The sequence below is a fragment of the Maniola jurtina genome, chromosome 10, assembly GCF_905333055.1.
Source record: "Maniola jurtina chromosome 10, ilManJurt1.1, whole genome shotgun sequence".
NCBI classification, from domain to species: domain Eukaryota; kingdom Metazoa; phylum Arthropoda; class Insecta; order Lepidoptera; family Nymphalidae; genus Maniola; species Maniola jurtina.
Genome location: NC_060038.1, coordinates 4,378,874 through 5,532,306, shown reverse-complemented (window position 1 = coordinate 5,532,306; position 1,153,433 = coordinate 4,378,874). Strand labels below are relative to the sequence as shown.

At 35.7% G+C, this 1,153,433-nt stretch overlaps 23 protein-coding genes and 11 long non-coding RNA genes across 52 annotated transcripts; 22 read left to right on the top strand and 12 right to left on the bottom strand.

Annotated features, from left to right (window-relative positions):
• Positions 1 to 38,345: 38,345 nt before the first annotated feature.
• On the top strand, positions 38,346 to 41,980 carry LOC123868830 (sugar transporter ERD6-like 9). The gene is made up of 3 exons (XM_045911480.1): positions 38,346 to 38,511; positions 39,676 to 39,814; positions 40,547 to 41,980. Exons 1-3 carry the CDS (start codon positions 38,428 to 38,430, stop codon positions 41,827 to 41,829), a joined length of 1,506 nt encoding a protein of 501 aa, XP_045767436.1. The 5' UTR covers positions 38,346 to 38,427; the 3' UTR covers positions 41,830 to 41,980.
• A 5,996-nt stretch (positions 41,981 to 47,976) lies between these two features.
• LOC123869074 (facilitated trehalose transporter Tret1-2 homolog) lies at positions 47,977 to 50,460 on the top strand. The gene is made up of 3 exons (XM_045911811.1): positions 47,977 to 48,051; positions 48,977 to 49,115; positions 49,184 to 50,460. Exons 1-3 carry the CDS (start codon positions 47,977 to 47,979, stop codon positions 50,458 to 50,460), a joined length of 1,491 nt encoding a protein of 496 aa, XP_045767767.1.
• A 3,495-nt stretch (positions 50,461 to 53,955) lies between these two features.
• Positions 53,956 to 58,058, top strand: LOC123869073 (facilitated trehalose transporter Tret1-2 homolog). The gene is made up of 3 exons (XM_045911810.1): positions 53,956 to 54,083; positions 56,564 to 56,702; positions 56,782 to 58,058. The coding sequence occupies exons 1-3, from the start codon at positions 54,009 to 54,011 to the stop codon at positions 58,056 to 58,058; spliced, it is 1,491 nt and encodes a 496-aa protein (XP_045767766.1). The 5' UTR covers positions 53,956 to 54,008.
• Positions 58,059 to 60,616: 2,558 nt separating this feature from the next.
• LOC123868831 (facilitated trehalose transporter Tret1-like) lies at positions 60,617 to 63,952 on the top strand. The gene is made up of 3 exons (XM_045911481.1): positions 60,617 to 60,759; positions 62,321 to 62,459; positions 62,539 to 63,952. The coding sequence occupies exons 1-3, from the start codon at positions 60,685 to 60,687 to the stop codon at positions 63,819 to 63,821; spliced, it is 1,497 nt and encodes a 498-aa protein (XP_045767437.1). The 5' UTR covers positions 60,617 to 60,684; the 3' UTR covers positions 63,822 to 63,952.
• Positions 63,953 to 65,154: 1,202 nt separating this feature from the next.
• On the top strand, positions 65,155 to 84,717 carry LOC123868829 (sugar transporter ERD6-like 15). Of its 4 annotated transcripts, XM_045911478.1 has the most exons (4): positions 65,155 to 65,281; positions 66,271 to 66,409; positions 80,461 to 80,706; positions 82,627 to 82,805. In XM_045911478.1, exons 1-4 carry the CDS (start codon positions 65,168 to 65,170, stop codon positions 82,740 to 82,742), a joined length of 615 nt encoding a protein of 204 aa, XP_045767434.1. In that variant the 5' UTR covers positions 65,155 to 65,167; the 3' UTR covers positions 82,743 to 82,805. The 4 variants fall into 4 exon arrangements, with proteins under 4 accessions (XP_045767434.1, XP_045767431.1, XP_045767433.1 ...); XM_045911475.1 differs by lacking the exons at positions 80,461 to 80,706; positions 82,627 to 82,805 and adding an exon at positions 66,485 to 67,923; XM_045911477.1 differs by lacking the exons at positions 65,155 to 65,281; positions 66,271 to 66,409; positions 82,627 to 82,805 and adding exons at positions 78,330 to 78,592; positions 79,368 to 79,506 and having other exon boundaries at positions 80,461 to 81,941.
• Positions 84,718 to 139,373: 54,656 nt separating this feature from the next.
• Positions 139,374 to 156,227, top strand: LOC123868832. Its single transcript, XR_006796733.1, has 3 exons — positions 139,374 to 139,660; positions 152,420 to 152,422; positions 156,216 to 156,227. It is a non-coding gene; the product is annotated as an uncharacterized LOC123868832 (long non-coding RNA).
• Positions 156,228 to 158,811: 2,584 nt separating this feature from the next.
• On the bottom strand, positions 158,812 to 174,241 carry LOC123868833. Its single transcript, XR_006796734.1, has 3 exons — positions 174,007 to 174,241; positions 160,338 to 160,341; positions 158,812 to 158,823 (listed from the first exon to the last, which is right to left on the bottom strand). It is a non-coding gene; the product is annotated as an uncharacterized LOC123868833 (long non-coding RNA).
• Positions 174,242 to 187,340: 13,099 nt separating this feature from the next.
• LOC123869046 (U6 snRNA-associated Sm-like protein LSm8) lies at positions 187,341 to 207,201 on the top strand. 2 transcript variants are annotated; one of them, XM_045911781.1, is made up of 3 exons: positions 187,341 to 187,360; positions 205,871 to 205,877; positions 206,775 to 207,201. In XM_045911781.1, the coding sequence occupies exon 3, from the start codon at positions 206,859 to 206,861 to the stop codon at positions 207,147 to 207,149; it is 291 nt and encodes a 96-aa protein (XP_045767737.1). In that variant the 5' UTR covers positions 187,341 to 187,360; positions 205,871 to 205,877; positions 206,775 to 206,858; the 3' UTR covers positions 207,150 to 207,201. The 2 variants fall into 2 exon arrangements, with proteins under 2 accessions (XP_045767737.1, XP_045767736.1); XM_045911780.1 differs by lacking the exon at positions 205,871 to 205,877 and adding an exon at positions 198,939 to 198,945.
• On the top strand, positions 194,971 to 201,230 carry LOC123869044. Its single transcript, XM_045911777.1, has 6 exons — positions 194,971 to 195,265; positions 196,246 to 196,451; positions 197,011 to 197,146; positions 199,400 to 199,533; positions 200,316 to 200,475; positions 201,106 to 201,230. Exons 1-6 carry the CDS (start codon positions 195,214 to 195,216, stop codon positions 201,195 to 201,197), a joined length of 780 nt encoding a protein of 259 aa, XP_045767733.1. The 5' UTR covers positions 194,971 to 195,213; the 3' UTR covers positions 201,198 to 201,230.
• On the bottom strand, positions 202,397 to 204,860 carry LOC123869041 (vacuolar protein sorting-associated protein 4). Its single transcript, XM_045911773.1, has 2 exons — positions 204,695 to 204,860; positions 202,397 to 204,292 (listed from the first exon to the last, which is right to left on the bottom strand). The coding sequence occupies exon 2, from the start codon at positions 204,275 to 204,277 to the stop codon at positions 202,955 to 202,957; it is 1,323 nt and encodes a 440-aa protein (XP_045767729.1). The 5' UTR covers positions 204,278 to 204,292; positions 204,695 to 204,860; the 3' UTR covers positions 202,397 to 202,954.
• LOC123869045 (putative peptidyl-tRNA hydrolase PTRHD1) lies at positions 205,457 to 206,382 on the bottom strand. Its single transcript, XM_045911778.1, has 2 exons — positions 205,989 to 206,382; positions 205,457 to 205,733 (listed from the first exon to the last, which is right to left on the bottom strand). Exons 1-2 carry the CDS (start codon positions 206,172 to 206,174, stop codon positions 205,548 to 205,550), a joined length of 372 nt encoding a protein of 123 aa, XP_045767734.1. The 5' UTR covers positions 206,175 to 206,382; the 3' UTR covers positions 205,457 to 205,547.
• On the bottom strand, positions 205,457 to 212,555 carry LOC123869042 (solute carrier family 25 member 40-like). Of its 4 annotated transcripts, XR_006796809.1 has the most exons (11): positions 212,322 to 212,555; positions 212,077 to 212,234; positions 211,264 to 211,426; positions 210,207 to 210,329; positions 209,947 to 210,045; positions 209,388 to 209,494; positions 209,131 to 209,212; positions 208,839 to 209,046; positions 208,633 to 208,715; positions 207,790 to 207,849; positions 205,457 to 205,572 (listed from the first exon to the last, which is right to left on the bottom strand). XR_006796809.1 is itself a non-coding variant. In XM_045911775.1 (10 exons), coding segments are annotated over exons 1-10 (1,092 nt in total). In that variant the 5' UTR covers positions 212,413 to 212,555; the 3' UTR covers positions 205,457 to 205,571. The 4 variants fall into 4 exon arrangements, 3 of the variants coding, with proteins under 3 accessions (XP_045767731.1, XP_045767732.1, XP_045767730.1); XM_045911775.1 differs by lacking the exon at positions 208,633 to 208,715; XM_045911776.1 differs by lacking the exon at positions 205,457 to 205,572 and having other exon boundaries at positions 207,561 to 207,849.
• A 408-nt stretch (positions 212,556 to 212,963) lies between these two features.
• Positions 212,964 to 236,796, top strand: LOC123869040 (NADP-dependent malic enzyme-like). The gene is made up of 12 exons (XM_045911772.1): positions 212,964 to 213,189; positions 219,033 to 219,204; positions 220,531 to 220,689; positions 221,999 to 222,180; positions 222,548 to 222,728; positions 223,626 to 223,754; positions 227,598 to 227,780; positions 228,150 to 228,372; positions 229,537 to 229,679; positions 230,486 to 230,656; positions 232,423 to 232,546; positions 233,972 to 236,796. The coding sequence occupies exons 1-12, from the start codon at positions 213,161 to 213,163 to the stop codon at positions 234,130 to 234,132; spliced, it is 1,857 nt and encodes a 618-aa protein (XP_045767728.1). The 5' UTR covers positions 212,964 to 213,160; the 3' UTR covers positions 234,133 to 236,796.
• A 165-nt stretch (positions 236,797 to 236,961) lies between these two features.
• Positions 236,962 to 238,016, top strand: LOC123869047. The gene is made up of 2 exons (XR_006796810.1): positions 236,962 to 237,497; positions 237,534 to 238,016. It is a non-coding gene; the product is annotated as an uncharacterized LOC123869047 (long non-coding RNA).
• A 554-nt stretch (positions 238,017 to 238,570) lies between these two features.
• On the top strand, positions 238,571 to 248,258 carry LOC123869039 (NADP-dependent malic enzyme-like). 2 transcript variants are annotated; one of them, XM_045911771.1, is made up of 13 exons: positions 238,571 to 238,753; positions 238,953 to 239,062; positions 239,617 to 239,775; positions 239,969 to 240,150; positions 241,529 to 241,709; positions 242,232 to 242,360; positions 242,730 to 242,912; positions 243,552 to 243,774; positions 244,995 to 245,137; positions 246,122 to 246,292; positions 247,125 to 247,248; positions 247,350 to 247,509; positions 248,145 to 248,258. In XM_045911771.1, exons 2-13 carry the CDS (start codon positions 239,018 to 239,020, stop codon positions 248,170 to 248,172), a joined length of 1,728 nt encoding a protein of 575 aa, XP_045767727.1. In that variant the 5' UTR covers positions 238,571 to 238,753; positions 238,953 to 239,017; the 3' UTR covers positions 248,173 to 248,258. The 2 variants fall into 2 exon arrangements, with proteins under 2 accessions (XP_045767727.1, XP_045767726.1); XM_045911770.1 differs by having other exon boundaries at positions 238,572 to 238,753; positions 238,900 to 239,062.
• A 14,037-nt stretch (positions 248,259 to 262,295) lies between these two features.
• LOC123868683 lies at positions 262,296 to 269,316 on the top strand. The gene is made up of 3 exons (XR_006796706.1): positions 262,296 to 262,603; positions 266,878 to 266,885; positions 269,306 to 269,316. It is a non-coding gene; the product is annotated as an uncharacterized LOC123868683 (long non-coding RNA).
• Positions 269,317 to 300,538: 31,222 nt separating this feature from the next.
• Positions 300,539 to 322,859, bottom strand: LOC123869016. 2 transcript variants are annotated; one of them, XR_006796798.1, is made up of 4 exons: positions 322,432 to 322,859; positions 310,815 to 310,818; positions 305,132 to 305,141; positions 300,539 to 300,549 (listed from the first exon to the last, which is right to left on the bottom strand). It is a non-coding gene; the product is annotated as an uncharacterized LOC123869016 (long non-coding RNA). The 2 variants fall into 2 exon arrangements; XR_006796799.1 differs by lacking the exon at positions 310,815 to 310,818 and adding an exon at positions 305,783 to 305,786.
• Positions 322,860 to 336,140: 13,281 nt separating this feature from the next.
• LOC123869010 (suppressor of lurcher protein 1-like) lies at positions 336,141 to 633,650 on the top strand. Its single transcript, XM_045911732.1, has 15 exons — positions 336,141 to 336,401; positions 361,162 to 361,220; positions 398,461 to 398,533; positions 421,583 to 421,760; positions 469,385 to 469,611; positions 507,106 to 507,262; positions 508,452 to 508,511; positions 511,894 to 511,982; positions 516,410 to 516,532; positions 517,664 to 517,735; positions 629,918 to 630,104; positions 630,367 to 630,557; positions 631,824 to 632,031; positions 632,312 to 632,556; positions 633,366 to 633,650. Exons 2-15 carry the CDS (start codon positions 361,194 to 361,196, stop codon positions 633,428 to 633,430), a joined length of 1,902 nt encoding a protein of 633 aa, XP_045767688.1. The 5' UTR covers positions 336,141 to 336,401; positions 361,162 to 361,193; the 3' UTR covers positions 633,431 to 633,650.
• LOC123869014 lies at positions 374,199 to 394,819 on the top strand. Its single transcript, XR_006796795.1, has 3 exons — positions 374,199 to 374,230; positions 374,734 to 374,859; positions 394,787 to 394,819. It is a non-coding gene; the product is annotated as an uncharacterized LOC123869014 (long non-coding RNA).
• Positions 422,332 to 432,754, bottom strand: LOC123869011 (myosin regulatory light chain 2, smooth muscle minor isoform). Its single transcript, XM_045911733.1, has 6 exons — positions 432,603 to 432,754; positions 432,013 to 432,113; positions 431,396 to 431,534; positions 430,243 to 430,362; positions 427,615 to 427,751; positions 422,332 to 422,641 (listed from the first exon to the last, which is right to left on the bottom strand). Exons 1-6 carry the CDS (start codon positions 432,750 to 432,752, stop codon positions 422,467 to 422,469), a joined length of 822 nt encoding a protein of 273 aa, XP_045767689.1. The 5' UTR covers positions 432,753 to 432,754; the 3' UTR covers positions 422,332 to 422,466.
• On the bottom strand, positions 440,818 to 442,429 carry LOC123869015. Of its 2 annotated transcripts, none has more exons than XR_006796797.1 (2): positions 442,378 to 442,429; positions 440,818 to 441,342 (listed from the first exon to the last, which is right to left on the bottom strand). It is a non-coding gene; the product is annotated as an uncharacterized LOC123869015 (long non-coding RNA). The 2 variants fall into 2 exon arrangements; XR_006796796.1 differs by lacking the exon at positions 442,378 to 442,429 and adding an exon at positions 442,144 to 442,270.
• On the bottom strand, positions 486,256 to 487,961 carry LOC123869013. Its single transcript, XM_045911736.1, has 3 exons — positions 487,765 to 487,961; positions 486,895 to 487,089; positions 486,256 to 486,377 (listed from the first exon to the last, which is right to left on the bottom strand). The coding sequence occupies exons 1-3, from the start codon at positions 487,822 to 487,824 to the stop codon at positions 486,315 to 486,317; spliced, it is 318 nt and encodes a 105-aa protein (XP_045767692.1). The 5' UTR covers positions 487,825 to 487,961; the 3' UTR covers positions 486,256 to 486,314.
• LOC123869012 lies at positions 490,160 to 493,166 on the bottom strand. The gene is made up of 3 exons (XM_045911734.1): positions 493,021 to 493,166; positions 491,566 to 491,751; positions 490,160 to 491,031 (listed from the first exon to the last, which is right to left on the bottom strand). Exons 1-3 carry the CDS (start codon positions 493,063 to 493,065, stop codon positions 490,759 to 490,761), a joined length of 504 nt encoding a protein of 167 aa, XP_045767690.1. The 5' UTR covers positions 493,066 to 493,166; the 3' UTR covers positions 490,160 to 490,758.
• On the bottom strand, positions 620,648 to 627,206 carry LOC123869009 (DNA ligase 3). The gene is made up of 4 exons (XM_045911731.1): positions 625,247 to 627,206; positions 624,494 to 624,647; positions 623,141 to 623,404; positions 620,648 to 622,359 (listed from the first exon to the last, which is right to left on the bottom strand). Exons 1-4 carry the CDS (start codon positions 626,855 to 626,857, stop codon positions 621,521 to 621,523), a joined length of 2,868 nt encoding a protein of 955 aa, XP_045767687.1. The 5' UTR covers positions 626,858 to 627,206; the 3' UTR covers positions 620,648 to 621,520.
• Positions 633,651 to 637,712: 4,062 nt separating the features above from the next.
• Positions 637,713 to 812,714, top strand: LOC123869008 (cadherin-99C). 4 transcript variants are annotated; one of them, XM_045911728.1, is made up of 31 exons: positions 637,713 to 638,082; positions 708,613 to 708,655; positions 744,085 to 744,143; positions 780,750 to 780,835; positions 785,951 to 786,016; positions 786,543 to 786,721; positions 787,393 to 787,515; positions 788,140 to 788,379; positions 788,981 to 789,130; positions 794,087 to 794,305; positions 795,022 to 795,216; positions 795,696 to 795,833; positions 796,298 to 796,447; positions 796,932 to 797,046; positions 797,998 to 798,200; positions 798,730 to 798,870; positions 799,369 to 799,492; positions 799,820 to 799,980; positions 800,585 to 800,758; positions 801,388 to 801,597; positions 801,777 to 802,025; positions 802,557 to 802,652; positions 803,550 to 803,703; positions 804,499 to 804,791; positions 805,454 to 805,678; positions 806,787 to 807,055; positions 807,757 to 807,936; positions 808,453 to 808,588; positions 809,103 to 809,205; positions 809,286 to 809,619; positions 810,170 to 812,714. In XM_045911728.1, exons 4-31 carry the CDS (start codon positions 780,754 to 780,756, stop codon positions 810,261 to 810,263), a joined length of 4,803 nt encoding a protein of 1,600 aa, XP_045767684.1. In that variant the 5' UTR covers positions 637,713 to 638,082; positions 708,613 to 708,655; positions 744,085 to 744,143; positions 780,750 to 780,753; the 3' UTR covers positions 810,264 to 812,714. The 4 variants fall into 4 exon arrangements, with proteins under 4 accessions (XP_045767684.1, XP_045767686.1, XP_045767682.1 ...); XM_045911730.1 differs by lacking the exons at positions 637,713 to 638,082; positions 708,613 to 708,655 and adding an exon at positions 738,476 to 738,803 and having other exon boundaries at positions 808,453 to 808,579; XM_045911726.1 differs by lacking the exons at positions 637,713 to 638,082; positions 708,613 to 708,655 and adding an exon at positions 738,476 to 738,803.
• Positions 787,570 to 787,823, top strand: LOC123869017. Its single transcript, XR_006796800.1, has 2 exons — positions 787,570 to 787,603; positions 787,777 to 787,823. It is a non-coding gene; the product is annotated as an uncharacterized LOC123869017 (long non-coding RNA).
• An 11,436-nt stretch (positions 812,715 to 824,150) lies between the features above and the next one.
• On the top strand, positions 824,151 to 854,208 carry LOC123869072 (zonadhesin-like). Its single transcript, XM_045911809.1, has 28 exons — positions 824,151 to 824,275; positions 825,010 to 825,210; positions 826,178 to 826,318; positions 827,294 to 827,488; positions 827,960 to 828,088; positions 829,000 to 829,128; positions 830,055 to 830,301; positions 834,477 to 834,586; positions 837,198 to 837,395; positions 838,277 to 838,474; positions 838,993 to 839,121; positions 839,489 to 839,632; positions 841,362 to 841,547; positions 842,090 to 842,287; positions 842,827 to 843,018; positions 843,695 to 843,856; positions 844,452 to 844,580; positions 845,341 to 845,667; positions 846,791 to 846,985; positions 848,306 to 848,503; positions 849,020 to 849,211; positions 849,644 to 849,826; positions 850,286 to 850,462; positions 851,158 to 851,355; positions 851,709 to 851,906; positions 852,356 to 852,544; positions 853,278 to 853,475; positions 854,007 to 854,208. The coding sequence occupies exons 1-28, from the start codon at positions 824,206 to 824,208 to the stop codon at positions 854,018 to 854,020; spliced, it is 4,827 nt and encodes a 1,608-aa protein (XP_045767765.1). The 5' UTR covers positions 824,151 to 824,205; the 3' UTR covers positions 854,021 to 854,208.
• Positions 854,209 to 861,944: 7,736 nt separating this feature from the next.
• Positions 861,945 to 880,232, top strand: LOC123868881. The gene is made up of 3 exons (XR_006796751.1): positions 861,945 to 862,047; positions 879,718 to 879,724; positions 880,223 to 880,232. It is a non-coding gene; the product is annotated as an uncharacterized LOC123868881 (long non-coding RNA).
• LOC123868879 (chymotrypsin/elastase isoinhibitor 1-like) lies at positions 866,852 to 868,814 on the top strand. Its single transcript, XM_045911540.1, has 3 exons — positions 866,852 to 866,972; positions 867,757 to 867,939; positions 868,700 to 868,814. Exons 1-3 carry the CDS (start codon positions 866,861 to 866,863, stop codon positions 868,708 to 868,710), a joined length of 306 nt encoding a protein of 101 aa, XP_045767496.1. The 5' UTR covers positions 866,852 to 866,860; the 3' UTR covers positions 868,711 to 868,814.
• A 3,032-nt stretch (positions 880,233 to 883,264) lies between the features above and the next one.
• Positions 883,265 to 885,083, bottom strand: LOC123868880 (venom serine protease inhibitor-like). The gene is made up of 3 exons (XM_045911541.1): positions 884,957 to 885,083; positions 884,234 to 884,416; positions 883,265 to 883,396 (listed from the first exon to the last, which is right to left on the bottom strand). Exons 1-3 carry the CDS (start codon positions 885,042 to 885,044, stop codon positions 883,386 to 883,388), a joined length of 282 nt encoding a protein of 93 aa, XP_045767497.1. The 5' UTR covers positions 885,045 to 885,083; the 3' UTR covers positions 883,265 to 883,385.
• Positions 885,084 to 889,199: 4,116 nt separating this feature from the next.
• LOC123868845 lies at positions 889,200 to 896,504 on the top strand. The gene is made up of 3 exons (XR_006796739.1): positions 889,200 to 889,244; positions 893,674 to 893,680; positions 896,489 to 896,504. It is a non-coding gene; the product is annotated as an uncharacterized LOC123868845 (long non-coding RNA).
• An 18,366-nt stretch (positions 896,505 to 914,870) lies between these two features.
• On the top strand, positions 914,871 to 997,679 carry LOC123868798 (suppressor of lurcher protein 1-like). Of its 4 annotated transcripts, none has more exons than XM_045911405.1 (16): positions 914,871 to 915,058; positions 915,090 to 915,200; positions 938,048 to 938,084; positions 957,011 to 957,083; positions 961,611 to 961,788; positions 978,176 to 978,405; positions 978,724 to 978,880; positions 982,222 to 982,281; positions 983,151 to 983,239; positions 984,506 to 984,625; positions 985,484 to 985,555; positions 986,486 to 986,672; positions 993,810 to 994,000; positions 994,570 to 994,777; positions 996,075 to 996,301; positions 997,548 to 997,679. In XM_045911405.1, the coding sequence occupies exons 3-16, from the start codon at positions 938,055 to 938,057 to the stop codon at positions 997,616 to 997,618; spliced, it is 1,893 nt and encodes a 630-aa protein (XP_045767361.1). In that variant the 5' UTR covers positions 914,871 to 915,058; positions 915,090 to 915,200; positions 938,048 to 938,054; the 3' UTR covers positions 997,619 to 997,679. The 4 variants fall into 4 exon arrangements, with proteins under 4 accessions (XP_045767361.1, XP_045767360.1, XP_045767362.1 ...); XM_045911406.1 differs by lacking the exons at positions 914,871 to 915,058; positions 915,090 to 915,200 and adding exons at positions 925,243 to 925,429; positions 925,461 to 925,571; XM_045911404.1 differs by having other exon boundaries at positions 914,871 to 915,200.
• A 12,236-nt stretch (positions 997,680 to 1,009,915) lies between these two features.
• LOC123868799 lies at positions 1,009,916 to 1,015,954 on the bottom strand. Of its 3 annotated transcripts, none has more exons than XM_045911408.1 (9): positions 1,015,874 to 1,015,954; positions 1,014,360 to 1,014,391; positions 1,013,827 to 1,013,857; positions 1,013,335 to 1,013,354; positions 1,012,930 to 1,013,014; positions 1,012,412 to 1,012,498; positions 1,011,716 to 1,011,906; positions 1,010,904 to 1,011,158; positions 1,009,916 to 1,010,153 (listed from the first exon to the last, which is right to left on the bottom strand). In XM_045911408.1, exons 1-9 carry the CDS (start codon positions 1,015,944 to 1,015,946, stop codon positions 1,009,929 to 1,009,931), a joined length of 999 nt encoding a protein of 332 aa, XP_045767364.1. In that variant the 5' UTR covers positions 1,015,947 to 1,015,954; the 3' UTR covers positions 1,009,916 to 1,009,928. The 3 variants fall into 3 exon arrangements, with proteins under 3 accessions (XP_045767364.1, XP_045767365.1, XP_045767366.1); XM_045911409.1 differs by having other exon boundaries at positions 1,015,877 to 1,015,950; XM_045911410.1 differs by lacking the exon at positions 1,014,360 to 1,014,391 and having other exon boundaries at positions 1,015,874 to 1,015,951.
• Positions 1,015,955 to 1,081,253: 65,299 nt separating this feature from the next.
• Positions 1,081,254 to 1,100,106, top strand: LOC123868852. The gene is made up of 3 exons (XR_006796741.1): positions 1,081,254 to 1,081,266; positions 1,091,257 to 1,091,263; positions 1,099,984 to 1,100,106. It is a non-coding gene; the product is annotated as an uncharacterized LOC123868852 (long non-coding RNA).
• The last annotated feature ends 53,327 nt before the right edge of the window (positions 1,100,107 to 1,153,433 follow it).

Sequence of the window (1,153,433 nt, the reverse complement as noted above, 5' to 3'; positions counted from 1 at the left end):
AACGACACCCCATATCATGAGATAAATGAGAAATTAAATCGATCACTTTATGTGCACTAAAAATTTTTTTTTTCAAGATTTTATTTTACCACTTTGTCCACGTGACAAATGTTTACTACCGGAGCTCAAAATAATAAAGCTATATTTTAATTAAACCATTAATCAGTATTTAGTTCATAAAACTACGTTCGCAACTTAATGTGGTCCTAAATCTTTTCAGGACCGGTCTAGAAAAGGAAAGAGCTTGAAGCTTAAAGCTCTTAACGGCCACTTTATTCAGAGGCCATATTTTGTAACCCCATTGATAACGTAATCCAGTAGGATCAGGATAGTTTATAGTCAAAACAGTTAATGGTCTGTACCCCTAGTACGATTATGCATATCTCGTTGATGGTTTTGTGAGTTTAGGTACTTTAACTTCGAAATAAAGTTCAATTCTTTGTTTTACGTTAGCACGTATTCTGTCGTAACGATTATGGGTATCGAAACTTGTACTTGTACTTGGTGTGGTTGAACTTGGTGGTTGAGACGATGGCTGTAGATTTAGTTCACTCTGATAGATGTGCGAGGGATCTCTACATTGAATTTCGTTTCGAGGAACTTTAAAAACTCTCACTTGGGGTACTGTAAGATAAATTTGAGATTATTTTGTAATTAGCAGTTCTGCAAATACCCACTTAAAAAATGCAATTACTTCCAACTTATAAGCTATGGAAACAAATACAATATACATACTGCCGTCCTAAAGCTAAAGTGTCGTTAACTACCAAAACCAAGTTTCGAGATATGATCAAAAAAGCGCAAATTTATTAAGAAATGATGCCATTTGATAACTAATAAACGTATACAAAACTTGAAACTATAGAAATGTAGAGTAAACAGAGCACTTTCAAATAGCTGTATTTTTAAGTTTCTAGAGTAAATAATAATTATAGCAGGAGAGTTTTGGCTTTTTAGCCTAGCATTTTTTCTAACAACGGCTTATGTTTACATAACTTAAATGTCGTTAGATTACCCTTTAAGACGTTTACGGCTTGAATTGCATTTACTTTTTTTATCTTTTTACGAAACTTAAAAAAATTATATAATTTCTAAAGTAAAATGACTCTAAAAGACTTTAACGACATTATATGTTAGGTTATGATCCTAAAAACTATCAATAACAAAACACTTAAATGCTGCTCTTGTAATTTAAACACATTTTAGTCTAGAAGAATAGAAATGATTTGTTTACAGTAGCGTTTTTTGGGGAGACTTGCTAAACTAAAATGTGGCTTATTACAAAAGATCGCACCGTAGCGACGTTTTAGGTTAGCATTGTTTATAAATATTTGAGGTTTTCCAATGAAAGTAACGGTAACTACAACAATTGAAAGAGCGTCAGTCCGAAAGTGCCCATGCTCGTCTAGAATCTCCGTTATGTACCGATGAGCAGTGATCCCTGTTCACGAGCTCCTCCAGTCCGGGAAACACACACAAGTTCGTATTTCCGTCGATTGACATGCCACCCCAGAACATGCTCGATCCCCCGCCATACTCTTTCTTCTATGCAAGCCTGAGCAAATCGTTCGCCTTGTCTTCTGTACACTCTCTTTCGCCCGTCATAACAAAATAAAGATACTCTTGTCTCATCCGAGAAGAGTCCAGCCCTCCATTGGTCGAGGGTTCAGTTGACATGCTCACGGGCAAATTGCAACCTTTCCCTGCGATGCTGTGCAGTTAATTTCCGACCCCTAGCAGGTACACGGACCGCAATTTTCTTCTCTCGCAACCTTCTTCTAATCGTAGACGTGCTCACTGTAGCTCTGCGAACTTCTCGGAGCTGCGGTTGCAGCTTAACGACATTAAGGAATCGATTGCGCGAAGAAGATATCACAATAAAGCGGTTGTCTCTTTCGGATGGGATGTGCAGCATCGTTGACCTGATCCATGCCTCCGGATGTAGCCCCCAGTCTCTTGAAACCGTTGGAATACCCGCTGCACGGAAAAACGACTCAAATAAAGTTGCCGTGCCACATCACATTGTCGCATCCCTGATCGCAGTAGTACAACCACTTGAGCGGCTTCTTCAGCAGTAGTGTCCACCTTGAGGGTTAGTTTTCTTGCAGTTAGAGTTAACGTGTGTCCTCTTCAACGTTTGGATGGTGAATGACCTTATTTTTTACTTATACTGGCCATTTTATAGCCCATAAAGTTCAAACAAGTCGTGGTCCCTATAATGAGGATTTTTGCCACATTTTCTTTGACGTACCGTATTCAGAAGGTTTATATCGTTTATGAAATGTAACTATTGTTTGATAAAAGGTCGTTAAACGTTCTTTGCATTGATATCAATACTGTTTGGGTTAGATGTACGGGCTTGGTAATATTACAGGTTAAAGCCTCATTTTCAGATAGGTGCGATTTTTGTGACGCCGAGTGTAGTTTAGCATTATGAAATCGTAGTTTGTTTGCTTGCTGAAAAGCTACTTCATTTTATACACATAGAAAAAACAATTTTAAAACATGAAATGTTTTTGCAGTATTACAATAAATATTTGAAACAACAAAAAGACACGCCTCTTACGGCCGAGTCTTTTTGTTGTTCCTGCCACTAGTAGCTAGTTCATTATTGATTTATTTTAATATTAACCATTAATTAATATAAATATAAACAAAGATTGTCGCAAAACGGAACACTAAATGGCTGCAACTATAAATAATTTCAAATGCATGTTTCGCGCTTTTATAAAAACAAATATTTGCTTACTTCGATATTTTGTCCGCCATCGTGGCAAAATTGTCGGGAAAACACTGAGCCCGTGCGCCACATCTACTCCAGAAAGCTCTCGCAGGCGCACTCAGGCGCACTAATGACTAAATTAATTCACAATAAAGTTACAACCTGGCGAGATGCGGGAATAGTTAAAGACATTTAAGTTATGTATTGCGGGATAGAGTCATTTCAGTCTAGGAAACAATATTTTTTTGCAAAATATAACTAAACTGTAACGCGTTTATGTGTGATTAAAGACATTTTAGTCTAGCATTTTCGTTTAAAGACATTTTAGCTATGGAATTTAAGAAAAAACCTTGTAGCAATAAAAATTAACGCCGCTTAGAGACATTTTAGACTGGCAATGTCAGTTAAATACGTTTAAGTATTGTTATTATATAAACAGGTAGTTACTTAACGACGTTCTTCATATTGCTATATCAAAAACTACAGCAGCTAGGAAAATACCGGTTAGATTGGTCGATAGAAAAAAAAATTCTGAGTAAGATAGTGTTAAAAAGTCAAATTTGACCAATTGTGGGTTAACGACGTTTTAGCTTGAGGAGGGCAGCATATTCTAAAATCTCTAAATAAAAATTTTACTTGTGAATAAACTTTAGCAAACTCACTTTAAAGTGAATATTGCTCCAAATTATTTTTTTGTTAGTGGACAAGTAAAGAATTAATTAGAAAATGGTTTCGGAATATTTTATCTAGATGTTTTATTACAAGTAACACACTTTTCTTCATAAATACCTAACCGAAGGTTCTAAAACAGACTATTTTGAATAATCCATACTAAATTTACTAATGCCCTATTACGTATTCTGAGCAAATGCAAAATGTGTCTGTCTGTCTGTCTGCTACGTTTTCATAACCCATCTGTTTCATTAATTGTGAAAACAGGGTTAGCTTACATCCTAAGGAAGGACACAGGCTTTTGCCCTAGAAAATCAAAGAGTTCCCACGGGATTTTAAAAACCTAAATCAGTTGACATCATCTGTTTGGCCAACAGTCTAAAAAGACTTGTATCCTGGAGATAGACATAGGCTATTTTTATCCAGGTAAATCAAGGAGATCCTATAGGATTTTTAAAAAACCTAAATCCACGTGAACAAAGTTTGGTTACCATGCTTTATATTTTAAAAGTTCCATTAATAAAACAGTACTACTATGAGGTCTACATAAAGTATCAATTAATCCACAGTAAATTGAAATTAAACCTGAGTATTCAACACCGACGGAGTACTAAGACGTTTCATTACTTTACCTACTATTCCGAAATGCCTATTCGGTGAGGATTACGCCCGCCGCATCCATTAGTGCGACAATAGCTGCCGAAAATCTGCGCTCGTCATTCGTTTAACACCAGTTCTCTACACCATTTAGTAGCTACACAATTTACATGCGAACAAGTATACAATTATTATGGATACAGATACAGTGCACGACAGGTTGAGATTGCAAGTTGAGATCCGTATGTTATCTTTCGTCGAAATTGTTATTTTTTTAGGGTTCCATACCTCAAAAGAAAAAACAGAACCCTTATAGGATCACTTTATTGTCTGTCTGTCTGTTGGTCTGTCTGTCTGTCCGTCCGTCCGTCCGTCCGTCCGTAGATCCAGTGTCTACAAGGTAAAAGGTAGGTATAATAAATTATTGTTTCAGTATCATATTTTATCTCTTTGAAAACAGTTGGTAAGTACATATCTGATGAGATTCTTGACGGTTCTCCTCAGAAAATTTTATTTTCTGAACCGACGGTGGTAGTATATTGACATTTCATTATCACAGCCACAAATCGGCCTACATGAAATTTCATAAATGTTTTTGATTCTAATTCTTCCGCTTATCTCTTTTGAAGCAATGAAATGCAAACCTTGCTATTTGCAAGTTCTTCTTCAACGTAGTTTCTCTGAATCGCAAGATAAGGTAAAATATACTTTATTTTAACAAGAAATCATGTATTCCATTCCATTTTTACTTATTTCAAGCAATCAAAAATTCTCAAAAACATTGTATGACATCCAAATAACGGAAATCTACGAAGATATCACCCATTGCTCTATAAAAATCACTTAAACCTATTAAAGTTTCATCCTTTTGCCGTTTGCAGCAAATATTTCCCACAATAACGTCAAACTTCTTCGAACTAGATCCGCCTCTTCAAAATTAATGTTCCGAGCGAACAAGAGGATAACATTGCTTCCTGCGGAACCTGGCACAGATCCAGGCTTACGTCCCGGTCACAGCGTTGCTTGAAATTGTCTTATGACACTCGGAAAAATGTGTGTTTCGTGCCCTTTCATTCTTTAGTTTTCCTCGCATGTTCGTTTAAGTATGTTAAATTGTTTTCAAATTTCTTTACTCTGGAAACCAAGAAATAATTAATTAAGAATTAAATTAAAGAAACAAATTAAGAGTTTTTTAAATAAAGCGTCATTGACAGTGTTCCAGTGGGGTGTTATTTAAGTTTAAAGTTTATACCTGTGTCTCTATCCAATGACTTCTATACCTCGTAGGTATACCTATAATATATTGCATCGTAATGCTCATGTGCTGATTTGAATACTGTAAGGAGCTTCACAATTTGTCATAATCTTTTTATTATTTTGCAGTTGTATTTTCTGTATTGTATCTTACGTTAGAGGTTGAAATGATCGAATATGAAAAAAAAATACGCTAAACCTTAAATTATTAATTTCTCTATTGCTTGAAAATTGAAAAAACAAAATATTTTTCTGAATTATCAATTGGATCCTATAAAATCATGAACACCATAGGTTCAAACTTAAGTATACAATGTACCCACTTAAGATTACTTAAGTTGCTCTGAATTTAAGGAATTTTCTTATTACATAGGCAAGAAAAAAAGCGAATAGGTACTCTAGAATTCACCTATAGACCAAATCAGCACCGTTAATAATTCTTATTTACTACCCATTTCATCTGGACGTCGTACTCTCTCAACCACCCAAAACATATTCGAGTACTCATCTAAGATTCATATTATGATTATCTTATGTATTGATAAATTATTGTTATTCTGTTTGCGTGGTACAGCTACTCAATACATATTCATACACCCTATGGCTTATCCAGATATAAACGGACATGAGTTCCTCATCTGTTATCTGACGAAGTGATCGTCTTATGGACAACTCATGAAATATTCATGGGACACGCGATAGTTCGTATGATGTATTCGAATTATTCCGAACCAAAATACAAGATCATCAAGAGAAGTCTTGTTTATATAGACCGGGTTTATAGAAATCCCGTGGATGTCTTTGATTTTACAGGATAAAAATCATTCCATGGCCGGCCTCAAGATGAAAGCTCTGCCTTTCATCAAGATCGATGTAGTTGTGAAAAAATAACAATCAAAGGCTGCTGCTATTTTTGCATTTATAATATTTATATAATACAATGAATACAATACTTATGATAATTATACTTACTTATGATAATTATAATACTTTTTTTTTTTTTTTATACACAGGAAATGCCTAACGCATACCCTTCCGTCAGGGGAAACGGAGGGGTTATGTGGGGCTTGCACCCACTAAAACCTGTGTTTGTTTCTCAACGGACTGGCAGTTGCGCGGGTATCACTAATGTAGTATTCACCGCACTCCCGCCAGGACTTGACCCACCGCCAAGCGGATGGGTCCCATCGCTAGGCTGGCTGCTACCAGCTCCGTCTCAGAAGCGCACCCGGAACACGGCGCGCTACCTCCTGACCTGGTTATGTATTGGCTGACGAACGCCCCTTACGCCCGTCAACCGCAGGTCAGCAACTCATGGAGGCCGGAGGTCATCATTTGCCCTTCGGCGCCCGCTGCGTCTCCTGCGAGAGGGATCCACCATCGAAATTTCCCTCTCACGTTCCGCCGCCTCCTTTGCAGACATCACCTCCTCGCAAAAGGAGGCAGCGGCACTCCACGCTGTTTCGCTCCGAACCATCGCTTGCACGATGTTTGGGAGCGAGAGACCACCACCACCAACTGCCGCATCGAGTGTACGGCGCTGTTCTGCCCAAGCTTGGCACTCCTCCAGGGTGTGCTGCGCCGTGTCCTCAAGGCGGTCCTCACAGTGGTGGCAATCGGGCGATTGCTCCCGACCTATGCGATGCAGATACCTACCGAAACAACCATGTCCGGTAAGTATCTGCGTTATCTTATGATAATTATACTTACTTATGATAATTATAATACTTGATAATAATTTATTACTAGACTATGGATTATACCATACCAGTATTTTAAAAATTTCGTAGGAACTCTTTGATTTTTTGAGATAAAAAGTAGCCTATGTCCGTCTTCGAGATCTTATCTTTGTAGCTTTTATCAAAATTGGTTAAATAGATGGGCCGTGAAAAGGAAACAGGCAAAAAGAAAGAGAGACGGACACAGTTTCGCATATATATGAGTTTGTGGAAATATAAAATCCAGAGAACCAGTGAAATTTTATTCTACACGTACTTATCTACGTAAAAATGAATTTCATCATTGCGATAAGTAACTTCATAACGGTGAGTCGTTCATAATAAAAGCATACCTACCTGCAAATTCTGCACTGACATGGGTCAGAAATGGTTGGAACCTTGCCTTGGAGGTCGAATATCTCATATTCCCCGACCCTGTAAAGTCTAAGCCGCACTGAAGAATTGAATTATTTCTTTCGCAAGCATTCATAACTCATAGCTCCCACTTTTGTTGTAAATTGTAATAATGTTAGTTTTCCAGTCCAAAGATTTAAGGCTCGAGGCGCATTGCAGCAGAGCCGAAGCGCAGTGATGCGGTTCTCCTAAAATGTTTTTTAGGGTTCCGTACCTCAAAAGGAAAAATGAAACTCTTATAGGATCACTTTGTTGTCTGTCTGTCCGTCCGTCCGTCCGTCCGTCCATCCTACCAACGTACACCTCAAACCACTTTGGAACTTGAGATTTTGCATGTAGGTAGGTTTTCGCTATAACACAGATACCCTACTTAAAATGATTTTAGGAAACTTCCGATTTCCGAATCCAGGGTGGGTTAACTAATACCCATCTACCCACAGAGGATCAACAACCTCGTTTACAAAACTGGGAACTGGCGAAAGCATCAAACAAAGAATTGCCAATTTCAGTTACCGAGCGAAATTACTAAAACTAATTTAGGCTTATACTAAAACAAATACAGGGTTTTAAATAATAAATTGTACTCTACCATAAAGAAAATAAGGTTCAAATTGCATTGCGTTCAGACAAAACTAATTCAAGCAAACAAAAACCACATTAGGTCGTTTTGTCGCCCGACCATTATTTTAGTAGTGCGGCTAACCAAAGGATATCTAAACCATTAACTACGGAATAGGTGTCTTATAAATTTTGACTTCGCACGTATAAATCAGGCTTGTGAATTCACCGAGTTCGCCAAGTACACATTAGCGAACAAAGATAAAGTTAACAATATAAATAGCGTTGTTTGCATCACTGCTTAGGAGTAAAACCGAAATAAGTTCATCTTCTTCTTCACACGGTATTTGTTTGTGTATTTACTTTTTACTTTTTAACTTCATAATGGACTTTAACTCAGTTTTTACCATATCTTGTGATACCAGCGTGCTGGTATTTATTTAGCGTCCACAATTTAAATTTTTAAAAATCCCTTGAGAACTCTTCGATATTTTGTGATAAAAACAGCCTATAGTCACTCTCCAGATTTGCAGGAATCACGTCAATCCATTGATCTGTAGTGATGTTTTGAAGAACAAATCAGCAAACCAAAATACTATCGCAATTGTAACATGAACAGTGATTCGCAATAATTAGGTATAGTTTCGCTAAAAAAACCGGTCAAGTGCGAGTCGGACTCACGCACCGAGGGTTATCAGGTAATTTTTCCGATATTTTGCACGATAAATCAAAAACCAGTATGAATAAAAATAATTAAAAATCTGTTTTAGAATTTACAAGTAAAGCCCTTTCATATGATACCCCACTTGATATAGTTATCTTACTTTGAAAATTGGAACACATTTTAATTTTTTTTTATATGATGTAACCATAATAACAATTCACGGTTTTCAGATTTATTCCTTTACTTGTGCTATAAGACCTACCTACCTGCGCCAAATTTCATGATTCTAGGTCAACGGGAAGGGCCCTATACGTTTCTTGACAGACACGACGGACGGACGGACAGACAGACCGACAGACAGACAGACAACAAAATGATCCTATAAGGGTTCCGTTTTTCCTTTTGAGGTACGGAACCCTAAAAATCCTTGAGAACTCCTTTATATTTGTGATAAAAAGCAGCCTATATGTCACTCTCCAGATTTGCAAGAATCACGTCAATCCATTGATCTGTAGTGATGTTTTGAAGAACAAACAAAAAAATCAGCAAACCAAAATACTATCGCAAATGTAAAAAGTGATTCACAATAATTAAAGTTTCGCTAAAAACACTGTGCATGGGTACATGGTTTATACAACCATACAGTCAATATGAAGACACTTATACTATAAGGCATACAGGCGGTTTGTAAATTAGCTTACAAATCTATAAAATAGGTAAATCGAACATGCGAAACTAGGCTGCAACACTGAACAGTTAGTTAGTTTGATAAATAAATATAAGTATTGAGTAAAGAAACAACCTTATTTTTAATGCAATTTTATTTCTTTTTCGAGCTTTTTCCTTTTAAAAAAATCCGTTTCTATCTCTTTACGAAACGTTAGGTTTTTTCCGTGTCGCCTCTTAGCGACGTCCGGGCGGTCCGTACGCGACGTGAAGAGGACTCTGGAAGTCAAGCGGTCTGGCGAGACGCCAAACAAGGCTCATGGTTTTTAGGCCGTTCTGTCACAAACATGCCCCTTACGCTACATTAGTGTGGATTTATACCTATAATATAACTTACACTAAGGACGAACGAATAGTAGGTAATTGTGGTATGAGTTTGTATGAGGTTAATTGCTCCTGCTTTCTCCATATATTAAACATATTAAAATGTATTGACAATAATTTCCTGAGAGTAACAAGATTGCTCTGGCAGAGTAAACCAGAGCGAGGGAACTTTCAGTTTGATCTTGACTTGACGATATGTCAAATATTAGGCTATGGATGACGTGATATCAAAGAAATATAGACTATTCACTGGTTACCTAGCGTCAAATGTAGAAACATAATTTGACGCCTGCCAGTGACGTCAAAGCCTCGACGTTTTATATTACAAGTTCCCTCTGTGATAATAACTGCGCACTGGCAGTACCACTCCGTAGGCAGCAGTGAGTAATGACTATGACATAGGTGTAACCTGCAATACCGTGCCGTATCTCTCCGTATCTAAGACTCCAGATCAGAGTGCCTAGCACCATATTTGACAGGTACAATGTAACGATCACAATTACCTCTGATTGGCTGACACTCTCTCGCTATTTATTAAAATGCATTGCTGCAGCAAAAGTGCCATGAATTGAGCCAATCACAGCAATCGAGATTGTAATAATGACTGATACAGCTTTTTTGTGGCAATGGGCAGGTCATGTCTGTCGCAGAACCGACGGCCGATGGGGCAGACGTGTTCTGGAGTGGAGACCGCGTACCGGTAAGCGCAGTGTGGGACGACCTCCTGCCCGCTGGACCGATGACCTGAAGAAGGTGGCGGGGAGCGGGTGGATGAGAAAGGCGGAGGACCGTGTTTGGTGGCGCGCCCTTGGAAAGGCCTATGTCCAGCAGTGGACGCATACAGGCTGATGGAACAGCTTTTTTGTACCAACCAACAAATGTAAATGTAAGACACTCGCCAGACCGAAGGCAAGGCATTCCCTGCGCGTGTGTTGCCTAAGTAATATAATAGTCGAAATTGAAGAAAGCATACGTACGTAGAATCTGTGAATAATCTTAACTAATATATAAACACAAATTAATTTTTCTTTCTTATAATAAACTTTTTTAATATTCATTTAAGTATAACGCCCTCAATTAAGCACTTGAGCGTTCTTAAGCTTTTGATCTCTGTTTAATCTTATTTTCGCAAAGGTCTTGCCAGTCAGTAAACTCTCAAGAAGTTCGCCCTTCAGACCTCCTCCACTAGATAGTAGTTTCCAAGATTAAAACAGTACCCTACAGTACAGGTAGATATATAAAGTGCTAATAAGAGATTCAAAGTTAATAAGATCATCTTCACAAATTATTTCGAAGTTTGTTGTCCTCTCCCTTTAGTTTTGTTTAATTTAAAAATAATTTAACTCTAACAAATTAAACACATTGTAAAACTACAAGCTATGCTTCTAGTACGTCAAAATCGATGAATGTGACATTCATTATGTTTCTCATGGTTTCTCATGGGTTTCTCATAAAATTTACTTAGGTGTATCAGGATGTCTTACGGGAAAATAAAAATATATTTCCTTAAAATAATCACTCAAGTATCATTTAGGATTAAAAGTATGCACCGAATTTCGATATTCCCATTGAAAATTTATTGTTAGAATAATTTTATATTGTTGTTATAATAATATATTAGCAAATTACTGTAAAAATCAAAATTTTCCCTAATAAGATACAATATTTAAAAAAACACATCTACGTACCTACTTCTCTAAGCATCAGATTTCTCACTACAATATTTAAACGCCACTTAGAGTAACATATCTATGGAAACAACCAAAAACTTATAAAAGCACGTACCTGCATTAGTATCAAACAATTTAGAAACAATCTTCATCCGTTCCATGTAAATAGTACCAACAAAGATTTACGCCTCATTCTTAGCGTGAACCGTTCCTAGCGATGGCAAATAAAACTTTTAAAATATCAATAAAATACGAAATCCCGAAAACATAAATCCCGAAAAGGTTTTCCCTGTAAGTCATAAAACGTGACGTGATCCGATTTAAAACATAACGTGACGAAATTCGCGAAAATTCTTTTATAAGGTAATTCATAAGGGATTTAAAAATATGCCTACGAGAAACGGCCTATTATTATTATTGAAAATATGAAATTGAATTGATTTTGAGTCACGTCCAATTCTCACCTGGTCAGCGTGGTGGATTGAAGTCTAAACCCTTCTCATTTTAAGAGGAGACCTTTGCTTAGTAGTGGGCCGGTGATGGCTTAACCTGATCAACCCATTTCCGCCCCACTACTGAGTACGGGTCTCCTCTCACAATGAGAAGTGTTTAGACCATAGTCTGCCACGCTGGCCCAGTGCAGATTGACAGACTTCACTCGCCTTTGAGAACATGGAGAACTCTCAAGCATGTAGGTTTCCTCACGATGTTTTCCTTCACCGCTAAAGCAAGTGATATTTAATTGCTTAAAACGCACATAACTGAAAAGTTAGTGGTGCGTGCCCGGGATCGAACCCCCGGCCTCAGATTAGAAGGCGGACGTTCTAACCACTAGGTTATCACGTTGGCTTAAGCTGATGATAAATTGAACTACTACCTTACCTAATTTGTTTGTGCTAAACTTTTGCTGGGTGATGATAGCCTAGTGCTAATAGCAGGTGATTAAGGTCGGGGTTCGATACTGCGCACGCACATTTAATTTTTCGGAATTAATTTGTGCGTTGTAAGCAATTAAGTACTAAGCAATTAAGCAAGAAACATAATGAGGATATCTGTAGGTATGCCTGAGTGTTCTCCATAATCTTGTCAAAGGTATCTGAAGTCCACACTTAGTCAGAGTGGTAGGTTATGGCCAAATCCTTTTCAAACCAGAGGAGACTGGTGTTGACTTGATGATAACGAGGAAAACCTGTCGGCATGGTTTCTTTGAAAAGGAATTTATGCGATGGAAACAAGGGTAAAAAAATAGGCATATTCTAGGTGAACGCGTCCCATCTTAGGCCAAATCATCACTTTCCATCAGGTGTGATTGTGGTCAAGCGCTTGCCACAATAAATTAAAAAAAATAATTATGCCATAAATTAAAAAAAAACAACTAGAATGAATAAAGAACGTAAGTCAAAATATTAGAGGAAATTTTAAGCCAAGAAGCTTATAAACGCATGATTTCCAGTGAACAATGTTCTAGCTTTATTTTCAGAGTTGCACGCTTTCGTTTCCGCTCCCGCCGCACTAAGCTCTTTATGGGATTAACGCCAAGCGCCCCGCCTGCCGTGTTTCCGGACAGTTTACGGTTATGACGTTGCACTTACAAGAAGCACAATGTGGCCATTTTATGTCCATTACTACTTCGTGTAAGACTTAGGCGTGTCCGAATTTTGATTTCATACATAGCTTTGGCTTGCGCCGATTTCACATGGGTACGACTTCAGTTAGTTAAACTTGAATAATATTTTTAGTCATTATTAAGTAACTTTTCGGAGTTTTGTGCGTTTTAAACAATTAAGTATCACAGGGAAGCACCGTGAGAAAACCTAAGAGTTCGTCATAAGTTCTCAAAGGTGTCTGAAGTCTGTCAATCTGCACTTGGCCAGCGTGGCGGACTGCGGCCTAAACCTTTCTCATTATTAGGACAGATCTGTGCTCAGTAGTGCGCTGGTAATAAGTTGATCACATGATAATGGTGATGATTTATAATACGGGTAGCATATTCTACTCTTATTATAAGGATCGCAGATTTCTCTTCGAAAAACAAAACAAACATTCGTCGATTCTACCCGCTATCCTTTCCAATTAATCTCTAAGTGAAGTGGAATGGCTTCAGCAGCGGAAATCAGTTTGCAAAGCGAATCACGTGTCGAATTACCGACACTAATTGTGAGGTATTTGCGGGGAGAAAATTGGAGCCCACGTTTGATATAGCGGAATTGCTGGGGTACCCGCTTAACGACTTCTAACTCTCCTGCTTCATTGCGTCTTAAGAAATTAACACAGTAGTCAAGATATATTATGACTAGATCTCAATAATTTAAGTATTTTCTTTAAGATAACATGTCGAAGTACTAATACTAATTTTTAGGTTTATGTGGGAGGAAACTGGAACTCACTCCTTGTTATGCGGCTCCAACAATTAATGTATCCACCAAGCAAACATAATCATGCATCTATCTATCAATCACATATCGAGCTCCAATCCTAATGCTTTACTTGCCTTTTTACGGGAAAAATAATAAAGCATGTAGCTTCAACTTTTCTGTCTGATTTAATCATAGACATACAATTTTCGCTTCGCTCAAAGACTGACAAAGCTTTGGAGCGAGAGGTAGTCAGATTAGACCCACTGCCGCGAGCGAAAGCGAGATAGCGAAACAAGATGCCAATAAGTCATTGTTTACGTGAGAAACGGGCCGTAAGAGTTCAGCCTGTTCCAAGTCGAGGTGATTTTTTGCATTTACTAAATAATTTTACGATTAAAACGTAAAATCTATGTCTTGCCACCATGGTGTCTTGTTCAGTGAGCGAATGTGACGTTACAAGACGTTATGATCCGCGTAAATACACGTTTCACAGGTAATTACTGATTATTTATACTAATTGTTTATAATCATTATTTCATCATTTGTTGTTTGAAAATTAGGCAAAATAGCTATTGGAAGCTTAGATGATAGGTTTCCCTTAAGACTTATCATCAAATTACATTGCTAAATGAAGAATTTTTGGATATTTTGTGTAAAATTTAAAAACGTTTGTTTACGATAGGGATTGACAAAGTAATGACGTCACAAGTATCGATAGTCGATAATCGTGTCTACCGGCCGGTAGGTTTGATGTGATAGGTTTCATGTGATGTATGTAAAATACAATATAAAACACTAGGTACTTTCCAATAAAAGAAAAGAACGAAATAAATATTTTCACTAATTTTTATTTTATTTAGCGTGACTTAGATTTCATATACAGGGTTAAGGGTAACCCGTACATTACTGTATTTAAGTGCTTATCGGGGAGGTCATTAGCTATGAATTGAGCGCCATATATACTATTTATTTTTATTAACTCGTCACTTAGACATTATATCAGAGTGTTATTGTAATTAATCAAATTAAATTTACTTGCACCCTTTAAAAAAATAAAGGTGGAAAACCAACAAATTCCGGTAATTTATATGAAAATCCCAAAAATTGCTCTATTTCTCAAAAAAAGATTTTTTTAAAACGTCTTTTAATAGTTTTCTATCGAAATATCAATAAAAAATGTTATAAGGGGTTAAAATAACTATAAGTATCTCAGAATTCATTAATAAATTATTTATATAAAATATTAAAGTCATTTCATTAATAAATAATAATCTGTTACCTAGCTTTAGCTTTGTTACTATTTGTGTATTTGAAATATATTTGATTTTTTAAGATTATAAGATGCTTTTTACTTCACTTACTCATTAGTGTCCTATGATTTCGCCAGTAAGACTATCGATAATACAAATGCTAAAGTCAGGACAACTCACACATTTACGTATTTCACGCACACATTTACGTTTCATTTTTTGTAACACCGTTAATCTGTCACTGTTGGTCTTGTAAGTCTTTGGTTTTAATCAAATTAATAGGTATTCACTTTCTTTAACGGTGAAGCAAAACATCTTGGGAGATTAACCTGCCTGTGAGCTCTCCATAAAATGTTATTGGATTTCAACGACAATTTGAAATAGGCACATTACATTGCTGGCTACTGAATACCTGACTTTAGTATAATATAACACACCTATAATGTAAACGCATTTAGGTTCGCTTTACGCATTTTGTAAGTTACATTTTCGTACATTTCTTTTGACATTAGGTACTCGTGATTTCTTCAAAAGATTTCCTTATTATTACAGTATTTTTAAACCCCGACCCAAAAAGAAGGGTGTTATAAGTTTGACGTGTGTATCTGTGTATCTGTGTATATGTCTGTGGCATCGTAGTGCCTAAACGAATGAACCGATTTTAATTTAGTTTTTTTTTGTTTGGAAGGTGGCTTAATCGAGAGTGTTCTTAGCTATCATCCAAAAAAATCGGTTCAGCCGTTTGAAAGTTATCAGCTTTTTTCTAGTTACTGTATGTAACCTTCACTTGTCGGGGGTGTTATAAATTTTTAATTTACACTTGTAAACAATTATAGTTGGCTATTAAAAAGTGCGACACTTGCAAATTAAAGTATGCCAGTATTTACACATGCGTCCTTTATTCCTCTTAAAAATGCAGGAATACAGCCACTTATTTACTATTCAGTAACTCGCAGTGTGTGAAAGCAATTTATTCAGTTCCATCTATATCTGAATAAGATGAATTATGTCGATGTACTACGCAGATTAATGACTATCCACTTTCTGTGAGAGCTCAGATCTGAGAGGAAAAGCGAGAGACATTTTCTATCAATATTTTTCATCAATTTGTGTTATGCAGTGAGCAACTGAACTTTGTAGCGGTTAAGTGACTATTGAAATAAATATATTTAAATAGTTAGTTAACCTTTACAATCTAATAAAAAATACTTACTGTGACTTGGTATCCCGTGCATTAAGTAATTAGGATAAGATGGCTTGATCATGATGGTATTAATATAACGTTTTCAAAATAAAAATAAACCTTTGGGTTATTGTTCAACGCGACTTTATGATACTTTATAGTTATTTTTAACCCCCGACCCAAAAAGAGGGGTTTTATAAGTTTGACGTGTGTATCTGTGTATCTGTCTGTGGCATCGTAGCTCCTAAACTAATGAACAGATTTTAATTTAGTTCTTTTTTTTTGAAAGGTGGCTTGATCGAGAGTGTTCTTAGCTATAATTCAATAAAATCGGTTCAGCCGTTTGAAAGTTATCAGCTCTTTTCTAGTTATTGTAACCTTCACTTGTCGGGGGTGTTATAAATTTTTATTTTACACTTGTATGTACTTATCTGTACGACGTACATAATATGTTATGGTCTGAAATAAAATCTTATATATAATCATTATCAATAGACAGACGTATACCGCTAGACATAGGCCCCTGCTAGGAATTTCCACACACGACGGTTTCACGCCGCTTTCCGGTACGAGGTTACCTTTTTAGCATTTTGTGAGCCCAGTGGCCATCATGATCATTGTTTTATGAATGAATGAATGAATTGATGAAATAGTTACCTATGTCATAATAATCGATGTAAGTGAAATATTATTTCGTCCGAAAGCATGACCGAAATAAAGACTAAACGTAATTGAATTTACATAGCTCGCACTTCAATCTTCAACTAGGTACCTCCTATTTTAAATTAAAAGTATCAAGTAGGTACTTTGGAAAATTGCAGTGGCGTGGAAAACTAATGGAAAATTTAATTTCAGTCGGTAGGTAAGGTACTTTAATCGTCACTGCATTATTTGCTTTTGTATTGAAACCGAAATGTTGCTCGCTTTCGATTCTAAATTTCAAATGCACTAAAATTTATACTGAATATGTGGAATAGCGTTCAATGATTTAAATCCCGACCGATTTTGCTTTGATCGGTAATCCCTATTATATGAACCTGCTATATTTGTAAAGCTGGGTGAACCTGGCATGTATAATAATTAATCATACAGTATTTAAGCGGTAACTAAAGTACATCGGTTTATGTGGAGTAGGAATAAATAATTTATACCTGCTCGAGCTTCACATTATATGAAATAGAATTATTTTGAAACTTTGATCATAAATGATCAAACGTACCTACCTACTCATTACCTTGTTTGGGATTCAACCCCTTTCATAATAACTAGCCCGAAAACATTACACTTGTATTCAGCGTGATGTAGTGAAGGGTATCCTTCAGAATATTACAATTTCATTTGAAGCCACGAGCTTCCATGACGTAAGACCGGAGGCAGAGAGAAATAGAGTGCTCTTGCTATAACTAGAGAGCTCTTGGGTTGATTCAGAATCGACATCTATCAAATATAAGGTATTTGAGTACCAGGGCTGACGTGAATCAAGAATTCAAAAATATTATCAAAACTCTTTGCCATACTAGACTGCCACGACGACGGCCGATTTCACATACCTCTAAGATAATGAAACATTCTAGTCACCTATATTTAACGCCTGCCAGTGTAGGTGAAGCTTAAGGTTTTCTCACAAGTTTCATAACTGCCGTGAACTGTACCGGAGGCTCTAGCTGGTACTTTTCATATTAATGTAATATCTGCGTACGTCTGTCACTTAGTATGGACGGAAAGGACTGGAAAAAGTCGTGGGTAAACAAGGGTAAAAGCTAGTTATAAATATGTATTAAAAAAAATGAAATCTCTTCATCACCTTCCCAATTTATACGGTTATTTGTCGCAATATTTATTTAATTTTATTGAATTTCAGTGCTTAAAATGTATGGGTAAAGGGCAAGCCGGGGATATAGAATTATATTGTAGACAACGGGTACATAACACGATTAATTTGGTGTTTTTAACTGCCGATATTATCTGCACTATAAAATGTCTTTACACCACGAAATGATCTTAAAATCATTAAAATAAAAATATTGATTTTTTCTCATTTAATAAAATGCGTCGACCTGTTTAAACTTCAAACTACATTTAACAATTTTTTGAAACACATATTTGTCGGCGGTACCGACTTTTTAGCTGTCAATACTTTGCTCACTGAGCATTACGTCATCTCCCCACTGTCGTCGTTGGACTATAAAATCAGACACGCTGTGCGTAGCGAGGCATTATTCGTCCGGTTGTTGCCGAGGACACTTCTCAGTAGGAATAGTCTGTCGTACTGTAGGTTTTAGAGTAGTGGTTACCTAAAGTGGTTCTGTTGGTTAAACGAGTTGTTATTGTGGTGGTTAGGTTAGATGGTTGGTTTGGGACCGGTGTAAGGGGTGGAGGAGCCGGTCTAGGTAGGTTAGGTTAGGTTTACCTAGTTACGCTGGTAGTTGTGACATGCAGTAAACGGAAGTATTGTCCTTAACACGTCTGAAGATCGCCTAGTGATCGAAGCAGACCCTAAGGATCTTCGCCTGCCTTCATCAATTCTTAAACAATCCTCGGCTCGATCCGACATCAGAAGCGGGATGAACCGTGGAGCCTCTTCAGCTCCACCTAACCACATCGAAGAAAATAGCTGGCTTGTTGCAAGGTCGAGCCAAAACTCTTGGAGATACGTGAATCAATTACCAAAGCTTGGAATATCTGGAAACGAGTGGTTAATGGTGACAAAGACAAGGACATCTGATTCAAGTCCAGGAGGTGAAAGCTACAGGTAATCTGCACTTTTTCAAAATCTTAATATTGCCGCTTTGTGTGTGTGACGTAAGTTGAGGACAGGGGCCTCCTTACTTTTGTGTTTTGTGACGTAAGTTGAGGACAGGGGCCTCCTTACTTTTGTGTTTTGTGACGTAAGTTGAGGACAGGGGCCTCCTTACTTTCACTATTAGTCGTGTCCAACGAGGATGAGGGCTTCCGTGCGTAATCTGTTTCGTACAACGGTACTGTGTTCTTTTTTTTTTCTTTGGCAGGTCGAGGGCGACCTGTGGTCAGAATGGCCATGTCGGCGCTGATTTACGAAGGCGAGCACGAACGCGCACGAGCAATATCGGACAATCCATGAATCAGGGACGGTGGGGACGGACCGGTCACCAGCTAGCTCCCGAGGACGGTCGCGCGTCAGAATGGCCGTGACGCGACGATGTTAAAAGAGTTTTACTGTCATAGACACCGCACAGTTACAGTTAACCACATACCCTTAACAACAACCAAAAAAAAAAAAAAAAAAATTTTGTTTTTAAGTTCAGTTAGATGCCAAGAAATTAATTACTCAGTTAGACGCCACCGAGTTTCTTGCTGGTTCTTCTCGCTAGGTTGTGGCATTCCGAACCAGTGGTAAATTCGTTTTGAATAATGATTGATTAAGAGTTGCAATAACAATTGCGCTCTAATCATATGAACTGTAGTTTAGAATCGGTTCAACTAACTTTCGCGTCGCGACATGTCAGTAGATGAGTTCTTGTAATTAGGTTTTGGTTCTTCTCGCAGTGTTAGCCTATTTTTTAGACAGATGATCAGTTGAAAGTGATTTCTTAACCTAGGTTGGTTGTGTCAACTTCCTAAGTGTTGAGATGTGATGAATTAGCCAAGCCAAAGAGCCCTAGAAAAAGCCGTGATGGTCAGAATCATAACCAATAGCATTGTACGTTAATTATTGTAATGTTTCTGGTTTACGGAGGTTTACTGACTGAGGGGACGCTGATGTCCGGTCCACTAGTGTTGAGTGGTTGAGGGGACATTGATGTCCAGGTTTAGAATGAGAAAGATGTTCATTGACAGTTAACTGCTAGTCAGGATAGACGAGCGGTATAGTGACTTTGTGGTTATGGTTTTGTCCTCACATGCTTTGTGACATTTAGCGTACGAGGACGTACGCAGGTCAGAATGGCCGTGTCGGCGGTACCGACTTTTTAGCTGTCAATACTTTGCTCACTGAGCATTACGTCATCTCCCCACTGTCGTCGTTGGACTATAAAATCAGACACGCTGTGCGTAGCGAGGCATTATTCGTCCGGTTGTTGCCGAGGACACTTCTCAGTAGGAATAGTCTGTCGTACTGTAGGTTTTAGAGTAGTGGTTACCTAAAGTGGTTCTGTTGGTTAAACGAGTTGTTATTGTGGTGGTTAGGTTAGATGGTTGGTTTGGGACCGGTGTAAGGGGTGGAGGAGCCGGTCTAGGTAGGTTAGGTTAGGTTTACCTAGTTACGCTGGTAGTTGTGACATGCAGTAAACGGAAGTATTGTCCTTAACACGTCTGAAGATCGCCTAGTGATCGAAGCAGACCCTAAGGATCTTCGCCTGCCTTCATCAATTCTTAAACAATCCTCGGCTCGATCCGACATATTTGAAAAACGTTAATTACCTATTTTTATAGTGTTTCTAGTTTGGTAAAAATACAGGATCAGATTCAGTTTAAAATTGCTAATGAATAATGCAATAAGTCGGTGACTTATCACAGGATTTAAAATGAAACCAACTTATTCCAAGTGGCAGAGTAGTGGCCAAGAAAATTGGATCTATTTTCAGCGTAATTCAAGACACCTGTTCCAGTCAACCGCGTTATATCAACGTTATGTGACAGTTATTTCAGCCCGGTAAGATCCCGAATGGTCCTCAGGTGAATATACCTGTTCCTAAAATGTGATACTTTGAAAAATACACCCACTTTACTGTTTCTCTTCATTTCATCCTATTTGTGTTATTCGCATATTTGAATATCAATTGCATGTATTTTTAACCCCCGACTGAAAAAGAGGGGTGATATAAGTTTGACGTGTGTATCTGTGTATCTGTCTGTGGCATCGTAGCTCCTAAACTAATGAACCAATTTTATTTTATTTTTTTATTTGAAAGGTGGCTTGATCGAGACTATTCTTAGGTATAATACAAGAAAATCGGTTCAGCAGTTTGAAAGTTATCAGCTCTTTTCTAGTTACTGTAATTTTCACTATTGTCGGGGGTGTTATAAATTTTTAATTTACTCTTGTTATCTGAAAAACATTCGAACACACAATCAAGTCAAAATTGGCATATTGTGAAGAAATTCATTACCAACTGGGTGATCTCGACAAAATGACATGTCGCATCTCAAAAGAAATAATATATCACGTCATTTTACCATCGATTTTGGAAGCACCACCTTGATTTTCTATGCATTTTACCGTAATCACCCTACTGGTGATGAGTTTTTATAAGGTATCAGAAACCTAAGTTGTGAATAGCTGTATAAAGTTTAAAGTTATAATATTATGAAGCGAAAGATCAGGCACATGATCAAAGCTTAAAATGTTCTTCAAGCTATGGGAATGTAGCATCAACAATTTATTAACTCCGAGTAGCTTGAATGGAGAATATTTTTACAGAAAACCCCAATAATTGTTTTGGCTTGGCCTAATAGCAAGACTTGAATCCAAAAACTTATAAGCTGTAGGTACAGCTGAATACAGCCACTATGCTAAAGAGGCAGTTGAATCTGCAAAATGAAATGAAAAGTAGCAGAACAACATTATAAAACGCATTTTCTCATTCTATTAACACAAATGTATGAGATATAAAAGGATAAAAGATATAAAGGGCAAAGACCGCGACTGAGCCATTAGAAGATTAAACCAGGCACACCTGTGCAGACTGTAGTTAACTCACAGTTTTATTAGATTTGTTATATACAGTAGGTAAGTATATGATAGGATTCCTTTTAAAGGTGTTGAGAAACTAGATAGGAATTATTTCGAGTTTGTGAGAATGCGTCACAAGCAAGCCTTATATCGTAACGATAGAGCCCAAGTTACGGCGTACAATAGGCAGCTCAGCGCGGCTGTGGTAGCTTTAAGAAGTCTTCTTGTTCAAAGACAATAACTTTTTTTTTTTTTTAAAGAATATTAGCCATACTAATAATGACTAATACTCCCCTTTCCCCTCCAATTAAGCGTTAAGCTTGTGCCACGAGTGGGTACGACAATAGTGCTACGGATGGGGTTTGAACTGCCGACCTTTCGGAATTCAGTCCGCTCCTCAACCGTTGAGCTATCGAGGCTTCTCATCACTAGTCTTTAGAATAAGACAAATACACCCAACCTGAGAAATATACCGACCTTCAGTGGCGGCATGCCCCTGCTACGGCTCTCGCGTAACTCTATCTCTTATCAGAGAGTTTATATAATAGTAAAAGAAGACGTTGCAGCAATAGTCGCTTTTTAGGCAAAGGTTTTTACAGAGGGAGCCTTCTTAACTGGAAGGTACCTACCTACTACTAAATGTTCTGTGGTTAGGTACAATTAGGCCGGTAAGATTTGAGATCGCGTTGCCTCGAAAGAGGGAGCCACTTTTACGAAGATAGGTAGCTGCAAAAAGGCCAATATCTATGTAGCACCAAAACCTACGCCTACATAGTAAAGCCATTTCGATATTAAACTGCTGACGGCAAAGAATATTGCATGCATAAACTGTAATGTGATAATATCGGTGCCGCTGGAATATTACAATACCCGTTAACACGGAAATTTGCTGTGAAAGCTTCCTGCTCGTAAATATTTCTAGTATGGAACAGGCTTGTAAATACAAAGTAGGTAATATATAAATAATAATAACTGATCAAGTACGTGTGAAAACACACTTTAGGCTCTTTACGCGCCGCATCCGATCCTAATCCGAGAATTCTCAGAAAAATAAAGTAAATAGGAGGACATCTCTGCATATTTTTCAAAAATTTCTCCTAACGCTTTTTAAACCTAAAGCATCTCATCCAGATAATTAAGCATAAAGACTTAACAAGTACAAAACAAAAGTAAGCCTTCATAAGAGAATCTAATTAAAAACGCAGGCCCGACGTTTCTTTGCCTACACTCAGTCGGGAGCCATTTCCTCTCAAGATGTTACTTTGAACGATGAAGAAGCCTTAATAGAGTCATTATGCAGCTTTTACTTTGTGCTTTATACTTAAAGATTCCGTTGGAAAGAGTGATAGTGACGTAAATTGGTTACGAATGACGTGTCTATTTAGGCTACTAGCTGATGCCCGCGACTTCTTTTGCTTGGATGTAGGTTTTCTAAAAATCCCGTGGGTACTCTTAGATTTTCCGGGATAAAAAGTAGCCTATGTGCTAATCCAGGGTATAGTCTATCTCCATTCTAAATTTCAGCCCAATCCGTCCAGTAGTTTTTGCGTGAAGGAGTAACAAACATACACACACACATACAAAATTTCTCCTTTATAACATTAGTGTGATTACTGTTTCAGAATCAATAGTTCCATACTTAAATTATAAATGTGAAAATATGTTGGTCTGTAAGCTTTTCATATCCCATCCATTTAACCGATTTTGACGAAACACAGACACAGGGGTCGCTTGTATCTCAAAGACGGATATACTTAGGCTACTTTTTATTTTCTTTTCACGCGGATAAATTCGCACGCATCATCTTCAGACTATAAAAGGTATTTCCCTCTGAACCACTAGGGCGGGTTATTGTAAAGACTAATTAATATAATCAGTTTAAAACGTCGCTTTCGATCCTAGGATAATACGCGACAGGTCTAGATGGCAATCAGAGTGTGGACGCCCTAACCCCGTACATAGCGCCCCGTACATAGCCCCGTAGCGCCCTACATACCCGTACAGCTGGCGCGGTATCACAGGCGGTATAGCGCGGGTATGGGTCGCGTATAATTTAATTGTTGAGTTGCCAAAAATCGACGTTTTATCAAAGAAGCACAGTATGAAGCGATATGGAGTGAGTCATCTGGTGAAGCATGATACATGTAACAAAATAGTCTTGGGACATTCACTTATTAGATTTAGGCCTGAATAGTCAAAAGTACATTTCATAAAATAGTTTCACCTTTGACTGAAAATTAAAGCAATCCTATTCCAAGCTTAAAAAAAATTATAATTTTAGATCCCTAATTACTTTTTTCTTATGCTGGTTTTGCCGTATTTTCATAACTTTACTGAATAATAACAATTTTCCTAAATGAAGAGACTTGAAAAGCCTAATCTTTTATATTTATATTCTTAAGTTAATTGTTATGTTGTTTCTTTAAAGAAACAGAGAAATGTATAAGAGTTAATTAAAGAAAAAAAAGGAAATAACTAAGGGCTATAAAGACCTGAAAGGAAAGATAAGACTTTTTATGAATAATAATTTATCTCCAAGTATAAAGATTTCTTATAGAAGATTTTTACTACATCCTAACCCTCAAGCCTTAACATGCTAACATATGATTTTCTTTGAAACTGAATATTATATAATTTCATCATCCCTTTGTGATACTAAAATTTTATTTTTTCACAAAAGCTAAAGCTCATTGCACACTTATTCTGATCGCATTTTACAAGACACCCCGCAAGCAAAAAACTTTCTTGTACGAAAACTAAAAATATGGTCATCGTCATAGTTGACACCTCAATCGATGGATATCCATTGTTAGATATAAAATATTATAGATCTCTTGCAATTATCACCAAATTGTACAACTTGCGTCTACTGTCTTGCGCCGTCCAGTAACTTGCTTGAAATCGTCCGTCCATGAGTAGAGTGCCATCGCTACACTTTCCAGTACGAGTTCATAATTTAAGAACCTAACAATTCAATTATCAATTTATCCAACTACTTTACCAATACAATCAATCAACAATAAATAAATGTTAAATTGTTTAAAATGAAATTAAATACTGTTATGCGATCGTATTGAATATAGTAACATATTATTATCATACTATGTATGCAAATGACATCACCCGTATTCAGAAATCTTTTCGGTGGGTTGGTTCTGATCAACACTAAAATTCATTCAAATTTTTCTAGGGGTCCAAATTTTTCCTACTGTTTATAATTTTCACACTGTGTTATATGCTGCGTTCGGGGCATGCGGCATGTTTGGTCTGTGATCAGTTTTATAATGTAAGTACGTGCAAAGTTTTTCAAGTAATAGTGGATGTTCCAGTCGTTAAGACCACAAAGGCAATGGAAACCTTCGTCGAAATGAATTTCATTTCACTGAATTGACTGACTCTAATTAAAAAGGAAGTGAACTTTTTGTCTTAAAAACGGAATTACAAATTAGAAGTATTGTTATGAATATTAATGACATCTCGTCCATTTTAGGTGTACGATTATTATAGACTAACTGAAGTCCGCGACTTCGTTCGCGTGGATTTAGGTTTGTAAAATCGTGTAGGAACTCTTTGATTTTCCTGGATAAAAGTAGCCTATGTCACTTTCCAGGTTTTTAACTAATCCATGCAAAAAATCATGCCAATCCATCGAAGTGATTTTTTGCGAGAGTTTTATTGACTTGACATACTTTTCATTCCGGAAAATCAGTTCCCTCGGGATTTTTACAAAATTCATGCACGCGGGTGAAGCCTTAGTCATCAGCTAGTATTTCAATTGTGGAATGTGCAAGTTTTCGAAAAAAAAAACGGTTAAATTTTTCCTCTGCCTATAAGCGCGAACCTTAAGTACAAACTCTACAAATATTCAAATATTCATCAATGTAGAATGCATCTAATGCAACAACATTCCTTAATACTAGTTAACATCAAAAGCTACCAGCCAGTGCATGTCAGCTCAATAATAATAATTTCAAGTTATCACTTACATAGCCACAAGAGAAATATCCGATATAGGTATTAGAAACTATGGTTAGGTTGGAAATGTCAATAACCGCGAAGTGGTTCATTTGTACCTAGTTTGGTTAAACTGGGATCGAGTTTCCTTATCAACGTTTACCCGGTACTATATTAGTTAGTGCCCGGATACCTCCGGACCGGGGTGCGGTGTGGAATTGAGGAAATGCCATTTTGATTTACAGGTTATATTCGCGTTTTAGAGGAAAACACACCTATTTAATATTTAACGTTTGGAAATTGCGAAAGATTTTAATGTATTGGATATTATTGATGCATGACAGTGTTTGCGTTTCTCTCTACCTATTAAGTATACAATTTCATAAAGATACTTTTTGAAACACGAAAGTATTGTTACAATTATGTACCTACTGATAGATTAAAACCCAGTTAAATGCAACCCCATTCTCTATATTAAAATGTGAAAAAACAGTTGCTCTATCTCGAGATTGTTTTTAATTTTCTTATCTAATACAACGGCTGGAATTAATATCAATCTATTTATATCTCGGCAAGTTACTAAGCAACCGAGGTTATAATTTAATAGTATAGGTGTATATTATAATAGTATAGGTATATATAATTAATTTCGGCCGTAAAAGTTGAACGCAAAAACGTAACTTATTTCGTTTTCTCCCTATTATATTATTTACCAGCAACATTAAACTCTTCCGCGTTATATTCTGCAAAAACAGAGTCTAAAAATAGCAATAGTTTTTGCTAAGCAAATTACACGGGGAAAAAAGCATAATGGTCCCTCAGCTGCTATTTGTGTTTCTCAAAGTAGCATCTCGAGAGAAATGGCCCCCGTCTGTGTGTAAGCAAAGAAACAGTGGTCTTATGTTTCTAATTAGAGTCGTTTATGAATGCTCACTTTTGTATTACGTTCGTTTAGCTTAATTACGTAGACACTGACGTGGGAGGCGGAAAATGTAGGGAAACTTTCAGATATATTTTTATACTACATGAAGCCCGCGATTATGTCTGCCTGGATTTAGGTTACTTGAAAATCCCTTGGGGATGCTTTGATTTTCTGATATTAAAAGTCCGTCCATCTCCAGAATGCAAGGTATCTTCTATGGATAAATACATAGATGCTGCTGGTGACTTCACTTAATGGATTTAGGTTTGTAAGAATCCCGTAGGAATTCTTTGATTTTCCGGGATAATAAATAGCCTATATCTCTCTCTGTGATGGAACAAACGTGAAAGAAAATGACTATAATTTTGAGTATCTAGGTACCTACCTAGATACTTTATTATTTATCGCTGTGGGTATATCTTCAAAATTTGCCCTTCTGCCAAACCAGGGTCATACATCATTCTGTCGACGCAGATTGATGGCGTAACTTGCAAATTGCTCTCATTAGCAATTATAATTAATATCCTTCATTTTTAAAATAAATTTTCTAGAAGAATTTTGTTAATAAGTACGTACCTACTAATTATGAAACTAACAAACTCAACGTGCTGAAGTTTTTTATTTAAAATCTAAATCTTGACGATAAATATAAAATCACTACTACTTACCCATATTTTTATTAGTCTGTTTGTTTGTTGGTTTATTGGTATATTGTTTGTCTTTCAATCACGTCGCAAAGGAACAATAGACGTGATTTTTTGCATGGATATAGCTGTTAAAGACTTGGAGAGTACCAGCTTACTTTTATCCCGAAAAATCGGAGAGTTTCCATGGAATAACCTGGACAGTTTTCATGTCCTTTCTGGAGATGCAAGCAAGCAAGGAATGCTATCTCTTCAAAATTCGCGGATGGGCTGTGAAAAGCGTTACATTTATAATATTAGTATTTTATTTCTTATAATAATATAACATAAATTACTATTTTATTTCTTATAATAATATAACTTGTATTAACCATTTTATAAATCTAGTACCATGGGACCTATTCCACGTATTTATGCACCTTACTCACAACCTGCACGGGGAAGCTGGAAGAAATCTCTGTTTAGAGATAAGCATTTCCTTTGTACATAGCTTAATTTATCTTAACTTTGTAACTACAATTTTGGTACATGAAAATAAATATAAATATATATATATATAAATTCAAAATTTAAAAACCCCCGACACAAAACTCTCTAAAAAGTAAATGGCCGAACCGATTTTCTTGGATTATAGCTAAGAACACTCTCGATCAAGCCACCTTTCAAACAAAAACACTAAATTGAAATCGGTTCATTCTTTTACGAGCTACGATGCCACAGACAGATACACAGATACACACTTCAAACTTATAACACCCCTCTTTTTGGGTCGAAGGTTACAAATAGCGAGCAAACGAGCAGGCGGGTCAGCTGATGTATGGAAGTATGGATTTATAAGTGCACTTAAATACTATAGACATCTGCGCAATCAAACTTCTTACAGCCAGATAATAATATCACCATGCTATTGTTATAAGAGAGCGGACGAGAGAGCGGGGGGTTACAAAAAACAGTCGTTTAATTTTCATAACTTTCGCGGACAAAAGGACAGATACAATGTTATGATAAGTTTTAATGAGTTTACGGAGTTTCCCAGAATTCCTTTGTTCGTAATTTCATGAAAATTCCGGCCCTTTTTAAATTTGAATATATTGCAATGGTCTCACGATTACATTTTTTTGCTAATCTGGTGTTTTTCGAACTTATTTCATACACTTTATATTATCCATTCAATGTGTTCTAAATGGATCTTTTATCTGCTAAAAATAGCACATAGTCTGGGCTGGTAAGTTGCTTCAATCTTATTCAGAAAACGAGTTTATTATACAATTGTACTCTATCATTGAGGATGGATAGAGCACAAATAGAGATCCGATATTGTTAAGCAATCCAAGTCGAAATCAGGATGGGTTACTGATTTGGAGAACCGAAATTGGCCGAATTAGTCCGATTTTTTTGTACATTTTAATATGTAGGTACGTTTTTTGGCAGGACAGTGGTGTATTTTTTTAAAAATTACGTCTTGTTTAAATGTATAATTTCCCCACAAATAAAGTCGCTTTAATTTTCTCGTAAGCCTTATATTCAGTAAAGAGCGCATAAACTTACGAGGTGTAATCATGGTCTCATCAAAGGCTTCACATGTGCGCCACAGCCATCAACTCTCGTCAGTCGGCATTCACTCTGCGTCTGTAGACGCAATTACTAGACTGTGTAGTGTAGCCATGTATGTATGTACTAGTAACGCCTATCACAGACGACCGATTTTCACTAAAGTGCGCGTACGAGGTTTAATCATAGTCTCACCAAAGGCTACATGTGCGCCACAGCCATCAACTCTCGTCAGTCGGCATTCACTCTGCGTTGGTAGGCGCAATTACTAGACTGCGTAGCCATATACTCGTATGTATGTAAAACCTATCACAGACAACCGATAATATAGAAGACCGTCAAAAGTCATCGAAAAAACAAACCAATAGGTAGGCACAGATATTAGTTTCTAGAATATGTCTGCAAAATTTCATGGCCTTTGGTTGCTTAATATTCAAATGAAATTGGAACTACAATTGTATGGAGTAAGTAACGGAGAGAGCCCTGTTAAAAGTGCATCTTTTGTTCGGATACAATGTATACCATTATTGTATTCCAGAACACAAAGAACGCACTTTTAACGATGCATTTTGTAAATGTGTTTCCGGTGGTTAGACAAAATTCTGGCCACTTTTTCAGGCGCTTTTTATACAGACAAAAATGCATTTCAAATTTACCTCGCTTACAAAGTTAGCAGCAGACAAACCAAAAGAGATTTCAGCGAGAAACGTAAATGGAAAATTATTTACGTATTTTCTGCGTTTACAAGATGAAAAGAAACGCTGCGATTAGTTTCACGCTAATGAAATTTTGGTTAAAAGGTCGGGTTGTTTTAAACTTATATTTTATGCTTAAGTTCTAAATAGGTACATTTTATATTAAATGCTCTTTAATTTTAATTTTAGTTTAAATTACTTGATTGAGTTCAATTTTCATAAAGATCCATCAAAAATTGGAATGTAATTTGAGGCTTTATATTATGTCTTATTAGTTGTCGCCAATTATATACCTACTAATATAGATATTAGACATGCAACTGTAAGGTTATTTTTAAAAATTGATTTGAGTTGTCAAAAATAATATAAAATTATTAATTTATCTAATGCAGGTAGTTTGATAAAATCGATATTTGGCTCATTCGATGTCATACAATCTGTTGCTAGGAGGCCAACAAGATTGAACTTGCATAAATACGGGTGTTTCTAAGGTTTTAGTTTAGTCTCCTTCCGAGATTCGGAGCGATATCGCATATTTTCGGTATTTGGATTGTGAACTGAATAATTAGATGTTGTGATAGCAATCACGCTCTAATTAAATTATTTATTTTGGCATTAGTTTGTTTAGATTAAAACTCTCGGATAACCTTACACATTAAACTTGTGTTTTTTTTGTGTTGGTTTTGGAGAGGACATTCCAATAATTCGATAAAAATATTTAAATAATACCTGCTATTCTGAGTGACGCCAATACTACGTAGACAGAAGATATAAAAGTACACGAGAGCAGAAGAGATAGCACTCTGCAAAGTCTACACCGTCTCCTTTCCGGTATGTTTCAGTTCCTGTTTCAGTTCAGTTTCAAGTTATAAGTAATTCTTCAAAATCCATTATTCAGTTCAGTAATAAACATGCAGGTTGGTACATCACATAATAGTATCACAGTATAAAGAGAGACATAGTATCTTTTGATCTTCAACATAACCCTAAAACTAGGATTATTTTGAAGGGTATTTACCTTTCTCTCTCTCGCACCGCTTACCGCAAAATATCTAGACTGCTTCGTCATTCCTCTGTCTGTAATATCCTCAGTCTACCATCATTTATCACCATTCTGATTAAATTACCTCATTATCATCATCATCAGTATCAACCGATAGACATTAATATATCACCACTGGTGGATATACAGGAGGGTGTAACTAGAATGCTAGCAAAATTGAAGACAGGTGATAGAAGTGATGATTACTGATAAGATACCATAAAAAACTACGATTTTTTTTAATCCAGTATTTTTTAAAAGTTTACAACAAAACATTGCAAATAAAACATCTGACTGACGCTAGAGGTCAACGAACGTTCCGTCAATAGGTCACTCGAATTCAATGCCACGTCGTAGGTGGGGTATTGACCCGATTTTGTACGCTATACAATGCGGTTTTGAAAACTACTAAATCACTAAAACTACGAGATAAGGCAAATGGTTATTGGTGTTGGATTGTGTTAAAGTAGTATAATAATAACGATAAGTTTTTGCTAGGTCTCTTTTAGGGACTTCGATACACCACGATATTGTCTATATTATATATTAATTAATATTGCCTAGCATGTTAAAATTATGTATCCTTGTTCACTTAAAAACAGCTAGTCAACAATTTAATTAAAATAATGTGTCATTTCAGAGTTCGCAACGTGTGCATACGTAATTAAACAAGCAGGAGCTCGTTAGCTCACTGTAAAATTTCAAGCACTATTAAAAAGTTCATTAAAATTTTAAAATAATGCCCTAGCCACTGTAACAGTAAACAGTACTGTTGAAACTTCTCCAATTAAAATTCGTATTATGTACGACATGGCTCATGACACAATTTTTTGATCTTTGTTTATAGTAATTCAACATTATTTCGTGTACCTACGCCAGAATGAATAAAGTGGAAGTAAATGAAATGCAAAATGAGGCATATTGTAATCATATTAAGTACTAGAGTCTCTGCCAATGTCAATTACAGGGACGCAAGCTACCTCGGTACATACAAATCGGTTAAGCGGATGTGTCTATAGGAATCCCGTGGGACTGCTTTGATTTTCCGGGATAAAAAGTAGCCTTTGTCCATCCCCGGGATATAAGCTGACCCTGTACCAAATATCGTCAGAATCGGTTAAACTGTTGGGCCGTGAAAAGGTAGCAGACAGACAGACAGACACACTTTCGCATTTATAATATTAGTATGGAAGTATGGATTACCAACCATTCGAAAACGACTCAGTCGTAACGAAGGATGAGTAGGATCCTAGAACAGATAAGTAGGATGTTTTGCCACTGTCACAACTCACAGTGCCACTGTGGTCATTTTTCAATGGAACCCTTCCATTCATACTAAGATATAGCTACAAATACACTATTAACATTGGAATGTTGGTGACAGCAGTTTTCACTTCAAAAACAGCTGAGTCTTACAATTCAATGCCACCAATGAAGCTGCGTAATGAAGACATCTGCCCCTAATACAACTATATGTATAGTATATAAATAACAGTATCAAGGATCCAAATAAAAAAACTAACAAAAACACTATTCTAATTATTTTTACCCATCCCAAAATCAACTTCAATAATTCAACCCAAATTAAAATCGTAAAAATATAAATAAAGGAGTTATTAAGTACAACGGATCGGATACAATTCTAACCGGCAAAAGTTCTCCCGTTCCAATAATTGAACTCGGCACTTTTTGATTGAAATTCCCTGTTGAAACATCTATTGTTCAGCGAAAATAATGATTATTGTCGGGACTGAAATCCATTGGGGCTTGTTTGTTCCAAACGCTAATTGACTGTGCCAGCGGTTCTAACGTTTTAAGTCGATTAAATATCTACAATAGTATTAATATTTTATTGATTATACGTATACAGAAACGCAGATTCAACGTAAGGCGTATCATAAAACTATGTAGACTCAATTTTTATTTCACTTAACTTTAAAAAGGAATTGTGGTATTACTGATAGCTTTGTGTATTATTTATTAAGTAAAAACTTACAAACAACCTCTTGAATATGATACAGTTAATTGACCTCTACACACATATGGCCTCGTGCAAAAATATCAAGGTTTACCTACTCTAGAAATAAGAATTTAAATAAAAGACATTCCAACTTCATTAAAGACGAACAACAAACTGTAATAGAAGTAAATAACAATTAGTTCACAAAGTTGCTACAAAATAAACAACATTAGTACCCACTGTTAAAAGAAACGTAAGACTTTCTTTGCATTTTTAACGGAAAAAATGTGACACAGAAAAATATCAAGATATACGAGTACTAACGTTGTCTCAAGCTCAAAAGTGCAGATAATCTGGAGGTTATTAATTAATTCTGAGCAAATTCTACATTGTGTTTTGCTATGAAACGTAATGCCGGAGCTGTGTTAGCACAATGTAGTTCGTTAGTGGGTCGTGAAATAGTCCTGAATGACTTTAATGATGTATTGTCGGGTTCTACGTTCTGCGAAGGGGGTGCATCTAGTTGTAATTCTCTTAGCGTCGCCGCGACGTACTGAATTACAGCTCGTTCACACAGGCTGCGTAAGCGTAGACGTAGCGCGTACCATTGCCTTGTACTACTGTATGGAACTGTGTGAGACATGGCATACAGCTTGCGTGGCGTGAATGTTCGCGTAGACGTAATGCGTGCAGTTATGTCTACGGAATCACGCGTGTCACTACGCACGTGTATGTGCTTGGTGTGAATCGGCCTTTAAACCTTGTTGTTTAGGTTGCTCAGTAGATTCCTGGTAATTATCCTCACTAGATATTAAGGGTGTACATTGCTTGAAAAATGGAAAGCCGGGCTAATTTACTCGCCATTGTTGGTCGTGAAATAGTCTTGAATGACTTTAATGATGTATTGTTGTATTCTACGTTCTGTGAAGGGGTGCGTCTAGTTGTAGTTCTCTTAGCGTCGCCGCACTGCACTTAATTAAACCTTGTTGTTTAGGTTGCGCAGTAGATTTCTAGTAGTTATGCTCATTAGATTTTTAATTGATGGGTTATGTACCCATCACTGTAACAATATCACTGAAAACAACGGCTAAGTTCCCGCGGCTATTATGTCATACCAACACTGTAAGTGAAAACAACATTGATTAATTATTATTATTATTACACTTGATTTATTACACTCTAAAACTAAACATACTTACTCGTAATATTAAATTAGCATTTTGATGTTTTCATTTTGATAGGAAGGATTTGATTATTCACTAAATTAGCATATATATATAAGTTTAAACATTCTCGACGATGCAGTAATAAAACAGAAACCTTGCAGAATCTTGAGTCTTTTTTGACCTCTAGTCTTACATCTATGAATAGGTAATATTATAATATGAAATGATTCCGAAAGAGTTCTCAGATTCGTCATAGCATAAATTAAAACACTGAGCTAAGTATACCTACAACATTTGTTAAATCGAGGTTATTAATATTACAATTGACGAATTTGTTAATCAATCTGTTTTGCATTCAGCAACCCACAAGGTTATATTTTTTAGGTATGCACTGCAAATCTAAGTATGTATTGTGTACCATAAGTGGTACAACATAAAAATGGAAAAAAAAATCGATTTCATATAATATTGTTCATTGCGAAGGCGCTGAAACTAATTTTTCAAGAAGGTGCAGAAAACAGAAAACAGAACTTATTTCGCAGCAATAATATTTTAGTAGACTTAGTAAATACATAAGTAACTCAGCCTACATCGTAGTTCAATCAAGAGTTTGAAGAGGCGAATGGAAAATGTTACAAATAAAATACGGAACTAAATGGTCAGTACGGTAAAAGTCATAAACTCCAGAAGCGAGCGCAAGTTTCTCAAAATATTATTTCGGTCGCACGTATATATTCACTGGAGGACCATTCAGATCTCACTCGGTGGAAATAACTGTCGCATAACGTTGATATAAAGCGGTTGGCCGAAGCAGGTGGCTTGAATTACGCTGAACATACATCTAATTTTCCTAGTCCCAGTTTTGACACCTGGAGTGAAGAGCTTTAGAGTGCAGGCTGTTACGAAATCATAATAAACTACCCTTCGGGTACCCTTGTGGTACGAAATCCTAAAAGCAGTATGCTGGAGATGAACAAAAGCGAGAATTTTTTCCTCCCTCAGGCAAACAGAAACAACTAGCTTACAATAAATGTAATAAAAATATTATGTTGTATAAGGAATTGGATACAATTGATATCCTAAAGTAGTGCGCGGAATAATATCTATTTCATTTCACGTTTAATTTCCCGGGGGCAATGTTCTGCACGTGAAACGGCACGTAAAATATGATGTATGAATGTTGGTATAAATACGGAGAAAATCATATTGTGTATTGAAAACTGTATTAAGTACCTAAAGATATATGTTTTATTCGTAAATTTTGTTAGATTATGAATACAAGAACTAGTGTAAAATAATAATATTTTTGGAGTCGGTACTAATATGGAGTCCGAGTACCGACTCTTTAAAATATTATCATAGAACTACTCTTAACTCTAAATAATTAATTATGTATTACTAGCAATATCGATCACATCATATCCGACATAATATTCCTACTAAAAACTAAACATATTTTTTTTAATAAAATGAAACATGAAAATTAAATCTTAAAATTTTTAATTCACAAAAAAATGCTTTATTTTAGTTACAATTTGATAATTTTTTGCACACCTTTCAAATGACTTTTGTAAAATACCTGATATCGAACGTGGTTTTCCAACCAAAAATAAATTTGCGTACATTATGTTAATTGTAATTTTGCATTAAACCATTAAGCAACCAAGGTGCAGAACGTATATAGCTGATAAATTAAGTATAAAATACTATAGTATTACAACCTAAAGAAATATATTTTTACTAGCCGATGCCCGCGACTTCGCCCGCGTGGATTTAGGTTTTTCGAAACCACGTGGGATCTCTTCGATTTTCCGGTAGTCTATGTGCTAATCCAGGATATTATCTATCTCTATTCCAAATTTCAGCCAAATCCGTCCAGTAGTTTTTGCGTGAAGGAGTAACAAACATACACACACACATACACACTTTCGCCTATATAATATTAGTGTGATACACTTCGGTTGATGGAGACGAAAAAGAGTTTAGGCTAAGCGCGCACTGCGATGCGATATTTATTCATGTGAAAAAGTCGCAATGCAAAAATTATTTCTACGCGCACCAAGATTTATTATCGCACCACAAAACACAGGAGGCTGAAGTCAATAAAAATCGTACCGCGATAAAAGCAAGACAAACATATTTTAATACAGATCAAATGTAGTGAATCTTTAAAAATACGAATATATAAAAAAAAGAAGTTACACTAAAAACGACCGTTGCGCTTGCGATTTTGTACGTGCGGAACCCATCAGTATTATTCTATAACGATACAAAATATTAATACGAAATTGCATCGTAATTACGATTCTAAATCCATCCGTTCTATCATCCATGCGTTTTTTTCGTAGTGTGCGAATGCTAATTTATTCTGATGGTTAACATACTGTCGATTTTTTCCGCAACGATTTATTTTAGTAGTGCGCGCTTAGCCTTAGATAGAAAAATTTTGCGGGGTCACAGGCTGAGATCTATAGAGTGTAGTTTGATTTTACTTAGACTTAAGACACTGTTATACCGCTGGCATAAATCTTCTCATTTTAACTGAAACTTAAGGGTTTATACCGACCAGCTGAACCACCACATCAAATTTCAATTATTTTGTTTATGAGATTTGTTGGTATTGTGTGTTATTTGTGTGTGCCTACTGCCTATTGCTTGCTTTCCTTGCTTCTTTAGTAGTGAGAGGGCGGGTGCATATCGAACGCTACACGTCGTTCCTTGTAGCTATGTCATGGGTTTCCATAAAGAAATTCCTGCTTTTACCCAACTTATTGGATACTAGCTTATGCCCACGACATCGTCCGTACACTTTCAAACTCCTATTTTACCCCCTTAGGGGTTGAATTTTCAAAAATCCTTTCTTAGCGGATGTCTATGTCATAATAGCTATATGCGTGCCTTTCCCGATCCGCTCAGTAGCTTGAACTGTGCGTTGACAGATCAGGCAGTCAGTCAGCTTTTCATCCATACTAATATTATAAATGCGTGCGTAAAGTGTGTTGTCTGTCTGTCTGCCTGCTATCTTTTCACGGCCCAACAGTTTAACCGATTCTGATGTTTGGTACAGAGTTAGCTTATATCCTGGGGACGGATATAAGCTACTTTTTATCCCGGGAAATCAAAGTGTTCCCACGGGATTCCTAAAAACCCATCTTTGGTACCGAGGTAGCTTGTGTCTCTGCTGCACATAGGCATATTTTTATTCCGGAAAATCAAACAGTTGCCACGGGATCTTTAAAAACCTAAATCCACGCGGACGAAGTCGCGGGCATCCTCTAGTATTATATATTTGGATGTAGCTATCTAGTTCAACATTGCGTAGTAATTAACACACACAATACACCCGTTCCAGAACGGCCATTCCAGTTTTGCGAATTTCCATCTCAAACTACATCTAATTATACATCCGAAGAAAAAAACAAGATTGCTGCGGTCGGCGACATTCCTACCATTCTGAGAACATTCGTCGGAAATTCACACCGGTTTGGCCGGCACCACAGGCCGGCGCTATCATGTTTGAAAGTAACATCGCCACTACATAATCTCTACTAATATTGTACATGTGAAAGTGTGTCTGTCTGTCTCTTAGCTTTTCATAGCCCATCTGTTTAACCGTTTTTAGCGAAAGTAACTAGATACTCAGGGGAGGACATATCTAAGCTAATTTATATCCCGAAAAATCAAAGTTAGAAAAGAATGAAAGAGCATTTATTTTTTTAAAGCTGTGCCACAACATCACCAGCTATACTTAAGGGTTTGGTTATCCCGGGCCTCTAACAGCATTAAAGCCAAAAGGCTTCAAGCAGAAGAAGCGCCGGAATAAACTTAGCACCAACTTAGCATAATGTTGTATGCTAAGCTAAGTATACAGCGCTGCTTTGCTAAAGAGTCCCCACAGGATGCTTAAAATAAATCCATGTGGATGAATTCGCAGGCATTCTCTACTTGGTATAGAGACACCTAGTGGGCATCCTGGAAACGGACATTAAACTACATTTATCCTGGAAAATCAATGAGTTCCCACACGGTTATTATAAACCTTAATCCACGCGGACATAGTCACTAGTAGTATAATATACAAGTGTAAATTAAAAATTTATAACACCCCCATCATGTGAAGGTTACAGTAACTAGAAAAGAGCTGATAACTTTCAAACGGCTCAACCGATTTTCTTGGATCATAGCTAAGAACACTCTCGATCAAGCCACCTTTCAAACAGCAAAAAAACTAAATTATAATCGGTTCATTAGTTTAGGCGCTACGATGCCACAGACAGATACACAGATACACAGACAGATAGACGGATGAGTTTGCTCAACGGCAGCATCTTCTATCTACACTTTCTCTGTTTGTTTTTCGTTTTAAATTTTGCGAGACGTATTCTCATACCGAGAATCATTTTTATACTTATCATGGTGTGCTACCTATTAGAATTTAAATTAAATAATTATTATTTTAAGAGCCATGTTCAAAATTTCAAGTTTCTATCAACGGCAAATTATACCAATATTTGTACGGAACAGACAAACGAAAAGACAAGAATTTAAAATCATGAACATCGGTTATTTGAAATCTTACTAAGAAACTGGATATATTAATTTTCATCCGAAGCTGTGGGCATTAACTTGCTTCGTTAATGTTGTATCGGTGCGTTGTGATATTCGCACGATCATTATGCTGGCGATAGAACATTAGAGTTTTAGAATTTTAATTTTAAAAAATCTGTGAATAAAATGGAACAATCTAGTGAAGAAAATAAATACATCAGTGTGTGTAAGAGTACTGAGCAATCTTCATGGCTTCCTTTACTAAGACAGGTACCTATTTGTTTTTGTAGGTGAAACTGCATTATCCTACTAATATTATAAACGCGAAAGTTTGTATGTATGGATGGATATAGGTTTGTTACACTTTCACGCAAAAACTACTGGATGGATTTGGCTATTTGGAATGGAGATAGATTATACCCTGGATTAACACATACTTTTTATCCCGGAAAAAACTTTGTAAAGTTGTAAACTACAATCAGGAAGATATTAATCATTATTTATGAATTAATATGAAAGAAAGAAAGAAATGATGAATGAAATAATATGAGACACCTGCTTGCAGTTACATAAACGTTCAGTAATGCGTATATCAAGTTACCAATGAATAGTTCAATAATAACAATTACTTACTTATATTATTTGTCATTTTTGTAATTTGTGTTTTTTTAAAAGAATATTAGCTATATTAATTATGACTAATACTCCCCTTTCCCCTCCAACTAAGCGCAAAGCTTGTGTTGGGAGTAGGTACGAAAATAGTACAACGGGTGGGGTTTGAACCGGTGACCTTTCAGATTTCACTTCACTCCTTAACCGTTGAACTATTGATACTCTTATCACACTTCACACTAATATTATAAAGGAGAAAGTTTGTATGTGTGTGTGTGTGTGTGTGTGTGTGTGTGTGTGTATGTTTGTTATTCCTTCACGCAAAAACTACTGGACGGATTGGGCTGGAATTTAGAATGGAGATAGATTATACCCTGGATTAGCAAATAGGCTACTTTTTATCCCGAAAAATCAAAGAGTTCCCACGGGAATTTTAAAAAACCTACATCCACGCGAACGAAGTCGCGGGCATCAGCTAGTTATTACATATTAATAGAACAAGAGCCCGTGAGGACCAGACCTATATAGAATATATATAGAATCGAATAAGGTATATAATAATGATATTCATATAGGTATGTTATGTGTCTGGTGTAGTGGCGCGCTCTTGGGAAGGTCTATGGCCTGCAGTGGAGCAAACAGGCTGATTTATTGATTGATATAATATTGTCTCTGAGGCCTTCTCATTCTGAGAGGAGAGCCTTACTCAGTAATGGGCCGGCGCGGCGATAGGTTGATCTTCGTGATGATGATGATGATGATAATTAATATATCGGAAAAACAATTAAAATGATTTTGTATTGTTTCAATTTTTCTTTGCAGATGTTTGTATGCAGTGGGGTGACATCATACTTTTTCATCTATGGATTATTTTTTGGAGCCCCAACAGTGTATGTACCACAAATAAGAAAAGAGGCTAATTCAACTGAAGCCATTAGTATGGAAACGATGTCTTGGTTGTGTAAGTTACATTATATTACACTAGATGATTTCCCCACTTCATCCACGAGGATTTAGGTTCTTTTAATTCTTGTGGTAACTCTTCGATTTTCCCAACCGAGATAAAGTGTCCGTTCTATACCTATAAGTTTAAGGGGTTTTTTTTGCAAAAGAATATTAGCTACGCTAATCGTGACTAATACTCCCCTTTCCCCTCCAATTAAGCGCAAAGCTTCTGCCAGGAGTGGGTACGACAATAGTGCAACGGGTGGGGTTTGAACCGCTGACCTTTCGGAATTCAGTCCTCTCCTCAACCGTTGAGCTATCGAGGCTCTAAACCTTAAGGTTACGACCTATCTTCATAAAATGGACCCTGAAAATGACACAGACAAACACACTTTCGTATTTATAATAGAAATACAAATAGAAATATATTTAAATTCACTTTTACAAGCGTATTTGTGTGGTCAAAAGAATCTACCACTGGTTCGGAATGCTTTTCTTCTGAAAAAAACCTACAAGAAACACGGCGGTTGCTGTTTATTCGAATTACAATAATATTAAACCATATTCTATGAGTAATTATAATTTGTAGTCCTGCGCATTGCTGGAGAGAGAAAAATCCAGGCTTATTAGCATTTCGATATTAAGTACTTAGTAATAATTTTCAAATCGCATATTTAAATTAAATTATTTTTGGAGTAGGTATTCTAGTACATCCTGTTAAATTAACTTTATTTTCTTCTATTTTTAGTCTCAATCTCCAGCTACGGATCTCTACCCTGGGCGATTATATGTCCTATAATTGCAGAGCGATATGGGAGAAAAGTACCATACATAATTTTATGGGTAAATACGATGGCTAGTGTTTTGTTGTTTTACTTTAGTAAAACTGTAACTGAGCTCTTTATCAGTGGGTTTCTACAAGGAATGCTTCAAACGATTCAGATCGGAGTGTCTATTATGGTTCTTACTGAATATGTATCACCCAAGTATAGAGGAATATTTATAACTTTTAAGTCAGCAACATTCTACTGGGGCATCTGGATCTCTAATGCTATTGGTACCTTTTTCCATTGGAAAAATATTGGTATATTGATTTTTGTATGCTGCATTTATAATTTTAGTATATTATTTTGGCCCGAATCTCCTTATTGGTTGGCATCTAAGGGGCGTTTTGAAGAATGTGCAAAATGTCATCGCTGGTTAAAAGGAAAAGACAAGGATTCTGAAGAGGAACTTAAGAAACTTATACAATCGTCAAAAGAAAATTTAAAACGTAAACAAGAACTTCGACAAGAAAATCAGAGGAACAGCATAATTAAAATAATTTACATCATCAAAGCCAAAAGATTCTATAAACCACTGCTACTTTCAATACTCACAATATGCCTTTATCATTTTTCGGGAAAATTAGCCTGCACCGGATATGTGATTGATATTATTAAAACAATAACTGTAAGTGAATCAACAGCTTATGAAGGTATGCTTGTGTTAGATGGAATTACTGTGCTAGGGATGTATGCAGGAGTTTATCTAACAAAGTTTTTTAAACGACGACCACTGTTATTAATTTCAGCATGTATTGGAGTAGCGTTTTTGTTTGTTTTATCGTTGTATTTATATTTATTACATTTGAACGTCATATCTGAAAACAAGTACTTAACAATATTCTTTTTGATGGGCTTTTCAGTGGCAATTAGTTGTGGTCCTATGATATTGTCTATGTGTTTCTCTAGCGAATTAACTCCATTAAAGGGTAGGAGTATATTTATTAGTATTTTTACATTGTCAACTTGTACCATCATGGGTTCAATTTTGAAAATTTCTCCGTATATTTTTAAATACTTTGCCTCACATGGAGCATTTTTGTTCTACGCTATAATGTCGTCCATATTTATTTATATCCTTTATAACGTATTACCTGAAACGAAAGACAAAACAATCCAAGAGATTGAGAAATATTTTGCGGATGACGACAGTGTAGTAAAAGATGAAGAAGAACCGATGAATCCAGAAGAAACTTGTGGAAAATAATTAATTAATTAACACCATAATTAATTTGAGATTATTGTAGAGCACTATTATATTGCAAGTAATTAATGGGTTAGGTACCTACTCTGAGGATTTTTAAAATTGATAGATTAATAATATACAGCAGATGCCTTGAAAATATGCAAATTGTTTTTCAAAAATACTGTGTGATGACGATTTACTAAACATAAAATAAAACGTAAAATTATAAAATTTGTATGGAAAGAAAACGTTTCGTATTGTATCAGTGTTCACTAATATAATAATTATTATGGATCGTAAAAACTTAAGTAGTCTTTAGGCACTTACCTGTGAAACATTAACAGGGCTCTCTCCGTCACTTACTCCATACAATCGTAGTCCCAATTTCATTTGAATATTAAGGCATCCAAAGTCCATGAAATTTTGAAGACATATTCTAGAAACTAATATATCTGTGCCTGTGGTGTTTTAGATTTTTCTAAAAATATGTAGTTTTAAAATTACAGGGGCTTAAAGATTTGTATGTGAATTTTTAAGTACGCGTAACTTTGAAACCGAATGTTTTAACTGAAATCTGGAAAACCACAGGCATAGATATTAGTTCCCGGAACGTTTCTACAAAATTCCATTGAGTATGATTGGTCAGTATTCCAATGAGAGACGAACTACGTTGATATGGAGCGCATGACGGAGAAACCCGTCTTAAAAGTGGTTTTTAGTAGTCGCTCTACTGTAGCTATCGATAGTTTTTTTTAAGATAAGTAGAATAATATAATGCCAATGTCTTTAATTAAATTAAATATGAATTATACTTTTAACTCTTTTAAATTAATTTATTTGTATCTCTTCATTTTATTTTCTTTATAAGGTTTACCAACAGCTTGTTACATTTAGATACATTAATAATAATTCAATTCTACAATATTTAAATAAAATGTTAAGCTAATTATAGGTAAACACAGCATGTAATTAAATAGTGACAAAATTAAGTTAAGTTAGTATTAAGTTCCTTATTTAAGGGTGTTTTACTGATTTGTTTGGAGTAAATTTCTTCATTCAAGTCCTTTTAAGTGATGACATAATTTCAGGGGGCTAATTCGGTTATACAAAGTCTTTAATTTTCGGGGCAAGCTCGCTTACTGCGCGATGTCTGCTATTTTGTGTTGTTACTGTAAAGTGCATCTCCAGAGCACGATGCTAAGTCCATATTTGAATGCTCATACTTTGGTTGGGTGCGAGCGGAGTTGTGTTACAAGTTGGCTGTGGCCTGTGACACTGTAAGATGAAAAATCGAAATCTGTATATATCACGCATAAATTTGAGAAATTACCCGCTATTTTGGCGGTAAAAAGTACGGTTTACTCTTACTTTTTAACCCCCGACCCAAAAAGAGGGGTGTTATAAGTTTGACGTGTGTATCTGTGTATCTGTCTGTGGCATCGTGGCTCCTAAAGTAACGAACCGATTATAATTTCCGTTTTTTGTTTGAAAGGTGGCTTGGCTTGATCGAGAGTGTTCTTAGCTATAATCCAAGAAAACCGGTTCAGCCGTTTGAAAGTTAGCTCTTTTCTAGTTACTGTAACCTTCACTTGTCGGGGGTGTTATAAATTTTTAATTTACACTTGTGATTTTTTTTAAAGATTAAGGACTAAAATCGCATTTTTAACATAACAGTTGCAAAAATGGCGAGTATTTTATAAAAATGTATGCACTGTAAGTAATATCAATTCCTCTAATCTCAAACTGTAATATATCTTCTTTCTACTTTGCAATTAATTCGTCCTCAACTCAGCAAACGACGAAATTAAACAAAATATCCGTTGTCCTTGGACTTCCCAATGTTCTCATTACCATACAGACATATTAAAATAATATATAACACTTTTCTGTATTTTAATTAAAACATTTGCAAATCATTGATTTTAAAAATACCGGTCGAGTTCGAGTCGGACTCGCACATGAAGGGTTCCGTATATATTGTACAACATATACATACCTATTGGGCGGCAGTTTTAAGTAGGTAATAGTCCGTACAAAACGACTTCTCAGGCGCCACATTAACTCTATGGGTCAGCTGTCATGTCAAAAGTATGTTTCTCCTCTAAAATAAGTGAAATCGTACTTTTGACATGACATTTGACACATACAGTTAAATTCCGTACCTTAAAAGGAAAAACGGAACCCGTATAGGATCACTCTGTTGTCTGTTTGCCTGTTCGTTCGTCCGTCCGTTCATCTGTCTAAAACGTATAAGGTACTTCCAGTTGACCTAAAATCATAAATTTTTGCAGGTAGGTAGGTCTTTATAGCACAAGTAAAGGAAAAATCCGAAAACCGAGAATTTGTGGTAACAGCACAAAGAAACCCAATATTGTCTGCCCTTACATACAACATTGTTTTATATGTAACTGACAGATGTCAAAAACGCATACTTAAAACAGCCGCTCTGTAACATGTAGATTACAAGAGCACCGCAAGATAATGACGGACTGATATCCTAAAAGGGTTCCTTTTTCCTTTTGAGGTAGAGTACCCTAAAAACTAGTCAAGTCCTTGTCAGATAATTTTGGCATTGCGCAGTTGCAAGATGAGACTAAAGACAAAATAATATGTGTGAATAAGTAGTTTATATGCGGCTCGCCTCTACTCGCTATGTGGCACATAATGTGTATAGTGCCTTAGTAAACTAACATGGAACATTTATTTACAACTAGTTGTCCACCGGGCTTTGCTTGGGTCAAGGATATATAGGGTATATATTGAGTACACAGGATGTAAACAGTACCTAGCAAAAACTTAGCGTGATTTCAAGTGACCTATTTATGGAACGTTCGTTGACCTCTAGCGTCAGTCAGATGTTTTATACGCAATATATTGTGAAGTTTTAAAAAATACAGGAAAAATACAACATATATAGGATACCATAACAAAAATACAGGTTTTTGTTATGGTATCCTATCATTAATCGTCAGTAATATCACCTGTCTTCGTTTTGGCTAGCGTTCTGGTTACAGTCGTATAATAATGTTACGCTCAAAGACCGAAAACGCTCATTGTAAAACGTCCACGACACGAAATTCGTGTTATGGCTTTTTGGAAAACCTTCACGACGCATTTTTAGGTAACTAACTTATGTTAAACTAAATTATTAAAGCTAACTTTTCTCTTACATATCCTTAGGAAATATTTTTTCTATAATAATAATAAGAGCCGCGGTAGCCTAGATCCGCTTTCTATTCGGAAGATACGTAGTTGAAACCCCTCGGACATGTATGAAGCGATTTGCTTCCTCGTTTCTAATCCGAACCGCTAGGATATGGAACGCCCTTCCGGAATCAGTTTGCACTTCCACTTTTAATATGGGTAAGGGTACCTATCTTTAAGTTAATATTTCTGTTATGATTTGTTTTGTATAATAAAGACTGTTTAAATATTATGAAACTTAGAACTGTATAGTTAAATATATTTTAATATTAATAATTACAATCCTTATGACTTTTTGTTTTTGGAATAAATATAAACTTTTGAATTTCATTGAATGAAATATAGGTTATTATTTCATAAAACCTTTTTTTAATCAAAATTGAATACGAAGATTTTTCCTCCTGGCTGTCTCTTTTTACCCCTACTATAGGTTGAAAAGAGATAGACTACAAGGTCTCTAAAAATTGTAAAATGTCATATTATATCTATTATGATAATTCACGGCGAATATCCTGGCTCAAGAACCTTCGCCAGTGGTTCAATATGAGTACAAGGTCACGGTTAAGGGCAGCGATGAACAAAACCTAGTTAACTTTAATGATTGCCAATCTTCGATAGGAAGGAGATGGCACTAGAAGAAGAATAAAAAGCTGATAATGAACCCAAAAATTGAGTTAAACAAGGTCAGATAACTGTTGAGTTAATTGGTGTTGTTATAGGTACATTTCAATATAGTGGGCGGTTTTCACATTGTAATTCAAAATAGTCAAATTTTATAGCCTTTGAGTCCTGCCCTACCCTACTTACCTAAGATGAATTTAAACAGCACTAATACTTTACTACTACCTGCGAACTTCGGATGGATAGCGATAGAGTGTTTTTCTGTATTCCATTCGATCCAATAGCAAAAAAATTTTTGGACTCCACTTTTTGGATGTTACATCCGTCAGGTTGATTTTTTTCTTATAAAATGTAGCTCATGTCACCCGGATCATAGTAACGAATCGATTGACAGTTCATTCGTCAAAATTGGTTCAGTAGTTTAGGCGCTACTGTGGGACACACATAAATACAAACCTATCTACATACATGTACTGTCATAATCCTTCCTTTTGGCTTTACCATAGTTGGGGAATAATTTACGAACGATTGGCTTATTTGCCAACATCAAAGTCAAACTAATATTTATTACGGTAGATAAGTACGATAGCTATTCATTAACATGCCAGTATGTACCTACCTACTTGCGTCGCGAAATACGGACGATATATAAGTTTGTGTCTATACCTAAGTTGTATAAGTGAACCTTCTTAAAAATGGAACAATTACGCGAAAACCATGAATTTACTGGTACCAATGCCAAAATGTCTACATGGAAACCACTATTAAGACAGGTAAGGATATTGAATAACTTCTAAAAAGGTTTCTTTTAAAATGGGCAAACCCTATTAAAAAAACCGGCCAAGTGCGAGTCAGACTCGCGCACTGAGGGTTCCGTACTCGGGTATTTTTCCCAACATTTTGCACGATACAACAAAAACTATTATGCATAAAAATAAATGAAAATCTGTTTTAGAATGTAGGTACGGGTAAAGCCCTTTCATATGATACTCTTGGTATTGTTATCTTACTTTGAAAATTGAAACATATTTTTTTTTTTTTTTTTTAAATGATGTGACCACAAATTCGCGGTTTCCAGATATATTCCTGTATTCGTGTATTCGTGTGCTATAAGACTTACTTACCAGCCAAATGTCATGATTCTAGGTCAACGGGAAGTACCCTATAGGTTTCTTGACAGACACGACGGACAGACAGACAGACAACAAAGTGATCCTATAAGGGTTCCGTTTTTCCTTTTGAGGTACGGAACCCTAAAAATAGTAGATTGTACAACAAAGGCATCAAACAAGCCATTTTATCGATTAATGATGGCGGCCTCAAAATAGCCATATGTTTCACGGTCATTTTCAATAGTGTTCGAGTTATTCCCGAAAAAAGATCTGAGTTACATATAAGTCCCAACAAACAAGTTTTACTTAACTTACTTACAATAATTTTTTTTTGTATCTGTGTTAATCTCCAGCTACGGATCTCTTCCGTGGACTTTAATTTTTCCCATAATTGCAGAAAGATATGGCAGAAAAATACCATATATTATTTTGTGGATCAATGCATTAGTATGCTTTTTACTGTTTTATTTTAGTACAAGTGTTGCAGAACTTTTAATAAGTAGGTTTTTACAAGGAATGCTGAATGCAGTTCAATTGTCGGCTGGTATCATGGTACTTACCGAATACGTATCCCCCAAGTATAGAGGAGGCATATTTATCACTTTTAAAAGTGCAACCTTTTTTTGGGGTATATGGGTCTCAAATGCTATTGGAACATTTTACCATTGGAAAAACATTGGCATATTAATATTTATTTGCTGTATCTACAATGTGAGCTCATCATGCTGGCCCGAGTCACCTGTTTGGTTGGCCACTAAGGGACGTTTTGAAGAGTGTGCAAATGTCATCACTGGTTAAAAAGAAATGACACAGATTCTGAAGAAGATCAATATTTATTTATATTCTTTATAAGCTGTTACCCGAAACAAAGGATAAAACAATATTGGAAATAGAAAAATATTTTTCAAATAATGAGACAGGTAGAAGTAGAAGAAAAATTGATGAAAGCAAAAGAAACCTTTTCACGGGCTCTTAGTCCAATGTCTGTGATATTATAATGTCATTGGTGGACGTCTATTGGTTGACACCGACGGCGCCGTGTATGTTAAATGTATTAAATATTGATGGACTCAGTAATATTTCCATAATTCAAATAAATTCGGAGACATCAGATAGCTTTATACCATTAAATTCTTACGATAAGAAACGTGACATTATTATGCTGTCGCCATTTTCTTGCATTAAGACAGTAGATAAGCACGGGTTAAGACATATAATCAAACTTTTAAAAATGGAACAATCATACAATAAGGATAAAAATATTACCAGTTCCACAAAGACTTCATGGACACCGCTATTAAGACAGGTGACAATTTCGTTCAAGTTCCATTTTTCTCGTCTAACTATAATCAAATAATAATAATTCTCATTATGTATGATTAATTTTATCACCCATATAAGCTTTAATCAAAACTAACTAACTAGCTTTAATCATCTAACTATAATCAAATAATAATAATTCTCATTATGTATGATTAATTTTATCACCCATATAAGCTTTCTTATCGCAACTTTGTTTGTGTTGCTTTAAGTTTTCTAAAGATCCTTTTGCTTTTTTGAGGATATCAAACGTTAACACGGCTCTCTCCGTCACTCGTTTCATAATTGCTTTATATTCAAATGAAATTGGAACTACGATTGCGTAGTTCCAATTTCATTTGAATATTAAGCAACCAAAATCCATGAAATTTTGCAGACATATTCTAGAAACTAATATCTGTGTCTGTGGTGTTTTAGATTTTTCTAAAAATATGTAGTTTTAAAATTACAGGGGCTCAAAGATTTGTATGAAAATTTTTAAGACCGCGTAACTTTGAAACCGAATATTTTAACAGAAATCTGGAAAACCACAGACATTGATATTAGTTTCTGGAATATGTCTGCAAAATTTCATGGAATTTGGTTGCTTAATATTCAAATGAAATTGGAACTACGATTGTATGAAACGAGTGACGGAGAGAGCCGTCTTAAAAAGAGAAACTATAACATGCAGTTTCAAGTATCTATAGCCTGTTTTAACGGTACAGTGATATTATTGTTAGTCAGCCAGTTTCTTCTCTTAATAACTTACAATTTTCAAAAGTATATTCGTAAGTATACTTTTTTAATGTAAAGGTATGTCGCAAGCTGAAGAATATCTCAATCAGTATTTTAAAATGTTGGTGCTCATAGCCGTAAACAGAGCCAGTATTTTTATTTCCTATCATATTATTGTATTGTTGTCTTTGCAGATGTTTGTATGCAGTGGAGTAACATTAAACTTTTTTATTTATGGATTATTCTTTGGTGCCCCGACAGTTCTTATCCCGCAAATACGGAAAGAAGTAAATTCAACCGAAGTAATTAGCATGGAAACAGTGTCTTGGTTGTGTATGTTTATTTATTTCGACTATTTAAATTATACTTTCGACTTTTAAAAAAATGGAAGTTTTTTTCAGTGTCAATCTCCGGTTACGGGTCTCTTCCATGGTCTTCAATTTTTCCCATGATTGCAGAAAGATACGGAAGAAAGGTACCATACGTCATTTTATGGCTTAATACGTTAGTATGCGTTTCTTTGTTTTATTTCAGTATAAGTGTTACTGAACTTTTAATAAGTGGATTTTTACAAGGGATGTTGCCTGCAGTACAATCGACGGTCGCTATCATGGTTCTCACTGAATACACATCTCCCAAGTATAGAGGCATATTTATCACTTTTAAAGGTGCAACATTTTTTTGGGGTATATGGATTTCAAACGCTATTGGAACATTTTACCACTGGAAAAATATTGGCATATTGATATTTGTTTGTTGTATCTACAATGTGAGCTCATTATTCTGGCCCGAGTCGCCTGTTTGGTTGGCCACTAAGGGACGTTTTGAAGAGTGTGCAAAATGGCATCGCTGGTTAAAGGGAAATGATACAAATTCTGAAGAAGAACTTCAACAACTCATGTATTCACAAAAAGTGAATTTAAGGCGAAAACAAGAAGATCAATCAGACAGACAAAATAACTATTTTATTAAATTGTTTAACTCCATGAGAGCTAAAAGGTTTTACAAACCTTTAATATTTTGTCTACTAACAACATGCCTTTATCATTTTACTGGTAAGCTGGCTTGTACAGGCTATGTTATAGATATCATTAAAACCATTACTGTAAGTGAATCGACAGCATACGAAGGAATGCTTGTGTTAGATGGTGTTACAGTACTTGGAATGTATATTGGAGTTTTTCTTAATAAGTTGCTAAAACGACGAACATTGTTATTAGGCTCAGCATCTATAGGAGTAATGTTTTTGTTTATATTATCAACTTATTTATATTTGGTACATTTGAATGTCATATCAGAAAGCAAATACTTAACCTTATTCATTTTGACGGGCTTTTCAGTCGCCATAAGTTGCGGTCCCATGATAATGTGCATGTGCCTGGCGAGCGAACTAACCCCTTTGAAATGTAGAAGTTTATTTTTAGGCATTTACGCATTATTAAATAATGCCGTTATGGCTACAGTGTTAAAAATTTTTCCTTACATATTTAAATATTTAAACTCACACGGATCATTTTTATTCTACGCTATATCAACGTCAATATTTATCATTATTCTTTACAAGGTACTGCCTGAAACAAAAAATAAAACGATTCTAGAAATAGAAAAATGTTTTTCAGATAAGAGCAACGTTTTAAAAGAAGAGGAAGAATTAATGGAATCATATCTCCCCCAATAGCATATGTATAAGTAATTTCAAGTTACTATCCATGTGTTTATGTTATTTTATAACATAAACAATACAAATAACTAAATTTAAATTTATTGCAACAAAAATTATGTGAAAATTTTGTTAAAAGTTTGCTTATTTCCTTGTTCATAATTATTCTTCCTAATCTTTTTTAAAAATATCAGCATTTATTTGATTTTTATTCATATTGGATAGTAGATTATTAGTTTTAGGTTCTGATAATAGAATAACAATGAAGGGAAATGAAAAGATAAAATATTTTAGATTTTAACAACCATTTCCTATAAACCATTGACGTGCATTTACGCATTCGCAAAACATGGTACGTAATTGGCGAGCACAGGACATTCCGTTGACTTCGTTCTAATCTTGCAACCACGCAGTGGCCAGGTTATGCGCGTGAGTTCAATGACAAACAGAGATGGCGAGTATGTAAATGCAGGTTTAAGTATTCATACTTTAATCCACAAACAAGGAGTATGAAGTCAATCCTGTTAAGTTTCAGGAGCAATTTACGATATTACAAGTGTAAATTAAAAATTTATAACACCCCCGACGATCCAAAGTATTTGAGTTTTCCAAAACATCATCTTCAAATAAATAATTATGTATTTAGGCAACGTCCATCTTGACAGCTTGACATTTGTCAATTGACATAATATTATGAACCTAACGGTTATCTAACCTTCTTTTATACAAGAAAACTAGAAAAGAGCTGATAACTCTTAAACGGCTGAACCAATTTTTTTAGATTATAGCTAAGAACACTCTCGATCAAGCCACCTTTCAAACAAAAAAAACTAAATTAAAATCGGTTCATTCGTTTAGGCGCTACGATGCCACAGACAGATACACAGATACACAGATACACAGATACACAGATACACAGATACACAGATACACAGATACACAGACACACAGATACACAGATACACACCTCAAACTTATAACACCCCTCTTTTTGGGTCGGGGGTTAAAAAGAAGTCGCAGTGGGTAGGCCGGAGGTTTGAGTTCACACTCCTTTCATTGGTCTCTAAAAACGTGGAATCATCGTGATGGAAATGCAAGCATGTATGCACGGAGATTATGTCCTCAGCTGCAGCAAGACGAGCGTGACATGGATGCACTGATATTTTCTAAAATTATGGACGTAGAAACTACATAGTTGTTGGATATTGTTGGACTCGTGATCTCGTTAAATAAACGAATTAAACATAATTTGTCCTTTTCTTTTTGTTCTTCTTTTACCCAAAATATTCACTTTTCACTATTATGTGTGCAAAGAATTTTTAAGATCTAATACAAAATTCAACAAAAATTATATCCTAAATCTATGGTTTACCGTGATTCTTAGTTATTTTTTTTGTTTTTTAAAATCATTAGATACTTCAAGTGAAAATGTCAAAAAAAATAAACAATGTATAATTATTATGAACATAGTAAAATATTATTTCCGTTTATAATTTTATTTTATTATTATTTACTTATTCTATTATTATATACCTATTTAGGAAAGCCAAAAGTTGATGCATTAATTAATAACTACTACATTGCAATTTTATTTTAGGGTAACGTAATAAACGCTCAACCTAATAAATTAAAGGCTATCACGATATGTGCAAATTATATAACAATGTAGGTACTATACATTAAGCCATTATCAATATAGGTGTAACCTACTTTACATTCCAATTTAAAGTTCTTTCGTAACCAGCCCGAAATATAATTATTTAATCATTGTTAAATTATACATTTTTTTTTCATACAATTAAGAAGAAAAATTGCTAAAAATAACATTTCAAAACAAATCACTTTCATTAATTATTCTGATAGTATTTACACATTATTTAACTGAATACTAAAGACCCGCCCCGGCTTCGCACGGGTGCAATGGTGATACTAAATGTACTATAGAATGTCTTTATATACAACGTTCACAGTTTTTTTGTCAGTAGACACTACAAACATGTTTTCTTTACCTCCCGTCCACACTATGCTCTCGAGTTGCTTACGTAAATAATATGTCCTCGCGTCGCCCGGGATGTTGCCTTGTGCGTCAACACACTGCTCTACTCGCGCAATTAATCGCTACGCGCCGCACTACGTCGCTTGCCTTTGCAACACGATGAACGTCGAAACTGTGTCCATCCATACTAAGCGCTCGACTGTAACTACTTCACGCGCGAGTATGTGAACGGGCTCTCAGGTTCATATTGCCAGTCCTTTGACTCGCGCCCAAAAAAATGGTAAAATAGGGAGCGATGGGCATTGAACGATGAACATGCGAGTAACGCGGCCACACTACGTCTCTGCCTCCGTTCCTGCTCCTTCCCATGCCACACGGGCAGTGTGTGGACGGGGCATTAGAGGTTAGGCAAGCGCCGCTGGACTGGGTGGGGGCCCGTACCGCCGCAACCGCTATGTCCCTGTACTTTAAATCTGTAATATCTTCGAAAATATTCATAGCCATTTTAATCTACATTACATGTACAATGTATATAAGGTACGTAATTGGAACAGGATTAATACTGTATTGCTTAAATCGCTTTGTAAATAAGCCATTATTTCTCGTAAAAAGTAAAAGAAAAAAATGGTTATTGTGGGTTATCCCTAAGAGACAGACATAGTATACCATTACGGACTTTTTGCAGACCTTTTTAAGATGTACAGGTACTATAGTAGATTATTTTGATCTCTCTCGTAGGGTTCAGCCAGCGCTTGCAATTTAAACGCAAAAAATGTGTTTATTTACAACATCACATTAGAAACCTCTAAAGTTATCAGTGTTTCTCTACTACATTATGCATGTATTATACACACAAGTCTTCCATGAATCACTCTATCTATAGCAAAAAACCGCATCAAAATCCGTTGCGTAGTTTTAAATATCTAATATACATAGGGCCAGACAGAGGGAAGCGACTTTGTTTTATACTATGTAGTGGTGATGAGTGGTTCAGAATTCAAAACTATAGAACAATGAGTCAAAAAAATAAAAAAAAATTGAAACAAATGCAGAGAAAATAAATTTTAAAACAAAGATTTATTTATTATATAATGTATTATTTTAAAATAAAATAAATACGTATTACTGATGATTGATTTAATGACTGATCTATCAACGCACAGCCACTGGGCGGAACGGGCTAAACTTTATGCTTTTATGACGTAGCCATCCGCTAAGAAAGGATTTTTTTGAAAATTCAACCCAAAATGTGGTAAAATAGGAGTGTTGAAATTTGTGTAGTCCACAGTTCCCTTTAGTGTGGAGTCCACACTTAAGGGACTATAACCTGAACTACAAACCAGCGTAATCTGAAGTTATAGTGAAATCTAAATATTGACGGACTCATTACCTACTTAATATTTCCGATAATTCAAGCAAATCCACGAACTTCTATTAGTTACGTCATGCACAATTAAATTTTATCGATAAGGTACACATATTTTTTTTTTTTTTGCATATTGTCACATTTGGACGATAGTTAAGCTCGTGGTAACACGTTATTTTCATTTCAATCACTTTATAAATTATAATGCAACAATCAGACGAACAAGATTTTAGTAAAACCAATACCACTAAGACTTCATGGACACCGCTATTAAGACAGGTGACACTATTTTGTTCACTTTATATTTTTTCATCGTCTAATAAAATATTATTTAAATCTATATTTATATGTCTGTGGTAAAATTGTAACTGGATGGTTTCTGTACATTTATATCTATACTTATTAATGAACATAGGCTACTTTTTTAACCGACTTTCAAACATGGAGGAGTTTTGTTATTCTTCCTATGTACACCGATATCTCCGAGATTTCTGAATCGATTTGCGTTGTTTTTTTAAATTGATTGAGGAACTTTGCGACATTGTTCCATAAAAAAATTGGATTCCAACTCTTCAATTCTGATGCTGCAGGGGATCTGACCACCAAAGCTGATGGGATTTAGAAACTGGGAACAAAAGTTCCCACGGGATTTATAAAACCTAAATCCACGCGGGCGAAGTTGCGGGCATCAGCTAGTTAAACATATTTTAAAAATTTTAATCAGAGGTATTCGTAACATTTTTTTTTTTTTTTGCCCCATAATCAAAGCATACAAAAAATTATTTTTACAATCTTAATCTAGGTTTTACATAAAGAGGGGTACCAGCCACGTAGCCTCCTCGTGTGCCTGAGTGTTGCGGGTAACAGCAGATTTTGGGCCGGAGTACCCTGGTAACATGGTCAACGATTTTTTTTAATGTGATATTGTTAGCCATGGCTAATTGACCTGCCAGGGAGGGGGTATTGTCGGTGCGTCCCTCTGAGTGCCCGAGCAGAGGGTGCAGTAGACGCACCCATGGGGCATAGCCCTATGAGCGGAGGGTGTGGCTGTGTTGGGTGGTTAGTGATGAGGCTTCATCTACCATCCAATCACTGGCTGCCCCACCGGTCTCTCGCCTGTCCAGTTTAGTAACGGGCGAGGGAGATGTTGAGGATGGGGAACGCGGAAACGGAATTGCCCTCCCCACGAACCGTAGCTCTCGAGAGGACCTGTGGGTAATGGACATGCGGTGGACCGTCGTTAAAAGTGTGGTCCTCGGGTTGGTTAGCGTGCTATGGTTCCGGCATGCCTCTAACGGTGTTTGGGGGCGCGTAGTGTCCCAGTGAGGGGTCTTCTCAGGCGGACATCCGCTGGCGGAGTAACGAGGTGTTGTCGGTCACTTATGCTCCGTCATCGGCTGCGGTGGGATGGAACTGCATGAGATTTTTAGTCAGTAGGAGTCTGACCTAACCACTGTGGCCGGTGGTATCCATGATGAATTTTCCTCACGAGAAAAAGAAAAAAAAAAGGGTTTTACATAAAGCCGCACAAGAGATTACTTAAAATTTAAATGTAATAATAATTATTGTAGTTTGTACCCTAGGTACCAAAAAATGTTTTTATGAAATTTTTTAACATTTAGCATTTTTACTACCACTTCGTCATCATTCAGCCAGTTTCTCTTATAAATACCAGACTGCATTCTCCAAAAGTTTTTCGTAAATATTTTTTTAAACGTAAAGGTATGTTGTGTGTATGATGATAAATGCTTCATTCAATATGTTCTGAAATTCTGATATTCGTTATAAAAGTTACAACCAAACTCTTATCTGGTTTAAACTACGGTTATCTGCAAAAGCAGTCATACTCGTACTTTCAACTATCTCTATAGTCAAACTACTTTTGACTGTTTATAATCAAAAGTAGGTACTTCTAATTACTGTTTTCCTAGTACAATATATGTAGTTGACTGCAAGATAGTCATATCAGAAGTGTAGTGTAGGTAGTTTAATTTCAAATCACGTCTTTTTTTAGGGTTCCGTACCTCAAAAGTAAAAACGGAACCCTTATAGGATCACTTTATTGTCTGTCTGTCTGTCTGTCCGTCTGTCCATCTGTCCGTCTGTCCGTCTGTCAGTCTGTCCATCTGTCCGTCTGTCATGTCTGTCAAGAAAACCGATAGGGTACTTTCCGTTGACCTAGAATCATGAAATATGGCAGGTAGGTAGGCCTTATAACAGAAATAAAGGAAAAAATCCGAAGAGCGTTATATCGTGGGTACGTCAAAAAAATAATTAAATGTATTTCAATTTGCAAGGTAAGACAACTAATCAAAAATCTAATGAAAAAGCTTTACTTGTACATTCTAAAACAGGTTTTTATTTATTTTTATGCATAACAGTTTTTGATTTATGAAAATGTGGGGAAAATACCCGAGTATGGAACCCTCGGTGCACGAGTCTAACTCGCCGGTTTTTTTTTAATTCACAGACTAGTGCTTGGGTGCAATCCGACCCACTAGCAAGTGATGATGCAGACTAAGATGGATTGCGCCTGCCCAGAAGTTGCCTATTCACCCTTGACTTGAAGGAACCCATATTAAAAGTGGAAGAGAAAACTGATGCCGGAAGGGTGTTTCATATCCTAGCGGTTCGGATTAGAAACGAGGAAGCAAATCGCTTCGTACGTGTCCGAGGAACTTCTACTACATACGGATGCAGACCTTGACGATAACTTGCAGCATGATGTCTGTTTTGCTGTAGACGTTTGTTTCTTACAGGTGTTTGTATGCAGTGGAGTAACAATAAACTTTTTTATTTATGGATTATTCTTTGGTGCCCCGACAGTTTTTGTTCCGCAAATACGGAAAGAAGCAAATTCAACAGAATTCATTAGCATGGAAACAGCATCTTGGTTGTGTGAGTTTGTATTTAATTCCAACAATTTAAATTAAAGGTACACATGGAACTTTTTATGAAATAAAAATATTTATTTCAGTGTCAATCTCCAGCTACGGGTCTCTTCCCATGACTTTAATGTTTCCCTTTATTGCAGAAAGATATGGGAGAAAAGTACCATACGTTATTTTATGGCTTAATACGTTAGTATGCGTTTCTTTGTTTTATTTCAGTACAAGTGTTACTGAACTTTTAATAAGTGGGTTTTTACAAGGAATGTACCCTGCAGCACATTTGACGGTCGCTATCATGGTTCTCACTGAATATACGTCTCCCAAGTATAGAGGCATATTAATCACTTTTAAAGCTGCAACATTTTTTTGGGGTATATGGATTTCAAACGCTATTGGAACATTTTCTCATTGGAAAAATATTGGTATATTGATATTTGTTTGCTGTATCTGCAATGTGAGCTCATTATTCTGGCCCGAGTCACCTGTTTGGTTGGCCACTAAGGGACGTTTTGAAGAGTGTGCAAAATGGCATCGCTGGCTAAAGGGAAATGATACAAATTCTGAGGAAGAACTTCAAGAACTCATGTATTCACAAAAAGCGAATTTAAGACGAAAACAAGAAGATCAATCAGACAGACAAAATAACTATTTTATTAAATTGTGTAACTCCATAAGAGCTAAAAGTTTTTATAAACCGTTAATATTTTGTCTACTAACAATATGCCTTTATCATTTTACTGGAAAGTTGGCTTGTACAGGCTATGTTATAGATATTATTAAAACCATCACTGTAAATGAATGGACAGCATACGAAGGAATGCTTGTGTTAGATGGTGTTACAGTGCTTGGAATGTATATTGGTGTTTTCCTTAATAAGTTGCTAAAACGACGAACATTGTTATTAGGCTCAGCATTCATAGGAGTAATATTTTTGTTTCTATTGTCAACCTATTTATATTTGGTACATTTGAATGTCATTTCAGAAAACAAATACTTAACCTTATTCATTTTGACGGGCTTTTCAGTAGCCATAAGTTGCGGTCCCATGATAATGTGCATGTGCCTGGCGAGCGAACTAACCCCTTTGAAATGTAGAAGTTTATTTTTAGGCATTTACGCATTATTAAATAATGCCGTTATGGCTACAGTGTTAAAAATTTTTCCTTACACATTTAAGTATTTAAACTCACACGGATCATTTTTATTCTACGCTATATCGACGTCAATATTTATCTTTATTCTTTACAAGGTACTGCCTGAGACAAAAAACAAAACGATTTTAGAAATAGAAAAATGTTTTGCAGATAAGAGCAATGATTTAAATGAAGAGAAAAAATTAATGAAAAAATATCTCCACCACTAACATATAGGTAATTTTAAGTTATTATCACTATGTTTATGTTATTTAATAACAAATTACAATTTAAATTTATTACAACAAAATTTATGAAAATTTCGCTAAATCTTTGCTCATTTCCTTGTTCATAATTATCTTTATTAATCCTTTTTAACCTTTAACTATGGATACTTGTTTTTTGTAACACTAGTATGGGCATGGGGTCTCACGGACCCCTAAATTGTTTAGTGTAGTATTATATTAATACTTAAAAGTAATAATTAATAAGTATTCAAAGTGGACGTAAGAAGATTTTAATAATATATAAGAAACATTCATTACAAAATACAAATTTTTACAAAAAAAGTAATTTTCAATAATGCGAACTGGCGGACTTCCCACACCTTTGAGAACATTGCGGAGAACTTTCAGGCATGCAGGTTTCCTCACACTGTTATTCTTCACTGTTGAAGCAAGTTATATTTAATTGCTCAAAAAGCAGATAGCTCCGAAAAGATAGAGGTGCTTGCCCGGGGTCGAACCCTCGACCCTTGAATAGAATTCGAAAGAATATCACAATTGGGTATTTGTCTACTTTTGAATTTGATAAATATTATTACTTTATTATAAACTAGGATAAAAATAATGACGTACGCTGAAAAAAATATTCAAATCCAACAAAGATTTACAAAGTTACAGGCATTTTAATTTTGGAGTGGGAGGGTCTTCTATCCCTTTCTCGCAAAACGAAAATTTGTATGTAGCTACTATGGCATTAGCACGGAGTGACGTCAAAATGCTATTATCGCTATCTTTGTCTAATCTGAAATATTTAAATGCTTATAACTTTTTGTTATTTGCTCGATTTCATTAGTTTTTTCCATAGTTTTTTCAGTTTACGTCATTATTTTTATTCTTTATTCTTTATTCTTTATTTATTTGCATTCATGTTTTACATCATAATAGAAAATAATTATAATATTACAACATGAAGCCCCGTCAGGGCGCTGCAAAGTGATTACATATAAATAAAATGTCACGTATACGTGTACGTATTTATCCTACGGCCTTGTCCACAAATCCAAAGTTGCTCAGCGAGCTATGGAGAGGCCTATGTTAGGAGTTTCCTTGAGGGATAAGATCCGAAATGAGGAGATCCGCAGGAGAACCAAGGTCACTGACATAGCCCAAACTATTAGCAAGCTGAAGTGGCAGTGGGCAAGCCATGCTTGTCGTGGAGGCGATGGCCGTTGGAGCCGGAAGGTCCTTGAGTGGAGACCGCGTTTAAGCAAACGTAGTGTGGGACGCCCTCCAACACGATGGACCGATGATATTAAGCGGCTGGCGGGAAGTGGCTGGATGAGGAAGGCCGAGGACCGGGTGTGGTGGCGCTCTTTAGGGAAGGCCTATGTCCAGCAATGGACGTCCACAGTTTGATGAAGATGATGATGATTATTATTATAACACGTATCCTAATTTTAATATTGTAATTTAAATATTGTAAACCTATTTGGCCTTATTTTTATATAGTTTAAAATGTAAAATTATAATAATTGTACCGCTGTTGTTTACAAATAAAGGAATAAAATAAAATAAAATAATAAGTAGTTTAATTAATTTAGGAGAAAATCATACTGGATGGGTTTTGTTTTGGGCTTCTTGAAAGGAACGAGGTTACAAATAATGGATACCTACTCGTAATATCGACACCATGGCGTAAACATCCTCAGATTCAGCAAAATAATCTATCCAGGATATATACTTTAGATCATAAATAACTTTATCGTAATCAGTTCTGAAAAAATAGGAGTATTTCTGGATTCATGTCTATTATTCATTTTAAATTCCGCTTAACAGGGCTCTCTCCGTCACTCGTTTCCACTCGTTTCATACAATCGTAGTTCCAATTTAATTTGAATATTAAGCAACCAAAGTCCATGAAATTTTGCAGACATATTCTAGAAACTGATATCTGTGTCTGTGGTGTTTTAGATTTTTCTAAAAATATGTAGTTTTAAAATTACAGGGGCTCCAAGATTTGTATAAAAATTTATACGACCGCGTAACTTTGAAACCGAATATTTTAACAGAAATCTGGAAAACCACAGACATAGATATTAGTTGCTTATAGGTTGCTTAATATTCAAATGAAATTGGAACTACGATTGTATGAAACGAGTGGAAACGAGTGACGGAGAGAGCCCTCTTAAGTTATAAAAATTTCCAACGGTGGATAATAACTGTCCATTTTTTATTGGATTATAGCTTTCACTGACTGTGACATTTGGTAACACCCTCTTAAATAAAATCAATTTTATTATTATTATTGTTTATCAGATTATATTGTTTTAAGGCATTAATTGACATAAAATCGATAAGAGAGTACAGCACACAATTACTATAATTAGATGGAAGGGACTACTACCACAAACCAGCGTGATCTGTTGTTATGCCTAAATATTGACAGACTCAGTAGGTATTTCCGATAATTCAAGCAAATTCGCGAACTTCTGCTAGTTACCTTATGGACAATTAAATTTTATCTATAAGGTACACACGTTATTAGACATTACTATTTTGTTGCAATTTTATCACATTTGGACGACAGTTAAGCTCGTGCTAACATGTTATTTTTATAAGAACCATTTTAAAAATGGAACAATCATACGAAAAAGATTTTACTAAAACCAATACCACTAAGACTTCATGGACACCGCTATTAAGACAGGTGACAATAATTTTGTTCACGTTATATTTTCTTATCGTCTAATAAATTATTCAAATCTATATTTATAGTAAAATTGTAACTGGATGATTTTTGTACATTAAATACTTTTTGAAAATTTTGATCAGAGGAAGGTGCTCGTAAAATAGTTATTTTATTTTTATTTATCCGTAATCAAAGCGTACACAAAATTATTTTTACAATCTAGATTTAACATAACGCCACGCAAGAGATTTACTTAGAATTAAAATTTAAATAATATTTTAATAGAATAATTACACTAGTCTGTAAATGGGTGTTATATATATGTATACAATATATGTATATCCCATATATTATATATAACATAATATATTGCGTATATAATACATACACATTCCTTCCATTTTGCATTTCGGTAAAAAAATATCGGTACCTAAAGTTTTCAATGCAATTAATTACAAGTTTCATTATCACGACGAAGATGTACATAAGTTGTGTGTGTGTGTGTATCACATAAATTATTTTATCCATGAAATAAATAAAACCATCCAGGCGAAGCGGGGCGTGTCAACTAGAGTCTAATTAGATAATTATTGTACCCTAGGTACCTTTTTTACTACCACTTCTTCTTCAGTTTGCCAGTTTATCATTATAAATACAGATCTTTTAAACTGCATTTTCCAAATGTTTTTCGTAAACAAATTTTTAAATGTAAAGGTATGTTGTATGATGATAAATGCCTCATTAATTAATATGTTCTGATATTCTAATGTTTATTTTTAACCGACTTCAAAAAAAGGAGGTTATCTATTCGTCGGAATCTTTTTTTTTAATGTATGTTCCCCGATTACTCAAAGACCCCTGAACCGATATGGAATTATTTTTTTTGTTTGAAAGGGTATACTGTGCAGGTGGTCCCATATAAATTTGGTGAAGATCTGATGAATATCTTCGGAGATGGAGAACAGAACTCCTCAATGGATAAGAGCAAATTGCTCGCGATTAGTGTAATAGCTTAGTAATAATAAACAGTAGGGTTTTAACTGGGCATAGCATATTATAGTACAGTAGGGCCACTAAAAATTGTGAAATAAAAAAAATTCAAAAGAAAAATAAAACCGACTTCAAAAACCACAAGCACTAAAAAGTAATAAATAATTTTTGTTTAGTTACACGTGTAATGTACCTAGGTATGAAGTCGGGCGAGCTTCACATATGGATTACTAATTTTGTTTTATTAGGTATGCTCGCTCGACTTCATACCTAGGTACATTACACGTTAACTAAACAAAAATTATTTATTACTTTTTAGTGCTTGTGGGTTTTGAAGTCGGTTTTATTTTTCTTTTGAAATTTTTTTTTTGGAAGTTAGAACCAAATTCTTATCCAGTTAACGTTATCTGCAAAAGTAGTCATACTTTTAACTATCAGTAATCTCTATAATAGTCTAACTATTTTTGACAGTTTATAATGAAAAGTAGGTAAGTACTTCTTACTGTTCTAAAGTCGTATCATAAGAGTACTATAGGTAGTTTAATTTCAAATCACATGTCTGTTTGCTTAAGACGTTTGTTTCTTACAGGTGTTTGTATGTAGTGGAGTAACAATAAACTTTTTTATTTATGGATTATTCTTTGGTGCCTCGACAGTTTTTGTTCCGCAAATACGGAAAGAAGCAAATTCAACAGAATTCATTAGCATGGAAACAGCATCGTGGTTGTGTGAGTTTGTATTTAATTCCAACAAATTAAAGTAAAGGTACACATGGAACTCTTTATGAAATAAAAATATTTATTTCAGTGTCTATCTCCAGCTACGGGTCTCTTCCCACGACTTTAATGTTTCCCTTTATTGCAGAAAGATATGGGAGAAAAGTACCATACGCCATTTTATGGTTTAATACACTAGTATGCGTTTTGTTGTTTTATTTTAGTACAAGTGTTACTGAACTTTTAATAAGTGGGTTTTTACAAGGAATGTTCCCTGCAGCACATTTGACGATCGCTATCATGATACTTACTGAATACGTATCCCCTGAGTATAGAGGTATATTTCTCACTTTCAAAAGTGCAACATTTTATTGGGGTGTATGGATTTCAAACGCTATTGGAACATTTTACCACTGGAAAAATATTGGCATATTGATATTTATTTGCTGTATCTACAATGTGAGCTCATTATTCTGGCCCGAGTCGCCTGTTTGGTTGGCCACTAAGGGACGTTTTGAGGAATGTGCAAAATGTCATCGCTGGTTAAAAGGAGATGACACAAATTCTGAAGAAGAACTTAAACAACTCATATATTCGCAAAAAGAGAATTTAAGACGAAGACAAGAACTTCAATTAGATAAACAAAAGAACTGCTTTATTAAATTATGTAACTGCATAACAGCTAAAAGGTTTTATAAACCATTAATATTTTGTCTATTCACTACATGCCTTTATCATTTTTCAGGAAAGTTGGCTTGTACAGGATACATTATAGATATAATCAAAACAATTACTGTAAATGAATCTACAGCATACGAAGCAATGCTTGTGTTAGATGGTGTTACAGTGCTTGGAATGTATGCTGGAGTTTTTCTTAATAAGTTGCTAAAACGGCGTACATTGTTATTAGGCTCAGCATCCATAGGAGTGACGTTTCTGTTCATTTTATCAACCTATTTATATTTAGTACATTTGAATATCATATCAGAAAAGAAATATTTAACTTTATTCATTTTGGTGGGTTTTTCACTAGCCATCAGTTGCGGTCCTGTGTTGATGTGTAAATGTTTGGCTAGCGAATTGACACCTATAAAGTGTAGAAGTTTATTTTTAAGTATTTTTGCACTACTAAATAATACTATTATGGGTACCGTTTTAAAAATGTTTCCTTTTACTTTCAAATATTTCGACTCACACGGGGCATTTTTATTCTACGCCTTAGTGTCATCGATATTTATTTATATTCTTTACAAAGTATTACCCGAAACAAAAGATAAAACAATCTTAGAAGTAGAGAAATATTTTTCAGGTGATGACAATGTTCTAAAAGAAGAAGAAAAATTGATTAATGCAGAACAAGCTTGTTTAAAATAATTCTTTCCATTTATTTTTGATATAGCACAAGCAACAGGCAGTCATTTAAAAAAAAAGTAGAATAAGTATTAATATGCAAAAATCTTATTTCTGTGCCTAATAAAATTTAAAATATTACTTTTTTAACTTAATTTATTTGTACCTAATTCTTTCTCTTTAGTAGTAGCGTTTGGCAGTTACGTTGTGTATGAGTAAGTATAATATACTTTAGTTATATTTGTGAGTTATTATTGGCTTTGTCTTAAAAGTCCAATAATTAAATAGTCCTATTCACAACTTTATGATAAATTCACCATGGAGAATGTGATCAATAAAAAATTTAATCAATAGTTTAAGTGCGAAAGTATGTTTGTTTGTTAGTTTGTCCTACAATGGCGCTACAACCAAGCAAAATGAACCAATGTTTTTAGCATGGATATAGATAATGTCCTCCTAACCGAATTTTGGCCACGGCGGCCAATTTCAATAGAAATTAGCCCAGTGTGCGGGAGATATTATAATATTATAATACTTTAGGTATCTAGGTAGGTGCACGTAAACACAGGTGCACTCTCTGGTTCCTACATCCAACACAACCAGAAAAGTATCAGGCGCAGAACCGATGGCTTTACATGCTCTCCGAGGCACGGGAGTGAATCACCGCCAACTTCTAAACTCCTGGTTAGAAGGCAGGTACGTACTGAGGATTTCTTATTAGAAAAAGTCAATACTAAAAGCTTCTACTATAGACCTATAGTACTCGTTTCCACGGTATTTTTACAAACCTATACCTACATCTACGTGGACAAAGAAGCGGGTATCATATTCTATCCATACTAATATCCGATACTAATATTAAAAAAGCGAAAGTGTGTCTGTCTGTCTGTCTGCTACAGACAGACAGACACACTTTCATCAGTTCCCATGGGATCTTTAAAAACCTAAATCCACGCAGACGAAGTCGCGAGCATCCTCTAGTTAAAAATAAAGTTGAGATAAATCTACAGATACTAATATTATTATAAGGAAGTATGTTAGTTTGTGAGTTTGTAAATTAGTGATAATCTCCGGAACTAATAGTCTGATTATGAAAATTCGTTCACTGGTAGATAGAGGCATATCTATCTCATATTGTGTGTCTTGCGATTAAGTGATCGCGATTGACTTGCTTGCTTGATTGTTTCCTTAGATTAAAATTTTCAAAATATATTGTACAGAAATCGTCCAGTTACAGTTTTATTATAAGTAGGTATAGATAATTTAAACAAATTCGTGAACATCTGCTAATTTCCATCATTAAACTTTTACGATAAGGTAGACATTATTACGCTGTTACTTTTTATCACATTTGGATGATACATTAAGGTATGATAAATGAGCGTGTTGATACTTTATATTTTTATAAGAATCCCTTTAAAATGGAACTATCATACGAAAAATATTTAACTATTGGGACTACATGGACACCATTGTTAAGACAGGTAACAATTTTGTTCTCGTTTTATTTTTGGTATTGTCTAATAATAATTATTCAAATAATAATTATTATGAGTCCAATAAGTATTTATGTTTGATATTATTGCTAACTGCCTTATTCTTAGCGACTTTTTTTTAAATTCTGTTTGGAATTTCTCTAAATCCTTTTTAACTTTATTTTACTTTTAGACTTTTGACTAAAGAGATTGGTCAAAAGTGGTTTTAACTAGAAAAAATTAAATATTCTACGTCTTACCTCGGATATCGCTACTTTGGCGGCTGCGGCGATGAGTGACGGCAGCTTTGAGTCAGGGTTCACCAATTTTGTTCTTGAGCTCATATTATGTCCTAATCTCATAATATTTATGGACTTAGTTATGACTAAAGTCACCGACGAGTTTTGGCCGAAATTTCAGTCAAAACTGCTTCTGCCCAGTGTCGACAGTCGAAGTACTTTTGACTGTTTTTCGCAGTTGATCGGATGAGTTTTTTGATCGCAAAATAAGAGTCAGTATTTTCGTTTGAATACCTCCAGTGGTTGAGGCAGCCTAATATACCCCCCGATTAACCTGATGACCCCCCCAATAAAAGACGCCCTAAGCACGTCCTTAACAACCCCAACGATCAAAATATCATGATCAACAATGCACCCTATCTTGTACGGCAACACACAAATTCAACCCCCCTACCGCGTCTTCGCTGGCAAAGACGAAGTCATCAATTTCTAACGTCACCCCGAGATGTGGGCTCACGCCACGACCTTGTGGGCGCACTGACTAATCAAGTCCAACCAAAGTATCTATCCCAACGTCATCATAAGTCGTGATCCAAGCCTCATAGGAGGCACCCTTAGGAGGACGTTGCCCCCCGACCTCTCCGGTTATTTCTTCGAGCCCAAGGGCTCAGCCCCTTGCCACCACACCCGGTAACGCTGTTCCGAAAAAAACATTTCAAATCACATTATCTGCTATTAAGCTTTGTTTGTTCTTTACAGATGTTTGTATGCAGTGGAGTAACAATAAACTTTTTTATTTATGGATTATTCTTTGGTGCCCCGACAGTTTTTGTTCCGCAAATACGAAATGAAGCAAATTCAACAGAATTTATTAGCATGGAAACAGCATCTTGGTTGTGTGAGTTTATTATTTTATTCCAACGATTCAAATAATACGCCCTGAACTTTTCAGAAATAGAAATTTTTATTTCAGTGTCCATCTCCAGCTACGGGTCTCTTCCATGGACTTTAATTTTCCCCTTAATTGCAAAAAGATATGGGAGAAAAGTACCATACATTATTTTATGGCTTAATACATTGGTATGCGTTTTGTTGTTTTATGTTAGTACAAGTGTTACTGAACTCTTAATAAGTGGAATTTTACAAGGAATGCTGCCGGCAATACAATTTACGGTCGCTATCATGGTTCTCAACGAATACACGTCTCCCAAGTATAGAGGCATATTTATCACTTTTAAAGCTGCAACATTTTTTTGGGGTGTATGGATTTCAAACGCTATTGGAACATTTTACCATTGGAAAAATATCGGCATTTTGATATTTATTTGCTGTATTTACAATATGAGCTCATTATTCTGGCCTGACTCACCTGTTTGGCTGGCTACGAACGGACGTTTTGATGAGTGTGCAAAATGCCATCGCTGGTTAAAGGGAGGAGACACAGATTCTGAAGAAGAACTTAAACAACTTATATTTTTGGAAAAAGAGAATTTAAGACGAAAACAAGAACGTTCATTAGATAGACAAAATAACTGCTGTATTAAATTTTTTAACTCTGTAACAACTAAAAGGTTTTATAAACCGTTAATATTTTGTCTATATACATTATGCCTTTATAATTTTTCAGGAAAATTGGTTTGTACAGGCTACGTCATAGATATTATTAAAACAATCACTGTAAATGAATCAACAGCATACGAAGCAATGCTTGTGTTAGATGGTGTTACAGTGCTTGGGATGTATGCTGGAGTTTTTCTTAATAAGTTGCTAAAACGGCGTACATTGTTATTAGGCTCGGCATCTATAGGAGTAATGTTTTTGTTTATTTTGTCAACCTATTTATATTTAGTAAATTTGAGTGTCATATCGGAAAACAAATACTTAACTTTATTCATTTTGACGGGCTTTTCAATAGCAATAAGTTGCGGTCCTATGATAATGTGTACATGTTTTGCTACCGAAATGATCCCGATAAAATGTAGAAGTTTATTTCTAGCCATTTACGCATTATTAAGTTGTGCTATGAAGGGTACTGTGCTAAAAAATTTTCCTTATATTTTTAAATATCTTGATTTGCACGGAGTATTTTTATTCTATGGCTTTATTTCGTCAGTATTTATTTACATTCTTTACAAAGTGTTACCAGAAACAAAGGATAAAACAATCTTAGAAGTAGAGAGGTATTTTGCAGATGATAACAAAATTGTCAAAGAAGAAGAAGAGTTGATGAATCCAGAAGAATTTCGTAAAACACAATTCTCATAATTAATTGATACGAAAAAATATTTAGGCACGTTGGGCGATTTCAGAATGTGTAAAAACTGTAAGCTATAAGCGTTACCGACACCTCAAAGTTAATAATGCTTGAAGTGTCGAGAGATGTTAAAACTAAACTGATATTAATGGCATAGTAATGGTTTACAAATTATGTTTTTTTTTTTAATAAATAAATAAATTTTTTTAATAATATGTTGAAATAATGTACCTACATTTTGTTGAAATAATGTACCTACATTTTATTAAATAAATAAATTTATTATTAAAAAAAATGTTATTTTAATTTTTGATTTTGCAATTAATGAGCCACTGTCATTAATTCATAGTTTTAAGTTTTCACATCAGTTGACAGTCCCCGGTGACTACCAATTTGTTTAAGTTAGGCATTTTAACTTTTGCGATAATAGTTGTAGAAAATTTGAATAAAACCTTTTAGGTATAATATTTTTTATTTTCCTTTTTATTATTAAGGTGAAGCCCGCAATTTTGTCTGCGCGGATTTAGGTTTTATAAATATTGTGGAGATTTTTTGATTTTTTAGGTTAAAAAATGCCAGATTTAAGTATCTCTGGACCAAATTTTATCAAAATTGGCTAAGCAAATGGGCCCACAAAAGGTAACAGTCAGACAAATACATTTCGCATTTAATATCAGTATGTTTGTATCTCTTCACTTTGAGTGTCTTCAGCAAAAATCTCCTAAAGCACATGCCTTCCATTGTTTGCAATCCTGTGATCTACCCTTCTCCAGTATTTTATGGTAAGTAACCTTTAAATTATGGATTATAACAAAACATCAGTTAGATTCTTTGAACAGAGACCTGTGTTTCAGTATAAATACCTAACCATTCTCACGTACATTCTTACTAGCTTAACATTATTTCACTAATTTTTAAATTTTAGTATGAACTCTCAAAAATAGTTTTGGGGTCCATTTAAAATTTTTGTAGCCAATGTAAAGATAAAATGTGTTTCACCTCCATTTGCTTCTGTGAAGTGTGAACGCCCCTTCAAACTTTTTAAATATTATTTCTATCGATTTACATGTTATTTGTGATGTAATTACGTTAATTAGTTCAGAAGTTATAAGTTCCTGTCAGACGGACTGGCAGAAAGATAGACAGACAGACGAGGGCAAATTCAGATACAGATTTTATCATGTTACATATCAGTAGTTTGTCAAAAACATTTTGCCAAGATATAAGGTAGATTGCATAGATGGCGGATGGGATTTTAACATGCTGTTTTGCCTTAAATGGCACGTATCTTAATAATATTATCTGCTGGAGTCAATAATAATATTCCGATAATTCAAACCAGTTATACAGACGCCAGGTATCAAACTTTTACAAATAAACCTTATTATGCTGTCATCATTTAATTGCATTTGAACAGTTCATAAGCTCGTGTTTGGTGATAAACATAATTTTTATAAGACCTTTTTAAAAAATGGAAAAATCACACGAAAAAGATTTTACTATTACCAGCACCAGAAAGACTTCATGGACCCCGGTATTAAGACAGGTGAGGGATTTCGTTCACATACAATTCACTTACTATTACTTTACCGAATTCAAAAAAGGAGGGTCTGAATTCAACCCGTATATAATACTAGCTTATGATAGCGACTTCGTTCGCGTGGACTACACATATTTCAAACCCCTATTTTAAACCCTTAGGGGTTTAATTTTGAAAAATCCTTTCTTAGCTGATGATTACGTCATAATAGCTAGTGTAGTCCAGTGGCTTTAGCTGTGCGTTGATAGATCAGTCAGTCAGTCAGATAACTTTTCCTTTTATATACCTATTATGTAGGTATGTGATTTTCGTATATAATATTATTATAGGTATGTGTTCAAGATTTTCTCAAAAATCAATGAACTAATTTTGATGTTTTTAGGGTTCCGTACCCAAAGTGTGCAACGGGACCTTATTTCTAAGCCTCCATCCATCCGTTCGCGTCCATCTGTCCATTTGTCTGTCTGTCAGCAAGCTATAATAGGTAGAGAGTTGTCACAGAATGTGTACTTTTGCCGCTATAAATAACAATTAGCATATATATTTATTTAAATTCGTATTTTTATTTGATCTAGAGGTTAAATATTGTACCTTGCAGATGTTTCTATGCAGTGGAGTAACATCACACTTTTTTATTTATGGATTATTCTTTGGTGCCCCGACAGTTTTTGTTCCGCAAATACGAAAACAAGCGAATTCAACAGAAGCTATTAGCGTCGAAACAATGTCTTGGTTGTGTAAGTTTATAGAGTTCAAAAATATTAAATTTTTCATGCGGAACCTTTTATGGAATACATTATTTTATTTTAGTGTCAATATCGAGTTACGGGTCTCTTCCAATGGTGTTAATTTTTCCCATAATTGCAGAAAGATATGGAAGAAAAATACCATTTGTCATTTTATGGATTAATACATTGGTGTGCGTTTTATTGTTTTATTTTAGTACAACTGTTAATGAACTTTTAATAAGTGGGTTTTTACAAGGAATGTTCCCTGCAGTTCAATTAACGGTTGCTATCATGGTTTTCACTGAATATACATCTCCGAAGTATAGGGGAATGCTTATCACTTTCAAAGGTGCAACATTTTTTTGGGGTATATGGATTGCAAACGCTATCGGAACATTTTACCATTGGAAAAATATTGGCATATTGATATTTATTTGTTGTATCTACAATGTGAGCTCATTATTCTGGCCCGAGTCGCCTGTTTGGTTGGCCACTAAGGGACGTTTTGTAGAGTGTGCAAAATGTCATCACTGGTTAAAAGGAAATGACACGGAGTCTGAAGAAGAACTCAAACAACTTATACATTCGCAAAAAGAGAATTTAAAACGAAAAGGTGAACATCAGTTAGATGAACAAAAGAACTGCTGTATTAAATTATGGAACTCAATAACACTGAGAAGCTTTTATAAACCATTAATATTTTGTCTGCTGATAACATGCCTTTATCATTTTTCTGGAAAGTTCGCTTGTACAGGCTATGTTTTAGATATTATAAAAACAATCACTGAAAGTGAATCAACAGCATACGAAGGAATGCTTGTGTTAGATGGTGTTACAGTGCTTGGAATGTATGTTGGAGTTTTTCTTAACAAGTTTCTGAAACGACGTACATTGTTATTAGGTTCAGCGTCTATAGGAGTAATGTTTTTGTTTGTATTATCAATCTATTTATATTTAGTACATTTAAATGCCATATCAGAAAACAAATACGTAACGTTATTCATTTTGACGGGCTTTTCAGTCGCAATAAGTTGCGGTCCCATGTTAATGTGCATGTGTTTTGCTTGCGAAATGACTCCTATAAAATGTAGAAGTTTATTTTTAGGTGTTTATGCTTTATTAAATAATGCTGTTATGGCTACTGTTTTAAAAGTTTTTCCTTATATATTTAAATACTTCAACTCGCACGGATCATTTTTATTTTACGCTATATCATCATCAATATTTATTTATGTTCTTTACAATGTATTGCCTGAAACAAAAAATAAAACAATTGTAGAAATAGAGAAACACTTTTCAGAAAAGAATAAAATTTTAAAAGAAGAAGAAGAATTGATAAATTTAGAAGAAGTGTGTGATAAAAATATATTTCTTGCATCAGTACCACGAACTGATTAGTTAATTTTTAGGTTGTACAAGTTCGTATGTACGTAAATAACTTTTTAATTGATAAAAAAAATTGTTTCACGATATGTTTGTTTAATTGTTCTTTTTTTATACCACTATCACAGAGATAGTGGTAGTGTAGTGAGACGCACTTGTATACGAATTGCCATTAACTTTAGCGTCTGTAGGTATACCTGGACACATTTTTCATCCCATAAACACATTTCTGAATTTCTAGAAAAAGTGTCAAGTAAAAATTTGACAAACTTATTTCTTGTACTAGCTATGTTAACAATTATTATGTAACTGATATAAATAATAAGGCATCTAATATAGATTTATGTAATTAAATTCTGTGGATGATAAGATAAGAACTGATAATAAAGAATTTGAAGTTATAATATTATTAACAGAGCTCTCTCCGTCACTTACTCCATACAATCGTAGTTCCCATTTCATTTGAATATTAAGCAACCAAAGTCCATGAAATTTTGCAGACATAGTCTAGAAACTAATATCTGTGTCTGTGGTGTTTTAGATTTTTCTAAAAATATGTAGTTTTAAAATTACAGGGGCTCAAAGATTTGTATTTTTCTTTAAAAAAAGGCCCAACTTTGTGCTCGTTTTTCTAGACAACGAAGCAATTTAATGAAATTTGGAAAAACCACAGACCTAGAAAATTTAATGAATATTATGTAGTAAAAAAATTATCGTTATATATTTTATATTGTTATAATTATGTGGGAACTACGAAAACCAGAAATTACACCCAGAAATCTTGAAAATTTCGTGCTGTCTCGATTTGTGCAAGCGGGGTGGTGAAGTGCGGGGGACGACACGTGAAACTGACAGAAACGGACAGTCTAAACACACGGGCCACATTTAGACTGCACCCGACTCCAAACTTGTCAATAGGTCTAACTAAATACATTTCAACTTGCGTTAGACGTATGCGTTACCTACTCAGACGTTGCCTGTAGATAAAAATATGTCTCATGTTTGCTGGCAATAGCGTATGCATCAAACCCTGCAAGTTGCAACTCTCTTGCAACCTATTCCTCACGCAATACGCACAGCTTTAATATTATAATTTTTGACAATGTATACTATATGTAATGCCATATCACAGGTCACTCTCTGATTTATTGCTAACAATTTACTTCCAAATGCAAAGAAATCTAAGTGTGTTGAATTCACACTGCCCAATACCAGGACCTTAAATGACATAAATTCATTGATAAATAATCATATGTTGAAAATAAAGGAGAACCCCGTGTTTCTCGGTATAATGTTAGATGCAAAGCTTCTATGGAACACCCACATATCAACACTTGATGGTAAACTCAGCTCTGCTGCTTACACTGTTAGAAAAATTCGACAGGTACTGACGTGGAAACTGCAAAAATTGTATATTTTGCCTATTTTCACTGTATTATGTCTTACGGACTCTTGCTATGAGATAAAGCGGTAGATATTGAGAAAAAAATGTATTACAGAAAAGGACAGGACGTGCAATTTATAATTTAAAACCGCGCGCTGCCATACAATAAAAATATAAGGAAATAAGTACCTTATCTATTATCTTATAGTAGCTTCTAAATATATTTACAACTAGCTAATGCCCGCAGCTTCGCTCGCGTGGATTTAGGTTTTTAAAAATCCCGATCCTTTCATTTCCCAGAACAAAAGTTGCCTCTCCGTAATAGCCCGTCCCCGGGATGCAACTTGTTTCTGTATCACGTAAGAATATTTAAACGGATTATCCTTTTCAAATCCCGAGGGATCACCAGGATTTAGGAATGCAATTTCTTACAGCATCAGGGTTGAGGTCAACGACAAAGTGTTTACTTGGTATAGATACCTTCAATATCAATTAATAATCGACACTTTTTAAATCCCATTAGCTTTAGTAGTCAGGTCCCCTGCAACATCAGGATTGAGGAGTTGGAATCCAAATTTTTTATTGAACAATGTCGCAAACTTTCTTTATCGATTAAAAAAGCTACCCAAAATTACGCAGTTAGGTTACCTGCCAAATTTCATGGTTTTGAGTCAACGGGAAGTACCCTAGAGGTTTTCTTGACACACACGACAGACAGAGAGATAGACAACAAAGTGATCCTATAAGAGTTCCGTTTTTCATTTTGAGGTACGAAACCCTAGAAAACGTAGGAACGGCATTCCGAACCAGTGGTAAATTTTTCTGACCATCCAAAAACACTTTGAAGTTTACCTAAAAGTTTACAGGAATAAAAATTTATCATTGTATTCCATTCCATTTCATTCTATTCCATTCTGTTCAAAGATAAATAGATAATAAAAATATTTGTCACCGAAACAATAATTTACGATACATCGACCAATATCAATTTTACTGATGACAATCTGACTATTACCAAAGTGAACGACTACTATAATATCTATTATATACGACTAACATAATATGTATTATAAATTGTGTGCCGTTTGCATTCTCACTAGGTTCTCATTAAGTTTGTTTTATTTGGTTAAACTTTCTGGCATTTATATTGTTATGACGTTTAATTGGCAAACAGTCTGTTTATTGGCTGAAACTCAAAAATTCAGCCAATCACAACAAAGAAAATATTGTAATAATGATTGATGCAGCTTTCTGTAATTGAAAACAAAATATTTGACATTAACTTGAATGTGACAGTGTTTTCCGAATAGGGTTGCCAGAGGCCCCGTATTTTACTGGTTACCCCGTATGTCAGGATAGAGAAACCGGTAATTATGAAAATAAAATACGGGGCAAATAAAACTAAATATTTTTAGGGTTCCGTAACTCAAAAGCAAAAAGAACTCTTATAGGATCACTTCGTTGTCTATCAGTCTGTCTGTCTTTCCGTCTGTCCGTCTGTCCATCTGTCCTTCTATCCGTCTGTCATGTGTTCATGAACAAATATTAGTATTTTCAATTTTCAAAGTAAGATAACTACATATATCAAGTGGGTTATCATATGAAAGGGCTTTACCTGTTCATTCTAAAACAGATTTTTATTTATTTTTATGCATATTTTTTTTAATGCATAACAGTTTTTGATTTCTCGTGTAAAATGTCGAAAAAAATACCCGAATCGGAACCCTCGGTGCGTGAGTCTGACTCGCACTTGGCTGGCGAAACCGAACACTGACGTTATGTCCAGTAGAAAGAATATTTTCCTTTTGCGGCAATGCGTAGCCGAAACCCACTCGATATTGATCATGGTCGTAGCCAAGGCGGCGGGGCTTGGTTTGAGGATGTTAGCCTTTTTTTATACAAGTTAGCCCGTGACTTTAATCTTTTCTAGTGGTAAGTGATGATGCAGTCTAATTTCTTGGCCGTTAGGGCCATACTAACCATATAACTAGCCATGACCGAAGCCTCCCACCAGACCAGAAATTTAGAAATGGCGACTGCGCCTGGGAAGCCGTCAAAAACCTAAGCCTAAAATAATACTTACACTATTTCTTGCATTTGCTTACCAATTTTTTTTTGGAAATATATCAAACATTTCGCGCTCACTTCACTCGCGCTTTGAATTTGTATTACTTGGTGTAAGCCCCGCAATTTCGTTTGCATGAATTTAGAGTTTTAAAAATTCCGTGGGGGATTTTCCGGGCTAAAAAGTTTATGTCTGGGATGCAAGTTACCTCTGAATAGTAAGTACCAAAATTTTGGTAAAGAAGATGGGCCGTGAAAGGGTAACAAATAGATAGGCAAATAGATATACTGTCGTATTTGTAATATTAGTATGGATAGGGAGCTTTAAAAATAAAATCTTGCTATGGCTAAACTCGTTTCCCTTTCACTTTAATTCTTTCTGTAATTGAACCAAAAACACTTACGCTCACTGCGCTCGCGCTTTTTTATTGTTGTATTTTATCTCACTGTCAAATTGAAAGGCGAAATTCCACTAACCAGGTAATTAGCCCATAAAGTTGAGCGAATGTTATTTTCCTCATGACAGGATTCAGTTCCGGCCCTGATAAAACCTCTCCCGAAATCGATTCCTGGCTACGGCCATAGTATTGATACTGTGAAGGTGGAATTACAAGTTAAATGTAAATTTAAGTTAAAATGCAAAGATTGTATGCATGAAATGTATAACATTTTGCTTTACAAAACTAGAGTTTTTAAAAGCTATTTAAATAAATAAATCTTTTATTTAAAATCACATTGCAAACACAGTTCACCAATCAAGACACGGCAACATACAGAGAAAAAATACAAAACTTACAAATAAACTGAAATATCTAAATAGGCTTTCCATGCATTTCAGAGAGAACCACCGCCTATTTCTTCAAATACTTCAAATTTTTAAATTTCTTCAAATCTAAACCCCGTATTTTTGATGGTGGTAGCCTGTAAATCAAAAAGAGGCAGGTGGCAACCCTACTTGCCACATGACATTACAGAATGAAAAATTGTTTTCATTACTCGGTAAGCCTACTGCCATAGTTTCACAGAAAGTGTGACGGTAGTTGTGACCTCTGATTGGTCGACTCTCTTTCACTATTTGCTAAAATTGATGATTGCAACAACAATTTTTTCTTTTTTGTAATCAAAAACAGAACACGGACGTCATACAGGTTGACTAATTGCAATCATTTCTGACCGGCTAACATTGTTCCGCTAGTGGCTCAAACTCACTATCGCAGCAAGAACATGGTAAATTCAGCCAATCACAGCAATTAGAATTGGTTATCACAAATGCACCGATCTAGGAACCGAGAATACACGAACCAGGGCAGATAGAGATGAGAACAATAATATCATACGTAGGAAATCGACGGGGGATCGTTGACAATGATCCTCTTAACAGTAAGTAGGTCACGTCATGTTAATTATCAATATACATATAAAGTAAGTGTAGTTTTTCCGTGTATATCTCTATAACGCCACAATCTACCTATCCATGGAATTGCAGCCCTCCATTCCCCATCCATGAAAAAGGTTTGGGTTTGGAAATGCAGGGGTCCTGTTTGGGTCATCGCACCCTAGGTATAGATTTCTTATGAAAAGTCGATGAAGCAGTTGGAAATTCTTCAGCATTCTAAAATATTTCAGAAGATTCGAGTATAGTCCAAAGTAATCGTAAAAGCCTTAGGCCTCATTCGCACGAGAGTTTTTTTAACGTCAGTTAAAAAAGCGTTTCAAATAGAACAAATGCATTCCCAAGTATCTGTTCAGGTTTACACGTGATAGTAATTTAGAATTTTTATGATACCACAGTAAGTGCTGAAAAAAATTGAGAAAAAATTCTACAATGTTGTTACTCTATAGTTTATGAAGTTTTAATGAAAAAATGAATAATATAATATGAACGGCGTATACGTAACACTATTTATTAACACTATAATTTATAGTTACTAGCAATATTTCGACCCAGTTGCATGAGTCGTGATCACGAGCGACGGTTACATAAGGTATATTTAAGTATGTTGTTAAACCACGAAATAAGGTTTGATTTGTTATTTATATAATAATTCTGAAACAATATTTTATCGAGCTTTAGCACAAAATATATGTACTTAATTAGTAACTACCTAGTTTCGCGGATTGACGCGGATGAATTCGCAGGCAACAGCTATATATTAATATTATTATAAGTAAAAAAATTTTCAAAAGAGAAATAAAACCGACTTCAAAAACGACAAACACTAAAAAGTAAAAAATAACTTTTGTTTAGCTACACGTGTAATGCACCTAGGTATGAAGTCGAGCGAGCATATTAAAACAAAATTAGAAATCCAAGAGTGAAGCTCGCCCGACTTCATACCTAGGTGCATTACACGTGTAGCTAAACAAAAGTTATTTTTTACTTTTTAGTGTTTGTCGTTTTTGAAGTCGGTTTTATTTTTCTTTTGAAAATTTTTTATTTCACAATTTTTAGTGGCCCTACTGTACTATAATATGCTGTGCCCAGTTAAAACCCTACTGTTTTAACTGGGCAATACTGGGTATTACACTGATCGCGAGCAATTTGCTCCTATCCATTGAGGAGTTCTGTTCTCCATCTCCGAAGATATTCATCAGATCTTCACCAAATTTATATGGGACCACCTGCACAGTATACCCTTTCAAACAAAAAAAAAATTCCAAATCGGTCCAGGGGTCTTTGAGTAATCGGGGAACATACATAAAAAAAAAAAAAAAAGATCCCGACGAATTGAGAACCTCCTCCTTTTTTGGAAGTCGGTTAATGAGAAAACATATCTATATTATGTGTAACTGTTTTCTTTTTACTGCTGATGTTGACAAAATTTCATACCTACTGGGGTTTACTTGCAACTTAGACACGATATCGTATGATACGTTTTATTCAGAACCCATAGAGCTCCCAAAGAATTTTCAGAAAGCATAAATCGGCACGGACAAAGTCACGTGCATCAGCTATTAAAAATAATATTAACAGGTTTTTGAAACAAACGTCGCATTATTCAGTGTTATTGCCTCAATACCAGTGTCAATACCAGTTTCACGTTTTAAAATATCCTTTGCGTAACTTTATAGCTTAACAGGGCTTTCTCCGTCACTTACTCCATACAATCGTAGTTCCAATTTCATTTGAATATTAAGCAACCAAAGTCCATGAAATTTTGCAGACATATTTCAGAAAACAATATCTGTGCTTGTGGTGTTTTAGATTTTTTTTAAATATGTAGTTTTAAAATTACAGGGGCTCAAAGATTTGTATGTGAATTTTTAAGACCGCGTAACTTTGAAACCGAATATTTTAACAAAAATCTGGAAAACCACAGGCATAGATATTAGTTTCTAGAATATGTCTGCAAAATTTCATGGACTTTGGTTGCTCATTATTCAAATGAAATTGGAACTACGTTTGTATGGAGCGAGTGACGGAGAGACCCCTCTTAACCCTGTATGATATGAATATCATCTTGGTTTTGATAGTGGTTTTGTGTCCAAAGTTAGTGGCAAGTTCGCACACATACACGATGTTTACTCTCCATACGACGATTTTTTCGGCAACATAGCCACATGAAACATACTGTACTAAGCTTATGGTCGCTTCTTTGTAAAATTGATAAATTCGCGTAAATAAGTTCAATACGCAAAAGATGGAGCAATCTTACGAAGAAGACAAATTTATTGATACTAATGCTAATGGTGCAACAACATCATCATGGACGCCGCTTTTGAGACAGGTAAAAATTTCGTACGTACATTATTTATTTCGCCTATCTCGATTACTTTTCAAAGAGAACGTTCCCTTTTTAGTTTATGGATCAAACTGTAAAATATTTATTCATCATGATCTCGCATCCGCAACGCTGGCGAAGTGCGAATTGGCAAACTTCACACACCGATGAGAATATTATGAAGAATTTCTTCCTTACAATGTTTTCCTTCACTGTTAAAGCAAAAATTGCTTAAAAGGGACATAACTCCGAAAAGTTAAGTTGCGTGCCCGGTATCGGACCTCCGACCTCCCGAAGATAAAATAGATTTTAATAAACTGTAAAATAGTGTTAGGTAATTATATATTTAATAATATTTAACATTCGAGGTTAAAGGCGTGGCTGAGGATATAATTATTGAGCGCTAACTCGCCAACAAACTGTGTTGCAGTTTGGCGAGATATATTTTATAAGGATTTTTTTGTGTCTGCAAATTAATAAATAAAAAATAAAAAAAAATAAAAAAATAGGAGATCCGTCTCCAATCACCACAAGGCGATCACGGATCGAAATATTTACTACTAGATGCCCATCCCCGGAATGCAAGCTATCTTTCATTAAAATTGGCGAAATGGATGTACCTTGAGAAGCTAGCTGATAAAGAAACATACACATTTATAATATTAGTATGGATATGGGTCAGTAATTAGTATGAATTTACTCTATTACGTAAGTCCGGTGTTTTTTTTTTATGAAGAATAACTTACAAGCTTAGTAAATTTTTAAACGTTTGTTTTCGCAGATATTTGTATGCAGCGGGATAACATCATACTTCTTCATTTACGGACTATTTTTTGGTGCTCCGACAGTTTTCATTCCTCAAATACGAAAAGAAGCAAATTCGACTGAAGCTCTTAGCATGCAAACAGTATCTTGGTTGTGTAAGTTTAAATTTTTTTCAGATTTTTTTCTCCTTCATGAAGTACCTTCCTCTCAGTAATAATCTACCGATAGGTTTATAATGATAATGATGATAAAATTTTATTTTACCAAAGCAAAATTTATTATTAATAAACTTATTCTGAAATAAATGTTATTTTATTACTAATCTACTGAGCTGTCAGGCTTTCAGTTTTAGTAATTCGTAAGTTTATATGCATGTAGTGCATAAAAACAGTTTCAATGTAATACATCTATTTTTTGAGCAACTCTAAGAACTTTCGATGTGCCTACGAATTAATCGGAATACAAGTGTAAATTAAAAATTTTCAACACCCCCGACAAATCATTTTCAAATAAATAATTATGTATATCTAGGCAACGTCCATCTTGACAGCTTGACATTTGTCAATTGATACTTGAATATTATGAACCTAAGAGCCTAAGGGTTATCTAACCTTCTTTTCTACAAGAAAACTAGAAAATAGCTGATAACTTTTAAACGGCTGAACCATTTTTTTTCGGATTATTGCTAAGAACACTCTCGATCAAGCCACCTTTCAAACAAAAAAAAGTAAATTAAAATCGGTTCATTCGTTTAGGCGCTACGATGCCACAGACAGATACACAGATACACAGACACACAGATACACAGATACACACGCCAAACTTATAACACCCCTCTTTTTGGGTCGGGGGTTAAAAACACTATTACAAAACATAAAACATTCAAAGTTGAATTTTTTACTATTTGAAAATACGAAACGATCGAAAACTCAAGAAAGTATAATTTTATTACACGGTGCAATTTATTAATGAACATTATTAGTATTTTTGGAAGTTTATGAATTGAGCTAATGACCTGTTGAATGCTATATTAAGTAACCCTGTACAAAACAGGTACCTTATAAATGGACAACAAAAATAATTCATTATTTTTTCTACTTTCATTTCAGTTTCAATCTCCAGTTACGGATCTCTGCCATGGACGATAATTTTCCCAATAATAGCAAAAAGATATGGAAGAAAAGTACCATACATTATTTTATGGATAAATACATTGATATGCGTTTCATTGTTTTATTTTAGTACAAGTGTTACTGAACTTTTAATAAGTGGATTTTTACAAGGAATGTGCCCTGCAGTACAGATAGCGGTATCTACCATGGTGCTCACTGAATACACGTCACCTAAGTACAGAGGTATGTTTATATCTTTTCAAGGTGCAACAGTATTTTGGGGTATTTGGATTTCTAACGCTATTGGAACCTTTTACCATTGGAAAAACATCGGTATATTGATCTTTATATGCTGTCTCTACTCGATAAGTATATTATTTTGGCCTGAGTCACCAGTTTGGTTGGCCGCGAAGGGACGTTTTGCAGAATGTGCTAAATCTCATCGCTGGTTGAAAGGAGAAGGCAAAGATTCCGAAGAAGAACTTAAACAACTTATAATTGACCAAAAAAAGAATGCAAGACAAGAACGTCAATTAGACAAAGAAAAGAACTACACACTCAAATTATTTATTTCAATAAAAGGCAAAAGATTTTACAAACCGCTAACATTGTCGGTACTTGCATTGTGTCTTTACCACTTTTCAGGAAAGCTGGCTTGTACTGGATATGTGATTGATATAATTAAATCGATTTCTGTAAATGAATCAACAGCGTATGTAGGAATGCTTGTGTTAGATGGCGTTACAGTGCTAGGAATGTATATTGGCGTTTTTCTTACTAAGTTATTTAAACGGCGTACATTACTATTAAGTTCAGCGACTATAGGAGTGATGTTTCTCTTTATTTTATCGACATACCTGTATTTAGTACATTTGAATATCGTTTCAGAAAACAAATATTTAACTTTATTCCTTTTGGCTGGGTTTTCAGTGACAATAAGTTGCGGGCCTATGATAATGAGTATGTGTTTAGCTAGTGAAATGACACCATTAAAATCTAGAAGTTTATATTTATGTATTTTCGCATTGTTAAGTAGCGCTTTAATGGGTACCGTTTTAAAATTATTTCCTTACCTCTATAAATATTTAAACTCACATGGAACATTTTTATTCTTCGCCATAGTATCGTCAATATTTATTTATATTCTTTACAAATTATTGCCTGAAACAAAAGATAAAACAATGTTAGAGATAGAAAAATATTTTTTAGGTGACGATAATATTTTGACAACAAAGGTCGAATTAATGAATCTGAAAGAAACATGTACCAAGGATAATAAAGTATAATATTATTATATGAAAGTAATAATGGGTTATAATGATTGGTACATAATGTAAAATTAAACTTGCCTTTTGCCACTCATGAAATTCAAATTATACGAATTAAAAGATTGTCTTTCCTTGGTCATATAATATTATGATGTATTACGTTTTATTAATACATTGATAGTTTTGTATTTGCCAACCAAACATAATTTTTCCAGAAAAAAGAATTCCACTAAATCTAAAACTTCATTTTATTTTTTTGTGCAATATATAGAGAAACTTGAATAAACTTCAATTAGGTATTTCAGTTTTTTTTTTTGCGAACTTTATTTTAAAAAACAAGTCAAAAACTATATTTAAGCTCTAGTATAATTAAAAAAGCCCTTTCATTCGACTGACCTAGCATCCCCACTGCAAAATTTCAGCCTCATTTGCGATTGCAATAATAATACTTTTAAATCCTTTCATAATAATGTTAAGTCTATGAATAAGCAGTTCAAATCGATAGAAATAAAGACCTGTGACGGATGGACGAAGCCATAGGATTAACTTTTTATCATATTGCTATAGAACCCTAAAAAAATTTGCATATCTGCCTCCGTTTCTATTATTTTTGTTATCGACTCATTAAAGTTAATACATTCGAAAAGAACTAAGCTTGTGTTAAAACGCTTATTTTATAGGAGTAATTTTATTTTAATAGTATATCGAAACAAAAATGAAAGAATTTTGCGAAGAAAACCAAATGAAAAGTACTAATATAACAAAGTCTCCATGGATTTATTTGATTAGACAAGTGAGAATTTGACCATGCTATGTGTTTTGAATTAGCTCCAGTTGATTAATTATTATTATTATTAATTATTATTAATTATTATTAATTCATTGCTCTTCCCAGATGTTTATATGCAGTGGAGTAGCATCATACTTTTTCTTACAAGGTTTATTTTTCGGTGCCCCGACAGTTTATATACCACAAATAAGGAAAGAGGCAAATTCGACGGATATCATTAGCATGGAAATGGTCTCATGGTTATGTAAGTTCGTGCTAATATTTTTGCCAAGTAAAATTTATTTATTTTTAATTTCTCTAAATGGTGAGAAAAATTCATAACAATTTTATTTAATATATTAGTTTTTGTTTGGATGATGAAATAAGTTTTTTTTTTTTACCTGACTTCGGCAAAGCAAAAACGAAGGGTTATGATTTTAGCAGTCTTTATATGTATGTATGTATGTATGTATCCAGATTCTTTGTGTTCCACCGTAGCGCCTAAACTACTGGGCCAATTTTGATAAATGAGGTGTCAATTGATTTGTTCTGAAGGTACGGGTGTCATAGGCTATAATTTTTACGAAAAAAATGATCCAACGGATATTACATCAAAAAAAAGTGGGGGAATCCAATTTTTTTTTGCTATTGTATCAACTGTGATGTCAAATGAAAGAGGAAAAAAATCATAGGAGTTCATAAATGTACAACGACATTAAAATATACGAAGTGACAGCAAAACAATTTTACTCTAATATTTCACAATTTATTTAGACGACCTCAGTCGTGTTTTAGTTTTCAACTTTATCTTGTTAGCAAACAAACTGATACTTTTTTTCATTATTTTGTTACTGATTTTAGACTTATCTATTTTTTACAGACTCTATCTCTAGCTACGGTTCACTAATATGGTCAATTATGATTCCATTGATAGCTGAACGATTTGGGAGAAAAGTACCATTCATCATTGCATGGGTTAATACAATTGTTTGCGTTTTGTTGTTTTACTTCAGCACTAGCGTCACTGAGCTTTTAGTGAGTGCTCTTTTACAAGGTATCCTTCCTTCAGTACTAATAGCAATGTCAATCATGATTCTCACTGAATACACATCACCACGATATAGAGGAATGCTTATCACTTTTAAAGGCGCAACATTTTACTGGGGTATTTGGGTTTCTAATGCTATCGGAACATTTTTCCATTGGAAAAATATTGGTATATTAATTTTCATATGTTGCATCTACAATATTAGTATACTTTTTTGGCCTGAATCACCTTTTTGGCTAGCATCAAAAGGAAATTTTGATGAATGTGCCAAATGGCACCGTTGGTTGAAAGGAGAAGACAAAAATTCTGAAGAAGAACTTATGCAACTTATCATTTCGCAAAAGAAATTAATACAAAAGCAAGAAGGTCAAAAAAGTAAGCTCAAGAATCGCATTGTCAAACAATATAACATTATGAAAGCCAAACAATTCTACAAACCACTAATATTTGCATTACTTACGATATGCCTTTATCACTTTTCGGGAAAAATGGCTTGTGCAGGATATGTTCTAGATATCATTAAAACAATCACTGTAAGTGAATCAACAGCATATGAGACAATGCTTGTGTTAGACGGTGTTACTGTAGTTGGAATGTATGTTGGCGTTTGTTTAAATAAATTTCTTAAACGGCGTACATTGTTTTTAGGCTCTTCAACTGTAGGAGTTACATTTTTGTTCATTTTATCACTGTATTTATATTTAGTAAAACTGAATGTTGTAGCAGAAAACAAGTATTTAACTCTATTCCTACTAACGGGGTTTTCAGTATCAATAAGTTGCGGTCCTATGATAATGTCTATGTGTTTTTGCAGTGAACTAACGCCTTTAACAGGTAGAATTTTATTTTTATGCCTTTTTACATTATTTAGTAATTTACTCATGGGATCAACTTTAAAAAGTTTTCCTTATATTTTAAAATATTTTGGCTCGTACGGAACATTTTTACTGTACGCCTCAATGTCGTCAATATTTATTTGTATTCTTTACAAGGTTTTACCCGAAACAAAAGACCGAACTATACAAGATATTGAAAAGAGTTTTATAGATGATAACGTTTTGAAAAAGTATGATGTTCCATTGACGAATGTAGAAGCGGCGTGTGATAAAAACTTGCTTCCATTACGTAGTTAAATATTTCTTACTGTTTTTTATTAATTTAGAAGTTTTTCATAAATAAATTTATGGAGAAAATATTACTTTACCATTTTTTTTTTATAGAATATTTTAGATATAATATAGAATAATGCACTTTTTATATTTAATAAATGACTATCCGAATAGTTGTGTTAATGTACCTATCTGAATAGTTATCTTGTTACTTATGCGGACTTTTACGATTGTACCTACTGACAGCAAGTTTCTGAGGTTAAAATGACACACACACAGTTAAAAAGAGCTCTAGACAACAGTGAGGTGATGTGTCTATGTGGAATTGAAAGGATGACTGACGAACCAATAGTGCTGCGTCAACTTCAACCACCAACTCGCTTTGACGTAAGTATGTAAATGGTATAAAAACATTACTGCGAAACCCATTTTGTCATTATAATGTAAATAATGGGTACGTATATGAATTATTTTACATTATAATACCTAAAATATAAGTAAATAAAATATAATAAAAATATAATAAAATAAAGTATAAGTAAATAAAGCGATAAAAGTGAAAATTGTTTTTTTCATTTTTATCGCTGGAAACTTATTTACGTAATTGAATTAAAATGACTGCGTGCTTCTTACCTAAGAATATTTTTTCGTCTATACTAATATTATAAAGAGGAAACCTTTGTATTTTTGTATGTTTGTATTGAATAGGCTCAAAAACTACTGGACCGATTTCAAAATTTCTTTTACCATTACTTATAGGGATTTTTCTGAATCCGTATAGGCTATATTTTATCCCGGAAAATAGAAAAAATAAATGTCCACCCGTGCGAAGCCGGGGCGGGTTGCTAGTAATTCATAAAGGGAAAAGTGTTTCTCTTGGATTATAACTTCATGTAAATTTTTCTTGCAACTTTGTCCGCGTGGATTTAGTTCTTTAAGGATCCCTTGTTCTGTTGTATCTAATTTTATTATTATCAGACATTATTATTAAATACTAGAGAATGGCCACGACTTCATCCACGTGGATTTAGATTTTTACAGATCCCGTAGGAACTGTTTGATTTTCCAGGATAATAAGTTGCCTATTTCGATTACAGGGACGCAAGCTATTTCGGTACCAAATTTCGTCAGAATCGGTTACACTGTTGGGCCGTGAAAAGGTAGCAGACAGACAGACAGGCAGACAGACAGACATATAGACAGACAGACACACTTTCGCATTTATAATATTAGTATGGAAGTATGGATTAGAGAAGAACTGACCGTCATTGGGGTCCCAAGGTACTGAAGAGCGCAGCGTTGGCAGATTCCTCACCACATAGAGAGAGCATCAAACGAGTCGCAAGGAGACGCTTTATTCAGGTGGAGTAAGACCGTATCGTGTGAAAGTCCCTATTAGAGACCTATGTCCAACATGAACTTCTATCAGTTTATGACAATGACGACGACGTTCTATAAACTATTATTAAAACTATACCTTAGTCAATGTAGATAAATTGGATTATGTTGTTCATAAGGTACGATAGGACTGTCACATAAATGATATTGTCTAAAGCCCTGTTAAATTAAGATAATTAGGAAAACCGGTCAAGTGCGAGTCGGACTCACACACGCAGGGTTCCGTAAGTAGGTACCTCGTACAAGATACTCGTATACCTAACACTTTTATGTAGAACATTTCAAGTTAACGACAGACTGCGCCATCTATGTAGAATTTTTTAATGATAATGATGATCTTTATTTTGATTTAAAAAAAGTTACAGGGTTGTTCATAATGTGGTTTAGTGTTTTTTTTGTGTGTAACCAGAAATTCACGGTTTTCGGATTTTTACCTTTACTTGTGCTATAAGGCCTACTAGCTACCAAACCTACCTTTGGCTACCTGCCAAATTTCAAGATTCTAGGTCAACAGAAAAAAGCCTATAGGTTTTCTTGACAGACACGAAAGACGGACAGATGGACAGCCGGACAGACAGACAGACAGACAACAAAGTGATCCTATAAGGGTTCCTTTTTTTACATTTGAGGTACGGAACCCTAAAAAAAGAAAAGTTAAATTGAATAGTACGTGTTGCATGTTATACACATAGAGGTGTTTTGTACGTAGCCGGTTGTAAACATGGTGATGGATAGCGGCCGTGACAGGCTTACACGGAAAGATAAATCGTCGGCTTTGTAGCTCTTCATGTGAAACTTTTAATCCTCATGTGATGCCCCGAAAATCGGGTAAAGCTTGCGAGTATAAAAGTAACTGAAAATTGACTGTAAATTATATGTAGTATGTTGCTTACGGTAACATCCTGTGTTGCTTACGATAACATCTCGTGTTGCTCAGGATAATATTATCTCGTGTTGCTTAGGATAACATCCGGTGTTGCTTAGGATAACATCCCGTGTTGCTTAGGATAACATCCCGTGTTGCTTAGGATAACATCCCGTGTTGCTAAGGATAACATCCCGTGTTGCTTAGGATAACATCCCATGTTGCTAAGGATAACATCCCGTGTTGCTTAGGATAACATGTCGTGCTGCTTAGGATCACATCTCGTGTAGCTCAAGATAACATTTCGTGTTGCTTAGGATAACATTTTTTTTCTTCAGGGGAGGAAAAAATCCCTACGGATTTCTGCCTGCTGGCAGGGTGTGACTGAAATAATCTCCCCATGTCTGCCAAGGTGAGCACGGAACTGCGTGACATTACTTCGTGCTGACCTCCTAAATCATTATCTTCTTATTTTCTTCTTTTTCTTTCTCTTCCCTCCGTATCATGATAGCCCTCAGTATTTGGCTATATCGTTGCCAGGCGGCTTCGCTCAACAGCATGCGCGTTATAAGATTTCGGGCAGGTTGATCCTAGCGCTTCTGCCCGTAGGTCGGCACAACCAGGACATTCGAAGATTGCGTGTCTCGGGGAGTCTTCCTCTCCGCAAAGGTAGCAGTCTTAGCTCTTGCTTTCCCAATTGGGTAGAGGTAAGTGTTGAACACCCCGTTACCGCTGAGCACTTGTGTCAACCAGCGGTCTACTCGTACTACCCCATGCTTAGAATAGAATAGAATAGAATTTTTTTTCCGTGTGTTTAGGATAACATGTCCAGTTGCTAATGATAACATCTCGTGTTGCTAATTATAACATGTCGTGTTGCTAATGATAACATTTCATGTTGGTTACGTTAAGCTTTTATTGATTAAACACTTAATAATTACTTAATTACTAAATAAAGAGTACTGGTGAAAATGCCAGTTACTATGCAGTTAAGATGATAATTCCAACTTACAAAAAAATATCTTGTTTACTAATAAACCTAGAGGGACTTAAAATTTGGTTATTATCTTCGGCTTTTTTATTGACGACTGTTGCGATAAAAATCTTTTTTTTTTAATTGTCGATAGTCATAAAGTCTCACGCCAAGTCAAAAATATCATGGCTTGATATTTTTTTACAAATACAATTAAAATTATTTCCATAAATTGTATGAGATCCTCGAATAATAAAGAGCGATCGCTTGCCTATAATATCCGAAAGGAAGTAATTTAACGCTCAAGGTTCAGCAGACCGATCTTTTGTTCAGAAAACAGGATTTCCGGTCTTGAGATTACAGGAAAAGTGGCTGGGAAGCTTGATATGGCAAAATTGCTGAGGTTTTACTAATATAAGTAGGATAACAAGATAAATAGAGAGTAACATTCAATTCCGAGGTATTCACAGGCATTTTTGCGTCATCTCAGCCCAATTCAATTCGGTTCCCTTAAACCCAATATTTATAGGTAAGTGAAAAGTCCTTTAATAGATACCCTTTGCGAAGTTACCAGCTTTATTCACTTTTGGTAAACCGCAAAACCGTTTATTTAGGATACAGCTAACCCGAAATAAATGGGTTTGTTTTGTTTTGAGTCAATAACAATATTTTGCTTGTGTTATCCTAAGTAGGTACATATATTTATCATGCCCTTACTGATTTTTAAAAGAAGAAAATAGATTTTCAATATTTTCTCACTTTTGCTTTTGATTTGCTAGTAGGTACACAAACAAGATAACACAGCGACGTGAACAAAAAAAATTCAAGAACCGAAGAATTCTGCTTAGTTTTCAACCATTTACATATATTATAACGCTTCAAAAGATAGCCCAACTTTAATATACTTACTAGTAATAAAATGTATTACTTTACTATATTTTTAAATTGCTTCGATGGGTAATTTACTCATTTATTGCCTATCGGATTCAGTCTTAATTAAACGTAGGTACTCACTGTATATAAATCGACGAAAGTTCGTGTAACTCGGCAATTTAATATTTGTATTGGCATTGTTACCGTACATTTTAATTACATCCACCATGCTTGGACTACACTTCGCTCAGGCCTCAGTGATTGCTTACAGAGTCTGCCAAAATGTTAACAATTTCACGCTTTTGGCATGAATAACATGGCAGTTGTTAATGATGCACGAAAAAGACATTTTTTCCAAGCGTCAAAAAAGGAATTCAAACAACGTCTGGGTGTTCTGGATTTGTGCCAAAGTCCGCAGGATACTCCGTCGTGTTCAAGTCATAAATTAATAAGCGCTATTTATCAATGAATCTTATCTGTGCTAACTAAATTGCTTACTGTGGTGAATGGAGTGCTTCTAAAGTACTATACACCAAAGCTGATTGTGTCAAGTGAAACAATAGTTTGCCAATGTGTAGCCCGCAAAACAAGCAGTCCAATCTGAAAACAAGGTTGGTAGGAATAATAATACAAGTGTAAATTAAAAATTTACAACACGCCCGACAAGTGAAGGTTACAGTAACTCGAAGAGAGCTGATAACTTTCAAACGGCTGAACCGATTTTCTTTCTTTCAAACAAAAAAACTAAATTAAATCGGTTCATTCGTTTAGGAGCTACGATGCCACAGACAGATACACAGATACATAGATACACACGTCAAACTTATAACACCCCTTTTTTTTGGGTCGGGGGTTAAAAACAGCTCTCAGCCGTCTATTTTCGCAGCAGTCTATTTAATCATAAGTCTTACCTGCGCCAACCGCCATAACTTCGGATTGAACTACTTATTTTACGCGCACTGTACTGTGCAATAATTCTAATGTCATAACTAAAATACTGTGCCAAAGTCTAACCATTATATTTTTGCTTCAAGTATTACAAGCATGAGTAACACTGAGGTTGTACTAATTGTTGATAGTGCAGGAAATATATATTTTCCGAGTGCCATAAAGTGATTCGAGTATCTCCGTGACTGGCATGCTAGTTATCTGGATTCGTGCCAGACTATACAGGATGCTGTTTTATCCCTTGCTCGGAGCATAAATTTTAGAAGGCCGATCTAAGTCGGATGTTTGTCGTATTACAGAATGCCGCAAAATACTAGATACATGCAACATGGACTACTAGGAATTTATTGATCCCTTGATTTATTGAACCCTTATGGTGCGACTTTCTCCGTCCGTCTGTTTGTTTGTCTGTCACAGTCAATTATTTCAGTAACTATTAAAGCTGTCGACATGGGCAATAGTTGTATTTATATAGTAGTGACCGAACATCATAGAAATGAAAAGTCGAAATTTATTTTTAGTTCAATTAAAAATGGGGGAATATTGGGTGTTTGAAAAGTAAGAGAACTATATGGTCAATAGAAGTTTATGTCTATTTTACAGAAAAAATAAAACCAATGCTCTTACTAGCTCTACAAACAAAGTTAGTTTTGCGGTTAGTTAACAAGTGATTCTTACCATTTCACTTCTGTAGTAAGGAGCCCTCGGTGCACTTGGTCTGACTCGTACTTGGCGGTTTTAATTTTTCTTCCTTTCTTTAAAATCTAGAGATGCAAATACTCCACTCCAAGCAAACCAAACAAGCTGTACATTTTGCTACATAAAAATATTGCCTTAAAAATTTCACGCCAATTAAACTCATACTATCATGGAACAGCTTCAGGAAATTCTGTTTAATCTGTGTTGGCACGGATCCCGTGTATTAAATGAAATGCATCGGAGCTGTACCGTCGTGTTTGGCTGAACAAACGACATATTGCTACTTTCCTAAAATTAAATATTTATTTCATTTAAGATAGCCTAGGTATGCGATTTATGATAAGTACTTATGATTCGGAAAGTAGTTTCCACTGAGAAGACCCGGCAAGATATTGTTTATAATCTTGTCGATCGTGTTATTTATACTCTCCTTGATATTATAATAGTTTAAAAATAACTATCTAGTTGCATACCTTCCTAATTATGTTTTTAAGTGAACTGGAAGTGCGCTAATAACACTTCTGAATAATTGTGCAATAAAATTGTGCTTCAACTTAGACCGCGATTACATATTCTGTAAGTTTTACTCACGTAAGTAGCTTATGTGATTAACTTACAACAAAACTTACGTAAGCACTCGTAAGTAAGCGTAAGTAAGTCTTATCAGTAAGTACATACGTTTACATTAGTAACTTTGTTGTCAATTAATTACCGAAGCTATTTACATAAACATCATTTATTTATTATTTATTTATTTCTTACGTGAGTAAAGCTTACAGATATAATTGCGGCTTGTTTTAGCTGTTGGAGGCCCAAATAATAAAAGATATACAAAAGTTATAAAAATAATGTATATAAACCAGACAGGGTTGAAAAAGTTACTATTTAAAAAAACAAAACTTCCCGTTTAAAACAACTGAACGAACATGTTAACAAACACATACAGCAGGTAGTAGGTTTAATTGTTTTTAACGGTGGCTAAAACAATGGCCTAGATCTAGCCTTAAAGTGGTACAGGGTTGTATACCACTTTTAGCCGAGAGCCATTTTTTACCATATCTAAGTTGTACCTTGTAGTTGAAAATAATACTACATGTATTATTTAGGGCAAGTGGGAAAGTATGAACTTTATCGGTTTAAAAGTCTTGCCAGACATGAAACCTTATTAACTTGAGCTGAGTGAAACGTCAATACAATATCAGTGAACTTAACAAGAAACGGGCTATACAATATTAGCAAGTATTTTAAAAGTTGACCTCAATCGTTGGACTAAGTTTTGTTTGTAGAAGACGATAAAGCTTTTTGTAAAGTTAGAAACGAAATGCTTTGATAGAATACTGAAATTGTGTAGGTACGGTGAGAAATTAAATAGCGAACCTATCGTGGGCTTGAGGGCTTAGCGAAGTTATACCACGAAAATTGTTGTGATGTCGGAGAAGTTTTAGGTGTGGGTAATTTAATAACTTAATATATTATCTCGTCCAGAGAGTTGACATTTTACTAGAACCACAGTTTTTGAGCTCCATAAACCCTTATAGTTTCGTGTATAGCCTTCTGTCTGTCTGTCTGTCCGTCCGTTGGCAAAATGTTACACTCTGCGAGTGTCAAAATATGTGGCATAAACGGACGTGTCTTCATTGCATCGACAGAAGTTTGAATTTTTTCACAGCTGAGAATTTGACATTAACTTCAACTTGATAGTAACGCGTTCCTGAGAAAAGGAGTCTTGACAGACAGACAGACATAAAGTTATTCTATAAGGGTTCTACTGCTTTCATATATTATTTACTTACCTAGCTATAATTTGCAGTAGACTTTAGTTAGTGCTAAATTGTAAAATAAGTAAGAATAAATTAGCTATAAAATATTAAAAACGAATTTTCTGTCAAGGAAAAAGCCATTAAAGGGACATTAATCGAGTATCTACTGGTCTTCAAATAACGCGGACGTGTTTTTAACAGGTTTGAGTTATTTCGGGTCACGGTCTGCCATGATTTAATTCTAATTTAAATTTTTAGAACAATAACAAGTCGTACGAATACGCCCTGAGAGCACAGAGGGTTCCGTATCAATACTATAGATATTATGTTTTACAAAAATTGGAATCTCCGAGTGCAGAGTAACTTACCTACTTCTATTTAACTTACCATCATATTGTGTGGAATTAACCGTAAATATAACTTTGTCTCTTAAGTCAACCTGAAATTTTAAATTAAATATTCAGAATTTGTTCCTTCGTGCCAAAAACTTTCATTAGTCCAATACTCCTACATAGAGCCTCAATAGCTCAACCGGTAAAGGAGTGGATTGAAAACCGAAAGGTCGACGGTTCGAACCCTGCCCCTTGCACTATTGTCGTACCTACTCCTAGCACAAGCCTGACGCTTAGTTGGAGAGGAAAGGGGAATATTAGTCATTTAACATGGCTAATATTCTTTAAAAAAAAAAAAAACTTGAATTTTTGGTGGCGCTCTAGGGGGAAGGCCTATGTCCAACAATGGATGTCCACAGGCTGATGATGATGATGATGAACTGATATTTCTGTTTATAAAAAATAGCAAAATTGTGTCTTGATTCTTGATACACGGATAAATTTTGGACAGTAAAAAGATTGCACAGGGTTTTCATTTTTTTTTTTGTTATGGATACGAAACCCTAAAAAGTCGCCACACTCGTAAAACCCCAAGAAATTTCCGCAACACACTAAATCTTAGGAGTTTTCCCTATTTCGAGATTTAACACGACATTGTGCATCGTAAAAGTTTGAGAGCTCCATTCATCGTGTTCCAGAAGTCCAGTTTCCTCGTATTTTATTGAACTATTGTTTCAAAAGTGGTAAAAGCGATAAGTCCGGTAACTGCCCAACTTCGATTGCTGTTTTTCATGTCACTGCCTGCCTGGTTCGAATGTATTTTGTTTGGACTTTATACTACACTCGTGTTATTAGTGCAAAAATATGTGCCAATATTCTTAGGTTTGCTAGAAACTTCTAGAAATCCATTACCACAGATTTAGGAAAAAGACTCTTAGGATTTCTTTAGCCATTACACTATCTTTTCATGTATTTAACCGAGTTTATCCTGCAGCCTAAGCACAATCAAGGCGACAATGCTTTCTCGCGTCATTTTCATCGACAAAGCATCGCAAAAGCCGCGACAGAACGGCGTACGACCTTCCGTCCGTGTCTGTCTGTCTGTTACATTTTAGCAGGTACGAATATTACAGAAAGATGAACTTACATAGTCGAAACCTAAATCCACGCGGATGAAGTCGCAAGAACCAGCTAGTTACAAATAAATAACGCGACAACAGTACGCGACAGGTCTAGTTGGCAATCGGAGTATGAGGCGGAGGGACATCGGATTAGGGCGGGAGCTGTGCGGGTGTGGGGGGGCGTCCCAACGCCGATAATCATCCTGATCTGTCGCGCACTATAAGTAGGTAGTAGTGTCGACTATCGATAGTGTAAAACTATCGATACTATCGATAGTATCGATAGTTTTAAATTATCGATAGGCACCTTTAGTAGGTGTATTGTAAGCATCAGACAAACTCAAGTACGAGTATTAAACGCGAAATAATCACAGTTGGAAACTATTTAGATTACTTACACTAGGGAAAATTACAAGTAGCGCGATAATTTCAAGTAGGTAAAGATTCTTTGCTATCTGATTTGAGCCGCTCTTAGCAAGAAGCTTTGCGTAAAAGCTCTCCCGAGGGATATTGAAGTATTGACAAACCACTTGATGTCTCGAAGACAAGCTTCTGATTCCGCAAGACAGTAATTTTTGTAAAGGGTTTCCTGTTTACGTAGGTACTTAATCCTCAGAACGTAACAACTGTAAATTAAAAATTTATAACACCCCCAACAAGTGAAGGTTACAGTAACTAGAAAAGAGCTAATAACTTTCAAACGGCTTAACCGATTTTCTAGGATTATAGCTAAGAACACTCTCGATCAAGCTACCTTTCAAACCAAAAATAACGAAATTTAAATCATTAGTTTAGGAGCAACGATGCCACAGACAGATACACAGATACACACATCAAACTTATAACACCCGTCTTTTTGGGTCGGGGGTTAATAAACGGTACCGACTACCGACGCCTTAACGTGCTAAGCGAGGAAAAGAGAAAAGAAATGCCTAATTCGGACCTCCAAAATCGATTACTCATCCTATTACTGACTTAGGTCAACGATGCTTAACAATCGCAATCGATTGATATGCGTTGTCACTAGGCCCCATAATAATAATATCATCCCTCTAAAAAATTAAACTTAATCATAATTCAGTAATTCTGAAATAACAATTCTAATAATATTATTACGACTGTTACATAAATTGATACTACCGAAACCGTTACATCCGCAAATATTCCCACGAAACAGTCTCTACGGTTTTCAGTTGCCAGGAATTTCGGTAGTCGGTATTATATTCTCGTACGTCAGGAGCTCATAGTGCAATATTAAAGGAATCTACATGAAATTTCTGACAAGAGAGAGAGAAATGCATCGTGGTTGTTTAATGCAGTTATATTTTATACATACTGAGGAGTTTATTTGTAGCACCCTGCAAGCAAACGTAGTTTAGTTCTCATTAAAATAATATTAGGTATTTTTTTTACTTATTTATTTTTTAATTAGATACAAGTTAACCCTTGACTGCAATCTTATCTGGTGATAATGCAGTCTTAAAGGGAAACAGGCTAACCTGAAGGAGGTATGGCAGATATAAATCCATGCCCCTTTGATTTCTACACGGCATCATCGTACCGGAAAACTAATTCGCTTGGCGGCACGGCTTTGCCGGTAGGGTGGGAACTAGCCACCGCCGAAGCCTCCCACCAGACCCAGATAAAATTTAGAAATTATAAAGTGTCACATTGCCAGAAATCGAAACCGGGACCTCCCACTATTAAGATCACAGCGTTCACCACTGCGCCAGGTAGGTCGTTAAAAATTAATCAATTAAACTCAACGAAATTTTGCGTGTACCTGTACACGTTCTAGAAATCTGTATGTCTGTTTGTACTTTTCGAGATTTCTCTATAGGTTTCTTGACAGACACGAAAGACAGACTGACAGAAAGACAGACAGACATACAGACAGACAGACAGACAACAAAGTGATCCTATAAGGGTTCCGTTTTTCCTTTTGAGGTACGGAACCCTAAAAAATTAAAATGTGTTTCAATTCTCAAAGTAAGTTAACTATTATATAATATATACCAAGCGCTGTCACGCGTTCAATTTGTTAAAAGAAAGTGCCTTAACTTTAAATATTTTCTGATTATTTCGACTTTCGTCCAATAAATAAAACTTCCTATTTCAACAAGATTGTGATCATTTAAGCCTTCATTGTAAAACTAAAATGTCTATTACAGAAGTCAGACGATCTCCTAGGTAAAAAAAAAATTACATTTAAAATTGTAGGACGTAGAAAAAAATATTTCATTCTCATTTTCAATGTTTAAACCACAACAATAAAGGCTTTTAACATTTCCACAGAGCATTTTATAAACGCGACCTCCAGGCATTTAGAATACAATGAACGGAGCCTCGTGCAGTTTTTCTCACTTTTTCATATAAAGAAATAAGAAATAGTATAATCATGCTATTTTATTCTTTTAATATAGATTAGTAGTTAATTCTAAAATAATAAAAGCATTCCATCTTATGCAAATAATGTCCTGAAGATAATTCTATATTATATAACAAAATAATCGCCATCATCTTGATCAACCCATCAACGGGTGTGCTCTCAGAATGAGAAGGGTGGTTGGGCATAGTCCACCACGCTGGCCTAGTGCGAATTGGTAGACACCCACCTTGGAAAACATATCAGGCATATGGGTTTCCTCAGGATGTTTTCCTTCGCCGTCAACAGGGCTCTCTCCGTCACTTACTCCATACAATCGTAGTTCCCATTTCATTTGAATATTAAGCAACCAAAGTCCATGAAATTTTGCAGACATATTCTAGAAACTATTATCTGTGCCTGTGGTGTTTTAGATTTTTTTTAAATTATAGTTTTAAAATTAAAGGGGCTCAAAGATTTGTATGTGAATTTTTAAGACCGCGTAACTTTGAAACCGAATATTTTAACGGAAATCTGGAAAACCACAGGCATAGATATGAGTTTCTAGAATATTGCGTCTGCAATATTTCATGGACTTTGGTTGCTTAGTGTTCAAATGTACGTTTGTATGGAACGAGTGACGGAGAGACCTCTCTTACTTAAAAACGCACAAACGATTTACGACGGCCTATACTTTTTCCGGGATAAAATATAAAATCACTTCAACTCTTGCAATTTGATCCGATGCTCTTTGCATCAATCAAGTAAAGACAAATTATTCTAATTAATTACTCTATTTAATTCAGTGTTTCCTATTTAAGGGATTTCGTCCTTTTATAGGGTGAAACGACAGAGGACTAATATTAGGTAAGGTGTTTTATGTATAATTTGGGGTAAAATGGAACTTCAGGCGGTACACCTATTTTTCATAACCATCCAAAGTATTTCTTTAGATTTTTCGAGAGAGAGAGAAGAGAGATGAAGAAATTGTATTTTTATCATATATAATACCCAGTTAACTAGTTGTTAATTAATTATTATTTATTAATATTATGTTTTTATAAAAATCAAAGTCTAATCAACTGAGTAATCAAATACCTTCGTCACAAGAATCAAGATCAGTCAGTCAAGTTTTTATCTAAATCCTTCATCCTTCATGTCCAATATTATCATTATCTTCCTCAGATATGAAGAAGTATGATATTCCAAAAATGCCAAATTTCATCAAAATCGGTTGACAATATTTTGACGAAACAAGCTATATACAGATATCCAAGCTCCGAGTTTGGCCGCGTAGCAATATGTTTGTGCTGCCACCTATCGTCACATAAGTAAACTTATAAACTTCTGATAAAATAGTTTTAGCGTAGAGTTCTAGCAAATAATATATTATGATAATATGAAAGAAATTAATATAATAATAATAATATCTGTTATTTTTGTTTTGTGAACTTTTTTTAAAAATAGGGTAAAATGTGAAAATTAAATAAATGAGAGAAAAAAGTATTATTGTTTAATTATTTTAATATGTATTCTTTTGTATTTTGTAGTGAAAAAAGTAATAATTGGAAGTTACAAAATGCTTCATCCATATTCCATACTAATATTGTATTTGCGGAAATGTGTATGTCTGTCTGTTAGCTTTTCACGGTCTAACAGTTGGACTGATTTCGATGTGGATCAAGTAAAAGTTTAATAATTCATTTCATTAATTTTTTAGTATCATTGGCTTCCTATATCACTAAGAAGTATGATACTCCAGAAATTTCCAAGTTGATGGCAACCGCGTTTCTAAAATAACCAGTGAAACAAACTATATCATAAGGATGTCCAAACTCCGAGTTTGAGCTCGACGCAAAACGTGCTGCCATCTATCGTCACATAAGTAAACTGATAAATTTGATTATAGCGCCGAATTCTAGCAAATAGAACTAATAATAATAATCATTGGAAGATGCATAATACTTCATCCCTACTGATATAATAAACATGCTAAAGTGAGTATGTCTGTCTGTCTGCTAGATTTTCACAGCCCAACAGTTAAGAGTTAGCTCACATCCCGGGGACGGACATGGGCCACTTTTTACACCAGAAAATCAAAGAGTTCCCATGGGAGTTTTGAAAAACCTAAATCTACGTGGATGAAGTAACGGGCATCATCTAGTATTGTTATAACTATAAGTACACTAAATAAATAAAGTTTTAAATTATTATTCATATTTTTGTTTCCCACTACGCAACGGGAATTGCATGTTATCATGCATCCGGTATAAGAAGTTTGTGTCTGTTGTCAATTTCTTCAAAACCACTGAGCTGATCTTTTTAACCCCCGACCCAAAAAGAGGGGTGTTATAAGTTTGGCGTGTGTATCTGTGTATCTGTCTGTGGCATCGTAGCTCCTAAGCTAATGAACCGATTTTAATTTAGTTTTTTTTTTTTTGTTTGAAAGGTGGCTTGATCGAGAGTGTTCTTAGCTATAATCCAAAAAAATCGGTTCAGCCGTTTGAAAGTTATCAGCTCTTTTCTAGTTACTGTAACCTTCACTTGTCGGGGGTGTTATAAATTTTTATTTTACACTTGTTTGTAAGTATTGCAAATAGATAATAGTTTCTGTTTTCATTGTATATTAGATATTGCTCTACTGCTCTTGGAAAAGATCAATAAAAGGGCGTGAGGGAATCTATGTTTGAAAAGCAAACAACTTCCAAGTTAAACCAAACATTGAACCGTGTTTTGTTGAATATGCTTGAATTTATCGCTGCCTTCTATATTTGTTTTGTATTAAGTTGTTTGTATGTGTGTGTGTATGTTAGCGGATGTGTTTGCTTTATGGAGCGTGAACGGCGATATCTCCAAATGTACCAACATTACTCCCACACTTAGATATTATTATCTACCCAGTTAACTGAATAAAACCAGAAAATAAATTGTTTGCGTATCTATACCTACCTATATAGTTTTTAACACGTTTTTAATAAGTTGGTTTCTTGTCCGTCTGTTTGTCTCGTTACAATCAATTTTGACTTCCAAAAAGGATCTAGAGACTTTAAATTTTAAACATAGATTGCAACTGGATGACAATGCAATATTAACTTACTTTCTTGTCTACTGTTGTTAGTCTGTATGTTTGTCTGTCTGTTCATTGCATATTTTGCAACTGATCTTAAACTAACTTTGTGATAACCTAAAGACTTATTAAAGTGGTTTACCTACACTCGAAGGAAATTCCATTTTTTTTAAAACTAAACGGTCTAAACTAAACGGACTAAAAACACTCAAAGGCTTTGATAGAAAGAGGAATGCTGGTTCAATCCCTGCCGGTTCTACAATTTTCAATAGTAAGATGTATTATGTATTAAAAAATGATTAGGTACATGCTGGTGTTTATTCATCTTAAGTGGAAAGCACGGTAAGTCTTTTATGTAACTATTCATATTAAAAAAATCTATCGACTACAAAGCGGTTAAGAAATAACGTTACTCTTTAATGCTTTCCAATTAAGTACAAAGGCCAAAAACTCGAGAATCGCCACAAAAAAATAAAGGATAACTACGCCTTTGAACGTAACAGATTATTAAATGCAGGCTTTAACTAAGAAATGGTTTAGCGAGCACTAATAACGACCACTTTGCTAAAATGCACCATCCATCCTACAATATTATAAATGCTAAAGTGTGTCTTCTGTTTGTTTGCATGCTAGCTTTTCATGAGCCATCCGTATAACTGATTTGGACGATTTGGTACAGGGATAATAATTTGCATCCGGGAGATGATCATTTGGTATTTTTGTCCCAGAAAATTAAGAACATCAAAGAGTTCATACGTGATTCTTGAAAAACGAAAATCTACGTGGATAACGCCGCGGGCATCATGTAATTGGCACAGAGATAGTTTGCATTTTAGAAGCTTATGAAAAAGGTAATAATTTTTATTCCCGAAAATCAAAGAGTTCCCATGGGATTTTCAAGAACCTAAATACACGTGGACGAAGTCGCGGACGTCTTCTAGTTCACTATAAAATTAAAATGTTATGTCTAATACATTATTACCTATTAAAATAAAGATGTGCCTAGAGATGTCTTTTCTTCCTAAATTAAAAACCCCCTTGCCTTTTTACCCGACTGTAGCAAAGCCAAAAGGAAGAGTTAAGATAGCAGTCTATGTAAGTATGTATGTACCTATATATGTGTGTTTGATTGTATCCAGATTATGTATGTTCCACCGTAGCGCCTAAACTAGAGGGCCGATTTTGATGAATGAGGTGTCAATTGATTCGTCGTAAAGGTCTGGGTGACATAGGTTACATTTTATACGAATATAATAGAGCACAAAGTGTAAATTAAAAATTTATAAACCCCCGACAAGTGAAGGTTACAGTAACTAGAAAAGAGCTGATAACTTTCAAAACGGAACCAATTTTCTTTGATTATAGCTAAGACCACTCTCGATCAAGCCACCTTTCAAACAAAAAAGCTAAATTAAAACGCCACGACAGATACACACAGATACACACGTCAAACTTATAAGACGCCTCTTTTTGGGTCGGGGGTTAAAAAGGTAAGTAGTAGGTATAACTCAACGGGAAAATGCACGGAACGTTTGTATGTAAATTTTCTTTTACCAAAACATAGACGTACTCACATCTATCATTCCCATACCCTATATACATTTCCCACATCGAACCTCATTACAAATGTATAGAGTCACTAAACTTTATCCGCAGTACAAAAACAGAATTCAGATAACAGTGGTGTAGTTGCCAACTTTTACCTTTGACGAAAGCTATTCGCCAAAATTGGGAAACTAACGTTAGTTGTAGGTATTTCTGACTGAGAAAATGTTCCGACGCTGCGTAGGCTGCGTAGGTAGGTACATAATATTTTCATGTTGTGATAAAATAATAATATAGGAAAGAGTGTTTTCTCAATTTTGTATTGGGTATACATATACAACCAAAAATATCAAAATACTCAGAAAATACTAACAATGAAGTATGAAAAGATGAACATCTAAGTATTTAAAATAAAGTTAAAAACTTAAACCCGACTGCGATCGTCTTAATAAACGCTGAAATATTATAGTTAAATAGTTTTTAGTCGCTTGGTATATTTTAATGTTGTAGTACATTTATATTTACGAACTTTGCTTAGGCTATCTGGAGTTTTATAATATCTTTGGTTGGTAGGTACCTACTAACTAAGGTAAGTATGTACCTACCTACATACAAAATGTATAACGGGTAATCTAACAATTTTTATCTTCCTTCCTCATCTGCGAGTTAAACTTCCCTTACGAAATTTAATTTCCACTAAGTTGCATAAATCTGATAATAAAATCCTGTGAAAAGCTTATTCTTACGTACTTTGTAAACACAATTAAGAAGTTTTCAGCGCGTGGTACGGCTTATGCTTTTTAAAATATTATATCCTACTTTCAGTTACTCGTACCAAAGTAGTTCTTGTTACATTTTATTTTATGCTTTTCAAACACCCGTTTTTTTCAATCGCAAAATCGCCCAACGCCCTTAAAAAGTTTTCACTTGTATACTATATTTATTATCTAGATCACAACAACATAGTGAACTGTAAGCATATTAGAATAAACTAAGGACAGTTATTGGACTGTAAATTAGATCTAGAAATTATTCAGAAGTAGAATTTTAAGTTAGAATAATAATAGATATTACTTATCAGCCCATAGGCTAGATGGTAGTAGCAATAAAGCTGCCATTATACAGGGTGTTTGATAATTAGTATATAATGACAACACGTACCCATGCTACTTTGATCTGATAAAGACAATGCTGAAGTATAATGACGAAATAAAATTATAAAAATTTCCATACAAAATTTAAAAAAAAATTATGTCCAAGTTTTCATGACCCTAACGTGCCCTAACTCACTGAGATCGTTGGCCATCTTTAGATAGGCCGAAATAAAATTATAAAAATTTATATATACCTAGGCCATATATAAATTTTTATAATTTTATTTCGTCATTTTACTTCAGCATTTTATTTATCAGATCAAAGTAGCATGGGTACGTGTCGTCATTATACAGGGTGGTCAAAAAGTCGTGGATCAAACGCAATAGGGAGATAGAGGAGGTCATTTCCAGCAAAAAAAAAATCTACAGCATGGCCATATTTAAATTGCCCTAAAAGTTATGAATATTTTTGGGTTTTTTAATAAAATACCAAATTCTCCTACAATTAGAGTAATTTAAAAAAAATGTGATAAAAAACAATAAAACAAACGATGTTGTGTCGTTACTAGATAATGTATCAGCACTACAAACCTTCTATTGAGGCTCTGGCTACCAAATTACAAGAGCAATTAATTTTTTTCCAAAACTTTTAAAGCGTTACCAAAAATTAAATGTCACTTTAAAAGCGCACTGTGAAAAAAAAATGTACTACGGAAAAGTGACCCTATATCAGAAAAACTTGCTGATTTAATGCCAATTCAAATGAGGTATAACACATTACTCTTTGTTTCGTAATTCTGGTATTATAATCGTTTTTTTATATCAAGGTGCAAATTTCAGTAGATTAGTTTAATTCAAAAAAAATTTGAAGATTATCATGCTGCTAGTTAAACTGCTAGTTTTTTGTACGTTGGAATGCTAGAAACATCACTGTGCTTGTCACACTTAGTAAAAAGAACAGAAACTCTTCACTACCACCACGTGCCAGAACTACCCAGAACGCCGTCTTGCAAGTAGATCATCTTTTCTAGGAAACAAAAGGATAAAGAAACTATGCCTCTCTTTCATACTAATCATCCTTTCTATTTGCATTGTTGGAATAAGGAAGGATGTGAAAGAGAGGCATAGTTTTTTTATCCTTTTGTTTCCTAGAAAAGAGGGCGTTCTGGGTAGTTCTGGCACGTGGTGGTAGTGAAGAGTTTCTGTTCTTTTCACAAATTTTAAGTGTGACAAACACAGTGATGTTTCTAGCATTCCAACGTTGTAGTGATTCGAAAAAAATCGAATCACGGAATTGTATTAAACAATTACGAACGACATCTACCGGTCGCGTAATACATTACTAGGACAAAGAATTTCTGACATTGACAGACTTCAACGTCAACACTGATTAACATTCAGTGCCATCTGTCGGAGAATAGTTTACATAGACTAATCAAACAATGACAGTTTTTCTAGAACATTCTTTAAAATAAAACTACTCATACAAATTAGCGACCTCTAACGACAGATAGCTTTCCATTTAAAAATAACTGTCAAGACTATTTAATTAATCATATACGCTAGCGACATCTGTCGATCAATAGTCTTTCATTCTGGAAACTTCCCCGACAAACTAATAACATTTCCTGTAGCCAGAACACTCGAGAATACACCTTATTTCCGCTAAATTTAATATAAATAAGCAATCCTCCTAGTTCAGGGACATTCCTGATTTCTATTACCTGCAATCACGACGCAGGAGTGAAGTGAAAGTAATAAATAAGTGTAGTGAATTCTGTGTAACCCTGGATTAAGGTTGGTAACTGTGATGTTATTAAATTATAAGTTTAGGCTAATTGTTTTGTACTCGTTTAACCTAACCCTTGCGATAGGATATTTACTAACAGAATCTGTAAACTCGTTCCATCACTTTTATATTATACGACCTGCACTTGGCTCAGACGACCCAAGGCTCATCTAAAGTTATGGAACGAGAGTTTGAGCAAATCATTTAAGATTGCCTCTCTCGATTCCAGGGTTCCTTCTACCAGGAAGCTCTAACAGTTACACTGAAGCCCTGCTATTAACCTGACTGCTACCCCACCGGCGAAGTGTCTACCAACTTCGTACCGTCTACCCAAGCCACGCTGCACACTGCTGTCGAGTAGCCTACGCACAAGCACTGAGCCGCCGCACCGCAGCGCCGCCCGAGCATCGTCGATTGTCCGACGCGTCTGCGAGCCCTCTGCGAGCCCGTGTCTGCCCCCGGCGTCTGACCAAGGCCAGTTGTCTTCCTTCGGACAGTCAACGTATCTTCATGCGTATGCGATTCTCAATTAACTACCCTGTGATTGTAGCGCGTTACCTACGGCCGCTCCCGACTGAGTTATCTATTAAGTTTATTTAAGTTCCACAATAATGGAGCTATCTAACCTAATTGTATTAACTACCCTGCTCTCGTACCGCGTTACCTACTAGTTCATTTAGTTTCTACGATTAACTACCCTGTCATAGTGCTACGTTACCACGAGCTACCTACAAGTTCTTTTAGTTTCCCCAAATATGGAGCTATCTACTAGTTAATTTATTTTCCACATGGCGACCACGAAGCGCGACAGTGGCGCCCACTCTAATTTTTGTGTCTCTTATTGTGGAATAAAAAAGGTGCCTAATCACAGTTCACCCACAGGTTCGAGATCGCATAGCATTAACATACGCTGACCGTAACAAAGTGTATGGTTACGAGTATATTTTGAAATTTTTGTGTAAAATTTCAGGATACACTACATGTGTATATTTTGTACTAACTTCTATATTTTATATTTTGTGTAACACAGTTACCAACTTTTATAAGTGTTCCACTAATCACTCTTAACTTCCATTTTACTTTACACACATTCACAATGTCCTACCCAATAAAATACCTATCTCTTCAAAAGAACGAACTCAAATATGCAGTTATAGCAGACCTAGACGGTAATAATTTAGGCACCTGGCATGTCAAAGACATAAAACTAACCAATTACAACACTCAAACTTAAGATTATGCATCATTTTCTATATAACATTACAAACCACCTACTAGGCATAATTTTAAGAAATTAGACTACATCTATCCACTAAACTCACAAACTAATTAATCGATTCATTAGCTAATCACCCTAATCTCAAATACCTATGAACGTAAATAAAGCCGCGGAAAGTGCTATCAAACAAACATGATCATTCCATGCATCTAGATTCAAAAAAAGAAACAACAACCGATAAACAGTGTCCACGTAATGTACAGCAGTCAACTCAAGTTTAACATCACGCGATATGCATGAACTTTAAGGTTGGTTGTACACCGCGTCGCGCAATCTTACGTTCATCAAAACAAAGTAGTTAGAACCGGTACACTATACAGATACCTACACCAGTATCTAACATATACTCACCTATTACATTTAACTAGACATAACTACAAACTCAGTAAGTTATGTACATCTACCCTCAACCTAAACAACTAATGTACCAACCGCTACATAAAAATCACTACTTATTCCACAGACATACCTTGCGAAGTCCAAAAAGAATATTACTATAATGCTAGATACACACTAACGTGCTGATGACCTAAAGGTCAGTACAAAATTGGCCTTCACTGACCTAAAAGGTGAATGCTACGCCTACACTAAGGCACTACTAGTACACAACTAATTGTATTTTGCTTACCTAAAAGGTGAAATACGTCCATATCTTAATGACCTAAAAGTTAAGATATCCTTCTATAACAAGTTGTTAATCCACTATACTAAACAGTGAAAAGACAACTACACCGATTATTTTTGGACTTTGCAACAATCATAACACCTGCTAAACATGAGAGCGAGTCATGGCGAACAAACGCGATAACTCTGTACACTAGGACGCGATGAACCACTAGTATGGCCACCGCTTTATGAATGACTGAAGAATGTTCGGATAGTACGAAAGATGAAGCATGACAAGGTTAACTCGAACTTTAGCGATATTTAGAGGTAGTGTAGAAGGATTTTATTAGATAAAATCCTAACCTAAAAAGGGGAATATGTAGTGATTCGAAAAAAATCGAATCACGGAATTGTATTAAACAATTACGAACGACATCTACCGGTCGCGTAATACATTACTAGGACAAAGAATTTCTGACATTGACAGACTTCAACGTCAACACTGATTAACATTCAGTGCCATCTGTCGGAGAATAGTTTACATAGACTAATCAAACAATGACAGTTTTTCTAGAACATTCTTTAAAATAAAACTACTCATACAAATTAGCGACCTCTAACGACAGATAGCTTTCCATTTAAAAATAACTGTCAAGACTATTTAATTAATCATATACGCTAGCGACATCTGTCGATCAATAGTCTTTCATTCTGGAAACTTCCCCGACAAACTAATAACATTTCCTGTAGCCAGAACACTCGAGAATACACCTTATTTCCGCTAAATTTAATATAAATAAGCAATCCTCCTAGTTCAGGGACATTCCTGATTTCTATTACCTGCAATCACGACGCAGGAGTGAAGTGAAAGTAATAAATAAGTGTAGTGAATTCTGTGTAACCCTGGATTAAGGTTGGTAACTGTGATGTTATTAAATTATAAGTTTAGGCTAATTGTTTTGTACTCGTTTAACCTAACCCTTGCGATAGGATATTTACTAACAGAATCTGTAAACTCGTTCCATCACTTTTATATTATACGACCTGCACTTGGCTCAGACGACCCAAGGCTCATCTAAAGTTATGGAACGAGAGTTTGAGCAAATCATTTAAGATTGCCTCTCTCGATTCCAGGGTTCCTTCTACCAGGAAGCTCTAACAGTTACACTGAAGCCCTGCTATTAACCTGACTGCTACCCCACCGGCGAAGTGTCTACCAACTTCGTACCGTCTACCCAAGCCACGCTGCACACTGCTGTCGAGTAGCCTACGCACAAGCACTGAGCCGCCGCACCGCAGCGCCGCCCGAGCATCGTCGATTGTCCGACGCGTCTGCGAGCCCTCTGCGAGCCCGTGTCTGCCCCCGGCGTCTGACCAAGGCCAGTTGTCTTCCTTCGGACAGTCAACGTATCTTCATGCGTATGCGATTCTCAATTAACTACCCTGTGATTGTAGCGCGTTACCTACGGCCGCTCCCGACTGAGTTATCTATTAAGTTTATTTAGTTCCATAATAAGACACAACCTATTTGTAAGATTGTTTGACTATAATTATAAGTATCAATCCGTCTTCGCGTTTTACTAAATTCCTACCTGTCGCACGAAGCGCGACAACGTACAAAAAACTAGCAGTTTAACTAGCAGCATGATAATCTTCAAAATTATTTTGAATTAAACTAATCTACTGAAATTTGCACCTTGATATAAAAAAACGATTATAATACCAGAATTACGAAACAAAGAGTAATGTGTTATACCTTATTTGAATTGGCATTAAATCAGCAAGTTTTTCTGATATAGGGTCACTTTTCCGTAGTACATTTTTTTTTCACAGTGCGCTTTTAAAGTGACATTTAATTTTTGGTAACGCTTTAAAAGTTTTGGAAAAAAATTAATTTCTCTTGTAATTTGGTAGCCAGAGCCTCAATAGAAGGTTTGTAGTGCTGATACATTATCTAGTAACGACACAACATCGTTTTTTTTATTATTTTTTATCACATTCTTTTTAAATTAGTCTAATTGTAAGAGAATTTGGTATTTTATTAAAAAACCCAAAAACATTCATAACTCTTAGGGCAATTTAAATATGGCCATGCTGTAGAAATTTTTTTTGCTGGAAATGACCTCCTCTACCTCCCTATTGCGTTTGATCCACGACTTTTTGACCACCCTGTATACTCATTACCAAACACCCTGTGTATAATGGAGCTTTATGGAAAGGGAAAAAAAACTTGTATACTATTATGTATTTAATAACTATAACCCACTTTGATACTCACCTATTAAATGCAGTAATAAATGTCATACTACATGATACAGTATAGGAGGCAAGTAGGAATATATCGTACGCTAGGCGCCCGTTTACCGAATTAGCTCAGGTCCCAATTTTGCGCTTGTTATATTATAATCATAATATTGTGTCTAATATGAATATTGGATAAATGAAGCGGTGTTCTGGTTCCTTGAAAACATGATTATTAATTAATTATTATTAATTAGCGTCTGCGGTATTGTGTAGAAACCAATAAGGGGTATGTGTTTGATGAAATTGCTATAAACCTTCCAAGTTAGTTAGTCTAATCGAATAAATTTAAAAGTATAGTGTTTTATAAGTTGTGCGGATTAAATACTTTTCATAGGAGTGAGCGCGACAGCCTTAAAGGAGCAGCCCGGCTAGCATGGGCAGTAGGTAAAAATTATATCCCCGATTATATCCACTTTATCTACTGCCCATGCTAGCCGGGCAGGATCATCTTTAGACTCGAAGTTCTCCTACGCTGATGTCGGTCGCGTACATCAGTTGCGCGCATTTTGTATTTATATTGTAATGTAATGGAAAACTTATACTATTGCGTTTAACAATATGTCAGTGTAAAATGGCAGCTACAGTGTTACAAGTAGGTACAATCATAAACTCCTTTGATTGGCCAACACTCTTTTTGCTATTGGTCAAAATCCATTGTCGCACTCAGAATAATATACTTACCATACATACGCCAATCACAACAGTACCTAAAGCTTGATGCAGCTTTTTCGTAATCGATGTACCTATAATTTGATGATTTTATTTTATTTATTCCTCAATATTGGCACTTAGAACATTAAAGCGTTTTTGGAATTTTCTCGTTTCGTTTCCATTATGTCTTAGAAAATTTAATGGACTGTCATAATAATATTTTCTGTCCGTACGCACCACCCTGAAATGACTATCGTCGAATACCCCTAGTAGTTATAAATGCGAAAGTGTGTTTATCTGTTGCTTTCTTGGTTTGTCCTTCAATCATGTCGCAACGGAGCAACGGATCGGCGTGATTGTTTGCATAGGTTAGGTACCCATGCAAATATCACGTCGATCCGTTAATATCCAGTATAAGAGACATGGGCTACTTTTTATCCCGGAAAATAAAAAACCCTCGGGATTTTTAAACCCCTAAATCCACGCGGATAAAGTCGCGAACATCAGCTAGTATTCAATAAAAAAACCTCTTTTACTTTCGAATGTCCAAACGAATAAATTAAATCAACTTGTCCTGACAAAGGGAAGCTTTTTCCCATTAGGCTAAAGTAAACCGTAGTAATTGAGTTTGGATTGCTTTAAAGATTTATGCTCGTATCAGCGTAAACATTCGAGCTGGTCCGATATTTCATTTGAAATGATTATTACAGAGCACTTCACTACGGCAAAGCTAGGCGTAGGTACTTGTTCGTATTTTTCATGATTCGTGATCAAATTAACCTCGTTCATTTGAGTGGAGTTCAATATTTATTTTATTGGACGAATTAAATGTGATGACGTCAAGCTATTTCTCACGGCTTCATTTGCGTGCATTTAGGCCTTTATAAAAATGCCGTGTTTTTCTTTAATTTAATTGATTTTGGGTTTCTTTAACAGGGCTCTTCCCGTCACTTACTCCATACAATTGTAGTTCCCATTTCATTTGAATATTAAGCAACCAAAGTCCATGAAATTTTGCAGACATATTCTAAAAACTAATATCTATGCCTGTGGTGTTTTAGATTTTTTTTAAATATGTGGTTTTAAAATTACAGGGGCTCAAAGATTTGTATGTGAATATTTAAAACCGCATAATTTTGAAACCGAATATTTTAACGGAAATCTGGAAAACCACAAGCATAGATATTAGTTTCTAGAATATGTCTGCAAAATTTCATGGACTTTGGTTGCTTAATATTTAAATGAAATTGGAACTACGTTAGTATGGAGCGAATGACGGAGAGACCCCTCTTAAAGATTTATGCCCGTACACCAAGCTGGATATTTCGTTTGAAAGAACACTTCACTAGGACCAAGCTAGGCGTAGAGTAGATACTTGTTCGTATTTTTTCATAATATTCGATTTTGTGAAAAGGTAGCTAACAGACAGACGGGCAGACAGACAAACTTTCGCATTTGTAATATTAATAGTACCTATGGATAGAAGATACCTAGGTTTTTCAAGGGTTCTAGCTCGTCTATAAAAAAACTTGATAAATCAGCCTTCTACTTACACTTGGTTATGTGTGAGTAAACAGTAAAGGAAATGGTTTTCGAAATAATCGGAAAGCCATTAGGGGTAACTGAATAAGAAAATTCTGCTGACGCATTCTCTAGCGTGAATACCTACACTAGCATTCCAAGTCATTGACTTTACATTCTCACTGTTCGTTGCGAATGCTTTTTGATTTGATGGATTGAGTATTCCTTTGGTGAATATGTTGTACCGTGCGTCTATATAGCCTCATTCGTCTCCCTCAGATTTAGAAGGAGTTTATTTTAGTTTTCCGTCAAAGTATTTTATTTCTCTCTCGTCTGGCTTCACAAAGATTAGCCAATGTCAAGCTTGTAGTTATTTACAAGTTAGGGAAACTATATAAGTATGGACTTCGTCTGTGCCGGCACCCGCCGACACACGCGCGGCACCCCTTTAGAGCGCTTCCAGTCAGTTACACCACCAAAAACACCAGTAAAACACAAAACCCGGCCAATTTAACAAAAAAAAAACACTCCATAAAGGCACAGCACGCGCGCCAGCAAACGAAGTCCGTTAAAATATTTAGTTTTAAAGTTATATGGGCTCATGGGTTTACATAGAAGTCTTTGAACCCGTGTATCTTTCAGTCTGGAAAACCATGGTCATAGATCTTATTAGTTTCTTGAATGTTTACCTTTTATTGAGTTTCATTGGTTAATATTCAAATGAGAACAAAACTACATATTTTGTAAGGAGTACGCTAGGGAGCTCACTGAAGAAATTTGTTTTAAATTCTGTGGTAAAGAGTGCATCGACCGCTTAAAAAATAATTAAAGTGATTTTGTTTGCTTTTGAGTTCTAAACTTCTTGGTAAACTTCAGTGCAATTTTGAGCTGAAAGTTTATAGGTATAGGTACCTACCTATAACACATTCAGTAGTGTCATGTTACTACATTAGTAAACCCGCTGAAGCGAGAGAAAGTATAGTCAGTTAGTATCAAATAAATAACTCAAGAAAATCATGTTTTATGTTGGAAATAATAAGAAAACTCATATAACGTCATACAGTTATAAGTTACCTAGCGTCGTTCGTGCAATAATAACGCAGGAATGTGGAAGAAGTTTTCCTTGGAAGTTTATCTTTCAACATTTTCTCTCTGCTTCATGCGTGCACTATTGTTTCTGGTTGGACGGTTAAGTTTGAATAAGGCAAGTTTCACGTCGACTGGTGTGTGCACGGTCGCCTCTATTTGCGCACTGCATGCAAAGAAACTTCTTTATGTGCCCGCAGTGCTGACTCGGGAAATATAAGTGTATTACGAGTTCTCAATGGAGCTATTTCAAACTTAATATATTTTGTATTTTCTTATCTTTTTAGGGTTTCGTACCTCAAAAGAAACAAGTGTAAATTAAAAATTTATAACACCCCTGACAAGTGAAAGTTACAGTAACTAGAAAAGAGCTGATAACTTTCAAACGGCTGAACCGATTTTCTTGGATTATAGCTAAGAACACTCTCGATCAAGCCACCTTTCAAACAAAGAAAACTAAATTAAAATCGGTTTATAAGTTTAGGAGCTACGATGCCACAGACAGATACACAGATAAACAGATACACAGATACACACGTCAAACTTATAACACACCTTTTTTTTGGGTCGGGGGTTAAAAACGAAACCCTTATAGGATCACTTCGTTGTCTGTCTGTCTGTCTGCCTGCCTGTCTGTCTATCTGTCCGTCTGTCGTGTCTGTCAAAAAAACCTGTAAGTCACTTGTCCGGTATTTATCTTAAACTAAGCGACTTTATATTATTTAAATTATTTTTGTCTTTGGAGGGTTTATCATTGCACTGGCTAGTGACTACCTTATTATAAGCAATTCATGGATCTTCACTTATTAATGTATAAACGGATGCAGAGCTCTTGTCTATACCCTATCCACCGAATGGAGTTAGTACCTATAGTGCTCTCTCTATTTGTCTCTATCAATTTTATGGAATCACGTAACAGAGAGAGCGAGAGAGAACTATGACTTAATTCCGCGGATAGTGTATGTATACTTAGGCAAAAAAATTATACTTAGATTAAAAATCTTCACTCAACTTTATTACCCACATACATCTAGGAAATTTGGTCAGAGATTTTCAGAAATAAGGGAAAAGGATATTTTCCTCCTGCTACGAGCTACGAATTCTAGTATGTTAACAAAAAAGGATCAAAAAAGTGGTTATTACAATTAATTAATAAATACAACAAAAATAATATGAATTTTACAAAAAAAACTGAAGCTTAAATTTGAAATGTAGTTGGGGAAGGAAGGCATAGAATATTTTATGTAAAATGCTAGGGATTTGCATCAGTAAGACCTTAAGCGGATTACCGCAAAGTAGTTTGAACCGTCACAGCAGTATTACACTCTTCAAAGTTTTGCCTTGGGAGTTATTAAGTTAGAGGTTATTTATTTGCTAGCCTTCGCTGGTCTCTCCACCAGTTCGGAACTTAAGTAATATTGATTGTAATAAATCAGGCACCCTGTGATTGAATGCATTAACACAGTATTAACTTTCGGATTCCCACAGGAATAAGACGGCTGCGATAAACAGACAGACGGACAGCTACCAAAGTGACACCTATAACTGTACAGTTTTATACCCTTAAGTATCTAGAAATATTAAAAATTAGTACATAATATTAGCAAATGAAACTCCTTTTCGGATTCCCTAGATAATCGCGATTAATTCTCAAAAATTATGTGCTTTTCTGTAAACTTTTAAAATGTTTTATTCGAAAACAAAGCTATTAAGCCGGATGAAGCTTTCGACCCTAGAGATAGTGTTCAAGCTGAAAAATATTAAATATTATCCACCACACTTACGTTGGAATTAAAACGGGGAAAGGGGCGAAAAGAAAAACAATAAACGGTTAAAAATGAAAAATAAAACTTTTATTCAGCTCTATGAACAATAACATTTCAGGCGACAAAAGCCCTGGAGGCTACATGCCTAGAAAAACAATCTGGAAAAATATTTTTTTTTAATCTGCGCCAAAACGCTAGGCTGTCTGTAGAGACAGTCCAATGTTCCTCTTTAATATTATTTTTACATTTTTCGCAATTTTGTCACAGGTTAAACCGAAACCATTTTAAAACTGAGTGCAGTTTTTCATTTCATAACGTTTCACCTGTGGGTAAATAAATTGCGGTGACGATTTGGCACATTTTTAAAGACTAAAGTAGTTTTTTCAGCCTTTGCACTGGAACACTTGGTGATACGGCCTTACAGGTAGAGTAATATAAGCAACGATAGAAACCGTAGTAGAAATCACAGTAGAGCCACGGTAGACGTATCCAGAAGCCAGACCAGACTCGAGAAAAAATAAAAAAATGATACTATCCAATCCATCAGCTCGGATACGTCCGCTGCTGAACCACCATGTGGCTCAACATAAGCCTTTCAAGAGCGCGCCACCAAACACGCTCTTTCGCCTTCTTCATCCACCCACTGTCTACCACCGTCTTCGGATTAGAGGTTGTTCCTCACTGCGCTTACCGGTCTCCACTTCAGAACATGTCTGATACACCAAGTTAATTAGGAAAATTTTGATTCTTAATTGGTTTTCTTTTTCTGAAAATTACGCAACGAAAATTACGCAAATATAATAAAATATTAGCTCAATAAAATTGAAATGGAAATGGAGGTACCAACGCTACCAACAATGGAACAATTCCGCGACGCCGCTGCCACCGGACATGTCCATGAATACGTAATGACATCCGTTCACCACATGTGGGCTTTTATTACATTCTACTAGCATTGTTCACGGGGTTGTCTCGTTACGACTGTCGGAGGGATGGGCGGGGCAAAGGCTTATTATGGCCTATTCAGAGGTATAAATAACATCATTTGGCGCTTACGTCGTTTTAGAATTGGCAGATCTACCTCCCCATCCAAGAGGGTTAATTTTGGAACGATTATTTCCAAACTGGGTAGCGGCAGGGCATGCGGTTTTCATTCATTTAGCATTAGCATCGATTCAGATTTATATCTGCATCCTGATCTAGATAACTTTGTAGCTAATTATTTTCAGCACAATCTCTTAACTAAATTTTTTAAATGCGTGTCAAATGTAATAGCATCCTTTTATGTAGCGAGCATTATTGAAAGGGATAGCAATATATTTTCAGCCAAATCCGTTCAGTAGTGTTTGCGTGACAGAGTAACAAACACACTCACATATACACTTAAACTTTCGCCTTTATAATATTAGTGTGATTGGTTAGTAAGGTACTTTAAAAAAATACTGATACAAGAATTTATTGAAAAGTGACATACGAGCTTATGAAATTTGTATTTTTATTACCACGAGCATTTGGTTATCGGTATTTTGGATCGAGGTCAATGCAGACTAAAGCTCCATATATGCAAATTGCCTGCCATATTTAGAACATTGGAGTGTCTGTGCATCAAACCAATCAAAGCTTAATACGATCCCAACTGTTATTACTAGACGATAGTTTATGCATTAGTCTATTCTGTTAATCATGAGTGACGAATAATTGATTGACCAGAAAATTATTCTGATCTTGGTCATGCAAACATCAGTTATCGCATTAAACGTCGTAGGATATCTATCAGAAATAGCCACTGAAATTTGTATGATCTGAAGTCATCTTTTTTCTACTAAATCCTGAATTTCTTTTCTAGACCGCTATTATTGCGCTAGTGCGTCTCTTCGCCGGATTACTCCAGCTAGCCAAGCTCATTCCAGAATTCAAAAAAGCCACCAAGTCGGTGAGGACTTCAGGAAGTATTGCTAGGGACTCAATGTAGGCTTCTCGTTAGGCAGATACATTGCTGCATGTTTTCGGTGTATCATCACTTCCCATGCATGTTTTGCAGGGCTATCAGTGATACCTAGTATGGTATTTGTCTATCGAACAGTGTTCTGTTATCGTGCCTAAAACTAGATGCTGATTCGGGCTAGGTATACCCTCTTTCATTTGACTACAATCTGAATCATATTTGTCCATATAGTCATAGGCCATAGTGTCTGTGGATAAACTTATAAGCTAAAGGATGCCTTAATTACAGAAGTTTCGCTTCAAATTTTCAACAGGGGTAGACTGAAATCGCAAGACAACAATTACTGTGGTACTTACCTGCTCGAAAATTCACGTTTATATTGAAAGGCAAAAAGAAAATTTAGAATGAGTATACTTAAACAGGCCACGCATTTAATTAATACATTTTCCATTCGAGAGGTTCGGACTAATTTATTATACTTAGGTATCATTTTGATAATCATATTATTAGACTAGGATTACCTACAGCATCAATTGTAAGTCTCAATTACATATTTGAAAATATATAAATCTTAAGTAAAATAAAATAGCCAGCTGGAAAATATCAGTGAGTGAAATTAATTTCCGATATGTTTTTTCACCGAGTAGAAGCAGCCCGTAACTGCAAATAAACGTTGAAAAATTAAAAGAACTTTTAATTATTGGATTGAAATTTCAAACTGCACCCGTAATTAAAACAATCTGGTACTTGCTAACTCTCGCCTATAAAAACACCATTTACTACAGCAATTTTAATCGGGTAATTTCAAAAACGGGTAATTTTTTATAATGGCTGATACCATAATTTACTATCATAAAACAAACTTAACTAAGGTATGACGACACATACTTATCTATACTTACATACTTATATATCGGTGGCTATCACTCAGTGTTGAGCACTGAGTTAGCTTAAATAAAATTAAAACGATTTTTAAAAGCATTCTAAAACTAGCTGATACCCGCGACTTCGTTCGCGTGGATGTAGTTTTTTTTAAATTCCCGTGGGAACTCTTTGATTTTCCGGGATAAAAAGTAGCCTATGTGCTAATCCAGGGTATAATCTATCTCCATTCTAAATTTCAGCCCAATCCGTCCAGTAGTTTTTGCGTGAAGGAGTAACAAACATACACACACACACACACAAACTTTCTCCTTTATAATATTAGTGTGATAATCGTGAAAACTTTATTATTTTCTATATACGAGTAGGGTAAGAAGTGGTAAATACCGGTGTACAAATAGCACGTAGGTACATGTAACTCAGCTACGGTCGTGATTTAAATGCACGTCCGAACCTGCCATGCTAATTGAAACGTATGTGTTCCAGGGCTCACCGACCCTGTGTAATAAAACAGCAGTGTAAATACGAGGTCCGATTGCATACCCTATAGTAACGTATACCTACCTACTGCCACAATACAAGCCAGGATACTGTATCAGGGGAACAACAAAGTGTTCCCAGGGAGTTTTAAAAACCTGTAATTCATACTTGAATGATGATGATGGATGAAGTTGCTGACCAAAACCGTTTGAAAGGAAACAGTCATTTCAATATTACTAAATAGACTAGTAAATTAGTATAGATAGTCTAGTAATACATAGATAGATTAGTATAGACTAGTTAGTAGTAGCTCCCTCTAACCACAAAAGCTAGATAATGCACTATATTCCTTGTTAAGGAATGGTTACTGGTTAGGTACCTACCCATTAGAGTTTAACAATCTGTGTATGTGTATGTTTGTTGGTTAATCGATTTTGCACATAGCCAAACTACCCATCAAATTTTGATAAAAAGGTAAGTAGGTGATAGGTTTCAGCTAAGCAATATTGATATCAAATGATAAGTTCAATTACTTATACTGAAAATATTTACTTATATCTAATTTAACAATGATTTACCCGTACCTTTGTCTGCGCTAATTAGGTTTTTCTAAATGCCCTAAGAAAGTTTCGTTTTTCCTAGATAAAAAACAGTCTGCCTGTATTTAGGATGCATGCTATGAAAGACACTCTCCCATTTATAACATTTGCTTTAATAGATAAGTAGTTTGTCCGACTCCAAGAACAGACAGATTTTATGTTTTGAAATTAACTTGTTAGTGTTCAAATAGGCACTTACACTCGGAACCAAAATTTTTCATGCATAAGTATAATTTCCCCTGAGATATGATGCATTTTTGAGTACCTACGAATTTAGAATCATAATGGGGCAATAGCGGGCAAAGCAAAAGAATGGTCCAATATAACTTCAGCTTTTGGTATCGGAAAGCACGATTTGACGATTTGAAATCCGCCGCCCGACTGCTGTTCCCTCAAAACGTGACTTGTATTTCAATTGCATGTATGAGGGTACATACGACAGCTACAACGTTCATACATAGTATAGTTGTGGTACAAGAGCTAGTGACAGAAATTTTAAATGGATTCCATCGTGTGGATGTTGCGTTGTTAATTCATTTTTTGGGTTCTGTACCTGAAGGGTGCAAATGGGACCCTATTACTAAGCCCCCACTAACCGTCCGTCTATCCTTCTGTATTTCTGTGAGCAGACTGTATCTCGTGAACTCTCGTTCTGTGAACGTGAATATCTCGTGAATAGGTAGAGAGTTGAATTTTCACGGAATGTGCATTTCTATTGCTGCTATAACGACAAAATAATAAAAATTACAAAATAGCCGCCATAAAAAAAGTATTATTTCGTATAGATACGATGCATGAATCCTTCGTGTGCGAGTCCAACTTGTCCTTGACCGATTTTTTAGTCACTGCGCTGCGCGTCACATCGCGTAAAAATATTCTACAGACTTATAATACCACTATAACTTGACCCTCTAACGTTATGTCGGCATCATTACAAATCACACAATAATCCCTAAGTTCTGAGGACTAAAGCAATCAAAGTAATGGTTCTAAGATGACGGCAGGGGCCAAGTTATAGTGAACGGGCTGAATGCCGCGATGCGCAGTGACGCGCTGTGCAGTGTCGCTCTAATGCGACATGCACATCATACGAAATGATTGGAATGCTATAGTGCCGCCGCTGTAATGCAGTCCGGTCTTTAATCGTATGCCACCAGCTCTCTAACTACCATACAGAGATAGATAGAGATATATTGCGCTCATTGTCTGCTGTAAACGAGGATGATGGATAGCGCTCGTGAGGGGCATATACGAAAAGATAAATCGTCGGCTTTGTAACTCTTCATCTATCTCCCGGTTACCCAAAACCGAATATTTAACGAAAACGAGGATTAGGTACTTTAATAATTGCCATTTATTTCATAAAGGTATTAAGGTTACCTATAACTGTATATTACAAGTAGCCAGTAATATAAAAGCGAATAAAATAAAATAAAAACTATTAAATTGTCATGTAACAAACTTGGTAACAAATTAATGAGAAATGCTTTAGTCACTTAACTTTAGAAATAGTTTTGCTTTTTAGCAATCCGTACCCGAAGAACGGGACGCTATTACTAGTCCCGCCGAACACTCGTTGTCGTTTGTTTCTAGACTGAAGAATTCATTATAAACAAGTGTACTTAAATTAAAAATTTATAACACCCCCGACAAGTGAAGGTTACGGTAACTAGAAAAGAGCTGATAACATACAAACGGCTGAACCGATTTTCTTGGATTAATAGCTAAGAACACTCTCGATCACAATCTCTCTAACAAAAAAAAAACTAAATTAAAATCGGTTCATTAGTTTAGGAGCTACGATGCCACAGACAGATACACAGATACACACGTCAAACTTATAACACCCCTCTTTTTGGGTCGGGGGTTAAAAATTATTTTCTACACTAAATAGAAAATCTGCTTCGCAGCTAATCATAGTGGTAATATTAAATATAGTACGCTCTAACATAATATTAAGGTACGTTTAACTTTTACCCGGGTAGGGTTTTGTATGTTAGAGAATATACATATAAACATCACTACTAACCAGATTTATATGTTAAAACTTTGAACCTAACGGACACCCTTTCCGGAGTTAATAGCTTCAGTCACTTTATGGTTAACCAAACTACAGTTTATTAGGGTATCTAGCATACTATGTTAATTTCATTGATAAAATTAGTTTTAAACTAATTTTGAGTAGAGACGTTCCACACTAGTAGGACTAAAATTGCGTCCCCACAGTCCACCCCCCTTTTATTTGACACTAACTATTGCACGCGACTTTATCTGTGATAGGTACATAATAATTCATAGTCTAGATCACTTGAGGATAATGTAGCTATCTATAAGTGAAAGAATTTTTGAAGTCGGATGAGTAGTTTCGCACGCCTACTTACATCCAAACTTAAGAACTTTAAACCCTTACAATACTCTAAACTGTATATACAAACTTACTATTATTAATTTGGGTGCGATGATAATATCGTTCCCAATTTTAATATAGCGTAATTTTAATGTAAACTTCTTATATTGTTACCTACAATACGATAGTATAATTTCGTATCAAATAAATTAAAATTAACACAATTCGGGTACTTTATAGGGAAAAAGCAATAAATATGTAAATGAATAAATCAATTTGAAAGCCTCTTTCGAGGTATTTTCCGCGTTTATTGCGTAATAAATGTCTTTTCAAGCACTAAATCGTTACGTAATTTGAGTTGGAAGAAAAAATAGATTTTTTCTCTTACAAGTCGTAAACAATGAGATTACAGAAACTTCGTTTGTCGGTTAGTAAACCTCAGAACTGTGATTGAAACTTTCATCATCATCATGAACAACCCATCGCTGGCTCACTACAGAGCACGGGTCTCCTCTCAGAATGAGAAGGGTTTTGGCCATAGTAGGTATACGACGCTGGCCAAGGGCGGACTGGTACACTTCACACACCTTTAAGAACATTATGAAGAAGTTTCAGATACTCAGGTTTCCTCGTGATGTTTTCCTTTACCGTTACACCGTTGAATTTGGTTTACTCACCGGCCTACAGGTACATTTGTTTAACCAAATACGACCGTTTGATACGAAATTGGCCCAAACCTCTAGAATATCATAGTTACCTAATTCTCAATTCCAACAAAGTTTGAGCTTATAACTATTCGGGCATAATTCCGGATTACGACAAAGTTGGCCCGATTCGGGAAAGTTATGCAGCTGAATATTTGATATAGTACAATCTGTGGCCAATCGTGCCCCCGTAGGGCTGCTGTGGAGCACAGTTGGTGTTTAAGTTAGCATTTGTAATATGCAATCACCATAGTTTGACAACTCTGCTGGACCTTGATAATACAGAGTGACCAGAACGCTAGCAAGAACAAAGACAGGTGTTAAGATACCACAAGACAAAACGCGAAAAAATTCCTATAATTTTTAAAAATTCACAATACATATTGCAAATAAAACATCTGACTGACGCTAGAGGTCAACGAACGTTGCTAAAGTAGACCACTCGGAGTCAATGCCACGTCGTAGGTGGGGCATTGACTATTTTGCACGCTGTACACTGCGGGTTTGAAAAATATTAAATCACTAAAACTACAAAATAAAGCAATTTATTTATTAACGTTATTGGCATTGGATTGTGTTTTGGTAGTACGGTAATAACATTAATTTTTTACTAGCGTTCTGGTTACACCCTGCATAATGTGGTTTTATACAATTACTCTCCATTGGCAGGCAAGGGCAGATAACAATAAATAAATAACTGACAAGGATCAACAAGCTTAAAAGCAACCAAAGTCCATGAAATTTTGCAGACATATTCTAGAAATTGATATCTATGTCTGTGGTTTTCCAGATTTCTGTTAAAATAGTCGGTTTCAAAGTTACGCGGTCTTAAAAATTTACATACAAATCTTTGAGCCCCTGTAATTTTAAAACTACATATTTTTAGAAAAATCTAAAACACCACAGACACAGATATTAGTTTCTAGAATATGTCTGTAAAATTTCATGGACTTTGGTTGCTTAATATTCATATGATATTGGAACTACGATTGTATGAAACGAGTGACGGAGAGAGCCCTGTTAATTCGCTAGGTATCATCCGTCCAAACAAACAAAGTATGGTACACCATGTACCGCCCACGTACCGCAAGTAATCTCACTACTAAAGAAACAGGAAAAGCAAGCAATGCGCTCCACTAAAATGTGCTCCGCTCTAAAATACACTCAATCATATTCACTCCGACCGCGACACCGAAGCTTTGCAAAGTTGCAAATTGAGCGTTGTCGAATCACATACAAAGTTTTACTTTGTGGATTCTAGATCTCCTGAGTATGGTCCGGTGGCGGAGTGCGTTGAGTGTGTTTCATTGTGTGGTGGTGGTGAGTATTGCTTGCTTGGTTGCTTTAACTTTTCCTGTATGTTTACCTAACAATGGAAGGGAGGACTTCCTCTTGTATCAACCTCTCTGGCATAGTGACAAGCGTGGTGGTATATAAATTATAATATTATGTAAAGATGAACGCAGGAAGTGCATATTTGATTGGTTGTCTCGCAGTACCTATGCCATCAGCTTATAAAGTCTCTTAACTGTGTGAGTGCTAGCAATATATCAAGAAAACACGTTTCCTTAAGTTTCGAACATCTTCGTGACTAAAGATATTATTAGCTTTTTGGAATTCTGCCAGAATCTGACGGACGCAATGTCTCTTATTTGGAATATAAATTTTGCGAAGAGGTCTTGTACTTAGTTGGGCATAGGTACATTCTACAATAACTTGTAGAATGTATTTGGCGGAAATAAAACGATAATTAAATTTAAAACTGACTTTACAAGGATTTTGTCATATAATATGCAAGTTTTTCTGTGGATGTTTATCTTTCTATTAGAATTATTTACCTGGAAGAGATATAAATATATTAGGCACAGTATTTCCGTTGTTTTTTTTTTAATTCAACCAAAATACAAAGTACATACTAACAAGATTTTTTAACAATATCAAAATTGCCTTTTTATAAGGACTTATTCCTTACTAAAACAGCAAATATAGTAAAATGTTTAAATAAATTTCTGTAACATCCATTCACACAAAAAAATTCTGTAAAATATATTTCAATGTATTAACGTATTATACTTCCCTAAGGCTCAAACGGCGAACCCTTGTCACATTCTGTGAACTCAAAGATACCTACAACTCTCTAGAGAAAGTGCCCTCCTCTTTAGGACCAGCAATAACCGTTACAAATTTACTGCTTAACATGTGTCTTGCCCTATTTCGGAATGTTTAATAATAAAATATCTTAAGTCATATAGGTACGTATTATTATTTCGGCCAAACGAGGGTCCATACCGTAGGTACTACTTTGTATGTTTCGTGTACAAAGAAATAATATAACACATAATTTCAATATTTAGGTTTTTGACTGGTTTGGCCTTGACTGTGATTTGCCCTGATATTATTATGCCTTACTTTGATAATAACAAGTGTAAATTAAAATTTGTAACACTCCCGACAGGTAAAGGTTACAGTAACTAGAAAAGGGCTGATAACTTTCAAACGGCTGAACCGATTTTCTTGGATTATAGTTAAGAACACTTTCGATCAAGACGCCTTTCAAACAAAAAAAAAAACTAAATTAAGATCGGTTCTGCTGACTCACACCGACATTGTTCGGGTAGTACCTATTTCTGAAAATCCTTTATTATTACAGGTGGTTTTTATACCCAGAGATCTAAGCTGTAGCCTAATATGTCCATTCCCCAGTTTTACTTTATACAATATACATCATGATTAGTTAAAGATTTTAATAATAATTTAATTGTAAAGGGATTACTGAAATGCCTGAAATGAATAATGATTTTGTCATACTTTGTGCCACAACTTCATACATGTTGATTCAAATCAAATGGAAGTCATTTACTCAAAATAGGCGCCGCCGTTGTGCACTCATTGATTGACAATTGTTGAATTTGTAAGACAATAAATAATAATTGATGAAATCAAAAGTCCGTAGTTAAAAGCCGTTATACCCATTCGAAATTATCGAAATTAGCCCGGAATGGAAAGTCAAATTAAGTGGCTTTTTAATGTCAGTGGCATTTTTGCATAACATTCCTATTTAAGTACCGCTTTTTTGTACGACATTTTAAGTTTTTTTTGTACTGTCATTTATGTATTGTGACCACAGATCACACTCTTGTTTATAATATAAGAATGTGTGTCCGTTTGTTTCAACACGAATAAACCGATCACGATGAATTGGTAATTTTTACAGCAGGAACACAAGCTCTACGCGGAAGAAGCCGCAGGCAAATTTTATCTACCTAACATACCTATAGATTTATTTGTTCACCCTAACTGTCACGTTGTCATATATTTACTTTCACGGAGTTGTTTTATTTAGATTGTACACAGTGTTGAATACAAATTCGTTTCGGTTTACTATATTTGTGAAAATATTTGCCGTAGATAATAATTTAATCTAGAAGAACCTTGTGGGGCCTTTGTCTTGGTCTGCAAAATTTCATGGACTTTGGTTGCTTAATATTCAAATGAAATTGGAACTACGATTGTATGGAGTAAGTGACGGAGAGAGCCCTGTTAAACAACGTTTGTTATGTCGTGGTTAAAATACAATAAGAAGAATTACAATTAGGGAAACATCAAAAAGGTTAGTCGACATCACAGGAGACTGAACAGCTGGCAGCTAAGTACCTCGGACAAAGAATTAGTCTAGCCATTCAAATGGGGAACGCTGACAGTATCTTCGGAACCTTGCTTAAAGGGACTTCTTTTAATAATTTATTTTAGTTATTATATTATATTTTTTAAGGTTTTTAGTTTTAGGTTCATTCTTTTAGTAATTTAGATTTTAGATGTTCTGAAATAAGAAGAATTACGTTGCATGGAAACAGTCAGCTCTGCATTCAGTAACCCCCAAGTTAGTTGAATAGTTACTATTTATTATGTGTAGTATTTTAATGTGCTTGTGTATTGTATATCTACCCATTGTAACATTTTGTTTATTTTAAAAAGAGCGATTTCTGACCTTCTTGTCTGCTCTTCTCAGTAAAATCTGCTTTTTCAACCAGCGGTTTCATAACAAACATATCATAATTTATTAACTTAAAGTTTATTTGAATTAAAAAAAAATCTATTTCAATATTATATTTACTTGAAATGAATAGATTCATATATTTTGTTCTATGATAACAGTCTATTAAAACGCGGCTTAATCGATAGTGCGGTAACCGATGCATCTAAAATGTCCCTTTATAAAATACCAAAATAGAATATTGTCGACGAAAATATTTTGGCCACGTTCCCGGTATTGATTTTATTAGCCCATTAAGCAAAGGCTACCAGTTTTAAGATAGTTCGTTTTCTTTCAAAAATAAATAATACCAATTTGAAAGTCTTTGCAAAAGTGCATTGTTGAGTTAACATTTGAGGATTCTCCGGAGTCGGAGTGAAAAATGTGTAATGTATATTGCAGGATCTGTGTGCCTAATAATAGTGAGTATTGCTAGCTCTTCCTAGATGTGTGGTAGCCCTATCGTACCCATACCCTTGAGTGAGTATTACACCTACCCGGCTAGCATGGGCAGTGGATAAAAATTATATCCCCCGATTATATCCACCGATGTCATAGAAATCAGTGGATATAATCGGGGATATAATTTTTATCTACTGCCCATGTTAGCCGGGCTGGTTGTATGAACTAGCACTCAAAGAGCATTCCCGACTATGTGTGAATGCCACTGCAGGCATGCCAAAGAGACTTTTCCTAGCATGGACCATCGCCGAACTGACAAACTACTCTACCTAGATAGAGTTAAACTATGATGGGACGTATAACAGAGCACAGCCTATTAAACAAACACTTTTTTTATTTATTATTTGTTTTCAAAACAAATATACATTATAAAAAATTACAATGATGAAATGACCAGTCCGTCAGGTTTACCTGAGCACCGGCATTCCTTGTGTTCGCTTTTTTGTTTGTGTGTGTTTTGTTATAGGTTTCACCGACAGACTTCTGAACTGAAAGATGAACGTGTGGAAACCAATGGGCGTGGCAGATCAATGAGATCCATAGCCTCACTCCAGGAAGCCCTCAGCAACCTAGACGGTGAACTGCTTGGCTTCTGGAGTGAGCTTGGATAGTTGGAGTGACGTCTTCGACCGGTAGGAGCATGTACTGCACGCACAACAGAACAACAGATGGAAACCTGCCCACATAGATAAAAGAAGAAAGAGAGATGTGTCGTAGCGGGAGGATAGACAGTGCATAATGTTTAACCTATTCTAGTTATAATGGAAAAAAAAAATTCAAGTAAATTATTTTTTTTCAGGAAGAAATGTCCTTTCCAGTAGATCTATACACCTACAGTAATACGGTGAAGCGTGTGTGCGGGTGTAATCATGGTGCCATCAAAAGCTACACAGTACGCTCTCCACAGTCATCAACGCTCGTCAGCCGCATTCACGTACGCCTTGATGGTGGTCGCAATTATGAGACATACATAACTGAACTCCATTTCGCTTCTCTCCCGTCGAGCCACTTTAGTTTTGTACATTTTCGTCTATAGTATAGTAAAATCTTAATATATTAAACACAGAAAATGTTTCTACCTATGTTCGATATAGGTACCTAGTACCTACGTATTTCCTGGTTCCCTTTTTCAGATTTTCACCCTTCGCCACTGGTACGTACATGTATGATGTGCCCCAAACTGGTTTCATTAGAAAAGCAATAATGCGAAGTTTTTTTCCATAGCAGCACACACTGAGTATCCGTAAGTATGAATGAATTAATGAATCAATAAAAATTTATTTTATGTTATAATATCAAAATATTTTATCAGATTATGGGCCCTACAAACCATAGACCGTGGGCTAGCCCAAATCTAGTGAGGCGCAGCGCAGAGCACTATTCACTGCGAAATCATTACCGACTTTGCTTACGTTGAAATAATATCGAAAATCAATTGATAAACTTACTAGTTCGACTTCCCCCTTGGCGAGGAGCTTTCAGCAGCCCTGAAATATGTTAACTTTACCACTTGGCTAAATACATTTGTGAAAACTAGCTATCATAGTCTTATAAGATTAAAGTATCAAAAGGATGGCTGTATTTTTGTTTTTTATTTATTAATTTGCAGACACAGAAAATCCTTATAAAATATGTCTCGCCAAACTGCATATCAGTATATCAGTATGAAATATGGTATCTAAAGTGGTCGTTATGAGATTCAAGCCCCGAGCTGGTTCCTTTTCCACACCGGCCCTAAAAAGGTCCTAAAGAGATTTGAGATCGCATTAGGGACGCAGCCTATTGTGTGAACTGAATACTGATTTATATAAGGCTTAATGTATTTAGTTGAAAAATGCCTACCCATTAAATATTATATAGGTACTCGTATAATGAAAGTATTCATAAAAAAATATTAAAAGTGCAAACTAATATGTATAGACACATTCAACAATATTAAATAATTAAAAAAAAGAATTAATTGAAAGGTGATAGCGCAGACCAACCGTATAGAGTGACGCTGAGTGGATCGAGACGCAGCGAGTAGAGACAACGTGTCACAAAAATAACGCGAATAAACCAGTATTTATATAATTTTGCAATTTATTGCAAAAAAAAAACATCTGACTGACGCTAGAGTTCAACGAACTTTGCGTAATAGGTGCCGCAGGGTCAATGCCATGTCATAGGCGGGGCGTTGACCCCGAATTTTGCACGCTATACATTGCGGGTTCACGAAATACTAAAACTACAAGTATAAGGCAAATGATTTTTTGTATTGGATTGTGTTTAAGTAGTATAATTTATAGCGCTAAGTTTTTGCTAGCGTTCTGGTTATATGTAGGTAGATTTGGATTGATTTTCGAAGATATTCTTGTCTTGATTTTTGCTTGTGCTCGACTTCATACAGTACACGCGTTGTGCTCAAGCCCTTAGACTTAGTTCCGAAGTTTTGAAACCATTTCAACAAACATTTCTACGAAACTAATTTGAAAGGCAATTTCGAATCCAAAATTGCTGTCTCATTAATATTTTTTTACTACACGGACAGGCGTAATAAAGATAATAAATGGATCGAGTACCAGTCACAGACTGCTACGGTTATATTCCTGAACCATAGCTCCAATTTATTTTAACGAACAGTTTAAAATGGTTCTGATATTTGCTTATGTTTTCGTTTAAAGTTTGCATGGCTGGTGTAAAATCGCACTTCGATCTTCCGTAATCCTATTTTGCCGTGTATTTCCCTTTTTTAACCGACTTCCAAAAGGGAAGAGGTTCTCAATTCGGTGTGTGTTTTTTAATGTATTTACATACACAGATTTTTCTGAGTATGTAAATATTGGCTCAGAAGTTTCTGAGCCAATATTTAAAAAAAACCGGCCAAGTGCGAGTCAGACTCGACCCCATTTGGTATAGTTATTTTACTTTGGAAATTGAAACATATTTAAAAAAAATTAATGATGTTACTACAAATTCACGGTTTTCAGATTTTTTCCTTTACTTGTGCTATAAGACAATGCAATGGGAAGTACCCTATAGGTTTTCTTGACAGACACGACAGCCGGACAGACAGACAGACAGAGAGACAGCCAACAAAGTGATCCTATAAGGGATCCGTTTTCCCTTTTGAGGTACGGAACCCTAAAAATTAATCTATAGAAGAAGTTTTCGCATATTTATAACATGAGTGAAGGCAACATTATTCAGATTTAAGTACCTGGTAAAATAAATCTGAACGGACAATACTTACATTTGAGTTCAAGGATAGGTTCAAAAAATACAGAAAATTATAACTAATTACCTATATCTAACATAAAACAGTCCAACATTGTTCCGACGGATATAATACACAATGCATAGGATACGTACCGTAAACTATTTTCCCATTGTATTCCGTCTGCACTCGAATATGAAATACGAGCATAATAACGAATGTTCAACTCTCTGTCATGGATATGGGAAAAGTATCGAGAATGAGAGTAAATAACACAGCCTCTCACAAAGCAAAACATAGACTGGCTTGTTTGCCAGTAGTCTCTAATCAATACAACCTGGTGAAACGCTGCATCAAACATTGAAGCGGAAAAACTGTTCAATTTCATGTCAGATATTTTAAACAACCTTTGGATTACTTTTTATTCTCTTTTGTTACAAACTACTTACTAGACATTTTTTCTAGATGCTTAGTAAGATAGAATCTCGGATCCTAAGAATCACTTCAGGAATTGCTTTGGAACCTAGGTGGGCTGCTAAGCGCGTATGTCATAGCAATAGTTATGTACAACGGAGAGGAAGGCTTTTTTTATTGCAAGTTAGGCTTGCTCTTGAAGGCATTCTTATTAATGAAAAAATAGATGAAGCCCCGATAGCTCAACGGTTGAGGAGCGGACTGAATTCCGAAAGGTCGGCGGTTCAAATCCCACCCGTTGCACTATTGTCGTACCCACTCCTGGCACAAGCTTTACGCTTAATTGGAGGGGAAAGGGGAGTATTAGTCATAATTGGCATGGCTAATATTCTTCAAAAAAAACAAATTATAATAGGTGGACAATAATAGATACAGCTATATCTCATTTTGACTTGTATGTAAACTTAAGTAATCATTATTTCAACATTCGGCAGCATGAAGTTTGTAACCAAAATATACAAACAATAGGTAAATTTTTTTCACAAATACAATATCATTTATTATTGTACACCGGTGAGGTTATACACTGGTTCTAAAAAGATTTAATATTGTGTCTCCAATATTAGATATTTTAGAAGCAATCCCTTAGTATCACTTAGCTACAATTGAATTATTTCTAAAGCTTTATGCTTGGTTTCAGATGAAAGTTTGGGATTAGCAAAATCTGATCCATTTTCGTATATTTTTCAGTAAAATATTTATTGGCGTCACTCAGAAAAGCAGGTATTATTTAAATATTTTTATCGAATTATTGGAATGTCCTCTCAAACCAACACAAAAAACATCAGGTTCAATGTGTAGAGGTTATCCGAGAGTTTTAATCTAAAAAAAACTAATGCCAAAATAAATAATTTAATTAGAGCGTGATTGCTATCACAACATCTAATTATCCAGTTCACAATACAAAAACCGAAAATATGCGATATCGCCCCGAATCTCGGAAGGAGACTGAACTCAAACCTTCGAAACACCCGTATTTATGCAAGTTCAATCTTGTTGACCTCCTAGCAACAGATTGTATGACATCGAATGAGCCAAATATCGATTTTATCAAACTACCTGCATTAGGTAAATTAATAATTTTATATTATTTTTGACAACTCAAATCAATATTTTAAAAATAACCTTACAGTTCGGCCGTCCTGAATTTAACACGTCCTCGTGTTTCTAATCAATCTTGTCATGTCAGTCGCGGGCTTCCCTGCCCTAAGTCAAATCCAAATCATGGGCTATCCTGCCCTCCGTCAAATCATTAAAACCTATCCATGAACTGCCGAACTATCAGTTTTAATATCAAATCAATAATAAATCCAAACGACTAACCTCTCATTCGATGTACACGAAATCTGAATTACTTACTGCAAGTTACTTTCCACTTCACAAAAGACTAAATTCTTTTTAAAAAAAAACTAAAAATTTTAATCACCAAATCAAACTCAATAAAAATTTTAATCAAATGTGGGTTGTTTACAAAAAGATACCAAAGCGAAATTAAGACAACGTGAGACACGTCCCGCTTCTGAATTATTGGCGTCACTCAGAAAAGCAGGTATTATTTAAATATTTTTATCGAATTATTGGAATGTCCTCTCAAACCAACACAAAAAACATCAGGTTCAATGTGTAGAGGTTATCCGAGAGTTTTAATCTAAAAAAAACTAATGCCAAAATAAATAATTTAATTAGAGCGTGATTGCTATCACAACATCTAATTATCCAGTTCACAATACAAAAACCGAAAATATGCGATATCGCCCCGAATCTCGGAAGGAGACTGAACTCAAACCTTCGAAACACCCGTATTTATGCAAGTTCAATCTTGTTGACCTCCTAGCAACAGATTGTATGACATCGAATGAGCCAAATATCGATTTTATCAAACTACCTGCATTAGGTAAATTAATAATTTTATATTATTTTTGACAACTCAAATCAATATTTTAAAAATAACCTTACATATTTATAATGGTAGTTATATCAGAGAGAGTAAGGGTCCAAATGGGTCGTTTATTTATTCATAAGCTATATTTTTGTGGACCTTTGTTACCTTCGTCATGGGCAGTCAAATATTTTATTTCAAACTAGGAGATCCCCTGACATTTCTGAGTCTCAACTGGATATAATGAGTTCTAAGTTGTTATAAGTTGCATATCGGAGGATAAACCCCCAAAAGTATTCTAACTTACGATGCTTACCTTGCTGAGCCGAATTAATTCACGAGGTAAATATAGCTATAGTTAATTTATGGTATTTACAACCATTTTGACATGTAGTTTTGGAGAACGACTTGTAGAAGTGTTCATAGTAAATTTTATCGTAGACTCCAAGCAACGACTTCATGTTGGAGTTCACCAAGTGCCAACTCCTCAAACCTGATGATGCAGGGTACAGAACTCCAAAACTTTAGTGATTCAGGAACTGCGGATGGTGCAATATTACTTTAGGTACCAAGCATAGACTACATCATTGAACTTCGAACCTAACTCTTCAATCCTGATGCTGCAAAGTACTGATCTTCTTAACCGTGGGTTTGGAAGGTGGTTTTTTGAATATTTTCTTGTCCAAACCACTTTATAAGCAATTGTCTTTCTATGTTAGAACTATATAAGATAAAGTTAATAAACTTATGTTAGTTACTTAGAGTTAATTATGTTAGTCAAATAAAGAAAAATATTCCCTGAAACGGCAAAAAATAATCACTACACTAGCGGCACGCTATGATGGCCGGTTTGACACATTACAATAGTGATGTGGAATGTCAATTTATTCTCGAACAAAAAACAATTAAGTTTTGTTTTTGTACCTGATTAAATAGGTTTAATAAAACAAAAATGTATATGTTTATTTAATTTATTTGAACGAACTGAATATTTGAACGAAAATGAATATACATACTTTATATGCACACAAGAAACATATGAATACAAAAGATACCAAAAAAGGTGCCACAAAAGGCCATAATTAATCAGATTCGTCCATACTACTATTTTCACTGTCGTCACTGCTATCATCACATACATTAATAATTATATGTTCGTTTTCTATAATATTATCTATTTTCACATCTCTTTCATAATCTTCCCTTATTAATTTAACAGTTCTATTCACAACCTTTTCCCAGTCTCCTTTAGTCACATGTTCACAAGCTTCTTCTAATAATTTTAGCATTTTTTTTGTGGTAAATGGGGGTTCTGTATTGTGTCTTGCAGCATATCCCTTAATTTGAGCCCACACCAACTCAATCGCATTATACTCACAATGGTAAGGCGGTAACCGTATAACTCTGTGCCCATGTTCTAATGCTATTTCGTCAATGACGTATCGGATCTTGGTTGGTTTGTTTTCTTTTAAAAGACGTACTAATTCCGCTTTTAACATATTCATGTTTGCATCTACGCCATTTTTACGAAGCCATGCGACGATATCAGCTTTCTTTTGGGATTGGGCAGGTGGCTTGTCAATTTGCATCGAGTGGTATGGGGCGTTGTCCATAATTATAATAGATGGTTCAGGGAGGCTACACAACATTGAGGTAAACCATTCAGTAAACTTTTCTCCATTCATGTCTTCATGATAGTCTCCAGTGGTTTTTGACGCAAAAGCCATGAGAGAACCTTCGACAAACCCGTTGATGGTTCCGGCGTGACAAATTATAAGTCGCGATCCTTTTCCTACAGGAACTTTGGAAGTAGATGCTGCTGTGTCATCGTTCCAAGAACGGCCTACAGTATGGTTAGCATTAAGCCATGTTTCATCCAAGAACACAACATTTTGCCAATTTTTGATTTCTTTCACTTGCCGTAAAAAAGTATACCTTGCCATCGCTATATCAAATCTTTCCATCAATATTTTGCGTTTGTTACATTTTTTGTATCGAAATCCAATGGTCTTCAAAATCTTCGTTAAAGAACTTTCCCCACCGAAGAATAATCCAGCTTCCTTCAGTGAATGCACCAACTTTTTTCTTGTTGGATACTCCTTCTGTAAATAGTAGCCGTAAACATGTCTTCGGATAGCATCGGCATCAAAGCTATCGATGCCTACGACTGGTTTTGCTCGTTTTCTCTTTTTTGGTGTGTGAAGTTTATTTTCTTCTGTGCCAGTCTCGCCATATTTTTTTTTAGTTATCCGTCTAACAGTTCGTTGTCCAATATTAAGCGCATCAGCTACGCGTTCAACCACTGACGTTATAGGTAAAATTGGCCCTCCATTTTGAGCTTCACGATCGAAATAGTTACGAAGGCGTATTACGAACTCACGTGTCTGACTATTTAGAACAGTTCTCTGCGTACGTTCGGTCATATCGACGAAATCCACAACAAAGGGCTTGAACAGAGTCCAAATTAACGAGCAAGGGTCAACAGTAATGCAGTATCAATATTTGAAATCCAAAGCCAGGTCAAAACTATATCACAATCGCATTGCACTGACAGTTTATACTTTTCGAAGCAACGTCAATTCGAAACTGCTTTGTTTTGCATTGAGCATTGACGCGAGTTTGCCGGAGGTAGTAGTTGTGCTAGCCAGCGATCCTATGTGACGATCGTATTAGATTCCATTTTTAAAAATTTATTGATATTTTTTTGCGATTTCAGAGGTTTGTCCACATAGTGAAAATTGTTCATATTCACAAGTACATTCACCCCTTAAATGGTGCAAACTGATTTTTCTACACTTGTATACATTTAAGAAATCAATTTAATAAATAAATTTTGAGTCCTAAACCTAAAACTACATTCGATAAAATTTATGAATCTCTGCACATTACTATCGTCAATAAAGTAATACAATTATTTCCTTCAAAGTCGTTATCAATTAATACGGAACTTCATGAGCGGACAAACGTCAAACCGGCCATCATAGCGTGCCGCTAGTTTAGGTACTTTATTTGTAGCAAGTAGACTTTCTCTAATATACTAGAGTGGAGTGATCACAAATAGATTAAACTAAGACGCTTCAATACATTATTGCTCCACAAATATTTGATGAGGATTACTTGCGAAGTGAGCATCCATTAGTGTGACAATAATTAAATTAAATATTTAACACCTGAACATACCATAGAGGATTATTAACTTATTAAGTTAACTATGAGAAGTGAATAAGTATACAATTTTGAAGCCTCAATAGCTCAAAGGTTTGGACTGAAAAACGAAAAGTCATAACCCCGTAGACTCAAGCTTGACGCTTAGTCACTTAGCATGGCATTTATGATTTTTTTATATATTTTTTTACATACTTTATTTTATCTGTAGAGGTATGTCATTTCATAACGAGTATGATGAAAAACTTTAGTTTGATTAAAAGGTTTCTTTATAATTTTATAAAAGAACTAAGTATGCATTTTTTTAATGATAAAATAGCGAACAAACGAGCAGGCGGGTCACCTGATGTTAAGTGATTAACGCCACCCATGAACATTAGCAGCACCAGAGGTACCGCCGACCTATACTTATCATATAAATACGAAATGTGTCTGTCTTATATTACCTAGCTAACCTAAAATAAAAAGAAGTATGAACAATATAATATTTCTTAGAGAGAACGTCCACATAATATTTATGAAGTTTATGAAGATATATATTTTCGTGTATGATATTAATTCGGTTAGCTTCCACCGGGGAGATAAGTCACATGTTAAACGAACCGACAACACGCAGAATGTTGTTGTTATGATGTTTGAGAGAATGAGAGAACACACTCAATATTTATAGCCTCGTTAGGGTCCTATTTCATACACTACAGGCTCCATTGTTGCTAAAATATTTTGTGCCATAAATTTTAAGCAATATACCTAAACTAATATTTGGCTTTACTGGTGCAATCACTGAACTCTACTGATACAAATACGCTGGACCTGCGATTGCCGAATGCAGACCCGTTTTTGAAGAAACTTGATTTACGCCATTTTGGTGCTTATAGCAAGAGTGTGTACTCAGGGTGCCAGCCAGGTAACCTCCCAGTGTGCCTGGATGCTGCTGGTCCCTTTTGGATGCGTCCGAGGGGAAGAGCAGTGTTCGGGCCGGTGTGCCCCGGTAACATGGCTAATAATTTCTCTTCGGAGATATTGTTGGCTATGGCTAATGACCTGGCAGGGGGGGGAGGTTTCTCCGCGTGTCCCTCTGACTAGCAGAGGGCACAGTGGACGAAGCGGAGGATGGGACGCGGGCGACGTGCGCGTCCCAGGGTCGGGGGACGCACTTCGTTGATGCGTCCCGGAGATGCGGTGGTGGGGACCGAGCAGGTCCCCGGTGGAGGGTCTGCCTCGGACGTCGCTGGCTAGGTCGCGGTTGTTTGCTTCGGCCGTTCCCGTGACTCAGTCGCCAGGCGACGCGCAGTAGCGCCGCTGGGGTTTAGTGGGTATTCCGGTCGCCTCTCGGCCGGCGAGTCCCACATACCCTCCCTCAGCTGGCTGGCTGCCTCACGGCTGGCTGGCTAGCTTCCGGGGGGGGTGCGTAAATGCATTCCCCAGCGTCAACAAAAAAAAAAAAAAGAGTGTGTACTCGGAACTAAATGTTAGTAATGAAGTAGATATCAACATACAACGGTCAACACGCAGACCATATTTTGACACAAATTATAATTCCCGGTACGCTCGCTCGGTGGGGCACTTCAAATCGGCAAAAAATAACTGACATTTTGTACGGCACACTCTTCCAGCGTACTTACTTGTAAATGTCCATTTCAGTTGGTGCAATGCAAGCTGCAATGGTATGAATGTAATAAAGTTTCGACTTTCGTAGTAAGTACGGTAAAAGTTTGTTATTAAAATATTATGTGTTTTTTAAAGATAGAACTAAGCACCTGGCCTGCCCTGTATTACTCGTGTGGAATTTCTGAAAATCCTTTCTGTGAACTAGAGAGACTATGTTATGTCAAAAACCTGGCTGCATGAATATATCAGTCAGTCAGTTTCTCCTTTTATCAGTATAAATATCTGATTTCGCTGTCGCAAATCATTCTATCGCTAAAGCTGCATATTATAGGTATATCCACTTTATTTGCATGCCATATAAGTACCTACGTACTTACTACGTACTAAGTACAAAAGATTTTCAGAAGTAGAAATCTTTTGTAAAACTTAATAAGTAGATAATGATGCCTTATATACACCTACGCCTTTGTCATAGTATTATATTTTGGTAAAATAATCTCATAAATGAATTAAGCCCAAATTTAATTTTCCAAAAAAATATTACTTACTAGATATTTCGATTAAAAATCTCGCACATTAAAGGGCACAGTCATAATGAACTCCGATCCAGCCAATGTACCTACTTATGAAAAAATAAATAAAGCGCTTTGTATTTCCAGCCAATTAACCAACTCAATGATACATACAGAAATGCGGGCAAAGGCAGAGTTAATCAGAGGACGTTTTGTTTTTTTCTTTGGCTTTGATGTGTAATTTTCTGCCAATGAGCCTGGACCCGCATCTTGATTAACTCCGGTTCAATGGTCATTGGAAGTTTGGCCCCGATTTTACTGTCGTCTAAAAAAAAATAGGAAACATTTGCTGAAAAAATCATATTATTATAGGGTAAATAGTGGTTATATATTGCGATTAATATAATAATTTTACATATTTTTTCGTTGATTTTACATTACAAATCATCTTGTTCGTATCTTGCACAGAACTCCTAAGAATTGTCTTGGGTATGTCTTGATCTATATATTAAAGTTTAATGGTGTCTGGTAGTGGGTTGCCACGTAATATTAAGTATCTGAGAATTCATGACGTGAATTCTTATACTATTCCGAAGATAATAGTTAAAAAAAATACACTTTATACTTTAACGTAAGATTTTTTACACATTTGTTACCAGCTATCTCCCAAAGCCACCATGATCCAAACTTCATAGTCGCTAATCGTTCTTCCCTGTGTTGGGGAAATTAGGCAGAGAAACTTTCAACTTTTATAAAATAACGAAGGCCTGGCCCTTACGGGTTCTCTCTCTTTTACAAAATCGTTTCGGGTAATGTAAAAATGCTCTTACAATAGCTTCGCTCGCTGCTATTGGAAATTCGATAAGTAAGTATAAACTGCAGAGCGCCTCGTTTGTATCTAGTCGTTCGTTAGGCTGCCAGATCCGGTTTCCTTATCAACGGCCATCCGGTTGTGTTTCTTTGTTAGTGCCGGATACCTCTGAGCATCGCAGTTCAGTGGAATTGTGGCCGTGCACTGTCGATTTAATTTGAAATCTGACCTTTGACAATTTATTCACTTACTAGCTGATACTCGCGACTTCGTCCGGGTGGATTTACGTTTTTCGAAATCCCACGGGAACTCTTTGATTTTCATTAATGTGTTAATCTAGGGTATAATCTCCATTTCAAATTTCAGCCAAATCCGTCCAATAGTTTTTGCGTGATTGAGTAACAAACATCCACACTTTCACATTAATAATATTAGTAGGATAATGTAACTAGAACAGTTTATCTCTTGGCCTCGTATTTTTTATTGCTTAAGGTCGTGTAACCCTTTTCATAAAGCACATTGGAAAAGTTTCCTTAGGGATTAATTTGAGTAAGTATTTCAAAAAAACATTTTTGAAATAATATCTGGGATAATCTCAATCAGCAGGAAAATCCAGATTTTTTACATAATATCTGTTATATTGTTCTTTGATAAATCTACTAACTAGATATTGTTAAAAAAATATTAATTTTTCTACATACTAAGTATGAAAACTTAGTTAATGTATAAGGTAGGTATCTTGTTAGTTGTAGTTCCAAGTATTACTTTACCTAATATCGAAAACTTTTACAAGAGTTCCGCATCCAAGTCACTCAGCTTCGTTACATTACAAAGAAGTCTTGAGTAAGGAAAACCATCTCCAAAGTGGTATTAAACTATTGACAAACCACTCGACGTCGCTCGGCGAGGAAACGTTTGCTTACTTGGAAGATGTCAGATAAAATCTATATCTACTGAAGATACACACTTGAAATGGTTAATAAATAACATACAAAGCGGTTTTAAATAGTTTAATATATCTATTTCAATAAGATACTCTTTTTAAGGTAGAAGCGACGGGCCTGCCCGCGAAAACTGGACCCTTTCAAGTAAAGATTTTTATATAAACCTGTGAGGATGGTACTGCTATTGTCGCAATTAAAATAAGTACCAAAAACCAAATTAAATTTGAATTTCGCGGGCAGGTCCGTCTCATGCCTCCTAAGAACAGAAACAACAACAACAAAAAGAACTAAAAATATGATAAAATGCAGGGTAGGGTAGCAGCAGGGTAGGACCCAAGCCACCAGTGGTCAGGGCTCCAGAATGAGAAACCTCCTCACAATGCGTGCCATCTCAAAAACCTGCCTTCTGTAACTTACTATTGATCCAACAGATTTTGGTCGATTAAGGATTGTTATCAATAATATACAATACAAGTAAGGTGAAGTTTATAAGTATTTGTTATTAATGTATGAATGTTGTAGATAGTTTCAAGTATTCCTGATCTATCGCAAACTTACACAAGAGTTTCGTATATCCAAGTCCCTCGGCTTCGTTACATTACAAGGAGTCTTGAGTAAGTAAAAGCATCTCGAAAGTTGTATTGAACTATTGACAAACCACTCGACGTTGGCGAGGAAACGTTTGCTTACTTGGAAGATGACAGATAAAATGTGTATCAAAGATAGGTTCGTGAAATGTTTGATAAATAACATTCTCATGCTAGGTATCTACTTACATATTATCTCTCTATTTACAAGTGTAAATTAAAAAATTATAACACCCCCGACAAGTGAAGGTTACAGTAACTAGAAAAGAGCTGATAACTTTCAAACGGCTGAACCGATTTTCTTGGATTATAGCTAATCTTGATCAAGCAACCTTTCAAACAAGAAAAACTAAATTAAAATCGGTTCATTAGTTTAGGAGCTACAATGCCACAGACAGATACACAGATACACACGTCAAACTTATAACACCCCTCTTTTTGGGTCGGGGGTTGAAAAATTAAAAGCTCCAAACATTTATTCAACACAGAAACGATTGCATTTTATTTATTTACTTAGTAAAAATAAATAAGCACATATAAACCGCTGAAATCCTCTAACAGAATATTTTACAAGTTGTTAACAGATTTCAAGTAGGATTTAAATAAACATATTTTATAATCGCCTATCAATTTAAGCTTCCTGTAAATATTTGTATTACAATCAAAACAGAGTTTTCGGCCATCACATACGCGATACTTTTAAAATTGGCAATTGACGATTTGGTCGCTTTTCGGAGTTGCGATCACACTCCGTATATTCAGTCGTTCGTCAGCACGAACCCAGTGTATTCACAGTGTACAGTGTATCTGTAGAGTAAGTATCCAGTGATAAGATTTCTGAATGTTGAAGAATCTGAGTGTTCACACAGTTCACAGTAATAATAATGCTATCCCAAGAAACCCTCTACAACTATGCTATAAATGGAAGGAGTGTACGGCGCAGACAAATCAAAAGCTATGCAGCTATTGCATGGTTTACATGGCAAATATTAAATAGCAAATGTGACGAAAGGCAGTAATTTAATCTCGCGATTGGAGGATAGTCCACTTCAATACCGTATCGCAATTCTGGTATCATAGGGCTTCAAGATAATGCGGTTATATTGCAATACTGTCAATACCGTCAATATTTCCTCGATACGGGTAACAATATCGCGTACCTATTGCATTATAGTGATAGTGTGACAGACTTCAATGATTGCAAATTCGTCAAAATGAAATTTTTCTGTACTGATGACTGATTCTCCCACAAAACCGCTGATCGCAGTTGCTAAAAGTATCGTGTGTGCCTTAACTCTAAATGGTTGGATCCACAACCAAAAAAATTCAACATTCATAATTGCTACCGAACTCCACAAAACGAGAGCAAAAAAGCGGAACTAACATTGTAAAACAAGTGAAAAATTTTAATATTTTCACGAGGGACGCGCGAATTTTTTTGTCTTGGAAAAACATCGCTTGTTCCCGTTATTAAAATCTCTACAGTGTCGCGGTAGCTGCTCTGAAATGAATATTATATTGTTTTAAAGACGGATTAGCATATTATTCTTTGATGATCTAATTAGGTACTAAAACTTTAGTTTTACATAAAAGCTGCATATTTTTAGGGTGCTATTTTATAATAGCGGCTTTTTAGAGTTTCTATACAAAAACGAGTTTTTAATGTTTATAAGTGAGTGCCATTCCATTGAAACGCTTGGCTGCAGATGTAGATAAGATTATTTATTATTAATGTAGATTAGCTGTGGATAAGATTGGTTAAACTGCAAAAGTAATACAAAGATATACCTATGTAAGTATATAATATGTATGCACTATAGGAGTATACTACCACTCACGTCCAGTTGCATGACAGGCAGTCAAAGCATCATCGTTAAATTATTTTGACCATCAATAAAAGCAAAATAAATTGCACAATTCAGTGTTTATTAATTTTGAACCAAAATCTTACCTCTAACCTACGGAGGTTTGAATACTAACTTGTGCAACCTACTTTGTATTTATTTGTGGTCAAAGCCAGAGTGACAAAGCCTAATGGCAACTATAAAGGTGCATCCACACTTGGGCATGCGCACGAACCGTGCACACAACGCGCATCGAACACCTACGGATGTCACTGTCTCTGTGCGCACGTGCAAGTCGCGAATGCGTATATTATTATCATGTTTGTATTCACTTCCAAAAACTCTCGGACATGTCCACGCCGTGATTTGTACAACATCCACGCAAACCGCTCGCAAACCACACTTGGACACGTCCACATTATACGTATTCTTATGGTGCGTGTTGTGTGCACGGTTCGTGCGCGTGCGTAAGTGTGGATCAGTCTTGTAACTTTACCCGCCTGTCATGGAACTGAACCTAAGTGAAAAGCTCGGCCATTTAAAAATAGACTGCATCTAACAAGCGTCACTGAAGAGCACTAATAGACATTCCACTTGATTGAGTCAAGCTTTATTACCCAGAGGGTAGAAACTTTCCGATACCGTGATCTTCCTTTGAAAGCACTTGCATCCAATTACTTGACATCGCTTTTAGATAAACTTAAAACTGATAGCGTTAATGGATAAAACAAAAATTGTTATAAAACGTAAATGTGAATTTTAGAGCGAAAAGCAGAAACGAAATTTAAGTCCTGTTTAAGTACCTATATTACTAATATCCATAGTATGAAATTCTGCCGATAATAGTTCTCAGGTAATACTTACAAAATTAATAATTTTCAATCTATCCATAATCTGCAACCAAGTTACCTACTTAGCGACTTGTTAATAATATCAAAAAAAAAATTGGTTGTCTGTAAAGTCGGTTTACTGACGATAGGTAACGCATGAGTCATGTCGAGGTAACGCCGCATGAGTCATTTTTTTTCGTGCGTGCAGCCGGCTGTATCGAATTATAAGACGTTGTCACGTCAAAAAGATGTTACAATTTTTGACAAATACCAACGTTACTGTAACCTATCGACAGATTACAGATAGATTAATTATTATTATAAATAATACTAATCGTCAATTTCGAAGAACTAAAGGATCGTAGGCGATCCAATATTTGATATTTTAATTTTCGAATTATCCGAGAAGATTTTTTTCAGTGAAAAATACGTATATAACTTTCCTTAGTTTCCTAGTTTCGCGGTAACCAGATGAATCAGGTATTTATACAGCCACGTATAACTAATTTTGGAAGTGAAAACTTCTTAAGATGCGTTAGGTGATTTTGGTAATGTCGATAGTGCTCGGAGTACCGCAAGCTATGTTCAAATTAAACTAATGTTGATGGTTTTAATTTACGATATGTACCTACTATACATTTAATTTAAAAAATTAAAAAAAAACATTGGTGTTTCATAACTTTAAGGTTTCACTTCTGCCGGCAGTCTCCAATGATTCCCAATTTTTCTTCAAAGCCAAGCCTTTAAGTAATTCCTATCGCATATTACTGAATAGGATTCTATTTTGCGAGTCCATTTGCGAGCTCTGCTGGTCCGTAGGGATTTAAGCTAATGCGGCAGTGAGGATTGCTGAAACAAGAGACGAAATCACCCCTCCACCCGAGACTAAGGCTTTAATCCCAGCTGGAAAAACAAAGCGCTGTGATAGACTATTATGAGGCAAGAAATGATTTTTAGTGAAGCATTATTACAAGTTATTACAACAAGTTCGTTGTTGTAAGTTTTCGCTAGGTATGTTTTGAAGATTCTAAGGCTGAGATTTATAGAGCGCACTTTGACTTAGCTTAGACTTAAGACACTGTTAAAACGAGACAGCGTTATACCACTGGCATAAATCTGTCTCGTTTTAACTGAAACTTAAGTCTGAGCAAAGTCAAAGCACGCTCTATAGATTTCAGCATTAGTGTCTCTACCTGTGACCACCGGTTCATAATGCAGATGCTCTGTGAAGTACCGGCAAGAAACTCAACCGGTAACAAACTTTTGTATTTATCTTTTTTTTTTGAAAATTTAACGAGTAAGAAACACATTAACATATTTTCCATACTAATATTATAAATGCGAAAGTGTGTCTGTCTGTCTGTTAGTCTGTCTGTTTGTTTGTTTGTCCTAACTTTTCACGGCCGACAGTTTAACCGATTTGACGAAATTTGGTACAGGGTTAGCTTATATCCCGGGGACGGACATAGGCTACTTTTTATCCCGGAAAATCAAAGAGTTCCCACGGGATTTCTAAAGACTCATCTGCTTAACCGATTTGTAAGAAATTTGGTGCCGAGGTAGCTTGCGTCCCTGTAATTGATATAGGCATTTTATCCCAGAAAATCAAACAGTTCCCACGGGATCTTTAAGAACCTAAATACACGCGGACGAAGTCGCGGGCATCCTCAAGAAGTTTATAAAACCAGTGCGAAGCCAGGGCGGTTCAACTATGTAATAATATTACCAAAAACAAAATATTGACACACTGTTGATTCATTGCTTTCGTGATAAAATAAAAAACGCAATAATGAAATGAGAAATATCGAAATAAACACGGGAAAAGTTGAGCACACCCGGAAATTAAACCTACTCGAGCAATAATTCCTCTCCGTTGTTTATTTACGCTCGATGGAGAACAACGATGTCCGACTATAGTTGAACACTGGGCTTGTATTGGTATTACTATCACCTGGGGTGATTCGCTAACTCAGTGATAATCACTAAGTGAAAGCCATCAAACTCATTTGACATTAATTGGTTCTATATCGCTTCACTGAACTTGATATAAAAATATATTTTCGTAGGAAACCTTCAATGGATTTAAAATAAATGTCAAATATTGATGGCTTTCTTTGATCACCGAAGCAAATCAGTAGACTGGTAAAAAGCTAGGTCTCTACAAGAGTGCTCCATGAAATGGTAGCTCGTTTCTAGGGTTATCTTTTCTACTAGGGTTCATTTATCTTTGTAAAAAAAAGTAAAGATTTTAAACCAAACCATTACTTTGATATCAATCTTCCATTCTCTACCTATAACTTTTGACGGCACCACTTTCATCAAAGACTGAAGAAATTAAGATTAAGCACGATTTCATCAGAACAATTTACAAAGAGTGAATTTTATCTATCTTGCTCTGCCTGAAATCTTATTGATAAGCCATCATTCTTAAATTCCTCTTAAACTTTATTTAAAGACTGAGCGTTATTCATATAAAAATATTTACTTAGGTAATCGCTAATGGAATCTCAGAATAAATTACATTAGATACTTATATTTTATCTGTATTATTCACAAGAATATCTAAAAATAGCTGACTTCGTTTGCATGGATTTAGGTTTTTAAAAATTGCGTGGGAACTCTTGGATTTTCTAGGATAAAAATTATACGTCTATATCCAGGTTGCAAGCTATGATTACTTCCATACTCAATATTAATAATTGTATCTGTCTATTTGTATATTAGTCTGTCTGTTACCTTTTCACGACTCACCCGCTTAACCGATTTATAAAAATTTGGGCACAGAGCTTGGATACAAGAATTCTGAACTGAATTTTTTGATTGCTGTCCTTTAATACAATTTTTTACACCTTCATACAACAGAAATTTTGGTTTGAAATAGGTACTTTTAGCCCTTCCATACGTAAGTACCTACTAATGTAATTCAGTGAATCGAACATACAAAATTACTCGACGTAACTTGGGAATAAGTTACAAACTTTGTGCCAAACACAAATTCACACACCGTAAAGTTTATACCGTTATATCGTATACAATATTATAAGCGCGGGAGCGATTATAGATATTTTATCCAAATTACATCGGCGCTCGGCGCTCCGAAGATTCCCTAATAAAAAGAAACTTTCGACAGAATCCCGTTACCCTGGCAATAAAGCGGGGCAATTTTCGACCGCTTATATCTCTTGTTTGTTCCGAACGTGCTGAGATGTGTTTTGCGAGAAAAGTTATGTTGAATCTAATAAAGCAAACTCGATTTTTCCCACAAAACGTATTAAGTATACCTACTAGCAGATTTCCGTGCCTTCGTCAATAAAATAGGTACCTATTAATGTTTAACCACTCAGCACACTCTATTAACTTTTAGTTTTTTGAATCTAGATTTAAATGATCTTTAGAAATTTTATCCCCAAATACGGTGTGAAAGTTTATAAGAAAATCCGTCATTTTCAAGTTGTATATCCTTGAAAATTGGTATAGTGCGTTTCATCGAATAGTAGGTACCTATGGCGTTATGTTGGCTCCCTTGTCTGTCCAAGTCATTGGCACCATATTTACATAAGAAGACGCAGATTTTGTTTATTTTCATTTGATTTTCCTGAATGAATGAAATGAAAATAAACAAAATCTGCGTCTTCTCATGCCAATATGGTGCCAATGACCACCCAACAGACAGGGCAGCCAACATAACGCCATATTCAACTATTCGTTGTGCTTTTGGTTACAAATGAAGAAATACGTGTTTCAGAATATTTGGATTTTGGACACTCGTATCGTATATAATACAATATCGTATTCAATAACTCTATGTTCAGCCTAATAAATATTTATTTGAATTTGGTTTAGGCACTTGTTATATTGTTACCTCATCAACTGTGTTTGTGGTTTTGGTTGCAGCCGCTAGCTGTTGAAATGGGTTTCATTGAGCACTCCACAATTTCAATAAAACTGAAATAATTTGCACGGAATTGGCTAGTTTGGAATAATTGAGCTAATTTGAGGTTAAAGTGGAATTGCAGTGATGCCATGAAAATTTCACTAAGTACAACAATTTCAGCTGCAGGGTAGATCATTAAATTACGTAAAATATGAACCTTTATGAAATTCGAAGAAGAAGGAAGTTATGTGGCAAATAGTTAAAATAAGAAGGCAAAATGAAGTTAGATGAAGCTCGCGATTTCATCCAAGTGGATTTAAGATTTAAAAATTCTGAGGGAACTCTTTAATTTTCCGGTATAAATAGTATCTCATGTCCGTCCGTCTCCGGCATGCATACCACATGAGGTGTGCCTACTATGTCTGTATCAAATGTCAAAACCGTTTAAATATACATAAAAAGATAACATACAGACAGACAAACAAACAGACAGACACTTTTGCTTATACTCGTATTATGTACCAGTATTAGAAATTAGTACGGATTATTAAAATGACTAACTATCTAAAAAAACACTAATTATCTAATTCAGTAACTAAGACTTTCAATGTAGGTTAAACAAAAAAATATAACGTTTATTGGCCATTTTTTTTTAAAGTAGATTTAATAATTATTATTATTTTGTAGAGGTACTATTGGGTACAAATATTGTACGTACCTAAAAGCTAACTTTGTCATGAAAAACGTATGAAAATTGGCAGGAATTTTTCTTATTCAAAAAAGATATTTCTGAATGCAAGAAATCAGTGAATATACCACTCCTTTTAGTTTTATTTCTAGGCCGTACCTACGTTTCTTTTTTTGCAAACATCGAATAAATTTCCACGTGTAACACGTACTCAAACCAAACCTTTTTTGAATAAATATATACGCGCTTAGTAACACTGGTGTAAGGGCGAATAATACAGTCAACAATACATTCAATCTCAATAATCCTCCACTTTAGTATGTAGCTCACAATACCTGTTTGCGTATGGCAAACATATGGCCAATTTACATGCGCTGGGGCCGTGTTTGGATAAGGATATAGCAAATCCTATTGTGGCAGTGTTTGGTCGAGAACAATGAGCGGTTGGCCTGAATGATTCATCAAATGTTCGGCAAACAAGTCAAATTCAGTATTGCTGAGATAAAGGGGTTAATCGTTGTAACTATGAATAGCGCTCATTACGAAATGGAATGAAATTCCATGATGATTCGGAGATAAACTTTATGCGTTACGTTTTGTGGATTAAGCTGATAGCACATTACCAGTGACCTATAAGAAAAACAACAAGCAACGAGATGCATTTTCAGTACTAACCGCGACTGTAGTCGTCCCAGTATTTTTACCCGACTACAGCAAAGCCAAAAGGAAGGGTTATGATTCTTCTCGGTTTTCTTGGTTTATTGGTTAGTTGGTTTGTCCTTCAATCACGTCACAATGGAGTAACATCGACGTCATTTTTTACATGGGTATAGTTGAAGACCTGGAGAGTAACATAGGGTAATTTTTATAACGGAAAATCAAACAGCTCCCAAGTGATTTTTAAAAAACCTAAATCCACGCGAACGAAGTCGTGGGCATCAGGTAGTATAAAAAATATTGCAGAAAATGCGTAAGTCCGCGTCACTGGTGATTCCTTTTTAATTCAGTCAATAAAAACATTCAGTGAAGAATTCAGAAGGCGTTAATGATTATTCTAAACCATGAAAAAATTGTAAGTCTATGTTCTAAACATTTAATTTATCTACGAGTAAAAATTATCGCATTTCAGCTACATATTTTTTTTTTTTGGGTTTTTTCGTTTATTATTAGGAAATGTCGATTTTACGTACCTACAGTTTAGATTGAGACAATTCTGTTGCTGGAATAGAGAAATAAGAGAATTCGAGAAACTTTATTCGGGAAACATCAATAGTTTATGGCAAACTAGATAAAAATATAGGCGATACTTACTCATAAAAGAGGTTATTAATGTATCTTCAGCGATTGATTTCTGTGTGACTTAGCAATTGGTTCCGACTTCCGAGGTTCAAATGGAGATTCTTATCGATTTATTATACAAACGGCCGATATTTTATCATGAGTATTTTCGTTATCTTACCGGTAGAATCACTAGAGTATTTTGTTTTTTTTTTCAGACAGATAGACAGACAATTAAGTGATCCTATAAGGGGTCCTTTTTAACTCGCGACCCAAAAAGAGGGGTGTTATAAGTTTGACGTGTGTATCTGTGTATCTGTCTGTGGCATCGTAGCTCCTAAACTAATGAACCGATTTTAATTTAGTTTTTTTTGTTTGAAAGGTGGCTTGATCGAGAGTGTTCTTAGTTATAATTCAAGAAAATCAGTTCAGCCGTTTGAAAGTTATCAGCTCTTTTCTAGTTACTGTAACCTTCACTTGTCGCGGGTGTTATAAATTTTTAATTTACACTTGTTTCCTTTTTAGATAAGGAACCCTATAAAACAGTTTCCTAATAGGTATAGAGTTTTATGAATACAAGATTTCAACAACAACAAACATTTTAACTTTGAATATCAAACCAATAAAACCAGGTTTCCTAAGTAGATTCCTACTCCTAATCCTAAAGTAATCCGACTGAAAAGCAATTTCCTTATTTTGATAAACAATGTGAAAGCTGACATTATTTTATAGATAAAAATGCGTGACAAATAAAAGAAATATATTTTCATGAGAACAATGGCTGAGCTCTAGGGACACCTAACATTTCGAAGAGAGTTATAAAATGTAATTTGATGTATTTTTTGTTCGTTGGCCGTAACCCCGGGGGCTTTTGTCGCCTGAAATATCATTGTTTGTGTAAAATACACGCCGTTTTTCAAATGTACTTTTCATTTTCTTTCAGCTCCATAGTTTTGTGTTCCTCCATTGTTCCTATGAATAGCTTCTCTAGGCTCTAGGTTAAAATAAAGCAGTGCTTTCAAGCAGCATATATATATTTCAACAAATCAACATACGTAGTTAACAAGACGTTTAACATAAAATCTTCAAAGTTTTATTTAACAAGCATCGAAGTTCAAGAGTCTATTATAAAATCATGATGATTTTCTTTCTCCTCCACATTAAAACAGATTAACGGACTTTAAAAATTACACCAGAATATTCATTGAACTAACATAGTTCAAAGTGTATTTACGTTTGAATTGAATTCAAGTACGGTCAGTGAAATCTATTGTTATTAATGCATTGAAAATCTAATATAACCTCCAAAATGGCGAGTACTTACGAAATACACAGTTAAGTCTCTCATGATAAAGTAACAATGTTTGATGTAGATATCCGATATTGCAAATAACACCCGATATAGTAATATAGTAATTTACATTTATACTTAGAGGTTCGAAAATTGATACCAACTAGCCAAAACTTGAAACACTATAGTACCTATTGGCGATCATGATATCAATTGTAACTTGCTAACAAAGTACAGCCTTACTGGTAACTTTAATTTTTGGATTTGGAATGACTATTACCAAATGATTGAACATTTTTTTTTTATAAATAAGATGAGTACATAGATAAAGTCAACGCAAATACAAATGTGTTTAAAGGCCGCTTCACACCAAGCACGTACACGTGAAACGTGCGTAGTGACGCGCGTGAATCCGTAGACTTAACTGCACGCATTGTGTCTACGTAAACGTTCACGCCACGCAAGCTGTATGCCATGTCTCATACAGTTCCATACATTACAACGCAATGGTACGCACTACTTCTACGCTTACGCAGCCTGTGTGAACGAGCTGTAAAAGTTACGGAAAGTATCTTTTTTGTATACAGGGCTTGCAATTTTTTTTAGAAAATGATACTGGTTTTGGCTTCAATTATCCCTAGAAAGACGCTACTTAAATATTTAGCGAACGTTTTTGTAGACTAATGTAATTATGTCCCGAAGGTGACTTCTGTCCAGAATTAATGACGTGGAAGCGTCTAATGTTATCTAAGTTCAACGTTTTCCTTTTCGGAAGCTAATTCGCTGGAGGCAATTATTAGGGGAACAAGAACAAAGGTACAGTGTATGACACGAATAACAAGTTTGTGAAGAAGATGACTTCATTGAAGTGTGTTCTCTCAAAATAAACGAAAACAAAATACTTAACTTTCTGTTGCGCTGTTATTTTTCTCTCGTCTTTGATGTTTTGTTTGATACACTTTACTGAGTTCAATTTCTCGACATTTATTTAAGGAAAACTATCGGTTTTCAAGGTTTTTAAAAAAGTAGATAATAAGTGATCTATTCGGAGATCCTATAGCTGGGTCCATACCAAGCTTGGCAACTTAAGGAGTCAGCCGAACTTCGCGGCATGGATGCGCCTCGACCGAGGCAAAAGCGCGCCTCTCGTATAAATCAGCGCTATGCCAGACCAACCTCGTTGCTGATTCAATCAACGCTCCATACAGCGCAACTTCAGGAGTTATCCTTCACTAGATGATGCCCGCGACTTCGTCCGCGTGGATTTAGGTTTTTCGAAATTCCGTGGGAACTCTTTGATTTCCGGGATAAAAAGTAGCCTATGTCCTAATCCTGAATATTATCTATCTCCATTCCCAGCTAAATCCGTCCAGTAGTTTTTGCGTGAAAGAGAAAAAACATAAACACACACATACACACAAACTTTCGCCTTTATAATATTAGTGTGATAACCTTCCTAGCGACAGTATTGTCCATTCAAAGGATTCGGAAGCCAGTTATAATGTTGTCAACAGAATGCATTCGTGTTGTGTTATAGAAGTACAGATTTTATTTAGTCTGGAGTTTTGGACCCACCCAATAATGTTGATAGGTACGGCCTAATAAACCCCGCAGTAGTTAATTATCTTGATATCATTTATTACATAGTTTTTTATGTGAATTCCCTTTAGATAACTTACTTGCATGACCTGGAATATAAAAAGTGATTCAAGCGCTGAGCGTATCTCGCAAGATATTTTCTCGTTCAGCCAAGCGCACTAATAACATACTTTGTAAGTACATAACCTGCTACGAACATAAAAATTGCAGTGAATATTCGCGTAGCCTTTGAATTTTGTACCCAATTTTGTGTTGAGGATGTTACACTTTTTAGGAAGTAATTTTAGGTTAGTATTTAAGAGCCAACAAAAGTTTTAATAATACTTTCATCAGTCATTGACTTCTGAATCTGATTGAATAGAAAGAAGCAGGCGCTATTTTGCTAAAGTCCATGATGGCAAAGTCACTTTGCAATTTTGCACTGTGAAGTAATATCACCTGAGAATGCTCTGGTGTCGGAGTGAAACATACGTTGTGTTCTAGAATATTTGTGTGGTGTATGTGTTGGTGGTATGTAGGTATTGCTTGCTTTTACTGCTTCTTTAGTAGAGGGGGGACGAGCGGTGCATATCGCATGCTGCACGTTGTATCCTACACATTTATCTGTTTTGGCGGATTGTAGCTTGTAGTTCATTGTATCGAATTTAAATTACAAGAATATAATGGAGTTTAAAGGAATACTTTCCGTTTTCAGTAGAACGTGCTTTCCAAACCAATGGTATAAGTACTTAGTCTCAAGAGTCAAAACTAAACTGTAGACCATATCATAAGCGTCTGTAAAAAAGGACTTATGAATACAAAATTTGGTTTTGATTTGTATAACGAATCAGGTACCAGCCGCAAGAGAAAATTAAGTCCTGATTAAAAATAAATAAGCGGTAACCTAAAATTTTCCTTTACGTTAATATTTCAAACATCAATGTTTGTAGATTTTTTTCTAATTCTTTTATTGCTTGATTATGATAATCCTTGAGATATAATCGCATCTCTTGCGCCTGTCTCTAAATTCGTTACAACTGTTCTAACTAAAATGTACGCGGTCGCGTTTATATTTCCCAAAGGACACGCCCGTCGTAAAGAGAGACGCAGTCTCAGTTGAATTAGGGTTTCGAAATGAAGATTCATCTCAGATACAAATCCTATGTTTGTAGTGACACTTGACAACGAAGAAAGTGAAAAAATCCCAAAGTATACTGCGATGATGTCTCTCCCTTGTCTCTCCTTTATTTTTCTTCTCTAGAGTACATTTTATTTAGAAGTGACTAGGCGTGAAGTCATAATATTGTCTTCTTTACACATAGACCAGATATAGTGTTATTTATAAACACTAAAGAGCAGGCTACATGTGGCTCCAAGAAAATCCATTTACTCGCTTTAACAGCGTAAAGTTTCTATTAAAAGTCGATACCTACAACAATAAAGCATCGAACAGCATTTGAACCATCGACCTTTCAGGTTTCAGTCCGCTTTAAATAAACGTTGCGACAGATAATTCATTTTAAAAGTAAAACATGGACGGAAAATATCACAAGAATTTTACTAGGAAAATCTATTTCAGGGTTTCATAGGGTAATCATACGAACTGTTGTGTCTCTTCTTTCTTATCCAATAAAAGAGGAAACATCCCCAAAGAAAAAAGAATGAGTGTGCATGGTTTAATTTCTTTTGCCGTCTCACCGCTCAACATGGAGCTAATGGGCCGGCGAAGTGGACTGACGGCTTTAAACTCTTTTGAAGTAGACTTTTAGTATATTAACCGGCCGCAGACAATGAGGGCAGCGATCGGATTTTTATTTTTTATTTTAAACCTATAGGGTTCTTCAAACTCATCGATATAGAAATTTTATATCGATGGTTAAACTAGGTAGGTACGAGTATATAGAATCGTTATCGGTGTCAGATACAAAACTAGCATAGAAACTATAGACACAATTTTTTTTTAGTTACATTTTGTATCTATAATAGTATAAAACAAATTTTGCGTTCGTTTGCTTATTCGTTTATCTACCTTTAATGGAAATGTACGAATTATTTTTTTATATTATGAAGGGGTGTCTGTGAGTTAATGTCTAAAAGGTAATCTCCGGAAGGTATATTCTATCCCCGAGCAGCGGTACTTAATTGTCGTTTTAAGTTATTGTACCTTCATTTTTGTTGAAATAAATAAATTGAAATTGATATATCAATGAACAGCTCAGGCTAGAAGACTGAATGTGGGGTTTTCTTTTTAACGTAGACCTCGTTAGGGATACGAAAGGGGTGCGAATTTCGAAATCGATTAGGGGTGTGTTGCCATAAACATAATCCTTTTCCTGGTTAGCCCGCTACTTCGTCATTTATGAAGAAGAAAGTAAAGTTGCCAAACATACTTATGTATAATATGCCAAGTGTGTACTGGCAATAAAATTCGCAGAAACATGCACTTTGTTATGTTAACACTCGCAGTAAGTTAATTTTAGGTTAATTTTAGCATGAAAATTGCGATTGGCATGACAGTTACAACGAATTCTGTAAGTTTTATTGCTAGTCGATACAATATTAGGATTAATAATCGTCAGCATCATTAACCCATCACCGGCTCACTACTGTGCACGGATCTCCTCTCACAATGAAAAGGGTTTGACCATAATCTACTACGTTGACTAATAAGGTCACTATTTTCATTATCCTGATCAAATAAATATTGCAATTAGCTTGTTTTAAAGATTAGAACTCTCGATTAGCCTCTACGCGTTGAGATCTATATCCTCGCGCAAGTTTAATATAAAAAGACACTTTAATAATTTAATCTAAAAACAGCTAAATAATACCTCCCTTTTTCTGACTGTTTCTTTCGTACATATTATTTTATAGCTATAAAAATTAAAATACAGAACTCGTTTCAAACAAAAATTCAGCATCGAATTATTATTAAATGAAATGAAAAGGACGTGACTCCCAGTTTTCACATTCAGTTCAACAAAAGTTGGAAACATTTTACAACTTTTTCATATCCGAGGACTTTCAGAAGCGGTCATATAAAATTCGTTTTTTACGGTTTTCCTTCGCTAGATGAAAGCACAGTTTGAAACATCCGCCTATTGTATGCGGTTACAACTTCGGTTATGAATATTCATTTAATTTTTTTCATTGTAAGTGTGACGTGTAGCTGCAATTTCACCTGTAAGTTTAACTAACGTAAGTAGCTTACATGATTAATTTACGACTTTGCTAATGTAAACAATCTTATACCTAAGTGTTGTTAGTAAAGTTGTCAATTATTTACGTAAGCTACTTACTTACATATTAAGCTAATGACAGGTGTAATCGCAGTTTTTGATCATGATGGCATTAGTCGGAGATATAAAAACCTGCTCACAGAATACAATGTGATTATTTATTTTTGTCACTAAGTATAGGAAGATAATATCTCTAGGTCTGCTAATCCGCACTTGGCCAAAGTATGAGACCCATGCTCATTAGTGAGCCAGCGATAATAATGAAAGTAAGATAAGTAATTAGCTCTCTAAAACAAATTGTTTTCGTAAAATGACAGACTTGGGAAATATAAGAAACTCATCGCAAAGAAAATATTAGTTATTTTGTTAATACCAATGAAAAAGTGGTTCTCTTAATAAGTTCGATACCTTTAACAAACCGACGTGGGTTTTCTCAAGGGAAATTATAGAATGAACTAAAGGCGAAGAATGTAAAGCATTCCAAAAGAAAATTAATGTTGCTAAGATTTATGACAAGTATTTAGATCAACGACTAAGCCTAGCTATCCAGCGAGCCAATAGCATCAACAATGTAAATATTTTGATTTGTTTATTTTGTTATATTGCATTGGAGAACATAGGCCACTTTTTGTCCTGGAAATATTGCATTGCAGGACATAGGAACACAGACACGGGATTTAAAATTCCAAGCCGAAGAACTTGGGGTCATTATCTATTTAGTACAGAGCTAGCTTTCATCCCGAAGAATGGTATATGCTAGTTTTTATCCCGAAAAAGGCAGGATTTTTATAAAACCAAACTTACGCCGATGGAATCGCGGGCATCATCTAGTAATAGAATAACTTACAGAAAGAGTTTGGCCCTTAACCGGAATGTTGTAGCAAAGAATACAAATTGTTACAAGATTGCTGCGTGCCAGAGTTGATATTAAATTCTTTGTGTTGTTATATTTTTCCTTCCCTCACTTTAATGGATATTTTGCAATTTCTAGATTGTGAATACCATTCCGTAAACTGTGATTAAAGAAATATTACGAAGGTACTACCTAGATGATGCCTGCGTATTTACCCGCGTCTCCGCGTGGATATGGCTTTTTCTACTCACGAGGTAGGTACTCTGGTTTTCCGAGATAAAAACTAGGCTGCTTTAGGGTGGATTTAAGTTATAGTTCCTGTTTAAACTCTTTGATTTTCCAGGGCAAGAGGTACCGTGTACCCTTCGCCGCCGCGGACGACAATTTCCATCTGTGGCCAGGCCCTCTCTTGCCTGCCACTTTTCCTAGCACGATAAGTTGAAAGGAGTTCATACTTCCTGGTAATTATTACGCATCGTGACGTGTCCAAAATTTTCTAACTTTTTCTTCTCAATAAACATTAGTACCTCTGTAAGCTTTCTTATTCTCTTTTACACATAAATAAACACACAGTCTGATTAACACACACGCATCCGTAGTAGCGTAAAAATAACAGCTTGGAGCCTTATAAGCGGAATTTCATGGTTATTAAACGCTTAATATCTACTATTTCATTATGATTCTATTGTTTTAATATTGCCTAGCCATCAAACCTAAATTACGTTAGCTTCATCTATTATATTATCGATTCTGTACACGGCCGTAACCGCTAGAGACTGAACTAACGTGTATAGTGACATTTAATATTCATGGTGTTTATCCTTGCTCTCGGTGTATGCTACCTGCATAACTGCAATTACCAATGTGCAACCCTGGCAAAGGGACCCCAATTTTTTAAGCACGCTCATAGGTGTCAAAAGGTGCATAAACCCCGCGACAATATCTGTGTAGTCTATGTTGATTTGGGTCTAAATAAATTAGGTATAAAAGATAAAAAATTTAAATTACGTAATTTTTATTATCTATTTGTCACACACAAGCTCACGAATTTTGCCTATTTGGAGTATTATAATATCTTCGCCAGTTACCTACCTATAAAAGATGTATAAGTAGGTATTTAAGACTATGGGACTCACAGCTTCCCTAGTGAGGTCATCAAAAGCCTTCATAGAATCTTTTTGAAAAGAACTATCATTATACCTACCTATATTATAATACCTATAGATAATAGGCAAGTAGTATCGTTTCGTTTCTATGAGACAAACACGTGCACCTACTTTATCATCTAATTATAGCAACGATCCTTTATCCTCGGAAGCCGAGTCAAAGCAGCAGGTTTATTACTTTACGAAGAAAGATAGTCCCTCATATTATTATCTATCTAATATCTCTCATATGATGATCAAAGAGCTGCGATATTGTCAATGTTGGTTTTATTCAAGGTTTCATTACATTAAGTGGAACCTTGCGTAGGTAGGTTCCACTTAATCAGGTTACAGAGTTCACCCTATGTAACTCGACTTCTTTGTGGTTTACTCGAAACAATATTACTGTATTGTTATTTCAAAAGTAACAAATAAACACATATACTTACAAGATTCGATTCGATTATTTGGAAATTTGTAATTTCTAAATGTAGTGGGTGGCTACGGCCGTGGCTAGTAACCACTATACCGGTAAAGCCATGCCGCTAAGCGGTTTTGGTATTCTGGTACGATACACTATAGATACCGATAAGGTAAGGGGTATGAGTTAAATAAAACTGCCACACCCCTTTCAAGTTAACTCGCTTCCATCTTAGACTGCATCATTACTTAAGTACCACTAGGCGAGATTGCAGTCTAACTAATTGTAATGGAACAAAAAAGAATTCATTTAAGAGCTTAGAAATTGGGTCGCTAAGTTCGGTAAAATACTACTACTCTCTCTATTATCTCACACCCCTAGTCCGATGGAACGGCAATCTGACACGACCGGTGATAAATTAGGACCAAGGGCTTTACGTGTTCTCGAAAGTGTAACTGCAGCGCAACCGTGAATCAAAAGTCATATCTTTTTTGGGTTCAAGCCTCGACGAGACGATTGTATTATGTATATTGCGTTGCGTTATGTATAATTATCCTCTAACTAATCACTACCCATATTTTAAATGCGAAAGTGTGTTTGTTTGTTGGTTTGTCCTTCAATCACGTCGTAATGGCTCGACGTGATTTTTTTTAACCCCCGACTCGACCTAACCTTCTGTACCTAACCTAACTGTTATAAATTTTTAATTTACACTTGCGCTAGGTGTAGTTAAAGAACTTAAGAGTGACATACATAGGTACTTTTTACCCCGGAAAATGAGTCCCGACGGGATTAAAAACCTAAATCCACGAAGATGAAGTCGTGGGCGTCAGCTAGTAGGTAAACATTATAAAGTGGTTGTATAGTTACACAACCGAATGTTAAATTACTGATGTCAGGAAGAGAAAAATTGGTGTCTACTTACTGTTAAGTACAATGACTTTCTAAGGTCATTGGTTAAGTAGGTATAAGCACAGTGCTATCGTAAAACTATATTATTAGCACTCGTTAAACTGTGTTATTAGTAAGGCCGTTAGTGTTTGTCGTAGAACATGAATCACTCTATATGCGTTGGGTAATTCCGTTGCGCGGGCGGACAACAAAACGGTGCCTAGAGATAAAAGCCCCGTGAAAATAGGGGCTTACGTTCACTGCGCTGCATTTTCCGCCGTTTATGCCTAATCTTTTATGCACTTTACGCGAATACGGAAATAGGTAGGTATAGGTATCTAAAGTAGAAACGCCTAAAGGCAGAAGTCAGAACCGGGGTAGGTCAAATAGGCCCATATCTAGACTGAATATCTACTCAAATAAATTAAATTAGACTCTAATATTTTTTTTTATTTTCTCTTTATTGAATCTCATACAACATTGACATTATTTCTGAGCTACTTATTCTTAGTCAGTAGGTTTTATCTGTAGTATGAGTCAGTTGCATCTAACGTGATGGAAATGGTCATCGCTGATGTGACTCACGTGGTGTACATAACAAGTTTTGGTGAAGGAAATATTCTTGAGTAAATCTGCATAATCTCCAGAAAAATGCAAGAAGTACAGGGTTATATAATATACTAGCCGATGCCCGCGACTTCGTTCGCGTGGATGTAGTTTTTTAAAAGTCCCGTGGGAACTCTTTAATTTTCCGGGATAAAAAGTAACCTATGTGCTAATCCAGAGTATAATCTATCTCCATTCAAAATTTCAGCCCAATCCGTCCAGTAGTTTTAGCGTGAAGGAGTAACAAACATACACACACACACACACACACACACACACACACACATACAAACTTTCGCCTTTATAATATTATATATATATATATATATATATATATATATTCGTAGTAGTTTTCCAAACGAGAAAGCATTTTCATCACGATATTGGTGCATTTCGCAAAAAGATCGAGGTCCGGGATCAGCAATTTCTTACTTGATTTGGCCGCCTGATGGCTTTCCGAACAAAGGACTAAAAGAAAATCGAGACACAAAACCAAGTTCCGATAGCCTCTGTTTCCATTGAAGCCAAAAGATGCGACATAACGAATGACGTGACAATACGACAAGCTCCATATTGTCATTGAATAAAGTAAGATTTATAGGCCTACATATAAAAATTGAAGTCAACAGCATCTTACGCTGGTTTGAGGCCCTGTCTTCACCTTAGCGGAATGGAGATAATCGACCAATTAGGTTTTTAATAGATGATGTGATAATTTTTTCACCTCATCTATAAATAATATAAAAATTGGTCGCCTGAACACATCTCCGCTCCTGTCCAATTAGGTGTAGACTAGGCCATAATGAGATAGATGTTATAAATATTTAATAATGCAATGTTTCGTTTTATCTACTTCTGTATTTTTTATTTACTTTATAAGTAATGAAAAACATTAAAACTTGAAGTGACGTTACCGTTTTCATCCCTAACTAGGATTTCTTATTTCCTTTCTTTCTATCGTGTTTCTTGGAACTAGGAACACGTCCTCGTTCCAAGAAACACGATAAGATAGAAACGGTTTGTCAACTTTTCTAAACCGTCATTGGCTACAAGTATTGTCGAGATTAGAAAAAGATAACGTGACGTTACAGTCTCATGGAAATACGTTATAATACGAAGTGTACCTACGGTGGCGGCAATGGGCAGTCTGGCAGCACTTTTGCGCAGTCATATGGAAGTTTTAATTTAGAACCTTCTTCTAATAACGTGGTGTTCTTGATCGAAATAATTGATTTTCAAGTAAAAATCTCTTTTGAATTTTATTACTGTAAATTAATAACAGCTATTAGTATAAGTCTATGCGTATAGATCAGCTATGGTCTGTATGTATGAAATTGTTGGCTATGGCTAATGACCTGGCAGGGGGGGAGGTTTCTCCGCGTGTCCCTCTGACTAGCAGAGGGCACAGTGGACGAAGCGAAGGATGGGATGCGGGCGACGTGCGCGTCCCGGGGTCGGGGGACGCACTTCGTTGGTGCGTCCCGGAGGTGCGGTGGTGGGGACCGAGTAGGTTTCCGGTGGAGGGTCTGCCTCGGCAGACGTCGCTGGCTGGGTCGCGGTTGTTTGCTTCGGCGTTCCCGTGACCCAGTCGCCAGGCGACGCGCAGTAGCGCCGCTGGGGTTTAGTGGGTATTCCGGTCGCCTCTCGGCCGGCGAGTCCCACATACCCTCCCTCAGCTGGCTGGCTGCCTCACGGCTGGCTGGCTAGCTTCCGGGGGGGATGCGTAAATGCATTCCCCAGCGTCAACAAAAAAAAAAAAAAAAAAGCGTGGTAGACTATAGCCAAACCCTTCTCTTATTGAAAGGAGACCTGTAGGGTAGGAGACGTCTCTGTAGTAAGCCGGCAAGGGGGTTGATCATGTTGATCATGAGGATTAGTATAAGCTAAATATGTAACTATAAATAAGTTGTTTTGGAACAACCTACCTAACGTAATAATATTGTCAATATTACAAAACCGCGACGCGACAAATAAAGGATGATTTATGCTACCCGTGCCAGGCTCGAGCCGTGCCACGTCTGAGACACACTGATCGGAAAATGTATGAGATCGCCTCAGACCGTTGTCATATATGATCTATTTTCCGCTATAAACTTTTCTCAGACCAACTAAGTATTACTGCTCGTTTAATTCAACCATAATATTGAAGAATTCTTTGTTGCCTTTGTTGAAAAAAATATAATTCTGAAATTCTCTACCAATCGTTGAATACGATATTATAATTGGTCTGTTCAACGTTAAAATAAAAATGGTACTGCGTGATTCAGAGACACTAATTACTCACCAGACAAATTGAAACTACTTTTACTATTTTTCGCTAACAACCAGTAATAAAACTAGGATCTCTAATTAATCGTGTCCGCAGAGTTATAATTAAAGGAGCCGTGGCCGGAGACAACCGCATAATTATAATTGGTCGCTTTGCGCCACTCGAACTTTTGAAGGGAGACAATTCCTACCTTACAAGCAAGACCTTTCAGGCTCTGTTGATTACTTTAACAAACTAGTACGAAGTGTATTTATTGTATTATCTGATGATCTGTTTGAATCTGATTCAGTTCGGTTAAAACATGTCTTTTAACTAGCCTGTTGGTATAAATACAATAACATCGTATTATAGTATTGTCTAAGTAGATAACGCTTGTAATATTTACATACTTAGTCAATAAAACCAGCATCATCATCACCGGTGTTGCAGTGGATGAAGCGAGCAGTTAGCTTGAGTTTCATAAACTTATAAATTATTATTGAGACGGAAGGTCAGTAATTGTTTTTGTGCTCTACTCAATTAATCCTTCAACACAGATCATAATTATTGTCCTTCTAAGAGCGTACAATTCGATCCCTTAAGGCATGGTTTATACACAAGTCGCAAATGGCGTAATTTATGTGGATCAGTGTTTTATTTAGGTAAATGGAACGTAACACGGACGGAAACTATACCAAAAATATATACTTAATTTATGTCGCCGCCTAGTCTGTGCCATCAGTCATTTCTGTATAAAATACAACCTTATATTGCCAAACAGTTTTTTATTACGTAGGAAATTATTGAACGTATATTAATCGAAGTGAATCAAACAGAACCGACAGATCCCGCCGATTATTGCGAAAGTTCTGACAACTTCATAATAGAATATCCTGTGAGAACGAGCGGCGGTACATTCATCTTGAACGTTGGAGAATTGATGGAGGTGTCGGACTAGTTCAGACTGTATTGATGAGATAAGAACTAGCAGTACGGAGCTATTGAAAGTTTTACACCGAGCTGTGAAAAGCTTACCCATCACGACATAATGTGGTTTAAAAGCTTTTTTCATTTGATTGCTTTGTTCGTAGGTACGTATTTTGTATTTCGTCAAAATTGGTAAGTCGTATAAGTTCTCATAAGAAAATTTAGCGTATTTTTAACTAGAGGATAATGGATCACGTAAGTATAGAATAAAAGTCTAAGTTCTTGTTCCTTATGAACTTGAGTACGTGATCAATGAACCACCGTGAACCGAATAAAATGATTTAAAACTATAAGCTCATAAGTTTTGTTTTATTAATGTTAGGTTGGGTTAGTTTCGCACGGGCTAGTTTAAACATAAATAAGATCTTGATAATGGTGATAACCGAATTGATATCTATTTATAATTGAAAATGTTCAGGGTGAACCCTTACATCCTAACAGGTACCTATTCAGCCAAGAAACGAGCTATTTCTATGTCAGATTTTCATTAAAATTGGTTGAGTAGTTTAGGCGTAATAAGTAGCAAATAAATAAACAGCCACAATTTTTGATTCATCATGTTAACAAGGGTAAATAAGCCGTTGAATTTCCTAGAGATAATTCAGAAAGGCTTGCCTAATCCATTCTTGTCAAGTTATAAGCAAAATTTAGTTATTTCATAATTGAGGTATTCTCACAAATTTCATACATGACTGGACATTTATGTCACACTACGATGGTTATCTCTAGAAACAGCTTTGGGTAAAAGGGACGCACTTTGGGTAACCAATTTCCTACTTGATTACGTCACTTGATGGCTTTCGGCCCATAGATGCGTAAAAATCGAAATAAATCCAAAATTTGAAACAAGTAAGACTAATAATATTATAGCAGATAAGGCTGTTGGGAAAGAAGAGGGGGAGGGGGGTTTAGGTGTTCAAACGCCCAACAGTAGATAAATATACCTCATTCTTGAATTTCCCAAAATTTTGTGCAAGTATCAAAAATTTTGCTAAAAAAATGTTTCCTATAGTAAAACAAAAAAAAATCACACTTCTGTTTAATTAAAAGGCAAAGTTTTACCACAGTACAAAACTGTGGTTTTACTGACCAAGAACCTCCGTTGGTTATACCCCACTTATACCCAGATCCCGTGTCTGAAAAGTTAGACACATGAATGATCTTTTCTACTTTATAAAAATAAAACGGAAAAGACACAGGATGTCATGTTAGTTCTACAATAAAATCCTATCACATGTCTGAGATCGGCACATGACAAGTGTAAATTAAAAATTTATAACACCCCCGACAAGTGAAGGTTACAGTAACTAGAAAAAAGCTGATAACTTTCAAACGGCTGAACCGATTTTCTTGGATGATAACTAAGAACACTCTCGATCAAGCCACCTTTCAAACAAAAAAAACTAAATTAAAATTGGTTCATTCGTTTAGGCGCTACGATGCCACAGACAGATACACAGATAAACACGTCAAACTTATAACACCCCTCTTTTTGGGTCGGGTGTTAAAAATTTAAATAAATCTACTTACCCATATTAATAAGAAAAGAAAGCGAAATCGCTTACATAGACTTTTTGATTATCCGTTTTCGCGATGTAACTGAAGTTTCGATTAACGCAAAGCCATACGAAGGGTTGTTATTTCCAGCCACTTATCGAGATAAGAAGAGGCTTATCCCTTTATCTATGTCTATCTATGCGCGGTAGATATTACGAGGAATAATGCAGAGAGGGCTTTTGTGAGGGACCCGGACGGGACCTTCATTAGTCCGAAATTGTATTCATATCTTGATTTAAGGGTTATTGTTGTGCGTCCGTTGTTATGTTCATCAACGGTATTGTATGTTATGATGTTACATATTATATTACTGTTATTAGAGTTAGTCGTACATCCCTTTATTCATAAACCTCTATTTTGCTTGGTAAATATTACTTGGTATAAAGCCTTAATATAAGAAATTGTGATTGCTAGGTACTTCAAGGGATTTGTAATCAAGATATTTTTATCAGTCTTTTTGTTCGTCATCTAGCCCAACATTTTTTCAGTATAAAAAGAGCGTTTACTTATTAAAAAGCACCCCTAGCTATATTATCTTAAACTGTTATTCTAGATCAATACCTAAGCCATTTCAGAAAATTCTTGACTGTTGCCTGTGGGATCAATGCCTAAAAATTACATACCCCAAATGCTAAACTAAATGAATAGGTATTTCTATCTCTTCACTGCATAATACAAACTTACTAACTGATGCCCGCAATTTTGCCCGCACGGATTTAGGTTTTTAACAAGTGTAAATTAAAAATTTATAACACCCCCGACAAGTGAAGGTTACAGTAACTAGAAAAGAGCTGATAACTCTCAAACGGCTGAACCGATTTTCTTGGATTATAGCTAAGAACACTCTCGATCAAGCCACCTTTCAAACAAAAAAAACTAAATTAAAATCGGTTCATTAGTTTAGGAGCTACGATGCCACAGACAGATACACAGATACACAGATACACACGTCAAACTTATAACACCCCTCTTTTTGGGTCGGGGGTTAAAAATCAGTGGGAACTTTGGATTTTCCGAGATAGGTCTTTGCCTATCCTCACGCGAAACATTACCTCGATCCGTAGCTCCATTGCAATCTGATTGAAGGACAAACTAATAAACCAGCAAAGCAACAAACAAACACACTTTCCATTTATAAATGTGTAGTGATGGGCGTGATAGTCAGAGTTAGCACAGTAAAACGGAAACCTGTCATGACTGATAGTAAGTTCAAAACTGTTTAATGCATATTTTAGCAGTTTTGCTGTCCAATAACATTATATTTTAGCATCAATCGCTGTGAATTGATCCACTTTATGAATTTCCACAGATTTTCACGCACGTAATGAGCATTTAAATTGAAACCAAACGCTGAAAGTTTGCTAACTAGCAACCCGAGCCCATCGGCTCCTGATGCCAATTAATGTTGTTGACCTGCTGCACTTCGGCGCTCCTTGATTGAGCGAGAATTTGTGTTCCATACTTGCATGTGCAATTACAGAGTAGGGCAAGCTTACACAAGTATGTTCAAAGCAATTTGATACTTAATTTTACTTGGTTAAGGTCTAAATTTAACTTGGTTGTGATAGATACATAAGACATATTAATTAACTCGAAGTGGCTAATTGAATGATTTTACATTTTTTAGTTCATTTTAGCTTTGAGAAAAATTTGCAATAGCGCAGCGCGTATGTGAAGTGTGTACCTTCCTACCCAAACTAAAAAGTCTATAATAATATGTATAGATAATTCAATCCACGAAGACGCGCCCCACTCTTTTCCGCAATCGCTTACAGTGCAAGTGTGCAGTGTAAACTGCAAGAATGTGAGTTCTATTCCTACGCAGCGAGTAGCAATGTGGGCACACGCACACATAGTTAAATAGCAAAAAATTTCATAATTAACTGGAAGTATGCTCTACTTTATATTTTCACCTACTTTAAAAAAAAATATATAAGACGTGATGGTACTGCATTTATTGAACTAATTGTGTTATTGGCATAGACATATAATACTCGATATTGGTTACTAATAATATTTTAATAACAACAAATATTGTATACTAGATGATGCCCGCGACTTTGTCCGCGTGGATTTAAGTTTTTTGAAATCCCGTGGGAACTCTTTGATTTTCCGGGATAAAAAGTAGCCTATCTGCTAATCCTGGATATTGTCTATCTCTATTCTAAATTTTAGCCAAATAACACACACACACACACACATACAAACTCTCACCTTTATAATATTAGTGTGATGTGAAGTGTGATATTGATAATATGTATAAGTATAGGCGTCACTCAGAAAAATCAATACCTGTTTTTTTCTGAGTGACGCCTATAAGTATTTAATATAATGATTTAAATATTTTTAACGAATTATTGGAATATCCTCCCAAAACCTAGCGAAGAACACAGGAACAAAACACGAAGAGGTTATCCAAGAGTTTTATCATTTCATATCATAATTTTTTATCATTTCTATTTTTATTCAAAATTCAAAATATTTTTATTCAATTAGACTTTTATAAGTTCTTTTGAATCGTCAAAAGCATCTACCACTGGTTCGGAATGCCTTTCCTACCGAGAAGAACCAGCAAGAAACTCGGCGGTTGCTCTTTTATCACAATTCAAATCTGTTTTTTAAAAAAACCTAACATAAGAAAATCCTTCAATTACACTATATACTATTACATTAAAAAATAATAATATATACAAAAAATTAAAGTAGAGCAACTTTCCGATGGATCACGATACGCAGCAAAGCAACCCAAATTAACCGTGTACACTGAGCCGTGGTCGACTCAAGACTAATGCTCGGACTGAACTCCCCGCACCCCGCGGTTTCCCCTCGCGATAAATAGTGGGGCGCGTCTTCGTGGATTGAAATATCTATACCTACCTACTTTTTTTAAAGCGCTTTACTATCCAATGTAACAAACATCGACAGTCTGAAGACTGTCGGCCTAACTCGTTATTTAAACTCATCTCTATAATTAATAGGTACTTACTTAATTAGTTATTTTAGAAGAATAGGTACGGCTTTTTTGAACATCATTAATATTACAAGACAATTTTTATCTAACTAACGGCGAAAAACAAGATGGAAAATTAAAACTTACAATCCAGAACTAATACAGCACAAAGAGACCGCGCAACAAAAGAGAATTTACGATTGGAAGAGTCGAAATAAATTTGTAGGACAAAAGGAAAAATTATATTAATGCGTAACAGCCGTAGCTCCCATTGCGACCTTCATTGCCAAAAGAACGCTAAGAGCCTTTTGTGACTGGCTCTAATGTTTTTTTATTATTTCCCTTTGTCTCGACCCCTCAAGGAACCGTCAGTTGAAATAAAATATTCGAGAGGTAAAATAATAGCCAGCGTAATTTCAATCGAGCAAGAAAAATAAAATCTTTACACATAAAAAGAAAAGTCCTGACTGACTCATTAACACATCTCCATCCCCTGGAGTTTGGACGTATAAAATTGGAATTTTATAGACCGGTTCCCTTTATAATGTAGATGTGGTGTATGTAGGTATAATGAAATATATATTAATATGTGGGTACTCAATAAAGCAGTATTGAATCAGCCATGCGTGTTTCACAACATGGTGGCAGCGGTGGGATATATTTTTTATATTAATTGTCATTAATTAGGAATTAATAGATAAGTGTTAATATATTATAAGTAGATATCATATAAAAAAAAAGGGGAAAGGTGTGGTAGGAATAAGTAAAATAAATATGTATAAATCTTAGAATAAGGTAGAAGTTTATACCCATTGTGTTTGAAGTAATTTTAAAATCATATGTATTCTGTTTATCATGTACCTACCCTGTAATTAATAGACTTATTATATGCCAGTGGCACATTGTTATATAAGAAGGGAGATGTGGTGTATGTAGGTATAATGAAATATATATTAATATGTGGGTACTCAATAAAGCAGTATTGAATCAGCCATGCGTGTTTCACAACAGTAGACAAGAAACAAGCCCTGAATTTTCGAAATTTTCAATGGACAGGGTATAAAGAAAATTTCTAATTCCACTCTAGTGTTGTTATGGATATCCATATCCGTAACCGAAACTATCGGATATCCGAAATAAAAAAATATCCGTAACCGTAACTGAATCCGTAATAAAAGTTTTGGATAGTTTCGGATAGGGCGGAGTCTAACTAAATACTACACTCGTACGAATTAACTGTGCACTCCGCTGGAATGCGACACCTTCATCAGTTCACATTTTACAGTTCCTTAAAAATTTAATATCCGTAACCGAAACTATCGGATAATCCGAAATAATTTAATATCCATAACCGTAACCGAAACCGATATTATTTTTTACCAATATCCATATCCATATCCGGATCCGAAATTATATATCCATAACATCCCTATTCCACTCCACTTGAATAAGAGAGACAAGCAATTGCGAGAAACTGGTCACTAGTGGTAGTAAGTAGGCTTCCGTTTGCACAACCCACTTGAGGAAACTCCATGAGGCATACTTGAGTAACTGTGGATCAGGGGTAACTTTGGGGTGAATGAATTACTCTTTTTAACCCCCGACCCAAAAAGAGGGGTGTTATAAGTTTGACGTGTGTATCTGTGTGTCTGTGTATCTGTGTTTCTGTGTATCTGTCTGTGGCATCGTAGCGCCTAAACGAATGAACCGATTTTAATTTACTTTTTTTTTGTTTGAAAGGTGGCTTGATCGAAAGTGTTCTTAGCTATAATCCAAAAAATTGGTTCAGCCGTTTAAAAGTTATCAGCTATTTTCTAGTTTTCTTGTAGAAAAGAAGGTTAGATAACCCTTAGGTTCATAATATTCAAGTGTCAATTGACAAATGTCAAGCTGTCAAGATGGACGTTGCCTAGATATACATAATTATTTATTTGAAAATGATTTGTCGGGGGTGTTGAAAATTTTTAATTTACACTTGTATATATACTATGGTTATTATCATTGACTATGCCCTCTATACTAAATAGACTGAACTTCGTTACAGGAAAACTATCTCCCGAATGTTACATAAAACAAGATAAAACTCAAAATCTCAGGGGTTCCGTCTGCTAAGAACTGAAGTTTAAAGCTACGGACGAGGTGACGACCATGAAAAACACCTAAAATGCCCGAGCCATGTTGAAACCTCACCACTAGATGTCGTGTTGCAATTTTGAAACGAACCATGCCAACATGTACTCGCGAACAAGTTGATTCTACAAGGCTCGTTAGAGATACTGGAGACTGGTAGATGGCATGACCTTCCAGAAATATTTAAAACCAAGTAAAGGTCATGGAAATAAGACAGATAGATAATTATCGATGATTATTTACTTTCATAGTTGTTGGTATGTCATGGAACAGGTCCATGATGTATGTAAACCTAAAGGGAGATCCCTCGTCAATAAATCAAATCTTTGAAAAGAGCAACCGCCAAGTTTCTTACTGGTTCTTCTCAGTATAAATATTCCGAACCTATACTTAACACACACTCGTGTGTAAGTCTTCATAGTCCACAGATGCGTTTGACGATTCTAAACCAACTAGTAAAAGTTTATTATTTCTATTCTATACTAAAAACTAGAGCTTTTTTTAGATAATGGGTATTTTGAACAGATAGTAAGTAGCACTATGTAAACACAGCTTTGCGGTCTGATAACAGTGTCAGCCAACAACATACAACCACTCCGTTGTACACTAGATTATTACGTAATATAATACTAATCCACAAACACATTATATGCATTCGTATGCATATAATTTGTTTAATTTGTTTGTTTGGCGCGGCCTGCCATAAAAATAAATAAATTAATATTCAATGAATGAGTATATTAATTATGGTCTGCCTTGGCCTTTACAACTTTTACAAAATAAAATATATTGGTACATCTCTACGAAGTAGCAACGCGACGGTAAAAGAACGGAAACCTGCATGCCTAAGCGTGTTATAAGTTTGACGTGTGTATCTGTGTATCTGCGTATCTGTCTGTGGCATCGTAGCTCCTAAACTAATGAACCGATATTAATTTAGTTTGTTTTTGTTTGAAAGGTGGTTTGATCGAGAGTGTTCTTACTTATAATCCAAGAAAATCGGTTCAGCCGTTTGAAAGTTATCCGCTCTTTTCTGGTTACTGTAACCTTCACTTGTCGGGGGTGTTATAAATTTTTAATTCACACTTGTCCATAATGTTCCCAAAGGTGTGTGACGTCTGCCAGTCCATACCTACAGGGTCAGCATAGTAGCCTAAACCCTCCTCATTCTGAGAGAATATCCATCTTCAGTAGTGAATCGGATCTGTTCGAGAATTATCTAGAACAATCTAAAATTGCAAAGAAATTATTTCAAGTTTAATGGAACTTCGAAGCATTATGTTTGCATTGCCACAGCTGTCGCTATTCTTGGTGCTCGTACGTCTCTTTGATAAATCAAGCGCTTTGTGAGCCATTTTGAACTAATCTTCTTTATACATTTTACTTGGGAGTAGTTTTATTGTAAAGTTAACCTTGAAAAATCTATATTTATAAAAGAAAAACCTGACTGACTGATCTATAAACAAGCACAGTTCAAATTACTGGAGGGGTCTGAAAAGCATGCAGATAGCTAAGAAATCCGCTAAGAAAGGATTTTTTGAAAATTCAACCCCTAAGGGGGTAAAATAGATAGGGGTTTGCAATTTGTTTATTCCACGCGGTTGAAGTAGCGGGCATAAGCTAGTTATCTTTAAAATTGCTACCGAACCAAACAATCTCCGTGCGATCTAAACTGTGATCAAATTAAAACAAATAACTGATACTAAATTACAAATTCGACACTTTATTATAGGATAATACCTATTACCAACTGGATTGCCCGCGTGGATTTAGGTCATTTTTAAATCATGCGGGAACTCTTTGATTTTCCGGGAGGAAAAGTAGCCTATGTCCGTCCTCTCTAAGTTCCGTATCTTTTGTCAAATTCGGTTAATCAGATGGGCCGTAAAACTGAAACGGACAGACGTACCTACTTCTACACCTTTCTCATTTATAATATTAGTGAAGATTATTACGAAAACTAACCCAAGAAACTAACCTATAAATATTATTAGTTTTTAAAAAAATTAACCAAGCGCAAAATATGACTTTGTTTTGTACTAGGTACTTACATATTAAGAGATGAAGAGAAGGCGAACAATTCAAATGTTAGTCGTGCAACTTTAACTTAAAATTACTCTAACTTCTACTCACTTGAAGATTGGGTCTCTCTAAGTTAAATGACAACAAACAGGAGCTTCCCTCAACAAAAGCTAGGCTTGAGTGTTTGCGGAATAGGTTTGAAATTCAAATGCAACTTTGATTGAGTTGCAGATTGGTTTGTGACCGTGTGAATTTTATACGACTCAATTATAATCCCGTTCTACTAGATAACTAGACGGGCGAATATTGAAGCGATGGCGAAGTAAGAGTTATTTTCACGGAGATGACATGCTCAACCCATCCAAAATATGCTATAATAATATTATAAATGCGAAAATGTCTGTCTGTTTGTTAGCTTTTCGCGGCTCATCCGCTTAACCGATTTAGACGTCCGGTACAGAGATAGCTTGCATCCCAGGGATGGACATGGATTACTTTTTGTCCCGAAAAATTAAAGTCCAAGTGGAATTAGGTAGGTTTTTTAAAAATCTTGTGGGAACAAGATTTTTAAAAAACCTACCTAATTCCACTTGGACGAAGTCGTGGGCCTTATCTATTTGGTACAGAGATAACTTGCATCCCGGGGGTGGGCTTTGTCCTGGAAAATTAATAAGTTTCTACGGGATTCTTTCTATCCCGGAAAATTGAAAAGTGTCCTTAACATTTAAAATAAAAACTGAAATCCACGCGGACGAAATTGTGGACATAACTAGATCCAATAAACTATACCAAACTTTTTCATAGGATATAATATTTTGGGAATAATATTAAAAAACACACCAATAGTAGTTACCTAAGTGCCAAACACTCAATTTTCAGCTACCAGGTCCATATATTCAGGTCTTCGTGCAAACAAATTGCATAGACTACGAGTCGCTGGCGGCCACCGACGATTTTCGTCAATCGCCAGAGACAAAGCGGAGGGTGAATACTAAAGGCGCCGGTAACACTCGAGCAGGGTTTTCATCAGCCGAGACAGGGTGTGCCTCTTTCATACCCTGCTTTTGAGATCCCGCGGAAGATTAGGCACTAGTTCTTACGGTGTGACCTTAGTGATGTGCCGCTGTTTGATATAATTTCTCACGATGGTCGATTTTTATGCGAAATTTACTTTACTATACAATTTTAATCACACAGTGGTACATTCGCCCTTCTTCTTACGAATGTAATATGAAAAGGGCAGTCACATTTTGACAGTTTTTTGATTTAGATCTGCCAATCGCGAGCCTATTGTTTCTAGCTTTTACTGAAATGTAGTCTTTAAATGTAACATTCATGTTCCGTCCTTTTTAGCAATATTAAAAAGAAAAGACGCTGATACTCCAAATATTCGTTTTTTCTTAAATAAGTGCTTTAATATAGGTATTTAGTTTGCCAGTAGGTGTAATTTATAAAATATCATGATTTTAAATAAACCTAATTGGAGCACCTTGCATTATAGACCTTCCATTTCAACTTTCATTTTCAGTTGCTTGCGCTTGCTGGCACAACTAAACGGATTTTACCCGAGTTAAAAACATTAACAAAATACAGTTTTGGGATTTGTTAAGTATAATAAAATCTACATAATTGATAAGCTATACATTGTGTCGATAAATTATATCGATACAATGTATAGCTTATCGCGTGGCGCATCCCTAGCTCGTTATTGCACGTCATCAGTAGTGTAACTCGTGACGCCCCGCCACTCCAGTGCGATGATTCAGCATTATTCAGTACGAAAGCCTTTTGGATTCCACTCTTTTATACTTGGCTTCGTCAATTCTTCTCCTTAGTGCTTACGCAGGTTAAGATAATGTGAGGAAACTATACGAGTTCGTGTCCATTCACAGTACTTCAATTTCTCATTTTTATACCTACCTAGGTATGAATTGTTCCTATCCGTCCCCCTAATCTGTCCCCTCGGGGGGACGGATAGGAATAAAAAGTTCGATCTGTCCCCCTACACGCGACGAGTAATGAAATTACCTAAGTGTTATTAAAATGGACACAAGAATTATTATTTTACTTGTTTATCTAAAACTATGTCTTCTTATCGAAACATTTTCTCTTTCTATCATCATAATACCTATTACCTGCTCCTGCTTATGTAAACTAATGTTATAAAATAGGATAGTGTAGGTTACAGTATTCAGTAAACTTTGTTAAATTATGAAAGTTTCCTGCGGGCTTGTAGTTAAAGTTGTATTTGGACAGTTTCAAACATTTTAATACTTTAGTAACTACTCCTAAAAATAATAGGCCAATTTTATAACAAAATATTGTTTTTATGTTTATATAAAAAAAAATTGTGTTGGTGTAAGATCCAGGTTAAAACTTTGTGGGTACGTTTTTTACCGTATTACCGTAGCTACTTACCTTAGCTGCAAACTACATGTGAAAGAATAGTGGTACCTACTCAAAGTACCTATGTGCCACTACAGATACGGTAGGTACGATTATATCCGGCAAAAAAACGTGCGATGTTAAATGCCGTGTGAACGGGGTCTTAAATGACTCTATTCATTATACTACTAAATCCATATTATGTTCCTTATTATAAGAATTAAATAAATTTTCCGTAAGCGAAAGACCTAACTGTAGAACATCTGTAGAATATACATTTTCATACAATGAGATTTTACGCATGTGGAAATCCAGAAAAATTCTTTTTTAATGCGATAAGGAAAACTCTAGCATATTTTACGACACTTTTATCTGCGACTAGTCTCTTAGTTTTGTGTTCGCTATAACATATAGACCATAACTCGACTAACGTAAGTTACATGTAACCTTAGGGCACAAGTAAATCATTTCCAATAACGACTTTATAGTTATACGCGAAGGTGGTACTGAAAAATGTCTTATAGAACCTTGGAGAGGTGTTTCTTTATGAAAGGGGTAGTAAAAATGCGTTCAATATAAATATACTACGAAGGAGAATGAAAATGTAAAAAGGGCGTAAAATTCTTATGATTATTTCCCCTGTCAAAGGCTTACGTTTATTAAAAATACTCGAACTCGTATGTCTATCTACTTTTTTGTGAAAAAAAAAATAAAGTCGGATTTTTCGGTTTGATTCCTTTCCTGTGATCTTAATGTAACTTTCAAGTCACTAAAATAACAATTACCGTAAATATCGTTTTTCGAGCAAATATAATATATCAGGTACTGGGAAATGATTACCACTGGTTATGATCAAGGAGATAACCACTTACCTCACGTATAAAACTGAACTTTTGTAAATTTACCAAGCGACATTAAACAGAGCGAACAGAGATAAGTAATTCATAAAAACTAAAAACTGTTACGATACATCCGATTCTCCTCTATATTGGTAAAAATCTAGGCCATTGTTAATCGCCTAGAAAACGAGGAAGCAAAACAAAAACAGTTGAGGCTAAAAAATAACCCCTTTGATATAAAATTCAGATTGTTTCAGAGTTCGATTAGGGCAATTATTTTGTCAGAGTGAAAAGCGAATAAAAAATCGAGCAAATGATTGATGTGAACTAAGTGCTCTAATTACGGACAGACGTCGCGTGCGATAGAATAATTGTGCGTTACTTTTAATGGTGCTCGCCATTTTTCATTTGTTGTGGCTGTGATTGATGTTGCAACTTATTAAGATTTTTTTGTGACCGCTTTAGTATGAGCTTAGTTATATTGAGCGCTTTAAACGTAAGGGCTCCTATGCATGGCGACATTTTCAGTGGAGTCAACGCGCGTTTTACGGACAGGCGTCGCTAGTGCTGCAAACTTCATTGCGAGTGTATCCAATCCTGGACTGTTCCTAAACACAAAGCGTTTGTGCACTTATCACACTAATATTATAAAGGAGAAAGTTTGTATGTGTGTGTGTGTGTGTGTGTGTATGTTTGTTACTCCTTCACCCAAAAACTACTGGACGGATTGGACTGAAATTTAGAATGGAGATAGATTATACCCTGGATTAGCACATAGGCTACTTTTTATCCCGGAAAATCGAAGAGTTCCCACGGGAATTTTAAAAAACCTACATCCACGCGAACAAAGTCGCGGGTATCAGCTAGTTCGTAAATAAGTACATACACAAGCGTATGTAACTGTAAGCGTAGGTACAATTTTTTTTTTTTTCAGTTAAAAATAGTTTAGGCTGGATAAGCAACATAGCAACACGGAAATATATTTACTGTTTACTGTACTTATATATTTATTTTATGCATAAGATTTGTCGAAACCTACTCAACGATATATCCGTAAATAACAATAGCATAGATGGAGAGCACAGTTAACCTAACTGTCCGCAATTTGGACCCCCATGAAATAGGATAAATCAGTCCTGCACATTTCTAATTGTCTACATTGAAAAAGATACTCTATTCCAAGCGAAATACGTTTCACAACAGTAGAATAAGTGCATTAACTTTGTTTCTTTACGGATGTAACGATGCCAGCTACTTCGAACGAAATTCATACCAATATAAACTATATAGTTAAGAGTTAAAGTCTAAAATTGCTACACAGTAATTGTAACGCATTACGTACTTGTCTAAATGTCTATTGCGGGTACATGGTAGAGTTAATGGAGCAAGTGTTATTGAAGCCAGATATTACACCAAAATTCCGTACAGGTTACAAAAGCACAGTACAAACGCTGCGGTCATGATAATATGAGTTAATGCGCACAGTAAATACATTTATTCTGAACAATCCAGTTCGGGTCGACACGATAACCCTTTAAATCGGATTATGAGTCTTGATTAAAATTTATTAACATACAAAGTGCCCCAGATAAAATATTTAGATGATCTAATAAATAAGTAGACCTGATGAAATCAGATGATCATGCATACCAAAAAAAACATAGCGCAATGAGACACGACGTTTCATCAAAAATCGTGCACTGCCCTGGAACAAAATTACTGTCTGATTAATACCTACTTGAAACTTTAGGTATTTACCTAAATATCTCCGACCAAACGTCAAAATCGGTTAAATGGATGGGACGTGAAAAGCTGACACGCAGACAGTTACACTTTCGCATTTATAATATGTAAATGCGAACTGTTTAGATATTTATGGCATTTTTACAGAATAAAGTGTTAAGTTAGGTGTAAACAAAAGGTCTGTTCTTATAAATTTCTCTAGCTTAAAGGGTTCCTTTTGTTCTTTCTCCTACAGCTATGCCTAAGTGCTTTGTAACATTACACTTGACATTGTGGTCAAGTCGGTTCATTTTCTCTAGAAACCGTGTTTGCCCGTTGCCGTCACTACTCATATTTCTGTGTAAAATTCCTATATGCATAATATAAATATTTGTTATGTTACGTTTTTTGTTTAAGAAATGTAAAATTATATGCTTTGTAATTTTGCCAAAAAACAAATATAATTTAAGTGGGAAAGCCATCTGCTCGTTCGTTTGCTGCTCATTAAAAAAAGCCGGTTAGTAAAATTTCGAGTCGGACTCGAACACCACGGGCTCCGTACTTATCATACAAGAAATAACTGTTTTTAGTTTTTTTTAGGGTACCGTAACTCAAAAGGAAAAACGGAACCCTTATAGGATCACTTTATTGTCTGTCTGTCTGTCCGTCGTGTCTGTCAAGAAACCTATAGGGTACTTCCCGTTGACCTAGAATCTTGAAATTTGGTAGGTAGGTAAGTCTTATAGCATAAGTACAGGAATAAATCTGAAAAGCCAATTCGTGGCCACATCATTTAAAAAAAAATTAAAATATGTTTCAATTTTCAAAGTAAGATAACTATACCAAGTGGGGTATCATATTAAATGGCTTTACCTGTAAGTTCTAAAACAGATTTTTATTTATTTTTATGCATTACAGTTTTTGAATTATCTTGCAAAATGTTGGAAAAAATACCCGAGTACGGAACCCTCAGTGCGCGAGTCTGACTGGCACTTGGCCGGTTTTATGTTTTGTGATGTAACCACAAATTCACTGTTTTCAGATTTTTCCCTTTACTTGTGCTACCTGTCAAGAGAGGCAGATCCATGACCACCTTAAATTGCTCCAATCTATCTACCTCCCAAGTCGGCCTTGCAGTGTCGTGAGTAAAATGCGTTAGATGACTGACTGTCTGTCTGTTTGTCTCTGACGTGTTTGTCAATCCAAGGCGAAGTATGGCGATGGCATTTGAAACGCATAACACAATTGATGCAATAAATCAACGCCATTTCTTCATTATTTTAAATTTTTACGCTAACAAAGGACTATGGGCGGAATCGTCCCCACCTATCAACAAGAATGAAATGTAGCGCAATTGATAGATCTAGGCAAGATGATATTTTTTTACTATGGCGACGATGCCCAAATGCATGGGGTTCTCATGGTATCTTACGTTTAAAAAAATATTTCGTTGACGTATTATTGATGACTAATTCCAAAATACTCACTCATTTATTTATTTATTGCACAGCGGCAAGCAGAGCATGCACATAAAGATAACCAGGTACAAAATAACCCCCTCCCCCCGCTCACCAACCCACGCTCTTGCGCAGGTAGGTAGTCGCGCGAACCTTCGTCACAGTCAGTTCGCTGCAGTGTACGTTCACGTGTTATACATTAGGTATTGTCATCAGTGTTTGCTTTAAATAACTACAACCCCTGCTTGTTTACTGGACTGATTGATACCTTTTGTATTGACCCCGTCACTGCATTGTTGCACGATAAAGGACTTTGTGATAACTGGATTGGATACTGTGCATTATGGAAACAGGACAAGACGGCCGTGTATAATGTGTCCGCGATCTGTCTTGCGACAAAGGCGGCACATTCTACAAGAGGCGTCAGCTGAAACTGACCTGAATTAGTTAGCTACCTATATTTCACAAAATACGCCGATACAACTAACATCTTTTTTATATAATATTCTCATTTTTTATGACGTGTATTAACAGTAGTTAATACATAACGCGTCACATTTATTACACAAATACTTGTGCCCTACGAGATTTGACCCCGCGACCCTTGCTTCAGAAGGCAGATTCTAATACTCCCCGAGTTTTCTTCTTTTTCCCGTTTGTATTCAATAACACGATGGCAGTGTGCCATAGATGCTAGCAAAGAGCTAGCAATGTTACGCGACAAGGTCGCATCGGAAACGCAGACTATGACATCCTAGGTCCAGAAATTCAAAGAAATGCGGATGATATCAATGTACAAATTGGTGTTGATGATCAAGATCAGGTGATTTTTTTCTGTTATATGATTTTTGTACGATAAAATATAGAAAAAATAACAAAAATAAATCAATTTCAAACAAAAAGTTATATTTATTTATTTTAAGAACCCCATCGATTTTGAAGCTGAAACCAACTATTTACGTCTATTTGAATCCAAATGAACATATTAACATAAATCCGGTGACTGTTGGAGGGTGGGGACGGGGTCCATACAAAATTGCCCATGGTCCTTTGAAATTTTTCATTAACATTTTCTTCTTCGTCTTCAACAAAAAATGCATGAAAATGAAAAACGGAGCACGTCGGTTCTAATTAATCTCCTTTTCATATTGCACCACAAATTGTATACTGTGGCGTTTAATTTAAGAGGGCGCTGTCTGCGAAATAATATTAAAAGAGGTTGCTTTGTGAGGCGCTAACAAATTGGCGGAAACACTGTATTGCTGGCCTTCAGTTTGTGCGGTCGAAAAATATGGTTTTTTGAGCAGTTCTACCTCTTCCCCAAGATTCTAAATATCTTGCGCTTCTAATCAAGCTAGACAACAGCAAAACACCTTATCCTTGCGTCGCTACCTCAATACTGAGGACCGTGCCTCCTTTCTGATAACATCGGATAAAAGAACAGCTTTATATAAAACTTATCAAAATGGATATACAGGATGTTTGGTTTGGTGGTCCCTAACTCACTGAGATCGTTGGCCATCTTTAAATAGACCAAGACCAACGATCTCAGTGAGTTAGGGCACGTTAGGGCCATGAAAACTTGGACATAAAAAAAAATTAAAATTTTGTATGAAATTTTTTATAATTTTATTCGTCATTTTACTTCAGCATTGCATTTATCAGATCAAAGTAGCATGGGTACGTGTCGCCATTATATACTAATCACCAAACACCCTGTATAGTATATACCCCTATTGTCATGGGTAACTAATTAGTAGGTAGGCCATGACTGACATGTCTTATATAGAAAAAAAATCAAAATCAATCAATCTATTTTACAAAGTATGGAGAAATATCACAAGAAAACATACACGTCCTCATTGAAAACTTACATCTGTTTCTGAAATTTTAGTTAAACACACTGAAAAGCCAATAAATTATTATTAAAGCTCTTTATACTCCTATAAATCTGCAAATGTAGCTCATCAAGCAAAATACCACAACACCTGTTAGACGAAATACAGAACAGTATGTCTCGAGTGCAAGTGAAATATTTGAAAGGAGAACAAGTTGCCGTGGAGCTCTTTGTTCACAAATCGCAGCAACAACTACGCTTTGTGCTTCAAGATTGTATCCGATTATACATTTACCAGTCTTGGCATCTATGTAGCTCCCATTCCAAATACATACTAGTATTGAGCATTTGAAGTCAGTACAATAAGGGAGGTCGCCCACGGCGCGGCGACTTTTTGCAGCGATTCAGTAACAATACAGTCGCAAAAACGACAAAAAGACAGCGATCGCAATAGTCGCATAGATAGATATCTTCGCCCACGTAATATTGATTTTGCATCGCTAATGTCGCGGAGCAGCATCGATATAGACGCGATGCAACATCGACACAGTCGTGCGGTGTAGTGACTACCTCTAAACACGTGTGGACGCTACCACTACAGTTGCAAGATGGGCTCAGTCAAGACCACTGGCTTTACCATATAATAAAGAAAGGTTGCTAAATTAATACATTCGCGCATTTGCATCGATACAGAAGAGATGCTGAATTGTTTCTGCATTTATTCCACATTAAACATTTTTTCTACCTTCATAACTTTACCTAGATAAGAGAAAAAATGTGTTACTTAGCATATGCTTTATACTAAGAATTGAATTGAAGGTTTACCATGTTGCTTTCACAAAACCATAAATAAAAGCTAGACCTCAAACAACGACAGACTTTTCTTTACATTTTTCAGCGTTTGTGCTCCATTTTGGTCCAATACAGAAGCTTAAATAAATGAACGTGTATCTAGCGGAATTTTTGAAATAACCGTGCTTGAAATTTTCATTGTGAAACATTTTGAGTGACTATTTTGTCTCTTCTGTTCTGCATAGTAGAACATATTTATTTTCAACCATGTCTGAGCTATCGGCTAACGTTCTGTATATATTATAGTAATACAAAATAATCTATATTTTAACCTACATTCGAAGATTTTATAAAATAATGGTGAAAACATTACTACATATCTATGATGATTCATAGCATTCCGTTGAGGCGCGACTTAACCTGTGGCAAATAATATAATTAAGTTACATTATAATATGTTAAATATGTTTGCTAAAAATATAATGGATAATAAAGAATTTATAAAATAAAATAAAAATAAATGTGCAGTATCGCAAATCGCAATATATCCCAGTTTTCAAAATTGTATATCATTTAAAGCTTTAGATACATAACAGCACATAAATGAAAATTTTGATGATTTCCTTACTAACTAAATTAGTTAGAAATGGGTCTGTAAGGGTTAAATAAATTGACCTTATTAGTTCCTTGTGGACGAATTTCTCTTTGACGTGGCAATGCAAGATTCAAAGGGTTCGTAGCATGGAGATGGGTTGGTGCCTATTTTAATATAATTACTTGTAGCTTGCAGTACATTTATTTGGTTTTGGATACTATTACAGAATATTAAATATTATGAAAAATGAAGACCTCGGGTCGGGTTTTAGTTTTCAACTTTATCTTGTTTATAATACTGGTTACGAAATCGACATTAAACTGACTTGCAAACTGACTTCTTTCCCTCTAAGTACAGACCTTTTTTGTATAAGAGAAGTATGATATTTGGTGTGTAACAAGTAAAATCACATAAAGCGGATAAAGTTTCTGGTGTAAGGTTTGTTTATACGGCGTACTGTGAACAAATGGAGAGCACTTCACATTCGGGCTCGATTAGTCGATGGTCGACGGTCGATGGAGCGGTCTACGCAACGACCGTGTTACTCGTGTACTGTACACGGTATACGATATTAGATTACATTTTAACCTTTAGGTGCTATTGTTCTGCCGCTTTTAGTTAAAGTTTGGCTTCCAATTTCATTGATCCGAGTCTATGAAGTGGGAAAAATCGGTCAAGTGCGAGCCGGATTCGCACACGAAGGGTTCCGCAACATCTCACAAGAAACAAACCAGTCACACACACATACGCACTGCTGCTGATTCTAGGTCAACGGGAAGTAGGTACCCTAAGTCTCTTGACAGACTGCGAAGTGATCCTGTAAGGGTTATTTTTTTTCTTTTTAAGGTACGGACCCTAAAAATTAAGTTTTTAAAACTACATAGTATTTTCTAGGTACTTGGTAATTTTGTAGAGAACTTAAGCAACCATTATAATTACAACTTCTCTGAATACTTCATACTACTCCACAGAATAATTTTTAAAAATTAATTAAGTAGGTATAAGCATTTAATCTTCAGAAGACAGAAAATTAGTACACAATACTGAATGGCATTCCATCTTTTGTAATTTCTGCACGCTTGATGAGGATTTTAGATGTTTATCACATGTAACACAGTATTTCAGAGTAATATGGAATATTGTATCTATAGAGAAAACGCTAAGCATCCTTAATATTAAACTACCAATTCTCATAAATTTCCCGAACAGATATCCCGTTTATGGCGCAGTAGCCGATGAGAATCAATAAAATATCGTTTTACGTCTTAGTTTATGAGTCTATATATTATTATAAAAATAAGATACGTGGGAAAGTGCACTGGATAGCATTGTAGACGCGGGCACTGGCTTGTTTGTTTTACGTTTGCTGTGGTACGCTGCTCTCCTATAAATGGAAAATTCTCCTCATAGTCTTATTGTTATATCGTAATAATTGTTATGCTTTGCTCTTATAGACAGAGCAAAAGTTATTTTTTAAGGTTTCAATGACAATAATTCATACAGGTATCAGCGATATCAAAGACCTTCCTTTAGGGTACCTATTTTAACTGTCTCAATAAAAGGTGCCAAGGTGTTTGCGAGGCACATGTAAATTGTAAAGTATGGAACCAACTTCCACGTGCAGTGTCCCCTAAAGCTACTTTGGGATATTCAAACAAATACTTATCTATTCTAACACCGACAATGCATTGTCAGATCTATTGGTGCTGCAAATGATTGGTAACCACTCAATATCAGATTCCTAACACCTGCTCTTTTCTTACTATTTAAGTTTACCCAATTAAAAAAAAATTAATAAAGGCTATCACTTGTTTTAATCCATACTTTATTATAAATGCGAAAGTGTGTCTGTCTATTTGCTACCTTTTCACGGCCCAACAGTTTAACCGATTCTGACGTTTGGTACAGAGTTAGCTTATATCCCAGGGACGGATATAGGATACTTTTTATCCCGGAAAATCAAAAAGTTCCCGCGGGATTCCTGAAGACCTATCCGCTTAACCGATTTTTATGATATTTGGTACTTACCGCGGTAGTTTGCGTCCCTGTAATTGACATTGGCAACTTTTTATCCCGGAAAATCAAACAGTTCCCACGGGATCTTTAAAAACGCGGACAAAGTCGCGGGCATCCTCTAGTATAAAATATAAGCAACTTATCATCCTATGACGGCAAAAGATAAGTATAAAGTAAACTCATCTCTAATTGGGTTCTATACGCTTTGCATTGAAATGCTACTCGTACATCGCTTGCGGGCACAGCTTTGCCGGTAATGGCGTAGGAATGTATCAACGAAGCATATACAGACAGCTTATCGAAGGCTCTCCACTCTAATTGGACAGTAACACAATACACAAAACGATACAGAAACGTAATATCCTTTAATCTGAACATATGAAAGGAACAACGTGAATAATTTGAAAAAGTACCATTACTTTCGAATATCCAGAAATTCAATATATTATGCAAATATATATATACATGTTTATATATTGAATAAATGATTTGACTTTTTGACTTGACCTTTGATTAGGAGAAATAGGCGACAGATAAGAGGAGCATTAATAAATGAGAGGATATTAGATATAGGACTTAGTTGGTGGTAGAAGTACCGAAATATACAGGAATACTTATTTAAAAGTTAGATTAAAGTAAATAGGCACAGAAAAAGAAAAAATACCATGTATGGTAAAGTTTTCATAAATAAAGCCAATAGCGACGTAGTGTGGGCGTCATATCAAAAGTTTACGCAAATCCGCCGCGAGCTTTGCAATGACGCGTCGCGCTTTTGTCATTTCGCATGCTAATACAATTTGTATGGGGATATAAGCCCGTCTTTTTTGATGCGTATGTTTATACGCAAAATTTCGACATAAAAATGTTGGCAACTCAGTATTGTAAACATCTTCATTCATGGATGTCCAATCAACTCGCACGAAACGTTTTTGCTCTACGTTTTTTATACGAACCGTGAAGGTATAGAAAGCCCTTCTGGCATCGGCGTTTTTTGACACGTTTAAACTGAAGCTGACATAAGCCAGTTTATTCTATGAGTTGAAAAATTGATTCAGAGGGGAAAAAGCGATAAATCGTGCACCAGTTCCGCCATATAATAATAGGCAGGTAAACATACATCCAGAAGGCAAATCGAGGAAAGCCTTTGAATTATGCACTGCCACGTCAAAGGGAACCTCGCCTCTCACGCAACTAATAGAGCCAATCTATTTCCCTTTGCGACGCATATTTATTACTAACTAGCAGTTGACCGCGAGTTTGTATGCTTGAACCTGTATAATACCCAAGATTTGGAACTTATTTCAAAGCTATCCGATATAAGCTATACAATAGTACAATAAATATAAAAAAGCCGAAATGGATGTATCCAACATTCGTGATCAACACGTATGTATCTCTAGTCTCTACCTTCAAAATTCAAAGAAAACCAAGTCCACTTAGACAGCATTATCACTTATTATTTGGAGTGGTTGCTGTCAAACGTAAGCCTATACTAGGTACGAACTTGTAGTGAAAATAAACTTATAATGCAGTGAGTTTCCATTATAGGCTTTAGAATAATATTTTGAATCGAGTTCAATAGAACTCGAACTCCATTGCACCGACGGACGCGCGCGATGGCGGCATAACTCCGAGGCACAAAGGAGACAAAAAAGGCAAATAGCACCTCCAAATACAGTCTCATCCATCCCTTGCCGACCTGGTTCAACGTTGTTTAACAGGGATCTCTCCGTCACTTACTCCATACAATCGTAGTTCATTTCATTTGAATATTAACCAACCAAAGTCCATAAAATTTTGCAGACATATTCTAGAAACTAATATCTGTGCCTATGGTGTTTTAGATTTTTCTAAAAATAGTAGTTTCAAAATTACAGGAGCTCAAAGATTTGTATGAGAATTTTTAAGACCGCGTAACTTTGAAACCGAATATTTTAACAGAAATCTGGAAAACTACAGGCATATAATATATTACTTTCTAGAATATGTCTGCAAAATTTCATGGACTTTGGTTGCTTAATACTCAAATGAAATTGGAACTACGTTTGTATGGAGCGAGTGACGGAGAGACCCCTCTTAAGGCTGAATACAACTATAAAATTAACCTACAGTTTAAGTTTATCCCTCCTGCATCAATGATACAGTAATTATTATTATCAAATGCCGATACGTACAGATTCTAACGACCCCGCGAAATATTTCACCGTGATTCAAAAACCAGAACTGAGTAAGTAAACTCATGCACGTATGCCGAGATAGCGAACTCCTATAAGCACTCCTGAAACTTGGTCCTAACCATTGAGTTCTAGACCGTAGAAAATGCTGATCTCATTCATCAGACGTCAAAAAACGAGCGCACGGCGCACAACCACCCATCGTGAAATGTTCCAGTCAAACCAAATTAATAATTAATTTTTGCAGTTTTAGTATAAAAAATATTTTCGTAAGCCTCAGTATAGTAGGTATATAATATAGTAAAAGGTATTTTTTTATTCATCCAATTATGATAAAACTTTGTAAATTTGTTGTTGAAACTTGCGGAAAGATTTCTAACAAAGTAGTTACCTACCAGCAACGTACAATAGGTAGAGCGCAAGTAGCTTATACAAAGTGGTACTACTCGTATATAACAATAAATGCGAGCATTAGGTAGTACGAAATAAAAACAGGCCCACTACTACTACTAAATGACAAAAAGCAAGACCTTCTCAGACCAGGGCATGTTTGGAACTCTCGTAGCTTTCATGTTTATGTTATTAGTAAATCAACATTACATCAAATATTATCTTACAAATTCAACAATTGACAATTAAAATTGTGCAATGCTATTTATTTTGAATAGATGGCTTTGAATTCGTCGAAGCTTTCACTTCACTTTGACAAGCTTGGTCTTCTGGTTCATCAGTCATGTTGAAGCGTTTTTCGAGATCACAACCTCTATTTTATTAGATGGCACCTCTCTGTTACTATACTGATCTAACTTATTCAGTATTTTGGTGAGCTAGCGAGACACGTTCAACTTCATAATATCGCGGGGGACACGAAGACGGTTTACTTTTGATAAATTATGAATAACTGTTAGTGAAGTTATGGAACTACTGTCTTTTGTGCATTAGTTAGTAGTTTAGTGTATGATATGATCGTTAAATTTCCTACTACACAAGTCACTGAAGTAATATTATATTATATACTCACGATCTGATGCAGCAATCAAACGGGGGTCAAAGCCACAGCAAACAAGCGATACAAGATCTTGGATTTGAAAAATAAAAATCAACCCAACTGCAACTCAAACTATGCAGACCTACCGACGCTTGCGAACTACTTACAGCTGATGAATCGTGTTTGGGCTCATTGAATTGATCTCAATTAAAGTTTGACTTTTTAACTCCAGGAAACAGGTCACAGAAACTCAGCTTGCTCAAACTGCAGTTAATCTTAATTTCACCAAGTTCGTACTCATTGGATTGGACTTGTGCTCGTAAACATTATGATAAAAAAGGTCTTATGGTGGACAGGAAAGGTGGTCAGGTTTATCAAACGTGACACATATTATATGCGACATGTCTTTATTATTATATAAATTTTCTTTTTCATAGTAAATTATGTGTGTTACACTCAAAGAGCGAAAACGCTCATTGAGCGAAAAAACAGCTCACAACGCGTTGTGGCCATCGCAGAAAGGAGAATTTTACATCGGAGACTGAAAGAAAACGCTCACTACGCGTGGCAATCGCAGAAAGGCGCAGAAAGGCTGTTTTTTCGTTCAGTGAGCGTTTTCGATCTTTGAGTGTACCATATACATTATACATAGGTACATAATATAACAGAAAATTGGGGCTGCTTATCACATTATACTATATTGCCATAGCAAAAGCCGCAAGAAAACGTCGCATTGATTGTGCTTAGGGTGCAGTATTAAAACACAGGATGTATTTGTAAAAAGGTTTATTGAATTTCTCGATGGTGCAAATAAACTTTCGCGTGCAAAACATACATAATCCGTACAAATGGATCACTTTACATCCGGGATCGATTGAGCACGTTTACGTGACGGTTGCGTTATCCGGCTGTACGCATAAGCCCAGAAACTAGATTAGTTTTAATTGATTTCAGATGAATTTTTTTATTCAAACTCGTTTCGTTCTTTGATTATTACAAGTACATAGAAAATCTTATAGCCAAGGAAGAACGGATGAGACCAGTGATCTATCTGTTTGGGGTGCTAAGACCGTCTGTCTGTCAGCTAGCTGTATCTCATGATCCATAATAGGTAGAGAGTTGAAATTTTCACAAAATAAGTATGCTATTGTCGCTATTACAACAACTAATAAAAATTCCAAAATGGCATGAAAATTAAAAAATTAAAAAATGTTATTGCCTGTACGATGTTATTACCTGTTCATACCGCCGCGCTGGCTGAAACAAAAACTAATAACCCTCAAACGGCTGAAGAGTTTTGCTAAAAATATGAAGAACCATCTCGATTAATCAAACGTCACAGACACACAGACGGAAAACAAAACAGTGAAATTTTAAAATTGAATTTTTGTCATCACACTTCACACTAATATTATAAAGGAGAAAGTTTGTATGTGTGTGTGTGTGTGTGTGTGTGTGTGTGTGTGTGTGTGTGTGTGTATGTTTGTTACTCCTTAAGTAAAAACTACTGGACGGATTGGGCTGAAATTTAGAATGGAGATAGATTATACCCTGGATTAGCACATAGGCTACCTTTTATCCCGGAAAATCAAAGAGATCCCACGGGAATTTTAAAAACCTACATCCACGCGAACGAAGTCGCGGGTATCAGCCTAGTAGAAAATAATAATTTAAATATCTATATTTAATACAGTGGACACGTAGGTACTTATAATATGCGACAGGTTCAGATGGCAATTGGGGTATGAGGCGGGACGACGACCTACGAGGCTGTGCGGAGGTGTCCCCACCCCGGTTGCCATCTCAACATGTCGCGCAATATACCTGTTTTAAGCTAATGATAATAATTCAGTAGATATTCTCTAGCATCCAGTTTTAGATAACATTCCCCTAACAAGCGACAGAAGTTTAAGCATATCGATAACTTGAGAAAGGTATTTGTATTATGTAAACTAGTTGCTAAGTAATGCAATAGTGTTGTGTGTTATGCACGTGATGCCACGTTGAATGGGCTAAGTTTAATTGAAGTCCGCCGCTGATTCTACCTTTGCTGAAAGGGGTGCATTCATACTGCCACCTATTGAAAATAATGAACAAGGTAACCAGAACGCTAGCAAAAACGAAGACGCTGATGTACTGATGATTAGATAAGTACTAAGTAATAAACGCGATAAAAATGTTCAGATCGATCAGAGGTCGGGTGTTCGATTCCGTTCACGCATCTCTAACTTTTCGGAATTATGTACATTTTAAGTAATTAAATATCACTTGCTTTAACGGTGAAGGAACACATCGTGTGGAAACCTGCATGCCTGAGCGTTCTCCGTCATGTTTTCAAATGTGTCTGCCAATCCGCACGTTATCTGCGCGGTAGACTAAAGACAAAAACCCTTCTCACCCTGAGAGGAAACCCGTCACTAGGGACCCGTGCTCTGTAGTGAGCCAGCGATGGGTTAATCATGATGAGCAGGTCAATTCTGTGAAGCAGCATTTATGAAAAATGCGTAAATCAGCTTCTAGTTCAAGGCTGAATCTATATATACTAATAAATAAAATTGGAGTGTCTGTCTGTAATTTCGAAATAACTACCACATATTAAGGTCATGTGTTATTTGAACGATACCATAACTGAATCACACGTTTTTAAAATTTTTGTCTGTCTGTCTGTCTGTCTGTCTGTTTGAAAAGGCTAATCTTCGGAACGGCTGAACCGATTTTAACGGGATTTTCACAGACAAGTAGAGTATTGACCAGGGTGTAACATAGGCTACTTTTTTAACCGACTTTCAAGAAGGGAGTTGTGTTTTTCTACCTATGTACACCGAAATCTCCGAGATTTCTGAACCGATTTGCGTCATTTCTTTTTTAATTGATAGAGGAACTTTGCGACATTGTTTCATAAAAAATTTGGATTCCAACTCCTCAATCCTGATGCTGCAGGGGATCTGACCAATCCACGCGGGCGAAGCTGCGGGCATCAGCTAGTACATAATAATTATCTGTAGGAATCCTTTTGCACTGTGAATGCAGGCTTACCACTTTGCAACTAACAAGTACGGTGAACCAATCCAGTGGCCCTTGTTTACTCCCGCGACTAACCGACTTCAAGTACGACTTATTTAACTGCATTGCACCCAATAAGCAAGCTGTCCATAAACTACAACAATCGTAAATTGTTAGAACTTATTAGTGCAAATAAAAAATAGTAGGTTCGTCTATTTTCAGAATTTAAAAAAACCGGCCAAGTGCCAGTCAGACTCGCGCACCGAGGGTTCCGTACTCGGGTATTTTTTCGTAATTTTGCACGATAAACCAAAAACTATGATGTATAAAAAAAAACAAAAAAAAAACCATAAAAAACCGACGAAATAATCTCTTACAGCACAATATTTTAAACAATAACACAAAAACATTGGCTTCGAATTTATTTTAGTGGATTTGATTTCGGCCGAAAATGCCGGAATCACGGATTAACATATTGGGGAGTTTACATCCCAATCAACTGGGGGATGAAGCTAGGTAAAACAGATCAAACATTGGTATTGCGTTGTATGAAATACGGGCTTTGTTTTGTAGTCACGAATTGGTATATTTACGAGTATACGTACTAACTATGGTAAATATTTTTGCTTTTTATAAAAGCTATCTGTAAATCAACGATGAGTATCAGCGATTGGTAGTTGCCTGTTTCTTTAACCTACAAAATTTCCATCTTTATGTGAACCATGCCAACCGTACTATTAATTCCAAAATGAATTATTAGATACTTACATCAATCAATCAATCAATCCGTCTGTTTGCGCCACCACACACAAAACAAACACAGACAAAGTAACCGACATAGCAAATACGTACATAGGAATTAGCAAGCTGAAGTGGCAGTGGGCAGGCTATGTCTGTCGCAGAACCAATGGTTTGCTTGAGCAGACGTCTTCTGGAGTGTAGACTACGTACCAGCAGACGCAGTGTTCCAACCTTCTGAACTGACGACCTCAAGAAAATAGTTGAAACTGGATGGATTAGATACGTACCTAGTACCTATGTACATTAAATTACTCTTTTGTCTAATCTTCAAAAGTGGACTGAACCGCATAAAATCAGCACTCACTCGGTAGTACCTGTCCACGTGATTTTTTACAATGACATCCAAATGGCAGAACATCGTACGGAAAATGGTTAAATCCATGACAAGGATCAAACCTTGATAGAGAAGAAGATGATCCAGGGAGAAATCCTTTTTTAACCCCCGACCCAAAAAGAGGGGTGTTATAAGTTTCCCGTGTGTATCTGTCTATCTGAGTATCTGTCTGTGGCATCGTAGCACCTAAACTAATCAACCGATTTTAATATTATTTTTTTGTTTGAAAGGTGGCTTGATCGAGAGTATTCTTAGCTTTAATCCAAGAAAATCGGTTCAGCCGTTTGAAAGTTATCAGCTCTTTTCTAATTACTGTAACCTTCACTTGTTGTACATTTTTAATTTACACTTGTTACTACGTAAATTTTCGGGTAGAGACATATTCTGTTATTAACCTAAAATCATAGATTTATCATAGTAGGTCGACAACAGGTCACTAACAAAATGTTTTACTCAAGTGGCCTGGTTTGCACTCAATACAATTAGTTAAAACAGCACAGCATAGTTCTTATTAAATTAACTGCAGGAGAAGAGAAAGACTTTCCATCCTGTCTCGCCGATACAAAGGAGCTTATTGAAACAAGATAAACGTTTGTTATCGAATAATAAGTAAGGCAACGCGACGTGGACTTTCAAAGAAAATTATTAACATTTAGATTAGTTCTTTGCGCCTGCATAGCCTGCCACTATCAGCTCTCTGTTTATAAGTATTTTTAGCTGCTTTTTTATATTGATGAAAATAGTTCCGTTTGTACCTTTCGTTTCGTAAAAGTCTGCACTTCAACTTGTTTATCGTTCTATCATCTATATACCTACTTATAATAAAACTGTAACTGGATTTCTGTACATTAAATATATTTTGAAAACTTTATTTGAAGGTAGTTATTATCACTGTGGAGCCCAAAACAGATTTTTTATTTAGGCTGAATTCATGGTTTTTGTGAAGACCTGATGTTTAGTTTGCAAGCTGGAGGACGGAACTCATAAACGGGTAACAGCAAATTCTCTATTAATTAGACTTGCAACGAATATTCGGTTACTATTCGGTATTCGGCCTATTCGGCTGCTTTTATTATATTCGGCCGAATACCGAATATCTACATATTATTCGGCCGAATACCGAATACTTAAATAATATATTTTGTCATAGAGAAATAATTGGTAAAATGAAAAATCAAAATCGATTGATTTCGTATATATTCATATTTTCATTTCTGTTATAATCATTTAAGTAGTCATTGGTGCATAACACAGGTACATAATCATCTTCTGAATTGGAAAAATGGAGGATTCTATGTATTTGAATTATTGTGGTAATCAAAATTTAGAAGGGTAAGGTTCTCATTTCTTTTATAATCATTTATTAAGTAGTCATTGGTACATAAAACAGGTACATAATTTAATCCAATTTAATAAACAAATCCAGCCGAATACTTTTGCCTAATATTCGGCTATTCGGTCAGGGGCCTCGCCGAATATTCGGTATTCGGTATACTGCCGAATATACTATTCGTTGCAAGTCTACTATTAATTATTATTATCTAATCTAATATCATGGACCTTTGACTCCATATTATTATTACCTACTTAGCATTTGAATTTCGGTGATATTGCAGTAGGTAGGTACGCGTCTTTCATTGAAAATGTATTCTGTGATCCTCAAGTTTCACGTTATTTAAATTAGCGGTGTACCGCTCAATGCCTAAGATAAATTAGTTCTACGGCCTAGAATCCTGCTTCCTAATGTAAAATACATTATTAAAATATTTCATATATTTTCCCTAATAAATAAAATTTTACATGTATTTGCATTATGAGCTCCTACTAAATAATATTTCAGTTTGTCATTTTGTTTGTAACTCTAGAATTGAAGAAGGAAAAGTCTCACAAAATGATTTTTAATACAGTAACAACCATTTACAAGTCCTTTTTACTAAAATATGCTTCTTTGAACGAGACAAACTGAAAAAATATGCCTCAGTGAATTTTACTTCTGTACGCTACAATTTTATCTCTAGTTTCTACTAAAGACGAAAGACTAACAAAAGGTTTTTTATTACAGAAAATGCCTGAAAATCATTTGGACTTTACGAATAGTCAAAGTGTAACGGTAACCAACCGTGACGAAACTTTATTCACTTGTCATGCAGAGTTGAGTTTCTTACTGGCTCTTCTCAATTAGCTTAAGAAACACTAGTAATTTTTATCTACATGAAATAATTTTTTAATTTGGGGTTCGATTTTTTTACTGTATGCTTGAGGCAGCGTCTTCACTTGAGCTTCCATAGGACGTTGCTTCTATCTCCGGTTCCCTTTAGTGGATACAAAGGTTAATTGAGCTAAGCGATGCAATTCCAAGCGCATTAACCTATTCACGCAAATCTGGCTTGCGATGAATGTATAATGTAATCAGCACCATACAATATTATTTGATCTAGCTTTACATATCACGATAAAATTGTTTATATGCAGAACAGAACATATAATTAGGTATTTAAGGTTCTCGAGACAGCTAGGTAATATTTTACTTATTTACTACGACAAAGCATTTGTACCCGATGTTTCGCTATAGTATCACTCCTATTAAACTAATTTTGATAAATACCATTTTGGTGACGAGACGCCATCCTAACACCGTGGTACCTCAACGTAAGTGTGGATTGGTAGACTTCACACTTTGAGAACATTATGGAGAACTCTCAGATATGATGGTTTCCATTACCATCGAAGCAAGTGAAAAAAATCATTTATTGAAAAACCAAGAATAATCACTTGTTCATGAAAATACTGGCTAGATAATATTTTAATTAAGTAACATTAATTCGGTTGTATTAAAGCGAGGGATAAACATAATTAAAAATGCCAGTGGCAGCGCTTGCCATTTTCCCATAAGATTATAATTAAACATAAATAAAATTGAAGGGATTGGTTGTTTAGTCTCTCGCGTATACGTTTAGATCTTTAATTATTTATGTTCAAAGAAAACTTCGTAATATACTTAATAAAGATATTTTAATAAGTATCTTTACTAGATCATACCTGTGAATTCATTTGCGTGGATTTGGGTTTTTTAAATCTCGTTGGATCTCTTTAATTTTCCGAGATAAAAATGTCCGTCTCTTGGATGCAAACTAACTTTGCATTAAATGTCGTCAAAATCGTTCATAATATGGGCTGTGAAAGGTAGCATACAGGAACGGACGGACAGACAGACAGGCGGATTAAAATATGACTGACTTTCTTATAATATTAGTAGAGGTTTTGTTATAAAAATGATACTAAGTAATGATGTACTTACTACTTAGGTACATACCATAAAGGCCGATTCACACCAAGCACGTACACGTGACACGTGCGCAGTGACGCGCGTAGACCCCTAACACACCGGGTTACGCATACGTCCACGCTTTACGCAAGCGGTGTGCCATGTTTCATACAGTTCCATACATTAAGACGTAATGCTACGCGCTACGTCTACGCTTACGCAGCCTGTGTGAACGAGCTATTTATTTTTAACATTCTAATTTGAAACTTAACAAAATAAATGTAGATTTGCTCTCTAGTTTTATCCCGTATAAATAATATTACCTACCAATTTCTTGCAAAATGTTTTCTGTAAGTTCATTAAGAGGGCTCTCTCCGTCACTCGTTTCATACAATCGTAGTTCCAATTTCATTTGACTATTAAGCAACCATAGTCCACGAAATTTTGCAGACATATTCTAAAAATCTATGTCTGTGGTTTTCCAGATTTCTGTTAAAATATTCGGTTTCAAAGTTACGCGGTCTTAAAAATTTACATACAGATCTTTGAGCCCCTGTAATTTTAAAACTACATATTTTAAGAAAAATCTAAAACACCACAGACACAGATATTACTTTCTAGAATATGTCTGCAAAATTTCATGGACTTTGGTTGCTTAATATTCAAATGAAATTGGAACTACGATTGTATGAAACGAGTGGAAACGAGTGACGGAGAGAGCCCTGTTAAAAAAAAATTGTAAGTACCCATTAATAACCTGATCTGATGCGGGAATAAATTTTCAGTAGGCTGATTTAAGAAAATAAAGTTTCAATTGATTTTCTTGGGTGCCTTCAAGAAAAACTGATAATGAAGAAATGAAGCTAAATATTTTATTCCTCTTTATATCTCATGGGGTGTTCGCTACCCCTTTAAATTTAATATATTATGGTTGGAGTTACCTTGGGATAATAATGCGGTGGATTCCCAGATCCTTCCCATAATCCTTCCCTTACAACTTGAATAGGAAAATGACTTGAAATTTCGACTCTTGGATTTTACAGTAAGTACATTTATCAAAATATGTAAATGATAATAACCGGGACCTATCAAGTTGTAACCAATATTACATTACGATCTCTAGTAACATTGGAACTCTCTGGCATTATCAGGTATCATGATTTTCCCCTTCAATCAACTCGTAACTAATTTTGTTTTATATTAAGAAGGATCTCTGAATGATAAGATCTACAAAATTATGCAAAAAGATACCCGCAGAAGTCGTTATCACGGGTTCAAAGGAAATTCTCAGTGCCAATAAATTCAAAATGAAACTCTATGACTTTTCCCAATGGCAACGACGAGGAATATTATTTACGTCAGACAGACGCGGGCGATATTTTTTTATAAAGGTAAAACATAATATTATTGAACAAAATACGAGCTTCAGTTACGCAGGATATAAAAGAATATGTACCTAGTACACATGATACAATTGTTAAAATGTGCCGATTTTTTTTACAAGTTTTGCGTTTTCTCGTATAGTATTTTCTTTTTTATTGTTATCTATCTTTTATCAGCACTCCAAGCACAATCAATGCGACACATCTCTTGCTGATTTTGTGAAAAAGCGTTGCTTGGGTTATCGATGTCAAATGATGTAGATCGGTTGGAGAATCATGGCAACCATGTCTTGGCAAAGAAATATTTTTCAGGGTGTGTTAAATATACAATAATACTCCAGATGGGCAAAGCTCATACATTATATTTTGCAAGAAAGGTCGTATTGTAAACAGTGAGGCAAGTTCATACGTTTGTATGTGTGACACGCATGCACGTAGTGGCCCAAACTACCTACATTAATACTGGCGCGGTTTTTACGCACCCTTGGATAAAACAACACCTACGCGTAAGCTCCAAAACAAAGAGGCCACAGTCGTTAGTCATAGTAGTCGTTGTTGTATGGTAACTAACCACGGCCGAAGCCAGCTAGGGTTAAATAAGCGTTATTGGTACCCAGAAAACCAGTAAAACATAAAGTTCAACCGGCTTCTGGCTATTTTACAATAGCAGGTAGGTACCTACCGTTTTAATTGGTTCCGGTTTCGTTGCAATTTCCGTATTGCCATTACAACCCCAAATTGAACTGTGGCTATTATAATTGCCACCTATCGCTACTTTACATGTTATGAGAAAATTAAATATAGGTAGGTATATTGTTGTGGAATAGTACAAATAAACTTTTTGTTGGATAACGTTTTAGCCCTTGACAGCGATTGCATCTGATGCTAAGTGACGATGCAGTTTAACAGGGCTCTCTCCGTCACTCGTTTCCACTCGTTTCATACAATCGTAGTTCCAATTTCAGTTGAATATTAAGCAACCAAAGTCCATGAAATTTTGCAGACATATTCTAGAAACTAATATCTGTGTCTGTGGTGTTTTAGATTTTTCTAAAAATATGTAGTTTTAAAATTACAGGGGCTCAAAGATTTGTATGAAAATTTTTAAGACCGCGTAACTTTGAAACCGAATATTTTAACAGAAATCTGGAAAACCACAGACATAGATATTAGTTTCTAGAATATGTCTGCAAAATTTCATGGACTTTGGTTGCTTAATATTCAAATGAAATTGGAACTACGATTGTATGAAACGAGTGACGGAGAGAGCCCTCTTAGAACCGGCTTGAATTAAAAATTGAATTGTAAAGAGAAATATTTACAATCTACATACATGTTTTGCCAATGTTTTTAAATAGTTAGTCATAGGTATATTCTTAGGCACCTAATCCATGCTAACTGTTATAAATGCGAAAGTGTGCCTGTCTGTTTGCCTAGATCCTGCTACGTTTTTACAGCCTATCCGTGACCAAAATTCGGTACAGGTACATTGCATCCCGGGGTCGAACTTAGGCTACTTTTTATCCCTTGAAAATCAAAGGATTCGCACTGGATTTCCAAAACCTAAATCCAGGCGGATGACGTCGCACATATTAGAAACATAATAAATAATTATGTAGGTGCGTAATAAATTATGAAACCACACAGAGTTCATTATTCCATTCTACGCATTGAAAATATGGACGACTAGCAAAAATAATCTAGTAAAAAGTTTAAAGTAAAACATTTTCATTTTGTAAAATTTCATTACTCAAATTGATATCGTTAGTATCACTTCACTATGCATTTTAAAACGAAGTCCTTAGCTACGTTTGTCTATCTATCTATAAAAAAATTGATAAACTGATCTTACGAAATGGTTTATGTAGGTAGATAAAGTATTTACAAATAAAGAAATTTGTGGAAAGAAGAATTGGAAAAGTTTTCTGGAAAATATTAAAAATTTGGAAAAACTAAACCAAGAAAGATTTAGCTTTGACATTTTTATCTCTCATTATCAACTCAAGGCCATAACTCACGTTTAAAACGATGGATATGCGTATTCTTTTTTCGTAATAGTTTATGGTCAGGGAAAAATTATTATTGATACATATAAACAAAATCAGGAGATTAGGGAATATCACGCTAATTCTAGAGGGAATTAGGATTTTCAAAATTAGAAGAGAACCACAGCTCATTAAACAATTCAACTGAATATTTGATGCTTTGTGCTGACCACACTACCCAATCCCCGGTGACATGTTGCAAAAGGCCCATCTCAAATATACGGTCATGTAGCACGGAAACCACAAAGCTACGTTGGTAATAGATGTCCCTCTAGCTGGAACTAAGTCCTGAGGCCGCCCAAGAAAGCGCTGGCTGGACGTCGTGACTGCAGACCTGAGAGCCATAGACTTAGCAAATCGGATGCTCAAGTAGGCGGCAAAATGTAAGAAAGCCGAGTCCACCCAGGTGGGAAAATTTAACTGAGTTCGGGCCACTCGGACCTTATCGTTAGCGCGATACATTGTAGATATTGTTCGTTCGGTCAGATTTTAAGGTGTTATTTTTGTAAATGCTTATTGTGTTTAGCATGTGTTGGATCACCAAATATTTTTTTTATTCTATTCTATTCTAACTACCCATGTGATGCCAGGTAACATTGCTTGTTAAACCGTGTCGGACCAAGTGGAACCCGCACACCATTAGCGAATTACCTATTTATTAAATCCTGACTAATCCGTGCGGCCAAGCTTTGATACACCGACGTTACTAATGCGACCTCGAATGAATCTGCCTAATACCGCATATTTATTTTCATTCCATTTTATTCGAAGCGCAAAGGAAAAATAACACAGGTACGAGTGCTTCCGCAAAGATATTATGAATTACTCATTTACTCGTAGTTATGCTTTAATTAACATCAATTCTTTGCAGTAACTGAGATAGATACAGAATAACATCATACATATTTTAGTTCTACCGAGATTATTTCATGCCTAATGGCTATATTTTTCAGTAAAATTATGGTATAAGTAGTTAAACGCAATTTCACAGTAAAATCCAATACCTAATATCTTTGGTTCGACTCGAGAATCGAACCCATGGCCTCGTCATTCGCTGTTGAACACGCTAATTACTTGGCCAACGAGGCAGTTAGGAGTGAAGACTTTAATTTTACTAAGTAATTTTAATATATTGTCAGCGCGACTACACGGACCCAGGAAATTGCAGGAAAATATAATTGATTTCATTTTTGAACACCAAAAATATGTTTTAGTGATAAAAAAGTATTCATTTACATAAAACTTTAAAAAATATATAATATATTTTACAAATTAGGGCAGGTATAAAGGCGGCCTTATCACTTAGTTTATTTCTTCTAGGCAACCTACATTGTAATCCTAAATACAAACGTAAAATAATAATAATAAATAAATCATGCAAATACAAAAATCATGCAAACTGCGATCTTGAAAGCGTATATTTTCCACAAATTAGTAAAGACTTTTGCCTTTACATAACAAAAAAGGAATAATATGGCTAGTTAGAAACCTGAAAGATACCGTAGCACCCACAGCTATTCGTAGCTTATAGCAACTAGGTACAATAAGTAGCAACAGTTAGTTGCCTACGAAACGCGCTACGCTTCACTCGCCTGCCCGTACTTCACCGAAATGTATAAACAAAGTTACGATTTACCGCGGGGAAATAAACGCTAATAAATTTTAAAAAAATATATCGAAAAATATATACAGTGGTGACTTAAGCATCTAAATGTGACTTTTGAAGTTATACTTAGTTAAAAATAAAATAAATGAAATTAATTATGATTCTACGCTGTAATACGGCACATGGAGCGCAAGACAGTTAAAACAAAAAATGAAGAGATTTATTGTCGCTCTTTATTATATTTTTTTCGTGTTTCCCACAGGTAATTTATGTCTTGTGTTTTCTTTTGTGAACGTACTCGAAGCAATTATTTTTCGTATGTTTCTACATATTTTGTAAAAATCTCATAAGGACATAGGTAGGCAGTTTGTTGTTTTTCTTCAATGAAGGAAATTACGAATCCTGTTTTTTGTTTAATTTAATATTCATAGGAATTTTTTTACATTGTGACATTGTTTGGTACTTTTTATCGTCTTAATTCTTATGGGACTTTTTCCGACATGGACAGGCCAGCCCCATCATAACTTAAATTACATAATATAATGCAACAGATACAACTAGGGATAAAAAGACTGCCTAGTATGCATATGCGTAAAAGCACTATGGCATATTATGTTAATGTTAATTTTATATTTCTGATCAAGAATCGGGGTAAAACTTGTGACTGAAACATCTTTTCAGGACGGGACTTGAAAAATGGATCCTTTTCAATTTTTTCACCCAGGAATCGAGCCCCAGGCTTCTATGCTGATGAGAAAACTTACTACGCTTTTATAGTTCTATAAATTAAATACCCTTAGTCTTGGGAGGCTTTATTGAGGGTGAAGAGCTCAAAATTGAGTCTCATGTGTAACGTGTCAAAATGATATTATTACTCTTATTGCAATTATAAAGATTTCCTTTGCTTTATTTTTCTACAAATCAAATGTTTTTGTAGCAATGTTCCCGAGTACTTACTTGACAACCTTCCTAGCGCAATGGTTTTAGTCTAAGTAGGAAGTCCTGGGTTCAATTCCAAGTTGAATAAAATCTAATTCATTATAAATAATCTAGTTTAATTGAATTAAAATATTTTTATATGGTGGTTAAATGGTTATATAGTGGTGGACTATGACTTGAATCTATCGTATTCTGAAAGGAGACCTGGGCTATAACTTGAGATGCTGATGAGGTCTCTTTTGTGAGAATCCACTTTTCTAAACCACTAAGCTATCCAGCATTATAATCTTTATTTTATTTTAGTGTCAATTTGCCTTCGCGTAGTGGGGATATCAGTACCAAGCCTCAAACAAAGAGGCGAATCGGTGACCCTAACATGTGATTACGACCTAGAGGGAGGTAAACTGTACTCGGTGAAATGGTACCGGGATAATGAGGAGTTCTACCGGTACATGCCACGGCTGCGACCCCCACAGCACGCTCATAAACTTGACGGAGTGAAGGTCGATGTAAGTATGACACCTGCTTCTCGAAAATCTTATTTTTAGGGTTCCCTACCTCTCTTGAAAAACGGTGATAGCCTAATACTTAAGATTTGGTCTCCTAGTCGGGTGGTCCACGGGATTGATGTCCACGTGGCACGGGGTCCATGTGGCATGCACCACTAACTTTAAAGTATCACTTAGGTACTTTAACAGTGAAGGAAACCATCGTGAGGAAACCTGCATGCCTCAGTGTTCTTCATAATATTCTCAAGGTGAGCAAAGTCTGTCAATTTGCAATTGATCAGCGTGGTAGGCCCCTTTTCATTTTAAGAGCACTGAGTGCTTGGAAGTGAGCTAGCGATGGGCGTACTCGGAGCTAAATGTAAGTAATGAGACATAGTGTCAGCACGAAGACCATTTGATACAAAGTGTAAAATCAAGGTACGCACGGTGCAGAGGCACTTCGAATCGGCACGAAAAATAACTAGGTAGGTATAATTTTGTATCGCACGCCTCTTCCAGCTTACTTGTATATTATGTCAGTTTCATAGGGTAGGTAAATAACTATCAAAATATATTTCAGCTAGAAAAGTCGAGCGCTCGGCGAGTACATCTCCGAGATCTGACGCTGAAATCCAGAGGAATATACCGGTGCGAGGTGTCAGAAGAGGCGCCTTCCTTTCACTCCGCACAGGCCGAGACTTTCATGGAAATTTATTGTAAGCTACCTAACTTTGATTATTATTTTATTTCTAGTCCGCACCGCTAGGCTATGGAACGCCCTTCCGGCATCAGTTTTCCCTCCCACTTTTAAAATGGGTAGGTACTTTCAAGTCAAGAGTGAATAGGCAACTTCTAGGCAAGCGCGTTCCATCTTAAGCTGCATCATCATTTGCTAACAGGTCTGATTGCAGCCAAGCGCTAGTCTATATAATAAAATAAAAACTATGAAAACTATAGTCTTGTTAAGCATAATATATAAAAAAGTAAAAAAAATATATACTTCTAAGACGTCCACTGGTCTTAAGTAGGTAGATATCATAGGTACCTTGTAGGTACTTCCACACGCCATGGTTTTGCACCGCCTGAACCCAGCGGCTATCTGCGATTTGAATTACATCGCATGCAAAATCCGCTAGTTTTTTTTTAGAATTTTCGTTTTTGATGTCATTTTGTTCGGTTTTAAAAGGCGGGTGTGCCAAAAACACCCGTTCTTTAGTGTGCGTGCTAATTCAAGAGAATATAACCTTTTACTTATGTGATTTTGATCTAAAGGTAAAGCAATTTTTTCAAAAAGTTCAAGTTTAAAAGTCTCTTGAAAACTGGTATTTTCCCCATAGCGGAATTTTCATGCTCAGCGACGATTAATAAGATCGGTGTGGATTCGAGATCTTGTATTTTTGGTCGGTCCCTTCGTGTTGGGTTCGCACTTTGTAGTTTATTTAACCTGCGCGCAAAGGGTCTAAAAAATAAATTAATAAACTTAAATTACACGGCTAGCCTAATTAGGAGTAACACACTAAAGTAACGATCTAAACTTGTGCCACTTTAAAGTTTTGCTGCAGCCATTTACGTTACCAGGTAACTAAAAGGCACAGGGGTGTATCTATCTACCTGGTTAGATGGTAGTTTACAAAATTTGCTACAAAATAAAAACAAGTTTAAGCATTAAACACACAGAGGCCAGAGTGGGAGCGGTTCGGGAATATTAGAAATCTTAAAATCGTATTTTGAATTGGTTAGATATCTTTTTAGGGTTCCGTACCTCGAAAGGAAAAACGGAACTCTTATAGGATCACTTTGTTGTCTGTATGCCTGTCCGTCTGTCGTGTCTGTCAATAAAACCTATAGGGTAGGTACTTCCCGTTGAACTAGAATCATGAAATTTGGCAGGTAGGTAGGTCTTATTTATATACATACCTACCTGCTTTAAGCAATAAAATATCACTTGCTAGAACGGCGAAGGAAAATATCGTATGCAAGTCCTCCATAATGTTCTCATGTGTAAAGTCTGCCAAGTTGAAAGGAGACCGTACCTACTCAATAGTGGAGTGATGGGTTGATGATAATGATGACGACAAATTGGGAATCCTCATAGATAACCAGAGTAGAGATCTGGATAGCGTACTCACGACATAGTAGGTAGAACCGTGTAGCGCACTAGCGACACTTTTTTTTTTATTTATTCAAATTAATTTTACAGGGCTCTTACATTAGTTCTAACTCGCCAAACTGGTGGGCCAGTTCGTTGGCGACTGGTATCGGTTAAAACCCCTTATATCTTCCTGTTGGTCGTGTATCCAACTTTCAGTCTAAATTGGACGTAATTTAAGATGTAATACGTATTCGTAGTTAAGGGCTTACTTATCAACGAGAAAACAAATACAAATTCTTCGGTCCGTTTTCATCGCCGGCTTGCTTCCGGCCGCCCTCGGTCTCTGTGTGTTACATGCTTTAAAATTACCACTAGGGATTTCACCTCGCTACTCCGTAGTCTGAGCGTGGACAATTTTTACCAATTTTAAAGCAAATTTAAAACTTTTTCGCGAATATCAACACAGAAGCATTTCAAATAGGTGTGTATTTAAATTAGTTTTTTCTTTTTGGAAATTTTTAATATCTAAACAGCTAAATTTAATCATACATAGACAGTTGTTATGGGTTTATTAAAAGCCCATTCCATCCTGCCCGTGTTTAGCCCGCTTCATTTAGTATTTTTCAAACCCGCAATCTATAGCGTGCAAAATTCGAGTCAATGCCCCACCTGCGACGCGGCATTGACTTCGAGTGGCCTATTTACGCAACGTTCGTTGACCTGGTCTTATCAGTAATCATCAGTACTATCACCTGTCTTCGTTTTTGCTAGCGTACTGGTTATACCTACCCTGTATGATTGAGGTGCAGTGTGCGAGAAGCACATTGTAGGCACCTACCTACCACATTTTGTATGAAGTTTTTGCTTTTTTTTTCAGATTTTCCTCGAGAAAATCCACGTATAGTGGGACACGAGCGACCGTACGTCCTTCACGAGCCACTGGATGTCAACTGTTCTTCTGCTAAGGCGTTTCCACCTCCCGATCTCCAATGGCAGATAAACGGACAAAAGGTGATACAAATATAATATATTAATCGTTAGTACCTATAATACATAGGTTATATTTGTTTTATTAAATGGTTTACTTCTATTTAAAAAAATAAAATATAACCAGTGAAGTGCAATGCGAGATGCTAGCAAGCATAGTTCGTTCATTCCATAGTTTCAACTTTCGTGAAGTGTCATCATCATCGTCAACTTTGTCAACCAATAGAGGTTCTCAACTGGACATATAGATCTCTCCCACACGCCACGGTCTGGCGCCGCCTGAATTCAGCGGCTCCCTGCGACTCTCGTGAATTCGTCTTCTATCGATGCGCTTTCCAGTGCGAGGTGACGTGACGCGTAACATACTAGGTAGGTAAGCACCTATCTACTATGAAATCCTAACTAATTAATGCGTGCCCCGGATTGAACCCCGGACCTCTACACGCCACGTCCACGTCTCACAAGGTTATTGCCGCTTTTTGATGAATAAATATAAGTTAGCTCATACGAGTAAATTTGCAGGTATTTATCGTTTAAAATATAGAGCCTCGATAGCTCATCGGTTGAGGAGCGGACTGAATTCCGAAAGGTCGGCGGTTCACACGCGTTGCACTATTGTCGTACCCACTCCTGCCCGGCTAGCATGGGCAGTAGATAAAAATTATATCGCCGATTATATCCACTGATTTCTATGACATCAGTGGATATAATTTTTATCTACTACCCATGCTAGCCGGGCTGGCACAAGCTTTACATTAGTCATAATTAGAATGGCTAATATTCTTTAAAAAAAAATTACACCACAGGTTACTGAACCGTCGTGGTTGACAACCTTCGACGCGAAGCCTGCTGCGCAAGGGCTGATGGTCTCCACGCTGGGTCTGCGAGCGCCCGCCAAACCTCTCATGAAGATACGATGCGTTGCTACCATCGGGACACATAGACGTGAAAGAACTGTTTTAATAGGTAAGAGCTATCTCACCTTCATCAGTGGGTTCTCTAGTCACACTCAATGGTGTCACAGTGTGACTCGTTGGGAACTCATCGATTTTTTTCCCATCGAGTAACACTATCTAGTGTGGTGTCCCATAATGCATATCATCATGATCAACCCATCATCGGTCCACTACTGAGCACAGATCTCTCAGAATAAGGTTTTAGTTATGCCATACTCCGCCACGCTGGTCTAGTGCGAAGTGCCAGAATTTACACACCTTTGAGAACACTATGGAGAACTCTCAGATATGCAAATATCCTTACGATGTTTTTCTTCACCGTTAAAGCACACATTAATTTAATTAATGCGTTAATAATTGCTTATAACGCACATGCCTGATTCGAAAAAATTATAAGTGCGGGCTAAGTGTTTGGTATCGTTCGTGCCTTTTCGCACGTGTGCACGACCGAATTTCAAACAAAAAAGCATGCGAAGTGAGCGGCTTTATACCTATTTTATTTTGAAACTCTACTCTGCCAGTGTGTGTTGCGCTTTAGTTTCCAAGAAATATTTTTATAATCACAATTTTAATAGGCGCGTGTGGCTCACGGCTCTACCCATTGTCAGTAATAAAACAAAAATATTTTTTTTTGTTCCAGAGACAAGTTCTGCAAATCGAAGAAAAACGAGTTTTCATCTAACATTAGTACTACTTAGCTGTATTCTTAAGATTTGTGAAATAATATCGTGATATTCTCGACTGTAAATAAATTATTGTTTTCATTCTGCGTTTTATTAATATTATTATATATTACGAGCGATCTACTATAATTATTATTCTATTCGACTCTGCGTTCGAGATCTTAGAGCGCTAATACCAATTACAATTATTACTATTACAATCCGGGTATCTTTAAAACAAGAGTGAATAGGCACCTTCTAGGTAAACGCGTCCCATCTTAGACCACATTATCACTTTCCATCAGGTGTGATTGTGGTCAAGCGCTTGCCAAATAGTGAATAAAAAAAAACTCTACTCCTGAATTTGCTCGAACTTTCTTTAACGTAAAGTACGCTTTATACGAGTAAATCTTAGCCAGGATGAGAATAGCTAGGATGTGAGTCGATTCGATTGTTCGCAATTAGTGTAGGTACTAAACAAAATAAATTCTATTTGCTGTTAATAAGAATTTATTTTATTCACTTAAGTAACAATACAAAATGAAAAATACATTTTACGTATAGCTAATTTACAATAAAATATTTTCTTTTGAGACATTCAGAAAAGGTGACAAGTCGATCGTATACCATGGATGGAAACGCAAGAGCCGTAAAAAGCGCATTTTTATGTGAAAATACATTTTTTAAGATATCTACGAAAGATTCGTACTCAACGGCACATGATAGAAATGCTAATTACGTCCATAAGCATTGGCCGGCGCTAACGTAAACTCTACTAACGCATTTTTCGACGCTATCGATGCTACTGTCGTCTTGCGGATTTAGCAGCTCTTCCGCTTGCTACGTTCTCGTAAAATCAGAAAAAAAATCATATTCTTCACTAAAATATATAAATTACTCCATAGAGATATAATAGAGATTAGATTTGGATCAAAGTAAGTAGGTATGAGAATAATTTCATTCATAATAATATTTACATAACTAAAATGTATTTGATACCAAACAATGTTGAAATTAAAATTGAAATATCAAAGTTCTATGGTTATTATATAAGAAATAATAATTAATTATCACTACCCATATTATAAATGCGAAAGTGTATTTGTTTGCTGGTTTGTCCTTCAATCACGTCACATCGGAGCTACAAATTGGTGTGATTTTTTGCATGGGTATAGTTAAGAATCTGAAGAGCGACATAGTCTACTTTTATCCCGGAAAATCAAAGAGTTCCCACAGGTTTTTTAAAAATTTAAATCCACGCGGACAAAGTCATGGGCATCAGATAGATAAAAATAAAACTAATGATATTTTAAATAACACTAAAGGGCCGACGCATACAGACAGATTTGAGTGGAGTAGTCTTTTTAATAATTACCTAAACTACAATACAAAAACAAAACACAGAAGTGTACCGCTATTAAATACCGCAACTCTGCTCTGCCGGTGTGCGTTGAACCTACACGTCATACAAAATTATACTAAGACAATTAATGTTTTTGCATATGACTCCATATGATCAAAATACTATGGAGGATTTAACTTTAATTTTACATTTCAACAACACAAATAATATTTCAATTTTCAAGTTTACAAAAATTTCTGTATTCAACAAACATTTAATTTCTATTAATTTCCATAACTTAAAACTTAGCAGTAAGCAATTATAATCTAATATCAATGATGTGATTATTTGTATGACCATAATGAATGTGGAAAAGCAAGTAAAAAGAATAATTACACTTATAAAATAATTACAATAAGCTCTCGCAAAAATATAGGCACTGTGCTTCTATAACATTTCTGAAGAGATAAACATGACAATTAAAGTTAACCTTCTTGACCAAAATCTTCCATAAACTTCTTAAGTTTGATCATGTCATCATCATTTACAGTCGGTTTTGAGGTTGCTAGAGATCTAAGCATGTCCGACATTGTAACTGGAGGTTCACCAAGTTTGTCACTCGGTACGTCCATCCAAGTCATTTCCACTGCACCTGGTTCACCAGGTGAACATGGGGTCAGTAAATCATTGACAATTACATCTGGATCTGTAGGACTGGGGCCAGTAACTCTTTTGAAGTGTGTAGCAGACTGAACCTTTCTGACAGGTTGCATTAAAGCATCACGAACCACAATGCTTATGTCAGCTCCAGAATAACCTTCGGTTTTTGCTGCCAAAACTTTTATGTCCTCATCACTCAATTGGTGTCTTGTGTTACCAAGATGCAACTTAAACATGTCTAACCGAGCGTGCTCCTCAGGCAAAGCGATGTAGATACGCTTCTCAAATCTCCTTCGTATAGCAGCATCAAGAACCCATGGGATATTTGTAGCTCCTAGCACAAGGATGCCGTCCATATCATTTCCTACACCTTGCATCTGTACAAGGAACTCAGTTTTAATCCTCCTAGCAGATTCAGATTCATTGTCAGAACGTGATGAGCACAAGGAGTCTATTTCATCAATGAATATGATACTCGGTTTGTGTTGACGAGCAAGTTCGAACAAGTTTCTCACTAGCTTCTCAGACTCTCCCAGCCATTTAGACACAAGGTCAGAAGATGATACAGAAAAGAATGTAGAATTGTTGGCTTCAGTAGCTACAGCTTTAGCAAGGTATGATTTACCAGTACCAGGAGGGCCAAAAAGTAAAATACCCTTCCAAGGAATCCTCTTGCCTGTAAATAGGTGAGGGAATTTAATAGGTAAGATAACAGCTTCCTTCAAGGCTTCCTTGGCTCCTTCGAGTCCAGCTACATCGCTCCACTTTACGTGTGGTTTTTCTACCACTATGGCACCCTCTAACTTTCCCTGCAACTTTTTCTTTTCTGGATCATCTGAATCACTGTCACTGTCACTCTTCTTGTCATCGCTCTTTGAATTTGCCTCACCATCTTTTACTGGTTTTTTCTTCTTGTCCTTCTTGAGATATTCTTTCAGTTTCTCAGCCCTATCCAAGTACTGTAGGCACTTAGCTCTTATACTCTCTTTAGCCCTTTCTCCCTGGGCCTCGTATTTCACTGCATGCAAAAAATATTCTACACCATGCTCATAAAGTCGTAAGGCTTCTTCATAATTCTTGTTTTTATCTTCTTCAGTAGCTTTGGTAACAAGATCGATAGCTTTCTGTAGTGTATTAGATGAAGCCATCCTGGATTAAATCACCTGTAATAATGTAATAGCTCATATTACAAAATGTGCACACAATAGACAGAATTAATAAAAATACAAAATTTTAATTTGTCAAAGTCTTTAATGTAAATCAGCCTAAAAACAATATAGGGAAATAGCATAATTAGTCACTACGGTCACCACTGGTCTCGAAAGAAGTCATGTCAATGTATAATTACTATGAAGTTGTTTCATTTTTAAGTTTTAGGAGAATGCATCTACGGAAAAACTGAGAGTAATCAAAGCATCAGACGTTTTCTGCTGTTTAGGGTTTCGCATTTATGATTATTAATATGATTTAACATGCAAAACATAGGTATGACAAATCGCCTTCGGGTGAGCTCAAAGTGTTCGTCGTAATGTATTCACACGGTTTTTAGTATAATTTGAACTTACCATTCAGAACACAAATTAACTATAAACAGTCCAAATTCAAAGGAATTATATTAGTTTCAAGCTCAATTTATTGCAAATCGTTTTGGAAGCTGTATTTTAAGTTTTTCCAGTTTTTCGTTTTTCATTAGATATGACATCAGTGACATGACAGTAGGGCCAACGACCAGAAAAGAAAGAAGCATAGACAATATCAAAGAGTATGTACCTAATCAACGTTAGACAATATCGTGCTACCCAATGCTGCCACCGTAGACGGAATAATTTCTCTATCTATGGCTGCCACTTGCCATGATTGATTGATAGTGTGATCACAACCTATTAGATTTCTACCAATTTCTATTTCTAATACCTACCTACTTGCGGCTTCGCAACTCTACCGAAACTCATGAAATCAAGAATTTAGCACGATTCCATTGAATAAATGAACCTTTATCCCGATAAAAAGTACTGTGTTTATAATTTATTAGCTGTCCCGACTTCTGACTCCCGAGGCCGAAAGGGACTAAAACAAACAACTATTTTTAATATTATCCATCTAGTCTACACAGTAGGTAGTCTTTTTCACATCATTAAGTTACTAAGAAGTTATCTAGTACCTAACTATATAATCTACTAAACACTTTTTGAAAATCTTGGCAGATGAAAGAGACATTCTTCAACATACCAAACTTGAACTCGAACGTAGCCAATGCATAGTATTTCTGTAAGTAGGTGTAAGGAATTGCCTATAACCCTTCCAATTCCACCTTAGTAAAAATCAAGTTAGTCAAAGCCTTTTTAATGATATACTTAAGATAGATTAAAAAATAATAAGTAATAATATATTTAGACTAACATAATAGTTATGTAATTACTAAATTTTTAAAGTTTCTTTATACAATTTAAATTTTCCTACATATTTTTTCACTTCTTCTTTAGGGTAAGGTTTCAGAGCCAAGCATGTTGGTATATTCTCTGGCTGTTCTATCCATAATTTATGATCTATTGAATTTTCTTTTAATTTTTCTGCAACCTTCTTTAGCGACTCTTCATTCGGCACCTGTGATAAACAAAATATGAGTTTAGTTTATAGAAGACATTAATAATTTATAGAAGACAAATTATTTTATATTATTTGACATCCTGAGCGACTGAAATGAATGAATTTATTTAATTCATGTAGGAGTTAGGACAGCATTTACCAGTCTTATTAAGAATACCAGCTTTTCGGAAAGAAAATTCTACTGAGAAGATAATCATAATAATCATTAGTCTTGTCATATGATCCATCTTATTAGTTATTTTATTTACCTACCTCTAAAACAACTTTATGCATATTATCCAAATCATTTAAATAATTTATTGTGTTTTCATCTTCTCTGTACAGATGTAATACTGCTGTAGATGCATGACATGCTTGAGCCACCAAGGCACCTATTGACCAACCTAATTCTTTTAGTAAATCACTTCGCAGAAGAACATATTGAACTAAGGAGCTCATGTCATTGATAAAATAAAGCTTCCCTGTTTATTTATTAATTATTACAGCTAGTTAGCCTGTTAAGTATCAGTTCCTATTATTATTGATTTGGCACGTATTTCTTAGTCATAAAACATAGTTACTTAATTTAAATAATAATAATCAGAAATCAGAATTTTTATCAAAAATCAAAATGCCCACAGACTTCAAAAAAATTTCTTCTTTGTGGACCTCAGTGACTATTCCCTTGACGTTCAGAAATTAATTTATCATAGACACGGCATTAAGTTCGGCTTTACAGAATCCGGGTCCGGTTGCTAACCGGTTTGGTTCCCATGTTTCTACTTTATGTACCTATTCACTACAGAGGATTTTTTTTCTCTCTTCTGGCTTTACAAAGAGTTGCTTCTTTGAAAGTACACCTTTTACGTTATAAATTTCAAGATCACCCTAATGAGGTTAAATATTTTTTTAAGTAAGAGCGAATTCTTACAGAAACTAGGGCAAAATGAAAATCGTAAATGGAAACACTGATTTTGAATTGTCACTGTCAATTTAATAAATAAAAATAAATCTGCCGCAACTCATGTCGCCCCCACCGAAAATATTAACATAGCGCTGAATAGAATACGGTGTTCTACATAAAAGTAAATTAATTAAATCCTTGTCAATTTATAAGACTGACTAGTATTTTTTTAAAAAACAATGGCATCTGGACTGGAGAACTACATAAATCAAACAGTGTCAGTAATAACTTCAGATGGCAGAAATTTTATTGGCACCTTGAAGGGATTTGACCAAACAATAAACATTATTTTGGATGAATCTCATGAACGAGTATTTTCATCATCAACAGGAGTGGCGCAAGTAGTACTAGGCCTTCACATAATTAGAGGAGACAACATTGCAATAGTGGGACAAATTGATGAATCAATAGACAGCAGACTAGACCTGGGTAATATTAGAGCAGAACCATTAGGGCCGATTGTACATTAATCTAAATATACCTAAGACCAATTAAGTAATAAATGTAATATTTTTAATATACTAAAATGGTTTTATTTCATGCAGTCAGGTGGCGGTAACCTATTTAAATACTATGGTTTGCATTCAACTTTCGACTGCGATCGTGGGGGCAATCAATTACCACATTGGGATGTGTTCTATAACCACAGTTACTTCATTAGATTAGGTATCATATCGACTGATTGTACTAACAAGTAGTCCAAATTGAACACAAGATTGCAATGCACTGTGCATATAGTATAAAATAAAAATAGATCTCAGCCTATATTGTGTATTTTAAATCATAGACCTTTGATGATATGACCTTTGCAACTTCAGGTCAGACTACTTATTTTGCACCCTATAAACATGTAGAAAAATTAGGTCAATAAAACATTTTTATTAAATTATAATGCATATAATATTCAATTTTATTGTGTTTACATTATTTACAAAAACAGTATATACAAACAGCCATGGGGAAATCACTATTCCATTACTATACTATACTATTTGGAAATGTAATAATTTTCTTTCTCGTTACCATAATAATTATTATTTCTAAGATTCTTCCATAACAATATCAGTATTCTCATGGGTGTGTGTATGTGTGGGCATGTGGTGTGTGTGTTAGAAGGATCTGTACTCTGTATTACTTGATGCCTGACCCACAAGCAGTATGTCTTGGTGCCTGAAACAATTAGAAATTATATTAGGTTAAATACAGCAGAGCCATTTTAAAGTGTTTCTTTCTTCTTCTCTCTGGGCTGGTTTCCACACTTAAATTAAGTGTTTATGGTTTTACAAAATATATGCTTCTCAACAAAAAATCTAAACACTTTCAAGCTAAAAGCTGTTGTGGGGAAAGGGAGGGAAACTTCGTACTTGGCGGACTTTCCCGCCCTTTTCAACAACCAACCTGACATTTGCTAATCTGTGTAAAGCCTGACGAAAAAAAAGTGCTGTACTGAAAGTACTTCAATTTTTTTTTTTTGATGAGAAGTAATTAGCACCATCAACATCATCTGAATCCATCGTCCAACCCATCCCTTACCAGTGAATATGGGTTTCCTCTTAAAATGAGAAGAATTTAGGCTAAAGTCCATCAAGCTGGCCAAGTGTGATTGGTAGACTTCACACACCACTGAGAACGCATGCAGATTTCCTTGCAATGTTTTCCTTCATCGCTACGATAGAGATATTTTGTTATTGCTTAAAAACGCATATAACTCGAGAGAATTAGAGGTACCTAACGTAACCCCACAATAGGAGCTTGGTACTCTTAACCACTAGGCTGATTTTTAATATTATAGTATAGTAGTATAGCTAATATTTAAATAACACTTCTTGCAAAATTTACTACTAACTAAAAAACTACATAGACCAACAGATAATAATATTAATAATAACTTTGCTATGTTAAGTACTTAGTTACATTAACCTAGGATATTTTGAAATAAAAAACATAATGTACCTAAGAAGATCATGATAACATCTAAAAAGTTTGAAGTTTATACCAATTAATTGCTTTTGATTATTTCAATATCAATACCACATCTGAAATCAAAATGACAAGTACATAGTCCTTAAATTAAAAGAAAAAAAAGAACAGAAATAAATTGAAGCATTTCAACCGTTTTTATCAAGCAGCAAAAAAACTATGAATTTATGAAAAATTACCTTTGCATCTTTTCCTTATATTTCTGAGTGTTGTATGTCCGGAAGAATTGTTTACCATATTCAAATGTTGCAATCATAATGGCGCACGCTGGCGCTACTTTAAATATTCGTGGCAAGAAACCAGTGAACAATCCTCTTATTCCATGATTACTATAAATATTTCTAGCTATATCTTTCATATTCGATGCTCTTTGGTGACTTTTGCCATCTGAAAATACCAAATATGACCATTTTGTTTTGAAGATTTGAGTTTAAAAAGAATATAAGAATAATTAAAATTAATCCATCTTACCTGTATATATTTCCTTTTCTCCTAATTCTATCTGTTGATGAGTTTTCACAACGTCAAAAGGTAATGTTACAAATGCAGCAATCTAAAAAAAAGTAAGTATATTGTTTTAATTCTCAATTAATTAAATTTTATGATGAATACTGTAAATAATAATTATAGTGCATTGGAATTGCATAACAATAATATAAGAATTGCTTTGCATTCCAACAGCATTGCATTACATGCCAGTTGTTTCAGAATAGTTAAAAAAAACTTACACTGCCTGCTACTGAACCACAGAAAAAATTAAATATAAATGAATTCTTTTCAGAATCTGGTTTATCGAAAAATCTTTTTGTGGATTCAAATGTTGTCCAATATATTCCTGTAAAATAAAACAAGTGTTAATAACAACTTTCTAATACTGATGAATAGAAGTATTGAGAAAAATATAATATTATCCATACTAATATTATAAATGCGAAAGTCTGTCTGCCTGTCTGTCTGTCTGCTACCTTTTCACGGCCCAACAGTGTAACCGATTCTGACGAAATTTGGTACAGGATTAGCTTATATCCCGGGGACGAACATAGGCTACCTTTTATCCCGGAAAATCAAAAAGTTCCCGCGGGATTCCTAACGACCCATCCACTTAACCGATTTGTATGAAATTTGGTACAGAAGTAGCTTGCGTCCCTGTAATCAAAATAGGCAAAATCAAACAGTTCCCACGGGATCTATAAAAATCTAAATCCACGCAGACGAAGTCGCGGGCATCCTCTAGTGTTCAAATAAAAAATATATAGATAGGTGAGTATTCCAATAATATTATGTTACCTGAGAATGGTACATCTCTAAGCAATGTTGATCCTAATCCTCGGAATAATCCTCTGTATCCCTCATATTTTAAAACCTGACGTAATGCTAAGTTGATTTCTGACAAAAATAAGGTCAATATTATAGAAAATATCAAAAAACTAATACTACTTAATACTAACAAATTTACAAATGCTTTATTGGAAAAATATTTAAGTAAGTAGATTTTTGAGGCCTCTAGTTATTAAGAATAGGTTGGCATTTGAGAATAAAATTACTACCTGAATATGTCAGCTTCTTGGATTGCATTTTTGTTCTAATTAATTCTAACGGACTAACAATAGTGACAGCTATTGTTCTCGCGGTAGCACCAGCTGTTAAGGGTATCCACATTGGTTGTCCCACTGAAAGATAAAAAATATCTTAAGTAATAGGTATTGACATACCATTTATACAGGTGATAGGATCTAATAATATTATGCGTAGTTTAGACATGGCCCATTGCATGACGGATTTGGCTGGGAATGGAGATAGATTATACCCTGGATTAACACAAACATTTCCCACAATATTTTATGAACCTACTAGCTGATGCCCGCGACTTCGTTCGCGTGGAATTAGGTTTGTCGAAATCCTGTGGGAACTCTTTGATTTTCCAGGATAATCAGGCATCAGCTAGTAATTTTATGTGTACAACAATTTATAAGCTTAACATACATACACATAAGCATTAACATGTAAACAACCTTGTATACAAGGTCAGCTTACTAACAATAACATGATTGTAAGGTCCTAACGACACATACTATACTATACTGTGTTTACAATGTTATCTGTATAATCAATTACAAAATTACATATTATACCTATATAGTCTCAGTGACAAGTTAATATGTTACAATAATACAAAATGTCATAAAAAAGTCATACTAAGTCAGTTTTATACTAGCTTATGCCCATAACTTCATCCACATTGACTTCTTCAAACCTCTATTTTTGATCCTTAGGTTTTGAATTTTAAAAACTCTTTTCTTAGCAGATGGCTACATCATAATAGCTATCTGCATAATAAATATCAGCCCAATCCGTCCAGTAGTTTGAGCTGTGCATTGATAGATCAGTCAGTCAGTGTCACCTTTTCGTTTTAAATAATTTAGATTTTAGATTTTTCATAATTCTAATATTAATTCTTTCTAAAATGTAACTGATTCTTATAAGAATGTGTCATAAATTAATTTGAATTTTTACAATAACACTCCAAATGCTCATTTGTAAGAAAAAACTATACACAACACAACTATACTTTTCAACATAAATTAACATAGTTAGCATACTTACAGTTGCCAGTCATGGTATTATAAGTAGTTTTCATTCTATACCTAAGTTGTTCATATGATACAAAGTATATAACAGTGCATGGTAGAGCCAATACAAGGGTGGGACTTAAACCAGACCATAAAGCTGGAACTCCTTCTAGTTTTGCTATCTTGTAGAATGCATCCTGTAAAATACAAACAAACAAATCATTCCTCTTTATAATATTAGTATGGATATCTACTGTAATAAATGTTATTATAAAATAACTGTGGGTTTAACTTTGATTCAAACTTAGGTTAAGTCTGCACCAAACAAACAGTCTTCCCTGAACTTAACCGCAAGAAGTATTGCAATTGCAAGCATTTTTTAGGCGTCAGTGAGCCACAACGTGGGAAGAGGAGCACACTAACCCGCGCGCCGCGCCGCACCTTTTGTTCGCCATTTGAATTAGTGTGAGTGCTTCATCCCTAGTCCCTACACTGTACACTGGCACATGGAACAATACCTGTGCGAGCTTGCACTCATAGGTCAGATGTGACTATTTAACTGCTAGTTACTATATTATTATTCTTTTGATGATGATGCATATATTCTGATCACAATGATTGATACAGCTAACTTTTGCCCTCTCCTTTATTACTTTTTATTTAGAGAACCTATATATATATATGAATAATTTTCAATTTTCTCAATTTTCTTTCAATCAGACAGTTTTGGCTGTATCTTGATAATATGTCAGTCAATTTTATAATTAGTAACGATTAGTACAGAGCAGAGATGACAAGTATACTACCTATTGTAAGTGTACTATTGTATAAGTATGTATTGACTTACTATTGTTCCGTGAAAATGTACTCGTCGAGGAATCCATGCAGATTCACCACAAGGACACAGGTGTTCCATCAAGCCATTGCAATACAAATAACATTTATTTGACAATAAAGCCTTCTGTTGTGCTTGCAATCTAATTTTTACTACATCTAGTGGTGTCACTGCAAAAATAAAATACATTTTTTGTTATTACTACACAGTTAACTAAAATTAACGTAATGGAACTTGGGGAACACCGGAAGACTTACTGAACAAAGAGGTTATCAGAGCACCAGAACATGCCGATGCCATCTGCTGGAACGGTGTTATTCGAAACTGAGGATCGTCTTCTCGAATCATGGCATTTAAATTTAAATAAATAATGTTCTCCACGCGTTAAAACAACAATAAACCTGCGATCATAATAATTTCATAGTTTCTTAAGATAGGTCTACACTATGCTTGCACTCTACATTCTTCTGTTTCTGTCATTTTTTTGTCAGCCTGTCAAACCGTCAGTCATAGATTTTTTTTCTCTCTCGTCTGGCTCATGTCTGGCTTTACAAAGATTAGCCAATGTCAAGTTTGTAGTTATTTGTAACAAGTTAGGGAAAGTATACAAGTATGGACGCCGTCTGTGCCGACGCTCGCCGACAATCGACATACGCACGGCACCCCCTTAGAGTGCTTTCCAGTCAGTTTTAACAAAAAAAAAAAAAAAAACTCCAAAAAGGCAGAGCACGCCCGCCAGCTAACACCAACACAGACGAAGTCCCAGCCATAGATTATCTACTATATATGTCTGAATAGTCTGGAATAATCTGTGGAATAATCTACCTTGCTGTCAACTCATCGTCAATCATTGTCAAATACGTAGTATCCTCTATTAATCTGTGCCGAGTAATGTCAACACATGACTGCGAGTTCTGTCTGACAAGTGACAGCTAGATCCAGTCCCCACTCCCCAGTCAAATAAATTCGGGCCGGGGAATTCACGGAAAGTGCTTCTAAATACACATGGAGAACGTTAAAACGTTGTAAAATTAAGTTTTTGCCAGTGAATTGTGTACTTTTCGGCTCGTGATTCTGTAGATGAAAAATATTTGAAATGTTTTGCAGTATTCCCAGGTCATTGATGTAAGTAGCATTTCGTTTATTTTTGGAGTTTACATAACGTGTCACCTGTGTTTTATTCGATTTAAAAAGAAATTCTAGGCTGTCGCTTGGATAGATGTGTGATACGCCCTATTTTTGAGGCCGGTATTTAAATTGTAACAATTCTTTAATCGTTTGGCGGCTCTTGAACAACTTTAGTATGAAGTCCCGTTCAACCGTAGTTTCAAACAGTTTTCTCTTGTTTTATAAATAAAAATGCGTAAAATTTACGTCTTCCGTATGATATCGCAACTAATTCAAGGTTAAGGTTTCGAGGAACCGTAAACTCAGAAAACGCAAATCTGTCTAGTCTATTGATCTCGTGCGTAAAGAGATGATATCACGTTTCTAGGAAAATTGACGCATTTGTACACATTACTCAGTTTAATTTAACTTCATTCAATTCTCCACTTCATTTTGTGCCAAAAACATTGAAAAAGTAACTTAGTACATACCTAACTCATATAAACAAAATATTTTTAGTAGGTTAGCAGTTAAGTAAGTTTGTACTATAATGTTTATTGTGGTTTGTTATAAGTGTTTGAGTCCTGTATTTACTTTGAAATGACAATAAAAAAAAAATCTTATGTATTATCAAATAAACATTAAATCAGTTAATGATCACATTAGCTTCTGATTCAATGACCTACTTTTGAAATGACCCAATTTAGTTTATTTGGCAGAAAACTTGGAAGTAACTTCCAAGACTAGACTTTATTGTATTTATTTTATATTATAGGTTTCCTCTTTATAATATTAGTATAGATATAGTATTCTCTTATTTAATGGGTTCTTAGGTACCTAGTTACTTAAAACGAGAAAGTAACTTAATGTTGGATAATGAATGTGTATAATATGAGTATAATGATTGACCTGTTATTATTTTGTTCATTTGATTACTGGTAGTCTGGGAATAAGTAATATTATGGAAGAAGTTGCTAGGTAGTGATATGGCCATCAAATTGTACCTGCCTTTATTTTTATTTTGTTTTGTATGTATTTTACAGTAATAATTTTGCCCTGTACAAAAAAAGTATATTCATTCATTTATTATCAATAATTATAGAGGTACTAAATGTAGTACCTAATACCAATGTATATTTGAAAAAACACTAATTTGTGTTATTTCATTTATATACTATTTAAGTAAGTATTTACTTTATTTAAATATAGAATAAGTTCTTTACTTTTATGTAACAAAGTTAAGGTTTAGAATTCAAATAATTTATTGTTACTTACCTACATACTTTCTTAAATTAGGTACTTAATTTGTTTTGCATTCTTATAATTTACTTGGTGATCCATCCTCATGCAAAACGAATGGAATTTTTGAAAATTGATGAGGAGATAGAATTTCCAAAAATCTTCAAACACATAGTTCTTCATTTTTGTCCAAAAACCTGAAAAGCAATTTTCATAGATATACTTACCCACTTTACTTGAAAAATGTGAATACTAATAGATAAAATATTTAATGATTTGAAAATAGATTGCAATATTTTCCTATGAAGAAAACCTGCAAATTGATTACTTTCACATGTAGACCATGGTCACATCACAAGTTGATTGATGATTACAAGAACACAAGTTTATGAACAGAGATGTTCATGCCTACTCAGCCATTAGCAGTCAGCTGATTTTACCTATATACATATGAATGTTAAGATTATGTACATGCTTGCTTCTACTGATTTTTAACCCCCGACCCAACAAGAGGGGTGTAAGTTTGATGTGTGTATCTGTCTGTGGCATCGTAACTCCTAAAGTAATGAACTGATTTTACTTTAGTTTTTTTTTGTTTGAAAGGTGGCTTGATCGAGAGTGTTCTTAGCTATATTCCATGAAAATCGTTGGAGAGTTATCAGCTCTTTTCTAGTTATTACTGTAACCATCACTTGACGGGGGTGTTATAAATTTTAATTTACACTTGTATCAGTATTTCTTTGATTCAATTAGTATGGTTGAATCTGATACTTGCATTTTCCGTATGGGACAATGCGCCTGCTGCGTTTCCTGTAACTAAAATTTACCTGTAACTATTTCAGGGTTGACAAATGTTTCAAAAGTGTTTGAGCAAATATGTGAAACATGTTTTGAGCAAAAAAAAATTATAAGTGTTTATAGCATGTCTTTAATCCTGTTGTAAACAAAAACTTACTGTTTTTAGAGTTCCGTACCTCAAAAGCAAAAACGGAACCCTTATAGGATCACTTTGTTGTCTATCTGTCTGTGTGTAGGGTACTTCCCGTTGACCTAGAACCATGAAATTTGGCAGGTAGGTAGCTCTTATAGCACAAGTAAAGGAAAAATTCCGAAAACCGTGAATTTGTGGTTTTTTTAGACAGTTTGGAAACATTAATTTTTGTATAAAAATTTGAGACATCTATTAACATGATAAACATGTGTTACAATATACTTAACACGAATAACATGATAAACATGTGTTACAATATACTTAACACGAATACCTGTCTAACTCTGTAAGGGAAACATAAATTAGTGTAAGTAATTAAATACCCTGTCATACCTACTAAAGATTACGTGAAATTATCGCGTTAGCTTACGGTATTTTGGTAGTTTAAAATAATAATTATTGCAAATGCCATTCACAAACGGAATCTCATTCATCTAATTAGAGTAGGTGTGCTATATAATATATAAAGTTACTCAAGTTATTACAGTTTACTTGTGCTCTAGTTAACAGGAGAATCCCAATTTATTAAGCACCTATAAAATAAAAATATCCTCCATTGAATTAAATATCCCACTTCTGATTTTCGTACCTCGTCAATTTGAGATGAAGGTGATGGTATAGTTAGTTCATAATCGGTTATTCAATTGGTAAAGCTTTGTGTTTATACACCAACTATGAACATTTTTGTGTTACCTTAGTGTGTTATTTAACATTTAGTAAGTATGATGATTGTAACAAGTGTAAATTAAAAATTTATAACACCCCCGACAAGTGAAGGTTACAGTAATAACTAGAAAAGAGCTGATAACTTTCAAACAGCTGAACCGATTGTCTTGAATTATAGCTAAAAACACTCTCGATCAAGACACCTTTCAAACAAAAAAAGCTAAATTAAAATCGGTTCATTAGTTTAGGAGCTACGATGCCACAGACAGATACATAGACACACAGATACACACGTCAAACTTATAACACCCTTCTTTTTGGGTTGGGGGCTAAAAAAGAAAATATATGATAAATATTAGGTACCTAGTACCTACTTATTAAGTACATTAATTAAAATTTTACAAATTGTTTGATACATAAGCTAATGTAAATAACTACTAACCGTGCTCTAATTTAACATGAAAACGCCCTGTTACGGAAACTCCACTTAACGTATTAGTTATGACACTATAGCTTACGTAGTTACTCCAGTCAATATTGTTAAGTATGTTTGAATACTTTGCCATTGAATGGGCTGAGTATTGATTTCCATTGTCGGACATCGTATCGTTTGGCTATCGATTCCGTTACATATCAATTTTAAACACAAATGCCCTCACGACGACCCTCTGCATTGTATTCCTCATTGCTGAGAGTCGTGACCCCAATCCATTAATCATAATGGTAGGAGTTCTCTTGTGATGATAATGCGGTGAGTTCTCAGATCCTTCCGCTTACAACTTGACTAAGAGAACGAGATTTCGGCTTTTAGGTTCAGAAATGTCATAATCTCATCACAATACCAAGGAAATTAATCTTCTAAGATTTGCGCATATAGGATATTCTGCTATACAGCATGGTTGGGAAACTTAGGTACTAGTTCCAGCTTACAAAGTTCAACAAAGAGCCCATTACGCGCTGAATATTAATTCACTTTCTTTGGACACTATTAGTGGGAGATTGCAGGCAGTAGATTTCTTATGTCGCCAAAGGGGAGTGGTTAGACATCACAAGAGGAGAAGACGGAGCTTAGCTTCGCGAATCTCGAATTGAATAGAAGTGGCTTTAGTCAGAAAAGCTCTTCGGTGATGATTGCCAAATTTTGAAGGTGGCAATCAATGATGATAACGATATTATAAGAAAACAAATTCTTATATGAAGGTCTTAATATTGTCTCCTCATAATAATAATATTATCTCATCGGTCGGTATCTATACAAGTCGTTTGGGTATTTGCCAGTTTACTATGTAACACATTGGATGCAATTGGAGGACATTGATCTCTTAATGTAAAAGACATTGGATTATGGCGTGAGATAATGGACCCTATTGCAATTCACAAATCTTAAATTGAAAAAAAAAAAAGATTCCGACGAATTGAGAACCTCCTCCTTTTTTGGAAGTCGGTTAAAAATGGATAGACAAATGATAATCTGGATTTATTTATCACAGCAATTGTATTGTGAATATTACTTAAACAAAAAATTAAGTACATTTTGTTGTAACTATTGTATAATATGTAATGTTATGTATGTACATGCCTTGTGGTTAAACTTTGGCCTCCTATTCGGTTTCCGGGGTTTGATCCTGGGCCTACCTCTCGCTAATAATTCTGCCAAATGCCAATTCTGTTGGTCAAGTGTGGATGGCATGCGGATGACTCATGTTCTAACTAAACCCTTCCCTTTTTGGTTCAGTAGTGCGCCGGTAATGGATTGAGATGATGATGATGTACATAATATAGTACGCGACAGGCCGAGTTAGCAATCGGGGAATGAGGCGGGGGGACGTCCCGCACACCCGTAGTCACCCGCGCTATTCCATATCAGGGCGGGAGCTGTGCGGGTGTCCGTACCTCGTTTGCCATCTCGATCTGTCGCGTACTAGGTATACATAAATGTAGGTTACATTAACCTATATACTTAATAATCATACATTTGATAGTTACCCAGATAATCGATGGGTAAAATTGTGGTATTGTAGAAAACTTTAAAGTAAGTAGGTAATACAAGGTTTCAAGGTCAAATCCAACTAGCTTGTCGTGATTCCGGTTTAGACTGCTTTACCTCCATAGACTCCATAGACACAAAATCGATTTAGTATCTAAAAAGTCATCTTCTTCTATATTAAGAAGGTATAGTTGAAAGTTTGTTTGTGAGTTTGTATGTCTGGCGTAATCACCAGAACTTATTATCATATTCTGAAAATTCTTTCTGATAGAGAGCTACATTATTTCCGAGTGCATCCTATTATATTATTATTATGTACATTATACCAGCTATAAGGCTACAAACTAGGTAGGTATAGCATGCGTATAAAGTCGCGGACAAAAGCACCTACTTTAACATGTATGCTTGTCTCATACGGTAATAAATTATGGGATGAAAAGGTAGTCTTTGTAACTTTCTGGCTCTCATTTTAATAATTGAAATCTGAAGGAATAAATAGAATGGAAAGATGGAAAGGATGGAAAGGATGAAAAGAAGGATAGAAATAAGGATATGGTTGAATTTCTGGTAGTCAAAAATATGAGAACTAATACAGAACCTCGATATTAAGTTCTCTGTAAAATTGCAATGAGGAATATTCTGCGAAAATTCCAACTCTCTACCTTTTATGGTTCACGAGATACAGCCTGTTGACTGATAGAAAACTGGAACGGGACCCACCCTTCGAATACGGAACCCTAAAAACTAACTTAAAACCTACGAAGTATTGTTTAGAAACATTAGTTTTTGAAAATTCCCATATTTTTCGCGATAACCATGGCGATAACTCAAACTACTTTTTACAGTTAGCCGCCAGGATGGCTCTAATCTTTCAAATCACACTGTAGCAATTGACTGATGAAAAACTTGGCCAGGACTTATTTTATTTGCAAGTAAAAAAAAATTAATGAAGTTTTTTGACCATATTCCTTGTTACAGATGTTCGAACGCTATAGCACCGAATCGAGCGCTAGCGTATGCATTATCGAAATGTCCCGCGCTTCTAGAGGCTTCGTCGCAATGCCGGAACTACCATGAGGTGACCGGAAACATAATATGCCCCAACGTGGTGAGGGGTATCGACCATCTCAGGGACCCCCGACTTAACAAGGTAGGTTTAATAAAAAAATTACCGTAAGATACAGTTATTTATCTACATCAGTCGGAGAGTCGTTCTTGAACGTCTTATAATTGAAAGAAATGTTATCAAAAACTAGAAACATATTGACTCATGATATTCTGCTCTATAAGAACTAATGGTTAGTACATCTAGTAATCCTAAGGATTGCATTTTCTAGCTTAGCTCATAAAAACCTTTTCACCAGAGCTAGGATGAACGAAACTACACTGTCTTTTACAATATAATGAAAAATCTGACTCACTGACTGATTCATCAACGCCCTGTCTTAGTAGGTACTAGAGTGCTGTGTACAGCTACAGCTTAGTTTCTCTTTACGTTAGACAAGGTGATAAAGGGATTTCGAAATTTCCACGAGAGCAAAGCTGCTAGCAGTCGCTAGTACTTCATAAAGGATAATTTCCAAATGCCTTGGAGCAGGGCTCTTCCATGAAAACAATAGACATTGGAGATTATAGAAAAATCTCTCAAAATCAAAAAGCTCTATAAAATTATGCAATTTTCACACTATGAGTGTTAATTTTATGGTGTAATTATCAAGGGAATGCAGAGCTTGTTTTGAAATGGCTGCCAATAAAGTGTGAACGATTAACGCTCAACGGAGTCCTGAAATAGAACGTTGAATCTAAAAATTTACATGGCAACAAAATTTCAATTCGCGTCATACTACTTTTGTTGCGGTGGTATGACAATGAAATATATGAGCGTAACTATTCCAGAATATTTTCATCGTATTTTATTAAAAGCTTCACAAAAATTATAATGATTTAGCTGGTTTCACTTGGATAAAATTTATGAAAATACTTTCTTATTGAATCTTGATTAGTTATACAAAAAATCTACATGTAAATCTCAGTTTCTAGACCCAGCGTTTTTAGCTGTACAGTTAGTTTCTTCTCCTTTTCCAATACGACTCGCGTGTCATCTATTGTACGTTAATGGTAGGTAGGTACTGTGCCAAAAACCACCATGCAAGTGCCAAAAACAACTGTACAAAATTTCAACTTAATTAGATAGACAATGCGCGAACGTATATAGGTCATTACCTATACATTCGCGCATTATCCATCTATTTGGGTTGAATAAACAGATGAATATTAATTTATACTTCTTACCTACTAATATTATATAGAGGTTTCTTTGTAGACGTTAATCTCCGGAACTACTGATCCGATTCTCAAAATTCTTTCACTGATAGATAGCTACTATATGATAAAAGTCGCCCACAAATGCTAGTTTACTCTAAGAAGAAGACCATAAAAATTAAATAAATGACAGATTACCCCAAAAACGTTTTAGGGTCTGGCATTTACATTAGAAGAACGGCAAGCGCTTGGCATTCACGGCCTTTTGGCGGCCAAGTTCAAGTCACAAGAAGAGCAGCTGGATATCTGCAGGATATCAATAGATAGATACGAGGACAATCTCAACAAATACCTTTACCTCGTCGAGTTACAGGTGACTAACCAGCATAAAGGTACCATTTGATTTAATTAATTTACTAAGTTTTTCTTCGGTACCTACTCGTACTTCGTTGAGGCAGCCGAAGTCTGATGCATGCGGTACATTATCCTTTCTTTTTCAAGGGCGCTACACACTAAATCCACTGGTGCGGCGGTTTATTGAACCAAGCTTACTTAAGGGGCATGAGACGGGCCTGCCCGCGAAATTCAAATTTAATTTGGTTTTTCGCAATTTGTAAACTAATACGACAACGTAGGCTTATAGTATTTTGGTTGCGACAATGGCAGTATCATCCTCACAGGTTTATATAAAAATCTTTACTTGAAAGGGCCCAGTTTAAGAAATTAGTCGATACTAGAATTAATTTCTTAAACTGGACCCTTTAAAACCAAATTTTTGAATTTCGCGGGCAGGCCCGTCGATTCCACCTTAAAAAGGATTCTTATGTCAGCGTGTTTCATACGCGCGGTCTGTTCCCCTTATTAAAACCTTACATAAAGAAAAATTTTAAAAAAAACATAGTCAAATTGATACTCTCCTCCTTTTTTTGAAGTCGATTAAAAAGTAGTTAAAGTTATTAAGCCGCGTGCACATGCCACCGTCAGGCGGATTCGATGTGTAACGCTTTATGCTTGGGAAAAACTAATACGTCTTGACTCTTGTCCTCTAAACCACTAAGTATCTGCTCTATATGACAATCCGACCCTCCATCCGGTTGTATGCGACACGTGCAATGATATATCTATTTAGTCAATGAATTCAGGTGTTAGTTGCATGTTTTTGCGGGATATTTGCAGGAACACTGGGAGATCTTAATAATTTCTAAAATCAGTGCAAGAGTATTGTTAATAATACTTAATGGTATTAGTAACCACAGAACACTGCTCTTGATCAATACAAAAAATTAAGTGCTTGAATAATGTTTGAACTTTGCATGCTCTTGGAAATGAAAATTTCTTATAACTTTGAGGCTTTGTAGTGCTAGAAACATTTGTTTTAATTTTTATTCTTATTTAAGTTACTGATCGTTTTCTCTTATCAGTTATTTCCCGTTTCATTTTTTTTTATAATGACAATCACATGTGCGTAGATGTTTTTGTGTGTGTGTGAGTTTGATATTAAATAGTTTTGAGTGGCTTGATACTAAATAGTATGTCAACTCACACATATTCATAAATATATACACCGTGCATGAGTGAAAACAATATTAAAATTTACTTTTTCCATAAGCGCATTCAATTTTCTTTTCAATTGGTATTTACAGATACTCGATTTTATCTATAGCTGATTCCTTTATTTGCAGGACAGAAATGAGAAGTTATTCTTCCGTCTGTTGTCAGAAAATGTGGAGAAGTATTTGCCCATAGTTTACACACCCACCGTAGGCCTGGCCTGCCAAAGATTTGGTCTCATCTACAGACGGCCGAGAGGTCTCTTTATCACTATCAATGATAAAGGGCATATATTTAATATCCTCAAAAACTGGTAAGTTATAAAATTAGACAGTACTAACTGATGCTCACGACTTTTCACGTGTATTTCGGTTTTTAAAATCCCGAGGGAACTCTTTTATTTTCTGGGATAAAAAGTAGATATCCTATGTCACTCTCCAGATCCTTAATTATATCCATGCAAATAATTACGCCAATCCGTTGCTCCGTTGTGATGTGATTGAAGGACAAACCAACAAAAAACACAATTTCGCATTTATAATGTTAGTATAATACTTGGTCTGGGTGACTAGGGAGCGTCGGATATAGGTATATCTGTTAGAATGCTATCTTATAAACATTATTACTCCTTTTTGTATATAATTCTTATGCAGGCCTTTATAGTTACTTATGAATTTTAGGCCCGAACCAGACGTCCGTGCGATAGTCTTCACAGATGGGGAGCGTATCCTCGGCCTGGGTGACTTGGGAGCGTACGGTATGGGTATACCTGTGGGAAAGCTGTCTCTATACACTGCTCTGGCAGGAATAAAACCGCATCAGTGTTTGCCCATCACTTTGGATGTTGGGACTGAAAATCAGGTATTTGTCATCATTTTTATTAGATGTCTGAAGTTAAGGTATTAATTTTAATAGCGGATTAAAAAAATCAAAATGCAAGAACCTATCGCAGTAGTTTGACAGCTACAATGTGATGATCACAATCACCTCTGATTGGCCGACACTTTTTCACTATTGGGTTTCATATAAAGAATACCATAAATTCGGCCAATCACAAAAATTGCAATTGTAGCATTGATGATTGATGCAGCTTTTCCGTAATCGACCAGCCGTCAATAAAAGCAGTTCCTCAAATGCTGCAAGGATTTATGGTCGGTGGTAATATTTAGTAGGTATTACCGACAACATTGTTATTCATATCAAAACTATTTAGAGTTGAACAAACTCAGTAGGCAGTAGGTACCCGCTTGGGATTGAAATAATATGAGGCGTAAAGCAAATTGGCGTGAAAATGAATCTGGAGCGACCTTTTTATATGCTGACGTGTCGTTTACGATGCTTCGAAGAATTTGGCGAATGGAATATTTCGGTCAAATTTGTTATTCAGTTATTTTTATTTAACGACTGTTCCAGCGCCATTGACGGTCCCGCACGTTGCATTTCTAATTGCGTTGAAGTAATTTTTATTCTAAAAGATGTGTTTCAAATTTTAAGCAAAGGTATATTTTATGGGTCAAGGTCCAGAAAGGAAAGTTATAATGGCTTAGGGATCAATGGCTCAGTAATCAAAGATATCTTAACTCCTGACAGTAGAAGCTGCATGCCCGTTTAGCGTTGGGTTAAGTATGCTAGGTTTATAATTATGACTAAGCTAATTCTTAATCAACAATTTGAAAAGTCAGGTAGATATTTTATTTTCGTAAGCGGCCAAAACACAGTTCAAAGAATTTGTCATTTTCTTTAGTTGTGATTTCGCAGGATTTGCTGGAAGATCCACTTTATATTGGTCTGCGCCAAAAACGAGTGAGAGGGAAGGAGTATGACGAGTTTATCGACGAATTTATGGAAGCATGTGTTCAGAGATACGGACAAAATACACTTTTGCAGGTGAGTTTCTCGTAGTCATATTTTTGCATAGGAATCACGGAAATAGCGGGCATACTAATTAAAAATTGTTGAACCTGCAAAGAAAGAAATGCTCCTTTCTATATAACTATAGACTCGCGTAACAATGCTCTTTGCTAGTTAATTAATTATTATCATGAAACTAACATAAGAAAGATTGGATCAGAGGATCCAATCTCTCTTATGTTACTTAATTTCAGAGGCACCGACACTTTGCATATATTATGTTAATTTTGCTCAAAGAACCATATTACTCAGAATGTATAGACCGTTTTTACGATAAATGCCAATTAATTTTTTCTATTCATTTTTATATGAAATATAACTGCTTATAACAGTGTAGTGTTATTGAAAATTCGCTCGTTTGACTAGTTGAGCAAGATCGTATTTCTTAAGTGACCGTATTTTACTATCGTAACTATTAGCTAGGCTCGAGGTATGGGTGAATAACATATACCTAATTATTGTAGGAATTCTATTGTTCTCAACAGCACAGTTTTGAGTGTTAGTGCATTAAGTGATTAGAAATGTTACAGATGCAATCGATACGTTTGTAATAGTCATGATGCGCGTCGCTGCCAAATCTTTAGTTTTGTATGGAGATGATCGGTAGCACGAACGGTTAGCAACAATTTAATATCAGCAGTTGCACAGTATTAGAAGGTGTACCATTAGTATAAAACAAAGTCCCTTCCCGCCGTCTGTCCGTCTGTAAGGATAGATCTTTTAAACTATCTAAGCGACCAATTTTAAAGCGGGTTTCATCAATAGATAGAGTGATTCAAGAGGAAGGTTTATACGTATAGTTAAATATTATTTGTGTTAATTTGTTGAAATATGACAATAGTATAATAATTGTTGAAATACGACGATAGTAGTTGTTCAAGATGTCGGAACAAATCAAGCCGACTGAAAGCTTTCATCGAAAATGCTCTCTTTTCTTTGGAAATAATTGTCTCATGAAAAAACAGCTGTAAACATTATTTTATATAAATACCTCTTATTGTAATTAGTCTAATTATACCTAATAGTGATAGATATTATTAATCTGCCTTTTTTGGAAATCGGTTAAAAATACGTCAGGCGTGATTGTAGATTATAGATAGTCAATCAAATAAAAAATTATAATATAGTTGATACTTATCGTACATCAGTGTTAAACTCGCGTAACATTGTTATCCGATAAGATGCCATTAAATCGCAAGATACCTAAGTTTTTTTCCGTATTGGAACTACTTATGATATTATTTTAATATAAATATTGTTCAAAGAAGAGTCTCAATAGCTCAACGGTTGAGGAGCGTACTTAATTCCGAAAGGTCGGTGGTTCAAATCCCATCCGTTGCACTATTGTCATCAGTCGTACATACTCCTAGCGCAAGCTTTACGCTTAGTTTATTCTTTAAAAAAAACAAAAAAACTATTGATTTAGCTTTTAAGTTTGAGCGCAGAACATTTAATAGTATTTAAAATATTGTGTTGAAGTCTTATTACAGCAGGCTTCTGATCATCAAGTAAAAAATCCAATAAAATAATGTATCTGTCTGTGGCATCGTAGCTCCTAAACGAATGAACCGATTTTAGTTTTTTTTTTGTTTGAAAGGTGGCTTGATCGAGAGTGTTCTCTTTGTGTTCTGTGTTGTAGCTATAATCGAAGAAAATCGGTTCAGCCGTTTGAATGTTATCAGCTCTTTTCTAGTTTTCTTAAAGAGGTATTTCTGTTGGGGGTTTTTTAAATTTTGAGTTATTCTATTTATGTATTTCGGAATCTATTTTTATTTTCGTTTATTTTAAAGTAAAAATTTATAAATCGTTTATACATGTGTATAAAAAGGAAACTAAATAGGTGACATTGATATTTAAAAGATAAAAACTCAGTATCGCATGAAGTAGCGTATCATAGATATGATGTATGATTATGAGTTTATCATACAGTGCTATATTTATCGGTATAATATGTGCCATTTACTATCTTATTTATTGTCTTTGGCACACTCCAAATTATAAATACCTAATAGTAATAATCACTGTATTGGCATATTGAAATTGAAATGTTCTTCGTTACTAAGATCCATGACGCACGGTCGACTAGTCGCCCGGCGACTCAGTTGACGGCAACCATTACAATCTGTAATTTATATAGAAGTCGTAGGGTGTATGTGCATGCAGTCGCGGCGACTACGTGCGCATGCACATAACAACTTTCATATACATTTCACATTCTAATGGTCGCCGGCGACTAATCGATCGTTCGTAATGCGTCTAATGGTCGCGTACCAGTCGAGATTGCAATCGGGGTGGAGATCGGGGTGGGGTGCTAACCCCGTACGGGATAGTGCGGGTGACGTGCGGGGCGTCATACCCCCGCCTCATACCCCGCTACTTTAAGTAACCTGCATCTTACGCAAGCTATTTATTCTTATAGCTATAATACGAGTATATTCACTATCATAATTCGACGACTTTGCTTTGTATTACCCGTAACGGTATTACGTAGGTATATTTACATCTTGTTCATTCATTTATAGCGAACAAAGAATGATTTATTAGCGTCATCCATGTACCTATTATCTCTTGTCTAATAGATTCGTGACTTACTGCCTAAGTATCTGTTGCGGAAATACTGAAGAATGTAGAAATACCTACTAGCATACAATAGTCTCGTACTAATGTATAGTTAGTTACTCGTATAATCTTTTAGTTTCTGTGAACTTGAACATGGAAGAAAATAACATTGTAGGTGTACCGCTTGACTGAGACAGCTCGTGAAGCAAAGGGTGGGTTACTGTGATTTTAAAAACCTTGATTTTTACGTCACTTGTCACCTCCCGTAACCTAACTGACCGTCTCAGTAAAATTGTATACTAATAGTTCGTTGTCGCCAAACATTGACGTTTAAATTGAATGTTTGAACGTGATTTGCTTCCTCGTTTCTAATCCGAACCGCTAGAATATGGAACGCCCTTCCGGCGTCAGTTTCCCCTTTCACTTTTAATATGGGTATCTTCAAGTCAAGAGTAAATAGGCAACTTCTATTTCCTCTTGACTTGACTTTCGACTTGCTAGCAGGTCTGAATGCAGCCAAGTGCTAGTCTGTAAGTTAAAAAAAAAGTGAGCGATCGAAGAAAACAGGACAAAGTTGTCAAATTTATATCATAGTTTATTCTTTCACGCATCCATTTTAAAAACATATGTTTTTGTCCTGTCGTTGGGACAAACCACATCGCCTAATTTAAGTCCAATAATTAAGCCTTCTTACGTTAATGCGCAGTGACACGCACAAGTTGACCTGTTATAATGTTTGACTTTGAACTGGCGAGCAATAAAGATCGACCACCTCCAAAATTAGACAGGCTTCAGCTACAATATTAATATTAACTCAGATCAGTAGTTGTGTACAATGTATCGGAACGCCAAATCGCTTGGCGGCACAGCTTTGCCGGTAGGTTGGTAACTAGCTACGGCCCAAGCCTTTCATCAGACCAGACTAGAGACAATTAAGAAAATATAAAATCCCAAAATTTAGGATTTTACCTCCCACTTATAAAGACCACTGCGCTCACCACTGCGCCAGGAAGGTTGTCGAAAAAGAAGTTGTAGATCCTAAATTATTTATTTACTAGCTGATGCCAGCGACTTCGCGTGGAAAATCCCGTGGAAATTCATTGATTTTCCGGGATAAAAAGTAGCCTATGTGTTAATCCAGGGTATAATCTATCTCCATTCCAAATTTCAGCCAAATCCGTCCAGTAGTTTATGCGTGAAAGAGTAACAAACATACATACACGATATACACAAACTTTATAATATCACCCTTTTCCACAGTTCGAGGATTTCGCGCTATTGAACGCTGGTCGTCTGCTCGCGAAGTACCGCTTCAAGTATTGCACGTTCAACGACGACATCCAGGGCACGGCCAGTGTGGCCGTCGCGGGACTGATGGCCGCCGTCAGGGTCACGAAGAGGAAGCTCAGTGAAAACATCTATTTCTTCCTTGGTGCTGGATCGGTAAGAAATAATATGTTATTATGAATTCCGACTGTGACGTCACATGGATTCTAATTGTCATGTATTTCATTAAGAAAATGCAGTTGTTTACGAATCCGTGTGACGTTATGACAGCTCAGAACTTAAACAATTTTCACGGAGAAATTTGAAATACAAAATTTAAATGCACTTATCGATTGACTCAATTGAATAGTTTTTGGGAATTTTTTGGTGGTTTATTATTACCGGTCTACCCTAGGATTAAATTAAGACACCTTTAAAAAAGGGTAAGATACCCTATTACAAAGATAACTGCAAGCGAATAATAGAAAAAATGTATTTGCTTATACGTTAAAAGGTGGTAACATTCATTTTAAACTCATTCCACAGGCAGCTAACGGCATTGCCTCCTTAACAGTAGCTGCCATGGTCGCAGAAGGTCTAACAGAGAAGCAGGCACAGGATCGAGTGTACATGTTTGACGTTGATGGTCTCCTCTCCACTAGGAGAGAGGGAGGAGTCCCACCTCATGCAAAGGCCTTTGGAAAGGACATCGAACCGGAAAAGGACTTTGAAAAGTGCATTGCGAAGATTAGACCTAGTTGTCTTATTGGTAAGTACTTAGTTTAAAGGTACAATGCCTAAATCTCTGATCTCTGTAGATATACAACCTTTTTTGGCGTTGGAACTAGCTGATGGATGGAATTTAATGGAGGATGGAGCGACAGATTGAATCAAGAAAATTCATTCATCATTAATACAAGTCCTTTCTATCTCGAATATTTTTTGAAATATAAATAAACATCACTGAATCTATGCATTGATTCAGAAAGTCCTATCTATCTTTTCCTTCCTCATACGTAGGCGCTTAAGGAAAATTAGCTGGTTTTCTGAAAGCAACTGTTAGTAACTAAGAAGGCAATCGACGCTACGTGTAACATTAGATAGGAGTTCTTCCGCTTGATTGGCCTTGATTTTGAAGGTAAATCAAGCAAAGAAACCATTTCATTAATCAAGGTGTTCATGTTATATTCAGGATTCAGTGTCCCCAAAAACTTTTCTTTTATAGCATTTCATAATATTGCAAATGGTTCGTATCGTAACTAAAAAGATTCTCCAACTAAAAGACTAAAAAGACCTTCCGAAATTTCCGCTCTAGCTAAAAAATAGCACATTAATTGAGGAGCTGGCAAACAAGTGTTACACTTATGACCAAAATACTTGTTTTCTTTAATCCGGACGTTTTTGGCCATCGAATATAAATCTGAACTCATTTCCAAGCTAAAACTATGCTTTTGAGTCTAAAAGTCCCAAAGTCCGTGATTCCGATCACTAAATACAAACATGAACTTATTTTCAAACAACAAAAACTGTGCTTAAAGTAAAACTGGGCCCAACGTTGGGATTTTGATCAAGTCAGTACAGTTATAGTTAACAGCTTTCATTCAGTTTTTCGCCCCTTCTATGAAATTTTATTTTATCCAATGGGGATGATGTCAAAAATAAATTATTTCTTAGTAATTATTAAATAGAGTATCTTCCAAAATTCGTGAAAGCCGCATTCGATGCTAGTTTTAAGTTTGCTAACCATTTTTAATCATCGGTTATGACGTCACATCTGTGAATTATATACAAGCTCCCTTACTAAGCGAGCGTTTCGACGTTTGATAAAAAGTCGCTGATTTCACTAGTATTAGCATTATCAGCCCTATTATACTTTTTGTTCGGCAGCTCCTTCATAGCTATTTGGGTGGTCATATTTTGTTGTGCTATCCAGGTTGCTCGACCGTGGGCGGTGCGTTTACCCCCGCAGTGCTGCAGCAAATGGCAAAGAACATCGAAAGGCCCGTCATATTCGCGCTCTCCAACCCAACGAGCAAAGCTGAGTGTACTGCTCAGGCCGCGTATGATCATACCGAGGTAAGTTACATCTTTGGAACTCTGAATTATATATTTCACAATCAACTAATATCACTGTATAATCCGTTAATACTATTCTTCGGTAGATAAAATACAATCTACAAGCCGACTCAATCACTCGAATTGCCTCTAACAAGTGGTAGATAAGATTAACAATAATTGTCATGCGGATTAACCCAAACAAAAACTCGTTTGTAAGTAAATAAACGCAACTTTTTAAACGGTTCCAAATGGCTTGTCCTCGTCAATTATTTCGGTTCAGTATGTTAGTTGTATGTAACTCGAGGCCTAGGTTACCCGCCGGTATGACTCGCGCTAAGCATGTTGTATCCTTACCACAATTATAATAGTAACGTAGGATTGTTTTTAGGGTTCCGTACCTCAAAAGGAAAAACGGAACCCTTATAGGATCACTTTGTTGTCTGTCTGTCAAGAAACCTATAGGGTACTTCCCGTTGACCTAGAATCATGAAATTTGGCAGGCAGGTAGGTCTTATAGCACAAGTACAGGAATAAATCTGAAAACCGCGAATTCACATCATTTAAAAAAAAATTAAAATATGTTTCAATTTTTAATGTAAGATAACTATACCAAGTGGGGTATCATATGAAAGGGCATTACTTGTAATTTTTTTTAAATATTTTTATTTATTTTTAAGCATAATAGTTTTTGATTTATCGTGCAAAATGTCGGTAAAATACCTGAGTACGGAACCCTCGGTGCGCGAGTCTGACTCGCACTTGGCCGGTTTTTTTTATTTATATTACCTTGGATGTGTTAAAAGTCGTATAAAATTTGTTACCAGGGCCGCTGTATCTTCGCGTCAGGATCTCCCTTCCCGCCAGTGCAGTACGACGGCAAGGAGTACCATCCGGGGCAAGGAAACAACGCCTACATATTCCCTGGGATTGCTCTGGGAGTTATCGCGACTGCCACGCACCATATACCTGAAACTATGTTCCTGACTGCTGCCAGGGTATGTTTTACAATTATTTATTTCTGTAGCTTTCGTTTAAAAAAGCTTAGTCTTTTTCTGTCAAAAAATGAGTTTTTCTGTAAAAAAATCCTCAGTAGCAGCCTGGAGCTAGAGAGTTGGTTGATAGTGTAGAAAAAGAGTCACTGTGAAAAAGGATCCCAGGTGGGTTCGAAACTAGTCGGACTTGCGTCGACTAACCATATGAGTACAGCCCGGAGTATATTTTTAGTGTAGAGAAACTTTATTTAAATACTTATATGCAAAGATATTATAAAAACCCAGACAGACAAAGCTCCTACAACCGTATTTAAAAAAAATGAAGACAAATTCGTACGCTTGTGTGTGTAATACGCATACCCGTAGCGGCACAAACAGCATAGATACCGACGCAGTGTTAACGCAGTAAAGCGACACCTACGAGCAAAATTCAAATTATAAATTCTTTATGGGCTCAATTTGTTATTAACAACTTTGTGGGGGAAAAAGGGACCTAGATCTTATGTAGAATTACATTCGATCGGTTTGACTGTATTTGAAATATTATGTAGCCAGTAGTATAATAAATTGACCGCTTGATGATAAGATACGTTACATAATGTGTTGAGTCATACAATATATCAGTGTTTCCTCAATATAAGCACTATCTAAAAGTGTGCTTGAAAAAAATCCATATATAGCAAATTTCGAGTATAAAATAAGTATGATGACAAATGTACGCAGGCTGGTATTTTGGGAGAGTATGCAGATTGCAGACACATTTTTAAAATAGTGTGCTAAATATTGCATTCAAAAATAGTTTTTATTTTCAAACTACATAAAATCTATTTTGTAATGCAAGCGTTTGGACGGAAAATGATTGTTTGTCTGGTCTAATTTTTTAATTTCTTTGGCAATGACATAATGTATTGTTGCCAAAATCCGACTACTATGTTTTAGTAGGCGTGTTTGTATACAAAACATTCTCAATGAATGTATAGATGAAGGTAATCGCTCTGCCAACATTGTAATCGTCAATCACTTACGTAGCTTAGATGCATTTGCATACTCTATAAAATAATTTTGAACTAGCGGACTGTCAATAAAGAAATTGAAAACGTAAACCAGTTTGGCGGGTTGCGCCAAAAAAAAGGTAAAAGATTTTAAACACCTTGGTAATCAAGCCAAACAGTTTACTGAAGGAAATTTTCTGTCCTACAGAAATTGGCGCTCGTACGTTAAAGGAAATTTTCTAGTATGGACAAAAACTTTTTTAAAAAGGCTATTCCTGGGACTTGTACAAACTTTAAAAACTAAATTGACAGCACTAAATCTAGTGCTATCTTTTTCCATGGGGAGTGTTTTGAAGGGCATAGCAATAAATTAAGATTTGCGTAACATAGTATCTTTAAACTAAACGAAATTGACAGGTCTAAAAGATCTATATTTTTCCGCAGGGAGCAACATGAAAGGGATAGCAATAGACCGTCAGGACTTCGTCTGTGTTGGTGTTAGCTGGCGGGCGTGCTCTGCCTTTTTGGAGTGTTTTTTTTTTTGTTAAAACTGACTGGAAAACGCTCTAAGGGGGTGCCGTGCGTATGTCGGCGAGCGCCGGCACAGACGGGGTCCATATTTGTATAGTTTAACTAACTTGTTACAAATAACTACAAACTTGACATTGGCTAATCTTTGTAAAGCCAGACGAGAAAGAAAAAAAAAATAGACCGTCATGTTAGCTTTATCTAGAGACTGTACAAAAGAATTATCCAGATTGTAATGTTTTTTTTCAGACTCTCGCTAATTTCGTGAGCGAGGACGATCTGAGAACTGGCCGCATTTACCCTCCACTCGCCGACGTGAGGGAGGCGTCGCTAGCTATCGCCATCGAGGTCGCCAGGATGGCTTATGATGAAGGTATGTTCAGATTTCTCTCTTACTATACTTCTCAGATGTCTTGATAGTTCACTATACCGAGGGCAATCAAACTGAAAAGTTAGGTCTACAAAAATTCAATTAAAATACATACTTCTATTTACTTTGCTGTTTGAGCTCTTGAAAATACAATGATTTTATGACATGAAATAAATCGTCATTTGTTATGGAAGTACAATTTCTAAAATTGAGGTTTTCTTTGGTAAAGGCGTCAATAATAAGTTTTTGCAAAGTGATGAGTGGAAGGTCGGCTCTTCTCAGTAAAACTTGCTGGTCGATTCCGCAAAAGCTGCATCAATCATTGCTCAGTTGTTGTGATTGGCTGAATTTACGCGATATTGTTATTGCAACAATGCATTGTAGCCAATAGTGAGAAAGTGTCAGTCAATCAGAGGCGATTGCGTTCGTCACACCGTAGCTGTCAAACTACGTAGGCCCCTGATTTCCGAACAGGTGTTTGAATCTCGTCATAAGAACCATGAAATTAATACTTTTGAAACATGTAGATGCCGAAAGCTTCTTATTAAATGATTCTACTATAATTAGTTATTTACGTAATTTTAAATATATTTTTCTTGATAGGTTGGGGTTCAGTGTACCCGACTCCAAAGAATTTCGAAAAACACGTTAAAATGTGCCAATACAATTTTTGTTACGAATCTCATCTGCCAGACAGCTATACTTGGCCGGAATACCCTCCAGTTAATTACAAACAGCTAGAAGGAAGATCTTCGCCTGTTTTACTTTAACTTTTTGATGACCTACTGAAGAAAGAGGTTATAGTTTAATAGAAGAATTAATTAATTTTACGGTACTCGTACGTTTATGGTATACCTGAAGCCCGAATTTTGCTAGAAAATGACCGAAATATAGTGAAATATTTTAGTGAAGAATTAATTTACTCTAACGGTACTCGTAAGTTGATGGTATAAAGTCCGTATTTTGCTAGAAAGTAACCGAGAGATGGTATTTTGATCGAATATAAAGTAGGAACAAGTAGACCAAGTTATTAGATATGGACATGTACAATGAGTATAATATATTTAGTAGCATTGATAGTAGTTGGTTGGTTAGATAATGGTGTTACATAAGCATACAAATAGTTCACAAAACATAGCCAGTATGACTGCTCTTCGTAAAAAATTGCCATCGTAAATTAGTTATCATTGACATGGCTAAGCAATCCTTTAAATTTTATGGAGTAGAGCGATTTTTTTTTTGGGTTTAAAAATGTAATTTAATTTAGTCCTGAAATCCTTAGTCGTGAAAATAAAATTTTTGCTGAAATTGAATGAAATATTAAAATGAAAAATATGCAAATACTCTAAATTTAGTTCAGAGAAAGAAATGAGTATTGACGCTAATATTTAGATTATTCATTCATTTATTTTAATTGACAAATTTCAGGTCTTGCGTCAGTATATCCCGAGCCAAAGGACCTCCCTAAGCACATAATGAATCAAGTGTACAACTTCCACTACGAGAGTTCTATGCCCGTTGTATGGGATTGGAAGCCCGAGGAGAAATTCAACGTCCGGCCCATCCAGCCTGTTCCTAAGAACATTTAAAGTATTATTTATCTTTATTTATTTTAATAAAATTATGGCAACCGTTTGAAGTATTAACGTACAATGAATCGGCACTATTTCGATTCAAATATTTTTCATCAAATAAAATTTTTAAAAGGCACGACATGGATTTACTATAAATTAATCTATGGTTAAACCATAAACATAATTGCATGAATCGTTGATTTTAATTTATCATGACGATCATAGCCGTGATTTTTATTTTGTGTGTTATTATTATCATCAAGAAATATTTCTTACCGAGTGACTAATTAATGTTTTTCGTGGTTTTAATCTCTGATATTTTTATAGAACTTCCAGTGATATTAACACTTATTATCATTATTTATTATTGTCTTGTTAAAAACAATCAACAACTTAATAAAACGAACGTTTACTTTGTGACACTTTAGAAGTGACTAGGGAATATAAGTATTATTATTAATTATTATTTATTGTACGTTTATAATAAAATGGTTAGTAATATGTATGTACGTTGACATTGTTCATATGTATTCACTGGAGATAATATCAGATATCTTGCCGAACAATTACGGTTTTTATTTTTAAATGTAACATACAATATATTACCTCCATTTTAATTGTTTATTGGCAGTAATAATATTATATCGCAAGGATACTGAAAGTTCAAAACGTTTAAATACTTAATAATAACCAAATTTTTCACTATATTAAACGAGCATCGTTAATATGCACATAACATACATAAGTGTATAATGAATAAATAATTATTCAATTAAATGAGTAATATATTCATTGAAAAAGCATTGAAGTAAAATATACACGTTGTAACGAGATTAATTAAATAACTTTGATTACCTAGTAGATTTGTTTTTGTAAAAGTTATTCCTTCTATTTTTTACTTATTGATTGGCAATTTATAAATAAGTTTTTGAAAAAGCATCTAGAGCACTTTCAAGTATATTTTATTCAAATAATTAAGAGTAATCTCTAAGTATAATTTTGAATATAAAAAAATAATTATATGTAGGTATCTTTTATTTTAATACTTTCCTACAATGGGTATTATTTTAATGTTTTGATCTTGACTTCTTGCGATATAAAACCAGGTAACACTTAATAATTAGACGACAAAAGGTTACATATAAAATAACTGACCCAATGCTTTTGCGTTGTCACATTCATCAATTTCGGTCTCATATTAAGTATATAAAACGTCAGTAGAATTGACTATATACGAGTTAGTATTTATATAGTAGCTGTTAGTTATTATATTATGTAATATTTATTATATTATGTATGTCTCGGTAGATGTAGTAGTTAATTGTGTGAAATTGTAACCTTTTATAAACCTTGAGTCTAAATTCGTGTGGTGAAAATTAAAACAAAACTAGTTAGTTTTAGACATGTGTATTATGACGGATATAATTAATAAAAGTTGCACATTATGTTTAAAAAAGTATGTAAATATTGTACGAAGTTGCATATATGTAAAAGTTTTGCAAAAAAAAGTATTTGTTAACAGTGTTTTCTTAGTTAGGAAATTTCCTTATTAGCTAAATCAACAAGTATTATATAATTTCAATTTTATGTATTACAAGTAAATTTGTGTAATTTTAACGTCTAGTCACCGCAGCATTAAAATGTAACAGCCAATAATTATGATATTTTATACTTAATCTTTAAATAAATTCTTAAAAGACAAACGTAAAAAAATATTAATAAGGGAAAAGCTACCAATCGAAATCTTTTGTGCATCTAATTGGCTATAATCAACTATTGATTGTATTTATATAATTATTAAGTACATAATCGAAGTGTAATAATATTAAAAAGGCCACGGCGACACCAGTGACACTAAATTCTAGAACAATTGCGTAATTTTTCCAAAAAAAAAAAATTGTTCGACTTATCTACTAGTCGTTTTAGAGTAAAAAGGTCAGTAGGCCTATTATTTACTATTGTGGCCTGATGGTATCATTATAATAATATGTTACTTTTATGGACATTGTATTATTAATTATTATGAGTATAAAAGTAGTAGCCCTAATCGCTTACTTATGCTTCTAGATGCTCTTCGATTACGAAAATGAGCTATTAATAAAATAAAATACAAAATCGGAGATATTTCCAATCTCACAATAATTTAAACATTAATAAATGCTTCATAGAATCTAAAGAAATACTTTGATTCTGCATTAAGTATAGGTTTCGCTTCAGTATTTTTTAAGGTAGTGAGACATTATTTTCGCTGAGCGAAAAAAAAGTTGAGGTGTGTCTCTGATTATGTTATACCTGTGTGTATCTATTGATACGATGTGATTATGTTGCTGTGACGTATAGAGATTATGGTTTTGAACTAACTAAACTGCCCTTAGGGTAAGGCCGCGATTACACTTGTAAGTTTTACTCACGTAAGTAGCTTACGTAATTATTTGTCTAAAAAAATTCTAAGGCCAATGTACGTATGAGAGTATTTACATTAGTAAGTTATTCGTAAGTTACTTACGTGAGACAACTTAGAGGTGTATCGGCGGCCTTTGAGCGATATCACTCATTTATATGTGTGAGTCACAATTTGAGTGTGTTCATTAAATCGGTAATTATGTGTGCGTGAGTGTAAGCAATGCCTTTTGTTAATCATAATCACGCACACATTGTTATGTACGTACACATTAGTGTGAAAATTCTATACCCGTGTTGAATTAATTTGTTGGTCATGTTTGTTTCTTCTGTTACTACTAAAAGCCATTATACAAAATAAGAAGATATTTCTTCTGTTGTCGACTAATACATAATATACGAATTCAAAATTTTCTAATATCCCCAAAGGGGGCATATTTTTGCGACGATGCCCGCTATGGTCGCACCACCCATACGCCGGCCTTGCGTGTAGTGCCAACTTCACTGCAGTTGAATTATATACCTATAATATACGGCAAAGTACTTTTATCATCCACTAAGCAGTGTAACAGACAACTGGGTCATCTAAATCCATTGAACTGGCGTAAGGACCGGTGCATATCAGTTGAAGCGCAGCGCAGAGCAATTTTCACTGCCGAATCATTATTGACTCAAACGTTGAAACAATATCGAACATTAATTTATGCAACGATTAGTCACCGAGAGTAGGGTTGAAATCTATAGAGTGCACTTTGACTTTGCTAAGTTTCAGTTAAAACGAGATACATTTATGCCAGCGGTATAACGCTTTCTCCTTTTAATAGTGTCTTAAGTATGAGCAAAGTCAAAGTGCGCCCTATAGTTCTCAGCTTGAAAGTCACTGAGAGTAAAAGGGAAAATCCTTCTAATGCTTGGGTCATTCGATTTTCGACATTATTTCAACGTTAGCAAAGTCGATAATGGTTTGGCAGTGAAAAATGGTCTGCGCTGCCTATCCAGATTTGCGCCGCCCTAAGGTGTCACATAGCATTTAAAAAATGGATCAGTCGGTTATCAGTCTAGTCGAAGGCTAACAAACGTATCATCCACTCATCAAGATTATACCTAATTGTTCATTCAAACAGTTACCTGAATTTTACTGTTGTAGAGTTGTCGTACGTTCTATTTTTCGATTTAATTAAACCTAACGCGTTACAATATATTATTTTAAGCTATAATTTGTAACGCTGTAAGACGAGTGGTATGTTCATTAATTTTATTAATATTAACGTTAAAAGTGGCTGCCGTTCAATGATCGTTATTCCTGTATCTGTATGGGTATTTAGGGTAGATTGGTTATTTTTAAACGCAGTCTGTTAAGAAATTGGTCAGTTTTGTTCTATAGTATGAAATGTATTAATAGAATGCAAGAAATTGCGTTTGTTTCTTAGGATAAACATTGTTCAATTATAATAATTATAATGAATGTATGTTATTAATTAAACTTGTTCAAAGCGTAATGATCTTTGTTTTATTTGTATAAAATCAATTGTAACGACTTCACATAAGATGACATTGTTGTTGAATTCATATCCAGAACAATATTTTTTTAGATCAACAATTTCACACACTTTTGTTAAAAAGCAGTTAAGTTAAGGCCAACTCCAAAAAGTAGTTTTTGGAGTTATCACCACGTACTACGGTTATCGTCAATAACCGTGGTAATTTTGAAATCCGGTTATTTCAAAAAAGTATGGTTACCTAGGTGATAGGACCAAAGTTTTAGGCGATAACTCAAAAACTATTTTTTGGCCGCTTTTTAACAAAAGAACGATAGAATTAGCAGAAAAGAACGTAAAAAAGTAATAAATAATTACAAGGCCCCGTGTTGCAGTACAAACAGTACTATCGATGTTAGCCTAGCAAGAATTCGGGCCTTGTGAGGGCTTCGGCATAGAAGCGATTTTGAACTGCGCCACTTGTGATGACATATGAATTGAAGCAATACTAGATTTATCAGGGAAATAGAAAGTAAGTAGGTATTATATTAAAAGGGGTTTGCGTGGAATATTGAATTGACCTTCTTTAGTTAAAGTTATGGTTAAAGTGCTATTATGACGGGAATATGTCTTTGTGACAAAAATCACGCAGAGTATTTTGTCAAATTCTAAGGAAAGTAAACAAAATTCTACAAATGTAGTTCTTTAAATTATCGTCTTAAATAAGCAATGTTTTCTATATTTCAGAAAGAAATTCTGTAAGTATCTTTAAAACTTGTTTTATTTCGTATCGTTATTCAGTAGGCAGAAATTTAAATGCAACCAAGACGCAGCTTTTAAATGTGTGCATGTAAATCTTTGAAGTATGCTTTTTGCTTATCTAAACCCTCTTTTACGGTTGTAGAAATGCACTAGGGCAAAACCGCAAACTAGGTTTTGCCCTAAAAAAGTACTTAGTCCTTCTAGACATTCGATATGAACAATTGCGTAAAGCTACATCGCTCGATCTTGAAAGCCCGAACATGGTCAGAGGAATAGACTACATCCGAGACCCTCGTCTGAACAAGGTAAAACCCAATTGAATGTATTAATAGCGGAAGTTAATGATAAGTGTTTGGACGGCTTAATGCGAGACTGGAATAATCGCGGTTAGACCTCGGCTGCGCTTTTAAGACTGCGCTAAGATATGATTGGGAGAAGCGGCTGATAAGATCAGATGTAGAGTGAATGATGATGCACGGACTTGGCGTTTGCTGGCGCGCGTGGGATGCTTTTTTGGAGTGTTTTTTTGTTAAAAGTGGCCGGTTTTTGTGTTTTACTGGTGTTTTTGGTGGTGGAACTGACGGGGAAGCGCTCTAAAGGGGCGCCGCGCGTATGTCGGCGAGCGCCGGCACAGACGAAGTCCATACCTACTTATATAGTTTCCCTAACTTGTAAATAACTACAAACTTGATATTGGCTAATCTATGTAAAGCCAGACGAGAGTAAAAAAATGATGACGCACGGCTAGGTGTTTTACCGCGTAGCAGAGCAAAGAGACCAGCCTCTATAAAGTAGGGAGTTTTGTCTTAAATAGCCCTATTTGGTAGTTGTTTTTAAATTAAAATTAATTGATGTTTAGGGTTTAGCATTTACCATAGAGGAAAGACAAGCGCTCGGAATACAAGGTCTCATACCAGCCGATTATAAAACTCAAGAGGAACAGTTGGACATTTGTAGAGTATCCGTGGAGAGATACAAGGATCCTTTGAACAAATACATCTATTTGGTTGAATTACAGGTACTACCTATCTTAGCAATCAAAATACATATCTTCTCAATTATTTCTCAAATGATGCAATTTTGGTTTAAAGATTAGTGCAGATGATCATTTTATGTAAATTAAAATCTTTTTTTTTTTTATAAGACGCCTAGTTATGTCTTAAACTATTTTGTTGATATGTAGGTACCTATCAATAACATCTTTGTTTTAGGAAAGAAACGAAAGGCTGTTCTATCTTCTACTCTCAACGGATCTCGAGCGATACATGCCTATAGTTTATACTCCTACTGTGGGTCTGGCTTGTCAAAAGTTTGGTCTCACTTATAAAAGACCACGAGGTCTTTTTGTGACTATTCATGATAAAGGACATGTTTATGAAATTCTTCGGAACTGGTATGTGTACCTACATGTTTTTTTTAAATGAAAATAGCGAACATCAGTGGAGTCACGTCATGTGGTTAGCGATTTTGTAATTGAACATTTGCTGCAATACGAGAGGAACTGCCATTATGTCGCTGGGTTTTACGGAATTTGTTGGTTCGCCACTTAAATCCATCAGACCATCATGATGGGCAAAATTGAGGAAAAGAAAAACGTCGGTATAGGACTTCGTCTGTGATGGCGTTTGCTGGCGCGCGTGCTGTGCTTGTTTGGAGTGTTTTTTTTTTTGTTAAGAGTGGCTAGTTTTTGTGTTAGTTGGTGTTTTTTGGTGGTGGAACTGACTGGGAAGCGCTCTAAAAGGGCGCCGCGCGTGTGTCGGCGGGCGCCGGCGCAGACGGAGTCCATACTTGTATAAATTCAATAACTTGAAAATATCACAAACTTGACATTGGCTAATCAGAGTAAAGCCAGATTTAAAGAAAAGAAAAAAAAAACGTCGGTATAAGAAATTCGTGGCTTAGGAACATCCGAGAATGGATCGGGATAGCCAACGTAGCACAACTTTTCCGTTTGGCGGAAGACGGGAAATTACATTACGAGATGATGGTAAACCTCCAAAAATGGGGAGGCACGATAAAAAGAAAAAGCGACTGTAATAAACTCATAGTTTTGAAAGTACCCCAGATGCTGGTTCCATGGCTAATATCCAAATTATGGAACCGCAGCTTCTTTCGTCGTACTTTAGGTTTATTCTATTGATAAACAAATTCCTAAAAAGGTGCTGATAGACTTGAGCATTCACTTGTAACAGAACATCGAGCATTCGCCGTTTTTATTTTTGTCGATCTGAACAACGAGCCGAGCCAAGCATAGAGCCAATATTGCTACGAACATCTGAAGAATTCTAGCGAACGCTCTATTCGATGCTCGTCAATTCTTCATGAAGATGTCGGACTTGACGGTCGCGTGTGCTGCTATTAACTTTACACTGTCACACTGGAGAGCAACAGGGGTGCGGGGAGGGACGTCGCAGAGCGGCGGGGCGCGGAACGATGACAGAAGCTTGGCTCGGCAAAAAGCTCCAAGCAAATCTGCTCGCTAGAATGCTCGAATGCTCGCCAGAACGCTCGATAGAATGCTCGCTATAATGTTCTCGTATTTTTCTGTGATGTAACATTCGCACGAATGCTCATTACAAGTGAATGCTCAAGTCTATCAGCTATCAGCACCTAAAGACAGCAACTTAGGTATTGATGGTTTTTCTAGCGCTGCAAATATTCATGGGCGACCGTACCTATAGTTAGTGAACTGCTTGCTTGCTAATAATATAATACATCCTGGAATGTTACTCTAGAAATATGTCATATAATTCAGTAATTCTTTGTTATAGGCCAGTACAAGACGTAAGAGCTATAGTGTTCACAGATGGCGAGAGGATTCTTGGCTTAGGGGATTTAGGTGCTTTTGGAATGGGTATACCAGTGGGAAAACTTGCGTTGTATACCGCACTAGCACATATCCAACCACATCAATGCCTACCTATCACTTTGGATTGTGGAACTGATAACCAGGTTAAGTTTCAGACATTATCCTTCCCCCAAGGATGTGCAAGGGATTTTTAGAGTATTGGTAGCTAGAATTATTTGCGGCTTTCATAATTCAGCTCATCTTAAGTGGGTTATATGATACGCATCCTCGCACTTAACTGGTGAAAAAACAGCCCTAAACTTACCGCAGATACGTATCTATCATACGTGATGTACGCAACGCACAGATGTTTGCGTAGGTATGAATTTAAAAATTCAGCGTCTAAGGTGCGGGCAGTTATTTATACAACTACTGATTTCCACTTCGTCGCTTGATAATTGAGATTTTCTGGTTCTACTTCCTACTGTATTTCCTGATTTTGATTTGTGGCTACATGTCGGACAAACTGTTTTCGAACTGGGATAGTATTACCTATCTAAATCGGTCTAATATTCCCTACGCTTTTCTTTTTTGCGAACAACAACCACTCCATATTAATATGATTATCTGTAATAATTAATTTAATCCCAATTCTACTGTTTAAATTTTTTGATGATGCTTCACAGAGCCTTTTAGAAGATCCTCTGTATTTTGGGCTACGACAAAAAAGGGTCCGTGGTAAAGAATATGACGATTTCATCGATGAGTTTATGGCAGCTTGTATTAAATGTTTTGGACCCAATACATTGTTGCAGGTATTTTGGTACAATTCTGTTTCGTTGTTTTTCTATCGTAATCTGGATCTGTAGATGGAAAAACTGTAATGAATCATCAAAAAATACCCAACTAGCTAAGCGTCACATTTTGCTGAAAGTGGGTTGGTTATGCACCTGGAAGAGTGAACCGCAATAGGGTGAATCTGTCTGTGGCATCGTAACTCTTAAACTAATGAACCGATTTTAATTCAATTTTTTTTTTTGTTTGAAAGGTGGCTTGATAGAGAGTGTTCTTAGCTATAATCAAAGAAAATCGGTTCAGCCATTTGAAAGTTGTCAGCTCTTTTCTAGTTACTGTAACCTTCACTTGTCGGGGGTGTTATAATTTACACTTGTTACTACCTACAGTTTGAAGATTTTGCCTTGGTGAACGCTACTCGACTTCTCCATAAGTACGTCGATGAATATTGCACTTTCAACGACGATATCCAGGGCACAGCGAGTGTGACCGTGGCGGGACTTTTCGCCGCTACAAGAATCACCAAAAAGAAGATCCGGGAAAATGTTTTTATGATCCTGGGCGCTGGATCAGTAAGCGGCATGTTTTATTACTTTATGTAAATACCTACAGAGTATATTTCTAACAATATTTTGTTGGGTTCGAAAGAACCCGACTGTATTTATAGGTACCTACCTACTTAATGTGGCTCAATCGATTTTTAAGTCAATTTTTTAATCAGACATACCTACCTACCTAATTATAACGCTTGATTACTGTTTAATCTGATGAAAAAATTATACCACCATGCACTAGCTGTGACTCTTGCAACTTAATTTGCGTGGATTTAAGTATTTATAAACCCCGTGGGAGCTTTTTGGTTTCCTGGGATATAAATAAATTAGCCTATGCCACTCTCCATTATTTGACTGCATCCAAAAATCACATCAACCCGTTGCACCGTGATTTAAGGACAAACTACCCAACCCACTAACAGACACACTTTCACATTTATAATATGGATAGTGATTCACTACTAATTCGTGCCACTTACGAATATGTTCATGATGGTGTTATGTCAGAAACAACGCAAGTACCAAGACCTATAAAAAGATTCAGCTAATTCGGATAAACTCGATAATAACGCGAACAAACATAGATAGGTACTTCAATTTTTTAGGCCATAGCTACTACAACATGTTAATAAAATGTTAAAAGTTTTTCTTTACCAGGCGGCAACAGGCATTTCTCACTTGCTAGTAATGCATATGGTTGACCAAGGAATGAAGAAAGAAGATGCACTGAAGCTCATATACTTGTTCGACGTGGACGGTCTTCTGACACATAAACGCCAAGGAGGCGTACCGGCTCATGCTAAGGAATATGCACAAGACCTAGAACCTGAGAAAAACTTTGCAAAATGCGTGGCCACATACAAACCTACTTGTCTTATAGGTAACTGTTTATGAATTTTCCCCTAGTGGCACCCTAACGTCTATACAGTTTTTGACGCGACAACGTCTTATAATTCGATAGAGCCGGCTGCACGCACGAAAAAACATGACTCATGCGGCGTTACCTCGCTCTGAGGCGTTCCATGTAAGGCTTGAAGTGCAAGCGAGAGCGCGGAACGAGCGACAAAGAAGCACAATCGGCCTTTGTTATCACGTTCAACTATCGCCAGTAAACCGACTTTACAGACAACCTATTTTTTAAACTATGTGCCTACTTCAGCTTCTTAATTCGATGAGCTATGTCGGTTACTCTGGTTCTCCTTTCTCCTTATTTCCGATTGGATGACGTTGAGGTTTTAAGCTCGTTTACACAGGCTGCGTAAGCGTAGACGTAGCGCGTACAACTGCGTTGTAATGTATGGAACTGTGTGAAACATGGCACACCGCTTGTGTAAAGCGAGGACGTATGTGTAACCCAGTATGTTAGGGATTTACGCGCGTCACTACGCACGTGTCACGTACCTACGCAATTGGTGCGAATCGGCCTTTCAAGTTACTAGAATGGTGGTAGAATGGAATACGTCAAACGAGCCGCTGGGTGCCGCTGAATTCAGGCGGCGCAAGACCATTGCGTGTAGAAGTTCTTACAAGAAACCTATTTCCAGCGGTGGGCATCTATCGGTAAACGATGATGATGATAACTAAGTATCGACCACTTCGTTAAATAAATAAATACTAGTGGTAATTAGACCTTTGGAATAGTACTGTCTGAGTAGTGTTTTAATAATGCAGAGCCCAATCGGCTAGACGTATCGACCTAAAAAATGGAACTTTTAATTTATGTCGGAATGTCATCGGAAATATATATTGATTGGAAAAATCTCTCTGGTTCGTAGGATAGGTAAATATAGTAAAAAATCTAACTCAAAACAAATAATGACAAAATCATAATAGGTACCTAACGGCTACTAGCGTACCTATTTAAATATATCCTGTGGGATTTAAAACAAAACTAAGTACTTTTTGAAAAAAAAAATCTTTTTAGCCAATTTGGCGCGATAAAATAGTCACACAATTCTTCTTGAGCTCTGGTAGCTCACTAAAAAACCAAAACAAACCGCCAAAAAGTACTACAATGTTGAGTGCACAGGATTGCCCAAGATAGGACAAAGTTGCATTTGTAATAGAGCATTAATACTAAGCATAATTCTACTGTTCAAGGTTGTTCGACGGTGGGTGGCGCTTTCAACGAAACTATTCTGAAGCAAATGGCAAAGAATACAGAGAGACCGATTATATTCGCCCTTTCTAACCCGACCAGCAACGCAGAGTGTACGGCTCAGGCTGCGTATGACCATACGGGGGTAATTTGGCTACTCGGTGTACTTAGGCTAGTTAACCTGGCCTAAATACACCGATTTATTTGGCACATACTATAAATGGTTATATTTTTAACCCCCGATCCAAAAAAAGGGGTGTTATAAGTTTGACGTGTGTATCTGTGTATCTGTGTATCTGTCTGTGGCATCGTAGCGCCTAAACGAATGAACCGATTTTAATTTACTTTTTTTTGTTTGAAAGGTGGCTTGATCGAGAGTGTTCTTAGCTATAATCCAAAAAAATTGGTTCAGCCGTTTAAAAGTTATCAGCTATTTTCTAGTTTTCTGGTAGAAAAGAAGGTTAGATAACCCTTAGGTTCATAATATTTAAGTGTCAATTGACAAATGTCAAGCTGTCAAGATGAACGTTGCCTAGATATACATAAATATTTATTTGAAAATGATGTTTTGGAAAACTCAGATACTTTGGATCGTAGGCGCGGAATAGTCCAAGAAAATCGGTTCACCGTTTGAAAGTTATCAGCTCTTTTCTAGTTACTGTAACCTTCACTTGTCGGGGGTGTTGAAAATTTTTAATTTACACTTGTTTATATTTAAGACCACGAGAAGAATTTGGAATGCAACCACCATGAAGCCTATTCAGATTTCAGTGGTAGAAAATTTATCTTGTAGAAGAAAGAATTTCGGGATAAAAACTATTCGGAATGTTACCATACCAAGCTGCATTCAAATATATTTGCTGGTTTTAGCTTGCACAGCCAGATAGATTTTAAATATTTTCTCTAGAGCTTTTTTTTTTACTGCAGAAGCCAAAGGCTCTATATCGAAATAATGCTTAAATAATTTAAATAATATAAAGTATTGACTAAAACTTGATATTCAATGTAAGAACGTCGTCCAGAAGTGCACTTGTTGATAGTTCGCTGTGTCGGCACTAAGCGACAACTGCGCCCTAACTCAAGTGCCAAAAGAGCTTTGTCGCACTGTAGAAAGTTTATATTGTGACAGGGTAAATGTGTTTTCGCGTCTGGGTCCCCTTTCCCCCCAGTGAAGTACGATGGCAAGGAGTACCGCACCGGGCAGGGCAACAACGCCTACATCTTCCCCGGCGTGGCTCTCGGCGTGCTCGAGTCTCGGTCCATACGAATCCCGGACATGATGTTCCTCGTTGCTGCTAGAGTAAGCTACATTTAAAAAGCTATAATTTTTATTTTGCAGCGATATAAATTTCCCACTTGACGCGGCGCTCATAGTAAAAACATGTTCCAACCAACATCGGTGTCCGCACTCCTGTCAATCATAATCTCCTTGGACTCAGTCCGTCTTTAAAAATACGTAAAAATTAAACTTGCGCTATGACTCATTATTATTCACGTTATTATATTATTTGAGTAAGTACTTATAGGTAGCTTTTAAGGCCGATTCACACCAAGCACGTACACGTGACACGTTCGTAGTGACGTGCATAAACTCCTAACACACCGGGTTACACATACGTCCACATTTTACGCCAAGCGGTGTGCCATGTTTCATACAGTTCCATACATTACAACGCAATGGTACGCGCTACGTCTACGCTTACGCAACGCTTACGCAGCCTGTGTTATTACGAGTATATCGTATGTTCGTAGAACGGACTGCGTCTAAAGCGGATTACGATTGACAGGAGTGCGGACGCCGATGATCATTGGAACATGTTGTTATCCACTAGGTATAAGCGCCGCACCTAGTGAATCATTTATATCATTGTTATTTTGCTTTTCAAGGCGCCACGCCGCCGCTTTAGCCCTAATTCGCACGAGCGTTAAAAAAGCGTTGCGTTAAAACCCGGCGTTGCGCTGAAAATACAAAGTGCGCGTTACAAAAGTGTGAACAGATACTTGGGAATGCATTTATTCTATTTGAACGCTTTTTTAACGGACGTTAAAAAAGCTCTCGTGCGAATGAGGCCTTACACTTCACTCACAAGACCCAAATCCATACGAATATTAATTAGTTTGGATTATTTCAGACGCTGGCAAACTTTGTAAGCGAATCGGACTTGAACATAGGCCGAATATATCCTCCGCTTAATGACTCGACGAAAATCTCGCTCACTATTGCAGTGGATATCGCTAATTACGCTTATGACAACGGTAAACTTTTGTTTCATTTTTGTTTATTTTTCATTCGATATGTAGGTACTATATCTGTGTCCCCTGCATTTACTTGATCCCATGATTTGATTTATCGCCAGGAATTGCAACAACGTATCCCAAGCCGAAGGACATAAAATGTTACATCCAGTCCCGTTTATATAAACTGGAGTACCATTCGTACTTGCCAAAATTTTTCAAATATCCGAAACCACCCGATGTCAAAATAAAATCTGTGGATGAAGCATACAAAGCCATCATGTTAGTATTTTGCATTAAATTTTATTAGGGACATTGAGTGCGGTTTCAGGCCTTTTTTGCCCGGATACTTACGCGCGCTTTTTCCTCAAGCGCATCTCGTACTCGTACGAGCGTAGACGCGCTTATAAGACGGAGACGGAGAATTGTCAAGCATGCAGGTTTCGTCACGATGTTTTCCTTCACCGTTAAAGCAAATGACACTTAATTGTTCAAGACGCATACTCTGAAAAAGAGGTGCGTGTCCGGGATTGATCTCCAGATTCCCCGAATTCTTAAGAGGTCGCGTCTCAAACACTAGGATAATCACCGCTTATTACAGAATTGTAAAATTATATACCTAGATATGCGCAGTCATCTTCCCTATTGTCTTACAGTATCATTTTTACATGTCACCAACTGTGTGTCCAGCAAACAACTTGAGCATTTACTTGATTGGCTGGCGAATGGCGCGTGCACGTGAGTGGTTGATCAATCGGCGCGAGTGCACGCGATTGGTTGATACGTCGATTTTCGCTTTCTGGATTCGCCAACTTTCTCCCACTACGCTCTTCAGGTGCAAGTTGTTTGCCGGGCACTATACTAGAATTAAGAAAAGAAACGAAAAAAAGCCAGTGATTCACTGTTTTCTTTTTCAGGAAACCATCAAAAACCCCAAGCTCATAGCATACAACTTTAGTTACAAGTAGGTTGTGTCTTTGATTCAGTTTATATAATTTTTTGAAGTGATAATAATATTTTGATATTGTGAATACAGCCATTTTTAATTTTAATCGAGTTTCTTTTCAATTAAAAGTACCTAGTTCAAGAAAATAGAAAAATACTTTTGCAACTGATTATCATAGCAGTCGCGAAAGTATTTTTCTATTTTCTTGATCTACATTTTCCAGTTTAGAGTTATGCCATCATATACCTACATGGTTTACACGGAAGTGTCAAGTGCCCGCGCCTTGCCCGGAACGAAGCTAACAGGTTACCTATATTTTTTACACTAAGTAGTTACTCTAAATAGTATAGGTATATGCAAAAGCATACTTAAACTTTCCTGGCATCCGTAAAGGCAGGAATTCCCAAACCCAAACTAAATTAAAACAAAAATATCCGATCCGCGTGGAACGACTTCCCATCGTTTTCATCCCACGTGCGTTATTTTCTCGGTACCGCATATGCATGTGACGTCATTCGAACCAGGTCCACACTCCAGTTAACTTGACCGCATAACGCTATCTAGTATCACACATCTACAAACTGGAACATTGCCACGGAAAATGCTCGCAGTGTTGCAACACGCGTAATACAACCGTGACGACGCATGTAGACTCCAATTCGAAAATTGGCTTGCATGTCGACGCTATGGGATGGGAACACAGATTAAAAAAGTTTGGATGAAAAGCGTGCACAGTCGCTTGAATGAATTGTATGAGTGCGCTCTCGTATCTGTTGCACGTAGTTGATCCGTGAATTTTTAAAAGTTTTTATTTTAAACACTTTATTAACGTTTTAGATACCGATAGTAGGTTTTTAATAGTTTTAATTTAAATAGAACATGAATCTGGATTATCATTATCGTGTAAAAGCAATAAATAAAAGAATAAACTCACTATAAAATCCGGTTAGGAAAGGTTATGCATAGCCAGGCAGATAACCTGTAAGGAATTACTTATTCAGATTTTGCCAAATAAGAGCATATTCTATTTTTGTTTTCTATTACACAAGCAGGCTCCGGGATACAGGAGTGAAATTAAGATATACTGTGCTGAGCTTCAAAACTTCTGCTCTGCACGGCTTAAGGCGGCTCATGTCAAAACTTCTTAATCATGTTTATATCTAACACAATTTTCTTGCGCTAAATCGTTTGCTTTGTTGTTATTCATTCAAAGTGGCGCATTACTATGTTTTAATGCGAATATATCATTTAAGTATTATTTAAATACTTAATTATTTTTATTAGGTCAAATTGGCTTCCACGATTTTACTAACGGCAAGACAGCGTTATTGTTTCTTCATCTCTTTCTCTCTCCCTCTCTCTATCTCTCTCTCTCTCTCTCTCTCTCTCTCTCTATATATATATCTCTCTCTCTCTCTCTAATAGTCTCATAAGAGGTGCGAGAGCCGTAGAAGGGTCGCGCCGCCGTATAAGTATATTTCTCAGATCGCCACGTTAGCCCGGCCTGTGTAGTAAGTTTATTGTACTATAAAGTTAGTCAGTTTATTGTAGAATAAAATATAATAATGTAGGTACTACATTATTATATTTTATTCTGTGGTTCAGGCACAAAATAGATACTTAAGTACAATGTTTCTCAGATCTCATATATGTTAACGTACAATAGCTAATAGGTACCTACCTACGTATTTTTTTTCAAAAAACATAGATACGCTACCTGTGGTAGGTAGGTACACTTCTTATTAGATTTGCGAATAAATTAATTTTTTATACCTAATCATTATATTTTCATCCGAACAAAGTATTAAAACATACCCATTGTGAATTAAAAACAAATTCAATTTTCATAAAATGCTTAGCCAATTAGCATTTGAATATTATGCAAATGCCCGATGGGAATAAAATTGCAACGAAGGCGGTTTCCTAATTGTTGTCCCGAGTTCCCAACTCTAAATGAATTAATGGAACAACTTTCATTATGCGCAGTTGCAATTCGATTGTTAACTAACTTGCCAGTTTGCTTGCTGGCCATTACTAATTTTAGTTTCATTTTAATTACAGATTTGCATTAATCAAGAAGCCATCCCCTCTAAATTTCCCACAGCTTACAAACAGGAATCGGGATCAAAGATCACAGAGTTGCCATGTCAAAAATAGTGCTTGATTTAAGCCTTTCACTAGTTTGCAATATTTGAGAGTGTACCAAATACCCGGTCTGAAGGTGTCTTTACATCCGAAACCAAATGACGATTCAAATGCAGATACGGGTCAGGGATGAAACCACCGGTTTTGTACGAAGTCTTTTACGGAAATGACTCTTCACAGTTCTACCTGTCTCGGTAGGTAATCACCTAAGTAACTAATTAGCTCTTAGGTAATATTTTGATACTTACTGCACATTGAATCTTTTGAGAAAGACATAAATTAGTGGATGTTCTAAAACCACGAATGGTTTTTAAGAATATTTTCGAATTGTATTTTGAACATTTTTTGAAAACCTGTTTGTGATTTGTTGGTGACTCAAAATGGTTAGCGCCCAGTGAGATTTTTGTTTCTCACATTTGTATGGGCATGACCTAACAGAGAGAGAGCGCTCTACTAATTTTTTTTCGCGGATAGGGAATAGTGATGATCACATGAGTTAGCGAATCACCGGGCTCTAGACATTTCTTAAGGTAATAGTCCACCAGAAATTCAGCGCTGCAGTCGTATTTTTAAAACATTCTTCTACAACGGCACCACACGCCACCAGAAGTAATTTCACCCTCACCACCTGGGTGCCTTGTTCACATCGACCGTCCGTTGTGCCAGCTCCTTTTTTCTACGCACATGCAAACTGTGGAATCAACTCCCATCGGCGGTGTTCCCACTAGATTACAACATGGGATTATTCAAGGGTTGGGCACCAACAAATTCCTGAAAGACCGGCAACGTATCGGCGGTACCTCTGGTGCTGCAGATATTCATGGGAGGCGGTAATCACTTAACACCAGGTGACCCGTTTGCTCACTTTTGTAGATTTAAAAAAAAAACTAATTTTCTATTGTGTTCTGTACAAAATCAATAGAATAGAGTCATCGGTGTTCGGTCCTATACGGTTTGTATTGCTCGTGTTTGCTGGAACGTGCAATAAGTGTCACGGGCGGCGACACATGTGCCGGCGGTAGTTAATCTCCTTAATGAATTCCCATGGACAGTTCTGGGGCACACTGTATCTGTGATAGGTACTGATATCATATTCAATTACGAAGTTTAGACTTAGACTTTATTTGTTAGCGGGTACAAATTTATAAGTTTAACAGGATAGCTGAAGTAGCAGGTCTTTGCCGTAGGACTGTAGGATTTTAATCCCAACATATAACATACAATATAATGTAAGCACAGAATATTGATCATCAGTACTAGCCGCGCCATAAGGCGGAAACAAATTATTCTCGGACGCGGCTGACCGTCTTAACTTATAGGTATTTGGATAGTAAAATGTTTACTGAAATATAATATGCAAATTATCGAACGTAAGTAGCGGACGTAACCTTGAACGCTCGGACGGACGTCCGCTAGATATCTCGCAACCTGTGTCCAAAACGACAGTGCATATTTGACGGGGCTGTCAACCGCAGCTTACGGACACGTCCGATAATTTGTATCTACCCGCCTTTAGATAGAGAGTAGGAAAATGATGTACACCTTAGTAGATATTTCAAAAAATAACCCTAATTTACTATTTTTAATATTTACCTATTGTTATAATCTTATGTAAACTGTAAAATACCTACAAGTACTTACACACTGGGCTAAAATGAATTATTCGAATCCCCTGTGACGACAATTATGCGGTAACTAATCTAAAAGCCGCAATATTAATCGTCCACGGACAACCCAAAACCACTATTAACATGGAAATAATTCATTTTGTGAATTTAATTGCTTTGTTATTGCTTTGTAGCCACATATTTCATAGAGGCCCGGCAACCATGATTGCGACTAGATTAAATTTATTACCACGAAAGAAAAAAATGATGTCCTATTGTAATATACGAGCAGGGTTCATATACCCACTTCGTGCCTACTGGGTTTCGGTACGATGCCATGTAAAAAGAAAAACTGAATACTTACATGTAGGTATGAGGTTATTTAAACCGCTATTAGCCCTTTGTACCTATTAGCATATTCTTAGATAGGACTGTATCATCATTTCTTCACTTTACCTAATTATTCTTATCGATCATGTGAAATCACAATCAAGCTCATAACATAGGTACGTACTTGGCCTTACAAAAACTTGGACACTCTTCGTTTAATTCAATAAGTTGAACAAATATTAATATAAAGCTAGACGTTAACTTCATATCTACCATCACGCATGAATCGGCATTTACTCCTGAGAAAGGGAAAAATGAAGATTTATTTACAAGGTAAAGTTACAAAGCTTCGTAACTTTTGCCCTGCGCTGGCTCGGCTTACTCGTATGATGGCTCATGTCAGAACTTCTTAATCATGTTTATGATAGAATTTTCTTACAATCCTTTGTTTTGGTAATACATTTTCATATCATGGCTGCATTTGCTTTTGTGAAAATCGGTTCAAAAGCGGGTCGTATCGTAATAATTAATAGATATTAATTAAACTTTGCACTAGGTAGGTAGGTATGGGTAGGTGTAACCTGACTAAATAGGTTTATTTTAGAAAGTAGAATCTTCATAATATTTATATTTCTTGAATTAATTAATCATTATGTTTAAACGCCTGTAGGTAGGCCTAATTCCTTCAGACACGATAGATAAGTACTAAGTAGTACCTACCTAACTACTAATAGGTAAGTAGGGTGCCTGAATGATTTGAGTTTGAGATGAACGTGATTTGAATAACGTCCTTGATCGGTGAACGAGCCATAAGCTTACTGTAAAGATAACAACAGTTTTACTCGTGACTCATCGTTCCCTAATGAGCGATGAAGGTAGTAGGTACATACTACATTGGCGAAGCAAAAAAAATTGTGTGGCCTGCCGCGCAACATTTCAAATAATCCTGATCAGTCGCGATCTTCAAGCAGCCCACGACCACGGACAGCCACGCACCACGCACGTCGGAAGACGACGAGGACGCGTCCGCGCTACCACGGATGACACTCTTCCCATGGTGCGTCGGTGCGGGCCGGCCGGTTCGCGTCCATTCGCAGTATCTCGCACCGTGGGAAGCCAGTACTAAAAAGACGAAGCTTCCTATTCTTTTGTGTTCAGTCTATTTTTAGGACTCTAAACAATTTTTTTTCTCCAAAAAGCATAAATTTCGATAATGCCGGTGTAAAATGTCGTCAATGTCACATAGTGTAAAAGATCAAAGAGATTTTCGTTCAGCATTTTTCCATCGCATTTCCAATTTCCGGATATCTGGGATCTTGTATAAACACAAGTCCTGTGTTTTCTCATTCAGGAACCTCTGGTGATTTAGGTAGGTAGGTGCCTAATAGTACGCGACAGGTTAAGAGGGCTCTCTCCGTCACTCGTTTCATACAATCGTAATTCCAATTTCATTTGAATATTAAGCAACCAAAGCCCATGAAATTTTGCAGACATATTCTAGAAACTAATATCTATGTCTGTGGTTTTCCAGATTTCTGTTAAAATATTCAGTTTCAAAGTTACGCGGTCTTAAAAATTTTCATACAAATCTTTGAGCCCCTGTAATTTTAAAACTACATATTTTTAGAAAAATCTAAAACACCACAGATACAGATATTAGTTTCTAGAATATGTCTGCAAAATTTCATGGACTTTGGTTGCTTAATATTCAAATGAAATTGGAACTACGATTGTATGAAACGAGTGACGGAGAGACTGTTAAGATGGCAACCAGGGTGGGGACACCACGCACACCCGCACGCCATCCGCGCTCACCCGCAGTGCGGAGCGCGGGCGAGCCCGCCTTGTACCCCAATTGCCATCTCAACCTGTCGCATACTATAGCTACTTACTACTTACCAACAACAAAAAATCGAAGCGGTGATTTGCGTTTGTCTTGTCTTTTAAAAAGGGACCCCTAATAGGATCACTCGGGTGTATAATGTATATCTATCTGTCACAGGCAATTTGCATCAAATTGACTGGACCGATTAAATTGAAATTGGGTAAATACCTGCCTACAAATATTATTTGTGTGATTCAAATACTGACGTGTAACGATAGGTACCTACTAGAGTGCTTCAACATGGTGACTCTCTCAATATTGTGCATACAAATACAAATTTAACTAAATATTTATCCTACGGAACCCTCTTTACGGGAGTTCAACTCGCTTTTTGCCCGATTTTTATTTACATTACTTTTCAAGTGGAACTGTATAATTTTTCACCACAATATCACACACAGCTTGCTTGAGCTTCGACATATCTTCTGGTTACCACTAGGTAGTTACTAAAGAGTTTCAACAAGATCTTAAACTTTCCTCCTTTAACCGTCTCGGTCTTGGATATGTAATAGAGGTAATAGATGTCTTCATGTCTGAAAGCACTTCATCTTATAAAGCGATCCGAGTTTAAAGCGATCTAGAATGTATGTGATAGCTTAGAATTCATTCCAGTAATCTAGCAACAGTTAGATGGGTAGAAGAATGGTAGCGATGTATGGAGGCAAGTACCTACCTACTTTTCGTCCTATTGCCCATCAACATCAACACTTCTACAAACTACAAGCACCAACGTCTCTTTCTACACTCCAAGAACTCGGCGTTAAAGGTCTTTTCACATTAGTCTTTTCTTTAGATTCTTCGAACAGGTCTCCCGGAGTGAGACTGACTCCATTGAGCGTCTTGTAGTGCAAGACAAGGCGGAGGGCACCAGACGGCGAAGAAGGTCCATGCGATGGACCGTCCAAATTAAATCAAAACTACAACTTTACTGCCAGCTTACATCCATCTGTCTAGACTCTAGCAATAAAACTTGCAGAAGTAAGCTCTCATTGTCATGAAATTTCAGCAACTAAAATTCGTAGTATGTAATTGACTTGCTGCGATTATTTTGGTACTGTATAGTACAAGTCATTTGCACGGCTGACATCTGCAAGTTTTATTGCTAGGGGACAGTTGGCCTAACATACGTCTTCTCGTAATTTGAAAAGTAAAGAAGCTCATATCCAGGTAAGAGGATGATAAAACAGATAGCTAATCGCATTCAAATTCACAGGCTGGCTTTCATTCAAAGGCTTTTAATCAACGACCTTTCGTATAATTGGGAGTGTACCTATAAGTACCTACCTACCTAAGTACTCACTGAAGACACGCTCGTCTTTATATTCGAAATTGAATGAGCTGATTCAAAAGCTTCCTCTTTGAACGTACGGAAAAAATGTACGAATATGCTAGTTTGACGATCCTCAATGCCACAGCCTAAACACCAGACTAGACACTACAGATGGTCGACGACGGATACGTCTTGACAGAGACAGCAGCGAGATTGGTAACGGATTATTACTATATACTAGCTGATGCCCGCGACTTCGTCCGCGTAGATTTACGTTTTTCAAAATCCCGCGGGAACTCTTTGATTTTCCAGGATAAAAAGCCTATGTGTTAACCCAAGGTATAATCTATCTCTATTCCAAATTTCATCCAAATCCATTCAGCCGTTTTTGCGTGATTGAGTAACATCCAAACATCTACAAGATTTAATTAGGATTAGGATATACCGATTGGCAAAAGTTATCAGGACAAGCTTTTTTTGTAGTGGACAATTAGTGAATCGTCGTGCGGTGTGTGTAAAGTGACAGCTACACAAGACAGACATAAGTAGTCCAATCTGAAGTGGTGATTTGCGCAGGTCATTAACTAAGGATTAAATACATAAGTCCAGCTGAGATCTGATTGTGTACAATACTCTGAATTAGGTTCAGACTGAACTAGGTACGTTTTTTGCGCGCGCTACTTCAGATTCCTCGACATCATGGCTACACAAGCCTACAACCGCAAAGCTGGCGCGTCGGCAAACATTAAGGGATCGACTCACCACTGTATGTATTTATGCTGTGCTTAATGCCTTTGATCATATGCGATGGCTTATGTTAAAAGACGAGCCGAGCGTGGGAGTGAGATATCATCAATCATAGGACAATGCTAGAGAGAATAAGTGACAGGAAATGGGTGCCGATAAATCATGTATTTTCTGGATAGGTTTAAACGTGATTTTGGGACATATAGTACCAAGGAATTAGTAATTACTTACTTTATCTACGCCGCAGCAAATGCAAAAGTCAAAGTTCGTTGAGCCCCTTTATTAAAACCAGTAAAACAGGACCATTTTTTTATTTCGACCATAATAATATCATTTAGATAAGTAGGTACTTACACTAATTATATGTAGAACAATACACAGATTGTTAGTTACTTCCCGCAGTTTATATGCGCAATAGGTACAGTACCAACCCGTAACCCGTAACTCATCACTCCTCATAGATTGATTAGGTGGACGGTACCTACCTACTATCTACCCATGCAGCATCAGATTGGAACTTGGAGTTCACATACATTAAGTAGCTTCGAACATATTGCCATTGGAACGAAATTCTTGTGCGTACTTCCATAAGATTCGGTTCAATAGAAGTACCTAAGTAGACACATAATTGAAAATCCTTTGCAAGATTTGAGACAGAGTGACAATATTAAGCACAAAACGTAGCTGAAAGAAAGTGATTGGAATATTTATTAGTACCAAAAGCTTCTGAAACGGAAAAGAATGACGACCGTCGTGTCTGTCGCATTGATTTGTGCTGTGCTGTGGTTTTTAATTTTTATCATGTTGAATGTTTTCGTCATGTTGAAGTTGAAAGTTTTCGTCATGTTGAAGTGATGTTGGGCGAGCTTCACGAGTCGATTTCTAGTTTCTTTTTATGCTTCAATTTAATTTCTGGATCTCTTTGTCAAAAAAAATAATAATTTTCAAATCGGTATAAGTACATAAAAATGCGTATTATTCACTGAATTGAGAAGCTTCTCCTTTTTGGAAATCGGTTAAAAAATGCAGCATTTTCTTTTAAAAAGACGTGTTTGACCTGGTTTGCATAGCTGCATCCAATTTACAGAAATTAAAATAAACCGGTCCGAATATCACAGGGCGTTCGGAGCGTGCATAATATTTTGTGCCTTCACAAACAGGGTCCTGAATTCTAAAAGGGGCTTCCATGTCGCATATAAGCGTTATTAGCGCATTTGGCTCCTAACCAGGGAACAAACGACGCAACTGGGAAATTTGCTTACTGCTGAAATCTAAAGCGAAGTACAAGAATTTCTTTCTACAAAAATCTGAATGCCTAATTAAATTTATTTTATGGTCTTAACTTGTTCATCAAAGCAAAATTGTTTTTGCTTTATTCTTATACTCTTGTTTAAGGGCCCATAATCGTACCTACACCACCCTAAACTGTCAGACTTACTGCGCTAAGTTTGATCGCAATCAATTATTGGATAGTCTGAAACAATTTGACCCGAATTCTACAAAGGCGAAGTAGAGAACAAAAGCTAATTACAAAGTAAAGTTTGCTGTCTCTTATTACGGTTTTAATAAACAAGTGTAAACTAAAAATTTATAACACCCCCGACAAGTGAAGGTTACAGTAACTAAAAGACCTGATAACTTTCAAACGGCTGAACCGATTTTCTTGGACTATTCCGCGCCTACGATCCAAAGTATCTGAGTTTTCCAAAACATCATTTTCAAATAAATAATTATGTATTTAGGCAACGTCCATCTTGACAGCTTGACATTGGTCAATTGACATAATATTATGAACCTAACGGTTATCTAACCTTCTTTTCTACAAGAAAACTAGAAAAGAGCTGTTAACTCTTAAACGGCTGAACCAATTTTTTTGGATTATAGCTAAGAACACTCTCGATCAAGCCATCTTTCAAACAAAAAAAAGTAAATTAAAATCGGTTCATCCGTTTAGGCGCTACGATGCCACAGACAGATACACAGATACACAGATACACAGATACACAGACACACAGATACACAGATACACACGTCAAACTTATAACACCCCTCTTTTTGGGTCGGGGGTTAAAAAGATTGTCTAAGTCTTCTTAGACAATCTTAGTTCTTACAGTTTGTCCTTGTCTGATGTCTGTACTCATTTTAATGCTTTTCTGCTTCAAATGGAAGGTTTTTAATGTCACGCCCTTTGGGGATCATTCTCTCGACACGAGACCTTGTCACGTTACTTAATTCATCAAATAAATGAAAGCTGATTTTCATGTAAAAGCGTCGTAAGTAATCGAGTAATGTTTTTGGGGAGCAGTCATTCACATTACAATAAATAGTAGTCGTGACATTTTCAGCTTCAGTTTTAAACTGACTGACTTATTATCATCAGGCTACCGTGATAATAATTGGAACCAACGTGACTTACATTCGTCTTTTATCTCTCAAAATGTGTAAAGCACCTTTGGGATGTGATTTCCTGAAGCGATTGGTGCTAAAATAATAATGTACCTACCTAGATATTTATGTACCATTATGTATAGACTAGGTATGAATGTATCATAATATCGCTGTAGCCGGTAGCGTCAAGTTGAGAGCGAGGCTGAGATGAAAATAGAAAGACAAGGACGCGCGGGGTAAGAAAGAATTATTCTACGAGTGCAATGAGTAGGAATAAGTACTTATTTTGAATGCGTGGGCAAAAAACAAAAGCCTTTCCAATTCTAGAAAATACAAAAAATAAAAAAATCTTTTCAATTGAATGGATTCTATGTTCTATCGGAATTACTCCGACGTTCAAGGAAATTAATATTTCTTGTGAGTCCAATTTAAAAAATAATCTTGCAGTTTTTAATAATACAAGCTGTTTTTAATGTTTCCTTTTCTTCTTGAAATAAGCAATTATGCCTGTACTGGGAGGCATTGAAAAAAAAAATGGCAGACGCCTGGGTATTGTTTAACATTTTGTTCGGATAACAGGCAATATAATTAAGGATATTTAATTACGCTTTTTATGATAATATCGGAGGTTTCAGTAATAATATTAATAGGCTATATTCGCTTCAACCACACGCGATTTTCTCACTAACACAGAAAGGTAAGTTGAAAAATTATCAGGTCTTGTTGTCTATACAATAAAGTCTAGATTAGCATGAAAAGTAATAGTTTGTGGGTCACTATGTAGTGCGTGATTACTGCATAAAGTGGGCGCGGAAAGGTGAATTTTCACGTATCTTGGTATAATGAAAGCTTGCACGCAACTATTCATCGTTATTGGCTGGTGGTAGCCAGCTACGTTACCTACCTACCTACCTACCTACTTCATAAATGTTCCATAGTGATTCATTAATTGGGTATTATTCTTAATTATTATTTAGTTTTTTCCTGAATTTTTTTATTTGTTCTAAGCATAGAAATGTCCTATTTCATTTAAATAGGTAACGTTACGGTTACAAAATTATTCATTCCTACGAAATAACTCCTAAGTAATTAGGTACCTACCTACATGAAATATTATTAAGTAATAAGTGCAAAGGAACAAAATTATATAGGTACTTAATGGAAAGTATGTACCAACTTAGATTTTACATAGAATAGTTATAATCTAAGCTACTAACGTCTCGCTGAAATGCAAGAGGCGCACTATACGGGGCCCATAGGACCTTGTTACCGCAAACTGACGATGAAATCATGATACCTACTACGAGTGAAAAACCTAACTCTAGAAGTTCCAAAGCGCCGGGAAATTACGTCGCTTTTGCTTTTCTTAATCTCATCTTTTAAATCAGCTAAGCAAAACTAAAGTAGATATAATGTTATTGAAACAACTAATATTAGTATATTTAATGTAATAACAGCTGGTTCACATTAGGAAAGTTCTTATCCAGTGATCTAATCCGCTGATACGCTGTGCTATCTACCTATTGCTACTAGGATGATGTAAGCAGCATTATCTTTTTTCACTTTCGAGTAGTATACTGAGTCTAGTCAAGTAATAGTTCATAGTGTTTACAATTTCAATATATTGGTAGGCCCCCATAAATTTAGATGAAGCCATCCACTCTAGAAATCGCTGAAATAAACCTACCGGATCCATCAAATGGGGTAATGTGAAACGGCCTTGAGTGGTAATATCATACAGTGCAATTTTCACCTGTTTTGTGGTTTTTTTCCAGAATGATTACATGTTTCGGGGAGAAGACAGGTGCACGCTTTGTTTCCAAATCGGGGAAAATCACTACCTACTCAATTTCCCAAATATCCCGTACACGTTGTTCTGAATTCAGTGAGAGCGGATGATTATGCAATCAAAAGTGCATCCACGGTTGAATTCGGAGTGGTTTTAGTAACGTAAACTTCTGGGTTACTAGACCAGACATAAAATAAGATCAGAAAACTTTATGATCCTGATTTTTATAATCCTGTAAGTTTTAGTGCATTTTAGTTTAGGTCACCATATAACCGTTTTGATACCTCATAGCTCCCAGACTACTTATTAAATTTTTAAATTATTGTCTATTATAATGCAGTGTCTCGTTTTTGAAGCATAATTATTGGATCTAAAACATTCTTGGCTTTCCTCGTCCACACATTTTGAACATAACATTAATCAAAAGAAAATTAGCACCAAAATCGTAACATACCTACGAAAGTCAGCATTTCAACGATCACAGTAAGTACCTAGTTCAACATTTGCTAGCACTTTGTATTCAGACTTGAGAGTGATAGCGGAAGGATGGAGGGGGGAGGGGGGAGTTATGACAGGTGCGCGATGATGTATGACTATTACACGCTCTTTGTTGAAATTCACTATTCAATTTCCTCCACTGCCAAGGTTCAGTATCCTGCGGCTAGTGTGTACGTATGAATTTACAATTACCATATTATGGATCATACAAAATTTAGGAAAATTTTCAAAATGTACAGATGAAATAGAAATGAAGAGATCCGTAGGAGAACCAGAGTAATTGACATAGCTTAACGGGTTGAGAACACTCCCCACTAGATGAACAGACGACATCTAACGAGTCGCAGGGAGCTACTGGATTCAGGCGGCCCAAGATTTAAGAGACCTATGCCCAGGTGTGGACGTCAATTGGTTGACAATGACGATGATAGTAGATTATTCTGATTAGCTTTAACTATTATATAGCCCATATCTACAGCATTCTTCGGCGATGTAAAAATTCGGCCAAACTGTAGGTAAGTATCTGAGATTTTAATTAAAGTTAGCTGCGGTAATGCTTTGGTAATGCACATTGATTTGCGTGATGAACTTGCAAAGAAATATACAAAGAAACTATTGCAAGCAAAAATGTAGATCCCAAACCTATGGTGAGTTCAGTGAACATTCAGAAGCATTATTACCTATAACATCATTTGAATAAAAAAACTTTCTATTTTTATTTCTACTTCTATTACAGATCCAATAGAAAATTGAACCCAGAGCCCTCCTTGCATTACGCAAGCCAAAATGTCTTACGTTTTCATATTCGCAGCCCCCAAACTTCCAAAACGCACATACAGGATTATGGAGTACAAATGGATTTCCTGTCGTAAATCTGCGGCGCTTTTCATAGAGTATAAATCAAGTCACCAACGAGAGTATTAATAACCGTGGCCCGTGGGTGCTCTCGTCGTGTTGACTTGCCTCCTACCACGCAACAACAAACTTAGACACCTAGTACAAATTTAGACTTTATTTTACGTGCACAGGGTTCTAATTCAGTTAGAAGCAAGCTGATTTATCTAAAAGGTGCCTTAAAGGATTTTAGACCCTATCGTTAAAGGGATATGAGTCAATGTGTATGTGTTACAAATGTATCTAGATTTAAGTTCTCATGCAATTTTAAAGTGGGATAGGACTTTTTACAGCAAATATTATCCGATAAACAAGTAGAATGAAAGGTGAATTCACATGTGCGATAGGTAATAAAATATCCACGGTATACAATCCTCTATTACATTATTAGGACAAGTATTATGGTAGGTACACATTACGGTACACCTCTGTGGGTCACCCATTTATCATTTAGGTATGTAAACGTAAAATGTTAGCTGCTAAAATCTTAAACTTCAACTAGGTACCTACTACCTACCTACTTATTATGGAAAGTCTCTTCTTTACATTGTAGAACGCCGATCATCCGAATTAATTGGGACCGGGGTCGATTCGGATAATCGAAAATTCGGATAATCGGACATAGACTGGTAATAAAGAAAAACGAACCGTCACACATAGAATAAACTTTATTAAATTTAACAAACTCAATTCTACAATATGTAAGTAGTGCACTAGAGTTTCAACTTGTGACAACAAAACAAAACAAAACAAAAATTACATTACTTACTTACAGTGCTTGGTTTTAATTTTTTATATTACGCTTAGGACCGATTCGGATAATTGGCGATTCGGTTAATCGGCGTTCGGATAATCGGCGTTCTACTGTATAATAAAAGTCGGGATTGATTGTGATAAGATATGATCGCATGATTTGGATTTTAATGTGGTTTTCACTATTATTTAGATTCTAAATGATGATGAAAACGCCTTGCTTGTTAAATGTTTTAAATTGTAGAACATACGAGTAAGGCGCACTTTCACACGTGTTCTAAAGAATAAATCGAGCGAAGCTAGGTAATTCAGCTTGTGTTGGTGTTGATAAAGACTAATTGGATGTCAGACTTGTTTGTTGTCTACTAATAGATAATTATTGCCAAAATGCCGAAAATAAAATAAGTAGGTAAATAGATCATTAAGAGGGCTCTCTCCGTCACTCGTTTCATACAATCGTAGTTCCAATTTCATTTGAATATTAAGCAACCAAAGTTCTTGAAATTTTGCAGACATATTCTAGAAACTAATATCTAAGTCTGTGGTTTTCCAGATTTCTGTTAAAATATTCAATTTCAAAGTTACGCGGTCTTAAAAAATATGCATATCTTTGAGCCCCTGTAATTTTAAAACTACATATTTTTAGAAAAATCTAAAACACCACAGACACAGACATTAGTTTCTAGAATATGTCTGCAAAATTTCATGGACTTCGGTTGCTTAATATTCAAATGAAATTGGAACTACGATTGTATGAAGCGAGTGACGGAGAGAGCCCTGTTAAGAAGGTATGTTTTGCTCAAGGATCGTTCCTTCCGTCGATTAAGTACAGGAATAAATTCTACCTCAAGTTCACTTTGATCTCTCGCAAATTCGGATCGCTTTATAAGACGAAGTGCTCCTAGGAATGGAGAGCATCTATTAGGTACAGGCTGCCAGTATTTATTTGTAGGAAGAAAACTTTAAAAGTGCACTTCAAGAATTTAATTATTGCTTTTCGAAATTCGTGGTAGGTACCTACTTCTTACCAAGCAAATGAAGGTAGGTATTTTTAAGGATTAAGATTTCATTTTTTAATTTCGGGCCCCCTAAACTAATAAAATTTTAATTATATTTAACTTAGGTAGACTTAGCAATATAAAATAAAGTAAAATAAATAAATAGCCTATTGGCAAGGCGAGAACGGACCTATCTACGTAGGTTTTTTGGAGACTTTTTTTGGAGACCCCCACTCTTTTGGATGTAACATATGTCAGGTCGAATTTTTTTACGTAAAATGTAGCCTATGTCACCCGGACCATAATAACGAATCGATTAACACCTTATTCATCAAAATCGGCTAAATGCAAACCTACATACATAGACTGCTATAATCATAACCTTACTTTTGGCTTTGCCGTAGTCGGGTAAAAAAAAAAAGAACCGCACTAATCTACGATAGAGAAAAGTTCGTCGGAAAGGCCAATATTATAATAACTTTTATAAAATCCACCGCATGATTATGGCTCACATTTTTAATTAGTAAATGCGGCCGTCATCAGGGTATATTTTAATTAAGTAAAAACATGGTTTGTTTTAATTGTTGTCTGAATGAGGTCGAAAAGTTGGTAAAAAGGGACCCTTAGTCTCAAGTGAGGCCTGGCTGAGGGGCATCATTCGCAAATTACTTTTTAGGGTTCCGTACACGAAGGGTGCCAATGCGAACCTATCACTGAGCCTTCGCTGTCCGTTGTCTGTCCGTGTATCAGCGGACTTGTATCTTGTCAATCGTAATAGGTAGAGAGTTGAAATTTCCACAGAATGTGTATTTCCACAAATATTAAATATTTAAGAATGGCCGCCATAATATGAAAAAAAAAGTGTACGAAAAGTTATTTCTTGTATGATGGCACGGAACCCATCGTGTGCGAGTCTACTTGACCCGGGTTTATGCTAATAGAATTATTTTGAAGAAAGTGGATTTATATTTTGTGAACAACAATTATATGAGAAGTAATTTTTTTTTACTTTCGACGAAAATTTTAATAAAGCCTCAAAAGTAAATTCTAAATACGAGATAAACATCAAAATGAAATGTTTGGAATTTATTAATAGTATATACGGATCACACTACAGATTGTACACGGATGGGTCTAAGGATAAAACATGTCTAGGAGCTGCTTTTTATGATCCACAAATGATTGTTGCTACTAAATTTAAAATTAATGTTAACGTTTCCATCATGAATTGTGAACTTATAGCTATTGCAAAAGCACTTTCACACATAATGAAAATAGACAGAGAGAATTTCGTTATATTTACAGATTCGAAAAGCAGTATCCAACATTTGGCTCAGATACCCTCGAGTTGTCGAGGCATTCCGATAGCCATGATTATCATAGATGCTATTTGTAAATTACGTGAATCAAAGAAAAGTGTTATTCTACAATGGATTCCTTCACATATAGGCATAGCGGGAAACGAAGAGGCTGACGCTGCTGCCCGACAAGCGACGCGTGACGGTACACCGTACTCTTGTTTACCTTTGCCTTCTGACCTCCTTGGAAGCGTGAAGATGATGTGTACGCAAGCATGGCGTGAATATTTTGATGAACGTTCACTAACAAAAGGTATTTGGTATAAGACTCTGCAGAGTGAGCCTCTTCGGTACCCATGGTTTGACAAAGTTAAGAGGAAATATGTAGTTGCATTACTCAGACTGCGCTCTGGTCACATTCCGTCGAGCAAGTTCACATATTTAATGGGTAAAACTGACTCCCCAAACTGCACAGTTTGTGGAGTCATAGACGATGCTCAACACGTGCTGATGGAGTGTGAGCGGAACGCGGCTCTGCGTCGACGAGTGCTTCCTCGACACATGGATGTGGGGGTGTGCAACAGCTTCTTAGCTTGCCCCTTATCGGAGCAGGCTAAGAAGCTGTGTGCATTATTATTTGCAGCCCAGTAACTTTAGTACGTATAATACTTTCAAATATTGTTTTTTTTTAGTGATTAAGGTTTTATATAAAGGTTGATTTGCTCATGGGGGCGACATAATCACAAAGTGATTAAGCCCCATCACAAAATAAAGAATAAAAAAAAAAAAAAAAAAATCGTATTTAGAGTTTACTTTTTTATTTAATTTGATAAAAAATCAGCCCTTGACTTATACCTCCAATTTCCATTATCCCTCAGCGTTGTTCTTCTTAAAATAATAATATGATGTTAGGTAGATGATGTCCACGATTTTTTTTGAAAATCCTTTAGAAACTTTTCATTTTCAGGGGTAAAAGTATAACAAATACGGACACTTCAGGATGCAAGCCTCGGCTGTACAAAATAGACGATGCCCACGACTTTACTATTGGATTGAGATTTTTCAAAGTATCCAGTGGGAACTCTTTGCTTTTCCAAGATGAATAGCATTTGTTTCGACTCGAGATGCAGGCTGTCTCTGTACTAAATTTCATCAAAATCGATTAAACGGATGGGCCGTGAAAAGCTAGCAGATCAGACTGACACACTTTCGCATTTATAATATTAGTACGGTTTTATAATATTACAAGACTTAGCTACACTAAGTACTGAAGTAATAATAGACGGTAAAGTACGTAGGTAGGTACGTCAATTCCGCACGGAGAAATACAGAAGCTCCACAAGAGCATAATACCGGATTAAAGCTCAATAACAAGACCGGATATCCCCAGTATAAGCAAATATCAGGATTTGTTTAAATACCTACTCTCTGTTCTGTTTCAACAAATTGGTAGTGTGCTGGAAAAATGTCGGCCATTTGTTGTGTTAAACTAACCGAGAAGCCTCGTTCTCTGCTAGGAACAGAAGTGTCTGTATAATTTCTGTGCTACGTACTCTTAGATGCGATTACTTGTGATTTAGGTTTAAAGCCGCTTTTCCACCAGGGATGTGTGAATATGCGATGCTAGGCATGTGTTTCATAATACCCGTCGCCAATTAAACCGCCATTAGGTGGGTATATTGTTAATTGTCCAAAATTTTACACTTCTGGTGGTTTATCTTCACTTTAATTATTGTGTTAACTGTTAACACTGAACTCAATTAACTTTGCCAATTTATCAAAACAAATGACGAAATCGGTAAGTACAAGCTTCAAATAATAATTCGATTATGGTATCATAAAATGAAAATTAAAACACAAGGGATTATGTCACCACTCAAGAAATAGTGACATCAGTAGTTCCAGTCAAGCTGAAGTCACAAGTTGGACACTTCATTCATTCTGCATATACCTAGGTACTATTTAAAATGTAGTGACTATTTAAACTAATGACATTAATTTTATAATTTTAGTGGTTTCAGGCGATTACCCACGACTGCGTAGAATGTACAAGCTTTCCTTTCTACCTAAGTATCCTGGGGTAAAAAGTATGAATATTATAGTTTTTAATGTAACGTATTAAAAATGCAAACAATCACGAATGAACCAGTAAACCAATAAAGAACCAGTTCAGCGGTTAAGTCTTGTAAATGTAATATACAAACATATACATAGAAAAATATAAAATATATTCATTTAGACAGACAATCACAGTTACAATAAGAAATAAAATCATCTACACACTGCAAGGTCTAAGTCCTCTAATAGCGTCAGTGTTTTTAATGGTCGCAAATGATTTTACGACTAAAATATAGCGAAAGAGCCGTTGTTTCTTTGATAAGAACTATTATGCTCTCGCCAGTGTGGGCAGGGCTTTTAAAATAATGGAGGCAGTATTGTACTAACTAGGTTAGCAGCTTTTACTCGCTCTTTGTCGAGTGTTTATGACGTGACGTCATAACCCTGATGTCGAATAAATTAATGCTTAGTATACATATAATCGATACTAGAACCGCTGGGTTCAGTTTTTAACGAAATACAAAGATGTCTTGCATCCCAGGAAAGGACGTAGGGTACGTTTTGTCCCGGAAAAATCAAAGATTCCAACGCGATACATGCGCGATACTTTTTTTTTTTTTTCACTTTTTTTTAAACCAAATAATAGGTGTAATGTGATGTTGCACATTCTTGTTAAATAAAAACCTTAAATCTACGTGGATGAAGTGATAAGCATATTTGGCGCAGAGAAGCTGTATCCGGGAAACGGGCATAGGCTACTTTTCATCCCGGAAAATCTAAGAGTTCGCACAGGATTTTTGTATAACTAAATGCACCCAGACGATGTTACGGGCATTATCTTGAATCTAGTATTATGAATAAATATATTATTAATAAATAATAGAATTATTTCATAGTTATAACGCCATCCTCGGAAATGTACCTACTATATCTTTTAGTAGAATAGGTAGATTCTTTTACTTTAATTAGGTCAAACAGAATTTTGCCACGTCTAATGCATTATCTCTAGTGGCGCGGCTTAGCCCTGCAAAAAGCCTACTGCTGCCCCAGATTATTAAAATTCTCTTTTCCTATATATTCACATATATTATTTGGTTCATCTATCAATATTATCATTTCTACCCTATCGGAATATGAAGCGATGCTCTCGCTCGTCACGTCACTGAGCGGAGGTTATATTCAGATGTATTCGGCCGAGTGCCAAGTCCCCTTCGCTTACAAAGTTTGCCAGCGTCTGAAATGATCCGTGCTGTTATCTAGGTTGTAGTCAAAGTCTCAAGCTCTGTTACTCTAAGGTTTGCCTAGCCAACATGAAGGCAAAAGAAACTAGACTTGAACGTTTACAACATGACACAAAATGAACATGCCTTGGTCATACCTTAATATAAACTTAAAAGAATAATAATAAAAGATTGAAGATTTAAATTTTAGTTTAAAAAAAATCCATTTGAATCCAAAGTCTAATATTATAGACTAGCAGTGTCGAAAAAATTCAAGTGGTCAAAAAACATTTTACTTTGGACTGTGTTTGAGGCCTTTTAAGACTTTAAGATCAACTAGGCAAACCAAGAAGCGTCGGAGTAATGGTTTGTGACTATAACATCAGATATTCCATACAATTTAAATTCACAGTTGTCGTCGGGATTCCTCAGTAGAACAACTTTCAAGACAAACACTCGTAGATATATTTTGTAGAATAACGGCAAATTGAATTTATTTTGGAAAATGGGAAGGACATAAGGAAAGGATTTGTCGTATTCGATGACAAATGGTTATAGCTAATAGGGATTTCAATAAGGTCTAATAAATTCGACACGTTTACATTTTTTAACCCCCGACCCAAAAAGAGGGGTGTTATAAGTTTGACGTTTGTATCTGTGTATCTGTGTATCTGTCTGTGGCATCATAGCACCTAAACGAATGAACCGATTTTAATTTAGTTTTTTTTTGTTTGAAGGGTGGCTTGATCGAGAGTGTTCTTAGCTATCATCCAAGAAAATCGGTTCAGCTGTTTAAAAGTTATCAGCTTTTTTCTAGTTACTGTAACCTTCATTTGTCGGGGGTGTTATAAATTTTTAATTTACACTTGTTATCTGTTAGTATTAGGTATTCTTGTTATCTGGTAGTATATTTACTCTTAGTAGGTGTATTTTTACTCTTAAAAATAATATTTAAAAAACCAGTTTTTTAAAGGCAAGTTATGGGACCAACGAATTCTTTATTTCAAAAGTCCAAAGTTGGCGTGACGTAAACTTGAGGAAAACTTGGAGAAAACCAGCACAGTTTCGAGGTGTAGTACTTTTCGAGCGCTCATTATAAAACTTAGCATTTTTAACGAAACAAGCGTTGTTAAGAAAATTATTCCCAGTTTCCAACGAGGATTGTTCTGAAGAAAAATTTTAAATGTGCGAAAGAAATGCATTTTCTCAGTTCCCTGTGTGTTTGACAAAGTGCAAAACTTTGTGCGAACAGTTTTCACTGTATCGTATCGGTGGAATAAAATGTATAGTTATCTACTTATCTGCAATGTGATTTATTTATTGGTCTTGTTTTGTAGTTTCAAATCCGGTTTCGAAAAATTCTGTTAGGTATTCAGAGGGATTTTCTCTTTATGACTGATGTATACAGAATTATAAGCTTACACCTAGCCTAATGCAATCAGGAATGATGACTTGTGGGAAAACTATCGGTATGTACAAAATTAGCTCTGAGGCGATGGCTGTGGGTTTGGAAAGTTTTGCAAAGAGAGGAGGGAAATTTCGATCTTTGAAGGAGACCTGCTTGACCAAAAACACCTGAAGGAGGTAAACCATTGTGGGACCTATGGAACCATGTCAACATAGTAGTTAAAGGCAGGAGGAAATGGAAATTGCTGCTGCAGCCTTAATTTCCCGGAGAAACAACAGGCCGGAATCATCATCATCATCATCATTAAATGACTGAGAGATATAGAGAAAAAAATATACGCACTGAATTGAAAACCTCTTCTTATTTGGAAGTTGGTTAGCAAAATAGGTATACTATGTGGTTATACTGCTTGAGTTAAATACTGAGATCCTATTCATAGTCAACACAATAGGTATCTGTAGAGAACCCAAAAGAAGAAAGAAAAGTATCCAACTAGTGAGGTAAATATTCTGGTTCTCTTCGCCTTCTACTATCGGAAAGGCATCGTCAAGGTCTGGACCCGTGCGTAGGTATCTTCTAGGCATGCGTGGTCCAACTTAGACTGCATCATCGGTTGCCAGCAGGTCTGATTGGAGCCAAGCGCTAGTCTAGGTATATTCCGATTTGAGTCCGATTTTGGTGGCCCCTTATACAGTTAATGTAGAGTTACTATTTTCAACAGAAGCATCGATAAGTCTTGTCATGTTCCTAGAAAGATCATCCCTTGCTTATTTTTTTTTACCAAGAGGCCCTGTCACGTAGGCGCTGGCGTGCAGCCGCTCTAATTCGATAACTTATGTTCGTGAAATATAAAAGTGGCCACGCTATTTTTGTTTTCATTACACGGGTGAGCCACAGAAAGACGGGAGCGGAGGAAATTGAGATATATGAACTGACTTTATTCGGCCGTTTCGACGGCTGTCTTTGCGCTGCGGAAGCAAGCGAGTTGATTCAGATTCAATGCCTAATTGGTCTATTTTAGCCAATAACCTTAAGATTTTCTTGTGAAATGCCACACTTCACTTTTAAAAAATACTTACAGGAATTTAATTTTTTTTTCGTAGTTTTTTATGGTATCTTGCCAGTAATCATCAGTACACCCTGTATAATGAATCCTACGGTCTAATCTCGGCCAAAAGCAAACTTTTCAAAAAAAAAACATGATTAAGGCTCAGAGACAAAGTGGGGAGGGATGAAAATGAAGATATACGGCACCGAGCCCGGTAACATCTGCCTCACTCGACTTTAGACGGCTCATGTCAAAACTTCTTAATCATGTTGTTAATAGAATTTTCCTGTAACAAATCCCTTGTTTTCAAGTTCATTCTCGTAATTAAATTTGTATAAGCCGAGGCTAAATCTATGGTGTAAAGCCTAATAGTACCTAACTAAATTAAGAGAGTGGAGAACATTACATACCTACAAGATGATAACCGCGACTTCGTCAACGTGGATTTAGGTTTTTAAGGTTCCGTACTCGAAAGGCGTCAACTGGACTCTAATAATAAGTCTTCGCTGTCCATCCGTCCGTCCGTCTGTCTGTCAATAGGTTGTATTTCGTGAACCGTCGGTAACATTGAAAATTTCACAGAATGTGTATTTCTATTGCCCCTATCACAACAAATGAAAGCCATGAAAACTTGAAAAGATTAAAAAGTTTGTTTCTTGTACGATGGTACGGAACCGGAGTCCGAGTCAGCCTGGGCCAATTTTTATCAAAATGGATTCGGTGGTTTTAAAGGTTTAAAACAGACATGCGAACAGAAAATAATATTGAAAATTGGGTGTTTTATTCATTCGATAATGTCTACTGTAGATGTGGTAATAGCAAAACATAGGTATATTACATATTATACAAGATAAGTGTTTTCGTTTCGTATCCAAAACAAATCTATAGGTAGCTATTGTAATGTCACAAACAATAAGGTAAATCCAGCAAACAAACACGGTTTGTGGGTCAGAAATTGGATCGCGTTGGCAAACGGGCGGAGTCAACAGGACCGCCTGAGCATTCGGCACGTCTGGCCGCCGCTTGCCACGGATGCATACTTGACCGCCGTGCCAATTTGGGAACACTTACTTATTGAAGTTAAATAAAAAAAGTATTGACATCAGTTAATATAGTATTACATTTATAAGTAGTTGAAAGTACACAGATTAAATGTAACATAAAAAAATTTAGTTATCATCAGTATTCTTTTGGTAACGATCCATCAAATTTCGTTATCGAGAGACATGTGGAGGTTTGTATAGTTTTTTAGTTATTATATAATGTAGATAAAATACATCATCAATAATAATTATATTTTGTCAAATTCAATAAATTACTAAATATTTACAAGCATTTTTAGTTACTTATACTAAGTATATAAAATTTTATAGGACTCGAAATATTACTGTACCAATTTGGGTACAGTGGCCACAAGTATGGTACTAAAACACTAAATATATATCTATTTTTTCATACTATCAAGATGAACTGAAAAGGCATTATAGTGCCAAATACAACTTTTGAAGATAAGAGGAGGCTATAATTACGATCTTACAAGATAGTGATAACAGTTTGAAGTATGGTTTAGCTATAATTCCATGAAAGGTCAGTGGCGTTACTGATGAAGAAGAGGGTTTTGATGACGACGAGACTTCATCAAGCTTGCCAAATGACGTTCTAGGAAATACTAGCATGCACCCGCGGCTTAGCTCCCGTGGGAATTTGGCAACATATAGCTTTATTTTTCAACAACGTTATAAAGGGCACATCTATGCAAAATTTCAGCTTCCAAGCTTTGGGCCAAGTTCAAGGGTTTGGGCTGGGCGCTGATGTGTCAGTCGCTGAGTGAGTCAGCAATTTTCTTTTTTATTTAGATTTGTTCACAATCTTGGTAGGTACCTACTCTTTCAGATTCAGAAATCAGCAGTGATGATGATTCGTTGGCTGTCAAAAGAGTTCCAATTAGAACCAATACGCCACGAATTGAAAAGCTTAGTATTGAACCAAATCAATCTGTTTCGAATGTTCCGGATTAGCGAAAGTCTACCGCAAGTTATTTGAAAACTGACAGGCAATCTTACGAATGAATTCTGAACGGAAATCGTATGAAAGATTCCATATTTGTTTCAAAATAACAACAAGGACATGGGTGGAGTGGACGAAATGGTCCAATCAATATTGCTGTATAGAATTGACATTCATGCCAAAAATGGCAGTGGATCTCATTCACTTACATGATTTACATGGCAGTATGAAATGCCTGGGGATTGCCTGCAAAGAAAACCCTATAGATCGAATTTATTATCTCGACGAAGTATAGCCAGAATTTATCTCAAGGAATCGATCCAAAACCACTCTGCTCACCCATGTCACAACTAGACGGTACTGATCACGTTCCTGAAAAGCTTCCTGCGTATCTGTTGTGTCTTTTGCCGAAATAGACTCGGTTGGGATTGCAAAAATGCAAGAAAACAGTTTGAAATGATAAACCTTGTGTTTCAAATTTTGACTCATAAGTGGCCATTGTGCCAATTTGGGTACACCCCTGTAAAATCCTGAAAAATATTTTTTCAGACTTTTTTTCTTATTTTTTTGTATCTTTGTGTTGGCAATAATTGATAAATATAAAAAAATCTAAGGTTATCCTTCTAGTTTTTCTTTGGCCTCAAATGGGTTAATGAGCTCCCGATACCTATCCTACCCGATACAACCCTTGCGATAATCTGTATTATCTTTACAGATTATGTTCTCGATCCTTTAGCTGTTAGTATTTATTTATGTTCCTATCTGTAATCTGTGGATAAGGTAAGTACTGCCTGAAAAAAGGAGTGTAGGTAATGTTTCAGGGTATAATTATTACCTATGTGAGTTTGTGTATACCACCATAATCTTTTAATACCTGAACAGATTTAGATGGGTGTCTGGCGAAGTTGCCACGATGCTAAGTGTCTGGCAATGCATGACGTGATTTCTAATACTATTCCGAAAGAATATAGAAAAAATACTCTTGACGCAAGATTTTTTACACCTTTTTTGTCTGTTACTTCCCAAAGCAACCACAATCCAAACTACATAGTCGCTGACCGTTCTTTCCTGTGTTAAGGACAATATGCAGAGAAACCTTCACCTTTTATACAATAACGATGGTAGGGCTCTCGCGGGCTCTTAGTCCATAGACGAACATTACTGCGATCGGGTCAAGGTAAAAATATTTTTTAATAACTTCGAGAATTTGTTAACTACACGAAATCAATTAAATCGAGAGCAGGAAGCATAAGACACAAGAAAAAGTAAAGTTGCCTAACAAAATTTCAGTTTTCACTTCAAAGTTTGAAAATTTTCATATTTTAAAAGCACAGCAATCATGACCCTTGCCTCATTTTTCTTAGGTCAAGTTACACTAACATAATATGTCGAATAGGTTAATCGTCGCGTACATAGGAATACTAGCTCACTAGTAAGTAGGTACTTATTGTTATTACCTATATTTTAAATGCGAAAGTGTGTTTGTTCATTGGTTAATTGGTTGTTGGTTTGTTGATTTGTCATTCAATAACACCGCAACGGAGCGGATTTATCTGATTTTTTACATGGATAAAGATGACGCGGAGAATGACATAAGCTACTTTTTATTCCGGAAAATCCTTGAATTCCTACTTCAAAGAGAGGATTCTTGAAAATCTATATTCACGCGGGTAAAATTGCGGGCATCAGCTAGTACCGACACTATATTATATTTTGTTGTATTACGCTGATATAAGGTACTGACAGTAGGTACTTTCTAGTGTGCACGGCCCACATCAGCGTAAAGAAAAACAGCTTTTCGTGTTCACAATACACATTGCAGTGGCACGTTGCAGTGATTAAACTGTTTAATATTGTTTAAACAAACTGAAGCCACGCCGCGTGCATTACTACCCATGTAGAGGTAGACACAAGTTTAAATACGCGAGTGTTGATTGTTGGTTTAACTGTGTAGCATTTTAATGAGTGTAAACATTTACTAGTGCCGATTCAATTCCAGTACTTTGATTTTCACTTAAAATAATATGCAGCTGTAAAATATATAAAATAAGAATAACAAATACAAAATAAAACGAAGTACATTATTACAGGGTGTAATTTAGAACGCTAGCAAAAATAAAGACAGGTGATGATTACTGAAAGGATACTCCAAAAAAGGGAAATAGATTTACTAAAAACCTGTATTTTTAAAAGTTCGCAATGTGTTGCAAATAAAACCTGACTGACGCTAGAGGTCAAGGAACGTTGCGTAGATAGATACCGCAGGGTCAATGCCGTGTCATATGTGGGGCATAGCTTCTTGCATGCTTGTTTCGAGTTTGCATGCTTCGGGTCAAAGTTTTTCACAAAATACCAAAATTTCCACCAAAAGGCCAGAAATTCATTTGGGTTAGGAAATAAAGAGGACTTAGGTATAACTGAAGCAAGAACTGATCGAGCAAAGTTGGGGCAGTTCAGCTAGTACATACCGAAATAAATTTAAATTGCCATCCCTCGACGTTGTCTTCTTATCTTCTAAATTATTAAGAAAATTCATAAATTTTGGATGAAACAATGAAGATTTTCAATTTGTAATCTCTAAAAGAGAGCGGAAGACTCCTCAGGAATTGTAATAAAGGGGTTAGAAATTGCTTCCTATTTATTAAATTGTTATGACAAAGGGCACTCTTTGTTTTTGTTTATTAAATTCCTTTCATAAATTAATAAACAGGAACTGTGAAGAATTTCATTCTTATTTAATCCCGATTTTCGGCTTAAACTAAAATAAAAGAGATCGCACACAGCCGCTAAAGGCCGCTGTAAAATATGCATTTTTAGCACTGATAATATCTTTGATGAATAATTACGAGATGAGCTTACGGATGTTAAAAAGTGAAAAGTGTCTGCAAAGATATTCCCTCCACCAACGGGACTGTATTTATTTAGGCGATACTTTAACATTAATGTAAATAAGGTAAGTTTTACAACGCAATGCTCAAGCACTTTGGTACGTACCTTTTTTGGCTCTGCTGAAAACAAAATTCATTCAAGTGGCACTTTTTTGTCAGACTTTACATACGTGACAGCTTGCGTGACAGTATCTGGTCCATATCTGGTCACATACGTGATAGGAAAATGTTATGAGTGACGTCAACATCATTGGGTGTGCTTTGGGTGTGCTGTGAAAATGCGTAAATAGAGATCATGTCTACGTGTGCTCCAACCTCTACACCACCGACATCTATATTCCTTCAGTATGCTCAATGGAGCCCAATCTTGCTGTTGAAGTCACACGCATTTTCGTTATTGAAAAATGTGTCCCGCTCTTGCAGATCATTTCTTGCTATACGATAACCTTTAGATTTACTCCATGTAAAGCCAACATTTGTCGAGTCCCAAATGCTACAGAAAGTCGAATGTTGGACATGCGTTTATATGATTGCCATCCTATAGCAACCAGAGTAGATATACAGTCAGCATTACACATTGCTTTATAGATGAAAAAAAAACTGCGAGAAAGCTTTGTCGCACTGATTGTGATTGTAATTGGATTGCAGTAAGAAATTCTTTATTGGTTTGTGAGAAAATGCTAAACTAAAATAGAATCTTGCCCATTTAATTTATTTTAAATACTTACGATACCTAAAGCTGCCCACGCGTTGGCACGAGAAATACAATTCAATGAACTGTTATTGCTGTCCTGGCAAATTTTAAGCTCCCAGGGATTGTTTGTAATGCTTGCTTTATTATTCTGCTGAGTAAATGTTTCAAATGAACTGAATATTTCAGTAGTGATACTTTACGTACCTAAGTGTTTTTAGATCCGTTGATGTTTTAAATGCCACTGTTCACAGTGGCATTTTAAAAGTTCAAATCAGCTATAGATTTGTGGCAAACCTATGCGAATCTTTTATTAGATTTTTCACATTATTAAGACTTGAATTAGTGTTTCAGTAGGTGTAGTGACAGTCAGATTACCACCCAATGTCATATGTACATGTATAGATTGTGATGGTACGGTGTGATCGTCTATACTAGTGGTTAAGATTAGGCATTATGAAGAGATAAAATAAGAAATAAACTCAGCTGAATTATAGAAACACCTAGGTATTTAAGTCATGAGTTATTTACAAGTAATTAATTGGTACAGTACGTTGGGTGAACACGTAGACTTCTCGACCAGCTAACAGGTTTACACGGATTGAATTATAAAAAATTAATGTAAAATTTCAACTCCTCAAAATAGATATAATGAGTGGAGAGATTTGCTAATTTAGAACGTCCTGTTAGTGTGGAAAATCAGTTGATACGTGTATTTGCCTTATTTAGGCCATCGGTTTGAGACCAACCGGCATTCCTCAAGCACGGGGGGAGCCCTACACTGAAATCTCAGTCTTTTAGCATTGTTATCGGGGCACAGCACTTGGACTCTCCTATTTCGCTGCGAAGCGTTTTCAATTTGCCTAGGTACGGAAACCTAGGTTCCTTTCAATGAGCTCTGGGCTCGCCCCAAAACCATGGTATTTTTGTATATTTATATATTTGTTTGATTGATTGTCAATAAATTGGCCAATTTATTAGTTCGGAGAGTCCAGCTGTATAAAGACATGACGTGTTTGCTTTGTGCCGGAATCTCGCTGCTGGTACGTCACCAATCAACCATGTACCATATAATATCAAGCAAAGGAATTACAAAGTACAGCAAAACTAGTATTTTTATCTATTCAAAAACTCGGTGATTCACAAATTCAGCTGGCGTCGGTTTTAACAGATAATGTTACCTAAAATGCTGTTTGGGAAAGATCGGTACACAATAAAAAAAAAGGTACCTACCTGCCTCGCCATCTGCCCTCTGGAGGCAGCGTGTACTCCATTGTCTCGTTCAGGGTAAGTAGATGAAATTTAGCTATGACTCGAAAGTAAAAGGTCCCTTTGTCTTTAGCCTGAGATTCGAACCCAGCCAATATTATCTTTAGTAGTGGAGAGCATTCTTGGTAAATTAGGTACTAATCGTTTTGTGAAAATAAAAGTATAAGGAAAAACCATCGTGAGAATTTCACATCCTTAGAGTTCTCTCAAATGTTCTAGTTCATTCATAACCATATAAAAGATTGATCATGATGATGATAATGATGCTTCGTCCTAACTTTTGTGATCAACTTCCACTAAATGACGTTATTTTATTTACTCAATTTCAATACTAATTTCAATGTAAGATGGAAGAAATTTGTATTTCTTAGTTCCATAGTAAGTACTTTTATTTAGGTATGTATTAGAGAGAGAAAGTCAATATTGAAGGTTATCAAATTAAATATGCACACATGTGACTTAAGTTTGAGGTATATCAAAAAATCAAATGAACCATAACTAATAAATCTTTAACTTGAATCTCCTTCCAATATTCACTACTTCATATAGGTATAATTAAATATAGCAATAAAAGAGGAAAATAATATTCATATAATTTATTACTGGTGAATAGATTTTCTACTACTCACTCAGTTTAAAACCAAATAAAGAAGAGAAACTGAATTTATTATTTAGACTGGGAATTAAGTAACTTTATTACATTAATTAATTCCTGGCCGAATATTTGCTTCCTAAGCCATACTAATTATTGAAAGGGAAAAGCAAATATTCAAACAAAAAAACCCTTTCGGCTTTATATAATATTATGTACATCATTTTATCTAAAATACACACATGCCCACATAATCAATAGAGATATTATCTATAATTCTTACTTCTATAATAAAGTAAATTTTAAGGACACACATTATGCGTAAATTATAATATATTCATTATTTATTCTAGATATATTTGAATCCTAGTTCCACAAAGAGAAATGTCCCATTTCTATAATTTTGGATGCAAATCTAATAGTTATACACAATATTGTAACACCTCCTAATATCCAAATAATAATATCATCTCTAATTTAGTTTGTAAAATAATTCTTTACTCAAGATGTTTGGAACTGATTTTCAAATAATCTAGTTTAAAATTAAATGTAAATTAGTACATCGCCATATATCAGCTTCTGCTGGTCCGGATACACACTATTTTATTCTATTTATAATTTACTATTATTAAACTACACAATTTCAATATATTTCTACACTTAATATTCACTGTTAGGCTCTACTGCACGTTGAGCCAGACCTCAATCGAATGTTCCTCTCGGTCCCCCAGTGTAGACTTAAAACGTCCACACGGATATCTTTGTCCACGCCCATGATCTGAAATGCAAAAAAAAAACCAGCGAAATTTCGGTTTCTGATTGGTTCACTCTTGCGCACAGAATTTCTCTGGCTGATGGCTAATTGGCTGAAAATAAAATGTATTTCAAACTTCCCTTAATGGGCCGTACCTTTTACTTTCTCACGCCCTTGCCTTGCCTAGACCACTCTCATAACACGTGATTACAATTTTGTACACTTGTAGAGATTTCTAAGTTAAAATTTACGACTTTTATCTAATTTATGACCGACCCTAACGCAATTTAGCTTTAGAGCAATTTATTTTGCCCTTTTGTTTTTTATACTTCCTTTCCTACAATTACTCAGAATCTTAACTAATTTATTTCTTTTCGTGCGAGATTTTTGTTTTTAAGAGCAAGGCTTCAAATTTCCGACAGTCATAAAACCGTATGACGGATGGCAAGGCCATCTCACGCTCCCCCAAAATAGATTTTTAATACACGTAGCTCCTTTTGTCCCTGCAGCTGTGCTAGTCGTTTCAAAATCTATTTTTCCCCTTATCTGTATTAGAACGCTAGTATCAGACCTCCTACGCCTATCTATTATACCCTCGGGCATGACCATAGCTATTTAACTCAGGTATCTCTTTGTTTAGTGTACCCCAAACTACCTGTTTTTTCTATTTCTATCAATCCTCTAGTTTTACCTATCTTTCTAGTTATCTACATAGTACCTAAACAAATGAATGGCATTGTAGTTACCCTTAACTTTACCAGTATGAACGTCTATTAATGTATATACATTATTATATGGAACTGCCCCTATTATGTACGGTCCTTCATATAAGCGCATGAATTTTTTTGTCAACTTTTTATCCGCATCTGACTTCGTAAAAGTCTTAAGTTTCACTAAATCTCCGATTTCGAATTGTATTAACTTATGATTTTTGTTATAATGTAATTGCCTACTTTCGGCCGCCTTATCTATGTTTTGTCGTACCTGCTGTCGAATCTGTTCTAACGGTTCACCCTGTAAGTCTGCCCTCACCGATGAGTCAGTGTTGAAATCAGTCGATAGCAGAGTACGTTTTCCATATATAATCTCGTTTGGCGAATATCCCGTTGTAGTATGTATTACCTGATTGTAACAATCTTCTATATCCGATAATAGATCTACCCATGAACGATGCGATTTGTCGCAATACGTCCTGAATAATCTACCTAACTCTTTATTAACCCTCTCTGTTGAATTTGGCCGTGGATCTCTAACAGATGTGTGCGTTAATTCGATACCTAGTTGGTGAATACCTAACTCGAAAACCTTTGAAGTAAAATTCGCGCCTCTGTCTGAACATAATGTCTTAATTGTGACCTGCTTATGAAACTTTTTTACACAAGTTAAAGTAGCCTTCCCACTAGCCTGGCGTAGTGGGTATAGTCTGATTAACTTACTATAAGCATCTTGCATTACGAATATGTATTTAAAACCAAATCGTCCTGCCGGTAAAGGTCCAAAAATATCGCAAAAAACTCTCTCTCCTATTTCCTTCGCTATTACAGTTTTTATCGGCCCCGTGTGCGTTTCCAAAGCATGTTTTGACTTTTGACATGCCTCGCAAGCTCTTACAACACGACCTATTATACGAGACATATTTGGGAAATAATATTGACGTTTCATCAGAGCATAAACCTTGTATCGCCCGAAATGACCTACTTCTTCATGTATGCTAACTATCAAATCCCTTAGTATGTTCTCGGGAACATATAACCTTAAGATATCCCCTTTTATGTCTCTTCTATAAAGAATCCCTTCTTTAAGCACGTAGTACTTTGATTCAGAAGTGTCTGCTGTTTGCACGCGTCTAATTATCTCACTAGCAGTCTTGTCGCGACTTTGATAACTACCTATCTCTCTCCATCGCTCCCGCACTAATCGTCCTAATGATGTTTTAAATAGATTCATTTCAGGCCCCGTGACCTTGTTAGTTAATACATCGGTGGTCCCCTTTAAATGTCGAGACAATACGTCTGCTACAATGTTTAGTTTACCTTTCACATGTTCGACTGTGTAATTAAATCGCCCTATATAATGTACCCAACGTATCATCCTAGCGCTCAATAATTTGCACGTCTGTAAGAATATCAGGCTTTTATGATCAGTCCTAATGACTAAATTCGCTCCTCTCAAATATGTTTCAAACTTTGACAAACTGAAAATGATGGCCCATAGTTCTTGTTCAGTAACTGTCCATTTGCGTTCTGTTTCTGTCAATGCTTTACTACAGAACCCTAATATTTGTTCTTCACCAGCTTCATTCAATTGATAGACATAACCCGAAACCCCCAAATTACTGCTATCGGTTTGTAAATAATAAGTTCCCTTAGGATTTGGGTGTACAAGAAGTATCGTGTCTATAAACAATTTCTTGACCCTTTCAAAACAATCATTAATTTCCTCTGTCCATGACCATTTCGTATTTTGTTTTAATAGGTCGCACAGTGGTTTAACCTCTTCGCTATATTTTGAGATAAATCTTCTGAAATAATTTATTAATCCCAGAAATCCTCGTAACTGTTTTATAGTCCGAGGTATAGGGAAGTCTAATATGGCTTTAACCCGTTCAGGATCCATACGTACCCCGTTAGTATTTACTATGTGTCCTAACAACTTTACCTCTACACATAAGAACCGACACTTCTCTAATCTTCCAGTTAAACCTGCGGTTTCTAATTTATCTAACACTCGATCTAAATGTTCTAAGTGTAACTTCATGTCCCCCGTAGTGAATATGACTATGTCGTCTAAATAGTTTACGCAAAACTCTCGTACTCCTACTAGGATATAATCCATTGCTCTCGAGAACCCTGCTACAGAAGTCTTTAAACCTTGAGGTAAAACATTATAAGTATACGTCTTCCCCATGAACGAGAACCCAGTATACTTCCTAGAATCTTTATGCAAAGGTATTTGAAAATAGGCATTATTCAAATCAATTAAACTGATATAATTTACTCCATGAAAGGATTGTAAAATCTCAGATGTGAGTGGAGGCGCGCCCGCGTCACCTACCATTTTCTTATTCAACTCTCGTGCGTCCAATAAGAGTCTTATTGACCCATCTCGTTTCTTAGTGAAAGTGAGAGGACTACAGTAAGGGGTCGCTTCCTGTCTGATCACGCCTAGTTTTTCTAACTCTTCTAATTCGGTTTTTACCTGTTCTCTATACGCCAAAGGTACCGGATAACTGTGTTTTACAAAAGGTGTTTCGTCTAATAGCTCAATAACGTGTTCGTACTTGTTTGTCAAACCTAAACCTTCCGTAAATACCTTACAGTGTTTGTTTAACACAGGTAGTAATAATTCCTTTTGTTCATTACTTAAGTTCGCGTCATCTAATTTTAATCCCTTAAATTTCTCATTATCTAAATTCATGTCTGATACACTTTGTTCCACTGGCCTAGAGTTTTGATTTAATATTAAATTAATCGTGGCTGCGTTCGTCTCTCCCCCTAACCTTTCGATTTTGCAGTCCGAATTCAGCCTAACACAAGACCTAACGCCCATATGTTCAATAGTCAAAGTGTGTTCACCATTACAGTTCACTATTCCTTTTACCCGCTCTAACCAATCGTATCCTAGAATCAATGACCTAGGAAGACGTCGCATAACTAGTACAGGTGCTTCAACTAAAGTACTACCTAACTGAAACTCTATTAGCACTAACCGATTTGTGCTTTCACTTCGCGATCCAAACGCGCCTTGTATTTGAATTGCTGGAATAGCGATCTCTGGCAATGTCCCATGTTCTCTTAGAATAGAGTCGTACAATTCCCTAGTTATTCCACTAATCTGACTTCCCGTATCTATGAGTGCACTCATACTTCTTCCATACAATCTAACACATACTTCAGGTAACCTAGGTAAAGAATAATCAACACTCACATCGGTTTGTTCATCTAATTCATGATACATTGTGTACACATTCAAACCTCTCTTCATACAAGTTTCACAAGACACGCCTAACTCATTACACTCTGCCACATTTTCAAATTGGTTTTCCAATAAGATTCCTATACTCCTAATTTCAAATTGACTACTATACTCGTTATAATCAACGCCGTCTCTTAATAACCGTTTAAGTCCCTTATCTCCGGTCCCCAAACTCTGTCCTGGCTTCCATCCACTATTAATTAAGATCCTATAGACTACACCTATTTCTTCGTGATCTGAGGTCTTTCTGACGCCCGTGCCACACAAGACTAACTGATTTGACCTCGTTTGTGTTGGGCATTCTAGTTTTTTGATGATCCCTCCCCCACATTCTTAGACACAGTAAGATCCTCGCCCTCTTTCACGAACGTGATAGCCGGCCTAATTTGTTTAGATTCGGATACCGTAGGCCTGTTAAAGTTAACCCTAGAACCTAATCGACCACGATAGCCGCGTCCCCTCGTCGAATTTCCCCTAGCTCTCCAACTTCTTGTTGACATTGTTGCTACAATAGGTCGTCTCGATGATGACTCATTGTATCGTCTACCTCTGTAATTATTACTAACAGTACCTCTCGTAATTTGCCTAGGTTTTTCAACAATATTTTGCTCTATGTTTCGAAGAAATTTCGCTCCGTTCATGATGTTAACTTCTTCTGTTCTAGTAAACCATAATCGCTGTATATCTATAGCATAATGTCGCATAATAGAATTGACCAAATCTCTCTCACTAAACGCAATAGTTAATGACTGCATTGATTCTGCTTGCTCAGCAAAATGTTCGGACATCGACATTCCCGAATCGCTTGAATATACCGCATTAATCAATTTATATCTTATAGATTCCTGAATTTGTTCGGTCCAATAATTTCGTCTAAAATCAATCTCGAAGTCAGCGAACGTAGTCCAGCCCTTCGAATACAAGTCCATAACCTTCCGAGCATGCCCCGAGATGCAACCTAACGCTATATCTATTTCGCGATCTAATCCATTTACCGCCCTTATATATTTCTTTAATCGTTTTAGAAAAACGATGGGGTTAGTGAATGGTTTTCCGTCGAAATTTGGTTTAGTTACTGACGGCTGTACAACATATAAATTCCGGGTCTCAGATAATGTACTTGTGCTCGCGGTTTCAAGATTTGACCCCTGCCTATCAGATTTTTCATTTTCATTAATCCCGTTCGACTCGTGTGAAGAAACGCTCGCGATTTCATTTGAACCGGTATTTGAATTTAACTGATGTAATTTTGCTTCGAATTCGGTGATTTTTTTCAAAATCAACTCTAATGTAGCATTCCCTAAGGTCGTTGTTTGCTCGCTCGATTCTACGGTACTAACATCGCTTTGCCCCGCACCTACTTGCTTTGTTCTACGTCCCTTCCTACCTGAAGACATCTTTTTTTTTTTCAATTTGACCCTATTTCTTTTACCTACCCAAGTGCCAACTTAAATTTTATTTGAATAACTTTCATAAGTCGCGAAGCCGTATTTTTAATACTAATATATTACTGATACTAATTGCAATCACATGTTTGGGTCTGCTTCGATTATATGTATTCTCAGAGTTTGAAAAAAATTAAGTCTGAGAAATAAGCAAGGAATAATAGCTCGATCTCTGTAGTATCTTCTGAAAACCTGTAAATTTTACATTTATAAGACATACAGCTTATTTCTGCTCTCCTGCTCCCCCTATACATAAATAAATGTAAATGTACAACATATAAATATAAAACAACATGCAGTGTGTCCTTAAAACTTATAATTTATAAATAGCAATGTAAGTTTATAAATTTTTCTCTCTCAAATACCCAATCACAATTTCTACGTTGTGTTATTTTTATGTTAATGTAAATCTAGTCATATCGTTATTTCGAATACGTACATAGATCCCTGGTCACTCGGCATCAAATTTCTGTGATGGTACGGTGTGATCGTCTATACTAGTGGTTAAGATTAGGCATTATGAAGAGATAAAATAAGAAATAAACTCAGCTGAATTATAGAAACACCTAGGTATTTAAGTCATGAGTTATTTACAAGTAATTAATTGGTACAGTACGTTGGGTGAACACGTAGACTTCTCGACCAGCTAACAGGTTTACACGGATTGAATTATAAAAAATTAATGTAAAATTTCAACTCCTCAAAATAGATATAATGAGTGGAGAGATTTGCTAATTTAGAACGTCCTGTTAGTGTGGAAAATCAGTTGATACGTGTATTTGCCTTATTTAGGCCATCGGTTTGAGACCAACCGGCATTCCTCAAGCACGGGGGGAGCCCTACACTGAAATCTCAGTCTTTTAGCATTGTTATCGGGGCACAGCACTTGGACTCTCCTATTTCGCTGCGAAGCGTTTTCAATTTGCCTAGGTACGGAAACCTAGGTTCCTTTCAATGAGCTCTGGGCTCGCCCCAAAACCATGGTATTTTTGTATATTTATATATTTGTTTGATTGATTGTCAATAAATTGGCCAATTTATTAGTTCGGAGAGTCCAGCTGTATAAAGACATGACGTGTTTGCTTTGTGCCGGAATCTCGCTGCTGGTACGTCACCAATCAACCATGTACCATATAATATCAAGCAAAGGAATTACAAAGTACAGCAAAACTAGTATTTTTATCTATTCAAAAACTCGGTGATTCACAAATTCAGCTGGCGTCGGTTTTAACAGATAATGTTACCTAAAATGCTGTTTGGGAAAGATCGGTACACAATAAAAAAAAAGGTACCTACCTGCCTCGCCATCTGCCCTCTGGAGGCAGCGTGTACTCCATTGTCTCGTTCAGGGTAAGTAGATGAAATTTAGCTATGACTCGAAAGTAAAAGGTCCCTTTGTCTTTAGCCTGAGATTCGAACCCAGCCAATATTATCTTTAGTAGTGGAGAGCATTCTTGGTAAATTAGGTACTAATCGTTTTGTGAAAATAAAAGTATAAGGAAAAACCATCGTGAGAATTTCACATCCTTAGAGTTCTCTCAAATGTTCTAGTTCATTCATAACCATATAAAAGATTGATCATGATGATGATAATGATGCTTCGTCCTAACTTTTGTGATCAACTTCCACTAAATGACGTTATTTTATTTACTCAATTTCAATACTAATTTCAATGTAAGATGGAAGAAATTTGTATTTCTTAGTTCCATAGTAAGTACTTTTATTTAGGTATGTATTAGAGAGAGAAAGTCAATATTGAAGGTTATCAAATTAAATATGCACACATGTGACTTAAGTTTGAGGTATATCAAAAAATCAAATGAACCATAACTAATAAATCTTTAACTTGAATCTCCTTCCAATATTCACTACTTCATATAGGTATAATTAAATATAGCAATAAAAGAGGAAAATAATATTCATATAATTTATTACTGGTGAATAGATTTTCTACTACTCACTCAGTTTAAAACCAAATAAAGAAGAGAAACTGAATTTATTATTTAGACTGGGAATTAAGTAACTTTATTACATTAATTAATTCCTGGCCGAATATTTGCTTCCTAAGCCATACTAATTATTGAAAGGGAAAAGCAAATATTCAAACAAAAAAACCCTTTCGGCTTTATATAATATTATGTACATCATTTTATCTAAAATACACACATGCCCACATAATCAATAGAGATATTATCTATAATTCTTACTTCTATAATAAAGTAAATTTTAAGGACACACATTATGCGTAAATTATAATATATTCATTATTTATTCTAGATATATTTGAATCCTAGTTCCACAAAGAGAAATGTCCCATTTCTATAATTTTGGATGCAAATCTAATAGTTATACACAATATTGTAACACCTCCTAATATCCAAATAATAATATCATCTCTAATTTAGTTTGTAAAATAATTCTTTACTCAAGATGTTTGGAACTGATTTTCAAATAATCTAGTTTAAAATTAAATGTAAATTAGTACATCACCATATATCAGCTTCTGCTGGTCCGGATACACACTATTTTATTCTATTTATAATTTACTATTATTAAACTACACAATTTCAATATATTTCTACACTTAATATTCACTGTTAGGCTCTACTGCACGTTGAGCCAGACCTCAATCGAATGTTCCTCTCGGTCCCCCAGTGTAGACTTAAAACGTCCACACGGATATCTTTGTCCACGCCCATGATCTGAAATGCAAAAAAAAAACCAGCGAAATTTCGGTTTCTGATTGGTTCACTCTTGCGCACAGAATTTCTCTGGCTGATGGCTAATTGGCTGAAAATAAAATGTATTTCAAACTTCCCTTAATGGGCCGTACCTTTTACTTTCTCACGCCCTTGCCTTGCCTAGACCACTCTCATAACACGTGATTACAATTTTGTACACTTGTAGAGATTTCTAAGTTAAAATTTACGACTTTTATCTAATTTATGACCGACCCTAACGCAATTTAGCTTTAGAGCAATTTATTTTGCCCTTTTGTTTTTTATACTTCCTTTCCTACAATTACTCAGAATCTTAACTAATTTATTTCTTTTCGTGCGAGATTTTTGTTTTTAAGAGCAAGGCTTCAAATTTCCGACAGTCATAAAACCGTATGACGGATGGCAAGGCCATCTCACGATGCCTTTATCTACAGTAGGACGATTGTAAATCTACGGTACCTATCCACAAAATTTAACCAAGGTCGTCTGGTGACATTTATTTTACTACCGTACTTTCTACGCGATTTTTCCACGCATCTTTTACGAGTAAGTAGTCTGTAACATTTATGAGGTCAGTCATAATATACGGACACTCCGCACGCCTGTTGCCTTTCCCATTAATAAATTATTATTTATCCCTTGCAATAACCTCATGGGACCTCATGAGCCAATTAGTACCACTACAGATACCCCATATAAACCAGTGGACAAACATAATGCACCCAAGCGGTCCTAAGCCCAAACACATTGTCCTAGTTTAATTTTAATTTAGATTGTACCGATGGGGCTGACATATAGGACACCTATAAAAGCCCCTTAAAAATATTAGAATAAAAAAAAAAAACATTGTCCCAACAAGGGGCATTACCTAAGTGCGTTTCAGACACATGGTGGTTTTTTTTTATATTCTCGACTCAGCTTTACATATACCTACCTATGTAGGTATGTACCTATGTAATAAGCGAGAGTGGATCAAATCTAAAATATGAATGTTAGGTGAGGCAGGCGCAGACATAGGACACGACTGTTTTAATTTAGTCAGTTCATGGAATTGTTGATCATATAAAAGTAGCTGCTGGTTGACCGGAAAACTTACTCAAATTACTGACACTTTTAGTCAGCAGCCTATGCTGGTATTATATTATATTTATGTCACAGTAGGTATCTACCAATGCTTGGTGTGCGTTGCGCTCCGACACGATGCGTAGCGGAGACCAATGCTTAATCTGCATACTCATACATACCTATTCGTAATTACAATGAGTCAACTATAAAATTTTTGTTTGGATAAATTTTAATTTACTGCATGTAGGTATATTTTAACATTTAAGAACCTAATGCAAGAGAATTTAATAAAAAAAGGTTTACAAAAGTATCCTAATTTAGGAGTGAAGGATAAATAAAGTAAAAATTGAATATTTTCCTTTGGAACTAATAAAGATTTTTGTTTATTTATTTACTTTTACGGCAATTTGAATCTGTAGAAACAATTAATATTGTTTAAGATAAATAGCAATATTTATTGTATGATGTTTGCGTCAAGCGTGATGTTTTCCCTGCTTAAAATATAAGGTTTTTAGAGTCACGCGTCGTGGGGATTATCGTGTAAAAGCAGCACCTTGTAATGTTACTTAGCGCATTAAATATAATGTGTAGGTAGGCTTTACGTACGTATATATGCTGATGATTTGAGGAAAATTTGTTTTTTATTTTGGATGTAGAAAGTATTTCATTCCTTGTACATCATTGCTAGCTATACACATAGATAGAATAGCATATTATATTAGCTAGGATTCTGAATGCCCTTTGGAGATACCTTTACTGACAATTTAAAATCATGATATATTTTTAACAAAAGGAAGAATTTTTCAATATGTACGAATTGCAAAAATCTTGTTTTTGTTTTGCAAAATGATAAATATGACAAGGTTTTGAGCAGATATATTTTGATGTTCGTAAGCTTATTTTGTAGTTTTTGAGCAAAGCTAATAACACATTAGGTATATATTATTATGAAGAGCCAGAAGCTACGGGTATCTTTGAACTGGAAAAGCGTGTAAGAAAATTTGAATTTTGAAATCAGTGTGAATAAATTATTCTAAGTCGCCGGTTTTATTTTAGTTCCTGATAGATAAACAGCAATTATATAAAGTAGTAGGTATATCGCATTATTTTACCACAATGTATCTAGTGGTGCCGTAAGTTATGTGCCTATTTGCTCTTGTTAACTTAAATGTGATAAATTCATAAAATGATAAATTTATCAAACGTGCGTATAAAATATAATAAATTTTGCTAAGCTTAAACACCATTTAACTTGAAGCTAGTAAACAATCTCACAAGTTATAAACAAGGAAGTTGTTGAATGGCGTTAACGAACCCCGATCAGTTGTTTTGACGTGTTAACAAACGTGTTAACATTTAACTGAATTAACTCTTAGACATTATTACCTTTGGATACCTATCTACTTGAAAACTCTATCTTAAGTAAGTTTTCCCAGCTATTTCCTAGTAAGGTGTTGTGCTTATTGATTGAGCGTGCAATAAGAGACGTTAGAAAGTTATCAGCACTTTTCTAGTTACTGTAACCTTCACTTGTCGGGGTGTTATAAATTTTTAATTTACACTTGTTACTGGCACTTTTTGATCACATTAAAAAAACTTAAAGCATTGCAACTTTATTGCAACACTACCGGGCGTATGGTGTTGTTTATAAAAAGTTCCAAAAAGTAAAGCAGGTATAATAATGTGACAGTCCGATTTTCATGGCCCATTGCGAGAGTAATAAATGCCACTGAGCAGAGTTATCGCGAGCAAAACGTTTTGTATGTAAATTTGAATCAGCCTTTTTAGCGTTAAACTTTCTTCACAATTAAAATTAAAGTTTACGAGTACATACATACATTCGTAGTACAACAAAAAATCATTATAATATGTAGTTTCATCCAGCCGTCCGTTTGTCTGTCTGTCTGTTTGTCTGTCTGTCTATTTATCTGTGTGTCACATTTATTTTAAAAATAAATTAAAATATCAGTTAAGTTGAAATTAACAGTTATGTTACCGCCCCAAAAAGAAATTTTGAAAAACATTTAAATATATTGAAGAAAAAACACCCGGTTTACCCTTTCAAGTAAGGTATATCGTTCAATCTAGGTCTTGTAAAATCATTATGAGGTATTTTAGACAGTAGATCTGTGCGTAAATACTTGTTAGTATTTATGTGGTCTATGCGGCTAGGTTCGTTATAAGGATGCATTTCGCACACACACAAGAGTACGAAATTGTTTTCATTTTTGTAAAATAAGAATGTATGAGCTTTGCCTATCTGAAACTTTATAATAATATATTTGTTTTAACAGTATTTTGATTTTAGGCAACTAAACTAAAACAACAACCACAAAACCTCTCATCCAGAAATGGAATCAACCAAAAGCCATAAATCACCAATCAAACGTAACTAGAGGTAGTAAATCCTCCCGAGTCATACCCACATGAATAAACAACGCTTGCTCTGCGCTTAGTTCCGCTTAGGAATTTAATCATGTAAAAGCAGCGCTGATAGTGCTTTATCTGGTCATCGTCTAGACGTCATAATGCTGAAAAATAGGTCAAATGAAGCGACACAGCTTAGGAATTATACAGTAGCACAAAGGTTTTGAACCTGGGATACTGCTACCGCTATTCCGTTGCTGATTTAAAAAAAAAACTAAGCATGCACTTAGTCTTACTTTTGCCTTTACATTTTTCCATTTTTCGGTTAAGTTTAATAAGCCTTTATGGTGCTTGTGAATCATTTGCATTTGATTTTGTCAAAAACTCTGGTAGCTACTTAGATTGTAACTTTAAGTTTGGACGCAAAGTAATATCCTATCTACTCTAGAAGTTCCATTTCAGGTACTACGCACTCTATTTCTATATTAGTATCTATATTAGTTTTAATATTAGTATCTACATGCACTAGACGGGTCATTTTGAACAAAAAAAATTGCGAACATAATTCATTTTGCTCACAACTTGATGCCCAGTGACATAATTATTAATTTTGACAAAATTCGTTTACCAGATTTATCCTTTCTATGCCTTTGATTATAAAAAACTATCATATTCACAGAGTAAAATGTTTACTCACTTTTCCGCTAGACCCTTCTGTCTACTCGAGAGGTTGAACAAGGGTTAAATAACTAACTGTATGTTTGCTAATGTGTGTTAGCGCACCCAGTCAGGTATTTCATACGCTCCAGCGACTTTTGTGCTTTAATTTTTTATTATACATACGAGGGCGTGTTCATAGCTAAAATAGTTTGCGGCCGCCTGGTAACACAGTTTTGGTATTTGCAGCTGACCCGGTTTTTGTTGATGTTATACCGACGATATTAATTGCATCTCTAAAAGTTGTGACCCATACTAATGTGGAGCGTTGCCGTATTTGTAGGCAGGGATTTGGGAGAGCTTTTACTGTAGACAAAAGGCATAAAAGTTGTTAACTGCCCTACATAATATTGTTGTAAGAATTAAAAAAAAACCGACCAAGTGCGAGTCAGACTCGCGCACTAAGGGTACCGTTCATATCATACCCCACTTGGTATAGTTATCTTACTTTGAAAATTTAGACACTTTTTAATTTTGTTTAATGATGTTGAAAAAAAAAATGTTGACACTTTTTAATATTTTTTAATGATGTGACAAGGGTTTTCGGATTTAATGCCCTATCTACCTGCCAAATTTTATGGTTCTTGGTCAACGGGAAGTACCCTATAGGTTTTCTTGGCAGACACGACGGACGGACGGACGGACGGACAGACAGACAAACAGACAGACAACAAAGTGATCTTATAAGGGTTCCGTTTTTCCTTTTGAGGTACGAAACCCTAAAAACGGTAGAAATATCACGGTGAATGCCTTGTTGTGATCATCTCAACCCATCACTGGCCCACGACCTGGCCAGCGTGGCAGACTACGACCTAAAACCTTCTTATTCTGAGAGGAGATCCGTGCTGAGTAGTGTGCTGGTAAATGGTTGATCATTGAATGGTTGATGATTTTATTTCATTTAAAGGATAGCTCTTTCTATTAGGCTATGCAATACTGCTGCAGTCAAACTTTGCGCCAGTCCAGATCATTTCACAACCCCTTTATCAGGTCTCAGTATGCAATGCATTTCGATCTAAATCTGCGCAAGCTTTAATAGACCATCCAATCCAAGTCGTTACTGCTAACAGGGTGACTCGTTAGCAACTTGGGGACGATTAATGCAATCTAACTCGCTTTAATGACTGCGGAGACGGATCTCTGCAGATGTGCTTTGACCTTTCAGTTATTGATTATTTCTTAAACAGAAATAAAAAAGCTAACATTTTAGACACGTAAAAATTACCTACTACTCAAAAAGAGTAATAGGTATGGTACTTATTTAACCGTTGTTAATAATTATGCTCGATACGCAAGTTAGTTTCTCTCTCTGTATTGTTAAAGATTGTGATAATTTTCACTAAGGTCTTTTTGTAGATTACCGCAAATATAGATCTGTTTTGTACTTCACTTACTACACTTACACGAGGATCATTTATGTACTACCTTACGTGATCATAGACTTACAATCATAGTACTAAAACTACGGCTGGCCCGTCAAAAATGAATTCATTTAAATACATTTAAGATAGGTACCAATTAGGCACTTTTCGATTGTAAAAGTTATAGATCCACGTGTATGATACCTACTAAACATCAAATGGTAAGCCAAAATAATATGTTGAAGTCCATCAAAAATTTTGTTTGGAAGGATAAGTCTAGTGTGTCATACTATAATTATAGAGGGCATTAGTTGCAACTTGCAGCACAATTCTAAATTAGATGGTGTAGACTGGTCAAGTAACGACGAAGCGGTGTTCCAATGGACAAAATTCGCGCCCGGTTGTGTATTTTCTAGTTCTAGTAAGACCGCATGGTGTGGTCTTGTTGATTGGTCTCAGGCGGCTGTGATTGCAAGCCGAGCCTTATTGGCAAACATTTTGGAACAAAGCTTTGTTGACTGGATAAATTAGCATAAACAACTGGCTGTAAAGTGCAGGCTGACGTGAATACCTAAGGCGCAACTTGCTTGTGTTTGAATTTGTTGTGTTCAATACGAAATACTTTAGATAACTTTGTAAAGACGAACGAGATGGGACTTTTACTTGGGTGTCCTACTATGTTCTGCGTCCACAAGTTGCATATAAGTTCACCGTTTCTGAGACGGCTCTTGAGGTAGGGTGCGGGTTGTGGCGTTGAATTCCTTCATTTTGCCGAAACCCGCGGTTTCTGACAAATACAGTACTTAGTTACTTTTTTATCACGCACTTTCTATTTCCAGCGCAACGCCGGGTTTTAACGCAACGCTTTTTTAACGCTCGTGTGAATTAGGGCTTATTTGTCGTGAACGGTGACTATTTGTTTTAAAAAGATCTACCTGAATGATTCTTGGTCAACGGGAAGTACCCAAAGACCTTACACGAAGTACCCTCTAGGTTTCTTGACAGACACAACAGATAGACAGACAGACAACAAAGTGATCCTATAAGGGTTCCCTTTTCCTATTGAGGTACGGAACCCAAAAAATGGGTTGTATTTTAAAAACTTTCGGTCATTTGGGACGTGAGAAAACACTCCATTAAGCTTCAAGCTGCGGCATATATTTCACCCGCTCGCTCGCGTTAGTTCTCAACAAACTTCTAAAATGTTTGGCCGGACTTCGGTTGAACCTCAACGCAGCTGCCGACCGAAATTCTACTTTTATTTTGTTGTAAACAATATTTCGACAAAGTTTGCACTTTAAAGTGGAATCATTTTTGTTGCTGTAAAAACTTTAAATTAATATTTTGTTGTAGTTTTTGGTATCATCCATCAGCCACATGAGTCCACAGCTGAACGAGGATAAAGTTGAACGTCTCGTTCCACGCCGTGATCCGAGTGGCAACTTCAACTTGGTCCACGTACACATCTGCGAGCTAAACAACACAATATAAGCTTGTGTGGATGGTCAACTCGCAGGTGTGGATCCTCCTTAAGCCTTTTCAAGAGTACGCTATAACAATCCTACGCCTTCTATATCTATCTGATAACCGCCATCTTTTTGAGTTCGTTGGTCCATTAGGTTGGAGGTCGTTCCACATTACGGGTATACCACTAGGTCTGCCCAATTCCTCCTACATCAATGGGTCCACCCAAGTGGTCGTCGGTTTTGCAACAGTCATTACTCAGCTCTTCTATTTTAGCTATTCTTTAAACTACGGTCGTTTTAGTTCTTCTACATTTTTTTTCATTCAGTTGTTCATCCTTGAAAGAGACACCTAATATAGCTGACTCAGTAGCACGCTGCTAGACAGGTTTAGGTATTTTTTTTTAAATAAATTACAAATATTCATTTTATTTGATATCCAGTCCATGTACTCATAAAAAACTTTTGAATAAACTTATTACTAGAGATGAATTTATAGAATTCTTGATGTTAAAATAAAAATGAAACAAGAAAACAAAGAAATTTTTAATTAAGAATCATAAATAAGTAAGTCAACTAAATCCATGCTTTTCCGTTAATCTTCGAGGATAAAAGTTCTTAAGCCGAACGTGAAGAGTAACTAAAACGACTTAACTACGGTCTACGAAGTAACTTCATTACACCGCACAATAACGGGAACTAAGCCTTAACAGCTATTCTATAGTTTCTACTTTACCTTCTTGGTAGATATGAAACTCATTCCATCGCATTCCGACCAATCTAAAGGATTTTGCATCGCTAGTTATTTTTAGAAATCTACCTACTGCTTAATACTTGCACAAATTATCGAACGCGTCGCGTTTTGTGTTTCATATAGCGTTGTTCTTACAGTCCAAACATATTATTAGCACTAGGTAGGTTCTTTTAAAATTGTTTAATGCACAATGCACATGGTATTGTTAAATGCACACTATCCCAAGTGCTGAAACATTTTGTTTCGTACGTAGACCGTATACTAATGACCGCAGCTTCGCCTGGCGAAAATATTTTCGTCTTTATTTGCTATCCCGTGGGAATTTAAAAAATCCGGCTGTTACAATTTTTTTTACAGTACCTACTTAAAAAACTAGTTTCAAATTTACTGAAAATGTAGTCACAAAGTCCTTTGTTACAAGTCCTATTGTTGCCATAAACTAGACTGCGAAACTGATTTACGAACCAAGTTGGGTGTTCCTCGTTTCCCCAACTTGAAGGAGCGATATAACATTGTCTTTTAAACACACCGCGTTGGAATTTGGTTTGACAAAGTTGTCAAGACAATATGCACTCAACAAAATTCGCGAGAGATAAAAGTTTGGAAGTATGAACAAGTTGTTTACCTGCTTAGTTCTGTATAGTCCACAATTGAGAGCAGTTACTACTATGTAGTCTAGAATATTCTTTGGTAGAAATTTATCCTGGGTCTTGCATGTCATGATGTTTCGAGAAGTGGACCTACTAAAACGCTAAATACGTTTATAATAAAGAGATATAAACTTATGTCGTTTTAACTGTACCTACCTACATGTTTTAAGTCAGAGCAAAGTCAAAATTTCAGTACTCCCCAAATAAATCTCTATCCCTATTTTCGTATGTTTTAGGTAATTAGTTATTTACGCACTAGAGGTACTGTTCTTTCAAAAAACGGACTTTTGGGACAAAGTCCATCCCTGAAGCCGCGAATGAAAACTAGCTATTTACCTCTGAACACACATAAAACTTCGTGTTCATAACAAAAGCTATGCTGAAATAAAAGCACGTCAAGAAACTAGGTCAGAGTAGTTTATCAATGAAGTTGCTCGTGCATGCGGAATTCGTAACTCCGAACCGCTCAGGCTTACCACTTATTACAGGTGAGCACTCTCCGGAAACGGTTATAATTCCGTTTAGGAGTTGCTATTCTCTTGTGGACTATTATTTCTGACTGAAATATGGTCGATGAATCTTCTGTATGAGTGCCCGCAAGGAATCTATATAAGAGATCGGGAAATTCAGTTACCCGTTATATAGCCGCCTCCAGTCATCATATGGCTATGCATGATATCAAGTGCAAGCACACAGGCTAATCTATGACAATATTTTAAATCGTAAGTAATCCATACTTTTCTAATAATATTATAAATGCGTAAGTCTGAAGAAAGAAATGCCTGTCCGTGTGCTAGCTTTTCACGGCCCATCCGCTTAACCTTTTCTGACAAAATTTGGTACTGGGATAGCAAGCATCCCAGGGAAGTTGTCCCTTAAAATTAATGAGTTCTCACGACATTCTTAAAAACCTAAATCCGCGTGGACTAAGTCGTGGGCATAGGCTTCTTAAAAGAATAAATCCCGGAAAAACTTAGTAACCTAGCCGGTGGAGTATAAAAACACTAAGGAGTATCCTAAATTACTTCTAGAACAAGAATAGAAGCTACATTCATGAAGGGAAAATAAGAAATTAGGAAAACTACCACGAGATCACTAACTTGCAAGTAAATTACCAAAATAACAATTCAAAAGATGTAGAAAAGGATTCAATTTCCTAAACCTTAATATTTCTATTTTGTAAGGAAAGTCAACTAATAGAACCACTGAAGTCGTGGTAAAGTTGAGTAAATCAACGAAGTCGAAGGTTCAACGTCCAATTAAAGATACCATAAAGCCATTAACTCTCACCCCAGCTCTAAGTTCACTAAAGTCAATGTTGTTAATCGCCGCAAACGATTTTACTGCTTCATAGAGACCGCCTATTTCTTTGATAGGCACTATTATGCTCTCGCCTGTATGGGCTTTTAAAGTAATGGTGGCAGTATTGTGCTAACTAGGTTAGCAGCTTTTACTCGCTCTTTGTTGAGTGTTTAGTATACTTTGACGCTATGTTACTATGAGCTATACACATTACAACGGTTTAAGTATTTTGGTTCATTAAACTGCATTCAACGTGCTTTGCGAGGTTTATTTTCCACTTTAGTAATTTTATTGTACGCGGATAGATGTGTACGAGGTTAAAAGAGAGTGCTTAGATACCCACGCCATCGTCTAGCAAGCCATGCCTAGGTATTTAATTGATTTTGTTAATACGCACACTCATTAGCTCATATAAATACCGCTATACCTATTAAAAATACCTTAAGTTTTCCATAATATCTAACCATAGAAATAAATTTAAATGGTTTAACAATCACTAAAATTTTTTGAGCATCTGGCTATATACTTGAGATGATGAGGCTTGGTTGAGATGGCAACCGGGGTGGGGTCGCCCACCACACCCGCACATCCCCGTCCTCCCGCCTCATACCCCAATTGCCATCTATACCTGTCGTGTACCTATTATAGGTAGTTATACAACGTTATGTAAAAATAACTTGGAATGAAAATGCGTACTAATATTACAAATGCGATGTCTGTCTGTTACCTCTGATTTTTTACAGAGATAGCTTACTTCCCGGAAAAGCATATAACCTACTTTTTATAACTGAAAATGAAAGAAAAGCCGTGGGCATCCTCTACTAAAATATAAAATAATGGTTGTTATAAACTCCATTCCGAACAATAAACGAATCGGGTTAAAACATTGGTAGTTATAAAACCATACATAAACCGCGGCCGCTGATTTACGGCCAAATAAAACACAAGTGTAAATTAAAAATTTATAACACCCCCGACGATCCAAAGTATTTGAGTTTTCCAAAACATCATTTTCAAATAAATAATTATGTATTTAGGCAACGTCCATCTTGACAGCTTGACATTTGTCTATTGACATGATATTATGAACCTAACGGTTATCTAACCTTCTTTTCTACAAGAAAACTAGAAAAGAGCTGATAACTCTTAAACGGCTGAACCAATTTTTTTAGATTATAGCTAAGAACACTCTCGATCAAGCCACCTTTCAAACAAAAAAAACTAAATTAAAATCGGTTCATTCGTTTAGGCGCTACGATGCCACAGACAGATACACAGATACACAGATACACAGATACACAGATACACAGACACACAGATACACAGATACACAGATACACACGTCAAACTTATAACACCCCTCTTTTTGGGTCGGGGGTTAAAAATAAAATAACAATAGCCCAACAACGAGATAAAAATATTAATGCGGAAAATTTAATACACTAGATGAAGTTAATTTGAGTTATTGCGCTTTTAAATAGTTGTTGCTCTTAAGGTTCTCTTTATGTTGAGTGTAATAACTAATAAAGCAACTTGATGAACTTGATGAATTTTTTTAAAGCTTCATCAATCACAATAACTAGGTACTTATACAAGACTCTCTGGAATACAAAAAGTAATCAGATACAAAGTAGAATATTAAGGTGTCGGATTCGTAAAGTTAAAAGAAGAATAATGGGTAAATGATAAACCTTTACATAAATGGGCAATTATATCAACCCATGGGGTTATTCAATGGGCGCGGCGGACCAACCAATTCCTGAAAGACACGCATCGCATCGGCGGTTCCTTTAGTGCTGCAAATGTTCATAGACGCCGGTACTCACTTAACATCAAGTGACCCGTCTGCTCATTTGCTCGTTATTTTTATTCAAAAAAATGTGATTTGAAATTATGGAGAACTGTCAGGCATGCAGGTAACTTCACGATGTTTTCCTCCTCTGTTAAAGCAAGTGATAGACGTACATAACTCTGACAAGTTAGACATATCGAACCCCGTACCCTCGACTAGAAGGCCGGAGCTCTCACTGCTTGAACAATGTTCAATGAACATGCATACCTATCGTGATTAGAGCATTTGAGTAGAAAACTGTCTTGTCTGTAGTTTTTAATCTGTGTCACAAAACAAACCAATTTTCCAATCGAAGTTTGTCCGAATCGTACACGTTGTATTCTCTGAGTATACACGAGAGCGTCGCAAACATATTCTGTGGCAATGTTCCAGATTGTAGATATGTGATAGTAGGATACTGAACATCTGCCGCGTAACGTGATAACATTGGGATATTGCGCTAATACCGACCTTAGGTCACGCTTGTACTTGCTCAATGGACTACGAGTAAGTATAGCACAAACATTTCTACACAATATTGTGTATGGTACCTACTTTGAAAAAAAAATATATAATTAAGAGAAATCGTTACAATATGTTCAACATATTCAAGGATATCAGGGCGTTGTTTTTGCAAAGTTAGTTTTGGCGGCCTCCGTGGCGCAGTGGTAAGCGCTGTGGTCTTATTAGATGGAAGGTCCATGGATTCGATTCCCGGCAGGATTTTGAATTTTATAATTTCTAAATTGCTGGTCTGGTCTGGTGGGAGACTTCGGCCGTGGATAGTTATCACCGTGCTGGCAAAGTCGTACCTCCAAGCGATTTAGCGTTCCGGTACGATGCTGTGTAGAAACCAAAGCTGTATGAAAACTGCCTTCCAGGTTAGCCCGCTTCCATCTTAGACTGCATTATCACCCACCAGGTCAAATTGTATATTATACTATACGAATATTATTATACTATACGAATATTTCAACGTAACTAGTATAATGTAACCACGTAGCGCCGTAGAGGGAACTTTAGAGGCACTTGTATTCAGTGTGACGAAGACTGAAGGTAACAGATAAGAAAGACAGCTTTCAATTGAAGACATATAATATTTCTGTTAATATAACCTTAAAACCTGTTTTAATTAGTTCGGCGAAAACGCGAATATTTCAACTATAATGTAACCACGTAGCGGCGTAACATCATAGAGGCGAATTTACGGGCACTTTGTATTCAGTGTGACGGAGGCGTAGGACGAGACAGGTGCGCGGTGATGTACGACTATTACATGTTCTTTGTTCTCGGATCGTTTTGAAATTCTCAATTCAATTTTTATTCTGAAACCGAGGCCAGCTTTAACAAAGAGCAAATCTAGAAGTTTTGGTTGGGTATAATCCAAACTATATTGGAAATCTGTTCGGTGGTTTAGACTTGACTCACCTGTTTTAATTCACCTAAAATCCAAATTCCGAACAATCAGTTCTAAACTGTATGATACATAAACTGGGATAAAGTCTACCCTTATCATTTGTATGACATACTACGTCATACAAACATACGGTATACGACGTGCGATATAGCAAAGAGAAGCTTCTGAACATATACCTAAGCAATACAATCTAATTAAGCTCTTATATCAATTATAAATAAGGTCTATAATAATTTAATAGCAGTACACACTCGACGAGTTACGCAGGCTAAATGTTTCAAGTAGTTTGTCATGTTTGTTGGTGAAGGTTCTAAATAGACTACAATTGTAAGTCAATGCTCAGGGCTGGCGTATGTAGGTATGTGTTAACAGAATAGCCTAAAGGCCATAGCTCACTTACACGATACAGATCCCGCACGGTTAAAGAATAAACATTTAAATATGGGTTCAAACTCGTACTCTGTACATACATTTTACAGGGACAACATACAATTGCAAAGAACGCGCAGTGAGCGAGCTTGTCGCAATCTAGCCATTCGATGGATGACGTCTCGCTTACCACGCGCTTCAAGCGAGCGGCCCACGCGAATACGGCGAGTGGGTCACTCGAGCAAGTTGTAACCCCCCGTCCACACACTGCCCGTGTCACCCGTGTGGCATGGGAAGAAGCGAGGAACGGTGGCAGAGATGTAGCGTGGCCGCGTTACTCGCATGTTCCTCATTCATGCCCATCGCTCCCTATTTTGTAGGTAAGTATGCAATAGCGCGCACGCTGCCACTGTTTCGACGTCGACGTGTTGCAAAGGCAAGCGACCTAGTGCAGGGCGTCGCGATTAATTGTGCAAGTATGGCAGTGTGTGGACGCACAGTAATGTGCGCAGTATGGAGACGCCCGTACTGCTAGCTGTCATCGCGTGGACAGCGGGCTTTTTGCTAGCTGTCGGCGCGTGACCAACTAGCAGCCACTTCGAACTGAGGCGGCTATGCGTGTGTTGTGTGGCAACGGTGTCGTGTAAATAAGCTACGACCTTTATCCCTACGTACAAGAATACAAACAATAGGGGCACGATTACTGTAACGAATTAGTGCTTTGATGTATACAAAATCATCAAAGAGGTAATAATTCAAGTTAAACTATAAGGTTCCATCATGATAACCGGCCCACTACTTAAGTACAGGTCTTGGTCTAGTCCACCACGCTGACCGAGTGTGGATTGGCAGACTTCAACATTATGAAGAACTCTCAGTCATACAGGTTTCCTCGTGATGTTTTCCTTTTAAAAATGAGAAATTGAAATCGAACATTTCATTTTTAAAACTTAATTCGTTTATAAGAAAAGTTTAAAAAAATATATTGTGCCTCCTTTTATGAAATTTTCTTATCGTATTGTAATTTCGAAACAATTTTTAATATTTTAAAAAGTTTTTGGAGCACCAAAATAGTATTTAAAATACTAAACTAGTGAATATTTTATATAACTCTACTAACGATTTAATTAATTTTAATTCGATGTGCGCTTAAAACATGTCGTTTAATTTTGCCAATTTCATTATTGTTTGACAGCAATTAATTCAATTATTTCGACGGAATCAGTGTCATTACATTATTTAATTACCACTGTAGCATATTTAAAACGTTACAGTTTAAGCAGATATTTACCAAATGAAAAATAAATAATGATCAAAATAATTGGAATGCTCTACTCACAGAAATCCAAATAAGACTATATCTATGGCTCTACTATATTGATAGAAGCCTGTGACTTTATTCTGCATGGATATGGGTTATCTGCGTATTGTCCCATATACAGGGAGGAACGATCAGCGACTATGAATTTATTACCAGGTATACGTTACATATTTAAAGCAGAGTGGCTAATTAAATACCTCTTAAAGACATTGTGATGCTGACGAAAGGCAAGTGTAAATGAAAAATTTATAACATCCCCGACAAGTGAAAGTTACAGTAACTAGAAAAGAGCTGATAACTTTCAAACGGCTGAACCGATTTTCTTAGATTATAGCTAAGAACACTTTCAATCAAGTCACCTTTCAAACAAAAACAAACTAAATTAAAATTGGTTCATTAGTTTAGGAGCTACGATGCCACAGACAGATACACAGATACACACGTCAAACTTATAACACCCTTCTTTTTGGGTCGGGGGTTAAAAATTGCTAGTCATCAAATAAATAAAATATGACGAAGCTCCAGCGAAACACCTGTGCACCTAAGTCAACTTAAAATGCAAGTTTTCACGCTATGCAACAAAGTGATACAGTAGGTACACTAGCTGTCTGTCTACACATTTTAACTACGCCGCCGCCGCCCGCCCCTGCACCGAAATGCATTGTAGAGAATTTCAAAGAACAAAGAGAGAAGAATAATAGTTTCAAGCGGTCTCAAAGGATTTTCGGAATGAGTGTAAATACATTGCATTGTCTGTTCGTCTACACAAATTCACTCGCAACATTTAATTTCTTTTGTACACTTTATAATGAAATGTGAAGCACGTGTCTATATTTTAATAACTGTTTTTGGTGATACGGGTTTGCGGACTGTTTGGTAAGTAGATAAGGAATAAAGCTGGATTTTCCGATCTCCCACGGGATGGTGAATAAAGAGGATTTCGATTTTTGTCGAGTGAAGTCATGAGCGGTCCCTAGTCTAATAAATAAATAAATAATGCATCCACTTCTCCCCGGGTATGTTTTTAACAATCCCCAGTTCAGTTTATCAGTTCCCACGTGGTTCTAGGCCCATCCGTTTAACCGATTTGTATGAAAGGTACAGAGGTAGCTTGCATCCCGGAAATTTAGATAGGCAACTTTTTGTCCCGGAAAATCAAAGAGTTACCACAGGATTTTAAAAAAAAAACCTAAATCCACTCGTGCATCATCTAGTATAACATAAACGTTAGCTACTCTTAAATAACAAGAATTAATATCGTCCCAGATAATCTCACGTTTCGAAGCGGCAATGTGTTCGAGAAACGTCGGCAGAATTTATGTGCGCAGCACTGGATATCGACAGGGATGTAGCAAATCGTTCCGTGCAAATAGGTGGCGAGTCAACAGCGTTAGGGCGGATGCCGTGCGTGTCATATCGTGACACAGAATAACTACACAATCAGTTCAACCCTTGTTCAACCACGGCTTATTTTCTAGAATTGAAAACGTTTGCGTTAGCCGTTAGCATAGCAATTGTGTCACGCCCTAGTAAGTTCTATCATGTATTCTGTACTTATATCTAGTAATTTTGGAGTCTCTAGATACTACTCTAATATTATTATTCACTATAGGCACATGCTTGACCACAATCACACCTTAAGGAAAGTGATGATGTGGCCTCAGATATGACGTTTTTGTCTAGAAGATGCCTATAATTTTATTTTAAAGATACCCCGATTGAAATTAGTAGGTAACACAAATCACGGAAGAGAATAGTTATTCCAAATGTTAACAATCAGTATGAGGAGTGAAGATGGAATGTCAACGCCATAAGGATGAAAGCTCGCCCGATGTCTTGCGGTACGGTGGTAAAAAATTGACGGGGGTGGTAACAGCTTATTTTTTTATGAGCCACGCCAAAAAATGTTAATTCAATTATGCGACAAAACTTTTTGAACTCCTATATCTTATCGGATCTTGTCTGAAACTGTTCTACTAAACTCTATATTATATCTGGACCAGAATCACACGTTAGCACGGTAAGTATTTTAAACCCGAGAAAAGTGACACCTACTGAATAGAGTACAATCTACGTGCCTCGTTAGAAGTCGATTCAAATGAACTACTTAGTAAACTACCTACTGACTCTTCACTTGTTTCCTGGGACTGTTTCTGCGCTTAGACGTCGTCGGTCTGACTAGTGTCTTCATCGCAGTTGCCAGGTATATCATGTTCCCCAGACAGTTTATATAATTTATAGCTATAATACCTTTTAGCTATAATTTATAAACCTCATAATGGTAGAAAAATTGATTTTCTTTTTTTACCACAAATCGTTACAAAATATAAACTGTTAAGTACAAATAAATATTTCTAAGAAATGTACAGTAAACATAACAGTTACGTAGGAAAATAAGAAGAATAAAATATACACTTGTAAAAGTTTGCAAAACAAATCTTGAAGAATCAAATGTCACTAAAATATTATCTAGTGTTATAGGTACATCACTCGTTAATATTAATATTCACACCACTTCTCTGGTACTGACCCTTTCTGTATAAACCGTGGCCAAGAGTGTAAAGAATAGTGCAGACTTTAGATACCAACAAAACTTATGAACCTAAGCCGGAACCTCTTGAACACTAAGTCGATTTGTTCCAAAGCCCGCCAAAAGTAGCTTGAGTCTACTGGCTTTGTATTTCTGTGACGTTTCTATACAATACCTAAACAAACCGTACAATAGTAAACTAGAAAAATAATATTTCAGTTCTGTTTCTTTTATTCTGTTAAGAAATTGTTATAGTTAGCTGATGTAAAGTTTGTGCGTGCATTACATAAAAACCGCCCTACTTAGTAAAAAACAGACTTAAAACTCCTACCAAATGTGGGGGGTTCTTGGTGTTTTCCCGAAAATAAGTTCAGTAGGGCAGTAAAACTCATCACGCAACTTGATCCGAGTATCATACTTACAGGCTATTAACAAAATATTCTAAAAACCACAGCTGAAATGATCCGTATACGATTTCTTTATGACGTCGGCAAGTCAAATAAAAACAACCGGTTCACTAGTTCGCCCATACAAAATTTATGATACTTACCTTGCTCTTTTATTGTTAGAATCGCGGGGCTAATTTTCGCAGCGGGGAAACTTGTACCAACGAAAATTGCCCATAAAGTAAGAGAATTCTTTCCTCAGCTTGATTGGATTCTTGTTTGTTTGCAGCGACTGCTATCTTTGGGGTAGTAATTTGTGGAAAACAGGGAGCAATCAGCAATCAAATTATAGTTTTGCAGTAATCAACATTGTAGTTCTGACAAAATTACTCGTTTTGAAGATAGCATCTGGACTTGACTCCGTTGAGTTAATCTGACATGACGAAACGTCGTGGTATTGTGGGGTACCACCATCATCATTTCAACCCATCGCCAGCCCACTACTGAGCACGGGTCTCCTTTCATAATAATAAGGATTTATGTGATCTAATTTTATCGTTCTTCATCACACTGGCTAAGTGCGGATCGCTAGACTTCACTTTCTGGTCATAGAGGATACCATTTGATCATACTTGTACATCACATAGCGTCGATTCAAATGGAGTGTTACTAGGTACTAGCGATTGGGTCTAGGTCAAAATCGGTTTAGCGCATGGGCCGTGAAAAGGTACATACCATAAAGAGTGACATAATATAGACTGATAATATAAAAACACTTCCGTGGATTAAGTTTAATTAACTTTTATTTATCTAAAATAATTAAAATCTGTTATATTTCAATATTGTAACTCTGTTACACACGGTGTCTGTGCAAATTCTGACGTGATAGGATAAAAACCGTGTCCGATAGACCTTTTACCCGAAACTCGAAAGGGACTACGTAAACTTTGTATGATAATCATGTTTTCAAATTTAATTAATTTGGCTTTTTGGGCTTGTCGGCTCTGTGGCACAATCTTTTTCAGCTTTTTGAAACACTAGCTTTTACCTACAACTGTGTTTACTCGGTAATCATAGGGTTCTGATTTTAATCAAACTCCAATTTTAATACCAGCGTAGTATGTCATCATCATCATCGTCAACCGATAGACATCCACTGCTTTTGTAGGGACTTCCGCGCACCACGATCTTGCGCCGTCTGAATCCAACGGCTCTTTCCGAATCGTTTGATATTGTCTGTCCATCTAGTGGGCGTCTTCCAACGCTAATATACTTCCCAGTACCATGGTGCCTTTCAAATTCACAAAACATGTTAAACCGGCTTTTTTAACTGTCTAAATATGAGTTGCATAAGCTCAAAAAACTAAGAAATTCCTATTTTTTTGGAATCGTATATAACATCTCTATCGGTTTTACAAAAGTAACTAATATACCTACAGAAAAAATATTTTATGTTAATTCAATTTATTTTAGTAACATACAAACATAGTCTAGGTAAACTTTTAACTGTAGAGGTAGATAAAAGAGAGCGCTGCACAGTGCGTGAAGTGAAAATTGAATTAGGTCCTCACTAATTGGGTGGTAAAGTAAATATTTAAAGACGAGTGTAAAAAGGTAAAGGCTTAAAAGCCACTGGGGTTGCTCAGTGAAAAATTATTTTATAATATTTTTGAATTTCTGTACAAATTATTACTTGTTGTGTCGGAAGTATGGTGTAGGTAACTAGCTGAGCTACGATCATTTATTTTAATTTTTTATAAAAAAAAATATAGCTGAATACGGGACCTTGCTGATAAGGTGAGTATGAACATATTATTATCCCTTCCACAGAGAGGTCCTTATAGAAATAATTTAATATTTTCTAACTTGTAAAATAATTTAACACCTGTTATGCTTTAAGATTTATTACAAGTCAAGTTAACATGATTAACTTTTGTAATACTGTAGATTCCTCAAGGGGCAGGTTCGCTGAAACATTAATCAAGATTTAAACAAGCTAAACTTGAAAATACGTGGTTTCATAAAATGGTTTTAAACTTTTAAGTACACGTGAAATTTCAAGTTTTTGTTAAAAACTTTTTTGAAAATAAGAATGACTTAGTTGTAATGTGGTGATTTGCTCACGTAGAGAAACTCCAAGCATAGCTCTCTATCTGAGTTTTCTTATGAGGCCCATTAACTATGTCTCAGATCAGAATCAGATCAGAAATGAGGAGAGTAGGAGAACTAGAGTAACCGACATAGCTCAACGGGTTGCGAAGCTGAAGTGGCAACAGGCAGTCCCAAGGTGCTAGAATAGTGAACTCGCACCGCAAAGGGCAATGTTGGAAGACCCCTACTAGGTGGACAGACGACATCAAACGAGTCCTAGGGAGCCGCTGGAATCAGGCGGCGCAAAACTGGTGGTGAGTGGAAGTCCCTACAACAGACCTGCGTTTAAAAGTGGACCTCTATCTATCTATCTAGTGTGGATAATAATGATGATGATGATTTGATATTATGTGGCCCTGTGGCATGCTAAAATGTCGCTATAAGTTGCTTTGGCGTTAATGAGGCTTAAGGCTAACAATAAGTCGACTACATTCGATTATAATGAGCGATCAGCTTTCTTTCTTTATAGTGGTATTCCTTCATTGCTGAGGGTCGTGACTCTTTTCCACTTATCACATAATGGCAGGAGTTCTCTTGGGATAATAATACGGTAGGTACGGTGGGTAAGAGAACGAAATTTCGATTCTTAGGTTTTTATAGTTATTATCAGATATTAGTGATAATAACCGGGACCGACGGGCTCAACGTGTCCTCCGAGGCACGGAGAAAACGAAAAGGCCAAATACGGACCTTCAAAATCGGTCACCCATCCAGTTACCGACTTGGGTCAACGCGCGTTGCTTAACAATCGCAATCGATTGATATGGGTTGTCCCAACTAGGCCACATGTCTCCTCGTTCAGCCAGTGATCAGCCTTTTTTAAGTTCAAAATGAAGGTCTATCCGCCAAATAAGCTATAATCTTAAAATTAATAAATAGTAATCGTTAGATTCAATTATAAGGAAAACTACATTAAAACTTTGGCTTGGTGCAGTTTCACAACTCGTCTGGAGGATACAGCGACAACCGTCGCTTGCAATGTTCCTTTATTTTGCAGAGTTTTGGAGTCAGTCGTTCGCGTACTGTTCAGTTCTTGCTAAAATTTTGAAGTCCGTAATATGTGTTTTATTTTGTTTTATTTATTATATATTAACCCCCGACCCAAAAAGAGGGGTGTTTGACGTGTGTATCTGTGTATCTGTCTGTGGCTTCGTAGCTCCTAAACTAATGAACCAATTTTAATTTAGTTTTTTTTTGAAAGGTGGCTTGATCGAGATTGTTTTTAGCTATAATCCAAGAAAATCGGTTCTGCCTTAGGAAAATTATCAGCTCTTTTCTAGTTACTGTAACCTTCACTTGCCGGGGGGTGTTATAAATTTTTAATTTACACTTGTTTTTTTATTAATTTCATAGAATGTACCTAGATTTTGTTACATTTAATGAAATTAAATTAAAGGTAGGCACCTACTCAATGAGTTTTGTCCCAAGTGTAATCTGTAAACCTAAGACCCTGTGAGTCGAAATTTCGTTGAGTTGTATACGGAAGGATCTGGTAACTAACCGTATTATTATCCCAAGAAAAGCCCTACCATTATAATAGTAATTAATTGAAAGGAGTCACGACCCTCAAAGAAATAAGACTATAAAGAAGAATGAGTTCTGTATTCTATCTACATAGATTTATCTTTTACTTAGGTGCCTACATGTAATAAAATGAAAGGCAGTTGTTTTTTAATACGATTATTTAAAGTCGATTTAAAACAAAAACAGAACATTATTTATTTTACAAGAAAGGTAGGTAAGTTTAGGTAGCAAAGGTAATCCAGGGTTACCTACGTAACATCTAATGTCCCAAAGCTTTAATAAAACCAGTTCGACTTTTCACTAGAGTCGTAGTTTCCCTTATTGCAGGAAATAAACTTTATCCTGTGGGAACGTTGAATCGGGAAGCCTTTGGGTAATTTAAAAAGCTTCTTTTCCATTTACCTACATACCATTTTCATGAAAATGTTATTTTAGTTTCCTTCAAAGTATACGCGTATGAATTATTTAATAAATGGTGATTGTTTTATCCTAATGATTATTTAATTACTCTTTCTCATTGCGACGTATTTCTAATTCCTGAAGGTCGTGACTACTTTCAAGAAGTTTACTTTCACTAAGTAGTACCTAATGCAAAAATTAATCCTTTAGCTTAATTTATTAAACTAATTCATTCATTTTGCAGTAGTCTATGTAAACCAACTAAAAATTTCGATTTCAGTCCAAAAAGCTATTGTGGCTTTATATTTTTGCATAAAACATTTGTATAGTATCCATATTTATAAAAGCTTACACTGAGAGATACTTTGTGACATTTCTTCTGATTTTCTGTTTCAAAAAGTATCTGCTTTCAAAAGGGAGAAATATTTCTTTACGGATTATTTACGGAAATCGAGAAAGAAAATGTTCTCCCTTTTGAAAGAAAATTCTTCTGGAACGAGAAAATCAGAAGGCTCAGTGTATTTCGATAAATAATTTACTATATTTATTTATTTTCTATTTGCGTGAAACACACACGTATAATAATGTTCTAAGTAGTAGACTCAAATTACTATATAATAGCGTGCAACATTTCAATAACTTACAAAAACTTTTAATCTTTTCTGCGAAAAGTAAGGCGTAGGATTTCAAACAAAGATAGCAAGCACTATAACGTTCACTCTTTGTGTTCGCTTAAAAAGGTTGTTAAGGAACCCGGCGGAGTATCCTTTAAATAACGTCCAGTGTTGTGACACGTTTTATACGACGCGACGGCCGTCGTCGTGTCCAGGTTGAAATAAAACGCGACACGCTCTTGAGAAAAATGCTCGCACTAAATTGCGTTAAATAACCCTTGTGGTTTGTTGAAGCTGACTTCTTAGTACGCTTGTCCGTAAACTGTGCCATTTTCTGTATGAAGAAGAGAAATAAAATAACTACTAACTAGTACAATTAGAACGACATTATTGCAGCGAACTCCCGCGGCATTTAGTGGAGTAAACGAAGCATTTTCGTCGGAAGTCCTCAGAAACAGCTCCGATTTTGATGATTTTTTTTTAAAATTCTTGTTTTTTATACATTATTTAAAATCAGAAACGTTTTGAAGCGGGGAAATAATTTTTAGTATTTTTTTATCCATATGTGCGATATTTATCTACGAAGTCCAGAAAAACGCTACTTTCTCTTTGAGAAGTTGTAGAGGAGGTCAAATGCTACAAATGACCTCTAAACACTTATGGGCGAAAACCGCCCGTTTTTGAGTTATTGATCGTTTTCAGAAAAATACGTATTTGTTTCTTTTTAAAAAAAAGTAAGGCATATTGCCGACTTTTTATTTAATTTCTAAGTACTAGACATCTCAATTAATAATTGTGAATACTAAAATAAAAATAATCTATGTAGGTTCCCCGGTTAGGGATCCAAGACTGTACCAGTTTCATAATTTCTATTGGGTTACTTTGCAAAAAATACTATTTTTTTAAAAAGTTACAGAAATTTTTGGCCTGCAAATTATTTGCAAATCTTTTACACATTCTCAGCTATCTAATGATGTACAAAACTTTAAAATAAGTTGAAAATTAGCTAAAAAAATGATAAAATAATAGCACAAGGGAGAAATTTCTTAACGCTTAAATCTTAAATAAATCGTTCCTATCGATCAATTGAGCTATCCCGTGGCCAATTTTATGATCAGACTTGAGCAGATCACATATTCACAGTAAACTGTTACCTCTTTCTAAGTAGAAACTACCTCTAAACAAAGAAAAAACGATTTGTTTAAAATTTAAGCGTTAAAAAATTTCTTCCCTGTGCTATTGTTTTATCATTTTTTTAGCTAATATTCAACTTATTTTAATGTTTTTTACATCATTAGATAGCTGAGAATCTGTAGAAGCTTTGCAAATAATTTGCAAGCCAAAAATTTCTGTAACTTAAAAAAAAAATAGCTTTTTTGGCAAAGTAACCCAATAGAAGTTATGAAACTGGTACAGTCTTGGATCCCTAACCGGGGAACCTACAAAGATTATTTTTATTTTAGTATTCACAATTATTAATTGAGATGTCTAGTACTTAGAAATTAAATAAAAAGTCGGAAATATGCCTCACTTTTTTTTTAAAGAAACAAATACGTATTTTTCTGTAAATGATCAATAACTCAAAAACGGGCGATTTTTGCTCATAAGCGTTTAGAGGTCATTTGTAGCATTTGACCTCCTCTACAACTTCTCAAAGAGAAGGTAGCGTTTTTCTGGACTTCGTAGATAAATATCGCACATATGGATAAAAAAATACTAAAAATTATTTCCCCGCTTCAAAACGTTTCTGATTTTAAATAATGTATAAAAAACAAGAATTTAAAAAAAAATCATCAAAATCGGAGCTGTTTCTGAGGACTTCCTAAGATTGGCTATTTTACGGCTTTATTTACTCCACTAATTACTCTCATTAGAATTTCTTAGTTTTATTCCTTGTCAAACCTCTGACAAAGAATGACAAAGGGAACCTCTGTGCAAAATATCAGCTTTCTAGGTCCAAGGATTTGAGCTGGGCCGCGAGTGAGTCAAGACTTTTTATTTTATTTTATTTTATTAGATGTATTGACTTTGCAGTTTGGTTCGTCTGGTAGTGTAAATATTTATGGGCGGATATTTGCTTAACATCTGGTGACCCGGCTTACCTACTCCTATGATTGAAATTGATACTTTTCAAAAATCTCATTTATATAATAAACTTGCAACCAACCTGAATTTTTTGCTCGCAAGTTTATCCTCCGCTGAGGTACGTCATTTTAAAAGTTGATTGTTTTGTTACTTCTATCCTAAAAATTCCTATAGAGGCTATAAAATAACGTTAAAATAATGCGCCAATGAATATACAAAGAACGTTATAACTTGGTTAGCAAAAATATGTTTTTTTTTTAAATAAGTATATCAAACACATCAGCTGCAAAATATAAGAGCTATTTGATATGAGAAAGATAAATTAGGGTAACCCAAAGGGACACTCGCGGTCCCTGTTTGGCCATTTTCCATAACAGTGCCCCGAATCTTAATTAACAAAACCAAAGATAATGTTACACAAAAAATATTAAATTACTATGACGGTTTTGAAGTCTTTTTATTCGATATGTTTGATTGGAATCTCACCGTGCAATGATGCAACCTGACAGCCAGTTAACCTGAGAGGGTAGGTATACCAGATTTTCGCACATTTTTGACTGTCTTGAAATCAAAATAAAATTACTCGGTTTGTATTCAGAATTATACACTTCCTGCACCAAGTTCGCTTCAGTCTAACCAAAGCTTAAAGCTGTAAACTTGGAAAACGCATGTAAGTAGGTACACGCCTTTCTTTCGAAGACCATCACTACGTGGATTCACGTGAATCCGAGCGTGAACGAATTCAAATAAGTGCAATTTGAACACAATAATAGCCAATATTAAATGTGGAATAGACAAATATTGCGACAAAAATAGACACAAAATATGTTCTCAAACAAGCGTTGAACACGTGTTTATTGAGTGAACGTGAAACTTGATTTCGTAAGCAAAAACCATCACACATACTACATCATACTTAGTTACAATTTAGTAATCTGCAGGTCCTATAGTTAAACTAATTACTTTATTTTTTGTAGTGTACTGGAGCAGTGTGTTGCGGGGTTCGACCGTACATGAGGAAGATCTTCCGAGCGGGTGTCATGCTCGGTGCCCAGTTCGTCCAACGGTCATAATATAGTCTTCTGGGATTAAAACTTCATCAGCGTGATTCAGGACTTCATTATCTATTTACGTTTCATAATGTAGATATCTGCGGTGATATCTTGTGAGATTGTTGTGAGTTTTGCTTTCCGTCTGAGGTCGTATCGTCGATCACCACATCGGTGAGATGGAGTTTTTTTTTCGGATTTGTAATTTGCTCTGTCTATAATGCTCACAGACAGGGCAAGTTACAAATCTGTTAACATTAAAGACAGAGCAAATCCGGAAAATCTCCGGAGAGTGGAATATTTTACGATGAGGTTGAGCGTTATTAATACCTGCGATGTTATCCTTGGATTTATGTTAAGCGAATTCCGCGCTTGATTTATGAAGGAAAAGCCATTTGCTCGTGAATAGTTAAAATTTCAAATTTAATAGCGTCATTTAACTTAAAATACAAGTTTATCTTATATACAAGTGCAGTAAGATTAAGGTGGTACGAAACGTAATATAAATTATGTGACCTTTACGGAGCGACCAAGCTCTCTAAATAAAGATTAAAAAAAAGTTTGAAGATGACGTGTTAAAGAAAAAAATATTTATTTTTTAGTATATATTAGAATATAATAGATTTTTAGTCAAATTTTTTACAAGTGATTTCGTCGAAAGAATTTACCACTGGATCGAAATGCCATTCCTATCGAAAAGAACCAGTAAGAATCACGGCAGTTGCTCTTATCAGCTGCTTATTCAAAAAAACGTTGGAGATAATGAAGATTATGAAGGTTATAATAAGGTAAGGTCCAAAATACGGAGATTAAGAAGGTTTTGTGAGCCAATAACATTAGAAATGCTACTTCGCAGCTTTCGTTCTTAATTCAAAATAACGCGAAAATTGATTTTCGCTCACTCAGTTTTATACAACAAAGGTGAAATTTGGAATGAAATTTTGAGCTAAATGAAAATTCCATTAAGTACCGTATTTCACATCACTAAACTTCAAGGAATAAAGATCGCACGACATCAGTTTAATCCCGTTGCAACCACAGCTCCGAGTTGATTAAAAAACCACTTTTCACGTCCCTGAATGTGGTTACTGTATGCTGAGATCTGATAGCTGACTGTCTGTAATCTCTCTGATCTATTTCATAGTGAGTGAGTTCATTGAGAGATTCCTATCTGCTTAATTTAATTACGGTGGCAGAAGTTTATGAGAGACATTTTTATATTACGAAGTAAACTATGCCAGTATACCTAATTCATGCTAATATAATAAATGCCAAAGTTTGCCTGTTTGTCGGTTTGTTATCGGGAAAAAGATTTTTTTATATTAGGAGTAAACTATGCTAGTATACCTAAAACAGACTAATATAATAAATGCCAAAGTTTGCCTGTTTGTCGGTTTGTTATCGGGAAAAAGATTTTTTTATATTAGGAGTAAACTATGCTAGTATACCTAAAACAGACTAATATAATAAATGCCAAAGTTTGCCTGTTTGTCGGTTTGTTATCGGGAAAAAGATTTTTTTATATTAGGAGTAAACTATGCTAGTATACCTAAAACAGACTAATATAATAAATGCCAAAGTTTGCCTGTTTGTCGGTTTGCTATCGGGAAAAAGAAATAGACGACAAGGTCTAGAAAAGTGGTAAAATGACACAATATTATTATTTCTAAAATAATAATCCAACCATCCAACCAAAATCGGGTTAAACTAAGATAACTGTTTATTTAATTAGTATTGTATACTTTGATATACTAGGCTTAGTTTATAATTCAAAATAGTCAAATTGGACCTTTAAGCCCCGCTCTACCCTACCTATAGAATATATTCCCTACAAAAAATATATGAAAAATGCCGTGAACGTGTTACGTCCATGGCTAAATAATAATACAAAATCAAACAAGCAAATAGAAGCGATTTGAAATACACTCAACGTGATGCGCAATCAATATTGATGTTAGGCTGCCATTCCACAAAGGATTTTATTAGTATTAGGTATATGCACAAACAAGAATGTTTATAATTATTTCTATATTCTTTATAGTCGTATTCCTCTTTGCTGAGGGTCGTGACTCCTTTCCATTAATCACATAAGGCAGCAGTTCTTTTAGGATAAAACCCCTGCTAGACACCCTTAAACTTTAAAACTTTAACGGACATAGGCTACTTTTTATCCCGGAAATCAAAAAGTTCCCGCGGTATTCTTAAAGACCCATCCGCTTAACCGATTTGTATGATATTTGGTACCGAGGTAGCTTGCGTCCCTGTAATTGACATTGGCAACTTTTTATCCCGGAAAATCAAACAGTTCCCACAAGATCTTTAAAAACTTAAATCCACGCAGACGAAGTCGCGGGCATACTAGAGTATACTATATATCTCGCTTCGCATCCTCACACTCCTAAATAGTGGACAGGGAGCCTTTCTAGTGAAGAGCTTATAAAAACATGCGTGGTTGCGTGTCGATTGAACGGTCCACGGAATATCGTTGCAAACGGCACGAATGCTATGATAAACTGGATAAAACAAAATTACGTCTTCATACTCGGATTTTTATGGATTTGCAATGATAAAGGTCTCTACTTAGCAGAAAGTATACAAGCGTAAATACTAAGTATATTATCATAGAAATAGAAGTTTTTTTTTTAAATTCTGTCTGTAATCTCACCTGGTTGTAAGTGATGACGCAGTCTAAGACGGAAGTGGATTAACCTGAAAGGAGTATGGTAGTTTTTATTAAACCTATACCCCTTTGGTTTCTACACACACACAGCTTTGCCGGTAGGGTGGTAACTAGCCCCGGTCGAAGCCTCCCACCAGACCAGACCAGTGATTCAGAAATTATAAAATTCCGAACCCTGCTGGGAATCGAACCGCCCACTAATAAGACCAACCGCTAACCACTGCGCTAGGGAGGGTGTCAACACCAAGACCTTTTGTTACAGAGTATTAATTTTCATTTCCATATGCTTGATGGGCTTCGATTCGGCACAAACAGCTGTCATTTGGCTCACCTCTTCCAGCATACTTGCTTACTTGGTAGGTATATGTCCATTTCTAGCGGACAAAGGTGGTTTTAAAATACTACACAGATTAATTACACTACTTAGGTAAGTTGGGCATCCAAAAGCGGCTCTGACAGTATTAATTCATCTCACAATCGTCTGCCCAGACAGTCGTTACGTTAGGAAATAGGTCGAGCGATCGTTTCAGGTCAAGATTTTGTACACCGAAACGACCTTTGCTCTCTAAGTATTTGTGTTTCTCTGTGTTCGACACTTGTTTTAATATTTTTAGGTGGACTCAAAAATACCGAGACGAGAGAAGAATACCACAACGCACAGATAAAAATGATAAAATGATTTGCTTTATATGTATAGTGTATACATATACAAGATCTTTGTATAGTACTGCGCGGAATTTATTAATATCACGAATGCCAAAAAACTCGTTTGTTCTTAACTATAAATCAAGATTAAATGGCGATGATGTTTCAAATCTATGTAGATACACCTATACCTACTTAACTTTTATTTGAAAATATTGTTCATTTCGAAACAACGACAAGAAAAAGTACACTGTGCCATTTTGCACCTGGATTTTTACGGTAAATATCAAAGAACAAATATTCTTATCTCGTAACGTCCTTTGTGGCGCAGTCATTTTAGATAATCTTATATTTTCCTTTGAAATGGCCGCCACTTTTCTAGCGCCGCGTGAAATTATTTAATGAACTCCGCTTTATGGGACGCTGCAGGCTTTTGCGGTAAATTTTTAGCCTCTACAGAATAGCTGCAACGTTTTTTATTATGATCCTGAAAAAAGAAATACCATAATTACACTGCTACATTTTACAGGAAATATCATTTTATAGTTTGGTACTGCGAAACAAAGTTCTTCTGTGCATTGTATTTTTACAACAGGTGTAATTTAAATTCTCCATTGGATAGCATTCTACCATGTACAGGTGATATTAGAAGCGTCTGCTTATAATATTAATTAGCGTCAGTTATTCAACTCAGTTTTAGCAAGCGTCCAGTTTTTTAAGGTCTCAGTTATTTCTCAGTAAAATCTGTTTCATTATTTAATCATAAATACTTTCAATGCCCATTCTTTTCCTTTCATTGTGTTCCTAAGCTGCTCGCTCTGGAAAGTGCAAGAGTTATTATCTACCTAAGTTCATAAGCTTGTTATCAACTATATAATAGTTATGCCCGCGACTTCGGCCAAGTGGACTACACAAATTTCAAACCCTTCTTTAGCTGACGTCTACATATGCTATCTGCATGAAAAGGTAGCAGACAGAGACACTTTCGCATTTATAATATTAGTATGGATGAAGATATGCATGTCGGCTTTGCTACTCGGTAGGTATATGAGACGAACTGCTTACAAACTAACACAGTTTCGCAACTAATTATAAGACAATTTGCTGAGTAGCGGCGAGATTCCCCATTGTTTTTGCGTAGTTTTGCTGCACTTAATTGCTAGTTCTATAATAAAATTTGTTTTCCTTTCTAATTTGATGTTAAAATTATTTGAGCTCGTCTTTGTCTTCCAAAGACACGATATGGCGACGGGTTCATAGCCTCACCGCTTCGTCCCACTGGTAGGTCTACGGTATACAACTATGTACTCCTGGTTCCACTGGTGATCCAATGATATACCACGGATCACAATTAAAGTCCCATAGGTGGAACTACGGAGTACCATACCATAGACTCGTGGTCTAAGCTGTGTATTAATAGATCAGTCAGTTTAGGAGAAGCATTTTTACTGTAGGTATATAATATATATCTAATATAGATATATCTGAGAATTTCATTTGGTACTCCATAATCAAGCCACATAATACCTATAGAAGATTACGCTATGAGCAGTAACTATGAAGATATTGAACAATTAACTCGAGTTACATAATGGTCTGTCAATTAAGACCCCCACTCAGTTGAGCTTAGCATTTCACTATTATCCTAAGCCTAACACTAACATTATTGACTGCCCATAATATGATACTCTCCACCGAATATACTCGTAGTTAGGGTGCCTATCCACTGGGTAAATTGGAGACGTGCTTAATAAACCAATCAGATTAGGTACACAGAGATGACGTTATATGTATAATTAAATCGCTATCTACCAATAATTTTAATTGGTTTGTTAAACACATTTTCACTCCATTCCGCTTCATTGGACAGGGACCTTAAATATTCCTATTAGTATAAGTCAGTTAAAGGTATTTGTCTGTCACGATGCACCTACTTCGTTATTTCAGAGTTTGTTTTATTTGTCTCTTTGTAGAAAATTTTTCCCTGTCGAAACGGCTTCTGGTCGATATTGAAAAAGCTGCATCAATCTCAATTGTTGTGATTGGCTGAGTTTATGACATTCTTTCTGATTTAATGCATTTGAACCAATAGTGAGAGTGCATCGGCCAATCAGTGGTAATTGCGATCGTCACAGCGTAGCTGTCAAACTACTACCCACAGTAATATCCAGCTACTCTCTGCCTAAAAATAAAAAAAAACTGGCGCGTGACCCAAATATTCGTTGCATGAGCGCCAAATTGAGCGGACGCTAAAATGTTTGGGGGTAGAACTAAATACAATGTGAGCCCACTCTATTGAGTTTGAAAGAAAAATCTTTCCCCAGTTTTCACGCTTACTTGAAGAATTTGTGATGTTAAATGTACCCACAGGGTATGCTTAATTACTTTTCCATGTAACAAGAGGGCTCTACATTTTGGGAACAAAATCTTATCCTCAAAAAGTTAGTTTGTAAAGCATCTAATATTCAAATTACGATTATAAAATCACCGCTGGGGATTGTATTTTACTTCTATAATTGTGGTTGCCAATTGATTTGTGTTGTGTGATGGATAAACGATTCCTGCCAAAAATTATGTTTTCTATCGATTAAAGGATTACCACTGTATAGAGTTTTCTAGATCAATGGACGTTAACGACAAGAATACAACATGAGGAAACTTATATGTCTGAGAGTTATCCATAATATTTTCAAAGTCTGGCAATTTGCATTTGGCCAGCATGCTGGACTATGATCTTAGCCCTTCTAATTCTGGGGGGAGACCCTGCTCAATATTGGGCCGGTACACTACTAGGTAATAACATACTATCTTTTCTGTACTATGTATTTGATGTGGATACATAATAAAGTTAAAGTTCACGTCTCTTTGAGTTTCCACACTTCGTACAGGATTTCCTCGTCATATAATCTAACTCCGCATAAAAGAGCGTCAGTTTTTATATTCCTTTTTGTAGCGTGCTCTCTCAAAGAGGAGTTTTATCGAAAGACTCAAGGAAATATCTTTTAAATTACCTTTTCTGTTGTGGCACGTTTTATACGACAGGTGCCGTGTCCACTAAGCTACATGCTCTCGAGAAATTGCCACTACTAAATTACTTTGAAACCACATTAAAGGCCTTTGATAAGACTTAAAACAATATGCCTGCCCATGCCCTTTATTTTCTTTATGTATTACAGTGTATAACGTCACAATATAGGTACCTATAACCTTTCTTATTAGACCACTAATTGGCAGATTAGGTACCTACTTATAAAAGCTTCTTGAAAATAAAGATTTTTTAAAAAGATCACTTAGGCACTGATCTGATCTGACCAGGTCAAGTCATTCATGGCCTTCCACATCACTTTACATACAGCCACTAGGAGTAACCTATGAGTAACGCCAAGAACTTTAACATAGCAGGCCTACAGTGACCATTACGAAGACAATTACCTGTTATGGATACCACCTTCACTGATATCAAACTGAGAGATTATATAGTACTGTTCTATTCAAAAGTCATTATTTTATAGTTAAATAGGTTATTTTACTAAACTGAATTAATTGAAACTAATGATGGTAAGTTATTTTCATAAAAGTAAAAATTATAGGTAAGCATTAATCTCTCTAGGAGATTTCTGTCATTTTATGTACAACATATACATTACTTCTCTACATTAGAAATTGGAGTTATTCGTATACAAAATGTACAGGCTACAGGCGCCTCTAGTTACATTATTCAAAACTCTGTCAGCTGTTGTGCCACGTGCGAGTTGGCAGACGAAACTTTTCTTGTACGCCAGATATTCTGAGGTAAAAGTTTTCTAACAATTTTTGTGCAGTAATCAAAGTAAACTGCGCTTGTCTAGGCATTTTAGATAACTTTTACATGAAAGTTATCTAAATATTATGTCTTGTTACTTCTTATCGTCTAAGAATATTTTTGTAAGTATTTGAAAATCGTCGTAGGTTAGCTGTTAGAGGCATCGTTGGCAAAATTTATTGTTGATGTACATGCATAATATTGTATGGTTGATTGTACATACATAATATACTTAAAGAAAAAAAAAAATTTAAATTACCATCAGCCTAGCTACAGTTGATGCCACAACGCTTTCTGTTGGCTTTTCTGAACATTTGAGGTATATATCTGATTTTCATAAACCTTACGTGTTTGTATTTTGCTACTAACAATGTATCACAAACTTTTCGTCGAAGAAAACATCGAGCCGAACTCGGAATATCTCAAGAATGGGTATAATAATAATAATTAGGCCAATTTGCCTTTATCTCGGTGTCTCTATGCAACCCATATTATAAATGCGAAAGTGCCTTTATTTGTTGGTTTGTCCTTCAATCACGTCACAACGTAACATTGGATTGACGTGACTTTTTACATGGATATATTGACTATATTATGCTACTTTTTATACCGGAAAACCAAAAAGTTCCGACGGCATTTTTAAAAACCTAAAGCCACGCCGATAAAGTCTCAGTTATGAGTTAGTTTGACGGCCTGATGTTAGAGTAGGCCCTTTCTCAGCAATGGGAGACTATTGTACTGTTATACTTTCAGTTGCTTTTTCCAAACAGAAAATAATCTTGTTGACGTCCAATTAGAAAACTTTCTTGGAAAGATTTAATTTCAGTCGACTTAAAACTAAAGCTGATTAAAAAGATTAAAAGAGTCGCGACTACCGACAGTGTCTCTCCATTAATCCAGGGATTTATGCCGGGACAAAGTTAATTGGGGGATCTAAATGCGAAGGCTGTTTTCGTTTTACTTCCTAGAACATTCCGCCTTCCGTTCTAATTGTAATAGAGTTGTTACTGACTTCGTGAACACAACTTTCGGAAATGTGTTGCTTTTAGGCAATTTTCTAAGCAGTACTTTTTTTCCGCCAAGCATATTTTGTCCTACTGGTTTATTTTTAGCATAGATATTCTTTGTAAAAAATGGAATACGCGCCCTAGATACACTCGTAGTATTTTTTGAAAACTTTATTGCACACACAAAAATACATACAGGAAACATTAGAATAAACTATACAAGACTTTTTTTAATTGATTATAAGCAAGTTCTTGACCACAATCACACCTGATGGAAAGTGATGATGTGGCTTAAGGTGGGACGCATTTGCCTATTGATGAAGATGCCTACTGGTGGTGTCATCAGTACAATAGTCTAGCCGAGTCTAGCCAGTCTTAAATATTCAAATCCCTTTACCCGAATGAAGTCGGGGCGGTTCAGCTAGCTATAAAATAAAAAAGTTGGGCAAATTAATTTTGAACTGAAACATTTCTACCCATGTTACAAAATTTCAATACTGTCCACCGTATATTAATTTTGTGTTATCAGTTATTAATATTGTGTTTACCGAAAGCCTGGTCCGGTCCACACGCCGCGCTGGACTTAACGAAGATTTAGCGACTTAAAGCGGGCTTACATTCTATTATAACTAAGTTTGTTTTGTATACAATATCTGCATCGTGGTGATGTTTAGTTTGTAAATTAGGAATATTCTATACATGAGCGCTGCAGCCCAAGAAACATCATTGCGACAACGCTTTCTTGCAGGAATCAAAAGCTTAATTTGCAATAATCCGCTGGAACAGACAAATCTGTGTGGAGCAACATGCAGCTTGCGATATGCACTGTTCGCCTTCCCAATGCTACACATGCAGGAAAAGTCAGCCGTCAAGCAAGCAACACACACAAATCTCCCAAAAATAATATGTTTATAGTAAATTAAGCTTTTGGTCCCTTACACCTATATCATGGACTTTCGCAAAGTAACACTGCTTCGATATATTTTTCTGGCAACTTTTGCTAAGCTTGTCGTTGCGGGAAAGCGTTATCGTACTGAATGTGCTTGGACTGCTGATTGATAGAGTTGCTTAGGTTATGCAAATATTAGCCAAGCGGAGGACTTGGATACTCGTCGACAGTTAGTCGATTAGGTATGCAAAGTTTGAAATAGATACTATATATTTTATATTCTATTCATTCTATACATAATTTAAACGGACAGTCATCAACATAATCATCATGATCGACTCATCGCCCGCCCACTACTGAACACGGGTCTACTCTCAGATTTAGAAGGGTTTAGGCCATAGTCCACTACGATAGCCCATTGCGAATGCTCCTCATCAATTTATTAACATATTTTTAATACGCACAATATTTTTATGTAAAATTTTCATCTTAGGTTAAAATGTAATATTCCTAAAAGCACGGAAAAATTTCCTAAATACATTTGAGAAAGAGGCGAGAAAGAACGTTTTAAATTTTGGTTAAAAACGCTGAAAAAGTTCTACGAGTAAAAGAGTCAGTTAAATCAAGCTTAGATTGCACAGAAAAGTAGAGATCGTTTTACTCCGGTTAAGGCTAGACAGACACGATGCGCAACGGGCAGCGAAACGCGATGGCGGAAGCATGTAACTACGATTTAATTAATGTTTGTAGAAATTGAGTGTCGAAACACAATAATCTTTGAATAAAATGGACCTGAATAATGTACCCTTGATTTAAAGTGAAAAATTGTGTAAAAAAACAGTACCAGTGATTTTAACTTGGTGATATTTCAGTTCCTGAAGAATAATCTTATTAAGTTCTATTTTATTATGAAGCTAATTATGTGTTTGGACGCTGGATGTAGCACTTATAGATACACTGTAGAGTGTGACGGCGTGTCGGCGTGTGTGTTACATTTCCGGCACGCTTTTTATTCGATTGTTTTTTGTTGAGACAAATAAATCAATCGATTGTTTATCCAACAATTAATTTGTTTTATTTTTTGCGACAACCGCTCATCGCTAGTGTAATAGCAGGTTTCATACAGCTCCATTGTAAGAAATAATGCTTGTAATATTCGATCAGAGCTGTAACAATTTGTGATATGCCGTTATGTCGTTGAACAATAGGGTATTTTACTCTTTTTTGAAAAGTGTCTCAATTTAATCCTAAGGTGATAATTTACCACTAGAATCTTTTTTTAAATTTTATTCAATCGATAAGTACCAAAAAAAATCATTTAAATTTTGCATTTTAAATTTTCGCGCGCAAGTTGACGAAAACGGTAGCTATGCTACCTAGACGCCATGTTATGACGTCATCGGTATAGTAAACTAAACTCACAGAGTAGGCAGGAACTAGAGATCACAAAGTGGCACAGAGTAACTTTGTCTGTAAACTAGATAGTAAGCTCACAAAGTATCAGTACCTCCTACAGATGACAGATTGACACAGTAATTTTGTCTCTATACTAGATTGTAGTCTGTGATAATAATAATTCTAAAGTAAACAACAACAAGCTGACGCGGTGATAAATTATTAAATTATTACAATTTAAAATGACAAAATGAATGATGAATTAAATGAATGATATAAAATTATTTAAATTTATTAAATTATTATAATTTAAAATTTATTTAAATTTAAATTTTTAACTGTTTCTTGCTAATTTAAAATGAGTTATTATCCATATCATTGGTGTGTCGTTCCTGAATGTAAGAAAATTGTCTATGGTTCCCTTGTTCCCCATACATTAGGCTAAAAATATCGTTCCATAACACGCTTGTTGATGAAAAATAAATGACTAATGTAAAGAAAAAAACCATGTGCCTCACGCAAAGATGAAAAGTATTTTTAGATTTGGGAGCCCAAACTTTTTAATCCATGCATCAGTAATCCCAAATTCGTGCAGTTCGATTCTTAAACCTTTTGTACTGTGGTCATGCAATTAGAAAGGGAAGGATTTACTGACATGATGACGTAGTAATATGGCGGGTACATAGGCGGCTAGCGGTTCGCATAATTGTTGCACAGATAAAAAAAAGTGAAAATTTCGAATTAAAATATAAAATTTATTTTATAATTTTGTGAACTGATACTTACACTGCCCGTTTTCTTATTGCCTAAACTATCGTAAATAAATATTTTTAGATCATTTCTCACTAGGTGTAAAATACCCTATTGGTAACTTCTAAGGGGTATTTCTAAGGCAAATTCTCACAAATAGCGTGGAGCGGCACCAAGACGCGGATTATTATTTTTGAAGACAGGTTATTTACTTTGATAATTAAAATAAGCACGCTAATGCACATGCGTCATAACCAGCGGCACCTCGATGTCACCCATCGTCACTCGTGCCGATTGGTCTGCTCTTAACCCTCAAGTAGTCGTTGCTCGATGTATTCCTCCAAGCCTTTAATTCGATTGCATTCCCGGTAATACACAAACCCGCCGTAGCGTTGAGTTGATTAAAAAAGCACTTTTCTCGCCTCGAATGTTATATTGAGATGGGATAGTTGTATTTAATCTTCGATCTGATGCAAGGGCTCAATCTTTTTTAAACTGACGCGCCCCAGCTTCCCACGATTTAACTATAAGCTATACTTTGCTCATTCATGCTATGCTATTTTTAGAGTACATAGCATCTACCTACCTACACTACACTACATCTATTTTATCAAATTATCCATTTAATAATCTAATTGGTTTTAATTCTGGGGAGTTAAACTCAAATAAATAAAACTAAATTAAAAAAAAATACGCCTAGAAAAATGAAATTTGGGAAAAAACTAGGTAGGTATAATAAAATTATACATATTTTACTTATGTCTTTATCGCGTTCAGCCTGACTGTAATACTCATAAAGACAACTCGACACTTTCATCTATAAATAATCTGAATCAACTCAATTATTGAGCTTATATTTGAAGCGGCTATAATACCTAGCGGCTTTTAATATTAGCCCAGTAATTGATATTTCAATATCAGTTAGTGAAATGTGGAGGATTAATAGGTCTAAAATTGGACGGACACGTTAATCCAAATTGTAAGTGAAAGGGATAGAAACTCAAATATGTGAATTTTAATCGTGTCTACGAATGTAACATGGAATGTGTTAACTCTACTCTGCAGAAGTTACCCTGACATCTACTAATACACGCTGGAGCTGCTTCAAAAACAGGTCGGTAATAACCTGTTTTGAAGAAGCTTGATTTGCGTTATTTTGGTGGTGAGCTGCAGTGACCGTCACGTGAGCGTAATTGGAACTAAATGTTATTGTAGAGACATCTAATAAAATAATCTAAGGTCAACACGAAGACCATTTGATAGAAAGTGTCTTTTTTATTTCCTGGTAGGTATAATGCATAAGTTTTAAGAACGCACTCGAAATATTTACACTGTTTCACCTGTCATATCAAAAGTTAGGTTTACCTGCCCTAAGATTAAGGACTAAAATCGTACTTTTAACAAGACAGTTGACACATTAGCGAGGTGTTCTCGAAATATATATGCACTATACGCTTGGTGGGAGGTGGGGCTCTTTGACTCGGCATAAAAATCACTCTACACCTCTTCCAGCGTACTTGTATATGCTCATTTCAGCGAGAAGTTATAAAATAGTAATTTAATTAGATTAAACTATTTTATCGAAGAAATTCCAGCTTTGTACCGTAAACTGGAACGTGAAGAGAAGAGCGTCAAGCAAAGCTATTTTCTGTTTTCAAAATTACTAAGTTCTACTAATCAGAATTTCAAATATTTTTGACCTTACAAGTTTCTTTTGAATTTATGTTGTACTTAAATTTAACGTTATCAATTCCTAGTTTTAAATATTAAATGAATAGTTGTTGTTAGCTACTGTGCCCACGATGCCTGTTTTTCCACAAAACACTTTCATATTTTCTATGTGATAGGTTTAATAATACTTATAAGTTGTTTAACGTGTATTTTCGTTTTTAATGTTTCACATATGACAGGGTCTCGGGTTCAAAAAATAATCCCTGTGGTGTGTCACTAAAATATTTTGAAGTGAAAAATATTTTGTATACTTAACAAACATTAGACATGTCTGTCATGCAAATAAGTTGTGATGGGAATAATTTATTGACTGTAAAGCATCATTTTCTAGTATTTTTGCTACTTAAGAGGGGTCTCTCCGTCACTCGCTTCATACAAACGTAATTCCAATTTCATTTGAATATTAAGCAACCAATGTCCATGAAATTTTGCAGACATATTCTAAAAACTAATGAGGCTCTGTAGCAGTGTTAAATTTAATATTGCCTTGGTGGTACGCTACGTAAAATTATATAAATTGAGTAATATAAATCTAACTGGGCAGCGTTGGGGAACGAGATATCTTCTCGTCCAAAATTCCTCAGCGTGTGGAGATCAAAGTCTTTGAATAAACGAATGATGGAGAAAGCTATGCTTGGAGTTTCTTTACATGATCAAATCAGTAATAAGGAGAGATCTGTTAGAGAATCACAGTAACTGATATCAACGGGGTGCGAAGCTGAAGTGGTAATGGGCAGAGCAAATAGTTCGAAAATACGATATACGTTACTAGACTGGTGACCTCACGCGGCCGAAAGTGCAACGTTGGAAGGCCCTTCACTAAGTGGACAGACGATATCGAAGGAGTCCCAGGGAGCTGCTAGTGTCCAGCGGTTCAAGACCGAAGAAGTCCCTACAAGAGACATGGGTGGTTGATAATGATGATGATGGTGATAATTTGAATTGTCGTGACTGGTGTCTGCGCTTATCTCGCTAACACATTCATATTTTAGGTTTGATACACTCTCGCTTATTACGGCGGGAATATAAAAAGTCACCGTGAGCCACAAGCCGTATGATAATTTATTAATACCTAGGGAAAAATACGAAGTCATTTATTTGGTTCATATACGCGTACATAATATGACCCACTTCATTAATGTTTTCACTTAGGTACTGTGACGTCTAGTTGGGGTGAAATTATAACGACGTACTTACTGGTAGCCTACTGTAATAATCGTTAAACCTAACAGTTGAAATCCCGTACTCGTATGTGTAAAGATGTGGGATGTGTAAAGATGTAAAAGCTTGGAAATTGTGTAAAAGTGATGAAATGGAAATCACGTCATACATGATATAATGTGGCAGAAAGAAGAAAAGCTTTGAAAAATTCATTCATGTGCGCGTTGGATTTGGACACGAACAGTTTACCACCGCACAAGAAATGATACTTTTACTCAATTATTTTTTTGTTTTTCAGGGCGGCCAATTTGAAATTTTCATTATTTGTTGTTATAGCGGCAATAGAAATACACACTCTGTGAACATTTCAACTCTCTATACCTATTACAGTTCATGAGATACAGCCCACTGACAGACGGACAGCAGAGCCTTAGTAAAAGGGTCCCGTTGGCTCCCTGCATGCACTATATTCCATGGCGCTTCCAAAATCAATTCTATATTCTAAGCTTTATGGCATTACTAGCTGACGCCCGCAACTTGTCTGCGTGGATTTAGATTTTTCAAAATCCCGTAAGAACTCTTGGATTTCCCGGGATAAAAGTAATCAATGTGTTAATCTAGTATATATATTATATAATCTATCTACATTCCTAATTTCAGCTAAATCCCTTCAGTAGTTTTTGCGTGAAAGAGTAACAAACATAGGTACACACATACATACACACAAACTTTCGCCTAGTATTAATAATGTGATACAAATTCCGTGAAAATTTCAACTCTATACCTATAATTACGGTTTATAAGATACAGCTTGCTGACAGACAGCTGACGAACAGTGCAGGTTTAGTACGAGGGTCCCATTGGCACACTTCGGGTACGAAACACTTGAAAAAGTATAAATTCCGTGTTTATGCCTATTATTAACAGGGCTCTATCCGTCACTCGTTTCATACAATCGTAGTTCCAATTTCATTTGAATACTAAGCATCCAAAGTCCATGAAATTTTGCAGACATATTCTGGAAACTAATATCTGTGTCTGTGGTGTTTTAGATTTTTCTAAAAATATGTAGTTTTAAAATTACAGGGGCTTAAAGATTTGTATGAAAATTTTTAAGACCGCGTAACTTTGAAACCGAATATGTTAACAGAAATCTGGAAAACCGCAGACATAGATATTAGTTTCTAGAATATGTCTGCAAAATTTAATGGACTTTGGTTGCTTAATATTCAAATGAAATTGGAACTACGATTGTATGAAACGAGTGACGGAGAGAGCCCTCTTAAAAAGGAATGCTACTACCTACCTATTATAATTTTTCGGATCGTCTAATGGAATTTTCCTATGGAACTGTAAATATGGCTGAGCCAATATCCCAATACGACTTGTGCGCTTGGCTCACGTTTCAACAAGACGATAGCAATATAAGGAATTACACGCTTCACTTAGTCCACTACAAGACTTATCGAGTGCCCACTAACTCTGTAATTGAATTCATTGAAAAATATCCCTATCCTTTAACTTATGTATGTATTTAATTTGTAAAATACATAGTTGTAAAAAAAATTAAGTACTATCAATATTTTATTTTTTATCTCGCTAATTCTTATATAATTTATAATAATCTGGTCACATTGATTTGATCAATTAATATTTTTAAAAAGCCTTACAAATATCTCAATAACTCTTAATAACTTAATAAGTTACTAATTGGTTTTGCATTGTTCTTTTTGAATTCATTAATTTGTTGAAAAATTTCGTTTCTAGCTACGAAGTTTTTTACCAAATGTATGTGGGACCACTCTAAAATAAAAATGGCAGCTATCAAATCGGTTTATCCAACAAAGAAATGCGTTTTTTGCAGACATGAAAGTTTCCTCACGATGTTTCTTCACCGCTAAATCAAATGTTATTTAATTGCTTAAAACGCACATAATTCCGAAAATTTACAGGTGCGTGCTTGGGATTGAGACCCCGACCTCCTAATAGAAGCCCAACGTTTTAGCCACTAGGCTATTACGATGAGGTTAGTGGTCGCGTTTTACAGTTTCCAACTCGCGAAAATCTCGTGTTCAACAACAAGCATTAGCCTTGAACGGCTCTTGTCCCGATTTTTGGGATTTTATTCCGATCTCTTTGTTTCCAGTTTCGTATTAGTTTGCTCTGTTTTACTAGTTTGGTGTGCTTCAAACGCTTGTAAGAGTTTTTAGTTTTAGACTAGTTTAAATGAAATAAAATCAAAAAAAGCTTTACAAGGCTTTTTAACCCCCGACCCAAAAAGAGGGGTGTTATAAGTTTGACGTGTGTATCTGTGTATCTGTCTGTGGCATCGTAGCTCCTAAACTAATGAACCGATTTTAAAATACTTTGTTTTTGTTTGAAAGGGGGCTTGATCGAGAGTGTTCTTAGCTATAATCCAACAAAATCGGTTTAGCCGTTTGAAAGTTATCAGCTCTTTTCTAGTTACTGTAACCTTCACTTGTCGGGGGTGTTATAAATTTTTAATTTACACTTGTTTACTGGCAAGCATATTTATTGGAATTGGGCTATCATCATACACTTGTACACGTAGTATAAGCGTATTGTGAAAAATACTATTGTCTAAATTCCTTGCAACCAACAGCCAGTGCAGCAGCAAACACAATCAGCGCAAAATGGCTTCCTCGCAGCTTTTTAGTTGCGTTACTTGACGCATCGAGAAAACGTTGCCGTAACAGTTATGCTTGCAGTGCTGGACGCGCATGAATGTGGATATACAAGTAGTACCTAATTAAAAAATTAAAAACAATACTGCTCTGCCATACAGAAGTTTAAAAAAAATTATACCCCGTGTTACTCAGGATGATGTAAGGGTTTGAACGATACCGAGTACATCCAAATATGTTTAGGCATAAGAAGCTATGGTGGAACAAAGAAACTCACATACAAACATAGAACTCTTTTTGGGCACGCAGGTGCACATCGTAATATTTTGGGAAAACCCGTGGCTTTGCTACGAGTCTATCCCAATTTGCCTTGAGCCCAAGATAAAGTTGGAAAAACAAATACCTTCTTACCAAAGTTTATAATAGCATTCGCTAAGAAAGCGCTCCAGAGTCTAGAACAATTCAGATTTGGGTGGCGTAAGATTCTTATGTTTGAATTCGAATTTCAGTAGTAAGCAGATTTCCCAGTTGCATTGTTTGTCCCCTGGTTAGCAGCCAAATGCTCTCATAACATTTACGTGGCACTGCAGCTCCCTTTTACAATTCAGAACCCTTTTGGGTGTGGACTTTATATTTTATGTACACTCGACTTTCGCTCGTAATTTGTCTCCGTTTGTTTTGACAGCAGAAAATTTAAATTTTCGCGGACCTAGAGTACTATTTCATGAAAATGCAAATAGAAATAATTTCTACAAATACTTAGTCAAAATTCTTTGCAAGTTTACAAGAACGTATATTTTACTACAAGCGATTATGTGGATACTTGCGAAAAACAAAAATATTCAAACTGATCTTTTATTCGTTTATATTATTAGTTTTTGACTAGCTTTTGACCACGACTTTATCCACGATATATTTGCAGTCTAGATATTAGGTATCAGCTTACAGTGAGGTAGTAGCTATCAGTGAAATTATTTTTGAAATCGGATGAGTAGTTTCGTCCAAAATTTACAAACTATATTTCTTACAGTGTAAATTTTATCTGCTACATTTTTGATTGGTCGCACGCGCGTACAACCCTTTAATTTAAAAGCAGCTTTGAATTTTTAAACTGATATACAAAAATATAACAATATGGCGATCCATACTTTTAGTCTCTTAGGAGGTGCAGTTCGTTTTTCCCACATAATAGTGACCTCTCTAATTAATTCAAGCGAGTAAACTCTGTCTCTAATAATGGCTCCCTTGCGCGTCATGGCCTTCAGTGGAAACACCGTAACGACTTTGTTTGGGAAATACTGCACTTTGTTCAAAGTCACCATTCAATTGCCACCACCACCTCTCCACCCATCTTTGTACTTGAGATTAACACTGGAATTCATAGTCAAGATAAGGGTTTTTCAGACGGCATGTGCCATATACTTACAATCTTAATACAATGTAGTTCTTTCTATTTATCTTTTCAAAATATAATATTATGCTGCAATTATTATAACTTGTGTGTGAAACTGAATGCAAAGACGAGTTCTTCTATGAAAATTTATTAAACATGCGCGATATGGCCTCGATTTGATAAAAATAATACAATAAAAAGTAATCTGGGTGTAAACGGACCAAAACCTGCGAAAGCTTACAAAAAACAACGTTTAGTGTTTATTCTCGGAAATAATGTTAGCACTTTTGCACGCTAGTTGTCTCCAAGGGGCTATTCACGAGTCCCTCGACATAATTAAATTTCCGCACTCTAAAATATGGCCGCCAACGCCCGCTTACAAAATAAACGAAAGTGAATATTTTAAAAGGTGTTACTTCTTAATGACTTTAAACCTTTCTAACTTTTCAAGGAAGATTTTTGAAGGTAACACTTTTTAGGCGTGTTGGGCGATTTTGGGATGGGTTAGGGAAAACTTCAAGGTTACATCAGTGACGTTTTTATTTTATTAGCTTTGAATGGTCCAAATTTTTAATGAAAGTATCCTTTTTCGTTAATCTCTTATAGTACCTCCTAACAGCTCTTTTTTCATTTCCGCCGGAAATCGTCACTGATTGGCAATTTTTTGGTGAAGAATGATTAACAAGCTGAAGCGACAGTGGGTAGGTCATGTTTACTGCAGAATCGATGGTCGCTGGAAAAGACGTGGTTTGGACCGGATATTGTTACCAGTACCCAGAACAGCTTGGAGCAACCAGCCCGCTAAACTGGGGAGTTGAAACATTTATTCATCGTGACTTTATGTTCAATAGCAATAAAATATTATTCCATCTATAAAATATACAAGTGTAAATTAAAAATTTATAACACCCCCGACAAGTGGAGGTTAAAGTAACTAGAAAAGAGCTGATAACTTTCAAACAGCTGAAGCGATTTTCTCAGATTATAACTAAGAACACCAACTAAGCTAAGAACACTCTCGATCAAGCCACCTTTCAAACAAAAAAAAACTAAATTAAAATCGGTTCAATAGTTTAGGAGCTACGATGCCACAGACAGATACACAGATACACACGTCAAACTTATAACACCCCTCTTTTTGGGTCGGGGTTAAAAATTAAGACTCCCGGCTGCTAAACGGTTAGTCCAGCGTAAGCAATCTGAATTTAAATTAGTTTTTTTATAAAAAGGAACGTTAAAAAAGTTCAAATTAATATATTCCAGATGCTGAAAGCCAATAAGGCAATCTGTTTGTAACTGTTGTCCGGTTGCCAAGTTTCAATGCACAATTTGCGCTCTGCACGTTTACAAATCCACCCAAACTGTATTTGTGTATCCCGCGATACCTACTGACGTCGCAGATGAAATTGTTTACTAGCCCCGATCCAAAAAGAGGGGTGTTATAATTTTGACGTGTGTATTTGTGTATCTGTGTATCTGTCAGTGGTGTTGTAGCTCCTAAACGAATGAATCGATTTTAATTTAGTTTTTTTTGTTTGCCTGGATCGAGAGTGTTCTTAGCTATAATCGAAGAAAATCAGTTCAGCCGTTTGAAAGTTATCAGCTCTTTTCTAGTTTTCTTATAGAGGTTTTTGTGTAGGGGGTGTTTTAGATTTTGAGTTATGTAGCTTCCGAGTATAAGTATTAATAATTCAGTAGGTTCGGACATCAGATAAAAGAAATTTTAACCATGTCTTTCTTCTTTTTAACACACAATGCATGTAGAAGAGGGGTTTTATGAGTTTGAGTTTTTGTGTACGTAGCATCGTAGAACTTACAAATGGACTAATAATTTATATGCGTTTTTTTTTTTGTAATTTATAGGTGTTTTCAATTGTTTTAAAATAGCTTTGTTTGAAGAAAATTTATTAAATTTACACCAGTCATATCTTATAAGTTGTACAATGTAGAAAATAAGAATCTCTTCGTCTAGCATGGTCGTGATACTAAGGCACGGTAGTGACGGTACTAATTAATATACCTGCTTATTATTTTAAACCAAAAACAGACTGCAGGTTCTTACTTGGATTGTATATCAAAATTTTGTTATTAGTTCAGGATATTTCGAGATCAAGTTTAGAAAATAATATTTAATTTGTTGTTTTGACCATAAGGTTATCGATTAATATTAGAGGTCAATGAAAATAAGCTAGACCAAAGGCAACTTTTTTTTTCAATGTGAAGTGTGGAAAATGCCAAAATTCTGACCTTTAAAGTTTGGAAAGCCATCCAGTTACAGACTGATAGGTAGACTGATAATTTTTGTACTTCTGCTATACCACAAGAACTAATCTACGCCAAAACTTTGTATTTCGCTTTTTCATTCGTATACAAATAATCAAATGAACTTCATTAATCTTTTCCGAAGGGTTGCTATTGTAAGTAAACACTCATAACGTAAATAATTGAAGATCGTACCTACCACAGTTCATAAGCCCAGCTTAAATGGAAATTGACACGGGTTTCCACTTAAATGTAAGAGCTTCCTATTTAGTTGCACAACCCTTATTGAGTAAACTAAGACGATGTGTTAATTACACTAATTTCATCTTAATGCCACACTTCAAACTGTGTAACGACACGTGAACTAGATTATTATATTACATTGTCATTTTATTATCTCATAAAATTTTCAAAACTATGCTAGAACTTTACTTTTTTATTTTATTTGCTCCTAATATAGTATTTTTTCTAGATTCTGATTTTCGCTAGATTTTAATACAGTTTCTACTGTCATTTTGAAAAACTCTCGACGAAAGTACCTACATTAATATATAAAATATTCCACTCTTCCACTCTTCATTCCAGACTTTGGAGAAGGTTAGACCCTTCGTGCGAAGCGGAGGAGAGTAACTTGTATCTTACCTTTTGCCTACTATAGTTAGAGCTCTATACCTACATAAAAATTAGATTAATAATGATTCTATCAACATGTTTGAATTAAAATCATGCAAAACAGGCAACATTAGAGCCCGTTTTAAAAAACCATATTAATATGATAAACTGATTTTATAGTAATTATTGATATGATTTGTGCAGTGTATTGTATAATAATCATTTGTTTCTGTTAATATTAATAATGATTTGCAGCTGAGCCTAGTTATATAGTTATAGGTAAGTACAAACCTAATCTAATGTTCTTGTATTAATTAATGCGGTTTGCGAAACTAGGTGATCAAACCACTGCATTGACGCAAAATACGGACTGCCACACCAATTTCAAATGACTGACAATAAATTGAATTTGTCTATATACTTACTAATATTATAAATGCGAAAGTATGTCTGTCTGTTACCGTTTCACAGCCCGTCCATTCAACCAATTTTGAACTACAGCTACAGGGTTGCCTGCATCCCGGAAATGGATAGAGATTTCTTTTTATTCAGGATACTCAAAGAGTTCCTATGGGACCTAAATGCACGTAATGCATATAATATATATGCATTAGTCAATGCTATCTTATTTATTTGTCTCTCAGACTTCTCAGGGATTGATAATAATTAATAGAATTAATTAAATTATTAAAACTAAGTATAAATAAAATTATTGCAATTTGTCCGCCAATTTGACCACTTGAGAATATTATTGGTCAATAAATATTGATGATACAGTAAAAGTTCTCAAATAATAATATGAAAAAACGAACCAAAATAAACAAAAAAACACAGTTTATTCTTTATATTTAACGTAGATATAGAAAAAAATATTTAAAAAAAAGTAATGGCGCGTTTCCACTATGTCGTCACCATAATTTATCGTTGTGTCGTTGTTAGAAAAGAGTCGTGGGCGACAGTGAATCGTGCCGTCCTATATCTGAACACCTCCATTCAAATATACAAGCTATGACGCTGTAAACTGCACGATTATTTATCGTCATGACAGATTGGGAACGCACCCTAAACAGTAAACCATTGCATTGATTAAACTCCATCCACCACAGTTTAAAATACGGTTATTTTTTTTTATTTTTTTGTTCATATTAAAAGAGTTTTTGCCTAGTTGTTGTAGTATGCTGGTATTTTACACTGGACACGAATACTAGGGGCCTCGGAATGGTAATGGTGTATTAATTAGTAATCGGTCTCATATCTCGCGTGACACCTTTAACTAGACCAAGGCACATGATATTTACCAGCCTATACTTGTAGGTAAGTAGGGTAATAACGTCCATTATACTTGTAGTTCAATTGTAAGCAATAATATAAAAAAAATCTTGATAAATAGTCGTATTCCCGTAATAACTATTATATAGGGCTACAGTAGTCTTGTCGCATAGTATCCAATAGTACCCAATTTGAATGAATGACTTTGACTTTGACTTTCCACAAGCAATTGTTTAATGCGCAGCAAGCGAAAAAACATGTGTAGGGTTTTAACTAGCATTAGAGCATTTCAGCGCATTTTTCTTGCCATCAGACCCACGGCATTAATAAATTGTAGCTTCACAGAAGAAGAAGAATTCTTCATAGAAGCAGCACTTCTCTTCGCTAATTTGAGTGAATTGTTGCACTTGCGCTTGTTCTATTAAAAAGGGTCCCAGCGCAAAATTCATATCCTATCCTGCTATGGAATCCTTTGCTGCGAGAATTGAAGTGCAATATATTATCTTCGATTCTCTTTGTTTTTCTTGGAGCTATGTTCGTTTTAAGTAATTTAATATAACTTGTTTTAATGGTTTTGGAAAATATCGTGAAAAAACCTGCTAGCATGAGTGTTCTCCATGATATTCTTTTAAAGGTTTGTAGTATGCCAATCCAGTCTTTACCAGCGTGGTGGTGAATAGACCCTTCTAATTCTGAGAAGAGACCCAAGTTCAGTAGTGAACCGGCAATGGATTGATGATGATGATATTAATATGATTTTATGTCGAAGGCTAATTATTTTGCCATTGATCTGGCTCCATACATTGCAACGAAACAAATAGTCGAGTCGTGATCAATGATCGTGATGTATAAAGCCACGCTAAAGCGTGAGACCCAATGCCCGGGATTCATACATATGCCATTATGATAAGGATTCACGACCTTCTATCATTTTGTCACAGTCCAATGTACTCAACAATATTATACGGCCCCTTAAGTTATAAATACAAGTATAGCTCGAGTATGAAGGGCTAAAACAATATTTATTTTTACCGTTACTCACTCCCACGTAATGTTTTGTATGAACAATACGTTAGCTTTGAGGGTTGACAGAGGGTAATCCTAGCAACCTCTTGGTTGAAAGTACGGTAAAGATAAAGCACATGCAATAAAAACTTTTAGCATCGGAAATATTTTGTTACTAATCTGTAGGAAATTTTATCAAACAATAGGCAAGAATAAAACTTTCCAGCATCAGAAATATTAGCAACTTCTGCGTTGATAATAATGCGATAGATTCAAGATCTTTTCGCATTCAACTCGACAGTGAGAACGTGATTGTGACTCATAGGTTAGCGATCATAACGAGATGCTAGAAATGATATCTGGGACCGACGGCTTAAGATGCCATCCGGGGCACAGAGAAAACGAACCAGCCAAATTCTGACCCCCAAATTCAGTCACCCATCCAGTAATGAACTTCTATTAACGTCGCAACTGGGCCACACGTCCTTTTACAGGAACTAGAGCGACTAAATCGAAGTGAAAACGTGAAATAAGTAGACTGGCTTCCAAAACAAAGATCAAATGTGCACAGTCAAGAGTTCTAACTTCGATCGATCAAGAACAGCTATAAAATCATCGATGACTGATGCTTCAAGTATCGTGTGTGCTTAGGCCCTAAGAACTGACCGTAGCCTTCAGTGCCACGCGCTCTACGAAACCGGGCGATCGTCTACGCCGTAGCACTACGCCGCTACGGTTCGTTACGGCTTAACTTTGTTTCGTAGTACAAAAATACCAAATCGTGAGTCGTTCTTTCAATAAATAATTCAAAGCTTGTCCGAACTTTGTGGGGAAATTAAATAGTATCGATTGTGTACGTTCCAATTGTGTTTAGTGGTTAAGGAAAAAATTAAATGTTTGAATAGATTACTGTGTCTATTTGAGGCCATTTCATAAATAATTAATCTATGGTGAGTACTAGATATTTTTAAATTAAACAACGAATTAATATTATGAATCAGTTCAGTAACTTTTAAGTATTTTTGGGTTACATTTTATGTTATAGCAAGGGCTTTCGATTAAAAAAAATATATTAAAAAACAGAAGAAAAAAGTACGGAAAATACAATTAGTACTTACTTTTAATCTCCACTATTAGTAATATTACGTAGTTTATCCGTTTTTTTTAAATCTAAACGATCATCGACGAAAACCACTACACCGATTACCATGAAACATCAATCCAAGTTGTGCTTGACCCGATAAATTCAAGGGCTAAGCTGATTATACGAGTAAATATTCATTGTATTTATCTAGTGGGCGACTTCGGCCGTGGCCAGTTACCTTACCGGCCAAACGATTTAGCATCTGGTATGTTCTGCATATAATACCAGTTAGGGTATATTGTGATTCGTATTTAAAAAAACCGCCATACCTTTTTCAGGTTTCGGTGTTAGACAGCATCGTCCACTTATCACCAGCAAAGATTACAGTCAAAGGCTCTTTTGTTGAGAATTGTTATATTACTAAACGGCTTCAAGAATTTAAGCAATCACTTAAGATGACGCAACTTTGTTGTATTCTTATCCTGACCTTATAATTTACTTAAGTGCTTAATGCAGATTTTTATGCACTGCAATAAGTACTTTTTACTAATTCCACTAAAAGGCTCCAAGCACTTAAGGCATGGCATTTAAATTCTTAGTGATAACAGCTGTTATTCCTTAAAATAACTGTATTAATGCCTGCAAGTTTGTACACGGAGAATAAGGTTTTTAGAAAAAATCCCGTAGGAATTCTTTGATATTCCGGTATAAACATTGAATAATATAGGAGTGACGGAATAGTATCTGTGGATGGGTAGTAAATAGTAAAATCTGATACATACATTGCCTATGGTGCACGCCACGCTTTCGACTATAGCTGCTTCTGTATAAACAGTGCCTTAGGAGAGGTTTACTCGTAGTACGTTCCATACAAACTTAGTTTGCCTCTATTTTGAAGATAATTTCTAGGAATTCTATCTACTAATACTAATTTCTTATCTACGTCTGTGGTTTTTTTTAGATCACCGTTAAAACATTGAGTTTCAAAGTTACACGGTCTCAATAATTTACACAGACATCTTTAAATCCGTGGAACTTAAAAACTTTTTATTTTTACGGAAATCCGGCAAACCATAGCCATAGATATTAGTTTCTAGAAAGTGTTTAAAAAATTAGATCGAGTTTGATTGATAAGTAAATATATTTTTTTATTTATTCAGATACAAGTTAGCCCTTGACTGCAATCTCACCTGGTGGTAGGTGATGATGCAGTCTAAGATGGAAGCGGGCTAACCTGGAAGGGGTTGGCAGTTTTTATTAAACCCATATTCCTTTGGTTTTTACACGGCATCGTACCGGAACTAAATCACTTTTCACACGGCCGAAGTCTCCCACCAGACCATACCAGAAATTTAGAAATTATAAAACTCTAAAGCCCTGCCGGACCACTCACTAATAAGACAACAGTGCTTACCACTGCGCCAAAAAGGCCGTCAAATGAGAACCAAATTACGTTTGTATGGAGCGAGTGATAGAGAGACTGCTGCTAAGTTTCATATCTCATTTTAACAGTTCCAAGCTGCGGTAGAATTCACTACCCATATCGTTTACTGTAGCTGTACGCAGCACAGTAAATATTCAGCACGTATCGTGTTACTGAGTGATAAGATCTAAGCCAAGTAAGCTATTACGTGACTGCATTTTATATATAACCCTGAAACTTATATCGTGGTTATACTTGATATGCTTTGTGCACATGTTATGACCGTTATTCCTTTGGAAGAAAGTCTGTTTTTGAGTAACTCTACAATGTTTAAGTTTAAATGTGTTATTTTAATTTATCAGAGTTGTAATGTGTTCATAATTTATTTTGCACTTTCAGTCTGTTTCGTAGCAACATAACATAAAGCTCTAACTACAGTTATAACTTTATGATACCTATGTGGTTTAAACTATCACGTACCTACGTACTAGATCATGCCCGCGACACTATCCGTGTGGATTTTAACAATCGTGTTTAAACTCTTTGATTTTCCGGGTTAAAATGTAAAGTAAGCTATATGTATGTTAAGTCAGGGTATAAGCTATTTTCACCCTAAGTCGGTTCAATCATTGTGTCGTGAATTGTGGAGTAACAAACATCCCAACATCGTCACATTTATAAATTATACTTATTAGTGTGATATACCTAGTAAGATACACTTCGTATGGCACAGATTGTAACTAACGTAAGCCAATGGTGATGCGTTAGGCACCATAGTTTGAGGAACCGTTAGAAGTTTTGCAGCCAAGATGCTGTAATGGTGAAATGGGGAAGCGCATCATTGTTAGACTTCCACTAGATCAATATACCGAATCAAACTAATTCCAGGAAACCACTGGATATTGATCGACATAAGATTTATTTGAAAATCGCTACGAGAGACCTAACACCCAGAAGTGGAAGGCTATCGTTGACAAGAATGACCTAGAATCCAACAACATCATCAGTACACAGTATTTCTCAGACAGATCTTTCACCTTACAGCATATTCTAAATTTGAATAGCAAAATCGATTCTTCCATGTGATATTCGCGTGTCTGGAGAGGTTATTAATGCCCTTTTATAATACACTTCCGTTGCCGCCCTGTGTCAACGCTGTTCTCATTTACTTTCTTTTAGTTTGTTTTAAGTACTCGTTAACACATATTCTTGAACGATACGTACACGCATAGGTAACGAACGAACGAACATAGATGCATGTATTTGTTTTCTTTCTATCAGCAGCAGATGAGGTAAAATTGGGAGTATTACTGAACATTGTTGTCCGTTTATTTTGATTTGCTTGATTTTTAGTTTTATTTATTGTTTTTTAAGGATTCCGTACCTCCAAAAGAATAAGAAACCCTTATAAAATTATTATTATTATAGGATCACTTCATTGTCTGACGTGTCAGTCAAGGGGGAGGGAATCAAAACCTATAGGATACTTCCAGTTGACCTAGAATCTTGAAATTTGGCAGGTAGCATTGTCTTATGCGTATAATAAAATAAAATAAAATAACGGAAAAAGCCTGAAAACCGTTAATTTACGGTTACATAAAAAAAAGTGTTCTTTTTTGTATGATGGTGCGGAACCCTTCTTGTGCAGGTCTGACTCACACTTTACTAGAATTTTAAGTATGCCTATATACTTGCCTAGTATGTATAACGATCTAGATATCTAAAACACGCAAATCTGAATATCAATACCACTTCTCCAAAGTGGTCGCGAGGCAGGTGTGGTTATTAATGGCTACCCTTAACTTCCGCTGACCCTTCCTGTATGTCAAGATTATTACATTCTTACCAAGTTTCAGTTTTGCCTTACTTCCGAGGAACCAATTTATTTTAGCGTTTATTGTTTTACTCCAATAAAAAGTGAGTGTGAGCTGGTTTATACATACCTACCTATACCTACTAGATGACGCCCACGACTTCAAACCCATGGGAACTCTTTGATTTTCAGTGATAAAAAGAAGCCTAAGTCCTTTCCCGGGATTTGAGAAACGGGACGGCCTGTGAAAATCTAACAGATGGACAGACAATCACACTTTCGCATTTATAATACTAGTAAAGTAGTAAGGATACCTAAATTGAACCAATTTATTTTGCAGATCTAAGAGTTTTATATGAATGAGTAAAAGAAAAACATACAAAAGTAGATCTCGTTTATTCGTGGTTGAAAAATTATCACCAGTTTTCTAAATATAACTGCATTTAATTTACGGTTTTATACTAGTACCACAAAGTAAGGATGGTATGCTAGTACACTTACCTGTATTATTTTAGGTTATTATTATTAAGTCTAACTGAAATGTAACTTGGATACTATTAAATCAAGAATGAATATGCATCTTATAGGAAAGTTTGCCGAATAGGTTGCATCTTCACTTACCATCGGGTGCGATGAAGTCAAATGCTATCTTAAATATTATATTTTAAAAAGTATTTTTTTACATATTATAATAGTAAATTCCTATCTACACAAAGTTAAGCATTATTGTATTATTTTTTTAATGCTACGCTCTAGTATTTACAATCACACCTTACTCCCAGTCATGGGAAGGTTTATTAGAATTCCAACGTCTTCTTCACATTTGCTTACAAAAATAAAATACTTTTATTTGAATGTGTTGAAAAGAAAATACCCTGACATATATTATACTGGCTATAATGTACGCTCAGTTAATGTTTAAACCATAAATTAAATATTCATTCAATCGTACCGCGCGTTCCCACTAAAACACGAATAATTCAATTATTTGAAATGCCTTTGTTCTATATTTAATTAAATAGATAATTGGAGTATAAATTTGTCGACAAAATATCATTTATCATGAAATTACTCTGAAATAAATTTATTTACTGACCCGTTATTTGATACCAACTAATGGTTGCAATACCTATACAAAATAAAGTCTCTACTAATTAGATAGAAGTAGACTTTAAAGAAAAAAATAATCTTCAGGTGTATAAAGTTCGATACGATGAAAAACCCCTGGGCAGGATTAGATACTTTTTGATTTTATTAATTCACGCGTCATTTTCAATTTTGAATTATTTTTCATTTTAGCGGCGATAGAAATACATACTTTGTAAAAATTTCAACTCTCTAACTATTGCAGTTCGAGAGATACAGCGTGCTGACAGACAGACAGACGTATGGACGGACAGACGACGGACAGCGGAGGTTTAGTAATAGAGGGACTCTATTACTAAGCCCTTCCAATACCGAATCTTAAAAAACAATGCGAACATAAATACCTACGCAAAGTGCTTCAACAATGAGAAAGTAGAAATCATTGAAAAATCTGTTTCTACATGAAAACTTATCAGATAAACGCCGCTGACGTGAAGAGTCTCAATGCTCAATAAAAATCGGCCAAGTGCGAGTCAGATTCGCACACCGAGTTCCGTATTCGGGTATTTTTTCCGAAATTTTGTACGATAAATCAAAAACTATTATGCTTAAAAATAAATAAAAATCAGTTTTAGAATGTAGAAGTAAAGCCCTTTCATATGATACCCCACTTGGTATAGATATCTTACTTTGAAAATTAAAACACATTTTAATTTTTTTTTGTTATGTAACCACAATATCACAATTTTCAGATTTATTCCTTTACTTATGCTATAAGACCTACCTATATGCCAAATTTCATGATTCTAGGTCAACGGGAAGTACCCTATACTTCGGTTTTCTTGACAGACGCGACGAAGGGACAGACAGACAGACAGACAACAAAGTGATTCTATAAGGGTTCCGTTTTTCCTTTTGAGGTACGGAACCCTAAAAACTGTCTTTCAAAGCTCAGTTACCGGAAAAAATTTAGCGACGACCCTTCGACCGTACCTACACTTTTCAAGAACGCTACTTGAGATTCTGCTATACTATAGCGGTATATTTTATGTCTCTTAGCGGCTGTAGAGTATTAGTACAACGTTACAAAAAGCTTCATAAAATAACACAAACTTTAAGTTAAAGTTATTTCATCAACACTACATACACACTGCACAAGCGATTAAATATCACTTGTTTAACGGTGAAAGAAAACATCGAGAGGAAACCTACATAATATCTGAGAGTCCGTAATGTTCTCAAAAATGTGCGAAATCTGCCAATCCGCACTTGTCCAGCGTGGTGGAATAGCCTCCTTATTTTGAGAGGAGACCCGTGGGCCGGAGTTGGCGATAGAGTGATGATGATGATGATTGAATTTAATACCGTTAGCAGGTAAGAAACCTTTTCAAAGTATTGTCACATACAATTTTCACAGTGTTTCGCATAATGAAGCTCAAAAATGTAATAATTTGGTCCATTTTGTTTCATTTCTATCTTACTTGTTGTTTAACCAAATATTGCTAATTGGTCGTGAACTTTTACAGAAATTTATTTTAATTATTTAAAACATAAAATACCGTTTATACCCCGCGGTTTCAAAATTGTTTCAAATTTGATTAATTACATTACAAAGGACACGGTGAAATTTCTCATTCATTCCAGTAGAAATTTGATGAAAGACCACCGCAGTGCTACCGTTATGTGGCGAATTATTTCAAAACGATATTTCATTTAATTAACGTTTGAAAATTGTGTAATTAACAATCAGTTCCGACATCTCTGAAAGTCTAATGTTGGACTTCGTCTATGTTGGTGTTTCCTGGCGGGCGTGCTCTGCCTTTTTAGAGTGTTTTTTTTTTGACAAAACTGACTGGAAAGCACTCTAAGGGGGTGCCGTGCGGATGTCGGCCGGCCGTGCGTATGTAGCGCTGGCACAGACGGGGCCCGTACTTATATAGTTTAATTAACTTGTTACAAATAACTACAAACTTGACATTGGCTCAGCTTTGTAAAGCCAGATGAGAGAAAAAAAAGTCTAATGTTAAGGTAATTGCCCACCGCGACTTTTTGTAGCGACATAATAGCGACTACCGAAAGTATTCTGAACACGAGGCTTATATATTTACGCATTGTATAAACAAACGTTCTACAAAAGTCAGCCGGGCTTGTGTATTTAATCTAGGATCTACACTGCAGGTCCTACATAAACTGCCTTGTTGCAACTTCAGATTTTCCGTTTTTTTTTTAAACTTTTTCACCTCATTATTTTGCGATACCTTTGACAAACTCCGATCAAAGAATTGCTCAGGTTTTTACTTTATAATTGTTTTTTTAAATAAATAAAGAAAACAGAAGAAAAACAATCCTTTTTCCTTTTCTAGTCACCTTCACCGCTAAGGCCAGTAATATTTCATTGCTTAAAACGCGCATAACTCGTTAAAGGTGCGTACCCGGGATCGAACTCCTGACCTCACGAACAGCAGGCAGACATCTTTAACCACTAGGTCATCATGGTTTGACACGGAGCCTTGTAGATAGTTCCAGTTACAAGTGTAAATTAAAAATTTATAACACCCCCGACAAGTGAAGGTTACAGTAACTAGAAAAGAGCTGATAACTTTCAAATTTAATTTAGTTTAGGAGCTACGATGCCACAGGCATATACAGAGATACACAGGTACACAGATACACACGTCAAACTTATAACACCCCTTTTTTTGGGTCGGGGGTTAAAAATACTCCGAAGCCGTCGAACTAAACTAAAATTCTAGACAGTTAAATGTCCAATTTGAAAAGTGGATGTCAAGACCAAGTACAAATTGATTTATAGCATTGCATTGCGAGACCGTTGCAATCAAATTACGGTCTACGTGACTACCGGCGACGGTAAACTCAATTTTGTAATCAATACCTCTTGACTGGCTAAGCTATGAATGCTCTTTTTTAGGGTTCCGTAGCTCAAAAGAAAAAAAGGAACCCTTATAGGATAATTTTGTTGCCCATCTGTCTGTCTGTCGGTGGGCTATTTCTCATGAACTATAATAGGTAGAGAGTTGACATCACAGAGTGTGTATATCTATTGCCACTATGACAACAAATCCACCCTAATATTATAAATGCGAAAGGTTGCGTGTCTGTCTGCTAGCTTTTCACGACCTAACAGTTTAACCGATTTTGATATTTGGTTAAGAGTTAGAGCCTACATTCTGGTGATGGACGCTATTTTCAACTCGAAAAATCAGAGTTCTCACGGGATTCATAAAGGCCCATCCGTTTAACCAATTTGTATGAAAGGTATAAAGGTTGCATCCCAGAAATTGTAATATGCTACTTTTTTATCCCGGAAAATCAAAGAGTCTCCACGAGATTTTTAAACAACCAATTCACGTGGACGAAGTCGCGGGCATCATCTAGTAATACATTTTTAAAATGGTGCCGTGCAAATTAAAAAATGTAAGTGTTATATTGTCTTGCACGATTGTTACGGAACCCTTTGTGTGTGATTCCGACTCGAAACTGACCAGTTTTCATTATAACGATCTTCTCAATCAAGGACAACATGAATCACCTGAAGCACCAAATTTTTATTTTTTTATTTTCGTGATCTAAACTCATAATTCGTTTCAAAAGGTTCTTAGGAAGGAGTAGTAAGGGATTCGCCTTAGGTCTTAGCAGTCAAGGTCTGATAGGGTTTTATAAATTCTAAACATATATCGATTATCGACCACAAGTTTCATCTTCTTAAAACCATTTGCGGCCAATTTATTTTATAGGTAAAACTTACCAACTATTTTAATATAACTTCATTTTTAAGAGATCCTTATTTGAACTGCGGGAATACCGATGACCGCTCCACTTGAGATCCTCTGTCTACGAGTAGGTACCTATTTCTGGTAGTTTGAAGACTACTTCAGTGAATAGCCTAACTTTAAAAGGTAAGTTTAGAGAGATCAAACTATCTAGCCTTTTTCCACTTTATCGGTAGAGCAGTGGTGAATAGTTTTGATCTAACCTTGTCATTGGAATATTATGTGAGGTACCTGTAGTAAAATTTATATTAATTAAATAGATGACTTTAAAATTTTTAGCGTAATCAAGTCAGTGATTAAATCAAAAATTAGGAGATACATAGGATAACCAGAGTGATCAACAGGTTGCGAAGCTGAAGTGGCAATGGGCAGGGCACTTAGTTCTAAAAACCGGTAGAGGTAGTAGTGGGGTCCCAAGGTGCTAGAAAAGTAACCTCACATAGAAAAGTGCAGCGTCGGAAGATTAGGTGGACCGACGACAACAAACGAGCCGCTGGATTTGGGCGACGCAAGACTGTGGCGTGTGGAAGTTAATACAAGAGATCTAGGTTCAGCAGTGATCTATCGGGTGATAATCATGATGATGAATAATTGATGATTAAAATTAAAAAAAAAAATTGTCAAGAGTAAGTAGGTACTTACCTATCCGAACTCTTTGCCTTTTTAAATGTATATGTATACGTAGCAAATATTTAACTGCAGTATCATCATCATCATCAACAGCCCATTGAGCACGGATCGCCACTCAGATGATAAGGGTTGGTCATAGTCCATAACACTGGCTAAGTACAGATTGGCAGATGGATTGACTGCAGTAAATATTGATTAATTGTTTATTATCGACTAAGGGTGGAGCCTTTGTGAACTAAATGAACGAGTAAAAAAAAATAACAAAACAAAAGAGAAAATTTCCAGTCAGTGGGAAAGTTCAGTTGGAAATCTAACTAAAATAGCGAAAGGGAGCATTGTGCACGAGCGCAGCACGATAACCTATTACAAAACGTCCAATAGCATTGTATTGTAATCAAAGGAACGGCCCATTAAGATTCAATAGAATTCAAATGCAAATCGAGAGTTTCAATTAAAAAAGTACAACAGTAAATTATTTTCCCGCTTTCTCATTAGAAATGTTTGAAATAACGTTTGTTGCAATAGCAATGTAATGAGTAATGAGGAATATGACACAGTGGTAAATTTTGTTCGCCGTCAGAAAGTAAGGAAAAATATCACATAGGAGTTTGATTCCAGAGCAAATTGACAAAAATCCAACCTTGATGAAGGCAACGTAGACGACAACCCATCTTTAAAATGGACAAATAATAGTGATTTATTTTAAAGAACCTTACTATGGTATCTTAATTAGGTACTGAAAGTTTAACCCACTTCTGAAAATCAAGAATAAACAAGACTTAAAAGTAAAAAATTCGCTAAGCCAAAAATTGGAACACCGAATAGGTTATCATCATTTGAAGAAATGAAAGACAGTAAAACTTGGATGAATCAAGCAATAGAATCAAAAAACTAGCTCTCAGTTAAGGTAGAGATGGAAATTCCTTACTTTTGCGGCACTACTATCTAAAGAATGTGGTATTAATTAAATCTAAGGGTCTTTAACGCTTCTCTTAATAAATGTGAAGTTGCGGCTGAATTTTTAAAATCATTTGCATTTTCTTTGGCTTCAGCTTAATTAGTATGATTTGAGAATAAAGATTTCGTCTCTACGAACATTTTAATAAGAAAAACTTGGTTTAAAATCGCTCCTTCGTTTGATTAAGGTGCTGTATATTTAATTACTAAAAAACGAAGCAAGTTGTATTTTGATTTAAAAGTTTTACCTCACGTTCTCCTTTTAGATCTAGTTTGAAACACGTTTTAAAGATTGACTGATTACTAGCTATTATTTTAATATTTTCTAGGTCTTTGGAGGTGGAGAGGTGCCAAGTACACAATATGCTGTGCGTGCATTATTTCACACAATTAAAAGAAAAATGCTGTTCTTTCTTTTTAATTATTAATAATAATTGAAATATTAACGACTGCAATCAATAATACTAATCAATATATTCGCAATCTGCTTTTAGGTTAACCTCTTATCTATAATAACCTTTCGAAAGATTACATAGGATTGAGTATTTATTGAAACCGGAAAATCAGTTAAACGATCTTATATTATGGATTAAATTACTGTTATGATTTAGCTTTAATATCGATATAATCGATATGATAATGTACAAAAGTTATTGATAACTAATTTTGATGTTATTCTGTTACTACTCTATTACATTATCTCCCCACAAATGGGTTCGGAGGGTTAAATTATTCAACGAAATTACTTTGTTTTCCCGTTCAGTAGACGCGATAGTCGTTCCAAGGAAACTCAATTTGTTTTGTTTGTTTCATTTAACACCACGCGGCGGCGTTGCGTATTGACATCGTGAGTGATCGAATTTCTTGTACAAAATACTAGATTTTTGCCCGTAAATCCAACAGAGTAGAGAGGAGAGACTGGGAGGTTTATTGATAAAATGCGGTGGCTGCTGAGAAAAATACTGTAGTGATAGAGATTATTAAAAAAATCATTACAATCGGTTGAACAGAGAGGCCACGAGAAGCTAACAGATAGGCAAACAGTCAGATACACTTTCGCATTTATACTATTAGTATGGAGTATGGAGTATGGATTTTGACTCAGTTACATATCCATCCGCATCCGTGTTTATTATAATGTAGATGTCCTTACACTACAAAATAAATCAATCTAAAATTAAAAGAAGAAACTTCATACCACCTCCATAAGTAATTATAGGTACCTATTGATTTTAATTCACAAAATATTATGAAATTTAAATTTTTAATATTTACTACTACCAATAAAAACGCTCTTATTCAGTTTAATTTATTAATTTCTGGCGGTAGTCCCCACTGACCATTTACCAATTTTTGAAATGAAAACTTTTTTAGACACGTTGGGTGATTTTGAAAAGGGTCAAAATTTCCAGGTTGCGTCAGTGCATCCCATAAAATTATAAGTAGTGCTTGGTGTGCCAATAGATTAAAACTAAACTAATGTTGAAAGCTTTTTACAAGTTTTAGTATATTTGTTTAGAGTTGAAAATATTACAATGGTTTTAATATTTAATGATGTTAGGCTTAGAGTGAAAATCTCAATAATGTCATAACGATAAGATTCAGACTTATGGGCAATAATATACTTACACATAGGTAGGTTAAATTTGCATAATATCTATCTAGGGAAGGTATAATACACCGGATTAATCTATCCGAACAACACTTACATCCACATATGTTGTCAGTAATTCGATTTGCATATTGAGTACTGTTATGCTAATGAGAATTATAATATCGCATATAATTAATATTATAATAATCAGTGATGTTATTTCGTAGTTAAACATGCAAAATCGTAAAAAGTGCTTTATCCTTTTTACCAGATACCTACTTCAAATTATTATCAATAGTTTAACAATTAATTTGAATACCCAATCGTTCCCAAATATGAATTTTATCCAAATTGGTAAAACTATTCCCGAGAAATCGTAATTACATACGCCTATTGGAATATTGGATTTCTAGAGTTCCGTACCGATGGGTGCTTGCTCTACGGAACTCTAGAAATCTACATTCGCTGTTCTTTCGTCCATCCGTCCGCCTGTCTTTCAGCGGGCTGTATCTCGTAACCCAAAATAGGTAGAGTGTTGTAATTATCACAGAATTCTATTGCCGCTACAGCAACAAATAATAAAATAATTAAAATAGCTACCACGAATATTAAAAAAAAAATTAAAAGTGCTTATACGATAGTACGGAACCCTTCGTGTGTGAGTCCGACTCGCACTTGGCTATTTTTTTAAAATAGTTATTATGTATATTGCAGCAAATCAGAGCAACATAATATCTCGATTCTCGAGGTGTCTCGAGGAGATAAATTTTGCATTGCTGTAAAGATGAGAAAGCCGCGAAAAGCTTCGTCGCGATAATTATTGTGCTTACGCTATTGTTTATTTTTATTTTACAGTAATTACGCTTCCGCTTGATTGCAATCACACCAAGTGGCAGGTGATGTTTTAATACTTTCTCTTAACACTACTTTGCGCTTACTTTCACGCAAGTCTGTAGAACTCTAGCACTAGGCACTTGGCGCAGAGTTATCTTTGACTACTCAGTTTTACTCTGAGCCAATTTCCATGAATATCAGCTCAAACTTATATCTATTTTACAGTTTTATAAACAGCTATTCTCGATCCCGAAGAAGTTTCCAACCAATAAAATGTAAATATCTACAGAAGTGTTGCAGAAGCCTCGGGAAAAGTTCAATTCACAAACTTAGCACTCCGCAACAATTTTCAACTTTGAAAGAGCGTAAGAAACACTAATATTATTTGGGAAAGTTGGCACTTATGTGGTGGGACCAGAGAATGTTAATGTGTTGTATGAGAAATACATTTTATTTCGTGTAAAATAATTTTGTTTTGCGCGCCGCAACTGCATGAGTAATGGTGAGTGGGATTTCAATTACCTTTACAGACTTTACACTTAACTCGGAGTAAGTATTTACTCCCTAGATAACACGGGAATGGAATGAGCACGTTTCACAGATGCTTTTAACGAACGCGAGTGAGAATAGCGTGAGCATACGTTCTAAATATCTCAGTGTGTTGAGAAAATGCAATACGTCCGTGTAACGTGCTCTAAATAACAAAATTATACCCATCAGGAACGAGAGAAGAAAAGTAAATTTCGAGCTTCAACAGTCTATAAAAAGTAGAAAAGTTAACAACTTGGCCTTTGTTGAATGTACCTACTATAAGTAATTATGGCGTAAAGGAGTAAAAACATGCAACAATCTTTACTATTACTTTCTTCTACTATCTTTAGTAGATATATTAATAGGATATCTAGCCTGAATAGCTCAACGGTTAAAAGAGCGGACTGGAATTGAAAGGTCGGCGGTTCAAATCCCACCCGTTGCATTATTGTCGTAACTACTCCTACCACAAGCTTTACACTTACTTGGAGGGGAAAGGGGATTATCAATCATGACTAACATGGCTTATATTCTTTAAAAAAAGTAATTTAAAAAAAATCAGTAGGTATATTATTTTGCGAAGTTGTTTCGACGTGACGTCTATTTCAAACAACAATAGCGTAAAGAAAATAAAGGAAAACGTGAGTGTATCGAGGATTATTTTTTCGTTTGTCAATTTCTCGGTACGTGTCGAGACAAGGAATGAGAGAATTAATAAGAACTTACTGTCGATTCTGCAAAGACTCGGAGTGGTATTTTTGTGAATGAAAAGTGTTCTCATGTTATTTCTGAGGAAACTTATATTTGAGTGCTTTTAGGGAACTAGAATTTATACATCTAGCTCCCAAAAAGCAGTAAGTGAAAGTATCATCTGTGATTTACATTTAAATTAAACTTTGTTGTACCTCATTAAGTGCAGTATTTTCAAGTTTTTCTCAGTAATCGCATTCGCAAAGACCGTTAAATAACTTTTTTTCAACATTCCACAGTACTGACTCTAATCAGGCAAACGGCATTGCAATTCAAATGCAAATCGGGAGTTTAAATTGAAAAAAAAAATGTAAACTACGAAAATGTGAAAAATTTACAGTTTATGCTTATTCATTTATAGCAGCTGTTTGGAGCTTTAGGAATTCATTTTTATATTCGCAGTTGAGACTTGGACGTTTTCCATGTATTTCGTTTTGAATTTCAACAGCGTTTGTTATGATGATTTAAGTAACAGCCTTTTAATATCTCTTTTTCGCGTGTGGAATCCTACCATACCCGAAGAATGCCTTGGAACCTATTACCAAGCCTTCTCTGTCCGTCCGTCTGTCCAGCTGCCAGTACGCTGTAGCTCATGAACCGTAAAACGAAGAGATTTGAAATTTTCTTAAAAGTAGTATATTTATAACAATAAATAATAAAATTTTTAAAATAGCCACCATGCAAATTAACAAACTACAGGATATTATAACCCTTCGTGTGCGAGATCCACTTGGCCGGTTTTATAAAATTTTGCAGTCTAATTGTTTGTCGGTGTGTTTGCATGTGTTATTTACTATTTTATGTAGTTATTTAGAGTTAGATAATTTTTAGAAACTAGGGTACAAGTTGTAACTTATCAGTATAGTTTTTGCGAGATAATAATATAATTTTATCCTACCTACTTTATTACAGTCGTCAACCATAAAACATTGCGAGAAAAAATAAAATAATTATAATTTAAATACCGAACGCATTTAACGTTGCTTAATTGCATCCAAATTGTATTTAATCGTGTCAATTAAATGAATTATCGCTGTCATTAATACAAAGTCTGCGCAGTATGAGTGCATCTCTCATTTTTACGTTTTTAACTGTCATTTTTTGTATTCAACTGTAATTACGTTGAATTTGAAATTCAGTGTTTAATGAAGTGGTTGAATATAGAAGATTCTAATGGACAAGTGTAAATTAAAAATTTATAACACCCCCGACAAATGAAGGTTACTGTAACTAGAAAAGAGCTGATAACTTTCAAACGGCTAAACCGATTTTCTTGGATTATAGATAGTTAAGAACAATCTCGATCAAGCCACCTTTCAAACAAAAAAACTAAATTAAAATCGGTTCATTAGTTTAGGAGCTACGAAGCCACAGACAGATACACAAACACACAGATACACAGATACACACGTCAAACTTATAACACCCCTCTTTTTGGATCGGGGTTAATAAAACAAAGGTGAGTGTTAGTTAATATTGTAGGTAATAAATACGATGATAAGTGCCGGTATACTAAGGTCAGTTTTGATAGTGCAAGTAGATACTGTTCCTAACACACTTTCTAGACTGTCGTCATGGAAACCACTGAGCTACTTTTTTATGAAGAGCTCTTTAGTGCCTACGCACCTCGTTTAGAGCGTTATTAACCTGTTTTGCGTTTGTTGTTTACTTATTCACAAATGTTAACTTGACTCACAAAACTGGGTCATTATTCAAGCACTGAGCGTGCTATTTAGGAAATGTCTGTGTTAAGTCTCGTAAGGGCAGTCTCACGATCCTTCATGTCTTATCAGACCCAATTGCTAATTAAGCCTTTATACGCGAACACATACTTTCAATACTCGAACTTCAGCACTGGCATTTGTCTTATCGGACCAAATGCTTGGACCTTTGACGCAAACACTTTCAATACTCGAACTCCGTAAGGTCGCTTAGGTCTGATGAATTCATTAGCTCCAACGCTCTAAAAGTTCTTGGTTTATTATTGACCCAACATTACGAAGAGTCCTACCGCTAATACGATACACGTGCCACTTTAAAGAAATTATTTATTTAAAAAGCGTAATCTCTAGGAAGATCCGAAGGAAAAATAGGGTAGAGTTTTTTAGAACCCCGTTTGTTCAGTTACGTGAAAATATAATAGATAGACAGACACACTTTCGCATTAATTATAATAATATGGATTATGCGACATTTAGTTTGGCTACTCGTGAATTAATTTCACACCGCAATTTGTTTTGATTTGTCGATATTTTGACCACGAACGACCATGTTTAATTTGATGTTCTACAGTAATAGCGTCAAACGCGTTATATCTATTGGGATTTCGACACAATTTTTTACTAGTTGATGGCCTCTACTTCGTCCGCGTTGATTTAGGTTTTCAACAATCCCATGGGAACTGTTTGATTTTATACAACTAGCCTATGTCCTCTTAAGGTCTTTAACCATTTTTCAACCATGAAATCAAAAATCACGTCGATTCGTTGCTTCGTTGCGACGTGATTGAAAGACAAACCCACAAACAAACAAACTTTCACAACCATTACTCCATACTAATATTATAAATGTGAAAGTGTGTCTGTCTGTCTGTCTCTCTGTCTGCTGTCTGCTACCTTTTCACGGCCTAACAGTGTAACCGATTCTGGCGAAAGGTACAGGGTTAGCTTATATCCCGGCTGTTTTAACTGTACATAACCCAAGTGCAAGAACATAATATGCCAGATAATATACAAGTAGATGATAATACTAATTTCGTACACCTTCAAAACTTGGAAAGCGGCCATATTTAATATTCTCCGTATGTGAGGAGTTGGCAACAGCAAGATTGGCACGATTCTGTTCATTGGCAAATGAATAGAATCTTGCATGTTGAACTCAAGCACTCAAGTTGGAATCTTTACTTCCATGAATATGCTCATACTTAATCTTGATTAAATTCGTTTGTGTAGTAGAATAGAGCTTGATGAAAATCTATTAAATAGTGAATCCAATTATTGGATTTTATCTTGAGCTCAAGAAGGTGAGTGGGTCTTCTCAAATAGACTTCTTCTTACTGTATAGTGCAAGGATAAGCTCCGGTGTTGTTCTTTTAGCCTGTTTAAGTCATTGCTTTTAGGGTTCCGTACCCAAAGATTGCCGACGGGACCCTTTTACTAACTTCCGCTTTCCGTCTGTCCGTCCATCCACTGGTCCGCCTGTCTGTCTGTTGGCGGGCTGTTTCTCGTAAACTGTAATAGGTACAGAGTTGAAATTTTCATAGAATTTGTGTTTTTATTCCCGCTATAAGAACAAATAATAAAAATTTCAAAATGAACACCATGGAAATTAAAAAAAATTTAAAAAATTGGTTGTCTGTAAAGTCGGTTTGAACGTGACAACAAAGGCCGATTGTGCTTCTTTGTTGCTCGTTCCGCACTCTAGCTTGCACTTCAAGCCTTACATGGAACGCCTCAGAGCGAGGTAACGCCGCATGAGTCATGTTTTTTCGTGCGTGCAGCCGGCTCTATCGAATTATAAGACGTTGTCACGTCCAAAGTGTAATTTCTTATAAGTACGATAAGTACGGAACCCTTCGTGTGTGAGTTCGACTCGCACTTGACCTAGTTTTTCTTCTTTGATAAATAGTAGAGGTTTTCTTTTTCGTCAAGTTTTCCTAATTGGAGGGAATTGGATTGCAATTTAACGTATACTGCACTTTGTGTTATTAAGATTAATATCAAACGCCCGGGACATTACAACAATGTAAGAATTTATGGAGTTAAAGCACGCGAACAGTGTAAGTGCGTGTTAATTACCAAGTTAGTCACAAAGTAGCTAATTAGTTGCTGTTATCAAAATAGGTAAGGTTATGTTTTAAAAATTACAACATGAATATTGGTATGATTTTTAGCAATGCTTACATTTTTACCCATTGATATAATATTAATATTTAGGTATACTTAGTGCTCTTTGGAATAGACTACTGGTGGGTCTACGGTATACCACCATGTACCTTCTCATAGGCCAGGGTTCCATAGGCCATGACTTCCATAGGTCCAGGTTTTGCGCTGTCTGAATTCATTAATTTCATGCAACTCGTTTAATGTCTGCATGCCCACCTAGCGGGGGGGGTCGGTTAACGCTATGCTTTTCAATGCGAGGTTCTCATTCCGAAACCTTGGGACCCCAACATCTATCGGTTCTTTAAACTATGTGTCCCATTCATTGCCACTTCAGCATTGTCTTATGACATTTGAGTTATGTCGGTTACTCTGGTTCTTTTACAGTTCTTCTCATTTCAGTACAGAAACTACGGACATAGTAAAATTTGTATAAGTATAACAAAGTACATTTTCATAAGTTTTCCATTCAGTCCTGAAAATTCCTTTATACGCTGGGAAAAATTGATTCCATGCATCCCGCATCATTTTATACCGTTTGACAGCGGAGACGGGCGGAAGGTGTATGGAAAATTGGGTCAGACAACACATTGCATCTAGTCAGTCGAGTTTCAAATCGACTTACTCTGCTTTCAAAATATATTTTTAAGATCTTTCACACAGTGTATAAATTTTCTTTATCCGAGAAGGCATGTTTACAAAGTTTTAAGAATGGAAAAACCTATAGTAATTAAAGTAAACGGAAGCACTTTTACTTGTCTGCCGACTATTTTCATAAGATTTAATTCACATTTTGAAAGTTTAGTTTTTTAAAGACAATAATATTTAAACCAGCAGTAGATCTGGAGATCAATAAAAACTGGTGTAGGTATTGGATCAGTTTAAAACCAGACGAAATTCAAAAGCACCTGTTAGTATTTCAGTAAAAATATTTCAAACATATAAGTATTTAAATATCTCAAATAATATTAGGTATATTTTAAAATTAGGGCTGGAAAAAGGCCTTTCTTAAGTAAGTATATTCAAATCTGCAATTATTATCATTAGCATTTATTATGTTAACACTAGCGCAACAAAAAACATTATCCTCCCTCAAGCTTAACCTTAATTGGTCAAAAAGGTTATTTTAACAAACCTCCGCCTTCCGCTCTTAATTGCAGTAATTTGGAACACAAAGCTCTACGTTTTCCTTGCCTTTTAAAATATTTACCTTTGCATCCAATTAGTGCGAAGCTAATATAATTTTATTCGCTCTACTCGTGAAATTATAACGCCATCTCTTCTTTACTGTGGTTGGAGAATATTCTCATTATAATTTTAAAATAATGGTATTAAATTCTTTGCATAGTGATTATAGCACATGTAAGCATGCATATTGCATACGGGCACGTACAATTTGTTTTTTTTCTGTTTTTCTCTACATTATGGCCTAGAATTCTAAAAGATAACTTCAAAATACGAGATTTCTAATAATTTAAAAGTTGAAATTTCATTTTATTTGTTCTCATTAAGCTGTACTAGAACATATTTTTCTTAGCGCGTGGCGATGGCAAGAAACCTGATAGTATGATGTTAGTTCCTTGGAGGATGAGTAGGTCACTCGTTTGGGATGCAACGTGTCCACTGTCCAGGTGCTCAGCTAGACTATGGCGAATGCAGTGGCCACCAGCTCCGAACGGGCCTAATAACGCAAATATGAAAACCTCGATGAGATATTTGAACCTTTTGGGGTGTAGACCTTGGAGTAGTGGGGCACCAAGGCTCGAGATCTTTTTGAAAAAAAAAAACAAAAATGGTTATCGAGTGTACCGGGGACCCAAGAGCGGCCAGGTATCTTGGACAAATACTTAAGTAATTAGTTGGAACATTCAAAGGGGCAATGCTTCCAGCATCTTGGGTACAATATTTTGCTGCGATGGTTTTGACGAGGTTTTAGATTTAATTTATTCAAGTTTTTAATGAATAGTTTTGTTTTAATTTTGATTTAAGTTAATTCTATAGGTAAGTAAAACTAAGTAGTTAAGTAATAGTTTTATTTAAATTGTTTGAGTATTGTAAACAATGTAAATATTGTTATGTATTTTAATAAAAGCTCATTACAGGTACAAAAGTATCCTCGTAGTAAACTCCACTTAATTACATTCCTATCCATAAAAAGTTGTAACGATAAAATTGCTTCCCGTTGTTTCATTGAACTGAATTATTGCTTTCATTATTACAATCAAGTTGGGATATTAACCCTCGTGATTGCTACGGCAATTGTTTGTTAGTGTGACACAACATTAATGAGGTCGATAATTCATTGTCGCCTACTAAAGGTACAGCCACACCTGCGCGTCATGAATGCGAGATACGGAACGAGACGCGGGAGCGACCATGACGCGAATCTATACGTGCACAGTGCACTCCTAGTAGTCGCTTAGGTGTGCATGGCGCTATTAAAAATCGTGGAAGGCACCGCCGCGCGGCTGACGTTCCCGCTTCGTAGTCGCTTTGGTCGCGTAGGTTTGGAGATGCTTGACTGGGAAATCCAATCTGATTTAGTTAAATAAATAATAAAAAGTAAAAGCTTTTTTGGGTCTAATAAAAAGGACTGAAACTTACTTGTGAAAACTAAACATATAAGTTTAAACACGACCATCCTAAGTACATACCAAGTTTTTTAAAAATATTTTTTTTTTGTTTCATTTAATGTCAGCTCTCACTTATTGAATAAATTCCCGTTTCCTGAGAAAATGAAAATGAAGCTGTGATAACCAAGTGGTTAGGACGTCCGCCTCCTAATCGAAGGTCGGGGGTTCGACCCCGGGCTCGCACCTCTGACTTTTCGGAGTTATGTGCGTTTTAGATATTTAAATATCACTTGCTTTAACACATCGTGAGGAAACCTGCATGCCTAAAAGTTTTCCATAATGTTCTCGAAGGTGTGTGAAGTCTGCCAATCCGCACTTGGCCAGCGTGGTAGACTATGGCTTAAACCCCTTCTCATTCTAAGAGGAGACCCGTGCGTGAACCGGCCATGGGTTGATCATATTGAGAAAATATTTGACGAACACACAGTTGGGTGATGCGGATTTTCATTTAGGTCTAAGTCAGGTATATACTCCATAAATTTTCACTTTTCAGGGACCGTCATTCCAGAAATTCCGTATTAAATCTGCGACTCTTTAACGCTACAATAAAGGAGCTACGCCTGAAATGCTTTATTTAATTTTCTCCTCGCTTTACGTAAAGCTGGGTACTTGCTTGGAAATATAGTATATAACATATTATCTAAAAATCGTTCAAGTGCGACGCATACTTGCACCCAAAGGGTTCCGTACCATCGTGCAAGAAATAACATTTTTTTTTTAAATTTTCATTTTGACCATTTTGAAATCTTTATTATTTTTTGTTATGGTGGCAATAGAAATACACATTTTGTGGTGAATACCATAACGATTTGTCTGTTTTGGCGAATTAAGATTTAAGTTCCTTGTTTGCTAAAAAAAAAATGTTGCTCTGCAGAAAAATGTTGGACCGTATTTATACTGATCACAAAAACGTAAAGAAAATCCATTTAGGTCAGGCCTAAGTAGCGCAACTCGAAAACGGGTTGTTTTGTCCACAAATTTCTTTTCCTACCAATTTGCTGACCCTTTGATCTTTCGCTCACCTAAGCAGGTATCCAATTTTCGTGGAGGTAAGCTCGGTATTTAATCGGATAGAGATTTAGTAGGCCGTTAAACCACGTTCAAAGGTTTTTCCAACATCGTACCCCTACCATAAACTTGCCTGTCACTTCAATTAAGAACCTATTTGTACGAGCGATTGTTAAAAATATTCATATCTGATATAATGACCTCTTATGATGATATTATAATATTTTATGATATTATATTTTTACCTCTTATGTTGCAAAAATCAGGTGTTATGCACGAGTGTGTCCTTGACATGCTTTTTTGTTGGCATCAAACTTCGTTAAAATATTTTTCAATATGATTAATGTATCTACATGACAACAAAATCCCGGGGATCAATCAATCGGGGGTTCTATCCCGGCTTCGCACTCTTTTTGGAGTTATTTGCGTTTTTTAGCAATTAAATATCACTTGCTTTAAAGATTCACACATTTAAATTATGTTTATTACATATTTATAACAACATCATTCATATTTTGTCTGTTTTAGAAACTATATTGATACAAATATTGGATTAGATAATATTAAATTGACATCAACATAAGAGGTTTTCTTTTGTATGAAATAAACTACTTAAGTACATCTAAATTAAAACTTATTATCATTTAGATATTGCTCTGATTTCTAAGATTTGGTTTTGGGTCCACGTTCTACACTAAATACAAAAATTTCGGGTTAGTAACTCATTTCGTTTACGAGCTATAGACCTGTGACCCGAAGACAGACGAACAGACGGACAGCAGAATTACCTTTTTTACCCTTTGGGCACGGAACCCTAAAAACTGTTCCTGGTGAATGGTCGTATTTTTAGGAATTATTTATTTTATGAATTTTTTTGGCACTCTGAAGCAAATAAATCTTGTATTGTGTAGGTATATTAATGGTACTCATACCTAAACAATATGCATTGTTAGGATAAACTATTAAGATTCTTATAGTAAAAGCTAATGAATACAACCGAGTTCTTTTATTCGAGCTGCTCACGCGAACACGCTTCAAGTGCGTGTTTAATAAAGAATTGTATTAGTTACAGAGTTACCATCTTTAACGAACGATTAATATTTACCTAACTAATGTGCAATTGTTTAATCAGATTCATAATGTTCTTAACTACAACAAGACAATAATACATTAAAAACTAAAAAGTATTAAAATATAGGAGTATAAAATATTCTGTTTAAAGTTGACCCTCCAAATTGGCAAGGTTCTTGGAGAGTATTGTACCTTATCCACTTTTAACTCATCGCATAGCTTACACTCGGTGGTTAGACAACATCAAACAAGTTGCAAGGAGCCGCTGGATTCAGGCGGCGCAAGACCGCGTGGTGTGTGAAAGTCCTTACAAGGGTCCTATGTCCAGCAGGAGACGTCTATTGGTTGATAATAATGATAATGATGAGAGCTTGCATATGATGATTAATGTTGCAGTTAATGACTATACCTAACGACACATTTAATTATTTCCAAGTAGCAAATACTCGAAAAATTTGTGCTACTAATTTCTTAGTTGTGTTCGTATCACACATTTTTAATAAACCTTTAGAAAAGTTCACACGCACGCTCGTAGGTATGTATTTTCCTGTGCGTGGACGCACGCGTGTACGTACCTTAGCACGCACCCGAGCACTCACGCACTTTATGACTAACTATCACTGACCTCTCTACAGACTGGACTTGCGATTGCCGACCTGCTGCGGTGTGATTCGCAGTGAATGATAGTCACCGAACTCATTTAATATTGGTTTGTTTTATATATTACTAGAGGATGCCCGCGGCTTCGGCCGCGGGGTTTTGGGTTTTTAAAGATCCCGTGAGAACTGTTTGATTTTCTGGAATAAAAAGTTGCCTATGTTAATAACAGGGACGCAAGCTACCTCGGTACCAAATTTCATAAAAATCGCTTAAGCGGATGGATTTTTGGGAATCCCGTGGGAACTTTTTGAATTTCCGGGATAAAAAATAGCTTATGTCCGTCCCCGGGATATAAGCTAACCCTGTACCAAATTTCATCAGAATCGGTTAAACTGTAGAGCCGTGAAAAGGTAGCAGACAGACAGACAGACAGATAGACAGACAGACAGACAGATAGACAGACAGAAAAGTGTTAATTTTAATTCCCGGGGCGAAAAGTGTTAATTTTAATTCCCAGTAAGTACTTTCGGTTGAGGGTTTCGAATCGGCACAAAACATATTTCGATGATCAAGATGTTTTCATAGAACGTTATCCTGCATATTTAATTAAACAAGTCAAAGTCAGTCAGTTAGTTAATTTTATACACCAGAGATTTATTAACATCGAGTTGACAGAAACCGCACATCATAGAGAATGCATCGAGCGCTATTTTCTAGTGTTCGACTACCGTCGGCGAGCATTATGTGGAAAAATGGGTCATGCGACACGTTGTACCCAGTCAGGCAAATTTTAAACTCGACAGTTTGCTCTTTGTTCACACACTGGCTATTTGCAATAGCTGCTAGACTGTGTCAGCTTTTATTGAAATGTTAATTAATCACTATCTATATTAGTAAAGTACTGCTGTCAAAAAAACTACACATATTCTAATTGCAAAAGTGTGTTTGTTTGCTAATTTATTGGTTTGTTTTACTGCTGTTATCATCGCCAAAATGGCGAAAATCAAGTTGTTTCAAAAACAAGTCGGCAATCGCAGGTCTAGCGTGTCAATATTTTACTTTTCTTTGTTTTACAAATTAAAAGAAAGCAATGTCAGCAAGAAAAAACTTCTATCTATCGGCTATCATGTTTTCGGATCAAAATCGGATATGTACATATTTCTAAGGATCGTAAGACACTATGTAACCAAATGAGGTCAACAGACCTTACTAACAATGCGATAAGTTATTTCGTAAAAATACAAAATAAAGTTATACCTAACTATTGCGGTAGGTACTATAAACCAATACCACCGCTAGTTCAATATGAAAAATATACAAAAATGCATGAGCATTTAGAGATAAGCTTTTATTTAAATATAGGTTTAATCAACCTGAACAACAGTTGTATTAAAACAGTATGTATCCAGTAATTTGATTTGCATATTAAACACAGGCTATGGTAATCGAAATTACAGTCCACCATTACCAAGCTAATATAATCAGTTATGTCGTTTAAATTTTATCTACTATAATTATTTTCCATTTACTAAATGAAATTATCATCCGGCTCTAGAAGAATTTCGATTTTAGCAGTCTGTGCTTGTATATTTGTTCATCTTTTCACCGTAACTCCTAAATTTACTCATCATAAGTAATCACTAATATGAACGGGTGTCCTCTCAGAATGAGAGGCGTTTGTTCAAAGTCCACCACGCTGGCCAATTGTGGATTGACAACCTTCACACACTTTTGAAAACATTATAGAGAACTCTCAAGTATGCAGGTTTCCTCACGGTGTTTTCCCTCGATATTTCACATAACTCCGAAAAGTAAGAGGTGTGTGGCCGGGATAGAATCCCCGACCCCCCGACTAGGAGGCCGACGTCTTAATCACTGAACTATCACAGCTAATTCTTCTAAGATATTAATTAGTGAGATAATTTTGAGGAATATTGGATTTGAAGTTTTCTAAAATTCCTTAATTTATCGAAATTAAGAAGTAGGTACCTACCTATATGAAAATATGAATTTATTTTTTTCAGATAATTTGAGAGCATGGCGATTACAAGTCGCTATGGGACAAAGTGGTAGTGCAATGCAGGTTTGTATATTTTACCTATTTTAGTTGTTCATTACATTTTTATCAGTCCACTCTGTTCATGATTAGACAAGTGATGTGATGAATGGATGATGGAACAGAGAATTATCCAGATATTTGTCGTACAAAAACAGTAAACATCAGTCATCGCAATAGTCGGTAGAATAATCTTATTCATCAGTCACAACAATCTATGCGGCAACGGCACAGATCACTCTAATATTATAAAGGCGAAAGTGTGTGTGTGTGTGTGTGTGTGTGTGTGTGTGTATGTGTGTATGTTTGTCACTCCTTCACGCAAAAACCACTGGACGGATTTGGCTAAAATTCAGAAGGGAGATAGATAATATCCTGGATTAGCACATAGGCTACTTTTATCTCGGAAAATCAAAGAGTTCCCACGGGAATTTCGAAAAACCTAAATCCACGCGGACGAAGTCGCGGGTTGTCAGTTAGTCTCTATTAAATACAAGTAGGTACGCTGGACCTGTGCTCGCTAGTTTTATGAACCAACTTGATTTTTATAATTTCGTGAATCATCTGAGCATACTTAAAATTAAATGTCAGTGATGACTGATGATAAATTTTATCAACATAATGTTAATACAAAGACACAGTGTCAATTTTTACGGTAGCGGTACCCGTACGCATGGGTGGAGTGTTTCGTATCGCATAAAAAAATGCTGTTACTTTTTATAGCACGCCTTGTCTAGCGTACTATGCAAAAGTATTATTATCTGTGTTTCAAATCACCAAGATTCTTTGTATTTTTTAAATCAACATTCTCGACCAGCAGTAGATTTTTTTACGAATTGAAGTCTGTTATTTTAGGTTTTTTTGTTTCCGCTCCATTTGATATCGTAATAAAAAGAAAACGCTAAATAAACTCGCCACTGTGTAGATTGCTTCATGAAATAAAAGAAAAATACATAATTAAAACATAAAGCAAATCCCGACTTCCTCATTAAAGTTCCAATCCCGTCACGGTATTTAAGCTAACTACTAACTGGCATTTTTCCAGAATATACAAAAGGGAAATTTATTCTATTATTTCGTTTTTTTTTAAACTTTAATACAATAGGACTTACAATGCCACAGCTATATGGTAATCCGATTAAACGTACGCCAAGAATAAATGTATTACGGGGTTTCTTTGTGGAATAGAGTTTTCCATGATGTAAGGATGAGCACTCATTGCGGTTTCCCACCCGACCAAAAATACTACGTAATTTATTACCTATTACACCGTAAAAGTTCATTTACTTACTTAAGCATTTTACTTTCATTTTTTTATCCTTAACTTTAAGTTAGGCAATTAATTATTTTTAATATTAAGGTAATTGCTATTTGACAAATCGCAAAAATGCTGTACTTTGAAGTAAATTGTTTATTTTTCTAAAGCATTAACAGCTATTAAATACATGCAATTAAAAACTTCAGTTTGTGAAGATTATAAGGGCCTCTTTTAATTTAGTATACATTATCCCAATAAATAAAAAAAACCAAGTTGAAAACATTGCTGTTCGCAACTTGTTCTGTAAAAATTTTCTTTAACATCTTGATACTTTGAAGCCAACCTCCAGAAAATGATATGTTTAGGTTTAGCAATCAATTTGAACTGTTAGTTTTATACTAAATGTTTTTCATTTCTTAAATAATCTAAAACTAACCAAAAAACTTCCTGTGCTATTTATTTTCTTGCAGGCGCTCTATGGAATTCAGTGTCCACTGGACTGTCATGGCGGAAGGACTGTGCGCGTCATTTCGTCGCAAAATATTATTTAAAATGAATTTAAGCTTATTATTTTTGAATGAAAGTTGTGTTTATAATCGTTGAAAAATAAAATAGGGATTTTTTCATTTCTAAATGAAGCCTGCTTATATACTAAAATTTATTCTAAAGTTACGGTTTTACCAGGTAAATACTCGGAGGTTGTCATAGATTATGATGACAGATAGTAAGTGTTCTAAATAGGTATTATACCTATGTTTTTTAGGAGATAGCGCGCCTCGTTTCGGGCGCCGTGTTCCGAAATGGATTTCGTAGTAGTGCAAGTTTGGTGCAAGCCCGACATGACGGAGGTGTATGCGTCAGGCATTTCCTGTGTACAAAAAAAGACCTATATTTCGGATCCATTTTTCATCACTGACATCATGCACTATTCAAAGACGGGTCTTCAAGCATTGAGGAATTTTGGACGAGAGACATCTCGAAGGTTCCCGAAGGCTGCCTAACTGAGTTAGATTTGTCGGCTAGCTAGCTTTTTTTGAAATTGGACCTACTTAGCTGGATTGTGTGTTAGAGATTTCTTATGAGATATTATATGTACATAATATAACCATCATAAGAAAGCTCAGATTCATGCTGCGGGCAATGGGGAGAGCCTAAAGGTTGGAACGCCATTTCGGCGGCCGTGTTTCATAATAAAGAATACGATGCGGAGAGAGATGTCACTCTCAAGGTCTTTAAATGTATCCATGCAAAAAACCACGTCGACTGGTTGCTCCGTTGCAGCGTGATGGAATATTAAACCAACAAACACACTTTCGCATTTGAAATATGGCCAGTGATTATAAGAAACAGTTTAAATCTCTCTCTGCTCTCCGAGAGACGTTAGGCAAAGTGAACACGAATTATGACACTTCTGTGTTCTTATACAAGCTTAGGTCTCTCAATTTTGTCAATTAATGTCAAATTTCTTTCTCAGATCAAAACCTAGTAAGTGGTTTAAATTCAAGATAAGTTTAGGAACAAACCTTTGAGAACATGGAAAACTTGCAGGTATGCAGGTTTCCTCACGATGTTTTCCTTCGCCGTTAAAGCAAGTGATATTAAATTGCTTAAAACGCACATAACTGAAAAGTTAGTAGTGCGTGATTCCGGGATCGAACCCCCGACCTTCGATTAGGAGGCGGACGTTCTAACCACTAGGCTATGACAGTTTTTAAATTAAAGGGGTTTAAATATTTTAGTGTGAAGACTGGCCTACACATTTATTCATTACATGTGCATCATTTTCTTTTTTAGGGTTCCGTACCTCAAAATGAAAAACGGAGCTCTTAAAGGATCACTTTGTTGTCTGTCCATTTGTCCGTCTGTCCGTCAAGAAAACCTATACAGTACTTCCCGTTGATCTAGAATCACGAAATTTGTTCTCGGATTTATTCCTTTACTTGGGCTATGAGAGTTGAGACCTATCTACCTGCCCATAATTCTAGGTTAACGGGAAATACCCTATCGGTTTTCTTGACAGACACGACAGACGGACAGACGGACAGAAAGACAGACATCAAAGTGATCCTATAAGGGTCCCGTGTTTCCTTTTGAGATATGGAACCCTAAAAACATTATGTAAGTATGCAAAGTATTTCCCTTGCAAACCATATTTAACAGTTGACATGTAGATGTCATTGACTTTTCCTATCTTACTTTTAAGTTTTAATGCATTATTAAGTATTTACTGTTTTGACATGGTATTTAGATAATGGGTGATATTTATTTTATTTAATCTAATTCCTTTGAAAAACTTAGTAAGGCGCATTAATCTATAAAAAACCTAGCGAGTTCATAGACTTACTATGTTTTAAAATGGTCAAAGCGACTTACTAGCTTTTAATTTTACTTTAATGTGGGTGTCCTTACAATACAACGGGACATACTATGAAAGTTAGGCTTATGACATAAAACGATTTTCGGAAAAATGACATTTACTTTGTTTTGATATGGGGCGGTCGATATAATTAGGTACTAGGGTAAAGGCTCAAGTAAATTAACAGATTGGACGTTTTTACATGTATTAAGAGCTGGAATAAAAAACCGGCTGATATACCTTTTTTAAATATTTTCTTACAAATTCTTACACTTTTTTCAATTTCAATTTCAAAACCGTGTTCCGTTCAAACCGTTCAAAAGTGCGTGTGCGTGCGTCCATGTGTGTGTGTGTGAGTGTGTGTGAGTATATACTTGTCTGTATGTTTGTACGAGTGTTTGTGAGTGTGGTATTGCGTTGTATAACCACATGAGTAGCGAACAGAGTCAAAGCTTCATACAAGCGCGCTACGATAGGTACACTACTACAAGCTTGAGGCGCGTGTGTGCGTGAGCACAGGCGCTACGTCGCGTACGGAGAGAAATCGGTTTATACCGGCTCGGCCTGTGCTCAAGCTCAGGGGCTGCAGTACACGTCGCGCGTCGTGTTTTCATTTAATTTAATGTTAATGATAATAATTTAAATAGTGTTTAAAATCTATTTTCTTGAACTGTCATAGATTTTGTTCAAAATCAATATCTGAGGATCCCTAGGATCACAAAACAGGAAATTGTTACCAAAACTTAAAACAGTTGGCACCATTTTGTAATTCTTTGTTAATTGACCGATTTCGTTCAAAATCGATATTTAGAGCTCCCTGGGATCACAAAATAAGAAACTGTTACCAAAATTTAAAAAAGTCGACGCCATTTTGAAATTCTTTGTTAATTGACCGATTTCGTTCAAAATCGATATTTAGAGCTCCCTGGGATCACAAAAAAGGAAACTGTTCCCAAAATTTAAAAAAGTCGACGCCATTTTGAAATTCTTTGTTAATTGACCGATTTCGTTCAAAATCGATATTTAGAGCTCCCTGGGATCACAAAATAAGAAACTGTTACCAAAATTTAAAAAAGTCGACGCCATTTTGAAATTCTTTGTTAATTGACAGATTTCGTTCAAAATCGATATTTAGAGCTCCCTGGGATCACAAAATAAGAAACTGTTACCAAAATTTAAAAAAGTCGACGCCATTTTGAAATTCTTTGTTGATTGACCGATTTCGTTCAAAATCGATATTTAGAGCTCCCTGGGAACACAAAAAAGGAAACTGTTACCAAAATTTAAAAAAGTCGACGCCATTTTGAAATTCTTTGTTAATTGACCGATTTCGTTCAAAATCGATATTTAGAGCTCCCTGGGATCACAAAAAAGGAAACTGTTACCAAAATTTAAAAAAGTCGACGCCATTTTGAAATTCTTTGTTAATTGACCGATTTCGTTCAAAATCGATATTTAGAGCTCCCTGGGATCACAAAAAAGGAAACTGTTACCAAAATTTAAAAAAGTCGACGCCATTTTGAAATTCTTTGTTAATTGACCGATTTCGTTCAAAATCGATATTTAGAGCTCCCTGGGATCACAAAATAAGAAACTGTTACCAAAATTTAAAAAAGTCGACGCCATTTTGAAATTCTTTGTTAATTGACCGATTTCGTTCAAAATCGATATTTAGAGCTCCCTGGGATCACAAAATAAGAAACTGTTACCAAAATTTAAAAAAGTCGACGCCATTTTGAAATTCTTTGTTGATTGACCGATTTCGTTCAAAATCGATATTTAGAGCTCCCTGGGAACACAAAAAAGGAAACTGTTACCAAAATTTAAAAAAGTCGACGCCATTTTGAAATTCTTTGTTAATTGACCGATTTCGTTCAAAATCGATATTTAGAGCTCCCTGGGATCACAAAAAAGGAAACTGTTACCAAAATTTAAAAAAGTCGACGCCATTTTGAAATTCTTTGTTAATTGACCGATTTCGTTCAAAATCGATATTTAGAGCTCCCTGGGATCACAAAATAAGAAACTGTTACCAAAATTTAAAAAAGTCGACGCCATTTTGAAATTCTTTGTTAATTGACCGATTTCGTTCAAAATCGATATTTAGAGCTCCCTGGGATCACAAAATAAGAAACTGTTACCAAAATTTAAAAAGTCGACGCCATTTTGAAATTCTTTGTTGATTGACCGATTTCGTTCAAAATCGATATTTAGAGCTCCCTGGGATCACAAAAAAGGAAACTGTTACCAAAATTTAAAAAAGTCGACGCCATTTTGAAATTCTTTGTTAATTGACCGATTTCGTTCAAAATCGATATTTAGAGCTCCCTGGGATCACAAAATAAGAAACTGTTACCAAAATTTAAAAAAGTCGACGCCATTTTGAAATTCTTTGTTAATTGACCGATTTCGTTCAAAATCGATATTTAGAGTTCCCTGGGATCACAAAAAAGGAAACTGTTACCAGAATTTAAAAAAGTCGACGCCATTTTGAAATTCTTTATTAATTGACCGATTTCGTTCAAAATCGATATTTAGAGCTCCCGGGATCACAAAATAAGAAACTGTTACCAAAATTTAAAAAAGTCATCGCCATTTTGAAATTCTTTGTTAATTGACCGATTTCGTTCAAAATCGATATTTAGAGCTCCCTGGCATCACAAAAAAGGAAACTGTTACCAAAATTTAAAAAATATTTTTAACCGACTTCAAAAAAAGGAAGAGGTTCTGAATTCCTCGTTATCTTTTTTTTTTAATGTATGTTCCCCGATTACTCAAAGACGCCTGGACCGATTTGGATTTTTTTTCATTTGGATTTGGATCAGACAAGTAATTTCCATTTATCGAGGTGTTAACATCAAGAAGAACATCTGCAAGTTATTCCAATCATTTTTGTACCATTTGGTGGCGAGTACGTATTAAAGAATGTCGTGCAAGTGTGTCCAACTTTGTAAAACAAGCATACTCGGGCTACTTTGAGAACCCATTAGCAGCTAACAGCAAGGCCTGGACTCCAAATTTTTATATGTGGAAGCTGTATTTCCTCATTGCGTTTATGAGCAAATAAGAATAGACCCTACTTTTACTAAAAAAAAGTATTATAATTTGGCGCGACCCATCTAAACACCATGATGATTATTATTTCTGCATTGTGAATATAACCAGAAGAAACAGCAAAAAAATTGTTCCAAGCGACTCTATTGTAACTTGCATTCTACAATTAGAACGATTCTGACTTCTGGTGATAAATCTGTACCTCAGCCCCAACCCAGTACCTCCAATCTACTTCAAGAACTTTCAGAAGGTAGTGACGATGTAGTGACTTTTACATCTCAACTTAGACTATTCAATCAAAATGCTTTGGACCACTTAATGAGAGATCTTAGATTGTCTAAAAAGCATCAGAACATGTGGCTTCTCGGCTCAAAGGAACAAATCTGATAACATGTGTTACGGTATATTGTTCTCACTACTCTCAAAACATTCAGCAGCTGATGTTGCACTTCCAGCGACTTGGGTGCAACATGGGCATTAAGTTTCATTTTCTCTATTATACAGAAAGGGCTCTATTATACATTCTAAAACAGGTTTTATTTATTATTATTATGTAAAATAGTTTTTGATTTATCGCGCAAAATGTAGAAAAAATATACAATAAGTCAAAAACTGTGAAAATCTGACAATTTTTTTTGAATTCCAAGCCGAAAATATATTTAAGAATTTATTTATTAATAGGAATCAAGAGTTTATGCACTAGATAGAGTTCGTTCATTCACTGAAATTCCCAGTTCATTTACTGGCAATTTATCCTTTTGTTAAATAAAATAATTTATAATAATTAATACCACGCATTTTATTTGATTTTTTGATATTTAAATAATTTAAGAGTGTATACCTACTGTGTAGGTACAGACACACAAAATATAAAAATTATATATAGAACGATTCTCATATACCTTAATTTTAGGTCAATGTCAGGGTAGTCCTTATTCGTTCATGTACTGGATCTTTTACCCTCCTACGTCAAAATACTAAAAGTCCGCGTAAATTTCGCAGATTGAAATGTCTGCTTGATTAATTGTCAATAGAGGGTCATGACATGTCAAAATTGCTAGTTTGAAGGTGAAATCGTCTATGTCATTCGCATTGGCTTTCCTCTTAAAAGGCACCTTACTTCATTCAGAGCACGAAGATATGCAAACAATACCGTTCGAGTAGCTAAAACATATTGGTCTCAATGAGATATTATATCTTAATAATGCATATAGAATTTCTTATTTCGGGTCTTATAGGTATAACTTTTATATTATGTGGGTGGCTAATATGCAAGACTTAAGGAGTATTTTAAATTTAAGTACAAAACATTACTAAACCTAATATTTCGCTGCTCTGCAAAAACCATAATGTACGCCAGGCTCTATGCTGACACGTTGCATTTTTTAATATTATGAAGTTGCATATCACTGCACGTGGGCTTGCGAAAGGACTTTTTAATTTTTACGAAGCATTTACTTCATACAATTTAAATATTTGCTAACATTTTTAGAAAATTGTAATAAAATGGAACCCGATTTTACTTAATTTACGTACGATATGTACCTACGTTTTTTGAAGAAAATTTACAAAGTTAAAGAATTCAAGAGCTTACGGACATTAAAAAGTGTCTATTAAAATAATATTAACTCAACCATTATTAGGCGTATATTTATAATTTAGGGGATTTATTACACATTAACATTATCTAAATAAGGTATATTTTACAATTCATCGTATTTTTTATGAATGCAAAAATCATATATATAATAAATTAATATTTTATAATATACCATAATTAAGTATTTGTCAATGCCAACCCGTTGTTTCGTTGCGGCGTGACGGACAAAACCAACAAGCAAACAAACTTTTGCATAAGTCTAACATGGATAGTGATATATAGAGCTATCCAAAAGTCAACAGACAAGGTCAGAGGTCTGTATTCTAAAATAAACATTTATATTTCAAAACGCATCCATGCAAAAAAGCAATCATTGTTAACATACACTTGGCGCCAAAAAATAGTTGTTACAAAACCGACTGACAACCCACGCGCCCGGAGGGGCTTTTAAAAATAAATTAATCCCATTGCACTGTTTTTCCCGACATATCCACGAGTTACATTTTATGAACGGTCCGAAATGGAAATTGTTACATTATTTGTTAGTGGTGTTCAAATAAATAAAGAGGAAGTTTTAAACTTATATCTGTCTAATGTTTCAAGTAAACGTTCGATTCAATATACAAATAAGTCGAAATTCCAATAACTCTTACAACTCTGAAAACAATTTACAAAAGCTACCTTTAAAATGTATAAGTAATGACGTGTATATTATATTATTATAACTTTACACATATGAAAATATTTTCATTTTCATTTCATTTCGTTTACACAAACGGCAAGTATAATATTATATTGTGTAACAAACTCAGGTGTTTGGATTCGTTAGGTAGGTGGTACTCGTATGTATAGTCTCTCTCGTTAAGACTTTAAATTTTAATCAGAAAACTCCCTGATATTTGAATTTCAGGGTCCAGGGATTTGAGTGTCGTGTGTCCTTGCACACTACAAGATTACAAGCCGACAAACTTACTTTGGGAGTATGAAATTAATGAGAAAATTAAGTGTAAAAATAGCACGGGTAAACTCATAGCGCATAGAGACGTCAAAAGTTTTCAGAATGTCACTAATAATAATTTAATTACATAATATCTGACACCCTGCCCGAGCTATTCAGTACCATTGTAATGTTATGTAATAACAGTTAACCCTTTTTGGAAAATTATATCCCATTATTTATATGTAAGTGGGGTAGGGATTAAATGGATCAAATTAAGAAAAAGATTAATGCTAGGTCGTTGGTAAGGTATAGTGAGAAATATAAAGGCTTAAACAGATAAGTAGATAGAAGGCATGACCCTAAAAATGTTGAATTCCTAAAATTTTGGATGGCAGCGATGATAGATAAACATCTGATTGAAGGCGTTCATATTGCAGAACGCACTTTTTATCTATTTTGCTGTCGTCACTAAGCCACTGCCAAGTGCGACACACTCACTAACGTGCATTATTCAGTTACAATGTTGAATGGCCAACGTACAAGCAAGGTATAGTGCGACAGGTTGGGGCATGGCCATCTTGACCTGTCGCGTACTATATGTACTAAGAGATGGTAGCATACAAGCATTTAGTGTGACTTCTTGCCATCCAGTTGCAATCAAATCTTTGTCCTAGGTCTCTCGTGGTTTTTATCAACAAAGTGTCGCAAATGTCGCAAAAAAGCTTGGTTGCACTGATTGTGCTTAGGCTACCAGTGCGTCACGCTTTGTATCTGTCTATTAAGATTACAAACAAACAAACGTAGGTTGGCTCTCATTTGAATACAAACCAATCAAACTCAATGAATTTTGTAGATAAATATGAACTAATATCTAAGTCTGTGGTTTCAAGATTTTTAAAGTTTACACAACTTCAAGTATTTACATTTTACATACAAATCTTTAAACAACGTATCTTCAAAATTACGTCAAGTTTGATTGGTTAATCTTCAAATGAGGACCAAACTACGTTTGTATAGAGTGAGTGAAGGAAAAACTGCCGTTAAGGCAGACCTTCATAGGTCCCTCGCGTCAGCGTCAGCGCGTCCGTCGCTCGCGTCTTTTATTATGGCCGGGGCCGTGAGTCACGGAAGTCTAACTATGGCTGGAAATAGAATATCGTGGAGAGCTACAAACAAAAGCAGAGCACTCAAGTTTAACGATGATGATTTCAAATTTATCCTGAATGGGTTGTAAAGGTCTACGCTACTCGGGTCTAACTACTGAGATTTCGTAATTATGCTGTAATTATTTACATCTTTGCATTAAAGTGGGACAGAATCATTAATAGTTAAGTAGATTGCAGTAAATATTCTGTATAATTTCTCGCAGTAGAAATAATTCAAATATAACTGAAAATTCTTGTTAGCACTGCGAGTTCCAAAATTTTTAAGGAGGTAGAGGAGTAAGAAAGGGTCAAGTATTTCGGTCTTAACTTTGTAATGCGGAAGATGCTCCCGTCGCGTAGTTTGTTTCGTTTCAAATTTAAAAGCCTACAACGTTATCGCGTTGTAAACCGGAAATTTAACGACGACTCCTGAAGGTATTGCCGAAAATTCCAGCCATTAGGACGCTTTAGGGTTGTTGCACGGCGACACTTCCATTTCTGGGTGTTTCGTGTCTTTCCTTTTATCGTTAACCTTTTTTTATCTGAATTACAATTTAAAACTTGACTGAGTTGCTCCGGCTTTACTTGCTTGGTGTTCTCCTTTTTCTTGCGGCTCTTTATCTATTAATTAAAACATAATATATGCGGCGTAATATGGAGTGAATGAGTGATTTAAATATTAGAACATCACCAGTACTCAATGCCAGTAGGTATATTCCATACATCCATAGCTAAGTAATTTCATCATCATCCTGCGGTACTACAACACTTTATCAGTCTTGGCTACCTTCACAGTCTTCATCCATTATTTTGAAGTCACTTCTACACAGTCCACTAACTTTTTTGGCCTAATTTGTAATTTAGTTCTATATAAATGATATTGAGCAAATAAAGAATGGAATAAAAGTTGAAAATGTATTGCAACATTTTTCTAGACCTAAATTGATTGATTAAGTGCCGATTTTACTAACGTCGAGTGACGTTTAATTGAAGAATAAATTGGGCGTAATGGCAGTTTGTGAATTGAAAACCTGCCAAAATATCAAATTTACGCTCGGATAAGACATTTTATGTTCGTGAAACTAGCCCGAAGCAAGATATCTCTTATTCCGGCTGCGAAAACACACTCTTTTTTCAAATAATAATTTAGTTTTCTACCTGTAGGATAGCTTCAATGCCCAAATTAACTATGCAAATATGAAGCTTGGAATTCGTATTAGTTGCACATTTATTAAATGTTTCAGTTAGTTTGTTAGTTACAGTTCACCATGAGTTTCGCAATGGAACAAAAGGAAAGTTATTTGCATTTTTGTTACACTACGTAACTTTTCCATAACTGTGGCCCGCTATACGAATACTCTCACAAAAATCGCGGAATGGAATTAATCCATTTTTTTAAAGTTTGTTGGCGTACCATGTCGGCTGGTTTTGCACGGTTATTTTTTGCCACTAACTATTTTGTATGCACCTTGTTTGTTTTTAATTGATGAACTTTTTATGATTTGAAAAGAGCAACTGTAAAGTTTCTTGCTGATTTTTCTCAGTAGAATCTCCATTCAAAATCGATGATAGAGTCACAGACATAGCATAAGAGACACTAGTTGTTCTACCTATGTTCTCTTCACTTTATAATTTTGGTTCATAGAGTATATAATCTTTTCATAACTGAGGAATAGGAGGGAAGGTATCGTCAGGCAAAATTCTAGTCTGTATTTTCTAGGAAGTCAGAAAGATAATAATGGAAATGTGTTAGTTCTTAAATCAAAGCTAAGTAATTAAAACGTTAAGACTCTAGATAGACTTTCTAGACTAATTGGCAATTCTCCAGTACATGCACACATTCGTAAGAGAAATTCATTCTATTAGGTGGTTCTTATTTAAACTCAACAATGAGAACTATGCCAGAGCTATATGGTAATTCGATTTAACGCACGCCAAGAATAATTTTATCGTACTTCCTTTGTGAATTAGCTTTCTTTGATTCTCTTTTCTTCAATGTTAATATTATGTCATTCTGTATTTAAATTTTAGTTTTCTATAGAATTATTATTATTTTCCATTATAATTATTATTATAGAGATTTTAATACCGAAATATACCTATAGACATTTTAATTGAACTGCGCTAAATTCTGCACATTTATGTCAAAACCATGTTCTAAGGTCTTAATAGTGGCGCAGTAATGAGCGCTGTGGTCTTACAAGTGGAAGGTCCCGGGATTGATTCCAGGCAGGGGCGATTTGAGAGTTTATTATTTTTACTACTAAGCACTGGTCTCCTCGCAGAATGGGGTTTAAGCCATAGTCCGCTACGCTAGCCCAGTACGGACTGGCAGATTTTACACACCTTTGAAAACATTATGGAAAACTTTTCGACATGCAGGTTCCCTTCACAGACAAAGCAAGTGGTTTTAAATGCTTAAAGCGAACCCCCGACTTCTCGAATATGAGGCGGATGTCTTAACTACTAGGCTAGTCTTAGTCCAAGGACAATAAATATCTACAATTTGCAAACTTTGGTTTGTAGTCAAGAAATGATAGCCGTTACTTTGCTTCAAAGACACACAGGACAGGAGATGGCAATCGGGGTATGAGGGGGGGGACGGCCCGCACACAAGCATGACACCCGCGCTATCCCGCACCGTCCCCATCACGATTGCCATCTCGATCTGTCGTGTACTATAGGTATATGCCGATCGTAAAGACCTTTACGGTGGCCATAAAGGAACCGTTTATCTCATACCGTTCATATGAGAAACATTTGTTAGAACAATTTCCCAAGGCACACAAAGAGATATTATACATTTACACGGGGTGAATTTAATACGTGGCAGTTGGTGTTAGTTCAGAAGTTAGATACTACCACAGGTACTCAGGTCGTCTTGTTTCGAATTGCGATGTTTCCGTCTTCTTGGCTAGTTATTGAGAGCTAACTTGTTGTGAATACGTAAAAATACCTGTACCTACGTTTTCTTACTTGGTACACTTAATAGAAGTGAATCTTGGTTTTTGAAAAATTGTAGGTAATCATTCGACTTTGTACTTAGGTATTTGTAAAATATTTTGTTTGTATCACGCAAAAAATACTAGACCAGTTAAGACTTGAAGTTCCAAAGCATAATATACTGTTATTCTTTGCTGTTTCATTAAAATCAGCTTAGTAGAATCCGAGATACGAGTACATGTAGGTCGATTCTGGAAAACCTGCATCAGTCATTATTACAATAGCAACTGTTGTGATTGGCTGAATTTATGATATTCTTGGTGCAAAAATTCATTGTGGCCAATAATGAGCGAGTGTCAACCAATTAGAGGTGTTTGCAATCACCACACTACCACCACAATACCGAACAAGTAGTAAAAGAGTAAAAATTCTACCGAAAACTGTACCCGGGGCATGCTAACAATGTGCTCAAGTGCAATGTGAACCAAAATAACTTGACCTTGTCACCATCAACAGGTTTATGAACTCTATAAACTCTTAGGCTGCCTTTTCCCTTACATGAACAAGACTGCGTAGCAAAGGATGCCTGTGAAACCTATTTCAACTTAAGGTAGCTTTATTTTCATAACTAAGCATCAGGTCTGGTTCAATAGGCTAAGCTTTTATATTGAAATGATTCGCTTACTCATCCTCACACATCAGTGGAAGAGAAGTCTTAAACACGTATCAAAAAGCGATATACTTAAGATTTTCCTCCCATACTGGGCTTTTAGGGAACACTTTACGAAATGAGCCGTATATTCCTTCAAATCCTGTATAAGATCGTAGAATAGATGGACGTTAAGTAAAGTTGAATGGAGATGGAAACGATGGGCCCTCTTATTTCTAGACCAAGAACTGTTTCTCTAATTGCCGTATATCAAACTTAATAATTAATTTATTAATTAAACTTCCATCCCAACCGTCAATGTCGCTGTTGTTTCAACCGACGAGAGTCCACTGCTGGACACTCTTGGGTGCATTCCTTAAAACAGGGCCTCCTGCCAGTCCAAAAAAACTTACTTAAATTTTACTTACTTCAAGTACCTTTATTTATTGAATAATTAAATACATTATGTTCCTAAACTGTAGATTAATTTTACTGGTAAAATTAAGGCTATTTATGGATTTGATTTTGGTGTTTTATCTATGTCCGTCATAATAAAGAGTTTTTTTGTCCATTAAAGAGACTAAGATTAGATGAAGTTAAACAGCACTTTAACCCGAGTACTAACTACGCGCGAACATTCGATAGATAGCGATAAGTATAGTAAAATTGTTCCCCGGATCAAACTTAACCCGAACTTTATCCCGAATAGAAGGCTGATACTAACTCAAATCCTAGGCTACCTACTACGGTTTTTAGAATTTCTACGGTTTTTAATATCTTTTGGACATACTTTGTCTCACATAGAAGTCCATAAAATATTATTTACAATGTTATCTAAATCGTCAAGGTTGGTTTGTTATTCTATGAAAAGTTTATATTGATAGATCCTATCGAGAAAAAGCCATCAAAAATTCAATAGAATTACTCTTTCAATAGGGATTAATTATTATTTTTCAGCAATATAGGGTATTTATTTGGAGTATTAATTTTTCGACTGAAATCCGCTTACTAAAGCCGTGCGATGAAAGGATTACTGACAGGTCACATGACAATAATTTCAAAATGTTAATTAAAATACCATACTGATGATTTTCTCACTGCACTTGTAGATTGTGCAGCTCAAGCAAAGTCATCGTAATACCGCTTTCTCATAATAAAGCGTTGCAAAGCTACAAGAGAGAAGTGGCCGCTATGTATGAGTCCTGTGTCGATAACAACAATATTATAGAGCTAGATATACTTTTAACTGCCGACCCAAAAAGAGGGGTGATATAAGTTTGACGTGTGTATCTGTGTATCTGTCTGTGGCATAGTAGCTCCTAAACTAATGAACATTCACAACAAAAGAGCATTCCATATCCTAGCGGTTGGAATTAGAAGCGAGGAAGAAAATCACTTCATATAACGTGTCCGTGGAATTTCGAATACGTACGGGTACAGACAGACCTTAACGATACCTTACAGATAAGCAAGTGAAGGAGGAACCAGATCAAAAAGTTCTTGGGCACACTCTCCGGTTATAAATGAGGTTGTATGCGATGTAATAATTCATCCACTCAAAGGCTCTAATGCGGCAATGTCACGACATCAAAATAAATGAGATACCATCGGGTATGAGTTAATGAGCGAAATCGCGACTCTGCGAAGGGTGACTGCGTAAACAATTATCACGCAATGCCAGACAAAGAGGCTGTTGACATTGTTTACACTAAAGGGGAAAGATGAAGCTTTCACAAAACAACTCATAAATGCTGTCACTGATTTATTAAATCATAAAAGGACTTGTTCTGACTGACTGACTGATCAATCAACGCATAGCCTAAACCGCTACGGCAAGACTTATTTTTTTTACAGTTAAACCTATGTAACCACTTTTATGATGTAGGGTCTCACTTAAGAAATTTCACCCCTAAGGGAGTTAAATAAGGGGTAAAACTTTCTATGAAAATTCGTCATTTTTCAAGTAATAGCCGTGAACATGGGGTTTTGGTTAAAAATGAAGAAATAAGGTGTTTCCATGTTTCAAGATTAAAAAAAAAATTTACCCCAAGGGGAAGGAAATTTGTTTAGAAGTTTATCATTTTTCAAGTTATATTTTTGAAAAGAAGTATGTGTTTCAGGATTTTTTGGAAATTTGACCCCTCACTGATTTTCAAACATTGGTTATTTTTCTGTAGGTATTTTGAGACTACAAAGCGATATATTTGAAATAATGTGCTACAAATGAACGAATTATTATTGGCAAAAATGTAATACATATTATTTGTGACACTCAACACAAATACGCCTCTTACATTGTGATATTCGGGAAGAGTGAGATCCTTATCCATCAAATAAAATCCGTAATACAAAGGATAGTGATAATACGAGTACCAACGTCTCATAGACAAAGGCGAAAAGACGTCGATGAAACACAACAGCGTCTTAAATGCGCCGTTGTTCACATTAACAGAACAAAAGAAGCTTTTTACGTTGCTTTTTAACTTTGGTAACAATACCTTATGTTCGTTAATTTCTAATCTAGTGGGTATAACTAGGTACTTAATATTACGATGGGAAATTTGCTATAAGTAGCTTTTCCTTTATAAATAGTAGACTTGATGCATCTAGGTGAACCGACTCAGGTGAATGATTTCATACAGCACCTAGGTGCACTTGCCTTTGAAATTATTATGTGATTTTTTAACCCACGAAACAACAATAAGGTACCATATTGAAATACAGTACTGTTTTTATATTGTCTTTTTAACCCCCGACCCAAAAAGAGGGGTGTTATAAGTTTGACGTGTGTATCTGTGTATCTGTCTGTGGCATCGTAGCTCCTAAACTAATGAACTGATTTTAATTTAGTTTTTTTTGTTTGAAAGGTGGCTTAATCGAGAGTGTTCTTAGCTATAATCCAAGAAAATCGATTCAGCCGTTTGAAAGTTATCAGCTCTTTTCTAGTTACTGTAACTTTCACTTGTTGTGGGTGTTATAAATTTTTAATTTACACTTGTTAACTTTGGTAACAATACCTAATGTTCGTTAATTACTAATCTATAGTGGGTATAACTAGGTACTTCAAATTACGATGGGAAATTTGCTATAAGTAGCTTTTTCTTTACGGCTATATCAACCTACCCAATGTCTAAAGTACACGTTCCACGTGTTTGTATAGGTACGTCTTTAAAGATTGGAGAGCTATCCAGTGCGGTGAGTAGGGTTCATGCGTTAAACGTACAATACTGGACTTTGATATTGCACGAAAATAGTAGACTAGACTTGATTCATCTAGGTGAATCGACTCAGGTGAATGAAATCTACAGCACCTAGTGTAGCAGCCATGCAGCGTATGATGACTAATGAATAAAAGGCCACTACATATTATCATGTTGTATTAAATGAGTAATTATTATTTACAATATGTGCCATGGTTATAATTAAAACTGTGGTAGAAAAACGAGGGCCGGAGCTTGATGCTAGACCGAGGTGTTGCGGTCTTGATGATCTGAAGTGAATGTGATGAATGCGCTGCCCGGCGTTCGCCAAGGCCAGCAGGATATTCGAATTGTTCCGAATTCAAATTGTGTTCTCTAAGTGACAGCTGCAAAATGTAATGTTTTCTTCGCAGATGCCAGTCTTAAAAGAAGCTGCATGCCTCTACACTAGGTGCACTTGCCTTTGAAATTATTATGTGATTTTTTAACCCACGAAACCCACAATAAGGTACCATATGGAAATATAGTACTGTTTTTATATTGCCTTTTCTGAGACTAACACTGGAATTCATAGTCAAGATCGGAGTTTCTTTAGATGACATGACTGTGTCATATGCATTCATAACGATTGAATATGAGATAATATGTCATCTAAACGGTCCCCTAAAGTATCCCTTACCTTGACTATGAATTCCAGTGCAAAAGCCTTTGTGAACTTTGTCTTTGCCTATCAAGGAGACGTAGATTGTTAATTATACAATATGAAACTAACATTGCTGTGGCACCGCATTATTTGGAATCCTTCCTAATTAACAATACAAATTCATGTTATGTTCAAGGCACTCGAAGACGTCTTCGGTCTGACTGCGGTAGTTGTTTCAATAAGACATAGCTACTCAATTGATTAGTTGAGTTAGTTCAATTTCTAGTACTCCATTCAATCTATGTTTGGAAGTTGTTCATTGAAATTCATGTAACATTCTCTTAAGTATCCAAACTAGTAGTCAAATGTTTATATATTTGTTTGTATTAGGATATTTTACTGGGTCAGGTCTGGTAGTGAAAGGCTTTGGCCATGTGGCACTTGTTTTTAGATTTCCGTACCCCAAAAGGAAAAACGGATTATAGGATCACTTTGTTGTCTGTCTCTCTGTCCGTCCGTCCGTCGTGTCTGTCAAGAAAACCTATAAAGTACTTTCCGTTGACCTAGAATCATGAAATTTGGCAGGTAGGTAGGTCTTATAGCACAAGTAAAGGAATAAATCCGAAAACCGTGAATTTGTGGTTACATCATTAAAAAAAATGAAAATGTGTTTTAATTTTCAAAGTAAGATAACTATACCAAGTGGGGTACTATTTGAAAGGGCTTTACCTGTACAATGTACAATCTAAAACAGATTTTAATTTATTTTTATGCATAATAGTTTTTGATTTATCGTGCAAAATATCGGATAAATGCCCGAGTACGGAACCCTCGGTGCGTGAGTCTGACTCGCTCTTGGCCGGTTTTTTCCGAAATGAAAATTCTTTATGCGCATAGTCTAGGAAGACTTTACTCACGGCGGCATTATGAAAATTATCTTATGCGAAGGAAGTGACTGTAATGACATCGATGCTGTAATGTACCTATATCTAAGCAGGTGGCTTTGGCCGAGGTCTGTTTGCTTCAATATTTTTCCTTAAATTGAGTTTTAACATGATAAATATTATTGTCATCTTCCAATTATTTCAAAAAAATCGATACAGATACATTTAAAAGAATGACACCATTTTAAACTTTTAAGCAATAGCACCAAATTCTTTGTCACCATTAAAAGGAATCTTTGTCAAAATCTTAAAAAGTGGCCACAATTTTAAAATTCTTTGCTATTCTTTCTAAATCAAAATCAATATAGTTATAGTTCCATTCAAAAATACTCCCCAAAAAGAGTAGGTTCTCTTTTTGGAAGTCGGTTAAAAAAGGAAACTGTTAAAATTAAAAAAAAAAAAACCGCTAAATATTGAGCATGCTATGAATGTAAAACAAAAAAGTTTTACTACTTCCATAATACACAACCGATATTTTTTATTTTACTAGAATAACTCATATTCAAGTCCAACTAAGTGCAAAGCTAGTGCTAAGAGTTATTTGGTGGTATATGAAAAGTTGACCTCTCGTTTTCAGTCTGCAGCCTGAATTTTGCGCTATTGAGGATTAATCGTTATGGGCCATAAAAAATACTTGAATTCAAAGAAAAGCTCAACCTCGATGATTTATCCTGTTCTGATCTTGAGTGATCTATCTATAGTAGGTATGCTTACAGTAATGACAGTACCCTTAAGTAAGTTATCACGGGTAGCCCGCATTACCCAGTCACTAAATCTTCGTTAAGCGCCCAGCATATGGTTCCGACTAGAGAGGGATCATTTCACAAGTAGCATGTGAAAAATCACATGAAAATCCTTTTCACTACACTTACAACCACCGTTAGTAACACTTACAACCTAATTTTAAAGTAGCTTGTGAAAAATCACGAAGGAAAGTTTCGCATTACATTTAATCCTGCTTTATTGTTTCAATTTGGCGTAAGAACCGAGCTAAGACGTTAAAGAGCGCACAAGCTAGAACACTCACATAATATAGTTGCATGTTAGAAATGGAAAAACCTCTAGTCAAATTAATGTAGCAAACTCGTTTGCTACGTTTCACGGGAAGAGAATTTTTACACTTACCATCTGTGAAATAAATATCAGCGCTATTGATCTTGATCATAATTCCTGGTTAAATTTATGTAGTAAGTGCAGGTACAAGTGCAAAATTTGAAAAAAAATCACTTTCCGTGATTTGAAATCAGTCTGTGAAATAACTGTGAAGAAAAATAATTTCACCACATGAAAATGATTTAAAAGTAACAGTAATGCCCATCTCTAGTTTCGACCCCACGTCCTGTGGCCGCTCGCTAGATTCATAATACATGTGTGATGGGAACATATTGCATTAATAGCCGTAGATCTGTTACACGAAATGAAATTTTATCAGTTATTTGTTTTCGACGTAGATATGAGCGTTATGAAAATTTTCCTTGATTTATGTTGCAAATCATTTACGTTTGTAACGCAATTTTGTTGTTTTTAATATTTTTTGGGTTTTTTACAGTCATAAAATATGTGTTCAGACCCTCTTCAACCGTAAGTTTCAGGGTTTTTCGACTGGAATTTGATTGTTCTCAGAATAGTCACTTAGCGATGTGTCATTTTATGTATTTCTATACATTATATCTAAATAGTTAGTCAGAAATAGTTTATTTTGCCTCCATCAGATACATAAAATATTATTAAAAATCAAACGAACTTACCAAGTGAAGTTCGATTGTAATTATGCGAGCAGCTTCTTTCGACGCGATTTGGTTTACATATTGTAGAACGCGTCCCACGCATCAGCCTAGCACGGATTTTTAGATCTTTTTTGACTTTGAAATTGGCAACACTGCCTACCCGCATCCAATCCCCCACTAGCGCCCTCCCACCACAGCTCGGACCATTTCACGACCGGCTTGTCATTTTAGTTGATAGTTATAGATAGATACATTTTATATTTGTTTATATATGTATGTATATATATATAAATTAGGGTAGGGTGTACTTTTGTGTACTTTATGAAAATAATAAAATTAGGGAGGGTGTGTATAAATCGCGTCGAAAGAAGCTGCTCGCATAATTACAATCGAACTTCACTTGGTAAGTTCGTTTGATTTTTAATTATGCTTCGCAGCTTCTTTCTTTGCGATTTGGTTTACATATTGTAGATGTTCAGAGCTAACAAATATAAAATGAGTAACCTATTTGGAAAATAAATAGATTACGTAAGTATTTGTGAATATTACAAATAAAAATTTACATTAAAAACATAATAGATTATGGTATATTATAGCTTGTTGAATTAACTTTTTTAATTGAGTAGGTATATACTTATACAATACATTTGTGATCTTATACATATACCTACTATCTACATAATAAATCGGCATGTTAAATATAATAAATAATAATAAATTTAATAAATCAACAAAAGTTATCGTTAACTAAGTATCTTTATCTCTCTTTTATAAAATTTAGCGAAAGTAGCCGATAACTGGCTGTAATCAGCAGTCTTATCATTGTTGACACCTGCTCTTCTGGCTCCAGATGTGGATGCATGGCGTGTTATGTGAGCACTAAATTTTGTCATATCAATAACACTTTTATGAATTGTTATCCAATGACTCAATCATTGGGATGATAACTTTTTGGAAGGCCCTTTGTAACTAATATAAACAAATAATCATTATTAGTTTCACGAATAGAATTTGTTTTATTAATATACTACTTTAAACATGTATCTGAATATATACTACTTTAAACATGTATCTGAATATATATAAAATTTTCACTAAAGAAAGGTAATTTCAAAAAAGGGTTGAGAATTGAGATGAATTAGGTCAAGAGGTCGTTATCAAATCTGAAATTTTAATAGTAATCTACTTCAGCCTATTGACGTTGCTTATTTTTATCAGTGAAAAAGTAAGCACTCTATGAGTAAGCAGTCATTAAAGCCAACAAAGTAAAGGTCTTTTTTTGAAAGATTTCCCAAGTTGAAGTTCTCATGTGGCCATTGTTCAGATAAGTAACTAGGAACAGTGTCAGTATCCCATGTTATATTATACCTTGGTTGAGTTGGGCTTGACCTGCAACTCCCTTCATAAACTTCCTAATTTGATAGTCATCTAACATATTAGGAAAACCCAATAACAAGGCAGATAAGTACAAATTTACAGTTCCATTTTTTTTTTTTTTTTTGTACTCTTATCAAATATTTTTGTAAGAAAATCTAAAATCACAATAACATTTTTATGACTATAATGATAATCATTTTGTTTACGATATTCTATCTAGGACCTAATACGTGTATCGTATTGTCTGTACGTAATGGTCAGAATGTGAATTAATCACAAGATCAACAATTATTGCTGGTACCGACATTTTCAGATATTTTTGTCGCATAATTTCACGGTGACTAAGTGGATTGTTATGTGAAGATTATGAGGTTTTCTGAAAGGTTAAAAGATTAACGTTAGGATGAAAGTATACATAGGTACATGGTGAGCAGACCGATCTTGTAAACAAAGGAAACTAGGCTTGCGATGGCTAGTTATTATTTTTATCGGTTTTAAGTTATTATTTTTCTTATCATTTTTAAAATTAAAATCAATGGTGGAAACGCATAATAGTACAAATGTTTTTAGGACACCGTAGAGGAATCAACAGTACATGCATCAGGATTGATTTTCTATGTGAGTCTCACATTTTGCATTGCAACGACTAGCGAACAAATCTATTTCAAAACTGTCAAACACTTGAGTCAACGTTTTAAAAGCAGAGTCAGTTAATTCCTGGTTAATTCCCATTCGGTGTCCTGGAAAGATTTTCTCGACAAAATATTAGCTTAGGTATTATCTTTAATTAATAATAAAGATGTAAATACATAAGAATTACGGGTACTGCGCGCTTCCCCCGTACAATTTACGTAGAAAATAACTGCTGTACTATCAATCCTTAAAAGGATTGTCTACGTTACAAAGATCATTTGCAAATACCTTCAAAGCTAGGAAAACTGCCTTTAATTCTAACTCGTTTATATGTAAACAGGAGTCTTTCTTCTTACGACCGGACGCTACACTGTAGCTACACTATACATTATTATAATAAAAAGTACTCCAGTTAAGCATGCGTCCGAATGTTTAATTATCAATTAATTAAAGGTGAAAATGCACTGTTGATACTATTTAACTTTCTCAAATCCTCAAACTCAAATTTAACTATTTCAAATTGCTAAGGCGGTGAATGTTTTTGTTCGTAACTCGGGTTATTTAGTAAGCAATGATACTTGTGACGTTTGAACATTTTCGTATAATAACCCACGAATATTGGACTCCAGGATAAGCTGAAATTAACGGTTCAAACAATCTAGCAAAATCACGAAGTTTGCGTTTCGATTGTGTGAATATCTTTTCAAAAAATAATAATAATAATTAATTTTAATTTTCTTATCATCAAGAAGTTTTAAGTATCATGTCAGAATGCTCACGACATTTAAAACGTAAATATTTTCGCTGTGATATAGTTATATTAAAAAACATGCATCTTTTAGGCTGATTTAAGCCAAGTGACAATTTGTTGTAATTAATTTTGATGCAGTGCGATAATCCTCTATTTTAAAATTACTACTTTTAATAAACCTAAATAGGTTTATAAGGTTCAAATACTAAAATATACTATAATATTTCTTATCTAGAACTGAGAGTTGTGATTCGTCATCTACGAATCGCTCCTATTTCGAGTAATTTGTTAAATGGTTTTTGAAAACCTAAAGACTTGTGAGGTGATTTTGGGCAACAATCACTGGGATTGCTATTTTGGATAGGCGTGCTTATAAAAGGAATAATGTAGCCTTCGATCCATTATAAAACAATTAGATCACTTGTAATAAATACATGATCATTCATGTGAGAAAGGACGTAAACGTCATGCGTACGATACCTCGTGTAGCACTAGCGGCGGCTGTGAGCGCATGCGGCGCGGCGGCGACGCGACGGCGGCGGCGAGCGCTCGGGTGCCGCGGCGCGGAGGGGCCGGCTGCTCTGCTGCTGGTACTGGCGCGGAACTAGCCGACTCTTCCCTATATCTTGTTTGATTTTTCCGACACATTATCGCCGAATATATACTTGTTAGTATATGAGTTTTCAAGAGTGTCTATAGAAGACACCACGAATTTTTTCCTGCTTCGTTATGGTGCATATCACATAAGATTCGGCAGGCGTCGTTCGCTATTGCTCTTGGTTTAAACCTTCGTATATTATGATTTCTAGTGCTGGAGTTAAGGCAGTTAAGGTTACCGAGTTGTTTGTGCAATTACATAATTACATTTTACAAAGGGTTCCGTTAGGACTGCTTTTAGCCTCTCAGTTCAAAATTGGAGGTAAAATTTTGTCAATTTTCGAGTGATATAATTTCAGTAACCGGGTTTGACTTCTACTTCACGTGCAACCAGCACGTGAAGTAGAGAAGCATCGTCGCTATATTCATCATGAATATTTGAATGAATGAAAACAAAATTGAAATAGCCCTCAATTTAGCTATTCGCTATTTTATTTTTGTTTTGACGGTAAGAGCCCAAAATTTGGCAATTACGCATCAATGTGGTAAGCTTGATGGTTAAAAACCAGGTATTCATCATAAATATTTGAAAGAATGAATATTCAAATTTAAATCAAAGTCAAAACATTTTTATTCAATTAGACTTTTACAAGTTCTTTTGAATCGTCGAAAGTATCTACCACTGGTTAAAATAAAATTGAAATAGCCCACAATTTTTAGCTATTCGTAATTTATTTTTGTTTTGACGGTAAGAGCCCAGAATTTGGCAAATACGCATCGTGACGGTAAGAGCCCAGGAATTTGGCAAATACGCATCACTGTGGTAAGCTTGATGGATAAAATCCCTGTATTCATCATGAATATTTGAAAGAATGAAAATAGAATTGAAATAGCCCACAATTTAGCTATTCGCTATTTATTTTTGTTTTGATGGTAAGAGCCCAGAATTTGGCAAATACGCATCGTGACGGTAACAAGCCAGGAATTTGGCAAATACGCATCACTGTGGTAAACTTGATGGATAAGATCCCTGTATTCATCATGAATATTTGAAAGAATAAAATTGAAATAGCCCACAATTTAGCTATTCGCTATTTATTTTTGTTTTGACGGTAAGAGCCTAGAATTCGGCAATTACGCATCAATGTGATAATTATCCATCAAATAAACTGCAGCTATTTATCATGAATATTTGAAAGAATAAAAATTCTTTAAATTAAAACTCAAAATATTTCTAGTCAATTAGACTTTTAAAAGTTCTTTTAAATCGCCAAAAGCCTCTACCACTGGTTAAAATAAAATTGAAATAGCCCACAATTTAGCTATTCGCTATTTATTTTTGTTTTGACGGTAAGAGCCCAGAATTTGGCAATTACGCATCAATGTGGTAAGCTTGATGAATAAACTCCAGCTATTCATCATGAATATTTGAAAGAATGAAAATTCAAATTTAAATTAAAACTCAAATATTTCTATTCAATTAGACTTTAAAAAGATTCTTTTGAATCGTCAAAAGCATCTACCACTGGTTAAAATAAAATTGAAATAGCCCACAATATAGCTATTCGCTATTTATTTTTGTTTGACGGTAAGAGCCCAGAATTTGGCAAATACGCATCATTGTGGTAAGCTTGATGTATACAATCTAGGTATTTATTATGAATATTTGAAAGAACGAAGTCTTCTTTAAAGTTATATTTTTGTATTGGTTTAATTTTAATAAAATGGATTCTACTTACGATTTGTGTTCTCGTTTTCTCTGGCGTTTTTCATTTAGCCTCCTTATTTTTCTCCTAATTCTTTCCTCTGGGTCCTCATTTTTCCTCTTCTTCCCCATGTTCAGAACGATGATTTTAATAATATTTCGTGCGGGTTTCTGTGACGTGCGTAGGCTTCGGCACGGAAACACGTAATGACAAGCCGGTCGTGAAATGGTCCGAGCTGTGGTGGGAGGGCGCTAGTGGGGGATTGGATGCGGGTAGGCAGTGTTGCCAATTTCAAAGTCAAAAAAGATCTAAAAATCCGTGCTAGGCTGATGCGTGGGACGCGTTCTACAATATGTAAACCAAATCGCAAAGAAAGAAGCTGCGAAGCATAATTCTATTATATAACACCTATATTACTATTATTTAATTACTAGTTATTATTCTTTAATCTACTAGACGATGCCTGCAACTACATCCCTGTGGATTTATGGTTCTTAAAAATCGTGGGATTTCTTTGATTTTTTGGGGCAAAAAGTAGCCTTTAAAGTCTAAATTAACCACTCTCTAGAATCTGGATCTTTAACTATATTTATTCAAAAAGTCGTCGATTCGTTGCTCAGTTGTGGCGTGTTAGAAGAATAAACCGACAAACAAACACGCTTTCGTATTTTTAATGTTAGTAGAGGGATACATATCCAAAGTAGGTACGTCTTATAGTTGGATAGCGAATCTAAATAAAAACACCTTAATCTGCCATAAAAAGGGAAATTTTATTTCCTTGCGCTTGATCCAATGATGAATCGTTAAATCAAATCAAGATAGACTTTCCTTTTATTTGGAGATCCGAGTACCACAGCCAAACTCGTTTACGTGCCATCATTCGGCTATTTACGGAATGCCATATTGCCCTATTTTATTGCCGAACTTGGCTTACTGGCTGCGTCTAATGATTTGTGGCAGTTTACGATACAGAGTTTATGCTTCTACCTCGCTTTTGCTGAGATATATAGCTAAATAAGTATTTTTATATGTAATTTAAGCTTATCTTAAAAACAAAAAAGGTTAAACTAAAACTTACTTTAACAACAGTTACTTTATTGCAACACCACTAATGTTTTAAATGGGAAAGGGTTTTGTTTGTTCGTTTTTCGATTTGTCCTTTAACCACACCAGTCCAAAACGGTACAGCAGCTGATAGATTGATATTGACGAAAATTTTACATAGATATACTCGTAGTTAAAGATTGAAGACCTGAAAAATCAACCAGCTGCACTCAGGCTGCTTTCTATCCCGGAAAATCCAAGCGTTTCCACAGAATTTTAAAACCTTCCGAACAAGTTCGCAGGTGATGTTAAACCTGAATCCAAGCGAACGAAATCTTGGACATCATTTAGTACCATTATAAAGTGAGGCCACCTAGATACTTTAAATAAATATAGTAATATTGAACTTCATTCTTTGTTTAACGAAGTTAGTTATATAAATAACGCGTAGGTCCATGTTCTGACAATGTTAATATTTGCAATACAATAAGTCGTACAAATAAATCACTAGGGAATAAACAACACATAAAGAAAGACATAGAGTAAGGTATTGCATTGCACTAAGCAGGAAACGGAAACGTCTTATTTTATCCGTTTTTATTTGCCCGCGTGGGCCGTTATTTGCTCCACATAAGAAAACATGAAGAAAGTGCAATTGAAATTCAACGTAATCCCGGGATTTCTCTGTAATAGAACTGAATTAAATTTTAATCAAGTGGATGTAAATTAAAAATTTATAACACCCACGACAAGTGAAGGTTACAGTAACTAGAAAAGAGCTGACAACTTTCAAACGGCTGAACCGATTTTCTTGGATTATAGCTAAGAACACTCTCGATCAAGCCATCTTTCAAACAAAAAAAGCTAAATTAAAATCGGTTAATTAGTTTAGGAGCTACAATGCCACAGACAGATACACACGTCAAACTTATAACACCCCTCTTTTTGAGTCGGGGGTTAAAGATCACATTGATCGGTGGCTCCACTGGACGTGATTGAAGGACAAACCAACAAACAAACACACTTTCGCATTTATAATTAATATGAGTTATGATGTTTATCGGAACATTATTTACCCAAGACGATGAAAATATTATTTACACAAAATAATACTCCTTTGAATTACCAAGCTTGGGCGTAAGGTTAAATATAAACCTCAGTTCTTGGGTCACCGGGCCCGTAGATCGATTTCTGGGACACGGCATTAATTAAACAGGTAGTAAGTAACATTTTAATTACGTTACTGCTGTGTTAAATATTCGAAGGAAGTATTTCTCGTGTAATAATTTTCTCTACCTTAAAATATGTAGGTATAAGGATTTAATTTTTGTTTTTGAAAGACTATTTTATAAGCGATTTAATTTTTCTGGTGTAAAACTGGTAAATACACCCCGCATTTGCACTGAAGCGGAGCGGAGATGTGTCCTTTTAACCAATCAGATTATAGTTAGGGTGCGTTTTCACTGACGCGGAGTGAAGCGGGACCTAGTGTTCATAGACCAAACAGATTATTGTTTTATGATGTGATAATTTTATGACATCATCTCTCAATAATCTGATTGTTTGAAAATACACGTCTTCGCTCATTCGTTGGAAATGCATTCGTTATATAATTTGAATCGCGATAAATTAAAGCAAAAATCACTCTCTCAATAAAAACGCTTTTAGATACAAAAATACGATTACGTTTTTTACATTTGAAAAACAGATTGGAACGGTTTTACGGTTTTATATTTGAAAAAAAATAGATTGGATTCTTCACCGTTTCTTCAACTTTTAAAGGATTCCCATTGATACTCAGTTGTGCAAATAGACGGCATTTTCAGTGAGCTATCAATTTGCGGAAATAGTGCGCTTGTTTGAACAAATAAGCCTTGATGCTCGCCCATAACCGGATATCCGATCTCGTTACTGCAATTCAAGAAAATTCCGCTTCTTTGGACTCCACTTCGCTTCAGTAGAAACGCATCCTAACTCTATAATTTGAATCGGAATCAAGGCAAAAGCTTGTATTTAAAAAAATGCGATTACGTTCTTTAGACTAATATTTGAACAATTTAAAAGTTTCCAAAAAAAAAACCTCGACTGCGATTTGCACTGCATCTTTTTTAGCTCACACATAAAATTCGCATTTTAGACATTCTAAGGCGGTGACATTCGCGCCATCAAAACAAATCTAAGGACATTTATCAAAATCGATTGAGCCATTAAGTAGTTACGAGCGGACATCGGAACGGACATACATAGGTCAAACACATTACCCTTCTTTTTGGCTTCGCTGCAGTCGGATAAAAAGAGATTGAAATCTTTACCGTTTCGAGGCTTTTAAGAGTTCCCATTGATGCTCAGTTGAGCAAATAGACGGCATTTCCAGCGTGCTATCAATTTGCGGAAATAGTGCGGTTGTTTGAACAAACAAGCCTTGATGTCCGTCCATTGCTGGATATCCGATCTCGTTACTGCAATTCAAGAAAATTCCTCCTCTTTGGAGAGTACGCCTTTACGGAAACATTTTTCATTGTTTAGTTTTCTTTTTATCTTAGACTGGTTTACCCTTTACTTAACGGCAAGTTAGTTTACGTCAAACAAAGTGCAACCTAAATACCTTCAAAACAAGAGTGAATAGGCATCTTCTAGGCAAACGCGCCTAGAAGATGCCTAGTCCTCGTCATTGCTTTTTAAAGCATGATTGTCGTCAAGCGCAAGCCTAACAAGCAACTAAAATTTCAATGATGACGAGACTTGATGTTTTATTATGATATACGGGTTCTAGCCTACAGCAAAGTGGCGGTAGTCCAGTGGTTAAGACTTCAGCCTTATCCGAGATTCAACCTCTATCTTTTATTCTATCTCTATTTTTTGCAATTTAATATCACTTGCTTTAATGATGAAGGAAAACATCGTGGGGAGTTCTCCATAATGTTCTCAAAGGTGAGTGAGGTCCGCCACCACACACTTGGCCAGCGTGCTGGACAGCGGCCTAAATCTTTTTTCTTTCTGAGATAAGACCCGAACTCAATAGTGAGCTGGCGATATATATTTTGAGATGATGATTCTGTTTAATAATACTACAATAATATAATGTTAGTGTTTTAATTAAAACATTGAGGTCATAATATTATTTTGGGCTAACTAGGTTTATTATTGCGATATTTGCGTCGATAGTGATTTGTGTTTTGCCGTATAATAAAACAATCCTAAAATCATAACTAGACTAGCAGTGCGAAATAATTGAGGTGAATTTTTGGACCGCTGCGTTGTCGAGTGCGAGTAAAACAAGCGCTCACGGTTTGTTTACTAGAAAATAAAACTTCTATCCAAGCGATGTTGAATTTGCAACCCGGTCATAAATTTCTGTTGTTTGCCTGAAAGTGGAATCAGTGCGGGGAATTAAAAAATCGGTCAAGTGCGATTTGAACTCGCGTACGCCCTTTTTCACCATCGTACAAGAAATAACACTTTTTAATCTCTTATAATTTTTATAGTTTCTAACTCCAGCGGTTTAGGTTGTCTGTTGATAGATCAGTCAGTCAGTCAGGATTATTTTTGTGATTGACTACAGTTATAATTTTAGGATTTGCCGTAAAATAAAATTTTTGAACCTGAATGGGCGTACAGCTCAGCATACACAAATATGTGCATGGTTTGTTAGAAATTTAGAATGCTTACTCTCTTTTTTTTAAATTCATTATAATGAATTACTAAAATAGCGCTTGAATACAATCACACCTAATGGAAAGTGACGATGTGGCCTAAGATGGGACACGTTTGCATAGAAGATGCCTATTCACTCTTGTTTTAAAGATACCCGGATTGTAATTGGCGATAATCACCACAAAATCTCCTTATAAAGGCAGCTACTCGTAAACACCAAGAAATGCCTTAAGTATTGAGATAAACGAAGAGATTCTCGGAGAATCGTCGCAGATTTATCTCAAACGCAATAACAAGATCGGATGCCCCACAAAGACCGGACATCAAGGCTTGTTTATCCAAACCGCCGCACTATTGCCGTAAATTGATACCATCACAAAAAAACCGGGCAGTTGCGAGTTGAACTCACGTGGAGAGGGTTCCGTACTACGAATAACAATATTTCCGTACAACGAATATGTAAGGTTGTAAGCACAATACTGACATTGACTTTCGTCCGACAAGGACCCGTCAGCACCATCATAGCCTAAATTACAATCTAAAATTACATAATGGAATACAACTGAAGACAACACTCAACAGGTACAACTCAAGAGATATTATGAAAATTCATTTATTTATTTATTTACACATCCATATTTGGGTCACAGAATTTCAACTTCAAGTAGGTTCAGTAGATTCGGCGCAAATTGGTTTTCACAGATAGATAAACAGACAGAGAGAAACACGAGTAATCCTATACAAGTTTCATTTTTTCATTCGAGTGTTCGGAACCCTAAAAACACCGTTTATTTGCTCATCCACCATCCGAGCTTCAACGGAAACCTTTTGAAGACTTGAAAGGGAAAAGAAACTAATTTGGTTTTCATCATTTTTCATTGCACACTTTTGCGGTTTCGTATTTTATTGAGCTGGCTTTACTTGAGTTTCTTCTTCAATTTCAGTTTTGAATTAGCGGTTTTTATTTTATCTTAGTAAAATACTATAACAAATAATAATAGTGTTTTTGTTTGTTGGTTTATTTTTCAATCATGCTGCAACAGAGCAACGGATTGAAGTATTTTTAGGGTTCCTTTTGAAAGAAAAAACGGAACCCTTATTGGATCACTTTGTTGTCTGTCTGTCTGTCTGTTTATATGTCCGTCCATCCGTCCGAGGTGTTTCTTTATTTTCTATTCTCTTTTGATTCTGGTTAACCCTAAATATTAGGTATAATTTCATTTAAGTACGTTGATATATTCTTGTTGATGTAAAAATTTATCATTTTCTAAGAAAAAAGAAAAATGAAATTTCTAAGAAAAATTATTTAAGACGTTATTGTATCAACTTAAGCGCAACGATTTATTTAATAAAAATGTTTGCATTTTATAAGAAAGATTATTTAAGGTGATCGTATACAATCCTATGAGCCACAAGAGCTATCGAGAGGCACGAGCTATGCATTTTTAACCCCCGACCCAAAAAGAGGGGTGTTATAAGTTTGACGTGTGTATCTGTGTATCTGTGTGTCTGTGTATCTACACAGCCACACAGATACACAGATACACACGTCAAACTTACAGATACACATATGTGTATCTGTGAATCTGTGTATCTGTGTATCTGTCTGTGGCATCGTAGCGCCTAAACGAATGAACCGATTTTAATTTAGTTTTTTTTTGTTTGAAAGGTGGCTTGATCGAGAGTGTTCTTAGCTATAATCTAAAAAAATTGGTTCAGCCTTTTAAGAGTTATCAGCTGTTTTCTAGTTTTCTTGTAGAAAAGAAGGTTAGATAACCGCTAGGTTCATAATATTATGTCAATAGACAAATGTCAAGCTGTCAAGCTGTCAAGATGGACGTTGCCTAAATACATAATTATTTATTTGAAAATGATGTTTTGGAAAACTCAGATACTTTGGATCGTCGGAGGTGTGTTATAAATTTTTAATTTACACTTGTTTAGTATTGAAAATGCGTGTGTTGTCACGAATAATCGTCATGACTCGTGACGACACACGCATTTTGGCATGGAGGTTCGAACGAGCCGTAGAACCTAGTATTATCGCGTCAACCGTGCCATGTCCAAGACCCAAGAAAGTAGACCACTTACCTTTACGGAGCGCCCAATGGATGCTGTTGACTTGCATTTCCAGTACTGAAAAATTAACGTCTTGCAAATCTTGTGGGTCTTGCAGTATGCGATTTCCTTTAGCTACCATAAAAATTGAGAGGATAAAATACTGGTCAGGAACGGTGCGAACTAAAGACCGCATTAAGTATCTTGAAACGGGATACAATTTATCTCGCTCGTTTTCTTTCCTCTTAATCCTACTTCAAATAAATAAAATGTGCGGCCAAAGATGCAGGTAAAATTCAAGTATTTAAAAGTAGGTACGTACTTTTTATTCCGTTACTAAATTCTGATAATTTATTATTTTACTTCATTCATTCATAACTGTTAAGCATAGTGTCGTAGTATCAAGGAGAAACTTAAAAAAATATAAGTATGAGATCGTAATTTATAGATTTTTATTCAAATAAACTTTTACAAGTGCTTTTGAATCGTCAAATAATTTACCACTGGTTCGGAATGCCACGACGATTGAACTGTTTCTATACTTAGGTAAAATAAGTGACTGAGAAGTCTTTCTGAAATAGTGATTGGACTCTGGCGTTTGCTGTAGGTACGGATAAAAATAGTGCAACGCTGGCAAAACATAATATTATATGAATTCAAACTTGAGGCCCTCATTAATTTAAAAACGCTTTGTAGTACACAACAAAACTTTTAAGGGGAGTTTAAAAACGGGCTTCTTAGAAAATGAGTAGTTTTCAAAAAATAATTAAAAGGATGATCATGCATAAATAGTTCATTGTTTGCTCCAAAAAAAGTAATAAACAAATGGTAAACTTTCATATAGCCGAAAAACGAGGGTAACAATTTTTCAGCGTATTTCTTTGTACGTATTTAACCAGTGAGTTATTTGTATGAAGTCACGGTATTATGATTTTCACGATTTATTGTAAAAGTAGAGTATTTTTTAATCCAAGCACAAACCCATCATATCGATGAAAAAATTCATGAAAATGTTCAACCGTAATTTTTTTCTATTCGATGACGACTGACTGCATTCTCATCTCACTGGGAAGAGATACCTATAGATGTCTAAATAATCGCCCAATAGCTTGATCGTAGGACTTGTCAGTAGGGTGCCAACAAGTCGCGGCCGAAGCCTTTCATCACATCCGACCTGCTGGTCGATTTCGAAATATCTGTATCAATCATTGTTACAAACACAATGGGTCAGTCAGTCCGCCCAGAGGCACAGTAGAGGGAGAGTAAATAACATACCATCCTTACTCTGTGCCAGAGGCTTGGATGAATTAAGAGGTAATTGTGATTGTGACATTGTAGCTGTTAAACAAAGGCGATAAGGTTACTAATTTAACTTACAAAATGGTGTTTTAATTTAAAACTGTTACCTTTTATTTCATTTTGTAAATAAAAGAGTGACAAAATATTGTCTTATATAATCCACCGTTTAGTTAAGTTCTTTTAATGAACTAGCATGGAATCGAACCTTAGAACATTGAGGGGTTTCTTGTCTTTTTAGCGACATCGTGAACCTTGGTATCAAGAGTGGTGCAGATTTGATAAGAACAACGCTTCGGGCTACGTCCTCGAGGTCTCTTATCTCCCATTTTGCTAGTAATCACAAAATGTGTTATTTGAAATAATTACAAATCGTATTATTTTAGTGATTCCTGCCTCTAAAATAATAGGCTCATACGTCTCACCAAACGGTGATAGTATTCGAACGTCAAAATACTTCATCTTTAAAGTAAAATGGATTTCAACAACCTTGTTTTAAAGTTTAAGTTCGTCTACATATCTAAAGCAGCGTCGCATGCGGAAACGTCACGAAATTAAAATCGGGGGTATTAAATTGATGACCTTTTGCGTTCCACCAACATGTATGCGTCCACTGCTGGAGATAGACCTTTCCAAGAGCGCGCCACCAAACACAAGCCTTCGCCTTCTTCATCCACCCTATTTAAAATAACATCATTGTTGTTTTAAAGTAATCAAAATTAGTTTCATTTCTCGCTAACGTTACTTTATTGTGTTTCGAATTCATCTCGAAATCTATGAACGTTGGGGGAGATGTAAAATCTCATTCTACATACACAGTATCACAATGTGTTATGAATCCAGCGGTCGCTAGGGGTCAACACCAGATGTCGTCCCGCTTAAGGAAGATTTAGTGACTTAGTAATGTCGCATGACCACACCACTACATACATACCTAATGCTTTATAGCACGAGAATGGAATATAAGCATTTCAGGGCTGGTGCAGAGGAAAAATTTACCTATCTACTAAAATAGAACGGTTCAATACAAGAACCATAACTCATTCGTTCAAAAATCATTGAGTATCTATCGACAGTTTTCAACAAGAATAAAATGAGTTCTTTATGATACTATATTATCGACACTCGTCTTGATACGAGTTCGTAGTTTTGTAAGTCATGCTTATAAATATAATTATTAGATAATGGATACGACTTCGTCGGATTTAGGTTTTCGTCAAAAGTCCCATGGAAACTCTTCAGTTTTCCGGAATAAAAAGTAGTCTATGCCCATTCCCGAGATATTAACTATCTCTGTACTCGACAAAATCCTTTAAATGGATGGGCCAAGAAAGCTGCATGAGAAACAGACAAATAGATAATACACTTTCGCATTTAAAATATAAGTACATAAATGGATATGGATTTCCTAATATATTGCTCTCAAAAAGTAGGTACTTAGCTTTAATATTTGAAATAAAAAAACCATTGACTAGTTGAAAGACAGCGATGTCCTAAGCTAACATTATCTTTAAGCAATAGCTTTCTTTTAAAGGGGTATCAAAAGGGATAAAAAGTTAGGGAAAATACAAAAGCCCTTCCCATTGTTCTTTAAATGTGACGACGCATTAAGATGTGATACTCTTCGGCGTCTTTATGTCCCTTTTGTCTTGGAGACATTTTGTCATCGGCCTTTGTGTTGTAAGTAATGCGTCTGTAGGATACCGGATATTGGCAGTCAAGATATAGGGAACATAATACTTACACATGCCTGATACATTTTCTTTTCAATAATGAAGGACTACACTTTCCTACTCGTTTCCATCAGTTTCGTTTTCCTCATTGATAAGGGTCATGCCCCCTTCCATTACCGGTAGGTACCGACGGCTTTTTGAGGCCCGAAGGAAAAGTGTACGCAAAATTCGGATCTCCAAAGTTGCTGGCCCATCCGTTAACATTAACTTTTCTTAGCCAAGATGATCAATTTACATAATATCATTATCATCATCTCAACTCATCGCCAGCCCACTACTAAGTATGGAGCTCTACTATCTCCTCTCAAAATTAGATATGTTTAGATTATAGTCCACCACGCTGGCGAAATGTGAATTGGCAGACTTCACATACCTTTGATAACTATAATATGAAAAACTTATAGTCATGCAGGTTTCCTCGAGATATATGATACTTAATTGCTTGAATCGCACATAACCTCTTAAAGTTATTTGCTTGCGCCCAAGGTCGAACTCTGGACCCTCCGAATAGGACGCCAACAAAACCACTAGGCTACCATCGCTTCTTTCTCAATTTCCTTTTCACTCTAAACCTGCCTTTTCATGAGAACACTAATTATTAAAAGTAATAAGGAATAAGGCTTCTTTTTAATAAAATTAAAAATCTTTGCATAGTGACTACCTATATTGAGCTAATTTAACCTCCATTTAAAAGCGTAGAGCTTTTGAAGCTTCAAATAATTAATTAATTCTCCATTCATAAAAGCCAAGTTAGAATAATTGACCTTCAAAACATTGAATCGCAAACTCACTTATCCTCATAAAAGCCATAGAAAACTGTTTGAGCATGATTTTAGTTAGTTAACGTCTAAAATTTTCATTAATGTGCAAAACAGAACAAAACTTTCCCTAAACCAATTTTCCGGGCCAATCACTTGTTTAACAGAATTAATTAAATGCAATTGGGATCTGAATAAGTCAAAACAGTTTTCCGATTTAAGTTCGGAATCAAGTAGTTTCAGATTTAGTGCTCGACCCAGAAATGAGGCGAGCCGTCGTTTTCATCTTCATTAAACTTTGCTAACGTCCATCGATGGCGATAAGCGGCTCCGAGCAGTAATAGGTACCGAGACTTTCCGAGAGTGCTGCGTAAAAGTTGCTTCATAACTAAACTAAATATAAGTAACGGATAATAGCCACGACTTTGTCCGCGAGGATTTAGGTTTTTAGAAATGCCTGGCTCATTAATGCAAACTGTTTCCGTACCAAAAACATCGAACCTACGTCTTCATCCACTGAAATTCTTTGATTTTCCGGTAAACAAGTGTAAATTAAAAATTTATACCTAACACCCCGACAAGTGAAGGTTACAGTAACTAGAAAAGAGCTGATAACTTTCAAACGGCTGAACCGATTTTCTTGAATTATAGCTAAGAACACTCTCGATCAAGCCACCTTTCCAACAAAAAAAAAACTAAATTAAAATCGGTTCATTAGTTTAGGAGCTACGATGCCACAGACAGATACACAGATACACACGTCAAATTTATAACACCCCTCTTTTTGGGTCGGGGTTAAAAAGTAGGCTATGACCGTCCCTGCTTGATAACTGTACAGTACCTAACCATCAAAATTACCGTGAAAAGGTGCGGTAGTGCTGTAACCAGTCTCCAGATTGTTTCCCTAATAACAAAGTTTGTGTCTCGCCAGTGGCAGCGGTTTGGTTGTATTTTTTTTTTTAAAAGATTATTAGCCATGTTAAATGACTAATATGGGGAATATTAGTCATTTAACATGGCTAATAATCCCCTCTCCTCTCCAACTAAGCGTCAGGCTTGTGCTAGGAGTAGGTACGACAATAGTGCAACGGACGGGGTTTGAACAGTCGACCTTTCGGTTTTGAGTCCACTCCTTTACCGGTTGAGCTATTGAAGCTCTAAATATAGGCACATGATATAAGTATTTATTATTTTGTTACAGTTGTCTGCGACATTGCTGGTGTTGCTTCACTTATCAATGCACGTTGTGGATGAAGGACAGGCAGTAAACCCTAGTAAGTATTCTTACCCTTATTTACATGCTCACGCTACCGTCATGTCCGTAGCCAAGAGGAAAAAATCTCCCTGAAGTCCCAGATAAAGCCAGGCATTTTCTTTATTCTTGAAAAAGGTCCTTATTTGCTACTGATACTCTACATGCGTTGTAATTCAACTCGCGTACCACCTATCAATTCAAGCGGATGAACGACGTGCGAAAGCATGCGAATGTGAAGACGAACGGACAGCACAAACATTAATTTTAAAATTTTTTTTAATAAAAGAATATTAGCCATGTTAAATTTAAATGACTAATATTCCCCTTTCCTTTCCAACTAAGCGTCAGGCTTGTGCTAGGAGTAGGTACTACAACGGGCGGGGTTTGAACCGTCGACCTTTCGGTTTTCAGTCCACTCCTTTACCGGTTGAGCTATTGAGGCTTTTATGTATAATAGATGATAGACTATAGACATGGTACATTTTTCATACAAGACCAAGCAGGTACTACAAAAGTGAAAAAATTAAGCAGTTTCCTGAAAGCTTCCTGATAACTCTTTCGAAATTAAAAGAGTTATAAGCACATCAAAATAAGCTATTATGGAGTCGGTTATCACAACTGCGGTTTTCCATAGTTTTAAGTCTTTGGGGAGCTGCAATGAATTCTTTATAACGCTGCGCCAGCCGCATTTTAGATTTTTCGCCGTTTGCGTGCAATGGAAGTACCTGAAACATTTTAACGATCACCTCAGTGCACGAAGAACAAGGAAATGGCGTGGCTTATTATTTATTCCTAGGTATTAATTACATTACACGAAAAGTTACATTCAAAAAGAAACAAATTGAAATATATAGCTTTATATAAAACTGTTTAAGACACCACCTGATGTTATTTACCGCAACACAAGGTATCAAGAAACTTAAAATTCATATATGAATTTCTTATCCATATCAATATTATGAATTCCGAAAGTGTGTCTGTCTGCTAGCTTTTCACGGCCTATCTGTTTAACCTATTTTGATGAAATTTAGTACCAAGATAGCTTCCATCCCAGACACGGAAACAGGCAAATTTTTATCTTAATAAAACGTGGGATTAAAAAAAACTTAAATCTACATGGATGAAGTCGTGGGCATCATGTAATATTTAGTATAGATGTTAAAGTTTGGATGTTTCATGAAAGTTACTCCTTCACGAATCATGGCTCGAAAACGAGTGAACCAATTTAGACAAGGATGAAGTCACGAGAATCAACTAGTCTGAATTTAATTGAAGTTCGAAGTTTGTTAATGAATGATGAATTATTACTCCTAATCTAAACTCAGTGGTTCAGTGGTTTACGTCATAAATTTTCAGGCCGTGTAGACAACCGCGATAGGAGCAAATTAGCCAGTGACGAAAGTTTCAAACTAAGTAAATCAAAGCGGCGGTACCTTGCTCCGGAGTTTTTCCATTAAAAAGCTTCAACTTCAGCTCTTTAACACTTTATCACGTGTTCGGAAATGAAAGAAAATACTTTAGAAGATTTTCGCACTAAGTTTAGTGAGATAACTTTAGAATTTAATTATTATTTAGGTAACCAATTATATCGGAATACTTCTTTGATAAAATGTTTTGTATTATATTATAATTTATTGTATTAGAATAACTTTTCTTTTAGTATTGCTGGTCTATAACATAATTCTTTATTTTATTAATTTTATACAAGAAAACTTATTAGTCTTCCTGTTTAAATAAATAAAGAATTAGGCTTAGGTATTTCTAAATCCCGTGGGGACTCTTTGATTTCCAAGATTAAGTAACCTACGTCACTCTCCAGGTCCGCTGCTCTGTTGTGACTTGATTGAAGGACAAAAACGAACAAACCAACACACTTTCACATTTATTATATGGGTATTGATTACTATAATTACAGATATAATAAATATTATGTCTATGATTAATTTGCCTACGCTACGAACTTGGCCTGCTTACCTAAGTACTAAGTTTTCGCTAAAAACGATAGCAGGGTGTCAGACTTAAGATAAGCTGAGCTGAGTTTTTTTTCTTTAATCTTATGAATGAACTAACATGCCTGATATTAATAATTGTTAATCCGTTAGACTTGGTGCCCAGGGGTTTTACTTAGAGACAGTTCCGTTTATAAGCTCCCCATCCAACTTGGTGTAGACCTTACGTTACGATTAAAGTTTCGCAGTTTCCCCACTCAGTCTCCTACAACCGTCATTAAGGCTCAAACTCAACAATAACACCGCCTGTACAAGAACAACACCATCCTACAAATTAATTGCAAACGTGCTCAATTTAAGATTGTACCTACTCGTAGTACTTAACCGTGCAGTAAGGGACATCGCCTTAATTAAGTATAACCCTATCCCGAGATATATGAAACGTGGGCATTAATAAATTAATCCAATTAAAACGTATATGTAAAGTCCCTTTGATGTTTCAAATCATGTCGAAATGTTGGCTCGGTTATGGATTATCTCATATCTAATTCAATCTGCGAGAATTATTGTAAAATTAATGAAGTTAGGTCGGTCCGTGAATTTAGTATTCCTAACTTTAAGGTTTTATTGGGGTTGGACGAGATAAATAAATTGTAGCTAGTAATAAATTGGTTAAGGCTGTTAAATTAGGGGAGGTCAAAAAGGTGACATCTCGAGAGAGCCACGATCCTCAAAATTGAAGGATAGACGCGAGAAGAGACTATCTAGGTATGTACAGTACTAACGTTTTTGAATTGTTATAAAAATAAAATACATTTGTGTTCTTCAAATCTTTATTAGCGGCCGTACATACCCGTACCTGTTTTTCAAATTTCTCTTTGATATTTTTTCAATCTCAGTGACTATGCCATTGATATGATCAATGGGCCAGGGATATCCACATTCCATGCAACATCCGCGCACAGAACTCTACTATAATGTGTCATTTTAAAATTCCGCAAAAGACTTAATTCCGCTAAATTTGCCCCTTAGAAGTTTAGTTGAAATGTTATTTTTTAACAAACAAACAGACCGACAACAAGAAACCAAGTTGATAAAAACGTGTTAAAAAAGACGTTACGTTACGATGTCCTGAAGCCTTAAATTTGTTTTCTAAAATGATAATTATTTATTAGTGCGTAGAATAGAACAGAATAGAATAAAATATGTTTTTATTAAAATAAAATTTTAATGCTTTTGAATCGTCAAATGTATGTATGTATGAATGTATGTATATTTATTAACTGAAAAAAATGTACAGAGGGTTTTTCTTACATCCAGCGCCACAAAAACCACAGTTGGTTTAACTGGGCACTGAGTTAACTATAAAGATAAAGCTATACAATAATTTACCACTGGTTCGGAATGCCGTTCCTACCGAGAAGAACCAGCGTATGTACGTATATTGTATACCCAAATAAATATTCATTTGGACAAAGTTTCTTCATAATATAAAATACATGTAGGTACCTACTCACGACAAACTAGAAACTCGTAAGTTATTTTCCTGTAAAAAATATTGTGTAGGTATGACAAAATAGTAATGTTTCTCACATCTCCTTTCAAAGTTGCTGCAAAAGCTAAATTGCAAAGTTACGTAACTTTATGATGAAAATGCAAGAAGTCTTTTATGACGACGTGGCATTTCCTTAGATTATTTCAAATTCATGAAATAACCCCTTTTACAAGTTACAATATTTTTCATTTTTGTTCTGTACTTTTTTATTTGCTTTTCATTTCACTGTATTTAGCTTTTATTTTATTAGATTTTGATTGACTAAAAATGGTGACATTTTTGTTATCCTTATCCTATTATTATTATTATCTTACTAATATTATAAATGCGAAAGTGTGTCTGTCTGTCAGTCTGTCTGTCTGTCCGTCTGACTGTCTGTCTGTCTGTCTGCTACGTTTTCACGGCCCAACCACTGAACTGATTTAAATGAAATTTGGTGCAGACTTGGTATACATCCCGGGGAAGGATATAGGCTACTTTTTATCCCGGAAAATTCAAGAGTTCCTACGGGATTTAAAATAACTGAAATCTACGCGGGCGAAGCCGCGGACATCCTCTAGTTATTAATAAGCTACTTGAGTGTTCTACTTCAAAAGGTTTTTTTATAATGTAAATCATAAAGTGGAAAATGAGCCATAAGTATAAATCCACTGATGTATAAAAATGCTTTTTGTACTAACACATTTTATTAGCATATTATTCCAGCCACGTTTCGTATAACCCATATCACCTGCACATAAAAGTTAAGTAACAGCCTAAATATTGTAGGTATTGACTTTATAAGTGAAACGAATTTTTGAATACTTGATTTATCTTTTCCTTTATCTTTCTTAATATATTTACTTGCTGACTAGTCCACGCCTTACGTTGCGTTCAACAATACGTACCTATTAAGTAGGTAGGTACTAGCTCACGCCCGCGACTTCGTCCGCGTGGATTTAGGGTTTTAAAAATCCCGTAGAAATTCTTTGGGTTTCCGGGATAAAAATTAGCCTATGTCACTCTCTAGGTCTTTAACTATACCTATCCAAAAAAATCACGTCGATCTGTTTTGCTCCGTTGGGATATGATATTATAATCTATATACCTACCTACTTATAATATTAGTCTGCTTTGGTTCATCAATATTTCTCCTCATTTGTGATTTAATCACGTGAATACGAAGGATATAATAACCTCCAATAACACATTATTGAAAGATTATTGATTGTATATTTGTTGTTATCATCGATGTATATGCTTTCATAATGACCCGAATGAATAACAAAGAACAGCTCGTGGCTGATAAAAAAACCGGTCAAGTGGAATCGCAAACTAAGGATTTCATATCATTGCATTGCAAAGAATATAACGATTTGCACTTTTTTGTCAGCTGCAAATAAGTTCAAAATCGCAAAAACTTAAAAAAATTTTTTTTTGTGATGTGACTACTATTTCGCGGTGTTCAGATTTTCACTTTCTTGTACTTATACCTTGATTCCCTTTTGACAGACAGACAACGAAGTAATTCTATAAGGGTTCCATTATATTTAGGAGGTAGGGAACCCTAAAAATGGCGGAATATATTTTTACAGCCACATCCGTATCTGATTTATTCGATGAAATCCATTACACATTTACATCCGATATTTTTTCAGCTTAACGACATGTATTTGAAGCGGACACGCGGATATTATGAAAATTTTACGATTTTCCATTTTCAGATCGAACGAATTTCCACAAAAAATTACATATTTGGACGATTTCCATTGTGCTGTTAGTCGATTGGTCATTTTTCAAAAAATTTCAATTTAGATGGGATTTAAAAGCTGTTTTATCTTAAATTTACCTTTAATCTTCGTGTAAAGCTGTTTTTCACATCTCGAAGTCTAATTTGGTTATATCTTAAGCGAGATATGTTTAGTTAAAAATTATTATGCCTCTGGATTATCGGTTCAATACTTCTTAGGTTGAGTTGATTGCACGCACGAATAAATAAACAAACTTTTAGCAACAGGTATATAGACGAGTATTAAACTTTATACATGGAAAGAAGTTAGTATAGGGCTCTCTCTGTTATGTAGTCCCATGCAAATGACAAAAACTCAGAACTATTTTGAGTCACAAACCAATCTAAAACAAACCAGATCACTGTAGTGATAAGGTCGCCCTTTGTTTTTAAGTCTATCTTGTAAGTATTTTTTATTCTTTGTCATAGTATTTAGCAATAAAGATGTTTAAATAAATAAAAGAAATATTTACTAATAGTAAATATTTATATAGTAAAAGCAAATAGTAGTTAACCAAATTACTAATTTAAGAGGGCTCTCTCCGTCACTCGTTTCATACAATCGTAGTTTCAATTTCATTTGAATATTAAGCAACCAAAGTCCATGAAATTTTGCAGACACATTCTAGAACTAATATCTATGTCTGTGGTTTTCCAGATTTCTGTTAAAATATTTGATTTCAAAGTTACGCGGTCTTAAAAATTTTCATACAAATCTTTGAGCCCCTGTAATTTTAAAATTACATATTTTTAGAAAAATCTAAAACACCACAGACACAGATATTAGTTTCTAGAATATGTCTGCAAAATTTCATGGAATTTGGTTGCTTAATATTCAAATGAAATTGGAACTACGATTGTATGAAACGAGTGACGGAGAGAGCTCTGTTAAAATGAATATTTATGAGGGAATACAAAGCTAACTCTTAAAGATAGGCCTTCTATAAGAAATAATCATAAAATATAATAGGTTTTATCATTAATGGAAATGATTTTCATAAGTATACTTACCTTTCCTATAGGAGCAAGTTAAGCTAATATGGCAATTTGCATACAACGTGATGCTTAAAATTAACAATAGCACCTCTGCAACATGATACTCTAAATTAATTACAAACGTGGTGAATTTCAGGCTGTTTTATGACTACTTAAGCGTTAAGAGTCTTCGCCTTAATTAGTGTGATTTTAAACGATTTTCATACACCAGAACATTTTTTATAGCATTCACTATGTGTTTTCATCGTTAAAATTGTAATACTCTTTTTTAGAGTTCCATGCGCGAAGGGTGCCAATGGGATCCAACTAGACTCCGCTGGCCGTCCGTCTGTCTGTCAGTGTCAGTTGTACCTTGTGAACCGTAATAGGTAGAGAGTTGAAATTTTCACAAATGTGTATAACAACAAATAATAAAGATTTAAATGGCTTTTAAAATGTGTTATCACACTAATATTATAAAGGCCAAAGTTTGTATGTGTGTGTGTGTGTGTGTGTGTGTGTATGTTTGTTACTCCTTCACGCAAAAACTACTGGACAGATTTGGCTGAAATTTGGAATGGAGATAGATAATATCCTGGATTAGCACATAGGCTACTTTTTATCCCGGAAAATCAAATAGTTCCCACGAGATTTCAAAAACCTAAATCCACGCGGGCGAAGTCGCGGGCATCGGCTAGTTTCTTATACGGAACCCTTCGTGTGTGAGTCCGATTTGCACTTGATCGATTTTTTAAATAATATTCTTTAATATTTTTTTTATTTTTTCTCAAAAAGAATATTAGCCATGCTGGTAATCATGACTAACACTCCTCTTTCTCCTCCAAATAAGCGTAAAGCTTGTGCCAGGGGTGGGTACGCCAATAGTGCATCGGGTGGGGTTTGAACGGCCGACCTTTCGGAATTCGGTCCGCTCTTCAACCGTTGAACTATCGAGACCCATTCTTTGATCTGATATCTTTTAATATAATTATTTTACAATAGTATTATTCCACGTATACAAGACTCACTCAGGCATAATAATCGATTAGTTACAAAGTAAGGAAGTCAAATTGACGCCGACTTACCTTTGATATAAGTCATGCGTGTGCTATTGATTGGGATCAGTCAAGTGAATGTGAACGGCAGTAAACCCTTTCCTTTAACTGTTCAATTGCCAGTACACTGCATTTATCTGTACGTCACTTATCTTTTCTTCTGACATCATCAACATCATTATCATCGTAATCAATCCATCGCCGGCCCACTACTGAGCACCGACCTCCTCACAAAATGATAAGAGTTTGGACTATTTTCTGGCCACGCTGAGTCGGTAAATACCACTTGATGTAACGGCAAATGAAAACAGCGTGTGGACACCTGTGTGCATGTCTGAGAGCATGCATCTCTATAATATTCTCAAAATGTATGTGAAGTTTGCCAATAGGCACTGGGCCAGCATGGCAGACTATGGCCTAAACTCTTCTCATTCTGAGAGGAGGATTTATAGCGTAGCTACGCTGTCACGATCAGAGCGATCAAAGCAACAACCGTTTAATTAACCCTCGACCCAAAACGAGGGGTGTTATAAGTTTGACGTATGTATCTGTGTATCTGTCTGTGGCGCTGTAGCGCCTAAACTAATGAACCGATTTTAATTTAGTTTTTTTTTTGTTTGAAAGGTGGCTTGATCGAGAGAGTTCTTAGCTATAATCCAAAAAAATCAGTTGAGCCGTTTGAAAGTTATCAGCTATTTTCTAGTTACTGTAACCTTCACTTGTCGGAGGTGTTATAAATTTTTAATTTACACTTGTGTCATGGTAAAATTAAAATAAGAAATATATTATTATTTATCATAAAGCAAAGTTTCTGAATCACACACATTTCAACAATTTCATTATCATTCAAAAATACTTCTCACTCCAAAAACGAAATAACTCAGGATCACGAACATCAAGGCTGCGTTGTCCTTAAATCGCGTCTAAAGCCTTTGCCCCAAATTCCAGGAGAGATCAAAGCTGAGCCAGAGATCGTTCGTGAAATAGTTTCAATTAACCGCAATTTGTGCGTCACAGAAGCGTAAGATTAGAATCTTAACGCTTGGCCCGAGATTAGGTTGCTAGATACAACGAACTGGAACAAAACTGATAAGAACTTAAATCAGAAGTATGAAAATTTGAGTCAGATTTATATAAATTCGATTGTAATAAACATAATTATCAGATTCCTACATCAATGATGAACCCTTTAACCCTACAACCCTCGGAAAGAAGTTAAGTACCTACCTACCTACTAGCACTTTCTCTGTTACCGTGTAATCCCATACAAATGATACCTACTTAGCAAAAATCTCATTGGGCGCTAATCATTTTATCATTTTGAGACACCAACCACTCAGAAACAAAACTTTATTTTCTAGCTGAATCTCGAAAGTTTTTTGAAAAAAATTTAAACTAAATCGAAAGTTTTTCAAAACGTGTCTGTGATCGGTTGGTGATTGAGAATGCTTAGCACCCATTGAGATTTTTGCCTCTTTTACTTTATTTAGTATTACTTTATTTAGTATCGCAAAACATAAATGATTCTAGTGAAAGTCGAATTAAAAATTTGTGATTATGAAATCCACTTATCAAAGACCCCGCAGAAAAATAAACATTTTGGCAATAATTATTGTAGACATCATCACTATAATTATACTGTAATGCACCTTTAATTCCAAAAAAAAAAAAAACTTCAAGTTAAGGCACTGTAATAGGTTGTTAAGGGAAAAGCTATTTTATTAACCCCCGACCCAAAAAGAGGGGTGTTATAAGTTTGACGTGTGTATCTGTGTATCTGTGTGTCTGTGTATCTGTGTGTCTGTGTATCTGTGTATCTGTGTATCTGTGTATCTGTGTATCTGTGTATCTGTCTGTGGCATCGTAGCGCCTAAACGAATGAACCGATTTTAATTTAGTTTTTTTTGTTTGAAAGGTGGCTTGATCGAGAGTGTTCTTAGCTATAATTTTAAAAAATTGGTTCAGCCGTTTAAGAGTTATCAGCTCTTTTCTAGTTTTCTTGTAGAAAGGAGGTTAGATAACCGTTAGGTTCTTAATATTATGTCAATAGACAAATGTCAAGCTGTCAAGATGGACGTTGCCTAAATACATAATTATTTATTTGAAAATGATGTTTTGGAAAACTCAAATATAGATCGTCGGGGGTGTTATAAATTTTTAATTTACACTTGTTTACAAGTGTAAATTAAAAATTTATAACACTCCCGACAAGTGAAGGTTACAGTAACTAGAAAAGAGCTGATAACTTTCAAATGGCTTAACTGATTTTCTTGGATTATAGCTAAGAACACTCGATCAAGCCACCTTTCAAACAAAACAAACTAAATTAAAATCGGTTCATTAGTTTAGGAGCTACGATGCCACAGACATATACATAGATACACAGTCGGGGGTTAAAAAGAATTAAAATGTGAAAGACATAAAAGTGCAACTAAGTCACAGTCTCAACCGACCCATTTAATTCAATTGAAGTAGCTCTCTTTCTTTAGTGCTATTTTAATTTATACAATGAACTTTGTTGGCAGCTAGCGTATTAAGAGAACCCTTAAGATGCTGTTTGCTGCCAAACGACTACTTAAGAGATAAAAGAGAACCTCGGAAAAATTCAATGAGTGGAAAAATCATTTTTGATTAGCAGCCTCTTTTTAAATATTTGAAAGATGCTAGGAATTGGGAAGTAGTTCGAGGTACTATAGTACCTACTTCACAATTCTATGGCTGGGACTTACTTTATATTCTACTTAATAGGTAGAAACTTACACTGATGAAATGAAATGAAATGAAATAGTTTATTTGTTTCAATATGGGATTACAAGATGATTCCGCTAATATTTTGGTCAGTAACTATAAAATAGTTTTAGTGACATCTATTAGGATTAAGTTTTAAAATATTTGGAAAACTTTTTAAGTTCTTTAACTTCAAGTTATCAAACTTAATATTATATCCTATAATAAGCTGATTCTTAGCAATATTTCTTTAAAATTAAAGAGTACGAGCATAGTTCTTCATAATATCTACAACATTCCTAAAAATTATGAAAATTGATCTACATTTACCGGGAGAAAAGCGTTATCGCTTTTTGTATGAATATTTACAACTAGACGATCCTCTTAATAGACTATTGATCCGATAATAAGGTAAACATTTTCACAAGAATGTTATCAGTTTGCTCCTAAATATGCCTATTGGGAACCTTAACCACTGTTTAGAGGTGTATCTTACTAAAATATGACGTACATTTCAAAGTTTAACGCATAGTTAATTTCACAAGGTTTATTAAATTTAGTTGTTTAAAAAGTTACGTTCCCTGTTTATGAATTCCGGATGGTGCGGTTAGTTTTGGCGGATTTTGCCAAAGTTGTAACCTTTTAGTGTGATTAATTATTAACAAAGTGGACCCTATTTATCAATATAAGCATCGTACATTAGAGGTTAGTAGAAGAACATCCTCACTAACATATCGTTATGTAAGACAGACACTCTGAGTTGTACGAAAGAAACTTAATATTTAAGTGGGAGATTAGACTAACTTAACCTTAAGATTCTAGGTAAGATTAAGTACTGAGATAAGCTCTTTATGAAATGATGGTTTTCTCAGTTGAGAAATGAATGATGAGATATACTTAACGAGGATTTATGTCAGAAGCATATTTATTTATTTATTGATTTATTGATTTATTTAATAATAATATCTCAGCATGCTTACAGTGAAACCAAAACACATTCTGAGTCAGACGTTACTGTTACGGTATTGTATTAGTCTGTGTAATATCCTAACGTCATCTGTCACTTGTCACATACTTGTCACCTATCGCTGTCTTGATACAATGTCTGTCTGTGTCGTGTGAATGGAAATAAAATCAAATCCAAGAGCATCCATCTTTTATTTGTAACACACCAATGAAATATGGTGCCAGAAGAGGGATCACAATAAAGAAAAACAATGCAGGACGAAGATTTTGTGAACACAAAGCCTAGAAGACCACCAGGTCACAGCGAGTCGTCAACCAGCCACGCCATGACGCCATTGCCAGTAGGCATGACCCTGCCGCCGTTCATCGTTGAAGGTAACAACGTCCCATTGCTATGGAAAAAATGGCTCACACGACTGAAAGTCTATTTAAAGGCAAATAATTTAGATGAAGCCGAAGATGCACGTAAAACAGCCATTCTCTTGCAATTCATCGGATCAGATTGTCTGGAAATTTTTTACTCATTTGACCTAGATATCGAAAAAGTTAGTTTTGGCGATCTCTGTAACAAATTTACACAGTATTTCACTCCGAAAATAAACGTCACGATAGAAAGGCATAAATTATTTAGCAGGAAACAACTACCAAATGAATCTATAGACACCTATGTCACGGATCTAAAAAATTTAAGTCACACTTGTGAATTTGGTGACATACGTGAAAGCTTGCTCAGAGACATATTTAGCTGGAACTGCAACAACACTTACTATAAAGAAAGGATTCTAATTGAAAAACCGAACACCCTAGAGGAGGCAATAAACATAGCCAAGCGCTGTGAGTCTACTAAACAACAAGCAAAAGCATTGGAAGACGCATCATTACATTTCATAGGACGCGTGTCAAGATCACCAAGTCGCAGAGACTCTTCCCATAGAAACAGGTCCAGACACCAGTCACAGCAAACACGTCAACGCACACCATCAACGTCAAGTCAGAGGAATACATCATGTGGTCGGTGCGGTCAGGTACATAGATTCAAGTGCCCAGCTCAAGGTGTCAAGTGCAGAAAGTGTAATAAGTCCAATCATTTCGCTCAGTTTTGCCGTTCACATCAAGTAAAAGTAGTCAATTGTGAAAATCAGTCTGTAAATAATGAATCTTTGTTTTATGTTGGTTCTGTCTACTGTATACAGGATGATAAGTCTAAATTGTCAAAACCTTGGAATATTGATCTATGTATAAACCAAATACAGGTAAATTTTTTATTAGACACTGGAGCAGACACAAATATTCTATCCATTCACACATACAACTCATTAAATCTGCCACTTTCCAACATACACAAAAGTAAGAACACACTTTCTACATACAGTGGAGAAATTATCCCCCTGGTAGGTCAATGCAATTTGTCAGTGATTCATAAAAATAAGTCATATACAGTTAACTTTCATATTGTCGACATGAAAAGTCAAAATATTATAGGTAGGGATACCTGTAAAACTTTAAATTTAATAAGAAAAATTAATAGTGTTTCTTTCCAGAATTTAACATGTCAAGATATAGTTGATACAAATAAGGACTTGTTTGAAGGTTTAGGTTGTCTAACAGAATTTCAATGCGAACTAACCTTGAAGCCTAATGCAACTCCATCTATAGAGGCATGCAGAAGGGTTCCATTCCGTCTTCATCAACCACTAAAACAAGAGCTAGAATCTATGGAAAAAAGTGGAGTCATACAACGAGTTGAAGAGCCTACTGAATGGGTAAGCGCTCTAGTCTTAACCTCAAAAAAGAATGGTAAATTACGTCTGTGCATTGATCCTAGAAAGCTAAATCAGTCAATTTTAAGATCACATTTCCAATTTCCAACCTTAGATGAAATTAAATCTAGTCTTGCTGGAGCTCAGTATTTTTCAACATTAGATGCCAATAAAGGCTATTGGATGCTCAAGTTGTCAGAAGCTTCTTCTAAGCTCTGTACATTTATTACACCTTTTGGACGATATAGATTCACTAGGTTACCCTTTGGTATTAATGCAGCTCCAGAAATATTTCATAGAGAAATGATAAAAAGATTTGGTGATATTGAAGGTGTTAAAATTATGATGGATGATTTTCTTATTTATGGTAGAACTGTAGAAGAACATAATCAACGGTTACAAAAAGTCTTAGAAAGAGCACGTCAAATTAATGTAAAATTTAACAAAGAAAAGTCTGTGTTTTGTCAAAAAGAAGTCAAATATTTAGGCCATATATTTAGTAAAGAAGGTGTACAAGTTGATAAGTCTAGAGTAAAGGCTATTTGTAACATGCCAAGTCCTAAAAATATAGCAGATCTTCAAAGATTCCTAGGTATGGTCAATTATCTTAGTCCATTTATTAAAAATTTGTCACAGCAAATAAGTCATTTGCGAGCACTTTTATCAAAAAATACTGAATGGTATTGGTCAGAGCACCATGAGTCTCAATTTAATAATATTAAAAAAGTTATTTGTTCAACACCTGTCTTAACATACTATGACCCTAAAAAGGAAATAATTTTATCTGTAGACGCATCGAAGGATGCCATGGGTGCAGTGTTATCCCATGACAAGCAACCCATTGCATATGCATCTGCTTCTCTAAGTAAAATACAACAGTCCTACTCGCAGATCGAGAAAGAACTACTAGCTGTCCTCTTTGGTTGTACTAAGTACCACCAATACATATATGGTCATAACATAACAGTGGAGACAGACCACAAACCTCTCATAACTCTTTTCAAAAAAGCTCTATATGACATTCCCCCAAGATTGCAAAGAATCATGCTTAGATTGCAGCCGTATGATCTAACTGTTGTATACAAGCCTGGTCGTTACTTATATATTGCAGATACTTTGTCTAGAGCAGCATTAAGTGAAACTTGTTTGTCAGAAGTTGATCAAGATATAGATTTACATGTCAATATAATAATGTCTAATTTGTCAGTCAGTCCAGAGAAATTAAAAGAAATTCAAGAGTCTACAGTCCAAGATCAAACATTAAGTCAAATAATTCAATATTGTCACAACGGATGGCCTGATCATAAGCGTTCAGTTAGTCAGTCAGTCAAATCTTATTATAGTCTCAAAGATCAAATATATGTCATTGATAACGTTGTCTTCAAATCTAACTGCATTATAATCCCAGAGTCAATGAGAGAGTATATATTAAAACTAATTCATTCTGCCCATCAAGGTATAAACAGCTCAATCCGTCTAGCAAAAACTACAGTCTTTTGGCCAAATATGCAAAATGACATAGAAAAATATATAGGTCAATGTAACATTTGTCTATCTTACCGTCGAAATAATAGTAAAGAACCAATTATGCAACATGAGTATGAAAACATACCATGGTACAAAATTGGTATAGATATTTTTGAATTTGAACGAACTAAATACTTAATGGTAGTTGACTATTATTCAAAGTATATAGAACTTGCCAAGTTAACATCAGGCTATTCAGCTAGCCAAGTAATTACACATTTAAAGTCAATATTGGCCCGTCATGGAATTTGCAGGATTGCAATAACAGACAATGGCCCCCCGTTTAATAGCAAAGAGTTTAAGTTATTCACTCAAGAATGGGACATAGAACACATAACTTCTAGTCCATACTTAAGTAGGTCAAATGGTTTAGTTGAAAGGACTATTGGAACTATAAAAAATATGTTAATTAAGTGTAAAACTGACAAATCTGATATGTATTTAGCATTACTTTTGTACAGAAATACCCCTAAACAAAGTCAATATTCACCAGCAGAGCTGTGTATGTCTAGACAACTGCGTACAGTAGTTCCTACTGGAAAAGAAAACTTGCTACCTAAGCTTTGTGATATGAATAAAATAAAGAAATTAAATGAAAAACAAAAGTCATACACAAAATTTTATTATAATAAACATACAAAAATGCTTAAACCATTACATGTAGGTGATAAAATCTTATTTAAACACAAACCTGAACACAAAAAATGGGTTCCTGGAGTTATTATCCAGATAGGTCCTGAACCTAGAAGTTATCTAATAAATAGTGAACTAGGACAGTTTAGGAGAAACCGTCAGTTTATCATTAAACAGTCAGTACACACATAATATCATTTTCCACAGCACACAACACAGTCAGTATACCTATAAAGATGTAAACAAAATGAAATTGTTATTTGTTAGTAAGTTTGTTAGTATTTCAATTATTTAAAGATGTAAACAAAATGTTAATATTTAAATTATTTTTCAGGAAAGGTAAAGGTTCAAAAAACAAATGTCAATTTTAGTAGTAGTCTGTCAATGTATCGAGAAAGGCAAAGGTTGTAAACCATGCAGCCTGGATAGTCATAAGTGATTTTCTTGTGGTGTTATAAAAAATAATGTTGTACTTGTACTATGTATATACTTGTGTTTATAAAATATAAAAAATCTGTCGTTGTCATAATAATAAAATTGTTAACAGTTAGTACCTAGTGTAAAAAAAAAAAAAAGGGAGATGTTACGGTATTGTATTAGTCTGTGTAATATCCTAACGTCATCTGTCACTTGTCACATACTTGTCACCTATCGCTGTCTTGATACAATGTCTGTCTGTGTCGTGTGAATGGAAATAAAATCAAATCCAAGAGCATCCATCTTTTATTTGTAACACACCAATGAAATAGTTACAATACATACATATTTTGTTAAATTCGGAGATACTAATGCTAAAAATATCTAATTTTTGGTGCTGAGCAATCAGATCGTTGAGTAAGGTAAGTGCTCGTAAGGTTGGCGCATTTTTGGGCAAAAATTGTCCTCGTTGTTGCCAGATGAAAAAATACATAAATTTATCCCGTTTTAATTCTAAGTAAAGCCTGAGCAAAGTCAAAGTGCGTTTCATAAGGTAGATCTCAACCTACGTAAGCTCAAATCAGGAGGCTAACAATCCCCTACCATCAAGCGATATGGTAAAGTGATTTTAGGATGGTCTAAATCTAAACCACGACTATATTGACAGCATCTGTCTTATCCTTTTCACGCCAATTTCTAACTCTATGTTTTTAACCCCCGACCCAAAAAGAGGGGTGTTATAAGTTTGACGTGTGTATCAGTGTATCTGTGTGTCTGTGTATCTGTGTATCAGTGTATCTGTGTATCTGTGTATCTGTCTGTGGCATCGTAGCGCCTAAACGAATGAACCGATTTTAATTTACTTTTTTTTGTTTGAAAGGTGGCTTGATCGAGAGTGTTCTTAGCTATAATCCAAAAAAATTGGTTCAGCCGTTTAAAAGTTATCAGCTATTTTCTAGTTTTCTCGTAGAAAAGAAGGTTAGATAACCCTTAGGTTCATAATATTCAAGTGTCAATTGACCAATGTCAAGCTGTCAAGATGGACGTTGCCTAGATATACATAATTATTTATTTGAAAATGATTTGTCGGGGGTGTTGAAAATTTTTAATTTACACTTGTTACTTTTATGTCAAAATATTTCATGCAAAACATAGAACTACTAGACCAGTAAATTTATTAAATATTATAAAGTGTGTGTGTGTGTGTGTGTTTGTTACTTCTTCACGCAAAAACTACTGGACGAATTTGGCTGAAATTTGGAATGGAGATAGATAATATCCAGGATTAGCACATAGGCTACTTTTATCCCGGAAAATCAAAGAGTTCCCACGGGATTTCGAAAAACCTAAATCCACGCGGATGAAGTCGCGGGCATCATCTAGTTACGTATAATTATCTAGTCGTTGGTGTGCAACCTTTGTTTGTTGAACAAGGCTATTTTCAGCAGATAATTGCAGACTATTAAGTATAATTATTATATACCGAGACAATGCAGATATCTCTATAATTACTTAGGTGAATATTATGCTTAGCACAATATATGCAAAGTTACAGCTGCCAGATCACGAATGCCGGAATTTGAGGTCGGGCCTCAATTTGTGAGCTATTACCAAATTTTGGGCTCAATAAATACGGAGCTAAATTTAGATGGATGGTATAATAAATTCGCTTTAAATTTATTGCGGATGAACCTAAGAGTAGCATAAAATAACGGTCAGTATAGGCAGGAAAAAGAAAAATGAAAGTTAAAAGCTAACATCCAGCGGTGTTCTGTAGCGGTCACCTATCTAAGTACCACGCTTGGCGTTGCTTAAAGGAGTGTCCTTCGAGCGTGCCTCATACAAACGAATTCTTATTTGAATAACTATCAAGAAAATTATTTTGACGATTCAAAAGTAATCTTATAGCGTGTTTTTTTTATTTAGATACAAGTTAGCTCTTGACTGCAGTATCACCTGATGGTAAGTGATGACGCCGTCTTAGATGGGAGCGGGCTTAACTGGAAGCGGTACTGCATCCCTTTGGTTTTTACACGGCATAGCACCGGGACGCTAAATCAGTTGGCGACACGGCTCTGCCGGCTTTCTCTTATGAGATTCTCCTTATGAGGCTTTGCTACTTGATAGATTTGCACCTATAAACTTATACCTATTTATTTATTTATAACCATCTTCATCAGGTCGGTGTGTACATCAGTAGATCAAAGTGATCTCAAGTCCATAATTACTAAGCGCCTGACCTACTCTGAGAGTCTGATGGTCCGAATTAGGCTTTCAACTTTTCCACGTCTCACATACACTAATATCCGGCATAAAAAGTCTTGATAGGGTAAGCAAAAAGCATACAAAAAGGGTCGAAATCGAGCCTATATAACCTGGCGAAAGATAGGAAGCTGCTTTTCGTAATCTTCACCGAATAATGTAGGCACTATACTCCATCCGTGTAAAGAAGTTGGTAGGTATACCTAGCGCTCTCTCTGTTATAAACACAAAAATCTCAGTGGACGCTAACTATTTTGAGTTACCAACCAATCACAAACGAAACTATGTTATCTAATTAATTTCGAATGTTTTTGAAAACATGTTTTTGATTGGTTGTTGACTAAAAATGATTAACGCCCACTGAGTTTTTTGCCTCTATAATTAGTATGGGATTAGAACAACAGAGAGAGTGCCATTTACTTTTTTCCGCGGGCAGAGTATGGCACGAGATAATGTATGCTATTTCCACGCTCTATAACTTTCAATATTATATTAAACCTCAATGCCATATCTGTCCGCTTGGCTCCGGATGATGCGGTCAAGCTGGTTCAATTTCCGGATTCCGTTCCAAGCACCGATTATACAACACTTCTGCCCGAATAATCACCCACGGAGCTAATTTCCAACCAGCACCTCTAGTAAGAGTTTGAATATGTCGAAAACGATAATAGTTTTTGAGTTCCGTACCCGAAGGCTACCTATTACTAAGCCTCCTCTGTCAATCGTTCCACCTATCTGTCAGCGAGCTGTATCTCATAAACCGTAACAGGTAGAGAGTTGAAAATTTTTATAGATTGCGTATTTCGATTGCCACTATAACAACAAATACTTTATTAAAATTTAAAAAAATTAAAAGTAGGTACATAATCTTGTATGATGTGAGTCCGACTCGAACTTGCCCGGTTTTTACGTGTTTAAATCCTATAACGTATTTAGTCATGAATTAGCATGGCTAATATTCTTTATATAAAAAAAATACCTAAAGCCTAGTTAATATTAAGTTTCAATTTAGCTACAGCTACAGAAATAATAAAAATTAAATTAAAAATTTAAAAAACCCCCGACACATAAACCTCTAAAAAGTAAAAAAATAATAGGTAAGTATGTATGGGCCCTTTAAGAATAGTATAAATAGTAAAGTTTTTATCCAAGCGCTCGTTGCGCCCGGGGACCGCTACCTATCATAAACTATGAAAGTCATCTGTTGTAGAAAGAATAGTCTTTAGCGGTCCCCCGACGCAACGAACGCTTGGATAAAAACTTTACTATTTATACTATTCTTAAAGGGCCCATACATACTTACCTATTATTTTTTTACTTTTTAGAGGTTTATGTGTCGGGGGTTTTTTAAATTTTTAATTTAATTTTTATTTTACGCTTTTTAAACTTTTATTCAAAAATTACCGTTTGTTTGTGCCATTCTAAAACCCAATATAAATCCAATAAGGCAGCTAATATCTCTTCAAAAGTAACATCAATGTTATGTTAATTATACGTTCCATGAAATATTTTTGACCGAACATCACTAAATCAAGAATTATCTGAATGATCACATAGTTTAACATGACCAAAACGAAATATCTGTTTCTAACATGTCGTTGCTTTAAAAATGTACCCATTTTACGTAGTCGTATAATAGTTCCCTTTTCAAGATATACCTACGATTAAATTGAAATCGACTTTCACCCGATGAAATAAGGAATAAAGTGGCTTGTATTTCATTTTGTTTGTTATTGCATGTCAAATTTTTATTTGGCATAACTTTCAAAAACCGGTCAAGTGCGAGTCTGCCTCACACATGAAGAGTTCCGTACAAGTTTCTTTTTATGTAATGACAATTCAGTTGTCGGATTTTTCTCTTTACTTGGGCCACAGGAGTGGAGTGCTTAGGCTATAAGATATTGCTACCTGCCTTTCATGATTCTACGTAAACGGAAAGTACCCAATTTATTAGTTTTGTCAGACAGACAACGAAGTGGTGAAGGAAAACACCGTCAGGAAACCTGCATGCTTGAGAGTTGGCCAAAATGCTCCCTCAAAGGTGCGTGAGGTGTGCCAATACGTGCTTGGCCAGTCTGGTAGCTTCTCATTCTGAGAGGAGACTTGTGCTCAGTAGTGAGCCGGCGATGGGTTGATCCGAATGATGATGAATTTTAAACGTATTTTGTCAAAGTAAATAAGCTGAGTTCAAGCAGATTAAATAAAAAGAAGGTGCGCCTAATGCATCATCCAAACCTGCGCGACAAAGCGACTACGATGCGGGAACCTCAGCCGCGCGGGGGGTCATCGCCTCCTACGATATTTAATGGTGCCATGCACACCTACGCGACTACAACAGTCGAGGCTACCTACATCTTTTTTTTTCTACAGATACCTACTGAACCCTAAAAATAGTTTGACTATGGTTTGGGTTTGGGTTGATTGTTCGTGGCCTTTGGTTGACTGTTGGATATTATAATTGAATTGATGTTTTCTCGTTTAACTGTGATTATAATATTTTATAAATTAGAAACTCCGCGCCTACGATCCAAAGTATCGGAGTTTACCAAAACATTATTTTCAAATAAATAATTATGTATCTAGGCAACGTCCATCTTGACAGCTTGACATTTGCCAATTGACATAATATTATGAACCTCTGTTACAATAGTAAAAGATCCCAGGGCCACCAGCCGTCACGTATTTTCTGACGAACGAAATGTGGACGATTGAGTAGTGTTAGTATGTACTAAGAACGCATGCCTACAGACCTGCTAGCTTGCTTAGACGGCCAATTTTCAGGTACCAGGTAATCAAGGTACATAAAAACATTACTTACCTCACGTAAATTCTCCAATTTTTTTAATTTTTAGCTGATTTTTTTTTAATATTAATAATGAATTGACAAAAGTAAACTATAAGAGAGTGAGAGAGAAGTCAATATATCCTAATACATGTCTTACTCAGTCTCATGCGCGTAGATAATGATGCCCTCGCGCTCAAACCCACAGAGGCATTAAAATTGAATTTAGGGGATGATTGGCCCTCTGGATCGGTCTGTCTTCTTGTAAAAGGTTTTAAAATAGTTGTCTGGTGGACATATATAAAAATGGAGCATCAGAATTTACGTGCAGTTAAGTAATTACTTATTTTGGGAGCTTTAAAGCGTCTGCAAAGCAATACGGCCGACGCGGGAAGTGTCTGGGAGTATTGGCGACATATTTTTAAGGATATTGCCTAAAATATACGTAAAAATCAGTTTGGAGAATTTACGTGAGGTAAGTAATGTTTTTATGTACCTTGATTATCAGATACCTGAGCCGTCTAAGCAAGCTAGCACGTAGGCTAGGCATGCTTTCTTAGTACTTACTAACACTACTCAATCGTACATATTTCCTGTGTCAGAAAATACGTAACCTCTGGTGGTCCTGGGATAAAAGTAATAAGGAAACCAGAAAAGAGCTGATAACTTCCAAACGGCTGAACCAATTTTTTTGGATTATAGCTAAGAACACTCTCGATCAAGCCACCTTTCAAACAAAAAAAACTAAATTAAAATCGGTTCATTCGTTTAGGCGCTACGAGGCCACAGACAGATACACAGATACACAGATACACAGATACACAGATACACAGATACACAGATACACAGATACACAGATACACAGATACACACGTCAAACTTATAACACCCCTCTTTTTGGGTCGGGGGTTAAAAAATACAAAATGTATATTTTGAAAACAAGGCGCTTTAATTAGGTCTATTGAACTATGGCATTTTTTCAAACATTGATGTTATATCAAAGATACTGCTTATTACATTCAAATTTAATGGCCTATAAACTCCGTTCTTGCTGTTGAAAAAGAAAAAGGACACGAAATGTACGAGAGCACACCGCTTGCGTAATGCGTTGACGTAACGCGGTGTGTTAGGGGTTTACGCGCGTCACTACGCACGTGTCACGTGTACGCAATTGGTGTGAATAGGCCTTTACACACATAGGTGCATAATAAAATAAGAACACTCTCGATCAAGCCACCTTTCAAACAAAAAAAAGTAAATTAAAATCGGTTCATTCGTTTAGGCGCTACGATGCCACAGACAGATACACAGATACACAGATACACAGACACACAGATACACACGTCCAACTTATAACACCCCTCTTTTTGGGTCGGGGGTTAATTAAATATCATTGATCTCAAAGCTCACAAAAATCATCAACATTTCCGAGATGTGCACATTCGCACTAGGAATACATGCCCCGGGACTCGGTTATTCAAATATTAAAGAGTAGGCTAAAATTCAGTTCCCTTTTGTTTTAAGCTTTTAAAAACACGAATGGCCTGTGAAAAGAAATAAAATCGTGGACTCTCGAAAATTCGTAACCTCCTTTAATAATTAATGCCCTAGTAATTCCGTTTCGGGAAATAAATAATTGGTGAGTTCAAATTTGTATTGAACAGATTTTAAAGAGTTTATTTGTATTTATTTTTGCATTTTTGTTTTATGATCAATACCGACGGTAAATCAAAAGTAAATAAATATTGTCTTGTTTTATTTAAGGCTTAATTTTAATTAATAACAAGTTCACGCTGCACCGCAAGCACGATCAGTGCAATGGTTTTATCGCAGCTTTTTGCTTTGTCGATGCAAAATCCGTGGAAAAGCGCTGTCGCAATAATTGTCCCTGCGCTGAAGGTTCAATTGCAATTTATGGCCTTACTAGAGGATGCCCGCGACTTCGTCCGCGTGGATTTAGGTTTTTAAAGATCCCGTGGGAACTGTTTGATTTTCCGGGATAAAATGCTTATGTCAATTATAGGGACGTAAGCTACCTCGGTACCAAGTTTCATACAAATCGGTTAAGCGAATGGGTTTTTTAGAATCCCGTGGGAACTCTTTGATTTTCCGGGATAAAAGAAGCCTATGTCCGTCCCCGGGATATATATAAGCTAACCCTGTACCAAACCTCAGAATCGGTTAAACTGTAAAAGTTAACAGACAGACAGTCAGATAGACAGACAGACAGATAGACAAACACACTTTCGCATTTATAATATTAGTATGGATATGGATTCGTGATTTAGTCTGGAGCATTCGAAGATAATGTAGCTACATCAGTGAAAGAATTTTCATTAGTTACGGAGATTACTTCCTGCATCCAAACTTACAAACTTTAGGTACCTTTTTAGGCCTGAGAGACTTCTCATTCTGAGAGGAGATCTGTACTCAATAGTGGGCCGGCGATGGGTTGATTATGGTGATCAGATACCAAAATTACATTGAATTATCAACAACTCTCAAGATTCATCATGACAGAAAATAGAGATAGGTACTCTAAATGAAGCGTTGGACAAAATTTGCAGTAGGGAGTATGTTATATGCAAAAATAAGTAGAGCGTGTAACTTTGATACAAACTATATACTACGTACCTGTATATATAAATTATGAGTTATTAGAATGAAACTAATTCTTCTGTTATCCCGCCAGGTTGTTCCTGCATTCGCTTCACATCGACGCACGGCAAGGAGCGGGGTACATTCAGCAGCCCCGATTACCCACTACCCTACCCGAGGGGTATCTGCCTGCTGTACACATTTGTCGCTGCCCCACACCAGATAGTGGAGCTGATGTTCAGTGACTTTGACGTGTTTAAGGACGATCTTGAGTAAGTATTCACAATATTCACAAATACTATAAGTACTTAAATATAAAAAATGCAAAACAAAAATGTCATCCAAATCACTGAAACGAGGCAGGGTGTCCAGAACGCTGGCTGCGTTACCTCGTTGAATGGCCAGACTAATATGCTGACCAAGGTAACTGCCAGACCTCCGGTCACCCGTGGATTCCACAGAACGGGATGAGTCTTGAGTAAGCATTTTAGGTTATTATATTTAGTTCTAGAGCTCTTAAAGTAGTATAAAAATATATAAATCCTTCAAATCCATCAGCCTGTATGCATCCACAGCTGGTCATAGGCCTTTCAAGAACTCGCTACCGAACAAGGTCCTTCGCTTTCCTCATACACTATTTTAGAAAGAAATTCTTGTGTTGTATTTTTATACTACAGTAAAAGCTTACTTTTTGATCCCATCATCTTTTTTAGGAAAAAAAACTAATCAATATATAATAAGGAACGCCTATGCCTAATTAAAGGGCTATGAAAAGGATTAGAGTAAAAGGGGCTGTGAAAAGGAAACAGCAAAACTAACTCACAAAAAATAAAACCGATAAAATAAAATAAATATATATTTAATACTTCGTAACAACATCGTCAAATTGTTTATAAACTGCGATAATTAATTACCAACAAAAATTAAAAAAATGACATACAATAAAAATATTATATCGATGCGTATTCAAAAAATATTTCAGACTTCAAGGGCTTTTTTATTAGGTTTCCTCAGACCTGAGAGAGTGGCACAAAACTGTTTGTAGTCTATGAAGTTGTATCCGTTCTTGTTTATGACGGGAGCTTCGTCGAGGGCGTAGTCGGCTTCCTTTTCCGTAAACCGGTCACCCCACGTCATCAGGTCGTGGCGGATTCTGTAAACAAATTCCACGTGGATTTACTTCATTAAACGAAATTTTCGAATATTTAGTGATAATATTAATTCCGTTTCTCTCCAACGCAACGCATACCTACAGACTGCGTAATATCTGCGTACGTAGTACATTAAGTATGATGATAGACTGAGGCCACATGATGCGTTTCCGGTGCGTTACGCCGCTGCACCGCTGTGATTTGAGCATTGGGTGTCACACGGGCACTGCGTTTCCGCTCCAGCAGAAAGTATGGCGCTACAACACACCACCCCTCTCCGCGATTTCTATGTAGGATAACGCAGGGGCACCGCTGACGCAACGCATCGTGTGGCTTGACTCTTACGCATTGCATTTGTGTGGACCATAGAACTCGGGCCAATGGTTACGGTAACAGAGCAACTGGTAGGGCTTGAACCGTCAACTCTTTGAATCCACCACCCGACCATTGAGCTATTGAGGATTAAATTGTGTCGTCGTACTTTAGTTGTTGACCTGGCAACGGTACAAAAGTTTTGTAGCCCAGAATATTTGAAAGGAATTCGGTTAATGGTAAAGTTTGAATAGCTTTAAGATGAACGCAAGACATGGCGCCTAAACATTACTTTAATACAAATCTCAAAAGCACAGAATACTTATTAGTACTTTCCAGGTACAAGATAAGAGAATTGTATACCACACATATTGGAAATTCATAGAATGTTAGAATAGAATATTGAAATAACGGGTCAAATGCATATGAGATTACGCAGAAAGGTTGCGTAAATATTTTTATACCAATAGTCAATATAGCAACAATACATATAATAATTAATTATTACCATAAACAAAGGTGTCATTGGAATGACAATCTTTTTTGTTACAATTTTTCACCAGACCAACTTCAGGTTGGTTTTAGCTGGTTAATGGATAAAGATAAATTATTTTGACGATTCAAAAGTACTTTTTATTCTATTCTAAAATAAAAACTTGAATAAAAATATATTCTATTCCATTGTAAAGCTAGGTATTGAACTCGGAATGAACTCTAGTTCTCTGTTTTACTACGGAGCCTCAAAACAAGCGTACCTACGCAATATTGTCTCAAGGGTTTTATAAAAACAATCACTCGCTTTATTTCAATATACACAAAAATTGCTGACATTTTTATAGACTCCCTGAAGTGCCCGAATGACTCTGACACGAAAAATCTCTTAGCAGACAAATGGACTTAGGTACTTCCTTAACCTAAGAAATACAATAGCAATAAATAGTTCGTTACTTTGCCACTACGATTTAGTAAGGAAAATAATGGTTTTTCCTTCACTAAGGGCTATTTTAGTCTCGGTATATTCATAACGGTCGTTCAAATACGCGCGGCTATCATGAAAATAGAAACGCGCGAAGTCAGCGCAGTTATATTACTAAAAAAATTTTCAAAAGAAAAATAAAACCGACTTCAAAAACGACAAACACTAAAAAGTAAAAAATAACTTTTGTTTAGCTACACGTGTAATGTACCTAGGTATGAAGTCGAGCGAGCATATTAAAACAAAATTAGAAATCCAAGAGTGAAGCTCGCCCGACTTCATACCTAGGTACATTACACGTGTAGCTAAACAAAAGTTATTTTTTACTTTTTAGTGTTTGTCGTTTTTGAAGTCGGTTTTATTTTTCTTTTGAAAATTTTTTATTTCACAATTTTTAGTGGCCCCACTGTACTATAATATGCTGTGCCCAGTTAAAACCCTACTGTTTACTAAGCTATTACACTGATCGCGAGCAATTTGCTCCTATCCATTGAGGAGTTCTGTTCTCCATCTCCGAAGATATTCATCAGATCTTCACCAAATTTATATGGGACCACCTGCACAGTATACCCTTTCAAACAAAAAAAAAAAATTCCAAATCGGTCCAGGGGTTTTTGAGTAATCGGGGAACATACATAAAAAATATAAAAAAAAAAAAAAAAAAAAAAAAAAAAAAAAAAAAAAAAAAAAAAAGATTCCGACGAATTGAGAACCTCCTCCTTTTTTGGAAGTCGGTTAAAAAGCTTTGCTTTGTTGTAGACGCGTGTATTGGACTTGAAATTATTTATATACCTATTTAGTTAATACTAGATGACGCACGCGATTTCGCGTTATGTATGGATTTTCAAAACCCGCGGAAACTCTGATTTTCCGGGATTTTTTATTTAAAAGCAATCTATGTCTATCTTCGGGATTGTCAAAATTAGTTAAACGGATGGGATGTGAAAAGATAACAGACAAACAAATACACACACTTTTTATTATTAGTATAGAAAAGTTACTTCATCTCTCTCTTGCATTTCTGCAGGCTCACCACAGCTGTCTGAACAAGGCACATTTTACCGCAGCTCAAATCGCGCGGTTTGCATCCGTACGTCTGATTGCACCTTACAATTCGGAGTAAATTTAATAGCGGTTGTTTTTAATATTTTTCTGAAAATATTTATCGTTTTCAGGTGAGGGAAACCATTGAAATAACTTATAAATAAAACATTTTAAACTTTTGTTTACCGAACAATTATTGTGAAAGTCCATCGAATTAATTGAACAAAAATTCATAATAAATTAATACGCTTGGAAGGCTTGATGGAAACCAAAAATAATTTTATAACTTGCCTTAAAAATAATTTTAATTTAGTACTTGGATGGAAATAATTCCAAAAGAGGAACTTTCGGATTTATTTCCATCCAAGTACCTACCAAATAAATTTATTCTTAGTGAAAGTTTGGCACGGTGCATTATTATCAAACGATTTAATTTCAAATATCATATACTCTATCATGATCACTCTATATTATGCATCTTGGCATCTTGTAGTTATGGCCAACTGTTTCTATCCTTAGCGTTTTGCATCCAAACGAAGCCGCCACTTTCCAGGTGCCATTGTCTGACCTAGCTGAGCAGCCCCCTACTCACTGCTAAAAAATGGTCTCCACTCGAGGACTTTTTGGTTCATATCCAATAAGTAGATTACAAACGTGACCAACCCGTTACCACTGCAATGTTCCAGAACTTCATCTCGAAGTTCTATGAGACCTATGTCAAAAAGCCTTGAAAACTTTCTTGAATCCAGTTAAAAGGATTTATTTATCAGCGTCATCTGGTACAAAAGTTTCTTTCGTAAAAGGACCCTTGTCGTGCATCTCTCCCAGTGGCTTTCACCAAAACATATTTCATAACATGAGCATGAAAAAGTTTTCTCTGAATACGTTATCCTATTTGTCATCTTCATTTGTGACAAAACACTACTCCCCGAGGAATGATCACGCCGACAACGTCCCAGGGGGGCAGCTTATCGCTATATACTCGCATGAGGAAAATGACAATGTATCTAGAATTTGATAAATTGCGTCTGTTTTGTATTGTACCTACAATTTATGTGAGGCTAAAAATCTGACTTATTGTGGAGGCTTGACATACGAAATATTATGATGATGATGGTTGGAGATCTGATGAATGGACCCTGTTTTCTTGGAAATAGCGAATAATGTGTGGGTCGCAACCTGTGTTAATACATGCTTGATGCTGTCTCCATAACATGACATGAAGTCATGTTATGGAGAATGTCATGAAGACAGCATCAAGATCAATAGCCGCATCTGAAATCGCTTTTTTTCTCGAGAGTAAGTAATACGTTTAAACTAGTTCTTATGAGACTTTTACTGCGGTTATTTGCCTTACTTATCTGGTGACATGAGGACTGTTTATTTTTCTGTAAAGAATTATCCCGGTGTTGTACAGTGCGAATTTCAAGTTAGCTATTTTATGGCAGCATTTTAAATAAATAATTGTTGTCTATTTTTTTACCATATAACTTTCTAACTCTGATTTAACTATCCACACAATTCATATTATTATGAAACTCTCCCTCGATGAGGGCGAGGAAAAAACAAAGTTAGGCCAATAATGAAATTATTAATATGACCTCAGCGCATTAGTAATAAGCAAGTTAGTGGGAACTGTGCGCCAATTTCTAAGTTATCCAATCTCCAGCGTATTGAGGCTACCGAACTTTGGCTAGACGAAGATATACTCTTTCTTATACCTACGTCTAACACTAAGACTTTTTATGGCGCAGAGTTTAATTACTTGTCTGAGAAGCAAAAAACAATGTTCATATTTTTTTATTTATGAGTACCTAGGTTGACAATGAGAGTTAGATAATAATACTTTATAACATAGGAGAGAAAACTAAAACAATTGGACAACATTACATTTTTAATGTAGCATAATAAATGCCACCTACTTTTTCCTATTCATCACACAATGTAAAAAAATTAACAATGACGTACTTCTTGGATTCCGCCAACTGTTTCCTTTTGTTCTATCTCTATCTATCTAGCAATGTGGAGTGGCTGGTATTAGGAAGTACCTATCTAGAGTCAAAGAAGAAGTCATCGTCGTCTCTACAAACAGATGCTCATTAAGTCTTTTTATTGAAATCGCCATAGAATACGATCTTATTACGCTCGTGTCCCCCTGCTTATAGCAACTCGCTAGCGTATCTATCTAGTGGGAGATATCCTTATATTGCGCTTATTTAAGGCCTACATCGGCGTTTCGAATTATATGGCTCTCTAATCCAATTTAGCTTCACAGTACGTTGAGCTATGTCGGTCACCCTGGTTCTTCTACCAAAGTTCTCTCTGATAAAAAAGTGAACAATGCAATATGAAATCAGATGACAAAGACGTCGGGCGAGTTTCCATCCTTATGTCGTCGACATTCCATCTACACGCACGAAACGTTTTGCGTCTTCATTCCTCATACGCATGGCTGAGGTTTGGAATACTCTCCCGCGATCTGTGTTTCCTATCAATTACAATCCGGGTATCTTTAAAACAAGAGCGAATAGGCACCTTCTAGGTAAATGCGTCCCATCTTAGACCACATCATCACTTTCCATCAGGTGTGATTGTGGTCAAGCGCTTGCCTATTAGTGAATAAAAAAAAAAGTGTAATTGTACCTGTCTTCAGATATATAGCCAGTGTTGTCTGTATCCCAGCGGGAGAGGGCAGCAATAAGGGTCTCTTCAGAGTCAAGTTCCAGAGTCTTGTAACCCAGCAGGTTGACAAAGGAGTCGAAATCTAGCGGGTTTGCGGCCTGCAATAAAATACAAGCATACTTTTTTACTTATTTAAATAGAAGAATTATGTCCGCGACTTCGTCCACGTGGACAGCAAGAATTTCAAAGCTCTTTGAATTTTCAAAAATCCTTCGTTGACTACGTTATAATAATATCTGCATGCCTTTCAGCCCGAACCTTCCAGTAGTTTTAGCGATGCGTTGTCATCAATAGATCAATAAGTCAGTCAACTTTTCCTTTTATTTAGAAAAGGAGACATTGACCGACTTACATATCAACGTACCTAGCTCAAATCGTAACTGATTTCTAATTTTTAACCCCCGACCCAAAACGAGGGGTGTTCTAAGTTTGACGTGTGTATATGTGTATCTGTCTGAGGCATCGTAGCTCCTAAACGAATGAATCGATTTTAATTTAGTTTTTTTGTTTGAAAGGTGGCTTTATCGAGAGTGTTCTTAGATAATCGGTTCAACCGTTTAAAAGATATCAGCTCTTTTTTAGTTTTTTTATAAGAAGAGATTTTTGTCGGGGATTTTTAAAATTTTGAGTTATATTATTCTTATTCAGCCAGTATCGAGACACACATTTTATAAAACTTTTGGCTCTTTGTTTATTTATCCGGAAAACATTTGTTTATTATAATCAACCATCAAAATCCTCTCCGTCTTGCTTGCTATGTAATAATTAATGAATACATGCCTACTTGCTACTGTTTCATTAGATATACCTACATAATGTGTATACCTACATATGAGTTCAACAATGTTAAACACACACAGTTTGTTATTCATCACCCAATAACTATAAACACTTAAAATTAATAGGCTAGATTAAGCATAAACAATAACGATCCATAACAACCTTAACCCGTATTTCTCAAAATATTTACTTTACAAAGTCCATTTTATGATTTAAGAACATTTCTGTACCAACAAATTAATTTGGCAATCGAAACGTTTGCAATTGGAAGTACTTATCCAGAAAATAACAGGACCATTATTTATTATCTCATTATTACCAGATTTAAAAAAAATGATTGAAAATTAAAATAGACAGAAATAACAAAAAATAAAATAACAGAAATTATTTATTATAATATTATTTTATCGTAAATATTGCTTGAGAGCATTATCTTGCAGCGAACCTTTGAAATGAGAGAGAGAGACTGCGTGTTCGCGTGTTCTTTAACTTGACTGTAAGGCGCACCGCGCAAGGTAGGTACACCGGCAGGGCCAAGACTGGGATCATTATTGATAACATTGTTGATAACAATTCAAACTAAGCTTAATTCGCTTTGGCATAAAAGCGGCGGCCATTGGTAAGCCAAGGGTCGCCCAAGTACCACACGCGGCCTAAGTGTTTTGTTTTCAGTGTAAGCTATACAAGATTATATCAAATCAAAATACATAAAGCTACTTTAAATAGTCATCAAAAAGACTCGACTCCAATCCACCGTCTGTTTGCGCAAGCTCTGAGTTTTCAAGTTCAAAGATGTCATTGAAGTTGGCATAAATCTGCACTCGCTAAGAAATGGTTTAAACATGGAACCTGTCGCGGAATACTTATTATAACAAGTGTAAATTAAAAATTTATAACACCCCCCGATAAGTGAAGGTTACAGTAACTAGAAAAGAGCTGATAAGTTTCAAACGGCTAATCCGATTTTCTTAGATTATAGCTAAGAACTCTCTCGATCAAGCCACCTTTCAAACAAAAAAAAAACTAAATTAAAATCGATTCATTATTTTAGGAGCTACGATGCCAGAGACCCTACAATGCTTCTTTTTGGGTCGGGGGTTAAAAAAGAAAGAAATTCACAAAAAGAAGTTGACAAAGACGCTGGTAGTAAATAAAGCATAATAACTACGTCTTCTTTATAAAACTAATGAAAATAACTCAGTAATAATAAAAAAAAACACGACTATGAAGTCTCCCATTAAAAGTGCCTATTTTATAACCAACATCAATAAAAACAACCAATAAATCAGTACTTAAAAAAATCATAAAACGTAGTTTACAGACTACTGATTATTTATTCAAAACAAACAAAGTTTTTCAAGGGAACATAAATCTTGTAACTGTTGAAGTCTTGTAAACAATCGATGTTATCCTCACTGAAAGTTATTATAAACGAGCCGTGAACTAAGAGAGATTTTTCTACGACCAAATTGTTTACGCAAATTTTCATTGTACTTGCGAAATGAATTACTGTTTTAGAAAGGCAAAAATATAGAGAAAAAATATGTGCATTGTGCATTGTGCATGTGCAAATTATATCTACACGTCATCTATCCTTCGAAATAGGCACAAAACGGCGCTTTTCACTTACAAAACTTCAAGGTTTGACATCTTGAGTAGGAGAAGATGGAAGGTAGTTCAACGTTAGAAGAACAGAGTAGAAATTTAAAATGTTCGTAGTAGGTACCATTGCATGACGTTAGAAGTAGCAAGTTAGATGAATAGAAAATCAGTTACAAGTCATGTAAGTAAATATAGAGGTTAACGTACCTCGGAAAGCATAGTATTGATCATTTGCTCATCAATATTCTCTCCAAGACTAACCAGCGTTCCCCTTAGATCGTTGTGATCGATACAACCGTCACCATCCAAGTCGAACAGAAGGAATGCCTGTTAAAAATAACATAGTAAAGAACAATGTAAGGAATTTATTAATATCTAACCGGAAAATTTAAAGAAAAATTTCCACTCAAATTCCACGATCTCGTATAATGCTGACCATAGACATATTACGTTCATGTATCGTTTAGATCATAAGATAGACAAGTGTAAATTAAAAATTTTCAACACCCCCGACAAATGATTTTCAAATAAATAATTATGTATATCTAGGCAACGTCCATCTTGACAGCTTGACATTTGTCAATTGACACTTGAATATTAAGAACCTAAGGGTAAATCTAACCTTCTTTCCTACAAGAAAACTAGAAAATAGCTGATAACTTTTAAACGGCTGAATCAATTTTTTTGGATTATAGCTAAGAACACTCTCGATCAAGCCACCTTTCAAACAAAAAAAAGTAAATTCAAATCGGTTCATTCGTTTAGGCGCTACGATGCCACAGACAGATACACAGATACACAGATACACAGACACACAGATACACAGATACACACGTCAAACTTATAACACCCCTCTTTTTGGGTCGGGGGTTAAAAATACAAAACTCAAGAGTGTAAAAAGATAGCGTTTTACAAATTACTGCGACCCAAGTGTCGTAGTTTTAAGTCTTTATTGATCGATAATGTAACGTTTACTATTTCACTTTTTTGATCTTTGAGTATGAAAGTTGACTACTGTTTTCTTTAACTGAAGCTTTTAGAAAATGTTACTTCGAACAAATTTTTCAAATAGATTGAAAGGACAGTCAGCTGACTGTCTTTTAGTTTTGTATTTACATTATCACTGTGGTAACACAGCTATTGTGGCATACCAACTGAATTCTGAAGAACTTGAATGTAAGCTGTAGATACTTAACTAAATAACATTTCTAAAAGCACACATATAAAACTTTCCTCTTTGAAAAGTCTTTGAAATAAAGAGGCAATGTTTGTGGAACAATTTACACGGGGAAACAAAACAGAATTCGCATAAACAAAAAGTGTAAAATAACGGTATTGGGGAACGTAAAAGTCAACATACCTCTTTCAACTCGAATATTTTGTTTTCGTCGAGCTCGGCTAATACATTGGCGGGTACGGAGAGAGATTCCCGAGCTTTAGATAGGGAGTAAGACCTCGGCTCTTCCAGCATAATATCGCTGCTATCGGACAGAATTGATCTGGAAATTAATTTACCGTTATGTTCGCAGACCTGAGCGCGTTTGGAACTCTCGTAGTCTTTAATTTTAATTCATGTGAATAATATTTTATATGCGAAAGTGAATCTATGTGTCAGTCTGTCTGTCATTACCTTTTCACGGCTCAACTGCTGATCTGATCTTGACGAAAGGTACAGAAACAGCTTTCTGGAGATGAATATAGGATATTTTAATCACAGAAAATCAAACAGTTCCCTTTTTATATACGCTATTTTTATTCGGTATTTTATTTTGGATATTGAAAGAAAAAAGAAAACACGATTTTTAAACAATACTTTAAAATTATACCCAAGAGTTACCTATACTTAAAGTAGATATTATTATAGTAAAAAAAAAATGTAACACCTTCTTTTCTACGCGGACTTAGATCAGGGAATACTTAATGCACCGAAACAAAAGTACTGGTTAATTCATTTAATTTATTTAAATTAGTACTTACTCTCCAGCAGGAGCAGATTGCAAGAGATTTTCCTTGAATTTCTTTATTTCATCTTGCGCTGGATCCGATTCTTTTCTTTTACTTTTTTCGCTTTTGCTTTTCTATAAGATAAAAGGAACTACGAATATCGTTTGCATAGTTTTTTAGTTCACTTTATTGCACTATTTAATAAAGAAATCGCACAAAAGGCGGTCTTAATAAACTTCACCAGTTATTTCAGTCATTCTTATTAGGATTTATTAAAGTTTTTTTATCTGTATTTTTTCCAAATAGTAGGTAACCTATTACATATTATGTGAGATGCTGGATATGTATTTTTTTTTTCATTTTCACAAAGCTACGCACTAAATAGCTTTAAGTCCTTTTTGTTACCGATTATATTATTCAGAAATATTGTAACGTTACCACAGTAACTAAAGTAAAAAGCCCCCAATATTATAAAAAAAAAATTGTATAGTTTTCGAACTTTTTTATATCCACTCCTATCCTAATAAATTCTGCAAATATAAAAAGAAGGGAAATGCGGGTTCAAATGCTACCAGTTCCGCTGCCCACAGTTTTAAAATTGTATGTAAAAAATCAAAACTCACTTTAGACTTAGTTTTAACAGGTTCGTCCTCCATCTTCGATATGTACCCCGGTACGTGTGAACAGCTTTCAGTAGGTTTCCCAACTAAAGTGTCCAAACAAATTCGTACAGCTGAAATTTTCATTGCAATTCCAGCGGTTGAGATAATCATTTATTACGCTTGGCTTCACGTAGATTTGCGATAAGTGTTTGCGTCCACTAATTAATCTTTAGGCGGAAACTGCTCTTAAATTTTTAGGTCGCCGCATTTTCGCTTTATGATGTAGGCGGATTGTGCAGGCTGATTGCGGCGTGCGTAAAAATTATGACCACGATTATTATGTAAATTTAAAAAAATATTATTTACTTCCTATTTTTGTAAATACAAATTTTTAATGCTAAGTTTTTATGTAAATATTTAATTTTTTCTATATATTGTTAAAGTTTTTATTTCAAAATGATGTTAATTAAATTTTAAAAAATTACGGAGATGTTTCCTTGTGTAGAAAGGCACGTAAAAAGTTCAAAATTAGGAACGTTTTTCTAAATACTTTTTTTAAAGATGTAGTTTCAATTGCCAGCTAGGTTTATATTTACTAATTGTGACACTTGAGTTATCTAATTATGCCTTTGTATGGAGAGGTTAAATCACGATTTCAGTTTTTATTCTAAAGTTTTCATACTAATGACCTATCACACTGCACAATATAGTTGTGCTAGAGTTGACTTTAAGTACGTCGGTATCTATACTAATATTGTATTTTTGTATTTTTGTATGTTTGTATTGAATAGGCTCAAAAACTACTGGACCGATTTCAAAATTTCTTTTACCATTACTTAGAGGGATTCTTCCGAATCCGTATAGGCTATATTTTATCCCGGAAAATAGAAAAAATAAATGTCCACCCGTGCGAAGCCGGGGCGGGTCGCTAGTAATCTATAAGCCTCAAACTATTATGACAAGTATATCTATTACGTAGCGTGACCTTTTCACAATGTTCAATGCAAAAAAAGATAGCATCACTTATCAACTTAGTTTCGGAAATAATAGTTTACCTCAAAATTACATAAGGTTGTCAGGTGTTTTACTCGATCCACATATTTGGAATAACAACACTATCAGTTCTGATCGTAGTCAAAAAGCTGTCAGCCCCGATGGCATAATGTATTTGAATTTAATTGTTAGTATTAAATTTATAATTATTATAATTTATTCGTTTGAAAATAGCAAATCCAATATTAAAGCGATGTGTCATATCATACCGGATGCATATCTGTTCCAGCTGAGAGATCTTGATAATTAATTACTTACTACAGAGATTTTTGACGACCACCCTGGCGCATTGGTGAGTGCTATGGTCTTATTAGTGGGAGGTACCGGGTTCAATTCCAGGCAGGGGAAATTCAAAATTTTATAATTTCTCAGTGTTCTTTGGTCTGGTCCGGTGGGAGACTTCGGCAGTGGCTAGTTACCACCCTACCAATAAAATCGAACCACCAAGTGATTTAAGAATAGAAAGGGGTAAGGGCTTACTAAGAACTGTCATATCCCTTTCAAGTTAGCTTGCTTCCATCTTAGACTGCATCATCACTTACCAACAGGTAAGCTTGAAGTCAAGAGCTAACTTGTATCTGAATACAAAATGAAATAAATGATGTACTACATTACTAGGTTTCACTTGTGAGTATGCAGTTTTCCTTCTATATTTTCTTAGTAGAAAACAGTTGTTTTGAATATTGCTTAAGTTATAATATGCCAAACATTTACCGTTTTATTTTCTCATTTCGCGGTTTCTAATGATTTATTTAGCTTAAAAAATCTATAATTTTAATTAAACTTAAAGTTTTCTTTTTGTAACCTGTCATTTCTGTTTTGTGGTACAATAAAGTATAATATACAAACATCATAACTAAATATTATTTATTCAATTCTTGTAATTTTGCCTATTGCCTGTTTACTATCTTTAACGTAATAAAATTAAAAACAAAAATTCAAAAATAAGGTTGATTGAGTAAAAATAGCAAAGTTATTACAATAAGTATTATTACATAAAACATTTGAAGATATTTGAAATGGAACCAACCTTTGTATTTAAAGTTACTAGAGACAGCTGTTACAATTAAGGTCATTAGTTCTAATGTCTGCGAGTAGCTTTCAAGATGCTGCGGCCGGGGCAAGTAAATCTAGACTTTCTTGTAACACGACGCTAAGTACGTCTCAGTGTCAGGAACTACAATTTCCTCTAAAGAACTTCTGTTCAGGATAAACTAGAAGAAGAGTAGAATAAAAATAAAAACCTCCTTTAAACTAAAACTATGTACCTACCTATCTACTACAAGTGTATCTATGTATGAGGCGGTGATAGCTTAGTGGTTAATGGCCTCATATTGGGTAGGTTGTGAGTACAATCCCTGGCATGCATGTCTAACTTTTCGGAGTACTACGTGTAATTAAATATATTTAATTGCTTAAAACGCACATAATGGTGCTTTATGATTTAATGCCGAAAGAAAACATCGCGAGGAAACCTGCATGTTAGAGAGTTCTGCATAATATTTTGTAAGGTGTCTGAAGTCTGCCAATCCGGACTGGGCCACCGGGCTATTACCTAAAACTCTTTTTATTATGAGAGGAGTCCCGTGCTCAGTAGTGAGCTGGCGATGCGTTCGTGATGATGATAATGATGATCTACGTATTGTAAACGTACATATAAGTATAGTCTATAACTACCATTTCTGATACTTACAAATAGGCATTTATATACACAGATATTTTTTAACAAGATATTTGTTTTGACTATTAAAAACAGTTTTTCTGACACATACATTTTTTATACATATTTTTTCAGTTGCAATCCAATTTACCAACTGCAGTCGTTTTTAGATTTATCGTTTTTACAGCCCATTTTGTAGAACTGTTAATAAAGTGCTATTAATAAAATGAATGCAATAACCATTCATCTAACGTTTCAAAAATTTATACGACGCGATTAATAATATATCATAATCAATATCAAAGCCTCCAGCATTATTTCTGAAGATATAGGAAGTTTATACTACGCGTATTACAAAAAAGTGACATTTTAAAATAAAAGATAAGGTAAATGTTCCAATTAATAGGTTAAAAATATAAAGTTGAGCTCGAACACTTTCCGTACGTCAATTAAACGACTCGTGAAATCGTTTTAAATACAAGTGTAAATTAAAAATTTATAACACCCCCGACAAGTGAAGGTTACAGTAACTAGAAAAGACCGAAAAGACCTGATAACTTTCAAACGGCTGAACTGATTTTCTTGGACTATTCCGCGCCTACGATCTAAAGTATCTGAGTTTTCCAAAACATCATTTACAAATAAATAATTATGTATTTAGGCAACGTCCATCTTGACAGCTTGACATTTGTCAATTGACATAATATTAAGAACCTAACGGTTATCTAACCTTCTTTGCTACAAGAAAACTAGAAAAGAGCTGATAACTCTTAAACGGCTGAACCGATTTTCTTGGATTATAGCTAAGAACACTCTCGATCAAGCCACCTTTCAAGCAAAAAAAACTAAATTAAAATCGGTTCATTAGTTTAGGCGCTACGGTGCCACAGACAGATACACAGATACACAGATACACAGACACACAGATACACAGATACACAGATACACAGATACACAGACACACAGATACACAGATACACACGTCAAACTTATAACACCCCTCTTTTTGGGTCGGGGGTTAAAAAGAAAATATAACGAAGAATTTTAATCAAAAGAGGCATAAAAGCTGAGAGCACGTGCATGTTTTAACATTTTCAATTGCCGTACAATTAAATATACGAATCAGGGATAATAACAATTGGGAATAACAAGCTGGATATGCGATACGAGTTCAAGTGGAATTTACTCGTACCAATTTATTCAAACCACCCCTTTTGCCAATTGAACTCTCTGCAAACGTATGGTATGGTCAGAGTGATCATTAATTTTTAATTACTTATTACTCCAGTTAACATTTAATTGGTATTGATTTTATTGTTAGGTAAAACTTAAATTATTATCAATACGTTCAAAATAAAAAGTCCTGACTGACTGACTGATCAACCTAGAAAGCTTAAATATCGTACAGAGGTTTCCTTCATGATGAAGATGAACCTATGTCAATCTTTAATCTTCTTTTCTGTTGTAGTAATACCTACGACGTAAAACTGTTTAGACATGATTATATGAAAAAGCAATCTCACTTCGGATGTCGTAATTTGGTATCTAAACTAAGTGCATAGTAGGTAGGTAAATATTATAATAACTAGCCGTCTGCATTGACTTTCAAAAAATGCTGAACGGATTTTTGATATCAAAACTTTTGACGAATGTGCCCAAATTTTCTTATAAGGCCTTCTAATAAAACATTATCATCTAGATTCTAGAAGATATTCCTGCTATACACAGGAAGACTTATTAAAACGTAAAGCAACATGGGAGGTATCAACTTGCAAGCATTGGAATCACTGATTAATGTTATACCAGTGGGATTAGTCTGGAATATTGATGGCAAAAGTAGTGACGCGCCTCTGGTTATACGAGACTTTACCATAATATTAATAACCTTTTCAATCATTAGTGTTATTTTTAAAAGGTTTATCCAGAGAGCTTTCGTCTAATCTTAATATTTACTAATAACATTAACATGTCGGTGATGCGACCCATCCCAAAATCGGCCAATTTTTCAAATCCCAAATCCCAAAACAATTTATTTTATTAATTGACCAAATATTGGGCATCCTTAACTTTTTCAAATTCTTCAAATATTTAATTTACTTTTGTAGCTCTGACATTTTTAGGTTGCTATTAAATTTTTCTCCTAGACATTCAGCATTCAGGTTCCATACAAGTGTAAATTAAAAATTTATAACACCCCCGACAAGTGAAGGTTACAGTAACTAGAAAAGAGCTGATAACTTTCAAACGGCTGAACCGATTTTCTTGGATTATAGCTAAGAACACTCTCGATCAAGCCACCTTTCAAACAAAATAAACTAAATTTAAATTGGTTCATTAGTTTAGGCGCTACGGTGCCACAGCCAGATACACAGATACACAGACACACAGATACACAAACTTATAACACCCCTCTTTTTGGGTCGGGGGTTAATAAAGAAGAGTGACAGCTCGATAGATACCTGAGTAACTGACGTCACTGTATTGATTTCACTTGAATATTCCCATCGATGTACATATTCCTGTCCAGAATCGTAATATCATACTAAAAGTTTTTTCTATCGACTAAGTATATTGTTTTTTTGCTAAAATATTATAATTGAATTCGAAATTATAGCTTTTTATACGCGTTTTAGCTTCTACCTATACTGTATAGTTTACTGCAGCTAAATTAAAACTCCTTTGTTTAGAGGTGAGAGAAATAAAAAAGTGCTTGTGAAAACATGAAAAAAAAAACTCTACCTCGCATTTATAAAAGTCGTGGGTATAACTTCCTTTATGTTATGGGCAGAATTCTGCCTGGGTTGGTTGTGATATGTGCGAGACAAGCTTAGCCATTTGTCGACCCAAATTCGACTTGGTTTAGTTTTAAAAGCCAGCCACTAAGCAAGCCCCAAGTACCACCACGCATCACCACACAAATCCACCAGAACACGCTCGACGCACGTTTCGCTCCAACACCGGAGCATCCTCAGGAGATGTAAGAATGCACAATTGCAAAGCCTTGATTTTGCAATAATTGTGCATTGTAAGGTCTATAGCAAATTGAGCTTTTCATTCTTTGTTATTTATGTTCTAATTTTATTTTAATCAATCAATGGGTATTATGGTATTCGCATAGAAGAAATGGCTGGCTAATAATGTTATGTAATGGGTGATATAATTGAATGGGAACCATGGCCTGTATGGCTAGTATAAGATTTCACAGTTTTTAAAATACTAAACTCGAAAACGAGTTTTTTCATACATCTACAGCCAGCGACACAGGCGGAAACATTACGAACTAAAGTTGATCGAGCAAATGCGAGTATATCTTTTATTTTACCATACCAAATACCACATTAATACGTCACCATCGAGAATGGCAGCCGTTTTCGTCGACACGAATACCAATACCACATCAATACCAGCAAATCCGAACCACGAGTTCATCGTTTGACACCAATTTGACACGCTAAAACTAGTAAATGACGTCATTTTCGCGTAAGTTTACGAGTCGGTGGTCGAATTGTAACTCACCAAAAAATACTCAGTGAGAGAAGCTTGAGAGCAGTGATAAATAAACAAAATGATGAAATTTTATAAGTCCCTGGGCCTTAATTTGCCCACGGGAGGCGAGGAGAATGATCAAGCAGACTGTGAAAGCTAACCGTCGTGGTTGTGTAACTAAATTTGACTCAGCGGCGTTATTTGTGATGTACATAGTGCATCCGTCAAAGAAAAGTTCTAACATAGCCCAAACCACCAGCAAGTTGAAGTGGCAATGAACAATCCATGCCTGTCGTATTGGGCGGAGATTGGGTACAAGCACAGCGTACCTCAGGAACCTACCTAAGTGTAGTGTGGGATACCGTGTCATTGACTGGCGATATTACAGAGTAACGTTAAGTGACTGGATGAGGGCACAGGAAGCCTCAAGGCTGGGTGTGGTGAACCTCTTTGAAAAACCCTACATTTAGAAGTACCTACCTACCTAGACGACAGACGTCCGTAGACTGAAATGATAAAAGTGCATCTCGAACGATCCATTTTGTGCAGCGATAGCCATCGGCTCGCAGAATGCATTTAATAATGCTAAATGATAAATGCTAATGGTAGAATAATTGTAATGTTAGAAGATCGACCACAAAGAGTACCTACCATATCACCCTCACCATTGAGGCTAAGTTAAGAAAGTCTATGCACAATAGGTAGGTACGCTACCTACCTATATCTACATAATATTATTCTAAGCCTTATAGTAGGTACATAATACGTGTGACTCCAAGTATAAGCAGGTAGGTGTTACTCTGTTTTTTCAATTCCTGAGTGATAGATTCATTAGTACTTGTCTCTTTATCAGAATATTTAGTTCTATTCTATTTAAATTTCTTCATTGCAGTTGTTTTTACCATCATTTACTTACCTGGAACATTTTGCCATGATTGGATTCACTTATAGAAAGTAGGTACTACCTATCATAAAATTAATCTATTAAAATTCCACCAGAATAGTTACCTAGGTAGGTACTTGTGCAAAGCCATAGTGAGTTGGGTTGTTGCACAGCTGGGTAGTTGTTTAAAAGTATTCACCTAGGTAGGTACCTAAACACTCAGTACATGTTCTTCAAACTTATTACCTCACAGAGGTGAAGTAGGTAGGTATACTTATACAATTGCAAACAGTACCTATAACACCTACCATTCCTTGCATTCATTGATGATGAGCCACGCCAGCTTGCATCCACTCAGACAAGCAAGTACCTACCTACCTAACATGGCATAAGCGTAGCATAAGTTAGTGAAATGTTGTGTTAAATGAACCTCCCTATGTAATTTTATGTAGCTTATATTAAATATTTTCTGAATCAATTTTTTTTTTCAGGTTGCAGATCACCAGTATTATTACCAGATTATGATGCCTGCCTCCCTGATCCCAAGTACCTACCTAACTCAATTCAAGACTAACCCGAGGTCATCAATCTTGTAGAATACCTATACATATATTAAGAACTGTTTATGATGTAGGTGCTTAAATACATCTTATGTAATTTAATTATACAGGTGTATGGTACCTACTTATTTATGCACCTATTGGTGCCTAATACCTAGGTATCTAAAAGTATCTAGGTATTAATATTATTTCAGGTGTGAGGTATAGATCTTTAAGTAATAGTCATTAAATCTTTATTGTTTTAATTTGTTTTATTTCATTTTAAAAATAAAAGTTCTTAAGGTTTAGATAAGTAACCATTTGCATAGTTAAAAGGTATCCTGGAATTTGCCTGCCTGGATAGCCTGAAATCTATGTTCAAAACTAAATTAAAGCGACAGGTTTTAATGCTATTCCTTTTGTAATGCTCCCTGCACTACGGAAAAGGACAGCACTAGATTTAGAACCTGTCATTCTAGTTTAAAGATTGCGTCTCACCCCAAGTCCCAACTGCTTGTGAAAGTCTCATCAAAATTGGTTCTGTCAATTCAAAGATTAGCACACCAAATTGATTACTTATAGCTTAACGATTACTACAGTAACATACAGACTTAAATTTTGTTTATTTGTATGGCTCAATATTTTGAAACATGCCGCCTCGATAGGACGTAAGTGGGGGTGGGATGGGCAAGAGGGAGAGGAGGGTAAGTCAATCCCTCTCCTTCCCAGATGGATTATTTTATTGAATTTTTTAATTTTGATAAAATTGATATTGGTAAAACTTTTACCCTCGATAGGGTGAGGAGAAAAGGGGAAGGTCATTCAAGAAGTGGTTATAAAAAAATAACAATGAAGACTGGCATGCCTGCCACAGCTCTCTAACCTAACCAATAACTCATTCAGTATATCAAATCTTTGAAATGAGCAACCGTCGAGTTTCTTGCTGGTTCTAGCTATAAAAAACAATTTATTTAATTTTAAATTTTTATATTATTACAAAATTATACAGGAGTGTTACTGCACTGACAGCTTATGGGAGCTTATTCTGTAGAATGTAGTCTTAATGCAGGAACACCACAATGCAATCTTCTAGCAAAGTGGATTAGGCACTAATCCACAGGCTTTCAAGCTCAGGTTTCACTGAAAAAGGAATTATTGATCTTTAATTTTCTAAACTGCTAATTAGACAATTAGGTAATATTCTTCTTATTTTACTATTTATCTACTAAGATAGATAGTAGTCTTAGTGTTATTTATAATATTTAATAACTACATGATGCCCTTATAAGTTTTAAAAATCCAGTGCTAACTCTTTGATTTCCAGGATACCTAGTCTGATGTAGTCCAGTATGACACCAAAATAAATACTCCATACCAAATAAATGATAATAATGACAACTTAATTTGCACGGATTTATCCAATAGGAACTGTTTTATTTTCTGTAATAAAACATCAGCAATGTCCATCTCCGCGAAGAAGATCCGCCATACAAGAACTTTGTACCTTTCGTCAAAATTGGTTGAACAGGTGGGCTGTAAAAAGCTAGCAGACAGACAAACAGATACACTTTATTCTGACATACAGCTTAAACTCAATGTCCTGATTCTGCATATTTGTAAGTTACTAAGCATAAATATTTAAAAATTTATAACAGCCCTGACAAGTAAAGGTTACAAGTAACTAGAAAAGAGCTAATAAGTTTCAATTGGCTGAATATAACTAGTTATTTAAGTAGGTACAAAATAATAATGAAGTTATGATTTCACTATAGGTGGCTAGATACTCTTGAAACCTGACCACTTGCTTGCCTAATTCAAATCAAGGTATGTAGATAGTTATATCTCTAGTCTTTTCTAGTTACTGTAACCTTTACTTGTCGGGGGTGTTATAAATTTTTAATTTGCACTTGTGATTTCTCTATAGGTTGGGTCACTACTCACTTCCCTTATCCAAAACAAGAGATTGGTATGTAGATAGTTATATGTACCTATTAAGTACATACTAATCTAGTTACTAAGTGCTATTATTCTAAAAAAAACCTATGTAGACGTGATATCAAGAGAGTAAACGTACATATAAAGCTGACATACGATATTATTACTCATTGCATTTTATTTAAATAGTACCTACACACCTAAATACAATATATATTATAATCACTAGTTCTTGAATACCTTTAAATAAACTTCTGTATATTAAAATCCTTTCATTCAGTTTGCTTTTATTTATTTTCACTTTAACAGACAACAGAACGGTAACTTTTTTTAATCTGACGAAAATTTGGCTTTGGATACCAGTGTTTTAGTGATTTCAGAGTGAATATAGATGAATTACCATAGACAAACATACCATAGAGTGTGGCGGTGGGTGTCGCTTGACTGTCACTGTCACGCTGTTAATCATCTGTCAATAGCGTCAAAAAACGAAATAATATATGCCAAATTAGACAAAATGGCAGCGTATATCTGTCCCACTTTTTTGTGAATGTGTAAGTGAGACAAAAGTTGGACCTACGTTTCCACATGTTAGTATCGTCGTTCTGTCGAAAACTGTCCGTTTGGACTAGCTCGTACTATGAAATAATACGTTAACCTTGGCAGTCGGGAGTAGTCGATACTATTAACCATGTATGCGGTGTTCAATGTTGTACTAACGGTACTGGTCTACTTTAGCGAGTAATAAAAAAGTCAATATGTATTCCTCGCAAGGAAAACGGCATGTTAAAGGAAAATTATCCCACGTACAAATGTCGTCTACGAGTTTCCCTATTTATTATTGCTTAATCTTATAACCGAGATATCATACCACGTCCTGTTATTATTTACAAAGCTTTTACCCGATTTCATTTCGGCGTTTCCTTTTTGTTACGGAATTCATTACATTATATTAAATTATTGTCCTAACCTACATTCAATCTATAGAATCTCTAGAAAAAGTAAATTCAAATAATGTTATGTGAATCAATTTTCTTAATTACGCAAAAAATTGTCTCAACCAGTTGCTCTGTTGCTACGAAATTGAAAGACATGCAACAAACCAATAAACCAACGAAGTCAAAGACTAATAATTCACTTTTTGATTCTCAATTGTTGGATTTATAACATGGTAACATGGTAGGCAGATCAGGTAATGGTGATAATAATATAATTAATTACCTATATTTAAAACTAAAGTTACACAGACACTTCACATTTATAATGTGGGTGCCTATGGGTAGTGTTATATAGAGATTATAAAGGAGGCCCTAAATTTGTAGTTGTAGGTATACTCGTAAAACTAAAATGATTATTCCTGTTTGATAAACATACTTTCGTATTTATGATATGGGTAGTAATAATATGAACTTAACCACTTAGGTATAGGTATAACTGATAACTCATATGAATTTATAACCTTTTGATTTACTCTAGGTACCTATTGTTTCAAATAGTCTGCAGCTGAAGTCAAGCAAATAAAAGTAAAAAGAAATCACAGTGAATCTTGAAAGGAACTGAAGTTCCTTTGAATGGCTATGTTAGCTTTAAAGCGGTTCCGTTTTGCACATCTATGGCGATGTTCATTTGATTTATATTTATGTTTAAAAACTGTCCGAATGCGGCTTTATAGGAACTCAATATTTTATTTAGAGTTATTTTATGCCATACTTTTTTTATTTATGGCTATAAATAGCTGACACGAGCTGATATACTTTCTCTCTCTTTCTCATTTCAATAAAAGAAAACCAGTCAAGTGCTAGTCGGACTCGCACACGAGAGTTCCGCAGCATCGTACAAGATTATTTAATTTTCATTATTTTATTTTGATTTATGGGATGGATGGGTATGAAGGGTAGACAGAGAGACGAATAGACAGCGGAGGCTAATAGGTGGTAACAGGGTCCCGTGCCTAGAAAAAGTTTGACATGAAACATCTATTCTTTTCATATAATATATTATATGGAATCCTTGAAGCTTTAGTTTTAAGTTTACGTAATTAATTATCACCACGATTATCATCTTAAAAATCTTACAATTCTGACCATCAAAAGAGTACAATAGTACCTATTTTGAATAAATGATTTGAGTTTATAGGTTACCTATTTAACAGTTAAAATCGGAGAAATAATAATAAGGAAATAATAGAACAGACTGTAGATCTCGATACAATGGTCAATAATGTTTTATTAGATACTCGTAGTGATGTAATAAAAATCAAAATACCGGAAGTATTTTCTACTAAGTAATGTTTGTTTATTATTTGTTATTTTTGTTTTTTTTTTTTAATATTCTCTGTAATTTAATATTTATTCAACTGAAAATTACCGCAATGAGCTTCTCATTTAAATTAGAGTTTATAATAATATTTATTAGAGTGTATATTATTATTTTGGCTTTACAAAGGTAAGTACTTGTGAAAGCTAAATTAATTTCCCTATATTCCTTTGTTCAGTGGTTTGGAAAATAAAAGGGCGTTTATGAAAACATCAGAAAAATTCTCTCTTGTTAAATCTTTGTGTGTTTGAACAGCTTAGTATCCTGTTTATGTTTTTTTTTTATTTATCGACCTAGCACGACTCATAACAAAGTCAAAATTAATTCTTTGATCCATGTATTTATTAGTCAAAGTTAAAACATTTATTCAAAGTAGGTGCCATTCGACACTTTTTGACTGTCAATTGTTGAATTTATAAGATAAATGATGTAATGGTGATAATTCATTCATCAACCCATCGCCAGCATGAGGCTCCTCTCAGAATAAAAGGGGATTTAACATAAAAGATTAAGGCCGAGGTCTATAGAGCATACTTCGACTTTGCTCAGACTTAAGACTCTGTTAAAACGAGACAGCATTATATCGCCGACATAAATCTGTCCCGTTTTAACCAAAACTTAAGTCTAAGCAAAGTCAAAGAGGCTGACGTCTTTACCACCAGGCTATCACAGCTAACAGATATAATAATATATACTACCAACTACGTATTATTTGTCCGTAGACATCAAAGCTAAGACGCGTAATCAAAAATAATGTAGGTTATTGTTATCTTTGTATTTTTCTCCCGCTTATTTTTGGGGAACAGATGTCACATGTTCGTGCTCCCAATTCATTTGAGGATATTGCCAACATTTTTTTTTATATGAACATAACTGTTATGTTAATCTGTTAATTATTGTCAGTCGTGTTTGTAATTAAATCTGTAACTTTATTTATGACATTTCGAAATAGAGCATACTGTAACATTTGTATTGGATCTTTAATTTTTTTTTTTAATTAAATATGTTGATTTCAACGGATTCCAAAGTCTCTATAGTCTATTGGTAGGTATGCTGAAGAATACACGGATAGCATTAAACTAAATTAATACCTGCCTATAAAAGGGCATTCTAAAACTAAAACGAAACTGTCAAATAGTAGTAGTAGTATTATTATTAGTATTAGTATTATACATAGAGGTCATTGGTGGGCATTAACTATAAATTCAATTAAAATTAAATAACATAAGCCATGGCCTCTATTGCGCATGTGATTAATTAAAATCTTAGCTTTGAACATTCATAAATTTGAATTTAATATGACATGCAGGATATTATGAGTGGGATCTAATGCTGCAAACATGCGCAGACGCAGTATTCTTACGTAATGATCGTAGAAACTATTTTTAACTATTTTCCTTGGGATTTTCGAAAATAATGGTCGATTTCACGATCCACTAACTTACTTTAAAAAACTAGTCCTGTGCGTGTCAAACTCTGAGCATGCAAAAAGGTAGAGTTCCGCAGCCATACTAGTTGCTAAACATTGATAGGGCTCCGTTTTTACCCTTTGGGCAAGGAACCCTAAAATAACGATTGTCATTATTTTGAAAGCGGTACTTTTTTCCAAAAACTATCTGAGAAACCTCATAATTGTTTTAAAATACGTGTAAAATACCTATTCGACGTGGTACCACTCGAAGAAATAAACCAATTTTTTTTAATCAAAGGCTTCTCCTAGTTTTATATTTTATTACTAAAACAGCTGTGAGAAACAGATCAAATTTAGATCAGATATATTAGTAAATATTGTTTTGGTGGGTAAGTATACGGAACTCTAAAAATTGAGAGTAAGAATCTTCTTCGAGAAACATTCAACCCGGTGAAATTCTGAATACATATTTTAAGTTACTTTGTATTTGATTTTTTGACTGTAGAAATAAATAGCTCTTCGAAATCCGTCCCTGTATTTTTAACAAGAAAATCGGCGAATCGTTGAGAATGTATGAATGAACGACTTTATTTCCCATTCAAACAAGAACCTCAGCTGAATTGTTCAGTTTATAGGACCATAAAAGAGGCACTGGAACTCGAATGCAGTCATGCAGTAAACAGTTATGTACCTTGTTAAGAGACGCTTTAAGTAGACGAATAAATTGAAATAATTGTATGCCTACCTACAAGCCGAAGGACATAGTTTCTGTTGTATTACGAACTGGCCTTTGTGATTGTCTGCGATTTTATTATTTCGAAATAATAAGTAGAAGCTTCTTTTTCGAAGCGCTTCGAGGCGAGCTGGAATGTACGCTTGCCTGGGTGGCAGGTCCAGAAGTTAGAACAACAGAAGAGTAGGTCTATGGACCAGATGTTAGAAGTTTTATTTATACAAAAGGTATTTTAAAACTACAGATAGGCAAAGCTCATACATTCATATTATAAAAGTGAAGACAAATTATACAATATTTAGACAAATTAAGACAAATTATATAATAATACGATGCCACAGACAGATACACACGTCAAACTTATAACACCCCTCTTTTTGGGCCGGGGGTCAAAAACTAGACGCATTTTATCTTCCAACCGTAACATAAACTGCAATACATATACTTTGCAAGATTTTTTTAGGTAATGTTACTTTATACTTCCAAGAAAATATGCCATTTGTCTGCTAAGTATCAAATTTAAATTTTAGCTCGAATAATGTAACGAATTCGCTTCAAATACATTCAATTGGAGGTGTACCTATATAATGTTACAATGCTCGTTCGGAATTGATGAAAGAACAATATAGAGAGAAAGTTGGTAATGCGGTGAATATACGCTTATGTCTTACTCAGTTATGACTTATTATTGAATGAGCGCGATGAAAAGATATTCATGAGTCAAGTCTCGTTTAACTTACAACTCGATATATTCCAAATTATAACTTCTGCTTATTTCCACATTTAAAAGTACTTGTTAAGAATTCGATCTTGGCAATATCATGTACTTAGGTTCTTAACAATATTTTACAGTTGTTAAGAAATACGAGTTCAAGCAACCTATATGATATGAAAAGATTGCATGGGAAAAGGTCTATAGCTTGTTACTTTAGTCTAATAGCTCGAAATTTAAAGAAAAATCGATATACAATAAATTCGTTCAGCAATATAACCGTATAATAGGTATAGGTAGGTATTAGTTCGCCACATAAGCTATCAATCTCCGCGCCACGGCGGATAAAGCTCGCGCGGATACGTGACATTTAACTAACGTCAACGAGGTACTTCGATTTACTTGCGAACTCGATACTTTATCAAGTATTTTTAAAGTTGTTTTAAAACTAAAAGTTTGAAACCGCTTTCGACAGGCTTGTAAATCAACGATTATATTGTTAATCTTCATCGTCATCGTCAACCGAAAGGTCTCTTCTATTGCCCCTTTAGCTTCACAACCCGTTGAGCTATATTGGTTTCTTTGATTCTTCTATGGATGTTCATTAATGTTTTGATCACATTGAGAAACTTTAATCTTAGCTCTCTCCATCGCCCGCCGAGTGACTGTAAGCTCCTATGAGGCCCATAGTTAGCGATGATGTCTAGGATCCATAGTGTTATCACAGGCAACACGTACCATTTGAAGACTTTGATCTTCAAGCACTGTGGGATATTGGACAAGAAGACAGCTCGAACCTCGAAGTTTGCTGAACGCTGCCCAGCCGAGCTGGATATTGTGGCTAACCTCTTTCTCCATAGGTATTGGACCTACCTAGCTGAATTATATGTTCAGTGCCTCTTAAAAGTAAGGACGATAATCGAATCTCGCAAAGGTGTGTTTCAAAATGCAAGATCACAATTTACTGATATCTGATGTATTAAATCTTTTTGCTGAGTAGGTATAACCGTATCGAATACGTGTCGTGCATCTGGTAGTAACTGGATTGTTTTTACAATACAATCCCAGTTTGAGTTCATTTTAAAACAAAACCATAAAGCAGTGTCCACCAGCAATATTATAGAACTTGCAGAAATCATATCCGACAATATCACTTGTAATGTGTAAATCCTCGTGGCAAGGCAACTTCTGGAATTGCCTAAACTGAGTCAGTAATTTAAGCAATATTGCTAGTGGACACTTCGCTAGATATAATAAGTATTACAGTAAGCTATCAATCTCCACGTGACCATACTGTTAAGTCTTGAGTGTGAGCTTCTACGAGTACGTGATACTCATAATATTCTAAGTTAAAACTCGTCCAAACCCAGTACCTAAAGTCTTTTCAAAAGCTTTATACAGTATTTCATAGTCATTCACACTTTAAATTGAGATTATTATATTCTGTTTTTTTTTTTGTTTCTATGTTAGGTTTAGGTAACCTATATTCACATTGTTAAATTACTTTAACACAACACAAGTGTAAATTAAAAATTTATAGCACCCCCGACAAGTGAAGGTTACAGTAACTAGAAAAGAGTTGATAATTTTCAAACGGCTGAACTGATTTTCTTGGATTATAGCTAAGAACACTTTCGATTAAGCCACCTTTCAAACAAAAAAAACTAAATTAAAATCGGTTCATTAGTTTAGGAGTTACGATGCCACAGACAGATACACAGATCACACGATCATCAGAGACAGACACACACGTCAAACTTATAACACCCCTCTTTTTGGGTCGGGGGTTTAAAAATACTCTATCACAGCTGCCAGATTGCTCACAATCTATTCCAACGTTATAAGCCGGCAATTACCCAGTACTATGTACCTATGAAATGAGACGTTAGTTTGTTTTAGCGATCTAGTTAGCAACCCCAGATGCGTCATGTTTGCTCATTCCTGGTTTCCAGCCAAATGTTTTGAACTTACAACGGGGTTCTCCTTAGAATTGCTACAATTTATTATTTGTATTGTACCTTCGGGATTTCGAAAAATTACTTAAAGCTTTGGATCCACTAGAATCAACCAAGCTGCCTCAATTTGTATCAGCCTAAAGTATGTCGCGCTATGAAACAATTTGCACCAAGCCATTGTGGCTATGGGCTACCACTATGTAGTTACACTACCACTATGTGGTTTGGCGGATAGGTAAATAGGCGCTGAAAGGACGTGGCGACACCACTCGATTCAATACCACACTGAGTTAGAAATGTGAACCTACAGTGGCTAATTCTGTTATAACAATCTCTAAACTAAAATGGCAGGTCTAAATCCACTATCCTTTTCACTATGCTCTCTCTAAAGATTTTCAGATATTCGTCCATTCAGTGAATCCAGAGCGAGTTGGCTAATTTATAAATAAATAACAGCTCTTAAAAAGCATAATTCTATTTGCAAGAAATAAAATATTAAGAGTTTGAAATTGCTCTACAAAACTAACAATTTACATTTCACATTAAGTTCTAACAAAACCTCGAAATTACCATAATATGAAAGAATAATTTCTTTTAAGCTTTAAAATGTATTCAAAAGCGAACGTAGTAAATGTTTTCTTGTATTATGATTTGCATGAAATTTTTCTACCTTTGTCATTCTCAACTTATCGCCCATGCCAGCTCACTACTGAGTCAATGGGTCGTCACTACTTCACACTTGTTGGAGAGCACTCAGGCAATGTTTTCCTTCACCGTTACAGCAAGTACCTACCTAATCTTAAAATGCACATAACTTTGAGAAGTTAGAAGTCCGAACCCGGGATCGAACCACGCCCTGTATATCTACGTTGTCCGTATATTATGAGACCCATTTTTGTTGAAGGAAATAAAAACTTGTTCACACTTGCCTTTAACAAAGCTCCAGAAGTTTACAAGAGTGTGTACGTTAATGTCCCTACGGTGTCTCATGTTGAGTCATAAAACTTGATATCACGCACAAAGTGCGACATTAACTATGACAAAAGTTACAATTTGATTTATTACTTGAGCCAAAGTGTACTGTGCTTGGGTTTAGACTTTAGGCAGGAGATAGCTGTAAGCAAAAATAAAACATTATTTTCGGTGTTTATTCAGTAGAATAAAGACCGAAAATAATGTCCGAAAAACTTAGGTCATAGATGAGTTTGAGTAACTCAAACTCATCTTTAGAAATCATCATCAATCAATCATTCATGCTTTGATTTCTAATTTCTTTTATTATACTCACCCGACTTCATACATACATACACGTGTAGAAACAAACATTATTGTTTACTTTTTAGTGTTTGTGCTATTGAAGTTGGTGTTTATTTTTCGCTTGAACATTTTTTATTCACAACTTTTAGTGGCCTCACTGTACCCTCTAAATATGCTATACCTGGTTAAAAGCCTACTATTTACTAAACCATTACACCGATCGTGAGCAATTACTCTTACCCGTTGAGGAGTTTTGTTCTCTATCTCCGAAGGTAGGCATCAGATCTTTACCGAATTAAAATGGAACCACCTCGAAAGTATCACTTACCAAACAAAATCGGAGTAATCGCGTAACAAATATACAAAAAAACATACCGTTGAATTGAGAACCTTCTCCTTTTGTTGAAGTCGGTTAAAAAGAAGAGTCCTGATTTACGGATTTTATGAAATTCCCACGGAAGCGAAGCCGCGAGTTGGTTAATTTATACAATAACTAAAATAAATTACATATTATTATTCTGTAAGTGTTACGTATAACAACGTGATTACAGTCAATGATGGCAAATTAAATCAACACACAATTTTGCTCCACATTTGCGTGAATCTGCCGGAATAATTATTGCTAATCATAATTACAATATTCGCATTTTGAACAGCTTGTATACCATATAACCAAGCTGTGAACATGAAAACGAAGCTATCTAATTGATACTTTGTAGGACCACTCTACCAGAGAAGCGAACGGTCAACCATTTTAGCGTTTCAGCACGATGCAGAAATCAAACCCTTTCTCTTTTTGAATACTTACATCATTCTCTTTTTTTCTTTGAAGTCTTTCTGATCCATCATCATCATGGTCAACTAATTACCGGCCCACTACTGAGTACGGGTCTCCTCTCAAAATGAGAAGGCTAGGCCATAGTCCGCTACGCTAGCGAATTGACAGATTTCGGTATAGCTTCAATCTTTAAGAGACTTTTGGTTTTTGGAAACTGTGGTTTTTTGGAAAACTACTTTTGAAAAATACCAGAACAATTGTATGAACAATAATAACAGCTATGTCATGTACAGTCGAAAGGCTAACTTCAGAGCTAATATGGGGTACTCGAAACTTCTGCACTAGTTGAAATTTCTGTTTGGTTCTAGCTTAATAATAGTGGATTAATAGTTGTGCATATAAAGCGAGTTTTGAAGTTGGGTCCGCACTCCATATAGATTAACAAGTTTCGTTGTGTTCGGGATTCCGTTTGAATATAAATCCAGGGTTTAAGAATTCATAGTATTAGCAAGAAAGAGCTTTCAATCGATTATATTGATAGATCGATGCACCTGAAGACAAGTATCACTATGTTTAAAAGCGCCCTTCATTATTATAAAATCCATACTAATGTTATAAATGAGAAACTATTCTGTCTGTCTGTCTGCTACCTTTACACGGCCCATCCGTTTAGTCGATTGAGATGAAATACAGGACAGCTACGCTTTTGATATTTTTTTTCTACATGCTCTGTTAACATTAGCATGTCAGTGACGCAACCATGAAGTTTTTGTTTTGAACCAACGACCCAAAAAGAGGGGTGTTATAAGTTTGACGTGTGTTTCTGTGTATCTGTCTGTGGCATCGCAGCTCCTAAAGTAATGAACCGATTTTCATTTAGTTTGTTTTTGTTTGAAAGGTGGCTTGATCGAGAATGTTCTTAGCTATATAAATCCAAGAAAATCGGTTCAGCCGTTTGAAAGTTATCAGCTCTTTTCTAGTTACTGTAACCTTCACTTGGGGGTGTGATAAATTTTTAATTTACACTTGTTACTCATTCAAAAATCGTCCAAAATGCTTAAAAACTTCAAAAAAATTACTTGATGATTCTAATAAAATTGCATCTCATAGGTACCGTAATAGACGTATCAAAGACGCAGCTGCCTCTATAAATTATGTAAATAGAGAAAATGTCGGCAGGACTCACGGCAATTATTCAGCCATTTTGAATGTGCGGCAATTCGGAGCGGAACTGAGCTTTTGATTTACACACATTTGCAGCGTCATCACCGATTCCAACGTGCTAATCCGGTTATTGCGTAGTCGCGCACTGAGTAAGACCACAGAATGCTAAATAAGGTAATAGAAATGTATCTGTGTCCTTCCTCCGGGACGGCGTGTCGACGATCATAATATCTAATCATCCATCCATACTATTAGTTATTACTTATTATAAATTCCAAAATGTGTGTACTTATCTATCTTTCTGTATGTCAAACTTTCACGGCCCCTCCGTTAACCATTTTCACGTTTGACACAAATAAAGCTTTCCTTATATTTTATTCCGGAAAATCCAAGAGGAAACTATTTGAATTTCCGGAATAAGGGACTTTAAAAAACCTAAATCCACTCGGACAGAGTCGGACGTAAACATAATATTGTATATCAAATCTATGAAAAGAGCAACCGCCGAGTTTCTTGCTGGTTCTTCTCGGTAGGAAAGGCATTCCGAACCAGTGGTAGATGCTTTTGACGATTCGAAAGAACTTGTAAAAGTCTAATTGAATAAAAACATTTTGAATATGAATTCGAATTTAATAAAAGCACTTATAACTTGCAAGTTTTAGTCCAGGTAGCCCAATTTCAAATCGTACAAGTGTAAATTAAAAATTTATAACACCCCCGACAAGTGAAGGTTACAGTAACCAGAAAAAAGCTGATAACTTTCAAGCGGCTGAACCGATTTTCTTGGATGATAATAGCTAAGAATACTCTCGATCAAGCCACCTTTCAAACAAAAAAAACTAAATTAAAATCGGTTCATTCGTTTAGGCGCTACGATGCCACAGACAGATACACAGATACACACGTCAAACTTATAACACCCCTCTTTTTGGGTCGGGGGTTAGTAAGAAAACCTAAACAGGTTTCCGCCTAAGTATTGAGAATACACTATAAACATTTTGCGGGATATTAATCTGTTCTAGTAATACGATAACTCTCAGTAATCGCGTACCTGGTTATAACCACAACCATGAGTGTACGATGCTAATGATATAATATATTTAAATTATTATACTCATCAGTGACACGAGAGCCAATTTATAATAATAAATTAACTATGCTACTCAAAATACTATGTGTAGGTAACAAAGATTTTAAGACTATTTTCTAACGTCAAGCACGTTAGAAAATTAAAAAAACGCTCGAAAACTGTACCTAGTCGTTGAAGTGTAATCAATTCTTACGAGACATTTCATTAGTTTTTTATTTATTTTTTTATTTGCGTGCTCTAGTGATAGAAGAAGTGGCAATTTTATGCAGCCTGACTGTCTAAAGCAGATATGGAGACAGTATTCTTGGGCACCATTTCATGCAGGCATGATTTATTTGTACAGTTCATAATTATTAGGTAAGGTTAGCTATAAGTTTTATTCTAACGTTTTAAAAAAAGTAGCTAGGTATGAGTTAATTTTGATATTTAATTTCCCCACCTTTTTCCCAAGGAATATCTTAAAAAATAAAATATGCTAAGTCAGGCTTTAAAAGGCGACCTTTTATATGAAAAAGCTACGGCCCGCGTAAATGTTAAAATTGAATAAAAATCGACCTCGCGTCTCTCGCCTCCCTTCTCCTTCGCTCATAAAAGTCGCATAATATTTCGCAATTTACGCTCTTTATAACAATATAGCGCCATAACATTAATAATACCAGCTAATACTGTACGGAATAAATTACTTATAGATGTGTGTGTAAAAATGAAAACTGCATGAGTATTTGTATCCTTAAGCGGAATTTACACTACGAAATAAACATAATTTCGTAATGAATGCATTACGAAATAAGATGTTTACACTTACAATTGATAATAAAATGAATGCCGTGAAATTAATTTCGTGCCACTAATTTCATAATGTAAATTCTGCTTAATACAATACATTTTCAACAGAACTAAAAATATATTTTTGGGGTTATCCATCTGTCTGTCTGTCCATGTATCAAATTTGGTTTCTCAGAAACGCTCTGAAGTCTGAGGAACCAAATTGAAATTTATATAGAATAGAATTCAATAAGCATCAATACCTACCTACCTGAAACGGCCAACTGAAAGTCAAAAGGAAAAATCAAAATGAGTCATAAAGTTGTGCCCATAAATCGTAATTTCCCGTCTGCCTTAGGGAAGTAATCCGTATTTATTTTCCACTAAGTCCTTTAAAGTCTGATAGAGCGTCCCGAGGTTTAGACGTTATCCCTACTCACTGACAGGATTTACTTTGATTTACTAACGTGTGACAATTTATACTTAGTGCAGATCTTTTGGATTAAGCGCCCGCTGCGAATGGCTTGCAACTGAAAAATAATAAAAGGATTTAGTTCAAAATTTCTAGCTAATTTTATTTTACTTAGAATACTTAGCACTCAGTTACGTTGTTTTGTATATACATATATTGTTATACCCGTTTTGTTATAAACTAGCGAACGCGCCGGGGCTGCACTCGCGGGTGGAATTTTGAAAATCAGTGTGGAGATAGAATTTCCATAACAACGTCCCAAACATGACATCATTCACATGAAACACGTATTCTTTAATTTTAACCCGAAGGTCTTATACCAATTTTCATGGATGTATCAAACAAATTACAGACTTTCATATTATAATTTTTTTATCTCATAACCCCCTTTGGGATAGAATTTCAAAAAATACTATGTTAGTCAGTCAGTTAACCCCAGTAGTTTAAACTGTTGATGCGTTGATGGATCAGTCAGTCTTAGTAATAGAGTCCCGTTTGCGCCCTTCGACTACGGAACCCAAAAAAGTATTGCTTAGTTCTTAGTCGTTAATAGGCTATTACCTACCAAATTTAGTATATTTTAAGCTCTACTATCAAAGTAATTTTAACGCAATTTCCCTATCGAATCCATAAATTACGGTAGAAAGTTTCAGAAAATCACAAATCATGATCGTGATTCGATATCGATCGTCGGGGGAACGTCTCAATATTTTCACTCCGATCGTTCTAATCACGATGATTAATCGGAAAACGTTCCGCTCTCGCCCTTTTAATTGGTTGGTCGGGATAAGTATTATTTTTTAGGGGTCCTTACCTGAAAAAGAAAAAGGGAACTCATAAAGGATCAGGGCATTGTCTGTCTGTCTGTAAGTCATGTCTGTCAATTCGGGGGAACCAAAATCTATAAGGTACTTCCCGTTGAATCATGCTATTTGGCAGGTAGCAATGTCATAAATCAAATTTTGTGGTTATATCACAAAAAAATTATAGATATGTGTTCCCTACCAAATAATTGGTTTACTAAATCACGTCAAGATGGGACTGTCCGTCATTAACTTGCAAATTATCATATTAGGCTAAGATTTTTTGTACGGAACTCTTTGTGTGCGAGTGCGACTCACACTTGACCGGTTTCTTTTTTCTGAAATTTCTATTATCCACTCAAATTAGTTCCCCGAGGAAGTCATTAATATCAATCAATGTTTGAAAGACTCGGGTAAAGTAACAAATTGCAAATGAATTTGGTTGTTTTTTGTCTCAACAGTTAGCACTGTAATTGGATTTTTCTCGATCATTCTGTTTTAATTTTTGTTCCAAAGAAATGTATGATTATAATATACGTACATTAGTGAAAAAATGTATTAATATGTATTTGTTAACTTGTTGTCTATGTATTTAGATGATGCCCGTGGCTTCATCCGCGTTTACTTGGATTTTTCAAAAATCCTATGACATATTCCGGGATAAAAAGTATTTACGGGATTGTAAACCATGATAGTAATACCTATTCAATACAATAAATAACATTCAATCAAAAGAAGATTACAAGAACAATGATTAAAAGACCCTAGGTTTTAATAAGATCAGAAATTACAACTAAAATTGGGCTAAAAATAAAATTAAACGATCAATCATTACGCAGCATAAAATCCTTGATTTTCTACTCCATTGAGAGATCTGGCAAATCGCCTTAATTCAAAAAGTGTCAACAAAGCATTTGAAGAATTCCTTTGTTCCATAACTCGGCTGTCCCATCCCATTTTCAATAAGTATCTTGAGGCACATTGCAAAAGTGATTGCCTCCCTTGGAAAATATTTTATTCCTTTTTAGGATCCCTATAACACTCCAAAGGAAAAAAGAAAAAAGAAATCTTATAGGATCTTTGTTGTCTGTCTGTATGTTTGTATGTTTGCCTGTCTTTCAAAACCCTTTTTTTAAGGAACGCGTGGTGGAATTAGCATGAAATACTCAAGCCTACAACTTTTTGGAGCTGTGAAGAAAATCAGACTTCAGTCATCAGTCAAAAATATGGATATGGGATACACAATCCTATCAATATTTACACATTATCTTTTCAAGGTACAGAACGCTCGGTGCGTGAGTTCGATTCGCACTTGGCTGGTTTTTTTAACTATATGAACAGCATGTGAAGGCTAAAATAAATCCATACTTCAAATCACGATTCTTTGATTTAAAACTACAGTTCAATAGTTGTTTGTAGAAGTTCTTGGTTCAGTATTATAGAACTATACAGTAAAGTTCTACGCGCAAGTGCAGTGATGCTGTTTAATGTACGAAAGTAAATTGTTGAGCACTTCCTAGAACACTTAAGAACTAAGTCTTGACGTTATGCGGATTGCGCTAAAGTGCCGGCACGTACATTACTGCACATCTCAGCACTCATATTTCATGCTGTACATGCTAGTACAGGTAGCGAGCGGCGGGATGTTAGTGTATCTAAATTCACAAGACGCTTCGAATATTCCGATTGGTTGCACCCATTGACGCGCGTCGCATATCTTACTTGTACTGTCGTGGAGAAAATAATAATTTTCTTCTTTAAAATTATGTGTTTATGGGCTTACGTCCTGTGAAACGATCTTGAGGCATGGCTGGAGGACAGTAATCATTTGTGCAACAAGAGAACAAAGCTCATTATGTAGCGAGTGCCGAATTAAACTCAAATTCAAAGCTTTTATTCAAGTCAGGTGCCAGTTGTCAATTGTTGAATTTGTAAAATAATGATGTAATGGTGATTCTAAATTACGTAAAAAATGAGAAGAGCCCACAACAAACATAGCCGAGTATTCTTTTTAACTCCTGAGTTAAGTGAGGGATTCAAAGGTATTAGAAACAAATCACTTATGTCACATACAACTTTCATCTCACTAGCCATAAAATACAAGGTGTAAGAAAAATAATTATTATGAACAATATATATTTATAACAGTAACAATATCTAATAGTGGTCTAAGATGTTTAGAGAAAAATAAATAGTATAGGTATTGGTTTTAGCACTATAAGAATTCTACGAACTTGAAAGCTTTAGAGTTTGTAGTTACTTATACTATACTTTTTGATTATTTCACAAAATTGGGTGTATACCGCGACTGTACCTACATTTTGACGGAGAGCTTTCGGATATTGTAGTAAGAGCTTTGCGCAGTGTATTATCTCGTACAAGTGTTCAAATGTTACAAATATTGTGTTTGAAACTAAGAATTACTTGCTAAGAATTTAAGAATCCTTGAATACTTGCATTCATGTATCTGTATAGATATACAAAAGTTTATATAATAAAAATATAACTGGACGATTTCCGTAGATACATTAAATAAATTTTGAAAATTTTATATATATATATATATATATAATAGATATAGACCCCATAACATTGTTAATCTGTCTGTTTAAGCATGCTAATTCAACATAATTGTACTGAGAAGTTTAGGTACCAAATTTTTGTCTGCCTGTTACTGATAGGGAAGAAATTAAAAAGTGTTGTATATTATGTTAGGTATGTTTACTTTCTGCAATACACTGATCGCGATTGATTTGTTGTTACCTTTTAAGAAGTTTCGTCCTCTATCTCCGAAACTGTCGAACAGACAGATAGACAAAATTCTAAAAAATCTGTTTTGGACTTGATTCGATACTAACGCTTCCTCCAATTGGAATTTTCTAAATATATTTAATTCACATAAATCGCCCAAGTACTGCTTTACTATAAGGAGGTCACAAAACTCACAGAACGAGTTACTACCTATAGAAGACAGCAAAAATGTTTTGAACTTGAAATTGTAGTAGGGTTTATTAAGTTTTGAGTAATATATAGGGCACCCCGAACTTGATATCTGAATTCTAACAAATCAGAGTCGACCGTAATCAAGACTATCCTCTCAGCATTAACCCTATTTCTTTGAAACCAATATGAACATTACTGTCCGATCTCGCAAAAGGCACACCATAAATTGGGGAAAATATTCGATAGACCCTTGATAAAGTCACATTGTCATGGATGAATATTATGGCTATTCATACCATTGGTGGATATTTATTGAAAGTTGGCCCAATTGTGGGGCCTTATTGGGTCTCTTGATAGATGGTTAGGGTTGATAAGTATTCCGGTGTAATTTTCTCCCAGTATAAATGGGGGACTTGGTAATATTTATGTGCTTTTGATGTACACACCAATATTAGGGTTCGTGGTCTAAGGGTCGAATCACACTGGCGAAGCGAAATTCGAAAATTTTACTCAGTATTTTGAGCTTTCACTTTCTATCGGGGAAAAAAATTCGCGCGATTTTTTGCAATGTAGGAATCGATACGTTGGATGGATGCAATGCCAATGCAAATAGAAAAGGCCCAGCAAGTTGCAACTATATAATATGGTCTTATATTTTGTGGCTGACGTGCTCCTGGGTGTAGGTATTCACAAAATTTTATTTCACACGTTGCGTCTAGAATCCAGACAACATTATTGCAGACAGTAATTATTCTCACTAGATATCATATTATTTGTGGACATCTATTAACAACAAAAGTTAGAAAATATAGATGAAACAATTTTCAATGAAAATTATGAGGGAAAGCAAAATTCGGATTAATTTAATTTCTATACAGGCAGGTTACTCGGTATTTTTTAGAAAACTAATCTCTAAAGGATTAAGTTTATTAAGTACTGTATTGTTAAATTTTGAGCAATCCTTGGACGTTGTAACATAAGGTTAAAAAGTCAAATCAAAGTCGCAGATAACAATATAAGAGCAAAAGTTGGTAATAAAAAGGCTTCATGTAACGGCTCTAATAAAAATGGCCTAGCCAGCTGACATGAGTTAGAGCCATGCAATAAAAACAATGCCGAAAGCGAAAGAAATTATTTAGCTCTATTGAAATTGGTTTCAACGACAGAACCACTTTGAATCTTATTGCTTAAGAAATAAGGGTCACAATGAAATTAACTTTTTGTACTTATAAAGTGGTGGTTTTGTAATCTTAAATGGCTTCGGAAATTGGCAGACTTCGAGTCTATAATCTAATGTAGTAGAATGAAGACAGAATTCAAAGTTAAGTAAGTATTAAAGTTTCATAAATGTAGGTTCTATCTAATACAAAATTTACAAAAAGGTGCTTACAATAATTTTTTTCAAAAAATAGCTCTTACATGACTACTATAAAAATTATAAAGTAGACTTTTAACACCCTAGGCAATATAAATATTACCGCATAGTTATTAGTCCCTACAAAGCCGCGAGGGAATAGCAACCCAATATTCACCTTATTCAACACTAGCTGACGCCCGAGACTTCGTCCGCGTGGATTTAGGTTTTTTGAAATCCCGTGGGAACTCTTTGATTTTCCGGGATAAAAAGTAGCTTTTGTGCTAATCCACGATATTATCTATCTCCATTCTGAATTTCAGCCAAATCCGTCCAGTGGTTTTTGCGTGAAGGAGTAACAAACATACACACACACACACATACAAACTTTCGGCTTTATAATATTAGTCTGATTTAAGAAAAAATCTACGTTCAAAATTCTACTAAGTATATCATTACTTCAGGACTTCGTCTGTGGTGGCGTTTGCTGGCGCGCGTGTTGTGACTTTTTGGAGTGTTTTTTTTTTTTTGTTAAAACTGACTGGAAAGCGCTCTAAGGGGGTGCCGTGCGTATGTCGGGGAGCGCCGGCACAGACGGGGTCCATACTTGTATAGTTTAGCTAACTTGTTACAAATAACTACAAACTTGACATTGGCTAATCATTGTAAAAGCCAGACGAGAGAGAAAAAAAAAATCATTACTTCATCCATGCTCTTTCATATTTCAGCCAAATCACTAGCGAAGTTCAAATAGAACATACGAATAGGTATGACCTAGGAGTATAACCTACCTAGCACCTAGGATATCCTTGTCCATATGTCAACCTCAGTGTGTGAACAAGCGAACAGCTAGCGAAACACTTGCTTACACAGCTCGGTTAACTTGTACAGTATTGACACCGATGTTCGATACAGCCACAGCGTAAATATATACAGTGAGATGACGCCCTTAATATTTGCGGACGAGCTGGTTTTACGGTCGTAGAGGTAATGTACCACCTCAGTTCAATACTCACGTATTGAATTCTGCTGTTTGTACAAAAATTCTGTTGTTTGAGTTGACAAGAGCTGCATTCGCGTCCACACATCAGTAGAAAAATGATCTCCGTTATTTTCGTTCACTAAGCGTTCAGCATCTCAATAAGATTGTCAATCTTGACTGATTATAAGCGTTAGGTACAATGTATACTGAAGCAGTCTGGCGAGGTATTCGATAGGAGTGTTGATTTTCAGAATTCCATGATCATTGTAAACAGCAAAAGTGTAATAAAACTATCATCTAGTGTAATGTGTTTTATTTGGAGTCATCTGCAGTTAGGTACATACCCGAACTGAACAGGGACGTAAGCTACCTAGGTATCTTTCATACAAATCGGTTAAGCGGATGGGTTTTTAGGAATCCCGTGGGAACTCTTTGATTTTCCGGGATAAAAAGTAGCCTATGTCTGTCCGCGGGATATAAGCTGACCCTGTACCTTTTGTCAGAATCGGTTAAAGTATTGGGCCGTGAAAAGGTAGCAGACAGACAGACAGACACACTTTCGCATTTATAATATTAGTATGGATGGATTATGGAGAGCTTTTGGGCACACAGATTTCCTCACCACCAACAAACAACGAACAATTTAACACTAGATAATACCTACAGCACGCGAAGTACAAACACAATATAGGTACACAGTTTGCGCTAAATTTGGAATTCAGAGAGTATTGCGCGCTTAGTAACCTAAAGAACAAACAGACGTGAGGCAACATTTGTGTTGATTACGTGCTAAAGTACCCTTTGTAGCGTTTGCTGAAGAACATTTCTAGTTTACGGAAATAAAAGAATTATTCTATCACATACTGGATGTAGACTAAACGCTACTTTATTAATATAAAAACGCGAACAAACGAGCTGGCGGGTCACCTGCTTTTAAGTCATTACCGCCACCCACAAACATTTGCAGCACCAGAAGAACTGCCATTGCATTGCTGTCAGTACTACTAATTACTGAGTAGTGAAGTCAGTAAATCAGCTTGGGTACATATGAAAAACATACTTAAGTTTCTGTTAGATTAACTTTCAAAATAAAATCCTACAAAATTAAACAATCCAGTATTAAATATTTGTTTACAAACATATAATTATTTTAGTGTTGATATCAATTTATTACGGCTGTCACCTGATTTAATTGGACGTCAACAAGCTATTTCGGGTAAATAAACACAGTAGTGTCCCCACATTAGTTCGTTTCAAGATCAAAACCGTTTATTTTGGACACATGCAAATATTAACATCCTAATTATAACGCACATTAATTAGATGCAATCTCAGAATTTTGCGATCCATGATAACATAATATGTTTATTTATGAGTTATACCCGAGCAAGTGTTACAAAGTTGCATAGATTGCTGCCATTTAAAGCTACATCCACATCTGCGCGTTAAGCGGGATGCGGGAGCGTCCACAACGTGAACCTCCTATACGTATTGACGTGTGCATAGCGCCTTTAAATACCTATCGCGGGAGGCAAGCGACTGTCGTTCCCGCTTCGTAGTCGCTTTGGTCGCGCATGTTTGGATGATGCGGAAGATACATTTTATATGATAAATGCAAAAGTGTGTTTGTTTGTTGATTTTATATTTAGTCCTTTAATTACGCTGCAACGGAGCGTCGGATTGGCGTAATTTATACTCGTAGCATGGACAGAATAAAATATTAGAGGAATGACAAAGGCTCCTTTATATCCCAGAAAATTAGTTTCCACAGGAATTTTAAAATCTAAATCCGCTCGGACGAGGTCTTAGATATCAGGTACTAGCTGATTACATGCGACGTCTAATAACAATACAATAAAACACAATAGGTAGGGTAGGTACTTTATTTGCATTATGAGTTAAATCTAGGTACCTCTTAATTTGTTCATGTTTGTCGGTTTCTTTGTTCGACCATATCAGGAAAACAACTGAAGCATTTCAAATGGACCTTCCGTAATTTAGGTCCACGTCTAGCATACGTCGCTAAGTCTGATTCAGATTGGTTAAGTAAAACCTGATCTAGAGCTTGACCTAAATCTCAAACAGGAGTTAAACAGAGGGGAAAAGCTGGTTTATCAGCTCACCATGATTTTCAACAGAAAAAGGTAATATTTAGAAAGATTCTAAAAACAGCAATTAAGTTGAGCTATTAAAAATTGCAATACAAAATCTCACAACATATTACAATTTTTAATAGCTAGTCTTTTTACGAACCTATTTACCTTTACTAACTTTTGAAATCACTTAAAACAATTAAGTTACCTTATCAAATATAGAAATTACCTATCGCAAAACAAATTAAGAAAGTCAGATCGTTCTTCGATAGCCATCGTCGGGAGAACGTTTCAGTATTTTTGCTCCTATCGTTCTAATCACGATGATTAATCTAAAATCGTTCTGGTTTTGGTTTTCCTCTCTTTAAATTGATCGTTTGGGATCTAATGTAAATTACATTTTTCAAACTCCAATTATAAGTACACTCAAATTTAGTTCCCCACGGAAGCCATTAATTTCAATCAATGTTCGACGTGCCCTGGTAAAATAAAAATTCGGAAATTACACTTTACGAGATGGGATTTTCTCCCTTGTTGAATTCAAATATTTAAGGAATAATTATTATATGTATAGTATGACTAGTTCACTCTGGCACAAATCTGGTAATAACGTCACGCAATGCGTTTGTGTGTTCCAAACAACCCAGCACATTATATTTCTGTAGCGCCTTCTGCGTTTAGACGTATACGACGTATGCATATTATGTACTACATCAACACTCGAAAAAACCTAAGAAAAGACTACTAGGACTTATTTTTAGTGCATACTATTTTAACCGAAAATTAATTTTATAGAAGTTTGGAAACTGCAGCAGCTATTAAAAGCTCGTTTTTACGTGTAGTCTGTTGCAGATTATTTCGCAGTAAAGTATTAGGCAAAAGATAATGGCCATAGTTTCCAAGTTATCTGGACTCCAGTATGGTTAATGCATTATGCATTGCGCTTGATTTACGATGTTTTTGGAACAAACCTTTACATTTTATTCCATTTTTGAATTCTGTCTTAAATTTAAAAATATAAATATCCACATACATATTAGTATTTTCACGTGAATGAAAAACACCATGAGGAAATCTACATGCCTGAAAGTTCTCCAAAATGTTCTCAAAGGTGTGTGAAGTCTGCCAATCCGCACTGGGCCAGGGTGGCAGACTATGGCCTAAGGCTTAGGCCCCAAGTCCTTCTCAACCTGATGCGCAATAGTGAACCAACGATAATAATATGTTCATCATGATGATGATGATGACCTACTTATCCGGTAGCTTGATTTAAGGTTGATTGTGGAAAAGTTGTCGCACGTTATTGTGTTTTATCCATATCCTACATTCATCAGCCTATACACGTCCACAGCTTGACATAAGCATTTTATAAGAGCACACCACCAAACACGATTCACTTCCTTCCTTTTCTCCCGCCACATGTTTTGGTCATTTATCCAGCAGGCCCGAGGCCATCCTACACTGCGCCTGCCAGTAGTTTCCACTCCAAAACACGTCTGCTCTCAGATACAGCTTTCGTTTCTACGAAAAAATAATATAGCATGCATACCCTGCATACTGATTACTGATACTTCTGCTTACTAATACTTCGACCTACATCGGTCACTTCTGTTCTTCTATGAATTTTCTCGTTCTAGATTTTATCCCTCAGACCCAACATAGCTCGCTCAATAGTACGTTGAGCGACTTTTAAATTGTAGACGAGGCCAGTTTGTGTGTTTCATAAGGTCACGCAATAAGCATTAATGTCGTTTTCATGCAACATTCATATTCATACCTAAATCAATACGTTAGCTCCGGGCTTATTCCGGTTATGTCAACTCGGCTTACTTGAGGATCATAACAGCACAGAAATTATACTTTGTACCTACTCATGATACCAGGAAAACGGAGAAAATCCGCAACAAAACCTTTTCATTGCGTAAACAAAAAGAGTGTCAATAGAACTCAGGCTCTTTTCGCACTGCACCCGATCTAAATTAAAGTAAAATTTTGATCTTTTAGAAAACTCGGATCGAATTTGGATACCTTGTCCATTTCGACGAAATGGTTCTTGCCACCACCGCCCGCATGATGGCTCGGAATTCTAAGGGCTCGGAATTGAATAAAACGCAGTGCGCAAGCGTTGATACAAGATAAGTAAATGGAATGGCACACATGTAAATAATATTCGTGTTTTTTGCTGTGTCAAAAAGCAGACTTGTTAATATTCCTTGATTAATTGAAAAACTGCAGTAATCTAATTATTTCGGTGCGTGAAGAGTATTTATTCATCCAAGTGCGTGAATTGGAAATATTCTCGGTTTCAGAAAATGAAACGCAGATCTAGTGTGCAAACCCCCAATATAAATACATCCACTTTGGATCTAGAATTCTCGGATTTTGTTCGGAATTCTGATGTAGTGCGTAAAGAGCCTTACCGTGACCTTTATACACACGCTCACGTAATCTTCTTACAGTCGAGATATTTGCACTGTCCCTATATTTTATCTAAATAAAAAGACTGAGTGTGTGCACTTGTTTTTGAAATTATAAGCAATATATGTACTCGCAACTTCGTCCACGTGAGTTTAAGTTTTTAAATATCTCATGAGAATATATCACTCTCCAGATTGTGTGTATGTGTGTGTTTGTTGCTCCGTTGTGGCGCGTTTGTTACATATTCCAACGACGTCATAATTGAAATCACTTGCGCAGCAAACCAGCCTCGCAGGCTAAGGCACTACTAGGTCATGAGTCCAGCGCAAGATTCTCCTCGTCGTCACACGTGACTCCAAATAATTGCTGTTACTATTAATATTAGCCGTTACTATTATAATATTTAAAGGAAGTCAACGATAAATATTTTAAACAAAGAATGATCTTATCACTATAGTTCTTCCAGGTAACCCATACATGAGCTTATATTATGTAATAACTGTAAAAGTAGCAATGCAGCTCTACCACTAACTGGCTATACATAGGTATCACCAATACTTTCTTATTCTCCATCGCCAAAAACCTAAATCTCATCATAGATATCACGTCACAATCAAGCATTTATCTGTCGTAAAATAAAAATACTTTTTAATACAATTTAAGCCAGGGTAGCTAAAATTTTAGCATGTCGCTAAGGTAGGTTCTATTCTCGGAGCAAGCTATTTACGGCGGTGCTCGGTCTGGCTCACCGTTATTTATTCTACTGTAAAACTAAGCAGGGATTCTATAACTATAGACAATAGTGAAACGAGGCGTACCTTAATAGGTAGAGTAGAGATGTTCTAAATTGAAGCTGTGGTCTCCAGGATGGAAAATTTAGAAATGGGACACGTAATTTTAAATATTGTAAACAGGGATTACTTTGCGGAAGTCCATGTACAAGGAACCAAAAGCTGAATTTGCTATAATCCGCTGAAACAGACAAATCTATATAGTGCAAAAAGTATGTACCTACCGCCCGCCATCCCACTGCTAAACATGCAGGAAAAGTCAGCCACCAAATTAGCAACACGCGCCACCATACAAATCCCCCAAGACTCACTCGACGCACGTTTCGCTTCGTGTAGTGTACCTACCTACATAATTTTATACCTTTAAAAACTCATATTACAATAAGTATTATAGATAAATCCCCTTAGATTCCTGTAGAGTGAACGAGGTGCCTGTGTAAAATTATTATTATTTCCATCTAAAATTGCTAGTTATATTTTTATGAATATTACGCACCCATTTATTTAAAGAAAAAATTTGGTAGCGTGCAATTCTAATTAAGAACATCTCTGTGTATGCACATTTAAATTAGTATTTTAATATTGTCTGAGCGCATTCAACTACAATTTTTCATTATTTTTTCTGGTGTAAGCTTCTTTAATAATTCAGACACATATTATAATGTGTAAAAAAAATCTTTAACTTGCATTAAATTGGAAAAACAAATGTCATAAGTCAGGCACCTAAAAATTTCCTCCACCCAATGAATGGATAGCAGGACTAAAAATATTCGCTTGGAACTTATGAAGATTTGAAATAAACATAATGTTGTATGTCTTTTTATCTCGCGTAAAGTGGTGATAGCCTAATGGTTACGACGTCCGCCTCCAAGTCGAGGACTCCGGGGTTCGATCCCATACATGCACCTTTTTGGAGTCTACCTAAGTATCGCTTGCGAAAGTGAGGAAACCTGCATGCTTAAGAGTTGTCCATAGTGACATTTTCAAAGGTGTGTCAAGTATCTATGCTCACCCACACTTGGCCAGCGTGGTAGACTATGGCCAAATCCTTTTTTAACCCCCGACCCAAAAAGAGGGGTGTTATAAGTTTGACGTGTGTATCTGTGTATCTGTGTATCTGTCTGTGGCATCGTAGCGCCTAAACGAATGAACCGATTTTAATTTACTTTTTTTTGTTTGAAAGGTGGTTTGATCGAGAGTGTTCTTAGCTATAATCCAAGAAAATCGGTTCAGCCGTTTGAAAGTTATCAGCTTTTTTCTAGTTACTGTATGTAACCTTCACTTGTCGGCGGTGTTATAAATTTTTAATTTACACTTGTATTTTGAGAGATCAAATTATTGACAGACTGCAGAAAACCATCACTAGTGAATTTGTTTTTGGTTTAGTCCATTTTGCGGGACATTTCTGCTCTAGAAATTATGACAAATTCTCTATTCATAGACGTAGCAAACTGCAGACTAGTAATTTATTCTGGTGTAAAGTAAGGAATGGCAATCCTATTAGGACTGCGGTGTTCCTCTGCTGACCTAATTACTCTGTAAAGGGATTTGTGCAGGAGATACAGAAATTCTATGTTTTTAGTTTATAGCTTAGCGTGTTGCGAAGCTGAAGTGGCAACGGGCAGGGCACATAGTTCTAAAAAACCGACATGGGGTCCAAGGTGCTAGAACGGTGACCTCGCATCGTATAAGGCGCAGCATTGAAAGATCCACCACTAGCTGAACAGGACGACATCAAACGAGTCACAGAGAGCCACTGGATTCAGGCGGCCGCAAGATCTTCGCGTATGCAAGTCCCTACAAGAGACCTATGTACAGCAGTCTGTAGGCGTCTGTCGTTTAATAATGATGATGATGATGATGATGATGACGTTATTATCACACTAATATTATAAAGGCGAAAGTTTGTATGTGTGTGTGTGTGTGTATTTTTGTTACTCCTTCACGCAAAAACTACTGGACGGATTTGGCTGAAATTTGGAATCGAGATAGATAATATCCTGGATAAGTACATAGGCTACTTTTTATCCCGGAAAATCAAAGAGTTCCCACGGGATTTCGAAAAACCTAAATCCACGCGGGCGAAGTCGCGGGCATCGGCTAGTAGTAGAATAGAATATATTTTTATTCAAGTAGTTCAAAAACACTTGTAAAAGGTTACTTTTACAAGTGTTTTTGCACTTGTAAAAGGTTACTTTTACAAGTGCTTTTGAAACGTCAAAATAATTTACCTCGCAATCGGGAATGCCGTTCCTACCGAGAATAATTATTGTTATTCGATGTTATGAGTATGATAAATCCAACATTTCATTGTGTTCAGAGATATAATTACGCATTTTATTACGTTACTGCCGGTTTCAGGTAGGTACGAATAAGAAACCTACATCACTAAGTATAATCTCATCCAGCCATCTTTCGCGTTGGTGATGACAGGCCATTATTAAAAGCACCGACCCAACTCAATCGGACAGGAATGACATGTCCGTGCGATGTGCGATTTCATGTACTGACCAGTGAGCTCGTTTTATCTTCATTATACTCGTACCTACGAGTGGATGTGAACTTTCTGTGTGTTCGGTAGAGATTCTATATTTCACCAACGTTTACTGAATTCGAGCGTCGAAAAAGAATAGCGTCAGAGTTAAATAAACCTAAATATTTTTAATATAAACTCAAAAATTCAATACCACCGATTTTAACTTTGCAAAGCTTCCGCTTGGAACGCTGGGTGTAAGTAGGTTCATGGACAAACTTGAGTTGTAAAAGAAGTCGGTTAACAAGGCACTTAATGACCATTTTTTTTAACGCTCGAATTCAATCAACGTAAGTGTGGTGCAAAATCTCATAAGTACTAAGCTCACTGAACTATGCCTATTATTATTACTGAACCATGCCTATCAAGTACTTACTATTATATAACTATACTGTGCTATTACCACAGAATACAATATACCTATTTACTTTTTACTTGGTCTGTAGAATTTTACACAAATTCGGGCACCCAACTCTTAAATTTTCATTTTCGTAATATTGATTGGCTTTTTCCTGCATCTTCATCCTCTTTCTTTGTGGGAATTTACGTTGTAAAGAGAACCTACATGCAAACTCTCTAGTTTCTAGACCTAGATTTTTTAAACGAGGTTACTTTTATATGTCAGACAGTCAGTTTATCCCCCATAGATTGATTACCCTTTCATGTTTTTGTTCCAGTTGTATTCGAGGCGACTACATAAAGGTCTACTGGGAAGTCCAAGGCCCAGGCCCTCCTGGGGCCATCAACGAACGCTCAGCGTGGGCGAGGGCGCTATGCGGAAGCAGGGCCGATGTTCCTCCAGCTTTGTACTCCCCTGGACCATCTATGGTGTTAGAATTTCATACTAACTCCAAGCCAAACAATGCCACGGGGTTCCTTGGCACATACAGCTTTATTGATAGACGTGAGTCTCTTACTTTTTATTGATGTATGACTGCTTAAAGCTACTAATTTTTTGACTCATTGTTTAGGGTTCCGTACCTTAAAAGGAAAAAGGAAACCTTATAGGATCACTTCCTTATCTGTCTGTCTGTCGTGTCTGTCAATTCAGGGGAATCTGGTGAGAGGCTTCGGCCGTGGCTAGTTACTACCCTACCAGCAAAGCCATTCCGCCAAGAGATTTAGCGTTCCGGTACGTTACCATGTAGAAATCGATGGAGTATGGGTTTAATGAAAACTGCCATACCCCTTCCAGGTTAGCCCACTTCCATCTTAGACTGTATCATCACATAAAGCATAGAGCATATCTGAATAAAGAAAATCAAAGCCTTCGAGTACTTCCTGCTGACCAAGTAGCACAAGTAAAGGAAAAAATCCAAAAACCGTGAATAACACAAAAAAAAAATAAGGATTTGTGTTAAAAAATAAGGACTATTCCATTAGTTTACCACATAACATCGAGATTACACTGTTCGTCCTTGACTTGCATACTGGTTTGAAATAATTTACACGACGCTGCGGAACCCTTCGTGAGAGAGTCCGACTCGCACTTGACCGATTTTTTTGTGATTAAACGCATTACAACTTCATCCAAGATTACAACCCAAAAAAACTGAAGGAAGTATATCATCAGGTGGAACTATGCATTTCTTACAAAGAAAAATAGGATAGATGCCAAGTCAAATTGACTCAAGGCATCTGGAGTTAACCCATTTGGCTCCAATATGCGTCGCTTTTATAGCCAAAGCTTTTGAATGACTAAGAAATTCTAGAATAGGGTGTATTATTTCACTTTATAGAGGCAGGCCTGTGTTATATTTATTCAAATGTGCCGGCAATAACGGATTATTTTTATTGTATTTGAACGAAATACAAGACATAAAATTTTAAAGCTTTTAACCTTCCAGTAAATGATGGACGAATGTCAGCTTCAGTAAATGCTACCCATTGAGTAAAATCCAATGCTTGCGAATTGCACAGAGATCCTTTTTTTTCAATTCGGGTATTGCCGAAAGCATCAGTATGTAATAGGCTCTTCAACTAAACAACGCGACATATTCCAACACTCAACATTCCTAGAAACTGTAATACCAGAAACTTACCAATACCTAGCCAATTACCAATTGCGCTTTGGGTTGACATAATCAACATTTACACGACAGATAGTTATAGTAATTTTATAATTTTTTAGTTATAGTTTTCGGTTACCGTTTTTGTTCATCAATAAATGTCAGGCTAAAGGTTTGTGGCCAAAGTAAGCTTGATTTACGTCAGGGTTAGAGTGAATAATTTTTAGTCGGAAATTAATTGAACCAAGCACCCGAAGTATTTCTCTCGCTTCTTATTACTACAGTTGGGTAAACACACAAAATATATTGCCTGGATGTATAAATCTTTACTATACTCCAAGCTATCTGGCCGCAGAGGCGTTGCGTCTTATTGCGCTATAAATTTTATTGATCAACTTTACACATGAAACCAGCTCTATTTATTATCCGCTAGTAAAAGTTCCTGAGTCTTTAGGAGCTGGAATTTTGAAACGAAGCTTCTTTGAGATTGCGACTTTGGATTGGTTTATAGCAAAAAAATGCCAAGTACGAGCCGGATTTGCGCACCAAGGGTTCTTTACTGCCACATAATATAAATCCTTCTAGTAAATAGTCATTAACAATATAGATGTAACCGTGATTTGATATCCTCGGAGTAGGAACCCTACTCTATTATGTATTTGTTTTAGCTCACACACAAAATATTGTTCTTTGTATTTTCTAGTTTTAAGTTTAGTTGTTATTTTGTAGTATAATTTACTTTTTGTTGAGCTAAATAAACTTTTATTTATTTTATTTTTGTTTTACTATGGAGAAGTATGGAGCATGTAATATAATCTAACCTATGGAATTTTTAAGTATGTACTTAGTAATGTTTGTAAATAAAGCTGAAACACATAACCCCATATCGAACTTTGAGGCAATACCCCAACTAGACGGTTCTTGGGCGGTTTCACAATTTTTTTGAAACATTGTTTACTTATTCTATACTCTCAGGTCAAACCTGTTCGGGCGCAGTGTTCGGGTGTCAGGTTTACTTAAATTCGAAAGGGTCTTCAGTTAACTTTAAAACAAGGATAAAATTGGATTCAAAATCTACAGTACCTTAATCGATCAACTATAATATCAATCAACTATATCAATAATAATATTTAATACATACAAGGGATAAACATCTTCACTCTGGACCTGTCTATTGTTTAACAAAGTAATCAAAGACTATGAGAATATCCTCATCAATCGACCTTTAACCGTTAAAGGTCGACTGATGAGCAGATTCTCTTTGCAAGCTATGATCAACATTTCACGTGTCGTTGCAAGCTTGATTTTATCCCAATACCCTTTGTTTCGAACGCCAAAGCCGATAAAACGTGGATCAAAAACCATCAAAGTCTAGAGTATATTCTAAAACCACCTAACAATGCGCTTCGTTTACACAAGCTGAAACATACCCTAACGAATAAGCATAAAGTGTAAATTGGAGTAACTGAAATTCCAATGGAGGACTTATCATTAAAATCGTGGTAAAGCGATCAATGGTCGAAGTTGGCAATTAAAATCTGAGCTTAGTTCTGCAACATGGTGCATTAAATCGCTAGCAGAATTCAATGTATTGAATTCAGTTTTAAATAACATGGAATATAGGTATAAATACCTAGGTATATATAAGTTTAGTTTATAACTTAATCTTGTATAACTATAAAAAGGTAGGTATAATTTCTAAGTTTCTACGAAATCCAGGGATAATGCCAATCAAATAGAAAGACCCCGCGTCCTGTCAAGAAAGCTTGGCTACGTCCAGGTACATAATATATAAATTACTGGTGGGTATTATTCTTAGATAAATTAATTCAAAAAAATTGTAATAAGTTTAATGATATTTCATCAAAAGCTTTCATTCACAATTTCATGCAAAGTTATGTAAGTACATCTGTATAAATAGGCTTTGTTCTACATCATTGAATAACACATTATCTAGATAATACGCAGTCAAATAGCTTGTATATCATTCATCCATTAATACGCTCATCTGTCACTGTCCGTATCCCACACTCCGTGGAGTCGAAAATGCCGAAAATTACCACATTATGCAGTGATCAATCTTACAGTGGCAAATTGCTATAGCAACTGATATGACATTGAAATTGAATATCAGTAAAACTTGGTAAACGACGGTAACCAGAAATTCCAGACGGAGAAGTTTAGTTCGGTCCAAACATTTGAACGTTTAAAGTATTGCGCTCCCGATCAGCCCATAATCTTACTAGGGGTCATGCCTGAAAACTAGCATGTGAAAAATCACTTGAAAAGCCTTTTCATAATGATTGTAAACTTCCTTTGAAAATTATTTCTTCTTAAATTAATGAAAATGAAATGAAATGAAAATGAAATTAACATTTTTAACGTTCCGTACCCCTGTCGGCCCCTTTTCCAGAGATTCCGCTGTCCGTCCGTCTGTCAGCGGGCTTGTCATGAACTGTAATATTATATAGAGAGTTTGTGTATTTCTGTTGCCATCATAACACCAATCAGTAATAAAAATTTCACGATGGCCTTCTAAAAAAATACATTAATAATATTTTGCCATTGTATGGAACCCTTCGTGTGCAGGTCCGACTCGCACTTGCCTGTTTTTTCCGTTTCGCATAGCGCATACGACCCATGAATAACGATCGTTAGGCTGAAATTCCTAAACTTTCTTACAAAAAAGATAAAAGGCGGCAAATGAAGTTTAATTTATTTGAATAAGATTCCTCTCAGGTGAGACGTGATCGAATTTTATGTAGATCAAGGCCGCGAATTCAACTTCGCTTTTTCTAGAAAGAGCCTGTACTGAAAAATTTCGTTGATTAAATTAGTGAAATTATTATCTTTGGTAATTTTAAAATTGAATCAATGACCGATATGTTAATTGATTTTAATGTCAACCTTATTCGGTTTCATTGATGTAGATTCGATAATTTTATAAAATTTTAATCGTTAAACTGCTATGCGGTTAAAAATACTATTTTTTATTTTTCTAAATATAAAAACTAACATTATTTAAAAAGTTTTCCATACAGGGTGTTAGACAATTCCCTTAACATCCCGGCAAGCTGACGTTAGGACCGATGTTTGGATATACCAAAAAAATAATGAGCCTCGAAGCGTGAGAACCATGCGAGATATGAGGAGTTAAAGTATTTGTTTATGACAATATGACAACCCTGCAAACAGCTGATCGTGGAAATGAACTCGTGAATTAGGTATTATTAAAAAGTATTGCACTGAGACATTATCAAGTTACACTTTTCCAACGACAATAAGTAAACGAGGAAATTTTACGAATCCCGTTCAACCGAGGAAGGTACGCAAATGCAGAATGTAAACTATATTTCCGGGGCAATTCGGATGCATTGCAATGACGGTCTCCTGAAAATTTTCATACAAATGGCTCAAAGTGATTGTTCGATTATCATATAGATAGATAGCTCCTTTGGCAAACTGCTCCGTTTGCTCTGTAAAAATAAAACGTGTTGAATAAGAATCGCACGCTTCTAGTTTGAGTATGCATACTTACTTATGTATATCGTAAGAGTGGAGATGATTAAAGCAATCGTTCTCAATCGCCACATTCGTATTGATAGGTATTGGTAGCTTATAAAGCCAAAATACCTCCCACCCCAATGTACATCGCGAATTTTGTTCGCGTGTACGAATATAAATTTTTAACGAAAAAAAATTATAATAGTTAGTAATGCTAAAAACATCACAGTACAAATCATAGACAAGCAACTAATTAACAACGTGATCATTAAAACAAGTTGTAATGAAAAAAAAAACATGATTTTCCTGCAAAAACTACCTAAAAAGTGAATTTTTTACATTGATAATGCCGCCATACAGCTGGAACATTGATAATGTTCAAAAAAAATATAGCTAGTGTAGTTATATCATCACTCGGGATGGGTATTCTAACGATACCAGACACCATCATCATCAACCGATAGACGTCTGCTGCAGCTGCTGATTACAGGTCTACTATACGCCACGATCTTGAGCCGCCGCTGCCTGAATTCAGCGGCATCACACTAATATTATAAAGGCGAAAGTTTGTATGTGTGTGTGTGTGTGTGTATGTTTGTTACTCCTTCACGCAAAAACTACTGGGCGGATTTGGCTGAAATTCAGAATGAAGATAGATAATATCCTGGATTAGCACATAGGCTACTTATTATCCCGGAAAATCAAAGAGTTCCCACGGGATTTTTAGAAACCTACATCCACGCGAAGGAAGTCGCGGGCATCAGCTAGTTATATATAAACTAATTATTAAGTACCAAATCTGAAGGAACTTTAAGTAGCACTTTAAATGGTTACCCATATTCTATGGAACTAAAATAACGCATTTAGAGCTTCGTTAAAACGTAGTTAAAACTTTTCAAAGAATATCTTTTAGTTCCATAAGCGTTTCCAAACGTAAGCTTGTTAACGTTAGTTATTAGTTTAAGATAACGCACAAGTTCAACTTTACAAAGGCAGCACTAACTTCCCAAAGCAATTTCTGTGCACAGGAACTTATACGAAATAAGGAAAGGATAAGGCTCGTAAATCATTAAAGTAGAAATTGAAGAGATCAAGTAAGTTAACAGCAACCACGAAAGTTCTATATTTAATTTCTATAAATCAGAACTTTCGTGTTTCCTGCCAGTTCAGAACTGTTTTACTTAAACTTTACTTAAATAATGTTTTACCATAACTAGACTTCGTCTGTGGTGACGTTTGCTGGCGCGCGTGTTGTGAAGAAGTGGCCGATTTTTGTGTTCTGCTGGTGTTTATTGGTGGTGGAACTGACTGGGAAGCGCTCTAAAGGGGCGCCGCGTATATGTCGGCGGGCGCCGGCACAGACGAAGTCCATACTTATACATATAGTTTCTCTAACTTGTAAATAACTACAAATTTGACATTGGCTAATCAGTGTAAAGCCAGACGAGAGAAAAAAAAGGGGGGGGGGGGGGGGAGAGAACTAGGTTAAAAAGATCTTAGGCAATTTTGTCTCCTAAGACTTCTTGTGATTCGTTCAGTGGCGTGTCTTCTTTCTGGAGGACCTGCAAACACTAGGTATGTTTTCCGGTTCAAAGTCACCTTTCCAGCATAACAGCATCCCGACTTTCTTAAATAACGTTTAATATGTTACGAGAAAAAAACTTACAAGCAATTTATCAGTAGGTACCAATATAGGCAATAAATATTTGATATTCTGTTTGAAGTATTACTGTATTCCTCGCCCCGATCTACATCATTTGTATTCACTGTGTCGCAAAAATACCGATACACCAATAATATTACGTACAAAATTTTTATGTTTTCGAATATCCGACTCTACTTTTCATATACACGAAGAGAAATTTTCTGACGTTTCTTCTGATTTTCTCCTTCCAAAAACGTTTTATTTCAAAAAAGATAACTTTTACCTTCCCGATTTCGGTGAGAATTTCGGTAGAGGATAGGTAATCGGTAATCGGTAGTGGGTGGATGAGGAAGGCGGAGGATCGTGTGTGATGGCGCGCTCTCAGGAAGGCCTATGTCCAGCAGTGGACACAAACAGGCTGATTTATTGATTGATTGAATCGTTAGAGGAAAAGTTCTACGTTTTGAAAGAAAATGGAAGGAGAAAATCAGACGGATACTCTCAGTGCAAGATAAAGTTCATAAGCAAAGCTCAATTTCTACTTTATTAATAAACTGATGACCTGTCCTGGCTTTGCGTGGTTGTAATTTAAAAACCCATCGACCTATGAATAATATAGGTAGTCTAATGGCAAAAACTATAATTATACCTGTAAAGCAGTAACCAGGAACTAATTATAGGTACATACATAAAACAGTACTTTCCTTTGCTTTTGCCGCAATCAAGTAAAAATACATGTATTACATAGAAAATTTTCATGTATTCGAATTTCCGGAGCTACTTTATTATCTAATAAAATATTCTCGCTGGTCGTCGGAGTGTGCAGGTGGCTTTAATATGCAAGGAGGGTGTCGATAAGCCGGCCTTACAAAGCCAGGTTTGAGCCCATTTGAGCTGCGAGGTCCGTCTCTAGCTTTTCGCAGATTTACACCTTAACACCACGCCTTTGTTCTCATTGTATGGCGACGGAATTATAGCAACACCCCGAGCAAAATAAGTGCGACATATCTCTACGTCACGATCACAACGTTTGTGCTAAGGCCTACGTGGAGTCTATAACCGTTACAAGTGACATCACGGAAATATTTTTTTATCATCGTGCTTTATGAAGCGAAACATTTTGTCGTAAAGAATGGGCTAAAATAAACGATATTCGACACAAAAAATCTGTTTAAGTTTTTCTTGAGTTTGCAGCATTGAACTAAATTAGTACCTCCTCGTACCAATAGTACGCAACAGGTCGAGATACTATACTTACGTACCTATAAAAAGGGCTACTTTAAACAAAAAAAGCAGCTTGCAAAAATATTTTGGTTGAATGACCGACCTGGGGTAGTACAGGTTGAGATCGTTGATTTGCAGGCTTTTCTTCGTTTGTGTGCCGCTGACTAGGCACAATACGTTAATTTAGAGCGTATTATGGCATTGAATTGGATAAAAAGTTGATAGATACTAGACACGGTACTTATATATGACGCCAAGGGAAGATAGGTACCTACATTCATCCCAAATCATCAAATAATCGAAAGCGCAATAATTGTTTGTCGATCAATTTATTGCACAGATTAAGGGCCCTAACACACACGATACTTTTTGCAATTGCATCGATGTTCTGCATCGCGTGCGTGTCTGCTATGGCCCTCCGTTTGTTAAAAAATGTTTATTATAAAAAAATTAAATGACTAACAGGGAAAATACAATAAATGTTACTAATCAATATGTTTAGGAATTTGTTTACCTAACATTAATAAATCTGCCGTGATCAATTAATTAATTACATTTATTTTTCATTATCAGCTAATGCTTCTTGTATTCTTGAAATGTAACACTACAATCTATGTCATCGCCATCGCATTCAATTGCCCTTTGCTGTTTGATCTTAACATTCGACTAAGTTATCACTAATTTATGTTAATATTCATTAGCATGAATAACGCTATTATTATTACGTTTGATAAATATGTTATCACAAGTTCAAGAATTCTGATGAGTAAATAGAAATGAGTTTGATAAAAGTGTTATCAAAAGTTCAAGAACGCTGCCTATCTTTTGGGTAGTGAGTACTAACTTAAATGTTTTTAAAAAGTTTTTTAGTTTCACTTTTATTCATTTAATTCTATCTGTCGATTATTTACAATTACAAGTAGCTTTTAAACTAGCGTGAGTGATTACATTTACAGCCGGGGGCATCTACCTACATTTTATTATCAATGTGTGAAATTAAATTTAAATTTTTAAAATTTAATTATTATTAATAGTAAATTTATTAAAAATATAACTTTAATATAGAACAGATAGATATAAACTTTTAAGAATATAATCAGGGGGCACGGCAGTGCCCCCGCCAAGACGAGCCAAACGGCGGCCGGGGCGCTACGGACCTTTTTCTCGAATTGGTCTTTCCGGTCGTTCCTTCATTCAAGATCGCGGTCCTGGCGGGATCTCAACCTCCTACATCAATTTTGTAACTATCAGTAATACAAAACAATATCAAAATAGTATTTTAATCATAAGGTAATAATTTTTTTTAAAGAAATTGTAATGTTTACTGTTATATTTTTTTTATTTTCTAAGTAAAACTATATTTTCAACAAAATGGCATTCAAACTTTTAAAGCAGTCAGATATTCTCCAATTACGGTATTAGTAGTCAGTAACATTTTTGTAAATGTTTACTAAATTCTTTTTAAATTTAAGCCTTGGGTGCTTCTGGTTTCGGTGACATGGACTTAACCTGAAAAATAAAGAATAGAAATAAGTCTTTTACATTAGGAATATGAACTATCCTTAGAGCTAACGCAGATAACCGTTTTTAATCTGAGACGGATTTATACGATAACGGCTGACTATAATGCCATTGAGAATTGGTATTTTGACGTTACGGCTACTTCCAATGACAGTTTGATTTTTTAACCCCCGACCCAAAAAGAGGGGTGTTATAAGTTTGACGTGTGTATCTGTGTATCTGTGTATCTGTGTGTCTGTGTATCTGTGTATCTGTGTATCTGTGTATCTGTGTATCTGTGTATCTGTCTGTGGCATCGTAGCGCCTAAACGAATGAACCGATTTTAATTTAGTTTTTTTTGTTTGAAAGGTGGCTTGATCGAGAGTGTTCTTAGCTATAATCCAAAAAAATTGGTTCAGCCGTTTAAGAGTTATCAGCTCTTTTCTAGTTTTCTTGTAGAAAAGAAGGTTACATAACCGTTAGGTTCATAATATTATGTCAATTGACAAGTGTCATGCTGTCAAGATGGACGTTGCCTTGATACATAATTATTTATTTGAAAATGATGTTTTGGAAAACTCTGATACTTTGGATCGTAGGCGCGGAATAGTCCAAGAAAATCGGTTCAGCCGTTTGAAAGTTATCAGGTATTTTCGGTCTTTTCTAGTTACTGTAACTTCACTTGTCGGGGGTGTTATAAATTTTTAATTTACACTTGTAAATAATTAAAATTTTGAGCCCTGTGACGTGTTATTAAATTCCAATTTTGTCGTTTGTACGTACCTATGCTGTTTATCACTGTCAATGTAATGTTAGTGAAGATAATGTGAATGAATCAACCTGATCAACCTATATAAGAGGCAAGTTATCGCACTGTCTCACACAAGGTTGTAAAGACTAAAAACACTTACCGCTTCTTGTACTTTGTCGACTATAGAATTGAAGTCACTCTTTATCTTCTCAGGGTCCAAGGCTTTGCTCAATTCGTTCTTTACATTCTCTGAAAAAGTCTGAAATTCCTTTCCAAAGTTTTCTAAGGCACTATTGGGTTGCGCAGCCGCCGGAGCGTCACGTTTCACAAAAGCGTGGACCTGTTAACAAAATAACAGGACGATTTTATAAGAAGCAATGACTATGAATAGGATCTAAGTTGTATACTTACGAGAAAAATAAGGCCGTTGCTGGACCCCAGTAATAATAATAATTATCACCTAACAATAAGTACAATAAATAACTAATCATTAAATTTAAAGTTTTCCGCGCGCTTCCCATGACTTTCCATATAAATGCAGTTTGGCTTTCATTTTAATCCACCAACTCATTAATAAAACTCAATAGAAGTTGGTAGACACGTGCTAGAAACCAAAATCCGTGTTTGTGGTTAGAAATGTGTAGATAGTTTCAAAAATTTGTATGTAAACTTTTGAGCCCATGTAATTTTTTACAGGTTTTACAGAAACCACAGACACGTCATGTCATAATACTTACCTAGTAGATGTATATATTAATTTCTAGAATGTGTCTAGAAAGTTTAATTGAGTTTAATTGTTAATATAGTTATAATTTATTTTATTTATTTAATATTTATTTATTTTATAATTATTGTACATATAGTTAAGTTAGGATAGTTTATATTCAAATGGTACTTAACAAAACTACGTTTATTTAGGAGTACTCTACGAATAAACTCCTTTAAAAAAAGTTAAAATCGTAATAGGTACTCAGTTAAATTTTATATGCCAAAGGAAGTGGGAGCCAAGTGCTCTCAAGGACAAAATATCTCTAGTTCCAGCTATTTAGGATGTGTGCCATCTGTCAGTCAGTCAGTCACGATACGTACTGTTTAGTAAGAAAATCTCTAACATTATTATTGATTAATGGAACCCCTTTGCACTAAACAATAATGGTAGGAACCATGACCCTAAGTAGTGATGAATATGACCCAGAGAGAGCAAGAGAGGCATTACAAGATTGCAGACTCCCTACACTTAAAACAAGCAAACTGATTTGATCATTAACTAATTGACAAGGACAGTACTATATCGAGCGGGACAAGGACAGTACTAAATCGGGCGGAACAAGGACAGCGCTTTACATAGTATCTATTTACATTGCGGGACGAGGGGAGTGAGTGTCGCTTTTAGTAAGTAATAATTAGTATTATTTGTTAGTAGACCGTAGAACGTAAAAGTATACCAAAAATACTTACACTGACAAGGCATACTGCCAAAAGTACTACCAGGAGTTTGCTCATCTTGATTATACTTGTGTAATGATAGTAATACAACACCGCACTGCTCTGGATCGCACACAAAAGTGTTCTTAGAACCGAAGTCCCTCCGCTCTCTATATTATGAGGTCGTCGTGTTTGCCCGCCTTATCTCTGACCAGAGGTCACTTTTTACCAAAGACTAGCAGAAAAAATAGAAAGATAATGGCCAGCCAGTAGGTATTACATTAGGTAAGATAAATAATAATTAGTTCATATTATGGTAGAAATAATTATGCAAAAAAAACTAGGAGGATTTCAGACGATCCCTGGTCTCAGAAGTCGATAACAAAATTAATCGGGTATTCTAGTTTTTCTTATTATTATATTCATTTGAATTTAAACAATGCCATACTTTACAACTCTTTATGTAAATCAAATCATCCTTTTTAACCCCCGACCCAAAAAGAGGGGTGTTATAAGTTTGACGTGTGTATCTGTGTATCTGTGTGTCTGTGTATCTGTGTATCTGTGTATCTGTCTGTGGCATCGTAGCGCCTAAACGAATGAACCGATTTTAATTTACTTTTTTTTGTTTGAAAGGTGGTTTGATCGAGAGTGTTCTTAGCTATAATCCAAGAAAATCGGTTCAGCCGTTTAAAAGTTATCAGCTCTTTTCTAGTTTTCTTGTAGAAAAGAAGGTTAGATAACCCTTAGGTTCATAATATTCAAGTGTCAATTGACAAATGTCAAGCTGTCAAGATAGACGTTGCCTAGATATACATAATTATTTATTTGAAAATGATTTGTCGGGGGTGTTGAAAATTTTTAATTTACACTTGTTTTCTATTTACTATTTTAATTTTTAATTACCTCAGTATTGAAAATTTTCTATGGCAAGTACTGAATCTATCCTTTTTCTTAGTCTTTGTTTTATAAGCGTAAACAACCGATTAATAAATGAGTCCGCAATTATCTCTAATTGTAGAGTGTACCTACATTTCCGTAATTATCTAGTTTAGGTAAACTTTAGGTATTTGCATCTATTATACGAATATTAATTACTTTAGATACCTACTTATTTACAAATTTTTCATGCGACTTTGAGTTCAAACAGATGCTAAGTATAACTTTTCAAGTTAAAAATGTGATTGTGGAATTGTTTTATTTCTATGGATATAAAAATTGACTTCCCATACTTAGCTATTTGGATAATTTACATCATCATCATGATCAACCTATTGCTGGCTCACTAAAGAGAAACGCTGGCCAAGTAGGGTTGGCAGACTTCCCACGCCTTTGAGAACATAAGGAACTCTCAGGCATGCAGATATCCTCACGATGTTTTCCTTCACCATTAAAGCAAGTGATATTAAAACTTATTGATACTTATTGATACTTAAAACGCACATAACTCCCGAAAAGTGAGGGGTGCTTGCTCGGGATCGAACCTCCGACCTCCGATTAGGAGGTGGACGTCCTAGCCACTAGGCTATCATAGCTTTATGTCCTGATAAGCTTTGATAATAATTTACTTATACGTAAGGTCAAAATTCCTTTGCACACCATTTTACGGGCTTCTTTGAAAACCCTAAAAAAATCTAATATTTACATAATAAATACCAACTTATTTCACCATCTTATCCGTAGATTTCTGAAAATATGGTATTGGTGTACCTACATACAGACTTTCATGAAGAGTAACACGGGAACAATAATTTCATTAAACAATCTATGTAAATAATAAAAATAGACCGAAGATACCAATATTTGGTAAGAATAAGGTTGTCACTACTGTGTTATGGTGCACAAAATGGGCTATTTCAGTACAGTCAGCAACAAAGCTAATAGGCTTGCACTTTGTACCCGTCCATAGTTGCTTGTCCTGGCGGGTGCAAACCTAGCTTTGTTGCTAACTGTACTATACCAATACACTGAAATAATCAATCGCAGTGGGCTATACAGAAAATTGGCAACCCTAGGAGCAAGGCAATAGAAGTGGTCCGTTTCCACAATAAACATATAAATCTCCTTCGACCGTTTCAGCCTTCAATGGCAGAAAAACGTTCGTGAAATATGTGTTGGATGGCTTCCCTATTATTTTTTTGGTGGATTTGGATTCGTCTTCGTACTAATTTAATATTTACAACACATAGTTTATAAGAACTAGCTGTTTCTTGCGTTTTTCTTAGCGCAGTGTTCCATTTTTAACAGACTTAAATACAAAAATGGTTATTGTTTTGTTAAAGCCCTTCTAATATGTACCTAAGTATTCATTTAGTTCGATGAGACAGATTCATCATGTATTTTGTAACTAGACTAGAGTAGACCCTAGGATGCCGTTTGTATTGCTCAATTGACGCAAGCCATAATTTTTCAATAATCTGGGGGAATCAGATTCATGAAATTTTGTTTCTAAATTGCTAAGGCAGTACCAGGTATAAAGAGTAGCATAACATTAGCCTTGCTCTGTGACACTACTATACAAATAAATCAAATAAATCGTAAACAAAGACCTTATCTGATTTTAATATGACCCCTCGCAAGTACATTGGTACTTGTACCCTTTGCCTTTTGCCTCTGTCCTTTGTCACTGCGTCTGTCACTAACAGAGCGAATATTTGTTGTAGATAGTATCATCAATCATCCTTAATAGATGCCCTCTGAAAGCCTTTTGATTAGAATAAAACCCCGGCGTAGTGGTGAGTTCTGTGGCCTTTTAAATGTGAGGTCCCGGATTCGATTACCAACAGGGATATCAATGATAGAAATGATAATACATTTTGTATATAATAATCATTTATTTTAAGTATAGAATATACCGGCTATTCTCACGTATTCATTCAGTGTTAGTAACAAATTATTTAATCACTATGTTAGTACTTAATAACTGAAAGGGATTTAGTTCTCTGCATGAGCTTCCCCATCAGATGAGCATCCATCTTATCAGCTACCGTGCGCAGGATGCTGTTGCTACTTCCACGGACTCTGGACAATAGCGAGGTTGTTTACTTGCGCCATACGTGCTAGTTACCACCCTATCCCTACCGCCAAGCGATTCATTCCAGTACGATGACGCGTTGAAATCAAAGGGTATGGCTTTAATAACTGCCATAATCACTTCCAGGTTAGCCCACTTCCATCTTAGACTGAATCATCACTTACCACCAAGTGAGATTTCAGTCAAGGACTAACTTGTATCTGACTAAATAAATAAATGAAATAAAAAAGTTTATTGATTTGTCGTATTTAGGCCGCACAACCCTCCAGTAGGTACCAATAACAATACGCCACAACAAAATATCAAAATCAATGTGGACAAAAGTATTCTCTTCGACGTTATTCGGTCGAACGGTAGCAAAATCCATCACATTAAAACTATCTCCACAAAACAATTCCATTCATTTAGACGGAAGAATTCACACAGAGACCTTTTGTCTCTGCAAAAAGCGAGGTCAGATAAAATTTACTATACAACTATTCTTTTCTAGTGTTATAAAAAACTTCCTTATTTCTGTAATAGCTGTAAGGTAAAAACTAAAATGCAAAAAGTTGTATTAATTACAAAAAAACTGGTCAAAAGCGAGTAGGACTCCGTAGGTTCCGTAACATCGTACAAGAAATCTCAAAGCAGTATAATAAGGATAGGTCTTATAGCACATTTGAAGGGGAAAATCCGAAAAGCGGAAATTTATGCTATACATCACAAAAAAAAATATTATTTTTTGTACGACGATACGGAACCCTTCCGACCCGTCCGACTCGGACTTGTCCAGTTTTTTTAATATAGATTCACTGCCATACACTGTACTCTGTATTAGGAAGGTAAATAGGTATTGATACGAAACAGGATGTGCCTACCAGTAGGTATTCGAACTCTCACCCCATCGGTGAAGATGACCTTTTAATCACTATAGGCCATTACCACAAGAATTATCGGGATTGTATTTGCATGCTTAGCTTTAGGCATTCTTAACTATGCAAACAACGCCAGGTACCTATCCATACTGTTTTTTAGTCTTATAAACAGCAGTGCGAGCACAATCAGTTCGACATATCTCGCTTGTGGCATTTGCTACTCTTTGTCGATGAGATAGCCGGGAGAAAGCGATGTCACACTAATTGTTCTTGGGCTACAGCGCAATATTTGTTCAGGACAAATCCCTTCCTTTTCTTTGCATACGAGAGATTTATTTGTGTTTGTTGGTATAAATTCTTACACAATAAGGATAAAAAATGAGTATGAGTTTATTTTCATAGAATGTATTAACTATTATACTTAAACAAACGATTTCGTAAAATAAATTAATTAATGACAGTTTTATTATCAATGAAGAGCTTTTGATTAATTTTATAATTAGTTATTTTTTTAGTCTGTCTATTCGTATATTACTGACTGAACGGATTTGAATGCGATTTGGCATATTTATAGTCTCTGGATTAACATTAAAGATACTTTTCATCCCTGAAAAGGATAGGATTCCTTTGGGATAGGGGAAGAAACTTTCTGTCTCTCGGACTAACTCTGTCATTTCGGAACCGATTTAGACAATTATTTTTAACCCCCGACCCAAAAAGAGGGGTGTTATAAGTTTGACGTGTGTATTTGTGTATCTGTGTGTCTGTGTGTCTGTGTATCTGTGTATCTGTGTATCTGTGTATCTGTGTATCTGTCTGTGGCATCGTAGCGCCTAAACGAATGAACCGATTCTAATTTAGTTTTTTTTGTTTGAAAGTTGGCTTGATCGAGAGTGTTCTTAGCTATAATCTAAAAAAATTGGTTCAGCCGTTTAAGAGTTATCAGCTTTTTTCTAGTTTTCTTGTAGAAAAGAAGGTTAGATAACCGTTAGGTTCATAATATTATGTCAATAGACAAATGTCAAGCTGTCAAGATGGACGTTGCCTACATACATAATTATTTATTTGAAAATGATGTTTTGAAAACTCAGATACTTTGGTTTGGGTGAGCGCGGGGGCCCCCCCCCCCCCCCCCCCCACCTCGGTTGCCAACACAACCTGTCGCGCACTATAGGTAGATAGCTGATTTTTTTCTTTGGTTTTGTATTGGCTAAATGAGTGCCAACATTAGTTACGGGGTTCGGCTTAACTAGCTAGAAATTCGCACCGGCTTTGGTCGTAAAACTGAAAATCCATTCTTAGTGGGGGGGGGGTCTACGTTTTAGAAAAAATCTACATGCAAAATCTCAAATTTCTAGATTTCTGTTTTTCGTCAGTTATTATTTTTATACTTACATAGTATTATGTATTTAGGTACTTTAGTATCGTAAGCTATGTATAAAAGTATACTTCATTTTACTAACACGAGCTAAAAACGTGTATTTATAGGTACATAATATAGGCCTAGCTAGTATAATGTAAAGGAACATCATTTCAGTACAGATTTGCTATTTATTATCGCGCGTACTTGTTGCAAGTTCGGAATAAAATCACGTACACGCCATACGTATTATATTTTAATAGTTTATATAATGTTCAAAGGTATATAATATACATTTCATTCCAAAATACCGCCACCTGCTGATGGTGTTCTTTGCTGCGGCGATGTGAGGATCTCGAACTGTAAATAAAACTGATTTTAAGACATCTTTATTTACTTACTATCTATACTAATATTATAAAAGGTTAAAGTTTGGAGCTGTGGTAAACTGTGATGGCCTAGTGGTTCGAACTTCCGACTCCTAATCGGAAGTCGGGTGTTCGATCCCGGGCACGCACCTCTAACTTTTCAGTTATGTGCGTTTAATCAATAAAATATCACTTGCTTTAACAGTGAAGGAAAACATCGTGAGGAAAAAGTAGGAAAAATGCATGCCTAAGAGTTCTCCATGTTCTCAAAGGTGTGTGAAGTCTGCCAATCCGCATTGGGCCAGCATGGCAGACTATGATCTAAACCCTTCTCACTCTGAGAAGAGACCCGTGCTCAGTAGTGGGCCGGCAATGGGTTGGTGATGATGAAAGTTTGGAGATTGTTTGTAGGAAATAATCTCTGGAACTACTGAACTGATTTTGAAAATTCTTTCACCATGCGATGCCGGGTTTCTAGTCCATATCAATTTTAGGAAGAAATGGCTCACCACTTTAGAAAGACGATCAACTTGGTCTCCCAGGGCATCAAAGACGGGCTGTAGTTGTTTCACGTCGACTTGACCAGCGATCGCTGCTAGCGATTGATCAAGACATGCCCGGAATTGATTTAAGTTTCGCTTCACCTGCTTCAATATATTGAGATCCGGGGCTTGAGTCATGTCCCTTTTGACAAATCCGTAAGCCTGAAAATAACAGATATTCGTAGTTAAGTAGGTATATTTTGGGGATAACTTATAGTAGTTCTAACAGACCCGCTCCTGCTTCGCACGGGTCGAATTTTGAAAGTTAGAGAGGGAATACAATTTTTGACGTGACAACGTCTTATAATTCGATAGAGCCGGCTGCACGCACGAAAAAAGATGACTCATGCGGCGTTACCTCGCTCTGAGGCGTTCCATGTAAGGCTTGAAGTGCAAGCGAGAGCGCGGAACGAGCGACAAAGAAGCACAATCGGCCTTTGTTGTCACGTTCAACTATCGTCAGTAAACCGGCTTTACAGGCAACCAATTTTTTTTTAAACCCAAATATCATTTTTTTTATAGCATAGTCGTAACGTGTTAATAATTCGTAAGTGAGTGCATACTAGTCAGAACCTTCAGACAAAATTTCGAATTTCTAACCTAAGCGGTTTAAAGTCATAGCACACATAAACTCGGAAAGTGATCATCACCATATCAACGCGGGTCGTCCAATATTCTTTGTATGAAACTCCTTACGTCAACGCACACTGATCGGAATCGTAGAGTAATCGCCTCGGTTCGGGACAAGCTTACAAACAGATATTTATAGTCTATTTTATCAAAGGTTAACTGTTGTAAATATGCCATAATTAAAAAAAATACAGTTCATATACTTACATGGCCGATGATCAACAGAATTAAAAATACTGACAATAATATAAAATTTCTTGAAGCCATGCTTCTAGTGTCCTTTCAAGGAAAAGATTAACTAAAGATGTTTATTGTGATTTTACCTTTTGTACCTTCTTAAAGGCGTTTACATAATATTATTTGCAAATCAATATACCTACGTAAGTAGCTAGAGAATATCCAACAATACTGTCTTTACATAGTAATGAAGTCCTTTTATAACTAAAACAAGCACTGGCCATTTTCAAAGAGTACCTTTGAAAATACATTAAACTTTCATAATAATATATTTTAGCAGATATTTTAGTGCTACTAAATAGTCAATCTACATTCATAACGATGACTACATACACCGTTCTGTATTGGTGGAATAAACAAAAAAGCAGAAGTTGAAATCTTCATTATCAACCCATCATCGGCTCACTACTGAGCACGAGTCTCGTAACAAAATGAAATGGGTTTTGTAATAGTATTCCACGCTGGCCAAGTCCGGTTTTTCTCTCAAACTCTCAGGTATGCCGGATCCCTTCACCTTTAAAACAAGATATTTATTGCTATAGACGCATACATACTTCGAAAAGTTAAAGATGCGTGTCCGGCATCGAACCCCCGACCCTCCGAATAAGAGGTGGACGTCTTAACCACTAGGCTATCACGCTTGCAAGGAGAGCTTGCATGTCCATATCACTGACTTTATCCAAAGTGTACCTTCTTAGAAATAAAGTGCCAGATAATATTATCATAGCCACACATATTATAATAAATCAGGAAATTCATATATATAAATCTTTTTAACCCCCGACCCAAAAAAAGGGGCGTTATAAGTTTGACGTGTGTATCTGTGTATCTGTCTGTGGCATTGTAGCTCCTAAACTAATGAACCGATTTTAGTTTAGTTTTTATGTTTGAAAGGTAGCTTGATCGAGAGTGTTCTTAGCTATAATCCAAGAAAATCAGTTCAGCCGCTTGAAAGTTATCAGCTTTTTTCTTCACTTGTCGGAGGTGGATAAATTTTTAATTTATACTTGTGATACTAAATAAGGCGCCAGCGCAATTTCTCGTTTTGATTGAAGTCAGTCCCGCATACCTACCTGTAGTTCAGGTTCGTATAAATCGAAAATAAACGAAGATATTTGTTCAGGTTCAGAGATAGTTCGTTTTCAAGTGTTTAGATACTTGTAGAGCTTTGTGGGAACGTAGAAATAGTTCAAATATTGGCTTCTCGTGAATTTTGTGGAGGAATTGCGATTAGTCTTTTTCTTATAAAATGTCCGCTGTAAGTACAAACGAATAAAGTTTGCTGTAATTTTATTAGTATTGTGTCCTAGGATACCAAGCTGTTCGTTTCGCTTAATTTTCAATTAAGTATGTTCAATTTACATTACTTTCTCATACTTTTTGTTAAAAGAGTAGGTACGTGAAACTTAATGTATTTTAGTAGGTACAGGTTGAGACTTTCTTTTGTTTAATTCAGATACAAGATAGCCCTTGTCTGCAATCTCATTTGGTGGTAAGTGATGATGCAATCTAATATGTAAGCGGGGTAACCTGGAAGGAGTATGGCAGTTTCATTAAACCCATACCCATGGTATGGCACGGTTTTGCCGGTAGGGCAGTAAGTAGGTACTCTCGAGACCATACAAGAAATTAAGAAATTATGAAATTCCAAATCCCTGCTACTACTTCAGAAAAGTGCAACTCATCGTACACTTTAGGTACTTGTTTTCAATTTATTATTTCAAGAGGTTATTGACCAAGCACACTGCACTAAATTGTGGCGCATTTTTATCACACAAAGTTCCTTTATCAACGCATTTGGTTCCGAGTAGCAATAAGTTGCTTACTGCGATAACCTATGTACATATATAGTTCTGGTGATAAATGTTGGGATTTACCAATATTTCTCATTCTAATAACTGTAAAAAGTTTTAACTCAATCGGATGAATTATGTGCGAATTCAAAGCAAACGAGCTAACGGACAGACAAACATTTTTTTTATTTAATATTATAAAACTATACATAAAAATACTCAACGAGTTTAATAATAAATATCTTTTTCTAAATCGATTGAGTCTAAGTCGACTATTCCATCACAATCCTATTATAATATAGGTACGATGTCTTTTCTCTACCTATCGTTTCTATACCTAGTTGAAATTAGCCAATCAAAGAATCAAGAGTTCCATTTCCATTTTCTTTTGTCTTGTTCAATACTAGATTGGGTCTGGTGGAATATTTGACCAAGTTTAATAATTACCACCCTGTTTAAAGATTGCAGTTTAATATTTTCTTTGATCCGATACTGAATGTATGTGTAATGTGTATACTTTATTGCACCACAAAATACTAATGAAAGGTTACAAAAAAGAAAACTTAAAATAACTGTAGTGAATAAAAAGCATTTTTCCGCATGACACAAACATATCTATAGAAATAACAATATTTATTGTTGACGACAGTTAACTTTTCGGAGAAGTTTTTAAAAATCGTCATTTTAATATTACTTAACACCACCAAATTGTTCAAACCTACACCTACACTTTCGGCCACTAATAAAATACTTATCCTACACTAATATTATTTCAAGTCCACTTTGTAAGTTCTTTCAAGGACAATAATTTTGTGTCATAAGTACTGTATAAGTGGTTGAGGTATGCCTACTATGATTTTAGATGTACCGTGCATAGGTACTATTATTTTTCATACAGGATATATTAAATTATTCAAGTCACTCGAGCCAGTTTGAAAACCCTTTATCTTTCCCAAGATAAACCAGGAAAAATCATAAAAAATAAACAAGATTATAAATTAAAAATAAATCATAGGCAAAAAATCTAGAAAATGAATATTATAAGCGTTTGTTTTTCTTCCTTAAATACAATAAATTTTGCAATTCATAATAAATAGGTAGATAAAAATATAATTTTTATTATTAAGTTGATATTGTTGATATTGTTGATATAGGTATAATATTACATGCTTTAAGGATTTGTCTGAGCGTTATCAACTGGTCCCTCTGGAGTAGACGCTACATCAGAGTTTGACACAGGTTTGTCATTGGATTTGTCTTCAGATTTTCTCTCAATATTGTCAGTGTCAGGATTTGGTTCAGATTTATCTTCGGGTTGGGATTTCTTGTCTGCTTTCTCGTTTGGTTGAGTTGCAGTTTCATCTGGAACCAGCTCAATCACCATGTTGTTGACGCAATCATCGTCTTCATCATCAGGTTTTGTTTCTCCGAGTAACGAATCGAACTGCAATAATAACAACAATTTAATTCTTTCAACCATCTCGTTATGCAAAATTTTATAGAGCAAAGGACAAAGACTGCCCGTTTTGTAACAACTTATGTTTTGGCACGCAATAATATTAGGTACATAGGTATATAATACAGGCGTAAGGGTTATCACCCACTGCTACTTTTTGCGGCGATATATCCGCAAAAATGTCGCGAAAAAATTGGTCCAGCCGTCTTTGAGTAATCGAGGAACATACATAAAAAATATAAAAAAAAAAAAATAGATTCCGACGAATTGAGAACCTCCTCCTTTTTTTGAAGTCGGTTAAAAATAGCGATGCGTTGCTGACCCGTGTACCTTTGCCGACAATTCTGTATCGCTACTGTCGCCATTTAGAATCGCTACAAAAAATCTTGTGAGCATATCAAATAATACCTCTATTTTTGCATGCCTGTTATGTGTAACGAAGCCTGTCACTAGTAACAGTAGTGGGTTGGTGATCGGTTGAGATGTTTGATTACGTAACTAGTAGAAAACCATAGCACTTACAAAGAAGTTGAGGTACGGTAATATAGCTTGAAGCTGGTCTTCTATCTGTTGGTCTATGTTCTCCAGTTCACGCATCACCGGCGTGAGATGATAATCGGAGGATTTGGTCGAATTTTTCACGACAAGATTAAGCTCGCGTGTCGATGATGCCTCGCTGTGAGACGCGTCGAGCGGTATACATTGTGCCTGTACGTGGAAGAAAAAAATTGTAACAGATCCATCAATACAAAAATTAAAATATATTTTAGGGGTTTTGAAAACTACGGAAAAACTATAAATGCAATCACTACTTTTTCGTAAAAGTACATATTATTATCACGCAAATATTTTTAACTATGATTTAGGTTTTTAAAAATCCTGTGGGAACTTTTCTCCCCGAGATGCAAGGTATCTCTTACCAAATTTCTTAAAAACATTTAAACAGATGAATCTGTAAAAATCACCACATCTGGGATAATCACAATTAAGGAAAATAAATTCTTTGAGCATCAGGGTCGAGGAATTGGGTCCTCGAGTTCGACGATAAAGCCTTTACTTGGTAGGTACCTCCAATATCAATTATTTATAATGGACAGATTCTAAGTGCTACCAGTTTTGGTCGTCAGGTCCTCTGCAGCATAGCATAGAAAACACAACTCCTCCTTTTTGGAAAGTCGGTTAACAAAGTTGTCCATGCTACTCTTTGATTAATTTTCTACTTGTCTATGAAAGCCACGTCAAAATAGGTTCAGCTGTTCCGAAGATTAGCCCGTTCAAACAGACAGACAAAAATTTAGAAACGTGTGATTCAGTTATGGTACAGTTCAATTAATCATATGAGCTTAATATGAGGTATAATATCGAAATTATAAATTGACACTTGAATTTTATTTATTAGTAGTATAGATTAGTATAACAAGTGTAAATTAAAAATTTATAACACCCCCGACAAGTGAAGGTTACAGTAGGTACTAGCTAGAAAAGAGCTAATAACTTTCAAACAGCTCAACCGATTTTCTTGAATTATGGCTAAGAACACTCTCGATCAAACCACCTTTCAAACAAAAAAAACTAAATTAAAATCGGTTCATTAGTTTAGGAGCTACGATGCCACAGACAGATACACAGATACATAGATACACACTGTGTATCTATTACACACGTCAAACTTATAACACCCCTCTTTTTTGGTCGGGGGTTAAAAATAAAAGCTATAGTAATATTTTGATATATTTGTTACTCTATCACGCCACATCATTGTGATCATGGAGTCATCTGAACTAATTTGGCTAGAAAATAGTTTCCTGGGGGTTCAAAAAACTATAATATATATCTTGTATCCATGTTATCTTGGATATAAGTTATTTAATAACGCGCGGGCATAACCTAGTTTTGCATAATTATTGTCTCACAGAAATAATTTGAAAGGAAAATCTTAAAAGCAAAATATAATAATAATTATATTAAAATGCTTACGCAACAAATAATGGCGGCAATGAAAAAAATTGAGTGTGTGTACATTTTGTTTAAACAAATATAGCTTGTACAAATAAAAAAATACTAAACCCTTTCCGTCGGGTTACCTGTATAAATACATGATTTTTATTATTCATTTTTTTAAATACGGAAATTGTCACGTCCGTACAGGATTATCAATTCCAATATGGACGCAAATGCACTTATTCTAGTAAATCATTACAATTGCCAGTGAGTGATAATATTTTATTTGTATGTGTTGTCTGAAGGTTAAAACAAATAATTTCACATTGAGAGATATCAGTTTGCTCAGAAATGTGGCATGAAAATTGAACACCTAAGGAGTGAAAATAGGTGTTTATGGTGTAGAGCATGCGGATGAAGTCGAGGGTATAACCTAGTATTAAAACGAATTAATTAACTAATTTAAAAATTGTTGTAAAATTTCTTGAAAACGAAGTTCATATAAACAGAATTTTTTAATTGTAGTGGAATGAGAGTTGCCAAAAAAAAAAAATTCAGCACTCTCTCAATTAGGTACTAACTAGGGACTCTCCTCATTTAAATCCACGCCTCGGCGACTGCAGCGTCAGCTTTGAGTCTTTGCAACCCTTTGAGATAAAAATCTGTGTACATATTTCGCTACTCTACCCATACTAGAATTACGTACAATTATGTTTGCTGCAATAACTGAAATAACTATGTCCACTTTTGTTCGAACAAAACAAAGAAAATTTTATAGATCATGAATAAAATATACATTTAATGGATTAAAAATTCAATTTGTAACCCAGTATGGTAGTATTTTTATATCTTCCTACATGCTATATATACATTAGTAGCTTAAAAACATGGTCGTCATGTTTTTCGGCTCTTTGAGTATTCATGAGTCTAAAACTGTCAAAGCAAAGAGATTCTTCAGAAGAGTTTTATGGTTTATCCATTGATATCGAAGCCACCACACCTACGATCAAAAATAACGTTAGTTATAACCTACTTGAAAATGTTACACTCAGGACAGGGTGCTCAGGGTTCTGAATGACAAAATTTTAAAAGTATGTTTATTTAAAAACAAATGAAATGAAATAAAAAATGCAAAGGTATAGGTACCTAGCCACAAAAATATGTAAATAAAGCTTTAATATCTTAATGCTCACGAATATTGTACCTTTGGGCAGCTATTTCGTGTTTTAGAGGTTATTGCACAAAACGAAGAGCGTTCACGGCGACTTCCGACCCGGAAACTGGGGCGTATCAAGCACGGACGGTAATGTGAGTGCCGCTCTAACCTTTTTTACTATTTTTCTATAGTCAAACAACTGTATTCTATTTAGTTGGCGTATGCCTTTGTACAAAATCTGTGTACATTGAAAATTTAAAACAAAATACAATTCCTAGTCCTTGTTCCATGGGTCCAATATATATTTTTTTTAATTTGAAAAGGGTTGTTGATGAAACCGGCATGCCTAAAATTTTTACATGTTTTCAAAGATGTGTGGAGTCTGCCAATTCAAACTTGCGTGGTGAACTATGTGGCCAAACCCCTCCTCATTCTGAGAGAAGACTTGTGTTCACTAGGGTTGAAAAGAATCTTCAGTTGCAAGTTGCAAGTCAATCAAATGCCAAAATAGACTATTTTTTATCCCGAAAAATGTATAAGTTCCCACAGGGTCGTTTAAAACCCCAAATCAAAGTGAATAAAGTAGCTGGTATTACCTTTTTGGTGAAGAAATAGCTTGCATCCCGGAGACGGACACAGGCAACTTTTATTGAGAGTTCCCCGGTATAAAAAAGCTAAATCCATGCAGATAAATCGTGGTTTTATAACGTGTAGTTTATATTAATTAGTATGGATTAGTATGGATATCTCAAATCTCCAAACTAAATAATCACGATTCAGCATAGAGCGAAGAGCGTACAGTGACTTCCGACCCGGAAACTGGGGCGTATCAAGCACTGGCGCTAATGTGAGTGCCGCTCCAACCTTTTCACCCTTTTTCTATTGTCGTGTATGCGCCTTAGGAAAGTAATGAGTGTCTGTGTTTTCAATTGTCGGGATTTACTAGTCTCTCTAGTTTTTTCAAGTGCTCGCGAGCTAGTTTACAAGTTTTTTAGCTTTTTAAAGCTCTGGATACTATTCATAATTTATTGCAATTAATTCACTATTTAATTTCTTTTAATTCATAATTTGTTCTAATTAATTATTTTATACTAAGGAAATATAAGTGAGATTAGTTCGCACCATGTGAGGTGGAATTTATGAACTTTCATTACATTCTGCCCCATGACTGTGGAACTATTGAGGCTATAATTGCCATTGGTGTCGATTGAATGTTCAAATTATAAAAACAAATAAAAAATGTTGTATATAAAATAATTATTTTACACGTCGTAAAAATTTAAAAAGGTTTAAAATGAAACAATGATGAACTTCTTTTATATAATTTTTAAAAGAGCTACAATACCGTGAACCGTGAACTATACCTAAATATTAAAATCAAGAACATCTTTTCTGACTACATATTATTATTACCTCTATTCCTAAAAGAAATTATGTAACGTAAACGCGGTTGAAGTTAAAATGCGATAGCACATAACTTCCGCAAGTTTTCCTTCAAGAAAATTGAATATTCATGGTGAAAAATATTCTCCTTTATTAACCTAGATTCAAAATGGATAATCACTAATTATATTAATTAATTTAAGCCTCAATAGCTCAACGGTTATAGGAGTGGACTGAATTCCGAAAGGTCGGCGGTTCAAACCCCAGCCGTCGCACTATTGTCGTGCCCACTCCTAGCACAAGCTTTACGCTTAGAGCCTGTAGATTTCCTTCACTGTTAAAGCAAGTGATATTTCATTGATTAAAACACATAATATAACTCCGAAAAAGTAGAAGTACGTGCTCAGGATCGAACCCTGGATTTCCACCCCCCTCTTCCCCCCCCCCACCCGAACAGGAGGCTGACGTCTTAATCATTAGACTTTTCATCTCAGTAGTTACTTATACTATACTAAATTATGCCCGCGACTCCGTCCGCGTGGATTTAGGTGTTTAATAGTCCCGTGGGAACTATTTGCTTTTCCGGGATAAAAACTTGCCATAGTCAATTTCCGGGACGTATGCTACCTCTGTATAAATTGGTTTAACGGATAGACCCTTAAGAGTCCCGTACTACCTACTTTGATTTCGCGGGATAAAAGAAGCCAGCTATGTCCATCCCCGGGATGTAAGCTAACTCTGTACCAAATTTCGTTTGGTACAGAGAGAGACAGAGTACGGCGGTTGAGCCGTGAAAAAAGAGCAGACAGACAGACACACTTCCGTATTTATAATATTAGTATGGAATTGTAAAGTCACATACGGAACCTTTTTATGTGCTACAGAAATAAAATATGATAACCTTTGTTTGTAAATATTGTCGCATAACAATATCTCATACTTGTACATTCAATTCAATATTATAGATCTAGGAATCCCCAGGAGTCGCCGTAAAGGTATGATTTGAAATCGCTATTGTATATTGTATATCGGATAGGTAGGATTGGTAGGTAGGTATATAAGTCTCTGGGGTGTTCATTTTGTTCGAAGCTTCAGGATAAGAGATAAATTTCTTTGACGAAGAAACTCGAAGTATGGAAGTTAAGAAGTGATATAAATGTCACCGCATTTCTTATAAGGATCCAAAGTCGAAGGACGTCTCCGATATTCGAACACGTAAAAATCGTACTCGCCGACTTAAACAGTTTTCGCACAGGTGGTCTTATATGTTTACATGCCGTAATATACAAAGGTTTTCGGGAAAACACTATATATTGGAAAAACAAAGATCTTTTTCTTCTACTTCTTACTCCCCTATACTTATTATAGGTTATCCGTCATTACCTCATTTTGATTTGGCCCATGGTAGTCTGCAGGAGATACTAGTACATGACGGTACTACATATTGTCTTAGAACATGCCTCAAATAACTAACTGACTTAGCTCGTTTGATGGTCAAAATTATTTTTCACGGCGTTGGTTGGAACGGTATCTAACCGATATCGGATCGTATTATTAAATACGATCTTATAACGAATTGTTTCATCTCGTAATGGACTAAGAGCCAGCGCGTGCCCAGACCTTCCTTATTTTATAAACGCTGAAAGTTTTTCTGCGTATCGTGCCCAACACAGGGAGGAACGAACAGTGATTATGAAGTTTGGATCATAGTGGCTTTGCAAGATGATAGCTAATAAAGATGTAAACAATCTTACGTCAAAGTATAAAGCCTAACTTCCCTTTATTTTCTTTGAAATAGTATTAGCAATCATGTCATGCATTGCCAGACACATAGTATCGTGGTAACCCCCAGCCAGACGCCCTTAAAGCTTGAAAGGTGTCTGGCAGGGGGTTGCCACGCCTGTTTACATGTTTTTAAACCTTTATTAGCTATTATCTCCCATAGCCACCATGATCAAAACTCCGTAGTCGCTGATCGTCGCTCCCAGTGTTGGGGACTAGGTATACGCAGAGAACCTTTTACTTTTTTTTAAATAACGAAGATCTGGCACGCGCTGTCTCTCACTCTATAAGCTAAGCTTCTGACACGCCGGCTTCGACAATAATGTCTGCGTACATTTTTACAAGGAAAGTTTTATGTACGTTGTTAGACTGAGTTGAAGATTTAATAAGATTTTCTTAGGACTTCGCTCGCACGTGTCTGAAGAATGTACACAAGGCACTAACAATGTTGCTCGCAAGTTTGGAACTTACTTGAATCTGTCTCTTTTCTCGCCTAATTGAACCAGCTTTGACAACACTCCTCGAGTACGGAAAATACTCATATCTAACAACTCATAAATACTGCAAGAATGCAAAAGTACCTATATCTGTTTATCCGTCTAGCTTTCTGTTATCTTTTAACTGCCAATGCGTTTAACCGATTTTGACGAGTTTTAAATTATTATTTAGATGTGGTTCGGACAGAGTAAGCTTGCATTCGGGAGAGCAACAGGCTACTTATTATCCTCGAAAATCTAAGAGTTCCCACGGACTTTATAAAAGACTAGGGAGTGCCCGCGGCTTCGCCTGCGTGGATTTCGATTTTTTTAAAGTCTTTCATTTTCCGGGATAAAAAGTAGCCTATGTCCTTCCCCGGGATGTATCCCAAGTCTGTACCAAATTTCATTAAAATCGGTTCAACGGTTGGGTTGAAAACGTAGCAGACAGACAGACAGACATACTTTCGCATTTATAATATCAGTATGGAAGTATGGATTTAAATCCACGCGGATGAAATTGCAGGCATTAGGTATCTAGTAGGCTATACGTATATTATGATTAATATTGGTATATCCAATGTCACCCGAGCAAAGCCGAGCGGATCAACTAGTATAACATAACACATTAAATTGCATTTTCTTTCCACTCGCTTACGCTAATTGAGTGCCTCTTCAATTAAATTGCAGTCTACAGTACTCGGTAGTCAGTTGCAGGTGTGCAGATAAGGCACGTAGACTAATAAGGTTTACTCTATATACTTAGTTATTGAGTACTCAATGAAGACATTACGTGACGTGATTAAATTATACATGGTTGATGAGTAAAATACCTATTATACTTATATCATGTACCGCCATGATGATGCTCGCGACTTTGTCTTCGTGGATTTAGGTTTTCTGAAACTCCCATGGGAACTCTAATTTTTTAGTATAAAAAGTGCCTATGTCCGTCTCCGGGATACAAGCTATCACTGTAATTATCATCAAAATCACTTACTTTAACTAAAGATTTTGATAATAAGTTAAGCGGATGAGCCCTTTTTGGTTATATTATTACAATATTACATTTCATAACAACATTGTTGTTGTTTTTAACCGACTTCCAAAAAAGGAGGAGGTTCTCAATTCGTCGGAATCTTTTTTTTTAGACAAAGAAAATAGGTTCAATTAAAAAGAATCTAAAAATAAGTTTAAAATTGCGTCTATTTTAGAAAAAATAAAAACAGCACACACACAATATACTTAAGTACTACATACTTATAAAATGAAGTGGTAGTTTGATAGTAATAGGATAAAATGTCACGTGCTAAAATGTCATCCGCAGTTGACCAGCGTGGTAGATATTGCCAAATCCTTCTCATTTTCAGAAGACTATGCCTACATAGTCTGTTCTTATTCTAAGGTATATTTTCGAACGATGAAAAGCCATACGCCTTGCAATCATATTGGACTACATATTATTTGTTTTGCGTTTACTGTACCAGCAAGGAAGCACGTGGTGTTTGAACATAATATCATATTGTGGTTGAGACAGACAATGCCCCGCTCGGTCATATTTAACGCTCGACTAAAGAGATCACTTGTTACACTAACTCATCTTAAATTAATAAAAATAAAAATGGGTACTTTGAAATTTTAGCCGCCTGAGTTGAGATAGTTCTTCATAGCGCGAGTTTTGTGGAGTGGTCGAGGTTTTTCATTACTTTTTCAATATGGCCGCCGGGTGCGGGAAATAAAACAGAGTTATTGCGGCCTGGATTGTATCAGAAACAAAGATGAACTTTGTTTCAAACACTCGTGAAGATGTAATCAAGATGGAATGTTTTTTGTATAACAATTTTTTTATTTTAATTTTTATCATCTATCTTCGTCTGCGGCTTTCGCGAATATGAAAACATTGAACACATTGAAGCATTCAAAAAGAAAGAAACTAAAACATAAGTAAAAAAAAATCTAAAATAGTTTGAACTAATTTTGAATCTCAACCAACAATGTTCAGGGGACGACGCCGCGCGGCGGCCTGAAATCTGTTGCACTATTGTACCTAACTACCTATTCCTGGTACTAGTTTTACGCTAATTTAGAGGGAAAAGGTTATTATACCTGTTGTTTAAATAAAACATGACGTCTAAAATATTCCTTAAAAAACAGTCAAATGAAATACTTTGAGATTTTAATTCAATGCCACACCTGTAAAGACCTTGAACTTTAGAGACTCCTAAAAAGAAAACCAAGAGCCTTTATTTTTCATTCAAGTTATAAATGGTGTGTTATTCTAACAATTCATAATACACTTTGCAAAATTAACTTCGCATTCAAATAATAACTTTCGCTTTTTATTTCACTTAACAAAGCCTTCGCCCGCTAAAAGAATTTGTAAGAAATAATTTGGAAATTCTTTCACGTGTTAATTAATTTATAGCCAGTGATTTTATGCGAGCTTTCTTTCGAAAACACACAGCTATTTATATAAGAAACTTAAAAATAAGGTGGCCCTTTGGTATTTTTTTTTCATGTTTTTATAATATATATTTTCTTCATGTTCACTTCATCTTCAGTTTTTTGTTCTCCAGACCGAATTTCAGTCACAACAGCTAAACTACGCAGGATATATATTATAATGCACAAGTATCCGCGCAAACATAATAGCACTCAGTCAGTCCGAAATGACTGGAACAGATCAGCTGCACGAGCACCAGTTTATGGGTCTCCGAAGCAGTGCAACATGTCCATCCATCAGCCTGTAAGCGTCCACTGCTGGACATAGGCCTTTCCAAGAGCGCGCCACCAAACACGGTCCTCCGCCTTCCTCATCCACCCGCTCCCCGCCACCTTCTTCAGGTCATCGGTCCAGCGGGCTGGAGGTCGTCCTACACTGCGCTTACCGGTACGCGGTCTCCACTCCAGAACACGTCTGCCCCAACGGCCGTCGGTTCTGCGACAGACATGGCCTGCCCATTGCCACTTCAGCTTGCTAATCCTTTGAGCTATGTCGGTCGCTTTTGTTCTCCTGCGAATTTCCTCGTTCCGGATTTTATCCCTGAGAGTAATACCCAACATAGCTCGCTCCATAGCGCGCTGAGCGACTTTTAGTTTGTGGACGAGGCCAACTGTCAGTGTCCACGTTTCAGCTCCATACGTCATCACAGGTAGGACACACTCATTAAAGACCTTAGTCTTAAGGCTTTGCGGTATCGACGATTCGAACAACATGTCCAACTTTCCAAATTTTAGTTGGCGCAGAAAAATCCAATCACTTTTTTCTGGTCTCGAACCCGGGACTTCATGACTCACGGCAGAATAAGCTAGCACTATAGCTATCAGTGTACCTAACTTTGAGCCTGGTAAAATACGAACCACCTGTACAATAAATCAGTACTGTAAATTTTGCCGGCCAAACATAATTCAGATCTGCCTCAACAGGGTCTGTTTATCTGCCTTATCTACGGCGCCGGGCCAATTAACCTAGAAACCGTGGGATCCTCATAATTTAATACACTAAAGGGCATTTTATACGCCGCCGCAGCGTAAAGGCAACAATGAAACGAACAGGGCACTCGCACCTCCACTCACCCTTGTTGTTTCGGTAGAGGGAAGATAAAAGTTGTGATTCTCTTAAAATATATGACGATGGAAATAACTTGAGACATTACTTTTTTTACGAAATTAAAAATTAGAGAGTAGAGTGAATAGGCACCGTATATAGGCAGGCTTGAACTCCTAAGTCTAATCATGCATCATCAAATTATATCATCTCCTAATGTTTGGTGTGATTGAGGCAGTCAAGCGCAAGCCTTAACAAATTTAAAAAAATCTTTAGTAGTTAAATTCAGTACAGCACACTGTATTTAACTACTAAAGAAACTACTCCGCCTGGACAAAGGTAAACTTAGGAAGGTGGTGGGACTCATAACAGGGCATAGCCCACTAAACAAACACCTTTTCGTTATAGGTGTTACCGACAGTCCTCTGTGCAGGGCCTGCATGGAGGTCGATGAAACACCGACGCACGTGCTCCTGGAGTGTGCAAGCGTGGCAGAACATCGAGAACGCCATCTGGGATCCCCAACCTCACTTCATGAAGCCCTCGGCAACCTGGGCGGTCTACTTGGCTTCTGGAGCGAGCTTGGATGGCTGGAGTGAAGACTTCGGCGGGGAGGGGCAACGCACGCACAACAGACGGAAACGTTTAAGTGCGGAAACCAGCCCAGAGAGAAGAAGAAGAAGAAGAAGAAGCACACTGTACAATAAATTGAAATCCTGATTCCCAGGAAATGAAGCAAGGAATGATAGGAAGGATGATAGGGGCCAGCGACTTTCCAAACATTGATTTTGCGAGCTGCAACTCTTTTTTAGGGTTCCGTAGTTGTATAATATGCCAGCTTGCATTTTAATTTTGATAGCCCTTCTATATTTATTAACTTAGTCACTGAAATAGATACATACAAGTAGGTACACTGGAAGAGGTGTGCTAAAATGACAGTTATTTTTTGTGCCGGTTTGAAGCGCCCCACCGAGCGTACCGAGAATTAAAATTGATACTTTCTGTCAAATAGTCTTCATGCTGATACTATACAGTTGTCTCATTACAAACATTTAGTTCCGAGTACGCTCACTGCTGGTGTCAGCACCCAAATGGCGAAAATTAAGTTACTCCAAAAACATGTCGGCAACCGCAGGTTCAGCATAGTTATACTTGTATCAGTAGTCAGTGAATTTAATCAAACCTATCGTCTAAAGGACATCAAGAGTCTTATTCAAGTAGCTGTATAAATCCATCACTAAAATGGCAAGAAACAACAGTGTTCAGCTTCGTTTAACAATCTAATCTCGATACAAAGTCAAATTATATTATTATCGCGTGATTTCTCCTCACAGGAAGCGGGAATACTTCGTGTGGATCAAACTGAAATGAAATATAAAGCCATTGGAGTGTAACATGAGATCAGATTGTGTTTTATGCTCAGACGTGTTAAGTGAATTTGAAGTTCACTTGCCCCGAGGTAGTACGAGTCATTTAGAAACACTTTAACAGGGCTCTCTCCATCACTTATCCATACGATCGTAGTTCCAATTTCATTTTAATATTAAGCTACCAAAGTCCATGAAATTTTGCAGACATATTCTAGAAACTAATATATATGCCTGTGGTGTTTTAGATTTTTCTAAAAATATGTAGTTTTAAAATTACAGGGGCTCAAAGATTTGTATGTGAATTTTTAAGACCGCGTAACTTTGAAACCGAATATTTTAACGGAAATCTGGAAACCACAGGCATAGATATTAGTTCCCGGAACGTTTCCACAAAATTTTATTGAGTATGATTGGTTTAATATTCCAATGAGAGACGAACTACGTTTGTATGGAGCGAGTGACGGAGAGACCCCTCTTTCCCTCTGCGTGATATCTCTCACTTTCGTGACCCCTATCAATAAGTAGTACAACAGCAGTTTAAGTTGGACAATAATGCCATAGTGCACAAATAATGCAGTGACGATTAAGTGTAATAGGCATCTTCTAGGCAAGAGTACTCCATGAAACATCTACACATCGGCCTAACTTCAGCATGCTGGCATGCTACGGACATTATTATCTAACACCTTGTATAAAGCTCAAAATAACTCTCTCAAATTGTTTTATAATAATACAGTCCCTAGTGATCAATCAATTAAAATTAAGCTCCATTGAAAAATTGTTATAGTTGAAACTTGAAAACAAAACAGAGACAATAGAAAAAACTGGATTTCAAAAAATTAACCACCGCGATGAAATAGTTTTTCAATAACGAGAGTTTTGTAGAGTGGTCGAGTTTTTCATTACTTTTTCAATATGGCCGCCGGGTGCGGGAAATAAAACAGAGTTATTGTGCTCTGGATTATATCAGAAAAAGTACGACCTTCTCGGCAATGACGTGTTTAGTAAATTAAAGCCTGGAACGCATACTAGCTAATATTCTAAGTATGTCCGTCTGTCTGTCAGAGCCTTCCGAGTTTATGAATATGACATAATTATAATAACTTATAACTAAACTAAACGAAATCTAAGCAGTCCGACTCGAAGCAATCTTGTCTATCCTACCGCTAGAGTGTTTTTCTAAATTGCGAAGCCAGAAGATTGCAAATAAGGTCTTGAATGAAGCAAACCTACGAGGCTGAGGGAACGAAGGGGGGGGGAAGTGATGAGCGAAGTGAGCTAAACCATGTAGCCCATTTAAAAAAATTGATCTTCAGTCATCATCATCCTCTACGTCATTAAATCCCACAGGAGAGGTCTTCTATGTATTAGAGTTATTTATTGTTCAATATGTATTTTTCCATCATTTTCTTGCATTGCTACTGATGGAGTGGGAGACGAAGAACGATACAGTAGACTCTTCCATACAATTTGTCATAAGTCTCAATACCTCAACGGTTAAAAGAGTGGACTGAAAACCAAAAGTGCGATGGTCCAAGTGTGGTGCGTCCGATGCACTATTGTCGTATCTACTTACTCCTAGCGCAAGCTTGACGCTTAGTTGGAGGAGAAAGGGGAATATTAGTCATTAAATATGGCTAATATTCTTTTATGGAACAGTTGCTTTTTTTGTGGTATAAAACTGCTCTTGACGTAACAAAATCAACGAAGCAGAGGAAAATAATTGGGATCATAAAGTTGCTCACGTCACTGCAATCATACAAGCAAAAGTCCAATATTATTTTTTTGGAATTTGGCTTGTTTCCATGCATATTATTAAATTAAAAAATATGAAATATGATTACATTGTTTTCCTTTTGCATTATTTGCATTAAATTCAGGTGAGAGATGGAAAGTAGGTCGCGAGTGCACTACGTCAAAGAGATAAATACATATGAAGCAACAGACTTTATAATAAGGCGTCAAAAAACGCGCCCCCACCTAATGATTAGATGATTAGCTGCTAAAATTAATGATCAATTTATCTGTAATAGGTCAACAATTTACTTCGCAACATTGGAATTCATCAAAGAGTAGGTACCATATAATCTATACTAATAAATAAAATTGGAGTGTCTGTCTGTAATTTCGAAATAACTACCGCATATTAAGGTCATATGGTTATTTGAACGATACTATAACTGAATCACACGTTTTTAAAATTTTTGTCTGTCTGTCTGTCTGTCTGTCTGTCTGTCTGTCTGTCTGTTTGAAAAGGCTAATCTTGGGAACGGCTGAACCGATTTTGACGGGATTTTCACAGACAAGTAGAGAATTGACCAGGGAGTAACATAGGCTACTTTTTTAGCCGACTTTCAAAAAGGGAGTTGTGTTTTTCTACCTATGTACACCGAAATCTCCGAGATTTCTGAACCGATTTGCGTCATTTCTTTTTTAATCGATAGAGGAACTTTGCGACATTGTTTCATAAAAAATTTGGAGTCCAACTCCTCAATCCTGATGCTGCAGGGGATCTGACCAATCCACGCGGGCGAAGCTGCGGGCATCAGCTAGTATTTGATAAATAACATCGCTACTAAGTAAGTAATTGATAGATTTCAGAATTTAGATCAATCGATTGTCTGTCAGCGGGCTGTATCTCGTGAACGTAAAAAGTAAATGTAAAAGGTAAAGAGTAAAAAAAAAAATAAAAAAATGCAATTTTTTGTACAATAGTACAGAACCCTTCGTGTGTGAGTTCAACTCGTACTTGACCGTTTTTAACTTCTTGACAAAAAGGGAAACGGGGAAGTTCCCTGTTCGAAAGGTCAGAGTAGGATGTTTTGCATGCTCTAGTAACATGAGATATCCCTGTACTGTGTAATATCAGCCAACAATAAAGTGCACTGTGATGTACAGTTTTTCTTCAAAGATAGCCTCCTGGCCGGTAATGAAACGCAAACTCACCTGAGTGCTATGAAGTTGAAAGAATTTCAACCTTAATATTATTGACATTAAAGTTATTTATGCGTGAACACTTTTATGTATTGTGTGGGTTCTTACACGTGTAAGTGACTACTGTAAAAAGATTACGAGCATTGTGTCTTCTGTATCATAACTTCTGCCATGAAACTTTGGAAAAACATTATTTTCAGAATAAATGAGAATCGCTTAAAACACTTGTATACTATGTATTAACTACCTTCTTAACATTTTCTGAAATCTTATTTTTTTGTGTTTTTCATACCCATATTTACATACCCACCACCTCCTTTTTGGAAGTCAATTAAAGATAAAACAATTGGTTAATTAAAAAGTTTATTATTTTATATCCATACTGATCCATACTTACCTAATATGCGAAATTTTATTGTGTCTGTTTGTCTGTCTGTTGTCACGGGCCACGGCCCTGATGAAATTTAATACAGAGGTAGCATCCCGTAGACGTACATAGCTACATTTTGTCCCGGAAAATCATCGGAAAAGAATTTTCTCGGGGTTTATAAAAGTATAAATCCACACGGACAAAGTCGAAGACATCGTCTATTTCGCATACCTAAGCCTATGTAAAATTTATCAGCGAGTAATAAAACATCGGAGAACGCTTTGAATTATAAAACCTACTTTTTTAGGGATTGCATTCGTTTACTTTTTATCGGTGCTAGATCGCTGTCGTCCCTATCATGAATATTCTATACCCCTGAAGAAAGGTTTAGTGAAATTTTATGTCTTTACCCATATCAAGTGTAACTGAATTCATATAACTTCCTTTGTTCTCGAATATAGTAAAGATCGAGAATATTTTACATGTATTTCACAAAAGGAACATTTATGAAATCACTTGGATTAAACTAAATACTTAGTTTCAATATGGTGATTCCATATACAATTTTTAAAAATAAATTCCAAATAAATTAATATAATATCAAGACTAAGTAAGTACCTATAGGTACTTTGAACAAAATGAAGTTTAAATTACCCGAATTACCTAATGTAGTAGAAACTACTCGATAATGTTTCAAGCATTATGCTTTTAAAACAGACTTACGTTAAATTTCACTAAGCTTCGCTGCTGCCGGGTGCCATAATGGTATTTGAATTGTTAATGTTTATGCTTGACCTCTTTGGCGCAGCTATATAAGAATTTAACCTCGTAAATAAGGGATCAGAGTTTGATTCTCGAGCACGTCACATTAATAATTTGCTGAAAATTTCTGCCTTGACTGAAAGTAAGATTTCGTAGCCAATCTCAATGCTGAAAACTTTGTTTTTCAAAGCCTATGAAACCTATAATGATAAGTTTAAAATAGATACTTAATAAAATGATTTTTTTTTCTCAATTTTCTCTTTCAGTAGGTACCCTGACTCGGTATAGTTATCTACTATTCTTTTTGGCAAAAGTATAACCAGGTGCTCTTTTATTTTCAGGCCTATTCGAGACCGAGGGCGTCCGTATACCAGGAACTGAGTGCGACTACCAGTTCAGCCGATCCGGTAACAAGCCGACCCACGGCCGGTTATACAGCCCGCAATACCCGTCCATTTACCCCAACAATGTGCGCTGCTCATATCATTTTCATGCCAGGTACTTTACTTTTTTTAAATTTATACACACTGCAAACAGATCTGCTGGCAAGTGTTGATTCAACCAAAGTTAGAGAGTGCTTACCTTATTCACTCTAGACTTAAAAGTACCTATCTATATTAAAAGGGAAGATGCCTGAAGGGTGTTTCATATCCTAACAGTACGGATGAGAATCGAGGAAGCAAATAGTTTCGTACGTGTCGGTGGCATTCTGACTACCTTCAGCTATAATAGACCATGAAGATGCCTTGCGGTATTTATTCAATGACAGTTTAGCGCTTGCCAGCGATCTCACTTGGAAATTTCAAATATTCTAATGATAGTGCACATAATGAGAACGAAAAACAAAATTCATTGAGATTGCTAAAGGTTATTGAGATAATATATTGGGTTACATCAAGCTTATTTTATGCCCAAGAAAAGCAAAACAGCTACCTCCATGAAAAGTAAAAAAGTTTCATTTTGAAAAATCAGGGATGTGATGTAGTTTTGACTTCATGATTCCCTTGAGCCCGGTCTCGAATAGCAATTCATCATATGCTTTGAGAAATGTCGCAACGGAATTTATTCTCATAAATATATCTAAAGCTAGCCAAGAAAAAAACTCAAGAAAATATTGAAAAATCGGTTGATTTGTTGTCTACAATACAAACACAATGAGTACATGTCTTTTATACTGCCCACCATGTGTTGCGACTCGTGTTCCACCTAAGTCAGAAACTTTCACACAAGTGTCAACCACAACTGTATAAAGTTTCAACTCAATTGAATAGACGATGCGCGACTGCTTAGATAACGGACAAACAAACAAAGACGCAAAAATTGATTACTTTTTACATTAAAGACAACTTAATCAGTCCAGTGGATTCGAAGCAAATTGGCTGTGAGTTGTGACAGTCTACAGATAGATAAACAGACAGACAGACAGATGCACACGAGTGATCAGATAAGGGTTCCTTTTTCATACGTGCGTAAGAAAGGCACATAAATTTATTGATTCTATGTATTTTGTTCCCAATAAAAATAAATCGGTTATTGTTATCATATTCGTATCAGAACCAGTCAAGTATATTAAATGTCCTGCCTATCTATAAAGGACAATGATGATGCTTGATTTAATCCAATGTACTCGCGATCTTTGCCCTTATATCGTAAAAATGAAATGTAATACAGGTCTTGTCATTTTCAGGCCAAAGGATCGCGTGAAGGTAGTTTTTGAAGAAGTCTCCCTACAGAAGGGGGATATAAGGTGCGTAGCGAAATTCTATTTGTCAGCCTCGCTTGGCGTCGCTTCGCTTCATTTATGCTTCAATATGAATATTGAATTTGATATTGAGTGAGTGGGTACCTCTTGCCTTGTTGAAATTTTGAATTTAAATGTTACCACGTTTCGACGGAAATATAAATCCATAGGAATTTCGGAAAATACTTGATGTTATGAAATAAATCTCTAAATTCAAAAAAATGTACATAATTAAGTATATCTGTTATTAAAACAAACTATATTATAGTTACAATACCGTAACATTATACTTAACTGTGAAGGCTACACTATTAACTAACTTCTTATTTTTGAATGAAAACATTAAATAAGTAATGGGTTTTCGCTGTAACCACCAATCAAAACTTCTATTATAATAATATTCCGTTTTTCCACTAACTGTATCTACAAAATTGGAAACAACGCTATGGCTAAAAGTTATCTGACAGTTTCAAGACAAAGTTTAACGCGGAGATAATAATTTCAATTTCCAAAGCTTGAAGTGTTTACAAAAAACGAGTTTTAGAATATTTCTTATAAAAATATTAAGGGAGATACAATCGTGGCAACCCCCTGCCAGACACCCTTAAACTGGTAAACTTTAAGGGTGTCTGGCAGAGGGTTGCCACGACTTTTAAGTGCCTGGAAATGCATGACGTAATTATTTCTAATACTATTCCGAAGAAAATATAAAAAACTTACACTTGACGTAAGATTCTTTACATCTTTGTTACCTGTTATCGCACAAAGCTAACATGATCCAAACTTCATAGTTTCTGATTATTCTTCCCTGTGTTGGGGATAATGCGCAGAGAAACTTTCAGCTTTTCACACTAATATTATAAAGGCGAAAGTTTGTGTGTGTGTGTGTGTGTATGTGTGTGTGTGTGTGTGTATGTTTGTTACTCCTTCACGCAAAAACTACTGGACGGATTTGGCTGAAATTTGCAATGGAGATAGATAATATCCTGGATTAGCATATAGGCTACTTTTTATCCCGGAAAATCAAAGAGTTTTCACGGGATTTCTAAAAATCTAAATCCACGCGGGCGAAGCTGCAGGCATCAGCTAGTATAAAATAACGAAGGTCTGGCTCTCGCTGACTCTCTCTCTATAGGTATATTGTGTACGCACTTCTAAGTTTCCAATTAATTATGTACATGAAAACAATATACACTTAATTCTAATAGTAAATAATATCAGCTGTGTCAAACAATGCTTTCAACACTTTGCATTTGCACAGTAGTACCAGAATGCTCACTTGCATTAATGAGCTCAACTATTCCACATATACTTGTTTAATTAAATGCATAACCCATCGCTACGGTATATAATTGAATTTACATTCCAATGTATTCTCGTTTGAATCGTATTGTGACATCTTGTGTTATTTGGAGCATTGATAATTTAGTGCTCAAAGATGATAATTAGGGGAGAGTGGGGCTAAAATTGTTACCGTGATCGGTTAAGTTGTTCCGATTGAAATAGAGAAGACACTTATTCAAACAATAATATGTATTATTTAATCTCCTGTTTTAAGACGACCACTTCTCTATTAATATTAAGTAATTTATCCCTGCGCTTTTTTACAATCTTTTTTCTAAATTATAAGATTTAAAACCTTTTAACATTTTATCTATAAGAATTTATTTAACCTTTTTTTAACCTGACATTTTTTAGAGACTTTTATGCCAACCCATTGTTACACACTGAATCTAAAACTATAAAATCCGAGAGAATCACTAACAATTAATACACATTACATATTATTGTACCAAAAACTGTCTTTTAACAATCGATGTTGTTTTTTACAGTTTATTAAAGGGTGTTCAGTAAAGATAGTACAAGTGTAAATTAAAAATTGATAACACCCCCGACAAGTGAAAGTTACAGTAATTAGAAAAGAGCTGATGACTTTCAAACGGCTGAACCGATTTTCTTGGATAACAGCTAAAAACACTCTCGATCAAGCCCTCTTTTTGGGTCTGGGGTTAAAAATTATTACAACTTTAATCAATAAAATATTTAACATTTACTGATTCACTAAAAATTAAATCTTATTTTCGTTGCCGAATTATGAAATCTATAAATTAAATTGTTCTGACCAGTTTGAGAATATAAAAGTCACTTGGCAAATTATGTATAATTTTAACGAGAGGTAGGTATTTCCCATGGTATCCATTTATTAAAGCCTACTAACCACAGATAACGCTGACCGCCACCACAATAGTACCGCGTACTGCGTAGACCTCTCTTACTCTGAAAATTGTACCTATTTGGTATATAACTTAAATTATAATTGGTAAATAATTATAATTTACATATTCCTAATTGCGATAAGTACCTACAGTAAGAAAAGTATAACTTACTAAATTACGTACGTTTGTTGTTACGTACGTTGTTGTTACTAAATTAGGGATATTGAACGTAATTTTAGGATCAAACACATTCTAGATTCGAGCAAAATAAAACTGAAATGTTATCCAAATTGCTCTCTGCCGTACTTTGATTCATTAACCAGTATCAAACGAGATCCAAAAAGAAATCAATTTGATTAGATTACTTTGATTAAGCTACAAATTCTACAACTGTGTCCGATGCAACGGCGAATCTCCGAGTTTCAAATCTGCAATTTAATGGAATCGGTCGTATGTTGGACAAATAGAGAACGTATCTCTCTGCGTCAATTCCTCATTACTGAGGGTCGTGATTCTTCCATTATTCATATTATAATGGTAGAGTTTTCTTACGATGATAAGTTATTCTTGCGTTAAGTTTCCTGATACGTCCGGAATTGAGAACTTATCTATGTCTTAAAACGTTATTAAATAACCATACCTCATTTCAAATTAAACTAACAGATCAAAAATTAAAAAAAAATCGCATCTCACTTAAATTAGATAACTCATTAACGTACGAGTAAGTCAGTACTGCTCATTCTTTTTTTAACCCCCGACGCAAAAAAGGGGTGTTATAAGTTTGACGTGTGTATCTGTGTATCTGGCTGTGGCATCGTAGCTCCTACACTAATAAACCGATTTTAATTAAGTTTTTTTTTGTTTGAAAGGTGGCGTTCTTAGCTATAATCCAAGAAAATCGGTTCAGCCGTTTGAAAGTTATTAGCTCTTTTATAGTTATTGTAGCCTTCACTTGTGGGGGGTTTTATAATTTTTTTATGTACACTTGTATTTATACTTTTTATTACGATAGCAAAAAAACGAAAGAAGAAGGTTACCATGGGTGGCCTTATGAGTTCGTTTCCTTTGCAAAGCGGGGCCGAGGCGACTAGATTTCAGTTATTTTTGCATGCCCCTCGTTCGAAGTTCATTCGTCAGAGTTTAATGAAGTTAATATTTGATCTTATTTGCAGTTGCTTGCGCCGGGCGGACATCATCAAAGTGTTCGATGGCAGGGACACCAACTCTCCGGCGATCGCCATGCTGTGTAATGAGCTTACAGGTAATTTAATTTATGTTAGACACTTTGATAGGGAAGACATAGTTAGGCTGAACTAATTTGTCGTGACGCTCTTTACTAGTAGCACAACCCCGACACTTCTTACAAGCGAAAGATTTAATCACCTTACATCTATAGTGCCTACGCGACAGGTTGAGATGGTAATCGGGGTATGAGATGGGGGACGCCCCGCACACCCGCACGATTTCTCTTAAAGGCAAATCACAAAATATAATGTAATGACACTAATATTATGAAGGCGAAAGTTTGTATGTGTATGTGTGTGTGTGTGTGTGTGTGTGTGTGTGTGTGTATGTTTGTTACTCCTTCACGCAAAAACCACTGGACGGATTTGGCTGAAATTCAGAATGGAGATGGATAATATCCTGGATTAGCACATAGGCTACTTATTATCCCGGAAAATCAAAGAGTTCCCACGGGATTTCAAAAAACCTAAATCCACACGAACGAAGTCGCGGGCGTCAGCTAGTCCACTATAAATAGCTTATCAAATTACCTCAAACAGGTATACCATTATCGTTAGCTTCTATCAACGAACTTGCAAAGTTAGAATAAATGTACCATGAAGATTAAAGATACGCTGGGGTTTCCATACAGAACACTTTTTAGAAGCGCTGAAACAATTTTTCACTGTGACATTTATTGAGCACCGTTGCCTTGTAAGTGCCTTTAGACAAGACGACAGTTTTGACTCTCTCTGTCGCTGCAGTGTCTCCTGCGGTTTTGTAAATTACACGTTCAAGTTGCAAGTTCTTTTACACATTTTCAGCTCCCTCAGGCAATATCATACTTAAAATAAAAATTGGCAGTATTGAAAAATTTCTTTAAAGCGACTTTAATTATTATTATATGCGTTCATTTTAGTATGCCTTTACACTGTTTCGATGTTCGATGTTCTGACAAGCTGCTTAAAGCAATCGTAACCTTACTTACCTACTGGGTTTAAGGGAGATCAGGATTACGCATTGATTTTAAAAGTTTACCCATCGCGACTTTTTGCAGCGATACAGCCGCGATGCATCGCTGGCCTGTGTGCTTTTACCCACGATTCTGTATCGCTATTATTGCGTTTCAAAATCGCGTTTACGATACGCACTATAACTGTATCGCTACAAAAAGTCGCCGTGGGTAACGTCCTTAAAAAATGTCGTCAAGTGCAAAGGCTGCTTTATGTAAGGCACTCACGGAAGAGTTGAGTTCAATATAAACTCTTATATCTACAAAGCAAGCTTTAACAATCCATCATGCCGAGCTACGGAGTTACCTGCTTTACTTGCAGCAATCTCTCGTTTTACGTAGGAATAGGTACTATTAGGGTACCGTATTCGAAGAGTGCTAACGGGACCCTTCGAGACGACAACCTAGTGGTTAAGACGTCTGTCTCATATTCGGAAGGTCGGAGGTTTAGTCCCCACCTCTGACTTTTCGGAGTTATACTGCATTTTTAGCAATTAAAATATCACTTGATGTAACGGTGAAGGAAAAGATCGCGAGGAAACCTGTATGCCTGAGAGTTCTCCATCAACCCAAACCTGGCCTGCGTAATGGATTACTATCATGCGATGGGTTGATCATGATGATGATGGTACAAAGTTTATTAGAGATGCCACAAAATTAAAAACCAGCCAAGTGCGAGACTCGCGCACTGAGGGTTCCGTACTCGGGTATTTTACGACATTTTGCACTATAAATCAAAAACTATTATTTATAAAAATAAATAAAAATCTGATTTAGAATGTAGGTACAAGTAAGTGATCCTACAAGGGTTCCTTTTTTCCTTTTGAAGTACGGAACCCTAAAAATCGAACGTATCTACCTAGATTAGTTGAACATGATTTCGAGAATCACTGAGCGATAATAAAAACTTATGAATATACGTTGTTTCGATAAGCTTTGTTGAAATTGTAATGTTTCCCCTATTCCGCGCTATTCAATTTTATGCCGCCGCTATTCCCTTTCATACATATGAAATGAATTATTCCTCAGCAATATACTTGGAAACCGCGATTTCATTGTAACTATTCGATCGATGGCTGGGAAATGGAGAGTTTTATTCGTACACCCGTCAGTCCTTGGTTGTAGACTGAGTTCTGAATGAATAATGCGGTGTCAAGGTAAAATCTAGTTTTATGGAGGTTCATCGTCATCGTCATTTTAAACCTATAGACGTCCACAGCTGGGCATAGGTTCTTTTGATGATTTCCGCACGTCGCGGTTTTGCGCTGCCTGACGGCTCCCTACGACGCGTTTAATGTCGTTCCACCTAGTGGCGAGCAAACGCCATTAAACGAGAGTAGCCCATTGCCACTTCAGCTTCGCAACTCTGGTCGAACTCAACAAATTCTCGTGACTCTGGTCCTACTACGAATTTCCTCATGTTCGATTTGATCACGTAAAGGGACTCCAAACATAGCTTTCACCATTGCTCGCTGAGTGTCTCTTAGCTTTCTTATGAGGCCCAGAGTTAGCGACCATGTCTCTAACTATGGGTTCGGTTCATGGTGGTAGGTATTCTGGGCAGGTAGGTATGCTTGTGATCTGGAAATGTAGACATAGTTCAAAGACAAAGCCTAGAATTACGAGGAGGGGTGCGAGAGGGAAGTGCGGTCAGCAATCACGTCTCTACCGACGTGAACCGCAAACAATCAGGGTAGGTTCTGTAGGGTTTTTTCTACAATAAGCTTGGGGTTTACCCTAAAAGCTGGGACACACCAAACGCGTATGCAGCACGTAAGCGTAGACGTAGCGCGTACCATGACGTTGTAATGTATGGAACTGTATGAGATATGACATATCGCTTGCGTGACGTGAACGTTCGCGTAGACGTAATGCGTGCTGTCATGTCTATGGATTCACGCGCGTCACTACGCGCGTGGTCACGTGTACGTGCTTGGTGTGAATCGGCCTTAAGGGACTGCAGCAGCATGGGAGATCGTCGTACTGAATGCATGCATGTTTTGGAATATTATAAGAACCTGTACGAAGTACCGTCGCCCTCAGAATTCGAATAGCAATTCCGCGAAACTATTGCATCAAAAACCTGTCGCACTTATGACCTTTTTCTATAAACACGCTACACACACCTGACGCATGTGCATAACCGCGCCGCGCAAATAATATGATCATTAAGGTGCTAAACCACTTACGGCCTTTGACAGTTCATCGCACTCTACAGTGGGATGATGTCAGCTGTCAAAAGATGATATTGTGTATGGCAATAGTGCGGCTCTTATACGCGCTCTGTACTAAGAACACCATAAAAACGATTCATATTACAATTTACAACCTTTTACAACTTTCGGAGCCGCTCATCCTATCGTTTCCATCGAACATTACCATATTATAACTCTAAATAAGTTAAGTTCATAATAAAAATAGTAACTGTTGTTCCATAGAGACACCATACCTTACGCACATACGACGACACTGGAAGCTGTGAAAAATTAAGCTGTATTTATTTACCTCTTTCTATAAATAAGTAAACATTCGATATGGTAGCTGCAAATCTTCACGTTGCACACTCGATCATACGAAGTGACATTACATATCCATTGCAGCATTTTCATTTCCGTTTCAGTGCTCATGCATTACTATGATATCGCATTTTATTCTAGAGCCAATTTACGGTACGATTCCGGTACATCGTACCGAGATAACTCATTTGGCTGCATGGCTTTTCGGTTAGGTGGAAACCAGCTACGACCGAATTCTCCCAACAAACCAGACTAGGGATAATTATTCAGGATTTATAAGTTCCGAAATTGCGTCTGCCAGGTCGAACCAAGGGGCTAGGACTTTTATTTAAGACAACGCAGGTTTCATTATTATGACATGGAGTTCATCCATTTCTTAACATGAATGTTGGCATCCTTATAAGGTAGACATCCATACATTTTCCAATAAGCGCTTCTGACACGGACCGCTAACGTATGGGCTGCCTTTCTGTCTGTTTGTGTATCCTGCCACGTATAACCTTAATATCTTCAAGGGAATAGTGAATAAGCATCGTCTAGGCAAGCGCGCTCATACCTAGATCTCTTCACTTTTTTAAATGATATTCGACTTGCACAAGCTTAAATTCTTGCAGTGATAAAACCGCGCCGTAGACTTTTGCTTACTTGAAACTTCGTATATTGAAGAAACAAATTAATGTCTGGACTGCGATCATGCTTTTTCCTCTTAATATTAAGCAAAATTACTGTATGGATGTTTGCGATAGGAAACTCAAGACCTGAAGGGCAGGAAGTGAATCGTCACGAGTCAATGCCGCAGAATAAGGATTAGGGATCTTTACTCATGGGTCATTGCCCTCATAGTTCATTCACTAAGGGCAAGAGACCAGAGAAAATTAGTATTCGCTTCTTTTGGACGTCCTGCGTTTTCTAATACCTCATCTCTTTGTCCTGCAGGTTACGAGGTGCTGTCAACGGGCCCGTCTCTCCTACTGCAGTTCACCGCCAACTCCGCCTCACCGGGGCAGGGGTTTGCTGCCACGTACCATTTTCAGCCACCCCCTGACTCTACAGCGGCAGGTGAATTTTGGAAAACGGGTTTTTTAATCTCTAGTTGATGCCCGCGACTTCCACCACGTTTACCATCCACGTGGATTTCGCTTTTTAAAAAATCGCGTGGGAGCGCTTTGATTTTCCGGAGTAAAATGTAGCCTATATCACGATCAAGTCTTTAACTACTTATATGATAATATATCCATACACAAATCACGTCGAACCTTTGCTCCGTTGCAACGTGATTAAAGGACAAACTAACAAACCAAAAAACCAAACAAACGAACACACTTTCGCATTTATAATATGGTATGGATAGTGGTAGATAGTATCAGATGTCAAAATCATGTTTGGAGGTTAATCGACCCGTTGAACTGCATTGCAAATTAGCAGCCAACTTCAAAGAAAATATAGCAGTAGGAACTAGGAAGGTACCTATCTTCTACCCATAATTCGTTTCAAACATTCTTAATAATAATATGTACGAGTCTGTACATTATATTGCGAATGCAACTAACAGGGTATGAATAGCGTTGGCAAACTTCCAGACAGCTTAGAGAGTTCTCTAATAGCTTATAACTTACTCGTAGGTGAGCCGTATTAAAACTGTAGCAGTATATAATATGAAACACGTATTTATTACATCCAAAATCATTACAGTTCAGACATCAATTTATTACAAGGTGCTATCTATCTTGCACTCTTTCTTACATTTTTTTTCTATCCTGGTAATAAACTTAATAAATACAACCTGCCTACATTTACAAAATACTACACTCACTGAAAAATATTTTCGACAGTTTTTATTGTTTTTTAATTAATTATTATTTTCAATGTGAAATTAGCAATATGATCAACAATATTAATATTGTTAATTGTTATTATTTTAGACATTAATAAAACCCTGCTCTCAGCCTACATCATCCAGCCACTTCCCGCCACTATTATAATTAAAACTTTAATAAAATAAAACCATTTTTGCATTTTAACAGCGCCATCTAGTTCTATCATGCCAAACTACGTTGTTAACTGGAACAGTTGACAACTCAAGTTGTCAAAGTAGGTTGAATGGAGCTGAAAACTTAGTGAAAACTACGAAACGGTTCGCCGTACGCTTGCTAGATGGCGCTTTTTGTTCATGAAGTTGTTTCTTTACAGATTCTGATCGACTTTTGAAACTAAGCTTTGGGAAGGCGTTCGAGTCCCTGGGGCCTGAAGTTAGCGCAACAAGTAAGTACTAAATTATAATTTCAAACTAGAATTTAGATCATGATTCATGGTTATAGAGGATATTAATAAACAACTTAGGATCAAGAGGCTAGAACAGAGAGCTAAGTTAGTTAAGTGCAAGAATTAATAAGACATTGTTGGAGCTCTTCGGGTAAGTAATAGAATATTAATTACTAAGTAAAATCAGAACACACTCAAAGTACCGGAGACTCCTCAGGAGGTCCTTATCTCTTGAAAATGCTCTGGTGTCAGAGTACCTCTAGGTTGTGCCAGTGGCTTCCTTTTCCAGCGTCTGTAATAGTGGAAGGGCGGGCGGTGCATATCGCATGCTGCACGTAATACCATACAGTATCTGTTTTGGTGGATTTTAGCAATTGTTGTGTTTCCTTGTAGGTAGGTATATCATGGACTTGTACAAAAGAACGCCTGCTTCTATCCAACTAAGTAATAAGTTTGTATAGGTATTGAATATTATGAAATATTTCCGTAGCTGTACTACTGGTAACATTTTATAATACTTACTTAATATTAATGACAAATGAAAATCGAACAATGCTTTCGTTCAATTAAATATTTTAATTATTTATTTAAATAAGTCTCTTATTATTTATGCATTGCTGACGCGGCTTAATCACTCCAATTATATTCGAATGTAATCGAAATAAACATAATTGTAATACCGTTTTGGTTATATTATAGAGTAGCCATATTTCATAAGTTTTTCTCAGACATATAAATATCCACGTTGTTTTCTCTAGATTGGATTATTTTTCAACCCACTCATGCTAAAGGTCATCTTATAGAATGAGAAAGCTCCTAAAGCTGCTAAAGATTTTTTACGCCGCGTTTTTACGTCGCGCCTATGGACAAACTCGCATTTTCTCAACGAGGCTCAACCGTCTCCATAGATTTATCATTAATCTAAGACTGTCTCCAAAAAAAAAACAGATATTATAAAAGACCTAATTATCTACCTAATGGAGTCTATGTGCATACTAGTATCTAACTCTTTCATTCCGAGGTAGGTACCTACTCATACTTTCATCCATTTATTTGTTCACCGTTTTGACTACCATAAATGTACCAAAAATTGCTGCTTGTATTTCACTTTATTTCATTTATTGTATAACCAGCGTAACCAATTTAAATGTAGGCCGGATGTAAAAAGGAAGTAAAGAATACGGCGATACGAGTCTGTATATTAATTAATCTCTTCGGTTTTGACAATGTAACAGTTCACCGCAATAGCATTTTATTTAAAAAGCTCAAAAGCTTTATGAAAGGATTGAGATTATTCCTTATTGGAATATAGATTCGAATGATAAATTACATTTGCTTGCAAGCACGTGCAAATGACAGCTTGATACATGCGTTTTTGATGATCCAAATAACATCACGAGAAAAAACCTTACTTAGGTACAGGGCATTTTTATTATATTTAGTGCCAAAAACCACAGTCGGTTTTACCGGGCACTGCGTTAACTTATTATAGTTACCTATACTCACTTACTTTCATTGGTAGATAGAAAACGCTTCGAGGGTTTTCTTAAACGCTGGTACTTAATATTTCTATCAACTAGTGGATTTTGCCATTACCTACTCGTTACGAGTAGGTATGTAACCTGTCGGAAATTCTTGCATGCTGTGTATTGACCGAATTACCATGCAATGAAAATGAGCCTTTGAGGTTTTGAGTCTAGATTATTTTCGGGAAAATTTTTCGATGCTTATCGTAAAAATAAGGCTAAAATATAATAAATATAAGTTTCATAACAGTCGGTTTCTACTTCATAATCGGCATCGTTCTAATCGATGGACGTCTACTGCTGGGCATAGTTCTTTTGCAAAGATCGACACATAAGACGACCGTGTGGGTTCCTAGCGACTCGCTTAGAGCTCTTTCTATCTAAAGTCTTAGTTGTGTCTACCAACGCTGGACGCTCTGGTGCTATTGAGGGGACCTCCACTGTCTATCAGTTTTTCGAGCTCAGTACTTATGTGTCCTACCCATTGCTACTTTAGCCTCGCAATGTATTCAAGCTATGTCGATTACTCATATTTACTACGGATTTCTTTATTTCTGATTTGGCTGTGAAGAAATACTTAAAATTATCTAAATAAAAATGACAATTATATACATAATACATTCGGTAATGAATTTAAAAAAATTGGAATTAAAAAGTGTCAATCGATGTCTGAATACATAATTGAAAATCCCTTTGTAGAGGCACTAGTAAATAGGCATTTTAGAGGCTACGCGTGCGACGGCGTAGCGAAATTGGTTAGTTGCATCTAGCCCGTTGTATCATGTTGACGTTTACAAATTGTAACTTAAAATTGTGAATTATAATATATATTTTTTTAGTGTTCATTTCTTTTGTTTTTATTACTACCCTGGTAGAGAACACGGCGCTATATATACATCAAATATCTGTACAAATATACTTGTACATTGGTGACTCAGACTTTGAACTACCAGGGTAGCGCGTGTTAATTTTATTAAAATAGTAACGTAACGTAAGCTAGGGCAACTCAAGTTAACACGTGCAAGGAAGTGAAGAACTAAAAAACTTTAAAAATGGCGCAACCTACGACAGTAGTGAAGGATGAAGACACGTATTTAGCGTCGATATCTATCACGTCGAAGATCCCGGAGTTTTGGACCGACCAACCTAGGGTCTGGTTTATCCAGCTGGAAGCAATACTGGCACCACAAAAACAAGGAGACGCATCCAAGTATAATATAGTGGTATCCAAGCTGGGTAAGGATGTCATACAACAAGTGACAGACATCCTGATCAATCCTCCGGAGGTGCGTAAGTACGAGGTACTTAAAGAAAGGTTGCTGAACATATATGAAGAGTCGGAGAACCGCCAGATACAGAAGCTCATCGGGGAGATGGAACTGGGTGATCAGAAACCCAGCCACCTCCTCCGAAAGATGCAGGATCTGGCCAGGGGTAAAATTAATAATGAGACCCTAAGCGTTTTATGGCAGAATCTGCTACCAGCAGCAGCACGAGGCGTTCTGGCTGCGACAGAAGCTAAAGATCTAGATAGACTAGCCGTGATTGCTGACAAAGTAATGGAAACTATGAAGTCCCAACCGGTAGCAGAAGTGGCAGCAAAGGAGGCGGTACCCGGAAATTCGTCGATGGCAGCTGAAATAGCCAGGATCCATGCGAGGTTGGACCAGCTGGACAGGTCCAGAGACAGTTGGCGAGGCAGGCGAGGTCGCGGAAGGTTCCGTGGTCGTTCGCGTTCCCGAGGACGAGAGGACAGCAGGTCCAGACGTACCCCGGATAGCCCAGACTGGCTCTGCGTGCATCATTTTAAATATAGGCAGAGAGCTAATCGCTGCGAACAGCCGTGCACCTGGAATACGAAGCAGGAAAACTAGTGAAGATGCAGGTGGAACCGGTGGGTACCTGCGTCGAATTTGGGAACCACCGTTTATGTATTACGGATAAAGACAATGGCATACGTTATTTAATAGACACAGGTGCGAACATTTCAGTGTTGCCTAAAAGTTATAAATCAGTGTGTGATAGTACAGTAAATAATAAATACAAACTTTATGCCGCGAATGGTAGTGAAATACAAACTTTCGGAACAAAGACTCTAGTGTTAAATTTAAGATTGCGTCGTGCGTTTAAGTGGACTTTTGTAATAGCCGACGTTAAACAACCCATTTTAGGAGCGGATTTTTTAGCTAAGTATAATTTGTTAGTAGACTTAAGAAATAGACGATTGTTAAATCAAGAGACTAACATGTATGTAATTTCCACTATAGTAAACTCGGAGCATTCATCTATTTTTACTATAGCCGAATCGCATCCATGTTATTCTCTCCTAAGTAGGTTCCCAGAATTGACAATGCCAGCGACGTTCAAAGAACCACCACGTCACAGCGTAAGACACCACATCGAGACTTCAGGACCTCCGGTGCATGCGCGCCCAAGGCCGCTGCCGCCGGACCGATTTAAAAAGGTAAGAGAAGAATTTCGCCTTATGCAGGAAATGGGTATTTGCCGCCCGTCAAAGAGTGCGTGGGCGAGTCCTCTACACGTTGTACCTAAAAAAGATGGTAATATAAGGCCGTGTGGAGACTATAGAGCGCTGAATGCAATTACGAAGCCTGATAGATACCCAATTCCTCACATAAAGGATTTTACGTTTATTTTAGCCGATAAGAAAGTATTTAGCAGGATTGATATTAACCGAGCGTATCATTTTATTCCGATAGCAGAGGATGACGTGGAGAAAACAGCAATCATTACACCTTTTGGTTTATTTGAATGGCCATGTATGTCTTTCGGTTTAAGAAACGCAGCACAGACGTTTCAACGTTTCATGAATAATTATGTTTTACAGGATTTAGAGGCAAATTTTCAGCAAAATAACCCGGATTGTGCGAATTATAAAACTGAATTTGTTTTTTCATACTTAGATGATTTAATAATAGCTAGCGAAAATAGTTCGCTCCACGAAAAACATTTAGAGGCCGTTTTTGAAAGATTACAACAAGTTGGACTAACTATTAATTTAGCAAAGTGTGCGTTTTCACAAGATAAAGTTGAGTTTTTGAATCATGAGGTGTCAGCCAGTGGCTTAAGGCCGTTGCCAAGCAAGGTCCAAGCAATTGTAGACTTTCCCAGACCGAAAACGGTAGAGGAACTTCGTAGATTTCTAGGCATGGTAAATTTCTATAGAAGTCATTTGCGTCAGGCAGCCGAATATCAAGCTGAATTAAATAAGTATCTTCACGGAGCAAAGAAACGTGACAAAAGTAGTATAGTGTGGACAGAAAGTGCTGTTCAAGCTTTCGAACAATGCAAGTTGAATTTACAGAACGCTGCTTTGTTAGCGTATCCGATAACAGGTCAAGTGCTTGCTATAATGGCAGACGCGTCAAATACTTGCGTTGGAGGCACATTGCAACAAAGAGTAAATAACGAATGGGTTCCGTTAGGTTATTTTTCGAAAAAATTGACTGACACGCAACAAAAGTACAGTACCTACGACAGGGAGTTACTTTCGCTTTATTTGTCAGTGCAATATTTTAGGAACATGTTCGAAGGTCGAGATCTTGTTTTGTATACAGATCATAAGCCGTTAACGTTTGCGTTTAAAAAGCTAAGTAGTAGTAAAGAAACGCCGCGAAGGACCCGTCAGTTATTATTTATTAGTGAGTTCACGACGGATATACGCTATACAAAAGGCGAAGAGAACGCGCCCGCGGACGCGTTATCGCGCGTTGAAACAATTTCGTGCCCGTCTGTACTTGACTTCACAGAAGTGGCTATTGCGCAAGCGAACGACAAAGAGCTCACAGAATTGCTAGGAACAAAAAACGGTAATACGAGACTAATAAAAATTGACTTGCCGAGTGTAAATAAGCCGATTGTTTGTAACTTGCGAGGCGATAAGGCTAGGCCTTACTTACCAAAACAGTTTAGGCGTATCGCATACGAAACAATACATAACCTAAGCCATCCTGGCATTAGAACAACAAGGAAAATGGTAACTAATAATTATTTTTGGCCTGGGATGAATAAAGATATAGCTATTTGGGCTAGGTCGTGCATAGAGTGTCAAAAAGCAAAGGTTCACAGACACACTATGTCACCTTTAGGGCAATTTGCAAAAGTAGATAGAATGTGTCATTTACACATTGACATTACAGGTCCATTCACTATTTCAGAGGAAGGCTACAGGTATTGTCTTACAATGATAGATAGAGAAACGGGTTGGCCGGAAGCATTTCCAATTAAAGATATTTGTGCGAAGACAGTAGCCAAACTCGTGTATGAAGGATGGATTACTAGACATGGGTGTTTTATTAATTTGAGTTCAGATCAAGGAAAGCAATTTGAAAGCAGTCTCTTTAGACAGTTAATGAAATATTTAGGGGTTCATAAGTTTAGGACGACACCGTACCATCCACAAAGTAATGGCATGATCGAACGATGGCATCGTAGTTTTAAGGCCGCCTTAATGGCGAGATTAAAGGACAATAGATCGTGGGTTGAAGAAATGCACACCATTATGATGGGACTACGTGCAGCACCACGCAGTGACACAGGGGTAAGTGCCGCGGAATTAACCTTTGGGCGAACTCTGAGGCTCCCTGGAGAATTTTTCGAACCATCGGATAGTAAGATAACGGACGGTGAGGAGTATCTAAAGCAGTTGAAACAGGTAATTAGTAATTTAAGACCAAAACCCGAGACACAGAGAGACTCTCGGACTATTTTTGTGCACCCTGCCTTAAAAGACTGTAAAAAAGTTTTTGTTAGAAACGATGTAATGCGTAAGTGTTTGCAACCACCGTATGACGGTCCCTATGACGTCATAAAGCGGTTGGAAAAAGCATACTTAGTACAGTTACCCAATAGACAAGCACTTATTTCAATTGACAGGTTGAAACCGGCCTTTGTCTTGGATATCAAAAATCCACGACAAACACCGGCTGAAACGACATGTAAGAAAAAATGTAGATTTAGCGACGATGACGTTTTGCCGACTCATACAATCCGTACTACTCGGAGTGGGAGAGTCAGCAAAACGCCCGTTAGGTATCAGTAGAATAATTTGAGTATCAACTAGCAATTAAGCAATAAGTATTACGAAATAAGTATTGTAAAATGGCCCCGATCCGCATATATTATGTTTTATTAGAAAACATAACTAAACCTTATTATTGGGAGTGTTAGAGTGGTTGACGATTGTTATAGTTTATTGGATAGTGTGTAAATGTAAAATGTAATGTAACCAACATTCGAAGTGTTGAGTGCAACGTAGGCTGGATGGCGCGGGCATAGCAACAATTGTAAGTGGACTTGCCACAGCGACCCCGTCGCCACCCGCTCAAGTTCTAGTGACCTCATCTCAAGTATAATGTGTTAAGAGATGTACCATGCATCGAATCAAAGGAACACTTTAACTGGGTGACGTGTTTAAATTATGATTTGTTGGGTAAGCGGATCGGAAACATTGCTAGGGTTGTCGAAAAATAAAGAACGAATATTGTGAAATAAAATTAAGGTTGCGGAAATTTGTATTTGTTTAATTTTTATTAAGATAAAAATTTGGGGTGGTGTGATGTAGAGGCACTAGTAAATAGGCATTTTAGAGGCTACGCGTGCGACGGCGTAGCGAAATTGGTTAGTTGCATCTAGCCCGTTGTATCATGTTGACGTTTACAAATTGTAACTTAAAATTGTGAATTATAATATATATTTTTTTAGTGTTCATTTCTTTTGTTTTTATTACTACCCTGGTAGAGAACACGGCGCTATATATACATCAAATATCTGTACAAATATACTTGTACACCCTTGATGGCGAGTTCTGCATGAAATAGCATTTCTCCTTTACTGAAAAAGTCTACCTCGCTCCCTGATGGCAACGGTCTTTGGAGCTTTACCTCTCAATTAAGCCGTCAGAAGCGTCAATAAAAGCGAAGCATAAAATAAAACCGATCAAGTGCGAGTCGGACTCACACACGAAGGGTTCCGTATAGTACATACAAGATATAACACTTTTTAATTTTATTTTTTTGCACTCTTCGGTTATCAACAACATCCATACCCAAAGGGACCCTATTACTAAACCTCCGCTGTCCGTCCATCCCTCTGTCTGTCAGTAGCTATTTTCTCAGAATGTGTATTTCTATTTCCGCTATAGCAACAACAAAGAACAATTTTTTTAATTGGCCGCCATAAAAATTAAAAAGAATAAAAAGGTGTTATCTTGCATGAAACCCTTCATGTGCGAGTGTGACTCGCACTTAGCTAGTTTTTTTCAGTTTGATGAAAAAACTGGCCAGGTCGTCCGGCCGTCTGGTCCATCCAGGACGGAACCCTAAAAAGCAAAAAGATTAAACTTTGTGCTTCTTGTAAATCCGGCATTTGCCCTTGACATCGTCCCGGTTTAGCTTCAAATGAGTTTCATCTCCGCTCCACTGTAGCAGCTTTTAGCATTAAATATTAACTCTGTGCATTTCAATGCCTTTAAAGTTTTTCAAGGATTTCTCAAAAGAAACACTTTCCTCTAGATTTTGTTTTGAAAATTGCTTCTTAATAAATTGCAAAATTAAATTGCGTAATTGCTTGCTAGGTAGTTAGAGCTTGGTTATTTTCGTTTTGTGTTGCTAATAATTCAAATCCATGGATTGGAGTGAAGATTATTAAAACATTTTACTGTCTACTAGCTAATCTTACAATAGAAATACTTTCAATAAATAGTACATACATATTATAATTAATTCATATTTTTAGACGATTTTTTTTACTTAGATAAGTATCCCTAAAGAAGATTACTCAAAATCTTGAATAGGAAGCTGGAAGAAATCTCTGTTTAGAGATAAGCCCAATAGTTTTACCTGATTTATAATTACTTTGTAGGTACTTAGTTCCACAATTTTGGTAAGTACGTACATGAAAAATGAGAATAAATAAAAACATTTTTTTTTTTAATATTAGAGAGCATAATATAACAAAACTCTAACGCAATTCTGAAAAAAAAATATATTAAAATATGAAAAAAAATATCTGATGCACTTAATAAAATTGCTCTTACCAATTTCCATACTGCTACTAGATTTGGCAAACATCAACACAGATTGTATATCAAAAATATGTAAAACATCCTGCTCTATACATTATTTTTGCTCTCTAGAAATGCATTCCCGGAAAATAGTGGCGGAATAAAACATCTGACGCGCTGCTAAATAAATAATCAGACCTGCTGCATCGCTGCATTAAACATGTCGGGGAAAGCTCAGGAAATAGGTTACCGAGAGATTTTTACATGTTCCAGACCCGAGTTGTGGGATATCTATGCCCAATCCACGGAATGAAGTTAGTATCTAACACTCTCTCTGTTACGTAATCCCATACAAATGAAAGAGACAAAAATCTCAGTGGGCGTTAACCATTTTGAGTGACCAACCAATGTTTCCTTCCGTACCTACTTGTAAATTAATTGAGCTTCAATGCAAACGAAAATAAGTATTAGCTTCGCAATCTCACATTTTAGACAAGCCTACCTAGCATAAAAAGATCCTTTTGGCGTTTTTCTGAAGATAATATTTACTTTGTGAGAACATTTTTGGTTCAAGATCTTATTTATGTCTATCATGTCTGGTGTTATGTAGAAAACCGTATCTAACTGAGAAATTGATCCTTTTTTTAGATCCCAAAATCTCAACGTCTGGAGGTCGTGACGATCAAAGTGATAAATGACTAAAAAAACCCATCCAAATGCGTAAGAATAGGATCTACAAATTTTTTGAAGACAGAAAACCTAACTTGAAACTTTGAAAGAATGAATACCTAACTTGTTCTAGAATTATAGATAAAATGAAATCTAATAAATTTTTGGTATACCTAAGTAGGTAGTTCATTGTTTGTAACTTCGCTTAGCTTCAATAACGTATTTCCAAACTGTCTTCCATTAGAAACAAGTCGGACACAACTAACTAAAATCACGTTACGTAAACTTTCATAAACTATGGCCAATTGATAAACGGAGACTTGCAACTTGGCATATCTCCCGCAGCTACCCGGAGTTGCCATCTGACATCTTTTGATTCGTCTCAATTTCCAGTTTATTGGCTCTATTCAGAAAATTGGAGGTTATTTTTTAGATTTCAGCTTTGCTTTTATCTTAAACGGCGGTAGGCCAGTTTAAGCCGCATTAAAAAATAGGTAGCAAAATAGATGGTTCATTTTTTGCGCAACGGATAAGCTTGGCTGTCCAGCGTGGAAATGCAGCCAGTATTCTTAGCACCATTTCACGCTGGCATGATTTGTATAGTAATAAGATAAGGCTAACTTTTAGTTTTATTGTAATATTTACAATTTAAAAAAACAAAGAAAATATATTACATTATTGTATTGTTATATAAGTAAAAGTTTAGAGTGTGCTACATGCTATATTTGAAACATTCTGTGAACTATGTTTGCCTTCTGAAACAGTGTAAAAACGACATTAGACGAGTCAAGGTATACAGAGCACAGACGGTGCAAGATCGAGGTACGTGGAAATCCCTATAAGAAACCTTTCTCCATCATTGGATGTCTATTGCATAGTGACGACAACAACTTCGTCAATCTGGGCGCAAATGCAACGCCATCAGGATTATCCACATAGTAGTTAAACCGTTTTGTGTAAAATCTCTAATGTTCCTATTCCTAATCATATTTTTTTTTTTTTTTTTTTAACTCTTTATTGAAAAGCTTAGTCACTAAGTGACTATGTCGCTTTATTATTTACAATCAACTTCACACTTACATTAACTTACTTACTTCGAATCTTAAAAAATATTCTACTTAACTTATATAGTAATTTAGCTTGATCACACGCAGGAAATGAAAGAAACGTAACACAATCAAAAATGTTAAAATTTAAATCAAAAATATTACATAAGCTTAACCTAAACGATTCATTCCGAACACACTCCAACAACACATGGTAAATATCTTCAATTACTCCACACGTGGAGCAATTGGAAGAATCTGACTTTTTCATGAGAAAGGCAAATTTATTAGTAGGAATGTGTCCGGAGCGAAGCCTAAAAGCTGTAATTAGGTCTGATCGACTGGTTTTGTATTTATCAAACCAACAAAACCTCCATGGTTGGGACTGCATCGTCCTGTACCAGATGCCCTTCTCCCTGGATCGCTCATCAAAATACTCGTTCCAGAGAGAATAACACCTCACTCTTACATGCCAAATAAGATCTGAAAAAAAAGGTTCTAGTGCCATGTTCACACCATCGAGGCAGGCTTGTTTAGCAAGGGTGTCCACCTTTTCATTGCCGGTAATGTCAACATGCGATGGAATCCACTGTAAATAAACAGACTTAGATCCTGAATTAAAATCCAAGATTTGTTTTATAATTTTGTAGGCAATCGGGGAGCCTCGATAAGTCGAGGTGCATCGAGCCAAATGCTGCAGGGCACTTTTCGAATCGGTAAGGATAACAATCCTGCTGACATCAACTGATTCAATGTATGACAACGCTTCTGAAATAGCCAATAGTTCAATAACCATTATACAATGGTTTTGATCGTATTTAAATTTAGAGTAGCTATTAGTGTGCTCATCATAAACTGCAGCACCAGATGCGTCGTATTCTTTTGATCCATCTGTGTAAATTGGGTAAAAGCTGTTATAAGAATTTGCAAGAAATTGCTCGACTACTGTTTTTAATTGGTGTGCAGTATACTCTTTTTTAGGTTTATTAATAGAGGGAATATCACATCTAACAAAGTCATTAACATTCAAGTTGCTCACCCAAGTTTCCAGGGAAAACATTTCTAGTTGTCTACTTCTATATATGGGGACAGAATTTAGTTCTTGATGAATCATTACTAATAGAGGTTTACGTTTATTTAACCAATTACTTGGGGTTTCACATAATTGAGATAATTCACTCAGCAGGTCTATCACCTTATTACTATGAAAAGATTTAGCTTTAAACCAAAACTTGCCCGCTAAGTAACGTCTGCGAATATACAGCGGTTGTAGAAACAGCTCGCTTTCCATAGCATGTATGGGTGTCGTTTTAATGAAGTTTCCTATTATTCGCATGGCTCGATTTTGTACCATATCCAGCTTCTTTAGATGACATTTCGCAGCGTTATCGTACAAAAAACTTCCGTAGTCTAACCTGCTCCGAATAATAGAAATGTAAAGACGTCGTAAATGCGTAGGGTGGACACCCCAACTAGACCCTGTTAAAATTTTGAAAATGTTTAAAAATCGTAAAACTTTTTGGGTAGTCTCCTTTATATGTTTACTCCAACGTAGCGAGCGATCAAGCCAAAGCCCAAGGTACTTGACATTTTCCACAAGTTCTAGTTGACAATTATCGACCTCAAGGTGTATAGCACTTTGTCTTCTACCTTTCGAGAATAAGCAAATTTTACTTTTGACTGGAGAAATGTCAAGACCTAAATTATTGATTAACTTATTAAATAATTCTAGTGCTATTTGTACTTCGTTTTGAGCACGAGTGAGATTCTTATCTGAATAGTAAATTACATAATCATCAGCAAATTGCGATATCTTGACACTGTGCAAGGACTGAATCTGTTGACATATCTGTATTGTTGCCACATTAAACAATAGCGGAGACAAGGGATCTCCCTGTGCTAATCCTAAACAAGCAGTTCTGCTTATTTCATCGTCATGAATACGAATTTTAAGTCGTCGCTCGTTAAGGAAATTCCATAAATAATCACATATCTTCACACCAACACCATGATCGTGTAATGTTTTCAAAAGCATTGTTATATTGACATTATTATACGCATTATTTATATCGATAAAACAGGCAAGAGTTGTTTGGTTATGGGAGAAAGCCATCTGTATGGTAGACACCAATCGACTTAAACTATCGTGACATGATCTAGCTTTCCGAAACCCTACTGTAGCCTCGGAGAAAAGATTATTATGTTCAAAATACCACTCTAACCTTTTATGTATAATTGAATGAAATGTTTTACACAAACAGGAAATTAGTGAGATTGGTCTAAAAGATGAGCTTAAATTAGGATCTCTGCCTGGTTTTGGTATTGCAATTATTGTTATATCCCTCCATTGCCATGGAACTACATTAAGTGAAAAAAACAAATTATATAGCTGCAACAAAATAAGCAGTCCCTTCTTGGGTAAATTCCGTATCATAGAGTACGATATACTATCACATCCAGGAGCTGTGTTTTTAGATTTGATTGAGTTTTCCACTTCACATATGGATATAGGGCATTCTAACTGTGGGTTGTTAATATTAAAAATAGGGGCTGGTAGGGAAACATAGTCGGGGGTAAAAGATTTTAAAAAAGAATTAGCATTTTCGTTATCAATATAGGGCCTCGAAACTCTGTGACCTTTAAACCAGCGCATGCGATCCCACATTTCTTTAGCGGTTGAAACCTCATCAAGCGACGAACAATCTTTCTGCCAAGACAATGATTCCGCCCTTCGTATTAATCTTTGGGATTCCTTAATCTTGTTTTGAAGTATATCTAAATTAGCTGGGGTAGGGTTTTTTCGAAATTTTGAAAGCGCCAACCGACGTTCAGCAATTATTTTTGATAAGTTTGCATTCCAATAATGCCTAGGGGTAAATTTTTTAGCAGGGTTCTCATTAATTTTAATAATAGGTATGTATTTATCTGCTGCTTCAATCAAATGATTAATAAAAAGATCATATGCTTCTTGGGGGTCGAGGGGTAGGATAAAGTGAGAAAAAATATTATCCAGATAATCCCTATATTTCGGCCAGTCCGCTTTTCTAAAATTTCTTCTTACAGTGGGCTTAAATGATGGATTAAAGTCTATTGCAATTTTAATAATTAGGTGATCACTGCCTAGTGACTCGTTACACACATTCCAATTTAATTTGAGAGCTAAATTTAGAGATGCAATCGATAAATCAGGAGCAGATTTTTGTAACCTACCATTAACGAGCTTAACACGTGTCGACTCTAGATTGTTTAATGTGACAAAGTTGCTTTCAAATAAAGCATCACATATTTGAGTACCTCGAAGATCCGTCCTATTAGACCAGTTGGAGTGATGGCCGTTAAAATCACCTAAAATTAAGCTATCTTTATCCACAATAGACAACACAAATTCCCAATCACTCTGACTTGTTCTAATAGAAGGAGGGCAGTATACAGCAATTATATCTTTTAAAACTGGACAGTTATAAATTTTAACATGCATTAACTCGATACCTGTATTACTCGTATTTAATATGGGAACTGTTTTTGCTTTAACAGATCGATGAATAAAAACTGCAATGCCCCCATAGCCATCCCACCGATCTTGTCGGAAACATTCGTAACCATAAATATTTAAATTTGTATCGACATCTAACCATGTTTCACATACAACTGCGATATGAATTTTCTCTTGATTTAACAATTGTTTAAATACGACTAATTTGTTTTTGATACTTTGAGCATTCCATTGAATTATTTTTAGACTACTTTCCATTAAATTTATTAAATAATTGTTTAATTAGAGCAAGGCTAGGAAATTTATCTTCAGCAAAAGTTAAAAACCATTCCCATATTAGTTTTAACACTTCTACAGTCTTCTTCGTTATAGAATATGACTTCATAAATAATATTTCAGCAATTCTTTCAAGTAGTTCAGCACAAGAGGCTTTCTTTTTAGTTGTCTCTTCATCTCCACTTTGTGCAAGATTGTCTTTCGTATCTCCTCTTCTGTTCCAAAAATCATCCTCTTCAAATTCCCTATCTTTCTTTTCTTTACCTTTCCTCTTTTTCTTCTTGTTGGATTCATCTCGACGAGAAGTTGTAGGTTTAGGTTCATCACTATAATTTTCTTTAGCAGCTTCGGCATAGCTTCTTCGAGGTAGAGATTCCATAGATTCGGCATGAGATAGGTCAGTATCACAGGATGCAAATTTGGGAAAATCTTTTTGATTCGGCGGAGATGGCGGAGCATACATTGTTGAAGCTTTTTTGTAAGTAACATTAAACTGTGACATTATTTCACGTATTTTTTTCTCTTTTTTGTAGATCGGACATGACTTATTCAGTGACCAATGTGGGCCTGAGCAATTAACGCACTTGAAATTCGTAGTTTCGCAATTATCGTGATTTCCTGTACATTTCGGGCATACAATTTTTTTATTTGGGCAATTATTTTTGCTATGGCCAAAACGCCAGCATTTGGTACATTGCGTGACTGAAAAAACATACTTTTCGATTTGGATTCTCATATCGCAAACATATACATATGGAGGCACTGCCGTACCTTTGAATCCAAGGCGAATTGTTTCGCTTGGTAACCATCCAGTTTCGTCATCATTTCTTCGCATGAGTCTTTTCACTGACACTAGTTCGTGTTCTGTGCGTATGTTTTCTTTAATTTCTTCTTCAGGTAACTCAATTTCTACATTTCTAATTATCCCATATGATATCCCCACTTCATAAGTTTTTTGTATTCTCCATCCTTTTTCTAAAAAGGTATTACACGAAACCAGTTTTTCAGCGCTTTCTATATTACTAAATTGGATACGGACTTTGTATGGATTAACGTATCTAATTCTAGTGACGTCAGTAATATTTTCGCTACGAAGCAATTTAGCCAACTGAAACTGTTTTGGAATCGACTCCTTAGAGTAAATTCCCACTTCTATTGTATTTTCTTCTTCAGTGTTCTTCTCTGTGTACGTTCTGGCCCTTCTTTTGCCGTGTCTACCAACATAAGTCCATCCATTCGTAGAGTCTGACTCCCTCGCTCTTTTATTCGCCCCTCCTGAGTTAGATTCTTCGTTATTATTCATGTTGGAGTGTCGAGATTCGCCGGACATACTCTCGTCCTCAGGCAAGGGCGGATCCAGCATTGTTCAACTTTATACGCCCGAGCGACGCCGTCGACTCCGCACGCGCAGACACTGCCGCGAACGCGCTCTTTCGAATACTATCGGAGCAATAAATACACACCCTCGAGACAATACCGCTCTGAGCGAGCGTTCGGTGCGAACTGTTCCTAATCATATTTGCTAATTCAGTAATAATTAGTAGAGGGCGTTCAGCCACAACTGAAGAAGTAAAATACAACGTTATAATTTGGTCTTCCTTTTAATAGATAGTCTTTACCACTAAATACACTTCTTCTAGAGATTCAAGCAATTATACAACGGCAAAAAGATATTCCTTTCCATTCATAATTCCGTCTCAGTAATACTCGGTCTTTAATTGTTCTTGTACTAACAAGATAGCGGATCGGTTTTATTGAATTCTTTTTAATATTATCTTCCAGAGTATCCATTTATTGGTATTGGTATTTTTATCTACTAACATTGATGATTGAGGATTGATGGTTGAGGATTTTCCAAAATTTTTTTTTTTTCATACAAAACTCTCATAATATGTCCTACTTTGCTCCGTCAATTTAGCAACTTCTAGGGTCTTTCTCGGCCTGTACTCGACCATCTGGAATGCGTCCAACATTTTTTTTGGGTTTTCATTTGTTTCGTCCCTGCGCCTGCCTTTGTTTAGTCCAGCCCATCCATTGCAACGATGCTCTGATGTCCGCTCTGTAATAATTTTTGTAAATTACAATTTTACCCGACTAATAAATTCTCATTTGAAATCACTTTACATTTATTAGTATTATTATGCACTAAGTATAGCTCTCTCTGTTACGCAATCCCATACAAATAATAGAGGCAATTTCGGCGGGCATTTTGAGTTACCAACCAATGACAAACATGTTTTCAAAAGGTTTTCAAATAAAAAAAGGATAGGTATTAGTAACTTCCAAAACTTTCTAAAACTTTTCTGAAACATTTTTTATCTTCTACCACTGCAAGTGTTGTTATTGGTTTATCTCCATTCCTCCCAGTGAGCCGTTGGAAAGAGGGAACAAAGCTCGCCTCTACGACTTTGCAATTTCACGAATGATTACCTCGCAGCGAGTGTTTGTCCACCGTCGACCGAATAGAGGTCGGGAATGTTTGCTTCGTATTGTGTTTCGTTATAACGGCAAGCCAACGTTAGTTCGTTACTTGTGGTAGCTATACCTAGAGGTAATTTCAAAGGGTGCACGAGACTGTAGGCAAATTGTGTTACCGAGTAAGCCTTAAACTTTTTTTGTTTTTCCATTTATTCAGATACAAGTTAGCCCTTGATTGCAAACTCACCTGGTGGTAAGTGATGATGCAGTCTAAGATGAAAGCGGGCTGACCTGGAAGGGCAGTTTTTAATAAACCTTACCCCTTTGGTTGTAGTGTTCGTAAAAACCTTATTTTATAATTTAATTATTTATCTATATTTTAATAAAATCTGTAAAACAATATACCTTCAGCCTACCTACCCGATATTGTTTTATTGAGCGTGAATTTTATGACCACATATTTCGTTCTACCTAGCGGGTTTTAATCACAACAGCCAACAAAGCGTACATACTACATACCTATAGCTTAACCTTTTTAATTCGTATAACATCATCCGTCCGACGTGGCCCATGACTGGCTGAAGAACGATTTAGTTTATCAGGACTTTTATAATTCACGCTGGACCGGACTCAGTCTGGGTGCAAATATTTTGACAATTGCCCAACAATAGCTGAAGCACGGCAAAACCCGTTTGAATGAGACCAAATTCATACTAAATCGTACTCTGTCCGGTCGCAACGTATCAAGTGCCCGAACGAAGTACGATACATTGCTATCGGACCGTTTAATCATGCGTTATCTTGTACAGATGCACATATACGATATGAAATGAACTGACCGTGCCCCGTCCGGGCACAACGTATATACTCGTAAACTGGCCGCATAAAGCACGATACGTCGTCGTCCGACCATGGCTGCAATCTTGTATACCTCGTCCGATCACAAAATATGTGTCTATCCGAGTATGAGATGAATCACACTAATATTATAAAAGAGAAAGTTTGTATGTGTGTGTGTGTGTGTGTATGTATGTTTGTTACTCCTTCACGCAAAAACTACTGGACGGATTGGGCTGAAATTTAGAATGGAGATAGATTATACCCTGGATTAGCACATAGGCTACCGGAAAATCAAAGAGTTCCCACGGGAATTTTAAAAAACCTACATCCACGCAGACGAAGTCGCGGGCGTCAGCTAGTAATTGTTATGAGAAATCTCCAAACGTAGGTCGGCACGGGCAGTGCCCGTTGTAACTGAGCGAAGCCTAATTTGTAATCATTCAAAAGGTTCATAGGCTGTTTAGTTTGGTTTAACAAAATATTCAACTTTAAATTAGGTCGACTGAGACCCTTTCTAGCCAAAACGAAAATTCGCACACCCGAATATTTAATTTTCTAAATAAACATCGTTTAGTTGACCGGGCAAAAGTAAAACCAGGCACACGCACAAAAATATCCAATTCTAGTCCTATTAAACCCTTCTTAGTCAGCACAAATTATAGTAATTGTTGCTGGACTAAATTGTATTTGTAAGAGCAAATTTCGATTATCTAGCATTTGTGTTGCGGTTGAGATGTAGGCTAATAGGATATACCCATCGATGATATACCTAGTAGCTATTGTGCCTGTTCATTCTAAATTCTAAGTAATGATATATGACGTAGAATTATTTAAAAACAGCAGACATTATTCACAGTGTTTCAAGTGCTAATCTCACTAAATCTCTATGGCAGTAATATAGAATAGAATAAGAATAGAATAGAATAATATAATAGAATATATTTTAATGTTTATACAAGTAAACTTTTACAAGTGCTTTTGAATCGTCAAAATAATTTACCACTGGTTCGGAATACCGTTCCCACCGAGAAGAACCAGCAAGAAACTCGGCGGTTGCTCTTGCTATAAATATAGATGATCCCGGCTGTACACACGTGGTAAGTCAACGTAAACCCGACTAGTTTCATCGTTGATTCGTCGTTGTCTTTATCATCATCAACCGATATACATCTGTAGCTGGACATAGGTCTCTTGTAGGGACTATCATGTCCACCGAGTGCGAGATCTGCGGATTAATTTTAATTAACAGTATTTATTACTATAAATAAATCTTTTAATATAATGTATAGGTATAAGCTATAACTAAATTAATCTACGTTTACGTATAGACTATACTAACGATAAATTGATATAAATTGTCGAGCGACGATAATCACACTAATATTATAAAGGAGAAAGTTTGTATGTGTGTGTGTGTGTGTGTGTGTGTATGTTTGTTACTCCTTCACGCAAAAACTACTGGACGGATTGGGCTGAAATTTAGAATGGAGATAGATTATACCCTGGATTAGCACATAGGCTACTTTTTATCCCGGAAAATAAAAGAGTTCCCACAGGAATTTTAAAAAACCTACATCCACGCGAACGAAGTCGCGGGTATCAGCTAGTTAAGTAATATTAACCTGTTGATATAAATCAACAGCTAACTGATTAGCAGACTTAACTTTGTCTTAACATCGTGCTTTGACCATGAGTAATAAAATCATAACAAAACATATGGTTAAGTACTCCAAGTAGAATTTGTATTATAGTTGTAAAGTGCCAGATCGCAACTAAATAACTATTTTTTAACTTCAAAGCATCGTCGTCATTGTCGTTGTCGTCAAACGACAGACGTCCGATGCTGGACATGGGTCTCCACACACCACCGCGCCCTTCAATCCAGCGTATTGGGTCTCCATACACCACCGCGCCCTTAAATCCAGCGGCTCCATGCTACTCAAATAATGTCTATCCATCTAATGAGGTGTCTTCTAACGCTGTACTTTCCTATCCAGCATTATTCCAGCACCTTAGGATGCCAACTTTAGATTTTTATGAGGCCTATATCTATAGGTAGCGAATAGATGTCTCGGATACTTAAAATTTCATTGGCAACATTTTTCAAACACTTTGCAGTGCAATAATCAAGCACTGAGGTGAGAAGTTTTTAACCCGCGACCCAAAAAGAGGGGCGTTATAAGTTTACGTGTGTATCTGTGTATCTGTCTGTGGCATCGTAGCTCCTAAACTAATGAACCGGTTTTAATTTAGTTTTTTTTTTGAAATGTAGCTTGATCGAGAGTGTTCTTAGCTATAATCGAAGAAAATCGGTTCAGCCGTTTGAAAGTTATCAGCTCTTTCTAGTTTTCTTATACCTAGAGGTTTTTGTGTCGGGGGTTTTTCAAATTTGGAGTTATAGATAATGATTTTAATTCTAGTTTTAAATTCGTATAGAACTGTACAATTTCCCAGTTCTTGTAAACTTTTTGCCTTAGTCAGCCCAAAAATCAAAGTACTTAGATACAGTGAATGGTTTAATTTGCTACGTAAACTCAGTATTAGCAATCGTGCCGCTCGTTAGGGTTCTTCAGTTGACGATTCGCTTAATTGCATCGACTCTGTCGCACTGGTGCACTTATTTGCGAATTTACGACTATTATTGCGATTTATTTGGTACTTGAGATTTAGAATTTTTATGAGCTGTTTACTTATAGAGTTATTAAAAGCGGTGTGATCCTATACTATGTAAGTATGTACCCAGTAGTGGTAATTTGGGAATTTGTAATATCTAGGTTGGTTTTAATCTTGTCTAGTGGAGGGCTATTCTTTCTCTTTTGAAAGCACTTTCCATTGCACTGAAATGCCTGGCTATACCTATAGAAGAAATATTTCAAGCAAAAATCTATGAAGATGTCAAAATTAGTACCTAAGTTGTAATTACTAATTACCCTGGGGTCTACCGGCATAGATTGATAGCTACAATGTGACAATCGCAATGACTTGGCGGCTGTTATTGATCATGAGTCATAATTAACATTAAACTTATGAATTATTTATTATCATCAACATTGTCAACCAGCAGATGTCCACGGCTGGACAAAATTCTCTTGTAGGGACTTCCACACGCTATGTCCTTGAACCTCCTGAATCCAGCGGCACTCCGCGTTTGATGAAGTCTGTCCACCTAGAGGGAGCATTTTATCATCATTAATGAATCGCAATAATTGTAATCATCGCTATTGGCTGAATTTCTTATATCTTTCCGAAACTAAAGTACCTATCAGCCTTATTATATTAACACTTAACACAAATTTTTAATTCAAAGAATCGTCTTGCGATAAATTTGCGAAACTATCCCGCTTTTATTCAAGCTTTGCAAGTTTAAATTGTCACAAAACTGAATATTCGATTCACGCTGAATAATGAACTAGTAGCGTCGGCTTTTAAAGATTTAACTCTACTGAAAGCGATGCTAAGAATCGTTTAATAAGATGCTATAGATTAGAGGATACTAATTATTTCCACTTCCTTTGTATACTTTAGACGAATAAAGTTCTAAATTTCCATCTTAGGCTGCATCATCACATCATCTATAAAAGTCATTTTGCTTCTATAAACTCTGCTTGTATTTAGAAAACAATACATTACGTTTAATCCACTATCTTTATCCACGGAGAGAAGTTAATATAGGGCTCTCTCTTTAAGTAATGTCATACAATCCCATACGTACCCATACTCTACTAGTATCTATGGAAACAAAAACAGAAACTCGTTTGTGATTGGTTGGTCACTCAAAATGGTTAATGCCCACTAACTTTTTGTCTTTTTCATTTATGTGAGACTAGCTGATGCCCGCGACTTCGTTCGCGTGGATGTAGGTTTTTTTAAATTCCCGTGGGAACTCTTTGATTTTCCGGGATAAAAAATAGCCTATGTGCTAATCCAGGGTATAATCTATCTCCATTTTAAATTTCAGCCCAATCCGTCCAGTAGTTTTTGCGTGAAGGAGTAACAAAACATACACACACACACATACAAACTTTCTCCTTTATAATATTAGTGTGATTATGTAACAGAGAGAGCCCTATACAAACTTCTCTCCGTGGATAAAGTATTGTTAGGTGATAATAAAGTAGATTAATCACACCGTCATGGTTCTTGAACCATTCTAGCCAGTGATTTGAATGATTTGTTCACTCGTTCATAAATTTTGGACACAACAACACTAAGGTACCTCTATGCCTAAAAATAGCTAGTTAAGCTAAAAAGTAGATAATATTTTGAATCAATGGACTATATTACGGATATTTATAGTTCCATTTTCGGAATTCCACCATTTTTATTTATTTATTCGAAATAATTTTAATGTCTTTTACATTTTGTATTTTTGGTTGAGTAAAGCTACGCTGGAAAAAATAACTATGATTTGAACCTTAACTATTTGCTTCACGCGCAATAAGAAACTATACAGTGCCTTTGCGAAAACATATCCACTCCACTATCGTCCAGAACTCTTGAAAAAAGATTCCGATGAATTGAGAACCTCCTCTTTTTTTCGAAGTCGGTTAAAAACCTGTCGTCAACAGTCAAATTATAGTTTACTAGCTGATACCCGCGACTTCGTTCGCGTGGATGTAGGTTTTTTAAAATTTTCGTGGGAACTCTTTGATTTTCCGGGATAAAAAGTAGCCTATGTGCTAATCCAGGGTATAATCTATGTCCATTCTAAATTATTGGATGCCGTACCTTATTCAAGACCGTCTCTTTAACTTTTCCCAAACGAAAACGAGGTTGTGTAGCAGACATTGAAATTGGAAGTAGCAAAGACTTTTATTTGTCTTTTTCAATGCCTTTGTGAACTTTCTAGAGTCAGCGTATAATACACATGTGAAGTGACTCCTTGGAAGTTATAATTGGCCGTTGAAAGTTCAGAACACAGAATACAGGCGCATCTGTTTCCAGTTCAAAAGTACTAGGCATTGTTAGCGAGGTAAAGTAAATATTCTTGGCTTGGCGAACCAAAGTACCCACATATGCAAATATCTAAACTAGTAATTTCCTCGTATAGTAACTATTTAGATAGATAAAAGATGTATTCGTTGACGAATCTTTTATAGTTCATGCTTACAACAAGTATAATTAAAAAATAACACCCCCGACAAGTGAAGGTTACAGTAATAACTAGAAAATAACTGATAACTTTCATACGTCTGAACCGATTTTCTTGAATTATAAGCTAAGAACACTCTCAATCAAGCCACCTTCAAAACAAAAAAAACTAAATTAAAATCGGTTCATTAGTTTAGGAGCTACGATGCCACAGACAGATACACAGATATACAGATACACACGTCAAACTTATAACACCCCTCTTTTTGGGTCGGAGGTTAAAAAGTAAGCAAAAATTATTCCCTAAATAAATTACCTAATCGTCGAACAAAAAAGGTTCCGCACTCATTCGAATAAAGTGTCTTCTCGTAACTCTAGTTTGCGTACTGTGGTTCTATTTGATCAAATTAATTAGTTCAAATTAATTAATTAACAAAATTAAAGTATATCTAGAGTTGCTTGTGTTAGTATTTCTCTTAGACTTTGCCCATCACTAGCATCAATTTAAGATCTTTCCGAGTACGCACCATCAAACAAGGTTGTTCGTTTCTTCAAGCCTCAACATTCTGCCATCTTATTTAGGGTGTTGATATAGCAGGCTGAAAGTTGGCTACGCTTAGATACCAATAAGCAGCTTCCACATCAGAAAATGTCCCCCCAGGTTCAATTTACCTACCTGTTCGTCCATACTAATATTAAAAGTAAGTAATTAAAAGTATGTCAGCCTGTTAAACTGATTTTGACATGGTTCAGATATGGCTTACATCCATCCCGGAGACGGACAGACCTAGGATATAAAATCAAAGGATTTCTATGTAATTTTTAAAAACCAAATCTACGGGAAGAAGTCATATTATCTAGTTCTTCATATTTCACGATTTGATAAATAAAACTAAAAACTAAGGCCAAAACAAATTTTCGTTGCTTTATTTGAGCGTAAACGTTTTCTCTGCATTGTATGCATGCTGTATGTGAATTAGTCCCAAACTAATCAGTACTGACAACAACATACATTAAAATTATGCATTACAAGAGCGAACTATTCCGTACTAAACGGGTGTTATTAATTAGTTGCATGGTTGCAGATGATCATCTCATATTTAAATTAATATTTGTGTGTTCTCTACCGCTTTATTATAAGCTCTATTTGGAAATTGTCTATTTATTATTATGAACTAAAGATATGACCATACATATATTATTGTGTATTACCTATTTTGTTTATTAATTATATCATTTATGCAATTCAGCTGAGAAGATTCACGTATACTAAGTATTTACTATGTAGTATTAGAGCAGACATATGGTGGTAGTTTTCTCCATTGAAAAGCCGTATTTTAAAGTTTTTTGACCTTTTTCCCAAATAGAAGAATATATATTTCATTATGACCTTTGCCCGCGAAGTCATTCGCCATTTTTCAGAAAAACTTGTGATTTTTTTTTGTTTTTTTTAGGCTAATTTCGGTTGATAGTGAATAACGTGACAACATATCTGTGTGACATAAAAAAGTTTTAAAATCGTTTGAGCGGTGAGTCGAGTTGTGAGCTGCGCAGTCTGCTCTTCCCATCAGTATGTAGCCTAGCGTGCTTTGAACCGCGACTACAGACGAACGAGGCGAGACCACTCTGTCACACCCAAGCAAGAAGGGGAACAGTTCATTACCGATTAGGCAATCGATCGGCCCTGGAGTATGATAATCGTCGTCAGCCAATGGCAATGCGTGTAAATGAGTCAACTGGGAAACATCGATACGAGCGTTTGGTAAGTGGTCGGTAATTGTGTCTATCACCCTAGCGGTAATAGTATAAGAACAGCGTGAGTCAAAGCGAGAATAAATTTTAAATGTTACAAATCCCAGTGATGTGCTTTCTGTTTGACCAATGCCTTTTACAACTGACGGAGCGAATTTAATTTTCAAATTTAAGCGTTGGCAACATTCTTTCGAAATAAAATTAGTCATTGAACCTGTATCTAAAAATAAACGGATAGCGTATTGCGTATTGTTACTACATACATTTACTTTCGCGGTAGGTAAAAGTACAGTTGTATCTTTCGAGTAATTGCGTGAAGAGGTAGTCACTGAAAGTGCTAATTCTGTAGGATTACTTGGCGGAGCGTGAGGTGCGGGTAGCGGTGCTGTAATCTTTGGTAAATCGCTAGATTTATCATTCTGCGGTGGCATCTGTATCGGAGTGTTACTGTTGTTAGCACCATAGCGGTTCAGTGAGTAAGCGGTGGCATGTGACTGTGAGGTCCCGGGTTCATACCTAGGCTTAGAAAAGGAGCTACATAACAGACTGTGATGTGAGCTAGACGCACAATTCCCACATCGACCTTGGCTCTTACAGCGGAATTTTAAATGAAATCCTAGGCAGAACTCACAAAATCTATTTTTTCTCACTATTTCTAGCTTAGTTTTAGCGTCTTGGTTTTTAAAAACCTCACACTTGTAAAGCGGATGAGCGTCTTGATTTTTACAGATTATGCACTTACGTTGAGTATTTTGAGAATTTAAATTATAATTATTGTTGTTGCTGACTGTACTAGTATAAGTCTGAGTTTGCGATTTAGGTTTATATGAATTAGGTTTTTTATTTGGAGTTTGAGTGTTAACTTGAGCGGAGCGTAAAGTTTGTATTTTTAATTGTTCTTTTAAAAAGTTATTTAAATCGGAAAAGGTAGGTATTTTAATGTGTTTGTGATTTTGTTCAAATAATGACACAACATCTTTACTTAACTTTGAGAGTGCAATGTGTGTAATCATAAAGTCTGATAAGTCTGGTATTTCTAGGCGTTGCAGTGCCGCTTGCGCGGAGCAAAATTGATCAACAAAAGATTCGAGCGGTTGATTTTGTTTGCAATTTAAAATCGTATCTATATATTGAGTAGCTTGCACTCTAGTATCTTGATATTTCTCTAATAATGCGTTCCATATAATAAGATAATTCTCAGAGGTGGGTGGTATGCCAGAACAAACCAAAAGCGCCTTATCAGTTAAACAACTAACCAAGTATTGAACTTTTTGTACATCAGTGAGTCTATTGTTGTTATGTATTAAGTTCAAAAAGTTTTCATAAAAGACAGTCCATTTTGACGGACAGCCATCAAATGTTTTTAAATTCAATGGAGGTAATTTTTTATTTAACAAACTGTATTGGTTGTCAAACTGTGACACAGCGGATTCACTCTTAATTTCATTTAGAGTATATTGAATTTGACAGTATAATGTGTCAAATGCGCCTAGCGGGGCATAGTTCGGCGTATAAACAGGGTCCGTTTTCAAATAGGCTGAAATTAAATCGTCTATAACTATCGCGAAATCTTGACGTAATTTTTCTAAACTTTGAACGCGAGACAAGAAATTCGTTCTGTTCACAGAATCACTCACCTTCAGACTTAAATCATATATTTGTTGAATTGATAAAAACAAGAATTCTTTCTTAGCCTCTAATCTAACAATAGTTTCGTTAGATTTCGACATTCTGATTTTTGATATGCGAAAATAAACGTTATTTCAAGCGAATAAGACTCAATACAGGCGAATTAATATTTCGATATAATTTTATAATGAGTTAGTTGTAGGTAGATATAAAAAGTTTTAATCTTTAAATATTGAAAAATATACATAAATAATTATATATAATGCGTTAATATAATGTAATGCGTGGATCTAAACATAAATATGCGTAATTATACAAGATTTTTTTATATTTTTGTTAGCGGCGGTACCTATGTTCCGAACGTAATTCTATTGCAATGAATATTGAAATATACAATAAATAGCGTGTTTAGTGTTGAATTGTATATGGAATACGATTCTAGGAAGAGAAATAGGATCCGGTTCGAAGGACCAGAGAAATTGTAGGATAAATACCTGGATTTAGGCAGGATAGGTCACCGGTGGTTTGGAGTCTTCCCTTTCTCGTATTCCGTGGATAGTTTCTTCGAAGCACAGATTCGCAGAACACTTCACTTAATTTTAAAGTTTATGTGATTTTAACTTATGTACTTAGCGTAGCGTTTTTACAGTTTAATAGCGGGTTTTTGCGTGATTAATTTAGCGTTATATGAGTTTTTTACACAAGCGGCGCGTGGCGTTTGTACAGCGGGCGTCACGCAGTTAGCGGGTTTCAGACTCGACGTGCGTAAACGCCGGTTCAAAGGTAACTGACAGGTGCGGGGTGTAGGAGCGGGTAATAGGATGGAATTTTATGTGTGCGTGAGTGTTTGTGTGTGTGTATGTATGATAGCGTAGTTAAATATATAATAATAACTTAAGCAACTAGAAGGCGCTTACAATATCATAAACGCACTATTACGCCCATCTCTTATAAAGATAAGTGCTTCCCTGTCCACTTTTTCTTTCTTTTTGTCTTTATTGTTACAACTTTCTGGTACAAATAAATAATAAAGTCCAGTTCCATGACAGACGGTCAAAGTGACGAAGGAAATAAACTTCGACTAGGTATCAATAAAAAATAAAGTGATTCGTTGCATTACCACAATATAAACTTGATCTAATGGACTTCGATTTCATGATTGTTTTTGTATATCTGGCGTATAAGTCTAACTGGCAGTTGTGAAGCAGGCCCTTAGCATTTTAACCTCCATGATCAAGTTTAAAGGATTTTTGTGTAATATTAACGAATCCTAACGTGTTATAAAATAGTACGAGTAAGTCGCAGGCAAAAGCTAGTTTTGAATATTTAAAGCAAACCATTTCATTTTGCTGTTAATGCAAAGCGGTAGGCATCACTGAGATTAGTCTAAATAAATAATCGCGTATCTAATTAGTAGTGTGCGCTTATGAGCGAGCTAACAGTTTGTTTCTGTATGTAAACATACGGTAACAATGCTTTAGGTGTCGTCCAATTAATTTTATCTATTTGTAATCAACAGTGTTTGGAAGCGAAGTATGTAGTTTGCTCGAATTTTGTTAATGATTTAAAAAGATAACAAGTGTAAATTAAAAATTTGTAACACCCCCGACGATCCAAAGTATTTGAGTTTTCCAAAACATCATTTTCAAATAAATAATTATGTATTTAGGCAACGTCCATCTTGACAGCTTGACATTTGTCTATTGACATAATATTATGAACCTAACGGTTATCTAACCTTCTTTTCTACAAGAAAACTAGAAAAGAGCTGATAACTCTTAAACGGCTGAACCAATTTTTTTAGATTATAGCTAAGAACACTCTCGATCAAGCCACCTTTCAAACAAAAAAAACTAAATTAAAATCGGTTCATTCGTTTAGGCGCTACGATGCCACAGACAGATACACAGATACACAGATACACAGACACACAGATACACAGATACACACGTCAAACTTATAACACCCCTCTTTTTGGGTCGGGGGTTAATAAAGAGAAACAAATAACAAAGGTTTGACTAAGGAGAATAGGAGACTTTGGAACTAGTAGGTACCTACTACCTACTGTCAGGAATTCTTGGCAGAGTGAACTAATAACCCTCGGTCATTCACATTAAATCAATACCTAAGTACAAGTACTAGAATTCCGGATAACCTATGGTATGGTAATTTAAAAATATAACATGGTGTAGAATTTATTTAGGTACCTACACCTCTTGGGTTAAGTTAAGAGAAAAGGGAGGTTTATTCAAAACCTTATAGAAGGCTATTGGAATGAAGCACCATTTTGAATTTGAAATACCATAGGTATGCAGATAGTGGTTAAATACCGAGACAATGTTCGGTAAAAAAGATGAAACGAGGTTAACGAGCGCTCCAGTTAGCTTTTTTAAATGCTGCTTTGAATATTTTAATCGATACCTATTTGCGAAACGTTTAATAACTTTTACTCTATCAAAAAATGCATTTTTTCAGGGTTGGCAGTATTGTGCATGGTTTACATCTCTGGTTTACATTGATGTGGAGAGTGTTATACTTGCGTGGCGTAGAAATTACGCTTCGCGCCCCTGTCAAGTCCCCTTTTTGTTGGTTCAGTTATCTCACGATTTCCGGGCTTCAAGACTGCGGCCTTACCCGAGTCTTAGTACAAGTATATGAAAGGTGTGCTCAAAGTGGCCACCTTAACTTTGAGTTTACAAAAACCTATCAAACGATTGATTTCCAAAAAGAATTCTATACTGCTGGAAAAGGAGTTAATTAAATTTATGTTAGGTTTGTGAAATTTAAATTCTTGCAAATTGAAATATAAGCATAAAATTATCCATATCAACTTGTAAAAAACTGCTTTGCCCAAGCAGCCGCCTTAAGCGGCCATGGGGGTAAGAGCAACGCAGCCAACCCCAAATTTACTGTTTATTATTGATTTATTGCCTACATTATACCTATATAATACAGATAGCTATCTGTAAGCTGAATATAGCACGATCCATCCAATGATTTTAGTTGTGCGTTGATAGATCAGTCAGCTAGTCACCTATTTCCTTCTTTATACGTAGATTTCTCATGCAAACATCAGTCATCTCAGAAGGATTATACCCATTATTATTTACCTAAAAAAAAATTCACGCCTATTTTTGTTTTTTGAACGGCCATGAGATATAATGGTCAAATAACCAAACATTAATAGTATATTTGTAATAACGCAGGCTGATTGGATCCGCCGCTGTAGTCACGAGCCAGCGGGTTTCCAATATAGGCCTCACTGATGATACCTATAATTGAATCTCTAACGATTATTGCAGATGTACGCTACACATTATAGACAAACTTATTATTTTGACAATCTGTTTTGTGTTGATAGCAATTTCGATGTCCACGTGGGTTTAATTTTTTTAGTCCCGTAGAAAGCTTATGTGCGTTTCCTGGATGCTTTGGCCATAACTCTGACAAATTTTGTTAAAGGGTGAAGTAGATCGGCCATGAAAATATAACAAACAGACAAGCAGACACACTTTCGCATTAAAAATATTTTCATAAAACTACCAACTAAAGACTACATGAAAAATTTGTGAAAGTAGCCGTTCCTTGGTGGAAAATAAATGCTGAAAAACGTGAGGTTATTTTGCTCGCTTTATTTGCCGTCAGATTGAAGTATTGCTCAAGCCAAGCTAAGCTCGCATGGCCCTCGAAGCGAGCTTACGTAAGAGCATAACACAATTTGAAGGCTTTTTTTCAGTTTTTGCTTAAAACACCCAATCGGAACTTTAATTTTACTATCACAGAAATTGAATGGTAATAAATTATGTCCGAACCGAATATCAATTCAATCACGGAAAAAGCTAACTTTGCTTTATTACACCCAAGCCGCTCCGCCCACGTCCATCAATAGGTACTGGTACTGTGGCCGATTTTTGTCGGTACATAATTAAACATACAGATATTGCAATATTTACACGCACACGTCTTACACAAGGTCAAAAAATCTGTGATAAATGTTGACGAAATTATCGGCCCAATAATCGAACTAAAAAGTCTAACGAGTTAAGCGCCTACTCTGTTAAACTTACAATTTGCAATAAAACATCACTAGTCGACTACATGTGTTAAATGAAACGTTTCGTTTTAACCCTGCGCATGCCCCAACCAAAAAAGACCTTCGAAATCTTACATTTAAAAATGAATATCTGCCTGTTCGTCTATCCGTGTTCGTTACCTATGCATTGACGCGTTATCCATCCAATTGACCTTGTACAGATGTTACCTATCACCTAGTATCATCAATTCATCATAGACATAGTAGGTATCTTGACTGACTGTCGTCAATGTACGTACCTATTGTTTATTAGGTAGCACGCAAGTCGCAATGCAATGTATGCGGGGCATTAGCTACTCCATAATATTTAATATTCTCCCTGAAAGCAGAACTTTGTGAAGTAAACTTTCTTGCAGAGATAATAATATGCTTACTTACATCGTACATTTCATTCGTCGACTTATTAATTATTTCTTTTAACATTAAAGCGCTTGTAGTCTACCCGTCTAGTTTCCTTTGTCTTCTCTTTGTAATAATTTCTCGAATGGCAGCGTTTTCGACTAATTGCTTTAAAATCTTTCTCGCTCCGCTTAGCCCATCATAATTTTATTGCAATCTAAATGCAGTTATCGTGGTCTTATTATTTTTAGTATCTCTTGCCAACGACTCAGTAACATTTATCGATGGTAATATCTACGAAATAAAATTCAAACACTTACTGATAAACAACGAAAAGCTCTGACCGATAAGTCTCAAAGCATTAATAAGTTTTGCACTGGAATTCCATATCGTGAGAACGGTACCGTAACTATTCTTGAAAATTCATCCCCAAGGTGGTAAAGAAAATAAGGGCTGACAGTTTGCATAGTTAGAAACGTGGAATTTGGTATTAAGCCTTATGTATTTAAAGGTACAGGTTCAAATAATAATAGATAAATAAGTATAATAGTAGTAGAAGTATAAAGCTTTATTGCAACAATACACAGTACAGAATATCTGAAAATATTTACAAACAAAAAGAAAAACAATTGTGCTACGTTGCAAAAGGTGGCACTAAAGTGATATATGCATTTTATTATATTTTTAAATATCCTGCAATGTATTTGTGATTTTAGAGATCCATTACAATTAATTGATGTCGAAACTTTGACCTGCAACAAAGCACCTGCTAACAAATAGGTCAAGAGTCATCCGCGTTAATACTCGAGGTAGCTATTACGTCTCATGCACATTAATTTTTAGCTTATTAACTACTACGTTACTTTAAATTATATGCGTTACATTACTACCTACTATTATAAACATGTTATCATACCCTACTGGGTGCAATCAGACTTTATCAGCACTCAGACTTATAGAAAATTGAATAATGTTTCGACGTAACTTTAGCAGATGATATCTTTAAATAAATTAGCCCTCGGCACAAGCTAGCTTTGTGTACGGTAGAGGTAAACACTATCATTACTCTATCCAACACCTCTTTTTAGGGTTCCGTACCTCAAAAGGAAAAACGGAACCCTTATAGGATTACTTTGTTGTCTGTCTGTCTGTTTGTCTGTCTGTCTGTCTATCAAGAAACCTATAGGGTACTTCCTGTTGACCTATAATGATGAAATTTGGCAAGTAGGTAGATCTTAAAGCACAAGTACAGGAATAAATCTGAAAACCGCGAATTTGTGGTTATATAATTAAAAAAAAATTAAAGTGTGTTTCAATTTTCAAAGTAAGATAACTATACCAAGTGGGGTATCATATGAAAGGGCCTTCCTTACCTGTACATACTAAAACAGATTTTTATTTATTTTTATGCATAATAGTTTTTGATTTATTGTGCAAAATGTTGGGAAAAATACCCTAGTACGGAACCCTCAGTGCGCGAGTCTGACTCGCACTTGGCCGGTTTTTTTTTTTCATAAAATAATTAACCTCTGGTGATACTGGGATCTTGGACCATAATGATACAATTGGTATCTATATTTTAAAGTGACGTGGACACTTAATGAGAGTTTTAAATTAGTGTTACACAAGCTATACTCTTAGGTACAATAACAGGTTCTTATTTGGATGCAAAAATTTACAAGCTACACCCATCCCTCTTGCCAGCAAACTGTAGCCAAAAAAATTCCACGAGCATTCATTATTTATCAGGCCAAGTTCAGTGTGGAAGAGTGGGTGTTTTTTCTAGCATCGTGTATTCAAAGTTGGGGCTATGCATAAATTTAACGGGCAAACGACTCGATGATAAAGGTCTGGACAGACAAAGCCCAAATCGGTGACGTGCTGTGGTAGTAGCTTAGCAGAACGTCAAACTGAACGCGTGTATGATTTGCGAAACAAGTATATTTACAGGGCAAGAAAGATTTACACATCAAACTATAGAAAGATATAATCGACAGCTTCGGTTTCGTAGAGCCTCGTATCTGCCACTCATACATATTATGTGAAGTTTTTCTGACTTCGTCTGTGTTGGCGTTTGCTGGCACGCGTGCTCTGCGCGCAATAGAGGGGCGCCGAGCGTGTGTCGGCGGGCGCCGGCACAGACGAAGTCCATACATATATAGTTTCCCTAACTTGTAAATAACTACAAACTTGACATTGGCTAATCTTAGTAAAGCCAGATGAGAGGGGGAGACTTGTCAGAAACAACGCTCTACGAAACCAAAGCTGCCAATTACCTCTTTTAACGGGTATGGTTATAATGGGAGCTCCTTACTGTCCTCGAGGTCGCTGCCTTAGGTCACGTTTCCGTCACGCGTTGTGTTTGCCCAAGCCTTAACAAGTAGCGAGAGTGGATTCAAAATCAAATTTCCAATGCCATTGCGGGAGATGGAGAAGTTAAGTAAAGTAATTTCCAGTAAATTGGAACGTCCATCGGTAAATCTCAGAAAACTCGGATTGATACTCGAAAATTTGTTTTGATTCTGAATCTAGGCCAAACCTAAACCTTTCCGCACTATAAATCTATTCTTTCTTAACTTACTTGGACAAGTGAATAAGTTGCACGTGTTTTCTCGTCGGAACGCTTAAGTGAATCCTTTTATTTGGACTCAGTTTCATAGTGAAATTATGGGGAAACAAATCACTTGCGATTTGATTCGGCACGACCTAGTGGACGTTATGCATGCGTTGGTTCACGTAAAGGACATCGCCTGCAGCGTTGAGTGCAACCGCGGCGCAGAATCCTTTTTGGTAAAAAAATCATTTCCATAATACCAATATCAACCATATTATTTATATCAAAGTAAATTAGGTAGTTATAAAAAAATATTTATGCGTGCCTCCTGTTCTATTCCACTCCTTAGATATGCTAAGGAAAAATATAAATGAACTGTAACTTAAAAATATATAATATAGATATTTCCAGCTCCATTTTTCCGTTATTTTCAAATACAACAATTGATAGTTATAGTACTTACTCACTTTTTTGGATGTAAGATCCGTCAGGTCGATTTTTTTTGTTTAAAAGGTAGCCCATATTACCCGAACGATAATAACGAATTGATTGACACCTCATTCATCAAAATCGGCCCAGTAATTTAGGTGCTACGGTGGAACACACAGAATCTGATACAAACATAAATACATACATACATACATTCCTTTTGGCTTTGCCGTAGTCGGGTAAAAATATATGACTAAAAATGGTACAGATTGAACTTTCAGCCCACTCTGTAACTTTACACACACCTATATTATTAAACAAAGTCAAGAGCACACAAGCGTGTGTAGGTATTTTACATAGCCCGTAAAGCACAAGCTCCAGCCATACGTAAATTCGCCGGCAAACGCAACTCGACTGTTACGAGAACCGGCAGAGTGGAGCCCTAAATCAAATTTCCTCACCCATTTTGGAACATGAGCGAAAAAATTCAAGCTTTTACACAAAAGCTCTAAATTCAGGTGGGTTACGTACTCGCTATCTCTTCTCTATATTATATTTAAATAGTGTATTTCATAGCTGCCTAAGTTATACAAAGTAATATGCAAAATTATAAATTTCTCGACCCACCCGTTTGAGTAGCAGGTATATTGATAATAATAATAGGTAGTGTGTCTAATACGACATCCCATTGACACCCCTCGTGTATAAAATCCTAAAAACAACCGAGTACCGGCCTTAACTTTTAAAATTATATTTTTTTAACGAGAAAAAACATCAAGAATTTAAAGTCGCTCGTAAAACCTTGAACCTTTCACAAGGTTTATACATTATTAACCAAGGTAAAGGTCATCATAATGCTCATTTTTCAGATGGAAACGGAATATTTACCTCATTCTGAAAGATAAGCAAATGTAATGCGGGCAAACCATACATTGCAATGCGCAACACTCACATGCAGAGAGGAATGGAGCCGAGCGAAGAATTTTTTTTCACAGGTCAAACTAAGCTTTTTACTTTAGCATACTGCGTCTCTCCTCCGTGTTTTGTTATAAGCGTGAGAGCCTAGTCGTTAAACGTCAATCTCCTATTTGGGGCGTCCGCGTCATCGGTAGTTCTTTTTTTTTTTTTTATTCACTATAGGTAAGCGCTTGACCACAATCACACCTGATGGAAAGTGATGATGTGGTCTAAGATGGGACGCGTTTACCTAGAAGGTGCCTATTCACTCTTGTTTTAAAGATACCCGGATTGTAATTAGTAGGAAACACAGATCGCACGATCCCGGACACGCACCTCTTTGGATGTTGAGTGCGTTTGAAACAACTGCTAGGTGCCTACATGCCTGTGTGTTCTCCGTAATGTTCTCAAAGATATGTGAAGTCTACCAATCCGCCCTTGGTCACTAAGTAGGGCCAAAACCCTTCTTATTCTAAGAGAATACACGTGCTAAGTAGTAGGCTGGTGATGAGTTGATATGGTGAAGATGCACTCAGACGTCCGCTAGACTCCTCTATGATTTGTTTTCATTATACCAATTTCAGCCATATAACTAAGTTAATTACTAATTAGAAAGGTTAGAAAAAGCTCTACTCTACTATACTCCGTAGGTATGTATGCTCTGTCTAGTAATGGCGCTATTATTCTAAAAGCATCGGACCTAATATATTTCTAAAAGGGATAACAAAAATTTTAATTCACTTGCATTCCATTCTTGTGAAACACTCGAAACTAGTAACGTATGTACACACTATACAGCGTACCAAAAATGAATTTTTAGTTTCTATTATGAATTTTTAGCTTCATGCAGTTAAACGTTTATTTACATAAAGGAGTTTTGCAGTCTGCATGCTAAATGCACTTAATTAACATGCCAACCGGCTCATTAATATCAACTACGATATTAGACTAAAATTCGTTGAAGAAAATTAAAGCTAACTTGCAAATACACATCTAAAAACCTTTTTTTCGGGAAGAACTGACCTGAAGGTGCTTCTACTTAAGCTAAGTAGGTACTTATAACTTACCTGTACCAACGATCTACTAGTTAGTTAACCCCCGACCCAAAAAGAGGGGTGTAATAAGTTTGACGTGTGTATCTGTGTATATGTCTGTGGCATCGTAGCTCTTAAACTAGTGAACCGATTTTAATTTAGTTTGTTTTTGTTTGAAAGGTGGCTTGATCAAGAGTGTTCTTAGCTATAATCCTAGAAAATCGCTTCCGCCGTTTGAAAGTTATCAGCTCTTTTCTAGTTACTGTAACCTTCACTTGTCGGGGGTGTTATAAATTTTTAATTTACACTTGTATACATAGAGTAGTTAGAGGGACTACCAGAACCTGACATTATGACAACACAATTAAGACAACAATAAAAAATTATATGAAACACGAATAACGAATAAATATTCGAAAAAAGGTCTCCGAAAACACGCCTGCTGTTTCAATTTAATTTACTTGATAAGGTAAATTTAATTACCAACCAACTTTTATCATTACACATTATTTATGATTAAAAAATATATAATAATGATATTTCAAAACAACCATCACTCGCAAGTCGCAACCTCCCTCGAACCGTCATGCAGATATTCTTAATTAGCCATACTTGAAAAGGCAAGGAATAAAGTTATTTAAAACAAGTGTAAATTAAAAATTTATAACACCCCCGACAAGTGAAGGTTACAGTAACTAGAAAAGAGCTAATAACTTTGAAATGGCTGAACCGATTTTCTTGGATTATAGCTAAGAACACTCTCGATCAAGCCACCTTTCAAACAGACAAAAACTAAATTAAAATCGGTTCATTCGTTTAGGCGCTACGATGCCACAGACAGATACACAGGTCAAACTTATAACACCCCTCTTTTTGGTTAGGGGGTTTAAAAGTGAGTTCCTCAATATTTCTAATGCCCCCTGGACCACCTGTTAAGATGAAACTACACGGACCACGGTACAGTCCAGCTTGAGTTTGAGTGTGCAGTGCGCCGGTACGATTTCACCCGTTCGCAGAAACATTTCAGTCGGTGCTCGGGTGCCGAGAGCACTCAACCTTGCAAACCTTCGACCCCATCCTACTAAAGTGACTTTGCATTCCGAATTTACTACATTTTACTACACTAAAATCTACATTAAAAAAAAAAATAACTTAATTATGTGACCTGTTTTAATCATTCGAGCTTTTAAAGTTTAAACATTGTCTAAGTATCGGCTTTTAGTAACTGCGCAGTTATGGTTGCACTTCGTAAAGTTTAGATAAAAGTGAAGCAATGATCAGAGAAACTTATCAAGGATTGTTCCTGAGTTTTGTTTCCCTTTCTTTTTGCTGTCAACTGACGGAAACTATGGCGAAAAGCGCGAGCAGATACATAGGTAAGTTCTAATATGGTTTCATTAATTTTATAAACGAGTGCTTACCTATTAATTCCTATAACTACTTTTGATCTTTTAACACAGTGAAGTAGAGACAACATTCATGTTACTAAAACGTAAAACGTATAGGCAAACTTAAAATTAGATCCACTTCTAACCAAGGTTTTAATGCCGATTACAATTCAGTGATAATTACTGGCGAGAATTTTTTGTTTTTTCTTCAGAATACTCCCTTATTTCAGGGTCCTTGAATATCGGTAAGAAATATTAAGTAAATTCCAATAACTCCATATAAGATTTTACCTGTCAAGTATAAAATTAAGTTTAAGTAACTTTAGTTAAAGACTTTCAAAGTTAACGTGAAACTTAAGCAATGATACTCGTACGTTATACTCGCAAGAAACTTTACAAGGAAAATTCATAAGCTTTACCTTCTCTTCCTTTAAAGCTAAGTATGTTGAAAATTATAAGCAACGATCACATTGCTAGTGATATTACGATTATTACCATGCTATAGCTAGGCTATCCGTCCGAGGTTTTATCCCAGGCTCTATAACTTTAGGAGCTATGATGTGCCTTTTAAGTAATTAAATATCACTTGCTTTAACGGTGAAGGAAAACATCGTGAGGAAACCTGCACGCCTGAGAGTTCTCCATAATGTTCGTATGAAGTCCGCCAATCCACATTTAGCCATCGTGGAGGGCTATGGGCTAAACGTTTTTAACCCCCGACCCAAAAAAAAAAAAGGGGTGTTATAAGTTTACGTGTGTATCTGTGTGTCTGTGTATCTGTGTATCTGTCTGTGGCACCGTAGCGCCTAAACTAATGAACCGATTTTGATTTAGTTTTTTTTTGTTTGAAAGGTGGCTTGATCGAGAGTGTTCTTAGCTATAATTTAAGAAAATCGGTTCAGCCGTTCGAAAGTTATCAGCTCTTTTCTAGTTACTGTAACCTTCACTTGTCGGGGGTGTTATAAATTTTTAATTTACACTTGTTATTCATTTTGAGAAAAGATCCGTGGACCAGCGATGGGTCGATAGCGTTGATACGCATATAATGCTAGTGATTTATGAACGTTATTTATCAAGCTGTATTTCTTTCGTCTAGCTATTAGCTGATTACAAAGAGGGCGAGAGAAAATAATATATTTTACTAGATTTCGCTCCCGATAGCGGTTGGAACAGTTTTTTGGGATGTATTCTGTAAACTGTGAAAGTGTTACTGAAATCGATCCAGTGGTAGTTAATGCGAGTATAAGCATAATAAAAACAGGCAAACTATTTATTACAGTATCATAATTATATCGCCCTTGGCCATATATCTTAGCCAGATGTATATTACTTTTCATTGAGTTAAAAATAGGTGCTTCACATTACTATGTTTATGTCCAAGTGAAACAATGATGAAAGAGAGTTATCAAGGATTGTTCCCAAGAACGCTTCCCCTTCATTGTTCATCCAACTGACGTGTTACCTTGAAAAAGCGCGCGGCGGTATACACCACAGAATTCAGAATACATATAGAAAAAGGTTAAAGGAGGGTGAACTTATGGTTCAGATGTCCCAGTAAATCATCAGTGCGTTGCATCAGAGTAAACTAGAGTGAGTGAACTCTTGGTTTGATCCCGAATCGATATCTATCAAATTTTTGCTGATCCAGCACCAGGGGTGACGTGAAATCTAAGTTTTTAAAAATATTACAATGTTTAAAAACACACCGTGCGACAACCCAAGTAACATACCCAGTCGTTTCATAGGTTACAGCCGACATTTGACTCCAACCTCGAGGTCATGTTACAAGTTCTATGACTGTCATGAATTTTAGTTGCGTTACATAAACAGACGGACATAGCTTTATACTTTAATTTACATTGCTCTGGATGCTAGATATTATGTGCTTTCAAATTACTTGTGTAATATGAGGTGATGGTCGCGACTTTTAAAGTTTTTCTGTGCGGATTTAGGTTTTCGAAAATCCTTTAGGAACTCATAGCTTTTCCAGCATGAACATTTTCCCAATAACTTATTTCTAGGATAAAAATTTACACTCTAGAATGTAAGCTAGCTTTGTGCCAAAGATCTGTAAAAGTAACAGACAGACAAAAAGACAGGCAGACAGACACACTTTCGCATTTACGATATTAGTAGGTATTTACCTATATGGATGACTGAATCACTTAAAAATTCTGGTATTAAAGATAATGATACCGTTTCTATTACTTTGCTTAAGATTCCTTGGTACATGCCTACTCTATTTACGTATTCTACTGAACTTCATTGTTTATTAATGAATACATGTGCAAGTTTAAGGGCGGTATGGCCTAGTTAAGATGGTGGATATCAAATATTCGCCTTGGTAAAGTAACGTTGACCCAGTTTGGTAATGGGTTGATTTAGAGTGGGAAAACTGGGAAATTTAGAGGCCTTGAGCTAGGGAAGCCACTAATTTTCCAAAATAATCATCATCATCATCAACAACATAGTCAACTTATCGTCGGCTTACTACTGAGAACTGGTCTCCTTTCAGAATCAGAAGGGTATGGCTATAGTCCACACCACTGGCCGAATGCAATCAGGACTTTGCTTTGAGAATATTATGGAGAACTCTCAAGCATGCAAGTTTCTTCAACATTTAGTCGTTTAAAACGCACACGACTCCGAAAAGTTAGAAATACGTGCCCGCGATTGAACCCGGAACCCCTAGAACAGAACGCCGACGTCTTAACCATTGGAATATCACCACTAGCCATAGTATATGGGTAATTAAATTAATACTCACTATGATTAGGTTTGAAACAGTTTGTCGTAACTATTATATATTTTGTTTATTGCTTGAATTTGGCAGGCCTCTAAATATTCTACAGTTAGGTCATGCTAGGTCATGGTCAGGCTGTATATTATATTATCTTGACTGGCCTTAAAATATACGAGGTTAAACCGCATATTAGACAATTGTTATTTTGTTTCTTGAATTTGAGTTAATTACAAAAATAGGGATTTTAAATAAGCATATTATAAGTATTCATGTACTTATATGCCGGTTTACAATTTTTATTGAACTATGCCCGACTAATTTCAATCTTGTTCAGGATCCTTGATCATGGGTGTCCACACGCGATGCAAAAGTAGTCGGGCATACTCCGACAAAAAGCGAATGTGAGCTAGGCTATACTTATTTTTACAACTAATACTTATCACTCACGATAGTTTAATCGCTAAAATAGATTTTTTCATTTAAATAAAGAAATGATGGATAAATCAAGAAACGATGTATTAAAGTTCAAAACTACTACTCCATTACAGTACCATCGGATTAGATACGTCATATAAAAATAAATATCGCACAAAATCTACAATCTTGAAAATAAATAACTTGAATATGATCCCAAGAGAGATTTGCATTCATCGCGACATCGCAATTTCGAATTTCATAATATCTATTCCGTACCGAATGAATAGACAGTCTCCGACTGAAAATGCTACAAATTAGAGATGGGCATTATTGCTACTTTTAAAGCATTTTCACTTGGTGAATTTTTTTCTTCACAGTGATTTCACATGCGATTTTTCACGAAGAGTCATTTGATCGTTTGTTACATTACTTTAACTAGGAATTGATCAAAAAAAATAGCGCTGATATTTCGCAACTAGTTTTTCACAGAAAGTGATTTTTTTCCAGTTATTGTTTGCTACATTAATTTAACTAGATGTTTTTCTTTTTCTTTACAAGTGATGGAAGTGTCTCGCTCACACTATTTATATCTTCTTAACTCACGTCATTCAATCGTGTGCGCAGCGCGTGCAAGTAAAAAATAAAATGGGATTAAATGTAATAATTTTCAAACTTCGAATGATTTTGCTACGTGGTTTTTCACGGGCCTCTTTAAGTAAGATAACCTATAGCTAGTGAGTCGTGTTCCATAATAAAAAGATTTTGCACTTCATTTTTCACCTTGCTACCTGTGAAATAGTCCATGTTTACTACAAATAGTGCGATATTTCAGTTATTACGGGCAGCATCAATAAATCATCTCAATCGATGTTCGGAACTCAGAATACCGTAAGTAATTACCAAAGTTTTGTAATTTAAATATTATACTTTGAATGTCGGTCTCAGTGAAAGGAGTTCTGTTATAAAAACTTTTGAATACCGCTGTAAATATAATGGTGATTTATTAATGGACAGGCTATTACTCGTGTTTTCATCAGAGCGGTTATTATTTTATAAATGGTACAAATCGGTAAGAATTTTTAAAGTGAAACTTCTTTTGGCACGTCACCGACATGCTAATAGTATATTATAGTAATATGCTAATATTATGTAGTATCCTAATAGTAATGTTAATAGTGCTCAGAGTGCCGATAGATGTAAAAACTATGGTTTTAATATACAATTAACCAATTTTAATTTTTGATACAATTATTGACACAATTACCTAATTTGAAAATTCAAAAAAAAAAGGTTTTATTTCATAGTTTTAAGTTTTCACTTAGCTATCGGTCCCCACTGACAGCTATTTTTTATACGATCAAGTATGATACATATTATACTTTGAACGATATTATTGCAAGTCGATTCAATATCTAAAGTGAACCACTTCGCTTTAAAATACCTTGAAGTTTTATAATATGTAGGCTGAAAGTAAGATTGCAAATTCAAGAGCGATTTCGTTCAAATATTCATCGTTCGTGTAGTGTCGTCGCGTTTGAAACATTTCGACTTTGGAACAGTTCATAGATAAAAGGAATTCCGATAAAAATGTATTGGGCCTGATTTTACCTAACCTATATCATAAACAAGATGATTTCCGCGACTTTGTCCGTGTGAATTTACGTTAAAAATCTCGTGTGAACTCAATGATTTTCAGGAGCCAAAAGAAGCATAAAACCTTCCCTGGAATGAAAACTGTCTCATCAGTTAAATGGATGGACTGTGAAAACTAGACAGACAGACAGATACACTGTCGCATTTATATTTTAATATTAGCATGTATATTTAAACGCATGTTAATCCATATCCATTTTAGACATTTTTGGATAGTAGGTATCACATAGGTACGAAAAAACCTATAAAGCTTATCTAGTTACTGGAATCGAATCGTATCGGCTTTGAAACGTTATAAAACTCGATTTGCTAGATAGGTATCTCCTATCGGGATAAAATGTAGAGGTTATAGGTACAGTTTAAAACAGGCGGTCTCCCTGGCGCACGGTGAGCACTTTGTTCTTCTAAGTGGGAGGTCTAGGGTCCGATTTCCGGCAGGTACAATTTGGGAATATAATAATTGCTAAGTTGTCTCTAAGGTTCAATCCAGGTTTGTTTAAAACAAGGTACCTTCTAGGTAAACGCGCCCCATCTTAGACCACATCATCACTTTTTATCAGGTGTGATTGTGGTCACCTGTGAGGAGACCTGTAATCGAGATGGGTAGATGATGATGAAATTGTCTCTGGTTGGGGTCTGGTGCGAAGCTACGGCCGTGGCTAGTTACCACTCCACCGGCGAACTCCAGCCACTAAGCTATTTAATTTTCCGGTACGTTTCCGTGTAGAAACCAAAAAGCGGTAAGAGATTGATAAAACGGACATACCCCTTCTAAATTAGCTCGCTTTCATCTCAGAATATCACTTACCATCAGGAGAGATGGCAGTCAGTAATTTATAATGGAGTACAAAACAAAACCTCCTTTTTTGAAGTCGGTTAAAAAGTTATATGCCGCATCTCTATGTTCGGGATTTTAATAAAGCTTTAGTCCTCTTTAAAGATATTTGATATCCTGCGGTTATTGCCCTACGAACTTGGATCTCAGCCAGTATTATAATTGAAAACTGTGGGTTATTCTTCATTGTAGAGTTTCATAGAGCTAATAGTAGTACATTATACAATTTGTAATTTAAAAAGTTTTGACAACCCAACTGCGCCAACTGTGATGTGTTTATAAAATATGAATAAATAATTGAAGATTTTTCACATACGTATGAAAATGATGTCATACCATACAGTTTATTTTTTAACCCCCGACCCAAAAAGAGGGGTGTTATAAGTTTGACGTGTGTATCTGTGTGTCTGTGTGTCTGTGTATCTGTGTATCTGTCTGTGGCATCGTAGCGCCTAAACGAATGAACCGATTTTAATTTACTTTTTTTTGTTTGAAAGGTGGCTTGATCGAGAGTGTTCTTAGCTACAATCCAAAAAAATTGGTTCAGCCGTTTAAAAGTTATCAGCTCTTTTCTAGTTTTCTTGTAGAAAAGAAGGTTCCCTTAGGTTCATAATATTCAAGTGTCAATTGACAAATGTCAAGCTGTCAAGATGGACGTTGCCTAGATATACATAATTATTTATTTGAAAAGATTTGAAAATGATGTTTTGGAAAACTCAGATACTTTGGATCGTAGGCGCGGAATAGTCCAAGAAAATCGGTTCAACCGTTTGAAAGTTATCAGCTCTTTTCTAGTTACTGTAACCTTAACTTGTCGGGGGTGTTGAAAATTTTTAATTTACACCTGTTCAAAATAGCAGTGTCACTCGCGATGATATAAGGATTCTAACAATACCCCATATATCCAAATCTGTTAAGATATTTAGAAGTTATGGGAATAAAGACAGTTACATACATGAATCCTGGAAATCCTCCTTTTTTTGGGCAGTCGTATATTGTAAAAATTGATGTATTATATGTTCTTACCTAAAAAAAGCAACGGGACACGGACGTGATTATTGTAATTATTTGCAGACCTAAAGAGCTACTTTTATGCTGGAATGTTAAAGATTTCCCATGAGATTAAAATATAACTGAATCCACGAATGAAACCTGAAACTGAAGTCGCACGTACCAGCTAGTAGGTACATAATATGAGTAGAGATTTTAGTATTCACTTACCTGTAAAAAGGAAAGTGAATCTGTTTAGAAGTGAAGTCATTCCCTCAACCGCAGTGGGTCACAAATCCACCTCTTGTCTTACGCAGAGGTCTCCCCAATACCCGCTAGACGCGACATAAAATGGTTTTATATCCCACTTGAATATAAATCCGCCTGTCGTGTGGAGGTATATTGGATATTTTATTTCGGATTTGTTCGTTTTTTTTTAATAAAAACCTATGTGAAAGGTCGGAACGAGGTATGTTTTACTCATATATTTTTTTTTACAGCACTTGCCTACAGGACCTATATAAATACTCCACTTGTCATGAAAATTGAAACTGTTCTGTCAATTTTAATATTCGGTGCAGTTATCACTACACATATTCTAGTTATGAATTTAGAACACTCTCTCTGTATCGTTTTCCTTCTTTCTGAGGGTCGCAACCCCTTTCAGTAGTGGTAGGGGTTTTCTTGCGATAGTGATGCGTCATGCGGTGCGCTTAGGTACGAACACGATTCGACGGGAGTGCGATTTAAACTCTGGTTTAGCTATTATTATTATTAGCTGTTAATAATATAACCGCGAAAGGGGGAAAGTAAGTACTAAATTCGGACCTCTATGACTATGGACCATATGGTCCATTATGTTGACCATAATATAGGTAACCAACTTCTCCTTCCTTTGCTTCTCCTCCTCCTTAAAGTAACCTTTATCGTCTGATATGCGCTATCACAACAACATAGAAATATTTATAATTTTAATAAATAAATGATTTTGGAATCCTCAATTAGATAAATCTACTATACCAATCTTTGTTTTGAATACCAAACAAGGTAAAATAATTGATTTGATATCCTGTTAAATATTTCATTCTGGATTATGCCTACGATTTTCCGTTATAACGTAGTTTTTGTTTCGGAAAATCTTGTGTTCAAAAAATTAAAATCAAAATTCATTTATCATGTCTCTAATGCTCTGTAACTCTGCCACTGCACTGGTTTGGAATGTAGATTGTATCCACTGAGAAGAGCCGGCAAGAAACTCAGCAGTTGCTGTTTATTCAGGTTATAAACTCCTATCTCCATTCCACAGCCAAATCGGTTCAGTCATTGTGGCGTGAAGGTATGACAAACATCCAAACATTCATAATGTTATTACTATTAGGATCACTACTCTGAATACTAGGTATACCTATCAAAATAATTCTTAGAATCGTATATTCGTCTAGTCTAGTTTTGGGTATTAAAATAATTTGGTAAGGCAACCCCTTTTACTCAAAAGGTAATTCTCCGTAAAATAACCCTAGCAAACATTTGGAAATTTTCGAAAACTCATTCAGCCGGCAATTTCTCGGGAAAATGGAATAAAGCCGTATTATAGAGAAGCGTTGGGAAAGCCTCGAGCGAAGGATTTAAACGGTATTTTATAGCTTAGTCAATGTTAAATTAATGGTGAAAAGAGTTTGTTTGAAAAACAATTTTTAATTCATAACTGTTGCTGCAACGATTTCGAGTGATTAGCTTATCTGTTAAGGAATTCCGTTCTCCGTATCAAAAGATCTTCGTCCATCCTTCCTTCGGAGTACATCCTGAAAATTTATCTCAATCCATATTATAAATGCGAAAGTGTGTTTATTTGTTGGTTTGTCCTTCAATCACGTCGCAACGGAGCAGCGGTACAACGTGATTTTTTGCATGGGTATAGTAAAGACCTGGAGACATAAGCTACCTTTATCTCGGAAAATGAAAGAGTTCCCATGGGATTTCTAAAACCTAAATCCACTTGAACAAATTCACGACCATCAGCTACTTAAATAATAAAAAATATGCATTTTTGATAAAACGTAAAAAAATACGTACTAGATTTGTAACACTAGTTCAAACTGCTTTAAAATAAATATAGTAGGTACCTACTAACCAGGGTTATTTGAAATAATATTATACTACTATGATTACCTACTTCGGAAAGGTCAATATTATACACAAGCTCTCGTTGTTCAAAACCTTGTTCATAATATTATCTAGTCCATTAAGATGTCCTAAATATCTTAACACTACATAATATCACAATATTAAATGTAATAAAATTATAAGAGTTGTAACAATTCGAAGAGTAAAAATTTGTAAATCTAAGTCCGAGATTTACGCAGGGTACACTTAGAGCCTCGAGTCCTTTATTATGCATGGAATTGTCGCAAGCCTTTGTTTATTGTGATGTGACTGAAAATGTTTACTCCTGGATTTGGTATCATTACATTTAATCCATACAATATCAAATTTATTAATGAGAATAAAGATTATACTAACAAATTGGAGAGTTCATTGGACTTTTAATATGCATGTACGAAATTATCCCGGGTATTAACTTGTTACTCGTGGAAAATATTGATATTTTACATTATGTAAATAAATAAGAATTTGCGACTCATTTTAAAATTTAGATTTTTCATCTAAATAATAGGATACAGAATACAGATGCCAAGATAATTAGAAATTGGAAATAGACCTTAGCTCAATACCGATGTAATCTAAACACTATTCAGCCATTATATTTTTATACCTACGAGTATATAAACTTTCACGACCTCTGTGATACAAAGATTGTCTAGGGAGGGTCTAATGGCTGCTATGGAAGCAGGAAATCCTGTATTCGATTACTGATAAAGTAAACTGGTTTAAGGTATCTTTATTTGGTAAAATAGGCTCGAATATTTGTTCTGTCCAATTTCTTCTTTATCTCTTCATCTAACATTATAAAATTAGTTGCCACCAACATTGGCCAAGCAAAGCAAGATCTCTGGCAATAGTAACTTGGGTTAATTTAATTTGAATATTGTACATCCGCTTTACCATCTTCCGCTTGTAAGCCTGTCATGTCGTGTGATTTTTTATATTGGGGAACTATATTATTGTCATGCTATAAGATTTCCGATATTACTTAAAAATGAAATGTAATTAACACAAAAGACCAAAATTTGAATAAAAAGAACAATGTTAACAGAAAAAAAACATGAACATAGAAGCATAAAGCAAATATAGGTCATATTTTTAACTTTATCCTCCATCATCTCTAATACTAAAAAATAACTTTTTCCTTGGACCAAATTCTTTTTGACCACTACTATATTAATACGGAATTCCATATTGTGTATTCCGTTATTTATATTTAATATTTATGTATGTTCTTTTACCTCCAGGCACAGATTAGGTATAAGTTACTTGCTATTGATACATTTCAATCTAGAGACATATGTTGATTCTCATAAAATTCATGGTAGGTAGGTACAAAAACAACATTCGAACCACCACAAACTACGTATATAAACATTTCATCGCCTTTCACACGAGTTGTATGGATCGAGTGTCTTCTATTATGCATGGACCGGACCCCAGCTTTTGTTAATTTAGAGTTGGTTTGTTCAGTGGAAATTGCATGCTTACTTCTGGAATTCAAATTTTTTGGGCATGAGAGAATTCCGGGATTCCCAAATATGCGTTTGCATGGATTTAGATTTTTGAAAATCCCTTGAGAACTGTTGTATTTTCAGGGGTAAAAATTAGAATTTGTCCGTCTCCGGGATGCAAGAAATGTGTACCTCTAAATTACTTAAAAGGAAGGGCCATGAAAAGGTAACAGACAGGACAGACAGAATGGCACACTTTTGCTTTTATATTATTATTATATTATTTATGCATAACACACCGATTTCGTAGTAATGTAAATATAACGTTATAGCGTCGTTCACACAACCGACCGTTGCGGTTACGCGAAGTCCGCTAGTCCTCCATTATGCAGGGATCGGTCCCAGGCCCTCGTTGATTATGATGTTCCTCTTAATTTACTGCAAAATTTCATGTTTAGCGCTCAGTTTCATAACTTTATACGAATTTGATTATTTTCTTTCCTATGTACCTACCTTTTTAGCGCAGGCGTGGTTATCAACCTTTAGATGAACTCCTGGATATAGTCTCTTATAGGCAATGCCACACGCTACGGTCTTTGGGACCCCAACATCTATCGTTTTTTAAACTATATGCCCTGGCCACTTTAGCTTCACAACTCGTTTAGCTTGTTTGGTTACTCTGGTTCTCCTATATGGATCTCCTCATGCCTGATTTGACCACGTAGAGAAAATCCAAGCATAACTCTAGCTCTCTCCATCGCTCACTGAGTAACTCTGTGTTTTTTATAACATCCATAACCCAAAAGTACTTTTATTTAATAGCATGTAAGACTGTAAAAATATTTATATGCATCAAATAATCTATTTTGTCAATTCGGATATCGAATCCTGAACTTTTTCATTTAATTCCATAAGTTCTAATTGCTAGCGATCAAGGATTTCATTAAATAAAATTACACTTAACCAAAACAACCCACACATCCAAATTACGTCCGCTTTAATAATAAATGATTAAAGCCCAGACTCATCAGTCATCACCATGAATAACTAATTACTTGATAATTACTACATTATACAGTACAATAGGTAGTCGGTGTATGTATAGGGCTAACTAAAACTTTAAGTTTGTTCGGAGTTCGGCCTAGTTGCGAGACCTTATATCACCAATAGGTGCAGTCGATTGGCTTGATGCAATATTGACCATCCCATCTCGGGCTTCGTTCAGGTGGGCTTTTAAGAGGAATTCACTCGGCGACCGCTCGACAACTTTCTGTATAGAATATTTACGTAGCTGATATAACGATAAAATTTTGAATATTCAATACTCATTATATCTTCTAGGTTTTCCAAAATTTGTTCAGTTGCTTCGTTGTTTACAAAGTTGGGCCTTTTTTGATCCAAAATTACAAATCTTCAAATAAGGTTAAATATTAAAATTGGTTTAAAAATTTACGCAGACCATTTAATGTCTCAGTTAAAATTTATACAGGGTGCTTGCAACATCATAATATTTTATATTTTATAGTAATTTATAACTTAAACGTATAGTCACTTCATCAATTCACGAAGTACACGAGAGACAATCTCTCTCGGAACTAATTTCTTCGAGATTGCAAAAGATCGCCACTCCAATGTTGTGAGCTTGTGTAAAAGATACGTGACTCCGCAAGTTTGGGGGCAATTTTGTAATAAAATAGCTGTGTTTCTTGTTGGTTCAGCTTTGGAGCTATTTTCATGTATGATATTAATAACGCTATTTTGACTGAATAACAAATTTTTTTGGACTCGTCGACATTTTGATAATTTCGTTTATCAAGTAAAAAGTTGTAAAATAAATTATACCATAAGCGAGTGGGTGTCTCTGGTTATAATCAAGTGATTTCCGTTTTTTAACCCCGACCCAAAAAGAGGGGTGTTATAAGTTTGACTTGTGTATTTGTGTATCTGTCTGTGGCATTTTTTGTGGATTTTGATTTAGTTTTTTTTGTTTGAAAGATGGCTTGATCGAGAGTGTTCTTAGCTATAATCCAAGAAAATCGGTTCAGCCGTTTGAATGTTAATCAGGTCTTTTCTAGTTACTGTAACCTTCACGTGTCGGGGGTGTTATAAATTTTTAATTTACACTTGTTCCATCTGTTGCCGTCCGTTGATTTTGACAACATTCTCAAGTAAGATTGCAGTTTGTAAAGAAGATAAGTTCATTGTTTGCAAGAAGCAGTCAGACAGCTAAGTAAGTAGGTAAACACAAATCTCAGAGTCGATAACATCGTTCCTCACATTAACAGTAGGTATTTACATAGTGAGACGCAATTAGCGAAATCAGGTCACTATCCAATCTCTATTTAAACATTTAGATATAGACAATATTATATAGTTAACTGTTTACTTACTATCATGATAAAGAATAAATATTGAGCTTTTTCAACTTGTGTAAGCAGTGCTTTATGCTTCTATGATTTGCACGCCACTGAAATAGATGAAAAATCTCGCAGGTATATTGTCAAAGCCGTAATATTACAACCAGATCGTTAAATTGTAAGAAATGAAGTCGATTGACAATCTACCGTTTAATTATAATATCACTAGTGAGATTGAAATATCACAACTTTGGCAATATACCTGCGAAGAAGTAAGGGTTGAACGAAACTCTAATGGTGCCTTATTTGGTAGGTATAGGAATTGTTATGATAAAAAATAAGTGTTGAGCTATTTCAACTTGTGTAAGCAGTGCTTATATGCTTCTATGATTTGCAAGCCACTAGGATAGATGTCATACGGATTGAACGAAGTTTTAAGGGTACCTTATTAGGTATAGGAATTAGGTAGTTAGGCTAACTGTTTTCTTACTGGCATGATGAAAATTAGCATTGGAATATTTCAATTTGGGTAATCAGTGCTTTTATTTTTATTTATTTATTATTATTATTATTGACATAAAAAATGTACAGAGAGTTTTTGTTACATTTAGCGCCACAAAAACCACAGTACCTCTATGATCTGCACACCATTGAACTGAATATGTAACCAAACTTTTTCTAGAGATCCTTCTTGTCTCGGAGAGTTCGCTGAGCTCTCGGTAAAGATTTTATGATCACTAACTCGGATTATAGTTAAGTAAACGATAATCCTTCAGTAACAAGATAAAGTTTTAAACTAAGTCCCAATTTCCCCTATTGAATAGTTCCATTATACTATCTATACTAATATTTTAAATGCGAAAGTGTGTCTGTCTGTCTGTCTTTTCACGGCCCAACAGTGTAATCGATTCTGACGAAATTTGGTACAAGGTTAGCTTATATCCCGGGGACGGACATAGGCTACTTTTTATCCCGGAAAATCAAAGAGTTCCCGCGGGATTCCTAAAGACACTTAACCGATTTGCATGAAAGGTACCGAAATAGCTTGCGCCTCTGTAATCTTTTTATCCAAGAAAATCAAACAGTTCCCACGGGATCTATGAAAATCTAATTCCACGCAGACGAAATCGTGGGCATTTTCTAGTACTTAATAGAAGATAAATTCATTGATTGCAAGAACAAGAAGCAGTCAGACAGTTAAGTAAGTACGTAAACACAAATCTCGTAGTCGATAACTTACTGTCGAGACGTTTGGCAACGTTCCTCACATTAACAGGGCTCTCTCCGTCACTCGTTTCATACAATCGTAGTTCCAATTTCATTTGAATATTAAGCAACCAAAGTCCATGAAATTTTGCAGACATATTCTAGAAACTAATATCTGTGTCTGTGGTGTTTTAGATTTTTCTAAAAATATGTAGTTTTAAAATTACAGGGGCTCAAAGATTTGTATAAAATTTTTTAAGACCGCGTAACTTTGAAACCGAATATTTTAACAGAAATCTGGAAAACCACAGACATAGATATTCGTTTCTAGAATATGTCTGCAAAATTTCATGGACTTTGGTTGCTTAGTATTCAAATGAAATTGGAACTACGTTTGTATGGAGCGCGTGACGGAGAGAGCCCTCTTAACAGTAATGAGGCGCAATTAGCGAAATCAGGTCATTATCCAGTCTCTATTTAAACATTTATCTGCTGCTGTGTTGATTGCAGCGTGAACCGAGAGATCTCCGGGCAATCTGACCTACATTCTTGCGAAAATCTTAAATTTTTTAACTACTGCCTGTTCATAGTTTGTCTGAATAAGAGTAGAACTGTAGTTCATCATCTTCATCATCGTTTCAATCCCTCTCGCCAGTCCACTACTGAGCACGGGTTTTATCTCAGAATGTCCACCTCGCTGGCCAAATACGGATTGGCTAACTCAATAGTAGTTATTCAGAAAAACTAGGATTTCGTTGATTATTGAGAGATGTACAAAGCAAAATATACCTACCTCCATCTTCTTTAATACCTACAGAATTTTGTACCTTAATATTGCAGCTAAATTGGAATTAATTAAAAAACACTCTTTTTTTTTTTTTTTTATTTACATCGAGTCGCCTTCTGAGATCTGAGTAATCCTTTTTCTAAAAATTGGTCAAACCTGCATCGGTGCGACAACAACAGCTTTATTTAGATTAGTTTATACTACGTATATCTACATTATGCTGTATACTTGGATGAATAAATACTCAGGATGGTATGCTCCGAAAAGTCAAATGAAGCAGGGGAACTGTCAGTTGATGAGTATGTGTGCGTTATGGAATGATACCATTCACATATGAAAATTTGCCTATTTTCCTATTTTTCCCTTTCACGATGATTATTTAAAATGAGATCTCATTAGATTAGTCTTTATTATGATAGTTACAAATCGATGGATGTTCGATGCTAGAAAATAATAATTTATCGATTGCAACGTATTAAAATTTACCTACTCTGTTTTTACATAATTTTGATTAATTACAGTATAGGGCCTCTGGCCTTATTGAAAATCTCTGCTTAACAGGGTGCCCATCACCATGTTTACTATATAATCGTATCCTGACAGTTAAAAATAAAAAAAGTTAAAAAGTCAAATGTAAAAACGCAATATATTCACTAAAAATATTTAATAATAATCCAAGTATGTACCAGTTAGCGATTTTATTTAGCGTATCTCGCAGGGTTAGTAGACTATTCACTACTTTTGGTGTTATACACCGGGCAAGTTTACATCCCTATATCGCAGATCTCTTACCAAATTACACAAAGCGGCTCTTGGGTAGCGGTTTTTTTTTCTCTAAGCCAAATTCAAAGTTATTTATTCAAAATGGGTTCATATTTTATTTGTCTTGTGTTTTCTGACATTTATGACCTTAAAAAATACCTAAATAAAGATAAATATTCTAGCTATCCGTATAGCGTCCCATCTTTGACCACATCACGCGTGACGAGTCCTCCGTTCGTCGCTAAGGTTGTTTTGGTGGGTGCCTACTACCTATCATGGACTAACTATAACTAAATAATATTATTAATGTAGTAAGATTTTGATTACCTATTTATTTATTTCTTTATTGCACACACAAACATATACATTTACAAAAAACATAGAAGACAACATGGTAAGTACACCAATTACGTAGGTACCTAGGTACTTCATGATAAATTTGGCATGCAGCTATTATGACGGAGACTGGTATATTAAATGTACTACAATTTAGTAATAAGTTTTGTTTTAGTTAAATTTCAATATCAATTTAAAATCTTTTAATTAACAAAACAGCCTTTTTCGCTTAGTTATATTATGATTGTCATCAAAAATAAAATATAAATTTGTCTAAATATAATGAAAAAAAAATTGCTCATTTTTAGGCAAAATTACTCCATTTATTTTCTGACAACCCTAGACTTCAATTTGAAGTTGTGTAATTTGCACAGCACGATTACGATACGATTTAAAATTAAATTATTTCATTGAAGTGTCAAACAAAAAAATATAATCACTACGTTGTGTCAAATGCGTATCGGAAGGTGTTAAGTGGCCAGTTTCGTAGAATTTATGTTGAGTTTGTGTGCGTGACGTGTAATTACAGAGATTTGGTCGATAGTGGGTCGATAGTTGTGCTTCCTTCGTTTGTACGGCGGGGTCACCGGTTGGCTGTATATTATTTTGTGTTTTTTCTTTTTGTTTGTTATGGGTTGTCTTGTGACTTATATTGCCTGAAATAAAAATTATTATTATTATTATTTTCTTGAAAAACGCTTTTTTTTCATTCGAAAATGAAATTGTATCTGAAAAATTTAGAATTTGAAAAATGTTCAAATTCTAAATTCGTTCGATTTGTTCGTTTTTTTTTAATAAAAACCTATGTGAAAGGTCGGAACGAGGTATGTTTTACTCATATAATTTTTTTTACAGCACTTGCCCATAGGACCTATAAATACGCCACTTGCCATGAAAATTGAAACTGTTTTGTTAATTTTAATGTTCGGTGCAGTTATCACTACCCATATTCTAGTTATAAATATAGGACACACTCTGCATCATTTTTCTTCTTTCTGAGGGTCGCAACCCCCTTTCAATAGTGCTAGGGGTTTTCTTGGGATAGTGATGCGTCATGCGGTGCGCTTAAATTCAAATTCAAATTATTTTTATTCAATTAAACTTTTACAAGTGCTTTTGAATCGTCAAAATAAGGTACGAACACGATTCGACGGGAGTGCGATTTAAACTCTTTTTTAGCGATTATTAGCTGTTAATAATATAGCCGCGAAAGGGGGAAAGTAAGTACTAAGTTCGGACCTCTATAACTATGGACCATATGGTCCATTATGTTGACCATAATATAGGTAACCAACTTCTCCTTCCTTTGCTTCTCCTCCTCCTTAAAGTAACCTTTATCGTCTGATATGCGCTATCACAACAACATAGAAATATTTATAATTTTAAGAAATAAATGATTTTGGAATCCTAAATTAGATAAATCTACTATACCTATCTTTGTTATGAATAACAAACAAGGTAAAATAATTGATTTGATATCCTGTTAAATATTTCATTCTCGATTATGCTTACGATTTTCCGTTATAACGTAATTTTTGTTTCGGAAAATCATGTGTTCAAAAAATTAAATTCAATTAAAATCAAAATTTATTTACTTCATGTCTCTAATGCTCAGTAACTCTACCACTGCACTGGTTTGGAATGTAGTTTGTATCTACTGAGAAGAGCCGGCAAGAAACTCGGCAGTTGCTCTTTATTCAGGTTATAAACTCCTATCTCCATTCCACAGCCAAATCGGTTCAGTCATTGTGGCGTGAAGGTATGACAAACATCCAAATATTCATAATGTTATTACTATTAGGATCACTACTCTGAATCCTAGATATAGCTATCAAAATATTCGTCTAGTCTAGTTTTAGGTATTAAAATAATTTGGTTAGGCAACCCCTTTTACTCAAAAGGTAATTCTCCGTAAAATAACCCTAGCAAACATTTGGAAATTTTCGAAAACTCATTCAGCCGGCAATTTCTCGGGAAAATGGAATAAAGCCGTATTATAGAGAAGCGTTGGGAAAGCCTCGAGCGAAGGATTTAAACGGTATTTTATAGCTTAGTCAATGTTAAATTAATGGTGAAAAGAGTATGTTTGAAAAACAAATTTTAATTCATAACTGTTGCTGCAACAATTTCGAGTGATTAGCTTATCCGTTAAGGAATTCCGTTCTCCGTATCAAAAGATCTTCGTCCATCCTTCCTTCGGAGTACATCCTGAAAATTTATCTCAATCCATATTATAAATGCGAAAGTGTTTTTGTTTTTTGGTTTGTCCTTCAATCATGTCGCAACGGAGCAGCGGTACAACGTGATTTTTTGCATGGGTATAGTAAAGACTTTCTAAAACCTAAATCCACGTGAACAAAGTCACGACCATCAGCTAGTTACATAATAAAAAATATGCATAATTGATAAAACGTAAAAACGGACTGAATTGGTAACACTACTACTAACCGATTTAAAATACATATTATAGTCCATACCTACTTACCCAGGTTATTTGAAATAATATTATACTACTATGACTACCTACTTCGGAAAGGTCAACAGCTCTCGTTCTTCAAAACCTTGTTTATAATATTATCTAGTCCATAAAGATGTCCTAAATATCTTAACACTACATAATATCACAATATTAAATGTAATAAAATTATAAGAGTTGTAACAATTCGAAGAGTAAAAATTTGTTAACTTTCAAGTCCGAGATTTATGCAGGGTACACTAGGAGCCTCGAGTCCTTTATTATGCATGGACTTGTCACAAGCCTTTGTTTATTGTGACGTGACTGACAATGTTTACTCCTGGATTTGGTATCATTACATTTAATCCATACAATAACAAATTTATTAATGAGAATAAAGATTATACTATCAAATTAGAGAGTTCATTGGACTTTTAATATGCAGGAACGGAATTATCCCGGGTATTAACTTGTTACTCGTGGAAAATATTGATATTTTACATTATGTAAATAAATAAGAATTTGCGACTCATTTTAAAATTTAGATTTTTCTTCTAAAAAATGGGATAGAGAATACAGATGCCAAGATAATTAGAATTTGGAAATAGACCTTAGCTCAATACCGATGTAATCTAAACTCTATTCAGCCATTATATTTTTATACCTACGAGTATATAAAATTTCACGACCTCTGTGACACAAAGATTGTCTAGGGAGGGTCTAATGGCTGCTATGGAAGCAGGAAATCCTGTATTCGATTACTGATAAAGTAAACTGGTTTAAGGTATCTTTATTTGGTAAAATAGGCTCGAATATGTGTTCTGTCCAATTTCTTCTTTATCTCTTCATCTAACATTATAAAATTAGTTGCCACCAACATTGGCCAAGCAAAGCAAGATCTCTGGCAAAAGTAACTTGGCTTAATTTAATTTGAATATTGTACATCCGCATTCCCATCTTCCGCTTGTAAGTCTGTCATGTCGTGTGATTTTTTTATATTGGGGAATTATATTATTGTCATGCTATAAGATTTCCGATATTATTTAAAAATGAAATGTACTAACACAAAAGACGAAATCTAAATAAAAAGAACAATGTTAACAGAAAAAAAACATGAACATAGAAGCATAAAGCAAATATAGGTCATATTTTTAACTTTATCCTCCATCATCTCTAATACTAAAAAAGAACTTTTTCCTTGGACCAAATTCTTTTTGACCACTACTATATTAATACGGAATTCCATATTGTGTATTCCGTTATTTATATTTAATATTTATGTATGTTCTTTTACCTCCAGGCACAGATTAGGTATAAGTTACTTGCTATTGATACATTTCAATCTAGAGACATATGTTGATTCTCATAAAATTCATGGTAGGTAGGTACAAAAACAACATTCGAACCACCACAAACTACGTATATAAACATTTCATCGCCTTTCACACGAGTTGTATGGATCGAGTGTCTTCTATTATGCATGGACCGGACCCCAGCTTTTGTTAATTTAGAGTTGGTTTGTTCAGTGGAAATTGCATGCTTACTTCTGGAATTCAAATTTTTTGGGCATGAGAGAATTCCGGGATTCCCAAATATGCGTTTGCATGGATTTAGATTTTTGAAAATCCCTTGAGAACTGTTGTATTTTCAGGGGTAAAAATTAGAATTTGTCCGTCTCCGGGATGCAAGAAATGTGTACCTCTAAATTACTTAAAAGGAAGGGCCATGAAAAGGTAACAGACAGGACAGACAGAATGGCACACTTTTGCTTTTATATTATTATTATATTATTTATGCATAACACACCGATTTCGTAGTAATGTAAATATAACGTTATAGCGTCGTTCACACAACCGACCGTTGCGGTTACGCGAAGTCCGCTAGTCCTCCATTATGCAGGGATCGGTCCCAGGCCCTCGTTGATTATGATGTTCCTCTTAATTTACTGCAAAATTTCATGTTTAGCGCTCAGTTTCATAACTTTATACGAATTTGATTATTTTCTTTCCTATGTACCTACCTTTTTAGCGCAGGCGTGGTTATCAACCTTTAGATGAACTCCTGGATATAGTCTCTTATAGGCAATGCCACACGCTACGGTCTTTGGGACCCCAACATCTATCGTTTTTTAAACTATATGCCCTGGCCACTTTAGCTTCACAACTCGTTTAGCTTGTTTGGTTACTCTGGTTCTCCTATATGGATCTCCTCATGCCTGATTTGACCACGTAGAGAAAATCCAAGCATAACTCTAGCTCTCTCCATCGCTCACTGAGTAACTCTGTGTTTTTTATAACATCCATAACCCAAAAGTACTTTTATTTAATAGCATGTAAGACTGTAAAAATATTTATATGCATCAAATAATCTATTTTGTCAATTCGGATATCGAATCCTGAACTTTTTCATTTAATTCCATAAGTTCTAATTGCTAGCGATCAAGGATTTCATTAAATAAAATTACACTTAACCAAAACAACCCACACATCCAAATTACGTCCGCTTTAATAATAAATGATTAAAGCCCAGACTCATCAGTCATCACCATGAATAACTAATTACTTGATAATTACTACATTATACAGTACAATAGGTAGTCGGTGTATGTATAGGGCTAACTAAAACTTTAAGTTTGTTCGGAGTTCGGCCTAGTTGCGAGACCTTATATCACCAATAGGTGCAGTCGATTGGCTTGATGCAATATTGACCATCCCATCTCGGGCTTCGTTCAGGTGGGCTTTTAAGAGGAATTCACTCGGCGACCGCTCGACAACTTTCTGTATAGAATATTTACGTAGCTGATATAACGATAAAATTTTGAATATTCAATACTCATTATATCTTCTAGGTTTTCCAAAATTTGTTCAGTTGCTTCGTTGTTTACAAAGTTGGGCCTTTTTTGATCCAAAATTACAAATCTTCAAATAAGGTTAAATATTAAAATTGGTTTAAAAATTTACGCAGACCATTTAATGTCTCAGTTAAAATTTATACAGGGTGCTTGCAACATCATAATATTTTATATTTTATAGTAATTTATAACTTAAACGTATAGTCACTTCATCAATTCACGAAGTACACGAGAGACAATCTCTCTCGGAACTAATTTCTTCGAGATTGCAAAAGATCGCCACTCCAATGTTGTGAGCTTGTGTAAAAGATACGTGACTCCGCAAGTTTGGGGGCAATTTTGTAATAAAATAGCTGTGTTTCTTGTTGGTTCAGCTTTGGAGCTATTTTCATGTATGATATTAATAACGCTATTTTGACTGAATAACAAATTTTTTTGGACTCGTCGACATTTTGATAATTTCGTTTATCAAGTAAAAAGTTGTAAAATAAATTATACCATAAGCGAGTGGGTGTCTCTGGTTATAATCAAGTGATTTCCGTTTTTTAACCCCGACCCAAAAAGAGGGGTGTTATAAGTTTGACTTGTGTATTTGTGTATCTGTCTGTGGCATTTTTTGTGGATTTTGATTTAGTTTTTTTTGTTTGAAAGATGGCTTGATCGAGAGTGTTCTTAGCTATAATCCAAGAAAATCGGTTCAGCCGTTTGAATGTTAATCAGGTCTTTTCTAGTTACTGTAACCTTCACGTGTCGGGGGTGTTATAAATTTTTAATTTACACTTGTTCCATCTGTTGCCGTCCGTTGATTTTGACAACATTCTCAAGTAAGATTGCAGTTTGTAAAGAAGATAAGTTCATTGTTTGCAAGAAGCAGTCAGACAGCTAAGTAAGTAGGTAAACACAAATCTCAGAGTCGATAACATCGTTCCTCACATTAACAGTAGGTATTTACATAGTGAGACGCAATTAGCGAAATCAGGTCACTATCCAATCTCTATTTAAACATTTAGATATAGACAATATTATATAGTTAACTGTTTACTTACTATCATGATAAAGAATAAATATTGAGCTTTTTCAACTTGTGTAAGCAGTGCTTTATGCTTCTATGATTTGCACGCCACTGAAATAGATGAAAAATCTCGCAGGTATATTGTCAAAGCCGTAATATTACAACCAGATCGTTAAATTGTAAGAAATGAAGTCGATTGACAATCTACCGTTTAATTATAATATCACTAGTGAGATTGAAATATCACAACTTTGGCAATATACCTGCGAAGAAGTAAGGGTTGAACGAAACTCTAATGGTGCCTTATTTGGTAGGTATAGGAATTGTTATGATAAAAAATAAGTGTTGAGCTATTTCAACTTGTGTAAGCAGTGCTTATATGCTTCTATGATTTGCAAGCCACTAGGATAGATGTCATACGGATTGAACGAAGTTTTAAGGGTACCTTATTAGGTATAGGAATTAGGTAGTTAGGCTAACTGTTTTCTTACTGGCATGATGAAAATTAGCATTGGAATATTTCAATTTGGGTAATCAGTGCTTTTATTTTTATTTATTTATTATTATTATTATTGACATAAAAAATGTACAGAGAGTTTTTGTTACATTTAGCGCCACAAAAACCACAGTACCTCTATGATCTGCACACCATTGAACTGAATATGTAACCAAACTTTTTCTAGAGATCCTTCTTGTCTCGGAGAGTTCGCTGAGCTCTCGGTAAAGATTTTATGATCACTAACTCGGATTATAGTTAAGTAAACGATAATCCTTCAGTAACAAGATAAAGTTTTAAACTAAGTCCCAATTTCCCCTATTGAATAGTTCCATTATACTATCTATACTAATATTTTAAATGCGAAAGTGTGTCTGTCTGTCTGTCTTTTCACGGCCCAACAGTGTAATCGATTCTGACGAAATTTGGTACAAGGTTAGCTTATATCCCGGGGACGGACATAGGCTACTTTTTATCCCGGAAAATCAAAGAGTTCCCGCGGGATTCCTAAAGACACTTAACCGATTTGCATGAAAGGTACCGAAATAGCTTGCGCCTCTGTAATCTTTTTATCCAAGAAAATCAAACAGTTCCCACGGGATCTATGAAAATCTAATTCCACGCAGACGAAATCGTGGGCATTTTCTAGTACTTAATAGAAGATAAATTCATTGATTGCAAGAACAAGAAGCAGTCAGACAGTTAAGTAAGTACGTAAACACAAATCTCGTAGTCGATAACTTACTGTCGAGACGTTTGGCAACGTTCCTCACATTAACAGGGCTCTCTCCGTCACTCGTTTCATACAATCGTAGTTCCAATTTCATTTGAATATTAAGCAACCAAAGTCCATGAAATTTTGCAGACATATTCTAGAAACTAATATCTGTGTCTGTGGTGTTTTAGATTTTTCTAAAAATATGTAGTTTTAAAATTACAGGGGCTCAAAGATTTGTATAAAATTTTTTAAGACCGCGTAACTTTGAAACCGAATATTTTAACAGAAATCTGGAAAACCACAGACATAGATATTCGTTTCTAGAATATGTCTGCAAAATTTCATGGACTTTGGTTGCTTAGTATTCAAATGAAATTGGAACTACGTTTGTATGGAGCGCGTGACGGAGAGAGCCCTCTTAACAGTAATGAGGCGCAATTAGCGAAATCAGGTCATTATCCAGTCTCTATTTAAACATTTATCTGCTGCTGTGTTGATTGCAGCGTGAACCGAGAGATCTCCGGGCAATCTGACCTACATTCTTGCGAAAATCTTAAATTTTTTAACTACTGCCTGTTCATAGTTTGTCTGAATAAGAGTAGAACTGTAGTTCATCATCTTCATCATCGTTTCAATCCCTCTCGCCAGTCCACTACTGAGCACGGGTTTTATCTCAGAATGTCCACCTCGCTGGCCAAATACGGATTGGCTAACTCAATAGTAGTTATTCAGAAAAACTAGGATTTCGTTGATTATTGAGAGATGTACAAAGCAAAATATACCTACCTCCATCTTCTTTAATACCTACAGAATTTTGTACCTTAATATTGCAGCTAAATTGGAATTAATTAAAAAACACTCTTTTTTTTTTTTTTTTTATTTACATCGAGTCGCCTTCTGAGATCTGAGTAATCCTTTTTCTAAAAATTGGTCAAACCTGCATCGGTGCGACAACAACAGCTTTATTTAGATTAGTTTATACTACGTATATCTACATTATGCTGTATACTTGGATGAATAAATACTCAGGATGGTATGCTCCGAAAAGTCAAATGAAGCAGGGGAACTGTCAGTTGATGAGTATGTGTGCGTTATGGAATGATACCATTCACATATGAAAATTTGCCTATTTTCCTATTTTTCCCTATTTTTCCCTTTCACGATGATTATTTAAAATGAGATCTCATTAGATTAGTCTTTATTATGATAGTTACAAATCGATGGATGTTCGATGCTAGAAAATAATAATTTATCGATTGCAACGTATTAAAATTTACCTACTCTGTTTTTACATAATTTTGATTAATTACAGTATAGGGCCTCTGGCCTTATTGAAAATCTCTGCTTAACAGGGTGCCCATCACCATGTTTACTATATAATCGTATCCTGACAGTTAAAAATAAAAAAAGTTAAAAAGTCAAATGTAAAAACGCAATATATTCACTAAAAATATTTAATAATAATCCAAGTATGTACCAGTTAGCGATTTTATTTAGCGTATCTCGCAGGGTTAGTAGACTATTCACTACTTTTGGTGTTATACACCGGGCAAGTTTACATCCCTATATCGCAGATCTCTTACCAAATTACACAAAGCGGCTCTTGGGTAGCGGTTTTTTTTTCTCTAAGCCAAATTCAAAGTTATTTATTCAAAATGGGTTCATATTTTATTTGTCTTGTGTTTTCTGACATTTATGACCTTAAAAAATACCTAAATAAAGATAAATATTCTAGCTATCCGTATAGCGTCCCATCTTTGACCACATCACGCGTGACGAGTCCTCCGTTCGTCGCTAAGGTTGTTTTGGTGGGTGCCTACTACCTATCATGGACTAACTATAACTAAATAATATTATTAATGTAGTAAGATTTTGATTACCTATTTATTTATTTCTTTATTGCACACACAAACATATACATTTACAAAAAACATAGAAGACAACATGGTAAGTACACCAATTACGTAGGTACCTAGGTACTTCATGATAAATTTGGCATGCAGCTATTATGACGGAGACTGGTATATTAAATGTACTACAATTTAGTAATAAGTTTTGTTTTAGTTAAATTTCAATATCAATTTAAAATCTTTTAATTAACAAAACAGCCTTTTTCGCTTAGTTATATTATGATTGTCATCAAAAATAAAATATAAATTTGTCTAAATATAATGAAAAAAAAATTGCTCATTTTTAGGCAAAATTACTCCATTTATTTTCTGACAACCCTAGACTTCAATTTGAAGTTGTGTAATTTGCACAGCACGATTACGATACGATTTAAAATTAAATTATTTCATTGAAGTGTCAAACAAAAAAATATAATCACTACGTTGTGTCAAATGCGTATCGGAAGGTGTTAAGTGGCCAGTTTCGTAGAATTTATGTTGAGTTTGTGTGCGTGACGTGTAATTACAGAGATTTGGTCGATAGTGGGTCGATAGTTGTGCTTCCTTCGTTTGTACGGCGGGGTCACCGGTTGGCTGTATATTATTTTGTGTTTTTTCTTTTTGTTTGTTATGGGTTGTCTTGTGACTTATATTGCCTGAAATAAAAATTATTATTATTATTATTTTCTTGAAAAACGCTTTTTTTTCATTCGAAAATGAAATTGTATCTGAAAAATTTAGAATTTGAAAAATGAATTAAACCTATCCCATAATCTGGTGGTTTTTTTTTTGCTTGCTTGAAATTTGTGTCGTTTTTGAGAATTTCTCAGTTCGTTATCATAAATCAGAATAGCGGTTTTTTTCTTAAAGCTTTTTAATTTTTAAAAGGCGTGATTTACAGACTCAGCCTAAGTCAAGACAAAATTCCATAGCGTATCACCTAAGAACTATAGTTAGCTATAAACGATTTACTCGTAGCATAGAAATTTAGAACTTATTTTGGTTCTCATAAATCTGGCGTCTACGAGATAATTTGTACGGAGCCAAAATTTATAGACACATATCACATCACATCACATCACACTAATATTATAAAGGAGAAAGTTTGTATGTGTGTGTGTGTGTGTGTGTGTGTGTGTGTGTGTGTGTGTGTGTGTGTGTGTGTGTGTGTGTGTGTGTGTGTGTGTGTGTGTGTGTATGTATGTTTGTTACTCCTTCACGCAAAAACTACTGGACGGATTGGGCTGAAATTTAGAATGGAGATAGATTATACCCTGGATTAGCACATAGGCTACTTTTTATCCCGGAAAATCAAAGAGTTCCCACGGGAATTTTAAAAAACTTACATCCACGCGAACGAAGTCGCGGGCATCAGCTAGTCTACCATAATGATCAAGTCACCATAGCCAAGCTGCAGTGCCAAGTGATTTACCGTCCCTATACATTTATCCCTATAATATTATCCCTATACAAACCAATTAAAATTACAATTGATGAATTCCTTAGTGACTAAGTTGCGTGGAAGCAACATGGTATGTTTTCCATTACCCACAAGATAGTGTATTTGTATTTTTAACCCCCGACCCAAAAAGAGGGATGTTATAAGTTTGACGTGTGTATCTGTCTGTGGCACCGTAGCGCCTAAACTAATGAACCGATTTTAATTTAGTTTTTTTGTTTGAAAGGTGGCTTGATCGAGAACGTTCTTAGCTATAATCCAAGAAAATCGGTTCAGCCGTTTGAAAGTTATCAGCTCTTTTCTAGTTACTGTAACCTTCACTTGTCGGGGGTGTTATAAATTTTTAATTTACACTTGTTACATATTGTAACGTTTTATGATTTGAAAAAGCTACTGCTGAGTTTCTTACCGGCTCTTCTCAGTAGAATCTTCATTCCGAGGTGGGTGGTAGAGTCACAGACGTAGCATAAGAAACACTAGTCTTACATAAATTATAATATAAATTTAGAATCTTTTGATCAAAGCAACTGTGATATCCTTTTCGCAACCAGTCAAAGACGAAAGCTGATATCGATTACGTAGGTATATTCGAAGATGGCTAATGGTCCATTAACCAAAATGCTCGGTACCTATTTGAATATGCCTTCATGAATACCTGCCATGAACGCATCACGATATAATCCCAGTTCGCTGAGTGTTCCTATAACCATACAGTCTATGTATAAGGTTTCCATAATGAAAGCTTACACAAAATATATCCACTCTGCTAAAATTTTCACCGTAAAAGACCAACTCATATGAACTGATATTATGTAATCACTTTTACTAAGGCTTATATTATAATGATACAACATCGTTCTTTAGACACGAACCGGAGAATCTTAAAATAATAAGAATTGTTAAACATTGGCTTTCAAATTTAAAATAAGTATTTCTTTAATAAAGCTGGGCTTTTCGAGACTTAATCAGCGAAAGTGCTTCTTTTTTATAAAAAAAGATAGTGCCTCTTTGCAAATTACAAAATTTTTATTTAATAAGATAAGGACCAAAATTCTCTAGGAGTCTAATGATTTCTAGAGTCCTATTGCAAATAGTTTTGCGTGTATTTTCAAAATTAAAATAGAAAACAAATAGGGAACCCTAAATGTATAAAATGCGTTCAATGTAAGAGATAGAGGTAGGCACGTTCAAGTAGGTACTGTAAATTGTCCAATCGTAATAAGCTAAGGTGATTCCTAGTTCTATGCTATTCTATTCAAATGCTATAAGTACTTACTTAAATAATAGTTCTTAAAATGAGAAGAAATTATTTAAAAACTGTATAATTTCTAAGAAACTGTGTTTTACAGAAAAGTAGGTAATGTAGTTAATTTATTTACTGATTTACATTTATTAAACTTATAGAATATACAGGGCATTTTTGTTACATTTCAGTGCCATAAAAACCACAATCGGTTGCACCGGGCACTACGTTAATTTATTAATTAATTAATATATAAAAACAATTAATATATATTTAATTATTTATTTTAATTAATAAATATATTTTTAATTAATATATATTTTATATTATATATTAATATACAATAATTTTATACTATATACAATATTAATATTAATATACAATAATTTTATATTATATATTAATATATAATATAAAAGTTAATTTATTATTTTTTAGTTATATAATAAAACTATAATACAACACAAAGTTGAATGAGCAACGCTCCACTATATCTTTTTGGAAATACCTAGGGCCTAGGCGTAGCTATCTGTTAGCATCTGTATAGGCTAAATATGTAGGCTTGCAGTCGCACTCGTAGTTTAGAGACTGAAACGTGCGTAGTGTATTAAAGGATGTGTGCCGGATGTGTTGTTGGTTTTCCTGCATTTGCACCTCAGTGTGGGAGAGCGGACGGTGCGTAATGAATGCCTCATGTCGCTCTAAGCCTCTAAACTAACCTTACATGAGTTGGTTTAGTGGGTAGGTTTATACGTGTGGATAGACGGCCGTATTCACAATCGTTACTATGAGGTCTCACAATGCGCTCGAACGTATAGGTTCCACCAATCAGGTCATTGTAAATTGACGTGATACTGTAATCTGATTGGTGGAACCTACACTGTGCGTTCGAGCGCACTATGAAACCTCATAGTAACGTTTGTGAATACGGGTGTTAGTATGCCAAGGGCGAGAATATATTCAACAATTACTTACTTTGTTTTCTTCTCAAAAATATTCTTATTTGATTATCACTACACGGCCCATATTATAATGCGAACGTGGATTTGGTTGTTGGTTTGCCCTTCAATCACGTTAGAACGGGCCAACGGGCCATGTTTTGCATGGATATAGTTGAAAATACACGAGTAGATATGGATATCTATTCGTGTAGTTGAAAGCTTAGAGAGTGTCATGGTGACATTTTTATCCCAAAAAACCAAAGATTTCAAAAATCCCATGGGTAAATTAATGGTTTGGTAAAAAGTAGCCTATGCTCATCTCTCCTTATTTAACTCTTCCTACACTTTGTCTTCCTTTTATCACCCGTTTCACAATACCATTCCCCGTTTTAAATTTTGATAATACTTCTATGTCACTGACAAATCCCTATTCTCGCTTAGCTTGTAGGTATTACGACACAGATAGATCTGTTTCTTTTATACAGGAATTTATAAAGTCTGTCTGATTTTTTTACAGTTATATATACACATATACCAAGCCTCTAACCACATTTAGCAAAAAGGACCTAGCGCTTTTGTCGGCTTTTAGTGCCAAACTTTAAACACTAAAAGTAATAAAAAAAAAAAACTAAGTATAAAAAAGTACTTTATTATAAAGTCGTCGGCAAAAACACATGTTCCGCTTACAAATGTACTGAAACAAGCACTTTCACGAAATTAACGTTGGCTTTGCAATATTAGACTACAACTCTGTATTTACAGAACTTCCTTCTTCTGGACCTAATAGCAGCTTACGACATAAGAAGGTACACGTAGTTTAAATAAGGAAACATTTTGAACCTGAAGGGAATCTTTGACGGCAGCATTTTCATTCTAAGCTTCGAATGTTGGCCAACAAAACGCAGTCTCCAAAAACTCACGTGTAATTTTTTGAGTCAACGTTTACGAAGCACCTGATGTTGCTGAGGTTATTCAAATTTTCAGTACCGCAAAATGCACATGTTGCAGCGTTTGCGGCTTTGGCAGATATCGCATCTGATTCAGGTTTTGCGGTTTAGTGTTATTTCTCCAAATCTCAAGTTCGCCATACAGTTTGAAGGTTATACCATTCTGAAGAAAACGAGTATTCGGCTAGGCTCAATGCATTTTTAAACTGTGATTCTACAATTTTCGCAAAATAAACAAAATGAATGGGTATTTTGGAAGACCCACGTGGGACTGAAAAACTGGTCTTGGATAAAGTCTGGATCTCTTCCAGATTTCTTGATTTTATTTTCTTTAAAGCAAACATGCCTCTGCATTGCGTTATGAAATTCCTTTTTCATTACAGGAACCACTGAAACAAATATAATATGATTAACTGATGACGTAACATCAGTAAGAATTTTCGTTGTCGTGTATAATTGTATTTACATCAATGACTTACGTCGTAACTCAAATCTGTTTTTAACCCCTGACCCAAAAAAAGGGGTGTTATTAGTTTGACGTGTGTATCTATTTATCTGTGTGTCTGTGGCATCGTAGCTCCTAAACTAATGAACCAAATTTAATTTAGTTTTTTTGTTTGAAAGGTGGCTTGATCGAGAGTGTTCTTAGCTATAATCCAAGAAAATCGCTTCAGCCGTTTGAAAGTTATCAGCTCTTTTCTAGTTACTGTACCTTCATTAATTGTGGGGATGTTATAAATTTTTAATTTACACTTGTAGTTATTTCAGAACTCGATTCGTGTTATCTTCCCACTTGATATTTCTATAGACTGGCTAGCATTTTGCTGTTGATAAAAATATGATTTCACGCTAAAATATTGTGAAAAAGTTGCTTATCAAACAAGAAGTAGAAATATGAGAAATATAAATTAAGCTGAAAAAGTTGCTATTGATCTAATTTAAATTAGACAAAATATGTTAAAAGCTGATACAATCAAAACGCATTATTTGTCTTAATGGTACCCCAGGCACTATTATCAGCGAACTAATATAAGTTACGACTCACTAACGGGATATGGCAGTTCTAAAGAGAATAACGTACTTAATATAAAATGAAATGAGCTGAACTCATGCCAAGAAAGAGCATTTCTTTAACACCCATGTGCTTGCATGAAAGATCTTGTTTCTGTTGTTACTTATATTGGAAACATGCTGGAAACATGTAATGTAGATTTTATTACAAGTATAACACGTGCCAAATAAAGAAATGAATCGAAAGTGTCTGTGTTAATTATTCCTTCTCACATACGCACTTTACTTGAGTAAAATGTGTGAGTTAGTCGTTTGATTGACGTGTCTTCGTTTTGATTCGTTTCTCTATTGAGGTGATAATACCTACAAATTAAACTATGTATTAATTTTAACTCCAACAGCATAAAACACAAAGCGTATCATAAGTGGTACAAGCTGTCCTATACATATATTTCAGGACATTAAGGATCAAGTTTGAGTTGTGATATTTTTCTTTTCCTCCACCTTTAGTATGGGCCTCATCAAGCTTTGCCTTTGGCCCTTGGTTCAAATCAATAGGTAATCGATATTGCAATTGTCACCTCAACTACTCGTAATAAACATTCACTGCTGAACTTAGGTAGGTACTTGCAAGGATCACCATCAGAAAATGATCTTAAGCCGTTTGTATATATGGAGATAGTCGTACCTTGGTCCCAAAAGTTTTCCGGTGTGAGATCGGCCATGTAAGTATAATATTAATTCAGAGATAGGTGCACATCTCGTGCATAGAAAATACTTTAAATACACAACTAGGTCAACGAGATTGAAAATGCCCCGTTGCTGAAACTGAAAGATTACGGTTGTTAAACTGTAAACAAGCTTGTTAATTTTAAAAACAAAAGTGCGCGCTATTTCACAAAGTTTCCTCAAGTACCTACCAGTTAATAAAGTACCAGTAACTCGGAAAATACCAATAAACGGGTATACTATAAAATTTTAATCTACTAGTAACCGGATATGAGAAGACGTACATTTTATCCCGGATGATTTTGTTTCAGACCCAGCTTTATCATTGAAACATTTTTACTAGCTTCGCGCGGATTTTATTTCTGAAAATCCTTTCTTAGAGGAGATCTACATTATATGATGTATTATATAAAATTTCAAGTTTCCAACTCAAGACTTTAAGCTTTAAGCTTAGAATAAAAAGTCTAGACTGTAAGTTGTAGCGTGTCAGTAAGTTTAACTTATTTTTTATTGATCGATTTCTAGTTTTTCCTCTGATATTATTATTTATGTCAATCCTTTTGAATAATTAATAAATTTTATACCTAATTCAAGTAAAGCAATAATAAGATAAAATTCAAGTCAAGCTATTTCTACTTTAATTGAAGTTTAGTTATTAATTAAGCTTGACACAATTGATAATAGTTATTTTGAACTGAATTAATGTTTTATAATAAGAACAATTTTATAATAATAAGAAGAAGAACTTGAAAAGAGCAACCGCCGAGTTTCTTGCTGGCTCTTCTTGGTAGGACGGCATTCCGAACCAGTGGTAGATTATTTTGATGATTCAAAAGCACTTTTAAAAGTTTAATTGAATAAAAATATTTCGAATTTGAATTTGAATAGGTACCTATATACTTACTTAACATAAATTATTATTATTCTAAAATTAATCTGCAGAGGACACGTTAAATACAGACATGTTATTTTGGCCCCCAAATTAAACTTTTGTCCTTTACTTGCAGAGGCAAATAACATCTTCATAATATCGCTGTCGCTTAAACTCTGAGAAGCTTAATTATGAAATGTAAGTACTTGTATCTCATGGAGGTATATTAACAGACGTCTGAATGCGACGTTTTCTTTATAGCCCTTTAAGAAATTTGCATAAAAAGGAGACATCTTTTGACTTTTAAAAGTAACAAGAAAACACCGTAAATTTTTTACTGACTTTTCTTGTGGATAGCTGAAAGCAAGTGCCACACAGCTTTCACATTCTCGAGAACTTCTGCAGCCCTTAGATAAAAACTAAATATCTTATTTAATTATACTAAAAACTATTATTGCTTATGAGGGGTGCCTATAAGAATGACCATGATGTGATGAGCACTTAATGTATTAGCATATTTTAATGATGATAGACAAGTCAAATAAAAATTAACATTTTACTTAATCTATGTTTTCTTAATTGAAGCGATCGCAGGAGAAAAGCGTACGTAAGTACCTAAGTGATGCGTTTTCCGCAGTGCTTTAAGAGATTTTTAGTTATCATAATTCATTTTTAACCCCCGACCCAAAAAGAGGGGTGTTATAAGTTTGACGTGTGTATCTGTGTATCTGTGTATCTGTGTATCTGTCTGTGGCATCGTAGCGCCTAAACGAATGAACCGATTTTAATTTAGTTTTTTTTGTTTGAAAGGTGGCTTGATCGAGAGTGTTCTTAGCTATAATCTAAAAAAATTGGTTGAGCCGTTTAAGAGTTATCAGCTCTTTTCTAGTTTTCTTGTAGAAAAGAAGGTTATATATAACCGTTAGGTTCATAATATTATGTCAATAGACAAATGTCAAGCTGTCAAGATGGACGTTGCCTAAATACATAATTATTTATTTGAAAATGATGTTTTGGAAAACTCAAATACTTTGGATCGTCGGGGGTGTTATAAATTTTTAATTTACACTTGTAATATTGTTCACTTCAGAATGTCCTATCGTTTCTGAGAAAAACAACATGTTTAACTTTTAAGTCAGTTTAGGAAAAATCACACTAATATTATAAAAGCGAAAGTTTGTATGTGTGTGTGTGTGTGTGTGTGTGTGTGTTACTCCTTCACGCAAAAACTACTGGACGGATTGGGCTAAAATTTAGAATGGAGATAGATTATACTCTGGATTAGCACATAGGCTACTTTTTATCCCGGAAAATCAAAGAGTTTCCACGGGATTTTTAAAAAACCTACATCCACGCAAACGAAGTCGCGGGTATCAGCTAGTAAATTATACACTTAACATCAATACACTTCAAGATTAACGGAAATTGCACAAATATCATACGACTCACTAGAGACATGTGAATTTCAAAGCGGAAATGTTCAATTTCTATGATTTCCGCGATAAAGTAAACGGAAAATACGAGAAGCTATATTCAATACTTCAGCCTGAACCAAATTGATTGACTTGCACCGATATGAGAGCGTTCCCATTAACTGATCAAGTTGATATCCACGCAAATACAATATCGAGGTTGGAACAATTACTTATGCCAGATTTTATAGGACTATGTCGTCGCGTCGTGTTGATTCCGATTAGTACAAGTGTAAATTAAAAATTTATAACACCCCCGACAAGTGAAGGTTACAGTAACTAGAAAAGAGCTGATAACTTTCAAACGGCTGAACCGATTTTCTTGGATTATAGTTAAGAACACTCTCGATCAAGCCACTTTTCAAACAAATAAAAACTAAATTAAATCGGTTCATTAGTTTAGGAGCTACAATGCCACAGACAGATACACACGTCCAACTTCTAACACCCCTATTTTTGGATCGAGGATTAAAAAATGAGATATCAATATGGGTAGTGATATTTACACTGCTGTTAAAGATATTGGATAAAATAATTCTGGGAAATAAAATAACGCTGTACGGTCGACGTCGAAAGTCCATACATAGCTTAAAGGCTAAAACCGTGCAGCAAGGAATGCTTTGAATCACTCGCATGCTCACTCACACAAATAAATATTAACTGTCAATAATATTATCAACCTTAAGTAAACTACATAAGGTTCAAACGATTTCAGTTCAATACTTCCATAAAATGTCTACAATATCAACCTTAAGACAACAACCATTAAGTTTAAAATAATTTTCTATTCCTGCTCGACCTATCTACTGACTTTAGTGATTGTTTATTTCATATCTCTGCGTATACTCACTCTCAGTGTCGTAGTAACATAGTCGGCACACAATGCATTAGCTCCAAATGATCTAGGTTCGAATCTCTTATTGCATTTTTTTTAGTTTTTAATAAAATGACTTTTTGTTTATATAATTATTGTTTATTGATATTATAAAAAGAGTAAATAAGAAAAAAATACTTTTTACTAGATAATCGACTTTATTGTGATTTTTTCATTGTTATCTTCTTACATTTGCTGAAAAGTAATAAATAGATAATATTAGCTATTTTTTTTTCAATCTATTTTAAAGGTTATAGCTTAAGTAATCGTTTTCATAAAGAAAAGAAAATTGAAGCTAAACCTTACAAAAACTAGTAATCATTCGGCGGCGCTGCTTTTGTTGTCTGTTAATTTTAGTAAGATATATTATTAACATAATATAAGTTAAGAAAAGAAAATACTTTATGTTCTATGTTTAAAGACTTAAAAAGTAAAATTGATATAACTTTATAAGTAAATTGTTTAAGTATTTAATATAACCTCCACTATTTTCAATAACAGCAAGCAAGCGCCACCGCATGGATCCGACTATATAGAAACAGATATAATCCTGTCTTCTAATATTCTCCCACACTTCCATATAGTGAGCCTCTAATTTCTCTGCAGTCCTCTCGTTTCGCATATCCCGTCTGGTGATCTTGCTGGCCAGGGAATAATAGTTATGTCTCGGTTTTCATTAAGTCAATCACGCACTATATGTGCTCGATGCACAGGACAGTTATCATGCACATAAGATAGTTGTGGCATATTAACAACTGGATACACACACCACACAGTCGGCAACATGCTGTCACGTAACACTTCCACATAATGTGCAGCTGTGGGGCGCCCTGCAATTGACACTAGTTCACCAGGTGCAGCGGCACTCATCCAGCCCCATATATTGACAGATATCCGTCCAGATTCCATGTTTGGGACAACATTTTCATATTGTTCGACCATAGATCTCCGCTGTGAATCATTAATATGACGCGGGTGGCCACTTCGCGGTCTAGATGTTAAATTACCTTCTTCTTCGTGGCGCGACACCCCCAACGCTTTTCGGTGATCCACTAAAAACCAAACAGTGAGATTAATATAACACCAAATAAAACAACACTTTAACCTACTAAGTATCTTGTCTAAATTTTATGGATATTCCTTCGATCACTTATTCGAGTATTCGAGTATTATTTACTCACAAAACTTTATGTAATGCTATGTTTATGAACACAATTTCTTAACCTAATACACGTTAAAATAAATAAATAAATAAAGCCTTTATTGCTGATAAATTTACAATAATAAACTTAAGTCTCGCACTTTGGTTATTTTGCAATCAGCGCGTCCTGCGACGCATAGGCCTCCTCCAGGCATTTCCAAACGAGTCTATCCCGTGCTTGTCTCGTCCACAATGACCCAGCCGTCTTCTTATACACGTTATCTAACAATAAAAACAATACTCACGGTGAAATCAGTTTCATTGCAAATGTTCAAAATCAGTTTTATCAACAATACACATTAGCCTGCATTATTCTTGAAGACAAGTCAAATAAAAGGTTTTCAACACTCAAGAAACAACATGAATTAATGTTGTAGCCTTTGCAAGTAACGACTGTCAAAATCTTTTGTCCGTCGGTACTCAGTGACCATATTTTATTTAACTTCGTAACTGCGATTTTTTAAACTACCCACTTAAGCTATTATTAGTCTAAACGTATCATTAAAAAAATAAAAACAGAAAAAAGCTTACACGGACCCGAGATTCGAACCAGAAACCGTCGCGTTTGCAGTCCGGGTACCCCCGCGCTGCGCCATTCAACTCTTTTGCTTTATATAAGAAATTCTTAGATATTACTCAGGCTTACAAATTGAATGACTTGTATAATATTACAGTGCAAGTGTGTGCGTGACAGAGTGCATGCAAGGCAACTTGTTTACTTATTCTATATGGACTTTTGACGTCGACTGTACAATAACGCAACAATCTATTAAAGTTCAATTTTATCAGTTTCTCAAGCGATCGCTTTTCTACTCTACAAAGTGAGTAAATATTTATGTTGATCAATGATCCTACACTTTTCTCCAATAGATACCTACCTACTCCAAAACAAATTGGCCTTATGAATTATCGACTTTATCTTGAATTAATAAGCTCGTCGTCACAGAACAATGGGGTAGATTCCTCTTCCTACGATATTGTCAACTAGCCACCGCCCGCGGCTTAGCTCGGCGAAAATAAAACCTCTTTATTCCCTACCTAGTGGAAATTTTGAAAAATCCGGCCTTATCCCTTATGCCTATTCAAAAAGTCAAAGTCAAAAGTTAAAGTCAAAGTCATTTATTTAAATTAGGTACTATTGTATTCTTTCTGATAATAATCAAACAATGATTCAGTAGTGATAATTAATTACGTTTACTTAAAACTGAAGCTACGAGGGTTCCAAACGTGCCCAAGTCTGAGAAGAGCCCACAATAAACTCAGCCGAGTATTCAACAAACCTCTTATATTATAAAGAGAACCTCTGTGCATAGTTTTAGCTTCAAAGGTTTGAGGTTTGAGCAGTCAGGCCTTTTCTTTTATACGTGTTACGCTCAAAGACCGAAAACGCTCATTAAGCGACAAAACAGCACACAACGCGTTACCTACCTACAATGTAATACAACCTACTAGCCAGTCTTCCTATTGGGCCAGCGAATACCTACAGAATATAAAAATACTTCTCGACTGATAATATTTACTTACTTTAAAAATACAAGTAAAATATGTTCTTGTAATATTTTATTCTCTGTACACAGTAGAATATAAAGTAAAACAACTCTTTAAATTAACAGCATCCGTTTCTCGCAATATGCTGTTGAAATTTTGACACTGCTGTCTGCAAGTTGTGTGAAAGTTTCGGCAAAGTTGTCAATTCAGTTAATTTTGCTTGCTTCGCGTCAATTGTTCAGAACATTGAATTTAGTGTACCGAAGTAAGACGCGAAACGGGTGAAACAGCGATAAAATTAGACACTAAGGCGCCATCTCCACGGGCGAGAATTTTGCGACGAGTCCGTCCTTACTATCGTCGGATAATCTTCACGGGACAACGATAATTCCACCAGCTCAGCTTTTCGTCGCGACTCGCAACGAACGCCACGAAAGCGCAATGGATCGCCGCGCGACATGACAGCAACGCCTCATTGGGTCTCTCAACTGTTACGTAACGTGGCGGTATTGCCGTGAGACTCGACGATATCGTCACGAGGCGCAGACGTTATACTCGTCCAGAGTCACTCGTCGTATCGCCGCGATAGTATCGCTCTGTGGAGATACGAGTAGGTCCATAGAATTTGTATCGAATTTGTTGACACGGCGAGACTATCGCGCGCCGCGATATTCTCGCCCGTGGAGATGGCGCCTTACTTTTTTAAACCAGCCTAGAAGAAGGAGTAAGTTCTCAATTCAACGCTTATTTTTAACCATCGACCCAAAAAGAGGGGTGTTATAAGTTTTACGTGTGTATCTGTGTATATTCTGTCTGTGGCATCGTAGCTCCTAAACTAATTAACTAATTTTAATTTAGTTTTTTTTTTGTTTGAAAGGTGGCTTGATCGAAAGTGTTCGTAGCTATAATCCAGGAAAATCGGTTCAGCCGTTCGAAGGTTATCAGCTCTTTTCCAGTTACTGTAACCTTCACTTGTCGGGGGTGTTATAATTTTTAATTTACACTTGTAATATCTTTATGTCTTCTAGTTTATCCACACAGTAATTATTATCAACAAATGAAATTGATTCTACAGACAGCTCACTTCGTCATCATCTAGCAATAAAAAAATTAAATAAACCACATACATTTTAAAACGCACAATACAAATTGAAATGATTGCAATTTCAAAGTAACGAACTGTACATTCAGAATACAGAAATAAAAACCATAAACCAATTTATAGAAATCGTGGTTTTTTAAATAAAAATATGTTGTGTTAACATTAAAAACGAAACTAACTAACCACGTAACAATAATAAAACCAATGTGAATATGAACTGAGAATATAAGTGGATGACTTTATTAATTATTTATCCATACTAATATTATAAATACGAAAGTGTGTCTGTCTGTCTTTCTGTCTGTCTTTCTGTCTGTCTCTCTGTCTGTCTGTCTGCTACCTTTTCACCGCCCAACAGTTTAACCGATTCTGACGAAATTTGGTACAGAGTCAGCTTATATCCCGGAGACGGACATAGGCTACTTTTTATCCCGGTAAATCAAACAGTTCCCGCGGGATTCCTAAAGACCCATCCGCTTAACCGATTTGTATGAAAAGTACCGAGGTAGCTTTCGTCCCTGTAATTGACATGGGCAACTTTTTATCCCGGTCCCGTCCCATTCTCTAGTTATCAATAACAACGTTTTGATAACTTGACTACGGGTTTCACCCAATAATGCAGTTTAAAACAGATTGCATAACTCGAGACGGGCCGTAAGTGGATAATCTACTCATGTGCCGTAAGTGTCGCAACCATGTTTCAGTACTGAAAATATGTAAGTATATATTAGCGTCAAGTAGATATATTAGCGTCAAGAGCCACTCGCATCGGGCGCACCAAAGAAATTCAAATTTAATCAACAAAAGTCATCTTGAACTCTTTTCAAGCATTGTAATAATGCAGCCGATTCTGATGTACCTACATTTTCAGTACCCTACTTTTTCAGTACTAGGTATGCGAATGCTGGCTGCACTCCCATTTACAGTACAAAAAATACATTCCATGCTCATGCGCCGTTAACACTAGTGACGACTAGTATTACGTATATTATTATCAACTGGTTCAACTATTTTAATAAAACTTACATAAATTTGAAAAATTTGATCTTATCCCCTTTCTGCACTATAAAGGAAACCTCGGTGGATTTCTGCTTTCTTTCTCGATCCAAGGATTTGGGACTGGGCGTTGATGAATTAGTCAATAAGTCAGGACTTGAGAGACTGTTATGTTTTTTTCGCACCTCAGCACTCAGTGTACAAACTAGGAACCCAAATATTCAAAGTACTAACATCCGCAACATCTAGTAATTAGAAATTACCTCATATCATTACTTACTTACTACGTACAATTCAATACAATATCCTCCAATAACTCGATGATAACGTTTCACCAAGCTTTCCGTACCAATCGAATTATGTGCTTCGTCCGTCCGACGTTGTGTAACGTAATTTAAAAGTTCTGTGCTATTGAAGCGGAAATCCTTCTTCTATTACACCAATACTGCAAAGTGAATGAGAAAATGGGTAATAAAATATAATACTTACGAAATGATGCCCGCGACTTCGTACGCGAGTTTCAGTTTTTTTTTAAATCTCGTGGAAACTTCCCCGGACTGCAAACTATCTCTGTGAACGTCAAAACCGGTTAAACGGATGGGCTGTGAAAAGCTAGCAGACAGACAAACTTTCGCATTTATAATATAAGTAGGTATAGATTCTACAGTCAGTTCCATTTCTAGCCTATGATGCTGTAAAGCTCGACTAATGATACAGTATGTATCTTTAGCATATTTTAGGAAGGGAAATTGGAACGGCATTATAATTTATAGCTACTGTGCACAAAAAAAGTTTGAGTTTGAGCGTATGTTCTAGTTTTTATTATTCCTTTTAGCTATTAAGCTAAAAGCTCGCGTAAATTATCACATAAAACTCGGATAAAACGGTTGATTTTGCTCGTAGTTTCCATTCACTTCAAAGTTCAAACCACCGTATCGGAAATCGGTCAAACCAACTTTCTATATTTTATGAGTTTAGTTTGTCAATAGATATAATATAATTTAGAAATATAATATAATAGGAAAAAATTAGCAAAATATAAGAAGACAATACTTATTTTCTTATGTAGGTATGTACTTATTTCAATCAAAGATATAAGACATAAGAAACTAAACATTGTATAAGGTGGGGTCAGAAATATCATTTTTACAGGAATGAAACATCATAGAATTCAATACCAATTTTTACTTAGAAGTTCCAAGAATTTCAAGTAGGATACCAAAAAGTAGAAAGCCAATAAAAGCCTGACGCTGGAAGTACGGCGGCGGGTTTAAAAAAGATGAGTTATTTAGCCTGAAAAGGCTCTAGCGTGTAAAACGTGAGAGGTGTTATGTAGAACGAGCATTCGTAGCTTCGTGGCGTATTTTACCTTTGAAAGAAGGGTAGGCAATAGGCATATAAAGCAGCTATTGGGTCAACTTTTTACTAGAATGCAACATTATAAAATTAGATTACAATTGTCACTTAGAAGTTCCAGGAATATCAAGTAGGATACCAAAAGGTAGAAAGCCAATAAAAGCCTGGCGCTGGAAGCACGGCGCGGCGGGTTAATAAAGATGAGTTATTCAGCCTGAAAAGGCTCTAGCGTGTAAAACGTGAGAGGTGTTATGTAGAACGAGCATTCGTAGCTTCGTGGCGTATTTTACCTTTGAAAGAAGGGTAGGCAATAGGCATATAAAGCAGCTATTGGGTCAACTTTTTACTAGAATGCAACATTATAAAATTAGATTACAATTGTCACTTAGAAGTTCCAGGAATATCAAGTAGGATACCAAAAGGTAGAAAGCCAATAAAAGCCTGGCGCTGGAAGTACGTTGTCGGGTTAATAAAGATGAGTTATTCAGCCTGAAAAGGCTCGAGCGTGTAAAACGTGAGAGGTGTTATGTAGAACGAGCACTCGTGGCTTCGTGGCGTATTTTGCCTTTGAAAGTAGGGTAGGCATATAAAGGTGCTAAGGTGCTAGGCGAAGCACTTAAATGTATCACCAATTTCTTTGCAGTTTTTAATATATGTATATTTATTTGGCGGCTTTTAAAGTTAAAATACAAATATCAAAAATTTCTTTCATTATATTTATTATTTTCTGGGGTTTAGTGGCAAGATTTGGATGGTTAATGTATGTGTGTTTTGTCAAGATTTTTGTTATTTCCGTAATAAATCTTAACACTATATCTAATTACTTTAATATTGAACGATATTTATTAATGGTTTGACGATTTTTTTAATTGAAAATGATACAATATATATAAAGCTAGCCTTGGCTAATTTGTCTGATTCGAGAATATAATGTTTATTGATCATCAATTATATTTTTGTCAAGGTGTGTCAACCAAGATTTAATTTAATTTTTCCTTAGTTATTAATATTCTTTTCAAATCTTCAAATTCAAATACCACCAGAAGTTATACGAAACAGTCTCACATATCTAGATAATATAACTTTCAGCATACAATATTTACGGTAACAATGGTAACAATAGGTTTTTCTTTTCGCGTAGACTCCTAGATAACATTTTCTCTATTACGTACTGAGAAAATATTTACGAAATCCTATTCTATTCTAGTTCATACTTGCGAAGTAATACCTGCCTATTGCGGTGAGATGATATTTTGTGCCCATTTGGCGTAGCGGTGCGGTCTCTAGCACGAAGTAGTAGTAGTATTGGTTTCCTAGTTCGGCACTATTATTTAATTTTAAAACAAGCAGTTATAAAGATAGTATACCTATTATATTGTATTCCATTTTTAACCCCCGACCCAAAAAGAGGGGTGTTATAAGTTTGACGTGTGTATCTGTGGGTCTGTGTATCTGTGTATCTGTCTGTGGCATCGTAGCGCCTAAACGAATGAACCGATTTTAATTTAGTTTTTTGTGTTTGAAAGGTGGCTTGATCGAGAGTGTTCTTAGCTATAATCCAAAAAAAATGGTTCGGCCGTTTAAAAGTTATCAGCTCTTTTCTAGTTACTGTAACTTCACTTGTCGGGGGTGTTATAAATTTTTAATTTACACTTGTAATGTGATTATGTCATTGATACGTACTGGCGCCGTGTTCTCTGTTGTTATTGAAAAGATCTTCGATTATCTCCTCTAATCACTCTTCCTTTGAAGAATATTGTAGCTGGTGGGGAAAACGGAAGCTGGAAAGGCATTCCATATTCGAGCAGTGCGTATTAGAAACGAGGGAAAACGCAAACCGAAGCAGCATTCCTTATCTGAGCGTATAAGAAACGAGGAAGCAAATCGCTTCGTATGATCCGTGGAGTTTCGACTATGTGGGGGTCAGACCTTTGCGATGCCGCGCGGACCGATAGTAGAATAGCGAAGAGAGAATAATGCTCAGGACGTTGAGTACCTAAGATGCTGTAATGGCGATATGACCTTGCTCTGGAGAGCGCTGAGTGAGTTTTAGTAGACTACTAGCTGATGCCCGCAGCTTCGCCCGCGTGGATTGGTCAGATCCCCTGCAGCATCAGGATTGAGGAGTTGGACTCCAAATTTTTTATGAAACAATGTCGCAAAGTTCCTCTATCGATTAAAAAAGAAATGACGCAAATCGGTTCAGAAATCTCGGAGATTTCGGTGTACATAGGTAGAAAAACACAACTCCCTATTTGAAAGTCGGTTAAAAAAGTAGCCTATTTTACGCCCTGGTCAATCCTCTACTTGCCTGTGAAAGTCCCGTCAAAATCGGTTCAGCCGTTCCAAAGATTAGCCTTTTCAAACAGACAGACAGACAGACAGACAGACAGACAAAAATTTTAAAAACGTGTGATTCAGTTATGGTATCGTTCAAATAACCATATGAGCTTAATATGAGGTAGTTATTTCGAAATTACAGACAGACACTCCAATTTTATTTATTAGTATAGATTACTATCTAGGTGGATAGAATCAAAGAGTGGCAGAGACTACTGGACTCAAGTGACAAAAGACCGAAGAATATCAAAATCAATGCAAGAAAATAGTGTCTAGCAGCGGATATCCATAAATTGATACAACGACGAATGACTCATAGCACATAAAAACCGCTATAAAATTGGAAAAATTGTAACTTCACACCAAAGGCTAATAAAACTTCAACAATTTGATTTTGCCTACTTTGTCAGTCAGAACATCTAGTTTTCATGATCCTTGCGATTTGGGGTTTGGCGATAAACATTTAACAGCTTGATCTTGGAACAATATATCTAGACCCCACTTTAGACCTTAGATTAAATTATTCATTCAGACATTGGCTTTTTTTAGTTTGGTGTCTTACCTTTTTTTTATTTACTTCACCCTAAATTACGTAAGTAAACTTAGATTTAGATACAAGTGACACTACCTTTGAATAAACTTTATTATTCTGAATAGGACCTTAAAAGTGTAGTCTTACTTTTTATTATTTTAGTTTTAAAGTAACTAAAATATAATTTAAACAAAATTCAAATCTTGGGGTAAAACAATTTTTTGCACCAGCATTACTTAATTCTCAAAAAAACTATAACAGCTTATTCGCGAAGCAAAAAGTACATAAACTGGAGAATTTTTAATCTCGTGACCCATTTTTCTCTTATTAGTTGCCTTGAACGTAATATTTCCCGGAAGATAATCCTCCGTACAACACACAAATGCTAGCAGATGAAGCATAAATCATGCCATGCGATATAAAAGAAAAATTTATGCCGTGGACTTGCATTCGAAACTAGCAAATTCGCTATGCTCCGCGAGCTAGTGGGCAATTTTGAAGAAGTGCTTGTTAAAAGCTTCAAGTTGCTAGTCAAACTTTTAACTTCTAACAAAATATAGGTTTTTAAATTTAATTATGTAATGTTTACAAGCACGGGAAACTGCTGGACCTAAAAGGCGGCAGACGTATTTTATTAAATGTTTTTTTGAAATTGAAATTGAAATTTATGAAAATACATCAACAATTTGCGTGGTTAGTCTAGTAGGTCATACTCTGGTTATGCAGAAAAGAATTGTACGAGTATAATAAACTTGCAGCTTTTATCAAGCACCCCCAGAATTTTTTCCACAGGCTCCCGGGAGCAAATTCGTTACGATAAATCATGCGCTCTCAGTAAAGACTACAAATCAAATAACATCTTTTATCCTTCCATCTTTCCATTTCTATTCTGTATTTGCGGGGAGGTGACCGTTTTACGCTAGAATGAGTGCATGAAAGTTTTATTCAGAGATCAGCTGCGATTTTATTTTTAAAAAATTTATTCAAGTTGTAAGTATTGTGGTGAAGTGAGACGTTTTGTATTTAGGATGATACTTTTTTTAAATAAATCTGTGCATACAAATGGCTCTTTATTGTAGAGGTTAGAGACTTTGCCTACGTAGATTTAGATTTTTAAAAATTCTGCGGAAACTCTTTCAATGTCAGGGATGAAAATCAACATAATAATGTCTTCGGGATGAAAATCTCTGTACTAGATACATGATGCCTGTGACTTCAGTCAAGTTAATTTAGGTTTCTTTAGAATCCTATCGAAACATTTGGTTTTCAGGGCCAAAGTAGCCTACATAGTCTGTCCTTTTATAGGAGCAAGCCATCATTGTACCTTTCGTCAAACTCGGTTAAACATCCGTTTAAAAGTTAATAGTACACACACATTCGTATTTATAATATTGGTATGAAAGTATGGATTCTCCTTGAATGAATTGGCCTTTGCTCAGTAGTAGGATTCTTTTTAATACTTAATTACCATAATATTTTAGTATTTATTTGTGGGACATGATCCTTAGAGAGAGGTTACATCACATTTTAATAATAAATTATGTAACAGCTGTTTTACATTGCTTCCATATTATTCAATTTATTTCACATTATCTTGACTCGTTTCTGGACTTGATTGATTCGGTTCTAGTGATTCAGATACAAAATTGTATGTCTTGATTGCAGCATCAGATGCATGTGTGGGAAGGTCAACTAGGAATCTGAATGTAGCCTTTACACCACTGTTCCAATAGTATTTAAATAAATATGACAGCCTATCATTTGAAGGCAGAGGTGGAAGCTCATAGGGAATCTGTTTCTTTAGTTCGCCAACATAGGGAGACACACCTTTTTCTAATTCGTCATATAGTTCACTAGTCGTGGAACTGTCTTTCCATACTCCCTTATCAACTGTATAATAAACTGCTGAACCAAGTAAAGCAGATTTTACGGCAAACTTTATCATCTTGGCGTAATGGTTATCATCCAAATGCATCTAGTTACAAAAGTTCGATTGCAAAAAGTAAGCGAACTGGGCGGTTTTCCTAAAAGCCAATAAAGAAAAAAGTCGCACGGTTGTGGGAGACCGCTTGTAAATAAAGATGAGTTATTCAGGCCGCAGGAGCGGTGAGTACGACGTAAGGGCTATACAAATATAGGTCATGCACTAAAGGATTCCTGTAGCATTTGAATATAAAAGTGGGAAACATTGGCGTACACTGGTAGGCGATTTGAAATTTTGATGCGTTGGTTTGATGCATGTCTATTTTTTCCAACTACGTACGTGTTATGAATTCGAAAAAGGGTTTCAAAAGCATTTCGCCATCATCATCAACACATTCACCACTACTAATTGAGCACAGGGTATTCCTCTTAGAACGAGAAGATAGTATTTAACATTATTGAATTAAAAACTAATTCTTTATACGCCCTTGGGCGATTTTGAATAGGTAAAATATTCAAGGGTGCGTCATTAACATGCTAATTGTTGCGTTAGTTTTCAATGGAAGTGTCAAAATGTGCCTTCATAGTTGTAAGTTTATACTTAATATGTCGGCAGTCCCCTCTGACGCCCATTTTTTTTAAAATATTACCTTCTTAGCAGGGCCTTGATAACATTAAATTAGTAAGACATTTTGTCTTGCAAATGAACCGTACTTTATTGATTCCAATGACTTGATAAATTTTCTCAGGGCGCCCAAGCTATTGATCTTAATTAACCGTCAACAAAACGAAGATTCAAAGCTTTCTAAGCAGATTTTTATGCCCTTTTTATCAGCTTTACGTACCTACCAAACCAATATAGCATAGAAAAATCATAATAGTCTACGTTAAATAGTAAAACAAACAAAATAGAACAGCTAAATTATTCAAAACAAGTGTAAATTAAAAATTTATAACACCCCCGACAAGTGAAGGCATCTTGACAGCTTGACATAAATTTGTCAATTGACATAATATTAAGAACCTAACGGTTATCTAACCTTCTTTTCTACAAGAAAACTAGAAAAGAGCTGATAACTCTTAAACGGCTGAACCAATTTTTTTGGATTATAGCTAAGAACACTCTCGATCGAGCCACCTTTCAAACAAAAAAAAGTAAATTAAAATCGGTTCATTCGTTTAGGCGCTACGATGCCACAGACAGATACACAGATTCACAGATACACACGTCAAACTTATAACACCCCTCTTTTTGGGTCGGGGGTTAATAAGCCAACTTTCACAAAATTCAATCTTGTAGCACATCTACGCAGTGAAACTGCTCGTAGCTGCATCCCGTGTAGCTGCTATCTCATCATAATATCTCACTACCCACATCGTATCTCTACCCATATTCTCATAAATGTGATTGTGTTTTGTTTATTGGTTAGTAGATTTGTCCTTCAATCACATCGCAACGGCACAACGAATCGACTTGTCTTGTTGCATGGATAGCTATAGTCCTGGAACGTAACTTATGCTACTTTTAAAAAGGTCTGACGGGATTTTAAAAACCTAAATCCATTCGGATACGCTGGCAGACAGACAGACGGACGTACAGCGGAGGTTATAGTAATAGGGTCCCATTGTCACTCTGCGGATACGGAACCCTAAAAAGAATCTTCTGCACTGCAAATGAATGAACGAAGTAACTTGGTGAAGCCAAGCCTATTTTACAGCGCTTGTTGGTATCTATCGCAAGCAACGCTGCTTTACCGACTATTGTAATGGCTGTCCAAGGTTTTATTACGCCAGTACAGTCATCCGATTTATTCTTGCGGCTTTATCGTGTTACGTAAATGCTTTAAAGCAAGCATTGGTTTTTTTTGACGTTGATTCAAGTTGGTTACTGGATGGAGACTGAATTTGAAGGTCCGAATTGGGCCTTATCATTGTGCTACTCAAACAGTCTAACGTGAACAGTCAGTCTCGATTATTATTATCACTAACTAATATAACTTATAATTTTAACTTGACAGAAGAAATCTCGTTCTCGGTCGAGTTTTATGTGGAAGAAGCTTAAAACCCATCGCATTGTGGCCCCAAAAAAAACTCCTATCATTAGATATAGGTATGATTAACGGTCATGACAAAATGTTGGTTTTTCAATCTCTTGAGAACTCTTTTATTTCCCGTTATACACCTGTATTTAGTCGAGTTTTTACATTATCTTGTTACATTTATTCCTCCACTATCCAATTGGCTTTACGGACTTGGTTATAAATTTTGTAGAGCATTTACGGAACTAACAAGCTAGGTATCCGATTTATTGTGGCGCTGCATTTGATGCTTTCCAGTTAATTGGTTCATTCAAGCCGTGCTCTAGTTTACTTGGATTAAACAAAATATTTCACAATCTATTTTATTTATTTAGAATTCTATATTGCAGACATAAACATAGACATATACAGAAAACACAGAAGAAACCATAAATGAGAGTGCAAAGGCGACTTTATTGCTAAAGCAATCTCTTACAAGCAACCTTTGGTGAAAGGATTAAATGACTAGAGCTCGGTATGGTTCACCAAGAAAAACTAATAAACTTATAAGTACCTAGTAGGTACCTACCTACATCTTACAAAGATAATATAAGAAAATGGATGTGGTTTTTAAGAATATTATTAGCCACTAGCCATGGATAAAGGTTTTTAAAAATCCCGAGGTAACTTTTTGATTTTTCGGGATAAAAAGTAACCTATGTTTGTCACCGGGACGCAAGCTATCTTTATAAATTAAAATCTCCATTTTCTTTCACTCAGATATCATCAAAATCACATAAACGGATGAGCCGTGAAAATATAAGTTTACGGACAGCTATACACTTTCGCATTTATAATATTTAAGTATAGTTTGTAGATAGAACAATTAAATGCTCTACTAATTACTTAGTTTTAATCAAAGAGATCTACTGTATTGTATTTAAATTCCGTGCAACATTTTCACGAATAAATAAAATTAGCATATTTGTTCGTTTGACATTTACAAATTATTTTAATTGGAGCGATATTTCTGTGTGCTTGGATTTCGATTGTATGTAGTTTATTACGTGAATTGCTGTTTGTAGCTAAATTTTGTTGGTCGTATACATTACTAGCTGATGCCCGCGACTTCGTTCGCGTGGATGTAGGTTTTTTTAAAATCCCGTGGGAACTCTTTGATTTTCCGGGATAAAAAGTAGCCTATGTGCTAATCCAGGATCTTTCTCCATAAATTTCAGCCCAATTCGTCCAGTAGTTTTTGCGTGAAGGAGTAACAAACATACACACACACGCACACGCACACACACACACACACACACACACACACACACACACACACACACACACACACACACACACACACACACACACACAAACTTTCGCCTTTATAATATATTGTCTTCTCTCCCAAAGTTCCTACAAGAGACCTATGTCCAGCTGTGGACGACGTCTATCGCTTGATAGTGATGAGTCATGAGATGATGATACATTATTTAAAGTCTGTGTGTACGCTACTTTAATGGACAAAGGGATCCCCTGAGGGATTGTTTTTCATAATCCTATCGCGTTAATCCCAACCGCGCTCCAGCTAGCTTCAATCAAGAAAGCTTGCATCAAGTTTTTCACAAAATATTCGAATTTTGATAAATTACCTCAAAAATGTATTTTCAGACTTTTATTAAGTTTTTTTTTCTCTCTCGTCTGGCTGTACAAATATTTGCCAATTGTCAAAGCCAATGTCAAGTTTGTAGTTAGTTAAACTATACAATTATGGACCCCGTCTGTGCCGGCGCTCGCCGACATACGCACGGCACCCCCTTAGAGCGCTTTCCAGTCAGTTTTAACAAAAAAAAACACTTCAAAAAGACAGAGCACGCCTGCCAGCTAACACCAACACAGACGAAGTCCCTTAAGTTTTTTTATATATAAAACTAGATGATTTACGAATAGGTTTTAGAAATCGCTTTGATTTTCCGGGATAAAAAGTACGATGCAAGGCTATGTCTATTCCAAGTAGATACTTACTTAGATGATAGGTAGCCGCAACTTCGTCCTTGTGGGTATAGGTTTTTTATCCCGTGAGAACTCTTGGACTTTCCGGGACATAAAATAGTCCATGTCCTTTCGCGAGATATGAGTAGCTACAGAGCTACTCCCTAGTACAGACCATTTCCCTGTAAACGTCAAATACCGTTAACGAATGGGTCGTTAAAAGCTAGTAGACAGACTGACAAACTTTCACATTGATAAATTAATATTAGTATGGAAGTATAAACTTGAATCCCACTTGTCAATTTATATAAGCATGAAGGTTGTACTTATCATATGGATCCGACATAGTTTAACAATGGAAAAGGTTTGACCTGCGGCCTTTCAGAATTTGAAAGCAAGGGACCACCTAAGGGACCTCGTGCACTATGTGCACTTGGTGGCCAGTAATTGGTCACTGCAGCACAGAAAACTCAATAGTATATCATCTAAGAATAGAAAGTTCACAAAGACGTACAAAATAGCGACTCTTATTACGATTCAGTAAAGGGCAATTCAGCTCGCACAGCGTTGTGGGTTAAATTTTACTAAACGTTTCTCTTTCTATCGCCTAAAATCTAAATCTTATATCTCTCTCTCTCTCTCTCTCTCTCTCTCTCTGAAGTGATACGCGTGTAAGTTACGCGAATGCTGGCCTTTGCCAAATTGCCTTTTTTGAGAAATATATCGCCGTTGGTATATTTCTCGGGTCAGTTGACCAAGTGAAACAGTTTGCCTTGGTTGCAGCCAATTGCGCGATGTATAGAGGTTACGATACTTTACCTGGACGCTGCGGCCACTGACTGTAGTTATGGCCGCGTAGTGTGTAAGGGCCCTTTAAGCGCTACGATTTCATCTGATTTTTTACGAGTTTCTTAACATTTCATTTCTTACGCTCCCAAAATAACACCCTGTAGGTACATAAATTCCTTTTTTGCTATATATTTGTTTGGAAACATCGAAAATGATCCAATGTAATAGTCCTTTGTTAGCGGCGTGGAAAATGGTAAAATTGCGATTCTGAATCGCGCATGGCCGTCATGTTTGCTCGCGGCAAAGTTAACATGACATTTGATTTTGCTGCCTTTGCGGTGACTGTCAGAAATAACGGGTATTGGGAATGCTTTTCTTCATTTTTATTTTATTGGTAGGATCTACGTTATACCCAAAAAATATTTTAGAGTTAGGTCGATAAAAGTAAAATAAAATACTATGGGCAAAGAATATAAACTATTAGCTAGGTAAAGAAGCGACACTCGCTCCATCGCGCGCGCAACGTAAGTAAAGTAGCGCCTTACGTTGTGAAAGCGCTGTCCTTGTCCAGCTTGGTTCCTGCACTGTTCTTGTCAGTATGACTTAGTCGTAGATTAAATAACCTTCCTGAAAGCAATCAACATTTTTGAGGAGAGATAGTTTCTTCATAACTGCCATACCCCTTCCAGGTACTCCACTACCATCTTAGACTGCATCATCACTTACCACCAAGTAAAATTGTAGTCGAGGGCTAACTTATATCTGAATTTTTTTTTAAAAACCCTTATGGTCAATAGAAAAGTCAGTGTTCAGAGGTCGCCATTCGTCAAATCTTTTTACAACAGTTTTCTAAAAGAAAATAAATAACATCAAAACACTTGAAGGACAAGTGTAAATTTTAAAGTTTATTTAACACTCCCGACAAGTGAAGGTTACAGTAACTAGAAAAGAGCTGATAACATTCAAACGGCGGAACCGATTTTCAAAAAAAAAAACTAAACTAAAGTCGGTTAATTAGTTTAGGAGCTACGATGCCACAGACCGATACACAGATACACACGTCAAACTTATATCACCCCCTCTTTTTGGGTCGGGGGTTAAAAATTCCATGCAAATTCTCAGGAAGGCCTTCTAAACAAACGTGAAACGATACAAGTACGAGAAAATCAACCAAAATGTCAACTTTAAAGTCGTAACTTTTGCCGTAGCGAGAACTGCAGTGCTCGCTATTCTAAATTTGGACGTAAACTGTGGTTTCTGTTCGCGTAACTTTGCTTACAACACATTTTATGACCTTTCAGGGTTTTGTTTTAGCACTTACCTATTAATCACACTAATATTATAAAGGCGAAAGTTTGTATGTGTGTGTGTGTGTGTATGTTTGTTACTCCTTCACGCTATACTAATATTTTAAAGGCGAAAGTTTGTATGTGTGTGTGTGTGTGTGTGTGTGTGTGTGTGTGTGTGTGTGTGTGTGTGTGTGTGTGTGTGTGTGTGTGTGTATGTTTGTTACTCCTTCACGCTAAAAATACTGGACGGATTGGGCTGAAATTTAGAATGGAGATAGATTATACTCTGGATTAGCACATAGGCTACTTTTTATCCCGGAAAATCAAAGAGTTCCCACGGGATTTTTAAAAAACTACATCCACGCGAACGAAGTCGTGGGCATCAGCTAGTAATTTATATTCTTTTCTACGTCCAGTAGAAGAGTATGCTTCCAGCATAGGGGTTGATGGAATTGAAAAAAATATAAAAGCACTTAGGTATCCCAAATTGAGTTTACACGTAGTTTCTAGAACACAGAGAGTTCTCTTTGTGTGTTTCATTGATTCTACAATACGGAGTGTTCTGATGAGTTGTTTCTACCGCCACTTATTTTGTTCTCCGATTAATTAGGTATAGGTATTTTTAACCCTCGACCAAAACAGAGGGGTGTTATAAGTTTGACGTGTGAATCTGTGTATCTGTCTGTGGGATCGTAGGTAGTAATTTTAGTGGTGCCACGCAGGTACCTACATCCATTTTGTGGAACCATCTTCAACTGCTGGGTTCCCTCAAAAGTATAGAGCTATTTCAGGGGCGGCCGGGTGAACAAAATCCTGATGAACGCTAGAACCGCATTCGCGGTTTCTCTGGTGCTGAAGATTTTCTCGAGCGGCAGTTGCTTTGCTCGTTATTAATAACAAAATTGGTTTTCAAACTGATTTTAAACAGAAATGTTGCAAGTTTACCCTTGACCGTGAACTCACCTGATGGCAAACGATGATGCGGCAAAATATCTAAGTAGGACGCCCTAGTTTCAAGAATGTGAAGAAGGTATGATAGTTTTGACGTAAACACTAGCTAAATTCTTTGATAAACTTAAAAGAGAACTATCCTTTTACGCAGTTGGTTAAAAATTGTGAAAAATATACATACGTAACACTGTTATTGGTTCTGTAAATATAGTTTAAGAGATTGTGTACAACCGAATTAGCACTGGTATCCGAGTTGTAAGTTATTTCAGGGGTGATAAACTTGTGGTTAAGACTTTAGCATCTAAATCGATGGCTCCGGGGTTCAATTCCTGGCAATCACATCCAACCACTTACCACCAGGTGAGATTGCAATCAACAGCTAAAGTATATTAATAAAGAAATAAAAAATAAAAACTGCTTTAAGTGAGGTGCTAAGCAATATTAAATATTACTTGTTTTAACTTTGAAAGAAAACATTCTTCTATCTATAATAATGTACACAAAGCTGTCTGAAGTCTACCAATTTGCAATTAAATAGCCAGGTGGAGTGCCTAAACTCTTCTCATTTTGAGAAGAGACCCGCCCTCAGTACTGAGCCGGCGATACGTTGAGATGATAGAGTTACTCGAGCGAACATTTTTCAAGGCTTCCCACGCAACCGCAAGATTGAAAACATCGCGCATGATTTGTTATGCGAGATGCGACCTATTTTTTACTATTAAACACTGCACGAGATGGGGTTTCCATCAGATTTCTTTAGTGTGGATATTTTTATAGCACAGCATGACCTAACGCTTATTGCACCGAGCAGAACCTCGCTACACTCATGCGCTAACTCACGTCATCTTCAAGAGATTTTTGGACAGTGAATTAATAATAGACTATGTACGTCATAGTCAAAGCGATTTAGATCAAATGAGCTACTTATAAAATACAGTAAATAATAGTATAAGATAGTCGTGACTTAAGCAAGTAAGTATATTTATGCACGGCATTTAGCACCCTCGCTACGTTCGGGCGCTAACTCAGGCCGTGACTTAACGGGCTATTTAAGTCACACGTATCGGCATGTACCTACTATTAATCTATTTTTAGTATGAATCTTGTCCAGAAGCTGTCAGACCCATCGTAATCTTTTACGACGGATACTGCCTTCAATGTAGCAAACATAATATTTAACGACTAGCCTTTCTCTTATGGAGACATACGAATGTTCCCACGCCAATTTTCTTTCATGTCTGAAATCTGGACGATCGCACTTCACAACGCATACGGAGTACCAAATGTTTCTTTTACAAGAGGAGAATTTTAGTCAAGTAACATCTAGTAATTTGAATCTTAATATCCAGCCCCCGTGCTATCAGTTTTATTTGATAACATGTTATACCTTGAATGCAATCTCTCCTGGCGTTGACGATGCTGTCTATAAGACCTAAGCGAGCTAACTGAAAAGAACTATGGCAGTTTGCTTAATTAAAGCAATGCTAGTTTTTACGCGGCTATCGTATCCTTTAGCTGAGTCTCTTGGCTCGTCTTTGGTGGTAGGATGGTATCTAATTAGCCACGGCCGAAGCCTCCCTACCAGATGAGAACCAATTGAGAAATTACGATTTTAATAACAGCCCATCGATTGCCCTCACCACGAATCAAATCCAGGAACTCCTACTTATCAGACCACTGCGCCAGAAAGGTCGTTGAAGAATTTGATGCAAATAATGATGATAATCTTCTCAGACTTGGGCGCGTTTGGAACCCTCGTAGCTTTAGTTTTAAGTTACGTAATTAATTATCACCACTAATATCGTACAAATTTAACAATTTCAACCATCATAAGGAGTACAATTAACTGTACCTACTTTGAATAAATAATTTTGACTTTGACTTTGACTTTAATACGACCATAAAATACCTAGGTACTTCATAATACAAACAGTATTGCAAAACTACATTAAATTAGCCTCTGCATACGCTGAAAGATTCGACTCTAGGGACGTAAACGTAATATACCCGGTGGCTGAGTTTGCACTGTGAAGTACTCGCGGAATGTTGTTAAAAATATTTGATAACAGAGCTATTCGCTTCGCTCCCTCAGGGGTCGTGTTACATGCTTGAATGATTTTGAAACGTTATGCACTGGCTGCTACGATTTGCGGCAATGATAATATTTTTATACCTACCATAGATAAAGTTTAGGGTAGTACGTTCTGAGCGGGAGCAATTTTTAATAAGAAGCATAGCCAAGTATTTAGTACGTAAGTATTTTAGTAGTAAGAATTTCCTGTATCGTGGGAACAACGCACGATACAGGATTACCCAGTGTGGATACCACCAGACACAGGAAAACTGTTTACAAGACTTTGTATTTGGTAAATAAACATTTTTCATTTTCATTTCATTTCAATGATGACTAACATTCCCCTTTCCCGTAAAGCTTGTGCTAGGAGTAGATAGACAGTTAAATAGTGCAACGGGTGGCATTTGAACCGCAGACCTTTCGGATTTCAGTCCGCATCTTTAACCGTTGAGCTATTGAAGCTCGACACACATGCAATGTAACAATTTAGAATGCGGTTTTGACCATAGTAACATTACAATGGTAAAGTGCTGACAGGAGTAACATTCGCTTATGTTACACTCACTCACTATACCTAGTACTCACTGTAGACTGCAGCAATGTTCAAATTCTCTCATTACAAAAGCGCGCGATGTAATGCTCGGCTTTACGTACTCGCCGATGTAACGCTCGAATCCGATCTCTTACATTACAAGTGACTGCCCAAGTGTGCCTAGTGGGAGATTTTTAACCTATTCGATCGCGTAAAAGTTAACTAACTGCGTTTTGTATGGAATTGAAACAGCGCCATCTAGTGACAAGAAGATGGCGCTGTTTCAATTCCATACAAAACGCAGTTAACTTTTACGCGATCAAATAGGTTAAAAATCTCCCACTAGGCACACAGGTGTAAGAAAATACGTACTCGCTGACGAATTGGTACCTAAGACAAAAAATACAAAACACACGAGAGTAGAAGAGATAGCGTTACGATTTAAAAAAAAATATAGCAAGGTCGATCGCCTATTACAATCAAAGTTTCTAGATAACCCAATCAATGCCTAAATATGTCTACTTAGCTAGAATGTTAAATAATAATTTGTATCTATCTAGAATTTAAAAACCGCAGTAGAAGACGAGTACTTAATAGACCTAGTCATCAGGAATCGATTATGATGTAGGTACTAAACTACCTAACGACCAGATTTTTTTAAGGTTAGGCATTCTCTCTAAGTAGAAACATTCCGCTATCAAGTATAACTCAAAGCACGTCCGCAGCGTACTGTACAGGGGTACATTACCTAAGTACATATTTTTATAAATTACGAATGAACTACCTATCTGCCTTTTTTAACCCCCGACCCAAAAAGAGGGGTGTTATAACTTTGACGTGTGTATCTGTGTATCTGTCTGTGGCATCGTAGCTCCTAAACTAATGAACCGATTTTAATTTAGTTTTTTTTGTTTGAATATTGGCTTGATCGAGATTGTTCTTAGCTATAATCCAAGAAAATCGGTTCAGCCGTTTGAAAGTTATCAGTTTTTTTCTAGTTACTGTACTCTTGTCGTGGGTGATATAAATTTTTAATTTACACTTGTTTCTAACCTTTTTATGAAGTATGAGGGACTATATTTAAGCAGGATAGATATTAAAGATTTGGAGCTCATAGCGCGTCGGATACATGTTCAACGTGGCTTCTACAAGTTGTGAACAGTAGCTACAACTCATAGGAGGAAGGAACTGTGCGGAGACATCTACACAGCCAAGCGCGGCAATGCAGTATGCAACACAGTTCCTTGTATTACAAAATCGTACAAGCGTACGCGCGCGTGTAGTGTGACGACGTTTTATTACTAGGTGCATAATCCGAGCCATTCAGCTTCGTTCTTATTTCTAAAGGTGCATCCAGATCAATTTGATAGTAATTGCTGCTATACCTACTATTCTTTTTGGTAAGGTATGTGCATAATGTTATTTTTGTAAAAATATATGGACGTGTGATGTGTTAAGCAACCAAGGTTTTAGTAAAATGTTACATAGTCTGTAGGTACGTGCCTTTAGACACAAAATAAATAATTACGGCAACAATTAGCATTCTACGTCTCTCCATCTCTGTCGAATTTGAAAACACATACAAGGTCTGTTAAGGTATTTAAAAGCAGGGAAAATTAAATAAAATTATCATGCGACCCGAGCGACGGAGCGTGTATCAAACGCTTGAATTTGAATTCAGGCTATTTCAAAGGCCGGATGTGTATTTACATAACGAACATAATCCCAATTTCAAGTTTCACAAAGTTGGTCACATATGAAGCCGTACATGATGTTGGCTTGTGTGCACGTGTTAATAATTAATTTGTTTTCACACACAGCGGCGGGTCCAGGGTTGGCAGATTAACTAATCTAAAGCCCCCAAAACAGGATCCTCCGTCTTGCTGTATGTCCTAAGGTCACTCACGATGAAAAGCGACAATGATTAGGCTCAATGAAGAATGACTGATGATAAATTAAGGACAGTGTACCTATCTGCATGAGCTTATGTTGTAACAAAACTGAAACAAATAGATATCGTAAGATCGTATCGTAAGAAGCACATTATTAAAATCAAAAAAAGAGCTTACTAAAATATTTACAATGAAAACTTGATAGGCATGGGTAGGTACACCTATCTAGGTATTTTTAACCCCCGACCCAAAAAGAGGGGTGTTATAAGTTTGATGTGTGTATCTGTGTATCTGTCTGTGGCATCGTAGCTCCTAAACTAATGAAATTAATTAATTTTTTTTGTTTGAAAGGTGGCTTGATCAAGAGTGTTCTTAGCTATAATCCAAGAAAATCGCTTCAGCCGTTGAAACTTCATAGCTCTTTTCTAGGTATTACTGTAACCTTCACTTGTCGGGGGTGTTATAAATTTTTAATTTACACTTGTCTTTAAAATAATTTAGAATTTAAACAAAATATTTGACCGTCGAGTCTATTGTATAAAGTTGGATCAAACCAGAAATGTCGAGGGGAAAACTAAAGAAATCCCAGTTTTCTAGCAACCCTGTAAAACGCCGAGTTTGAAAGCCGTTGAAAATTTAAAGCAGCCTTACACTGCCTAAAGGTGTTTCCAGTGGTTTTACCGTATTTAGACTGTTTGTTCCTCCCCCGAGGACGAAATGTTTCAGTCAAAGAAAACTTTCTGCAATTCTGCTTGTATTTAACTTCCTACTTCAAGTACAAAATACCTAGGTATATTATTCTACCGACTTTTTTACACAAAAGCTGCAAAAAAGTCTTTTGTCGTAATATAAAAGATATTTTTAATGTAGCCAAGGGTCAATCAACTTCTTTATCTACTTACCGTACTTATGAATTCCTAAGCAAATAGAAATAACATACTTAAATAACAATGCGAGAAAAAATATTACTCAAAATTGGCTAGAGATATTTTCTTCTCGGTGGAAAAGGCATTCCGAACCAAGGGTAATTTAATAGATTAAAAGTTTCTATTGGGTACCTATTTATTTTTAGGTACCTAGTTATTTTTAGGGACCCTATTACAAAGCCTGCGCTATCCGTCCGTCTGTCTGTCAGCAGACTGTTTCTCGTGAACCATATATGTAAAGTTGAAATTTTCACAGAATGTGCATTTCTATTGCCGTTGTAACAAATAATAAAAAAATCAAAATGACCGCCATGAAAATTAAAAAAAAACTGTTTTATTTTTGTACGATAATCATGACTGTTTTCTTGTCTGGAACCTACTAACCAATAGTTAGTAGATAGTACTTTTACACCTACCCAGTGACGGATTAAGACTACTTGGTGCCCTAAGCAATCCATGCCTATGGGCCCCCATATCCGTATGTCAACTAGAATCGGTCTTTAAACCTTTATCGCCTAAAAACATTAGTTTTTTGTAAAATAAAATGATGAGATGTAACGTACTTTAGAAGTAGAGTAGTTAGGTGCGACAACAATAAAAACCAAAGCATAATTTATGTATTTATTGAAATGCGCCTTGCGGCTTTCGGGGGCATTCGAATTGTCCAATGCACAAGCGGGCAGCGAGTGGGCAAGCGGAAGTGGGGTTATGACTCTAGATCGGACTCTATGTCAACTTAAAACGCGCGAATTTTCAAATTAGTCCTAGAAACTCTTTTTGGTGTGGTTTTTGGTGACGTGAGTGAGACGTGATGCCCTAAGGGCGGATTTTTTTTGTGCTTCTTCTGGTGCCCCCTCAGACGTGATGCCCTAGGCAATTGCTTAATTTGATTAAGGGTTAATCCGTCACTGCACCTACCCGAGTTCCAGAACTTACTTATTTACTTACACCTAGGTACTTATACATTTCACACCGAAATTCATAGTCAAGGGGCTCCTTTAGAGGACGATTCAGACGACATGTGTCTTACAAACCTTAATAAATTGCATAAAGGTTGAATATGACACATATCGTTTGAATCGAACTATAAGAAGCCTCTTTATAATAATATGTTGACTATGAATTCCGGTGTAAGTGCAACATAACCTACCCAGTCTTTCAGATCCAAAGACCAAAGTTTATCAAGATATTCATGACTCTTGTTGGAACTGTTAGATTGTACGTGTGTGTATAATTTATTTGCTTTACATAATATTACACACACCAGCGCAATACTGCAGTATTTGTTAGCCAGTTTAAAATTCAAAATACCGTATCTACGTAGCCTGAAGGCATTTCCAGAGGTTTTATTACAACATAGCTTTTTAGATTGTTTCCACTTGGTCTCTACGCGACGACGAAATGTTTAAGTTTCGAGAAAACTTTCTAGCACTGTGCAAATAATAAATCTTTCAAAATGGCTTCTACTTGCAGTTTCATTGTTGCAAGGCAAGCGATAGTAAACTCCTTGTGAATAAATTAAGTTTTAAATCATATTTTAGTCTTTAAACTTTTAATTAAATGTACCTAAAACCAATAGGGTAGGTAGGCTCGCTTGTGGAATTTCCAAAAATCCTGACACTGTATTTTTTGTTTTTACAATCGAAAACTCAATACCAATTTTCATGTATTTAACAGTCATTCATCAACATCAATTCATTATTTAACAGTCTTGTAGTTAAGTGAAATTTCCAAAAATCATTTCTTGGTAAGTACCTACCTAGGTCATAAAAGGAACCCTCCCCGCCTCATACCCCGATTGTTATCTTGACCTGTCGTGTACTATAGGGAACTACTTTCGAAATTTCAACTTTCTAACTAGCCTAGTGATTTTTGCTGTGCATTGATAGATCAGACAGGAACAAATCATTTTATAATGTTGGTAGTTGGTACCTATAGCTGGAAGATAATGAAGAAGAATAATGAGATTTTTTTCGTAGGTAGGCAGATTTAGTGTAACATAGTGCATTTCGCTAAAAACCTTCACAAAAGCGCTAAAGTCAAGGTTTTCGCGTCGACATTTTCCGGTGTTGTCACGCCGTTTTCAAGCTTCGCGCATGCATTGTTTATTCACGCCAGTTGCCCGCGCCCGTGCCGTAGTTAATTATGACGCGGACGCGCCGAGCCCAACTTTCAAATTGGATTATTCGCGCCATCGGAAAATGGCCGCCGACTAGTTAATAATGGATAGAAAGGCCCTCGGCGGAACTTCATTTTTATCGATATTGCTGGAACTCTTCTCTTTGCGTCGAATTCGTCATTGATGTGGGTTGTGACTCTTTCCATTATTCATATATTGGTGGTTTCTTGGGATTTTTACTCTAACCGTCATACCACAAAAAACCGTCTGTTTATCTAATATAAAAAAAACCGTCTATATAAAAAATCTAGTCGGACTCACACACGAAGGATTCCGTAACAATAAATCTGTTCGCAACAACTGCAAGTTAATGACTTACAGCGCCACCTTGATGTGATATAATAAACATGTTATGAGTTGGTCGTGAACATTTTTTTATTTTTTTTTTGTGATGTAACCACAAATTCACGGTTTTAGGATTTTTCCATTCAGATACTTTTGCTATTAAGACTGCTACTTGCCTTTCATGATTCTAAGTCAAAGGAAAGCAAGGGAATCAAAACCTATAGCGATAGGTTATGATTCCCTTGTCTTGACAGACACACGACAGACAGACAGACAGAAAACGAAGTGACCCTATAAGAGTTTTTTACCCGACTACGGCAAAGCCGAAAGGAAGGGTTATGATTTTATACCTTTTGAGGTACGGAACCCCAAAAAAACCGGCCAAGTGCGAGTCAGACTCGCGTACCAAGGGTTTCGTACTCGGGTATTTTTCCGACATTTTACACGATAAATCAAAAACTATGATGCATAAAAATAAATAAAAATCTGTTTTAAGAATATACAGGTAAAGCCCTTTCATATGATACCCCACTTGGTATAGTTATCTTACTTTGTGATTACAGCCAAGCGCAAGCCCATTTAGTTATTTTATAAAAATGATACTATATACCTACTGTTGCATACTCAGTGATATTATCATACCTACCTAACTATCTCTATTATGAAAAAAAAATTGTAACAAAGAAAATTTTTCACCAATACTATGAGAAAAATTTAAAAAAATAAAATAAAAAAAAAACAATACAATAGAATTAATTCCTTACTTTTACTTCCAGCTGACAAAATATATATATATAAAATGGATATAGGGAAAACCTTCGGGCGCCAGCCAGCTGGATAGAAATCTCCACAGATAGACTTGCCGAGGCCTGGACTTTTAATCGCAAGTCAGAGATTCGGTCCACCTAGCCGTGCTCTCTATTCCGGGACGCCAAATGTCCTCAAGAAATAAATATTGGTGAATAAAAATCAAAGAATTTAAAATTTATTATTAAAAATTAATTTATTAAATTTCTAAAGTTTTATACAAATTTTATTTATTAAAGAGGGAAAAAAAATATGACAATTTATAATAGGTATCGCCCCTTTTGTTCTTGTCTTAATTTTATATGTCTTATATATAGATACAATGAGCCAATTGTCACTTGTCTTAATTTTTTATATATTTTATACAATTATCAAAAATAAACAAACTTATAGTACCTGGGCCACATGGCCACACACTAGGTTATAAAAAAATAAAGTCCAAATTATCACAAAATTTGTTAAAATAGAGAATAAGCTAGGCACATGTCGAATATCTAACTAATTCCACAGGCCGAAAACTGCATTCCATCACACCAATTCCGGGATGGAATCCGATATAAAACGTAACATGTACGATCCAAAATGAAATTTACGGGAAAATCCTCATGATAAATGCTCAAATGAGGCGTTAAATGATAACAATCTAGGATCAACGATCTAGGATCAACGGAGATCTAGGATCAACGATCTAGGATCAACGAAGATCTAGGATCAACGGAGATCTAGGATCAACGGCTGTAACAAGGAAATGTTAGGTTAAAATTTTCATTCATTTTCTTGTTGGAAAATTCAATGTTCTAATGGCGAAATTGGGTAGAAAAATGAACACTTACCGCTAAAAGCGCCGTGTCCTACCACTCTATAGCCCTCTGGCCCATAAATATGTATTATACTTATTTAGTTTAACTTTCACATTTTTAAAAATTAATAATTGACGAGCAAATGTTTGCGTGTCTATGTAGGAAGAAAAAGTGAACCTTCAAAATGGCCACCGAAAGATGCCAACTTCATTCGGTAAACGAGCTGTCAAAAATGTTACTAGTTTTTTTTTTCCAATATGAAAGAAGGTTTGACAGATCGTTGAATTACATTCCCAAACGTCACGCCTTAGAAACGTCATGGTGAAGTTTGGGACACTGACATATGACGTATAAAAGGTCTACTAACAGATTTCAGGTTATGTTAATAAAAATATGCGATCTAAATAAAGGATGTAACGGGACCGCTAAGGTACACGTTACAATTTCCCCTTTCTAGAGAAAAGAAAAAAAAAACCTTTTTTTTTTTCTTTACCCTAAACAATTCTATAAGACAAAACAAAGGGAACTATCAAACAAAAGGAAAGTTAAATATCTAAATTTATGTAAGCCAAAACAACCAAATAATCATTAATAAATACAGATTGAGAAGCAATCCATTAAAACAAAATTCCTAAACTAGATTTGCATAGTATTGGTATACTACTGTCCAAGACACTAGCATCAACGCTGTGAAATGGCAAACCAAACTAGCGAAGAAGGGAAGAAAACTTTCTAAAGAGTGTGTGATTAGGATTGGTATACTACTGACCAAGACACTAAGCATCAACGCCGTGAAATGGCAAACCAACCTAACACAACATAAGCCAAAATAAAAAAGAGTCTAGAGTTAGTATGCAACTGATCAATCCACTGAGGCACCCTCGCCGCGTATTGACGAACTAACCTAGCTAAGGGGTTTTCGGAATGGTATGCAACCGAACAAAGCACTCAGGCACCCTCGCCGCGCATTGTCGAACCATCCAAAATAAAGATGCGCTACAAAAGAGCAACACCTAAAACATCGTCCTGCCTAAAGCAAGGACCTAGCGAACATGTCCACATGTGTGAGACAAGGCCAAGGATGAGTACTAAAGACCCACATAGAAAAAAATATATACATCTACTTGCCGATAAAACAGACACAAGCAGGAGGATAACATGGAGCATGTGCCAACCATGATCCCACAAAAGATCTGTACATATTTACAAAACTACCTGACTGACTATAGCAGAACAAGCAGGAGGATAGTACGGGGCATGTGCTAAACCGTAATCCCATAAAAGAAAACTATACATATTTACAATAAAATTAGGTAATACGGTGCAAACAAAGGCAAAACCGCAACCAAAAATGAGTTCTTCAAGAGCCTGGTAAAACGAAGCAACTGCATAACCGCTACCAAAAGATCTCTTATAAACAGAACTATAAAATCAAAAATATACAATATATACAAAAAGGAGAGGTAATGCGGAGCAACTGCATAGCCGCAACCTACAAATCGGTAGGACTGACAAAGGAGCCAAAAAAAATCCTACACAAAATAATAATGAGTCCTTATTGTGTTAGCTTCTGCTAGATTCTTTTCCTGTTAAAATTAATTTTAAGTTTTAATTTTGTCAAATTTTAAGAATATCTTTTATATGGTATCTACCTGTACTATTTTTTTCCAAATCTTTTAATAAATATACATTATCTGAAATTTTCTTTATTATTTTACATTTAACAAATTTAGGGGCTAATTTTGCGGAAAAGAAAGAAGCAGCATTGGATTGCACAAAGTTGCGCCTCCAAACTGTGTCTCCAACACAATAAGAAATGCTTTTTCTTCCTTCATTGTAGTATTTGGCATTTCGTCTATATGACTTGGCCAGATTACTAACAGTTTTATCAAAAATATTACTCAAAGTAAGAAGTGCGTCCGAATAATCTGAACGACTACCAATAGTTAACTCTGAAGGGTCAGAGATAGAATAAAATTTATGTAGGGATCCATCAAGGAAAACTTCCCTACCAAACATAAGAAAATTAGGTGTGTATCCTGTAACTAAATTAATAGTGCCATTAATAGCTGCCTGAACATGGGGTAAATACCTATACCACGTTCTATGATCGTTCTCAACATAGCATGCTAGACAAGTCTCAATAGTCTTATTAAAACGTTCAACTGGGTTATTCTGAGGAGTATGTTATGAAATATTTTTGGAATATTATATTCTTTAGCAAAATTCAAATTTATTTAAGTTATTTGCAAGTCTAGAATCTTTTAATCTTTGATATTTATTTATCTAAAATGCTGAATGAATTTAAAATCTTTTGAAAGTAAAATAATAATATCATCTAGGTAACAGGACTTCGTTATCAAAATCTGGTCCAAACAAACGATCAGAAAGTCTGTGTAATTCGACGGTGCATTTGTCATACCAAATAACATCCTAACGAATACAAATAGACCACGACCTGGGACTACAAACGCTGTCTATTCTCTAGAAGATTCTTCTAACAAAATTTGGAAAAAGCCTAAAAAAAATAGATAAAATTAAATAAAATAGATTTTCCATCGTCGTGCACCTATCATTTTCAAGAGAAAACTGGCCACAGCGACACCTATCAAGTTTTTAGCTCCGTTTCTTACAAAGAAATGGCCTTTTTAGGTATGTAGCATTTTCACTAGTAACACATAAATAATAGTAATATAAAAACCTCAAAATAAACTACGCTTATTAACTATGCGAGCACACTTAAATTAGCTATGCTAAAACAAACATCTTAGTATCTAGGCATACAATATTCAAAAAAAAAAATAAGTTACAAGAATACAATACACCTTAAAATATTACAAAAAATACAAATTAAGACAAGAACGAGAACAATTAAAATATTTATTCACTAATACTATGAGAATCAACACAACTAGGTTCCCAAATAAAAATCAGTCCCTGTTCGGGGCTGCCAATTGTAACTCGTCTTATCTTAATCTTTATATATTTATAGGATACAATGATCAAAAATAAACAAACTTATAGTACCTGGGCCACATGGCCACACACTAGGTTATAAAAAAATAAAGTCCAAATTATCACAAAATTTGTTAAAATAGAGAATAAGCTAGGCACATGTCGAATATCTAACTAATTCCACAGGCCGAAAACTGCATTCCATCACACCAATTCCGGGATGGAATCCGATATAAAACGTAACATGTACGATCCAAAATGAAATTTACGGGAAAATCCTCATGATAAATGCTCAAATGAGGCGTTAAATGATAACAATCTAGGATCAACGATCTAGGATCAACGGAGATCTAGGATCAACGATCTAGGATCAACGAAGATCTAGGATCAACGGAGATCTAGGATCAACGGCTGTAACAAGGAAATGTTAGGTTAAAATTTTCATTCATTTTCTTGTTGGAAAATTCAATGTTCTAATGGCGAAATTGGGTAGAAAAATGAACACTTACCGCTAAAAGCGCCGTGTCCTACCACTCTATAGCCCTCTGGCCCATAAATATGTATTATACTTATTTAGTTTAACTTTCACATTTTTAAAAATTAATAATTGACGAGCAAATGTTTGCGTGTCTATGTAGGAAGAAAAAGTGAACCTTCAAAATGGCCACCGAAAGATGCCAACTTCATTCGGTAAACGAGCTGTCAAAAATGTTACTAGTTTTTTTTTTCCAATATGAAAGAAGGTTTGACAGATCGTTGAATTACATTCCCAAACGTCACGCCTTAGAAACGTCATGGTGAAGTTTGGGACACTGACATATGACGTATAAAAGGTCTACTAACAGATTTCAGGTTATGTTAATAAAAATATGCGATCTAAATAAAGGATGTAACGGGACCGCTAAGGTACACGTTACAAAATATAATTTGTATGTTTATTTATATTGAGACTGATTGAATTTTTTTCACATTTTCAAAGCATTTCCAGATATTCCTACGACTATTACTAAAATCTGTCCACCATAGTCCAGAGCCCTGAATAGAATAGAATAGAATACATTTTTATTCAAATAAACTTTTACAAGTGCTTTTGAATCGTCAAAATAATTTACTTACATCATCATACTAAAATGAGTTTTGACCATCGTTATTATTAGTACTTACACTAGTAAGTTTCACTAGAGCTTCTGCCTTCTAGTTTACACAAAATTTGGAATTGACTGTAGGTACATAGTATGAAACAACAATGATTTTTCTAGCAACATTTTGTTTATTCATAAAAAACAATAATTAAAATACAATAACTTAGTAAAATGGCTGAATTTTAAACCTCTCCAGCCAATGGAAATTATTATTTACATAAAACATACATTTATTACTATCACATAATATTAAGTTCAAATATTCATAGTGAATTTAAGATCTCACTATTTTAATTTTCATACAAAAATTAAGTAAGTATAATAAACAAATTATTATGAATCATGTACACAATTTTCAAATACAATCTTATGAGATTGTTCATGGTTACTATTCACTAGGTGATGTCTGTGACTTCCTCCGCGTGGATGTAATAATATTTAAAAAAAACCACGGGAACCATGCTTTTTATGGGATAAAAAGTAGCCTAGGTAAGTATAATCTATCGCCATTCCCAGAAAAATCAGTCCAGTAGTTTTTGCGTCAAAGACACGCACACACACACACGCACACACGGATACACACGCGCACACACGCGAACAAATTACGCATGTGACGATTTTGTTCACAATAAATTAATACGTGACAAGACTTTCATCACTGATTTTTAAAGGCCATCTGAAATATAATAGAATTGATTGTTTCCAAGTGTTCAGCATGAACTAAATGTCTAAAACATCTTAGTTAAAATAAGCTCCCCTTAAATACCACCCACATTATAAAAGCGAAATTGAGTTTATTTGTCCTTCAATCACATCTCAACAGATCAACGGAATGACGTGATTTTTGGCATACCTTTTTATCCTGGAAAATCCACGGAATAACTAAAAATCTAAATCCACGCGGACGAAGTTACAAGCATTAGATACTTTTAACATGGTTTTCAGTTTTTCAGAATATGATTGGTATGCATAAACTTATGAAAGCAATCAAGGTTCTAAGAAAACGGCAAAATCTTTAGTATCACACAACTCAACACGATTTATACACTTGATCAGCCAACCCTTAGTAACATGCCTTACATCTTCCGGTAGCTTCTCCCTTAGTTTTTTCATTTTCTTAAACTCAATAACATCTTTGTTATGGACAACATAATCTACATCCATTGATTTCACCGATTTAACTATAACACCTCCGTAAGCGATCCAGTGTCTCTCAAAAGTGTTCCTTAATTTTTCAGGAATGCTTATAAAATCTGGATAGAACCCTAATCTTTTATCTTTGAATGCATCGGGTAAAGGATTTTCTGGATAATTCATCTTTTCATCTTCAAAAGAACTATTTGCTTCACTCAGTGTGTCTGATGAAGCACTTTCGTCGATTTTCTTTCTTTTCTTTTCTGATTTTTCTGATGAACTGCATTCATCGAACTTTCTTTTCTTTTCTAATTTTTCTGGTGAACTACTTTCATTCAAATTCTTTTCTTTTTTAGGTGATTTGATATCTTCTATTTCTTGTTTTGGCGATTTGGTTTCTTTAACGAGAAATTTGTCTAAAAGTCCATTTTTAACTGGGCTTGTGACTATTTTCTTTGGTTTAGGACTCTGTTTAATTTTCTTTTCAGGTGGCTCATAGTTATCAGCACTGGCTGCAAGTTTATTTAGAAGTGTGACATCAGTTTTTTCCTTAGATGTTTTGTATAGGTGTTTCAATTCATCCAGGTTGGTAGCAGTTTCCCAGTCCTTGTCGTCTCGTATTCGAGTTACTCTTGGAAATCTTACAGAGATGCCGTCGGCTGTGTGTAAGTTGGCTTTCGTTAGTTCAGTACCTGAAAACATATGATTAAAAATTAGTGGGCCATTTTCAGGGTTCCAATCTCCAGAGAAAAAATAATCCTTATACAATCACTTTGTCTGGCTGTCTGTTATGTCTGTTTAAACTGGCCAAGGGAATCAAAACCTTGGTACTTCCCGTTGACTTAGCATCATGAAATATAGCAGGTATCGCTATAAACACTGAAGTCACATTAGCATAAACACTGTACAAATTTTTTCATATGCAATATCACTACTTCACTACCCATATTATAAATGCAACAGTTTGTTTGTTTGTTGATTTTACGTCACAACGCAGAAACGGATCGACACGGTTTTTTTGCAAGGGTATAGTTAAAGACCTGGAGAGTGACATAGACTACTTTTATCCTGGAAAAAGCAGTTTCCAAGAGATTGTAAAAACCTTAATCCACGCGGATGAAGTTGCAGGCATCGGATAGTAATTTATAATATTAAGTATCATGATCATCATCATCATCAACCGATTGACGGCCACAGCTAGACATGGGTCTCTTGTAGGGACTTCCGCACGTCACGGTCTTGGCTGCTTGAATCCAGGGGCTTCCTGTGACTCGCCTGATGTCCATCCACCTAGTGGGAGGTCTTCCAACACTGCGCTTTCCGGTGCGGGGTCGTCATTCCAGTACCTTACGACCCCAATATCTATCGGTTTTTCGAACTATGTACCCTGTCCATTGTCACTTCAGCGTCGCCACCCGTTGAGCTGTCGGTTACTCTGGTTCTCCTCAAAATAAAAAATATCAAAATGCATACCAGTTATTTCCCACACAGGCTGTTTCTTAGGGTCTTTAGCAACAAAATCTGGCACCATCCCCTTATTGCAGTCCAGCCATGGCGGTATTTTGGTGTAATCTTGTGATATTTTGACCATGAGTGGGCCCAATTCCTTCTGAAGCCTTTCTAAAGTGCTATCGTCATGTCCAGTGTGGACTTTTGTCACTGTGACCCAGTAATTTCTGCGAGTGTCTAGACAACCCATTAGGAATACTGACATCATGCCTCCTTTTTTGCCAGTACCTGAAATGTTACATAATTGTGGTTTTTATTAAAATTATTACTGTAGCTTAAAACAAGTGGTTATTCAAGTGTGAGAGGAAAGAGGTCTTTGTATTGTTTAGTATAAATAAGAAATAGATCTATACTTATATCTAAATTAGCTACTACCCAGTACCCATAGGATAAATGCGAAAGTATATATTTGTTTGTTGGTTTATTAGTTTGTTAGTTTATTGGGTTGTTGGTTTGTTCTTCATGACGCAACGCAAAAAGGTTCCGTTCCGTGCCTCAAAAGGAAAGTTACATAAGCTGATTTTTACCTCAGAAAATCGAGTTCCCAAAGAGTTTTTAAAAAACCAAATCCACGTGAACGAAGTCGCGGGCATCAGCTAGTTTTAAAGAGAAATCCTATGTCACTGACTGACCATAAACACCGTTAGACTTAGAAAACGGAAATTTTGCACCGATTTCCTTTGTAATGTAGACACAGCATAAGGCCAGATTTTTCAAAATTCCCACGCCAGCAAAGCCGCGGGCGGTCACTAGTAATGATATTTTTAATGTAGCTTGATAAAACAATAAAATAGTTAGTAGTTGCAACTTTTTAAAGACTTCAAACAAGGAAGAATTAAGTTCAACCTGAACTTATGTTATGTCTTCAATTTATCATTTCTAGCTTTATTGATGCGAATGTTTTTTTATTCAAAGACATTCATTTTTAGTTGGCTAAACATTATTGCTTGCCAGTTTAGTAGGTACCTTGTCCAGTAATTTGGAAAAAGAAGCAAAGCTTGGATATTGTGATTGAGACAATGCTAAGTTTTGTATAGAAGCAGGCAGTACTTTATGGAAACCCATGATCTTATACAAGGAATCAAAAGCTTAATTTGCTATAATCTGCTAAACTAGACAAATCTGTATGGTGCAACATGCAGCATGCATATGCACTGCTTGCTATTGTGGTGGTGCATAAATTGCTTTCTTGGCAGCTGACTTTTTCTGCATGTTTAGCAGTGGGAGGGCGGGCGGTGCATACCACGTCATATCGCGGTTACTTGTATACAATGCTAAGTTAACAAAGTTTGAAATAAACTGAAAATGAGTACATACCAAACCAAGCCCCCAAAACCACAAGATCAGCAGTATCAGCCATCGCACCATCAAATAAGTAGTCCTTCTTCACTTTCAACCAATGCCTCTTGCCTGGCTCGTAGGTTGATTCCAAATCTTTCAACACTAGCCCTTCTAGACCATGCTGTAAAACCTGGAATAGATATATAGTTATACCAATAAAAGTTCAAGATATCTAGGTATTATAAATTGGTAAAATCTGAATACTAACTTTAAGTCAAAGCCTATGAGTACCACTGTATACTTTTGAAATATGTATGTTGTTATATTTCATAAATAATTATGTCCATTGCCGGCTCACTACTGAGCATGGTACTGGAACATAATACTCTCTCAGAGTGAGATATAAATATGGTCTGGCCATAGTCTAGCACACTGGCCAAGTGTGGATTGGCAAACTTCACACACCTTTGAGAACATTATGTAGAACTCTCAGGCATGCAGGTTTCCTCACAATGTTTTCTTTCTTTGGCAAGGCAAGTGATATTTAATTGCTTAAAATGCATAAAACTCCAAAAAGTTAGTGTGTGCCAGGAATCAAACCCAGACCTCCCAAATAGGAGTCCCACATCTTAACAGCTCTATTAGTTTAATGGTAATAACTGATAATAATTAATTGTTTATACTAAAAACTAAGGTTACAAGAAAACGTTCCCTGGTTTGAGAAGCCTAGTTCATTAAACTGTATAAGAGATAACCAAAATCTACACAGACCTAACTAAAAAAACTTACCTCTGCAATCATATTGGCCAAGTCAGCAGGTTTGTATATAAGCTGTTGCTCCGAAAACATAACCCGATTCTTCACCTCAATCATATTATCATGAAGTATTTGACGCCTCTTCCGTATAGGCATATCTATCAATACCTCTCCGTTATAATACAGGCAATCGAAAATATACAAACATACATGCGCATCCTTAAACTCTGAACCCTTATGTTTACCTAATGTGCCAAACGGTAATGGCTTACCTGTATTAACATCTACCATTAACACTTCAGCGTCCAAAATCAAATCATTACCTTTTGGAAACGCTTTAGGTAAGTAGTCTTTGAAATGGTTGACTTTATGTGCCATAACAGGTTTTAATGCACGCGAGAAATATTTAAATTCATCACCCTTTTTATGGACTTGTACCCTTTCTCCGTCATATTTAATTTCAGAAAACATTCCATTAGGGCACTTTTTCATAGCCATTTCAACCGATTTACACGCTTCAGCTAACATAGGTAAAACTGGGGTCATAAGACTCAGTTTGGCTTGTACATTTTTTTGTATCGCATCCTTATGTTTCACAGCACTGCTTTGAGGTAAAACTCGACTTAACATCATGTCAAGGTCACGAGAAGTTTGAAAGACACTGTATGCGTCAGGATGCACACCTTCTAGTATATGTTTAGGACCAGCATTTATTCGTAAATCTCCTTTTATTAACCTTATTAGCATTTTTAGGTCATCTAGTGTACATTGCTTTACAATTTTCTTAAAATGGTAAATCTGCTCTTCTTCTCTTGTCAACTTTGAGAGGTCTTCCAGAAAATCTTCAACTTCGTGGATACTCAAAGTACTTTCACTAGAAGGCTTGAAAGTCTGGGATTTAGTGAAGAAATGCTGAATAGTATCGGCTACATCCCCTTGTTCTAAGTGTGTTAACATGTCGTCATGATCCATTCTAAATATTCTTGAGAAAAGTTTGACCAGCTGTTTACTTTTGAGGTTGTACACTCTCTTGGATACTTGAGGGAGCAGTAATTTACACCATAGTGCAAGATCTCCTTGAAATGTTTTACCATCACTACCTCTTGTAAAGAAATTGTTTACCACTGCTGTCTTGTCTGTATAAGCGTCAACCTTTGATATTTTAATGCACAATGAAAAAAACTTGCTAAACTTATTATCATCTACGATAACTTCTGGTTTTTTATCATCATTAGTACTATCTTTGTCAGTACTAGTACTTGGGATGCTTGTATTGGTTGTTTTCTTTGATGGTTCATTTTTTATCACTTTTGCAGTGTATTTTCCATTATTTTTGTCCGCATAAACCTTTTCCATATCATTAATTTTCTTCAGTATAAACTCCTGATCATCCTTACTTATGTTTTCCCAGTTACCGATATCGTCGATCGAGTCTATACGCTTTGTTGCGGGACGTTGCTTCAAAAGGACATTCATAAGGCAGTCTATATGGTGCCATGATTTCATCTGTTGGTTTTCTCCGTAAGGGCTGTAAACTAGTTTAGCAATACGCAATTCTCCACTGGGGCAGTTCCCTTTACAACCTTTGCAGGAGGCTCGACCTCCTTTGGCACGGTCGACGAAAAAAGGTGCTGTATCGGACATTTCTTGTACCTATACGTTATTATCACGCATGAAATATATATTATGTAAACCAAGTTTTTTATTGGATTGGGTTATATTGGAAGGTTGCATTCACTAATCACTGATAGAAATAAACACAGAAAACTAATACGTTGTGTTGTTGTGATAACTATGAACAATTTATTATTATGCAATGATTTATAGAACAAGATTTGATGTACCTATGCAATGTTAGATAAACCTTGTATTCTTTCCGTGTTAAATAAAGCCCATTTTTTATTTAATGCTAACCAAATTAATGAGGAATTCTAATTTAAAAATTTAATGTTTTTGTATATATTTTTGAATGCGACACGTGACACTGACAAATGACAATTCTGACAACTGACAAAACGAGTGACATTTTGACATCTTTGTCAAATAGTGATGTGCATTACGAAGATGCATAGCATTACCACAGGCTATGGTATTAATCTGTGCATATGCACTTGTAATGGTGTTATATCATGGTTACGTATACGTATTTTAGTTTACAATACACTTTTTGTACTACAAAATACATGTACTGATGACAATAGTCAAAAACATACTACGGAAAAGACACGGAGTCTGGTGGCACAAGAAGGCAAAACAGCATCATCGACTTTCTACAGGGCAAAGCGCATGCGCTTTAGCCGTCCGCGTCGTATTTCGATGGCGACCTTGAGGCTAGCGCCTAAACTAGCGGCACGCTATGATGGCCGGTTTGACGTTTGTCCGCTCATGAAGTTCCGTATTAATTGATAACGACTTTGAAGGAAATAATTGTATTACTTTATTGACGATAGTGATGTGCAGAGATTCATAAATTTTATCGAATGTAGTTTTAGGTTTAGGACTCAAAATTTATTTATTAAATTGATTTCTTAAATGTATACAAGTGTAGAAAAATCAGTTTGCACCATTTAAGGGGTGAATGTACTTGTGAATATGAACAATTTTCACTATGTGGACAAACCTCTGAAATCGCAAAAAAATATCAATAAATTTTTAAAAATGGAATCTAATACGATCGTCACATAGGATCGCTGGCTAGCACAACTACTACCTCCGGCAAACTCGCGTCAATGCTCAATGCAAAACAAAGCAGTTTCGAATTGACGTTGCTTCGAAAAGTATAAACTGTCAGTGCAATGCGATTGTGATATAGTTTTGACCTGGCTTTGGATTTCAAATATTGATACTGCATTACTGTTGACCCTTGCTCGTTAATTTGGACTCTGTTCAAGCCCTTTGTTGTGGATTTCGTCGATATGACCGAACGTACGCAGAGAACTGTTCTAAATAGTCAGACACGTGAGTTCGTAATACGCCTTCGTAACTATTTCGATCGTGAAGCTCAAAATGGAGGGCCAATTTTACCTATAACGTCAGTGGTTGAACGCGTAGCTGATGCGCTTAATATTGGACAACGAACTGTTAGACGGATAACTAAAAAAAAATATGGCGAGACTGGCACAGAAGAAAATAAACTTCACACACCAAAAAAGAGAAAACGAGCAAAACCAGTCGTAGGCATCGATAGCTTTGATGCCGATGCTATCCGAAGACATGTTTACGGCTACTATTTACAGAAGGAGTATCCAACAAGAAAAAAGTTGGTGCATTCACTGAAGGAAGCTGGATTATTCTTCGGTGGGGAAAGTTCTTTAACGAAGATTTTGAAGACCATTGGATTTCGATACAAAAAATGTAACAAACGCAAAATATTGATGGAAAGATTTGATATAGCGATGGCAAGGTATACTTTTTTACGGCAAGTGAAAGAAATCAAAAATTGGCAAAATGTTGTGTTCTTGGATGAAACATGGCTTAATGCTAACCATACTGTAGGCCGTTCTTGGAACGATGACACAGCAGCATCTACTTCCAAAGTTCCTGTAGGAAAAGGATCGCGACTTATAATTTGTCACGCCGGAACCATCAACGGGTTTGTCGAAGGTTCTCTCATGGCTTTTGCGTCAAAAACCACTGGAGACTATCATGAAGACATGAATGGAGAAAAGTTTACTGAATGGTTTACCTCAATGTTGTGTAGCCTCCCTGAACCATCTATTATAATTATGGACAACGCCCCATACCACTCGATGCAAATTGACAAGCCACCTGCCCAATCCCAAAAGAAAGCTGATATCGTCGCATGGCTTCGTAAAAATGGCGTAGATGCAAACATGAATATGTTAAAAGCGGAATTAGTACGTCTTTTAAAAGAAAACAAACCAACCAAGATCCGATACGTCATTGACGAAATAGCATTAGAACATGGGCACAGAGTTATACGGTTACCGCCTTACCATTGTGAGTATAATGCGATTGAGTTGGTGTGGGCTCAAATTAAGGGATATGCTGCAAGACACAATACAGAACCCCCATTTACCACAAAAAAAATGCTAAAATTATTAGAAGAAGCTTGTGAACATGTGACTAAAGGAGACTGGGAAAAGGTTGTGAATAGAACTGTTAAATTAATAAGGGAAGATTATGAAAGAGATGTGAAAATAGATAATATTATAGAAAACGAACATATAATTATTAATGTATGTGATGATAGCAGTGACGACAGTGAAAATAGTAGTATGGACGAATCTGATTAATTATGGCCTTTTGTGGCACCTTTTTTGGTATCTTTTGTATTCATATGTTTCTTGTGTGCATATAAAGTATGTATATTCATTTTCGTTCAAATATTCAGTTCGTTCAAATAAATTAAATAAACATATACATTTTTGTTTTATTAAACCTATTTAATCAGGTACAAAAACAAAACTTAATTGTTTTTTGTTCGAGAATAAATTGACATTCCACATCACTATTGTAATGTGTCAAACCGGCCATCATAGCGTGCCGCTAGTGTAGAACGTAGTGTTTATATACTCTTTGGCGCCATATTAGCGCTTATTATCTAGGCATGCTGAACGATTTTTTATTTCAAACAATATAACTAACTATTTCAAAATCATTTTGTTTCAAATTCTGATCTAGGGAGCAAACGTTACGAATGTTTAACATTATAAATAAAATATTATTTCTCTTTATTTCCAGCTTCATCCTGTCACCAGGAGTTCAACAGCGATGGCTCAAAGCACGGCACTCTCACGTCGCCACACTTCCCTGCTGCCTATCCTCCGAATACCCACTGCCACTATGAGTTCTTCGGGAGAGGAAAGGAGAGGATTAGATTAATATTTCAAGACTTCTTTTTGTACAAATCTACAGATGGATCTACAGCGTAAGTTAGCAGTAGCACCGTAATATAATAAGTATATAAATTACCTATGTACTTTAATTTTAACAAGATGCAGATAAATTAGGTGAAATGCTTGTACCTAATACAACGAACCGAAACATAAAAGCTACTATAGCAAATGGTGAAACATAAAATTCTAAAACATAGATCTTGTAGGTATTTTATGGAGCTTTAGGTACCTACCTACTTGTTATGTAATAAAAATATTGAAGTTTTGAACATAATTTATATTTTCCCATTTCAGATGTACGAACGTAGACTCTCTTCAAGCCTTCGTTAACGTAGATGGACGGCTAGAAAATGTTGCGACGTTTTGCGGAGTCGATCTTCCAAAGCCAATTATGTCGAACGGGCCCAAGTTAATGCTAGAATTCCGAGGTACTCACTCGTCGAGGCACTCAAGAGGATTCAAAATATCTTATTCCTTCGTTGAAAGTAAGGATAATTATTTTGAACTAGATGATATTTTAGGTTTCTGAAAAATCCGGTGGAGATTCTTTGATTTTCCGAGATTATAAATGGCCTATGTTCGTTTTCGGCACGCAAGCTGTTTCTGTACCAAAATTCATCAAAATTGGGAATGCAAAAATTCAAGGGCCATACGGATAAACAGACTGTCACATTTGACGAAAAAAGTGTAACGCTTTCAGGGTTCTGCATGTATGTATGTTATTTATGTATGTATACAAGTCAAAATGACTACGGTAGCACACATTTTTAATATTTTTTTGATTTTGAGTTTATACGTGAGTTTCTTTGTTCCACCATAACTTCTAAATGCTTGAACAGATTTGGATGTATGAGATATTGCCAGAATCCTTACATTATCCCAAGTGACACTGGCTATAATTTAAAAAACTCAATAAAGCAAAACAGACGTGTTTTTAAATCACCTAAATGTTCGTAACTAGTTCGGCATTATCAAATGCTAATAATAGATTTACACACAGTATCAATAAGCAAATAATCTGTTTACAAAGCATTGATTGCAAATTGACATTGCATTGATAATAATCATTTCAATAACTATCCAAATACGATGAGAATAAACAAACATAGGTACCTACCTAACAGACGTAATTGACTCTTGTCCATATTCTATTGAATACTTTATAAACTTTTACAAAGAAAACCTATAAAAGTAATAGAAATTATATAGTACATCATGCGCGATAAGATTTCATGTTTATTTTTGTAGTTCTGTAGACCTACTTACAAAATATATGAAGTACTACCTACTATACAATAGTTGAATTTTAAAATTAGGTTTTCAGTTATTTAAGCAATAAGGTAGGTTTATATACGTAGGTACTATACCCTAAACCTTTTTATAAAAAAACTTAATAAATTCAATAGGTTTCTTAGAATCACTGTAGTCAGTGACTCAAAGCCTGTTAGAAAGCCATCTCTTAATTTAGGTATGTTTCATTTTGTACAAAAATCACCATTATAGGTATGTCGCACTGACAAGCGGCACGTCTTTAAAACAGAAAAGCACTAATAAAAAAAAACGCAACGGATTTGATTCAAGGATGACTCTCGATAAAGCTTGTTGAAAATACATTTGGAGCGAGAGGTGCAAGTCAGCATGTACCTACCTAACTACTTTCCATTTTACCACCAAGAAGCCCCAAGAAACTTAATTTTGCAAAATGCTCGATTCTGGCCAGTTTTATAAAAGTCATTCCATTTATTTCACAGATTTCGGTATATCTACAGGACGACAGCTGAAAGAATTCCCCTGCGCATTTGTATATAATAGTAGTGAATCGCGCAACGGAACTTTCGCTTCGCCAAACTCACCTGGACCATATCCAAGAGACACAGAGTGTTCTTACTTTTTTCATGGTGGGCAGACGGAAAAAGTCCATTTGCACTTTACACACTTCGACGTGGAGGGAGTATTACCGTTAGTTGATGTCTTTTCTTTTTTGAATCCATCTTTTTTGACACTCTGGTATGGCTAGACGATGAAGCTCGTGTTGGTAACAAGACGAAGTTTTAGGGTATTGTTATGACTATGGCAACGGTTCAATCATCGACTTATTTTGATAATGTAAGCATTTCGGAATTGACAAAATATGAGTTTCTGAAATGACCTACACCAGAATCAAACCCGAAAATCGTACAATAATACAACAATAACGCCTATTTATGGAGAAGATTAAAATAATAATTTTATTTTTCAGATGCGAAGCAGTGTCAGCGAGTGATTACGTAGAATTTTCTAACAAAATGACTGAAGACAATAAATACGGCAGATACTGTGGACGGATGAAGGAGTTTCATGTAGAATCTGAAAGAAATTTTTTCAAAGTAACCTTTCGATCTAACGACAGGCTAGACGGAACTGGCTTTAAAGCAATGTACCAATTCCTAGAGGCCACAGATGAATATCAAGCACCAGTTTTTGATAAGGCTTCCAATACATTGTGTAAGTGCATCATCTTTTTGTAAAACACTCATTGATTAAAACTTATAGAATTTTAAGGATAGCCAAAAAAATCAGATGATTCCGAAACACTTTCTGTAGATAGCAAGATGACTGAAAAAAAACGTTGAAATATTTGTTAAAGAAATTTTAAAAAAGGTCAAGATCATACTTGCGATATTTCCCCATGGCTTACCACTATTGACTCAAATCAAAAGAGATTTTGTATGCTCAAAGGTAAAGCATTATGAAGTTTATCACTGCCAGCATTAAAAAAATACGAGGATTTTTATTGAAATTATGACTATAAACTTATAGCTAATATCTTCATTTAACTACCTTCTGGGCATTTTTACACTGAACAGACAGTTAATCCTTCACTCAAAACATAAGGCTAAGCAGGCTCTTTGGTCATGAAATTTCTGATTTATTTATTTATTTAATCATTTGGCAGGCCAAGTAAGTTCAAAAATTGCAATCTGACATGGCACAATGCATAATGCGTCTTTAGCGACACTCACAGTACTCACACATCATAATTATTGGCAAAGCTAATTTAATAAGCCTCCGTCATAAATTGGCAGGGCAATATGATAGATTAGATTAACTCGTTTTAAATAATGTAAATTTTTAATAATAGATTAATGATAGTTAAATGATGTTTTTTGCACTCACTACTGCCACCCTATTGAAATATTTTAAGTTTTTATTTTGTGTCATTCAACAACTAGGATTTCATACAAGTATATTCTTCATACATAGTGTTATAACATATGAACACAAAATAAAAACCACTTTTATTTTGTTTGCAGATTTCTTCGGAGAGCTGTTGCTGATATCTCTGGCTGCGACGCTCCTGCATCTATATCATTTATGAAGTGATATTAGAATTACAACTATTGATAGTTAATCCTGTATATTTTGTACCATAGTCTGTGCCATACACTGTAATTAATTAAGCGTAGGCGTGCAATATTTTCTATAAAATAACTAAATTTAAGTTTCATCTAATATTACCAACTAAAGCAATATAACACAATAAAGTTTTATTCACGCAGGCACATTATTATAAATAAAATAAAAAAATATAAAAATTGGTTTACTACTTTTATTTCCTATTATTATAAGAAAACCTACAATATTATTATGCTAAACTGACTGGGCTTGATTACAATACTAACTCAGTCTAAGGTTGAAATCTATAGAGCGCACTTTGACTTTGCTCAGACTTAAGTTTCAGTAAAAAAAACCCGTCAAGTGCGTGTCAGACTCGCACACCGAAGGTTCCGTACCCTAGTATATCTTCAACATTTAGCAAAAATGAAATAAATCAAAAACTATAATGCTAAAAAATAAATAAAAATCTGTTTTAGATTGTACAGGTAATGCCCTTTTAAATGCTACCCCACTTGGTACAGTTATCTTGCTTTTAAAATATGTAATAATTATTTGTTCATGAACACATTTTTTTTTGTGATGTAACCACAAATTTACGGTATTCGGATTTTTCCTTTTCTTGTGTTATACATAAACCTACCTTCCTGCCAAATTTCATGATTCTAGGTCAACGAGAAGTATCTTATAGGTTTTCTTGACAGACGCGACAGACAGACAGACAACGAAGTGATCCTATAAGGAGTCCGTTTTCCCTTTTGAGGTACGGAACCTTAATAAAAAGAGATGGATTTATGCCAGCGGTATAAAGCTGTCTCGTTTGAACAGTGTCTTAAATCTGAACAAAGTCAAAGTACGCTCTATAGATCTCAGCCAAAGATAATTCGTTCGAACAACAAGTATATAGCAACAACTATAACTCTAACAAACTATAAGGTAACAATGAACTATTAAGTTATACAGACCACAAAAAACAACAAAAATAAAAATAGCAATAAACAGCAACTGCAGCATAGCATGTTGCATGAATTGCATCGATATCAAAGTTACATAGGTACGCTGTACTGTACATCACTATTTTGCGAGCTTACAGCAACCAATCAACAGGGGCGCTGCTATCGCATCTATCTATCTCACTCGCTCCATATCTCCTTGAAAGTTTGAATTGAATGACAGTGATGCCATCCTATGGTATTTTTCCCTATTCCCTACATTCAAGTCAAACTAAACTAGCGGGGTTATTTTTGTGGTAAATTACCACCTTCTTACTTTAAAAGATTCAAAACTCATTGCCATAAAAGTCAGCTAGTTGTGTATCTGTTCATTAATTAAAAACGAGGTAAAAACTTAAGTTTTTTTTTAGCACACATACTTTTTTTTCTAATACACTCCCACTGCGTAGCAATTACATTCCTTAGCTGATGTTTTGCGAAGTGAGCTGCATCGATCATAGCTGCGGGATGTGCTCAATGGGATTGAGGTCGGGACTTCGAGCTGGCCAATTCAAACGTCAAATCTTAACCTGTTGAATTTACGCTTCCACATCACCAGAACGGTTAGCCTCGCGCTCGCTGTCTGGCAGTACCGTCCATCAAAATAAATTTTCCTCCATACTTATATGTAGGTAGGTAACAAATTTAAACTTCTGATATATGAACCGGTGTGCACTCAATGTGCCTTTTTCTTGAAGTCTAACTCCGTACGGTCCAATACATCAATCGCTGCCTAAAACATAACTGAGCTTCCACCATAAGGGGTTATTTCTTCAAAGCAAACTTCTGCGGAACGTTCCCCTTATCTTCGCAGTACTCGCCGACGGTGGTCCCCACTCCTCACCATACAGCGACATTCGGCTTAGAGAGAATAACACTCTACGCCAGTCATCTTGAGTCCACGTTGCACAATTTTGAGCGAAGCTAAGTCTCAAGCAAATCTGTGCTCGTCAAGTAATTTAGGACCACGGGCTGGACAACAACTGCATAAGGAGCGAAAAGCTTCCACTTGACAGTTCATAAGCTGCTTTGCACACCTTTCACTTCCTCTAGTCTTTTTGAGTTGGACATAAGAAGATATGCAATTTCTCAATAGCTGGTTAACCAAGAAGTGGACATCTCGAGCTTCTGTGCATGGTTTTTCTTACAGACCCAGGCCTTCTACCGATGGAACCAGTCTCTTGATATCGTTGCCAAGTCCTCTGGCCAGTCGAACAACTCACGTTTAGCCTCTGGGACACAATATAACATTGACTACTCCCATCCTCGAGTAGTGCTATAATTTTGCTTGCTGTTATCGTTCTATCAACCATTTAAAAGTGCACTAAACGATGGTATCAAGACTTAAAAATATCAAGAAAATAAGACAATTCGACATTATTTATCTAAAAGTGATTTAGAGTAACTAAATACGAACTTTCAATGATTCCCGCCACGCAATACGCAATTAACTGCAATTTTCGTTAAAGTCAGCCTATGTCTTAAATTTGAATTTGAAATAATTTTTTTATACACCACGTCAACACTTCAGAAATGTGCTAGTAATATTCTCAAATGATTATAACTGAGTTTATAACTTTGATCAGATAATGATCAATGGTTTATAATCCATACTAATATTATAAATGTGAAAGTGTGTCTGTCTGTCTGCTACTTTTTCACGGCCCAACAGTTTAACCGATTCTGAGGAAATTTGGTACAGGGTGAGCTTATATCCCGGGGACGCACATAGGCTACTTTTTATGCCGGGAAATCAAAGAGTTCCTACGGAATTCCCAAAAACCCATCCGCTTAACCGATTTGTATGAAAGGTACCAAGCCTAGCTTGCGTCTCTGTAATTGACATAGGCAACTTATTATCAAGGAAAATCAAACAGTTCCCACGGGATCTTTAAAAACCTAAATCCACGCGGACGAAGTCGCGGGCATCCTCAAGAGTAGTATAAGATGCAATTGTAATGCATCTGTTCAAAAATTATATTTTGAATTTGAAGTGAGTGAGATGCGAAATAGAAGTTGCTGTAAGAAGTTATATTAGCAAGGCTATCACAGAATACCGCAACTTAAAGTAGTATAACGACATCTATCGTCACGTCATAAAAATGCTGTTGACGAGCTTGTACCGTTTGAATCACAATTTTAACTTGTGGTCTCAGAATACACAATAGTACAGTGGTACAAAAGTTTCACTCCGCAAAATCATTTAAATAAATAGCAGCTCTTACTACGACACAGTAAAATGTAATTCAGGTCGCACAGCGCTTTATTACCTACTGATATATTTACCTAGAAATTGCCTCTCTTTCTTTCGCTAGCTCTTATCTTTATCTTTCCCAATTTTTAGGGTTCCGTACCTTAAAAGGAAAAACGGAACCCTTATAGGATCACTTCGTTGTCTGTTTGTTTGTCTGTCTGTCTGTCTGTCCGTCGAGTTTCTCAAGAAACGTAAAGGGTACTTCCCGTTGACCTAGAATCGTGAAATTTAGCAGGTAGGTAGGTCTTATATCACAAGTACAGGAATAAATCTGAAAACCATGAATTTGTGGTTACATCATTAAAAAAAATTAAAACGTGTTTTTCAAAGTAACATAAATGTACCAAGTGGGGTATCATATGAAAGGACTTTACTTGTACATTCTAAAACAGATTTTTATTTATTTTTATATATAATCGTTTTTGATTTATCGTGCAAAATGGTGGAAAAATACCTAAGTACGGAACCTCAGTGCGCGAGTCTGACTCGCACTTGGCCGGTTTTTGAAGATGATTCTACAAACCCTACATCCTTAATAAAAAAAATAAGTCTTGGTCATTTAATGTTCACGAACATTAAACGCCCAACCATTCTTTTTTTACCAAGATGTCAAGTTTGTAGAATCAGAGTTTGTAGAAGATTTATTTGTTATTTATTGTTATAAATGTGATATAGTCAAGAGCACTTAAGAGCTATATACTTTGGACTTGGGATAGGCCCCATGGGCAGCATAAATCGAAGCTCAGCTAGGGGCTTGGTTCTACTAGCTAGAGAACTCATAACTTTTTAACAGCTTGTGAGTCTTAGCAACCATATTTACATGAAATGTTTTTGTGGGATAGTAATATTATAGCAATTGTATGGATAAGCATAAGAATTAGTATGGCTTATAATACAATATGAAAGTTTATACTTTAGTAATATTGGTAACCGATAAAAATCTGGGTAAATTGAGACCAATTATGGGGAGTAGTGATACTAAGACCAGGCAACACTGTTGAACGGCACGCTTTTTGTGACGTCAGTTCGCGTTCGGTCGCCGTTCACTTCGTGTCGTTAAAGGTTTTCGATTTGACTTTAGAACTTTCGTCTCGAGAATCGCGAACTTTTATCAAACTTTTTTTGCTTGCTGTTTGTTAGACATTGGAGGAATTAGCAGGATTATTACTGTGTGAAAAGGCAAGTTTAAGTTGGAAAAACACGTGTGGGGTGTGTTGGCAGTGTTTTGTGGTCACAGGTGTCGCATTCCAGCGGGGACGCCGACGCAGCCTCCGTGGTCCGACTGTACCTACTAGGCTACTACCTACCTAACTCCGTAGTTGTTAACCTACTCTGCCGAGTACCGTGGCTGGTGGACTAAAATTTAGGTACCTGCCTATTAAATAACAAGTAAGTATTATTAATTTTAGTCATTACTAGCTGTGCCCGCGACTTCGTTTGAACCGATTGAATGAAATAAACACTAAATGTTAAGTGAAGCTTACTACAATATATTAGTGAAAACCGTATCTAAATCAAATAAGAATTCTGATATTAGCGTGCACAAACACACAGACAAACAGACAAAAAAAAATTAATTACAATTTCGGGTTCGGCATCGATATAATAACAACCCCTGCTACTTTTTTTTATATATTTCCATTGTACAGACACCACTTTTCTACAATTTTATTATATGTATAGATAAGTGGTAAGTTATTAGTTAATAAGCAGGTAGATACGTACCTAGATAAAGAGAAATTGAATAAGAGGGTAGCTACTAGGAACACGGAACCTACCTATTAGAACACAACTACTTATGGTTTTTTAATAATTCAAAATAATAATATTATTAGGGAGGTACTAACAGCTGACCCCGATATACTCGGGTTGAGCACCTATGACCAATGATCATTTTTTAGAATAATGTAGGTAGGACGGTAGAGTTATAGACCTACCTTAAAAAACCGGTCAAGCGCGAGTCGAACTCAAACACCAAGGGTTCCGTACCATTGTTCAAAGTAGGTATGTAGAACACTGCAAGTTTATGACGGACTGCGATATCTACCTAAATAAGTAGGTATATTACTATGTGATTTACTAAATAGTTTTTTCGTCAATACATTTTAATTTTTTTGTGATGTAACCTCACATTTACGGTATGCAGATTTTTGTCTTTACTTGTGCAACTCGTATAAGACCTACCTAGCTGCCTTTTATGATTCTAGGTCAACGGGAAGTAGGTACCTACCTGCTTTATAAATTTTCTTAACGGACACGACAGACACACAACAGACAGACAACAAAGTGATCCTATAAGGATTCTTTTTGAGGTAGGGGACCCCAAAAATGGTGAAAGAATTTTTCAAAATCCAAAATCTTCAAAGCCCAAATCTAAAAACAAATGGCTGCCTGTTCATTAACTCCTACACTATAAAAAGCTTAAAATAATGATAATTAATATAGATGCATCAAATAAGTAGGTTGTATTACCATGTCAAGACAATCAACTCATAGGTATTAAATTAATATCACAATTTGCATTATGTACGCCCTTGCTCTATATTGAATATACATTTGCAACTTAAACAAGTGATTGTTATAGTTATGCTTATTAATAATTCGATACTCTATCATGCATCTATCACTTACCAATTTGATACGGATCGTTTGATGGAGATTTAATGATGTTTTCACATTGAATAACATTTTTTTCTATCAGGCAATTGCTTAGACAATAACACTTTGCCTTCTACAAGTTTTTTTGCTATTGAGCTACCCGCGCATTGAAAATAAGCGGCTGTAACTCTTTTCCGACATAAAATTATATTATGTTGCAAGAATTAAATGGGTATTATTTTAGTCAGATGTTTTATGTTTTAACTCAATAGCTCAACCGGTAAAGGAGTGGACTGAAAACCGAAAGGTTGACGGTTCAAACCCCGCCCGTAGCACTATTGTCGTACCTACTCCTAGCACAAGCCTGACGCTTAGTTGGAGAGGAAAGGGGAATATTAGTCATTTAACATGGCTAATATTCATCAATCAAAAAAAAAAAAACTGTCCAAATACTACAGTTAAGTAAGTAGGTACTAATTAAGTACTTAAAATAAAAATATCATAATTTTTGCAATTCGTGCAGACTGCGCACCTGTAAGGTAGGTATAGTACGCGACAGGTTGACATAGCAATGAGGCCGGGGACATCACCCGCAGCGGGTTAGCGCGGGGGCTGTGCGGGGGTGCGGGGCGTCTCCACCTCGGTTGCCATCTCAACCTGTCGCGCATTATAGTCTCTCCATGACGTCGACCCTCGATTCTGTGACAGACTAGCCTACTGGCCACTGCCACTTCAGTGAATTACATTAAGAGGGGTCTCTCCGTCACTCGCTCCATACAAACGTTGTTCGTCTCTCATTGGAATACTAACCAATTATACTCAATGGAATTTTGTAGAAACGTTCCGGTAACTAATATCTATGTCTGTGGTTTTCCAGATTTCCATAAAAATATTCGATTTCAAAGCTACGCGGTCTTAAAAATTCACATACAAATTTTTTAGCCCCTGTAATTTTAAAACGACATATTTTTAGAAAAATCTAAAACACCACAGGCACAGATATTAGTTTCTAGAATATGTCTACAAAATTTCATGGACTTCGATTGCTCAATATTCAAATGAAATTGGGGCTATGATTGTATAGAGTAAGTGACGGAGAGAGCCCTGTTAAAGATTCGTACAAATTACGTGATGGCGTCAATAGAATCGAATAAATATTATTTTACACCGAAATATAATCTAAAAGGCACGCAATCCGCCAAGGATTTAAATACAGGAAGCTGCGGGGTAAGCAGATATCGCGTAGCGCTAAATCTGTCCAAACGACAACGCCTGCAGGTCTAGATATCTTGCACCATGTCCAATGATAGAAATGATTTATACTGTTCTAATGCAATTTAACCAATAAATCGATAGGCGAATCAACAAATATAGAATTATTAATTTAAATACAGAAATGGTACGTAGGTAGGTACCTACCTAGTGGAAAAGCTATCGTGTTTCATACTAACTAACCAGGAACCAGAGAAGGCAAATGGCGTGCAAATGAAAAAATCTTAGCCGTAGCGTGGATTGTAACCCTAAAAACCCACGTATTTTGTGCTGTGAGACATATCCCACAACTCTCAAGACGTGACGAGTTTATGGCCCCTACTCACTACTAGTACTTAATGTTTTAGGTACGTGATAGTGGTACACTACGCACCTATGTAGGCTTTGATATCTTTATTGCTACTAGGCCTACAAGTCACAGCGACACAGTAAACTTGTTGAAGTTATGCTTTTATCGCGCCACTAAACTGTGTTCACAACTTGAGAGGGGTCTCTCCGTCACTCGATTCATACAAACGTAGTTCCAATTTCATTTGAATATTAAGCAACCAAAGTTCATGAAATTTTGCAGACATATTCTAGAAACGAATATCTATGCCTGTGGTTTTCCAGATTTCTGTTACAATTTTCGGTTTCAAAGTTACGCGGTCTTAAAAATTCACATACAAATCTTTGAGCTCCTGTAATTTTGAAACTATATATTTTTAGAAAAATCTAAAACACCACAGGCACAGTTATTAGTTTCTAGAATATGTCTGCAAAATTTCATGGACTTTGGTTGCTTAATATTCAAATGAAATTGAAACTACGATTGTATGGAGTAAGTGACGGAGAGAGCCCTGTTAAACTAAAAGCAAAACTAAATTAAACTGAACAAACTGGTGTTATTTAGTTTTAAAGAAGGCGATAGGAATTTTTATGTGCTTCTACATGTGTTATAACATATAAGTGTTATAACATCCTATAATGCGTGTGGTTATCAATAGTAGGTAGGACAAGAATAATAGAAATCCTCAGCTTTGTTTGAGTAAAATATTATTCGTGAAATGCTTACATATTATTATGTACTACGCAACTTGTAAAAGCTATTCTAAGCTTGTTAAAGGTATTACAAAAGACCATGACATTAAAACGAAATGACAATGCAAATATTTGGTCATTAATTTTATTTATTAAGTAAGTAGGTACCTACCTACTTAACTATTATAATTTTAACAAGAAATTCAAAGGTCTTGCCCAAATATCTGCCCAGGAATCTAAAATATGCTAACGACTGGTATTAAGAAGGGTGGGCATAAAGGTTTAAGTTAAATTCCATTTTAACCTGTGTAACTTGTTTACAAGTATGTTAAAGTTAACTTGTAGGTACATACGTAACTAATTTGCAGAATTAGCTGTTAAGCATACATGTTTAAATACCTATTGCAGGGGTGAAACTGTACTGAACTTAACCTCAATAAAATAATTAAGTCCCTAACTACTTACTTAATTTGATTTAATTACTTAGTTTAGGACATAGAATACAAATCAAAACTCAAAAAAAAGACTCGAAAGTGGGCATTTTTAACCGACTGCGAAAAAGGAGGAGGTTCTCAATTCGTCGGAATCTTTTTTTTTAGTAGGTACGCTTTAGCCAAAGTCGTGTCACCATTAGTTACCATCAGATGTGATTGCAGGCTGCAGCTAAGCCAGTGAAAAAACAGTTAAGTTAGTACCTATTTTAAATTAAATATTTATTTACTTACTGTATTAAGTTATTGTCCAAAACTCATTCATTCTCACCGTCAAAATTCTCAAATCAGCTCACTCAAATTGTGAATATCCAAAAATAATAGTTACAAGTGTAAATTAAAAATTTATAACACCCCCGACAAGTGAAGGTTACAGTAACTAGAAAAAAGCTGATAACTTTCAAACGGGTGAACCGATTTTCTTGGATGATAGCTAAGAACACTCTCGATCAAGCCACCTTTTAAAAAAAAACTAAATTAAAATCGGTTCATTCGTTTAGGCGTTACGATGCCACAGACAGATACACAGATACACACGTCAAACTTATAACACCCCTCTTTTTGGGTCGGGGGTTAAAAACACCTCTTAGCTTTCTTCCTTGAGTTACTTAGGTATTAAAGCGTTTAATATTTACGTTTAGTAATTAAACGCCCACTAGAATTAGATTCTAAATGCCTAATTTGTATGACGTGACAGTTCTGAGAACGGAAAGGGCCTGAGACAACTTGAAGCATGTGAGTTGGACTTGAACGCAACGGTTTGTTTGCGGTCCACGAACGGACGGGATGACAAATTAGGTAATTAGTTTAAAATCACGACAGTTGTACTAGAGGGCTACTATTGCACCCTTATTGCGACACGTTAAAGGTCATTTTTGATTGCTATCGGTCCGTTCTCTGGTCCTAAGGTTCTAACCTCTGTTATTATTGTTCTCAGTATTTAAGTAGTTAGGTAGACATTTGGAATATTTCTCTTTCTTCGCATTCATTAAATTGTTAGACCAAGCATTAGATGTGACCTATTAAGATAGAATTAAAACAACAAACACCAGTAATTAATTATATATTTCTCCCATATTTTCCTTTATGTTCCACTTCATTAAATTCATCTATTCAAAATTCTCATTTCAACAGATAAATGCAATTCATATAATAACACTAATATAATCAGAACATTCAACAAAGCAAGTACACTATCACCACGTGTGCTAATTTAGGTTAGGTAATTTCATCTCTTATGATATAATCAAATAATCAATAAATTATCAACACGTGGTTTTATTTTAGGTTAACTGACTCCATCTCTTATGATATAATCAAATAATCAACAAAGTTAATAAATTATTAACACGTGTTTTTATTTTAGGTTATGTAACTGTATTTATTTTAACATTTAACCAAAGTTTATTACTACCGCCTTTGTAATCTTATTCCACCAATAATAAAAAATGGCGGGACAAACTTATTAGTTTTACAGAACTAGGAAAATTACGTTATTTTAAATTCATTTTAATCACACAATTATTTCCGATGGAAATCCAGAGAAAATCATTTTAACCAACAATAACCAATTTACACAATGTGGATAAAACCTCAAACTATAACAAATCAAAGTTTAAGCAGATTTAGGAAATTATCACAATATGGTTAATGTCTCAAAATATTTGCAGATAATCATACTAACATTCTAATATTAAAGTAACCAAATAGTTAATATACTTAGCTTTTTCTAACCACCACGAAACACTATAACACTTGCACTATTTCTTCCAAAATTTCAGCGTAGACTGAACTCAGACCTTAAGCTACAGGTCTTAAATAGCCACATCGTTCCAATATGGCGCTCGAATAGCTCTGGGTCCCGTGCTTGTCAGCCACATTGGAATGTCATTTTGACACTCGTCCATCCTGACTCGCTTTGCGACCCTGCAAAGAGAAGTGTGCAAAAATTTTATTTCGTAAATATTTTAAAACATATTTCCGCATTGACTTTTTATATTCTTCCAATATACTCGTTAAAATGTATGAAAACTAACAAACTTGTTTTGTACGACCAAACAAAGCCATTTTATAGAAAATATAATATAGTTTAAAACTGTTCATTGTTTTCTGGACTATAGCCCAAGTATATCCTACGAAGTTCTAACCCAGGCCTCATACAGTGATGAAAAATCTCCTTTATATCCAAAATTATATTCAACCACAATTACTTTACTAGAAGCGAATAAGTTAATAACTTAAACAACTCATGTAACTATATCCATAATCAATAGTTTCTATAAAACTGCTGTGAAACTCAACCAACTTCATAAAGATTAACTAAATTCATAACTCTTACAACTGTTTTCTATAAACCAATTTGTCACAACCATTGCGACTATTTTACTATACCCAATAAATCAATCAATCATAATAACCATAATCTCATCATAACCATTTTTTTACCATTTCCAATAACCATAATATCAATCATAACCATATTCTTTTTTTTCCTTTTTTTTTTACCATTTTCAATATCCAAAATATCAATCATAACCATTTCCAACCAACATTTTTTTAAAACCATTTCCAATATACCAATCAATCATAACCATTGTTGGAACCATTTCCAACCAACATTTTTTTTAAACCATTTCCAATATACCAATCAATCATAACCATTGTTGGAACCATTTCCAACCAACATTTTTTTTTAAACCATTTCCAATATACCAATCAATCATAACCATTGTTGGAACCATTTCCAACCAACATTTTTTTAAACCATTTCCAATATACCAATCAAACATAGCCATTTTTTTAACCATTAATTTTTTTTTAAAACCAGTTAATCAATATTTATCCTTCCAACAATTCAATTATTTAATTCTTTCAGTTATAATCTTCAATCATTCCATTGATTAATTAATCCAATTAGTTCCTTCTGTACCATTAACCTCACTATCTTCACCACTCGAAGAGGAGTTAACTTCTGCTTCGAATCTTTCTAGGGAGTCCGACGAAACCAAAGCACCAAAGTTTTATAATCGTTCATACCTTTCAGAGATTTAATTACATATCTATATAATTGTCGACTTCTTTAGGAGTTTTGTAAGGTCCCTTTAATATTCCCTTTTCCCTTTAATTTTCTCTTTAATTTTCGTCTAACATTCAGATTTCTATCTGCACCTCACCTTCCACTTTTCCGTATTAACTCCTTTTAAAAATATCATCTACACAACAACCTCGCTGTTCTGGTAACCCAAAAATGGCTTTTTATGGTACCCTCACGTTTTACCCTTGGATGTCCTATGCAATCATGGTACTTCCTCATTATGTTCCATCTTCCATATTTCGGTATTACCAGTCTTTCCTTTCCATCTTGGTTCTATAAATCTTATCTTCCTTAATTTTAAATTATTTTTAATATCGGGATCAACGCCAGTTTCCAATTTTTCCTTATCATACGAATTTTATCATCCTGATTTCGCAAACAAACTATCCAATCAAAATATCTACGATATGAATGTCTAGCTACATGACTATGCGACTTGCCAGATCTTTGCTCAACCACCATATCTTATTCCTGGAGAAATAGCCACCATCTTGGTATCCTTGACACCAAATTCGTTTTCAAACAGGTATTAACAATACACTGCTGCACATTATCTATAGTTACTTTAAAATGATCACCTACTAGGTATATTCGAAATCTTCTTAATGACTTCACAACGGTTAAAGTTTACAATCCGTAGGAATGGTACATAGATTCTTCTTTACAAAACTTTCTAGTTTAAAATAAGAGATAGGCTTGAATCCACGTTCTTGTTTCTGCATCAGAATGCCAGCCACGCCCTTACTGCTTGCGTCAGTATGAACTTCGATATTATTTCCTGTTCGGTGAAATAACGAGAGTATTGGTCGACTCGTCAATATTAGTGTTGTTATGGATATCCATATCCGTAACCGAAACTATCGGATATCCGAAATAAAAAAAATATCCGTAACCGTAACTGAATCCGTAATAAAAGTTTTGGATAGTTTCGGATAGGGCAGAGTCCAACTAAATATTACGCTCGTACGAATTAACTGTGCACTCCGCTGGAATGCGACACCTTCATCAGTTCGCATTTTACAGTTCCTTAAAAAATTTATATCCGTAACCGAAACTATCGGATAATCCGAAATAATTTAATATCCATAACCGTAACCGAAACCGATATTATTTTTTTCCAATATCCATATCCATATCCAGATCCGAAATTATATATCCATAACATCCCTAGTCAATATAACTTTAAGATAATCAAATGCGTTTTGTTGAACAGATTTCCAATACTAGGGAACGTTTTTCTTAATTCATTTGTATAAATCAAAACATACAACAGCATAATTGAAACAAATTTTCGAATATAGCTAGTTAGTCCTAGAAACGTTGCTTCCTGGACGGATTTTTTTGTTCAGTTATTTCATAACAGAGGAAATCCATTTTGTCCTGTAAGAAATAGCATTTTTCCAAATTCAAAGTAAGTCCTGCTTCTCATATAATCTGTAAGTCTGTAACACTTTCCTTTAATAAGTCTAAGCATTCTCAGTTACCGTGGGTAGTAAAATATTATCAATGTAATGAAGAACTTTGTTCCTTATTGAAGCAAACAATGTATCCATTCGTCTTTAAAAGACAGCTGGAGAATTCGTCAAGCCAGATGGCATCCGTAAAAATCGTAATGGCCTTCGGGAGTCACAAATCAAGTTTTGTGAATATAATCTGCTGCTACAATATTAAAAAAAAAAAAATATTAAAATGTAAAATATATTTTTCCACCAAGTTCTTCGATTTGGTCTTCGATGATTGGGAGCGGATATTTGTCTTTCAAGCTTTCTAAAATCAACGCACAATCAATAGTCTCCATTCTTTTTGCGTATCTACCAATAAAATCGGGCTGGGATAGTTTGACTTGGATTCCCGAAAAATACAGTTTCCTAACACATCATCTATTTTATCCCTAACAACATCCTTTTCTGCGAACGACAACCTGCATGGACGATAACAGACTGGCTTTTCAGAGTTAAGTTTGATGTTCAATTGTATTTTATCGGCTAAGCCTAGTTCGTTTGTATTAGTTGCGAATGAATCCGAGTATGTTTGTCAGATACTGACAAGTTCTTTTAGAATTTTAAGATTCTACAAATGAATCTTTGTCATGGATTTATTGTATTTCAAGGATAGAAATCGGAATTTGACTTTCCTTACAATTTCTACTATAATTAATTTAATCTTTAAACCGAATTTCGTTTGTTACGTGTCCACGTGCTAAAAGTTGGTCCTTTTTTATTAAAAGCGTACCAAAGTTAACGATGGTTAACGGTTGTACGAACGGTTAATAAATAACGATGCAACTGGATAATACTGTACCGAAGATGGAACACTATACAAAAATACCGTTAAAAGAACAGGTTCACCTATCAATAAATATAGGGGTAGATTGAGCAAGATTATCCTTACTATTTGTTTTACAAATATTGCGGCGGAATCGTGATTTGTATTCTTGGGACAGAAACGGACCACGTGTCCGGGCTCGTTGTATAAGAAAATCGATTCCAATTTAACATGGAAAAACTCACATCGAATATGTTTATAAAAGAGTTAATCAAGCATCGTATTGTTTGAACATGTTAGCAAAAAGTACTAATGACGGCTTATTATGGTCAAGTAGCCTCTGTATAAAGATATGGCATAATTTTTGGGGCAACGGCTCTAACATAAAAAACGTGTTACTAGTCCAAAGAGGATGCGTGAGAGTTATATGTAGATTGTCCCAGAGAGACCATACCTTACTTCCAAAAACTTCGTTTATTAACTGTACCTTCATTATAAAACTATTTTGTTTGTAGCTAATAAATAAAAATAAAAAAGTTAACAGAATTTGATAACAAAAGACGAAAATATAAATTAAGATTCCCGTCACCAAGCACCGCTCTTATCATTAATAGTTTTATCATTATGGCAGTTAAAAATTTTAAACAAATTACCTTTTGGAAATAAGAGAACTTGTAAACATAAATAAAATAAAAACGTTAAAAGTAACTATTTGAATATTTAACCACTTTCCTCTTTCTTTTTTTTCTTTGTGGTAATCTTATAATAATTAGGACTAAATATTCAAAATTCAAAATTGTAAGTCCCTTTTATTGTCTAACTTCATGTATTTCAAACAATCGTAAATTTTTCTTTAATTTTGTATTTAGAATTTAGTATGTTTAACACAATTAATATTTTTGCATGCTAGCTTGACGTGGTACAGCGGGACCAGTATTATTATGTATTCGTACCTATAAGATGACCTGTATCAATAACTAAATTTGATCGAATTGAATTGAAACAAACGTTTTTATTCTGATCTCAATTATCCTGTACGCCGCCATTTTTATTCCCGAAACTGTTTCTAAAAGTCTGCATTATACAATTTATTCCAGAAAAATGTTGGATTGTGGCATGTAAAAAGATTTATTTTATCTTCATTTACGCAAAGAATTTGAGAATATAATTCTCCTGGTCTATAATTACCTGCCCTGGCCATGGCTCTAATGTGATAAAGAAATCCACCAATGATGCAGGACACAGCTTTTAAATTAGTGATGTCACATTTCGTCAACAGGTTACATTTGGAATAGGAATAGTGAGTCGTAGTTTCATTTTGATACCATTCGATGAACCATTTGCTTCAATGACTCAACAAAACCAATACTTTGAGGAAGTCTCCATAATTTTATCTTTCCATTCCTGCCATGTATACTCATAGGAAAGTAGTGAGCTTTGCTTCATTTTACTAAAACCTACCAAACAAGCTTCCATATAATAAAACTTTTTACGAAGTTGTTCCTAACTGTTCAATTTTATTTAGCCATTGACGTGCGGGTAATTCAGTTTTTTTTTGACTGACTGACTTCCGGTATAATGTGAGGTTTAGCCAACAGAGAAGAATATGGAAAGATCCTACCAGTACCGCTCGGTGAACGTCGTATCCGCCGTCAGCCTGTAGACTCAACGTGGCAGCGAAGTTGGCGCCGGGAGCTGCTTTCGTTGTCATCTTCTTGCACCCGTGGCTGCTCACGCTCCATTCTCCATGGACACCACCTCACCCGGCTGCGCGACCGGGTTCTGCTACGGGAAATCATCCCACTTCTGAAAATTGTTAGACCAAGCATTAGATGTGACCTATTAAGATAGAATTAAAACAACAAACACCAGTAATTAATTATATATTTCTCCCATATTTTCCTTTATGTTCCACTTCATTAAATTCATCTATTCAAAATTCTCATTTCAACAGATAAATGCAATTCATATAATAACACTAATATAATCAGAACATTCAACAAAGCAAGTACACTATCACCACGTGTGCTAATTTAGGTTAGGTAATTTCATCTCTTATGATATAATCAAATAATCAATAAATTATCAACACGTGGTTTTATTTTAGGTTAACTGACTCCATCTCTTATGATATAATCAAATAATCAACAAAGTTAATAAATTATTAACACGTGTTTTTATTTTAGGTTATGTAACTGTATTTATTTTAACATTTAACCAAAGTTTATTACTACCGCCTTTGTAATCTTATTCCACCAATAATAAAAAATGGCGGGACAAACTTATTAGTTTTACAGAACTAGGAAAATTACGTTATTTTAAATTCATTTTAATCACACAATTATTTCCGATGGAAATCCAGAGAAAATCATTTTAACCAACAATAACCAATTTACACAATGTGGATAAAACCTCAAACTATAACAAATCAAAGTTTAAGCAGATTTAGGAAATTATCACAATATGGTTAATGTCTCAAAATATTTGCAGATAATCATACTAACATTCTAATATTAAAGTAACCAAATAGTTAATATACTTAGCTTTTTCTAACCACCACGAAACACTATAACACTTGCACTATTTCTTCCAAAATTTCAGCGTAGACTGAACTCAGACCTTAAGCTACAGGTCTTAAATAGCCACATCGTTCCAATATGGCGCTCGAATAGCTCTGGGTCCCGTGCTTGTCAGCCACATTGGAATGTCATTTTGACACTCGTCCATCCTGACTCGCTTTGCGACCCTGCAAAGAGAAGTGTGCAAAAATTTTATTTCGTAAATATTTTAAAACATATTTCCGCATTGACTTTTTATATTCTTCCAATATACTCGTTAAAATGTATGAAAACTAACAAACTTGTTTTGTACGACCAAACAAAGCCATTTTATAGAAAATATAATATAGTTTAAAACTGTTCATTGTTTTCTGGACTATAGCCCAAGTATATCCTACGAAGTTCTAACCCAGGCCTCATACAGTGATGAAAAATCTCCTTTATATCCAAAATTATATTCAACCACAATTACTTTACTAGAAGCGAATAAGTTAATAACTTAAACAACTCATGTAACTATATCCATAATCAATAGTTTCTATAAAACTGCTGTGAAACTCAACCAACTTCATAAAGATTAACTAAATTCATAACTCTTACAACTGTTTTCTATAAACCAATTTGTCACAACCATTGCGACTATTTTACTATACCCAATAAATCAATCAATCATAATAACCATAATCTCATCATAACCATTTTTTTACCATTTCCAATAACCATAATATCAATCATAACCATATTCTTTTTTTTCCTTTTTTTTTTACCATTTTCAATATCCAAAATATCAATCATAACCATTTCCAACCAACATTTTTTTAAAACCATTTCCAATATACCAATCAATCATAACCATTGTTGGAACCATTTCCAACCAACATTTTTTTTAAACCATTTCCAATATACCAATCAATCATAACCATTGTTGGAACCATTTCCAACCAACATTTTTTTTTAAACCATTTCCAATATACCAATCAATCATAACCATTGTTGGAACCATTTCCAACCAACATTTTTTTAAACCATTTCCAATATACCAATCAAACATAGCCATTTTTTTAACCATTAATTTTTTTTTAAAACCAGTTAATCAATATTTATCCTTCCAACAATTCAATTATTTAATTCTTTCAGTTATAATCTTCAATCATTCCATTGATTAATTAATCCAATTAGTTCCTTCTGTACCATTAACCTCACTATCTTCACCACTCGAAGAGGAGTTAACTTCTGCTTCGAATCTTTCTAGGGAGTCCGACGAAACCAAAGCACCAAAGTTTTATAATCGTTCATACCTTTCAGAGATTTAATTACATATCTATATAATTGTCGACTTCTTTAGGAGTTTTGTAAGGTCCCTTTAATATTCCCTTTTCCCTTTAATTTTCTCTTTAATTTTCGTCTAACATTCAGATTTCTATCTGCACCTCACCTTCCACTTTTCCGTATTAACTCCTTTTAAAAATATCATCTACACAACAACCTCGCTGTTCTGGTAACCCAAAAATGGCTTTTTATGGTACCCTCACGTTTTACCCTTGGATGTCCTATGCAATCATGGTACTTCCTCATTATGTTCCATCTTCCATATTTCGGTATTACCAGTCTTTCCTTTCCATCTTGGTTCTATAAATCTTATCTTCCTTAATTTTAAATTATTTTTAATATCGGGATCAACGCCAGTTTCCAATTTTTCCTTATCATACGAATTTTATCATCCTGATTTCGCAAACAAACTATCCAATCAAAATATCTACGATATGAATGTCTAGCTACATGACTATGCGACTTGCCAGATCTTTGCTCAACCACCATATCTTATTCCTGGAGAAATAGCCACCATCTTGGTATCCTTGACACCAAATTCGTTTTCAAACAGGTATTAACAATACACTGCTGCACATTATCTATAGTTACTTTAAAATGATCACCTACTAGGTATATTCGAAATCTTCTTAATGACTTCACAACGGTTAAAGTTTACAATCCGTAGGAATGGTACATAGATTCTTCTTTACAAAACTTTCTAGTTTAAAATAAGAGATAGGCTTGAATCCACGTTCTTGTTTCTGCATCAGAATGCCAGCCACGCCCTTACTGCTTGCGTCAGTATGAACTTCGATATTATTTCCTGTTCGGTGAAATAACGAGAGTATTGGTCGACTCGTCAATATTAGTGTTGTTATGGATATCCATATCCGTAACCGAAACTATCGGATATCCGAAATAAAAAAAATATCCGTAACCGTAACTGAATCCGTAATAAAAGTTTTGGATAGTTTCGGATAGGGCAGAGTCCAACTAAATATTACGCTCGTACGAATTAACTGTGCACTCCGCTGGAATGCGACACCTTCATCAGTTCGCATTTTACAGTTCCTTAAAAAATTTATATCCGTAACCGAAACTATCGGATAATCCGAAATAATTTAATATCCATAACCGTAACCGAAACCGATATTATTTTTTTCCAATATCCATATCCATATCCAGATCCGAAATTATATATCCATAACATCCCTAGTCAATATAACTTTAAGATAATCAAATGCGTTTTGTTGAACAGATTTCCAATACTAGGGAACGTTTTTCTTAATTCATTTGTATAAATCAAAACATACAACAGCATAATTGAAACAAATTTTCGAATATAGCTAGTTAGTCCTAGAAACGTTGCTTCCTGGACGGATTTTTTTGTTCAGTTATTTCATAACAGAGGAAATCCATTTTGTCCTGTAAGAAATAGCATTTTTCCAAATTCAAAGTAAGTCCTGCTTCTCATATAATCTGTAAGTCTGTAACACTTTCCTTTAATAAGTCTAAGCATTCTCAGTTACCGTGGGTAGTAAAATATTATCAATGTAATGAAGAACTTTGTTCCTTATTGAAGCAAACAATGTATCCATTCGTCTTTAAAAGACAGCTGGAGAATTCGTCAAGCCAGATGGCATCCGTAAAAATCGTAATGGCCTTCGGGAGTCACAAATCAAGTTTTGTGAATATAATCTGCTGCTACAATATTAAAAAAAAAAAAATATTAAAATGTAAAATATATTTTTCCACCAAGTTCTTCGATTTGGTCTTCGATGATTGGGAGCGGATATTTGTCTTTCAAGCTTTCTAAAATCAACGCACAATCAATAGTCTCCATTCTTTTTGCGTATCTACCAATAAAATCGGGCTGGGATAGTTTGACTTGGATTCCCGAAAAATACAGTTTCCTAACACATCATCTATTTTATCCCTAACAACATCCTTTTCTGCGAACGACAACCTGCATGGACGATAACAGACTGGCTTTTCAGAGTTAAGTTTGATGTTCAATTGTATTTTATCGGCTAAGCCTAGTTCGTTTGTATTAGTTGCGAATGAATCCGAGTATGTTTGTCAGATACTGACAAGTTCTTTTAGAATTTTAAGATTCTACAAATGAATCTTTGTCATGGATTTATTGTATTTCAAGGATAGAAATCGGAATTTGACTTTCCTTACAATTTCTACTATAATTAATTTAATCTTTAAACCGAATTTCGTTTGTTACGTGTCCACGTGCTAAAAGTTGGTCCTTTTTTATTAAAAGCGTACCAAAGTTAACGATGGTTAACGGTTGTACGAACGGTTAATAAATAACGATGCAACTGGATAATACTGTACCGAAGATGGAACACTATACAAAAATACCGTTAAAAGAACAGGTTCACCTATCAATAAATATAGGGGTAGATTGAGCAAGATTATCCTTACTATTTGTTTTACAAATATTGCGGCGGAATCGTGATTTGTATTCTTGGGACAGAAACGGACCACGTGTCCGGGCTCGTTGTATAAGAAAATCGATTCCAATTTAACATGGAAAAACTCACATCGAATATGTTTATAAAAGAGTTAATCAAGCATCGTATTGTTTGAACATGTTAGCAAAAAGTACTAATGACGGCTTATTATGGTCAAGTAGCCTCTGTATAAAGATATGGCATAATTTTTGGGGCAACGGCTCTAACATAAAAAACGTGTTACTAGTCCAAAGAGGATGCGTGAGAGTTATATGTAGATTGTCCCAGAGAGACCATACCTTACTTCCAAAAACTTCGTTTATTAACTGTACCTTCATTATAAAACTATTTTGTTTGTAGCTAATAAATAAAAATAAAAAAGTTAACAGAATTTGATAACAAAAGACGAAAATATAAATTAAGATTCCCGTCACCAAGCACCGCTCTTATCATTAATAGTTTTATCATTATGGCAGTTAAAAATTTTAAACAAATTACCTTTTGGAAATAAGAGAACTTGTAAACATAAATAAAATAAAAACGTTAAAAGTAACTATTTGAATATTTAACCACTTTCCTCTTTCTTTTTTTTCTTTGTGGTAATCTTATAATAATTAGGACTAAATATTCAAAATTCAAAATTGTAAGTCCCTTTTATTGTCTAACTTCATGTATTTCAAACAATCGTAAATTTTTCTTTAATTTTGTATTTAGAATTTAGTATGTTTAACACAATTAATATTTTTGCATGCTAGCTTGACGTGGTACAGCGGGACCAGTATTATTATGTATTCGTACCTATAAGATGACCTGTATCAATAACTAAATTTGATCGAATTGAATTGAAACAAACGTTTTTATTCTGATCTCAATTATCCTGTACGCCGCCATTTTTATTCCCGAAACTGTTTCTAAAAGTCTGCATTATACAATTTATTCCAGAAAAATGTTGGATTGTGGCATGTAAAAAGATTTATTTTATCTTCATTTACGCAAAGAATTTGAGAATATAATTCTCCTGGTCTATAATTACCTGCCCTGGCCATGGCTCTAATGTGATAAAGAAATCCACCAATGATGCAGGACACAGCTTTTAAATTAGTGATGTCACATTTCGTCAACAGGTTACATTTGGAATAGGAATAGTGAGTCGTAGTTTCATTTTGATACCATTCGATGAACCATTTGCTTCAATGACTCAACAAAACCAATACTTTGAGGAAGTCTCCATAATTTTATCTTTCCATTCCTGCCATGTATACTCATAGGAAAGTAGTGAGCTTTGCTTCATTTTACTAAAACCTACCAAACAAGCTTCCATATAATAAAACTTTTTACGAAGTTGTTCCTAACTGTTCAATTTTATTTAGCCATTGACGTGCGGGTAATTCAGTTTTTTTTTGACTGACTGACTTCCGGTATAATGTGAGGTTTAGCCAACAGAGAAGAATATGGAAAGATCCTACCAGTACCGCTCGGTGAACGTCGTATCCGCCGTCAGCCTGTAGACTCAACGTGGCAGCGAAGTTGGCGCCGGGAGCTGCTTTCGTTGTCATCTTCTTGCACCCGTGGCTGCTCACGCTCCATTCTCCATGGACACCACCTCACCCGGCTGCGCGACCGGGTTCTGCTACGGGAAATCATCCCACTTCTGAAAATTGTTAGACCAAGCATTAGATGTGACCTATTAAGATAGAATTAAAACAACAAACACCAGTAATTAATTATATATTTCTCCCATATTTTCCTTTATGTTCCACTTCATTAAATTCATCTATTCAAAATTCTCATTTCAACAGATAAATGCAATTCATATAATAACACTAATATAATCAGAACATTCAACAAAGCAAGTACACTATCACCACGTGTGCTAATTTAGGTTAGGTAATTTCATCTCTTATGATATAATCAAATAATCAATAAATTATCAACACGTGGTTTTATTTTAGGTTAACTGACTCCATCTCTTATGATATAATCAAATAATCAACAAAGTTAATAAATTATTAACACGTGTTTTTATTTTAGGTTATGTAACTGTATTTATTTTAACATTTAACCAAAGTTTATTACTACCGCCTTTGTAATCTTATTCCACCAATAATAAAAAATGGCGGGACAAACTTATTAGTTTTACAGAACTAGGAAAATTACGTTATTTTAAATTCATTTTAATCACACAATTATTTCCGATGGAAATCCAGAGAAAATCATTTTAACCAACAATAACCAATTTACACAATGTGGATAAAACCTCAAACTATAACAAATCAAAGTTTAAGCAGATTTAGGAAATTATCACAATATGGTTAATGTCTCAAAATATTTGCAGATAATCATACTAACATTCTAATATTAAAGTAACCAAATAGTTAATATACTTAGCTTTTTCTAACCACCACGAAACACTATAACACTTGCACTATTTCTTCCAAAATTTCAGCGTAGACTGAACTCAGACCTTAAGCTACAGGTCTTAAATAGCCACATCGTTCCAATATGGCGCTCGAATAGCTCTGGGTCCCGTGCTTGTCAGCCACATTGGAATGTCATTTTGACAGAAGCGAGAATGTTGGCTAATGGTCGGAATCACGGACGACTTGATAATCATTGTCACCCAAACGTTTTTCTTCTTTTCTATCATTTTAGCCTAGCTAATTACTTTATTGGTCATCTCAATTACAAATCAATATACTTATACCTAAGTACTTTCTTAGTAGTTGTTACTTTACGTTTTTTTAAAGGAACATAAGTTCCTATACTTTGGAAAACACGGGTTGTGCTTGTAAAACAAGCATCATTTTCGGCAATCGAGCTATAATTTAATAATTTAAACAAATAGTAGGTACATAAATATCTGCTTGCTCAGTAAGCAAATCAAAGACATTTAATTTAAATTCAAATTCAAATTCAAATTATTTTTATTCAATTAAACTTTTACAAGTGCTTTTGAATCGTCAAAATCTTACTAAAAAATTACTTATCTAAACAGGCCAGGATATCTTGACCACAGAATCTACTTACGTGTCTTGACTCCCGAGTCCCACGTTATTCGTAAATGATGGTTAAAACTATGCCGTCAAAATATAAGCTTAATTTGGCAAATATTAGGCTGCCTTTCGCAGTTTGCCACCAGGGGTGTGCGATGATGCGTAGCCAGGAAATAATGTTACAATTCATCCCACACCACACTTAGCACTGATGGAAAACACAACACCATTCTATTCCCAATGAGTCACACTATAACACGATTGAGTGTGAATCGTTGGGAAGCCACCAAGATAGGGTGAAATTCAAGATTTAAAACTAAACCTTGAAAATCAAACTGCCGTAAGTACCTATTGCTACGTTATATAGATATTCTCGTACCTACTTCCCTGGTGAAAAAGCAGGCTTAGATTTGGATCTCCCCTACATAACTACGCAGTAGAGGATACCAGACATTAAAATAATATTTGAGCTTTAAGACGTTAGGACAAGGTATAGATCGTATTGTAGATCCCAAAGTAATGATAAACATTCTGACGTCTCAATTAATGTGGTTCTACTTTTACCTGCCAAGGTTAATGCTGTTGTCAGTTTGTCACCTGTTACACAATGCTATAGTTATTTAAAAGCCGGCTGTGCGTTACATTTTTAAGGTTTCTTGTTATGGCACTTGTATGGTTTCAAAGAGAATTGAGATTTTCTTTCATTCCATCCCAATTCCCACCTCATGCAATGAGCTCAGAAGATCTTGTAGTTACCTATGGTTTGGGGTTCCTAAAATCCATATTAGATACTTTATCATAAATGCGTGTATGTCTGTCTGTTTGATACTTTTCACGGCCCGTTCGTCTTATTGATTTTATTTTAGAGGAAGCGACATAGCAGAAACGTGGTTGCCGTAACCCCAGAACAAAAGCAAGAAAGAAGAAGAATAAGATGCCGTTCATCACATTACCTCAAATTCCATGTCTAACAGTTAGAACCCTCAAACTTCATAATAAAACTTAACACTGCAAAGGTAGCATTTCTGCCACACATTTTACAATTTTTTTTACGCCTACGCGAGCAAACGAGTAGGCGGATTGGGTCTTAAGTGATACCGCCGCTCATGATCTCCTGCAGCACCAAAGTAACCACCAATGCGTGTCGGCTTTACAGGGATTTGTTAATCCTCCCCTTGAATAACCCCATGTAGAAATCAAGTGGGAGCACCGCAAAAGGAAGTTGCTTTTTACAGTTTACACGTAACATCGAATGTGTGACACAAATGTTTAAACATTTAATGAAGCAGTGTTACTAATAATTTTTATTAAGTAGAAAGGCACTAAAGGTATGAAGTAAATATGAAACCAAAGCACGGAAATGACTTTTTGCAGTTACCAAGCCTAGCTGCAACTTGCAACTAACGAAGCTTTCAATGAATCGCGATTGCATAGCGTTTGTAACTTGGTACGCTTTCGTGACTTGAAAATTTAGTATCTGGTACGACTGACGTAAGAATCAAATTATCTAGGTATATCGTTTATAGTTATCCGTCCGATCGATAATTTTACTTGTACTGTTATGGTATTTCACGTGGGCGTGTTAAACGCTATAATGATATGAAATGTAAAGGCCTTAAATTTGGGTGGTCGGCGAGTATCGGACTTTTGCGTTGCTCCTATTATGGGCACAAGCTTTAATGGCGTATTTTTAATGGTGGCAGGACAGTATTGCTAAACTGGTTTAATAATAATAGTGAAATGTTACTAGAGATATTATATTTCCAATCATTAAAAGCGTGTTTGGTTCTGTTGCTTGAGACTTACTAAAATATAACTTAAGTAGGTAATAATTATGAAAATGACACGGTATTTTCGCTTTACAACGGCCTATATAAGTACTTATTACGTGCAGACAATAATTTTTCATTAATCAATAAATGCGAGTGTTTTTTTTGTGCTGGTTTGTCCTTCAACACGTCACAACTTACAAAACGGAGAAACGGATTGACGTAATTTTTTGTATGGTCATAAGTTAAAGACCTGGGTAAGTGGCTGGCTAGGTACTTTTTATCCCGGAAAATCAAGGAGTTCCCACGGGATTTTTAAAAACCTGAATCGGGCAGTAGGTACTTAAATAAGAAAACCGAAATACACAGTTAATAATAGTATTAAAAGCAGCAAAGATTTGATACTAAAACGATATTTAGTTGCTATCAAAGATACAATGCGTTGCAATGTTAAATATTATTTTATGTTCTAGTACACATAATTTTTAAGCCGAAAATACAATACCATGAATGGGTGATGCGGAATGCGTACTGTGATAGTTGTTGGCCTTAACATCGGGTAAGGGCAGGTGGCATGAGGACGGACTTTTACTGAACTGTATGTAGGTATAAGTTATTGTTTTAATTATATCCCAAGTATAGCAAGGAGATAATTAAGAATTGTAAAGACCTCTTGTAACTAGAGACTCCTTCAAAAAAGTAAGAATTTTTCTTGTGCAACCTTACAGTAGGCATTGGTATGGAAAATATTATGAAAGCTTAAAAATTACGTTAAATTAATTCAAAAGCACTATATCGGTTGATGCATGACAAATGACGATGTCACTGCACCATAATGCTGACATAGGAAACCAGCAGCTTGATTGCGGTAGAATGACAGCTATATACAATGTCACGATCGCAATCAACTCTGATTGGTTGACGCTCGCTCACTATTGGCTACAATGCATTGTTGCAACAAGAATAGCATAAATTTGGCCAATAACAACAATTGCGATTGTAATTATAATGATTGATACAGATTTTACGGAATCGAGCTACAGAGCTTTACTCTAAAATATTAATGAATATCGTGAACGTTTACTGTAACATATTTAAGAATTAACATTAATATAAATCATACCGAACGTTTATGTGTTCTCGTAAAATAAACTAGCCGAGGGTAATGTGAAATGTGATAGATTTAATAAATTGCCCAGTAAAATAAGTAGGTACTGTATGAATATTTTATTACAGGTTAAATTAGTAAAGGACCTTATAATTCAAGTTAAGAGGCACTAAGTCGTGTGCTCGTGATTGGCTTGTCCTTGCTTCGTCGCTTGAATGCAGACAGAGTGAGTTATCTAAGTTTGACAAATAGACTGTTTAGACTTTTGTTTGGAGAGAATACTCATAAAAGTGGGTTTTATCCCGGCGAATCAAATAATTCCCACGGGATTTTTAAAAACGTAAATCCGCGCGGATGAATTCGCGGGCATCATCTAGTCCTATAAAATATTTAAATCCTATAGAAAAATTGTGATCCGTCTCAAGACGTCTGAAGGCTTCATTGTCCAATCATTCTAGATCTTCTTATCTCTTTCCGCCGTCCATTCCAACCATTGATTTGTGTTTCCTGTCCTTTTCGTCGCCGAAGTGCACGTCCCTTTGATTGGTACGTCAACCTGTCTTTTCCAATCGAAGCACGATTCACTGGAATGCCAATTCTAAAATCGTGTGTTACTTGGCCTTAGTCATCTTTAAAACGGTTCTTTGGAATGTTTCCCTCGCTTTTAATTGTAATGGAAACTTATTATACTATTGATTGATGATCGAACAAATCGTATTGAATTTTATTAAAGTTTTTGCCACTAGCATCGAACATGAAAAGGCGTTATTAGTTACTTTGAAATATCAAGGACTTAGTAGTTTTTAACATACTATTTACAAGTTTTACTGCTAAAATATTCCGCTTCGTAACATAACATTATACTAGGTGCGTAATAATTATTTAATACGTTACAACAGACATTCCCAACATAGCTGAGCCTTATAAGTGCGAAGTGAAATCTATCATGCCTGTTTCTAATTCCACTAAAGGGACACAGTCTAATGAACTTATGAGTAAGTAATTAATTTACACAAGCATGGCTGAATGTTATTTTGTTGATGCTCATTTTAAGTAAGTACCTACATACTTATTATGATAAATGATAATTTGAAGAACTAAAGATTGAACAACACTGATTAACCAGCTTAAAATATTCTAATTTTCGTCCTAGCGGTCCAAGCTATTTCTGAAAATCTATACTAATAAATAAAATTGGAGTGTCTGTCTGTAATTTCGAAATAACTACCTCATATTAAGCTTATATGGTTATTTGAACGATACCATAACTGAATCACACGTTTTTAAAATTTTTGTCTGTCTGTCTGTCTGTCTGTCTGTCTGTCTGTCTGTCTGTCTGTCTGTCTGTCTGTCTGTCTGTCTGTCTGTCTGTCTGTCTGTTTGAAAAGGCTAATCTTTGGAACGGCTGAACCGATTTTGACGGGACTTTCACAGGCAAGTAGAGGATTGACCAGGGCGTAAAATAGGCTACTTTTTAACCGACTTTTAAAAAGGGAGTTGTGTTTTTCTACCTATGTACACCGAAATCTCCGAGATTTCTGAACCGATTTGCGTCATTTCTTTTTTAATCGATAGAGGAACTTTGCGACACTGTTTCATAAAAAATTTGGAGTCCAACTCCTCAATCCTGATGCTGCAGGGGATCTGACCAATCCACGCGGGCGAAGCTGCGGGCATCAGCTAGTAACTAATAAGTGTTTGCAGTATCCTAAACAATATTTGATTGACCTCTACCACATTGTCTTATTAAAATATCAGAATGCTAAGTAATGCAATCCACGTATTTTATTTTCATATGGAGGAGTTTACTTTATACTTAGGAGCAACAAAGGGGTGGTCTTAGTCAGATTACCAGTTGAAACATCTAGATTATATCTCACGTTTTGTTCCTATTGGTATGTCCATTCTTTTCAATGCGATGTCCTCATTAATGCTTCTTATCTATGTATCTAATTGATTGCAACCGTCTCGGAAACTTGATGCATTGCAGTTTCATTTCTTAATGACTTCTATATTAACATATCAACAATTATTTTCAGTCTCGCCCGACGATTTATGTTAACGTTGAGTTACTCCGTGGAAGGAATAAATCTTGTGAAGAAAACACATTTCTTTAATTCATTTAAAGTCGTCCAGATGTAGTTATAGTGTCTCACCTCTCAATTAGAGCAATTTATTGATACTGGACTTCCCTTCGTAATCCTTAAGAAAAATATTGCTGTGTACCTATCTGCTGTATGTAACTATATCGATGAATAATTGATAGGATTGAAATTGCATACAAAATAAGCTGAACATTAGAAGTCGGACAAAAAATAACACAATAGTACCCAGTGGTATTTCAAAAATATTAGATTGTATCATTTGGTTACGGCAGATGTTTGGTAGTCCTTTAACTCGCATAATCAAGTTTTAGAGGTCATTCGCATGTTCTAAAGGTGCTACTACATATTATTATAATGTATCATATTCCATACTAAATATGTGAAATGTGATACAACAATTGAATTTACATATTTGATATTATGTAACAAATGTCTGAATGAGTTTTCGTAAATCGAACAATAAATACGTTATTAGTAAAATACATCAATATGTAGGTACACCATCAAATCCACTTTAATAAGATAATGATGAAATCTATTTGACTGTAAAGAATTAAAGATACTCGATTCTATTGTAAAATATGGGATTCAAACCAATGCACATCTAACTAGATATCACTAAGGACCAGCGAATGAATTTTAATCTGATCTTTGACGTTGCTAAGGACTGTCCTTTAGATAATGAAACATAAATCAAAGGAAATGAAGATATTGCTATTACATTTAATGATGCTGCTGTATCAATTACCATTGATGATTGTACGATCAAGTGGCCAAACTCGATATACGATACCATTCAAGTAGTAGCTGCCTAACATGTTAAGTGTTTCTATATGCAGTGGGTGTCGTCTTTTGACATTATGCGCTATGTTAGACATCAACGAGCTTTGACGATATCATGACTATTTTTAGGAGCAATATACGTACGTACATACATTAATTTGAATTAAGTTTAGGATCTATATAATTATTACAATTTAATGAATTAAATGCCTCTCTTATCTAGAATTAAGTTTTGATCCTTTTGCCGTGGAGTCCCTGGGTCCATGGAGTCATAGTCCTAAAAAAAAATTACGCGACATTTCACCACGATTATAATAGTCGTCTCATCGGGTAACAGAAGGGCTGACTCATTTTTTACGCAATGAATCAACCTGGCTGTCCAGCGCGGAATTGCAGCCAGTATTCTTGGCATCATTCCACGCGGGCATGATTTGTATAGTAATTAGATAAGGCTAGCTTTAAGTTTTATTTAATGAACAACTTTCTCAGATATTATATGCATTTTCAAAATTCAGATTTTTTGATTTTTCTACGTTGTTCTTTGTTTTCCTGCATTTGCTTTATATTATATTGTGTGTATTGAAAACATTATCTTTAACTTATGCATATTATGAAAATTCCTATCTACAATTTTTTTTACATACTTAGTTAATTTCTATAAATATATTACTCATAATAGCCGGACATGCTTAAGATAATACTCAGAAAAACCGTATAATTCGTAAGTCACGGGCTAATGACTCATGGTACAAGTTACAACCTACCAAATTTCACGGTAAATCTACTACTTCAAAATGTAATGAAGCTATCATTTTACTCTTTGAGCTCGCATTAAAATATTTCAGACTATATATTTTACTAGCTGATGCCTGCGACTTCGTCCGCGTGGATTTAGGTTTTTCAAAATCCCGTGGGAACTCTTTGATTTTCCGGAACAAAAACTTATACTTCCATAGGGTGCAAGCTTTCTCTGTACCTTTCGTTAAAAATGGTTTAACAGATGTGCCGTGAAAAGCTAGCAGACGTACAGATAGATAGACTGACAAACTTTTGTATTTATAATACATATTACTTAAGTAGTAATGGATAGATGAAAAACTCCATGTCAAGTTTATTATTGTTCATGATATAAGTAAGTAATGTAAAAAAGATAATTATACCTACTTGTATCAGTTGATAAAATCTTAATAATTATTACAGTAATGTGAGTGTTGATAAAAAAACAAAAAATGCTAAACAATACCAAAACCAACTGTGGTTAGAAGTAAACAAATAAAATATCTGTTTCTTTGTTTGCCATAGTCATCAAAAGTAACTGGCATTTCTTAACCACCGCCATTTCACCACAATTTACACGAACAAACAAACATAATTCCGGTAACATTAGCGCCGCAAGATATTTCTAAAGTAGAAGTAAGTTTGTAAGCAATTTCCTTATCCCCAACACGTAATGCGGAAATTATTCCGTGATTTCGACGTTGCACTATCTTTATTGTTATACAAGAAGCATTATTTCTCGATATTCTCAGCTATCTGCATAAAGCTCGTGTTGAATGCAGTTCGAAGGCAAACGCGTTACTTAAAAGTGTAAACATGGAACGATCATTACCTACTATAAATTCAATAAGTATTTCATCAGATTTTTTAACATCCTTGTAATTTTTATTAATTGTATAGTTATAGTATATTGTTTATATAATATAAATAAACACTATTTGAAAATTTCAACTCTCTTCTATTATGGTTCATGAGATACAGCCTGCTGACAGATAGACAGACAGACAGCCAACGGACGGAGGCTTAGTACCTCCCGTTAGTAAATCCCGTTGGCAACCTTCTGATACGGAACGGATTTACGGAAAGTAAATCACATCACATCTTTATCAATTTCTTGTAACATTTTAAATTATCTAGTCAGGTAACTAATTTTGTTTAATAAATTAACTAAGTGCTTACTTATTTAGGTAATCTTTGAAAATTTTACCTAAATCTACATTAAGTTACCCCGAATCTAATTAAGTAAGTCGTACTCCACTGAAAATAGACTGCAAAAACTATATTCGATATAAGAAATAAAATCAAGGTTAAATATCTAGTTGCAATACTGATATCGATATTGCTTCAAAAATAAAATCCATCAGTTCAAAAACATGGGTGGCAACAAATTCCTGACTTGTTGAAAACAAATATTGGTTATAGGGGAACTTGTACCTGCGAGAAAAGTAGGTAAAATGTACACAGCTGGTTTCGCGTCCAACGGTCGTGTTGGGGAAATAATATTATACACAAATCGTTAGTTTGAACAAATTGTTGGTACATTTTCTAAAGAACGGACACGGAGTGTTCAAGCTTTCTTACTTAATAATAAAGTTAGCGAGGGCGACTCCCATCCGCTGGACCGATGAACTGAAGAAGGTGGCGGGAAGCGGGTGGATGAGGAAGCTGGAGTGCCGCGTTCTTGAAAAGGCCTATGGCCAGCAGTGTGCGCATACAGGCTGATGGATTGGATTGGATACCAAAAAACATTATCCTTCTTCTGGTACAGTCGAGTAAAATGAACGAGTAACTTCTTAACGTAATCACTTAGATATATATTTATTCTATTTCCTCTCTTAAGTTATGTATTAATATCAATTTGATGATGTCATGTATTTAATGGCGGGATTCGCGTTAAGTTATTTAATTTGTATTGTGTAAGATGGAAATCCATTTTAGGAAGATAATAATTCTAACCTTCAAATGATCTCTTAAAGAATCATTAATGACAAGCTTAATAAAAACGAGTCTGTCTTGTTTTTCTGAATCTGCAAGATTGTTGATCAACAAAAACGGGAAAAGATTACTTAACTATTCGTTAAATATCGCTAAACATTTATTTAATGTTTTAATTAATGATGGACATTTAGATAAACTTCATTCTTAAATAAGCATAAAGCAAAACAAATTAATTAAAGCCTACACTTTTATTTCTTTGCTTTAGTCTCCTTTCCTCATTATAAAAATGTTTTGGCTATCAAAGATAAGTTCCGATGTCGCTTCCTGTCCTCAAAAGGCTCTGTTTGCGGCTCTTTTGAATGCGAGCACCCACCGTGTCGTCGTATCCTCTTTCCTCCTTGTATCTCTGAACCTCGACCAATGGCTTTTTGTTTGTTAAAGGCACTACAAAACCGACACGTATACGACATAATCGTCCCACCATGGTCGTGATTTTGTTTCAACTTTTTTTAATCCTTTATTGCTCTCGTATTGCCGGGAGAAAATTGTGGGAGCAAACAGGGGTCGGTTTTTGGACATTCCTTAAGTTTGTTAGCTTGATTTTAGATGTTTGATAGAATCGTAATTTTATCGTCTTGAATAAGTTACCTAGTACGTTGCTCAGTACTTTTAGTGTGTTGCTTAGTAAAATACTTTTGAGTTAGAGCCGAGTAGAGTTTTGAGAAAGAACCAAACTTATTTCAATCTACGCTAATTTCAATTGAGTAATTTGGCACCATTTGGCAAATTTTAAAGGTTTCTAAAAGTTCAGCAATGTTTTTGGGATATGTTCTTCTGTTATAATTCAATTAGTCAAAGTCACGATCGATGTTATTTTAAGTTTTATCTACCCATTACTATTTTCGGCTTCCCTTTTGATTCAAAATGTACAGAGACATCAAATAATTCATACTCATTGCTAGAGGTTTTATCAGATCCATTAAGAAAAGTCGGGAATTAATTTTTAGTAAATCATTGTCTTCCATTTGAATAGAACCGCTATGGCCTCAAATTCGAGCCTCATCAAGGGAAGTGTCAGTGCGAGTAATCGATCTGTCCGATAAAACAACTTAATTCCATTACAGCTCAATACTTAAAATGACCAAAGTTTTTTTGGAAACAGCGTACATTTTTTTACCATTTACAATACTCTTCTGAAACATCTATTCTTTAATGTCTTGTAAGAGATGGATACGTTTCGATTATTATTTGGACAACCATTGAAGATACAGGAGTTTTGTGTTCACTGATCCATCTCAAATGTATGTCGTGATAATATTATGATTAGGCCTAGGTATTGTTCTGGGTTCGTGCCTAACCCAAAACTACGGCTTGAATTGATATCAACTGTCCAACACTCCTAATATTATAGATATCAGAATTCAAAGGCTTGTTTGTGTGATGTACAACAGCTAAGTGCCAATTTACTTTGAATAGTTTGCGTCTTAGGACATAGACTTTACGCCATTAGGTAATATTTATCTGTGACTGTAGGCTTTAGATTTTCCTCCAAGCCACGATAATTTATTCAGGGAGAATCGTGTCAATCGTTACAAGACTTTCGCTTTTGCTAACGAAGAACCAAATTGGACTGTCGGTTTCATTTGCATTAATCAATTAAAGTTTTAGTTCCTTGCGTATAGGATTGCGTATGAAATTTATATTTCCTATGAATAAATTGACGACTACCTTGCTTTCATTTAGATTATTGATAAGAACATGTCTTATTTTTTCATTTTTAGGGTTCCGTACCTCAAAAGGAAAAAAGAAACCCTGATAGGGACACTTCGTTGTCTCTCTCTGTCCGTCCGTCCGTCGTGTCTGTCAAGAAAACCTATGGAGTACTTCCCGTTGACATCATGAAATTTAGTAGGTGTTATAGCATAAATGAAGGAATAAATCCGAAAACAGAGAATTTGTGGTTACATCACAAAAAAATGTGTTCATGAAAAAATTACTATTAGGTACTAATAATTTACTAAATAACATATAGATGGCACTGTTCATTCACATGATCACACATGATCATTAACTTGCAGTTTTGCACATAAAAATATTAAAATGTCTTGTACGATGGTACGGAACCCTTCGTATGCGAGTCCGACTTGCACTTGACCGGTTTTTTTAAAAGTCTAAGATTTATTTCACCCACTTATTTGACTAATTTTAAAATAATACCTTTGTTCCCTTTGGCTAAATTAGCTGCCGGCTATGAAACACTTGTTCCATCAAAGTTCGAGCACAAAAAATCAGTCGCGCTTTTACGTAGGCGTGGGAAACTTATGTTTCGTTTCTGAATGTCTCTATTAAGAACTAATTTATAAGGGTATCCGTGATGTCATCTATAAAGATATAAAAAGTTGCATCGTCAAATTTTTGTAGATTGTACTTTTTAAGATTGACCTACTCGTTCAATCTTCATACCAATATTTATTTGCTACTTACTTTGATGTTTATTTCATTACTAATCATTGTTAATTACTGAAATTTTGAATTTAAGTTTGTGTGAACGTTACATTTTTGTTAACTTAAATGGAAATTTTCAGAAAACAACTTTTCATTGGACAAAGGATTCTCAGTCGTGAGATTTTGAATTAAGTAGGTACCTATCTTTTTTTTTTTGTATTTATTGTAAGGCTTTTAATAGGCATACTGGACTAAAGCACTAACTGCAGCTGTCATGCGATACGCATGCGTCACTGAGTCCCGGATGTGGGCTGGCATCTCCGTAACATCATACGGCTGACTACAACCGGTTTGAAAGTTTTTGTTCCCGATTTACGTCGTCCTATTTGTTTGCGATATCTGCTGGCCATTAGGAGAGCTTGTTGTTGGATTATTGGGATTGTGTGTGGTTAAGACGTCTGCCTCGGGAGCTCGGGGGTTCGATCTCGGGCACGCACCTCTTTCGGAGTTATGTGCGTTAAATATCAATTGCTTAAACGGTGAAGGAAACCATCGTGAGGAGACCTGCATGCTTCAGAGTTCTCCATAATATTCTCAAAGGTGTGTGAAGTCTGCCATCCTCACTTGGTCAGCGTGATAGACTATGGCATAACCCTTCTGACTCTGAGAGGTGATCCGTGCTCTGTAGTGAGCTGGCAATGGTTTGATCATGATGGTGATGATGAATTATCTAATTATCAGCCTAGTTATTTAACTGAACTCATGCGCTTTTTTTGTTCGAATTAAGGATAATGATATTCATACTTGATCTACATATTTTTGGTATCGCGACTTAAAAGGAGTCACGGAGTGTCACATTTTGTGGCGTTATTAAGATATGCTTTATATGAAACATCGTCATAAAGATAGTCAGTATCTTCTAGCTACGATAAGATACAATAAGATCAGACATCTTAAGTTAATGACACTTGAACAACGTGAGGAAACCTGCAAGCCGAGTTATCTGTAATGTCCTCAAAGGTTTATGAAGTCTGCCGATTCGCAGTTGTCATCGTGGTAGACCAAGTCCAAAGCCTAGTTCTTATCCTGAGACGAGACCTATGCTAAATAGTAAGCCAGTGAAGGATTGATGAAGACGAAGTTTTTTATCATAATTTCATGGGACTTATGTCCGTTTTGGATACGCCAGCCACATCGTAGCCTAAAATGCAGTTTTTAAAAGCGACCATTCATTCTATTCCCTGCCTTACTAAGCTGATTTTTTATGGAGGTAAATAATCAAACGAACAATGATAGCAATGCTCGACGTTGCATCCGTCTTTATTAAAATTGTTTAAATGAGTTTGAAAGCGTACAATGCGTGCAGATGGTAGAGGCCAGCTAGTATTAAAATTGCTTATTCTCCCTCAAACAATCAAAACTAGATCTTCGTAAACGTTCCTAACCAGTTCTTTATATTTGATTGTGGACATGGTTCACATGATCTACATTCTTAGGTCTCCCACGTCTATGGCACGCTATCCCTCGCTCAATCAATCTTACCAGCGCCAGAACAATGGACTTCTTGATGCGTTCCGTTTTATGTTGCGTTGCAAATTTCTTAAATTAGGTGGATGTGCCTAGGAAGTCTTAGAATTTAGTTATATAACAGCTTGTACACAAAAAGTTACATGACTAACTTATTAATCATCGCCGACCTCGATTTTCATTTCTTCGGCCAAAACAGTTGCCTTTGAATTTTTTGACCATAACTAAAATTGGTATCTCTTTTAAATCATTGCTAGGCTTTCGATTTTGCCATACGGAAAGTGATGATGCAGTTTGCTGTAGAATGCCTGAGGCCTGAACATGTTATGGCAGGTGTTAAACAATCGATTTGGCTTCTTCGCATTGCCTTGCGGTACTTACCAGGGCTTTACTAGTCGCTTAGTTTGTCAACCAACTAAAGAAATTCATATGTTATTACTTACTATATACAAATCAGGCCAATTTTTGCTAACATTTATTAGTACTTAACGTTTCATATTAAGTAGCTACTTATGTTAGCGCAGAAAATGTTAATAAGGATATTATTACTTTCTCATTAGGTTGTAGGTACCTAGTTCATAGTAGTGCCCCAATTAAAAGGGCTAATTCTGGTGCATCTTGATAAGGAAAATACAAATGCAAATCTAACTGTAAGTTTGTTTGTGCATTTGAATAATAGATGGCTTTGTTGGAATCTCCCACGCCACCGTCTAACGGGCCTCCGAGTTAATAAGAACCTTTGACGTGCGAAAACGCGTTGACGGAACATATTTGCACGTGAGAAATACTAGACAAGACCGTAACTTTATGGAAACGTCAATCACTTTAATGAATGATAGTAAAAGTAAAAGAGAAGAGTCGTCCGTGTGACCTAGATGTATGGTACGCCTACTTCGAAACAGTATAGGTACGTAGGTACTATGAAGCAGTAGTATTTAACACAGTATCAATATCTTTCTAGTTAAAGACTTCCTCCTTCATCTGAAGAGTGATATACGTAGTGCACTGTGCAATAGAGCCTAATTAATGTAAACCACGGTGGTTCATTTTAGGTTGCAGTTGGTAGGACCATAGCATTTCTCCTTCGATGCCCAAAATGTCCCACATTTCAGTACTTAGTTGTATAGCCTCTTATTACTCTTAGGAGAGGGATGTAGATCACGTACCACGTTCTAATGCTAGATATCCACCAACTACTCATAATATTGTATCTATTGCATCCTAAACCAAGGTATACTCGTAGGTATAACTAAATAATCATCGTGTGATTTTCACCTAAGTTAACGATAGCTTAATATGAAAGAAAGATAGTAAGATAACTTCCCTGCTACTTCGATACTCATGAGATCAACTCATTCTAATAAATCCAACATAACTACTATACTTACTATACTTACTTTATTATTTTTCGTAGAAATACTTAAATTCAACTAGTTAGAAACTTTCTACTCAACCAACCTTTTAATTTAAAAGTAACACCGTTTATTACCTAATTCTAACCGAAGATACATAGATAAGAATCTTTCAATCTCCACGAGACTTTTATCTTAGATTGCACAGTTGAATAAAATTAGGCAATACTTAGAAGTGAAACTATCGAGAAAGTAAATAGTTACCTATCGTGGTTATGATTGATTATATTCTGCGTAAACATTTGATTGTAGGAGATTTATATTCTTCAAAGATTCTTCATGTTTTTCATTGTCATTGAATTTTTATTTTAGACAGGTTTGCGTTCGATCATAACCTCATGACGGTAAATTATGAAGCAGTGCGGATAGAACCACGTTGAAGTACGGTATATTAAGAGGAGTCTCTCCGTCACTCGCTCCATACAAACGTAGTTCCAAATTCATTTGAATAGGTATTAAGTAACCAAGGTCCATGAAATTTTGCAGACGTATTCTAGAAACTAATATTTATGCCTGTGGTTTTCCAGATTTCTGTTAAAATATTCGGTTTCAAAGTTACGCGGTCTTAAAAATTCACATACAAATCTTTGAGCTCCTGTAATTTTGAAACTACATATTTTAAGAAAAATTTAAAACACCACAGGCACAGATATTAGTTTCTAGAATTTGTCTTCAAAATTTCATGGACTTTGGTTGCTTAATATTCAAATGAAATTGGAACTGCGATTGTATGGAGTAAGTGACGGAGAGAGCCCTGTTAACCGATTATAGTATACATAGATTTGACACGAGTAATGTGTATAATAAGCTCTTATCCAATAAATAATAATATGGTTTCCACGAAATATCTTGTAACTACGTCTTTGCTTAATGTGGTTCAGATTAAGTGCCATGCCATAAAATAGATCCAAGATGAAATTGATGTCATGAACTCATTTCCTATATAAAAGTTTCCAGTAGGCATGCGCGCGCTTTCGAGGCACCATTGATATTTAAAGGTTGCCAATAACATTTATTTTATTTTGCTCCGCAACGTAGGAAACTACCGAGTAAGTATCTAGATATATACGGTATCTAAGTTGTATAATCTAAGCTCCTGTGAATTATTTGACTAGGGTTACAAAATGCAGTTTCAACCTTTTAACCTCGTTCCATCGCCGTTAATTATATTTAAAATACATCACGTAGATGATTCACATCTTCAGGTCGTGACTTTCACGCCAAAGTTTCGTAGATAGGCATTACAAACGACGCGCAGGTATGCAATAGTGTATGCTATAAAATGATTTAGGATTTTAGATCAACGAAATGGCACGTAGGAGTAATTTCAGTATTATAAATTAGTATGCATGGAATTTATTGATCCTTTTAATAGTTAGTTACAAAGTGATAGCTTCTAATTCCTTGGTTATAAAACGAATGTTTGATTAAAAATATGTTCGTACTTTTCAACTATTCGACTATTCATATAATATAAATCCGAAGGTGTTTATTTGTTGGTTTGTCTTTCAATCATGTCGTAACGGAACAACGGATCCCAGAAAATTAAAGAGTTCCCACGGGATTTGAAAAAGCTATATCCACGCGGGCAAAGTCGTGGACATCAGCTAGTATAAGTTTTAGCAACATTATTCAAATTCAGCCGGTGACAATAATTGCGGCAATGCCATCGCAATATGCTATCAATCACAAGTTTCGTAATACCGCAGAATGTATTATATTGGTAATGCATTGACTGTTTGTATGGTAAATAGGTTTCATACAGTAAAATTTCTATAGCATCAGTTAGCCCTTTTTGCAGAGCTCGTTCCGTAATCAGTACAGCCAATCAAAATCTAACCCACTTTAATATCTTAGCCGTAAAAGGAGAGGGTTCGTCGTGGTTTAAATGGACTTGTTGAGATGGATACGGCATAATATACATAATAAGAACATAAGCAAACAAGTAAATTATGAAACTTGAACTGGAACTATTTAAGTAAGTAACTACTTAATTGAATTTTTTCCCAAGTTAAAAAATTCTAAAATCGTCGTCACGTATAAAAAGCTAAATCTACTCCAACTTCTACCTAAAAAACTTTGAGCAACTTGTAGTTTAGGTACGACAAGTAGATCAAAGTGTGGGATTTGGACATATTATGTACAAGTAACTTATGGACTTTAGTTAATCATAATCATATACTTTATTTGCTTGAGTACAGGTACGAAAGGTGGTACAAAGAGTATAATGAGGCCAATGTATTCGACCATCATGGTCCACCAACACTTTAGGTTAGCCTTTCTTAAGTGTTGATCTATCGAGGCTATAGAAACTTCCTCTTCCAGCAGGTTTTGCATAATACACGTGTTCAATGACGAGCATTATATAATGTCGTATCCTCGTATATAACTTTCTCTATATAAAACGATATAGGATTATAACTTAGGTCTTGGGATATTCATGGGTTCAGATTATATTTATTAGCTCTTACAATCTACTGATTCAAGATTATGGTTTTCCGTATTGCTGTGCTCTCAGTCCTATAGAGCGAGTTTATGTTGACGCTAATAAACATTAACTATGGGCGTTTATGATTACTTAATGATTGGAGTTTTAGAAACGGTACTCATATTCATGAAGGTTTACTGTAACGGTTCTTAATGCATCCAATATTTACTTAACTTTTACTAATAATTATAACTCCATTATTCTCAATCTTATTGAATTGTATGTTAATAATCAAAACTGAAAACGTATACTTACTTAATAACATAAAAAAATCCAGTTCTGAAAATTTTCCTTAAAATGGTAGAGCAAAAAATGCTTGATATTCTTTTTGTTTTAGCGTTCTCAGGAACAGGTCTTATAGGTGATTTTTTCGAAAACCAAAGGTTTATTTTTGTGTGTCTGTATTATTAAAATTAGGTAGGCAATCATCCGTTCAGATCAAAATTCCATCGAAACTTAGTCCGGTTAGCTTAGGACCAGATTACTTACTTATAGAGGTAAGTTTTTATAGTTAAGTTATTATCAGTAGGTAAATAAGGATAATTCAAGTACAAAGTTAGAGATTGCAATTTATTTTACAGTTAAAGGAGCTATCAAAAACATTGTGGTTTCTATGTAAGCTTCTTTAAGTACGGTAAACTGTTGTAAATCACAATCCTAGTGATCGTAAGATTATGCCACATTGCTATTTTAGCCCCATTTCGACCGGCGTGGTTGAGGTTGACGCCAAATAATCAGATCCCCTTCGGGCTGCCGACTTGCTTCCGCGTCCACGCCGTCGTTTATATGTAAGTAGGACTGGGTTTGGACCTAGACGAATGAATCTGTAAAAGCGCTTGTTTAATCTTTATCCTTTATTGTTGTTTATTTGAATTTAATATCCTTGCTTAGAGCACTATTTTATGTTAGCTGACCTGTTCCGACTTCATTCGGATGGGGTTTGAAAAACCCTTCTTACGGGCATCTGAGTTACAAAGGTGGTTTTTATTTTTCATGTATACCAAAATTTTAGTTACAAAGTGATGATAAATTAAGTTACATTAGAAATGCTTGTCTCTAAACAGTGATTTCTTTCAGCTTCCCATGAAAGGTTGTGAGTATGGCGTATTAATAAGTGGAATAGGAACCTATGTTTTAGTTAAACGTTGATATACCAGTTACTTAGTTTCTCCTTTTACACAAATATATAGATTGTTCTTTATTAAATGCACTTAATATAGTTGCAGCTGAGATCATCTTTCATATATATTATTTCTTACTCGGAGGAAAATATTATTCCGTCGCAAATTCTTTTGAAACTTGTTTTCTTAATTGACATCGTTTGTGGCCAAAAGAAGCATAAATTACAGCTTGGGTACCAGTGGCACTTTTAATGATTCACATGTCTTTAAGGTCATCTGTGATGATCTTATGAGTAGTTAAGTTATAAAAAGATATGTAAATAGAACCATTACACTTTCCAAGAATAGGTATAGTGTTGAAATGTTTCTTCGTTTCGCATTTGTTAGATAGGCATATTTTGTAGTCATTTAATCCTTATCTAAAACAATATGCTTTAGTTTATGGTAATGATGTAGAATTCTATTAACTTTTAATATTAAAACAAATCCAACATTTTTCCTATATATGGGTGGGTAGGCTGCTACTTTTAAATAAAAATCTAAATATCACTGTTTTTAACCCCCGACCCAAAAAGAGGGGTGTTATAAGTTTGACGTGTGTATCTGTGTATCTGTGTATCTGTGTGTCTGTGTATCTGTGTATCTGTGTATCTGTGTATCTGTGTATCTGTGTATCTGTGTATCTGTCTGTGGCCTCGTAGCGCCTAAACGAATGAACCGATTTTAATTTAGTTTTTTTTGTTTGAAAGGTGGCTTGATCGAGAGTGTTCTTAGCTATAATCCAAAAAAATTGGTTCAGCCGTTTGGAAGTAATCAGCTCTTTTCTGGTTTTCTTATTACTTTTATCCCAGGACCACCAGAGGTTACGTATTTTCTGACACAGGAAATATGTACGATTGAGTAGTGTTAGTAAGTACTAAGAAAGCATGCCTAGCCTACGTGCTAGCTTGCTTAGACGGCCAATTTTCAGGTATCTGATAATCAAGGTACATAAAAACATTACTTACCTCACGTAAATTCTCCAAACTGATTTTTACGTATATTTTAGGCAATATCCTTAAAAATATGTCGCCAATAGGTACTCCCAGACACTTCCCGCGTCGGCCGTATTGCTTTGCAGACGCTTTAAAGCTCCCAAAATAAGTAATTACTTAACTGCACGTAAATTCTGATGCTCCATTTTTATATATGTCCACCAGACAACTATTTTAAAACCTTTTACAAGAAGACAGACCGATCCAGAGGGCCAATCATCCCCTAAATTCAATTTTAATGCCTCTGTGGGTTTGAGCGCGAGGGCATCATTATCTACGCGCATGAGACTGAGTAAGACATATATTAGGATATATTGACTTCTCTCTCACACTCTTATAGTTTACTTATGTCAATTAATTATTAATATTAAAAAAAATCTGCTAAAAATTAAAAAAATTGGAGAATTTACGTGAGGTAAGTAATGTTTTTATGTACCTTGATTACCTGATACCTGAAAATTGGCCGTCTAAGCAAGCTAGCAGGTCTGTAGGCATGCGTTCTCAGTACATAGTAACACTACTCAATCGTCCACATTTCGTTCGTCAGAAAATACGTGACGGCTGGTGGCCCTGGGATCTTTCACTATTGTAACAGAGGTTCATAATATTATGTCAATTGGCAAATGTCAAGTTGTCAAGATGGACGTTGCCTAGATACATAATTATTTATTTGAAAATAATGTTTTGGAAAACTCCGATACTTTGGATCGTAGGCGCGGAGTTTCTAATTTATAAAATATTATAATCACAGTTAAACGAGAAAGCATATTCAATTATAATATCCAACAGTCAACCAAAGGCCACGAACAATCAACCCAAACCCAAACCATAGTCAAACTATTTTTAGGGTTCAGTAGGTATCTGTAGAAAAAAAAAGATGTTGTAGGTAGCCTCGACTGTTGTAGTCGCGTAGGTGTGCATGGCACCATTAAATATCGTAGGAGGCAATGACCCTCCGCGCGGCTGAGGTTCCCGCATCGTAGTCGCTTTGTCGCGCAGGTTTGGATGATGCATTAGGTGCACCTTCTTTTTATTTTATCTGCTTGAACTCAGCTTATTTCATCCATCCATCCATCCATCAGCCTGTAAGCGTCCACTGCTGGACATAGGCCTTTCCAAGAGCGCGCCACCAAACACGGTCCTCCGCCTTCCTCATCCACCCGCTCCACACCACCTTCTTCAGGTCATCGGTCCAGCGGGCTGGAGGTCGTCCCACACTGCGCTTACCGGTACGCGGTCTCCACTCCAGAACACGTCTGCCCCAACGGCCGTCGGTTCTGCGACAGACATGGCCTACCCATTGCCACTTCAGCTTGCTAATCCTTTGAGCTATGTCGGTCGCTTTTGTTCTCCTGCGAATTTCCTCGTTCCGGATTTTATCCCTGAGAGTAATACCCAACATAGCTCGCTCCATAGCGCGCTGAGCGACTTTTAGTTTGTGGACGAGGCCAACTGTCAGTGTCCACGTTTCTGCTCCATACGTCATCAGCTTATTTACTTTGACAAAATACGTTTAAAATTCATCATCATCAGGTCAACCCATCGCCGGCTCACTACTGAGCACAAGTCTCCTCTCAGAATGAGAAGCTACCACACTGGCCAAGCACGTATTGGCACACCTCACGCACCTTTGAGGGAGCATTATGGCCAACTCTCAAGCATGCAGGTTTCCTGACGGTGTTTTCCTTCACCACTTCGTTGTCTGTCTGTGTGTCATCTTTCAAGAGAATCAAAACTTATAAATTGGGTACTTCCCGTTTACGTAGAATCCTGAAAGGCAGGTAGCAATATCTTATAGCCCAAGCACTCTACTCCTGTGGCCCAAGTAAAGAGAAAAATCCGACAACTGAATTGTCATTACATAAAAAAAAACTTGTACGGAACTCTTCATGTGTGAGGCAGACTCGCACTTGACCGGTTTTTAAAAGTTATGTCAAATAAAAATTTGACATGCAATAACAAACAAAATGAAATACAAGCCACTTTATTCCTTATTTCATCGGGTGAAAGTCGATTTCAATTTAATCGTAGGTATATCTTGAAAAGCGAACTATTATACGACTACGTAAAATGGGTACATTTTTAAAGCAACGACATGTTAGAAACAGATATTTCGTTTTGGTCGTGTTAAACTATGTGAGTCATTCGGATAATTCTTGATTTAGTGATGTTCGGTCAAAAATATTTCATGGAACGTATAATTAATATAACATTGATGTTACTTTTGAAGAGATATTAGCTGCCTTATTGGATTTATATTATTATAGAAATTGGGTTTTAGAATGGCACAAATAAACGGTAATTTATGAATAAAGTTTAAAAAGCGTGAAATAAAAATTAAATTAAAAATTTAAAAAACCCCCGACACATAAACCTCTAAAAAGTAAAAAAATAATAGGTAAATATGTATGGGCCCTTTAAGAATAGTATAAATAGTAAAGTTTTTATCCAAGCGTTCGTTGCGTCGGGGGACCGCTAAAGACTATTCTTTCTACAACAGATGACTTTCATAGTTTATCATAGGTAGCGGTCCCCTGGCGCAACGAGCGCTTGGATAAAAACTTTACTATTTATACTATTCTTAAAGGGCCCATACATATTTACCTATTATTTTTTTACTTTTTAGAGGTTTATGTGTCGGGGGTTTTTTAAATTTTTAATTTAATTTTTATTAAGTAGAGGCAATGGTAGAAACGTTGCAATATGAATGAGTAATTACAAAATTAGGTGTAGGTTTTGATTTTGTAACGACTTAAAAATTGTCTTGTGTAAAAAGTAGAGGAGTTGAATTTAGGTCTTGAATTAACTGGCAATTATAGTTCGGGGTGTGCCCTCTAATAAAGCGTTCTGTCATTAATTTCAAGCCATCAATTTATCTAGACTTTATTGCGCTTAACTTTATGGGAGCTTACCGTTATAGAAGAGAACATTAACTTTGAGACAGCTTTCAGGCTGCTTCTTTCTAGGGTGTGTTAATGTCTCTATGTATTTCTCTCTAGTGGTTGTTAGTTATTTCTTAATGGTCTGTTTTCAGACATCGGCAACGCAAGGTGCAAACTTAACACTTATTTATAGCTTCATCCAACTGTCTTTACGTCCTATTGTGTGAGCCTCTGAGCCTCTGATATTATATGTATTGCAATACTCAAGCTCGATACTTTTTTAATAATATATTAACTTTTTTTAGCATTTTGTAATATTAAATTTGATTTGTTTCAGATAATTCACTGATTCAATTTTATATCGGTGGATGAATTTTTGCATAAATAAGTATTAGTAGGACATATTCCAGACTTCTATGATCACAGGTACTTATTTTCTATGTTACATTGTGATTTGTGTAGTAAGGATTTGAGAAAGTTATGCAATATTTGTATTGTTGAGTTTAAATTGCATTTAAGGAAATTGTTATAGCTACCCGTACTTTCAAAGATCGCGTGTAGTTTGTTTTTTATTGTGCAATTGTTAACGTTGGCCTTAATTTACAAACGGGCAAAGTTCAAAATATCTGCTTTAGTTGTGTGTTTCAATTTAGTGGATAAGCTAGCTCTAACATAATCATTACAATTCAACACATTTCTACCGCGGCTTTTGCAACGTTTTGACGATGAATGAAAAAGTCGCAAGCAAGCGCTCTGGTGCACTCGTTTGTGTTTTCCATACACTCCAAATACTGACTGAATTTGATGAAAGTAAAGCTAAGCGACCGATTTTTGAGATTTTCCCTATGAATCAAGTGTTAAAAAACAGATGAAATAAATTCTTAAAGAAGCACCAACACATGTTTGAAATTTGAAATGTTGCAGTATATTTTTTGATCTAATTGATATATGAGTATAATGTACTTAATTAGCTGAATTCGGCACATCGATACCAAGTATGTTTTTCAGGAGTCTAAAATAAATTGGAGTCTAAAACTGTATTTTGACGATTTACCTCAACGACACGTGAGTCGAGTAAATCAAGCACACTTTGTTACGTAGTCGTCACAATTCACAACGTGTGTTTTGTTCAATTTATAGGTTTTCGTGACTTGTCAATGGATTAACTGTACTACCTTCACCTACTTGAGAGACTTCACTGACTTGGAAGTTCCATTAGATACTTGTGAATGAAATGTTTTTTGTAACCAGTTATTAGATGAGTAGCAAATAAGGTGCGGGAACACCTACATGTTAAGCATTATTCTACAGGATGGTCACTGTAAATCGTTTTGTATTCACAAATTCACCTTATCTAATTCTCGTGAGACATTATTGTTCAAATAAACACTAATCTACACAATTATTACAAATCATTGATCAATGATAAGTTCCTAATTACCGTCTATTTAGTCCAATTTACGTAAACCATTTCATACTATCTCTAAAATATTTCTAAAATCTGCACCTCTAATTGTTAGTAGATTACTAAAATCTGAAACTACGCTTAGATTTCACATTGTTTCATCATTTGCAATTAGTTATGATATCTTTAAGTTAATTTAAAGCATTGCGACCAGATTCAGATAACTTATCGAATTATTTAACGAACAATGCTGCCAACGAGCAAAATCACGCGTTTCATAACATTGGCGGCTAATATTGGTTCATTCAGATAACAATCTTCATAATAAAATGGTAATTGCATCACGATCACCCTTTTACCGTTTATATGGTAAATAACGATCTAAAGAACGGTAAGCGACTTTACGCCAGTTAACAGATCAAAGTGACTGCCTAATAAAATAATGAGACTACCATTTAAAATATATCCGTTACAAGTTTGACATAAAATATCTGTCGGGGCCTCGTAATTGACACTTTTGCCTGGGATTTTGCGATTAACCATTAGCACCAGTCTGTATTCAACGAGTAGCTAATGATGCTTTTCCGCAAAGATTTCACGTAGAAATTGCACAAGGTATAATCTTTTCCCTGTCCTGTTCACTCATATCCACTCTACATTTGTTAGCTTGATCAATCAATTACTTGATCACTTCTAGGTTATTATGAATACTTGCTTGATTTTTATATTTTTGTGAAGCAGAAGTAAATAAGTACCAGATGATATTTTTTGATTAAATCAATTATTTGAAAATATTTTTATTTTCTTATACTTAATTGTTCAGTATTCTTAGTATTTTACTAGGAACTGCAGTTCCTACTAAGTATAGAATGATTTGAATATAGTGTAGATATTGGAATTAGCATTGCACGTTCGTCTGGTCTAACATAATCTATCTATTAGCATGCGATGCGTGTATCTGCTTCATCACCATGCATGCCACGCTTGCCCCTGATAACATCGCTATGACACTTGTAGCTAGTCTTTTACCTTTATTGACATTTTTATTTGATTTTTTCTTTACGTTTTCGTGTAAATATCTCTTACGCTTCTTTTTACTTAATACTGACTCTGTTTTATGTCTTTTTTATTGCGTCTCTATTCCATTTACCTAAAATTTGTAAAACAGGTAGCTACACCGTCTGCCATTTATCGTTCAAAGTCTTGGGGGTAAATAAACCTTTGATAGTAAAATATAGAAGTGAGTTGAATTTTAGCAGACACAAGCTGTCTGGCTGATCATTATCGCTGTTAAAAATGACTTAGCAACGGAATACATTAGTCCCCAAACTTGTAAACTTGTGATGTTTTGCGTCTATTTATCGAGTAAATCTACTTAACATTTTTAATTTATAAAGAATATAACAAGTTGGCAATACTGAAAGTCACCAAATGCAAAGTTTCATATGGAATTTAGGAAAAATAATCAAACCATCTAATAAGATATGATGTTACACTTTTTAAAGTTACAATAAATTTAGAAAACACAATCAAACCGTCTAATAAAATATGTCGTTACAATTATGCAGGTAAGTTTTTTTGGAAACGGTTGCACGCACTACTGGGATCTTAGTCTTGCTCAAATAGCGCTTGCCTGATAGCAAATTCACCACTGTCACTGAGCTTGTGAACTCTTCAAACTCCAAGTTACTAGGCAACACCATGACGTCATCACCCACGTTCCAATTTGCACATGTTGCTACTTTCTCCCTTTAAGACAGCTGTAAAGAATCTACGACGCACGGAATTTCATCGAAATTGCGTCCAGTTATAGCAGGGTAAAGCAAGTACAGTCTATATTTCTTCTTTGGGCCCACAACAATGACTTGGAATCTAGTTCATCTTCGATCATGCCTAGCCTATAGGCGACATACAGCCCTTTCCTTGTCTTCTATTATTGGGAATGCAAATCACATAAAATACACTTGAGTAGAAAGCTTTCCACAGTTCACATTTATTTAATTGTTGGAATTCCAAATCCATTGGCATGGAATCCAAACAAAATGATCACAAAATATTCTGCATCAAGCTAGCTGACATTTGTACGATAATATTGATAACTGACATCAATCAATCGATTTACTGGAATAACAAGTAACTAATGCGTCATTATCTATATGAATTTTAATAGTATGGCAAAAGAAAACTTGCTTTGTGCATCCTCATTGTGTTGGACTGTATTTATTGCTATTATCGGCTACATACATTGTTTCACCACTGCACTTTCTTTATTACTAAGGCAGGTCAGTCTAGCCTCCATGTATGAAATGACGGTCCTCAATCATGACCGGCAGGTGTCTCATAAAAATCATGATATTTTAATCATAGGAGAATTTTATAGTGTTCTACTTAATGCATTAAACGAATTTGAATTTTTTTAGTAAACTATGTTACATTTTCTTAGAATTATTTATTATAAAATCAGAAAAAATGGAGCATGCAAAACATAAATATACCTACCAACATCAATTGCAAACTGCTACAAGCAAGCAGTCTGATGTTCAAAGAAGAAAACGATACATGAGTGGTAGGTATATTTCAACATTGCATGGTCCAAAACCAAACCGGATAGGTTAGTCATGGAGACAAATTGGTTTAAATAGCAATTATTCCAACTACATTGAGGGATATACAACTGATAGCATTAAGTATATAAAAAAAGTTAAAAAAAAAACAAGGAACAGTTAACGCACACAACTTTGTATGGAAACAGTGTAAAGACTGTTTGCCCCTTTTGTCGTGTTCAAACGATTTTATCAGTTGCCATGTAACTTTCCATTTAGTGCGAAATTGAAAGTAATGATGTATTATTCGTCTTTTCAAAACTAAAATACGGATACGGATAGCCTCTACTTTTAGGACTTGGCAGTTTACATTACATAAACACATTATTGTGAACATTTACGAGAGTGCAAATTCTCTTACCTATAGAACTCTTTCTAGAGGTATTTTTACTTATTTCTGGTCGCCAAATTGATCGCAGCAAGAGGGTATCTAGTATCTATGACAGTGTATTACTATCTCTGTAAAGGTGAGCTGTTAGTAGTAGCAGCCTAATTTTACTTAATTTCAACCAAAGCAACAAAAGATTGAATTGGCCACTTACAAGGTGGGCTAACTTACTTAACCAATAGGTATTCAAGATTTCCATCTAATACAAAAATAAAGCTTTTATCCCACGCACCGTCCATAACTCCATAATTAACACGGTCAACTCATCAGCATTGTGTGATATTGAAGTTGCGTTACGCTCTGACGTTTTGCCGGGTCACCGCCCGTGAACTCTATTTCCCCCATACACCGTATTACTGGTCCAGTGTGGTATGTCGGTATATTTGGGGCGTGACATTATATGTTTCAGCTTATCAAATTACTGTCAATCTTGTATCACCTACTTTGCTTAAATTCAGACTAATTTGTTGCGTTGATTGAGATTTGCGCGTTTTCCTGTATGTACGGTTGCTACGAGTATGTCATTTTTCTGCATTTATTTTTCCTAAGTACCTGCTAATGACAAACCTTTATTTCTTCACATATCTAGTTCGGTCGTTAACATCCTCAAACCTAACCCCACAGGATAATCAGTTTAGTTTCTACGGAATATACGTAACAAAGAAGAATTAGGAGTTTGAACTCACTTTGTTAAGGAGTAAGGAAGTACATTTTGTTCTGGATACTTCTGGATAGATAAGTTATTACACATTAGAAATAGTCATGATGATAAAAACACAAGTTTAAATGGTTTAAAGTTAGTACAATTTACTTTAAATCTATCTGTGAACTTTATATTATGAGCGACCCGACTGACAGGTGTTGGATTATAATTAATCATACTGACTCGTAGATATTATAGAAGATACAACTGATAATATTTGTAAAGTTTTCAGTGCTAATCGCAACCATTTCACATAACAGCTATTAGAACTCAAGTAGAAAGCGAGTCCTACTTCCCGTTGGGCCGGAACATAACACAACAAGAGTTAATCTTGGATGTCTTGTAGATATAGACACGCCTTAGTGCTTATAAAGTGAACAAGATAAAATAATGTTTTGTTGGTACATAGATGGATACAATTGCTTAGATAGAGATATATTATTTATTTAAGTATAAAAGATAGATAACGTATAGTGGACAATCAAAGAGATTGGATAACACTAAATGGTACTTACTCGTAGAATAGATTTTGTCTCTTTGAATTGCACTTTCGCTTAGTTCTAATTAGCTCTATAAATAAGATTTAGAGTAGACTATCTTTGAGATAAGATTGAAAAAAATATATGCTTTTAAGTAGATATGTATACCAGTTGTCATTTTTATAATGAACAATTAATTATCATCAGTAGTGATACGTTTAAAATATTAGAACTGTTTACTAATTCAAATATGTAGTGTATCTTGATTTTTAGTGATTTACGGGACGCAGTAGGGATCTAGGTCATGCTAATTTAGCTTAGTGATCTGCATGCTAAAGCTTTCCCTTAGTTAAAGGTTAGTCGTTGTACCACGTACTTAGCTAATATTTATTAATATTTACAAAAGCACAAAGTTCATCTCTTACATGGCGAGATGCAACCCGTTGTGCTTGCAATGTTTCCGCGTATTTACGCAACAGTACATTACGGTGTAATTTCCACACATTGTCCGCTAAAGATCGAAAGTGATTGTTGATTTGTTCCGCTACTTAACATTTATGATCTAAAATAACACGCTTCATTTGTATTTAAATTGCCTGTTCTCATTGTCGTTAACATATTGGCGAAGCTAGCAAAGGCTATATTTTACTAACAGCGCAACGGAAATAAAACAAGTTCGTCTGGCGGTCGGAAATAGTGGAATTGATTTCGATCTTTTTATAACATCCGATAGTTTCAAATGAGAGGTTTAGCTTTTATAAAAGGTTAAACTTTCCTTCATTGATTTATTGTTTTGATAAGATCACTTATTATTTCGTGTGATTTCAGCAAAACCCAATGAAATGCGAAGATTTCACTAGAAAATACGAACTACTTAAGCAGGTACTTGAATTATTCTATCGAATGCCACGCCTTGCAAATTGAATAACCATTACTTATGTCTAAAAATACTAATGTTATAAAATAAACCTTTTAGTAAGTGTTTATAACTATTTCATTATGTATTCTGAGCTATTAGTCCATACGCCATAAAGAAACCTAACTATAGAGTATTAAGCTATTAAGTTATACGCTGCAGTATAAAATGCTCCTTCTCTTTGGAAATACAAAATTTCGGCTCATTATGCTCCTTAAAATACTGTATTGTTCATCTAACAATCTGCTATTTGCGTGCGAATGCTACTCATCTTCTTATGAAACACGACCTTTGACACCAGCTAAGTTGGCCCTCTCGCTGTCAAGTGCTTCAAATTGATCTATATGAAATGCTGAAATTCTACGGTTGAATTAACTATCACACTAATATTATAAAGGCGAAAGTTAGTGTGTGTGTGTGTGTGTGTGTGTGTGTGTGTGTGTGTGTGTGTGTGTGTGTGTGTCTGTCTGTCTGTGTGTGTGTATGTTTGTTACTCCTTCATGCAAAAACTACTGGACGGATTTGGCTGAAATTTGGAATGAAGATAGATAATATCCTGGATTAGCACATAGGCTACTTTTTATCCCGGAAAATCAAAGAGTTCCCACGGGATTTCAAAAAACCTAAATCCACGCGGGCGAAGTCGTGGGCATCGGCTAGTTAGGTATATTATGGTGATTAGCCGTATCATCCTTTCCTCTTTCCTTCATGTAATGTTAGCATGGCCTCACTTTCTTTATCTATCGATTTGTACATAATAATATAATCTCATTTAGATGTATTGTACTTGGCTGCAAAGATATAATCAGCGCTTTTTATAAGGATTACTTTTTGTGGTCACTACTTGCCAGGTAGTTTGACCTTTCCGAGATCAAAGTACACAAAGGCCGATTTATCGTTAGAATGTGAATGTTGATGTCATCTTGTATGATAAATTGTGCATCATTTGATAAGACTTTCGATTTGATCAAGTTTATAGACGGTGTTAGTAAATTTTAACTAACGTAGAAGGATTTACGTAGGTAGAAGGATAGGTAGAAGGAAGCGTCTTGGTAATAAGTAAATCTACAACATTTACGGTGGAATCAACAATTATTTAATTTATTTTAGTAGATCTATTGCTTACAACATTAGCATATAATAAGGACAAAAAGCCAGTTAAGCTCATAGCTTAGCAAGTATTGAGTGTTCAATTTCCCAAGACCTTCATATCTGTCGCATTCACCTGTTTAACTTTGCAACACAATGGCTTCTTAGAAACTATTGATCTTGATTCTTGAATTATTGCAAAACACAAGTTAAATGGAATACGCAAGTAGTATTGACAAATGTAAGCATGGGTTTCTTTCAACTGTCGTCAAGGAACGTAAACTCTATCTTCTGTTAGCCTTTTTTGGTTTCTAAATGGTGAACATATTGAAATTCAAATCCATCATAAGGCAGATAGTACTACCTATTTCGGTTTTATGCATAACACCGAATAACACAATAACAAAGAAGACAATGAGACAGGCTCCGTCTTTTTATTTTCTTACGTTTGTTTTTAGTTTTTTATTTTACCTTGTAAGGTAGATCAAAACAAAACTTGACCAAGCTATTAGTTTAGTTCAATGACATAGAGGCTATAATATAATATTATGGTATCATCAGAGAGTGGTTTATAGAAGAATGTCTCTCGGAGAAGTAAGACGCTCTTATCTATGAATGTAAACATTCAAAGGCAAGGTGAATGAACTATTCAAATGAGTACCTTCGAGAGTTTTAAAACATTAATCATCAATCGATAGAAGTCTATGCTGGACATAATGTTTCTTGTAGGACTTCCATATGTCACGGTGAGCCACCTAAATCCGGCGGCTTAAACCTTGCGACTCGTTTGATGTCGTCTGTCCCACTAGTGGGAGATCTGCAACGCTGCGCTTTCCTACGTGAGGTCGCATTTCTAGAACCTTCAGACCCCAAAATCTATCGGTTTTTCGAACTATATCCTCTAGCCGTTGCCACTTCAGCTTCACAACCCATTGAGATATGTTGGTTACTCTGGTTCTCCTACAGATCTCCTCATTTCTGATTTGATCCTGTAGAGTAGAGAAACCTATTTTCTTCATTCTTCCCTTTCTTCGTCTGGTTGTGACAACGCATTCGTTTAAAACATTTATCTTCAAATATTATACTGTCACATTCTTATAGCATTAGTGGGCCTAATTCGATTTAAAGTGTGATTTTACAAAACGACACGCCGCCCAAAGCGACCATTTCACTGAAGATCGCCGAGATTAGTCTGTTGCATTAGCCATTAAACTTGCCTAATCCCATTTACTTGCCTAATAAGTATAACATGAGAACTTATTTTGTAACCATTGTTTATGTGCGTATTTACAAGTATTTACCTATTATTTGCCATGTATTTGTAATTGACGTTTATAGTCAATTTGGCGAGATGATTTGAATACATTTTAGTCGTGCTTTACGACTGTGGTTAGCCGCATGCAAGAATAGATTTTAATTTTACGTAACTAAACTGTTATATATTGGTATCAGGTTGGAAGTTGCGAACCATCAATGCGAGATATAAGTATTTAAATGAAATATTCATAACTCGTTAGAACCTCTAACCTCGTTAGTTAAGTTAAGTCTTAATTTTTAACGCACTTACGTTACAGTCAGTTTTCCTTTAACTTCGACTTCATCCGCGTGCACTTCACAAATCTCAAACTTCTATTTTACCCCGTTAAGGATTGCGTCTTCAAAAACCCTTTCTTAGTGGGTGTCTACGTCATAATAACTACCTGCATACCAAACAGCCAAAACCACGTAGCTGTTTGAGCTGTGCGTTGATAGATCAGTCAGTCAGTCAGTCATCTATTCCTTTTATATATTTATAGCATATTTAAAGATGATAAATTATAAGTTAAGTACATTTCTGTAGAAACCTTATTATTGAAAGAGTAATGAAGCGCATGGGGACATACAAGACGTTTCTCACATCTAAGCTTCCCTGGCGCCTGTCATAAGAACTCAACTTGATATTTATCGCAGTATCGCGTAAACCCATTATAATTTACGTCTGCGAGGCTGGGACTGAACCTAGAGATGAAAAGATACATGTAATTTGACAGTGATGTGACTGCAAAGATCATCGGTGCAATGAGAAATCACCGTGTTCAATCATAGTCAAAGGTAAAATTAGGTATTTTAAGCTTATAATATGTTGGCTGTGTGATGTTAGGGATCCGGAGGATATTGTATAGGGCTTACAAAACTTTTTCAACTTTGATGGACACAGTAAATTAATTTGGATTGACAAGAAAGATAGTATCAGAACAGCAGATTGTAAAATATTTAATAGCTTTAATTAATTATGTAAACTAGCCTTAAACACTTCAAGAGATTAACAATTTAGTATTTAACTCTTAACGAAGTAAATTAACATAATAAATGTATTATGGAAATATGATTATGCACTTAATCATATTTATAATCGTCTACCAATTATATAGCAATTAGTTACCTAATATTTTTATACGTCGACAGAATGAACAAAAATTATAGAAAGCTTAATTGATTTTGCATTTTAATATTCCTTAACACCGTTACAGTAAATGGTAAAACAGTTAAGTAACATTTTACGATGCTGAGTTATATGCTGACGATACACTTCCTTTGAATAGGGTATTGTAAAGGTTACAGTTATAATAAAGTTATTGCGCATAAATACCAAGGAAGGTATTGCGATGGGATGCACCACAATGGTTTCACCAAAATGTAATCAATTTTCTTTAAAAGTCTTTACCAGTAATAGACTGAATAGTAGGTACTTATTATAGATCTATATACTAGTCATTTAATGAGATTTCCTATGTGCGTTATGATATTATCAAGATTTTTATACTCGTATGTCTGAGGTCCATTATAAGTGCGAAAGTGTGTTTGTTTATTGGTTTATCGGACGGATAAACGTGATTTTTTTTTGCACGGATTTACATCCAATATTAAGAATGCGAAAATGTGTTTGTTTGTGAGTTTGTTAGTTTCTTGGTTTGTCCTTCAATCACGTCGCAACTCAATAATGTATCAATGAGATTTTTTGCACGGATATACCTAGTTACCTGGAGAGTGACTTAAACTATTTTTATCATAGAAAATCAAATAGTTTCTACGGGATTTTTAAAAATCTAAATTCACGTGGATGAAGTCGCGGGCATCCAGTTAATATTGTCATAAAATTATCTCAAGGTTAGTTTCATATGGGTGTCGTAAATAGCATAATGAACATTACACATAATTTAGAGCTTAGCTTTTTGAATTAGCAACATAGTGCTATTTAAGTACCTAGTAAAATCATTATTTTAGGTTTTTGCACCATTGTATACAGCTTCTGGCATTTGCAACATAGTTTCATTTTCGCAAGGTTCAACGATCTTTTGTTGAGTTCAAACTTAGTTTTTGCACGAATATTTCCAAAGCGAAACTATAAATTGTTGTTAAATAGCCAACTAAGTAATGAACAAAATGTATTTATATACTTGATTCCTAATATAACAAAGATCGCTATATAATGCAATAATTGCTTGGACATGCTAAATTAATTAAATTAAATTAAATTAATTAAAAGTAAAGACATACTTTATAAAAGCTTAAAACTCGAAAGACAAGTGTCTTATCCCTATTATTGCAGAAAGTTTACCCTTATAACCTACTTAAATGAGGTTTTCACACCTTTCGCTAAGGTACATTAAAACTTGTATTCCACCAATTTGAAACCACAGAGATTTAAAAGCAAAGATTTCACAGTTTAGAAAAGCTTGTAAAAACTTGCTAGAATAAATCATTGATTTACTCACTGATATGATATGCGATACCAGGATACGTCGAAGCGAAGAACGATTGACATTGAATAGGCTCTACATTAATGTCTATAGCGTATACCCCGGATGCTGTCCGATCTTAGATGATAGAGGAGCTTGTTTTGGCATATGCATGGAGGGCATACGTGATTGTTTGGTTGATAATGAAGTTATGTCTTATGCGATATTCTACTGACGCCTATCGCTGACGTGGTCGGTCAAAATACGTAACAAATTACTTAGATAGAATTTTGTTATCAAGTAGAAATTAAGTAAGAACATTATGATGGCTTTGCACAAAATAAGTTGTCATGAATCGATGCTGCTCGGAGGCGGAGACATTAGGGTGGCGCTGATCAACGCCCTGATCTTTCCATCCAGAAGTCCCAGGGGATAAGACCTCGGGATAGTGAGTGGCTAGAGTGGGACTCTGACGGGAGACCTTGAAAAAACAGCACCTTGCTGTAGTATAAGCTGTCGTGCCTATATGCAAAGTGCACGAGTAAATCCTCCAGTCGTGGGCGCCAGTACGTACTTTAAAGTTCCCGGAGTCTCATAATAGTTTGTGCTGAGGATGACCGCCATGGGGGTTTAGTGGTAAGAAATTCCATATAACCTGCTCTGTCCTCAAAGAAGGTTACGGGTATCTTAGAAAATTTTCCCTTCCAAAAAGACTGTGGCTAGCCATAAAAATACTGGGCACTTTCAGGTTTTTATGGTGGGATGCCACTAAATAAGTGGCAGTTTATTATTCCACATCCATGCCATAGATGATATTAACTCATAACAATCGTGCAACTGATCGTTTGAATTTTGATAGGTAGTAAGTAACACTTATCTAGTTGCGGATTCGGTAAATGCCGCAAGTAGACAATATTATATTCCTAAGGTTATACCTATTAAATACAAAACTAACGACATCCTTAAATACAAAGGCCTTAAATTTGAACAGATTTGATACGGGCATGTTTGTGAATATATAGGTAGTTGCCCGTGCTGCTGCATGCTGTCTGTTTGTAACCTCATTGATTTGAATCCAAGAGTCATTTCTAGAAAATTGTATAGCATTTATTAACCGACTACAAAAAAAGGGGAAGGTTCTCAATTCGTCGGAATCTTCTTTTTTTTGTTTTTCTTTTTTTTTCTCTAAGTATTTGTGAAATTTTGTGTAGTTAAAAATTTGTTTTTCCATGAACGTCACCATAGTAACCATTTTAAGAACGTAGCCATAAAACCCTCTTGTTACTTAAATAAATAAAAAAAGTACATTATGTAAGTACGAGTGAGTTGTAAATAAGAATGGTCTACTTACCATATTTCTTTAAGAATATGTATCTAAGTATGTTGAAAGTTAAGTTCTGAACTAAAACATGTTCTCGATTATACAAAAAGATATATTATGAGGCAGTTAACTGGCAAATGGCCATTTATTTGCTGACTTCCGTTATCTCTGTTAAATTCCTTGAATTTAGTTATCTGCGCCAGTGACAGCATAAGAAGTTATGATCACATCATTGGAATATTTGTGTTGGACGGGTGATTGGTCACATTTGATTTTGTGTGGCAAATTCTAGTCGTGCTTTGTTGGAGTATTGTCGCTAAGTCACGTCATGCGGTACACGACTGGGTATGGTTATCATGTAGTTCAGCAAGAAATAGAATGTCCATGGCTCTAGCACATATTAACCCAACGCGTTCCTCAAGTGTCGGCCAATGTGTAAACGCTATTTGTGAATTACTTCAAGATCCTTGGTTTTTTTTTTAAGAATATTAGCCATTTGAATCATGACTAACATTCCCCTTTTTCCTCCAACTAAGCGTAAAGCTTGTACTAGGATTGGGTACGACAATAGTGTAACGGGTGGGGTTTGAACCGCCGACCTTTCGGATTTCAGTCTACTCCTATAACCGTTGAGCTATTGAGGCTTTGATGGATTGTATGTTTGCCATTGTCATCTTTGGAGTATATTTTGTGTTGGCCGGTGATTGGTCACATTTGATTTTGTGTGGCAAATTCTAGTCGTGCTTTGTAGGAGTATATTCGCTAGGTCACGTCATGCGGTACACGACCGGGTATGGTTATCATGTAGTTCAGCAAGAAATAAAATGTCCATGGCTCTCTAGCACATATTAACCCAACGCGTTCGTTGTGTCGGCCAAACGCTGTTTGTGAATTACGACAAGATCCTTGGAGGTTCGTATGAAAAAGTGCAACTAACTAATAAGCTTCCCAACTTCTCTGGATCCTAATACAAATATTAAAGGATCTTAACGTAATTCGCAAACACCACATACCTACTTAAACATTGGCTTGCAATTGTCGAACGCATTGGACCAATGAGCACTGGAGCCATAAATACTTACAATAGGAAGTAATTATGTCGTGTTAGGAATTGGTGTTGACATAAAAATGCCAAACTGCGTTTTATGTATGTACATACATAAAACGCAGTTTGGCATTTTTATGTCGTATTTGATTTAAATTAGCTTTTTTTAGTCCGTATACCTAAATGTCGCTTTACTTAAGACATTTAAGCTAATAACGCGTTTCCGTTATTTAGTTCTTTCTAAAACTATACCTACAATGAGTTCCTTTGAAAGATTTATATTGCACTACCTACTTACCTACTTGCAGCTTTACGCAGCGAAAATATAAAAACTCTTTATTCCCCATCCCGTGGGAATTTTGAAAAATTCCGACTCCTTCCTTGTGTACATTATAAAGGGAACCTCTGTGCAAAATTTCAGCTAAGTCTAAGGGGTTTGGCTGAGTGTTGATTACAGATAAGTCAGTCAGTGAGTAAGGACTTTTCTTTTTACATAATACATATATATATTTTGGTAGGTAGGTACTTACCAGAATTCACATGAAAATTAAATTTTTCCCACCAACTTCATCAGGAAAAAGAGAAGTAGTTACTTACGTTTTATTTCACATGCCTCAAGTTATCGCGATAAGAATAAATCATAATGAACTAAACTGACGTGTTTTACCGTTTTCGAGCTTTTCATAATATGGGAGTTAAATTACGGGTTGTCAAAATTCTTAAGCAATCAAAGCCGTGGGAAGTTTTTCACTAACGAACTTGAACTATTCAATTTCTTAGTGATAGTATTATAGTTTTCAAGTATTATAGCTTAGCGTGTAGATACAAATTGCCTACCCTTTCAAACATGCTGTACTCATGCTAGTACACGCCTTATCGTTGTCAAGGGCTATTGTGAATATGGCAGCGCGGTGCAGCGGAGCTAGTCTCTAAGCAGAGCCTTGCTGTCAACGCTGCTCCAGCGGCGAAAGGAGATAATATACCTAAATGTTGTAGAAAATTGTCTATGAATATTTTAAATTCTTCTTGGGGTGCCATCTACTGTTAGAGGTTAGGTTTTGAATAATATCTACATCTTGGACCCTATTGTTTGGAATAAGGATATTAGGTACTCTGTCATAGATAGCATTATAGATCGTAAAACTGTGGCATTAGCATAAATTCTTCAGCCAAGATTCTCTTATTCCTTATGATTAAATAAAATATTTTTAAATATGCAGATATAGGCAAACAAAAAACCAGGAACGTACTTAAGATAACAAAAGAATAAAATATTTTGTCTCAAATCAAATACAGCGACGGCGAATTCATCGACGAGCATAGCTTATTTTAGAATCGGACTTCAGTATGCAGTTCGAGTTTACGCATAGCTTTAAGTCGAAGTAGTTGCTTTGTTTGACTTTCAGTCAAGATATTAATGAGACGGCAAAGCTGTGAAAGGTGCCCCCTTTGTTGCCAATACACACAATACACCGCCAATGTACAAGTACGAGTAACTACATGGGTGGTTTCGCGCCTGATTACTATTGTTCAGAGATGTCACAAGGATGCAAGAGCTTCGTATGTTTCTTTGTTTTCAAAAGGTGCATCTCTTGTTTGGCTTTACTACTGTGGTGGAGTTTCCGCATTAAAAACGCTTTCTTATTAGTAAATACATAGGTATGTTGTGTGGACTGCATAACTGTAGCGTGACTATAAGAAAATCTAGTATTACAATTGATAATACTGGTCTATAGTAGCAAAAAACAAGAATTTGTTAGTTAATTTGATGCTCAAAAGGGATTCTATTATTAGAAACCCTTTTGAGCTTTCACATGTGAAACATGAGGAACTTTCACATTTGAAACTGTATTAGATATACTGTTGCGAGACTAGAATTATATAGTCTGGATTTGTTATACTTATATAGCAGAGCGTCTGTGCTTGAAATTTGCGTCGCTCAGTTAGAAATATGGGTTGCGTTTTGAAAACCGCCAATTCGTGACGTGAGCTCTATAGCTTTGTTAAACCGTGTAATGACTTGACACGAACTTGTAGAAAACTAGAAACTTCAAGGTAACAATTAATGGGGAAAAAATTCAACCGAGATAAATCTAAAAAGATTTACGTTTAAAAAGGTAACAAAGGCATAATATTACCTATTAGTTAGCTCAGTTTGATTTAGCAACGACCTTCAAGTAGATTTAGTTCAATGGGATTTATAAATTGAATGACTACAAAGCAGTGATAACAAAAATATGTAGTAAAAAAGAAGACATACAATTTGTATGTTGTGTTGTTTTTATGGCCACACTGCTTTAGATCACAGCTTTTTCACGGATAGCATGGTCAATTTTTATTTGTCAAATTGTAACACGCATAATCACTTCATAAGGCGTTGAAGTAAATAATGTAACAAGTATGAGTCGTAAAATTAGTTCCGCTTAACAATTTTTTGCTCAAATTCACTTTCAAGATCGCAAATTTTACTTTCAGATTCATTCGCGTTGTTATCTTCGTGCTATAAATCATATTAAAAAAGAAAACTTTACTATTGTTATTGTTGGCGAGTTGTTGTTGTTGTTTATAAATTGACTTTTTATTTTTTTATTATTCATAAATTCTATGTACCTAATGCCCAAGGTGTTGGTCTATAAACGATATGATTTGAATACTGGTTTTCGTAATTTCCATTTCAATCTTTTGACATTTAAAATTTTTAGGTAAGTAACAATATTAAAAATTCTATCTTATTGGTGGTACCTGCTAGATTTGTGTGTTGCTATCTACATTATACATATAAATTCATACAAGCCTTATTTAGGAATTCTTTATAGCTGTAGATTTTTTATTATGCCTACCTGTTGACTTTTTAAATTCTTTGCAGGCCTTAGCAGTCCCATATTAATGATAGGAAAAGCGTTTATATGAGCCTGTCAGCAAAGTTTATGTCACGCTTACATTTGACTTTTAAACGGGATGTATGAAAAGCAATAAATATAAAGTTATTTTGACAGGTCAATCTGACAAACAGCGGCGCGCTGTCTCTTGTGTTTGCGAAGTAACTTTTAGAATATATTATTAAAACAAATTGCGTAGTATTAACCAAAAACGGATTTTAAATGGATGTCGATAGAGGTGAATTTGAAACGAATTGGCAATGAGATGCGTCATCGATATGAGGTCCCGTTAGTCGCTCACCTGCGCCCGCGCTTCTCTAGTTATGCTAATAGCCGAGTCGGGCCAACTTTGTAACGAAAACGTTGATTTGACTACCACTAGATGTTCTTTTTATTCCTTCATTTCTTTAATTACCAAAATCTATGAACTCATGTAATTTATATGTTCGTTGGTATTTGTTTCAGGGTCTAAATTCATTTAGTCCATTTTTACTGTGATTTGAAATACCTATTATTAAGTACTTTACTTTAGCGGTAGGTTTGTGGATTGACTATTTCATAACTTTCTCTTGACTTTGTCTAAAATATTATGAGCATTGTCTAGATACGATCTCAGTGAATTAATTGTAAAAAGTTACACTAACAAGTACTTTCACAAATTCACCTTTTGACAACTTTACTTACAAATAATTATTGTAATTAGTTATGCGTAGCCGTGTCGTTGTCAAGCTAATTAATGATCTCTTACCAGTTTCATTTGCGTGGGTCGCCGCAGACATCAATGAAAGAGTGGTCAGTTACGTAAGTGGGCGTATTTTCTCCAATAACTTGATTTATTTTACATCTGTGGCTCGATGCATGGTAAAACTCGGTATTACTCCAGACGCTTCGAACGGGGTCGTGGGTGGACGTAGGGCTTTCAGGGAAATCGAATCGAGCTGCATGCCCGTACACTCGACACTGGGGTTAAACGTTCCTGTATTGAATAAGATGTTTCAGTAGTTTAGTACTAATAGTAACACCGATTCACATTTATATGTTAATTTACCTGTCGCCGTCTTGTGCCTCTAATTCGTATTAATTAAACACAGATTTTATTGGTTCTTCATTTGTTAGTTCTGTAATGTTAAGAAATGTGGGAACTTAATGTGATTACGTAAATTAAATTACCGTAAAGCCATAAACTTACCGGTTGTCGAATGTATAGACAGTTAAGTGAGCGTTAATGAACTGGAAGCGAATGAAATAAGTATAAAAGTCCTTGGATAAAGATAAATTGATGTACAAAGTAGTGCCTAATAACCTGAACAATAAATTACTATAAGCGGCTGCCTGAATTTTGTATGATATAAAGTCAGATGACTGATGACCAAGTCTTTGAAATATAAATTACAACGTTGATTGAGGCCTTTGAATTTAGGCAGCAAATTCCATTAAGCTACACAAAGAGCGCTTTCGTAAGATTAAGATTAGCGTGGCTACTGATATTAGCTGATAGATCTTGATAGGTCATCAATATCTTTTAGATTATTTTATGTAGTGTTGTTAGTACTTTGTGTGGAACTAGCTGACCCATCACAGTTTCATATAGTATAAAAGTCTTAAGTGTCCTAGAGACCATATTGAGCTATTGAGCTATGATTTTGAGAACGTTGTACTACGTGTAATAATGAATGATGCAATACTAAAACTGAACATAATTATAGGTTCTCATATTCAGCTCATTAAAGAATTTAATCTAATGTCTACAAGAAGCGTTGTTCTTGAATGTTTCATATCTGTCCGTCACTTTATGAATCACAAGCGTCTTCTTCCCGTATTGGATAAAGTGTCATTATGCAGCACTTCTTAAACTGTTACCATTTACAATTGCAATAATTGTGATCGTTTGTGATTAATCAATCAATTGTCAATCGAGCTCCACCAAACCCGACGGCGCCATCTCTGAAGTATTAGACGACTTCAGAAAATCAAAACAGCATCCAACTTTATTAGGTCAGTCTTTCTAACTAACGGTTTTATAACGCTGTTGCAACTTTTAACAGAACTCCGCTTAGACTCTACCGATATTATTAGAAAGTTTAAGTATCACATTGTTTCATGATATTTTGATTACTGTATACGAAGGTCTTTTAAAGAAGCAATATCGATACTTCGCCAAATCGATCACACTCACATAATTATAGTTATCAATCTGTGTCGTAACTTTTTGCGCCATCTGTTACTTTGTAACGTTGATCCGACAATGTTACTATTTACGAATAATACAGTTGCGGTCGTCTTATTAAGATGTCCTAATAGTGTGTTCGATCTTGCTTTGTGATTCTTAATTTTTTTATCTTCTAGTTTTCGTAACCCTAAATGTAGAGCGATTGAGCTTTTGTATAACAGTTTTACGGTTATTGTCAATCTTTGTCATCATAGCTTTTGAGTGTTAAATGTAAGATTCGTTTTGGGATTCTTGTTGAGGTTTAAAGACTTCTTCAATGACTTATTTTTCACTTTAATGGCTTTCGTCTTGATTTGATTACTGTCGCTTTTGTTATTGGGTAACGGTTCTTAAAGTTGACAGGCGTGTTGACGATAATTACTACAAAAAGTTTGGGCTTAATTTTACACATCTAAAAATTGCAAATTCAACCTACAGTGGTCACTCTGAAGTTGCCTAGCCAAGAGATGCTTAATATTACCTACTTAATACTTACAATCATTTTTATAAGAATCTATTTTACATTAAAATATACCTTATTCATAAATATGTATGGATTAATTTTCTTAAAAAGAAGAAATAAGTGCAACATTTTTTGTAATAATAAATTTCATTATTTAAACAATGTTTTTAAATAATTTGTAGAAGCTACTAAGTTCTGCTATTCCTTTGTGTTAACAAGGAAATAGCAAAGCTCAGTTTTTACTCCTATTTATTATCTGTGAAGGCTAAAGACGGGCGTGGTTGCTTTTTACTATCATTGACTGTTGAGAATTCAACTTATTAAATAGCAGCATGAAATATTGTAGCTGTAATAACAACTGTGCCTGTTTTTGCTGCTAGATGTGTGATGATAGGAGTGAAATTGTAATTCAAGGTCTATTCAGCAGCAGTTTTCTTACTGTACTCGTAATTGCCTATTGAAGGCGTTCTGAACACTGATAATAATATAATTAAATCTAAAAAAATATTGAAATTAGGTGCTACTGCAGTTAATTTTTTTATCCTGGTATTGTGTTCAGATTTTATTCCTTAGAAATTCTTGTTTTTCTATGTTTTTTTTAGAGAAAAGACATGCCTGTTATAATGTTATATTCAACAATACTTCTTTCTGGAATTTCTTATTAGCATTGTAGATAAAGCGTCAAACGAAACAAGTTATACTTACTTATTATTATAATGTTCCTAGTATCTACCTAGCAGCTCCTATTTTCAAGTTACCTTGAACCTACAAAATTCTAGTTTATTTTGGAAATATTATTCTCGTTGTGGTTATTTTAGACACATATTTTCTGTATAGTTATCTTTTTCAATATAAAAGAACATTTCTTACAAAAACCTAGCAGCTATCACGTTGAATTTCATATTCAACTAAAAAATTGGTTGTCTGTAAAGTCGGTTTACTGACGATAGTTGACCGTGACAACAAAGGCCGATTGTGCTTCTTTGTCGCTCGTTCCGCGCTCTCGCTTGCACTTCAAGCCTTACATGGAACGCCTCAAAGCGAGGTAACGCCGCATGAGTCATGTTTTTTGGTGCCTGCAGCCGGCTCTATCGAATTATAAGACGTTGTCACGTCAAAAACTTTTTGTTACGGAAACTCATGTCGGTCGCATCCGTCAGGCAGTCGTCCATTTTTCGTGACTCGTCGCTCGTTGTAGATGTCGTGAGTACGGGCCGTACCCAGCCGGCTCGCGCCTAACAGTATTATTGGATTCCATCCCTCAGACTTGTGCCGTTAGTACTCGAGTGCCAATTAAGTTGAATGTAATCTTTATGGCTATCAATAATTAATTATACTCTTGTCTCTAGCATTCGGTTACAATAATCTCATGCCTTCTGAGATTAGAAATGTAGCGTATCCTTGAAATACTTTAAGTATTGACTTCCATCCCCCAGACTGCCGTTATTTTCTGAATGCCAATTAGGCTGAATGGAATAAATATTGTGTATGTATGTGGGTATGTGTGTGTGTATGTTTGTTACTCCTTCATGCAAAAACTACTAGACGGATTTGGCTGTTTAGAATGGAGATAGATAATATCCTGGATTAGCACATAGGCTACTTTTTAACCCGGAAATTCAAAGAGTTCCTCCGGGATTTCGAAGAACCTAAGTCCACGCGGACGAAATCGCGGGCATCAGCTAGTCCTAGTATAAATGCCCAGTTCTGTGATTCAGCTTTAAGAAATTGTAATTACCACACACCGACTGGACAACTTTACGTTTAAGTTTCTAATGTCTGATGAAATATTTACAATTCCATACAAATTCCTAATGCAACAATTCGGAAAGACTAGACAGTTTGCGCAAATATGCCATCAGCTGAGATGGACCTGTGTCTTCAGGTCTTCAGTCTATCCCGTTTATTTACTACACCTTTAGACGCAGACGTAGGAAGTTCCTAGTGTGATGAAGTTTTTAAGCCAAGTGGCTAAGAGTACACATCAGGTTAACAATTCTACGAAGTACTCGGTTGACGCTGTAACCGGTTTTCTCGACCCCTTTCTACGGAACACGTGAACAGAGTAGGTATATGACGGATTTGTTGCAAGTAAATGCGATATTAATGTCAAAAGACATACGTTTGCTTGTTAGGGTCAAGTTGGCGACTGGCGAGTTAAGAGGGCTCTCTCCGTCACTCGTTTCATACCATTTCATACAATGGTAGTTCCAATTTCATTTGAATACTAAGCAACCAAAGTCCATGAAATTTTGCAGACATATTCTAGAAACTAATATCTATGTCTGTGGTTTTCCAGATTTCTGTTAAAATATTCGGTTTCAAAGTTACGCGGTCTTAAAAATTTTCATACAATTCTTTGAGCCCCTGTAATTTTAAAACTAGATATTTTTAGAAAAATCTAAAACACCACAGACACAGATATTAGTTTCTAGAATATGTCTGCAAAATTTCATGGACTTTGGTTGCTTAATATTCAAATGAAATTGGAACTACGATTGTATGAAACGAGTGGAAACGAGTGACGGAGAGAGCCCTGTTAACTTGAGGTAATACCGCCTCTCTCTCGATGCGTTGATCTTTTCAGATAAAAATCCAACTTACCTTTAAGCTACTGTAGCTATTCATTAATCTTCAATTGATAGTTTAGTAAGATCATTATTAGGTTTTTAAAAATATTCGATTTTGAAGGTGCGATTGTTTTTTTAAACATTCCTCCTTAATAAATTACTGAACCGAAGAATACCTACAACAACAATTAAAATACCATTTCGAACCTTATTTATGCAAGCTAATCTTTCCTAACGTATAAAAACATTTAATTTGAAATAGGAAAAGTACCTTCTTAAGCAGGTGCCATTATATTGGTATGTTAATCTTCTTTATTGTACAGAGTTCATTTGCCTCTAATTTAAATACTATTTGTATTAGAATTGGCAAACAGTTGGATCATCCGCTTTAGGTATTCCACACCGGTACCAAATGGCTTAGCGTTTACTGCTTTTTATACGGCTTCTTGAAACCTAGTCCTTTTGTGTAATTTAGTTATATGCGGATTGTTTGATAGCAAGAATTGCTGCTGATAAGTTTTAATGTCGGTACTTCGCGTAATTCTTCATTATTGCTGATAATGATCTGGAGAGTCTAGATCATTATCAGCATTAGACAGAATTTATGATTATTGCCTTATTTACATGGGATTTTTATTGTGAAATAGCTCAACAATTAAAGTTAATAACAAAACCTTAATCGATAGCTGTTATCATTGATATGCTAAGTGATAGTAATTTAGCACTATCACTTTTCTCTTTTATCGTAACTAGTATTATGGGATTGATGAAATGGAATTAACAGTCTTTGAAGCTACGAGATTGATTCAAACCGTATCGAATCCAATTAAAAAAAGTTAAAGCGCGCTTTATGCGAATGCGGGAGACGAGCATCTCGCTGTGCCATTGACCCACAACAGCTTTTTGTGCGTGTAACGGGACGGCACACTCGCTTTCTTATTGACATTTAGGTTTAATGGCTTCGCAGTATGAACTGGCATGGAAACCTTGTCGTTGCCGGAAGTATGGAGTAATAAATCATATTACCATCTCATGTTGTGGCAACCAAAATTATCATTTCGATTAATATGACAGGGGAGGACTAAAAGTATAAAGCATCAGTCTCTATCGTAATACAGGTGCTGTTATTTTTTTACTCAAATGTGAAAAATTAGTAAATTACAACATTTAAAGTATTTTTTTTCTATTGATATGAATCTTGTATTCGTTCTGTACTATTTATGCTGTGTCTTGGTCACGACACGTAATTCACATTGTTAGTTGGTTAAGATTCTTTCAACAGAAAAGAAAGAATATCAAGCATTTTATTTTGATAAACTAAGCGAATTAATAGTTTCAATCTCAGCTATTCCGTCTTCACTCTGATATTTCCACGCCATCGATTGCTTATTATTGCATACCAGTTTCAACTTTTAAAGTGGTCATCTGTCAATTTGGATATTAATTATAGACCGTTAGAGCCATCAAGATGATTTCTATAATTTGTATGCTTCGGAATTTTTTTGAAGCTATAATTATGATGTTTACTATTTTATATAGAGTCCCGTTGTTCAGAATTGGCGTTACAATAGTTAATTTCATTATTGGAAAAACAGATTGCATGGACTTCACAGCAATATTCATATTTATTTCATTAATCATATCATTCTTCATTTATTATTCTCGGTCTTGTCTAGCAACTATAATATAAATTATTTTCTAGAATATTTTTAATTTTTTACTTAGTAGTTACCTTGAGTATATTGATTTCAAGATTTCTATTGAACCAATGTCAACAATGCTCAAATAACATGCATTAGAAACAGATAACATCTAGGTTTGCTTTGGAATCAACGAGGTGCACTATTATTATTGGATCTGAAGTACCATTATGTAAATCTCTAAATGCTCCACTTAAGATTTCAGATTAGAATAAATCTAATACATGGAAGCTTGATCATAGATACAAATAATTAGCTTCCAGCAGCTTGCAATTGTTCTACAATCACTGAGGTGCCGATTTATCGCTACGGATTTACTTTCGACAAAATACTTGTGCTTTATTGGTGTCATTACTGAACTAAAATCCACATAATATTTACATTTATTTTCTTGTGTTTACATTTCTCAAAAAAGCTTTTTGAATACTTTATTGGATAAAGTATCACACCTCTTTTTTATTTCACCATACTTTTACGCATCTTTTGGTAGGTAAGTACCTTATTTATTAATACATAGTTTAGAGTTGCTGGTTCTTTATGATAGATAGCATTAATAACCAGTGATAGATACACAATAACATTTACTGTTCACTTATAAGTTTCTGAATATAATAATGAAACTGTGTTCAAAATATTTTAATTACTTCACTAATTTCAAACCCCGATCGATGTAGATATATAATTCTTTTTCTTTTCCTTTTTTTTAAAGAATACTAGCCATTTTTATCTACACTAATATTCCTTAAAGCTAAAAAATATAATAATATTCTGTAAAGCTTTTGCAAAGAGGGTACGACAATTAGTGCAACGAGTAGGGTTTGAACCACCGACCGTTTGGATTTCAGGCCGTTGATCTGTTGAGGCTATAATTGTGTAATCGAGTAGAAATGCTCAGCTCTAATTTAGGCAACAAGTACACTCCATTCTCCTGACACTATCTTCGCACTCAACGCCTTTTATCTCTAATCGTTTACAAGGCGATAGCATACCGGTAATGCACGAACTACATCGCCATGCGTGAATTCCTACTTGAAATTGCTTTACAGTTTTAAACGCAGGAGTTTGAACGCGTCGGTTTATTTTAACTCTTTCCAAATGCTGTGATATTTTGATTTGTTTTCTATTACGTATTATAGACGCTTAGGCGCTCAATTTCGTCCGCATTTTACTCGTGTTAAACTGTACTTATCTCGGGTTCTTCGCAATGTACCAATTCAGATCAAATAAGAACAGCATTTGACTACACTGGCATATGCAGTTCATCTCTAGTAATCGTACTAATAGACTTTGTGTAATTCATAAAACAATGAACTATAAGACATTAGATAATTTTTATACCACCGGTAATAATGACTAAACGGTTTCTTGACACTTTTCACTGTCGTAGCATTTGTTATTGTCCAAATAAGTTACTTGCAGCCAGTTATTATTGTTTAGATTCAATGAAAGATAGCTTATGTTTATTGACAAGATTCCAATTGTATGAATCGCGTGCCAAAGTCTACTGAAGTACGCGTGCATTGCGACTATTTAGTTACGAGATTAATTAATAGATTAATCTAATAGGTTTTTATGGCATTAGCAGTTGCCGTTTCTGGGACCGCTATTTGTCGATCTGTGTGCGATTTTGGGATCTGGTTCCTATAAAAGCAAAACACCTGTTTAATTAAGGAGCTGGAACATCGGTAAAGGAGAAACTGACTGACTGAACAGCTTAAATCAATTGTTCAAGAAACTTAAGTTTTTGCACAGAGCTTTTCTTAATAACTACTGCTTAGAAAGAACTTTCAGATATTCTTGTCGAAGCCGAGACGGGTCAGCTAGAAGCGGTTAGCACTCTAACAAAATGTCTCCAAAGTTAAAGGCTAGCATATTTTAAATACATCACATACTTAGTTTTTCACTACAAATCATTAACGTTTTAGACCACATCACAAGGGGGTACAAGGTCGAGTTGGGGGCACTGTCAACGTGGTTACTTGCAAACAAGATTTACTTACTAATGATCCACCATCAACTCATCTACTATTGAATGTTCGCGTGATTCCGCTAATACAGAAACCACCGTAAGAACTGCAGTAAAAGAAAGAATTTCATCAGTCAGTTGTTGGATATGTGTAAATAAATGATGATTATGAGACTAAACTTGGTGAAATACAAGTCGTGACGTACAAGTGGATGAGCTAGAAAAACAATAAGATTATACAATCGTCAAAGAAATTGCACCGTCTTGCGCATGTCATGACAATTAATCATGGAACGAGCATTAACATATCATCCTCCACCATAATGGCATGTCATTACCATTTACTTTTACGTAAGCTATATTTCGCAGACTGGAAGAAATTTTAACCACCTAAGCACAATTGTCAAGAACTACTTTGAAGCCTTATGTCTATAAATTTAAAGCACGATTTTGCACAAAATGGAGTTTTCCTAACGCAGTTAAATTGTTCATAGGTTATTTCGAGGTCATCGGTTCCATATGGACTTAAGAACAAAATATTTACAGTTACAATGTCTATTGCAACGGTGTAATTGCGTTAGTGACGTTAGGTACATTAGCGATGAGTTACTTTGTATTTTGCGATTACTTTTTAGTATGAAATGTACCATCTTAAATTGTATCGATTTGAGATGTTAACATAAGCTTCTTTTAGAAATATACTTCGTGAATATTTAGGGTTTAATTTTATCTCTTGTTATTGCGTTATTTAACTTCTTAAAACCATTACTTACCTGGTTTTTTTTACCAATTCTGAAATCGCTCAAAGGAAGTTTGCACTACAATAGGTAAGTAAATATAAAACGTTTATATTTTTTCAAATAATCTCATAAATAAAAAGAGTAATCTGCATTTATTATGTAGTCACTCACCACAGGCCACAGCCCACAGGTCAAATCTACAGAACAATTCAACTATGCAAAATTATAAATTTAGTTTTGCCATAGCATCCTTATAATTTTAATGATAAAATCACGATCGTGGGAGAACATTTAAGCATTTAGAGCTCGTAACTCTAGCGGTCACGTTATACATTCGTCAAGCACCAAGCCTCATTTTCTTCCTGCTTGTTATGAGACTGTTTGTCGAGGAAGTTGTTCAAACGTTTCGAGTATCTCGCTTCACGCATGAATGTGAACGTGTTGGGAACAAAAACGTACGTTAAAATATATGGAAGCTTTTTTAGCATAGTTATTTTTTACTCGCTCACTTAAGAAATGACTGCCATTGGATATGCCCATGTAACTTACTCATATAAAATGAACCGTGTTTCATTTGAATTCGTTATTTTAGGTTCTGAAACTTATCACCATGTATAGACAAAATTTTTGAGGAGCACATTGACAAACTTAAAAACATACCTACCATACATAATATATTATATACCTACCATACAAGAATTAGCAAACTTTCAGGCGGTCGCTAGATGTTAATTGATTACTGCCGCCCATGAACATCTCCTACACCAAAGCGCATCAGAAAAATCTGCTGCCAACATTAATTGGCTTGTTGATTTTTCAGGAATTTCTTTATCCCGTTGAATTGTAATTTTGAAGGAATATCGTAGATGAAAGCTACTTGCTATTGCGAGAGAGGAAGGTATCCATGAGTGGATGAATTAATTTTGTTTCTGATAATCGTAATTTGTTTCTGAGAATGTGAAATTTAAATTCGTGCATAAGCACAGTATCAAATATAAGTCTTAAATAATATTTTAGAAATGACCACTAAATTATGTTTAGATAAGTAAAATATTTCAATTAACAATATGTCTTTGCTTGTTTTGCCTATTACAGGTTCACTTAATTTAGCAGTTGACATCGCATTGCCTATTCCACTGAATACTGATAGGAATTCGAATTTGAATAATTGAAACAGTTTTATACCTGGAGTTTAGTTAGTACCAAATTCCTTAGTTAAATCTTACATTTGATTTGACAAACCGAACCAATCTATCTATCTATCAAGAGTCTGGGATCGCGTAATCTAATCTGAATATTGTGATATTTAGATTTTCGCTATTAGGAACTACATATTTAGGTTCCAGACATACTGTCTTTGTTCATAATTTAATATTCAAAGACATAAGTGAATTTAAAATCCTTTGAGGATTGTAAAATAATATCAGTCGTGTATAGGCTCATCTTAAGGTTCATAATAAAAACGACAGAAGAAATTGATAGGTATACCTATTCAAAATTTGAAAGATATGACAGTAGCTAACTGTGATTTAAAATCTGCAGCTATTATAGATCTATTTTGTGACATTAAGCTTAAAAAAGGCTTAAGCTTATTTTATTTTATTACGAAGGACGAAAACTCGGAAAGATCAAATCTAATTACAAGGAAGAACAAACATGTACGGCGCACCCAGCCGTTTTAATTTTACGATATTACACTATAACGTTGTTTAACATATTTCGTTTTAGTCGTTCTGCATACGATTGTTTACATTTGCTTGCGTTAGTCACGTAGTTGCGATCACGAAACCGCGATCAAGATTCCCGTATAATTTTGCAACTAGGTGTGTCCGAGTTTAGCCTTTTTAGCTATTTAATGACATTCAATTCAACTTTGGTACCCTTTTACTCAAATAACGATATTGTTATTGAATTAAGTATCAGCAGTCTTATGACTGTTATTGAAAATCTTTAGTTATTTTTGTAACTTTCATTTGAATTAGTGTAAAATATTTAGCGGTTTCTTAATGACTTAAAAGGTTTCTATGCTTTTGATCTTCGCTGAGTTATGTAGATATATTGAGGGGAAATTGTTTTGATTTCTGAGTATTATGATGTTCTCCAGATACAGGATGAGAAAAACTCACACCTATTTAAAAACTATCTCGACTTCTATTTTTATAGACACGTTTTTATGAGGTACCATACAATGCAATACATAAAACTGGATGACTCAAGTCTATTATATTCTACAAAAGGGTTTTTAATTTATAGTACATTTCAAGATACGTGATCAGCCTTAACAAAAAGTACCACGGAATATCTTGGTATGTCTTTGACAAGACTTTTTGTGATGTACCTACTTACCTACTCGAACGTCATGCAATTTATGAAGGTGGAGTTACAAGACCAAGAGGTACACCGACAAAAGTGTTTTGCGTCGCCGCAGATCGTATCTGTCATTATGCATCCAGTATTAAATTATTTCGAACCACCGTGAAAGGAAATGGTGTGGAGCAAAAAGTGATTCGTCTTCAACGTGATCCAATGCGCTTGAGAGCAAACGTTCTTTGATTTATGTACTTCAATTGCATTTATTCCTACTCATATCTTTTAGTCTCGCTTCTGCCTTCATTTTCTCAAATATCCTCTAACAGCCAGAGTACTCTTCACTACTCGGTTTGCGTTAAGTTATGTAATTCCAACGACCGTTTTATTAGTTTTTATAAATGTATTTGTGTAAAGTTTTTGTTGGCGTGAAGAGTATTTTCAAATTATTCATAATATTTCACTAAGTATAATTTTATTAGTATTCATATTTGGTGCAATTTGTTTGTGTTCACTTTTACTTTACTCTGCATCCTAAAATTCTACTAATGTCTCTATATATATTCTGCAAACTGTTAACTAACTATTTGAGGCTTAATTTATTCAGACATCAGGTTGTAAATCGGAATGGTTCTGCAATTTTTGACATAATTTTAAAAATTCATTAATATTAGTTTTGTCTGTCTATCAGTAACGCTACCGGTTTATATAACCAGACAGCTATAAACGTAAGAAATTGCAGAATTTATCGATATTAAAGCAATGAATTTGAAGTGTGTGGGATAACGCATTTTACTCGCATGTTGGAAGTTGCAACTTGAAGGCTAATAATTTACGTGAGGGAATTCGACAGATAAGATGCAATGATAGCTTTTATAAAGTGCTTAGACAGCTTTACGTACATAACCCTGGGATCAGAGTCATGTAGGTGCGTGTATACGAGTAATGCTGGTCGCTCATACGTCAGCAATCAGCATTCGCCGAACGCCATAATTTAGGTCTTAGTCATTAATTCTCACTCTAGGAAAGTGGTCGAGATTATTACTTTAGTGTTGTGGTACACATGACTGTCCATCTCCCTAACATTCTCCATTGCCTTCCTAAAAGGTAAGTGTAAGGGTACTTCCTTCAACTACAGCCCTCACTTTATTAAGTCCATTTCAACGGCGATCTGCAGCGTGCTCTGGTGCCAGACTATTCCTTGAAATACTTAACGTGTAATGGAATTTAAATCATCATCGACAGTCGTTATGTTTGGATATGTTGCCAAAGAACGCCGAAGAGGATAAACGTTAGTTGATGTTAGTGATTTAAGTGGAAACTCGAAATTCTGAGCGCTTATGCCAAACAAGCGGTTGCTACGGTGGGTGCTAATAGATGTGCTATCAGCTTAAAATGAATCGCAAGCCATAAACAAGTTTCCTTATTAAGTATTGGATGTCAGAAGGGCTAGTCTACCGCAAAACGACATTCGTGTGATTTTGATCCGGATTAAGTAAATAGAAATACCTATGTGACTTGGTGTAAATTCATAGAGGTGTCTGGATTAAAATGTATTTATCACTTACGCATTGCTTAACTTTTCGTTTTACTTATTCGTCTAGTTTTATTTTATTAGTGTTCATTTTATATTTTGTCGTTTTGAAGTTTTTTCTTTATTTATTTAAACATTTAAAATGTTCCATATCTCTCCTTTTCTTGTCAACCTTGGAATAAACTCTTTATACGTATATATAGTGACTATATAATGACATTATTGTAACTTTGACTAAACCAGATTAAGCAGTTTTATGTAAGTGGACCTTGTCACAACTTAAATGAAATTGAAAACGAAGATCAAGTACTACGGCACGTAGAACCTTTGTATGAATGGAAGGAAACATGGCTAGCCTCTAGATCAAATACTGTACTTTAATTACATTGTTTACCTAACCTAATATTTCATCTTTCCTTTGTTGCAGATTAAAAATGGCACTACGGTTATGAAAAACAAATCATATTCAGGTAAGCCAATAAACTGGAGCTGTTACATAATATTATAATGATGCCACAATGGCTTAGTTTTGTCTTTAATCGTTGACATTTATGGATGAATTCTCTGATGGGTGTGGCTCAAGAATTAGTCTTCCGCCTACGCATAGTTTTGTTTGGAGTTTAACTATTAATAGGTAATGTTAGAACTTATTTATCTCATAAGAAAGTTGAAGTAATACTGAATTGCACATTCCAGCCAGACAGTACAGGATTGGCCACACGCCACTTCAAACTTAATTCACATAATCATAAAAAAAATTGTTGCTTTAACATTGAAGTTCGGTAAAACTTACCCAACAATTTTAGAAGTAAAACTGGGTAAGCGGGTGTTTTAAAATAATTTCGGCCATTATTTTCTGAACTGTTCAATAAGATTCATGTGACATTTATGTTGTATAGTTGCGGTGCGCATGCTGTTTGAATACTGAGCTCAGCTAATGTTGCAAATCCGCCCAGTTTCGACACACTTGCTCCAAATCACAATGTAGACGCACTTTATCCTGTATGACGGGACCAAAACCTTAACGGCTATCATTCATAAATAATGCGCCAGTGAAAATAATGCGCCTACGTAAACTTATTATAGTTACGACACAAGAAACCAGAATTTATTACAATATTAGGGGATAAACTACTGTGAAAGAAAAAAATTCAGATATAATAAATAAAATTATACTTCAACGAAGACCATTTCCTTTATAGATGTTCTTTCTTCGTGCTTCTTTTCAATAAATATTCGTGATCATTGATATATTGTTAATCCATAATTTGGTTTTCTTCTCTTGTTAAATCGTACATAAGATCATTAGGAATGATCTGATTACAATGTTTTCATAGGTCAAACCGAAATTCGTGCTAGACGATATGTTTAAAGTGCAATATAAACTACAAATTGCTGTTGGCACTAGGACGGTATCTAACAGGCCATTTGTGGGTGGTGTTACAAATACTGCCTGTAGGCTCTCTGCTAACAACACACATTTCACAATCTATCATACACAGCTTGTGACAAAAGCAGACCGCATCGGTTGCATTCATTTCTGATGCTCACTAACGTTTCTTTCATCTCTTTGTGTTAAAGACTACTGAGAATGTTAATTTTACGTAAATCTGTGAAAATGTTTTTTTTTTGCCTATGACTCCCCAATGTACCTGCGCAGTAGGCGATTTATCAATTGGTAATACAATGTGCGGAGATAATTTCCGCGTGACGTCAAAAATTATTATCATCTTGCTACTAGTTAAAGATTGTATAATTTTATGAAAATTTCAATATTCCTTAAAATATTCGAAGTTAATTCTGCTAGACAGTTTCAGTTAAATTGCCTCATTGACTACCAAATCATTACAGACCACACGTAATTCAGCACGCTACTCCGAAATCACATTAAATAAATCTTGTGTACAACACGAACTGTATGGCTAATACGATCTTTTACAGTTAGGACAAAAAGGCTTATATGGAGTATAATTGGTTATGTAAAGTTTTATCTTTAAACACTTTAAAAACTTCCTTATAAAGTTTCGTAATATATTCGAAATTGTATTACAAAATGTATACGGGAGATAGTTGTGAATATAATCGCTTTAATTTGAACACTGAAAGCGGTGGGTGAACTAAATAAAAGTGAAATAATTAGGCAAATAGACCAACTCATTCGAGATAATTTAGGAAATATTTTTACCAACTCCTTTACTATCACAATTAGAAAAGATCATTCGCCTGAATTATTCCTAACAGAAACAGAACTTCGGAGATCTTGTGTAAGAGACGTAATAATATTATCGCTCCATAGTAGAACCTGTCGAAATACGTAAATACGACATTTAGTAAAACGTCGTTTTAAATAAACACTACTTTTAAGCAGCGATGGTCTTGGGAGTGTGTTTGAAGTGTTTACCCGTATGTTTCGTATTTCAGGTTTGAGTTTGAGTAACGGTAGATTGTTGGCCTCGTTAAAAGTGATAATGCTTCGCTAACCTCATTCTTAGTTAGCGCAAGGAGGCAAGGGAATTTATAATGGTTTCTAAATATTTCATTGGTAAGTAATATTTTTGCGTTAGTTAAAAAAATATAATCCAGTATATCTTCTTCGATTGGATTAAGGCATCTTTCGTATCTCTGCACAAATCTCTATTTCATGCTTTTTTTATCATAGCAGTAAAAATCTCCTTCTATTATCTCCTAAAGGTGATCGGCTATCTTGTTTTTTCTCGAGATTTGTACAAGTAATAACTATTATTAGCCTAGTTGGGCTTAAAAATATTCTCAGTTATATGCTATAAATGATATATGTTGCAAGTATCAAAAGCAACGATATAAGATTGAATGTTTATTTTATATATTTAAGCAAGTAGATACTTACTTCTGTAAAAGGTTCCTACAATTAAGTCCTCTATTTCATGACTGACATCGACTTCATAGGATACGAACTCTCATGTAGCCGTACCATGTAATTTAGTGTTACAATAACGGTTACAATAAATACATTGTTCGTCATTGTCTTAGTCATGTCGTTTGTTACTCACTATACATTTCATCTTTGTCTATGGTTACTATCATCAATTCTCTTACTTGTCGCTCTACGTCTATAATTTAATGTCTATGACTAAACAACTTGTTTAATCTGTAATGTCTCGTTTTATTAAGTGTTACAACACGGTCACAACTGTATGAAATTCAAATTCATATTCTTTATTAATAAAAAGATTCATAATATTCAACTGTAAGTACACAAAGTATTCTCGATGCCCCTTATCTTGTTTTCAATTGAGAAATGGCACGTTTCACACATCGAAAAAATGCGTCTGCGCAATGCTGTGGAAGCGCTGTATTTAACCCTCCTAACTATTGTAAAGATTCTAGTTAGCACGTTTAATACGTTTAGCTTGGAGAACGTGGAAAAGAATTGATTTTGATGCACGTACTAGTACAACTGTTTGTTTGGCCAATGGACGAGTTATCGATGACCATAGAAGATCTGATGTTTTGAGGCATTGTATTTAAAGTGTGCAGCGATGTTAGTGGGTTTTACCTATTTTACCAATATTGCGAATAATTTTAACACGCTTATGCTTTTAATGAACACATTACCATCTATAACCACAGCTTTTTATCTATCTATGACTTAATTTGTTAGCAAACGAATTATAAAAACGTGGCTTGCGACAACACCATCTCAGACTTTTTATGTGTTTAGGTAAGACGTTTTTGTTACGAGATATTATTTTACTTGCAATCAATCCATAAGGCGGGGCGGGGCGCTTGTCAGCTATCTCTTTTTTGTTAACTTTGATGATTGAACCGTTATGTTTGCATAGGTGAGACCATATTCCTGTTCAAGTTTTTTAATTACCGACAACCTGTTTAATGGCTTTGTTAAACAAAGTGTGAGAATATATCAGTATCGGGCTATATTAGTTTAAGTGCCGGTGTTAGTTATATATTTTATTCTTTTGCCTTCCATTAGTTTTGAATAGCGATACATCATGAGTTTTAAGACTAGTAGATATAATCGGTAAGAAGCTTTGCATTTTCTTTTTGAATGTGGCCGCCTATATGGCATCATGAACTGAAAGTTTCAAGGCCTGTAGTCATTAACGTACACCGAAACAAATTAGTGACTTAACATCCTTCCAAAAGTAAATAAATAACTAAACTATTCTGCTTTGGTTTAGTAGCATACTAATTTTAAACGGTATTTTTCTGTGCTAGTAAATTGATAAAAATATTTATTATATGATTCGCTACCTCGCTACTTCGTCTGCGTGGATTTAGGTTTTTAAAAATTCCATGGAAACTTTAATTTCCTGGGATTTGTTAAGTTCGCTTTGTTAAGATATCTTCAACGGTTGAGCAGTGAAAAGGTAACAGACACACTTTAGCATTTATAATATTAGTATGGATGAATTAATTGTTAGGACATGGTTTGTTTTCGTCGAAGCACAATCAGCGCGATTACGCTTTTTCGCTGTGTTTTTGACTGAAAAAGCGTAACAAATGGTAGGCAAAATAGTTTCTTGTGTTTCAGATGTAGGAGTAAATATATCTAATAGTTATGTTTTAGCCAAATCTGCTTCGTCAATGACTATGTAGTTAGTTTTAGTTGCTAAAAAGAAAGCTTCTTGGTTAGGAAGCTTCACTGCCGCATCACTTTCTATCAGATCAGCGCTTGTCTAGTTATTACAGAACAAAAAAAAATCTTATTACACTTGTTTATTATAGATTATCTCTTGATACCGGTTCTTGTTATAGGCGTGGTGTTAGGAAAGCGGTTATTTGAACGTCTATCAACGTGCACGAGAGGTAGTGAGGCTGTGTAATTAATTTACCTTCCAAAGTAGAGGTCTGCCGAGCCGTCAATGCTACCATCAACTATAACCATCTGAAGTAATTCAATTACCCAACATCATTGCATAGAAAATTTATGAAACAAGTCGTCTTCTTCGATCTTCCATATTAATATTATAAATACGAAATTGTGTCTGTTTTTCTTTCTGTCTGCTAACATTTCACGGCCCATTGTTTAACTGATTTTGACGAAAGGTACAAGGCAGCTTGCGTCGGGACGGACATACGCTACTTTTTGTCCCGGAAAATAAAAGAGTTCTTATAACCTCAATCAGCTAGTCTTCACATGAATTACTTGGTCACATCCGAAACAAAAACATCCAGATAATCATTATCTAGATTTGTCTTTGTTTTATTTAACAAAAAAAGTTGTCCCATGATATTTACAAAATATCATGCGTGTTTTACCAAAATGATATTATCTTGTCTTATGTCAAGGAGCTAGAAGAATTTATTTACCAAACCGACCTTGTAAAAGACACTTTTTTTTATAGACTAGGTAGCACTTGGCTGTAATCAGACCTGCTGGCAAGTGATGATGCAGCCTAAGTAGGAGCGCTTCTTTACTTTTGTTATTGCAATAAAAACATCGAATTATAAAAACTATGGCAGTGTGACAGACACAGAAAAACAGTTTGAAAAAGCTGAATTTCAAATACAAAAAAGTGGCCTAGTTACGAGCCAATATGACGGGCTAGAACAAAACTTGGGTTTGTCTAGTTTATCGGTGTGTGCAAGGCTTGAGGTGCTAATTTTGTAGTACGGAATATTACTAGTAGGTTTTCAAATAAAAGAGGCGGTTCACACTTCACTCATCACTTTATACAATTACATCTCTCATCAATCTCATCTCTTTTTATGACTCATCGCTAATTGTTACACGGAGCTAATCTTACATCAATTATTATTGAACCCTAAGATTAAAAGAAACCGGTCAGGTTCGAATCGGACTCGTACACGAAGGGTGCCGTACCATCGTACAAGTTAGTTTGAATGGCGGCCATTTTGAAGTTTTTATTATGTGCTGCTATAGCGGCAATTGAAATACACATTGAAAATTTCAACTCTCTACCTAATGTGATACTTTCATTTATGAACAGCCCGCTGACAGATAGACAGAAGACAGACAGACAGATTGACGGACAGCAGTGGCTTAGTAATAGAGTCCCGTTGACACCCTTAGCTTACGGAACCCTAAAAAGACAGGCAATACATATAGTACCTACTTACTCGTAAGAAATCGCTACGATATTGTACTGTAGTAATTTATGGCAAGAGAATTATCTCGATAGAGAAGCGGAAGTTGAAGTTAATGAATTATCGGTTTCTGCCAAGTCACCATTAGTTATCAATCATTATGAATACTTTGTAATGAAAAGTCAATATGTACAGACGGTTCACCAATGTAGACAACATACTATAAAATGTCCAGGTAATAATATTGGAATGGATTAAAAAGAACATGTGCCTAAGTATAGCGAATTTTAAAAATAACTTGAAAAGCCTATTTAATCAAATCATTTTATGAGAGTATGAAGAAGTTAGTGCGTGTAAGTATTTTAATACTGTAGGAGTAATTATAGAGTCTGGTAATTATGCATTCTTAAAGGTTTCCAATTCCATGAGAGTAAGTAAAATTGTTAAGTCAAAATTATTGACAAGTTTCCGACAGCTGAGTTCCTTTTGCAAATAAAGCATGTAGGAGGAATTTGCGAAAGAATACCTCTATTAGCAGTTGAATTACTAAGATAGCTCGCTTCGGTATCCCAACTTTAAATTCCGATCGTGTTGATTCTAGATAAGGAATTGCTATACCGATCTTTCTTCTGGTACCGTTGCGGTATCGCTAAATTATCGCTCACGTTTCGCTACCGCTGGCGCCCTTTTACTCCGGCTTGCTGGAATAGCATTCTTAAAGTTGTTAACATAGATTTGAATAGAGGTATCTGTGTGTGAAACTATTTTTCTCAAAAGTAGTATTCATGCATTTTGGACTACTAATAACTGCTGCTTTTAAAATAAATCTAACGTCAATAATATGGTCCTCTTATGGCTAGTTACAAAACTAAACATGACGACAGGATTTGAAGAAAAACTTGGCTGCCTTCTTTTTCTCCAATTCCAGTAATGTTCATTACTTGAACTTAAGTCCAAGTAAGAAGTACTTATATAGTTTATTTTTTTTCTAGCATGGTTGCAATATTTTGCTTAATTCTTAACTCACGTTTTGCTTCTGTAATATCTAATATTATTTAATTTTAATTTTAGTACGAGTCCCTTTATTAATTTTTCAATCATTATTTGAACTTGCATTTCTCAAAAGTAAATTCACACTTCTTACTTGGAAATTTTGAGATAACTGTCCTTGGATTCAAGTTAACTTCAGTCTTGTTTGCACCTGCTGACACTATTCACTTTTATAGTTTGAAAGCTTGATACGTTTTCCAACATCACAGACATTGCCAATTATCTGTTAGTCTTCCTTTCCGCCATTATTGCGGTTGCACTGCGGCCGGTTGATAGGTTTTCAGTGCTCGTTAAAATTGGTCTATGCCAACGCCGTTATAGGAACGGTGAAATCCGCTCCGTATTGTTTATCGATAAAAGTAATAAATCTAAAGTAATAACGCCATTATTCTATTGTTGCGCCGAGTAACGTTGACGTTAATTTTGTTCAGTGGATATCGTGTAAAACACGCTGTATCTGACCGTTTGTTATGGGACTGACTTTCAGGAGATAGTAATAACAGTTCTGTTTACTTTGAAAGTTTGACGTTTGTATGGCTTTTAAATAAATATAAATCTTGAGTGTTATGATTTTCTATGTCTATTTATTGCCGCAAATAATTTGAATGCTCCAATCGTATTATGAGATAACTGTAGCATTTAAGTGCAGTCGTAGAATATACTTAAACTCAGGTTTCTCTTATCTCCTTAAAAGGCTTAAGATTTGTAAAATAAATGGGATAAAATCCATCCATATTAATATTATAAATGCAAATGTGTGTTTGTATATCTATCCGTCTATCTGAGAGCTTTTTACGGTCCATCCGTTTAATCGATTTTGACGAGTTGGGTACAGAAATAGCCTGCATTCCGGTGATAAACAAAGGTAATTTAAAAACCTAACTCTAAGTACTTACATATTATTATATCAAAGTTTGAAAGAAATTCCTGTCTACAACACCTAAATCCACGTGGATAAAATTGCGGGCATAATATTACATATTTTTTTACAGAGCTTTCTTACAGAGACATAGAGATAGATCTGCAGACGAATGCAGGATACCTTTTATCGCTGAAAATCAAAGAGTTCCCACAGGATTTAAAAACTCCTCACTTCATATGTTATATCAAAATTTGAGATGAATGCATATTGCATGTTTATTTTCCCAACTTTATAGTTTTACTTATAATACGCAGGTATGACACTACTCGCTGAGATATTAATTATGTAATTCAATTATTTGCTTACAACACCTCGTGGACAGATTGCGTCTCAGCTGCGTTTTGAAACGAAATCCTAGACCTAACTGTAATAAGCGCGTTGCGTCATATAATAAAAACTTTCGCCCGGTTAGTGCACAAAGGTTTGATACATAAAAATTGATGATATAGAAAAAGAAACGAGTGATAAAAACTTACTGCTACTATCTAATAAGTTGCTTGAAATTTGAATAATGGATTACAGTTGAGATGTTTTTCTAATGGAACTAATAAGCTTAAAAAAACCGGTCAAGTGCGAGTGGGACTCGTACGCAAAGGGTTTCACACCATGTACAAGATATACTTTTTAATTTTTCTTAATTTACATGGCGAAAATTTTGAAATTTTTATTACCTACTTGTCGCTATAGTGGCAGTAGAAAATATACACTCTGTGAATTAAATCAACTCTATCTATAATGGTTCATGAGATACAGCCCGTGACAAACAGGCATAAGGTTGGCACCTTTCGGGTACGGAATCCTAAAAAAGAAACGAGTGATAAAAACTTACTGCTACACACTAGCTATAATAAACTTAAAAAAACCGGTCAAGTGATAGTGGGACTCGTACACGAAGGGTTCCGTACCATCGTAAAAGATAAACACTATGTACCTACTGTGATTTGTTTTTAATTTGCATGGCGGCTATTTTGAATTTTTTATTGTTTGTGGTTATGGCGGAAATAGAATTACGTGCTGAAAATTTCAACTCTACCTATTACGGTTCATGAGATACAGCCCACTGACAGACAGGTGGACTGACGAACGGACAGTGGAGACTAGTAATAGGGTTCCTATTGGCACCCTTCCGGTACGGAACCCTAAAAATATTCTGCTCTAGTTGGCGTAGCTTTAAAACCTTTGGTGTTTTATGTTATGATGATATTGCTAAAGTTATAAAAAGTAACCCTATTTACATTTTTATGTTGAACTATCATAAACGAAGCACCGTAATCGATAAGAAGTAGGTACCTAATCTAAAAAAGTTTTTGCAGGTCAATTAACCACTAACTTGGAACCTTATAATGTGTCTGTGAAATATTTTGATGAGTTTATCAATTGACAAGTGACTTTATTTTGGGAACAACCTAACAAAAATATACGATGATACATACTAGTTTTATTTCTACTAAGTTTTCAAGACTAGGTGAATGTACGTAACTTATCGCAACATAATGATAAAATAACATTTGATACAAACAAAAACAATTGCGTTATGATATAGCGTTATATATGGCAGAAAAACCATATTGATGACCCCGTGGGTGCAGTGGTGAGCGCTGTGGTCTTACAAGTAGGAGGTCCTGGGTTCGATTCCCAGCACGAGCAATTGTCCCTGGTTTGGTCTGGTGGACTTCGGCCATGGCTAGTTACGACCCCTTCCGGCATAGCCGTACTTCCAAGCGATTTAGCGTTCCGGTACAATGCCGTGTGGAAACTGATAAGGACATGGGTTCAATAAAACTGCCATACCCCTCCCAAGTTAGCCCGCTTCCATCTTAGATAGCATCATCACTCACCACCAGGTGGCATCGCAGTCAAGGGCTTACTTATATCGGAATAAAAACAAACACAATTTTTATTTATTCTCATTGATCATATAACGTGATTCATAACTAGGTCTGTCTACACAGTCTGATTCAATTTTCTGGGAATCAGACAAATTAGTGGCTACACACCGTGAAATGCATAATAAAAAGCCTTTAAGTACTTAATATCGAATAGAGAGCCGATTACAAAATTGCACCTACTTACGACTAACTGAGCCATTAAATGTTTGCATTAACTCTAAATACAATACAGAGGTTCAGTTTAATTGCTTATCTTTTTGTTTTATCATTTTCATTTCTACAATATGGTTTACGTTTGTTTATTTATTTTGTCAGCTTATGAAATCATTGAAATAGAAATTATTGATATTTTATAGTTTCCACGTGTCTAATAAATTCATCTTGATAGAAATGCTTTGTACCTATAAGCTAGTTTATATAACTTCGTTTTAAACTCCTGCATCTAGTGGATTTAGGATTTAAAAATCGTGTGGAAACTCTTTGATTTTTGTGATGAAAAGTAGTCTATGACCATCTCCAGGTGAAAGTCATCTTTGTGTTATCATCAAAATCAGCAAACAGACAGACACACTTTAGTAATTTGGAATAATTTTAGAGCGTTTTTCTTTATCTTCTTTACCTTGAAATGCAGAGAATACGTTTAAGGCACTTTGTATGTAAGCCATCGTTTAAGAAATAAAGTGTAACTTCAAAGTTCAGATATAAAGCGTTGGTACCACCATTTATTATAGTTTTATTATCTCATGTGACAATAACAGCTTGCTGTATTACATATTAACTGTCAGAATCACGTTTAAACGGTAGAACATGTCTCACCAGGCGTCACGTTTGTTTCACACATTTGTTATTTAGATTCGTGCTCCACAAGATGCGTCCAAGTTATTTACACTATTACCATTGTCACGCTTATTTTCGTGGACGATATACTTGTATGGGCTTCTGATTTAAGATGAGTTAATTTGTAATACGCTCTAAAGTAACTGACATGCTCAGCGGGTTGGATAGCTCAAGTCGCAATGGGCAGGGCTGGCCCCAAGGTGCTGGAATATTGACTTGGTACCGGAATACGCAGCATTGGAAGACCCCCACTAGGTAGCCGGTAGCTAGGTAGGACGGACGAAGCTGCCGTGCCTGCATGCAGGTCCATGAGGGCAGGGAGGTACGTCGCTCAGGAGGAGCCCAATGGGCGTCGCGCGAGAGGGTCTCCGGTACACGTTCGTCAGAGTTCCCGGAGTCAGAGAATATGTGCTGAGGAGGTCCACCGAGAGGGGTTTTAGTGGGTAGAAATCCCACATAACCCGAGCGGGTATCTTCCGAAGATTTCCCCCTAAAAAAAAAGGTAGACGGACGACATCAGGCGAGACGCAGGGAGCCACGGGTGCAAGGCCGAGGCGTGTGGAAGTCTATTTATTTGACTATTCGTTTAGAGCCAAGTAACTAATGCTTGGTATTTATTTTCAGTCCGTTGGTACCATCCTTTAATTACGCTTTTTTAATTCTATACAATATGATGGATAAAACTCCAAAGATGCAATCAGCATTAGAAACAGTTCGACAGTTTTTGTTTCCACTATTTCGTCAATAGTGATGTGCTAATGTCTCGGTTTAGTAATCTCGAAAACTTGGAACTGGTACAGTGTTAGGTTACTTCCAGTAAAAATTGCTGTGATCTTGAGAGATGAAGTCTGAGGATGAGAGCGCATTTTGAGTTTGTTCAGACTTAAGATAGTTAAAACGAGACATATTTGTATCTCTCACAAATCTGCCTCGTTTTATCGATTAGTAAAGACTGAGCAGTGCACTCTGTATAGATCTGGCCATGATGACTCTACCAAAAACCTCAAACTACACAGAATATTTGCTTTGGGTTATGCTATATCTCTATGTAGTAAGAACTTTTTGTTTCATACCACATGTGTTCTACATAAGTATAAGCTGCGATATTTTTACTGACAGGTATTTTATTATCTACTAGTACCCCAAGTCTGTACCAAATTTCATTAAAATCGGTTCAGCGGCTGGGCCGTGAAAACGTAGCAGACAGACAGACACACTTTCGCATTTATAATATTAGTATGGATAGTAATATAATTATTATTATTTTAGCTAGAGACAAACCTAACGGAATGGTCCGGGATTATTACCGGAAAGTTGCAACCGCGTGCGGAATGCCGCTAGATTTATTCCTAACTTTAAATTGATCAATATTCCGTACATGAAGATCTTTTTACTCTGTAACTTTAGGAATAGGTGTACCGTTTGGCTGAGACAAATCGTGAGTTAGAGCGCGGTTTGCGTGAGGGTTGATGAAAAATCAAGGTTCTCAATGTCGCTATCACCCTCCTTACCTGTAAGGTATACCATCTCAGTTTATCTATATACCTATAGTAAGTACCTACTTGGTTGTTGCGTGACTCCAAGCAGGTGAAATGATACAGAAAATGTTCTTAAAGGTATTCCGTAATTTACACGCTATTACAATGAGGATATTAAGTTATTTCAAAACACGTAATAGTTTTCCTTCAAGGAAGACGAGTGTAAAGCCGTTATTATAGCAGCAAAATAAATTGTATGCTGTAAAGTTTGCTGGTATATAGTAAAGGTTTCGTTTACTTACTATGTATACAAAATTTAACTTACATTTCACGCCAATGATATTAACTCTTCAAAATTTCTGTTAAGTTAATATATGTATTTTCACCTAGTTTCTCCTTTCACCAAAGGTTACTCACATATCTCTTTTGAGAGAGAGATAGAGAGAGAAAGAGATTCCGCGATAGAAAGGGAGGGGCTTATTAAATTTTAGGCCACAGCGCTGTGTGAGTTGAATTGCATTTTATTGCGTCGTAGCTAGAGTGGATATTTATTTAACGTGTTTGTGGAGTGATCCCTGTTGTCTGTGGCAGTGTGGTAGCCTGGTTATGACCCTGGGGGTGTACACTATATTGAGCAGGTATTTCACGTGACTTATAAGAGCCCAAGAAGATTCGCAACAATTCACAGGGTATTATGAAAATTACAAGATGCTCGTATCACGATATTGTATATCACGGTGATCCCATAATACTTACTAAGGTTGCGTTGTTAGCAGTTACTGTCTACTGATGCGCGTGAGTGTCGCGTCGTGGATCGTTGACCGACTTAAGAATCGTGTGACGTCATGTGGGTTACACACAGGTATGGTACCATTGCGAATTTCAACACACTTGAAGATGCACGCTCTGTGAATATCATTATTGACTATTGTGTTAATAATACGAACACATTTTCCTGCGGGACCAACATTTCATAGAAGTACTAAGCCTATTTTCCTATCGAGAATGTGCGTACTTCTGTGCAAGATTTTGTTGTGATAAGGCTCTCTATTGCGTAATCCCATACAAATGATAGAGACAAGTCTCAGTGGGCGTAAACCATTTAGAGTGAGCAACCAATCACAGACATGTTTTCAAAAAAATTTGGAAATTCAATTCGAAAACTGTTCAAAAAACATTCGAAATTCAATTCGAAAACATACTTTTGTTTGTGATTGATTGGTGACCAAAATGGTTAACGCCCACTGAGATTTCTGTCTCTATCATTTGTATGAGATTGCGTAACAGAGAGAGTCTATACTCACTTCTTCGCGACAGTTGTAAATAGTCATAGATCTAAATAAATGGGAGGAAAGAGAGGTCTTTAATAAAACTTGGGTCCACCAAGTTGATAATAAATAAATAATCATTAAACCAAGTACTGATCGAGACATGTGGAGTATTCCACAGCTGCACATAACTCTCCTCGCACGGCGCGCGCAATGTGGTAACAGCCGTTATGATTGTGCGTTATCTCACAACTTTGCATATCGAGCGTGCATATCAGCGGGATTAATCAAATATCTAATGAATCAATTCGGAATGTTCCCGGTGGCCTTTTGCGTCGAGATAACTTGCATTATATCTGAGACAATTGAATTAATTACCCACGGGGAGCTTGGCTTGGCTTGGTTTTGCACTACAGGTTGTTATCGAGGAACGAGCAGGAAGGTTACTAGTTAAAACGATTGTATTCGTATAGGCTCTTTAACGGATTTTTAACCCCCGACCCAAAAAGCGGGGAGTTACAAGTTTGACGTGTGTATCTATGTATCTGTCTGTGGCACCGCAGCTCCTAAACTAATAAACCGATTTTAATTTAGTTTGTTTTTGTTTGAATAGTGGCTTGATCGAGAGTGTTCTTAGCTATAATCCAAGAAAATCGGTTGAGCCGTTTGAAAGTTATCAGCTCTTTTCTAATTACTGTAACCTTCTCTTGTCGGGGTATTATAAATTTTTAATTTACACTTGTGCTTAAAATACCTAAAACATTAAATGTGTGTTTCATATTTCTACATAAAATGTGTGATTAGCCATAACAATATGATGACCCAAACTAAGCTATGTAGAGAAGTAATAGCTACCACCATACATCACGCCTCAATTTGCGTAAATGTTATCTCAGCGCAGCGCGTTGAAGTCTTTTGAATGCTTCATCGCTGTTTGGCCGTCAAACTTCTTACGTCAACGTACCTTAGCTTTCGATGTTGTGTCCGGAATTACTTATGAGGTATTGCACTTTTTGTTCAATTCTGAATATCAAATACCGTTTGATTGATTTGTTTCCTGTTCGGCTTTGTTGTGCCTCGCGGGATTTCGATTTAGTCTTCAAACACATTAGCAGTTGCTATTGAAAAGTTTAACAAACTGGGTAAGCGCAACACACACCCGCAGAGTAGAGTGGAACTGAGCTAACGCTCAGCATTTTCCTTTGGCTCAAACTTTGGGTGCGTCACTCCACCAGCGCCCTTTGAGCGTCTTCCATAATTTTTTTCAGTAGGTATGTATCTATGGTTATACTTTATTGCACCGCAAAACACAAATGACAAGATATAAAAAAAAAAAACAAAAAAAAAAACAATAAGGCGGTCTTATCGCTAAATAGGTATACCTATATTAATTTCAACCGTATGACGAAGTGCAGATAATATAGTACAATAAGACTTACCTCCACTTCATTCCGTCTTTATGTGTTGGCCATTGAGTCTTCTCTGAGTATTATTTTCAATATACCAATTACAATCATATACCTAGGTATGTCAAAGAATATGAAGCTAAAAGACGGTTCCATTCGAGTCCAACGCCGGACCTACCGACTATACCTATTTTACACAAGGAAGACACCACGGAAGTGTCAGAAACTGGTGATAAATCAAAACGGTTGACAGGCATCATTACGCTCTTAGGAATCCTAATACGACGGAATGAAAAAGAAGCAAAACGGGAACCGTATCCAAAGCTTAGCTGAACTGTCAAATGAATCACGCGCTAAATGCGTAATCAACCGCAATCCTTGCCTTCTATGGTCGACTCCACTCTGTAACTAGTACAATGCTCGATGTTAGTAGTGAGGTGACAGAGTGGACACTTCGTTTGCTATTGGGGGCGTTGCTATTCAAAAGTAGCGAGTGGTACCTACAGTCAATGATTCGCGATATCTGTCATAGACAAGTGTAAATTAAAAATTTATAACACCCCCGACAAGTGAAGTAACTAGAAAAGATCGCGCCTACGATCCAAAGTATCTGAGTTTTCCAAAACATCATTTTCAAATAAATAATTATGTATCTAGGCTACGTCCATCTTGACAACTTGACAACCACGGTTTTGCTAATCGAATTTTTCCCACAAAGCTGAAATGTGTGTTGTCGATATAGACATTAGACAACACCCTACGTGTGGTTGTCGACCAATCAAATTATTGAAAGGTGGCAGGTTGTAGTTTTTTTTTATATATTTGAAATGTTACAACTAGCCTTGTCTAAATTACTGTATAAATCATGCCCGCGTGTAAAAATGCCAAGAATACAGTCTGCATTCCTGCGTTGGCCAGCCAGGCTGATACTTTGCGCAGAAAATGAGCCAATTAAATAATAAAGCAGGAGTTTAGACGCCAAAAAAGAAAGTATGTTTTGTAGTTTTTAGGTACATAAACAAGCTTCGATTTGGTCCCTAGAGTTCTCACCGATCCCAGATTTAAATCAAGATAAAAATTATTTACCCATACTACAATATCTTTACCTGTCCATGTTACAGAGCCACCTGCCGTCTCTGTCGCAGCTCTGTATAACGAATCGCAGTTTATACAAGCGGCACGTAGGCGGACTGTGTAGCTGAACATAACTTGCGAGAGGAATAAAGACTAGTGTTAACTAGTTTACTATTCTCCTGAGGATATGTCCTTGTCTATAACAAAATATTCATAAACAGTGCTTGTTCTTGCTTGTATTTCTAACTTCGTTAATATTTAGAAGTTGCAAGGGCACTACCATGCGTGGGTATTTATAACTAACGCTATATTTGGTCTATCGAATAGACACAGGTGTCCTCACGCCTCACCACGCTTATTCATCCATCCATACTAATATTATAAATGCGAAATTGTGTCTGTCTGTCTGCTACCTTTTCACGGCCCAACAGTTTAGCTAGCATTTTGAGGTAGCTTGTATCCCTGTAATTGACATAGGCAACTTTTTATCCCGGAAAATCAAACAGTTGCCACGGGATCTTAAAAAACCTAAATCCACGCGGACGAAGTCGCGTGTATTCTCTAGTACTTAATATTATTATAAATGCGAAAGTTTGAATGTCTTCTGTTTGTTACTTTTTCATAGCCCATCCGCTCACCCGTTTCATTTATTCTTTATAGGTATATCTTAATGTTATTTTCAGTACTTTTTCAGCGAACTAAGTAATAATATTTTAACGTTTTAACTATCATGAGTGATATACCATATACATAAAAAAATCCTTTTGAAAAAGGACCCACATGGGTTCGAAATTTTTTGGGCTTATATCGACTAAATACTGAGTATAGCCGTAACAATCTATACTTAAGTACAAGTATTTTTTTTTCCTACCTTGCAATACTTCTTCCTGTTTACAATTTTTAATGTATGTCATAAAGCTGCCATACATATAACATTCACATATTCACTTTCGAACCCTGCTTTTGAAAATGTCCTAGCTTTTCAATTACAAATGGAGGTCCTAAAACATTGCCTTCCTAGCGGTCGTCTTCACCGTTTTAATAGCAGTGAAAATTAAAATGAATGTAAGAGATAGCAGGAAATATGCTCTAATAAGAGATGATTATCCTGACTCTGCAGTCCTGTAGACACGTAAAAGAAAAGTAAGGAAAATGTTACCTATCACTCATTCCTTGCGAGGTCCGCGTGCGTAATACCACGTAATACGGTAACTTCAGGTCTCATTAAGCAGTTAATTATTATTTTCTCTTAGTTAACTTCCTCGCCTAGGTACTTTACGATAACAAATACTCGACTGCGATCTCATATAATATAATGTGTGCTTATCACTAACTTCAGTTCTCCATTAATATTCTCAAAGTCGTGTGAAGTCTGCCAATCCACACTTGGCCAGCATTGCTGATTATGTCCTAAACCCTGCTCATTCTGAGACCCGTACTCAGTAGTGGGCCGGCGATGAGTTATGATGATGATGATGATGAAATCACAGTCGGAAATCGAACCTGATACGTCCCATATAAGAGACTACAGTGCTAGAGAGATCGTCAAGGAGGGGTAACTTATTCAATACAACGATTGCAAGCCTTGTGAAAATCTTAATGGAAATTTTGTGTCGTAAACCTGTCCACACTCTACATAATACATGTACCTTGAGCGGCAATAAAAATCTATTACTACAAACAACAGGATAACATGGAAAGAACACATGACGGTAAGTAATAACTGACACTTCAATACACGATGCTTTAGCCATAAGCTTTCGACTTGCTTTCAACAAAAACCAGTCCATGCTGTTGTCAAGTTGTCAGCCGACCTCATAGTGCTTCATAACAGAGCATTTGCACAATGTCCGATACGATATCGGTACCCGATCCTTGGGGCCTAAGATATAATATGAATAAGTATCCAACATTCTTGCGAAGCATATGGCAATGCGATTCTCTCGTATTAGAGATATTCCAAAAAAAGCATCTTACTTCCAAATAATGTCGGCCAGACCAATCGGTGCAATTAATACGAAACAGCAGCCAACGCTTAATTTTGCACAAATTGGGACTTCGCATTAAAATTCACCATTTTGCCTTGGGGAATAAGTAATTTAAGTTTAGTCAAAAGTGATTGAGAAAAATACAACAACTTTAATGGACTATCAAAAAAATGTGTTTACCTTTAGATCTACGACAGCAACTTTTACATGGGTACAATATCGGATCGGATAATATGGAAGAGCACTTATTGATGTTTCCAAAGCGACCGATATAAATTTATTGGATAGTTTGTCTTCGGCCAATGGAAACAGGTTCAGATCTGAGCTCAACGTACAACTAAATAATCTAGCTTATTTATTGGTTATTTATTCGTCTATTGGTCGAGGGACGTGGGCGTGGCTCATTGGTGAAGTACAGAAAAGGTACCATTTTAGTAATGCCAGTGCCTGCCAATAGCCAGTTTACTGCCTCCTACTTGTTACGGCAATATCTTTTAACTGTACCCACTCTTTCTACTGAGCTGAACTGGTTCATAATTTATATTAACAAATTCTTTTGAAGCCTTAATAGTAAAAATGTTAAGAGAGCGGACTGTAACCGAATTTGTAGAAGGTTCACACCTCAATTATTGCAGTATTGTCGTATCTACTTCTCTTACAAGCTCTATTCTGAGCCTGGAGAAGAAAGGTAAATAATGAGATAGGTAGGTAATGAGAGAAAGGAAATGCATGGAAAGCTCAGTAAGTTAAGTTTTAGTTAAATATTTAGGTAAGTATTTAAGTTTTTATTAGTATTAGTATTTTATTTCATCTGTTTCCATCCTATGTACTGTGTTTGCGCCTAGCTTATAGTCCCAAATTAAAGTATATTTATTTATTTTTAAATAATGACCATATAACAGGGTTAATATTCTTTAAAAACAAACACGTCTTTCAATACATTTCATATTCCGAATCGTGATATTTGTGGCTTTTGACCTTAGTATACGGAAGCCGTCTGACTTTTGAGCCCGATCTTTGAAGAGGTTTTATCCTGTAGAGAATATCTTCGATATTTTAGTTGCAACAAAATTCCAAAGTACCGAAATCTTTATCATTTACAAAAAGATGCCGAGTTTATGGGCTTTACTTTCTTGATCAATTACCCATATCTTGTAAATTAAAAATTTATAACACTCCCGACAAGTGAAGGTTACAGTAACTAGAAAAGAGCTGATAATTTTCAAACGGCTGAACCGATTTTTTTGAATTATAGCTAAGAACACTCTCGATCAAGCCACCTTTCAAACAAAAAAAACTAAATTAAAATCGGTTCATTAGTTTAGGAGCTACGATGCCGCAGACAGATACACAGATACACACGTCAAACTTATAACACCCCTCTTTTTGGGTCGGGGGTTAAATAAAATCAACATCTTCAACTAGTGTCCATCCACCCTTGAATGTACGAGTTGACCTCTTATAAGTAGCGTTAACGTTTTCTTCTCTGGAAATTTTCGCTTCTAGGGGTACACTAACAACCACAACCCGATTCGATCCATTAAATTCGTAACAATGATTTAATTAATTGATCTAAATCAATAAAAGAAAATAGAAGCAACATTTCAACGGCATTTTAGTTGCTAGGTACCTATTATGATTTATATTGTGTTACTAGACTTGTTTGGTATCGTTCCGGATTCACTTGTTGATTTAATGCTATTGTTTGTTTCTAACTATTAACATAAACTCTTAAACAATGCAGTTCTCTCCTGGGATTGTTAATAAATATTGTAATTGATTCACTATTGAAACAATTTTAAAATAATGATGCTCAGATATCTCCACTGTTTACATGACCTGAGGACCTTTAGTCATTAAGAAATAGTTTACTGTGAGAAGGTTGCTACTTATAGCAAACTTTAGTGAACACTTTATGAATTTCCTGATAATAATCTTTATCTTCACTTTAATGAAGCTGGAATTATTTATTTCTCTCTTACAACGGTTCCTTTTACTATCCAGACTCCTTTATTTTCAACTATAATAATCATGGCTTTGACCGCATCTAAGACTAAGGTGCCTACCACTTTTATTACTAAGCTCCTACTTTTAGCTTGATTGCTATCATATTTTAGAATGTTCGCATCTTATTCATACTTATCTAATAAGAAAAGGACAGACAAACTTATTTTAATTTAAAACTGTCAAACATCGTGACTTTAGGTGCTAATCTTGCGCTTACTGTTTGAATTTGTAGAGTAGCATTAAAATTTTAAGTTGTTAATTTAAAATTATTTTTTGTCCTTTATTAGGCAATATTGAAAGATGCAGATACTCTTTTAGAATAGAGAAAGACATCAAAATCGACGCCAATAACGCTACAGCTTTATAGTTAGGCTTATATCTAGTTCTCTTTAGCATAATCGCTGAAATGCTATTCTTTGTCGTTTAAAATATTAGAGCACTTGTCATATTGTAGCAAAGGCACAAATCCTAGTTACGGAATATTAGTAACAAACGAGACATTGTAACGTCCGAGCTTAACTGTAAATGATTACGCCAGGCTACTCTACAGTCCCATTCTCTAACCACGCAGCCTCGCTTTCAAAGGACGAAACGAAATTTTTTTGAAAGAAATATGCGTCGAATTGAGAAATTCTTTTTTACTAATGTAGCTGTGACGTCACCCGGGTCACCGCTGAAAATCAGCGCCCTGCATTTTATGCGTGTTGGCGTATATGATTCAAGGCATTATGCTGAGCTGTAAGTAAATCCGTTTGTGATGTTGTTTCAGATGAAAATGTAACATTTGTATTTTGTCAGTGACACCAACAACGAAACAATATTTTCCATCATAATTCGAAAAGCGAAAGAGAACATTTTGACTGTGACATCGGTTACGCAGTTTTTAATTGTAAGTTATCGATTACTTCAACTCAATAACTAAACTATCAGTTTAATAGACTGTTTTTTTTAAAGGCAGCTATAAAAGTTAGCTACCTTATACTGTAAATTGACTAAGTACCACCGGTTTAGAAACCTACTATTTAGAAAAAATCTACAACTTAAAATGAAATAAAAATATATACCTATTATTATTTCGACGGCGAACTCAACGGCTACATACAGTGTTTTAGAGAATAACATAGTTGAATGCTGAATGGGGAGCCTAAATACATATATTTATTTGTCTGTTACTTCAACGAAACATGCCTTTTGCCTAATCACTTCTAAGATTTACTCTAACTTTGTTTTTGTCTTGAAATCTATGCCTAACTACTTATTTCAAAATCAGTTCGACGAAGTAGAAATCGATATTCATGGTAAAAGTAATTTGTTATTAAATTAAATAGGTATTTTATTCAGAAAATGAGATTACTGGGAAATGCTATTGCCAGATTTGCACAAGAGATCTATGCCTTTCATGTACCTATAGGTATAATAGAGTGAGAGAAGCTGCAGGATGTTAGTATTACATTTTTCTCAGTTAGCGCGTCACATTTTCGTCTTAGATACGAGTAGTAATTATAAAAATATAACGCATAGGTAAATATTGTGTCTGTGCATCACGCAAATACATCGGAAAGATTGAAACAAAAATTACACAGTTCTAAAGCATAAAATTATGTACTTATAAATCTACTCAAATCTCGTTCCAATTTTGATCAAAGTTCCACTAAAAAGTATGATCACATTTTCAACTTTCATGTTGTTATCTTAAAAAATTAAACCGTTCAAAAGTTTAAGAGGGCTCTCTCCGTCACTCGTTTCATACAATCGTAGTTCCAATTTCATTTGAATATTAAGCAACCAAAGTCCATGAAATTTTGCAGACATATTCTAGAAACTAATATCTATGTCTGTGGTTTTCCAGATTTCTGTTAAAATATTTGGTTTCAAAGTTACGCGGTCTCAAAAATTTTCATACAAATCTTTGAGCCCCTGTAATTTTAAAACTACATATTTTTAGAAAAATCTAAAACACCACAGACACAGATATTAGTTTCTAGAATATGTCTGCAAAATTTCATAGACTTTGGTTGCTTAATATTCAAATGAAATTGGAACTACGATTGTATGAAACGAGTGACGGAGAGAGCCCTCTTAAGGGTAGGTAATTACAGGCATAGAAGCTTCACCAGAAAAGTCAAAGATACCCTGAGTAAGCTTATGAAAATATCTCTTAATGCAAAATTGTCAGTCTGCAAGGATTGTTTATGAGGCCTTTGTTTTACGATTTTATGCATGCACTCGCATTATGAAGACGTATTGTAAACACGGGAACAATAACAGAACGTGCGGGGCTTTCTTAAGCGAGCAGATGCTAAGTAACGGCTTTATCTGCCGTATTCATAAGTGAAATAAAGGAGATCGCACACTAGCGCAACATGCGTCACTTGGCGGCACAAGAACCGCCAAGAGATGCTTGTTTCTGTACTAAAATTTCAAATGACATTAACAGAATCGGGAAAAATGCGTTAGCAGTCACGTCAGTAGTGACCTCTGCAGTAATCGTTAACATCAATTCTTGGACGCACCTTATGCAGCTAAATCTTTCATCACACGCGTTTTTGGAATTAACAAGTTTGTTATAAAAATAAATTAAAAACACGACTGCCCTGCCAATAAACGAACTAAAAAGTGAAAATTTTCACATTTGAAAATAGTGCCGTATTTCCGCCTTATTGAATTTTATTCAAAAAATTTATTCCAGTGTCACTCGGATAGGTATAAGGATTCTAACGATACCCCGTATATCCAAATCAGTTCAGGTATTTAGAAGTTATGATGGAGTAAAGAAACTCACGTACTTATACACCCTGAAAACATTTCATTCGTTTTTTTTCGCAGTCGTGGAAAAATGCATCGTATGTAGCTTTTCCGGGTCGTCTCCTAGTTTACGATCACCTTTATAAATAGCTACTACTTAGGTCATACTTAGGTAGGTACTTTTGTATGGGAATCTTACAATGGGAAGTTAGATCGACAAGAAACCTTATAGGTCCATGTAGTCCAATAAGGTTAGGTTCTATGAGTTTGGTTTATGCTCTTTTGTGATTCAGATTATTGAATTAGAAAGCGTGCATAGAATATCTACTAACGCTAAAAATGAAAGCCCTTTAGGTATACAATATTGTTTCTTGGATAGGTACTTTTACTGATTTCTATCATATATATGAACAAAAGGAAATAATAATAATATAATAATATCTTTATTTATTTAAGCAACACAGGCCCACAATATTATGTTAGTAAACATCTTAACCTATGTTAGTAACTAAATTATAATGTAATGTATGTTAGTAAGAAACTTATTCTATGTTAGTTAATATAATTAATATACTTATTAACTAATGCAGACATCCAGTGCGCTTTGAGAGCGCTGTCCTGTCTGTCTGCTATCACCTTCAGGATAATGTTGGGACTTCTCTCCAGCCTGCTTTTAATTGAGGCGATCCGTTTCCGCATTATTGCGAAGAAACCGTCTACACGGTTCTCCGCAAACATACCGGACGCGCTACAGTATCGAGGCAGTCCCAACATTATTCTGAAGATGTTATTATACTGGACTCGGAGAGCGTTTATAGATTTTTGGGTATAGTCAACCCACAGACTGCACGTGTAGAAGCTCTGACAAAAGGACTTGAACAAAGTGACCTTAACTTCTTTTGTGCAACGTGCAAATCTGCGAGCTATCATATTCCCTCTAACCGCCAACGCCCTCCGTTCCCTATCTATGTCACAGTTATCTTTCATGTCTGCTGTAACCACATGACCCAGGTATGTGAATTTGGGCACCCTAACCAGCTCTGCACCGTACAGTCTCACTGGAGGTACATAGCTGGGAGAAATGCTACCCGCCGCAAAGACCATTAGCATGCTTTTTTTTACATTATATTTAAGTCCATCCATGGAAAAGCTGACTGATTGCTGATTAACTGACTGACCGACTGACTGACTGACTGATCTATCAACACTCAGGTCAAACCACTGGACGGATTGGGCTGAAATTTAGCATGCAGATCTATTATGACGTTGGCATCCGCTAATAAAGGATTTTTTAAAATTCAACCCCTAAGGGGGTAAAATAGGGGTTTGAAATTGGTGTATTCCACTCGGACGAAGTCGCGGGCTTAAGCTAGTCTATACATATAATAAAATTGTAGAAAAATGGTGTCTGTACAATGGAAATATATAAAAAAAAAGTAGCAGGGGTTGTTATTATATCGATGCCGAACCCGAAATTGTAATTAATTTTTTTTTGTCTGTTTGTCTGTTTGTCTGTGTGTTTGTGCACGCTAATCTCAGAAACGGCTTATTCGATTTAGATACGGTTTTCACTAATATATTGTAGTAAGCTTCACTTAGGATTTAGTGTTTATTTCATGTCAATCGGTTCATAAATAAAAAAGTTATGTCAATTTAAAGAATCACGGCGCCTCGCGCCTGAGCGTCCGTGGCTATATAAAGCGCGAAAAGTCACTATTCCACGCGAACGAAGTTGCGGGCACAGCTAGTTATAAATAATTTTGTTAATTTTTGACAATTGCTGGCCTTTATGGCATAACAATTCTTATTTATATTTCTCCATAACAAACTAATTGTAAAGATTAATAGCAATGATCAAAGACTTATTAGTTAATGTTAATAAAAACTTACCTATACTACTAAACTATAAAAACTCAAAACAAAAACCATGGCTTGACTAACCACTTTATTTCGCCTATAGGTATAAATACACCACTTTCTGGAGTTTTCGTTTTCATTGCACTCAAAAGTAGATAATAGGTAGGTTAAGTACAGTAAAAAAATCTAAGCCTTGCTGGCTTAGAATTTTGTTAATTTCAGAACTACCACGTAAAATATTAAACCTCTATGGTAAAACTATATTTTTATAAGAAACACAATAACAACAATAACGGCGAAACCGGATTACATACATAATATATCTAATAAGTATATTTTCTATTTCAAATGAAATTAAAAATTATTAAAATAACTGCTGCTGCACATATTATTACTTGGTACATTAAATACATACTGGATAATAAAAATTAAAAGAAAACTAATATTATTGGGACTCGGTACAAACTAAGTTAAATTTTGGCAAAGGAAAATAAAACCACCAAAACAAAACTTTAAAAAAATTCCACAGCCCACAGCTCACCGAAGTAATTGGACCAAATTACTCTGCTTAAAGTTTCTATATTTTTAGGGTTCCGTACCTCAAAAGGAAAAACGGAACCCTTATAGGATCACTTTGTTGTCTGTCTGTCTGTCCGTCTACCTACGTGACCCTACCTACGTCTTATAGCACAAGTAAAGGAAAAAATCCTCAAATGTGGCAAAAGAACAAATAATAATTAGTATTTTCAATTTTCAAAGTAAGATGGGATTACCAAATGGGGTATCATATGAGAAAGCTTTACCCGTACACTTTAAAACAGATGATTTTTATTTATTTTTATGCATAATAGTTTTTGATTTATCGTGCAAAATGTAGGAAAAATATCCGAGCACGGAACTATGGGTGCGCGAGTCTGATCGCACTTGGCCGGTTTTTTGTTCGCAAATCTGATTTTGAACAAGGCGCGTGACTTTTGTAACCGCGACATTATCGTGCCGGGCCAAATGTGCCGACCTCGCCTTTGAACTAAAGAGACACGACAATTTTGTATTGGAAACGAAATCGAAACCATTCAATGCAGCTTACTTAGCCAAAGTAACAACAGTTCATCATGATTCATGATCAATCTATCGCCGGTCCACTACTGGGCACGGGTCCCTCTCAAAATGAGAAGAATTTAAGCCACGCCGGCCAAGTACAGATTGGCAGACTTCACACACCTTTGAGAATATTATGGAAAACTCTGAGGCATGCAAGGTTTCCGGAAAGAAGGCTTAGTATGTCTATCAATGCTTTTTATCGACTTTCAAAAAGGAGGTTTTGCTCAATTCGGCCCGTTTTTTAACAATTCATAATACAATTTAATTATATTATTTAGTATCAAAGGTTTGAATAAAGAATCGTCAACAGTATACCTAACAGTAATAACAGTATAACATTAATTTCATATTGGAAATAGAACCGAAAGTCGTAATGAATAATACAATAATAATAAATAATTGAGTTATCAAGGTTCAGAATCAAGATATTTTATAAAAAAAGAGTAAAAAGTCAAGTAAATATTAATGAAATTAAACAAATTATATTGACAATTGAATCGTATCTAGAGGCTTCAATTATATTGATAACAATTTGTAAAATTGAAAGGTTTGATACAATATCTCGATAGTAATAATATTAATTAATAGGACTGAAACTTTTGAAGTTGCCCCAAAAAACAGACACTTTCTCTGCAGACAATTTCGCACTTAATATTATCAGAGTCGATTATATTAAATGCAGACCGGTTATGCACATTCTGAGTAAATAATTCAATTGATCTATCAATTAATTGGTTAGTACAACCAATGCAAATACCATTTTATTTACCTTTCACTTTTAGTTTGAATGAGAACGATAAATATGCACCCAATATCAATACTAATGAATGTAGTCAGGCTCGAAATAGTTTTATATTATTTTTATTGCATAAGTTTAAATATTTGGCACGTTTTTTAACTAATTAGTGCATTGACACAATCATATTATTATAACTCCATTGAGTGTCAAAATTGTATAAGTTAGGATAATATTATGTAGTTAGTCCACGTGGATTAGTATAGTTAGGTAGTAGTTAGTTATGTATGATACATCATACAGTCATCTCCTTCTTTCTTACTGGTTAATTAATTATTTTTTGGGAAGAAGAACAACCATTAAGTAAGGGATTTACCAGAAATAGCTTTGATGTTTCAGAGTTTCTAAAAGATTTTGTTTGAATTATACACGTTTCCGATCACATTTGCGCTAATAACAACTTCTTGGTCCATGCAATATTAACCATAGGAAATTAAATTCAATTCCAGTAAATAACAAAATTACTACTCCACTAACGTTAACAGTATACCATTACATTCTACATGGATAATGAAATTAGAAATTCTGTAAAATAGCTCAGAGCTATTCCTACCGAGCTTTTAACATGAGAAGCCAATTAATTGCCCAGCTTACCCATGGTTTTAATATTAATGCACACGTTATTAGCATTATTTATTGGACATGGATACGTCGCAAGGTAATGTAATCCACTTGTTCGTGCTAAACTTTACTCTTTAATAAAAATAATATTACACTGGTCGGATTTATTCTTCTCAGCTTTAGAATATTCGTTTTATATCTTCATACTTTTAGAAGAGAGCTGTGATAGCTTAGTGGTAAAGACGCCCGCCTCCTATTCACGAGGTCGGGGGTTCGATCGGGGCACGCATCTCTAGCTTTTCGGAGTTATATGCGTTTTAATCAATAAATTATGCTTTAACGGTGAAGAAAAATATCGTGAGGAAACCTGCATGCCTGGGAGTCCTCCATAATGTTGTACAAGGCATGTTAAAGTCTTGTCCAGCGTGTTAGATAAGCTGATGATGATAATGATCTTTTCACTTTGTTGTTGTATTCTTAGAAGCTTATTTATATAAATTTTAGAAAAAAAAATACACGCGTAATCGAAAATCTCCTCCTTTGTGTAAAATTCAAATGGGTGATTGGGATTAAAGCTTTTGTTTAATAGACAAATCGATACTAAACCTATCACTACTACGGTTTTTAAGCAGGAATATCTTAAAATTCTCTCGAGGTTTAGTTTCCTCATAATACTTTCCTTCGTTGAAGTGCTCGTGATCAAAATATAAAGTAGGTGACATAAATACATAGCAACGTTCGAGCCTTTGCTTAGCATCCAAGCGCTCTAACCTCAATAGTCCGTGATGCCATGCCTTCAGAAGTCGTAAATTAAGTGATTGATCAAAAACAGCACGAAGATGACCCATTGAACGATGTCTGGAAATAAACATACTTGTAACAGCAAAGGGTTCACGTTTCAAAGGGCTCGTGACGACGTTGTCCCGATAACGGGTCCTCGGGACCTTGGTAGACTCAACTTGCACATAGGTACATCAAGAACAGACTCTTGTTAATTTTTTGATATTTTGGGTCCTTGAGGCAGCATATTTTTTAAGTAAGAGTAAGGAAGAGACACTGCTTGTGAAAATTGCGCGATTTTGGTTTTGTAAATAAGGCCCTGCCTAAGTTGTTTAAGTTTTCAGAAGATTTTTACAATATTCACAGACCGTTCTTCGAAGTTCGCTCAAGGTTTTTTTCTGAACTCGAGTAGCTACCGGTTGAAACTTACTTATTTCTAATTTTTCGTGTGACAGAAGGGCTCGCTCAATTTTTGCGCAACGGATCAGCCTGGCTGTCCAGCGTGGAATTGCAGCCAGTATTCTTAGCACCATTACACGCGGGCATGATTTGTATAGTAATTAGATAAGGCTAGCTTTAAGTTTTACTGTAATATTATCTTAATAAAAATTAATTCACATTAAAGTAAATATATCCTAAATAACCCCAGCTATACGATATTTCTTGTATTTTAAATGCAATTGATTACGGGTTTACGAGTAAAGATGAGGAATTTGAACAATGAATAGATTTATAAGCTAGATTTATTGAACTTGGACTGTCGTGGTTTTCCTACACGGATGGCTCCAATACTTCGATGAATTTCTATAGATTTTAAATGTCACTGGGATCCAGTCGTCGTGTTAACCTGTAAGCGATGAGAAAGGTCTCCCTTTATCAAGGATGACATTTTGATGTGTTTTATTGGTATTTACTACGAAAATAATAAAATATTTGCAGAAAATAAACTATTTACTTTACGATTACGGGATTTATATTTAGAACTTAAAATTCCGAATGAGAAAGGAATACATAACACTTTTAAAAATAAAAGTACCTACTCGATCTGCTTCTTTAAGTTTACTTATGGGCGTTTTAATAACTTGTTAAACCAATTAATATTAATTAGAATATTCCAGTCGATCCAGTTTTTAAGAGGGCTCTCTCCGTCACTCGTTTCCACTCGTTTCATACAATCGTAGTTCCAATTTCATTTGAATATTAAGCAACCAAAGTCCATGAAATTTTGCAGACATATTCTAGAAACAAATATCTATGTCTGTGGTTTTCCAGATTTCTGTTAAAATATTCGGTTTCAAAGTTACGCGGTCTTTAAAATTTTCATACAAATCTTTGAGCCCCTGTAATTTTATAACTACATATTTTTAGAAAAATCTAAAACACCACAGACACAGATATTAGTTTCTAGAATATATCTGCAAAATTTCATGGACTTTGGTTGCTTAATATTCAAATGAAATTGGAACTACGATTGTATGAAACGAGTGACGGAGAGAGCCCTGTTAATTCACTTATTGACAGGTTTGCGATATCACCTCTTATTATAGTAATTGACGATGAAAGGCCTGGAAAAATATACCTATATTGTAGTTGTGTAGAGTCATCCCCTTATTGGCATTTTTATGCTCAAAAATCAAATGCAAGCACCAAAAAAGCCTCAATAGCTCAACCGGTAAAGGAGTGGACTGAAAATCGAAAGGTCGACGGTTCAAACCCCGCCCGTTGCACTATTGTCGTACCTACTCCTAGCACAAGCCTGACGCTTAGTTAGAGAGGAAAGGGGAATATTAGTCATTTTACATGGCTAATATTCTATAAAAAAAAAAGATCAATTAAAAAAAATCCATCTGTTTCATTTCGAATTGCTTCAATATGTAGGTACTTACCATCATAAGTGTAATCAAGCGAGAATGTGTCAAAAATCCATTTAAAATAGAACTGGGAGTATTTAATTGCTTGGTATGGGTTGACTTTCTTAAACTGAACTATTTAGCGCATTAGTCTTTCGTAAGAGCTTTAGGTATACGTAGGGAATTTACAATCTGCGGTTGACTCAGCAGATGACTTGCGATAATCTCAGGCCACAAAGTTAGGAGCAATACGTGCATCGTGGCCGTTCCCTCTTTTATAGAAGTAACTTTGTATAAAGTAGATGTGAACTAGACACCAACAATATTAATATTCTTAGTTTAGCCTCCGTCAATCGTAAATAAATTCATAATTTTATTGATTTTAGTAGCCATAAAATCTGATATCTCGTAACCAATATTGACGAAGAACAAATTAAAAATGCGAAAGCAGGTCGAATTACTATAGGTTATTTGACCTGCTTGGACAGAATAATATATAATTTTAAAGTATAAACGAGCGACTTAAGTGTTACTTAATCAAAACCGTCAATTACTTTAAGTTAATTACGTCAGGTAATTTTTCAATCAATTCCTGTTCGATGTCAATTGTCAGTCAGTCAGTGTAAGGGCAGCGCTTGTGTACGTTACACGTGTTCTGGTAAAAAGTGAGCGGTCGAGTTGATCGGACGTCGAACCGATATGATATGAACTCTTTTTTTTATCTTAAGCAAGCTTAACGTGGTTTATGTCATGAGGCAATAACTGGATTCGATTACGAACGGCTTTTAGTGATTGAATGTACGGTTTCGCGAATCTTAATTGCTGTTATTGGTACTGAAATCTCGGTTAATGTGTTATGGATATATTTTAAAGTGCTTTAGTGCGGTTGCAAGGTGGAATAGTTAGTTTTAAGTGAAGTGTGATTTGTCTGGATTTTCATTAGCATTTAATGGGCGTTTATGTAAGTATTTCTGTAACTTTAAGTTATAATAATAACTTTCTGAGATCAAACAAGAAGTTCGTATAAGGGTAATAAACAAAATTAGGATAACTTGACAACCTAATTTTTTGCCCCTAGTTTTTTTACTTAGTTTTTTTATTAATGATAAAAAGAGGGCTGTTATAAGTTTGACGTGTCTATCTGTGTATCTGTCTATGGCCTCGTAGCTCCTAAACTAATGAACCGAATTTAATTTAGTTTTTTTTTTTGTTTGAAAGGTGGCTTGATCGAGAGTGTTCTTAGCTATACTTAATCCAACAAAAACGGTTCAGCCGTTTGAAAGTTATCAGCTCTTTTCTAGTTACTGTAACCTGCACTTGTCGGGGGTGTTATAAATTTTTAATTTACACTTGTTATTAACTTTGATAGTTTCTTGTTTCACTTTATTATATTGGATATTCGAGATGTATTCTGTAGTGCTGAGCTCAGAGTGTCCGTTTATCAGATTTAATTAATACCTGGTAGTCTAGCACGCAATGTTTATTATTGGTTGGAGGCTTAGATAGATAATAGGGCTAATAAAATCATCCGACGTCAAAGTACAAGTGCACGTTCAACAATCGCTTGCTATTGATGAGGGCTCTCTCCGTCACTCGTTTCATACAATCGTAGTTCCAATTTCATTTGAATATTAAGCAACCAAAGTCCATGAAATTTTGCAGACATATTCTAGAAACTAATATCTGTGTCTGTGGTGTTTTAGATTTTTCTAAAAATATGTAGTTTTAAAATTACAGTGGCTCAAAGATTTGTATGAAATTTTTTAAGACCGCGTAACTTTGAAACCGAATATTTTAACAGAAATCTGGAAGACCACAGACATAGATATTAGTTTCTAGAATATGTCTGCAAAATTTCATGGACTTTGGTTGCTTAATATTCAAATGAAATTGGAACTACGATTGTATGAAACGAGTGACGGAGAAAGCCCTCTTAAATATGCCTAACTAGCTTATGTATATATTATTATTATGTATATAACATTATTTTGTTACAACACTACTGTGACGTTTAAAAGTCATTAGTATAAACATAATATAATTTGCTTTAAGTATTATTAAAAGAAATGGAATGTTAATTGTACTTAAGAACGTTGTGTGGTCAGCAATAGATCTACCGGTTCCCTGTTTGCACATTATTGCTAATAATGATGATAATACTGGCCTGGTGTTAAGTTGGCTCCCCTCCTGTGTAATTTAAATAAATCGATGGCATTGGTATGCGTGTTTCCTTGACTTTGCTGACTGGTGGCTAGTAAATAGCAGTACGCTGTTTATTATAGGGTTCCGTACATCAAAAAGGATCACTTCGTAGTATATCTGTCGTGTCTGTCACGACATAATGGAGTCTAAACCTATAGGATACTGTCCGTTGACCTAGAGTCATGTTTGGTAGATATAGATAGGAAATAGGAATGTCTTACAGCACAAGTAAAGGAAAATATCCGAAAAATGTGAGTTTTTGGTTACATTATAAAATATTCACGAACAAACAATACGTTTACTAAATCACATAATTGATGGCGCTGTCCGTCATTAACTTGCAGTGATATACAGCTGTTGAAGCAAACATATTGTTATACTGGTTTGAGTTCCTTGAACGATGGTGCCTACGGAACCCTTCGTGTGTGAGTGCGACTCGCACTTGACCGGTTTTTAATGATGACAATAACTTGAATTTGCACTGTTATTTCGTTTACGATCGATAATGTTTAGCTTACGAACGTCTTCCTCGATAATTTGCATAACTGCATTATTTAATAGTCGTCGCGTGTCTATCTAAAAATAAAAATTAAATAAGCGCTAGGTATACCTTTATTAACTTGCTTGGCATATTCTCCGTAAAACCTGTATTTCGAATAAACAGACGTTAATTACTTACCACATGTTAGTAATAATATTTCTTTGTTGCTAGTTGCTACATTCAAAGTTGGTTATTCAAAAAGCTTTAGTACTTGTCGAAATCATTTCTGCATGCCTTCAGAAGGATTAAAGACTTAACCTATACTAGAGTAGCTCTAACCTATACTAGAGTAGCCCTAACTACTAAAGTAGTATATTCGTTTTAACCAAATCATTTATTTTCATTCAGGCAGTCAACACCATCTTTGTATTTAGGGTATATCTGTATAGTTCTCACCACCTGTTTCAATTAGTCCTTATCGTTTCCTCTAACCTACTTTATTTCAGGATGATATACCTACTATGGTTTTATTAATACACAAGAGTGGAAATGAGTCTCTTTTATAATAGATCTTACATGAGTATTTTATGTTACATTAGCCTTTCAGATAGCACTGTGTAGCAACAAATATATCTAGTGATTTTCTATTGTTCAATCCACAATTTGTCATCCTGTCTCATTTTGCGGACTAACAGCATTTCAAGTGTCCAGACATACTTCAGTTTTGCTTTGCGATTATGCAAGTGCAGTTCTAGATCAAAGTAATCGTAAGATCACACTACAGACTATTTGTTTCAAGACTTTCTGTCTTAAAAAAAAATCCCCTTTTCCGCAAACGATAGGTAGGTATGGAAACTTAAAACAAGTGTAAATTAAAAATTTATAACACCCCTGACAAGTGAAGGTTACAGTAACTAGAAAAGAGCTGAAAACTTTCAAACGCCTGAACCGATTTTCTTGGATTATAGGTAAGAACACACTCGATCAAGCCACCTTTCAAACAAAAAAAAAACTAAATTAAAATCGGTTCATTAGTTTAGGAGCTACGATGCCAAAGACAGATACACAGATACGCACGTCAAACTTATAACACCCCTCTTTTTGGGTAGGGGGTTAATTAAATAGATACCAGTGAAATTTGTCCGAGAGATACTTGCCACTCGCTCATATCGATTCATACAATTTTATCTTGATGCATGATCAGAGTTTGCGGAAAATTTTGGCTAAAGAGTCTGTTGTCTTCCTGCATATGAAATTTTTGGAAAAAACTTCTAGGTCGTTTTAATATGGTTAAAACAGTCGGACAGCAAAAATATGTCCATCCGTCTTGTTGCGTCATCGACGCCTATCTTAAACGTTTTTGCCTTTCCATATTATGATAATTTCCCATATGTAATGAGGTAAAGCAAATGTTTTTTGATGCCGACGACATGTCGCTAATGTGATTCGTCGATTTAAATGTCTAGTACAATCATTTCAATGTACTCGTAGTTTATCTAACAACCTGTTCATATTTATTCAACTGATTTCGGTTCTTGTCACTCCCATCCGCCCACGTATACGTTCAAGTTTTGAGAAGCAAGTTGGTGTTTTTGTTCCCCTATTATGTATTGTCAATATTAGTTTTTGATTTTTACAACGGGTCAAATATTATGGTGAATATTGGTTTGACCTCGACCAGGAAGAGTTTCCTGGTCGAGGTCAGCCAATCTCAAAAGGTCTATTCGCATTTCACTTTCTGAACTTACTTAAGATGTTTGGACATCCAAAATAAGAGTTACCAATGACAGAATCAGCTACTTAATAACATATTTCTCAATCGGTAGCGATAAAAGGCAAGATTACCGAAAATTATGCACCAATGAGTAAGCGAGTCAGTCAAATAGAACCAGTTCCCACGCCCACTTCTACCTACACTTACAGGTCTGTCTTTTGACTTAATTATGCAAGGGTTGATTCTTTTACAAATATAATACGCCTTTATTCTCTTGTCAAAGTAGTCGAGGTTATTGGCTACGAGTATCTTTCATTGTGATCGAGTTAGGGAAGTTACAAATTCATATGCTTGAATGACGAAAGTTAACGCATTTTAGCGTCAAAATGTCTTGTCTCTTACTGAACAAAGAAAATGAATATCTTCGAAGAAATTCTGTCTATTGTAGCTTGCGTAAGTCCCAGTTATTTTCGGTGGGTTTACTGAATTATTATTTTAAATGCTGAGTTTTGGGTGCACCCATTTAATAAAGCAAGGTTGCCAAATCAATACAGTCGCGCGTTTGAATCGATGCAGAAGCTATGCTGAATCAATACTGTCTGATTGTATCACTGTCGCGCGTTGCAAATGCGACTAACGGCCCAAAGTAGCAATAAGCGCTGCAAATACTAAGCCGTGGGTGACCTCCCTAAGAATTTCATTCAGATTACCATTGGAGCTCAGGCTTAACAGGGGTCTTCCGTCACCTACTCCATACAATCGTAGTTCGATTCGCATTTGAAACTTCGAAATTCGATTCACGAATGTACAGAGCTAGTACCGAGAATGTACGAACCAGCACAGATAGGGATAGTGACAATAATATTATCATGTAATTTTAGATAATCGACCGTCCGCGTCGAGTCAATTTCTCTTAAAATATCTATGAGCCCGATCAGCGATGTGCACTGTACAGTCACTCATGTTTATTTATTCAGCAAATAAATAGGATGCGTGTAACAATGCCGTTGCTGTTGTGTTTAAATAAATATTTAATTGGTTGCTAATTGCTAAGTTGGCTATTGTCTTGGCGATTCTTCTCACAATTGGCCATTGTGGGCAGACAATGTTGGGAGCTGACCTCAGTTTGCTGCAATGCCTTTTTATCCGGCTACTAAGAAAGCGATTTGATCTTTAGTGCAATGCTGTGTTTTTGATATCAAGGCACTTGTATAAAATATTGGTTAAGGTCTCCCATACGTATTGTTTTGGTTAATATCTTGTGTGAACATTTTTTATACACACAATACAATTAAAATCTTTACTGAAATATAGTACAGCTACTTCATTATCATTTTTTGTTAAGAGGGGTCTCTCCGTCACTCACTTCATACAAACGTAGTTCCAATTTCATTTGAATATTAAGCAACCAAAGTCCATAAAATTTTGCAGACATATTCTAGACTCCTCTCAGAATGAGAAGCCATCACGCTGGCCTGGCTAGTAGACTTCATACACCTCTGAGAGCATTATGGAAATCTCTCAGACATGCAGGTTTCCGCACCATGTTTTCCTTCACTGCTAAACAATTGATACCTGAATGTTAGAGATGCGTTCCCGGGATCGAACCCCGGACACCCCGACTAGGAGATCCTTATCCTCATTTATAATATGGCGCTGAACCCTAGCATGCAGCGTGGTAGTGGTAGTAGTTAGGATTCCTTAATGAAGAACCTCATCACAACGCGTCCCGTCTCATGCACGTGGTCTTTGATTGTGGTCAACACCAGTAAAAACTTCATCAGGCGTTGTTCGAAGCTTTGCATTATTTATCAAGACGTCAAAATTATTTCTTTTTTTTTGCAGATGGCGCACTGGAACGGATGATTTAAGGAATGCAAGCACCTCGGAGTAATTATTGCTGCGTAAGTACATTTTTTACCCCCAACCCAAAAAGAGGGGTGTTATAAGTTTGACGTGTGTATCTGTCTGTGGCATCGTAGCTCCTAAACCGAACCGAAGATGAACCGATTTTAATCTATTTTATTTTAGTTTTTTTTATTTGAAAGGTTGCTTGATCGAAAGTGTTCTTAGCTATAATCCAAGAAAATCGGTTCAGCCGTTTGAATGTTATCAGCTCTTTATAAATTTTTAATTTACATAAGATTTCGTACAACAGTCTTGTAATTTAAACAGGTACTTACCTTTCTAGCTTTCTATTAGTGAATGTCCAATCGAATCATTAAACTGATCAGTCAGGAGACTGAGAACCATTACGTCCGTAATTTGCATTTTTGGCGTACTACAAATCTATTAATGTTACAACCACTTCTACGCTAATTTTATTATTATTTTACATCTGTATAGTTTTATATTTTTCAGTAGTTTCTTTGTCCTGTAATTTAATCAGTATGCTTGTAGGTAGATCTAAGGCTGAATGAAAAAAAAAGAAAAGCTAAGTGTTTGGTGAAGAAAATTTTCATCATCATCATTATCAATCGATGGATGTATTGATGACGAGCGATGGATGGAACTCTGGTAGGAATTTCCACACGCCAAGATTTTGCGCCCCTTGACTCTCGCGAAACCCTGCGACTCGTTTGATGTCTTCCAACTGCCTTATAGGAGGGGGTATTCCACCGCTGCGCTTGGCACCTTGGGACCCCACAGTCTATCGGTTTTTCATTTACTTTTTTCAAAAGTTAAGTTAGATATCCTAAAAGGAAATTGTAAAATTTGATCTAGATAGGTAGGTACTTCTTGTAAAGTTAACTGATAAAATGTCTATAGTTTGCTCTCGCTCTTAGTATGAATGGTATGAATGTAGAGTCCATGTTGTAACTAACGAGAGGACCAGTTAGGCCATAGAATGCGGATTTAATTTGTCATAAACTACGCCTATTTTAGCGAGTTTTTACATTTATCTGCAAGCGAGATTATAAATGCGACAGGCTTGAAATGTGGGGACAGCTAAATAAATGAGAATTATGTTACGTTGGCCATACACGATCAAGCTTACCGTCAAGTTTGCAGCGGACTTGAAGCGAGCGACGTACAGTCAACTGACAGCCATATACCATCAAGTGTTCATGATATGACAACCTCCCTGGCGTAGTGGTTAGCGCTGTGATCTTATTAATGGGAGGTCCCGGGTTTGATTCCCGGTAGGGGTTTGGAATTTTATAATTTCTGGTCTGGTCTGGTGGCTCCGGCCGTGGCTAGTTAGCATCCTACCGGCTAAGCCGTGCCGCCAAGCGTTTTAGCGTTTCCGGTACGAGGCCGTGTAGAAACCAAAGGGTTTAATAAAAACTGCCTTTCTTCGTCCAGATTAGCTCGCTTCCATCTTAGACTGCATCATCACCAGGTGAGATAGCAGTCAAGGGCTACCTTCTATCTGAATTGAAAAAAAAAAACATCATGACAGCACACTAATTGACGGCATACATACACCATCAAGTTTAATGGACGCTGCTTCAAGTCTGCTGCTGCAAACTTGACCGGTATACTTCATCGTGCATGGTCAACGTTAAACTGGTTGATGGATGTTTGGGCTGCATAGATGGCATTTTTGCAAAATTACTTGATGACTTTACTTTGTACGTTTTGTTGTTTTTGTGCACTCCGAATTAAGCTTTCTTAATATGGCATCTGCAATCCCCATAAACCTGTCATGGTTTCAATTTAATTTACGAACTAGATGTAATACAAGTTTTTGTAGCTTTTCTGTGGCAAGGATATAAAGGCATACAAAATTTGTGGTTTCATTACAAAAAAAAAAAATTATCACGTGTGCACGAAAAAATTAATTAATTTAATCACATACAGACGCAGTCCGTCATTTACTTGCTGGGTTTTACATAACAGTGTTAGGTATTATCTAGTACGATGGTACGGAATCTTTAGTGTGCGAGTCTGACTCACACTTGACCACTTGACCAGTTTTTAAAAATCCCGTGAGATCTCTGACTGTGCAGGAAAAACTAGCCATTGTCCTTCCCTAGTATGCAAGCTGTAGGTCAAAATCGGTTTAACGGATGAGTCGTGAAAATTTACAGATAGACAGACACTCTGTGACATTTAATATTAGTATGGATTGTAACATTTTGTAAGATTTCCATAAAGTTCCAATTTAGAATTAGATGTGTTATGGAAAAGACCATAACAGTACAACCTGTTTTGAAATCGTTTTTCAAATCAACTATCAATAAAAATTAAATTAAAAATTTAAAAAACCCCCGACACATAAACCTCTAAAAAGTAAAAAAATAATAGGTAAGTATGTATGGGCCCTTTAAGAATAGTATAAATAGTAAAGTTTTTATCCAAGCGCTCGTTGCGCCAGGGGACCGCTACCTATCATAAACTATGAAAGTCATCTGTTGTAGAAAGAATAGTCTTTAGCGGTCCCCCGACGCAACGAACGCTTGGATAAAAACTTTACTATTTATACTATTCTTAAAGGGCCCATACATACTTACCTATTATTTTTTTACTTTTTAGAGGTTTATGTGTCGGGGGTTTTTTAAATTTTTAATTTAATTTTTATTTCACGCTTTTTAAACTTTTATTCATAAATTACCGTTTATTTGTGCCATTCTAAAACCCAATTTCTATAATAATATAAATCCAATAAGGCAGCTAATATCTCTTCAAAAGTAACATCAATGTTATGTTAATTATACGTTCCATGAAATATTTTTGACCGAACATCACTAAATCAAGAATTATCTGAATGACTCACATAGTTTAACACGACCAAAACGAAATATCTGTTTCTAACATGTCGTTGCTTTAAAAATGTACCCATTTTACGTAGTCGTATAATAGTTCGCTTTTCAAGATATACCTACGATTAAATTGAAATCGACTTTCACCCGATGAAATAAGGAATAAAGTGGCTTGTATTTCATTTTGTTTGTTATTGCATGTAAAATTTTTATTTGACATAACTTTCAAAAACCGGTCAAGTGCGAGTCTGCCTCTCACATGAAGAGTTCCGTACAAGTTTTTTTTTATGTAATGACAATTCAGTTGTCGGATTTTTCTGTTTACTTGGGCCACAGGAGTAGAGTGCTTGGGCTATAAGATATTGCTACCTGCCTTTCATGATTCTACGTAAACGGGAAGTACCCAATTTATAAGTTTTGATTCTCTTGAAAGATGACACACAGACAGACAACGAAGTGGTGAAGGAAAACACCGTCAGGAAACCTGCATGCTTAAGAGTTGGCCATAATGCTCCCTCAAAGGTGCGTGAGGTGTGCCAATACGTGCTTGGCCAGTGTGGTAGCTTCTCATTCTGAGAGAAGACTTGTGCTCAGTAGTGAGCCGGCAATGGGTTGATCCTGATGATGATGAATTTTTAACGTATTTTGTCAAAATAAATAAGCTGAGTTCAAGCAGATAAAATATAAAGAAGGTGCGCCTAATGCATCATCCAAACCTGCGAGACAAAGCGACTACGATGCGGGAACCTCAGCCGCGCGGAGGGTCATCGCCTCCTACGATATTTAATGGTGCCATGCACACCTACGCGACTAAAACAGTCGAGGCTACAACATCCTTTTTTTTCTACAGATACCTACTGAACCCTAAAAATAGTTTGACTATGGTTTGGGTTTGGGTTGATTGTTCGTGGCCTTTGGTTGACTGTTGGATATTATAATTGAATTGATGTTTTCTCGTTTAACTGTGATTATAATATTTTATAAATTAGAAACTCCGCGCCTACGATCCAAAGTATCGGAGTTTTCCAAAACATTATTTTCAAATAAATAATTATGTATCTAAGCAACGTCCATCTTGACAGCTTGACATTTGCCAATTGACATAATATTATGAACCTCTGTTACAATAGTGAAAGATCCCAGGGCCACCAGCCGTCACGTATTTTCTGACGAACGAAATGTTGCCGATTGAGTAGTGTTAGTATGTACTAAGAACGCATGCCTACAGACCTGCTAGCTTGCTTAGACGGCCAATTTTCAGGTATCAGTTAATCAAGGTACATAAAAACATTACTTTCCTCACGTGAATTCTCCAATTTTTTTAATTTTTAGCTGTTTTTTTTTTAATATTAATAATTAATTGACATAAGTAAACTATAAGAGAGTGAGAGAGTCTTACTCAGTCTCATGCGCGTAGATAATGATGCCCTCGCGCTCAAACCCACAGAGGCATTAAAATTGAATTTAGGGGATAATTGGCCCTCTGGATCGGTCTGTCTTCTTGTAAAAGGTTTTAAAATAGCTGTCTGGTGGACATATATAAAAATGGAGCATCAGAATTTACGTGCAGTTAAGTAATTACTTATGTTGGGAGCTTTAAAGCGTCTGCAAAGCAATACGGCCGACGCGGGAAGTGTCTGGGAGTATTGGCGACATATTTTTAAGGATGTTGCCTAAAATATACGTAAAAATCAGTTTGGAGAATTCACGTGAGGTAAGTAATGGTTTTATGTACCTTGATTATCAGATACCTGAAAATTGGCCGTCTAAGCAAGCTAGCACGTAGGCTAGGCATGCTTTCTTAGTACTTACTAACACTACTCAATCGTACATATTTCCTGTGTCAGAAAATACGTAACCTCTGGTGGTCCTGGGATAAAAGTAATAAGAAAACCAGAAAAGAGCTGATAACTTCCAAACGGCTGAACCAATTTTTTTGGATTATAGCTAAGAACACTCTCGATCAAGCCACCTTTCAAACAAAAAAAACTAAATTAAAATCGGTTCATTCGTTTAGGCGCTACGAGGCCACAGACAGATACACAGATACACAGATACACAGATACACAGATACACAGATACACAGATACACAGATACACAGATACACAGATACACAGATACACACGTCAAACTTATAACACCCCTCTTTTTGGGTCGGGGGTTAAAAAAGATACTTCTTATAAAATAAGCGTCTAGACCAGACTTATCAACTTATGCAAATCATTTTTGCTCTCTGCCACAGTAAGTATTTTTCATGGATGGTGGTTTTATAGAAACAAAATATTATCATTGCTTTTTAGAGGTTTTGTTATTCCATTCTGTTCCACCACTTTTGTTAATATTATATCTATTTATGTTTGCTTTATTACTATGAAGCTGGGCTCGCAACTACCCATAGAACTTTAGAAAACAAAAATAAAATTAAAAAATAAATAAAATTGTATTGTTTTTTGTACGATGCTACGGAACCCGTTCGTGTGCGAGTCCTACTCGCACTTGACTGATTTTTATTATTTGTTGTTAAAGTGGCAAACACTGAAAATTTCAACTCTCTAGTCTCTACCTATTACGGTCCATGAGATGCAGCCCGCTGACAAACAGACGGATGGACAGCGGAGGTTTAAATAATAGGGTCCTATTGGTACCCTTAGGATACGGAACCCTAAAAAGCGTAAGTTAACTAAGTAGATATTATGTGGTATTCTGGCAGACATTTAAAACCCGAGTTTATGGTTTACTTTCACTTCCTCATGAAAAATATATTCTTGTAACTTGTGGTTTAATCATTATGTTATAAAATATGTATGACACGTATAACATTACTGCTCGAGTAAAAGATAAAGTTTATATCTACTTTCTTAAAGAACACTCCCTTTTTAAGTTAAAAAAAATAATCGAATGGCTGCATAGTTGTTTATCGTTCGATACGATGTTGTGTAAAAACCAAAGGGGTAGGTACATAGTAAAAGCTGCCATATCCCTTCCAGATTATCCCGCTTCCATCTTAAACTGCATCATCACTTACTAGCACGAGAGATTGCTGTCAAAGGCTAACTTGTATTTGAAAAAAAATCTGGATTTTGGAGAATTTTTCAGTCAATTGCGATTATGATTTCGATAGGTATAACCGAGATGGGTTACTAGTTTCAGTTAAAAAAAAAAAACAATTAAACCACTTAAGTACTTGACATTAAGATAGGTTAACATTGCTATATCTTTGAGTGCACATACTTTTATTAACAGGACTCTCTCCATCACTTACTCCATACAATCGTAGTTCCCATTTCATTTGAATATTAAGCAACCAAAGTCCATGAAATTTTGCAGACATAGTCTAGAAACTAATATCTGTGTCTGTGGTGTTTTAGATTTTTCTAATAATATGTAGTTTTAAAATTACAGGGGCTCAAAGATTTGTATTTTTCTTTAAAAAAAGGCCCAACTTTGTGCTCGTTTTTCTAGACAATGGAGCAATTTAATGAAATTTGGAAAAACCACAGACCTAGAAAATTTAATGAATATTATGTAGTAAAAAAATTATCGTTATACATTTTATATTGTTATAATTGTGTGGGAACTACGAAAACCAGAAATTACACCCAGAAATCTTGAAAATTTCGTGCTGTCTCGATTTGTGCAAGCGGGGTGGTGAAGTGCGGGGGACGACACGTGAAACTGACAGAAACTGACAGTCTAAACACACGGGCCACATTTAGACTGCACCCAACTCCAAACTTGTCGATAGGTCTAACTAAATACACTGGTACATTTCAACTTGCGTTAGACGTATGCGTTACCTACTCAGACGTTGCCTGTAGATAAAAATATGTCTCATGTTTGCTGGCAATAGCGCATGCATCAAACCCTGCAAGTTGCAACTCTCTTGCAACCTATTCCTCACGCAATACGCACAGCTTTAATATTATAATTTTTGACAATGTATACTATATGTAATGCCATATCACAGGTCACTCTCTGATTTATTGCTAACAATTTACTTCCAAATGCAAAGAAATCTAAGTGTGTTGAATTCACACTGCCCAATACCAGGACCTTAAATGACATAATTTCATTGATAAATAATCATATGTTGAAAATAAAGGAGAACCCCGTGTTTCTCGGTATAATGTTAGATGCAAAGCTTCTATGGAACACCCACATATCAACACTTGATGGTAAACTCAGCTCTGCTGCTTACACTGTTAGAAAAATTCGACAGGTACTGACGTGGAAACTGCAAAAATTGTATATTTTGCCTATTTTCACTGTATTATGTCTTACGGACTCTTGCTATGAGATAAAGCGGTAGATATTGAAAAAAAAATGTATTACAGAAAAGGACAGGACGTGCAATTTATAATTTAAAAACCGCGCGCTGCCATACAATAAAAATATAAGGAAATAAGTACCTTATCTATTATCTTATAGTAGCTTTTAAATATATTTACAACTAGCTAATGCCCACAGCTTCGCTCGCGTGGATTTAGGTTTTTAAAAATCCCGATCCTTTCATTTCCCAGAACAAAAGTTGCCTCTCCGTAATAGCCCGTCCCCGGGATGCAACTTGTTTCTGTATCACGTAAGAATATTTAAACGGATGATCCTTTTCAAATCCCGAGGGATCACCAGGATTTAGGAATGCAATTTCTTACAGCATCCTATACCTTCAATATCAATTAATAATCGACACTTTTTAAATCCCATTAGCTTTAGTAGTCAGGTCCCCTGCAACATCAGGATTGAGGAGTTGGAATCCAAATTTTTTATTGAACAATGTCGCAAACTTTCTTTATCGATTAAAAAAACTACCCAAAATTACGCAGTTAGGTTACCTGCCAAATTTCATGGTTTTGAGTCAACGGGTACCCTAGAGGTTTTCTTGACACACACGACAGACAGACAGATAGACAACAAAGTGATCCTATAAGAGTTCCGTTTTTCATTTTGAGGTACGAAACCCTAGAAAACGTAGGAACGGCATTCCGAACCAGTGGTAAATTTGTCTGACCATCCAAAAACACTTTGAAGTTTACCTAAAAGTTTACAGGAATAAAAATTTATCATTGTATTCCATTCCATTTCATTCTATTCCATTCTGTTCAAAGATAAATAGATAATAAAAATATTTGTCACCGAAACAATAACTTACGATACATCAACCAATATCAATTTTACTGATGACAATCTGACTATTACCAAAGTGAACGACTACTATAATATCTATTATATACGACTAACATAATATGTATTATAAATTGTGTGCCGTTTGCATTCTCACTAGGTTCTCATTAAGTTTGTTTTATTTGGTTAAACTTTCTGGCATTTATATTGTTATGACGTTTAATTGGCAAACAGTCTGTTTATTGGCTCAAACTCAAAAATTCAGCCAATCACAACAAAGAAAATATTGTAATAATGATTGATGCAGCTTTCTGTAATTGAAAACAAAATATTTGACATTAACTTGAATGTGACAGTGTTTTCCGAATAGGGTTGCCAGAGGCCCCGTATTTTACTGGTTACCCCGTATTTCGGGATACAGAAACCTGGCTGGCGAAATCAAACACTGACGTTATGTCCAGTAGAAAGAATATTTTCCTTTTGCGGCAATGCGTAGCCGAAACCCACTCGATATTGATCATGGTCGTAGCCAAGGCAGCGGGGCTTGGTTTGAGGATGTAAGCCTTTTTTTATACAAGTTAGCCCGTGACTTTAATCTTTTCTAGTGGTAAGTGATGATGCAGTCTAATTTCTTGGCCGTTAGGGCCATAGTAACCGTATAACTAGCCATGACCGAAGCCTCCCATCAGACCAGAAATTTAGAAATGGCGACTGCGCCTGGGAATCCGTCAAAAACCTAAGCCTAAAATAATACTTACACTATTTCTTGCATTTGCTTACCAATTTTTTTTGGAAATATATCAAACATTTCGCGCTCACTTCACTCGCGCTTTGAATTTGTATTACTTGGTGTAAACTCCGCAATTTCGTTTGCATGAATTTAGATTTTAAAAAATTCCGTGGGGGATTTTCCGGGCTAAAAAGCCGCCTAAAAAAAAATGTCTGGGATGCAAGTTACCTCTGAATAGTAAGTACCAAAATTTTGGTAAAGAAGATGGGCCGTGAAAGGGTAGATAGGCAAATAGATATACTGTCGTATTCGTAATATTAGTATGGATAGGAAGCTTTAAAAATATAATCTTGCTATGGCTAAACTCGTTTCCCTTTCACTTTAATTTTTTCTGTATTGAACCAAAAACACTTACGCTCACTGCGCTCGCGCTTTTTTATTGTTGTATTTTATCTCACTGACAAATTGAAAGGTGAAATTTCACTAACCAGGTAATTAGCCCATAAAGTTGAGCGAATGTTTTTTTCCTCATGACAGGATTCAGTTCCGGCCCTGATAAAACCTCTCCCGCAATCGATTCCTGGCTACGGCCATAGTATTGATACTGTGAAGGTGGAATTACAAATTAAATGTAATTTTAAGTTAAAATGAAAAGATTGTATGCATGAAATGTATAACATTTTGCTTTACAAAACTTAAGAGTTTTTAAAAGCTATTTAAATAAACAAATCTTTTATTTAAAACCACATTGCAAACACAGTTCACTAATCAAGACACGGCAACATACGGAGAAAAAATACAAAACTTACAAATAAACTAAAATATCTAAATAGGCTTTCCATGCATTTCAGAGAGAACCACCGCCTATTTCTTTAAATACTTCAAATTTTCAAATTTCTTCAAATCTAAACCCCGTATTTTTGATGGTGGTAGCCTGTAAATCAAAAAGAGGCAGGTGGCAACCCTACTACTTCCTAGACAGAATTTAAAAATTGTTTTCATTACTCGGTATGCCTACTGCCATAGTGTGACAGAAAGTGTGACGGTAGTTGTGACCTCTGATTGGCCGACTCTCTTTCACTATTTGCTAAAATTGATGATTGCAACAACAATTTTTTCTTTTTTGTAATCGAAAACAGAACACGGACGTCAAACAGGTTGACTAATTGCAATCATTTCTGACCGGCTAACATTGTTCCGCTAGTGGCTAAAACTCACTGTCGCAGCAAGAACATGGTAAATTCAGCCAATCACAGCAATTTCAATTGGTTATCACAAATGTACCGATCTAGGAACCGAGAATGCACGAACCAGGGCAAATAGAGATAAGAACAATAATATCATACGTAGGAAATCGACGGGGGATCGTTGACAACGATAGCCTTAAGTTGAATATTTAAACTTATAAATTCAACCCATATAGTCATCAGTTTATTGTGCGGGTTTTTATATTATTCATAATGGTTTTGGATGAAAATGCATAGCACCTGTCCCATAAACGAACATCAACTCAATGGGTGGTAAAATATTTCCAGTTTTTTGAACGTATACAATATACATGTATGTATTTATAATGAGTTTAAACTAACAAAGAGAAATCGTTTCCACCATGTTGTGAAGTATTGGCTAGAACTATGATATTTTGATTCAATATATTTCCATAGATTTTTTGGGACAAATCCTACAAAATATAGGTACCTACCTATTAAAAATATATTGAATCAACACATATTTCTATGTAGCTATGATATCACCATATGGTGGATACAATTTTCCTTTCTTAGTTTTGATGTAGTATAATATGTAATACCTACTCGTTTTCTCTTTTATAAAAGTAGGTACTAGAGGATGCCCGCGACTACGTCCGCTTGGATTTAGGTTTATAAAGATCTCGTGGGAACTGTTTGATTTTCCGGAATAAAAAGTAGCCTCAGTCCGTCCTCAGGATATAAGCTAAATCTGTACCAAATTTCGTCAGCAGCATTAAACTGTTGGGCCGTGAAAAGTTAGCAGACAGACAGACACACTTTCGCAATTATAATATTAGTATGGATATGGATTATGAAAAGGGTGTCATGATGACCTTCAAGTCCAAATTTAAATATCTTCACTTAAAGTACCTAGTTCAAGTAACAGGCAGTTCCACCGCGCCCGTTTTGAAAAAATTTGGACGTCCAAGTCAAAGCTTCCGGAGAAAATTTTCAAAAGAAAAATAAAACCGAAGCATATTAAAACAAAATTAGAAATCCAAGAGTGAAGCTCGCCCGACTTCATACCTAGGTGCATTACACGTGTAGCTAAACAAAAGTTATTTTTAACCGACTTCCAAAAAAGGAGGAGGTTCTCAATTCGTCGGAATCTTTTTTTTTTTTTTTTTTTTCTTATTTTTTTACTTTTTAGTGTTTGTCGTTTTTGAAGTCGGTTTTATTTTTCTTTTGAAAATTTTTTATTTCACAATTTTTAGTGGCCCCACTGTACTATGCTGTGCCCAGTTAAAACCCTATTGTTTACTAAGCTATTACACTGATCGCGAGCAATTTGCTCCTATCCATTGAGGAGTTCTGTTCTCCATCTCCGAATATATTCATCAGATCTTCACCAAATTTATATGGGACCACCTGCACAGTATACCCTTTCAAACAAAAAAAAAATTTCCAAATCGGTCCAGGGGTCTTTGAGTAATCGGGGAACATACATAAAAAAAAAAAGATCCCGACGAATTGAGAACCTCCTCCTTTTTTGGAAGTCGGTTAAAAAGAGATCCGAGCCATGTGCGTACAGACGAACTGAAGTTAAAATATCTACTTCGTAACTACTTAAAAACTTAGTTTGATGTTCGTTGACTTACGGTCAGAGTTGGAAAAAAACTTAATATTTTTTGCAACTATTTTTTCGAATAAAAAACACGTCCAAAACGTCTCGTGTGTTACACTGTGATGCAAAGATTAGTCAGTATTTCGCACGGACAAGTATGAATAAAAATAATCAGCTTAGGATTTAGGTCATCACAAATATTATTACGATAAGTATTTTAATGGAAACATGTTGGATACGGGAGTGCGTAAGTTAGGTGCGCGATCGTGGGAAGGGTACGAGAGGCCGATTTATAAGGAGATGTAAGCAAAAGATAATAGTTTATGAAGCTCTTAAAAATCAAACACCTGTCTCATAAACAGTCTCACGCGACGGGCGGTATAATGCACTGCATTTATATACGTGTATTTAATATCAGTGATATTGGTTGCATGTAAATCATACGCAAGCTCAAATGGCTCATTCATTAACTGTAGTTATGGCTTTCATTAGTTAAAACTTGAACGGACCGCTAATTGTTTCGATAATGACTGCGTATTTCATAATCTTGCGATGACCTGATGAAATAATTACATAGGAATTAAAGCGTTTATTGAAAATTGATTGCGAATTTACTGCTATGTGGAGCTCGATGCGTATAATTAATTATCCACGCATAACCGTGTCAGGGCTGAGTTTGGATCTGGCATAAAATATATCGTAAATTATCGTAATGTATTTTACACGACATTTTTAATATTCATCAATGCCCAGGTTGACACTTATAATGCCGAGTCAACAATCAAAACCCTTCCACTGCTGGACATATTAAGTCTCTTGTAGAGATGTCTTGCGCCGCCTGAATTCAGCGGCTCCTTGTGACTAGTTTGATGTCTCAGTCCATTAACAGGGCTCTCTCCGTCACTTGCTTCCACTCGTTTCATACAATCGTAGTTCCAATTTCATTTGAATATTAAGCAACCAAAGTCCATGAAATTTTGCAGACATATTCTAGAAACTAATATCTGTGTCTGTGGTGTTTTAGATTTTTCTAAAAATATGTAGTTTTAAAATTACAGGGGCTCAAAGGTTTGTATGTAAATTTTTAAGACCGCGTAACTTTAAAACCGAATATTTTAACAGAAATCTGGAAAACCACAGACATAGATATTAGTTTCTAGAATATGTCTGCAAAATTTCATGGACTTTGGTTGCTTAATATTCAAATGAAATTGGAACTACGATTGTATGAAGCGAGTAGAAGCGAGTGACGGAGAGAGCCCTCTTAAGGTTCTAGTGGGGAATTTCCCAGTGCAAGGTCGCCATTCTAGCACTTTTGGACTCCAACGTCGATCGGTTTTTAGAACTATACGCCCTGCTCATTGCCATTTCAGCTTCGTGACCCGTTGAGCTATGTCGGTTACTCTGTTTCTCCAACCTTATGTTTGCTTAGTTATTCATCAAGTCTGACAAGAAGTCTTAGACGAAATCCAATGAGTAAAACCATTATGAATTCGACGATATTGGTCTGACAAGGTTCTACAAACGTGGCTTTGTTAACTTTCTTGTGTTGCAACTTGCAATGCAGATAAGTAGGTATACATTTCACTTTCAATTAGTCATCTTTAAAATATACTTAATAGTATTGTCAACATTAATTACAAGTTAAACAAATAGCTCGATTTTGATAAAATAATCGACGATCGTCAATGCCAGATAATTTACTAGGACATACCAATCATGGCCTTGCGTTTGCGACACATTTCTACATTCCTGCGCCAGCGCAGCGCCGAATTTGGCGACTTGTCGCACTCCTTACTCCCGTGTTAAAATACTGACAGAACAAAGCTTAAACCTCAAAAATAATACACAGCCATATTGTTGAGTAGCAAGTCTACATTCCATGTAAGTAGTGCAAGTGAGTTCTGTGAAGGTTAGTTTTTAACCCCCGACCCAAAAAAAGGGGTGTTATAAGTTTGACATGTGTATCTGTGTATCTGTGTATCTGTCTGTGGCATCGTAGCTCCTAAACTTATGAATCGATTTTAATTTAGTTTTTTTTGTTTGAAAGGTGGCTTGATCGAGAGTGTTCTTAGCTATAATCCAAGAAAATCGGTTCAGTCGTTTGAAAGTTATCAGCTCTTTTCTAGTTACTTGTAACCTTCACTTGTCGGGGGTGTTAGAAATTTTTTATTTACACTTGTTTTGATAGTAGTAGATTATTGTCCTCGTGGATTTTTTGAAAACTTCGAAATCCGTTCTTAGTAGGGGTTACTTACGAGTATGTTCGTCATAGAGACAATCTACATACCTACAAAATCTCAAGTTTGTAGACCCAACGGTTTAAGCTGTCGGTAGCTTGGTATACAGTCGATCGGTTTCTCCTTTAATATGTAGTTGTAATAAAACCGATCATAATGTCATAACAAAAAGTTATAGAAAATTTTAAGTCCTTTTATGTTTTATCGACATTAGCTGCAACCAGCCCTATGGCCATATGTAAATACATCACACCCACAAACCAATTTCCATGTTGTATATTATGTTCCATTTTCGCTTACGAAATTGCCCTGTGGATTTCACAACTTAAGTGGTTTCATAATCGAAATTGATTTTACATTTCAGCCATGTTTTTACCTGTAATATTCAGAAGTTTCTTTAAATTAATAATTTAGAACCGTCGATAATACCTGCTCGTAAAATGAAATATGTTACTACCTACCATTAACAGTTTCCTACAGTTCTTAAACAGCGTTGCTATCAATATAATACATAAGGAGGGTGCTTAATCAAATGCTCCTGCCATTTCTCTAACATACGCCGCGAGCAGTTGGCATCCGTATGTTTGTGCGGTCGTAACTCTGTAACAGCGCAGCAGGTTATGAACAAACCGGGCCCCTTCTTAAATCGACTGTTATGGCTTGCGTTTATCTTTACTATCTTTAAAGCTAATGTAGTCGGGTTTATATTTCTTACTTATTTATTTCATAAGAGAAGCCTAAAGATTGACAAGATATTTTTGTTGATCATTTACCGTAGCTCTGGCATTGAAATAGAATTTTATAATTTATGTATAAATTTCTGGTCGGGTGGGAGGCTTCGGCCGCGGCTAGTTACCACCCTGCCGGCAAAGCCGTGCCGCCAAGCGATTTAGCGTTTTTTTTTAAATCTTGATTTTAGGGAGTTTTTTCGATTTGGAAAATGCCACTCCGTAAGGCCACATTATATACTTAACAACTTATTTGCGTAAGGCCTTCTTGTACAGCCGTAACAGTGCCCTAGCCTCATCTGTCCGATGTGATACGAGTCCGTGTTCCGATACGATGTCGTGTAGAAAACAAAGGAGTACGGGTTTAATGCCATACCCCTTCCAGGTTAGCCCGCTTCCATCTTAGACTGCATCATCACTTACCACCAGGTGAGATTGCAGTCAAGGGCTAACTTGTATCTTTATAAAAAGAAATTAGACGTTATTTAGTTCTAAGAAGACTTGTAGGAAAGGTGGTGCCATCCGCATACCGAATTTAGTTTTTTTTTTACAGATTTTCTTTACCTTTCAACCTAATGGTAGAATTCGATCTTATCAGCCGCGACCGATGCCGCCAAGCTTTTTGTCTTTGAAGTATTTATTCTTTTAAGCAGCCACTGCTCTTATTTTATTAAATCACAAAATTATCTGAAAAGGTTCATGTTATGATTAAGGAAATTCAAATTGGTACTTTTGCTTTAATCCTTTGAATCCATTAGATATCTAAAGAACGATTTTATTTATCTGCATCATTAAGTACAGCCACAGCTTGTACTTGTTCTGTACTGCGATACGCTGTAGAGGTGTTTAATCAAAGGCAATCATTTCTCTAACTTACGATACAAGTCTTAAGTGCAGCTGGTTTGTTGGCCGTTATTTAAAAGCTTGCCAACCCTTATTTAAGAATCGTAGCACTCAGACATTACTGCTACAGGCTAGCCTTTCCAACCCTTATTCTAGAACTGTAGAACCGTAGTTCTAGAATAAGGGATAGTAATTGCTATTTTATCAAAATTCTTTGGCTGAACCTAAATAATAATTGATGTTTCATTGTTTTTATCAAAAACATTTCTTTCCTCAACTTGCAGTTTTTTCAAGACACACACCAGTACACGTCCGCCAAGTTCTTATAAGACAGAAATAAGAACATTGCTATTATCCACTGAAAATAGACTAATGCGCAACCTTAACCAAGCATCAACAGTCAACACACAAATCCTCCATGATACTCTCTATGCACGATTCACTGAATCGACACATTTTCAAGAGAATTTGAAGCCAGAAAACACAAGCGCAAAACCTTACATACTTGTGGAATGTGCTTCATTTACTCCGGTTGACACAATAACACGTCAACACACAAATCCTCCATGGCACTCTCTACGCACGTTTCACTAAATTCGAACACCTCTATAGGATTTGACTCCAAAAAATACAATTGAAAAACCTTGTGAGGTCTGGTTTATCTAGTTTACTATATTCAGCACTAGAGGATGCCCTAGAGGATGGTGGATTCAGATTTTTATAGATCCCGTGGGAACTGTTTGATTTTCCGGCATAAATTATGCCTATTTCAATTACAGGGACGCAAGCTACTTCGGTACCAAATCTTATACAAATCGGTTAAGTGGGTGGGTCTTTAGGAATCCCGCGGGAACTCTTTGATTTTCCGGAATAAAAAGTAGCCTATGTCCGTCCGCGGGATATAAGCTGACCCTGTACCAAATTTCGTCAGAATCGGTTACACTGTTGGGCCGTGAAAAGGTAGTAGACAGACAGACAGACAGATAGACAGACAGACAGACACACTTTCGCATTTATAATATTAGTATGGATCTAATTCTCATGGCTATTATTGACGCTCGTTTCATTAAAAGTATGCGATCCAATTATCCCATTTAACTTTCTATTTCTACACATTAGTACAAAATAGATAACTCATTTATTTAACAATGTACTTGGCCACTATTTTGTTGATTCAATTTTCGATGACTGATATAATATACTTAAGGCAGTTCCCATTGAATTTAAATAAAACTAAAATAACTGTCGATTCGTGTGATTAAGAACGACTTGATTGAAAAGACTGCTGGTCTATGTAGTCCGAATGCGTTTTATAAAAAGCGAAATTAATTCACTATCGAACACGTTTGACCTCCTAACCACTTTACGGTGTTGTTTATTTAAATTACGAACAAAGTATGCGTAATGTAGGGTGTTTGGTAATTAGTATATAATGACGATATGTACCCATGCTACTTCGATATGATAAATACAATGCTGAAGTATAATGACGAAATAAAATTATAAAAAAATCCATACAAAAAAAAAATTCATGTCAAAGTTTTCATGACCCTAACGTGCCCTAACACACTGAGATCGTTGGCCATCTTTAGATAGGCCGAGGCAAACGATCTCAGTGAGTTGGGGTACGTAAGGGCCATGAAAACTTGGACATAAAAAATAAATAAATTTTGTATGGAAATTTTTATAATCTTATTTCGTGATTATACTTCAGCATTGTATTTATCAGATCAAAGTAGCATGGGTCGTCGTTATATACTAATTACCAAACACCCTGTATAAAAATCGGCATTATTAGATATTTCTTTTATATTTAATATCCTTTTCATAGACAAGTTCCGCGAACGCCCAAGCAATTACCCGCGGTCACGACCCCTCCGCGGTTTCCGATTTGCTTTGAAACTACAACAGCAGTTATATCTTCAACCTCAACTACCAATTTATTATGTGACACTTCAAATGCACTGACGCCTACTACCTGAAGATTATTGCCTACGTAGTTAAATTCGACGTATCATTATTATAAATTATTTCCAAGGATTCCGTACCAAGAAGTTATTGGTCGCGCTGCCAGTCTGTTGATCCTAAACACGTTATCCATATCCATACTAATATTATAAATGCGAAAGTGTGTCTGTCTGTCTGTCTGCTACCTTTTCACGGCCCAACAAGTTAACCGATTTTGATAAATTTGGTACCGAGGTAGCTTGCGTCCCTGGAATTGACATAGGCAACGTTTTATCCCGGAAAATCAAATAGTCCCCATGGGATATTTAAAAACCGAAATCCACGCGGACGAAGTCGCGGGCATCCTCTTGTGTAAAATAAAATCAACTGTAAAATGTGTCTCAATAACGATATTTGGCTTAATACTTACACTAAAATAAATAATAAATATCATACTTAGTATCATATTAATATAATAATTTATTTATTTTATTTATTTTATAACTTTTTTTTAATTGAAAATATTTATTTATTTGATTCTTCTGAACAATCTTTCCGAAATCTATCATAAGTTAATTATGAGCTTCTTCTTAACGTTATCGCTAATAATAAAACTTAACATTTAAGTTAATTATTCATTCATATTCAAGAAATAGTAGCCAAGTAAAAGCTAGTTACTACAAAGTAATAAATATTAAAGTTAGTTCCTCCTCATTAAGTTTAATTCAAATATCCTGAACGTTAGAGACGTCATCACGTACCTCGTTAGTGCTTGCGTGTTCAGAGGTAGCTTGTCTTTCTCACGGGCTGAGAAACTGTTGCTAGCTTCCAGTCCTTACTTTGCCTGGAGCTGTACTGATAAAACCTTTAGTTTGATTAAGAATGCAATGAATGGTTAAGCTTTTAGGCTAACGTTAACTGTACTCAACCAACTATGACTACACATATTAGAAATGTGAAACTGTGTTTGTTAGCTGGTTTATTGGTTTTTCCTTCAATCACGTCGCAACGGAACAACGAATCGACGTGTTTTTTGAATGGGTATAGTTAACAGAGCTCTCTCCGTCACTCGTTTCATACAATCGTAGTTCCAATTTCATTTGAATACTAAGCAACCAAAGTTCATGAAATTTTGCAGACATATTCTAGAAACTAATATCTGTGTCTGTGGTGTTTTAGATGTTTCTAAAAATATGTAGTTTTAAAATTACAGGGGCTCAAAGATTTGTATGAAAATTTTTAAGACCGCGTAACTTTGAAACCGAATATTTTAACAGAAATCTGGAAAACCACAGACATAGATATTAGTTTCTAGAATATGTCCGCAAATTTTCATGGACTTTGGTTGCTTGATATTCAAATGAAATTGGAACTACGATTGTATGAAACGAGTACGGAGAGAGCCCTCTTAAAGACTGGTAGAAGTGACATAGGCTACTGTTTATTGCGAAAAATCAGAGTTCCCATAAGATTTTTAAAATCCTTACCTTACCTTTTAAAACCCACGCGGATGAAGCCGCGAGCATCAACCAGTTTTCAATAAATACATTAAAAATTAATTTTATTACCTGACGTTAACTATTATTTTGCATACTAGACGGAAGCCTCATTAAGTATATTATTATTTCCTTGTGTACGCTTGACTGCGTTATTATTTATCACCTCGTTCAGTTAATTTCAATAAACACGTTGAATGATCTTCATATTTGTATGAATTCGTATGATAATAATCAATTTCCCATGCACAGGAACCTGATATTAATTAGAAATACTGAAATTATAAAATGCTCAAGCTGGGATTAAATCAAAGACTGCACTGGCTTCCCGTCAGATGCTATCGCTTTTATCGTCTTGTCGTATTTTAATGACGACACTGCACCCGCTGATATTATTAAGTTATTATGTTATTTTAACTGTACTGATTAATTTATCATTATTAGTTTATCACGTTTCTTATTCTATTTGTCTAATTTGTCATTATGCTGTTTTCTATAATTTTATTTTTATTGTATAGCTATAATTAATAAACTCAGTGCCCGGTTAAACCAACTGTGGTTTTTGTGGCGCTGAATGTAACAAAAACTTTTTGTATATTTCTAATGTCAATAATAATAAATAAAATAAATCACACTTCACACTAATATTATAAAGGCGAAAGTTTGTATGTGTGTGTGTGTGTGTGTGTGTGTGTGTGTGTGTGTGTGTGTGTGTGTGTGTGTGTGTGTGTGTGTGTGTGTGTGTGTGTGTGTGTGTGTGTGTGTGTGTGTGTGTGTGTGTGTGTGTGTGTGTGTGTGTGTGTGTGTGTGTGTGTGTGTGTGTGTGTGTGTGTTTGTTACTCCTTCACGCTAAAACTACTGGACGGATTGGGCTGAAATTTAGAATGGAGATAGATTATACTCTGGATTAGCACATAGGCTACTTTTTATCCCGGAAAATCAAAGAGTTCCCACGGGATTTTTAAAAAACTACATCCACGCGAACGAAGTCGCGGGTATCAGCTAGTAAATAAAATAATATGGTAGACTAATTTCAATTATTAATAGTAGTTAAAAAGTACTTATATCTAGTTATCTAGTCCGGTAGGTTCTTAGCATTTTGCGTACACAAAATTTTGATAAATGTAGTTCTACATGTTTATGCCTATTATTTTTAAGTAAGTAAGTACACTGTTTGTTAATTGTTTACTGGCAATCATATCTCTTTGAAGCTTTTTGGAAGAATTTAGATTAAAGATAGAGATTTAGCATGAAATAACTGTTTGGTAAGTATATTCATTAAGCTGATAATAATTTGCTTTATTACTACTAGGTGTTCCATATTTATATGTACAGAAAACGCTTCTCATTCTGAGAGGAGACCTGTGGTTAGTAGAGAGTAGATGGATCCGGCGATGGGTTAATGTTTATGATACTACCAAATCCGATTCTTGAAATTCTTGATATTTTTTGACTGCCGTTTCCTATTTTTACTTAGTTCATCTGGGTCAGAGTTATTAGCACTATTACCACGGCACACCTTTCTTGTGAAAGCTAAGACAAATAATTTTTCGGCAAACAATATGCACCGTGCTAATGAAGGCATCTACGTATATCGAATAGGTTTTGAAGTAGCACATAGAAGTCGTTGATTTTTAAACATCAAAATATTTTTGGTTACAGTTATAGATATTTCTTGGTACTTAAAGGTGAAAGTATGTTAAAATTCTACAGACGAATTGAGAATAGTCTTAAACAAGTAGACATAGATCCACCTTTTTTTAAAGAGGGTCACCCTTATGGGAGCAAACTATAGCCTTCGATTAACATATACTTTAGCAATATTTTAATCGTAGGCTCGTAGCTAGTGCATAGTGCTCTGGTCTCCTTAGACAATAATATAAAATCACACAAACTCTAATTGGACTCTAAAACAAATTGGAAATTAGCACAGGTCATTTCTACCGCGAAAAAACATCTTAGTACTCTGGAAAAACAGTAGGCACAATAGTACAACATTAACTACGCTTTAACGAGACATGCTTTATTTAATTTCGATACTTACGAAGTTACGAGCTAAGTCATTTTATAAGCAGCCACTGTTTTAATGTGTAATTAATAATCTACATTATATTTTACTAAGTCATCGTGCAATCTTTACATCGTTTATGATGTACCCTCCTTTTTTTTTTTTTTTTGTTGACGCTGGGGAATGCATTTACGCATCCCCCCCGGAGGGAGGGTATGTGGGACTCGCCGGCCGAGAGGCGACCGGAATACCCACTAAACCCCAGCGGCGCTACTGCGCGTCGCCTGGCGACTGGGTCACGGGAACGGCCGAAGCAAACAACCGCGACCCAGCCAGCGACGTCTGCCAAGGCAGACCCTCCACCGGGGACCTGCTCGGTCCCCATCGACGCACCTCCGGGACGCACCAACGAAGTGCGTCCCCCGACCTTGGGACGCGCACGTCGCCCGCGTCCCATCCTCCGCTTCATCCACTGTGCCCTCTGCTAGTCAGAGGGACACGCGGAGAAACCTCCCCCCCTGCCAGGTCATTAGCCATAGCCAACAATATCTCCGAAGAGAAATTATTAGCCATGTTACCGGGGCGCACCGGCCCGAACACTGCTCTTCCCCTCAGACGCATCCAAAAGGGACCAGCAGCATCCAGGCACACTGGGAGGTTACCTGGCTGGCGCCCCATGATGTACCCTCCTGAAGAAACCGGTGCTATTTGTTATCATTGTGTATAGAATTGTCTTGTCAAACATAAATAATAATTACACTCTACAAATAAATCATACCAACGAATCCTTTCACTGGAGCAATATCTTGTTCTCTACCATGATCTTCTTTATAATTACCTATCAGGGTTGCATGCAGTATAGCATTTTTAATCTTTGCTAAAATTATAATTTTTACTATCATAATATTCATCATCCATACTATTATTATGAATGCGAAAGTGTGTCTGTCTGTCTGTCTGCTACTTTTTCGCGGCCCAACAGTTTAACCGATTCTGACGAAATTTGGTACAGGGTTAGCTTATATCCCGGGGACGGACATAGGCTACTTTTTCCCGGAAAATCAAAGAGTTCCCACGGGATCTTTAAAAAGCTAAATCCACGCGGACGAAGTCGCGGGCATCTTCTAGTATTATATAAAATTATAATACCTTTACCTTTTTAAATATAAAATGCCGCGCTTGGGTTAAATGCAGTAAGTGTTTGTGGTAAGATTTCATGATTAGAGCCCACAAAATTTTGATTACATCAACTGAATATTATCTTAGATATTGTCACTTGTTTTGCATCTAGATAATTGAAGTTTTCATATCCAATGTCTAAAGAGAATTAGATCCTAAATAAGATAGGCTTGACATCGTGGACAGTTCAATATACTTAGATAAGGTATTCAATATGGCAAGGCTTGACAAATTAAATGTCTATAATGATTAAGTTGGGTAATAGGAAACGATTGCGATGTTATTGTCTCGTTGCGTACCACGCACCCAATTTCTTTATACTTTTTAATGAGATAGCCAATATAACAAATAAAGGTCTTATTAATTGCTCGAATCCCATTTAATTTCAGGCATGTCTACTGATTTTATTTATAGATAGACAATTTGTTGTTGTTAACAATGATTTATTTACTTTTGTTTTACTCACACGTCTATGTTATTTGGTGCATTGATGAAATCATTAAGAGATGTTAATTTAGATAAACTTTCATATTATTACTTGTTGGTTACCAAGATTGATTGTCATGTGCTAAATACATTGAAAGAATATATCCATTTAAGATTATGTTACTTTATACTTACGTAACGGCAATCGGAATCATCTTTTCAGTACACACTCCAACATTCATTACATAATATTATAAATCAAAGCTTTTCATAAAATCTTATGTTCGCAATGGGATTTATACTGTATTGCTTTATATTTCCGCCTCTAAAGGTAATGCGTACAAAGATCAAACGCTCTTTGCGGATAATACATCGACCATGTCCTTTCGAGGATGCTTAATCGATAGCACAGTTGGGTTTCAAATAGTCGGCGTAGGTGCATCGTTAAAACAATAAATTGTACTGTCGGCCTAAGATTGTCGATAATTTTGACATACAACAGTGCATAAATTCCAAATGTTTGATGAACGTGCTTGTTTTGGAATCGTCTTTAACGGGGCTCTATCCGTCACTTCCTCCATACAATCGTAGTCCCAATTTCATTTGAATACTAAGCAACCAAAGTCCATGAAATTTTGCAAACATATTCTAGAAACTAATATCTGTGCCTGTGGTGTGGAGGTATTTTTAAGACCGCGTAACTTTGAAACCGAATATTTTAACGGAAATCTGGAAAACCACAGGCATAAATATTAGTTTCTAGAATATGTCTGCAAAATTTTATGGACTTTGGTTGCTTAATATTCAAATAAAATTGGAACTACGTTTGTATGGAGCGAGTGACGGAGAGACCCCTCTTAATGTATTGCTGCTTCAGAAGATAAGATCTGAGCATTTTGTCGTAGTGGTTGTAGCGTATTCGTTTCGAGAATTATTTATACGTTCTTGTTTGATGGAAGTTATTGGACGTCTGGCTCACCCGAAGATTTTTCGGATAAAAACTATCTTGTGTTCTTTTTCGGACACAGGCTCATTTCTTTAGTTTTTATTCATAACTTGATTGGCAAGTTATTTTTGGAGTTATCGTATATTGTGGATCATGAATAGCAAGCCGCTGTATCTGATACAATGGTGTCATATTTTGAATCGAATGTGTATACAATGTTAAGGTTTACTATCACTTGGTATATTACTTTATCAATTCATAGTTTTAGCGATTAGGTACATAGTGCCCATACCACTAGATGAAGATTCATTGAAACCCGCAAGTTAGTCGTTTTCTACGCATTCACGGAATAAATACATAATTTAAGAGTTACAGCACTAGCGATTGTGGGTGTGTATGAATTTTTTGATTAACTTTCTAGGAATGGCTACACAAGTGGAAAAACATTACTAACAACAACATAAATTATAACTATATTTAACCCCCAACCCAAAAAGAGGGGTGTTATAAGTTTGACGTGTGTATTTGTCTATCTGTCTGTGACATCGTAGCTCCTAAACGAATGAACCGATTTTAATTTAGTTTTTTGTTTGAAAGGTGGCTTGATCGAGAGTGTTCTTAGCTATAATCGAAGAAAATCGGTTCAGCTGTTTGAAAGTTATCAGCTTTTTTATAGTTTTCTTATAGAGGTTTTTGTGTCGGGGGTTTTTTAAATTTTGAGTTATTATGAATCTGCAAACACTCACGACATCGAACGACGTCCAAAAATAATATGATTCTGATAAAATCAATAAATCTGAAATATGTTGTGAACGTGATCGTTGAATATATTTTACGGTGGTCGCAAAGTTATGGGTGCATTAGAATTTATTATGCCGATCTCGCCAACCATCTGGCTTCGAGATGCGTTTTACAACGGGATAGCATCAATCAAGACTCAATACCGGTATCCTTGTATGTAAATGGGGATTCTCTGTTTGCCCATTCCGATGTTTAAAACATTCAGACTTCCCACATTGGTATTCCAGTGTCAGTCACCTGATGTATTTAAAGTATCATTGGTATTTTACATATTTACGTTGGCCGTGCATTGTTATTTTACTCATAGGCTCTTCATAAAGGGGTAACAATACATAGTTCTTATTGAATGAACCAATTTTTATCACACTAATATTATAAAGGCGAAAGTTTGTATGTGTTTGTGTGTGTGTGTGTGTGTGTGTGTGTGTGTGTGTGTGTGTATGTTTGTTACTCCTTCACGCAAAAACTACTGGACGGATTTGGCTGAAATTCGGAATGGAGATAGATAAAATCCTGGATTAGCACATAGGCTACTTTTTATCCCGGAAAACCCAAGAGTTCCCACGGGATTTCGAAAAACCTAAATCCACGCGGACGAAGTCGCGGGCGTCAGCTAGTCAAAGAATAAATCAATATTACTTTAAGTATTTAAATTATCTTTATTTAGATTTAAAGTCTTTGTCATTTTGTTTGAGTTTAAAAAAATTACTTAATTTTTTTATTTTAAGACAGCTTTGGCTCCACCAAATTGACTTAGTTCGGGTATTATATTTAGATTCTGCTTTTCCTAAGTAAAATAGCTTATATTTTCCACTGCGTCTTAATTTAGACTGGGTCATTAGATATAGGTACCTACTCGAGTATTTAGTCCAACGCAAACCCGTCTTAGATAAAACAACAAGAGATCCTTGTAGGTATGATATCAGTTTATATCGCGCGGTGTCAAATTCTGTAGGTGTCGAGTGTAATATTTCTAGGTTGTGCTTATTCAACATATTCAATGTCCGAGTTTCAATGAATGACCGAGTGTAAAACTATTGTCAAGATTGTTTAACAGTCCCAGCTGTGGGCTATCAGTTATCAAGTCAGCTGAGGAAAATGTTATTGTAAACTAACGTGCGAATAAATATTTTCATTTTTAAAGGAAATCAACAAATCAACCGCCGACGTATCCAGCTATCTCCCCTTTCTCATCTTTTCTTTGCCCTCCACACCTGCCGGCTGTCACTTATGCCATGGCTGTATATTTTAATTCGCCATAAGCAGTAAGAATAGCAACGCTCACTATTATTTGTAATTTTTCATGGCAGCGTTTGTACCTAACTTCAAGGAAATACGATATTTGCATATGTTAAAAATAAATTATTTTTCAATGATTATTAAAAGAGAGTACATTCTCAAGCGACTATTAGTGCCATCTGGTAGCAACACCATGCAATTTTGGATATGTTATTTAGAAATGAATGGATTATTTAGAAATGTTCACTATCATTGTAATTCTTCTATCTCCACATGATACGGAAAGTAGCACAAGATACAACAGAAACAGGTTCCATTGAACTACGTCTACTCTTTGTTCGGAACCTGTGTTTCTTCTTCTAATAAATCGTTTGCTGCTTTCTAATAACGAGTAGTGCTTATTGGTGCACCGCCTTATAGGGATGCTAATCGCTGGTCATTTCACTTTAGTAGATTTATGTTTGTGTAAATGTTATGTTAATAAGGTAATAAAATTTATCTCACGGTATTTGAACGAAGATGACACTTCTTGGAATTGATCGCTGGCAGATGTTGCAGTGATGATAAATTGCATCACTTAGCATAATATTAAAGCGACGATGCAATGTACACGTTCAAACAGTTTATTAGGTAAGTATATTAAAACGGTCAACGTAATATTATGAGCAACAAAATATAAATTCATTTTATCGCTTTCTGCTGCCAATCTAAATATATTATCTTAATATATAAAGGAAAAAGGTGACTGACTAACTGACTGACTGATCTATCAACGCGCAGCTTCAAACTACTAGACGAATCGACCTGTTTGGTATGAAGATGACGTTGACATCCGCTAAGATTTTCGAAGAAGGATTTTTCAAAATTCGTAGGGGGGTAAAATAGGGGTTTGAAAGTAGTCCACATGGACGAAATAGTGGGCATAAAGCAAGTGATCACTTATAAAAATGCATCAAGAAATAGTCTATATATAAGAAACAAAACAGAAATAACAAAATTTAGTATACCTACCTACAGAAATTCTAAGTATAAATTTGGTATAAATTATGTATCCCATTGTTGACAGACTCGAAGATTTAAGTACCGTGTTCTCAATCTAACCTTTACTGTCTAGCCATTAAGGTCTCTCAGTACTTCCTGTAGGCTGTACCGGCGACTGGTCCTACGTAGTTACCAGTTTCTAGCTATAATGAGCGTGCTAACTGGAGCTTTGTGCTTAGGAATGCATTAAATACTTCCCTTGTGAAGACAATCTATTGGCAATTTAATAGAATAGTGTGAACAGCTTATCCGTCTTCACATCTCTTCGGTGGCGATGGCGCGGAGGGAATAATAAACGGTTGGGCCTATTTGTAGGATATATAATGTGTTTTCACACATACTAGATTATATCTGAGAATACATGAATATAACTTGTACAAATGAAAGGAAAAAATGGTTTAGTCATGATCAAAAAAACGTTGGCAGACTTGAAGTTGCACTCTTTAAATAAAAATACATTTGAACGTGTTTTATTAACATTTTTTATTTTAAATGTCTTTAAACTTAACAAAGTATATACATTAATTTGTACTTTTATGATTTGGTTAAATTTTTAACAGAACCTTATCAAGATTTCTGTACAATCGTTGATTAAACTTTTACATTCGGTCTTTCGATTCCTGACGATGGGAATTCTAGTGTAAGAAATAAACCCTTGGGTTTTTAATCGTAGTAAATCTCCGCATAGCCCGATTATACGTTGAGTGTGTAGTTACCGGTAAAATGTTAATGAATTACTTCCTTATGAGGTATTTCTTACTTATACAGTGCCAAGCAGTATTAGCGGTTGGATATACTTGGCAGGACAATTGCAGTCGCTAAATATTCATAGGATCTTTCAATTATATGTCCAACTGATCATAATCTTGGCCGAATATATAATGTAGTATCTAAATACTTACTTTTCTAGTCACGATGTATTTTAGTTCCACTTATTTTGGGCTTCGAAACTACAGTCAGTAAAAACTAAGATATTATAAACAACTTACTAAGCTTAATAAAGGTAATATGAAAATATTTTCAGAATATTAAACATAATCATAGGAAATCAAAATAATCATAGGAACGTGATAAATGTAATTGCTAACTGGGGTAACAAAAAGAAGCATACAAAAGTTCCATTTCTGTTGCCTAGGTATGAATTTTAATAAAGTTAAACCAGAGTCCTGCAGCGATTATGTATTTAAAATCATATCATCATAAAAATATAGAAATGCGAAGGAATAACACCCACGAGTAACCAAGGTATAAAATAACGAAGACAATATTCATAACGAAGTAATAATATATTTACAAGGATTTATATCGACTTCCTCTTATAATAAAGTTCTCAAGTAAACGGAGTCAATGATGTGAGCAGAATATTATCATGTTGTTAAATGTACGTCTAACGACTTAAATTAGAGCTCTTAAAGTTTAATTTTAGATTAATTGCCACGTAAAGGCTTAATAGTACGTCTGTGTTTATTGTGCATAAGTACTTACATAAACCATTATCTTTAGCATTTATTTTTATAATTAAATTCAGCAACAAGACGCTGAAGAGTTCTTTTTAAACAAACAGTAAATTTTTTTTTATTTCCTTAGCTCAAACGTGTTCGTTTATCAAGCTATCAATACATAAGATATACCTGCTGCGGTGCTACTTGCTAGTCATTAAAACGCCAACAGGAAACAAAATCTCTATACATATTGCAAAACCATATATTCCTTCGTTAAAGCTGGTCTCAACATTGTAATAGAACTAGAACTGAAAACGAAAAAAGCTGAGCAAAATAAATGTTTAAATAAACCACTAAAAGAAGAAAAACTAGTGATACTCGTATTGAAAATCGAAGCAAAAATACATTTCTTCGTTAAAGCTGCCCTTTTAAAATAAAATAGAATCAGAACTGCGGATACAAAGAAAAACCGGCCAAGTGCGAGTTAGACTCGCGCACTGAGGGTCCTGTACTCGGGTATTTTTCCGTTATTTTGCACGATAAATTAAAAACTATTACGCACAAAAATTTTAAAAAATCTGTTTTAGAATGTGCAAAAATAAACCTGTTTAAGAATTTACAAGAAAAGCTCTTGCATATGATGTCCCACTTGGTATAGTTATCTTACTTTGAAAATTGAAAATACAAATTATTTTTTCATGAATACATTTAATTTTTTTTTGTGCTGTAACCACAAATTCACGGTTCTCGATGTTTTCCTTTACTTGTGCTATAAGACCTATCTTCCTACCTAATTTCATGATTCTAGGTCAACGGGAAGTACCTAGTCTATAGGTTTTCTTGACAGATACAACAGACAGACAACAAAGTGATCCTATAAGGGTTCCGTTTTTCCTTTTGAGGTATGGAACTCTAGAAACTAGTGATAGGTACCTACTCGTATTGAAAATGAAAGCAAAAATACATTTGTTCGTTAAAGCTGCCCTTTAAATGTAATAGAATCAGAACTGCGGATACAAAGAAACATCAAACAAAATAAATCGAGAGAGTAAAATGAAGAAAAGATGGTGACAAGAGCCGGGTGCGAGGCCTCAGTGGCGACTCGATGGTTGATAGCATCTAGATCGCATCTTTCTCGCGTGCCGATCCCATCTCCAACTACGAGTATAATGAGGTGCTGTGTTGCCAAGTGATTCACTATCGGGATATGTTTGTTAGCAGATACATATATTTTGCACTAACAGATACAGAAAGTAATAGCTTTTAGAGCTGAAGGTAACTGTTAACCACACTTAGATAAAGATGTTCTATAAATCAAGACAGGAAATCATTTTGCTTCTCTACTAGGATGCGCTTTTGATTATTATGATTGATAACTTTGAGCGTTGATGTTTTATAAGGTAAGCATTTGTAAATTAAACGAAGTATTGGGTGTGTTATAGTTTACTTGTGTCCATATCAAGAATTATTTAAAGCTATTAAAAATGAATTATTTTAAATCATTCTTCATTTTTTTTTAATTTAACTTTTTTAAATTACACTACATGGTATTATTTACTTATAAATCTATTCAATCAGTTGAGTAAACCAGTTCCCAAGCTCAAAATTCTAAAGCTCAAGTGTTTAAATTTGAAGGCTTTACAACTAAAACACCTATTCACCTCACGATCGCATCATCTAAAGCGTTGACCTGTTGATCTTTGCCAGATGGAGATGTTATGTAAGTACGCAAATATCGAGGATTCACCGCCATCTTTTCATAAACACTTTCACGTCACTCATGTACACGTTTATAATTGGATTTAATGATTGTTTGAACAGTTAATGTAATAGACTCCGAAGAGTTGTTATTAACAAGTCTTTTAACTGATATGCGTCTGTATTAAGTATTAAGAGGGGTCTCTCCGTCACTCGCTCCATACAAACGTAGTTCGTCTCGCATTGGAATACTAACCAATCTTACTCAATGGAATTTTATAGAAACGTTCCGGGAAACAATATCTATGCCTGTGGTTTTCCAGATTTCCGATAAAATATTCGGTTTCAAAGTTACGCGGTCTTAAAAATTCACATACAAATCTTTGGGCCCCTATAATTTTAAAACTACATATTTTTAGAAAAATCTAAAACACCACAGGCACAGATATTACTTTCTAGAATATGTCTGCAACATTTCATGGATATATTTTCATGAATTTCATTGGTTGCTTAATATTCAAATGAAATTGGAATTACGATTGTATGGAGTAAGTGACGGAGAGAGCCCTGTTAAACATATATCATTCAGGTTTCTTTTTGTTGTGCAATTTAAACTGTTATTTATAATAAAGGGTCTGTTATTTAAATGTTAATCAATTTATACAGTCTAGCTAGCTATGTTAATAAATGGAAATCACAGTAAAATATTTTGATTTATTTGGTTTTGATTTTAAGAATCATGTCAATAAACTCATGAAAAAATAATAAGTAATGGGCCATTTGGATTTAAAATTTCAAACTTTCCAGGTTACAACGTTAGAAAGTTTAGCAATTCCATCGCAAGAACATTTAAGCACGCTTAGTTCATATCTTTGTCTTCATCGGCTATTGGGAAGATCCATTCGTGCTGTGTGGCCCTTTCTATCTTATGCCATTATCACTGCAAATAGTCTCCATGTAAATTGTTTCCACTTTTTGTTCAGCAATTTAACATCGTGTCGAGAACATGGCAAACATCTGTGACGAAACCGACCAACATTTGCTAATAAGGGAACCGTAATTCCCTTGCATTAAGTGCAATTTGAAACCACCTTTACCCTAAGTCATTAAAGTGCAAATTGCGTTGCAGCAACTCCATAATTCTATACACCTGTCTCACGCGGGATCAAGAAACTTTAATCTCGTTCATGATTTCACACTTGATGCCAAAAGGGCTCAAGTTCCCATAGAAAACGGCTAGTCCAAGGCGTTGTGCAGATAATTTAATGAGATTGTTGAGATAAACATAAATGCCGCGTTATTTGGAACCGATCGACATTTCTACTGATATCACGACTTGGCTTAATCTTGAATCAGACTTTTAACTACTTTTGAATTGACTGCTGTATTTAATAAGCATAAGAACACATAGACAAGAAGGGTTTAGAATAAATGAAATTAAACGAATTTTGCAGATAAGTATATGGATTGAATTTATTTCTAATGCAACCATGTAACAGTAGGAGGGTGGGAAAGCAGCGTATTGTTCAGTATTTAATTGCCATGCGAATGCTGTTACCTTTACATTTAATTCCTTAACAAAGAAACCATTCTTTAAGAACCTAGCAGTTAGCCTTTGAGTTTACTTTACCAATTGCGATTTTGTAAAGGTCATTTCTTGAACTCCCGAGCCTTTGTCAATCCGCGTCGTAAATATGGACGCCCGTTTATATCTACTTATTTACATATTGAATCCAAGAAATCGGTTTGTCAGTACAGTTAAGATTTTCTATAAAACAATGCAGAAATAGCCTCAGTTGCACAATGGTAAGCCTTGAATGATGAGCGGCTAGTATTATTCTAGGTGTTTTTAGTTTTTTCAAAAAAAAAATTGGCCATCAGCGACCTGCATAGGTAACCATCAACAAAAACTTCACAAACTATCTACCTGCTCTCTTCCACGTCCAAATGTAAATATGATTCACTAAATTAAAGAAGATGGTGTAAAAATAGAAATAAATAAACGCGACATAGTAGTTCAAGCTTGCATTAAAGAGAAAATGCACTTCCTTTGAGAAATGCTAAAAATTATACCATGTTGTTGGCGTGTAAAGTAAACTCAGGCAAAAAATTCTACCCTTAGATTCGATTCTGAAATAACCATAACTAACCATAACTGGTTGCTGGAGTTTGATGGTATTCGCTGAGCTTGTGAGCCCCTGTTTTTATGACATTAATACCTATTTACTTACTAGTCTGTTAAATTGGAATCAGAATCAGTTGGAGCTCTTAGAGTACCAAAAATAGATTGGCTTTGGGGGTTGTATTTTGAGATTTTCTAAGAACTGTTTTGAGTTATTTAAATAGGCGGATATACAAATTGTTCAAAAGTTTGCAGTTTTTTTAAGTAAATGTGCAGTTTCTTGGATGCTGCAAATCTTTATGTACGATAGTAACATCAGAGTTGCTCGTAGGTAATTTGTTAAAATTCGATAAGTCTGGCTGAATACCGGGAACGTGAATCACGAAGAAGAACAGATAAAAAATCGTAATGTCCGTGAAGTCGGCCATTTTTAAAAGCATTATCTAACTCGAGATGAAGACAAATACGTGTTTATTGATCTTCTATTACGAAGGAACGTGCTCAAGTAACCGCTAGTTCGTCAGACAATGGTAACGGTCACGGTTCGTGGTGGGTACCAATAATACAAATTCCGAACCGAATTATTGTTTTACGCCTCCTATGCTTTACATTTTCATTATCGTTTCGAAATGGATCGATCTACCGTTACTGTTATTTAGTATTAGGTCATCGATGTATTGGGTGCTCAGTGTTGGATTTTGTTTGATTGACCTGCAGTCCGAGCACAATTAGCGCGACATATTTCTAGCGATATATTATGCTTGCAAACGCTTTGTTGATAAAGAAAGCTAAGGAAATCGTAAGAGAGCGTTTTCGCACTGATTGTGCTTGGGCTTCTATAATAATTGTTCAATGATTAAGATAGTTCGTTCCTTGACAATCAATCCGGGTCCGAATCAATTGAACAGTTCATAAAATTACATATAATAATTCAAGGTTTAATCAAAACTGATTCAGAGAATATCGAGAGATATTGAATAGCTTTGATCGTTATTTTTATCAAGATTCAAAAACGATTTATAAGGTGCAGTTTTATCGTGGAGCGGCTTTTGCATACAAATAGGACATGAGTAATATTAAAGCTACCCACTGCATCCATTATTTTGAAACGGCGGCCTAATCGATATGGATAGTACGATCTTCCCACTTTGTAATAGACTCGCCGGGTTCTTGCCCTTTCGTTAAATTAGTTTTTGACAAAGTGAGTTGTGATTTCCCTTCGTAGCTGTAGCATTTCGGTGATCTATTTGTTATTTAAATACGAGTCTCTAACTCCTTGACTGATTTAGAAACCTATGTTTTGACGTCATAGGTTTAAATAACAAGTCTTAAACCATTTATGTATAATGCAAAAAATAGTTTTCTAGAAACGAGCTAATAGTGCCTTACTAACGTAAATTAAACTTTTAAAACCGTATGCGTCTAAATCTATTGTCAATATATTTTGCATACTAATCATTGCGGAAAAGTTTCCCCTGTCGCAGTCCTTTCTATAGTAATAAAGTGCAATGTTATTCAAAGGCGGGACGTGGTTCTTACAAATGAACTGTCGCGTCGAGGCGAGGGTTTGCCATCGTCACGAGTTTGTAATACTTAATTATACAAAAATTTATATTAAAATTCTATTCTCTTCGACTGTAACTGTACCGTACTTATTACATTAACTTTTAGAGACGTTTAAATTGATAGCAACATTTAAAAGAAACTACTCACGACATTTAAAATTATTACCAAAGCAATTTAGATGAAAAATGGATAGTGAAAATTCTTGTTCTAAAGCACAAGAACTATGAGCACTGAAGGAAAAGTTACCACGTTACGTTTTACCTATGAAATGCGATCATACTATTCTTTATTACCAACCCCGCCCATTTATATTCGCGAGATATCGAACCGGCGTTTAATTTGAGCGTTTTCTTATGATTTACCGAACGAGATAAAGTCTATAAGTAAAACGAGGGCTACTTTTTAGGGCTCCGTACTTCAAAATAAAAAAAAAGAACCCTTATATGATCGTTTCGTTGTCTGTCTGTCTGTTGTGTATGTCAAGACCAGTCTAGAGAATCAAAACCTATAGGGTAGGCACTTCCCGTTGACCACGAATCATGAAACTTGGCAGGTAGTATTATCCAATAACACAAGTAAAGCCAAAAACCCGAAAACCGTGAATTTGTAATTACATCACCAAAAAAAAAAAATTAAAAAATTTCACGATTGAATAGTATGTTAACTAAATCACATCTAGATGGCGCTGCCGGTCATTACCTTGCAATGCTATTGCATTTGTTTTAATAAATATTTTTGATTGCATTTTAATAAGCTATTGGAGCGGATACTGGTTAGAGATAGTGTTATTTCTTGTTCGATGGTACGGAACTCTAAAAGAGCGAGATCCAACTCGCCTTTGGCCGGTTTTTGCTATGCCCGGTAACTCGCCGCTTCTAACCGGTCGAAAGAGTTCGATTAACGACTTAGACAAGAAATGAACGTAATTCCATTAATTCAGCATCTTCCTTAACCATAGCTTTTAGTCTTATTGCACTTAGATTATGTACAGTAGATACTTTACGTTAACACGTATTTTCAAGATCACTTTATATGAAGACGTGCAGTAGGTAGTCTGTCGTGGGGCTCTGATGCGCTGACGCTTGCGACGCGACGCGATCGATCGTCACACGTTGCAGCAACACGTCACACGACAGTAATGTTTCTGCGGTGAAGGAAAACATCCTGAAGAAACCTGCTTGCCTGAGAGTTCTCCGTAATGTTCTCGAAGGTGCGTGAAGTTTGCCAATCCGGACTTGGCCAGCGAGCGTGGTGAACTATGGCCAACCCTTTCTCATTCTGAGACCCGTGCTCAGTAGTGCGGCGATGATCGTTAGTTGGTGAGCCAAGTGTTAGTCTACAAATAATTTAAAAAATATCCTGCTTAAACTACTAATTAAACCCCAAAAAAAGAGGAGGAAAGAGGGACTTTTCCTAAAGAGGGACTGAAACCTTATGGGGCCTTATGGCGTCGCGCGTCGCTAGCTTAGATAAATAAAGTAAATAATTCTAATATTTTAAATTACCTATTCAGGTTCATCATCATCATCACTCTATCGCCAGCCCACTACTGAGCACGGGTCTCGTCTCAGAATGAGAAGGGTTTGACAGTCCACCACACTGGCCAAGTGCGGATTGACAGACTTCACACACCTTTGAGAACATTATGGAAAACTCTCAGGCATGCAAGTTTCCTCGTGATGTTTTTCCTGCACCATAAAAGCCATCGATATAGGCATTTGCTTAAAATGCACATTACTCCGAAAAGTTAGAGGTGCGTGCCCGGATATCAAACTCCCAACCTCCCGAACAGGAGGCGGAATGTTTTCGTTAGGTTACCTAGATCTATTAATTATCAAGTATGAGTTTGTTACCGTAATGTATTCAACTAATCCCAGTACATGGGAAACCTTAGGATAGTTTGTGCGTCTGAAATTAATGTTAGGGTATTTGTTAATTCTGTAGACGCCTCGTAAGCGCTGCGGGATTTCAACATACGTAAATTGCATTAAAATAAATGCGATTTATACATCATAATACTCTTTGAAGGTTACTTTGTATCTACATACGTATTATGTCTGCGTAGTAAATAATTATATGAAGATAGTGTAGCTCAGTGCTACTAGCTGCCTAGCACTTCATTAGGATAACTGATAACTATTGTGAATATTGGACTAATAAAATTAATGACTATTAGGTATAATCATTCTTCTCTTCTTCGAAACTGTATTCAGAAGTAGATAGATAGAAAACTTTATTGCACACAAAACATGAAATAATCAAGACAAAACAAAGAAACTAAACACTAAGAACAATTGTACGCAAAGGCGGCCTTATTGCTTAGAGTAAGCTAAGTATTTTTATAATAGTTGTTATTTTTTGTCAGAAAAAGCTCGAAAATAATCTAAACAGGCGAAGTTAGTTCATATAACTTTGAATTTTAAAAGGATGCAGAAAAATTATTATTGGTTTTAAAATTATGACTGTAAGCACTGTTTGTAAGTAGTAATCCATACTTCCATACTAATATTATAAATGCGAAAGTGTGTCTGTCTGTCTATCTGTCTGCTAGCTTTTCACGGCTAAATAGTTTACCGATTTTGATGGGTACAGAATTAGCTTACATCCCGGGGACAGACAAGGGCAACTTTTTATCCCGGAAAAGCAATGAGTTCCCACGGGATTAAAATAAAACCTAAATCCACTCGGGCGGAGTCGCGGGTATCATCTAGTACATGATATGTTCTTATGTTTTAAGTACCTACTTAAATGAATATTTCCAAGAAAATGCTTCGCAAGTTTTTTCTTGTATGAGTATTGTGTATTAAGGTAAAGGTTTCATTTGTGTTCTCATATTCTGCTTACACCATAGAATGCATCGCCGCCGGGTGGCATCCGGACAGTTTCTCTTGTGAACTGTAATGATATAAGTGTGCTCAAATTATTATTATTAGTTACATTTATAAACGTTTTATTAATATTGTATTCAGTTGTACTTAGTAGAATAAAGGTCTTATCTGAAAAGGTATTCCCTTGTTTTTCTTATGTTTTAATATCGGTGTGGCGTTCAAGACTATAACGCATTCTTTTATTGCAGTTTTTAAAACTCAAAACTCGAAATCATTTATTCAAATTACTATTGTACTTCCTTTTGATGGTGAGAATTATTAGATTTGTAAGATATAGTGGTGATGGTTAATTACGTAAACTTAAAACTCAACGGGTTCCAAACGCGCCCAGGTCTGAGAAGCAAGCCGCAAGAAACACAGCACAGTTTGGTGTACCCACTCGAGGGTCTGCTTTTCGGTATACTTGGAACATTTCGCTCTTTGTGGAGCATCCGTTGAGATCCGATGAGATATAACCAAAGACTATTTAGTAATAGGTACTTTCTAGTATTACTGTATTTTTTTTAATGTAGTTTTTTTTTGTTACAGTGAGATGGCGCGGTGGGGCGCGCTTATCCAGCACACAACGATTTGGCTTCTCGTGTCTCTATTGCCGATAGCATGGGCAACTCCAGGTTAGTACTACACCACAGTCATATCATAAAATTATATGTCCCCTCAGGGCAGAGGGCACTACTATCTGCAGCCCGTCTATCGAATGTTATGCTTCGTAAGATAGTCCTTCATCAAAGTGTTGTTTGCTTCCGTGTTGGGTACACAGTGTTGGTAGATTTCTACAGTTCTATATCCAATTGAATATATTATATACTTACACTTCATTACACTTGAGAAATTTTGGACGATTTAAAAAAGCTCGGGGAAGCGTAATTTAAAAAAAAAAAATGAGATCGACGATTGCGTCTGTCTGTTGAGTCTGTGATTTTCTTGCGTCTGGCTCAAGTCGGAAAATCACTGACATACTCGTAGGTACAGGTCGAATTACTAATTTCACATAGTGTACAAGTTTAAGTTTTATTATTATTTATTTTATTTTATCACCAACCTGGAAAAAACGGTCATCACATAACTTAAAACAATTTTATGTACAACCTACTTATTCACCTACGTCAGCTCTCTATTTAACTACTGAATCTTGTTTAAAGAAGCCATAGAGAGCTTAGTACCTCGCTTACCATTATCTAAAAGCTGATCCTAACATTCCTGTTACCAGCTATCTGACTAATTAATTGTCGAATGGCCCGGCTAATGATCGCGAACACGCAATTTGCTATCGGGCTCAATACAGCCTCCAAAACAAGTGGATTTACCTCTTAATTGGTGCCTAAACCCCTAGACTATTACGTATTACTTGTCAAGTCTACCTAAAAGTAATCATAATAATCAAGAATAAGCCTGCTAGAGACGAAAATAATACAAGTGCAAATTAAAAATTTATAACACCCCCGACAAGTGAAGGTTACAGTAAGTAGAAAAGAGCTGATAACTTTTAAACGGCCGACCCGATATTCTTGGATTATAGCTAAGAACACTCTCGATCAAGCCAACTTTCAAACAAAAAAAAAAAAAAAAAAAACTAAATTAATATCGGTTCAATAGTCTAGGAGCTACGATGCCACAGACAGATACACAGATACACACGTCAAACTTATAACACCCCTCTTTTTGGGTCCGGGGTTAATGATGTAAAAACGCATTTTTCAATATTCAAACTTCCACAATAAATTGCGCTATTGAAATTGAAATAATATTATTTTTTGGATGCATGGTATGACGTCCCCCTTAATGTGATACGCTGTCGTAGAATTTTATGATGCGACGTCACACCGCAAGTGTTGTCAAAGAGCCAAAAATGAGTGTGAAGTTAGTAGTGAAATTCGAACGCATCGGCCGCATCGGAGCAATGCTGATGACGTTAGTAGAGAGTAGAGACGCACATTCGACGGAAACAAATCCAGAGAGAAGGAATAAGACGTTAGTAGAGGTCGGTGCTGAAGTAACCTTTGTCCACACATTTTAACAGCGCGCTCGATACTGCTGACGTCGTTTGCATTTTGAGTTTTGAACTAATAAAGCAGCTGCCTGACTAATTATGTTTCTACGTATTTCCTATCGATGTGCAACAAACTGGTTTCATTAGAAGGGCAATAATGCGAATATTGTTAAACCACTAAAACAATGCATTAGGCACATTCTTGTTTAGCGTAGTAGCACACGCCGGGTATGCTAGTGGCTAATAATTCGCTATCGAGCTTGATACAGCCTCCAAAACAAGTAGCTAACTAGCTACACCTCTTAATTGGCACTGAAACCTTTTAAGTTATGACTTATGATATGACATATTAGTCAGCATGCCTAAAGTGGAAAAACTGGCGATCTACGGTTGTGGAAAAAAATGATCATTTTTTGCTCGCTTTGCTGCTTTTGATGTTCTAGATTCATGAAATTCATTTGGCAGAATTCGTTAGTTCAATATGTACTTCATCACCACTTTGAATTGACGAATCCATAGTATTTTTTTATGCTTGAAAATAAGTACTTAATTCACATCAATGTCACGTGAGTGATCTACTTAATTAAGTCGAAGACCATCGAGACTTTCCAGTTTTGCTTAAACTTTTAGTTATCATTTTTATTTATTCTGATATGCCTTAGTCTTAGCCCATGTGGACAAAGGCTTTCCTTTCAATAATCCATTCATTTCAGTCTATTGATAGTTGGGACTAGTCTTTCATAAATGCGTCGAGTTAGTTACGCTACTTCGATCTGCATAATTGTTATTAATTTTTAGTTGTCACAAACGAAATTAAAACAACTTTTAATCATTAAGTGCCTCATTAATTAATGCCATTGAAAATTAGTATCTATTTTTCATTCCATATACAGACATGACTCCTCTTTTGAAATGGATTTGGTACAGATATACTTTTAATTAACAGTTTCCCAGGCGCGCCTTTACCGCATTCTACATCTGTGTGTATCTATAAAAGTTTAGTACCCACTACTGATTTATGTTGTCACTTATGTAACAAATTTAACACAGTAGTCGCTATAAAACAAATGGTAAACGAGCACAGGTGCCGGCAAGTAAATGTATGACTATTATGTTTTCTTTAAATTGGCTCATTTGTGCAACACATTCTGCAATACAACATTCAATACTTCAACGAATATTTTGCTTGACGGGACACTAAACAAACTCCCAAGAAGAAAAGAAGTGCAATATTTTCAACCTCCGACCCAAAAAGAGGGGTATTATAAGTTTGACGTGTGTATCTCTGACTGTGGCATCGTAGCTCCTAAACTAATGAACCGATTTTAATTTAGTTTGTTTTTGTTTGAAAGGTGGCTTGATCGAGAGCGTTCTTAGCTATAATCCAAGAAAATCGGTTCAGCCGTTTTAAAGTTATCAGCTCTTTTCTAGTTATTACTGTAACCTTCACTTGTCGAGGGTGTTATAAATTTTTTATTTATACTTGTGATTATTGTAAATATGTTCTTCCACCTTGGTAGGTATCATACATACATACATATAACCCGGTCACGTTCTGTTCATCATATCAAAGTTTAGCTGTATATAATTTAATTGTAGACTACAAAAAGTCTTCTAAAATAACAGTCGATCTCCTTATTTCTTATTACAGCCGCCAACCGCCGAGTGTATTGCGTTCTTTTCAGTAGTAAGGGTATTTCGAATCAGTGGTAAATTCAGTTGTCGATTCAAAAGCACTTATAAAAGTTTATTTGAATAAAAAAATCTTGCAATTTCTATTGGCCTTGCTATTTCTGGGACTAACTGAGATTCTTTTCAGTTGAGACTTCTCAGAGAGATCTCGGTGATTAGTCATAGAAACTTAGAAAGTGATGTGAACACATAATCCAATAAATAACATCTAATTTCTGTGACCAATCGTGATACAAAGTCCTGATACATCTCGGCTATTACATATAGAAAGTGATGATATGACCACACAATCCGATAAATAACTGCTTACAACAAGTTTTACAATAGAAACTGAGATATAGAATAGATCTGCAGATTCTTCTTATATTGTATTCTATAACATTCCTTATTAATCCTCCGTCCAGAAAAGATCTTGATTTTATTTTTGAATTCAGTTTTCATTTTATTTTAGTTGACCAGCTTTTGTAAAATAATCAAATTATTCTAATGAATAGTTTAGTCATCTTATATTATAATCTTTAAGTTAAGGGCTTGCATTATCGCCCTTAACATACCGGCTACTTCACCGACATTTTTTTATTTTATCCTTAAGTAGTATTAACTTACCGTGCTTTTTATACTCTTAAGAGGCTTGAAGCACTTCCTATATCTAGATTTATCACGCAGCATTCCATATGTACATTATCGTCTGTGTTGTTGAAAGTCCTTTATTTATTAGCTGTAACAAATCCTTTGATAAGTAGTTTCCCTTAAACTTGTACAATAAATACACGAGGATTATTCTAAGTTAACAATTTATTATTCTAATTCATATTATCTATATCACGTTGTTTATTGTCTTTAATATTATAATTTATATCTACTTATGCAATAGTAGCTGGAATCCTGCTTGCTACAAAAACCTCTACAAGAAAACTAGAAAAGAGCTGATAACTTTCAGACGGCTGAACCGATTTTCTTCGATTATAGCTAAGAACACTCTCAATCAAGCCACCTTTCAAACAAAACAAACTAAATTAAAATCGGTTCATTCGTTTAGGAGCTATGATGCCACAGACAGATACACACGTCAACTTATAACACCCCTCTTTTTGGGTCGGGGGTTAATAAATAAACTGTAAGCAGCGCATAGAAAGTAACTATAATAGGTTCCCATTCAATCATTACGAAAAATTTAACTATCCTAGGTGGATACTAACCTAACTAGTAAGTACATAGTATGATACATAATACAATCTTTTATACTTGCATTCGCAAAAAGCACATTTGACAGAACCCCTTATTTGGTAATCCTTAAAAGATCACATAAAAACACGGAAACGTAATTAACTTAGGTATTTATGGAACAAAATCCGATTGCGAGTTGCAGTTCTGTGTAATTAAAATAAATTGTGCCGATAAAAGCAAAGTAAAGCCTCAATTAGCAAGAACTAACGAAGCCGGGGAAAATATCGTAGAATTCAAATGCGTGTTTACTTGCTATATGGTGCTATTTACAGAATCATTGTTGGATATCATTTTATCGGTTATAAACACCTTTGCAAAAGAACGGGCGGTTTTGATTTTTTTTGTTTATTTGACAATGATTTACTACTAAAGACTTTTCAAGTTACTGGTATGAAATAACTCGATAGAACAAGTGTAAATTAAAAAGTGTATAACACCCTCGACAAGTGAAGGTTACAGTAACTAGAAGAGCTGATAACTTTCAAACGGCTGAACCGATTTTCTTGGACTATAGCTAACAACACTTTCGATCAAGCCACCTTTCAAACAAAAAACTAAATTAAAATCGGTTCATTAGTTTAGGCCAAACTTATTACATTAACGACTTTTTGGGTCGGGGGTTAATAATAAATCATTTGTAATGGCAGGGGATCGTACAGTTTATTTGTGTAGGAGCCTGTTTTCTTTTGGAAGGTGGTGTAGTACAGCTTGCTACTCTGTTGGTTTAGTGGCTAGTTTATTTAGCTATGACCCAAGAGGTCCTGGTGCAGGTCAAATGAAATGAATGAGATAATCTAAGTTTATGATATTTCTGTTACAGGACCGTGCGAAGTAGAGACTGGGCAGTCCAGCATCATAGTCGACATAGAAGAGAGTCGAGGGGATCGTAAGTATTTTTTATTAACTAGATAATGCCCCCAATTAAGTCCTGGATTAGCTTTTTAAAAATACCGGCGGAGGTCATTGATTTTCCGGGATAAAAAGATTTTTGGTACCTACATCCCCGGGATGCAAGCTATTTCGTCTATCAAGCTTTTCGTCAAAATCAGTCAAGCTGGTGAGCCGTGAAAAGGATAGGATACATAGACTGACAGACCGACAAATAGGATACACTCTCAAAATAGTCCTATTTCAATGTATATCTACTAATACTATTTTAATAGTGTGTCCATTTGTCAGTCTGTCAGTCTATGTACCCTATCCTTTTAACAGTTCACCTGCTTGACTGATTTTGACGAAATACTTAGCCTTAAAATAAGTAACTTATTACAATTCAATTTGGAAATATCTAAATCCAAGAAATAACGAATGTCGAGTCCACAATGGTAGCAAGTCCTCTGAATTTGGAATAAGATTTCTATGACACCGTTGATTGATAGCAAAACTTCATGATACATCGTTATGATTTACAGAAGTCAACCAAACAACAGTACCAGAAGTGCTGCCGATAGTCGGCGAACCCGACGTGGACGTGGTGCTGTCGACTGTGTTTCCAAAAGGCCCTACTTTGTTCCAACTCGATGGGAAACGACTGCAGCTACTCCAGCCTCTGGACAGGGATGCTGACAACTTATCGCATATGGTATTCCAGGTAAAGTGATGCCTGATAATGGTACTGAAATAATAAAAAATATAGATTTGCGCTTTTTGTAAAGCCTTTTGTAGCATCATTATGACTTATCCAGGTTTACGAAATTAAAAAACTTGAGACTCAATCTACTTCCCATATTATAAATGCAAAAGTGTGTTTGTTTGTCCTTCAATCATGCCGCAATGAAGTAACGGATCGACGTGCATATGAAGCCCTGGAGAACACAGGCTACGTTTTAATCCAGAAAATCAAAGAGGGAGGTTTCCTCCGCGATGCAAACTATCTCTGTATCTTTCTTTAAGATTGGTTAAAAAGATGTGCTGTGAAACTGAGTCTGAACACTTTTGCTTTTGTAATATTTGTATGGATTAGAAAGATACATTACTTCAGTGGGAATTGAAACTTTACTTCTTTATTGAACTTTGGTAACTATGCAATTACATAAAGTATTGTCACTAACTGTACATAATTTATACATATTATAATAATAACCATAAAACATTTTAAAAGAGTAATTTGTCATACAACACCCATTATCTTTTCAACGTACAACCGAACTGAATTGCCAATCAAAATTTGTTAGCGCGTATCACGTCGTATTAATACGAGAATCGCCTGAAGCTAATGCCTGTAATAATAGGATCAATATTAATGAGCTATTTCGTCCGCAGCTGGTCTGTCAAGTGAAAGCGACGAAAAAGCGACGGACGATACCCGTGATTGTGAGAGTGTCGGACATTAATGATAATGCCCCCGTGTTCCAAGGCACGCCCTATGAAGCCGCTATATCTGAGGTAAGACATTCCATCGAAAATAGTTAAATCTATTAAATATAATCAAGAATTTTATGTAGATAACGGGTATCATACCACGATTAATTTGGTGGAATTATGCAAACCAGGACATCATCGTACGAAATCCAAAGTTAATAATGACGTTTTGACTTGTGAGTGTATTTTGCGAGACAGCTCGTGAAGTTCCAGCGAAAAAACAAGAAACTGGGTGAATCGGAATTGCCCATGATAGCTCGAATTTCATCTCTCTCAGCACTGCAGTCCCGTCGTGACCACGACTCGTGCAACTGAGTCGAAATATCGGTAGTCAAAATCACCAAATTAATCGTTAGCCCGTTATCATAGAAAGATACTAAGAATTTGGAAGCTAAACTTACGTAGGTACTAAGAATATTTCTGATATTTAAAGGTACTGATACTTTATATCAAAGGCTATTCAAAGGCTATTAATACATACAATGTTAAAATAGAAGTAGGGTAACCTAGCCTTTTGGTAATTTACCAACATTTGATAGCACTACATTTAACAACGTGTTTCAAAAGATTGTTCACAATATAACTTTGTAGACTTCGTTAGACAAATTGGTCGTAACATAAAATTAATTGAAAATGTAACTCTTTCAGCTGGTGCCAATCGGTACTACAATATTCGACGGAATTCGAGCGGTGGACATCGATGCTGGTGTCAACGGTCTCTCCGAATATTTTGTGATACCAGGAGACAATAGCACGTTGGATGAAGCCAAAGCGGTAGACGGCTACGGGTACTTCACCATACCCGTACCTCACCAGGGGCAAGTCACTGTCAACAGGAGTTTGGATTACGAACGCACGCAGAAATATCTAGTCACTATTGTCGCTTCTGTAAGTATTCCTCGTAGATAATGATTGCTGAGGCTTAGTATAAGACCACAGATTACGGTATTGATTTTGCATCTCACCAACGTTGCTTGAATTCAAGCGGCGAAACACTTCAGCGTCACAGCAAAATAGACTTTATTTTCCTTCTTTTTCTTGTCTTGTTTGGTGGCTTTTTGTAGTGCCAGCCCAGCACAATGCACTTCGCCAATGTCGATTAGCTTGAGGGAGGTACATAGGAGATTGGTCGGTAAAAATGTGCCAATTTTCGGAGTAATCTTCTGTAATAGCAGGCTTTACATATTTGTTAGTAAATCACACTTTTCAAATCTCAAGTTTAAATCTACCGGGAACGTAACGAAATTATAATCGGTGCTACTGAATTTTTGACTTTATCTCAAGGAGTTCTAGGTTAATTTTGCTTTGACGCTATTATGTGTCGATTGCAATTTCTATCATCGTAGAGTCAGATGTAGAATCTCGTACTAAGTGCACTAACTAGTAGGTACTTTTGGGCAGCTACTTGAGGTTTCAAAGTGTCTCATAGTAGTTTCAGGAGTTAGTTATTTAGTAAAGTACCTACCATGCTTCACTTTTTCTGTTCTAGGATCGTGCACGTGATACAAAACGACGGTTGTCAAGTACTACAACGCTTACTGTGAACGTAAAGGACGACGATGACCAGGATCCTTCCTTTATTTACAAGGGTTGCACTATGCACGATGGCGCTTGCATCAATCCGGAATATACTAGTTATGTAAGTAACTGTTTATCAGTTTTATTTATTTTTAGTGCAGAGTAGATGAATAAATTTTATGAACTGGCTAGTAACTCTAGTTTAGAATAATAGCCGAATTTAGTAATACTTAACAGGGCTCTCTCCGTCACTTACTCCATACAATCGTAGTTCCCATTTCATTTGAATATTAAGCAACCAAAGTCCATGAAATTTTGCAGACATAGTCTAGAAACTAATATCTGTGTCTGTGGTGTTTTAGATTTTTCTAAAAATATGTAGTTTTAAAATTACAGGGGCTCAAAGATTTGTATTTTTCTTTAAAAAAAGGCCCAACTTTGTGCTCGTTTTTCTAGACAACGAAGCAATTTAATGAAATTTGGAAAAACCACAGACCTAGAAAATTTAATGAATATTATGTAGTAAAAAAATTATCGTTATATATTTTATATTGTTATAATTATGTGGGAACTACGAAAACCAGAAATTACACCCAGAAATCTTGAAAATTTCGTGCTGTCTCGATTTGTGCAAGCGGGGTGGTGAAGTGCGGGGGACGACACGTGAAACTGACAGAAACTGACAGTCTAAACACACGGGCCACATTTAGACTGCACCCAACTCCAAACTTGTCGATAGGTCTAACTAAATACACTGGTACATTTCAACTTGCGTTAGACGTATGCGTTACCTACTCAGACGTTGCCTGTAGATAAAAATATGTCTCATGTTTGCTGGCAATAGCGCATGCATCAAACCCTGCAAGTTGCAACTCTCTTGCAACCTATTCCTCACGCAATACGCACAGCTTTAATATTATAATTTTTGACAATGTATACTATATGTAATGCCATATCACAGGTCACTCTCTGATTTATTGCTAACAATTTACTTCCAAATGCAAAGAAATCTAAGTGTGTTGAATTCACACTGCCCAATACCAGGACCTTAAATGACATAAATTCATTGATAAATAATCATATGTTGAAAATAAAGGAGAACCCCGTGTTTCTCGGTATAATGTTAGATGCAAAGCTTCTATGGAACACCCACATATCAACACTAGATGGTAAACTCAGCTCTGCTGCTTACACTGTTAGAAAAATTCGACAGGTACTGACGTGGAAACTGCAAAAATTGTATATTTTGCCTATTTTCACAGTATTATGTCTTACGGACTCTTGCTATGAGATAAAGCGGTAGATATTGAGAAAAAAATGTATTACAGAAAAGGACAAGACGTGCAATTTATAATTTAAAACCGCGCGCTGCCATACAATAAAAATATAAGGAAATAAGTACCTTATCTATTATCTTATAGTAGCTTCTAAATATATTTACAACTAGTTAATGCCCGCAACTTCGCTCGCGTGGATTTAGGTTTTTAAAAATCCCGATCCTTTCATTTCCCAGAACAAAAGTTGTCTCTCCGTAATAGCCCGTCCCCGGGATGCAACTTGTTTCTGTATCACGTAAGAATATTTAAACGGATGATCCTTTTCAAATCCCGAGGGATCACCAGGATTTAGGAATGCAATTTCTTACAGCGTCAGGGTTGAGGTCAACGACAAAGTGTTTACTTGGTATAGATACCTTCAATATCAATTAATAATCGACACTTTTTAAATCCCATTAGCTTTAGTAGTCAGGTCCCCTGCAACATCAGGATTGAGGAGTTGGAATCCAAATTTTTTATTGAACAATGTCGCAAACTTTCTTTATCGATTAAAAAAACTACCCAAAATTACGCAGTTAGGTTACCTGCCAAATTTCATGGTTTTGAGTCAACGGGAAGTACCCTAGAGGTTTTCTTGACACACACGACAGACAGAGAGATAGACAGCAAAGTGATCCTATAAGAGTTCCGTTTTTCATTTTGAGGTACGAAACCCTAGAAAACGTAGGAACGGCATTCCGAACCAGTGGTAAATTTTTCTGACCATCCAAAAACACTTTGAAGTTTACCTAAAAGTTTACAGGAATAAAAATTTATCATTGTATTCCATTCCATTTCATTCTATTCCATTCTGTTCAAAGATAAATAGATATTAAAAAATATTTGTCACCGAAACAATAATTTACGATACATCAACCAATATCAATTTTACTGATGACAATCTGACTATTACCAAAGTGAACGACTACTATAATATCTATTATATACGACTAACATAATATGTATTATAAATTGTGTGCCGTTTGCATTCTCACTAGGTTCTCATTAAGTTTGTTTTATTTGGTTAAACTTTCTGGCATTTATATTGTTATGACGTTTAATTGGCAAACAGTCTGTTTATTGGCTGAAACTCAAAAATTCAGCCAATCACAACAAAGAAAATATTGTAATAATGATTGATGCAGCTTTCTGTAATTGAAAACAAAATATTTGACATTAACTTGAATGTGACAGTGTTTTCCGAATAGGGTTGCCAGAGGCCCCGTATTTTACTGGTTACCCCGTATTTCAGGATACAGAAACCTGTAATTATGAAAATAAAATACGGGGCAAATAAAACTAAATATTTTTAGGGTTCCGTAACTCAAAAGCAAAAAAGAACTCTTATAGGATCACTTCGTTGTCTGTCATTCTGTCAGTCTTTCCGTCTGTCCGTCTGTCCATCTATCCTTCTATCCGTCTGTCATGTGTTCATGAACAAATATTAGTATTTTCAATTTTCAAAGTAAGATAACTACATATATCAAGTGGGTTATCATATGAAAGGGCTTTACCTGTTCATTCTAAAACAGATTTTTATTTATTTTTATGCATATTTTTTTAATGCATAACAGTTTTTGATTTCTCGAGTAAAATGTCGGAAAAAATACCCGAATACGGAACCCTCGGTGCGTGGGTCTGACTCGCACTTGGCCGGTTTTTTACAAATTCAGCAGGAGCTGGCTGGCGAAATAAAACACTGACGTTATGTCCAGTAGAAAGAATATTTTCCTTTTGCGGCAATGCGTAGCCGAAACCCACTCGATATTGATCATGGTCGTAGCCAAGGCGGCGGGGCTTGGTTTGAGGATGTAAGCCTTTTTTTATACAAGTTAGCCCGTGACTTTAATCTTTTCTAGTGGTAAGTGATGATGCAGTCTTCTTGGCCGTTAGGGCCATACTAACCATATAACTAGCCATGACCGAAGCCTCCCACCAGACCAGAAATTTTGAAATGGCGACTGCGCCTGAGAAGCCGTCAAAAACCTAAGCCTAAAATAATACTTACATTATTTCTTGCATTTGCTTACCAATTTTTTTTTGGAAATATATCAAACATTTCGCGCTCACTTCACTCGCGCTTTGAATTTCTATTACTTGGTGTAAACCCCGCAATTTCGTTTGCATGAATTTAGATTTTTAAAAATTCCGTGGGGGATTTTCCGGCTAAAAAGCCGCCTAAAAAAAATGTCTGGGATGCAAGTTACCTCTGAATAGTAAGTACCAAAATTTTGGTAAAGAAGATGGGCCGTGAAAGGGTAACAAATAGATAGGCAAATAGATATACTGTCGTATTCGTAATATTAGTATGGATAGGAAGCTTTAAAAATAAAATCTTGCTATGGCTACACTCTTTTCCCTTTCACTTTAATTTTTTCTGTATTGAACCAAAAACACTTACGATCACTGCGCTCGCGCTTTTTTATTGTTGTATTTAATCTCACTGTCAAATTGAAAGGCGAAATTCCACTAACCAGGTAATTAGCCCATAAAGTTGAGCGAATGTTTTTTTCCTCATGACAGGATTCAGTTCTGGCCCTAATAAAACCTCTCCCGCAATCGATTCCTGGCTACGGCCATAGTATTGATACTGTGAAGGTGGAATTACAAATTAAATGTAATTTTAAGTTGAAATGAAAATATTGTATGCATGAAATGTATAACATTTTGCTTTACAACACTAAGAGTTTTTAAAAGCTATTTAAATAAATAAATCTTTTATTTAAAACCACATTGCAAACACAGTTCACCAATCAAGACACGGCAACATACGGAGAAAAAATACAAAACTTACAAATAAACTGAAATATCTGAATAGGCTTTCCATGCATTTCAGAGAGAACCACCGCCTATTTCTTCAAATACTTCAAATTTTCAAATTTCTTCAAATCTAAACCCCGTATTTTTGATGGTGGTAGCCTGTAAATCAAAAAGAGCCAGGTGGCAACCCTACTTCGACCTAGACAGAATGAAAAATTGTTTTCATTACTCGGTATGCCTACTGCCATAGTGTGACAGAAAGTGTGACGGTAGTTGTGACCTCTGATTGGCCGACTCTCTTTCACTATTTGCTAAAATTGATGATTGCAACAACAATTTTTTCTTTTTTGTAATCGAAAACAGAACACGGACGTCAAACAGGTTGACTAATTGCAATCATTTCTGACCGGCTAACATTGTTCCGCTAGTGGCTCAAACTCACTGTCGCAGCAAGAACATGGTAAATTCAGCCAATCACAGCAATTTGAAATTTGGTTATCACAAATGTACCGATCTAGGAACCGAGAATGCACGAACCAGGGCAGATAGAGATAAGAACAATAATATCATACGTAGGAAATCGACGGGGGATCGTTGACAACGATAGCCTTAAGTAAGTTATAACTGTACCTAATCATTGTTTAATGTGCTCTTCGAGAATGGAGGAGAAGTTGTTGGCAGAATTCAGGACTTTCTAAAGTCCGGTTACCCATTTAATGACCCATTTAAGTCATCGTTACAATCTTTGCTGTATAAGTAAACAATGAATATTAGACCCCCTTTATTGCACATGCAAATGCAATCATATCTTTGTCATACCAATAATGATGGATCATGACTGTCTTAGTGCAAACTAAACTGACTAATAGAAAGTGAGTATTCAGTCAAATGAATACGCTCACAAGACGTTTTGATCACTGCTTACATCCTTAACATTAGAAATTATGACCTAGACACACAGTAGAGATCAAATATTAATCCATAAAAAAAATAATTTTCAGGTAAACGGCGGAGTTCTAGCAGGTATTCTAACAATAGAGCCAGAAAAAATTCAAGCTGTGGATATGGATACGTTGGATGCTCGCATCAAATACAGCATAGAGAGCGGCGAACCGGAGTCCTGGGCTACATACTTCGATATAGATGAGAATACAGGGGCTGTTAGACAACTTGTACCTGTGGATACTAGTATAGCTAAGAAGTTCCAGTTGATAGTCAAGGTAAGGAAATGGAATCTAGCCTTATTCAATAATAGATCTGCTATGATGATCTGTAGTCATATTTAGATATTGTAAGCCTATACCATTCGAGTGAGACAATCGCAATCATCTCTGATTGGCTGAGAGTGCTGAAACTTACTTACTTTTATGCAAAAACATTGACTATAATTCAAAATTTAAAAAACCCCGACACATAACCTCTTAAGAAAACTAGAAAAGAGCTGATAACTTTCAAACGGATGAACCGATTATCTTTGATTATAGCTAAGAACACTCGACCAAGCTACTTTTCAAACAAAATAAACTAAATTCAAATCAGTTCATTCGTTTAGGAGCTACGATGCCACAGACAGATACACAGATACACACGTCAAACTTATAACACCCCTCTTTTTGGGTCGGGGATTAAAAATGCAATGTTGCAGCAAAAATACCATTAATTCGTGGAACATCGTTATTTACGTTGTTATCATCCCAGTTGAGTTTTGTCAAAGATCTTATCTGTTTCACTAATTTTCCGGTACGATGCCGCGTACAAACCGATATGGTATGGGTTTAATAAAACTGCTATACCCCTTCAAGTTAGCCCGCTTCCATCTTAGACTACATCATCACTTACCATCAAATGAGATCGCAGTCATGTAATTCATAACAGATTAAAAAGAGTTGATACTATAGTCTTAACAAAACTAACTAAAGTAATGTTAACATTACAGGCCGAAGAAATATCAGAAGCGAAACGTTTTACAACAGCGAAGTTAACCATCACTGTTCGCCCAGTGGACGCTAGCCCGCCCGTAGTAGAGGCATCGACAGACGAAGGCCAAGTGGAAGAGAACTCACCGAAGGGAACAAGGGTGCTCGATATACAAGGACATCCCATAAAATTGAGCGTTTCTGATCCCGATTTGGTAAGAATCTTAAATAACTAATTTGTACCATATTATAGAAAAGCTACCAACACTCACCAGTGCATATATTTATTATTTATATGTATTTACAAAACTTTACTGTACACACAAACATATATACAGATAGCAATATAAAATACAGAAGAAACTATACAAGAGGGTGCAAAGATGGCCTTATTGCTAGAGCAATACTATACGCAACGTAAAAAGGACAAACGCAAAGTCGAATAACTTCTATTGAAATATAGTGTGCCCGGTTGTTTCGGTAACGCTAATAATAAGGTTGCTTAATATAACGTACGCAGCGTCTAGATGTTGTGTTCATACGCACAGAAAAACCTCCTAATTTTTAATACTACCAAAGATTAAATTCAGGATTCGTTACATTAAGTTATTCTCAGAATTTAGAATATTTTCTTTAATTTTAAATACTTATATACTTTTCTGGCGAAAATGACGTAAAGGTAAAATGTTTCCAGGGCCCAGGAGATCCCGTACCAAAATATACGTTCGAGTTGACGACGAATTTCTTCGATATTGATAAAGATGGCTACCTCGTTGTGGCTGACGATACATTGGACCGTGACCCTCCGAATCCGGGCAAATTCAGGTTCCAAGTAAGTTCCAATTTCTGTGTAAAATCAAAATTTCTAGACATTTCTTGAAAAGAGTTAAAGGAACCTCCAATCGCTGTTCTGGATTCAACAAGCACTCCGCGTGATTTATAGAAAACAAAATAGTGGAATTATACATATTCTGAAAATATTTCGGAAAATAACCGTAGATGTGTAAATATTCCAGAAGGAAATCGTAAGTTTGTAAGCAAAGCCACATACATGTATGTTGTAAAATTTCGGTTTCTGATACACACCTTGATTCAGTAGGGTAACAGGTGGTTAAAGTTACGTTATGGCTACCTCTAAAATTGGACCACCAATAAAATGCCACAAAGAGGGTTGTACAAGTAAAAGTTAAGATAAATGGTCCAAAGTTTAATACCCAGACTTGCACAACTCATTTAGCTTTCAGCTGTTATGCAAGTGGACCTTAACCGGTTTTTTTTTGTTTTTGTTAATTTCAGGTAGTTGCTCGGGAAGTAAACGGCGGCGCGGCCTCAGCACCGTACTCCTTGCTAGTGAAGCTTCTGGACCAGAACGACAACGCGCCAGTTATACCAAAGACTCAGCCCATCACTGTACCTGCTAGTTTAGAGCCTACTGCTGTTTACAAGGTGATCATTTTTTCTTAAAAAAGTTTACTAACATTGGCGTTGCTTCAATTTTACCAGATACAAAAGCATATTAAAATTGTCTAGATACAGCTAAAACTATAAAATGATAAATAAAAAGTACCTTTCGACTAACTCTGTTTTCTTCCAATGCTCTCTTTTTCGACTCTGTCTTCAACTGGGCCAGAACGAAAACGTTACGAAAAATACCTGTAGGTGTGTTAATATTTCAAAAGATCGGCACTCTCACCTGGTGGTAAGTGATGATGCAGTCTAAGATGGAAGTGGGCCAACCTGGACGGGATATGGCAGTTTTTATTAAACCCTTTGGTTTCCACACGGCATCGTATCGGAACGCTAAAAAGCTTGGTGGCACGGCTTTGCCATTAAGGTGGTAACTAGCCACGGCCGAAGCCTCCCACCATACCTCACCAGCACCAGAGATACTCGTAATCATTGACTTGCTGAAGTAATATTTGTATTCCAGGTGGAAGCGACGGACATAGACGAGGGTGAGAATGCGCGCATTTCGTACAGCATCTACCACGTGTCTAACAACGGAGGCAATAAGTTCACTATTGACCCCACCACTGGTGTGATATGTGAGTTGCACCTGGCACCGTTTTAAGCACTTACGTTCGCGTCACGAAAGTTGACACTGTTCAATAATCTAATTCCGCAAATTTTACTGCAATCGTCAATGTCTGCACGCGTACGTAGTCGAAGATCGATAAATATGTACGATTTCTCGTTTCTAATCATAAATTATGGAATGCCTTTCTGGCTTGTAATCCGGTAATATTTGAGATGTAGACATACTAAAAGTGAAGTGGTTTTTCAACTTTAGTGATGCGTGCTTTACCAATACCATTAAGTAAAGTAATTATATTCAGAAAAGATCAACGTGACATCAATAATTATAATTTTGTTATTTGAATTACAATATAATGAAGAAGTTGCTATTTTTAAAGGCGTACCTTGGACTACTTAGAAACAAATTGAAGAGTAAATTATGAGTATGTATGGTATACGAATTTATCGCAATTTACGTTTGTGCGTTTTTAATCACTTAAAAAATCGCATGTCTCTTTCTGCACAAGTTAAATCACTTAAATCGGTTAATATTGGAATTTCTTTCGCATGATTTACGCATGGTTTGTTATTTTTTCGTGTGTTTTGTTAAGGTTCAAATTTATTGGCTAAAGGTGGAAGCATATTAATAAAGAGCAACGCGACGCGCGGTGGCGCGGCTGAAATTTAAATCAAATGGCAATATTCTCTATGACCACCTCGCATTGCCAACCAGATGCCAGATGTTGGCAATACGAACAAAGAAAATAATATCGCGATTTGATTTTAATTTTGACTTAGATTTTACTTATCTACCCATATAAAGATAAATAGATAAGTAAGCTTTCACCTTCTTTTTCGGATTGCGAAATTGTTTTTAGTAAGTATATTTTGTAGGAATCAATCTATCTAATCGATCCATATTCTGCCTAGAATTTCGCAGTTGTTTGTACTAAGCCCTGACCTACTTTTTTCTTCTCTAGCAAGTACAGGCCGTCTACAAGCGGGCGAACAATACAGCGTCACAATCAGAGCAACAGACGCCAAGGGGTTGAGTTCTCAAGGGATAGTAGAGTTAATGGTAGCGCCAGGCCCCAACACGCGACCCCCACAGTTCTCCTCGAGGGATTACTACGCGCCGGTATCAGAGGGCGCTGCGATCAATTCCACGGTTACCACTGTTACTGTAAGTTTCATTTTTTCTATAGTTTTGTAACAGTTATTGTCGTTGAATTCGCCGTCGGATTCGCAAGGAATAGTAGAACTACGTGACCGCCACAGTTCTTTTCAAGGGATTAATTACTAAGTGCCGCGATCAATTTCACAATTATCACTGTTACGGTAAGATAAATTTTTGTGGTATAAAAAGTGTCCTAGATCTTCCTAGGAATAAATAGAGATAACCTCCTTAAGTAGTTATCTACTTTCTTGTGCGTAGTCTGTGCCACTGCGCGCATTTGTGCACACGCACAAGTGTATGAATTTGTCTTCACTTTTAAAATACTTTGAGTTTTGCCTATCTGGAGTTTTACAATAGCTTTGTTTGTGGTCTCCGTGATGATAGGTGTTATTATTTATGAGTCAGTCAGTTTATCGTTTTGTACTTAGATAAGAAAAAGAAGAGGTCTCATAAGACAGTTTTTTTTATCTTCTTTAGTTTAAACGTTCCCATACTGTCCCAGATAAATATTACATACCGTATACCTTTGTTACAGGCCAAAGATCCAGAAAACGAGCCTGTGACATATTCCATCGCATCAGGGAACGATCTTCGTCAATTCGCCATCGGCTCCAACACCGGCATCATTACAGTCATAAGGCACCTTGACAGAGAAGTCCTCACGAGATATCAGCTGGTAAGTTATCAAATACGAGTATATGTGCTCGGAGTTTCCCTACATGACTAAATCGAAATAAGGAGATTCGTGGAAAATCCAAAATAACCGACAATAGCTCAACGGGTTGCAAAGCTGAAGTGGAAATGGACGAGGTTCATAGTTTGATATGGATATGAAAGGATGGTCTTGTACGGGAGCATGTGATGTGAACAAAATGTTGCTCTTGAAATAATTGAAAAAACTTTGCTAGCGCGATTGAGGATCTATGGCGAGAGGTTAAACGGTGGCGACATCTAGTTTCAGTACGTGAGACCGCCTCAGTACCAATGCGCAGGCCCATCTTATCCACTGTCGGCCAGTGTACACACCAACATAAAGGCATTTTTACCATGTTTCTTGTAGAAAAGGATGGCTTTATTTTTAGTTGTATAAAAGTTTACTTTAAGTTTCTCTAAAACAGAATTAGAAACATTATTATGCTTGAGCAAGGTTAACTAAATGTGGTCTATTTCACAGATGATCAGAGCCGAGGATCCGGGCAAGTTGTCGACGACTGCCACCGTCAATATCAAAGTTACCGATATCAACGATAATAATCCAAAGTTCGATGAAGATTCCTATATGTTCCATGTCAAAGAAGGTAATTTATCAGTTACAAATACATATAGATCCATACTAACATTATAAATGCAAAAGTGTGTCTGTCTGTCTGCTAGCTTTTCACGGCATGATACTTAACCAATTTTAATAAAGTTTCGTACAGAAGAAGCTTGCATCCCGGAAATTTACATAATATGCAACTTTTTTCCGGAAAATCAAAGAGTTCCCACGGGATTTTTAAAAAACCTAGTACACGCGGACGAAGTCGCGGGCATCATTTCGTAATAAATATCTGAATTGAAGCTAGTCCTGATAGCTTTTCATAATTCAATTAATTAATAGTATACTATCCATTGTTACGTTGTAGGTATATCAGGCGAATTCGTGGGCTACGTCCACGCGACGGACATAGACGAGGGAGTGAACGCAATGGTCACTTACAGCATTCCCACCCACCTTCCCTTCAGCATCGACAACGCGACCGGCATGATAAGCACCAACACTGAGCTGGACTATGAGGATACTAAGGTATGTTGCAGGTTCTTACATTGCATATAAAGGCGAAAGTTTGTCGATATGTGCGTATGTTTGTTCCTCTTTCACGCAAAAACTACTAGACGGATTTGGCTGAAAAGAATGGAGATAGTTTATGCCCTGGATCAACACGTAGGCTACTTTTTATCCCGGAAAATCAAAGAGTTCCTACAGGATTTTTAAAAATATATCCACGCGAACGAAGTTGCGGGCATCAGTTAGTAAAATATGAAAATTTAAATGTTATTTCCATAGTGTGTTTGTGCAAGCAATGTAGGATTGTGATTTCATGTGTATATATGAAATTTACATTCAATGTTCAGAAACGATGATTATCATTATTCCCAAAACAAGTTAGCCCTTGACTGCAATCTCACCCAAAAAGAAGTGATGATGCAGTCTAGATGAAAGCAGGCTAACTTGGAAGGGATGTGGTACCCGGTGGTGGTGGCCTACCGCAATGCCAAATCGCTTGGCGGCGCGGCTTTGCCGGTAGGGTGATAACTAGCCTCGGCCGAAGTCTCCCACCAGATAATTAAATATGATGCCTGTGTTTGTTCCTTGATATTGAAATAATAAGTAAAATATCGTTTTGCAGGACTACGCGTTTGTGGTAACGGCAACAGATGGAGCGATAGACAAGCGGTTGGGCACCGCATCGGTCACCGTGCAAGTGGAAGATGTACCGGACGAGCCGCCCATATTCGCGAAGACGCTATACTCCGTGCATGTGCCTGAAAATGCACCCAACTACCCTGTTGTTAAAGTGCTTGTAAGTTACAGTTAATATAATCTATCTAAGTACATTTTTCATAGATAAAGAATTAGTTCTTTATGCATAAAAATAAATAAAAATCTATTTTAGAATGTAAAGGTAAAGCCTTTTCATATGATACCCCACTCGGTATAGTTATCTTCCTTTGAAAATTGATAAGAAAAAATACTAATTTATTTGCTCATGGACACATTTTAATTATTTTTTTTGTAATGTAAATTCACGGTTTTCAGAATTTTTTCTTTACTTTTGCTATTATAAATCCTACCTTACATACCTGTCAAATTTCATGATTCTAGGCCAACGGGAAGTACCCTATGGGTTTCTTGACAGACACGACGGACAGTCAGACAGACAACAAAGTGATCCTATAAGTATAAGGGTTCCGTTTTCCCTTTTGAGGTACGGGCCCCTAAAAATGAACTGATTAACGTATCAAGGTACCTTTTCAAAATTCATGTGGGAGGAGAGAATACTTTGGGAAGTAAACTTTCTCGGTGGTTCTACCTTGACATTTTTTTTTCAATTAACAGTAAAATGCTAAAAGTAGTTTTGTATGTGATTTGGTGGTCTTTGCCACGTACAAACACCAATTTTTTCCGTAATACTATAAACTAATTTTTCAGGCGGACGACCCAGACACGATGCCCGAAATCACGTACACAATAATCAAGGGAGACACCGATCTCTTCTCAATAGACCGCAAGTCTGGCTTGATAAGGACACTACAACCGTTAGACAGAGAGACCAGCGCACGGTACGAGTTGGTTGTTGGTACTGAGGAGAATAACCAGCAGGGCAGCAAAGCTACTACTACTGTGGAAGTACTGGTTGATGTGAGTTTGTTTGGTACTGATTAAACGTTCTCTTTGAAGCCTTAGGTAGATTATCCGTTTCACTCCTCCGAGGTTTAATTTAATTATACACCCTAAAAGTCCTTAAAATGTTCAAGTTTCAATATATAGTTCTAACCTCTGTCTAGTTTAACAAATAAATTCTATTATAACCTTTTCAGGACAAAAACGACAACGCACCGATCTTCACCTCGGCCGTACGCCCCGTAACAGTAGAAGACACGTCTTCAATCGGCAGTTTGGTAGAGACCGTAGTAGCAATGGACGCGGACGCCACGGCGCCTAACAACCGCATCAGATACGCGTTGGCTGGAAGGGGGAAAGCTTCCAAATACTTCCATGTGGAGCCTGATACTGGAGCTGTCAAAGTTAGGGACGATCTGAGGAAGGAAACTGACAGCGAATATACTGTAAGTGTAGTACATATTTTTTTAATGCAGATACAAGTTAGCCCTTGACTGCAATCTCACCTGGTGGTAAATGATGAGGCAGTCTAAGATGGAAGCGGGCTAACCTAGAAAGTGTTTGACAGTTTTTATATTACATAGTTAAGACACCAATATTATCTGCTCTTTAATTGAAAGTATTACAAGAACACTTAAAGCTAGCCTTATCTTATTACTGTACAAATCATATCCGCGTGGAATGCTAGTAACAATACTGGCTGCATTTTCGTGCTAGACAACCAGTCTGATCCTTTGCGTAAAAAATGAAGTCCCTTTTCTCTCCCATAATTTATTACATGTTTTATAGTTTATACATAGTTTAAATGTTGAAAATAATTTTTTTAGTCATCCAAATCTTGATTTTATGCAGTAGTTTGAAAGCGATTTTTTTTTAATTTAATTATTATTAAGCGTAGATTGCCAATAATTGTGAGCTTGGCAGTACTGAATAAGCAAGGATTTCTTAGGTTATGATAACATTTATTATCCTTTTAGGTGGACATTCAAGCATACGATCAAGGCGACCCTGTAATGTCTTCAGTGATGAGTCTTACAGTTTACGTGAGCCATTCAGCTACGGTACCTCCTGATGTAAGTAACCTTAACTTTTACAATTAAGGAGGTTTTATTCTTTTTAACCGACTTCGAAAACAGGAGGAGGTTCTCAAATCATCGGAATCTTTTTTTTTGTGTATGTTCCCCGATTACTCAAAGACCCGTGGATCGATTTGGAAACTCTGTAATTTGCGATCACTGTAATAGCTTAGTAAACAGTAGGGTTTTAACTGGGCATAGCATATTATAGTACAGTGGGGCCACTAAAAATTATGAAATAATAAAAAAAAATCAAAAGAAAAATAAAACCAACTTCAAAAACAACAAACACTAAAAACTAAAAAATAGTGTTTGTGGTTTTTGAAGTCGGTTTTATATTTCTTTTGAATTTTTTTTTATTAACAGAGTAATAACAGAGTATGTAGTTTATAGACGCATACGGTTATGTATGTGTATACGAGAAAGTTCTCGCCCCTCCATTCTAATATTATGAATGCGAAAATGTTTCTGTATGTCTGCTAACTTTTCATGGCCCAACATCCGGTTTTTGATGATTTGATGAAAGGTACAGACTTAGCTTGCACCACGGGGAAGGACAGCCTACTTTTTATCCTGGAAAATCAAGGAGTTCTCACGGGATTCTTAAAGACCCATCCGTTTAACCGATTTATATGAAAGGTACAGAGGTAGCTCGCGTTCTGTCTTTAATATAGGGAAGAACGATCAGCGACTATGAAATCGGATCATGGTATCTTTGGGAGATAACAGTTAGAAAAGACAATACGCAGTGACACTTTCAGCTTTTATAAAATAACGAAAGTCTGGCCCTCGGGTTCTTTGTCCAAAAGGTAAATCGTACTTTTGACATGACATAGAGCAAATATAGAGAGTCCTTTTTCAAAATTTATGCATTACATTATATCTTTTTGCCAGGTGCGTCTTGGGTTCCCCGATACAGTGTATACAGAACACGTGGCAGAAAACTCCCAAAACGGAACTCTTGTGAGAACATTGCCTATCTGGAACAAGAGCAAACATTCCAGAGACACTCCTCTTAAGTGTCTACTCACTGATACCACGAAGAAAGGTAAAGTATTTATTCCTTTTTTTTTTTCTCTCGTCTGGCTTTACAAAGATTAGCCAATGTCAAGTTTATAGTAATTTGTAACAAGTTAATTAAACTATACAAGTATGGACCCCGTCTGTGCCGGTGCTCGCCGACATACGCACGGCACCCCCTTAGAGCGCTTTCCAGTCAGTTTTAACAAAAAAAAAAACACTCCAAAAAGGCAGAGCACGCTCGCCAGCTAACACCAACACAGACGAAGTCCCGTATTTATTCCTGTATTTTATATTACCTGAAGGTTTAGTACGAGTTTGCATATCTCGACAAAGTTGATAGATTTCGACCATTCTAACGTCAGAGTAAAATGTTAAACCTTAACTCTCTTCTTTCAAAATCTGATGTTCTTCGTACAATTAGGATCCAGCATTCCAAGCGAATAACTGAACCAAAATTTATAGTACTGAATAAACGACTTTAAAGCAATCATATTTAGTTCCATTTTACTCTTGCTGTTATAGTTTGTGTCACAATGTTAAGCTTTGGAACTTTGGAAGTCGGCTTTTTAAAGATTCTTTATTTGAATACTACAATTTTTAGGCGTATTCTACATAAAGCTTACCGAAGAAAGGGACTGCGCAATCTATGTACCTCAACGGTTCATTAGATTACGAGACTCCATACAGGGTCTAATAAACCCCGAAGGCATCTACTTTAACATATTCATACGTGTCAAAATAATTTTTTCTTTTAAACTGTAGTGGCTTATGAAGTCGGGTTTTTAAAGAAGAATCTTTATTTTAATTCTACAATTTTCAGGCATATTCTACGTAAAGCTTACCGAAGAAAGGGACTGCGCAATCTACCTCAACGGTTCATTAGACTACGAGACGCTCACCGAATACTCGCTAGAAGTCCAACTTGAGTCCATACAGGGTCTAATAAACCCCGAAGGGAACAAAGCAGTGATCAAAGTCCACGTAACAGACGTGAATGATAACGCACCAGTGTTTATATTCCCCGAGCAATCGACGATAGTTGGGGCTAAAGGGAAATACTTCGCAATCGCAACCAAGGAAATGCCTTTGGGTGCTAATGTGTTGCAAGTGAAGGTAAGATTTTAAACCCTATCTAATTATACTTATCAACTATTATAGTACCATCTTTAACTTTAACCCAGTATCTTACGTCATCATCATCACCCACCACCGGCCCGCTATTCTGGGTCTCTCAGAATGAGACGGGCTTAGTCCATCACACCAGTTAAGAGTGGATTAGCAAACTTTACACACCTTTGACAACATAGAGAACTCTCAGACATGCCGGTTTCTTTTCGACGTTTTCCTTCACTGCTAAGGCAATTGATATTAAATTGCTCAAAGCGCTTAGGAAACGGTAATCTTAACCACAAAGATAGCCTCGTGGTTAATACTTCCGGCTTCGGCTGTGTATAAGAGTTTTCGCGTTAGAAAGAGAGGCATTTATTAATGCTTTGCTGTAGTGCAGTGTGAGCTGAAGTGCATTTTATTACATCGTAGCGTCGTAATAGAATCGCTATTTATTTAAACGTCTTTGTGGAGTTACTTTTCTATAGGTACCTGAAAGGTACTATTCTATGCTACAACTCTAGTCCCCACGGGATCTAATAAATCTCGAAGCGAGAAAAACAGTGATCGAAATCAGTTATCCTAAAATTATTTGTTTTTACATTTTCTTAAATATTGTACCTGCTCAAATTCATCTAATAATACTATCTGTCTCTCTTCAATTCTAGGCAAAAGACAAAGATAGCGGCGATTTCGGTAGAATAGAGTACCGTAAAAACGCTTGGACCAAAGCAGCTGACGAGTATTTTACACTAGATGCAGACACTGGAGTCATTAGTAACGTCAAAACATTCGAGAATGTTCCCAAAGATGTTCTACCTTTCAAGTTCAATGTGATGGCAAGGGACAACCCTAAAGGAGAAGATTATAAGACGGCCAGAGCTGCTGTTGTGGTAAGTAATACATAAAGACTAAAGTTAGTCCACATGTTTGATATAACCCTAGAAATATACTGTTAAAGTATAGCTTCTTGACGGATATTTTGACGATTGGGGACCTAATTGGCAAAAAATTAACGAAAGAATAAACCTGGCGATGAAACACCGCTCATCGGCAGCTCGTATTGGTTCCCATATTATGACTCACTAGCTTATGCCTGCGACTTCGTCCGCGTGGACTACAAACCAATTTTTTCAAAAATCCTTTCTTAGCGAATGTCTACTTCTAATTATACCTGGTCATCTGCATTCCAAATTTCAGCCCGATATTTTCAGTAGTTTGAGCTGTGCGTTGACAGATTATTCAGTCAGTTAGTCAGTCAATCACCTTTTCCTTTCTTTTAGATAAGTGAATTATTTTTCAAATAAAATAATCGATTATAAAGATAGGTATTCATTAGTTATCTAGGTACCAGTGCAGTTATGATGTTATTTCTTTATTAGTATACCTTATCAGGTTCATTCACATTTGAAATAATAAATTTTAAAAAAAGTCTTTAAATTAAACGGTTCATTTATCACTTGGTAAGATAATTAAAAAAATATATGTTTGGTTGTCGATAAATAACCGGTTCCATATAAATTGAATGATACTGCAATTAAGTAGTTTTGATTTGATTGATTGCGTAAATGTTTTTTTGTGTTCTAAATAAACGTGTTTGGAATTACGAACATTTAGTTTCATTGTCAGATAAATACTCTGTATGAATTTGTATGAAGACAATGTTTCCTAACTTATGTTTTTGTCCCTTGCTAGCTATAATATTGGTACCTTAAAAAGACGTATCAATAGGCACTTTCTGGGTAGGCGCGCTCCAACTTAAGCTGCATCATCTCCTGTTTGGTGTAACTACAGCCAAGCGCAAGCCTATAGATAGATAGATAGATAGATAGATAAAATCCTTATTTCACACAATAACATGAAGAGGAAGAAAACAGAAAAAAAAAAACAATTGTGAGCAAAGGCGGCCTTATTGCTTACAGCAATCTGTACCAGGCAACCTTCCTATAATATAGTTATAAAAAAGTGTACGTAATTTTTTCTCTCAACTCTCTGTTACAGATAAATCTCTTACAAAAAGACAACCAATTAATAATAGAAGTAGCAGATCTAAACGTAAACGCAATGACTCCACTAAAGGCCCGTAACGTCCTCGCCGCTATTGAAGAGAAAACTGGTTTAGTAGCTGGCTTGGAGAAGTTAACCTCAAGGCTATATTTGGGAGAGAATGGGACTTTGGAAAGTGATTCCAGAGGCACTAATGTATGGTTGTATTTACTCGATCCGAACACTGGGGAGATTTTGACGAGAGAATCGCAGCCGGTGCAAAAGTAAGTATAATTTTTTAGCATGTTAGTTAGTTGGTTAGATAAAAATTTGATAACAGTTATCCGTGTAGGTAATAAATCAGATAACAATTCAGACGTAACCCTCGATTGTAACTATTAGAATATAATAGAAACATTTTTTTTTCAAATAAACTTTAAATACCTAGTTGTATTTAAAAAGTAAAACGAATATACCACTGCTCGTTCGGAATAGCCTTTCTACCTTTTCTACCAAATAATATACGTCTTAGAATAAATAACATGTTGAAATCAGTTCAAGAATTTCCAACACACTTTTCGGAGATGCGTTTTAAGCAATTGAATATCACATCACGGTGAAGGAAATCATCGTGAGGAAACCAGCTTCAGAGGTCTCCATAATGTTCTCAAAAGTGTATGAAGCTTGTCAATCCGCATTTGATGAGTGTGGTGGACGTAACCTTCAGGCCTTCTCATTCCGAGAGGAGACCCACGCTCAGTAGTGAGCCGATCATGGGTTGAGGCGATGATTTCCTACTACTCGGTCAAGCTAAGTTTGCGTTACACTGGCGTTTAGGTACGGTATGCGAACCGTACTGACGCGACAAGACGACCGCGGGGAGGTGAGCGGGGAAGTGGGAGAGGCGGCGCATTCCAGCGAGGTGCAAACTTAGCGCGACCGAGTTATACTTATCGGTACTTATTTCTATTAATTTTTTCTACAGAGCAATAGAGAAAGGTGTAGCAGTGAAAGCCCCCCTAATGCCGGCGGAGCAGCCCCGCAGGCCTCAGATCGCGGCCGCGCCCCTCACTACGGCTTTGCCCGCGGCGTTGCTTGCTTTGGCCGCTTTAGTCTTGGTCGCTGCCACTGCCGCTACCATCTACATTTGCGCGTCTTGGAACAGGTACGACATAAACTAAAATGAGAAATTTAATGACCTTTATCTATGTTTATTTGCAAGGCAGGCTTTGTCTGCGAACAATCATGCTAAATAAAAAGCAATTATGACGTATAAGTATACGACGTTGGAATGGAACGTAAGTACGGTCAATTCCAACCTAGCAAGTGCCTAGAAGATGACCATTTACTTTTGCCTTGAAGGTCTTTAGGTTATGATATATGGTAGGAAACATGGACGCTGGAAGGACATTCTACACCTATGAATTAATGAATGAATATACTTTTATTGTACACTACAAAATCAGTACAGAAAAAACACATACAAAGCACAACAAAATATAGGCAGGTAGGTACAATTTGGCGGCCTTATCCGCCACGCTACCTAGCGATCTCTTCCAGGCAACCAAAATGGTGCAAAGGACATAGCTATAGATATTAGAGGTAGATGGTGTACTTACTACACACACTACACACCCAAGACCATATACTATATTATATGTTGTTGTTTTCTATGTGTTAGGTACAAGAAGCACAAAGAGCAAGCGCTGCAACAGTACGGCACGCTGAGCGTGAGCATGGCGCCGCCGCGGCCGCCCTCCGGCTACGAGTCCAGCGAGGACGAGCCCGCGCCAAGATACGAGACGCAGGTATGGGGGGTAATTACTGTTTTTTATCGAATATACTACGGACCTTTGTAAAAATACCAGCCAAGTGCGAGTCTGACTCGCGCACCGAGGGTTCCGTACTCGGATATTTTTTCCGATATTTTGCACGATAAATCAAAAACTTACGCAAAAAAATTAAAAAAAACTCTTAGAATGTATAGCTAAAGCCCATTTCATATGATACCCCACTTGGTATAGTTATCTTACTTTGAAAATTTAAACGCATTTTTTTTTCTGTGATGTAACCACAAATTCACGGTTTCCGGATTTTTCCCCTTATTTGTGCTATAAGACTTATCTACCTGCCTTTCATAATTCTAGGTCAACGGGAAGTACCCTATAGGTTTTCTTGACAGACACGACAGACGGACAGACAGACAACAAAGTGATCCATAAGGGTTCCATTTTTCTTTTTTAGGAACCCTAAAAATCGAACAGAGTTTTCAATCTTCCAAACTCGATTCGCCGTTTTTATTGTTTTATTTTAAACACTTCTTCCTTGCAGGTTTTGAACATGGCTGTGGATGATGCAGATTTGCAGCTAGACTTCAGCCCTAATAACCACGCTTTTAATTTTCACAATGTTCAGTATTTATCCAAAGATAACGGTAAGTTAAAGATTAGTATAATAATTAGTAATAGGGTAAAATAAATCATTAGCGTAATTCAATTAAATGCGTGTTTTTAGGTGAGAGGAGTCCCACGATCTCTGAAACGGCGACAACAGCGCGCGCTTCAAGCGTCAACGAAAACGGTGGCACTTTGAACAAAGTCCACAACCAGAACTTCGACAGTCTCGCCAACAACACGTCCACTGCGCGCAACACACAGACGCTCAACCGACGAGTGCCAAACAACCACGCATTGAATAATGCACTTGGCACGTTGCCGCGAGTCAATAATAACAGCTTGGGCCATGGGTTGCTAGCCGCGACTCTTGGTAGGAAGGTCAACAGTGGGAACCATAAGAAGAAAGCGTCGCAGCCCATTATGGCCTACGATGAGATTCCAGGATTGCAAAGGTGAGTTAAGACCCTTGGCCGGGCTCACTTTGCATGCTTTTTAGTAGTACCGAATTCGGTCGCGTGAACACATATCCAAATACATGAAAGTAAAGCTAAAAACCGTCCACAGAACTTGTCTTAGAATTAGCAAATTTCCTATACGAAATCGTATATTGATGTGTATTTACGGGAGCGGTGTCTGTGTGCTCGACCGTATTAATAGGGAAATTTTCCTTCGCACGAGCAAGAAGGCTCGGAGCACATCAGTGCTCGGGACGCCAGCTGGGCTGGCTGTATATTGAAAAACTCCTATATATAGTGCACGTTTCAGAAAACTCTTAGTGTGATTCAGATTTGCGTGTTCTATATGCACTTCAGCTTTAAGGTACTTGTTCTGCCATGTAATAAGAGCGGCATGAGTGGCGTCCGGCTTAGTATCGTATCGAGGTCTGTTGTACCAGTGAGACGCGACCTCGTCTTGCAACTGTGGCAACCGCCACAAACCCGAAGATTCGCTTCAATAATAAATATAAGTAAAAAATAAAAAAAAAATTACCCTTATTTCTAGGTCTACGGACAACGACAACGTCATATTCGGGAAGCGAAACTTTTCCGGATTCTCGTACGAACAATCGCCCGTGGAAACTACCACAGAACTTTAGTTCACCACCAAAAATAATTAACAATAAGACATTATGAAATATTGTGAAGTGAAAAGTGTAAAAAGTCAATCTCAGCCTTAAAATACTAGACTGTAAAGTGTTTGTGTTCAACGAAATGTATTTTAATTTAATATATTAAATAATGTACGACTGAATAAATGCTTCAAAAAATAGGTATACTTGTTTAATGTAATGTTAGACTATTAACGTATCTAGATAGACTTCTATTGTTGGAAACTAATGGTTATGATAACAAACTTGAGAGCTTTCGTATGAAGACTGAAGAAATGGCAGTTTAATAGTTACTTATAAGGCCGCGATTATACCTGTAAGTTTTACTCAAGTAAGTAGCTTACATGATTAACTTACTATTGTGTATATAGCACAGTCAATTTTTCTAAGTTCAAAATGTAAATGGTTATAAAGCTACGGCCACACCTGCGCGTCTTGAACACCATTTATCAGTATAAATCAAATCAAATTCAAATATATGGATCTATCTAGAAACATTTAATGGTCTGAGAATGTGAATAACGAATTTTTAGATAACTTTATACATTTGTAATTACTTAGCGAGGGCTAGTCTTATTAAATGAACAAATTGTGCATAATAATATAAACACTTTGTAAATAATAGAGGCATTACGTGTAGTGTATATTTTTGTAGGTACGTACCTGAGTTTTAAAAACAGGTACAAAATATTTTGTACAGATCTTTTATAATTATTAACTAATAAAATTATATTACTTAGTGGAGATAATGTGGCGCGATGTGCCATCGTATATTAAGCTAGGCTTACATTACGCTATTTCTCGTAGACTAATTAAGTACAGGCCACAGCCCTATTTGGTTTGGTTTTACACAAACTAAACTTACGTCCATTTTCGACATTCAATCTATCTGTAATCATTCACTGTATAATATGTGTTTTTGACAAATGACAACGTTGCTAAGTAACTCTTCTACAGATTACAGATAGATTAAATATTGAAAACTAATGTAAATTGACAGATCTAAAAGTTTCTCGGGAAAAATGCTGATTTAAAATGTTATATACGACACTATGTTACGATATACTCAAACGAAAGTTAAAATTTTAAGCTTACACTTTATAAAATTGAATGAATTCGGAATAGCATAATTTTTTTTTATCTGCTTGGACTACCTGTCTAATGAACTGAACAAACCTTTTGATTATTTTTTAAAAATAATAATATAATGTGTCTGCTTCTGTTAAGACTAAAGAATTAAATGACATGACTACATCAATAAAAACTCACAATGTAAGCGTATTGTAACCTCAGCTTAATATTTTTTACGTGAAGTCTAACCATTTGTAGGTACCTACTCTATCAAAAATAGACCTTGAAATTTGTCCATTTTTAAAGCATGAAGGAATAAGCTATAACTACTTAGAATGATCCGAGCACTCGTTAAATATTAACACAAACTTAACCATTCCCAAAACGTGCATCTTCGTTATGCTTAACATAAAAATGTTACATATACCTACTTGCCAAAATAATATGTGAATTTAATATTTTAATGAGAGTTATGTTAAGGTGATTGTATTGGTCGATACATTCAAATTGTACCTTCAACTGGATGATAATATATTATGTATTGAAAAAAACATTACCCTCGTGGGAAGACCCTTATATGTTTGATGTTAGAGATGAACAAAAAAATTGTAATACAAAGTAGATCTATATTTTCTTAAATTTTTCAAAATGCTGAGACCTACATGATATTATTTTTATTACAAACTTTAGTTTTCTCTTTCGTCACCTTTTATTTGTGGTGTAATAATAACATACAAAAGTACTAAGCCGTGTTCAAACCAATAAAAAGCGTAGTGTGTTGGAACGCTGCAACCATCGTAATTATTTTTCGCCGAACATGACGCGGCGTTGAACACAAGCTTTTGTTGGTGTGAACGCGCGTTTATACTTCCTATAAAATCAACTATTATCAACTATTACATTTGCTCGTACACTTTTTCTATCTTTAAGAGAAAAATGCCTGTACTTATTTTTTTCTCTTTTTTGCTAAAATATGAGGTCTCTGTTTTGAATCTACGTATTTGATGAGTGTGTATGAATTTTGTGCCAGTTACTATAATTCCTTAGTTATAGAACTTGTGGTAGTAAAAAAAATTGTTCTAATTCCTAGCATAATAAAAAAAAATGCTCATTTTTTTAATATAAAAATAATATTATTAATAAATAAGATAAATGATCAGAATCAAGTGATTTGTGCCAAACGATTTTTTATTGAAACAATCTTTTAACTATCTTCTGTATTTATGAATTGGTTCTAATGTTACCTTTCTTTTTGTATGATACTGTGTACATTTTATATATATTTTTGTTCTCTGTAAAGAAACAACTATGGTTTTATTTATACTTAAGATTGTTTAGTAAATTTTTGGAATAAATTAATTTTTATTATCCACGTATTTAAATTTTTAGCCTCCCACGAAAAATGGAAACTATAACAGTGATAGCAAAACAAGTGGTCCAATCTGAAGCCAGCATTTCTAACAATTCTAACACCTTGGGTTCCGAACTTCTATCGATTTTCGGACTATGTGCCCTGCCCATTGCCACTTCAGTTTTGAGCGTTGAGCTACTTAAGAGGGGTCTCTTCGTCACTCGCATCATACAAACGTAGTTCCAATTTCATTTGAATATTAAGCAACCAAAGTCCATGAAATTTTGCAGACATATTCTAGAAACTAATATCTATGTTTGTGGTTTTCCAGATTTCTGTTAAAATATTCAATTTCAAAGTTACGCGGTCTTAAAAATTTACATACAAATCTTTGAGCCCCAGTAATTTTAAAACTATATATTAAAAAAAAAATCTAAAACAGACACAGATATTAGTTTCTAGAATATGTCTGTAAAAGTTCATGGACTTTGGTTGCTTAATATTCAAATGAAATTGGAACTACGATTGTATGAAGCGAGTGACGGAGAGAGCCCTGTTAATGTATTCACTTTTGATTTGATTACATAGAGACACTCCAAGCATAACTCTAATAAAGTGTGCTAACAGCTACCTACAGGTGTTTAAAATCACACAATTTTCAAAGGTAACCGAATCTACAAACGAAATACATCCCCTTCAAAAATCCAATTACGGGGACTAGCTTTCCAGCTTAACAATAAGCGTAACCGCATAGGCGTAACTTTTGTTGGGAATTTCGGACCCAATCTATGTTTTTTTCAAATGTCCCAAAACGCGTGCAGGCAGCAATTTCGCTCGCGTACATTTTTAAATTTAATATCTCTGTGCCGCGGTCTCGCGAGGTTACAGTCGGCTTCAAATATTTAAGTGCGCTGTCTAGGATTTTGGATTGCTTTTTTGAGTTTTTTAATGACTAACTAGATGATGCAAGCGACTTCATCCGCGTGGATTTAAATATTTATCTTAAATCCCGTGGGAATTTTTTGATTCTCCGGGATAAAAAGTTGCCTATGTCAATTTCCGGGATGCAAGCTACCTCTGAACCGAATTTCATATAAAGTGGTTAAACGGATGGATTTTTAAGAATCCTCTGGGAACTCTGCTTTTCCAAGATAAAAGCCCATGTTCGTCCCCAGGATGTAAGCTAACTCTGTACCAAATTTCATCAAAATCACACACTTATAATATTAGTATGGATATGGCACTCTCCTAACATTTTCATACATTCTATTTCAACACATTCGAGCGTGCGCGCGTTATTCCGTTTGCGAAACTACCTAGCTAAATAAAATATGGCTAGATATTTTGAAGCGAAGGAACATGATTATAATGAAAATTGTTAATAATATAATTGTGTAGCTAATAAAATTATTGTGTTATCCATTGTAAAACTAGGCAGGCGCTAATTCCATGCGGTAAGTCGATATAAATCAGATATAATATTATTATTTACTCACATGCACACATTTCATCTCGGCTCCAATATCAGCTCTCGCATACACATTTTATCGACGCTGAGTGTACATTGTACGAAATTACAGAAACGTCGGAAATAAAAAATTCTCTGTAACTGTTACTAGGCTTTCACGCTGGAGTAGGTACAAAACTATGCTTTATTCTTGCTTTAACAGGGCTCTCTCCGTCACTTACTCCATACAATCGTAGCCCCAATTTTATTTGAATAAAATTAGCAACCAAAGTCCATGAAATTTTGCAGACATATTCTAGAAACTAATATCTGTGCCTGTGGTGTTTGAGATTTTTCTAAAAATATGTATTTTTAAAATTACAGGGGCTCAAAGATTTGTATGTGAATTTTTAAGACCGCGTAACTTTAAAACCGAATATTTTAACGGATATCTAGAAAACCACAGACATAGATACCTATTAGTTCCCGGAACGTTTCTACAAAATTCCATTGAGTATGATTGGTTAGTATTCCAGTGAGAGACGAACTACTTTTGTATGGAGCGAGTGACGGAGAGACCCCTCTTAATAATCGTAATTTGTTCTCATAAGAAGAGAAATTTCCTATGCTCTTTGTAGCCGTTCCTTTTCGTTTCGTATCTAGTTCTAGACTAGGTTTTATTTAAAACTGCTGCATACCTATTATCCACGGATTGTGATTATGAAATACTCCCACTACTCCTTTCAAGTTAGCCCACTTCCATCTTAGACTGCATCATCACTTACCACCCAGTAAGTAAAATTGCAGTCAAGGGCTAAACTTGTAATGGAATAAAAAATCGCAATTGTTGTGATTGACTGAATTTATGGTACAGCTATTTTCCTTTAAGCATTAATGCGCGCGATTTCACGTAAAAGTAGGTATAATATGTATAAAGAATCGCGTTCCCCACCCATCCGTTACGTCGTTACACACTGCAGTGTGATGTGTTTCATACAGATCCAACCTTACCAAATCGTACACACGTACCCGCGCATCAATGTAGACGTGCTCGTTGCTGTTGCACCACGCTGTATTAACATTTGATCGTTTCAGTTTTTTTCAAGTATAGGTGCCTATCTACAATGTTTTTTTTAACTGTGCCACTATGGGGAAATCCAAAATCATAGCAAATACAGGAAAATTATCTAAGGAAAATATTAAGTCTTACTTATTCTTATTACTTCCTATTCCTATTCTTTTATTTCTTAAATGGTTTTAAATTTCCCCTATCCCAATTAAAAACACGCTGTATCAGACGAGCCAAACGCGGCGGCCGGGGCGCTACGTACCTTTTTCTCGAAGTGTTTCGCCGTCTTTTCGACCCGTCATAACTTCGGTCTGGATGACGCTAGAAAGCTGAAATTTTCAGTATAAGGTGTCCTCAGCAAATTTACCAAATACACCAAATATCAAATATCTAGCTTTTATGGTTACAGATTTATTGATACCTAAAATACGCCGATTTCGTCCCTCACTGATGATCATGTACTTCCCGAAGTCTCTAAGGTACTTCCCGAAGTCCTAGAAGACTGAAATTTGGTATGTAGACTAGAAATTGCATACAAACTACAGGAAAATTAAGACTTTGGAAATTCCCCCCCTCTACGCCTCTTATGAGAAAAGCAAATCTGTAAATTCTGTCGCTAGAATGCTGATATTTTCAGGATAAGATGTCCTTGGCAGATTTATTAAACGCACTGAGTATCAATTGTCTAGCTTTTATAGTTTCAGATTTATTGACAGTCAAACTTCTAGTCTGTAATTCTAGGGCACTTCCCGAAGTCCTAGAAGACTGAAATTTGGTATGTAGACTAGACATTGCATACAAACTACAGGAAAATTAAGACTTTGGAAATTCCCCCCCTCTACGCCTCTTATGAGAAAAGCAAATCTGTAAATTCTGTCGCTAGAATGCTGATATTTTCAGGATAAGATGTCCTTGGCAGATTTATTAAACGCACTGAGTATCAATTGTCTAGCTTTTATAGTTTCAGATTTATTGACAGTCAAACTTCTAGTCTGTAATTCTAGGGCACTTCCCGAAGTCCTAGAAGACTGAAATTTGGTATGTAGACTAGACATTGCATACAAACTACAGGAAAATTAAGACTTTGGAAATTCCCCCCCTCTACGTCTCTTATGAGAAAAGCAAATCTGTAAATTCTGTCGCTAGAATGCTGATATTTTCAGGATAAGATGTCCTTGGCAGATTTATTAAACGCACTGAGTATCAATTGTCTAGCTTTTATAGTTTCAGATTTATTGACAGTCAAACTTCTAGTCTGTAATTCTAGGGCACTTCCCGAAGTCCTAGAAGACTGAAATTTGGTATGTAGACTAGAAATTGCATACAAACTACAGAAAAATTAAGACTTTGGAAATTCCCCCCCTCTACGCCTCTTATGAGAAAAGCAAATCTGTAAATTCTGTTGCTAGAATGCTGATATTTTCAGGATAAGATGTCCTTGGCAGATTTATTAAACGCACTGAGTATCAATTGTCTAGCTTTTATAGTTTCAGATTTATTGACAGTCAAACTTCTAGTCTGTAATTCTAGGGCACTTCCCGAAGTCCTAGAAGACTGAAATTTGGTATGTAGACTAGAAATTGCATACAAACTACAGGAAAATTAAGATTTTAGAAATTCCTCCCCTCTACGCCTCTTATGAGAAAAGCAAATCTGTAAATTCTGTCGCTAGAATGCTGATATTTTCAGGATAAGATGTCCTTGGCAGACTTATTAAACGCACCGAGTATCAATTGTCTAGCTTTTATAGTTTCAGATTTATTGACAGTCAAACTTCTAGTCTGTAATTCTAGGGCACTTCCCGAAGTCCTAGAAGACTGAAATTTGGTAAATAGACTATAAATTGTATACAAACTACAGAAAAATTAAGACTTTGGAAATTTCCCCCCTCTACGCCTCTTATGAGAAAAGCAAATCTGTAAATTCTGTCGCTAGAATGCTGATATTTTCAGGATAAGATGTCCTTGGCAGATTTATTAAACGCATTGAGTATCAATTGTCTAGCTTTTATAGTTTCAAATTTATTGACAGTCAAAACTTCTAGTCTGTAATTCTAGGGCACTTCCCGAAGTCCTAGAAGACTGAAATTTGGTATGTAGACTAGAAATTGCATACAAACTACAGGAAAATTAAGATTTTGGAAATTTCCCCCCTCTACGCCTCTGTATGGGGGAAGCAAATCTGTAAATTCTATCGCTAGAATGCTGATATTTTCAGGATAAGATGTCCTTGGCAGATTCATTAAACGCACTGAGTATCAATTGTCTAGCTTTTATAGTTTCAGATTTATCGACATTCAAAACCTCTAGTCACAAATTCTAGGGTACTTTCTGAAGTTCTAGAAGACTGAAATTTGGCATTAAGTAGGAATTTCAACAATTATGAACAACAGATAAATTAAGAAATCGGGTCCCCCTTCATCCCCTCGTATATGAGATGCATATCTGTAAAATCTGTTGCTCGAATTCTAAAGTTTTCAGGATAAGATGTCCGTGGCAGATTTATCAAACGTACCAAGTATCTGTGTTTCCTGAAGTCCTAAAAGACTGAAATTTGGTATATCTGCTTCAAAATTGAGTTGCAAGATTCCACCCGAACACACATATTTACATACGAGTACATTGCAAGTTGAATAAAAGCTTTTAAAAAAAGAGGTAACGATAGAGAGTGGCCATGAAAATGATGTACTACCTACAAAAAATAGATCCAAAAAAATCTAGGGCACCTGCCAAAAAGAAATGAAATCCCACCAAAAACATTTCATGTAAAAAGGTAGCCAAGACTCACAAGTTCATAATGTTTTCACTGTTAAAAAGTTATGAGATCTCTAGTAGAGCCAAGCCCCTAGCTGAGCTTAGATTTGTGCTGGCCATGGGACCTATCCCAAGTCCAAAGTAATATAGCTCTTAAATGTTCTTGACTGTATCAAATTTATAACAATAAATAACAAATCACTCTACTTACAAGTTCTGATTCTACAAACCCTATATCTTGGTAAAAAAAGTACGGCTTGGCCGTTTACAGTTCGTGGATTTTTTATCTGAAATGACATCTAAGCCCGGAATTGCTTCTGCGACCATCACGAAGTACAATACAAATTAGTAATTGTCGAACAAACTATTCCTTAAGGCCTTAAAATATGTTATGTCATGTAATAGTTTTACGAACATTAAACGGCCAAGCCGTTCTTTTTTTACCAAGATGTAGGGTTTGTAGAATCAGAGCTTGTAAGTAGAGTGATTTGTTATTTATTGTTATAAATGTGATATAGTCAAGAACATTTAAGAGCTATATTACTTTGGACTTGGGATAGGTCCCATAGCCAGCACAAATCTAAGCTCAGCTAGGGGCTTGGCTCTACTAGAGATCTCATAACTTTTTAACAGTGAAAACATTATGAACTTGTGAGTCTTGGCTACCTTTTTACATGAAATGTTTTTGGTGGGATTCAAAAGACTTTTCGTAACCAGACTTGTAATCTGTACCATATAGTTCATATCGCGTTCGAACGATGCTCAAACAAATATTTTTGTCATTTAAATCACATCGAGGGCCGGAGTTGGCAAACTTTTTTATCGCTTGCATATTTTGGGCCGGTTTTAAAAAGGGGTAGGTCGGTACCGCTATAAAATTTTCAGCGCGCACCCAACTTTCACTCATTACTTATTCCCGTTTAAATATTTAAAGAGCCTACATAGGCGTACCTGGAACATTAATTACACCGTTGGGTTCGTACTGACTCAGTAGCACCCAACCTCTAATCGTAATTTTGCACACGAGAGATTTTTTTATCCTTTTATTATACCTATGCTTCACAATATTATTTATGTCGTTTCCTTACGGCACGAACTACTACGTGTTATATACTGCCATTAACTGCAAAAAATAGCTTTTGAGTTATCGCCAAAAAACGTAGGAATTTGCAAAAACTATTGTTTCTAAATAGACTGCTACGTAAGACTAAGGTTTTTAATTTGGTTTCTACATTTTTAGAAACATCAGTATTTCTAAAATCCCATATTTTGGCGGCGCCTATAGCAGCTACCGGCTAACGGCTTTTTAGGTCACAGCAGCTTAGCCACAATATGTGGTTTAGCTGGCTAGACATGACAGATAATTTAGCACCCTAATTGATTAAATAAAATAATTAATTAGTAATTAGTACCTATAATTAAATACCATTCAAAACCAACCTACTTAATTAACTTTTTTCCTATAAGTAATTGTTTTTCAGATAGGCTTAGTTGACTGTACCTGCTCTTTTGAAATATCCAGTCATTTTGTTTGTTTTATCTCCCACTGATTCACTGCAGTAGACGCAATTATTGAGAACAAGTCGGGAAAAAATTCAGTAGAGTAGGTACCTACCTACTAGAAAGTCGAATTTAAATATTGGATTAATTATTACTTAATGATTTACTAATTTAAGTTATTGATTCTGCATTTAATTTCATACAAAATAGAGCAACGCTATAGATAAATCATGAAATGTTGCTTTTTGAAGAGCACCTAGACTAGATAGAGAACGGGGTGCTGCAACTTTTTGTCGGGCGACATGTCGCAAATGTCACATCACGGTAAAACGGGGTCCACTTAAAAGCTCTTTAAGGTATGTACTTGATGCTAAGAGAAAAGGGCGGGCCACTACTATGCGTCAATAAATAATGCCCTCAGACCAAACGGGGTAGGATTAACACGGGACGAAAATTTGTTTGAGATATTGAATCAAACCTATAGTTACCTACTTGTGTCTTTTTAGGGTCTACACAATACAGGGTGTTTGGTAATTAGTATATAATGACGACACGTACCCATGCTCCTTTGAGCTGATGAACACAACGCTGAAGTATAATGACGAAATAAAATTATAAAAATTTCCATACAAAATTTAAAAAAAAAATTAAGTATGTCAAAGTTTTCATGACCCTACCGTGCCCTAACTTACTGAGATCGTTGGCCATCTTTAGATAGGCCGAGGCCAACGATCTCAGTGAGTTAGGGCCATGAAAACTTGGTCATAAAAAAAATTAAAGTTTTGTATGGAAATTTTTACAATTTTATTTCGTCATTTTACTTCAGCATTATGTTTATCAGATCAATGTAGCATGGGTACGTGTCGTCATTATATACTATTACCAAACACTCTGTATGTATATGTAGCTAAGATTTAATCTATGATAAGTAGAAGGCAAACTAAAATTTAGAACCATATACACCAAACAACTTTACATAAAAGTAGGATTCCAGTCCAGATTTTTTTATTACGTACCTATTTACCTACCTAAGTAATCTATTTCAGGTATCAATCGCAGTAGGTATTGACCTTTTGGGGAATGTCTCCAATTAGGAATGCCCTGGGTCTTCCCAATAATCTTTGCATCCGAATTTTCTCGAAACATTGGTAACTTGTCTAGACCACTTTTGAAAAATTCAAATTCGATTTCTGTACTATTTGCAAGGGTAGTTTAGTCAATAAACTGGACTTCTAAAACTCTACTAGGACTTTCCTGTCGAAACCACAACTTTGTAATAGCTTCGAAATCGCTTTCAAAAAAATCGGACTCAATATACACCGGCAGCTATTTTTTCTGTATTTCGTCAAAATCGACTAAGCGGATGGGCCGTCAAAAGCTAGTAGACAGACAGACACACTTTTCCCTTTGTAATATTAGTATGGATTTGTTGCGGGCCTAGTCCTAATACTAATAACTCATAGATGAGTGTTAATGTAATATTATGATCCTATCTGCTTTCTTTTACTTTATGTCTAGTGTTTTTAAATTCAGATAAACGTTAGCCCTTGACTGCAATCTCACCTGGTGGTAAGTGATGATGCTGTCTAAAATGGAAGTGGGCTATCCTGGAAGGGGTATGGCAGTTTTTATTAAACCCGTGTTAACTATACTCCTTTGGTTTCTACACGGCATCGTACTGGGACGCAAAATCGCTTGGCGGCACGGCTTTACCGGTGACTAGCCACCGCCGAAGCCTCCCAGTGATTTAGAAATTATAAAATTCCAAACCCCTGCTGGAAATCAAATCCGGGACCTCCCATTAATAAGACCCCAGAGCTTACCACTGTGCAAGGGAGGCCGTCAGATGGTACTTGGGTACTAGGTAGGCTCTAATTTAATTCTTGTGGTTGTAGGCACTTTCGTCCTAAATCACTTTGTTATCTTTTCACTGTCACCCGTAAAACGGTTTTGACACAAAATTATCTCGTTTGTAAGAGAATTCCTCAGATCCTACGTGAAACTGAAAAGTGGAAGTAAATCCGCGCCTTTTGGAGGGAAAAGCGAGGGCTTAGCGGAAATCCTGGCAAAACAGATTCGCTATTGCAAAATAAGTCATCTGGAAAACAAATGTATACAACGCGGGAGTTATAAAGAGTAGAGATGGGTATTATTGCTACTTTTAAATCATTTTCATTTGGTGAAATTATTTTCTATCTTCAAAGTGATTTTTCAGACAATTTTTTTTGCATTAACTTAATATTTTTCTTTTTTCAACACGAAACGATGCGAGTGTTCTCGCTCGCGTTGCATTTAGCATCTAAGCTCGCGTCGCTTGCGGAAATTTAAGAAACTAAAGCTGTATTAAATGTAATAATTTTCAAACTTGAGATATTTTGCGTCGTGATTTTTCACAGGTTACTTTGATTAAAATAGCTAGTGTTATAAATGAAAAGGCTTTTAATGTGATTTTTCACATACTGGGTAGGAATTTGCCTGTGAAATGATCCATCTCTAGTAGTGAGATTGCTCAACTCAAGCAATCTATTTGCTTCAAAACGTTTTAAATTTATTATGGTTTTGGTGAAACATTGTTAGCATTTTACGTGTGAGAGATTTCGTTCTGCCTAGGCAGAACGAGTGAGTTGCACTGTTTAAATAGGTAATTAATTTAACCTGCGTGTAATATTATAGCGTAGATATATTAAACCTACGCATAATATTTATAAGCCTACATTCTTTTACATTATTTGTTAGTGTTTAAACACTACACTATGCAACAAATAATCCATACTTCTCTAGTCCGAACTATTTCGTGAACCGTAATTATAGGTAGAGAGTAGAAATTTTCACAGAATAGTATTTCTGTTGCCACTATAACAACAAATAATAAAAACCAGCCAAGTGCGAGTCAGACTCGCGCATTGAAGGTTCCATACTTGGGTATTTTTTCCAACATTTTGCACGATAAATCAAAAACTATTATGCTTAAAAAAAAATAAAAATCTGTTTTAGAATGTACAGGTAAAGCCCTTTCATATGATACCCCATTTGGTATAGTTATCTCACTTTGAAAATTGAAACACATTTTAATTTTTTTTTTAATGATGTAACCCCAAATTCGCGGTTTTCAGATTTATTCATGTATATGTGCTATAAGACCTACCTACCTGCCAAATTTCATGATTCTAGGACAGCGGCAAGTAAGTAGCCTATAGGTTTCTTGATAGACAGACAGACATACAGACAACAAAGTGATCCTATAAGGGTTCCGTTTTTCCTTTTGAGGTACGGAACCCTAAAAATTTCAAAATGACCGCCATGAAAATGAAAAAAAATTAAGAAGCAGCAGTTCTTGTATAAAGGTACGGAACCCTTCCTGTGCGAGTCCGACGCACTTGACCAATTTTTTTTATTACGTACCTACGCACGGCAGGTACCATATAATATTATTATTTTTCATCTTATTTTATCAGCTTGTGTTATTCATAAATACGAAGTGTCCTGCCATACCTACCATGTTTATTGACAAAAAAAAAGTGTGTTACTGTGCTGAATTGTATAGAATTATTTTTCTTCACGCATAAATACCTACGTATGCATTAAGCGGTACTTAATAATCGATATAAAAAAAAATTGTTTTGTCCATGTGTTTATACTTACAACTTAAATTTTGTCACTCTCATTCATTTATACTCTCATTATTACATTTGTTTTATCAAAAATGTTTACAAAAATAATAAAATAAAGAAAAATCATAGAAAAATGTACATTATTATCAATTGTCTCAATCATTTATGACATAATTTAACTAATATTTTCGTGCATCCGTCAACTATAAAGTAAAAATGGTGATTGTTATTTTACAATAATTAAGTATAGGGATCAATTTTATTATCTTTTTCCTGTAATTTATTTTAAACTACATAAACTATATTTTTCCTTATTTTGTGCATTCATCGTATAGTCAAAGCTATATAAGTACATCCTAGTATCCGGTTTTTTATCGATTCTCTATCTCTACTTTTATAAAATTGCCTTAGTGTCCGTTCACACAGACCGGCTCGGACCGGAGAGCAGATTTTGATAGCGATTTTTTAATCGCTCTCTCTATTTTTAGAGTGTTGGATAGTTGAAATAAGGTTTATTTTTACATATCACCTCTTTTGTTATTGAGAATGCCGGAGAGCAAACCGGTTAGTGTGAAAAAATAAAAGGAGCCAACTGGCTACGTATGATTTCTGATGACGCGCAGCCGAACAGCTCCGTTTGCGTACTATTTCGCATCGGCTTGAACAGTGCTCTTCCAGCCGGTCTATGTGAAATAAAGCTTGGTCGCTCCGGCCAATTCCATCCGTACGCGCGCCGGAGGTCTGTGTGAAAAGAAGAGCACCGTTCGATTCTGTCCGAGCCGGTCTATGTGAACGGACACTTAATATGATGCTAATACTTTGTAGGTTATTTACATGTCAAAAATCGTTGGAACCATACCTAATGTAAGTCTGCATTTCGATCAGTTTCATTTCTGCTCTAATACAAAATCAGCTTTTTAGAAAATACATAAGTATCTTAAATAAGAGTAGGTACCTACAGGTGACCGAAATACGCGGACAAAACCGGGGGCAGAAGCGAGGCACTGTGTTAGCATATTTTTTCAATGCCGAATCCTAACAGCTTAAAGCGAATAATATTTACTTACTGAGGTAGACTAAATGTATATAAGGAAACAACATTAACCAGTAGACAGAAATTCAGAGGTGATGATGCTAGTGTTTTTTGTTTTATTCGCCTTTGTGGCGGAGGGCTTATGTCAAGAAGAAATAATTGAGAGTAAGTAATTCACTAAGTACTTTTTACTACTGATATAATATGACTGTTAATGAGTTATAATGAGATATACAACGTGTTCGATATATTCTAAAACGTAACAATCTAGATAGGTCTGTACCAAATAGTTAGTGTAATAGAATCTTTCGTTCTCTCTGCTACTAGTCAGACTAAGAGCCTGTGAGGGCCAGACTTTCATTATTTTTAAAACCTGAAAGTTTCTGTACGTCTTTTCCCTAACACATGCGACTAAGTATGAAGTTTGGATCAAGGTGGCACAGCTTTCAAAAATAAAGATTTTTTTTTTCTTTCTTTCTGATATTATTTCTGAAATTAATTAGGGCTCCGTACCTCAAAAGGAAAAACGGAACCGTTAGAGGATCACTTTGTTGTCTATCTGTCAGTCTGTCTGTCTGTTGCGTCTGTCAAGAAAATGTATAGGGTACTTCCCGTTGAAATAGTAAGTAAAGTAGCAAGCAAGTAAAGAAATAATCGGAAAACCGCGAATTTGTGGTTTCATCACGAAAAAAAAATTAAAACGTGTTCATGAACAAATAATAATTAGTATTTTCAAAGTAAGATAACTATGCCAAGTGGGGTATCATTGAAAGGGCTTTACTTGTACACTCATAATACTTTTTGATTTATCGTGCAAAATGTCGGAAAATATACCCGAGTACGGAACCCTCGGTGCGCGAGTGTGACTCGCACTTAGACCGGTTTTTTGTTTTTTCAAGGGCCAACTAGACCAATTATTATTTGCCGCGAAAATGAAGTATATATGAGATGCCGAACAATTTGTCAGCCGCAATTCTGCAACATATCCTTCACAACCATTACGTGTCCCACGGTCCAAAAATGCGAACCAGGATGTGATTGTATCGAGAACTACCTCCGGGATGATTATGGAATCTGTATCCCGGTAGAAAAATGTTCTCGTAAGTTGCTAACAATTTTGTTAAGACGAACAGGTTTACTAGTAATTTAGTTTTTCAAGGTTAACCCAATCTGAAATGAAAACCTACATATTTTTTAGGGTTCCGTACCTCAAGAGGAAAACGGAACCTTTATAGGATCACTTTGTTGCATGTCTGTCTGTCTGTCCGTCTGTCCGTCTGTCGTGTCTGGCAGGAAAACCTATAGGGTATTTCCCGTTGACCTAGAATCATGAAATTTGGCAGGTAGGTAGGTATGTTTTATAGCACAAGTAAAGTCAAAAATCCGAAAACCATGAATTTGTGGTTACATCACAAAAAAAACATTTTTTTTTTAATTATTGAAATAAATCGAAAATACTAATTCTTAGTATTTTCAATTGTCAAAATAAGAAACTATACCTACCAAGTGGGGTATCATATTATGAAAGCACTTTACCTGTAAATTCTAAAACACATTTTTATGCATAATAGTATTTGATTTATCGCGCAAAATGTCGGAAAAAATACCCAAGTACGGAACCCTCGGTGCACGAGTCTGACTCGCGCTTGGCCGGTTTTTTTAACCGGTTATTCTGCAGTGTTATCACTTCCCATATTATAAATGCGAAAGCGTGTTTGTTTGGACAAACTAATTTGTTGGTTTGTATTTCAATTACGTTGCAACGGAGAAACGGGTGACGTTATTTTTTGTATGGATATAGTTAAAGACCTCTAGAACGAAATAGGCTGCTTTTTATCCCAAAATACGGAGGTGCGTACCAGGGATCGAACGCCCGCTCTCCTGAAAAGAATTACAGCATTTTAACTACAAAGCAATCACCGCTTTCATGACCTACCTACTTAAAATATACTACCTACCTACCTACCTACTTATAATACGCCATAAAATTAATTTCACAACAAAATATAAGTTACAGTATTCACTCATGTATTATAATATGTTTTAATGACTTTTACTGTTCATTAGCTAAAATTCAATGTGGAGAAAACCAAATGCCATCGGACTGTGCCGACAATTATTCTGACGTTCCAACAATCCAAGTATGCCAGCCAGGATGCCGGTGTAACGAGGGATATTCGAGAAACTCTTACGATCAGTGTGTTCCAAGTAAGTCATCACCATCATCATCATCATCATCACCATCATCATCATCATCATCATCACCATCATCACCATCATCATCATCATCATCATCATCATCAACCGCCAGATTTCGACTGCTGAATAGGTCTTGGACTTCTACGCGCTATGGTCTTGCGCCGCCTGAATCTAGCGGCTCCCTGCTACTCGCCTGATGTCGTCCGTCCTAAGTAATACAACCAAAAGTTAATCTATATACTAATAAATAAAATTGGAGTGTCTGTCTGTAATTTCGAAATAATTACCTCATATTAAGCTCATATGGTTATTTGAACGATACCAACACTGAATCACACGTTTTTAAAGTTTTTGTTCACTATAAAGTTTAATACAAGCCCATTGCCGCCGGCCCACTATCATGGCTCTCCTTTTAGAATGAGGCTTAAAATGAAATTATCACACTTCACACTATTATAATTATAAAGGCGAAAGTTTGTGTGTATGTGTGTGTGTGTGTGTTTTTACTCCTTCACGCAAAAACTACTAGACGAATTTGGCTGAAATTGAGAATGGAAATAGATAATATCCTGGATTAGCACATAGGCTACTGTTTATCCCGGAAAATCAAAGAGTTCCCACGGGATTTCGAAAAACCTAAATCCACGCGGGTGAAGTCGCGGGCATCGGCTAGTTATATTATCGGTTAGTTATTATTAACAAATGCTAAAGTCTGTCTGTCTGTCTGTTAGTTTTTCACAGCCCATCCGTTTAAGTGATTTCAACATGATACTTACAGGGTTTGGCTTACCCTAGAAATGGTCATAGTCTACTTTTTGTCCCGGAAAATCAAAGACCGAATGAGCCGACTGCAATCTATCAACCGAGATTGATCAGTCTCTCAGTCACCTTTTCCTTTTATATATTTAGACTAACATTACATGAACATGAAGTTTATACATAAACTGAATAGATATACATTACATGTTATGATTACTGTTCTAGCTCCGCCGTATCTTGAGTGTGGTGAAAACGAGGAACCCTCCACTTGCAGGCAAACCTGTCCTCCACAAACTTGCTCTTATGACCCCAATATATACGCTTGTAAACCTGGTCCATGTCAACTTGGGTGCAATTGTAAGAAGGGTTACTTGAGAGACGAAAAAGGAAACTGTATACCCCAGGAAAAGTGCCCATCAAGTATGGACTTTTATTTGACTTTTCACATATTTATGGATCCATTTTTTTGGATAAAAGCCTTCCTTTCTCTCTTCAACTTGTACCAGTTTATTGCTAATTGCAGCAGTTCTTAGTATGAGCATAAAGTTCCAACGAATCTGTTTCGATGCCTTTATACATTTTGTGATACCAGCCCAATATGTTATTTTTTACTCATAACTACTAAGTCTCCACTGTCCAACCGTCTACCTGTCTGTCTGTTAGTAGCCGGTATTTTATAAACCATATAATAGAGAGTTGAAATTTTTAAAGAGAGATAGAGAAATTTTTCCTATAAAACAACAAATAAAGAAAAAATTTCAAAATAGCCGCCATGCAATTTTGTGCCTGCCAATATTCATTCAAATTAAAGAAAAACTTTTATTTTATTGTACGTTGGAATGGAATCCTTCGCACTTAACATATTTTTTTTATACAAGTTAATTGTTTTAGATCTCCCTAATTGCCCAGAAAATGAAGAACCAACGGATTGCGTTAAAAACATTCGCCCGAATGTCAGGTGCATCCCATGTCAATGTATCAAGAACTTTGTGAGAGACCGTAACGGCCTATGTGTTTCAAGTAAGTACTAAAAACGTTCGCCCTGGTGACTCTACCCTGACAATCAAGTGCCGGCCATGTTAATGTATAGAGAAATTTGTGAATGACAGTAAGTAATGGTCTGTGTTTCAAGTAAGTTCTAAAAACATTCGCCCGAACGATCAAATGCCGCCCATGTCAATCTAGCGAGAACTTTGTGAGAGACGTAACGGCCTATGTGTTTCAAGTAAGTACTAAAAACGTTCGCCCTTGTGACTCTACCCTGGCAATCAAGTGCCGCCCATGTCAATGAATTGACATGGAGAACTTTGGGAAAGACAGTAATGGTCTGTGTTTCAAGTAAGTTCTAAAAACATTCGCCTAACGATCAAGTGCCACCCATGTTAATGTATGGAGAACATTTTATTTAAGTATCCCACTATCCCGGTCTATTTTTACTTAAGTCAGTATGAGCATAACGTCCGACATGAACATGACATGAACATAAATAATGACATGGGATTCGACCAATTCGACCAACGACCAAAAACAAATCGACATTGGCGGCACTTGATTGTCAGGGTAGAGTTTAGTACTTACTTGGAACACATAGGCCGTTTCTGTCTCTCACTAAGTTCTTGATACATTGACATGGGCGGCACTTGACATATGGGCGAATATTTTTAGCGCAATCCGTTGGTTCTTCATTTTCTGGGCATTTAGGGAGATCTAAAACAATTTGTTATTAATTTGTACAAAAAATAAAAATATGTTAAGTGCGAAGGATTACATTCCAACGTACAATAAAATAAAAGTTTTTTTTCAATTTTAATGAATGAATATATTGGCAGGCACAAAATTGCATGGCGGCTATTTTGAATTTTTTTCTTTATTTGTTATTTAATATTTATATATTTTTATTTTTTATACAAGTTAATAAAAAATTGTTTTAGATCTCCCTAAATGCCCAAAAAATGAAGAACCAACGGATTGCGCTAAAAACATTCGCCCATATATCAAGTGCCGCCCATGTCAATGTATCAAGAACTTAGTGAGAGACAGAAACGGCCTATGTGTTCCAAGTAAGTACTAAAAGTACTAAACTCTACCCTGACAATCAAGTGCCGCCCATGTTAATGTATAGAGAACTTTGTGAATGATAGTAAGTAATGGTCTGTGTTTCAAGTAAGTATTAAAAACATTCGCCTGACGATCTATTGCCACCCATGTCAATGTATCGAGAACTTTGTGAGAGACGTAACGGCCTATGTGTTTCAAGTAAATACTAAAAACGTTCGCCCTTGTGACTCTACCCTGGCAATCAAGTGCCGCCCATGTCAATGACTTGACATGGAGAACTTTGGGAAAGACAGTAATGGTCTGTGTTTCAAGTAAGTTCTAAAAACATTCACCCGAACGATCAAATGCCGCCCATGTCAATCTAGCGAGAACTTTGTGAGAGACGTAACGGCCTATGTGTTTCAAGTAAGTACTAAAAACGTTCGCCCTGGTGACTCTACCCTGGCAATCAAGTGCCGCCCATGTCAATGACTTGACATGGAGAACTTTGGGAAAGACAGTAATGGTCTGTGTTTCAAGTAAGTTCTAAAAACATTCGCCCGACGACAAGTGCCACCCATGTTAATGTATGGAGAACATTTTGTTTAAGTATCCCGCTATCGCGTGCTATTTCTACTTAAGTCAGTATGAGCATAACGTCCGACATGAACATGACATGAACATAAAATATAACGACATGGGATTCGACCAACATAGACTTATGAAAGTGTAGCTTCTTTACCAACCTCTCAAAACCCAAGCTGAATTTCTGCTCAGATTCTTCGTTGCGTGCTTAGAACGGAATTCGTTTGCAAAATTAAAATCTAGGTGTAGCTATACAGAATCTCAGATTCAGACATCTAGGAGCGGTTTAAGCCGTGAGTGTATGGCAGTAAGTCAGTTTGTGCTTTTATTTATGGTTACCAATAAAAATATATTTTGTTTTCAGTACAATGCACCGGGAAATATGAAGCTGTGAATCCATGCCCCTCAGCGTGCTTTGGTGACGCCTGCGGTGAATTAGACGAGGAAACAACCCCGTGCAATACACTTCTCCCAGTTGAATGCCGTCCGCGCTGTATGTGCCTAAGAGGCTACCAAAGAGATGCATTTGGCAACTGCATACCTAAAGCAGAATGCCGTAAGTTCGATTGCATTTTTTACCCGACTACGGGAAAGTATAATGCAGCACTTGTGTGAGTGCGTGTGTCGATTCTAAGTCAAAGTCAAAGCCAAAGCCAATAATTTAAAACTAGAGGATGTCCGCGACTTCGTTCGCGAGGATTTAGGTTTTTAATTACCTAATGACGCGTGAGAATTTTGTACGGACTATTTCTACATGTTACACCTACTTTACTATTAATTTACTATTTTTGACATAAAATTATGTGGTAAGTAATTATGTTTTATGTTTTACAGCTGCTGTTTAATCTTCATCAAGAGACGAAATATATGAAATAAAATAGAAAAATAAAAGCAGCCCGAAAATTTAAATTACCAGGATTATATTATAAGCTGTATTGATTCGGTACCTACTATGTTTAAATTAAATGTTAAAAATTACTTTGTTTTCGGCTAAGCAATTTGCTAAGCTATTGTCGATTGTTATGTCATTCTTCTAATGTCTTACTACTTACTTGATATAAAAAAAATGTGTATTTATATATTGTTAACTATTTTTTTGAAATTAATTAAAAGCAGATTGAAAAAATAAATATGTCTTATTAATATTGCACTGCGCAATTCTCGCGAAAGTTTTTATTACTATTCAAATGAATCTGAATAAGTAGGTGTACCATTTTTCAATGAAACATAACTATTAATGGGTCGAAAAACCCTTGATAAGATACCATCTTTAAGTTTGCATCAAAAACTTCTTTAGAATTACATTCTCCCCGTCATAGTATGGTTTATCGGTGTCATCATCATTATCAACTTCTCACTGGGCAACTACTGAGCACAGATCTCTCAGAATGAGAAGGGTTTAGGCCAGAGTCAATCACGCTGACCTAATGTGAATTGGTAGATCATCGATGTACAAAGTGGAAGTATTGAACAACTAGCTTGTGCCCACGACTTCGTCCGCGTGGACGACACAAATATCAAACCTCTATTTTACCCCCTTAGGGTTTGAATTTACAGAAACTCTTTCTTACGAATGCCTACGTCATATAATAGCTAACTATAGTAATAAATAAAATTGGAGTGTCTGTCTGTAATTTCGAAGTTACTACCTCATATTAGGCTCATATGGTTATTTGAACGATACCATAACTGAATCACACGTTTTTAAAATTTTTGTCTGTCTGTCTGTCTGTTTGAAAAGACTAATCTTCGGAACGGCTGAACCGATTTTGACGGGATTTTCACAGACAAGTAGAGGATTGCCCAGGGAGTAACATTGGCTACTTTTTTAACCGACTTTCAATAGGAATGCAATTCCTCAACCCTGATGCTGTAAGGAATTGCATTCCTAAATCATGGTGATCCCTCGATCAATGGTGATTTCAAACCCTAAATCCACGCGGGAGAAGCTGCGGGCATCAGCTAGTCTACCAATAAAAATTAAAAGCATTTTGCTAAATAATTATTATTAGGTACCTACCAGACCATGTAGGCTGTTATGAGTAGGTACCTCCTAACCTACCGCAAGGTCAACTATACATAAAGACAAACAGTAAACACTAATATCGTGTCGTGTTATTTTATTATACACGTTATACTTGTAGGTATATTTTATTATCATTGATTTTTATGTTCTTCGTCGCAAGAACATAAAAATTTATCATTGATTTTTATGTTGTTCGTCGCAAGAACATAAAAATTTGGCGAGAAAATTTGGTTTTTCAAAGAAAAACCAAATTTTCTCGCCAAACACCTTTTAAATAAGAGGTAAATAAGATCTATTTCAAGAAGTACATGTTTGAAAGTACTAGTTATGTTAGGTTTATCGATTGCGGTAAGTACCTAGGTGCACTAGACGGGTCTGCCCGCGAAATTCAAATTTAATTTGGTTTTTCGCCATTTGTAAATAAAATCGACAACGTAGGCTTATCGCATTCTAATAGCGCTAATGGCAATATCATCTCCACAGGTTTATATAAAAATCTTAACTTGAAAGTGTCCAGTTTATAAAATTAACGAAAAATAATATGACGCACAAAATGCAAATTATTATTTACCTACTTTAAATTCACTTTATGCAAATCAACATAATATTTTATTTTTCATTTTTTTTAAATAACAACATGCAATATTTAGCAAAACAATACTTATTTGAACAGATTGTGATATTTTTTTGAAATTGCTGTTTAATCAATGCCATCATCATTTACTTAAGTGTTTATGTTTAATTGTACGAAATTATTTATTATCTTTGCCAATGAAAGTACGTAAGCAGTATTGGTGGATAGGTACAGAAGCACCTCGTACCTACCTACCTAAAACTAAAAAAAAAGAATATTAGTCATTTTTATCATGGCTAAAATTCCCCTTTCCCCTCCAACTAAGCAACTGAGATATTGAGGCTTAACTACTAGCTTAACTTGTATATAGCGTCAGTCAGATATTTGTCAGAGGTTAGTATAACTTCGATCATTTAGATTTTAGAAGTAGGCATATTATGTAGTTATACCTATAGTAGGTATAGTCTAATCGCACGCTGACGATGGGTCTGAGTTCAGGTCTGGTACTGAGTACGGGTCTCCTCTCAGAATGAGATGGGGTTAGGCCATAGTCTGCCAAGCTGGTCCCGTGCGGATTGGCAGTCTTCACACACCTTTGAGTTCATTATGGAGAACTCTCAGGTATGCAGGTCTCCTCACGATGTTCTGTTTCACCGTTAAAGCAAGTGACTTTTTTTGAAACGTCAAAAGTTAGTGCCCGGGATTGAACCTGCGGCCTCCCGAATATCTACAGGAAGCCGACGTCTTAACCAATTGGCTATCACAGCTGGTAGGTATTAGCAACAGTCAGTAAATGAACAAAAGAGCACCATGTTTAGGGTTCTGTACCGAAAAAGGAACCCTTACAGAATCATTTTGTATTATGTCTATCTGTCTGTCTGGCTGTTGTGTCAGTTAAGAAACCTATAGGGTACTTCCCGTTGACCTTGAATCATGAAATTTGGCAGATAGGTAGGTCTTAGGTATAGCACAAGTAAAGGAAAAAAACTGCAGACTGTGAATCTGTGGTTACATCACAAAAAAATAAAAATGTGTTCGTGAACAAATCTAATTTACCAAACTACATCATGGATGGCACTGTTCCGTCGTCAAGTGAGATTTCTGGTATCATCGTATACCATCTATCATATATGGTATCGTATCTGGTATGGTGGCATCGTAGGCGATGCTGCGAAACCCTACGTGCGCGATTACGACTCGCACTTGACCGGTTTTTTAATCACGCACGTGTATGAGACACTTTTCAACTTGTTTTATCAGCTTGTGTTATTCATTAAATAAATACAAAGTGTCTGCCAGACCATCTTTATTTACATAAGTGTTAGTGATTAATGGTATATTTTTCTTCACGGTTAAATACTTTTACGTAAGCAAAAACAGTAGGTAGCGATATATGTATTTTCGAATATATTTTATTAAATGTCTACATGTTCAATTCATGCCAGTTCTTCAATTTTTGATATTCATTAAAAAATTCGGAATTTCCTTCAAGTATAGGTAAACATTTTAAGCAGCAGCGGGTTCTTCTCCGTTTGACCAAGGTCGAGATGAGGTCGGTGTACGGGGCTCAAGACACGGTCTCCTTGTCCGGGTGTGGCGCGGGGAAGAACGCTTGAATAATGCTTGAACTTGAGAAACGGCTCGTTGCGTGAACGCTCTTAATAGACCCTCAAGCTACTCTGCCCAAATTTTGTACGAGCGAAACTGACGGCATAAGCGAGTTGGCACGACTATATATTATTTTACTGCCTCGTTGGTCTAGTGGTTAGCATGTTCGACTGCGGATGACCTCCTGGGTTCGATTCCCGGGTCGGCCCAAAAATTGTTAAGTTTATCTGTTAAGAAAATCTCGGTACCAGCCCAGCTCGGCATTAGGAAGTGGGCAGTGTTTCATCTCCATGTCGTGAAGAGCATGAAAGCCGTCGGTCCTGCGCCTGATTTCTCTCCGGTCGTGTTGGATTTCCGTCCAATCAGGCTATGAGATTGAGGGAATAGAGAGTATACCTGTATTTGCGCACTATAATATCTCCCGCGCCGCTGGCTAATCTCTATGGAGATGGCCGCCTTGGCTGAAATTCGGTTGGGGGTACATTATTTCACACTCTTTTCAATGCGGAATCCTAACATTTAAAGCGATTAATATTTAATAGTATTTATTTACTGAGGTAGATAAAATGTATATAAAGGAAAAAATACTTACCATTCAACAGAGGTGCAGAGGTGACGATGCTAGTGTTTTTTGTTTTATTAGCCTTTGTGGCGGATGGCTTATGTCAAGATGCGTTAACCATTGCGCGTATGTATAGTCACTTTTTCTATTGAAAGATAACTAGGTATATTTTTTTTGGATATAATATTAGATATGCAATACTTACCTGTCAGAAATTTATTTTTCTATTATTTTGCGAGTAACTACCTATATTTTGAAATTATTTTTTTCGGTTCAGATGTCGGCCTCTTATTTTGGGGGTCAGGGTTTTGAATCCCGGGCACTCACATCTAGCTTTTCGCAGTTATGTGCATTTTAAGCAACATCGTTCAACATCGTAAGAAAACATATTATTATACTAGGTGATACCCGCGACTTTGTTCGCGTAGATGTAGGTTTTTTAAAATTCCCGTAAGAACTCTTTAATTTTCCGAGATAAAAAGTAGCCAATGTGCTAATCCAGGGTATAATCTATCTCCATTCTAAATTTCAGCCCAATCCGTCCAGTAGTTTTTGCGTGAAGGAGTAACAAACATACACACACACACACACACACACACACACACACACACATACAAACTTTCTCCTTTATAATATTAGAGTGATGCCTGAGTCTCCAAAATCTTCTCAAAGGTATGTGAAGTCTGCTAAACCGCACTTGGCCAGCGTGGTGGATTAAATCCAAGCCCTTCTCATTCTGAGAGGATACCCGAGTTCTGTAGTGAGATGGCGAGGGTTGATGATGATAATAGTGATTCTTTTTTGGGATTCGTTATGCTACACAGCACCTCCAAAAAAAAACTACACAAATTAGTACTAACACAGTCAAACGTAGGCATATGTCTTAGCAATCGTTAGGTAAGGATCAGTTAAGTTTGTATTTTCGGCATGGACCAACCTAGGTATTTGTTACTCGTATTTTTAGGTTTCCGTACCCGAAGGGTTCCCGGAGGCCTAGTAACAGGGTCCCTGTTACTAAGCTTCGCTTTCCGTACATCCGTCCGTCTGTCAGTTAGTTTAACCGATTTTGATGAAAGGTACAGAATTAGCTTACTTCCCGGGGACGGACATATTATGCTTTTATCCCGGAAAATCAAAAAGTTCCCAAGGAAGTCCTTTCCGTTTAATCGATTTACCTATATGTTTGGTACAGAGGTAACTTGCATCCCGGAAATTGACACAGACAACTTTTTATCCCGGAAAAGCAGAGTTCCCACGGGATTTTCAAAAACCTAAATCGACGTGGACGAAGTTGCGGGCATCATCTAGTAATCACTAAGTATTAGACACGGTGATATGCTTCTTTAAATGCTTTTCCATAAGTTCAAGCACCTTTGAAACAATAATGCTAGGTAAATAATGAAAACGAATGAAGAAATACCAGCTATTGTACACAAAGATAAAGGTGGCGACTGACCTAAAATTGTTGTAATGTAACGTCTGTTGAAAACCGGACAAGTGCGAGTCGGACTCGCACGCGAAGGGTTCATTACTATCGCACTACGTACCTACCTTGATTTTTTTTTTTAATTTGCGTGGTGACCTTTTTAATATTCATATTTTGTTTTTTTTATTATTTGTTGTTGTAGCGGCAATAGAAATGCATACTCAGAGAAAATTTCAACTCTCTATAGGTATCTGTAAGCGGGCTGTATCTCATGAACCGGAATAGGTTCCGGTTCATGAGATACAGCCCGCTTACAGATAGACGGACGGACAGGCAGACAGCGGATGCTTAGTAATAGCACTATCGTAAAACTGTGGTAATAGCACGCGCATTATAGGTATAGAGTGCAAAACTAGGGTCAATGCCCCACCTACGACGCGATATTGACTTAGAGTAGCCTATTTACGGAACGTTCGTTGACCTTTAGCGTCAGTCAGATGTTTTATTTGATATACTGTGACCTATTGAAAATATAGGATTTTTGAAAAAAAAAATCGTGGTTGTTCTGTGGTATCTTATCAGTAATCATAAATCACTTGTCTTCATTCTTACTAGTAGCGTTCTGGTTAACCCTGCATGATACATTAGTTTCGACGATGCAGGTCAGTCTCCAGCTTTATTTTCTTTAGCAAAACGCGTGTTATCAGCTAGTTATCTTTTTTATGAATGCACGACAGCTCAATTAAAGAATTGATATATCGAATATTTAGCTAGACGGTTTACCTATAGCTATAATAATAATATAATTTTTAGAATTTTAAATGTTAGTATTATTCATTCTCGATATTTTCTACGGGACGGATTTGGCTGCGAATGAAGATAGATTCTTTCTGAAGAATAAAAAAAATGAAGCTACTTTTTATCCCGGAAAATAAACGAGTTCTCACGGGATTTTTAAAAAAACCTATATCCACGCGAACATCACGCGGGCATCAGTTAATGAATGAATAAATATAAATATAAAAACAAAAACAAAATTGTAAATGTGAAAATATGTTTGTCTGTATGTTTGACTGAACCTATTCAGAGGTCATCCTGCTTCACGGATTTTTAGGTACAAGCATAACTTGCATTCCGAAGACGCACACAGACTACTTTTTATCCCGGAAAATCAAAAATGTCCCCATTGATTTTTATCATGTCATGCAGGTTTCCTCACGATGTTTAGCTTCACAGTTAAAGCAAGTGATATTAAGTTGCTTAAAATGCATAGTCCTTTATAAATAATATTATCTTTTAATTTCTTTTCAGAGCCAGCCAGACCTTGTCCCTGCCCTGAAAATGAAGAATATGTGAAATGCCGAACATGCCCACCGCTATTCTGCAACATATCCAGTGTTGACTACAAGTGTACCGAGGTCCAAAGCTGCGAGTCCGGATGTGACTGTATCAAGGATTACCTCCGGGATTATAATGGAGTCTGTGTCCTGAATGATAAATGCCCATCTCGTAAGTTGCTAAGTAGTATGGTTCCGTACCTTAAAAGGAAAAACGGAACCCTTAAAGGATCACTTTGTTGTCTGTCTGTTTGTCTTTCCGTTTGTCCGTCTGTCGAAAACCTATAGGGTACTTCCCGCTGACCTAGAATCATAAAATTTAGCAGGTAGGTAGTTCTTATAGCACAAGTAAAGGAATGAATCCGAAAACCGTGAATTTGTGGTATCATCACAAATAATAATTAAAATGGGTTTCAATTTTCAAAGTTAGATAACTATACTAACAGGGGTTTCATGTGAAAGGGCTTTACCTGTACTACATTCTAAAACAGATTTTTATTTATTTTTATTTTGTAAGTATAATAGTTTTGATTTATCTTGCAAAATGTCGGAAAAATACCCGAGTACGGAACCCTCGGTGCGCGAATCTGACTCGCACTATGGCCGATTTTTTATAGATGGACAGATTTGTCCTTTGAAATTTGAAGTGATTCACCTACTTTCAAGGTAAACTTTATCTAAGATGACAACGTGCTTATCTATATATTTTTTATATAATATATAAAAGGAAAAGCTGACTGACTGACTGATTGGCTGACTGCCTGACTGACTGATCTATCAACGGATCGGGCAGAAATTTGGCAAGTATATATAGCTATTACGACTCACCGTAGACATCCGCTTAGAAAGGATTTTTGAGGACAAGAAATTTGTGTGTCCACGCGGACAAAGTTCCGGACATAAGCTAGTCGTATTAAGTAGAAATTAATTTACTATTTATATTTTTTTAACTTAGTAAAAAAATTCATTCCGCGTAAGCTTCTGTCTTAAACGAGAAAACGTGTTTATTTATATAGATTGAATACACATTATAATATGTTATGACTGTTCTAGCTCCGCCGCTTCTTGAGTGTGGTGATAACGAGGCACCCTCCACTTGCAGGCAAACCTGTCCTCCACAAACTTGCGATTATGACCCCAATATATACGCTCATTGTGAACCTGGTCCATGTCAACCTGGCTGCAACTGTAAGAAGGGCTACTTGAGAGACAGAGAAGGAAACTGTATACCCCAGGAAAAGTGTCCAAGAAGTATGGACTTTTATTTGACTTGGCACATATCTATGGATCCATTTTTTGGATAAAGACCTTCCTTCCCTACCTTCAACTTATCCCAGTTTATTGCTACTTGCAGCAGTTCTTAGGATGAGCATACAGTTCCAACGACTATGTTTCGATACCTTTTATGCATTTTGTGGTGACCAATATGTTATTTTTTTAAATTCATAATTTCGTTGAACTACTCTCGCGTGATCAGTCTATACCACTTCATATTTCATTTAAATGTAATCTTTATTAGTATTTTCATTTAAAGGATTCCGATAGGTGCCAAAATTCATACCTGCAATTTTGTGCCTGCCTATAATTTGTTTTGCTTTGTATGTGTTTAATTTTATGGTCTACAGTAAAAGTATATTCATTCCTTCAGTCAAATTTTCAAAAAAACTTTTATTTTTTCGTACGATGCTAAGAATCCTTCCGACTCGCGATCGACAGGTTTTTATTTTTTATACAAGTTAAAATTAATGCTTGTCATAAATTGTTATTAGGTCTCCCTCAGTGCGGACAAAATGAAGAACCAACGGATTGCGTTAAAAACATTCGCCCGAATGTCAGGTGCATACCATGTCAATGTATCAAGAACTTTGTGAGAGACAGTAACGGCCTATGTGTTTCAAGTAAGTACTAAAAACTTTCGCCCTGGTGACTCTATAATTCATAATTTCGTTGAACTACTCACGCGTGATCAGCCTATTCCACTTCATACTTCATTAAAATGTAATCTTTATTAGTATCTTCATTTTTAGGGTTCCGAAAGGTGCCCAAATTCATATCTGCAATTTTGAACCTGCCTATAATATTTTTGTTTTGCTTTGTATGTGTTTTAATCTGTACTAATTTTGTGGTCTACAGTAAAAGTATATTCATTCCTTCAATCAAATTAAAAAAAAAAAAAAATATTTTTGTATGATGTTAGGAATCCTCCTGACTCCCATTTGACCGGTTTTTTTATACAAGTTAATGTTTGTAATAAATTGTTATTAGCTCTCCCTCAATGCGGACAAAATGAAGAACCAACGGATTGCGCTAAAAACATTCGCCCGGGTGACTCTACTCTGACGATCAAGTGCCGCCCATGTCAATGTATCGAGAACTTTGTGAGGGATAGTAACGGCCTATGTGTTTCAAGTGAGTACTAAAAACATTCGCCCTGGTGACTCTACCCTGAAGACCAAGTGCCGCTCATGTGCAAGAGAATTTTGTGTAAAATAGTAGTGGTCTATGTGTTCTAAGAAAGTACTTTAAATCACTACCTCCCTACCCATATTCACTAGGTAGGTACCTACCCATAATATTATTCAACAACAATATTTTAATGCGAAAGTTTATTTTTTTGGTTGTTTGTCCTTTTTTCACGGTTATATTAAAGACCTGGAGAGTGACATAGGCTAAGTCAAAGAGCTAAAATCAAAGAGTTTCCACGGGATTTTAAAACCTTAAATTCACACGGACGAAGCCGCGGGTACTAATATAAGGCTAGACTAAGGCAAATACTTCCTCTGTCCTTCTATGTACTTATTGAGAGTAAGTAAATACAAGTTTTTTGATAGGACATAATTTACTTCACCCAAACATAAACATTAGAAAACACGAAATAACAGGAAATAGGTACGTAAGTGCTTCACTTCAGAATAAATATATCTTAATACTAAGTAATTAACCTTCTAGATTGTAACAAGGACTGGTTTTCAATATCACATTACCTTTTAACTCACGCCTAATTTGTACATTCGTTTTCGAAAAAAGGGTGTCGTGAACAGACGTTAGATTACACAAATTCTTTATCATCATCATCAACTCATCTCTGGTTCATTACTGAGTACGAGTCTCCTCTGAGTTGAGGGGTTGGCTATAGCCTACCCGCCATCCAAGTGTGGATTGCCAGACTTCACACACTTATGCATGGAGGTTTAATTGCGATATTTTCCGCAAATCCATGTAACTCCAAAAAATTAGAGGTGCGTGCCCGGAATCGAACCCCACACCTACCAAATAGGTATTTACTTAAACTTTAAATACGAGACGAGACAACACAAATAAGGTTACACTAAATAAATTGTCTACTTAAGGTTAAGACTGAGTCGAAAGCCTTCCATGAAAACAAATGTCTATAATTTACGTAGCTAAATCTCTACAAATAGGAAATTACCTTTCCAGGTGAGACCCCGTATATTTACGACCGATGCACGCCAACTTGCTCCATCCCAAACCCCCCAAACTGCCCGCAAATCTCAGACACAGCGACCAATCGGTGTAATTGCGCCGAGGGTTATTTGTTATCCGAGAAACGAGGCCAATGTGTTAAATTAGTAGAGCCACAGCCTGGAATGTTTGTGGAAACGAACTGATTTTTGAATTGGTAGAGGGACTGACTGACTGTAATTATCTAACTGTATAAATAAACACCTACCTAAGTTTGAAAGCTATGCTGGAGAGATCAAATCAGAAATGAGGGGAACTATTGTAACCGACTTAGTTCAGCGGTTTGTGAAGCTGAAGCTGTTTGGCACATAGTTTGAAAAACCAATAGAGATTGCGATTCCAAGGTGCTGGACTGGGATAACGCAGCGTTGAAGACCCCCAACTAGGTGAACAGATATGGAGAACTGCTGGCGGCGCAAGATCATGGCGTGTGAAAGTACCTGTAAGGGACCTACATAGTATGTCAGCAGTGGACGTTATTGATTGACGATGATGATGATTATGATAAATGTGTTTGTCAAGCATCAAAAAAGTCGCTAGAGGCCACTATGAAAGTCCCTTTCAGAACTACTGAACATACTATGTTAGTAGTTGAAGTCCTTGGTATTTTCAGATGCCAGCGCTTGTGTGTTTGTAACTTAAAAATGCTTTTCAGAGGAAGATCTTTGCAAAAATGAGCAAAACACAACTTATACACTATGCCCATATCAGTGTACCTCGACCTGCAAGAACCCGAACGGTATATGCAGTCAAGAATGCCGAGTAAGTTACGGTTGTGCATGCAGACCTGGTTACCTTCTGTCTGAAGAGGGAAAATGTATTTTGCCTGAGGACTGTCCAGGTAATATTTAAAAATAAAATTCGGTTATAATTTCATAGGTCAATTAATATTTAGAAAGATTTCAATAGATTCACTCATTTAGCAATTAGCTGGTTGCATGCTTGGCTGCTTAAGCAAATAAAATAACAGAAGGTAGACCAATTAATATTCATAGCATTTTCTAATACTTGCTTCCCACGGTGCGTGATATTGCGGTTGGATGTGGACCAGCCCGCACTGACGCACCTTGGGAAGGGAAGGGTATCCGTGGTAGCGCAGACACGTCCGGTCCGTCGCGGCGCGTCCGATCCGTGGCGACTCAGTTACTTCGAAATGGCTTCAAAACTCAAGACCCACTGAGACTGGATATCCGTGGTCGTCCAGCCGTGCGTAATGATCCTTAGAATCACGCACCCTGAGAAGCCAGTGTAAGAGGCACTGTCAACAAAATATTCTCTATTCAGTTGCAGACACTTGCATAGATTGATGGTGAATTTAGATTACAGCATGTACAATTTTTATAATACCTGATACATAGTAATTGCCTGTCAATGTAATTTCAGGTGGCAATCCCTGCAAGGAAAATCAAACATTTGTCTATTGCAATGCCGGTTGTCCTTCTGCTAACTGTCCCGAAACTGATAGCAAAGCCTTGTTCGCATGTGATCAACCGAATCCATGCCCTTCTGGATGCGCATGCAAGAGGAATTACAGACGGCGTAGCGAGCAAGATGATACGTGCATCCTTGCTTCGGAATGTCGTAAGAAATTCAAGTTCTTTGGCCATTGTAACATTCTGTTATTTATGATAACATATCTGTATCAAAATTGGAGATATACTACAATTATTTACAATTATAACTCTATTGTTATCGAATAAGAGTCATTTTATTTTAATCTTACTATCGAGACCAATCAACGGAAGAAGATTTCATCGATGCTGGAAAAATTGTATTGTCTTAATGATAATTAATTGGAATGTAGTGATTCAAATCCACACACTTTACAATAAATCTACCACCTGGGTGCCTGGTGCACTTCAACCGCCCGTTGTGCCAGATCTTTTTTTCCACGCACATACAAACTGTAGAATCAATTCCCATCGGCGGTGTTCCCACTAAATTACAACAGGGGCTTATTCAATGGGCGGACCAACAAATTCCTGAAAGACCGGCAACTCATCCGCGGTACCTCCGGTACTCCAAATATTCATGGGTGGCGGTAATCACTTAACATCAGGTGATACGCCTGCTCGTTTGCTCGCTATTTTACTATCTAAAAAAAAACTTTTTCTTCTCAGCTCCTGTAAACTGCACAAGACCAAACGAAATCTGGAACCCATGTCCCCAGCCATGCTTTTCGGAAGGTTGCGGTGATAAGCAGTCTACGATATGCTGGACGTTGATTGCTCCTGAATGTCAGCCCCAATGTGTTTGTGCAAAAGACCATCGCCGCAATGCCGCCGGCATCTGTATACCTATTTCTCAGTGCCGTAAGTTCAAGGACATTATACTTTTTTTACTTTTTTTAAAAGATCATTAGCCATGCTAATCATGACTAATACTCCCCTTCCCCTCCAACTAAGCGCAAAGCTGTGTAGGTATGACAATAGTGCAACGGGTGGGGTTTGACCCGCCGACCTTTCGGAATTCAGTCGGCTCCTCAACCGTTGAGCTATTGAGGCTCGCATTATATACCTATATTATAATGTACACAATACTCGTATCCAGTACAATATAAGAAAGTTTATGCTGTTCAGGAGACAGAGCTTCACGTTAATGTAATATTGATATAATAATAAAGATTTTTAGGGTTCTGTAACTCAAAAAGAAAAACGGAACCCTTTTAGGATCACTTTGTTGTCTGTCTATCTGTCTCTCCATCTGTCCGTCTGCCGTGTCTGTCAAGAAACCTATAGGGTACTTCCCGTTGACCTAGAATTATGAAATTTGGCAGGTAGGTAGGTCTTATAGCACAAGTAAAGGAAAAAATCCGTAAACCGCGAATTTGTGCTTACATCACAAAACAAAAATGTATTCATGAACAATTAATATAATTAGTATTTTCAATTTTCAAAGTATGGTAACCATACTAAGTGGGGTAGGAATCATATGAAAGGGATTTATCTGTACAATCTAGACAACTTCAATATTTTTTTGCAAATTCAGCACCTCAATGTGGCATAAACGAAGAACCGATAAATTGTGGTGACACATTATATCCCCAACCCCTTGCCACGGACGTCGTCAGTGCTAATAGAATCAGATGCCTGCCGGGATGCAAATGTATCGCCGGATACGTGAGAAATAGAAGCGGTGTTTGTGTTAAAAGTAAGTAATATTTATGCTAACAAGTGTAAATTAAAAATTTATAACACCCCCGAAAAGGGAAGGTTACAGTTATATCTAGAAAACAGCTGATAACTTTCAAACGGCTGAACCGATTTTCTTGGATTATAGCTAAAAACACTCTCGATCAAGCCACCGTTCAAACAAAAAAACTAAATTTAAATCGGTTCATTAGTTTAGGAGCTACGATGCCACAGACAGATACACAGATACACACGTCAAACTTATAACACCCCTCTTTTTGGGTCGGGGGTTAAAAACTATAACCTGGGACAAACTACAACGTTAGAGATGTAAGACGCGGTTCTATTCATTTCCGTATAAAAAATGACAAGAGTAAATACTAGAAAAAACTTAAATGCGAAAGTGTGTCTGTCTTTCAGTCTGCTAGCTTATCACGACCCATACGGTTTGACGAACCTGGGTAGGAATAGAAATAGCTTGTCTCCGCGGGAAGGGCTTAGGCTATTTCCAATTTCGTCCCGAAAAATCAAAGATTTCCCACGGGATTTTTGGAAATCTAAATCAACACCGAGCAAGTCTCGGGTGTTATCTTTTTATCTATATCTGTTACTAGGTCCTATATCACCAGTATGTGGAAAATTCGAAGAGCCAAACATTTGCATTGCTATATTTCCAAGCACTTGTCCGCGGTGTCGATGTATCAAGAACTATGTGAGAAACAGCAAAGGCGAATGTGTCCCAAGTAAGTAACATTATTTAAAAATAATAAAACCATGAGGTCATTTTGAGGTCGAGTAATAATAATAATTGTTGATGTTACTATTTAAAGTAGAAAAAAAAATAGTATCGAAATATTTGGACCTGGCTCACGAGATTCCCATCATAATATGGAGAGTTTACTCAGCGATTATTGAACTGATAGTTGTATCTGTCCACGGTTTTATACCGAATAGGTTCGACAAAATGTCAAGAAACTATCGCTCTGTTGGATAAAGTGCATGATACAGAAGGCAGTACTTCTTGATACGGCACGATTTATAAGGAGGTTCCTCACTACGGAGCCCATGACCACTGGCAGTTTAGGCCCTAGCCTTCTTCATGTTTACGGACCTGCGAGTAATATAAGGTGATATGACGGCCTCCCTAGCGCAGTAGTAAGCACTGTGGTCTTATAAGAGGTCCCGGGTTCCATTCCTGGCAGTAGTTTGGGATTTTATAATTTCTAAATTTCTGGTATGGTCTGGTGGGAGACTTCGGCCGTGGCTAGTTACCGCCCTACCGGCAAAGTCAGGCCGCCGAGTGTTTTAGCGTTCCGGTACGATGCCGTGTAGAAACCTAAGGGGCATGGGATTAATGAAAACTGCCTACCCCTTCCAGGTTAGCCCGCTTCCATCTTAAACTACATCATCACTTAACACCAGGCGAGATTGTAGTCAAGAGCTAACTTGTATATGAATTTAAAAAAAGATTGCATTTAATTGACAGTTTCAATTTTTTATTAGATACTACATTACCTCAGTGTGGAAAAAACGAAGTACCAAATGATTGCAGTATAGTCTATGCAAGTTCAGTTCAGCCATTGGAGCCAAGCACTGATGTAGCGGCTGTGGAAGCCGTTGAGACACAGAGGATCAGGTGCAGACCATGCAAATGTATGGATGGCTATGTAAGAAACGCTAACGATGTATGTGTTCGAAGTGAGCCCATATCCCCAGTATGTGGAAAATTCGAAGAGCCAAACATTTGCATTGCCATATTTCCAAGCACTTGTCCGCGGTGTCGATGTATCAAGAACTATGTGAGAAACAGCAAAGGCGAATGTGTCCCAAGTAAGTAATATTATTTAAAAATAATAAATTAGCCAAATTGACCGTTAAGCAGATCGAGTAATAATAATTGTTGATAATATTATACCACACATAATGATAACCTAGTGAAAGTAGAAAAGGAAATAATATCGAAACCGCTATCTTTCTAAAGGTCAATGTACAATATTTCCTGCTACTCCTGCCAGGTACTGTACTTTTCTCTGCTCGTCGAGAGCCTGGTATGTACACTCGTGCAAGGGAACTCCTACAGCAGACTTAATCGATCGATCCATCGCATGGGTGACCTTCCTCGCCCTCTGGAGCCCTCCATCTTGCCCTGCACAACAAGACGCTCAATTGAGTCACTCTCACGCCGGAGACGTGTCCGAAGAATTTTGGCGACCTATTGGACCTATGAAAGTTTAAATAAACAAATTGTTTTACGAGAGGTATTTAACACTGTAGCAAATATGCCAACAGATGTCACGTCGGAGTCTAATAAGGAAGCGAACTTCGGCTTGAATCGGTAACAACGCTAATTGCAAATAGTTTGAGGCAGAAAGCAATATTGTCAGTGAAATTCGCAATCAATTACAACAGAAAGTTTCAACAGAAACTTTGGAATCAACTTTGGGAATGCGTGTTCCAAATTGAAATGCTAAGTAAAAATTACGCCTTGAAAAAAATAATGAAAAACGTTTATTTTGTAAATTGTGCACAAACCACATGTTGTACAAAAGTTGGTTTTCATTGTTCAATTAAAATTTCTATGCTGTCTTTAAAATAGTTTGCTATTACGTGTAGGTAATAACCATTGCTATTATGTATAATAGCCCAGTATATAGTTTTGTAAAATAGCTGGATTATTGAAGTCAATTATCATTATTAACCCCCGACCCAAAAAGAAAGTTGCTATAAGTTTGACGTGTGTATCTGTTTATCTTTCTGTGGCATCGTAGCTCCTAAACTAATGCACCGATTTTAATTTAGTTTTCTTTGTTTGAAAGGTGGCTTGATCGAGAGTGTTCTTAATTATAATCCAAGAAAATCGGTTTAGCCGATTGAAAGTTATCAGCTCTTTTCTAGTTAATGTAACCTTCACTTGTCGGGGGTGTTATAAATTTTTAATTTACACTTGTTTCAGGTCCTAAATGTGGGCAAAATGAAACCTACGTCCCATGTATAGTCCCATGTCCATCAAACTATTGTCCAAGGGATGACAGACTTATCTTAGTACAATGCTTAGTACCTTCCCCTTGTCCTGGCGGTTGCGCTTGTAAGACCAACTATACACGCATTAGCTATGAAGATCCAAGATGCATCTTAGCCTCAGACTGTCGTAAGTGTTTTTTATTTTAAGTAGGATTTCATAGAACCGTCACTCCGTCACTCGTTTCATACAATCGTAGTTCCAATTTCATTTGAATATTAAGCAACCAAAGTCCATGAAATTTTGCAGACATATTCTAGAAACTATTATCTATGTCTGTGGTTTTCCAGATTTCTGTTAAAATATTCGGTTTCAAAGTTACGCGGTCTTAAAATTTTCATACAAATCTTTGAGCCCCTGTAATTTTAAAACTACATATTTTGAGAAAAATCTAAAACACCACAGACACAGATATTAGTTTCTAGAATATGTCTGCAAAATTTCATGGACTTTGGTTTCTTAATATTCAAATGAAATTGGAACTACGATTGTATGAAACGAGTGACGGAGAGAGCCCTGTTAATCTTTGTACCTCAATCGACGAGGTTATATTTTTAACGAACTTCAAAAAAGGAGGCGGTTCCGTACCTCAAAAGGAAGAACGGAATCCTTATAGGATCACTTTGTTCTCTGTCTGTCTGTCTTTCTGTCTTTCCGTCCGTCCGTCCGTCCGTCGTGTCTGTCAAGATAACCAATAGGGTTACTTCCCGTTGACCTAGCATCATGAAGTTTGGCAGGTAGGTAGGTTATAGCATAAGTAAAGGTATAAATCCAAAAGTGATTACATCATCAAAAAAATAATTAAAATGTGTGTCAATTTTCAAAGTAAGATAACTATACCAAGTGGGGTATCATATGAAAAAGCTGTACCAGTACATTCTAAAATTGTTTTTTTATTTATTTTTATGCATAAAAGTTTTTTATCTATAGAGTAAAATGTCGGGAAAAACGCGTACGCGAGTCAGACTCGCACTTGGCCGGTTTTTTCATAGGGACTCAGCTCACAACGCGTCGTGGTTGTACGTCGTGAGTCTCCACCGCATTTCGAGCTGTTTTTTTTTATGAAAAAGGAACCCCGGATGGGTTCAAAACTAGTCAGACTTACGTCGACTTACTACGGTACAGCCGGGAGCATCTATATTTATAATGGAAATCACTAACGATAGTGATTATGCCAGATCCTTTATTAAGGACCTGTCATCCCGTTTTGTGGAGTCCACGGGTGACCGAAGGTCTGGACTCTGGCCATTCAACGAGGTAACGCAGCCAGCGTTCTGGGCACCCTCGTTGCAGTGATTTGGATGACATTTTTGTTTTGTAATTTTTATATTTAAGTATTTATTGTACCTATGTGTGACCTTTACATTATTTTACACTTCCATATTATAGGTACAATAAACAAAAGTTTAAACGCTGCAATTATTAATTCAATTCTTATTTTGTTCTCAGCCCCTATCAAATGCACAGAAGAAAACACAGAATATAATTCATGCCCCTCAGCGTGCTTTTCCGAAGGCTGCGGTTCTTTGCAATTGGAGCCCGAAATTTGCAACACACTAGTTCCGAACGTGTGCCGACCGCGATGCGTGTGTCAAAGAGACTACCGCAGAGATAGTTCTGGAAAGTGCATACGTAAAGAAGAATGCCGTAAGTTGAAATGTTTGATTTGTCTATTTTGAAACTTTGACTATTATCATATTCATTATCTTATCATTAATACACACTAGTTCCAAACGCATGCCGACCACGACGTGTGTAGACTATTGCAGAGATAGTTCTGGAAACTGCTTAATAGAACAATGCCGTGAGTTCAATAGTTTGATTTGTCTATTTGGGAACTTTGACTATTATCATTATCTTATAGACAACAGTAAATTTTAAAGACTGATCTAAAATTAACAATGGCACACGTCTTACTACGGCATTGGCCATAAGCCGTAATCCACGCATAATCAACGCGTGGATTTGTCGCCATGGCTCCAAACTAACCCAGAATCCAGAGCTTTGAGTAAGGCCAAATTCTACTCTACTAAATAGAAGAAATACTTTAAAGCATTGTTACTATAAAACCAGTACTTTAATGTATTTTTTTCATATTCAAAATGTATATAAATAAAGTATGTCATGCTTTTCATGTCACAACTCTTTCTTTTTCAACTACAGCACCTCAATGTGGCATAAACGAAGAACCAAATAATTATTGTGCTCCAATATTTTACCCACAACCAATTGAAGGACAAACTGGTGTTATTGACCAAGCAGCTGTAATATCTGTTGAGACCGAAAGGATTAGATGCCAGCCATGCATATGTATTAAAGGTTATATAAGAGACATTAACGGTGTATGTGTTCCAAGTAAGTGATCGTAAGCATGACGTGTGTGTTTTTAAAGAAAAATGTGGGTGTTTTATCTGTATTTGTAAAACGTTAGATTTGTACTGACTTAGAGATTCCATCGAATGTGTAATAATAATAAATATTTTCTTTTAAAATGACCTTATAATGCAGACAAATTTCTACATAATAATATTAAGTTAAACTTTGTGCAGAAGTTGTCCTAAAAATATTATTTTATTTATTTTTATTACTTACCTACTTATTTCTTGGGAACAAAAAATGACAAAAAGAAAAGAAGAGAGAGCGAGCGCTATATGTGCAAAATAAATTATTATGAGAAGTTGTAACGCAAAATAAGTTATAAAATAAGTAACGCAAAAAGTTTTTAGATATTAACAATAAATGAATAGGACCTAGGTAATGAGGATTTTTTATAATTCGATATTACAGAAACTGTATGTGGGGAAAATGAGGTATCAACAGATTGTAAGCAAGAATGTCCTCCCCAAAGCTGCAGTTGGGACAGCACCCGGATGGATTGCAGACCCGTAGAGTGCAAGCCTGGATGCAATTGTATTGAAGGTTACTTGAGAGATGTTAATGGAAAGTGTATACCCTGGGAAAAGTGCCCAGGTATGTAATTATCTCCTCTCTGCTGCAGTTGATGTCATGCAAATAAATAAATAAAGCCTTTATTGTACATTTTACATAAAAATTTACTCAAATCGCGTACTTTACTTACTTTCCCATCAGCGCGTCTTCTGACGCATAGACCTCCTCCAGGTTTTTGTAAATGAGTCTGTTTTGCGCTTATTTTGTCCATATAATTTTTATGAAACTCCCTATACGCTTTAAGAATAGGATATACCAGCTATATTCACGTATTTAGTCGATGTAAGCCTGACTAGTTTCCCTATACGCTAGTCAAAAATGGGATTCTTTACATCATATTGTACAAAGGAGTGCTTAGACACTCGCACTAAGGTAACTTGTATAACGAGTGCAGTCACTTTCCTCCGAACCATTTAACATTATTATATTACATATTGGAATGCTGAATATCATCAAAAAAAAAAAAAAAATTCTTTTTAGAATGCAATGGCGATCCAAATGCAGTTTACTCGCAATGTCCTAATCAATGCATATCAAGCTGCAAGCAACCGAATGCCATCTGCTCTCAAGAATGTGGTGAACCCTTTGGTTGTAAATGCAGATTGGGATATATTCAGTCTGATGAGGGAAGATGTATTTTACCAGCCGAATGTCCAGGTTATTATTAAACATCTCATACAAGTCAAAATGTCTTTTAATATCTAATTTCTTTTAATATAACTGGCTTCTTAGTGTAACTAGGGCATGTCCACAAGGATTCAGGTTTTTAAAATTTCGTGGGAGCTCTTTGGGTTTCCGAGTAAAAAGTAAAGTCTATGGAGTTACATAGACTTTACCTATACCTATGTCAATATTCAGTACCAATATTTAAGACAGTAACCTCCAGGCTTTTTACCAGGTTTTCAACTACAACCATGCACAAAATCACGTCATCTGTTGCTCCATTGTGAAGTGATTGTAGGACAAATTCACAAACCAACAGACCAAAAATAAACATACTTTCGTATAGTTAATGTGGGTAGTGATGGCTACTGATATTATAATATGTAATAGCTGTATATATTTTGTTAAATAGCTGGATCAATGATTTAAATTTTTAGGGTCCCGTACCAAGCAAGGGTGCCAACGGGACCTTATCACTAGCCTCCGCTCTCCGTCCATCCATCGCTCTATCAGTGGACTGTCTCTCATGAACCTTAACACATACACTTTTGGCACAGAAACTGTATTTCCAATTGCCATTAAATAACAACAAATAATAAAAATTTCAAAATGCCCGCCATAAAAATTAAAAAGTGTTATTTCTGGTACGGAAATCTGACTGATTTTAATATGGGTTACCTTTATTTCAGGTGGCAATCCCTGCGGGCGCAACGAAACCTACGCCGCGTGTCTTATCGGATGCCCAACAAACAATTGCCCGAGGGATGACAGTCTTGCCATTCCACAGTGCTTACCACAATTCCCTTGTCCTGGTGGCTGCGCTTGTCAGAGCAATTATAGACGCATTAGCTCTGAAGATAGAAGATGCATCTTAGCCTCAGATTGTCGTAAGTTTTTTTTTTTGATAAAATGCCAAGACTTAAAAGTAATTATTTCCAAAATATTTTACCTAATTCACTGAACGTAAAATATTAGCTAAGTACGTGAAATAATACACACAAACACAAACACACACACACACACACACACACACACACACACACACACACACACACACACACACACAGACACACACACACACACTGTAATTTTGCATTTTTTGTTTGTTGAAAATATTTGTTTATTTACGGAGGGTAAGAGCGTGGATCTTGATGTTTTCCAAACTCACTTCAAGATTTCTGTAACATATGTGAAACGACGCTTATTTTTAACAACATTTCAATCATCATTTTGTTCTCAGCCCCTATCAAATGCACAGAAGAAAACACAGAATATAATTCATGTCCCTCAGCGTGCTTTTCCGAAGCCTGCGGTTCTTTGCAATTAGAGCCCAAAATTTGCAACACACTAGTTCCGAACGTGTGCCGACCGCGATGCGTGTGTCAAAGAGACTACCGCAGAGATAGTTCTGGAAAGTGCATACGTAAAGAAAAATGCCGTAAGTTGAATAGTTTTTTTTGACGTGACAACGTCTTATAATTCGATAGAGCCGGCTGCACGCACGAAAAAACATGACTCATGCGGCGTTACCTCGCTCTGAGGCGTTCCATGTAAGGCTGGAAGTGCAAGCGAGAGCGCGGAACGAGCGACAAAGAAGCACAATCGGCCTTTGTTGTCACGTTCAACTATCGTCAGTAAACCGACTTTACAGACAACCAATTTTTTTGTCTATTTTGAAACTTTGATTATTATCATTATCTTATTACTAGATGATGACCGCGACTTCATCAAGCTTTTTTTTTAAATCCCGTGGGAACTTTTTGCTTTTCCGGGGTAAAAAGTTGCCTATGTCACCTCCCGGCAAGTTATTTCCGTATGAAAACGATACATTTGTGTCTAATATTTTTATAATTTGAATGTTTTTTATGTCATATTCTTTAACTTCAGCACTTCAATGTGGTGAAAACGAAGAACCGACGAATTGTGGTGACATCTTTCTACAGGCTACCACGGACGTCGTCAGTGAAAATAGAATCAGATGCATCCCAGGGTGCAAATGTATCGCCGGATACGAAAGAGACAGCAGCGGTGCATGTGTTCAAAGTGAATACAAAAGAGACAGTAGATGTGTTCAAAGTAATTTAGATTATTATTAAAACCTATTCCTAAACTCATTGACATATAGTAGGTATAGACGAGGGCTCACAAACAAAACACAGCTCAAGTGGCCTGGTTTGTACACAAATTACAAAATCTAGAAAAAAGTTTTACAAAATAGCAACAACTTCAGTTTATTATAAACCTTAGCACTTGAACATCTCGGGGAAGGACAAAGGCTAGTTTTTATCCCGGAAAATCAAAGAGTTACCACGGGATTCTTAAAGATCTACTCGTTTAACCGATTCATATGAAATTTGGTACAGATTTAGCTTGCATCCCGGAAATTGATATAGGCAACTTTTATCCGGGAAAATCAAAGAAAATTCCCATGGGAATTTAAATAAAAATAAATCCAAGCAGACGAAGTCACGGGCATCATCTAGTAAAAATATATGTTGTTGTACAGTTATAGGTTTCAAAGTGTGGAGACCGACGCTGTTAAAACCTTTTTAACCCTCGACCCAAAAAGAGGGGTGTTATAAGTTTGACGTGTGTATCTGTGTATCTGTCTGTGGCATCGTAGCTCCTAAACTAATGCACCGATTTTTTTATTTATTTTTTTGTTTGAAATCCAAGAAAATCGGTTCAGCCGTTTGAAAGTTATCAGCTCTTTTCTAGTTACTGTAACCTTTACTTGTCAGGGGTGCTATAAATTTTTAATTTACACTTGTTGAAAATGAAGATACTTTATAATTACATTTTTTTTCAGCTACAGTCGAATGCACGGGGGCAAACGAATATATGAATCCGTGTCCTTCAGCATGCTTTGGTGACGCCTGCGGTGAACTGGACGAGGAGACAGCCGCGTGTAACACACTTGTTGAACACGTATGCCGTGCGCGCTGCATGTGCATAAAAGGCTTCCAAAGAGATAGATCTGGCAAATGCATACCTAAAGCAGAATGCCGTAAGTTTTTTTTTTAATTTAAAAAAAAAGTGCTATAAGTTTGATGTGTGTATATGTGTATCTGTCTGTGGCGTCGTAGCTCCTAAACTAATGAACAGATTTTAATTTAGTTTTTTTTTGTTTGAAAGGCGGCTTGATCGAGAGAGTTCTTAGCTACAATCCAAGAAAATCGGTTTAACCGTTTGAAAGTTATCAGCTCTTTTCTAGTTACTGTAACCTTCACTTGTCGGGGGTGTTATAAATTTTTAATTTACACTTGTTATATATAAGTTTGATGTGTGTATATGTGTATCTGTCTGTGGCATCGTAGCTCCTAAACTAATGAACTGATTTTAATTTAGTTTTTTTTTGTTTGAAAGGTAGCTTGATCGACAGTGTTCTTAGCTATAATCCAAGAAAATCGGTTCAGACGTTTGATAGTTATCAGCTCTTTTCTAGTTACTGTAACCTTCACTTGTCGGAGGTGTTATAAATTTTTAATTTACACTTGTTGACTTGATATTGTAAATAATGATTTCTTATGTTTTACAGCTGTTACATCTTAATCAAGAGATGTCATGAAGTGATGAAGAATCGCAGTGTTTGGATCTTAAAAATACCATTAGGTTTATCTATACTAATATTATAAATGCGAAAGTGTGTTTGTTTGTTTGGTTGTCCTCACTTCACGTCCTAACTAAGCAACCAATCGACTTGATTTTTGGCATAGAGGTAGTTGAAAGGACGGAATTTTATCCCGGAAAATCAATGACTTCCCTAGGGATTTTTAAGAACTTGATCCACGCGAACAAAGTCGCGGGCATCAGCTAGTAATAAAAAATAAAACAAAATTTATAAGACTAATAAAATTACTGTTATGTTTTAAAATTTAGTAACTTTGAATGTAAAATAAATATATTGTTTGCAGCTGCGGCAAACTGTTTTGTGTTTAAAAATAAAATTTTCGATAAAATCATTATTAATGTTTTTTATTTCACCAAAAATCAGAAATAGAAGAGAAAATGACCAATCTCAAAATAAACAAGCAGTTCCAAGGTTTTCGAACGTTGAAATATAATAAAGTGAGTGTAAAGATCTAATTTTCCTTGAAGTTGAAAATTCAGCATCTATGATAGATAGTGTTTACCTGCACTACAAGGAACTTTTTTAATAATAAAAATACATAGGATCAAAAACAATAAAAAGATTAAAATCGGTTCATTCGTTTAGGAGCTACCACAGACAGACACACAGGTACACAGATACACACGTCAAACTTATAACACCCTTTTTGGGTCGGGGGTTAAAAATTGCAGAACCGGCAGGATTCGAATCTACGTCTTCTGGGTTCGCGCCCACTTGCTACTTGTACCGAAAATGTATGCTCACTCATAACTAAACCTTTTTAATAAGACAAGTAAGCTATCTATCTAAGTTAGATCTATCTTAATTAAGATAAATGGCATTAACAGTCGCTTTAGTAGTGAGTGATCAAAAATTTCGACATACGAGTAGGCAGCAAGCAAAGTACAAGTAAGTGGACGAATGGACAGCGCAGGCTTGGTAATAAATAAGGTCCCGTTGGCATCTTTTGGGGACGGAACCCAAAAAGGATCGGCAGTAGGCATTAAACTTTGAATCAAACTGATGAAAACCATGAAAGTTTTCGTATTTCTTCGCTGTATTAGTTATCAATGAAAAATACATTAACAAAGGTTTCAATAGACATTCTATTTCAGAAAGATTCATTCTGGATCATACTATAGTTAGGAAAATATCAATCATCCATTGTCAAGCCAGGCTTTACGGATACTGCGATTGTAGTTGTCAAAACTTGTATGATAGATCCTCTCGCGATTCCAGCTTTGACTGTTACAACCAGCGCAACATATAACAACGTACAATTACAAAGTGTATTGTTAAGTTTATATAGATACTATCTCTTGAGGAGGCTCCTGAGTTTTTTTTCCTCTTTAGTAGTTATTTTTAGTTTTAGAAGATTTAGAAGGTTTTGTATTATTGTAAATTGCACAATTGAAAAGAGCAACCGCCGAGTTTCTTGCTGGTTCTTCTCGGTAGGAACGGCATTCCGAACCAGTGGTAAATTATTTGACGATTCAAAAGCACTTGTAAAAGTTTATTTGAATAAAAATCTATTCTATTCTATTCTATTCTCTATTCTATGGTGGTGGTGCGTGCCTATTGCTTGATTGGTTGCTTGCTTTTCCTGCATATTTAGTAGTGTTTAGTGGAACGATGGCCAAGGAACCAAGTGAGGAAACTCTTTGAATTTCTTAAATAAAATTTCATCTGTGTTAATTCAGGGTATCTTCATTCCTTTAAGCCAAATCCGTCCAGTCATTATGGCGTGAAAGTAGATAAAATAACAAACATCAAAAAATCCCACATTTTTTATAATATTGGCGTATGAAAGGGCACAAAAACGTTATGAACCTATCTGAGGGAAACTCAAAAAATAATTGTCAAAATGTCCTTGTTCTCGTTATATTTTTTTTTCTTGTAACCTCGTTATCATCTAGTTTAAAGGACCGAGGGATATTGTTTACAATAAAGAAAAAAACAGATCCGTTCAAGAGTTGTTAAAGAAAATGAAAAAAAAAAATACAAACAAAATCCGAACAACGCTGCAGGGCTCAAACTACCATGCAGACAAGAAAATAGGATAAGAGGCTTTCAAAGAAAATCCGGTGGAGGTTGAAAGAATACTGAGACAAACTAAAAGAAAATTGGAGGAAATCTGTGCCGGTCTAAGACACTTTACCGTCCCAACTTCGAGGGATTTATTTTCGACTTTTAAAAGAAAAATCTGCGCAAACATATTTATTTTAAAGCGAACTTATTGCTTGCGACCATCTGATACTCGGATTTTAGGGTTCTATTGAAATAGATTTGAAAGAATTTCTTTGCTAGAGAGATTTCCTTAAGTAGGTCTCTACACAATATGGGGGTTCATCGTTCAACTCGCCTGGGCCGTCATCACTAGACGAATGAATGCACGGATAATAATCTCTGCCAAATTTTGAGATCCCCCGTCAGGCATATCATTAGACGAAGGTACCGGGTAGAGAAATAATAATACTTATTATGTTATTATAACGTAATTCATAGTAAGAAAAGTATAACACATCAACATTTTATCATACATAGAAGTTTTTCTCTAACAACTGCATAATACATTGAGTAATGGTAGCCTAAGTACTTAGTTAAAATTTCGACATTCGGTCCCCCGGGATTAGATTCCGGACCCAGCTTCTAACTTTTCGGAGTCCTGATGTGCGTTTTAAGCAATTAAAACCTCACTTGCTCTAGCAGTGAAGGAAAACATCGTAAGAAAACCTGTAGGTATAAGCTGTCTGGCTGACCTATCAACAAACAGCTCAAACTATTGGATAGATCGGGCCGAAATTCGGCATGCAGATAGCTATCATGACGTAGACATTCTATAAGAAAGGTTATTGGAAAATTCAACCCCTGAGGGAGTAAAATAGGGGTTTGAAATTATGTAGATCACGCGAAAGAAGTCGCGGGAATAAGCCAGTTCTTTGTATTAATCTAAGAGGTGTGTGAAATCCGTCAATCTACGCTTGACCAGCGAAGTGGACTATGGCTTAAATCTTTCTCATTCTGACATGAAACTCGTTCTCAGGAATAGGCTGGCATTATATTATCAGTAAAACTTAAAAGTTTTCAGTTTGTTAATAAATACCTATAGAGATGTTTGATGTTGCGTCCACACATCTGAATTTCATTGAATAATTTTTGAATTTTTAAACTTCACTCATTGAGATCTAGGAACCATTATATTGCTTGGGAGTGGGAGTGCAAGGCGAAGCAAGGACTTGCCTCGATCGTACCCCGTGCACAGTTCCCTCGCGAGGCATTTCCTACCAACGTACTTCGTAAAATGTGTCGTGTGCATCAGCGATGCTTGATTTGTTTGATATTGCCGTGAATTAAGTCAAATATTGGTATGTTGTCTCAACGTATTGCATCAATATAGTGTAGCGTAGGTAAACTAGCTTATTGTTTGTAGTGTTCAAGTATAAACCAATATTTGTTTTTAACCCCCGACCCAAAAAGAGGGGTGTTATAAGTTTGACGTGTGTATCTGTGTGTCTGTGTATCTGTGTATCTGTCTGTGGCATCGTAGCGCCTAAACAAATGAACCGATTTTAATTTAGTTTTTTTTGTTTGAAAGGTGGCTTGATCGAGAGTGTTCTTAGCTATAATCTAAAAAAATTGGTTCAGCCGTTTAAGAGTTATCAGCTCTTTTCTAGTTTTCTTGTAGAAAAGAAGGTTAGATAACCGTTAGGTTCATAATATTATGTCAATAGACAAATGTCAAGCTGTCAAGATGGACGTTGCCTAAATACATAATTATTTATTTGAAAATGATGTTTTGGAAAACTCAGATACTTTGGATCGTCGGGGGTGTTATAAATTTTTAATTTACACTTGTTACGCTTGATTTACTCTAGAAACGTTTCCTTTAGTAGTTTATAAACAAAGGTGCTATATGACTATGATAGATATAGGTAACTTTAATTAAAATAATTTTGTATTTTATTTAAATCGTAAAAATTATAGGGAGCTTTTACTTACGCTTGCGACCAAAGAGATTGATGTAATTTAAGAAATTCCAACAGGACGTCGGCCTTTCTCAAAATTTGTTAGTGGTCCATTAAAAATGGCTGCAAGCCTGTTTCTCCTTTCAAGACCTTCTTATCATAGACATATTAGACTAGCTAGCTATATAAGTTATAGCTTATCATTTATAGTCTGACAGTCTCACTAATATTTGCACAATATTCCATATAGGTAGACTAAAAAGTGAATGTGCTTAGCCTAAAACCTAAACCCACACAAGCAAAATCGCGAACAAAGACAAGCTACTCGGAGTTTAATAAATAAACGCTCCAACTACTGACCACAATACAAAGTTTACGTACCAAAATCCCAGCTATTAAGGAACATGAACAAACTATTTGCGAAGAAAACCAAATACTCATATCCGTAAGCACTCACCAACGGCCTAATTTACGGGCCTGGATAAACAAAGTGCGACAGCAGCGACGTATTGTGCACAAACGCGTCTAACGTGACTCTTATAGAAGTTATAATATAATATAATTGTATGAACACCACAGAGCAAAGCAATTCAAGTAGCCCAAGTACAATCAGACCAACATCAACACCATCTCTTGTGAATTTTTATCGACATAAAGTTGCCTCTAAAAGCCGCAAGAAGGATGCGTCGTATTCATTGTGCTCGGGCTATAATTACTCAGCCAGCATACTTTGCTGGGTTGGGTTGCTTCACAGTGCACCTGTCGCTAGACGATGTGGGTGTCCAAGCCCTTATTCAACAAGAAGTCCGTCAACAACTTTCCAGTAACTAAACAAAGGAAGGTCAAACGGGGGGGATTCTTGGGAACTAATGAATAAAAGACAAAGAGGAGTCCAGAGAAAAACGGAAACGCACTTGTAACACAGATCGAAATGCATTTTTCAGTACTCCAATCTATACTTCTATACTAATATTATAAAGAGGAAACCTTTGTATTTTTGTATTTTTGTATGTTTGTATTGAATAGGCTCAAAAACTACTGGACCGATTTCAAAATTTCTTTTACCATTACTTAGAGGGATTCTTCCGAATCCGTATAGGCTATATTTTATCCCGGAAAATAGAAAAAATAAATGTCCACCCGTGCGAAGCCGGGGCGGGTCGCTAGTATTATATAAGTAACGTAAGGACCATCGGACGCCGCGTAAACGGCTATGAGCAGAAGAATGTACCTAAGCACTGATCTCTGCTGACGTCATCAGTAGTATGCCTTCGCTGCATCCGATTTTTCTTACTCCCTTTTGCGTATACTTAATAGATGGCGAGCGAGCTTTGCAACGCGTGCCGGGGAATAAAAGTACGTTCTACTAGTTGATGCCCACAACTTCGTCTGTGTGGATTTAGGTTTATAAAAATACCGTGGGAACTCAGATTTTCTGGGATAAAAATAACGTAGACTCGTTGCTCCGTTGCGACGTGATAGAAGAACATACCAACAAACAAACACGCTTTCGCATTTATAACATGGATAGGCACCTTGTGATAAGGGTAGTGATTCTAAATATATTCTATTTTATTAGCTAGTCAAAATATATAAAAGGAAAACCTGACTGGTCTATCAACTGGACGGATCGGTCTAAAAGGCCTGCAGATAGTTATTATGACGAAAACATCCGCTAAGAAGAGATTTTTGAAAATGTATCCCCTAAGAAGATAAAATAGGGGTTTGAGACTTGTGTAGTCCACGCGGACGAAGTCGCGGGAATAAGCTAGTGTCATATAAAATCAATTTCAGGCCAAAGTTTTAGGCCTACTGTATATTATTCTTTAGAGATATCACGTCGCGTTTAAAAAGTATGATTCCACCTCGAAAGCCAAAAAAGCTTGGGTTGGAGAAGCCGAATCAATTACAATAAGAATTAAGTTCTCTGGACAATTGTTTGGTCTTCAAACTGTTTACTGGATCGCGAATTATTAATAGAGTCTGGAACTTCGGGAAAATTAATTGCATAAGTATTTCATTGAGTGGGCTTGGCATATTAAATGCCTTTATATGATTTCTTTTTAGGATTTCGTAACTCTAGAGAAAAAAAGAAATCCTTATAGGATCAATTCGTTGTGTGTCTGTCTGTCTGTCTGTTTATCAAGAACCTCCAAGGGACTCAAAACCTATAGGGTACTTCCCGTTGACCTAGAATCATGAAAGGGAAAATCCAAAAACCATGAATTTGTGGTACCATCACAAAAAAAAGTAGTATTTCTTGCACAATGGTTCGGAACCCTTCGCGTGCGAATCCGACTCGCACTTCACCGGATTCTTAATTTTTTTCGTAAAATATGCCCATGACTTGGATGCAGCTCTCTGACGAAAAGACGGACGGACAGTGAAGAAGGCTTAGAACACTAAATAGAAAGATAATAAATACGTTCCAGAAAACACATTTTTTTACAATTTTATTCAGAAAACATTTCAGGCGCACATTTTTCAAAAATTCTAACTCGACGGAACTCGAAGGTTTTATTTACATATATTCTGTAGGCGCGTTACGTAATTGGCTTATCAAAGAGAAATTGATTTGGATAACAAACTCAGTGATGCGAATGATAATAATGAACGGAAGCAACATGATTCGACACAAAAACGATCGCACATAGGTACTAGGCTATTTATATTAGGTAGGTGAGTACGTCGAAATAAGAATCTATTCATTTCTTTGAAGTCAGTCACACAAAATGGCTCACTTCCTGACGAGGGTCTTAAAAGGAGAAGAGTTTGAGCATACTTCAGCACGCTGGCAAGAGTCTCTTCAATAGGTCTCTTGTATAGGGACTTACCACTGAGTAGGGAATTGTTTCTGTTATCTATAGTACTTCCTTACACCACGGTCTTGCGCCGTCTGCATCCAGCGGCGTCCTGCGACCCGAATGACGTTGTTTGTCCACCTAGTGGGAGGTCTTTCAACACTGCGCTTTCCAGTGAGAGGTCACCATTTTAGTACCTTACAACCCCAACGCCTATCGGTATTTCGAATCGTGTGCCCTGACATTGCCACTTCAGCTTCGTAACCCAGTGAGCTATGTCGGTTATTCTGGTGCGACCAGTGTAGCCTTGGCATAACTAACACGCCTGCCCAGCGCGGTTACTATGGAGAAACGGAATCAAAAGCTTAATTTGCTATAATACGCTGAAACAGACAAATCTGTATCGTGTAAAATGCATTTGCAATCGTGCATTGTAAGGCCTACATCTCCTGAGGATGCTCCGGTGTCGGGGCGAAACGTGTGTCGAGTCTTTCTTGGAATTTGTGTAGTGCTGCGTGGTGGTGGTACGTATAGCTTGCTTGGCGGCTAGCTTTTCCTGCATGTTTAGCAGTGAGAGTTATAGCAAATTAAGCTTTTGATTCCTTTCCTTGTAAATCATGGATTTCCGCAAAGTAACGACTGCTTCTATACAACTATAGAGAAAACCTTGACCTTGCCATAGTCGTACTTTGTAGACCGTGATAGTTATACACCGTCAAATTTACTGGACCCCAGTTCAAGCCCGCTGTAATCTTGATAAACTTCATCGTGTATGGCTCGCGTTACTGGTAATAGGAATTATTGAACACAAGTTTCCCGCTCAATCTGCTCATCAATCAATTAACTCTCAATGGATTGGATTCTCTGTTATCTCAACTAGTTGGAAAGCAAACACTTCTGAGGGAGGGAACTTTGTTATTATTGTGACCTTTTAGCTACTTCATTATAGCCTTTATAAGTTTGGTTGTATTAGGCCCGATTTGCTGTTTCGCATTAGGCCAGTATTTCTTTTATTTATAGACTAGTTTATACTCGCGGCTTCATTCACGTAGACTACACTTTCAAATCCCTATTTTACCCCCTAGAGGTTGGATTTTCAAAAATTCATTCTTAGTGAATGTCGACGCCATAATAACTTCCGGCGTGCCAATTTTCAGCCCGATTGGTCCATTAATTTGAGCTGTGCGTTGATAGATCAGTCAGGTACCTTTTTAGGGTTCCGTACCTCAAAAAGAAAAACGGAACCCTTATAGGATCACTTCGTTGTCTGTTTGTCTATCTGTCTGCCTGAAAAATGAGTCTGAATATGTTGTTCACTTTGCGTAATTCCTACAACTACCTAGATTAAATGGTCGCTGAGAAAAGCGATAGGCCTTCAAGTTTTCTCGTAAGTTCAGTTAAACATTGCTTATGCTGGGTATCGGCTGAGTTATCGATCAATAAAAATGAGCCAGTAGTTAAAAGCAGCAATACGTTTGGCTTATCTTGCATTAACGCGAACCACACGTCCTCAGTTTGTTTAGGTTCAGCTCTTAATCAAAACAAAAGGCGACTGCCCTAGTTCCGAGTTTCGAGAGACGAGAGAAATAGATAGGAATCTCAATGTGGGAGCATAGACAAGTGCCTTTTGTTTTACTTCCTCGTACTTACTTCCTCGTACTTACTTAGATGTATTAAAATCAACAAAGTAATAATATAATAACTCGATACAGAAAATGTATTTAATTTGACGAAAGTTGCGCTATAGTATAGAATATTTTTATTAGTTGAGTGAAAAATGTATTGGAGATAAGTAGACAGTTCTCGATAGTATAAGAGCAGCTGCTATGTAGCCACACGCATTTCTCACGGCCCGGCTAAATTGACGGGAAACGCCGTTAAAAACGCGTTAATAGACGTTAACCCTGTGTTTTTATTCTAAGCGTTAACCCTAGATGTAGCCACTTCGTAACGCGTTAATTTTACAACAGTATTCACATCGCTGTTTGGCGTTAGACGATTTTAACCCCATTTGAATGGCATTAAACGTTAACCATTCATGGTATTTGATGTTAACAGTTCAAGTTCAATAATAATAACACCTGTTATGACTCACACTGTTTATTAAAAAACTAACGAGCATGATACAAATTATACTTAGGTACATGAGTAAAATGAAAGAAGTAATTATACTTATCTATTGTAGATTTATTGAAGAAAATATAAGATAGTATCTATAATTTATTGTAACAAACATTTCGAGTGATCCTATGACATTGTTAATACGTATTCAAATACCTAACACCTCAACGTAATTGAAATTTGGTTTAGTGCTAAAGGGTCCTGTGTAAATTGAACTTGTATTTCCCTCATCCTCAGTTCCACAAATCACAATAGAATCTATTCTGGAATGATGTTTGTACACATTACAATTCAACATCTGATTTCACTTACACAAACGGCTTAAAATGAAAGTGAAACAGTTTAAGCCAACCGTACACGACATCTATGATACTAATCACACTAATATGATAAAGGCGAAAGTTTGTGTGTCTGTGTGTTGTGTGTGTATGTTTGTTACTCCTTCACGCAAAAACTACTAGACGGATTTGGCTGAAAGGAATGGAGATAGATAATATCCTGGATTAGCATAAAGGCTACTTCTAAATCTCGGATAATCAAAGAGTTCCCACGGAATTTCGAAATACCTAAATCCACGCGGACGAAGTCGCGAGCATTGGCTAGTATCATAATATTTGCGTTAGCACAGCGAAAAATGTTTGGCGTTATCAAAAAACTTCACCAGACAAATAGCGGTCGTCTGCGTTGGCTCAAAACTGAAACTAAGTAATTTGTATTGCGTCGACGTAGCTTTTGTCTGAGGTTCTCTAATGTTTATTTAATTAATAATGCCTATACATCGTTAGCGTGAAACGATGTCGGAATTCGATTCTCCACTATAATTAGAAGTCCTAAATAACGGAGCATTGGAGGCTTCCTGTCATACCAACGGATCGCGCAGTGATCAATTTATTATCATTCAGTGACATACGTAGCCCTACATGAAATAAATACCTATTTCATTTTTAACCCCCGACCCAAAAAGAGGGGTGTTATAAGTTTGAAGTGTGTATCTGTGTATCTGTCTGTCTCATCGTAGCTCCTAAACTAATGTATCGATTTTAATTTAGTTTTTTTTTGTTTGAAAGGTGGCTTGATCGAGACTGTTCTTAGCTACAATCCAAGAAAATCGGTTCAGCCGTTTGAAAGTTTTCAGCTCTTTTCTAGTTACTGTAACCTTCAGTTGTCGGGGGTGTTATTTAATTTACACTTGTATAGAAAAGCTTGTAAGAGAAAGTCAACAATGCTCACAAATTAATATACTTACTAGCAAAGTTGAACAATTTTGCGAAAGGTTTTATAACAGCATATTGCAAGAGTTAACAATTACAAAGAACTCACGTACAGTAGGTAATAATCGTAAAATTTTGTAAACGCTCTAACTTTATTCTGAAATTGGATAATTAAATTTAATGGTTTAAGTCTTTGTAGCAGTATACCATAATATTTTAACCACCACACAACATAACAATTGTTATGGAGCTTTAGGAGGTATTTTGTGTTCGACCTATACACTAAAGTTATCACTTTCTATCTACAAATCTATTTACCTAAGTAACTTATCCAAGCGTATTGTTTTGTTTTGATTAAAAACAAGTGGAGAGGTCGATGCGGTTTGGCGTTGATGCAAGATAATCCAAATCTATTGCTGTCGGGATTCTGCGAATGGGTAGCGAGCGCTTATCCTAAGTTGCTAACTTGACTTACGATCGAATAATCAAACTAAGATGAACCCACTATCGAGTGAAAATCAGCTTTGTTCACTTAAATTAAAGTCTCATTTCTATTGAAAATGATACAGTCTACTTCTGTTGTAAATAGTGTAGGGGAGGATTTTGGAATTTAGATGTTTCAGCGAAAAAGGTTTAAAACGTACCCGTTTAACTTTTGAGTACAAAGGTTGACTACGGATTTTATTGTTTTAAAGAGTTTAAATGATTTGTGACACAATTTTATTCTCAAACTTTACCTTTTATTTTCAGGTACTTTCAAATAAAACGCGTACCTAATAGTGTTATAGTAATACCGTCTTATAGTACATTCCTCCATAATTTTATAAGTTTACAGGTAATTTCTATTGTTTTAAGAAAATTCTTACTAGGCATGGAAAGCCTATGGACAACTTAATTTGAATCTTACTACGTATTAAGACATGTCTTAGTAAAAGTTTCTACAATTATGTAACAAAATAATTTTTCCCCATAAATTATTTCAACTATAATAATATACCTAATTAAAGATAAATTCCAGTCAATTTACCTTAAGAAACCTTTACTTAAAACAAACATTTTATATACCTAGTACCTAAGGTATTCGAAGTCAGAACTTTATTCTTGGACTTTTCTAATTAATCTTACCAGAAGATTTTATTCTAAACCTACACAAAAATGATCTTTATCCACATTAGCATAAAGTGCTAAAATGGTTTGAAAAATTCTACGCAGAAATTATAGTAGGTAGTATTAAAACGGTTCTTTCGATAGAGTTCGCCCCGCATAAAATTTTATGCAAATACTTCTTGGCATCGATTTCATTTAACTAAGGTGTGATATGAATAATTAATGTAGCAATTTTAAGGCATTGGCTGGCACATGGTTACTTCTAGAATGTGTACATTTCATCTATACCGTGTTGGCAATGCTTTAAAATATTTTAATAAATACAGAATAGGTTAGTTTTTTCGCAGGAATAGGAATATTATCTATCTGTTTACATTATTCTGCTGTTCACTTATTTTGCCTCCTTAGAGGATGAATTTCCAAAAATTTTATAATTACTGACTTTTATTTTTAATAACTCAAAATTTAAAAAACCCACGACACAAAAACCTCTATAAGAAAACTAGAAAAGAGCTGATCACTTTCAAAAAGCTGAACCGATTTTTTTCGATTATAGCTAAGAACACTCTCGTTCAAGCCACTTTTCAAACAAAAAAAACTAAATTAAAATCGGTTCATTCGTTTAGGAGCTACGATGCCACAGACAGATACACAGACTCACACGTCAAACTTATAACACCCCTCTTTTTGGGTCGGGGGTTAAAAACAGAACTTATTGCATCAAATAAGTACCCACCTACAGGCTATATTTTGACATAAAATATCAGTTATAATTTTCAGTACCTACCCTCGGTTGGGCGTTTTGAGTCGGCACAATAAAGAACTGTCATTTTATATGGAACACCATGTCTAGCGTTCTGCCATTTATATTCTTCTCTTTCAGAGAAAGAGATCGAGGTTGCAATTTTCGTACATGACCCAGTATTTAGTAATTCTACGTAATCCGCTATTTTATACGAATTCTTATCTTATTTGTTCCGCCATACTCCGTATTTATAGATATTTGATGACCTCTTGTGATTAGTTGTTAGAATTTTTTTGATAGTGGTCTAATTAGCGGATATTATATTATTTATGTATACTTATATTAAAACTATAGCTGGATGATTTCTGTACGTTAAATATATTTTGAAAATGGAAAGAAAGAAAATATATTTATTCGTTGTGGGTGTCACAGACAAAACATACACACACACAGACACACATGTCACATTAACTGACAACACCCCAAATGGGTGAATAACTCACCATAATAATTGCCATTGGAGTAATCATTATGTGTTATCAATACAGAGTTTAAAAAAAAAATGTCTGTCTATCTGTCTGCACTTTTTGTGTACGCATTAAGCTCCAACTTCTAAACAGATGGACCGATGACCTGAAGAAGGTGGCGGGGAGCGGGTGGATGAGGAAGGCGGAGGACCGTGTTTGGTGGCGCGCTCTTGGATAGGTCTTTGTCCAGCTGTGGACGCATACAAACTGATGGAATGGAATGGAACGCAGATGAAATCGCGGGAATTAGCTAGTATAAATATAATTGCTTATAAATAAACTCTGAGAAAAATTGATGCCATTAGATGAACATCCGTAGAGTCATCAATATGGTGACTAAAATTGTTGTAGTTCTTGCATTTGCTTTTTTAGTATCTTCCGTGTATATGTCACCGGTGGATGATAAAAAACCTTTTGGTAAGAGTTTGTTAATTTTTTATTGATCTTACCTGCAGCTGATACATAATGAGTGCGACAACGTTTTATCGATCGATAACAAAACTTGCACAAAGCGCTATCGCGCTGATTCTTCTTGGGCTGCAATACATATCAATTATCATAATATTATTAAGTTTTTAAGAGCTTTTAATCTGTGCCACTAAGGCTGAGATCTATTAAGCGTATTTAAACTTTGCTCACACTTAAGTTCTAGTTAAAAGGAGATAACTATGTAACGCTGTCTTATTTCAAGCGTGCCTAAAGTCTGACCAAAGTCACAGTATGCTGTATAGATTTCATCTTCAGTACTACACTCACTACAGTCACTAAGATGCTTCCTGTAAAATACCTCACTAAAAGATGGCAGTCCTATCTAATATATATTATAACAACGTTCACGTTTTCCATCTGTGTTATGAGTTACTCCTTAGTCGTGTCTAAAGAAATTTTAATTCACAAGTGTAAATTTAAAGTGTAAAATAATAATTTATAACACCCCCGACAAGTGAAGGTTACAGTAACTAGAAAAGAGCTGATAACTTTCAAACGGCTGAAACTGATTTTCTTGGCTTATAGCTAAGAACACTCTCGATCAAGCCACCTTTCAAACAAAAAAAAAAACTAAATTTAAATCGGTTCATTAGTTTAGGAGCTACGGTGCCACAGACAGATACACAGATATACACGTCAAACTTATAACACCCCTCTTTTTGGGTCGGGAGTTAAAAAATAACTTATTCTGACGCTGTACATTTATTTCCAGACTGTCCTCCGAACGAAATATATTACAAATGCGACCTGTTAGTCTGCTTCAAGAAATGTGACCACCTTGTAAATATGCCTCCGTGCCCATCCATCGCTCCAGGATGCTATAGGCCAGCTTGTGAGTGTATTGACGGTTATCTTCGGAATGAGGATGGTACTTGCATACCTACTGATGAGTGCCGTAAGTATTTACTAACACATTATCACATTTTTTCAAATTAGTCTTGATTGTAAAAGAATTTAGTATTTTGTTAAAAAAAACAAAAATATTCATAACTTTTAGGGCAACTTAAATATGGCCATGATGCAGAAAAATTTTTCTTTGGAAATGACCTATCTCCCTATCGCGTTTGATCCACGACTTATTGACCACCCTGTATAGGGGAGTCAGCTATTTAGCTCGCGACAGGTCGAGATGGCAATCAAACTGGGGACGCCCCGCACACCCGCGCAGCTCCGCGCTTACCCGGTGACGACCGGGCGAGCGCGGATGACGTGCGTGTGTGCGGGGAGTCCCTCCGCCTCATACCCCGATTGCCAACTCGACCTGTCGTGAGCTAAATAGCTGACTCGCCTCTGTTTTGTTCGAGTAGAATTTCTAGAAATCCATACTCAATGATTGTCTTCGTTATATTCCCTGCAGAATCTGCAGTTTCTAGACCCAGCTATTTGACTTGTAGTTACGTTGATGTTGCAATGCGATAGTTTCTCTTTTATAAACCTACCTGTAGCATTGCAGGTAAAATAGGAAATCAGAGATTTGGCCAATATCTTAGGACTATCAAGAAATATGATCATAACGAAAGAAGCCGAATACCCCAATTGCCTCATTTAGTTAACAAATCTAGTGAAATGGCAAACCACATAGATGTAATTAGGTATAGTAAAATGTAAAGGAAGTCGTCAAAACATATTACTAACATGTGTTTTTTTCTTTTCAGCTAAAGCTTAAAATGAAAAAACTTAATAAGGATCTAAATGCAAGTGTGGCTATAGTTTAAGTGCGGTATTTCTGTTAATTAAAATTAAACCATTGTTTCTTTCTCATCTTTCTCACTTCAATGTTTTATTTCAGTCCTTATCCAACTAGAACTGATTGTTATAAGTACTTAGGACCTAAAATGCGCAGCAAACGCATAGTACACTCGTATTTGCGATGGATAGCCAATGTTGGTCGGCTTTTTTTAATAACTGTACAGTGTGTTTTCAAGCGTAAGCTTATTTCACAATAAAAAACTTTGCTATTATTAACCCCCGACCAAAAAAGAGGGGTGTTATAAGTTTGACGTGTGTATGTGTGTATCTGTGTATCTGTCTGTGGCATCGTAGCTCCTAAACTAATGAACCGATTTTAATTTAGTTTTTTTTTTGTTTGAAAGGTGGCTTGATCGGGAGTGTTCTTAGCCATAATTCAAGAAAATCGGTTCAGCCGTTTGAAAGTTATCAGCTCTTTTCTAGTTATTACTGTAACCTTCATTTGTCGGGGGTGTTATAAATTTTTAATTTACACTTGTTGTAGTAATGTGATATAATAAATAATCACCCTGCTAAGGGGGCAGTTCAAGGAGTGCTGACTCTTGTTTAACGTCTCTTTTCAACGCCAAATAAATCAATCTCACAAACTCGGAGTACAAATTCAACGTTTCAAAAGCACCATTATGAAAATTATACCTACTGTTTCATCTTTATCATTTATTTTGTTGAATCTCGCCCTTTATTAGAGTGAATGTTTTGTGATCTTGAATAATGTATTTGTCTGTTTGCCTTAAAATTTATTTATGTCCTTTATTACAATGGAGTAGAGTTTCAAACATCCTCTTTCACATCAGTCGCCATCGTGGTTTTTGAATTATTAGGATATTTATCATGGTTTCCACAGTTTGGAAGTAATATTTTAGTAACGGTTCAAAACGCGTCTTGACTGAGACATATTCAATTGGATTTGTAAATTACGCAAAACAGAAAATATTAAAGAATAGAAAGATTTTTTATTCAAATGAATTTTCACGAGTGCTTTTGTATCGTCCAAAGGACCCTCAGTACCCGACAGGAAATATTGTACTTCGACATTTAGAAAGAAATGGCGATTTCGTAGAGCGTTGTCTCTATCGTTGAGGCCGACAAAACGTCACATAGGTATGAGTGACAGAGACAACGCTATACGAAGCCGAAATCTCTTTCTAAAGGTCCATGTACAATATTTCCTGCTGGGAACTGTAACTACTACAGGTTCGGAATGCCTCTTCTACAGAGAAGAACCAGCAATAAACTTGGCGGTTGCTCTTTTCAAATATTCAATTTAAAAATAACAGTAAATTTTTTAAACGTGTGTAAAGAGGAAAACATTTTGTTCAGCCAACACTTCTATGTTCCCTTGTCACTCTTGGCTCTTATATTAGGATGCTTCTAAAAGCGTGCCGGAGTAACGTAAAAATATGAGAATCGTACGGAGATACTCGTCAACTGTGTGGGCCACAGCACCAGCCAAGAAATTACCTCCTAAAGTTTCACTTTCTATTCCCTTCCCCAAAAATATAACCTAGACCGCACAACATAAAACCACCATCATATTATGACGATAAAACTTTGCAATAAAAAATATTAAAGTAGTTTCATTTGATCTCAAACAGCAGGTAGGCAAGCCGTAAAAGAACCATTTGACGTTTAATATCATGAATTCAGTCTTCGAATATTGTATAAGAGATTAGGACAGCAAGATGTTCTGGTTTTATCTCCTTCACTTTATGTGGCAATAATAAAATAACAGTAATAAAGCTGCAGACTTTGGGATAATGGCACAATAATGTCCGAATCTTAGGTATTACTTGGCAATTCTTGCTACAAATCCATTACTGTTATGACGAGTCATGTGATACAGTATGGATGGAAGAGACTAGATACAGTAGCCGGCAGGAAATATTGTGCATCGACCTTTAGAAAGAGATTTTGGCTTTGTAGAGCATTGTTTCTGTCACTCATGACGTTTAGTCGGTCTCAACGAGAGAGACAACGCTCTACGAAACCGCTATCTCTTTCTAAAGGTCGATGTACAATACTTCCTGCCCACTACTGTAGGTACATTTTTATGTCACTACGCAATTATCAACATCTCAATCCATCACTGGCCCATTGTTGAGCACAGGTCTCCTCAAAATACTTCTCATTTTGGACAAAGTCCACCACACTGGTCAAGACAGGTGTGAATTGTCAGACTTCACAGTCATACTTTTTTAGAATATTAGAACTTACAAGTCTCAGGCATACAGATTTTCTCACGATGTTTTGCTCGCCGATAAAGCAAGTGATATTTTTTTAAGAAAATCAAAAGCTATTTGGACGACAAAGGCTTAGAATTGAATAACTAATAGATTATAGCAAGTTTTCACAAATAGAATTTTTAATTTGCTTAAAACGCACATAGCTCCGAAAAGGTTGTGGTGCGTCCCGGGATAGACTCCCGGACCCTCCAAACGAGATGTCTTAAGCACTAGGCTGTTAAATATTACCCAACACTTCTGAAACAAAGCCTTTAGACAAAATGACGTGGGCAGGAGTTATAGGGGTCTTGGGATATGGGTCCTATATGTTGGCTTTGTAAGAGAATTATCTAGATTGTGAGGTGGACATAACAAGCGGACCTCTTTTGACGGAAGCTTAAATTACTCGAATCATACCCTAATCTCGAAAATAAGGGGTCTCTTCTTAGCATGAAAAGTTTTTGGCCATACTCTACCGCGCTGGCCAAGTACGGATTGGCAGACTTCACACACCTTTGAGAACATTATGGAGAAATGTCAGGCATGCAGGTTTCCTCGTGACAAGAAAACCTTCAATGTTAGATATTTTCAACTTGATACCTTAACGCGTTCTTGGAAAAAAGGACAGTCCTTTTTCTTTTGAGAAGCGAAACCCTATGCCTGTGGAATATTCGATGGAAGAAAGCAGTAAGCAACCTAGGAAAGCTAAGGACATTAACGAAATTATGAAGAGACGTACGAAAAAGTGAACAAATGCGAGATGACTATTCCAGTATTTTCGACACGCGTATGGTGGTCACATTAAAAGGAATATCATTTTACTAATGGACCATTTATATGTGTGACTGTACCTACTGCCCGCAAAAAGCGAAAAAACCTCCTCTATGCTCCAGGGCGGCCCTTTGTCGTCGCCCAGAGGTGGTGACGGCGATAAATGGACGCATAAATATTACTCGCGACGGAAAAATTGCGCGGTTTAAATGAGATGCGGACTAGTTTCAACTGATATATTATACTAGCGAATGCGCCTGGACATTGGGTAAAACGAAGAGTGAAAAAAATTATGACCTTTTGACGTTGGTACAATGGTGAGCACTGTACTCTTATAAATTGGCGGTACCATGTGCTATTTTCGGATGGGTTCATTTTGGAATTTATAATTTCTTATTTGGCTTAGGTGATCTAGTCATGATAAGTTAGTAGCTACTACCCTACCAGTTAGGGTATACCAGGCGATATAGCGTTTTGGTACGATGCGACGAAATACTTTGCTTTATTATGCATTGTGGAGTCTACATCTCCAGAGTTGAGTGTTTAAAAAAAATGTGTGGTATTGTGTGTTGGTGGTGTATTGCTTGCTTTGTCTATGAATCATAGCTTATTGTTCCTTGTTAATAAAAACTGCCATACTTGAAACTTAGAGTCCACTTCAATCCAGCCAAACTTTCGGTAGGCAGCGGCGGGCACAGAGTACATGTGGCTGGAATGGAATGAAAACGCAGCGGCCACTTACTACCAAGTGAAATAGCAATCAAAGACTAACTTGCTAACTAACATGGAATAACAAGAGTAATAAAAACAATGATGTATAAGTATTGTAGCGTTTTTTAACAAAAAAAATTATATACTTGAATGTGATATTCAAACCATTAGAAATCACAATTATTTTCATTGTCAGGGATAGATCACCTACGACCTTTTCATTTGCGAACCATCCATCATGGCTCGACCATTTGAATTATTGTTAAAAGAAAAATAAGTGTCTCAACATTGTATAGCCCATTGTTTTATAAAACGTAATAAATTAATACTCTTTTGTTTTGAAAACTGTTCATCCGCTTAAAGCATTCATCATTGTAGGCCATAATTTATCGCGCAAAGCCAAACTGCGTGAAAAATATACTGGAATTTAATAATGTAAAAACTTATAAAGCACTAACGCTAAAACTGACTTTTAATTTTTGACTTCACAAGAGTGTTTTAAGGTAAATCGTTTCAAAATGAGATAACATAACTACAGAAAAAGATAAATAGTTCAAAGATGTTGATTTTAATGTCTATGAGATGAAACAAAACTCATCAAGTATAGCGAGGCTATATTTTTAACCGACTTCCAAAAAAGGAGGAGGTTCTCAATTCGTCGGAATCTTTTTTTTTTGAGCGAATACAGACAGACTGGGTTTGTAGCTTTGTACAGAGATAGAGAAAAGAAGCATATTATTTATTAAATAATGATAATAATCCACAAACTTTGGTGTTCAATCAGGAAATTACTTGAAGACGTAATTTTAAAAGGCCATATTTTGTACTTTCACCCTGTTTTTAACCCCCGACCCAAAAAGAGGGGTGTTATAAGTTTAACGTGTGTATCTGTGTATATGTCTGTAGCATCGTAGCTCCTAAACTAATAAACCGATTTTAATTTAGTTTTTTTTGTTTGAAAGATGGCTTGATCGAGAGTGTTCTTAGCTATAATCCAAGAAAATCGGCTCAGCCGTTTGTAAGTTATCAGCTCTTTTCTAGTTACTGTAACCTTGTCGGGGGTGTTATAAATTTTTAATTTACACTTGTGCAGTATTTAGTTGTTTATTCATGGTAGGAAGGCGATGTTTTATTAATATTGTGTGCAATAGCGTACCAACGATGTTTGCTAGTGAAATATTAAGTCGGTAATTGTCTCGCTCATACTCTGTATGTAGGATAAGCATATATTATTTTGATGCTTGTAACTAGAGAACGAAATTTTCTTTTACTGTTACACCTGGAGGAGGTCCATTGAAGCAGACCTAAAAATGATGGAACTCTCGTGGAATCATGTCAAGGCAGTAGCCAAAGATAGGGAGACATGGAAAACAACAGCAGCCCTAACTTCCACGAATGAATAAAAAGACTCCATCATCATCACCATCATTACACATTGATTTTCTTAGATGCGCGTGTAAAATATTTACCATTGGATTATTTATCGTTACTTTTTAGGGTTCCGTACCTCAACAGAAAAAACGGAACCCTTATAGGATCACTTTGTTGTCTGTCTGTCTGTCAAGAAACATATAGGGTACTTCCCAGTGACCTAGAATCATGAAATTTGATAGGTAGGTAGGTCTTATAGCACACGTAAAGGAATAAATCTGAAAACCGCGAATTTGTGGTTACATCATTAAAAAAAAAGTGTTTCAATTTTCAAAATAAGAAAACTATACCAAGTGGGGTATCATATGAAACGGCTTTATCTGTACATTCTAAAACAGATTTATTTTTATTTTTGTGTATAATCGTTTTTGAGCTATCGTGCAAAATGTTGGGAAAAATAACCGAGTACGGAACCCTCAGCGCGCAAGTCTGACTCGCACTTGGCCAGTTTTTCCACGTAATATCTTGTTAACTCAAGCTATTTTAAAGTTAAAAACAATTGAATTAGTTAATGCTTACGTCTGAGCTGTCATTGGCCTTGTCCACATCAGACCTTTAGAGGGTAAGCCTGACATAAGCCAGTTAACGTATCAGCTAAAGGAGATTAAAGTATATCTACCGTTCATATAATCCATAATTGTATTACAATAGTTTAAGTATGTACTTAAATATAACATATTGATTAATGAGATAATCTTATTTCATAAATGGATTATATAATGATAGACGCTACTTAATTATTATAATTTTTTTGGTGATGAGTCCTTGGAATACGAATATTAGGGATTAGGCTTATACTTAATATTATTTTCTTATTAGATATTATTGGCGACTTCTTTCGGGTGGATTTAGGTTTGTTGGTTTATAAGTTTGTCCTTCAATCATTTTGCAACGGCGCTATGGATTGACGTGATTTTTGCATGGGTATAGTTATAAGAGACCTGACGAGCGACATAGGCTACTTTTCATACCGAAAAATTAAAAAGTTCTCGTGGGATTTTTAAAAACCTAAGTCTACGCGGATGAAGACACAGCCACGAGCTAGCTAGTATCTAATAAAGGAGATTGTACACAGTTATAGAAAGACGAGGTTTTTTTTTTAATTTTTCGGGCGACCGCGTCGGCTTCTACTGTAAATTTGACTGTAAATTCGTAGTCTCGTCGTAGTGCGTGAGCCGTTTCAGCCTCGCTCGTAATCATTGCGTGGTTACGGGCCAGCTATTTAAATTGCTTCATGAATAGAGAAGGCTGGTTTGCAGTGCCCGCTCGCCTTTATTTCGTATGCATATTTCGTCGCGTGAAATGTTAAACGAAGTCTTCCAAAATCTAATTTAGTGAAAATACTGTTGCGCAAACATAAAAAAGTCGGTCAGGTGCGAGTCTGGCTCGCACAGGAAGGGTTCCGTACCACCGTACAAGAAGTAATACTTTTTTTTAAATTTTAATGGTGGCCATTTTGATGGAATTTCAACTCTCTACCTATTATGGTTCACGAGATACAGCCCGCTGACTGACAGATGGATGGACGGATGAGTGGAGCCTTAGTAATAGGGTTGGCACCCCTCAGGTACGGAGATCTAAAAAGCTGAGAAGTGTTGTTGGATATCTACAAAAGCGAAGTTTCTATTTCACTCACTTTTATGGGCAACATAACGTGTTCCTAGTCGAGAACCGATGTTCATTAGGTAAGCATGAAACAAACTATAGGATATATCCGTAAGTCGCGATAAACAGATGTGCACAGTCGTTTGGGACGCAGCATGTGTGCAGTTTCTATCCAGATACCTATAAGTTGCAGCGGTCAACCTCGTCCTTTACCGCATCCGATGATTTAACATATTTCCGCCTTCATTCTTGAAAAATATGTATGTAATTGGTTACAATAATTAAAATCTCATAAGCCCTCATGCGGCATGCCAAGCGTCCGCTAAATACCTAGGTAAGTACTATAAGGCAAGACAAAAATCCCAAGCGCAATGTAAATTTTAAGTTCCCACCATATCTAAATCTTTAAACAATAGGCAACTAGACTAGGTTCCATTCGTTTACACCTTTGCCATGCAAATTGGGTCGAACCGCACGTACAACAAAAGGCCTACCACGTTCCGTCCATTCTGCTATTTGATCGTATTTGTCTGCAACACGGCCTTTTGTTCTACTGGATAGCAATATATGAAATAGCGCGTTGCGTTTAGTTACGTATAGCTTCAGTAGTAAACTAGCACAGAATAATATATGATACATGATGACAGAATAATTATTATGACTACTTATGAGGCTGAGATCTAGGTAAATACTATAGAGCATTGACTTTGCCCAGACTTACTTATGTGTATCTATAATTAAAATGAGACAGATTCATTACATATTTTTTCTTTAAATTGGCTTATTTCTTTCATTTTCTTACGCCTTGTTTACTGTCTGTATTTTCTGTGTGAGAAGTAAATATCCAATCATAATTATTCGGAACATTGATGCCGAAACCACGTTTTTATAGCTGTGATTCGGTAGCATTAATGTTATAAGTAGGAGATAAGTAGGGAATTTCCGTGCGCCCACACGGAGTCAGGTGGCCAAAATATGGGCTAATTTTGGAAGGATCAGCGCGTAGGTTGTATGTAGACACTAGTAAGTCTTTTATTAAATAAGAAGTACTTACAAACCTTTCTTAAATTACAGATTGCTTGTTGAAATAAGACCTACCTACCTGCCAAATTTCATGATTCTAGGTCAACGGGAAGTACCTGCTCTGTAGGTTTTCTTGACAGACACGACGGACGGACGGACAGACAGATAGACAGACAGACATACAACAAAATGATCCTTTAAGGGTTCCATTTATCCTCTTAAAGTTATTAAACTAACAATTAATTATATAAAAAATAATTTCCGAAAAGTTATTGTATTTACTCGAAAGTAAAAGAAATTATACAATTTTTGCTTCTATGGAGTGCAAACACTGACTGACACAAGCATTGTTCAGATATAATAAAATTACATTCTACATAAAGTTCTCATTTGCAAACCTAATATGCTTATTACAGCGAACCAAGAAATAATATTATTACGCAAAGTGTGCAAAAAATATGTAAATTTTGTTGATGGCGCATGGTGGTCATAAACAAGAAGAATACGGGGTAATATGGTTTGATAAAAAAGCTCATTACACTGTAAAGAAAGTTATTTTCACAGTATATTTCAATAACTTTCAAGTAATATAATTAAATAACTAGCTGATGCTCGTGACTTCGTTCGCGTGGATGTAGATTGTAGGTTTTTTTTAAATCCCATAGGAAATCTTTAATTTTCCGGGATAAAAGTAGCCTTTGTGTTAGTCCGGGATATAACCTATCTCCAGCCAAATCCGTCTAGTAGTTTTTGGGAAGTAGGGAAGAGTTTAAGCATAGTCAAACAAGCTGACCAAGGACATATTGGCAGTTTTTATTATATTTGAGAATATTATACAACTTTCAGGTTATATAGGTTTCATCACGATGTTTTCCTTTACCATTATTGAAGCATGTGATACTTAATTGATAACAACGCACAAAGATCTGAAAAGTTAGACATGCTTGCCCGGAATTGAAACTCAAAGCACTCCAAATACTTAGATAGCTACTAAACTATAACCGCTTTTTCGGAAACGTCAATTCAAACTTTTCATCGATAAAGCAGTCGAATTTGGATTTAAAATTATACCTACCTATCGGTTAATTCTATCGGTTGGATTGTCACAAAAATCTGTGATTTTCGGAATAATCTTTTACATCCCAAAAAGGGTTCTTTACAATGTCCTTAACGGCGCACTTGACAAATTGCTTGTGTCTCCTTCTTCACATTCAGTACATAAATCTAAGTATGAGGTATGTATGTACCTGCCTGAATTTATGAGCTGGAAGGAAGGGTTAACAAAAGGGTTTTATTAAAAAACTTTTTCGCACCCTTCGCGTAGCTATATTATGGCAAATAGCTACGCTTTTTGTTACATACCTTCTTAATTTTGAACTGAGTTTTTTAATATCAGCCAATATTGAGTAAGCTTAAAGCATGTTCCTATTTTGAATTAATTAAGGTCCTTACGGACTTCGTGTGTGTTGGCGTTTGCTCGCGCGCGTGCTCTGGCTTTTTGGAGTGTTTTTTTTTGTTAGGGGTGGCCGGGTTTTGTGTTTTAATGGTATTTTTGGTGGTGGGACTGACTGGGAAGCGCTCTAAAGAGGTGCCGCGCGTGTGTCGGCGAGCGCCGGCACAGACGAAGTCCATACTTATAATATAGTTTCCCTAACTTGTAAATAACTACAAACTTGACATTGGCTAATCTTAAGCCAGACGAGAGAGAGAAAAAAAGGTCCTTGCAGATTATAGTACAGACTTGACACAGACTAATCCGACTCGACTCACAGTAAATGATGGGAATGTGAGCTATATCTACATCGAGTTTCTTACGGTGGTCCTTTTAACATTTATGTAATTAAAACGATAACATGGTTCACGTGTCATACACGTATAATATGGTCATACCCATAAAAAGTTGAATCGGAATGGATTCGGCGTCCAGTCTATACAATGTGCGAAGACCTTTGTGAATTTTTTTTTATGAAATCCTTGTTGAAATAAAAATAAAGTACGGTAAACTTGTCGGTATAGATTACCTTAGGTATTTAAAAATCCCTGTATCTCATTATTATTTTGAATCTGAATCTATCATCATCATCCTGGCTAGCTAGTTAACTGTAATTTAAATTAATTATCTATTATCCAAGATTAACTAGCTATTTTACATCAGGTTTATTGTAGAAGTCGTCATTACGTAGTAATATGAGACGATAAAAATAAAATTAAACCAGATCAAGAGCTATTTCTGTGAATTCATCTAAATTAGTTTCATAATTTTCATAGAGTACAAAAATTGATCGTTTTAGTTCAGAACTATAGACTTCAAAAGCACCGACTGTTTCCGAACGTATTGTTATGAAGTAGGTACGTCCATGCATTCAGAAACATTTGCAACTGGCAAGAAACGAAGCGAAGTTTGTTGTTTGATTCTACAGTTCTCGCCCGACGAAGATGTTCCAAGTAGATACCTAGATAATAGAGACGGACCATTTCACAGATAGCATGTGAAATAACACGTGAAAAGGCTTTTCATATTACGTATCACTTTCTTATTAAAGTAGCCTGTGAAAATTCATGAAGCAAATTCACGCAAAGTTTGAAAATTTATTACATTGATTGATGATTCCGTTTTTTGTTTCAATATCGTACGCGCACGGTCATCTCCCGAGCTAAAGAGCGTGCGAGTGAGAACACTCGATTCTCTGAGTGTTAGAAACTAGTCTAATTTAACTAACGTAGCAAGCAACGGGTTGCTACGTTTCATGAAAAGCAAATTATTCTCGCATTTAGAATCATAACTAATTGTAAAAATTCGCCTTCCATGAAAACCAACCTGTGATAATAAATCAATGCTATAATAAATGATCAGTTATCTTGAACATAATTCCTAGTTTTAACGTAGCAAACAATAAGTGCGAAAATCGGAAAATCACTCTCCGTGAAAAATCACCTGTGAATTCAATGTGAGGAAAAATAATTTTACCAAATTAAAATGATTTATAATAAAGCAATCATGGCCATCGCTACTAGATACAAATGTAGCTAGGTGTATTTTGATGCAAAACTTGTACCGCTGCATTAACAGGTTTAAGTGAGTTGTATGGAAGTGTCTTGAATAGTGTATTTTAATCCTCTGATGCTGTTCGAAAGTTATGACAAGATGCACATAATATTAGTCATTCAGTACACCATGGAGAGGGTCATACACAGAGCATTACTAGGTAATGAAATCTGAAATGACGAAATCCATAGAAAAATCAGAATTATCTACATCGAATCTCAAAGGTGAAGTGGCCAGAACGGAGAACATAGTTCGATCAATAGCCGTTGAGGTCCCAAGGGGTCGGTATAACAGGATGCTGGTATGAATTCTAGTATTAAAACACGTCCGCTACTGAATAGGATCCTGCGAAAAACCATTCTTGCAAAAATAGGATTGTGGTAATCGCGATAGCCACGAAGTGAACTGACTATAATGTATCCACGGAAAGAAGTTAATATAGCGTTACGTAATCCCATACAAATGATAGGGACAAAAATCTTAGTAGGCGCTAACCATTTTGTGTCACCACTCACCAACCACTGTCAAACAAAACTGTAGTTATTTATTTGAATTTCGAATGTTTTTTGAAAATATGTTTGTGATTGGTTGGTGACTCAAAATGGTTACCGTCCACTAAGACTTTTCCCTAACTTAACAGATTACTTTTTGGATTACTTAACAGAGGGAGCAAAGCCACGGTGGTTGCTAGTCGCATAATATAGAAACGTGTAGAGGCTTAATTCGTTGTAAGGACCCGCTAAGTAATGTTTACCTAATTTGCATTGCAAAACAGTAAGAGAGATTTCCTATTGTCTATTGTTCGAAGATTCCGCGAAGGAACATCGTGTAGTTTATAGTTGGATTAATGTTGTTAATACCAAGTTTTAATTAAGTTGTGATAGTCCCGAAATGTTTATGTAAGTTTTAAACTTTGGATAACAAGGTATAAGAAAGTGTACTTTACCACCGTACCCCATACCCTATGACTTTAGTTAAAATTGCACTCTGTTTAGGCTCTTAGGCAGGGGAATTTATCATTTCTAAAACATGCTTCTATCTTATACCGCAACATAGCTTATCACCAGATGATAATAAATTCCGCACTGTAGCACTAATCTAGACCTATCAATTTAGTTCAGTATACTGTATAAGTACAACATAATAAGATACAGATAACAGATTTATAGATCATACACTTATTATCTTATTAAAATCTAAATAACCTTTTAGGAAATAAAATCTTTTAGCTAAATGAAAGAACTTTAGGTAATTTTTTTACTTTTTATCAATGGATATGGTAAGTACAAAACTTATTATAAAAAATTCTTATAAGTATAGTAATGACTGCATATGCTAAATAATAGAGTTAAAAGTTTTAAACGAAGTTCTAAAAATAATAAAACTGCCTTAGCAGGAAGGCGATAAAAGTTTTTAAGCTTTCGCCTGGACCGGGCGAGGATTAAAATTTTTATGTAGATTCATTTTTTATACGAAAGCATAGATATATAAAATATTAAAATGTACAGAAGTTATTATATAAAAATGAACATCTAGTAAGGTTGAAATTGGAAATTTTGCATGTAGATTTTCATTATAACGTGGACCCATGTTAAGAAAGAAATTTAAAATTTTAGATCGGTAAAGTCGAGACGCACGGTAAAGTAAGCTAGTATCTAATAGCACCTCCGTACCTCCAACTTTATATTTAGGTTGTTACATGAGATTATGTGCGGTTTAACTAATTTTAAATTTTGATTGCTTAACCCGCACGTATAATCTTTATATATCGGGAAACACCGCGAGGAAACCTGTATGCTTGAGATCTCAAAGGTGTATCACTTGATCGGCGTGGTAAACTAGGACCAAATCTTTCTCATTCTGATAGGAGACCCATTCTCCGTAGTGAACCGGCAGCGGTGGGTCAATGATAAGTGCATGGGATTAGGGAGGACAGATTTTCAGATTTGGAGATCGTTTTCAAAATTTGGTCGCCTGCTTAGTTCGTGATCTTTTATAGTGTTTAGTTTAATGAATTAATAGATCATCAGATATGGTTTATTTCTGTACATTGAAGTTCAAAATCCAAACATTACGATCTGGAATAGAATAGAATAGAATAGATTTTTATTCAAATAAACTTTTACAAGTGCTTTTGAATCGTCAAATAATTTACCACTGGTTCGGAATGCCGTTCCTACCGAGAAGAACCAGCAAGAAACTCGGCGGTTGCTCTTTTCAATTGTTCAATTTACAATAATATTCTGGATCTGGATCACGGTGTCCGTACTTCTATACTAATATAAATGCGAATTTCTATCTGTCTATCTGATTGCTGGCTATTCACGGCTCATCCATTCACCGATTTTGACGAAATTTGGTACTAAGATAGCTTGTATCCTGGAGAAGGCCATGTGCTACTTTTGGTCTCGGAAAATCAAAGAGTTCCCACGGGAGTTTCAAAAACATAAATCCACATGAACCAAGTTGCAGGTATCATCTAGTAAGAAATAATGAGCTTTTATATGTCGCTGTAACAAAAGCTAAGAAGCTAAACAGAGAAAGACGTGGAGGACAGGTAGTAAACAATACAGACACAATAAGGAATATAATAATAACATCACAAAATTACGATATTAAAAATTCTATTACTTAGGAATGTTGTAAAATGTCATCCCGTAATCTCCAAGAGGCCGCCTTTGGATTTAGTAATTTATCGGACCCTTGGCGGCGGAAAAATGAAAGCCTTTATTTTTAAAGGTTTAAAGGTTTTCGTTAATTATATTTTGTGTTGCTTTTCATTTATATTATAATTTTTCCGGCTATAAAAATTCATGAACGGTTTTTAATAAAGGTTCGGCTTTCGGTAGCGAAAAAATGTTTTGATTTGTTGATTAAAAACAAAAACATGTTTTCCTGGTTGACTTCAACGGAGAGTAACCAGCACTGAAGCATCGATGTATATGGATGGACTCTTCGAAGATAAAAAACGCGCTCAAAAAGTCAAGAGAATTTGCAAAAGTCTCTTGACTTTGTCAATGACGATGACATAAGATTCAAGCGTATTTTTGCGGACGGAATTGTATGGGAAAGGCTAATCCATATACATCGATGCACTGAAGTTATCATAACTCACAAGTGTGTGTACCAATTCAGGTGCAACCTCTGATCCCTCACTCTCATGATCGATGAGATAATGTGTCTACATTGTCCACATTAAACATCGGACATCGATACATCGGAGTGTTAAAACGAAGTCAACAACATCTCGTATTTTATCAAAATCGAATGAGTAGTTTGGCAATTACAAGGAAATCGATTAACCGAACAACAAACAAATGCACACAACAACAAGTGTAAATTAAAAAAAATTAAAAACACCCCCGACAAGTGAAGGTTACAGTAACTAGAAAAGAGCTGATAACTTTCAAACGGCTGAACCGATTTTCTTGGACTATAGCTAAGAACTCTCTCAAACAAAAAAATTACTTAAATTAAAATCGGTTCATTAGTTTAGGAGCTACGATGCCACAGACAGATACACAGATACTCACGTCAAACTTATAATAACCGTCTTTTTGGGTCGGGAGTTAAAAAGATCAAACATACTATAGCAGATACCCTCTCGTAGTCAGGTAAAAATACCTATGCTACGTTCAGCACACAGTTGGATAAAAAAGGAATTATGAAATCAAACATTTATTTAGTAACAATGGTTTTATTCTAACTAACCAATATACCTACACCACCTACCTACCTTAAGTAATATAAAAATTACACCAAATTCTTCACCTGTTCTTTTCTTTAATGTTTAGCTGAAAAAAAAGACACAAGTTAATAAAAATAATCGGCTGTGACAAACAGACAGATGGACAGATGGAGAAAGTCGCACCATAAAGGTTCAAACTCACTTACGCTGCGCTGGACGACGCGACGCAGCACGTCATATTATATAATATTATTATAGGTTTGTATGAGTTTTTATGGAGCAAAGTAAGCAAAGCAAATACAAAAAATAACACATCATTTTTTACTACAGTCCAAGACCCTATTACCAAATACCGATTCGGACATTACTGTACCATTGCCACTTAGTGTGGAAACCAATGATCAGAAGTCAGCCGGCGATGTGCTGATGATTGATGATGATAAGACTTTAAGGGGTCTGTCTCACTAGGACAGTGGTGGCGCAACCAGGTCGCGCTACCAATAAAACTTATACAGCTCTATGGAGGATGTCTTATCTGGTGTCCGCTGGGTTGCGCAACCAAGGGGACACTCGGTGAGTTACCCTCAGTATATTTTCTTTATGGCGCGACCTGGTTGCGCCACCACTGGTGTCCCAAGGGGATACGGAGTAGGGACTTACAGTAACCGGCAGGAGATAATCTACATCTAGAAACAGATAGCGCTTTCGTAGAGGGTGGCCTGTCGTTGAGACCGTTAAAACGTCACATAGGTATGAGTGACAGAGACAACGCGATACGAAGCCGAAACATAGAAATTCCAAAATCGATATACCATATTTCCTGCCGGCTACAGTACGAATGATTTTGCATGAATGATTTTGTTTTTGTGCTTTGTATGTGTTTTTTCTGTACTAATTTTGTGGTGTACAATAAAAGTATTTATTCGTTTTGTTTAAAACTTACGGCACTCATCAACAGGTACGCAAGTACCATCCTGGTTCCTTAGATAATCTTCAATACATTCGCAAGCTGGTTGATAGCAACCGGCAGCGATGGATGCGCACGGAGGCCTATTGACGAGGTGGTCACACGTCTTGTAACAGACTTCCAGCGCGCATTTGTAGTATCTTTCATTCGGGGGACAATCTAAAATAAAAGCTCATCTTTAGAATAAAGGATTACAATTTTTTCAAAAAAATTCTGAAATGTCGGCAACGCTTCAGCGATTCCTCTGGTATTGCAAAATATGTTCATGGGCGGCGGTAATCACTTAACATCAGGTGACCTACCTGCTCGTTTGCTCACTATTTTTGTTTAAAAAAAACCCGAGAAATCTTTCACTTTATTCCACGCCGCCAGAGCTCTCACGAAACGCAGTCGAATGAGCTAGCCACATTACCTACATCAACAAGTGTAAATTGAAAATTTATAACACCTCCGACAGGTGAAGGTCACAGTAACTAGAAAAGAGCTGATAATTTTCAAATGGCTGAACTGATTTTCTTGGATTATAGCTAAGAACACTCTCGATCAAGCCACCTTTCAAACAAAAAAAAAACTAAATTAAAATCGGCTCATTAGTTTAGGAGCTACGATGCCACAGATAGATACACAGATACACAGACAAACTTCAAACTTATAACACCCCTCTTTTTGGGTGGGGGTTAAAAACAAATGAACACTTACCAAAAGGTTTTTGCTCATCAACCGGCGTCATAGAGACAGCAGATGCTAAAAAAGCAAATGCAATAACAACCAAGACCTTGGCAACCATATTGATGAGTGATGACGGTTATCTAATGACATCAACTCTGCTCACAGTTCATTTATAGTATATTTCTATCCATACAGATAAACAAATGTGTCTGTCTGTCATTTCGAAATAATTAGTTTATATAGTAGATGATGCTCGCGACTTCGTCTGCGTGGATTTAGGTTTTTAAAGATCTCGTGGGAACTGCTTGATTTTCCGGGATAAAAAGTAGCCTATGTCCGTCCCCGGGATATAAGCTAACCCTATACCAAATTTCGCCAGAACCCAATTTCATATTAATCGGTTAATTCAATTCAATTCAATTCAATCATCTTTATTGCGGATTCGGGTTAGTTTACAGATCTTAAAACTATTATTGTTAGGTTCTGCCAAATTCTACCTTAAACGGACGGACCTTTAAGAACACAGTGAGAACTCTTTTATTTTCCGGGATAGAAAGTAACCTATGTCCGGGATGTAAACTAACCTTGGTAAATTATTCTTATAAATGAAAACTAACATTTATGTTGGTGGTCAAAATCCAAAGAAATTGTCTCTGTTCTCAGTAGTGGGCTGGCGATGCGATGATGATAATTGTCTATCTAGACGGGTACAGATCTTTGTAAGGACTCATGTATGACTAATAGGTATATTTTATTTCGGAATCAGAGTGTCACGGAAAAACCATTTTTCGCGGACGAGGTCGCGGGAAACTACTACGATTGATGTTATTATCAAGTTCCAGCTGAGTTACCGAGAAAATGGTTCTGTAGTATTTTATAATTTTATATTTGTTAATTACGTAGGTATAATGTTAATTTAAAACATAATAGTATAATGTTAATTTAAAGCTAAAATTTTACTATTCCAAAGTTTTTGTAAAATGTAAAAATAACTTGTTACTTTTCGTAAATCTGTCAACTTGTTAATTTTTTTTAGATATTTAGCGATTTAATGCATTTACAATAAACCGAAAAAAAAAAACCTACTTAATTTTACCCTCACGGAACTCTGATTACATACCTATATGGTATCTATGTAATTATTGTTATTAGAACCAAACAAGCACATAGGTTTTCCTCAATAAATATAATGACAATACATAATATTGTGTTCTAAGAATGCACTATTCTTATATCAGTTCCGTAACTGGAAAATTGTCTATATTATGTTAAATTAATCACTGGAAAATAATAACTGTACTTACACCTAATTCATTGTATTGTGTTATGCAGCTGATTCAGAATAACTTAACCTGTTTGTTTCAATTATTTATTTATTTGATACGGCTATATGTACATTCATACGTCACTAAATCCGGTCCGTATTTATACGTCACATGTACAAAGTAACGATACCTCATTTCAGAACGAACAAATGAACCAACAAATAAACTAACGAACGAACGAAACGCCTACACACACACACACACACACACACACACACACACACACACACACACACACACACACACACACACACACACACACACACACACACACAGACAGACACACACACACACACACACGCACGCACGCACGCACGCACGCACGCACACACACACACACACACACACACACACACACACACACACATAAAGACACACAGGTGAAACACACCAAATATTAGATTGACTAAAACCAAGATTGATATCAAGCGTAACTTGATTATGGCTCAGTATTTGATAACTTAAAAAAATTGACCGGATCTAAAATAATATTTAACTTTAATCCTAGTTACTGAAGATCAAAAGAAGATTCAGAGATCTAGAAAAGAATTGTTGGTTTTGTAAGTGTTATTTCGTTAAGTGTCGGAGCAAACAATAATTGTTTTAGATCTTCGTGGCTATATTTCACCTGTCATCTCCTTGTTTGTGGTTTCTTTTTTCTACTTTATTTTATATTCAGAGGCAGAATTATTTTAAATGTTGAATAAAAAGTGAGCGATTTGTGCTTTATTAAGATACTAGCTGATGCCCGCAACTTCGTTCGCGTGGATGTAGTTTTTTAAAAATCCCGTGGGAACTCTTTGATTTTCCGGGATAAAAAGTAGCTTATGTGCTAATCCAGAATATAATCTATCTCCATTCTAAATTTCAGCCCAATCCGTCCAGTAGTTTTTGCGTGAAGGAGTAACAAACATACACACACACACACACACACATACAAACTTTCGCCTTTATAATAATATTAGTGTGATTAGTGTGATCATAATTATATTGAAAATAGCTCCAGGTTATTCCGCTTTCAGCCATTAGTAAAAATTTGTTATCATTATTTTAACACTTTATTTTAATATTTCATACGCATTTCATACGACAATTTCAACTTTGGGTAGGCACTTATCACGAAACAGGTGTCTTTAGAGAGGACTATTATTCTTTATTTCAGTCATAGTCAATTTTTGAGGTAAACCCACTTATTTATTCGGCTAAGCGTGGGCCCCACAAAAATATTCAGAGGTACGACATTAACAGGGTAATGACGATGATAAAGATAATAAAAAATAAATCACTTTTATACTAATTTCTATGTAATTAATAGCTACTCTTTAAAGTTCAATTCCTTAAAATTGAGGACATCATTTTGTGAATGCGGTAGAAAGCTGAGAGAGAGATCGTTTATCACGGTTTTTAAAATGGAAAAGTTCCATTAAAATAATAAAAGGTCAGCAATTGTCATACTTACCCACTTTTTCAAACAAATCGGAGTTTCAGACAGAAACTTAAAAAATGTTTGTTCCGAAATGCAGGGTCGCTAAACTTGTATAATTGAGGTAATTTGTTTTATGGCCTTATGCCAAGGACGTGGAAACTTTTTTAATAAAAATCTTTCTTTCAACAACGCTCTCTCACTGGACATAAATTTCGATAGGACTTTGGAAGGGGAAAAGGCGCTAGAAAATTGATCACCAGTGTGATAAAAGAAAACCTTTATGTTAGCATTTTGTATGATACTACAGCTAATGTTGGCGGTAGGGTGGTAACTAGCCACGGCCGAAGCCTCCCACCAGACCAGACCAGAAATTTAGAAATCATAAAATTCCAAACACCTGCCGGGAATCGAACCCGGGACCTCCCACTAATAAGACACAATGAGTTTAGTCATATTTTATAATCAGGTAAACTTGGGAGAATGCTTTTTCTTACCAGATACCTAATCACAGTTTTATAGTTACTGTTATTGGGTAGGAGACGGTTAACGCAGGCTTCGATAACGATCTAAAGGATTATTCGGGAACATTAACGATCTGGCGGATAGCAATTACACGCACCTCGATTCGCAATTCGTAGGATCATTTTGGATATTGCGTGTTGAAAAGAATCTTGCTACGCTTTCTACGTTCTACGTTATACATATAAGTGGTAATAGATTAAACAACTAATTAGTAGTTACATATTGCTACTGAATTTGTTTTAGCTTATGGACTTTTTAAGTTGCAATTATCTGTCCATGGCATCGCATCTTTTTGCTCAAAAAATCTTACTTGCCATAATATACCCGATGGGATTTTTTACCAATCTCTAATCAGGGGTGAATAGAAAGGAGTTGCCAAGCGAGCTAAAAAACTACAATCTTATTTCCTTTAACATTTCTACAGGATCATAATTTATAAATTAAACAAAAAAAATTATACATAATATTATTATTTCCGTAATATTTCTGCAGCATTATAATTTCTAAATTAAATAATAAAATTAGGTACCGTTTCGTACGTACGTTACGCCATTAAACAAATGACGCGCAAAAATGTAAATTTCCCTTCGGGTCGTGAGCATTATTATACACAATAGCTACTCGGATTACGAGGCATGAAGAAGAACGACTTTATTGCGGACCTTCCTTTTCTTCAGTACAAATTGTGCCATCGGCGTAAAAGATTATTTATTTGTTGGAAAAATGTACAAGCACATAAAATTTAATCATAAAGTTTGTAGGTTTAGTTAAAAATAAAGTTGAAAACTAAAACCCGACTGCGATCATCTTAATAAACGCTGAAATACTATCGTAAAATTGTTTTTCTGACGCTTGTTATATTTTAGTGTTGTAGTACATGTACATTTATGAACTCAGAATTTTTTCTTCTTTCATTTGACATCCCACTCGATACAATAGCAAAAAAAAAAATTTTTGGAGACCCCCACTTTTTTCGAATAACATCCGTTATCCCGTCCGGGCGTAACCCGATGTGTTAGGGGTTTAAGCGCGTCACTACGCACGTGTCACGTGTACGTGCTTGGTCTGAATCGGCCTTTAATCAATCAAACATTACTTACTTGCTTTAATAGTAAAAGAAAACATCGTGAAGAAACCTGCATGCCTGAGGGGTTGCCATAATATTCTCAAAGGTGGATGAAGTCTACCAATCTGCACTTGGCCAGCGTGATGGACTTTGCTTTTTCCTTTTCATTCCAGCCCGGCTAGCATAGGCAGTAGATAAAAATTATATCCCCGATTATATCCACTGATTTCTATGACATCAGTGGATATAATCGGGGGATATAATTTTTATCTACTGCCCATGCTAGCCGGGCAGGAGCCTTTCCTCAGTAGAGGGCTGGCGGTAAATTGATGATGATATCACAATGTTATAGTAACCGAATTTAAAATTCAATTCTTGTAAAAGTCTAATTGAATAAAAATATTTTGAATTTTGAATTCCTAATAATATATTATATTGTATCTGGCTGGATTTTCCTATAAAACGACAATATAAAATGGTTTGGTGTTTTATATAATATCTTACTCACAAAATCTGAATTCCAGTTTGTATACCTACTTATTTTCAGATATTTTCTTATCTAAATCCTAAACGAAACAAGCTCAAGTTCTTTATTGGGATTATGTTGTCGTGTTTATTTACGACTAGCTTTGCCACTTGGTAAACTAAATCGTTATTTTTACTACCTAACTTTATTAAAATAACGATTATACATATGTATTTGCCGAAAATGTACATCAAAAATTATGACAGTCGTAGCAGTCGTACCTAAAGAAGTAAGACCAAGAAACGACAGACTTTATTAAAACTTAAAGGAAATTTTATAAAAACACTTGCCTCATGTTTAACCAATGACTTACATTTGTGTAAAAAAGAAGCAGATATTTTTTATATTATCTAAAGTGAAGACTTAAAACTACGACACTTGGGTCACATTTGTATATCACTATTTCTTCTACTTTCACGTGTTTTTTTATAATGAAATACTGACCAAACGAACAGGCGGGTCACCTGATGTTAAGTGATCACGCCACCCATGAAAATTTGCAGCACCAGAGGAACCGCCGATGCATTGCCGGCCTTTCAGGAATTTGTTGGTCCGCCCCTTGAATAACCCCATGTTGTAAATCTTCTGACTCACTGCGAATTTTATACGCCATGTAATATAAACATACCATTTGTATAATATGTCATTGTATTCAACGGTATTAGGTAGATGTACAAATACAAAGGGAGCACCTGAGAACCTCCGCGTGAAAATTAGTGCCTACAAGATCTTTACAGCTTAATTAGAACTAAGCGCTACAAGTTAATGTAAACCACGTTAGCTAAGTCTTAGCATTAAGGACTATGTACTTATTCTGCTTTACACCTTTACTATGTAAATGAGGTCACACCACACATCCAACAAAAGATCTCCGTTTTCCTGTTTCTAGTATTTGAACGTTTTGGCTCTTTGTGCAGACGAAAGCTGTGTTTGAACTTGTATTTTTGGTCTTATATCGATACTCGGTCGAACAAAGGATGTGTATTTTTACGAAGTCTGGTCTGGAAATAATTCGAGTTCGCCCATGCGATTCTGCTTATCCTAAAGTTTTCTTTTACCTATTCTATTGTAAAAATGCTTATGGTAAGGAAAATGGATAGATCTATAGCATTTTATCAGAGGTAAATATACATATTATACAATCGTATAATACATAATACCTAATATTTTCTTCTGCTACTAAAAATATCTTGGTAAGCAACTAGCTGATGTCCGCGACTTCCTTCACGTGGATTTATGTTTAAAAAATCCTTGAGACCTTTTTATTTTGCGGGACAAAGGAAGCCTATGTCACTCTCCAGATATTTAACTATCCATGAAAAAATTACGTTAATTCATTGCTCCATTGCGGCGTGATTGGAGGACATACCAACAAAGCTATATGAGTAGTAATCTATACTAATAAATAAAATTGGAGTGTCTGTCTGTAATTTCGAAATAACTACCTCATATTAAGCTCATATGGTTATTTGAACGATACCATAACTGAATCACACGTTTTTAAAATTTTTGTCTGTCTGTCTGTCTGTCTGTCTGTCTGTCTGTCTGTTTGAAAAGGCTAATCTTTGGAACGGCTGAACCGATTTTGACGGGACTTTCACAGGCAAGTAGAGGATTGACCAGGGCGTAAAATAGGCTACTTTTTTAACCGACTTTCAAAAAGGGAGTTGTGTTTTTCTACCTATGTACACCGAAATCTCCGAGATTTCTGAACCGATTTGCGTCATTTCTTTTTTAATCGATAGAGGAACTTTGCGACATTGTTTCATAAAAAATTTGGAGTCCAACTCCTCAATCCTGATGCTGCAGGGGATCTGACCAATCCACGCGGGCGAAGCTGCGGGCATCAGCTAGTCTATAATATGGGTAAACCCGCGTTGTATTCCTCATTTTTGAAGGTTGCTACTTTTCGATGAATGCATAATTATCATTGGTAGAGGTTTTCCCGGACTAATAATCTGGTGGACTCTCCAATCCATTTATAATTTCGCATCCCAGAGTGTACCAACTGAAAAGCACGCACTTATTTTACTGTACGACTTATGTTTATGTTAATGCACGCTGTGACTGCCCGTAAGTGGAGTTGCATAAGAGCCATAGAATGTAAGGAACAACATATATAATTTAAATGTGTAACTCTGTGGGCGGTACTATAGCAAATGAATAAATAAAATGAAACAGTAGCAGTTATAAGACTTTTTGCCGAAATCACGCCTGTTGTGTAATAGGCAGAATTAATCAGCAATTAATTAAAACTTCCGCAAATGAATACATTTCGCTTAGGCAGTGTTTTGTGTTACAAGTATTTTGTATTGTAGCTACTGTTTTGTGTTATATCGTACGGCATGGTTTAATTTTCAGAAATTTTGCTTTGCAATATTGAAGTTTTTGCATCGCTTTGACCATTGTTGATTTTACTTTCGCTATGTCAGTATATTACTTACTTTTTAGGGAAATAATTTATAGTACAAAAAGATGATCATGGGACCGATGTTTCAGGCTGAAATATACTTATAGAGCGCACTTAGACTGCTCAGTTTTATGTATTCGTTAAAACGAGACAGATTTATGTTGATGTAACGCTGTCTCGTTTTAGCAGTGTTTGAAGTCTGAGCCAAGTCAAAGTGCGCTTCTATAGATCTAACCTGAATCACTATCATATTTAATTGATTATTTCTAATATTTATAACAAGAGTTATGAGTTGTGAAAGTCAACCACAAGTATGATAATAAAAACCGGCTAAATGCAAGTCAGACTCGCGCACCGAGGGTTCCGTACTCAGGTATTTTTTTTCACATTTAACGACAGACGATAAATCAAAAATTAAAAATAAATAAAAATAAGTTTTAGAATGTACAAGTAAAGCCCTTTCATATAAAACCCCACTTGGTATAGAATTAATTATCTTACTTTGAAAATTGAAACATATTTTAATTTTTTTTTCTGTGATGTAACCATAAATTTACGGTTTTCAGATTTATTCCTTTACTTGTGCTAAGGCGTATCTACCTGCCAAATTTCATGATTCTGAGTCAACGGGAAGTACCCTAGAGGTTTTCTTGACAGACACGACAGACGGACGGACGGACGGACAGACAGACAACAAAGTGATCCTATAAGGGTTCTGTTTTCCCTTTTGAGGTACGGAATCCTAAAAATGGTTTCATTTCTAACTTGATGTGCGAATTCCTGTGAAAACACGTAGAAAATGAGGCCAACCTTTCAATTCAAAAGATTTCAATTCTCGTCGAACTAAACCTACGTTCATTAAAAGTTACCGCGTCGTTTGTTGGCGAAAGATCTAACAGGGCTGGTGGTTGCGGCTGGATCCCTTTAATTATCAAGATACCCGTTTTAAATAAGATGCTGTTTGACAGCGCGTGATACTTTTTGACTTATCTTTGATGGGATAAAATGTGGGTATATTTGGTTTAGTTCTAATTTAAATGAATTTTACTGATTGATCACGGTAGGGGTTTGATTGCTTTAAGACATTTAGTACCTACTACATTTTGTCTCATAGTCGTTATCGTCGTAATCGATAAAGGTCAAGCCTCAGTTCACGACTTATGAAACTTGTAACAAAACTTGACACAAAGGCTTCACCTACACTAGCAGACATCGAAATATGTAGGCTAACGACTATAATACTTTTGATTTCACGTCACCCCTCTAGCCTAATTTTTCAGATATCATTAAGAGGGCTCACTCCGTCACTCGTTTCATACAATCGTATCGTATCGTACTCGTAGTTCCAATTTCATTTGAATATTAAGCAACCAAAGTCTATGAAATTTTGCAGACATATTCAAGAAACTAATATCTATGTCTGTGGTTTTCCAGATTTCTGTATTTCTGTGTTAAAATATTCGGTTTCAAAGTTACGCGGTCCTAAAAATTTACATACAAATCTTTGAGCCTTTGTAATTTTAAAACTACATATTTTTAGAAAAATCTAAAACACCACAGACACAAATATTAGTTTCTAGAATATGTCCGTGAACTTTGGTTGCTTAATATTCAAATGAAATTGGAACTACGATTGTATGAAACGAGTGACGGAGAGAGCCCTGTTAATTCAGGATCAAACCGAGAATTTTCTTGCCCTAGTTCATTCTGGTTAAGCTCTTATACGAATCTTTGTAGTGTCGAATGTCTGAATCACGACATTTTAACTTATCGGTTATACCTAGCTATTTTATACCATCTTGGCAATTTTGCTCAGGAGACATTTTGATAGCAAATAAATAATCGTCCCGCCGACTTCGTTATGCAATATCAGCACTTTAACAACAATAATAGCATTGAAAGACATTTTAATTGTTCCCGGGCTTCATTAAAATTTGCCGCTTGTTTGCTTTTAAATATCAGATAGTGCTCATCACTGAATTGTAAACAAGGTAGTAGAAATGGTATCCGCCATCTTCAATGTCGCGACTGTTGGTTGCCGACACACGCAGCGGTTCCATGGTGCAACCTCACACGTAGAGAGATTTTCTACTAGATTGAAGTACGTTCACTATTGACTCGCTGCGAGTTCATAAAATCGTGTTCTGTAATAATAGTATTAAGAAAATTATGGTCACCAGTGTCGTCTATGGTTAAGATGATAACGACGACGTATTGCCAATTTTTAGCATTTCAGATAAAAATAGATAATCTATGGAACATATCTATAGCACCAAGCTCCTTTACCATTTCTATACTTATTTCAAGTTTTGCGATACTTCTATTAGGCTTCAGGGGGGCTCAGTATTGATTGAGTTAAGTTTGTTTCTGACGGGTATTGTCTTTATTACATTGTCTGTATTAATAGCAAATCTATTTTATCATTGAGAATCATTCTCTGATATAAGATAAAATTCTGACCTTTTTGGTGTTAGAGGCCTAGATTCTATTTAGATTTCTAAGTAATCTATAGCCCACAATATAGACCCAATGATATTGTCTAACTGAATAAACTACAATCTGACTGTATATTTGGCTGGTTTTTTCTGATCACAGTCAGTCAGTTTCTTCTTTTATATTAACTCCCAGGTAATATGGATACCTTCATGGTCTGCAGGATGATAATCGGAATCTATATAGATTATAATAAATCAATTGATCTCTCATTCCTAAGGCATTTTTCTATGAAATTTTCCTTCGTTCATAGGAATCCGACGCACAATCTTCTAAAATGATCGTGTAAATTGCGAACCGAGCTGCGTGTAATTACTTTCTTCGCCTGATGTCACTTAGCTTGAGATCACACTTTAGTGTTCTTACACACGAGCGGCATTTTGTCAATTGTTGCTTTGTCACATGGTAGTGGCGCGGCGGCTAACATCGACGTGCGTTGAAAGGGGCTTAAGGTCGTAGCTCACTTACACAACGCAGCTCCCGCACGGTTAAAGAATAAACATTCAAATATGGCCTTAAAATAGTTCTCTATACAAACATTTTACACTAACAACATTCTTTAAAAGCCTCGATACTGATATGCCACTCCTGGCACAAGCTTTACGCTTAATTGGAGTGGAAAAAGAAGTATTAGTCATGATTTGCATGGCATGCATTCTTTATAAAAAAAGCAACGCGCAGCAAGCCACCTTTCTGCGATCTAGCCTCTCGATGGTTGACGTCTCGCTTACCACGCTTCAAGCGAGTAGCCACTCGTCTACAGCGTGTGGGCTACTGAGCTAGTTGTAGTAGGGAGACACCTTACTGCTAGCTGTCATCGCGTGGACAACAAGCTTTCTGTTTGTTGTCGTTGTTGTCCACGCTGTCCTGTTGTTTCTGCTAGACAACTAGAAGTCACTCCGATTTGAGGCGGAGCCGTGCGTGTGTTGTGTGGGAACGGCGTTGTGTAAATGAGCTGCGACCTTTATTCGTAGTGCACCCCAAATAAACGTAGTTTTGCTCTCATTACAATACTAACCAAGCAAACTCAATGAAATTTTATAGGTCGTTCTAGGTTCTAGGTACATATTATCGATGTCTTAGGTTTTCCAAGATGGGGTATAGAAACTTTCTGTCTAGCAATACTATTATGTCGTAAGTGACGAACAATATTTTAGGTCTTCTTAGAAGACCCAGCAAGCCGTTTTCATACCTAACAACAACTGAACGCAAGACTATCGTTAAGTTTTGTTGTTATGTTGCGGAATATTAATGGGGAACGTTCTAGAAACTCAATATTGCTCGGTTGGCTGTCAGACTTCGCCACAATAATTTTGTGCGTTTTCGCAATTGGACAAAATCGCTGCAGATGATTAAAACATAGATCCTACTAATATTATAAATGTGAAAGTGTGGATGTTTGGATGTTTGTTACTCAATCACGCAAAAACGGCTAAACAGATTTGGAATAGAGATAGATTTATCACTACTTATACTTTTTATCACGGAAAAGCAAAGAGTTGATGAGAGATTTTTAAAAATTTAAATCCACGCGGGCATGTGATACCAAGGTCGGGCAAAGTTTATATACTTATTGTGTACTTTTAAAATTAAATGAATATACTAGAAAAAAACGAGGACAAGAATTAAGGCCGATTCACACCAAATGCGTACACGTGACACGTGCGTAGTGACGCGCGTAAACCCCTAACGCTTTACGCAAGCGGTGTGCCATGTTTCATACTGTTTCATACAGTTCCATACATTACAACGCAATGGTACGCGCTACGTAATACTTTCGCAACGCTTACGCAGCCTGTGTGAATGAGCTGTAATCAATTTTTTGCTAAGGGGATTAAGAATGAACTCTCTTTTTAAAGTATGATTAACTTAAACGCGAGAAAAAATGCAAAGAGCACACTAATCTGTATTTATTAATACACTTTAAGGCTATTTGTTATCGCAGCTCCAAATGGAATGAGCTCAAGTCGTTTGTTAAGGGATTAAATTGTCCTGATTATTTATGAGCACTGTTGACTGTCGCTTTTACTTCGTCATTTAAAACATTTTCACTAATGCTATCACAGTAAAGAGATTGAATGTTAATATTATGTATTTACTTTGGTGGAATTTTGTTTATTTTTCGGTTGGCGTGACTTTCAATACAAATCACTGCTAATGCTATACAATAATGTGTAATATGAATAAAGTGTGTTCGCTTGATGGTTTTTCCTTCAATCACAGAGTAACGGAGCAACAGACTGACGTTGTTTTTAAAGGTACTACTTTGCATAGGCTAGATACTTTTAATCCCAGAAAATCAATGAGCTTCCACAGGATTTTTAAAATCTAAATCCACACGGATTATTATGTACCTTTATAGTATGTTTCAAGAAGATCTATTAAATGGGGGTACCTAATTTTTAGACCGTGTATAAATTTTCATAACATTAATTGTCCTAGGCAACTTGTTTTTAAGTAAGAAATCTTTGGAGGAATAGCCAGTATTGTTCTTTAGAAAGATCAGGTCAGTCTAACAGATCAAAGCGTTCTATTCTTTTGGGTAAGGTCTGACGAAATCACAAACACAATCTTTATGATAGATTATTATACTTTTATTTCACATTTAAATTTATTAACTTTTACATTTGTGTCAAATAAATGTTGTTCCTCTTACGTTAGTATATTTTCGAATGTCGTCGTTTTAAAACCACTCTTACAGGTAACCTCTCCACGTTTATTAGCCACTCCCCTTTTTATCTTATCGTTATCGGCCAATCCAAATTGTACAATGAATAAACTTAGTGACTAATATACAAATCATCAAGCTCGTTTAACAAATCATCTAAGTAATAAAGATGTTTTCATCTTATATATTGATTACAAATATTATCCTTTATTATGCTACAATTCATCAACTAAAAACTATAAGAATTTTATATACAGTACGTTTATCGATCAGATGTTGAACAACTTCAGCCAATCAATGACGCCTTCTAATATGATATGATTTGTTATGATTTGAGTGGCGCCAACTATTTAATCAGTAACTTCTACACGTTTATAGATAATTAATATGGGCCAAGCTTACAATTCATATTTATTTGGCAGATTTATACAAATTAGTAGCCACAAACTTTTCGTTTACATAATAATGTAAGTAAGACTGTATTTTCTTCAAACTTTCGCAGCCATGGACCATTTCCAGCCTCCAGGGAAGTTTCCGAAGTTGGCCGGTTGTATGGAAATTTACAGTTTTGTGGTTATTCTTCGTTATAACTCAGTTAACCGTTAATGTATGAACTATAGTTTATACCGACTATGAAAATAGGGTTTCTACAGGGTTTTTAGACTCGTTTGGGTGTGTGTTTGTATGTGGTACTATCTTTTTTGAGTATATCAATCTGCCATTATAAAAACACTAGACTATGCCCACAACAGACCGACACACAACAGAAACACACACTTTCACATTTAAAATATTATTAGTATGGAAGTATGAATACTATTAGAGCGTCTGTCAGGGTTGCTTGCCACGACACTAAGTGTGTGACGTGATTTCTAATACTATTCCGTAGAATATATATAATAAAAAATTACCTATATACTTTGAAGTAAGATTTTTACACCTTTATTACCTGTTATTTCCCGAAGCTACCACGATCCAAACTTCCTGTGCTGGCGGCAATACACGGAGAAACTTTGAGCTTTTATTAAATAACGAAAATCTTGCACGCACTGGCTCTTTCTCTATAGGTACCTACTGAATGTAAAATAAAACAAACTTTCATTATGCTTTTGCCAATCAGTGAATGGTAAACAAAATAAAAGCAAAACGTTCAATTAGCAATTAATTAAAACTTTAACAAGTGAATAGCATGCGGGTTCAATGTTTTGCATTATTTGTACCTAACTAACGAGAATTGTCGGTTTAACTACGTTTATTTGATTTTTTTGTTTGATTTCATAATATGCGAGTGATGTGACCTATAAACTAAAGTAGAAAATACAGAGAAACTAATGAAATTCATGTTAGGTACATACTAATGTTATTCTTTTTTCCTTTCTGAGCTCTATAAATCTTACCCTAGATTCATTAATGTAAATTTTTAATTCCTATGGAATTCTCAAAAAAAAAAACTGAATCCACGCAGATGAAGTCGTCACGGGCATTAATTAGTTTCTTATCAATTTCAAACTCACTAGAAAGTTTATAATAATATTATTTTTGGGATGAAGTTACTAGTAAAAATTAAGGAACATAAGTAATAATTTTGTAGGAAATAAATTTTTTATCGAAGGCACCGGATAGTCATTTGAAGAATTTTAATGGTATTTTTTGCGAATAACCGCCACGCATTTAAGCGAAAAATTCTCTCTGACAGATATTGATGAGTTTGCTATCGATGCCATCGCCGACCGTTTTTTATTAAGCCCCGAAAGTGAGCGATATGACCCAGTTGTTAGCGCGTGTACTAACAGATTGTGGTTAAGTAACGTTTTATTAACTCGGTGATTGGATGGATAATCCCAATTTTATTACTTATTAAGTAATATTACTTAGCACTTTATATCAACTGCTGCAGGCTTTCTAAGTTGTTATTCTAAGCTGTCAATTTTAGGTTCCTCTCAAGTAACATGGATTTAAAGAGTAGGTAAATATAGGAACATTTATAAATCTTTACAAAGTTAAAAAAAAACAACTTTTATTGCCCTTAAGTTAAGCGTAATGGGCAGATAAATAAACTCGATTGCTCTAAATCTTATGAATTACTTCTGAAAAGTATATTAGAACACTTTTCATTGTAGCACAAACAAACATTTCTAACATGACAGTATTAATAAGTTAGGCAAGAGTTGTTATAAAGTTATACTTGTAAGAAATCCATTAATTCATATTAGCATAATTATTTGTATATAGTTACACTTACATCCACTAGTGCAGAACATTCGCAGTCAAGGGCGTCAACTTGTTAAAGCGATGCAACGCATTAAAAATAGCGCAAATAAAATCTGACGCATAGATACCATAATATTTTGGATCAAAGTAATGTTTTCTATTACTGACGAGAGAATTTCAAAGTTAAGTCGGCCGAACCCCTGCGTTTTGATCTCTGAATATATAACTCTGAAGCTGGTTGGCATGGAGAACTCAAAACGGTAAATGGGTGGTTAGTTTATGCCTCTAGGGTAAAGGTCAGGGCAGACTAGGCAAAAAACTTCTCAAACATGTCTTACTACCTTGCTATAAAGGAAAATCTCATCGTATGACAAATAATTCAAATTCTCTATTGATTTGTGACTATAATGAGTTTGTAGGCCTTACTAAAATTTTGCAGTAGGCATCATGGCGTGTGGTATACCATTAGTCTATAACCTGCCTTGACACCAACAGTAATTTTATGTTCTAACTTACTCAGCTGATATATTTTTTAAGTTTTATAAAGATTGATCACTGATTAAGTAATTATTTAAGTGGGGGTTTAATTCCAAATATCTCGAAATGTATAATGTATAAGTACTTAAGTTTGTTTTTAATTTTGAATGTATAGATCCACTAACGCGCATTGCTATATGTCTTACATAAACTTGTTTGTCGAGCATGTATCCACATAAGAACCCAACTTGAAACTTGTCCGCCGAGCATGTTCGAGCGTTGTTATAATTACCGACTGTTTGTCGTCGTCTCGTTTGCCACGGATCTAGTAGTAATTTTTTATATGGTAGCTACATGAGTCGCCCACTGTCATCTTCGATACAGGAACTTCCGATGTGCTTGTGGTTTGATGGGAATGAAACATGAGACTAGATTCCGAAGGTGAAATTTAGAGCTATCAAATGGAGTACCAAGTATCCTTTAGCAATTCAAGTTGTATCCAGCCAGCACGAAATCTAAGGAGCTTTTAGTCAATTGGTACTGTTGTAAACCTAGATCTTTCTTCAATCTATTAGTGTTAATAAAGTTAATATCAACGATATGAAAATATTAAAGTCTTGAAAAGCTCTATAGAAATGGACAGATGACGTCAAACGAGCCGCTGGATTCAGGCGGCGCAAGACCGTGGCGAGTGAAAATCCCTACAATAGGCCCAGCAGTAGACGTCTATCGCTTTACGATGGTAGAAAATAGAAATGGACTTCAGTACAAATTACATCATCTACTAGGCACTCAAATATATTAGGAACTAGCTGATGCCCGACTTCGTCCGCGTGGATTTACATTTTTCAAAATCCCGCGGGAAATTTTTGATTTTCTTGGATAAAAAGTAGCCTATGTGTTAATCCAGGGATTAATCTATCTCCATTCCAAATTTCATCTGAACCCGTTCAGCCGTTTTTGCGTGATTGAGTAACAAACATCCAAACATCCACATTTTCACATTTATAATATTAGTATTATGATTCTTATGAAACCAAAAAGTTTCACTTTATAATATAGCTTTGGTTTCTGTTCAAAACACAAAATATACTAACATTTTCCACGTAACCTTTGAATCTTTGATATTTTATATAAGAAATCCGAAATCTATTAATTTGAAATCCCTTTTATTGAAAATTCGCCGTCAGTAGGTAGGTACTCATTAAGTAAAAAGCTCTTATTGAGAAACTTTCATTACTTAAGACTAATGTGCTTTACAAGGAAAATAAAATCTTTTTGATGGCGCCTCTGGTTCTGCTCATTTTATGATTGGTTTGTTTAAAAGTTTTTCCTGGTGTGGTGGCTTCTAGAATTCATGAAAATTATACCTGTTTAAACAATCTTTCGTTCTAAAGTTACTAAATTAGAACAATTTATGGTATAAAGCACCTATGAATAAAATAGTTTACCTCATAACAAAAGCACTAAATAAAATTTTAACTTCTGAAATTTTCCGCACAAAACATCTCCCCATATGAAAATTTAAAGGTTCAAATTCACTAAATCTTAAACAGTTGTAAAACAAAACTTAACTATTCGGGAACTTTTTAAATATGTAAGTGACTTGCAAAGTATTTTCTAAAAGACGTTGAAAAATGGAGGTTAGGAGTTTTTAAGGAAAAAGGAAGCCTCTTAAGCTTTTTTTTCTTTTTTAATTTATTTATAAGCTAGCACTTGGCTGCAATCTGACTTGCTGGCAAGTGGTGATCAGCCTAAGATGAAGCACGCTAACCTAGAAAATGCCTGTTCACTCTTGACTTGGAAGGTATATTAAAATTGGGGAAAAACTGATACTGGAAGGGCGTTCCTTATTTTAGCGGTTCTAATTAGAAACGAGTACTCCCTAAGCAAACTGCTTCGTACGTGTTTGTGAAATTTCAACTCCGTACGGGTGCAGACCTCGGCGATACCTTGCAGTACGGTAGTAGGAAGGTGAAAGGGGAACCAGATCGAAAAATTCTTGGGCACACTCTCCGAAATATATCCTGTAGAATCCGGATTGATAGGCAACTTTGCGATAATCTAAACTTAGAATTGTCCAGGGCTTCGTCAGCAATGAGTCTTCTAGTGCGACGGTCCAGCGAATCCAAGGCATCAAGCTGGTACTTGGCAGAAGCATTCCATAAATGGCTGCAGGTAATTGTTGAAGATTGTCCCAGGATTAGGCTAATTTATCCCTCTGATGTCTTCCCAAGTCATTATTTTATTCAATCCAATCCTATTAAGTATGGAGTCTTGTGACAAAAAGTTTTCGAGTGACGTACATCTCGCCTAATTGCCTCTTCAACTGACAAGAGGGCTGGCTCATGTTTTTCACAAAGAATTTGAAATGCTGCATGCGATCTTGGTAACATTCTGTGTGGGGACAATTTGTAACATAATCAGCTTGCAATTAAGTACTTACTATTGTTAGATTTTTAATGAAAACTTATATGCTTTAGTGAATTGTAAATTAGCACCTACAAATTTAACAATTGATAATCAAAATTTGTATAATGGTACCCAATTTGAATAAAAATTATGATTTGACTTCGACTCTCAATTTCGTTTCATCATTATATCTATACTTTCATTAGTAACGGGCCATGGCCGCGTTCGCGTGAATAGGCTACTTTTTGCCCGGAAATCAAAGGATTCCCACGGGGTATATAAAAACCTAAATCCATACCGAATAAATCCCTGGCATGATCAGTTTGGCACAGAGATAGTTTGCAAGACTCAGACTTAGGGGCTACTTTTTTTTCTGGAAAATCAAAGAGTTCGTAGGGGATTTAAAAAAATAACAAAACTCACACGGGGATAATAGTAGAAAAATATTCATTTACTACTGACATTTAAACTTTTAAAGAGGAGTCTGAGAATAAACAATGTTTAAAAAAATATCGCCGGTATGGTACAACTTTTTCATTTAAACGTGGCCCTCCGTGTTTATAACCTTTTAAAATTTTAAGTATTCTAAAACTTCCCGTCATAAACTGGACCTCTAAAAATTATCATAAGACGTAATTTCCACAAATTTACCGTGAAGTAGCGGTGTTTGAATAATTCTTAAATGAAATTATAACCCTTTTATGCCCTCCGAACCTTTTAATTTTATTGCCGCTACCTCGTTAATTTAAAACAAGAAGTTTGAAGCTTTCTCTCATAAAGTTTAGCTTGGATTACGTCCACAAGACTCGCTAAGCCAGTAGGAGGTACGAGTGCCGCCAGCATGTTTGAGTACTTAGGTACTATGTGGTTATAGCGTAGTGGTTAAGACTTCGTCCTCCTAATCGGACGCTCCGGAGTTCAATCTGGGGCACGCAGTTGAAATTTTCAAAGTTATGTGTGTTTAACTTTAAGAAATTAATAGCTCGTTCACACAGGCTGCGTAAGCGTAGACGTAGCGCGTACCATTGCGCTGTACTGTATAAAACATGGCACACCGCTTGCGTAAAGTGTGGATGTATGCGTAACCCGGTGTGTTAGGGGTTTACGCGCGTCACTACGCATGTGTCACGTGTACGTGTTGCATACGCAATTAGTGTCGGCAAGTAGAATCGGCCTTAAAATATGTTGCTGGCTTTAAGAGTGATTACGCACTCATCCGATCCGAGTCCGTGAAAATACGGATATAAAAAACACGGGCCGAATTCGCTCAAATAATACTAAAAAATAAAAAATAATACGAACTAAAAAATAATACTTAATCATATTCTGTTAATAAGGTGGATAAGTTTAATAAGGTGGATTATAAGGTGGATAGGATAGGTAGGATACATTACTGGATCTAGGTATACCCTAAGATGGCTGTTGGGTGGATAACTCAAATAAACCAAGTCAATCTCAGCATCTCAAAATTATTTATGTAAAGTGACAACCCTGACATTACAGATAATCCAGTGACCCAGTTACAACTTACAATACTCCCTAATAATAGAACTTTTCTATGAAAATGATGCCGGAATTTTTCAGAAAATCATGCCCTAATAAAAAATATTTTAACAGAGTTTTTTAGCAATTGAAAGTGTCATGGAACTTCAACAATTAATTGAGGCAATTTGCTTTATGGTGGTAATGCCATCGACAAAGGAAACTTTTTTAATGAATTCTCTTCTTTCAAATTTTTTGCTGACATTCGGGAGGCTTCGCGTCAAAGTAGGTATTAAAAAACCGCATGCAATGTTATTAGTTCTTCCTACCCCGCCCTCCCTCCCCCAAACTTTTCCCCGAAATCAATTCTAACTACGGCCTTTACGCTGAGATTGTGAACTTAAGCTCAGCTTTTTTTGAAATTGTTATAACTTATTAGGGTTCTGTACCTCAAAAGGAAAAACGGAACCCTTATAGGATCACTTTGTTGTCTGTCTGTCTGTCAGTCCGTGAGTTCGTCTGTCCGTCTGTCGTGTCGTGTATTGGCATTGGATTGTGTTAAGTAGTAGGTATAATAATAACGCTTAGTTTTCGCTAGCGTTCTAGTTACACCTGTAGCTATAGAGAACTATCACTCGCCACGCGCTGTCTGTGATGATCCAAATCCAAATTGTTCTCACATTCAAAAGCATCTGGGAGCCCACTGAATTATTATTATCACTGAAAGAAAACTCGTAAGTCAGTGTGTGATTAGTGAAAAGAGTTACAAATCAAATACAGAGAGAAATAGTATGAAGAAGAGATAGTGAGAAGATCTAAGTATAATATACGTAAATGTACTGAATTAAAGTGCAAAATCAATTTGAATAGCAAAGTTATCCTGACAAACATTAAACGGGTCGAAATGAGAATTTCCTTCTATTTGAAGTCAACAAATTATGTCATCGTTCCCCCTAAGTTATATTTGCAAAGTTAATGGCTTTCGGAAGTTATTAGCCGTCTCAGTTTGAAAGCTTTTATCTACTTTTTGATTTTACCTAATTGGATTATAGGATGCCTCTAATGCAAAATTTGTGTTTTGTTAAGGAGACCGCAAAATGAACATATGATTTCTATGATTCATTTCATAAAAAACAGAACTAAAAATGTTTTCGTTTTGTCTTTAATCAAGCATCGAGAAGTATAAGAAAGACTATTTTAAATATAATACAAAATTTAATAATTACAGCTATTTAATCTGACAGTAGTCATTACCTTCAAGCTTCGACCACATGTCATACAGGATATTTTTCCACGTGCATGCAAATAGTGGAACCAACCCCCGTTGGCGGTGTTCGGTGTTCTAATAATTGCTAGATTTAAAGTTGGAGCGGGTCAACACTGAAAAGCTAGCTAAGATATTGGCGGGTCTTTAGTACTACATGTTCATGTGCTTTGGTAGTAATTATCTACATGTCAAAAGTGACTCACTCGCGATTGCTCGATTGCTCGCTACTTGCTAAAAAAAGGTTTTCTTTGGATATATGTACATTGCATACTAAATATTTATATGTGTACATTGTTACACTACTTACCGTACCTACCTAACCTCAATTTAGTCTTCCCAAGATAGGAGTCTTATTATTCTGTAGCTTACAGGTAGCTGACTTTGGCTAAAGTGACCCAGCATTGTGTTCAAACTGGGCTTGCGTATTATCTCTATCGCCATAAGCTCCGCGACGATGCCAGATGTTCCCGTTGAAGTTGTAAATAGTTGAGCGTGTCTTGACTCTTGAATGAGTGCCCGCGCTTCAGCGCCGTTAGTTTAGAATTCCAGTTCGAGGTTGACGAACCAATCACAACCTTTTCATTTTGATATCGATTGATTGGTAGTTAAATACAGTGACAAAGACTAATAACTGAATAAATTAAAAATCACATCACACTTCACACTTAATATTATAAAGGCGAAAGTTTGTGTGTGTGTGTGTGTGTGTGTGTGTGTGTGTGTGTATGTTTGTTACTCTTTCACGCAAAAACTACTGAACGGATTTGGCTACAATTCGGAATGGAGATAGATAATATGCTGGATTAGCACATAGGCTACTTTTTATCCCGGAAAACCAAGGAGTTCCCACGGGATTTCGAAAAACCTAAATCCACGCGGAAGAAGTCGCGGGCGTCAGCTAGTGTCTAATAATGATGATAAACAATTAATCACTTTAATCAATTCGCCCAAAAAATATAAACCAGAGGAATCACTGAAAAAAATTCTACGCAAATTGTTCAGCCAAGAATTCCTAACAGAGTAGAATCAATGAGCTTTCAAATCAAAACATACACAATACCTATACTGACCCGAAAGAAATCAATAAAAGCAGCTGAAATTTAAAAGATCTGGACCCACAACTCTCATGTAATGACATAAAAATAATTCAAAGTCTCAATATTTTTCAGTTAGAAATCGTGCTCCGGTAATAGATTCATACTTTATTGACATTTATGGGTGGGAGCCCAAATTGAAAAATTTCTCCAAACGTCCCTGTATATTTAACGTTGAGCTGCTCCAAGGGATATTTACAATTCATCTTCGCTCTTCGGTGAAGGAAAATATCATCAGGAAAATGATTACTATGTTCTGGCATGCCTTCCGTATTTACCAGGTCTACTCTTTTCATTCTAAGCGCGCTTGCCTAGAAGACCTATTTACTCTTGACTTGAAGGTATGTGTACAGAAGTGGTAAGAAGAGCGCGAGTAATGAGTATGTCAGACTTATGTAGAGAAACATCTGAACACGTTTTTGTACAAGTGTAAATTAAAAATTTATAACACCCCCGACAAGCGAAGGTTACAGTAACTCGAAAAGAGCTGATAACTTTTAAATGGCTGAACCGATTTTCTTCGATTATAGCTAAAAACATTCTCGATCAAACCACCTTTCAAAAAAAAGAAACTAAATTAAAATTAAATACACAGATACACACGTCAAACTTATAACACTCCTCTTTTTGATGGGCGGGGGTTAAAAAGAGCGTGAGTATGTCTGATTTATGTAGAAAAACATCTGAACACCTTTTTGTAAAATTAGACATATTTACATAGTTATTATAGTTTTTATGTTGCGTTATAGATGCTAGAGATAGAAGCTCTTTTTGATTTTTTTACAATTTGTTTAAAATCGGTGACATGATGTCCCAGTATTAAAAACAGCAGAAACCATTTCTATTACCGTATTTAATATTCTACGCTACGTACTTGCTTATTATTTAATTGATAAGTCAGAGACTCACCAAGGACAACTAAACTGATTTAGTTAAATTTTTTATTCCTGTCACTTTTAGGCAACCGTATTATGCTATTGCGAAAAAGTGAGAGCATTACAAAGTTTAACTATATCAGTTTAACTGTTCTTGTGCAAGTGGACCATCTTAATCTTTAAAGGAGTATCAGTTCAATAAAATAGGAAGTTTTATTTTAACTCAAATCAGTTAATCAATGGACACGGATCACCCTAAAAACCTTGAGGTAAACTACTTGAGGTAAAGTTTTCTATCAGACAGAAACATAAAAAAAGATTCTATTGCCGCAAATTTCCAATTTTCTACCAGTGCCTTCTGTGTTTGGAATCCGTAATCAGTTCTTTATGCATCTGACCTCCAACGACCCCCGAATTCCTATAGGATTTGAGATGTTCCGTGGAATGAGTATTAATGAGGTGAATTTTAAAAATCTTTACGATCTGCCGTAATGAAGGGTGTCAAGGGATGAATTTTATATCTGAATCTTTAGAGTACATTTTTTATCTGTCGAGCGTCGCGTTCATCCATCCGTATTTGGCATCGACGTAGCAGAATGTTCAACGAACTATTATTACTAAGTCCAACATCCATACCAATATAATGAACAGATTAAGTATATACGTTTGAATGTAGGAGGTAATCTTCGAAACTACTCATCTGATTTCAAAAAATATTTCACTGATAAGTTGCATAATCCCCAAGTGCTACGGGCAATATATATTGAAAAAGGTCCAGGCAAAAACCAGTAATTTTATAAATGAGAAAGTGTCTGTCTATGTATCTGTTAACTTTTCACGGCCCGTCTGCTTAACCAATATCGATGGAATTTGGCTGTATAGAGATAGCTTGCATCCCGGAATTAACCACTTTTCAAAGGATTTCAAAAATCTAAATCCGCTAGACCGCGATGTGTGGAAGGTCCCTTTGAGAGACCTAAATCCAGTTGCGAACGTCTATCGATTGACGACGATGATGACGCAACCACATTAGCGATTCGCAAAATTATTAGTTCACTTTCTAATAGCAGTATCACACTAATCACAGTGATATTATAAAGGCGAAAGTTTGTTTGTATGTGTATTGTGTATGCGTGTGTTTGTTACTCTTTTACGCAACAAATACTGGACGAATTTGGCTGTGTGAAATGGGGATGAATTCCCTGGGTTACAAATGGCCTACTTTTGATCCCGGAAAATCCAAGACTTCTCACGGGATTAAAAAATCTATATCCACGTGGACGAAGTCGCGGGTATTATTTAGTATTTAATACTGATGATAATATTATGTACTAATACAAAAAAAATTGACAATGAAAAATACACGTACTTTAGTTGGCAGCGGTTGAATTTTCTATCCGTCCGTCCATTTGTGGTTAACCTGAACAGAACCGGTTTGGATTTATGGTGTTTTCATACGAGATTTATGAGTGTCGTTTATTATTCAGTATCCACGGCACAATCAGATTTACGACGCACTTTTGGATTTAGTTATATTCCATAAACTATTTCAATTTATGTACGTGTCTACTGACTATCTGTCTGTTACTTGTGCACGAGTGTTGAAAAAAGTTGCATGTTATCTTTCCGATAGTAAATAATTGGGAGATAAAATTAAATAATTTCCATAAAAGCAGCAAAACTGACATAGCATACTAGACGTAATTTACAGAGTGTATAAAATATACCACCTGTGCCTTGCCCGTGTTATCGTGCATTTAAATATTCTCAATTGCCGCTATAGCATCTACTATCTATCTCGCCAGTTAGTCACTGCGCGAATGCGAGACGAGGACAATTAATGTGTGGACTACCGGTTACTTGCATCCAGACTTGCCACTCGTCGCATCCTTTTTTTGCGAATGTGTAAATGCGCCTTTACACACCGAACACGAAAATTGCTCTTAAATAATAACAAGTGTAAATTAAAAAAAATTAACACCCCCGACAAGTGAAGGTTACAGTAACTAGAAAAGAGCTGATAACTTTCAAACAACTGAAGCGATTTTCTTGAATTATAGCTAAAAACACTCTCGATCAAGCTACCTTTCAAACAAAAAAAACTTAATTAAAATCGGTTCATTAGTTTAGGAGCTACGATGCCCCAGACAGATACACAGAAACACAGATACATACGTCAAACTTATAACACCCCTCTTTTTGGGTCGGGGATTAAAAAAATTATTTACCAAGTATTTTTTTTAAATGTTAAGGACTCGAACGCATAATTTTCTGATGTAAAACTACTATCTAATTTTAACGTGAAAATATTTAGAAGTTATTATGGCGATCAGTTCAATATTTAAATAAAAAATTACACAAGATCGGTCGCACTAGATTATACTTCACAAAGAAACGGAAAAATCCCACGCAAAAAGCGGATGATACGCTAGTTTAGAGAACCCTCGGAAAAACTCGGCTGATCTCAAATCACAAAGGCCATGATTGGACGTAAAGGAATTACAAGCCGGCGTTTAGAAAACTTATTTCGTGATTACTTTTAGTTTGTGAGCGCTCCGAAGCTTTTTCTACTCTCTTGGGATGAACCACGTATGTTTTTGTAGTATTAGAGGAATTAAATTGTAAATAATGTGTTGTGGAAAAGAACCTTTATCGATAATCATCTGGCTATACATTGAGACTGTATCTTCAAAAGGATTGCATTTTACTACTATCTCAACAAAATATGATGAGTGTATGTAAGTCATTATATAACTAATTACTTATCTGTAGTAAAAATTGGTTCCCGAGGAACCCAAGATAAAATTCAAAATTTCATCTTGGGAATCTTGTAGAAATTAGAATGTTAGAAACATTCTAATTTCTACATTCTAAAAACCATAGGAAATGTTATTTAAACATATCTTTTTTTGTGTGTATCACATTAGGTAAAAAAAAATATCATTTTTACTCTGTGTTTGTATGATGTGTTTTTAGATTTGGTTCGTGGCTCATCTACACTAATATTATATATGCGTTTGACTTTTTATGTCTGTCTTTTTGTAACCATTTCATAGCCCATCTGCTTAAACAATTTTAACTAAATATTGTACTGAGAGATCGATTTTTAGCAAACCTAATCCATGTGGACGAAAATGATACTAAGTTTTAGTAGGTAAATCATAACTTAACATAAGGTAGTACCAAATGGAAAACTATAAATTAAAGTTAGCCTCGTAAAATTCTTCCTTGAATTAGCCGTATCCATGTTAGATGAAACTATGATTTTGTATCAATTGAGATCATCCCAAAATTTTTATCTAAACAAAATCTCATTAAAAATAATAATTAGCTGTAGTCTTCGATGGCAGAGCTGTCTATTAAAGCTAAAAGCATCGAATAACTAAATTTTCGTACACTCTGCTACGCTGGCTTATATTACAGCACTTAAACATTAACCTATGTTCATTTTTCAGTTCCACTTTTATTTAATAGCGGCTATATTTTGCGAAATATCTCTCCTCTAAAACGTCGGTTCCGTAAAAGCCAAGTATATGTGCTCTCTCTAAGCTCTCTCTAGATTAAATTTTGTTGGATACTGGTAGGTAAATAAAATTCTATCCATGCTGATAAAATGCTACCCAGATTTTGGGGTTTATGATAAAATTATTACTATGATAAATTTTTAATAGTTTATTATTGTTATTTTTTAACCCCCGACCCAAAAAGAGGGGTGTAATAAGTTTGACGTGTGTATCTGTGTTTCTGTCTGTGGTAATATAGCGCCTAAACTAATGAACCAATTTTGATTTAGTTTGTTTTTGTTTGTTGAAAGGTGGCTTGATAGAGAGTGTTCAATAGCTATAATCGAAGAAAATCGGTTCAGCCGTTTGAAAGTTATCAGCTCTTTTCTAGTTTTCTTATAGAGGTTTTTGTGTCGGGGGTTTTTTAAATTTTGAGTTATTAATACATTAGTTACAGAACTTATCTGAATAGGTGAGGACGGAGTACTAAAACACTCACATCTAGGTAAGATGATATCAATTGAGTTGTGAGAAGTTCTTGAATCCAGGAGGCGCAAGGTCGTGGCTTGTACATTGTAGAAGTCCCTATAAAAATCTATGTCCGGCAGTGGACGTCAATCGACTAAAACAATGCGTAAATTAAACTTTTGCACATAAGAAAAATATAGTTAGACGTCTCTGCTTCAACTTTACCAGGGCTCTCTCCGTCACTTACTGCATACAATCGTAGTTCTCATTTCATTTGAATATTTAGCAACCAAAGTCCATGAAATTTTGTAGACATATTCTAGAAACTAATATCTGTACCTGTGGTGTTTTAGATTATTTTTAAATATGTAGTTTTAAAATTACGGGGGCTCAAAGATTTGTATGTGAATTTTTAAGACCGCGTAACTTTGAAACCGAATATTTTAACGGAAATCTGGAAAACCACAGGCATAGCTGATATTAGTTTCTAGAATATGTCTGCAAAATTTCATGGACTTTGGTTGCTTAATATTCAAATGAAATTGGAACTACGTTTGTATGGAGCGAGTGACGGACAGACCCTTCTTAATCAAAATCCGAAGTTTCGAACTTAACATCTTTCCCTATCTGAATTTCACAGGACGGAAGCTAGTAATAACTTATTTATAGCACTATAAATAGAAAGAGCTTTGACAGATATAAAATCTACTGAAAACTCTATGGGTGCTAGTACTTAATTTTTTTTTTAAATCTTGATATATTTTAGCATATTAATCTTTTCAATCCTACGCCATACAACTTTTAAATCCTATTTATGCAACACAGTTTTACTTCATTATTCTACTATATTTTTTTTAATCACTGCGTGCTACTGTTTGTTAATCCAAATAAAATAAAAAATAAAAATTAATAAAACACTATACCTATACATATACATGACTAGGTAATAGGTACCCATATAGACATGGGTAGGTACCTACTTGTTTTACATATTTCTTTTAAATCCTTCTCTATCCTTATAAATACCGAAGTATGTTTGTTTGTTAAAGTTACATACCTATTATATAGTTACAATAAAGTTATATAGTTAAACACCTGAAGAGTGACATTGTCTGCTTTTCATCTCGGAAAATCAAAGAGATCCCGAGGGTTTTTAAAATTTGAATTCACACGGGCAAAGTTGCAGGCACCAGAGAGTAACTGAATTAATTTCTACGAGATTTGCATTAACATAATGTTGCAATATGAAAGAATATTTTGTTGATAATATTTTTCGAGATTACAAATAAATTCCGTTGCATTTATTTATGAATAGCAAATGTGTCCTTCTTTTGCAGTGGACACCCTAGGGACATTAAATATGCGCTCGACTTTAATGTTATCCTGAAGAGTTTATGAATATTTTTATGAAGAAAATTATTATAAATGGAACGAATAACAAAAATGTTTTTGCGACTTAATAAAAGTGTATTTGCAATATTTAAATGTTATTTTAATCTTAAAAAGAATGTTTCTCGTCAAAAATAGAAACACGCTGCTAATCTAAAATCATTAGAGTGTTTTTCCACGGAGCATTGCACGATACGGCAAAATATAATAATGACTTTAAAAGGTAATATCTACGAGTTAAATCTTTTATTTAATATGCAACGAAAACAAACAGCACGTCGCACATTTTTTTGGCTAAGTAAAAATTTACAAGTATTTTGCAGTGACGTGTTGTATGAAACAAGTGAAACTGCCATCCACTCTAGCGATCTACCAACTATGAATGCGAAACTATGCCTGTCTGTCTGTCCGCTTGCTTTTAACAAATTTTGAAGAAATTTGGTACAGAGGTAGCTTGCATCCCGGGATCTACGGGATTTTTAAAAACCTAAATCTACGTGGAAAAAATTGCGTAGATGTAGGTAGTAATATAATACTTGGGTTAAGCTAGAGTAGGTATGTAAGTAATCCACTGGCGTTCCCAAATTACACATCTCAGACATGAGCCGCTAATGAGGATGTATCACCCTCGTCGGAAAACGCTCACTTGCTAACTTTCTCAACTAATTTTTTACACACCGATGGTTTCATGATCCACGTAGTTTGAAGTTAAGTAAAAATATTTTTTTTTATTTTAATTAATTAATTATAATAATAATTGACTATTCTATAAAATAAACTTAAATGTAAATTAAAACTAACAAAAAACAACATTAAATTAAAAACTAAAATAAATTAGATTAATAATTTATCTAATTTATTAAAGTAATTATTAATTTTAAATTGAGTACCAATGTAAAAAGTGGTATTTAAAATTTGTGCCTAAAATAAGTTAATACACTTTAATAGCTATCCGATTTTCTGCTCTATGTTTTCAAAAGTCTAGCTGTTTGGTTCCAAGGTTAATTAAGTTTGAGCTGAAATCTATTTATCATAACTGATTTACGGCCAAAGCTAATCAGTCTACTAGGCCATATTCTCATCTAAGCAGACTTAACACACTTTTGAGAACATTGGAAAAAACTGTCAGGCCATCCATACTATCTTCCAAGTAAAAAGAATTATGTATTAAATATTTTACACGTAATATGTTTTATATGTGCACCCAAAAGATATTGAAACTTCTGATGTTATTAGAAGAAGATAAGTATTGTTTCTCGAGTTCAAACCCGTGTTTCCAAATCACAGATTCCGGAAGCGACAGGCAAATGAAAATGTATCGCCCTGTTGGGAATCATTCGTATGCCAGTGCCCTCAATTGATTTCTTTACGCTCCCTAGAGAATTCATATGAGCGAATAATATTTTGGTTAAGCCCTAATCATAAGGAATGGAGCCGTAGGGTTAGAAAAAAGGAAAAAATGTACTAGAAAAATGAATTATTTATTTTCTTCTTTCGTTTACATTTCATAATATTAACGACAGGAGAAAATGTATATTTTTTTATTAAAAATAGAACAGTATGTCTGTTTGTTTGTTTCTGCTTTACGCCTAAAGTAGTGGACCGATCTAAACGACATTTGGCACAGCGGTATCTTGTAACGTAGAGTATGCTTAGAGAGTGTACAACATACATACATACACGTAGGTCGTAGATTATGAGTACTTTGTTTGGAGAAAACTATACTGGACTATGGGACTTAAAAAAGTTAAATACATATCACTAATTTAAAAAAAAAAACTAATTTTATATATTATTTTATGCTTTTTACCAATGTGATTTATAAATTAAATATAGGATTCCTAAAACATAATAATATAAAATAATAACACCATAGTCATAATAAAGAGTACGTTATAAATCTTGATAATCTACGTCTGTATGCCTGCCTACCTACCACATGACCTACCACAAAACCTACCACTCTACCACATGACCTACCACACAACCTTCCACTCTACCACCATAATACCAACTCAAAGTTGCGGGTATCACTAAGTATAATAGGTGTATGTACTCCCAAGAACAAAATGAAAACCACACAGTAACAAAATCAAGACAAATTAGACTCGCGAGTGAGTAAATAACAGGGAAAACAAAAGCCAATACGCAAAATGGCATGACAAATATTCTCACCTTACATCTTCACGGTAGAATTCCCTTTGTACAGCCTACCCTATTATAAATCCTATCTTAAAATAGACTTTATTGGTTCAGTAATAAAGGCTACCTTATAGACCTATTTAAACCAAGTGGTCCGCTCGGTGTATAATGAGATGGAGCATGCTAACTCATCATATCAGTATACGGCATGGAACTAGACGCGAACGGACGTCTACGCCGTAGCGCCTCGTAGCTCCCACCTCGTAGCTCTACGTAATCCGTATTAACCTTATTTGTAGACAAATTGAATTTAAAAACCACTCCGGTCCTTTGAAGTATTGGGTATTGACGTTTTTGTGCTCTCGTTAAGAGTAAAGTTTGTTAAAGTTCACTTACCTACTCTTCAGTGTTATTGAATTTGTTTTGTTTAAAGTAGAAGAGACTTTGAAAGTTATCCTGGACTAAGTTTTTGTTTTTCTATTATAAAGAAGATCTTATCGACAGCTGTGCGATAAATGGTAAGTTGGTATTTGTAATTTGTATTTGTATCTATTTTTTGATTAAACCGAAATCTGTACATTATATCTTTTTATTTCAATAAGAAGTATGATAAACTAAAATCAGTTAATTTTCTTATCGAAAAGTATGTATTGTTTAAAATTGTTTAAAGCTGTATTAAATAGAAGATTATTGTAACACTAAACGACCAATATTTGAAAAAATTGTTAAAAAGTTTTCAATCCATAAATAACATTATTCTAGGTAGTGCTAAATAGGGATACTTAAGTATTATATTACTAGATGATTTTACGACCTTATTTTTTGCAAAGATTCACATTATTGGAAATTCCACAGAAACTTTAATTTTCCAGGATAAGATAAAGTTGTGTGTGTGTGTATGTTTGTTACTCTTTCACGCAAAAACTACTGGACGGATTTGACTAAAATTCGGAATGGAGATAGATAATATCCTGGATTAGCACATAGGCTACTTTTTATCCCGGAAAACCAAGGAGTTCCCTGGGATTTCGAAAAACCTAAATCCACGCGGATGAAGTCGCGGGCGTCAGCTAGTGTCTAATAATGATGATAAACAATTAATCACTTTAATCAATTAGCCCAAAAAATATAAACCAGAGGAATCATTGAAAAAAATTGTGCGCAAATTGTTCAGCCAAGAATTCCCAACAGAGTAGAATCAATGAGCTTTCAAATCAAAACATACACAATACCTACCTATACTGACCCGAAAGAAATCAATAAAAGCAGCTGAAATTTAAAAGACCTGGACCCACAACTCTCATGTAATGACATAAAAATAATTCAAAGTCTCAATATTTTTCAGTTAGAAATCGTGCTCCGGTAATAGATTCATACTTTATTGACATTTATGGGTGGGAGCCCAAATTGAAAAATTTCTCCAAACGTCCCTGTATATTTAACGTTGAGCTGCTCCAAGGGATATTTACAATTCATCTTCGCTCTTCGGTGAAGGAAAATATCATCAGGAAAATGATTACTATGTTCTGTACCTAGAATACCTATTTACTCTTGACTTGAAGGTATGTGTACAGAAGTGGTAAGGAGAGAGTATGTCAGACTTATGTAGAGAAACATCTGAACACGTTTTTGTACAAGTGTAAATTAAAAATTTGTAACACCCCCGACAAGTGAAGGTTACAGTAACTAGAAAAGAGCTGATAACTTTTAAATGGCTGAACCGATTTTCTTGGATTATAGCTAAGAACACTTTCGATCAAGCTACCTTTCAAACAAAAAAAAAAAAAAACTAAATTAAAATCGGTTCATTAGTTTAAGAGCTACGATGCCACAGGCAGATACACAGATACACACGTCAAACTTATAACACTCCTCTTTTTGGGTCGGGGGTTATAAAGAGCGTGAGTATGTCAGATTTATGTAGAAAAACATCTGAACACCTTTTTGTAAAATTAGACATGTTTACATAGTTATTATAGTTTAATTTATGTTGCGCTATAGATGGTAGAGATAGAAGCTATTTTTGATTTTTTTACAAGTTATTTAAAATCGGTGACATGATGTCCCGATATTAAAAAGAGCAGAAACCATTTCTATTACCGTATTTAAGAGGGCTCTCTCCGTCACTCGTTTCATACAATCGTAGTTCCAATTTCATTTGAATATTAAGCAACCAAAGTCCATGAAACTTTGCAGATATATTCTAGAAACTAATATATATGTCTGTGGTTTTCCAGATTTCTGTTAAAATATTCGGTTTCGAAGTTACGCGGTCTTAAAAATTCACATACAAATCTTTGAGCTCCTGTAATTTTAAAACTACATATTTTTAGAAAAATCTAAACACCACAGACACAGATATTAGTTTCTAGAATATGTCTGCAAAATTTCATGGACTTTGGTTGCTTAATATTCAAATGAAATTGGAACTACGATTGTATGAAACGAGTGACGGAGAGAGCCCTGTTAATATTCTACGCTACGTACTTGCTTATTATTTAATTGATAAGTCAGAGACTCACCAAGGACAACTAAACTGATTTAGTTAAATTTTTTATTCCTGTCACTTTTTGGCAACCGTATTATGCAATTGCGAAAAAGTGAGAGCATTACAAAGTTTAACTATATCAGTTTAACTGTTCTTGTGCAAGTGGACAATCTTAATCTCTAAAGGAGTATAATAGTAATAAAATGGGAAGTTGAAATATTTCCTAATATTTCAACTTTTATTTTTAACTCAAATCACACGGATTGTCCTAAAAACCTTGAGGTAAACTACTCGAGGTAAAGTTTTCGATCAGACAGAAACATAAAAAAAGATTCTATTGCCGCAAATTTCCAATTTTCTACCAGTGCCTTCTGTGTTTGGAATCCGTAATCAGTTCTTTATGCATCTGACCTCCAAAGACCCCCGAATTCCTATAGGATTTGAGATGTTCCGTGGAATGAGTATTAATGAGGTGAATTTTAAAAATCTTTACGATCTGCCTTAATGAAGGGTGTCAAGGGATGAATTTTATATCTGAATCTTTAGAGCACATTTTTTATCTGTCGAGCGTCGCGTTCATCCATCCGTATTTGGCATCGACGTAGCAGAATGTTCAACGAACTATTATTACTAATTCCAACATCCATACCAATATAATGAACAGATTAAGTATATACGTTTGAATGTAGGAGGTAATCTTCGAAACTACTCATCTGATTTCAAAAAATATTTCACTGATACGCTGCATAATCCCTAAGTGCTACGGGCTATATATAGTGAAAAAGGTCCAGGCAAAAACCAGTAATTTTATAAATGAGAAAGTGTCTGTCTATCTATCTGATAACTTTTTACGGCCCGTCTGCTTAACCAATATCGATGGAATTTGGTAGGTAGGTATAGAGATAGCTTGTATTTAGGAATTAACCACTTTTCAAAGGATTTCAAAAATCTAAATCCGCTAGACCGCGATGTGTGGAAGGTCCCTTTGAGAGACCTAAATCCAGTTGTGAACGTCTATCGATTGACGACGATGATGACGCGACCACATTAGCGATTCGCAAAATTATGAGTTCACTTTCTAATAGCAGTGTCACACTAATCACACTAATATTGTAAAGGTGAAAGTTTGTTTGTGTATTGTGTATGCGTGTGTTTGTTACTCTTTTACGCAACCAATACTGGACGAATTTGGCTGTGTGAAATGGGGATGAATTATACCCTGGGTTACAAATGGGCTACTTTTGATCCCGGAAAATCCAAGACTTCTCACGGGATTAAAAAATCTATATCCACGTGGACGAAGTCGCGGGTATTATTTAGTATTTAATACTGATGATAATATTATGTACTAATACAAAAGAAATTGACAATGAAAAATACACGTACTTTAGTTGGTAGCGGTTGAATTTTCTATCCGTCCGTCCATTTGTGGTTAACCTGAACAGAACCGGTTTGGATTTATGGTGTTTTCATACGAGATTTATGAGTGTCGTTTATTATTCAGTATCCACGGCACAATCAGATTTACGACGCACTTTTGGATTTAGTTATATTCCATAAACTATTTCAATTTATATTCGTGTCTACTGACTATCTGTCTGTTACTTGTGCACGAGTGTTGAAAAAAGTTGCATGTTATCTTTCCGATAGTAAATAATTGGGAGATAAAATTAAATATTTTCTAAAAAGGCAGCAAAACTGACTTAGCATACTAGACACATATACAGAGTGTATAAAATATACCACCTGTGCCTCGCCCGTGTTATCGTGCATTTAAATATTCGAAATTGCCACTATAGATAGCATCGATGCACTATCTATCTCGCCAGTTAGCCACTGCATGACTGCGAGACGAGAACAATAATTAATGTGTGGACTACCGGTTACTTGCATCCAGACTCGCCACTCGTTGCACCCTCTTTTGCGAATGTGTAAATGCGCCTTTACACACCGAACACGAGAATTGCTCTTAAATAAAAAAAAACCGGTTCCGTACTCGGGTATTTTTTCCAACATTTTGCACGATAAATTAAAAACTATTATACATAAAAATAAATAAAAATCTGTTTTAGGATTTACAGGTAAAGCCCTTTCATATGATACCCCTTTTGGTATAGTTATCTTATTTTGAAAATAGAAATACATTTTAATTTTTTTTAAATGACGTAACCACAAATTCGCGGTTTTCAGATTTATTCCTGTACTTGTGCTATAAGACCTACCTACCTACCAAATTTCATGATTCTAGGTCAACGGGAAGTAGCCTATAGGTTTCTTGACAGACATACAGACAACAAAGTGATCCTATAAGGGTTCCGTTTTTTTCCTTTTGAGGTACGAAACCCTAAAAGCTTATTTACCTAGGATTTTTTTAAATGTTAAGGACTCGAACGCATAATTTTCTGATGTAAAAGTACTATCTAATTTTAACGTGAAAATATTGAGAAATTATTATGGCAACCAGTTCAATATTTACATAAAAAATTACACAAGATCGGTCGCACTAGATTATACTTCACAAAGAAACGGAAAAATCCCACGCAAAAAGCGGATGATACGCTAGTTTAGAGAACCCTCGGAAAAACTCGGCTGATCTCAAATCACAAAGGCCATGATTGGACGTAAAGGAATTACAAGCCGGCGTTTAGAAAACTTATTTCGTGATTACTTTTAGTTTGTGAGCGCTCCGAAGCTTTTTCTACTCTCTTGGGATGAACCACGTATGTTTTTGTAGTATTAGAGGAATTAAATTGTAAATAATGTGTTGTGGAAAAAACCTTTATCGACAATCATCTGGCTATACATTGAGACTGCACCTTCAAAAGGATTGCATTTTACTACTATCTCATCAAAATATAATGAGTGTACGTAAGTCATTATATAACTAACTAGCTGACACCCGCGGCTTCGTCCGCGTGGATTTGGGTTTTTCGAAATCCCGTGGGAACTCTTTGGCTTTCCGGGATAAAAAGTAGCCTATGTGCTAATCCAGGATATTATCTATCTCCATTCTAAACAGCCCAATCCGTCCAGCAGTTTTTGCTTGAAGAAGTAACAAACATACACACACACACACATACAAACTTTCTCCTTTATAATATAAGTGTGATTACTTATCTGTAGTAAAAATTGGTTCCCGAGGAACCCAAGATAAAATTCAAAATTTCATCTTGGGAATCTTTCTAACATTCTAATTTCTACATTCTAAAAACCATGGGAAACCTTATTTAAACATACTATTTTTCACATTCATCACATTAGGTAAAAAAAAAAATACCATCTTTACTCTGTGTTTGTATGATGTGTTTTTAGATTTGGCTTGTGGCTCATCTACACTAATATTACATATGCGATTGACTTTTTACATCTGTCTCTTGTAACCATTTCATAGCTCATCTGTTTAGCCAATTTTAACTAAATATTGTACTGAGAGATCGATTTTTAGCAAACCTAATCCATGTGGACGAAAATGATACTAAGTTTTTGTAGGTAAATCATAACTTAACATAAGGCAGTACCAAATTGAAAACTATAAGTTAAAAGATAAAACTATGATTGTACTTATATCAAGTGATATCATCCCAAAATAATTAGCTGTAGTCTTCGATGGCAGAGCTGTCTATTAAAGCTAAAAGCATCGAATAACTAAATTTTCGTACACTCTGCTACGCTGGCTTATATTACAGCACTTAAACATTAACCTATGTTCATTTTTCAGTTCCACTTTTATTTAATAGCGGCTATATTTTGCGAAATATCTCTCCTCTAAAACGTCGGTTCCGTAAAAGCCAAGTATATGTGCTCTCTCTAAGCTCTCTGTAGATTAAATTTTGTTGGATACTGGTAGGTAAATAAAATTCTATGCTGATAAAATGCTACCCAGATTATGGGGTTTATGATAAAATTATTACTATGATAAAATTTTAATAGTTTATTATTGTTATTTTTTAACCCCCGACCCAAAAAGAGGGGTGTAATAAGTTTGACGTGTGTATCTGTGTTTCTGTCTGTGGTAATATAGCTCCTAAACTAATGAACCAATTTTGATTTAGTTTGTTTTTGTTTGAAAGGTGGCTTGATAGAGAGTGTTCTTAGCTATAATCGAAGAAAATCGGTTCAGCCGTTTGAGAGTTATCAGCTCTTTTCTAGTTTTCTTATAGAGGGTCGGGGTTTTTTAAATTTTGAGTTATTAATACATTAGTTACAGAAATTATCTGAATAGGTGAAGACGGAGTACTAAAACACTCACATCTAGGTAAGATGATATCAATTGAGTTGTGAGAAGTTCTTGAATCCAGGAGGCGCAAGGTCGTGGCTTGTACATTGTAGAAGTCCCTATAAAAATCTATGTCCGGCAGTGGACGTCAATCGACTAAAACAATGCGTAAATTAAACTTTTGCACATAGGAAAAATATAGTTAGACGTCTCTGCTTCAACTTTAACAGGGCTCTCTCCGTCACTTACTGCATACAATCGTAGTTCTCATTTCATTTGAATATTTAGCAACCAAAGTCCATGAAATTTTGTAAACATATTCTAGAAACTAATATCTGTACCTGCGGTGTTTTAGATTTTTTTAAATATGTAGTTTTAAAATTACGGGGGCTCAAAGATTTGTATGTGAATTTTTAAGACCGCGTAACTTTGAAACCGAATATTTTAACGGAAATCAGGAAAACCACAGGCATAGCTGATATTAGTTTCTAGAATATGTCTGCAAAATTTCATGGACTTTGGTTGCTTAATATTCAAATGAAATTGGAATTACGTTTGTATGGAGCGAGTGACGGAGAGACCCTTCTTAATCAAAATCCGAAGTTTCGAACTTAACATCTTTCCCTATCTGAATTTCACAGGACGGAAGCTAGTAATAACTTATTTATAGCACTATAAATAGAAAGAGCTTTGACAGATATAAAATCTACTGGAAACTCTATGGGTGCTAGTACTTATTTTTTTTTTTTAAATCTTGATATATTTTAGCATATTAATCTTTTCAATCCTACGCCATACAACTTTTAAATCCTATTTATGCAACACAGTTTTACTTCATTATTCTACTATATTTTTTTAATCACTGCGTGCTACTGTTTGTTAATCCAAATAAAATAAAAAATTAAAATGAAAAAAACACTATACCTATACATATACATGACTAGGTAATAGGTACCCATATAGACATGGGTAGGTACCTACTTGTTTTTACATATTTCTTTTAAATCCTTCTCTATCCTTATAAATACCGAAGTATGTTTGTTTGTTAAAGTTACATACCTATTATATAGTTACATTAAAGTGACATAGTTAAACACCTGGAAAGTGACATTGTCTGCTGTTCATCCCGGAAAATCAAAGAGATCCCGTGGGATTTTTAAAATTTGAATTCACACGGGCAAAGTTGCAGGCACCAGAGAGTAACTGAATTATTTTCTACGAGATTTCATTAGATTTGCATTAACATAATGTTGCAATACGAAAGAATATTTTGTTGATAATATTTTTCGAGATTACAAATAAATTCCGTTGCATTTATTTATGAATAGCAAATGTGTCCTTCTTTTGCAGTGGACACCCTAGGGACATTAAATATGCGCTCGGCTTTAATGTTATCCTGAAGAGTTTATGAATATTTTTATAAAGAAAATTATTATAAATGGAACGAATAACAAGAATGTTTCTGCGACTTAATAAAAATGTATTTGCAATATTAAAATGTTATTTTAATCTTAAAAAGAATGTTTCTCGTCAAAAATAGAAACACGCTGCTAATCTAAAATCATTAGAGTGTTTTTCCACGGAGCATTGCACGATACGGCAAAATATAATAATGACTTTAAAAGATAATGGTTCCAGATGTATCGAATATCTACGAGTTAAATCTTTTATTTAATATGCAAAGAAAACAAACGGCACGTCGCATATTTTTTTGGCTAAGTAAAAGTTTACAAGTATTTTGCAGTGACGTGTTGTATGTGTAAGTGAAACTACTATCCACTCTGGCGATCTACAAACTAATGAAATCTATACAGTACCAATATTAAGAATGCGAAAGTATGCCTGTCTGTCCGCTTGCTTTTAATAGATTTTGAAGTTTGGTACAGAGGTAGCTTGCATCCCGGGAAAGGACATAGGCTACTTTTTATCTCGGAAAATTTAAGAATTTCCACGGGATTTTTAAAAACCTAAATCTACGTGGAAAAAATTGCGTAGATGTAGGTAGTAATATAATACTTGGGTTAAGCTAGAGTAGGTAGGTATGTAAGCAATCCACTGGCGTTCCCAAATTACACATCTCAGACATGAGCCGCTAATGAGGATGTATCACCCTCGTCGGAAAACGCTCACTTGCTAACTTTCTCAACTAATTTTTTACACACCGACGATGGTTTCATGATCCACGTAGTTTGAAGTTAAGTAAAAATATGTTTTTTATTTTAATAAATTAGGTAGTTATTATAATTGACAATTGTATAAAATAAACTTAAATCTAAATTGACAAAAAAACTGACAGAAAACCAATATTAAATTAAAAACTAAAATAAATTAGATTAATAATAAGTAATTTAATCTATTAAAGTAATTAATAATTTTAAATTGAGTACCAATGTAAAAAGTGGTATTTAAAATTTGTACCTAAAATATGTTAATACACTTTAATAGCTATCCGATTTTCTTCTCTATGTTTTCAAAAGTCCAGCTTTTTGGGTCCAAGGTTAATTAAGTATGAGCTGAAATCAATTTTTCATAACTGATTTACGGCCAAAGCTAATTAGTCTACTAGGCCATATTCTCATCTAAGCAGACATAACACACTTTTGAGAACATTGGAGAAAACTGTCAGGCCATCCATACCATTCCCTTTAACGAGTATAAGCTTCCAAGTAAAAAGAATTATGTATTAAATATTTTACACATAATATGTTTTATATGTGCACCCAAAAGATATTGCAACTTCTAATGTTATTAGAAGAAGATAAGTTTTGTTTCTCGAGTTCAGACCCGTGTTTCCAAATCACAGATTCCGGAAGCGACAGGCAAATGAAAATGTATCGCCCTGTTGGGAATCATTCGTATGCCAGTGCCCTCAATTGATTTCTTTACGCTCTCTAGAGAATTCATATGAGCGAATAATATTTTGGCTAAGCCCTAATCATAAGGAATGGAGCCGTAGGGTTAGAAAAAAGGAAAAAATGTACTAGAAAAATGAATTATTTATTTTCTTCTTTCGTTTACATTTCATAATATTAACGACAGGAGAAAATGTATATTTTTTTATTAAAAATAGAACAGTATGTCTGTTTGTTTGTTTCTGCTTTACGCCTAAAGTAGTGGACCGATCTAAACGACATTTGGCACAGCGGTATCTTGTAACGTAGAGTATGCTTAGAGAGTGTATAACATACATACATACACGTAGGTCGTAGATTATGAGTACTTTGTTTGGAGAAAACAATAGACTTATATGGGACTTAAAAAAGTTAAATACATTACGCTAATTAAAAAAAAACTAATTTTATATATTAATTATTTAACGCTCTTTACCAATGTGATTTATAAATTAAATATAGGATTCCTAAAACATAATAATATAAAATAATAACACCATAGTCATAATAAAGAGTACGTAATAAATCTTGATAATCCACGTCTGTATGCCTAGGTTATGTGGTAGGTACCACATAACCTACCACAAAACCTGCCACTCTACCACATGACCTACCACACAACCTGCCACTCTACCACCATAATACCTACACAAAGTTGCGGGTATCACTAAGTATAATAGGTATATGTACTCCCAAGAACAAAATGAAAACCACACAGTAACAAAATCAAGACAAATTAGACTCGCGAGTGAGTAAATAACAGGAAAAACAAAAGCCAATACGCAAAATGGCATGACAAATATTCTCACCTTACATCTTCACGGTAGAATTCCCTTTGTACAGCCTACCCTATTATGAATCCTATCTTAAAATAGACTTTATTGTTTCAGTAATAAAGGCTACCTTATCGACCTATTTAAACCAAGTGGTCCGCTCAGTGTATTATGAGATGGAGCATGCTAACTCATCATATCAGTATACGGCATGGAACTAGACGCGAACGGACGTCTACGCCGTAGCGCCTCGTAGCTCCCACCTCGTAGCTCTACGTAATCCGTATTAACCTTATTTGTAGACAAATTGAATTTAAAAACCACTCCGGTCCTTTGAAGTATTGGGTATTGACGTTTTTGTGCTCTCGTTAAGAGTAAAGTTTGTTAAAGTTCACTTACCTACTCTTCAGTGTTATTGAATTTGTTTTGTTTAAAGTAGAAGAGACTTTGAAAGTTATCCTGGACTAAGTTTTTGTTTTTCTATTATTAAGAAGATCTTATCGACAGCTGTGCGATAAATGGTAAGTTGGTATTTGTAATTTGTGTTTGTATCTATTTTTGATGAAACCGGAAAGAAATCATGTACCGATGTACATGATTTCTTTTTATTTCAATAAGAAGTATGAAAAACTAAAATCAGTTAATTTTCTTATCAAAAAGTATGTATTGTTTAAAATTGTTTAGAGCTGTATTTAATAGAAGATTATTGTAACACTAAACGACCAATATTTGAAAAAATTGTTAAAAGTTTTCAATTCAAAAATAACATTATTCTAGTGCCTACAAAGATCTTGCAAAAATTCACATTATTGGAAATTCCATAGAACCTTTAATTTTCCAGGACAAGATAAAGTTAAACAGCACTAAAACCTGACTACTACCCGCGAACTGCTGATTTCTATTGGCACTATTGCAATAAATAATAAAAGTTTCAAAATGCCACCATGCAAAAAAAAAATATATATTAAAAAGAACATTATGTTATATCTTGTACGATGGTACGGAACCCTTCGTGTGCGATTCCGACTCGGACTTGATTGGGTTTTTTACATTATTCAATCTATGTAGGAAAGGATGGTCCAACATTTACACATGACAATATGTAGTTTAGAATATTGTGTACAATCAAATTAGTAACAATAACTATATTTTGGTTCGTCAATTTAAAATTTCAATCAACGCAAAGTTCAACAAGGTCGTTTAGTTTTATTGGATGGCTCATTTTCATTCCATAGCATTCCACTTAGTTTCTCGTTAATGAACACTTTATTTTTTATTTTATTTTATTTTTTATAATGAACACTTTATTTTTGCATTACTTGAGACTTGACATTTACCTGCTTACTGCAATATGAGGGACAATGCAGTCAAAGATAGAAATGCGTTGATTTGACAGAGGTATTTTGAAAGGGAGACTGTATTTTTACATTCGTTTAGAAAAAAAACACATAATATAAACTGCGTACCGAGTTAGAAGATAATGCAGTGCCTAGAAATACGACACGGTTCCGCATGTCCTCATTTCGATACAATGCATATAGGACGCCGTAGTGCGAGAAACGCCTTTCTAATTTGTATGGCAATTAAGCTCTTTTTTAATTAAACTCCTGGCACAGACTTGCTACTATGAGCAACAGATTAACCCATTTGAGGCCAAACAAAAACTAGAAGGGTAACCTTAGATTTTTTTTTAGTTTATTAATTATTAGCAACACAAAGATACAAAAAAATAAGAAAAAAGTCTTAATAAATATTTTTCAGGATTTTACAGGGGTGTACCCAAACTGGCACAATGGCCACTTAAGAGTCAAAATTCGTAATACAAGCTTTGTCATAGCGAACTGTTTTCTTGCGTTTTTACGACCCCAACGGAGTAATTTTGGCAAATGATACAAGGAATATTCTGAGGAAGCTTCTCAGGAACGTGATCAGCGCCGTCTAGTTGTGACGATGGGCGAGCAGAGTGGCTTTGGATTGATTCCTTGAGATCGATTCTGGCTAAACTTCGTCGAGATAATAATTCGATCCATGTAGTCTTTATAGGCAATCGCTATAGGCATTTCATATTGTCATGTCAATCATGTAAGTGAATGAGATCCACTACTATTTTTGCCATGAATGCCGATTCGATACAGCAATATTGATTGGTCTATTTCGTCCACTCCATTCATGCCCTTGTTGAAGATTTGGAACAAATGTGGAGTTTTTCAAACGATTTTCGTTCAGAATTCAATCGTAAGATTCTGTGTTAGTTTTCAAATAACTTGCAGTACACTTTCGCAAAACTGAAACATTCAAAATGGATTGATTTGGTCCAATACTAAGCTTTTCAGTTTGTGGCGAACTGATTCTAATTAGAACTCTTTTGACAGCCAACGACTCGTCATCACTGCTGCCTTCAGCACCAGAAAGAGTACCTACCAACAGTGTGAACAAATCTAAATAAAAAAAAAGAAAACTTCGGACTCACTCAGCAACTGACACATCAGCGCCCAGCCCAAACTTTTGAATCGAGAAAGCTGAAATTTTGCATAAATGTTTCTTTTATAACGCTGATGAAGAATAAGGTCGTATTTTGCAAAATTCCCACGGGAGCTAAGCCGCAAGTGGTCGCTAGTATTTCTATATTTCCAACAACGTCATTTGGCAAGCTTGATGGAGTCTCGTTGTCATCAGACCCTACTTCTTCATCAGTAACGGCGTCAACCTTTCGTAGATTTATAGCGAAATCATACTTCAAACTGTTATCTCTATCTTCTAAGATCGAATTAATAGCTTCCTCTAATCTTCAAAGGTTGTATTTGGCACTATAATGCATTTTCAGGTCATCTTGATAATCTGTAAAAATTGATATATTTAGTGTTCCAGTACTATACTTGTGGCCACTGTACCCAAATTGGTACAGTAATATTTCAAGTCCTATAAAATTTTATATACTTAGTATAAGTAACTAAAAAAGCTTGCAAATATTTAGGAATTTATTGAATTTGACAAAATATAATTATTATTGATGAAATATTTTATGTATATAAAATTATAATTATAAAACTATACATACCTCCACATGTCTCTCGATAAGGAAATTTGATGGATCGTTACTAAAATAATACTGACGATAATTTTTTTATTTTATTTTATATTCAATCACTGCACTTTCAACTACTCATAAATGTAATAATATATTAACTAATGTCAACACTTTTTTTATTTCACTTCAATAAGTAAGTGTTCCCAAATTGGTACGGCGGTCAAGAATGGGTTAATCAATTCTTGAACTCATTTTGTTCTCAGACATTTGATAGTAATTAATGTTTATTTTTTCGAAACGTATCCCGGTTTTAAAATTGATATCTACCTATGAAAGCCCCAGTAAAATAAATTGAGCTATTTTGAAGATCAGCCTAGAAACTGACAGACGGACAGACAACATTTTTAATACCGTTCGAATCAACAGCTTTTCTATAAATCTGAGAAACTCGTATTGGAAATCATGCTTTACTCGAATCGTATGCGGAAGAATCTGGAAGCTAACCATGTTATGATACCAAGAAACCCCTATCATAATGAATTATTAAAAGGGGTCACGACCCTCCACAAAATGCAGAGTATAAATTAGCGCTACTTTATACCTAACTTTTTAACTTTATACCATTTAATCGATGGGTATAAACCTTTTTATTATACGAATAAAAACTTTTCTTCCCGGCGTTGGTTTAACAATTTAAATGAAGATGGTAACGGCTAATTAACATTTCACTGCTGAGAAAATTATGCTTCATAATAACTCTGAGGCGGTGGACCTTGATATTATTTTATTGTGTTCTTTTGTGTAAGTGTATAATGTAAATGATAGTATTATTTTTGTAACTTTTCAAGCTTAGTGTTAAAAGAAAGTGCATAAATAATGAATTATTTAAGTAAATACTTTGGAATTAAATTATTACTGACTATAATATTGTTCCACGTGGGTTTAAAGTTTTTTGAAAATCTGTGGAAACACTGATTTTCCGGGATGAAAAGTATCCTATTTCCCCTCCGGGATACTCGCTATATCTGTACCTTTTATCGTAATTGGTTAAAAAGATTGGCCGTGCAAAGGTAACGGACAGAAATATATTTTTCGTATTTGAACTTTGCAAAAGCTTAAATAAGCTTTGTGGCATGTTCAGGGCAAGTTAGGATTAAAAATTAAGAGCGCCATCTTGCCAGCAAACTGGCTCACCAGTTTTGTCACTGGGCAAAAAGTGGTTTGTGCACTCTATGAAATATTTTATTTCCAATCCACTCTTTCTGCCTCATCCTAATATGTGTACCCACATAATAATGTCAATATAAATCATTCACAACATGATATGGGTCAGAGATTCAATCCAAAGTATTTGAGCTTTGTAAAGCTTAAATAAGCTTTGTGGCATGTTCAGGGAAAGTTAGGATTAAAGATTAAGAGCGCCATCTTGCCAGCAAACTGGCCCACCAATTTTGTCACTGGGCAAAAAGTGGTTTGTGTACTCTATGAAATATTTTATTTCCATTCCACTCTTTTTGCCTCATCCTAATATTATATGTGTACCCACATAATAATGTCAATACAAATCATTCACAACATGATATGGGTCGGAGATTCAATACAAAGTATTTGAGGTTTGTAAAGCTTAAATAAGCTTTGTGGCATGTTCAGGGCAAGTTAGGATTAAAGATTAAGAGTGCCATCTTGCCAAAAAACTGGCCCACCAGTTTTGTCACTGGGCAAAAAGTGGTTTGTGCACTCTATGAAATATTTTATTTCCATTCCACTCTTTCTGCCTCATCCTAATATGTGTACCCACATAATAATATCAATATAAATCATTCACAACATGATATGGGTCGGAGATTCAATACAAAGTATTTAGTTGAATGAACTTTCACAAACCTTTAATCAAAATTGAAAAGCTCAGTATTAGAAATAGCCATAACTTTATCCATAAAATCGGTAATCTATTTACAATTTTACACGTATACTAAAGATATTTGAATTTATATTTGTAACAGACAAGACAAAGCATTAAAAGGCAAGAAACATGAGCTGCCATTTTAGCTACTATTTGCTTCAGTTTTAATACTATTGGCTAGTAAAAAACGCTCTATTAAAGTATAGTTTATTCTTATATAAATATTGTATACAATATTTTATATATTATTTAAAATATTGTAAAACATAACACAAAGACAACATTAGTAAATAATACAGTTCCCACGGGATTTTAGAAACCTAAATCAACGCGGATGAAGTCACGGGCATTAGCTAATTCCTCAGTCTAAAATATAATATTTTGAAATGTTCCTAATAACTGCTCTAAATCAGTAAATCTCTATATCATGTACCTTAATAGGCTGGATGTGAGAGCAATGTATGCCACTCGAGCACTTTGCTAAGTGGCCATAGATAGTGGTATCTTGGTTCGAATAAGCCAATTTAGATCGGAAATCCTATTCAATGTAGGTAATAAATATTAGTCATACATAATGTAAAAGAAGGATCGATTCATAAATAAACGAATCTCTACCTCTGATTAAGGAAATATCCCTTGACTTGTTTTATTTACTAGCCCTTGACTGCAATCTCACCTGGTGGTAAGTGATGATACAGTATAAGATGGAAACTGGCTAACCTACCAGGGGTATGGCAGTTTTTATTAAACCCATACGCCTTTGGTTTCTGGAACGCTAAATCGTTTGGCTTTTTGCAGTTTTTGAAAATATGTTCAACTGTCAGTTAGCTGAATCCACGACCTTAAAAAAACATTCCAATGAATTGAGAACCTTCTCCTTTTTTCCTAGTCGGTTAAAAAGATTGCGGGAAGTGGGTGGACGAGGAAGGCAGAAAATCACCCGGTGTCTTGTAGTACGATAGTAAAAACGTGAAGGAGGAACGAGATCGAGTAAGCTCCTCAGCAAACTTTCCAAAATATATCCTAAAACACCGATAAGCCGGCAACCTTGCAACGGTGGATTTGTTAATCAGAACGTTTTACAAATAAAACAAAAATATCTCAATACAAAATACCAGCTCGTCACGGTGAAATTAGAGCAAGCTGTAACGTTATTAATGAATTTCCGATATTACTGGCCTGACCGACAAAATATAATATTCCCTACGCCCATTTCTTATCAAGGACTGTAGGGAAATGGTAGACAAAACCCTCGGGAGCAAAATTGTTCATAAAAGTCAAGCTAGCACTAAAAGCGCCGATAAAAATATTGCTATCCTAATAATAATACCTATTATATATATGAAACTTTGAATGTTTGGATGTTTGTTACCTTTCAACGCCACAATAACTGATTTATATTGTCAATTTGGTTAAAATTTGGAACGGAGATAATATATACCTACCTTGATTTAAGCAGGCAACTTTTAGTAAATCAAAAAGATCCTGCACCATCTACTTGGACGAAGCTGCGGGCATCAGCTATTCAAGTGTATAATAAAAACCTCCCGTTTACTAACTTGGTTTACGTAGTTAATTCCTTTTCATATTCCTGTAATTAATTTCTGTTTTCTGTCTATATTTTCCTTTTAGTCTTTGCCTTATTAAGTGTTTTGTGCACCAAACTCCCTTGTCTCGGGATTATGAAAGAAAAGAAAGTGATCGCTTTTGTACGCTCTGTAAAGGATTATATAGACCAAAGCCGGCTTGGCTTAGTCTGTATTACCTATACAATATTAATAATGGTAGAAATAGTAATTACCTATTATGCAATGTTAGAAATGTAGGCAGGCAGCCGCTGAATTCAGACCGCTCAGGAATATGGATATCCATACAAGAGTACCTATGTCCAGCATTGGACGTCACTCGGTTGATGATGATGAGCTAAATTATAGCCAATGTCACTCGGGATGGTATAAGGATCCAAATCTGTTCAGGCATTTAGGAGTAATAGTAGAATAAAGAAATTTGCATACATACAAACATGAACCCTGAAAACATAACACTCCTTTTTAGGCAGTCTGTCAAGTAGCGCGTGTCTTAAGCAAATTTTTATCCGTCAGATTGTTTCGAATTTTTATGTCGCATAGTATTATTATATCTAGTGAAAGTTCTTCAACTAAACCACTAGGAGAGCAGTTTCACTTTCCTTTAGCCTTATTTTAATTTAATCTACTTTTTATGCAAAAGTCTGTCACTACTCACTGTCACTGATATTAGGATGTCTCTCTCTAACAAGGATGTCCTAGAATTTATTTTAAAAATAACATTCTTTCAAAATATCATATTTTCCTTTCTTCAAGCATAAACTTTTGCGAAAAGTAAGTACAACACTGTCGAATGAAAGGAATTTGACCTATGACCTCATCGAAATAATTTACAAAGGTCGGCATTATTACTTATCTTAAATGTCATAACGTTAACAGGGCTCTCTCCGTCACTCGCTTCATACAATCGTAGTTCCAATTTCATTTGAATATTAAGCAACCAAAGTCCATGAAATTTTGCAGACATATTCTAGAAACTAATATCTGTGTCTGTGGTGTTTTAGATTTTTCTAAAAATATGTAGTTTTAAAATTACAGTGGCTTAAAGATTTGTATGTAAATTTTTAAGACCGCGTAACTTTGAAACCGAATATTTTAACAGAAATCTGAAAAACCGCAGACATAGATATTAGTTTCTAGGATATGTCTGCAAAATTTCATGGACTTTGGTTGTTTAATATTCAAATGAAATTGGAACTACGATTGTATGAAGCGAGTGACGGAGAGAGCCCTGTTAAGACCTTTCCAAATGTTAGGAACTTGGTAGTACATATAAGAGCATTTCTAGACTGGCATCTAGCTTATATTGTCCAGCATTGTAATACTAGGAATTATGGAATGACAGTATAAACTACATTCACTCTAGGTTATGAATAAGATACTAGAGTCTATAGGCACCTTCTCAGAAATTATATTTGGCTAACCCAACTCAAAGTCCCATAACCTTTATTTTATGAATAATTACATTTAGGGGTGAAGCGGTGATTGACCTAGTGGTTTAGTGGTTTAGACGCTGGCCTACTGATGGGTCCGGGGTTCGAAAAATGTAGTACGGTATGACCATTGTAAGTATAAATGCCCAAACCACTATGGGCCCATGGTATAGTGGTGATAGCCTAGTGGGAGCCGAGATAGATAGATAGATAGAAGTCTTTATTGCACACAAAAACATATAAACGAACAACACAGAAGGAAGAAAACAGAAAAAAAAACAATTGTTTGCAAAGGCAGCCTTATTGCTTAGAGCAATCTTTACCAGGCAACCGTTGCTGAAAGGAGAAACGAGTGTTGGATAGTACCAACACTAACTAGTATAGTAGGAGTAGTTGTGTAGTAAAGTAGTGTTATAGTAGTAGTATAGTAGTAGTATAGTAGTAGGAGGGGTCAAGACGTCAGCTTTCTATTCGGGAAGTCGGGACTTCAATCCCGGGAGCGCACCTTTAACTTTTCTGAGTTACGTTGTAAGCAGTCACTGGCTTTAACGGTGAAAGAAAACATCTTGAGGCAACCCGCATGCCCAACAGTTCTCTATAATGTTCTTAAAGGTGTGTGAAGTCAGCCAATCCGCACTGGGTCAGCGAGGCGGAATGTTCCAGACACTTCTCATTCTGATAGGAGACCCGTACTCAGTAGTGAGCCAACAATAGGTTGATCGTGATGATGATGATTTACCTGCCCCAGACACAACTAAAGATTTAGGCACTTTCATAATATCTTCTTAATAAGTACTAGTTTTTAACCCCCGACCCAAAAAGAGGGGTGGTATTAGTTTGACGTGTGTATCTGTGTATCTGTCTGTGGCATCGTAGCTCCTAAACTAATGAACCGATTTTAATTTAGTTTTTTTTTGTTTGAAAGGTGGCTTGATCGAAAGTGTTTTTAGCTATAATACAAGAAAATCGTTTTAGCTGTTTGAAAGTTATCAGCTCTTTTCTAGTTACTGTAACCTTCACTTGTCGGGGGTCTTATAAATTTTTAATTCAAACTTGTGGATAATTTATTTTCTATAAGTATAGCGGTCTTATGTACCTATAAGAAGACTTGTACACAAAGAAGTAAATTGATATTCAATAATATTTCATAAGATGCTGATCAAAAACACTACGCGCGCTGCTGTGGATCAAATAAAAAAACGTTGAAATTTTAATATAATCGTTGTCTCACCGCAGCATCGCAAAATATTCAGACTGAAAGTTTCAAGTCATTTTATTACGTCCGCGCCTGCTATCTAAAGCATTTCTAGCCGCAGAATTATTCAATGGAGGCTTCTCCACTTTTAAGCTGATCGCACATTTTTCCGTGCTAAAAGTCCTGCGCATACAAAATTGTTGAATTTTCGGAGAGTTTTTACACTTGACTTAACTATGACGTATTAGGGACTGGGCAAAAATAGTAGTTTGGAATGTTTTATTTATTATGACTTTATTCACACAATAATACAATATAATTAGTATATATGACTGAATCAATATGCAATTATTTTTTGTAGTTAAAGGCCCAGCCATAGCTTTGGCACTATAAGGTAGTAATTAACCACACTATGTATGAATTACCCGTCGCATGCCCGTATATTTTTTCATGTAATCCTAAGAATATTGCAAGCCCGCTTTTTCGTTGTGTCCCATAATGAACTCATGACGATACAAACTGGGGTTTTATTCTAAGGATACAAAGCGACTATGAAATAAAAATGCGTTGTGCATTAATATTGCACGGTCGTGTAGCTGGGCGAACAGTTTTACTATCATAATATTTTTTATAATATTATGATGCATATTTTATGAAGAATCCGTAGCAGCTTAATAAAATATCTCGTGAGTAAAAATGTTATAGTTTAAATCACATACTCAGTATAAAAACAATTTTATCATGAAATTTCAGTATACCATTTACTAAGGAACTTACCTACCTTTTGAAGAGCTGATTAATCACGGACAATTTTTGATGGTCGCGAAAAACATTTTAAATTTATTTATATTAATTAATTTGATAGAATAAATGTAAACTGTATCTTGAAAAATATTTTATTGGTATTAGTTATTATATTTTATTAATTACTTTTTAAGGTTTTAACGTTCAATTATAATTTCTAGGTATTTATAGTAAGGGACGACCCTGTCTTAAATTGAAGCATTCTTACATGCAAGTAGTATGGCATTAGTTGTTCGTTTACTCGATGAGTCCAAAACGGAATATTAACAGGGCTCTCTCCGTTACTCGTTTCATACAATCGTAGTTCCAATTTCATTTGAATATTAAGCAACCAAAGTCCATGAAATTTTGCAGACATATTCTAGAAACTAATATCTGTGTCTGTGGTGTTTTAGATTTTTCTAAAAATATGTAGTTTTAAAATTACAGGGGCTCAAAGATTTGTATGAATTTTTTTAAGACCGCGTAACTTTGAAACCGAAATTTTTTACAGAAATCTGGAAAACCACAGACATAGATATTTGTTTCTAGAATATGTCTGCAAAATTTCATGGACTTTGGTTGCTTAATATTCAAATGAAATTGGAACTACGATTGTATGAAACGAGTGACGGAGAGAGCCCTCTTAAGTCCAATTAGTATGTGGCACAATACCTAAACGTTCAACGTGAGGATCAAACGAAACGATCAATGATATATGCGGTATTCAATCTTCTACTAACGGTACAGATTCAGTAAATATCGGCGCTGCGTCAAGATCACGCACCTTTGCCATTCTATAAGTACCTAGGATTGATTCTGTGAATATCACAATGGTGCCTTTATACTGTCAATATTACCACAGGACCCACTCGTATCACGATCCAAATCTTAGATTAAGGAATACAAATAAAGGCATTATTGATGTTATTGACGTATCGGATTCGATCTATACCGACTTTGTATCCGAATGTTCTTGAAATCCTACGATACTACATAGAAATTCCGATATGGTATTCATAGGGTAAGCGCAGTGTAGGACGACCTCCAGCTCGCTGGACCGATGACCTGAAGAAGGTGGCGGGGAGCGGGTGGATGAGGAAGGCGGAGGACCGTGTTTGGTGGCGCGCTCTTGGAAAGGCCTATGTCCAGCAGTGGACGCTTACAGGCTGATGGATGGATGCATGGATGGATTCATAGGGTATGCAGCCTGTTAGAATTCCATTTCTATCACGCGATGGTACGCGATCTCGTCATAGTATATCGAGGAAATAGTGATTGTATTGAAAGTTTCTCAATGCATCCGGATGTTCTTGAATTCCTGTTCTTGAATGTGTTGAACACCAGAATCGCGATAAGGTATTGATGGTGTAACACTCCCCCAATCATCACCCATTAACTTTGCGTGGTTAGTTTTAGTAAGCCCCCTGATATTTGTACTTAGTGTCGAAAAATTATTAAGTATTATTCAGTTATTGTATACAATTGTAATATAAAATCTATCTGTTTATTTTAGCCACTGCCCTCATTACACCGACTTAAAAGTGTGCGTTTCCTGAACACCTCACATTTTTCCACATTTTTTTTCATGCAATTTCACTTCGAGGTTGTAATGAGTCAACCTTCAACTCAAAATGTGAAAGTGTGGATGTTTGGAAGTTTGGATGTTTGTTATTCAATCACGCAAAAACTACTGGCCGAATTTGACTGAAATTTGGAATGGAGATAGATTATACCTTGGATTAACACATAAGCTAATTTTTATCCCGGAAAATCAAAGAGTTCCCGCGGGATTTTAGTATATTATATTATTATTATAACTACACTAAGTTATTAAGTATATATTTTTTTATTTATCTGATTATACATTTCCTCAGTGGCATCCCTAATATTAGCAGAAATATAGAGTGAACTTTCCCATTTTCTTTGCGGCAGCCAATTTTGTCTATAGGGGCTGATAAGGGTGATTTTATCGCGGGCACAAGTTCTTAAACGTGGGAAATAGCCCCGCATTATATCTCTCAATGTTGCCTAAGTAGCCAATCCCTATCATTCAACCTAATGGCCCGTCTTAATGTTGATATTATATTTGTGATAGTGGCTCCTTTGTCTGTTACTCTGCAACAAACGGAAAAATTTTGCTGATGACGCTATTATGGAACCGAGGAAAATTGTGCGGCGTCGAGATATTTAAATGAGTCCGCTGATTGCTATACGAAAATAATAGCAGTTCAAACAAAAGATAGAATATCTATCTTTGTTTTTTGTAGCGTTCTTTTTGTTCCGATAAAACTAAAATATTTTACAGTTTTCTATTTCTACTGCCTACGCATTACTACTTCAGTTTACTAATCATTTGGATGGTGGTTCCTTTGTTTCTCGGATTTCCTAATTATAGGTACTGATTATGTCATTTGAAATGTCCAGTGAGAGAAACTATGCAAAATAGTTAACAAATAGGTATATGTAAAGGTCTTGTACCATACCTCTTGTTGTTTTATTAATAGGAAAAGTTTGCTGTGGGCTTTTTGTTATACTAGTCTGTAACCAGCTTTAGTTCTTTAACTAAATGAAAATAGTACTTCTACAATTTAAATATAATTTTATTAAAACTAATTATAAGCAGGATCTAATTGAATAAATGAACTTTGACTGTATTATCTAATAATTACGTTGTTAGATAATACAGTCCAAAGTAACATTTCTTGAAAATTCCTGAAAAGCCAACAACGCAATGGCCATTCCTCAAACTGTTCAACTGCAAATGTTCATAGGTGGTGGAAATCACTTAACATCAGATAAACCACCAGCTCTTTTACTCGCATAAAACTACAATTCGTAATTTTATGTTCGTGATTTTTTTTTTAAGATAGGTTCCGATAGGACAGATTGGCTTTCTTTAAAAAAGGTTGGTTTTAACTCTTTCATAAACGTTCACGACCTACGAAAAAAAAAATTTGATACGCTTTTTTATGGCGAATTTTTGAATGAAATGAATAAAAAAGTAATAAAATTTGAAGAAAAATAATTCGATATTAATTTATTAATTAATTTAATTTTTACTTCCAGATTCGCAATGCAGCCAAGAGGATTTAAAAATATGAAGGTAACAAATTTGATTGAGTAGACTTTATTTTTATCGTGTAAAAGATAAAATGATAATGTTTATTTATTTATTAATGCATTTTACATATACTTTCAGTTTAATATTTTAAAATATACTGTAGACTACGCGATATAAAAGAACAACAATAAAATTCATCACGTTGTAATGTAAATATCATTTACAAAAATGAAGGCTTTTGTAACTTTCGTTAATACACTTAAGAGGGGTCTCTCCGTCACTCGCTTCATACAAACGTAGTTCCAATTTCATTTGAATATTAAGCAACCAAAGTCCATGAAATTTTGCAGACATATTCTAGAAACTAATATCTATGTCTGTGGTTTTCCAGATTTCTGTTAAAATATTCGGTTTCAAAGTTACGCGGTATTAAAAATGTACATACAAATCTTTGGGCCCCTGTAATTTTAAAACTACATATTTTTAGAAAAATCTAAAACACCACAGGCACAGATATTAGTTTCTAGAATATGTCTGCAAAATTTCATGGACTTTGGTTGCTTAATACTCAAATGAAATTGGAACTACGATTGTATGAAGCGAGTGACGGAGAGAGCCCTGTTAAAACTGATTTAAAATCTCACGCCATTTCAGTCATAAAATCTGATAGCAATAAAGGTAATATTTCCATGAAGCTGTACATGATTTTTGATGTGTTATACTTCTCTATTTTGTGGTATCGACATGTTAACGGGTGGATATCCGTAGATAAGGCAGAAATAAACGTTTCACTTAAAACGATATCGCGTTCTGGCGGGATATATTTTAAAATGGTTCTGCAAAGGAAGCTGCGGAAATGTCTTTCGCACCGATATATTATGTGACATCCCCAATATGTACGTGACAGAATTTATTGTTATATAAGCATCGACATAGATTCTATATCGGTGGTTATATAAGTTTAGCAACGTAGGTACTTGTATATAAAACTTGTAATGTTTTAATACGAGAAAGCGTTAAATAAATTCTCTGTTTCTGATGGTTTCTGACAACTTTTGCAATATTTTTTTTTTTTTTTTAAATATTATTTCACCTACACTTCAAGCAAATTCGTGGCCTAGTCGTTAAAGGCGCTCTGGACGGGATTTCCAAAGAGAGACAGGTTCGAATCCGGCCAATTCTGCAATTTTTCATATGTATTTTAAATTAATTACAATTTTTTTTTGTACCTAGTTAACTAGGAGCATTGTGGTGAATACAAACCTACATACCTATCCTACTATAATATTACAAATGCAAAAGGATGATGAACGGATGAATAATTTATAGATTGTTACTAAATGTAAGGTTTTGCTGCGTTTATATTTTAAGCAGTTTGCACCTACCCTCAACGAGGCCTATTTTGAAAATAGTTCGCGTTGAATTTTGCTAAAATGTATGAAACTCGTGACTTGTTTTGAGAGTGTTTGTTTAGGCACCTACTTTAGTACTTACCCGCTTGTTTGGTTAGTTAGATGTAACGGCGCAATGTTTAAGTGTTCAAAACTAATTTCGGCTAAAAGGTTTTCGCGGTCACTTTCAAAGTAGTGCTATCTTTTATATTAAACTGGCGAGTTTAGGAGCTTAAGCTGTGTAATATCATGTACAGCTGAATTCAGAATAAGTACAATATGTTTTATTTTATCTATGATAATAATGTGGAGAAATCTCAAACCAAAGGAGACAGAAAACCTTGCCTTTTTCGTAAGAGAACAATATTGGCATAGCTTAATAGTTTTTGGTCAAGGGAACTTTCCATTAATAAAATTGATAATTATTATTGTTAGGTATAAAAAATGTCTCCGACCTAACCTAACAGACAACCTAAACAACAAAAATTTCAATTGTTTTACTTAAGCTACTTTATATAATACCTTTCGCCCGCGACTTCGTCAACGAATATTTTAATTATCTAATGTTCTTCTAGCATTCACGCTTTTAATGTAGCTATCTATTAGTGAAACAATTTTCAGCATCGATTATTAGTTTCGGAAATTACCTCCTACATACTACCTAACTACCTGGGGACAATAAAGCTATCTATCGATGAAAGAATTTTCATAATCGGATCATTATTTACGGAGATTACCCCTTACATCCAAACTTACAAACTCTTAATAATCTTATTATAGTAAGTATATTAAAGTATAAATAAAATACTTATAGACATTTTAGTAAATAATTTACCAAGAAAACTAAATTTATAGTTCATCCGAGCATCTATGATTCAATTCAATCCTTGTATACCTATTCAATTTGGCTTTCAGTGTGCCAACAGAGCTCAAGTCATTTTCTAAAATACACTTCAGTATTTTGCTTGGATTGAAAATTATTTAAGAAAATTTCAAAATATGTACTTGTACAAAAAATTACACATACTTACCTAGTAAAAATCTTGAAACAAAACATAAGTACTTCACTCTATCACATCACACTAATATTATAAAGGCGAAAGTTTGTATGTGTGTGTGTGTGTGTGTGTGTGTGTATGTTTGTTCAATCAATCAATCAATCAATCAATCAATTTATTTATTTGCTGATACAGGTTTTACAGTGTTTAATTATAGAAATAGTCCAGCTGTATCACGCCAAGCTGGCATGCAAATACATTAATTTTGTGTTCAAAATAGTGAATAGACAAATTAAATTAAAAGTAAAATTTTCGCTTGTTTGAAATAAATGAAGTTATACAATAAAGGGAATTTACAATTCTGAATACTTAGTATTAAAAAAATATTACAAGTCTTAAAAATATTACAAGATTACATAAAAAAATAAAATAAAAACAAAAATGTCATCTTAGATATTCATCAACACTATAAAAAATATTCTTAGTTAAATATTCCAATAATTTCTTTTTAAGGCCTTGTATTTTATTTACGTTTACAAGTTCCAAAGGTAATTTATTTACAATTTTTACTGCCATAACGTTAAAACTATTACTGATGAGAGCGGTTCTATGTGACGGGAATCTTAATTTATGTTTTTGTCTTTTGTTATCAAATTCTGTAAACATATTTTTATTATTCGCTACAAACAAAATAATTTCATAGATATATAATGATGGTACAGTTAATAAACGAAGTTTTTGGAAGTAAGGAATGCAACTATCTCTCTGGGACAATCTACATATTACTCTCACGCACCTTTTTTGGGCCAGTAACACTCTTTTTATGCCAGACCCATTGCCCCAAAATATTATACCATATCTTAATACAGAGGCTACATGACCATGATAAGCTGTCATTAGTACTTCAGGGCTTACTTTTTTTGCTAAAATGTTCAAACAATACGCTGCTTGATTGACTCTTTTACAAACATATTCGATGTGTGTTTTCCATGTCAAATTTGAATCGATTTGTAGTCCTAAGAAATTTGTTGTCTCAGTATTATCAATTTTGTTGTCCCTATGGTTAATATTTATGTGATGTTTTTCATTTTTGTTCCTTATATTTTGGAATGTCATTAATTTAGTTTTACTAAAATTCAATGTCAGTTTATTCGATGTCAGCCATTGTGTTATATTACTTATACTATTATTTATTATGAATTTATGGTCATTTATTGTTTTGTTAATGTATATAACGGTACAGTCATCTGCAAATAGAACCATGGGGTTATCAGTTGATCTTGGCATATCATTTATATAAATTAAAAAGAGAAGAGGTCCTAGTATACTACCCTGTGGAACTCCTTGTGTGAGCAGTTTAGGTTGTGATAGGTATTTCTTTTCTGTTTTAATTTTTCCGCATATTCTATCAATTTGTGTTACTTGACTTCTGTTACTAAGATAGCTTTTTATAAGACTCAGCGCGTTACCTCTAATACCAAACGAGTTAAGTTTGTCTATCAATATATAATGATCCACAAAGTCAAAGGCCTTTGTAAGATCCATATATAATGCCGATACGATTGATTTATCATCAACACCTTTCCCGATTTTCTGGAGGAAGTGGAAGATTGCTAAGTTTATGTTTTTTTTCTTTCTAAATCCAAACTGTTGTTCTGCTAGCATATCGTGTTTCTCTAAGTAGGAGTATAAGCTGTTATAGATTAGTTTCTCAAATATTTTTGAAAATATTGTTACTCCTTCACGCAAAAACCACTGGACGGATTTGGCTGAAATTCGGAATGGAGATAGATAGTATCTTGGATTAGCACATAGGCTACTTTTTATCCCGGAAAATCAAAGATTTCCCACGGGATTTTGAAAAACCTAAATCCACGCGGACGAAGTCGCGGGCGTCAGCTAGTACCAAATAAAAAACTTAGAAAGGTTTAAGCAAAACAATATGTCAGCTTAGATTTGTCCGTGCGTTTTGAAAACATTTGCCGAATCACACATTTTCTTTAAAACATCTAATTCTGAACTTAGGTACAAGTTTTCAAAGACAGTTACTTTGAAATCAAAGACAAGAATATTTATTCAGGTATTTAAATGGATTTAATCTTTCAAAAGAAAGTGTACTTATATAAAACAATTTCCTGGTACGAGTAGGTACATCAAAGTATAAATAAAAAGCTTGGCAAGCTATCTTCAATCACAATCTTTCAATTTAGATCGACAGAGTCGATTCCTCTCCATTTATTTGTCAATCTCAATGTAGAAGTGACATTAATATTTGGAATCGAGATGAAAAGTATGATCAAAGTGGTTGCTTTGCGATTGGTGGTTGAGATTCGTATTTATTTGTTACTACCTAATGCTTTCGATTTCATCCTTGTTGAATTTGTTTTTATTTATTTGACTTTCATTTTCCACGCTCAGGAAGTACCTACTTACCCTGAAAAATCTTTTTTAGGGTTCCGTACCTCAAAAGGAAAAACGGAACCCTTATATGATCACTTCGTTGTCTGCCTGTCTGTCTGTCTGTCCGTCCGTCCGATCTGTCAAGAAAACCTATAGGGTACTTCCTGTTGATCTAGAATCATGAAATTTGGCAGGTAGGTAGGTCTCATAGCACAAGTAAAGGAATAAATCTGAAAACCATGAATTTGGAGTTACAGCGTTAAAAAAATTAAATGTTTAAATTTTCAAAGTAAGATAACTGTAACAAGTAGGGTATCATATGAAAGGGCTTTACTTGTACTTACTTACTTATTAGGAAGCTTGTATAAAATTCACATAATATTATGTAACATCATACACATTTGACATAATATGACGGACTTTTTTACTTAAATCGATAATTTAAAACTAACAGCGGACCAGCGGACATGGATTTTACGAATTTTGTTTCTATTTAATAATTACCTACTAAGAAATCATTTATATTTGTCACACACAGAGAAAGACTACTGAACGAAGCTATAAGGTCCCTTGTCCTACTACAAAACTCCAAAAACGATTTTAAATACTGAAACACCTCAAAGGCGACCGGTAGACGTGTCATGTTTGAACACGTTCTGCTTGTAGGCTTAACGATAAAACCTTAATAACGGGTCATGTCATGACATGACCGTGACCTCATGCTGCAGTTAGGAAGGCCAGTGCTTGTGGAAAAACTTGCTTGCTAGAATTTGTGTGTTTAATTTCCTAGCAAGTTTAACACTTGAAGTTGACCGCTGTGATCAAAGAGTATATAAACCCTAGCTGTGATTATTCAAAAGCTTGTTAAATCACGAACACTTCACACTTTTGTAAAGGAAATAAGAATTGTTTAGGATCACTACAGAAATCGGATTGATATTTTGATCAATATAAGTAAAGAATTTTATAAAGCAATCCATGAGTGTAACCGGAAAATATATGGAAGAAGCCTCACTAGCTCAAATCTAGTCATTTGAAGCGGACGCAACGCAACACCACTCCTAATCCTCTTATCCTAATATAAGATACGGCCTTTTTACGTACAGAGCCAGAGCTTATAATATTTTATACTAAATAATCTCAACCTTACAATCATTGCAATAAAGTTCAAGATGCTGGGAATTTTCGAGTGAAATTCTTGTGGAAAATTTTATATGGGATCTGTTTCGACTGATATGTCTTATCGTCTGTCATTCAATGTTCACGGCTCATTGAGCCTCTTCATATACAGAGCAAAGATTCTGTTTATCTCGATATCATATCTTATTCATTGGAATATAATCGTAATAATATGCTTATGTTGTACAATATAATATCATCACTGATCTCTACATAGTATACAAGTGTAAATTAAAAATTTATAACACCCCCGACGATCCAAAGTATTTGAGTTTTCCAAAACATCATTTTCAAATAAATAATTATGTATTTAGGCAACTTCCATCTTGACAGCTTGACATTTGTCTATTGACATAATATTATGAACCTAACGGTTATCTAACCTTCTTTTCTACAAGAAAACTAGAAAAGAGCTGATAACTCTTAAACGGCTGAACCAATTTTTTTAGATTATAGCTAAGAACACTCTCGATCAAGCCACCTTTCAAACAAAAAAAACTAAATTAAAATCGGTTCATTCGTTTAGGCGCTACGATGCCACAGACAGATACACAGATACACAGATACACAGGTACACAGACACACAGATACACAGATACACACGTCAAACTTATAACACCCCTCTTTTTGGGTCGGGGGTTAAAAACAAAGTCACTTCCCGCCGTCACAATCTGGCCCTCTGTACGCTTAGATCTTTTAAACTACGCAACGGATTTCAATGTGGTTTTGATCAATAAGTAGCTAGAGTGACTCAAGAGGAAGGCTTATAGGTATATTTTCTTAATTTGTGGAAATATGGGCATAATTCTTCAAGATGTCGGAAGAAGCCGACAGAGCTTTCAGTGAAAATACTGTCACTGCAATTTGTTTGATGCCGTCTCTCTACTAATATATGTATTAACAGGGCTCTCTGCGTCACTCGTTTCCACTCGTTTCATACAATCGTAGTTCCGATTTCATTTGAATATTAAGCAACCAAAGTCCATGAAATTTTGCAGACATATTCTAGAAACTAATATCTGTGTCTGTGGTGTTTTAGATTTTTCTAAAAAGATGTAGTTTTAAAATTACAAGGGCTCAAAGATTTGTATGAAATTTTTAAGACCGCGTAACTTTGAAACCGAATATTTTAACAGAAATCTGGAAAACCACAGACATAGATATTAGTTTCTAGAATATGTCTGCAAAATTTCATGGACTTTGGTTGCTTAATATTCAAATGAAATTGGAACTACGATTGTATGAAACGAGTGGAAACGAGTGACGGAGAGAGCCCTCTTAAGTATATACACAGAGTATGTAATGTATTGAGTATTTATTCATCCAAGAATGTATTATGCAATGTCGTTTGTTTGCGGCGCAGGGTTATATTGATACGCGCAGACTTGGCTGAATTGGCATAGGTAGGTATATTTACAAATTAGCCCTAAGCTTATATTATACAATTTTAGTGGGGGTGACCTTCTAAAGGTCCTGTAGCTAATTTAAATAATATAACAAAAATGTCAAATTAACAACAAAAGCAATAATTTAACTTTTCCTATCGATAGTCACCTATTTACATGCCATTTCGTATGTATGTATTTGGTTTACAGAACATCTAAACATTTCTAATCGAATTTTCGGAAACTCTAAGGCCAAACTTATTCAATTTGTTTTGTTCCAGCAAAAGAATAGGTACAAGACTAAAGTATTTGACAGACAAAGTTTATTTGTTTCTCCGTGAACAACTTTCTCAATCAAATTGGTAGACTCGCCAACAAATTAAATTTTACGTAACGTACGTGTAAGTTTTACTAATACAATAAAATGGGCAAAACACATTAAATATTATTTTATTTATACTTAAGTAACTAATATTGTGATACTAAGTCAAAAACAAGGAACTCGGAAGATGTTGGAAAACTAATAAGATTTACACTGAAATTCATAATCAAGATAGGGGCTTCAGCTAAGGGGACCATTCAGACAACATGTGTTGTATTCCAACAGTATACAATGCATTAATAGTGTTAATATCTTTCAGCGATGGCCCAATTCCGACATTCATGAGGGCATAACACCATAGGTGCCTATGACACAGTAGCGAGGTGGTTCTGTTCTCCAAAGAGGGTGATAATACCTTGCTGAAGAACCATAGACCAATCAGACCAATCTAGTTATTTGCCGAGCGACGTTTATATAACCTAAATGTGTTCTCGAATCGCCTCATTCATAGTTTTTCCCAAAAACGATTTTAAAACGTTGTAATGATTTTAAAATACCTTTTGAATAAGGCACTTATCACTCAAGAGGATATACCAATATGTTTTTGACTCACGCTTTCGTGTTCAAGAGGTACTCTTTACTTCTTGTTAGCGTTGATAGTTTCTATGTGTAACGGCGGCGGTTACGCACTAATCCGATACGAGTCTGTGAAAATACGTTCCGAAGTAGTCATAGAACTATTTGTCTGGTAGCTTACGCGCTAGATCTGACTTCCGGCATCCGTGTTTTGTCCGTCATCCGTGAGAATATCTCGGATGTGCCTCGGATTCAAATCGGATATATGACCTAGATATGTCAAAGATGTCCAATATTTTGATCAGAGGTCGGATTATTGCGTAAGCAATATCCAAGTTTTTTATAACCGTATTTTCACGGATTCGGATCGGGTGAGTGCGTAGCCGCTCTAACTGTGCTAATAATAATTTCAACCTAAAGCTCTTCAAGTTTATTTTTAAATGACTGCGACTACAGACGCAGACAGATAGATAGATATGTGGACAGACAGACTGGATGCACTAGGGTTCCTAGGGTACCTATAAGAAGTATGTACCACAACCCCTGAAAAAGCTCAAAAGCTCACATCGTCAAGAATTTTTCTGTTCCAAGCGTAGGGTCTTACCTACTACAAATTTTGTATGTTTATAATTAAAATGATGTACTAAGATGCCATCCATGTAAAAGACCTGCGTTTCACACTATAATTAAATAGCGAGATAGATTAATGTGCTGCTTAAGATAGAATGAGCCGATTATGTAAATTTCAAGTGAGACCCACAGCCGATTTATCATCTTTAACGACCTGGATATAACAATTTTTTTCTTATATTTACATGTCAAGGACAAAATGCGATTCTGCTACTTTAACTTTGTATATTTAGATAAAGTTTTATTTAAATTTTCGATACAAGGTAAAACATCTTGTACTAGTTCAGAATAATTATAAAATTTTTGCCAGCGTGGAATGGTGCCTACTAAGAATGCTGCATAAATTTGCCTGCGCCAAGGCTCCATAGCCCCAGGGTAGCAACTGCAAACGGCAAAAGATTCAGTTTAGCGTTTATATAAGTCTAGAGACATATTTGCACCGTTTGTGCCGTAAATATTAAAATAAAATTTTCGCTTCATAGCAAAAGGCTCTACTAGTCTGTATTACCTATTCGCAAGTACTTTAGTATATACTTACGAGAAATAGCAACTACGAGAAACAGATTAACAATTTTGTATTGTTTATTTAACTTTAAATATTTTATACTTAGTTTTAAATTATTAGCTATTTTCGCAACATTTCTGAGCATTGTTTTAGGGAAAAGCACTAGCCTATTTTAGTGTGGAATATACGAGTATGTAAACTCTCAAGTCTAATCGGAAATATGAGCAATCTTTTTTATGCCATATTATAATGTGGTAATGCTTTTTTTCATCCCGCGGAAGCTCTCTGATGTTCCAGAATAAAAAGTAGCCTTTATCACTTGCTAGGACCTTAACTAACATATCCATGCAAAGATTGCGTCGATCGTTCGAAAAAAAGCGTGATTGAAGGGGAAACTAACGAACCAATAAATAAACGCTTTCGCATTTATAATATTGATATGGATAATGATAATTAGGTTTTCAAAACTACAGAAATAAACAACTTGGTATTTCTTCGCTATCAAACAAACTTTTCATACGTACCTATTTTAAACAAAATTTAATGTATACCACACTATTAATATCGTTATGAAAACGTTAATTATAAAACGAGTTAGCGTTTTACACAAACGCTTCGCCCGCAATATATCATTCACAAGAACATTACACAGTACAGTGTTGTAATGTTGACAATTGCGATTATTTATGTTGGACTAAAGAGTGTTCTACATTTGGCTGCGAGCCAGGGCTGCTGTTGACGCTGGTGAGAGCCATTCGTACTGCAAATATATTCTATAATGTCTTATTTGTCGTTTAAATGTATTTCGTTTCTTGATTTTTAGACTAAGTTCAAGTGATATATCTTGAATGATATATATTTAAGTGATAAAAAGTAGCCTATGTGCTAATCCAGGATATTATATATCTCCATTCCAAATTTCAGCCAAATCCGTCTAGTAGTTTTTGCGTGAAGGAGTACCAAACTTACACACACAAACACATACACACATACACACAAACTTTCGTCTTTGTAATATTATAGTGTGATAGTGTGATAGGCAGTTGGTGGGTAGCATTTTCCAGACATCCATGGGCAGTCATGCTGAGGCAGTAACCTTTTTGGAGGATTCGCGGATTATTCTTATTTTGTAACTCGTAGCTTCTTATTATATCTTTATTATTATGTTCTTATTACTTATATTTTATTTGTTTACTTAATTAGTTGATGGTATTGTATAGTATACTCGGCTCATTGGTTTTCAGGCAGTTAGTTTTTCCTAACAGCTTGTTGGTCTAGTGGCTAGCACATTCAGCCGTGGATACTGAGGTCCTGGATTCATGTCCCAGGCCAGGCTAAAACACTAGGAAATAAGGCCTTAAGATCGCAATATGTTGACTTATAAAAAAATCTCGGTAGCAGTCTTGAGATTTACAGATTCCTTTGCTCTAACGTAAAGTTATTTCCTTACTTTAAGTTCTTTTGATATTGCAAAATATATTATGCTCATTTGGGTTAGAAACTGAGTATTAAAGTGGTTAATGGATTCATGCAAATGGAAGCGTCGAAATCGTTTGAAACAGATCGACGGACAAATGACAATGGAAATGCATTAAAATTTTCACATTTTCACTTTTTTGTTCATACGCAGTGAGCAGTGCATAACTGTTCAGTTTTTGGTAGGGCTACAAGCTTTTATTCTGGCGTAGATTTATAATAGCGTTTTGCTTAACAATTTAAATAAAGTATTGCTATATATTTTTATGTTATGTATTTTATATGTAGGTATATAGGGCAACCTAAAAATAGGCTCAATGAAGAAAAAATTACGGATTTGTGGTATGATAGGAAGTATGCACTTTCCCAATCGTGGGGTATTCATTAGATTGTCTACTTCAATTTTTATTTTACTGCCACACAAGATTTTTCATATCATTAGGGTTCCGTTCCTCAAAAGAAAAAAAGGAACCCTTATAGAATCACTCCGTTGTCTGTCTGTCTGTCTGTCGTATCTATCAAGAAACCTATAGGGTACTTCCCGTTTACCTAGAATCATGAAATTTGGCATGTAGTCTTACAGCACACTTAAGATAAAAAATCCGAAAATCGTGAATTTGTGGATGCATCACAAAAAAAAATTAAATTGTGTTCATAAACAAATAATTAGTATTTTCAACTATTACATGTTATACAATTTAATAATCACATTTTAAAATAGATCATAATATACATTTATTTTTCATAATAATTTTTGATTTACCTCACTCCTTTATCTGGATATAATTTTGATACGGACATCAGGCACAGGTGGTGATTAAATTTTCATTGTAAAACATTCCTCAATAAATATTTACGTACATTTACTGAAAATTAATTGAAATTTTATCAACTTCAATAGCTTATTAAAATTTCGGTCCAAATAAAGTAATTATTGGTGTAAATAATAGGACGAAGTTTCTCATGAAAATGTATTTAATATATCAAGATAAAACAATAGCTTTCACAGCTAAAATCAGATATGAAAAGCTATAAATTCAACGAGCCAGAGAGTTATAGTAGTCATATTAATAGAGGACGCAATGTTTCGCAAAATAGATCCAACCTGATTGAAGAATAAGTTCAACAGTCGTACTTATTTTAAAATTGTTTAAAATTAGCCACAAACGGTTTCTTGGCTGACATATTACCATGTTTATCTCCAATAAATGTATAAAATGTTTATAACTATACTATACTACTACTGTTTATTATGTAGGTACATATATAATACTAAAATGTAATACTAAACGAATAATAACTCTTTAAGAGCTCCTATAACTATTTTTACTAAGTATATTTCATTCAAAAACCGGCCAAGTGCGAGTCAGACTCGCGCACCGAGGGTTCCGTACTCGGTTATTTTTGCGACATTTTGCACGATAAATCAATAATATCATGCATAAAAAGTAATAAAAATCTGTTTTAGAATATACAGGTAAAGCCCTTTCATATGATAGATACCCCACTCGGTATAGTTATCTTATTTTGAAAATTTAAACACATTTTAATTTCTTATGACGTATTAAAAAAAAACTACTTACTAGATCTCGTTCAAACCAATTTTCGTTGGAAGTTTGCATGGTTATGTACATCATATATTTTTTTTAGTTTTATCATTTTCTTATTTTAGAAGTTACAGGGACACACACACACACACACACACACACACACACATTTTACCACTTTGGAAGTGTCTCTCGCGTAAACTATTCAGTTTAGAATAAAATGATATTAGAAACCTCAATATCATTTTTGAAGACCTATCCATAGATACCCCACACGTATGGGTTTGATGAAAAAAAATATTTTGAGTTTCAGTTCTGAGTATGGGGACCCCCAAAATATATTGTTTTTTTTTTTTTCTATTTTTGTGTGAAAATCTTAATGCGGTTTACAGAATACATCTACTTACCAAGTTTCAACAGTATAGTTCTTATAGTTTCGGAGAAAAGTGGCAGTGACATACGGACGGACAGACAGACAGACAGATATGACGAATCTATAAGGGTTCCGGTTTTACCATTCGGCTACGGAACCCTAAAAAGGGAGTTGTTATTACCCAGTGCTTTTTTCCCATTCCATCAGCATTAAAGCGTCCACTGCTGGACATAGGCCTTTCCAATTGCATTTGCCATAAGTATTTTTGTAAGGCAAGTTTTCCAAGTCATTGGCATGTTCTTGACTAGCAAAAATAATACATAAATTGGATTAGTCGATATAGTCGATTCTATATTAGCGTTGAATTGACCACGCTGAATCGCAAAGTAGTTTATCAATCCAGTTACTGGATTGGAGTGCTCACTGGAATCCAAACGATGTTCACCTTATTTCAGTAACGATACAGAACTAGATTTGATTTATTATCTCAACCCATCGCCAGCTCACTACTGAGCACGAGTCTCTTCTCAGAATGAGACGAGTTTATGCAATAATCCACTAGGTATGTTCCCCAAGTGCAGGTTTGCAAACTTTGCACGTTTTTGAGAACATTGTGGACATCACTCAGAATAGAATAGAATATATTTATATTATTCAAATAAACATTTACAAGTGCTCTTGAATCGTCAAAACTGTCAAAATAATTTGCCACTGGTTCGGAAAGGCGTTCCTACCAAGGTTTCTCAGGTTTCCTCACGGTGTAGAAGTAAGTGATATTTAACTGATTTATACACATATATATATTCCCGGGATTAAACTTCGGTCTACCTTATATAGGACCCCGACGCGATGTCTAACCACACTGTCACCACTTTTTAATGTCAGAAAAGCACTTCCTCGATAAAACTTTAAATACTTAGTTCTATACCTACTCATAAACCTACCCAACTCAGGAAATTAAAAACAGAGTAAGTACTGGTAGACAGCATTTCATGCGAAATTGTGCTCCAAACTATCTATCTGTGCTTCTGAAACGTTTGGAAACGTGTAACAAACGTCGGTTACGGCGGGTTGGTAACGAATGGGCTCTACGCAGGTAAATGACGAGGAAATTCACGACGAATTCCGGGCTCTCGTCACGCTAATAGCTAGTGGATCGCTTGTGAATGCTGTGCTGGCAGAAAAATAACTGAAAAGACTTGAACGTTTTAATTTAAGAGTACCTACTTACTTATATTTGCTTCCTTCATGATCTAATTTTTAAACTATATTTGGGAAGGTTCTAAGAAAAGTTTATTCGTAACAAACAAAAGTATAGTACCGACAGGTCGAGATGGCAATCGGGATATGAGGCGGGTGGACACCCTACCGCACCGTGCGCTATCCCGCACTGGGTTAGCGCGGGGAGGCTGTGCGGGTGTGCGAGGCGTTCCCACCGCGATTGCCATCTCGACCTGTCGCGCACTATAGTTTGATTTTCATTTCAAAACTAACCAATCAAACTCAACTTAATTTTGTACTATACATTGTAGAAATCTTTAGTTTTAATTAAAATCACAGTACTTAGGTACGGGCTCAAAGATTTACGAGACAAATTCTGAACCCGTGTAACAGGATTACATAGGTAACCAAGTTTTCGATAAATGAATGTCTTATTTGATTTGTTTAAGCCTAGCAATTAATATAGATATTCAATATTTTTAATCTAAAATTTGCAATTTCTTCTTGTGAAGTTTGAGATAGTGAGACGATATTCCGAGGAAGAAAATTTTAAACGAAGTAAATTTTATTAAAATATTATTTTCTTAACTGAATTTTAATATTCTTACTGAAAAAAGTGAATTTCCAGTCTCTCAAACAAATCATTTCAACGACGTTGCCATTAGTAGGTATCTTGGAGACAATAGAATCTCAATTAATTAGACTATCCTAGTTTTTGAACTGTGTTACCCTCATTTTACATTTTATTAATAACTAACGATCGCCCACGACTTCCTCGCGTACTATAGTGGTGACTGTGACAAAACTGACTTTGAAAGTCGTCTTATAGATCCTAGAGAATTATGTTTCTAATGTTAGAAACAGTTCTCTACAGCTATGACTATGAAGTCTGACTATAAGTTTGCATATGTATGCAATGCAAGTTCACATGTATATATACAAGGCTGACTATGAGCTTGCATATGTATGCAAGCACATAGTCAGACGTAAAGCTTTGATCGAAAAAAGTAACAAAGTAAAATTTGAAAGAACGCAAGTTAAACGTCGAAAGTTCAAAACTAGTAACATAAAAGTACTTAACTCAAAAGAAGCAAAAAAGAAAACTACACGTACCTAACAAAGACGTCATTCCATCCGTAGTCAACTTTCTGAACTCTAAAACTAACTTTGCACCACCAAAGTCGTTCAAAGCGAGTAACAAAGGTAGTTGAGAGCGAGTTGGTAACAAATGAGCGTTCCACGCAGTTAAATGACGGAGAAACTCATGGTAAATTCAAGTCTTCTTGTTATGCTAATACGAACAGAGACATTCGGAAATGGCGCGGCAGCGAAAAGGCGGCTTATGTAATTGTTTAGGAATAAAAAATGACCTGTCTTAATACGTCTTAGCGAATTCTCGCTTGGATATATCAGTGTGAATTTTCAGCTCAGACTTTGGTCTTTTTCTTCAATAACAAGATAGGGCTTGTATGAGAACGATGCAATCTAACCAGCACCTGGCTAACTTGAAAAGAGTATGGCAGTCTAATCAAACCCTTGATGGTATTAGCAAATTGAAGTGGCAGTGGGGAAGCCATGCTTATCGTAGGAGTGATGGTATTTGGCCAAAAAGTCTTATAGTGGAGACAGCGTACTTAGGTACAAGGAAGTGAGGAGTGCACCCTCCTGCAAGATAAACTGATTAAAGAGGCTGGCAAAAAGTGGCTCGATGAGGAAGGATAAGGACTGGGTGCAGTGGCACTTATTAGAGACGGCCAATTTCCAGCAGTGGATATCCACAGAGTGCCGATGAATGCATTTATAAGCGACTAGCTGGCGCCCGCGACTTCGTCCGCGTGGATTTAGGTTTTTCGAAATCCCGTGGGAACTCTTTGGTTTTCCGGGATAAAAAGTAGCCTATGTGCTAATCCAGGATATTATCTATCTCCATTCCAAATTTCCACACACACACACACACACACACACACACACACACATACAAACTTTCGCCTTTATAATATTAGTGTGATATCAACGGCAAAGACGTTTCGGTACAACCCGCTAAGGGCCTGACGTGACTTCAATTTGTATTAGTCATGTGAATGGACTCTTCATACGTTTTGTTCCACTAAACCGAAGTGTATCTCTGGATATACCATATTTCATAGACGCATATATATTTAAGAGCCAGAGCTTTAAAATAAGAGTGATGTAGAAATAATGCGCTCTTCTAAAAATATATCATTTTACCAACCATCAACTATTTATACCTAAATTAATTCTAGTGTTTGCAATTAAATTAATCCGTGTGTCGGCCTACTAAATATTTAATGACGATATTGCCAAATCTATAATTAATATCGAATTGGATTATGATTGACGCCAATTAGCAAATGTATTGTTTATGCAATTTAATTATTACTACTATTTAATAATTCATTAATTTTGTTTAAAGTTGAATCTCTCGTTTTGGGTGGACTAAATATTGATATAGGATACTTTGATATGTAGGATTTTTTCGAGATAAGTAGGTATATTATAGGTAGGTATTAATGGTGGATTGAAAAAAGAAAACTTTTAGGCTCAAATGAGCGAGCTGAAAGCAGCACAAGACTCTGGATCGTGGAATACCCTGCAAGAGACGCAATCGTTTGCCTAAATACTTTCTAATCGATCAATAGATCAGCCTGTTTGCGTCCACTGCTGGACATAGGCCTTCCTGATGGCGGGCCATGACACACATTCCTACACCTTCCTCATCCACCCACTTCCCGCTAACTATCTAAAATCGTAAACTACTATCTAATAGTATCAACCGATTAAGTAATTGTTAAGAATTCTTTTATCTATTTCAAATTTTTCACCAATTATTTAAACATAACACTAACATAAAAGTCAATCAATTAATTTGGATTCGTAAAAACAAATTACTAGAAAATAAATGAAAAAGAAATCTGAAAGGGTCCCCGATTAAACCTATGTCACTTTGATGTCTGTCTTACGAGCTACTAATTGCAAATGGAGTCAATACGAACTTCCCATTGACCGGTGGCAAACATAAAAAGCCTTTGATGAAGACGACAAAGATAAAATGGGAATGGGATCAAGTAAGGGTAGCGGTGATCGGTTTCAATTTTCATTTTCGGCCTTTTTCTCTCTCGAATGAACTCGAATACGGGAGAATAGTTCAGCAGCCTTTGTTTGTAGATGTTTGGATCATACGTTTATTAGTTTACCTGGTGACTCCCAAAATATAAGTAAAACTAGCTAATTCCCGCGACTTCGTCCGCGTGGACAGTTTTCAAACTCTTATTTTACCCCCTTAGGGGTTAAATGAAAAATCCTTTTTTAGAATATGTATATGTCATAATAACTAATTGCATGCGGAATTTCAGCCCGATCCATCCAGTAGATTGAGCTGTGTGTAGATAGATCAGTCAGTCAGTCAGGCAGTCAGTTTTACCTTTCAAATATTTCGTATGCAAAAAAATGACACGAAATCACAGAAGATAGAGTTGAAATGGAATGTATGGATTAATGTAACTACTGTTATTGAACCCCACGAAAATCAACACGGAAAAAAACACATAAAAAGCAAAAACAATGTATTAAGTTTTGGTTTTGGAATTTGTTAACAAGGGTGTATTATCCATAACATTGAAAGCTGCTAACTTGAAACGGAATTTTATAGCAGCATGTTTTATACAGCATTTCCAACATCGTACACGTAAATCGGCCTACATTTTCCGGAGCCTCAACTTCCATAGAAGGTGTTTAGTAACGTACCATTAATAAAATTATACCCGCTGACGTTTCTACTTCCCCCTATTAAATAAGGAATTAAGGATTACGCTGAACGTAATCCAATAAGAACATTCATGACGTCCTAATTGAATTACGAGCGGGGCCTGATGCGGCGGTTATGCTAATCTTTTTACGGGACATCATGACGAACACTTTTATGGCCATTACGCAGACGTTTTAACTGTTATACCGTTGGAATTGTAGTAAAACGGGTTGAGGGGAAATTTAACAGGCTCTCCAGAGTTCATGGATAAGTCTATTAAAATAGATACCTACCTACTTCATGTTAACTATGTCTAAAATTTTGAAATAGCAATGCTTAAGTAGCCACTAAGCGTTCCAGTATGAAGGCTTGCGAAGATAAGATATTGTATAGAAACAGGCGTTACTTTGCGGAAGGCCATGATAGGTATACAATGAACCAAAAAGCAGAATTTGCTATAATCCGCTGAAAAAAATAAATCTGTATGGCAGGCATTCCGAACCAGTGGTAGATGCATTTGACGATTCAAAAGTACTTGTAAAAGTTAATTGAATAAAAGACATATTTATTTATTTATTTACGTACAACAAGCAGCATGCGACATGCACCTCGCCCTCCTACTGCCAAGCATGCAGGAAAAGCCAGCCACCAAGCAAGCCCCAAGTACCATCACACAAATCCACCAAAACACACTCGACGCACGTTTCGAACTGCTGCAAAGATGCTGCAAAGATGTTCTTTGTAAGGTCTACATCTCCTGAGCATGCTCCGGTCTTGAAGTGAAACGTGTGTTGAGTGTGTTTTGGTGGATTTGTGTGGTGTTGCGTGGTGGCTGGTGGTACTTGGGGCTTGCTTGGTGGCTAGTTTAAATTTTGTATGGAGGCTCCCATTATAACTTAGAAAAAGAATAAGGCTGGATTTTTCCACATTCCACGGGATACCAAATAAAGACGATTTATAGTTTCGCAGAGCAAAGCCGCGGGCGGTCGCTCGTATTAAAATTTCAGAGAAGCGCCATATCTGCGCGTAACCTACAAGATGCCGAAGAAAAGTTCCGCATGCGTTTATGCGGGCGTAAAATTCCGCTTGATTTTGACAGTTTTTGCGTTTTTTTTTTCCAAATTATGCCGCTGTTCTATCTAACAATTAAAAAATTAAGACCTGAAGAACTTATTCTAATAAAATTTTGTCTTTTCCAGGCATCAACGGCGCTAATCCTGCTGGTTCACTTATCTCTTCACACCGTTGATGAGGGACATGCCATAAATCCCAGTAAGTATCTATACACACAGACGTAAATTATATCTACGTAGTATATTAGATGGATATTTGTATAAGCTGATTTTTATTTAAGTTAGGAAAGGAAATGAAAAATCTGTTTCTCCACCTCGAATGCCCGAGGACATGACATGAAGATTGAAGAACTGAAGAGGGACATAAGATACTTTTATCCCAGGAAATTAAAAAAAAAATCACCCAATATTTAAATTCTCAAATCCACACGAATAAAAAATTACGTGAACGTTGAAAATTCAACCCCTTAGGGGTTGAATAGGGGTTTGAATTTTGTGTAGTTGACGTGGTTGCAAAAGTCGCCGGCATTAGCTAATAATAAATGATATTTACTAATATAGAAATGTAACAAAAATAGTGAATGAAAGTTCACGGTATTTTTACGCTAAGTTTGTACCCATAATGTAATTTAATACCGTTGATAAAATGTAAAATGAATGTCTGGTTTTCTTTCTCCGTCTTTTTGCACGATGCATTTAAGAGGTTCCGAGGTGGTCGCATTATTTTCTCTTACCGTTATATTTTCCGCTTTTCAGTACCTGCTTTCGATAAAAATGTTACGGTTAAATATGATTAAATTTTCTTCTGTCTACGGGAAATATAATAAGTACATGTATACGTAATTATTTTCATCGGTTTAAGTAACAGCTGTTTATTGTAGCTTCCATGTGGCCTCCATACTAATATTATAAATGTGAAAGTGTGTCTGTTTGTATGTCCGCTAGATTTTCACGGTCCAACAGTTTAAACGATTTGAAATTTGGTACAGCCAGTTTGGTACTGCCAAATTTCATGATTCTAGATCAACGGGAAGTACCCTATTGGTTTTCTTGACAGACACGACGGACGGCGGACGGACGGACGGACAGACAGACGACAAAGTGATCCTATAAGGGTTCAGTTTTTCATTTTGAGGTACGGAACCCTAAAAACGGCAAGAACTTAAACTGCCTCATCTTTTCCATGTTAGCCCGCTTCCATATAACTGTATCAACTGTTTAAGATCATAGTAAATGCCTGACATGTCCTCGAAAAAAAATTACTATATCCACGGAATGAAGTTAGTGTAGCGCTCCCTCTGTTTTTGTATGCAATTACGTAACAGTAAAGTTGAAATCTATAGAGCGCACTTTGACTCTGCTTAGACTTAAGTTTCAGTTAAAACGAGACAGATTTATGCCAGCGGTATAACGCTGTCTCGTTTTAACAGTGTCTTAAGTCTGAGCAAAATCAAAGAGCGCTCTATAAATAGCCTTAGAGCGCTATACTAACTTCATTCCGTGGATATAGTAATTTTTTTCCATGACATGTCAGCCATTTACTATAGCGGATACTTATTGCGGATAGGGTATGTATAAGTATATACTTGAAATAGAAAAGATGGAAAATGATAAAATTGAGCGCACCTAATACATGAATTACCGTTAACCCTCCATTCAATAAAGAGCTTGTTCTGAGCGATTTGTTAGAACCAATCTCCGTTGGAGCGGCCATATCTTTGAAATATTTCAGCTTTTATCTTCCACCATTTCCTCTCATTGTTTCTAATAAATTAACCCTTTGACCATCAAAATTTTTCTTTAATTACACAACCACAACATCGGTCGTAGAGGCCTTCAGTTATTATGATTATTATATTTTAATTGCAATAGTTTTAAAGTGTCTTTAATTAATGAGGTCGCATTTAGGTATATTGAGCATGTTTTTATTTATTTTTACAAGATACTTACTAGGTTTTCTATTTTCCCACTATATTTGAAAATATTTTTCTTGAAAAAAATCCTTGAATGACTAATTATTCGTAACAAATTAAAAACCTTTAGTGGCAAAATATAGTAGGCACAATATTAAGTAATGTTACAAAAAAGGTTTTAATGAAATCTTTTTATTTAAGTTATTTTTTATTTACTATTTTTTATAACACTTTGGTACACACGGCATCGTACCGGAACGCTTAACCGCCTGGCGGCACGGCTTTACCGGTAGGGTGGTAACTAGCCACGGCCGAAGCCTCCCACCAGATCAGATCAGAGATTTAGATATTATAAAATTTCAAACCCCTGCCGGGAATCGAACCTGGGATCTCCCACGAACAAGACCATAGCATTTACGATACGATAGGGAGGTCGTCAAAACTATGGCATATTTGAAAAACAAAACACCTTGCGGTCTTAGTGACCGACGTTAAGTGGTTAAAAGTTGGTTAAGATTAGAGTTAAGGGTTAATGAATAATGGAAGAGGCGCGCGATGAGCGGAAGTATAGGCAATGATTTGATTATTATTATTAATGGCGCTAAATATCGCCAATCTTCCGGAACGGATCCATTTTAATATAAAATCAGGTGAAAAGTTATAATTTTAAATTATTACATCGGTCATTTGTTAGAGATAAAGTTCTACTCTAATGGCGGAGTTTAATGTTTCCAGAAAATTGTTCATCGGGCAAACAAAATGAAATCTCTTGAAATTTATAATTATTATTATCAAAAACAAGAAATTAATGTCTACCTCTCGGCAGATAATAAATAAAATGATTACTGGTGATGACTATGCTACAATAGCAAAGTTACGATGTATTATACATACGTATTTCATTTAGGTAGGTATAAATATTTCGTATACATTATACCCAGATATGTGTGTGCATAAATGACATGGATTCGTAACGCCAATAAATAGTTGATATAAAATAACTTCCATGTTATAGCCGTATAAAGTAAAAACGGTGTCCGAAATGCCCATTCACATTCAAGGGACCAATTTAATACTTTGACACGAGAAAAAGCTTTTATCCAATATCAAACGGCATCGCATCCGAGCATGTTATCATCCAATTCTGCTTTAAATATTCCGTGTTAAAATTTTCATTTCACGCGGCGCGAGATTACCCGAAGAAATGTATATCTAGTACAATTTTATCATAGTTTTCGGAAACGAAATTCGTTGTCGAGTTTCTTTGTACATTTATTTATACGGCCTGATTGCTCAGCGCCAAGAATTAGATGTTTTTAATATCAGTATCTATTAATTCAACAAACTATGTACATGTAGCCTCTGACTCGGTATGTGATTTGGCGTTGCTTAAGCATACCGAGGAATCACTTAACAAATCAATAAATCAATAGCCTGTTCGGTAGTAGAACTTTATGAAAATCGTGATATTATCAACTTTGGGACTCTAACGTTTATCAATTCTTCAAGCTATGGTCTCATCCAGCCATGTCGTTTACTCATATCCTCATTACATGACCTAATCGATCACATTGCGATACTCCAAAACAAATTATCTCCATCATTCGCTGAGTGGCTCTGCCGTTAAATCTGAATAGTACTATTAAGTATTCTGTGGTTAAATATAGTGTCTAAGCTTAAACTATTATAGCTTGAACAGCTCAACAGTTAAGGAGAGAAGTGAAATCCGGAAAGTCATTATCGTACATATTTTCAAACACAACTTGGACTCAGTTGTAATGCAAATAGCAAATTTGTGTTTATGATGCCAAAAAACCGGCCAAGTGAGAGTCAGACTCACGCACCGAAGGTTCCGTACTCCGCTTACTTTTTCTAACATTTTGCTCGATAAATCAAAAGACAGACAGACAGACAACAAAGTGATCCTATAAGGGTTCCGTTTTTCCTTTCGAGGTAAGGAATCCTAAAAAACCCAAAAACTTTAAAACTCCTACTAAGGGTACTGACGTAGTGGCAAAAGATTTTCATATATAAAATATTCATCAGGGTGAGCCGTGTCGCGCTCGGGCCATTCCCTATCTTTTTTGTGTCATTTTATTTGTTGAAAGAGTGTTAAAACGTTATGATTATGAGTGCCATTATGCTTTGGATTTGCCCCAGTTATATTTTATTGTCTCATTTTCAATTACAGCAGTTTTGCGCGCTGATTACGCTTTGGTTGTATTCGTTCAAGAGGAAAAATGTTAATGGTTAAGTTTGTATAGGTGTGTATGAAGAATACAATCTTGTACATTAAATGAAATGTTTGTATGTACCTAAGATTTTATTTGAGAGTGTTCCTTTTCAAGACAAAATCTCACAGGTTTTTCTTTGTATAGTTACAGTTGTAGCAGTTTGCGCAGTGTTACCTCAAATTGGCGGTTTTAAGAATTTTAATTAGTAGTCGCTTCTTTGGTCACGTAGGTATTGACAATGCTTTGCTCCGTTGTGATGGTGTCTGTCCGTCCGTCACGCGTCGTGTCTGTCAAGAAAACCTATAGGGTACTCCCCGTTGATCTAGAATCATGAAAGTTGGCAGGTAGGTAAGTCTTATAGCATAAGTAAAGTTTCAATTTTCAAAGTAAGATAACTATACCAAGTGGGGTATCATATGAAAGGGCTTTATTTATTTTTAAGCACAATAGTTTTTGATTGATCGTGCAAAATGTCAGAAACATTACCCGAGTACGGAACCCCCAGTGCGCGAGTCCGACTCGCACTTGGCCGGTTTTAATTAAGCGTTCAAAAAATATTCAAGTACAATATTATCGCAGGTTGTTCGTGCATACGCTTCACGTCCACGCATGGCAAAGAGCGTGGCACGTTCAGCAGTCCAGACTACCCACGCCCCTACCCTCGCAGCGTCTGCCTGCTGTACACCTTCCTCGCTGAGCCGCACCAGATCGTCGAACTCGTCTTCACGGACTTCGATATTTACAAGGAGCACTTAGAGTAAGTACCTACCGTACACAAATTAATCTAATAACACTCCTCTGTTTGCGTCCGTGGTTAAAAAGGTCTTCATCATCATGATTAAAGACAGACTATTTATGATCAACCCATCCCGGCCCACTATTTGAACACAGGTTTTCTCAGAAAAGACCACCGCTACGTGCTAACTTAATACCTATAGATTACCTACCTACATGCCTTAGCCACAATCTGTACCTCTGTGACTGTACTATAGTGCAGGATATTATTGCCCTTATCTACTCATGTGCTATGGCTCCACAAGGAGAACAATAATGACGTCATAATGCCATTTTTATAGATGGTACATAAAGTCATGGCCGTTTAATCGCATACGAATTCCCGATCGCAGTGTATTTGTATAGTTAGAATAGAGACGTCCGATTTTACGACATCCCATGAGATTTTATTGTGCGCGTCACCCTACGGCTATAAACGTTATAACTGTGACTTTATCACATCGAAAGTAAAATTATCCAAAATTCAAATGCTCCATAAGTTTATCTAAATATATAAAATGAAAAACTGACCGACTGTCTGACTGATCTATCAACGCACAGTTCAAACTACTGGACTGATCAGGCTGAAAATTGGCATGCAGATAGGTATTATGACGAAATCACGATCCACTAAAAAAGGATTTTTGAAAATTCAATCCCTAGGGGTAAAACAGAGGTTTGAAATTTTTGTAGTTCATGCGGACGAAGCCGCGGGCATGAGCTAGTTTTCAATAAAAGAGTACAATAACAAGTTTATTTGCAAATGAAATTGTCATAAACAAACGTAACATTGTATTATTTGTACCGAGCTTCGTCAAAATAACCAGCTGAGTGGCACTAAAATCTGCATTACGCCCGGTTTACAATTTTGTCACATTTGTACCCATAAAGCAGTCGATGTAAATGGTCGGAGGCAGCTATTGTGAGCGCAATAAACTTCATTCCACTATAAAAGCCTTTTACGTGCTTTACTTTTCAAAGGATGATTCACATTTTCTAGTCTAAGACGAAGCAGTTTTTAAATGACTTCCAAAAAGGTGAAAGGTCTCAATCTAGCCCAGTATTTTTTAGGGATCCGTACTTCAAATGCAAAAAGTAACCTTTATAGGATCACTTTGTTGTCTGTCTGTCTGTCCGTCTATCCGTCTATCTGTCGCGTCTCTCAAGAAAATCTATAAGGTACTTCCAGTTGACCTAGAATCCTGAAATTTGGCAGGTATAGGTAGGTCTTATAGCACAAGTAAAGGAAAAGAATCCTAAAACCGTGAATTCGTGGTTACATCACAACAAAAAAATATTGTTGATGTACGGGTCTTCTCCGTTTGTTTGTGGTTCGGGCCTCGAGGTATGACCTCCTTACCCGGGTAGAACACAGGACAACTTGTCCTGGTGAAAATCTTTGACCCGGAATTTCACCTGCTAGGGCTTGCCAATCTTGTCTTATGACCCTAAGGGATTTACAAAGTTTACAAAGTCAATGCTCCAATCAACAAGTGTAAATTAAAAATTTTCAACACCCCGACAAATCATTTTCAAATAAATAATTATGTATATCTAGGCAACGTCCATCTTGACAGCTTGACATTTGTCAATTGACACTTGAATATTATGAACCTAAGGGTTATCTAACCTTCTTTTCTACATGAAAACTAGAAAATAGCTGATAACTTTTAAACGGCTGAACCAATTTTCTTGGATTATAGCTAAGAACACTCTCGATTAAGCCACCTTTCAAACAAAAAAAAGTAAATTAAAATCGGTTCATTCGTTTAGGCGCTACGATGCCACAGACAGATACACAGATACACAGATACACAGACACACAGATACACACGTCAAACTTATAACACCCCTCTTTTTGGGTCGGGGGTTAAAAATAGTGTCGAATACTGAACTGCCGCGTTATGTTTTGAATGTGAAGACACTCTAAGACCGAGAATAGACAAGCAAAACGAACGCGGGTGAAAATCACAGGAAGGGCACTTTGTACTCGGCCGCTTTAGATGCCTCGATCAACAGAGCATAGCGAACGATTACATACGATTCGGGTTCTAACATTGAACTATATAAACAGACAGGCTATTTTTGGTTTCTTAGACAGCTTTTTAACCCCTGACGCAAAAAGAGGGATGTTATAAGTTTGACGTGTGTATCTGTGTATCTGTCTGTGGCATCGTAGCTAATAAACTAATGAACCGATTTTAATTTAGTTTTTTTTTGAAAGGTGGCTTGATTGAGAGTGTTTTAGCTATAATTCAAGAAAATCGGTTCAGCCGTTTGAAAGTTATCAGCTCCTTTCTAGTTACTGTAACCTTCACATAATGACCGTCAAAGCTATTAGCGACTAGCATTACTACGAAACCTGTATCTTATGCGTGTTCTAATATGCAATTGAGCAGTTTTATGCTAGCTATTATTATAGTATTCTCGTTTCAATTTGTTTTCATACATATCCTTAAGCACTCGTGTGTCCTTCATAGCTCCTCCAGATCTCTCGCGGGATGCTGCTCGAACGGATTTCTCATGAATATCATAACACACATGAAATATTTAGACATAACCGAAACACTCCGTGTACCCACCTACCTATGCTATTTTATTTCTTGAGCGTACACATAGGGAATTGCAAATTAAGTAATAACTCCTCGCTTTATGTGTACCATTACACAAACAGGTTCACATTAGAAATGTGTTACATTTTTTTCAATTTTACCAATTAGTGGCTGACATGCGATTCGTTCCAGAGATTTTAGGTAAATATTGAGAAAAGAATGAGAAAAATATGTACATAGGACATAGGTGTGTTCCATGTGCCTTTCAAAAATATCGGTGAAAACCTGTGCTAAATCGCTAATTTTAGAATGCACTGACTTAACATACCCCGATAACATAAGCCGAGATATGCTTATCCTTATCATTGATGTTGTTTCGCCTATTATTGCCCACATCCTTAATTTTTCTCTTTCCTCTAAATGTTTTCCTACGGCTTGGAAGTTAGCTCACGTTATACCTTTGCCAAAAATCTCTAACCCTTCTTCACTCTCTCAATATCGTCCCATTTCAATTCTCCCCATTATTTCCAAGATTTTAGAAAATTCCGTATTTAAACAACTTTCCTACTATCTTTTTCAAAACAACCTTTTGAGTCCCTATCAATCAGGTTTCCGTCCCTTACACAGTACCACCACCGCTTTACTCAAAGTCACGGAAGATATTCGCCATGCTATGGATAACAAAAAATTAACAGTACTTGTTCTTCTTGACTTTAGCAATGCGTTCAATTCAGTGGATTTTGATGTACTACTCAACATTCTCTGCTCGCTTAATTTATCACCATCCGTAGTTGAATGGTTTAGATCCTACCTTCTTGGTCGCCGTCAGAGAATCTATGCTGACGGAGTTTACTCTGATTGGGCTGATATCTCTGCCGGTGTACCTCAGGGTGGCGTTTTGTCTCCTCTGTTATTCTCTGTTTTTATAAACGAAATCACTAAAACAGTTTCATCCCACTACCACCTCTACGCAGATGATTTGAAAATTTATAGGCATGCTACTGTCACTGACCTGGCCGCTACAGTGGATGAAATTAATTTGGATCTTGCACAAATAAAGAATTGGGCTGACGCACACGGTCTCTTGGTAAACCCAACAAAATCGCAGGCTATTGTAATAGGTAGCAGACAATTTCGAATTCGTGCTGATTTAAAAAATCTCCCTGCAATAGCCTACGATAGGGTAACTATTACGCTAACCGAAAGAACTAAAAATCTTGGTGTGATATTGGACGGCCATTTATCGTGGGCAAGTCACATTAACGAAGTGAGTAAGCGCATGCACTACTCCCTTCACTCCTTGAAACGTTTGCAGAATTTCCTTCCTCTTAAAACTAAAATCTTGCTCGCACAATCTCTTCTGCTTCCTCTCCTAGATTACGCCGATGTCTGCTATTTAGATGCAACCGAGGAGCTGCTGGATAAACTAGATCGCCTTCAGAATTTGTGCATCCGTTTTATTTTCGGATTGCGCAAATTCGACCATGTTTCTCAATTTCGAAATAAGTTAAAGTGGCTCCCTATTCGACTTCGCCGGAATACTCATATTCTCACGCTACTCTTTAAGATTTTAAATTCATCCTCCCCCTCTTACTTGCGTGAGCGCTTCAACGAAGCCGCTCCTCGGGTGATGCCAGTGCGTTCGTGTGTCAAGTTAAAGTCACTTGCAGTTCCCCCTTACAACACTATATTTTATGCTAAATCTTTTACGGTACTCGCAACTCGCCTTTGGAACTCACTACCTGACAGTATTTTTAAAAATAACCCTTCCATCAGCACCTTCAAACTTCGTCTGAAACAGCACTATCTTTCCTCTCTGTCATAACACTATTGTTTACATATATTTATCGGTATATATTATAAGATATATTTATGACTATAAGTATACATTTATGTATTAAGGTATATATGTTTTTGTAAGTCTATTTTAATATATAAATATTTGTAAGTATATATTATAACATATAATATAATATCTATTATATATATTTTTTTTTTCATGATTACTGTCTATCTTTGCTGTACCTATTCTACTCCATTTACAACCTCTCACACTGCCAAGGGTCACTGGTAGAGATCTCTTATAGAGATAAGTGCTTCCCTGTCCACTTTTTCTTTCCTTTTATTTAGATTGTTACAACTTTCTGGTACAAATAAATAAAATAAAATAAAAAAATACCTAATGTTAAGTAAGTGCATTCTAAAATTAGCGGTTTAGAACAGACGCTGATGGTGGATAGACTTAACTTATGGCTATGCAGTGTTTTTTCTTGCTTCCGCAGCTCAACACTCAAAATTATTCTAAAATAATCTGATTTTTTAATTCAGATTTAGCATTTTTCATTCGGATGTAAAATGCTCAAAGTATGTAAAACTCTAGTATAAAATTGTTTTTTCTGTAACACCAATATCAATACTATCTTTCTTTCTTTTTTTAATACACATTACACACGGGTCAGAGAACAGAGTGATTACTCGCCCTTCGCACTTGCACACTCGCTCCTAGTCCAGCGACAAAACTATGCCAACAAACTCGTCAACTTGTTCGAGTTTCTAACTTCACGCTTGTAGTCAGCGGTCAAACTGCCGAAAACTAGTCAAATAATATTTATACGCTTCGTCAATTTTAATACGGCAACAAGTTCACAAATTTTTTTTATATCCCGTCAGCAAAATTCATCATAGGTACCTAAACCAGGCTAAAAAAGCTTGCAGATTATTTCCAGTTCATAAAAAATATTTATTGGAAATATTTCAACCGAACTTTATAAATAAAAACCCCAAAGAGAAACATATTTACAGGTACTGAAGGGTCTAACCACATTCTGCCTTCATTTGAAAAAATATATTAGTCGACGCGACGTCCCTACATATAAATGCGAAAGTGGGTTCATTTATTAATCTATCCTTCAATCATCCGGTAAAGAAACTACGGGTCAATGTGATTTTTTTGCATGAATATAGTTTAAGACCTAGTTAGTTTCATATGATACCCCACTTGGTATAGTTATCTTACTATGAAAATTAAAACACTCTTTTTTTTTTAAATGATGTAACCACAAATTCGCGGTTTTCAGATTTATTCCCGTACTTGTGGTATAATTGACAGACGTTTGACTACTGTCAAAGCAGTTTGATGGTTGGGTTATATCAATGACTTTGATTCTCCCGGGCATTCCCTCGTTCCCTATCTTATCTAAAGATAAGAGCTATGGAGAGAGCTATGTTAGGCTTTCCTAAAGGAAACACCTAGCCTTTCTCTTTCAACTAAGTTATGGTAATAGTTCAATAAATTGTATCTGAACCCATGATTTTTGGAATTTCGGTCTACTTTCAACTGGCCTATTGAGGTTCCAAACATTTGGGGTTTATTAATAGTAAGGTAATTTAAAGGGTCTTAGTTTAGTTATTAAGTCTGATTTATGGATTCATTGGGCCAGATAAGTTTAAGCCTCGATAATTCAACGGTTTGAGGATGAACTGTAATCTAAATGGAGGTAGGTTATTGTCCGTTATAAAATCTAATTATGTACCCTACGCGTTCAACATAACAATATCATTTTTAGGGTTCCGTATTCAAAGGGTAAAAACGGAGCCCTATTAATGTCACTCTACTGACCGTCTTTCTGTCCGTCTGTCTGTCCGCGTGTCACAAGTCTCTAGCTCGTAGACGAAACGTTGTTGTTGCAAAAAGCAGTTGCAAACCTGAAATTTAGGTATTTTGTGTACAACGTTGACCCAAGACCAAATAATTAGAAAGAAAAGAAACCAATAATATAGGTACTGTCATATAGTTTACTATATCATCGTCACTTTATACAATGAAAAATAATCACGAATGATTCACAGTGCTCAATTTAAAGGCAAATAAATATATTTATTTATTTCAAATTAATAGCTTTAAAAGCTTTAAATTAATTGCGAAGAACAGGTAGGTAGGTAGCTATCGTTTAATTTAATACTCTAGTGATCTGTGAAATTTAATTTTGAATAATAAGCAGACCTTGATTGAATGGAGTCTGGTAAATTAAGTTACGGCGTTGAAATGTTGCCAAAATCCATTAGTATTATACGAACTTATTAAAATGAAATATTACTCTGTAGTTTATAAATGAAGCAAAATTGCCTCCCCGCGTAGTCATCGTCAAACGTTAGACATCCACTGATGTTAACAAACATACAGTTCCTTTGAACTCAATCTAGTCGTTTGTTGATCTGTCAAATATGAAAAAGGGCCGTCTACCCAACCCTGTCAGATGTGATTTTTTGCTGCTTATTTGAAAGTGGCTTTGCCCACGTGAAATTGTGCAAGCTTTCTTCTAGATTCCAGTAAACCATATTGCATGATCGGAACAGTATTTAAGTATTTCTTAAATAGTTTTTACTGCTTTTAAGCAGAAAAACTTTTGGCAAAATCGGTTCAGTGGTTTTTTAAGGAATTGTGTTTATATCATGATTAATATTATTTTTTCTAACTAGGTAGTAGATAGTAAAAGTAAATGTGACGAAAGAGCAACTTGGTAAAATTGTAGCTCATTCAATATTGCGTAAAGCTTGCATAAGCAAAGAAAATATTATTGTAAATTCTATCACTTAGTAAGTTCAGCGTTTCTTTTAAGCTCAATAGAGTAAGGTCTAACCTTTAAAACCGTGCATGTACGACTGTACGTATGAGAACGAGACGTTGTCCCACCTTATAAGGTCAACATAGAAATTCAAAAGCAAGACTGTGTCCTATCTTTGTCAGATCGATAAGCAAACCCAGTTTAATTAAAGGATCTTGAGACTACCCTATTATCAAACTGAAAACTGATGCCGCCAGATGTGGGCGGAGCTTTAACCATTCCTGTTTATAAAGCGTTCCTTTACAATACATTATATCGCGCGTTGAACTGACGTCCTGGAACTAATCGCGTGGAACTAACAAACGATATGCCCCAAAGGTGTGCCATTTCTATTTAGAGTTATTTTATGAATCCGTAAATAAAATGTTGAAAATAAAATCTAAATAGCAATATGCTACGCTACATCAACCGTGTTGAGTAAAGTCAAATCTGTATTGAACTTTTCATTTGTATCTATTGTATTCCAAAAAAAAATAAGAACCTAGTGCCAGTAGCGTTGCAGATTGTTAGATGATACGAGAGTATACATTAATCGAATATCTTCGGCAAAACTGATATATTCTTGAATATAATAAGCGTAATAAAACTTATAAACATTCTTTGTAAGCAAACAAATAAAAAAATAATAATAAACTGTGTTTTAACGGTATTGCTATGTAAATAAATTCCCCACATGGTAATTTATCTAATTAGGTCAAAAAACGCCCCGTTGACCATTTTAACTGCGATGCTAAAGGCTGTTATTTCAGCGGTTTTTTATTCGCGTCGTTGTAAAAATGGTGACGACTTTGAAACAACGTAAAATAAAACATCCCTCGGACAGTTTTAAGTCCACTAACGCCGTCGTAAATTCAGTCGCAGTAAAATACAGAAGGTAGTTTTGCGTTCTAAAAACCGACCGCAACACAGCTTATAATATTAACAGTAACTTAAAAATGTAATTTACGCACAAAAAACATTAATATGGAACTTCATTCAGCGGTGTTCCTATTGAATTTTAACATGGGGTTATTGGTAACACATTAATCAACACATAAACTTATTTTAAGTATTCTAACTTAAAGATTTTTAAATTCCACTGCAATGTGATATCATAACCAACCCATACCAGGCCACTGTGAGCACGGATCTTCATCTCAGAATGAGAAGGTTTTACGGTATAGTCCGCCACGTGGCTTAGGGCAAATTGGCTGGTTTCATACACCTTTGAGAACATTATGGACAGGATTCTCATAAATGCAGATTTCCTCTTTCCTCGCGATGTTTTTCTTATCCGTTAAATTAAGTTATGTTTATTTACATTCATCCAAAAGTTAGAAGTTATTGCGTTCAAGGGTTGGAACCCTGGGACTTCTATAAAATACGAGAGCCTCGATAGCTCAATGGTTGAGGAGCGGACTGACTTCTGAAAAGTCGGCGGTTCAAACCCCACTCGTTGCACTATTGTCGTACCCACTCTTGGCACAAGCTTTACGCTTAATTGGAGGGGAAAGGGGAGTATTAGTCATGATTAGCATGGCTAATATTCTTTAAAAAAAATGTCAGAACAATAATTAAAATATTACTACTGTGGTAGTAGAGTTCCTAGACTCTCTAATAGGAGCCCGAATACTTAACCACTTGGCTATCACCGCTTCTACACTATCTAGGCTACAAAATATCTGCCACAGTCAAATAAACAAAAACAAACGATGTCTAATATTTTAGGGAAGTGAATTTTTTACCCAGCTCTGCAACGGAATGAGAGCAATAAATTCTAGTCTGTGACAGTTATAGATGACAGCGTAATTACACGACTCACCAGGCATTCTAATTGAAACCAAAAAACTGCGCCACAGATAAGCGGTAGAGCAGTCGAATGTAATCAGTATAACCATCGCAAAATATAATATAATATTACATTTTTTGTAAGTACGAAAATACGAGTAACTTCCGTAAATATCTATAGATATTTGTGTGTTCGCTTTGAGGTAAATTATATGCCTACAAATAATGCACTTAATAAAAAAATTATTCATTAATTCCTACTTAAGAATAGTCTCGAGTGATTTACATCTGATATCCTTGCAGAGTTTAGCACTCCGACTCCAAAAAATCTTCATCAGACTCTTCACACGGTCCATTCAAATAAATATAGCAACAATACGCAGTTACTGGATAAGAACGCCCATACAATATGGGCGTTTTTTAGGGTGGTTGGAGTAGGATAACTGCCCCAGGTCTGTCGCTCTCAAAATATCACAGTATGGCCCTCGAGGTGGTTGGCGTGCTGTAGTTTCAGCACACCTCTAACGGTGTTTGAGGCCACTTAATGTCTCAATGGTGGGTCTGCTTCAGCGGACAGCCGCTGGTGGAAGAACGAGGAGTTGTCGGTCTCTTGTGCTCCGTCGTCAACGGTGGGATGGATATTTGTGAGGTTTATAGTCGGCCACTGTGCTCCCCCATGGCCGGTGGTTGGTATCCTTGATGGATTTTTCTCACGGAAAAAAGGATAGCTTCCCCAGAACAGTTGCAAAAGCTTGGGTAGTCCCAAGTGTTTCCATATTGCAACATGATCATCGTTCATCTATAGGTACATTTTCTTTCTTGAAATCGGTTTAAATTCTATAAAGTGAATTTGTATGACAATCTGTGTGCTTAGCCGTGCCATCAACGATACAAGCGTTGATTAGTGTTGACTTTTAAACTTCATGTTATTTCTGACTTTCGTTCCATTTCAATATTCACTTCAGTCTGAATATACGAAAGGTTTCATTATGATTCAAAACATTGAATCAGCTGACGTGCGAATTTAATTACGAAATGAAATTGTATTCATTTCAAAATTAAATCTGAAAGTTAAACAGTTTTCTTTTATGTTTGCCTGAAAAATATCTGTGTGAATACATACATATTACACATAATATCTTTCTATAGATCAACCCATCGCTGGCTCACTAATAAGCACGGATCTCCTCTAAGAACGATGATAATAATGTTTATTTACAAAAAACTTATGTTGACATAGGTATGCTTTGGACCCCTAACTCCTAAAAAGTAAAAACTGTGTCATGGGAGTTAGTGCTTTCCCTGTTACATTTGCTCTAATTTAAGTGAAGATAAGATACGATTAATTAAAAGCAAAGAAATTAAGATTAAGTTAATATAAATAAATCATAAACAAAGTATTTGCGTAGCGTGGTGTGTGTTTGTATGTGTATATGTGTGTGTGTGGGTCGGTATGCTTAGGTTACGCTAATTTACAGAATTATTTCGGAATCTTTAAAAGTTCTTCGGTACCTATAAGGATTTGGCAAGGCTATATAGTCCAGTACGCTGACACAATTTTGACACAAAATAAATAGAATAATAAATGAACTAACTGAAAAGTCTTGTATCAAAATCCGTCTAATACAACCCGATGCTTGCTTGATCAGAATTTTATGTGGACAAAGTTACTCGGCAAAATAAATGTATTTATTTATGTCATGAAACTAGCAAACAGTTTGATTAGAGCACACAGAACCATCTAATCAAACCCAGCACGTATGGGATAGAGAATTCTGCAATCAAAAATTCTGGCCTCGTAAAAAATTCTGAAACGAGCCCTGTTTCGTTTGCGAGTATACACGACTGAAATTGGTATAACTTTTAAAATTGACCACTCTAACAAAATTTGCTTCGAGTGGATTGCGGGCGAAACAGGTTAAACAATTTTTGTTTAGTTACCACATCCGGATTTCCTGACACTATAGTGGAAACAAACAAAAACAATCAAAAACTAAAAACTGACGCTACTACTCTTAAAAATATCACAATGGGCAAACGTTTCAATTTTTGACCGACTTCAAAAAAAGGAGGAGGTTCTCAATTCGACTGTATTTTATTTTTAACCCCCGACCCAAAAAGAGGGGTGGTATAAGTTTGAAATGTGTATCTGTGTATCTGTCTGTGGCATTGTAGCTCCTAAACTATTGAACCGATTTTTACTTAGTTTTTTTTTTTGTTTGAAAGGTGGCTTGATCGAGAGTGTTCTTAGCTATAATCCAAGAAAATCGGTTCAGACGTTTGAAAGATATCAGCTTTTTTCTAATTACTCTTCACTTGTCGGGGGTGTTATAAATTTTTAATTTACGCTTGTTGTATGTTTGTTACGCGATTACTCCGCCAATTATGAACTGATTTTGATGACTTTTTGTTTGGTAGGTCATACTTCAGAGGTGGTCCCATTTCAATTTGGTGAATATCTGGTGAATATCTTTGGCGATAGAGAACGGAACTCCTCAATGGATAAGAGTGAATTGCTCGCGATCAGTGAAGTAGATTGGTAAACTGTAGGTTTTTAACCAGGCATAGCATATTTTAATACATGACCACTAAAAATTGAAAAATATTTTTTTTTTAATAAAAAATTAAAACCGATTTCAGTAGGTAACCACAAATAATAAAAATTAAAAAAAATATTTAATAAATCTAATCTTTTAGACTGTTATGTTCAACTCTCATACTAAACAGTAACACTTCAATATCTTTGTAGCTAAAAAAAAACACTCAATTACAGCTTGTGGATTCTATGCGCGAGTATCTACTTGCTATAATTAAAAACGTGTTTTGACTTTAATAACAAAATTTAATTGAGTTCAAAGTTCATAATAATATGGAAATGTATAGAATGGGTGAAGTCTGTGTAACCGGTGAAAATCAATCAACCTTAATTAAGATTGAATAAATGTATTAGACATTATTTGACAAGCTCCTGGCAGAGAAGTGAGCGCTTTGGTCTTATAAGCAGGAGGTCCCTGGTTCTATTCCTGGCAGGAGCAATTTGGGAATTTATAATTTCTAAATTAACTCTGTTCTGGACTGTTGGGAGGCTTCGGCCGTGGCTAGTTACCACTCTACCAGTAAAGCCGTGATGCCAGGTACAATGCCGCGCAGAAACCGATAATGGTTTTATGGTTTAATAAAACTGCCATATCAAGTTAGCTCGATTCCATCTTTAGACTGCAATTATCGCTTACCACTAGATGAGAACAGACATTACAGGGCTGCAATAAACTTAAAAACAAAACTTGTGTTAACTTACTTTTTGGTGAGTCAACAGCAATTTTCCCCATAAAGGATCAATATTATTAATGTTTGGTAGTAAGGTAAAAAGAGATAGTAGGTATAATAAATACACTTAAGTAAATTAGATTAAAAACGTGCCATTAGCCAAGGGGCTTTTAAGGAGATTAATTTAAATTTTGTGATAAAATAATTATTTTAACTGACTCCCTTAAAATTTTCAGCTGATAAATGGTTTTGCTGGGAGTGCTATAAGTTCAATAAATTAAAATTTATCTTTCAAAAGGTGTCTTAGATAAAATAAAATTAATTAGGTATAAATATAAATTTGTCTATTAAGATCCCTTTTTAAAAGTGAGGTATTCTTAATGTTTGTGAGTTATTTTATGAATTGTTATAATTTAATAGGACTAGTAGAGATAATCACTACCCATATAATAAGTGCTAAGATGTGTTTGTTTGTTGGTTTATTGGTTTGTCCTTCAATCACGCTACAACGGAGTTTTTTGCATGGATATAGCTGTTAAAGACCAGGGTAGTGACATAAACGATTCTTTATGCCAGAAAATCATAGAGTTTCCACAGGATTTTAAGAACCTAAATCAATGCGAACGAGATGGCGGTCATCAGCTAGTAATTTTATAAGAGTTCTTAAAGTAAATACATATCTAATCGTAAACAGTAACAGAACGCTTTCAAAAACTTGATGGCCTGCAACCAAAGATCTTATCGTCACCAACAACAATAAAACTAATCCATACTAATATTATAAATGTGAAAGTGTGTCTGTCTGTCTGTCTGCTACCTTTTCACGGCCCAACAGTTTAACCGATTCTGAAGAAAGGTACAGGGTTAGCTTATATCCCGGGAACGGACATAGGCTACTTTTTATCCCGGAAAATCAAAGAGTTCTCACGGGATTTCTAAAGATCCATCCGCTCAACCGATTTGTATGAAATTAGGTACCGAGGTAGCTTGCGTCCCTGTTATTGACATAGGCAACTTTTTATCCCGGAAAATCCAACAGTTCCCACGGGATCTTTAAAACCTAAATCCACGCGGACGAAGTCGTGGGCATCCTCTGGTTAGATCATAAAATCAAAACGAGAACAACAAAAATATTAATCATTTCGTCTTTCTAGATTCAGTATCCAATAACAGAAATAGCGAATAAATTGGTTTAGAGAGATCTCCATCTATTTAGCAGTCTCGCCATCCACACATTTCGCGCTCGATTTCTGCGAATCTCCGAGACTTTTAGAGTTGTTTTATTACACTTTCAGGCCATCAGTTACGCTCGTTTTCAGATACGTTGTTTTCGACAAAGGCCTAAGAGCATTAAGTAAATGTAGTTTGCAAGAGTATCGAACTTGGAAGCGTCGCGGTTATATCGTTCACTTGTTTGTGGCGATTTGTTTTTGGGACAACTTTGTTTATTTATTCGAAAGAAAATCTGTACTCTCATGGGACAAAGCCCGGATCTTAAGCTTACGAGTGGACGTAGATCCAACGTGTAAAGCTTTATGAGAGAATTGATCTAAACTGAGGGATAGATAAAATGACTAGGTTTCATCTTTCCGCTGCCTTTCCTTTCTTTTGTTGCTGATTCCTTGAATTGATCATTTTGGCTATTATTATAGGATGTCAAAATAGACGCTTGTCTTTATAAAAGTATCTCGTATACCTGTACGGGGGTGGTGTCTGTGCCCGACTGTAACCATACTGCTTGCAACTGTGGCAACCGCCACATACCTTACCTTCTTGATAAACAAACCCCCAAACTAGCTTGCGATAGATAATCCAGCAACAATGGCGTAGGGAGCCTAGGTAATTTTTCCTCGAGCGGATTGTATGAACGACTAAAGAAGAATCATCAATATCATTGATTTCTATTTTCAGTTAGACCAAAGAACATCTTTTGGTCGTTATTTTAGGTTTGTAGGTTACGAAAGTTTATTCAAGACTCTTCAACATACCTACTATTTGATAACTATAACCTATAGCTACAGTCTACAGCTGACGAAAGGTTTCGGCTTCCATATTTTACGAATAGTTTTTTTACCTAAGTAATTTTACACATTGTTCATGGAAAATTCATGTAACAAAGCTTCGAAAAAGATATATGGTAGATAGATACGAAAAACGTGCAGTTACCTCTTTTTTAAAATCCAAAATAGGTGTATGGAGTGTGCCAGCACTTTATAGCAAATTATAGTCACACAAGAAGCGAGGCCGAGGCTTTGTGTTCGGAGTTTTTGCGACTTTTATTGCTCAGAAACAGCGGTATCTGTATTCCGGGTTGTTTAATAAAGTGTTCTTTGTCCGGACTTAATTTAACGGTGTCCGGAATTTGTAAGTGAATTTTTTGCGAGCTCGTTTTAAGAGTGAAACTTCGTGCATTGTAATGTTTTATTATTTGGTGTAGCCACGATGTACTTGACTCAATGACACGTTTGCGTTTAAAAGTGTCGTGAGATACGCTAACTTCATTTATAACACCCCCGACAAGTGAAGGTTACAGTAACTAGAAAAGAGCTGAAAACTTTCAAACAGCTGAACCGATTTTATTGGATTGTAGCTAAGAACACTCTCGATCAAGCCACCTTTCAAACAAAAAAAAACTAAATTAAAATCGATTAATTACTTTAGGAGCTACGATGCTACAGACAGATACACAGATACACACGTCAAACTTATAGCACCCCTCTTTTTGGGTCGGGGGTTAAAAATTATTATCGTACAAATTATGGCTCGCCTCAAAGTACTACCTCGAGAGAAAGCTTTTGTGAAAATGAAGTAACTAATAACAGAGTGAAAAGCTTTCGAATGTAGACCCAGATGATAGCACCTACGTTGAATGATTTGCAAAAAAATTGTGCTTACATTTTTTAAAAGCTCTTCTCGACGATAAGTTTGAGTAAATTAATTACCCATCCACCCATTTTTCTATAAATATTCACTTTATTTCTATGAGTCACTTTTTTAATTGAGTTTTTTTACTTTACATTTTTGGGTTCGAGTTATTTACAAGTTTATTATTTCAGAAGCTATAAAGCTCTAACAGCTAATAGACAGACGGAGAACAGACAGGCAAAGTGTAAATTCAGCCAAGTAATCTGAGACCTTGATTCGCTTGGTTTACTTCAAATATAAAGAGGCCAGGGTATTTTCTATACTATTTCTATAGTTATTTCATTTAATCCTTCCTAAGTAAATCTTATACCACCGAAAGCCCTCGAGGATACATAAAGTGTGGGGCCAAAAGTGACGACGGTCATAAAGCCTCTTGCCGTCATACATTTTTAGGGAGTTATTTTTCATGAGGGAGGCATCTTTTAGACAGTGTTTATTTTGGAGAAATAAGGATATACCTATGTCTCGGTTCATTGAAATAAAAGTTTTAGTATTTTAACAGAGATTTTTCTACGGTATTTTTAAAAATTAATCAAAGATTTTTTGTTCTGTACTGGCTGGCTTAAAATATTATAATTGACCACCACAATTTGATGGAAATTGATATTATTACTTTATATTTTAACAATATGCGTTAGACACGACTCGACATTCGCATTCAGTAGTAGGTATAGGTAGGTTAATTACAAGCTCGTTCACATTTCACAAAATTCTTCCTTAATGAGATTCAAGGTAATAGAGAAAACCTAACACAAAAAACGTATCCAGCTATTTGTGGTGTTCGTTGATGAAATGTATAGACAGTCAGTCAGTTTCTTCTGTAATAAATACTAATATTATAAAGAGGAAAGATTTGTTTGTTTGTAATCGACAAACTGCTTACCTACTGAACTGATTTTAATATTCTTTCACAACTTTTTCATAATTAGAAAACTACTTTAGAATCGAATAGAATAGATTTTTATTCAAATAAACCTTTACAAGTGCTTTTGAATCGTCAAGATACTTCTGGTTCGGAATGCCGTTCCTACCGAGAAGAACCAGCAAGAAACTAGGCGGTTGCTCTTTTCATGTATTCAATTTACAATTAATCCAGAAGTAATATAGGCTAATATAATACATATATATGTATGTATGTAATTTTATAGGTTTATTTAGTTTAATCCGAGCAAAGCCGTGCAGATTAGCTAGTAATAAATAAAGGTCGAGAATAAAGTAAATATTTTCTTTACAGTTGCACGCGAGGTGACTACATCAAAGTCTACTCAGAAGGTGGAGTCCACGGTCCTGGGCCGCCCGGGATCAACGAGTACTCTTCCTGGTCCAGGATCCTTTGCGGGAACAGGGCTGATGCTCCTCCAGCGTTATATTCCCATGGACCAGTGATGGTATTAGAGTTGAAAAGTGGAGAGAAACCATCAAACGCGTCGGGTTTCATCGGAACATACAGGTTTATAGATAGGCGTGAGTACTGACTTTCTACAATCATTAATGGTATAAGTAGTTAGTATTCAAGAGAATTCTGGTATCAGATAGTTTAAGAAATTTGCTCTAGTATCGACTTATTTGTGAGTTATAATCGATACTAGAGCTAATTTCTTAAACTGGACCCTTTCAAGTAAAGATTTTTATATAAATCTGTGAGGATGATACTGCCATTGGCGCAATTAAAGTGCCATAAGCCTACTTTGTCGTATAAGTTTACAAATTGCGAAAAACCAAATTAAATTTGAATTTCGCGGATAGACCCATCGCATCCACCTTAACCTAATAAATTTCTAGGTAATTTTGAAACGGACGGTGTGAAGGTTACGGACACGCAGTGTGACTACGTGTTTGCGTCGCAGAGTGACAGACCATCTCATGGCAGGCTCTACAGTCCCCGATACCCTTCCAGCTACCCCAGCAATGTACGCTGCAATTATCATTTTAACGCAAGGTGGGTAGTTTTCATATTAATTCTTAATCCAGGATCCAGAACTAGATGATTCCCATGAGTTCCTCCGCTTGGATTAAGTTTTTCAAAAAGGAACTCTTTTATCTTCCAGTATAAAAATAGCTTATATCTTTTCTAGAGGATGAAAGTTATTTTTGTGCCTTTCAATAAGATCTGTTCAGTTGTTGAACTGTGATATGAAGCAGACAGACTGGCACACTTTCTTTTTTTTTATTAAAATCTTAAATTAACTTGCTGTGTTAGTATGTGGTTAAATCTTGCAAGTAAATTTTCTAGGTCACCCAGACCGATTGATTTGAAATTTGGAACACATAATGTGTATTTTATGAGACAAAAAGTTGACATACGAACTCTTCAACTTCTCAACACAACTCCGTCGTGTTTGAGTTCGTTGGATTCATCTTTACAAATATAATTAGGTGTCCATGGCCTTATGATGGACCCGGGAGGTGGTCATAAGAACTAAGTACTTAGACACCCATCAGATGTAACTCCGTCTTGTGTCTTGACATAGTATTCGTTTCAGTAAGTAGGTACTCGTACATAGCTTAAATAAAAGCTTGCCTATGAAAAGGTTTTGTCAGAGATTTTAAAAGAGCTCTCAGATCTTATACTTGTGCTCATATGAATTATCATTAAATCCATTTACTTAGTAGGTATAATTAACGTTCTCACGTTTCGTCAATTTAGCACTTCTTTTATTAACCCCCGACCCAAAAAGAGGGGTGTTATAAGTTTGACGTGTGTATCTGTGTATCTGTGTGTCTGTGTATCTGTGTATCTGTCTGTGGCATCGTAGCGCCTAAACGAATGAACCGATTTTAATTTACTTTTTTTTTGTTTGAAAGGTGGCTTGATCGAGAGTGTTCTTAGCTATAATCCAAAAAAATTGGTTCAGCCGTTTAAAAGTTATCAGCTATTTTCTAGTTTTCTCGTAGAAAAGAAGGTTAGATAACCCTTAGGTTCATAATATTCAAGTGTCAATTGACAAATGTCAAGCTGTCAAGATGGACGTTGCCTAGATATACATAATTATTTATTTGAAAATGATTTGTCGGGGGTATTGAAAATTTTTAATTTACACTTGTGTAAATGGGGTTACACTTTGACATTCACATTACATTTTTGCGACTAAAAATTCAAAGAGCACGTGGATTTCAGTTTATTTATGTAAATAAACGCAGCGAGGCTCACATTAATTTCCACGTTCATAACATTTGGTTAGAATTATGCCCCGTAGCTAAATTGGATGCATCAGGCGTGCTTAATTATTATAAACCGCGTAAAACAGACGCTATAATTTTGGTAAGCTTGTTTTATGTCTGCGTTAACATAAGAAATTCTTTTGATGGGGTAGTCGCGCAATGTAGGTAATCGCAATATCCCATTCCAATGCCGATCTATCACCCTGTATGTGTCCACTACTGGACAGTCTTTTCAAAAGTGCACCAACAATAATATGGTCCTCCATCTCTTCATCCTTCCGCTTCCCGTCACCTTCTCAGGTCATTGGTTCTGCGGGCTGGAGGTTATGCACTTACTGGTACGTGGTCTCCACTCTGACTTATTGACCCTAAGTTTTGCGACAGATATGACCTGCCCAGTGCCACTTCAGCCTGTTAGGATATGATAAAATATTTATTTTTGTAACATTATGCATGCTACAATATTTATTATTGTAATAATATTTTATTACAATAATAAATATTAAATTTTATGGAAGCAAAGTGGGTAGATAGGATACCTACCTGGTTCGCGCGCAAGAAGTCAAGTCTCAGGACTGGTGATAAGCATGCATTTTTAGGAACTAGTTACAATCAAAGTATGTTTAGATGTGTCATATTTGTTTTGTTAATGTTTGTAACCCAAATAAATAAAATAATAATTTAAATAATGCACAAATAATTCCATAAATTCATAGGTAATTTAATATTAATTTGCCCTCTATCGATAATCGTTAGCTAATAAATAATTGGTATTGGTAAATAAATCTATGAATATGTAAAATAGTTATTTTTATAATATCGTTTTTACAAATCCATATACCTAATATACGATTTATTTATCTAAATAAACATAACGAGGATCGCAATCGGATTAACATATTCACAACATTTGGTCAGAATTATACTCGGTAGCTAAATTGGATGCATCAGCCGAGCTTAATAATTTGTAAATTAGATTTGTTTCTCAACTTAACATTTGAAATACAGACTAATTTTAGTAGTTTTCAGCTACTAAACTAGGTACAGTTAAAAGAAACTCAAATACTAGATAGAAATACTTTAAAAAATACCACCCCCAGCCCCAGACGTTCATATTTTTCAATGAGGCCTTTTATTTCCTACAATTATACCAAACTAGAAATTTTATCTCGTATATTTTTATAGACAAACGAAATGATCAAATTGTTGAAAATTCTTAGGACCCTAATTAATTGTATTATAATCAAACCTCTTCATTAGACTTTCAGCATAATATTGGAAGAAATCTGCTCCGTTTTATATTTGACAAAGGTGACCGCACACAACCGCCAAACCTACAATGCAAAATACCCATTTGTCAGTAAAAACACAGTAGAGCATCTCAACAATATCAAAATGCGGTATTATCAGCATTTCTTGATGCAGTCAATGTTACCAACTTTCGACATTGTCGTCGCACGCATTTTCAGTAACGGAAAAGCTGGTTTTAGGCATCACACCGAAAGAACGTGGATTCGTATGCCACCATTGTCACCATGACAGGTAGTAAAACGACCAGCTGCTCAATAGTGACTGCTTTATTATTTGAATTTCTCAACTACTTACGTGATACAATATTTTAGATGATCCCCGCAGCTTCGCCCACGTGGATTGGTCAGATCCTCTGCAGCATCAGGATTGAGGAGTTGGAATCCAATTTTTTTATGGAACAATATCGCAAAGTTTCTCTATCGATTAAAAAAAATTACGCAAATGGGTGCAGCAATCTCAGAGATATTAGTGCATAGGCACAACTCCTCCATTTTTTAAAGTCGGTTAAAAAAGTAGCCTATTTTACTCCTTGGTTAGGTAATCTTCTACTTGTCTGTGAAAGTCCCGTCAAAATAGGTTTAGCCATTCCGAAGATCAGCCCGTTGAATCAGACAGGCACTTCAATTTTATTTATTAGTAGCATATATAGAGTATAGATTACGTAGGTAATTGCGTATACAACAGCTCCCTTGCGGTTCTAGCGGCTTTTTCGCTTCTCTCATTATTTGACCTATATTGTATAACCTTAACTCAGAACGTTTAGGTTTTACGAATCCATTTTGTATAAATCCTTGTCTTTTGTTACAGAAAACACGAAAGGATCAAATTAGTGTTTGAAGAATCTTATTTACAGAAAGGAGATGAAAGGTACTTTTTGTTTATTTCGTAGAAAGAACTAGCCGATGCGTGCGACTTCGCCCGCGTGGATTTAGGTCTTTCAAAATCCCGTGGGAACTTGTTCGGTTAAGGAAAACTTTACTTTTATAAGTACCTAAGTGAAAAATTCAATATTTAGTCAAGGTTAGTCACAAGTTTTTGTACTAGATTCAGTTAAAATGATGTTGCTTACAGCTTCAAACTCCTATAATAAAAAAAAACTGTTTATTTTGCACTCTCCCGCGATCATTTATTCAACACTCACTACATTACCATATTTACATTTCACTGAAGATCCTTACGCTCGCATTTTCCTTTCGATTGGAAGCTCGGAAGACTGAATTACATCTTTATTTTATTTAGAAATAATAAGGATGGATCAATAATTATAAATTTAAATTATTTAAGGTTTACTTAAATTGACCTTAACTTACTTAAGATAAATAAATCGCAGAGACCTCGAAGACACGCGTTGGTGACGCGATGTGTACGGCGCTTTAAACCTTTTGCATTTAGGTTTCACTTGTAACATTATTAATTCATAGCCAGTTTGCAGTAATAAGGTGTTATGGGCACCTCTTACACATTTCAGCTATAATCTACTGGTTTACATTTTAAATCAGTTAAGGAAAAATAGATTATTTGGTAGGTACCAACCTGTTCACACTTCAGGTTATTCTGATTACTGTTTCAATTTACGGAGCGTGACACAACGTGTTTGCCAATAGCAATAATTTTGTCGTTTTAGGTGATATTTACTACTAAACACCCGATTTTCCGGATGAAATCACTTAGGTACTTTGAAAAATCGGATTTTACTTTACAGGTTTCACAAAGTTAATCCCAAATATTTTTTACAGTTGCCTAAATCGAGCTGACATTATAAAGGTGTTTGATGGACGAATCTCTACGGCGCCGGTCATTGCAATTCTTTGCAATGAAATTGTAGGTGAGAAAATTCAGATAATATCAGAAAAAACGATAGACCTTGGGGTCCCAAGGCGCTAGAATGACGAATTTGCAAACTCTGCACTTTGGACGTATGCTTATCTCTTATTTTATTTAATACTAGCTGATGCCCGCAGCTTCGCCCGCGTGGATTGGTCAGATCCCCTGCAGCATCAGGATTTAGGAGTTCGACTCCAAATTTTTTATGAAACAATGTCGCAAAGTTCTTCTATCGATTAAAAAAGAAATGACGCAAATCGGTTCAGAAATCTCGGAGATTTCGGTGTACATAGGTAGAAAAACACAACTCCCTTTTTAAAAGTCGGTTAAAAAAGTAGCCTATTTTACGCCCTGGTCAATCCTCTACTTGCCTGTGAAAGTCCCGTCAAAATCGGTTCAGCCGTTCCAAAGATTATCCTTTTCAAACAGACAGACAGACAGACAGACAGACAGACAGACAGACAGACAGACAGACAAAAATTTTAAAAACGTGTGATTCAGTTATGGTATCGTTCAAATAACCATATGAGCTTAATATGAGGTAGTTATTTCGAAATTACAGACAGACACTCCAATTTTATTTATTAGTAATATAGATAAAATAACTATAGTAAACTGTACTACGTACTATACTGTACTATATATTTTGACGTATCAGCTTAGTTTTTTTTGTTATATCTTGTCATAAAAGTTATTCATTTTCCGTTTATTATGATGTGAAAAGAAAAGTTTATCGTGTTTTTTTTATTTACATAAATATGTATTCGATGTTTATATTAATTTGCGAATTCAAATATTAATCCAAAATACAGAGTATGTTTATGTTAGGTACCTTTTGTATAATTTTCCTCCTTATTCAATCGCAATACCCGGTTTTGTTGTGAAGTAAATATTTACGTATTCCAAATGTAAATATTGATATAGGTTAGTAGGTAACCCTTTTTCATATCCCTGTGCAAGTTATTTTCAGGACCCCGACCACCTTCGAATAGGTTGTCTTGTTTATTGTTTATAATTGGGTTTATCCACCTTTTTGTTAGGTCCCGCTCAAATTATTTCTAAAAAAATGTTGTTGTAGGTACAACCCTAAAAACCTAAAATAGCCGTATTTTTCTAAAATTTTACGTCACCATAGACTAATATTCGACTTATCGTCGATTCAAAATCAAACCGAGAATTTCCTCACTCTAGTTCACTCTGACTCCATTCAGTAGGTGTGCGTTGTACCTTATTTTTTAAAGTATATCTAATGTTATAAAATTTTTAGGTTACGAAATTTTATCAACGGGACCAGACCTTTTGGTTCAATTCACGTCGAACTCCGATACACCGGGACAGGGGTTTAAAGCAAGTTACCAATTTCTAATGGAGGATAACTCTAGCGCAGGTTTAGTAAGCATTTTCCGTAATGTTACCTTTGTTACTAGGAAAGTACTATGCTTACTCTATCGACGGAAAGAAGTTAGTATAGGGCTCTTCCTGTTACCAACCAATCACAAACATTTTTCAAAAACATTCGAAATTCAATTCGAAAATATAGCTAGTTTCGTTTGTGATTGGATGGCCACTCAAAACAGTTAACGCCCACTGAGTTTGTTGTCTCTATCATCTATATGGGATTACGTAACAGAGAGCGTTCTATACTACAACTACACACGTGTGTATGATAATGCTGGTAATATTGTTATGGAAGAGCGGTTTCTTCTGCCACAGAAGTCGTTTTCCTACTTCTAATAGAAGGCTCCAACCTCTGAAGAGTTAATTTAGACCAAGTTATTTGAATAAACAATTGTTATTTATATAAATAAATTTATATGTACTAACTTATTTCCGTGGATAGAGTATAAGGAAGTATAAAAGCTGAAAATTTGTAATAATGGTTCCGTATATCTCCTGATTTAGGTAACCATTTTTTATCAAGCTCTTTTTCAAAATTTGTAATTTCGTTTACTTTTATACACAAATGTACTACCATTTTTTATTTTTATCCGACAGCGGCAAAGCTCAAAGGAGGGGGGGAGGGGGGGGGGTATGTTTTTGACCTGTATGTATGCATGTCCGTTTCTATGTCCACTCGTAACTACTCAACCGCTTAATCGATTTTGAACATGAAAGAGTACGTCTACATGAAATTCTTACAAAATTAAAATTGCGGATTTTATACGCTTTTATGTGCAGATTGAAAAAGATGCAGTGCAAACTTTTAAATTACTTGTTCCTATAATAATTCAAAATTTGCTTTTAGGTCTCGAAAGTAATAAGAAATCGAGTACAGGAGAAACATCATCTGCTATGGGCCCTGCCGTTAGCGCTGCAAGTAAGTTATTGGTAATTTATTAAGTATCTATCAAAAACTACGATATAAAAAATTCCAAATTGCCTCTGCCAAGGATCGAACTCGGACCCTGCCCGCCCTTCACATAACTGCTGGTCATACTAAGGTCTCATGTAGGGATTTCCACACGCTACGGTCTTGCCCGTCTGAATGTAGCCATATTATGTCATCCTAATGGATGGTCTGCCAATACTGCGCTTTTCAATGAAAATTCACCATTCCAGTACCTTAGGACTTCAAGTTATAATCTGTTCGCTTAGATTCATTCGCTTTTGTGTGCTTAGCACGTGCCACAAATTGTCATTGCGGGTGTACCGACACTATGTTATTGAACAGACTATACCTTTTTTCTGACATATTTTTTGTGGTAGTCATTTTCACTAACCCATTTTACCCTCCACATAACTCGATATAACACTAAGGATACGCTCATAAAATATAATCCGGCGTCTTTAACCGCCCATCCGTTTCAGCGCGGTCCTGCGATCAAGTATTCAGGTGCGATAAGGGCCGGATTGATCTCTTCTTTATACCCTTCTAATGCGGTGCTATTAGTGAAATGACTGACTGACAGTATCAACGCAGCGCCCATTTTGGAAAACAGATAACTCTGGTAAATTGACTGTCTAACGCGGATGTTAATAGTATACAGTTTTCATATCTGTCGCAATTTTTTGCTTTAACTCATACGAGCGAAATTCTGTCTTCAGCTATACAAGCAGATCTGGTTAGCTATCAAGTATACCTTGAATCATTTAAAAAACTGGTCATCCATCTGTATTACTATTAAGTAAAATAGGAGCCTTTCCGAATTACACTACAAAACTTATGGTTGAAAACTTAAACAAAATCTTATATATAGAATAGAGGTATTACCTTAGGTAACGTTAATAAAGTTTAATCCTGTTCCAGCATCATCCTGCGATCAAGTATTCAGGTCCGATAAGAGCCGTAACGGGAAATTGATCTCCCCTTTGTACCCGTCGCCGTACCCTCCCAACACGCAATGTCATTATGACTTTCTGGCGCGAGGGAGGGAGCGCGTGCGATTAGTGTTCGAGGACTTCAGCCTGCAGAGGGTCACGGGCAGCATTATCGAGTGAGTTGTCAACACTTTGTTTTTAAGGTACCAGAAGGGTGCCAACGGGACCCTATTACTAAGTCTTCACTATCTGTCTATCCGTCCGTTCGTCTGTCTGCGGGCTGTATCTTGTGAACCGTAATAGGCAGAGAGTTGAAATATTTACAATATGTATTGCCGCTATAACAACTATAGTAAAAATTTTATAATGGCTACCATGAAAATAAAAAAAAAACCTTAAAATATGAAGAGTTATTTCTTGTATGATGGTAGGTACGGAACCCTTCGTGTACGAATCCGACTCACACTTGACCAATTTTTGTACACGCATGACTTTGTATTTTTTTGTGTAAATTATCTGAATTTTAAAGCCAGTTCTATACTCGTGTGTGAAAAACTTTAAAAGCGAATTTCTTCACTAGATAACTTATAGGTCTTAAACTTGTATGTATCCGAAGAAAGGCCACGGTGCTTGTAACACAAGTTTTCCTTGAATGAAAGATATTCTGGCCTTTTCATTTTTTTTTGTTACCTACGTTTTAAAACCCTTGACATGTAAAAAAGTTCCTCTATCAACTCTGACTAACGAATATCGTCCAAAGGCATTTAAGCTGATGCTCTCTGTACCAGGGCTAAATCTTTGAATATATTATAACCACTACATACCGAATTGAGTCAGTCCCTGAAGCAGAAAATCTATGCATAATCCAATATGATATCTAGATGTACCTACAATACATGTTACATAATGCTTTGATGACCATGATCGATAACAACAGGATTGTGCATTCCTAACTGACCAAGGGAGAGTTAACTAAGAGCTCAGTTTAATACACCTTGCCAAACCCCGATGGTCATATAGTTACCAGCTAGTCATGTCGAAAGTCTAAACATTACGATCAAACTGAGAATAGGAATGGTCTTCCGTCATATTGTCTTAGCTACCAATATATTTTTAACCCCCCAAAAAGAGGGATGTTATAAGTTTGACGTGTGTATCTGTGTATCTGTCTGTGGCATCGTAGCTCCTAAACTAATAAACCGATTTTAAATTAAGTTCTTTGTTTGAAAGGTGGTTTGATCGAGAGTGTTCTTAGGTATAATTCAAGGTCGGAGGTGTTATAAATTTTTAATTTACACTTGTATTTCAAGATTTTTTTAATAGATTTTGTAATAGTTAAATAATTTCAAAAAAAGTTATCTATGCAAATTATTTTCCTTGCAAACCGTACATGTCGAGGTCATTAACGTTCCTAGGTACGTAACTAGATGATGCCCGCGACTTCATTCGCATGGATTTAGTTTTTCAAAAATCGTGAGTAAACTTTTTGATTTTCTAGGACATTATAATATGTAGCCTATGTGTTAATTCAGGATACAAGCTACCTCAATTCCTAATTTCAATCAAATCAGTACAGTCATTGTGGTGCAAAAGTGGAACAAAGATCCAAACTTTCACTAGCTTATAGCCGCAACTTCGTCCGCGTGGACTACACATATTTCAAACCACTGTTTACCCCCTCAGGAGTAGAATTTTCAAAAAAAAAAAACTTTCTTATCAGATGTTTACGTCATAATGGCTATCTGCGTGCACACTGCTAACTTGTGTGTACTCATAAAAAACGTTCAGCACGGTTTTTGTGGTGCAACAATTAACACCAGCTGCGAATGCGATTTATCACTACAGATAATCCATACAACCACACAACCGCATAACCGCATATCGCTAAGTTGTGTCCAAACCCACATGGTCGTGTAACCGCAAAATGAGTTTTACAACAAGTTTAATTTTGGCTCGCAGCATGCAGCTTAGTGGTGAAACGAAAGTCGTTAAAATGCGTTTAGCTGTTTTTGTGTGATGCAAAATTGTTTATGAAGTTCGGTTTTAGGAACTTTTTGCATTTACTGGTTTTTGTTCAAAAATATAGTATTTATGGTTGAATTGCAATTCAAAAGAATTAAACCGAAATTTCTGAGGGCGAGGTACGTCCGGAACCACCAAAACTTTGTCTTGCGAGGCAATATTAACAAAAAATAAGTTTTATAAACATAAGATGACTAAATTGCGGTCATGGTAGCCAAATAATTTCAGTAAAGACTAGTCGATCACTTGGGAGGATTGCATTGCAGTTTTAAATTTAGGTACTAGGCCTTAAATAAGATACTGAGCACGTAAAAATATTTGTTTAATCGAGGTTCTGAATCGATTACAGCTTTTCGATGACATTAAATGCAAACAATAACACGATTTATCTCTCTTAATTTCCTCCTTTGAATGATATAATGTACAATTTCATATAAATTTTGACCAAACAATAAATCCATTGACGCCGTCTGTCGAATGCATTGCGGTGAATCCATTTATTACGGAGTGAGAGGTTGTGGAAAATTTTTACAAGATGCTTGACAAAGTTAAAAAATTTGTTAGGTGGCACTACGCTACCATAATTATTAAACCGTGATACCTTAGGGGTTGAGACGTTCGGCTCCTATTCGAGAAGTCGGAGGTTCGATCCTGGGAACACTCTAACTTTTGGGAACTTATGTGCATTTTGAGCAATGTCACTTGCTAAATGGTAAAGGAAAACATCATGAAGAAACCTGCATGCTTGAGAGTTTCAATGGTGTATGAAGTCTGCCAATCCGCATTTGGCCAGCATTGTAAACTATGGTCAAGCCCTTCTCATTTTGAGACAAGACCCGTGCTCAGTGGAATTACAGCCATGGCAGCCAATTCCAATGACTAGCCAACTATGTTGGAGACATCACAGTTAAAATACACTAACATAATGTGCACTCTTGGTTCTCTAACTCTCATAGTAGGTACGATAAGATAAATGACTGGAGGGAGATCAAGCGCAAGACCAAAAACTGTGTGTCCGAACGGGGGTGTAACATCGTCAACATCCCACCTCTGTGCTACTACTAACAAATTCTTGGCTGAAAACCCCGTACATTAACAGAGAGTGACATTAAATATAGGCTACTTTTATCTCGTTAAATCAAAAAACTCCCACGGGATTTTTAAAACCTAAATCCATCATGCATCAGCCAGTAATAAGTAAAGCGTGAACGACCACGCAGTGTCAGCGATATCCAGTTCGCGTTATTCAGGAACGGTTTATAGTGATGCATGCATTTAAATCTATTTTAATGTGTGATTGGCGTGTACAAAAAATATCTTAGGCCTTTGAACAAACTTCCAGTTTTTATCAAGCACCTCCTCATATTTTCACGCTGTCTCTCGGTGTACATAACTGCCAGCTATGTGCTTACCTCGCTGGATCCGAACACAATTCATTGTTAAACTTGTTCCCGCGGTCAGTCAAACATCATTTACAATTCTACCTACTCGTAGCCTGAATGTTCATCAGATAGAACACGTACCAGTACAATGCATTCGATTGCCTATAGAATGCAGGCAGATTTATCCACAGAATTCTAAATAAGGTATGCCTTTAATACTTACCTGTAATATTGTAATCAATAAGTATTGTAAGCTTTTATGTAAAAAATGCAGCTCTCTTAGCACTGAAGATGTGACAATAATCATGGTAATAATCTCAATTGCTGTGATTGGCTGATTTATCGTATTTATGCTGCAACTGTGTATTTTAGCCAATACGAAATGGTGAGAGAGTACCTATTAGCCACGGAATAGAGTATTAACTACTTATAGGGTATAAGTAGTTAATACTCTATTATATATAAGTTATAGCACTTATAGCTTTCATATTAACTAACACGATGTGTAATTGATGTAGGTATATCTGTCATTTATATGGACTAGGTGATGCCCGTGACTTTGTCCGCGTGGATTTAGGTTTTTAACAATCCCGTGGGAATCTTTTTATTTCGCGGGATAAACTAAGTATATCTATATAAAAATCAAGTCGATGCGTTGCTCAATTGCGGCGTGATTGAAGGACAGACCAACAAACAAGCACACTTTGCATTTAATGTTAGTATAGAATCAAGGAAACCTAAAACTTACATCTGCTAAGTGCTGTGCCCCCTTACCACAACATTTATGTAGTTCGCGATTCCTAAAAGAAATCCCTGACCAATTTGTATTATAATAATTCAATTATTTATGTTATACATTTTCATGTATAACCCGGTATTACCTCATTACTATACAAGAACCGTATCACTACATGGTACCTTGTTAATATTTGACTGACAAAAAAAATTTCAAAAGAAAAATAAAACAGACTTCAAAAACCACAAACACTAAAAAGTAATAAAAAATAATTTTTGTTTAGGTAGCTAAACAAAAATTGTACGTGTAATGTACCTAGGTATGAAATTTTTTTATTTCACAATTTTTAGTGGCCCCACTGTACTATAATATGCTATGCCCAGTTAAAACCCTACTGTTTACTAAGCTATTACACTGATCGCGAGCAATTTGCTCTTGTCCATTGAGGAGTTCTGTTCTCCATCTCCGAAGATATTCATCAGATCTTCACCAAATTTATATGGGACCACCTGCACAGTATACCCTTTCAAAAAAAAATATTTCCAAATCGGTCCAGGGGTCTTTGAGTTATCGGGGAACATACATAAAAAAAAAGATTCCGATGAATTGAGAACCTCCTTCTTTTTTGGAAGTCGGTTAAAAATGCTCCAAGCTCCGTAAAGCTACCTGCCTACTATTACTAGAAAATATTAACAAGCAGTATGAAAGAACACCCTTAGTTTTCCGTTGAGAAGAAAAGTTGTTTTGTATGAAAAGCATTTAGGTATATAGGTTTTAGGTCACGCCATTTTTCACGAAGCTCAAATTAACCATAATGACTACCAACAAAACGTTTGGCCACCCTTTTCAACCAAACAATAAGAGAATAATATTATATTCTCATATTATTTACTCATGAAGGTGGTACGTTAGCTCTTTCTCCCTCTTCTACGAGGGACCGTGCCCCTTTTTTATCCGACTTCCAAAAAGGAGGTTCTTTTTTTTTATAAAAAGAATATTAGCCATTTTAATCATGACTAACATTCCCCTTTCCCCTCCAACTAAGCGTAAAGCTAGTGCTAGGAGTGGGTTACGACAATAATGCAACGGTTACGGGGTTTGAACCGCCGACCTTCAAGATTTCAGTCCGCTCTTATAACCGTTGAGCTATTGAGGTTGTTCTTTATTGCGAGATAGGCTTGCGTTTGAGAACAGTCATGTTTAATAAAAGCAATGATGAATCTTTCCTTCTCAACTCATGATGTTTTCCTTCACCATTAAAGCAAGTGATATTTAATTGCTCAAATCCACATAACTTTGAAAAGTTAAAGGAACTCCTGACCTCCCTAATATGAGGTGGATATTTTAACCATTAGGTTATCACGGACTTTTTATACGTTATAGGTACGTGGCACGGACGCCAAAAGGGCTTTAGCGATTCATATCAGAAACGTTAAACAAACAATGTTCGTACGAGTATATCTTTATGGTAGAAACCATGAAGATATACTCGTACGAACATTGTCATTTATTATGTCCCAGTGTTAGGAGAACCTAACACTGGGACATAATAAATGTATTCACCTTCACGTCAAAGTAGCCATAAAAGTTGTTTTTTTGTGGGAAGCTCTTAAAAGCTTTCAGGTCAAGCCATTTTTCGTGTGGCCAAATTAACCCTAATGACTGCCAACAAAACACTTCTGCCAGCCCTTTTTTTACCCTTTTTCAACACGCCATTCCCGCCTTTTTATTATTGCAATATTACACCGGTTTAAATTAAGCACAATGTTAATGCCAACTTTTCCAAGTAAAATAACGTTGAAACGGTTACGCAGTCACGCAAAAGTACGATAATGTTATTTGTCATACGAATATCAAGTTAATGTTTGTTCAAGTAGTCTTAAGTTGTTGCTTACTAAGGCAGTAGTCACACCGATGATAAGCGATAAAAAAATTGAGCAACTAGAAATGAGCTCTTGGCGAGCAACGAGATGCGAGTTTGTAGTTGAGATAGTGTTGTCGCTGGGCTATGAGCGAGTGTGCGAGTAGGATGAGAAAGTAATCCCCGTCATACGTTAAAAATCCCTGCGCAAACTGCACGAGTATTTTGACCGCCAGGCGAGCATTGCTAAGCGAGTTTTCTATTGATAGCTCTTATTGCTGCGACAAATAATAATAATTAGTGGAGAGAAAGTAATTCTTGTCGGCAGTGTGTACAGCATCAACTATAAATATATTTTATAGTTGATGTAATGTATTGTATAATGTACCAATAAAAGAGTTATTGGTACATTATCATACATCGATAGTATGTTTCTTGAGCAAGAAAATAGATAGCTATTCACTTTCTCCTCAGTGGTGGGACCGTTACTTGTCGCCATACTTATTCCTAAAATCCCATATTATGCCTTTCCAGTACTCGAACAATACTGAAAAAATAATAAATTTTAGGGTCATTTACTCACAAAACTAAGTAGGTAGCAAATAAAATCGAACTGTTATATTCTATTACCTAACTATTAGACCTATAACAAAAACATGGCGTCAAGAAGGCTTTATAAATGACCTCTAATTCTTTCAAGTGGTCCGAACCTTGATATAAAAACCAAGGATACTGAGTTTCTTAGAAATAAACTTATGATCGTTTGCACGTTCACTTGTTTCTCATGGATGTATGGGGAATCGTAAAATTTTTAAAATCTTGAGTGACATTAGCATAATTTTTTTGAACAATATGGCGGCTATATGGTACCATTTCAAATGTGAAATTTTTTACTTTTTAGTTGGTTATTTTTTTTTCATCGTCATTTTTGGCATGACAGTCGTGTTTTTCTAATTTTTTTACCATCTTTGTAACTCTCTACAAATCGGTACCTATCTTGCTTAAGTATCGATTTGTTATGGATGGTATCGTATCACACTAATATTATAAAAGAGAAAGTTTGTATGTGTGTGTGTGTGTGTGTGTGTATGTTTGTTACTCCTTCACGCTAAAACTGCTGGACGGATTGGGCTGAAATTTAGAATGGAGATAGATTATACCCTGGATTAGTACATAGGCTACTTTTCATCCCGAAAAATCAAAGAGTTCCCACGGGAATTTTAAAAAACCTACATCCACGCGAACGAAGTCGCGGGTATAAGCTAGTCTTTATATGTATCAATGGTTACCAAATAAAAAGTTTTTGTTACAGCTGTGAAAGTATGGACTCGCTGGATGTGTTTTTATACGTGGACGGGCGCCTGGAGAAAATGGCCTCATATTGTGGCAATGACGTGCCCAAGCCTATAATGTCGAATGGACCAAAACTATCGATGGACTTCAGGGGCATATACTCGTCTAGATACAGCCGAGGGTTCAAAATATCCTATTATTTTGTTGAAGGCAAGTTTTTTTCAAAAAGTCACATTATAAATTAAGTAGGTACAGACCTATTATAACTACGTTACAGCGCATTCTCACCGTAATTTATCGTTGTATCGTATGCAGAAAAGAGTCGTGGACAGTTAATCATGCCGTCCTATAAGTGAACACCTCTATTCAAATATACAAACCATGACGCTGTGAACTGCATTGTTTATCGTCACGACAGAGTGGGAACGCGCCCTAAAGACCACGCGGCTACACAATATTTTTGAAAACTTACTCGTCTTTAACCTAATTACTTTTACGTGCTTTTACTAAGTATATTTTTCTTTTTTCTTTTATTTCGAAAGGAAAACTTTAGTACCTACTGTTATGATTTAAAACTCAATGAAACGAAAAACTACAAAAAGTTTTTACTCGTCTATTTAAAGAAGGTACGAGTAAAAACTTACTCTATTCACAACATTTCATCAGCTAAAAATTAGATATTACATATTTTTTATTTTATTTTATTGTAGTCAATCTTTATTGATCAGATTTTTCATTTTTTATTTTATTTATTTAATTGTAATTAATATTTTTAATAGATTATGCTATCGCTACGGGGAAGCAGCTTCCGGAATTTCCATGTGCCTTCGTATACAATAGCACGGAGCGTCGTAAGGGTGCGATGACGTCACCAAACCACCCCGGCCTCTACCCGAGGGATACTGAGTGCAATTATTTCTTCTACGCGCGGAAGAACGAACGTGTACACGTTCATTTTACTCATTTTGACGTCGAGGGAGTCGTACCGTAAGCATTCATTCCTCATACAATCCTTCATCTAAGATTCAATCCTCAGATTCATCCTTTATTCAATCCTCAGATTCATTTATGATTCAATCCAAATTCAAAGCAATTTGAATTCAAAAACACAAAAATTTTGGTGGTTAAGAATTTAAGATTATTATGCGGACAAGAAAGTCTTACTCAAAACTGTTTTTTTGCATGGATAGGTATAGGTAAAGGCCTGAGAATAGTGACATGGTTTACTTTTTATCCCGGTCAAAGTCAAAGAGTTTCCCCATGTAGAAGTCGCGGACATAAATTGCGTAATTTTATCCCAATAAGTACCTATATAAAAGGAAAAGGTGATTGTTAGACTGACTGACTGATAACGCACAGCTCAAATTCAAACTACTGGATGGATTGGCTAGCAAATAGCTATTATGACGTAGACATCCGCTAAGAAAGGTTATTTGAAAATTCAACCCCTATGGGGTTAGAGGTCTGAATTTTATGTAGTCCACACGTACGAAGGGCATAAGCTAGTATTAATACAATACTAAGCTCGTAAAAGGAGAAATAGAATAAGTTCGGATAAAGAAACTTAGCTTTACTTATATTTTCTCTATAATGTAGAACCGCAAGCCCCCAATAAGACAGGATTTTCGGACACCCGAGCAAAATAAGGGCGGGTCAACTACTAAAACAACGTGGTCGAAGTCAGGGGATTAAGCCAGTCTCAGATATTCCTCTTACTAATCTCATTTTAATCCTATTTTGTTTACCTTACACGTCCATAATCAGGAATAATGGGATTGAAATTTTTAATTAAATTTTCATTGAACCAACGCAACGTGGTAGGCAGGGGGTAAACAAATTATTCTTCGAGATTAATCTTCCCTTATTATTATGATAAGAGTACCCATTTAATTACTTTGTTTATTTTACAAAAGCTATTAGAAATCCGAGGATAGAGAGAACTTTCAACATCAACGACTTCTACAGTCCAGCTTTTTACGCCGCGATCTTAGAACTGAAAGCTCTCAGATTTCAGCTACGGCAATTTAGGAGTTTTAACTTCTAAATTATAAAGAATTTCTTAATTGAAGCTTTTTCTACAATTTACAATCCGGATATCTTTAAAACAGGAGTGAATAAGCACTTTCTAGGTAAACGCGTCCATCTTAGGCCACATCATCACTTTCCATCAGGTGTGATTGTGGTAAAGCGCTTGCGTATAGTGAATAAAAAAAAATTAATACACTTTTTTAAACGTTTGTTTATAACAATGGCAACTATTCAGTCAATGCATTGATGCCCTTAGATGCGAAGCTGTGTCAGCGAGCGACTACGTGCAGTTCTCAAGTCAGATGATTGATACACGAAGCCGGAGGTACTGCGGGCAGCTGCGCGAACTTCAGCTCGCTTCGGAAGGCAATTTCCTGCGAATCACGTTCCGCTCCAATGACCGCCTCGATGGGACCGGCTTCCGAGCTGAATACATATTTCTGAAGGACACCGAAATGCAAAGGGCTAGGACTGATTCTAGTGGTAAAGATTTTTTGAAAAAGAATAAGTATTAGCCATTTTAGCATTTTTCATTTTTTAATTTTTTAAGGGTGGAACCCTTACCTCAAAAGGAAAAACGGAACCCTTATAGGATCACTTTGTAGTCTGTCTGTCTATCCGCTCGTCCGTCCGTCCGTCCGTCCGTCCGTCGTGTCTGTCAAGAAAACCTATAGGGTACTTTCTGTTGACCTAGAATCATGAAATTTGGCAGATAAGTAGGCCTCATAGCACAATAAAGGAATAAATTCGAAAACCGTGCATCTGTGATTACATAATTAAAAAAAGTTAAAATGTGTTTCAATTTTCAAAGTAAGATAACTATACCAAGTGGAGTATCATATAAAAGGGCTTTACTTTTATATTCTAAAATAGATTTTTATTTATTTTTATGCATATTAGTTTTTGAATTTTTCGTGCGAAATGTCGTAAAAATAACCCGAATACGGAACCCTCGGTGCGCGAGTCTGACTCGCACTTGGCCGGTTTTTCTCCTCATAAGTTACATTATATACTTTTTCGTTGTGTGTGTTCCAGGCTTTGGTATCCTTAAATTATTCACACTTTTAAAGTTACACGTAGTAAAACATTTTATTTGGCGATAGCGAAAATTTAACTGTAGGTATTCATCGAGCGGGAAAATTATTCGTTGAACTCTGTTCACCGTTATGGAAGAAAAATTGGAAACGCGCCAAAGGAAATATTTCATTTAGTCGTTACCTACCTTTTACATTTGGCTGTTTCTAAATTATACATCCATTTAGCATTGTGAGAAAAGCAAATAATATACCTACCCATATTTAAATATTGTACTAGGTTCAACGTTGTTTCGGACGGGTGGGCTTACCCATAAGCCTGAACGCTTTTATTCCATTTTTTTTTTCAATAAATAATGCTGCGTTGGACATAATCCATCGCGCATAATTTTAGAAGCACAAAGTATTTAAGTAGGTATGGCAGAAGCCTTTAAAAACTGACCGAAATTTCTAGAAACTGAGATAGTTATCAAGGTATAGTTCAAATAGCTAGGTAAGATAACTTGAGATTTTGCAGGTAGGTAAGTAGATGTTTTCCATTCTGCAGATCCCCACTTGAAATGATTTTGAGAAATCCCAATGGGATTTCTGAAAAATCTTTTACATCAATTTATATACGAAGAGTTCAAACCTACAACGTACTTATTTACGTATTTTTGTGCTGTATGTAAAATAATTATATGTTTCCCTTTCAGGTACTCCTGCCCACGACTCAGCATGGTTTTGGCGGTTTATCAGTTTACTGCTGATAGCAACAAAGTTATAAGAACCCCGAAACTTCCATATAGTAAAATAATAATGTTGTTAAGAGAAAATAAAAACTATTGTTTCTATATTGTGTAGTTTCTTTTTATTTAAAGTTTATTTATAAAATTTTAGGGCTCGCGCTGAATAAGTAGTGTAGGTAAACACATAAACAAGTGTAAATTAAAAATTTATAACACCCGCGACGAGTGAAGGTTACAGTAACTAGAAAAGAGCTGATAACTTTCAAACGGCTGAACCGATTTTCTTGGATTATAGCTAAGAACACTCTCGGTCAAGCCACCTTTCAAACAAAAAAAAAACTAAATTAAAATCGGTTCATTAGTTTAGGAGCTACGATGCCACAGACAGATACACAGATACACACGTCAAACTTATAACACCCTCTTTTTGGGTCGGGGGTTAAAAATATGAATAAAATATCACATCATGTTTTGAAAATCAGATTGGTCGACTGAACACATTTCCTCTCCGCACTGCTTAAATTGAAACCGAGCCTTTACTAATGTACGTATCACGTCAGCTAACTTGAATATTTACACATGACCTCTGTCCCCTAAGCCTCAACATTTTAACTATACGAACTAAATACTACAAAATTGAAATCACTCGTATAATCTCTGTTTAATCCCACATGAAGCCGCCAAACCGCACGCCTCTCGCCCGCATCGAACTTAACGGTCCGAATTAACCTTTTGACCCCTATAAAAGTACCTTCATCCTTCCTATCCTTGAAAACATATAGGGTTATCATGTTTTGCATACGTTTTCTTGCTAAAGCCTGTTTTATATTCAATTGATAAACGAAGGTACACGTTTTTTATTTATTATTATTATTTTGTGTCTCTAACTCCAAAAACAAAGGAATTTCATCAAACTTCCAACCCCTATTTTACCCCCTTAGGGATAGAATTTCCAAATATCCTTTCTTAACTGACATCTCTAAACTATCTATTTGCTAAATTATAGCTTTATACGTACAATAGTTTTTGAGATATCTACGACAAACGTACCTACACCTTTAATAGAAATTCTATTATCTACTAGAACCCGCTCTAGGACCGCTCATGTGAAAGTTTAATTTCCTGACTTGTTCGATTGAACTTCTTCTTTGTTTAATGGTTAAGTACGTACTCGAACTTGAAAACCTATTATGTAGGTTTACCTTCTACGAGTATCTGAATTTGAAGTTTATGCAATTAAGTTGCTTTAACAGTGAAGGAAAATATTGTGGGGCAACCTGCATACCTGAGAGTTCTACATAATGTTCTCAAAGATGCGTTAAGTTTGCCAAAAAACTGGATTATGGTCTAAACACTTCTCTTTTGTACCTTCTATCTAAAAGTGCATGGAAACTACTAAGTAAAGGGTTCAGTATAGACATGAACTTTTAGTGAAACAATCGCAAACAACTATGGACGCAAAATAAAACACAATATACAGGAAAAATACAAACGAAAAAGAATCACTCATCATTTTTTCCGTTCATTAGTGAAAGTGAAGCCAGAGAAAATTGAAACTCAGAATAATTGAAATGTGACCCCTGGAAGCTGTAACTGATTCCCATTTTCCGTAAGATTTGGTTTCCGTACTCCAATGATATTTTTATAAGATAAAGTAAAATAAAAACCTGACTACTCTACTGCTCTACTCTATTTTAACTCCGGTTTTGACCTGTAGAATTAATAACTTAATTCCTGTAGCTATGTGTTTAGTAGGATAAATATTTTGATATTTTTCTCTGCACTCAGAAAAATAACACGAGTAGTTATTTATCAGCCTGGATGGAAGGGATAATTGTTTTAGAATTCATAATATAAAAAAATTACGGGCGAACTTATCTCAAGACAGTTGCTACAAAATTTTTATGCCTTGTTTATTTTTCATTAACAAACCTCGTTTTCTTTGACGAAAAATATTCTTGATTTACGATTTGGTATTAAATTGTTGTTCTGGTAGTGGTGAGTACGGCCAAAACCCTTCTCATTCTGCGATGAGGCCCGTGATCTGTAAAAAGCCGGCGCTGGGTTTATCATGATGATGATGATGATGATGATAATTATAAACAACCCATCGCCGGCTCACTACTGAGAACGGGTCTCTTCTCAGAATGAAGAGTGTTTCGCCTTAATCTACCACGCTGGCCAAGTGCGGATTGGCAGACGTAAAATACTACCTACTGGATAAGCAAAATTTACCTAGTTGGCAATTACCTATACTATATGATCAAACGAACTTGCAAAGTGAAGTTCGATCGATATTATATGAGTACGCTTCATTCGAAGATATAACTAACAAAATGGTAGTACCTTTACCTTGCAGGCAACACTTCGCACTTTTAGAAAAGAGAAAGTCAATTTATTTTATCTCTTGTGGGTAGGCTCTGTGACGGTTCGTCATTCTTTTTAGAGTAAGTAAATAACTACCAGGAACAAAATTTTCCTGATAAGGGTTTGGGTTCGGGAGGGTGTATATATCTTCGAATGAAGCGTACTCATATAATATCGATCGAACTTCACTTTGCAAGTTCGTTTGATCATATATTATATTTCGTCGCTTCATTCTTCAGATATAACTAACAAAATGGTAGATGTTTAGAGAGGAAAATTTTGCATACTTAAAAGTGAAAAATAAACAGCCAAACAGTAAACAGTGTTTAGCTAAACAAATCACATTTTATATTAGGTAACAAAATAAATCTTATACATTTATTTGATAGGTATACAAAGAAAGGTAAGTTTTTAAACCAACTAGGTAAATAAGTCATTACTTATTAGATATTCTATATTGTAGTCAATACCTGTCACTAGGAAAACCTAATCACGTTTCCCTAGGTAATAAAATAGACTTGGCCAAGACACCGTCATCTATACTCTGCGATGGTAAAATTTGGCAAAGGACAGTGAGCTGCTTGTCCAACTGACAGTTTTCCTAATGGTATCCACCGAAATACCGGAGGCGCGCGGCGCGGATGTGGCAGCGTGGCGCATGCTGTGCGCGCTGACCACCGACACATCCACGCCACTTTCGTCCAACACTTGTTTAATCCACCTGCTGATGGTTTGGGCGGTCGCGGGCCTGAACGGTCGTTTGAATGTTAATACCAGGTTATTCGAAGTTACTGATCTAATCTTCTTGGTGAGGAATAAATAGTCCTCTATGACGGTAGCGTGACAAATGACCTATTCTCATTAAAATAAGGTAAAAACAATACCGGCTGCTCACGTCCAGCTGCGGAAGTTTTAATTACGTCTGATATCCCGATTACGATTAATTACGATTAACGCCCGTGAGACCTAAGTACTTATCAATATATTATCCAATTTTATTAGCGAAAGAGTTTGTCCTCGATGTGCTGTGCACAGAGCAAATATCAATTTTTCGGTGATTTTCTCTAACGAAAAATTGGGTATCCAATTGGCGATATTTAATACTAACTGTGGGTCTCAAGTGGATGAATACTTCGATGTGGCTGGTCTTAACTTATAGGCACCTTTAAGTAATCGTTTCCCCGTCGCTGGTAGTTAAATGACTAGGTACCTAAAGTAAAGACCGTGCGGAACGGTGGGTGCAGGGAGCAGTATGCGGCACCTTTATTAAATTGTTCAGTTAAAAATATCATTATAGACGAAAGTGAACACTTGTAGGGGTCGAGTTTATTACCGAGACAGAACTGCCACCATATTTATAGGTCCCGCTGTATTGATCTAAAGTATTTTTAGATAAGGATGCCATGATTAAGTCAAGTGCCTGTTTTCGCAATAAGCTCCCCAGCCTGCCCCGGATGCGTCTCTGAAAATTTCCAAGTCAAAATTAGGACTCATAAGTGTATTTGATGTGGTAGGAATGTTATTCGACCGCCACATCAAATCTGGCAAGATATCCACGTTGGATTTTAAAACTTACATCGTAACTTTTGTGCTTATTAAGAACCAGGCATTTCAGTCTTTCTAATTTCTTCGTATACACCCAGCCATATCTTGCAGCTGGGCAGACTGAGGTGAGAACACCTAATAGTTGAGCGAAATCCCTAATAGTACCATTCGGTAGGTATAAAATTTGTTAAGGTCCAGCTTGCACTTTAACAAACATCCCATACAAACTAAACAAACAAAGGCATTTCGTGGCTATTTATTGTAATATAAAGTGTTGTTTATTATTATGTTTTTTTTTTTTTTTTTTAAATAAATGGATGTTTACCAAAACTGTACAAATAGATTTGTTATAGAACCTAGTTTATTTTCACAAAAATTTTTGATTGAACTTATGCTTTATTCAATACAACAAATCGTGTTATTAATATGATTCGTAAAACTAGGTACGGGAGATTGATCACTACAAAATAAATAAAATAGTTTTGTAAACATGATACATTAAATGTTGAGACGAAAGATTGATTTATTTTAAACATGTATTCAATTAAGTGAAAGTCTTTTCTATGATGGTAAATTTGTAGCTTGAAATCTTAGATTTCTTGGCTTTAGTGGAAGCTTACCCTTAACTAGGTTCAAAATATTGTTTGGCTTATCTGAGGGAAGCGATATTGTCCTATCAACTGTGTTGTACATAAACCCTAAAAACCTGTTGAGGGTGTAAATTACTTTTATCGTAATTAATTACGAAACCTAAACAATTTAGTAACCTTATAGTTTCGTTTACGTTTCTAAGACATTTGTCAAAGCTGTCCACAATACACTTAATGTCGTCTAAATACACGACTGATTGAAATACGATATATCCGCATACCTTAGATAACTAACTACCTCCTTCATTATTAATTTTATAATTTATATATATTATAAATTTTAATTAATTTTGTAAACGTCCGTCGGGCGGAACATAGACCATAAGGCCGTTTTCCCACTAGACACGGCACCACATTTTTCCCGTCTGCTTGTGTCCTGGTGTCAATGTCATTTTTGTTCTCGTTTGTCGTGTGATGCGGGGTCGTTCAGTGGGTAAACGGTCCATAGAAATGTATGGCACTCGGAGTCGTCACAGTATTATGTCGTGCCGTGCGGTGTGCACTATGCAGTGGAGAAACGGCGTAAGGCATCACATTTAACTCGTAAGTTAGGTATTATTTGCGCATTTCCGTTTTCGAATGGAAATCGTAAATGTTTATGTTGGGCACACGTTACTGGGACCAGTAAGTAGGACTCTTTAAGATCTATGGTGGCCATGAAGCCGTTTTTTGGTATCATTTTGATGCCGTTCTATGATCTTCCATCTTAAAATGAGAATTGGAAACGTATTAATTTAACTGTCAAAGATTGAGAATAAACCTATGGCCGCCGTTAGATTTTTTGAAGCTAAAAAGGTGTTAGAAATAAACTGATCTTTTTGAGGTTTATACTTTCTAATAGCTCCTAATTCTAATAATTTCATAATGGCCAATGCCATTTCCCGTTTTTCTCCAACTGAGAAGGTATTATGAGGGATATCATATTGCACTACTTTATGAGTGAATGGTAGGTAGGTATACCGTAACCGTTGCGAACCCAATCTAAAACTACAGAATTTTTAGTAATCCTAAGCCAACAATTATTGTAATGCTGCAGTTTGCCAGCGTGTACCTGTGTTAGCGCCGCGTTGGGGCGCGCCTGTTGGTGGCGTCCGTCGCGCTTGGAGACCAAGATGAGTTCCGCGTTGACGGTGGCGGCTGCGTCATCGGCCGTGCGCGGCGGTTCTGGGTTCGGACTTCGATGTCGAAGTTTTCCCTTTTTTGATTTGGAGTCCCTGTTTCTCAATGGCCTTTGAGGCTTTTATTTTTCCAGGTACTTAAGTGTATTTCCGAAAGGAGTTACAGATATTGGTCCCGAATTATAGATAAAAAGGATTTATCTAGTCTCGGGGTGATCAGTTTCGATCTTACTTGTGTCTCAGTAAAGTGAAGATCGGTAAGTATTCGGCAGCTATCCGATAAAAATTTTAAACGCTTGTACCTTGTCACCATCGGTCAATAACAAGGTCATCGCTTTATTTATGGCCGTTATACCTAGGCCCAACTGATCCTGCCTCGACTGCAGCTTTCTGTCTCGGGCCCTTACAATATCCGCGACAGCGGCAGATATATCTGTATTTAAATTCGGAGCTTTTAACAGTTTGCCATTTTTTGGAGTCACGTACTTTAAGTTTGGGAGCCATCGCTGCGCCAATTTACCATGAATGCTGGGACTATAAGTCGGTATATCGTCCGCTGCGTCCCCCAAAGCATGTAATAATTCCGGCTCGAGTTCCGGCACCGACCGGCTCGCTGCATGCGTCTTGTGACGACGACGGAACAATTTCATCCACAGCTACGCAAGCTGACGGAGGCGGAGCCTTTGGCTGTTGTGGTGACAGCGGCGATGGCGTTGGCGAACAAGATAACAGGGGCGGTGCGTTATTGTTTTTATTTGACCCTTGTGTTCCGTTTTTTAAAACGAGAGAACGGTGTTAAAAGTTAAAATTTTGACGGTAGTTTGAAATAATATTTTAGCAATAAATCTACCGAATTAAACATTCGGGAACAAAAAACGAGAAAACGGTGTTAAAAGTTAAATTTTGAGGGTAGTTTGAAATAATATTTTAGCAATGAATCTACCGAATTGAACATTCGGGAACAAAGGGTGTTATTGGCATCCGCTGAACCATCGTGTTAACCCGCAGTTAACCGCCAGGTCAGCCTACAGATACCTTCACTTGTCCGGTTAAGTCGACCGGCGCTAAACCCTTGGGTTGATTTTTAGTGTCATGCTTGTCCTTCGTGTTAACCCTCAGTTAACCGCCAGGAAAGCCTACCTGACACTTTACGCACGCCAGGGAATTACACACTGTAACGCATTGTTAAAGTACTTACATATATTGTCCTCGGGATCCGACGATGAGTACACAAATAATCGCCTATGTGACGAACCGTCACAGAGCCTACCCACAAGAGATAAAATAAATTGACTTTCTCTTTTCTAAAAGTGCGAAGTGTTGCCTGCAAGGTAAAGGTACTACCATTTTGTTAGTTATATCTGAAGAATGAAGCGACGAAATATAATCTGATTTCTGTAGTAAAATAAGAACCCTGGCTGATAAAAAAAAAGCAAAACGTTGACTGGCGAAATAATCGTGCGGTGGCACGCAGATTTAGGGCCAACTAGATTAATAAATCACTCAATGCGCAAGTTAAAGGTAAGGTTTCTTATATCCTGATGTGTTATAATTTAATACAAAGGAAATATAGTTATAATAAACAAACAAAAAAAAACAACCTTTTCAGCACAGTTCATTAGAAAAGGTGAAGGTTGAAAAGACGCCAAATTGAAACTCAACGCCGGAAGGTAGGTAACTGATTCTCATTTTCCGCTACAATTAAGACCCGAACCGCAATCTTATGATTTTAATGAAGAAAGCTCGGGACTTTTGTTTGAAAGATTTTTTTTTTGGACTTCAGGCGAGAATATTTGTATGGATGGCAATTCCGATCACCATTCATACTAATATCACATTACAAATGTGATTCTGTGTCGATATGGCCCCGGAACCATTGGGTGAAAATTTTGAAATCCTTCATTAGTGGGAGTCTACGTTATAGAGATTGGGCATTTCAAATTTCAAGCCAGGTATTGCCTGCAGATTTATGCTGTAGATTACGTTGAAATATCAGTCAGTCAGTTTATATTTTTATATTAAAACTAGCTTGCGTCCACGATTTTATCCATGTGGATTTAGAGTTTAGGTATAAAATTCGGTAGGAACTTTTTTTTTTCATTAAAAGTGTCCTATGCACATCTCCAGGCTGCAATGGTATCTCTCGGTCAAAATTTGTTAAGATTGGTTCAGTGTTTGAGCCATGAAAAGGTAACAGTCCTACAGATAGATAGACACAGGCATTAGACCTTACCGAGAATCAAACCCGGGACCTTCCATTTATAATATTATGGCTACATATATACAACATTGCGTCATTGAACTCATCAAAATAGAACAGAGACCACTTTTTGAAGGGATTCCGAGTCGAGCTTTAGATTGGCGAACCACAGACGTGCAGTGTGGCTAGGTAATCTCCGGACCCTTTTGCTGGGCTGAAGGTCAGAACCTAGAATTAAAGATTCAAACAAACAGAATGCGTGACGACAATACGTCGTGATGGATATGTGACTAATGCGGTTCATAGAAGATTTTATTTCAGTTCAATCTACCTTACGGACAGGTGAAAAATATTTATGCTACACTCGTAATATTTTTAACTGAGTAGTGCTAAAGATCAAATATATCTTCTATATCAGAGTGCGTCTCACACTAAGCACCTTCCTTCCTTCCCTTCCTTCAATATTATAAATCGTACAATAGGTATATTCAGTGATGAATGAATATTTCATTAATTGCATACTAAAAGGTAAGTGAAAACAATAGAATAAACATTTAAAAAATAGTGTCTGTTTAGTGCCAACTAAACAAGGGTGCGGGGCGTTAGCCTATACGCATTATACCTACTTCGTGCTGCAGGCGCACAAGGGCGCACACAAAACACCTACGAACTATTTAATTTACATGAAGTGATACTCCGTAAAATAAATAAACCAGTGCAAGAAAATACCTACAGTCCACAGTCTTACACAAGGAGCGCCAACAGTGAGCTGCCGTGAAGTTTTCATCGCACACGTTATAATATTTCAAGCTTTTTTTGTGCCTGTTACAAATCATTGAGTTATAGAGTTTAGCAATACTTGTAACATAATGTGGGTGTGTACCTTAGAAAACTTCGCGAGTACCGCTCGGGTGGTCTAAAATATTCATCACACGGCCACTGCCGCGTCCTGTCGCACTCGGCTCCCGTATTCCCGTACGTGTGGCGGGGAATAATGTATTATGGCCCGCCCACGAAACCTAGCAGCGCGACGAACTGAGCGATCGGCTGAGTACCGCTGACTTTAGTTCAATGGGGAGCTCTATCATAGAATACCTACCTACCTATAAACCTGTAAACTCCTTTAATCCTTATACAAAAACTAGCTTATGCCCGCGACTTCATGCGCACGGACTACACAAATTTCTAACCCTTATTTTACCCCCTTAAGGGTTGAATTTTCAAAAATCCTTTCTTTAGCACTGTCTACGTTATAATAGCTATCTGCATGGCGAATTTCAGCCCAATTCATCCAGTAGTTTGAGTTATGCGTTAAATAATTGCTATCTTGGCCGAGACATACCTATTGTAAAAAAAAAGTAGTAATAAGTCAGAATATTAATAAAATCGTGTACCTACAAAACCAATTTATGTTAATCTATACTCATAGAATCTCGTCAGCAGTATGAAACTCTCCAGCAATTTTTATTACAGTCCTATTGGAAATTGCTCTCCTGCGGACAGTAAAGAGCCAATTACTTACTGTTTTGTTTTTTTAGTATGGAAGCAAGTTGGAGTAAAATGTTATACTGAAGCTTCTAAGTCCTTTTTTTACCTGAAACCAATTGCTAGGTACTCGCTCATCCCTTTTGCAACTAACCACTGCAGCGATTTCGCTGTTTCCAACAGAACTGTCAATATTCGCTTCCGCGAGCTTCGCCACCGCGCCGCCCGTAGCGGTATGTAGCCAAAGTGAACTGTGACGTAGCGGTCTACGACTTTCGTCGCCTTGCGTAAAGATTTTTAGTTTCAATATACCTACTGTAATATTGTAATCAAATCAGAAATAAGGAGATCCGTAGATCCAGAGTTACCGATTAAGTTCAACGGGTTGAGAAGCTGAAGAGGCAATGGGCAGGGCACATGTTCTTAAATCCTTTGGACTTTGGGGTCCCAAGGTGCTAATAGCGACCTCACGCCAGAAAACAGCGTTGGAAGACCACCCATCATATAATGGACTAGCTGATACCCGCGACTTCGTTCGCGTGGATGTAGGTTTTTTTAAATTCCCGTGGGAACTCTTTGATTTTCCGGGATAAAAGCCTATGTGCTAATCCAGGGTATAATCTATCTCCATTCTAAATTTCAGCCCAATCCTTCCAGTAGTTTTTGCGTGAAGGAGTAACAAACATACACACACACACACACACACACACACATACAAACTTTCTCCTTTATAATATTAGTGTGATGGAACAGACGGCATCAAACGAGTTTCAGGGGGCCGCTGGATTCAGACCCGGCGCAAGACCGTGAGGGCGTGTGACTACAAGAGACCTATGCCTAGCAGTGCACTTGTGTCGGTTAATAATGATAGTGAGATTGTAATATTTTACTTTAATTTTGCCAGCTGCCACACCCCGGCTTTGCTCGAGCCCTAATACCAATTTTATATACTTAACTTGAAAAAACCGACCAAGTGCGAGTCAGAATCGCACACTGAGGGTTTCGTAGGTATTTGGGTATTTTTTCCGACATTTTGCACGATAAAACAAAAATTGTTTAATTATGCATTAAAAGAAATAAAATTTTATAATTTTAAAAAGAATTCTCGGTTTTCGGATTTCAATACTCAAATGTATATCAAAAATTGGGAATTATGATACTTTGGTGCTAAAATCAAACTTTCCAAGTTCCAGATAGTCGGGTAAAAAAATATAAACGCCGATATCCTTCGAATCCCACCCGCCGTGAAATTTAATTTGGGTATAGCAAACAATGGATTAATTCACAATCAGTCTCGCAAAGCGTTAGCTAATGAAAACAAATGAAAATCGCTGTTATATCCCACCCTTTTGTGTTAAAGAACAATAAAGGAATAAAAAAAACATGCCTGGTTTTATTTTTTTATTTTTGATCATCGTGATCAACCCATTGCAGCCCCCTACTGAGTCGCCTCTCAGATTGATTAGGAAATAATTTGCCCTAGAAACTTAGGCCAAGTGCAAATTGACATTTTCACACATTATGAAAAACTCTTAGGTATGCAGGTTTCCTCATTTCCTTCGCCTATAAAGCAAATGATATACTGAGTAAGTATATTCAAGCTTAGTAAAACAATCAAAAATATGAAACTGAAATTCGCACAATCTTTATTATTTTTTGTTATAGTTGTTATAGTTAGCTCACGAGATACAACCTACTGACAGAAAGGTTGACGGACGGACAGCGGGGGCTTAGTTATTGGGTCCCGTTGCCTACGGAACCCTTACACCTAACTCCGAAAAGTTAAAGTTGCATTCCGGAATCGATCCCCGGACTTCCCGAATGGTGAAGCCTTTTACCTCTAGGCTACCACTGCAGCAGCTTATAAAAATAATTATTGGCCCTTTGAAATTATATGTTTTGTCGAAATGTTTCGTCTTTCCCTAGATGTCGCTAACTGCAATGCATCAATATTTTCCGGATCCTTACTCCTCACTCCATCTGGCAGCTAGCAAGGAAGGCTGCAGCTTATAATAAAAGTAATTATAATTACTGGCCCTTTGAAATTATATCGAAATGTTTCGACTTTCGCTAGATGTCGCTTACTGCAAATGCATCAATATTTTCCGGACCCTTATTTCTTACTCCATCTATCAGCTAGCATGGAAACTATTGCGCCACAGTTTATAAGGCAGCTGTTGTGGACAATGCTACGAGAAGGCCCTTTGAATGTTGAACTGCGTTTGCTATGTAGTTTTTGTAGTCATGAATAGATGACGCTGACTTCAAAAATGTTTAGTTTCGGATTTCACACAATTTTGGTACATTATAATCTGTGTACGGGCGGGTATAATCATCCCGATAATAATATCTTTCAGCCTAAGATCACCTAAGATTATGGAACCTATAGTCTTAGCTTTTTTATCTATAAAAGTGTTCACGCACGTACGCAATCCCAGCTGGAGTTAACCCATTGACAAAAGATGCCAACTCTACGAGTTTAGTCGTAAGACTTTAAGTAGGTAGTTACTAGTTACAATAGTTAGGTTTATTATGAAAAAAAACCGGCCAAGTGCGAGTCAGCCTCGCGCACGCGTGGGTATTTTTTCCAACATTTTGCACGATAAATCAAAAACTAATATACTTACATACAAATAAATAAAAATCTGTTTTAGGATGTACAGGTAAAGCCCTTTGATATGATACCCCACTTGGTATAGTTATCTTATTTTGAAAATAGAAACACATTTAATTATTTTTTAATTATGTAAACACAAATTCACGGTTTTTAGACTTATTCCTTTACTTGTGCTATAAGACCTACTTACCTGCCAAATTTCATGATTCTAGGTCAACAGGAAGTACCCTATAGGATTTTTTGACAAACATGACGGACGGATGGACGGACGGACGGACGGACGGACAGATAGACGGACAAAAAAGTGATCCTATTCCGTTTTTCCTATTGAAGTACGGAAATCACTACACAGGTAGGTATAATCACTTATTTATTGTGTAAAAAAAAACATAAATCAGTAAGTTCAAAATAAAGTTTTTGGATTGAAGCGCCCTTTGATGGCAGAGGAGCGCTAGTGTCTGGAACTCCAGGCTCAGGAACGCCAGGTGATTTTATTCGTACCTCTTCTATGTAAAAATCCTTTACTGGTAACCGATTGTTTGAGTTAGTTTCAAATATTATGTCGATGCACATCCATTCTTTTTTTTCAGCCTGTGAAAAAATATTGTTTTTTCAAACATTAAAAACAGAGGGTTTCACAGACAAACAAGCACTATTCCGCATTTATAACAGTACTAGCCGATGCCCGCGACTTTGCCCGCGTGGATTTAGGTTTTTCGAAATCCCGTGGGAACTCTTTGATTTTCCGGGATAAAAAGTAGCCTATGTGCTAATCCAGGATATTATCTATCTCCATTTCAAATTTCAGCCAAATCCGTCCAGTAGTTTTTGCGTGAAGGAGTAACAAACATACACACACACACACACACACACACACATACAAACTTTCGCCTTTATAATATTATATGTGTGATAGTGTGAAGTGTGATTGAATATGGTTGTAGCGATGTTTGAATATTGAGGAAATTTCGATTTTCTCAAAAATATTTTAACCGACTTCCAAGAGATGGAGGTTCTAAATTTGTTGCGTTTCTTTTTTTATATAAGTACGAATACATATGTAGGTACACCAATTTCTGGACCAGATGGGTTGTAGGCCATAGTCTGCCACGGTTGTCCAGTGCGAATTGATAGATTTCACATATCGTTGAGAACACTATGGAGAACTCTCAGCCTTGCAGATTTCCTCACGGTGATTCCTTCACCATAATATGTGCGCTTTTCCGAAAAGTTAGACGTCAGGATCGAACCCCCGACCTCCCGAAAAGAAGACAGACTTTTAACCACTAGGCTATCACCACTTTTTGCATTATCATTATAGTAAATAATTTTATAGCTTACCCAACATGGTTTAGGTTCACCACTAACTGTGAATTTCATGGGCATTTTTTTTGTAATTTCAAAACCGACCAAATGGTCATTCCACAATAAAGCCTTTAAGGATTTCACTTTCGTATCATCGGCAGTTGTTATATTATAAGGAACACCATCACCATTAATAGCACTATAATAGTATCTTATTCTTTGAGATACTCGAACTGATGTCGATAAAAGATGCGATATTTGTGGATTACCCGTACCAGTGATTCCTTCAATCTGAAACAGACGAATTTGTAACCATTTTTAATAAAATATTATTTTCATAGTAGTGATACCCAGTTTTATGGCCATAGCCTTATAAAGGGGCGTTTGGGGATTACAAAAAAGTAGTTAAAATGAGTTCATGAACAAATAATTAGTAAGTATTTTAAATTTTATGAAAGGGATATCAAATGACCTATACATCCTAAAACAGAATTTTTATTTATTTTTATGCATACTTAATAGTTTTTGATTTATCGTGCAATATATCGAAAAAAATACCCGAGTACGGAACCCTCGATGCGCGAGTGTGACTCGCACTTGGCCGGTTTGTTGTATTTTTTTAACTCTTTAGTGTTTGTGGTTCTTGGAGTCGGATTTTATTTATTTTTGATTTTTTTAACTTATACAAACTCAAAATCAGAACATTTATTCAAAATAGATACAATAAAACCCCTTTTATGAGTCAAACCGATGTGCCTGCGCAGAAACCTTATTTTCCGTTATTGGTTGCTGGCTACGATCCACTGCATATTATTTTACTAACTTACTTACTTACAGTTTAAACTTACTTTATTGTAAAGTGATTGTGCATCGAAAGTAGTTTGACTCAGCCAAAGTTCTTCACCTAAGGTGATTGCCGAGCTGTCTATAGCACTTTCCGCTATTTTATTGCGAACGATAAGACAAGTGGACATCTTGTCAACATCACAACGTACTTTAATAGGCAGATCCGATATAGAGCTGTTGATGTAACTGATTCCTGGAAACAAGAAAATATTGGTCAAGTGCGAGTTAGACTCGCATATGAAGGATTCCGTACAAGATATTTTAAAATTATGTGCAACACAGCAAGTTAATGACAACAGCGCCATCTGTAAATTAATTTATTCGTGAACAGATATTTTTTTTGTGATGTAAGCACAAATTCTCTGTTTTCGGATTTATTCCTTTACTTGTGCTTTAAGACCCACCTACCTATCAAATTTCATGATTCTTGGTCAACTGGATACCCAATAGGTTTTCGAAACAGACACAAAGAACGGACGGACAGACAGACAGACAACAAAGTGATCCTATAAGGGTTCAGTTTTTCCTTGTGAGGTCCAGGTCTAAAACCTTGTGACAATTTTTGGTAGATCTAGGAACTTAAGATTTTGCATGTCTCTTTAGCACAGACTCCCATCAAAAAATTCAATGAGAAATTAGGAGATACCAAAATTCACGTGGACGACGACGTCGTAGGAAAAAGCTAGGAAAAGACTCACGGGTTTCTTCGATATCGTAACAAGATATAGCTGGATTTTCTTTTGTAGCTCCCTTAATTTCTGATCTCGCTTCTGGACGTTTCAGACCTGCGTAGATAAATAATGAGTAGAAATTAACATTGTGACGTCACACGCGCTCCGGTTTTATTACCGAAACACGCCGATAGTTCCTTATCGGCGTGTTTTCGGTACTGGGTTCAAGAAATTATATTTTTTATTTAATATCCTAACCTAATAACCTTTCAATTAAAGCGAAAAATAGTCTTGTCATAAAACATTACGTTCTTTCCATTTATAACAGAAAAATGTTTTTTCAAAAACCCAAAGTGGCTGAATAAACCGTATTTGTACTGCAACTGAGAAAGTTTCAGACAAGCAGAGGTAATTGTGTTCAAACATATTCATATATACCACGTACTCACACCCACACATACCTACACACATAAAACACACACGAACACATCACATTGAAGGTTTTCTACGGTGCTAGACCTGCAATTATTTATTATTATTCTTACCGGGAGCACTTGGAAGTATCTCAGGTATGGATGCTGCTGATTTGTTTTCTGCTTTATATTTATCATTCACACACTCTGCTTTTTCCTGAAAGAATTTTTCAAATAATAATAAAATCAGGTAAAGGTGATAAAGTTTTGAATTAATATAGTTTTATTACACGCCACAAAATTAATACAGAAAACACACATATTATATATACTTAAAGCAAAATAAAAGTTTAGATTTTGTTGCAATGCTCACAGAACATGTATTTCTATTGCCGCTATAAAAACAAGTAATACAATAAAACAACAAAAATACAACGATATGTACGGAACCCTTCTGTACGAGTCCGACTCACGCTTGATCTATTGTCTCTAGCTTGAGCACTGTCTGAGCAATACACGTCATGTATCTTGACTTACCATACTTATTTTCACTAAAACTGAAACAAAAATGAACATGTTTAGGTTTGAGCTGAAGTTAAATATAATAGTTATTTAACGTGGATGCGACGGGTCTGCCCGCGAAATTCAAATTTAATTTGGTTTTTCGCAAATTTGTAAACTAATACGACAAAATATTAGGCTAATGACACTTTAATTGCGCCCATGGCATAATCATCCTCACAGGTTTATATAAAAATATTTACTTAAAAGGGTCCAAGTTAAGAAATTAGCTCTAGTGTCGACTATAACTCACAAATTAGTCTTCTATTAAATTTGAATTTCGTGGGCAGACCCGTCATCCATCTCTAAATATTACTCGCTCATTTATTTACTCCATAACCCTTCTCGCAACAGATTGTATGACATCGAATGAGTGAATAGAATAATGTCTAAGTAGTTTTATGTTTTTTCTGACATTTTGAATAAATTTTAAAAATAACCTAACAGGTACCTATGAGATTTACTTACAGGAACCACTTAGACGGCTAAAACTCGAAGTCTGAAATGAGAAAACAACTTAATTAAATTAAATTAAATTAAATTGTATTACAAGTTGCAATCAACAAAGTACTACAGTCTTGGATGGGCCTCAGCCCGATCGAATATAATGTATTGTTTAAGTTTGCTATACTTAGTAAAAAATCCGGCCAAGTGCGAATCAGACTCGCGCACCGAAGGTTCCGTAGTCGGGCATTTTTTTCGACATTTTGCACGATAAATCAAAACTATTATGCATAAAAATACATAAAAATCTGTTTTAGAATGTACAGGTAAAGTTCTTTCATAATATGATACCCCACTTAATATAGTTATCTTACTTTGAAAATTAAAACATATTTTAATGTTTTTCTGTGATGTAACCACAAATGCGGACAGACGGACGGACGGACGGACAGACGGATAGACAGACAGACAGATAATAAAGTGATCCTGTAAGGGTCCCGTTTCTCCTTTTAAGGTATGGAACCCTAAAAAAGGAGGCTTATGAACGAAAATCTTACCCGGTCAGGTTCAGGAGGGGCTGGGTCTGGTTCTGAAAAAATACAATAGTATGAAAATATATTGTACTGTAAAGAAATGTATTTCCATTATTTAAGTGTTTTGAGTTTACGTAATTATCAATTGTTATTATTGTCATTACATCAATTATTCAGATAAATCCAACCATTCTCAATAAATAAGTGTTCAATGGTCAACTCTATATAAATCAAAGGTGTTGACTTATATAAAATTTAACCTCGAAAGTAGAGGCAAACTAGCTGATATTCGCGACTTCGTCCGCGTGGATTTACGTTTTTCAAAATCCCGCGGGAACTCTTTGATTTTCCGGGATAAAAATTAGCCTATATGTTAATCCAGGGTATAATCTCCATCCCAAAGTTCAGCCAAATCCGTTCAACAGTTTTTGCGTGATTGAGTAACAAACACCCAAACATCCACACTTTCACATTTAGGTATAACTTATATTATTAGGATTCGGATTTTTAGGATCAAACAGTTTACATTATACTTAAAATTAAAAATATATAATAAATACAAACAACAATAAAGTAGCTATTAAATAGTAATTGAACAACTTTATTAACAAACATCACAAACACGTAGGTAAAGACCATAGTTTGTTACAAATGAAAAATGGAAACTTTTGAAACAGTAATATACCTAATAAAAAAACCTTGTAAAATTAAATTTTGAATTTTGACTGAAGTTTAACTTTAATCTGATAAGTCCTTATCAGATAAGGAGTTAAATACAACAAAATATCTCTTCTCTATTCTAGTTTGCTTGGTAAAGGTGCCCACGCACTCGAACTGGACTGCAGCTGATATTCTCTCCAGCCGCGACGCACGTACGTCACTGCCGCGCGGCGCGGCTGGAGAGAATATCGTGCGGGGCGCTGACGCGACGCGCAGTTCAGCTGCAGTTCAGTTCAAGTGCGTGGGCAACTTAAGAGTTTATACAAAAGAGAGTAGGTTATGTATGCATTTTGAGTAAGTCGCCAAACAGACATATTATTTTGCTCAAAGCAAGCTTTATGCATCCATGCTCGATGTTGCGTCTACATATTATTCGAATATTGCTAGAGTTAACTCAAAAGTTTCGAGCACGAGCGCTTAAGTATGTGTCTAACTTAAAAGGGGTCTCTCCGTCACTCGCTTCATATAAACGTAGTTCCAATTTCATTTAAATATTAAGCAACCAAAGTCCATGAAATTTTGCAGACATATTCTAGAAACTAATATCTATGTCTGTGGTTTTCCAGATTTCTGTTAAAATATTCGGTTTCAAAGTTACGCGGTCTTAAAAATTTACATACAAATCTTTGAGCCCCTGTAATTTTAAAACTACATATTTTTAGAAAAATCTAAAACACCATAGGTACAGATATTAGTTTTAAGAATATGTCTGCAAAATTTCATAGACTTTGGTTGCTTAATATTCAAATGAAATTGAACTACGATTGTATGAAGCGAGTGACGGAGAGAGAACCCTGTTAATAACAATAAAAACTTACCACCTTCCAATTTAGCAGTTTGATAAGTAGCAAAAACCAATGAAAGAATTAAAATACGTCTAAACGGCGACATGTTTGTTGACCCACTAAACTATTAATGTTTAATTATAAAATTCCCGAACAAGGAAATACAAGGAAAACCGCAAGTATGTAAAAATAAATTACTGTTATAGTTCGTAATTAGTAAATTTGTACCTACTGTAACAATTTATTGGATAAATAAGTAAGTAGGTATACCTAATTTATCAACAGGAGAAATAGTTAAAAAAAAAAACAGGAAAATACAGAAAAAACACATACCAACTATTTATTATAATAATATCGACGTCTTAAAATCAAACACTTTCCGATTTCAGAAAAGAAACTGACTGCCGATTTTAAGCGCCGGCCACACAGGCTGCGTATGCGTCGCGTAAGCGTAGACGTAGCGCGTACCATTGCGTTGTAATGTATGGAACTGTATGAGACATGGCATACCGCTTGCGTGGCGTTAACGTTCGCGTAGACCTTATGCGTGCAGTTATGTTTACGGATTCACGCGCGTCACTACGGCTTGGTGTGAATTGCTTACAATATGACCAAGATTCGAGGCAAAGACGTGGGTGTGGTCCGGTTTCCACCTAAGCGGAGCGGTGAGGAGATGTCTTGAATTGACCAATAAGGTTCCTAATAGATAACGTCATACAATTATCACGTCATCTTTTAATTTCTGATCTGATTGGTCGGCTGAAGACATCGGACAGGAGTCCGCTTCGCTTAGATGAAAACTGGGCCTAAGAAACACACTCTAAATATTCTTAAGAGTAGAATAAAAATATGTGACTCCGCCTGCAGTACAAGATTCTCTCTTCTAACTTGTACCACAATCATGTGAATATGGTTTTCTATCCAATAAGGGTTAAGTGCTACCCTGAACATGGGAGAATCAAATGGTCCGTGTATGAATGCGTGAACCTTTTTTAGAATTTATTGTAAGTAAATTTCAGGGCTAAGAAATTCTTATAACTATCTCAGTACAATAGTCTTAGTTATTTTGGTATGTATTTATATTCTAAGATTCTGTATTTTATATTTTTTATTCGAAATAGGTTTTCAAAGCGTATGTGACGCATGAGAGATAATGATATGTCGCACTGATTGTGCTAGGGCAGGGCTTGGAACTGTATGCGGCTAAGTGGTCTCTTTTTGGTATTACAGGTTTTTAAAACGTATATATATTAATACCTACTTAATATACATTTAATACATTAAAATCACATGATAGTTACTTGAAACTATATATTTATTACCTGTTCGAAATGTCAGTTCATGCAACATAATATTTTTCGTAACAATTCCGCACTTTTGTATATTTATAACTGTTTTTTTTGATGATTTAAATTCGTTTGTTCTTCTGTTAAAATTCAACTACCAGTTTGCGCGCAATATACCTACTACATATCTTCAGCTGAAAGAACTACTTTTAATTTATGTCATCACACAAAAATTAGCGACCGTTTTAACAATACGAACTTGCAAACAAAAAGATTCGACGAGCAATCAAGAAAATACGAAATTGTAACTTTTTATTATTATTAACAAGCTTATTCTCCCCTACTTTACACAGGTTCTGACCAATGTGCACCAAACAATATAAATCTTACAGTAAAATGATCTAATTCTAAATGATGTTGAAAACCGCATGTGTGACCGTTTTTAGGGTTCCGTACCCAAAGACCAACGAGACCTAAGTCGTCACTGTCTGTTTGTCCGTATGTCTGTCAGGCTTTATCTCGTGAGCCGTTATAGATAGAGTTATATACTATAGTTCTATTGCCGCTATAACAGCAAATAATAAAAAAATCAAAATGGCCGCCATGTAATTAAAAATTGTTATTTCTTATACGATAGTACGGAACCCTACGGGTTCGATTCGCACCTAACCGATTTTTTCTCTTGAACATTCAAAGTCTACTTATTATTTATATACGAAGTTGTACTTTTATTCATAACAGTTTATCATCATTATCAAAGTAAGTACTGTTCATGTTTCCTAACAACCATCAGTTCTTGGCTACAACTTTGAACCTTGCAATAACGATGTCTTCGATAGCGCAACAAATAATGACCGTACAACTTTTTATTCGAACTAACATTGTTCTATGCAAATAATCAGTTCATTCGTTAGCTCTAACTATGTCAGAAGTAAGAAAATAAATATTGCTAGGGCTGCTTCAACATTGTAAAGGTTTGCACTCACATAACGCATGATGCAACGTGACGCGAGACGGTAGCAAATCTTAAAACCTTCAGTTTGCCAAAGCAAAAGCTTAGCATAGGGGTGAATGGTACAATGCTGGATCCAGAAATGTGCGGTACTCACTTATTCAATACGGCATAATATTACTGTAAATTAAACATTTGAAAGAGCAATCGTCGAGTTTTTTTGCTGGTTCTTCTTAATAGGAACGGCATTCTGAACCAGTGGTTAATTGTTCTGATGATTCAAAAGCACTTGTAAAAGTTTATTTGTATGAAAAACAGACTCACAGAACTGTACGAAATAATTCCTTGTATACCTATTACAAAGCATACACACATACGCGCGCGTTCTATGACATTCCGTCGCGTGCAGCTGCCATTTAAATTAATATAAATCTGTAGTCCAAGCAGAATCACTGCGACATATAATCTTTCTCGCGGCAACGCTTTGTTGACAAGAAAGCTGCGTGAAAATGTTATCACACTTTGATTACTCTTGGGCTTCTATATTTGGAGTTTTCAAATTAGGTACCTCACCATTTAAATCTAAAGATTTCCTCTTTAGACAATGGATTTATGAATTAGAGTCATAAGCTTCCTTTACATGTAAAACAATAGGGATCCTGGTTTTAAATAGAACGTATTACCGTAATATACTGGTTAATGGATACATTAATTTATTTGTGACCTATAAAACATATTATAAAGCCAGACTAAAGGTGGTCCGAGGTTATAATTATAGACCATATTAGCGCTGTATTACCCAGCGTGTTTTACAAATCATCACACTATACAATATTTATAATAATATTATAAAGGGGAAAGTTTGTGTGTATGTATATGTGTATGCATGTATGTGTGTATGTTTTTTACTTCTTCACGCAAAAAGTACTGAACGGAATGGGCTGAAATTTGGAATGGAGATAGATTATATCCTGGATTAGCACATAGGCTCCTTTTTATTCCGGAAAATCAAAGAGTTCCCATGGGATTTTTAAAAACCTACATCCACGCGAACGAAGTCACGGGCATCAGCTAGTGATATAATATATATTATGTATGACAAGTGTCTGTCAAAGTAGATGATCCCAGTAACTTCATCTGTGTGGGTTTAGGTATTTTTAAAATCTCATGGGTAGACTTAGATTTTCCGGGACTAAAAGTAGTCTATATCCATTCCCGGGATGCAAGCTAACTCTGTACATTTCGTCAAAATTGGTTAAACAGATGGGCCGTGAAATGTTAGCAGATGTATAGAAACACTTTCGCATTTATAATGTTATGTATGGAAGTATGGATTGAATCCACCGAAGACTTCGGCAGTAGATTTAACTTGAGGTTGGAAACTAACAAGCAATTAGTCCGCGCGCGCAGAGTCCACTTGATGGATAGAACGCGTGAGGAAACATTAATGAGGGACCGCCTGTCTCCTCTCAAGTAGCCCACGATCCATCAACTTGACATCACACTTGCCGTACAATATCAACTATGTACTTAGGTACTTAGATGAAAAAATCCTAATATCATCAAAGAAGTAGCGGAAAAAGCACGCAACAAATCGTCTGCGTGATTTTAAGTTTTTAAAGATCCCGTGGGAACTCCTTGATTTTCAGGGATAAACAGTCATTAGTCTATACTCATATTTCTCCAGGAACCAAGCCTAACTCTGTACCAAATAGATGACGTCCGCATCCAGTAGATTTAACATGAGGTTGTAAACTAACAAGCAATTAACCCGTAGTGCCTAGAGTCCACTTGATGGATAGTTCACGTGAGGAAACATTAATGAGGGACCGCCTGTCTCCTCGCAAGTAGCCCAAGATCCATCAACTTGACATCACACTTGCCGTACTGTATCAACTTAGTTGAAAGAAATCAAATAGTCCGTATGATCTTAGGTTTTTAAAAATCCCATGGGAACTCTTTGATTTGCTGAGATAAAAAGTTGTCTATATACCTACCTATCTACATGATATATTTGCTGCTATACAAGCCATTTGTGTATTTTTTGTGTAATTCATTATCATCGAAACAAAATACAACTAAGTATTATACATTGAGGGCTTTAGGTATTGAATATTGATTGCACCCGGGCGCTAAATGATCTAGAACCGACCCTGGATTACGTTACTATCACGTTTTGTGTGTTCAGGATTTATTTGTCACTGAATACAAAACACAAGCTTGAATTTATTAAAAAAAAAACTGTTCAAAGTTTTATATTCAACTAGGTAATTGCATGCGCCAAGCAATTTAAACTGAACTAACGGCTGGTTATAAAAACAACCATTTAAACTAGACTCACGTCTCGTGAGTTGCAGACTTGAAGATATAATTTTCAGCTTCCTTAATTGGTTGTCAGCTTAAATGTTGAAAGGAGTATTTTTATCTACTATATCTTTTTAAGGAGAAAGATGGTTTCATGATCTATTTCAAATTGCAGTTTCCTTGATAGCCTAGTGGTTAAGTAGTTGGGCTCCTATTCAGGGATTCGAGGGTTCGATCCCGGGCATGCACATCTAACTTTTGCACCTATGTGCGTTTTAAACAATTAAATATGACTCGCTTTTTAATGGTGAAGGAAAACATAGTAAACTTGCATGCCTGAGAGTTCTCTATGTTGCTCCCAAAGTTGTAAGAAGTCTGCCAATCCGCACTGGGCCATCGTGACAGACTCTGGCTTTAGCTCTTCCCACTCTGAGTAGAGACTCGTGCTCAGTAGTGGGTCGGCAACGCATTAATCATGATAATGATGAACTACTGTAAGAAAATCTTCGGCAGTGTAAAGTGAATATTGAATGACCCAAAATTCTCAGCACATAGCTGCCGACCTATCTTCAACGAAATAGATCGCGAAGGAATCTTGAGACACCCGAATATTTTTTCTATATGAGATGTTACTTACCTACCATGAGAATTGAGATATTTGCGGGCCTTACTTATAGATGACCTGTGTGGCGTAGCAATGTTGGCTGTCTTAGAGCGGTTACGCACTCATCCGATCCGAATCCGTGCAAATATGGATATTAAAAACTCGGACCGAATTCATTCCGAATACTTGTTTATTACTTACCTAAAAATTACTGAGATTTGTTACTGTAAACTACTCGTACCTCATGGCCTGTACCTTAATTTAGTCTTTACTGGTCTGCAAACTCATGTATGTAAATCCTACTTGCCTTGTATTTGTATTGAGAGAAAACACTTGATGCAATAAATACATGAGTATACATACAAATACGAGGAAACTCTTAGGGTAAAGGCAGAGTATAGACTCTTTGTCTCACAACTTACCTATATTTATGTAAGAGTAATTATGTTTTCAAAAATCATTCGAAATTCAATTAGAAAACATAGATTCGTTTGTGATTAAATGGTCACTCAAAATGGTTAAGGCCCAGAATTTCTATCGGATTTTTGAAAACTAAATCAACGCGAACGTATTCGTGGGCATTAGCAGTAACTAATACTTACTTTGTTACGTCTTCTTGTAGTACGATATTTTTTAAGTGTGCTCTCAAGCATTTTCTGTAGATTCCATACACTTAAACTTTTGTATGTAGCTGCTCTTCTGTACGCCTTTGTCTCGCAACGTTTATTTATTTTGCCTCTACAAGTAGATACCAGCTTTGTTCGGAACATGACAATACAGTATTATTATTTTTGAAAGCATATTTTCTCATAAAGTTGGCATAAACTGTTCTACATTTTATAACAAAGTTTTCTCAGAAAAACTTTTGCCCGTCGCCAAATTGCAAAATTCGAAGTGTGCTTCAGTTTCAGCAAACGGTTATAACTTATAATATTCTCCTATATTAATATTAGTAAGAACGGGTGATAAGAACGCGAGAGAGTAGAAGAGATAGCACTCTACAAAATATGAACCAAGTGTCCTAGTTTTAAGTTTTCACTTTAGATACGTATGAAACATATCTATGAGTAAATACTTACTTCTTTTTTACAAAGATATATATAAATCATTGCTGTGTATGTGTTCCGTAAAATCGCAGCAGTCGAACCTTTGCAATTTCTTACTTTAACCGTAACATGCACAATTGCAAAGTGTTTAGCTTAGTAGGAGTAAAAAAATCACTTTGCAATTGTGTAAGTAAATTAATTACAACAAAATTTTAAAATTTGAAAAACGTCCCTGACATGTCAGGGGTTTTCGTATTAGGTCAAAAAAAAAACTATAACATTTGCTTCCACTGTAAAGAAATATAAGACAGTCCACTAAACCTTTTGTAAGTTAAGAGATTTCTTCGCGTCGGTAACTTATGACTGTGCCAATGGCCTTAAGGGTTAAGAGAGTAATACGAAGGGTCGTGGTGACCTTTCAGTAAAACGGAAGTATCTTACATTGCCCTTTCAAGTAGGAAAGCTTTTGACTTTTGTCGGCAACTTTTTTTAACTTAAGCTGTGATCAGTATAACCCCTCCCTCCTCTATAACCCCTCAGAATTGCTTTGTCGTCCTCATCTGACTATAAGAAGTACTTTAGCCTGTGGCGACTGTTTGCTATGTGCTAATTCTTATGTCCACAATCTGTAATAATTCTTCAATTTCGAATAATTCTTTGCGACTTGGTACTATCCAACACTAGCTTCTCCAAAGGTTGCCTGGTAGAGATTGCTCTAAGCAATAAGGCCGCCTTTGCACACAATTGTTGTTTCTGTTTTCTTCCTTTTGTATTGTGTTTCTTTACATGTTTTTGTGTCCAATAAAGACTTCTATCTATCTATCTCCACCCTAAACTTAAATGACAGGTCTAAAAGTACCGCAAGCCGTTTCATAAATTCTCCCTGCGGAAAAGAATTACTAGATAGTTTAGATATAGATCTGTCATTAATTCAGTAAAGACATTAGGTACAACAGAATTAGCCACAATATCACAAATTTTGTTGGCAGAACGCGAAATCTGAATTGAATTTTAAATGATTTCGGTGAAACATTAGCAGCTAGAATTAGTGATTTCGTCGGCTCCTAAAATCAGTAAACACTGCCTATTAGCTTCCAATGCATGCTAATAATAATTTATGTAGTTTGATTATATTATTGACGCTCGTCAAATCAGATTTGAAACTTGTTAGCGGAATCCACTGACTAAAGTATGTACAGATGGACTGCTATCCGAAATATTTTTAGCATGTTGTTGGAAGTTTCAATGCGGAAAATCATCTCTAAAGGAATCTTGACAGAAAATTGTAAATCCAACTAGGATATAAATACCTTAACTTTTATATTATTTTATATTATTACTTAAATAAAATACCTATATGTAAAAAATTTGAAGTATGAGTATGATATTGATATTATGCACTTATGCAGTAAATAGGTCGTTTAAGTTAAAATCAGAATGTTTGCTTGTTATTGTTATGATGTCATTATCTTAAAAAGTGACGTTATTTTACGCAATGGCTTTGATTACGAATGTATTTTTGGCTAAGTGTCTATTAATCCTTTAGGCACAGCAAGGTATATTTGATTTTACTTTGCATAATAATTGCGGTGGTGTAAGATGGCAGCTTTCTTTGAGTTTCCTCCGTGTTTTGCTTTCAGTATCTACTTATACCAAAAACCGCATAAAGCTAAGTTTAAGTTTTTATATCACACCGCACACACCCTCTGTATGTGCGAGCCCTTAGTCTAAAGCGCAATCATTAGTTGTGTCAATGAAATGGGGGACTATTTGTCACGTTATCTCCATGCAAATTTGGTGGAATAGCAAAATCTATGGAATCAGAATATTTCCAATGGAAGCTAGGTCACATTCTATGAAAAAGGTGGTGCCAGCGCCAGGCGAGTGATCGTTAGAGAAGCAAACATATTTGAATGGAAAATATTTCCATGAAACCACTAGAAGTGTTGTGGAATTCATAAATGCAGCTTTTCTTATCTCAGAAATAAGAACTTTATCTAAGTATCACGAAATTAAATTTACTTATGCACCTGAGAAAAGCATACTATACAACCACATATTATGTAAACGTAAAAAAAATCGTGCATATTACAGTGAGGCATTCAATCGCTTCAGCAATGTGTGGAACTGTGATTACTTAAAATACCTACTCCTACACACATTGCACAATATTGTAAGTTGAATATTTTAAAAGAGCAACCGACGAGTTGCTTGTCTTCTTGGTAGGAAGGGCATTCCAAAACGACGTTCGTAGTAGATTCACCAAATGAGTCAAAGAGTAAAAGTGTATTCCAATAAAAATAATTCTATTTCTAAGATTTGTTTTCTTATGACTATTTCAATGTTTTCTAAGACTCCACTTCTTTATCTGTGTTTTGGACTTTTCTGTTTGTTGCCAAAAAATTATACCAATCCATTAGTGATTAATGGGAAGATTCAAAGAATATTACCAGTAAAGTTTTTTAGGTCTTCTTTACTAGTTTAAGTTGGCGGTTTTTAATTTTAGCAGACCTACAAAACTGTTTATAATAGACAGAAAACATCGTGAGGAAACCGGCATGCCTGAGAGTAATTCTCCATAATGTTCTTAAAGGTGTATGAAACCTGCCAATCCGCCCTGAACCAGCGTTGCAGACTATGGCCGAAACCCTTCTCATTCCGAGAGAAGACTCGTGATCAGGATTGATCATGATGATGGTGACCTATATAACATAAAACTCGTTAACACATTCTTCCATTGAATTTATGGAAAAAATGCCCTGATTCCGCTATACAAATTTGCTCTTTTCAAATTCTTACACAGCCACAATCAAGTTTTTAAAAGCGCTGAAGTTGAAGTACGTGCTGTATAAATTTTAAATACATTTGAATTTTTATCCAACGCCGCTTAGCCGGGAATGGGGATGTACAACAATACGCCGACATTTTTACCTAAAATCATGGCATACCGATTTTTTCAGATTTTCTAGAGCGTGACCACGAATGCAAAGACCAGTGCATACAAACGGAGTGGACGGACCCGAGTGTTTTTGATAAAAACCTAAGCACAGCTTTATATCATCATGATGGCTCACTACAGAGCACGGATTTCCTCTCAGAATGATAGGGGTTTTGGCCATAGTCGACCACTATGCTGGCCAAGTGTGGATTGGCAGACTTCACACACCTTTCTGATCAGATCAGAACTCTCAGGCATGCAGGTTTCCGTCATCGTTAAAACAATTCATATTTTACTTATTTAAAACACATATTATTTCGAAAAGTTAAAGTTGCATGCCCGGGAACGAACCCCCGACCTCCGATTAGGACGCGGACGTTTTAACCACTAGGCCATCACAGCTGTTATAGGTACGTCTATACGTATAGTACAGCTTTATGGATTATGTACGTTGGTATATTAAAATTTGAATACTGAAAACAAAATTGGAAGGAGATTCAAAAGAGGCGTGGCCGTGACCTATGCCTTTATGCCAAGAATGCAGCGCCTCAGCTTCACTCCACTCCACTCGACCAGTGCGCTATATAGTCAGCAACAAAGCGGTTTGCTCCCGCTAGTACAAGGGACTATTGAAGTCGCAAACCTAACTTTGTTGCTGACTGTATCTAAGGCAATCTGACACTTTCCATGGTATTGGAGCACGGAAGCGGTAAATCCTAGTATATTTTTAATCGACCTTAAAAATATTGTAACATATAGGTACATAGTGTAAAGGCAGCCTTATTCGCCTAAGCTACGACAAACCGGGGACACAATACCCTGTGTACACAATTTTTCGCTTTCCAACGAGGATATTTTCTATCCGGGGACATCATTATTAGGTTTAGTTAGTACCTCACGCTGCTGTGTCCATTTTGCTGTAAATAGTGTCAAGCTTTAAATTTTGCTTGTCTGTTGTAACGTGAAATGGAAATTTGGTTGGAAACTACAGAGATTTCAGATTGTTGCTATTTTTGAGGTCGAGTAAACTAAAAGGGTAGAAAAATGATCAATAATAATCTTTCGTCATCATCATCATTGTCAACCGATAGATTTTGCAATAATCTTTACAATATTCATATAAAGTACTTATACTAGTACAATCATACAAATTGTACATTGGACTACAATTTATAATTATTATGATATTCAGTGTTTTTACCTAGAATTAATTTAGTCCATGAACGCATTGATGTACCTACCTAACTTCTTTAGTTAGGTGTAATCTTCTTGGTGGTTAGCGACTAAGAAGTGAGCTGCGAGATGCGGGTCTACGCGAACAAGGTACAGTACGGAGACACAATGACGGAAAATATCATAGCAGTGACAGATCATCAGTCGTCATCATCAGTATCATCATTATAAATTGACAGACGCCCACAGCTGGACCTAGGACTCTTGTAGGGACTTCCGCACGCCACGGCCTTGCGAATCTAGTGGCTCCCTGCGACTCCTTGATGTCATCCGTCCACCTAATAGAGGTCTACCAGCGCTGCCCTTTCCGGTGCGAGGTCGCCATTCCAGCTTCTTGGGACCCCAACGTCCATCCATACTTCCATACCAATATTATAATGCGAAAGTGTGTCTGTCTGTCTATCTGTCTATCTGACTGTCTGCTACGTTTTCACGGCCCAACCGCTAAACCGATTTTAATTAAGACTTGGGATATATTCCGGGGAAGGACATATGCTACTTTTTATCCCGGAAAATCAAAGAGTTCCTACGGAATTAAAAAATTGCTTTTGATTATTTGACTTGATTAATAGGACGTAAGCTAATATGTTTGAATCCTACAGCGACTTGATCAGTTCAAAGCGAAGTTCAGGCAAATTTTTCAACAAAACAGTTATAGTCCTGTGAATTTATTCGAACTGACCATAGACTATTGGACGAATATCACATGAATTAAGCCTACATGAATGACACATCAAACATTTGTTCAAAAGGCTTCATTCAGCTCTCTCCTCAGCCACTTGAATACTGATATCGCGTCAACGAAACGCGAGTAGAGTGCCATCAATTTCCAAGTGTTATCCTTATGCCCGAGTGTTATTATTTCAGACTATATACTATTATATACTAGACTGTACCAAATTATGTCAGAATCGGTTAAACTGTTGGGCCGTGAAACGGCAGCAGACAGACAGACAGACAGACTCACTTTCGCATTTATAATATTAGTATGGATAGTATAATATATAGTATATAGTATGGACAAGGAAGCTATATTGTCTTCTATCTGTGATAATTGTAACTGGAAAATTACGGTTTGCGCATTTTTTTACGAGCACTACGTAAATGCATACACGAAACGACGCGAATACCTTTAAGAGGGCTCTCTCCGTCACTCGTTTCCACTCGTTTCATACAATCGTAGTTCCAATTTCATTTGAATATTAAGCAACCTAAGTTCATGAAATTTTGCAGACATATTCTACAAACTAATATCTATGTCTGTGGTTTTCCAGATTTCTGTTAAAATATTCGGTTTCAAAGTTACACGGTCTTAAAATTTTCATACAAATCTTGGAGCCCCTGTAATTTTAAAACTACATATTTTTAGAAAAATCTAAAACACCACAGACACAGATATTAGTTTCTAGAATATGTCTGCAAAATTTCATGGACTTTGCTTGCTTAATATTCAAATGAAATTGGAACTACGATTGTATGAAACGAGTGGAAACGAGTGACGGAGAGAGCCCTGTTAAAGCTGGGACACACCAAACGCGTATGCAGCACGTAAGCGTAGACGTAGCGCGTACCATGACGTTGTAAGGTATAGAACTGTATGAGATATGACATACCGCTTGCGTGACGTGAACGTTCGCGTAGACGTAATGCGTGCTGTCATGTCTATGGATTCACGCGCGTCACTACGCGCGTGGTCACGTGTACGTGCTTGGTGTGAATCGGCCTTTAATTTTCTAGTCCGTCAACTGACTATAGAAGGCATCAAGTTTAATCGAAAGGACTATTCCGAACAAAAAGTGTGTTTGTTATATAAAACTTTTAAAATGAATACAATACGAACTCGTGCGAAGCGCTTTTGCTCAACGTTCCTGATATGAACCGCTAAGGTGTGGAATCTTTCCGGCATCCATGTTTCCGGCCAAGATAGTATAGCTTGAATGCTTGAATACCTTCAAGGCAATAAAGAAATCTTCTAGAAGCTTCAACCTAGATCGCAACATTGCTTTGTATCTCAGACATGATTGTCATCAGCGAAGCCCATCTAACAATTTAAAAAAAAAATACTGGGCATAAAGGCAATAAGTAAAAAGGAGTAGTTGCAGCCAGCAAAATATTTGTTCGTAATGATCCGTCTAGTGCGTAGTCCTACATAGAAGTTGTTGGTATGAAGTATCTCTTTAGGTTTTACGGGCGAGCTTTTATCTCTGCTAGCGATGTAATTGAGCGAAGTGATTAAGCTGCAGCGCTGTTTTATTTAAAGCCTTTAGTTGAACTAGTTGCAATACATCAACATGTATTGAAATATTTATTGAATTTTAAGTTTATTTAATTTCAACTTCGTGATTGACACAGAAATCACAATCTCGAACTGTAATTCCCTCTTTTGGTACTTAGGTATAAATTATAACTTAACTTAACTTTTAGTAGGTATTAAAAGTTTTATAAAACATTTAGTTAAATAATAATTAATATAAACAAAATATACTTATACAAAGAATCAATAGCTAATTTGCTATAATTAGGTGTGTAGACCTTACGTTGTCAAGTGTGTTCTGGTGGATTTGTGGTGTTGCGTGGTGGAACCTATTTGGGGCTTGCTTGGTGGTTGGCTTTTCCTACATGCTTAGCAGTGGGAGGGCGGATGGTGCATGTCACATGATTCATGTTGTACCATACAGATTTACCTTTTTTAGCGGATTATAGCAAATTAAGCTTTTGATTCTTTGTATTTCATGGACTTTCGCAAATTGACGCCTGCTTCTATACAATGTTTAAAATATACTTAGACGATATTCAAGGACCCTGAAATATAAATATCAGAGGGTTTCCGGAGCAAAAACAACCATACAAATTATATTTGAACAATTAACTTTGGAAATATTTGAAAAAGTTCTCCGGGTTTTTGAAAGAGCAATTTTCGAGGGGCGGTTAATAGTCACGTTCGTAATGCAATCGGGTCCCGGGCATGTTTAGATCGAACAAGGCAGTATCCAATTTGTTTTTAACAAGCCCATCTTGTTAAAAAGAATCGGACGCCGAAATATTAGCGTTGGTGCCTTTTTTTTGGAACGGGGAATCTCGGATTGTAATCAAATTAGATTTCGTCCGTTTAGATTAAATTTTAAGGGTGTTCGTACACCAGTCCAGTAAAATCCGATCCAAAATGGCCATGTCACAAAATAAATAAGTACTTACCTAAGTACATATTCTATTTTGTGGTAAACATAGCCTAAACAAGTAAGTATCCAAATTTTCTATTTAGACCAAACTTAGCGTTGGTGCCCCAGCTTTTTACTTGTAAGTAGCTTCTCTAAAATTAATGGGCATTTCTAATTGTTATCAAATTAGCATAAGGGCTCGGCACTATTCCTATCCGAATCTGAGAAAATACGATCTTTGCACTAAACAATTTTATTTCGGCTGGCACTTGTATCATTCGAATCCGGTTCAAAATGTTAATTTAAATTGGATAAATAATTATGTACGTGCCTTTATCGAAACCGTATTTCAAGATATATAGGTAAGACCGAATTAAGGAATTTACCAAAACCCTTGACTATACTCCAGTCCGTCTGTTTGCGCTATCATGTCTATCATTATTAGTCAACTCGGTAACTGGACACAGGATAAGTGGCCTACCGTATCATTTAGTTATACAGGGTGAAGACAAGTGATAGTACTAATGATGACTGATAAGATACAACAAGAAAAAAACGCTAAAAAAATAAATTAAAATTCTGATTTTTTTAAAGTTCATAATATATTGCAAATAAAACATCTGACTGACGCTAGAGGTGAACGAACGTTGCGTAAGTAGGTCACTCGGAGTCAATGCCGCGTCGCAGGTGGGGCATTGACTCGAATTTTGCACGCTATACATTACAGGTTTGAAAAATACTAAATCATTAAAACTACAAAATAAGGCAATTTACTTATTAAGGTTATTGGCATTGAATTGTGTTTAGGTAGTACAATAATAACACTAAGTTTTTGCTAGTACACCCTGTATATCGATGGACATAGGGATTAACAAACAGAGCACTTTCAGCCTCCTAGTGATGCAATTCAAGCTTCAAGTGTCAAGTATTGGACGCTAGAAGGCTTTGAAGCTAAGCTCAGGTTTAGCTCAGAAACCCGAAGCCGAAACGCTTAGAAGATCGGACGTAGGTACGTAGTGCTTTTTCAGTTCAATGGGATAAAATATCTTATAGCACTACTTTGGATGAATTATTCAAAATCAAATCCTACTATTTGTACCTTTTGATAGTCAGAACTGTTAGATTTGCAAGATGATAATATTACGTACACTTAAAGCTAAAACTACGAGGGTTCCAAACGCGCCCAAGTCTGAGAAGAGTCCAAAATAAACTCAGCCGGCTATTTTTTTTTTATTATCATACCACTTTACAAAATCACTTATACTTATTAGAACTATCAATTCAGCTAAGAGCACTACCCATTATTATTATCACAACTCACTACCAATGTTATAAATGCAAATTGTTTGTTTCTTTGTTGTTTTGTACTTCATTCATATCACAATAGAGCAATAGATCGTAGTAATTTTTTGCATGGGTATAGAGTTAAAGTCCTGGAGAGTGATGTAGGCTACATTTTATCCCGGAATATCAAAGAGTTCCCACGGGATTTTCAAAAACCTAAATCAACTCGGATGAAGTTGCAGGCATCAGCTAGTTTATATCTCTCTACGTCGTAATCCTAATTGGTGAGGGTTGTTATCTCGTCTATTAGGTATTCATTTAATGGTAGAAGTTTTCTTGGGCTGGTAATACCAGAGTGAACGATAAATACAGGGGACCCCCACATTTTAACGATTTATACAGCAATTCGAAAATTGTGTAAATATAACATTGTGTAAACTATAAACCAAGCAAGCAACCGTTGTGTCAGAGTGAACTACGGTTGTGTTGAAAAAGAAATAATGATGAATTCTCATAATAAAATCGCTAAATCAAATAATGCGAGCAAATAAAACAAAGTAAATACAGTCGCAAGAAAAATAATGTTTTCAGTAAAAGCCTGAACAGACAAACAGGAGATGCGCAACAGAAACATTGATGGCAAGCGTCACACACGCACACTAAACGCGCGCGTAGGTTTTATATGCGAAAAATATATATTCGACCATAGAAATACAATGCTCAAGAATTGAAATAAGTGCTTCAAATCCAGCCCAAAAAATTGCAGTGAATGTGCTTATTTCAAATTACTCAAATTTTTAGGCTTATTGCTTAAGTGTTAAGTTTTATTTTGGAATAATACATTATTAAAATATAATAAAATACCTTATTCGGATAATGTTCATGTAAACATACGCCCAACAAAAGTGGTTGACCGGATATTTTTACGGTTACTTTTTGACGTCCGTAAGCTAATTTTTAACCCCCGACCCAAAAAAGAGGGGTGTTGTAAGTTTGACGTGTGTAGTGTCTTTGGCATCGTAGCTCCTAAACGAATGGACCGATTTTAATTTAGTTGTTTTTGTTTGAAAGGTCGATTGATCGAGAGTGTTCTTAGCTATAATCGAAGAAAAATTGGTTCAAAAGGTTTGAAAGTTATCAGCTCTTTTCTAGTTTTCTTATAGAGGTTTTTGTGTCGGGGGTTTTTAAATTTTGAGTTATCTGATCAAAGTTGTACTACAACTTCTGGAGAGTTTCGTCGCGTACCGCTACCATCGCGCGTTTTATGCGTCGCGCATTATGTCTGTTAATGCCTTAATAATATCGTCGCTGGAAGACGAATGCCCCGAGTAAACACTACTTGGCTTCGTCGTTTTTCCCCACGGTGAGTATTTGTCACCTAGAAATGAAATACGAAGGTCATAAGTCAGGTATTTTATTTATTTTATCCCGCTTTTCTCTTAACTTTTTCTAGCGTCCACGATCTTGGAAATAATTTTCTTCCAAGCAATTCATGATGGCAACTATTAATATAAAATAATCCTATAGTTACATAGCCTTTTAGAAATACTCAACGAAACAATTTAATTAATTTTGATTTTCGCCCTTTCGCAGGATTGTTTGAGTTAAGGATATGAATAAAAGTATATATAAAAGTACATATAAACTATATCATAGCAGCTTTTGAGATAAACCAGTTTAAAAGATAGGCCTGCGAATAAAATAATACATAAACAAAGTTAACACAAAAAACATTACAAGAAAATATTAGTTTTAATTATTTAATGAAACAATTAGTTTATAACACTTTGTGAGGATTACTCCGGCGTCCCCTGGTTTATGTTCTAATATTTGTATTGGTTCCCCTAATCTGCCTTTTACAAGTGCATCCCTACTTGACAACTTTGTAAAACGTATATAATATTTTGCCAATTAAAAGTGCCAAATGAATTAGGTTAAGTAGTTCCTTAGTCTATGGGTTGAGGCATGTAGAAGCACAGAGGATTAAAGTGAAACTTATACAGAGTGTTAACAGGGCTCTCTCCGTCACTTACTCCTTACAATCGTAGTTCAAATTTCATTTGAATATTAAGCAACCAAAGTCCATGAAATTTTGCAGACATATTCTAGAAACTAATATCTGTGCCTGTGGTGTTTTAGATTTTTCGAAAAATATGTAGTTTCAAAATTACAGGAGCTCAATGATTTGTATGTGAATTTTCAAGACCGCGTAACTTTGAAACCGAATATTTTAACAGAAATCTGGGAAACCACAGGCATAAATATTAGTTTCTAGAATAATATGTCTGCAAAATTTCATGGACTTTGGTTGCCTAGTATTCAAATGAAATTGGAACTACGTTTGTATGGAACGAGTGACAGAGAGACCCCTCTTAATTTGGTAGCGGTCAGTGAGGTGAAAGTTTAATAGAGACAGGAATTTGTGGAGTGTAGAAATCAGGATTACCTTAACTGTGTTTGCATAAGATATTAATGTAGCTATTTATATTTTACTAGCTGACGCCCGCGACTTCGTCCGCGTGGAATCAGGTTTTTAGGGTTAAATCCCGTAGGAACTCTTTGATTTTCCGGGATAAAAAGTAGCCTATGTGCTAATCCAGGATATTACCTATCTCCATTCCTTTCAGCCACATCCGTTCAGAAGTTATTGTGTGAAAGAGTGACAAACACACACGCACACAAACACACACATACACACACATATACACACATACACACAAACTTTCGCCTTTATAATATTAGTGTGAAGTGAGATAGTGTGTCAGGTCAGGTATTGGTACCTACTTATCATAATGCTCTCTTCGAAATACGTTAGCACTTAGAGATGGGCATTATTGCTACTTTCAAATCATTTTCATTTGGTTATTTTGTTTCTTCACAGCGATTTCATGGGCAATCTTTCACGAAAAGTGATTTTTCAATTTCCACATTTACTCCAATGGTTTGCTACATGATAATCAAAATCAATAGCATTGATTTTTTAGAAGTGGGGTTTCACGAAAAAAGATGCAAGGCAAGTACTTAATAATTTTCAGACTGAGATTTTGGTTTATGATTTCTCACAGGCTACTTAATTGTTTAAGAGATTGTACCCAAGTCACAACAAAATCAGCGTTAATCACAGTCAAGTATTAAATTGCAAGGAAATAAAAAAGTCAAAAGAGTAACTCATATTTACTCTGCGGCACATATTAATGCCTACATAGAAGGGAATTAATCATTGGCTCGGTAATTAACTGTGAGGCGAGGCGACACAACCCCTTTTCAATCAACCTACCGCTCGAAATGAAAAATATTTGTCGTTTCAACCGGAGCTTTATAATTAATTCCTTTATGAAACCATGCGTGTCGCTACTTTCGATGTTTGAACACATACATTTTTGGTCGCTATTCATGAATTAAACGCTTTTAACGACAGTCAAATTCAGTCGGTGTTGGTAAGATCATTTTTTTAGACGTTTTATCACACAGTTTATAGAACTTTGTGCTTCAATAAACGAAATGTATGCACGCACACATTCCCCAGTGGGTCTTCATCATCATCTTCATCAACCCATCGCATCCATCGAGTTGCCATCGCGTACATACAATATAGGTACTTTTGAATTATGTGTTGTCAGTTAGCTTAACTTTTAATTATTTTTCATTTAGTTATTATTAGACTTGCAACGAATATTCGGTTACCATTCGGTATTCGGCCTATTCGGCTGCTTTTATTATATTCGGCCGAATACCGAATATCTACATATTATTCGGCCGAATACCGAATACTTAAATAATATATTTTGTCATAGAGAAATAATTGGTAAAATATTGGATAGAATCAGGCGTTACTTTGCGGAAGTTCATGTTTAGCAAGAAGCAGTTAAAAATTATTTTGCTATAATCCGCCAACAGATAAAATCTGTATGGTCAAACATGCAGTTACAAGCTAAGCACCGCTTACCTCCCCAACCAAGCAATAAAGCCAAGTTCCCAAGCAAGCACTGCCACCACCACTCACATGCACCACCACACAAGACTTTTAAGGAGTAGTGGAAAAGTCTTAGCTTGTAACTGCATGTTTGACCATACAGATTTTATCTGTTGGCGGATTATAGCAAAATAATTTTTAACTGTTTCTTGCTAAATTGGTAAAATGAAAAATTAAAATCGATTGATTACGTTTATATTCATATTTTCATTTCTGTTATAACTTAAAATCATTTAAGTAGTCATTGGTGCATAACACAGGTACATAGAACCACCACGAGAAATTTTTATTTCGCACAGTTTACACACGGCACCTTTTGGGCATTTACATCATCCTCGAAGTATGCCCATATAGGCGATTTTTTTTAAAGGCCATAATCGATTTTTTTATTATTAAAATGCGTTAGCAATAATATACCGCGCAGAGCAACAGCGGGCGCGCGAGCGATGAGTACATTAGAACAAAACAAAGGAACGCGAAACAATCACGTCTGTACAAGTTTTTGGCGCTAAACTCCAGCCGAATAGTTTGCCTAATATTCGGCTATTCGGTCAGGGGCCTCGCCGAATATTCGGTATTCGGTATACTGCCGAATATACTATTCGTTGCAAGTCTAGTTATTATCTTAAGTATAAATAAATAATGTAACGTAGATAAGTAAAACTTGCTTATAATTTCTTTTCATCCCATATGGGTTTCATGTTAAAGATAAATTTTCCAACTTTTAATGTTAAACTTAGGGTTGAACGTAAAGTAAGAGCTCAACAAATTTTAATATCAAAGTTTGAAAGCACTTACCTTGAAATACTACTTTTAATGGTTAGTAAAAATCGTCCAGTTTTAGTTTATGATATCCATTATAGTTTGGGAAGTGTTTCTTTATGAGCATCTTAAAATTAGAAGAAGTATTTAACAGATAAGTGTTAAGTGTTTATTACACCTCGTACTAGTTACCTATTCAATAAACAATTAAGAATGTATTTTATTAAAATACTTATAAAGCTTTCTCGTGAAATGCTCTAATAGTGAAACACCGTTAGAGACATGCCGCAATCACAGCACGCCAACCAACCCGAGCACCACACTGTGAATGACGGACTGAACCGTGTTCATCATCCACAAGTCTTCCCGAGAGCTTGGGTTCCGCGGGGAGCGCGATTCCCTTTCCACTTTCCCCATCCTCAATATCTCCCTCGCCCGTCACCAAACTGGACAGGCGAGAAACCGGTGGGGCAACCAGTGACTAGATGGGTGATAAACTTAGCCTCACAGCCACACCCTCCGCTCCTGGGGATATGCCCCATGGTTGCGTATACTGTGCCCTCTGCTAGGGACACTCAGAGAGTCGCGCGGACATCACCCCGTCCCTGCCAGGTCAGTTAGCCATGGCTAACCCTTGAAGAGAAATCGTTAACCATGTTACCAGGGTACACCAGCCCAAGCGCTGTTATTACCACACGAGGAGGTTACCTGGCTGGTACCCCACCCTATAGGTAGACCCAAATTGGTATTAAACTAAAAGAATGCCAAGTTGCGTTTGATTCCATCCAGTATAGTCTTAGCGTTAAGAGTACCTATACAGATTTGACAACTTTTGAATAATAATTTCTACTTTTCGTTAACTAACTAATAGCAAACTTAGTATAAACTATAAACTTTCAAACTATAATATAACATCCTTGTGCAATCCTATCACAGCTGAGACATGCCTTGTCTCCCGTCTAGTTTTGTTGATTAGTCTAAGCACTAAGCCTTAGTGCACCTGATGTACGTACTAACTGCTAAGCCTGTTTGCGAGTTTGTTTAAGCAAATTACACATTCACAGAGGATGTTCACCGAACTCGGATAGTTTATAAACCTAACCTAGCGTAATTAAGTGTTTTGTGAAATAATTAATTAAGTTGGTTACTCAATTAAGACTTTATAGTAAAATATTTTTTTTAAATTCTTTTATAATTCTTTTAATATCTGTGTATCTGTCTGTGGCATCGTAGCTCCTAAACCAATGAACTGATTCTAATTTAGTTTTTTTTTGTTTGAAAGATGGCTTGATCAAGAGTGTTCTTAGCTATAATCCAAGAAAATCGGTTCAACCGTTTGAAAGTTATCAGCTCTTGAAGTCTTCCACGCGAACCCTGATGGGTTCTGGGGTAACTGATCAGGGCATTGGCCCTCAACAGTGGTGGCTACGCTGCCCACAACTGCGGGTGGGGCACGGGGTGGGACCACTGGTCGGGGAGTCGTGTCCGGTGAGTCAAAGCCGGTGATTGCCGCACGGCAGTGCGATCGAGCCCGCGGGGAAGTTATCAGTCTAGTTACTGTAACCTTCACTTGTCGGGGGTGTTATAAATTTTTAATTTACATTTGTTCTTTGATTTCACGTCACCCATAGCCCATATTTGACATAGATCATCGGATTCAGGATCAAACCGAGAGTTCCCTCACTCCAGTTCTCAGTCTAAACTCTTAACTCTCAACGGCAAAAACACACTATCCCTATAAACGAAAGAATTAAAACTTTTGCAATAAAACAAGAAAAGAAAAGAACAAGCCCTGAACTGTATCGTTATCGTGAAATATTTTATGTAAATCTACTTGAATAAAAAAAAGTAGGTTAAGATTTATTGAAAGAAAAAACCGACAGAAGTAAAATTTCGATTTGCATACTTTTGTCATTCTAATCGTTGGAAGGAAGGTTAACGAATGTCTCGTTGTTACAGTAATGACTTAGTACGATTGTTTTTTATTCAGATACAAGTGATAGCCCTTGACTGCAATCTCACCTGGTGATAAGTGATGATGATGCAGTCTAGCTAACTTGGAAATAGTTTGGCAGTTTTTTTCTTAAACCAATATCCCTTTGGTTTCTACACGGCATCGTATCGGAACGCTAAATTGCTTGGCGGCACGGCTTTGCCGGTAGGGTGATAACTAGCCACGGCCGAAGCCTCTCACCAGATTGGAACTTTTCCCTGCCGGGAATTGAACCCTGGACCTCCCACCAATAAGACCACAGCGCTCCTCACTGCACCAGAGTCATAATGACGTCAAATTCTTGTGGCAAAGCGGTAGGTACACTATAATGAGGGAATCATTTTTGCCTTCTATCAAAAGATTCGTTATCTCAAAGGTGGAAACACATTGGCGCATCTTCATAGTCTGTAAATAGGTAAATCAGTTACAGCTTGTAACTTCCTTCTCGCAAGTGTTATAGCATAACTTATGGTATCTATAACGTATCCCATTGATCAGCCGGATCGTAAATACAACCACAATACATAAATTAGCATAATCCGTAACAATTACATTCACGATAAAGTCTAAAGCTACGAACGCACTGCCAAAATGTCGATTGACAAAAAGTTGTAAAGCCCTATTTTATTTAGTAAGCAATAGAGTACGCACCAGCGATGTTAAGCATTTAAGAAAAAAAATTAATATGTAATAGTAGCAGGCTACTAACAGGACAATATAGTCCTACCTTCTCAACTCTTCGTGTCATACTAATCTATTTGACAGTAGGTATTTGACAGTAGGCGCAGTTTCCGATCAGTTAAAGTAGAAAAAGGCCTACTTAGTTGGAAAAACTGTACTTTATGGGTATATTGGTATACTCACATCGGTTTTTCGGGGTCTACAAGTACCTACTAAGTAATGCCTATATTGGGGCCTCAAGGTGCAGGAAGAGCTACCTAGTATAAGTATTGGCAGCTAGACAGATGAAGTCGTAGGTAGCAGCTGGATCCAGGCGGCGTAAGACCATGGCATGTAGAAGACAAGAGACCATGTCTAGCAGTGAATGTATATCGGTGTACGACGATAACGAAAACGACTGCTTTAAAGCGCTCGTTTGTCTCTGATTGGAACAAACTTCTATAGCGTGAAATTTAAAATGATTATGTTTTTATCTTGTAATCGAAGCTTGCGTGGGCACGACAAAAAATCTTAGAACAAGTCGCTTATCTGCTTTGCCAATCGCAAACTGTGTAATGTATCTCATAATGATGCCTTACAGTATGTGCTGCTGTATTTACTCCCAGTCTTAGAGATGGCATTTCACAGGTAGCATGTGAAAATCACGTGAAGAGCCTTTTCATATATAATACTTGTACTATGTGTACTTGTGCATGTATGTGTATGTGTATATCTGTTACTCTTTCACGCAAAAACTTCTAGACGGATTTGGCTGAAATGTGGAATAGAGATAGACCATACCATGGATTATCACATAGGCTACTTTTTATCCCGGAAAATTAGAGTTCCCACGGGATTTTGAAAAACATAAATCCACACAAACGAAGTCGCGAGCATAAGCTAGTATCTAATAAAGTTTGAAAATTGATACAATAATCCCGCTTTTTTCGCTGGTTAAATTTTTCAGGACGTCGTCGACCTGAGTTGACACTGAACACCGTGCGAGCGAGAACACTTGCGTCGCGTCGTTCTTGTGAAAGGGATAAACATCTAGTTAAATTCAACTGCTACGTCTTTGACGGCAAGTAGATTGATTCACTAGCGTGAAAAACTACCTGTGATAAGTATAACTCGTGCGCATTAACATGGCACCTGGCTCGAAAACAACCCTCCTCCCACTTCCAAGCGCGATGTCTCGCTCTCGCCGTGCCGCCGCGCCGTGCGAGACCAGTAGCGGCACGGCGAGAGCGGGGCATCGCGCGGGGAAGTGGGAGGAGGGATTGTGTTCGAGCCAGGTGCCATGTTAATGCGCACGGGTAATAATGATATTATATCCACGCTATTAATCTTGATCATTTTATCCAGTTAAATTAATAATATAACACGATTGTAAGTGCGAAAACTGAAAAATCACTTTGTATGAATCACCTGTGAAATCACTGTGAAGGAAAATTCAACAAATGATGATTTAAAAGTAGCAATAATGGTCATCTCTAGCAGGTCGATTAAAACTGCATCGCTTTTGCGTCGCTTAGTTTCGGCAGATGTGCTAAAAGCATTAAGCGGCGAGCGCTTTCAGCACATGTGCCGAAAAGTTTCCGGAAAGCGTGTGGTTAACCGTAGCTAACGTCGAAACATAATTATCACTAAACTGAAATTTTGGAGTTCCGTACCTCATAACGGAAAGAACTGCGGGGTTATTCGGTAACTCAGTGTTATACGTTCGCTAACTCATTGAATGATAGTCACCAAGCTCATTTCACATTGGTTGGTCGGTGGACATACATTGCTACTTCACTGAGTGATATAAAAATGATTTTCGCTGAAAACGTTCAATGGATTAAAAATAAATGTCAAATGTTCTTGGTGACCATTAAGTTAGCTAATTACCCTGCACATTCTACTTATAAACAATCTCTAATTGATTTCATTACTGGTCACGTACCGCTTGACTAAGATGGTTCGTGGTGTAGAGTGCGGGTTCCGGGAAGGTGACAGCCTGTCGAATCCATAGCTACTAATATTATAAAGCCGAATGTATCTGTCTGTTTGTTAGCTTTTCACAGCCCAACCGTTAAACCAATTTTAGTACAGGAATAGCTTCCTGTACTAAAATTGGCTTTAGTTCCACGCTGAAGAACATGCGGCCATTATAATATTTCGTACAGAGATAGCTTGTATATTATAAACAGATAGATAGGTATAGACTACTTTTTATCCCGGAAAATCAAAAAGTTCCCACGGGATTTAAAAAACTGAAAGTTACGCGGACGAATTCGCGGGTCTGATCTAGTAGGTAATAAATTAATTTAAACTCAAACCCATTTCGGTTTTTTTTGACTAAATTTTTCATAGTACCTATATTGTTATAATTGTAAGTATAACAGATACGAAGATCACAACCTAGATCATAAAAGAGACCTAAAATAACTTTAATTTAACAAACTTTTGTGCGTAGGTATTAATACAGGGTGTAACGAACGCTAGCAAAAACGACAGGTGATAGTACCCTACTGATGATCACTGATAAGATACTATAAAAAAACTACGAAAAAAAATCAAAAAAATAAATACTGTACTTTTAAAAATTCGCAAATAAAACATCTGACTGACGCTAGAGGTCAACGAACGTTGCGTAAGTAGGCCACTCGGAGTCAATTCCGCGTCGTAGATGGGGCATTGAGTCGAATTTAGCACGCTTATACACTGCGTGTTTGAAAAATACTAAAACTACGAAATAATGCAATTCATTTATTTATTATTGGCATTGGATCGTGTTTAAGTAGTAAGTAAGTATAATAATAACGCTAAGTATTTTCTAGCATTTTGGTTACACCTTGTATAAAACTGTCTATTAAATTTTTTAGTGTAGGCGTCATCGTTAAAAGTTCGGCTTTCGTTAGGATAATTGATTAACTTGAAAAACTTTTCACCGCAAAACAAATAACTTGGTTACGAGTTTACTTTCTTCGGATAGCGGAGCCAGAACAATGACACAGTTTCCGCAAGTCATGAAATGAAATAAAGTCGTACAAATAAGATAAAGTTCCCACAAGAAGTATACGACACAGCAGGTAATATTTTTAACCCCCGACCCAAAAAGAGGGGTGTTATAAGTTTGACGTGTGTATCTGTGTATCTGTGTGTCTGTGTATCTGTGTATCTGTGTATCTGTGTATCTGTCTGTGGCATCGTAGCGCCTAAACGAATGAACCGATTTTAATTTACTTTTTTTTGTTTGAAAGGTGGCTCGATCGAGAGTGTTCTTAGCTATAATCCAAAAAAATTGGTTCAGCCGTTTAAAAGTTATCAGCTATTTTCTAGTTTTCTTGTAGAAAAGAAGGTTAGATAACCCTTAGGTTCATAATATTCAAGTGTCAATTGACAAATGTCAAGCTGTCAAGATGGACGTTGCCTAGATATACATAATTATTTATTTGAAAATGATTTGTCGGGGGTGTTGAAAATTTTTAATTTACACTTGTTATTTGTTTTATTTCTAAAGCAAATAACATTAGAGCCTCTAGTTCATTCATTTGTCTTAAAAAATAAAAGATAAAATTTGTTTGTATTCTTTATAAAGCACAAAAGAAACAAAAACAGAAAGAAATTAAATCCAGTAACTAACAAGTGTAAATTAATTTATAACACCCCCGACAAGTGAAGGTTACAGTAACTAGAAAAGAGCTGATAACTTTCAAACGACTGGACCGATTTTCTTGGATTATAGCTAAGAACACTCTCGATCTACTCACGAAGCTACCTTTCAAACAAAAAAGAAAAACTAACTTTAAATCGCTTCATTAGTTTAGGAGCTACGATGCCACAGACAGATACACAGATACACACGTCAAACTTATAACACCCCTCTTTTTGGGTCGGGAGTTAAAAACCGATCATATAGACTGGACTGGGCATTATGATGAGTTAGTCAGTGAGTGAGTGAGTTAAATATTTAGATCGTTGATGAAGAATCGTAGATTTAAACTAGACTAACATGGACTAGATATTTTTTGATAGAAAGGCTGTGGGTATCTCTAAATTTTTGTATCAAATTTTTCGCTACTAGCTAATACTATTAGCTACTAGTTTATAGTATACTATTTAGGTTAGTAGATACTTAATACCTATTCATTATTTCAGCTCTAGATGAAGAGCTCTCGTAAGCCGGTTTTTCGAAAAAATATTTCAACGCTGGGTCAAATACCTTGATCACCAAGAGGTAATTAATATCCCGGTCCTGTGGAAATGAGACCCATTTGTTGGCGCAAAGTACCAGATTAGCGAAAAAGCAGCCAGTACCTATTATTATTGGACCATACGCTTTAGCTTTGTTGTTTTAATACCTACTAATTTACTAAAACTTTCCCATAAAATAGTATTAATTTATTTTCAGACTTCACGGAAACCTACTGGGAAATGAAGGATTTACTTTATCACACTAATATTATAAAGGTGAAAGTTTGTATGTGTGTGTGTGTGTGTGTGTGTGTGTGTGTGTGTATGTTTGTTACTCTTTCAAGCAAAAACTACTGGACGGATTTGGCTGAAATTTGGAATGATGATAGATAATATCCTGGATTAGCACATAGGCTACTTTTTATCCCGGAAAATCAAAGAGTTCTCACGGGATTTCGAAAAACCTTAATCCACGCGGGCGAAGTCGCGGGCATCGGCTAGTCTTTTATGAATAAACTTTACGAGATGAACTTACGGTTTTTAAAAAAGGATCTGTGAAAATATCTGCTAAAGCAATGGTTAGGGGTATATCGGGTTTTTTAAAGATGAATAAGAAGTCATGGATCATAATAATATCACAAGCTGCCGAAGCAATGCACTTATGCATAACTTCTTAGTATTAATTTTTATTAAATTTGCGCGTGTTGCATATTGTACGTCAAGGTGGTACTAAACTTCTATTGACACATTTTTACGGAGCGTCCGATGCTACTGACGATCTTTTGCGGCTCTCTCGGCTCTGTGCGATCTCTATTAGTATACGGTAATAGATAGGTACCTACCTCGTAAATCTAAACTTTTATCTAGGGATTTCAATCAGACAGTCGAATAAGGGTTAACTCCCAACAAGCCTTTCGCATTTACCTTTTTGCCAGAAAGTTTGTTTTTATCTTACGGCTATAGTTGTACCGACAGAAAAGAATATACAGGTAAGTACACATTTTAATTTTTTAATGATGTAACAACAAATTCACGGTTTTCGGATTTTTCCCTTTACTTATGCCATAAGACCTACCTACCTGCCAAATTTCATGATTCTAGGTCAACGGAAAGTATCCTATAGGTTTTCTTGACAGACACGACAGACGGATAGGCAGACAGACGGAAAGTCAGACAGACAACAAAGTGATCCTATAAGGGTTCCGTTTTTCTTTTTGAGGTACGGAACCCTAAAAATACCTACTAAAAATACGTAAAACAATAATCTGTAGTAACATATTTTATATCCCTACCAGCGTAAGTATATTATGCATAGTACGTACATAGTACGAGACTATATTTTTATTATACTGATTATGTAAATAGGTATTTTTATATGTATATAAAATACTATAATAGTGGCGTTTTTATCTCCTTTTTATGGCTACACGACAATATATAAACAACGTTTGGTACAGTGACTTTACTGGCTGTATACCTAATACGGAAGGAATTATTGTATTAGATGTAGCTATATTATTAGTACTTCATCTGCGTGGATTCAAGTTAATTAAAAACTCGTAGTATTGGTATTTCTATGATTTTCCAAAATTCTAGTACTTATGTTATGGAGTAGTAGCTTATGACCGTCCCCGGGATGCAAGCTGTCCTATCTGTACCACATTTCGGCAAAATTGGGTCAAGAAGTAAATGGATGGGCCGTGAAGAGATAACTGATAAATAAACATACAGACAGACCAACTAGAAGAGATCAGTGTAGGTATATCATATCAGATAGGATTAGATGATTTTAAATTGAAAGGAGCGGAATATGAAACTACATGAACAATGTAATATAAGAAAACAGTAGAACCAACTTCCTCCGAAGGTTTTCCTACCAAATTTCAACATAGGGTTATTCAAGGGGTGGATCAACACAACAAATTCCTGAAAAGCTGGCAACGCATTGGCGGTTTCTCTGGTGCTTTAAAGGTCGAGGGCGGCTTAACCACTTAACATCATTTGGCCTGCTCGTTTGCTGGATATAAAAAGTACTTAGTACCTATTCTTACTATTAGGTATAAGATAATTACCACCATCGAATTATTCCATATTTGGTCACTTTTTCCCCACAGCAAAAGTCTGTCTTGTTTTCGTCTAGGTACCACAAAACCCCAGAATAAAGGAAAAATATCTACGAACAATATTTCCAAAAGAAAAAAACATCGAATCGAGGCAGAAAAATAACACTGCGCGTTTAGTAAAAAAGGAGAGATAAATCATAAGGAGCAACGGAAATAAGACAAGTGGGCGAATAAATCTTCGTTAAGCTTTGATAAGTGAGCTCCACGCCTCTGGCCTGACGCGATGGCCACCATAACTCACCTCTAACGTCTTGACAAATTTCACTCATTTCGACCACACTTATATCTGTTTTCACGCTGGAGTACGTAACATTGAATTCACTCGCTGTTTGAATGAGATGAGAGCTAATGATCCATACTCCATACTAATATTAAAGATGCAAAAGTATGTCTGTCTGCTAGCTTTTGTCACGGCCCATCCGTTTAGCCGATTTTCATGAAACTTGGTACAGAGCTAGCTTTTCCCGTTGGAAAGGCTATTTGTTGTCCAGGAAAATTCAAGAATACCCACGGGATTTTCGAAAAATCATCTATTTAGTACAAATGCTAGCTGTCATTCTGGAGAAGGATGGATGAATGTGTATAAGGCTACTTTTTTGCTGGAAATTAGAAAATTATGCATACTTTGTACAAAAAGCTATTTTATTGTTACATATATGCATTTTGCGCATATTTAATTATTTTTATTATGGCTTGTAAGTTCTAATCAGTTTTCTTTTAAGTTTTAATCGAAGCTTTTAAGTTTGGCACACTATTAAACTTAAACAGACCGACGTCACGCAATCATGGCGTCGTCGGTCTACTTGTATATCCGAAAACTTAATGTGATTTTGCGAGTGCTGTGACCTCAAAGTACCTCTGTGTAAAATATACTCCGAGATGCAACGGATTTCATTTCCTGATGATATTTCTGCATCAAACGACGAGGTGATGCCATGGGATTTGTTTGAGTAATTAATTTGAAAACGAACTCCGCACGTATAGGTACGGTACTTATATTTTAAAGTGAAGTCAAATTCGTACACTTGTGTGTGTATGTTTGTGTGTGAGTGTGTGTGCTCATACGCGTACCAATACATGCTACATATAGGTAAATAAGTATGTTGGCGTGGGGTTTACGCACTTTTTGACACCTATTATAAGAGTGCTTCAAGAAGTGGCGGCCCAGAGTTATGATGTCTAAGTTATGTAGTGAGTTTCAAAGTTTGATGTGAACGATGCATCATAAGTCATAACATTTACTACCAGTAGTCAAGTATGCCGCTACCATTGAGAAATGTCGTAAAATTGCTGTCTCTTGTTATTGTATACCTACCACTTAAATTCACAAAGCATGAAAGCAAATACAGTGGTGGTTTTCGACTTTATTTACAAGAATAAATCTTTGACATATTTATTATTTTTGTTCATGTTAAATCAATGAATAGTGCTATTAGAATAAAATTTAGTTTGTACCTACCTAAGGGAGGCTCTTCTAAAATCAGTGGTATTTACTGTTAATTAGCTAATTAAAGTGACAAATAGCATAAAATAGGCTTCGCCTCTATTCGGTACATAAATTCTAAATGGTTAGTAATTTGGGAATACATTTCGAATGATAACAAATGGATGATAATGTTATAACAATCCTGTAAATAAATTATTCCAAAGCCAAAATGTTATTCAATTTGAAACCTTTTGAAACATTATCTGCAATCTTGAGTGAATATTAACTAAGCTTTTACTTATATTTATTCCTTGATTTGGCATTAATTGATGGCCTCCTTTGTGCTGTGGTCTTATAAGAGTGAAGTCCCGGGTTCGATTCTCGGCAGAAGCAATCCCTCACTTCGCTTTGAATTCAAAATAACGCCTTCGAGGAACAAAATATTACTTTGGCACCTTGTAAAACAAATAACTATTAATTACCTATTTAACAAGGTATATCACTCAAGAGGGTTAACCAAAGTTTTTTTTCGACTCGCGCTCTTTGTGTTCAGGAGGTATGTAGGTACCTATTAACCCGTGGAGCCCCGGTGGATGTCTCTGGCTGGGTCGCGTTTGATTGCTTCAGTGATCATGTGACCCAGTCGCCAAGTGACGCGCAGGAGTGCCGCTGGGTTCTAGTGGAGATTCCGGCCGCCTGTCGGCTGGCGAGTCCCACATACCCTCCCTGGCTGACTGGCTGGCTCTGGCTGGCTGGCTGGCTAGCTGGCTTTGTGTTTGGCTAACTGGCTGCCTGGCTGAATGCATTTCCCAACGACAAAAAAAACTACCAACCTACCCTGAGTTTTTGTTCTGAATGTCATAGACCGCAAAATGATGAATAAAACTTTTCCAATATTGCCGCAAAGTGAAATGCAAATCCATAACGTAAAACAGATTCCGAAAATCCCGCCCCAGACGCCGGTGTCGGCAGTCACAGTGAAATAAATCGTCTGAGTTGTTGTGGCGAACGTATCTTCACCTCCCCCTGGAGACTCTTTGACAAGACTGTATTGTTCATCCTTAGAAATGAGATTTATACAATAAGTATTATTTGTTTTAAAAGATCCACACCATAGATTTATCATCCATACAAATATCTATTTAAATATATAAAAGAAAAAGCTATTTAAATATATAAAAGAAAAAGCCGATTGACTGACTGACTTAAACAACTTACAGCTCAAACTACTGACGAATTGGGCTGAAAATTTGCCATGCAGATTATATCCTACAAATATTATAAACGCGAAAATTTGTATGTATGGATGGATGTATGAATGTTTGTTACTTTGACGCAAAGACTACTAGACGGATTTGTCTGAGGAATGGAGATAGATTATACCCTGGATTAACACGTAAGTACTTTTTATCCTGGAAAATCAATGCGTTTCTACGGGATTTTTAAAAACCTAAATCCACGTGAACGAAGTCGCGGGATTCAGCTAGTAATACAATATAATAGCTATTATGACATAGACATCCGCTAAGAAAGGATTTTTCCCCAAATTTCAACCCGGAAAAGATTAAAATAGGGGTTTGAAATTTGTGTAATCCACGTGGATGAAGTCGCGGGCGTAAGCTAGTCGTAAAATAATGCAAAAGTGTTTCCGTCTGTCTGTTGCCTGTTATCACGGCTTTTCCGATTTCCGACCGACAATACCGATTTCGACGAAGTTTGGTACAGAGATAGAGTACTTACATCCATAAGCTGTATCCTACATACTGTATTTCAATAGGCTACCTACATTATAAAATCCCGTGGGAACTATTCGATATTCCGGGATGTAATCCCGCATAATCAAAAAATTCCCACGGGATTTTTAAAGGCTCATCCATTTTACCAATTTTCACTTTTGGTACAGAGAAGCTTGTATTTCGTAGATGTCCATTCCCGGGATGGAAATAGGCTCCTTTTTATGCCAGGAATTCTCTCGGGGTTTTTTAAAAACCTAGATCCACGCGGACGAAGTCGCAGGCATAATCTAGTATTATATACACAAAGCTTCGTATTTATAACTAGACTGAAGACTAGGTCAATCTTGATGAAGAAAAATATACATTTCCGAATACATTGCAGCATGCAGCAATTATCCTCACACAAAAATCAAACTATATTTTAAGGTACAAAGGCAATCTCACCTTAGAAATTAACTAAAATAAACCTTAACGTTTAGCGTTAAGGTCTAGAATTACATATGAGTCGGTTTCTGCAGTAGAGGCATGAAAAGCTTTTATAGAAGTGCAAAAAGTGCTTATCATTTTCATTAAACTTTGTAAATTGTAATCGTTGAAGCATGCTTCTACAATATGAATCAGACTATGATAAAATGCAATATGCAGGCTAGTTGTTTGAAATGAAGCTCGATGGCTATAGTTTCCTTTGAGAATCGAGGCTGAACGCCGTGGCCGACATATTTTGGCCTAGAGGTCATTTTAAATATCATAGTTACTTACACGCATTGTGGACGTCCTACTGTGCTGCCACCATCCCTTTCAATGTTATGCAGTGAACGATAAAGCTTCGAAACTACGTTTCTGAGAGTTGTCATTAGATAAGTGTAAATTAAAAATTTTCAACACCCCCGACCAGTGAAGGTTACAGTAACTAGAAAAGAGCTGATAACTTTCAAACGGCTGAACCAATTTTCTTTGACTATTCCGCGCCTACGATCCAAAGTATCTGAGTTTTCCAAAACATCATTTTCAAATAAATAATTATGTATATCTAGGCAACGTCCATCTTGACAGCTTGACATTTGTCAATTGACACTTGAATATTATGAACCTAAGGGTTATCTAACCTTCTTTTCTACAAGAAAACTAGAAAAGAGCTGATAACTTTTAAACGGCTGAACCAATTTTTATGGATTATAGCTAAGAACACTCTCGATCAAGCCACCTTTCAAACAAAAAAAACTAAATTAAAATCGGTTCATTCGTTTAGGTGCTACGATGCCACAGACAGATACACAGATACACAGATACACAGATACACAGATACACAGATACACAGATACACAGACACACAGATACACAGATACACACGTCAAACTTATAACACCCCTCTTTTGGGTCGGGGGTTAAGAATAGGCACCATGTTAAAACACTTTAAAACACTAGTTTAACGAATGACTACAATGAATCGTAAATTGCAATAGGTTCACTATTCACTCACGATTCAAACAATGTGTGATTTACTGACTCAAAGGGACAGTTACAAAGTTACAATCGAATTAAAGACGCATGTGACTGTATTATATATTATTATATGCACAGGCCACCGCAGTAGATATTTCTTTACGCTACAATGGTGCGTATGGAATATTTCTAGGCTTTTGTCGTTCACTGGCATTTTTTCTGTGGTACATTCTGAAGTTGAAACACTACAGTGGGCTCCAATCTGGACTTTTGCATCTACACCTCCTGAATAAACCTTATAATATCCAATCATATAAAGATTGTTATAGTGAAAGTTTCCTAAGAAACCAATCAGTATGAGTAAAGATAGTCCTATTATGAAGGTGTATAGAGATAAGTTGATATCACAAGTAATAACCAGATAACAAAGGATAGAGATGTTTTGTTGCGTCATAAAAACTAAGGGAACACAATAGCTAACGGAAAACGCTGTAAATTATACCTACCTCCTACTTTTACGAGATCTGAAAACGAGTTTTGCTATAAAATAAAAAGTAAAACACTTTCGGTTGATGATCAGACATTTTTGTTCTAATTACGTGCTTTTTGTATGAGGACTGCTACGATCGCGGGCAGTATCACACTACTATTATATAAAAGCGAAAGTTTGTATGTGTGCGTGCGTGTATGTGTGTGTGTGTGTGTGTGTGTGTGTGTGTGTGTGTGTGTGTGTGTGTGGTGTGTGTGTGTGGTGTGTGTGTGTGTGGTGTGTGTGTGTGTGTGTGTGTGTGTGTGTGTGTGTGTGTGTGTGTGTATGTTTGTAACTCTTTCAAGTAAAAACTACTGGTCCGATTTGGCTCGGAATGGAAATCGATCATCCACGTGGATGAAATCGCGGGCATCATCTAGCTAGTCTAAGACGAACCCATACAAAGCTGGGTGAGTCATATAGTAATTAAGACAACTGAACTGTTTACAGTAACGTCATTAGACGTAATCCTGATTACATAATGTAACGCTTACTAAAACATCTATGATAACAAACATTCAGTTGACTCATTGAATATTCACAAGGATTAGAATCTGTTTGTGGCTAAACATGACGCGGTTCCCAACATATTATCATTATTAATGATCCTTGTCTTAAACTAAATAACACTTAGGTACCTGGGCTGATACTGAATATTAGCTATGCATTAAACATTTGAGAAATTGACCTTCTTTAAATTTGCTAATACTTTTATATTTTCCGTACAAAACATGCTCCATGCAAAAGGTCGCATCAATCAAGCGTGAGAAAAATCACTATGATATCCTTGCGCTTGTGATATCTGAATATTCAGTCATGATTAATGTGTGAGATGGGGAAAGAAAAGCTTACTTTTAACCCCCGACCCAAAAAGAGAGGTGTTATAAGTTTGACGTGTGTACCTATCTGTGTACCTCTGTGTATCTGTCTGTGGCATCGTAGCTCCTAAAGTAATGAACCGATTTTAAATTAGTTTCTTTTGTTTGAAAGGTGGCTTGATCGAGAGTGTTCTTAGTTATAATTCAAGAAAATCGGTTTAGCCGTTTGAAAGTTATCAGCTCTTTTCTAGTTACTGTAATCTTCAATTGTCGGGGGTGTTATAAATTTTAATTTACACTTGTTTCGATACAAGTTAACCCTTGATTGCGATCTTACGGTGTAAATCATGACGTAGTCTGAGATTGAAGTGGGCTAGCTTGAAAATAGTAAACTTTTTATTATCATGACTGCCATTTTGAAGTAGGTATTTGTTATTTGTTGTTATAGCGGCAATAGAAATACAGATTCTTTTCTTTTTTTGAATAAAAAAAATAGCGAGCAAATGAGCAGATGGGTCACCCGATGTGAAGTGATTACCGCCACCCATGAACATTTGCAGCTGAGAAACCGCCGATGCGTTGCCAGTCTTTCAGTAATTTGTTTGTCCGCCCCTTGAATAACCACATGTTGTAGTCTGATTCTGTTATTCTGTGAAAATTTTAACTTTCTAATGGTTTACGAGATACAGTCCGGTGACAGACAGACGGATGGACGGACGGGCATGAATGTTATACTAATTCAGATGGTTCACAAATTAAATCAAGCCATTATAATCAGTGAGCTGGAACTACAAGCTATTAAAACATTCTCAATGTCCAGTTTACGAAACAAATTCGACCAGCGTTCCTAAGAACCGTCGTTCTTGGATTTATCGGTTTTGCAGTTAACTCAGCAATTTAAGTGATTTATGATTTTGCGGCTATCCTGAAGCGTTTATATTAGATCCAGATCTCTGTTACCCATAGTTCGCAACGTTATAAGCTTTGATTTCAATTAAGATATTCTTACCTGTTACCCAACACTATTACCATTGAATTAAATGTATCCACAGCTATTTCTCGAATCTCTATCACGACTCTTGAGATATACTAATAACGAGTGTCATACTAATTTTGACAGCTTTTGTCAAAATAAGTATGACACTGGTTATTAGTATCGGTCAAGTGCGAGTTGGACTCGAACACGAAGGGTTCCATACCGTCGTACACAAATTAATAACATTACCTATTTAATTTTTCCATGGTGACCACGGCTATTTGGAAATTTTTGTAATTTTTTGTTATAGCGTCAATAGAAATACACATTCTGCGAAAGTTTCAACTCTTTACCTATTATGGTTCACACAATACAAGCCGCTCTCATACACACATGTTAAAAGTTCAATGTACCAACAGTACTCTTATCTGTACTTTTGGCCAAAACTTGAAATAGAACCGCTTTTGAAATATCACAAACTTTTCGGTTTGAATACTCAGTTAGTTCGCTCACACGGTATTGAGTAGGTATTTTAGTTTGCTCGAAACTTTTCAATGTAGACTTAGTGTGGCTGCGTGGTTGCTTCAATAAAACATCGCTCACAGCTCACATTGTATATTATATAACATTTGTATTTACAGGATATTTACAATGATGCCTGTATTAGCATTGATTTGACATTGATTTGTGCTGAGAGTAATATTACTCCTAACGGACAACTCCGCGAGCTATAAACAATGCTAATTGGTTCTAATTATATTATAGTTAAACAAGTGTAAATTAAAAATTTATAACACCCCCGACAAGTGAAGGTTACAGTAACTAGAAAAGAGCTGATAACTTTCAAACGGCGGAACTGATTTTCTTGAATTATAGCTAAGAACACTCTCGATCAAGCCACGTTTTAAACAAAAAAAACTAAATTAAAATTGGGTTATTAGTTTAGGAGCTACGATGCCACGGACAGATACACAGATACCCACGTCAAACTTATAACACTTCTCTTTTTGGGTCGGGAGTTGAAAAATAATATTGACGCGAATGTCTTGATAGGAATGAGGCTCTCGAAGTCCCACAAGAACAACCGGATCTTGATTTTCGATTGTTGTTCGAAGTGGCTGCTACGAAGAAGTTTTCCAGTTGACCAACTATCATCAGCGAGTATGATAATAGAGGCAGTAAACTGTAGTGGAGGTATCATGTATATCAATTCGGATTCGCACAGCGACAAAGTCCATAGATTTCGACTGTTGAATCTCTATAAGGTCAAAATAAAATGGAACTAAACTACCTTGCTTGAGTTTGAAATATATTTGTCCATTCACCTACGCGCGTGGCAAGTTTTAGAAATAAAAATCTATATCTCAATTCTCAACGAATGACTTTAGAAAAGTTGTAGATCACAATACTCGAAATCTATCAAAGCTATCGAGTTGTGTAAACTCGTACTAAGTGTATTGATGTTAACTTTTGATTTGAAACCTGCCATTTTTGCTCGCAAACTCGGCGTGGCACATTCATGGCGGATGGACTTTTGTGGTAGAACATTTTGGAGGGAAAGAGTACGAGGTAGGTACTATAACAGCCTACTATATATATTATATTATGGAGTGGTTTAAAAGTTAGCAAAGAAGAAGTTGTTCCAAAGCAAGAACTATTTTAAACAGATTTTTAACCCCCGACCCAAATAGAGGGGTGTTATAAGTTTGACGTGTGTATCTGTGTATCTGTCTGTGGCATCGTAGCTCCTAAACTAATGAACCGATTTTAATTTAGTTTTTTTTTTGAAAGGTAGCTTGATCGAGAGTGTTCTTAGCTATAATCCAAGAAAATCGGTTCAGCCGTTTGAAAGTTATCAGCTCTTTTCTAGTAACTGTAACCTTCATTTGTCGGGGGTTTTTAGAAGTTTTTAATGTACACTTGTATCATTTGTTTTGTTATAACACGGATATTGCAACGCCACACTGTCCTCGAGCGATTTGAATTAGCTAATGGAACTTAATTTCTACTAAGTAACTCTACACCTCCATGAAAATAGTCACATTTAAAGAAGCCGGTGGAAAGAAAATTACTTAATTCAAGCGAGGACATCTTCTATACGTACATATTCTGTACCCGGTTACTTTTGTTCGACCTCTAGCTGGCACCAAATACGCTTTTTAACAACTATTTCACGTTTATAATCAAGTCGTAAATTTTTAAAAGTTTATTCTGCGCTATAAAACTCAGACATGATAGACCATAGCTGATTTTTATTACTTTTTTATGGATCTAGGTAGGGTAGAGTAGCCAATGCACTATCAGCTGAAGTTCACTATTTTAGCGAAAGTAATATAAAATCTATAGGTTGCTAATAATAATGGTTATGCTGCTGTTGCATTTTAATAGTAATCTACTGGAATTATGTTAATACCGGTTTAAGTAGAGTAAGTTAACTTTTTTTTTTAAAAGAATATTAGCCATGCTAATCATGACTAATACTCCCCTTTTCCCTCCAATGAAGCGTAAAGCTTGTGCCAGGAGTGGGTACGGTAAAAGTGCAACGGGTGGGGTTTGAACCGCCGCCGACCTTTCGGAATTCAGTCCGCTCCTCAACCGTTGAGCTATCAGGGCTTTTTATACATATAACTGTAGGACCTATCGGTAATAATGACCCCCCCCATCACCAGGGTCCTGGCTATTTGTAGCATAAATAATTTACACCGGTTACTACAACAACTATAATCGGTTGTTCAAACGCGAAAACTATTGGCTATTGCGACCCGGTTATATTTACTACAACACTAATGGGTAATTTAAACGCTAAAAGTATTGGCTATTGCGACATGATAATCGAGGTCCCTTCGAGGTTGTTATAGCAAATTTTTACTGTATTTTTAACCCCCGACCCCAAAAAGAGGCGTGTTATAAATTTGACGTGTGTATCTGTGTATCTGTCTGTGGCATCGTAGCTCCTAAACTAATGAACCGATTTTAATTTAGTTTTTTTTGTTTGAAAAGTGGCTTGATCAAGAGTGTTCTTAGATATAATCCAAGAAAATCGGTTCAGCCGTTTGAAAGTTATCAGCTCTTTTCTAGTTACTGTAACCTTCACTTGTCGTGGGTGTTATAAATTTTTGATTTACACTTGTGTTATTAGTTTAATCACTTCGTTAATTTGATGATTTAACAACATTTCATAATTACTATTTGATGGCAAAATTAAAAACGCAGATGGAAATTTTCATAAAATTAAATTTAAACAAAGCAAAATACCAATTCGGCAATTACCATAATTCAGTGGGCATGGGAAATAAAATTATTATCCCATTATCATGGACTTTAGTTGACCATGCGTTAAAATATAATAAATTATATTTACGTGATTATAATATTAATAAATACCTACTCAACCACGAAATGATCTGATGTTATGTCATTACCGGCCGACTGGCTCTCATGAATTCAGCTGAATTTCAGTCCAGTACTCAAATCAGCCTGACAATCCGCACTTGATTAGGGTGGTAGAATATGATCAAAACTTTTTCATTCTGAGAAGATACCCATGCTGTAGATCGAAGATACCCATCAATATTTCTTTCTGCAAATAAAGAACTTGAATAAGATGATGGTGGTGATGATCGAATCTAGTAATATTTTGATTCTGCATAGTGATCAAGGTTCTAGTAAAATGAATTGAATTACCTAATTGACAAATTCAAGGGGAAGTCCTATATTCAAAGCACAACAGGAATCGTTTAAGGCCGGTTCACACCAAGCACGTACACGTGACACGTGCATAGTGACGCGCGTTAACCCCTAATACACCGCGTTACGCATACTTCATGCTTTACGCAAGCGGTGTGCCATGTTTCATACAGTTCCATACATTAAAACGCAATGGTACGCGCTATGCTTACGCAGCCTGTGTAAACGAGCTATTAGATGTTACTGGATCTAACTAGAATAATACAAACCGGTCAAAACGAATACTGGAATTTAAAAATGTATATTTAGAATATCAACTATAAAAATGTTTTACCGGACCGGGCTTTTAGAAGCTCTAGTTTGCCCATAATTTTATGAGTCAGGTCTTTTTCTTATTTCGAAAAAGAACAGTGTTAAGCGAAATGGCGAAGTAATCAAATTGGGTTACGGATGTCCTTTTAACAGGGCTCTCTCCGTCACTCGTTTCATACAATCGTAGTTCCAATTTCATTTGAATATTAAGCAACCAAAGTCCATGAAATTTTGCAGACATATTCTAAAAACTAATATCTGTGTCTGTGGTGTTTTAGATTTTTCTAAAAATGTGTAGTTTTAAAATTACAGGGGCTCAAAGATTTATATGAAAATTTTTAAGACCGCGTAATTTTGAAACCGAATATTTTAACAAAAATCTGGAAAATCACAAACATAGATATTAGTTTCTAGAATATGTCTGAAAAATTTCATGGACTTTGGTTGCTTAATATTCAAATGAAATTGGAACTACGATTGTATGAAACGAGTGACGGAGAGAGCCCTGTTAATAGTATTCTGTATTTATTTTCCGTTCCAAAAGGCACTTTTAACGGGAAACATTGCTGTGGTTCCTTAATTGGTTTTCATTGTGGAAAACGCGGTTTCGTAATTTTTACATTTATTTTTAACCAGCTTTTCCTTGCAGCTGATTTTAAAAGCAAGAATTCCCGGGGTCTATTCCTGGCAGAGGTAACTTGGAGAATTTGTATTATCTTTAATTTAAATTGTATCTACGTCTGACTGCCAGACAAACGATATTGTAACAAAAAGTATTGTTTTTTGTGTAAGTGAACTTGGTTAATAATACTTTGAGAAAATATTTTTTTAACTTGAACTATGATTTACGCCTGATCCGCCTGCCTGCGCTCAGAAAATCTGATATACCTTCATATACACAATATTATATACGTTATCTATAGACCTCTCAGTTTAGTTTAGCTTAGAAATTGTGTACAAAAAAATTTGCAATAGTTATCAACTACCCACGCCAAATAGACCAACTTTATCTAATTCCCCAAGCGTGTTTTCAATGTGTGGAAAACAGAATTTCCCATCCTGTTAAGCCCAGTTTGTTTATTATTCAAGTAACGAGTGAATCCTGCCACCTATGGAACTATCTAGTGGCTGTTTTAAAAGCACGTTTTAGTACCATTATTTCGAAATCGAAATCAGCAGAATGTTGTATGCAGAAGGATCTGGGAACTAAATCACACTAATATTTTAAAGGAGAAAGTTTGTATGTGTGTGTGTGTGTGTGTGTGTGTGTGTGTGTGTGTGTGTGTGTGTATGTTTGTTACTCCTTCACGCAAAAACTACTGGACGGATTGGGCTGAAATTTAGAATGGAGATAGATTATACCCTGAATTAGCACAAAGGCTACTTTTTATCCCGGAAAATCAAAGAGTTCCCAAGGGAATTTTAAAAACCTACATCCACGCGAACGAAGTCGCGGGTATCAGCTAGTCTCTAATAAACTCCTGCCATTTTAATAAAGACGAACTTTTATTAATTTTGTTCCAGAGCGTGTTTCCATTCGGTCTAAGAGGATTTCTTATCACCGTATTCGTTTGGAAAACAGAATTTCCCATACTGTTAAGCTTAGTTCGTTTATTGTTCAGGTGCGGACTGTGGAGTATAGACTGCCGCCTATGGACCTACTTATCTTATCAGTGACGGATTAAGACTACTTGGTGCCCTAAGCAATCCATGCCTATGGGCCCCCATATCCGTATGTCAACTAGAATCGGTCTTTAAACCTTTACCGCCTAAAAACATTTGTTTTTTGTAAAATAAGATGATGAGATGAGAGAACGTACTTTAGAAGTGGAGTAGTTAGGTGCGATAACAATAAAAACCAAAGCATAATTTATTTATTTATTGAAATGCGCCTTGCGGCTTTCGGAGGCATTCCAATTGTCGAATGCACAAGCGGCAGCGAGTGGCCAAGCGGGAGTGGGGTTATGACTCTAGATCGGACTCTATGTCAACTTAAAACGCGCGAATTTTCAAATTAGTCCTAGAAACTCTTTTTGGTGTGGTTTTTGGTGACGTGATGCCCTAAGGGCGGATTTATTTTGTGCTTCTTCTGGTGCCCCCTCAGACGTGATGCCCTAGGCAATTGCTTAATTTGATTAAGGGTTAATCTGTCACGCTTATCTAGTGTCTGTATTAGAGCCGTTTAAGTACTATCATATCAAAATCTGTTGTATACCGAAGGATCTGGAAACCAATTGTATTATTACCTCAAGAACACTCGTAGCGTCAGCAATGTGGAGTACGACACAGAGAGAAAGTAATTCAAAAAATTACTAACTTCAGAATTCTAATGAATGACAACCTGAATCAAATACACTGACTTTATTTCCGTTTGTTCCTAAACGTGTTTCAATTGGGTCTAAGAGGATTTCTTAGCGCCGTATTCGTGTGGAAAACAGAATTTCAAATACTAAAGCATATAGTTCGTTTATTATTCAGATGCGGAGCGAATCCTGATGCCTATTGGACCTAGTGCCTGTATTATGAGCACGTTTTAGTATTTCAATAAGCGATATAGATTTTCCACAAGATGCGGTGTTTCATAGTAATAAACATTGATTGAATAAGTACTAGATTTGAAATATGTGCTTCAAAAAAGGCCCGTAAAATAAGGGCGCATTAATTCCTGCGACCTTATTTCAGATTCAATCATAGCCAACATTATAGTGTAAACGTAGGCGTCAAAATGCTGCAACGTGCCTATATCCCTCAGTACCTTCCCGTAAATATTAATACCTGTACCTTTCTTCAACACCTACCTACTACCAACACTGTAACCAGATTTTTTCAACCGTGCCAACCAAGCCGAGCCACCAAGAGATATAAAGTGCACACGCACTCGAACTGAACTGCAGCTGAACTGCGCGTCGCAGCTGGAGAGAATATCGTGCGGGGCGCTGTCGCGACGCGCAGTTCAACTGCAGTTCAGTTCAAATGCGTGGGCACCTTTAGCGTTCTGATACGATGCCGAGTAGAAGCCAAACGGGTATGCGTTTAATAAAAACTGCCATACCTCTCCCAGGTAAACCCGCTTCCATCTTAGTCTTTGTCGTCACTTACCATCAGGTGAGATTGCAGTCAAGGGCTAACTTGTATCGGTATAAAAAATAGTCACTTAGCCAGTGATTGAAGTAAGTTTAGATTGAGATTAAAAATAGCCTAAAATAGAATCTGGAGTAGGTACTTACGTCATAATATTGCAATGTAACTAAGAAGAGGTATAGTTTAACTGAAAGAGACTGCAATATCAAAGCGCCTGGAATCTAGGGAAGTAGGTAAGGTCGATTCAAGTGTACTCGGCGGGTCACCGAAATATTAAACTTAGGTACCTCGACGATTTTGAATGTAACCTCAACCGATTTTAATATTTAGAAATAGAACAATGTTTATTCAAATAAACTACTACAAGTGCTTTTCAAGCGTCAAAAAAATCTACCACTCTGGTTCGTAATGCGCTTTCTACTGAGAAGAACCACTAAGAAACTCGGGGGTTGCTCTTTTCAAATACTCAATTTACATTAAATACGAGTATTATGCCATATTGTATAAGAGCCTAATTACAGTCCCCCGCATTACTGGAGGGAGTCATTCAGTTTTGTGAGGTAATTGTATGGTATGGGAAATTGATAATAGTAAAAATATGTTAGTCCTGGAATATTGAATCTTATAAATATACAAAATCCTAAGTGTTCACGCATCATTCAAAAATGAAACTTTGTGCGGTTGTTGTTGGCACATGCGTGAAGGTTTCTCACATTAGTAAATGTCAAGACAACAGATAGGTTTGCCAACTTAGGCCTACTTCAGAGTTTTGGCTGATGTCTCTACAACTTTTTAATAATTTGATAATAATAATATAATTAATTAAACGCTTGCAGTGAACCTATATCTAATGTGAATGTAACAAGTAACATTAGTTACTTGTATTTTATGTATTGTAGTATTGAATTGTAGTTGATTAGTAGATATTAATCAAATTTAAGAGCTGCATCATGAAATCGGAATACAATATTCCATTTCAATAAACATTCGTTACCTACTGTCTAGTACTAATATTATTTGTAGTCTAATAACATCGTAAACAAACATAATACCTAATAATATCACGGACATAATTTAATGTTATAACATCATTAGTATTTAGTGTGAAACTGGAAGGTATTTATTTTTTACCCTGGTCCCGCCGAGAAATGCAATGCTGCCGAATTAAAAATATGGAAGTCCCTCCGGGAGGTAGCGCCTGGAAGGTACCGTGCACCATTCCTCCAATACACACAATGCTACCGAATTAAAATTGTACCTAAGTCAAATCATAATACAATTAAAGGCATTATTTAAAAAAAACACAGAAAAAAAGAAAAACGCTACAAAGTGAAAAATAACTGTAATATTAGAATTTGGTGCCAAAAAATTAAAATACATACTTAACCAAACATACGCGTTAAAGGAGTTCCCAAATAAATTATATAAAATTATAAAGGTAAAAATATGAAGATACAAATAGCCTCTACATTTGATACATTACAAACTAAAGTACTGACCACTGAGATTATCCGACTGATTTGGTTTATTCAGTGAATAAACCAAAATTGTCTCAACCACTCACATAATACCCTAATGGAGCTTTTAAATATTATATTTCGTGGGTGTACAATTTTTACATCTATTAATCTTAAATGACCGACATGAAAAATGGTGTTTAAAAATTCTCTTAACATTTCCTCAACATTTTTAAAACCCTCCTAAGTTGAAGAATACACCGTATAATTTTAGAATGCATTAAATTTTATATCTTACGTCGCTTAGTCACAATGTTTTTACAATGCGCGAACATTTTAGATGAAATCCTTGCAAAATAATTTTTATTTCAACTTTTCTAGAGCATGTCCATAAAATTATGTTGGAGATAGAATGCAGGAACCTAAAACTGCTGCTCTATTTTCTGTAAAAAAAAATAGGCTTGGAGAAATTATGTTACCTATTTGATTCGAAATGACATTCTGTTAATCCAGACTTATATCCAGGTCTCTCCAAGTCTTTCATTAAATCCATGCAAAAATTATGTTCAACCGTTGTTCCGTTGCGGCGTGAGTGAAGGACAAACCATCACACCAGCTTCACATTTATAATATTTGTGGTGATATTGTCTATTAATGTTATTTTGGAAACTTAATACCATTTGGCTATTGGTTATTTGAGTAGAGTATGGGTATTTCACAAGGCCCGTATATTATACAAACTGAAAAGTATATACCTAGTTTTTGCATCTACCTATGCAGTGTACGCTACTGCGTGTAGAACTACAATGCTACGTAAATAGACGCTAGAGTGGCCGTCAAAATAGACAGTTTTATAGACAAACAACATCGCCATTCCAAACGAGAAACACAAACATTAGAAATTCTTGGCTAAGCCATTCTAAACTATGCTAACATACTATTTTAGGTAAAAATCATGCAAACGACTATTTGTTTTACAACTTCCTGTCGGGATGAACTACATAATAGATATCATGTAGGTATAGAATAATTTATTTATTTACTCATTAAAAAAAAAATTATAAAACTTTGAAGTTGATCCATTTTATTTCAAAAACCTATGAACAAATTATAAAAAAACTTTTTTTTTTAAAATTTGCTATGCTAATCCTGACTAATACTCCCCTTTCCCCTCCAATTAAGCGTAAAGCTTGAACCACCGATCTTTCGGAATGCAGTCCGCTCCTCAACCGTTGAGTTATCGAGGTTTCTTTTAACTTTGTGATTAGAGCATTTAGACTGGATAACTATTGCACTGATATGATAAAGGCTGAGCAGAATGAGAGATGCTTACGTGACTCTCAAAGCTTGATTCTGAGATTTCACCCGCCTTAGCCATGCAAGGTGAACGGGTAGGACGACAAAAATATATCGACTAGGCTATTTATTGGAACAAGATAAAGTTGAAAACTAAAACCCGACTGCGATCGTCTTAGTAAACGCTGATATAATATTATAGTAACATTGTTTTTCCCTCGCTTGGTATATTTATAAACTCAGAATTTTTTCCTCTTTCATTTGACACCCCACTCGATACAATAGCAAAAAAAAATTTTTGGAGACTCCCACTTTTTTTCTAGCTACATCCGTTAGGTCAATATTTTTGGTATAAAATGTAGCATATGTCACCTGGGCCTTTACGACGAATCGATTGACACCTCATTCATCATAATCGGCCCAGTAGTTTAGGCGCTACGGTGGAACACACAGAATCTGGATACAATACACCCACATACATAGACTGCTAAAATCATAACCCTTCCTTTTGGCTTTGCCGCAGTCGGGTAAAAAGGTTTATACCTATCTACTTTTTGCTCAGCAACATGTCGGTAGTCTGCTGTCGCGGGTAAACTTCAGTACATCCTATAACACGAGGACCGAACTTCTCTTACTGGCCCGTTGCCAGTAATACGATACACCGACTTAAAGTTTTATTACGTTTAGTTGCCGTGATATGAGGTTTAGAGAAATTTGTTGCACTATTAGATGTTATTTGACTTTGGCGGAACATTCTAGGCTAAAGAGTTGTCTCCACAAATCATGATCGTAACGGTCCATATTCGTTGATAGATAGTTCTTTAATTAAGCAAAAAGTTGAAGGACAAACCAACAAACAAAAACACTTTTTAGTATTATGAGTGGTGAATATATTTAACTTTATACATTGCTTTTTAACCCCCGACCCAAAAAGAGGGGTGTTATAAGTTTGACGTGTGTATCTGTCTGTGGCATCATAGCTCCTAAACTAATGAACTCATTTTAATTTAGTTTTTTTTGTTCGAAAGATGGCTTGATCGAAAGTGTTCTTAGCTATAATCCCAGAAAATCGGTTCAGCCGTTTGAAAGTTATCAGCTCTTTTCTAGTTACTGTAACCTTCACTTGTCGGGGGTGTTATGAATTTTTAATTTACACTTGTAATTAATAAAGCTGACGTTTTTAGAATACACAATATTGTAACGCTAAATTGCGCTAGGCATTTCTGGGTCAATGACAAAATCCTCACATACTCGTATATCTTCTGAAGGAGGCAATTTGGCTTAAGTTAGATGGTTTGTTCAGCATTAAGGCGCCAAAACACGCTGTTAATCCTTATGATTTAGAAAGCCATTTAGTTTTAACATAGGGCTTGCTCTGATATGTCGTGATTGCTTATTTTTTTTCCTACAAATACCTGTAACTTAATCAAGTATTAAATTCAATATTCTTATACTACTTCGCAAAATTTTTTAAAATGTGAAAGAGTATCTACCTATTTCTTTGTTGGTTTGTCTTTGCCGGAATGGGGCAACGGATCGACGTTTTCAAGATGCATATACAAAGTTACAGATATAAAGACATAGAAAGTGATCCCGGGAAATCAAAAAGTTCCCACGGGATTTTTCATAACTTAAATCCATGCGAACGAGTCACGAGAGTCACCTCGTTAAATATAGGGAACTGATTGTAATTACAGATCGTTTGGGATAAGCGTTTAAGCACTTTCTATCAGTTTTTCATCAGGAAAGTGATAGTATAAGAAATGAGGAAACGAATCGCTTTGAACTACAGTTCCGGGGAATGTCGAATACGTACATAACATTTAAAACCAAAATCACTAAGGGGTAAAACGTCGACGCAAAACAATCTCGTACCGGAAAAAAGATCAGCAATCAACAAAGTGGAACAACCCCAGGAAATTGCCGTAAAATTGAAGGACAAACCGAAATAAATACCAAAACCCCTTAACCCATATATTTAAGCTATAAGAACTATGATAGCGTACTGAATTCAACCTATGGGAGTACAGAGTTTGTATGAGAATTTATACCTCACCAACATCCCAGTTCACGACAGTTTCATATCATCACTTACCACCAGGTGAGATTACAGTCAAGGGCTAACTTGTATTTTTTTAAAAAATTGTGAGAAAACCAGTATGCCTGAGAAATCTCAAATACTGTTCTCAAAGGTGTTTGAAGTCTGCCAATCTGCACAAGGGCAGCATAATGTAAAATGTAAAGTAAAAAAGCCTTTATTATCTAATACGCTTTCCTAATACATTTATAGCTATTTTGTATTACAATAAGCATAATGTACTAAAGGGTATATACCTTTTGAAAAAGGTTTACATTTTCAATCTGAGAAGAAACCTGTGCAAAAATACTGTAATTTTTATCGGCTCTTCCTTAAATAACGCAAAGCTAAGCGGTAGCTTGTAAAAGAAGATAATAATCGGCATATTATTTCTTAAGCAGTGAAACACCAATCAAGTTTATGTTCCCAATGAAAATGTTCGGAGCCTCGTGGTCGTTAAATTATACGCAACATTTAGTTCAGGAAAACCTTTAGCGTAAAAATATACAGCAAGCCTTATTTACCTTTGAAAATATTATGAGTATTTTCTCGATGGAATCTTGATGAAGTCTCCGTTGCGGAAACAATTAATTACTAGATGTTTTGATGTGGATTTCGGTTTTTAACCCCCGACCCAAAAAGAGGGGTGTTATAAGTTTGACGTGTGTCCCTATCTGTGTATCTGTGTATCTGTCTGTGGCATCGTAGCTCCTAAACTAATGAACCGATTTTAATTTAGTTTTTTTTGTTTGAAAGGTGGCTTGATCGAGAGTGTTCTTAGCTATAATTTAAGAAAATCGGTTCAGCCGTTTGAAAGTTATCAGCTCTTTTCTAGTTACTGTAACCTTCACTTGTCGGGGGTGTTATAAATTTATAATTTACACTTGTTAATTATCCCGTCAGAACTATTTAACATGGGTAAAAGTAGCCCATGTCCTTCCCCAGGGTTGCAATCTATTTATTTAATTAATTTTGACGTTTGTACAGGGATAGTTTACATCCCGGACACGGATATTGACTACTTTTTATCCCGCAAAAGCTCCCATGGGATTTTTAAATAACAGTAGTCGAAGTGACGGGCATCTGCATCTATTTGATACAGATTTTACTTGCATCCATGGACACGGATATAGGCTACCTTTTATCCCGGGAAATCAAAAGTCACAGGGTTTTTAAACAATCTAAATTCACGCGGATGAAGTGCCGGGCATCATCTGGTGTAGTATTCATTTTCTTTATGGTATTATTGAAGAAAGCTCAATACAAAGTTCAAAATAAATACTCATACATCCTGAGATACTGGTTCGAGATCCCCGTTTTGAATTCGCATTTGACAAAGAACCTTTCGAAGGCTCTATTCAAGGAAGGCGAAGGTAAATTGATAAATGGTGCCTTTTGCCATTGTGCTAACATTTTTCTTTCGCATTTGCTTTTGTGAAGCTAACGAAACGTGAAACGAGTGAGCCCTTTCGACAATTTTGGGTTGAGGCCCACTTAACTTAAAGGACAGTAAATTTCGAAAAAGGAATAAATATGAAAGGAGTCGATAGGTTTTGTCATCAACACTGATGTAGTTCACTGTATTAGTTCTTGCTGTAGGCAATTTTAATGTCAACATTTTTTTCTACAATGATACCTACCTACTTCGAATTCGTAACTTTTCTGGACTAAAATAAAAAAGTAACAATAAAGAATAAAAAGTCATAACCGGTGATAATGACTTACATCTAAACACTCCAAAGGGCCACGTATTTCATCTTGTGGTACAGTTATAAGAGGGCTCTCTCCGTCACTCGTTTCCACTCGTTTCATACAATCGTAGTTCCAATTTCATTTGAATATTAAGCAACCAAAGTCCATGAAATTTTGCAGACATATTCTAGAAACTAATATCTATGTCTGTGGTTTTCCAGATTTCTGTTAAAATATTCGGTTTCAAACTTACGCGGTCTTAAAAATTTCATACAAATCTTTGAGCCCCTGTAATTTTAAAACTACATATTTTTAGAAAAATCTAAAACACCACAGACACAGATATTAGTTTCTAGAATATGTCTGCAAAATTTCATGGACTTTGGTTGCTTAATATTCAAATGAAATTGGAACTACGATTGTATGAAACGAGTGGAAACGAGTGACGGAGAGAGCCCTGTTAATAGCTGCTATGGGATTATATGTTGCTTATAATTATAAAGTTATCAAACTTTGGACGTTCAGAACCGCCAAGTTGTTTCTCTAACCTGTGCAATGTAAGGGTCATCGCCCACCAAGGCTACTTTTTGAGATCTTAGATTTCATATAAGTAATTACTTTACATCAGGTACAACTAAGTTACCTATAAGGGAATAAACAATTTGTAAGTAGGTATTCTTTAAATTTTAATCATAAGGGAATTAAAACCCATAGATCATAGATCCATAAGTTTTCTATAGGTACTTATTCGAAAACAAAAGCAAGAAAATGCATTTAAAATTTTTTTGTTGAGTACTCTTAACCCTAACAAGGATCTATAGGGCTCAATATTCCCCTTTCCTCTCCAACTAAGCGTCAGGCTTGTGCTAGGAGTAGTACGACAATAGTGCAACGGGCGGGGTTTGAACCGTAGACCTTTCGGTTTTCAGTCCACTCCTTTACCGGTTGAGCTATTGAGGCTCAACCGGTAATTAATAACGTAAACTTAAAACTAAAGCTACGAGAGTTCCACACTCGCCCAAGGAAGTGATGGTGATGCTTTATTACACACAACAAATTCCGAATGTCTACAATTTAATTGCTACATTTCTATCTATTATGACAATTATAGTAAGCATAATGTAAACGCAATTCATCTCGAATCACATATTACCTAATAGGGAACATGACAGGCTTATCGAATTAGCAGAAATAACGATATTGTTACATCTCACGGCGCTAACAGGTTCAGACACATAAATCCTGGTTCATCCCACTTTATTTATACACGGGGTATTCGATTGCTGCGGTGCTATTCTCAAACTGCGAGCTGTTCATCGTTCAGTTCGTCGTTGAAACATACGAGAAAATTAAATAAATCATAATAAACACGTCACTGGTTCACTATTGAGCACGGGGTCTCTTCTCAGAACAAGAAGGACGTAGCTGCAGTCTACCACGCTGGCTAAGTCTGAATTGGCAGTTTTCACACAGCCTTGAGTTTCCTTAATCCCTCACTTTTTTTGTATCCACTATGTAGAATCCATCAGCGTTAAAAGCGTAACTGTGTGAAAATAGCGCTTTGTTATTTTCCTTCGTATGTTTTTATACTTTAGAAAATTTCACCGACACTTTATTTTTGACACATAGACACAGGCCGAGCGTCAAAAAGTTATAATTATTTTCATCGTTGCGTCAGCGTTGGTGGCAAATTGTCAAGAATAGTGCTGTTGATTCCGGTTTTCTATACCTTCGTATCTCTTTGAGCTTAATTAGCTACCATTTGTTTTGTTTGCGTTCACCATTAGCGAAATAAACAATGAATAAGCGGAAAAGTTTTTTTCGTAAACAACCTAATATTTTGAATGGTCGATTCTAATAAATACCTTTTCCCCACTTTCGGAAAAAGTCGGTATATTTGAAAACAGACTTGTATTTATCGACTTAGACTTTTTCCGATATGAAAGGATTCATCCATCATCATAAATTTTGACATGTTTTATCTTGGATAATAATTTGAGCTCTAAGACTTTATATTCTTTTTGCGGACTGCCCTCGTTTTATATCAATTATATTTAATTAAATATAGTAGCCATATTAGCCGTCCAGGCGGAATCTTTCTCGTATAAAATAATACGACTTTATAACAAGGTTTAGACCAACGATGTAGTGTTTTGATACTCAAAAGATTTTTCTTCTTCTCTTCTTTATCCTTTTTTCGCACTTAGACATAGTTGTCTGTTCTACGTGAGACCCCTAGCTCCCCACCGGATCAATCCAGCCACTCTAAAATCCAAGCAGACCAACTTACTTTTACAAAACTAATTTACTTTTTGTTTCTTTTCCAGACTTTAAAATGGTCTATGGTCTAGCTTCAGTCCAGAGGGCGCTGCAGCGAACAGTGAAACATTAGCTCCGCGTAAAAATACTTTAAATATACAATTAAAGCAATTTATTTATTCTTAGTGTGTTAAATATGTAAATCTTTGTGCAACTCATAAACGTTTGCAAAAATACATATTTCCAGGAACTGTGAAAATTTCCGTGTTTTAGTGCCACCCGTTCGGACTTCAATATACACAAAAAAGACTGAGTGGAAGTGATCACAAAGCGAAAAACAATACGCGATTAGTGGCCTACATGTATTATAAACTGATAAAATAAAGGAAAAGTTCATAAAAGTGGATTACAAAAGTGTTAAATATGACGAAAATAACAATTATTCTAAATCTGTACAAACATAACTTTTTGAGGGTGTGCAAAAAATAAAAACAGTGACGATTCAACGGTCAAACGCTATTAAACAAAGCGGACAAAAATTTCGTCATATCAGTTACAAACAACATTGGCTCAGCGGTCGAACGATCGGATCATCGCCACCTAGAATCGACATCTACGCTGGTTCGATCCCAGGCCCGGAATTTCTAAAGTTTTTTTTTTTTTTACTATACAACATGTCGAACTTCGAGCAACTGTTACTAGATGCGACATCAGAAAAGATTCGGAGGAGTCACTCAGAATAGTGGAAGAGCGAATCACAAAAAGTATTAACGAAAATATAGATACAAAATTCGAAGACATTCAAGCGCAGATTGAAATAATAAAGAAGAACAATAACGAGCAAAATGAGAGGATTCTTGCAATAGAAAAACAGATGAAATGCAGGAATATAGTATTTTTTGGAGTTGAAGAAGGGGAAAAATCTTATGAAGAATTAGAAAACAAAATAATAAATATAGTAAAAACAGAAATAAAGGTGGATTGCAACAGTAACGAAATTGAAATAACAAAAAGGATAGGGAAAAAAGCAGAAAATAAAATAAGACCTATAGTAGTCACTTTTACAACTTATGGCAAAAAGATTTCTATTCTAAAAAATAAACAGCACCTTAAAAACAAAACAATTTATTTAAAGGAAGACTACCCAAAACAAATATTGGAAAAAAGAAAACAGCTTCAAGACCAATTGCAACAAGCACGAAATGAAGGAAAGTTCGCATATCTACGCCAGGATAGGCTAATAATACATGAACCAAATAAAACTCGAAAGAATGCTGAAAGCACAAATAGTCAAAGTTCTAGGAAGAGAGAATTAGAGTCTACCCCTCAAATGAGCAATCCTTATGCTCAAGTAAATCAACCTTCATCAAATTATCACATGGCAAAGAAAAATAAACATAAGAGGAATATCCAGAATAAGGGGCAAAGCTCCATGAATAGTTTTCTACAAGAATCACCAGCACCAAAAATATTTACTGCAGTCACACTCAATGAGGAATGCGATGAATAGCAATTACTACAACCCCTCCATCCAGTTTAAACCCTGCTGCCCACTCAGAACAATTTATATAACAAGCAATAAGAAGAAAAACTTTTAAGAAAAACAGTCTCCCAACCCGGCTGGTCACCGTGGGAGAGCTAGACCAGTACCCTCCAGTCATAAGAGTTTTTAGATTGGATAATACAAGTATGAATTATAATAAAATACCTACATAACAAAAAAATAAAATAAGTCGATCGTAAAAAGAAACACAACAAAGAGTATATACAAAAAATTTCCTATTCCTATTATTTCATAACATTAATATTATTATTTATATATATTGAGTATGAATGTAAGAAAAGTTAGTAAAAATTATGCAACCAAAGACAGAGAAATATGGTAACGACTGGAGGAGGCCTTCGTCCAAAATGGGCGTACTGAAACGAAATGTGAAAGGAGAAAAAGAAACTTATCTATTAAAATATGAAAACTAGTAGTAATATGAAATAGTAATAATGTGTACCTACTCATTTAAAAATGTAAATATATAATAAGAAAATTAGTAATTAAAAAAAAAAAACTAGTGATGTATTAAAAAAAAATATAAATATAAATTAGTATAATTAATAGGATAAGTCTTGTTTATGTACTACATTTTATATACTTAAGATAGAAAATCTAGTACTTTTTAACATAAAATGTAATGATTGCAAAAATGTTTCAGTAAATAAAGGCTATATTATTATATATTATATGGTCTAGCTTATAGGATTTTAGATAATAATTGTAATACAGACGACTGTGACAATTAAGTTTCCACAAACTTCATTAAATTACGTGACTGCGATGAACAAGCATCTAACAAGTGTCATAAAATAAAGCGCAAGTCAAAAGAAATGTCCTAATGACGAGAGCAATTATAGCAAAACATTAAGCATCTTTATAATAAGGAAAATTTTGTTTTTATGAGTCATTAATCTGAGTTCCGCATTTGAAAGAAAAAAAAATGTAACACGTTTTAATGAATCATCATGGTGTTTTTAAAGCTGTTAAGATTTTTTTTATTGCGAGATGCTTACACTTGACGGTAATTATGCTTAATAAAAAGCAATGGTGATGTCTAGGTTGAAGAGCGCTTAGCCTAGGACATGCCTATTCACACTCGCTTGTAAGGTATTCAGATTATAGTGGTAGGAGCAGGAAACAGGGCCTCCAGAAAGGCATTCCACACCTTAGATGTAATTTAACACACTAAAAAAAGTCATGTGTTCATCATGTTGAAAAAAAAGATTAAAAACAAAATTGTTTACCTACTATACCTGCCACGGATTTGACCTCATTAAATAGATTTTGATTACCAGTACAAAAAAAAAGGGATTGACTCATAACAAATAAAGGTCATTTTAACCCGAAACAGACGAAAGGATTATGTCGAGTGGGTCAATTTACGATCCGTTGATAGAAAAGTAAATTCAAGGGTAGTTCAACATAATACCCGAGACAGCATATTTTCCCAATTTACCTTTGCTTTTCTCAGCAGTAAAATCTTTTGAATGTAGAATATAATATTCTGTCTAAAAGGTTCTTTGTCAACTGCGTGTTCAGCAAATTGATCTGAATATAAATAATATATCTACACATATTGACTGGTGTAGTCCGTTTACTTCTGGGAAACAGGAATGAGGCGTGCATTCCAGCAGTCTCAAAGGGAGAGTGAAAAATTTTAAGTTTTTATTCCAGGTCCACATTTCTATGCAAAGGGAGCACGCGGGTTACTATCACTCCAGGGATTTGAGAGTCGGTAGCTTACGACAAATGGGCGTTAAATAAAGTACTATTTATGGGCTTTATATCATGATTTTAGTGTCTGTTTTTCATACGACAACGAGAATGTACGGGCTTATGTTTTATTTAGGCCCCGTCTTCCCTATTGCTATGTTTTATGACATGTAATTCCGAGAGGCCAATGAAGCGCGTATAGCCTGGGCGGATGAAATAGTGAATTATGAAAATAAAAAGCTTTTTGTGTATTTGGGTTGGAAGACCTTTTCAAGGACATTTTTATTCTATGACAAATACACATCGATGCAAATACACTTCATCTATTGAAGTAGCTTTGTAACAAAAAACAAGTTTCGCTATTAGTAAGTAGCATTCTTTGAGTTGTAACTGTCTTTGGCCTCCTCTATGACTCCTACTAATAAAATTATTCATTCCAAAGGTTATAAAGGGTCATTCTTAAGGTATTAAATTCCAAAATGGACACAGCCAGGAATCGGATTTGGCCTTTATATTAAGTACTCTACCCAACATTTGAATAATTCAAATTTATGGATTAAATTTCTTCAAAATATTATTAGGTATATATTTCATTCATTTATCTTTATTTCATTCATTCTAATACTAAATTATTAAAATACTAGATCATAACCGCGACTTTATCGAAAGTCGGGGTTTTAAAAATCCTGGTCGCTTCTTTTTCCGGAATAAAAGTAGCCTATGTCCGTCTCCTGGATGCAAACTGTTTCCGTACCAAACATCAAATCGAAAAGACCGTTAAAGGAAAACCGACATAGAGAAATAAATCATCAAGCTCAGATAACAGATAGACAGGCACATTTTCGTGTTTAGAACATTACGTACTTATTGATAAAATCAGTAAGAGGTCTTCTATAATATTAGATTGAGGACACGGGCGATAAGGTCTCTGTATTAGATGATAAATGTTGTTATCCCTTAGTTCGCAGCCGAAAATGACCTAAATCCCTATTGCTTGGTCTATTATTGACATGTCATTGTCGGTACGAGTACCTATATCGAAAAAAAGTCTTTTCGTTCTTTTTAACCCCCGACCCAAAAAGAGGGGTGTTATAAGTTTGACGTGTGTATCTGTGTATCTGTGTGTCTGTGTATCTGTGTATCTGTGTATCTGTGTATCTGTGTATCTGTGTATCTGTGTATCTGTGTGTCTGTGTATCTGTGTATCTGTGTATCTGTGTATCTGTGTATCTGTGTATCTGTGTATCTGTGTATCTGTGTATCTGCGTATCTGTGTATCTGTCTGTGGCATCGTAGCGCCTAAACGAATGAACCGATTTTAATTTACTTTTTTTTGTTTGAAAGGTGGCTTGATCGAGAGTGTTCTTAGCTATAATCCAAAAAAATTGGTTCAGCCGTTTAAAAGTTATCAGCTATTTTCTAGTTTTCTTGTAGAAAAGAAGGTTAGATAATCCTTAGGTTCATAATATTCAAGTGTCAATTGACAAATGTCAAGCTGTCAAGATGGACGTTGCCTAGATATACATAATTATTTATTTGAAAATGATTTGTCGGGGGTGTTGAAATTTTTTAATTTACACTTGTTTATCCACGTGCCTATTCGTATTAAGGAAACGGCCTCTTGGAGTGTCGCTTAAAAATAAACTGCTTTTCTTAAATTGAAGAAAGGAGTCTTAAGTACACTTGTGTGGTTTATCCAAATACCTTGCAAGTTTTTCGGGTGTTTACCATCCGGGTATTTTCGTAAAAACGTTTAGAAATGCTATTAATTTAAAATGTATAAAGCTTTACACAATATTACATAAAGTAGCACAAAATCATGATTAAAAATCAATCAAGTGCAAGTCGGACCACACACGAGGAGTTCCGTATCTCGTACCAGATAGGTATAACACAACCTACGTCTTTTTTTTTAAAAGAATATTAGCCATTTTAATCATGACTAACATTCCCCTTTCCCGTCAAACTAAGCGTAAAGCTTGTGCTAGGAGTGGGTACGATAATAGTGCAACGGCTGGGGTTTAAACCGCCGACCTTTCGGAATTCAGTCCACTCCTATAACCGTTGAGCTATTGAGGCTTTACTACTTACCTACTTTTTTATTCCGAACTCTAAATGGCCGCCATGCAAATGCAAATCTTTATTATTTATTGTTCTACCGGCAATAAAAATAAACATCTGCGAAAACTTCAAATCTCTATAAATACAGTTCACGAGATAGATACAGCGCGCCGACAGACAGACAGACCGATGGACAGCGGAGGCTTAGAATAAGGTCCCGTTGGCATGTTTCAGGACGGAACCCTAAAACACAATCTTATAAGAATGCAAAAGAGTCGGCATGGTTAAATTTCATGGTCGTCCATTCTAAACGGGTCGGGTTCTGAATTCTAATTCAATAAACTTTCCACCTCTTACCCTGTTGAAACCCAATTACAAATTGCTGCACGGACGTCTCATTGAGGCAAGCTTGGCCTACTGAATTTCCTCTCCTTTAGAATTCGACTCAAGCATTATTGTAAAACGCGTCAAGAATTTATTTTTCTATTTTTATTAAAAGTTTAGAAAAATTGTGAACATTTTTTCACTAACACCTACGAAGGAAATAGTTTGCTACCTGTTTTCTAATTAACTTTGCTAGGTTTGAAATATTTTTTACTAAAGGATGCCCGCGACTTCGTCCGCGTGGATTTAGATTTTTATGGATCCCATGGGAACTGTTTGATTTTCCGGGATAAAAAGTTGCCTATTTTGATTACAGGGACGCAAGCTACTTCGGTACCTTTCATAAAAATCGATTAAGTGGATGGGTCTTTCGGAATCCCGCGGCAACTCTTTAATTTTCCGGGATAAAAAGTAGCCTATGTCCGTCCCCGGGATATAAGCTAACCCTGTACCAAATTTCGTCAGAATCGGTTACACTGTTGGGCCGTGAAAAGATAGCAGACAGACAGATAGACAGACACACTTTCGCATTTATAATATTATGTGGCTCATTTCTCTTTTATATAGGTATAACTTGGATGCCAAAGATAAAAGTTTATTTGTAAGACTTAGGTATTATTCAAACTCGAAAACAGCTATGATCGAAGTTTTTCTAAGTGATTAAATTAGAGGTTCGTTCTTGTACGGTCGCAGATTTATACTAATCGTCATAACACAACAAAGTGCCTAAGAATGGGTAGTGCACTACATACTTGAATAACGACCGCGCACCAAAAAGCACCCAAAGTGCACACCCATTCGGTGGCCAAATAACCTGTGAAAATCCAAGAGACATATCCAGCTGTGCACCTCTTTCAGTTTAAATGACGACACATTTTCCATCCTAGAATGCATTTTTTTTCTAAAAACTGGAGTCACTATTCTTTAGAAGTTATAAAAATAGAACTTCATTTCTGAAACAGACTTGAATGACATTCCGGAAATATGATTTCCCTTTTAAACGAAAAACTAAACGTCGTCGCACGAAGACCACGATAGATGTTTTTTATAGATTAACTTTTAAAAACAGAAAATCCTCAAACCGTTCAATATTGCTAGATGCTTTTGAAAAGAACTCAAATTCTCTTATTGATAGAACGTCGATGATCGGAAATAAGCTTAGTACGAGTTTGAACATCTCGACAACATTGATAAATTTCGAGCAACAAAATAGTAGGTATAGCTTCAAAGTAAAATGGCTCTTAAATCTCCTGGTTTAAGACTCAAGTTCGTCAATACTTACACCATCCACACATCAAGCTAGTTTTACGAAATAAAAATCAGCGATACTGAATTTATGAATTTTAAATGAGGATATTCATATCTATTAATTATACAATTATTTTCGAGATGTGAAAACTATTACTAAGGAACTGCATATAAAAGATCACTCAATGATACCAGTGACATGTCGAATGCTTGTATTCGAATTAAAGCTAAAAAAGTTTTTGAATAGACATGAAGAGACGCTTGAAGTCGAATGCTTTGAAAGCATTTTCAAATAAACAGTGTCACATAAAGACCACACTAGAGGATTCGAGAGTTAACTTTTAAAAACGGGAAATCCCCGAAACCGTTCAATATCGCAAAACTCCATTGAAGAGGACACAAATTCTCTTTCTGATAGCGCGTCGCGTCGATATTGGAAATCGAGCCATAAATAAAAGATCGCTCAGTGACATCAGTGCCTGTATTTGAATTAAGGTTGAAACAAACAGAACTCGCAACCGCGGCTTCTAGCAGCTAGAAGTTGTGAATGTAAGGCCGCGATTATGCCTGTAAGTTTTACTCATTAAGGAGCATGAGACGGGCCTGCCCGTGAAATTCAAATTTAATTTGGTTTTTCGCAACTTGTAAACTAATATGACAACGTAGGCTTATAGTGTTTTATTTGCGACAATGGCAGTATCATCCTCACAGGTTTATATAAAAATCTTTACTTGAAAGGGTCCAGTTTAAGAAATTAATTCTAGTATCGACTATTCTCACAAATTAGTTGATACTGGAATTAATTTCTTTAACTGGACCCTTTCGGTGGTACTACCATGTGAACCCATATTTTGTAGAGTGGGCGTGTTACCAAAAATGATTATTAAAACAGACGCTGTGCGCTGACTTTACTCATAATCGGACCTTACGCGTAGGTACGTTCCGTGTGAAATTTTGTCTGAAATTCTGTTGTTTGTGTTTCAGGCTTTACAGCCAACGGGGCCGTTGAATAGACATGAATAGACATGTCTGGAATCGAATGCTGTGTCATGTGTGCTTGGGGAGCGTTTTTGAATAAACAACGGACGACACGAAAGTGATTCGTCAATCGGGATCATTCGACAACGGCTGCCAATTGCAGGACTACAGACAGGCGACAAACGCTTGATCTGTTAGTCTACAACAAGTGTAAATTAAAAATGTATAACACCCCCGACAAGTGAAGGTTACAGTAACTAAAAAAGAGCTGATAACTTTCAAACGGCTCAACCGATTTTCTTGGATTATAGCTAAGAACACTGTCGATCAAGCCAACTTTCAAACAAAAAAAAAACGAAATTAAAATCGGTTCATTAAGAACTACGATGCCACAGACAGATACTTACACAGAAACGTACGTTTACGTTATACGTGACACGTCAAACTTATAACACCCCTCTTTTTGGGTTGGGGGTTAAAAAAGGAATTGGTTCATTGCTTCTGTTCTATCCAACAATATTTCACCATTTACAGCTGAAAATCAGCGCATTGCATTTTATGCATGTTGGCTCATAATATGATGCAAGTTATTCTGCCAAGCTGTACCGACATCCATTCGGGACGAATGGCACAGTTGAAAATGTTACATTAATTGTTGGTTTTATTTGTGACACCAACAACGAATAAATACATTTTCTTTTTTCCTTATTTAACATATCTAACGTTATAACAATTAATATTATAAGATGTTAATGATGAATGCGATAATCGGGACCTAATTGCTCTTTGTCACACCGAAAAAATATGAGATTTGACCTTTTTTAACCCCCGACCCAAAAAGTAGTATCTGTGTAACTGTCTGTGGCATCGTAGCTCCTAAACTAATGAACCGATTTTAATTTTTTTTTTTTTGTTTGAAAGGTGGCTTGATCGAGAGTGTCCTTAGCTATAATCCAAGAAAATTGGCTCAGCCGTTTGAAAGTTTAAATTTTTAATTTTACACTTGTTACCCGTCTCTAGTTATCGATTTGGGTTAATATGGCTTAAACCATCAAATTGATGGATAGGTAACATACTAACCTGGAAATCCCAAAAAAGGCTATAATAGGTATTTTTTTGCGCTAAGTGTTTTACCAACGTTAAATGTGGCGTGTAATTAAACGACCGCGGGGCAAAAAACATTTCACTGAGAATTGAGAGCCCTACATAAAACACTTCCTTAGAAACAAGATTTTACTCTGTAGACTTTACTTTTTATTTTATAGCGTATTATAGCATATATATTTTTACTAAGGTAAACCAATTTTATATTTTTTGAAATTATTGTTTACTTCAATAAAACATTAGCTTATTCTACCGTTTACTTTACTAGTTTTAGTTAGTTGATTCTATTTCGAAAACAATGTTGCACCTGCGCTGGTACTCAGCTCATAAACAGGCACAAACGTGAAGACTTAATACCAGTGTGCAACGTACGTAAGCCTATTAACAAGTATAACTAGAAAAGATACTTATTCCAGGAATAACTAATAATGATATTTAAACTAGTAGTAGTATTACGTGATACATTATTGTACATGTGATACATTATATTTCAGAAAGTGTGCCCAATAACTTTTTGACCTGGTTCCTCCTTCCTTCACCTGTCTAGGTATAGGCAAGACATTGTTAAGGTCTGTACCCGTACGTAGTCACAATTCTAAGAATGCGTACGAAACGATTTGCTTCCTCGCTTCTTCACAAGGACACACTTCCGCCATCAGTTTTGCCCTCCACTTTCAATATGAGTAAACCTTCAATTCAAAAGTGAATAGGCATTTTCTAGGCAAACGCGCTCCATCATAGGCTGCATCAGCAATTGCCAGCAGGTCTGATTGCAGCCAAGTGCTAGTCTACAAACAAGTGTAAATTAAAAATTCATAACACCCCCGACAAGTGAAGGTTATAGTAACTAGAAAAGAGCTAATAACTTTAATAGTAAACGGCTAAACCGATATTCTTGGATTATAGCTAAGAACACTCTCGATCGGCTTTTGAAACAAAAAAAAAACTAAATTAAAATCATTTCATTAGTTTAGGAGCTACGATGTCACAGACAGATACACATACACACAGATACACACGTCAAGCTTATAACACCCCTCTTGTTGGTCGGGGGTTAATAAATAATAAATCTTAAACAAACTCTTTTTTATAGATCAACGTGTTTTAGGGTAAGTGATCGATCAAAGCGAGCAAGCGAGTCACGCCGCGTAATACAGTTTGGGTTACAAGGGTGTGACACGACAAGGGTGACTTCATTAAAGGTGAATTGGATACGGGGCTAAGAGACCCGTAGGAATTAATCGAAATAATGTCTTTAGCGGTAATATTGTGATCTCTTTCGGTGTTGCGAAATGGAGTGTAAACCGTTTTAGCTTAATATTAAAGTGACAGTCTGATGTTTTATTAGGGTTCTGTAGGGACCTCAAAAGGGAAAGTGTCTGCCAAGAAAAGCTGTGGAGTGGTTCCCGTTGACCTAGAATCTTGTTTGGCAGGTCTTATAGCACAAGTAAAGGAAAAAATCCGAAAATCGTGAATTCGTGGTTACATTACAAAAAAATAATTAAAATGTGTTTCAATTTTCAAAGTAAGATGACTATACCAAGTGGGGTATCAAATGAAAGGGTTTAAATGATTACCTGTACATACATTCTAACACAGATTTTTATTTATTTTTATGCATAATAGTTTTTGATTTATCGTGCAAAATGTTGGAAAAAATTCCCGAGTACGGAACCCTCGGTGCGCGAGTCTGACTAGCACTTGGGCGGTATTTTATATTAATTAGTTAAAAGTTGACCCTTGACTGTGTGTGATTTCGCCACGTGGTAAGGTATAATGTAGCTTAAGATGGATGCAGACTAACTTGAAAGGGGTATGTTAGCACAGAGTACAGATAATAAGTACCTATTAGATAGTTTTATGTTTCTGTTATTTATAGGTAAGGAGTCAACCCATAAAATATAGTTTCTACGCATCATCGCACCGGTATTTTGACACATTTTTGGTAGTTTGATAGGTAGCTATGATTATAAATATTCTACCAAAGTAGGTACAGACAGGACCAGTGCAAATTTCAAAAATTAAAAATCCTCCTGAGAATCGAACCCGGACTACCACCTATAAAATGCTTGCCATTGCCAGGACGATTATAACATTAAAAGTTCGTAAAGTTATTTATTACATATTTTAAAAAAATCTGTAAATAATAATAATAATAAATTTATAAAACTTTATAAAGAGCGAAAAAATCAATGCATGAAACCCCGTAGGTAAGTACTTTGTGTAAACAGAATAATGTTAAAATTGAACAAAGCTTGAAACCCGATTTTTGGGGATCTCATAATAGATAACTCAGCGGTCCAATAACGGGGAACCACCCCTCGTCTGTCATAACGATGATGGAAGGCTGTATTGGTAAAGACAAAGTACACGATATCAGATTTCCGAAATCGGCTCTAGTTAGATACATTGTTTGAACAAGATACCGTATTATTCTAGTAAACTTCAAATAAATAAACGTTAATTACCAAAATTGTATTAATTAATAAGTTAGACAAAATAGTAAATATTTAGGTTAGGATAATTAGGTTGATATAGTTTTAATAATATAGTAAAATATAAAATTTAAAGTGTAAATGCATGCGTCTGTGTAAGTACTGAAGAAATGTATATGGCCATGTAATCTTAATGTAAGTGAACAGTATGTTCTTTTGAGAATAAAATTCTTTAAACCGAAACTTTGTGTATTTGTTATGAAATTTAATTTCTGTACTACAAACTCACCTATTTATTTATTTTAATATCTAATGCAAATAGAATATAGAACGATACGGGGTCCGAATTTCCAAATATTTAAGGTCTTATCGCCGTATTATGGTGATAAGACCTTAAATATTTGGGAATTCGGACCCCAAATAAGCTCCGGGCTAGACGTAAAAGTTATAAGTTAATTACCTACGTAATTAATATAATATAAATTAGTATAATTTATGGGAAGGTTTTCAATTTATTCGTGCTTCCGTACACAAGGTTCCGGTTATTCTCCTACTCACACCAGAACTTTATGAGTTACAAGTGTAAATTAAAAATTTATAACACCCGACAAGTGAAAGTTACAGTAACTAGAAAAGCGTTGATAACTTTCAAACGGCTGAACCGGTTTTTAACCCCCGACCCAAAAAGAGGGGTGTTATCTTAGATTATAGCTAAGAATACGCTCGATCAAGCCATCTTTCAAACGAAAAAAAACTAAATTAAAATCGGTTCATTAGTTTAGGAGCTACGATGCCACAGACAGATACACAGATACATACGTCAAACTTATAACACACCTCTTTTTGGGTCGGGGGTTAAAAAGATTCTCTTAGTTAAGTCTGTAAAATGATTTAGACGCCCACCACATTATTATCCCAAGGAAACCCGTACCATTATATGATTAATGAAAAATGTCACGAGCTTTTGAGCAATGTGAAGAATACGATGCAAAGAGAATGCTAAAATTCATTCCTAGGTGACAAGTACCCAACACCGACAAAACCAAGTGCCAACAAGTGTTTACAGTGCCAATGTTTGCCCTATCCTGTTTGTGTAACATTATTTGATTCCGTGATTTCGAGAGAGCGTGTTATTGTTTTAACAACGTAATCTCACGAAAGTTACTTCGAGTACAAAGTAAACTGGATTTGTAAAAGTTCTAATCTCGTAAGACCCTTTGGTTTGCTGAGATAACAAGTGTAAATTAAAAAATTTATAACACCCCCGACAAGTGAAAGTTACAGTAACTAGAAAATAGCTGATAACTTTCAAACGGCTGAACTGATTTTCTTGGATTGTAGCTAGGAACACTCTCGATCAAGCCACCTCTCAAACAAAAACAAACGAAATTAAAATCGGTTCATTAGTTTAGGAGCTAGGATGCCACAGACAGATACACAGATACACACGTCTAACTTATAACACCCCTCTTTTTGGGTCGGGGGATAAAAAAAAAGCCTTGATTGAGACCAGTTTGTACTATAGATCTCTGTTGCTTCTATATAACTGCGTTGGTTTTTTTTTTTATTAATACAACTATCTTATCTGTTGCTATTTACATTGCAACAACCTTAACAACTATTACTTATAATATTAATATTGTAATATACTTAATCTAAACTTAAACCTATTTTTTTTTTAGTAAATTATATTTTGTAATAAGATAAGTAATAATAATATAGTTAACTTCTATTAAGTAATTAAATAATGTGAAATGCAACGATAGAGGATAAAGAGCTGAGGAATTAAAAAAAAAAAACTGCGTTGGGTATGTATGTTAGGATATTCATAAGTGCACCTGTAATTGGCAACCATACCGTAGTGTATTTGAATATTTCACGGTCTTACTTTTTGTTGGTTTTACTAAATAAAATAAAAAATCCTGGATATTCTTCCTAAACTGTTCAGGTCAACTCATGAAAAGAATTGCTTTCATTGACTATTTTCTAAAAGAAATCGCAAAGAGGATGTGGACAATGTAATGCTGTATTTGCCGTGAAACGCTTAGCTGAATTGACTTCAATTGTATTTCTGTTCCGTTCATAAACTGACCAGATAAAGATAATAGTAAACTAAAATATTTTGAGTGTTTGAAATATGTTTTATTGGGGACCACACCAAGAGAATTTTTATTAAATCAAGCTTATCCTTATAGATACTATATATTACAAAGGGCACCTCTGTGCAGAATTTTACGAGTTTTCTAGGTCCATGTAAGTTATGACATGTGTTATTTATCAATTGTTATTTAATAATATTTTTTAATTGTATATCTTGTTTACTACTAAGTAATATTGTATATTATTAACAGCTTATGCAGGCCTAAATCGAAAATTATACCTAGCGTGAATGATTGAAAACTGAGATTGAAAGAGTGTAAATATTTTGCGTGTGTATTTATCACATTGCCCGGTTTGTTGAATTGGAATATTCGCCTTTTCAATCGAATATTGCAGTTTTAAAAATCCATTCATTTTTAAATTGTAAATCGAGTGTATGGTTCTTGTTGTATAAAATATAATAAAAGCTTGCCTCTTGAAATATTAAACTTTCATCTCTCTATCTCAAATTCCTTTTTTCTCTCGAGTGTGGCTGTGACAGTCCAATGAACCATTCAACTTATTTATTTAGTCAGGTCAATGTAAATTAACACGGTACCATGGTACCTACCAAATAACCGAATTTCCAGCGAAAAATCCACTTTTACAGATGTAAATGGAATTTTTCGATTGAGTTATCCGGCCTAAAAATAAAACGTTTTGTAGCTAAATGAAATGTGTATTTTAAATACAAACACGGAATGGATCTAGTAACATTGCCGAAGGCGCTATGCCCTAAAGCGAAAAGTTGGATGATTTTAATAAATCAACTTTTCAAATGTTTATTATGTTGTGTATTATAACAATTGTGTAAATATTTTGGACTAACAGCCAGAGCGTGCCAGACCTTCGTTAATTTAAAAAAAGCTGAAAATTTTGCTTAAAGCTCTGCGTATTGTCCCCAACACAGGGAATATCGATCAGCTACTATGAATTTTGGATCATGGTAGTTTTGGGAAATAACAGATAATAAAGGTGTAAAAATCTTACGTCAAAGTACAAGGTCAATTTTTTTTTTTTTTCGGATTAGTATTAGAAATCACGTCATGTGGCAACTTACTGCCAGACACCTTTAAACTTTAAAACTTAAAGGCGCCATAAAAGTTATTCTGATGATTACTGTACATATCACGCAAAACACAATTTTTTACAATTTTTTGTCTGTGATTAAATTCTGCAAACATAGATTGTATTAATTCATTACAAGTTCATTTAAATTGTTAATAGGTAGAGCTGCATCGTGATCTATCCCAAGTTTGAGATTCTGTTCAGATTTACAAACTAATTTACATCGTAATATTGTTAGATGGTACTCAAGATAGTTGGGTGGTTATGTTACTATAATACATATAATATTATTTCATCAAACTTTTAATATGATAAAAGCAGACGAAAATTTAAATCCAAAATTTTTCATGTAAATCATCATGGAAAAGAAACAATAAAGCAAAAAGTAAAATAAGTTTTCTAAATTGGTGTGCATGCGTGTGTGTGTGTGTTATAGTTCTGAGACTGATTGTTATTGATTTTATATTTATCTTATTTAATATGTATAATTATCTAATAGATCAATGCAGATCAGATGACTTAGCTACTCGTGCTTTCTTAATGTTTTTAGTCAAAACATAAAATTAAGATCAGATCCTGGTCAATTTGATTTTGGGACCGATTTTAAATTGTGGTTTTTGTTCTTTTCATTCAAAATTGAAAGGATTAATTAGTAATCTTATACCTAATTGCCTACTCTTCAAATTTTCTTTTCATCGTGACCTTTGAAAGGATTAATGAATGTCGTCTCGACTCGACCCTTTGAATAATTAACGGTTTTGTCATTTTAACAGCGATAATCCCTTGCTGAAGAAAATAACGTTTTTTGGGAATCCCTGAATTTTAATTCATAAGATAAACTAAGACCAGTGATTGCAAATCTTACGGGTGGAATTTATTAACTAAACAACCTCAACATTTAATTGTTTATATTGGTTCATAAATTCAGCTAATCAAAGCTAAGGTTTTATTTTTTCATATGCGATTCGCAAAAAAACGAAGGTAGAATGTTTTTTTTTGTGAATATCGCAACGTAGATAAAGATAGTTTGAAAGAGCGTAAAAAAAGTGACTATGATTTTTAATGGCATCAAAAAGTTATTTTTATATTATTGAAAATCAATATTAACATTTGACAATCGAAGGTGTTAGAGCACACCCAAGCATCCTCGACTTGAGGCAAATTAGGGTTACTCCAAAAAGCTTACGGTCGCCAAAGATGCAAGGAGTTGGGCGAAATAAAGAGGTGGGTAGAGCTTAGTTGTCCGAAGCTAAAAGAGGCAGCTTTAGATAGAGAAGCTTTTCACATTATGACCAAAGTCAAAGTCAAAGTCAAACTTCCAAACCGACCAAACTTCATTTCGAAGAATATATAAGATGACGAGTTTTGGTGATACGCTCACTCAATAAAGTCCAAAACTGATGCTTCATTGAGGACAACAAAAACGTTTTAAATATTGTAACATTTTGTTTTTTAGAAAAAAGAGCTACTGTGAGTTTCTTGCCAGATCTTCTCAGTAGAATCTACTTACCGAACAGATCGTAGAGTCTGGACTTAATATGTTAAATGGCACATACAATAAATTTATTTCGTGATGTTGTGTAAGTACCTAAGGTCAAAATCTGACCCAACATCTATACTTACTTGAGCTGCCTTTAGTAAAACTTTTAGTTCACTGTTTTTACTAAATTTTCATTTCATTTCATTTCATTTCATTACTGTAACTAAGTAATATATTCCTATTTTTTTATTTATTCCTAGTAATTTAATTTTAATGTGAAAAACTACTTATTTCATTAATGGAAGACATGAATTATTTATAGCTCTTGACCAAAACTACATGTTATTTACACCAAATTGAAACCAAACCACACGTTTGTTTCCCTTTCCAACATATCAATTGGAAAATTTCATTAAAACAATGATTAAAACCGTTCCCGATGCTGCTTTTATTGGATTTTTCGAATTAATTCTATACAATCATTTTCGTTGTTCAACTGTGATAGCGAAATGGTTAAGACATTCGCTTCCTATTCGGGAGGTCAGAGGTTCAATGAGTTTCCATGGGATTTTAACAGGGCTCTCTCCGTCACTTACTCCATACAATCGTAGCACCAATTTTATTCGAATATTAAGCAACCAAAGTCCATGAAATTTTGCAGACATATTCTAGAAACTAATATCTGTGACTGTGGTGTTTTAGATTTTTATAAAAATATTTAGTTTTAAAATTACAGGGGCTCAAAAATTTGTATGTGAATTTTAAGACCGCGTAACTTTGAAACCGAATATTTTAACGGAAATCTGAAAAACCACAGGCATAGATATTAGTTCCCGGAACGTTTCTACAAAATTCCATTGAGTATGATTGTTTAGTATTCCAATGAGAGACGAACTACGTTTGTATGGAGCGAGTGAGGGAAAGCCCCCCTCTTAAAAACCCATATCCACGCGAACGAAGTCGCGGGCATCAGCTAGTTATAAACTAACATAAAGAGGGTGGCGGGAAGTGGCTGGATGAGAAAGGCTAAGGACAGGAGCTGGTGCTACTCAATAGCACTGCAGGCTGATAAGATGATGACAAATAACTGTAACTAGTAATTGCAATAAAATGTAAATCATTATTCATTGCGAGACCAATTTTATGCATCACGCTTTTAGTTTGGTTTTAAATACTTGGAAGCGCTTTTTGAATTTTATTTTTACACAAACAATATAATGGATTCGTCGAAAAACGTCCACTATGGAATACTCATTAAGATGACTACATACATAACTACAAGGTTAACAAGCCTTCATGGGCAATTAATATATGCAAGCATGCTCGAGCATCTGTATAACTTTGTGTGAGCAGCATAAATGTTGGTAGATGGTATGAACAAGTACCTACTGCATTTATTTTCTTTTTCATTTTAAAACTAAAATTAACAAAGCTTAAAGCTAATAAACGTCGCCCACTGTTCAATTGAAATCTGACGCTGCTCAGGCGAAAGACTAGAATTTTGTGTTTACTTTATTTAACTCAGGTAGGCTAATTAATGATGACTGATGGCCTGAAGAAGGTGGCGGGAAGCGGGTGGATGAGGAAGGCGGCGCGGTGTTTGGTGGCGCGCTCTTAGAAAAGCCTATGCCCAGCAGCGGCGCATACAGGCTGATGGAATGGAATGGGAATGAAGACTAAATAAAATGAAGTTTAATATGTATTATAGTATTAAATTAAAAAAAATTGTAACGTTAGAACAGTGTTAGAACGCTTATCATATTACCCATACTTTTATGAGACGTAAATTTGCTTTCCATTTTAAAAATAAACGGATGTTTTATTTTAAATCAAATAGGAAAAAATACTACAACGGCGATAGACATGCTTACATAAAATGATAAAGCATCATCCAAACCTGTGCAACCAAAGCAACTACAAAGCGGCCGGGAACGTGAACCGCGCGCGTGGCGATTTTTTGGCGTCATTCACGCCTACCCGGCTACAACAGTCGTGCACGTATAGATTCGCGTCGTGGGCACTCCGGCCTCCCGTGTTCATTACGCACAGGTGTGGCCATAGATTAACTTATTTATGCTTGACAAGCTTGTACGTACGTGTGTAGTCACCCTAAAGTGGAAGTTGAAACTCCAGTCCAATTAGCGTTGACCGCTGTTGGCGTATTAATTAAAGAATCTTCCTGTTCCTGTACAAACAGAATGGTAATTGCTTAATTTTTTTTCACACAAAGCTCTGAATCTCTTTACGTTCATTTGACTAACCAATGTTATGGCTTCAGTACATATTAGCTCTAGCCGAACGCAAGCAAAAGTATTTTGAAATTAAGTGAAACATTACCAGTTTATGTATCGAAAACTCTATAAGCTTTGACTTCATCGCCATGCAAGACATGTCCCAAAGGGTTAGCGCCATAATAAAACTCGGTACCTTCATAAATTTCCCAGAGTAATATAATATGGACGTAATTTCAACTTGTATTAAGGTTCGTAGCGCTGTATGAGCCTTTAGCCAACGATGTAAGATCATTAATGAAACTTCAGTGCTCTTTATACAACTACTTAAGTACTGTTAATTTGCCCAAGCTGTCATTTTTGCACTTAATTAACATTATTTGAGAGAGTTTTACATTTAGGGAACGATTTATGGCTCATTGTTGACGTATAATTAAGGAAAGTGGCACATCTTGCAAGGAGGTTTGGGTTTAATGAGCACTCCGCTACATTTAAAATGATTGAGTAACTTGCCACAAGGGGATGTATTTCATATCACATAACTGAGTATATTATATACGTCTACTAACTATCGGGGAATTCTTAGTGGGGGACTCATTTATAGACAGAACATACAACCAAAATCTCAAGTTTCAAGAAACAGATTTAAGCTGATCAATTAGTTATTCTCCTTTCGTTTGCCAGTTCTGTTTCATAAGCCGTTGAGCTATTCTGATTACTATCCTTATTAAAAGTTCTATTTTTGTTAAAATTTTTCTTTTTTTTTTCTAAATCGAATACTCGATCTCCATTTTAACCTTCATCACATTCCCTAGAGAGCTTAGGCCGTGCTCTGTATCACTGATTTTGAGAGTTAAATATAAGGGTTACAAAATTCACAGCCAGACCTCGCGGTTTGTCATCCAATTTTACGGCGTTTTACCCCATTCGTTTCAGTCTGTTAGAGAAGCGTAGCGTTTTTATACTACGGAATTTCTTTGCTTGCCTACATAAAGCTACATCTTGCTTGTGTATTTGTAGATTGCTAAAATAGATAGGTATTTTGTTAAAATTTATGTTAGCCAAATTGGTAGTTAATTAAGTTATGAACAATATTCGAATTCCAAAGAAGAGACATTTTTACTGCTCCGTTTATCCAAACAAAAAATTTTTCCTGAGATAATAATATAATTTATCTAATCAACCTTCCTGGAAGCTAATAATAAAGAGCAGTCTAGAAGTTTCTATTCCAGAGGTCGAGGCTCGATTCCGGGCGTACACGTCTAACTTTTAGGGTTCCGTACCTCAAAAGGAAAAACGGAACCCTTATAGGATCACTTTGTTGTCTGTCTGTCTGTCTGTCCGTCCGTCCGTCAGTCTGTCGGTCGTCTTTGTCAAAGAAAACCTATAGGGTAGTTCCCATGGATCTAGAATCATGAAATTTGACAGATAGGTAGCTCTTATAGCACAAGTAAAGGAATAAATCTGAAAACTGTATATTTTTGGTTACATCAGTAAAAAAAAATATATCGCTTGTTTTATCGATGGAGAAAAACATCGTAAGGAAACCTGCATGCCTGAGAGTACTCCAGGTTCTGAAAGGTGTGTGAAAAGGTTTTTAAATATTTTGTCACAAAATATAAACACTAGTTATTCCTAACTATTTATTGACCGATACTCTCCTTATAGCGTCCGCAAAAGATATCTGGGTCAAACTTAAAAGGCTCTTTAGGCTGTTAGGCGCCATCGAGCAACGTAAATCCGTATGATGTAGAGAGCAGTTTAGTTGTTAAGGCGAATCCATACAAAGCGTGATGAAAACTAAATGGACCGTCATACGAAACTTGTGCTCTTACAGGTGTATTCAAATATACCTAACAGAAGGCGCAATGAATGGCGAGCGGGACGTAAGCTACCTATCTTAGGCTTAGTATAAGATTTTACATAACCAACGTTGATAAAATTTGAGTATCGATATGCTTTAGCGTCAAAGGAAAATGGCCCTTGAATGCTTCGTTTGAAACTTTGCTATGTTTCAACGTTGGTGAAAATACGTAAAATATCATGCTAACCAGACTGTTCTCACATTTATTTCCAGTCTAGTCTGGCAACCGCGCGGTGATGGTGCAACATGTTGGGTGACGTTAATGACAAGCGGCGCGACGCACTGCTATGTAATTTGAGCACCTTGAGTCTTCATGTATTTCTTCGTAATGCAGATTTTACCCTGGATATAGAAATTCGCCATGGCGCTGCATTGCTGTTAATAATATCGACATATCGCACATAACCTCGTCACTATGCGATTGCAACTTGCAAGACAAGAACGAAAATAAATGTTAGGGCTCAACTTGCAAATGTGTGTACTCCTTTACCGCCGATTCACACTGATTGCGTATTCATCACGCACTTGTGACACGTGCGTAGTGATGTGCGTGAACCCGTAGACGTAACTGCACGCATTACGTCTACGTGAACGTTCTCACCACGCAAGCGGTTTGACATGTCTCATATAGTTCCATACATTACAATGCAATGGTACGCGCTACGTCTACGCTTACGCAACGCTGACGCAACGCTTACGCAGCCTGTGTGAACAAGCTCTTAGAAGCCGCATTGGGCACGTTACGAGCGTGCTTCAACTGCCGTCGCACGTTGTGTGTGTCTTTTCCTTAAAATTCGTATGATGAAGTGAGCTATTTAGTTTTACTGCAAAACTACCGTTCACGGGGGAATTTCATGTTTATATTTATGTACATTATAAATTTCTCTTATCGAGTACTACAAATTTTGTAAATTTGACACAGGAAGCTGTTTAGAGGATGGTGCTTTTAGATTGTTACACATATTATAAATATTATTAAAAACCAGGCTGTAAACGTTTTTGTATTTACCGCCATGAAGACATGTTATAATCATGTTATAATATTGATAGCTAAGGATTATAATGGTTAGTTTCAATTATTATTTATTATTATATCGTGGTTTTTTATAGAGACAATATTAAATCCCTGCCTATTTAAAAACGACGTAGCTAAAGTAGCACAAAATACAACACAATTCCACCTTTACCAATCCTTTTACTGGCTGAAAGGATTTCGAGATACCTATCTGAGACATCTCCAGATACCGATCTATCGGGCTTTACCTCGCGAAACTAGTGAAGTTTAAATCCTGGGACAACAAGAAAGAGATAACGCAGACGGCCGCTTATTGAATACGACAGATTTTTAACCGAGAACAATCGTCTTAAAATGGTGAGAAGCGGTGTCTTTTTTTTACACCAACTTAAGGATTCTTCCTTAAAGAAAATAAGTTTCTTCTGAAAGAAAATGCCACAAACAAATAATAAAATATTGGTACTTGCTCGTAATAATGTCTATACCTACAGCTCAGTGAGTGTACAGCTCAGCTTTCCATTCAAGGGGCAGACCAAAAAATTCCTGAAACGCCGGCAACGCATTGGCGATACCTCTGGTACTGCAAATGTTCATAGGCGGCGGTAATCACTTAACACCAGGTGACCCGCCTACTCGTTTGCTCACTTTTAGGCTTCCGTACCTCAAAAGGAAAAACGAAACCCTTATAGGATCACTTCGTTGTCTGTCTGTCTGTCTGCCTGTCTGTCCGTCTGTCCGTCGTGTCTGTCAAGAAACCTATAGGGTACTTCCCGTTGACCTAGAATCACGAAATTTGGCAGGTAGGTAGGACTTATAGCACAAGTACAGGAATAAATCTGGAAACTGCGAATTTGTGGTTGCATCATTAAAAAAAAACTAAAACGTGTTTCAATTTTCAAAGTAAGATGACTACATCAAGTGGGGTATCATATAAAATGGCTTTACCTGTACATTCTAAAACAGATTTTTATTTATTTTTATGTTTTTGATTTATCGTGCTAAATGTCGGAAAAATACCTGGGTATGGAACCCTCAGTGCGCGAGTCTGACTCGCGCTTGGCCGGTTTTTTTTTTACTAAAAAATATATTATTTGTCAACCGTCTGCGATGGGGGCAACCCTTAGGATTACCTGTGCGGGAGTTCTTTACAAACTTGTCGGTGAGTTTTTACTTTCCAAGTTTCCTGTTACGGGAACGATGTGGCGGTATATTTTATTGCAGGTGTGTGTACTACTAAATCTTGTGTGAAAGTTTTCTTAAGCAAAAAACAAAAACAAGAGTATTTTTCTAATACACTATAGCTGAGTCGCTCTCGCGCGAGTGGGTTCACTTTTTTTTTGTATACTAAAAAATCTAGCCTAACAAAAGAAGCAGGTAGTTAGTGGATACATAGACTAAGATAGATTGAAACTTTGTCTCATAGTTTGTATTTAGCCAACCCAAAGTATTTAGTTGTTTTTTAACCCCCGACCCAAAAAAAAGGGGTATTATAAGTTTGACGTGTGTATCTGTGTATCTATGTATCTGTCTGTGGCATCATAGCTCCTAAACTAATGAACCGATTTTAATTTAGTTTTTTTGTTTGAAAGGTGGCTTGATCGATAGTGTTCTTACCTATAATCCAAGAAAATCGGTTTAGCCGTTTGAAAGTTAACAGCTCTTCTAGTTACTGTAACCTTCACGTCTTGTCGGGGGTGTTATAAATTTTTAATTTACACTTGTAGTCATAAAAATAATGTACTGCGGTGATCCATTCCTCATTTTCGAAGTTTTGTATATGATCACATCCTTTTAAATAAAATGGAATTACTAAAATCAGTTTAGATTTCATGAAAATTTGGGTAGCATTGCAATAAAAGTCCACATTTTTTTTATAAAATTTGTTCAAAATATGCGGGAGTGGTATTGAAGTGCCTATTTTTAACCCCCGACCCAAAAAGAGGGGTGTTATAAGTTTGACGTGTGTATCTGTGTATCTGTGTATCTGTGTATCTGTGTATCTGTGTATCTGTGTATCTGTGTATCTGTGTATCTGTGTATCTGTCTGTGGCCTCGTAGCGCCTAAACGAATAAACCGATTTTAATTTAGTTTTTTTTGTTTGAAAGGTGGCTTGATCGAGAGTGTTCTTAGCTATAATCCAAAAAAAATGGTTCAGCCGTTTGGAAGTTATCAGCTCTTTTCTGGTTTTCTTATTACTTTTATTCCAGGACCACCAGAGGTTACGTATTTTCTGACACAGGAAATATGTACGATTGAGTAGTGTTAGTAAGTACTAAGAAAGCATGCCTAGCCTACGTGCTAGCTTGCTTAGACGGCCAATTTTCTGGTATCTGATAATCAAGGTACATAAAAACATTACTTACCTCACGTAAATTCTCCGAACTGATTTTTACGTATATTTTAGGCAATATCCTTAAAAATATGTCGCCAATACTCCCAGACACTTCCCGCGTCGGCCGTATTGCTTTGCAGATGCTTTAAAGCTCCCAAAATAAGTAATTACTTAACTGCATGTAAATTCTGATGCTCCATTTTTATATATGTCCACCAGACAACTATTTTAAAACCTTTTACAAGAAGACAGACCGATCCAGAGGGCCAATCATCCACTAAATTCAATTTTAATGCCTCTGTGGGTTTGAGCGCGAGGGCATCATTATCTACGCGCATGAGACTGAGTAAGACATGTATTAGGATATATTGACTTCTCTCTCACTCTCTTATAGTTCACTTATGTCAATTAATTATTAATATTAAAAAAAATCTGCTAAAAATTAAAAAAATTGGAGAATTTACGCGAGGTAAGTAATGTTTTTATGTACCTTGATTACCTGATACCTGAAAATTGGCCGTCTAAGCAAGCTAGCAGGTCTGTAGGCATGCGTTCTTAGTACATAGTAACACTACTCAATCGTCCACATTTCGTTCGTCAGAAAATACGTGACGGCTGGTGGCCCTGGGATCTTTCACTATTGTAACCATAGACCTAAGATTTTTCGCTTCATACTAAATTTATGATTGTAACAGAGGTTCATAATATTATGTCAATTGGCAAATGTCAAGTTGTCAAGATGGACGTTGCCTAGATACATAATTATTTATTTGAAAATAATGTTTTGGAAAACTCCGATACTTTGGATCGTAGGCGCGGAGTTTCTAATTTATAAAATATTATAATCACAGTTAAAGCGAGAAAACATCAATTCAATTATAATATCCAACAGTCAACCAAAGGCCACGAACAATCAACCCAAACCCAAGCCATAGTCAAACAATTTTTAGGGTTCAGTAGGTATCTGTAGAAAAAAAAGATGTAGCCTCGACTGTTGTAGTCGCGTAGGTGTGCATGGCACCATTAAATATCGTAGGAGGCGATGACCCTCCGCGCGGCTGAGGTTCCCGCATCGTAGTCGCTTTGTCGCGCAGGTTTGGATGATGCATTAGGCGCACCTTCTTTTTATTTTATCTGCTTGAACTCAGCTTATTTACTTTGACAAAATACGTTTAAAATTCATCATCATCAGGATCAACCCATCGCCGGCTCACTACTGAGCACGTCTCCTCTCAGAATGAGAAGCTACCACACTGGCCAAGCACGTATTGGCACACCTCACGCACCTTTGAGGGAGCATTATGGCCAACTCTCAAGCATGCAGGTTTTCTGACGGTGTTTTCCTTCACCACTTCGTTGTCTGTCTGTGTGTCATCTTTCAAGAGAATCAAAACTTATAAATTGGGTACTTCCCGTTTACGTAGAATCATGAAAGGCAGGTAGCAATATCTTATAGCCCAAGCACTCTACTCCTGTGACCCAAGTAAAGAGAAAAATCCGACAACTGAATTGTCATTACATAAAAAAAAACTTGTACGGAACTCTTCATGTGTGAGGCAGATTCGCACTTGACCGGTTTTTGAAAGTTATGTCAAATAAAAATTTGACATGCAATAACAAACAAAATGAAATACAAGCCACTTTATTCCTTATTTCATCGGGTGAAAGTCGATTTCAATTTAATCGTAGGTATATCTTGAAAAGCGAACTATTATACGACTACGTAAAATGGGTACATTTTTAAAGCAACGACATGTTAGAAACAGATATTTCGTTTTGGTCGTGTTAAACTATGTGAGTCATTCAGATAATTCTTGATTTAGTGATGTTCGGTCAAAAATATTTCATGGAACGTATAATTAACATAACATTGATGTTACTTTTGAAGAGATATTAGCTGCCTTATTGGATTTATATTATTATAGAAATTGGGTTTTAGAATGGCACAAATAAACGGTAATTTATGAATAAAGTTTAAAAAGCGTGAAATAAAAATTAAATTAAAAATTTAAAAAACCCCCGACACTTAAACCTCTAAAAAGTAAAAAAATAATAGGTAAATATGTATGGGCCCTTTAAGAATAGTATAAATAGTAAAGTTTTTATCCAAGCGTTCGTTGCGTCGGGGGACCGCTAAAGACTATTCTTTCTACAACAGATGACTTTCATAGTTTATCATAGGTAGCGGTCCCCTGGCGCAACGAGCGCTTGGATAAAACTTTACTATTTATACTATTCTTAAAGGGCCCATACATATTTACCTATTATTTTTTTACTTTTTAGAGGTTTAAGTGTCGGGGGTTTTTTAAATTTTTAATTTAATTTTTATAAACAATTCAGCGTTTCTGCAACGATACAATAAAATACAGTAAAGTGAACTTTTTTTGGAAACTTTTCTTTTGAATTGAACAACACGTAGGTAACTAAAGCAGAAAGCTTTGTAGCACCGAACAGTTTATTCTAAAGTTTATTTTCTTCCAAATGAAGCGTAAGTTTGTACGTTCCACAGAAACATCTACGCAAGTAAAAGTTTAGAAGTTTGTGTTTGTAAAATACGACGCTAGGCGAGACAAGTTTTTACAGGGCATATAGTGAACATCTCAAAGCATAACAACAGGTGTATAACCATGAAATTAATAATGTGTTTTTTACTCTTACCTAGTATGAAACAAAGTTGCAATCCCTGCTTGCCTGGTGTAATCGCATAGATAACATATTATGAACATAGTTGTGATATACATTTTTCACCAGATATTCAGATCTGAGAGCGTAATATATACCTAACATAATATTATGTATAACACATTATCTGGTTATACACATTAATGACTTGTCTTAACTGATTGATTGAATTTTATCAGTAGGTTCATTTTACTCACTTTTTGAAAATGTCATCCCTAAGGGGCTTAAAATTTGGATGTAAGTTTGTACGAAAGTCAATCATTTTTCAAGTTCTTCCATGAAATTGGCACGTATTTAGATTGTTGGTGAAAAAAGAACGAAATGTTCATATTTCATATTATATGAATTACTACGCCCAAAAAAGTTAAATATGGGATAAAAGTTTGTATGACAGTGTCATTTTACGAGTTATATACATGACGATTGATATCTTAGCTTTCAGCCAAACGTGAAGATGTACATGTTTTGGGATTTTTTGAAAATTCCACCGCTTTACTGATTTTCAAAAATTCCACTCGAGCTAAGCTAGGGCGAATCAGCGAGTATGAATATTAGATACATAGTCTATTTTTGTATTCTCCGGTGGATGACATAATGGCTGAGGATGGATATAAAGATATAAAATATAAATTAAGTTTAAAAGGCTAAAGACCGCTAAATACTATCATCTTCTCATTAGAAATTCATACCGCGTAGGCCTAAAATGAATTCTAAAAATTTAATAACAGACGTTTTAAAGACGTCCGCTCTCTTAAGAAATCCTGCGTTGAATTTACAAATATACAAACTAATTCTCGTTACGGCAGTCATATTCAATAAATCAACCCTTGCTATTTAGAGAACCAACAGTAGGTCATGGAGATCCGAGTTATCAGAGTATATCGTACCACTTCCAGTAAGGCAGCATCTTCTTTGGCTCATAATATCTGGACTCATACACCAGCTTCTGGCATACATACACCAGCCAAGAGTGGACGATCGAATACCGGAAGTACAATACATACTTTCGCTGTGGGACCCACTGGGTGGCGTCAAATCACACAAACTTCTCTGCCAACGGTGGAAGAGTCAGGAAGCGCAGGTCACTCGACCATGACAGCAATCCAGCCTGTTGTCTAGAAATTCCTTTTTAGAACAATAAATGTCTTAAACCAGAAACCAGACTTGATACCTACTGTTTTAAATAAGAAATAAGTAATATAAAAAAATTTAAGAGAAACTTTATTAAATTTAAATTTGCAATTGAAAAATTGCAGTGTTGGACGCGTACAATAAAACGCTATGCTAGTTACGCTAATAAATAATCAGGCCATAATTACTGAGATAAACTAAATCCCTTGTGTATTTGTATAATTTATTCGTTATGCAGCTACATTCTGTTCATTTTGCTCATTTTATATATTATACAAATATATTCCCGCAACTACGCTCACAGGAATTCTACACGGGTGAAATCGTGGTAAAAAACGTACAATTTTAATAAAACAAAAAAGCCTGATAAATATCTTTTTCTACCATAAGTCTTTAGGGAGTGCCAGTAGACGCCTTGCATCTCTATCACCAAGCTTGTGTTGTGTCATATAATATTTTCTGAAAGTACTAATGACAAGTGTAAATTAAAAATTTATAACACCCCCGACAAGTGAAGGTTGCAGTAACTAGAAAAGAGCTGATAACTTTTACTTTCACACACACACACACACACACACACACACACACACACACACACACACACACACACACACACACACACACACACACACACACACACACACACACACAGACACACACACACACAGACACACACACACACACAGACACACACACACACACACACACACACACACACACACAGACACACACACACACACAGACACACACACACACACACACACACACACACACACACACACACACACACACACACACACACACACACACACACACACACACACACACACACACACACACACACACACACACACACACACACACACACACACACACACACACACACACACGCACACTACTGTTTTACATTACTATTCTACATAATTATTATTTTTAAAATACAAATTTGTATACAAAAAATCTTTATTTTACTTTGTGCTTTACTTTGTTTTGTATTCTCCGTTTTGGAAGCCCTGTTTTCCGAGACACAGTTTTTACTAGTTCAGGAAACAGGTGCACATGCAGTAATGTTTATTATTATAACTAATTGTGTTTTGTTACGTTTATGTTACATTTGTTTCTGAGCCAAATAAATTTATCTATCTTTCTTATCTTAAAAAGGCTGAACCGATTTTCTTGAATTATAGCTAAGAACACTCTTAATCAAGCCACCTTTCAAACAAAAAAAAAACTAAATTAAAATCGGTTCATTAGTTTAGGAGCTACGATGCCACAGACAGATACACAGATACACACATACACAGGTCAAACTTATAACACCCCTCTATTTTGGTCGGGGGTTAAAAACAAATGACTCCAAAGACTGTCCGGCTACATGCCATGAGAGAATTTCACTGTCCACCTCCATCATTAGAGAAAGTTGAGCTTGAGGTTGCCGTACCATTAGGTACGGCAATCTAATGGCATATTATTGTTAATTGAATACTTGAAAAGAGCAACCGCCGAGTTTCTTGCTGGTTCTTCTCGGTAGGAACGGCATTCCGAACCAGTGGTAGATTATTTTGACGATTCAAAAGCACTTGTAAATGTTTAATTAAATAAAATATTTTGAATTTGAAAAATTATATTTATCATCCAACCCACGTAACAATCAAAACGTGTCAGCAAAATTTTAATTTAATCGGCCAATTAGAAGTACTTAAACCGAAAAATTGGTTACTAATTTCAACGAAATGACAATCAGCACCATGATTTACCATATATGTATATTCATGACAATATTCGAATAAATCACAATAATAATTTAAAATAAAAAAATACAAAAAAATGTAGCACACAAAATCTATTGTCACGTACAATCTCCCGAGGATTTGCAGAAAGCAGATGTCAGAAGACCAAATTGAATTATCGCTCCGTAATTTAGCATCAGATGAAAATGGGTGGACCCAATTATAAACCTAACAGGCCTGTCTGCCCAATTCATCTTAGAGATCTTTCATATTAGATCATGTCAAATCTAGCCCAAATTTCAGGCCCCGATACGGTCAAATTCTTGGATGCTTATTCTTTTTTTTCCTTTAGGAAAAGTAAAGTTCCTTTAGGAAAGGAAGTATGTGTCCACTGATGGACATACATTAAAGAGTGTACTATGAAACACGGTTCACCGCCTTTCCTATCCACTCGTTTTCCACCACCTTCTTCAGGTCATGCCTCCAATGGGCTGGAGGTGGTCATACACTGCGCTTATCGCTAGGCCTTCGGTCTGCGACTGCTTGGTAAAGTCTTTGAGCTAAATCGGTTACTTGTTCTTCTAAACATTTGATTGTTTTGGATTTTTATAAGATATAAGAGAAAATAATCAATATACCTCGCTCCATAGCGGCTGATAGCGAGCTGACTGACCACGTAATTTGTGGAGGAGGCCAAATGTCAGTGTCCACGTCTCCACTCCATACCTCATTATATTATAATAGAAGTTTCCAGTTCTGCTAAATTAGTTGAAGCTAGAGGCCTAAGTGGTGGAATATATAGATAGATGAGTAAGACAGATAAACACGGTAAATCATAGAAGGCACTCTTAAAAAGACCTTTACTAGGTATATAAAATATAGAGATCGATGATAAATAAATCATTGTCCTAGCATCGGCTTGTTCGTCACAGTCAAATGTGAATGCCCCTTTATTCCTGCTGTTTCTATTCTATTATGTTTATTTTTCTGTTGAATCTTGTCATAAATTGATGGAGTTCAGTGATCTTTCTAGACAGAATAGGGCAATGCTTTGAGAAAGGGCATTCTTTTTTTTCCACAATAAAAACATCTTTTGAATTTTATACGCGTAATTTATAGCACTGAACACACGTCTTGTTACAATTTGAGCTAGTTTGTTGAGGATGTAAGTACAAACATATTGCAGCCTAAGTATAATCAGTTCGACAACACTTTTTCGTGGAGTTAGCATACACAAAAGGTAACAAAAATTGTGAGAAAATGTTGTCGTCACTGAGCTTAAAATATAATATCTCTTTACAGGGCTTTGTCAATAAAAAACTGCGAGAACTCATTGCATATCTCTAATTGTACAGGGGTGCTGGTAATTTCTATAGTAACTCGTTGGGAAACGTAAATATTTCGTTTTATAAATTTTCATAACCCACGTTTTAAGGCCAATAAAAGCCTAAAACGCTAAAGGTGCTCTTTTCGTCTTTGAAATACGGACGACCTTTATTTAAGTGAATGTTAAAAGGAGATAAGACGAGAGGCGATTTTTCAGAAATGAATGCATTAGTCTCTTTTATTTCGAAACGAGTAATGAATTACATTTGACTTAAATGAATTCTGTACAATATTTCTTGCTTCGTTGTGTTTAATGAAATATTTTTGATTACCAAAATATTTTCACAAATAAATTACCAAATGGTCTTTTACTGTTTTCAATTTATTTTGTATTTTCAGAGGTAAGTATATTAATACCTACAATAAGTATTGTTTATTAAGTGGAGTAGTAAGTTTGTTCTATTAGGATGCTTTTTTAACGGACGTTAAAAAGCTCTCGTGTAAACGAAGCCTAAATATCTTAGGTCAAGAACGCTGGCTGTTTAATATTAAAATATTTTTTATCGTTATGGCTTACAATGGCGGTTGCACTTGAATTAAAACCTCAGATCTTTTGTACACGTCACTCCACTTTGTGCTCACCCTATATTTTCTCAAAGACCCTCTCGAGTGTCTGAGAGTGTCTACAATTATATTTAAAGAGGTTTCTGTATTTATTCCTTGGAATATCGAGCATTTGATGAAAAGAGTTTTTTATGGAAGGCAGCAGTTGTATAATCGATTGCAAATATATTTACCCAGAAGAAAACCAGAGCAGAAATGTTTATCTAGCAATAGTTTTCATAATGTTTGCACGGAAGACTTTAAATAATAAAAACTTCTAGAGACACTATCTCATCATGATCATCGTAAACAACCCATTACCGGCCAACTACTGAACACGGATCTCCTCTAAGAGTGAGAAGAGATTTAGTCATCAATAAATAAAAATAAATATATTTTTATTCAACTGTTGAATCGTCAAATGCATCTACCACTGGTTCGGAATGCCTTTCCTACCGAGAAGAACCAGCGAGAAACTCTGCGGTTGCTCTTTTCAAGGACTTGATATACAATATTATGCCATGTATACAATATTACGTCACAGTTCACCACGCTGGCCAAGTGCGGATTGGACTTCACAGACCTTCGAGAAAATAATGAAGGACTCGCAATCATGCAGGTATCATCACAATGATTTCGTCCCTTTTAAAACAAGGGACGTTTAATTGCTTTAAAAGTACATAAAACCGAAAAGTTAGAGGTAAGAACGTGCCGGGAATCGAGCCTCGGAGCCTCCAAACAGGAGACCGATATTTCAACCACTAAGCCATATTAAGTTTTTTAATTATGTTACCCATGTACAAACCTGTTTAGCGGTATTTGATATATTTCTGGTAGCATTGTATTAACGGTGATATTATGTATGCACCAAGTAAACACTAGGTCATTAGTATAGCGTGTTCATCTGAATCTAGAATGCTAATTACCGTAACAGTTGTATTAAATTAGGGAGCTTGTGCCAAACTGTTTTTTAAAATATTAATTACTAGATAATGCGAGTTCATTTGCAAGGATTTAAAAATCACATTTAATAGGTACACACACCTAAGCCAAACGCAATAAATGTATGTTTCGGTCCTTATTATACTCATATCAGATCAAACGTTGTAATGTTTTCGCCTATTTCTGCTACGCGAAGCATAAAAAATTCAATTAATCTTTTAATTTAAATTCCAATATAAAGCAATCGTAAGCTAACCAACCCACAACTTTATTATTACAAAATACTTTATATAATTATGTATGCCTACAGTAGAAAGAGGGTTTCCCTGATTACGGTTTCCGATTCATTGGCCGAAGTCAAATGCCAAAAAGTAAAATCAATTATACGTAATACGAATTCTTATTTATAACTAGGTTATTCCGGTGACTCCGCTCGTATGGACTACACAAATTTTAAACCCTATTTTACCCCTTAGGGGCTGAATTTTCAAGAATCCTTTCTTAGCGGATGCCTACGTAATAATAGGCTATCTGCATGTCAAATTTCAGCCTGACCCATCCGGTAGTTTGAGCAGTGCACAGCCAGTCAGTCAGCTTTTCTTTTTATTTATTAGGTACTAGCGACCCGCCCCGGCTTTGCACGGGTAGACACTACCACGAAAAATCCTATCTATTTTCCGGGATAAAATATAGCCTATACGGATTCGGAAGAATCCGTCTAAGTAATGGTAAAAGAAATTTTGAAATCGGTCCAGTAGTTTTTGAGCCTATTCAATACAAACATACAAAAATACAAAAATACAAAGGTTTTCTCTTTATAATATTAGTATAGATATAGACTAGATGCCTGCAGCTTCGTCCGCCTAAATTTAGGTTTTAAAAATCCCATGGGAACTTTTGATTTTCCAGGACAAAAGTAGCCTATCCGTAGCAGCCCGTCCCTGGGATGCAAGGTATCTCTTACCAAACTTCGTAAAAACCTTGATACGGATGATCCTTTAAAAACCCTATGGGATCACCAGGATTTAGGAATGCAATTCCTTACAGTATCAGAGTTGAGGAGTTGGGTTCTCGAGGTTAACGATAAAATCTTTACTTGGTATTGATACCTCTTATATCAATTATAATAATCTACAGTTTCGAAATCCCATTGACTTTGGTGGTCAGGTCCCCTGCAGCGTCAGTACTGAGAAGTTGGAATCCAATTTTTTTTTGGAACTAAATCGCAAAGTATCTCTATCAATTTTTAAAAATAACGCAAATCGGTTCAGAAATCTCGGAGATTTCGGTGTACATAGGTAGAAAAACTAAACAGAGTTTAGCAACCGAATCAATTCGATACCAATCGAAATTGCATCTGATCGAAGCTGTTTAGTTTCAGGCTACTCAAATGGATTCAAAGCCTAACGAGCTCTAATGTAATATTCTATTCTACAATGCAACACATTAACAAACACAACTTTACAAGTCAAACGAGAACAATAACTAGCGGTTATATTGCGATGTCTCTTGCTGGAGGATTTGCACTCTCCTTCAGGATGCTTTCAGGCTTTTATGCCTTTATTCAAACACACGTCATTTGAATTTAAACCCTAAAGTCACATCATTTAAGTTCAGTCAAGAATAAGATTCAAATTGCTTAATTTACTGAGAATGCTTGTGTATTCTGAGTTAAGTTCGCTCCATATTCTTATATGTGGTGTTCATTTCTTGAAAGGGTTTTAGTGATACCCTGCTTGAATTTAAATACCTAATTGAATCGCAATTGGTACCTATGTATTGATTCTGAAGTTTTTCTGTAAACTGCACGTACCCATTAGTACCTACGCGACAGGTTGGCGTCCTCGCCCCGGTTGCCATCTTAATCTGTCGCGCACTATAGCTGCAACAACGCATATCAATTGACTGCGATTGTTAAGCCATGTTGACCCAAGTCAGTGACTGGATAGGTGTCTGACTTTGGAGATCATCCCAGAATGGGGTCAAGACTACAACTACACTACTGTAATGAGGACTACAAATATAAAGAAGTTTTAATAACTTAGGTATCATCACTAAGGCACGCTCATCATGATCAACCCATTGCCGACCTACTACTGAGCACGTGTCTTTTCTACTAATGAGAATTGGCCTTGAGAACAATATAGAGAACTCTCAAGCATGCAGGTTTCCTCACGGTGTATTCCTTCGCCGTTAAAACAATTGATATTTACTTTATTGGTTAAGACGCTAATTCCGAAAAGCTAGAATGCGTGGCCGGGATCAAATTCCCGAACAGGAAATAGGCGTCTTAACCACTAGGCTGCTACCGATCGTTTTACCATCATTTTTACCAAGGCAAGTTACCATCATAAAATTCATTCTGCATATTAGAATCTATCAGGCTTCCTGCTGAAATGCCAGAGCGCGTTTTAAAGATTCATACAATTCCCTTGAAACTGCAAGTGACCTGAAAACTACGGCCTGATTCACGTACCTACGTTCTGTTTCGCAAAAATATACAGTACCATTGGTTAGTATTATGGTTTTTGTTTTTAAAGTAAAAGTCTTGACCCATCGCCATCGGCGTCGTGAAATGATAAATAATCAAACCCTTAGGTAGGTATTACTTATATTTCTTCCTTCCGGTATAAACATTCACTGCTGGACATAGATATCTTGTAGATACGTCCAGACATTGTGGCTTGAACCCAGAAGCTCTCCTATACTAGTGAGGAGTCTGCCAACGTTCACCACATACCTACAAGTGATTTTTGTGTCAATCTCGCACTCAGCTCGAACATTTATGATATTAAAATAAGTATGCAAGTATTTAGATAATCATCGTGATCAACTCACGGCCGGCTCACTACTACATAGCACGGGTCTCTTCTCAGTATAAGGGTTTTGGGCCATAGTCTAACAGACTGGCCAACTGCGGATTGGCAGACAATGAATCATTTAAAATTAAAGACTGAGGCTATAGGATGCGTTTCAGGTGCGTTGCGGCGCCGCACCGCAGTGTATTTGAGTATTGGGTACCACACGGGCACTGCATTGCTGCTTTGGCAAAAAGAACGGCGTTGCAACGCACCATCCCTCCCCGGCTCTTTCTCTCTGGTCCCAAGTAACGCCTCGTGTGGCATGGTGCGGCGATTTCTATGTAATGCAGCGGCACCGCACTGCCAACGCAACGCATCGTGTGGCTTCACTCTAGTGATAAAAGATGTCAATGCGTGACAGCAGTGTGTCACGGAAGTAATTTAAACATAAACAAATGTTTCGAGGCCGCTGAAATAAGAGTCACAAATTTTGCGCAGTTTTAATTTTCATGTTACATAATGGTCTAATTAAATCCAACAAATATTCATGTTCCATAATATTTTACATGCAAATGGGCTTTTGGCTCCATTAATTTGGAACTTTAGGTTTTTTTGAACAACAATCATCAAATTGTATAAAAAATATCATTAATGGTCTAGATAAAGTAGGTACATAATATTTTAAGTACAAAACTTGAAAATCTCAGTGCCCGCCAAGAGGTTACCAGTTTATTTATATTTCACAGGATATAATTTTTTTTTTAATATTTACTTGGCCAATGTGCTCAGAAACTCTTCAATCTAGTTCCCGCTTTATCTTCTTACCATCGTACCGCAAGACACTAGCCGAATTTTCATATCCGTACATCGAAGTTATTATTTATATTTCTATGTATCCGTATGTCGTCGATTTTTCTTCTACATCACAAAACATTTTACATCTCTATCCTTTATATGCATGGGTATAGTTTTGAACCGGATTTTCATTCCACAATACTTGCCATCAGGGGTATCTTTAAAATAGGAGTTCATTTTTAGTTTTTCAGGATGTCTATCTTAAAAAAAAATCGTATGTTTAAAATGTAAGAGAATATATAACATTATTTCAAATTAAGGGTGTAAATTTATACAAAACCAACGCGCGTATGTAATGAAGAGAACCCGAGACAGAGATCGTTAAGCCAAATTGAGTTTCACGCATTTTTTCAGTTGCGGTAAGTTACGACGAATAAAAAATTAATTTATTCCCTTTTGTGTAAGGCTTTATGACGTCTGTTAGGGTAAAAGGGATATTTTGTGTTTAATTTTAGTATTTCGCGTGATGTAATCGTGATAGCAAAAAGATATATTACTCGGTAGAGTCCGCATTTTGACGGCGGGGTGGACGACATTTCAATAGCAGTTCCTGATTGGAAAAAAAACATAACTAAATATAGGCCCGCTCGAGTAAGGCATATAAGGGACCTTAAGGGACATTTCCTTGTCATCAATAGAGGACAATTGCTGAACAGAGGGCTATTATGAAGACTTCCGAACTTTTCCTTTTCCACACAATTCAGCGGCTCCATATCACTCGTTTTTCCACCAACCGGGGGTCTGCCAACTCTACGCTTGACTCAGTTAAGTCACCGAAGCGCCTTTGGACCTCAACGACTGACGGTTCTTTGAACTATGTCCCCTACTATTGAGCTATGTCGGTTAGGTTGGTACTGTACGGATCTTCTCATTTCTGATTTGATCACCTAGAGAACCTCTAAGCCGAATAGGTACCTCATTAAATAATATCACTTACTTTAACGGTAAAGGAAAATATCGTGAGGAAACACTATATAATGACCCCAAAGGTGTGTGAAAATTGCCAATTCACATAGGCCAGCGTGGTGGACTATGACCAAACCGTTACATATTAAAGGTACACAACGACTGCTCATACACTTGCATAGCATCACACTTCACACTTAATATTATAAAGGCGAAAGTTTGTGTGCATGTAGGTATGTGTATTGTGTATATGTGTGTGTGTTTGTTTGTTACTCCTTCACACAAAAACTACTGGACGGATTTGCCTGAGAATAAAGATAGATTATAGCACATAGGCTACTTTTTATCCCGGAAAATCATAGAGTTCCCACGGGATTTTCAAAAAACTTACATCCACGCGAACGAAGTCACGGGCATCAGCTAGTTAATTATACACAACTGGCGTGGTGCACCAACCAGCTTAACTTGATCTATGTAAACTAATAATAATTATGAGTTTAGTTGCATGAATGATCCCGCATAAAGTAATAACATAGTAAAACTAGGAGTCTCGTAGGGTCGTACCACAGTATAAAGGAGACAGTAGTCCAATGCCTTTTATCTCGTGGTAAATGACCACTAGCACGACCCTTCTTTCTTTCTTTTTTCTGGGCTGGTTAGCGCACTTGCACAACGTTTTCGTCTGTTGTGCGTGCATTGCCCCTCCCCGCCGAAGTCTTCACTCCAGTCATTTTCACCAGAAGCCGAGTAAATCGCCCAAGTTGCCGAGGACTTCATTAAGAGGTTGGGGATCCCAAATGGCGCTCTCGTTGTTCTGCCACTCCCGTGCACTCTAGGAGCACGTGCGTCGGTGTTTCATCGAGCCCCTACACAGAGGACTTGTGGTGACACCTATAACGGAAAGGTCTTGTTTAGTGGGCTATGCCCTGTAATGAGTCGCACCATCTTCCTAAATTTACGACGACTTTTCAACAGAGAGTCCTGATCCTAACTACGTAGGCCAGTTCGGCTTGCTCCTTTAGTTTCTAAGTCCCCTAAGATTTAGAAACCAAAGGAGTTGACGGTTTCGTCAAACCTCTGTATGTAATAACGTATCCTTACTCTGTGGTCATACTGTCTTGAACAATATAATATCCCACAAAGACGTCGACTCTAGACTGTAGACTAATCCGTTTTATAGCAGACATTTGCATTTCGGATGCGCTATGGTCGAACACTGTGGCATAACTATTCATAAGACATGGGTTCTAATATGTCTGACGAAGTTATGAGGTTACTATCTGCTATCGATCAAACTAATAAAGGTTAAAGGCGACAACAACAGCTTTATTTAGATTAGTTTATACTATGTATATCTACATTATGCTGTATATTATTTTGTGTTTTTTCTTTTTCTTTATTGTTTGTTATGGGTTGTCTTGTGACTTATATTGCCTGAAATAAAAATTATTATTATTAAATAGATCAACGGTTAAAAGCATGTGGACATGAATTAGATGTATCATAGATTCCGTTCAAATTAAACTACTGCTATCTCTACTACTACGTACAAGAAAAACATTATATGTGATAGAGGCATAAAACAAAATTAAATAAATAACCAAAAGCTTTCAAATAATCCGATAGTTTTTAAAGTTCAAGTTAAATCAAAACACTATAATCTTTAAATTTTGCGCGGATATTTTAAGAAAACTAGCTGGAAATATAAATATTGTAACCAATCCTTAAAAAAATGAGACCTTAAATTGCTGGAAAGCTGACTTTCGACATAAATAAACCTTACGCGAGTGTTTATAGCCAAAGAAAATCACATTCACCGTATGAATGACTGATATTTTATACATATGACCTTTATTTTTCAATATAACGCTCCGTGAATACAAATATGTTGTTATACATAGTCTTATGAATATTATACCTAGTGCAAGCTTAAGCCTGCATTTTCATTTGCTTTTAGATAAGATCCACACAAATTTTATTATTAAAACTGGCCAAGTGCGATTCAGACTCGGGCACCGAGGGTTCCGTACTCTGGTATTTGTTCCGATATTTTTCACGATAAATCATAAACTATTATACATAAAAATAAATTAAAATCGGTTTAGAATGTACAGGTAAAGGCCCTTTCATATAGTACCCCACTTTATACACTTGGAATGTTGAAAATACTAATTATTTGTTTACAACCACATTTTAATTTTTTTTTGTAATGTAACCACCTATTCACGGTTTTCGATTTTTTCCTTTACCTGTGCTATAAGACCTAATTACTTGCCTTTCATGATTCTAGGTCAACGGGAAGTACCCTATAGACTTTTACTATTTCCTTGACAGACACGACAAACAGACAGACAACAAAGTGATCCTATAAGGGTTCCTTTTGAAGTACGGAACCCTAAAAATGCAAAAGTGTACCTTTGTTACACTGCCGTTAGCAGTCATAATCATCATCATCATGATTCTCTTTTTTGTTGTATTTCCAATTGTCAGGACAAGGTTTATAGTGAAAGAGTTTTTTTTTTTAAATTTGGAAATTTGCATGGAATTTTGTATGAAAATCTCAATACACTTATCATTTTCTTTATTAGGCAATTGCACCGGTACAAAGTCTGGGCAAGTAGTAAAATAAAATTCACACAGCACACAATAAAATTGATTCACAAAGTAGCATAAGGTTGCTACTCTTTCTCTTAAATAGAGATTTTAAAGTTTGATAGTGATGCTGGAAGTGGATGGTTCAGAAAAATTCTGCATTTGAAACATAAAGGCGAACGTAACAGTTTCTCAACAATTGAACTGCAAAGTTTTCTATTATCAACTGCAATTTCTGCAAAGTTCACTCAGTGTTAGAAAACTATTTGTCTGAACCAAGCACTTACTTGTAAACATTTTGGATGGGTTTAGTTCAACTTTATTATCTCTTATCTCTACTTTTACAAGGCTATTGTTTGTTTATAGGGTTCCGTACCCGGGTTCCACACGTCTACATAACGTATTTTAATTACTATCATGTATTTATTGTGGACTATAAGATGTAATTCTGTACTTACTACTTTTTATAACATAGCCTGTAAGTTTCATTTAAGTGAAAATTCTTTTATGGAACATTAAATGACTTATACCATAATACCCAAAGGGTGCTAACTGTTAACGGGACCCTATTACTAAGACTCCGCTGCCCTATCCATCTATCTGCCTGTATGACAGCGAGCTGTATCTTATGAAACGTAATAGGTAGAAAGTTCAAATTTTTCACAGAGTATATTTCTATTGCTAATATAACAACAACTAAGTAATTAAATCTCAAAATGGCCGCCAAGTTAAAACAAAATAAAGAAATAAAAAATCTTGTATATGGTATGAAACCCTTTGTGTGCGAGTTCTACTCGCACTTGCCGGATTTTTGTTAGTGCTCGCAAATACTCTCTGGTTACCGCTGGATTCCTCATTGCTAAAGCAAATGATAAGCAAAAACAAGCTGCAGGCTTTCTTTTTTTTATTTAAAAATGGCCCGTCTAGTACTACATAGAGGTCGCTGGTTTTATCAATATAGTTAGTTCGGTAGGTAGGTACAGAAGAATCGTCAAACGTAAAATTTTTCATCCAATAAAAAAGACAGAATACATTTTTCGTACGCGCATGGGTATATAGATTTTATACTCAAAGCGGGATTGTTAGCAACGAACTGCATTGTCCTGAAAATTGAACAACCACCGTGCTGGCAACACAATGGAAAAACTGATAGCGTAAAATTGCCAGTTCACAAATATAAAGATTGTAAAAAGTGTTACCACTCAATTTCATTTAAACGTTCGAAAACATTAACATGGTTTTTTTTTTAGGAAATCCATATGGCTAAGTCTATCTCTAACCAGTTTAAACCAAGCTTAAAAGTGCGTAAGTATGGCGATAGTGCAACAGATTTTCAGACTTTTGATGTCATAGATCATATTAAAGGCATCCGGAACCCGACCTGCAACCGCCTCGCCTCGTGGGGTTAGTACTCTGTATATGGACTATTATGGACATAATTAAACGCTCTCTACATCAACTTCAACTTCATCAATGTAGCGTCAGCGAGGGAGATGTGACCTTTTCCGCTCTCTGACCGTTGACCTATTGAAGCTTTTTAAATTTATGATCACATGAGTTCCGTAGTAAACGAAAAGCCCTTATAGTTACATCAGTGGTTGCAAACTTGCTACTACTACTACACAAAGGTATACATACAGCTTTGAAAAAAAATATCTGATTATTAAAAGCGAGAGCTGAAAAATATGGTTTACCCTCTCGTGTCTATCTCGTAGATATTGTTTCTTTTTAACCCCCGACCCAAAAAGACGGGTGTTATAAGTTTGACGTGTGTATCTGTGTATCTGTCTGTGGCATCGTAGCTCCTAAACTAATGAACCGATTTTAATTTAGTTTTTATTTTGTTTGAAAGGTGGCTTGATCGAGAGTGTTCTTAGCTATAATCGAAGAAAATCAGTTCAGCCGTTTGAAAGTTATCAGCTCTTTTCTAGTTACTGTAACCTTCACTGTCGGAGGTGTTATAAATTTTTATTTACACTTGCCTTAGACAGTTTTCGGAAAAAGCTATCTAATAAATTTCTTAGACAGTTTTTAAAAATAATGATGTTAAAATTTATAGCAACTAACAACATTACGGAAATTAGTGTTGAAACACTTGTTAAAACACGTACGTGACCAGTAATTTAAATGTTTTTGAATCATAAAATGAATTATATTAATATTAACAGGGCTCTCTCCGTCACTCGTTTCATACAATCATAGTTCCAATTTCATTTGAATATTAAGCAACCAAAGTCCATGAAATTTTGCAGACATATTCTAGAAACTAATACCTGTGTCTGTGTTGTTTTAGATTTTTCTAAAAATATGAAGTTTTAAAATTACAGGGGCTCAAAGATTTGTATGAAAATTTTTAAGACCGCGTAACTTTGAAACCGAATATTTTAACAGAAATCTGGAAAACCACAGACATAGATATTAGTTTCTAGAATATGTCTGCAAAATTTCATGGACTTTGGTTGCTTAATATTGAAATGAAATTGGAACTACGATTGTATGAAACGAGTGACGGAGAGCGCCCTCTTTTAAGCTCGATGCACCTTGGAAGCATTCCGTGTTATAATGTTAACTAGAACGTAATAATTATTACAACGACGAAGCTTGGGGCGAGAGCATCACAACTAAAGTTAGCGCTGCTTTCGCTTTACAACTCGACGTAGACACGAAACTTAATTTATACGACACGGTGTATTTCAATGGACATTTTAACTTTTAAATGTACCTGTTCTGTTCACGGTGCTTTATTACTGTTATTATAAATTATCTTCTCCCGCTTTCTCTCTTTGTGCCCTGTTTTATTAACCCCCGACCCAAAAAGAGGGGTGTTATAAGTTTGACGTGTGTATCTGTGTATCTGTCTGTGGTATCGTAGCTCCTAAACTTATGAACTGATTTTAATTTAGTTTTTTTTTGTTTGAAAAGTGGCTTGATCGAGAGTGTTTTTAGCTATAATCCAAGAAAATCGGTTTAGCCGTTTGAAAGTTATCACCTTTCTAGTTACTGTAACCTTCACTTGTCGGGGGTGTTATAATTTTTTAATTTACACTTGTATTGTATAAAGTTGTAACTCCAGTTCCTATCATAGTAGTAGGGGATTTCTTGACTAGTAATGGACTTTTAAAGTAATGGGGGCTGATTGGGATGACAACGCGATGACTCCTATATCGTTCAAAAAATAATGATCACCAAAGTTTTTAGCATGACAACTATAGTACGCGATAGGATGAGATGACTATCGGGGTAGGAGGCGGGGGGACGCCCCGCACACCCGCACGTCACCCTGCTCACCCGCATCGGGTTAGCGCAGACAGACAGACAACAAAGTGATCCTATAAGGGTTCCGTTTTCCTTTTGAGGTACGGAACCCTAAAAAACGCTTAGTGAAGAGCCCGGCAACGCTAAAAACGCATGTGTGCACAACAAATTGCCTTACCGCTTATTTCCGAATCGCGGCGTCTATGTCGCTGCCACGCCGCGTCGGTCATTTATGATTTATAGCTGAAACACACCAAACGCGTATGCAGCACGTAAGCGTAGACGTAGCGCGTACCATGACATTGTAATGTATGGAACTGTATGAGATATGGCATACCGCTTGCGTGACGTGAACGTTTGCGTAGACGTAATGCGTGCTGTCATGTCTATGGATTCACGCGCGTCACTACGCGTTTGGTCACGTGTAAGTGCGTGGTGTGAATCGGCTCTCCACACGTCCGCACTTTAAGAATTTGTACGGCTTGATCGCAAGTTTGTATACGATCAAAATTCTGCTCAAAAGACGCAGGCCTGCAATAATGCCACCTAAGCACAGCCACGCGTGAAAGCTCCTAAGTATATAATAATATTTTCTATGTATAAGTACATTTAGCGGAGTGCGAGATTGCAACGTATGTATCGCGCTCCCCAGTCGCTCGTTACTTTTACGCTTGCTCGTGAACACTGTTAACGTTGCGAATCACGTAAGTTGTTCTACAAATTGTACGCTTGCTTTTATATTATTCCTTTTGTCTTGTTGAATTTTAAAATAATAATAATACTAAAACGGAATATTTATATGAGTAACACTGCAGATATTTGACACATAAAGTTATAAGAGTAAATTAAAAATTTATAACACCCCCGACTAAGTATTTGAGTTTTCCAAAACATCATTTTGAAATAAATAATTATGTATCTAGGCAACGTCCATCTTAACAGCTAGTCATTTGTCAATTGACATAATATTATGAACCTAACGGTCTCTTGTAACTACAAGAGAACTAGAAAGAGAACTAGAAACTTTTAAACGGCTGAACCAATTTTCTTGGATTATAGCTAAGAACACTCTCGATCAAGCCACCTTTCAAATAAAAAAAACTAAAATAAAATCGGTTCATTCGTTTAGGCGCTACGATGGAACAGACAGATACACAGATACACACGTCAAACTTATAACACCCCTATAAAATAGCGTGTGAGATCTCATTTTTTTAACCCCCGACCCAAAAAAATGGGTGTTATAAGTTTAACGTGTGTATGTATCTGTGTATCTGTCTGTGGCATCGTAGCTCCTAAACTAATGAACCGATCTTAATTTAGTTTTTTTTTTGTTGGAATGGTGGCTTGATCGAGAGTGTTCTTAGCTATAATCCAAGAAAAACGGTTCAGCCTTTTGAAAGGTATCAGCTCTTTTCTAGTTACTGTAACCTTCACTTGTCGGGGGTGTTATAAATTTTTAATTTACACTTGTTACGCACTATACCTAATCTTTATACTAGATTAACTGGTCTAAATCTACTTCTATGTATAATTTCCGCAGGCAGTATTATAAAAAAGGGATCCTACATCTAGACTTGTCGAGAGTTAAAACCAAAATGGCTTTGACATTAAATTTTATTAATTTAGAGCAATGAATTTTAGAAGCAGCATAAAATTCCTCTGTTTCAAAGTTTGCCTTTCTTATTACTCAAAAATTTCCATTTGTTTGCATTTATTTTGTTTATTCAGTATATTTACTTGATTTTTTGGTTTGAGATTACTGAGAATATGTTATGTTTTAGAAATAAGAATACATATCAAAAAAAAAATACTTTAGTTTGAAAGAGTCTTGGATGTTTTACGAACTCAAAATACCTTCAAAGAATACTCCTATTCCTACTTTATTTCCTTTACAAAAAACGTCCGGAGAGTTTTGTAATATTTTAATGGAATCGAAAAGGATAGAATTTGAATAGATTCATTTCCATGGACTAGTGTTGCAAGAGACTGTGGTAAATTTATACGAGGTGCTTGGTAAAAGGTAAAAGTTTATCGTTGTCTTATGCGTGGCAAATAATTTTGCTGCAGAAATAATATTATCGGCGGTGCCTCAAATAATACGTCAATGCATTATAATATATATGTTACTTTTTATTCATATTATTGTGTACCTTTCAACTTAATCGGTCCAGTAGTAGATGTGGAGCAAATTGCCTGTGACAGACGAACATACATACGAGTGATCCTATAAGGGTTTCGTTTTTTCATTCTGGTGTACGGAACACTAAAAATTAAAAAACTTGGACCATTCTTGGACTAGCTTGACTGAGTTTGCCATACTTATAGATATAGGTAGGTAGATAGGATGTAGGTGGGTAGAGAAAAGATATCAAACCTTTTTACCATTTTTTTAAATAAAGAAAATTTGCCATATTAAACACGACTTTCGGCCATTTTTCTGTTCAACTTAGCATAAAGCGTGTACTAGAAGTAGATGAGACAATAGTGCAATGGATTGTGTTTGAACTATCGACCTTTCGGTTTTCAGTCGGCGCGTGATGTTTGTGCTATTGAGACTTCTTTCAAGCAGATCTTTATATATTCTTACAGCCTCTCAGAGTATAGCCTATCTACTACGTGATTCAAATTATCGCGGTTGGCTTTAATCAGTGTAATGGTTTTGTAGCTATTCAAATGTGCTCTTTCATCTGATTCTTCGATACTGTACATTTATATTTAAAAGAGAACGATTTATATCTAAAGGAAATTGTAATACTGTATTGATGATCCTAGAATAGAATATAATAATAGTGAAGTGATTTTTTAATGAATAAACAAACTTTAACACATGAATTTCGAAATTTTGGTAAATTTCCGATGTAAAAAAACTGACAATTTAAAAATTCAGCTTCGTGTAGTCTTGTCATAAAATTTCGAGTAAATAAATAATATCAACGAGTTATTTGTACAGAATCAATCTTAATAGTATACTTACTATGATAAAACATTTATAAGAAATATATAAACAAAGTTGTTTGAAATAAAAGTGTAACACATTTTTACAATCGTATCTAAGTCGCAACATCCAATATTGCCACTATTTCGACATAAAAATTCGACATAAAGGATTGATATATATGAACTCCATCAAACATGCGAAAAATGAATATGGAAATCTAAATAGTGTTATGAAAAATCGTACAATAAAATGAAAACATAAAGCGACAATAGAAAAACCTTTTCACGGCCGTTTGTGCTTTGATTCTGATTTTTTCATACTAAGCAACGGCGCAAGCACAGTCAGTGTGATAGATTTTGTCACGGATTTTGTATCAAAAAAAATATTCCAAAATGTGAGAAAGATACATGTTGTATTGAACGTGCTACTAGTAATTAAATAGATGATTAACTCTACATAGTTCGTAGAAGATAAAAGTGACCTATATCGGTCACTCAAAAGATTAGTAAAGCAAAGAAGTTGCTTCAAAGATTGACAACCTGACTTGAGTAGGTTATATCTGTTACAGAACCGACGCGACGGCTGATCGGGTAGACGTAGAGTGGAGACCCGATGGACCGATGACCTGTAGAAAGTGGCGGAAAGCTGGTGGGTTAGAAAGGCGGTCGACCATGGTGCGCTCTCAAAAAGCAGCAGCAGATTGATTGGCTTAGAAGTCTTTACAAGATTCCATATGACGCATAAGAGACAGAAACGTGTAAGTGCGGAAACCAGCCCAGAAAGAAGAAAGATGAAGAAAAGTGATAAATGAGGAGCTAACGACCAAAACAGTGTAATTACACTTCTGATCAAAATTCTTTTTTCCTTTACACATTTGACCCACTAAAAACATATTTTCAAACAAAACGGTCTAAAACTACCTTCTTTTTATTCAGATACCAGTTAGTATGATTGCAATCTCACATGGTGGTAAGTGATGATGCAGTCTAAGATATTTAGAAGCGGGCTAACCTGAAACGGGTATGGCAGTTTTGAATAACTGAAATTGGATACAAACTTGAACTTTTTCCAAACAAAACGACTTATAACTGTACCTACTAAAATTGAATCCAAAATTTCGATCAGAATAGTACAATTATTACAGTAAAGTTTCAACAGCTTTCATTCAGTTTTTAGCTCCTGTAAAATTTTATTTCATGCAATTACACCGTTTTGTTTGCCAGCTCTTCAAATAATATGTAATTATCTGTTTTCTATTACTTAATTGCTTTTACTAAATTTAAGCTTGTACTACAATTAGTTGCGACTAAGATGCGATGGGCGGGGTATGAACTGTCGACCTTTTTGATTTCAGTCTCCTCATTGACCTTTAAACTAAGTATGTCTATTTAGTCTCTAAAATTATTAGACAAGTAGACAGTTTATAGGTACTTATGAAGAGGGCAAAGTTCAATAATTTTTCTTGTCGAATTTAGGTTGAACAATACAACAACCCTCGCGAAACTCTCGCACGTAAATTTTCAATATTTCTATTCAATGAATTGAATATAACGAAAATTTGAATTTTGGCCAGTAACGAGTGACTACGCACCCGTGCTATCATAATTATTAATGCATAATATATTCCTTCTAATGAACATATAGGTACAGCTACTATTATCACAACTATTATTATAAAGGCGAAAGTTTGTGTATGTACGTGTGTATATTTGTGACTCCCAAAAACTAATGGACGGATTTGGCTGAAATTTAATTTGGAGATGATTATACCCTAGATTACCACATAGGCTACTTAGGATTTAGGTTTTTAAGGACCCCTGGGGACTGTTTGATTTTCCGGGATAAAGTTGCCTATGTCCGTCCCCGGGATACAAGCTAAACTTGTACCAAATTTCGTCTGAATCGGTTAAATTGTTGGGCCGTGAAAAGGTAGCAGACAGACAGGCAGACAGACAAACAAAGTTTCGCATTTATAATATTAAGTACGGATAACGAGTTTCTTACTCGTACATATCCAGGGCCCAGTTTCACAGTACTACATGCTGTAAAAAATTTGCAGAATAAATAGAATATTAAATATTTCTTCGATACAATATTTATCATTGAACGTTAAAAAGGAGCTAATAAATTATTCAAACCGTTTGGTAAAAAAGCAAAAGACCATCCCAAAGCGTAGAAACCATTGAATCGAAAAATTATTATTAATGATAAAGTCTAGATACTTACCTACCGCTTTTTATCACAAACGAAGGACTTCTTTTAATGAAATGAAAATAAATGAACGTGTATTTAAAGTTATGTAAACTGAACTTTGTTTGAAAGTGTTTTGTAAGGTTTCTTAGGAATTCAGAAACAAATATTATTACACAACTAAAATTTAAGATCTACAGAAAAAATAACTCAAAGGTTTCTATCTAATACACAACGCCAATAATTTGGATCTTGAGAAAGATCAACTCTAAGATTTAGGATAGTATTATTGTGGCTGATTCTATATAATAAACTTTATTAAAATAAACAGGTCTAAATGTATAATATTATTTGTTTAGGATAATAGAGAGAGAGCCAGAGAGCTTTTATATAATAGAAGGTCTGGCCCTCGTCGGCTCTTACTCCATAATTGGTAATGAAGATATCATTAGGTTTAAATCTGTTAATTCAGTTTATAATTTAGAGATTATATTCAACAGAATAAGCTAAATTCTATGTTACCAAGTGTCAGCTACAGATTCGTACAAACACTAACCGCGAGATCTAACCATTTACCATACAAAACTTTACACTACCTAGTATCTATCAGTTTGCTGTGCAGTTCATAGAGGCATTAAAGCACTGCTTATCCCACTTAAAACTTCAATCATTCAATGCTTATTTTCCTTTAGGACCTGCTAGTAAATAGGTTCCTATTTAATAACTGCTTATCCTGGCTATAAACCCTATGCATGCCACTGCTTACCACCACATCCTATTTTATTGTTAGGACATCATAATAGACGCGTTTTACCTACCAATAAAACGCATATTAATTTACTTACCTTACTCGATGCTTAATAATAATATGAGATAGGCGCCATTTGTCCCGCCTTAACGCATCTATCTCGCTCTATCATATAGCGCTGTCCCTCTCTCTCTCCACCACCAACGCCAGCAGTACGGAGCTTGGCCACAAGGTGGCTATTTTATTCATTGCGTTGAATATCACCAGGCAGAATTCAAAGTTAAGCATCGAGTAAGGTAAGTAAATTAATATGCGTTTTATTGGTAGGTAAAACGCGTCTATTAATTTGACTGTACCTTACTCGATGCTTAATAATAATATGAGACGTGTTTGTTATCGCCTGGTGGTGGTGGTGGTGATCTGCGCCATACAAAGATTTAACATCTTTGACGCCAATGTGACATATATATAAGACAACTGATATGTTGAGCAAATAATGCCATTTTCTTGCTAAGAAAAGAGAAAAGAAAAATTACGGGGTGTAAATCCTCATTAACAAACTATTCACATGATTGCGAATTAAGAATGAGTTTGCAAATCGACATACAAAATACAGACAAGATATACGCGTGTATGTATTACATCAGGCAACCCATTATAAGCTAGGCAATAAATTTAGCAATAAAATTATATGCGTGCCTGTATGTGTAATACTCAGTCAATAGGTAAGGCTGACCTCACAAACACTTGTAAATATCTACATTCTTTGCATATAAAGTCTACCTATTAATTAGACAGCATCAATATTAGGATAGTGATTAGTCATGAAAACAATTGCCATTGCAAGAGTGATTAAATATTTTAGACTCACTCTATGAGTCAATAACATAATATATACCATCAAAAATAATATAACTGGGTCGAAAAACAGCTATTTCAAAAACATTAGACAATTGACCCAATCGTTTCGAAATCATACTGAGATTATTACCGTCCTGCATGAAATTCTCGGACATCTGATATCTTAGATATCTACTACGAACAATTTAATCACAACGAACAATCCTGGGTAAAAATAAGTAACTTAGTACATGCGCAAAACATGCCCTGGAGCGAATTTAAAATGGAAAGGTTCCTTTGTTTAAAATAACTATGACCAGGAAAAATCTTCCCAGAACAGTCTAGTTTCTTTAGTTCAGTGTCCTTTTCTTGGCTCATAGCTTTGCTATTTAGAAAAGTTCGTACAGTTCTCACCAGAACAGAAGAAAGTCTTAATTTGAAACTCATAAATAAACAATTCATCATTGTTTAGGTATTTCCTTCATGCTCTTTGTTTTATCATTCTACAAGAATTGGGATGATGCCACTGTCAAAAATAAATTATAGCAAATTAAGCTTTTGGTTCCTTGCATATCATGGACTTCCGCAAAAAAAACGCCTGCTTCTATAATACATGATAAAAAGTCGCTGATTTGACTAGCAGCCATCCTTCCTATTATTAGAATTAGAAGTTTATTTTAAACTAAGCATGAAAAGTTATAAGGAACACTCTACAACCTGCGTTGGGCGGCTGTAGCTGGGACACTTTGAACCAGACCAAGGACTTGTAATGACTTATTGTTAGCCGAAATGTTGACTTCATTAATTAATGATGAAGGGATTAATGAGTTAATGCCACGCTATGGTGATAAAACGTAGTTATTACAAACTGTCTTCTGGCACAATACTTAGTCATTCCAAGATCTGCCTTGGCGCGCTCAATATTACAATGTTGTAAAGATTTTAACTTCGAAGCAAAAAGGGAACAAAAACCTTTTGGAGACGTCTCTCAACAAGCTTAAAGTTTCATAAAACGAAACTTACTGGAAATCCTATCACCATGTAAAGGATTATTTAAATGATAAGAAAGCTTAGGAATGAGTTTCTTAACAACTCCGATAGCTTGTAAACACTACATTATGTGAAGTCAATAAAGATTTGTTATTATTAAATATTAATCATTTTGTGAAGTGGTGATAATTTAAAGAACAGGACCCAGCTGAGCCTTGTGAGCCTTTCTCATACCTGGGCGCATTTCGAACCCTCGTTACTTTAGTTTTGAAGTTTACGTAATGAAGTATCACCATTACATCATCATAAGAACCCAAAATTTGACAGTCGAAAAGTGACAAAGACAAGGTAGGTAAGTACTACTTTGAATAATTCTTTGACTTTGACATTTTATGACAACAATGTTTAACTACGCTGACTTGAAGACAGTCAGCAATGCTCGACAATTCACAAAAGATATGAAAAGAAATCGACCAAGCTCAATCATAAAAGTGGATATTTCACTGGTGAAAACAAGGAATATTCTCACAGTTTCAAATTATTGAAAGTTTTATGGTAATGTTACCCAAATAGCCCGTGCTGAGGATCAGGACATAGTTAGGGGCACGGTAAGCTGATTCGGTACGAAAATTCAATCCTTGCACAATAGTATCCGAACAAACTGTACAAAAAAAACTGTCTTAACATGTTCATTTGACATCTTGGATTAGACTGATATCGCTCCAGCGTCGGACATACCTTGCTCCTGGAACTTTTTGCACACAGATCTAATTCACTCAGAATTAATAACCATGTTACAATTACGAATAACTATGAAATTAAATCACAACCCCTAAACAAATCTTAAGTTCTGATACATCAGGCTGGATCAAAGTTATTATTCGAAATATAGAAATTCGATAGATTTGAAACGAATTTTTGTCCGCTGAATCAGTTTTTGAACCAAAATTTTGAAAAATAAAGGGGTTGTTTTATTTTAAAAGTATAACCATGAATCTTCTGCCACGAGCAGAGCATGTAAAAAATTTTGTCATGTGACTTTGAACTGGAAAACGATTTTAACAGTTAACATTAAATTTTCCATGTAAGAAGGCTGTCTTGTTTAAGATTATAGAATGAGATAGTAGCACAATTTAAAAAAAAAAGTTTTGCTACACCAGGCACGGCTAGGTGCGAATAAATCTAGCATTTCATTCTAAAGTCTTTCTCCGCCATACAAGTATGCGGTTAGCAAATTCTAATTCCGAGGAATGCCAAGTCTAGAAACATAGTCGGCATGACCGTTGTTTTTTTGCAAAACTGAAAATGTATTAGACTATGATCCAGGATTGAAACGTACAAAATACTAAATAACTATTAAATGTCCCAACTTTGAAAGCACGTTTCTGAGAGGGAGCAATCTTAGATTTAGGGGACATTATATGAAGCTACATGTCATCATCATTGTCAAATCCATTAAAACACTTTCTGACCAACAGAGTCGGTCACATATGGAATAATTGCCCAAGGATGTGGTTATGACAAGCTCTGTTAACCAGTTCAAGAAAACATTAAACAAACATTCGGAAAACTCGAAGCACTTCTGATATAGACGAATCAGCGAAAGCTGCTTAGTCTATTATAAATAATAATAAATAATGATAATAGTAATCTGGTAGCCACGATGCCAGTTCCAAGAGAGGAGCAGATTGCGTCCTCTTCTGTCATAAGTCCATGCTAGACGAAAAAGCTGACCATGACCTTGGAAATGAGGTGATACTTTTAAACAAACTCTAACATCCTTGTTGACTTTCCATCAAATGCATTGCACTTAGCATACATGCATTTACATCAAAAATATATTGATTGATTGAAACTTACAATAACCGCTTTCTCCTGGAATGCATCGGTTTGGTCCAAGGCCCGACAAAGAGAAGTCTGCCCACTCAAGCACGAAACGCGATGTCCATGCAACGTTGTTTGTGAGAGAATAAGCTGCAAAAGGCATGTAGATGGAAGAAAGGAGATTCTGATACCATCATCTCAAATCCTTCGCTTCATGCAGACCAATAATATGAGGGAAGGTGCAAAAACCTGCCATTCTTCAGAAAATACAGTTTTGAGAGCCGAAAGAGTGGGTCAAGCTGCCCCTGTTGGCGCAAACATGCACTCGCACTCGCGTACTGCTGCGGGCGCCACTCACGCACGAAGTTCGCACGCTCATGTCAGTCACTGAACAAATCTACCTGATCAGTTGATCACTGGGCAAGCTCATATAGACCACAACGATATATGACAAGTATAGAGTCATTAGGTTAGTTGTAAATAGTAAAAATATTATTATATAATTCAAACTATTTAACCCTTCTCATTTAGTGAAGACAGCCCTGCTCTGTAGTGAGCTGGTGATGCGTTTATCATGATAATGAATTTAGGTTAACTTATCCATTGAATTAGCGTGTAATGATAGAATTAAGTTTTCCAAATAAAAATAATAAATTGCTTTGTTGGTTTTCCTTTCATGTATTTATAGGCACCTTTACTTGGTCAGAAGTATGGCTCCTTTAGCTTGAGAGGTGTGAATAACACACATTGTTATAAACTTAATACTTGCTGCAATTAGCCAGCAGCAAGAGAGCGACAGCCAATTCAAGATGATTGCATTGCTCACTGTACACACTGTAGATGTCAATTTATGGCAATAGGACTGCGATGCTCGGATGACTCCCATTAAAAATATCGGGAGCTTGTAAAAAGCGGTATGCGATACGCTTTATGAGATATAAGAATATATTTATATTCCTATGTGTAATTTCGGAGCTTTTACTTTTCCCAATTTGTTTGTAACGTGACGCAAGTGGCCTCTGAAATTTATATCAATATATTTGTATTCGGTATCGCTTTGAACCCATACCTTCCTTAATAAGGTTATGCAAAAGACCATAAAATTATTTACGTCGTGACTGAAAAGAGAGCAGCTGTGCTCTTAGCAACGACTACCCTGTAAGGGCGAGTAGGCATGAACCATTACAAACATAAATGCACGAGGTGTGCTGACTAGCCCGCGTAGTTCAACTGTGCCTGCGAGGCGTAGCTAGGTTTTTAATCGGTCAAAAACATTAGGTCATAAGCCTATACCTGTAAAATTAAGCTAAAGTTCTACAGATATTTTCCCTCAACCAGACGAACCAAAGGAGGTTTCGACGAAAAAACAGGTATAACGGAGCGTAAACCTTAGCATAGATATCGGTGGCGCCCAAGAGCGACTGATTGATATCCCACTGAGACCATAACAATATCATGCACACTCCCGCGAGGAGTTGCTTACTTGGCTTTTACACTGCGCCTGCGAGGCGTAGTTAGCTTATTAAATGGCCCATGCACTCCCACGAGGAGGCATTTAATTTCTAAGCTGCACCTGCGAGGTGGATCTAGGTTTTTTAAATGGCCTATGCACTCCCGCGAGGAGGCATTTAATTTCTAAGCTGCATCTGATTTCTAAGCTGCACCTGCGAGGTGAATCTAGGTTTTTAAATGGCCCATGCACTCCCGCGAGGAGGCATTTAATTTTTAAGCTGCGCCTGCGAGGCGGAGCTAGATTCTTAAATGACCAAAAACACTGCCATGTATACTCCCACGAAGAGCCATTATGTTTTCCAATAATTTTTTAAGCTGCGCCTGCGAGGCGGCGCTAGATTCTTAAATGGCCAAAAACACTGCCATGTATACTCCCACGAAGAGCCACTCTGTTTTCCAAAAATACGCCTGCGCGGCGAAGGTAGATTTATAAAAGGCCTTTTAACATTTCTTCGAGCCTTACACTTTCGCTTCTCTTAGGTAACTCTAATACCATTGTTCTGAATATGACCATGAATACAATTCAAATTCAAAATGTTTTTATTCAATTAGACTTATACCAGTTCTTTTGAATCGAAAAAGGCATCTACCACGGGTTCAGTTCATGAAACCCGGTCAATTTATCAACATATCGTGAGTGGTAGGTGGGTAGGTACGAAAGTTTTACTTCATTTAGTAAGCTATAAATTTGTTCACTTTCAATAGGCTCGATTAATCTGGAAACTGGTACCTGAACCTTTTCCTTTCAATGTAATCAATTATGTACTTTTACTCTGCAAGAATCTAAAAATAAATGAAAACGGAAGCACCGGTACTACCGGATACCTTTCATATTAAATCATAAATAGCATTAGTTTTTTAACCAATAAATATTTCAACATTTCTTTCCATAGAATTGATAGCATTTAAAAGTACGAATTACGTGAATGTTCACGACGTTGCGGGTCGCGCACATTGTTCTTACTTACCCACAAGATTAAGCACTATGTACCTACATTACCAATTTGGCATTATGCTGGTTTCTATAGTTTTATTTTTTATCGTATAGCTATAATTAATTAACTCAGTGCCAGGTAAAACCAACTGTGGTTTTTGTGGCGCTGAATGTAACAAAAACTGCAAATGTTTTAAAAACTACCTACCTTATGAAGTAGTTTTTCGTTCACAATGAATTGTTGGAAATTATATAGGATTCATTGACGGTAGCTTAATAAAATCGATATTTGACTCATTCGATGTCAAACTATCTGTTGAATCATGTATTTAAATTAACAAACTACCTCTAAGATGACATTTTCATAAATAGCCAATGAATTTAGTTATGCAGTAAAATTTTGCTTAAGAAATAAAAGCATTTCTATACTCAAACATTAATAAGAATTAAATAAATTGAAAAAACTTACGTGATCTGGTTTACAACCTTTATAAAATATTGTTATAATACTTTATCGTTACTCTTGCGTGAGTATTATAATACTTTATCCGATGCAGGTAATTTTTTCTCCAGAGTGCTGCATTTTAGCGAGCACAACCGTTCTCGGCGGGAAACAAAACGCCAATGAATAAAATAGCCACCTTGTGGCCAAGCTCCGTACTGCTGGCGTTGGTGGTGGAGAGAGAGAGGGACAGCGCTATATGATAGAGCGAGATAGATGCGTTAAGGCGGGACAAATGGCGCCTATCTCATATTATTATTAAGCATCGAGTAAGGTACAGTCAAATTAATACTTATTATCCATACTTAGATGCTACTATAAATGCGAAAATGTATCTGTCTGCCCGTGAGTTTTTCTGCTAGATAGTAGATTTTCAACGGTCCATCCGTTTAACCGATTTAGAAACAGAGCTTGCACCCCAGGGACGGAAATAATCTACATTTTATCCAGGAAAAACAAAGAGCTCCCTAAGTATTTTCTAAAACACGAGTCTTTTGGCGTGTTTTGCCGTCGGTGGCCAATACAGAGTGAACATAATTTATTACGCCATCGCCAATAGTAAACAGATATCCTTATTTTTGGCTGAATTCATTGGCCAACTATGCTGACCCACCCTATACAGCGGCCTATTCCCAAATAAATAATACCACAAAATGCATATTGCGGAAAAACACTACGTCACCGAAATTTATTTTCACCCTCAAATATTTGCTCGAATGATTAACAGCTATTGATTAATGGCTGAAATTGGCAAACTGTAGTTTGTATTAAATCATACGGTTAAATGGCCTAGTTCGAGACTGATTTGCTGAAGTTGTTTTTTAGCATCTATACTAATAAATAAAATTGGAGTGTCTGTCTGTAATTTCGAAATAACTACCTCATATTAAGCTCATATGGTTATTTGAACGATACCATAACTGAATCACACGTTTTTAAAATTTTTGTCTGTCTGTCTGTCTGTCTGTCTGTCTGTCTGTCTGTCTGTCTGTCTGTCTGTCTGTCTGTCTGTCTGTCTGTCTGTCTGTCTGTCTGTCTGTCTGTTTGAAAAGGCTAATCTTTGGAACGGCTGAACCGATTTTGACGGGACTTTCACAGGCAAGTAGAGGATTGACCAGGGCGTAAAATAGGCTACTTTTTTAACCGACTTTCAAAAAGGGAGTTGTGTTTTTCTACCTATGTACACCGAAATCTCCGAGATTTCTGAACCGATTTGCGTCATTTCTTTTTTAATCGATAGAGGAACTTTGCGACATTGTTTCATAAAAAATTTGGAGTCCAACTCCTCAATCCTGATGCTGCAGGGGATCTGACCAATCCACGCGGGCGAAGCTGCGGGCATCAGCTAGTTTATCAATAAAAGCATAACAAGTAAATACCACTCACAGAAATCAGAATAGGTAGAATCACAGGAATCATTGACGTAATTGGTCCATTTAATTGAAGTCCACTGCTGGACGAGTCTTTTGCAGAACGGATTTAGATTTCAGTTAGATTTAGGTACCATTCGCCAGAAAGTATTCTTATTTATTTAAATACTTTATTGCTTATAAATTATGACACAAAGTAAAGTACAGGAAAGATTAGCAAAGGGCGACCTTATCATTATATGGGCTAATTAATTAATCCCAATTGCTTAATAATCTACTCAGTTGTATCTTTAATATGTATATCACATAGATACAATGGACACATTTGTGATAAGAAACAGGCTCTGAATAAAGGGAATATGTGAGTAAATTGCTTCTAAAACTAATCAAACAAAAATATACCTTCTAAAATTAATTCAGGTTCTGAAGAGCCCAATCTGTACTTTTTGATGAGACAAATAAATAATCTTGGACAGTTATTTGAGTAACACAATAATGAAATACGGAAAGCGTGGGACCAGCTGAAGCCCTATAAATAAATAAAAAGTAATATCTAACAACGATGAAATGGAAAACTTCTATTGTTTGGAGTTTTGCGCCTACATTAATATTGGAAATCGTTTATGGGGACGGCTGTGGCGTGATAACGGGGGATTTATTTATATTAAGTTTATAGTAGATAATTACTTTTTTGACGTGACAACGTCTTATAATTCGATAGAGCCGGCTGCACCCACGAAAAAACATGACTCATGCGGCGTTACCTCGCTCTGAGGCGTTCCATGTAAGGCTTGAAGTGCAAGCGAGAGCGCGGAACGAGCGACAAAGAAGCACAATCGGCCTTTGTTGTCACGTTCAACTATCGTCAGTAAACCGACTTTACAGACAACCAATTTTTTATTTAGACAATTTCTCTGATATTTGTATGGAATAAGCACCTTCTGGGCAGGCTCGCTCCACCTTAGACTGCATCATCTCCTATTTGGTGTGATTGCAGTTAAATGCAAGCCTATATAGTTATAGATAGTTGATTCTTTTTCAACTCTCTATCTTTTACGCCTCCTGAGGTAGGTGCAGCCCGCTGACAGGATGGATGGACGGACAGACAGACAGCGGGGGCTTAGTAATGGGTCCCGTTCGCACTCTTCGGGTACGGAACCCTAAAAATGATTTAAAAATACATGACAGTATAAAGCGCGTTCGTTCATCCGTCACCGCAATAAATAAAATTACACGCCGCCGGCTTGAAATATTATGTCGATTGTCAATGTGTACAATATTGCAAGAATTTTCCACTCGACGGCCAGCCGTCTCACCCCGAAACGTTAGAATTATGAGTTCACTACAAACTTCGCTTCTATTTTATTAGATACTTTGCTAAATCGATTTCTAGGCGATAAAATGAAACGAGTATTCAGCTTAGAGCGTACTAAAGCTTTTCATTTTGGCAATAGAAATATTTGAACAAGTATTAGAGGATATTGCTTTTAAGTATATAAGCTGAATATTTTTAAGTAGTAGAAAGCTTCGGTCGGTAGCTAATAGTTACCACACTATGTTTGATGCCGAACTGGTCGAAGGCTTCGGCTGCAGTTAGTTACCACTTTACTGCCAAAGACGTATGTTCTGTACTAATTCTGGGTATTGGTTAAATAATGCTAAACCAGTTCCATATTAACGTGCGTCCATCTAACAGCTCGTTCACACAGGCTGCGTAAGCGTAGACGTAGCGCGTACCATTGCGTTGTAATGTATGGAACTGTATGAGACATGGCATACCGCTTGTGTGGCGTGAACGTTCGCGTAGACGTAATGCGTGCAGTTACGTCTACGGATTTACGCGCATCACTACGCATGTGTCACGTTTACGTGCCGCATACGCAACATTGGTGTGAACCGGCCTTTATACTGGATTCTTACTTACCATCCCGCCACGCGTGGCATAAGATAACAGTTGAAATAAGTATTAAATTAACGTAGCAAATATTTTAATCAGTAAGCTTATACAAACAAGAATTGAATGTTCCTAAAACCCAATCAATGGGTACCGTTTAATTGAACAAATAACAATCTTGTAATCCCTCCGTAAATACAAAACGCCGAACGCGCGTCGAAGGGAATTCGAAACAACTGTTTCACGAAAATAGAGTAAACGGGTGCCGATTCTTTTAGGAGACACGAAAAACGTCAGTGTTGATAAAACAATTATTACTCTGTCCATCAAAAAATACTAAGTAAATTACAAATTTTTTAACCCCGGCCCAAAAAGAGGGATGTTATAAGTTTGATGTGTGTATCTGTGTATCTGTCTCTGGCGTCGTAGCTCCTAAACTAATGAACCGATTTTAATTTAGTTTTTTTTTTTGTAAGGTGGCTTGATCGAGAGTGTTCTTAGCTATAATCCAAGATAATCGGTTCAGCCGTTTGAAAGTTATCAGCTCTTTTCTAGTTACTGTAACCTTCAATTGTCGGGCGTGTTATAAATTTTTAATTTACACTTGTTTCACATAAAAGTCCAAAACGTTACTCTATTCTTTCTTATATATTTTTTCAAATATATTATTCATATGTAACGGAGTATTATTCATAAGTAACGGAGTGCTGTTGTAGCTATAGATATTCCTACGCTCATTGAGCTGGCTAGAAATATTCGGGATGATGGCAAAAGACCCGATAAATTGACACTGTTTCCCTGGCAATGTGAGTTGGCACATTGGTACCGGTCATATCTGGGAAACAGCATCAAGACCGGGAGCATCGGTGGAAGACGCAAGAAATTTCTGTCCCAAGTATCTTTAGATCGGATAAACGGGTAGGCCTTTAAGAATCCCGTGGGAACTCTTTAATTTTCCGGGATAAAAGTTAGCCTATGTCTGTCCCCGGGATGTAAGCTTACTCTGTACCAATTAAACAACTGGACAAAACAATTGGGTTGTGAAAAATTACCAGACAGACAGATACACCATCGAATTAATAATATAAGTATAGATTAATATGGATTTTCAAAGAAAGAGATAATATGAAAATAATGTGTTACAGATAAGAGGCAAACATGTCACATTCACATCCACGCGACGATTTTAATTTTCCCTCGACTACGGAAATGGCAGTCGTGCCGTGCGACTCTTTACGTTATCTTATCTATATTTCACCTCTGATTTTTCATGAAAATTATTTTTACCCAAAAGGGCTATGATTTTAGCAGTCTATGTATGTATGTATGTATGTTTGTATCCGAATTCTGTGTGTTCCACCGTAGCGCCTAAACTACTGGGCCAATTTTGATGAATGAGGTGTCAATTGATTTGTTGTAAAGGTCCGGGTGACATAGGCTATACTTTATACGAAAAAAATTGACATTAAAAAAAGTGGAGGTCTCAAAATTTTTTTTGCTATTGTATCGAGTGGGATGTCAAATGAAAGAGGAGAAAATTCTGAGCTCATGAATATCAACATTAAAATATACCAAGCGATAGAAAAACAATTTTACTATAATATTTCAGCGTTTATTAAGACGACCGCAGTCGGGTTTTAGTTTTCAACTTTATCTTGTTTTTTATCAAATTCAAAATTCAAATTCAAATTCAAATTATTTTTATTTAATTAAACTTTTACAAATGCTTTTGAATCGTCAAAATAATCTACCACTGGTTCGGAATGCTGTTCCTACCGAGAAGAACCAGCAAGAAACTCGGCGGTTGCTCTTTTCAAATGTACAATTTACAATAATATGCCATACTGTATACACGCAATTGCAGCGCCGTGTATTGCTGGAGCGAATCAAATCCAAGCTTTTTTGTCATTTACATAATCTTCGATTGTATAATAAGCTTTTTTCAGGAGCATACTTTTAATAGATTTTTTAAACTTGTGTAAATCTTTTTAAAGCTTAAGACCTTTCATCTATAATTTTTAGACCAGTACTAACTCTTCTCTTTTCTAAGATTATGATGATGTACTCTTAGTTTTTATATCTCTTTTATCGAATAGATGATAAAAGAGACATGAATTCACATTCACGCTATCGCTCCTGCGGCCAGCATTTCGAATTAAATTTCCCCCCGACTACGGAAATAGCGGTCCGGCGACTCTTTACGTGGACGTGCTATCTAATCTGTATATTTTCAGCGCTGGTTTTTTCATGAAAAATGTTTTTCTCCTTTCAACAACCGTGAATAATTATTCGATGCCCTTTTCACTTGCATCGACGAATGTGCCGTATTCATACCTTCTAGATAATATTTCATTTCAGAACAGTCCAAAAGTCTTTTTCTAAAACTCTAAATTATTATATTGATAGGTCTAAAATTGGAGTTATCTTTTTCCGCAGGTATTCAAAAGGATGGCAGTCTGTAGGTATATTTTTTGTTTTAGAATTGATACCAGCAGATAAGTATCATTATTCTGCGAAGCTGTGTGTATATTTAAGTAGTATTTCCTACATTTTTATTCTGTTCATCAGTCAGGCCTCCAAGGGGTACTTAGTATACGTCGCATGCCGTTTCGTCTCCATTTTCCCTCGCTCTCCCTAATCTCGGATTAGTCTACATTACCGGCTTTCCCTCTTGACTTATCCTTCTCACGATGCTAGTGGACTGATTACATACAAAATTAGGCACTGTTTTGACGATACATCCGTCATCTATCCTTGCAACTAGACAACCAGGCTTCTTTGATGCAGTGGTGAGGTGGTGGTGTTAAATGATCTTAAAAGAAGGTTTTTCCGTTGAGTCTAATTAGAGATTTCGTCAAGACATTTAGTGATACGGTGTCGCGTAGAAACCGATTAGGACAATAAAAATATATTAAACAATGATTTATACACAAGTTCAAAGTCGTTCAGCGTGCTATGGAGTGGGCTATGTTGGGGATCTTTCGAAGGATAAAATCCGTAACGAGGAAATCCGTAGGAGAACCAGTGATCGACATAGCTCAATGGATTAGCCAGCTGAAGTGGCAGTGGGCAGGCCACGTCTGCAGCAGAACTGATGGCCGCTGGGGTAGACGTGTTCTGGACTGAAGACCGCGTATCAGCAAGCGCAGTGTGGGACGACCTCCAATCCGCTGGACTGACGACCTTAAGAGGATAGCGGGAAGTGGGTGGATGTGGAAGGCGGAGGATCGTATGTGGTGGCGCGCTCTTGGGAAGGCCTATGTCCAGCAATGGACGCAAACAGGCTGATTGATTGATTGAAACACTAATTCAACAGCAAAAAGTTTTTACTATTATTAATATGTGCGCCTGCCCGCCTGCGACAATCTTCGGGGCACTATTGTTATTGAGATTCCTAATAAAATAACTTGAATAGTCGATTCACACGCGCGCATGTACACGTGACACTTGCTTGTGACGCGCGTGAATCCGTAGACGTAATAGACATAACTGCACGCATTACGTCTACGCGAACGTTCACGCCACGCAAACGGTATGCCATGTCTCATACACTTCCATACATTATTACAACGCAATGGTACGCGCTACGTCTACGCTTACGCGACGCATACGTGGCCTGTGTGGCCGGCGCTGTAACGTTATTTTACAAAGAATCTCAATAATAGGCTTTCACGTCCAAGCGTATAAAAGAATCAAAGGAAACAACAACAAGTGTAGGTAAATTAAAAATTTATAACACCCCCAACAAGTGAAGGTTACAGTAACTAGAAAAGAGCTGATAACTTTCAAACGGCTGAACCGATTTTCTTGGATTATAGCTAAGAAGATCAGCTACAGTAAGATCCGGCTTGAATCAACGGGCCCACCGATCCCCATCAACCGAGGAGTTAAACAGGGAGACCCGTTGTCTCCAAAAATCTTTATAGCCGTGCTAGAGACAGTCCTCAGTTCATTGAAGTGGGACAAGCTAGGTATATATATTCAAGGAAAGTACCTCAACCACCTGAGATTCGCCGACGATATAGCCGTCTTTTCAGAAAGTAGCACCCAAATGAAATATATGTTGCACTCCTTGAGCAAGGCGAGCAAGGAGGCAGGGCTGGAAATAAATTTCGACAAATCGAAACTAATGACAAATGGTACTCAAACTCCCATAACGATAGAAAACACACAAATAGAGTACGTCCAGCATTATATTTATTTGGGAAAACAAATCTCTTTCGGCAACACTAATAACGAAGAAGAATTAGAACGTAGAATTAAATTTACTTGGAATAAATACTGGAGCCTTAAAGAAATATTAAAAAGTAAAATGCCAATGCATATAAAAACTAAAATTATGAACACATGTGTACTACCCACGCTAACGTATGGCTGCCAAACTTGGAAGTTTACAGAGAAAGCAAAAAAAATGATAACAACTTGTCAAAGAGCAATGGAACGAAGCATACTGAAAATAAGAAGGATACATAAAATTCGCCATTCTGTCATCAGAAAACAGACCCAACTGATCGATGCACTTTCCTTTACACTTAAATCGAAATGGAAATGGGCCGGCCATATTTGTAGGCTCACGGACAACCGGTGGACAAAGAGAGTAACGAGCTGGCCAGGCCCCAAAGGCACACGTGGTAGAGGAAGGCCTCATTATCGTTGGGACGATGACATAAAAAAAGTGGCGGGACCAAACTGGATGCTCAAAGCCAAAGACAGAGCAAAATGGAGTTCTCTGGAGGAGGCCTTGACCTGAAAAGGGTTCTTCATAAAAATATTATTGTACCAACTAAAGTTAAGATATTTAAATTATTTACTTTAATCATCTAGTTAGTACTCTAAGTTATATTTAATAATCTCTATTGTAAAAATAATTGTGAAGAAATAAAAGGCTTTTTTATTTTTATTTTTATTTTTTATTTATTTATTTATTTATAGCTAAGAACACTCTCGATCAAGCCACCTTTCACACAAAAAAAAACTAAATTAAAATCGGTTTATTAGTTTAGGAGCTACGATGCCACAGACAGATACACAGATACTACGATACACAGATACACACGTCAAACTTATAACACCCCTCTTTTTGGGTCGGGGGTTAAAAATGATGTAGGTATAAGAGGCTACATATCCAGAAGGAATAGTTATTTATTGAAGACTTCCAATCCTAGACTCGAAATTAAAATGGACGAAAGCCAACGCCTAGTTAAATTCAAGTCTATCAAAGTAACAAAAATTGTGATATTACAAAAGTTAAAAAGAAGATTGTATGGGAAAAATAAATCTAAAGGTAGCAGTAGTTTGAAAGGTAAATGGGAAAGTTTTATGGAGAGTTAACCCTTGTTCGGGCGGGATCTACCAACCCTAAAGCACTTTTCAGGGCTATGAATATTTTTTTCTCCCGTCAATATAAACTAAGGCGGTCGGTCGTCCATCGGCTAAGTGTGTGTTGCATTTTCAGGGCCATTTGCTTAACAGATTTTGAAGGGTGTAGAGATGGCTTGCATCCCAGAGACAGAAATATAAAAAAATCATTGAGTTCCCACAGGAGTTTTAAAAATTTAAATCCAGGCCAAGGAAATCTACATACCTATGTATGTATCATTTGGTTGTAAATAATTATTATTGTTCGTGACACACCTTTTTGTTGCCCGTAGGAGGTTGTACTCTAAAACTGTAAAACTAAACCTCTAACAATTAGAAATGTATTACATACATTTCTAATTGTTAGAGGTTTAGTTTTATAACGACGTCCATTTTGATGAGCATCCATTAATTAAGCCATTCCAGATAACAGTGGATGGGAAGTGGTGTAACTGTCGTTAATGGTGGAGGGACGGTAATTAAGATGGAGTCATAAATTCCACTTTATCGCGTAATTTTAATGGCATGGGTAACATACTCCCGCTCATATTTCCATAGTTGGAAAAATGTGCTAGCAAGTGTTTGGTACATTAAACCCTTTTTTCTTCTCTTTATTGCTTGACCAAAAGTTTTGAACAGACAAACAAGCTAACAGACGGACAAGAAAGCAAATTAAGATTGCATTATCACCCAGTTCCATAAAATTTCAAGAGTCAGTTTAAAATCGATTGCAATATTTGTATCAAATAGACCAACAAACCCACCAGATAGCAAGGTAACAATAATTTACACAAACTTGTATTTAGCTTTGTCAATTTATGTGCAACATACTCAGTAGGTACGTATAGTGTGGGGTAGCCTAAAAGAAGAAAAACAGCAAGAAAGTTCACGAAGATTGAAAAGTTTAAGCTGTCCGGACTCCGGGCTCACTTAGTCACGTGACCTGAGAAAATATATCTACCAGTGGCGCGTCTCTACAGGGCACTTATTCCTTGTGACAGAGAGAGATAGGGATAATAGTTTACGCGATAGAAAGAGAGGCGTTTTTATAATTTTTGGCCACAGCTTTGTGCGAGCTGAATAATTGCGCTTTGTTGTGAGTTGCTATTTATTTAAACATCTTTGTGTAGATGCCTTCAGTATCTGTAGGATACTATTATGTAATTACTAGCTGACGCCCGCGACTTCGTCCGCGTGGATTTAGGTTTTTCGAAATCCCGTGGGAACTCTTTGATTTTCCGGGATAAAAAGTAGCCTATGTGCTAATCCAGGGTATATTCTATCTCCATTGCACATTTCAGCCAAATCCGTGCAGTAGTTTGGGCGTGAAGGAGTAACAAACATACACACACACACACACACACACACATACAAACTTTCGCCTTTATAATATTATTAGTGTGATTATATTATATTATATTATATATTATATTATATTATATATTATATAGTGTGATGTGATGTGATTATGTAGTTTGAGTTTAGACGCCTGAACTGATTCCATCTGTGGAAGAAAGTCAATCTTTCCATGTAAAACTCAATTTGTAACGTTTGGATTAGAGTTACAAACTTTCTTTACAAAATAACATAGCTATAAGCAAGCTTTGGTGAACTAATTATGGGTCTAGTTTGAGTTTTGCATAATATTATATTTAGTTAGGTGTTCTACTCGCTAGTCGCTAATGTCTTTCTGCATGAAATGACTGCATATAAAACCACAAAATAGATTTTGTGACTAAACAACAAGGAATATTATTTTACGCAGACATCCACAAATATTCGTAAGCGCTATGTCCAAATTTGTTTTTTAACCCCCGACCCAAAAAGAGCTATGTTATAAGTTTGACGTGTGCATCTTTGTATCTCTCTGTGGCATCGTAGCTCCTTAACTAATGAACCGATTTTAATTTAGTTTTTTTTTGTTTGAAAGGTGGCTTAATCGAGAGTGTTTTTAGCTATAATTCAAGAAAATCGGTTCAGCTGTTTGAAAGTTATTAGCCCTTTTCTAGTTACTGTAACCTTCACTTGTCGGGGGTGTTATACATTTTTAATTTACACTTGTTTCAAATAAGTATTAAAGTATTATTTTATTCAAAGTTTCCTGAACATATTATCTACCCTAATTTATTTATTGAGTTTCATATAAATATATCATAATTTTTATTTTTTGAGATTTTTATTTATTTAATTTTATGACATTACAAAAATAACATTTCTTTTTCAAATCATCAGAAAGATAGAGGGAACATTTACATTTCAACGTAAATTTTATTCAACGAAACTCCCATTTGGTTTCAAATGAATTTCTAGTGTCGAATGAGCACTCGGCGTTTCGAGCAAAACTAAAAGTTTAAAAGTTCTTCAGGATCAAAACCCATTCAGTGCGATGTGAGCGATGCACTGACAAAGTCCAAACCGATAAATTCTACTAAAAGTTCCGTTGCCATTTCTGTTTTAATTTGCGGAGGATTTGTACGTCGTCTAGCTTCGATTCTCGAGCGTTTTAGATTGTACCTACTTTAGTGTAATGGCCCTCTTCAACCATTTAACGATGTGCAGTTTAGTTAGAGCTAATAGATGGACGTTTTCTTTGAAATTTACTCTACCTTCAGCTATCGAGACGAAAAGTTTTTCATGTTTTTTCTAAATCTACCTAATATTGACTGATTTAAAATTAAATAGCTCAGGTATACTTACTTTTAACAGAAAGTAGAAAATTATCAATTAAATTACTCGTATCATATAATTATCTATTTTAAACTGTAGAGAATTAGGTACATACGTCGATTTTTGAGCGTTTCAGATTTTACTTTATTTAGTGTAGGTATGTTTTCTTCGAAAACTCAATTATTAATTACTAGTACTACTCTACTACTACAAATCGATACAGTAGTTTTTGCGTGAAGGAGTAACAAACATATACACACACACACATACACACACAAATACAAACTTTCGCCTTTATAATATTAATGTGATCGACGTTCGATTATATTATCGAAATTGTAACTCTTGATCGTCTTATAGTAAGAAATAATGGTTTCGTAAAAACTTACAGCTACTTTTTGTGTTTACGAACGAAGATTTCGTCTAATTTCGATTCTCGAGCGTTTTTAGAGTGTCTATTTAACATTATGGCTCTCTTCAACCGTTTAACGATGTGCAGTTAAGTAAGAGCTTAATACACTTTTGATGCGAAAAAAATCGTCAATTCAAGATAGTATCCGTTAGTATGAGATTGTACTAACACTACTTAATCGTACATATTTCCTGTGTCAGAAAATACGTAACCTCTGGTGGTCCTGGGATAAAAGTAATAAGAAAACCAGAAAAGAGCTGATAACTTCCAAACGGCTGAACCGATTTTCTTGGATTATAGCACTCTTGGATTATAGAACACTTTTCTTGGATTATAGAACACTCTCGATCAAGCCACCTTTCAAATAAAAAAAACTAAATTAAAATCGGTTCATTCGTTTATCCGCTACGAGGCCACAGACAGATACACAGATACACAGATACACAGATACACAGATACACAGATACACAGATACACAGATACACAGATACACAGATACACCGATACACACGTCAAACTTATAACACCCCTCTTTTTGGGTCGGGGGTTAGTACGAGATTGTAAAACCACTTTTTTTTCTAATACGAGTAATAGGTATGCAAGAAGTCACCACCGTTACACGTTAGACTCAATTTTCGAAATTGAAAAAGGGCATCTAGTAGTTCTCGTTTCTTGCTGTTTTGCCAAACTGAGGCATGACTAATAGATAACCTGACATCTAATCAATAACTGATGTTTGCATGATAAATATTTAGATAATTCTCTGCTCAATCCTAATCTAAAGCTAAACAAACATTCATGATTGATAGAATTATGTCAAACCTGTCGTCTAAGGGACACCATTATCAGTCCACCTAATAGCCCGTGTCCTACCTACCCAGTCGTATAACCTAGTGAAAGAGTGTCTGCCAATCAATGTGGTTAGTAGATAAGTATAAGATTTTACACCTCACCTGTGTTAACAGAATTCGAACATCGAAACACATTGACGTCAGAGTAAAACGGATCTAAATACCCTTGATTTAAAGTCAAAAATGCAGTATCACCAATTTTAATTTTGCAACGCTTCCGCTTGTAACGATATGGACAAACTTGAGCTTTAAAACAAGGGAGTTAATATCCATTTTATCTTGACGCCAAGGTGTTTCGATTTAAAATCTATCAACGTTAATGAGATGTAAAATCTTATGCTAAGGCTATAGAAGTGATTACATTACCTTTTAGCTTTCAAACTTTATCTATCGCATCACATTGTCAATTGACTTCAGCATAGTGGTTGGATTGTTTATTATATTAGCATCCTTAACGGTGGTCTCTCCGTCACTCACTCTATACAAACGTAGTTTTGTTCTCGTTTGAATGTCAACCAAGCAAACTCGGTGAAATTTTATGCACACCTTCTAGAATTAGACAGTATTTATATGTCTCTGGTTTGCTAAATTTCCGTAAAAATTACTAATTTTAAAGTTACACCAACAACCGGTTGAAAAATTAGTTGATATGTAAATTTTTGAGGCCATGTATCTTTGAAGCTGAATATTTTAACTCAATAGTTAATAGTTCCTAGATGGTGTCTATGTTTCATTGAGTTTGATCATTTAGTTACACACTTTCGCATTTTTATTAAGGGTAGAGATTCAAATGAGAGCCAAAATAAATCCCTAGGAGTAAACAAATTTAAAGTGCAGTACGAATAAATTCCTAGATTAATTAGATCCAATGATTGAAAATTATGTTCAACTTACATTGGAAACAAACCGGAGTATTGGGCCCGTGTGGTTTATTTATCGTTTCATTAGTCTGCCCCCGCTCCAAGTTATAATTACTTGTGAGTTGACTCTCGAACCGTTAGCAAACAAAACTTAATTTAATTTTAAGAGTTTATTATCAATATTTATTTCAACTACATATAAAGGTTTGCGCTTGCCTGCAGTTGGACTTAATAGTAAGTGCCTGCCTAGAAAATCCCTATTCACTGTATTTTTAATGTACCAATATTTAGAAGGCATATTCTAAGAGTGCATATTATAAAAGAGGAAGCGAATCAATCTATGTCTGTGGAATGTCAATCATGTAGGGACGCAGGCCTTTCGATCCCTCGCGGTCCAATAATAAAAAAGCGAAGGAAATAAGCGGTCGAATAGTTCCTTAGACACTCTCTTAAATATATATACCGTACATGTAATTAAAGGCTAGTAGGAAGGCAAATCTTGCACCAATGTTTGAAACTAGATTACCATGTTTTTGCAATGCATATAAATTATTGACAAGCAAGAGCCCTAAAAAAGTTTCTGGATGGCAAACTGGAGAGGAACAGATAATAATGGTTTTGAGAACTGAAAAAAATTGCGTTTGACCGCCTTTGATGAGAAGTTTTTATTTTTATTTAAATTCAAGTTAGCCTTTGACTGCGATCTCACCTGGTGGTAAGTGATGATGCAGTCTAAGATGGATAAGTCAAAGATAATTTGCTTAAGTATCCATGCCAGACTTTTGTTGTTCTTACAGTAACGTGTGATTATATTTATAAAAAATATATTTTCTTTATTATTTTCATGTACCAGTTGTTAGGTACTTACATATCTATATTGGAAGACTAATGGATTTGAAAGTAGCATTAAATATTTATTAAGTTTGGAAAGCTGATACCAGCAAAGGTTTATTAATAGATAAAGATTTATAAATTTTTGTTTGTATTTTATCTTCTCGATTTGTATTTAATATCCGGCGCTTTAAGCCCTGACTCCTTTTATCAAAGATTGTCTGTTAGTGATTGCTATAGTAATAAGACCTTTCTTGGCAAGCCTTCTGATTATTCTTTGCCCTTTGTGTTTGTCTTGTTTTAAGCTGCTTATTTTATCGTTGCGAAATAAGTCTGGTATTATAACTGAAACTAAGCACTCAAACCAAATCCCTTTATTATGCTCAAAAGCTTTTCAGATACACTGGCTTTCTTTTCGGGAGATCGGGGAAGCGATTTTAAATTGGGTGTTAATTAATTCAATTAAATATCGCTTGCTTAGGTTAGTTGAGGCTGCACTAGTATAAATAAACGTGTCTGAATACCAAAAATGTAATCTATTCGACTAAATTTTTCGTGTATAGACACTAAATTACTCGCTACTCGACTAAAATACTAATGTAGTCTGAACTAGCCTTAACTGTGACGGAAAAGGTCGTGAGGCTGAGAGTTTCCCATTCTTTAAGGTGTGTGAAACCTGCCAATCCGCACTGGGTCAGCGTGGAAGACTTTGGTCTCTTGACCCTTCTCTTTCTTAGAGGAGAGCCGTGCTCAGTAGTGAGCCAGCGACAGGTTGATCATGATGATGATGAATTAATACTAGTTAGCCATTCGTTGTGCATACTTATTATAGTATATATTTTAAGTGTTTAAACTTGTCTTCCTACTATTATGTTGATAATTGCTCTTTACAAAGTTCTAAACCCATACAGAACTTAGTAAGGGTGATTCCAGGAGTTAACCAATTCAAATAGTAGCCAGTTGTAAGTGTACCTAAGTTATTTATATTACCCCAAACAACTTGGCGATTTAACCTCGGAAAGTTCTGATAAATTACCTACACTGATGTTTAGTTTTATTGCCTTTGCCCATTCAAATTGTGAGGTTTTAATGCCACAAAAACTAAAGGGATGAAAAATGGGTAGGTACAATTACAATAAAAATCATAACTTTTCCTATTGGCTTTGCCGTAGTCGGGTAAAAATAGAATTCCCGCTAAAGTTTACATAGTACACTGTTATTGAAAGTTGAAACCCCAAAAATTCCCAGGAAGTTATAGTAGTTATTAATATTAATATATTAACGCAGATCATACGTTTCACACCATTTATCAACACTCATAATGATTTGAATGCCATAAAAGTAGAAAAAGTCGGTTTAGTGCGAGTTGGGTTCCATACAGACTTATCGTACAAGAAATAAGACTTTAATTTTTTTTTAATTTTTATTGCAACATACAGCCCGCTGACAGACAGACGGATGGACGGATCTTTGTAGAGTTGACCATTTATACCTGTAATGTAGTGGTAAATACAAAACAAAGAACACATAGTTAGGTTACTGAACTTTTGCAGTATGTTGTTATTATACATACATCGAACAAGTTCGCGGTTTACCACATAAAGTTCTGATAAATTAGCTACTCGTTTATTGATGGTATGGTTTCAATGGTACCTTTCTATTAAAACTAAAGGGGTAAAAGCAACAAAATCTCTGCGGATTCAATTTTATGCTTATTTCACGACAGAACTTTGTTCGCAACGTACATACCTACTCGTAAATGGTCGCATGGTTAAAGTTAGTACAAATAATTATACCTACACGTTAGTTCATTTGTTTAGTTTTGTGATTTTCAATTATACAGGGTGTTTGGTAATTAGTATATAATGACGACACGTGCCCGTGCTACTTTGATCTGATAAATACAATGCTGAAGTAAAATTACGAAATAAAATTATAAAAATTTCCATACAATTTTTTTTTATGTCCAAGTTTTTATGGCCTTAACGTGCCATAACTCACTGATATCGTTGGCCTTGGCCCATCTAAAGATGGCCAACGATCTCAGTGAGTTAGGGCACGGTAGGGTCATGAAAACTTTGACCTATTTTTTTTTAAATTTTGTATGGAAATTTTTATAATTTTATTTCGTCATTATACTTCAGCATTGTATTTATCAGATCAAAGTAGCATGGGTACGTGTCGTCTTTATATACTAATTACTAAGCACCCTGTATAATAAAAATCATTTATTATATCTCAAGTATCTGTTCAAGACTGTTCGCCGAAAACTGTAGTGTATCGTCCTATTTTAACGTAATACAATTAATTCTAAGTGATTTGGTAAACAGCTAGCCGGGAGCTGTCCTTCGTCTGAGCTTACCCTTACCTACAACAAAGTTCCGTGCGTTCGTAAGAAACGTCCACTGCTTTATATAAAAACTACAGGAGTAAAAACAGAAACAGCAATTCTACTGCACTCTTAATGGCAAGTCGTTAATTATTACCCCACTGGAGCTTGGTGAGCGTAATGCTGAAACTTAGCGACAGTGGTGCGATTAATAGGTACAGACACCAAACTTAATTTACTGAGCATGTTTTGTTTTGCTGAGAAATTCTAGGTTTTTCGAATTAAGACGTTTTCTGTTTCGGTAGATGGAATCGAAAAATCAGGCAGTACTATACGATTGTAGTACAGCCGTATGTATTTAGGTTTTTAAAAATCCCGCGGGAACTCTTTGATTTTCTACCTCTGAACCGAATTTCATACAAATTAGTTAAATCAATGGGTCAAAGAATTCAAAGCAAGGCCAGCTTAATAAGTAAACGCCAATTGCGATCCATGAGAGATGTTTGTTGAAAAACCCCATGAAAGTCGGCAAGTGGGCCAGCCCTGGCCACTCATGACGGATGTGCAACAAGTGGTGGTACAATATGTCTGCCAAGTTCAATTGCTCAATGCGTTGAACAATGTGTACTAAGCGTTTTATGAACGCACACAGGTAAGAAATTGCACATTTTAACTTTACACACAGGATTTTAAAACACTTGGTACTTTTGGTGTCAGCTATCAGTGATTTAATTGCTTTTTGAAAGCCCGATATAGTGACATACTACACTCACAGCATTTCAAAAGCTATTCGGAGCAATATAGCAATATAGTGAGGCTCTGTCATCGGAATGCAGCTTCGCCTACCGAGACACAAAAATCCAATGCTTCATGGACTCTGTATGTTCATTGCTATCTAATAAGTAAGTAAGTTTAAAGTAACGTATGCTAGTCTCCAAGGAAACTAATAACTACTTAGTCCTATAATGTCCTTCTGACATGAAACTGAATAAAATTGACCTACAGTAAGAACACACATAGATAAGGTTCCATAGTTATGCTAAATAGGGCGGTCATTATATGATACTTAAACGGTAGGTTTTTTGAAAAAAATGTTTTACATTACCTCAACGGGAAAAAAAATGGCAAACGGCAAAAAAAAAATTATGAGGTCTAAAGTTTTACAAACCTTCTCGAATGAGAAGCAAAAAGCTGTCCCGATATAATGGGATAAGAAGGTCCCTAAAGCCACTCCCCTTCTGGCTTCTGCCAAACTAAGAACCCAATAACTTTATGGTCCAATTCGAGATTCCAGCTGGAAACTTCGTAATTAGTACTAGAACACTTTCGCCCATAGACCATTGAAGCAGTTTAGTAGCTACATAAAGTAGATTACAATACAAGCGGTTATCCCGTGCAAACCAACAAGTCCCCAGAGGCCGACCGCAACGCTCGCCGCAACAACTCTGCCAATTTATTCACTGTGACGTTGACGCCTGAGGGTCTCTTAACATTTCGACGCTAAGGTATAGATTTTATAGTAGTTTATTTTTAAAATCGCTGTGCAGACAGAATAGATGAAACCATAAAAATTCTTGGTTTAAACTACGGAACTCTAAAAACCCAATAATTTTTTGGCGTGACCCAGGATTAGAGTCCAGGGTCTTTTATTTCGTAAACGAACAAGCTAACTCCTGAACCAACGACGCAGTTTCTAGTAGCTGCATAAACTAGGTTACAATACAAGCGGTTATCCCGTGCAAACCAACAAGTCCCCAGAGGCCGACCGCAACGCTCGCCGCAACAACTCTGCCAATTTGTTCACTGTGACGTTGACGCCTGAGGGTCTCTTAACATTTCAACGCTAAAGAATTGGAAATACGAATTTCGTAAACGAAATATAAAACTTTTTACCTCTCCGTTCGGAGTTCGGACCTATATTCGGCTGATGTTGACTTTTTATCGAAAAGAATTATTCAGCGAGAAATTTGAGTATATTTTACATGCCAACTAATTTCAATGTTCTGTATTGTTTGATTTGTTTTGGTCGTTCAACAAAATAAACTTAGTTTTCTTTTAAATATTCTGTGTATCTAATTCTAATAATTCTAGTAATCTATAAAATTAAATTGAATGGTCTAAATCTTTTATATTCTGCAGCGAGCATTATAAAAGGGATATCAAAACATTTAGACCTCTCATTTTTGTATAGCTTAGAGTTGTGACAGAATTAGCAAACATATAAGGAGTGTTGATAATTCCTAATATCTTTTATTACAGATAAAAATATTAGTAGATACTGTACGTTTTAGTAAAAATGTAATACGATGACTATGGTAAGTATAAATGCCCAAACCACTATGTTTCCATGGTAGAGCGGCGATAGTCTAGTGGGAGCAGTGATACCTAACCTAGTGATCAGGACTTGCAGGGCCTTCTCTTCGGGGGTTCGAGGCTTTGATGCCGGGCACCTCTTACATTTCGGGGCTATGTGCGTTTCAAGCAATAAATATCACTTGATTTAACGGTGAAAAAAAAGGAAACGTACATGCCTGAGAGTTCTCCATGATATTTTCAAAGGTATGTGAAGTCTGCCAATTCGCAATGGGACAGCGTGCAGACTATGGCTTACTGATTAAACCTTTCTCATTCTGAAATGACACCCGTGTTCAGTAGTGGGCCGACGATGGGTCGATCATGATAATGATTTAATTTACTAAGGCTTTCACGTAAGAGGCATCTTACGTCTTTTACATTAAAGCCAAATTAGAAACCAATCGGGCATGACTTAATTATCATGCCGAGATGAAATTACACGGCTAAGCATATTGCAGCTAATTAATCCGGATCCATTACTAAGGTACAATTAACTGTATTAATTCAAAGGTAAATTGTGCTTATGCCTTGAATGTATCTACCGGCTTTTAGGTAATTACCTGACTATGGATGTATGATAGCTTTATGATTTTACACGCCACGCAACACGTCATCATATCCCCCCCCCCCGCCCCCTCCACCGCACCGCTCTAGCCTCAGTTTTGAATTATGCCTTCCTGAGATATTACCTGTGGCTTTGTTCGGGTGGACCTTCGAATTTCCAATCTCTAGGTCCACCAGGTTTAGGGTAAGCGTTTCCGTCAGTATGCCACGGACCACGGTAATGTTTCTTATATCTATTTACAGATGAATACCCATTTACGTTTATATACCGACCTATGTAGGTATACATCCTGTTGGTGTAAACTAGTAGTAATCAAACAAGTGTAAATTAAAAATTTATAAGTGAAGATTACAGTAACTAGAAAAGAGCTGATAACTTTCAAACGGCTGAACCGATTTTCTTGGATTATAGCTAAGAACACTCTCGATCAAGCCACCTTTCAAAAAAAAAACTAAATTAAAATCGATTCATTACTTAAGGAGCTACGATGCCACAGACAGATACAAAGATACACAGATACACACGTCAAACTAATAACACCCCTCTTTTTGGGTCGAGGGTTAATTAAAAATAGCATGAGGTGTCGTGATCTCACGAAAGAGGAACTTCTCTCCGACCGTGTTGAAATGGACCATGAAAGTTAGAGAAAAGAGAGAGTACGTTTATTTAGGCACACACTGTGCACTATAATATCTGTGTTGTTGGTAGTAGGTAATCTACACCGAGATTTGCCGCCGTGGCCCAAATTCGATCATCAGGTCAATAAGATACCGTCTTTTCAGAGCCTTTGGGGATGGCAACCTGCTACACAACTAATTTGCTATTATTTGGCGCACGTAACAGCCTAAGGGTGCCTTTCCACCAGAGATGTGAAATCTACACTACGAAAATATGTGACCGTTTCCACCAATACTAAGCTATGTAGCTGTGCGAGGAGGATGCGCTATGAAGATGCGCCGCCGCAAAGTAGCTGCGCTAGAAAGATGCACAGCTCGAGCTATGCGATGTATCGATAGTAGGGAAGCGGTGAGAGCGACGCGGTGAGGAGAGAGGCGCTCACGCGTCCTGCCGTGCCTGCACATAGCTACACCACACGGCCCATAGCAGGCATCCATAGCACGCATCTATATCTTATCATCATCACATATCTTAGTTGAATCCGTTTCCACCAGTGCTAAGCTATGTGCACTAATGAATATGATTGGTGGATATCAAACGCATCCATAGCAACGTAGCATAGCACATCTCTGGTGGAAAAGCAGCCTTAGCATTCGACGGTTCCAAGGAGAGAAGATACCCAATAACGGAATGAGTTCACATCACTGAATTTGCTGCGATAATATTAATTAATTTGAGGTATTGCGGAATACGTTTAGCAATAATTTAACTCAAATTATTGTGTATCTTGGAATTATACAAATGCCAAGCGCTAATCTTTCTACTATTTGCAATAGATATATCTACATTTTACGAATAGGTATTAATTCTGTAAACAGGCAAGTGTGTCTGTGGTATTACTTTTTCAAGGCTCGATGGCTAATCCAATCTTTACGAAATTCGGCATAGCTTGCATCCTGGAAAAATAATATAGGGCACTCTTTACTGCATAAAATAAGAGTCCTACGGGATGTTTTATAGCCTGATGCAAAATGACCAAAGTCACGAAATAACCGATTGTTTAATATTTAAGAAAATAATTTATATAGGTAGTTTAGGTAAACCGTGGTAACACAAATATTTAAAAAATCACCAAAGCTAAATTTGTATTATATCTTAGTACCTACTTAGGAATATTTTAATTTGTCATAGTAGATTTTAAGTTATTATAAGGACTACTTTGCACTGTAAATGGTAACGTGAATTCAAACACCTAAATAGTTTAAAGGTTTAGTTGAAAGGATTCGGCATATTTTCATTCATTTATCATTTCATCTTCTATGTATCATAATTTATTATTTTCATATCAGAGCTGTAACAAAAGATGACATGGTCAAAAGGACTTACTAGACACTCCAAAAGCACTGAAGTGCCATTAATTACCCAACGAAGCTGCGCTCAAAGCTCATCCAGGACAATGAACCTTTATCCCCTGATGACTACACTAATAATATTAGGTACAGAATAAATGAAATCCAGAGCTATCTCTGTGAAGATAAAACAGACCCGTTTTGCGTTTTAATTCAGGTTTCAAAAGTCTTAGCTCGCAAATTAGGTACACCAGGTATCTAATTTGTAAGCTAAGATTATAGCAAGAGTATATTAAGGCTTAAAAATTTAATCTTTATATCACCAAACAGTACTTCCATTCAGTTTTTTTTTTAGGCACATAAATCATGGTCAGGTCTAAAATTTTGCGCTGCAAAACTACTCACATTCTCAGAAAATAATATTGGAAAAATTTCATTTTCCCGGTCAACACGTCGCATTTCCCATTGCACAATTCTTGAGGGGTAGCAGTTAAAAACACATAAAAATGAAGACGAAACTTTCACAAGTGGAAAGCATTATAGCCAGACTAAATTCTATAATTTTTGATCAAAACTGGAGCAGTATTTATTTCACTGGAACCAATAAAACCCACTAGAATCTGAGTTACAACTTGACCCAAATTTCGTGGCATCGAATTTCATGGAAAGTTGAAGTCCACAAATCTAACCTATTTCTTTTTTTTTCAGGTTCAGCGTAGGTAAAGGTAATTCAGTAACGAATTTTCTGATAGATTTTCCTCGAAATCGTAACTTTTGTGTGACTTAAAGACTTCTAACTAAAAACTTTACACCAGAGTTTGTAGTAAATCTTAAATATATAAAAGTAAAAGGTAACCGACTAACTGACTAATTTATCAACTCACAGCTCAAACTACTGGAAGGATCGGGCTAAAATTCAGTATGCAGATAGCTATATGAAAGGATATTTGAAAATTCAATTCCCTAAGGGAAAATATGGATTTGAAATTTGTGTAATATACGTGGACGAGGTCGCGAGCATAAGCTAGTCTTAGTTTAAACAGTGATCAAAGACTACTTAGACTACCTAGACCGATGATAGAGTCATTACGTATCATAAGTGACACAATTTGTCCTACATCGATGAATGAATCAATATACTTTTATTATTTACATGCAACGTTGTGGTAATAGTTAAACACTGTTTGCCGAGGCGCACGCAAATCCCCGATGCGACCAATCGCGATGCACGCGCGCATCTAAATTCAACTTTATTTTAAAGCACATAAAGCTGAGTTTAGGTAGCTACCACAGACTCAACTCCACCAAGTGTTGCATCGATACTTACACTAGGGAACGCCAAAGCATCATCCAAACCTGCGTGATCAAAGTGACGTGACTACGAACCAGAAACGTCAGCGCAGCGGTCGCGTCTCATGATATTTGATGATTTGCGACCACTACACGTGCACTTATCGCATCGTGGACGCTCCCGCATCGTGTAACCTAGCCTGCGATCATAACGCGCAGGTATGGCCGTAGCTTAAATCGCTAGCACCGTAGACCGTAATAAAACAATTGTTCTAGAACGATTGATAAATACGAAAGCAAGGGTAAAAGAGGTATAAATAAGAATGTCAAAAAACGTAGAAGTAAACGCAATCAGGCAGGTGTGACGGACCGCATACCTCGTCAGGCTCATACGTTATTCAAAAGTGCGCTCCACTAAGAAATATATTTTCTCCAACTGAGAAATCTCTTGTCATCCTCCCATACTCATATTGAATATTAAAACGTGGAAAATTTCATGTGAGCATAGTGTATGAAATGTTCATAAATATTCTGTGACGCCCAGATTATAGATTTTTTCATTCTTACATTACGGTATAGCGTCGCACCTACTCGTAGACATCATCTACGCCGTAGACATTAAGTAATTTTGCGCTTATTTGGGTAAGAGGCAAAGCCATTTCCAAAAAGGTATATAATTTCGACTAAAATATTGACTAATGAGCTATCTTGGAACGGTCAATAAAATTAGAATAGAATAGAATAGAATGAAATTTATTTGTTAAACCAACACATAATATAAGCAGAATAAACATAATATTACAAATGGGTAATGACGCTTAAAACTTAAAAAAAAAAATACATAAATTTAAAAACTAACTTAACTAAATTAAATGGATTCTCTACTATATTGTAATGGCATTATGCTAAATCATATGAACTCATGACAAAACCAAATACTTAATAATTACAAAAGTTATTATTTATATTACCAAAAGTTTAATAACAATAATGGTTAATTGTGTAATTCCAACTAATTGATTGTTACCATAAGGAAACTGTTCGTAATTATGACAGGTTAGGTATATTTTGTTGTTTCCAGATTTACAAATATTTTAGTAAATATTTTTTCATAAATTTTTATTATCTCTTCGTTCAGTGTTGGTGACGAGAAAACCACGTATTTCTGCGCCAGGAAGGACATCAAAATTCAGCATATTATTATTGATATCTGCTGATAATTTATTGTATCGCTAGACCATAAAACTCACTGCGGGTAATGTATCCAACGATATTGCGGACATTCGCATACAACCAGCGTAGACTCAGAGATACCAGACATAATAGCTCTGCTTGTGAAACCAAAACTTTTAGATATTTCTTATTAAAATAATGAACACTGAATGTACCTAATTATGTAAATTAAATAAAACTTCTACAGAAAGTCCTAAAAGCCTAAGCAACTTTTAAAGTTTATGGATCGGACTGAATTTTGAATGATCATGACAATATCATAAAATTTTTACATAATTGTCAATTATGCTTTCAATGGTAATGAAAATAGGTATTTTACCTTAAATTAAATTATTAAAGCTAAATATTTAGGTAATTAAAATGTTTTAGCGGAATTAATAATTCACTTTTGGACAAGTGCAGTTCTGGTACTAAGTATAATATTCGATTTTGTACATAAGAATTTTTTTTTTTAGATTTCCTCCGGAGAAAAACAAAGAACCTTTATATATAGTTTCGTCCAGTTCTTGCGTGTCAATCCATGTGTGAAACGCAGTCATTTATTTCATTTTGCCCCAATAAAAGGGTCCAACAGCTCTTAGAACAATTCATTAATTCGGACGTACGCAAAAGCAGGAATTCCAAACAATAGTATGGATCGCATATACATAGATGGGTCAGGTTTCTATGGAGCCGAGTGTAAGCTTCAACAGATTTGGAGTTGTGTTTTGTAAGCGATTGCGGCCCCGCATATTTTGAGGGCAAAAGTCAGATGTTAATGTTTTATTTACAACGCCTAATGGTATGAATAATAAATGTTTGAAAATCTACGAAAAATGTACCAGGTATTTTTAATGATAAGTGAGTATTTTTATTTGTTACTAGATGATGACTGCGACTGCGTCTAGATAGATTTAGATTTTTAACCCCCGACCCAAAAAGAGGGGTCTCATAAGTTTGACGTGTGTATCTTTGTATCTAAAATAAAAAAAAATAAATAAATATCTGTGTATCAGACTGTGGCATCCTGAACTAATGAACCGATTTTAATTTAGTTTTTTTTTTGTTTGAAAGGTGGCTTGATCGAGAGTGTTCTTAGCTATAATCCAAAAAAATCGGTTCAGCCGTTTGAAAGATATCAGCTCTTTTCTAGTTACTGTAACCTTCACTTGTCGGGGTGTAATAAATTTTTAATTTACACTTGTTGAAAAATCTATTACTAAAAAAAAACATTGATATTTTAGGCATAAATCAACGATCCAAACTTCAGTTCTAACAAATATTTACATTCATAATAACCTGTTTACGTTTAGATAAACATTATTTATTAAGTTCAACATAATTAGATAAGGGGTTAGCTGCTTGTACAACTTTAGTTCGGTAACAATAACACAACATAATTCTATAGGCTATGAAACGATTTCGTGATAAACCGTTGAACGAAATTCCTATTCAGGCTACTACAGTCGTGATTTTCGCTTAAATAATCCTTTGAGAAAATTGTTTACTTACAATTTTTTAAGTGGATCTAATTCATTTGAAACACCAGATTTACTTGCACATTCTAAATTCATACTTGCATACATACTAACATTATAAACGCGAAAGTCTGTACGTCTGTCTGTCGACAGTGAAAACTAACAACCCAGATAGACTGTGACATGTCCAAAACAACTCCAAGATACGTCCAAGACAAGTCCATGGAATATAATTTAAGTAAAAGAATTTTTTTTTATTAAAAAACTTTTACAAGTATTGTGCTTTTGGATCGTCAAATGCATCTACCACTGCCTGGTTCGGAATGCCTTTCCGAATGATGGTGATAATGACGGGTGCGACAGCGTTTTATTAACCCCCGACCCAAAAAGAGGGGTGTTATAAGTTTGACGTGTGTATCTGTGGCATCGTAGCTCCTAAACTAATGAACCGATTTTAATTTAGTTTTTTTTGTTTGAAAGGTGACGTGATCGAAAGTGTTTTAGCTATAATCCAAGAAAATCGGTTCAGCCGTTTGAAAGTTATCAGATCTTTTCTAGTTACTGTAACCTTCACTTGTCGGGGGTGTTATAAATTTTCTAATTTACACTTGTGGTATTTAGTAAATTGTAATGGCATGATCAATTACTGATATGTGCTGTCGCAACTAGGGCACATATCTCTCAATCCTCATAACCAGAAGTCCACATGAAAAGTCGATAGCGTCACAAAGTCTGACGAATGAAAGAATAAAAGAATAGTGAACAGTTCACAAGTTTTTACAGCCCTGTTTGTTGAGTGAGCCCCCATTTACGAGTACAGAATTGTTCCTACCAGGGTTGTTAGGAATATGAGATTTTAGATCTGGATACTGATGTAAATATATTAAGAGTATTTCTATGGTTTCAAGTCTGGATGTGGATATGAAATAGCTGTAACAGTTATTGATAGATTTAAAATACCAGTTCATTATCAAGAACACAAATGGACTTGTAAAATGACAGATGGTTATTATCAGGCACACAGGCTCTTATACGAGTTTTAATTTTTAATTTTTATTTTTTATTTTAGTCTGGTGAAACTATTACATGTCATAACATATTATAATATTAAGGTCATAAGGAATAGTTTGTTCGACAATTACTAATTTATAATATTCTTCATGATTGTCGCACAAGCTATTCCGGGCTTAAATGTCATATCAGATAAAAGTACCACGAACATTAAACGGCCAAGCCGTCCTTTTTTAACCAAGATTTAGGGTTTGTAAAATCAGAGCTTGTAAGTAGAGTTATTTGTTCTTTATTGTTATAAATGTGATACACTCAAGAGCATTTAAGAGCTATATACTTTGGACTTGGGACAGGTCCCATGGGCAGCGCAATTCTAAGCTCAGCTAGGGGCTTGGCTCTACTAGAGATCTCATAACTTTTTAACAGTGAAAGCATTATGAACTTGTGACTCTTGGCAACATTTTACATGAAATGTTTTTGGTGGGATGGGTTTTCTTAAAAACTGTCATACCCCTTTCAAGCTAGCCCACTTCCATCTGACTGATTATCACTTACCACCAGGTGAGATTGCAATCAAAGGCTCTTTGATTGCAAACTAGAAGAATGTTTGCAAGGAATTAGCCCACAGTTCGGGTTTCTCCATCGTGCACTTACCACACGATTTTCTGCCTGAATGGCTTCTCTGTAATACCAGTAATACTATCTATCCATACTGTGTGCCACCGTACTGTTTCAGACTTCAAAGAAGTTCACAAGCAAATCAACCGCATACAACAAAGTAAATCTTCACTAGCGGCTAAATAAAGGTTAAAGCGGGAGCCCCGGGCGAGCTTCCATAAAGCCTGTTAAGCTTTTAACCGGTTTATTACACTGTACGGTGTTATCACGAAGATATTTATAGTTTTAAAAAAGGTTGTGCTGGAAAAATGCCCGTACATATTATTTATCTATCGCCGCCGTATATTTATTATGCCCGCTCTTCACTCGCAGGCGAATCGCGACTTTTTAGTACACACGTATGATCTCTTGTGCTTGAGAGTAGTTCCAGCGGAAGTTTTGAATATTTCTTGATTTGAGTTTGGTAGATTTTTAGTACATTATCTCATGCAATAGTATGTGATATTTACCTATTATTTTTATTATTATTTTGTGTGATCAAGATATTCGTTAAAACACTCCACCAGGACTACGTCACCCTACGACACGTTTTTAGGGTTCCGTACCTTGAAAGGAAAAACGGAATCCTTATAGGATCACTTTCTGTCTGTCGTTGTCTGTATGTCTATCTGTCTGTCCGTCTGTCTGTCTGTCCGTCTATCCGTCCGTCTGTCCGTCCGTCCGTCCGTCCGTCCGTCCGTCCGTCCGTCCGTGCGTCTGTCCGTCTGTCCGTTTGCCTGTCTGTCTGTCGAGAAACCTATAGAGCATTTCCCGTTGACCTAGAATCATGAAACTTGGTAGATAGGTAGGTCTTATAGCACAAGTACAGGAATAAATCTGAAAACCGCGAATTTGTGGTTATATCATTTAAAAATTGAAAAGTGTTTCAATTTTCAAAATAAGATAACTATACCAAGTGGGGTATCATATGAAAAGGCTTTATCTGTACATCCTAAAACAGATTTTTATGTATAATAGTTTTTGATTTATCGTGCAAAATGTTGGAAAAAATACCCGAGTACGGAACCCTCAGTGCGCCAGTCTGACTCGCACTTGGTCGGTTTTTTTACATATTATATGTAGGTACTAATTTAGGGATCATCATTAGGTAGGTAAAGCAGGTGTTTAACCTTTTTTTCCGCTGGTAAAAATGTAATTACGCATGCCGCTCAAAAGCAGGTATGTGGGGCTCACTAGCAATGCAGCAGGTATTTAACCTGTGGTTTTATTGCCAATAACCGCACTGAACCTAATCTTCTATTTAAATGTGCAGTTTACTGGCAGCTCAACGTTTAATGTAGGTCCATTTCTCACGGGAATTTGTTCGATAGGTATATTATAACAATAAATTATTATTCCTATTCATATTATTCATATCATAATTTATGTACCTATTTTGAATTCTTTGATCCAAAACACTACAGTTGTAAACAATGGATGGAGCGATGTGAATAAAATATAACCGGCTTTGTAAGATTCTGTGGACACAGGATAACAGGATGGGAAATACAAATCCTTTTTTATCCTCCCTTTGTGCCCAAACATACTATCGTCTATTCAGCGTAACAGAGTATTTTGATGTCCTGATACCTATTTTTACCCGACTGCGGCAAAGCCAAAAGGAAGGGTTGTGATTTTAGCAGTCTATGTATGTATGTATGTGGGTATGTATGTTTGTATCCAGATTCTGTGTGATCCACCGTAGCGCCTAAACTACTGAGCCGATTTTGATGAATGAGGTGTCAATCGATTTGTCGTAAAGGTCCTGGTGACGTAGGCTGCAAATTGAATGAAAAAAATTGACCTAATGGATGTTACATGAAAAAAAGTGGGAGTCTCCAAAAAATTTTTTTGCTATTGTATCGAGTGGATTCAAATGAAAGAGGAAAAATTCTGAGTTCATAAATGTAAATGTACTACAACATTAAAATATACCAAGCGACAGAAAAGCAATTTTACTATAATATTTCAGCGTTTATTAAGACGATCGCAGTCGGGTTTTAGTTCTCAACTTTATCTTGTGTAACATGCACACAACTTCATTAAGAAATCAATCGTTAATAATATTTTATTGTTCAAGCGATTGAATTATTGAGAAGGTACTAGATTATTCCCGCGACTTTGTCCGCGTGGACTACACAAATTTTTAACCCCTATTTTACCCCCCTCAGGGGTTGAACTTTCAAAAACCCTTTCTTAGCGAATGTCTACATCATTATAGCTATTTGCAAGCCGAATTTCAGCCCGATCCGTATATTAGGTAGAGCTGCGCGTTGCTAGATCAGTCAATAAGTCAGTCAGTCAGTCAGCCAGTCAGTGAGTCAGTCAAAATCATAATATGCAATTAAAATTCAAACCCTAATTAAGTATAATATTAAAAATACCTACATTATTACTGCACTGCAAATAATGCTTCAGTTAATTAAACAACAAAGCAAGTAGGTACTTTGGTTTCTTTATAACGATATCATTAAATTTTATACGAACATAATATAATATAAGGCTGCGCTCACACCCAGACCACGCAGAACCATGTTCAGCGAATAAGTTTCATCTTCTAGTATAAAAGATAGATAGATAGAACACTTTATTGCACACAAAAACATATGTAAAGGAACACAACACAGAGAGAAAAAAACAGAAAAAAACAATTGTGTGCATAAGCGGCCTTATTGCTTGCGCAATCTCTACCAGGTAACCTTTATTAGGCAAAGGGTAAAGGTGAGACTGACTTATCTATCAACGTACAGCTCAAACAACTGGAGGCTAAACAGCTGAATTTGGCATGCAGATAGCTATTATGACGTAGACAGCCTTTAGGAAAGGATTTTTGTGTAGTCCACGTGGAAGAAGTTGCGGGGATAAGACAGTATTATTTTAAAGATCTACAATGCTCGACGCTCTCTCTCTATGTGCTAAACCTTATTGCTGAGGGTCATGACCCCTTTCCATTACTTACATAATGGTGACCTTCAGTGGTGAGTTAAAGTTTAGGATTTAGGATAAGTTTTATAGTCTTTAAAATGTACAAAGATGGTTACCGTTTTATATTTTTGGAAAAATTTTACTCAAGCAAAGCCGGGGTGAGTCAGCTAGTTGTGAATATCTTCAGACAGTTCCTTATAATACATTTAATATGACTTATAGAAAAAAATCTTTGCAGTTGCGTGTGCTAGCCTTTAGTGCACGTGGATGCAGAACAATCGTACAAGTAGGTGCTTTCAAAAAATAGTGAAGTTTTTATTTAAAGTAATTAATAGCACTGTGTGTATAAACCGGAAAGCTTTGAGTGGCTCTTATTTTAACATAAATTAATAAAGGTGCTATCCAACAGGAAAGTACCATACCTATAATAATATTGTCTCAGTGTGGGACACCCACAAAGTAAAGTGGAGGCGAGATTAAAGATATTTTTCATAATAACATGAACTCTGTTTTATTTAGAGGCAGCTGGCGCCTTTTGAGTCCCTCCTGCATGTTTTGTTTTCATTATGAACCGTATGCTAAAGGAATAAAACTGAGTTTAAGTTGTTGTTGAGTGCGAGTCGGACCCGCACAATAAAGGGTTCCGTACCATCGTCAAGAAATAGCACTTTTTTTATTTGCATGGCAACCATTTTACAGCAGCAATTGAAATACACACTCTGTGAAAATTTTTGCTCTCTAACTATTAAGGTTCATGAGGTACAACCCGCTGACAGGCAGACGGTGGACGGACAAACGGACGGACAGTGAAGGCTAAAGGGTCCCGTAGGCACCCTTCGGGTATGCAAACTTAATGATTCCCCAAGAGGTTTCCTCATCTACGCGTATTAAAACTGAGTAAACTGTAGCCAAGGTTACTGATACCGATGTTTGATAACTATTTTGTTATATTTTCGCCTTTAGCTAAAATTGAAATTGTTTCGAAGGATCTCTCAAGGTTGAAGTATTTTCATATCTCTAGTCACTGAGTTGAGCAGATTGCGATGAGCAAACCTCATACTCGTATTTGTAATGCCTCTGCCTAATGATTACAAAGACTAAGCTTGAAGCTCAAAGCTCGAGCGTCAAAATAAAAAAACACCAAAGTAAAGTGGACCTGAAAGTCCTTGATTTAAATTCATACATTCAGCACCACCCATTTTTATATCCACTGGAGGTATGTACGAACGACTTTGAGCCTTAAAACTAGGAAGTTTCTGTGCTCACAACATTGGTAAATTGTTTCTGGTCAATCTACTGTTGTAATGTTACTACTAATCTACTTTACTTATACTATAGTCTAAAACCGGAGGTGGGTGATAATAGCTGTAA

Bases quoted from the DNA above. Each gene is read 5' to 3' on its own strand.
- LOC123868830 (XM_045911480.1), top strand. From the start codon at position 38,428: ATGGAACAATCTAGTGAAGAAAATAAATACATCAGTGTGTGTAAGAGT. The intron at 38,512-39,675 runs GTACCTATTTGT...TTTTCTTTGCAG, and splicing joins GGCTTCCTTTACTAAGACAG to ATGTTTGTATGCAGTGGGGT. The intron at 39,815-40,546 runs GTAAGTTACATT...TTCTATTTTTAG, and splicing joins GGAAACGATGTCTTGGTTGT to TCTCAATCTCCAGCTACGGA.
- LOC123869074 (XM_045911811.1), top strand. From the start codon at position 47,977: ATGGAACAATCATACAATAAGGATAAAAATATTACCAGTTCCACAAAG. The intron at 48,052-48,976 runs GTGACAATTTCG...TTGTCTTTGCAG, and splicing joins GGACACCGCTATTAAGACAG to ATGTTTGTATGCAGTGGAGT. The intron at 49,116-49,183 runs GTATGTTTATTT...AGTTTTTTTCAG, and splicing joins GGAAACAGTGTCTTGGTTGT to TGTCAATCTCCGGTTACGGG.
- LOC123869073 (XM_045911810.1), top strand. From the start codon at position 54,009: ATGCAACAATCAGACGAACAAGATTTTAGTAAAACCAATACCACTAAG. The intron at 54,084-56,563 runs GTGACACTATTT...TGTTTCTTACAG, and splicing joins GGACACCGCTATTAAGACAG to GTGTTTGTATGCAGTGGAGT. The intron at 56,703-56,781 runs GTGAGTTTGTAT...TATTTATTTCAG, and splicing joins GGAAACAGCATCTTGGTTGT to TGTCAATCTCCAGCTACGGG.
- LOC123868831 (XM_045911481.1), top strand. From the start codon at position 60,685: ATGGAACAATCATACGAAAAAGATTTTACTAAAACCAATACCACTAAG. The intron at 60,760-62,320 runs GTGACAATAATT...TGTTTCTTACAG, and splicing joins GGACACCGCTATTAAGACAG to GTGTTTGTATGTAGTGGAGT. The intron at 62,460-62,538 runs GTGAGTTTGTAT...TATTTATTTCAG, and splicing joins GGAAACAGCATCGTGGTTGT to TGTCTATCTCCAGCTACGGG.
- LOC123868829 (XM_045911475.1), top strand. From the start codon at position 65,168: ATGATAAATGAGCGTGTTGATACTTTATATTTTTATAAGAATCCCTTT. The intron at 65,282-66,270 runs GTAACAATTTTG...TGTTCTTTACAG, and splicing joins GGACACCATTGTTAAGACAG to ATGTTTGTATGCAGTGGAGT. The intron at 66,410-66,484 runs GTGAGTTTATTA...TTTTTATTTCAG, and splicing joins GGAAACAGCATCTTGGTTGT to TGTCCATCTCCAGCTACGGG.
- LOC123869044 (XM_045911777.1), top strand. From the start codon at position 195,214: ATGAAGAGATTTATTGTCGCTCTTTATTATATTTTTTTCGTGTTTCCC. The intron at 195,266-196,245 runs GTAATTTATGTC...ATTTTATTTTAG, and splicing joins TTTTTTCGTGTTTCCCACAG to TGTCAATTTGCCTTCGCGTA. The intron at 199,534-200,315 runs GTGATACAAATA...ATTACACCACAG, and splicing joins GGCAGATAAACGGACAAAAG to GTTACTGAACCGTCGTGGTT.
- LOC123869041 (XM_045911773.1), bottom strand. From the start codon at position 204,277: ATGGCTTCATCTAATACACTACAGAAAGCTATCGATCTTGTTACCAAA.
- LOC123869045 (XM_045911778.1), bottom strand. From the start codon at position 206,174: ATGAGCTCCTTAGTTCAATATGTTCTTCTGCGAAGTGATTTACTAAAA. The intron at 205,734-205,988 runs GTAGGTAAATAA...TGTTTATCACAG, and splicing joins TGCATAAAGTTGTTTTAGAG to GTGCCGAATGAAGAGTCGCT.
- LOC123869046 (XM_045911781.1), top strand. From the start codon at position 206,859: ATGGCATCTGGACTGGAGAACTACATAAATCAAACAGTGTCAGTAATA.
- LOC123869042 (XM_045911775.1), bottom strand. From the start codon at position 212,412: ATGATTCGAGAAGACGATCCTCAGTTTCGAATAACACCGTTCCAGCAG. The intron at 212,235-212,321 runs GTAAGTCTTCCG...TTATTTTTGCAG, and splicing joins TCTGATAACCTCTTTGTTCA to TGACACCACTAGATGTAGTA. The intron at 209,495-209,946 runs GTAACATAATAT...TTTATTTTACAG, and splicing joins TAGAGATGTACCATTCTCAG to GAATATATTGGACAACATTT.
- LOC123869040 (XM_045911772.1), top strand. From the start codon at position 213,161: ATGTTTTGCAGTATTCCCAGGTCATTGAT. The intron at 228,373-229,536 runs GTAAGTACTTAG...TGTGCTATCCAG, and splicing joins TAGACCTAGTTGTCTTATTG to GTTGCTCGACCGTGGGCGGT. The intron at 229,680-230,485 runs GTAAGTTACATC...ATTTGTTACCAG, and splicing joins CCGCGTATGATCATACCGAG to GGCCGCTGTATCTTCGCGTC.
- LOC123869039 (XM_045911770.1), top strand. From the start codon at position 238,725: ATGTTTTCTATATTTCAGAAAGAAATTCT. The intron at 242,361-242,729 runs GTATTTTGGTAC...TACTACCTACAG, and splicing joins GACCCAATACATTGTTGCAG to TTTGAAGATTTTGCCTTGGT. The intron at 247,249-247,349 runs GTAAACTTTTGT...ATTTATCGCCAG, and splicing joins TAATTACGCTTATGACAACG to GAATTGCAACAACGTATCCC.
- LOC123869010 (XM_045911732.1), top strand. From the start codon at position 361,194: ATGGGACAAAGTGGTAGTGCAATGCAG. The intron at 630,558-631,823 runs GTAAGGATAATT...TTTATTTCACAG, and splicing joins ATCTTATTCCTTCGTTGAAA to ATTTCGGTATATCTACAGGA. The intron at 632,557-633,365 runs GTAAGTGCATCA...TTTTGTTTGCAG, and splicing joins TAAGGCTTCCAATACATTGT to ATTTCTTCGGAGAGCTGTTG.
- LOC123869011 (XM_045911733.1), bottom strand. From the start codon at position 432,752: ATGATTATCTCAACCGCTGGAATTGCAATGAAAATTTCAGCTGTACGA. The intron at 430,363-431,395 runs GTATGTTGACTT...TATTTTTAACAG, and splicing joins AAATATTCGAGTTGAAAGAG to GCATTCCTTCTGTTCGACTT. The intron at 422,642-427,614 runs GTACAATTACAC...ATTTGTTTACAG, and splicing joins GGCTATATATCTGAAGACAG to AATCCGCCACGACCTGATGA.
- LOC123869013 (XM_045911736.1), bottom strand. From the start codon at position 487,824: ATGGCTTCAAGAAATTTTATATTATTGTCAGTATTTTTAATTCTGTTG. The intron at 487,090-487,764 runs GTAAGTATATGA...TGTTATTTTCAG, and splicing joins TTCTGTTGATCATCGGCCAT to GCTTACGGATTTGTCAAAAG. The intron at 486,378-486,894 runs GTGAGCCATTTC...TTTTATTTACAG, and splicing joins TTGATCGTCTTTCTAAAGTG to TTCGAGATCCTCACATCGCC.
- LOC123869012 (XM_045911734.1), bottom strand. From the start codon at position 493,065: ATGTACACACACTCAATTTTTTTCATTGCCGCCATTATTTGTTGC. The intron at 491,752-493,020 runs GTAAGCATTTTA...TTCCACGTACAG, and splicing joins TTGCCGCCATTATTTGTTGC to GCACAATGTATACCGCTCGA. The intron at 491,032-491,565 runs GTAAGTGCTATG...TTATTATTGCAG, and splicing joins TACCGTACCTCAACTTCTTT to TTCGATTCGTTACTCGGAGA.
- LOC123869009 (XM_045911731.1), bottom strand. From the start codon at position 626,857: ATGTCCGATACAGCACCTTTTTTCGTCGACCGTGCCAAAGGAGGTCGA. The intron at 623,405-624,493 runs GTATGTACTCAT...GTAACATTTCAG, and splicing joins GGTTTTGGGGGCTTGGTTTG to GTACTGGCAAAAAAGGAGGC. The intron at 622,360-623,140 runs GTATGCATTTTG...ATATGTTTTCAG, and splicing joins GCCTGTGTGGGAAATAACTG to GTACTGAACTAACGAAAGCC.
- LOC123869008 (XM_045911728.1), top strand. From the start codon at position 780,754: ATGGCGCGGTGGGGCGCGCTTATCCAGCACACAACGATTTGGCTTCTC. The intron at 804,792-805,453 runs GTAAGATTTTAA...CTTCAATTCTAG, and splicing joins CTAATGTGTTGCAAGTGAAG to GCAAAAGACAAAGATAGCGG. The intron at 809,620-810,169 runs GTGAGTTAAGAC...CCTTATTTCTAG, and splicing joins GAGATTCCAGGATTGCAAAG to GTCTACGGACAACGACAACG.
- LOC123869072 (XM_045911809.1), top strand. From the start codon at position 824,206: ATGATGCTAGTGTTTTTTGTTTTATTCGCCTTTGTGGCGGAGGGCTTA. The intron at 824,276-825,009 runs GTAAGTAATTCA...TGTTTTTTCAAG, and splicing joins TCAAGAAGAAATAATTGAGA to GGCCAACTAGACCAATTATT. The intron at 841,548-842,089 runs GTAATATTTAAA...ATGTAATTTCAG, and splicing joins TTTGCCTGAGGACTGTCCAG to GTGGCAATCCCTGCAAGGAA.
- LOC123868879 (XM_045911540.1), top strand. From the start codon at position 866,861: ATGAACATCCGTAGAGTCATCAATATGGTGACTAAAATTGTTGTAGTT. The intron at 866,973-867,756 runs GTAAGAGTTTGT...ATTTATTTCCAG, and splicing joins GGATGATAAAAAACCTTTTG to ACTGTCCTCCGAACGAAATA.
- LOC123868880 (XM_045911541.1), bottom strand. From the start codon at position 885,044: ATGGTTGCCAAGGTCTTGGTTGTTATTGCATTTGCTTTTTTAGCATCT. The intron at 884,417-884,956 runs GTAAGTGTTCAT...CTTTTATTTTAG, and splicing joins TGATGAGCAAAAACCTTTTG to ATTGTCCCCCGAATGAAAGA.
- LOC123868798 (XM_045911405.1), top strand. From the start codon at position 938,055: ATGCAGCCAAGAGGATTTAAAAATATGAAG. The intron at 938,085-957,010 runs GTAACAAATTTG...TGTCTTTTCCAG, and splicing joins GAGGATTTAAAAATATGAAG to GCATCAACGGCGCTAATCCT. The intron at 986,673-993,809 runs GTGAGTTGTCAA...TTTTTGTTACAG, and splicing joins GTCACGGGCAGCATTATCGA to CTGTGAAAGTATGGACTCGC.
- LOC123868799 (XM_045911408.1), bottom strand. From the start codon at position 1,015,946: ATGTCGCCGTTTAGACGTATTTTAATTCTTTCATTGGTTTTTGCTACT. The intron at 1,013,355-1,013,826 runs GTAAGTAAATCT...TTTTTGTTTCAG, and splicing joins TAGCCGTCTAAGTGGTTCCT to TTTTAGTGAAAATAAGTATG. The intron at 1,013,015-1,013,334 runs GTAAGTCAAGAT...AAATTCTTTCAG, and splicing joins TTTTAGTGAAAATAAGTATG to GAAAAAGCAGAGTGTGTGAA.